Source organism: Schistocerca cancellata, chromosome 5 (genome assembly GCF_023864275.1).
Source record: "Schistocerca cancellata isolate TAMUIC-IGC-003103 chromosome 5, iqSchCanc2.1, whole genome shotgun sequence".
Taxonomy (NCBI): Eukaryota; Metazoa; Arthropoda; class Insecta; order Orthoptera; family Acrididae; genus Schistocerca; species Schistocerca cancellata.
Genome location: NC_064630.1, coordinates 651,288,145 through 652,441,577, shown reverse-complemented (window position 1 = coordinate 652,441,577; position 1,153,433 = coordinate 651,288,145). Strand labels below are relative to the sequence as shown.

The 1,153,433-nt window shown below is 42.3% G+C and overlaps 3 protein-coding genes, 1 non-coding gene and 2 pseudogenes across 7 annotated transcripts; 2 read left to right on the top strand and 4 right to left on the bottom strand.

Annotated features, from left to right (window-relative positions):
• Window positions 1-303,735: 303,735 nt before the first annotated feature.
• LOC126187445 (RUN and FYVE domain-containing protein 2) lies at window positions 303,736-458,285 on the bottom strand. 4 transcript variants are annotated; one of them, XM_049928532.1, is made up of 12 exons: window positions 458,064-458,200; window positions 454,121-454,208; window positions 452,977-453,155; window positions 438,357-438,466; window positions 409,678-409,885; window positions 407,732-407,895; window positions 397,980-398,280; window positions 377,587-377,727; window positions 351,920-352,017; window positions 348,999-349,215; window positions 319,602-319,841; window positions 303,736-304,998 (listed from the first exon to the last, which is right to left on the bottom strand). In XM_049928532.1, the coding sequence occupies exons 2-12, from the start codon at window positions 454,155-454,157 to the stop codon at window positions 304,858-304,860; spliced, it is 1,836 nt and encodes a 611-aa protein (XP_049784489.1). In that variant the 5' UTR covers window positions 454,158-454,208; window positions 458,064-458,200; the 3' UTR covers window positions 303,736-304,857. The 4 variants fall into 4 exon arrangements, with proteins under 4 accessions (XP_049784489.1, XP_049784488.1, XP_049784487.1 ...); XM_049928531.1 differs by lacking the exons at window positions 454,121-454,208; window positions 458,064-458,200 and adding exons at window positions 453,526-453,690; window positions 453,767-454,089; XM_049928530.1 differs by lacking the exons at window positions 454,121-454,208; window positions 458,064-458,200 and adding an exon at window positions 453,526-454,089.
• A 38,392-nt stretch (window positions 458,286-496,677) lies between these two features.
• On the top strand, window positions 496,678-1,036,963 carry LOC126188271 (soluble guanylate cyclase 89Db-like). Its single transcript, XM_049929850.1, has 13 exons — window positions 496,678-496,804; window positions 774,553-774,758; window positions 806,155-806,348; window positions 875,670-875,767; window positions 887,292-887,561; window positions 930,086-930,357; window positions 964,995-965,102; window positions 986,784-986,952; window positions 989,543-989,686; window positions 998,056-998,209; window positions 1,002,662-1,002,771; window positions 1,015,287-1,015,376; window positions 1,035,421-1,036,963. Exons 1-13 carry the CDS (start codon window positions 496,763-496,765, stop codon window positions 1,035,586-1,035,588), a joined length of 2,025 nt encoding a protein of 674 aa, XP_049785807.1. The 5' UTR covers window positions 496,678-496,762; the 3' UTR covers window positions 1,035,589-1,036,963.
• On the bottom strand, window positions 800,386-800,493 carry LOC126189829 (U6 spliceosomal RNA). The gene has a single exon (XR_007538238.1). It is a non-coding gene; the product is annotated as a U6 spliceosomal RNA (small nuclear RNA).
• LOC126189366 (5S ribosomal RNA) lies at window positions 951,467-951,584 on the bottom strand (annotated as a pseudogene).
• A 52,831-nt stretch (window positions 1,036,964-1,089,794) lies between the features above and the next one.
• LOC126188194 (trypsin-1-like) lies at window positions 1,089,795-1,137,829 on the bottom strand. The gene is made up of 8 exons (XM_049929736.1): window positions 1,137,619-1,137,829; window positions 1,131,297-1,131,389; window positions 1,120,610-1,120,742; window positions 1,115,174-1,115,336; window positions 1,102,988-1,103,196; window positions 1,092,735-1,092,937; window positions 1,091,183-1,091,237; window positions 1,089,795-1,091,047 (listed from the first exon to the last, which is right to left on the bottom strand). The coding sequence occupies exons 1-8, from the start codon at window positions 1,137,736-1,137,738 to the stop codon at window positions 1,090,929-1,090,931; spliced, it is 1,095 nt and encodes a 364-aa protein (XP_049785693.1). The 5' UTR covers window positions 1,137,739-1,137,829; the 3' UTR covers window positions 1,089,795-1,090,928.
• Window positions 1,128,342-1,128,459, top strand: LOC126189782 (5S ribosomal RNA; annotated as a pseudogene).
• Window positions 1,137,830-1,153,433: the final 15,604 nt, after the last annotated feature.

Genomic DNA, 1,153,433 nt, shown 5'->3' with positions numbered 1-1,153,433 from the left:
TATATACGCTGTAAGCAAGTTCTCCTTTGACTTGTTTTCCGAAAAAATACGCGCTTGCGTGCTGATGATTTGAATAGGAGCTGACATGCTGACTTCATATGCCGCTTGGCTTGTTCTTTCCAATCTTCAGATACCAAATCTCTTCTTGTCAAAACGTTTTGATACTCAGCTTTATTAATAATGATATTTTTTTCTTAGATCTCTTTCTGTTACGGTGAACACTCTATCTAAAGGCAGAAAAGAGTCACCAGTAACTGGGAAGACTGCTTAAATCTTTATTATGTTTGCTGGTGCACAGTTAGCCAGGAACTCAGCACATCTATCAGCCACCAGGCAGATGGTGTTATAGCCTGAGAGATCAACAGCTTTCAACTCAATGAATACGATGGAATCCACCTCATTCGAGGAGTTCATGCCTTCATCTTCTGTCAAACACTGTACTGATACATAAGCAGAGTTTAGACAATCACTTAAGAATCCTTCAAAAAATGAAAGGTTATAACAATAAAACGGTCTGGAGTAGTAGGCAGTTTGATCTATTACCTTAGGGAGAACAAGGTTTTGTTGATAGCCGAGGCTCAAGAGAAAACATACTGTTGGCTTTATACGCAAGTGTTGTTAAAAAGGTTTTGTGCTTGTTTCTTGTGTGGGTCCAATTTTAATTTTAGTCCTGACTTCAAAGCCTCATATTGTTCCGTTGAGAGCCTATTTCCAGTTCAATTCATTTGCTACACTAATCTACACTTGGGTAAGAATATTCTATGTTAAACTGTGTGAAGAAAACTTTTCTGAAAAAAGCTTGAGTGATTCTCTCTTTCTACACTGAACATTCTCCATAGTTTACTGATGCTGAGATCTGTTGGCAGATAAACACGAAATGTTTTTTTTCTCTTGAATTTTGCGATTCACAGGCGTTTAGACTGCAAATGAAGGTCTTCACTGCTTCTCTAAGTGGGCCAAATTTGATCTCCCTGTGATTTCCGCCTCGGTTTTCTACTGGGACATTGCAGTTTTTTAACACTGCTGTGATCCTGTTCTATCTTATTGGTGTCAACACCTTGAGGAACGTTTCAAGACAGACTTGCTGATTGGCTGACAGTACGGTATTTGAAAGTGAAGTATTTTCCTTTAAGACCTTGGTTCATATTCCTCTTTGATTGGGTGTTTCAGCGCAACAATGTCTGAGAATGAATTCATCTTGCCTACTCTTTTCAGGGACGGAGTAAAATACATCATTGAAGTCTTTCATGTCAGACATCGTTAGCAATGAACACTGATAACCAACTTAGTCGTTTCATGTAGGTACTGTTGGAGGCCTTTACCAGATTACATGGACACACGAAACAATGAAACCACCATCTATACTGTATATTGTCATATAAGAATAGTAGACTTATTTAAAAACTGAAGTAATTATACAAAAAAGAAGGCAGAACCATATAAAAATAGCAGTAAACATCTACGTTTCTCCATTAACATACTAATTATAATATTATATTAACGACACTGAGTTTTGAAACACGTTTTCTTTGTTGGTTCAACTGTTGCATTTTAATATTTATTTTTCCTTTATTGTAGTGGTTATTTTAAACAGCGAATCTCTCACTCCTTCCACTACGGCCATTTACCCAACAATCCAACCCAATGCTCAGATTTTTATCACCAGAATAGACGAGGCAATTAGTAACGATTAAAAATTTTCCAGTCTCTCAGCCATTAAATTGGCCTATACCACTATTTTTCATGTCCCTGTATCTTGGATATTCTTAGCATAAGGTAAATTAAAACTCTTATCATGTTTCTCCCTACATACTCTTACATTATTGCTGACATCAAAATTATTTCAGACAGTTGATAGTTACGTGCAACACACGCAAAAATTGAGCAGTGTAGATTACAAGTAATCCTTACCTTCACCTCTTTTCAGTGTTTCTTTTCCACTTTTCTAGTTGCCAAATTCTCTTCCTGGATTTTTCTTCTGTTGCTAGTGTGATTCATTTCACTCACTTAAATGTAAATTATTGGTGGTAATACTATAAAAATTCTTAAAAAGCTGAAGTACGGGTTAGTACATTTATTATCCTGCACGGGCAGTCGCCACGTCTGATTTTAGTCGTTTGATCATATCTGGAGTTACTAGTGGTTTATTCAGAAAATGTCCAAATTTGGTACCAGTCTGTGAACACTGAACTTCAATGTGTAATTTATCATACTTAGGTCAATTCCTAAAACAAATGGACTTAACCAAGGAAAAGAGCGGAAAATCCCCTATCGGACTCCACTGATACCTAAATTTCGACCGGGAGGTAGAAGTCCGGGGTTGATATTAGGATACTCAAATAATAAAGACAAGCGCCGATAATGATATCATACAATATAACTAATGAATGAAATGACATTATATAAACCTGAAATGAAATTATTTGTACAGAATTTCGAAGAAAATAAACACATACCATTTGAGATCACTACAAGCAATGACACAGGCTATGAATAATATCCCTACACAGGTCAGGCACAACATGTGTTCTCGCGTACAAAGAGTAGACCTAACCAGTAACACCATGGTTACAGTGTCGAGGTACCGCTAACGGAGCCGTAACGTAAACCCGTTTCGCCCGAGGACAGCACTTCTGATTTGTAAAATAGAAATATTAATAGGAAATAATAAAAGTTCAGTCAGCACCAGTACGCACTAAGGTCACATGTGAAATACAGAATAACAGTAAAATACATTCCATCGACAACCACATCACATAGATCCACATTATCTGATTTGCAGTAGAGGACATCACATCCGATGTAAAGTTAATTAAAATAATTAATTTCAAGTGAGACAAAGTCGATTACAATTGCTTCATTTTTACCAGCATAGCTATGTAGTAAAGACAGCAATAAAATACAACACAACAGTACAGATTTCGTAGGACAAACGTACTTTTCCATGCCATCTTTACCTTTACAGTAAAATCTATGAAAGACAGTTCACAAATAAAATTACATGTCATCATTAAAATTCCATAAGACGTAGAAAAAATTAACCGAAAGATGCCGGACTCATTGTTTTTATATGTATATGGATATGGTGTCTGTTCTTTCGGACATGTCCAAAAGAACAAACACCATATCCATATACGTATATAGTTCTGGCAATACCGGCCATGACCTTCTTCTTTTGTGCGGATGCACACATATTCCCCGAACTCTTACGGGACGTGGTAAGAATGTCTTCCACGAGTATTGAGTGTGTTGGGGTGGGACACTACGAATGTAGTGTGTGGACATACAAGGTGAGAATGTGAGTCTCGCGGGAGGCGTGCGCGAGATAGTCCCCACTCTTCTTTTGTGCGGATGCACACATATTCCCCGAACTCTCACGGGACTTGGTAAGAATGTCTTCCACGAGTATTGAGTGTGTTGGGGTGGGACACTACGAATGTAGTGTGTGGACATACAAGGTGAGAATGTGAGTCTCGCGGGAGGCGTGCGCGAGATAGTCCCCACTCTTCTTTTGTGCGGATGCACACATATTCCCCGAACTCTTACGGGACTTGGTAAGAATGTCTTCCACGAGTATTGAGTGTGTTGGGGTGGGACACTACGAATGTAGTGTGTGGACATACAAGGTGAGAATGTGAGTCTCGCGGGAGGCGTGCGCGAGATAGTCCCCACTCTTCTTTTGTGCGGATGCACACATATTCCCCGAACTCTTACGGGACTTGGTAAGAATGTCTTCCACGAGTATTGAGTGTGTTGGGGTGGGACACTACGAATGTAGTGTGTGGACATACAAGGTGAGAATGTGAGTCTCGCGGGAGGCGTGCGCGAGATAGTCCCCACTCTTCTTTTGTGCGGATGCACACATATTCCCCGAACTCTTACGGGACTTGGTAAGAATGTCTTCCACGAGTATTGAGTGTGTTGGGGTGGGACACTACGAATGTAGTGTGTGGACATACAAGGTGAGAATGTGAGTCTCGCGGGAGGCGTGCGCGAGATAGTCCCCACTCTTCTTTTGTGCGGATGCACACATATTCCCCGAACTCTTACGGGACTTGGTAAGAATGTCTTCCACGAGTATTGAGTGTGTTGGGGTGGGACACTACGAATGTAGTGTGTGGACATACAAGGTGAGAATGTGAGTCTCGCGGGAGGCGTGCGCGAGATAGTCCCCACTCTTCTTTTGTGCGGATGCACACATATTCCCCGAACTCTTACGGGACTTGGTAAGAATGTCTTCCACGAGTATTGAGTGTGTTGGGGTGGGACACTACGAATGTAGTGTGTGGACATACAAGGTGAGAATGTGAGTCTCGCGGGAGGCGTGCGCGAGATAGTCCCCACTCTTCTTTTGTGCGGATGCACACATATTCCCCGAACTCTTACGGGACTTGGTAAGAATGTCTTCCACGAGTATTGAGTGTGTTGGGGTGGGACACTACGAATGTAGTGTGTGGACATACAAGGTGAGAATGTGAGTCTCGCGGGAGGCGTGTGCGAGATAGTCCCCACTCTTCTTTTGTGCGGATGCACACATATTCCCCGAACTCTTACGGGACTTGGTAAGAATGTCTTCCACGAGTATTGAGTGTGTTGGGGTGGGACACTACGAATGTAGTGTGTGGACATACAAGGTGAGAATGTGAGTCTCGCGGGAGGCGTGCGCGAGATAGTCCCCACTCTTCTTTTGTGCGGATGCACACATATTCCCCGAACTCTTACGGGACTTGGTAAGAATGTCTTCCACGAGTATTGAGTGTGTTGGGGTGGGACACTACGAATGTAGTGTGTGGACATACAAGGTGAGAATGTGAGTCTCGCGGGAGGCGTGCGCGAGATAGTCCCCACTCTTCTTTTGTGCGGATGCACACATATTCCCCGAACTCTTACGGGACTTGGTAAGAATGTCTTCCACGAGTATTGAGTGTGTTGGGGTGGGACACTACGAATGTAGTGTGTGGACATACAAGGTGAGAATGTGAGTCTCGCGGGAGGCGTGCGCGAGATAGTCCCCACTCTTCTTTTGTGCGGATGCACACATATTCCCCGAACTCTTACGGGACTTGGTAAGAATGTCTTCCACGAGTATTGAGTGTGTTGGGGTGGGACACTACGAATGTAGTGTGTGGACATACAAGGTGAGAATGTGAGTCTCGCGGGAGGCGTGCGCGAGATAGTCCCCACTCTTCTTTTGTGCGGATGCACACATATTCCCCGAACTCTTACGGGACTTGGTAAGAATGTCTTCCACGAGTATTGAGTGTGTTGGGGTGGGACACTACGAATGTAGTGTGTGGACATACAAGGTGAGAATGTGAGTCTCGCGGGAGGCGTGTGCGAGATAGTCCCCACTCTTCTTTTGTGCGGATGCACACATATTCCCCGAACTCTTACGGGACTTGGTAAGAATGTCTTCCACGAGTATTGAGTGTGTTGGGGTGGGACACTACGAATGTAGTGTGTGGACATACAAGGTGAGAATGTGAGTCTCGCGGGAGGCGTGCGCGAGATAGTCCCCACTCTTCTTTTGTGCGGATGCACACATATTCTCCGAACTCTTACGGGACTTGGTAAGAATGTCTTCCACGAGTATTGAGTGTGTTGGGGTGGGACACTACGAATGTAGTGTGTGGACATACAAGGTGAGAATGTGAGTCTCGCGGGAGGCGTGCGCGAGATAGTCCCCACTCTTCTTTTGTGCGGATGCACACATATTCCCCGAACTCTTACGGGACTTGGTAAGAATGTCTTCCACGAGTATTGAGTGTGTTGGGGTGGGACACTACGAATGTAGTGTGTGGACATACAAGGTGAGAATGTGAGTCTCGCGGGAGGCGTGCGCGAGATAGTCCCCACTCTTCTTTTGTGCGGATGCACACATATTCCCCGAACTCTTACGGGACTTGGTAAGAATGTCTTCCACGAGTATTGAGTGTGTTGGGGTGGGACACTACGAATGTAGTGTGTGGACATACAAGGTGAGAATGTGAGTCTCGCGGGAGGCGTGCGCGAGATAGTCCCCACTCTTCTTTTGTGCGGATGCACACATATTCCCCGAACTCTTACGGGACTTGGTAAGAATGTCTTCCACGAGTATTGAGTGTGTTGGGGTGGGACACTACGAATGTAGTGTGTGGACATACAAGGTGAGAATGTGAGTCTCGCGGGAGGCGTGCGCGAGATAGTCCCCACTCTTCTTTTGTGCGGATGCACACATATTCCCCGAACTCTTACGGGACTTGGTAAGAATGTCTTCCACGAGTATTGAGTGTGTTGGGGTGGGACACTACGAATGTAGTGTGTGGACATACAAGGTGAGAATGTGAGTCTCGCGGGAGGCGTGCGCGAGATAGTCCCCACTCTTCTTTTGTGCGGATGCACACATATTCCCCGAACTCTTACGGGACTTGGTAAGAATGTCTTCCACGAGTATTGAGTGTGTTGGGGTGGGACACTACGAATGTAGTGTGTGGACATACAAGGTGAGAATGTGAGTCTCGCGGGAGGCGTGCGCGAGATAGTCCCCACTCTTCTTTTGTGCGGATGCACACATATTCCCCGAACTCTTACGGGACTTGGTAAGAATGTCTTCCACGAGTATTGAGTGTGTTGGGGTGGGACACTACGAATGTAGTGTGTGGACATACAAGGTGAGAATGTGAGTCTCGCGGGAGGCGTGCGCGAGATAGTCCCCACTCTTCTTTTGTGCGGATGCACACATATTCCCCGAACTCTTACGGGACTTGGTAAGAATGTCTTCCACGAGTATTGAGTGTGTTGGGGTGGGACACTACGAATGTAGTGTGTGGACATACAAGGTGAGAATGTGAGTCTCGCGGGAGGCGTGCGCGAGATAGTCCCCACTCTTCTTTTGTGCGGATGCACACATATTCCCCGAACTCTTACGGGACTTGGTAAGAATGTCTTCCACGAGTATTGAGTGTGTTGGGGTGGGACACTACGAATGTAGTGTGTGGACATACAAGGTGAGAATGTGAGTCTCGCGGGAGGCGTGCGCGAGATAGTCCCCACTCTTCTTTTGTGCGGATGCACACATATTCCCCGAACTCTTACGGGACTTGGTAAGAATGTCTTCCACGAGTATTGAGTGTGTTGGGGTGGGACACTACGAATGTAGTGTGTGGACATACAAGGTGAGAATGTGAGTCTCGCGGGAGGCGTGCGCGAGATAGTCCCCACTCTTCTTTTGTGCGGATGCACACATATTCCCCGAACTCTTACGGGACTTGGTAAGAATGTCTTCCACGAGTATTGAGTGTGTTGGGGTGGGACACTACGAATGTAGTGTGTGGACATACAAGGTGAGAATGTGAGTCTCGCGGGAGGCGTGCGCGAGATAGTCCCCACTCTTCTTTTGTGCGGATGCACACATATTCCCCGAACTCTTACGGGACTTGGTAAGAATGTCTTCCACGAGTATTGAGTGTGTTGGGGTGGGACACTACGAATGTAGTGTGTGGACATACAAGGTGAGAATGTGAGTCTCGCGGGAGGCGTGCGCGAGATAGTCCCCACTCTTCTTTTGTGCGGATGCACACATATTCCCCGAACTCTTACGGGACTTGGTAAGAATGTCTTCCACGAGTATTGAGTGTGTTGGGGTGGGACACTACGAATGTAGTGTGTGGACATACAAGGTGAGAATGTGAGTCTCGCGGGAGGCGTGCGCGAGATAGTCCCCACTCTTCTTTTGTGCGGATGCACACATATTCCCCGAACTCTTACGGGACTTGGTAAGAATGTCTTCCACGAGTATTGAGTGTGTTGGGGTGGGACACTACGAATGTAGTGTGTGGACATACAAGGTGAGAATGTGAGTCTCGCGGGAGGCGTGCGCGAGATAGTCCCCACAGTCGCCAGCACGGTAGCTCAGCGTGTTCGGTCAGAGAGCTCGTTGGCCTCTCTAACAAAAAAACTGAATGAAAGGATCAACAACCGTACTTTAACGGATGTCATGAGACGTCCGCAATGACCAAACCAAGCGATCAACAACGAAAAAAAAAAAAAAGATGGATCGAGCGTCTGCCATGTAAGCAGGAGATCCCAGGTTCGAGTCCCGGTTGGGGCACACATTTTCACCTGTTCCTGTTGATATATATCAACTGCCGAGGAGCAGCTGACGGTAATCATATAATTCTAATTTCATTTTTTCTCCTCTCCACAAGTAAATCATTAAAAAGTCAAAGAATCGCCTACGACTGCTTGAGATTTGTCCATTTATTACAAGTTCTGCGTCTACCTCATTACTCACACATATTTCAATATCTTCTGAAACGTCCAGTACTGTACCTTTAGTATCAAAATGCAAAATGGACATGTCATCTTCAATATTTTTAAGCTGGTATTAGTTCTCCTTTACATGAAATCCCAACGCACTTCCGTTGCTTGCGTATCCATGTTCACGAAATTTAATTTGAAACTCCCTTCCAGATGTAATGTTTCTCACATAAACCGCAGAAAATCTTATATACATACACCTGCCCAACAGAATTTACTCGATAGTGGTTCTCCTATGTCGCAGCATTTTACCCGGTTTATTATTCGTTTGAAATCCTCCTGTAATATTATATTTGCGAAAGACATATGCTCTTCTACCTGACATAGATCCATAGTATGTCAACGAAATATACTTTTCCACCTCCTTATTAACTACTTCATTCTTTTCTTCTCTATCAAAAATTTTTCTTCTAATAGATACAAATAATTTCATTTGAGGTTTATATATCTCATTTTTTGATTACGCTGTATCGTGTGATATTATTATTTGTACTTGTCTTTATTAATTGTCACCAGGTCATCTGATGACGGACTACGTCCGAAACACGTCACGAGCACAGTAAAGGATTGAACACCATCTCGGTCTGCATTATTTATGCGACTTACCAGCATTTTCATAGTTACTGTTATTATGCTCGCACACCCCTTCCAGGACTTCAGCTCCCATTTGCAAAATGTCTCACAATGTTTACCAATTTTATGAAAGTTATTAGAATGACGTATCGTAGTAATGTTATGAACTACGAGCCATGAAACTGTTGTGGTAGGGGTGGCTAGCGTGCCTGAAAGGTACCGATGGACGTACCAAGGGTGCAGTCATAACATCGTGTCTGTGGAGAGGACAGATTAACCTGCAGTTCCTGGGATTCCAGTAAGCTTTTCATCAATAATATGCAGCCATCTGGAAGACCGATCTGGCCTTGTACCGCTAGTCAATGTGATCATTCCATGTTAGAACTGCGGACGGATTAAAACAAGGATAAGTTACAGTTGTTGTATCTCCCTATGCCGTACACCTAACCTGTATGTTGCAATAATGACTGCATCCCCTTGAATAATATATTCCAGAGATAACATATTTGGCCGGCCGCGGTGGCCGTGCGGTTCTAGGCGCTCCAGTCCGGGGCCGCGCTGCTGCTCCGGTTCCAGGTTCGAATCCTGCCTCGGGCATGGATGTGTGTGATGTCCTTAGGTTGGTTAGGTTTACGTAGTCCTAAGTTCTAGGGGACTGATGACCACAGCAGTTGAGTCCCATAGTGCTCAGAGCCATTTGAACCATTTTTTTTATAACATATTTCCCCAGTCCAGTCTATGGACAGGAATGAAAAAAAAAGCAAGCGCTCTATGAACCTAAGGGTGGAAGGTTGCATTCTTTAACGCGATACGTAGGTAAAAGAATCTGAAGGGAGGAACGAATGGGTTGAAGATGGATACAGTGGGAATTCCTGAAGATCGGTGACGGGAAGAACACGATTTCTGCCAGCTGAGTACAAGATTATCAGTCAGATGTCAAATAAGGGTAGCACATGAATAAGACTAATAGCGAATAAGGAAACAGGAACGCGGGTAAACGCTGAACAGCATACGGAACACATTATCGTAACCAAGGTAGATACAAAGCAAGAAATGCTGAAGAGCCTAAACTAATCCTTATTAGCAAATGTTGACAATGTTATGTTGTCATAGGTGGTAAAGAAGTCAAAGAACCTAACATACTTCCGTTACTGTAACTTCATAGTGTCATATGGGATCACTTTTGAAATGGCAAGGATGCCGGGACCCGGGAGAAGTATGCTGCCAAACTCACCCTCAGCAAAATAAAATGCACAATTGATTTCGTACCAACAATTTTACGTATGGCACACGCTAGTGAGCTGAGAGCATTTAAACTCCCGGACTGATTAGTTTAAAATCACCAACAAGTAAATCAGACAGATTACATTTAAAAATACGTTCCCGTAAAAGATGGCTCTGAGCACTATGCGACTTAACTTCTAAGGTCATCAGTCGCCTAAAACTTAGAACTAATTAAACCTAACTAACCTAAGGACATCACACACATCCATGCCCGAGACAGGATTCGAACCTGCGACCGTTGCGGTCACGCGGTTCCAAACTGAAGCGCCTATAACCGCACGGCCACACCGGCCGGCTCCCGTAAAAGAATCTCTGTGGCTCAGCGTTAAGTTAATTCAATACTACTGACATAAATTCCAGCAACAAGACTTAAATATCAGTCCACAACTTATTTATAATATCAAAACAACACGCCAAATGTCGGCAAAGGAAAAAGATTAGTTCTGAAAAACTTCGTTTAGGAGGTGGTACAAGAATTATTTATACACTCCTGGAAATTGAAAAAAGAACACATTGACACCGGTGTGTCAGACCCACCATACTTGCTCCGGACACTGCGAGAGGGCTGTACAAGCAATGATCACACGCACGGCACAGCGGACACACCAGGAACCGCGGTGTTGACCGTCGAATAGCGCTAGCTGCGCAGCATTTGTGCACCGCCGCCGTCAGTGTCAGCCAGTTTGCCGTGGCATAAGGAGCTCCATCGCAGTCTTTAACACTGGTAGCATGCCGCGACAGCGTGGACGTGAACCGTATGTGCAGTTGACGGACTTTGAGCGAGGGCGTATAGTGGGCATGCGGGAGGACGGGTGGACGTACCGCCGAATTGCTCAACATGTGGGGCGTGAGGTCTCCACAGTACATCGATGTTGTCGCCAGTGGTCGGCGGAAGGTGCACGTGCCCGTCGACCTGGGACCGGACCGCAGCGACGCACGGATGCACGCCAAGACCGTAGGATCCTACGCAGTGCCGTAAGGGACCGCACCGCCACTTCCCAGAAAATTAGGGACACTGTTGCTCCTGGGGTATCGGCGAGGACCATTCGCAACCGTCTCCATGAAGCTGGGCTACGGTCCCGCACACCGTTAGGCCGTCTTCCGCTCACGCCCCAACATCGTGCAGCCCGCCTCCAGTGGTGTCGCGACAGGCGTGAATGGAGGGACGAATGGAGACGTGTCGTCTTCAGCGATGAGAGTCGCTTCTGCCTTGGTGCCAATGATGGTCGTATGCGTGTTTGGCGCCGTGCAGGTGAGCGCCACAATCAGGACTGCATACGACCGAGGCACACAGGGCCAACACCCGGCATCATGGTGTGGGGAGCGATCTCCTACACTGGCCGTACACCACTGGTGATCGTCGAGGGGACACTGAATAGTGCACGGTACATCCAAACCGACATCGAACCCATCGTTCTACCATTCCTAGACCGGCAAGGGAACGTGCTGTTCCAACAGGACAATGCACGTCCGCATGTATCCCGAGCCACCCAACGTGCTCTAGAAGGTGTAAGTCAACTACCCTGGCCAGCAAGATCTCCGGATCTGTCCCCCATTGAGCATGTTTGGGACTGGATGAAGCGTCGTCTCACGCGGTCTGCACGTCCAGCACGAACGCTGGTCCAACTGAGGCGCCAGGTGGAAATGGCATGGCAAGCCGTTCCACAGGACTACATCCAGCATCTCTACGATCGTCTCCATGGGAGAATAGCAGCCTGCATTGCTGCGAAAGGTGGATATACACTGTACTAATGCCGACATTGTGCATGCTCTGTTGCCTGTGTCTATGTGCCTGTGGTTCTGTCAGTGTGATCATGTGATGTATCTGACCCCAGGAATGTGTCAATAAAGTTTCCCCTTCCTGGGACAATGAATTCACGGTGTTCTTATTTCAATTTCCAGGAGTGTATATGAAGATGGTATCTGTTCTTTCGGACATTTCCGAAAGAACAGATACCATCGGTGACCATGCAACTCTTTAGAATGAAATTACAATGAAATAAATACCCCTAGCTGTATACAGGAGTTGATATATTCTATAAGTCAACAGGGACAGTTGAAAATGTGTGCCCCAACCGGAACTCGAAAACGGGATCTCCTGCTTATATAGCACGCTGTATCCATTTTTTTTACACCAGTTTCAGTTCGTCGTTGATCCATTAACTCAGTTTTTTTTATTACAGAGGGCAGCTAACCCTCTGACCGAACACGCTGAGTTACCGTGCCGGCGTCCATCTGAGCCACCGACGACACAGAGCATTGTGCGACTCCAGGGACTTACCTCTGGCACGCCTCCCGTGAGGCCCACATTCGCAAATTATTGTCCGGCGCTATATTCGTAGTGCCCCTACCCATTATACTCATTACTCGCGCCTTTACTGCCGATTGCCGTAAGAGTGTGGGCACTGTTTGTGCATCCGCACAGAAGAAGGTCAAATGGCAGGTGAGCCTTAACTATACTTATATATATATATATATATATATATATATATATATATATATATATATATGAAGATGGTATCTGTTATTTCCGACATGTCCGATTTCCCGAAGATTCTTCTCCGTGTAAATTCATCCAAATATTTTCTCGGGGACAAACTGTCACGGTGAACACCACCATAGTGGTCCATAAGTGCTTGCTGCTTGACATGCACTGTCTTTTGCCCTTCCTTCAACTGCCTTGTGTTGCCAGGCCAGCCCCCTATTGCACGTCATGTGACGTCCAACTTCTTGTGCATTACTGGGAGACCTCTGGCAACTTTCTCCCGTACTTTCATTCACTTACACAGATTAGTTAATATGTTGTGTTACTTTATCTAGCACGTTCTGACGTTTTTCACACCAGTGTATTATCAATAACACCAAATAACATGGGTGTTTGTAGAAACTGACTTCTGCGGATCTGCAGTACATTAATGTGATCAGTGTAAATAAGTGTTGTAAACTGATTCTCTCTTTATTATATATGGTTATAATAGTCCACGAGTACTAATATACATATCGTCATAGTGTTCATGAACATATTTTGTGAAAACTTGGTTATTACTTCTCACATTAAAATATGTTTCACACGTTGTGGTATATTCCTTATCGAAGAAGATAATTTCTTATGGGATCACTAAAAGGGATATTAACACATCTCTTTTTTTATGGAAATTTAGATTATGTACTATTGTTTTATTGGATGTTCTACAACCTTCTACATCCTACAGTTTCTCCTCCCTATGGATCTGGCGAAGAATAAGTTCATCTAATCTACTGTACCACAACGGTACAAATACTCTGAACACGCCTACTAGGTCGGTAGACGAGAAAGACGTATTAGAAATGTAACGTGACTCGAAAAATATTATTCACTTTGGTAAGTAAGCCGAAAACTTGGCTTATGGGGGACTGCAGTTCTAAAGTAGGAAAAGGAAGCAAAGCAAAATAGCAAAAGACCTTGTAGTGGGGGGAAAGGAATGAAAGGGGAAACTGTCTAGTAGAATTTTACAAAGATAATAATTTAATAATTCCTAACATTTGATTTAAGAATCCCGAAAGAAGGCTGTATACTTCGAAGAGACCTAGGGGTACGAAAAGGTTGTGGATAGATTGTATAATGTTAATGTAGAATTTATGAACCTAATGTTTAACAAAAACATTTCAAGGGGGACAGTTGCAGTCTGACCATAATTCATTGGTCATGAAATGCAGATTAAAACTAAAAACATTGCGGAAGGTAGGAAATTAAGTAGACCGCACCTGGGTGACCTGGAAAAATTGAAAGTGCCAGAGGTTGTTGAGAAATTTAAAGGAAGCGTCAGGCAATAACTAACTGAAACAGGTATAAGGAACACAATAGAAGCAGAGATGAATTAGTGAAGGCAGAAGAGCATCAAATAATCAAAAAGAAAAATCTCAGTGGAGATCTTGTATAACGCGTGAGATATTGAATGCAATTGACAAAAAGATAATACAAAAATGCAGCAAATGAAACAGGCAAAAAAGAATATAGACGTCTAAAAATGAGACTGGCAGTAAGTCCAAAATGGCAAACTAGAAATGCAAAGATGCAGAAGCATACATAGTTAGAGGAACAGATGTTGCTCACATTAAAATCAAAGAGACCCATGGAGAAAAGAAAAGCAGATGTATAAGTATGAATAGGTTAGATGGCACGTCAGTACTAAGCAATATAGGGATAGCTGGAAGGTGGAAGGAATGTATAGAAATGTTTACCACCCACGTTATCTTCCCTGCAAGACTACACTCCAGAAAAACACCTTTATAAAAGTCTACCTTACACTTAAACATTAGATGTACTGCACGAAAAGAATCTCTCAAAAAGGTGAATTTCTTAAAATCTAACACAAATCTGACTGTCAGGAAACCTTTTATGAAAGTATTTGGAGTTCAGTCTTGTACCGACGTGAAAAGTGAACAATAAGAAGTTCACATAATAAAAGAATACAACGTCTGGCACAGCTGTGCGAAGAGGAAATCTGAATATTAGATGGACAGTTTCGATAACTAATAAGAACGTACCGAATCTAATTGCGGAAAAAAGAAATTTATGGCACAACTTGTCTAAAAGAAGAGATCCATTAATAGGTCACATCCTGAAACATCAAAGAATAATCACCTTGGTAATGGAAGGATGTGTTGTGGGTATAAATTATACAGGGTGGTCCATTAATAGTGACCGGGTCAAATATCTCACGAAATAATCATCGAACGAAGAAACTACAAAGAACGAAACTCTTGTAGCTTGAAGGGGGAAACCAGATGGCGCTATGATTGGCCCGTTAGATGGCGCTGCCATAGGTCAGACGGATATCAACTGAGTTTTTTTAAAATAGGAACGCCCTTTTTTAATTACATATTCGTGTACTACTTAAAGAAATATGAATGTTTTAGTTCAACCACTTTTTTCGCTTTGTGATAGACGACGCTGTAATAGTCACAAACTTATAAGTACGTGGTATCACGTAACATACCGCCAATGCGGACGGTATTTGCTTCGTGATACATTACCCGTATTAAAATGGACCGTTTACCAATTTCGGAAGAAGTTGATATCGTGTTGATGTATGGCTATTGTGACCAAAATGCCCAACGGACGTGTGCTATGTATGGTGCTCGGTATCCTGGACGACATCATCCAAGTGTCCAGACCGTTCGCCGGGTAGTTACGTTATTTAAGGAAACAGGAAGTGTTCAGCCACATGTGAAACGTCAACCACGAACTGCAACAAATGATGATGAACAAGTAGGTGTTTTAGCTGCTGTCGCGGCTAATCCGCACATCAGTAGCAGACAAATTGGGCGGGAATCGGGAATCTCAGAAACGTCGGTGTTGAGAATGCTACATCAACATCGGTTGCACACGTACCATATTTCTATGCACCAGGAATTGCTTGGCGACGACTTTTAACGTCGTGTAGAGTTCTGCCACTGGGCACAAGAGAAATTACGGGACGATGACGGATTTTTGGCACGCGTTCTATTTAGCGACGAAGCGTCAGCGCATTGTCAATGCATGTGCGAACGTTACGGAAGGCGAACTACTCGCTGTTGAGAGGAATGTCGTTACATGTATTGCCAAATGCTTTGAGGTTGACGGACATCATTTTGAGCATTTATTGCATTAATGTGGTATTTACAGGTAATCACGCTATAACAGCCTCCGTTCTCAGAAATGATAAGTTCACAAAGGTACACCTGTCACATTGGAAAAACTGAAATGAAATGTTCAAACGTACCCACGTTCTGTATTTTACTTTAAGAAACCTACCTGTTTCCAACTGTTCGTCTAAAATTGTGAGCTATATGTTTGTGACTATTACACCGCCATCTTTCGCAAAGCGAAAAAAGTGGTCTAACTAAAACATTCATATTTCTTTACGTACTACACGAATATGTGAATAAAAATGGGGGTTCCTTTAAAAAAAAAAAACAGTTGATATCCGTTTGATCTATGGCAGCGCCATATAGCGGGCCAACCATAGCACCACTGGTTTCCCCTCTTCAAGCTAGACGAGTTTCGTTCATTGCAGTTTTTTCGTTTGACGCTTATTTCGTGAGATATTTGGCCCGGTCACGATGAATGGACCACCCTGTAGACACCAAGGGATGAATACAGAAAAATATTCATACGGATATAGGTTACAGTAGAAGAAAAGACTTACACAGGGTAGTGAAGTGTGGAGAGTTGCATTAAATGACTCTTCAGACTGAAGCATGCAATAACAACAGGAAAGCCCAGAGGTGGGGGAGGCAAAATGTAGTATCACGTATCGATGCCAGCCCATCGACGTAATAGCAACTGAAGTGCAAGTTTCTGTGAGACGCCGATAGCAGTCGTGCGGGATCTGGCGGACCCAATGTGGCTGGCCCGCTGAGTGACGTCTCTGGCGACCTCGAACCACGAGCGCCCTCTGCCGCCTCGACATAGGACGGCAGGAGGCAGTCGCTCGAGCCACTCGCGCCTAGAGCCTCTTCGCAAGGAGAAACTACTCTCATCCATGTGACATTGATAGCTTGACTCTGTTTCTTGCTGCAATATTTGCATTGAGGCTTCGTACACTTGGAGAAATACAAGTGAATTAAATATAACGCAAATACTGAATTTAATTGACGAAAGAAAAGTATAATGACAGCAAGCTAAACAAGCAAAAAAATATGCACCTCTAAAAAATTAGATTGACAGATTTCAAAAGGGAAAGGCAGGAATTACTAGAGGCAAAATGCATAGCTGTAGAAACATGGATGGCTACAGCAAATACAGATGCCATACCATATATAGAAAAATTAAAGAATTCCTTGAAGAAAAGAGAAGCGGCTCTGTGAATGTCTGGAGCTCATAAGACAGTCATGTCTGGAGCTCATAAGACAGTCAGTACTAAAAAAGCAAGTAATACGGAGAGATGAAAGGAATATGTAAAGAAAGGAAACAAGAGGACTATCTTAGGGAAATGAAAGATAATGTGAATGAAGACGAAATTTTGAGATATGATATTGAAGGACGAATTTTGACAAAAGTGAAAAACCTAAGTCGACACAAGGCATGTGAGGTAGATGACGTTTTCTCTTAACACTGAGTCCCTTGGGAGAACCAATGATGACAGAAATGTTCCTGATCGAAATACCCATCCCCATACTGTTAGAAGAGTATAATAATAGGCTACTAGTACCAAAGAATATACGTGCTTGCAGTTGTGGATATTATGGGACTTTCAGTTTACTAAACCATGGTTGCAAAATACTGAGACGAATTATTTCCAGAATACTTAGAGAACAGTGATTTGTGGCGCTGCTGTCTTGTTAGTGTTTTATCAAGTTTCATGTATATTATGTCGTGATAATATATAAAATGTGAAAAGTATATAAAACTTCTGTTGGAATGTCAAAGGGAAGAGATAATTTTTTGTAAGAGTTCTAGGAGAACTCTGTAGAAGAAATCGCTTGCTAGACTAAGCTGAGACCAGTTCTGCAGGATTTTGAATCCTTCTCCAGCAGGCAAAGCAACAGAAATCGAATTCGGAGGCGCGCCGCTAGTATCGTATCAGGGCGACATAGTGCGCACGAAAGTGTATCAAAGTTGTTTGGAGGAACTTAATCGTAATCTTGCGAGGGAAAAAGACGTTGTCCTCACGAAAGACTGTTGACTAAATTTAGAGAACCGCTATTCGAAGAATAATGTGCTACAATCGATATCTCGCTTAGGGACCGTGAGACTAATAAGGAATCCATTGAGAGAGAGGTCGCAAATTCAGTCTTTAGTAATGCTGATTTGAAAGTGTTGTGTTTACAGTTATGATAGGAAAAATGTTAGATGCTAATGACACACCGTGTGCATCAGGGGGGTGACAGTAAAAGAGTGTCCGGGAGATCAAGAAATATTCAAAACAAACAACCAACGTGCACCGGTCCGCACCATCAATATAGAAGGTGAATTCCTTGGACGTTACAAACTGTGCAGGACTTTCAGTTAGGTATCCAGTCTCAAAGAATGCCTGTAGAATCATCTTGGTATAAAGGGATGATAAGAACTAATGGAATGTGATGGCATACAACCGAATTAGAAACCGCCTGTTGTGGAGCTTATCGCCCATTGCCTCCAGGTGGTATGAACTGCAATGACACACACTTTTCAAGAGAGATAATTTGCCCTAAAGGAGTATGAATTTCACATGCAGACAAGGAATCAATCAATAGCAAGTTATTTTGACCAGCTACTGGCCAAAAATAGAGCTCATACCTTAGCTGTAGTTCTATTACGCTCATTTTCCAACCCTTGTTGATCTTGATACAACTCTCTTGGTACCTCGAATTTCCAGAGTTCCTTATATATGTATTTCCTCTTAAAATCCAGATTGGTCGGATCTGAAAACAAATTCCTTACTTAACAACGGTATGAGTGTATTTATCTCAACTACCAATTTTTGGGCTGATTCTGCAGTTTGCTGGCATCGCCAAGTCGACGCTTTGTTTGAAATTTCGTTATCTAACCTTTTCCGATTCTGTAGCACTGTTTAAAGTTATGGAATGTGGTGTCACCGCCAGACACCACACTTGCTAGGTGGTAGCTTTAAATCGGCCGCGGTCCATTAGTACATGTCGGACCCGCGTGTCGCCACTGTCAGTAATTGCAGACCGAGCGCCACCACACGGCAGGTCTAGAGAGACGTACTAGGACTCGTCCCAGTTGTACGACGACTTTTCTAGCGACTACACTGACGAAGCCTTTCTCTCATTTGCCGAGAGATAGTTAGAATAGCCTTCAGCTAAGTCCATGGCTACGACCTAGCAAGGCGCCATTAACCATTTCTAGAGAGAGTCTCACTTGTATCATCAAGAATGCTGTATACAAATGATGGATTAAAGTTAAGTATTCCAGCAGCTACGTACTTTTCTTTATAGTATTCATTACGTATCCTGTTTCAGACCTCACGCCAGCCGCTTGAGTTAAACGCGTGCATTTCGGCCTTCTCTAGCTATATAGCATGGAACCATTCACCGCTTTCCTTGAAATCACTGTAATCTGGGTCGCGAGTAATTTGATATGCATAAAGTAGCAGGTCACTATCTTGTACATCCTGTAAATTGAGCGAGTATCCTTGGAATGCGCAAACACCAGTTTTTGTAACAAGTGCGCCATGTCCTAGTTTTTCTTATGCACTGCAAGATCATATTGCAGCAGACTTACTCGAAATCTGTTTATAATTGTTTTTACTACGCTGCGGATGATCTTCCATGTACGTAATTAAGTTTATTCTTCGCTCCTTGAACAGCGATTTTCCTGTGCTACGTTTCACTGAAGACGGGATTTGTAGCTCCCTGAACTGCAAGGCTCGACAACTGCTTCAGTATAGTTATGAGTTGTTAACCACGTATCGTCATCATTGTACTCCTCATGTAGAATATCTGCACAGTCCAGCGTATATGACACCTCTGATTCATATTGTGTCTACCACTTCTTCCTCACGCAGCAAAATTCCTTGGGCTCCTTTCTGACGAAATGTCAACATCGGCAACTGTTGTTTCAGATATAATGCAATGTTTGCTTTGTTTATCATTGCCATTATTCTGCTTTCTATCAACACCACTAGCACTGTTGCAGTGTTGTGAGTTACTCGTCAGCTAAGCTGTTCAAGTATCCTCCCCTGTTGTCATTAGCAGCCAACACTGTGGTCGCGTCGTAGGCAGTATGTGGGGCGTCGAATGCCGTAAAGGGGTTCCTTGTAAGAAAAACTATGGCGCGTACGATCCTTCTAGACATTCATGTTTCGTCACCGAATACGTCAATGGATTAGGAGAGAAATGTGCTGATACTGATGAAACGTACCCTTCGCCATGTAGAGTTCTTCTTCAGTGTCTTGCAGATTACATGTTTACATCTAGAGTCTTCCTGCAGTGTATAACAGAAACCCAAATCTGTATGAAGTGTCATTACACGGAACTTGCGTATTACTTCCTATCGTTTTCTAGGAAGGTAATTAATATCAAATTTTCTGTGAAAATCCACTGTAGTCATAATTCAACTTTCGCTACATGAGCCAATGTAGGCGGAAAACTATTTATCGTATGGTACCCAACTTTATAGGTATGATGTTCAGACTGTGCGCTGCAGGATTTGCGTTGTTTGTAGTGTGACTTGGGAAAGATCAGGAGATCAGGGAAGATTCCAGTTAGATTACACTATGATCAGGCAGAGATTCCGAAATCAGATACTGGATTGTAATATGTGCTCATTACCAGATATAGACTCTGAATACAATTTAGAAATGATGAAGTATAGGCTGAAGTTTAACAGACTAGACAGGAAGAATCTATGCACAAAGTAGTGGGATATGGAAGTATTAAGGAATGAAGAGGTACGCTTGAAATTTTGACGCTACAGATACAGCGATAATAAAAAGCAAGTACACAGTTCAGTTGAAGAGGAATGGACGTCTCTAAAAAGGTAATCATAGAAGTTGGAAAGATAACAATAGGTACCAGGGAGATAACTGCGAAGAAACCATGGGTAACAGAAGAAGTACTTCGTCCGATCGATGAAAGAAGTGCAAAAATGTTCAAGGAAATACAAGAATACAGAAACACAAGTCACTTTGGAATGAAATAAATAGAAAGTGCAGGGAAGCCAAGGCGAAATGCCTGCACGAAGAATGTCAAGAAATCTAAAAAGAAATGGTTCTCTAAATGACTGACTCAGCATATAGAAAAGTCAAAACAACCTTCGGTGAAATTAAAAGCAAGGGCGGTAACGTTAATAGTACAATGGAAAATTCATTGCTAAAAGCAGATGAGACAGCGGATACTTGAAAAAAGTACACTGAAGGCCTCTATGAGGGGGAGGACTTGTCTCATGACATGATGAAAGAAGGTACACGAGTCAACAGGAAGAGATAGGGGATCCAGTATTAGAATCAGAATTTAAGAGAGGTTTGGACGACCTGAGATTAAATGAGACAGAAGAGAGGAATAGGTAACATTCCATCGGAATTACTAAAATCGATGGGAGAAGCAGTAACAAAATTACTATTCTCGTTGGTGTGTAGAACGAATGAGAGTGGCGATATACCATCATGTTCCCAGGAAAACATCAGACAATTCTGAAGATAGCAAGAGCTGATGAGTGCGAGAATTATCACACAATCAGCTTAACGGTTCATGCCTTAAAGCTGCTGACAAGAAGAACGTAAAATGAAACTGAGGATCTGTTACATCGCGATCAGTTTCGCTTTACAAAAGAACAATCGCAACAGATAGGCAGTTCTGAAGCTGCGATTGATAATGGAAGCAAGGCCGAAGAAAAATCAAGACTTGTTCATAGGGTTTGTCGACGTGGCTCAGGAGAGGAATTCGTGGTAAAACAAAAAAAAAATCAGAAAACTGATCACTCATAAAAATAAGTAAAAGTGGAATAGAATAAAACTGAGGTGATTCATCCCTAGGAACCCCACAGGTGTGGCAGTCTTTGGAGCTTGGATGAAGTAGAAAATAATACAAAGTGACCTAATTCTAAATTTTTTACCCCTCATACTTCCCTCCATTTTGAAATTAATTTCTCTTTGAGTCCTCGGGATGTGTCCTGCCGACGTATCCTCTCTTTCAGTGAAGCTATGCTACAAAGCTGTTTCTTCTCCGGTAAGATTCGGTACTTCTCCATTGGTGACTCGACCTATTCTTCATATCCTCAGCAGTCTTCTGCAACACTCTACTGTTTACCATACACGTTGCGCTTCCATTTTACGCAATACTGCAGACAAATAATTTCAGAAAAATCTTTCTGGTACTTAAATTTTTATTCGATGTTAACAAAAACTTTTTATCTGCTCCGAATTTCAGCACCGAGGTCTCCGGCGTTTACAAATGTACTAGCAATGACTCGGGGTGGATTTAGAGATATCGAGTGAGCTACATTCTGCGTCCCTTTCCTTTTCGGTAGCACCAGCCCTTTATGTAACGAAAACGCAATCTAACAACGAAGTCGGAGGTCCAATAAGAGATTGGATCCCTATAAAAGGGATCAGTTCGAATGAATTTACTGAAAAAGCATCGGAGACCGATCGACATTTTTTTTCCTCGCAAGGCAATAATTCCAGCACCAAGAGAAAGCTTTCGTTCCAACAATGCAGCATGGCAATTTCATTACCTGGAATCGCGACATTCCCTTCTGTGAACACAGCGTTGCAATATTTTGTTAAGAGAATGTTTTATACCTCCCACCTTCTTTATCTGCTGCATACCATATTTTACCAGATACTGGATGATAGCATTCACCACTAAGCTGATTAAATTGACTCCGCAGAGCATTATCAACATTTCTTCCGAGAAATGACCCGTGCTTTACGAGCCAGTATGGTACTAGCAGGTGCACGTTTACTAGCTATATCATTCAGCTCGATGAATTCAGCTGTTTTAGTCTCCACTCCTTTAAAAACAAGTAAAATACTACCAAAGGTTCACGCAGGAGAAATCCTAAAGGTATCATCATTATCTTTATTTAGCTTACTTTGAGGTTGGCCGATGACATTGTAATTCAGTCCGAGACAGCAAAGGACTCGGAAGAGCAGTTGAACAGAATGGACAGTGTCTTGAAAGGAGATATAAGATGAAAATCAACAAAAACAAAACAATGATAATAGAATATAGTCGAATGAAATCAGGTGAAGCTAAGAGGATTAGATTAGTAAACGAAACATATAAAGTAGTAGATGAGTTTTGGTATGTGGGCACCAAAATAACTGAAGATGGTCGAAGTAGAGAGGATATAAAATGTAGCCCGACCATGACAAAAATAAATAAATAAATAAAAAATTCTGAAGAAGAGAAATTTAACATAGGTTATATATTTAAGTGTTAGGGAGTCATTTATGAAGGTATTTGTCTGGAGTGTAGCCATGTATGGGATTGAAACATGGACCATAAGTAGTTTAGACAAAAAGAGAATAGAAGCTTTCGAATGTAGCGCCACACAAGAATGTTGAAGATTAGAAGGGTCGATCATGTAACTGATGAGGAGGTACTGAACGGAATAGGGGAGACATGAAATTTGTGGCACAACTTGATCAAAAGAAGGGATCGGGTGATGAGACACATTCTGAGACATCAGAGGATCACCTGTTTAGTATTGGAGGAAGTATGTAAATAGGGGAATTGTAAAGGGTGACCAAGGGAAGAGTACAGTAAGCATATTCAGAAGGACGTATGTTGCAGTAGTTATTCGTAGATGAAGAGGCTTGCACAGGATAGAGTAGCCTGGAGAGCTGCATCATACCGATCTTCGGACTGAAGACCACAACAACAACAACAACAATAGTTCCAGCACAAATTATTCCCCAGGTAGGTATTCGTAGGAGACCACATCAGTTTTTGTTAAGCTATACTTTAATATTCACTATGGGTTACGTTCATTGAAAATTTCATGTAACAGATATCTAAGGCCTTTGCTAGCGTTTTGGTACACATGAAAACAGTATCGGTAACATAAGTATGAAACCGCTAATCAAGGTCTCAAACGTCTATCACTTGGATATGTTCAGTGAAAGTAACTCGTACTGGAAATTAACAACAGCTGATATGGTGCTTCACATATACCTTAAAATATTAACAGCTGAACAGCTGTGTCAGTACAAAGCGGAGCGAGCACTGAGCGAGGTGGCACAGTGTTACACAACAGCAAATGCGCACCCAACCTAAGAATGTCAGTCTTACGTAGCATGCGCATATGTAGATACGAATTCACGACTGCTACAGCCTGTGTTGCACTATTTATCTTTGGCCCTATATTAGCATTGCTGCATGCCTTCGCCGAAGGTGCATACCAAACTTTCGGCTACTTGTGATTAATGCGTTACCAGCTGCTTTCAAACAATGATTAATGCGTTATCAGCTGCTTTCAAACAATCTCCGAAGATATCTCAAAAAGGCGAAACGCATAAATAAAGCTTCCGCTGTCATTTGCAGCCTAGACTGTTCTTATTACTGAAAATTTTATTTTTAAATTCTATGTACGATTTCAAAGCCAAGGGCCTTGCCACAGTGGCTACACCGGTTCCCATGAGAACACCCAAGTTGAGTGCTGTCGGGCGTGGTCGGCACTTGGATGGGTGACCATCCAGGCCGCCATGCTCTGTTGCCATTTTTCGGGGTGCACTCAGCCTCGTGATGCCCATTGAGGAGCTAGTAGACCGAATAGTAGCGTCTTCGGTCAAGAATACCATTGGGACCCCACGCCCCTCCTATCTGCATCCTCCACTGAGGATGAGACGGGGGTCGGATGGTCCCGGTAGGCTACTCGTGGCCTGACGAAGGAGTGTTTTTTTTATGTATGACTTCAAAAAGAAAGCATTATTGACAAATTGCAGTTTGGGAGTGCAGGACTTTCCATGACAGGCGTTCCATCACTGACGCATCTCCCATTGACAGTTCTCCAAAACACATGCCACACTGTTGACTACCATGCGTCTTTCCATATAGAATCATAGTTTACACTTGGAGAAGAAACTTTTTCCTCACCTTAGGGCCAATACTGCCTCAAACTAATTCCACAGCTCACATGCCACACCATATTTCGGATCGTCTGGCAACATACTGACGCTCCGCATTTTGTTGGTAAACGAGTTGGGATTTTTTAAATTTAATGAAAAATGTAAAAATAAGACAATGAGTAACTATAATGTAGGGTAGACATTTTATGTCGACTAGAAGATATAATTATCATTACGTTATCAGCCATGAAACGAAAAGAGGACATTTATTTCGATTTGGATACGTGGTAATGAGTTGAGGTTCAAAATTAGTCACACGTAAGGTAGTACTTGGCAGAAAACCGCACTTGTGTGGTAGTAACATGTCTGAGACATGATAAATTATTAGACTTCTGGCACGAAAAATGATGTATCGAGCCGTACTCCCAAAAGGTAGCAGCAAACCGTGCATCTACATCTACATCTATATCCGCATCCCGTGCATCTACATCTACATGACTACTCTGCAGTTCACACTTAAATGCCTGGCAGAGAGGTCATCCAACCATCTTCAGACTGTGTCTCTACCGTCCCACTCCCTAACAGCGCTTTGCGAGCTCTGATTTCTCTTGTTTTATTACGATGGTCATTTCTGGTTATGTAGACGGGAGACAATAAAATATTTTTGCATTCGGAAATTTCGCCAAAAGATATCCCCTAAAAGTAAAATACCTCTGTTTTAATGATTTCCACTCCAAATTTCGTATCATATCCGTGGCACTCTCGCACCTATTTCGCAATTATACAAAACAAGCTGCCCTTCTTTGAACCTTTTTCAATGACATCCGCAATCCTATCTTGTAAGGTTTTCATACCGCGCAGAAGACTCCAGAAGATGATCTACAAATGTAATGTAGGCAGTTACTTTAGTAGACCTGCTGCATCTTCAGCCGGCCGTTGTGGGCGAGCGGTTCTAATCGCTTCAGTCTGGAACCGCGCGACCGCTACGATCGCAGGTTCGAATCCTGCCTCGGGCATGGATGTGTTTGATGTCCTTAGGTTAGTTAGGTTTAAGTAGTTCTAAGTTATAGGGGACTGATGACTTCAGATGTTAAGTCCCATACTGCTCAGAGCCATTTGAACCATTTGTTGCATCTTCTAAGCGTTCTGCCAATAGAACGCAGTCCTTTGGTCGCCTTACGCAAAACATTATCTGTATGATCGTTTCAGTTTAAGCTTACCGTAATTATAATTCCTAGGTATTTAGGTGAATTGACAGCCTCTATATTTATGTGATTTTTCGTGTAACGAATTTTAGCGGATTCCTTTTAGTACTCATGAGGATGACCTTACACTTTTCGTTATTTGAGGCAGTGGTTGTCAAACTTTTTTGGTTAAAAGCCAATACTGAGATTGTAGGCCGACGCCTTGGGCCGCGTATGTACCGATCTCTTCACGGATTGGTAACCTACATAAACTGTTATGTTACGAGCCCCCAATACATTAGCTACAGTAACGGCGAGTACTTAGTACCGATTGTTAAAGGTCGACAAAGTTTGGAATACTTCCTACCGACTGCTGTCTGCTTCATACCTGTACTGCTGTCACCTTCAGTGATGCTGACGAAATGTTACTGTGCTGTCGTTGTGAGCGTACCAGTAATTGATTAATAACAGTAATTGTAATGTATTGAAATGCCTTATGCAATATGACACCGATCGCACATGTTTACTAAACGTTTTGAATGTCGTTTTTCTTCCACTCATTACATTTTGTTACAACAGCCTTCATTTAATTTCATGTGCCTTGCTACAAATATGAGTGGCATTTGAAGATGACCGTTTCTATAGAGCGTATTCACGAATCCATATCATATCCATGTCAAAATTATATCGTAGCAGCTGCTTGGTACGTCCGCGCACGCCCGTCAACTACCTGTTCCGGAAGAGAAACATCAAAACGTTCCCTCTGTCGCACCCTCTACCCCTGCAGGAACTATGCTACTTATTTCTCTACCCTGTGGTAAGCGACCAAATTTACTCAGCTCACGGCCGAATGAACCAATGTCTATTAAAATTAAGCACACCTTGAATCATTACCGTTTCTTCAAGTACTTTTCTTTGATATGAGTATGAAAGTTACACCCTTAAGAAGTTCTTAACGTTGGCTGACGTTTTAGGGTTCAGCTGTTAGTTGCAAGATGTGTGTTATTGGAAAATACAGATGAGAAACGCGGGCCGCACGACTACTTGATTCGGACAGCATGCGGCAATTTGACAACCAGTGCTATTGAATAACGCCGAATGAGGTGGTCTTAGTGGTACTGGACTCACTACCACTGGACTTAGGCGTAAAGAATAGTGGTGCACAATACTGGATCAAAAAGCGTGAATATGATTGGATAAAGGCGATACTGGGCACATCGAGAAAGGAGATAAAGGCATGTAGTGATAGAGCATGGTAAGAAACATGATACGGGGCAGAAATGGGGAACAGATCCTTCCCGTTCTGTCTCAACATGAAGATCAAGAATATCACACTTGCTTCCATTCAAGAGATCTATAAACTGCTAAACGAATTTTCACTCAGCAGCTAACTTAGCGCTGATTTCAGACTTGGGACACGAACCTGCGATCTTTACCTTTTGTGGAGAAGTGCTCTATTACCTTTTGTGGAGAAGTGCTCTATCTACTGAGTAATCCAACCACGACTTGCGACTCGTCCTCACAGCTACACTTCCGCCAGCAGACCATTTCCCACCTTCCAGAATTCACATAAGTTCTCCTGAATACCTCGCGGAACTAGCCCTCCTGGAAGAAAGCGTATTTCAGTGAAGAAGCTTAGTCACAGCCCGGCGGATTATTTTCAGAATAAATTTTCACTCTGCAGCGGAATGTTCGATGATTTTAATATTACTGCAGGTTAAGTGCTCTGGAAACAACCCTCCACACTGTAGCTTAGCCATGTCTTCGCTTTACCCTTTCTTTCAAGACAGCTTGTCCCGCAAGGTATGCAGGAGAATTTCCGTGTAAGATTGGAGATAAGGTACTAGTGGAAGTAAAGCTGAAAGGCGGATCATGAGTCCAGCTTGGATGACTTCGTCGGACGAGCACTTTCCTACAAAAGGCAAAGGTCCCAGTTTCGAGTCCCCGGTCAACACACAATTTTAATGAGCGAGAAAGTTTCTAATTATACACGACCTATCAAGATTTGGTCCACGTCCCAGTTACTTAAAATACGCCAACACACCGCGAACGCTTGTGGATGTGGAGCAATGGACATTCGGAACCACGTCGTCTGGGAGTCTGCCGTAGGACAAGATGGTTCAGATGCCACAATACTGGTTTATAACAAAAAAAGGAATGAGGGGCTGTGGTACAAGCTGAGCTTGCTGATAGTGAAAATATCTGCATATGAACTGCAAGCCTACTGGCCGAGAGACAGCCCAAATGGGGCCATACAACATGACAACGGGATGCAACACAAGAGAACATCCAGTTAGAACAACCTTCTGGAAGCAGCGAGAAGACTAGCCCCGGGGACGACCTGGAAGGATTTCCTGAGACGCTGACAGGTTTTCCTGAGACGCTGACAGTCATCTCCCAATCTCCACAGCTTGGGTGGCACGACAACATAGTCGCTGTGAATCCTAAGTTTTGGTTCAGTGCAGCAGTAGCTATCAATCCAGACAAACGAGGGAAGGTAGTTTAGTTCTGACACCAAGTACAGTAGTGTAAAACTGTGTAGTGTACCAAGTGTATTGTTAGCACAATGTAGTCTACAAATACAAATTACAAATTTCTGAGGTACACTACTGGCTATTAAAGTTGCTACACCACGAACATGACGTGCTACAGACGCGAAATTTAACCGACGGGAAGAAAATGCTGTGATATGCAAATGATTAGCTTTTCAGATCATTCACACAAGGTTGGCGCCGGTGGCGACACCTACAAAGTGCTGACATGAGGAAAGTTCCCAACCGATTTCTCATACACAAACACCAGTTTACCGGCGTTGTCTGGTGAAAAGTTGTTCTGATGCCTCGTGTAAGGAGGAGAAATGCGTACCATCACGTTTCCGACTTTGATAAAGGTCGGATTGTAGCCTATCGCGATTGTGGTTTATCGTATCGTTACATTGCTCCTCGCGTTGGTCGATATCCAATCACTGTTAGCAGAATATGGAATCGGTGGGTTCAGGAGGGTAATACGGAACGCCGTGCTGGATCCAAACGGCCTCGTAACACTAGCAGTCGAGACGACAGGCATCTTATCCGCAAGGCTGTAACGGATCGTACAGCCACGTCTCGATCCCTAAGTCAACAGATGGGGACGTTTGCAAGACAATAACCATCAGCACGAACAGTTCGACGACGTTTGCAGTAGCATGGACTATCAGCTCGGAGACCATGGCTGCGGCTACCCTTGACGCTGCACCACAGACAGGAGCGCCTGCGATGGTGTACTCGACGACGAACCTGGGTGCACGAATGTCAGAACGTCATTTTTTTCGGATGAATCCATGTTCTGTTTACTGCATCATGATGGTCGCATCCGTGTTTGGCGGCATCGCGGCGAACGCACATTGGAGGCGTGTATTCGTTATCGCCATACTGGCGTATCACCCGGCGTGATGCTATGGGGTGCCATTGGTTACACGTCTCGGTCACCTCTTGTTTGCATTGACGGCACTTTGAACAGTGAACGTTACATTTCAGATGTGTTACGACCCGTGGCTCTACCCTTCATTCGATCCCTGCGAAACCCTACATTTCAGCAGGATAATGCACGACCGCATGTTGCAGGTCCTGTACGGGTCTTTCTGGATACAGAAAATGTTCGACTGCTGCCCTGGCGAGCACGTTCTTCAGATCTCTCACCAATTGAAAACGTCTGGTCAATGGTGGCCGAGCAACTGGCTCGTCACAATACGTCAGTCACTCCTCTTGATGAACTGTGGTATCGTGTTGAAGCTGCATGGGCAGCTGTACCTGTACATGCCATCCAAGCTCTGTTTGACTCAATGCCCAGGCGTATCAAGGCCGTTATTACGGCCAGAGGTGGTTGTACTGTGTACTGATTTCTCAGGATCTATGCACCCAAACTGCGTGAAAATGTAATCACATGTCAGTTCTAGTATATTTGTCCAATGAATACCTGTTTTTCATATGCATTTCTTATTGGTGTAGCAATTTTAATGGCCAGTAGTGTAACAATGTAGCATGCTCTTTCTGGATTCCAAATGATTATTTGTCTTTGTACCATATGTTCAAAGGGCGGTATGTAGATTTTTAAAAGTATTTATATTGCTTTTAAAGTAGTTGTTTATGAAGACTTTTCTTCTTAAACACCGTAATGAGTATACCGGTGGTACAGTGGGCGTATAGAATACAATGTTAAGGGAAATCAGGACTTCAGCCGCCTGTCAGACATTGAGATAAATCACGGGTGACGGCTGATAATTTATACCGGACCGGGACTAGAACCCAGATGTTCTGCTTCTCTAAAACGGTTGCCTTAAACGCCTCGGCCATCCTGCCACACTTCCCGTCTCCCGAAATTCTCAACCTGTCACGCTCAAATGGCGTCCCCATCCATTAGCCCCTTGTTCGTAGGGATCACTAAGTTTAAAAATGTTCAAATGTGTATGAAATCTTATGGGACTTAACTGCTAAGGTCATCAGTCCCTAAGCTTACACACCACTTAACCTAAATTATCCTAAGGACAAACACACACACACACACCCATGCCCGAGGGAGGACTCGAACCTCCGCCGAGACCAGCCGCACAGTCCATGACTGCAGCTCCGAGACCGCTCGGCTAATCCCGCGCGGCCGATCACTAAGTCCTGCAAGAGTTCGGAAGGTATGGTGCATCCGCTCTGGAAGTATCTCGAGCCCTCCTCGCTCACATATATATTGATATATGGTGTCTGTTCTGTCAGACATGTCACACTGTCTTGGGTACTCATACAGAACATGGAAACAGAAATTTTGTATATTAGGGCACAAAATACCCGCCAGTGATACAGTCAATAGCGCAGCCCAACAAATTTAGACAATACATATTCACGAGTTAGCGTTTGGTGATGTATTGTCCAAATTTGTTTTGCTCCAGTGTTGGTTGTAACATTGGCGAACATTTTGTGCCTTTTGTATTTTTTCAACAGTTGCGGTGTATATTTTTTATTGTTATTTCATCCCGCTTGCCTGATACGGGCGGGGAGTGGGCTCTCAGGGGGTACAGTTTGCTGCTAATCAGCCACATGACGGTAAAAATTTTAAAACATACTATAAAATTACGCATGTTGGTTGGAAAAACTGAATGTTTTTCAATAATAAAAAAGGCAGATCGTCAGATGCTTAAGTGAAAGTATAAAATGCCGACTCATTGCTTAACTAAACTACAGACACATATGAATGGAAATTAGTGTTGTACACGAATATATAAAAACAGATGGACAGTTGCATAAGTTAAAGGGTAAAAGATTGACTGGGTAAAATAGATACGTAGATGAGTGAAGGGATGAATGGATGTAGACTGCCAGGAATAAGAATACCGTGGGAACGGAGCATTCACGGGTAGTCGAAATGTATACGCAAACAAAGTAATATGAAAGACTTCTGTTCCCATGTTCTCTGTCAGTGTGAGGCCTTGAAGAGATAATATAGGTATTGTTACGCTACTCTGTTACTCTGTTATAAATAAATTTTCCCATCCTGTTCTCTTGTGCCTTACGACTATACCATCACCTTGCTAGCTGTAAGTTGCCAACACATGTAGAAAACGTTTATGGTATGAAGCTCAAATCGTTATCGCTGGAATGTGCTGTCTCTTATAAGTGCACGTACAGCCTTACTTAACATTAAACAGTGTGTTAGAAGATTCATTTGTAGCGATCTATGTAAAGAACGTTAACAATGGTGACAGTTCAAGTAACTTACACCATTTCGCAATGTATAGAGCTTTGCGCTCTCATGTTACTATATTTGTACAGAGAAAAGTCTTTTTGTTGACAATAAGATGTATGACGAGTTTAATGCCTGACATATACTGAAGCAAAACGTAAGTGATGTATTATTCTCACCATTTTTATAATGTACCACTGTCTACATGACATGTTTGTACAGTTCTAATTATACACTCTTGGTATTATTTTAATTGTTGCAGTACCACTTGAAAATGGCCCAGAGGCCGAAATTGCAATTGTGAAGTAAATAATTTCTACAGTCAACGACGAAAATGACGTCCCATAGAAAAAAATCTTGACAATTTGTCGCTGCAAACACTGTCGGACTTTTTAAGCCTTTTCTAACCACATTGTGGGGTTGCATACCCATTAAACGCGATCACACACCTTATAACGATATGTTTACGTAATGTGTATACATAAACATTCAGTTACAAATGTCCCCGTTCGTAGTCGCTAATTATAACAATATGTTACTTTTGTGCTGTAACATATAGCTATAATCAGCGGTGGAAACATATTTGCGAACGCCGACCGTGTGCGGCTGTTTCTTGTTGGATCGTCTGATCAGTCGGAAGTTGCATTGCAGAGGAGAGTAAATGCCTATTCAAAATATAATTATTTTGGATAGCTCAACATGAATTTCCTAAGGGACCGTAGTTTATCATGCATTTACCAGTAGAATATGGCGCGGAGAAAATATTTCGCCGCATGCAACTTCCGTCCGAACTCGACGAAAGAATTCGTGACTGTGAACTCTCTATTTGGCAGAAACATATAGAAAATTAAATAATTTCATGAAGAAGTGAGACATAGATTCTATAGTAAATGAATAGTCCATACACCAGTTCCATTTAACTCTCAATTTATGGCAATTAATAGACGAACTTACACCGCAATGAAGGATTTAACATGGATGCCGTTATGACTGGCACTTCTCTTAATGAAAACAATTCCTTTGACGTTTTCACATACACGTCGTACAATAAATCTACTGCTAGGCACTTTTACTATTACACATTTACTTTACACTAGAACAATATTAATTTTAACAATAATAATACGGCGGCAAGACACGCGCGTCCGACACAAGTTACAGGAGACAAGAGAAGAATGAGTAACTGTTCATCGAGAATATCTCGTACCTCAAAAAAAATGTGTAAAAGTGTTCTTCTTATGTCCGTTTTTCGCGCCGCGGTTTTCAAAGTCAATAACTCACTGCATCTCTGACGGCGCTTCGACAATAAACAAGTTACGTCACAGGTCGTTCACCTTTTACATTCTCGCAACATTATTTGCTAACTGTAGCTGTTGCCGAGCGACTGCTCGATTAGTGAATGATTTAAAATGATAAGGCAATCACATAATGTTACAACCTTCGGCAATAGCGTTATCATACTTTTTGCTGTTGTATACAGAATGGAACCACTAGGAAACGTTCAGAACCATTCAAAGAAGTTTGAACTTGTTCCACAGCAGCAAAGGTTTCTTGTCCTTTTTTCAGCCCTCCTGTTGCACCTCATCCTGTGATATGATCACAAGAGGGGCTTACGGAGAAAACCTGCGAAGTAGCCCAATGTCCTTGCAGGCAGGCAGCAACTTTACACCTTTCCATTGCCAGTTGCCTACGTGGAGGCGTCTAAGGCTAATACACGAGTTTTCTTTGTAAATGCAGGTTTCTAAAATTGTCAATAAATGTGAGCGGATGAGACCGAGAGTGTTGCTGAACAGGAGAGCGGGTAGAGGGGGCGGGGGGAGAGGCATCTTAGAGGGGCCCTTTGCCATTGTACACTGTATTCACACATGTGTTAATGTCGCACCCCTCCGTGATCACGCCACAGGCGTGTGTGAGAAACAGGGCTGACTATCAGCTCGGAGACTATAGCTGCGGTTACCCATGACGCTGCATCACAGACAGGAGCGCCTGCGATGGTGTACTCAACGACGAACCTGGGTGCACGAATGGCAAAACGTCATTTTTTCGGATGAATCCAGATTCTGTTTACAGCATCATCATGGTCGCATCCGTGTTTGGCGACATCGCGGTGAACGCACATTGGAAGCGTGTATTCGTCATCACCATACTGGCGTATCACTTGGCGTGATGGTATGGGGTGCCATTGGTTACACGTCTCGGTCACCTCTTGTTCACATTGACGGCACTATGAACAGTGGACGTTACATTTCAGATGTGTTACGACCCGTGGCTCTACCCTTCATTCGATCCCTGCGAAACCATACATTTCACCAGGATAACGGACGACCGCATGTTGCAGGTCCTGTACGGGCCTTTCTGGATACAGAAAATGATTGACTGCTGCCGTGGCCAGCACATTCTCCATATCTCTCACCAACTGAAAACATCTGGTCAATGATGGCCGAGCAACTGGCTCGTCACAATACGTCAGTTACTACTCTTGATGAACTGTGGTATCGTGTTCAAACTGCATGGGCAGCTGTACCTGTACACGTCATCCAAACTCTGTTTGACTCAATGCCCAGGCGTATCAAGGCTGTTATTAGGGCCAGAGACGGTTGTTCTTGGTACTGATTTCTCAGAATCTATACACCCAAATTGCGTGAAATTGTAATCACATGTCAGTTCTAGTACAATATCTTTGTCCAATGAAAACCCGTTTATCATCTGCATTTCTTCTTGGTGTAGCAATTTTAATGGCCAGTAGTGTATTTTCTCCGGTCACCTGTAAGAAAATTTCATGATTTCAAGGCTGGATGTCGCCGTTTTGACCTCCATCGCAGAGGAGTCAAAGTAAGGGGTGAAATGTGAGTGTAACGACCTTCCCATCTCGTGAGACGTCGACTGTGGCATTGGGCAGAAGTGTGTTGAAATTTACAACCAATACATCATCATTAACCCACCTTACATGTCACAGGGGTATCGCATGTGGCGACATCTTGGTGTTTGAAGTGTCGTCGAGCCCGAGTGTGATGCTGCGAGGCGCCACACATTTATAGAGAAAGGTTGTAGGCAGCTTTGAGTCAAATTTTAAACTTATATTTTGCAATGTGACTCAATTATTGGTGTTTCGCAAAAAGTGGTCCTTTAATTGTGTCGCGTAGTACACCTTACACAAGCCTGCGTTTTGAAAATTTTTGGCAAGTGATTTCTTAAAAATAGGTGTTCTACAATCAATAATGATTCTAAAAATTACTTTCATGTTGTTCCGTCACATCAGAGTTCTTCACAAAATAAAATACCGTATTTTAAATATCTAAATAATCGAAACATTGTAATGCCGATGTCATGGAGAAATTTAATAACATTATTGGCGCTTTTAGAGATTGCTGAATTAAATAGAGGCTCCCTAATAGAAGCCTTCGTCCTTTCTCACGCCGCTTCGTAATGTCACAGTCTGCTAGGCAACGGAAGTAACAACTAACATACGCAAAAGAGGGAGGGAGGAAGGGAGGGATGGAGGGACGGACGAGGAGGGGGACGAAGGCAGGAGAGACAGAGACAGAGGCAGAGGGGGAGAGAGAGAGAGAGAGAGAGAGAGAGAGAGAGACAGTAACCATCGGATTCAAATGGTGGTAGGTGGTGTACTAGGTCAATAGTAGCTGTATTTGGACAATAACTTGTCATGTGCAAATGCTATTATGGGATGTAGTTATTTGGTTACTTTCGGTTTAATACAAACGGCAGTTATCATATGAAATAAACTCGTTTAATTTACAAAAACATTTTGAGGGGAGAATGCAGCCAGCTGTAATTAATTATAAGTGCCTGTGTATAGGCAACGCTTTCTTCTGAGCTGCGTTGAAAACTTAATCCTCTCCGCAGCGCGATCACGTAGGTGTTTCAGTCCATTGTAGACGACAGAGGTACTGCATGAATCTACCGTGACTAAAGCAGAGACGAAGAATTATGACGAGGAATTTTCTGTGATGCTTCCAAAAGGCGTACATTTGCTGTGCAGGTGTGTTATGCATTATGACTGCATAAAGCTTTCTCCGCATTTGGTATAACACAGGTGCCACTTGTTATTCTATGAGTCTCTTTACCGTCACACTTCTTTAAGAAGATCCGTTTACGGTACATGGTTATACGTTTTTGTCCGATGGAGAATAGCCCTCTGATACCATAGTGTCTCATCACCTATAACGTAACTCTCCTGTCGTGGCGGTGTAATTCTGCAATCCGTTCTACTAGATTGTGTTACTGACTGCACAACTCTATGTGAGCAGCAACGCTGGCCTGAGTAAGTTGTATTTGTCCATTGTGGTGTGCCTTTTCGCCATCGAATGCGTTGTCAACAGCACCTGATTTGCTTGACCCTCAAGTATAGGTGCGGAACATCTGTTTAATTCCAAAGACTGTGTCAGCGGTCATTCTTTGCAAAGAGGCGTCTGATTTTCGTAATCTTTGAGTATAGAGGCGGCACAAGTGCTTTCACCCACATAAAAGGTTAAATTCTAAAGACAGTGTGTCAGCGATGATTCTTCGAGAAGCAGAAATGTGCATTACCTCCGTGTCACACTGGACTAATAAGTTTGTGGGCTCAATGTTTTAGTGTGGGCGTAAGGCGCAGGCTCTTATACTTCAGGCAGGTACAAGCAAGAATAATAGCCCCTTGTTTTTATGGGCAACACGTATTTCTTGGCAACATGTAGCTTTGTATACTCTTAAGGGAGTCGTTCACAGCAGCACATTGGTGACAGAGATGAATCAACATACATAAAAGACATTCCTCTGTAGGGATTGTAGGTTTCTATAAACTTGGGGGAATTAAGACTTGATTCCGAATTAAAAATTATGAACCTCCGGCTGGTACATTTCCTATTCATCTACTGCTATTGCACATAGAACAAACAATTTTCATATTTGTATTTATAAGTGAGAGAGTAAAACTATGAGATTTAAACCAGTACATCTTCTGTATGTCTACCGACATAGCAGAACACAATCAGTTTACTTATTTCAGTTTTATTTTTTTTATAAACGCATTAACATTGAGTCCAGAAATTCAGCGCGACGGGCCATCTACACGCGGTTAGACTGCTCCTCCGCCGTCCGTCTTGAGTCTTCTAATGGTCGAAGCTGTGAGACACCAAGGTGTACTTTCCTGTCGTTTGCAAACGGCTTTTGCGCTTCCAGAGACTTTTAGACGGCGGCGTCATCCTTATCAAATCCAAGGTTATGAAATAATGAGAAAGAGTAGATGAGCAAAAGTTTAATGCGAATGCGAATCATGGGGGCTCGTACGTGTTGAGAGCTCGTACGTGCTCAGGCACCACGGTATAGTTCGCAAACAGCGTCGATACCGCGACATTCTCAGCTTTCGCGCTTGCAGCGCCTTGTACACGATGTTGGCCACATGATCGTCGTACTTAAATCAATCCATGACTCTGGAAGAAAAAAAGAGAGTACATTAGCAAAACTTCAGTCGTGGGAGCTAGACATCACGGCATACCTCCTCATCGTTCCCAGATAGCTTCGACGCCGCCAGCGCCTCATATAATGCGGTTTCAGTGACTTGAACGCAGTGGCATCGCCATCATACTCAAATTCCAAACTCTGGAGAAAAAAAACGAGGATACATGAGCAAGAATTTACTGCCAATCCTGAGATCTTATACATATACAGACACCACTGTGTACCTTCATATCGTTCGCAAACAGCTTCGATGCCGCCACCTCTCGAGATTTCGCGCTTTCAGCGACTTGAACACGGAGTCGTCGTCGTACTTAAATAAATGCACTGATCTAAAAGGAAAAGGCAAAGAATAAAGAAGAAAGAAAGAAATGAGAGTGCTTTATGAAGAGTCTGCGAGTTGTGAGAGCTCGGACGTGCTCATACACGAAACCATACCTTCGTATCGTGCGTAACAGTTCCAACGCAACCACCTCCTCAGCTTTAGCTCTTCGAGCGAGTTGCACGCGCCAGCGGCGTTGTGTAAAGACGGCATGTTGTCCACTCACTGTCTGCTATCTCTGGATTGTGCCTAAACTTCCCAGCGTCTTTCCTTATATAGAAGTATGACAATGCTAAGCGTGGTTTCCGTGGAAACGTACCGTGACGTCATTTCTTCACCTATTGTCCACTACAATTCCATATACATGTATCGATACTACACAACCATTCGTGAAAGATTATGCGAAGCAATATATACACTGCCACGCCCACTGACTCTATGTTAGATATCTAGACTGAAAACTTCGTAATTATAATCCCCAGACAGTTTTTACGTAACTTGCGGACTCTTCCCCGTACACTGCGTTTTTAATCTCTTTATGCTAGTAGACTTGTACCAACGTGTTCCTCGCTTTTCACAATCATTTCTACAAGTGCCGTACACAATATTATGTGCTCTTAATATTTGTGACAGAGGTGGAACAGAGTGGTATTCAAATGATACTCGGTTCTACTCTCAGGACAGACTTGTGCATATTCCTACTTCGTTCTCTCTTTTCACAGCTTAACACAACCGGTTAACCCTCAACCCGTTTCTGGATCAACATTCGCCTCTTGTGACTCCGTTGGCAAAGAGACATCAAATTCTAAGCTTCCTCTTTCTTAATTTTGTTATATGTTACTAAGGTAGATTTCCAGTGCAAGAAGTGAACATAATTCTGCCAACAGCTTTGTGAAAGAGGGCCGAGGAGGTGAAAGAGTTTCGGGGAACCATCTTGTCCTTGGTGTGGGAACCTATCGCTACAAGTAAGAACAATTAGCAATAGTCAACTATATGACGATGCTGAATGTAATGAAGACCATGGTATTAAACACGCTTAATTCGTATCTACAAGAAAAGTGTCTTATTACAGGTGGCAGATTACATAAAAGAATTCAAAAAACTGGTGATCCCTCCTCCCCGCTAACAAAATAAGTCCATCATTTATGTGGCAGCCAACGTATGAGACAGCTAAACGGAGGACTCTAGTTCGATCCTAATAACTGCAAAATACACTCCTGGAAATGGAAAAAAGAACACATTGACACCGGTGTGTCAGACCCACCATACTTGCTCCGGACACTGCGAGAGGGCTGTACAAGCAATGATCACACGCACGGCACAGCGGACACACCAGGAACCGCGGTGTTGGCCGTCGAATGGCGCTAGCTGCGCAGCATTTGTGCACCGCCGCCGTCAGTGTCAGCCAGTTTGCCGTGGCATACGGAGCTCCATCGCAGTCTTTAACACTGGTAGCATGCCGCGACAGCGTGGACGTGAACCGTATGTGCAGTTGACGGACTTTGAGCGAGGGCGTATAGTGGGCATGCGGGAGGCCGGGTGGACGTACCGCCGAATTGCTCAACACGTGGGGCGTGAGGTCTCCACAGTACATCGATGTTGTCGCCAGTGGTCGGCGGAAGGTGCACGTGCCCGTCTACCTGGGACCGGACCGCAGCGACGCACAGATGCACGCCAAGACCGTAGGATCCTACGCAGTGCCGTAGGGGACCGCACCGCCACTTCCCAGCAAATTAGGGACACTGTTGCTCCTGGGGTATCGGCGAGGACCATTCGCAACCGTCTCCATGAAGCTGGGCTACGGTCCCGCACACCGTTAGGCCGTGTTCCGCTCACGCCCCAACATCGTGCAGCCCGCCTCCAGTGGTGTTCAGGAAGCCGGGGAAAGACCACTCCCTCCCACAAAATTACCGACCCATCAGTCTACTGAGCGCGCTCAGCAAGATCGTTGAGAAGGTAATATTAAAACGACTCACCAGGCACTGCATCACAAACGACACCCTGAGGCCGGAGCAATTCGGTTTCAGGAATCACCACTCAACAACACAACAACTCCTCCGCGTAGTTGAATACATAACACACGGATACAACACAAACAAGGCAACTGGGGCGGTGTTCCTGGACATCGAAAAGGCTTTCGATCGTCTATGGCACAACGGCCTAATACGCAAACTTAGCGACGCAGGGTTCCCCGACGGGCTCGTACGTCTCATACACTCATACCTCACGGACAGGAGTTTCAACACCGACGTGCAGGGCAAACAATCGACACGACGTGGTATACAGGCAGGAGTCCCCCAAGGAAGCATCCTGGGGCCCTTACTGTTTAACCTCTACATTAACGACCTCCCAGCTACACATAACACGACGGTAGCAATCTACGCGGATGACACTGCCATCCTTGAGCAAGATTGGAAGCCGTCTAACATCAACTCACGACTACAGACTGCACTCAGAACGGCGGAGCCTTGGCTGGTGAAATGGCGTGTTAGAGTAAACGTCGACAAGTGCGAGGCCGTTCTGTTCACTAGACGACCGAAGCAACTGCGCAAACATCAGCACTGCAACCCAATAACACTACACACACGCCCAATACGTTTCCGCGAGAAGGTCAAATACCTCGGTGTCTGGCTGGACAGGAAACTACTCTGGGGGGACCACATTCAACACGTGACCAACAAAGCTAACGCGAGGCTCAAACAACTCTACCCTATGCTTAACAGGCGTAGCACACTGAACAGGAGGGTGTCTAGGTCCATGTACATGACACTTATTAGACCCCTGATGACGTACGCAGCCCCTGTCTGGGGATACGCTGCGCCCACTCGCCTGCGCCGTCTGCAGCTCATACAGAACAAAGTACTCAAAATCATAAGCAACGCTCCGCGCTACACACGCATCGCGGACCTTCACCGGGAATACCGGCTAGATACTATCTTGCAGGTATTCCAAAAACTCTCCACGCGACTGTACAATAACACGAGACACTCGCGCAACCCGTTTATCCTCTCTCTGGGTAACTACGACCACAACCATAGATGGAAGCATAACAGACCAAAGACATTACTGGTTAGGAACTAAACATCTATGGTCCATAGAACGCTAACACGACAGTACTGGCGAGCCCCTGCAACACAGTTACTACTGGAAACCCAGATGTGCGACCAGCCGGAAAACAGGCAACCGCAGGGAAGCCGTACTGTACACAGCACGCAAACCAGCCACACACACCCCCTACATCGTCCGTGAGCCGATCTATGACCGATCGCCCACTAATCTACAACGACCTTGAACTGTTGCAGGGAGGCAGCAACCGCTGCAAGCGCCGCAACAAGCTCCAGCAACGACAAAGGTAACGATGCACGATACCTCGAACTAACATAACCGCACCTTGCATGCTCTGTCGCAGCTAGCAAGCCGCTACTGCCCTTACTACCCGTCCTACTGTCGCAGAGGTTTTTTTCCCTTGGCTCTTGCCTTGGCACTTTTTTTCCTCTGCCCTTACAACCGCTACCCTTCAATCGTTTTCGACCACTTCTATCTCCTGATGGACCATGTTAATGAGTAATCTTACCCAGACGCATGGATAACATCGCAGCCCGCATCCTGTGACGCCTGATTCAAAAAACTAACATGTTTACGGAGGTGACAGTAGAACTTTTGGTTTGGTCACCACGTTGGTGTGGGCGTGGAGGGGCCCCATCCTTATGTAAAAAGGTGTCGCGACAGGCGTGAATGGAGGGACGAATGGAGACGTGTCGTCTTCAGCGATGAGAGTCGCTTCTGCCTTGGTGCCAATGATGGTCGTATGCGTGTTTGGCGCCGTGCAGGTGAGCTCCACAATCAGGACTGCATACGACCGAGGCACACAGGGCCAACACCCGGCATCATGGTGTGGGGAGCGATCTCCTACACTGGCCGTACACCACTGGTGATCGTCGAGGGGACACTGAATAGTGCACGGTACATCCAAAGCGTCATCGAACCCATCGTTCTACCATTCCTAGACCGGCAAGGGAACTTGCTGTTCCAACAGGACAATGCACGTCCGCACGTATCCCGTGCCATCCAACGTGCTCTAGAAGGTGTAAGTCAACTACCCTGGCCAGCAAGATCTCCGGATCTGTCCCCCATTGAGCATGTTTGGGACTGGATGAAGCGTCGTCTCACGCGGTCTGCACGTCCAGCACGAACGCTGGTCCAACTGAGGCGCCAGGTGGAAATGGCATGGAAAGCCGTTCCACAGGACTACATCCAGCATCTCTACGATCGTCTCCATGGGAGAATAGCAGCCTGCATTGCTGCGAAAGGTGGATATACACTGTACTAGTGCCGACATTGTGCATGCTCTGTTGCCTGTGTCTATGTGCCTGTGGTTCTGTCAGTGTGATCATGTGATGTATCTGACCCCAGGAATGTGTCAATAAAGTTTCCCCTTCCTGGGACTATGAATTCACGGTGTTCTTATTTCAATTTCCAGGAGTGTAGTTACCGCAGGTTGGAAGACAGCTGCAGAGCTACGTGGCATCTCTTCTGCTTAAGCAGAGAATGAGGCTGCGGTCGGTCGCTATACCAGTGTCCTACCGAACGAAACAGCTATAGAGTTCACTTAATGAAGATGCCAGCTGCTGCATCGGTTTGAAGGCCTAGGTCTTTACGCTCACGTGTCACTGTGGTGGAGAAGGAGTTGGTGTATTGTGTGGCCTCCCTAATGTCTTCAACAACAAGGAGCTATACGAAATAAACTGATTGACAATATAAGTAAAGCACCAGGAAGACGTGGTCGGATGTCAGTATAAGTAGCTACGCGTGCACGCCTTGGCGAAGGGATAGATGATTTAGAGTTGCAATTCTATGTTCCAGATGGAACATTCACCAGAGTGCAATAGTACTCTTCCTGTTTAGTGATTTTACCAGGCCTGGTATGATGTACAAGTGATGTAAACAGCCTCAGGTGTCTACTATGAAGAACTTGAATATTCCGTGTACTCGTGCGAAACAGTGTTACTGCAAGAGCTCAAAAGTGGCACAATTGTGGGTCTTCTTTTCGCTGGCTGGTCGAATGGTGCAGTATCTTGATTTGTGGCGCATTCGAATGTGGCAGTGGCCCGACGGTGGACTGCTTGGCGACGTGAGAACGGTCACACTCTTCGTCAAGGTTCCGATCGACCATCCATGACCACAACAAAGGAAGATCGCCGTATTTTGCACAGACCACATCATAACACAGTAGTTTGAAAGTGGCTTCGTTGTGAGTCTCCATTTGGCTGGCTGGTCGGATTGTGCAGTATCTTGATTTGTGGAGCATTGAGATATGACAGTAACCCGACGTTGGACTCATGGGAAAGTGAGAGCGGCCATAATCTTCGTCAAGATGCTGGTCGATCACTTATGAACACCTCCAGGGAGGATTGGCGTGTTTTATACCAACCATATCATGACGTCCTCACATCTGTGCCAGCCATCCGTGAACAAGTAATGGTCTCCCAACAACATTTTGTGACATCTCTCACCATTGACCGAAGAATATGCGGCAACCAGACTAGAGAATTACCGCCCCAAGTTTTCCCAGCCGTTAACATCACAACAGCAACACATACGCGTGGAGTGGAGCTGTGACAGAGAGGAATGAACTGCTGATGAGTGACGTCGGAATGTGTTCAGTGATGAATGCCCATTGCTGACAAGTATGGTGGTAGCGGTGACAAGGGGAGAGGTTCCGTTCTTCCAATGTTTTTGAGAGGCGCAGTGGTTTTACCCTTCATCTATATCTATATCCACATCTAGATCTTCATCTACAGCGACATATATACACCTCAAGCCATCGTATGGTGCACTGTGGAGATTACTAGTCTTTTCTTTATCAGCTCCACTTGCAAAGAGAGCGAAGGAGAAACGACTGTCCACATGTCTCTGCATGAGCCCTAATTTATTTTATCTCCTCTTCGTCGTCCTTATGCAAAATACTCTTTGGCTGCAGTAGAATCGTTCTACAGTCAAATGTCTGTTCGCTAAATTACCGTAATAGTTTTTGCGGAAAGAACGTTGCCTTCTCTCAAAGGATTCCTATTTGAGTTTACGAAGCAACTCCTTAACGTCCGCCCCCGGTAGCTGAGTGGAGAGAATGTCAATCCTAATGGGCCGGGTTCGATTCCCGGCTGGGTCGGAGATTGTCTCCGCTCAGGGACTGGGTGTTGTGTTGTCCTAATCATCATCATTTCATCCCCATCGACGTGCAAATCGCCGAAGTGGTGACAAATCGAAAGACTTGCACTAGGCGTACGGTCTACCCGACGGGAGGCCCTAGTCAAACGACATTTACATTTATCTCCGCAACACACGTGTGTTGATCAGATCCACCGGTACCAAAAAAAGTAGCACGCCTGTGAGTTGTTTCGATGTGTTCCTGTAATCCCAAACACTTGAGAATAGATAAGAATTGGTCCCACAAGTGTTCTACACGCGGTCCCCTTCGTACATGGGCTACAATGTCGTAAAACTCTCGCAGTCTACCGAAATCGATCATTCGCCTTGCCTGTTACGGTACTTATTGGCTGGTTCCATTTCATACCGCTTTGCGACGTTACACCAAGACAGTTAATGGACGTGATTGTGTACTGCAGCACACTATTAATGCCGTATTCGAATATTATAGAATTATTTTCCCGTCAATAGCATTAATTTACATTTTTGTACGTTTCGTCACACCAAACACCTCTATCCTCCTTCAGTCACACTTTAGCCTACAGTACAGTGTCATCAGAGAACAGCCGCAGAATTCCTCCTATACAGTCCTATCACATTTCCATGGGACAGTCCTGTCGACAACATCTGTCTCTGATGAACACTTGCCGTCCAGGAAAGTGAACTGAGTTCTGTAACTTAATAAGTCTTCCACTCACACAAATGTCTGAGAACCTGTTCCGTATACTCAGCAGACCTCCGGTAACAGTCTGCAGTGGGACACCACGTCAAACGCATTTCGAAAATATAGGAAAGTGAAATCGGTCTGTTGCCTTACAACCATGGTTCTTGCGAGAAAAGGATGGATTGAGTTTCGCACGAGCGAAGCTTTCTAAATCCGTGCTGGAGGCTGGAGTGGCAGGCTTTATTATGAACATAACTAAAATTAAACGTAGGTAGAGAGGACATGTAGCCAGACGATTGATTAGCAGATGGAGGAAGGAAGTTCTCTATTATATTCCAGGCAGTAAGAAATGACAGAGACGATAAGGCAATAGAAGGTGGATAGATGACATTAGAAAAGATGGATGAGAACGGCCAAATACCATAATGCTCGGGAAAGTACGGAGGGAGAGAGTAGCTCTCACCCATCATGATGACTTTGTTATGGTAACCCTCTTAGAGATAATTCAGTTTGAGAAAATCATTCACTGCGTGACGAAGATGTGTTTCTGTAATCCCAAACACTTGAGAGTAGATAAGAATGGGTCCCACAAGTTTTCTACACGCGGTCTCCTTCGTACATGGGCTACAATTTCGTAAAACTCTCGCAGTCAACCGAAATCGATCATTCGCCTTGCCCGATATAGCACTTACTGGCTCGTTCCATTTTATATCGCTTTGTGACATTACACCAAGACAGTTAATGGACGTGATTGTGTCCTGCAGCACACTGCTAATGCCGTATTCGAATATTATAGGATTATTTTTCCCCTCAACAGCATTAATTTTTACGTTTTTACGTTTAGAGCAAGCTACCCTTCGCCACACTAAACACCTGTATCCTCCTACAGTCATTCAACGGTGACACTTTAGTCTACAGTATAGTGTCATCAGCGAACAGCCGCAAAATTCCTCCTATACGTCAGATACGAGGCGTGCTTTCTAAGTAAGTACCGTTTTGCCACACCGCGGCCGCAGCGCTCAGGTCGGCGTTCTGCGCATGCGCACTGGGTACCTACATCTGTTGTCTACGCACTGACGCCATTTTAGTCTGATTCTTCCTTGTTTACATTGTGTATTGAGTGTTTAAGATGCCTCCGATAATCGTGAGTCCCGCCGACTGTGAAGTTTGGGCTGTTATTTCTTAGTGCTAAAGGCCTACAAGCGATCGTTATTCACCGTGAGATCTGTGCAGTTTACAGAGAAAACATTATGAGTGATGGAATGGTAAGAAAGTGGGTGAGAGCATTTAAAGATGGCCGCACAAATGTGCATGATGGACAATGGAGTGGGCGTCCTTCGATCGTTAATGAAAGTTTAGTGCAGGAATTGGACAATAAGGTGAGAGGAAACAGACGCTTTACGATTTACTCCTTGCGGGATAACCCTAATGTTTCTCGTAGTGTTTTGTATGGAATTGTGACCGAGTACTTGAATTACCGAAAATTGTGTGCACGTTGGGTACCGAAAATGTTGACGGATGTGCACAAAACCAAACGTTTAGACAGTGCATTGCCTTTCCTTGAGCGGTACCACAACAATGGTGATGATTTCTTAAGCCAAATTGTTACGGGCGATGAAACGTGGGTGGCCTACGTGACACTAGAATCAAGGCAACAGTCCAAACAGTCCATGGAAGTTGAGCAAGGGCATCGTTTTGCTGCAAGACAATGCCCGTCTGCATGTGGCGAATCAGACCAAAGATCTCATCACATCTTTTCGATGGGAAACTCTAGATCATCCTCCTTACAGCCCCGATCTTGCGCTTAGTGACTACCATCTGTTCCTGCACTTGTAGAAAGACCTGGGCGGTCAGCACCTTCAAGACGATGACGAAGTCAAAACAGTGGTAATGCAGTGGTTAACAAGTCAGGCGGCAGACTTATATGAGGAGAGTATTTTAAAACTGGTACAACGCCATAACAAGTGCCTCAGTATTGATGGAAATTAAGTAGAAAAGCAGATTAAGTTACAGGCTGTCATGTAAAAATAAAAGTAATGAGATATCTTAGCACAACTTCTTTTTTAATTTCAAAACAGTACTTACTTAAAAAAAACACGTCTCGTTCTTTAGAGTCCTATCACATTTCCATGGGACAGTCCTGTCGACAACCTCTGTCTCTGATAAACACTTGACATCCAGGAAAATGAACTGTGTTCTGTAACTTAAGTCTTCCACTCACTCAAATATCTCAGAACCTATTCCGAATGCTCAGCAGACTTCCGTTAACAGTCTGCAGTGGGACATCGCGTCAAGCGCATTTCGAAAAGATGGGAAAGTGAGATCTGTCTGTTGCCTTACATCCGTGGGTCGTAGGATATCGTGTGAGAAAAGGAGGAATTGAGTTTCGCACGGGCGAAGCTTTCTAAATGCGTGCTGGAGACTGGAGTGGTAGGTGTTATTATGACCATAAAAAAATAAAACGTAAATAGAGAGGACATGTAGCCAGACGAATGGATAGCAGATGGAGGAAGGAAGTTCTCTATTACATTTCAGGCAGCAAGAGAAGACTTAGACGATGAGACAATGGAAGGTGGATAGATGACATTAGAAAAGATGGACGAGTACGGCCAAAGACCATAATGTACAGAGGGAGAGAGGGGCTCTCATCCATCATGATGACTTTGTTATGGTAACTCTCTTGAGATAATTCAGTTTGAGAAAATCATTCACTGCCTGACGAAGAAAGTGAGACAGCCAAGCATTAGTAAATTGTAGCGAAATGCAGGAAGATCTGCAGCGGATAGACACTTGGTGCAGGGAGTGGCAACTGACCCTTAACATAGACAAATGTAATGTATTGCGAAAACATAGAAAGAAGGATCCTTTATTGTATGCTTATATGATAGCGGAACAAACACTGGTAGCAGTTACTTCTGTAAAATATCTGGGAGTATGCGTGCGGAACGATTTGAAGTGGAATGATCATATAAAATTAATTGTTGGTAAGGCGGGTACCAGGTTGAGATTCATTGGGAGAGTCCTTAGAAAATGTAGTCCATCAACAAAGGAGGTGGCTTACAAAACACTCGTTCGACCTATACTTGAGTATTGCTCATCAGTGTGGGATCCGTACCAGATTGGGTTGACGGAGGAGATAGAGAAGATTCAAAGAAGAGCGGCGCGTTTCGTCACAGGGTTATTTGGTAACCGTGATAGAGTTACGGAGATGTTTAACAAACTCAAGTGGCAGACTCTGCAAGAGAGGCGCTCTGCATCGCGGTGTAGCTTGCTCGCCAGGTTTCGAGAGGGTGCGTTTCTGGATGAGGTATCGAATATATTGCTTCCCCCTACTTATACCTCCCGAGGAGATCACGAATGTAAAATTAGAGAGATTAGAGCGCGCACAGAGGCCTTCAGACAGTCGTTCTTCCCGCTAACCATACGCGACTGGAACAGGAAAGGGAGGTAATGACAGTGGCACGTAATGTGCCCTCCGCCACACACCGTTGGGTGGCTTGCGGAGTATAAATGTAGATGTAGATGTAGAGAGCAGAAAAAACTTCATATAATGAGAGGGTGTATGATTTTATTTCAGTTGATTACAAAGTAGAGTCAAATTTACAAACAGCTTGGCAGTACGAGTCCACTTACCAGTATGACGATGCACCCTCTCTGGTCTGGGCATATGCACTGATTCAGTTGGGAAAGGTTGCTTGGAGGTGTTCCATCTTCTCTTGAGGGAAGCTCGCTCACAACCGTTGTATTTATTTACTCGAGTCAGAAGCCGTATAAAGCTCTACACCAGATGAAAGTACAATATTAGGGGATATTACTTAAACGACAATTTCCATAATTTACAATTTAGATGCTTAGCATAGTGAACTAAATGATCTTCGCCAAGAACTGAGCAATAGCAGTTGCACCAGCTTCAGTGTTCATCCGCTCTGCATCATCTCATGACTCAGGGCAGCATGGACAGTGACACAGGTGAACCCTTGTCGGTTGTCGTACCAGTCACAATGTGTCGGTCCTCCGGAAGTTCTCATCTGACAAAGTTGTTCTTGGACTTATCAGTACCTAATATTACCCTGTCCAGTGATCTCCAAGTGGACCAATCAAAAGTGCCTCCATGCGGTAGGCACTCAGCAGGTTCCATCCGCATCTGGAGTTGGTCACAAATAGCTGTCCACAGTTATTTTCCGGCATCACGTGGAGACATAGTGCTGAGGCTGAACTAAAGAAACTACTTCTTGATTGTAACCTAGATCTAAGTGGTCTGCAACTATTTTACGACGTACGTCAGTATGTGCAATACCTGTGTAATGATGCAAGGGGTACTCAAATTTATTATAAAAGTCAGTAAATCACTGAATGGACAGTATTTTTCAGTACAGGTATTTCGTTCATTCCAAGCAAGTGTCAATTCGTGACGTCATCGTCCAGACACGAGTTGACTGTAATCAGGATCCGTTTTAGCAGAATAATAGTTTCTCTCAGGTGATAAATGTCATTGATTGTGAAATACAAGTTCTTGAAGTTTATTTAGAATCGGAAATGTTTAATTAGTAATTGCTTACCATAATTTTTCTGTTTAATATAAATGTGTTTTGATTTTTTGTATGCATGAAGAAAGTGTGAATTTATGTGTGGCTTTTACTCTGAAACGAGTTAGCACTTAGAGTGCAAATGTGCGCATGTACAGTTTGTTGACCTGGGCGGTGAATATAATTTTTTTATGATTTTGACTCGGATGGACACAAATTCAGTTCCAGTTAGACTTTACGTGAGATCACGTTATTACAAAAGAGTCGTTTAGCCCATCAGGGAAAACTGAAATTTTGGCACTCGATTTATAATACGTTACACGCCAGTGCGTAATCGAGCTGTCCTGTAAATCGCATACAATATTTGCCAATGCGTTTGGACTTAATGGACCAAGTTGGAAGTTAGCTTTCAGACAAGAAGTAGATTTTGACAAAAATGAACCGAAAGTTTATTTAAAATATCGAAGTTCAATTCTAATTGAGAGACGTTTCACTGTGTTGATTACGTTGCCTAGCAACACTTTAACGCAGCTTAATTAATTTATCAGTAGTATTTGCGACGCAGTAAGTCCCATTACAAAACGGTTCAAATGGCTCTGAGCACTATGGGACTTAACTTCTGAGGTCATCAGTCCCCTAGAATGTAGAACTACTTAAACCTAACACATCCATGCCCGAAGCAGGGCCGGCCGTATTGGCCGAGCGTTTCTAGGCGATACAGTCTGGAATCGCGCCACCGCTACGGTCTCTAAGCACTATGGGACTTAACATCTGAGGTCATCAGTCCCCTAGACTTAGAACTGCCTAAACCTAACTAACCTAAGGACACCACACACATCCATGCCCGAGGCAGGATTCGATCCTGCGACCGAAGCAGCAGCGCGGTTCCGGACTGAAGCGCCTAGAATCGTTCGGTCACGGTGGCCGGCGTCCCTTTACACACACAAAATGTTACACGTGACCGCACTAGAGTATGAGAGTGTTTTTCTTTCCATAAATGCCAATAAACCGGTAGTTTCAATAGTTAAATCACCAACTGTTGCGTAATTTCATTGTACCACTGCGGAACTTATTACATCGTGCCTCTTCATCAACAAATCTCAAGAAGCCGGAACAAACAAGAAGACGACTAAAAGAAGAGGCATCGGTAAACCTGGCAAAGCAATTAACCATGTCTGTCGGTGTAGATTTCAGGCATGAGTTTGTTAATCATACAGTTTCATTCAGTGCGATGAACACTTGCTTTCTACAGACAGAGCTGTGCCATACGCCGCGTGCGCACTCCCCTACAGAGAAACAGAGTGCCAAGGCGGAGGTCCAGATGAATTGTGGGTGGGCTCCCAAAGTACTGCCAGTGATTTTCCGAATGATTTATTTCGGGCTGACATTTTTAGTTTGGTTCCGAGACACTGTTAAAGATCTATCTAAATTGACGCCGAGATATTATGGTGTAAGCCAGTGTCCCTAATCGGCCTCCTCCCATTTAACTTTCACTTTTATCGCATCTGATGTAATTGGTCCTTTACATGCTGAATATTGGCACTGAGATGGAGTTGACGTCCGAGCTAGTACCACAGATGTTCCATTGAGGTCAGATCTGGGGATCATACTGGCCACAGGAGTACGTCAACATTATACAGTGCCGTGAAAAACTGCATCATGAAACTGTCGCATGACAGATAACACGTGAGGGGACAGGACGCTGCAACGTAACGTTGTGCTGTCGGAGTTCCCGCAGTAACTACCAGCCATTAGTCGAAGTCATACATAATTATTTGACACACCATAACGCCAGGAGTAACAGCTGTTCACAGTAAGGCAGTTTTTAAAATATCGAAACATAGATATCTTTAAAAAGAATACCGATTTGTATTGGCGATGTTTTCCACATCGATATATCGATATCTAAATGGCAATATCGAGTCCAAATACTTTTATTTTATTTTTTTCTCAATTTTTGATAAATATTTGAAGTTATTTTTTTTAAATTGTAGTAGAACATAATTTTACTTTGCTCTGTGAAGGACTCACAACCTTTTGAGCTTTCGACACTTCCAGTCTTTCTCTTTGACTGTGTGAACCAAGTATAGATGGCACAAAGAAGAAGTCCGATTGCCCTGCGCGGGGGGGCGGGGGGGGGGGGGGGGGAGGGGGAGCGGTGTAAATGGAAAGGCAAGATATCCATGTGAAGAAACAGCACACCAGTTGCGTTAGAAAACAATTTTTAACGCAACTAGTGTGCTATTTCCTCACATCGGCATTCTTCAGAAACAGTTGCTCTGAGTGATGAACAAAAATCTAAATGACAAGACTGGTCTTTGCGATGGGCAGAGACGTATGAGGGGAAATGCTGACGTAATCAGCGTTCGGTGCTACCCACAGAAACTGCAAAGTCTAACTTCACCACACAATTTTCACACTACATGTGCTAGATCGCTAGCATCTGCAGAAATAAAAACACAAGTAAGTCAACACGAATGTTGAAGACAAATCCATCATGTGACGAAACCGAACGACGGACCCAAAGGACACCTTTTATTGTGCCACTTACCTGCAGTTACCATCGTTAGCAAAGTGGTTATCGCCAAGCGTGAACGTGCTTCGCTTTCCTTTCAATTCTTGCTCTAAGGGCGATAAGCAGGCTGCTATCTTGTTGATGTACAGAATACCTAATAACAAATCAATACTTAAATATACAACTCTACAACTGGCAGTATATTTACAATGTGAAGCCGATATTTTCTACGTGATATGTCGGTGTCTTATTTCGATCTACCGAAAACTGATGATTATATTATTTTAAATATCGATATATCGGACTCCAGGTATGTTTAAATACAGGGCGATTATAATTAAACTTTCAAAACGCTGTGGAAATAACACAGCTGGTCAGAATGGCGTCAAATTGCAACGGAATATTATCGGAGAAGGGGGAAAACGTATGGACAAGAAGGAAAAAAGCGTGGAAATTGATCAATAGGTGGCGCTCTATATGTCACGTAAATGAGAACACCTGTCATGTGCACGACCCATTGAAGTTGTTATAAACACGCCGGGTACACGGCTTTTCCTCCTTTCGCATCTGTGACGTCCGCCACGACAATCTCAATGCAGGGTCCCGCTCTGCTTTTACAGCTGTATTAAAAAAATGATTACTGTTCACACGTCGCTCTGCAGAAGTTCTGGACACTGAATGATTTGAAAAAAGGCGTTGGTCCGTCGGCTGCCATGGCTCTGGAGAAAATGATTCGGAAATTCGAAAAGACGGGTTCTTTTGGTGTGAAACCTGATAAAGGGAGGAAGCGAATTTATTCAACGTCAGTGGAAGCAGTGGCCGCAGCAGTGCAGGAGGAGACGAGTGGTGGTGTGCAAATGTGTAGTGCACGGAGAATTGTCCGAACGTTGCACATACCCGTGAGCACGATGCATAAAATCCTACGTAACATCCTTCTTTATTATCCATTCAAAATTAACCATGTTCACGAATTGCTTTCTATTGACCTGACAGCAAGAGAGACCTTTGCTGTGGAATTTCTTGCTCGCATGGAAGTGGACAACGATTGACCGTGGAAGATTTTGTGGGCAGACGAAGCCCACTTCCATCTGACAGGATATGTCAATACACAGAATTGTCGAATATGGGAAACGGAAAGCCACGCGCAAATCAACCAGTACCACTTCATCCTGAAAAGGTGACTGTGCGGTGCGGGTTTATGGCATCATTTATCATAGGGCCATGTTTTTCGAAGAGACAGGTGCTTCCGGTCCTGTTACCTATACCGTCGCTGGTAAGCGCTATGAGTGTGTTTCGCGTAACCACTTCATTCTAGCTCTCCTACAGTGTGGATGTATAGATGGGATCATGTTTATGCAAGATGGTGCACCTCCGCACATTGCAAATCCAGTTAAGCACCTGCTGAAGCGCCATTTGAGAGATGCTAGAATTATGGGCCACCATTTCCCTTCAGCCTGGCCGTCCCGATCACCTAATCTTAATCCGTGTGACTTCTGGCTATGGGGCTTTCTGAAAGATGTTGTGTTCAGTGTTCCGATTGAAACCTTAGCTGCACTGAAGCCACGCATTGCGCAACACATCCTGAACGTGATACCGGAAACATTTAAAATGGTTCAAATGGCTCTGAGAACTATGGAACTTAACTTCTAAGGTCATCAGTCCCCTAGAACTTAGAACTACTTAAACCTAACTAACCTAAGGACATCACACACATCCATGCCCGAGGCATGATTCGAACCTGCGATCGTAGCGGTCACGCGGTTCCAAACTGTAGTGCCTAGAACCGCTCGGCCACTCCGGCCGGCCCGGAAACACTTCGATGAGTTGTGGAACAAGCTGTTTCTCGATTTCAACTTGTTGCAGAAAACGGTGGGCAGCATATTGAACATGTTTTGCGCCAGTCACGCGGAAATTAATAATCCGATTTGATTTTGCTTTTTATGCTGTTTTTTGTCTCAGGACAATCAAAAACCGATGTGACTGATGTTTATATGTGGTTTTGGCCTGAGAATAATTAAAAACCGATGGTATTGATGCTTTTTATGTGGGTTTTGGCCTCAGGACAATTAAAAACCAGTTTTTCCCATCTGATGTGATATGACCTTCACGTGTGGATGGGCTTACGTAACTAACAGTATCACACCTGTGCACCCATGCACAATGAGTAGCACAGTTTGTTTAAAGTCAAACGCACACCTTAGGCATTGTTGCATCATTCATTTGTCGTTTGTAGTCGACCATTATTAAATTATGATGCTTACAGCGCCATCTATTTCTGCATTTTGTAAATATTTATTTTTCTTTTGCCATACGTTTTGCCCCTTCTCCGATAATATTTCGTTGCAATTTGAACGTTATTCTAGTCGTTGGTATTATTTCTGCAGCGTTTTGAAAGTTTGACTTTGATTATACTCGCCCTGTATATCAACAGTCCTAGTCCAAACCACTGGAAGACTGGACGTCTCCCGAGGTCACCGCCATATTCACCGACGATGGCCATCCGGGACAGTTCAGAATCGCGATTCTTCGCCAAACATTAGGCGACGCCGTTCCTCAGCAGTCCATGCCTCCCGGTCACAGACACCAACACAAACCCAGTGCTTGTGTGGTACTGTTAACGGTAGCACAATTCCGTAGTCCGGCTGCTGCTACTGTTTCACTAATGGTGCGGACGGCACTGAATATTGCAGGGAGCCAATTACTTGTTCCCGCAGGGCAGACGCAGGTGCGAAGGGGTTATGAAGTGCTTGGGAGACAACAGACCATCCTCCCTTGTGGTGGACAGGCGTAGTCGACCAGAGCCTTGACGGCGGCTACACCTGCTCTCGCATTTCCATGAAGGCCACTGTCACATCTGAATGGCACATAAATCCGGATATTGCACGTTTAGTCCAGTCGATCAAGTGCAGACCCACAGTGAGATCCCTTCCATATACAGGGCTATTACAAATGATTGAAGCGATTTCATAAATTCACTGTAGCTCCATTCATTGACATATGGTCACGACACACTACAGATACGTAGAAAAACTCATAAAGTTTTGTTCGGCTGAAGCCGCACTTCAGGTTTCTGCCGCCAGAGCGCTCGAGAGCGCAGTGAGACAAAATGTCGACAGGAGCCGAGAAAGCGTATGTCGTGCTTGAAATGCACCACATCAGTCAGTCATAACAGTGCAACGACACTTCAGGACGAAGTTCAACAAAGATCCACCAGCTGCTAACTCCATTCGGCGATGGTATGCGCAGTTTAAAGCTTCTGGATGCCTCTGTAAGGGGAAATCAACGGGTCGACCTGCAGTGAGCGAAGAAACGGTTGAACGCGTGCGGGCAAGTTTCACGCGTAGCCCGCGGAAGTCGACGAATAAAGGAAGCAGGGAGCTAAACGTACCACAGCCGACGGTTTGGAAAATCTTACGGAAAAGGCTAAAGCAGAAGCCTTACCGTTTACAATTGCTACATGCCCTGACACCCGATGACAAAGTCAAACGCTTTGAATTTTCGGCGCGGTTGCAACAGCTCATGGAAGAGGATGCGTTCAGTGCGAAACTTGTTTTCAGTAATGAAGCAACATTTTTTTCTTAATGGTGAAGTGAACAGACACAATGTGCGAATCTGGGCGGTAGAGAATCCTCACGCATTCGTGCAGCAAATTCGCAATTCACCAAAAGTTAACGTGTTTTGTGCAATCTCACGGTTTAAAGTTTACGGCCCCTTTTTCTTCTGCGAAAAAAACGTTACAGGACACGTGTATCTGGACATGCTGGAAAATTGGCTAATACCACAACTGGAGACCGACAGCGCCGACTTCATCTTTCATCAGGATGGTGCTCCACCGCACTTCCATCATGATGTTCGGCATTTCTTAAACAGGAGATTGGAAAACCGATGGATCGGTCGTGGTGGAGATCATGATCAGCAATTCATGTCATGGCCTCCACGCTCTCCCGACTTAACCCCATGCGATTTCTTTCTGTGGGGTTATGTGAAAGATTCAGTGTTTAAACCTCCTCTACCAAGAAACGTGCCTGAACTGCGAGCTCGCATCAACGATGCTTTCGAACTCATTGATGGGGACATGCTGCGCCGAGTGTGGGAGGAACTTGATTATAGGCTTGATGTTCTGCCGAATCACTAAAGGGGCACATATCGAACATTTGTGAATGCCTAAAAAAACTTTTTGAGTTTTTGTATGTTTGTGCAAAGCATTGTGAAAATATCTCAAATAATAAAGTTATTGTAGAGCTGTGAAATCGCTTCAATCATTTGTAATAACCCTGTACTATCAGATCCTAATAACGTTGTCTCACACCCGTATGAGGCGACTTCCTGTCCTTCACAGCGATCACTCAACATACAACGCTGACTACAACCCTAACATAGCCGATCACGTCTGGTGACAACAGTAAACATGAAGTATCTTCTGGTAAACCTTCCGGGATGTAAGGTCGTGGTCCATGAAACTCTTCAGCTCCTAACGTTTCGTCCAGAGCTGCGCTGGACATCTTCAGAGGGGTGTTTCTCCTCCGGTGAGTCTTGCCGACTGACGGGTCGGACGTCTGAGAGCGTCTTATATATCGTAGAAAGTGGGTGTGACCAGAGTTACACATGATATGCAGAGATAATCTTTGTCAAAGATAAAACTTAACTATCGATCGTAATCTCGTCACGGATAAAACTGTCTAGCAATTCTGTAGTGCTACTGTCCAAATATCACTAAGTTTCATGGTCTCTTCTTTCCGATTAAAATTATCCTTATGTTTATATATTTCAATTGCTTCTCTACAAAGCCGTGGGTAATAGTTCGTCGTCGTAGATAAAATTTTTGTTTCGGAAAACCTCACTTGATGATTTCCTGACTGAAAAGCGTGTTCTGCTACAGCCGATTTATCTGTTTTTCCTAATCCGGTCGTGAAAGCCTACATTCTGTGATCAGAAGACTCTACGGGGAGCAATTCTCAAAATCAGTCAGACGCCTGGAAATTTTACGTAAGAAGAGAGCGCATTTAATTTGTACTTTAACTTTCTTGTTGCGTTGTAGGGATTCGTCTACCATACCGAATTTTCTAAAGTTGAAGAGGATGTTCCAGACAGCCCGTGTTCATCGGATATTTGATTACACAGAAGCAGCACTACTTCGAGAGAGGATACATTATACAAGACGAGAGATGGATTCTGTTGACCGTAAGTTACTGCAGCTACATTTATTCCTTGCTAGTAAGATACAGATAGACCTATGGAATAAAATAGATTGCCTTACATTTCGATCTGTGGAAACCATGATGGAAACGACTACTAGAAGGCATAAGAAGAAGTTCGAAAAGTTACAAACTTATGCAGAATCTACAAATAATACAGTGATGTCCGAAACTGTTATTAACAAGTCAGACAGAGTTTTATCTCAAGACGAAATTTCAGTTCTTGCAAAAGGAGGAAACTACGCTATAACTCCTCCGAAAGTTCCTGTTGAGGATATTATTGCAAATGTAGAAGCAGGTATACGTACTCTCCCCAAAGAAACTGCAAATGCAATCCGGATCGAAACCACCAGAGTATTATGCCGCAGTAAACCTCTGGAAAGTAATTTAACTAATGGCGAAAGAAAGGCTCTGAGAGATTTAAAAGCAGATGAAGAAATAGTGATTGTTCCTGCTGATAAAGGGAATGCTACTGTCGTTTTAAATACAAAAGATTATCAAAGCAAAATTTTGAATCTTTTAACGTCAGGACAATACAAAAAACTTAAGAAAGATCCTACAGCCAGCGTACTACGAAAAACAAATAATCTGATAAAATCGGCCACTTCTATTAAAAAAGAAGAAAAAAGAGCTTTATTGAAGACTGAAGCTATGTGTCCTAGACTCTATGGCCTACCCAAGGTACATAAGAGGGACCTTCCTCTGAGACCGATTGTTAGTGCTATCAATTCTCCTACGTATGAAATAGCAAGATATCTAGCAACTCGTTTACATCCATATATTGGAAAAACTGACTCATATATAAAGGACTCACGTCATTTCATAGAGAAAATTGAAGGTTTAATTCTGACTCCTGAAGATATTTTAGTAAGTTTTGATGTAGTGTCTTTATTTACTATGATTCCAGTTAACGAAGTTATGGTTTTTATAACAGATATTTTTCCATAAGATCTGACTGCTCTTTTCAGACATTGTCTTACTTCCAGTCAGTTCCACTGGAATAATGAATTTTATGAGCAACTTAATGGCGTAGCAATGGGTAACCCATTGAGTCCTGCAGTAGCTAATTTCTACATGGAGAAATTCGAACAGTCAGCCTTGGAAAAAGCAGATAAGAAACCATCTCGCTGGTATCGGTATGTAGACGATACATTTGTGGTCTGGCCACATGGTAGAGAAGCCTTAGACAAATTTTTTGATTACCTTAATAATATAAATCCAAGAATCCAGTTTACCATGGAGAGAGAAAATGATAACAAAATACCGTTTTTGGATGTTTTAGTTATGAGACAGACAGATGGAAGATTGAAACAACAGATTTTTAGAAAAATAACGCACACAGACAGGTACTTACATAAAAACTCTAACCACCATCCACAACAAAAGAGAGGTGTGATTAAAAGTCTAGTTGACAGAGCTAGACGGATTTGCACGCCGGAGTATCTGGACGTCGAATTAAAACATCTGAAGCACGCTTTTGAGAAAAATGGCTACTCAAAGAAAGAAGTAAGCAGAATTCTGCATCCAAACAACAAAAAGCATAAGTACAAGCCCGAAAAACGATGGAAGAATACAGTCTCTCTCCCTTTCATAAAGAAAGTAACGGATCAGATTGGAAAGATTTTAAGTAAACATGATATTAGACCTGTTTTTAGACCAACGAAGAAAATTTGTCATGTTCTCCGGTCTGTAAAAGATAAACGCGCTCCTCTATCAGCCAGTGGCGTATATAAAATTCCGTGTACATATGGAAAAGTTTATATTGGAACAACAAAAAGAAGCGTAAATACACGGTTAAAAGAACACAGAAGCCTTTGCCGATTAGGAAAAACAGATAAATCGGCTGTAGCAGAACACGCTTTTCAGTCAGGAAATCATCAAGTGAGGTTTTCCGAAACAAAAATTTTATCTACGACGACGAACTATTACCCACGGCTTTGTAGAGAAGCAATTGAAATATATAAACATAAGGATAATTTTAATCGGAAAGAAGAGACCATGAAACTTAGTGATATTTGGACAGTAGCACTACAGAATTGCTAGACAGTTTTATCCGTGACGAGATTACGATCGATAGTTAAGTTTTATCTTTGACAAAGATTATCTCTGCATATCATGTGTAACTCTGGTCACGCCCACTTTCTACGATATATAAGACGCTCTCAGACGTCCGACCCGTCAGTCAGCAAGACTCACCGGATGAGAAACACCCCTCTGAAGATGTCCAGCGCAGCTCTGGACGAAACGTTAGGAGCTGAAGAGTTTCATGGAACACGACCTTACATCCCGGAAGGTTTACCAGAAGATATGTCATCCGGTCGTGAAAGCCTACATACTGTGAGTAAACATGAAGAACACTAATGAACTCTGGTGGCCGTTCCACATGTCAGAGAGAATCATCTACGTAACGACTAAAGGTGTGTATGTATGCGAAGTTACATTCACATCCGACTGTCTCATCTGGGTGCTTCACTTCTTTGTCGGGTAATGAATTTCAGTTCTGTTCTTGTCTGTTCAGGATTGCCTCTGTACTGAATTGTTCATTACTAGAAGCTGCCTGTGAACAGAGCAGTTTCGTCATAAACGTACAGAGAGTGCCTATTACAACCATTTCTGAGAACAGCTATGAAACGAACTCAGAGAATCAGAGGCCTTCATCATTAAAAGTACCTTCTTATGAAACAGTAGGCTGAAAGACACCAATAAAAACATTTTCTTTCTTCACGCACAATGGTGTCTTAAAATATCGTCTCAATGGGTACGGAGTTTCTAGTATCTGGTATTGTGTTCTTAATAACGACAAGGGAGAAGTCGAGTTTAATGTTTCCACTCGAGTGAGACACTGTGGAGAATTTGTAATTTAACCCAGCACGCTAGTGTAAGGCTGGTCATGGGGAACTTACGAAATCACCCCTCGTCGCCTTGCCTATCAGATGTTGCTGGTGTAAAGTTCTTTCACCATCTGGATTTCAACCACCAGAATTTGAAACTACTACCTACTAGTCGAACGCCGCTGCTAAACTGTTCATTAGCAGCTCCGTCTACAGAGGGAGTACGGTCCCTATTATTCACTTGTACCTTCATGGAACGTAGGCCAGTGCCCAGTCATCAGTAAAAAATTTCAATATCAAATGACATTCAATTACAATATTTACTCCCCTGCTTTCACTCAACGTGGTTTTCTCGTCTCTCAGTAATTCGTGTATCCAGAAATGTCTGCTTCGAATTCGATGGTAAATTATCAGAAACGTAGTGCGAGGAATAATGACTAGGATTTTACATCCTCTTGCCGACTAGGTCGTAAGAGAGAGAGCTCCATCTTGGAATGGACTAAGCGGCAGAGGACATCAGTCGCGACCTTTCAAAGAAACCATATCTCGAATAGTCACGGCTGCTATCGTTGGGATACAGGGCTTGTTTCGCAAAGGAACAGAGTTAGAACCCTCGTATGGCTATCCTCATTCCAGTTTACATAAATCATTTCAAGTAAATCCAACATGTGCTCGATGGGCGTCCATTGGCCGCTCATCCTCTCGTTCCAAGAGCTCCTGCATTTCCGCTGTTGGTTGCGTAAGCCAGGCCCGAAGGCACTCTTTGAAACATGCATATTGGGAATCAGTATTGTCAGAACAATGTTGACCGATGAGTGAGCAATGTTCAAAGATTTGGATGTCAGTACACCAATACAACATTATGCGTCCTACAACATATCGTGTGGACCACCGAAACCATCACGTTCCACAATGCTGGAGGTGCCCTCATATGACGAGAGATTTGAAGACGTAATGCAGTGTGAACACGTAATGCCACCAACGAATGTTGGTTGGAGAGGCATAGTGTTGTATGAGCGTAATGATCTCCAAATCCTTGAACACTGTACTCCTTCTAAAAGTGCGTCTTTTCAAGGGTGCATTTCGCCCTGACGTCATTCTTATGAATGACAATGCGCGACCGCATCGAATAGCGCAGGTGGATGAGCTCTTGAAACTTTATTAGTAGTCTTTCGCAGAATGTTTGACTTGCGTTTTCAAGTGCGTTTTCAAGTGTCTACCTGTTCAGATTTCTAGAATTACTGTGATGCTCTCGCATTGGTCAAAAAACCTATCAACTTTCGTATTGCCTTTCTTTATACACGTTTAATATCCTGTGTTAGTGCTGTTTCGTGTATGTCCCAAATACTTGAATTGTATTCTGGGATTGATCGCACGAGTGTTCGGTAAGAATTGTCCATCGTAGATGGAATTTTCCCAGTATCCTATCAATGAACAGAAGTCTGCCACCGACCTTCAATACGAGTAAGATTATGTGACCATTCCATTTCATATATCTACAAAACGCTATAGCCAGGTATTTGTATGAATTGGCTGATTCCAAATACAAGGGTAACTTTATAGTTGGCGACCATTACTCAAGCATTTGTCGTTAGCCGGCCAGGATGGCCGAGCGGTTCTAGGCGCTACATGGATGTGTGTGATGTCCTTCGGTTCGTTAGGTTTAAGTAGTTCTAAGTTCTACATCTACATCTACATCCATACGCAAGCCACCTGACGGTGTGTGGTGGAGGGTACCCTGAGTACTTCTATCGGTTCTCCCTTCTATTCCAGTCTCGTATTGTTCGTGGAAAGAAGGTCTGTCGGTATGCCTCTGTGTGGGCTCTAATCTCTCTGATTTTATCCTCATGGTCTCTTCGCGAGATATACGTAGGAGGGAGCAATATACTGCTTGACTCTTCGGTGAAGGTATGTTCTCGAAACTTTAACAAAAGCCCGTACCGAGATACTGATCGTCTCTCCTGCAGAGCCTTCCACTGGAGTTTATCTATCATCTCCGTAACGCTTTCGCGATTACTAAATGATCCTGTAACGAAGCGCGCTGCTCTCCGTTGGATCTTCTCTAACTCTTCTATCAACCCTATCTGGTACGGATCCCACACTGCTGAGCAGTATTCAAGCAGTGGGCGAACAACCGTACTGTAACCTACTTCCTTTGTTTTCGGATTGCATTTCCTTAGGATTCTTCCAATGAATCTCAGTCTGGCATCTTCTTTACCGACGATCAACTTTATATGATCATTCCATTTTAAATCACTCCTAATGCGTACTCCCAGATAATTTATGGAATTAACTGCTTCCAGTTGCTGACCTGCTATTTTGTAGCTACATGATAAGGGATATATCTTTCTATGTATCGCAGCATATTACACTTGTCTACATTGAGATTCAATTGCCATTTCCTACACCATGTGTCAATTCGCTACAATTCCTCCTGCATTTCAGTACAATTTTCCATTGTTACAACCTCTCGATACACCACAGCATCATCTGCGAAAAGCCTCAGTGAACTTCCGATGTCATCCTCAAGGTCATTTATGTATATTGTGAATAGCAACGGTCCTATGACACTCCCCTGCGGCACACCTGAAATCACTTTTACTTCGGAAGACTTCTCTCCATTGAGAATAATATGCTGCGTTCTGTTATCTAGGAACTCTTCAATCCAATCACACAATTGGTCTGATAGTCCATATGCTCTTACTTTGTTCATTAAACGACTGTGGGGAACTGTATCGAACGCCTTGCGGAAGTCAAGAAACACTGCATCTACCTGGGAACCCGTGTCTATGGCCCTCTGAGTCTCGTGGACGAATAGCGCGAGCTGGGTTTCACACGACCGTCTTTTTCGAAACCCATGCTGATTCCTACAGAGTAGATTTCTAGTCTCCAGAAAAGTCATTATACTCGAACATAATACGTGTTCCAAAATTCTACAACTGATCGACGTTAGAGATATAGGTCTATAGTTCTGCACATCTGTTCGACGTCCCTTCTTCAAAATGGGGATGACCTGTGCCCTTTTCCATTCCTTTGGAACGCTACGCTCTTCTAGACCCCTACGGTACACCGCTGCAAGAAGGGGGCAAGTTCCTTCGCGTACTCTGTGTAAAATCGAACTGGTATCCCATCAGGTCCAGCGGCCTTTCCTCTTTTGAGCGATTTTGTTTCTCTATCCCTCTGTCGTCTATTTCGATATCTACCATTTTGTCATCTGTACGACAATCTAGAGAAGGAGCTACCGTGCAGTCTTCCTCTGTGAAACAGCTTTGGAAAAAGACATTTAGTATTTCGGCCTTTAGTCTGTTATCCTCTGCTTCAGTACCATTCTAGGGGACTAATGACCTCAGAAGTTAAGTCCCATAGTGCTCAGAGCCATTTGAAACATTTGTCGTTAATGTTAGCGTACCCTCACACACGGATTACAGGTAATATGCCAAACACGACCTGACTGAGTTTTTGCCATAGTAACTGATGTATAGGAAATAAATTAAAAGTAACAGCACACAAAACCGTTCATATGTTACAAAAGGCAACATTCTGAAGATCGATAAACTGCAAAATCATAATAAATGACCAACCTATGCATAGAATATAAGTAAATACACTGATGAGCCCAAACATTACCACCACCTATTCAGCCGCGCGGGATAGCCGTGAGGTCTAGGGGGCCTTGTCATAGTTAGCGCGTCTCCCCCCGTCGGAGGTTCGAGTCTTCCCTGGGGCATGGATGTGTGTGTTGTCCCTAGCGTAAGTTAAAGTTAGATTAAGTAGTGTGCAAGCCTAGGAACCGATAACCTAAGCAGTTTGGTCCCATAGGAACTTACCACAACCACCTATTTGGAAGCTCATTGGTTCCCTTCTGGAACGCAGTTCAGCAGTGATTCTGCGTGCTATGGATTCGACAGGTACTGGGTAGGTTCCCAGAGGTTTGTGATACCAGATGCCTAAGCACAGGTCATTCACTTCCCGTAATATACTGGCGGTTGATTTGTGGGTACGGAGCTGGCGGCCAATTGCGTCCCAGTTGTGTTTCATCGGAATCAGATTAGCCGAATTTGATGGCCAAGACAGAAACTTGAGTTCACTATTATGCTGCTCAAACCACGACAGGATTATTCTAGGCATGCGACACGGACAGTTATCCTGCTGGAAGGTGTCATCGCTGTTGAGGAAGACGTCAAGGATAAGGGATTACAGGTGGTCCCTAATAATGTTCACGTAGTCCACAGCTGTTCAAATGGTTCAAATGGCTCTGAGCACTATGGGACTTAACTGCTGAGGTCATCAGTCCCCTAGAACATTGAACTACTTAAACCTATCTAACCTAAGGACATAACCCACATCCATGCCCAAGGCAGGATTCGAACCTGCGACCGTAGCGGCCGCGCGGTTCCAGACTGTAGCGGCTAGTACCGCTCGGCCATTCCAGCCGGCTCCACAGCTGTCATGGCGCCCTTGATTACTACCAAAGGTCCGACATTTATAAAAGTCCATTAGTATTAGGAACATGTCTTCGGACAATATGTCATACTTCTTATTCCTAGGATTAATGTTATGAAGCGTTATTAAATGGAAACAACATATAATCAGTTTCATTAAGAGTAAATCTTTAAATTTATTCGGAGATTCCTGAAGAAGAAAACAGCAAAGCCTCAGTAATTCAAAGTAATTGAAACCGAGTAGATCTCTAACGTGGAAAACTTGAATTACACGAAGAGTGTCAATTTTAGGAACCTTTTATATAAAAAATATATTCGAAACTTAACATTCACAGTATTATTACAGCAAACAAAGATATTTCATCAGTTAACGTATTACTTAGTTAGTTTAGAAGTAACGTTCTATTAGAAACTCAAACATTCTACTGTAAACACATACGTATTATATAATCTACTGTGCAGCTGTTGCTACTGCAAATATTTTATCTTCAGAAAAGAGGATCACTTTGACATTTGCGTTGTCTGCGGATAACGTTTCACCGCAGATTTCAAGCTGACGCACCCCAGATCTTCTCTTCCGCTAATCCACCCCAACAGAACTGACAGAAAAGCTTTAAGCTCCTTCTTCCAATTCTTTCCGAAATAAAAGCGCTTTCCTCTAAATCATCAGACCACTAATTTAGCTTCTTTCTGCACGTTGTTGAATAAGAAAGGAGAGGCACACCGCAGTCAGTTGTTGAATAAAGAGAGGCCTTCACTAGTGTTTCCGTAATCTGATGTTTCCATGGTTTTAGGATCCGTGATCGATAATAATAGATACGTAACATGATCCGACCACACATACACACCACACCGTGTCCTAGGAAACACTGGCTGACTCGCGGCGGATGAAACAACAATTGCGGCTAAAGCGTGCACAATTGTAAAAAATGCATGCGCGTGCATCTCTGACGCTTATCACACCCACCCCTTGCAGATTTTTGATTTCATCCGTGATAGTTATTAGATTTTTTTTCCAACATAGTAGTCAACCGTCATCCACCTAGGATTAAACGGAGGCTCGGATTGCCGGGGTCCGAATGACTGAGGTTTTACAGTATTGCATTTGCCAATTTTACAGTGCACAGGACTCTTACTTTAGTGCCCACTATCCTGATCAGGTTAGATTAAATGAGGAGACAGAAGGAAATTCAGAGGTCTGCTGATATAAGTAACTTGCTGGCCTACTCATTAAAGGAGAGTCACATGGATCCCCACTAACATTTAATACTGTAATCTTTGAAAGGGAGGCTCCTCGTAGCTGTATGTACCGACTGATATTCTACGGAATTTTCAACAGTCACATATTTTGCCATCGGCTGATTTGACATGCAGACACGACAAAAGGAGTGAGGCGACCGTTAGAGCTTTGTCATGATGCTCTGACATTTCGATTCTCCTCAACAGCTCCTTTTTTTGACAGTAGCGTAACAACTACAGAAATTTTAATCCTGGCTATGACTTTTACCGATAAGCTTCAATCATTCTTCGCCTACTCACCCTCGAGTAGCGGTGCAGTGAATAATGCACGTAATCCGATTTGTCATACGTTGATTCACTGTTTAAGCACCTTCAGCTGAAGTTCCAAATTACGTACCTAAAAGAATGCACTGTCGAGGTCACTTACTATTTGTATTCATTAAAGGGGAAAGACACTACCTTTTGACAATATGAAACTTAACCGAAGGACATTGTAGAGGCTCGACGTCTCTTACAGGCAAGAAGCTATGTATCTTCTCCGTAAAGGGATGAGAACAGTCATAAGCATATGCAGCCCATCGTCCGGTGTTTTTGTGTATATAATTATCTGAGCGTGCGAGGTTATGTTTTTCTTCTTAACTTCGAAGTTTATGCATTACTTTTTTCGAACTTCCCATCGTTTCTTGGCACACCTTCTGATCTTCCTAAATGTTTCCCTCTATCTGATTTATAGCGATATACCAACTGGAAACCACCGAACAACTCTTTTTCACAGGTTGACACAATTTCTTGTTATAACACTCAATGTTTGCAAACGTAGGTTCCGAATTCTATTCAGGTCTTAGATCCTGGTGATATTGCGGTTGATATGGGTCGTAGTTCGGTGAAATTCGCTTTTCTACTTCTACAGTTAGTGAAGACACCGTTATTGTAATAACAGCATTGGAATATTATCAGCAATTTTACTAACAGCTAGATTCCTGTACGTATTATTAATGTTATCTGCATTCAGAATGAAACTTCTAAATTCGCGTTAGTAGTACAGATTCTGTTTACGATATGGTTTTACCTTTCTCGTTCGCCTGACTCAACTGCAGGAAATTGTTTCTCAGGAACACCCACTTTTAAACTTAATGCGAGCGAGAAATTAATAAAATCTCCATCCAGCTTGCAATGGGTTTTCTGTTATTTGATAAAAAAGATGCCTGTATGCGAGCGAGAAATTAATAAAATCTCCATCCAGCTTGCTATGGGTTTTCTGTTATTTGATAAAAAGATGCCTGTCTATTATTTTAGCGACCAAAACGACGCCTGTTTTTTAATCATCCAGCAACTGCTAACCGTATTCTTTGTTTGGTTCATTTTTTTTTTTTGAGACCGAAATAATTCATTACTGTAGGCTTCTGTATATATCTTTTAGCATTAAAGATAGCAACACAGTCAGCGAACTCTGGATCTGCAATAACCATTATTTCTGACCAATTTCTGTACCCTTTATTACTTGATTTATAAAGTCGTAGAGCATAGTGTTTTTCGTGTACGTAGAATTTCCCTTTATGTCAGATTACTTAAGTAAGCCGAGCATATTGATGTATGAAACGTCCCCTTAGAACAATTATACATGACTGTGCTTAAACTGACACACAATATTTTTTAGCGCAACGCAATCTGACTTTCAATAGTCCCTACAAAAGAATGGCCCTGAATAACATTAACCTATACCTTTCACAAATCACTTACCTCACAAAAAACTTCATTGCTAGAACTACTGCAATACAGCGAGCGCCACTACTGCCAGCTAAATAAAAGATTCTACCTACTGAAGGCACTAACTACTGATAGGCATAGTTAGCAAATGAAAGATTTTGATAGAGAACAAACAATGTATTTACCTTAATGGTGTTCAAAAGTCATAATATATATATAGCAGTTCATGACATCCATTTTTACAAATTTCAAAACTCCGCCATTTCTCTCCCCACATCCACCAATGCTGGAGGCTCACCTCCAACTGTACAACACTACGCGCTGTTCACATCCAGCTGCCCAACACTACAATGGCAGACAACAATGCAAGCTAGCTACAGACTGCACACAGCACAGCCAGTGATTTTCATACAGAGCGCTACGTGGCGTTTCCAATAAGAAAACCTAAACAGACTACTTACATAGCCCCCATGCTCCCCACAAAAAATTTTAAAAATTGTTTTGGGCACTGGCCAATACATATTTGTTAAAATTTTTTTCACAATTACAACAACAAAGAAATCATATGCACACACTTATTGATACGATGTTGGTCAAAAGCTAAAATTTTCTCACAGTCCACAAAGACAGTCCTGATCATTCATCACAGTAAAATTGCAGTGTTTTTTTTGTTTTTCTCAAAGTCTGACCATTAAAGAAAATGCACACGGAAGTAGTGGATTTCCATGCAGTGTTGAAGAAGTAGTGTTGTCCTTCCAACGGAAAGACAGTGCTGGCGGCTCACCTCCAACTGCGCAACGCTACGCGCTGTTAACATCCAGCTGCCCAATACTACAATGGCAGAAAACAATGCAAACTAGTCACACACTGCACACAGCACAGCCAGTGATTTTAATACAGAGCGCTAAATGCCGTTTCCAATAAGAAAACCTAAACAACTACTTACAGATGGTATGAACAGAAAACGAATGTGAATGATGTTCCATCTACTTTGACGAATATAAAGAATAAGACAATGACTTACAGTGATAAACACTGGTTCAGAGTTTCGATTCGAATATCAAATTGTAGTGTGTACAGATTGGGAATTTTTACGGGCGATGATGACCGCGCAGTTGAGCGCCCGACAAAACAACATCATCATCATCATCATCGAATCTCAAAGTTGGCTGTCAGAATAAACTACTTTTAAAATCGCGCAGGCTCTCGAAGAAGTATAGATACCTTTTAATACATTCTTTTATATCTGCTGTGGTTATTATCTGGTGAGAAAAGTGAAACATAATAACGTTGTCGAACTTGAGACACTACGAAATAGTAAGTCAAAAGGTAAACAAAATATCACAACCATCAAGAAGTTCAAAGAGTTGTAATGATTTCCAGAGACACTGCATCCTGTCTCACCGTCAGTGGTAAAGTATGATTAAATCCGTGTAGAAATGTGTATCTGATTGTACATCCATACACATTCTGCGCAAGCGTTCTTTGCCTTTCTTATTCCGCTCAAAAACAGAGCGGGGGAAGAGTGACTATCTATATTTCTGTGTAACTTACGTTCGTAACTTTACGCGAAACGTACGTTGGTGACAGTAAAATAGTTCTGCAGTCAGCTTCATACGCCGATTCTCTAAACACAGCGATTAGGCCCTGAAGACGACGCAGTACTCGACCGACCGCCGTTTCATCCTCAGTCATTCATCATCGGATGCCTTATGGTAGGGCCTGGTGTCAGCAGACTGCATTCCCGGCCGTTGTCGACGCTCCGACCTTGGACCAGCTAACTCTCAGTCGGGTAGCTGAACACTTGGGATGGAGAGACTGAGTGCATCCCGATCCAATGCTCCTACACATTAAAAATCCATGGCAGTACCGGGAATCGAACCAGGGTCATCCGCATGAGCGTCTGTTGCGATGACCACTCGGCCACGAAGGTGTACACTCGTCTGTATTAACTTACATTTTTCTGCAGTTAGCGCTAGCTACCATTCATTAGACCAACTAAACATTTTGTCTGAGTGATACTGCATCTTGCTGCAGTCACTCAACAATGACACCTTCCCGTACATTGTATCATAAGCAGCAAACAGCCGGACATTGCTGCTCATATTGTTCGTCAGATCTTTTACCTATACAAAGAATAAAAGCGATCCTAACACACTTCTCTGGCGCATACCTGAGAATAGCCTTCTCTCTGATGAACAGTCGGCGTCGAGGACAAAGAACTGAGTTCTATTGCTTAGGAAGTCTTCGAGCCACTCACATATCTAGGAACTTATATCTAACCTTGCTTAATATTAGTCGTAATTTCACTTTTGATAATGATTTATGCATGGGGCAGACTTCTGTCATAGGTTTCTTTGTGGACACAGTATGGTTGACACCAGAATGAGAACTATTCTGTTAGCCATTCGTCAAGAGTGCTAAAATTGACAATTATGGTGTAAGCTGTGCTGATTTCTTTAGATATATAATATTTTAGGGCTACCGATGAAGTTTTCAGCTCGCCAGAATTGTTTTGCGGAAGGATGGAAATAATGGGGGCAGTATGAGGAATGCATTGTGCCTATGCGAAAGTCGATGTACGTTAATGTACTAACGCGAATTTAAAGCTATGAATCCAGTGCAAAGTGATGTTTTACTTATAAGTGTGTCTCACCATGTTGTTGACAAGAAGAATATCTACATTGATTTGCCAGAACATTATGACCAACTACCTAATAGATTGCATACCCACATATGGCACGGATAACGGCAGCGACGCGTCATGGCATGTAAGCAACGAGGCCTCGGAAGGTCGCTGGAGGGATTCCCGTAAATTCCGGGGAGGGGGGCGATGAGCTCTGACGCCATTTTCAATCACATCCCAGATGTGTTCGATTAGGTTCAGATTAGGCCAGTTGTGGGACAACACATCAACTGGAACTCGCCACTGTGTTCCTCGAACTATTCCATCACACTTCTGGCCGTGTGACATGGTGCATTATATTGTTGAAAAATGCCACTGCCTTCGGAAAATATGTACGTGTCTGCAACCAGTGTACGATATTCCTTGGCCATCATGGTACCTTGCCCGAACTCCACTGGACCGATGGATGTTCCCCAGAGCTTAAAGAAGCCGCCGCCAGTTTGTCTCCGCCCTGCAGTATAGGCGTCAAGGAGCTGCTCCCCTGGAAGACGACGGATTCGCGCCCTGCCATCGGCATTATGAAGAAGTTACCGGGATACGTCAGCCCATGCAACGCTGTGTCACTGCGCCAACGACCAGTGCCGACGATCTTATTCCCATTTCAGTTATACTTGCCGATGTCGTGGTATTAACATTGGCACATGCATGGGTCGTTGGCTACGGAGGCCCATCGTTAAGAATGTTCGGTGCACTGTGTGTTCAGACACACTTGTACTCTTCCCTGCATTAAGGTATGATGTTATTTAGGCCTTAAGTGGCCGCTTGTCTTGCTTTGATATTCTGCCCAACCTACGACGTGCAATATCTGTAATAAGGAGTGGCCGCCCAACTCCAAGATGTCTGGACGTGGTTTCACCTTGGTTTCGCCATGTGTTGAGACACTCACCACAGCAATCCTCGAACACCCAACAAGTCGTTCAGTTTATGAATTACTCGTGCCGAGCCTCAGAGCCATCATAATCTGCCCTCGGCCAAACGCAAATAGATCGGGGACCTTTCCCATTGTACACACGGGCAGTACGCTCACTGATACTACATGTGTGTGTCTGACGAGGAGTCATTTCTCACCAGGTGATGGTCCTATCGCCTGGACGGGTTTACGTCGATAATCTGATCAGTGTATGTAACGAAGGAACCCCATTCGGCAGTAAATGAAGAGAGAACGATGTTTAAAAATTATATTTTTTGGACCCAGTGAGCAAGCAGCATTATCAAACAAATGCTAACATGACATTTAGGCAGACAAACCTAAATAAACTTCAGGTTGGAAGGATTAATGAATCAGCTCACCCCGAAGGTAAAAGTGTGACAAGAGTAATATATTCAAAAGGCAGTACGAGTATAATGTACATGGGAGAGGTATTGCAAAGTCGTATTGTATTGTATGTTAACCGGGGACCTAGAAGCGACGGAGAGGCTACGTCCCCGCCGCAGCCGCAGTGGTCCACAACCCCACGACGACCACTGCAGTCCACTTCACCCCTCCGCCGCCCCACACCGAACCCACCGAACCCAGGGTTATTGTGCGGTTCGGCCCCCCACTGGACACCCCCCCCAACACCCCCAACCCCCCCACACCCCCAGGGAACGTCTCACACCAGACGAGTGTAACCCCTATGTTTGCGTGGTACAGTAATGGTGGTGTACGCATACGTGGAGAACTTGTTTGCGCAGCAATCGCCGAATAGTGTAACTGAGGCGGAATAAGGGGAACCAGCCCGCATTCGGCGAGGCAGATGAAAAACTGCCTAAAAACCAACCACAGACTTGCCGGTACACCGGACCTCGACACAAATCCGCCGGGCGATTCGTGCCGGGGACCAGGCGCTCCTTCCCGCCCGGAAAGCCGTGCGTTAGACCGCACGGCCAACCGGCGGGCTCTTAGCAAAGTTAATTAACACTGAATTTTCCTGACGGTGTTTCTGTGTTCTTATGGTATGTTACAGTAAGATGAGAAATCATTACAACTGAGTAGATTATTAATTCATTAATATAAAATGCTAATTAATAAAGAAAATGAGTTCTTGAAACTGGTACCAGAATGTTATGACGAGCTGGATTGGATGTAACTGGATCCAAAAATACGGTACATATCTCGTAGTACTCCATGAAGTTTCAGGATTGCAGCCGGATGACGTTGACTTCTTGCCACGATATTTTGACTGACAACCATTCAGCCATCTTCACATGAGTGTTTTTCAGTTAATATCAAAAACTGGCGCGGAGACGGAAGCGCAGAGGCAGCTGCTACATGAGCGACCTCAACCGAGTTTCGCGTCTCCTTTGTATAGTGCTCCATGGACGGTGCGCACGCTCATGCCAAATGGAAATACTACATGAGCTGTCTCTGATAAAATGTCGGCTCGTGGAACTAAAATTCAGACGTCAAAGTAATAAAATTAATTGTCGTTAGACGTATTATGAGCTATAAAATGTTTTCTTTCTAAAAATATTAAAGAACTCAACGCCTTATGCAACTGAAAGCCGTCATCACGATTAATCAGACCCTCTGCCCATCGTACTTCTATGGACTCCTTAATAACTAAATCCCAGATAGATCTCGTCGAGGCCAAGATTTCCTTGGCGGAATAATCCATGGAGTGTCCTGTGAAGATAAAGTGCTTGAAACGGTTGACTCATTGGGCTGCGAAAGGCGAGTATGACGATCATGTTCAACGCACATTTTACGCACAGTGGGTGTTGTGTAACCAATGTAGGTTTCGCCACACTGGCAAGGTATTCTAGAGATTCCAGCCCTCCGCAATCCAGATCGTCATTTGCCGAACCGAAGAGAGCACATGTCTTCGTATATGAACGTAAGATTACTTTGGCATGTTTCCTTAGATTCTGCCTAATTTAGACTAAATATTGCCAGGATATGGAAGGAACGCCCTAGACTTGAACTGCTCCATCTCCTTTCGATTTTGAGCGTTATCACGTTATTTCCTCCTGAAAGCTGGGCTGATCTGATGTGCAGAATATCCATTATTTTTTAATGCATATTTTAGATAACCCAGCATCTGTGCAAGGCTGTCTGTATCAGACACAACATGTGCCAGGTACACCAACGTTCGAAGTACACCAATATTTTGTGACGGGTTATGGCAGGTAGACGTCTGAAAACACAGGTCTGTATGTGTGTTCTTATGGAAAACGGTATGCCCCTATGATCCATTCACTTTTCGACTGACCAAGACATCCAGAAATGGTAGGCATCCGCCCTTCTCCACATTCATCCTAAGTTTTATATTCTCGTGGACTGAGTTCAAATGCTGGAGAAAGCGTGACAGTTCTTCACCGTGAGACAATACTACGAACTTTTCATCTACAAGCTTCCCGAAGACTTTTGGTTTAAGTTCTGCCGAATCAGGTACCCTCTCCTCAAAATTTTCCATAAAACAGTTTCCTACCAGAATGCAGAGCTACCCATGACAACACCGTCAGTTTTTTTAAATCTTTATTTCCAAATCTTATTAATTATACAATCTAGCCCACTGCCTTATGTGATTAGTGGGCCGAAGATCTTATACATTTATACAATTGCAGCTTTTCTAAGTGTAATTTAGTAACTAGTTAGTAGCAAAGTACATGGATACTACAATGGGCAAATTAGTATGTTAATTGAGAACTAAGTGGTAACCTAACTAACTAACTATAGACTAGTCACTAAAGTCTGCAGCGTTACAAATGTGTCAGCTGATAGTATAAACCTACTATTAAGCCTTGCTCATTGAGCTAACCCCAATGAGCGTGCCCCTGACACTGGGCAGGCCATGGAGTTGGTCGCTGCAGGTTCCTAAGAAAAGTATCTATAAGCTAGGTCCTACAACTAAACTTATCCTAAGGTCACAATTAGGTGCGTTGTCTAGATCGGTGAAGTTATACCCCAATCCCCCTAATCCCGAGGCACGGCGGATTCTAGACTGAAGAGTCGACCTTTCCGTGCCTGGGCGGTTTGGGAATAGGGTGCTGGCTTTATCAGTATTTCAGTGATCTCTAATCATGTGCTAATTTGGTTCTCTCAGGTAGTCCCTTAAGACTTTCTGTGATACCGCGTTAACCAGTTTATTAATGGTCTGAAAGGTGTCATGATGTCTTCGCAGTCTATATGTGTCGTTATGAGGTAGTTGTTCACGTAACTCTGAGGCCACATCATTGAAGAGGGGGCACTCGTAGACCACATGGTCAGGAGTACCTTCCGGAACACCGTCAGTTTGCCCAAAATATTCACTGTTGAATGAAAAGTAGATTGAGGAAAGGGCATCATGAAATAGTTCTGTCATATCAACTTTGAACTTACTGCGGATGAATGACAGTGAATCCATGAGAGGAACCCTAGTAAAACATCGACGCTTGCTGTTAAATCGGACGCACTGAGTCGAAGTGACTTCAGTCTATTAATGAAGTCACCGGAATTGGGAATCTGATGCGAACACTTCGCCACACGAAGACTCAGTAAAGATGCAATATGTCTAGCTTTACTCTTTCCTCCGGAAAATTTCAAGAATCACAAATTTGCAAAGGAGCCAGACAAAGAGTGCCTCACAACGTCCCACCTTTTCCTTTATCTGATCCTAAGTTTTCCATACTTGAGATGGTAGCACAGGGCAGGTGGAATTCTTAGCCACAATGAAGGCAACCTCCCTAGGGGAGCAAACTCAACTAAACGAAACTCTGTTCGAACAGACCTTGACGACCCAACGTTACTGACCGGCCGCCGTGTCATCCCCAGCCCACAGGCGTCACTGGATGCGGATATGGAGGGGCATGTGGTCAGCACACCGCTCTCCCGGCCATATGTCGGTTTACGAGACCGGAGACACTACTTCTCAATCAAGTAGCTCCTCAGTTTGCCTCACAAGGGCTGAGTGTACCCTGCTCGCCAACAGCGCTCGGCAGACTGGATGGTCACCCATCCAAGTGTTAGCCCAGACCATCGCTTAACTTCGGTGATCTGACGGGAACCGGTGTTACCAATGTGGCAAGGCCGTAGGCCATAGAGGAGTAAACTCTGAGGAAAAATCAAGGTCGTCCACATTGGAATCACATCCTGGTAAAACTGGTTTTGCTACTATTCCCAAACAAAATAAAAAAAAGGCAGCCAGATCAAAAGGCATCGACTTTGATTAAGAACAAAGAATTTTATTTGTGGAACATGGAATATGCAGAGGTTAGAAGGAAAAACTGAGAACATAATTAAAGAAACGGAAGTACTGAAAATAGATATGCTGGTAACAAAATCGAAAATGATAGAATCTGGATAAGAAGAAATTGCAAACTGTATTCATTTTGAAGTGGCGTGGAAAAAACTGAAAGAGAGAAAGCAGGAGTAGGAGTTCTTATAAAAAGAAAATGGTAACAACGAGTAATTAATTGGAAGGAAGTAAATGAAAGGGTAATGAGCGTAACGACAAAAATTTATGGAAGAAATCTGGAATTAATTGTGATGTAGGCCCTAACGAAGATGCACCTTGACGAGAAGAAGAGTGATTTCGTCGAATGTCCAGATGGACGTGAATTGTTAATAATATGGCAGTTAAATGCATGAACCGGAAAAAGATTAAATGATGACGTTGTAGGACCATGAGGAGAGGATGTAGAAAACAATAACGGCAGGTTCAGGAATGTCTGTTATGAACGGCCAGTTCCAGCACAAGGAAATACATAGAAACACCTGGTCCAATACGTCAAGGTACCTAAAATCAAGTATAGACTATGTAAGAGTACGGAGGCAGGAATGTCTGTTATGAACGGCCAGTTCCAGCACAAGGAAATACATAGAAACACCTGGTCCAATACGTCAAGGTACCTAAAATCAAGTATAGACTATGTAAGAGTACGGAGGCAGTGGGTAATTAACATACGAGATGTATGTAAGGGTAAACAGAGGATATACGGTGGCTCCGATAGTGCTATAGTTACTTCAAAAATTGCTTTTCCGATTAAGACCAATATAAAACAGGAGGTGAAAGAGGAGAACGCTGAAAATAAAACTATAGAGGATCAAAAACCTAGAATACATCTGCTACAAGAAGAAAGTGTGAAAAGTTGGTATCAGCAAAGATTAAAGATTGGATGCGGTGGAGGAGGACTGCAGTGCTACTGAGCTACATGGTGTCCTGAAACATTTAATTATAGAAGCAGAAGAGGAGACTTCAGGAAGGGAAAGGGAGAGAAGGATAGGAACTGAACGGATGACCACTGTATTGTTGGAGATGATTGAGGAAAGGAATAAATTAAATCAGATACGATTAAGCTCTGAGAATGAAGAGGATTAGGTTATGTACGAGGTTCACAAAAGAAGGGCTAAGAAATTAACAAGAAAATGCAGGAAAGAGGAATGTGGAAGAGTATGTGGGAAATTGAACATTCGATCGATACAGGAGATCAGCAGAGGCATTGAGAATGATAAGGACAATACAACCTGAATCTACTGGACAGTATAGAAGGCACTTTGAAGGATTTCTGGCAGAAAAGAGAAGAGAGCTACACCAGAAGCAATATGTTAGGTAATAGAGGACCTGTAGTACAGAAAGTAGAAAAAAAGAGGTGCTGACAAAGGCAAGAAATAAAAAGGCAAAAGGACCAGGAGGATTTGTGATGGAATTGTGAGAATATGGGCTCCCTCGTCTGATGAGTCATAGTATGTAAATTGCTCAGTCGGCTTGTGGAGGGAGAAAAAATACCAAGACAGTGGTGTATATCGTACATATCTGCTGTCAATAAAGACAGGAAACTAGAATCACCCGAATAATAATAGGGGTATTAGTATCATGGCATCTCACACCAGACTGTTTAGCGCTATGCTGAAAAACGGGTTGGAGAATAAGACTGAGGGAAAGATGCAAAGATACGAGAGGAGTAGACAGGTTATACAGTTCGACGGTTTTGTGTGGATCGTATTTTTAGCCTTAGACAAATAACTCAGAAGACGTACTCTAAGCGTCAGGAAATACAGCTAATATTTGTGGTTTTAGAAAAGGCTTATGGTTCTGTACCCATCAACGCATTGTGGGAAACGATGGAGTTTGTAGGCGTAGAAGCAAAATAAATATCCCAGATTCGGAGAACAGACCTCCAATAGCACGCAACAGTTAAAGCAGGGAGACAGTAGAGTGAGACATTCCAAGCATCGAAGGTACTTAAGACTGAGCTGCAATATGTCGCTGACCCTGTTTAAAATATATGTACAATATATATTGAAACGGTGGAATCACTCATACGGATACTGTCTACTCTTATTTGTCGATAATGAAGTACTGATAGTAAAAAGTAAGGAGGATGTAAAATTTATAGTAAAAAAGTTGATAGAAGTATTTGAACGAGGTGGACTTCGAATAGATATGAGCAAAACAGAATATCTATTAATGGGCGTAGATGTAAGGGATGTAGTGCTGTCGCAAGGAACTATTAAAGCTGTAAAACAGTTTAAATACTTAGTATCGATTATCCATTCCTCGGAAAGCTGTGAAGCAGATGTGGAACGCAGGACTCAGCAGACAAAAGAAGCAATTAAAGTGCTAAATGAAACCCTATTGAATCGGGCAACATCAAAAGAAACAAAGAAAAGGATTCTGCAAACAGTAGTGGAATGCATAGTAACATTCAATGCAGCGGGATGGACTCTCGAAAGCGGCAGAGAAGCAGAGTACAGGCAGTAGAGATGGATGGAATTAGGAGGACAGCTAGGTTATCCGAAATAGAGTAGAGAAGGAACGAGGAAAATGGGGAGATAATGGATATAGAAGAACCAGTCGTGGTAAGAGTTGAGAACAGAGATCTTCAATGGTATGACCATGCACTGCGAATGAAGCAAGGACAATGGCCAAAACAATCCTGAAATGGTCGCCAACAAGAAGCAGGAATCGTGGACGGTCGGAATCAACATGGAGAACAGGAGTAATTACAATGATGAGGTAGACTGCCTCGATCGTGAAAGATAGCGAACGGCCCTTAAAAGTAAGTACAATCTTGTAATAAATTGTGAGACCCACATTATGGTTGCGTGTTATTTAGGAATTTCACGGTCAACCGAGAGGAGTCTCAGTGAGGTAGTAGTGAGACGTCTGTATCTGTATCTATGGATAACTCATGTTAAATAACTTACTGCATGTTGCAATTAATAGCATGCTGGGAATGATTTACGGTAGATTTTGAAACATCTATCTTCCTATAAATCCACCTGATCTTCCAGTGATTGTAAATATTAGCCATTAAGGCAGTCTGTTCATTAAATTGGCACCAAACTTTCAGTTTTTTATGTTAGAAGACGAGAATATCACATTGTTGTTAAAACAAATATTTAGTGAACAAATAGCAGCTATTGGTGTATATATGATTGTTATTATTATTTGCTTCGAGACCCTGTAGGATCACGCAAACCTTTCTTTCTCATTTGAGCATTCTTTCTGATCTTGCACGATTCTATCATTTTTTTCTCCACAGAGTCACTTTCTATTGTCAGTCACATTTGTTCCTGGTGTCTTTGGGACTTCTCTGACCTAACATTCCACTTGAGTATCTTGTGTTTGCATATGATTCCGTCTTGAACATTTATTGTATTGATTTCTGCTTTTTCTAGGTCATGTCTGACTTGTATGATCCATGGTATTGTTGACTTGACCATCTGTATGTATGTCAGAACTCTGTTGGCGAGTCTTGTTGGTGGCAGACTTCTGATGTACCAATGGAAGTTTAACCTTCTTTACTGCTAGGTCTCACATCTTCTCTGTGGTTTTCCTATTCGCTGAGCTAACCGAGCAGCACTCAGATATTTTGCCAGGCTTACTCTTGGCACGAGACAGGGCCAGCATTCGTCCCTTCCATCGGGGGATGCTAGATTCACACCGGTAACACGTCTCTGTGACGTCATTATGACGTATACATGCGCTGTTTCGACCGCTGGGGAAGTCTATCGACTTCAGTGGTCGTATCAAGCCTGAGAGCGGTTAGCTTCCCGTGGAACGCTCATCCATCGTGTGGTTAATGAGAGGTATCACCACAATGAGCCTTCAGCCTCACGATTTCACTTGGGAGTTGGCAACATTATAGTGATGATACAATGCCACCATCTAGGAAACCTTTCTATAATAACAGTTTACCCATATGACTGGTTGCTGTTTTCAATACCTAACTGTTTCCAAGCTTGAAAGTAATATTTTGATGATACGATTGTTTTCAGAAATTGTTTTCAAATATCCAATCATTGTGTGTGCCCCATTAGTATTAATTAACAGAAACGGATTTTTTGGCTGCATTTCCAGTGGATAAGTCACATCTTCCCACATCTTATTCGACTTGATCTGGTAGCTGAACGAGTGAGGTGGACCAGTATTTAACACACTGGACTTGCATTCGGGAGGAAGACAGTTCAAACCCGCGACCGGCCATCCACGAATAGATTTTCCGTGATTTCCCTAAATCGCTCCAGGCAAATACCGGGGTGGTTGCTTTGAAAGGGTACGGCCGATTTTCTTCCCCGTCCTTGACACTAACCGAGCTTATGTTCCATCTCTAATGACCTCGATGTCGTCATTATGTTAAACACAATCGTCCTTCCTTCCATCCTTGTTATTGACTTCGTTTTAATTGATCCGTTTATTCGCTTGAGGACGATATAAGTGACGTAATTTTGTCTGATTAAATATACAAAATTATACAAGAATGAGATTATCACTCTGCAGAAAAGGTCCCGAATTCGAGTCTCAGTCCAGTACACAGTTTTAATCTGCCAGAAGTTTCAGAATTATACCTGCTGTGCACAACAGCATAATAAATGTAGTACGACAATAATACTCTTCTGGAAACATAACAAGATTGTGAATATGGAGTATCGTTGAGATTGTGGTAGCCATTCGTACTTACAAATTAAAGCAGCACTTTATATCTTCAACTGGTACATTCATTGCAATTTTGGAAACTATTCTTGCCATTTCTATGTTTGAAAGTGAGGACCTGTCAGATTCATAGTCGTTATTTACGTAAATTTGTTGTGCATTGAGAAAAGTACTTAACAATAAGCGTCACCAATGGTAAAAGTGTGGTGGTTATGTGAATTATGTCCTAATTTGTGCAAAAAATTACAATTCACTAAGAGAAAAATGAACTTCTTCCTTTGCATTTTTGAAAGTGGCAACAAGAAAAAGAAGCTGCAGGTACATTCCCGTACCAGTATCAGAATACATTACATCAGCATATGCATGACATGTTCTTGTTTGGAAAAGAAGTCTCTTAAAATGATTAGCTCGTGAATCTTCATTTATACTTTATAGACGGCTGAGACTAAGTTACGTTTTAATTCTTTAATTTGGATCCCTGCAACTTACTACTCGGTTTCAAATTCGTACACCGTGAAGACATCAACTGCCATTATGTTTTTACCTTATTTATAATTATAACAAATCGTACCGACAGTGATGCATTTTCGAGAGCTTCTCAATGTTTGAAGCACCTTTTATTCATTGAACATACGTAGTAACTTAAAACCCATCAAATATGGCTTTTCCACAGTTCGATAAGACCAAGAAAGTCGATAGACGTCCCCTACGATCGAAACTGGGCATGGAAACGTATAATGGCGTCGCAGAGAAGTGTTACTGAGATGAATATAGCGTCTCTCCGTCCAGCCACTCAAGGACACATGGCACACACCTCAGTGTGCGTTCCACATCGAATTCCCACTATTCGATTAACCGTGCCAACGCCGACCGACTGCGAGTCGCCAAGAGAAGTTTGTCCTGAGGGAAGACGCTGGGGTTTTCTTCTGCTGTCTGCGACGAACCATCACTTTAATTTCATTATTGCAACTGTGATTCCACACGGGGTCTGTAACAAGACATATTTCTGCTGTTAATGTGATTCAGTGAAATGGAACGTTCTTTCCTTGTGTGCATTTATCGTAGTATGTACTAATATAGCATATCGCATGGACTGAGGAAAGTATGGCCATAAGACATTTCTTACGAAAGTGAAGGAACATCTGTTAACGAAGACAGGTGTCTGCTGAGAATGCAAATATCAAGAACTATCACGTGAGACGACGATTCCTATCAGTGTTATCAGGGACCCCACAATGAACTATGTGACTAAATGCCCACTACTCAGGCGAGTAAAAGGACACTGTCTACAGCTTGAGTTCATAACCATTACGATGTTATTCGTTTATATACATATTCGACAGATGGGTTGATAACGTTCAGTGTCAGGAACGAGTGGTGACAGTGGACATGCAGTTCTAAACTTGACTTTCGTGACAACGGTCTGGTAATGTTGCAGTTAGTGGCATCAGGACGAAGTACTAAAACGTCAGATCGTGGTCTCCAATGGAAGTAGACCTCAAAATCTTTGAACAGGATTAATACTTATCAAGATCATTTCGAACCCACGACATGCTTAATGTATTATAGGGATTCTGTCTAAAGTGAACCCTGACTGTGTGCCGCTTTCTTCTACAAAGTGAAGTGTGATATATAAGGTTAATGAGACATATTAAACACTTCGAACAAGCGATTTATAGCTTCTCAGTTTTGTTTCGTTTGAGGGATTGACTTTTAATTCATGATAACTGTTACTGATACTTGTGAATGTATATTATTTATCTTGTCAATTTAAGTTAACGGAACAATTACGAGTTAGTCAACACACTCTTTGGAACCACCATCTTTGGTATTAATTTAGGTTCAGTATTATTCATTCTTGTGTAATTCATGGAAGAAATGTAACTTTTGTAACTTTATTGTGTGTCTCATATTATTCGTGGTCTTCCTGTAGAGTGGATGGAGTTCATTTTTCACAAGGTTAAGATGTTTTAAATTAGTACTCACATGTCATTGTTTATTGTTCCAATTTTATTTATTACCAATGCGTTGCTCTCTTATTTCGTGTGCAAATAAAACACATGACTAAGTGCCTTAAATTCATTGAAACACTTTTGTAGATTACTTTATATTTATGGCTCTGAGCACTATGGGACTTAACATCTGTGGTCATCAGTCCTCTAGAACTTAGAACTAGTTAAACCTAACTAACCTAAGGACATCACACACATCCATGCCCGAGGCAGGATTCGAACCTGCGACCGTAGCGGTCACGCGGTTCCAGACTGAAGCGCCTAGAACCGCGTGGCCACACCGGCCGGCTTATATTTATGATTTCCTATTTTTGTGTAATGATTTTCACGATATGAAGTTATTGTCTATGTTTCATTTTGAACATGTTATCTTTTTTATAGAGCAAATGGGGTCAAACGATATTTTCTGATTTTTACAAATATATGTGTTAATGATTCTTGCTTTATAACTGAAATTTTAGAGTTCTCTGTTTCAATGGACGTCTATTTTCTTTGTGTTGTCATGTACAGTAGATATGTGTGTAAAACTTGGTAAAGATAGTAAACTGTTCAGGTAATGAGTGAATGCGGAATCCTAGTAATTGTTCAAGTAAAGAGTGAATGTGATTGTATGACTGAGCCATCATTAGATTGAGAGTGATAATGACTGAGAGTCAGGAAGAAACGAAAACTTTGTAATAGAAAATCTTGGTATGAATAAGGAATGTACTCAAAGAACAATCTTTGCACAGTTTCATAAAAAGAATGTATGAAATATGTAAGCTGGTTTTCCCCTTTTTATACTGTGAACCTTGAAATTAAGTTTTCTGCTTTTATGTCATCATTTGGAATGAATGACTGTGATGGCTTTAGGAATGAATGAGAGATACGTTAAAGAAAATGAAAATGGTCCCCCGGTAAAGAAGCCTTCTTCCTGTCGTTCGAACCAACACTTTCCATCAGGATTAGGAGATCCTCACAAAAATTTGCTTAATGCAGCCACACTATGATGAGTCTGTGTGCAAGAACATTGGTGTAAATGTTTCCCTGGATGCAGGTGTGGAGGTATGCATCATTCCATTGATGGACCGGAAAATCTCATGTTTCATTCATAACTGATGAATTTACATCACGGTCTGAGCTCTGTCCCTGTCAATTAATACGCATTTAACGACTGTAATAAATAAGTACAGTGATAGCCAGGATTAAGCCTATCGTTTCCTATTCTTTCCTGCGGCAGTTTTGCACGTGCTGGATCCATGATGAGCCATAGTTGGCAAGAGAGGCTAAGGACAGTGGCTCAGTGTTCAGTCAAGGCAACCCCCCCCACCCCCTCAACCCCTCCCCCAGGAGATTCGGCTCAACTTTCTGAGGAGAAAGCATGAGCAATGGGACGAAGTGTCTGCTCGCGGCAGAAATAAAGCTACAGCCTAAGCATCATTTAGCGGGGTTACCAGGAAGTCACATTCAGTCAGTCTTTCACATAATGTGCTTTGCACAATATGCGGTCCAGAAGTTGTATAAGCACATGTGCTAGTTCAGAACCTTGGTTTTTACAAGTTGTACCATTTGGTGAAAACACTTTTCTAAAGAGCTTTGTTTTACCCTGACGGGTTGCCTTCCTAAAACGCTGTGCGGGAGGAAGTCAGCCACAAATACAGATCTGCGTTCTGTGAGAAGCGACGCAGCTGCACTGCGTGTAGGAATTCTTTGTTCTGTCTTTGTAAGACAAAGGGCCAAGTTCTGACGCTACTTCAAACAGGGTGAATGTCCTGTTTCCTGAAAAGTTGTAAGGGTCTTGTCATTGGTTGGTATTAAAATATAGCAGAGGGAGGGATGTCAGGACGCCAGTTTCTGACGAATTCGGAAGTGCAGACTACCGTATTAGCTGAAGGGAAAAAACTTAGCTGAAGAGTATGGGTGTAAAAGAGCAGTTTCAAAACTGCATACGCGAGAGTTGCGCCATTGGTTAACACTGTTAAACTTTTGCTAGCTGAGAAGATAGTTACTCTTTTAATATCATTATCATTGGCCAGCATGTTGCAGAGTCTTTTCGTTGGCACAAGGGAATTGCATGGACTTGCAGAGAGGAGAGAGACATCTGTTTCGGTCGAGAAAACTCTGAGGATTTTAAAAAGAGTACATTGTCCGGGGGTTCTGAAGAGAAGACTTTGTCTGGAGATCTTGAGGGAGACACTGGCGCCGGCCGGGGTAGCCGAGCGGTTCTAGGCGCTACAGTCTGGAATCGCGCAACCGCTACGGTCGCAGGTTCGAATCCTGCCTCGGGCATGGATGTGCGTCATGTCCTTAGGTTAGTTCGGTTTAAGTAGTTCTAAGTTCTAGGCGACTGATGACCTCAGAAGTTAAGTCCCATAGTGCTCATAGCCATTTTTGAGACACTGGTGATGTATATTTTGCCCGCAGATGTAGAGAAGAAGTGTTCCTGCAGTCAGCAGTTGATTTGTTGCAGAATGCAGCAAATGACGACGCTCACAACTTTCCACTCTACTGACTACAGAATACGGTGAGAAACTATAGCTTAGGGGAGCAAGGTATAAGGCTTATCGATCGGTTTTAGGCGCGTTATTGGGGTCAGGTACGATCCACGAATCTTATGCTTTTCTCGAGTGACTGATAGCTTGTTCATGATAGTGATGTTCTTGCCTGACTAGTTTTCCATTCCTCTGGCGTAATCAGGCAGTCACTGCATATCGACCCCAGATATGTCTCTCCATAACTCATTGGTTAGATCCCGGTTTTTCCCTATTCACCTGAACTATCTGGTCTTTGCCAGATCAGTTAAGTCTTAAATTAGGAAGATTCCATGTTAAGTTTTGAAGATCGAATAGGTCCTGTGATTATTTCTTGTTCATGTATAAGTTAGAAGGGAACTTCGTAAGACAAAGAGGTAAATTTGGACCAGTGTTTCATTTCATAGTTAGAAGAGCCCCCTGTTTATTATTTTTCGTGATGTGAAACACCCACGTCTCATGTTTGCTGGTGCCACCCTTTTCCTATTAGTTATCCATTTTACTAGAGCTCTATTCAAGCAAAAGAGATCTAAATCTCGGCCAGTCCAACCAATGCGGATCATTCTTACATTCGCAGCGGTATGTCAAAAGCTCAGTTTACCTTCACAGGTCAACCTCACTTCGACGCTATATCGGACGGCTGTTTCACAACAACTTTGAAGAGTCCTTGCTCGTCTTGCAACTGTGCTGTATGTAATATGTCACCATAGTCCTTCCGCAGTCTAACGTGAATTTGACATGAATTTCTTTTCCGCATAGAAAATAAAGCGTCGTATATTTCTGCTGATCCTGCCACATAAGTTGTCAAACGTACACACCTCACTTTAAGAGCCGCTAACCAATTTTTAATACCATCATCAGCACCGGAAATGAGAACAATGGAGACCATATATTACGACGGGAAGAGACCGTTAAGCTACAAGCAATAATTGCACATTCACTCAAGGGAACGGCATAAAGTGAATCAGAGAAACGAGTTTTAGTCTATAGAAGCAATGAAAACAGTTCCGAGCATTAGTATCCATTATTAGCCTTTCATGGTGACTGTAATTCCTGCGAGCGAGCTGCTCGTTGAAAAGCCGGTTTTATGGGGCAATTCGTGTGCAGAAAGTTATAGTCCTGCAACTGTGGTACTGCAAGCGATTTCCTGTAAGAAGACGACAAAAGATTACTCCAAGCATTATTTATTTTCGGAATGTCCATTGTAAAACGGCTGCAGTAAACACAGAAATAATCGAAGGGATTTTCCGTGGTTAAGACCTGAGAGAACGCTCTAGACGATGAGCGCCTCACAGCGAGGAAGTTGATGTCAACAGGCATAGGTGTAGCTTGCAGCGGTAAAACGGGGTGATTCAAAAACAATACCACAACTTTAAAAATGTGTATTTAATGAAAGAAACATAATATAACCTTCTGTTATACATCATTACAAAGAGTATTTAAAAATGTTTTTTTTTTCACTCAAAAACAAGTTCAGAGATGTTCAATATGGCCCCCTCCAGACACTCGAGCAATATCAACCCGATACTCCAAATCGTTCCACACTCTCTGTAGCATATCAGGCGTAACAGTTTGGATAGCTGCTGTTATTTCTCGTTTCAAATCATCAATGGTGGCTGGGAGAGGTGGCCGAAACACCATATCCTTAACATACCCCCATATAAGAAAAAATCGCAGGGGGTAAGATCAGGGCTTCTTGGAGGCCAGTGATGAAGTGCTCTGTCACGGGCTGCCTGGCGGCCGATCCATCGCCTCGGGTAGTTGACGTTCAGGTAGTTACGGACAGATAAGTGCCAATGTGGTGGCGCTCCATCCTGCTGAAATATGAATTGTTGTGCTTCTTGTTCGAGCTGAGGGAACAGCCAATTCTCTAACATCTCCAGATACTGTAGTCCAGTTACAGTAGCACCTTCGAAGAAAAAGGGACCAAAAACTTTATTGGCTGAAATGGCACAGAAAACGTTCACCTTAGGCGAGTTGATTGTGGAATTTGCAGCTCTCTGCTAGCTCTGCGAGTCGATTTTCCTGGGCTGCGAACAAATGCTTGCTGGATGCGTGCTACATTTTCATCACTCGTTCTCGGCCGTCCAGAACTTTTCCCTTTGCACAAACACCCATTCCCTGTAAACTGTTTATACCAACGTTTAATACACCACCTATCAGGAGGTTTAACACCATACTTCGTTCGAAATGCACGCTGAACAACTGTCGTCGATTCACTTCTGCCGTACTCAATAACACAAAAATCTTTCTGTTGAGCGGTCGCCATCTCAGCATCAACTGACGCTGACGCCTAGTCAACAGCGCCTCAAGCGAACAAATGTACAACTAAATGAAACTTTATAGCTCCCTTAATTCGCCGACAGATAGTGCTTAGCTCTGCCTTTTGTCGTTGCAGAGTTTTAAATTCCTGAAGTTGTGGTATTCTTTTTGAATCACCCTGTATTTATCTGACAGAGACTCGCTTATACAGGGTGTATCATAATTAATGGCGTAAACGCATACAGTTGAAAGTACACGATACTAAGAGCAAAAAAGTCTCAGTAAACATAGGGTCGAAAATGCATACCTTAAGAGCTACAAGCAATTTTTCATCTTCAGTAGTGTTCGGTAAATCTCTTCTATTGCAAGCTCTTTGCTTTCCGTATTTAGGGAAGTGATAATATGGACCAAAACAAGAAAAAATGCCCAGTAAACATGTGCTCTAAAATGCATACCTTACGAGCTATGAGCACTTATTCATCTGCGGTACTTTGGAACACAACTCTTCTAATGAATAAATGCTCATAACTTTCAAGGTATGCATTTTAGAGCACATGTTTACTGCACATTTTTCTCTTGTTTTGGTCCATATTACCATTTCCCAAAATATGGAAAGGAAAGAGCTTCCAGTAGAAGAGATTTGCTTCACAGTATCGAAGATGAAAAACTTCTCGTAGCTCATCAGGTATGCATTATCGACCCTATTTTTACTGAGACCTTTTTTGCTTCTAGTATCGTGTAATTTCAACTGTATGTGTTTACGCCATTAATTATGATACAACCTGTATTCAGAAGTTTGAGATGTAAAATATATGTCATTAATTAGTATTTTAAAATTCCTTTCTTGATTCGATCCGTGAGTCTTTTCCAGTTTTTACTCTATTTAATACTCGACGTCCTGGTACCATTTCTATATGTTCTATTCTCTCATCTTAACAGTTAGTTGCATCTACAGCTTGGAACCATAACAGAAATTCACTAACTACAGGGTGTTTCAAAAATGACCGGTATATTTGAAACGGCAATAAAAACTAAACGAGCAGCGATAGAAATACACCGTTTGTTGCAATATGCTTGGGACAACAGTACATTTTCAGGTGGACAAACTTTCGAAATTACGGTAGTTACAATTTTCAACAAAAGATGGCGCTACAAGTGATGTGAAAGATATAGAAGAAAACGCAGTCTGTGGGTGCGCCATTCTGTACGTCGTCTTTCTGCTGTAAGCGTGTGCTGTTCACAACGTGCAAGTGTGCTGTAGACAACATGGTTTATTCCTTAGAACAGAGGATTTTTCTGGTGTTGGAATTCCACCGCCTAGAACACAGTGTTGTTGCAACAAGACGAAGTTTTCAATGGAGGTTTAATGTAACCAAAGGACCGAAAAGCGATACAATAAAGGATCTGTTTGAAAAATTTCAACGAACTGGGAACGTGACGGATGAATGTGCTGGAAAGGTAGGGCGACCGCGTACGGCAACCACAGAGGGCAATGCGCAGCTAGTGCAGCAGGTGATCCGACAGCGGCCTCGGGTTTCCGTTCGCCGTGTTGCAGCTGCGGTCCAAATGACGCCAACGTCCACGTATCGTCTCATGCGCCAGAGTTTACACCTCTATCCATACAAAATTCAAATGCGGCAACCCCTCAGCGCCGCTAACAATATAGTGCATAGGATTGGTGACGGCGATATGCATGTGGGCAGCATTTGGTTTACTGACGAAGCTTATTTTTACCTGGACGGCTTCGTCAATAAACAGAACTGGCGCATATGGGGAACCGAAAAGCCCCATGTTGCAGTCCCATCGTCCCTGCATCCTCAAAAAGTACTGGTCTGGGCCGCCATTTCTTCCAAAGGAATCATTGGCCCATTTTTCAGATCCGAAACGATTACTGCATCACGCTATCTGGACATTCTTCGTGAATTTGTGGCGGTACAAACTGCCTTAGACGACACTGCGAACACCTCGTGGTTTATGCAAGATGGTGCCCGGCCACATCGCACGGCCGACGTCTTTAATTTCCTGAATGAATATTTCGATGATCGTGTGATTGCTTTGGGCTATCCGAAACATACAGGAGGCGGCGTGGATTGGCCTCCCTATTCGCCAGACATGAACCCCTGTGACTTCTTTCTGTGGGGACACTTGAAAGACCAGGTGTACCGCCAGAATCCAGAAACAATTGAACAGCTGAAGCAGTACATCTCATCTGCATGTGAAGCCATTCCGCCAGACACGTTGTCAAAGGTTTCGGGTAATTTCATTCAGAGACTACGCCATATTATTGCTACGCATGGTGGATATGTGGAAAATATCGTACTATAGAGTTTCCCAGACCGTAGCGCCATCTGTTGTTGAAAATTGTAACTACTGTAATTTCGAAAGTTTGTCTGCCTGAAAATGTACTGTTGTCCCAAGCATATTGCAACAAACGGTGTATTTCTATCGCTGCTCGTTTAGTTTTTATTGCCGTTTCAAATATACCGGTCATTTTTGAAACACCCTGTACATACACTAAACTTTTATGCTATCCATCGTCTTTCCAAACATTTTCATGAAATATTACGTGTCGGTTTAAACTATACAGATCATCAAGAGAGCGTCTGAACTTTTGTACATCTCAAAACGCTGAAGTTCTTCCTCGACTGTTGATGGCACGTTTATTGAAATCAAACGCACCTTTACCTGTTACGTTGTAGCTTTATTTGAACAAGCGGATTCGACATAATTACAAGCAAATTCAAAGCGTATTAAGGGATCATACAGTAGGAGCAGGATCACGTAGTTAAAGAAAAAAAGGAAAACACGTATACAGCAACCGACTGATGTGCGCTGCACTCGGCGACCAATCGCTGAGCGTGCGTTGTTGACACTGAGGTTGAACTTAACGATGAACAACGTAATAAGTCATTTCGCAGTAATCATTATAATATCTTCCGTAGAGAGCAAGGAATAAGTTTGCATAAAGTACACAAAAAAATAATCTTAGAACTGAAGTGTGATTTTCAATTTGCTAGATACAATTTCTACCATGACATGTCCGAAAGAACAGACACTACGCTCTCATATAATTCTACCATGAACGTTATGAATTTCGGTTACATAGCGCTAGAACATCCGATAATAACCCATAGAGGAACATGGATGTGTTGCAGTGACAGAGATATCATAACGACATATCAGTATTCTTTCCTGGTTTTCTTGTGTTAGTAGAATTACTTTTATCAGATATAATTATGTACTGAGTCTTTAAATCCATAGTGTTCCAAAATCTGGAGAGAGGGACATAGACTACAACTCTCTGTGAAGTGATGGTTATTATTTGTCTGTCTTTCTTTCTTTGTAGCTATCTTCGTTACCTTTCCTTTCCTGGCCTTGGAGCGTACAGATGCGTGTATCGTTGTAAATATATTGGTGCGAATAATTATCTATTTTATAACAGTAATGATTTTCGTTTTGTTATTTCTTAACATTAATCTGGCTCTTATATTATGAACAGATCACCAAGTGGAAAAGTCGGCGAGTGTTGTTGTATAAACTGCACTAACAAGCTTGGGCGAAGTTCGCATAGCCGCCTTTGTGGCCATCTAACCGAAATAACTGCGAATTGTAGCAATTGTTTAAAACCTACTCTTCATTTAATTAAAAAGTCCGATTGCCCAGTGCGAATTAAATTATCGCACAAGAAATGTTACAAACTTTCACGGTCGCGAAAATACGAAGCCAAGCCACTTATTCCGAGAGAATAATATTTTCGTCCCAATATTTTCAAAACCGTAAATCTTTCGTCAGTTTAACTCACCCAGTTCTCATTGAGGTGAGTTCAAGCTTGGTTTTTTCCCTTCCTGACATCTGCAATGGGGGTAAGAGTTCCTCAGTGGGAAGCAATGGATAGTGTTCCATTCAGGTCGCATGCTGACGGTCCAAACCAGTCCTGACTTCATTGTGCTACAGGTAGCAAAGATATAAAACTACATTGTCCATTCAGCGCCTTCAGATATACCACATTTTACTACTTTTCTCTCCAAAACTTACCTGCAACCGTTTTCACACCTTCTTGTATTGCTTCTGATAAGTGACTAAGCTTTCTTACAGCTATTGACTATCACGTTGATATCTAACAATACGTCGCTGCTACATAAAAAGACTACAGTTTGTTAATAATACCACACCGCACTGTACAGCCATTTACATCAGCCATTCGATTCTCTGGTAGCTTCATATTAAAGCGAAGATCCAAATTGACTAAAAGAAAAAAACAATAATTTATACTCACTCATGTTCAGAAAAAAAAAGAAAACAGAACACCTTGAACGGCAAGAGATAGGAAGTTCATATTAACAAGACATGTACAGTCGTGGACAAAACGAGCGAGACCCCTCGCCTTTTCGTTATGCTGATACGCACAGCTTTAAAGTCTGCTACACAGCATAACAGGCAAGGCGACGAAATGCTACCAACATGCAGGGTTATTACAAATGATTGAAGCGATTTCACAGCTCTACAATAACTTTATTATTTGAGTTATTTTCACAATGCTTTGCACTCACATACAAAAACTGAAAAAATTTTTAGGCATTCACAAATGTTCGATATGTGGCCCTTTAGTGATTCGGCAGACATCAAGCCGATAATCAAGCTCCTCCCACACTCGGCGCAGCATCTCCCCATCAATGAGTTCGAAAGCATCGTTGATGCGAGCTCGCAGTTCTGGCACGTTTCTTGGTAGAGGGGGTTTAAACACTGAATCTTTCACATAACCCCACAGAAAGAAATCGCATGGGGTTAAGTCGGGAGAGCGTGGAGGCCATGACATGAATTGCTGATCATGATCTCCACCACGACCGATCCATCGGTTTTCCAATCTCCTGTTTAAGAAATGCCGAACATCATGATGGAAGTGCGGTGGAGCAACATCCTGTTGAAAGATGAAGTCGGCGCTGTCGGTCTCCAGTTCTGGCATGAGCCAATTTTCCGCGGGCTACGCGTGAAACTTGCCCGCACGCGTTCAACCGTTTCTTCGCTCACTGCAGGCCGACCCGTTGATTTCCCCTTACAGAGGCATCCAGAAGCTTTAAACTGCGCATACCATCGCCGAATGGAGTTAGCAGTTGGTGGATCTTTGTTGAACTTTGTCCTGAAGTGTCGTTGCACTCTTATGACTGACTGATGTGAGTGCATTTCAAGCACGACATACGCTTTCTCGGCTCCTGTCGCCATTTTGTCTCACTGCGCTCTCGAGCGCTCTGACGGCAGAAACCTGAAGTGCGGCTTCAGCCGAACAAAACTTTATGAGTTTTTCTACGTATCTGTAGTGTGTCGTGACCATATGTCAATGAATGGAGCTACAGTGAATATATGAAATCGCTTCAATCATTTGTAATAGCCCTGTACTATGCAAGTTCTCTCAGCTGATGTGCTGAGATAGCACTGGAGAAACTCGGGCTTCGAAGACGCCAGAGCATCGTCTGCCACCACTTCGTGGGAAACGAAATACCTCGAGCATAAGCCAATGTGTTGTATTCGCATATCTGTGACTATGACTTGGATCTAATGTGTGATTATGGATAGTATGTATCCTCAGATTGCGAATCTAAAATCATGAATGCAGAAAAGGGGAAATGAATTAGGCATCCTTCCTCATCCGTAACATCAAATATGAACTGCGCAGAAAATCATTCACCAGAAGTGAATAACTTTTTAGTAACACCAGATGATATTAAAAGCTTTCCGGCGCGGGTTAGCCGTGCGCTCAACGGCATCATATCGCGGACCGCTGCCGTCAGTTCGAATCCTTCCCCGGGAATGGATGTGTGTTAGGTTAGTTAGGTTGAACTAGTTCTAGATCTAGGGGACTGATGACCTAAGCAGTTTGGTGGCATAGTTCTTAGAGCCATTTTTTGACCTTTCGCGTAAATTTTCCTTACATAAACGGCCGTATGTTTAGGTTGCGTTGACATAGCTCACTTTTTTACACCACCAAGGGACCGTATACCGCAGGAAGTGCGATACATGTCCGCTTATTATGTCTACCCGTACTCGAGGTAAACGAGTTTTGAGGGTTGGGTATACAGATATACGGCCAAGAAAGTGAGACTGGTATGGTTCCATTTTTACCGATTTACGTGACGAAATCCTAACAACGAAAATATCTACCACAGTTACTGAAGATGAGGGCCGCATAATAATTTCCCCTACTCTTAATTCGAAATGTTCTAGTTGCATTCGATACAGCAGCATATTAATCGTAGCTACGCTTTCGATCCAAATCACGTTTACAAGAATGCAAATAAAATCCATTTGCCTGTACACGTGGTAATTCAGATCCCACTATTAATGCTACCGCGTTTTAGATGTGCGAGCATTACCATTGCTAGCTACCTTAAGGAACACTTTGGCTAATGAACGTTTTCTGGCTGTGGCACGTCTAATGGAGAATTTGAATCATTGTAAAATACGTTTGTCAGCTACGTCGCAGTTTATTTCCTGGGGTGGTGCAGAATTATCCTACTAAGTTTACTCGGTAATAACAGTTTTTTGTTAATTCGATAAACATCAAAGTGGCTCCGAGCACTATGGGACTTAACATCTGAGGTCATCAGTCCCCTAGAACTTAGAACTACTTAAACCTAACTAACGTAAGGACATCACACACATTCATGCCCAAGGCAGGATTCGAACCTGCGACCGTAGCGATCGCTCGGTTCCAGACTGAAACGCCTAGAACCGCTCGGCCACACCGACCGGCGATAAACATCCCGAATAATTGGTACATAAGCGGTGACATAAAAGTAGACAATTCGTGTTTTTGAGTCCAGAAAGTTCTATGCAACAGAAACTGCAGATCATTTTGCCATTTTATTGCGAAATTGCCGGCCTACTCATTTTTGGGGTAATAATAGAGGGCTTTTTGCCTGTGTTGTCTGCTAGCGTTGTGAAAGGTGTTTGCTATTGCAAGGGAGGTCTGTTTTGTTTTCGGTTCTAATCTCGATGGAGGCAGATAGACTATCAGTAAAGGAATTTTAAGAATTTCTTGCGCCTCCAATACGTTTTATTGCTACCTTTATTCTGTACCGGCGCCCTGTGGTTGTCGATATGAAACTGTTGTAGAATTTCATACTTGTTACTGCCTACTTTTTCCGCTTCTGTCAATAATTGAATTGACTTAAGTGTGGCACTGAATGATTTTTAACTGAATTTCGTTATGAATCTTCACGCATTGCTAAATTTGCACACTTTCATGGTAGGTCAGCAACGGTAATCCACTATGACTGGTCTGAACGTAGACACAGAACATTTCGCGGCCGAATGCGCATAATATTTTGCTAATTTGTAACTATCTGGGGTACTTTGTCTTACTAAAACAGTTATGTTATCTCTATAAGCTGAAATTCATTTTTATTAGTACAGTTCATACTAATTAGCGTTTCTTCTTTCATTTATTTCTTACATTTAGGTGTTGTGGTTAACACACTAATCAGTATTAATATAGTTTTACACATGATTGAAAACAGTCTAACAAATTTCTGATAGTTTTTCAATTTCATGCCTGTGCATAGTATGTTGGTAGCACTTCGTCGCCTTGCCTGTTATGCTGTGTAGCAGACTCTAAAGCTGTGCGGGTCAGCATAACGAAAAGGCGAGGGGTCTCGCTCGTTTTGTCCACGACTGTACAGTAGTATGTTCTGCAGAAATGATTAGCATTTGAACCACGTCGGCCCGCGGGTTCAAGGTCAACATCGATATCGCGGTGCAGCACCACCTACCGGTAAAGTGTGCCTACGGCTCTTGTTGTCGCTATGAACCGAAGATAATGGATCAGTGTGACTTGAGCAAACGTGCCGTAGAGCACGATGATATGGGTCAGGTCACACCACACAGACCACCTCCACAGTATGTCAGACTATTACCCTGACCCGCCAGATCACCAGACTTGTCGCCAATCGAAAATGTGTGGGATATGGTGAAACGACAGGTGCAGCGCTGTGAAGCAGTGCCAACCACAACAGATAAACTTTGGAACCAAGTGAATGCAGCATGAATGGCTACACCACAGGACGCCATTCGCGCCTCATACATATCGATACCATCACGAACGGAACAAGTTATCAGGTTGCATGGAGGACCCTTTGCCTACTAGTCAACGGCACATGTGCTGAACCGAGGTGACTGAAATGCTGATCATTTCTGCAGAACATACTAATGTACATGTCCTGTGAATATCAAAGTCCTGTCTCTAGTCGTTCAAGGTGCTCTATGAGTGTACTTTTGTAGATACTGAAGTAGGCCGGGTAGTTGTTTCAGTCTGTCTTATTACAGAATATTTGTGTTACCACTCCAGGCAGTAACAAGTGAAAATCACTGTACTCTTCTTTCCAATTCTGCTAGAAAAACGTCTGTCTGTCTGCGTTCTTGGAAAGTCATGGTGAGAGGGCGATATGGTTAAGACAGTGGACTCCTATGGAGGCAGGTCATATCTCTCCTGGCCATTCTGATTAAGGGCCAAGAGATTTCTTCCGATCACTTCAGGCAATAGGCGTCTGTGATCTATCTCTAATGACATTGATGTCGATGGGATGTTAAACTGTAAGTTTCATTCCTCTTGGTATAAGAGCAGAGCAGATGTACTCGTATATCGAGTGGGAGGCTGTGTTGGTAGAGCATAATTTTATTTATTACAGTCCTAATTTGTTAATCAATTGTCTACATCGCAAATGTAATAATAATTAGCAATCTATTATAAATATCCCCTCTAATAGTGTGCTTGCGCAGAATTCTCGGAAATCGTTTACGAATACTCACTGGACTGCATCCCGTAAAAGCCTGCAATGCATTGCTGGGCGTGGGTGGGAGTGTATGAATATGCAGGGTGATTCACTGTTCTAGGTACAAACGAATGGGTCGAATAGAGGACAATGAAACAAGCTAATAATCTAGTAAACATAATTCCGAAAACCAATGGTTTCACCGACATGCCGTATGCACAAGTGCAATCACGTGAATGTTACAACACTGTTAATACCTAAGGCTGCTTTTATTTCAAAACATCACAAAATGAGACGTAAAATGTAAAGTGATAAACTGCCCTCTTTTGGTTTTACTATCATTCCGGATACCGAAGTACAGGCAAACAACTTTTCTATGGTTAAAACAACAGTCGACATGTCAATAACATTTGTTTATTATGACCCATTTCGGCTTATATTAAAGCTACCCTCAGATTTTTTGAGACCCCTAAGGCTGGTGCTGGCATCTCCTCGGTTTTTCACGTGATGCCGTTATGTGTACACAGTGACACTTGCACGGATCCCGCGGGTCGTGTCATGTTAACCGGCTTTTCACAGGTACAGCCACATTAAGGACCCTAACAGCTCAACACAGCTACTCGTGCGAACTGGCTCGCGCTCACACCACAGCAGTGAGCGATCATGTATCGCTTCAAGGCAGCTCATTAACGCGTTTCGAGGCTAATTTGTTTTTAAGACGAATTAATGAGAACTTCTAATGAAATCCTACGTAATGAGAAATGGCGATGAAATTCGATATCTCATTTAATACACACATCAAAAAAAGTTGTCCATCACCTCGGTTCCAGAACCTGTACAGAAAATTGGAATAGTGATCAACATAAACATTAATCCCTCCCTTTTTATTGCTCATGAAAGTCAAACATTGCATGTTGTACGTCCATACAGCGAGACCTTCAGAGGTGGTGGTCCAGATTGCTGTACATACCAAAGCACTGTTGGTCCATAATGTCCCACCCCTCAACGGCGATTCGGCGTAGATCCCTCACACTGTTTAGCGGGTCGCGTCGTCCATCAATGATCGATCGGGTTCATGTCTGGAGAACATGCTGGCCTCTCTAGTCGAGCGGTGTCTTTATCCTGAAGATAGTAATTCACAAGATGTGGACGATGGATTCGCGAATTGTCGTCCATGAAGACGAATGCCTCGCCAATATGCTGCCGATATCACTGCACTATCGGTCGGAGGATCGCATTCACGTATCGTACAGCCGTTACGGCGTCTTCCATGGCCACAGGCGGCGTATGTCAGTCCCACATAATGCCACCCAGAAACATCAGGGAAACTCCACCTTGCTGCACTCGCTGAACAGTGTGTATAAGGCGTTCAGCCTTACCGGGTTGCCTCCAAACATATCTCCACGATTGTCTGTTTGAAGGCACGTGCGACACTCATCGGTGAAAAGAACGTGATGCCAATCCTGAGCGGTCCATTCGGCATGTTTTTGGGCCCATCTGTACCTCGCTGCATGGTGTCGTGGTTGCAAAGATGGACCTCACTATGGACGTCGCATCATGCAGCCTATTACACACAGTTTGAGTCGTAATATGACGTCCTGTGGCTACACCAAAAGCATTATTCAACATGGTGGCGTTGCTGTTAGGGTTCCTCCAAGCGATAATCATTAGGTAGTGGTCATCCACTGCAGTATAAATCCTTGGGCGACCTGATCGAGGCATGTCATCGACAGTTCCTGCCTCTCTGTATCTCCTCCATATTCCAACAATATCGCTTTGGTTCACTCTGAGACGCCTGGAAACTTCCATGGTTGAGAGCCCATCCTGGCACAAAGTACAATGTGGACGCGATCAAACCGCGGTATTTACCGTCTAGGCATGATTGAACTACAGACAACATGAGCTGTGTACCTCCTACCTGGTGGAATGACTGGAACTGAGTAGCTGTTTGACCTCCTCCCTGTAATAGGCGCAGCTCATGCATGGTTGTTTACATCTTTGGGCGGGTTTAGTGGCATCTCTGAGGAGTCAAAGGGACTGTGTCTGTGATAGAATATCCACAGTCAACGTCCATCTTTAGAAGTTCTGGGAACCTGCGTGATGCAAAACTCTTTTTGATGCATGTTTTTTGATGCAAAGAAAGGGGGCCAGCTAAGTAAGAAACATTTTTGGGTGAAATTTCCCCTTAACCACTGCGCCGTATATACTGTATGTTCGTAACTAAGACTACGCCGAAGCCGGCCAGGGTGGCCGAGTGGTTCTAGGCGCTACAGTCTGGAACTACACGACCACTACTGTCGCAGGTTCGAATCCTGCCTCGAGCATGGGTGTGTGTGATGTCCTTAGGTTAGTTAGGTTTCAGTAGTTCTAAGTTCTAGGGGACTGATGACCAAAGAAGTTAAGTCCCATAGTGCTCAGAGCCATTTGAACCATTTGAACTACGCCGAACCTAACTGTGGTCATTCCTCAGAAGGCAGCGCATTGCACTTCTGCGTTACCAACCGGCCGTGCTGCGCTACGTAACGACGTCTAACCGTCCCATTTAACCCCAGGCCCACACATATTTTGATTCCAAGAACCTCTCAAGGCGGATGCTGAGATTATTCCCTAGAAAAAGCTTGGTCTTTCAGACAGTCTTGTCAGTCTTTATTAGATAAGATTTTACAAATTTCGAGAGACATTTACCCACTTCTTGTCGTTTCAGGGAACTCCACGAGGAGGTAGTTTCTTTTCCTCCCCATTAAATTTATTTACAATATTTACAAGATTGTCAATGATTACATTAAATTACGTTTCAATATTTACAAATGTTTGAATGATTCTGACGTTTTCTTCGTCGTTGTAATTTTTATAAATAGGCCGCACAAGTCAGAAATGATTTTAAGTTCTCATCAGTCTGATGTTTCTTTAAAGTCCTTGCAATCGTTTCGTCAGTCTCCATTTCAAACTTTTTTCTTCTGTTCCCATCAAGGTTTAAAATTAGTCCATCAAACTGGTGGCTGTGGCACTCTGCATCTTCTCTAAGATTTTTCACTAAAGAGTAAACATTAGAATGAATTTTTGATATTACTGTGTTTATTCTTCGGTTCCATCCTTCTCATACGATATTAGTGTTCCTTCCACTGCGCCTTCCAGTGCACCTTCCACTGCAATTCCAAATCTCTCTTGGCACATGTTCGTTGTCGAGCCACTAGTCCACAAATTAGTCATAAAAGTCCTGAAACTTTTGGTTTTCTAGCGTGCTCTCCTGAATACACAGTCAACCATCATCCAACATGTCGAAGAGAAGATGTGCTAGAGAAGAACATAAAATTTGTGACGGAGTATTTCCTCGTTTTCCTTGTAGGCTGGAATGAGGCCGCAACACTGAACTTGTTTCCCCAAACATTGCTTAAAATGATAATCGCAACCAGCAATCTCTGTTCCAGAAAACAAACTGTTAGCTGCTTCGACAATAGCAATTTCAAATTCCATTGTGTGGAGATGCAGGGTTCCATCCTGGTACGTTAGTTTTAATAACTTAAAAAAAAATCATATGTTTCTTGCATTTTATTTGGTAACAAAGCGTAAACGACTGGAGTGGGAATGGGAGCTGGGAACAAAACACAATAAATAGTGAAATAGTTTTGAACAATGTACAAAATCTGATGATTAAATAACGTGTAAAATGGTTAGCTGAATTTGTGGTGCCTCCATATACTCACGTCAAAAAAAGTTTTGCGTCACCCCTGTTCCCAGAACTCCTGAAGACAAACGTTGACTGTGGATATTGTATCACAGACACAGTCCCTTTGACTCCTCAGCGATGTCACTAAACCGGCCCAAAGATGTAAACAACCATGCATGAGCTGCGCCTATTACTCTGAGGAGGTCAAACAGCTACTCGTTTCCAGTCATTCCACCAGGTAGGAGGTACACAGCTCATGTTGTCTGTAGTTCAACCATGCCTAGACAGTCAATACCGCGGTTTGATCGCGTCCACATTGTTACTTTGTGCCAGGGAGGTCTCTCAACAATGGAAGTGTCCAGGCGTCTCAGAGTGAACTAAAGCGATATTGTTGGAACATGGAGGAGATACAGAGAGACAGGAACTGTCGATGACATGCCTCGATCAGGTCGCCCAAGGATTTCTACTGCAGTGGATGACCGCTACCTACGGATTATCGCTTGGAGGTACCCTAACAGCAACGCCACCATGTTGAATAATGCTTTTGGTGTAGCCACAGGACGTCATGTTACGACTCAAACTGTGTGTAATAGGCTATAGGCTGCATGATGCGACGTCCATAGTGAGGTCCATTTTTGCAACCACGACACCATGCAGCGAGGTACAGATGGACCCAAAAACATGCCGAATGGACCGCTCAGGATTGGCATCACGTTCTCTTCGCTGATGAGTGTTGCATTTGCCTTCAACCAGACAATCACCGGAAACGTGTTTGGAGGCAACCAGGTCAGTCTTAACGCCTTATACACACTGTCCAGCGAGTGGGGCAGGGTGGAGTTTCCGTGCTCTTTTGGGGTGGAATTATGTGCGGCCGACGTACACCGCTGGTAGTCATGAAAGGATCAGGACCAGCTGTACGATTCCTGAATGCCATTCTCCATATAGTGCAACCATATCAGCAACAATTGGCGCGGCATTCGTCTTCATGGACGACAATTCGCGCCCCCATCTTGCACATCTTGTGAATGACTCCCTTCAGGATAACGACATCAAATGGTTCAAATGGCTCTGAGCACTATGGGACTTAACACTGAGATCATCAGTCCTCTAGAACTTAGAACTACTTAACCTAACTAACCTAAGGACACCACACACATCCATGCTCGAAGCGATAACGACATCAAATGATTCAAATGGCTCTGAACACTATGGGACTTAACTTCTGAGGTCATCAGTCCCCTAGAACTTAGAACTACTTAAACTTACATAACCTAGGCAGGATTCGAACCTGCGACCGATGCGGTCGCGCGGTTCCAGACTGTAGCGCCTAGAACCGCTCGGCCGATAACGACATCGCTCGACTAGAGTGGCAAGCATGTTCTCCAGGCATGAACCCTATTGAACATGCCTGGGATAGATTTAAAAGAGCTGTTTATGGACGACGTAACCCACCAAGCACTCTGAAGGAGCTACGCCGAATCGCCGTTGAAGAGTGGAACAATTTGAACCAACAGTGTCTTGATGAACTTGTGGATAGTATACCATGACGAATCGAGGCACTCATCAATGCAAGACGACGTGCTATTGGGTATTAGAGGTACAGGTGTACAGCAATCTGGACGTACAGCAATCTGGACCACCACCTCTGAAGGTCTCGCTTTATGGTGGTACAACATGCAATGTGCGATTTTCATTGAGGAATAAAAAGGGCAGAAATGATGTTTATGTTGATCTCTATTCCAGTTTTCTGTACAGGTTCCAGAACTCTTGGAACCAATGTGATGCAAAACTTTTTTTGATGTGTGTATATTCAGATGATACATCTATTTATTTTGCATAACAAATTTGTTCAAATACCGTTGAATAGTTTGGTGGCAGTATTACATTTTAAGGAAAAAAAGAAAGACCCACCACGAAATAATTATCCGAATGGGACGGAAATCTGTAGATGTGACGTGCACGTACAGACAAACAAATTTTCACAATTTCAGAAACATTGGATTATTTATCAAAGAGAAAGAGCAAGTCAACAATGTGTTGGTTCACCACCTCTGGTCCTTATGCAAGCAGTTATTCAGCTTGATATTGATTGATAGTGCTGTTGGATGCCCTGCTGAGGAATATCATGCCAAATTCTGTCTTCGCTGCTCATCGGGGCTCAGTTCTAAGTGGTACTCATCAGTGAAGACAGTTCTACCGCCGTCAGTGGGATTCCAGGTCGACGATGTGTCTGGAGACGCTCCGGACAGTGGTGGCATACTAACCTACTGTCGCCCTCTACACGACCCGACAACCAGGACTGACGATAGTCTAGGGTACCATTTCTTTTCATAGCAGGTGCTCTTTGGTTGTCATCCGCGGCACCCTTACAGCACAGCGGTCCGTCGACGATATTCTGCTCTCCGTTTTGTTACCCTACGTGGCAAACCATCCTGGGCTTACTTTCCAGCAATATAATGCCTTTTCGCACACGGCCAGAGTTTCTACTGCTTGTCTCTGTGCTTGGCAAACCCTACATTGGCCAAAAAGGTATCTGGATCTCTCCACAATTGAGAAAGTTTGGAGCATTATCGACAGGACACTCCAACTAGCTCGAGATTTTGACGACTGAACGCACCAACTGGAGAGAATTTAGCACGATATTTATCAAGCGGTCACCCAAAAACTCTACCAACCAATGCCAAGCTGAATAACAGCTTGAATAAGGGTAATAAGTGGACCAACTCGTTATTGACTTGATCAATTTGTGGAGCTCTTTCTCTTGAATATACCATCCAATTTTTGCTGAAACTGTAATAATTTGTTTGTCTGAACATGAGAACATCAACATCTACATCTACATACATCCATCATACGGTGCGTGACGGAGGGCACCTCGTACCACAACTAGCATCTTCTCTCCCTGTTCCACTCTCAAACATAACGAGGGAAAAACGACTGCCTATATGCCTCTGTACGAGCCCTAATCTCTTTTATCTTATCTTTGTGGTCTTTCCGCCAAATATAAGTTGGCGGCAGTAAAATTGTACTGCAGTCAACCTCAAATGCTGGTTCTCTAAATTTCCTCAGTAGCGATTCACGAAAAGAACGCCTCTTTTCCTCCAGAGACTCCCACCCGAGTTCCTGAAGCATTTCCGTAACACTCGCGTGATGATCTAACCTACCAGTAACAAATATAGCAGCCCGCTTCTGAATTGCTTCTATGTCCTCCCTCAATCCGACCTGATAGGGATCCCAAACGCTCGAACAGTACTCAAGAATAGGTCGTATTAGTGTCTTATAAGCGGTCTCCTTTACAGATGAACCACATCTTCCCAAAATTCTACCAATGAACCGAAGACGACTATCCGCCTTCCCCACAACTGCCATTACATGCTTGTCCCACTTCATATCGCTCTGCAATGTTACGCCCAAATATTTAATCGACATGACTGTGTCAAGCGCTACACTACTAATGGAGTATTCAAACATTACGGGCTTCTTTTTCCTATTCCTCTGCATTAATTTACATTTATCTATATTTAGAATTAGCTGCCATTCTTCACACCAATCAAAAATCCTGTCCAAGTCATCTTGTATCCTCCTACAGTCACTCAGCGACGACACCTTCCCGTGCACCACAGCATCATCAGCAAACAGCCGCACATTTCTGTCCACCCTATGTAGATAGAAAACAATAGCGTACCTACCACACTTCCCTGGGGCACTCCAGATGATACCCTCACCTCCGATGAGCACTCACTATCGGGGACAACGTACTGGGTTCTATTACTTAAGAAGTCTTCGAGCCACTCAGATATTTGGGAAGCAATCCCATATGCTCGTTCTTTAGTTAGGATTCTGCAGTGGGGCACCGAGTCAAACGCTTTCCGGAAGTCAAGGAATATGGCACATGTTCCTATTTCTGTCTCATTCGAATAAATCCTTCGTGGTGCGACGATTAATTATTTTTTGTTTGTCTTAGAGTGTATACGCAATAGTCGATAAGTCGGAGTATGTAGGTACGTACAGATTCTCTGCAGTTCCATCGAATTCGTTGCAAGTCATGTGTGTCTAAGTCCTTTCACGGATCTGCCTTCCATGCCTTCATATTTAGCCGCGAATAGGCACAGACGCTCTCCAAATTCCTCCGAAATTTCCCTGCTCCGCTCGGCACTAAGGATCTCGGAGGATGGAAGTAACGACGGATGCTCGCCCCCATAGAGAGCCGCACGCCAATTCACTTATCCTCCGGCGCGCGGGGCGCTGTTTCTTTCTGCATCAGAGATCAAAGCCGAGAGGTCTCAGGGGCGCCAGCTCAAGAGTTGCCGGCGGAAGTCAGTGTCTCAGGAGGACGGCGACGTAAAGAGGACCGGAAGTAGCCCTCAGGGTCACCTCCCAGCGTATAAAGACTAGAGGACTGGCTGCGGGCTCCTCTCTTTGCAATGGTGCCTGGCAGCCAAGAGCAGTAAAATTCGAAACGCTTGGCGAAATAGAAGACGTCTTACCAAATTTCCAAAGGAACATAATCCACTGTAGACGGAAGATCAAACAGAGCTCTGAATGTCAAGCAGTAAAGTTTTTTTTCTCCGCAGGGCAAGGTAATAAAATGGAACACTTATCGATGTTTTTTATTTTGTAGCTACCAGTTTCGGTGATTCGGTACACCATCTTCAGGCCTTAACTGACGTTGAGGGGGGTTAACTCCAATGGTATAGACGATTCGAGCAGTGGGCAACATCTGTGTCTCCAATCATCAACTACGAGCTGCGATTGGTAGTTTATGGTTGGAGACACGACATCGTTGTTACGGTCTACGGAATCCAGTTCACAGATGTTGGTCACTGATGGCATCGTGTTTACGACTGGAGTTAATCCCCTCAGCGCTAGTTAGCGCATGAGTATGGAGCACTGAATCACCGAAACTGCAGCAATATAATAAATAACATCGAAAGGACGGTTGTAGTGATTCCATTTTCTTACGTAAGTGAACTGCCAAAGTCACTGAAACCTTCACTTAGAAGGATGGACATACAAAAAAAAAGTTGGCAACATTGTAAGCTCAGTCCCCTGGTTTACTTAATACACCTTGACCGGATAAAAAAGACCTGTAGTAGCTAAATTATACAACTGACCATCGGAAATCACTAAATGAACTCTGTTTTAAGCAGCTTGATTTTTAGTAGACGATCTGTTGTTCTCAGTCCCTAGTGAACAAGTGAACAAACCCTTCAACAAAGCAGAAATGTAAGAGTGCAACAACTGAAAAAATCTGGCAATGTTGGAAAAATACCATGATTATATCCAAATGGACAGAAATCATAGTTCTACACACATGAACTCGTCCAGGCGATAGCAGCGTCACCTAGCGAAAAATGACTGCTAGTCAGACACACTAATGGTGCATGTGGTGTCAGTGAGCGTGCTGTCCGTGTGTAGAACGGGTAAGCCGCACGATCTGTGTCGGAAACTGCACAGCTTGTCGGGTGTTCGAGGAAAGCTGCAGTGAGTGCCTTCAACATGTGACGAAACCAAGGTGAAACGACGCCCAAACGTCGTGGGGTTGGACGGCTACTCCTCATTACAGATTATTACTATTGAAAACAGTCTTGATCACGATTTATTTAACAAGGTGACCGGTTTCGACCACTACTGTGGTCATCTTCAGACCTACAAGTTGTATACAAAGCTCTAATTAGAGGGCTACATACATTAAAGAAAATACATAAAGTTATAAAGCTATAAAACGTTGAATTACCATTGAGTAGGAACCTCTTTCTGTTGGAGAATCACTACTGGAGAAACCAGTGCACGTCTTACTACATATAATGGAGGCGCCACCCACTTCTGACTGCACGATGTCATTACTAACCAATGAGTTATAAGTCGAACTACAATTTAAAATTTCTTAGTTAAAAGAACATTGTCAAGAATTAGAAATAAATACACACTAAACTTAGCTTATTAAACATCTATTGTCTATTAAGAAGCGTTACAAATATTTCAATATGTAGGAAAATGAATTTCGGTTTGGCAGTACATGGGTTGCCCTCTCAAGGCCAGTCAGTGAACCATTTGGAACCACTGGTTGCTATGGTGAAGTTGGACGCCCTTGCAAAGATGAAGCAGCAGGCTTTTCTCATTGAAGTTGTTTTAAAGTCGATAGTCGAACTAGTGGTTGCCATGGTGAGGACAAACGCCAGTGCAAAGATGTGGCAGCAGGCTTCTTTCCAACGAAGTTGTTGCGAAGTGGAATGGCAAAGACTGTGGCGTCAGACGATGTATTATTGAGCAGCAACTTGTCTTTATTGAAACGATTTTTAAAGAGTAAGCTACAATAATCTGTAGCTGACATGTATACTACATGCTGCACAAATACGATACGAAGTAGTTGTCCGTATATATGAAATATTATCTATGAAGTTGATATGTAGATTACATGTGCCAATTGATACATTAAAACAGATAGCAGTTGCTAACAATTATAATTCCCATCAGGTTGATCTGTTATATCAAAAATTACAAGAAAAAAATGATGCCGTTATAAATTCCAAGAAGAGATTTACACAAATGACATACATGGGACCTATCTCAGATAAAATAAATAAATTATTTAAGAACACAAGCGTGACAATAGCATTTAAAACTAATAACCCCCTACAGATGAAACTGAAACACACAATTGGAGACTCAAATAGATACCAAAGGTCAGGCGTTTATAAAATAATATGTAATGACTGTGAGAAACAGTATATTGGCCAAACTCGCCGTAACTTTTTAACACGTTTCAAAGAACATACTACTGGTACTGCATGTATAAAATCAATATTTGGTCAACATCTTGATGGATACACTCATTCTGAGGGTTGCATTTCTTGCAATTTGAAAATATTACATACTGTGCCAAAAGGACCACTGCTAAATACCTTAGAAGAAATTGAAATTTTTTCACTTCATAAAAGTAATCCATTATCTGTTTTAAACGAACAACTTCAGTTCAAAGACAAACATTTCTTTGAGCTTTTCGATGATCTGCTTTAGAATGTTTACTCTTCTGTCCTTTGTTTTAAAAGGTTTTTTAAAATTTTTTTAAATTATTAAGACTTTTAGCAAATATTTTATCTTTACATTGTAATTGTATTTTACCAAACATTATTTTATGATTGACTATCTGTTTCAGAATTTTTGCTTTTATGCTTTTAGACTGCATATTGCTAATTCACATCGTTTTATTTTTGACACTGGCTCATAATTTTATAATTTTAAATTATTTCATTTTTATTTGCTTATATGACTGGCGTATAACTTGAGGAATAACAATGCCTTTAAAAAAAATTGGCACATGTAATCTACATATCAACTTCATAGATAATATTTCATATATATGGACAACTACTTCGTATCGTATTTGTGCAGCATGTAGTATACATGTCAGCTACAGATTATTGTAGCTTACGCTTTAAAAATCGTTTCAATAAAGACAAGTTGTTGCTCAATAATACATCGTCTGACGCCACAGTCTTTGCCATTCCACTTCGCAACAACTTCGTTGGAAAGAAGCCTGCTGCCACATCTTTGCACTGGCGTTTGTCCTCACCATGGCAACCACTAGTTCGACTATCGACTTTAAAACAACTTCAGTGAAAAAAGCCTGCTGCTTCATCTTTGCAACGGCGTCCAACTTCACCATAGCAACCAGTGGTTCCAAATGGTTCACAGACAGACCTTGAGAGGGCAACCCATGTACTGTCAAACCGAAGTTCATTTTCCTACATATTGAAATATTTGTAACGCTTCTTAATTGACAATAGCTGTTTAATAAGCTAAGTTTAGTGTGTATTTATTTTTAATTCTTGACAATGTTCTTTTAACTAAGAAATTTTAAATTGTAGTTCGACTTATAACTCATTGGTTAGTAATGACATCGTGCAGTCAGAAATGGGTGGAGCCTCCATTATATGTAGTAAGACGTGCACTGGTTTCTCCAGTAGTGATTCTCCAACAGAAAGAGGTTCCTACTCAATGGTAATTCAACGTTTTATAGCTTTATAACTTTATGTATTTTCTTTAATGTATGTAGCCCTCTAATTAGAGCTTTGTATACAACTTGTAGGTCTGAAGATGACCACAGTAGTGGTCGAAACCGGTCACCTTGTTAAATAAATCGTGATCAAGACTGTTTTTAATAGTAATTATTTATAAGACATTGATCACTGCTGTGCCCGTAATGCATTCAAAAGTAACTCATTACAGATGTCGGACGTCGTTGACTCGGCAGACTGGTGAAACTGGACAGGCGGCGAACTGTGTCGGAACTAACATCAGACGTTAATGCTGTGCAAAGTACAAGTGTGTTTGAACACACAGTGCACCGAACACTCCTAATTAGATAGGCCTCCGCAGCCGACGACCCATGCATTTTCCAATGTTAACACCAAGACATCGGCAATTACGACTGAAATGGGCACGTGACAATCGGCACTCGACGTTGGCGCAGTGACAGAGTGTTCATCACACCGGTGGGAGGGCGAGAATCCGACGTCTTCCTTGACACCTATACAACGGGATGGGGACAGACTGGCGGCGGCTGCATTATGCCCTGGGAGACATTCACGTGGACATCCCTGGGTCCATTAGAGGTCGTGCAAGGCATCGTGATGACCAAGGAGTATCGTACACTGGTTGCAGACGACGTAGACCCCTTCATGAATATCATGTTCCCCGACAAATGTGACATTTTTCAAGAAGATAATGCGTCATGTCACAAGGCCAAGAGTGTGATGAAGTGGTTCTCGAAACACAGTGGCGAGTTCCAGTTGATGCGCTGGCAGCCCAACTCTCCAGATCTGAACCCTATCGAACACATTTAACGTGGCGTCGTAGTTCACCCCGACCGGAATTTGCGGGAATGAAGTGACTCGTGTGTACAGATGTGGTGCCAACTCCATCCAGCAGCCTACCAAGGCCTCACTGCATCCATGCCATGCCGCGTCGCCCCTGTTATCCGTGACAAAGGCAGACATACCGCCTGTTACATAAGTGGTCATAATATTGTGGCTGATCAGTGTATAGCATCCATCGTCAGAGCTAGTGCTAAGATGGAAGAAGAAATTATGGAAAAGTTGGGGCTGCAGGCATTGTGTTTTATATCAGACGGGAATATTTCAACATAAGATTGATATAGAAACGAACGACGATGTTATAAAGTATTTCATAAATCATTTTACAGACTTATAGAGATTACAGAGGGGCTTAGTAAAGAAAGTTTTGGTAAAAGCCCATGTCCAGAAATGTACCGTTTGGATATGAAAGAGGTTTTGATGATCGGATCACTTTCAAAGCCCACCGTCGTCAGTCCCTGTTTCAATTAGGACGTCACATACCATTTTCGTCCGACTACAACAACGGCTGCGAGAAACTGGTGCGTTCTCAAATAGGAGGGCTGATTACGGTGCTCCACGGACGCACTTCAATCTTGACTTTTAAGAGGACTTGCTTCGTCATGTAAAAGCGAACGCCATTACGACTTCCCGAAATACTGCCCATGCCATGGGCTGCTATGGATTGCACAGGTCATGGTCATTGTCTCCGCTGTGTACTTACGGTAAAGCGGGATAAAATAAAGGGCTCTGATATTCAAAATTATTTTATAGCCAAACGGTACATTTCCGGATATGAGTTCCTTATCAAAACTTTATCTGCTAAGTCCACTGTACAACTTCTGTAAGGTTCTCATATGTTTTCTGCTATTGTAAATAATTCACCTTTGCTGTTTTGGGACAAATATGAGTGAGCGCAAGGTATGGCTCAAATGGCTCTGAGCACTATGGGACTTAACTTCTGAGGTCATCAGTCCCCTAGAAGTTAGAACTACTTAAACCTGACTAACCTAAGGCCATCATACACATCCATGCCCGAGGCAGGATTCGAACCTGCGACCGTAGCGAACGCGCGGTTCCAGACTGTAGCGCCTAGAACCGCTCGGCCACTCCGGCCGGCGCTCAAGGTATCATCAATAAATAAAATTCTTGACTGTTAGTAAAATTTTATCCGTGGTTGGCTCGCTAGACAGTCTTTCTTTTTATTTATGTTAATATATAAGATTTTGGAGGAATTTTAAATGTATGTTTATAGTTTCTTTGTTAGAAAGAAACTGACAAAGAAACTACAAACACACATTTAAAGCCGGCCGTAGTGGCCAAGCGGTTCTAGGCGCTACAGTCTGGAACCGCGCCACCGCTACGGTCGCGGGTTCGAATCCTGCCTTGCGCATGGATGTGTGTGACGTCCTTAGGTTAGTTAGGTTTAAGTAGTTCTAAGTTCTATGGGACTGATGACCTCAGAAGTTAAGTCCTATAGTGCTTAGAGGCATTTGAACCATTTTTGAACACATTTAAAATTCCTCCAAAGTCTTCTGAAGAAGAGAAATTTGTTAGCATCGCGTACAGCTTTCAGTGACAGGAAATCTTTTCGGAAAGTATTTGTGTGGAGTGTATGGAAGTGAAATATGGACGATAAACAAGAAGAGAATGGATGTGTTTAAAATGTGTTGCTGCAGCAGAATGCTGAAGATTATATGGGTAGATCACGTAACTAATGAGGAGACACCGAATAGAATTGGAGAGAAACAAAATTTATTTGTCAACCTGACTAGAAGAAAGGATCGGTTGGTAGGTCACACTCTGAGGTATCATGATGATGATGAGGTCCCCTACTCCAAGGCGCGTAGGGGACGAGGCGGGAGACCGACACCGCTGACTAGGCAAGGTCCTAGCGGAGGTGGTTTGCCATTGCCTTCTTCCGACTGCAATGGGGATGAATGATGATGATGAAGACGACACAACACCCAGTCATCTCGAGGCAGGGAAAATCCCCGTCCCCACAGGGAATCGAAGCCGGGAACCCGCTACCGTAAGACCACGGGCTGCGGACTGAGGTATCAAGGGATCTCCAATTTAGTACCGGAGGGAAGCGTGGCACGGGGGTGGGGGGAATCGTAGAAGGACACCAAGAGATGAATAGAGTAAGCAGATTCAGAAGGATGTAGGTTGCAGTAATTACTCGGAGATGAAGAGGCTTGCACAGGATAGAATAGCACGGAGAGCTGCATCAAATCAGTCTTTGAAGACCACAATAACAACAATAGTTTCTTTGTAATGAGATAATTTTGTAATTGTTAGAGTCTTCTTATGTTGTGCAGTCCTTCTGTCAGTAATCAGAGTTTGATTTCTCAAAAACGATTTTCTTTAAAGTAAAACCCACCTCCGTGATTCATAGTAAAGTTTTGAATTTTTATTGTGTGTGCATTGTACCTTACGCCACACGGAGCAAAATATTGTTTCTGATAAAAAGATTTAGAGTAGACTATTTATCTTTATCTGCTGTATCTGCAGATTTGTATTTGCTTTTGAACTACTCAAGACACTAAAATAGCACGCTCAGCAAGAGGTAAGTTACTTTTATTTCAAGTCAGATCTCACCCTGCAGTCTTGTGCAAACAGTGTGTAGCCAAAATTGTCAGGTGTCGTGCTAGTAAGTATATTAATTTTCGGAGGACAGCGTTGGTAATTTCAGACAGTTATTTTCTTCCGAGTATAGCAGTAATTTATTAGTCTAACATCACTCTCCATTTTATGCGTCGTTCAAAATGTGCTTTGGTACTGATTTTTAGTTTCATAGTTTTCACTGAGCACGCAATTAGTTTCTATTGGTATTCAGTTAGATTTATTTTTTTTATTTCAAATTATGTATTTCATGATGCCGGCCGGAGTGGCCGTGTGGTTCTAGGCGCTACAGTCTGGAGCCGAGAGACCGCTACGGTCGCAGGTTCGAATCCTGCCTCGGGCATGGATGTGTGTGATGTCCTTAGGTTAGTTAGGTTTAATTGGTTTTAAGTTCTAGGCGACTGATGACCTCAGAAGTTAAGTCGCATAGTGCTCAGAGCCATTTTTTGTATTTCATGAAGTTTAAAGTTTTTATTTCACGGCGATGTTCACATGCACAACACAGGGCCAGTCAACAATTAGTTTTGCTCATCAATTGAATACGTTACCTCTAGTACACGTCACTTTAGGAGAAAGTTTTTAAATCAGTGTGTTCAGTTTTCTCTCACATATAGAGAAAATCTTATAGAAAGTTTACACTTCTATAAGTCTGTAATGGTAATTGTCAAACACCCTCCACAGACTCGATTGCAAGTACTGTGCTGTGAGTAAGGAGATCAAAAAGAAGGCATGGTCAAATCACAGACGTTGACATTCTTCCGTAAAATAGAAAATACGACTGGGAAAAGCTTACATAGAAAGCCACTGGATAAATTAAAGTTTTGGATATGTCCATGTTTTGGATATGTCCATGCGAAAGTCATACGGTGAGCTGCAAAAGTTAATGAAGGAAATAAATCTAAAAGACAGATAGGGACAAGGAGAGCGAAGAAACACATTGGATAGTGGAACAGAAGTAGCAATGAAAAAGAGGGACTCTTGGGTCGAAGTGGCAGTAACTGACTGAAGACAGAGAGACATGGAACTCCTCTTATCCCCTACACCATGAGGCAGTTGAGGACTGGATCAAAAAAAAAAAAAGGAAAACAACAACACTAATGCACAAAGATGGCGTTGAAATGAATGCAATTTTGATTTGTTAAGATAGTTCATTTTGCGCAATAACGTAAGTCCGTGTAAACTTGATCTTCGGACTAGCTTAGTTATACGCATTTTTAACGTAATTCTGTTGCATGTGTCTAATTCAGACCTGTGTCGGCCATATCGACTGCCATCACAGAAAGAAAAAGCAGTAATTAAGATGAATAAGAAATTCATCTTTCCGTTAAATGAATTAACTCATCTAAAGGAAAGATCGGTTGCTTATTCGACAGATGTACCGCTTTTTATTCCTGTGCTGACGACCATTACGACCGAAGCCGATAAATAACAGACAATAATTCGTACAGCTGATGGCTAAAATGCATTTCTTCAAGCTTTATGTCTGACATTTCAGCGAATCCTAGTTCTTTCTCGAGTGCCACGTGTTCGTCATGTTGCCTGTTTTGAAGAGATACACAGAACTTTGTCTACCGTTGGTAGCTGATGATAGCAGCGTTGCAAGAGAGACACGAGACAGGCTGCATTTTAGTTGAGCACTGAACTTCAAATACCCACCTCTGCCAATGGGAGGAGACGGGAGAATCGATGAATAAAATTCTATATTGTTGTACAATACGCTTCAGACAGGTATGTGCTAAGCTACAATATTAGAGCCTGAAACGATCCCCCGTGTTACTATAGGTGCGAAAGAAAATTGTTTCTGCACCACACAGACTTGCATCACATATTTAACCGAAGTCGAAACCTTCTGAAAAACAGAAATTGGGATGATCGTAAAACGGTTTCTCATTGCATTCGTCGCTGCAACGCCGAAAAGCGCGGAATAAAAAAGCAAATTTCATCACTTAGCAGAGAAAACAGCTGGCCCTGATGAGACATCTGTAGGATTTTTAATGTAACACCTTTCTTCCCCAGTATGAGTTTTGTTCTTTTAAATTTGTTCACGAGAGTAAAAGTGTTATCGAAGGAAGACTGACTATAAGAAAAGAAAACGTGTAGTCATAAAACTGGCAAGAAGGTGTCGGATTTCTTAGTCTTTCCTTGCGCCATTATTTATTCGTTTATTCGAATGGCTCAGGTGAAGTATAAAAATACAGGTATGTAACATTAGTATATGTGTGTAACAAGATTACAGAAAAACAGAACTACATACAAAATTAACTAAATGTAAATATGTAAGTTCATAAACCATTATTGTTGTTGTTGTGGTCTTCAGTCCAGACACTGGTTTGATGCAGCTCTCCATGCTACTCTATCCTGTGCAAGGTTCTTCAATTCCCAGTACCTACTGCAACCTACATCCTTCTGAATCTGTTTAGTGTATTCATCTCTTGGTCTCCCTCTACGATTTTTACCCTCCACGCTGCCCTTCAATACTAAATTGGTGATCCCTTGACGCCTCAGAATATGCCCTACCAACCGACCCCTTCTTCTAGTCAAGTTGTGCCACAGATTTCTCTTCTCTCCAATTCTATTCAATACCTCCTCATTAGTTATGTGATCTACCCATCTAATCTTCAGCATTCTTCTGTAGCACCACATTTCGAAAGGTTCTATTCTCTTTTTGTCTAAACTATTTATCGTCCATGTTTCACTTCCATACATGGCTACACTCCATACAAATACTTTCAGAAACGACTTCCTTACACTTAAATCTTTACTCGATGTTGACAAATTTCTCTTCCTCAGAAACGCTTTCCTTGCCATTGCCAGTCTACATTTTGTATCCTCTCTACTTCGATCATCATCAGTTATTTTGCTCCCCAAATAGCAAAACTCATTTACTACTTCAAGAGTCTCATTTCCTAATCTAAGCCGGCCAGAGTGACCGAGCGGTTCTAGGCGCTACAGTCTGGAACCGCGCGACCGCTACGGTCGCAGGTTCGAGTCCTGCCTCGGGCATGGATGTGTGTGATGTCCTTAGGTTAGTTAGGTTTAAGTAGTTCTAAGTTCTAGGGGACTGATGATCAAAGAAATTAAGTCCCACAGTGCTCACAGCCATTTGAACCACTTTTTCCTAATCTAATTCCCGCAGCATCACCCGATTTAATTCGACTACATTCCACATATCCATATAAGAACTATATCGTCAACTTTCAGGAGGTCTCTCCAACTCCCCTGATAGGAACGCAAAGGGCATTCATCTCTAATGTGCTTGATTGTCTAGTTCGGGGTCCCACAGTCACAAAGCGGAGACGCTGTAGCGCCCCACTTGTAAGGTGAGTCTGTGCACTGACTGTGCCCATTGCGAGCTCTGTTCAGTTTGACCCACAGTTCCCAGTCGAATTCTGTGACATCAGTATCACAGTTACACGTTTGAAATCACTCATGCTCTTCAGGATTTTCAATAAGTTGACAGTTCTGATCCCACAGTCCCTCACCTCGATATTACTGGAATGTAGCTGTTCTGCTTGCCACAACGGTGGGTCTCTTGAAAGGGGTCTATTTTGTAGCAGACTTACGGGAAATGATTCTTAATCCACGAATTTACTTTCATTCTCATGCAAGAATTAGCTTCAGATCAAACCGTGTTATTGTTAACTGTTAATGTAAAATATTACTTTTGAATGATATTTACAAATTTTAAAATAGGAAGATGATAGCAAGCTTATGGCGCACAATGGCCACGTCACCGAACTGACAAGTTCCAATTAATTTACCAGCCAAGAATTATACAAAACCAACTTCATTACAACGGGAATTATGACACAAAAATAAAGAGGATTTGATTCAGACAGCATTGTTGATTTAAAACAAAATGCAAGTTACAGCAATGATACAACCCTCTATCACCGATCCTTGAGGAAGAAGATGGAAGGGATATCAGTTCGATTAGTTCAGCAAAAAAGGATCGAAAATGTTTTTCATAGATTACTGAGATACAAAGATGAAGCTTATTTTCTGAGACTTAATATTATCTCTAATACCAAAATATTAAGTTCAGTCAGGGTGGCAGAAATAAAACGTTTTGCTGTAGATTCCATATTGAATATGCGAAACAGCTTGCTTCCTTTCCAACAGTAGTTCATCGTAGATTGCTGGAGTATCGAAGAGTTCCCATCGACTGGGAAAAGGCGCAGGTCAAGCTCGTTCAGGAAGATCCGCGGAAACACATGCACATACCTACGCTGCAGTATCATTGACGATAAAGTGCTGTAGAATTACAAAACACAGTTTTACTCTCGCGTATTACGGTCCTTTCGGAGAATGGAAACTGCGATATCCACAAAACACAACTTCTTGTGCCTCATGAATTAGAACCCTGTATAACTCCTAGCGTTTATTAATCCATCAACTCTGTTTCGGTTACTAACAGCCCCTGAGTCGATATGCATGTGTGCAAGCTTATGCTTCCGCGGCCGTTGGCATCGTCGATAAAACGTTTCCAGGTGTGTGACCGCATCATTGTGCTGTTCACAATGACAACGTTTAGGGTCACGTATTTTTACTGATGCATGCATCAGGGTGACATATTTTCTGATGCATGCATCAGGGTGACATATTTTCTGATGCACTCATCGGGGTGACGTAATTTCTGATCAACTACCGATGAAGTAGTGCCCCAAACGTTGGTTTTCTATTAACAGCACGACGTAGTTACGAGCCTGAATAAGTTCACCGAAGCATCAGTGAAGAGATTCATCATATCACGAATGAACTACATTTAACAGTGTCAATGAATGCCAGGAAAGCCTCCTTTATCCTTATCTATTTTACCCTAAATTTACCAAAACAAAAATAAGTATTTCTAATTGCTTGGGTAACAGAAGAAGTACTGCATTTGATCGACGTAAGAAGAAAGCACAGAAGTATTCAGGGAAAGACATGCACAAATATAAGACACTTAAGAATGAGATAAACAGCAAGTTCAGTGTAACAAAGGCGAAATGGGTGCAAGAGATATGTGAAGAAATCGGAAATGATTGTCGGAAGGACTACAGAAAAGTCAAAACAACTTTCGGTAAAATTCAAAGCAAGGAGTCAGCCTTAGGAATGCAATTGGAATTCCACTGTTAAGTGCAGAGCAGAGAGCCGACTCTTTATGGATAACATAAAAGTTCCATTATTTGAATTTAATAGAGCTTTGGAAGACAATACGGCAGAAGGCATAGTTAACAATCCAAATTTCTGAAATCAGCGAAAGAAGAGGCAACCAAGCTAAATGTAAAATCAATGAGTCTGGAGATGTACCCTGCTGCCAGACTTTCGGAAAAAAACCACATAATCCCAAAGATAGCAAAGGCAGATACATGCGATAACTAACCCACAACCAGATTAACTCTCATGCAACAAAGTTTCTGACAAAAGTATCTGCAAAAAGAAAAAGGAAATTAAAGATCTTTCAGGTGACAGATGATCAATTTGGATTTAGGACGGTTAGGGCACCAGAGAAGCAGTTTCGGCGTAGCGACTAATAACTGAAGCAAGACTTAAGAAATTACAAGACACTTTCATAGGATTTGTCAACCTGGAAAAAGTGTTCGACAATCTAAAATGGTGTAAGATATTCGAAATTCTGAGAAAAATAGGAGTAAGCTATAGGGAAAAACGGGTAATACAGGGCACGTGCCAAAAGCGAAAGGAAACAGTGAGAATGGAAGATTAAGAACGAAGTGCTCAGATTGAGTAGGGGGTAAGACAGGGATGTAGTTCTCCGCCTATACTGTTTATTCGAAGAAGCAGTGACTGAAATGAAATAAAGGTTCAAGAGTGGGATTAAAATTCAGGATGAGAGGTTTCAATAATAAGAATCTCTGGTGACATTGCTACCCTCAGTGAAAGTGAAGAAGGATTACAGAATCTGTTGAATGAAATGAACAGTTCAATGGGTACACAATATGGATCGATAGTAACTCTAAGAGAGACATTAAGGAATTATTCTTCCTTGGAAGCAAAATATCATGACGGATGACGCAAGGAGGACATGGAAAGCAGATTAGCACAGGCAAAGAGGGACTTCCTGGCCAGGAGAGGTCTACTACTATCACACATCGGCCTTAATTTGAGGAAAAAATTTCTGAGACTGACCATTTGGAGCACAGCCTTATATGTTATTAAATCATGAACAGTGGAAAAACCGGAAAAAAAGCGAATCGAAGTGTTTGTCATGAGGTTCTATAGAAGGATGTTGAAAATTAGTTGGACTGATAAGATAAGGAATGAGGAGGTTCTCATCCCCCCCTCTCCCCTCCGCCCACCACCACCACTAAAAAAATTAATTCCCTGATTCTTTATAGGATAGGACTGGAGGTATGTGCTGAAAAGTAATGCCTCTGAAATTTTTATTCTGTTCTCAGTAGCGGTTGAGATATTACATTCGCTAACAAGAAAGGTTAGGATGAAAGGACAATGTGTTAAGACGTCAGGATAACATCCATAGTATTCAAGATAAGTACAAAAACAGTAGAAGAAGATAGAGATTGGAATTCACCCAACAAATAATTGAGGACGTACGATGCTACGTGCTACTCTAAGATGAAGAGGTTGGCAGAAGAAAGGAATGTGTTAAGACGTCGTGGAATAACATCCATGGTATTCAAGATAAGTAAAAAAACTGTAGAGGAAGACGGAGATTGGAATTCATCCAACAAACAATTGAGGACGTACGATGCTACGTGCTACTCCAACATGAAGTGGTTGACGGAAGAAAAGGAATTAGTGGCGGTCGCCATCAAACCAGTAGGAAGACTAATGATTAAAAAAAATGCTGTTGTATACTGATTTCCTACATGTGATTTACCCGACAGAATACTGAATGATGCAAAAGTACTGCCAATAACACAAAAAAAGCATACGTTTGCTCCTGGAGAAACTAGCGTAGCCGTAGCAGGGTGGAAGGAAGCACTGAATGCGAAACCATTGCTATCAACAGCCATATCGTTCGTCAGGAACGTAATTTGTCTGCTGACGATTGGCCGTTGGAATTGGATTTCTTGGAGCAGCTGGAAAAAATGGCCTCACGGCACTTTGCCAGCGATATCGACTTCTGCGGCCTCTGAGACATGTCTTTCTTTTTGTCGTTTGATTCAAGTTCTCTCAAAAATATTTAACGGAATGAGGTAGCAAATAGTTTTTAAAAGAACTCCCTGATCCTTTATAGAATAGAGCTACGAGGACGTGCTGAAAAGTTATACCTTCGAATTTTTTGTTCTGTTTTCAGTTCTCAACACCGGTTAAGGTATTACATGCAATGCATATTACTTGGTCTACTTTCCGCTTCGCTGACGCAAATTGCAACCCTTTTTCTGCCACTAGAGGGCTCCGAATTGTAAGGTGTGTCATAATGTGTCATAATGGTGTGTAACGTAACCTCCGTGCGTGAGAAACAGAGTGCTGTAATCGAGTTTTTAGCCGCAGAGAACTTGCCTCCAATTGAAATGCATAGAAGAATGAAAGCTGAGTGCGGTGATGATTGGATCGACAGCAATAATGTGCGACATGTCCATCAGTCCTACGCCTTGGGTTCACTGTCACCGCTCGTCCTCCATACAATCCCGACTTGGCTCCATCCGATTTTCATCTGTTTCCAAAACTTAAAGAACGCCTTCGAGGAATTCCCTTCGATAGTCATGAAGTGGTGCAAGCAGATGTGAGGTTGCGACTCCGTCAACAAAGTCAAACATTCTACAGTAACGGTAACAGCAAACTGGTCTCTCTCGTTGAGCGAAATGTGCTCGTCGCCAGGGTTATTATATTGAGAAATAAGTATGTAGACATGAAGAATGAAGATGTTGAGAAATAAATATGTAGACATGAAGAATAAAGCTATGGAATGTTAATATAGGTCGTTTTATCTGAAAAGCATTAAGTGTTTCGTACAAAAATTCGGACGCTTTCCTTTTTAGCACACCCTCATACATAGTTTCTAACTTCAATACCTCATTTATTGTAATTAAATCTTTAACGTTACATTGTAGCTCTTAATGAATAGATTATGACAGAATTTTAAGATTCGAACAGCGACTATACGAAATACTGAAAATCAAATTTTTGTCACCCCACAACCGTTGAATAGACAACCTGCAACTCGAACTGAGTGATTTTATCCCCTTATTAATGCAGAGTATTTGCATTTTAGATGTCCTATTGCAGACGTAAAGAGGATATCCAGAGGTGTAATAAGTGTACAGGTTTCGCAGAAGTCGGTGAACGAATTAGTTACCATCTTCCAAAAGAAATTGTATCAACAGTCTCTTGATCTTGCTGAAAGAGAAAATAGGATGATTCATGCAAAAATGTGATTCCTTTCGTAGAAACGTAAAAGGTTGATTAAAAGGCAATCACGTCGATGTTACATCTATACGTTAATAACTGAGTTGTATAAATAACACAAGAATGAAACAGAATTATATGAACCAAATAAACCGCAATCGGTTTCAGCTTCCCTTAGCTTATTCTCAAAGACGATACTCTTTTTAATGCATAAAAAGTGCGATAGCTTTGCTGTTGTTTCACATTTGTGCGCACAATCATTCATTCCACTTGCGATAATGTAAGAATGGAGTTATGAGAATTTTTTGACAAAGTAATTTGCGAAAAAACATATTATATATGTTATAATGTTTGTGGAAGCTTGCAGTGTGTAGCTGGATAAAGCTACCTATGGAAACATTACGAAGTATTTTTTTCCCCGAGGCCTCTTACTCGCTGAAGTGATGTAGCGAAGACTTCATATAGATACATATTTCTCACGTAGTACTTGTAGCACGGTAGTTCAACTGTTAACAGTTCGATCAATTCGAATCGTAATTTCCACACACCAATATTCAGATAAATTGGTTTTTTTATAAACAGAAATGTAAAAGCACAGAAGATTTAAAAGTCTGAGACCAACGATATGCTTTATATTCAGAATGACTGCTCACATTAACTAAATTTGCTTCCTTGCCTCCTTACTGCATATTACTGACGAATATATGACTATAATTATCTAATAATACGTGGACACTGGTGTTTGTCACATATCACAAAAAATTACATTCAGGTTCATTAAATTTCTTTTTGGGGGGGAGGTAATTTTTATTTGTGAATTAAAGCTAATCATTAAGTATTTTGTGGAGTTCTTCACAATTATAAATTCTATGGTGGTTGAAAGTGTCAGCATGTCCTGCCCTAAAGTGTTTATCATCCCTCAACTTCTTTGGAGCAATGAAAGTCCCGCTGACGAATGCTTTGGTTTCTTTTTTTGTGAATTGTCATCTCCTCACGTGTGTGAGCTTCAGTTGTTTATGGATGTGTCTGAATGCTATACATTTAGCCAGTTGCTGTCGAGTTCACATGAACTTTTTTATAATATGTAGTAGTTTCAAACTGATTACAAAACATGTTGTGGGTGTCAGTTGCCGAATCATACTTTTATTCCCTCCTCCAAAACATCTCCTTATGAACGAAATTTAGTAATATAAAGACATAAAACATCATCTCCCACTTATATTGTAGCTAATGCTTACATCATACACAAAGAGTGGTTGGTAGCAACATAAATGAATTGGTTATGCTATAATATTTGGTTTCAAATAGATTGCAATTGTATGTCGTGGTGCCCACAACATGGCAGCACTCTCTAAACAAAAGTAATATGTAGGTATGTCAGACACTCACATTATGTCTATATTTAATTACAGTAGTGGGATGTAATGTCCAAGGGTCCGTCTGGTGGCTGTGACGAGGGCATAAATGAGACAGAATACTGCATGCTCCTTAGCAAGAAGAATTGTGCTTACTTGCACAGATTACTCATACACAGCAATAAGCAATACAACTGCTGCACGTCGGACTTACATCTTCTGCTCGGCTTATGGATACTACGTAAATCCACATTAGAGAATAGGAGCAACCAGGGCAAATAAACTTCCCATACATGGAAACATAACCGGTACTCATTCAACATAATGAAAAGTTTTTAAAAGGTGCGGTTGCAGAGATAGCAGTAGTGGCATTGGGCAACAGGGGTGGGGACGGAAGTCGAATCTAGAACCTTCCGGGTACAAAGCTGTGACAGCAAGCTGGAAGTGAAACTGACGGATGCACTTGGCTGCATATAGGTATTTCCATTACGAAATTTTCCTTAAGGGGGGGCAGGGCGTCTAACGGATCGACTTCGAGAAGGAGAGGCACCACAGGACATTTTAATTTGCACTGGTCATGCTAACAAAGTTTTATGAATTTATTTGTAAAAGTATAGACAGTGTAAATTAAAATGTCCTGTGGTGCCTCTCCTGCTCCAAGCCGGCCCGTTTCACGTCCTATCCCCCTTAAATTGATTGAAATTTAAGAAAAGTGAAGATGTGAGGGTGTTGAAACAAGAACCTTGCAGCTTAGGACAATTGGCTGAAAGTGATGGTGTGGAAGTGGGGATGGTGTGAGTTCAGGGGTGGGGCTTTGTGTTGTTGCAGAGCTATGACAAATGCATGATAGTGAAAGTAGGTCAGGTAAACGGCCAGAAGGGATAGTAGATCTGGGTAATTAGTGTGTGACCAACTCTTGCACCAGATTGCAGAAAGTTCCCTATTATGGTAACCATAACATAACCGGATTTCCTTTGCAGTAGTGTTTTTTGAAAGCCACAGACACTGGATAAAGTGTCAGGATACTAAACTGACGATGTTGCTCAACATTTAGTATTAGTTTATTCTCGTTACCTAACAGTTGCCTGATGACATCTCGTCACGAAGAGCGACCCACAATGTAAAGCAGTAGACTGTTAGTTCACAACTTACGAGAATTTTCATTAATTCTCTTCTTTCTGACGTTTGATAACCAGCTATCAGTTTTAATCCGCCAAGAAGTTTCATACTATCAGGTTGCAGGAGGTAACGCATAGAAAATGTTGACAACCTGCACAGGCCACAAATCTGGCTTTTGCGATTTTCATTCATTGCATATATTACACCGTTACTAGTCAGCTCATTCTGAACAGGATTCCACAAACCGAAAGAGACAAGCATGTATCAGACTATCGACTGCCCATCCAGATTAAGAGTTTCATTAGTGTCCCTAATTTTCTTGCCGGCCGGAGTGGCCGAGCGGTTCTAAGCGCTTCAGTCTGGAACCGCGCGACCGCTACGGTCGCAGGTTCGAATCCTGCCTCCGGCATGGATGTGTGTGATGTCCCTAGGTTAGTTAGGTATAAGTAGTTCTAAGTTCTAGGGGACTGATGACCTCAGCTGTTAAGTCCCATAGTGCTCAGAGCCATTTGAATCATTTTGAACCTAATTTTCTTAAGGAAATTCGTTGGGATGGTTCCTTTGGAATAGACACAGCTGATTTATTTCGGGTTCCGTCCCCAGCCCGAGCTTCTGTTCTTCTCTTCTTACATAGTGACCAGCAGAATATTAAACCGATCCTCTCCAGTCTCTCCGCCCTCTACACTGGTTAGCACACACTGTAGCATTATTCTAGGGAGTGTCGTGTAAGCAATCTCAGTGGTAGTCCTTCATCTAACGATGGGTTGTATTTCCCACGGTTGATTCTATCCACGGGAACGTTATGGCACAGTTGTTAATTAGCTTCACACACTTTGGAAAAAGTATAGTTCAATTTCCGTCACTGTCATAAAGATAGAGGTTTCCCACGATTATTCCTAAATTACGTCAGTTGGCTGCTGGGGGAGTTCCTTTGAAGATCTACGGCCAATTTCCTTCCCCATCCATTTACATTCATTCATTGCACTCACTCCGAAGTAACATACATTTATGTCTATCCAGGAAACGTTCTCCATTCTTCTGATCAGTAAAACAGTGTATTCGCAGATCTGCAAGAACATGTCAAGGGGGTCTTTGACATTTTTTTTCCATCAGTTTTCTGACTGGTATAATGCACCCACTACATCTACATCTACATTTACACTCCGCAAGCTACCCAATGGTGTGTGGCGGAGGGCACTTAACATGTCACTGTCATTACCTCCCTTTCTTGTCCCAGTCGCGTATGGTTCGCGGGAAGAACGACTGCCGGAAAGCCTCCGTGCGCGCTCGAATCTCTCTAATTATACATTCGTGATCTCCTCTGTAGGTATAAGTAGGGGGGAAGCAATATATTCGATACCTCATCCAGAAACGCACCCTCTCGAAACCTGGACAGCAAGCTACACCGCGATGCAGAGCACCTCTCTTGCAGAGCCTGCCACTTGAGTTTCTTAAACATTTTCGTAAAGCTATCACGCTTACCAAATAACCCTGTGACGAAACGCGCCGCTCTTCTTTGGATCTTCACTATCTCCTCTGTCAACCCGATCTGGTACGGATCTCACACTGATGAGCAATCCTCAAGTATACGTCCAACGAGTGTTTTGTAAGCCACCTCCTTTGATGATGGACTACGTTTTCTAAGGACTCTCCTAATGAATCTCAATCTGGCACCCGCCTTACCAACAATTAATTTTATATGATCATTCCACTTCAAATCGTTGCGTACGCATACTCCTAGATATTTTACAGAAGTAACTGCTACCAGTGTTTGTTCCGCTATCTTATTATCATACAATAAAGGATCCTTCTTTCTATGCATTCGCAATACATTACATTTGTCTATGTTAAGGGTCAGTTGCCACTCCCTGCACCAAGTGCCTATCCGCTGCAGATCTTGCTGCATTTCGCTGCAATTTTCTAATGCTGCAACTTCTCTGTATACTACAGCATCTTCCGCGAAAAGCCGCATGGAACTTCCGACACTATCTACTAGGTCATTTATACATATATTGTGAAAAGCAATGGTCCCATAACACTCCCCTGTGGCACGCCAGAGGTTACTTTAAGGTCTGTAGACGTCCCTCCATTGAGAACAACATGCTGTGTTCTATTTGCTAAAAACTCTTCAATCCAGCCACACAGCTGGTCTGATATTCCGTAGGCTCTTACTTTGTTTATCAGGCGACAGTGCGGAACTGTATCGAACGCTTTCCGGAAGTCTAGGAAAATGGCATCTACCTGGGAGCCTGTATCTAATATTTTCTGTGTCTCATGAACAAATGAAGCGAGTTGGGTCTCACGCGATCGCTGTTTCCGAAATCCATGTTGATTCCTACATAGTAGATTCTGAATTTCCAGAAATGTCATGATACGCGAGCAAAAAACATGTTCTAAAATACAACAGTGTCGGAGATATAGGCCTATAGTTTTGCGCATCTGCTCGACGACCCTTCTTGAAACTGGAACTATCTGTGCTCTTTTCCTTGGACACTTCTTTCGATGTCAGCTATTTTGTCGTTCGTGCGAGGATTTAGAGAAGGAACTGCAGTGCGGTCTTCCTGTGTGAAACAGCTATGGAAAAAGGTGTTTAGTATTTCAGTTTTACGCGTGTCATCCTCTGTTTCAATGCCATCATCATCCCAGAGTGTCTGGATATGCTGTTTCGATCCACTTACTGATTTAACGTAAGACCAGAACTTCCTAGGATTTTCTGTCAAATCGGTACATAGAATTTTACTTTCGAATTCACTGAACGCTTTATGCATATCCCTCCTTACGCTAACTTTGACATCGTTTAGCTTCTGTTTGTCAGAGAGGTTTTGGCTGCGTTTAAATTTGCAGTGAAGCTCTCTTTGCTTTCGCAGTAGTTTCCTAACTTTGTTGTTGAACCACGATGGGTTTTTCCCGTCCCTCACAGTTTTACTCGGCACGTACCTGTCTAATAAGCATTTTACGATTGCCTTGAACGTTTTCCATAAACACTCAACATTGTCAGTGTCGAAAGAGAAATTTTCGTTTTGATCTGTTAGCTAGTCTGAAATCTGCCTCGTATTACTCTTGCTAAACAGATAAACCTTCCTCCCTTTTTTATATTCCTATTTACTTCCATATTCAGGGATGCTGCAACGGCCTTATGATCACTGATTCCTTGATCTGCGCTTACAGAGTCGAAAAGTTCGGGTCTGTTTGTTATCAGTAGGTCCAAGATGTTATCTCCACGAGTCGCTTCTCTTTTTAACTGCTCGAGATAATTTTCGGAAAGTGCACTCAGTATAATGTCACTCGATGCTCTGTCCCTACCACCCGTCCTATATACCTGAGTGTCCCAGTCTATATTTGGTAAATTGAAATCTCCACCTAAGACTATAACATGCTGAGGAAATTTATATGGAATGTATTCCAGATTTTCTCTCTGTTGTTCTGCCACTAATGCTGCTGAGTCGGGAGGTCGGTAAAAGGAGCCAATTATTAACCTAGTTCGGTTGTTGAGAATAACCTCCACCCATAGTAAATCACAGGAACTATCCACTTCTATTTCACTACAGGATAAATTATTAGTAACAGCGATAAATGCGCCACCACCGGTTGATTGCAATCTATACTTTCTAAACACCGTCTGTGCCTTTGTAAAAATTTCGGTAGAATTTATTTCTGGCTTCAGCCAGCTTTCCGTACCTATAACGATTTCAGTTTCGGTGCTTTCTATCAGCGCTTGAAGTTCCGGTACTTTACCAGCGCAGCTTCGACAGTTTTCACTTACAATACCGAATGCTGCTTGGTCCCCGCATGTCCTGACTTTGCCCCGCACCCTTTGAGGCTGTTGGTTTTTCTGTACTTGCCCAAGGCCATCTAACCTAAAAAACCGCCCAGTCCACGCCACACAACCCCTGCTAATCGTGTAGCCGCCTGCTGGGTTCCTCTCATGCACCTACCTTACTGTCTCAGAGTAGCACTGTCTTTCATCCTACGTTCTCAATTACTTATTGGCTATATTCTAACCTCTGTCTTCTACTGGAGCTATAACCGTCTAAATTTTCCTCTAGTAACATTGAAGTTATTCCCTGACGTCTTAACACATGCTATATCATCCCTTTTTCTTGTTATTGTTTTCCGTATCTTCATTTCTTTGCCAATTCTGTGGAGAACTTCCCCATTCTTCAGCACTCCACCTGACTTTCTTCTCCTGCACTACATTTCAGACGCTTCGATTCTCTTTTGTTGCGATTTTCCCATTGTCCACGATTCATTAACATACAATGCCGTGCTCCACAAGTACATGCTCAGAAATATCTTCCTACAATCTATGTTTGATATTAATTGAAATTTTTTGACAAAATGCCGCTCCCTTTGCTTGTGCCGTTTCTGATTTTAATGCCTCATTGCTTCGTCCATCGTACGATATTTTTCTTCCAAGGTAGCTGAATTTCTATACTTCGTCTACTTTGTGATCAGCAGTTTTTATGTTAAGCTATTTGCTGTTTTCATTTTTGCTACTGCTCATTATTTTCATCTTTCTTCGGTTTACTCTCTTTCCAGATTCTGTACTCATTAGACCACTGCATTCAACTGATCCTGCAATTCTTCTTCAGCTTAACTGAGTGTAGCAATGTTACTGTTACTGATATCCTTTCATACTGAATTATAATCCCTATCTTGAAACTTTCTTTTATTTCCGTCATTGCTTCTTCTACGTACAGAGTGACCATTAGGGGCGAAAGACTGCATCCTTGTCTTACAACATTTTTAATCGTCGCACTTCATTCTCGGTTTTCCCTTCTTATTGTTCCCTCTTGGTTCTGTTACATATTGTATTTACCCCTCGTTCCCAAAGCTGATTCCTATTTTTTCAGCGTTTCGAACGTCTTACGCCATTTTATATTGTTCAGTACTTTTACCAAGTCGACACTTCCCATGAACGTGTCTTGATTTTTCTTAAGTCTTGCGTCCACTGTCAACTGCAACGTCAGAGCCGCTTCTGTGGCCCTTTACCTTTCCTAAAGCCAAACTGGTCGTCATTTAACATATCCTCATTTTTTTCCATTCTTCTGTATATTATTCTTGTTAGTAACTTGGATGTTTGTCAAGGTGCTTGTGCGACATTTTTCACACTCATCTGCCATTGCCGTCTTTGGAGCTTTGTGGATGATACCTTTTCAGAAATCTGATGGAATGTTATCTATCCCTTCTGCCTTATTTGAGTAAGTCCCATAGCTCTTTTCAGAAACCCCTATCTCTTCAGTATCAACTCCAGTCTCTTCTTCTTCTATCATGTCATCAGACAATTCACCATCCTCATATTCCTTCAGTCTACTCTTTTCACCTATACGCTCTTTCCGTTGGATTTTAACAGTGGAATTTCCATTTACTCTTAATGTTGCCACGCTTGTGATCATTTCTTCTTCGATTTCTTTGCATTTCTCTTACAGACATTTCTTCTTAGCTTCACTGTTATTTCTGTTTATTTTATTCCTAAATGATTTTTATTTCTGTATTCTTACAGACACCTCTTTGCAAGCATTGCCACCCATATTAATTTTAGAATGTTGCAGTTTTGCTGTAACATGGAGGGCAGCTTGTTATAGTTTTGCTGCAGCAAGACAACAGCGGAGATTTTTGAGGCATTGCTTATCTGTTACCAGATGTAAAATTATGACATGTGGACAGATTGTTACAGTTAGCTGTGCATAACACTGTGATTTTTCTTGCAAAAGCACCATGAGAAATTACTAAAAGAAGGCAAACAGAGGCAGAATATCAAAATAAACATTTAATGAAGTGTTAAAAAAAATTAGAAATTTCTTCTTCACTGAGGAAAATGCCAATCTACATGGAACAAATTTTATAACACTACAGCAATCCTGATGAAATATGAAAAATGGTAATGCTGGTAATTATTCTAGTTGAATTATACAAGAAAACATGATTTTATATAAAATAATTATATGAATATTTCAATGAGAATTAATTATCAAATTAGTAGGTATCATTCAAAACAACCAAGGCGAATCAATATGTCAAATAATATTGAATTAAATATTTATATAGTCCCTTTCATCACTTAATGGACATTCTATTCGCAGTTTCAGACCGTAATCCAGTCGTAATGATGGATACTAACGCCTCGCCAGGTCTAGATGGAGGAGAAAATCTGAAAGAAGACAGATAACGACGAAGGAGCTACATCCAAACAATGTTTTTGTGAAAGCAGAATGTAGAGAAGAAGAAATAGAAGATGAAGAAGAGGAATAAGTAGAAGGCGGAGAATAAGAAGAAGAAGAAGACAATGATGACGATGGTGAATGTGATGAGTATGAGGGTAATTAAGTTGGATATTGAAGAAAAGTCATGAAAAAGTTTTCTAAGGGTTACCAATGTTCATAAGGAAAGTTACCTATCTTACAGATCTTTACATTCAAACAAATGCTCTAAATACACTCCTGGAAATTGAAATAAGAACACCGTGAATTCATTGTCCCAGGAAGGGGAAACTTTATTGACACATTCCTGGGGTCAGATACATCACATGATCACACTGACCGAACCACAGGCACATAGACACAGGCAACAGAGCATGCACAATGTCGGCACTAGTACAGTGTATATCCACCTTTCGCAGCAATGCAGGCTGCTATTCTCCCATGGAGACGATCGTAGAGATGCTGGATGTAGTCCTGTGGAACGGCTTGCCATGCCATTTCCACCTGGCGCCTCAGTTGGATCAGCGTTCGTGCTGGACGTGCAGACCGCGTGAGACGACGCTTCATCCAGTCCCAAACACGCTCAATGGGGGACAGATCCGGAGATCTTGCTGGCCAGGGTAGTTGACTTACACCTTCTAGAGCACGTTGGGTGGCACGGGATACATGCGGACGTGCATTGTCCTGTTGGAACAGCAAGTTCCCTTGCCGGTCTAGGAATGGTAGAACGATGGGTTCGATGACGGTTTGGATGTACCGTGCACTATTCAGTGTCCCCTCGACGATCACCAGTGGTGTACGGCCAGTGTAGGAGATCGCTCCCCACACCATGATGCCGGGTGTTGGCCCTGTGTGCCTCGGTCGTATGCAGTCCTGATTGTGGCGCTCACCTGCACGGCGCCAAACACGCATACGACCATCATTGGCACCAAGGCAGAAGCGACTCTCATCGCTGAAGACGACACGTCTCCATTCGTCCCTCCATTCACGCCTGTCGCGACACCACTGGAGCCGAGCTGCACGATGTTGGGGCGTGAGCGGAAGACGACCTAACGGTGTGCGGGACCGTAGCCCAGCTTCATGGAGACGGTTGCGAATGGTCCTCGCCGATACCCCAGGAGCAACAGTGCCCCTAATTTGCTGGGAAGTGGCGGTGCGGTCCCCTACGGCACTGCGTAGGATCCTACGGTCTTGGCGTGCATCCGTGCGTCGCTGCGGTCCGGTCCCAGGTCGACGGGCACGTGCACCTTCCGCCGACCACTGGCGACAACATCGATGTACTGTGGAGACCTCACGCCCCACGTGTTGAGCAATTCGGCGGTACGTCCACCCGGCCTCCCGCATGCCCACTATACGCCTTCGCTCAAAGTCCGTCAACTGCACATACGGTTCACGTCCACGCTGTCGCGGCATGCTACCAGTGTTAAAGACTGCGATGGAGCTCCGTATGCCACGGCAAACTGGCTGACACTGACGGCGGCGGTGCACAAATGCTGCGCAGCTAGCGCCATTCGACGGCCAACACCGCGGTTCCTGGTGTGTCCGCTGTGCCGTGCGTGTGATCATTGCTTGTACAGCCCTCTCGCAGTGTCCGGAGCAAGTATGGTGGGTCTGACACACCGGTGTCAATGTGTTCTTTTTTCCATTTCCAGGAGTGTATCTAGATTATGCCTTTGCAGTTCCCCTTTCAGATTTTCTAGCTTCCCTACCACGTTCAAGTTTCTGACATTCCACTCCCGACTCGTAGAAAGTTACCCTTTCGTTGGTTATTCAATCTTTTTGTCCTGGTCACTTCCCCTTGTCAGTCCCCTCCCGGACATCCGAATACTGGACTATCTCTGAATCTTTTACCAATGGAGAGATCATTATGACACTTTTTCAGTTGCAGGTCACATGTGATATGGATAAACGTCGTGTGTCTTTAATTCAGTGGTTTCCATTGCCTTCTGCGTACTCATGCCATTGATAATTGTTGATTCTTCCGTGTTTATGGCTAGTTTCCCACTCCAAGGACAAGAGAGTGCTCGGAACCTCTGTCCGCTCCTCCGCCACTTTGACGTAGTCATTGGCAGAATGAGGGTGACTTCTTATGCCGGCAGTCTTCGGCCACTAATGCTGATTATTGATCAAGCGGTTTGAGATTTAGAACCGGTGATCGAGGACATTTTGATTAGTAATTAAAGACGCCACTCCATGACCACAGGTCCTTCGACTGATTTACGCTTAAACTAATTGACTGATATCTATCTTTCTCTTTTTAGCATACTTGACATCTGATCGTAGAACTGTATTAATGGTAACAACCACTGCAGATCTGTTGTGACAGTGTCCAATAGGAGTTTAGAGAAGTGATGATACGGTAGAGCCTTGATGGACAACACACATCATTTGAATGTCACTGAACATTCCTTGAACATAGCTCTTCGTTTCTGCATATAGTGGGTGCATCCTCTATGGACAAAACCACATTCTCGAACTACCAGCAATGTGGCGTGTGGTACTAGGAAAAGGAAAACTGAATACTGAGAGCTGTTGTTTTACGGTGTTTCTCAGCTAATAACAGTGCAGCAAGGATTGCATCAGGAGTTCAATGTTCAAATGTGTGTGAAATCTTATGGGACTTAACTGCTAAGGTCATCAGTCCCTAAGCTTACGCACTACTTAACCTAAATTATCCTAAGGACAAACACACACAACCATGCCCGAGGGAGGACTCGAACATCCGCCGGGACCAGCCGTACAGTCCATTACTGCAGCGCCCTAGACCGCTCGGCTAATCCCGCGCGGCTGCATCAGTAGTTCTGGAATTTTGCACCAATCCGGTTTGTCTCTTACTGACCTTGGCTGTCTCTAGAATTTATTTTCGTGAATTCGTTGAAGACTTTCTGTGTATGGCTCACAAACCTGATCGTGGGGAAATTTGAGCACACTATGGGGCTACCTCCACGGCAACCATACATTATAGCTTAATATAGAAAATTACGAAAATTTTGTCTTAAACGACGGCGTATGTTTCCTCGAGCTGCAAATAAACTTTTTATCACAGAAATGCACACATCGAACAGTTTATGGAAGTTTCTGGGCTAGGAGATCTATAAACCTCCCCGTGGCTTACCGTGCCCTAAAATGTACTGGAAACCTAGCCACCTCTTGACACCGAAACCTACCCTCATCCAGCTCAAAAATATTCTGTACTGCACATTCTGATCGCCCGAGCTCACCAGGTGGGTAACACAACATCAACTTATAACAGAGTTGCATATAATCTGCCACAACAACGAATATAACAGAAACTTAAGAAGAGCTATACTGTCCACCACCGACAAACCGGAGTGGATGAATTTAAGGAAGTTTCCGGTGACGTGCTTAGGGATTGTAATTTGAACAGCACCAAGGGAGACGCGGCAGAACTGAGAGACTGGACGCGCCTTAGGGACAAGAAAGATCTACTTGAAACGTCCGGCCCTATGAACGTAGGATACCAGTGATTTGCCTAAACTGCTTAATCGCTTAAAACGGTCCCTTTAAAACGGCCACATCCATTTACTTTCCCCATTCATGTACAATACGAACTCGTGCAGAACATGGTAGAATTCCTCAGGAATGCAGGGACAATTCTTAACTCTACAGTCGCGCACAAGGCAAACCGCAAGTTTCAGAAGTAAACAAATGGCTTACCTTTGAAATAACGGTAGTTGTGTGTCCACCGCTCGCTCACTACACAATAATCTCCTGTCTCTATATCGGTACGTAAAGAAACTCTTTAGAAAGTCATTCCTTGCTTTCCTAATTTACTACTCCTGTGCCCCAGAAAAGGCAATTAAATGTGGATCAGATCTTATAAAAGATAATTTGGACTGTGAAAACACGTTCCGGGAAAAATACTTGTTTCTAAATTAATAATACAGTATTTCATATACTTTTATATCTTTTTCAATTATTCTTTACCACAGACTAGCACAAAAACGTCGGAATATGACACGTCTAATCCACTATGTAATTAGTTTTATCAGTGTTAATTAAAACTGTAGGTCCACTTAATTATGCAAACTGATACAATGGTGAATAAAGACCATTTGAGTGAGCTATTTTGTAATGGTGTAATCCAACTCTCCCTCTAAGAAAAGGGGATATATATCGTCTTTCTCTTTGGAAGGCAAAAAATTAAAAGATAGGCAGAGATACACATGTATCGTAATGTTTATCTGTTACTTTACTTTATCTCAGATCGAGGTTACTCGCCGAATTAATACTCTAAAATTTTATTAAAGGCTTACGACATAATTTCTAGTCCCGGCTAAAGGCAGAAAGCATTCTAAATGTTACACCTTTCCCCTGTTTTTGCCTGATCTATTTTTTTTTCTTTTTCTCTTGTTTTGATATTACAGATATCCATACATATTATAAAAATGTATGTATGTACATGTGTGTGTGTGTGTGTGTGTGTGTGTGTGTGTGTGTGTGTGTGTGTGTACCACATCTCCTCCTAAACCACTGGAACGATTTCAATTAGCTTTGAACATATATCCGTTGCTGTCAGGCAACAATCGCTGGCGGGTAAGAACCACCTGCCTATCATAGTTAAAGAGAAATGAAGTGATAAACAGTAAGATGCGTGAAAAGCTGGCACATCTCATATAGCGAGCGGATAGAGTGAACACTTTTACCTTTCCGTACGAGCTCTGATTTCCCTTATTTTATCGTGGTGATCGTTCCTCCCTTTGTAGGTCGGTGTCAACAAAATATTTTCGCATGCGGAGGAGAAAGTAGGTGATTGACATATCATGATAAGATTCGGTCATAACGAAAGACGCCTTTCTTTTAATGATTTCAAGCCCAAATCCTGTATCATTTCTGTAACACTCTGTCCCATATTTCGCGATAATACAAAAAGTGCTGCCTTTCTTTGAACTTTTTCATGTACTCCGTCAGTCCTATCTTGTAAGGATCCCACACCGCGCAGCAGTATTCGAAAAGAGAACTGACAACCATAGTGTAGGCAGTCGCCGTAGTAGGTCTGTAACATTTTCTAAGTGTCCTGCCAATAAAACGCAATCTTTGGTTAGTCTTCCCCAAAACATTTTCTATGTGTTCCTTCCAATTTAAGTTGTTCGTAATTGTAGTACATAGGTATTTAGTTGAATTTACGGCTTTTACATTAGACTGTTTTATCGTGTAACCGAAGTTTAACTAGTTCCTTTTAGCACTCATGTGGATGACCTCACACTTTTCGTTATTTAGGGTCAACTGCCACTTTTCGTACCATTCAGCTACTTTTTCTAGATAGTTTTGTGGTTTGTTTTGATCTTCTGATGACTTTATTAGTCGATGTACGACAGCGTCATCTGCAAACAACCGAATACGGCTGCTCAGATTGTCTCCCAAATCGTTTATATAGATAAGGAACAGCAAAGGGTCTATAACACTACCGTGGGGAACGCCAGAAATCACTTCTGTTTTACTCGATCACTTCGCGTCAATTACTACGAACTGTGACCTCTCTGACAGGAAATCACAAATCCGGTCACATAACTGAGACGATATTCCATAAGCACGCGATTTCACTACGAGCCGCTTGTGTGGTGCAGTGTCCAAAGCCTTCCGGAAATCCAGAAATACGGAATCGATTCAAATCCCTTGTCAGTAGCACTCAACACTTCGTCTGAATAAAGAGATAGTTGTGTTTCACAGGAACGATGTTTTCTAAACCCATATTGACTGTGTGTCAATAGACCGTTTTCTTCGACGTAATTCATAATGTTCGAACAAAATATATGTTCTAAAATCCTGCTGCATATCGACATTAACTATATGGGCCTGTAATTTAGTGGATTACTCCTACTACCTTTCTTGAAGATTGGTGTGACCTGTGCAACTTTCCAGTCTTTGGGTACGTATCTTTCGACTAGCGAACGGTTGTATATGATTGTTAAGTATGGAGCTAATGCATCAGCATACTCTGAAAGGAACCTAATTGGTATACAGTCTGGACCAGAATACTTGTTTTTATTACGTCATTTACGTTGTTTCAGTACTCCGAGGAATTTACTTCTACGTTACTCACGTTGTTCTCGATTCGAATTATGAAATATTTACTTCGTCTTCTTTCATGAAGGCATTTCGGAAGGCTGTGTTTAGTGGCTCTGCTTTGGCAGCACTGTCTTCGATAGTATCTCCATTGCCATCGCACAGAGAAGGCATTGATTGGTTCAAATGGCTCTGAGCACTATGGGACTTAACTTCTAAGGTCATCAGTCCCCTAGAACTTAGAACTACTTAAACCTAACTAACCTAAGGACATCACTCACATCCATGCCCGAGGCAGGATTCGAACCTGTGACCGTAGCGGTCGCGCGGTTCCAGACTGTAGCGCCTAGAACCGCTCGGCTACTCCGGCCGGCGAAGGCATTGATTGTTTCTTGCCGCTAACATACTTCACATACGACCAGAATCTCTTTGGATTTTCTGCCAGGTTTCGAGACAAAGTTTCGCTGTGGCAATCTCGTATTGAAATCCTCGCTAAATTTCGAGCTTCTGTAATCTTGGGGATTTTGCGTCTGTTTAAATTTGGCATGTTTTTGTTGTTTCTGCAACAGTGTTCTAACCTGTTTTATGTACCAAAGGAGATCAGCTCCGGCGTTTGTTAATTTATTTGGTATAAATCTCTCAATTGCTGCCGATACTATTTCTTTTAATTTAAGCCACATCTGGTCTACACTTATATTATTAATTTGGAATGAGTGGAGATTGTCTCTCAGGAAGGCGTCAAGTGAATTTTTATCTGCTTTTTTGAATAGGTATATTTCTCGCTTATTTTTCGAGGATTTAGGGATTACAATATTCAATGTCGCTACGACAATTCTGTGTTCACTAATCCCTGAGTCGGTTTTAATACTCGTTATTAACTCAGGATTATTTGTTGCTAAGAGGTCAAGTGTGTTTTCACAACCGTTTACTATTCTCGTGGGCTTATGAATTAACTGCTCGAAATAATTTTCAGAGAATGCGTTTAGCACAATTTCGGGTGGTATTTTATGCGTACCTCCGGAATCTTGATATAAGAGAGTACTTGAATAGCAACAACAACAAAAAATTAGGATAATGTTACGACACTTGCAGAGACGCGATATGTGTAGGAATATTCGCCTCCAGTCCAAGCAACCTGAGCACCTAGGAAGGCTACTGCAACGATATGAAAAATTTTGTTTTTTCAGATATTAAGTTTTAGCACCTACCAGAATAATTTGTGTGAAATCAAAAGCGGTCATGGATGCATAGCCGGTTAACAAGTAACTAGTGTTTTTTTTAAATAAACAATATATTACGAAACTGAGGACAACCACAATTTGTAAAAGGATTAAACTGGTGCGGAATACACTATCTATTGGAACACATACAAATCAGACAATTGTTCTTCGTCTTTCCTTCACAGAAAATGATTTGAACACTAGGAGGCGGCGTCTAAGCCGCTCTCGGTACCCCGCACCCCCACCCTTGCCCCCCACCCTCTCAGCTGAACGAGTGTGAGCACTGCGAATTGCAACGTGAAAGGACCATTGTGTGGGCAGCCTTCAGCAGTACGCGACTGCCGCCTCCGGTAAGGAGAGGCCGGATCCGGGATTTCGGAGGACGTCTCAGTTCATGGCCGCCCGCCCGACCAATCTCAGCCGTAAAGGAAATTGCGTTTCTGGCTGTAAAAAGCTATACGCGTGCTCCCCTTCATAAAACGTGCCGTGAAAATGTTATGGCTGCGAAAATGTCTCATATCTGTCGCGCGCTCTTATTTCTGTATTCCGGGCCCGGCGCCTTTCAGTGGCGGAGGCGGTCCTCACACGCGAAGGGCAGCGCCGGCGCCCTACATTGTTTTTGCCCGGGCGGACGCCTTCATGGAAAGCGAAATGCAGTTTATTTCGAGCCGAGAGCGTCCTCACTGGCACGCCCACCTAGAGGCGCGGAGGCGGCATCGCGATACAATTTCCGTTCAGCGTCGAACATTTACAATTGTAATAAAGCTAAATACCAGCAATCTTGTGATTCTTGAGTTTCTCCCGGCGTATTTGATAATCAAAATATCCACGGGTGTACTGCCGCTCTACAGTGTCCAACGGGCACAATATTTCGGCTATCATACATGTCGCCATCATCAGATGAACTGACGGACTGAGCTCCTGTGAACGTGCCGGCACGGAGATCCGTACGCTATGGCTGCTCAGACTGTGTAGACTCCCGAAGGTTCACAAAAGAGGGGGTACCATTACGCCCCATTGTCAGCAACATCAGGGCACCTGCATATTTGTTGGCCAAATACCTGATGGGAATTATAAGTCCTTATGTGGGTAAATGCCCTCATCACATCCGTAATTCCGTGGATTTTGTTAAACGCCTTGATAGCTTCAGGTTGGATGAGTCAGATATCATGGTGAGTTTTGACGTCGTTTCCTTGTTTACGAGGGTACCCCTGCGAGAGTCACTAGAATTGATTAGTGAGAAGTTTGACGAGAAGACCACTGAACTTTTTGAGCATGTCTTGACTTCCACGTATTTTCTTTTTAATGGAGAATACTACGAACAAACGGAGGGAGTCGCCATGGGTAGCCCACTCTCACCGCTGGTAGCGAATTTGTACATGGAGAACTTCGAGGAGGAAGCCCTGTCGTCATCCGAATAGAAACCTACTTGCTTTTTCCGTTACGTGGACGACACGTTCGTCATCTGGCCACATGGTATGGATAAACTCCTTGACTTCCTTACACATCTAAACTCCCCAACATCAAATTCACTATGGAGACTGAAACGGAGGGTAAATTACCTTTCCTTGACGTTTTGGTCAAGAGAAGGGCTGACGGCACCCTAGGTCATGGGGTGTATCGGAAGACAACGCACACTAATCTGTATTTGCACGCAGACAGCTGCCACCACCCTTCACAGAGGAATGGGGTACTTAAAACTCTAGTACATAGGGCGCCCACTATCTCTGACGCAGAGAGTCTACCCCAGGAACTGGAACATCTGAGAACTGTAATTCGAAAATATGGGTACTCAGAGTGGCAGATTCAACGTGCTCTCCGCCCAACCACTACAGCACAACCAGTGGAGATGGATGAAATCACGAGGGAGGAGGTAGGCACTGCGTTTATTCCATATACAGCCGCACTCTCGGGGAAAATCGCCCGCATTTTGAAGAAACACCGGTCGGAACTGTGTTTTGTCCTCCGAATAAAACTCGTGCACTGGTGGGGAGCGCCAAAGATGACCTCGGTTTGAGGAAGGCCGGCGTGTACCAGATTCCGTGTCAATGTGGCAAGTCGTATATTGGTCAGACGATGCGTACCGTCGAGGATCGATGCCGTGAACACCAAAGCCACACTCGACTGATGTATCCGAGCAAGTCGGCGGTCGCTGAACATTGTTTGTCGGAAAATCACGTTATGGAGTACGAACGCACGAGGTTTCTGGTACAGACGTCGAGATACTGGGACAGCGTTGTTAGAGAGGCCATCGAAATTCGCACCAACGACGACCTCATAAACCGTGACTGTGGCTATAATATTAGCAAGGCTTGAGAACCAGCGATTGGGTTAATCAAGAGTAAATCGAGCAAACGTATAGTTGTGACGACCACGGCGGACAAAGCCATCACACCGACGTCATCTCAGACGCCGTCGCAATCTGTTCCACCGCGTGACCGTGGCGCGGGGCGCGGACAGCGGAGGGAGCGCGCCGCGGGCGGAGGGTATTTAAATCGGCCGCCGCCGCGACCGAACCCAGTTCCCTTTGAGCAGCCATAGCGTACGGATCTCCGTGCCGGCACGTTCACAGGAGCTCAGTCCGTCAGTTCACCTGATGATGGCGACATGTATTATCGCCGAAATATTGTGCCCGTTGGACACTGTAGACCGGCAGTACACCCGTGGATATTTTGATTACCAGCAATCTTATCCTCACTTTAAACTGAGAAGAACAGTCACAGCGTGCAAAAAACCTCTATCTTGCCTGACATACAGTAAACCACCAAGCCTGATTCCATGGCAGTAATTGTGCCCCACGATCGTGGTCTAATCCAGGGCAAAAAAAAAGATCAGCATCGGCCAGAACGTTATCCTGCTTGCCCACGGCTGTCACCGCCTTGCCGAACACATCCGCAGCCTGAATGGTAAGCAGAAGCCCAGTCAACCGACTAAAATCCTACCCAAACCCGCAACTGCCACCCAACCCCCTACCCGATCCCAGTTCCTCAAATCCCCCCCACTCAAGTCCACCACATCAAAGCAACTGCGTGTAAGGAAAGACAAAAAGGAGAAGCTCTCCAAGGGGAAAAAGCACTCCACCACCCCCACCCCAACCACTTCCACACCCTCTGAGGAGCCAGCGCCCCCGACAGCACCTGTCGTCGCACTGGGAGGGGACCAGGAAACACCGGCACTGGAAGGGAACCGCGTAACCGGGCAGGACTCGGATGGTTTCGTGCTGGCGAGGAAAACCTTTCGCCAGCCGAGACTCCCGCAGGCCCGGGGAGTGGAACCCACCCCGAACAGGTTCCAGGCGGTGGCCGATGAGCCAGAGGCACCTCAAGACACAACAACACAAACACAAAACCAGGTCACCCACCACCTCCCTCCGATCGTCGCTGAGTTCACTCAGAACTACGAGGAACTGTTCGAAATGTTAAAAACAGAAATCGGGGGAGGAAATTTCAAGGCAAAAACCTGCTGGTGGTGACAAAATAAAAATAACATTACTGACACTCGAGCACTAAACCACAATAAAAACACTTCTCAGCAGCAAAAACATACCCCACTACACTTTCGCCACAACAAAAACTGTCGCCTCTGATATCGCTCGCGCTCCGCCACCTACTGCCGAAACAGTAGAACAAGCGCTACTAGACTTTACAGGCACCATCTTGCAGGCAGCGGAAGAGGCCACCCCACCACAAAGGGATGGCCCTCCACCGCAAATACAGCTCCCGGAACACTTGCTAGCTCAAATCCGACACAAGAACAGAGTGGCAAAAGAGTGGAAGATCACCAGAAATCAGGCCACCAGGAGGCTGCTCAATCGTCTACAGAGAGAACTGAAGGTAGCGCTCAATGAGCACAGAAACCAGCAATGGCAAAACCGCCTCATAGCTCTCAAAGTAGATTATCATACACTATGGCAAGCGACCAAACAGTTTACAAAAAGACGCGCTAGGATGCCACCACTGCACGGCGAGCAGGGATTGATCTACAGCCATGCTGGAAAGGCCAACGCCCTCGCCGACTCCTTCGAGAAGCAGTTCCAAGCGGCAGAACCCCAGGATGACGAGCATGAAAGAGTGATCCGTCGTCAGCTGGCTGTCTTCCTCAATGCCGAGGAAGACCCAGAGGACGAACCCATACATTTTGCCCCCGAGGACGTGGCAAGAGTAATCAGGTCCCTCCCTACAAAAAAGGCGCCAGGGCACGATAGTGTCACCAATCAGTTAGTCAAAAAACTCCCACCCACAGCAATCACACACCTCGCGAACGTCCTCAACGAGATTACTCGATCGCGTGTTTTCCCAGCTTGCTGGAAACATGCGGAAGTGGTCGCGATACACAAACCAGGGGAAGACCCTCTATTCCCGAGGAACTACAGGCCGATTAGCCTCTTGCCAACTCTCAGCAAGATCTATGAGCGCCTCCTGCTAAGACCCATACAAGAACATATTACCAGAGAGCAAATTCTGCCGGATTTCCAATTTGGATTCCGGCAGAACCACTCTGCCCCACAGCAGGTCATGAGACTGGTTGAAGCAGCCACAGAGGGCTTCAACCACAGAGGCTACTGCGGGATAGTGCTACTAGACGTAGCCAAAGCCTTTGATTCAGTATGGCATAGAGGGCTACTCTACAAGTTGTACACACAAGGGTTTCCCGGGAGAATAGTTCAGCTAATCAAGAGCTACCTCTCGAATAGGACTTTCTCCGTCAAAGTAGAAACTGCCACCTCCACCAGAGGGCATATTCGTGCCGGAGTGCCGCAGGGATCGGTCCTGGGGCCCGTATTGTACAGTTTGTACACTGAGGACACTCCAACGGCCCCCCTGGTGCACACCGCGCAGTACGCGGACGACACAGCATTCTACACAAGAAATGCGAACAAGGACCTGGTCATTCGTAGGCTACAAAGGGTTTTAGACGATACAGAAACCTGGGCCCGTCGCTGGCGCATCACCATCAATTCTGAAAAGACGCAGGCAATGCTGATTACCCGAAGGCTCGGAAGGCGCGAACCTCCTCAACGTCCCCCCTCCACCACCACCTAAATGGAACCCAACTCCCCTGGCGCAGAACCGCCAAGTACCTTGGCGTAACCTTGGACTCTCGTCTTACGTGGAAACCCCACATAGACGAGGTCTACAGGAAGGTCTGCGCCAGAATGTCCATCCTATACCCTATCCTGAACACAACCAGCTCCCTTCCCCGCCCAGTAGCAGTAAATGTATACCAGGCCCTGATCCGGCCGGTAATGGAGTATGCGTGCCCTGTCTGGGGATACGCGGCAAAGCAGCACCTGGACAAACTCCAGAGGCTGCAAAACCGCGCCCTCAGAAGGGCACTACATCTACCACTTGGATTCCCCACAGACGACCTGCACGCCGCAGCCGAAATCCCACTCCTGAGAGAGCGTTTCCAGGATCTGGCAAGGGCCTTTTATGAAGGTTCCTCCAGATCCGGAAATGCACTCATCCACTCCCTAGGTCGGTATGACATGTCCCGCGATAAGCACAAGCGCCCTATGACGATCTTCGACGATTAAGTAGAAGAGAAAATCCCAACACCCAATCCCTAATCCAGTTCCTTCCCATATAACACCAATCATCTCGCCTACCCCAGGCATATACCAGACACATTCACAACAATTCATCACATATCACAGACACCAAAAATATATGGAAACAACACACACACACGTACACAGGGGAGTAAAAGCCAAAAGGCTACAAACTCCCCCTCACACTTCCCCAAAGAGGGGAATGTATTAGATGAGAGCAGCAGCGACCGAACCCAGTTCCCTCTGAGCAGCCATAGCGTACGGATCTCCGTGCCGGCACGTTCACAGGAGCTCAGTCCGTCAGTTCACCTGATGATGGCGACATGTATTATCGCCGAAATATTGTGCCCGTTGGACACTGTAGAGCGGCAGTACACCCGTGGATATTTTGATTACCAGCAATCTTATCCTCACTTTAAACTGAGAAGAACAGTCACAGCGTGCAAAAAACCTCTATCTTGCCTGACATACAGTAAACCACCAAGCCTGATTCCATGGCAGTAATTGTGCCCCACGATCGTGGTCTAATCCAGGGCAAAAAAAAAAAAAGATCAGCATCGGCCAGAACGTTATCTGTCTTTTTGACTGCGTTGCAGATCTAGATTTCAGCTAACAACCTTTCTGTCATTAGAGCTGTAAATTCAAAATAGCACAGAAATCAAACATTCGAAAAGCTCTGACCAAGACCCGTGTTACAGTTGTACAACATGACAATTGTTCGATTGCATGCTGTTATAAACTGTATGATCCACATCAGCGACCTCAGTAGTCATTAGACATCGTAAGAGAGCAAACTGGGGCACTCCACGGAACTCACAGACTTCGAACGTGGTCAGATGATTGGGGATCACTTGTGTCATACGTCTCTAAGCGAGATTTCCACACTCCTAAACATCCCTAGGTCCACTTTTCCGACGTGACAGTAAAGTGGAAGCGTGAAGCGACACGTACAGCACAAAAACGTACAGGCCGACCTCGTCTGTTGGCTGACAGAGACCGCTGACAGTCGAAGAGCGTCATAATGTGTAACAGGCAGACATCTATCCAGACCATCACACAGGAATTCCAAACTGCATCGGGATCCACTGCGAGTACCATGACAGTTAGGCGGGATGTGAGAAAACTTGGATTTCATAGTCGAGAGGAAGACAGGTCAAGAAAAATCGTTCTTTAGTTCAAATGCAGTTGTTCACGGGGAATTCATCCCAAAAGGCACAACGATAAACGTAACCCGCTACTAAGTGCTCGTTTACCGTTTACGTGAAACAGTTCGTCGCAAGCGTCCTCAGCTTTGGCGAGGAAAGAATTCATTTTACCAAACGACAATGCCCCTACATGTCGCTCTGTCCACGTTACAGAGGAACTTGGAAGGCAACAGGTCACCGTTTTGCCACACCCTCCGAGTCACCTGATATCGTACCAAGCAATTTCTGTCTGTTTTCCCGATTGAAAGCTCCGTACATGGGCGTAGATTTCATTCGACCGAAGAGGCTATGAATGCCACAGGGAAAACCCGTATGGGACCTTCCTGCATTTTGCGGGAGCATGTGGATCTGTTTAAGTCCAGGCCGTGGCCGTACGGCTTTTGGGTCAAAGGCCAGTTAAATAAAGTGTGTACCATGTTACGCGGCTTTTTTGTGATACAGCCTTATTCTTAGGGCGGCTGCTTTTCAGTTATGCGTCTCAAAACTTAATGACTGTAGTAGTGTAATCCTAACGAAAACGGGTTAAGCCACGAATTCGTCCCTTCACCCTTCCACCGCCATTTATTTTTTCGGAGTCAAACACTTAAACGTGTCGTTATTTTAACTTATGTCGTAGTCAGAAGAAAGAATATGACAAAATATGCCTTGCCATTTCGTTTCCTTACGTGAGTGTTTGCCGGCCGAAGTGGACGTGCGGTTCTAGGCGCTACAGTCTGGAGCCGAGCGACCGCTACGGTCGCAGGTTCGAATCCTGCCTCGGGCATGGATGTGTGTGATGTCCTTAGGTTAGTTAGGTTTAATTAGTTTTAAGTTCTAGGCGACTGATGACCTCAGAAGTTAAGTCGCATAGTGCTCAGAGCCATTTGAACCATTTGAACGTGAGTGTTTGTGGTACTTAAAAGGTTATTGATCTCTAAGGTTTCAGAAGACTAGTGCGCTAAAAGTACAAGATCTACAGAAAAGAGTGGATAGGGCATCTCTTCAAGTTTTTAACGCACATTATGCGTTCAATATTGACGCCGTTTATGGGTCTGAAAATGTCAGTTTTGTTTTTGAGTGATCACTCTTCTGATTGGTTTGATGCTGCCCGCCACAAATTCGTCTCCTGCGCTAACCTCTTCATCTCAAACTAGCACTCGCACCCTACGTCTTCAATTATTTCTTGGATGTATTAAAATCTGTTTTCCCCTACAGTTTTTACTCTTTACACTATCCTCTAGTATCTTGGAGGCTGTTCCCTTATGCGTTATCATATGTCCTATCACCCTGTCCCTTCTTCTTGTAAGCGTTTTCCATATGTTCAGTCCTTCTGTCCGTTTTATATACCCTCCTTGCTACGTTTACCGCGGGTTAGCTTCCAAGGTAATAGAATTCATAACTTCGACTACTTCGTGATCGACAATTTTCATGTTAAGTTTCTCGCTAAGTTTCTTCTTTCTGCAACCTGTTATTACTTTTGTCTTTCTCCGGTTTATTCTCAGTCAATATTCTGTACTCATTAGACCTCATTCCGTTCAACAGACCCCGTAATTCTTCTTCACTTTCACTGAGGATAGCAATGGCACCAACAGATCTTATCATTGACGTCATTTCATCCTGAATGTTAATCTCATTCTTGAATTCCACTTTTACTTCCGTTATTTCTTGTTCATTGTATGGATTTAATAGTAGGAGCGAATGAATGCACCCCAGTCTTATCTTTTTAATCTTAGAACGTCTTTCTTGGTCTTCCAATCTTATTGTTCCCTCTACGTTCTTGTACAAGGGGTGTTCAATAAGTAATGCAACACATATTTTTTCGGCTAATTTCGGTTGAAATAGAGCGGAATTTGTTGGTGGACATTGTGGAATATTTCCGCTTCACCCCTTATAGTTCCGATAGGTGGCAGCCCTGAACATAGCCTTCAAAATAGCGTATGTAACAGAGGTGGGATACAAGCAAAGAGCCGTCGTTGAGGGATTTTCTTTTTGCGGAAAGTATTGCAGATATGCATATGCGCTTACAGCATGTCTGTGGAGACCCGTCAGTGAACAAAAGCGCGGTGAGTCATTGAGCGAGGCGTCTGTAATCATCTCAACTAGGTCGCGCAAATATGTCCAGTCCTTCGCACATTTGCTGTGCTACTTTCATCGTGTTCGTCGCCACAGAAGAGCAAACGAACTTCTCCTTGACAACACAAGCCCTCACACAAGTCTGAGCACCCCAGAGGAGGTCACAAAACTTCGCTCGACTCTTCTTCCCCATCCACTCTCCCGGATCTCGCACCTTCCGACTTCCATCTATCTGGCGCACTCCGCTGGAAGCAGAAAGGGGCCGATGTGGAGGTTTTTGGTTCTGCAAGACTCTGGCTCAGACGTCGACCAGTAGAGTGTTACTATGTGGGCATACAGGCCCTCACAGTAAGGTGCCGTACGGTCGCCACATTGACGGAGATTATGTTGAAAAATATTGTTTTGTAGCCAAAAAATTGGGTCATAATATGCTGTATTGGAACCCTGACTAAAACCAACCTTTTTTCAGATAAAATGTGTTGCATTACTTATTGAAAGCCCCGCTTATATCCGGTTTATTATTTGTGTATGCATTTATTTTACCTGGCAAGATTAGGGCCTTCAGGCCCTCTCTTACACCTAACCAGGCACACTCAGATTGAACGAATATCAGTTTCTACAGAACATTAAGGACATATAAAGTGTTATACAGTATTAATGTTAAAGAGAGAAATAGATATTATAACAGTAGTACAATGATAATTATAACAATAAAAAATAATTATAACGATCAACAGTAATAATAATAATAATAACAATAATAGTAATGACTATGTATATGAAAGTAGACATATTTTTCTTTTATGAATGTCACTCCTATTGCTAGTTGGGAATTTTCTCGTTATGTTCTTGCAGCTTGTGAGTTATTCGCATCGAGCAGAGACGTAAGACGATAGAATGGGGTGAAAGAGATATAGAAGAGGTAGAAAGGTTAGAGGAAGAGAAATAGAATGGTAAAATTCTAAGCTATGATGGAGAGGAGAAAGAAAGAGATGAGAGGGGCACAACAATGGTGGCTATACCGTCCCTAATATGTAAGTTTTGAGTTCCCTCTTGAATGTTCAGTGGTTCTGGATAAGACGCAGATCACAGGGGAGCGCGTTCCGTAGTCGTATGGCTGAGATGGAGAAAGATTTTGTGTCATGTAAAGGTACAGCCAAGATGCTAGACGTATCCGATCTGGTATTGCGGTTGTGGAGTGATGATAAGTGTTTAATGTGAGAAGATAAGTATTGGGGGCACCAGTGGCTAAGAAATCGATGAAGTAAGCACATCGTGTGGAGACCGCGTGCCTTATGTGGGCGTGTCCAACCTAGCTGGGAGTATGAAGGACTTATATGGTCATACAACCGTATATTGCACACGTATCTAACGCAAGCATTATTACCCGTCTTTCCCTTTAGCTTACCTCTATTTTTCTCAGAATTTCGAATATCTATCACTATTTTACTAGTTTGACAAATACTGTGAGCATGTCTTGATTTTTCTACAGTCTTGCTTCAGTTATCAAACACAACGACAGAACTGTCTTTCTGCTGGCTTTCCTAAAGCCGCACTGATCATCATCTAACACATCCTCAGTTTTCTTTTCCATTCTTCTCTATATTATTCTCGTCAGCAGTTGATTGCACGAACTCTTAGCCTGATTGTATGATAGTCTACCCTTGTTATCTTCGGAACCATGTGGATGTTATTTTTCCGAAAGTCTGATGGTATCTCGCCAATCTCACAGATTCTCGTCTGGTTAAAACCTCCACCCAATGACTTCAGAAATTCCGATGAAATGTTAAATACCCCTTCCGCCTTAATTGATCTCAAGATTTCCAGAGTTGTTTTAAATTGTGACTCTAATACTGGATCCTCTATTTCTTCCATATGATTTCTTCTATCTCATCAGACAAGTCCTTCCGCTCACAGAGGCCTTTACTGTCCTCTTCTCACCTATCTGCTCTCTCCTCTGCATTTGCCAGCGGAATTCTCACTCTTAATGTTACCTTCTTTTCTTTTAATTTCAGCCAAGGTAGTTTTGACTTTTATACATGCAATTCAGTGCTCTCGACAATTATTCCTTACTCGATTTCATGACGTCTTTCCTGCAGCCATTTCGCCTTCATTGCTCTGCACTTGCTATTTATTTCGTTCCTACAGAATTTATGTTGTTGTATCCATGTATTTCCCTGGGCATTTTTGCATTTCTTTCATCAAGCAACTGAAGTACTTCTTCTATTACCTTCCTTGTACCCATGTTTGGCTGTACAACAGCTGAGATTGCCATTTTTAGAGATGTCCACTCCCATTCGACTGACCACTGATTCATCCTCACTAATGTCTTAAACTTCAGCCTACTCTTCATCGCTTCTATATTGTGATATGGGTCTATATCTTCATCTGGGAATGCCTTAAAATCCAATATCTGATTTCGGAATCTCTGCCTGACCATGGTGTTATCTAACTGGGATGTCTCCGGATCTCCCTGTCTTTTCCAGGTACACCTCCTCCTCTTGTGATTCTTGAACATATTCGCTGTTACCATCCAAAATTTACTGCGTTTTTCACCTCTCTCATTACTATTCAAGTCCATATTCTCCCGTAACCCTTTCTTCTGTTCTTTCCCTTACAACCGCATTACAGTATCCCATGATTATTAGATTTTTAGCTTCTTTTACGTACCGAATTGCCCGTTCAATATTCTCACATACTTTCTCTCTCTCTTCTTCTGCTTGCAACGTTTGTATGTACAGCTGAACTATTGTTGTCGGGTTGGTTTGCTGTCGAATGTGATGGAAACAACCCAGCACTGAACTGTTTATAGTAGTTCCCTGCCCTACTTCCCTATTCGTAATGAATCCTACTCCCGTTTTACCACTTTCTGCTACTGTTGATATTACCCTATACTCGTCTGACGAGAAATCCTTATCTCCTTTTCATTTCACTTCACTAATCTCCACTGTTTTTAGATGGATCCTTTGCATTTCCTTTTTCATACTTTGTTATGTTATCCCGTCATTGGTGACCCTTTGGGAGTCCCCTCCAGAGATGCGAATGGAGGATGGATCGGGAATCTTTGGCAATAGAGAGAGTGTCATGACACTGTTTCAAATTACAGGCCACATGTACCGTGGATACAGATGTTTCTTCAATGCACTGGTTTCCATTGCCTTCTGCATCCTTATGTTGTTGATCACTGCTGATGCTTCCGTCTTTTATGGGACAGTTTCACACTCCAGAGGCAAGAGAGCGGCCTCAAACCCTATCTGCCCTTTCGCCCTTTTTGACACGGCCATCGACAGAACGAGGTTGACTTCTTATGTTGGAAGTCTTCGCCCGCCATTGCCGATGATTTTTATTCATAATTTTAGCAGTGGCTGGTTTAGAATCCAGGACTCTGAACCTGCTGACTATTTTCTGTAAGTCCATCTGTATACAGGATGGTTGCGGGTCCTCGGTCGTTCAATATAAATTGTCAAATCAAAAATACCTTCAGCCATATATATTTTCAATTTTATTTTATTTTTGTTTTTGCTCCCAGTTTTGGCCTTACACTACTCCATCTTCAGGCCCCCTGACCGACGTGTAGGAAGAATCCCACCTCTTGTACAATCGAAATAAGGGTCAGCGTACAGTCACTGGTATCTGTAGACTTCTTTTTAACAACGCGACCTCTTCGTTCATTAATTGCAGACTCTACAGTCAATAAACAAAGGGATGGCGTTGTTAAAATGAAGTCTACAGATACCAGTGATGTATGCTGACACCTATTTCGATTATACAAGAGGTGGAGTTCTTTCTACACATCGGTCAGAGCGCCTGAAGATGGCGTAATGTAACTCCGACACTGGTAACAAATCAAAATGAAATTGGAAACATAGACGTTTGAAGGTGTTTTTGATTCTAAATTTTATCTCTGTTTTGATTATTAGTCAAAGAACCTACCTCTAGACCACGTAGTAATTTACTTCGCAACTTGTGTGTACATTGTAGTAGTGTAATTGCTTATTCTGTAATGACATTAATAACAGTTGATGGCGTTATTTTATGTATAATCTCCCTTGCACCAAATAAGAATATATTCATATCGATTCTCGTATGTAACATACTAATTGTGGACCACCCTCTATTCGTTACGAAATAATATATACACACTGAAATGACTTACTGTCGACACCAAGCAATGTGATATAGCGACACAACAGGAACCAGCATCAATATAAAAAAGTTGTATCTGTGACAATCATCGACTTTCGGAGATTGTTTTGTAATTGTTTCTGGATGTCGAATAGTAGTATTATATAGTTTGTTGCTATTTAAAATAATAACCATTGAGAGAGCTTTTATTTCAGTCTTGATTATACCAACATTTCTTTACTGGTAAATGACTTACGAAAATATAACATTCGGTCGTTGAAACTGAGTTGGAAACGGTACGTTTGATGACATTACGGTCAGGCGCTTTCAGCCCTTTATCGTTAAATATTCTTTTGATTAGATTGAATCTGCATTTTCTAACGAAGTCCGATAATCTTCACTGCATGGTGTGTGATAATATTAGTTTACTTTCACGATGAAGTGCCATACAACGAAGGCCGACCAACATTGCACATTGGCCTGTACTACATGGAATTGATGAAAACTGAACAAAGGATAATAACAGGAAATCTTAAAAGAAAAATATTGTATTTAAATGATTCCACCATTTTGTTCAGCAAAGAAAGCCAGTTCCATAGATTTCTCAAAGTGTTTCCTTTCGATAATTTTTTAAATCTCATAACTGTATTAAAAGTTTATAAGCGCAAGAAAGGAAAAGCTTCGTTGAGCACAATTTCTACGAGGATTACCCAGAAAGTAATGCACCGCAATTTTTTTCTTCAACAATTGCAACAATTCTTTATTCAGCATAATGAGAATTACACACAGGAAAGAATTGTGTTTTATCTACACACCTTATTTGTTGTATCCACGGACCCAACCAACCAACCAACTCGCGCACGCGCGCCCTGACCGCGACATCGCTGGCCACAGTTCCTGACGCGGCCGTCGGTGCCTCAGGGCATTGCCGCCGACGGAAGAGGTCGCGCCATGGCTGAGCTCGGGTCCGCAGCGCCCTCCGCCTTTTGCATATGAGGAGGAGCGCTGGCCCCGAGACGGGGACGTGGGGTCTGCATCCTTCCACCATCCTTCACACCTACAAATCCATGATCCGCCCCATCCTTTGTTATGCCAGCATCGCTTGGATTTCCGCCCCTCCCCGGTTCTATAAAGCACTCCAAATCCTCGAACGCCATGCACTCCGCCTCGCCTTCCGCATCCGCCTTCCGTCCCCCACGCGCATCCTCTATGACCTCATCCCCTTCCCCCACCTTCTCCTTTTCCATGAACACATCCGAACACTATATATTGTGCGCCGCCTTGATCCCCCTCACCCCCTGGTGTCTCCCTTCCTCTCCACTCCCAACCAGTAACCGCGACTTTACCGTTGTGTCCCTCCCTCTCTCCATCTCCACACCCTCCATCTCCTTTCCTTTCCCAACACAACTTCCACCGTCTACCCCTTCCGGATGATGAGCTTCGCCCTGACATCTACCCTTCCTACCAACTCTAACCCCCTCTTCCTGCCTCCTCCTCAGGGCTCCCCCTCCCTCCTTCTGAGCGGATTTCCCCTCCTACTCCCCCTCCATCTCTTGTGCCTTCTTTCAGTGTCTCTGCGCTCCCTCCTGCCCTGTTTTCCCTTTTCCTCTCCCGCCCCATGTGTCTCCTGCCTCTTCGTGAACCCACGGTTGCCCCTCCTCTCTTCATCCCGCCGCTTCCCCAGCTGCCCCATGCTCTCCCCTCCTTTTCCATCCTCTCTGACCTTTCCCTCGGCAGGTTCCACCTGGTAGTTTTATTCTTCGTCGTGTGTGCTCCAAGTGGGTTTTAAGTGTGTTGTTTCAGAGTGTTTTTCATGCTGTGGCCAACTTTTAACCTGTGCATGAGCATCCAGTGTCTTCTCTGTGTTTTAAGAATCGCCAACTGTGTTTTTTAACTTTCTGGTGACTTTTTTAACTGTCCCCCATGAACGTCTACATGTCCATGTCTTTTTACCTCCATTTTTCTCCCCTTTGTTTTATGTTCCCCTTTTTTATCTCCTTATGTATGTATTATTTTATTCTTGTTTTAGTTGTCATGTCACTCGGCTGAAGAGCGGCGGATTGTGCTGCTGACAGCCCTCCCCTGCCCATATGGGGCAGGGGAATGAAATCACAATAAAGAAAAAAAAACCGAGACGGACAGTCTGTTGTCGATTGTCTATTGCTAGCCTCTCGTGGAGATTATAGCGGAGCCATTGTCGTGTGATATTTGCTATTGTATTCGACAGGGCTCAGTACACGGATTACTCTTGGATGTTACTTGGACTTGTATTGCTGGTGCACGTTTCGTCAGAAATAAAGATAAGAATTGCGCCAGCTAGAATGAAGAGATAACTTGTCATTAATTATTTTTCGGCCATCAGACATAGCTACATCCTGGTCACTACCCACGCTTTATACAATTTGTGGTGGCTGCCCCAGAAGTACTGCCGAGGACCTTGGGTTTGGGAGCCGTCGCAAAACTATTTTTCCACTTAATCTCGATCCCATTCTGTGGTCTCCCTCCAGTGCGAAACAAGGGCGTGTGTGGCCTGTCGGTATCACTCCTTGTCCTGGTGGCGGCGCCAGTGCTTCTGCATTGTGTAAATCACCTCCTCATCGTCCTTAAAATGCGTTCCACGAATTGCATCCTTCAATGGCGCAAACAAATGGAAGTCCGATGGGGCTAGGTCAGGGCTGCATGGTGGATGTAGTAACACTGTCCAACACTGTTTTAAGATGTGTTCAGTAGTCCTCAGACTTGTGTGGGGCCGATCGTTACCGTGTTTCAGCAAAAGATCTGGGTTGCTGTGGCGCCGAAGACGGGGGAAGCGCGTATTGAGTTTGTTAATGTGTTGACATGTGCTTCTGAATTAATGGTACCGCTTCTTAGCATCACACCAATGAGAACCACACTTTCACAGTCCCAGAACACGATGATGATGACCTTACTGGCGGAAGCAGTTGTTTTGATTTTTTTTCCAAGAGGAGTGGGAAAGGTGCCATTACATCGACTGTCGTTTTGTTTCAGGCTCAAAATGGTGAACCCTGGTTTCATCACCTGTCACAGTCCGGGACAAAAAGGCCTCTGCTTCATATTCAAAACGATGCAAAAAATAAAGAGAAATGTTTTTGTGTGTGATTTGCGATCCACTGTTAGATACTGCGGCACCCATCTTGCACACACTTTTCAATATCGAAGAGTTGGGATTATTGTATCCACACTTCCTTTGCTGATTGACAAATGCAGTGCCAACGTGTGAGGTGTGGCAGCCGTGGATGGTCTCCCCGTCTCCTGCAAATCGTGGAGTTCTGCCGAACCGCATTCTGATGACCTCATTCTCCGTGCCCATGTGACTAACTGTACTTCTGTCGACAGCAGTTGCTCCATAGACTTTGCACAAGTGTTTGTGAATATTCCCCACAGTTTCTTTCTCAACAGTGACAAATTCAGTGACGGCACGTTACTTGTAACGTACGTCACCTACAGACGCCATTTTGAAACTATCCTGCAGCTACGATATCTGTCGGAAGTGACCGAAACTTGGCGCGCACAGTCAAGAGACTTCAAATAATACATAAGTAACGTTTCGCATTCGTAGCATTGTTCTCGGCTGAGAAAAAAATGCTGTGCATTTCTTTTTGGGGAACCCTCGTAATTAAAAAATTCATTAAAATACTCACTGGAGTGTGGCAACTATAGTAAAACAAAAAATTCAGTCGTGTGAGTTAGCTCCTGGGAACGGAAGTGCAAGTACATTTCAATCAATTTTTACTGTCATATGAGTAACATCTGTTTGGGCTGAACTTGGGCTAACTAGGATTTTATTTCGTTTACGAGATCCATTAGGATAAGGAAGTCACATACAACATTTTGGTGTCCGATATTAACAAAATCTCTTGCAATATGAAATTTTATTTAAAATAAATCAATACTGGGTTAGATTTTCACTAACATATCAGAGTGAATTATTCATGGCACATTACTTTCGTCTGCCTCTGGGACATACATTTACACCATGGTAGGTGATATCATGGGTCTATCACCTACAGCGGCGGCACTGGGGTGGTGATGGAGTGTGACTTGCGTAACGGACCACAGCTAGCGAGGCTGTCGAAGTAGCAGGCAGTCTTCTAGTAGGTTCCAATGACAGATGGTGATAGTCTCCAAAAGTGACCGTGTGGACTATTTTTTTCCATTACTGGGAGCCCCAATCATTCTATCCACCCATTGATTCTCTACCAGAAGTATGTAACAGAAGCCATTCTCACAACGTTTAGAGCACTCTCTCCATTAGAAATGCACAGGAAAAGCCTTGAATTCCATATTCTCTCGTTTTCATCAATATACAGAAAACCTGTTCCTGAGGTTTATTTCATTTACACTGGCCTACTTGAACAAGCTATTTTGTGAATTATAACATCTGTCATATACTATATTTATGCTAAATGAGTTTCAGTTTTAACAAGAAGTGTTCATTTTCCGCAGTATTGAGAATGGCTACGACGAGCAGTCCCAATGGGGCAATGTTAAGTAGGAGTTTCCCCAGGGTCAGTGCTGGGACACTACTGTTTCTTACTTATGTGAATGATATGTGTTCTAGTATTACAAGTGATCCTAAAATATTTCTCTCTGCTGATGTCCCCACCTTGGTTGTGCAGGATGTTTTATGCAATACTGACACAGTATCAAGTACTGCATATACATACATAAGTTCATGGCTTGTACAAAATAAATTAATGCTAAATCACATTAAGACTCAGTTTTTACAGTTTCTAACACACAATTCAAGAAAACTGACCTTTTGGTTACAATGAATGGTCAAATGAATAGTGAGAATGAACAGGCTAAATTCTTAGGCGTTCAGATACACTGTAAGCTGTCATGAAAAGCCCATGTTGAGGATCTTGTCCAAAAACTAAATGCAGCTTTACGTACCATTAGAATAGTATCTGATATAAGTGGTAATTCAACACGAAATGTAGTCTGCTTTACTTCATTTTCATTCGCCTAAGACGTTTGGTATTATTTTTGGAGTAATTTTTCTCAGGCAAAAAGGGAATTTTTGGCTCATAAACGAGCGGTTCGAGCAACATACGGTGTAAGTTCGTGAACCTTTTGTCGACCCCTGTTCAGTAGTCTGGGAATTCTGACACTGGTTTCTCAATACACATTTTCTTTAGTGTTAACAATATCCGCCTATGCCCAAGTGTTAGAAGCTTTCACTCCGTTAATATTAGGCAGAAATCCAGTCCGCCTTGAGAACGCACATCCTATGCTCTTGTATTGAAAGGCATGCAGTATTCTGCTGCATCCTTTTTCAATAAGCTGCCACAAGAAATAAAAAATCTTAGCAGTAAGCCATGCCCATTCAAGTCTAAACTCAAAACTTTCCTCATGGCTCACTCCTATTATTCTGTCGAAGAACTCCTGGAAAAATTTAAAAAATTAATTCTTGCGTTAAACTGTTGATTATGCTTCGTTAAACTTGTGGCTTGACAAGTCTGTTTGTGTGGCCATCATCCACAGCATGCATATAAATATTCCTTTTGTAAATACAGGGTGTTTCAAAAATGACCGCTATATTTGAAACGGCAATAAAAACTAAACGAGCAGCGATAGAAATACACCGTTTGCTGCAATATGCTTGGGACAACAGTACATTTTCAGGCAGACAAACTTTCGAAATTACAGTAGTTACAATTTTCAACAACAGATGGCGCTGCGGTCTGGGAAACGCTATAGTACGATATTTTCCACATATCCACCATGCGTAGCAATAATATGGCGTAGTCTCTGAATAAAATTACCCGAAACCTTTGACAACGTGTCTGGCGGAATGGCTTCACATGCAGATGAGATGTACTGCTTCAGCTGTTCAATTGTTTCTGGATTCTGGCGGTACACCTGGTCTTTCAAGTGTCCCCACAGAAAGAAGTCACAGGGGTTCATGTCTGGCGAATAGGGAGGCCAATCCACGCCACCTCCTGTATGTTTCGGATATCCCAAAGCAATCACACGATCATCGAAATATTCATTCGGGAAATTAAAGACGTCGGCTGTGCGATGTGGCCGGGCACCATCTTGCATAAACCACGACGTGTTCGCAGTGTCGTCTAAGGCAGTTTGTACCGCCACAAATTCACGAAGAATGTCCAGATAGCGTGATGCAGTAATCGTTTCTGATCTGAAAAATGGGCCAATGATTCCTTTGGAAGAAATGGCGGCCCAGACCAGTACTTTTTGAGGATGCAGGGACGATGGGACTGCAACATGGGGCTTTTCGGTTCCCCATATGCGCCAGTTCTGTTTATTGACGAAGCCGTCCAGGTAAAAATAAGCTTCGTCAGTAAACCAAATGCTGCCCACATGGATATCGCCGTCATCAATCCTGTGCACTATATCGTTAGCGAATGTCTCTCGTGCAGCAATGGTAGCGGCGCTGAGGGGTTGCCGCGTTTGAATTTTGTATGGATAGAGGTGTAAACTCTGGCGCATGAGACGATACGTGGACGTTGGCATCATTTGGACCGCAGCTGCAACACGGCGAACGGAAACCCGAGGCCGCTGTTGGATCACCTGCTGCACTAGCTGCGCGTAGCCCTCTGTGGTTTCGGTACGTGGTCGCCCTACCTTTCCAGCACGTTCATCCGTCACGTTCCCACTCCGTTGAAATTTTTCAAACAGATCCTTTATTGTATCGCTTTTCGGTCTTTTGGTTACATTAAACCTCCGTTGAAAACTTCGTCTTGTTGCAACAACACTGTGTTCTAGGCGGTGGAATTCCAACACCAGAAAAATCCTCTGTTTTAAGGAATAAACCATGTTGTCTACAGCACACTTGCACGTTGTGAACAGCACACTCTTACAGCAGAAATACGACGTACAGAATGGCGCACCCACAGACTGCGTTGTCTTCTATATCTTTCACATCACTTGCAGCGCCATCTGTTGTTGAAAATTGTAACTACTGTAATTTCGAAAGTTTGTCCGCCTGAAAATGTACTGTTGTCCCAAGCATATTGCAACAAACGGTGTATTTCTATCGCTGCTCGTTTAGTTTTTATTGCCGTTTCAAATATACCGGTCATTTTTGAAACACCCTGTAAAAACCGTTTTTTCTTGCTACAATGTATATTTTATTTCTTCCACACGTGTTTTGCCTTTTCCTTCAAAGCATGAGCAGTGGAACAGTTCTTCGCATTTTTGGCTGACATCTGCGTTTCCTCTCATCTGCTCACATATTGGAGGTCGCCCTGTAACTTCACTTACGAAACGTAAGCACGTTTTCATGTTATGAACTTTTCCCCTCACAATTTTCATATTGTCCGTACCAAATGCTGTGGAGCATTATTACTCTTCTGTCACAGGTTGTAGATATTTCGCCGTGAACTGTGCTTTAAAGTTGTAGCTACTGTGTTCACTTTGTCTCATCCTACTACATGCGATAAAGTGAACCCAGTTGTTAGGACTTTAAAGCACAGTTTTCGGTAAAATATCATCCTGGATGAGATGAAGTGAAAACAGTGGTCACGACTTTAAAACACAGCTCTAGATAAAATATGTACAACTAGTGATACAAGACTAATAGCGCTCCACAGCAGTTAGAGCGAACAATATGAAAATTGAGAAGAAAAAGTTCAAAACATGAAAACGTGCTTACGTTTCGTAAGTGAAGTTACACTGTGGCATCCAGCAAGTGACCAGATGAGAGGAAACGCAGATGCCAACTAAAAACGAAAAGAACTATTCCACTGACGATGCCTTCAAGTAAGAGGCGAAAAGCGCCTGGAAAAAATAAAATACGTTATAGCAAGAAAAGGCGGTTTTTATTTACAAAACGAATGTTGTGGCTTGTCGTCTGCACAAAATGCATATACACACATCAAAAAACGTTTTGCACCACCTCGGTTCCATGGAACCTGTACAGAAAATTGGAATAGAGATCAACATAAACATCATTTCCGCCCTTTTTAATGCTCATTAAAACCACACACAAACTAACATGCAGCGAGGCCTTCAGAGGTGGTGGTCCTGACTGCTGTACACACCGGTACCTCTAATACCAAGTAGCACGTCCTCTTGCATTGACGCATGCCTGTATTCGCCGTGGCATAGTAGCCACAAGTTCATGAAGGCACTGTTGTTCCAGATTGCCCCACTCCTCAACGCCGATTAGCCGTAGATCCCTCAGCGTGGTTGGTGGGTCTCGTCGTCCATAAACAGCCCTTTTCAATCTATCCCAGGCATGTTCGATAGGTTTCGTATCTGGAGAACATGCTGGCCACTTTAACCGAGCGATGTCGTTGTCCTGAAGGAAGTCACTCACAAGATGTGCACTATGGGGGTGCGAATTGTCGTCCATGAAGACAAATTCCTCGCCAATATGCTGCCGATATGGTTGCACTATCGGTCGGAGGATGGCATTCACGTATCCTACAGCTGTTACGGCGCCTTTCACGACCACCAGAGGCGTACGTCGGCCCCACATAATGCCACCGCAAAACAGCAGGGAACCTCCATCTTGCTGCACTCGCTGAACTGTGTGTCTAAGGCGTTCAGCCTGACCGGGTTGCCTCCAAACACGTCTCCGACGATTGTCAGGTTGAAGGCATATGCGACACTCATCGGTGAAGAGAACGTTATGTCAGTCCTGAGCCGTCCATTCGGCATGTTGTTGGGCCTATCTGTACCGCGCTGCATAGTGTCGTGGTTGCAAAGATGGACCTCGCATTGGGCGTCGGGAGTGAAGTTGTGGACCATGCAGCCTATTGCACACAATTTGAGTCGTAACGCAACGTCCTGTGGTTGCACAAAAAGCATTATTCAACATGGTGGCGTTGCTGTCAGGGTTTCTCTGAGCCAAAATCCGTAGGTAGCGGTCATCCACTGCAACAGTAGCCCCTGGGCGGCCTGAGAGAGGCGTGTCATCGACAGTTCCTGTCTCTCTGTAACTCCGCCATGTCCGGACAACATCGCTTTGGTTCACTCCCAGACGCCTGGACATTTCCCTTGTTGAGAGCCCTTCCTGGCACAGAGTAACAATGCGGACGCGATCGAATCGCGGTATTGATCGTCTAGATACGACTGAACTACAGACAACACGAGCCATGCACTTCCTTCCTGGTGGAATGACTGGAACTGATCGGCTGTCGGACCCTTTCCGTCTAATAGGCGCTGCTCACGCATGGTTGTTTACATCTTTGGGCGGATTTAGTAACATCTCTGTAAACAGTCAAAGGGACTGTGTCTGTGATACAATATCCACAGTCATCGCCTATCTTCAGAAGTTCTGGGAACCGAGGTGATGCAAAACTTTTTTTGATGTGTGTACGTTTCATTTTATCTTTTATTACTCTTCTGTTATAAAATGGTTCAAATGGCTCTAAGCACTATGGTACTTAACATCTGAGGTCATCAGTCCCCTAGACTTAAAACTACTTAAACCTAACTTACATAAGGATATCCCATACACAGCCATGCCTGAGGTAAGATTCGAACCTGCGACCGTAGCAGCAGTGTGGTTCCGGACTGAAGCGCTTAGAGCCGCTCGGCCACAGCGGCCGGATTTTCTGTTATAATTTCAAGTACTGACTTGCAGCGTGACAATGGAGACTTGCACATCAATTTGGTCCTAGGGAACATAATACATAAAATAAAATAAAAGAATAAAATAACTGTCCTCTAAAAATGTGTTTTTATGTCCCTCACGCTATGGTGCGTCTGATGTGAGAGAACAAAAATAGGTAATAATGTGGGGAAGATATTTACTAAGAACACCTAATTTCGCTAGACTGAGGGGAAGGCTGCGTCTCTATGGAAGCTTAGAGCTAGAATTCACCGTCGGAAAACTTATGCCACGCATTTATGACTATGAGCAAGCGTTCACGGAGTAACAATTTAGAACGCTAGAAAGCGACATGTGACTCTTCGGACGTGTGCGTGTGATGGACAGTTCACTACACCGTCGGTCTTTTGATATACAGAAAGTCTACCACTGTTATTGGCCAAAGCTCCTACTCCCGCCTGATGATTTTACGTTTGTAGGCCATTGCAAGTGACGCTTATGAACTATCGGAAATTTGAGTCGCATAGATCGCGGTCTGAAAGTTTTCTAAAGGCAAATTTCTTATGCATAAACCATTTGCAGGGAATATGTACGACAGAGGGCTGATTCTGTAGAAAGTTCTGAAGCGAAACTCGCCTTCCGCTTCGCGGAAACTGGATTCGCGGAATATGTTGTCTGTGAGGATCCCATATATGAGCATAAATCAAATCACGAACTCTGGTTGGTTGTAGGGAATCTCTGTCACAAAAGTCGAATGAAGCAGTGAGTGATATGCAGTTACAATACACTTGCGTTGGTTTCGTGTAAGGACTCTTGTTGTTGCACTCATAGTACGAGAACTCAGGACCAAAATTTTTTATTTATATATATTCTCTCTTAGCAATACGGCCAAAACCATATAATATCGATACATTCGGATATCCTAAAATAAATTCAAATTTCGGAAATTTTTCGCGTCACGTCTGATCTGACCATATTTTCGGAAATGTCAACAAATTTTACCGAACTGTAACAATACATTTTATTTTCTGAATGTAGCTGAATGATAGATATTAGACACAAAAAGATGCCTATACCGCTTGTACCAAAGCCCATATCTCATGCAGCATTTGAAAAAATAAAAATAAATAAATAAATAAAAAACGAAATCAAAAAATAAATCGTAGCAAACCATCTAAAAAACTTGGGTCAATTTTTCAGAAGAAAAAGATTTTCATAATGGTCGCAAAGTGGAAGGTATTCATATTTTTCGGAAGAAAACATGAACGTCTTCAAATTTGAGACCATTATGAAAATCTTAAAAAAAATTACCTATCTGTAATAGAACATTACATCATAAAACTGTTGAATATGATAAAAATTTCCCCACGAGCAGAAAAAATTGATGTCAGACAAATTTAGTGCTAAAAAATCGTGACAAGGTCTCACGGAAGCGTATGAATATGTTACAAGCCAATGCATAAGGTGCAACCCTCAAATTTTGATATGATTAAGGAAGAACTTACTCGAAACCATTGTACTGAACGATTTTCTTTAAAAGTTGCACAGAAACAAAATGTGATAAAGTTCGAAAAATAGAGTTTATTTAAAGAAAAAATAATGAGAAATTTTAATCACTGTCTGGCTCAACAACATTATCGTCATAATGAAAATCGCTCTCCAAGTCACTACCAATTACTACAATTTATTCTTCCTGAAAATAAATATAATTAATCGAAATCGCTCATTTCTTTATAAAACTCTTACACTGAAATTCATGTCAGCTGTGCCTTTTGTAGATTTTCTGGTACTTGGCTACTGGGAAGTTCGTAACATCTCTCGTCACATCAACCGAAATCTCTGAGGATTAGATATGCCAGATATTTTACATGAGCGTTATTCAATATTTGCAAAATATGTTTTCTTCTCAATAAATGCTATTTCGGTTCTTTTCTACACGCAATAAATTACTGGCGTCAAAATTAGATAAATATAGATTTGGAGTTTTACAACAATGAATGTTCACTTTCCGTTTTATATGTTTGTGGAAAAATGTTTACTCTAACGGAATCGACATCACTGGTTTTTTTTTTTTTTTGTTTTTTCGTTGTATAATCTATATGTGAGTTCTTCTAAGACGTTCAAAACATTCCCAGTGTCAAAAGTATCTCTGCCTTTTGGTAGCGTGTAGAATTTTTCAGCATTGTCAGTGGCCCTTTTGTCCCCTGCAATAAAATGCGGGACTGTAATCTCAGCCGGTCACAGAATTAAAAGCAGCTGAAGATTTCGTTAGAGTGATACGGTTGTTTCGTACAACGAGAAACATCAATGTGACCTCGGGAATTTGTTGCAACGACGACATTTTTCACCTGCATAACAGCATTCATGAAGTTATGTGACGGATATGTTAGCATTGTCTTCCTGTAGTGAAGCCATTATATCTACACTCCTGGAAATGGAAAAAAGAACACATTGACACCGGTGTGTCAGACCCACCATACTTGCTCCGGACACTGCGAGAGGGCTGTACAAGCAATGATCACACGCACGGCACAGCGGACACACCAGGAACCGCGGTGTTGGCCGTCGAATGGCGCTAGCTGCGCAGCATTTGTGCACCGCCGCCGTCAGTGTCAGCCGGTTTGCCGTGGCATACGGAGCTCCATCGCAGTCTTTAACACTGGTAGCATGCCGCGACAGCGTGGACATGAACCGTATGTGCAGTTGACGGACTTTGAGCGAGGGCGTATAGTGGGCATGCGGGAGGCCGGGTGGACGTACCGCCGAATTGCTCAACACGTGGGGTGTGAGGTCTCCACGGTACATCGATGTTGTCGCCAGTGGTCGGCGGAAGGTGCACGTGCCCGTCGACCTGGGACCGGACCGCAGCGACGCACGGATGCACGCCAAGACCGTAGGATCCTACGCAGTGCCGTAGGGGACCGCACCGCCACTTCCCAGCAAATTAGGGACACTGTTGCTCCTGGGGTATCGGCGAGGACCATTCGCAACCGTCTCCATGAAGCTGGGCTACGGTCCCGCACACCGTTAGGCCATCTTTCGCTCACGCCCCAACATCGTGCAGCCCGCCTCCAGTGGTGTCGCGACAGGCGTGAATGGAGGGACGAATGGAGACGTGTTGTCTTCAGCGATGAGAGTCGCTTCTGCCTTGGTGCCAATGATGGTCGTATGCGTGTTTGGCGCCGTGCAGGTGAGCGCCACAATCAGGACTGCATACGACCGAGGCACACAGGGCCAACACCCGGCATCATGGTGTGGGGAGCGATCTCCTACACTGGCCGTACACCACTGGTGATCGTCGAGGGGACACTGAATAGTGCACGGTACATCCAAACCGTCATCGTACCCATCGTTCTACCATTCCTAGACCGGCAAGGGAACTTGCTGTTCCAACAGGACAATGCACGTCCGCATGTATCCCGTGCCACCCAACGTGCTCTAGAAGGTGTAAGTCAACTACCCTGGCCAGCAAGATCTCCGGATCTGTCCCCCATTGAGCATGTTTGGGACTGGATGAAGCGTCGTCTCACGCGGTCTGAACGTCCAGCACGAAGGCTGGTCCAACTGAGGCGCCAGGTGGAAATGGCATGGCAAACCGTTCCACAGGACTACATCCAGCATCTCTACGATCGTCTCCATGGGAGAATAGCTGCCTGCATTGCTGCGAAAGGTGGATATACACTGTACTAGTGCCGACATTGTGCATGCTCTGTTGCCTGTGTCTATGTGCCTGTGGTTCTGTCAGTGTGATCATATGATGTATCTGACCCCAGGAATGTGTCAATAAAGTTTCCCCTTCCTGGGACAATGAATTCACGGTGTTCTTATTTCAATTTCCAGGAGTGTAACAGATGTACACAAACAGAATGTCACGCCAGACGAATTATCACTTAAGAGGCATAAACGCTTCGGGATTTTGTAACTCTTATTGCTTGAAAACCCACGTAAATTGCTATTTGATACGTCAAAAAATCCTTTGCTGTGTTTCAAGAATTCCCGCTTATGGCGTGAATCGAATTCAGCTTCTATGGACGCTCAGAGTATGTGAAATACACAACGTTAACTTAATTATATTTCCTAGTTCCAAAACGCTCCTCCATATGTTCAGCTAATGAAGTCAGTGAACAATCACGTATATGATTTCTTTATTGTTAACTGCGCCCTGTAATATTTTACATATTTTTGGGAGCATCCAGCGGGTGACAGTCGATGGGAAGAGATAGATGAATTATAAACAACGAAAAATAGCCTTACAATAGGTCCTCTTGATTTCTGTTACATACAGAGGCAGAGAGCATATAAAGGCAATGTGGTATTTAAAGCATAAAAATTAAAAGAAATTTGTTTTAGTTATAAATGTAATGTAAAGGAAAAATAATTCATATTTTATTACCTCGTATTCGACATTTTTCCGAGTGATCTCACTGATAGAAAATTGAGCAGAATAACAAGTAAAAAAATAAAATAAAATGCTTTCAGTACTTTAACATTTTGTCCTGGTTCCCCCATATTTCTTACTTAGTCATGCATCTTGACATGGAATCTACACTCCTGGAAATGGAAAAAAGAACACATTGACACCGGTGTGTCAGACCCACCATACTTGCTCCGGACACTGCGAGAGGGCTGTACAAGCAATGATCACACGCACGGCACAGCGGACACACCAGGAACCGCGGTGTTGGCCGTCGAATGGCGCTAGCTGCGCAGCATTTGTGCACCGCCGCCGTCAGTGTCAGCCAGTTTGCCGTGGCATACGGAGCTCCATCGCAGTCTTTAACACTGGTAGCATGCCGCGACAGCGTGGACATGAACCGTATGTGCAGTTGACGGACTTTGAGCGAGGGTGTATAGTGGGCATGCGGGAGGCCGGGTGGACGTACCGCCGAATTGCTCAACACGTGGGGCGTGAGGTCTCCACAGTACATCGATGTTGTCGCCAGTGGTCGGAGGAAGGTGCACGTGCCCGTCGACCTGAAACCGGACCGCAGCGACGCACGGATGCACGCCAAGACCGTAGGATCCTACGCAGTGCCGTAGGGGACCGCACCGCCACTTCCCAGCAAATTAGGGACACTGTTGCTCCTGGGGTATCGGCGAGGACCATTCGCAACCGTCTCCATGAAGCTGGGCTACGGTCTCGCACACCGTTAGGCCGTCTTCCGCTCACGCCCCAACATCGTGCAGCCCGCCTCCAGTGGTGTCGCGACAGGCGTGAATGGAGGGACGAATGGAGACGTGTCGTCTTCAGCGATGAGAGTCGCTTCTGCCTTGGTGCCAATGATGGTCGTATGCGTGTTTGGCGCCGTACAGGTGAGCGCCACAATCAGGACTGCATACGACCGAGGCACACAGGGCCAACACCCGGCATCATGGTGTGGGGAGCGATCTCCTACACTGGCCGTACACCACTGGTGATCGTCGAGGGGACACTGAATAGTGCACGGTACATCCAAACCGTCATCGAACCCATCGTTCTACCATTCCTAGACCGGCAAGGGAACTTGCTGTTCCAACAGGACAATGCACGTCCGCATGTATCCCGTGCCACCCGACGTACTCTAGAAGGTGTAAGTCAACTACCCTGGCCAGCAAGATCTCCGGATCTGTCCCCCATTGAGCATGTTTGGGACTGGATGAAGCGTCGTCTCACGCGGTCTGCACGTCCAGCACGAACGCTGGTCCAACTGAGGCGCCAGGTGGAAATGGCATGGCAAGCCGTTCCACAGGACTACATCCAGCATCTCTACGATCGTCTCCATTGGAGAATAGCAGCCTGCATTGCTACGAAATGTGGATATACACTGTACTAGTGCCGACATTGTGCATGCTCTGTTGCCTGTGTCTATGTGCCTGTGGTTCTGTCAGTGTGATCATGTGATGTATCTGACCCCAGGAATGTGTCAATAAAGTTTCCGCTTCCTGGGACAATGAATTCACGGTGTTCTCATTTCAATTTCCAGGAGTGTATGAGGTGTTGGGCGTAATTGTCAGAAGACGCAACTTCCAGCCAGGCTTCAAGAACGCAATCCCAAAGGGCATCAGCTGTAACTGGCTGGTTTCGTGGCCAGTCCCCTGGCAGTGTTCATGTTACCTCCACCCACATATTTTTCCTCAGGTTCACATCAGAAGCCCGTGGCGACCAGTCCATGGCGTTAATGTCAACGTCGCGCAGCTGCTGCTGAACGAATGCGGACTTACGCACAGGTGAATGGTCTTCCTGCAGCGTGAATTCAATGTCTTGTCCCTCGTAGCCGGTAAACTACTCTTGGGCCGCACTGCTCGTAGAAAACGCTTTCTCATCTGCGAAGATAGCATTTTCCCACATCACATTCAGAAGGGTCTCTGCCAATGCCAGCCTGTATAATAAGTTTTCCTTGCTGAGTTACTGTTTTGCGGAGGATCTTCGCGCGTGCAGTCCAGCTTCCCTCAGTCTTCGACGAACTGTGTCACTGGAACCGGAGAAGTTAGTCTCTCGTCGCAACTGTTTTACATCTAGGAAGGGAAGCTGTCGGCCCTTGCACAAGCTCTGTGTCCTCCTGCAGAATGCTCAGTCTCTTCCTGCCTGAGCCAGTAATTCTGCCGGTAGTGCCTCTTTCGAGTAAATTCTTCCACCAACTCTTTGCCGGAGTGGGTCGTACGCCATGCCTCCTGTCAACTCCTCTAGTCGAAAACTTGCCTTCTTCAATCAGAGCGACGACTCTGTCACTAACTGAACGCTCCCAGTGAGCCACTGCTGCTGGCTTCCCACGACGTTACTTCTGCTTGCCGCTCGTATGTTGACGCCTGGGGACGATGTAAGCATGTTGCCGTCAAAAACAGAAGCAACTGTTACAGACTTGCCGCTTTACATCTGCCCGTAAACCTATGTAGCGCCAGCCAGTGGAGGCTGCTTAGGTCAAGACAGACACGCTTTTTCAAGGGTCGTGGGTTCGAATCCCACCCAAGACATGGACAGTTCCTTCTTTAGTTTATGTTCGTCTATGCTTGCCTGTGTTTGAATAAAAGTTTGTGAACTAGTTGTTAAGAAACTTCATTGAATTTGAACAAACAGTTCATTATTGTATTGGAAGCCGCGAAGGGCAGCCGCCTTGCCACGGTTCGCGCGGCTCACACCTTTGGAGGTCGAATCCTCCCTCGGGCATGGGTGTGCGTGTTTTGTCCTTAGCTTAAGTTAGTTTAAGTTAGATTACGTAGTGTCTAAGCCTAGGGACCGATGAACTCAGCAGTTTGGTCCCATAGGAACTCACCACAAATTTCTGTATTTACCACTGTACTGTAAAGTTGCTAAATGCCAGTAGTTAGCGTCTATAGCAGACAAGAGTATATATATATATATATATATATATATATATATATATATAAGGTGAGTCACCTAACGTTTTGTATGGTTTGTATTAACCAATTATACTAGCCCCTCTCCTCATGTTCGGTCTGTGGAATCGGTTCGTCAGTATTTGATGTGGTTTACGAAATATATCCAGCGGTAACGTTAGGTGACTCACCCTGTATATATATATATATATATATATATATATATATATATATATATATATATAAAGACGTCAGACACGGACACCTGTTTGCTATGTATATAAATGAAAAAAGTCTGTCTGGCCGACTGACCTTCTGTTGCAGACGGAACTAAGGGGCAAAGAGAGAGGTCACTAGTTCGAATTGGATCCACGCCTGGATACGCCTGGGCATTGAGTCAAAAAGAACTTGGATGGCGTGTACAGGTACAGTTGCCCAAGCAGCTACAACACGATACCACAGTTCATCAAGAGTAGTGACTGGCGTATTCTGACGAGCCAGTTGCTCGGCCACCATTGACCAGACGTTTTCAATTGGAAACAGATCTGGAGAATGTGCTGGCCAGGACAGCAGTCGAACGTTTTCTGTATCCAGAAAGACCCGTACTGGACCTGCAACATGCGGTCGTGCATTATCCTGCTGATATGTAGAGTTTCGCAGGGATCGAATGAAGGGTAGAGCCACGGGTGGTAACACATCTGAAATGTAACGTCCACTGTTCAAAGTGCCGTCAGTGCGAATAAGAGGTGACCGAGACGTGTAACCAATGGCACCCCATACCATCACGCCGGGTGATACGCCAGTATGGCGATGACAAATACAAGCTTCCAACGTGCGTTGACCGCGATGTCGCCAAACACGGAGGCGACCATCATGATGCTGCAAACTGAACCTGGATCCATCCGAAAAAATGACGTTTTGCCATTCGTGCGCACTAGTTCGTCGTTGAGTACACCTTCGCCGGCGCTCCTGTCTGTGATGCAGCGTCAAGGGTAACCGCATCCATGGTCTCCGAGCTGATAGTCCATGCTGCTGGAAACGTCTTTTAACTGTTCGTGCAGATGGTTGTTGTCTTACAAACGTCCCCATCTGTTGATTCAGGGATCGAGACGTTGCTGCACGATCCGTTACAGCCATGCGGATAAGATGCCTGCCATCTCGACTGCTAGTGATACGAGGCCGTTGGGATCCAGCACGGCGTTCCGAATTACCCTCCTGAACAGACCGATTCCATGTTCAGCTAACAGTCACTGGATCTCGACAAACGCGAGCAGATACGATAAACCGTAATCGCGATAGGCTACAATCCGACCTTTATCAAAGTCGGAAACGTGATGGTACGCATTTCTCCTCCTTACACGAGGCACCACAACAAAGTTTCATCAGGCTACGCCGGTCAACTGCTCTTTGTGTATGAGAAATCGATTGGAAACTTTCCTCATGTCGGCACGTTGTAGGTGTCACCACCCGCGCCAACCTTGTGTGAATGCTCTGAAAAGCTAATCATTGGTATATCACAGCATCTTCTTCCTGTCGGTTATATTTCGCGTCTGTAGAACGTCATCTTCGTGGTGTAGCAATTTCAATGGCCAGCAGTGTAATAACTTCAAACAAGTTCGAGAAATAATACCGTAACAATATTGGCTTTGGAAAAATTTGTAAATTAAGCTATTTGTAAATTAAGCAGTTTTGGATAAATCAGCCAATTAAAATAATTAAAACAAGTCCAATAACTTTCTTCAAGCGAATTCAAGTACAAGGCATTATTCGGACCCCAAAAAATTAAATATTAACAAACATAGGGGTTACCCAAAAGATTGACACAAAGGATTTTACAATAAAACTTGGAACAGAGATGCAATATATATTAAACAATAAAGAGAAAATTTACTGTGTGAAGCCAATTAATCAACGACCTCTTGGCCGACTACAAAATTTCGTTTATAATGCATAAGATACTTCATCCGAGCGTAGACAGCCAGGACGACAGCAAACAAATAGCAAGTCGCACTAGGAAATGCTCGAGAGTCGCCGACACGCGTCACTCTCCCAGCAACTTAGTAACTGCTGTTAACAAACAAGAAAGATAAGTATCTCAGTGGCTTATACTACAAGTAAAGTTACGGTTTAACCATGATTGGACTTACAGAGCGTTTCCAATAAGTTGATACACCCCAGCAACTAAGCTTCGCTACCAGAACTACAGAAAGAAGAAATATAGTAAACACCTCGCTAATGTCTTACCATTAGTCAGCTTTCACAATATGCTAAAAAGGGCAGGATGATAGTAATACCAGAGAGCCCAATGGATTCTAAAGCATCGTAACAACAGACATTCAAACTTAGAACAACTGGTTCTCTTGTATTAGAATTTTAAAACAAACACAATTTTAAAAAAAGACTAGATAAAGATAGGCCCCTGATGCAGCTATTTGTGACAACTGGGCACATTACATAATCATAACAATATTAACCATGGCAAAAGTTTTGGAAGAGAACGCTGACCACCAGACTAAGACAAGTTCTTTCAGAATCACGCGAGTAGGCAGGGCAATATATTATTCCTAAAATCACAGAGTCAAGTAACATGGAGTGCATGACGAGTGAATGAACACAAACCCGAACACCTGTTCAAAGAGCTTGTGGAGTGGGAAATTAATGCACAGAGCTGAACAACAAGTGGCGCACGACATAAGCAGACCAGACTTCCGCTTTCTGCCCAGTCCCGCTGAAGAAGAGTGAACGACAACCCGGAGAAGATGTCGTGCCGATCCGCACCGCGTGTGCGTTGCTCCAAACACTACTGCTGCCTCCTGCTCTAGACTGTGCGAAAACTCACGTCAGCTGCCTGCACCGCACTCTTCGCAGGCCTCTGTCTTTAGACGCGACTCTAGCGGCCGCCTTTGAAGACTAGGCGAGGCAGCGACAACGGCACAAGGGAGTGATCGGCGCCCCCCTCCCCCCCCCCCTGGTAACACGCCAGCCAAAAGCTATCGACAGTGAAAGGAGCAGCCAGACCTCAACCTGCCCCGTTCAAGCAACATGCACCGTCAAGATCTTCCCAGTCAACCAGGAGGTCACTGTACCTCCGTGTGACAACTCAGTCCAGTTCTGATAACACATTTTGAAGATGTTGGGTGCGGTAGTTAAAAGATTAAGACAAGATAAAAAACATTAAGAACAGCATCGGGTGAGTCGGGACCGATGGCACAGAAACAAAAACTGTTTCTTTGGAGTTGTCTTCAACGTTCCAAATATTAAACTGGGTCACAAGCACGTCGTTTTACAAAGTGGCCGGAACTAGTACGCTGACCAGCTCGACTCCAAATTGTACTCTACCAGAACAGCGGCCAGATTGGTTCGTGACTCAGCTTGGAATTCAAAGCGACATTATTCATGCCTCCGTTATTCACGCTGCTGTAAACACAGGAAACTGGGTTAGCAAAGAATTTATGTCAAAGGGAAAATTTTCGAAGGAAGGAATGCCTCCAGCCCAAATAAAGCAGTTGTCGAACGGTTCTCTGGGACACTAATGATGCTAATAGCAACAACATATCTCTGAGAACACTGTCATTGTATCACTGTGCAGTATTAATGGTCTGTAAAGCAAAGATTCGCCACAGGACCATGTTATTTTTATGTACCTTCTTCGTTAGTCCACGCTGTCTGAACCAAACCACTGCTCTCAGTTCACTCTAGATGTCAGATAATTCACTGTTTTCCCGAAATGAAATTTGAATCTGTCGTAATACTCAACGCTTGGTTATGTGATCTCATTTCCAGTCTGTGTTATAAACGTGGTGCGGATTAAAAGTTGCCAGTATGGAGGGCAACCGTTACTGAAAGTGCAAAAACTCTTCGGTTTGTCTGTTTCCATTCAGTACCAACCGATGCCCCATATTCTGCACCCCTGTTTTTCATATTAAATCCTGCGGGTTCGAAATTAAGTTTTTATTTATACGAGAGCATTTAATCACAGCCTTTTTTTTTTATCCCTGATTATCGAGCATAGGCGGCAACAGATGTTGGGAGCAGAATATTTCATGTCTTCTCTGCAATATTCAAAAATATTTTTTTTTTTCGCAGCGGGGCCTAAATTAAGCTTTCACGTGATTTACTGCCAGCCGTAAGAGGACAGGGCGCTGGATCTGGCGGGTGGAGCGCCGCGTCAGCTGACTGTCTGATTCAGCTCCTATATAGATTAAAGCAATCCCCTTAACAAGGGCTCCTGCATCTCTCATCCCACGAAGAGCGCACACAACACAAAAATATTTCTCGTAAACAGATCTCTCACTCACTCCTGTTTATCGCTACATCCCAGTTCGCTCTTGTCCCTGCACGCTGATGATGATACTGCTAACCGTGAGAGTAGCCTCAGTCTCTTTAATCACAATTACGAAATTACATCAACGTGAAAAAATGTTCTGGCAGACAAAGATTTACAGCAATATACGAGGGTTGTCCAGAAAGTTAAAAAAAATGGTTCAAAAAAATGGTTCAAATGGCTCTGAGCACTATGCGACTTAACGTCTGAGGTCATCAGTCGCCTAGAACTTAGGACTAATTAAACCTAACTAACCTAAGGACATCACACACAGCCATGCCCGAGGCAGGATTCGAACCTGCGACCGTAGCGGCCGCTCGGCTCCAGACTGTAGCGCCCAGAACCGCACGGCCACTCCGGCCGGCTCCAGAAAGTAAGTTCCGATCGGTCGCGAAATGGAAACCAGTGGGAAAAGCAGGTAAATCTTCGCACAGATGTGTTGGATAGTGTCTCTAGTAACCCCGTCGATAGTGTCTCGTCGCTCTTTTCAGTTTTGAGTCAACAGTGAGCATGTAAAGACGCGTAGGGAATAGCGTCTCCCAACAAGTATGAGGGCCTGGTTAGAGATTTCGCCTGTGTCATGCAGCCCACATAACACAACAGTCGAGCTGTTCTTCGTGCCAATTTTCAGCCGCACACTGCAGGGGCAATGAAGACGCTCCTGCAGCGGTTCCGATGAGAAGTGCTTGAACACCCACAATACAGTCCGTAATTGGCTCCCCTTGAGTCTCAACTGTGCTCACAAGAACTGCTGGATATGAAGACAAAATTTTCCCACAGATAACGAGCTGCAGACCAGTGCAGATAACTGCCCGAAAGCACAGGCGGCTGCTGGCGAGGATATTGGAAAGTTGATACAACACTACGACAACAGTCTAAGGTGGAGCGGCGACTATGTAGAGAAGTAGGTGGAAGGTGTACCTAACTGTTGCAAATAAAACGTTCCTGGTTTTCACAGTGGTTTACATTTCGCGACCGCTGGGAACTTACTTTCTTTTCTGGACAACCCCCGTAAATCGCTTAGGAACGAAATAAATAAGAAGTACAAGGCAGCCAAGGCGAAGTTGCATCAGGAAAAATGCGAAGAAATCGAAAAAGAAATGCTTATCGGGAGGATTAACTCAGTATGTAGAAAAAATAAAATAAACTTCGGTGGAATTAAAAGCAACGGTAGTAACATGAAGAGCTTAGTGGGTGGGATTTCCACTGTTAAAGGCTGAGGAGAGAGAAAGAACTTGTCTGATGACGTGGCAGGAGAAGGAACTGGAATCGACGTGGAAGATGTAGGGGATCCAGTATTAGAGTCAGAATTTAAAAAGAGCTCTGGAAGACTTAAGATCAAATAAAGCACAAAGGATAGATAACATTCCGAGGCACTTTCTAAAATCATAACGGAAGGTGGCAACCAAATGACTGTTCAGGTTGATGTGTAGAATCTATGAGACTGGTGACATAGCGACCGACTTTCTGAATAGTATCATCTGCATAATTCCGAAGATAACAAGGGCAGATAAGTGCGAGAATTATTGCACAGTCGGTCTAACAGCCATGCAACCAAGCTGCTGAAAAGAATAGTACACAAAAGAATGCAGAAAATAATTGAGGATGTGTCAGATGACGATCAGTTTGGCTTTAGGAAAGGTAAAGGCACCAGAGAGGCAATTCTAACGTTGCTCTTGACAACATAAGCAAGGCTGAAGAAAAATTAAGATACGCTCATATGATTTATCGACCTATAAAAAGCTTTCGACAATGTGAAATCTTGCCGGATGTTCGAAATCCTTAGAAAAATAGGAGTAATCTACAGAGAAAGAGAGTAATAAAAAAGATGTACAAGAACAAAGACGGAGCAATAGTACTGGAAGACCCAGAATAAAGTGATCAGGTTTAAAAAGCTTGTAAGACAGGGATTCAATCTTCCGCCGTCACTATTCAATCCACACACTGAAGAACCAATGAGGGAAATAAAAGAGAGGTTCGAGAGTGGAATTAAATTTCAGAACAAAAGAATGTCAGTGATTAGGTTCGCTGATGACATTGCTATCTTCAATGAAAGTAAATAAAAATTACAGGAGCTGTTGAAAGGAATAAACAGTGTAACGTGTACCAAGTATGGATGGAGGTTATACCGGAAGCAGACAATAGTAGTGAGAAATAGCAGAAACGAGAACAGCGACAATTTTAACATCACAATTGGTGGTCACGAAATAGATGAAGTTAAGGATTTCGTAACACGTGAAGCAAAATAATCCATGGTGGCCGAAGCAAGGAGGACATGAAAAGAAGACTAGAACAGGCAAAGAGGACATTCCTGGCCGAGAGAAGGCTACTAGTATCAAACACACGCCTTACTCTGAGGAAGAGATTTCTGAGAATGTACGTTTGGAGCATTGTATTGTACGGCAGTGAATGATAGGCAGTGGGACAACAGGAGGTAAGGAAAGAGGAGGTTCTCCACCGAATCGGCGAAGAAAGGAAGAAAAGGGAAACACTGACAAGAAGAAGGGTCAAGGTGATAGGACACGTGTTAAGTCATCACGGAGTAACTTCCATAGTACTAGAGGGAACTTTAGAGGTTAAAAACTGCAGAGGAAGGCAGAGACTGGAATACGTCCAGCAAATAATTCAAGACGTAGAGTGCAAGTGCCACTTTGAGCTGAAGAGGTTGGCGCAGGAGAGGAACTCGTGGCGGGCCACATCAAACCAGCCAGTAGACTGATGACTCAAAGGATTCAGGAGTGGAACGAGGGTTCAGTTCTGCGATTGCAGTGGGGGGGGGGGGATATGCGCGGACAAGGGGAGGGGGGGGAGGGGGAAGAGAACACAGTTCCCTATTGTCTCTCTGTCTCTCTCTACCCAAATACAAGTTGCGGGCACCCCCCGGTTACATATAGTAACAATAAAAAGCAGTTTAGTTACAGTAAAATATATAAAATATTCTAATGTAATAATAATAATAATTTGCTTACATCCTGAAAATAATGCATTGTTTCAACATAATGTGCATTACCATCATCAGCAGTGTTCCGCCAAAAGGCAGGTTTTCACATGGTAGTTCTTCATGCTGTCCAGTCTTCTGCCATCCTCTTCAGGTCTGCATAATTTTCTATTCCCTTTATGTTGTCTATCATCTTGCATCTCCTTCTTTCTCTCAGTCTTCTCCCACAAACCAAACCTTCCAAAGCATCTGGTAGCAAACACTCCCTTCTCAATTAATGTCCCAACCAATTCTTTTTCCTTTCTCTTAAAACCTTCAGCAGACATCTTGTATTACCAACCATTTTCAATACTCTTTCATTACTCAATCTTTCCATCCAGCTTATTCTCTCCATTTTCCTCCACATCCACATCTTAAATGCTTCTAACCTTTTTTCTTCCTCTCGTCTCAGCATCCATGTTTCTGCCCCATATAGTGCCACACTCCAGACAAAACATTTACCAAGACTTTTCCTTAGACCTTTATCTAATTTGCCACATAAGAGTCTCCCCTTTCTGTTGAATGCCTCCTTCGCTATGGAAATTCGAGTTTTCACCTCCTGGTGACATCTCAATGCTTCAGTTATTGTGCTTCCAAGATATTTAAATGCACTTAATTGGCTAATGGTAGATTGTCCTATTTTAATATTGGACAGTCTGCGTCTTGTACTGATGACCATACTCTTTGTTTTTGCTGTGTTTATTTGCATCCCATATTCCACACAAGCTTCATTCAGATTTTTTAGCATGTTATTCACTTTCCGCTCACTTTCTACCACTAATACCATGTCATCAGCAAATCTTATGCATTCGATTCTCTTTCCACCAATACATATTCCTCTTTTCCCGTCTAAGCCTTTCGCAATAATCTCTTCAAGGTATACGTTAAACTACAGTGGGGAAAGGCAACAACCTTGTCTAACACCTCGTCCAATGCTGCCTGCTTCTGATATTTCATTTCAAATCCTTATCATTATTTTCTGGTGTAAGTATAGATTCTGTATCAGTCGTCTCTCTTTCCAATCCACTCCTTTCCTCTTCAAAATATGCATCAGCTTGTTACACTGAACTCTGTCAAAAGCCTTTTCTAAATCTATAAAAATTGCAAAGATTTCTCTACCTTTTTCCATATATCTTTCCCCTGTAGTTCTTAACAGGCCAATAGCGTCTCTTGTTCCTTTTCCTCTTCTAAATCCGAACTGCTCCTCTGCAATCCCTCTATCCAGCTTGCCATATAGCCTTCTATTCAACACTCTCAGCAAGACTTTAGGTGTATGAGAAATTATACTGATGGCCCTATGCTCTTCACATTTTTTAGTGTTTCTCTTTTTCTCTATTGGTATCATAACTGTTGCAAGGAAGTCCTCAGGCCATTCTCCTTTGTCATATATCTCGTTACACGGTTAGACTGTTTCTTTTCTCGCCTTGTTTCCCAGACTCTTCAACAGTTCTGCTGGGAAATCATCAGATCCACATGCCTTCCTATTCTTCATCTCCTTCAGCGCCTTTCGTACTTCTGCTTCCAAGATGGTGAATCCCTTTCCATCTTCCGGCACATATTGCTCTTCAACCTTAATTTCGCTTTGTATTTCATCCCCCTTATACAGACATTCAGTATATTCAAGCCATCTGTTCAAAACCTCCTGTGGTTCTTCTGCTACAGTATCCTCCGCTCTTTCTATTTACATGTTATTCCACTTTCTTTTACGTTCAAAAACAATCTTGCTAGGCAGTCTATATATAATTTCATACTTTCTCTCTTTCTCCATTTTCTTTATTTCGTCACATTTCTGTTTCATCATTTTTCCCTTTCTCTTCTTAATTCATTATTCAGTTGCCTGTACCTCTTTTTGCCTTCTTCAGTTTCTACATTTTTCCACTTTCTCCGCTCTTCCATCTTCCTCAACAATTTTCTGTTATCCATTCTTTCCTGGTACTTCGAGATACTCTAATTCCTATCACTTCTTTGGCAGAGTCCATGAGTCCTTCCCTCATTTTTATTCATTTGTCATTAACACTTTCATCAACACTAGCTCTTTCCCATTTTTCCATAAATCTGTTTTCCAAATCTGATGCCTTTCCTACCTCTTTGAGTCTTTTTATGTTTTTTCTTTCTTTTGCTTTACCTCTCCAGACTTTTTTCACCTTCACTTGTATTTTTCCCACTACTTGGTTGTGGTCTGAATTTATATTCGCTCCTGAACGAGCTTTGGCATTCTTCAAACAGTTCCTAAACCTTATTCGTATCAGCAGTCTAACTGATATCAGTAGTTGGTTGGTTGGTTGGTTTGGGGAAGGAGACCAGACAGCGTGGTCATCGGTCTCATCGGATTAGGGAAGGATTGGGAAGGAAGTCGGCCGTGCCCTTTCAGAGGAACCATCCCGGCATTTGCCTGGAGTGATTTAGGGAAATCACGGAAAACCTAAATCAGGATTGCCGGACGCGGGATTGAATCGTCGTCCTCCCGAATGCGAGTCCAGTGTCTAACCACTGCGCCACCCCGCTCGGTAACTGATATCAGTAGTCTAACTGATATCTTTCCCTATTCAAAATTGATATCCACGTGTAACGTCTCCTTTCGCGGTGTTCAAATAATGTGTTAGCCACTGCCCACTCAGGCTGCCAGTTGTATCAGCCCACCATCGATCATCCGGCGCGTGGATTTGATTGGAGTCTGGCTCAGCTCTTAATCTCGAGAGCTAGCATACGGCGCGTTATGCTGTTTGAGCAAGTTAATTAATGTAATAAGTACATGGTTATTCCGTGATGATGTTACAAACTATCAGGGATATCGGAGAAGGGTAAATGTGTCGATTTGAGGTAAGGGTCACTGGTCTGGAAGAAATCATGTATCCCTCTGAGAGTGGGATACATATACCGGTACTCTTGTTGCTAGGGCTATAGGGTGAGAAACTTTCAGAGATGGTAGTATGGACCAAAACAAGAAAAAAAAGTCTGGTAAACATAGGCTCATAGGCTCTAAAATCCACCCACACATTTGGGTCTGTGGGTATTTGTTACCTGTAAGAGAAGCATTTCACAGAAGATAAGAGAAGTATTCAAATCTCCTAAGGTATACCCCTTTTTAGAGCCAATCTTTACTAGAAACTTTTTCTCGTTTTGGCCCATACTACCAGGTCTCAAAGTTGCCTAATCTGCAATCTTAGCAACACCACTTCTGGTATATGTATTCCACTGTCAGAGGCTGAAGACACACATTTTTTTCTGAATTATTTGACATGGACAGTTGTAATGATTTATTCGAACATCACTGTTTCTTTTATGATACGGGGGAGACTCACATAATACACGAATTTGAAATACTAATGACTCTTAGTTGAAAGCTGTGAAAAGGAATTATCTCTGTCAATTACTTTTTTTCTTTTGTCTTTTTTCCTTCTCTTGTTACTTCCCTATCTGTTCTCCTCCCAGCCTCTATCTGTAAGGACATATGGATATGTGCAAGTTATTTATGATAACAATAATTATCATCAAACAGACATATCAAATCGTACTTCGTATTTTTTCTGATACTAATGCCATAAACGTATTTTTAACAGAGATCCTTTGGAAGTGTCAGTGAGTTTTATTTCGTGAACAGAATTAGCCCGCTTGATTACGTACGAAGTCCGATTCGCCAGTGCGAACAAGACTGGCGCACTTGAGATATTTAAAACTATCAGACGCAGAGTAATTAATGGTTCAAATGGCTCTGAGCACTATGGGACTTAACATCTGTGGTCATCAGTCCCCTACAACTTAGAACTAATTAAACCTAACTAACCTAAGGACATCACACAGATCCATGCCCGAGGCAGGATTCGAACCTGCTACCGTAGCGGTCTCGCGGTTCCAGACTGCAGCGCCTAGAACCGCACGGCCACTTCGGCCGGCGAGTAATTAATGAAGTCAGGTAATTCTAAACCGTAACATTAGTGCATCCAATACTTTCTTTGAACCAGCAGGTTAGCGAGTGGCATATAAAACGCGTCACAAGCTATCAGAACGATTTTTCGTTATAACTTTCGACTTGGTCGTTTCCGGAAGGGTGCCCAGGTCAAACTGATACTTTTACCCTTTTCCATCATCCCCAAGTCTGTAGCATAATCACAGAATCATTCCGTATAATCACAACAAACCTTTGCAGCTTCGATACCGTCATAATTTACGCAATAAAAAATGGAACTGTGCACTCAGAGTTACCATTATTTCATTACGAATTACTATTGTTAAAGGTGGTGTGCAAATTATGGCTATATGAGCGTGTAAATGAGAAGAATGCTGTTTCTACCTACTCGATTCATTCTACGTTTGGGAAGCCAATTTTTTTATTTATGGAAGACCTTTCCCTTTCTGTTTCCCCTTACTTAGTTTGGCGATTCTACTCGCAGACTCACGAACCGCGTCAGATTTTTTGTTGACTGCAGGTACGGTCAATCTGACAATGTGCACTTCTTCTTGGCTGGAATGTCGCCCCATAGCCCACGGAAGCAATTCAAAAGTACCCTGTTAAACGTACAGGAGTTCGATAAAAACATGGAATGAATGAGAAAAATACACGCTTGAACGTAAATACAGATGCAAGTCAAACCTGCAGGTCGTGCTGCTGTATTTGACCACGAAAGGCACCTGTGCAGTGACCTCAACAAGCGACATTCGTCGTCAGAACAGTTTGCTGTGTAGCTGTGAGTGCAACATGTCGAAGCTCATTGCATTCGAACGTGGGCAAATTGTTTGTGTTCTTATGGTGGGTGCTTCCGGAACCAAGGTAGCCCAATCGTTAGTTGTTTCAGGTGACACTGTATCGAAGCTTAATACTCCACACAGTGTAATATTATTGGGTTTCGGAGGCTCTGTATATAAAATATTTGTCATAAAAGAGAAGAACAGCCATCGAGCTGTAGTTGGTAAAATGTTATATTCTTGTAACGTGCGTCTACACAAAGACGCGCGCTCCGCATTAACTGCTTCATATAACCACTATGACCCGCTGGGAGCAGGTATTTAAGTAATTGCCGCAGTGCTCGATCCTAATAAGATGCGAAACATATGAATGATAAAAATCTACCTTTCGTTATGTATAGTTATGGAGACTTGATTACTTTTTACTGTTTCGTTACCGACATGTGAAGAAGTTCAGTGTAGCATCACTACAAGTTATACTATATTTTGTGTACTAAGAAATGTAAATCTTAGAACAAACGCTTCGGAAAACGGTGTGACGCAATGAAATACTCACTTACATGCAGGGACATCTGATTTCAAGAAAATATTGGACAGACAAAATATGACATGGTTGTAGCGCGCAATGTGTGAAAGAAATATCAAATGTAAGTTTTATGTTCCTTAGATATCTGTTCATGTTTAATGGTATGGATCCTTTTAGACTATATTGATGAGTCATAATGAAACCTTTTTCTTTTTATTCTTTTCTCTGAGTAACCTCAGTGTTCTTTCAATGCATGTTATGTTGCAGGTCAGCTCTTTATAGCGGTATCTCGGTTGTTTTCTGGAGACTACTAATGTACTCAATCTCAGATTTGATAACCATTACCAAAATGTTCAGTTCGGTCCCTTAGGTATTTATATCAAAGAATCAGATTTCGTGAAGGCAATCAGGGTTCAATGTCAGGGTCAAGCCATCTTTGCGTAATCAGACATTATTCCTCCTGAACACAATGATGAACCGACGCAACGCAGTTCAAAACACTGCTCTCTCTCTATCTCCGACCTGCACCAAAATAGGCTAAGAAATTGCCGTTAGTGCAGAATCTAGTATAAATTGCATTATCATTATCATCTGTAATATTATCTAATCACATTACTATAAATATATCACGTTATCGCCATTTGACCTTCTCTTTTTCTTGCGATTTATACTAGAACAGGGAAAGCGCGAAAACATTATCCGCTAAGTTACAAAGCAGACGAAAGTGTGTTTTAAGTGATCGTGACAGGCATCAATGGAGAGGACTGTGACGAAGAATAAGGATGAAATGACACAATTTCAGAGATTTTACTGGTCTGATACAGAAATGGTTTTATGTATATAGACTGTAGTTCCTTCTCTAGATTGTCGCACAGATGACAAAATGGTAGATATCGAAATAGACGACAGAGGGATAGAGAAACAATTAAAATCGCTCAAAAGAGGAAAGGCCTCTGGACCTGATAGGATACCAGTTCGACTTTACACAGAGTACGCGAAGGAACTTGCCCCCCTTCTTGCAGCGGTGTACCGTAGGTCTCTAGAAGAGCGTAGCGTTCCAAAGGATTGGAAAAGGGCACAGGTCATCCCCGTTTTTAAGAAGGGACGTCGAACAGATGTGCAGAACTATAGACCTATATCTCTAACGTCGATCAGTTGCAGAATTTTGGAACTCGTATTGTGTTCGAGTATAATGACATTTCTGGAGACTAGAAATCTACTCTGTAGGAATCAGCATGGGTTTCGAAAAAGACGGTCATGTGAAACCCAGCTCGCGCTATTCGTCCACGAGACTCAGAGGGCCAATAACACGGGTTCACAGGTAGATGCCGTGTTTCTTGACTTCCGCAAGGCGTTCGATACAGTTCCCCACAGTCGTTTAATGAAAAAAGTAAGAGCATATGGACTATCAGACCAATTGTGTGACTGGATTGAGGAGTTCCTAGATAACAGGACGCAGCATGTCATTCTCAATGGAGAGAAGTCCTCCGAAGTAAGAGTGATTTCAGGTGTGCCGCAGGGGAGTGTCATAGGACCGTTGCTATTCACAATATACATAAATGACCTGGTGGATGACATCGGAAGTTCACTGAGGCTTTTTGCAGATGATGCTGTGGTGTATCGAGGGGTTGTAACAATGGAAAATTGTACTGAAATGCAGGAGGATCTGCAGCGAATTGACGCATGGTGCAGGGAATGGCAATTGAATCTCAATAAAGACAAGTGTAATGTGCTGCGAATACACAGAAAGATAGATCCTTTATCATTTGGCTACAAAATAGCAGGTCAGCAACTGGAAGCGGTTAATACCATAAATTATCTGGGAGTACGCATTAGGAGTGATTCAAAATGGAATGATCATATAATGTTGATCGTCGGTAAAGCAGATGCCAGACTGAGATTCATTGGAAGAATCCTAAGGAAATGCAATCCGAAAACAAAGGAAGTAGGTTACAGTACGCTTGTTCACCCACTGCTTGAATACTGCTCAGCAGTGTGGGATCCGTACCAGATAGGGTTGATAGAAGATATAGAGAAGATCGAACGGAGAGCAGCTCGCTTCGTTACAGGATCATTTAGTAATCGCGAATGCGTTACGGAGATGATAGATAAACTCCAGTGGAAGACTCTGCAGGAGAGACGCTCAGTAGCTCGGTACGGGCTTTTGTCAAAGTTTCGAGAACATACCTTCACCGAAGAGTCAAGCAGTATATTGCTCCCTCCTACGTATATCTCGCAAAGAGACCATGAGGATAAAATCAGAGAGATTAGAGCCCACACAGAGGCATACTGACAATCGTTCTTTCTACGAACAATACGAGACTGGAATAGAAGGGAGAACCGATAGAGGTACTCAAGGTACCCTCCGCCACACACCGTCAGGTGGCTTGCGGAGTATGGATGTAGATGTAGATAGATGTAGACTGAAGCGGAGAGTAAAAATTTGTACTAAAGTCGGGAATCGAACACAGGTCTCCTGCTTACTAAGCAGGTGCGTTTGCCGCTAAGTCACCTTGCACACTGGCTCACAGCACTGCACGTATTACTCTGGCATGCCTCACTCCTCGTTCCAAATTATCATTGCTGCTCCCGTCTACTTTAAATTCCCCCTAACACACGAAAAGAACTGCCGAGGCTCCCCATATTCTGGAGCAGTACCTCAGCGTCTAACAGTAAATGGGAGAACCAGCCTGAAGCCCAGGTGCATGTACTTATACAAAGGAAATGACACTACTCCAGATGGCCGAGCGGTTCTAGGCGCATCAGTCTGAAACCGCGCGACCGCTACCGTCGCAGGTTCGAATCCTGCCTCGGGCATGGATGTGTGTGATGTCCTTAGGTTAGTTAGGTTCTAGGGGACTGATGACCCCAGATGTTAAGTCCCGCAGTGCTCAGAACCATTTTGAGCCACTGCTCCAGAACATGAAGATGCTCAGCAATTCTGTTTGTGTATAAGGGGAAATTTGAAGTAGACTGGGGCGGCAGTCAGAATGCAGATCGAGGAGGGAGGCGTGCCAGAGTAATCCGTGCAGTTGTGTGAACCGCTGTGCCGAAGCGGCTTACTGGCAAACACACCGACCTAGTAAGCAGGAGGACTGCGTTCGATTCCCGGCCTTGGTACAAATTTTCACTCGCTGCTTCAGTCTGCATATGTAGATAAAGAAGAAGACAAAAGCTGCAAAAATCACTGCAGATCTGAATGTAGCACTAGCGAACCCTTTCAGCACCAAAACAGCACGAAGAGAGATCCCTAAGCAGGGAATTGCAGGGCGAACTACAACTCCAAAACCACTCATCACTTATGCAAATGCCCGTAACAGGAAAAGGTGGCACCGAAGCCATTAAACCTGGACAATGGAGCAATGGAAGAAAGTACTTTGATCGGTTGTGTGCTGTTTCCTACTGTTTGCAACTTCTGCCCAAATAGTGTGACATGGCCGGGGTCTGATGATGATTTGGGCAGCTATATTGTGATTTTCCATGGGGCCAATGGTTACTCTGCAACGCCCCACTACTGCTAAGGGTTACATGAGCATTTTGGCTGTACACGTCCATCACGTGGTGCAGTGCTTGTTCCTCAATGCTGATGCTGTGTTCCAAGACGACAATGGTTCAAATGGCTCTGAGCACTATGGGACTTAACTTCTGAGGTCATCAGTCCCTTAGAACTTAGAACTACTTAAACTTAACTAACCTAAGGACATCATACACATCCATGCCCGAGGCAGGATTCGAACCTGTGACCGCAGCGGTCGCGCGGTTCCAGACTATAGCGCCTAGAACCGCTCGGCCACTCCGGCTGGCTCCAAGACGACAGGAACACTCTTCACGCCGCTGGCGTCGTTCAGGAATGGTTTTGTGAGCACCAGGATAAACAGTCGCATTTCACCTGGCCGCAACAGTCGTCAGAGCTAAATATTAATGACCTTGTCCTCTGCGTTGGAGGGAAGGTGGCGTAATCGCTATCCACCTCCACTACCGTTACCTGAACTTACCGCTATTTTTCAGGGCGAATGGTATAAGATTCCCTTGAAAACCATACAGGAGCTGTATCTATCCATTCCGAGACGAGTGGAATCTGTTTTGAATGCCAAAGGGTTTCCTACAACGCTTTAGGCATAGCATTGTGTTGTGCTTTTGATGTTAGGATGCTTTTGTAACTTGTAATGTCTGGAATTCCTTTCCGTTTTCGTGAGACTTACACTATTGGCCATTAAAAATGCTACACCACGAAGCAATGCAGATGATAAACGGGTATTCATTGGACTAATATATTATACAAGAACTGACATGTGATTACATTTTCACGCAATTTGGGTGCATACATCCTGAGAAATCACTACCCAGAACAACCATCTCTGGCCGTCATAACGGCGTTGATACGCCTGGGCATTGTGTCAAACAGAGCTTGGATGGCGTATACAGGTACAGCTGCCCATGCAGCTTCAACACGACACCACAATTAATCAAGAGTAATGACTGGCGTATTGTGACAAGCCAGTTGCTCGGCCACCATTGACCAGACGTTTTCAATTGGTGAGAGATCTGGAGAATGTGCTGGCCAGGGCAGCAGTCGAACATTTTCTGTATCCAGAAAGGCCCGTACAGGACCTGCAACATGCGGTCGTGCATTATCCTGCTGAAATGTAGTGTTTCGCAGGGATCGAATGAAGGATAGAGCCACGGGTCGTAACACATCTGAAATGTAACGTCCACTGTTCAAAGTGCCGTCAATTCGAACAAGAGGTGACCGAGACGTGTAACTGATGGCACCCCATACCATCACGCCGGGTGATACGCCAGTATGGCGATGGCGAATACACGCTTCAAATGTGCGTGCGTTCACCGCGATGTCGCCAAACACGGAAGCGAACATCATGATGCTGTAAACAGAACCTGGATTCAACCGAAAAAATGACGTTTTGCCATTCGTGCACCCAGATTCGTCGTTGAGTACACTATCGCAGGCGCTCCTGTGTGTGATGCAGCGTCAAGGGTAACCGCAGCCATAGTCTCCGAGCTGATAGTCCATGCTGCTGCAAACGTCGTCGAACTGTTCGTGCAGATGGTTGTTGTCTTGCAAACGTCCCCATCTGTTGACTCAGGGATCGAGACGTGGCTGCACGATCCGTTACAGCCAGAACATAAGATGCCTGTCCTCTCGACTGCCAGTGATACGAGGCCGTTGGGATCCAGCACGGCGTTCCATATTACCATCCTGAACCCACCGATCCCATATTCTGCTTACAGTCATTGTATCTCGACCAACGCGAGCAGCAATGTCGCGATACAATCCGACCTTTATCAAAGTCGGAAACGTGATGTTACGCATTTCTCCTTCTTACACGAGGCATCACAACAACGTTTCACCAGGCAACGCCGGTCAGCTGCTGTTTTGTGTATGAGAAATCGGTTGGAAACTTTCCTCATGTCAGCACATTCTAGGTGTCGCCACTGGCGCCAGCCTTGTGTGAATGCTCTGAAAAGCTAATCATTTGCATATCACACCATCTTCTTCCTATCGGTTAAATTTCGCGTCTGTAGTACGTCATCTTCGTGGTGTAGCAATTTTAAAGGCCAGTTGTGTACTTTCCTTGCTGTCAAATTTGGACATTGATGTGCAACGTCTGTTCAAAAAGTATAGGGAATTTTATAATTTCGGTTGTTTTAGGAGACCGACTCGTACGATTTTTTCGTTGTTGTGTTACCACACTGTGTCTGAAGAGTGTAAAATGTTAACCACATAGGTTGTTTTTTGCAATATCGCCGATTATTTATTTTGTATAAAAATATATCAGAGAATTTGTAACAAATTTTGCTATCAGAACGGAATAAAGTTCTAGTAACATTAAATTCAACTTGTGGTGAATCTTCCATCAGTAAAACTAGGGTTTGCTAGTGGTATAGGAGTTTCGAGGAGGACTGCGAAGACAATGAAGATGACGAGCGCCCTAGACGCCCCGTCACATCTTCAACCAATGATATTATGGAACAAGTGGAAGAAATGCTTATGAAAGATCGCCGAATCAGAGTCACAAAAGTCGGTGACAACACTGGCATATTTACTGGCCCAAGTCATGAATTTTTTCATATGTTTCGTTCAAAAATTGAATTTCGAACAGAAACAACGGCGAATGCAAACTGCTCAGGAAACGCTACCGGCTACACGAAGTCAGCAGAGATGTAGTAACACTAAAAAGTGTCATAATAGGCGATGAAGTATGGGTCTACGGATATGATGTCGACACAAAGATACAATCGTCTCACGGGAAACATTATTGATCGGCAAGACCGAAAAAAGCTTGATCATGAAGAAGATCCCCACCCCCTTGGATCCGCGCATGTATAACATCTGGAGCCAAATCGTTCACATTGCTGGCAAAACAATCATGTCGAAAGGCAGCGTTACTAACTCGAATCTCAACTGTAAACTACTTAACATAGGGAGTTTCATAGCATTAGTGCTTCAACCAACTGTGGCACAGTGTTATGTCGACTACAAACATTTTACAAGAGATTGGTTGTTAGTAAACGGTGTCCCAATCTCATCATCACTGTAGACCGTACTGAGGTTCTAAGGTGAGATCTCAATTGGTAAGTTCCATTTCCATTTTCGATGTATTTCTGGTCTTGGACAAACATCTACAGATAAGCGGAATCTAGAAGCCATACAGAACACGCCTCTACGAATCGTAACCAATACCCCACTATACACGCGTACTGTAGACATGTTTTTATATTTATTGATTCGTCCTCATACCATTCAGCGCAATAGTGTCGGACGTGTTAGATACATTACAAAAATAATACATACACACATGAAACATTTACAATGTAGTATTAGGTAAGAATAGGATAGGAAGTCGGTCATGGCCTTATCATAGGAACCATCCCAGCATTCACCTTAACAACTTGGGGAAACTATGAAATACTCAAGGCAGGATGGGCAGACGGCGTACGAATCCCAATACTCCTGAATGCGAGTTTACTGGCTTAGTCGCCTCGCTCGGTAATGGCTGGAAAGGAATCAATATATACACAGTCTACAAGGAGAGTGATATAACTAGAACGTGGCGGTATGGTTTAACACATTTTTTTTTTTAAATGGAATTACTTGAACGTATTATATATCACTGCTGAAAAGTTTTAACACGAACCCTGCCGACCGTTTATCCATCACAACTAATCTTATAACTGATCCTTTCTCTGCGCAGGTGTATTGTATTAGATCTGAAACAGAAGAAAAAGGAAACCAACAGCAGAAGCATTCTTGGGCAAAGACAAACACAACATAAATGGTGCATCTGTTAATAGACAAAAAAGTATGAAATCAGCTGAGACCTTCGTGGAGCCATTCAAGAAAGTCGCTGTGCGTGTATACAGGAACTCTCGAGATTCGAAACCTGTTTCATTCTGAGTCTGCGAAACTGTGATCGCAACCGCAAGTGGAAACACAGCTGGCCAAATCCATTACTTATGTGGGGAACTAACCACTTACGGTAAGTTTGAACCTTCCTATTTCCGAAATCCGATGGCGACGAGCTCTGTAGATCAGCAAATTCGAGCAGAAGTACCAGTTTTATTCATGCAGCTCAGCGCCTGGCTGCAATAGGGAGCTGAGAACATAAACGCAGATTGTACCCACACCCCAACAGCACTGGGTCTGATTTTACATTGTAATTGATCTCTCTGACGACCACTTATTCTGTTTCCAGTAAACCTTGTAGTTGGTCAAGAAAGCATCGTCGGTGCCCAGAAACATCGGTAATTATCGAAGCAATAACTCATCCTTGCATCCACGTAGGGTATGTCAAAGATAGAATGTCATAAACTTTTTTTTTCAACTTTTACCTATGACTTGAACAGCTAACCTTAGAGATTTCAACAATGACTTACGTATAACTGTATTAATGAGTGTCCTTTCAGACGCGCAAGTATAAGTTAACAATACAGTCCCACAACCTATGACTAGCTGACAGGAACCAAACCTTATGGAGAGGTGCCAGCAGAATTTTTTCTGATGGTCACCGTTCAAGTGTGGGCGTGCAGGGAATGAAGTTCTTTAATAATAAAATCTCCAAAAGATGACCTACTGACTAAATTTTCACCAAATCACCTGTTAGATCATTATTTGATCTGACATGTGTGGTGGTTCAATTGTTTTTTTCCTCTTTCCCTTTCATTTTACTCTTTATCATCCTGTTAGCAAAGAAAAGGAATTGAGTACGAATGTATGTCATAACACGAAATAATATTTATTTTTTTCTCTAAAACGAAAGATGTGAGCTAAAGCGACATGAGACGAAACAGGCCGCAGGAAACAGCTACAATATCTGTCGACAGATCGCAGCTCCCTATCCAGACACAACAAACGCTACAGGTGGACCATGGAGCTGGCGGACACTTTGAATCACACTAAGTCATAAAAAACACTTAGAATATATGTGGAGCAATGTGTTTTGATTCGGAGTACAACCAACTTTCGCGAGTAATTTAAGATCAGAACTGTCAGAGAAAGAAAACAATGGACTTTGGTGAGAATATAATTTTTTGAAAGAAAAGGGACTTTATAGATTAAGTAAAGGTGTTATCTGATTGCGAATAAGAGACTCATTCATATTAGTTACGAACAAAATAAAATAAAATGTAACATAGTCAATTAACTACTAGAAAAGTATTCCACAATCATATTTGAATGTAGGATAAGTGCCTAATTCCGTTTGAATCTCTTTTAAATCCTAGTGTATTACATCATCATAATATTAAACAAACTGAAATATAACATTTCATTTCCATCTACAGCTTTTCCTGCTCAGTGCACGAATCTGATAAGTGTTCAGAATGTGCTTACGATAAGTACATGTGGGCTGCTAACGAATATACTAGGTGTTAGTGAAGGCATAGTTCTTCTTATAGCCAGGACAACAAGGGACATTGTTACACGAGCCTAATATTTAACTATAGAAGGCGGGCCACTGCAGAGTGTCACCATGTGGTTTGGACGTGGTAGGTCCACTAGTTAATGAACAGAAAATTCAATCATTTATCACGAGAACAGATACACCGATGTTAGTAGTTACAGCACACAGCCCTTTCCTATTCGATTCCCGGGAAGTCTCGTTGCTACCATCAGAAGACAGAACTATCACCTCAGTTTCCAATTCGCATATTAGGCGTCGAGTTCACTGACGCATTGCATAAAAGACCCTAATGTTGTAGAGGTTATCCAGCCACTCCAGTTATTACCTCGAATTTTTCGGCCGGCCGGTGTGGCCGAGCGGTTCTAGGCGCTTCAGTCCGGAACCGCGCGATCGCTACGGTCGAAACCTGGGGCATGCGTGTGTGTGATGTCCTTAGGTTAGTTAGGTTTACGTAGTTCTAAGTTCTAGGGGACTGATGACCTCATATGTTAGGTCCCATAGTGCTCAGAGCCATTTCATTTTTTCCAATTTTTCCTTAAATTATTTTCCTGTGAAATTCATTGAAGCCTTGGTGACAAGCAAGATCGTCTCCTTTACAGAGGATGTTTTATTTTTTCACTGAAACCTATACCACTGACAATCAGCCCCGAAGCACCCGCTGTGTGTGTAGCATGGGCGAAAGGTGTGGCACGAATCATCCTCCGACTGCTCTCCGCCGCCAAAGAGTCTCGGTCTAAACTTCAAACCCTCTCTGGTACAGGCAACCAGCTAGCTAGCACCTGATTTCTTCCTTTCTCCTTTGTGAACGTAGATTATGACGATGTTCCATTTGTAAGATCGTCACCTCTTGGTTCCGGCAAGACTGGCTGAAAGCCTTGTAAAATAAACTAAATGCACACAGCTGTAACTCACACAAGGAATAAACTTACCAATGAAACATTAGAAATTTAACTTTCTGATTTAACGCCCCCTAAAGACGCTCACAGAACAACCTGGTGAGGTTCATTCATGTAGAGATTAATACAGAAAATTTGAATCTATGGACAACGGACATTTTGTTAAAAACATCATCTCAACAAATATCACAAGCGAGAGCGAGGAATGCTTCACTACTTTGCAACTAAGTTACATGCGAGGGAGTCTCTAAATACGGGTCTTTTGAGTCAACAGGCTTCTGGCTAGTTTGATGCGGCCCGCCACGAATTCCTCTTCTGTGCCAACCTCTTTATCTCAAAATAGCACTTGGAACCTACGTCCTAAATTATCTGCTGAATATATTTCAATCTCTGCGTTCCTCAACAGTTTTTACTCTCCAAAGGTCACTCTAGTACCATAGAAGTTATTCTGTGATGCCTTGGCAGATGTCCTATCATACTGTCCCTTCTTCTTGTCAGTGTTTTCCATATATTCCCATCCTCACCTATTTGTGCAGGACCTCATCATTCCTTACGTGATCAGTCCATCGATTTTCATCGTTCGTCTGTAGCCCCACAACTAAAATTCTTCAATTCTCTTACGTTGCCGGCCGGTGTGGCAGAGCGGTTCTAGGCGCTTCAGCCTGGAACCGCGCGACCGCTACCGTCGCAGGTTCGAATCCTCCCTCGGGCATGGATGTGTGTGATGTCCTTAGGTTAGTTAGGTTTAAGTAGCTCTAAGTTCTAGGGGGCTTATGACCTCAGATGTTAAGTCCCATAGTGCTCAGAGTCATTTGAAACATAGTCTCTTCCGTTTCGGTTTTGCCACAATCGTGTCTCATTACCATTCAGTGCTATGCTCCAGACGTACATTGTCGCCAGAAATTCCTTCCTCAAATTAAGACCAACGTTTGAAACTAGAGAATTCTCTTGGTCAGGAATGCCCGTTTTGTCAGTGTTAATCTGATTTTGATGTCCTTCTTGGTCCTTCCGCCATTGATTATTTTGCTGCCGAGGTAGCAGAATTCCTTTACTTCACCTATTTCGTGATCACCAATCCTGATTTTACGGTTCTCATTTCCGCTACTTCTCATTGCTTTCGGCTTTAATCGATTTAATCTCAGTCCAAATTTTGTAATTATTATGCTGTTCATTCCATTCAGCAGATCCTGAAATTCTTCTTCACTTTCATTGATGACAGCAATGTCGAACAGTAGCGATGAAAGACTATATTCCTGTCTTACACCCTTCATAATACGAGCACTTCGTTCTTAGTCTTCCACTCTTATTACTCCCTCTTGATTCTTGTGCATGTTGCATATTACTCCTCTCCCTCCCTATAGCTTACTTGTATTTTCCTCAGAATCCCGAACATCTTGCACCAACTAACATTCTCGAACTCTTTTTTCCAGGTCGACGAATCCGATGAATGTGTTTCTATTTTTCGTTCGTTTTGCTTCCATTATCAATCGCAACTTCATAAATGTCTCTCTGGTGTCTTTACCTTTCCTAAATCCAAACTGACCATCATCTAAAACATCCTCAGTTTTCTTTTCCATTCTTCTGTAAATTATTGTCAGCAACTTGAATGCATGAGCTGTTAAGTTGACTGTGTGATAATTCTTCCACTTGTCAGCTGTTGCAATCTTCGTAACTGTTTAGATGATATTTTCCCGTAAGTGTATACGTTTTACGCACCTGCTTGAGTAGTCTTTTCGTTGTCACTTACCCCTACGATCTTAGAAATTCTCATGGAAGATCGTCTATCACTTCCGCCTTATTTGATCCTAAATCTTCCAAAGCTCTTTTAAATATAATTCTGATACTGGATCCCTATTTCCCCTATATCGACTTACGTTTATTCTTCTATCAGATTAGACAAGTCTTCTCTCATAGAGAACTTCAATGTACTCTTTCACCTATCCACTTTCTGCTATGTATTTAGCCCGCATCTCGTGGTCGTGCGGTAGCGTTCTCGCTTCCCACGCCCGCGTTCCCGGGTTCGATTCCCGGCGGGGTCAGGGATTTTCTCTGCCTCGTGATGGCTGGGTGTTGTGTGCTGTCCTTAGGTTAGTTAGGTTTAAGTAGTTCTAAGTTCTAGGGGACTTATGACCACAGCAGTTGAGTCCCATAGTGCTCAGAGCCATTTGAACCATTTTTTGCTATGTATTTAGTAGTGGATTTCCCATTGCATTATTAACGTTAACTTTCTTGTTTTTAATTTCACCGGAAGTTGTTTTGACTTTTCTATATTCTGAATCATTCCTAACGACAATCATTTCGTTTTCGATTCCTTCATATTTTTCATGCAGCAATTTTGCCTTAGTTTCCATGCGCTTGCTGTTTGCGATTCGTATTTGTGTATTCCTGTATTCCCATGAACATTTTTGTACTTCCCTCTTTCATAACAAGGTGAAGTATTTCTTCTGTTACCCATGCTCTCTTCGCAGTTGTCTTCTTTATGACTATGTTTTTCTTTCCAACTTCTGTGATTGTCCTTTTAGAGATGTCCATTCCACTTCCACTGAACTCTCTAATGAGCTATTCCTTGTCGCACTATCTACAGCCTCCGAGAACTTCAAGAGTATCTCCTCATCCCTTAGTACTTTCGTATCCCTCTTCTTTGCATATTGATTCTTCCCGACTAGTCTCTTACACTTCTGCCTACTCTTCATTATTACTAAATTGTGATCTGAGTCTATGTCTGCTCCTGGGTACACCTTACAATCCAGTATCTTTCGGAATCTCTAACACAGTATTCCTTGTTACTAACTCAATTAACCTTTCTCCTCTCTCATTTCTAGTTCCAATACCATATTCTCCTAATACTTCCGCTGAAACCGTATGCCGGTTCACCATGACTATTAGATTTTCATCACCCTTTACGTACTGAATTTCCCGTTCAGTACACTCAAATACTTTCTGTATATCTTCATCCTCTGCTTGCGACGTTGGTATGTATGCCTAAATTATCTTTGGTTGTCGGTACTGGTTTGCTGTCGATTCTGGTGAGAACAGCCCTGTCACTGAACTGTTCACAGTAATACATTGTCTGCTCTAACTTCCTATTCATAACGAATCCTTCTCCCGTTATACCATTTTCTGCTGCTGTTGCTGATACCTTTACTCTGTAGAAAGCTTCGTCTCCTTCCATTTCGCTTCATTGACCCCCACTATATCTAGATTGAGCCTTTGCATTTCCCCTTTCAAATATTCTAGCTTCCTTACCATGTTAAAACTTTTGAAATTACACCTCCCGACTCGTAGAATGTTATCCTTTCGTTGGTTATTCAGTCTTTTTCTCAAGGTCACCTCCTCTTTGACATCCCTATGGCGAAGATTCGAACGGGGGACTAATCCAGAATCTTTTGCCAATGGAGAGATAATCATGACACTTTTTCAATTACAGACCACATGTCCTGTGGATATAAGTAACGTCTCTTTAATAGATTGGTTTCCATTGCCTCCTGCATCCTCGTGCCGTTGATCATTGCTAATTCTTTCGCCTTTAGGTGCAGTTTCCCACCCCAAGAGCAAACTAGTGACCTCTGACCGCTCCTCCGCCCTCTTTGACCATGCCGTTGGCAGAATTAAGATGACTTCTTACGCCGGAACTGTTCGGAAGTCAGTGCTGATGATTTTTATTCAGAATTTAAGCAGCGGTGGGATTCGAACTTGGGCCCGAGAAAACGTTGATTATTAATCAAAGATTCTAGACCAAGGCCACGGGTCTATGGAACAAAGAAGATAACAAATCCGTCTGTCCAGCGAGTCCAATCCATAAAGTTCAATAATTCAAGAGACAGTAGAACACGTGCTTCAGAAGAGAATGGTTGGTGTGTATATTTGCCGTGTACTTGTTAGGTTGGTGCGTAAGTCGGTTGGGTTTTGATTTTTCAAGTTGGCATTCCAATTGTTATCGGTTTATTTATCGACCATCATATCTCATTTGTAGTTCACTGTTACTGTCTTTGCTTACGTATTTCATTTCTTTCGTTTGGAGATACTGAGTGGAGCTGCCGACGCTAGGGGATGGAGTACCAAATGGAGAAATCGGAACATTTCCGACATATTCTTCTGTTTGAATTCAATAGAGGGTTGACAGCAGCAGAGGCAGCCAGAAAAATTTGCACCGGGTACTGGATAATGCCATTATATTTTACAGAGCACGCCTAGAAAATGATATCCTCGTTTTAAGGAGTATCGTTCTGACACTAGTGACTTTCCACGTTCAGGAAGACCTTCACAGTTTGATGAATTTCGCTTAAACGTGTTAATACACAATGATCGATGTCACAGTACACTAGAATTGGCAAATGTGATGAACTGTGATCATTCTACCATCGCGCGATATTTATTTACAGTGGGGAAGGTTCAAAAATCGGGTATTTGGGTACCGCATGATGTAAGCTAAAATGACCAAAATCGGAGGTTGGCCATATGTGCATCTCTGCTTGGTCGTTATAAACTGGTTCGTAAACAACACCGACTGTTACTATTCCACGTCGTTACCGGTGACGAGAAGTGGTGCCTTTATGCTAACATAAGGTAAAGAAAGGAATGTCTGAGCCCAAACAAAGCAGAAGCTCTCCGTACAAAGACCTGAGCGCATCCAGAAAAGATAATGTTATGCCTCTGGTGGTACAGCGACGGTGTGGGAGACTAAAAATTATTCCCCGCAGTGAAACCATCACTGCTGACGTTTAAGGTCAACAGCTGAGACGTCTTGCAGACGCAATCCAAGATCAACGACCAGCAAGGCTGCAAGAACTGATGCTACTCCGCCATAACGCCCGCCCACATTCTGCCGACTAACAAAATACACTACGCAGGAGTTGGGTTGGGAAGTTATTCCGCTCCCAGGGCCGTTTTCTACCATTAGGCAAGACTAGGCGGCCGCCTAAGGCGGCAAAATTTTAGGGGCGGTAGAGGGCGGAAAAATCAGTTTCAAATCAAAGAGGGAGGAAACTGAGGAAATAAGGAGAAATCATCAAAAACAGGAAAAATCAAAATACCAAGGACAAAAATCTGAAACTGAGATCATTTGTTGCCCTCAGGCAGTTTTATACGAATTGAGGACAAAGCATGAAAATTGAGGACTATCCATCGAGGATAGCAATTCTCCACTCTTTTGGCTACAAAACACTATTTTTCAACATAATCTCCATTCAATGAGACGGCCTTACGTCGCTTGCTGAGGGGGGGGGGGGGGGGGGGGAACCTGTACGCCCGCATAGTACCTTAGTTTAATGATTAAAATAGGAGACTTGCACTGTTGTGGCATTGGATGATGGCGGCGTGGAGGGTGAGAGAGGGGATACCGGGGACACCAATGGTAGTAAAAAACAAGGGGTGTCATGTTCCAGTTCTCTCCTAGAGCGACAAAACACCTGTTCGCACCCACCTTTCCCACCTGACCTTGACCCTATTTCACCTTAACCACTGTCTATGGAACAACGTTCAAGGAACTTCTTTTGCTGATGAAAATGCGCTCCGAACATGGCTCGACGCATTCTTTGCCTCAAAACCCCGTGATTTCTACAGCTGTGGAATCGAGAAGGTACTCCAGCGTTGAAAGGCAGTTGTAAATAGTGAAGGAGAATATACACTACTGGCCATTAAAACTGCTACACCACGAAGATGACGTGCTACAGACGCGAAATTTAACCGACAGGAAGAAGATGCTGTGATATGCAAATGATTAGCTTTTCAGATCATTCACACAAGGTTGGCGCCGGTGGCGCCACCTACAACGTGCAGCCATGAGGAGAGTTTCCAACCAATTTCTCATACACAAGCAACAGATGACCAGCGTTGCCTGGTGAAACGTTGTTGTGATGCCTCGTGTAAGGAGGAGAAATGCCTACCATCACGTTTCAGACTTTGATAAAGGTCGGATTGTAGCCTATCGCTATTGCGGTTTATCGTATCGCGACATTGCTGCTCGCGTTGGTCGAGATACAATGACTGTCAGCAGAATATGGGATCGGTGGGTTCAGGATGGTAATATGGAACGCCGTGCTGGATCCCAACGGCCACGTATCACTAGCAATCGAGATGACAGGCATCTTATCCGCATGGCTGTAACGGATCGTGCAGCCACGTCTCGATCCATGAATCAACAGATGGGGACGTTTGCAAGACAACAATCATCTGCTCGAACAGTTCGACGACGTTTGCAGCAGCATGGACTATTAGCTCGGAGACCATGGCTGCGGTTACCCTTGACGCTGCATCACACACAGGAGCGCCTGCGATAGTGTACTCAACGACGAATCTGGGTGCACGAATGGCAAAACGTCATTTTTTCGGATGAATCCACGTTCTGTTTACAGCATAGTGATGGTCGCATCTGTGTTTGGCGACATCGCAGTGAACGCACATTGGAAGCGTTTATTCGTCATCGCCATACTGTCGTATCACCCGGCGTGGTGGTATGGGGTACCATTGGTTACACGTCTTGGTCACCTCTTGTTCGCACTTTGAACAGCGCACGTTACATTTCAGACGTGTTACGTCCCGTGGCTCTACCCTCATTCGATCCCGGCGAAACCCTACATTTCAGCAAGATAATGCACGACTGTATGTTGCAGGTCTTGTACGGGCCCTTCTTGATACAGAAAATGTTCGACTGCTGCCCTGGCCAGCACATTCTCCAGATCTCTCACCAATTGAAAACGTCTGGTCACTGGTGGCCGAGCAACTGGCTCGCCACAATACGCCAGTGACTACTCTTGATGAACTGTGGTATCGTTGCATGGGCAAGCTGTACCCGTACACGCCATCCAAGCTTTGTTTGACTCAATGCCCAGGCGTATCAAGGCCGTTATTACGGCCAGAGGTGGTTGTTCTGGGTACTGATTTCTCAGGATGTATGCACCCAAATTGCTTGAAAATGTAATCACATGTCAGTTCTAGTATAATATATTTGTCCAATGAATACGCGTTTATCATCTGCATTTATTCTTGCTGTAGCAATTTTAATGTCCAGTAGTGTATTATTGATGACTAAAGCCTGTGTTGTGGTTATTAAGGTTATGGAAAAAGCTACGATTTTATACACCAACGCAATACTTAACGACTCTCGAATTAATCTTTCTTTTATGTTTTCATCTGAAAATTATACAACTAATCGCAGTAAACTTAAAAGAAATGCGTCAAAAACACATGTTGTCTGAGTACATCAAGCCACCGTACAGTTAATCTCAAACTCTCACCTTTGTCGAAATATTGTGTGTTCATTCCGTCTCCTAAACACAACTATATTAGGATAAAATTTAGATATGTGCCTGTTAAACTATTGGAACCATCTTCAGCAATTCACAACACATTCTTACAGCTGACACGGAAATATGGTAGATCAATATCCGTGCTGGAGCTGCAGTGATGTATCTGTAAAAATTTATGGCAGGGAGCAGTAAACTGCCTCTTACAGTGATATATGAATCGGGGCTATCAGGACTTTTTCTCTTTTTTTCCAGGCAACATCCGCCACAATGAGTCTGGATGCTTAAGGAATAACCCAGTCTGTGAGCTCTGCCTTCTATCAGGTATAGTGCCGTCCTCAACGCAGAATGATACGGTTGAGATAAAGACCAACGAAAGCTATTATTACGAAAACCTATAAATACCCAACCATCACTACGCAGACTACGAAGGCAATCAGATACCTTAGAACTACTGTCAGAATCAATACCAACCTCTGAGCTACTAAGATGAGAAAATTTCGCTACCTAAATGACAGGATAAACTCTTCAAAATGGCTCTGAGCACGATGGGACACAACTTCTGAGGTCGTCAGTCCCCTAAAACTTAGAACTACTTAAACCTAACTAACCTAAGGACATCACACAGATCCATACCCGAGGCAGGATTCGAACCTGCGACCGTAGTGGTCGCGCGGTTCCAGTCTGTAGCGCCTAGAGCCGGCCAGTGTGGCCGAGCGGTTCTAGGCGCTTCAGTCTGGAACCGCGCGACCACTACGGTCGCAGGTTCGAATCCTGCCTCGGGTATGGATCTGTGTGATGTCCTTAGGTTAGTTAGGTTTAAGTAGTTCTAAGTTTTAGGGGACTGATGACCTCAGATGTTAAGTCCCATAGTGCTCAGAGCCATTTGACCCATTTTTTGTAGCGCCTAGAACCGGTCGGCCACCCCGGCCGGCGATAAACTCTTCCAGACCCACAAGTCAGGAAAATGCTGAATCGTCTATGCACTGGCGTGGACTGGATAAGAGGTTAGATATGCAAGTGTGGTCTTTCGGAAGATAGAATTAACTCATGCGTGTATGGTGAAGAACATACTTTAGATATCCTTCCGTACTGCTCTAACCGTGGATAATTGTCGATTTGAAGGACGTAAAATTAAGTGTACAATATGTTGTCACATTCTGGTCTAAGATTATGTAGCTAGTCCCCAGCTCTGTGTCATTATATTTTAAAACAAAACATATTTTTGTAAAAATTTTGTATGGACTACTGTTCGCAAGAAAACCGTGATAAAGATAGCAATGTTTAAACGGTACAGGATCTTAAGTTGCGATGTAGGGAAGTCAGATAGTATTAAAATGCCAGAAGTTGTTAGTTAACCTCGCCCGCATCTCGTGGTCGTGCGGTAGCGTTCTCGCTTCCCACGCCCGGGTTCCCGGGTTCGATTCCCGGCGGGGTCAGGGATTTTCTCTGCCTCGTGATGGCTGGGTGTTGTGTGCTGTCCTTAGGTTAGTTAGGTTTAAGTAGTTCTAAGTTCTAGGGGACTTATGACCACAGCAGTTGAGTCCCATAGTGCTCAGAGCCATTTTGTTAGTTAACCTCGTTTTGTAACAGAAGGCGTTTACACTTAAAATAACAACACTTCTGAGGTCACATCAGGAGCCATCCAGTCCTCCTTGGCTACCACTGGCATTGACTTAGGGCTGAAAGTGCGCACCCATAGAAGAATATATTACTACACACAGAAGCCATTTTGAACTGTGTTGCTAGATTACTGCAAATATTTCCAGCTGAGAAGTTTCTCAATTTAGGTGAGTTGAAGACTGGCTGAATGAAAGCATAAAGAATAAATGCAAGAGTAAAATTGCGTGGATTACTTTAAATATACTATAAGGCATACTCAAATGAAAACGAGACAGATGGGAAAAAGTAAGTAAACTGTTTATTATTTCAAAAGCAATCACCATAGCTCTTAATACATGTATCCCGCTGTGAGACAAGACAGTCAGTGCTTTCATGAAAAAAATTTGTGCTGTTGTCCGACAAATCATAATTGTACTCAGGCAGCACCTTTTCGTCCGGAGCAAATCGACGGCCACGAACTTCTTTCATGTCTCCAAAAACTTGAAAATCGCATGGGGAGAGTTCGGGACTATATTAAGGATGCTTAAGGGCTTCCCAGTGAAATTTATGCAGCGTAGTCGAAACAACCACGGCCAAATGCGGGCTCGCCCAGTAGTTTCTGTGGGAAATTCTTACAAAGCCTCCGTACAGTTCCGATATCTTTCCACGCGACTGCATATTTTTGAAGCCCTGAAGAAAAACATCCGTGGTCATCGATTTTCTTCGGACGAGGAGGTGCACGCTTGGGTACAATCACGTTGCCACAGACAACAGCAATCATTTTTGCACGAAAGGATTGGTCGTCTTGTCTCACAGTGGGATACATGTATTAACATCTATGGTAATTACTTTTGGAAGATTAAACAATATACTAACTTTTTCCATGTGTCTCGTTTTCATTTGAGTACTCCTTATAGTTTATTTAAAGTACTCCAAGCAATTTTACTCTTCTATTTGTTCTTTATGCTTTCACTCAGCCGATATTTTACTTACCTAAATTCAGAAACTTCTCAGCTGGAAATATTTGCCGTAATCTAGCAACGCAGTTCAAAATGGCTGCTGTGCATAATAATATATTCTTCTGCCGGTGCGTGTTTTCCCTAAATCGCCCCAGGCAAATGCTGGGATGGTTCCTTTGAAAGGGCACGTCCGACTTCCTTCCCCGTCAGCACTACTGACAGTGACACCCAGTTGACAAGCGAGGTATTTCATTGCTATCCGTCGATCACCAAGAATGGGAGTGTCCGCACGTTCCAACATTGTACACTACTGGCCATTAAAATTGCTACACCACGAAGATGACGTGCTACAGACGCGAAATTTAAACGACAGGAAGAAGATGCTGTGATATGCAAATGATTAGCTTTTCAGAGCATTCACACAAGGTTGGCGCCGGTGGTGACACCTACAACGTGGTGACATGAAGAAAGTTTCCAACCGATTTCTTATACACAAACAGCAGTTGACCGGCGTTGCCTGGTGAAACGTTGTTGTGATGCCTCGTGTAAGGAGGAGAAATGCGTACCATCACGTTTCCGACTTTGATAAAGGTCGGATTGTGGCCTATCGCTGTTGCGGTTTATCGTATCAGGACGTTGCTGCTCGCGTTGGTTGAGATCCAATGACTGTTAGTAGAATATGGAATCGGTGGGTTCAGGATGGCAATACGGAACGCCGTGCTGGATCCCAACGGCCTCGCATCACTAGCAGTCGAGATGACAGGCATCTTATCCGCATGGCTGTAACGGATCGTGCAGCCACGTCTCGATCCCTGAGTCAACAAATGGGGACTTTTGCAAGACAACAACCATCTGCACGAACAGTTCGACGACGTTTGCAGCAACATGGACTATCAGCTCGGAGACCATGGCTGCGGTTACCCTTGACGCTGCATCACAGACAGGAGCGCCTGCGATGGTGTACTCAACAACGAACCTGGGTGCACGAATGGCAAAACGTCATTTTTTCGGATGAATCCGGGTTCTGTTTACAGCATCATCATGGTCGCTTCCGTGTTTGGTGACATCGCGGAGAACGCACATTGGAAGCGTGTATTCTTCATCGCCATACTGGCGTATCACCCGGCGTGATGGTATTGGGTGCCATTGGTTACACGTCTCGGTTACCTGTTGTTCGCATTGACGGCACTTTGAACAGTGGACGTTACATTTCAGATTTGTTACGACCCGTGGCTCTACCCTTCATTCGATCCCTGCGAAACCCTACTTTTCAGCAGGATAATGCACGACCGCATGTTGCAGGTCCTGTACGGGCCTTTCTGCATACAGAAAACGTTCGATTGCTGCCCTTGCCAGCACATTATCCAGATCTCTCACCAACTGAAAACGTCTGGTCAATGGTGGCCGGGCAACTGCTCGTCAGAATACGCCAGTCACTACTCTTGATGAACTGTGGTATCGTGTTGAAGCTGCATGGGCAGCTGTACCTGTACACGCCATCCAAGCTCTGTTTGACTCAATGCCCAGGCGTATCAAGGCCGTTATTACGGTCAGAGGTGGTTGTTCTGGGTATTGATTTCTCAGTATCTGTGCACCCTAATTGCGTGAAAATGTAATCACATGTCAGTTCTAGTATAATATATTTGTACAATGAATACCCGTTTATCATCTGCATTTCATCTTGGTGTAGTAATTTTAATGGCAGGTAGTGTAGTAGTATAGATGTCATGGCTTATGTGTAGCCGTCCGGCCCGCGGAAGATGGGACAGGTTTGCGCGGTCTTGTTGCGATGATGACAGACGCCTAGCCCAATGACTCCACGTGCCTTTGTTCACTGCCAGGTCTCCGTAGACATTCTGTATGTGCATATGAATACCTGCGGTGCTTTCGTTTTTCGCCAATAGAAACTCAATGACTTCTCTTCCTGGAATGCACCTCCGTTACATTTTGAACGTTACGTATAGCGGCGCGGACAGTTGGAACGCCATGAAACTATAGGAGCTGAAGCGTGAATATTCCACGATGTCCCACAGCAAATTCCGCGTTGTTTTTTTTTTCAGCCGAGACTGGCCGGGAAAAAAAAATGTTGCATTACTTATTGAACGCCTCTTGTACTTCCACTTCAACGTGCAGATAAGATCTTTAACAATGTAGGTCGAAGTGATTAAAAGCACACATAAAAAACACCAGGGAAGATTGAATGTTCTGTCTGTAACAGTGTTTTAGCTCCACACTCAATAGGGCAGTAATGTTGTCGATGACGGCTGCCACCGTATCACTTACAACGCGTACAGGCCTTATTATTTGCGGACTTGAGTCTGCGGCATGCCTAGCATGGACACCATGCATGCCCCCTTGAGTGTGGAACTAAAAGGCATAGAAACATTCCCACTTACCTGGTGTGTTCTCACACGTGGTTTCGAACACTGAAACATGCGCTATAAAGTACCTTTCTCATACTCACCTTCAAGTGAGTGTACCTCCCTTGGAAATCTCCAACCGTATGCCCGTGTGACCCTTTTTGCTTCTTATCGTCTCAGGAACCGTTTCCTGTTCTTTGTCCCCATTTGGCAAAACCACTCTGCATTTTATACGTACTGCACTTCTTTCAGACATCTTCGACGCAAGTAAATATAGTAGTCTGTAGGAATCCCAGGGGAAAACGGAACGTAATTCAGTAGTATGATATTGTTGTAGATACGGATTAATTCTGTCCGAGGGGGAGTGCAACACTTCCTCGAAGAGTCGAACAGGTACAACCGTTGCAAATACGATGTGAATAACAAAAAGTGTTCTCAAGACTGATGAAAGCTGCTGTTGTTGAAAAGAACATTTGCGTTCATACCTCTTGTGGGTTGTTTTGTAATAAATCCCTATGTTCACATTTGACAAATGAACTTACAAGCTCCATGGTGATTCATGGAGAATTATATCTTATAATAGATTCTTGTCTACAGCGTCTGTGATTCAAGTTCTTCATCAGACAGAAATTCATTATCTTGAATTTCAATATTCAAAATCCAGAGTGATAAATTTGCGTGTAGTCAACGGTGCATTTCTAATGTATCACTGTTGTAAGATGGAAAATTGTCCACCTGTAAAAAGTAATCGTGTAATTAATCTCTCGGGAGGAAAAGAACTGTTACTTACGATTTCACCCACGAAAAATGTAAGACGTGACGATGCTAGTAGTGATCGATAGCCAAACGCAAAGGTTCCGTTAAAATAAACGGACGCAATGCACAGCTGAGTATGAAATTTATGTTCAGTGACTACCATGAATACTGGCAGCCTCATCCGCTACGAACGTCATGGCAATGTCTACCACATTTTCGCCGGAGATGAAATATCGTTCCCCGCAATACAGCGAAGTGTCGTCACACTCATTCTGCACATAAAATGCAGCAATTTAAAACAAATATTTCATTTCGATAACTGAAGTCATCCGTTATCTGAGATGTCGATGGGTCTAGCAAACCGATATCACGCGTTACAAAAAAAAGATTACAAATGTCGACCAGTCTTTGGTTAGTAAGCCAGTAGTACATAACCACTGCACAGCCAAGTTCGCAAGTGACATGCTTATAACAGATGATAGTTCACTCCGATATTTCACGCAGCGGACATGTTGGTTTAATGTTGGTTTTCAAAATCTAAACCAAAAATGTTCAAATGTGTGTGAATTCCTAAGGAACCAAACTGCTGAGGTCATCGGTCCCTAGACCTACACACTACTTAAACTAACTTATGCTGAAAACAATAGACACACACCCATGCCAGAGAGAAGGCTCGAACCCCGGCGGGAGTGGCTGCGCCATCAGTGGCATGGCGCCTCAAACTGCGCGGTCGCTCCGCGCGGCAAACGGAAACTGCTACTTCACTTTCTAGATACATAGCTACGTAATAGCAGTCACAGCCGGCCGGTGTGGCTGAGCGGTTCTAGGCACTTCAGTCTGGAACCGCGCGACCGCTACGGTCGCAGGTTCGAAACCTGCCTCGGGCGTGGATGTGTGTGATGTCCTTGGTTAGGTTTAAGTAGTTCTAAGTTCTTGGGGACTGATGACCTCAGATGTTAAGTCCCATAGTGCTCAGAGCCATTTGAACCATTTTTAGCAGTCACAATAATGATAATAATAACGCTAGAAAAGAATAAGAAACTCTACAAACATGGTTTTATAGACTATTGTACTTAAATTTTCCGGCGACTAGCTTCTTTTCCACGGGGCTTCTTATCCACGTCGTGAGACGGTACATACAAAATTCTTGCAGATACGTACAGAATGAATCCTGCACCCACGACAGAACTGCCAAAACTAAGTTCCTCGCCCCCTCCTTCTTCCTCTCCCCCAATAAAAACTGCTTTTCTCCTTTCTGCAATTCCTTCCATACAGGTTTAGTAAATTTTATAGTTCCATAGGTAGGTTTAATAAAAATTATTTATTATTAAAAATATTACTCAAATTAACGACATTGGTGAATAATGTTACGTGTGTCATTGTAGTATGCAAATTATTGGAAAATTAAAATTGAAACATAATATATATGTCATTTTTTATGGCAGCTACTGTGAATTGGTTTTACTATGACATATAATAACGAACGGATTTTATGCTCTCCGTAAATTATTAAGGGAGCACAAATTATTATCCAGAATAAAAGAAAATAGGCTATGATTAAGAACTGAGAAAATATCTCCTTCCAAGAAGTGTTTTTATTATAATTTTACTCTGCATTTCTTTGCTTTGAGTGAAGCAAACTCTTGACTGTGTCATTGAATTTTAGCAGTTGTGTCTCTCTGCAGTCTGAAAACATGCTTTCACCCAGACTCGCCTTAAGTAGTCTTTTGATCAACTTTAATTTGCTGAAAATGCGTCTGCGAGGTACAGCAGTCATTGGCATTGTCAAAAATATTCTCACAGCTATTTCTATATCTGCACAAGCTTCTCTTGATCCCCTCTTTGAAAAAATTTGACGAAGAGCTGTGTTAATATTTATCATCTCTTTCACCTGAAACAAGAAAGCAGCTATCTCGTTAATTAGTTCTGATGTTTCAATATCTCTAATAAGGTTTTCATCGAAATCAGCTGAACATTTTTCGTTTAGGTACAGAACCCTCATGTAAGAGGTTTCCTGACAGGAAATTAAAGTCGATGGCATCTCTCCAGCCATCCTCTTCACTCTTCTCGACCCTTTAAGAACAAAATCCATTATAGCTTTCTATAGGAACCAACGACTAGTAACTCCCATAATGTTATTAATCACACACAGAGGGCTTACTCTTGCGTTCTTTTTTATTTATAGAGCAGGTTATTCCAAGCTGAACTTGGGAGCAATAAAGTACCTGCAGGAGTCAGTACATTACGTATCCGTACGTCCTTTTTTGCATGCTTCTTCAACCGTCACGTTTCCCTACAGTTCTTAGTGAGCAAAAATAGGCAAAATCCGGAAACCTTCGATTTTATAGCATATTTGCTTCAGCTTACTCGTGCCCATCTTTGAAATCTTACAGTACCGTAACGATGTAACAGTAACAAATGGGCTGTTGAAATAAGCGGACTCCGTGGGCGGTAGTTTTTGCGAACGAAGCGCACTGTTCCCGCCGAGTATCGGATCAGATTTGGGGCTGAGTATGAGACTTCCTTACAGAAAGAACGCAACACGTCGCTCTTAACGGAATAAAATCGATAAATGTGAAGGTAATTTCCGGAGTAACGTAAGAAACTGTGATAGGACCATTAGTGTTTACAAAGTACGTAATCACTCTAGTAGAAAGTGTCGAAGACCCTTTAAGTCTGTACAGTTACGTGTAAGAAAGTAGGAATGTCAGAACACAGTATCGATTTGCAAAATGACCTGCAGAGGACTGACCCTGAACGAAAATAAAATGTAGCATACTATGCATACATAGAATAAAAACTCCATTTCCGTACAACTTAACCATTAATGACAATTTGCTGGAAACGGTACCTACCGCAAAATACCTAGGCGTAAGAATGCAGAGTAAGCACTTGTTCGATCGATTTTTGAGTTTTGTTCATCAGTCTGGAATCATTACCTGGTAAGACCGACAGAAGATACAGAGAAGATCCAACGAAGAGCGGTGCTTTCCGTTACGGAGTCCTTTAGTACGTTCGACAGCGTTACAAAAATGCTAAATAAACTCCAGTTGCAGACGCTATAAGAGAGGCGTTGTTCATCATGGAGAGGTAATTTCGAGAGAGGAAGAGATGGACAACATATTACAGGGTGATTCAAAAAGAATACCACAACTTTAGGAATTTAAAACTCTGCAACGACAAAAGGCAGAGCTAAGCACTATCTGTCGGCGAATTAAGGGAGCTATAAAGTTTCATTTAGCTGTACATTTGTTCGCTTGAGGCGCTGTTGACTAGGCGTCAGCGTCAGTTGATGCTAAGATGGCGACCGCTCAACAGAAAGCTTTTTGTGTTATTGAGTACGGCAGAAGTGAATCGACGACAGTTGTTCAGCGTGCATTTCGAACGAAGTATGGTGTTAAACCTCCTGATAGGTGGTGTATTAAACGTTGGTATAAACAGTTTACAGAGAATGGGTGTTTGTGCAAAGGGAAAAGTTCTGGGCGGCCGAGAACGAGTGATGAAAATGTAGCACTCATCCAGCAAGCATTTGTTCGCAGCCCAGGAAAATCGACTCGCAGAGCTAGCAGAGAGCTGCAAATTCCACAATCAACTGTATGGAGAGTCCTACGAAAAAGGTTAGTTATGAAACCTTATCGTCTGAAATTGGTTAAAGCACTGTCTGCAGCTGATAAGATTAAAAGAAACGACTTCTGTGATTTTATCCTTGCTCAAATGGAAACAGATGAATCTTTCGTTTCAAAGATTGTGTTTAGTGATGAAGCAACTTTCCACACTAACGGGAAAGTCAACCGTCACAATGTCTGTATATGGGGCACTGAGAATCCGCGGGAAAGTATGATCGTGACTCGCCTAAGGTGAACGTTTTCTGTGCCATTTCAGCCAATAAAGTTTTTGGTCCCTTTTTCTTCGAAGGTGCTACTGTAACTGGACTACAGTATCTGGAGATGTTAGAGAATTGGCTGTTCCCTCAGCTCCAACAAGAAGCACGACAATTCATATTTCAGCAGGATGGAGCGCCACCACATTGGCACTTATCTGTTCGTAACTACCTGAACCTCAACTACCCGAGGCGATGGATCGGCCGCCAGGCAGCCCGTGACAGAGCACTTCATCACTGGCCTCCAAGAAGCCCTGATATTACCCCCTGCGATTTTTTCTTATGGGGGTATGTTAAGGATATGGTGTTTCGGCCACCTCTCCCAGCCACCATTGATGATTTGAAACGAGAAATAACAGCAGCTATCCAAACTGTTACGCCTGATATGCTACAGAGAGTGTGGAACGAGTTGGAGTATCGGGTTGATATTGCTCGAGTGTCTGGAGGGGGCCATATTGAACATCTCTGAACTTGTTTTTGAGTGAAAAAAAACCTTTTTAAATACTCTTTGTAATGATGTATAACAGAAGGTTATATTATGTTTCTTTCATTAAATACACATTTTTAAAGTTGTGGTATTCTTTTTGAATCACCCTGTACTTCCTCCCATATCTATCGAAATTTCGAGAAATAAGAGCTAATCCAGAGTCTCGCCGACAATCATTCTTCCGCTGCTCCATTCACAATTGGAAGGAGAGAGGGTGAGGGGGGGGGGGGGGGTCAGACAGTGGTACCAGATGTGCCATCCACCACATACCGTTAGGTGACTTGCAGAGTACAACACGAATGTAGATAAATCATGTCGGCAATACACTTCTGTTCGGTAATAATATTCTCTTGATGACGTCAGTCAAACGAAATGACACTGTGACAAAAGACCGTATTTACAGTCGTGAGCCGAGGGAGAGGCGTATTCTAGTAGGTAGAAGATAGAAACACGAGGGGTAGGGAGAACTCTGAAGCTGTCGTCCTTCCTGCCGCTTCCTCTGTGCCTGCGCCCTGGGCAGAGACATGTCTTGCCATACACTCGGCGCGGCCCTGCTCTCCTGTCCTCTATGTGATGGATGCGTGCAAGCAGGCATCGGAGATTATAACGGAGTGTTGACATTAAAATGATATATAACCAACTACTTTCCAAATTTAAAAATTAAGGCGCTATTGCATTTAGGGTTCAGGTAATAAGGAGATGATGAACGCTACAGTACTTATTTAAGTGCTAACTATTATGTTGTTGCATAAGTTTAAAGCGTTTTTATTTTGTACATTGGTATTCTGATTGCTAGGTGTTTATTTATCGACTGTCATATTTTACTTGTATTTCACTGTTGCTATTTGAGTTTACATATTGTCATTTTGTCATCTGGAGTTAATGAGTGAAGCTGTGGCCGCTAAGAAATGGGATGCCAAGTGGAGAAATCTGAACATTACGACACATTCTTGTGACTGAGTTGAGTGGAGGGGTGACAGCAGCAGAGGGAGTCAGAAGCATTTTTGCCGCGTATTGGGATGACATTGGTCAGAGCACGGCAAGAAAATGGTTATCTCGTTTTAAGGACGAGAGTATCGACGCTAGTGACTCTCCGCGTTCATGAAGACTTTAGGGGTTTGATGAAGATCGTTTAAACGCATTAGTACACAATGATCATCAGTGTATTCGAGATATGACAAATGAAACGTGATCATTCCACCATCGATATTTGCATGCAGTGGGGGAGTTTCAAAAATCGCGTGTATGTGTACCGCATGCTGTAAGCCAAACTGACAATAATCGGCGGTTGGCCATATATGAATCAGCGCTTGGTCGTTATCAATTGGTTCGTGAACAGCACCAGTTATTCCTATCCCGTATCATTATCGGCGACGAGAAATGATGTCTTTATACCAGCATAATGAAAAGAAAGGAATTGTATAGCCCAATAAAGCAGCAACTCCAAGTACAAAGACCTGCGCGCATCCCCAAAAAGTAATGTTATGCATCAGGTGGAACGGTGATGCTGTGGTCTGCTATGAATTGCTTGACCGAGGTTTAACCACCACGCTGACATTTATTGTCAATAACTAAGCCGTCTTGCAGATGCAGTCCACGGACAGCGACTTGGAAGACTGTGTAACGTGATGCTACTCCACGATAACCCCCCCCCCCCCTCGCAGTCTGATAGGCTGACAAAGGTATTCACCTTCTCCGCTTTCTGTCAAACAGCCTTCAAGGAACTATCCTTCCGGATGAAAATGCTCTCCGAATATGGCTCGACGAGTTCGCATCAAAACCATCTGATTTCTACAGTCTCCGAATCGAAAAGGACAACCATAAGAAAAGACAATAACAAACACACATTTGACATGTACAGAAAATCCACAAGTGACACTCTCTTACATGTAACCTCAAACCACCCATAGAATCAGAAGCAGGCTGCTGTCAGAATACATGTTAAACATACTGAACAAGATCCTCCTAAACACTTCTGACTACGAAAAGGAGCTGACCATTAGAAAACAAATAGCATTAAAAATGGACACAAAGAAACAATGGTAGACAAACTAAACAGAAAAAAATGCACAAATAATGAAAAAACTAACCAAACCACACCAACACATACAACCTGCACTGCCCAAAAAAGGCATACATTTACCTACCACAACAAATACACACATAAAATAGGTAACATATTAAAAAAAAGGCATAAGCATTACTTACAAAACAAACAACTCAGTACAAAAGCACATCCCAAAACTGAAATCAAAACTAGACAGATACCAACAATGTGGTATCCATCAGCACGTTTGCATAGATTGTCAAAAAATATAGAGTATATTGGAATGACGGGCAGGACATTCGACATAACATAAAGTATAAAGAACTCATCATAGCACTCAACATTTGCAGCTCATCTAAAACAGGAATATTACAGACCGAATAACATTCAAAAAGATATGAACATCATAAGAGACAGTAAAGACGTACATTTCTTTCCTTTCCAAGAAAATTTCGAAATACACAAAGCATTAACACAAAATAAACAGTTGCTCAATGAGTTGATACGAGGAAATACTTTAAACCAGACATTGTATAAAATAACTGAAAAAATCACAAGGAAAAGAAAAGAGCATTTTCCAGCCTTCACCCTCTCTCACCAACTAACCCTCCCTCCCCCAAAATTCATTTCACTTCTTTCTCCTCACCTTTTCCTCCACTCACTTTCCATCACACTAGTATGTACTTATGTCCACTCATCTTTACTTCTTCCTCTTCAATTGAAAAAACGCCAGTCCATCACTATTCCCTTATTACTTTTACGTACCAATAAATACACAGCAACATAATTGAATAGAATAACACACATATAATTAACTAAAAAAATGTATAGGTCAAAGACAAACTAGTGGCAATGTAATGTTAGCAACACTACAAAACGGAATACACACTTAGAAGTGTACAAATAAACAATTAACACTGGCATACGGAAACATGTTCTGGGTAAAACGTAAGAAAAATATAGTTCTGCAGAACAACGAAAACGTAGACTACAAGTATGAGTGTCCAACGAAGACAGACAGCAAAAATATGCTAGCAGACGGCATTTCCTGATGTAGGCGAGAAACCAAACAGAAATCACCTTAAGTAAAAACCAACAAATTGTTACCGAACTGTTTTTCAATCTTGAAAGCAAATCAAATTGTAAATATTTTTAATTACAGACCATTGATGATGCTTTACTTCAATAAAGTGAAACGCGACTGGCGCGAAAAACACTCATCTTCTTGTAGTAGTAGCGTCGAAAAGAAAATACCCGCAGGAATTGTAAAACAACCATGGACTATTTTATTTTCTCTTTTACCAATCTGAGGAGTATTAATCAAGCGCTCTCACGTTCGAATCCAGCCACTTTTTCACTTTTGAATAAAAGTGGCGGCCGAAGACTCCCGGTGTAATGAGTTACCTTCGTTCTGCAAAGGCCAAGTCAAAAGCGCAACCCCTTTCAGGGCAACCTCTTGCCCTTACGATGCGAAACTCCCCCTAAAAGGTGGAAGAGTAAGCAGTGATCAATGGCACGAGGCTGCAGAAGGCAATGAAAACGACTGTGTTAAAGACACACAGTGTGTATCCACAGGACGTGAAGCCGGTGTCTGAAAAGTGTCATGATAACCTCTCAATTAGCAAAAGATTCCGGACTCGTTCCAAATTTCGATTTGCCAAGGGAGATGGGACCGTGAGAAAGAGATGGTACAACAAATGGAAAGGTAATAAATCACGAGTCGGGGCGTGGAATGTCAGAATCCTGGACGCGACAAGGAAGCTAGAAAATCTGAAGTGGAAAATGCCGTCTGTACTTAGTAGGAGTCAGGGAAGGGGAATGGAAGGAAGGATTTGTGAACAGGCGGATTACAGGGTAATATCAAAAGCTGGAGAAAATGGTATACCGGGAGTACGATTCGTTCTGAATAGGGAATAACGGCAGAGAGTTAGGTACTGGGAACAATTCAGTGACAGGGTTCTCGGCGGAATCGAAAGTAAACGGAAGGCAACAACGATAGTTCAGGCATACATCCCGACGTCACAGGCACAAGCCGAAGATGTAGAGCAATTATATGATCATATTGAACGGTATGTAGAAGCAGATGATAATCTAATAATCAAGGGGGACTGACAAAGCATGTAGCAAAGTCAAAACAATTTTCCGTTAAATTGAAGGGAAAGTCGTCAACATTAAGAGTGCAATGGTAATTTCACTGTTAATCAAGGACGGGAGAGCGGGTGGGTGGAAAGAGCCCTCCCCCTCAATGAAGGGGAAGACTTACCTGATGAGTTGATTGAGGAAGAAATGTGAGTCGATAGGGAAGAGATAGGGTTTTCACTGTTAGAGATAGAGGTTGATAGAGGTTTGGTAAACTAGAGGGGATAGATAAAATTCCTTCTAAAACATTCTTTCTAAAATCACTGGCGGAAGTGGCAACCAAGCAGTATTCTGGTTCGTGTGTAGAATCTATGAGTCCGGAGACATATCATCAGACTTTCGAAAAATATCATACGCACAACCTCGAAGATATCAAGGGCAGATAAATGCGAAAGCTATCAGACAGGTACCTTAACGGCTCATGCACCGAAGTTTATGACAAAAATAATCTAGAAGAACGCAAAAGAAAACTGAGCATCCCTTAAACGACGATCAGGTTGGCATTCGGAAAGGTAAAGGCAGTAGGAAGACAGTCCTGAAGTTGCGATTAATAATGGAAGCGATACAAAAAGTTAAGACAATGGGTCTGAGCACTATTGGACTTAACATCTATAGTCATCAGTCCCCTAGAACTTAGAACTACTTAAACCTAAAAAACCTAAGGACATCACACAACACCCAGTCACCACGAGGCAGATAAAATCCCTGACACCGCAGGGAATCGAACCCGGGAACCCGGGCGTGGGAAGCGAGAACGCTACCGCACGACCACGAGCTGCGGACCAGAAACTTAAGAGACCTTCACAGGATTTGTACATCTGGATAAAGGTTCGACACTGCAAAATTGTGCAAGATGTTTGAAATTTTGGGAGAAATGGAAGTAATCTACAGGGAACGCGAAAAATATACAATATGTAGAAGATCGATGAGGGAACAATAAGAGTGGAAGACCAAGAACGAACTGCTCAGATTACAAAGGGCGTAAGACAGGGATGCAGTCTTCCGCTTCTACTGTTCAGTCAGAAATGACGGAAATAAAAGAAACTTTAAAGAGTGCGATTAAAATTCCGGGTGAAAAGATATCAATGATCTGATTCCCTGATGACAGTGAGAGTGAAGAATAATTACAGGATCTGCTGAATGGAATGAACAGTGTAATGAGTACACAATATGGACAGACAGTAAACCGAAGGAAGATGAAGGTAAAGAGGAGTACCAGAAATGAGATTAGCGAAAAAGTTAACATCAAAATTGAGGGTCACGAAGCAGATCAAGTTAAGGAATTCTGCTACCTTGGAAGGAAAATGACCCATGACGGACGAGGCAATGACGATATAAAAAGCAGGTTAGCACTGGAAAACAGAGCATTCCTGACCAAGAGAAGCGTGTTAGTACTAAAAGTCCATGTTAATCTGAGGAAGACTTTTCTGAGACTGTAGTTTGGAGCACAGCATTGTAGTGGTAGTAATACATGGACTGTGGGATAACGGAAAAAAGAAGAAAAGCGAAGCGTTTAAGTTGTGGTGCTATAGAAGGATGTCAAAAATTAGATATTGTGGTAAGATAATGAAAGGGAAGGTTCTGCACACATTCGGTGAAGAAAGTAACCTATGGAAAACGTTGAGAAGAAGGAGAGATAGGATGCTAGGGCCTGTGGTAAAACGTCAGAGAATGACTTCCGTTGTACTGGAGAGAACCGCAGAGGGTGAAAGCTGTATATCGTAGCAGAGATTGGAATACATTCAGAAAATTATTTACGATGTAGGGCGTAAGCGCTACACTGAAATGAAGAGGAATTCGCTGCGCACCGCTTCAGAATAATCATTACAATGCTATACCGAAAAAAAATTAATGGAACTATTTTTATGCTCATCTTTGTTGTTTTTCCAACAGGATTTTCTCGGTTAGTCTGATATTTTATTCTATTTGGGATTTTTAATGTTCAGGATCAAACTAAGATATCTGGTGTATAAACAGAAATTTCTTTAGTGAATATTTCCTAGTTTCATTTCCGTTTTCATTGTATTTTCTAGATTTAATCACATGAAGATGTCATTTCAGGTCTTCAAATCCTAAACACAGAATCCATATTTATATTAATATTATAAAAATACCATCTTTGCATGGTATATTCTCAACTTTTAGGTGTCAAAGTACTATATTTTTCAAAAAATGTAATGTTATTACTTATAAATCCTTAGAGATTAAATAAAAATTGTGTCTATGCTATCCAATTTTTATTTTTGGATAATCACACGTCGTAAAACCCACACATTGGTTTACACTGGTGTTCAAAATTAAAGCAACAGATGAAAATTTTGCAAGTTTGCGTTCATTTTGCCACAAAACAGTCGGAACAGGTGATAGTAAAGCAGAAACAATGTAAAGAATACAGAACGCAATCAACTGCAACATGCATAACGGTAGACGAAACCGTTCTTGACTTTTTATTTTTATTTATTTATTTATTTATTTTTGCAGCTTAACGGTTTTGCACTCACATTCTGACAACTGGTTAATGTGCTCAGTATGAAGTGTCACCCCTTTTGACACCAATACAGGCCTGACAACGACGGAACATGCTGTGAATAGTGCCCTCAATCTAATGTTGAGGCAAAAACGTCCATTCTTCCTGCAGAGCTGCTCGCATGTCTCGAAGAGTGGTTGGTGGCAGCTGGCCTAATGTAACCCGTCTCCTTAATGCAGCCCAGACATGCTCTATGGCATTTAAATTGGGAGAACGAGCAGGCCACGTCACGCGAGCAATATCTTCCGTTTCCAAAAAAAAAAAAAAAAAAAAAAAAAAAAATCGAACAGTCGCGCTGTATGAGGTCGAACATTATCGTCCATCAGTTCGAAGTCAGGGCCCACAGCACCTCGCAACAACAGCTCTCGAGATCCGAAGATATCCTCACAGTACCTGACATCAGTTAAATCTTGCTGATTCACCAACACATTTTCATAAAGAAGTCTTCTACATCTACATCTACATCCACACTGCGCAAGTCACCTCACCTGACGGTGTGTGGCGGAGGGTACCTTGAGTACCTCTATCGGTTCTCCCTTCTATTCCAGTCTCGTATTGTTCGTGGAAAGAAGGATTGTCGGTATGCCTCTGTGTGGGCTCTAATCTCTCTGATTTTATCCTCATGGTCTCTTCGCGAGATATACGTAGGAGGGAGCAATATACTGCTTGACTCTTCGGTGAAGGTATGTTCTCGAAACTTTGACAAAAGCCCGTACCGAGCTACTGAGCGTCTCTCCTGCAGAGTCTTCCACTGGAGTTTATCTATCATCTCCGTAACGCTTTCGCGATTACTAAATGATCCTGTAACGAAGCGCGCTGCTCTCCGTTGGATCTTCTCTATATCTTCTATCAACCCTATCTGGTACGGATCCCACACTGCTGAGCAGTATTCAAGCAGTGGGCGAACAAGCGTACTGTAACCTACTTCCTTTGTTTTCGGATTGCATTTCCTTAGGATTCTTCCAATGAATCTCAGTCTGGCATCTGCTTTACCGACGATCAACATTATATGATCATTCCATTTTGAATCACTCCTAATGCGTACTCCCAGATAATTTATGGTATTAACTGCTTCCAGTTGCTGACCTGCTATTTTGTAGCTAAATGATAAAGGATCTATCTTTCTGTGTATTCGCAGCACATTACACTTGTCTACATTGAGATTCAATTGCCATTCCCTGCACCATGCGTCAATCCGCTGCAGATCCTCCTGTATTTCAGTACAATTTTCCATTGTTACAACCTCTCGATACACCACAGCATCATCTGCAAAAAGCCTCAGTGAACTTCCGATGTCATCCACCAGGTCATTTATATATATTGTGAATAGCAACGGTCCTATGATACTCCCCTGCGGCACACCTGAAATCACTCTTACTTCGGAGGACTTCTCTCCATTGAGAATGACATGCTGCGTCCTGTTATCTAGGAACTCCTCAATCCAATCACACAATTGGTCTGATAGTCCATATGCTCTTACTTCCAGCGGTCATCATAAACCCTGCCCACACCATTTTGGATCCTCCTCGATAGCGGTCTCTTTAGACAATGTTTAGGTCCCTAAATTGCGTTGCACGTGCCCACCAGATGCGAACCCGTCGAAAATCACTCTCCAGACCAAATCGGGACTGATCTGTAAAAAGAACATTGGTCTACTATTCGACCGCCCATGTGGAATGCTGAGGGCTTCACTCTAGACGTTGCCTTCTGTGTAGACACGCCACAGGTAAATAGGCAGCAGGTCTCCAACAATAAACGCCACTCTTCTGAAGCCTTCTGTACACCGTTTGCCTCGATACAACGTGTCCATGGGATGCTGCGAGGTCTCAGATGCCAGTTGCAGTGCAGTACTAAGGCGGTACCGTCGTGCCCTTACGGAAACATAAAGGTTCACTCTTTCTGATGTTACACGTGGTCGGCTCTGTCCTGGTCTGCGGGATACAGTTTCGGTCTCTAAAACTGTCGCCTCATCCAAGAAATGATTCACATGAAGCCTTCGAGCCACATCAGTTTACTACTGTCCTGCTTCCATTCTACCTATGGCTCTCCACAACAGAGAGTCTATAGGCGTCTTCTCTGTGCCAAACTACACCGTCTGTGACTGTGTACACAGCGAGTGTGGATGTGGGACTACCCTGCAAATATCACCCCGCTTGATAGGTGCCCTGACGTCACTGCTGGCGTGGTTGTCCGTTGATCGGGATGCCATCTTCCATACAGAACATGATCATAACGGCATCGGTATAAAAAGGGGGGAACATTATGGAAGACAATAGACAAAAAGGGGCGACTGTAAAATGGAGATGAAAACCACAAAAAAGAAATACACACAAAAAACCACTCACTGGGACAGTTAAAAGAACACAAGGCGCAGTATGACCGGAGCATAAAAGTATCGACGGATAGCGTAGCACAAAACAATCACTAACAGTAGCACTAAGTACAAGGCCAGCACACAATTAAAATCACACCTCTCGACACACAGGAGAACAGCACCAAACACAACACTGACGTGGCATACTGATGATGATCAAAACAGAGGATCTGCCAGGCACAAGGAGATGAGGGAGAAGGGAAGAAGGGAGGGAGGGGAAGAGAGGGGGGAGATGGGCGGTGGGCGCGCTGAAGAGGGAAAGTGAAGGAGGGATGTGGGAGGGAGAGGGGTGAGGATGGGGTACAGGGTTTCAGGGGGGGGAGGAGGAAAATCCGCTCTGGGAGAAGGAGGGGAGAGGAAAAAGGGGGCCCTGGGGAGGGTGGGAACAAGACCAGGTTATAGTTGGAAGGAAGGGTAGATGTCACAGCGAAGTTCATCATCCGGGAGGGCGAGGCGCTGGAAATTGCCCTGATTAAAGAGATGGAGGGTGTGGAGGTGGAGAGAGGGAGGGATACAGCGATAGAGGTGCAGCAACAGATGGGGGGTGGAGAGGTAGAAGGAAACCAGGGGATGGGGGAATCACGCCTGCGGACAGTGTAAAGGATGCGGAGATGTTGGAGGAACAGGAGGAGATGGAGGAAGGGGATGAGTTCATACAGGAGCCATGTGGGAGAAGGAAGGCGGATACGGAAGGCAAGATGGCGCACATGGCATTCGAGGATTTGGAGGGCCTTGTAAAACCAGGAGGGTGCGGAGATCAGGCAACGCTATCATAACAGAGGATAGGACGCATGGGGGATTTGTAGGTATGGAGGATGGTGGAAGGATGCAATCCCCATGTCCGGCCAGACAGGAGCTTCAGGAGGCGGAGGCGGGAATGGGCTTTCTGCTGGATGGTCTGGAGGTGATGGGTCCAGGTGAGGTGACGGTCGAGGATGAGGCCACCTATTTTCTTTTATTCTGGATAATAATTTGTACTCTCTTAATAATTAACAGGGAGCAGAAAAATCCGTTCGTTATTATATGTCATAGCTGCTATAAACAATGACATATACAGGGTGCTCCATTGATAGTAACGAGGCCAAATATCTCACGAAATAAGTGTCAAACGAAAAAACTACAAAGAACGAAACTTGTCTAGCTTGAAAGGGGACACTAGATGGCGTTATGGTTGGCCCGCTAGATGGCGCTGCCAAAAACGGTCAAACGGATATCAACTGCGTTTTTTAAAATAGGAACCCCCATTTGTATGATCATATGGTGTATCGGCACAGGACGGGGACAATAACAATTTGTTGCTTTAATTTTGGATACCAGTGTATATCCATTATTATGATATTGCCCCCAGCCTGGATAAATTTCTGCGGAAGCCCGTGAGTGGTAGGGTGGGAGGATAATTTTACATGGGCAGAAGGAGCGCTAGAGGATGAAAGGTGGATTGGGTCCTTTGTGTTTCTGCGTCCATTAACGGGACAGAGAGAGAGAGAGAGAGAGAAACGAAAGTGGGTCAGTCTCCATCCATCAGGTCGGCGTTATCGGGGCGCAGACGTTATTACTGCCCTCTGACAAGGCATCGATAACATGGACGCCGTCCCCGCGACGGATGCGGGTCTCGGTCGGATGGCCACCGCCGATACGTAATCAGAAAACCGATAGGGCGCAGCTGCACCGAGAGAATCAAAAGCGCCCGTATCTGATGGCGGCGTGTTTCCAGCAGACGGGCAACTGTCGAACAGTGCTGTCCACGACAGCTGTCAGCCAAAGGAGGCCCATTCTAATGCAGACAGCGTTTCCACACATGAAAGGAGGGAACAACAATCTAGTTCACCAGCCACTTTGAATTTTACATGTATCTTCTCCCTGCCAAATCTCTGAAGCAGTCGCTATTCTCCTTATTCGTTAGAAGAATTTCACAGAGCGGCAGGCACTAAGCATTCGACGATGGAGTGAGTGCCGGGGTCATAACGGGAGAACAGGTCGTCCAATCAGTTGTTCGGATCTAGACTACAAATGGCCTCGCCATCCCGCTTGAAATGCATTCATGTGATTCACTGCTGGTCAGCCACAACTCGACGCGTCAAGCGCTAAGAAGCCATTCCGATCCATGATCAGTCATCGTATGCCTGAAACTCACAAAGATGAGTTTTGTGCGGGTTGTGGCGTTCCCCAGTTCGTGAGTGTTTTTCAAAACGTAAAATTCAGAACCGCTAAAACATGCTGCTAAATAGATCTTTATTAACTGCCGGTTTCAATCAACTGATCATCTTCAGATGTCTATGTGACAATATTTTTATAGTATGACATCAATTAAAATAAAAACCATCTGGCATCGTTGCTTTCAATAGTAAAATGTATTATACGAGGCGTATTCCGAATGTAAAGAACCATCGGTCGCGAAATAGAAACCACATTGAAAATCAAAAGTGTTTTATTTGCAGTAGTTCAGCTACGCCTTCCAACAACGTCTCTACGTAGTCGCCGCTCCGTCTGAGACATTTGTACCAACTTTCCAATACCCTCGTCATACACTCCTGGAAATTGAAATAAGAACACCGTGAATTCATTGTCCCAGGAAGGGGAAACTTTATTGACACATTCCTGGGGTCAGATACATCACATGATCACACTGACAGAACCACAGGCACATAGACACAGGCAACAGAGCATGCACAATGTCGGCACTAGTACAGTGTATATCCACCTTTCGCAGCAATGCAGGCTGCTATTCTCCCATGGAGACGATCGTAGAGATGCTGGATGTAGTCCTGTGGAACGGCTTGCCATGCCATTTCCACCTGGCGCCTCAGTTGGACCAGCGTTCGTGCTGGACGTGCAGACCGCGTGAGACGACGCTTCATCCAGTCCCAAACATGCTCAATGGGGGACAGATCCGGAGATCTTGCTGGCCAGGGTAGTTGACTTACACCTTCTAGAGCACGTTGGGTGGCACGGGATACATGCGGACGTGCATTGTCCTGTTGGAACAGCAAGTTCCCTTGCCGGTCTAGGAATGGTAGAACGATGGGGTCGATGACGGTTTGGATGTACCGTGCACTATTCAGTGTCCCCTCGACGATCACCAGTGGTGTACGGCCAGTGTAGGAGATCGCTCCCCACACCATGATGCCGGGTGTTGGCCCTGTGTGCCTCGGTCGTATGCAGTCCTGATTGTGGCGCTCACCTGCACGGCGCCAAACACGCATACGACCATCATTGGCACCAAGGCAGAAGCGACTCTCATCGCTGAAGACGACACGTCTCCATTCGTCCCTCCATTCACGCCTGTCGCGACACCACTGGAGGCGGGCTGCACGATGTTGGGGCGTGAGCGGAAGACGGCCTAACGGTGTGCGGGACCGTAGCCCAGCTTCATGGAGACGGTTGCGAATGGTCCTCGCCGATACCCCAGGAGCAACAGTGTCCCTAATTTGCTGGGAAGTGGCGGTGCGGTCCCCTACGGCACTGCGTAGGATCCTACGGTCTTGGCGTGCATCCGTGCGTCGCTGCGGTCCGGTCCCAGGTCGACGGGCACGTGCACCTTCCGCCGACCACTGGCGACAACATCGATGTACTGTGGAGACCTCACGCCCCACGTGTTGAGCAATTCGGCGGTACGTCCACCCGGCCTCCCGCATGCCCACTATACGCCCTCGCTCAAAGTCCGTCAACTGCACATACGGTTCACGTCCACGCTGTCGCGGCAGGCTACCAGTGTTAAAGACTGCGATGGAGATCCGTATGCCACGGCAAACTGGCCGACACTGACGGCGGCGGTGCACAAATGCTGCGCAGCTAGCGCCATTCGACGGCCAACACCGCGGTTCCTGGTGTGTCCGCTGTGCCGTGCGTGTGATCATTGCTTGTACAGCCCTCTCGCAGTGTCCGGAGCAAGTATGGTGGGTCTGACACACCGGTGTCAATGTGTTCTTTTTTCCATTTCCAGGAGTGTAGATGGCAGTCGTCTGCACTTTTCGCCAATTCTCTACACTAATCTGCGGTTCGTTGTCTGTGGCCAAAACGTTGACTTCATAGCCAGTGGTTAATGTCAGCATAGATGAAAATCAGAGGGAACAAAGTCTGGGCTGTATGGAGGGCGATGAAACACTTCCCATCGAAAGTGTTGTAGGGACGTCCTCATTCCTCCTGCAGAGTGAGACCGAGAACTGTCATGAAGAAGGAAGCGCATGAAGGTTACGTTCTGTGGGCTGCATCAAATCAGGCGAAATCTCTCACGGGCATTCTTGCCGGGAGACACTGTTTTCTAGGCATCTTTACATGTTAACTGTACGCTCATAATTGAAAAGACAGGCGTGACGCGATCAGCGGGCATACTACAGACACTGTCCAACACACCTATCCAAAGCTTTGTGGTATTTTCACTGTTTCTATTTAGGGACCGGTTGGACATTGCTTTCCGAATACGCCTCGTATAGCCAAAATAAAAATTCAGTACTGTAGTTATTTAACCTTTGTACAGTATCAATAATCTGGCACCATACTCCCATGTGAAGTCCACTATGCATACTGACAATATGCTGATAGACAGGCCAAAACAAACTGATTCTTAGAGAGCCAGTTAGAAACCCACACTTATTGCTGCATAATTTGAACGTAGCTGTTATAATGTGGTTCTACCAAAGCCTATCTACAGTTTCTTTTGCTTTTTGCAAGAAAATTGACTGAACAGTGAATACTAATCTTAGTGTTAACCGTGATTTTTGCAGCTGATAAAAATTTCAATACTTGTGTCTCCGATGGAAAGATAACCATATCGTGACAATCACATGCGACTCTACACGTCCTTGAGAGTCAGGTAAAATGAGACTGGTTGGTAGCTTAATAAAGGAGGACATGTACAGGGAGGGTCACATATTTCGTGAACGGTTACACATATCGAAAGGCAGTTTTCGGCAAATGGTAGAGCGTCGAGGGGCACATATCCTTTTTTGTTTCATGTTTTTAGCGCTGATATCAACGGAGATATTGACGTAAGTATGATTTTTTTAACTGGAACCGTATACTTTTTTTCAGTCGATAGATCTTGACTAGACAATTACAGTGCCACAACATTTGTTAATGTTGACGTTGAAACCTGCCGTACAAAAAATTCAAGAAATGTCTTAGAATTTGCCAGGAAGAAGCAAAGCACAATCAGGTAATGATAGCTCTACAGAAAGCAGTCTTGCGAGCGGCAAAAATTGTAGAGAAGTCAAAAAGACTTCAGTTTGAAAGACTTTAAGGAAACGGAAGAAATCGGATAAAAAGTTAAAACTCCTCGAAAACAAAGACATTCGAGGAAAGTAGTTTCTCTAGATGACTTCGATGAAGTACTGATTCGAATAAAGTTTTTGGTGTATTTTGAGCAGAGGATGGCAATTCCAGCGTTGAGAAAGCTGCTTCTGTTTCCAAACACTGAGATAAATTTTTAGGAGGGAAGGGAAACATACTGGAAAATTTTGAAAGAGGTGGTATTTCGTTGCAAAAGTATAAAAATATGAAAACTATCTTCACAGAACGTTGTGACATTGTTGAAAACCGTGCTGCATACTTGAGGGTAATCATAAATAATGAATAATGAAACAGGGCTAAATAAAGCAGTGGCATCTTGGGATGATCGTGGCTGCAAACACTTCATACCATGTAAAAAATGCTGGTAGCATGAAGAAGTTCCGGGTGTAATGACTAATAACTGTGCTTACCAAGGAGATGTTGTTGTCCACGCTGGAGGGTCAATGGGTTTCATAGGGGGAACAGAATCAGCTTATGATTCGAAATCTAAATTCCAAGATTCTCAGGAGGATGGGAAGGATTATCGCAAATGCTTAGAGGAGAAACTGATTCCTAAGATACCAGCTGTTAGTAAACCTATTGTTGTTATTGATAATGCACCGAATCATACTGTTCAGACATATGAAGCCCCCACTACAGCAGCTCGCATAAAGGACACAGCTTAACCGAATATCTCATTCAGAACGAAAGCAGTTTTGAACCGAGCTTAACAGGAAATGAACGTTCACAAACTGTGCTTTATATGGAAGTAAACTTTTCTACTGCCTTGTCCAGCATTATTGTTTTCCTTCTTATTTACAACCAACATGCATACAAGTTTATACGTACTGTTCTCTTTATTTACATGTACATTCCTTATTTCCTGCAAGGAAACAAGGAGGACGAGCCTGATTACTTGAAAGTAACGATGCGGGTTTTGTTTACTTTACTTGTTATTATTCTTATGTGTGAAATCTTATGGGACTTAACTGCTAAGGTCATCAGTCCCTAAGCTTACACAGTACTTAACCTAAATTATTCTAAGGACAAACACACACACCCATGCCCGAGGGAGGACTCGAACTTCCGCCGGGACCAGCCGCACAGTCCTTTACTTGTTCATAAGGTAGCTCTGTTGTATTGTATTTACGTTGTCCCATGACAGAACGTGCTATGAACCAACGAAAGACCTGTTCATTACTCAGTGCTATTCAGAGACGTGCAGTACACTACGATGGAGCAGTACCGGTACAGTTTCGCAGAACTCGCTAACATGCACCTTTTGTATGGAAAAGTACCCAACGCTCTCGCTGCTGAAAGGAGTGCAGGGAACGATTTCCTAACATGAATGTTTATTTCTCTCGATCGACGAACGCCGGAGAAGAAAGAAGAAAGGAGGGACCTCCCAACATAAGGACCACTCGCACACACGGCTTTGAAGAGAACGTTCTGGAACGTGTTGCAGCGGACTCTACGCAAGTACTCGTAGTATTCCACATGAAATGGGCTTTGCATATACTAGAGTATGGCAAGTACTCCACGGACAACAATTACACCCATATCACCCAGAACGAGTCCATGCAGTGCTTGTGGCTGACTTTGCACCGAGGGTCGCATTGTGTCAGTGGTTGCTCCAACAGTGGACTGATCGATCAGATTTCCTTCAAATCGTACTGTTTGCTGACGAGGCATGAATTGATCGTGATGGTACTTGGAGAGGCAGGAATAGCCATGTGATGGATGACGAAAACCTTACACTGTAGTAGAGTCACACCATCAAGCTTTGAATATCTAGGCCGACATTGTAGGTGACTATCCCATTGGGTCATATCTTCTACCTGGCCCTCTGCGATGTCACCACACCTGAATCAAACGGTTCAAATGGCTCTGAGAACTATGGGACTTAACATCTGAGGTCATCAGTCCCCTACACTTAGAACAAACCAAACTAACTTAAGGACATCACACACATTCATGCCCGAGGCAGGATTCGAACCTGCGACAGTCGCAGCAGCACGATTCCGAACTGAAGCGCCTAGAACCGCTCGGCCACAACGGCCGGCTTCCCCTGAATCACCTTGATTATTTCCTTTGGGGTCAAAGTCGTGTATGAGACCCCAGAGAATACGAAGGTGCAATTAGTTGCCAGAATTGTAGGTGCCTGTGATGTGATTCGAAACACATCAAGGATATTTAACAGGGTGCGCCAGAATCTTGTTCGCCGACGTCATGCTGGCATTGAGATTGATAACCTCTGTTTCAGCACACTTTGTAAGATAAAGTACAAATGGTACGTTCATTGTGTCACTGTTGGTATCTGCATTTAACTCTAGCTAATGTAAAAAAAAGTACACAGAAACTGGAAGACCAAGAACGATGTGCTGACATTAAGAAAGGTGTAAGACAGGGATGCAGTCTTTCGCCCCTATTGTGCAATCCGTACATCGAGGAAGCAATGAGGGTAATAAAGGTTCAAGAGTGAGATTAAAATTAAATGTGTGAAAGGATATCAACGATAAGATTCGCTGATGATAGTGCTGTCCTCAGTAAAAGCGAAGAAGAACTGCAGGATAGATTGAATGGAATGAACAGTCTAATGAGTACAGAATACGGATTGAGAATAAATCGAAGGAAGTCCAAGGTAAAGGGAAGTGCAGAAATGAGAACAGCGAGAAACTTAACACTACACTTGGGGATCATGAAGCAGACCTGTAATGGACGGGACAAGGAGGACTCAAAAGTCAGACTAGCAAAGGGGAAAAAGGCATTCCTGGCCAAGAGAAGTCTGGGAGTGTCTGACATAGATCTTAACGTGAGGAAGAAATTTCTGAGAATGTACATTCGGAGTACACCATTGTGTAGTAGTGAAAGATGGACTGTGGGAAATGCAGAACAGAAGGGAATCGAGGACTTTGCGATGTGGTGTTACAGAAAAAATTTCTTTTCTTCAGAAACGCTTTTCTGGCCATCCCTATTTTACATTTTATATCCACCCTGCTTCAATCATCATCAACTACTTTGCTTCTCAAATAGCAAAACTCATCTACGACTTTAAGTGTCTCATTTCCTAATCTAATCCCCTCAGCATCACCTGATTTAATACAACTACTTTCCATTGTCTCGGTTTGCTTTTGTTAATGTCCCTCTTATATACTCCCTTCAAGACACTGTCCATTCCGTTCAACTATTCTTCCAAGTCCTTTACTGTCTCTGAGAAAATTAATATGTCATCGGCAAACATCAAGGTTTTTATTTCTTCTCCCTGGACTTTATTCCTACTCCAAATTTTTCCTTGCTTCCTCAATGTACAAATTGAATAACGTCGGGGATAGGCTACAACCCCTGCTTCCCTTTCGTGCCCCTCGACTCTTATAACTGCCTTCTGGTTTCTGTACAAATTGTAAACAGCCTTTCGCTGCCGGTGTTTTACTCCTGCCACCTTCAGAATTTGAAAGAGAGTATTCCAATCAACACTGTCTAAAGCTTCCTCTAAGTCTACAAATGCTACAAACGTAGGATTGCCTTTCCTTGACCTATCTTCAAAGATAAGTCACATTGTCAGCATTGCCTCACGTGTTCCTACATTTCTACGGAATCCAAACCGATCTTCCCCGAGGTCGGCACCTGCCCATTTTTCCATTCGTCTGTAGAGAATTAGTGTTAGCATTTTGCAACCGTGACTTATTAAACTGACAGTTCGGTAATTTTCACACCTTTCAGCACTTTCCTCATTTGGAATTTGAATTATTATATTCTTCTTGAAGTCTGAGGGTTTTTCGCCTGTCTCGTACATCTTGCTTACCTGATGGAAGAGTTTTGTCATGGCTAACTCCCCCAAGGCTATCAGTAGTTCTAACGAAATGTTGTCTACTCCCAGGGGCCTTGTTTCGACTTATATCTTTCAGAACTCTGACAAATTATTCAAGCAGTGTCATATCTCCCATCTCATTTTCTTCAACGTCCTCTTGCCCTCAAATACCTCGCCCTCGTACAGACCCGCTATATATTCCTTCCACCTTCTGCTTTCCCTTCTTTCCTTAGGTCTGGTTTTCCACATGAGCTTTTGATATTCATACCTTTTCTGCAAAGGTCTCTTTAATTTCTCTGTAGGCGGAATCTATCTTACCCTCAGTGATATATTCTTCTACATCCTTACAATTGTCCTCCAGCCATTTCCGCTTAGCCATTTTGCACTTCCTGTCAATCTCATTTTTGAGACGTTTATTTCTTTTCGCCTGTTACATTCACTGCATTTTTATATTTTATCCTTTCATCAGTTAAATTCTACATCTATTGCGCCACCCAAGAATTTCTACTAGCCTTCGTCTTCTTGCTTACCAGATCCTCTATTGCCTTGACTATTTCATCTCTCAAAGCTACCCATTCTTCCTCTTCTACTGTATGCCCTTCCCCTGTTTTTGTCAATGCTCCGTCTGAAACTTTCTACAACCTCTGGTTCTTTCAGTTTACCCAGGTCCCATCTAATTAAATTCCTACCTTCTTGCAGGTTCTTCACTTTTAATCTACAGTTCATAAACAATAAATTGTGGTCCGAGTCCACATCTGCCCCTGGAAACGTTCTACACTTTAAAATTTGGTTCCTAAATCTCTGTCTTACCGTTACATAGACAATCTGAATCCTTCCGGTGTCTCCAGGTCTCTTCGACATATACAACCTTCTTTTATGATTCTTAAACCAAGTGTTAGCGATGATTAAGTTATGCTCTGAGCAAAATTCTACCAAGCGGCTTCCTCTTTCATACTTTAACCCCAGTCCATATTCACCTACTACTTTTCCATCTCTTTCTTTTCCTACTATCGAATTCCACTCCCCAATGACTTAAATTTTCGTTTCCCTTAACTATCTGATTAATCTCTCATATTCATTTATATTTCTTCAATCTTTTCATCGTCTGCTTAGCTAGTTGGCATATAAACCTGTAATAGTGTGGTAGGCTTGGGCTTCGTGTCTATCTTCGCTACAATAATGCGTTCACTGTGCTGTTCGTAGTAGCTTATCCGCGTTCCTATTTTTTTGTTTTATTAAACCTACTCCAGCATAACCCTATTTGATTTTGAATTTATAACCCTTTATTCACCTTACCAGAAGTCCTGTTCCTCGTGCCATCGAACTTCGCTAATTCCCACTATATCTAACCTATCCGTTGTGGCCAAGCGGTTAACGGCGCTACAGTCTGGAACAGCGTGGCCGCTACGGTCTCAGGTTCGAATCCTGCCTCGGGCATGGATGTGTGTGATGTCCTTAGGTTAGTTAGGTTTAATTAGTTCTAAGTTCTAGGCGACTGATGACCTGAGAAGTTAAGTCGCATAGTGCTCAGAGCCATTTTTTTAACCTATCCATTTCCCTTTTTAAATTTTCTAACCTATCTGCTCTATTAATGGATCTGACATTTCACGCTCCAATCCATGGAACGCGTTTTGTTTCTCCTGATAACGACATCCTCCTGGGTACTCCCACCCGGAGATCCGAATGGGGGCCTATTTTACCTCCGGAATATTTTACCCAAGAGAATGCCATCTTCATTCAACCATACAGTAAAGCTGCAAGCCATCGGAAAAAAATTACTGCTGTAATTTACCCGTGCTTACAGCCGATCGCAGTACCAATACAGCAATGCTGTTTTGGTTGATGTTACAAGGCCAGTGCAATCAATCATCCAGACTGTTGCCCCTGTAACTACTGTGAAGGCTGCTGCCTCTCTTCAGAAACCATATATTTGTCTGGGCTCTCAACAGATACCCCTCCGTTGTGGTTGCACTTACGGTACGGCTATCTGTATCGCTGAGGCTCGCAAGCCTCCGCACCAACGGCAAGGTCCATGGTTCGTGGGGGAGGGGGGGGGGGAGGGAGAGAGAGAGAGGGAGAGAGAGAGAGAGGTTGGGAATTGGAGTACATCCAGCAAGTAATTGAGGACTTACGGTGCAATTGCAGGAGAGGAATTCGGAAGACTTTTCCCCCCAACGCCACGCCCCGCTATCTGAGCGCGAGGAGAGGGAAGAGTGGGAACAGCGAAAGCGCCGACGTCAAACGACACTGCAGCCGCGGTGCGTGCGACCTGGTTTTATGTTTCACATTTCTCTGCAGCCTAGATAAAAAAAAAACAAGTTTTCAGTATTAATTATTTTTCGCGCGTTGAATACATAATATAATTTTTATCTGGTTCAAACGATCGCCGTATGCGCAGACTCATACAATGTCACAGAGTTTCGCATTCAAGTTACCACTTAATCGTGACTTATTTGATTTCATAATCGAAAAAGAGTCTTTCACACAAATATGTCGATCGAGATGTTGAAACACTTTTATAACCCCATTATGGAGACTTGGAGAATGTACCTGAGGAAAAGAAGGTAGACGTCCTGGACAGTTTAAAGGTAAAAAGATGTGTCACTGAAACTGGAATTACCTAGCAGGTCAATCAGGTACGTCTGCACATGCGCAGGGAGCTTCCAACTGAAACGGCAAAGGGTCTCGGAAACAGCTCGAAAAGAGACGTAAGACTGACAGTGTCCCCAAAAACGTTTATAAAACTATCCTTTCGATTCTTGAAAAGCCACGAGGAATTCTTCAGACCTCGCGCTTCCTTAACACCGCTGAGCTTAGGGAACTGGACTGCCATGTCAGAATGGGTCCCCTCTAAAACGCGATTTTCTTTTTAAATGCATCCGCATCGAATCTGAAAGAAGTTACCTTCCTGTCTTTTACGGTGAGCAGTGTGCAGTCAAGTCCATTTACAATATGAAGTCTGCAGTCCATGCCGGACGTTCTGATTTTCGTTCCTGTACTCCTTTCTCCTACATAATTTCAACAATAGCGAGTTTTAAATCGAAAAACCGTTCCAGGTATCCCCCTTGGTTCAACCTATGTACTTCGCAGTAATGTATGAAGTCTCCATACTCTTCGTTCATTCCCATCGAAAACCGTTACAACTTACAATGGTATATGGGTTCGTCTTCAGGAATTTTGCTATTCTTACCACCAATTTCTTTAAGTGCTCCATACCTGAAAATTTAGCAAAAAGTGCTTCTTGTTGTGCAGAACAATAAATCCCATCTGTCGAACGTTGTAAATTTTTGCTCTTTCATTGTCATCTACATGTTTAAATTGTCTCTGGATGGTATCTGTAATGGCGTTTCATAGCAAATAAGCAGTACTGGTCGCTTATGCGAGTTGAGAATTGTCATCCCTCTCTTCTGACATTCTCATTCATTTTAAAGGATTCTAATAATAGATCGCTAGACTGCATCTTTTTGCGCAAACAGCCACTGGACCCAGTGTACGTCCTTCATACCACGAAACGAAGGGTCAACAGTGCTGACGCCACGATTCTGCCGTACTCGGGGAGTTGTGCCGATCGAAAAATGCCTCACAGCAGTTCTAAATGAAATGTCGCGTTGTTCCTGTTGCTTGCGAGAAGGACCGAGCAAACCCGAGTTACATACGATGGAATATCCAATAAAAAATTAATCGATAATTATGTGGCAAAGCTATCTGATTTTATAACCACAAAGAAAGGAAGTAATATTCTGTCTGTAACAGTATTTCAATTTATTTCCTCGTCACTTTTGTTACTTTCACTTCATTTCTTGCAGAAGAATAAGTATGGAATAACGGTAAGAAAAGCGGAGTGCTTTATCCGCTCGTAATGTTTGGTGGAGTCTTTAAAGGTCATAAAAAAAACTATGTGGGAAGGTGATCTTACTGTTCTTAGATGATCGATCGAAATGATGCAGGAATTCAGATAAAAGATGCTCTTCCAAAAGAAGGTGAAACTGCTGTAGAATCTCTAGAAATTCGTTTACCTGTTTTTAAATATGAACCAAATTACGAGCCTGAAAATGAGACAATTTACTGGAAAGTCCTGAAGCACCTATATCTTTCTATGAACTAAAAACTGTAGCAGTGGCTGGACACCACCGGCTGCCACTACATTCCGCAAGATAAGAATGTACCTTTGTTTATGTCTGAAGTAGGAATAGTTACTAAGTTTATAGAACTTTTATCTTGAGCGGTGGGGTAGTCATCTGTTTTTCGACTATACTGACTCGGCCCACCAGGATTTCCTCTCCTGTGTCAGTCTCGGCGTATCAGAGTGACACTTACAGGCAGGTTGGTTCTCAATTACGTGTCTTTTCTGTTCATTTTTAGTTTTCAGCATCCTTCCATAAGATAACATCTCAAATCAATTCTCTTCTTTTCCATTGCGCCAAACGCACTTCCATAAAATGCTGCATGCCAGCAGTACAGTCTTCAAAATTTCTTTCTCGTATTATCCAGGTACGGCAAAGAACCATCCTTCTCTATTTTCATTGTGAACTTTATGTTCTCCTGGATGCGTTCCAGGCACTCTTCCAGCTTTTAATGACCATGTCCAAGGCGATGTTTTCAAAATGCTCTGTAAACTTCACGATGGAAGTAGAGGAGGACAGTTCCTTGTCGTTTCTGGACCTCTTTGTGTGCCGCAAACCCGACGGGTGTCTCTGTCACAGGCCGGAGTGGCCGAGCGGTTCTAGACGCTGCAGTCTGGAACCGCGCGACCGCTACGGTCGCAGGTTCTAATCCTGCCTCGGGAATGGATGTGTGTGTTGTCCTTAGGTTAGTTAGGTTTAAGTAGTTCTAAGTTCCAGGGGTCTGATGACCTCAGAAGTTAAGTCCCATAGTGCTCAGAGCCATTTGAACCATTTTTTTGTCTCGGTCACAGTGTTTACCGCAAGCCCACCCACATGGAACGGTACCTGCACACCACCAGCTATCACCACTCAGCACGGAGACAGTCCGTTCTGAGGACCTTGGTGCATCGAGCTGAAACCATCTCAGATGTCAAAAACCTGCCTAGAGAACTGTGTCATTTACATAACATTTTCAAGGAAAGCGGTTACAAGAACAGACAAATTTTGCAAGCAGTTTCATCTAAGACAAAAAAAAAAAAAAAAAAACAGTAGGCCTCTGAAGAAGACACGTAGAAGATTGCGTTTTTACCGTTTTGTGTCGCAGTAAGAAGGAAGATTAGCCGCATCCTGAAGAAACATAAGATCAACATTATCATCAGGCCCCCAGCAAAGAACTAATGAAGCGTATGAAAGATGATGTAGGCCTAAGAACACCTGGAATATACCAAATGCAGTGTGGGTGTTGGCAGTTGTGTGTTGCTCATACTGTCCGCACTATTGAACGGCGCCGCGTAGAGCATGAAAGGTATTTCCACCTACACTATCGCGGAAAATCAGCTGTAGTGGAGCATGACTGGAAAATTGATACCGAATTGCATTCAACAATACTTCTGTTATTAAAAGGACCAACGGTTTCTAGTATAATGTTGTAAATGAGGCAATAGGGGTCGAAATATCAGACAACATCCTCAATAACGACAGTGGAGTGCTGTTGAGTATGGCCTGGGATGCTGTGATAGGAAAGATAAAGTGGGTGCGGGGGTCATGCCCCCAAAACATTTCCGTATATGGTGCTTGACTGGCCACCACGACCACTGATGTCACTGGTGGTGGCATGAATTTATAAGAACGGCAGTGGAATTCACATGTCACCTACTTCACATGGCAGAAATCTCTGATGAAATGTCATGGGCAGCTGACCACTTGAAGCAGCATGAAATCATAGAATATTTTATTAATGGATGTCGCCACAAGAGCGTGCATTCGAAGATATTGTGTAGTTTAACATGATCATGCAGTGATGAATCAAGCAGTTGATTCTTTTTACGATTAGTTTGAAACATACCTAAAAAATAAGGCATATCAGATTCCAGTGGGCTACAATATTTTGTGACAGCAAGTTCAAAATTCTTCTTCCAGTTTAATCCAGCCACTTCTACAGTTTTTAGTTCATAGAAATACATACTTCAGGGCTTTCCAATAAATTGTTTCATGCTCAGGTTCGTAATTTGGTTCATATTTAAAAATAGATAAACGAATTTCTATAGATTCTCCAGCAATTTTATCATATTTGGAAGAGCATCTTTTATTTGAATTCCAGGATCATTTCGATAGACCATCTAAGAACGGTAAGATCACCTTCCCACATAAATGTTTTTATGATCCTTAGAACCTCCACCCAACATTTCGAGCGGATAAAGCACTCCGCTTTTCTTGCTATTTATTTTACCGTTATTCCATACTTACACTTCGGCAAGAAATGAAGTCAAAGTAACAAAACTGATGAGGAAATAAATTGAAATACTGTTACAGGTAGAATATTACTTCCTTTCTTCGTGGTTATAAAATCAAATAGCTTTGCCACATAATTATCGATTAATTTTTCATTGGATATTCCATCTTATGTTGGGTAATATGATGGATCAGCTGTAACAATCTTAGAGCTTATGCAGAATTGAGCATGATTAAGGTAAAACCATCCATCTCTTACATTTATTTTAATTTTAGTGTCCTAGTTAGGGGCATTTAAATTATATTTACTAATCTCAGTCACAAGGAATGAGTAAAAGTGATAGCTCTCAGTAGTGTTCATTTAATAAGGATAAAAATTTTATTGAATCATTTCTAAAACACCTATCACACAAGCACCGCTGAGATCAATTAAATATCATTTTTGTCAGTTACAGTTATCACTAAATCCTGAATAGAATCAAAAACTGGAATATATATGGGATTATGTAGTTCATGAATTATTTGCTGCACCAAATTCAGCTTTAGGCTCGAATCAAGCAATAATATTAGTTTCGCAATGAAATCGGCTTGTATGTTTTACAAATATTCCATCAGCCAAATTAAAATTATGTTGTTTTGAAACATCATCAGTAACAGTTTTTTCATTGGCTTCAATAATTTGGTTACTAAATCCCAATACTGTACACTACCACATTTTGTACCCATATATAATTTATTATCACTCTCAAAAAAGCCTATTTAAATATTTTATTTCCTTTTGTGTGTAGGTTAGGCTTTTTTGAATGAATTAATTTTTCCAGGCTTTTCAAGATATATTCACTAACTGGAATTTCTATTGTTTCTCCACCACAATACAATTTATCATTTTTTGATGTAATATTGGGAGTTGCAAATGTTGTATAAAAACCAACTAGTGCAACATTGCTATAGCAAACTTCTATAGGTGCTGTCAATATTTTTATGAGAACCGATGACTAACATTCCAACTGGATAAGTGAATCATTTACTACTAATAAAAATATTATTAATTAAATGAAAACTGATTGGGAACCAAACATATTAATCCCATAGAATAAATCAAAAAATAAATATGCTAAATTTTTACCAAGTTTTATTCAATGTTAAGTGACGGGATCAAGTGCTTGTGCAAAAACAACATTAATAATTGACAACTATATTTTAGCTCAAGAATGGTTTAACTGGAATAAAATCAATTATTTATGCCGTTACTCCAAAAGTTTACATCAACCAAAATATCAACAATTTATAGATATGTCTAAAAAAGTGAAAGATGACCTACAGCTAAAACAATCTTTGGACTGCATCTAAAATAATGAAAATTTATTGAAATTTATTGAAAATGGTGATGAAATTATACCACTGGATCAGTGAACTGTGGATGAAGCCCAACCAACAGGCATTACATGCATTGATTAAAAATGATAGTGCATTGAGAATGGCTAGTTTCTAGCTGAAATCTAGATCTGCCAATAAAATTTAAAAAGGACGACTGATAGCTGAAATCTATTATTTACAAATTATTATTTGCAATTGGTAGTTTTATTTTTTACAAGAATTGGTTATGTATATACAATAAATCACAGGTAATAACTAACTGGTTAACATTCTTACCACAAGTCTTACAAAAAACAGTTGGAGTATATCAAATACCTAATGGTGAAGTTGTATTATTTGTTAATAACTTGATATAAATGGCGAATTTACAAACACTGCAATAAATTCTGTGATATCCAAAGACACTATTTAGTACAGGATTATGACAGCATACAGCATTAAATGGTATAGTCAACAAATATTCAGACAGAATGTTTTTCTTTTGTAGTGGTTTTTTCTATGCAGAATAAGGTGAATGTAATTTTAAATATAAAATACATTAAGTTACTAGCAGAGAATTTTGAGATTAGCTGCTGGAATAAATACTGTATTCAGGTACATTAATGGTTTTTTAAGGACAATATATTCTATGAACATAATTAAGTCACAACAAGGTAGTTAGAGCTCATGGAACTGATTTATCACTATTAGGAATACACTGCAATAAACCATCGGCATTAGTGCCTGACCTAATAACTGTGTTACAAAATACATTGGAAAAATCTGTAAAATTGTTCTAGTATATAAATTTCATTTTTCCTTATTAAATGTTTAACCATACAAATGGATGCAATTACATCTAAGAAGTGTAAAATTTGTCAAGTAGAGAAATCAATTTATAATTTTACCTTATAGAAATACACAGAAGATGGTTATATGAATGTATATAGATCATGTTTAAATGAAAATCACATAAGAGCATACAACAGTAAACGGTCTCCTTGTGTATGTGGTGAAAACGTTTCTGTATATTATTACAAAAGTCATTTACAATGAATTTCGAGTGAAGAACATTCAGAGATATTGTTGTTGAAGAAAAAAGATGAAAAACAAGCTGATTGAAAACATATCTTCAAAAAATGAATTGGTTGTCAACAAATTAAAGATTCAGATTCCTTTTATTCAAACTTATCATCTAAAGACAAACATAAAAGCAGATGTAAAAAAATTTTATAGACTATAACAAAAATAGGAAATCTGCTGCTAAAAATCAGGTTCAGCCCACTTAAATTTATCTTTTATTTCATCCTGTTAAAAATATATCTGTTGTAAATAAAGATTAAAATGGATCATTCCACAATTGTTGAATTTTGTGATTATTGTAAAAGAAATAATTTGACTGGATAGAGTAAAATAGAAAAAGTTAATCTAATTACATTTGTTAATACACATCAGGAAAGTACTTTGAAACAATTACCTTATTCTACAACTGGAAACGATAATGAAATTTTTAAAACAATAAAACTAAACCACTGAAAAAATTTTCCCTTTTCTACTAATGTATTTGGGAAATCAAGAAGCAGAAGAACAGTTAATGATTATCCAGTAAATAAAGCATTTGAAGACAGACTACAGACTTTAAATTTCTAAAGCAATCTAAAATTAATTGAGCCTTATTTTTTTTGACTGCTTCAAAGCCAAACATTATGAAAATAGCGTAAAATTTTCTATAAATTCATTATGGACTGTAATTTAATTTTATTCTACTTTGTATCAGATGCAAACAGATCAAAGAATCATGGAATTTAATTTTCAGACAAAATTTTATACAATCATGAATGGAACTGATTTGATTAGAAAATATAAAAATTGAAAAAGTGTTCAGGTTGGGCATTAAACAGTATTATTGGCTTGTAATTAGGAATTACTAGATATTTTCCATTAAGAGACTCATCTCATATTGACTTGCCAGAAACAATAATAAATAAGAAAACTTGTATTAATGTGAAAAATAATCATCAAAACAATTTTCTATAGCCTGTAGAAGCTGCTTTGTTTCCTGGAAATAAAAAAGTAGCATAGTTACAAAATATAGAAATTTTGGTCTTGATATTGATCAAAAACTTGAAAAGATTACGTTTCTAGTTGTGCTCGATAATATTCCAAAAAATTGAGATTAAAATTAATGTCTCCATTAATGTTCATTCATTTGATGAAAAGTATAAAATGTATCCACCAAAAGTTATGAAATGGAAGAAATAAAAACTTACAAATCTGCTTTATTTCAAAAATGGTGAAAATTCACACTACTCTTGTATAATTTATTTATCTCTAGTTGTTTCAACTCAGATAACAAAACAAAAAGAATCAAAATTCATTTGCATTTACCACATTTTAACAACAAGGAAAAATTGAATGTCTATACACCACATTATTTATTTATTAAACTATTAAATGTAGAATTACCAAACAAAGGGTTATATGTACGTTTTAAAGACTATCGATATCAGACAACATTATTTTCATTATTTATGCAGATTCTGAAAGTTGGCATTTAAAACTATTTAGTTGCAAACCAAAAACAAAAATGATAAAAATTGTCAAATTAATTTAAATATATCCTGTATTAAAAGAGTATGGTTTTCATAGCAGTTTATCCAAGGAAATATTAAAAGGCAGATATAATTTAGCAACAGGAAGGTAGAGTCAGTAGAACTAAAATTAAATAACAAATATTGAACTACAAAATATTAAAGCACAAACCTAGTGGTATTTGTTATTATAATAAATATATTAATCGAGATTGTAAAAATGCTATTAGTATAGAGGACCAAACTCTCATAAAATTGTACAAAATGTATTAAACAAGAGGCTGAAGAAAAGTAGAAGAATTTATTCTGAAATTGAGGAAATGATACCACCAACGTCTGAAGAACAATCAAGACATGCAAAATCAAAAATTTGTGTATTAATTGGACACCATTATGCTAAGAAAAATCTAAAAGTTTATCATTATGATGATCTGACAGGAAAGTCTATTACCCCTCTACTTAATCTATGTAATCTTCAATTGAAGCAGCCTTCATTTGTTCCTGTATACATACACAACTTATCAGGATGTGATTCACAAATTTTTGTGAAAGAGCTTGATTACAATGATAAGCAAATAGATAGGATTCCTAACAATGAAGAGAGGTACATCAGTTCTGGCAAGAAGATAGAAAATTTGAAGATTAGTTTATTGACACATTTAGATTTATAGCTTCAGGTATTGACAAATTTTCATCTAATTTGAGGAAGGATCAGATGACAAATATTACAAAATTATTCCCAGACGTTTTATTTAATTCCAGCGATCAGAAAAGGTGTCTGTCTATATGATTACAAGGATTCTTGCAAGAAATTTCAAGAGACACAGCTTCCAGCAAAAGACGAATTTTACAATAAACTGAAGATAACTCCATAAGTGACAAAGATTATAAGCATACAAAACAGCTCTTCCAAAATTTAAATGAGAGTAATCCTAGCAAGTACCATGATCCATACCTAAATACTTACGTTTTGTTGTTGGCAGATGTGTTCGAAAATTTTAGGAGAAATTTTATAAAAGCATATGATCTTATGCAGCTTTGTATTTTACAGCATCTTGTTCCTCCTGAGAGATTTGAAAATGACTAAACAATAGCTTGAGTTATTGATTATGACATGATTCTAATGATTGAAAAAGGTCACACATCCCAGTATTGTAGAAGATATATGAAGGCAAATAATAAATACATAAAATATTATGATTCAATTAAGACATCAAATTATTTGTCATACCTAGACTCAAACAACCTATATGAAGACTCCATATTGCCACTCACTTCTGAAAATAAAATTGTACCAGGAATTAAAGAAAGCAAACTGTTGACTACTTTGAGTGACAAACACAACTATGTAGTTCACCACTGAAATCTTAAACTGTACCTATCTCTGTGGACAAAGATAACAAAAGCACACAGAATCTTGAAATGAAAGCAATCTGATAGGTTATAGAAATATATAGACTTTAATGCAGAAATGAGATACAAAGCGATGAACACTTTTGAACAGGAATTTCATAAATGATGACTAATTCAGAATTGGGAAAAGTGGTGGCAGACATAAGAAATGGAGAGGGTATAAAATTAGTTTTAAAAACAGGTAGGTGGGAAAGAATTATGGCAAAGCCAAACATCAAAGAAAGAACAATACCTAATGAAAATCTTACTTCAATTCACAAGAACAAAACCAAAATTGAGTTCAATAAATCAGTTTACATTGTTATGAGTATACTTGATTTATCTAAAGAACTGATGTATGATTTTCACTATAGAATTATGAAATCAAAATACAGTGAAAATATAGAGCCTTGCAATTGAGATACAGATGCATGCATATACACATAAAAACTGAAGATTTCTATGAAGGCATGAAGATTGTGATTGATCTCTCTGATATGAGTGATTACTCAAAAGCTAACATTTATGGTATTCTGACTACAAACAAGAAGGTTATAGAAAGATGAAGATGCAACAGAATGATAATGGAACAATTTTGTGGTCTAAGGGTCTTATGTATTAAAGGTCAGTAACAACGAAGAGAAAATATCGAAAGGTATTAATAATTGTGTTTTTGAAAATAAAATAAGATTAGAAGCTAATTAACACTTAAAATACACAACTGTGAATTTAATATGAAGCATTAAACATGAAATTTATTCAGTAAAGAAAAAAAAGCATTGAGTCCTCACGATTACTTCAAATTTTTTTCTGCAGTCATTTTGCAAGAGCTTCCTTGTACTTCCTACTGATTCAATTTATAAGTATTTTGTATTACTGTATCCCACTCTTTTTCCCGTACTTTTTGTGCTTCCTTCTTTCGCCAAAAGATTGAAGTGTTTGTTCAGTAACTTACTATTCCCTCATAGCTGTTTTTGTTATCCCTATACTTTTCTGTAAAACTTCTGTGGTTAGCTTATTTAGATATGTCCGTCTCTGAATTATCTTGTATGATATTCTCTATTGAACATAAAATGGACATCTCAATTCCAGAGTATTTCACTGTCCCCTTTCTTTGTATGTTGATCCAGCCTACAGATTTTCTTTAACTTCAACTTACTGCTCATCATCACTAAGTTGTGAATTAAGTCTGTATCTGTTGCTGAATACGCCTCACAATCCAAAATCTAACTTCGGAATCTACATATAACCATCATGTAATCGAGTTATTATCTTCGAGTTATTATTTTTTGAGTGTGCCCCTCCACTGTGCTTTCTAAACAGTGTATTTGCTCATATTAGCTGAAGTTAATCGTAGAATTCAAGGTGTGTTTCTCCTCTTTTATTCCCATTATCAAGATCTTATTCTCTCGTAAATCTGCCTAATTTTCCTTACTGTACCATAACATTTGCACCCCTTACGATTATTCGATTTTCATCTCCTTACCCGTTCAGTGTTCTAATAAGCGTTCTCTATCTCTTCATATACATCTACATGACTACACTACATTTAACACTTAAGTGCCTTGCAGTGGGCTCATCGAATCACTTTCACACTGTTTCTCTATTGTGCCACTCTCGAACAAAGCGTGGGAAAAAGCACTTAAATCTCTCCCTGGGAGCTCTATTTCTTTTATTTTACTACGATTATCATTTCTCCTTATGAAGATGGACGTCAACAAAATATTTTCTCATTCGGAGGACAGGGGTGAAGGTTGAAATTTTGTGAAACCATCTCCCTGCATCGAAAAACGCCTTTGTTTACACGACTGCTTCCCTAACTCGCGTATCGTGTCCTGAGACTCTCACCCCTGTTTCGCGATAGTACAAAACGAGCTCCACTTGTTTTTTTTTCTTCGATGTCGTCCTTCAGTCTTATCTGGTAAGGATTCCATACCATAGAGTAACACTTTATCATAGGACGGGTAAGTTCAGTGTTGACTATCTCTTTAGTGGATACTATGCATCTCCTAAGTGTTCTGCCAATAAAATGCAGTCTTCGGTTCGCCTTCTCCACAACATTGTCTACAGGGTAGCTCCAATTTAACTTTTTCGTAATTGTTATCCCTAGGTGTTTAGTTGAATTAACAGTCTTTATATTTATGTGATTTATCGTGTAACCGAAATTTAAGGAATTCCTTTTAGAACCGATATGGATGACGTTACACTTTTATTTAGAGTCAATTGCTACCTTTTGCACCATTCCGATGTCTTGTCTAAATGACTTTGCATTTTGTTTTGATCTTTGATGATTTCACTAAATGGTAAATGACAGCATCACTTACAAACAATCTAAGAGGGCTGTTCAGATTGTCTTCTAAATCATCTATACAGATTAGGAACAGCAGTAAGTCTATAGCACATATGTCGGGAATGCCAGATATCACTGCTGTTTTACTCGATTACGTTCCGTCAGTAACTACGAACTGTGTCCCTTCTGACAGGAAAAGCATACAAATGAAGCGATACACTATATGCACTCTGATTAGAAGATGCCCTTCATCAAATGCTTGTAACATAGGACTGTATACCTTAGCTATTGTTGTCTGTGTTGGCTTGCTGCCAAGTGTAATGACAACAATACCATCACTCAGGTTTTAACAGTAACTCATTGTCTACATTTCCTTTCTATTTACGACGAATCCAACACCTGTTACACCATGTTCTGCCACTGTTGCTATTACCCTCTATACGCATTTGACAAGAAATCCTTACATTCTACTCATTTCACTTCTGTGGCTCCTATTATAACAAGATTTAGCCTCTGCACTTTCCTTTTCGGATTTTCTAGCTTATTTATCACATTAAGACATTTGACATTCCATGTTCCAACATATAGAATGTTACCCTTTCTTTGACTTTTAATCTTCTCCTCATAGTCACTTCCTCCTTGGCAATCCCCTCCTGGAGATCAGAAAAGGAGAGTAATCCAGAATGTTTCTCCAGTGGAGAGATTGTCATGACACGCCACATTTTCTCGCGGATACACATTAATTTCGTGGTTTCCATTGTCTTCTGCATCCTCAGGTCATTGATCATTATTGATTCATCAGCAAAACTTCTATTCGTTCCTCAGCCCACTCTGACCACGCCGTTGACGGTATGAAGATGACTCCTCGTACCAGAAGTAGCAGCAATCGCTGCTGATTTTTATTCGAAATATGCAATGGATTGGTCGGGCCTGGGACCTCGCAATACGACGTAATTGTAGTAGCTTTTACTACTAATCCAAAACCCTAATACTAATGAGATTCGTTGGAAATCTATAATGCAGCCTTTCAATAAAGAAAACGTTATTAGTTTTGCATCATGTCTTTGTCTGCAACAGTAAACTGCCTGGCGCCAATGCAGTGTAAAGATGTCATAGAGAGAGCGGTGCTGTTACTATTGTGACAACGCACCAGAAAGTAAGAAGACGTATGCAGAGTGCAAAAGCGCTTGTTCAGTAAGCTGATGAAGTGGACAAGAGCTAACTAACGCCTTTGAAGGGTTAAGTTGGGCCACACTACAGTTCCAGCTTCAGCTAGGCTCCTTGAGGAGATGACTAAACAAGATGAGCAGAACGAAAGAAGTCGTCGCCATTCAGCCTGCTACAGTTTGTGTCTCATCCTGGATGGCGTCTGCTGTTGCAGAGGTACTGGCCAGCAAACTCTCGTAAATCTCCCTTCCCCCCTCATTTTCAGACGTACTCAGATGTTCTCAGATGCTCGCCAACGTTCTCTGTATACGACCATATAGTGGTGTGTATATATATGATGCAAACTACTGCCATCACCGCCCGCTGCTGTTTTTGAGGTGAAGATTGCTGTAGAGCCAGATGAAGTATCTAGTTATTTATCAAGGATTTGGTCTTGTGTAGCGGCAGAAAACCATCTGTGCTGAAGAGCGTATGCTGATGACTTAACCAACTTCACCCTAGGAATGGGAAAAACCGACCGGTTAAAACAAATACCGGTATCTTAGTTCTAAATAACAGGAATTTTTTGGTATTTTTTGGTCTCGGATGTGACAGATCTTTTTCATTTTGTGCTAGTAACTGGGCGAAAAATCGGCAAACAAGTTTGTCGTAACAGCAGAGCTAATTTTTTTGGATTTTAAATAAAACTTTTTTTTTAAATACGAGCAATTTCCATTGTTTTAAGATATTGGGTTAGCATAGAAAGTGGAAATAGCAATCAGTGCTATTTTCAAAACAACACAGACATTTAGAAACTAGGAAGAAACACGACACAAGAATCAGTGCAGCATCATTGAGACAGATAATTTATCTGCAGCCGTGTGGAGTGGCCTCTTAGAAGGCACGGGCGTGCGTGCAGTGTGCAAGACGTGCCCCCACCTGATCTATACAGTAGTTTCTCTCACTATCGTCCATGGACATCGATTTAATGCAGAATGACACAATCCCTTGTTTGGAAGTAATTCGGAAAGTGCAACAGTAGTGAAGTACAATGCTCCATTCGCTTTAAAAGATTTAGCACTGACGCACAACGAACTTGCGACATAGTACAAGTAGGAAATATGCACAATGTTCCTTAGAAGAGAAGGTAAATTTAACTGATATACCTATAATTTTATTGATGTGCTATAAACCTGGAATACTAACTTAACACTTCATTTTTTGGTTGCTTCACAATGAAAAATTGATAGCATCCAGAATTGATGATGCAAGAAAGTTATCAACTTGTGACTTTCGAATTCACCGTCGCCGCATCCATCTGCTTCACTTTCGTCATTTTTGCTGGAGACAATGTGACCGATTTGTGTCACAGCCTCAACTCCATATCGATCGATATCTTCTATTCCATCACCTTCATTAGAACTTTTCAGTCCTTGTTCCAGGTCTACGTTTATTACTGGAAATAATAACGATAAACAACTGAAAATTGGTTGTTTCAGAAACAGGTTATTTTGAACAGTTTTAACAGTCAGGTTTAACTGGAGACGAAGTAAACCGGTATCACCCCTCCCCCCCCCCCCCCATGTCGCAGACTCCTGTCCAAGCCAGGCTGGTGGGAGTGGCCCGGTCTCTCTGTCGCTGTGCATCTGGTCCCTGAAGGCTAGTATTGACGCTGATCTTTCCCCTTGGGGGAGAAACGACTTAGACGTCCATCATGAAGGCTATAGTACAGTCCTACCCTGTGCTGTATACCGCGGCCTGATGCGAGCCAACAGCGTGGACGTGGCTGTCATACATTGGCTACAGCACAGAACCTCTGCCAGATAAAGACTGTAAGTAGGCTGTTTATGTTTTCTTATTGGCAACGTTACGTAGCGCTCTGTACGAAAATCACTGGCTGTGCTGTGTGCAGTCTGTGGCTAGTTTGCATTGTTGTCTGCCATTGTAGTGTTGGGCAGCTGGATGTTAACAGCGCGTAGCGTTGCGCAGTTAGAGGTGAGCCGCCAGCAGTGGTGGATGTGTGGAAGGAAATGGCGGAGTTTTGAAATTACATATATTATGACTTTTGATGATATTAAGGTAAATACATTACTTGTTCTCTATTAAAATCTTTCATTTGCTAACTATCCCTATCAGTAGTTAGTGCCTTCCGTAGTTTGAATCTGTTATTTAGCTGGCAGTAGTGGCGCTCGCTGTATTGCAGTAGTTCGAGTAATGAAGATTTTTGTGAGGTAAGTGATTTGTGAAAGGTATAGGTTAATGTTAGTCAGGGCCATTATTTTGTAGGGATTTTTGAAAGTCAGATTGCGTTGCGCTAAAAATATTATGTGTCAGGTTAAGCACAGTCTTGTATAATTTTTCTAAGGGGACCTTTCAAGATGTCCTGCTGACACCAGCGGTTGACGCTTCTTATGCACGCCACTGCCCAGGCGTATCTGTTGACAACGGCTAGGCGCTACAGTCTGGAACCGCGCGACCGCTACGGTCGCTGGTTCGAATCCTGCCTCGGGCATGGATGTGGGTGATGTTCTTAGGTTAGTTAGGTTTAAGCAGTTCTAAGTTCTAGGGGACTGATTACTTCAGATGTTAAGTCCCATAGTGCTCAGAGCCATTTGAAACAGAGCCAAAAACATCGTCCACTCAATTCTGAAGATAACAAGAGCAGACAAGTACGAGAATTATCGCGCAGTCAGCTTAATAGTTCATGCATTCAAGTTCTTGATAAGAATAAAATGCTGGGGAATGAAAAAGAAAACTGATGATCTGTTAGATGACGAGCAGTCTGGCTTTAGGAAGGGCAAAGACGCTAGAGAGGCAGGTCCAACGTTGCGCTTGATAATGGAAGCAAGATTGAAGAAAAATTAAGACACGTTCATAGGATTTGTCGACGTGGAAAAAGCGATCGACAATGTAAAATGGAGCAAGGTGTTCGAAATTCTGAGAAAAATAGGAGTAAGCTATAGGGAGAGACGGGTGATAACAACACGTACAAGAGCCAAGAGGGGATAATAAGAGTGGAAGACCAAGAAATAAGTGCTCGGATTAAAAAGGTTGTAAGACAAGTATTTAGTCTTATCCCCTACCGTTCAATCTGTACATCGAAGAAGCAGTGATGGAAATAAAAGAAAGGTTCAGGAGTGGAATAAGAATTCAACGTGAAAGGATCTCATTGCTATCCTAAGTGAAAGTGAAGAAGAATTACAAAATATGTTTAATAGAATGAACAGTCTGATGAGTACAGCTTATGGTTTGAGAATAAATCGAAGAAGACGAAAGTAATGAGAAGCGGCAGAAATGGGAACAGTGAGGAACTTAACATCAGAACTGGTGGTCATGAATTAGAAGAAGTTAAAGAATTGTGCTACCTAGGAAGAAAAATAACCACTGATGGACGGGGCAAATAGGACACAAAAGCAGACTTGCACAGGCAAAAAGGCCATTCTTGACCAGGAGAAGTATACTGGTATCAAAGATAGTTTCTAATTTGAGGAAAAAAATTTCTGAGAATGTACATTTGGAGCACAGCATTGAATGGTGTTGACACACACGCTGTGGGAAAACTGGAACAAAACAGAACAAAACAGAATCGAATCATTTCATATCTGGCCTATATAAGAATGTTGAAAATTAGCCGGACAAATAAAGTAAGGAATGAAGAGGTTCTCCGTAGAATCGGCGGGGAAAGGAATATATGGAAAATATTTTCAAGAAGAAGGGACAGTATGATAGGACATACATTAAGACATCAGGGAATACCCTTCACGGTACTGGAGGGAGTTGTTGAGGAAGATGGAGACTGGAATACATTCAGCATATAATTCAGGACATTGGCCGCACCAAACCGGTCAGGAAACTGATGACGGAAATAAAAGTTGAATCACTAGAGGCGAAAGAATGGTTGCCGTCCTTCTTTCCATATTTACCTTCAGTCACTTTTTCAATGCACCGAATTCTCTGGAACAGAACATTTTAATTCTATTATTCCTGTTAGGTACAAAGCCGTGGTCGCTGTTGGAGGAGTGGCCATCGATCCTGGGATGGCTTAGTGAGCAACAGAGCTCAGTGAGCCGTTGTCAAAATTCAAATGGCTCAAATGGCTCTGAGCACTATGGGACTTAACATCTGAGGTCATCAGTTCCCTAGAACTTAGAACTACTTAAACCTAACTAACTTAAGGACATCACACACATCCATGCCCGAGGCAGGATTCGAACCTGCGACCGTAGAGGTCGCGCGGTTCCAGACTGAAGCGCCTAGAACCGCCCGGCCACACCGGCCGGCGATGATGTTTTTCCGAAAGTCTAATAATATATCGCCGCTCATACATTCTACACACAAACACCGCAGAAAACATGCATCATAATGGCCGGTCCGAGATTTTAAGCCAGGTTCACATGAGTAGCAACCCGATGCCTTAGCTACTGTTGGTGTAAAACAAGCGAGCGACGAGAAAAGTTATCTTGATTAATTTATAAAAGGATGACATTATTTTTAAAAATGCCTTAAATAGACGGCGCTGAATGTCGCGCGTTCTGCCTTACGAGAGAGCCCCCGTTTCCCGTGCCTGTCGAAGCACTGTAGGCCGAGCAGATGCAAACATTGCGTCGGCAGTAGTGGCCACGGTCAGACCTGGGACGGAGTGCAGACGTCCGCTTGTTTTCGCCTCGCCAAGTGTTTACCTCCGGCGCGCAGGAGAGGCTTCTATTGATTTAACTCCGCCGTTGGAGCGCACCAATTATAACTCGCCTGCCCATTCCGTAAGCACCATCTTCAGCGGCACTCTCCCACCAGGAGAGGCAAAATATTTCCATAAGCGCAGCTCTGGGGATGCCTTCGCGCCGCAGCCTCCTTACGGCTAGCAGTGTTCAATCGTTTGGAACAATACCGCTCTCTCGTCCAGCCTAAATTGATAAATATTATTTCCTTCGCGACGCGGGCCGAATCCTGAAGAGGGGCAAAAGCCAATTCGTTCACACCGCCACGCACTCTGTCCGTTCAAAAGTATTCGAACACCTGGTGTCCGGAGACAGTTGGACACGCGAACTCGTCAACACCGGAGATTTGCCGATACAATTTTACGTACCGATATGCTGCTCGGTCACGGGAGCAACTAGTGTTGTCTAAGCTAGACACAGCAGTGACTTAACGAGCTCGTTCACGCGTGATTAATGCGGATACGTACGCGTGCGATGTTCAAGTGTTGCACGGCTATTTATTTAATAATTAATATGTTACTGGTCTGAAACGAATTTCGTCGTCAGAAGTGTGGACAGGCCCCAGTCGCAGTCGGATACCAGTGACATCGACTGACATCTGGGTTAAGGGGGAGGTTCATGAAGAACACACACTATTTGAAAGATGCACCAAACCCAACAATTTTGAAGACATGGCAATAAAATTTGTACCATGCTTCACCAGAAATTAACGGAGATTACTTACTTACTTACTCACTGGTCATACCGGACTCGAGAGTCCATTACCTCAGCAACATATTTTCGCCACCTGTCCCTGTCTTGGGCTATTTCCTTCCATTCACCTTCAATACCTAGGCTCCTTAAATCAGCCTTCACATTGTCCTCCCATCTACGCCTCGGACGTTTTCCCTCTAGGTGCCCTACCAGTACTCTGCGCGCTGCCCTACCCTCATCCATTCGAGCTACGTGACCCGCCCATCGCAGCCTATGTGATTTAATAATACTGATTATGTCAGGGCTTGAATAGAGTTCGTGAAGCTCTTCGTTATGCAGTTTTCGCCACTCTCCGCTAATGTCATCCCTTTTTGCTCCGAAAATTTTCCTCAAAATTTTGTTTACAAATACTTGAAACGGCTTTTCATTTTGCACAGTCAGAGACCAAGTCTCACACCCATACAGCATAACTGGCAGGATAATAGTTTTGTATATTCTAATCTTTAAATTCCTAGACAATATCCGTGATGAAAGTAATCTATTCAGTGAGAAGTAGCACGCATTTCCCGCCCATAATCTCTTCTTCAGTTCGGATTCAATCTCATTTCTCGAAGTGATGTCCACGCCTAGATACTTAAATGTGTTCACTTTTTCAAACTGCATGTCTCTAACTCTTAACATTTCCTGATCTACTGCTGTTGGCATTCTAGTAGTAACCAGGTATTTAGTTTTGTCTTCACTTATACTTAGACCTACATCTACACTAGCCTTGATTAACGCATTCGCATTTGCTGTTACAGATTCTTTCCTATCGCTAATGATGTTTAGATCATCTGCATACCCTAATATCTTAATATATCCATTTAACTCTACACTCTCTGAATTATCTGCTGCCATTCGTACAATATATTGTAGGACTAAATTAAAAAGTAACGGAGACAGGGCATCTCCCTGGTTAAGTCCGTTCTTTATTACAAATTCTTCTGACTCCAATTTCCCCACGCGTACTCTACCTTTTGTGTTTTTCAAACTCGCTTCTATAAGTCTAACATACTTCTTTGGTATTCCAAGTTCCAAAAGAATTCTGTACAATTTTGATTGCAATACTGAATCATATGCTTTTGTAAAATCTATGAAAAGATTATGAACTGGTTTATTGTATTCCCATTTCTTTTCCAAAATTTGACGCAGGGTGAATATTTGGTCTATAGTTGATCTGTTCCTCCGAAAGCCGGCTTGGTAATCCCCCACAATTTCATCTGCATATGGTGTAAGCCTGCTTAGCAGAATATTCGAGAAAATTTTGGAACATACTGGTAATAGCGATATCCCTCTATAATTACTACAATCCATTTTGTCGCCCTTCTTAAAAATTGGGATCAGAATCGACTCCTGCCACTCTTCAGGTATCATCTCTGAGTTCCATACTTTAGTTATCACTTTGTGAACTACTTCCACCAATTTCTGTTCCCCATTTTAACTAATTCTGCAGTTATGCACTCTCATCCTGGTGCTTTATGGTTTTTCAGTTTGTTGGTTGCATCTCTTACTTCCTTTAACGTTGGCTCAGGTATCTGTGGTTCTGCTGTACGTATGCCGCACGCCTGCTCATTTCCTGCTTCCTGGTGTACATTTAATAGATGCTCAAAATGCGCCCTCCATTTACTTAATATAGCACTAGGGTCTGTTAGTAGTCCCCCAGCATCCCCTCGAAGTGCATTTGTTCTAGCCCTGAAGCCCTTCCTATACCCATTTATGTCTAGGTAAAGTTCCCTAATGTTTTTTTGTTTTACTGTTTGTTTCCATTTTTGTAATTTGATTGTTCAAATAATCCCTCTTCTTTGCCCGTAGCCTACGACCAACTTCCCTTCTCAAGTTCAAGAACTCTGTCTTCCATTCTATCCCAATCTAATCGTGCTTTTCTCCTTTCCTCTACCAATTTCTTGCATTCCTCATCAAACCACGGTTTCCTCCTGTTCTTCTTAATTGTACCTATTGTGACCTTCGCTGCCTCTTTGATATTATTCCTCACAGTGATCCACTGTTTATTTACATCCTCGTCTTGATCTTCGTGTGTCCTGAGAGCATCAAACCTATTTGAAATTTCTATTACGTACCTTCTTCTAAAGTTTTCATCATTTAGCTTGTCAGTGTCGAACCTAACAAGTTCTGAATTGTGACACCTTGATGTTGCTGTAGATAGCCATTGGTGAACTTTGGAAACTATAAGAATATGATCAGAATCGCAGTCTGCTCCCCTGAAAGTCCTAACATTTTCTATACTAGTGCGCCATCTCCGATCTACAAGAACATGATCAATTTGGTTTCGGGTGTGTCCATCCGGAGAGATCCAAGTTGCTTTATGAATGTCCTTCCTTTTGAAATATGTGCTCTCAACAATCGTGTCTTTTGAAACAGCAAAATTAACCACCCTTGTGCCATTATCATTCGAAATGTTATGCAAACTTTCTTTCCCAATTGTAGGCAGGAATGCTTCCTGCTTCCCTATCTTCGCATTAAAATCACCTATGATTAATTTTGTATCATACGAGAAGAACTCATCCCACAGTTGATCTATTTCTTCATAAAAGCAGTCTTTAACAACCTCTTCAGTGTCCTCAGTTGGTGCGTGTACATTAATTACTACTAGTCTATTCCACCTGCCGGACAACACTGTAACTGATAGTCGGTCACTAATGAACCTTATATCTCCGATTGTGTGAAGCACTTTTCTCTGTACCGCGAAACCTGTTCCGAAACTGTGAGCTTCTGCACCTCCATAGAAAAATGTTTAGTTATCCTCTTTATGCTACCCCCCCCCCCCCCCCTGCCACCGAGTTTCTTGAATAGCTGTAATGTCTACATCGTATCTATCTAATTCGTCTAGTAATGTCTGGAACGTTCCTGGCCTGTTCAAACTTTTAACGTTCCATGTTCCCAACCCGAAAGTTCCTTTCGGCCTGAATCTCTTCGAAGTAGGTTCCGCCCGGAGATCCGAATGGGAACCTAGTTTACCTCCGGAATATTTTACTTCAAAGGGACGCATGCCCATTAATATTGCTGATTCTTGATGAATAGATTTGATAGTAAGAGAAGAAGAAACGGGGATGGTTCATCACGCCATCGCCTGCTCCCCACCGGCTGCCCGCGACTGCTTATTTTTTTGTATTCGCAGCTACCCTTCATATCTGAAGGCCGTGTCCCCTATCCGCAACCTGGGGACGCGCTGTGCCGTGGTGGTAGGGGCCCACAAGACAGTTTTACGGAGATTAAACATTTTATTTTTGAAAAATGATATATGTTGCATGGGGGCTTAATTATTTTAAATGAAAATATTTTTAGTAGCTGTATGTCCGGTTACGAAGTCTAGTAACCGGTTGGTCCTGAGTAGTATTAGTACGCAATCTGACTGCAGAGAATAACAATAAAGAATGAAAAGAAATTTCCGTTAAAACAATTGATTAATTAAGTCCCCAGCAACTATGAAAGCTACGAAACAACAAAGCACAAGTGTAACTGTTCTGTGTGTGGAAGTGTGATTCAACGTACACGTATCTGGCACGGTTCTTCCTCAATACGACAAGATATTTTAAACACCATTTACAATGAAGTAATAAAAAAACCAGAAATACTATAATTGCACATAGAAACCAGAATTACACTCTAACTTGGCAGATGCTTTGTTGACTGAACCTGTGACCAAGAGGCATTGTTATTCAGGAAATTTGAAATAAAAAAAATTTTGTTGCCTTCATATAAATTGACGAAAAACGCACTGTGATCATTACAACATCCCCAATCGAACAGCATCTGCTGTCTCGCCTAACAGAACAACTGCACATGACATACTCTCAACTAGTACTGCTATCGACATCCTCTCAACAAGCACTGCCCACGGCAACCTCTGCACTACTACTGCTCACAGTGGAGGCGGCAGAATAATACTCTTTGGCGCAATCTCTGGCGCTGTGACTCAGTGTAGCCACCTTTCAATGTATCTTTTTTTCAGAAAATATTCAACAGATATGAAATTTCCTGGCACATTAAAACTGTGTGCCAGACCAAGACTCGAACTCGGGACCTTTGTCTTTCGCGGGCAAGTGCTCTACCAACTGAGCTACCCAAGCACGACTCACGCCCCGTCCTCACAGCTTTACTTCTGCCAGTATCTCGTCTCCTTCTGTCTCATTCTGAATATTCAACAGATTTCTTAACTTTTCTCTGTGTAATTTCTTTGCATATAGGGAGTTTTCCTCATAAGATAGTTTGACTATATCGAATAGGAGAATTTTAATAACTTTTGACCATAATTCTGTAATAATAATATAAAATGAAGGCAAAAATTTGAACACAGTAGTAAAACCAGAACGTCTTTATGCAAGTGAATGTTCAGTACTGACCTACAAATTACACAAACTTGAAGTCCTAGAAAAAAAAATCATTCGAAAAATATTTGAACCACCAAAAAATACAGAGGTATGGAAATTAAGAAGCAATGAAGAAGTTTATCGCAACATAGAAAACATAAATGAAACACTACGAAAGAGGAGACTGCTATTTTTTGGACACTTATACAGAATGAACAGCAACAGGTTAACCAAACAGATTTTTAAATATCTTTGGGACAAGTAGTCAACAATCGCCTGGATTAAATAAGTTAGGAAAGATTTGGAAAGAAACAATATAAGTGAAAAAGTCGCAACAGAAAGAGAGAGTTTCAAGAGGAAAGTGTTAAAAATGGAAGGGTTCCAAGGCAAGAGGGAGAAGAAGGTAGGGTCAAAATGGTCCGAGGAGAGAAAAAGGATAGATAGTGAAAAGATGAAAGAATACTGAAGGAAACAGAAAGAACAACAAAGAAGGAAGCATTGAAATTCGTGCGTGGTCCTTAGATGTTAAACGAAGAAAGAAAGAAGAAAACGGCAAAAAATCGAAGCACTTTGCCCCATATCTCAGCTTACACTCACGGTTCCTCAATATGCTCTTTAGACAACATTCATTGGGTTTATAGAAATACGTGTACAAAATTTCATAACTATAGTCTTCATAAATTCTGAGAAAAATGTGTATCAACTTTAAAAAACATAATTTTCAGGGAATGCAATTTAAAGTTCAGCCTAACGTTTATTCTTTTGTCACCTCTTCAGAAGACCCAAGATTTGCACTCAGGGTCCTTTTTCCCTTCAAGGATTCTCTTCTGGTTTTTTGTTTTCTGCCTTCTTCCCTTCACCAGGTCTTCAACTGACTTTTCAGCTGCAGAGAGGCACCGTTAACTGTATTTTTCTCAAAACGTCTTGAGTGAAATTTCCTACTTTACATACCATTCTGTCTAACACCTTCTTCCTCCCTACGTTCCTATCATTAAATGCAAGAAGGGCATCACAAGTAGCAATTCTGACAACAGTAGCGGAGAAAATGTGGTTTTATGACATCGTTTCCATATGAGTGAATGTGGAGACTCATTTGGATACTGGGATTAGAGGTTCAGCATCGGCCAGAAACCTGTACGTGGACTTGATAACATCCAGGATACAATTTGGAATCCTTTCCTTGTGAATGTAATCCGTGGCATTGCTGTTCACCGAGCTAGTATTAAAGTGCTGCTTCAAAACGTGAGCGTGGCAGGAAGGCCCCCCACACAGTTAATTATTTTTCAGGCACTTCGGATGTGATTTCATCATTGAAACTTTTTGGAACTTACTGTCCATGAGTTCTACTAATAAATAAAAAATAACTTGAAAATTCATTTTCGGTTTATTTCATGAACATTTCCCATAATAAACATTTTATTCATTCTTTGCTAGCACCACTAACTTCAACAGATGTTTAAAACAAACCAAAAATTAGACGATATTCTATCATATTAACTAATATTTGATTCAATGGGCTGTGCCATTTCTTTTTAAATATCACACACCCTTGAAGAGCTCCTGTGCTTAATTTGCTTCTGAAGTTCCTAACATGACAACCTGTATGGAAGTTGTTACAAAGATGAAGACCAGGCCTTAGGCTCATTATAGTGGTTTTGAATATCGTAAACCTAGGGAATCTAAAGAAGATGTTGTTACATAGGTGCACTTATGTGAAAGTCCGATCTTGCAAAGGGAAGAGGCGTTCAGTGAATGGAAATGTGATGTGCATGTCCGAACATCTCTGTAGACCACCTGCTGACGCAGCTCTAGAAGTGATGAAGCAAACGGTGAAGGCCAAGCAGATGGCTCGAGAAGAAACTGCGCGGTGATTTCCGTAAATCGTTCCAGGCAGATACCGGGATGGTCCCTTTGAACACGCACGAACCATTTCCTTCGCCATTCTTGATGTAATCCGAGCTTTCGCTCCACCTCTACCGATCTCGTTGTCGAAGGGACATTAAAAACCCTAATCTTCTTTCTTTCTTACGTATATACGCTGTTGAAATGGGAACGTTTCAAAATAATAGTTATGATTTTGTTATGTTAAAAAATGGAAATGAGCGTATGGCATCGCTGGCCGGGAGGCCCCTATCCAGGGATGTTCGGCCGCCAAGAGCAAGTCTTATTTCATTCGATGCCACATTGGGCGACTTGCGCGCTGGTCATGAGGATCAAATGATGATGAGGACAACTCAACACCCACTCCCTGAGCGGAGAAACTCACCAACCTGGCCGGGAATCGAACCCAGGCCCGCTTGCAAGGGAGACGAGCACGTTACCACCCAGTTAAGCAGGCGGACTTTTGTTATGGCAACGCCTTACTCAAGAAAATACGAAGATGGTTTCGCGTTGTCAGGGAGGTGAAGGGGGAACAGAAAAGAACCCAAGAACTGTTCTGAAATTGATTTTCACGAAGATCTCTTAAAATGGGTGACGGCAGGAATTTTCTTCTAGAAGATAATAGATTAGAGGAGAGGATAACCATTTTTAGTGGAAGTAAAGAAGAAGTAAGTTTAAAAAGTCTTCCCATTTCTTTCATGGGTGGAGCTGTTCAAGTTTAGGTGGAAACCAAATGAGCTGAGCCGCAAATGGGACTTTGGACTTAGGAGAGAGGCATGCTATGGCAGTCTGTGCAGTTGTGTAAAGCCACTGTGCCAGGATGGTTTAGTGGTTAGTGTATCTGTTACTGAGCAGGAGACCTGGGTTCGAATCCGAGCCTTCGTTCAAATTTTCATTAGTCGCTTCAGTCTACATAGCTGTCTGAGACTTGAAAAGGTCTCTGGAACCATATACTTTCATTTGCACACTTAATGGCTGGAGCAAGCAGTCTGGACAAATCTACATCATACTGTCAGACTTAAGAGGCCTGAGTGACGAAACAGCTTGCACTGCTCCCTAGTAAATAGAAAGACACCAATGCCCTTGTGGTGTGCGTACTGTAAGACCTTCAGCACACACACCATCAGATGATTTGACTTGTCACTCTAATGAAGTAGGCGAGTGTCAGCAATATGTCTCGTGGTCTTATCGTGGTGTGTTTATCTTCTACCATTACGTCAGATGATAGAAATGCCACTTGCACGCTTAGAGTAGCAGATTGACGGTGACCAACTTTAAACAGACCTTGATTAATTTTCAAACACATTTATTAAAATAATAAAAAGCATAAAAATTACTTAACTTGGTTCTGGATGCTATTTACAATTGACAATCTGAAGTTCCTTTGGTATTGGTACATTAATCTTATTCTCACGTATATCTCTGATACTTGACAAAAGTGTCTATACATTTATCTTCATGGCTATGTACAGGAATATGGTAACCTTATTAGGTGCAGACTGAAACTTGACTATAGACTGGTGCAGACAAATGCAGACTGACTAATCGGAGTTCTGTACACTCGTTATAATACCTCGCACATTCATGTATCACTGCGCGAGTGTGATCCACGTGGAGATAAGGTTTTACGTTAGCAGCAAACTCATTGGCTGCGTTACATATTAATACGTGGATCGGCGGAAGCAGAATTTGGTCCGTCTCTATGGCAGCGCCATCTCATAGTGCGGAGATGGACGAGCGCAGCGCCTGCGCTGTTGTGCTTAGCGGGGCGCACTCTAGTGGGAAAGTTGTGTATGCGCTGACTATGTGAAACTATGTACACAACAACCCTCCTGTTTCGTCTGATTAAACAAGCAGTTTGTCAGTGATGTCCAAGAAAAGTGAATGTCGATTTTGAGACAGCTGCAGTATCGGCCATTCATCAAGTTCTTCCCTCAAATGAAAGTTCTGGATGATATTTCCATATGCAGAAGAGCCTGTGGATAAAACCTGAAGATCTCGGTCTAACTGACGTATACTGTCAGAATGGAGATTTAAGATTCCATGTCAGCACGTGTGCAGCGCTGGCATTTGTGAAACCCGAGGACATAAGAAATGGGTAGGTTGAACTTCATACACACTCTGCTGATTGCGAAAGGCTGATTTTTTTTTAGTACTTTGTGGATACTGGCTACAGAATGAGTATATCTCCATCACAATGTGAAAATGCTATGGAAAAAGTCACCGAACGTTAAATTCTGAAATAAATAAAGTTATTTGAAAATCTCGTCCTAGAATCAGCTATTTGATGGAATGTTGAAAGAAGAAAGTGGGGCTCACAAGCTTCATGTACATGAAGTTGGAGAATAATCTTGAACTGAAGAAGAAGAAGAAGAGCAAAGATTTGCAGCTGAACGCCTGAACAGAGAGAACAAAAAAGTATGAAGAGCTGGTAACAATTGGTCCTGCCTGAAATTAATATTATTGAAGAAGCATTGTCAGCGTCAATTATAAGTTGTAGTAATAAAGAAAGTGTACTGCAATTCTAGCAAAAAAATATAAAGCCTATCCAAAAAGAATGTGAATGTCTCGTCTCCTATACCAGTAATTTTCCAGAGTGAGTGAAGAGTCTTAAAAATAAATGAGATACAATTTACAAAACGTGTGTTCTCTCCCTATCTACCTTAAATATATCCTTGAAGTGGCCTATCCTTTAATGATTTTTAAAAGTCTATTTTTCGTATTTTTTATTGTCCATAATATATCACTGTATATAGTTTGCTGGCCTCTGTTTAACTAGAATATACTTATGCTTGTTCCTTACAGGCAGTTTTCATAAATTGCACTCTTATCTACGATGTTAGCTAAGTCCAGAGGACCATTAACACCACGAAATTTCTACCAAAAAGGACATGATGGTTTTTAACACGAAAAATGAATACTGTTCACATAATAGTCGATGCTTTCTATTTTAGAAACGAGTAGAAAGCCTGAACATCCATGTATATCTTCGTACTTCATATTTAAGACAAAACAAACCCCTAGTTCCTGAGACTGAATTTTTTGAAAGTATTTTAATACAGATTCTTAGGTAGTATAAATCGATGCAATTTTAACTACATACATTGTTTCGGAAAGCGGTTAATAATGATTCTCTGGGACATTGGTTTCGTTTTAAATACAAGATTGGAACTTAAATAGTGGCAACTATTTATTCTCAATCGATACAAAAGAGTTACATGTTTGCACCTGTAAACGCGTCACCCAGTGTTGTGTAGAACCCATTACCAGCGATGTGGATAGCGTAGTATACCGTTAGCAGAGCCTGTTCTGTTGATTGTGCGAATGAAACGGTCTAAAGTTATGGTGACACTCTTGCACGATTGTGATGGTGTTATCCTAACGCATTACTTTCCTCCACGGCAGACCGTCAATGCACAGTATTACTGTTCGTTTTTGGAGCATCACCTGCGATCAGCTTTGCGAAAGAAGCGGCGACACTTTCTGCGCAACCCACCCATCACTTTGCACGACAATGCGCGGGCGCATACAGCGCAAGCTGTTGCTGCTCTGTTCGGTCGATGGGACTGGGAAGTAGTGTATCATCCACCATACTCGCCGGACTTAAGTCCTTGTGACTTTGATTTGATTCCGAAGATGAAGGAACCACTTCGTGGCATTCGATTCGCAACTGTTCCAGAGATTCGACAGGTAGTAGACCGCTCCGTTCGCACCATCAACAGAACAGGCACTGCTAACGGTATACTACGCCTCCCACACCACTGACAACGGGTTCTACACAACTCTGGTGACTACTTTGAAGAACAGTAACAGGTGCAAACATGGAACTCTTTTGTATTGGTTGAGAATAAGTAGTTGCCACTATTTAAGTTCCAACCCTAGTAGTTTTCGCTTATCGAATTGAATCATAGTAGTATTTCATATTGCACAGCGGAGAATTGCTTCCACTTTAAACAGTACGTCGTATTTATACAATAAGTGGTAGTGTATAAAATACACTTCAGTCTCAAGAAATTATCACAAGTGATTAAATAGCGTGGAAATCCGGCAAACCCTACTGTCTGCATATCTCCGTGTCCACATTTCTCCGGAATTCGGCCACCCATTAGTGGACATTAATATGGGCTGTGTCCACGTTTCGCCTTTATGGCGTTTTTAACTCTTCTGGTGACACTTTTATTTAGGTATGTGAATGTGTTTTGACAGTCCATTAGCCCTCAAGAGCCGGAACAAGAGAAGGCAGTGATGTTGGATCCTTGGGGTCTGAAGCGAAATCGACGTCCTAACTCATCCTAAAGGTGCTCTACTGGGTTCAGGCCGGGACTCTACGTAGACTTCAGGAATATTATTGTCCACAAGCCAATACACTACAGATGCTGCTCTATGACATGGTGTGTTGTCACGCTGAAATGAACAATCATTGTCTATGAACTGTTCGGCTACCTATACGTGGTGTCTGTTCTTCCGACATGTCCGAAGGAACAGACACATTTTGATACCGCAGCCATTATGAATCAGGGCACAAAGAAATGACTGACGTCAGATGCTACTGGGCAGTGGTGATGTCAGTCATTTCTGTGTGTGTCTTGTTCCTCTACTGTACGCCGTATACAATGCTCAAAACGTGTTTATATCCTCCCACATTTAGCGTTTTCTTAAGCGCATTAAGGCAACCAACCCTAACCACGAAAAATGTCCCCAATACTGCAATACTACCTCCTCCATACTTCACTGTTGACACTACACCTGATGGCAGGTAACATTCAGCAGGTATTCGCTAAAATCACATCTTTCCATCGGATTGCCACGGGAGATATCACTTCCAGTTACTCGTTTCCAGCCGTCCACTGTCCAGTGGCGTCACCCTTTCACCTCCTCAAGCGTCACTTAGCACTGACTACAGAAGAGGTGCTCAGCCATTGTATCCCGTCATTTTTAACTTCCCTGTGCACAGTCATCGCTCTAGCTGGACTGCTGGTAGCGCTTTGGGTCTCACGAGTATTCCCTTCAGCTGATTTCACATGGTTCCTAATGACAATGGTCGACAGTCCCTGTCCTTCAGTAGACGAGGTCTCTCTGATCCTGGCTCAGCTAGGGTCGGCCCTTCGCTTTTCTACTTGAGAGTCACAACACCAACAGTCTACTTCGTCAGTTTTCGAAGAGGTGAAACGTTCCTGATGGATTTTGTTGTGTACATAGTTCCGCGTAGTAAGCGCGTACACGACTTTCCCTCTAGAGCGCGCCCCGCTAAGCACAACAGCACAGGCGCAGCACTCGTCCATCTCCGCACTACGAGATGGCGCTGCCATAGAGATGGACCAAATTCTGCTTCCGCCGATTCGCGTATTAATATGTAACGCAGCCAATGAGTTTGCTGCTAACGTAGAACCTTTTCTCCTTGCGGATCACATTCGCGCAGTGATACATGAACACACGAGGTATTATAACGAGTGTACAGACCTCCGATTATTCAGTCTGCATTTGTCTGCACCAGTCTGTACCAGTCTGCATTAGTCTGTACCAGTCTGTACGAGTTCTACATTTGTCTGTACCAGTCTATAGTCAAGTTTCAGTCTGCGCCTAATAAGATAACCATATTCCTGTACATACCCATGAAGATAAATGTATAGACATTTTCATCAAGTATCAGAGATATATGTGAGAATAAGGTTAACGTACCAATACCAAAGGAACTTCAGATTGTCAATTGTAAATAGCATCCAGAACCAAGTTAAGTAATTTTTATGCCTGTTACTATTTTAATAAATGTGTGTGAAAATTAATCAAGTTCTGTTTAAAGTTGGTTACCGTCAATCTGCTACTCTAAGCGTGCAAGTGGCAATTCTATCGTCTGACCTACGGCAGAAGATAAACACGCCACGATAAGACCCCGAGACATATTTCTGACACTCGCCTACTTCGTTAGAGTGACAAGTCAAATAATCTGATGGCGTGTGTACTGAAGGTCTTACAGTATGCACACCACAGATTTTGACTTAGGTGACATCAGATGACTGGTCCACATTCGAAGTCACTGAGCTCGACCGATCCATTATGCCACTATTCCTTCTCTACTGACAATGAATTACCCCCAAAGCTTGTGATATCTTGTGATCAATACCGCATTAAGCAGGAGTGTTCGGATACATTTAACGAGGCAGTGTATATCTGAAGTGGACAGCGGAGATAAAGTAAGTTCCTGTGGGACCAAACTGCTTACACCATCGGTTCCTAGGCTTACACACTACTTAATCTAACTTAAGCTAACTTACTAAGGACAACACAAACACCCATGTCCGAGGGAGGACTCGAACCTCCGACGGTCGGAGCCACGCAAACCGTAGCAAGGCGCCTGACCACGCGGCTACGTAACATTTAATCACATGTTTCAGTACACCGAGGATTGACACTTACCGCAGGTACATTTTGGCTCTACGAACTTGATTTATTGTGAGAAATGGTCTTCATACAGTGTTGTTTCCTAATGACGTATTTTCTATGGGTACCCCCTACTTTATCTCAAATTATCTGATGTCATTCTCTTTTCTAAAATATTGCAACGAAGTTTTGCTTCTTCTTCCTTATTCCGAAGGTAAACATGTCCATTATACTAGTAATCACCAGTGGTTTTTGTGATGCTTCTAACACTCTCACATTACTTTCCACGATGTCAGCAAACCGTTCATTTGCACAAATTCAAACTCCTCAGGTTTTCCAAATGAAGTTCATTTAGTAATTTACTGAAAAATCGTACCTCTCAAAATATTTATTTGATTGATATGGGCAAATTCACCGTTTACTTTCTCCGCTTGCAGGCTACGGTAGGTGGAGGATTTACAGCATCGTTCAGAAGACTTGCTACACATACTAACTCTACATTAAAGTCAAAGTAAGGTATGTAAATGCAGTAGCGGCCAGTGAATCGTCATCATTTCATACCCATCGACGCGCAAGTCGCAAGTGGCGTCAAATCGAAAGACTTGCACCCGGCGAACGGTCTACCCGACGAGAGGTCCTAGTCACACGACATTTACATTTACCATGTGCTAATGTGCTACAGCACACTGTAAATATAGCACTAAAATGTGCTGTTTCTCTTCGAATGCAAGCCGTAAATTGGACAAAAGTTACGACATTTCTCTTCGACGGGTGCTGGTACACAAACAAAATGGGCGAAAACATGTTCTGTAGTGCTCTCTCCACGATAACTAGAAACCATTGTCGAGCGCTGAAATGATGGTCAGCCGTACTCCTATCACCTCAGAGAAGGGACGCACTTGCTCGTTTTCGACTGCGGGAGACTTAAAGTTACGTTGACCAACACCAACTATAAATCTAACAAGGGGAGAGCGTGGGCGAGGGCTCATCGATTTGGCTCGTATCATGTGAGTAAACGCAGGTACATATCGCATTTAGTTCCCCAGAATATTTCTCGTTGGTGGGCCATAAGAAACGGTATAACGCTCTCTAAGGATTTTCGAGTGGAGTATGAGTTACTTTTGAGCAATAATACGTAGGTGTATCAGGGCTGTTCGTTTGTTGTGGAGTTTTATGTTGTGTTGGAATATTATTTGCTGAGATTTTGGTTTGTACTGCTGGCTTTCAATGTTATACTGTTGACTAAACTCGTCGTTTGCATATTATTTTGAGTGAGTAAGTCTTGGGAGAGCTCTGTTAACACTATTTAATTGCGAGTTCTTGAATCTGTAAGGAATCGCCGTGTGACTGCAGGTTCGTTCTCCACGTCTCCAGCGTCTTTCCAAATCCACGTCAACGTAGATATCTGGAACTCTCCGGTTATTTTACAGAATTTAATTCTAGAAGAATAACTCATTCCGAGTCTCACCTATTAATCAGTTCAGATGAGTTCTTTTATTTCTTCTGACACAATACTTTTATAGAGCTTTAGTGGTTTCAAGATAATCTTGACGAGAACAATAGTCCGAAGAACAGTAGTCGCAACAATTAACATTCCAGATAACAACAAAAATTATTTAGAAATCAGATATGATAGTATTGTTCATATCTCTCTGTATGGATTATAGCGTCTTTGATTCCTATGTACATCGTTCAGTGTCGAACAGTCATTTCACTAATCAAATTATTCATATTAAATTGTGACATTACAATGGCCTCCCCAGGAGTACAGCAGAATGAGACACAAGACGATAATGAACGCCTGCACAAACGTTTTATAGTTCACAATTTCAATAACACACTGTTAAATTCTTTCAACCTATTCGATCACATATCACTGGTGTTGTGTCCAATTGAGCGTTGTTCACGTTTAACATGACAATAATTATAGTTTCATCTAAATGTATATATATTTGCGATGATGTATGTTAAGTGTTGTGTAATGTTCACTGTTTCATTACGGTTGTCAACACTGAGAAAGAATACCCTGGAATCTCATTTGTCTCCTCATTCGAGCATGGATGACCGGATAAACAGCCGGCCGGTGTGGCCAAGCGGTTCTAGGCGCTTCAGTCTGGAACCGCGCGACCGCTACGGTCTCAGCTTCGAATCCTGCCCGGGGCATGGATGTATGTGATGTCCTTAGGTTCCTTAGGTTTAAGTGGTTCTAAGTTTTAGGGGACTCATGACCTCAGCTGTTAAGTCCCATAGTGCTCAGAACCATTTGAACCATTTGAACCGGATAAACAGGAAAAACCGCATCGAGGCCTTCAGTGTTGAAAATTGCAATAAAGGCCTCGCTGTATATCAACAATACGTGAATAAGTCTAGCTGTCTCTGTACGTAAACCGTGTTTGACGACTAGATTTCATTGAACTTTTCCATGTCTCTCTCTCATTTGTTATGATACATCTCTCGTATAGCATATAATGCACAATGTTCTAAATATGTACAGTCATTGTCTTCTTGTGTCATAGGTGGTAGGAATTAGGATTGCAGAATGACAGGTTTAGGATGGGTGTTGGACATAGATCTTAACTTTCCTTCGGTTTGGTATGGTAATCAGCGCGAGAATGGGGAATGGAACAATCGTAATAGGGCATTAGAATTTTTGAAAAGTCAGTTCCTACACCTGTAAGAAACGGATCAGTTCTCATAGATAGTCCATTGTCACATGGCAAATCTGTGGTCCTTAGAAATTCAGAGTTTATATCCGAAAATTTAATTACTGACAACACAGTCGCTGTATATTATCTGGTTTGAATAAATCAGCAAAAGCTTCAGATCATACAGTTGTTTCGAGTGTTTTTAATAACACTGAAAGTCTTTATCACAGTTTTAATTAACGATTATAGCTCACCACTCGTAGAAATGTAATTTTCTATTGCAACACGACTTTTCATAGGGGTTCGTGCAAATAGATTGAATCACAATCCATGACACAAATTGAGCACTGATGACGGATCACATTATACCTACGTGGCAGCACAGTCTTCACAAAATTAGCCGGCCGCGGTGCTCTAGCGGTACTAGGCGCTCAGTCCGGAACCGCGCGACTGCTACGGTCGCAGGTTCGAATCCTGCCTCGGGCATGGATGTGTGTGATGTCCTTAGGTTTAAGTAGTTCTAAGTTCTAGGGGACTGATGACCACAGATGTTAAGTCCCATAGTGCTCAGTGCCATTTGCACCATTTTTCACAAAATTATAGATTGTAAAGTCACATAGAAGCACCAGTTTCAATAAAATTTGACGTTAATCACTGCACAAGGGCAGTACTCATAATTATGTTCCTCTGAAAATCATTGCACAGGAAAACAGTTCACTGAGTTCTTCTCTGAAAACACTGTGCCCGAATATTCTTAGAAAACGACAGTCTCCCAGTCATTTCTGTCCATGTGCGTTCAAACATTCTTTAATACAAGTAAGCTACAATATGTAATGGTATGGACACTTGCATGAGATGCAGTTGTACCTTAGTATGTACACTTTCACATCCTTCTCTACTGACTCAGACCATGGGGATCGGTGTCCTAACACGAAAGAGACAAAAGCGTAAAAAAAAGAAAAAAAAAACGCAAAATGGAAACGAATAGACACCTCGCGAATCGGTGTAGATTAGCAATAGATAGTCACTATTAATAGTAAAGTCTGTCATCCTTGAGTAAGTGTGTGTGTCTGTGTGTATTCTATGTAGGAATAAATCACTAGCATCCATTTCATACACAGTGTGAAGTTATCAACAAATTATTCATATTAAATTGTGACATTACAATGGCCTCCCCAGGAGTACAGCAGAATGAGACACAAGACGATAATGAACTCCTGCACAAACGTTTTATAGTCCACAATTTCAATAACACACTGTTGAATTCTTTCAACCTATTCGATCACATATCACTGGTGTTGTGTCTAATTGAGCGTTGTTCACGTTTAACATGACAATAATTATAGTTTTATAGTCCATAATTTCAATAACACACTGTTAAATTCTTTCAACCTATTCGATCACATATCACTGGTGTTGTGTCCAATTGAGCGTTGTTCACGTTTAACATGACAATAATTATAGTTTCATCTAAATGTATATATATTTGCGATGATGTATGTTAAGTGTTGTGTAATGTTCACTGTTTCATTACGGTTGTCAACACTGAGAAAGAATACCCTGGAATCTCATTTGTCTCCTCATTCGAGCATGGATGACCGGATAAACAGCCGGCCGGAGTGGCCGAGCGGTTCTAGGCGCTTCAGTCTGGAACCGCGCGACCGCTACGGTCTCAGCTTCGAATCCTGCCCGGGGCATGGATGTATGTGATGTCCTTAGGTTCCTTAGGTTTAAGTGGTTCTAAGTTTTAGGGGACTCATGACCTCAGCTGTTAAGTCCCATAGTGCTCAGAGCCATTTGAACCATTTGAACCGGATAAACAGGAAAAACCGCATCGAGGCCTTCAAGTGTTGAAAATTGCAATAAAGGTCTCGCTGTATATCAACAATATGTGAATAAGTCTAGCTGTCTCTGTACGTAAACCGTGTTTGACGACTAGATTTCATTGAACTTTTCCATGTCTCTCTCTCATTTGTTATGATGCATCTCTCGTATAGCATATAATGTACAATGTTCTAAACATGTACAGTCATTGTCTTCTTGTGTCGCAGGTGGTAGGCGACCGGAATTAGGATTGCAGAATGACCGGTTTAGGATGGGTGTTGGACATAGATCTTAACTTTGCTTCGGTTTGGTATGGTAATCAGCGCGAGAATGGGGAATGGAACAATCGTAATAGGGCATTAGAATTTTTGAAAAGTTAGTTCCTACACCTGTAAGAAACGGATCAGTTCTCATAGATAGTCCATTGTCACATGGCAAATCTGTGGTCCCTAGAAATTCAGAGTTTATATCCGAAAATTTAATTACTGACAACACAGTCGCTGTATATTATCTGGTTTGAATAAATCAGCAAAAGCTTCAGATCACACAGTTGTTTCGAGTGTTTTTAATAACACTGAAAGTCTTTATCACAGTTTTAATTAACGATTATAGCTCACCACTCGTAGAAATGTAATTTTCTATTGCAACACGACTTTTCATAGGGGTTCGTGCAAATAGATTGAATCACAATCCATGACACAAATTGAGCACTGATGACGGATCACATTATACCTACGTGGCAGCACAGTCTTCACAAAATTAGCCGGCCGTGGTGGTCTAGCGGTTCTAGGCGCTCAGTCCGGAACCGCGCGGCTGCTACGGTCGCAGGTTCGAATCCTGCCTCGGGCATGGATGTGTGTGATGTCCTTAGGTTTAAGTAGTTCTAAGTTCTAGGGGACTGATGACCACAGATGTTAAGTCCCATAGTGCTCAGAGCCATTTGCACCATTTTTCACAAAATTTCAGATTGTAAAGTCACATAGAAGCACCAGTTTCAATAAAATTTGACGTTAATCACTGCACAAGGGCAGTACTCATAATTATGTGCCTCTGAAAATCATTGCACAGGAAAACAGTTCACTGAGTTCTTCTCTGAAAACACTGTGCCCGAATATTCTTAGAAAACGACAGTCTCCCAGTCATTTCTGTCCATGTGCGTTCAAACATTCTTTAATACAAGTAAGCTACAATATGTAATGGTATGGACACTTGCATGAGATGCAGTTGTACCTTAGTATGTACACTTTCACATCCTTCTCTACTGACTCAGACCATGGGGATCGGTGTCCTAACACGAAAGAGACAAAAGCGTAAAAAAAAAAAAATCGCAAAATGGAGTCGAATAGACACCTCGCGAATCGGTGTAGATTAGCAATAGATAGTCACTATTAATATTAAAGTCTGTCATCCTTCAGTAAGTGTGTGTGTCTGTGTGCATTCTATGTAGGAATAAATAACTAGCATCCATTTCATACACAGTGTGAAGTTATCAACAATCACTTAATACTAAAAGAACTAACAAAATCACATGATATCATTGTTGCAGTTCTCGTAGAAACAATTAAAATGAAAAAACATAGAGTTCAAACAACATAATATCTATATGTAAAAATTATTTCAACTAGTGAGTGTAATCGTGATTAAACACTAGTAAAAAATCTTACGTTCAAACATATTATTAAAATTATTAGTCACTGACTACATCTGTCCTTTGTATGCTAAGGTTTCAGATCGTGATAAGGGTACATTCCCTTCACTTCGTTATTATGCGGGGGACCTCATAAGTAGCCTCCAAGATTAGGTATAGAAATGACCCTGTCAGGTCGAGTGTACACCAGTGACCATTTCTTGTTTTTCCTTTTAAGCAATGACAGGATGGGTCTTCACTAGTACTTTCGTGCCCATGGGAAATGTCTGCGTCTTCTTCAATTGTTGCTCAAAATAATTATTCCTCTGGTGAGATTTTCTCTTCACTGTGGCCAATGCTGAACTAATCTTGGCCTCCAGAGATTCTTCTAAAGCATCACTAATACCCCAACTATGCATTCGCTTGATTTCTCAGTCGATGGCAGATCTTAGTGCCCACGTAATGGAGTAATACCTGTGACAGTATGTTATGAGGTCTCATGTTTAAATGACATATCCTCTTATAATGCTTGGTTTCTCTTCCAACACCATAGCGTAATCCTGTAATAACTGCTTTAAGTCATGCTTTTGCTGAGGCATTAGGTCATTAGATTCGGTTCCTTTTGTGTTAAGATGCTCTAATACGCTTAGGCTAGAATCACTAGCCATTGGGTTCGTGATCTTCCTGTTATCACCCCAAGTAATGTGTTTTATGGTAATTCTCCGACAATAGTGCCCATGCAGTTCCTGCTTCTGACCAGATTAAGAGTCAGAGGTACTCCGTCTAAAGTTAACATGAGCTTACTAGAGGCGGAGGCTACTGTTGCATTCACCCACAACAAGATTACGTACCACTAGGCATATGCCATCTATAGCTCCATAACCGAGGTCCATTTTGATTCAAGGCTGGAGTTTAATTGAGTGAGAGCGTCCTCCTACAGCACCAAGTATGTTGCAGTTTGTCACGGGTAAGGTCGGCAAATTTGCTCGACCCTGTAATCTCTTCATAAGAGCCGTGTCTAAGATTGCTATAATGCTGATTCCAACAATGTTCACACATGCTTGTGGCATGTTTTTCGATTTAAAGTTAAAAGGCTCGTCACCGTGTAACAATTCGTCTCTAATGACAGCACTATGGCTGCACCTTATCATCTTAATATTACTGTCTCATTTTCATTCACTAACTCCGATCAGCCCCTCGGGGTTACAGTTGGTGGTGCCGTCGATGGTTCGGTGACACTTGTTCATTTGTAACGTCAGTAATACTTGGTAACTTGACTCTGCCAATCATCATTACTGGTTTCATTTTGATGTGGTAGAAGATAACTATTCTGATTACAGTGTGACGTTCCTGGATTCTGTTGATAACCGGGCTAAAATCGCCTATCATGTATCCTGTTCTTGTATTTGTACCCATTGTTATTGCTCTTTCCATTTCTATGATTATTGGCCTCGTTAAATCCTGTGCTGAGCGAACCTGTTTGTTAGTTTGCATCAGCATTCGCATGTTGCTGATAGTTGTTCGTATGTCCATTTCCTTAATTCTTTTTGTTTGACCCGTCATGTCTGTTGCCACTGTTTCCTCTGGCTCCGGAGTTTTCCATCTACATATCTACGACCTCTACTGCAGTCAAAAACTCATCAAAATTGGTTTAACTGACACGCAATAATTTAGTTGGTATGTCCAGTGGCAATTTCCCTTTCAGTATTCTAATGAGGTCTTTGGCAGATACTGGTTGTGTCGAAAACTTAATCTTATTATGTTACCTCTCTACGTATCTGCGTAGTATCCCTAAACGCAAGATTCAGGGTTGTTTATCTGCTTATGAATCCTCTCTTGTATCGACGAAGACCAGTATTTCGCAATGAATGCATTTTCAAACTCAGCAAACGTATTGCAGGTTTCTGCTGCTTCAACTGCCTGTAGCGCTCCATGTCCTAAAATTTGCCAACCCACATAACTAATCTTCTGGTTTTCCGTCCATATTCTGGGTAAACTTCTTTAAATGATCTAATAACTACTGGATGTACAGTCTTCTTTTCCGGATTATAAGATTAAACTATGTGGCTTAATTAATTTGTCCTCCATATGTAACGTCGCATAATCACTAACATGATTTGTCATTACAACATGTGGTAAAGTTTGTGTATGGATCTGTTCATTAGTTCTAAAAGCTTGCTGCATTATGTGTGGACTACATCTTTCGTTCACAGATTCATTGTCCACGACAACTTAATAACCATCCTGGCAAGTGCGAGGTAAATCATTTACTTGTTTGCTCACATTTACGACCTGCTTAAAAACTTCTTGCAGACTTCTGTGAAAGTACTGATTGGCTAAATCTCTGTCTGAAATGACGTCCTTTACTACACACTGAACCTTTTGTTCGACAATATTAGTCAGCTGTGTGTCTTGCTCACCTAACCACGGCTAGAAAAAGTCTATAAATTGCTCCGTTAGTTGCGTGAGTTGAGCATTTATCATGTCACACTAACCCGGAGTCACGACATCTACCGCTTGTGATAGATAAGCATCAGTATTCAACAGCTCATCTTGGCTTAATTTCACATTTTCAAATTCCGATTCTAAAGCATTAAATGCGTATGGCCATTGTTTACGTCCATCTAGAAAATGAACAGATTCTGTGGCTAAATTCGTTTTTCATTAGAAATCAGATGAACTGCACTGTTGAGTGCAGTTTGCGACTGTACTTGTTGAGTCTGCAATATAGTTTCGTTGTCTGCAATTTGGTTTTTAATTCAGTCTGTCACTTTTGAAATTGTGTTCGAAATTAAGTTTTTAACGCAGTATGACTGTTCCGCGATTCAGTCTTCATCGTTGTTTGACTATTTTGAAATTCGGTTTTGAGTTACGTTTCTAAGTCTGTAGATATTCGTTCAACAAGAGGTAACAGTAACATAATCGGATTATCAGCCTCCTACATATTCGCCTGTGGAACATTTCGTTCGTTCTGTTCTGCCATTTTAGCTTGCTGTTTTGACCTGATCATAAAATTATTAATATCTTATACAGATCGTGTGACATAGTTTATATTGCTTGAATTAACTGTAAGTGGATCCTCAACAATAGTGTGCTGCAAAAAACGTTTTTGCTTGGTACACAACACCACGCCAGAAACAATCCAATATCACTAAATATTCAAATGTGTGTGAAATCTTATGGGACTTAAATGCTAAGGTCATCAGTCCCTAAGTTTACACACTACTTAACCCAAATTATCCTAAGGACAAACACACACACCCATGCCCGAGGGAGGACACGAACCTCCGCCGGGACCAGCCGCACGTGCTAACTGCATCCAATGGGCAAGCGGTTCTAGGCGCTACAGTTTGGAACCGCGCGACCGCTACGGTCGCAGGTTCGAATCTTGCCTTGGGCATGGATGTGTGTGATGTCCTTAGGTTTAAATAGTTCTAAGTTCTAGGGGACTGATGACCTCAGATGCTAAGTCCCTTAGTGCTCAGAGCCATTTGAACCATTTTTTTGCATCTAATCCACAAAAATTAATGTACCTATCTACCATTAATTCTTCCCTACAACACCTATAGAAAAGTCAGCAGAGATGAAGATGAAAATGTACACCTACTTTTCATGGACTGCTGCGTAGTGGACTGCTGTTACAATTCTTTGCTCTCCAGCTCACTTTTACGTACACCTCTCCACCAATAGTACTCGAGCAGTCATATATGAAAAAGAACGATATTAGTTTCTTACAATAGTAGAACATACGACATTTGTAAAATATGTTATAATTTTCATGTTTCTGTGAAGATAAGTCGTGTCCTGTCACGGTCGCCAGTTGTTGCACTATTTTATTAGTTCTGGTTTTTTATGCTGTTTTATGTTATGTTGAAATATTATTTGGCGAGATTTTGGTCTATACTGTTGGTTTTAAAGTGATGTACTGTTAACTAAACTCGTCGTTTGCTTGCTATATTGAGTGACGAAATCTTGGTAGAATACTGTTAACATTATGTAACTGTGAGTTCTTGCGTCCGTAAGGAATCGCCGTGTGACTGCAGGTTCGTTTGCCACGTCTCCAGCGTCTCTCCAAATACACGTCAACGTAGACACCTGGAACTCTCTAGATATTTATGACAATGTAATTGTAGAAGAATAATTCATTTCGAGTCTCGCCTATTAATCAGTTGAGATGAGCTCTTTTATTTCTTCTGATACAATACGGTATATCTATAGAGCTGTGGTAGTTTCAAGATAATCGTAACAAGAGCTGTAGTCCGAAGAACAATAGTCAGAATAATTGACATTCCAGGTAACAACAAAAATTATATATAAATCACTGTAAGATTATAGTGTCTTTGATTCCTACATACATCGCACAGTGTCAAACAGTCATTTCAGTAATAAAATTTTTCATGTTAAATTGTAAAATTACATGTTGTGCAGTGTTCAAGCGCAGTGATTGGTATTTCGTCGGCTTGGGTTCGATTGTTGCTGTTAATATTTTTTTCATTTTGTTATATTCCTGTCAATGTTAAATCATTAATTATAAACTTTAAATATATTCAAACAATTCACTTTGTATATTCAGTATAGTTACGATTAGTATCCACGTAAGTCAAAAACTTATACGATGTGATAAAAAGAGCGAGTAGACGAGAAAAATTAGCATAAAAATGTATGAAAAGGGTTGGATCTGTGGGTGCGATGTTCACAGTGCATTTTTTTTCTTTCAGTGTTTGTTTTTCGAGAACAGTGATCCTTGCGGTAAACGGGAGTGAAAAATCTAGAACATATTAATCCACCAGAATGAAAAACAGTCCTGCCACAGCACAAAAGAGCGAATTTGTCCTGAGCAGGGTTAGGGACGCAAAAGAAAGGAACTAGCTTTTCGACTTATTTTGCAGCTTCAACGACATCTGAATCAAAACATCTTGCATTATCGCACTTTTCTGCTTGTTAATGTAAGTACCCATGTCATGCAATATAATGCATCGTTCCACGTAAAGTAACATGATACATGATGGAATCTCCCCCCCCCCCCCCCCTCTCAGGAACAATCCACAACCAGAAAAACTTCTTTATCTATTAAATTTATGCAACAATCCACAACCAGAAAAACTTCTTTATCTATTAAATTTATGCTCTTCAGCTATATGATATTGTATATTGTTCACTTATGGCTGCTGAATCTTCTGGATGCTGGGCACAGGAACAGTGACCGTAGCTTTTTAATTGCAAGATGCAGATGCGGCAACACATTGCAGCAAAGAGAGCTCAGTGCGCTGGGAAACTAGGGTTCACTCGTAAAAAAGCGCAAATATATCGAGATGTTTTTATTTCAATGTCTTTGAAGCTGCTAGATAAGTCGAAAAGCTAGTTGCTTTCTTTCACATACCTAACTCTTCCCAGGACATGTTCGTCTTTCTTTGTACTACGATAGAAGCATATTTCATTCTGGTTGCCAGCTTTTCCTCTGCCATAATTTCGACGTTAGGTCTCCATAGCTTGGCAACCGATTTAGATTTTTTTAATTCGGAAGGTATATGTTTCTTTATTGTCTTTCGAAACATGTTGTTCATATCGCCACAACAGATAAAGCTTTCACAAAACAACATGTATTTTTCTAGCTTGTTACAAAATTTGAACCGATTCCCACAATTCCCACAAGTCCCACAAGTTTGTAATACAGAAGTCGTGCGCGTAAAAAAAAGGTCACAAAAACGCGTTTTTTGTACGTAAAATCCGAAATGAGATGGATTTTTGAGAGCAAGTCTTGAATTTTATCGTAAGAGTGCATTGTTTATTTATTTATTTGAATTCGCTTAAAACGTTTCCGCACTCAGTTCAAGTATGAATGAATTTTACGTGCTACATTTAGCTCGACTTTAAACCATCGAATCTCGACAACGGATAAAGATTATTTCGTTTTTAGTTCACTTTTTTACGTAGCTTAGTGCAAAGTTTGAACCGATTTGTACAAGTATAGAAGTGGCGCACTTCAAAAGCCTCCCCGGTAAACATATTGTTTGCATGAATTTGCACGAAAACTCATAACGATGCACATGAAAGTGGTGTCGTTAGCTGAGCATTAATTTCAGCCCAATTAACATATTTTGCAAAAGGAATTAATCGATACGCGCAGTTTGTCTGGATGTCAGCTCTGGTTCGTCGTTTAAATCTTGCTTAATATGGTGTAACACAGATGCAGTATGACATGTGTTGGAATGGCTGTACGAATGGTCCTGGTTCTGCGACCGACTTTCTCAAACATGTTTGTTACAGCGCGAAATAAACAACACGCTCTATTAAAACTAAAAACGCAACAATATTAAGTCGCGATGTAGTGAAACACATATGATTATTCGTGTAATATTGGTAAAATTATTCAGGAATCACCATTATGTCAATGATTAGGATTACAGGAAGATACCGCCTAATTATCTGACCAGCTCATGCTTAATGGTCGTGTAACGATAAGGAAAGCATTATCGCTAAATATAGTGTTCATACGTTGTAATCATTACGCGAGAGATCATTATATTTCATTGTGGCAACGTTGCCGTATGAATATCATAGTCTGCTACAGTTAAGGGATTGATAGTAAAATTGCCTATTGACAGTAAAAAATTGTTTCTGTGCGTTGGAAGAGATGTGCAACAACGTCACTCAAGTATTGACTCGGGCTGGGCAACAGTTTTGTTTATACGACCATTTGAAGTAATCGTATAGCGTGTGTTTCGTTGAAATGGATAAATTGACTTGCCGTGTCGAAATACAATTATCGTTTTCTATCTTTTATCGGAGTTTATCGCTAACAGAAATTCATCCAATATTGGTGAAGGGATATGCTTTTACATTTTCGAAAATTATGAAACGAGCAGATCAATCGGGGGGTCGTTTTGCTTTTCTTTGTTCGATAACAAGAACCACAGACGAAAACACTGAGTAAGTGCGCAATAAGTATTGAGAGATCGATGATTATAGGAACATGAAATAGCAGACGACCTGGGGAAATGAGAAGAAAGTGTGCTGTACGTTTTACGTATTTTAATGGTGGCTTATTATTATTACTATTATTACTAGTGTTTAAAATTATTATTTAATTTTATATTATTCTGGCTTTTAAGACGTTTGAACCCAAATGCAAGTGCCGGCAGGAGTGGCCGAGCGGTTCTAGGCGCTACAGTCTGGAACCGCGCGACCGCTACGGTCGCAGGTTCGAATCCTGCCTCGGGCACTGATGTGTGTGATGTCCTTAGGTTAGTTAGGTTTAAGTAGTTCTAAGTTCTAGGGGACTGATGACCTCAGAAGTTAAGTCCCATAGTGCTCAGAGCCATTTGAACCATTTTTGAGCCAAATGCAAGTCTGAATCAAAATGAGTTAAATGAGTCGTAAATTAAGGCAAGAAGTTTACGTAATTTGAAAAATTACGTAAAAATATTTTTAAATATTGAAATTTGAAAGCAACTCGCCAGATATTCTTTTTAAAACTAGGCTCCTCTACCGGGATTGTCTGTTGGCGAGTATAATTTTGGGGATTTACGCCTAGAAGTTATCGGTCTTCTTTTTGTGGAAAGTGAAATTTTAGATGCAGATTCTATTCTGAAAGCAAGCCAAACGTATTAAACTGATTAGTGACGTTAATACGCGATCATTCACTAACAGACATCCCCACACAAAGTAACCACATTTAATTACCAAATTCATGAAAAAAAGCTGTGGAAAAAAGGTATGGTTAGTCGTTATAACAAACACAATGCAATTAAATAGTTATTATCATGTAAAATGAGTACATAATATAGACCAAGCAATATATTTTATGACCGTACCAGACAATCGCTGAAAAGAAAGAGAAAGAACAGAAATGTTACGAGTCCTTGTTCGCTTAAATTACGTAGATAATGTAATTAATTTCATTATAATCGCAGTGTCTACTGTCAGCGAGAAAATCGTCTCAGCTCTATTGCGCGAAACCACACAGTCACGAAATCCGCTAACTCTGGGACAATATTACGGTACACAGTTAACCATGAAAACGTCTTTTGCAAGATTGGTGTTGCATTTGTTTAATGCTAACTAAAACAAATGCGAAACCAACTTTCTTAGCAATTTTTGAACCGATTTGAAAAGAACGAAACAGGATGTGTGCATCGAGTTCTTACCGTGGATGAGTTATATACCCAACACTTCACGACAGAAACGAAAACACTTATCTAAACAGAGGCTGGAAACTGCGTGCCCAGTACCACAAAAGACAAAATCGATTACACCTGTTGGAGAGGTTATAGTCAGTATTTTTTGGGCTGCAAAAGAGAAGTTCTTATTGATTACCTTGGAAAGGATAAACCACTGGTAAATTCTAGACAAGTTTTCTAAACCAATTCGATGAAAAAAAAGGTGAGAGAAAGATGAGATGAGGCATGGTTTTAAAGGGAAAAAAAGTAATACACTTGCCTGTAAGTGACAAGAGGATGAAAAGTAAATGTAATAGGGTGTTGTTGGCTGGGATATCCCATGGATGGTTTCAGCTGCCTAGCAGAGAGGATGTTCTTCCGCGCACATTGGTAGCCATTCTAGAGGACATGTAAGAGTTGTGTCGCATGTGTATTTTTGGAGTGTAGGTGAGTGTAATGGATGCAGTGTTATGTTTTTGCTCATTGATTATGATGAGAGAAGGGAGATGGTCAAACCTGGTGCTGGCACATAGCCTATGCCTCTAGAATAACACCAAAGGGGCAGCCGGGCTTAACGTCCCCATCCAGATGGACCGATCGCCATCAACGGTGTCACATGTTCACACTTCATGAGACACTGTACATCGAGTTGGAACTTAATCCAGGACATTGGCTCAAAGACTGGTGATCAGAAACTTTACGCTATCACATCTCCTCACCTTGCTGGGCAAATACTGGTAGAGAAAATTTCATTCAGCATCGGGATTCGGACCAGCTTACCTCCGAGGTGAGCGCCACTGCACAAGTATTCATTAACGACCTCTGCTATGGAGGATGGTATGCTAAAAGATGAATGGACGAATATATAGATTTGATTTTTGGTGCTAAACACCTATTCCATAATTTGGTAATTGGGAAACAAAGGAATGTTAAGAAGGAGAAGTTGGAACTCCTAGTTTGTTTAGTAATTTTGTCACTTTCCACTTACTCCTGTGTCTAAAGAAAATTGCGGTTAAAGTATTTGAGTCTAATTATGTTGAACGATGTCGAAAAATTAGTGCATTTTCTTCCATAAAAAATATTTAACTGCCTGGTCAAGTACTTTAACCTTGCCCTCTTAAATAACTTGGAGTGGGATGAACAGAAGCTCTTTGTTGACATGATTTTCCGTATTTTTAATCTGCATCCTTTGTGAATAACAATACTACTACTGTGATGCGTGTTGGCCACATGTGCTCAAGAAAACCGAGGATTCGCAAACCTGGAACTGAATGAAAACAGATATCACTAGATACCACTAACTGACATGGCAGTGAAAGTTTCAACATTCCAGTTACTTGCTGGCAGAATATTGGAGCATTATAGCTCGCTTCATGTTGGAAAGAGGCCCTATTTTCGGACATTATGCGCGTCCCCCACGGTTAACTGGTAGTAGCCAATAAGATTCATTCTCTTTCCCAGCTGCTAGCCGCGAGTTACAAACTGGACTGCCAGAATTTCTCTCCCACATGCTGCGCTGTTGCCATATTTTGTGACAATACAGTTTCATTTATAGAGCGAACGAATTATAATAACTGGTGCTGAACTCCTGCGGCTCGTTAATTTATACAAGCCAGGCGAGAAGATGTACAAATTTGACTTTCTTGTATGTGCGTTTACCCACATATTACTGTCAGTATAATCTGATACAATTAATTTGCGCACAGGTTACAAGCTATGTAGGGAAAAAAACAAAACATTCAAGATATCAGACAGTGAAAGGCTTGTGCATGAAGCAATAGACAGCATCCCTCTTCAGCGTGGGCACACCGGACTTTCGCAGGAATGTGAAGATGGATAAAAGCCTTGAACACATCATTCTAAATTTACAGTCACATGGTTCGGACATGGACTCAGATAGCAGATGAAATCACGATGTAGATTTTGAAACAAAGTAAAGTAACGATCGTTCTTGGTTTTGAAAGACTAATATTTTAAAAACGTTCTTGTCAACATATGAGTTACATGCATTGTACACGAGAACTTCCTAGTTTTATTGATTAGGAATATGTAGCCTGTGAAGTATTCAGACTATAATGTTCATCACATTGCTCAAGGAGAAGTTAAGTTTCCCCCAGCCTGTTGTATAAATTGCGAGAATGCGGCTGGGTAAATTCGTCAAAAACTCCAGTATTTCAACAAGTGAACCCCTGTCATTTTCATGGCACGAATTGGAAAACGCCTCAAAATGAGAAGGAGGGCTATCTGTCGAGATACCGTCGGTTTTCGGCGTTATCGGTCAGCATTCCGTCGAGTTATTCACAGAAGATGGTTAATTGTTAGCTATTCAATGGATGATAAACGCGTTCTCCCACTGTAATGTCGAACGAGTTCGTTTAAACTCATAATGCCTGTTGACACCGATGAATATGATAACATACTGAGAATTTTTACGATAGCCTTTTGAACTAGTGTTGGCTACCAGTAATTCTTTTTTACGCATAGTGATTTACATTGAACTGCAGTGAAACACATCCACATACGCACATACACTATTGGCCATTAAAATTGCTACACCAAGAAGAAATACAGATGATAAACGGGTATTCATTGTACAAATATATTATACTAGAACTGACATGTGATTCACATTTGGGTGCATAGATCCTGAGAAATCAGTACCCAGAACAATCACCTCTGGCCGTAATAACGGCCTTGATACGCCTGGGCATTGAGTCAGAGCTTGGATGGCGTGTACAGGTACAGCTGCCCATGCAGCTTCAACACGATACCACAGTTCATCAAGAGTAGTGAGTGGCGTATTGTGACGAGCCAGTTGCTCGGCCACCATTGACCAGACGTTTTCAATTGGTGAGAAATCTGGAGAATGTGCTGGCCAGGGCAGCAGTCGAACATTTTCTGTATCCAGAAAGGCGTGTACAGGACCTGCAATATGCGGTCGTTCATTATCCTGCTGAAATGTAGGATTTCGCAGGGAGCGAATGAAGGGTAGAGCCACGGGTCGTAACACATCTGAAATGTAACGTCCACTGTTCAAAGTGCCGTCAATGCGAACAAAAGGTGACCGAGACGTGTAACCGATGGCACCCCATACCATCACGCCGGGTGATACGTCAGTATGGCGATGACGAATACACGCTTCCAACGTGCGTTCACCGCGATGTCGCCAAACACGGATGCGACCATCATGATGCAGTAAACAGAACCTCGATTCATCCGAAAAAATTACGTTTTGCCATTCGTGCACCCAGGTTCGTCATTGAGTACACCAAGGCAGGCGCTGTCTGTGATGCAGCGTCAAGGGTAACCGCAGCTGTGGTCTCCGAGCTGATAGTCCGTGCTGCTGCAAACGTCGTCGAACTTCTCGTGCCGATGATTGTTGTCTTGCAAACGTCTCCATCTCTTGACTCAGGGATCGAGACGTGGCTGCACCATCCATTACAGCCATGTGGACAAGATGCCTGTCATCTCGACTGCTAGTGATACGATGCCGTTGGGATCCAGCACGGCGTTCCGTGTTACCCTCCTGAACCTACCGATTCCATATTCTGCTAACAGTCATTAGATCTCGACCAACGCGAGCAGCAATGTTGTGGCACGATAAACCGCAATCGCGATAATCTACAATCCGACCTTTATCAAAGTCGGAAACGTGATTGTATGCATTTCTCCTCCTTACACGAGGCATCACAACAACGTTTCACCAGGCAACGCCGGTCAACTGCTGTTTGTGTATGAAAAATCGGTTTGAAACTTTCCTCATGTCAGCACGTTGTAGGTGTCGCCACCGGCACCAACCTTGTGTGAATGCTCTGAAAAGCTAATCATTTGCATATCACAGCATCTTCTTCCTGTCAGTTAAATTCCGCGTCTGTAGCACGTCATCTTCGTGGTGTAGCAATTTTAATGGCCAGTTGTGTATATACACATTTTAAAAAAATTATATGGAGTAGAGGCAGTTGTCAAACAAATATATCGATTTCGGTTTGAGTTTGAAGTTTATTTTGTTATGTGTTACAGTTTTTACTTATAATACAGTCCGCATCGCAATAAATGGCAATTATTGCAACTACTTTCGATGATCTTTCGTTAGACAAGCGTCGTTTTGAGAAAAATTGTTATTGACGTCTTTATAAGCTGTATCAGCTGTTCTCGCCTTCCGACGTCACATAGACAATTGCTGTGGAGCAGTGGAAACATCAAAGACTCACAAGTAAGATTTCTCTCATGCAGGCGAATGATCGAAATCGGTTTTAGAACGTACTTTCCCTCATAGATTTGAACGTATAATACGAGGTACCGAAGGCAAATGAACATTATCGTGCTCAGTAACAAAGTTCAACAACACGGACTTCATTTTCCCGTTCTCTGCCACCACGCACGCGCAAACCTCATCCTCTCCACGCATCCCTATCGCACTGTCACTATGCGCGGAAGGACAGTCCTATGTGAAGCGGGCTATAACCACCGTTTTTCAGTATAATTCGTCAACAGCTACTGCGTCACACATGTATTTGCGAGAATCGCTTCTAGCTTCAAAGGGGCAGTTAACACAGGTACTTGAAGTAGAATAATTCACAATGAATCGTCTCACTTTACTTTCGAATACAGTGAGGGCCAAGTGTATGTGGTTCACAAGTAAGTTGAAAGCTGTCTTCCAGACCTCGTTATCCTCTGTCCTGAATGACGACAGCCAGTCAGCGGGCACCACTGATAACCCCGAATTCTCAACAATGACTATGTCAGTGCACTAGTAGCACCAAGATCAAAATTTCTTTCCTCGAGTGCCCACTGAAAACGAGTGACGATTTAGCTGCTGGTGATTCGGTCGTGATGTTCGTCCAGATACTCGTGCAAAAAAATCTAGATTGAATGCTAATGGCCATAAGACCTACCCGTCTTTATCCCATCACGTGTGAAGTGCCTCATCAAAATATTCGGTGCTATCAACAAGTACTGAATTTGGTAACATAAGTATCTTATTGCTTTGTACGGTTAGCTGGTTGGTTGGTTGATGTGGGAGAGGGGACCAAACAATGGGGTCATCGATCCCATAGGATTAGAGAAGGATGGGGAAACAAATCGGCCTTGCCCTTTCAAAGGAACCATCCCGGCATTTGCCTGAAGGGATTTAAGAAAATCACGGAAAACGTAAACCAGGATGGCCAGATGTGGGTTTGAACTGTCGTCCTCCCGAATGCAAGTCCACTGTGCTAACCACTGTGTCACCTCTCTTGGTGCTTTGTACGTTCTTTCCTTCTTATCTTGGTTGGTGTTGAATGCTAACGTTGGTTTTTTATAGTGTTCTAATCTTGTCACTTGCCAGTTATTCTCTTCATTTTGAGCATAACTACTCAATACTATATCATTAACATTCTACCTAACACACTCTTTTGTAGGCATGCCGCTACGATTCATTCCACCACATCATCAGCTAAGGTTTCCAGCAATGTCTCATGTAATATGTGCCCAATCGTTGTATGTCTTCGATTCATTACTTTCTTTATAGGTTTTTCTTTTTCATTCGTTGCAGGTCGTATTCATTCCATATTCGAACAATCCATCTTACCTTCAGTAGTATCTTATAACACCTATTTTTAAAATCTTCTAATTGCCTTATTTTTTGTTTATACATAATCCGATTTAGTACCCATGCAAAGCTATAACAACCGTACCAAGAGTCTATTATTGCTTTTCACTGTAATACCTTAACACGGAAATATTGCCAAAGGAATACAAAATGAAAATGAAGATATGGAAGAGGAGGAAGAGAAGGACGAGGCGAAGAAGAAGAAAAATGACAGAATGTTAAATTTGAAATTTTGGTTTTTGGAAGCAATTTATGACAGATTATTATAATGCAAAAGAGCTTAATGTGAAATAAAGGCTAAGCTATTAATGTTTGAAGAGATACGGCATTTGTTTGTTTTTAAAAGTTAGGGAATGAGTAGCTTCTCTGGTGTAACAATACAAATGATTTCGGTGTGATACACTGCCGACAAAGAATGGCTATGGATCCTGAAAGCAATAATGTAAGGTTTGAATTTCTCTTCTATGGCAATGAATTGAAAAGTAAGAATGGAACTGTAGAGAAATAGCTTGAGGTGTTTCGATTAACCCTCTGCCAGGCACTTAACTGTGAATTGGAGAGTAGTCAGGTAGTTGTAGAAATGTCTGAAGAATATCGGTAGTTCAGGAAGGTTCCCCACTACCAAAGAGACGATAGAGCATTTTCGGAGCGTTCATTTGTACTCAGCTGATTCACGTGAAAAAGTTTCTGACGTGATTATGGCCGCACGACAGGAATTAACAGACTGTGAATGCGGAATGATAGTTTGAGCTAGATGCAAGGAAGACCCCATACCGGAAATCGTTAGAGAATTCAGCATTCTGAGATCCACAATGTCATGAGCGTGTCGAGAATACCAAATTTCAGGCATTACTTCTCACCACGGACATCTCATTGGCCGACGGCCTTCACTTAAAGACGGAGAGCAGTGGGGTTTGCGTAGAGTTGTCGATGTTAACCGACAAGTAACACTACGTGAAATAACCACAGAAATGAATTTGGACCGTACGACGAACATAACCGTTATGACACTACTGCCAAATTTAGTGTTAACGGGAAGGCAGCAGACGACAGATACAAGTGCCTTTGCTAACATCACGACACATCACCTGCAGTGCCTGTCCTGTGTTCGTGACCATATCGGTTGGACCCTAGACGACTGTAAAATCGTGGCCTAGACAGATGAGTCCTGATTTCTGTTGCTAAGAGCTGATGGTAGGATTCGAGTGTGGTGCAGACCCGATGAAGCCATGGACTCAGGTTATCAACAAAGCACTGTGCATGCTGGTGGTGGCTCCATCATGGTGTGGTCTGTGTGCACGAGAATCATTGATTGGAAGTGGTTATGTTCGCCTACTTGGAGATCGTTTGCAGCCATTCATGGACATCATGTTCCAAACAACGATGGAATTTTTACGGATGACAATGCACCTTGTCATTGGGGTCACATTGTTCGCGATTGGTTTGAAGAACATTCCAGACAGTTCGAGCGAATGATTTGACTACCCAGATCACCTGACATGAATCTCATCAGACATTTATAGGACACAATCGAGAGGTCGTTTCGTGTACAAAATCGTGCACCGGCAGCCCTTCGCAGATATGGACGGCTGTTGAGGTAGCATGGCTCAGTATTTCTGTAGGGGACTTCCAACGACTTATTGAGTTTATGCCACATTAAGCTGCTGCACTATGCTGGGCTAAAAGAGGTCCAACATAATATTAGTAGGTATCCCATGACTTTTGTCGCCTCAGTGAACATCACCATACAGGAATTGAGAATGAAGTAAAAAAAAAGTGATAACACACGAATATATAGTAAATTCAGTTTAATTTTAAACACCACTGACAGCAGTAGTAAATTTATAATCTTCTTCAATATCATCTAATCACTCGCAGCCCTTGATAAACAGTCCATTATGAACGAAGTATTTTCGCTGATAACTGCTGCATTTTGAACAATGGACCTCGCAGCATTGAAAGGCCATGTCTCTGATTAAAGCCTTGTACCCGTACACAAAAACAGTATCTTCAGTACAGGTTAAGTGCTCATCCAGTATTGCACCAAGCTCTCTGACGACCAGAAATGATCTGATTTCCATGTTAGTTAAAATACCGTGTTGAAGTAATCTGTTAAAGTGCCAACTGTTTAGCACACGACGTGATTCAAGGATTGCTTGTGATTTAGTTGAGCTCAGCTTAAGGCCTGTTTTGTTGGACCAGTCGTAAACAGCTTGTTGATCGTTAACCAAAGTTTATGGCTCCCTCTGGTTTTGCTGGTCTGGTAATTACAGTGAGAGGGAACAAACGAGGATATCCAGTTTACATAGCAGTGAATTAACAATGCTCATAGAACTGATCATCTGAGATACATGTTATGTCTTTCCATTGAGTCTTTTGCAGTCCATTCTTTATGTAGTGTAGGATACTTGCAAGTTGCAAGATATGATTAAAAAAGAATAGACATAGGCTTTTTTTTTCCTTTCGCGAGTTGTGCATCGAAACCGGCATCATCGGAAACGTTATTGATTCAGATAGTGATCAGAACAATTTATTGTCGACCGAAAGCCAGTTTCAGACCACTTTCTTCAGGGCCCTTATGATGACATGGTGTTTCTAAAAACTTGATTGGTACGTACTGAGAAGCACATTTGTCCTTAAGTATTCGATCAGGTGATCACGTGCAATAAATTTCTGCTTGCTCTAATGGGATAGACTTACCCTGTCTTGGATACAGTGTAGGTGGTGGTAACGGTGGTTTTATTAAATATATTTTTTTTAACTTGGAAGAATATTATATCAATTACGTATGCCACGCGTATTTTGGCATCTTGCTAACATTGTGTAAAAGTATCATTGTCGTCCAATTATTATTAAAGGAGTAATAAAGATGTTCCAAGAATAGGCAGAGGGTATTGAAGAAAATAAAAAGGATTACAAGTAAGTACTTAGAAACACTAATTGGGAACTCTTTGTCTTTCGACGAATTCATGAAGTAAGTATCGTAATTATCTGAGAGTAATGCCGAAAAGCCGCTTAATTGTGGGGAAATGTGCTGCACCACTGCTTGTTCTTCCTCTAATGAAAGCCTTTTTGTGAGTAGAGTGAGGTGCTCACTACTCGGTTTTAAGATATTTTCTTCAAACAGCCACTGAAAACCAGATAGCTTTGGATGCTTGCCGTATTGAATTCCCATTTTCGATATAGCCAAGACCTTGGTGGTTGAGATTCTCTCTTAGCTGTCGAGTCGACGTTCGCGATCGGTTTCTGGATACGGAAGACATTATATTCAAAGTATGTTTGAGAGGTGGATATATCTGAAAAAAAAAACCATTAACCAACAAAAGAAAAACTACGGCACGGAAAATAAAATCTAATTTAAGTTCTCTAAGGTCAGTAATCGAATATCCACGGTAAATAAACACCAATAAATAATACTTGAATGCTCTGGAAGGGAGTACACAAGTCAAAGTACAAGTTATGAGGTAAATGCTCGTAATTAATATCTTGATGGGGTAAAAGAACGCAATGCGAACTTCTACCCATTAGACTTGCTTCTTTTAATCCCATTCTGCTGTTTCCCTTTTCGGCAGTTTACAGATAACACACACAACTGAAGTCATGGAGACCAAGGAGGATATTGACAGTTTATACCGCCAGTTCCAGCACCGAATTTACCTCATTTTTAAAGAGCTTTACGTTCACCTAACTCTCAATCAACACTATATAAATTTTACATCGAAAACGTAAAAAAGTGACGTACTACATTTTCTCCAGCTGTAAGCCCCGACTGCCACGAGGTTCTAGAATAGAACTGAGGAGATTACGACCAATGCGCTGCCAGATGTGCTTTAATGACCAAAAACCTTGATGTGTAGTTTTACGCCACACGTACTTTTACCTCCACTTATCCTATGCCGATTACGATATATGGTTTGGAGCAACTCCTCCTGTGGCCAGTTATTATAACATTTCGTGGTTACACTTTACCATATAATTCCCTGTTTCAGATAGTTAGAGACTTTAGGCAAATATATCTAGGCTTTGAATTTCGATTTACATGCTTAAATCTATTGCGAAACGTTTTATTTACAAATTTTTGTTTTCACGAATACCTAGTCAAACTACTCTAACCTCTATGTGCAGTGAACACGAGCGTCAGCAAAAAATTTTCCACATTTGGAAAAATGCTAAAATTGCATGCTTTCATTTAATTGATCTGGTGAATTTTAAAAGATGTCCTGTTGCAAGAAGTGGGTAAGCCTTCTTGTACGTGAAACGATTGATAGTACCCCTCAGTGTTTTTAAGGTAGATTACTTTGACACCCAAACAGTAAGCATATTTCAACAGTGTACGCAAATTACGCCGTTTTATGTTATTAGTATGAATTTGCGTCTGAGATGAATACAGTAACTACACTCATGATCATGTCATAGGACATTGATATTCACAGTATCGTGGCACAACCTCCTGGTAAAATGTGCCTGCAAATCTCATTGACGCTATAAACCAAAGGCAATGGAGCAGTGTGACTTGAGCAGACCTGCAGGATGCCTCGCAGACATATGAGCAAACTGTACTGTCAAATCAGTGAGTTTGAAAGAGGGCGCATTATTGGTACAAGAGAATGTGATGCATCCGTCCTGTAAATTATTGTTGCTTGTCTGGAACGAAGTGTTTCGGGAGTGCAACAGGTGCCTACAGAATGGTCCATGGAAGGCCACAGGTCATGACGATGTGGGTATGGTCGCACGACCCAGACCAACCCCCAAAAAAGAGTGACATCTCATCTTAATGGCATTGCGGTACAGATCTGTGTCCCTCATGGCTCTAGCACAACAGTGGAACAATATAACACACCATACACTATCAGAGGTGACAGTTGGTCGCCATTCATTATGGCAGGAGTTATGTACCCATCACCCACATCTCCACCTACCTTTGACAAATGTACAGAAACATGATAAACGGCAGTGGTGTATGGAACGACTTCACTGGGGACAGGAGAGGTATCAGATAGTATTTTCAGATGAATCCAGGTTCTGTTTGTTTGAAAACGATGCCCACATTTTGGTTTGCCACAGACATGGGGAGCGGCACAACAGCGACTGCATTCGCACAAAATATGCAGTGCCAACTCAAGTCTTTATGGTGTGGGGTGCTATTGGGTACCACCACAAATCACAGTTGGTGCGTTTCTGGGGCATTGTGATCAGTATGACCTGCATGAATTGCACCCTGCGACCCATAGCCATATCCTGCCTGCACAACACCCCGGGCACTATTTTTCAGCAACACAATGCGAAAGCACATGTTGCTGTATAAACACGAGCCTTCTTCGTGTGTCCACCTTTCTCCCTGGCCCGCCAGATCACCAGACTTGTCGCCAATCGAAAATGTGTGTGACATGGTGAAACAATGGTTACAGTGCTGCGACCTGATGCCAACCATCACAGATGAACCAGGTGGAAACAGCATGGACGGCTATACCACAGGACACCATTCGCGCCTTATACACATTGATGCCGTCACACATGGAACAAGTTGTCAGGCCCCATGGCGAACCTTGTGCCTACAGGGACACATGCTGCACTGAGACGACTCAAATGCTGATCATTTCTGCGGAACGTACTAATGTGCTTGTCCTGTGAATATCAATGTCCTATCTTTAGTCTTTCAAGGTGTTCTGTTGTTTCTGAAAATGTGTGTAGATTCAAAAGGATGTAGGTTACAGTAGTTATTTCAGAGCCAAAAAGGCTTGCACAGGATAGAGTAACATGGAGAGCTGCATCAAACAGGTCTTCAGTCTGTAGGCCACAACAGCAGCATTCAACCACTTAAATCAAAAATTAGTCATATTCGCAGTAATATAGATTAAACCTGAAAATTAAAAGACGTTTCTCTTGATGGTACATCCACAACTGTTACTCATCATCAAAGAATGTAATTAGTTGCCTCGTCGATACATGAGAGAAGTCAACAGTCACTGCGGTGGATGCTAATTTGTGATTTCTTAGCCCTGTTGTTGGCGGTTACATTCATTTCCATTTTGACCGTCAGATGTCGTGAGCAGTCCACGTTATGGCTACACGGCCCCTCTCGCGACATTTCAACTTTTGTTTTGTGCTTGCTATGGGTCTGATGAGTGTGTATGCAGCACTGGTGAGTCATAAATTTTACTTAGGGGATAACGTTGTGTTCTTATACATATCTGCAGGTGCATAATCTATGTAATTACATTTTTAGACGTTTCAGTGTTTGAAAGGCCACCTATCTATTTTATGTGGATACATGTGTGGCGGCCCTTAAGCACAAACCATTGTAAGTTTCGTATGGGGATCTGCGACATCGGGCCATTAATACATGATGTATCAAAAAGAATCATCTGATTTTTAAAAAATCGTAACTATTATGTTCTTTGAGATATGTGCCTGAACAAAGTATGGTTGAAAAGAGCAAACTCTCTAGTTTTACATGGTTTCCGCTAGGTAGCAGCAGTGTGTGCCCATTTCAGTTCTACTAAAAATTGTGACAAGACAACAGAAAGCATTTTGTTTTCTATGTTTTGCACAGTGCAGGTCAGTAATAACTGTAAAGCGCGACTTTCGTACAAGGCATGGTGTGGATTCTCCAACAGCACAGAGTGTTAGATGATGGCATGAACAGTTCAGTTGTTTGTGTAAAGGCAAATTGCCAGGTCGTCCCCGAGTGTCTGACACAGACGTCGAATGCATCCACCACAATTTCAAAAGCAGTCCGCAGAAATCCGTTCACTGTGCAGCTCGACAGCTCAACATGCCCCTGATGTCTGTCTGGCGTGTGTTGCATCACTATTTACACATGAATACATACAAAATTGAGCTACTGCAAGCTCTTCATGAAGGTAACAAACAACAACGTGTTGAGTTCTGTAATTTCGTTCTTGGCAAGATGGAGGATGTTAGTTTACTTCCATATTTAGTGTTTAGTAATGAGGCAATATTCAATTTAAATGGATAGGTGGACCATCATAATGTGAGAATATGGGGTACAGAACAACCACATGAAGTTGTACAACATGTGAGGGACTCTCCAAAATTTAATGTGTTTTGTGCAGTTTCATGGGAAAAGGTGTATGGTCCATTTTTCTTTGCCACAAACACTGTTACAGGAAGTACTTATCTTTTTATGCTTGAGAACTTTCTTTTCCCACAGTTGGAGTCTGATTCGAACAACTTCAATTACCAACAGGATGGGGCATCGTCACACTGACATCTGGAACTGCAAGAATTTTTAAATCAAAGGATTACTGAACCATGGATCAGTCGTACCGGACCAAATGAGTCAGCCTTACATTACTGGCCTCCAAGATCACTGGACCAAACTGTATGTGATTATTTTTGTAAAGGTTTTTAAAAGACTCTGTTTATGTGCCTCTCTTACCAGCAACAATGAATGAACTGAGACATCGCATAAAAGCAGCTCTGGAAGCTGTAACTCAAAACATATTCGCTGCATTGTGGAACAATGTGAATACTGCATTGATGTATGCTGTGCATCTCAAGGGGGGCAAATTGAACAACTATGGGAAAAAAATGAGTTTCCTGTTCATCAAAAAACAAAATTCATTGTATATATTTATTAGTTTCAGAAAATTGATGTACCAGATCGAATGATTCTTTTTGATAAACTCTGTATTCTATATTCTATTCACGGTGGTTTCCACTATTATGGTTGGGGACCTTTGTCGTTTTATGTGGATCCTCCTCTGAGAGAGGCTTTCTTGCAGACTTTAGATCAAACAGTATGTCCTGTTTCACGCCATGCACCAAGGATGCACTATTTTAAACATATTTGATCCTATTTCAGCTTCAGTTATACATCCTTCATGGATTCACATTTTAATGTACATATGGGGATTTTTTCTAATAATTTCTGTTGGTTCTGTTTAGCTTCTCTAATGTCAACAAAGTAGATAGGTATTATTTATTTATAATTTTGCAGATGCAGCTGAAGATGGGACATGTGTCTTGAAACCTGGTTGTGCTTTCCTTTTTATATTCTACATGAATAATCATTACAACTGCAGCGGGTTTTCTCATTAATGAAAATTAAAACCCTGAAATAAAAAAAGATCAGAACAGCTGAGATTTCTGTTGCATATTAATAAAAATAACCAACAAAAATACCATATTAATACTCTTCAAAGAGGAACAGAGCTTATTCAGATTTAATGCCACCTACAATGCTTCACGTTTGTCACATTAATGGATTTCTTGCAATATGTTCATGCTTTCTGTTTCTTAGTGCTCACTGGCATAAATAAAGCTGAACAAAATGTGTTTTGAAAGCTAAATTTTTGTGTTGGTGAGATAAATGCGTAGCTTCGAGCTGTTATATGAACATGAAATGGCTCCCAAAACCGCCTTATACTGGTTAATAGAATATACTTGATGGTTAATAGAATATACTTGACAACCTAGGACTGAACAAGGCAGTCCTCACCTTTCCTGTTCATAACCTTTATTGTGTGGCAATGCCAACTGAGCTACACAATTTGCAGCATTATGAGTTTATTCTTCTAAAAGAATTAGTTCCACAGAGTATGCAGAAGACCTTCTGAAAAGTGTGGAAGTTTGAGATAAGGTATGGTAGAATTAAAGCTGTGAGGGACAGTCATTGTTCATGCTTGACATGCTCAGTCGATAGACCAGTTGCCTGAGAAAGGTAAAGGTCCCACGTTAATCTGTCAGGAAGTTTCAGTACTATAATGAAAAACAAGTATATGCCCAGATTCCAGGAGGGGAGAGGGGACAGGTACACCCTCCCATCCTTTTCCATTCCCCCCTCCCCCCCCGCCAGTCCCACTCTCATTGCGGATAGCTATGGCATTGTCCCTTCGATTAAGGCAGGGGCGGGCAGGAATTCTGCACGTGTGCGGTGCACTTGCACGCGTGCAGTTAACAGGTGTTCTGCGTGCACACAGGGGCAAGCTGGGCACCCGCTTATCACCGCTCCCCACCATACCTTCTGTCCGCTCCTTCCTCTGCAATGCGTTTGGTTTCCCAGCTTGCTTTATGGAATGTAGGAATAAGATTAGTAGTAGTAGTAGTAGTAGTAGTGCTTGAAAGATATCGTGGTTTGAAAGAGTACCTATTACCTACGATACGTTTTATTTAATTATCACAGGTGGAGTGGAACAAAATTTCTACATACAGACAAACGCAAGCAGTTACTTAAATTTTCATCACTGATGTTTGCTCTTAACAGACACTTACTAATTCAGCAAATGGTTTTCCAGCTCTCGCTATATTAAGCTCGTACCGCTGGGCTATTATTGTTGTCGTCCTGAAAAATTGAAAACGATGCTCCATAAAATGTTAAATCAGTTACATGAGAGACATGACGAAAGAAAGTCGCAGATCTCTCGTGACCACAGCAACTAAGACAGATTCATTTAGTATCGTGAGATCGCTCTTCTTAAGCTCAGTCAATTTCCCCATCTGCTCAGAATCCGACAATAAATTGTACTCGTCCTTGTGAAATTTGTTATAATGGCCTTCAATACTAAACTTCCGCTGACCAGCGAGAATACTGCCACATATTAAACATTTTGAATTTTCTCGTTTTTGCACAAAGAAAAAATGATTCTCTCATTACTTTTTAAAAGATAGCAAATCTCCACTTCTCCGTTTCCTTGTTTCACTCTGCATTTTCCGGTTCTTGAAATACTATGTTGACTACGTAGCGGTCGCTACGCATCAACGTCCGCAGCTTAAGTTACGTTGTGCAAGACGCGACAGTTGGCTGCGACTGCGACGCTGCCCCCTCCTCTTTTCCCATCCTGGCAGACGGCGACACGGCCGCAACGCGACAGAAGTCGTCGCTGTTTCCCAAGCTCCGGTCGGCGGCGGCGGATTCAAATACATAAGAAAAATAAGAATTCCGATTTTCTTGCTGTAAAAATACTGTATGTTAATGCAACAAAGTTACATCGGCTCCCAGAGTTAGTTTTTCGATACAGATTCTCCTTTTACTTTAAAAAATTGATAAGTATCTCTTCCGATTTTGCGTGTTTTTTTCGCTGTATATTACTTCTCTATCAATTGTGAAGAAAGTAAAAGGCACAAAAAATTGATGTTTGCCTATCTTACAGTTTCACATCACAGCTTGATAATGAGGTGTCTATTTTTCCGATATTCGTCACAGTTATTCCGATACTTAATTTACAAGTAACCTACTGCATAAAATTTGAATTGTGTACAGTGAAAAATGTGGTCGCTGGCTACTTTACGTATGGTTCACGTTAGGTCATACATCGTTGCCGATGAAAAGAAGCTAACATATCGAACTTATTTTTAAAGTTGAGATCAGAATGATATCGATCTCCGTTTCCGATATTTGGGCTCATGTATCTTCGGGAGCGTCGCGACTAGCCGCCAGTTCTGTCGACGCGCAACGTGAATCGTGTGGTCATCACATTTGTTTTGTTTCGCTGACACATTTGGACCTAATGAAACCATTTTATGTCATATATTTCCCCGGTATGAGTTATTAATATTTCTCCATATGCTCTTGACAATTTCATTTAAAATGCCACGAAATGTAGGTTTCTTAAAAGTAAAGACATGCTGCCTTCAATATATTTTCTTCTCATTCTTGGGAAGAGGATAAATTACTCACCTCTACTATTTTCTTCTGAACCTGGACGAGGATACTCTAGTAGAAGTAGACGTCCTAACAAAACCAACAAATGTCAAAAATTTACGTTTTTCAACAGAGCGAAAAAACTTTCAAATTAGTTTAATATCGCCTTGCTATCAATTATATTTTTTATATGATGTGGTAGGTAAATCATAGCGACACTGGGTTTGAGTATTACTTCCCGTGAGTATCGCATTGTCGCTTCACAGAACATCATGCGAGAAGTACGGATGGGAATGCCATGTGTCGCTCAGCTGTATTTGACCTTCACTTGTCAGTAGCGGCGCGTGTTTCCCAAGCTGCGGTCTGTCATTGACATGATGGAGAGAAGTAGAGCCACATTCGGTTTCACTTTAAAGTACTTAGATATTTTACAGCAAGAAGAAGACGATGACACAGTTACGTTGTTGTGGCTCCACAACAAAAGGAAAAAGAAGAAGGTTCATTGTCTTTTTGCGACACGTGGCGATGAAGACTGTTACAACATTTTGATTAACAGGCACCTTTTAATTGACGATACGAAATTCAGAAATTATTTCAGATTAAGTGTCAGCCAGTTTGCTCATGTTTTGGAACTTATAGAAAGTGACATACAGAGAAAATCGTGCAACCAGGTCAAGATACCTGTCAGTGCAGCTGAAAAACTCGCAGTGACGCTAAGGTACGTGTAGTTTTATTATCTTATGTACGTTTGCGGCGCTGGGAGAACAATTGTTTGTTCATCTGAAACTTTTGATGCAGCGTGTATTTCTTTCGTCAGGCTTTTATCAGATTTATTTATATGGATTCAACTTTCGTATTGTCTTTGAAATCAGTCCCAGTGATGGAAACTGTATTGTCTATCACTTCATTCAACTGAGAGGGCAAAATATTGCAGACATATCTGGAACAAAGTCTCTGTTGTTATAGCTCGTTAAAAGTACAGTATCAACAAAAGTTGTAAGGAAATGCACGAGAATGTGTCCTATAATATTTACATTTACGTAAATTCATCAGATTCGGTCATAAACTGTATTCCAGGGAATATGGAAAACAATACTCTTTTACATATCGCACATGTCATCTATATCATACATGAGACAGATGAATCTACAAGGAGCATCACAACATTTACCTTCGTTCATATGACCTAAGCTAATTTTTCTGATGCACCACAAAACCGATTGAATTGGTATGAATGAAATTATTTCAGCAAACACTGTTATGCATTTCAGTTTTCCTTGACTGGCTCGACATCTTTCTGGCAGCCGCACGTCTTTGTGTCGTCCGACTTCCGTCGCAACACTGCTCACTGGTGCAGTGCTGCGGCAGCTGTCGCAACAGTCGCGCGTCGCATCCCAAACTCGAACTGCGCATGCGCCAGCAGGAAACTTCTGACGTCACGTAGCGACCCGTCGCAGTCGCTAGTGTGCGTCGCGTCTTGGACAACGTACCTTTAGCCTGGTACTACACTGCCGCAACCTGCCGGCTGTCGCCACTGCCCCAGTCGACGACTGCACGCGAGCAGCACACGTGCAGCGCTGTGCGCTCATGAGCCGCGTGCAACGTTTGCCCGCCCCTGGATTAAGGCAATATTTACCACTGAGTTATTAGGATCTACAGCACTGAGCGAAGCATGGCTATTGCATTTCTCAGTTCGTACTATGTTTATTTTTATGTTCTCATCTATAAGGGGCAGCTGAATGAAAACCGAACACCCATCACAACAGGATAATGGAATGGTTCAATTGAAAACTAATCATTGCACATGTTTAGACATTTATCTCACTGAGAGACGAGACAACCAATTCCTGTTTTGTAGAATGCAGTCGACCACTGACGGATCCACAACTGCACCCACTCTTGCACTTCCTTGTCCAATTGAAACATATGTTCCTGAATGTCTTTCTTCAGGTTGTCAAAGATGTGAAAATCACATGGTGAGAGGTCCAGGCTGCATGGAGGATGTTGCAGTGTTTCCCAACCAGTCTGAGGGCAGATGCTACTGTTCAACAGGATGATTCCGCCAAATAACTCCAAAGCTGTGACACACAAGTTCCGGTAAGGTCATGGTGACCTCCTCCTTCGACTGCAGTGGCCCTCTGCTCGTCGAATTCCTCAAGCATGGAACCACCATCTTTCCATGGCTGCATTTTGGTGGGCCTTCAGTTTGCATTTGATTGTAAGAATTGGCTTGTTTGCCATGCCACGCTTCCATTAATAAATTTCCTTTTCTACATTGCTTGATATCACAATAAACTGTTCTTTGACCAGAGCAATAAATAAGTTTAAATCTGTTATGGCCTTTCTGCACATACCTGATCGCAGGTTTAGCGCCCTTTACAAATCTTCATACGACAAAGTGTGTGATCCGCAGAGTGGTTGTTCTTTCGACCTATGACAATTCTTTTTTACGATCAGTGTGCAACACATTTTATAAAGTGCTGATATTGTCATCCTCCCTCCAGATTTCAATCTTTGCTTACACCTGAAGAAATTCCTAGCCTGTCAATACTTTCACAGTGAATAACAAGTTGATATGTATAAAATGCAGACTTGTATGAAAGAAGGAATCTAAGGTGTAACAGGTGCCTTGCTGCCAATGGCAAATATGTTGAAAAGTGGCGCAAAGAATGCTATGTCTGTCCCAATCAATGTTTTCTGGAAAGTATATATTCTGTATTTTTTTATTTAAGAATGCCGCCTGCCACACATTATGCTCATGCCAACTTCTTGCACCCTACATCCTCATGTTTTTCTTGGATGTATTCAAATTTATGTATTCCTCTGCAGTTTTTACACACTACGAGTTCCTCAAGTACTGTAGAAGCTATTCCCAATGCCTTAACACAAGTCGTATCATTCTGTCCCTTTCTTTGGCGATTCTAATAGAAATTCTTCACTCCTTGTCTTATCAGTCCACCTAATTTTCTAAGTCCTTCTATAGCACCACATTTCAAAAGCTTCCATTTTTTTCCAATTTTACCACTGTTCACATTTCACTACCGTACAATGCTGTGTTCCAAACGAATGTTCTCGGACATTTCTTCGTCGAATTAAAGGCCTGTGTTTAATGCTAGTACTCGGCTTCAGGCCAGAAAGGAACTTTTTTTCTGTGCTAGCCTACTCTATATGTTCTCTTCACTCTGACCATTGTGTGTTATTTTGCTTCCATGGTAGCAGGATTCCTTAACTTTGTTTATTTCATCGAAGAGATTTGTAGGTATATAATAGTGCTTTGTGTTACAACATTTTGCCTAACGATATCAGTGTCGTGAACATACAGTGATCATGATTTTTACTGTTTTCATCCTTATACCACAAGGTCTGGTTTGAATTTAATGAACTATACCAAACTAAAAACCCGTTAATTGCACTTACCTGTCGTGTCCTGAGAGGAAGTAGAAGGACTGCTAAAAGCGTGACAAGTGGTCTTATCTCATTGAATAACTAGAAGAGGATGAAGTGACTGGGCTGCCTGCTGCTTCTCGGACAACTGCTGAAAAGTCTTTAGGTGGTGCAGAGTACAGAACTGAGAGCTAATATGGGCTACAGGGTAGAATGGTACAAGACCATTCTGTACTACAATTCGAGAATATGCCCCTGGCACTTCCAACTTATCTGTAATAACTGTAAGTTCCCAGTTAAGAACATACTGATGGCTCTTCTCTACGACGCCTGAGTCCTACATCACCTGAGGCTAGCGCACGTTTTCTTAAGTCATACCCGAGACTGAGTGACTTGGAGAGGGCATCTGCGGTTCACTGTTGGTACTGCCCTGTCCACAGTATGGTTAGGTGGCCCTATTTATACCACCTCTTTTGTACTCTGTACCTTCTGAAGAGTTTGATGATGACGTCCAGGGAGTAGTCGATCACGACTCCCACGTTTGGCGTCATGGCAATTTTCTTGGCAGCCTCACATGAGCTACCTGGTCTAGGGTCATGGAGGTCGCTGTTGCATGTTGTGCTGACCACCAGCTTTTGAGTCACCAGTCTTCTGAACAGCGAGAAACTTAACATCAGGATTGATGGTCACGAAGTAGATGAAGTTAAGTAATTCTGGTAGCTAGGCAGTAAAATAACCAATGAGGGATGGAGCAAGGAGGACATCAAAAGCAGACTAGCAATGGCAAAAAAAGGCATTCCTGGTCAAGAGAAGTCTACTAGTATCAAACATAGGCCTTAATTTGAGGAAGAAATTTCTGAGAACGTACGTCTGGAGTACAGCATTGTATGGTAGTGAAACATAGACTGTGGGAAAACCAGAACAGAAGAGAATCGAAGCATTTGAGAGGTGGTGCTACAGACGAGTGTTGAAAATTAGGTGGACTGATAAGGTAAAGAATGAGGAGGTTCTACGCAGAATCGGAGAGGAAAGGAATATTTGGAAAACACTGATAAGGAGAAGGGACAGGATGACAGGACATCTGTTAAGACATGAGGGAGTGACTTCCATTGTACTAGAGGGAACTGTAGAGGGCAAAAACTGTAGAGGAAGACAGAGATTGGAATACATCCAGCAAATAATTGAGGACACTGGTTGCAAGTGCTACTCTGAGATTTATATTAGATTAGGAACAATGTCTATTTTACTAACATTGGTGTATACTGTATGGTCAGATCACTGTGCAATCTGGGCTCATATCTTTAACATTTACTGAAGAATTTGAGTTTTGCCAGGCCTCACAGGTCAGTGGCCAGTAGATCGTCACACAGTATTGTTAACCCTTCATCGTTTGGGGTAACAAACAACCACTCATTGGTTTGTACCTACACCCAGACACTTTTGTTCAATACTATGTATTTAAAAGTTTCTTTGCCTTCCTTGTAAGCTTTTCATAGTCATACTCCTCCAGTTTTAATCAGAACTTCATCAACCTAGATTAAGGATCAGATATGCTACTGAACCACACCACTGGCTTGTGATCCATGATTATCTCAAATCGTCTACCGAACACGTATGTTTGGAAATACTTGACCACCAATACATTCCATCATGGTATAATTTTACTCAGGTTTGTTTAGTGTCTAGGAAATATATGCTATTGGTAAGTTTTTTCCTAACTGCCCTTGACTCAGGTATGCACCCAGCACATAGTTGCTCGCATTTGTCATAATGAAAAACTCTTTAGTGAGGGCTGACCAGTTTCTCCTTCAACTGCTGGAAGGCTTCCTCCTGTCACGTGCCCCACTTGTTAGAGACTCCCTTCTTTAGTATGTCATGTAGAGGCTTCGGCACTTTGCTGAAATTACTCACAAAATGATAATACCCTTTCATCCCCAAAGACAACTTTAATTGTGAGGTGGTCCATGGCTGTGGATGCTTTCCTATTGCCTCCACTTTGGCAGGGTGCGGTTGTACTCCGGATGCTGTAACTATGTGCCCTAGCAATGTCACCTCCCTTTGCGAAAACTCACATTTGTCTACCTGCAGTTTTAGATTTTCCTTTCGTAGTCTATCGAACACTTCCTCCAAGCGTGCGTTAAGCTCTTCTAGCTATGAACGTATCACCACAATATTGTCCAGCTATATAAATACTTTATTTCCCTGTACTCCAGTCAGCATGGTACTTAATAAATGCTGAATAGTTAACAGATCTGTTTTCAGACCCATTGCTGTCTTGTTATATTCCTAATGGTCCATTGGAGTGTTGAAGGCTGTCTTTCTCGATCCTTCTTGTCTATGAGTATCAGGCAGTACCCTTTTGTAACTTCCACTGTGGAGAAGTATTTAGCCTTCCCCAAACTGTCTGGGATCTCATCGATCTGGAGCAGGAGGTATACCATGTTTAGTGATATGTCATTTATGTAGTTTCTAGTAGTCAGCTATCACTCATCATTTTTGCTTTCCACTGGAATCTATGTTTCTTGGGACCACTGGGACAAGGAAATTCCAGGTGCTGGTACTTGTGGAGATAACGCCATCAGCTAACATTCTTTTTATTTCACTCTGTAACAGCTCTTGTTGGGCCTGAGAGATTCGATATCATCTCTGATTTATTATTTCACCTTCCACTTCTGGTAGAGCGGGATTTGATGCTTTCGGTGTGAGTAAGCACGTCTCCTGGTAAATGGAATACATCATGGTATGCAAAACAGAGCTCTTCTAACACTGATTGCACTATTTAAATGATTGGTGCACATATTCTCTCTCAACAATGTCTGCTGTGACTTGTCACTCCCTTCTCCTCCGTTGGGGCGTGGCAGACCATGCTCTGCAAAGACTTCAGGTGCAGGGAACCTAACGCCTTGGTCCCTAGCATTCAACACTCTGGTTATGCATGTTCCATCTTGCACAGTCATGACTGCTTCATGGATATACACTGCCGATCTAACTTCCAGCATGGGGACTAGTAACTCTGTTCCAAACTTGCAGGTCATGCATTGTTTTTTATCTGTTCTTCCTGCGGGCTGACCACTATCTCCGCACAGAGACCATTGATGTTTGATGTCATGGGAAGTGACTTTTGTTTTCCTGACTCACTGGGTTCCTCCAGCCATTTTTTCCATTGTTTGCTCATCTGTTTTGAGTCTTGCTGTGGTGGCCTGCAATAGTGTTGGAAGCGGCTGGTCAGCTACCTGTTCATAACACTTCTGCTTGCTTGGTACCTACACAAGAAACCCCCCCCCCCCCGTGTTCAGTGTCTTACCACCTTTTGTTATGAGAATGTAGCTATCCTCATGTGTCCCTCTGTTTTCCATTATTTTTAACAATGTTATGAGAATGTAGCTATCTCATGTGTCCCTCTGTTTTCCATTATTTTTAACAATGAGTGAAGCTATGGGCGCACCTTCCCACGCCTTCGCAGTCCCATATTCCTCTGTAATCGTAATCTAAAATGACCCTGTTACTTTTGAGAAATTCTCTCCCTAGTAGACTATCAAATGGCAAGTCAGTAAAAGCATCCATGACTTGAAATTTTGTGACCCATTCGTTACAAGTCCTTGTTTTTCAATCTTAATTGTGTCGAGCCTTCTGTCTGAATTTCCTCATTGACAATACTTTTTATTATTACAGCTTCATTGGTATCCCACTGTACCCAATCATTCCACGCATTGGTTTTAACAAAAATTGACATGGGCTCCACTGTCAATTAATAGATTTATATTGTTACCTTTTAACCTTTCATATTGGCTCTCCATAACGGAACATAATCATTCGTCCCAGTGCAGTCAGCGGTTTGTACAATACCTGATACCGTGTAAAGTGACTATATCACTATGCTCTTCTCTCGTTTCCCATGGAAGTTTTCTTCCATATGTTGGCCCACTTAATCCCCTGACACACTCAGGCACAATGGCCAGTTCAGTGACACATGTAGCAAGTCACTGGCTTGGCCCTGTTGCATGAGAATGAGTGCCCAGTTAAACTGCATTGTGTGCACTGCAGGTGATGGACCTTGGGGCTGTGGGCCATTCCCTTTGAATTCTCTGATACCGATTTCCTTGATGACAAGTCACACCCGTAAGGGTTGGGCTGGAGCATCCCTAAAGTTGTCTACTTTGCGTATGGAAATTTTTCATTGGTACTCTCATGCTACGTGTCCTTCCCTGCAACAGTTGAAGCAAGCGGACATTGTCCGTCTCCCTTGCTTGGGCGCAGCTGTTACTCAGTATTTCTCTTTATCGAATGTGATTCTTCCATTGTAGCTAAATCAATTGCTTCTGATAGCATTAGCTTTTCCCCTTGATCTCTTGTCACTGTCTTAATGCGTTCATTGTATAATCCTTGCATGAACAAAGCCCTGACTAATTTTTCATCAAGTGTTACTGTCAAATGTTTCCTCCTGCTCCATGACCCTTCTCAAACTCTCCCTAAAATGAAACTGCATAGTGTCTACGTGCGAACACCATTGTACCACATTTCCGTCCTTGCCATGTCATCTATCGAGCATTTTACATATGTAATGTTCATAATTTTCTACTAGTACCACCCTCTCATCAGGCCAAGTTTCCGACTCTAACCAATACTTTGCTTCGGCCAAGCCTGTTATTTGTCCAACTATAAATTTTAGGGATTAGTTCCTAGCCTTAGGTTCTACTATACTATAGGCACTGGGAGCCATGACTTTATTGGAATCAACGTCTTGTGACTTGTACTGACCTCGAGGACTTGGAGAGTCAATTGAAGTGTCTGCGTTGAGTTGCCCGTGAAGTCAGGGCAGTGCGCTGCTCTCTGGTATAGTGAACCCTCATGAGGACAGCACACTGCCAGACATCTCTGGTATTGTAAGCCTTGTACTTACAATGGTGGTGCAGTGCAACATCACTCTGATATGGTAAGCCTCGTGCTTATGTCTGTGAAGGTACTTCATCCCTCTGGTACAGTAAGCCTCATGCTTACCATGGCAGCACAGTTTGATGCCTTACTGGTATGGTGAGCCTCTGTCTGTCTGTCTGAGTGTGTATCTATTTTTATATACTATGTATTTTCAGATGCAATCAATGCAATGTAAACTGTCTTTGTATAAACAAACTACTACTACTACTGCTACTATTATCATCGAGCCACTCCTTTGTCTGACAACATACCCTGGTCCAGTTTTTCTTCTGTTACAGCTAAGTGATTAGATTTTTCTGCCTTTTGTGTAAAGTGGTCAGATTATTTTGCTGTTGAGTGTACATATTGAATTCTACCAGTCTTTTTCCTATAGCTTGCTGATGATAATTTTTCATAGCTTCCAACATCTTGCACCATTTTACAGTCTCGAACGCTTTTTCTTTGTCAACAAACCCTACGAAAAACTCTTGATTTTTCTTAGGCTGTAAGTCTAGCTTCGATTATCATGCAGAAAGCCAGAATTGTCTCTGGTTCCTTTACCTTTCCAGAAGCCTAATTGATCATCATCTCACACCTCAATTTTCGCTTCTGTTCATTTGATATTATTCTTTTTAGGACCTTGATTAAATTGACTGTGCTGTAGTTTTTGCATTTATCTCCAAAAACGTAAAGTGCCCTCCGCCACACACCGTTGGGTGGCTTGTGGAGTATAAATGTAGATGTAGATGTAGATGTAGATGTGAGACAGAGATGCAGGAGAATATGGACTTAGAATCAGGAATGAGAGAGCAGGAGGACTAATTGAGTTCTGCAGTAAGTTTCAGCCGGTAATAGCGAATATACTATTCAGAAATCACAAGAGGAGGTGGTGTACTTTCAAAAGGCCTGGAGATACTGAAAGAATTCAGCAGATGGCTCACATCATGGTTAGACGGAGTTTCAAAATCAGATTTTGGAGCGGATGTAAACTCAGATTAGAATTTAGTAAAAATGAAGAGCATGTTGAAGCTTAATAGAACTGTATATAGGAATCAAAGTGGAAAGAAGTGGGATGCTGAATTATTCAGCATTGGTGAGATGCATTTTTCAGTTATCTATGGTTGTAGACACTGTGACAATGAATAACATAACTTGCAGTTTAGTTGAAGAGGAAAGGACATCTCTCAAAAGGACAATCATAGAAGTAAGGCACAAGGAGGTTAACTCTGAGAAACCCTGGGTAGCAGAAGAAATACTTCAATTGACTGATGACAGAGGAAAATTCAAAAATGATCAGAAAAAAACATACATACAGCATTATAAATAATTTAGGAATTAAATAAACAAGAAGTGTAGCGGAAATCAATGGCAATCAAAATACACAATCATGAGAAGGACTGGATCAGAATATAGAAAAGGCAAAACAATCTTTTGTGAAATTGAAAGCAAGGACATCAACATTAATACTGCAATTGGGATTCCACTGTTAAACACAGAGTAGAGGGAAGACATGGTCCAATTTTAAAGTCAGAGTTTAACAGAGCTCTGGGAGGCATGGGATATAAAAGGCACAATCCAATCCCTTATGATTATTAGATCATCATCTCCCTTTACGTACTGAAAAGACCCATTCAACATTCTCATACACTATCTCTATCTTTTCTAACTGCATCATTGACAGGTAAATCTGACCTTTTGTTGTTGGCATTGGTTTGCTGTCGATTTTACCCTTTATTTGACCAAAAATCCATATCTTCTTCCTTTTCATTTTACAGATCCCCACTGCAATTTGATTCAGCCTTTGAGTTTCCCTTTTCAGATTTTATATCTTCTGTACAAACTTCTGAGTTTCCAAGTTCCAACTCGTAGCATGTTACCTTTTGTGGTACTTGCTTACTTGATCTTCTTCTCATTGTCACCCCCCTTGGCTTTCACCTCTCAAGAGAACCAAATGGCAGGCAAACCCAGAATCTTTTGCCAATGGAGAGATCATCATGACTTTTTGCAATTGCAGGCAACATGTCTGCATCTACTTATACATCTGTACTATGCAAACCACAGTGAATATATGACAGAGTATTTACCACTGTGCCAGCCTCTGCCATTCACATATGGAGCATGGGAAGGATCATTGCTTAAATACCTCTGGGTGTGCTGCAGTTAGTCTAATCTTGACTTCACAATTTCTATGAAAGTGACAAGGTTGTAGTATATTCCTAGATTCATCACTTAAAGTTGATTCTACAAACTTAAGTAGGATTTCCTGGGATAGTTATTATCTGCCCTCAAGAGTGACAGTTTAATTCTTTCAACATCTCTGAGACACACTGCCATGAGTCATCAAACTTATTCAACAACCCCTTTCAGACCAATTTAGAATGGATCCCGCACACCTGAGAGCAATATTCTAGGATTGGTCACATGAGAGTTTTGATGCAAATCTCCTTTGCTGACTGACTGCATTTCCCTATGAAACATAAGCTGTGATCTGCTTTACCTACTGCTGGGATTATGGACTATGTTGTCTTACCTTTTCACATCCCAAAAAATTCTTACACCCAGGAATTTGTGTGGGCTGACCGATTGCAAATGTGACCTGTTGAGTCTAGCCATGGAATACAACTTTTTTTTGTGAAGTGAAAGATTTTAAATTTTTGAAGTAAGTTATCATTCTTTGCATAACCTTTAAATCTTATCAAGACCTGACTGAACTTTGTGCAGAGAAAGACACACAAAAATACGTTCAGACACACAAAAGCATAAAATACACAAAAATCTGTACAAATACATAAAAAATGCTCAAATACACTAAAGAATACATATAAAAACACAGGAAAAAGGATGGAATGGATGATGTATGGAAGCATGCATGTGATAGGGTAAGGGAAGAGAGAGAAGGGGGGGGGGGGGGGGGGGAAGAGGGATTGGGATTGGTTAGGGAGAGGTTCAAAAGTTTGTGTGGGATAGGTAGATGAGAAAAATAACATACAAAAAAAGACGAGGATGAGGGAGAAAATGTGACCAGTAGGAGTAATTATTATATTCAGCAGGAAGAATTTGAGGCATGAGATGCACCAACAATACATGTGGTCACATAGCGGCATGTTGTTGTGGGGACGACACTGTTGATACAATGTCTCTCAGATATTAGAGTCTGTGGATTCCAGCTGGGGCAACCGGATAGCAGACACCAGTCACACATGTGTGAAGTATGCTTGCTTGTGTTAATGTGCGTTTTTTTTTTTTTTTTTCTTTTCTGAAGAAGGATTTGGCTGAAAGCTCAACATGTAACACACTTTTTGTTGTGCCTGTCTGCAACTCAATGTGCCATCTTTATGGTGAGACCAAAAATGCATTTAGTAATCTCATGCAGGATGTGTTATCACTGTAATCATCCCAGTTGGCTGTAGGATGAGTACAAATCTCCTCCAATTTTTACAGCACCATTGGGTAACTTATGTTCTAACGAACTGAGATTTTCTCTGAGAGGATGAGTCTGGTGGTCAGTAGAAGGACCAGTTATAAAGTTTATATCCATTCCTGATACTGAGTCTTGCCCAAACAATTTCACAAGCACCTTCAATTTCTATCTTGGTGGATGTGAGATCCTTCTCTAACGTGATGAATACACTGCCTCCATTTCTCATCAACCTATTTTAGGTATACCGTACACTTATATGTTCCCCAAACATCCCACTGCTGTCAATTTCATGTTTTAACCAACTTTCTGTACCTAGTATGATGTAAGCTTCACTGGGTTTTATAAGCATTTAAATCCCCGGCACTCTCCTGTGAAACTTCGGCACTTAACCATTAGGACTTTATTGCTCTCACTTTGGGGAGGGGGGGAAGGGAGGCATTTCTTTTTATCTTCAATGATAGTTATGGGTCTAATACAGCTATTGTTATCTGGACTGGATGGAGACTCATCTACTCTAACATGCCCTTGTCTGCCCCAGAACGCAGAGTCAGATATCTGGGTGGCAGCCTCTAATATGTAATGCACACTTGACCCATAATAGGTACCCTACATTTCTCAACCCTAGGAAGTCACAGTCTAGCTTGTCACACAACTTTCAGTCTCTTGTTCAAGCCTTCCACTCAACTCTGAATGAAGAGGGGAAGGGAGGGGGGGGGGGGCAGCCATGATCAGTTCTTGGTAAGCATGTCTAAACGAACATTGCATTGTTCTTCTCAAAAATACTGCAACACTGCAATATCGTACTTATCAGCCAATACCAGGCAGCAACTCTCAATTAAAATGTCTTCCCCTGTATGGGAATTACATGTGTGTATGAGTATAGGTTGTGACACAGGAACAGCACCATACGGAAGTTTGGGTCTGGCTGTGAGTCATGCATGGTTAGCCAAAGCAGATAAGGCGACCCCTCGCATAAAGCGAGGAATCTGGGTTTGAGTCCCAGTCCACCACAAATTTTGATTGTCATTATTCAATTACAGTGCTGATAGTTGTCCATATTCGTAACTGCAAATATATTCAGAGTCCAGGGTACCTTGTTTTAATGGCAAAACAGTTTCATGAGTTTTAACACATGCAAGTTGTAACTTCGAATGTTTTCTTGGTAAGTAAAGCTTCTCATTTCCACATTCTACAGACATGAATTGGAGTCATTCAAAGTTACTTTTAAAGGCAACATTTTATTAATATATAACTTCTCTTAAAATTGACAGGAAGCCATGTACTAAGTAATGGAAAGTTTTTTTCTGAAGCATAATTATTTTCAATACAACTGAAGTATGGTACTCATGGCTCTCTCTAGTTTTTGGTTACATCAATACAAAATTTTACCTATAAAGCTTCTACCTATGTGCTTGTATAGCAAAATCTGAATTGTTTAAGGCCTCACACTTTTAGAAAGGAAACTGTATTCCTTAACAAATCCCAAAAGATACATTCTCATCATCATAATCATCATCAACAACACAAAAATCCTCCAAAGGCATAGCAAATGAATAACATCGCTGTCCCCCTCATACTGAACAAACGAGAGGGGCATCACAGTCAGCTATACCAAAAACATGAGGTAGTTTGAGGAATAATCACTGCAAACATAGAATGATGACAATTTGAGTTTAATTTATCTCAGGCTGGAAACAATAGCTTTTAAAGCAACTGATATTAGATTTTATTTTGAGTTGATAACAAGATGATGATAAATGTTCAGATTATCTCAAATCACTTTTGTCTCTGTATTTGCACATTTTATAAAATTCTGTATCTCATGGTGCCCTTGAATGAGGAATATCCTGTATCTAATAGTCTTACCACCCTCAAAGTGTTATTCATGCACTAACTCACTTATGGCTACTGCATGGGACTATTTTGTTGGGCATGACTCCTAACCAGTTGTTCAACCACGTAAATGACAACCGTTAAGGGCAAAATTGCCCACACTGTGGCAGAGATTGCTGCTGAGCACAGCATAGTTGAATTTAATGGTTTCTTCAAGCTATTTACTCATAGATTGTCTTTGGCAACAACAGTGTCCAAGACAGTATAAGTTGAAACCGTCATCAAATACAATCGTCAACCTTGCAATTTCTCTAGCTTCAGTCTCTGCAAGCTTCTGTCCTATATGCACTCCTATCCCTATTCCCCTCCCAACTACTTACTCTCATATTTGAGGGCTGTTTAAGAAGTACTCATGCTATCAACAAAGTTGCCTTTAAATTATCTCTGACAGTCTTGTTTTAAAGAAACATACTTTTAACAATATTACTTTGTAGTCCTTCCTAAAAACAGGAACTGTCAAACACTCAAATATAATACCTATGTTGACTGAGACCACCTCATGCAAACATAATATTTTTCCTGTGAACCACTGTCTTGTCTTCACGCAGAGTTTTTTCCACTAGCGGACCATTTCTTTATGACATTTTGTCACATCTCTAGTGTGTTGGTGTGTTGTCATGGTGAAAAGTGCTTTCTTCACCACTTGGGCATGTTTTCTTCAATTGCCTCTCAAACTAGTCAAGTATCTCAGTTCTAAATTGCTTGTCTACAGTTTATGACACCTTCAATTCTCAAAACTTCATTGCCATAACTTTTCTGGTGGATAGGATCTTCTTTGTTTGCTTTCAGGTAAATTCACCACCAGCATTGCACTGTTTTGATTGTCGGTTGGTTTTTAGGTAACAATGAGGAATCTACGTCTCATCAACAATGACAACTTAAAGAGAAAATCCCCTCAGATCTTGTCTAAACTGCTCCAAACACCGCTTCAAAGGCGAAAGCCACATCCTCTTGGTGTCCACTGTCAGAAATCCCAGCAAAGTATCACAAAAAATACTGTTTGCCATTCTGTTTTACATACTTATGACCTCCGCACATTGCACATTTTCATTTGGTGATAATCAACAATTATGTCATTGACTTTTTTGGATCATTTGCTTGGTAACAACTTCTGCTGGGCATCCTGTGCAATCCTGATCAAAGACAATTATTTGATCATGTTTAAATTTGTTGACACGCTATCCATCAGTTGACAATAATGAACAGAAACATGTAACAACATCCATTTTCACTTTCATCTAGGCACAAATTTTTCCTTCCAAAACCAAAAGGTAAATCAATGGACAATACTGAACCTTTTTCATCTCACTGAAAACCAAGCAGTACAAACTTACAAAATGTAGTGCAAAACCCAAAATAACCAGGGAATCAGTATCATATCTGTTTTAGCACAATCTAAGAGTGAGCAGCACATGATGGTAACACCACAAATGTCTACAAGCATAAATACTTATTGAACTACCGTTCATTTCATGCTTCAAACTTCTTGATACTTCAATTTCGTTTCCTCACTTTTGTTAAATTTGTATGTCTACAGATCCTCTTTCACACTGTTCTTCTGGTAATATCCCTCTCCTACTATTTTATCCTGCCCAGCTCCTTCTTCCCTTTTTCCTTGATTACACTTCTATCACCTTCCATTAGTGTGCCTCCCTCTGATAAACCAATATCCTCCTTTTTTCCTTCTTTCTCCTGCCACTTCATCTGACCACCTCCAACATAGCTTCTTACCCCAGTCAGGATATTACACTGTGAGAATTTATTTGTATATGTGTGCTCTACTGGAGAATACCAATTTACAGCTTGAGCTGCAATGTTAGCATTTTTTAATTTATGTGCCTATCAATCTCCAAACGAGTCCACTTTAAAGTGACTAAGTCATTATCTTAATTCATTCAATTGCTTGTTCTATCCAAGATTTTCCATCATCTTGCGATCATATAAAAATTATTCTGAAGACATTGTGGTTTTCTAGTCAAGTCCTATCTCAGTACTGTACATCATTTTATTTCAGTCAAAAGTTTGCACAAACTTCAAGTGTTAGAAGTGTAATATTTTCTTTTTACTCCTGATGTAATCAGAGCCACATTTAGCAACCATATACAACCGCTCGCTCAACAAAAGATCCGTACTCGAAGACTGGAAAGTTGCACAGGTTGCACCGATACACAAGAAAGGAAACAAAAGTAATCTGCTGAATTATAGATCCGCATCACTGACATCAATTTACAGTGCAATTCTGGATCATATACTGTTTTTCAACATTATGAAATACCCCAAGAAATGGTCTATTGACACAGAAACAGATTCAGAAAATATCATTCTTCTGTGATACAACAGGCTTTTTATTCATCTGAAGTAATGAGTGTACTTGATGGAGGATCTCAAATGGATCTTAATTTCCAGAAGGCTTTTGATACCATTTTTCACAAGCTGCTTCTAACCAGATTGCGTGCCTATCAAATTTTGTTCCAGATGAGAGACTGGATTCACGATTTCCTATCGGAAAGGTCACAGTTCATAGTAACTAATAAAGTCATCAAGTTAAACACATTCTCCAAGCAGGTTAAACAGGTCTTTGCTGTTACTAATTTATATAAACAACTTAGTAGACAATCTGAGCAGATCTCTTGGATTGTTTGCATATGACGTTGTCGTGTACCACCTATAAGTCAATCAGGAGATCGAAATCAAATGTAAAATGATTTAGATGATGTATCTGTTATGCTGCAAATCCACTAAAGAGTCTGCCTGCACTATGCCTGCCAATTCTCTTCTGGAGTACTGCTGCACTCTAAGGGACCCTTACTCGATAAGATTGATGGAGGACATTGGGACATCGGAAAAGTTAACAAAGTGCAGCTCGTTTTGTATTATTGTGAAACAGGGGAGAGGGTGTACAGATATTACACGCAAGTTGGGGATAGCGATCAATAAAACAAAGACACTTTTCACTGTGATGAGATCTCTTCATGAAACTGATCACTAATTTTCTCCACAGAAAGCAAAAATATTTTGTTGAGTCCCACTTACACACAGAGAAATAACCACTGTAATAAAATAAGATTAATTAGAGCTTGCACAGAAAGATTTAGGTGTTCATTTTTTCCCATGTGATATTTGAGAGTAAAACTGCAGAGAAATAGCATGAAAGTGGTTCGACAAACCCTCTACTGAGCTCTTAAGTGTGAATTGCAGAGTAGTCATGCAGATGTAGATGTTCAAAGTGACTTCCAGTCAGTCATCTCCGCTACAGGTTACAAAATGATGGTGAAAATACAATTATTTCAGCACCCTTCACATGTCAGCTGCACTGACAACTAAAACCTATTCAGCAACACACATACTAGAAATGGAAGTGAATGTATAATATTTGAGATCATGATCTTGACCAGTGTGTAATGCAAATACATTTCTGTGTGTTTTCATAGCTGCATTCCAATTACTTCATTCACTGCAATTACCTTATGTGTTTAGCAGTTGTTCAAATAATATGAAACAGTTTTATAGCATGAAAATGTTTGATTTGAGACAAAAGTCATAACTGCTTTCAGAAGTTGTCTTTTCTTTAAAGAAATAAGTACAAGAACAGAACATAAAATACTCTGATCAAACCATATCTTGAAAACATAGTTGAGGCAAGAACACATGTTGTATGACACAATAAAGAAAATATTCAAAATTAATTTATATGTTAAATACATACCAGAACATTATGACAAACAGAGAGCACAAATACATCCTCTCCCACTCCCCCTTGTAAGTATACCAACTCAAAATGTTGGTTGTGAATGTGGATGAGTTCTTCACTACACACTTGACGACAAATTAAGTACTGCACATTTCCATGGAATGAATGGCAGTGACTGAAAAAATGTCTCAGGTGAGGATCTTAAGATGCAGTATTTTGGCAATAAAATTAACGTTTCTGGAATGTGAAAACAAAGAGAGGTTCATGTTTATACATGTTATCTTACTTCTCTACTTGGAAATTTCATTTTTTTTATCCAAGGTAATTTTTTAAATATGAAAGACAGCCACTTATGAAACAAGAGATACTTTTGATACTTCACAGATCTGGTCCGTATATATAATATACATACGAGGTGCATTCAAGTTCTAAGGCCTCCGATTTTTTTTCTCCGGACTGGAAAGAGATAGAAACATGTGCATTGTTTTAAAATGAGGCCGCATTCATTGTCAATACGTCCCAGAGATGGCAGCACCGTACGGCAGATGGAATTTTACCGCCAGCGGCGAGAATGAGAACTGTTTTAAATACTTAAAATAGCGACGTTTTCCTTACTTGAACAGCGTGCAATCATTCGTTTTCTGAATTTGCGTGGTGTGAAACCAACTGAAATTCATCGACAGTTGGAGACATGTGGTGATGGAGTTATGGATGTGTCGAAAGTGCATTCGTGGGTGCGACAGTTTAATGAAGGCAGAATATCGTGTGACAACATACCGAAACAACCTCGGGCTCGCACAAGCCGGTCTGATGACAAGATCGGGAAAGTGGAGAGAATTGTTTTGGGGGATCGCTGAATGACTGTTGAACAGATCGCCTCCAGAGTTGGCATTTCTGTGGGTTCTGTGCACACAATCCTGCATGACGACCTGAAAATGCGAAAAGTGTCATCCAGGTGGGTGCCACGAATGCTGACGGACGACCAGAATGGGACTTTCTGTTCGTCTGTTGTGACAATGGATGAGACGTGGATGCCATTTTTCAATCCAGAAACAAAGTGCCAGTCAGCTCAATGGAAGCACACAGATTCACCGCCACCAAAAAAATTTCGGGTAACCGCCAGTGCTGAAAAAATGATGGTGTCCATGTTCTGGGACAGCGAGGGCATAATCTTTACCCATTGCGCTCCAAAGGGCACTACGGTAACAGGTGCATCCTACGAAAATGTTTTGAAGAACAAATTCCTTCCTGCACTGCAACAAAAACGTCTGGGAAAGGGCTGCGCGTGTGCTGTTTCACCAAGACAACGCACCCGCACATCGAGCTAACATTACGCAACAGTTTCTTCATGATAACTTTGAAGTGATTCCTCATGCTCCCTACTCACCTGACCTGGCTCCTAGTGACTTTTGGCTTTTTCCAACAATGAAAGACACTCTCCGTGGCCGCACATTCACCAGCCGTGCTGCTATTGCCTCAGCGATTTTCCAGTGGTCAAAACAGACTCCTAAAGAAGCCTTCGCCGTTGCCATGGAATCATGGCGTCAGCGTTGTGAAAAATGTGTACGTCTGCAGGGCGATTACGTCGAGAAGTAATGCCAGTTTTATCGATTTCGGGTGAGTAGTTAATTAGAAAAAAAATCTGAGGCCTTAGAACTTGAATGCACCTTGTAAATGGATTCATAAAAGAGGATTACATTCAAGATTAAAAACTTTCAAGTGGCAACTTTTCAGATCTTTAGTGTATAAGATTAAAGTACAATGAAGGCCACTAGACACAGTGTTACAGAAAACAATATGTAACCTACAAAACTAATGAATGAATGAATGAATGGAATGAATGAATGACAATTAAAGCTTCAGCCACTTGAAACAACTGTTGTTAAGTAAAAACTTACGTGAACAGCCATAAAAACAACATCAAAAGTTTAAATATATTACAGCATACATACATTTTTTGTGATAAATTTTTTTTGTCATCCTTACTTTTGTTCACTCTAAAATATACATTTCATACAAAATAAGATTTTCGTTGTGCTAAGCAAACAGTATCAGTTTCACTGATGAAATGTACATTTGACAATTTATATTACAGAACACATTGTTTTTATTATAACATTGACAAGAGTGGCAAAAATAAATCTGCTTATTCTTATAAATAATTTCACAAAATATATCACAGTTATAACAGACACTATAACCTCCTTAATGTAACTCTTCAAATAATCTATAATTCATATATATATACATAAAGCTCCTTTAGAAGCAATACATATTATGTACATAGCGATGGCTACGTATCTGGTCCTCAGTTGCACACAGAATAGCGTCCAACAAGGTACACATGGCATTCATCACATACTCGCACAGGCTTTGCTGAAGAGGGTAGCATCATTGCATTATCTGAGCACTTGTTACAAAAAATTTCTCCACAGTTACGGCAGTGGTGCTGTTAAAAAAGAGAAAAAAAATTACAAAGAACAAAACACAATATTCTCTCTTGGGTATTAATAACCACTTCAGCTGTATTTTGGTCCTAAAAGACCACTACCAGTTTCATGGTGTTACACCCACACCTTTAGGTGACATATGATTAAAACATTAGAGTGGAAATTGCTCGGAATCTTTTTTCCCAGCATTTGTTGTCCTTCAGTGCAAAACACTGCTAAAAGATGATATGTCATGGAGTAAAACTGCCAAATTCCAATATTGTGGATGGGTCCAAAACAAATTGTATCATAGTGATCTGTTTTTCAATCTATGTGGAACTGCGTACAGGGGACATGGTCAAATTCTCTGTCATACTGATGGCAAGAAAGTAAACAGCTTGCCTGTGGATGAATGTTGTGAAAAAAGATTCCGAGCTTTTCTGCTCTAATGTTTTAATCATACCTCATCTGAAGATGTGGCTTTAATGCCATGAAACCAGTAGTGGTACAGAAATAAAGGACCAAAATAGAGCTGAAGTGGTTATTAATACACAAAAAGAATACTCATAGCTGTGATTGACCTGCCTACAATGTTGTCTGCACAATATAATCTACCTGTCAGTTACTTGAATATTTATGGTTGCTAATTACCAACACATATTACATCCATTGTTTATGGAACACATGAAACAAATATCAAAAATATTTATGAAAAATGAAGAGAATCTAACTAATAGTTGCAAAACCAGGAGTAACTAGAACACAGCTACTTCCCTTTCTGTAGGTTAAGAAATAAACAAATAAATAAAAAATAAGGCTCTAGCTTTCTGAGAAACACCTTCAACAGAAGACAGGAAAGATTCCAAACAACATTAAGGAAAAGATCAAGTGTAAAAGTGTTAAGGATAAGGTAAAGTTTCTCTGTTTTTCTTTTCTGCACTTGTATTACTTGTGTCTTCTTTTCTTCCAAGATGGGATTTTTTTTAGTAACACCTAATATTCTATTCTGTTTCCAAATTTCTATTGCTGCCAGACCTGCTTCAATTACTCCTGTTTCAGTGGTTGGTAAATAAATGTTAATCTCTGTCCACAATATTGTGAAATTTTACACACAGTATTTTACGTACAGCTATTTGTATTGCAAGTACACAAACTACATTGCCTGACAAAAACAGTGAAGCACACAGATGTGTTTGCATGACAATGTAACTTCTCTCTCTCTCTCTCTCTCTCTCTCTCTCTCTCTCTCTCTCTCTCTCTCACACACACACACACACACACACACACACACACACACCAACAAACAAAAATTGCAGTTCCCTGTGAAAGGTAGGATTGCCACAAGACTGTATTAGTGTTGTTCATGTTTAATGTTGTTAACAGGCCTGGTAAGGTACATAATGTGCTTGAACAGCTTCAGTGATCACTGTGAAGGACATGGATACACAGTGTACTCATCTGAATTTGAAAGTGGTCCCATTGTGGGTCTTCACTTGGCTGGATGATGGTCAAATTGTGCAATATCCAGATTTGTGGGGCATTCGGATGTAACAGTAGCTTTAGGGTTGACTGCATGGAAACGTAAGGGCAGCCATGATGGTTGTCAAGTTCCAGTCAACTACATCTTAGTGCCAGAAGGGAGGGTTGCCCTGCTGTGCACCAAGCACACTGTAACCCCTTCACATATGTGCCTGCAAAACCAAGAGCAAGTAATGGCCTCCCTGTAACACATTGGGTCACCCCACACTATTGGTCAGAGAGAAGCAGCATCCAGACAGGGCTATTGCTGTTCTATGAGTAGGCTAATATTAACACCACAACACAAATGGCTGCACTTAAAATGATGCTGTGGCCAGGAAGCATAGCCTGCTGATGAATGGGATCACACTGTGTTCAGTGATGTGTCACGCTTATCCAGTACCCCAGGTGACCGTCGGCTATGATGGTGGAACGTGGGGAGAGGTCCCATTCTTCAAATGTTTTGGGGAGCCACAATGGTGTTATGCCTGCCTGCATGGTGTGGGGAACCACCAGGTATAAGTTTTAGAGACTTTTAGAGACTTTTCAAGACTGTGATTCAGAATATTGGCAGCCAGAACTACAAAAGGATTATGACTGTTTCACTGGGGCCATAACAATGCCCCAGCTGCCAACAATTATACCTACTGCCTATCAATTTAGAGCAATACAGTGTAGCCGATACTGTGATCCAATTTCCTGCCATCATCGCGAAGTAGCGAGACACAAAACCATTCGTAGTGAGCTGTGTCACAGCCAGCTTGAATTTACTTATTATTTTTGGTTGTAATTTGTGTTGTACAGCAAATAAGGTGTTCTAACTCTTCTGGCGTCACTGTCGGACTATGTCAAACATTACGATTTTCTGCAATGGCTCTGATGTCAGATGTTTCAATTATTCTGTTTTCCATTTGCTGCATTGTTGGAATCTACTAGGTGTATGGCAGCAGTTAGTATAATGACCTCACAACTCAAAGCATGTTTCATTCACACGTTTCCAGTAGGGTAATGGCAAAAAAAAAAAAAAAATGATGAAAGTTATCAAGAAGAAACTTACACCATGCACAGTGTCATAAGTGTTAGTGAATAAGTATCTAATGGAAAGTGATGAAGAGACACAACCTGTAACAAATATCTGGAAGGTTTATGGTGATGGTGATCTCTCATGTGGTTTCCTTTTTCTGCTGCAAAACAAGATTTCATCATTCCTCAGGGTATCTAACCAAAATCCCAACTCTGCTACAAATATATATATGCTAGAGAAAAGACACAGAAAGTCATTACACTCACACAACACTCTATGTGACACTTGTGGAGAGTTGTTTCATCTGAACAACTGAAGGCTTTCCTTGGTATAAAAGTGAATATGGCCTTGAATTTGAAGCCAGAATAACTTGACTATTTTACAAAACACTGAGTAGAACAAACTCCATTTTTCAATTATGTTTTCTCTTGTCCCTCCCCTTTTTTTTAAGTTTTAACCGTCACAGTTCAGAGGTATCAGCATCTGAGACGGAGCAAGGAGAAGAACGTTAGTGGATATATTAACGGTACACGCAAGGAATTTAATGTACCACAAAGAAATGTGGCTATAGATGAAAGTACAGAAGTGTGATTCAGAAAATGGTTATGTTTTCTCTCACATTTTGTATTATGTAAAGATAACTACAGAATGCCTTCTGATTTACCTTTTGCAACTTGAATAGTGGTTCATTCAACAGATTCTGCACAAGACCTCAACTTGGTCTGGAATTGCACAAAAGGAAATTTCATCTAACAGAGTTATGCCCTCTAGGAAAGATTTTCCATGTGATCGGAAGAAGGCAAAACTTGCTGAATATGAGTTATGTGCCTATCAAAGTGAAATGGAAACTGTGTGTCTTTCCTTCCATGACGAAAGGTTAGCAGCATGGGTATACTTTTTGGTTCTCAACCCCAACTGATCACTGATTACAGGAAGAACGAGCCTGTGAAGTTCCTGAAACCCTTCTTTTGGAATACACAAAGTATATGGAAGGAGTGGATAGGACTGGTGAGTACTGTGGTTGCTATGGTTTGCAAAGATGATCAAACAAGTGATGGAAAAAAATTATTCTTCTGGCTGATTGAAGTTGCGAACAATTATATTCCACACTCAATAGACAAAAATGAATGTGGAGAAGCAGTACAGATTCATCTTTCCTATAGAATAAATCTAATTGGACAGTTAGTCAGACAGGTGAGAAATACAAATCAGAGAAGACAGGAACACCATCATCATCTGACAACAAGGAGAGACTAAATGGGAAAATACCTCTTATAAAGTAAAGTGAAAAATTCAACAAAGGATTGCATGGTTTACAGTAAAAACAAGGAGAAAGGAAGAAGAAGAAGAAGAAGAAGAAGAAGAGAAACAATTTTCTATGGCAAAACATGCAGTAGGGAGCCTTGGCTCCACCCAGAAAAATGTTTTTAGGTACCGCCATACAGACAAAAATTATAAATGACAAGTGACAACATTTAGAAAAGTGACAACATTTAGAAAAGTGATTACTTACAAGGACAGAGTCAGATTCAGTTACACATTTATATTTCAACTTCATATCTTATGTCAAAAGATTTTAAATGTTTATGTAAGATATGAAAAAGAGGCAAGAAGGGAGATTTTAAGTGGAAGGTACACACCCTCATGTCTATACTGAGAGAAATGAAATATGTGGGTTGACAGGTGTACTCAAAGGTTGGGGTACACTTTCCAATGCCACAGGCACAAAGAAATTATAATTATGTGCCATATTTCTTCACTCATCTTTGGCATCATATCTTCTTTTAACTACATTTTCTTTCACTGTTCTCTCTAAAATGATAAAATAAAGAAATGAGCACATGAGTAATTTATACTTAGATGATGATGTTGCTATTGTTGTTGTCATCGTCTTCAGTCCAAAGACTGGTTTGATGTGCTCTCCATGCCACTCTATCCTGTGCAAGCCTCTTCATCTCATAATGACTACTGCAGCCTACATCCTTCTGACTCTGCTTACTGTACTGATCTCTCAGCCTCCCTCTACGATTTTTACCCCCCACCCCCATGCTTCCCTCCAGTGCTGAATTGGTGATCCCTTGATGCCTCAGAATGTGTCCTACCAACCTACCCCTTCTTCTAGTCAGGTTGTACCATAAATCTCTCTTCTCCCCAGTTCTATTCAATACCTCCTCAATAGTTGCATGATCTACCCATCTAATTCTCAGGATTCTTGTGTAGCGTAACATTTCAAAAGCTTCTATTCTCTTCTTGTCTAAACTGTTTATCGTCCTCCTTTGACTTCCATACACGGCGACACACCACACAAATACTTTCAGAAAAAGACATCCTCACACCTAAATCTATACTCAATGTAAACAAATTTCTCTTCTTCAGAAACGCTTTCCTTATCATTGCCAGTCTATATTTAACATACTCTCTTCTTCAACCATAACCAGTTATTTTGCTGCCCAAAAAGCAAAACTCTGCTACTATTTTAAGTGTCTTATTCCCTAATCTAATTCCCCTAGTGTCACCTGACTTAGTTTGACAACATTCCATTATCCTCATTCTGCTTTTGTTGATGTTCATCTTACATCCCCCTTTCAAGACACTGTCCATTCTGATCAACTGGCCTTCCATGTTCTTTCGCTGTCTCTGACAGAATTACAATCCCATCAGCAAACCTCAGAGTTTTTATTTCTTCTCCCTGGACTATAATTCCTACTCCAAATTTTTCTTTTGTTTCCTTTACTTCTTACTCAATATATAAATAGAATAACATTGGAGACAACCCAGCCCTGTCTCACTCCCTTCTCAACCACTGCTTCCCCTTCACGCCCCTTGACTCTGTAACTGCCATCTGGTTTCTATACAAATTGTAAATAGCCTTTTGTTATCTGTGTTTCACCCAGTCACCTTTAGAATTTGAAAGAGAGTATTCCAGTCAATATTGTCAAAAGCTTTCTCTAAGTCTACAAATGCTACAAATATAGGTTTGCCTTTCCTTAATCTGTCTTCTATGAGAAGTCATATTGTTAGTATGAGCTCACATATTCCTGCATTTCTCCTAAATCCAAACTGATCTCGGAATGCCACGCCAAGAGGCCCAGGTTCGATTCCTGGCTGGGGCAGGAGATTTTCTCCGCTCAGGGACTGGGTGTTGTGTTGTCTTCATCAACATTTCATCCCCATCTCCAGAACGCAAGTCGCCCAATGTGGCATCGAATGCAATAAGTACTTGCCCTCGTCGGTCGAACTTCCCCAAATGAGGGACTCCCGGCCCACAATGCCATACGCTCATTTCCATTTTGCATTCTTCTGTAAAGAATTCATGTTAGTATTTTGCTATCTGACTTATTAAACTGATAGTTTGGTAGTTTTCACATCCCTCAGCACCTGTTTCTTTGGAATTGGAATTATTATATTATCCCTGAAGTCTGAGGGTGTTTCACCTGTCTCACACATCTTGCTCATTAGATGGAAGACTTCTGTCATGGCTGGCTCTCTCAAGACTGTTAGTAGTTCCAATGCAAAGTTGTCTTGGGGCCTTGTTTCGACTTATTTCTTTTAGTACTCTCTCAAATTCTTCGTGCAATAGCATATCTCCCATCTCATCTTCATCTATGTCCTCTTTCATTTCCATAATATTGCCTTGTGTAGAACCTGTATATACTCCTTCCACCTTTCTGTTTTCCATTCTTTGCTTAGGACTAGTTTCCCATCTGAGCTCCTGATATTCATACAGGTGGTTCTCCTTTCTCCAAAGGTATCTTTAATTTTCCTGTAGGTGGACTATCTTGCTTTAGTGATTTAAGCTTTTAGATCCTTACATTTGTCGTCCAGCCAGTCCTGTAAGCCATTCTTCACTTCCTGTTGATCTCATTTTTTTAGACATTTGTGTTCCCTTTCACCTGCTTCTTTTACTGCATTTTTATAATTTCTCCTTTCATCAGTTAAATTCAATATCCCTTGTATTACCCAAGGACTTCTACTAGCCCCAGTCTTTCTACCTTCTTTATATTCTGCTGCCTTAATTATTACATCTGTCAAAGCCACCCATTCTTCTTCTACCGTATTCCTTTCCCCATACTTGTCAACCATTCCCTAATTCTCCCTCTGAAACTCTCTACAACTTCTGGTTCTTTCAGTTTACCCAGGTCCCATCTACTTAAATTCCTACCTTTCTCCACTTTCTTCAGTTTTAATCTACAGTTCATAAAAAATAAATTGTGGTCAGAGTTCACAAATGGAAATGTCTTACAATTTACAACCTGATTCCAAAACCTCTCTCTCTTACCGTCATGTAATCAATCTGAAACCTTTTGGTGTCTCCAGGTCTCTTCCACAAATACAACCTTCTTTTATGATTCTTAAACCAACTGTTAGCTATGATTAAATTACACTCTGTGTAAAATTCTACCAGGTGGCTTCCTCTCTCATTCCTTTCCCCCAGTCCATATTCACCTACTACTTTTTCCTCTCTTCCTTTTTCTACTATCAAATTACAGTCCCCAATAACTATTAAATCTGTGTCACCTTTAACTATCTGAATAACTTCTTTTGTCTCTACCTCATCTACAGGGCTAGCTGGCATATAAACTTGTACTACAGTGATGGGTGTTGCTTCGTGTCTATCTTAGCTACAATAACATGTTCACTATGCTGTTTATAGCAGCTTATCTGCATTCTTTAATTCATTATTAATTACTTGATTTTGTATTTATAACCCTGTATTCACCTGATCAGATGTCCTGTTCCTCCTGCCACCGAACTTCGCTAATTCCCACTATATCTAACTTTAACCTGTCCATTTCCCTTTTTAAATTTCCAAATCTACCTGTCCGATTAAGGGATCCGATATTCCATGCTCCAATCCATAGAACATGTTTTGTTTCTCCTGATAACAACGTCCTCCTGAGTAGTTCCCACTTGGGAGATCCAAATTGGTGGACTATTTTACCTCCACAACGTTTTACACAAGTGGATGCCATCATCATACTATGATACAGTAGAGCTGCATGCTCTAAGGAAAAATTATAGCTGTAGTTTCCCCTCACTTTCAGCCGTTCACAGTACCAGCATAGCACGGTCTTGTGGTTGATGTTATGAGGCCAGATCAGTCAATCATCCCAATTGTAGCCCCTGCAACTACTGAAAAGGCTGTTGCCCCTCTTCAGGGACCGCATGTTTGTCTGACCTCTCAACAGATACCCTTCCATTATGGTTGCACCTATGGTACAGTTATCTGTATCACTGAGGCATGCAAGCTTCCCCATCAATGGCAAGGTTCATGGTTCATAAGGACACTATCACGTGAAAATTGCATGGTTTTTATGAAGTAGATTTCTGAGCAAGGAATTGTAATTTACAGTATTTACAAAAGTGGAATACTGGTGTGACTGAGGCTTAATCTGAAGTTGTAGTGGTCCAGTTAATGTAATGGGTTAATACATGGGTAACAAGGATATAAACGTCTGAGTTTTGAGTGTTGTTTCATTAGAAACAAGAGAGCGAGTATAGTATGCAATGCTACAAGATGTTACTTTTTGCTCTAAAATTTTAACTTCTTTTGCTGTATGTCAGTGACCAATGAATGAACACATGCTGTGGTAAAATATAAAACATCTATTATCTTATCAATAGTAATAATGATTGGGTATATCCACCAACTCACTAGGTATGCTTATTTTGCAAGTACCTCTCACTATATTTTGTAAGGGTTTCGTGTATTTAATTTGTCAGATGACAATATCTGATGAGAGTTAATATGCTTTCCTGATGAGTAGTAGTAACAATATTTCCTACGAGTTTTATACAAAGTGAAATCTGTACTATTTGAAATTTACTAAGTTTTTACAGTTGGGTCTGGACACATTTCTTAGAAGAGGTTAAGTTAACTTAATGTAAATAGTACAGGTATTTACCTGCCCTGTCTTACTTGAAGGAAGTGGAGACTAAGTAAGAGGTATCAACTAGAGTTGAAGTTTTTCTTTGGTAGTTTAGTATGTTAACTGAATGAAGGTTACTACTTGTGTTGCTACTCTCGCCATTGGCTTTCAATAGTAGGGTGTTACAACCAATTTTCAGGGCCTGTGAGAATGAAGCCAGGAGTGTCAATTCTGTAGGATTGGTGACCATCATCTTACAGCCCACCAGTGAAGCACTCGCCAGGCAGGGATCACTGGGGTGGATGGTGGGAAGCATTTCTATCTGTTCCTTTCACCTCTACCAGGATGGTCATGGTTATCTTCTCTTTTTCCACACTCAGTATTTCCTGTTGTGGTAACACTTCTCTTATTCATACACTTAAACCTGTCATCACAAGAGTGCCCCAGATAAAGAAATATATAGATAGCTTTCAGATGAAGTTAAGAAGCATAGAATTCACGATAGTAAATGTTGCTCACATGATGTCAAATAACAATAACTAAATGAGGAATGCTTATTACAAGTTACGGTTAGTAGATACACACAAGTGAATTAAGAATACATACAATTATGAGTAAGCCAAATCAGGACTGTACTATATTTAATGAAATAAAAGTTGAATTATATGAACTAATACTTTGAGGAAATGTGATGCATGAATGTGTTCCAGTTCATGTAGTTTAACAGCTGAAAATGTAAAAGTAACTAGTTTCTTTTGTTTCAGTTTTAACAATAATGGGATTTTGTATTTACAAATATTATCTATGTATGTTTTATAGTAGTGGCAACATCTTCATCTAAGGGAGGAGGTATGTGGTGTAACTTATCATTTTGAAAAAATGTTGTGTTACCCAACATCTATCTAGCCGATGAATGTTGATCAACATGTTTATTTGTAATTTGGTTAAGAACTGGAGGAGAAAAAACCACTAGTTTGGAGGTCATCATCAGTGTTTGTGCATGTAAATGGTACGGATGGATGCCATACATCTTCAAGCTCAACATGTAGTTGGCTTGGTAGGGGAAGGGACAATAGTAAAGGTCACATGTAATAGGGGAGGTGCAGTTGTAACAGCTGCAGCCTTTGCTCAAAGCATCCCTGTGTTAACTTGTACACCCCAAGTCTACAAAGGATCATATTAAAGGTTATGTCAGTACAACCAATAATATGACAAACACAAAATTTCAAAATACCATTATCAAGCACAATAATGGACCTACTGGGAAATATGGGTATCCATTTCTGTTCCAACCACCTTGTACAAAGAAAGAGAGAATTCAGTCAAACTGCAATACTGCTTTATGCATGTATTTGAAGTGCTTAAATAATTACAATAAAAATTTTACAGCAATTATCTCTTAATACTAATCTGCCAGTTTAGTCTGACATGAATATTTAAAGCATATTTGGAACAAAACCAGATTTTCTTCCTGCGGGGGGAATCATTTAGTTATTTTCAGGACATTATTAAATGTCTCACATTCTGAACATTCAGTTTTTATCTGTGTGTGGTACAACAAGGTGCTTTTAAGCCTTTGCGTAGCCAATCTGACTACTAGTTGCATCTAATGCGAGAACCATGGATATATCTGTAATTACAGTACATGATGGATGTGTCCTCTTTATTTCTCACATTATTCAAAAAGTCAGTGCATTTATTTCGTATATCTAAATGTTCAACTAGCACCTCCCTGTTATCTCACGACTTTTCCCAGCTGGTAAATTTTATATAATGTGAATTATATTTAAACATACTAGTAAGACAGGAGCAAAGAAATAGAAACTAGAATCTGTAGCCTAACTTGTTTAGCAAGGATCATAATAATGAAATGCCTCCTGTAATTTTTTTTTAGTACTGGAGCTACTGACTTTAGCATTGGGCACTGTTTGTGTGTCGTGGGGAAATTATGTATCTGTTTATCAAAATTATCCAAATGCAAAATTTTCTTATCTTTCTTCCATGTCTTTTCTGAAGCAGAGGAGGCTTGGGAAGTACCTGTAACTATGTTTTACGCCTTGTTCTTTATTCTCTTAACTGTGCAATGGGAAATGCTAATAGCTACTGCATTCATCTCTAGCACATTTTTAATGGGATGTTTACTCTTTTCATTTGCCTCTACCCACATAAATTTTAAGAAACTGCACACTTTCTCCCATGCATGACAGTCCGCACTTTCCCTGTTCCCATGGAGCGTGAAGACTGTGATGCCGTGTAGTATAGAACAGAAATAGCAACAAGAACACTTTAAGTACATGGATCAGCAGGTGACAGACAGTTGATAAATGGGTCAACTACTGATAACAGATGAAGTGCACAGCACAGCAGGCAACATACAACTGAGCCAGACACCCTTTCAGAACACAGGGATGGACTTGTCCAGCAACCACAATGAGAATGTGTTTCTGTGCAGGTTCCAAGCTACCTTGTGTGAACTATATCTACTAGCTTAGCAGTTATTCCTTACTGCAGCATCCCAACTTGGAGAAGTGTGATGTGCCATTGAAAAAGGGATGCGCTGTGGCAGCTGACATCACATAAAACATATGATGCATAGTTATCTGCCATATCTGATAAAAATTCATCTTCAGTCACTGGTATTAGCCACAATAATCAAGTATTCAAGTATCTAGCAGTATCTGTCTGTAGCGATTTAAGAATGTCTACAGAAATAATCTAGGTGTAGGAAAAGCAAATGTTTGGCATAGATGTATCAGAAAACACCTACTTCTTTTAAGTAATGTTTATTAGTCTTGAACACTTAGCATGTTTGATCATGCTCAAAATTCTGCGAGCCTACATTCCTTTATGAGTGATGAAACATTTCAGTATCTCATGTTTAGGTACCTGGGTGAAAATTTATGTTTCCCCGCAGTAAACCAGATCCCTGTGACACAGCTTGGGTATCTTACAAAAATAAGGTACATACAGAAAATTTGGAGAGCTACTTTCCCATAAATTTGTGTATGAAAATGAAATGTATGCCCTGCAAAAATAAAACTTCAGTTCTTACAGGAAATACATCAGGATGATAATATGTTGTTGTTGTTATTGTCTTCAGTCCTGAGACTGGTTTGATGCAGCTCTCCATGCTACTCTATCCTGTGCAAGCCTCTTCATCTCCCAGTACTTACTGCAACCTACATTCTTCTGAATCTGCTTAGTGTATTAATCTCTTGGTCTCCCTCTACAATTTTTACCCTCCACGCTGCCCTCCAATGCTAAATTTGTGATCCCTTGATGCCTCAGAACATGTCCTACCAACCGGTCCCTTCTTATTGTCAAGTTGTGCCACAAACTTCTCTTCTCCCCAATTCTATGCAATACCTCCTCATTAGTTATGTGATCTACCCATCTAATCTTCAGCATTCTTCTGTAGCACCACATTTTGAAAGCTTCTATTCTCTTCTTGTCCAAACTATTTATCATCCATGTTTCACTTCCATACATGACTACACTCCATACAAATACTTTCAGAAACGACTTCCTGACACTTAAATCTATACTCGATGTTAACAAATTTATCTTCTTCAGAAACGCTTTCCTTGCCATTGCTAGTCTACATTTTATGTCCTCTCTACTTCAACCACCATCACTTATTTTGCTCCCCAAATAGCAAAACTCCTTTACTACTTTAAGTGTCTCATTTCCTAATCTAATTCCCTCAGCATCAGCCGACTTAATTCGACTACATTCCATTATCCTCATTTTGCTTTTGTTGATGTTCATCTTATATCCTCCTTTCAAGACACTGTCTATTCCGTTCAACTGCTCTTCCAAGTCCTTTGCTGTCTCTGTCAGAATTACAATGTTGTCGGCGAACCTCAACGTTTTTATTTCTTCTCCATGGACTTTAATACCTACGCCGAATTTTTCTTTTGTTTCCTTTACTGCTTGCTCAATATACAGATTGAATAACATCGGGGAGAGGCTACAACCCTGTCTCACTCCCTCCCCAACCATTGCTTCCCTTTCATGCCCCTCTGTAACTGCCACCTGGTTTCTGTACAAATTGTAAGTTGCCTTTCGCTCCCTGTATTTTACCCCTGCCACCTCTAGAATTTGAAACAAAGTATTCCAGTCAACATTGTCAAAAGCTTTCTCTAAGTCTACAAATGCTAGAAATGTAGGTTTGCCTTTCCTTAATCTATTTTCTAAGGTAAGTCATAGGGTCAGTATTGCCTCACGTGTTCCAATATTTCTGCGGAATCCAAACTCATCTTCGCCGAGGTCGGCTTCTACCAGTTTTTCCATTCGTCTGTAAAGAAGTCGTGTTAGTATTTCGCAGCTGTGACTTATTAAACTGATAGTTCGTTAATTTTCACATCTATCAACACCTGCTTTCTTTGGGATTGGAATTATTATATTCTTCTTGAAGTCTGAGGGTATTTCGGCTGTCTCGTACATCTTGCTCACTAGATGGTAGAGTTTTGTCATGACTGGCTCTCCCAAGGCCGTCAGTAGTTCCAATGGAATGTTGTCTACCCCCTGGGCCTTGTTTCGACTCAGGTCTTTCAGTGCTCTGTCAAACTCTTCACGCAGTATCGTATCTCCCATTTCTTCTTCATCTACATCCTCTTCCATTTCTTCTTCATCTACATCCTCTTCCATTTCCATAATATTGTCCTCAAGTACATCGCCCTTGTATATACTCTATATACTCCTTCCACCTTTCTGCTTTCCCTTCTTTGCTTGGAACTGGGTTTCCATCAACGCTCTTGATATTCATACAAGTGGTTCTCTTACCTCCAAAGGTCTCTTTAATTTTCCTGTAGGCAGTATCGATCTGACCCCTAGTGAGATAAGCCTCTACATCCTTAACATTTGTCCTCTAGCCATCCCTGCTTAGCGATTTCGCACTTCCTGTCGATCTCCTTTTTGAGACGTTTGTATTCCTTTTTGCCTTGCTTCATTTACTGCGTTTTTATATTTTCTCCTTTCATCAATTAAATTCAATATTTCTTCTGTTACCCAAGGATTTCTACTAGCCCTCGTCTTTTTACCTACTTGATCCTCTGCTGCCTTCACTACTTCATCCCTCAGAGCTACCTATTCCTCTTTTACTGTATTTCTTTCCCCCATTCCTGTCAGTTGTTGCCTTATGCTCTCCCTGAAACTCTGTACAACCTTTGGTTTAGTCAGTTTATCCAGGTCCCATCTCCTTAAATTCCCACCTTTTTGCAGTTTCTTCAGTTTTAATCTACAGTTCATGACCAATAGATTTTGGTCAGGGTCCACATCTGCCCCTGGAAATGTCTTACAATTTAAAATCTGGTTCCTAAATCTGTGTCTTACCATTATATAATCTATCTGATACCTTCTAGTATCTCCAGGATTCTTCCATGTATAAAACCTTCTTTTATGATTCTTGAACCAAGTGTTAGCTATGATTAAGTTATGCTCTGTGCAAAATTCTACCAGACGGCTTCCTCTTTCATTTCTCTCCCCCAATCCATATTCACCCACCATGTTTCCTTCTCTACCTTTTCCTACTCTCGAATTCCAGTCACCCATGACTATTAAATTTTCGTCTCCCTTCACTACCTGAATAATTTCTTTTATCTCATCATACATTTCATCAATTTCATCATCATCTGCAGAGCTAGTTGGCATTTAAACTTGTACTACTGTAGTAGGCATAGGCTTCGTGTCTATCTTGGCCACAATAATGCGTTCACTATGCTGTTGGTAATAGCGTACCCGCACTCCTATTTTTTTTATTCATTTTTAAACCTACTCCTGCATTACCCCTATTTGATTTTGTATTTATAGCCCTGTATTCACCTGACCAGAAGTCTTGTTATTCCTGCCATCGAACTTCACTAATTTCCACTATATCTAACTTTAACCTATCCATTTCCTTTTTTAAATTTTCTAACCTACCTGCCCGATTAAGGGATCTGACATTCCACGCTCCGATCCGTAGAACACCAGTTTTCTTTCTCCTGATAAGGACGTCCTCTTGAGTAGTTCCCGCCCGGAGATCCGAATGGAGGACTATTTTACCTCCGGAATATTTTACCCAAGAGGACGCCATCATCATTTAACCATACAGTATAATATATAACTTCAAAATTCAATTACTGGTACACACAGTTAAAAATGAATGTGGTAATGAGTTTTAAGGAAAATTTACATAATAACAAACATGAAATAACTTTTACATACAGACCTTACGACGTTTGATGCTAAATTCTCGAGAGCAGGCACGACAGGAAGTCGCTTCTTTGTCGGGTGCCCAGGTTGCATCCGGTGCACGCCCCAGTCCTGCTCCTACTGCTGCTTCTTCACGCAGTTCATCAAGTTGGAGCTTAGCACGCCGTAGTTCTCCTCCAATTTCTTCCAAAGCTAATTCATGTTCGCGACACTGTTCCTGGAGTGAGTAATGCTCTTGTTGCAGAGCCATATGCTTCTGCAACAAGTAATGTACCAAATATGTCATTTCAATATTGTTTTCCTAACTTCTGAGGGTTTCAGCTACTATAAAATCAAAATGAAATTAAGTAAAATTAATTAACAATGCATGACAATCAAAATTGTCAATATAATATGAAAACAGAAGAAAGATACATAACATGAACAGCTTGCAGTTAATTTCCTCAACAAATACAGAAAAAAAGCATACACCTGTAACTTATTTTTGTAGAACCTGTTTGTCCTTCAGATTTGCCATATAGTCTGGAAGTACAGTAAATAAATCCTTTCAGGTCATTCCGGATATTAGTGCTAGCCTAATTTTCTCAAAAGAAATGAAAAAAGTAGGATATGGGTTGATCTTTCCATATAGATGAAATCAAAGCACTACATGACGATAACCTGATAACTAATATACCTATTATGTCAGTCACTTAATACAATAACTATATTCAATAGGCAACAAAATGTAACCACAAACATCAAATGTTTGGGGAGGAAATAACAGACCACTGATATATGAAGTCTTATAATGGAAGCAACAGAAACCGACTTCAATATTTTTTTAAAATTAATTATACTTCTCTGAAAGCTGATTTTTATTTCATGACGACCAGACTAACTAGACACTTTATATGTGATTCATATTTTTAAGTCATACTTTGAAGACAACATTTCAATACACTTTTGAAGAAGGTGGGGAGTGGTACCAAAATTTTAGTATACACAATATTCAGTGGCAAGATGTAACTGTTTTCTATCAAACATTCACATCAATTTCATTACACAGAAACTTCTGCATACAACTACTGTTGCTTTTATTACATTTTAGTGCTGACAGTCTTACTTCATTTCATTTCATTTCATTTCAAACACCGTGTGTTAGGAACAGAATGGTATAGCACTTCAGTCAGTTTCAACTGCTTGTCAATCTCTGTTGGCTATGGGAGAAGACTGAGAGAGTGAATTAATGACTCTTGATACATATACAAGTGTTTCTATTTATAATACAATAAATATAATCAATTCTTCAGTCACAGACCATTTTCAGAGACAAAGACTTTCACAATCTCTATGGAAAATTCACTCATCTCTTCCTGATCACCAAAATGAACCACATGCAGACCATTCTCTATGACCTACACTTATATACACCAACATGAGTGAAAGCACTCTCTGCTTTGATCAGATGTGGCTAGGGCTCAAACCTTGATCCTTGCCTTTCACGGACAACATCTATGGTCATCAGTCCCCTAGAACTTAGAACTACTTAAACCTAACTAACCTAAGGACATCACATAACACCCAGTCATCACGAGACAGAGAAAATCCCTGACCCCGACGGGAATCGAACCCGGGCGTGGGAAGCGAGAACGCTACCGCACGACCACGAGCTGCGGACGGAATGCGTGGACCCAGGTTTAAATCTCAACCCAGCATACACTTATAACTTACCACATACAGTGAGTAAAGATCTGTTAAAATCAAACATCACTAATTTCATGCAGCTAACTGGAATCTTCAACCCTTAAATCTAGATAAACATACTATTTACCAATTTCCATTTGAATTAATATGGAGCCACAATTTCTTTCCTTATGAGTGATAAGATCTTACTGAAAAACTTTGTTCTAGAAATATAATAAAGGAACGAGGAATACTGAAGTTTAATCCCCTGTCAGTGTCAAGGACATTGGATACAAGCTTGAACTGAGGAACGACAGGGAAGAAAATTGGCCATGACTTTCAAAGGAATCTGCATGATCGGATGGAGATCTGAACCACCATCTTCCTGACTTCAAGCCCAGTGTCTTACCACATTGCCACCTTGCCCAGTCCACAAATACAGAACCCCACACTGAGCCTTAAACAAGAGCACATATAATTATTTTTATGTACTGTGTTGTGATTTCCCAACTGGAAATGATATCACAGCGTTTATTTTAACTGAAGACGCTACACATCAGATCAAAAAAGGTTATAATTCCAATTTGTTTGTCTCAGAGGAGGACATCCCATGACATCACACTCGATCGCCATCCCCACCCAGTGCCTGGGTTCTGGGTGCAACTTTGAAATCTTCAATGGAAGCCCCCATTTTTTATTGCAGATTACGACTGTATGGCAAAATCTACAAACGTTCTGTCTGGAGCATTTTCTTCATTTCACCACAGATGGTTCTGTAACCGGAGGAATAGTAATGGATACACAATTGTAATTCATGACATGCTACTCCACAGCCCTTGAATATCCAATGGCACATGGGACCCTACCTCCATGCTGTAAGGGTAGGACAGGTCAGTATTTCATAAAACCCCATTCACAATGTCGTACACCTGCAACATATCGAACAGAGGACTACTCAGTGTGCCACCGTGGCCACATAGTGAACTATGACATATCACAACATGCAGTGCACTGTGACTGGAGCTCACATATTGTGCAACATGGAACAGATATCAGCTATAAATATTACAGTACTTGTGCAATGTTTAGCACCTGCACATCTAATTATAATTTGAAGAACAGATGTGCAAGTGGACAGTGAATGCTGCAACTACAGAAGAAAAAAATTGAAATGATCTGGATTTACACAAAACGTAGGGAAATGTTGAGGCTACTGTTGCCTTTTATGCTGAGCATTTTCCAGAGAAAACACACTCTCATTCATTCTTTTACAAGGTTCTGTGTGAATGAGTATGTCTGATAGCAGTGTACAGACCAGCAAAAGAGCACAAAGCAAACATGTTACAGGTGAAGCTAATGAACTAGTTGTACTAGTAGCAGTGCACCATGACCCACAGATAAGTACCCACCAATTACGCCACTATTCTGGTATGTTCGTAGGTGGTATTGTTACAATACAGCATCGTCCTAAGTGTCATTCATACCAAGTGTCACTGCATCACGAACTTTATGGCGCCAATTTCCATAACTGGATAGTGTTTTGTGAATGGACACATCAACAAATGCAAACAACCCTCCACATTCTTTGCCGAGGTACTGTTTTCCAATATGTCTACCTTCACAAATCATGGTCACGTTAACTGGCATAATATGCATTACTGGAGTGTAGACAAACCCCACTGGTTACAGCAAGTTGACCACCAATGTCCTTAGTCAGTTGATGTACGGTGTGGTATCACGAGGAAAAACTCACTGGTCCGTATTTTATCGATGGCACGTTGAATGGACGCAAATATTGAATGTTTTTGGAACAGGAACTACTGGTACTACAGCAGGATGTTGCCCGGGACATAACAATGTATTTGGTTGTAGCACGACAGTTGCCCAGTGCATTATGCAAATGAAGTATGGGTGGTATTAGACTGTGTTTATACTAGTCAGAGGATCGCCATAGGTGACCCTATTATTTGACCCGTAAGTCACTGAATTTGATATCACCTGATTTCTTTCTGTGGGTATATTCAAAAGGTAAGCTGTATCAGCAAGTGGAAACAGGCCTTGAAGACATGGCTGACTGCATCAGAAATGCTTGTGCTGACATTTCCGCATATATGCTTCTGTCCTGTGTACAGTCATTTGGAAAGTGGATCACTAAGTGTTTTGAAGTTGGTGGTACTGCATTTGAAAACTTACTCAAACTGGAAAAGTAGAGTAATGTCTGCCTCAAGTCATGGCCACAGTTGTGTGTCAAGAAGCCCCCCATTCGTTATATTGGAGGAATACAATGTTGTGAATGGTGCTCCCAATTACAAGTTACGAAATACTGGCCTGTCCTACCATCACAATATGGATGTGGGACCCTATGTGCCATTGGATATTCAAGGGCCATAGAGTAGCCCTAAATTATGGTTATGTACACATTTCTATTCCTCTGATTAGAGTGTCATCTGTGATAAAACAAAGAAAATGCTTCAGACAAAACATCTGTCGATTCTGCTGAAGAATTGTAATTTGTACAAAAAATCTGAACACATCATCATTAGAAATAATGCATGAAAGTGAACCAATATGTGAAACAGAATATTATACATGTTTATAAGTTTATACTGATAAGAACTTGAATTGGATGTCACATATAACGGATCTTAGCTAACTTCTTCAATTTTCAGTCACTAAGGTTTATGGCATCATATTCTGTGGTAGCTTATAACTGAGGAAAAAAAATTGCACAGAAGTGGGTAATAAACATGACATGTATTGTCAAATCTAGAACCTCTTGTAGGCAGTTCTTTAAATAGTTCTGCATACTGATAACAGCCTCACAATACATCATAATTTGCTTATAGGAAAGTTCATAAATAAAATACAAGGTGGAGAAATTACTTTCCTTTATTCAGCACACCATGTGGTGTGGCGTGGCACAGAAATAAATTAAGTATTCAGCCACAAAACTCATTGACCACCTACCCAAAGATACACTATGTGATCAAAAGTATCTGGACACCTGGCTGAAAATTACTTACAAGTTCATGGCACCCTCCATCGGTAATGCTGGAATTCAATATGGTGTTGGAAGGTTTCTTGAGGAGTGGCAGCCCATTCTCCACAGAGTGCTGCACTGAAGAGAGATATCGATGTTGGCCAGTGAGGCTTGGCACGAAGTTGGCATTCCAATAGATCTCAAAAGTGTTTTATAGGATTCAGATCAGGACTCTGTGCAGGCCAGTCCATTAAAGAGATGTTATTGTCATGTAACCACTCCGTCACAGGCCGTGCATTATGAACAGGTGCTCGATCATGCTGAAAGATGCAACTGCCATCCCCAAGTTGCTCTTCAACAGTGGGAAGCAAGAAGGTGCTTAAAACGTCAATGTAGGCATGTGTTGTGATAGTGCCATGCAAACAATAAGAGGTGCAAGGCCCTCCATGAAAAACATGACCACACTATAACACCACCGGCTCCGAATTTAACTGTTGGCACTACACGCAATGGAGATGATGTCCATCGGGCAATTGCCGTATCCACATCCTGCCATCGGATCGGCACATTGTGTACTGTGATTCGTCACTCCACACAACATTTCTCCACTGTTCAATCATCCAATGTTTACTCTCCTTACACCAAGTGAGGCATCATTTGGCATTTATGGGCATGATATGTGGCTTATGAGCAGCTGCTCGACCATGAAATTCAAATTTTCTCACCTCTCGCCTGTCATAGTACTCGCAGTGGATCCTGACACAGTTTGGAATTCATCTGCGATGGTCTGGATAGACGTATGCCTATTACACATTATGACCCTCTTCAACTGTCTATGGTCTCTGTCAGTCAACAGAAGAGGTTATCCTGTACACTTTTGTGCTGTACATGTCCCTTCACGTTTCCACTTCATTATCACGTCGAAAACAGTGGACCTAAGGATGTTTCGGAGCATGGAAATCTTGCGTACAGACGTGTGTCACAAGTGGCGCCCAATCACCTCGCCACATTTAAAGTCCGTGAATTCTGCGGAGGCCCCATTCTGCCTTCTCACAGTATCTAATAACTGATATGGAGTACCTGGCTATATGTTGGCAGCACAATGCACCTAATATGAGTAAGTATGTTTTTGGGGGTGCCCAGATACTTTTGATTACATAATAGTGTATTAAGAACTTAATAGAATGAAGTTAAAATCTCAGTGAAAAATATGGCACGTGCATGTGCCATATTTTTCACTAATACAGTGTGCTATTACTGTAAGACTAACTTGTTCTACATCACAGAGAGAAGGTACAATTACGGTCCATTGAAGAACTTTACATGCAAATCACTCATCAACAACTTACAAGAAACATCGTTAAGAAGTAAATGCACTGAGAATCAGGAGTGTGTGAATTCCAAGATCTTTGAGGAGGCCTTGCATACTTTACAATGTGTTCTTGATATCTTTTTTGGCTGGATAAGACACTCTTAAATTTATCTGAGAGAACAGTGACATGAAGTATGTAAAATTGTTCATTTTACCCTCTACTTTCAGTTATAAAGTAAGATCCTATCCATGCAAGGGTGACGTCAGTAACACTTCAATATTTCAGTTTCCCTAAGTAAAATTTTAAAGTTCACACAATCAAAGTCCTTGCTAAAGTCATCACAGGACAGTTAAACATATAGAACTTTAGCTTTAGAGATTCATTTACAAAAGCCAAACTAATTGGCAGTTAGTAGGTTCTACTATGAAAAAATGAGGCAGTATTCTACTGTAAACAGAATTCTCAAAACTTTTCAAAAATTGAAAGAAGTGAAATTTGCCTCCGACTACGGATAGTACGCTTGTATCAATTTGATTTGAGTTTGCTGTTCTACAACCATGCTATTGTTTTGTGAAATGCACATCCCGTGTGTGTTTTCTGTTGATAATGGGTGAGATTGCTGGCAATATTTTGAGAAACCATGAGACACCATCCCTGAGTGGTCCATTAACATCCCCATACTAATCAGTAACATTGTATGACTTTAGTCTCCTTTTAAAACCATACCCCAGGCTGCAACCACTAACAGCTGATCTATTTGGCTTTTTAAGTTGAGTTAGTTTAGGTTTTTTGCATGTTCCATGCTTGACGTCAACAATTTCAAAAACGCTAAAGTCACAATTCATGGAAACACCTACACTGATCTGGTAACAACACGCTTGCATCAGATATAAACGATATATAAACTGTGAAAACAAACAAGCTATTGCCCTAAATGCTCACACACATGGAAACTAGTGAAAGTGGCCAATTACATCCAGATTCAGCCCAACATTAACAACCCAGGACAAGTATAGAGACCACAGTTGGAAGTTCCATTACCTTGTAATCAAACTAATTTTAAAAATGCTTTACCTGATAATGTATGCAGGAGTAATTTCATTTTGCATTTGCACATCGGAGATCGGTCTGAAGAAATGATCAGTAAGCTTTACGATATTCACATTATTCTGCTAGAAAATATGAGACAGTCATTGAAGTTAGGATGTCTAAATGAACATTGGCTTAAAAATGAAAATATCAGTCTCCCCGGTAAACTTACAGCTAAAAGCTGACTGCCAGGTTTTGTAAACCTAATGGGTATGGTGGCTCTTGATACCAGTTCATTCCTTGGTAGACTATGAAATCAGACATATATTAGCATTCTAAATGAAGAATTGACATTTGAAAGTATTTGTATTAAACTTAAGAGTAAAAAATGTTAATCGTCAGTTTACATCGCTTTTGCAGGCACTATATAATCTCTGTATTCTTAGATAAATTTGAAACATAGTTACATAAATTAAAATCTAACAAAATGAATAAGAAACTAGTTATACAAGTGCTGTTCAATAAAGAATGATCAAATTTTTTATGGTCATAATTTCTCATGCTAAAATTTAATCTTATGATATTCTGTTAGCTTAATGTGCAACAAACACACTGCAGTAGTTTCATTGCTGAGACTCCTGGTTCCCGCCTCTTAGAGGCAGGCAAAAACGTGCAGTAAGAATTATATGTGGTGTGAACTCAAGAACATCCTGCAGAAGCCTGTTTAGCGAACTAGGGATACTAACTACAGCTTCCCAATATATTTATTCCTTAATGAAATTTGTCATTAAAAATATATCACTTTTTCAAACCAACAGCTCAATTCATGGAATCAATACTAGAAATAAGAATAATCTTCACAAGGATTTAAAGTCACTTAGTCTTGTACAAAAAGGTGTGCATTATTCAGGAACACACATTTTCAATAACTTGCCAGCAGCCATAAAAAGCTTAACAACCAATGAAATTCAGTTTAAGAGAAGCCTAAAGGATTTATTGGTGGCCAACTCCTCCTACTCCATTGATGAATTTCTTAGTAAAACCAACTGATTTGTATATAAGTACAACATAACTTCTGCACAATTTCAGTGCAGTAATGTGTTCACTGAAAATTTGTGTGTCTCTGTGTGTGTGTGTGTGTGTGTGTGTGTGTGTGTGTGTGTGTGTGTGTGTAAGTATAATCTAACTTCTGCACCATTTCAGTGCAGTAATGTGTTCATTGTAAATAAGTATTTCAGTAGTTGTATTACATGTTTATTACCTTATAAATAAATAAAAAACTTTTTTATTTTAAATTCAGTGCATTAGTAGTTGTAAAATGACTCTTAGTGTTCATTAAAATATGACGATCATTCCACTTGGGACCTGTGGAATGGTACATTAGCTTATTTGTTTTAGTTGTAAATATTTGTCATGTATTATTGTTTTTCTGACATGTTCCACATCCTGGAGGACCTCCTCACTACGGATCAATTGGAATGAAAGTAAATCTAATCTAATCTAATCAAAGTCGGAAAAGTTCAGGATCGCCTACCGCTGCAATGGGGTAACCCGAGGAACAATATGCGGCTTTGAAATTCTGCTTTTGACTCAACAAATCTTCAGCTGAGGCCTATACAATGTTACAGGAGGTCTATGGAGAGTCTGTTCTTCCCTACAGCACAGCTCGAAGGTGATTAAAATGTTTCAGTTTCAAAGGAAGGTGGGGTGCTTCAGTTACTGCTTGAACAAAAGGATTTGTGCGTACAGGTGTGCATGCAGTTTAAGTTGATGTTAGAGGAAAATCCAGACTTTCTTTCAAATGTAATCACTGCTGATGAAACTTGGCTACATCATTTTGATCCTGAGAGCAAACAGCAAAGTTCAGAGTGGAAATCATCTTCATCACCAACCCCCAAAAAAGCAAAGTGGTTGCTTCTGCTGGGAAAGTTATGGTCATCTCATCCTTTGATATTCATGGAATGTTTTATCAGCATGTTGTACCTGAACATATCAGTAACTGGACAATACTACAGGGATGTCCTGAAAACATTGCAAGTCCATATCAGACGTAAAAGACCACATTTCCGTGAAGCAGGCTGGATGCTGCATCACTATAATGGGCGGCCGCATATTGCCAATGTTGTTGCTGAATATCTTGCGGAAATCAAAGAGAAATCCGTCCCTCACTCTCCCTTTAGTCCGGATTTAGCCCCATGTGACTTTCTTCTATTCCCTAACATGAAGAAATGCCTTCATGGGAGGTATTATCAATCATCAAAAGCAGTGGTGAAGGCTGCAGAGGCAATTTTGAAGGACCACTGAAAAAATTGTTTGCAGCATGTATTTGGCGACGCAGAAATTCTGGGACACATGCATTGCAATCATGGGAGACTACTTTGAGTAGGACCATCAAAATTATGAGAATGAGTAAGGGCATGCTGTAAAAAAAAAAAAATTATGATCGTTCTTTAGTGAACAGCCATCGTATATGCTGACTTCAAAACAGGTGAAAGAACTGATGACAAATTTTCTTCGCACTTTAAGAACTTGATAGCCGCAAATGGGTTAAATCTAAATTTTTATCAGTGCACAAGAACTGCAGCAACTGCTTCAACATTTATTGATAATGTTGCAGGAAGTTACAATTACAGTGGAAAAGAAAAAATGGTACAAGATTTAGGAGTTTCAGACCATGCAGCACTATTTGTATCAAATCAAAATTAAATTCAACCTGTGCAACAAAGAGATGTAAGCAAAGTGTGAAGGTATTTATTAAAAAACAGCCTCATCACATGGTCAGTCAGCAATCACACTTCTACATCTACATCTACATCCATACTCTGCAAGCGACCTGATGGTGTGTGGCAGAGGGTACCTTGAGTATCTCTATCGGTTCTCCCTTCTATTCCTGTCTCGTATTGTTCGTGGAAAGAAAGATTGTCGGTATGCCTCTGTGTGGGCTCTAATCTCTCTGATTTTATCCTCATGGTCTCTTCGCGGGATATGTGTAGGAGGGAGAAATATACTGCTTGACTCCTCGGTGAAGGTATGTTCTTCAAACTTCAACAAAAGCCCGTACCAAGCTACTGAGCGTCTCTCCTGCAGAGTCTTCCACTGGAGTTTATCTATCATCTCCGTAACACTTTCACAATTACTAATTGATCCTGTAATGAAGCACGCTGCTCTCCGTTGGATCTTCTCTATCTCTTCTATCAACCCTTTCTGGGACGGATCCCACACTGCTGAGCAGTACTCAAGCAGTGGGCAAACGAGTGTACTGTAACCTACTTCCTTTGTTTTCGGACTGAATTTCCTTAGGATTCTTCCAATGAATCTCAGTCTGGCATCTGATTTACCGACGATTAATTTTATACGGTCATTCCATTTTAAATCACTCCTAATGCCTACTCCCAGATAATTTATGGAATTAACTGCTTCCAGCTGCAGACCTGCTACATTGTAGCTAAATTATAAAGTATCTTTCTTTCTATGAATTTGCAGCACATTACACTTGTCTACAATGAGATTCAATTGCCATTCCCTGCACCATGCGTCAATTCATTGCAGATCCTCCTGCATTTCAGTACAATTTTCCATTGTTACAACCTCTCCATATACTACAGCATCATCCGCAAAAAGCCTCAGTGAACTTCCGATGTTATCCACGAGGTCATTTATATATATTGTGAATAGCAATGGTTCTATGACACTCCCCTGCAGCACACCTGAAATCACTCTTACTTTGGAAGACTTCTCTCCACTGAGAACAACATTCTGTGTTCGGTTATCTAGGAACTCTTCAATCCAATCACACAATTGGTCTGATAGTCCATATGCTCTTACTTTGTTCATTAAATGACTGTGGGGAACTGTATAAAATGCCTTGCGGAAGTCAAGAATCACGGCATCTACCTGGGAACCCGTGTCTATGGCCCTCCGAGTCTCGTGGACGAATAGTGCGAGCCGGGTTTCACACAATTGTCTTTTTTGAAACCCATGCTGATTCCTGCAGAGTAGATTTCTAGTCTCCAGAAAAGTCATTATACTTGAACATAATACGTGTTCCAAAATTCTACAACTGATCGACGTTAGAGATACAGGTCTATATTTCTGCACTTCAACAGATGACAACTAGAATAACTTTTCAACTGAATTCAAGAGTGTATTCAATGAAAGCTTCCCTTTCCCAACACTACAGACCGGTTCTCATAAATGTAGAGCATGGGCAACAAAAGGAATTAGTGAGTCTTGTACCATGAGCCCATTTCATTTTTATTAAAAAAGAGGCAGAAAAAGTTTTAAAAAATCCATGGGATAATTGAGGGGAAAAAAAGTGTCACAAATTGTACTGAGAAAATTTAATGAGCATAGTAATTTACCTTTGCATCAAGCAATCAGATGATCTCAGATGACTTTTTACAATTATTCTGCTGCACTGTCACCATACTTTTCACTCTCACGTATTTTACCAGGAAGTGCATTTTCATTTAACACCCATACGATATTTCTTCGTCATAATGTGATTCACAATGTCAGACATTCTGCTGTGCCCAACAGCAAAGTTTAATTTGCACAATGTGCCATACAATTTTCTCCACTGGCTATGATAAAAGTAAACTCACTTTCGGTAATGGTACAAGTAAACTCACTTTTTACATTGCTGTTAAAATTACACTTTCATTTTGGCATGATGAGACACTGAATATGAATTGATACTACCAACAGTGCAAAACATTTAACAGCAAATATTAAAGATTGTAGAGAAAATTTTACATGTGACACCACCTCGTGTATATACTTGCACAATGCACAGTAGATTGCAAATCAAACATCCGGTAGCATAATATAATTCAACCATGTGGCGTTCCCAAATAAAAAAAAAAAAGTACCAGGAAAAATAACATGAATGAACACCTTAGTTTAGCATCAGGAAGAGGGAACTGCAGTTGGAGGCAAAAGTTAAACAAAACCCAGAATTTCTTTTATGTATGACAACATAGTTAAATTAGCAAAGTGTACTGAAAACAATAGATCCATTTTCAATGCTTAAAACAAATCAAACGCTGTTTGTTCTGTTGTAAGGAGTGAATCTGGCAATGAAACACTGAGAAAATTCCCCTATGAACAAATGATAAATGTACAGCTGTTACAGATCCCGGTACCATATGTAATTACATAAATTGTAATGCAATCATGAACTGCTCACCACCAAGTACAAAGTCTAGTATGACAAAGCCTAGTACGACAGAGAGAAATTGCTCAGGTTTCAATTTTTTCCATGTTTCAATCTCTAACATTACGTAAATCATGATGTCCCTAAAAATTTTAAACTCTGTGGTCAGGATCAGGTTTCCACTAGAATTATAAAAGTAGTCTGTCATAGTACTGCACATCCACACTCAAAATGTCTTTTGCTGAGGGATGTTTCCCAGACTGAATAAAATATACTGAAATTCAGCCAATTGACAAAAAGGGCAACACGAAAAAATTCAAAATTATAGGCCTATCTCACTGTTACAACTTTTCTAAAAAGTATTTGCATGTGATCAGAAAGAAAATAACAATTCATCCCACAGCATTACTTTACGCAATCAGTATGGTTTCAGGAATGACTGCAGCACAACCCACTCAATAAATGAATTGATCATAAAAGCTAGCAGATGTTTTGATGATAGAATGTGTGTATAAGGCACCTTTTGCGATCTTATCAAAGCTTTAGATACAGTACAGCATGGCCTACCTCTTCAAAAATTGACATGTTATGGTTTTCAAGGAAAATCTTTTTACCGGACGTCACTATACTTGGAAAACAGAAAAATGGGGCACTTGTTAACAACAATCACAATAAATTTCTCTCTGGCTGGAAACACAAGGCTTCCACAAGAGTCAGTATTAGGGCCACTATTTTGATAGTGGATCAATGATGTACCATGCCAGGTTCAGTTTGATACCATCCTCTGTGTGGGGTGACACAACTGCAATAGCATGTTGTAAAAGTGATGAATACTTAATCTGTCGTATTATGCAGACACTTGGGAAAGTGGACACGAATAAAAAATAACAACCTGAAATTAAACTTTGCAAAAGCAGAAATTGTTTATTTCACCACAAAACAACCAGCACAATGTACAAGTGAAAGTTACAATGTTGACTACCCACAGACTAAAACTAGGTGAAAAAACTCCATATTATATGGGCATGGAATTTATAAATGAAGTGTGGAAGGGGAAGTATGACTGAAATCTAAAAAGTAGTCCTAGATATCTGGAAAAGAGTATCTGAAAAGTAAATGCTACAGTTATGTAGAAGATTTTTTTGAATGGTAATCACGTACAATAGTATCTGTCTAAATAAGTAACACCATATGTACTACAATCATAGCTTATACTTTATTATAACTAAGTCTGTATGAAGAATTGTCAACATATGTATTATAAACTTCAATTAAGTTTACCAGCCTGTATGTAGTGTTAGAATTGAAAAGTGCCTATGTCACAATCTCTTACTGGCTGAGGCATATTACGTGATGGTAAAAATTTGATTTGCATTATAATTGTGACTCCTATGAGTAAGAATCAGTTTTAACATTATAAGGTACACGTACACATTCACAGGGAAAGAAGTGGTGAAATGCTCACCAGTCACGCTGCTGTCTTAACCAACCGTTTTTTTCCCTACTTACAGAGATGTGTACAACTGTGCGCTCTCTCTCTCTCTAAACACACACACACACACACACACACACACACACACACACACACACACAATATTATGACACATTAAGAAATCTTCTGTGATTTACAAGAAGGTGTTGAGCAAATTTGATTTCATTTTGTGTTAATTTTACTATCTGTTAAATTTCTTCCAACAATGAGTGAGCAAAGATTACTTTACATGTTGTGCTGCACTAGCTGCATCCACAGTCTTTTATTCTTAATATTTTGTACTCTCTATATTTGACATATCTCGCACTGTAATGGTTAATTTGTAGTATGTTGGTTTGGTCACTCTTAATTTTATACTGCGATTTTATTAATTTTATTTCACAACAACTGCATTATATACTGAATATTTTTCTTTTATTGTTTGCTCTGTACCAGGCCTAGCTCTATGACAGATACGTATACTGAGGTGTCTTATTGCAGGTCGCATGGCAGTCTGTGGGCCAGTCTTTCTGTATCCATGGCATGCAGTGGGCTGGGCACTTACATGGTAGGCTACTTCTGAGGTTCACAAATTGACACTCCTCAGTAATTAGGTCTTCATTTACTTTCTTAGGAGTATGCCACACATTGAGCTGTTTGCAGTTGGTTCGTAGATTACATTAGTCTGGCAATGAGTGACTATTTGTTGATTCATCCCTATTTTTTTGGTTAGGCCTTGTCTATCCTATGTGGTACTGGTTGACTCAAAGACCTTTTTCATGCCTCACCTGCACAGGATCTCATATTCCACTTTATAAATTTGCTGGACTGTTTACATGACTTGTATATTTTCTCGTACGCAACCAAGGTATTACTGATGTTCATCTATTTGTAACTAATTTTATATAGTATCCATCTTGGTTTCCTTGTTTTTGGTGACCTCTGAAGATGGTATTTAATCCTCAAACCCTGGCTGTGAGCAATTTCATCCAAATAAGGGATTTTTCATGCACAGTTGAAGCAGATTTATTCACGATGAAAAACAAATATATAAGTTTACAAATTTTGAAGTTTCTTTACAATGAAGAGGCACTCATAACATCTACCTCTGGCCTGGAGCTTGTAGCAGAACTGCAGCTCAAGCTCAGCACAATAGCTGGCTATACACTGAATCCAGAAGGAAGATACATACTGCCCCAATTTACTTCTCACACCAATGCAAAGTTGAGTTACATAGACTAGTGTCAGTGGCACTGATAAACAGCTGTTTAAACTAACAACATAACTGCTACTCACCATATAGTGGAGATGCTGAGATGCACATATGCACAACAAAAATACTGTTAAAAAGCGAGCTTTTGGTCTACAAGTTTTTCGTCAAAAATAGACAATACACGCACACACCCACACCCACACCCAAACATGCACATGCACACATGCAGGCACATGCACAGGCACACCCACGCGTGCACGAACGTACGCGCAAGCACGCACACACGCATGCGCGCAAGCACTCACACACGCGCGCGCACACACACACACACACACACACACACACACACACACACACACACACACGCGCACGCACACACACGCACACACACACACACGCGCACACACACACACGCGCACACACACGCGCACACACGCACACACACACACACACACACACACACACACACGCACACACACACACGCGCACACACACATACTCTCTAGCTGCTGAGGCCAGACTGCGAGCAGCAGTGCACGATAGGAGAGGTAGCTGGATGGTGGAGATAACAAGGAAGCTGGGGCACGGAGGGGGATGGATAGCAGGGTAGGGGAGGGGTGTGGTAAAGTGGTGCTTGTGGGAGTGCACAGGGATGAGGTGGAGATAGATGGAGGATTGGGAGAGTGCAGAGTAGTGGAAAAGAAGTGGGTATGTTGGTGGAATAGAGGGCTGTGTAGTGCTGGAAAGGGAACAGGAAAGGGGCTAGATGGGTAAAGACAATGACTAATGAAGGTTGAGGCCAGGAGGGTTATAGGAACATAGAATATATAGCAGGTAGAGTTCGCATTTGTGCAATTTGGGAAAGCTGATGTTGGTGGGAAGGATCTAGATGACACAGACTGTGAAGCAGTCATTGAACGTCATGTTGGGCAACATGTTCAGCAATGGGGTGGTCCAATTGTTTCTTGGCCACAGTTTATCAGTGGCCATTCATGTGGACAGACAGATTATTGGTTGTCATGCCCATGTAGAGTGCAGCACAGTGGTTGTAGCTTAGCTTGTAGATCACATGACTGGTTTCACAGGTACCCCTGCCTTTGATGGTATAGATAATGCTTATAACCAGACTGGAGTAGGTGGCGGTTGGAGAATGTATGAAACAGGTCATGCATCTAGGTCTATTCCAGGGATATGAGCCATGAGGCCAGAATTTCCCATTGTGTCTGGTTACTGTGCACCCACTGAGACAATCTCTGCTCTCTTAGACCAATACCCTCACCCATTACCAGAAACCTACCCTCTTATATAAATGATACCAACCATTTCTTCCACCAACTCTCCACAGTTCCTGGTCCTTTACCACATGGTACCCTGCATGCCACCTCCCTTTACACTAACATCCCTGATGACCATAACCTTACCACTATTGAACACTGCCTTTCCCAATGCCCAACGAATTCCAAACTTACAACCTCCTTCCTAGTCACCATGACCAACTATATCCTCAATCAAAATTACTTTTCCTCTGCAGGCATTACATACAAACAAATCTAGGGTACGGCTATGGGCACCTGCATGACACCATCCTATGCCAGCCAATTTATTCATGAGCAATCTATGGGAACGCTTCCTACAATCCCAGAATCCCAAACCCCTCACCTGGTTCAGTGTCACTGATGACCTCTTTGTGAGCTGGACTGAAGGTAAGGACACCTTAGCCACATTCCTCCAGAACCTCAACATCTTGTCTCCCATTCACTTAACCTGGTCCTACTCTACCCAACAAACCACATTCCTTGATGTTGGCCTCCACATCAAAAATGGCTATGTCAGTACCTCCATCTAAACACCATCAATACCTCCACTTTGACAGCTGCACCCACTCCACACCAAAAAGTCTCTTCCATACATCCCAGCCACCTGTGGCCGTCACATCTGCAGATGAGTGGTCCCTCACAAAATATACTGAGAGTCTCAATGAGGCCTTTACTGATAGTAAACATTGTACAAAAACAGATCTACTGTGCCTTATCTCTCCAGTCACTCACCACCTCCCAAAGTCCCACCGTCCTGCCACAGAGGAGCATTCCCCTCATGACTCAGTACCACCCAGGACTGGAGCAAGTTCTCCACCAGGGTTTTGAGTACCTCTTCTCGTGCTCTGAAATGAGGAATGTCTTACCCACTATCCTTCCCACCCCTCCCACAGTCGTATTCCACTGCTCAATAAACCTACACAATATCCTCCCATCCCTGCACAATCCCTGCTCCAAACTCCTGCCTTATAGGTCATATCCCTGTAATATGATCTAGATGCAAGATCTGTCCCACACATCCTCCCACCACAACCTACTCCAGTCTGGTCACAAGCATCACCTACCCCATCAAAGGCAGAGCTACCTGAGAAACCAGTCATGTGATCTACAAGCTAAGCTGCAACCACAGTGCTGCATTCTACATGGCTGGCAACCAAAAAGCTGTCTGTCCGCATGAAAGGTCACCGACAAATTGTGGCCAAGAAACAGCTGGACCACCTCATTGCTGAGCATGCCGCTCAACACATGCTGTGTATATATAAAGAAAGATGATGAGACTTACCAAACAAAAGTGCTGGCAGGTCGATAGACACACAAACAAACACAAACATACACACAAAATTCTAGCTTTCGCAACCAACGGTTGCCTCGTCAGGAAAGAGGGAAGGAGAGGGAAAGACAAAAGGATTTGGGTTTTAAGGGAGAGGGTAAGGAGTCATTCCAATCCCGGGAGCGGAAAGTCTGCTTGTGTCTGTGTATATGCGGATGGATATGTGTGTGTGTGCGCGAGTGTATACCTGTCCTTTTTTCCCCCTAAGGTAAGTCTTTCCGCTCCCGGGATTGGAATGACTCCTTACCCTCCCCCTTAAAACCCAAATCCTTTTGTTTTTCCCTCTCCTTCCCTCTTTCCTGACGAGGCAACCGTTGGTTGCGAAAGCTAGAATTTTGTGTGTATGTTTGTGTGTCTATCGACCTGCCAGCGCTTTTGTTTAGTAAGTCTCATCATTTTTCTATATATATATATATATATATATATATATATATATATATATATATACTTAAAAACAAAGATGATGTGACTTACCAAATGAAAGTGCTGGCAGGTCGACAGACACACAAACGAACACAAACATACACACAAAATTCAAGCTTTCGCAACAAACTGTTGCCTCATCAGGAAAGAGGGAAGGAGAGGGAAAGACGAAAGGATGTGGGTTTTAAGGGAGAGGGTAAGGAGTCATTCCAGTCCCGGGAGCGGAAAGACTTACCTTAGGGGGAAAAAAGGACGGGTATACACTCGCGCGCACACACACACACACACATATCAATCCACACATATACAGACACAAGCAGACATGTTTCCTTCTATTATAACCATATCATATATATATATATATATATATATATATATATATATATATATATATATATATATATATATATATATATATATGCCCTTTTAGGGTTCTGTACCTCAATTGGTAAAAATGAAACCCCTATAGGATTGCTTTGTTGTTTATCTATCTGTCTGTTCAATAGTTAAGAGTTCACTTTCTCATAAATAGGCAGACACATCAGGTTAAAATTTATGTCACATACTAAGGTCTATGGTGCCTTACCACCACAACACATTTAAGCTTATAAGTAAGTGCTTTCAAAAGATATGACAATTTATGTCACATATTTTGATACTTGCAAACTCACTCATGAAAACCTATTACAGTAAAACCTTTACAGTACTAGCAAAGGAAAAAATTCAAAAATTGTAAATTGGAATTATATCACATAAAACACATCTCCCTGCCACTAAAACTTACACTACTTTCATCAGCTGCCAAAAGCATAATGTTTTAGTAGATAAATAAAAATATTGTATTAAATCTTCTCTCTCTAGATACATAATCCACTGCTCACTTATTTTTGTATGTTTGGGTTAGTCTCAGAAATTATTGTAGAGTTCCCAGGACTAATATCTTGCCTATATCAATGTCAATAAAAAGGGAAAAATTGTTGAGATCTTGATTGCTAGGGTGGATGAGCTATCTATACACATATTTCAGAACCCTCACAGCACATGAAACATACTCGCACTTACCTATGACAGGTAATGACAGTGGCACGTAAAGTGCCCTCTGCCACACACCGTTGGGTGGCTTGCGGAGTATAAATGTAGATGTAGATATTATTTTCAAAGGTAAGTCGTGGACTCAGTATTGCCTTAAGTGAATTTCTGCATTTCTCTGGTACCCAAACTCATATTCCCCCAACTCGACTTCTACCAGTATCTCCATTCTTCGTAAATAGTTTGCATTAGTCTTTTGTAATCACGAGTCATTAAACTGAAAGTACTTATTTTGCTTACCACATGGAACAGTTTATGTATGACTATCCCAAAGTTCATAATAATTCTGATGGAATGTTGTCTAGTTCATGTGCCCTGTTTCAACTAACAGATGTTTCAGTGCCCTGTCAAATCTACCGCACAGTTCAATCTCCTTTCTAATCTTCACCTATTTCATCATCACTTTGCTTAATGCTATTTAGAAGTTCCTTCTTGATACAGCCCTTCTATATATTCCTACCATCTTCAGTCTTCATGTCTTTGCTTAGTATGGCCTTGCCATCTGCTTTTGTTTCCTCTGGAGGTTTCTTTAATTTTTGTAAATGCAGCATCTATCTTTCTCATAATCACTGATGATTCTAAAGCTTTGTATTTCTCCTTTAGCCCTACTGTTTTGCGATTTTACATTTTTTCAGTCTCATTTTTTAGATGTCTGTATTCTTTTTTCCTGCTTTACTTCCTGTTTTTTCTCCTTTTGCCAATTAAATTCAATATCATATGTGTTATTTTAGGGCTTCTACTGGCCTTATATTCTTGCCTAGTTGTCCCTCTGCTGCCTCCATTATTCAATCTCTGACAGCTACCCATTGGTCTTCCACTGCATTCCTTTCCATTCTTTCTGTCAATTGTTTCTTAAGGCTCCCTTCAGAACTGAATCTATGGTTATTTCAATTTATAGAAGTTCCAACTCCCTAATTTACTAAATTTCTGGTATTTATTCAATTGTAATCTGCAGTTAACAACAAAGCAATTACAGTTACTGCCTGAATCTGCTCCTGGACATGTTTTATGGTTTAAAATTTGGATTTGAAATGCCTGCCTTGCCATTATACAACCTACTTAAAACCTTTGGCTATCTCAGTTGCTATTCCATGTGTTCTGCCTCACCCAAGGATTTATGATGAAAGCTAGCAAAGTTTTAATTCTCTGTCACATGAACCATGTGACAATGTCCCAGCTATTTGGTGAGTAGTCTCATTTCCTCCTAAATTATCCACAGCACCAACCCCATGTCAGACATAGAAGCTACATCCCAATCCTCCTCAGCAGTTCTCACTCGGAGGTCCAAATGGGGGTCTATTTTACCAAAGAACGTTCATGTACTCAGGAAATGTAGCACGTTAAGTTTCTCCTTGCACATTTGTTTGCAATACCACCAATGGATGGCCATGGTCCCTGTTGTTACAAGACCAGGTCAATCACCCAGACTGTTGCCCCTGCAATTACTGAAAATGCTGATGCCCCTCTTTAGGAATCATATGTTAGTCTGGGCCACCCACAGAAACCTCTCAAATGTGGTTGCAGCTATGCTATGGTTACGTGTATTGTTGAGGCATGCTACTAATTATTTTCTACGACTACAGAACATCTAAATATATCATTTATCTCTCAGTAGTATCATGGGACTGGTTAGATTGCAGTACCAGGATATTAGCTGATTAAAAGAGGCAACAAGCAAAGGTTCATCAAACTGAAAAATATGACCAACTGAAGCTCTCAAACACTGTAAAAAGATACATCATGTTTAATCTCATGGAAAATACTCTGGACAATGAAGTGCTCTCAGAGTCAGAGAAGGGGCCAAGCACTACAGTGATGCTGTTTAAGAAATTAGGGTGGTTACCTGCCAGTCTGGTTCATTCTCCAGGAAGAAATGTTGTCAAGTTCGTAAGGATATCATCATTTTATATGCAACACACAGAAAGGCACTATCATTCCCTCACACACCAAATGTAGGGGCATATTATTTGATGATTCTGCATACCACCGATTAAATAACAATCTGGCTGGGAGGATTCAGAGAAAGACCTAGGCCCTCCTCAAGAGGAATCTAGTTTAACCCATTGCCAGTAAGAGTTTGTATCAGCAGACTGCTTTTCCAGTAAGACAACAATGGCATATAGAAGATCCATAAGGATGGGGTTCCTCTTTGCCCCACTGTAAGAACAACATAGTACTCAATTATTTTGTAGCTAAATCTCTAAAATCAAACAAAATAACTGTCCAGGAGAAAATTATGATACAGCTGTGGTCTCAAAAATTGGTGGAAATGTACTACAGTGGTGTTTCTCGTATCACATACGGAAGTCACAGTGAACATCCGCAAGGTATGTTTGGAGATATTCTCAATTAATTTATGTCTTTCCACTTTGTGTATTTCAGTTGTCATGCAGTTGCAGTTTGAAATCGTGGGAACTGTGTGTAGCTTAATAAGATGGGATGAGGAAGTTTAGGCGTGAGCGATTAGTGGGTTAATAGAGAGTCCAAAGATTAAGTGTTTTGTATCACGTCAGCCATACGATTCTTTTCAGGTGTGTAATACATTTTGATCTATTGCCAATGCCTTGAAATGCAGCCTCAAGTCAGTAATACACTGTGGTGTTTAAACTGTCTTTTGAGATACAGGTATGCTATGGTTACTTATTCACAAAAGATTTAACTAACACCTACAAAAATTTCAAATGTGATTTTACTATCACACGTCAATATTATGTCACATATGCTTTTTAGAGTTGAGATCATCATTATAATCATCATGAACAGTTTTCAAGAAATTGGTGGATCGGTTTCTTCTATCCTCCAGCCAACACTCTGCCACCAACCTGTTCCAGTCCTTTCCTTTTCTCCAAATATGATCTTTTGCTTTTATGCCTCAATTCATCCATTCTGTCATATGTTCTCTAAAATGTCAATATCACTTAAATCCATTGAGTCCATCACATCCTTCAAGGCAAGTCCTTTCCGATTTCCCTCAGCTCTTATCTGTCCAACCTTGTTACTCTCCTCTCTGCTACAGTGAAATTTCATTTCACATGCCTGTATCTGGCTTTAATAACTTTTCTTCACAGTCCAGGTTTCAAAAGCAAAGGTTAGGACATGCCCATAGTAAAATCAATATACAATATTATTCTCTCTACCTTTATCCCCCACCAAGCTCCCGAAACTTCTCAGAAATTTGACTGCTTGCCCCCCCCCCCCCCCCCCCTCTCTCAATGGCTTCCTCTTTTTTCAATTTGTTTTCAGTACACTTCCAAAAGATTTCAGGTTGTCACCATTTTCTGGTTGTACTCCTGCCAGGAAGAGTCTTTGAGCAGTCTTCTCCCTCTTCCTGGTTATAATCAAGAATTCACTATTCATCGTATTTAATTTTGTACCCTACAATACCAACCCCTCTGCCAATGCACCTAATGGCAGCTGAACTTTATCTTTCTTATTACTTCAGATTACTACGTCATCACAGCAAAGGCTGTTACCTTATCATTATTATCTTCAGCTTTTCCTGGCATCTTACGCATTATATCATTCATGACTGTTTTAAACCCCTTCTCTGCTGTATCCAATCAACTGCCTCACCTCCAATTTTAGTGTACCTTTTATTTCCATGTTACATTTCTATCACCATGTCAACTGTATCTTTTTGTAGACCTGGAGTCTCTTTATTGCTTCCCGTACCTTACTGTCACACACACTGTCGTATGCTTTCCCTACATTCCAGAAGACCACCTTACCTTTACAGATAATGTGCCTCTTGCAGATGCCTTACAGCAAACAAAGTATGTTGTTGTTGACCTCAGCCTAAGCCAAGCTTTAGCACAAGGTGTACAACTTTGCTTCCACCATTTGCCGATTGATGGCGACAACAGTAAGTAGTGATCGAAAGAAACGGATCGCAGATGTCAGGCAATTAGCTTGGACCTCGGTAAACATAACCTCATTCAAACATTAGTTGATTTGCGTCTGCATCATAAAGTTGTTCTTGATTGAAAATGTCAGTTTACGAGCCTAATTCTCGTCATTTGTGGGAGGTGTTACTGTTTTGTTTCAATATGAAGAAAACAGTGGCAGAGTCTCATCAAATGCTCTCAAGTACATATGGTAAGGACGCTACTAGTGAAAGAACATATCGCGAGTGGTTTCAATGCTTCAAGAACAGTGATTTTAATGTTGTAGACTGGCATAGTGGTGGAAGAGAGAATGTTTTCAAAGATGGAGAATCGGAGACAATTCTGAGTGAAGACTCGCGTCAAACTCAGAAGAATTGGCACCATTGATGGGAATGACACAGCAAGCCATTTCAGAATGTCTCAAGGCTATGGGCATGATTCAGAAAGAAGGAACTTGGGTCCCGTGTGAGCTGAAACCAAGAGACGTTGGACAGTGTTTGTGTGTTTTCGAACAGTCGCTTCAGAGGCAAAAACGGAAGCGATTTCTGCATTGCACTATGATCGGGGATGAAAAATTGGTTCATTACGATAACTCAAAAAATCATGTGGATACCTTGATCATGCTTCCACGTTGGCAGCCAAACCTAATATTCACGGCTCCAAGATCATGCTCTGCATTTGGTGGGACCAGCTCAGCGTCATGTTCTATGAGGTGTTAAAACCAAGTGAAACAATCACAGGTGCTCATTATTGAATGTAATTAACGCGTTTGAACAGTGCATCAAAAGACAAATGGCTGAAATACAGCGAGAAGCACAGTAAAGTGCTTTTTCAGCATGACAACACTCGACCCCACGTTGCAAAAAGAGGTCAAAACATACTTGGAAACATTAAAATGGGAAGTCCTACCCCACCCGCCGTATTCTCCAGACATTGCTCCCTCTGACTATCACCTGTTTAGATCAACGGTGCATGGCCTGGCTGACTGACACTTCAAATCTCATGAAGAAAATATGAACAATTTTTTCGATGCAGGATTTGTACACTGCCAGAAAGATGGGAGAAAGTAGTGGCCAGTGAGGAAAATACTCTGAATGATACATGTGTAACCAGTTTGTTTCATAAAAGCCTCAAATGTTGGGGAAAAAAATGGTGGAAGCCAAGTTGTACACCTTGTAGCTTCTTCATTTTCTTCTCAGTTTGATCTCTTTTTCTCTTCCCTAAAATTTTCTCAAACAGTGGCACAGTAGGGGCACTCCTCTATACTTAAATTCTCTCTCATTTCGTATCTAGAAGACAATGATGATCATTGCTTTTCTCTAGTCTTCTATAGTTGACTTTCCCCTGTAACCTACCCTCCTCATGCGCTATAGTTCCCACTTCTCTTCAACTCCAGCTGCTGTCACCATTTCTGCTGACACCTCATCTATATGTGCTATCTACCTTTCCTCATTTTGTACTGTCTATTGTTCACTATACCCTCAGGGAATCACACCTAGTGATACGTGGCTGGCGACCATGGGGCCCCGAGCTGAGTCCTGGCATTGCTTCCACTTACTTATGCCAGGCTCCTCACTTTTATCTTTCCTATCTGGCCAACCTTGGCCAGCTCTTGTTCTTTTCCGACCCTGATGCTATTAGATTTTGAGGGCTAGGGGTCTTTCATTTTCCAACCTATACTTCTCATGCAGCGTCTGACCCGGAGCGGGCGGCTGCAAAAGGCGTCTGTATCCCATGTTAGGGGCGGCCTCCAGAACTGCGGAAGGCAACGGAATACCACCGCAGATTATCTTCCCTGCATAATGCAGTCTCCATTTTATGCACAAAAAATGGCTTCCTCTTATGTTAAATCAGTGTCCGGAGGTAAAATAGTCCCCCATTCGGATCTCCGAGGGGGACAACTTGAAAGGAGGCAAAAAATCAAAACGAGAATTGGTACCTGGAATGTCAGAACTCTGCTACAAGCAGGAAAACTAGAAAACCTTAAAAGAGAGATGGAAAAGAATCATATGGACCTCGTAGGAGTTGCTGAGGTAAGATGGAATGGACATGGAGAGTTGCAGTCAGATGAATATGTATTCTATTACTCAGGAGGAGAAGTAAAAGGAATTAATGGAGTAGGAATGATTATGACAAAGGAATTGGCTAAATGTGTGGAATATGTAGACTATGCAAATGACCGGGTTATTGGTGTAAGGCTGAAAGGAGCACAAAAAGATTTACTGATTGTCCAGGTGTATATGCCAACTTCAGAACATGATGACCAAACTGTAGAGGAAATGTACAATGTAATAGAGAGAATAATGGACAAAAATAAAAAATGCTGCAAAATAGTAATGGTAGACTGGAACGCCATTGTGGGAGAAGGGAAAGAGGGAAACATAGTAGGCAGTCATGGTCTTGGGAAGAAAAACGACAGAGGTGAATGGTTAATTGACTTCTGCAGGGAAAGGTAGCTGATGGCGGCAAACACATGGTTCAAGAACCATAAGAGGAGGCTCTACACTTGGAAATCACCAGGGGATAAATACAGAAACCAAATCGATTTTATACTGGTAGAAGAAAGATACAGGAATGGAATCAAGAATGTGCACACATTATCAGGTGCAGATATTAATAGCGACCACAACTTACTTGTGGCAGAAATAGAAATAAGAATGAAAAAACTGAAAAAGGCGACAATGGTGAAGAAGTGGGATCTAGAGAAGATAAGGTCCAACAAAGAACAAATTACAGAAATGCTGTCTCGGGACTTTCTAAACACATTACGAGACAAAGAAGCACCTGATAATGCCAACGAGTACTGGAATATGCTGAAAGAAGGAATCATTAAAGCAGGACAGCAAAATATAGGATATGTCAAAGGGAAAAGGTAAAAAAAAACATGGGTCACACAAGAAATGATTTCCAAGATGGAGGAGAGAAGAAAATTGAAAAACAAGAACACTGAAGATGCAAGAAAGACATACCGAAGGTTAAATAATGAACTGCGAAGAGAAACAGAGCAGGCTAGGAAAAAATGGCTAAAAGAGGAATGTGATGAAATTGAAGAACTGGACAGGAAGGGAAGATACGACTTACTATACAACAGAGTAAAGACTATGACATGGGAACAAAACAGAGCAGGAAGTGCTACTATGGAAATTTTGAGTAAAGACAAAGAGGTAGTGTACAAAGATCGTGACGATGTCCTCCAGAGATGGGAAGAATATATAAAAGAGCTATATGACACAAATAGCAAACCAGAAACTCTGGAACTTGAATCACACAACAGTGTAAGTAATGCAGAGAAAGGACCGAACATCATAATGGAAGAAGTAAAGGCTGCCATTGCTGCAATGAAAAATGGCAAAGCAGTAGGTACAGATACAATACCGGGAGAAATACTAAAATGCTTGAACCACAATGGAATAAGAGAAATATTGAGGTTATGTAATAAAATATATGACAGTGGTGAATGGCCTGAGGACTTTTTGACAACAGTAATGATTCCATTACCGAAAAAACAAGGAACCAAGAAATGCAGCAAGCACACGACAATCAGGCTCATTTCACATGCAGCCAAAGTGATGTTAAGAATAATTAATAAAAGACTTGAAAAAGTAATAGAGGAGAATCTTGGCGAGGAGCAGTTTGGCTTTAGACGGAATACGGGCACCAGAGATGCAATAGGGCTCCTGCGAATCTTGGGAGAAAGGTTTATTGAAAAAGGAAGAGACCTATATATGTGCTTCATCGATTTAGAAAAGGCATTTGACAATGTGGTTTGGGACAAGCTGGCGACTATTATGAGGGAAAAGAGAGTGGACTGGAAAACCAGAAGACTTATAAACTCATTATACTTTAATCAAAAAGTTTCAGTTAAAGTGAGAGGAGAAAGTACAAACTGGATCAGACTAGGGAAAGGAGTAAGACAAGGATGCTGTTTATCACCTACTCTTTTCAACCTGTACTTAGAAAATATGATTGACCAATGCTCATTAGATGACAAAGGAGTAGAAATTGGAGGAAGAAGAGTAGGGTGCTTGAGATTTGCTGATGGCATGGTCCTTCTAGCCACAGCGGAAAAAGAATTACAGGATTTGGTGGACACCATTCGAACTAACGGAAAAAAATATGGAATGAAAATTAACACAAATAAAACAAAAGTATTGGCAATAGGAGGAAATAAGGAAATAAAAATTGTGCTGAATGGAGAAACACTAGAACAGGTGCAAAATTTCAAGTATCTTGGAAGCAGGATAGACACCGACTGGAAGTGCACCACAGAAATTAAAACAAGGATAGCAATGGCAAAAGAGGCGTTTTATAAGAAAAGGAGAATCTTCTGCAGCGGTCTGGACAGAGAACTCAGAAAGAGACTCTTAAAATGTCTTGTATGGAGTGTTCTTCTATATGGCACTGAAACATGGACTATGAGGAAAAAAGACAGAGAAAGGCTGTAGGCTTTTGAGATCTGGACATGGCGGAAGATGGAAAGAATAAGTTGGATGGACAGAGTAAAAAATGAAGAGGTACTGAGAAGAGTGGGAGAGAAAAGAAGTTACTAGATGTAATAAAGAGAAGAAAAAAAATTGGATTGGGCATATATTAAGAAAGAATGACGGACTGATGAAAACAGTTTTAGAAGGTTATGTAGAAGGGAAAAGGAAGCGAGGAAGGAAGAGATTCCAGATACTAGATGACATGATGGACGGTACAACATACAGCAGCCTTAAGAAGGAAGCAATGGATCGCAGAAAATGGAGAGGCAAAGGACCTGCTAATGTAGCAGATAACTGCTGATGATGATTGTTCACTATGCTTTTACCCAAGGCAAATTCTTTCCAGTTTCTTCTCCCTGGTTGTCATCTATCTCTTCAATGGGCCTCTCCCTCCTCAGCTATCCAATTTATGTTCTTGTCTTCTTACACCATATGTATGCATTTTTCCATATATTTCTTCCTCTCCTTTGCTAGTATAAGCCTGGCTTACTTCTTGTTGGTACTGTATTCATCAACTGTATCTTGTGTCTTTTGCTCAAACTATATCAGCTGTGCTGATTCAATTGTGAGTTATTGTCTCTGCCATTATTATACAATTCAAGAACATAGTGATTTAAAATACTTATCTTTGATTTCTATGTCACAAAAATTCATTAACTTATAAGAAATGTTTTGCCAACTTTTAAGTTCACAAGCTGCTAACATATGCTACACGGTTTGGAATTTCTATGTATCTGAGGGAACTGAAGGGTCTGTGAAATATATTATTTTATATTACTTATATTATTTTATATACTCACTATATTGTGAAACATGTTTAAATGCATGTTCATGGGTAATTTTATTTTTTTCCCTTATCCTCATTCTAACATCAATAACAGAAGCAATGTAAGCTCCCGTATCCTCCACTCGCCAACTATCGGATGATCATAGGCACTGGTGAAACCACTGATCATACAATAAAAGCTCCACGATGGAATAACAACCATATGATAAGGATAGAGGGGACACTGAGTCACAGACAGGCACAATGAAGAAGCCTGCTGCACTTTTAAGCTTTTCGACAAAAAAGCCCTTCTTCCAAAAAAACAACCACAGACAGATTCACACTAGCACAGCTCATACACACAGGGCCATGTCTCTGGGTTGGTTGGCTGGTTGGTTAATTTTGGGGATGGGAACTAACAGCAAGGTCATCAATCCCATCGGGTTGAGGAAGGATTTAGAGGGAAGTTACCTGGGCCCTTTCAAAGGAATCAGCCCCGAATTTGCCTGAAGAGATTTAGGAAAATCACAGAAAACCTAAATCAGGATGGCCAGATTCGGGTATGAACCTTCATCCCCCGAATGTGAGGCCAGTGTACTAACCACCGTGCCACTTCGCTCGGTCTGTCTCCGGGGGCTTGCGCCCACGAAACCAGAGATGGTGGCCATGTGTGTAGAGCTGTGCTTTGTGTGTGTGTTTTCTATTCAGAAAGAAGGGTGACAGGCTTTATTTGTTCAAAAGCATAAATGTGTAGCCGTCTTTTTCACTGTGACTGTCTTGGACTCAATACTTCCTCTATGTGATGAGCAAGAACTTGCCCTTTTCATTTTGTCATCATACAACAAATAATTTTTTTAAGTTACAGTTGTAATTACTAGGGTTTTCACGAGATTACTTGAAAAGAAATGGGAACTGGATTTACTATCATGCTAAATAGAAAGATTGATGTGACAGAAAAATAAAAATAAATTTTGATCTAATAAAAACAACTCGGAAACACTCATCTATCTGTGTACTTTGAATGAATTTAAAATTTTACACCATTATTTGAAACTTTTTGGTAAGAAAAAATAATATCTACAACAAAAATGAAAAACACATTATTCTAAGAGATTGTTGTTGTTTGTAAATTTGTTGTATTCAACCATAAGATTACCAGTGTCTTTGCTTTAAAAGGTAACCTCAAGATAATAAGTGAAACCATAGAAATGAGAACAGAAACTCTCAGCTGAAATACTAATAAGTATTTTAAAAAAAAAGATCTGAGTGAAGTGAGAAATGTAATTAATACTTACAGAAGCAACAGCTCTCAGCTGTGCAAGTTCCTGATTCAATTGCGAGATCTTATCTCTGTCCTTAACCATAGTTTCTTGAAGAGATGTTCGCCATTCCCTTTCAATTTTTAGATCTCCTTCAACACTCATTGTCTTAACGTCCTTCTCCATTAGCTGCTGTCCCAGTTTACGCAGGGATTCTTCAGCACTGTTTTTCTCTTGTTCAGTCCTCTTCATGCTGTCATAAGCCAATAAAGCCATTTTGGAATAGGGGCATAACACAGGATAAATTAGGAACAGGGTTCTCAAAATAAAATAAAAAATTACTTCCAAGTAATAAAAAATTAAATTCAGAAACAAACAGGTGGTGCAGGTAATAAAAGCATACTTTGCAGTGTGATAATGGCAAACCATCAAAACAGATAAACCACAAATCAAACAGGGGATAATAAAAACAGGCATATAACTGCAGAGGAAAAATATTTTCATGCAATATATTGTTCAATAACTTCAAGTCAAAGTTTGTTGTGAATAAATATTTTATTCCTCATTAATTTTACAAGCTTAAGCATATCCTTTCTATTGTAGATAAAGATTTTTTTTTAATTTATTAATTTCACACATTATAGTGCAAAAACAAACATGCAAACATCAGTCAGTCAATGTCACTTGACACTGTATACACAAAATGTTACAACTGTCAATTTACTTTGTGGCACCTGTGATGAAGGTTTGCCAACATATCCAACAGAATGTAATCAAGTTGATCACTAAATTTCTCACTTTTACAATGCAGATCATCTGCACAATTACAGACAAGAAAAAGTTCTGGCTATGCTAATTAATGCTTTTTAACACAGCCTTTGTCCCTCCCTGTGTCCATTTTCAGTTAACAAATATTACAACAGAGAAACAAACAACAGACTTAACTATTTAAAGCTTTTAAAGTAGATCTTTTGAATACTACAGAATATATTAGTAGCACAAAGTAATTATTTATTCATGTGTACAGAAATAATGTGCAGAACTAAAATAACTTAAAACTATAAATACCAAATTAGCACGATATTGGTAAGAACAGATATTAGTTATTTTAAAACTGGCCAGAGCAAATGGAGTATTCAAATAGAATGTGTGTGTGTGTGTGTGTGTGTGTGTGTGTCACACAATGGTGATAAAATTTTTCTCACCTTGATTAATTAATGCATGAATGTCAATCAGTGCAATGACAAGATGTACATAATGAACTTATGACAGCAGAAACAATTTATAAAAGACAAAATCATTTTTGTATCACAACAGTGTGGAATTAGTTTTACTTTTTTCACTCAAAACCAGAAGTAAGTTTTAATAAATTAAGGTTGTTCAATTATAAAGTTATTATGCTATTAATGCAAACAGTGCTCCCACACAGGAAAGATGGGAAGCTTTAGAATTGTTGAGAAAAGCATATAAAAGTTATTTCTGCAAGCAGTGGAGTTCAGTCAATTGTTTAAAATTGTGTCACAACAACACAGTTCAAAAATATATTTTTTGCACACATTTATGAAAATAATTTTATTTGTAATCACATACGCATTTGAGGATGCTTTTGCTCAGTGTACAGCCATTAAGAAAGGGCAAGCAGTGTTTTTATGGGTCATTTTACATAATCTGAGAGTAATGAATCAAGCACACAATAAATGACCTTGGGATGATAATATAAAAGATAGTCATTACTTTCAACAGACTCACTTAAATCTGCCTCTGGGAAAAGTTTTAAGGCATGTGCCGTCTTAGTAATATATGAGGCTGTTGTTGACATGTGTTAAAATTTTTCCTTTTATATATTCAAGCAAAATTACAAGTACAAAGTATGTTCAAGATTTCCATTGCCTTCTCCTTCTGTTTCATAACAATCATCCATACACTGATTACAAATTCTCATCTAACAGTTGCAGTACACTGCCTTTATGACCTACTAGAACAAACACCAGACACATTTCCTTTGTGCATGTTTGTTAATAGTTTTCCAACAGTTATTAATATCCAGGTAATATTACCAGGTTATAAACTGACTTCAAATGGTTGGTTTGATGTGACTTTAGTATTTTATTCACATAAATCTAATTCACTTTCAGTATTTAACCAAACCAAATTTTTGATTTTCAAAACTGACAGTTATCATTGTTAGATAACTTGCAGTTCAAATCAATTTCCTTTTAATAATGTTTACAGGCAGGTTAAAAATAAGGAATCTAAGTAAATACATGCCATCAGCAATGTCAACAGCAACCTTATAGGATGTTTAAAATTCTGAAGTAATGACTATCTTATGATTTGTATGTTTCAACTACTTCTGTGAAAGACAACAACTTGGAGTACAGTATTTAACTTCAAATACAGTTTATCCAATGAATAACACATAACTTTCAATATACTTCTACAGCATCTTAATGTAGTATCAGTTGATACATCTTATGGGAGGTAAGTTTGTTTAAAATACTCACATTTGCTATACACCAGTCTCATTAAAAATCTCATTTGATGTATCAATTATTGCCTTGTAACTAATGAGTTATGTATATAAACTATAAATATGATGTATGTATTGTCTATCACAGAAGTTATTCCACATTCTTTATGCTTTCAGAGCTTACACCAACAAAAAAAAAAAAAAAAAAACAGTTATACAAAAATTACTATCATCTATCACCACAAAAAATAGGAACATTTAGAAACAATTTTTTTTCTTGGAAGATAAAGACATTGCAATGCTGCTCAATGAAAATTTGGTGGACTGCTAGAGAATCTGACCAGTAAGCTAACACAAACAGTTTTACTCTCTGAATTCTGTAAAAATTGCTCTATGTAATTTCTCTGACTCCAGACCCATTACAGCATATCAGAGCTTGCCACTTACTAAGAACCCACAGCCAGATTAAGACTGAAATAGTACCTACTTTTCCTCCATCGTTTGTATTGTTTCAGACATGGCTACGTTCTTTGCTTCCAACTTGTTCTTTAGTTCAGTTTTGTGTTTAAGTGAGCTTTCACACTCCTGCAATGCAACAACACAGATTGATAGCTCAATAAACAATATTAACAACACAGTGAAATTGCACTGAAGTATAAATAAAACAAGAAATTACAGTGTTCATGTTAAATTTAGACAATATTTTGCTACTGCAAACAGAGTCTATAAAAGTTATTTTTTGGGAGGAGTTGTCTGTTTTTGCTGGTTTCCCCTTGATGAATGTGCCCCCCTTTCAGCATCCTTCAATAAATGGTTGTATTTCTCCAAGTTGTTTAGGATTTGCCCAATCTGGCTTGTCTTAGCCTGAAGACGTGTCACCATCTCACCCTTCTCAGTCAACTCCTGCTCACATTCCTAAAACGTGAATGGATAACAATGTAAAATGACCTGAGTAATAAGATTTTTTGCAAGTATTTCGAAGGAATTGGCCTGTTTTAATATAGTTACTGTTACAATTTAGTAAGTAATCAATATAATCAATTAAAAAGGCCAGCAAACAGGTGATCTAACTTGCTAATAACACTGATTTTGAAAACACAGTAAAATCAAATTTAAGTGTATCATGCCAACAACATTGAATTCTGAAACAATTTTGGTAGTTATAGCAAACAAGTTAAAAAAATTTTAATTAATATACAAGCTACAACCCAAAAGGAGCGAAAAAATGTGCCTCTACAAACTTCTTTTTTTTCTTTTCCAGAAAGCTATCATTCATGTAGGATGTACAGAAATCTACTTCCTTTTCCATTTCCTCAAAACTGAGATGGAACACTCAACACAGTTAATTCACAAAGTGTGTACTTTAAAGTGCCTTCATCTGCCAAAAATCTTATCAGCAAGAGTTTCTTTTTTAACATCTACCTCCAACTACATGATGACATAACAACAATCTTGCCTGTTTAAGCATACAGCAAACAAAGTTATAAAATGGGTAGTGTGTGTGTGTGTGTGTGTGTGTGTGTGTGTGTGTGTGTGTGTCCATGCAAATAGTGGACAGGGAGGTGCAATCAGGAACATACATCCATCCATTCACTATGAAAGTTACGAACCATGCAAAGAGTGACTATATTCTAATCACACCTGACAAGTCATTACTGCTGAGCAGTGAACAGTGAGTCCATAAGGAAACAGTGAAACCACTGAGCAAGAATTTATTGCAGCTACATTCTATTTCAAAAACATTGTTAATATGATAGTGGAAAAGCCTAGTGGGGAGTAAAGGTATCAACTCACCGAATATGTATAAGTATTGAGCCAGCAAAGGCACACAAACACAAAAGAAAACTTTGCTAACTTTTGTACTAAGTGTGTGTGTGTGTGTGTGTGTGTGTGTGTAAGAGAGAGATAGAGAGAGAGAGAGAGAGAGAGAGAGGGAGGGAGAGAGGGGGGGGGGCGTTAGCTGTGTATATACAAACACACTTCTGCCCTACAAATTTCTTACTCTTTCTATTCAACATATGTAGTCTACAGTAATGATTTGTTAGTTAATTTGTAACTGCTGGAATGGGCTACATCTGCTGAACAAATGCTTTAAGGTTATAACAGTACACTAAGAGTCAAATTTTATTTTCATGCTAATGGAAGAAAAGATATTATTTATTTCTACAACCAGAATTTAGAGGAATTATTACTACTAGTAGTACTCAAAGAATAGTGGATTATATTCTGTACATGGAATCATAAACAAACTGTTAAATGCAGTATTTCCATAAATAACACAAAAAGATAGAAAGGTACCTCACTGCTTGCATGTAGAATCATTCTTTTGTTTTGCCTGTGTCTGTGTATATGTATGTGTAGGAGGGAGGAGGGTACACATGCTTTCTTATGAATTATTGTGTAATCAGAATGAGGGTACATGCCCACAATTTCCAAAGCCTGAAAACGTTAATTATTTTTCAATTTATTTATAGGGAATGGAAAATATGACAAGCTGTGGACTGATAGGTACTTCTCAACATTTTGAAAATAACATAAGAAATTGTAAGATGAAATAACACACAAAACAGGCAGATAAAGAAACTGTAAAATATAGTACAGGTAAAACAGGCAGAAAAACAAGGGGGGAAAGCAAACATTTTTCCACCATGCAATGGGTAAGTGCATAAACATTAACAGTTGACAGAATAGTAAAAGGCACATCATCTTACCTTCCACAATTGTAACCAGCCTGATAACAAAACAAATTAAACAATTGTACATTTAGTATCTGCACTTGAGAATAATTGCTCCATTTAACTTCTGAGAATGATGTAAATTAGGAGATGAAATGTAAAGCAAATGTCAATGATACCTGAATAAAGTAACGCAACATCAAGCTATGATACATGACTATCACCTTCTATAATCTGAGAATATTAACAGGAAGCAGGGGCACATGTGTCTGATAAATAAATGACTGTGGCAGAATACATTGGATTGTTTGGGGGAAGAGACCAAACAGTGAGGTCATCGGTCTCATCGGATTAGAGAAGGATGGCGAAGGAAGTCAGCCGTGCCCTTTCAATGGAACCATCCCGGCCCGGAATTTACCTGGATTGATTTAGGGAAATCACAGAAAACCTAAATCAGGATGGCCTGACGCGGGATTGAACTGTCATCCTCCTGAATGCGAGTCCAGTGTGCTAACCATTCCATCACCTCACTCAGTGTGGCATAGTGGAATATGTGATAAAAAATTAGATATGAAAAAGTGACAGTAAACACATAAGATATCTACTTTCTTAAATCTTACAATATATCACCTTTCTCCTACGCTTGGAAATTTTATTGCTATTAAATTGAAACTTCCAGCCACAGAAAATGTTCACATAACCCTGACCCAAGGAGGGAACCAGCATAGAGAAGACACAGTACTCATGGTATGCTCCTGTGTGTCACAACAGCAGCCCAAAACTGGTCAGCAACCAAACAAGATACAGTATTTGCAGGTTCCCAAGACAACTGCTCTGTATTTGGTAATTAATGAAAATGTACTACACAGTCACAGACTAAAACACTGTTTTAGTTGTTCCTTGTCTGTCAAAAATTATGTGGCAGTTCTGAATGTCACATCAGCAATAATGACTGTGGTCTCCACTTTTTCTCCAATCCTTTTGAGTCCTCAGTCTTCTGACTGGTTTGATGAGGCTTGCCACGGATTCCTCGCCTGTGTCAACATCTTCACCTCAGAATAGAACTTGCAACCTATGTCCTCAATTATTTGCTGGACGTATTTGAATCTCATTCTTCCTCTAGAGCTTTCACTCTCTACAGCCCCCTCTAGTACCATGGAAGTTATTCCGTGATATCTTAACAGATGTCCTACCATCCTGTCCCTTATTCTTGTCAGTGTTTTCCACACATCCCTTTCCTTACTGATTCTAAATTTGCAACACTGTTCTGCAACACCACATCTCGAATGCTTCGATTCTCTTCTTTTCTGATTTTTTCCACATCCACTTTGTCCCAATTGGACATTCTCAGAAATTTCTTCCTCAAATTAAGGCCAATATTTGAAACTAGTAGACTTCCCTCGGCCAGGAATAGCCTTTCTGCCACTAATAGTCTGCTTTTTATGTCCTCCTTGGTCCAACCATCATGGGTTACCTTGCTGCCTAGATGGCAGAATTCCTAACTTGATCTAATTTGTGATCACCAACCCTGATGTCAAGTTTCTCACTGTTCTTATATCTGCTACTTCTAATTACTTTCGTCTTTCTTTTGATTTGCTCTCAATGTTCTGTGCATGTTAGAATGTTCATTCCATTCAGCAGATCCTGTAATTCTTCTTCACTTTCACTGGAGTTATTAAAGTCATCAATGAATCTTATTATTAATATCCTTTCATCTTGAACCTTTCTTTTTATTTCCATAATTGCTTCTTCAATGTATAGACTGAACATTAATGGCGAAAGACTACATGCCTGTCTTACATATTTTTTAATCCAAGTACCTCATGCTTCGTCTCGCGATCTTATTGTTCCCTTTTGGTTCTTGTAAATACTGTATATTACCTGTCTTCCCCTTTAGCTTACCCCCATTTTTCTCAAACTTTCAAACATCTTGCACCATTTTACATTGTGAAACTTAAAATTTCCATTTTGAATTGTCGACTGCTTTTTCCAGGCTGACAAATCCTATGAATGTGTCTTGATTTTTCTTGAGTCTTATCTCCATTATCAACTCCAAAGTCAAACTGCCTCTCTGGTGCCTTTGCCTTTCCTAAAGCCTGTTCTGTACATTATTCTTGTCAGCAACTTGGATGCATGAGCTGTTAAGTTGATTGTGTGATAATTCTCACACTTGCTCGCTTTTGCAAACTCTGGAATTGTGTGGATGTTGCTTTTCAAAAGTCAGTTGGTATATCAGCAGATTCATACATTCTACACACCAATGTGAATAGTCATGTTGTTGCCATTTCCCCAATGATGTTAGAAATTCTGATGGAATTTTATCTATCCCTTCTGCCTTATTTGATCTTAAGTCCTCCAAAGCTCTATTAAATTCTGATTCTAACACTGAATCCCTCATCTTTTTTACATCGATTCCTGTTTCTTCTTCTATCACATCAGAGAAATGTTCCTCCACAAAGAGGCCTGCAATTTACTCTTTCCACCTACCTGCTCTCTCATCTGCATGTAACAGTGGAATTCCCGTTGCACTTTTACTATTACTACCCTTGCTTTTAATTTCACTGAAGTTTGTTTTGACTTTTCTATACACTGAGTCAGTCCTTCCGACAATCATTTCTATTTCTTCACAGTTTCTCTGGAGCCAATTCACCTTAGCTTCCCTGCACTTCCTATTTACTTCATTCCTACGAGACATGTGTTTCTATATTCCTGAATTTCTCTGAACATACTTGTACTTCCTTCTTTCATCAATCAGCTGAAGTATTTCTTCTGTTACCCATGGTTTCTTTGCAGTTACCTTCTTTGTACCTATGTTTTTCTTTCCAATGTCTGTGATTGCCCGTCTCAGACATGTCCATTCCTCTTAAACTGAACTGCCTACTGAGCTATTCCTTATCGAAGTATCTACAGTCTCAGAGAACTTCAAGTGTATCTCTTCATTCCTTAGTACTTCCATATCCCATTTCTTTGCTCACTGATTTTTCCTGACTGGTGTCTTAAATTTCAGCCTACTCTTCATCACTAACAAATTATGATCTGAGTCTATACCTGCTCCTGGGTATGATTTATAATCCAGTATCTGATTTCGGAATCTCTGCCTGACTGTGATGTAATATAACTGAAATCTTCCTCTGTCTCCTGACCTTCTGTAATTATACCTCCTCCTCTTGTGACTCTTGATTTTGATCAGCATATTTGCTATTACTAGCTGAAATTTATTGCAGAACTCTAATTCTTTCTCCTCTCTTATTCCTTGTACCAAGTACATATTCTCCCATAAACCCTTTCTTCTATTACTTTCCCTACAACTGCATTCCACTCCGCCATGACAATTAGATTTTCATCTCCCTTTACACACTGAATTACCTGCTTATTATCCTCAAGTACCTGAACTATCAATGTAGGTGTTTGTATGCTGCTGATTTTGAACTGTTCATATTAACTCCCTTTCTGCCCTATCTTCCTATTCATAATTAATCCTACTTCCGTTATAACATTTTCTGCTACTATTGATATTACCCAATACTTGCCTGACCAGAAATCTTTGTCTTCTTTCTATTCCACTTTATTGACCCCCACTGTTTCTAGACTGAGCCTCTGCATTTCCATTTTCAGCTTCTGTACCATGTTCCAACTTCACACATGCCACACCTTGAGTTGTAGAACATTATCCTTTCATTGGTCGTTCAATCCTTTCCTCATGGTCACCTCCCCTTGGCAGCCCCTCCCAGAGATCCAATTGGAGGAATAGTCTGGAATCTTTTGCCCATGGAGAGATCATCATGACACTTCTTCAGTTACAAGCAACATTTCCAGTGGTTACACATTACCGTATTTACTCGAATCTAAGCCGCACTTTTTTTCCGGTTTTTGTTATCCAAAAAACCGCCTGCGGCTTAGAATCCAGTGCAAAGCAAGCGGACATTCTGAAAAATGTTGGTAGGTGCCGCCACAACTAACTTCTGCCATCGAATATATGTAGCGCTACACTGGCATGCTTTGTAGGCACAAAGATAAACACTGGCGCCAAAACCTCTGCATCAGTAAATATTATTTTTTTTTTTTTTTTTAAGTGGAAGACGAGCTTTTTTTTTTCTCCGCCCCGAGTTTTGACCACTGTATTTTCATACATTATCCAACGAAGTAGATACAAATTCCGTATTGTTCATCTTCGAATGTCGTAGAATTTCAATGTACTACGAAAACCCGACTGGCAAGACTGTTTGGGATGTTTTTCAATATGGCCAACTCCAAGTTCTGAATTTTTTCCTACCTGTGAGAAGAGATGGTTGCTAATAGTAACCTGATGAAATGTGAATCACAAGCAGTATTCTCTTCACCATAAGAATAATAAGAATATAAACATTTTGCCATGTGTTCTTCCGTGTTTGTTGCTATCTCATTTAAATCCTGTCTGCCTAATAAACTACGAAACTAGAGTGAGACAACAGCAAACGCGGAAGAATACACTTATCGTGTCATGTTTATATTCGTATTATTCTTAGCCTAATAGTGATACAGTCAGAAATGAAGCACGGCAACTGACTAGATTTTTAAATCTAAGATGTCTAATTTCTGTGCAGAATTTGATGTACTAAAGAAGCGGCCGCAAAGATTTTCAAACGGAGAAAAATTTTCGCCTAACTCTCGTTCAGAACATGTTCTATCATACGCAGCCTATTATTTGGTTCTTATTGATCATTCTCAAAGAAAGCAGCAGTGTAAGTAACAACAAATAGCAGTTTCTTGACATTGCTTCGCTAATGAGACGATTCGCCTCTTTTTAGTTGTAAGCGGTGGTAGCGCGCACAAAAGCAAGCCATGCCGCGAACGGCGACAGGCCGTAAACACGCACTATCAGAATGCGACAAACAACGCATGACACAGTACAGTGATGCATTTTCAGCTTAGAGTGACGTAAACACCTATAACAGAGAAAACGGCACTTATCAGATCAAACAAAATAAGCAATCGATTCAAACCAGACGAAGCACGTGAAAAAGGAAGGGTACCCGCATAAATACGGACGGAGCGCCTGACGCATAGCAATGGCTACCTGGTAAAGCTTACGACTCGAACCAAACTACTGTAGCTATATCGTCATTCATTCGACCTAAATTGTGTCTCATATTACAATGGACCAACTGTGTTTCGATTTGGAGGTGCGGCCTAAAACTTTTCTCTCCCCTTGAATTTCGAGTCTCAAATTTCAGGTGCGGCTTAGATTCGGGAAATCTTTTTTTCCTTTATTTCGAGTCTCATTTTTCAGGTGCGGCTTAGATTCGAGTGCGGCTTAGATTCGGGTACATACGGTACATGGCTTTACTGCACTGCTTTCCATTGCGTTCTGCATCCTCATGCCATTGATCATTGCTGATTCTTCCACCTCAAGGACAAGACAGTGCCCTGAACCTTTGTCCACTCCTCTGCCCTATTTGACAAGGCCATGGCGCAGAGAGGGTGACTTACCCAAGAAATCTTCAGCTGCCATTGCTGATGATTTTTATTCAAAATTTAAGTTGTGGCAGGGTTAAAAGCCGGGACCAGGGGCATTTTGATTACTAATCAAAGACAGTACTCCAAGACTGTGGGTACAGGTCTCCCATTTCTAATAAATGTTACTTACATAAAATGTAAACAGTAAAAGCTCATTTCAGAAACAAAACCATTCATTTCTGATGAAAACTGCATCATTTTCCCTCCACCTCTGAACAAACAAAAACAGTACAAAACAGAGACATTTCTCAACCTGTTGGCACAGGCAAGTGTGATACATTTTACATTCAATTACACCCAAATTAGAGACAGCTGCTGTATTGGGGAGAGAATACTACCACCACTGTGATGAGTTTGGAAGGTAGGAGACGAGGTACTGGCAGAAGTAAAGCTGTGAGTACCGGGCGTGAGTCGTGCTTCGGTAGCTCAGATGGTAGAGCACTTGCCCGCGAAAGGCAAAGGTCCCGAGTTCGAGTCTCGGTCGGGCACACAGTTTTAATTTGCCAGGAAGTTCCATGAGTGGAATGGTTTGGTGATGGATGGAATGGCTTAGTGATCATGTGACTGGGATGTCGTCAGATATTCCACTGGCTTTTGGCGTGCCAGTCAAGCACAAGACAGGCGTAAGGAGCTACTACATCTATTTCATACATATGTAGAATTATACTGCTCATAACTCTTTTTCAGGAAGATATTTAGTGCTTACACCATTAAGCAACTATCTCAACAATGTTTTTAATTCTGAGCTACAAATGTTATCTGTATGATAAGCAATTATATATGCTCCACATGGCTGTATTAAACTGAAAAGAAATAGTTACATATCTCTTTCTAAGAGAGAAGTCATTTGTGTTTATGCACAATGCACGAAGTGTTCTATCAAAATGATATTTAGATTTATTTGTTTTTTGGTCTTTTTATACTGTTGTTCATAGTAAATATGATGCATTATAACTTGATAAAAAACCAGTTTCAGACTAGTTTCCTAAGGCAATTACAGATGTGTCTGACAGAGAGCATGTTTGTTGGACACCAATTTTTTTTATCTTTTCAGTTCATATAACAAAGAGTAATGACTAGTGGAAACTTGTGTGATTTTACAAGTTCCTACCCCAGGTAACACAGAAGTGCCCTCTTTTGTCACCCAATACTATCCTGGCCTTGAATTCCTCAACAGATTACTCCACCAGGGCTATTAATTTCTCAAGTTGAGCCCTGAAATGAGACCATCCCACCACAATATGCTCTCTGCACCACCCAGAGTGGCCATTTGTTATCCTCCTGACCTCTGCAATGTCCTTGTCAAACACTACAACATTTCGAAACCACCTTCCATAGCAGAGGTTCCTCTCCTGTAAACCACCCTGCTGCAAAACTTGCCCACTGATCCCTCCACAACCACCTATTCCAGACCTACCACTGGAAAAATATACAAGGTGTGTTCAACTCATGTCACAGTGTTGTGAATCTCCTCTATGGTTTCAAAAAGATGTGCTTTCACCTAAGTTTTAAGTTCAGGAAACAGGTAAAACTGCTGGGGTTAGGTCATGAGAATAAGGACTATGACACTACCTTGTCATGATGCACCATCCAAGTCTGGTTTTCCCATAATTCAGGTCTCTTCCTATGCACAGCATCCCCCATGCCTGGTAGGATTCATCAGCAAATTCTCAGACAGTTAAATGACAATATTTGCAAGTCACAGCACGAACCTTCTATGTGGCCATCATCTTTTGATGTGGAAGGTTGTCCAGGCTCAGGTATCACCGACCAACACTCTACCCTGCTGGATATACTTAAATCACTCACGACACTGCATACGACTCATACAGTCCTTCCCAAGTGATAAGTGAAACAAGTTTTGCCAAGTTTGCAGCAAAATTTCACACACACATGTAGCTCTTCAAGCACTTTCATTGCCACTTTGGCACAAATCCAACAAGCAACTTGTACACATGCTCGCTTCAAAAGCTGAAGCTCACTTGTTAATGGTCAGAGCAAAATGCAGCAAAAAGCAGTTTGTCATTTAAACTTTACACTATGTGCACTCAGTAGCCAGAGCACACTACCTCTGCAGGGTGGCACACTAATTCAAAGGTTCAGTTTCTTTTTGAGCACACTTCATATGCCATTCACGACAGGGCTGCATGTGGAAACACACACACACACACACACACACACACACACACACACACACACACACACACACACACACACGACATTTATCAGCTGGCATGTTCATTGCATGGCCTTCTACATTGGTATGACAACCACCAAAATGGCTGAACACATGAATGGGTACAGACAAACTGTCCATATGGGGGATGTAAAATACCCAGTGACAGAACATGCCTTACAGTGTAACTTTAGGGACCTAGGCACATGCTGCACCACACAAGCCATTTTGATCCTTCCCCCCACGCACCGTCACCAATCCCTTGGAACATCACAGATGGGAGCTTGTGCTCCAACACATCCTCTCATCCCACCATTCCCCTGAACTCAAGTTAACCTCTACTCCTGTTGTCTCTTTGGTCCCTTATTCATTTATTTATGTTTGAATTTTCTTCTTTATTTATTTTGTTAACTTTCTCTTCTTACTTGGCACTATTCCTCTCGCACATACTTCTATACTTCTAAATGTATCTTCTTTGCTTTTAAGCTGGCACAGTACTTATGATGTATTACCTTTGACTTCCCTATGAAATGCTTTACTCCATCTTTGTTTGCACTCCTCCTATTATCTCATACTCCTGGCTGCAAGTGACCCACATCTGCTTTTCATTAAGTTTCCGTAAGCTATGTTTTTATTTATTTATTTTTGTAGATTTTCCCCGGTTGTGTGCGACTGTCAGCTGTACAGAGGTTAGGTATTATTTGCTAAATTTGTAGTTTCACTCTTCATACAAGAGAATCTTGAGATATTCATTGCCCCGACAGTAACACACTAAATGTTCAAAGCCCTGCTCAGCACCATCATCAATCCAAAATGGAGTCTTTTGTGTTGATGGTGGTGTCACGCAGAGCTCTGTGCTTTTAACTAGCTGTCGTTGCATAAGGGCAATGAATACCTGAAGGGCCCTCATTTGTGGAGTGAAACTAATAATACAGCAAATAATAGGGAACTTAAAGTGGTTTACATGTACCTTTAAAGAAACCTATGGTAATTTATCTGCACCTTAACATCATATACTTCCTTGACATCAGCTGCTCTGGACTGCATTGGCGACTCAGTCTTCCATTTGCCAGACATTTTGTTTTCAGTTCACATGATCCCACAGTTTTTTTTATATGTTCTGAACTTTGGAGGCATTTACAGTTCAGCACAGCAGTGTAGATGATTACACAGGACATCCAAATGAGGGTCAATTAAATGAAGAGGAAAAAAATAACCCAGAAACAAAATTCCATACTTTGGAGATATTGTCACCAAGGCAAGCACTTCTTATTCTGGCAGTGGGTCTTCCAGTTTCAACTCAAAGCATTTCTTTAGAGCTTTTTGTTTCTCACAAAAAACACTGAGAGTTTTAGATTTGGGATTCCATCTAGTTAGTAGTGTATGCACCTTGGGCAATCCACTTAGCAACACATGAATATTTCAAAATGATGTTCTTCGTGCAGAGAAGGCGGGGGGGGGGGGGGGGGCACGGGGGGAGGGGGGGGGCTTTACTCCTCACTGCTGCACCATGAAAAATTTGACCCATCAGTTTACTCTTGTCTTAAAAAATGTTTTCTAGTGCAGGTAATTTATTACGCACTTGGCAGTGCACTGGAATATGTCTACTAAGTCAGTAGTCTCGTTAGCCTTTAATTGATTCAAATTTGCTCAACAAAGGTTTGTCTCTCCTTGTTCTCACGACAGTTGTGTCCTTCCAGTCATGGGGTATGAGTGACCTGTCTTTCCTTTTTAACCTACTCCAGCCTATGCTTACTTTCTCTCCAAGGAAGGATCTAACAGCTCCAAAAGCTATGATAGATTCTTATACTTTTGTGTGCATCTACTGGCAGTACTAAGAACTTCATCTTCTGACAGTAAGTCATGGCCAGCAATTCTGCTTCATAAATTTAACAGACATACAATCTGCTGATTTAATTTTCTGCAAAATGATAACTCTACTAATTTTCAACATATGTGAGAGTAGTCTAATGTTTATTGTCTTTGAAGTATCTTCTGAATGGGATTATTAGTTGACTTCATTGACATATTGTATTAGACCCAAAACAATTTCACACTTACTTTCAGGTCTTGACTCTACATCCAATTACTGGACAAGTTATAAATAACCTTTTGCTTCCTAAATTTCATCTCTGCTACCTCCAGAATTTCAAAGGGAGCCATAATAATTAAACAGCTGAAGCTCTGCTTCCATGGTGAACTGGACACAGATTTATTTGAATCTTTTAACTGAAAATTGTCCATAGTAGTCCAGAACTCAAATTTACAGATATTAAGTAATAATATTTTCAATCTGACACTCAATATTTGATAGAGATATTTTTGTAGAGTTTACATAGGTTGTATATTTATCGGACGGTTTAAACATCGTAACACTATGCTCTTTCAAGTACTACAAATCTGCCACTTAGCCTGCCAGTCCAGTGCAAGCTATTTCACCCCATAACAACTCTTTCACTGTATCTGCAGCAAGTATGACACTTTGCTACACTGTCTCCAGTTCTGAATGGTTGCACCTTTTAACTTCACACATTTTGTCCTAGTAAGAAGTGTGCTTGCACAAAAATTCGGAGCAGAAATTAAAGTTCAGGGACAAGAAATTAAAACTTTGAAGTTTGCTAATGACATTGTACTTCTGTCAGAGATAACAAAGAGCAATTGAACAGAATGGACAGTGTCTTGAAAGGAGCATATAAGATGAACATCAACAAAAGCAAAACATGGATAATGGAATGTTGTCAAATTAAATCAGGTGATGCTCAGGAAATCAGATTAGGAAATGAAACACTAGGAAAACAGTAGATGTGTTTTGATATTTGGGTACCAAAAAACTGATGATGGTCGAAGTAGAGTTGATAAAAAATGTAGACTGGCAATCACAAGAAAAGCCTTTCTGAAGAAGACAGCTTTGTTAACATCAAATATAAATTTTAGCATTATGAAGCCTTTTCTGAAAGTATTTGTCTGGAGTGCAGCCATGTAGGGATGCGAATATATTTATAGTCTCACACCCAAAGAAATCTCTTATAACATTAGTGTCAATTCCTTTTGCAAGAAGCATTCTTCCTCAAGTTCCTCAGATGATATCATAAAAAAACGAGGTCAAATTAATGGTCACACAGTTACAAGGAAGGAATTTTGAATATATCTTTCCCAAGTGCGCCTATGGTCTGGAATGTTCTGGCACAGTATAAATAATTTAAAGGTAATGACTCACCAAATAGTAGAAGTGTTGAATCGTTGACAGGAATGCAGTACGAATGGAAACATCACTAGGTTTTGGATGAATCCATTTTCGAGCAAGAGTGTACACACACGCACGCACGCACGCACACACACACACACACACACACACACACACACACACACAACTAAACAGTGCAGGCTGTACAGCTCTCTCTCTCTCTCTCTCTCTCTCTCTCTCTCTCTCTCTCTCTCTCTCTCTCTCTCTCTCACCCGCCCCCCCTTCCGTGTGCGTGTGTGTGTGTGTGTGTGTGTGTGGTGTGTGTGTGTGTGTGTGTGAGAGAGAGAGAGAGAGAGAGAGAGAGAGAGAGAGAGAGAGAGAGAGAGCACGCGTGGTCTAAGTCAATAAATGATTTCTCCAAAGCTAGTGATGTCATCGTCCCCCGCCCCACCCCCCATGAACTATGGACCTTGACATTGGTGGGGAGGCTTGCGTGCCTCACTGATACAGATAGCCATTTCGTAGGTGCAACCACAACAGAGGGGTATCTGTTGAGAGGCCAGTCAAATGTGTGGTTCCTGAAGAGGGGCAGCAGCCTTTTCAGTAGTTGCAGGGGCAACAGTCTGGATGATTGACTGATCTGGCCTTGTAACACTAACCAAAACGGCCTTGCTGTGCTGGTGCTGCGAACGGCTGAAGGCAAGGGGAAACTACAGCCATTAATTTTTCCCAAGGATAATGCAGCTTTACTGTATGGTAAAATGATGGCGTCCTCTTGGGTAAAATATTCCGGAGGTAAAATAGTCCCTCATTCAGATCTCCAGGCGGGCACCACTCAGGAGGACATTGTTATCAGGAGAAAGAAAACGCATTCTACGGATCGGAGTGAGGAATGTCAGATCCCTTAATCGGGCAGTTAGGTTAGCAAATTTAAAAAGGGCACTGGATAGGTTAAAGTTAGATATAGTGGGAATTAGTGAAGTTTGGTGGCAGGAGGAACAAGACTTCTGGTCAGGTGAATACAGGGTTATAAATACAAAATCAAATAGGGGTAATGCAGGAGTAGGTTTAACAATGAATAGGAAAACAGGAATGCAGGTAAGCTACTACAAACAGCATAGTGAACACATTATTGTGGCCAAGATAGATACGAAGTCCACGCCTACCATAGTAGTACAAGTTTATATGCCAACTAACTCAGCAGATGATGAAGAGATTGACGAAATGTATGATGAGATAAAAGAAATTATTCCGATAGTGAAGGGAGACGAAAATTTAATTGTCATGGGTGACTGGAACTCGATAATAGGAAAAGGAAGAGAAGGAAACGTAGTAGGTGAATATGGAATGAGGGGAAGGAATGGAAGAGGAAGCCGCCTGGTAGAATTTTACACACAGTATAACTTAATCATAGTTAACACTTGGTTCAAGAATTATAAAAGGAGGTTGTATACATGGAAGAAGCCTGGTGATACTGGAAGGTTTCAGATAGATTATATAATGGTAAGACAGAGATTCAGGAACCAGGTTTTAAATTGTAAGACATTTTCAGGGGCAGATGTGGACTCTGACCACAATCTATTGGTTATGAACCGCAGATTAAAACTGAAGAAACTGCAAAAAGGTAGGAATTTGAAGAGATGGGACCTGGATAAACTGAAAGAACCAGGGGTTGTAGAGAGCTTCAGAGAGAGCATTAGGGAACAATTGACAAGAATGAGGGCAAGAAATACAGTAGAAGAAGAATGGGTAGCTTTGAGAGATCAAATAATGAAGGTAGCAGGGGATCAAGTAGGTAAAAAGACGAGGGCTAATAGAATCCTTGGGTAACAGAAGAGATATTGAATTTAACAGGCCCCAGGAGTAGACAACATTCCATTAGAACTACTGACAGCCTTGGGACAGCCAGGCCTAACAAAACTCTACCATCTGGTGAGCAAGATGTATGAGACAGGCGAAATACCCTCAGACTTCAAGAAGAATATAATAATTCCAATCCCAAAGAAAGCAGGTGTTGACAGATGTGAAAATTACAGAACTAACAGTTTAATAAGCCACGGCTGCAAAATACTAACATGAATTCTTTACTGACAAATGGAAAAATTGGTAGAAACCGACCTCGGGGAAGATCAGTTTGGATTCCGTAGAAATGTTGGAACACGTGAGGCAATACTGACCCTACGACTTGTCTTAGAAAATAGATTAAGGAAAGGCAAACCTATGTTTCTCGCATTTGTAGACTTAGAGAAAACTTCTGACCATGTTGACTGGAATACTCTCTTTCAAATTCTGAAAGTGGCATAGGTAAAATACAGGGAGCGAAAGGGTATTTACAATTTGTACAGAAACCAGATGGCAGTTACAGAGGGGCATGAAAGGGAAGCAATGGCTGGGGAGGGAGTGAGACAGGGTTGTAGCCTCTCCCCAATGTTATTCAATCTGTATTTTGAGCAAGCAGTAAAGGAAACAAAAGAAAAATTCGGAGTAGGTATTAAAATCCATGGAGAAGAAATAAAAACTTTGAGGTTCACCGATGACATTGTAATTCTGTCAGAGACAGCAAAGGACTTGGAAAAGCAGTTGAACGGAATGGACAGTGTCTTAAAAGGAGGATATAAGGTGAACATCAACAAAAGCAAAACGAGGATAATGGACTGTAGTCGAATTAAATTGGGTGATGCTGCAGGAATTAGATTAGGAAATGAGACACTTAAAGTAGTAACGGAGTTTTGCTATTTGGGGAGCAAAATAACTGATGATGGTCAAGGTAGAGAGGATATAAAATGTAGACTGGCAATGGCAAGGAAAGTGTTTCTGAAGAAGAGAAATTTGTTAACATCGAGTATTGATTTAAGTGTCAGGAAGTCGTTTCTGAAAGTATTTTATGGAGTGTAGCCACGTGTGGAAGTGAAACGTGGACAATAAATAGTTTAGACAAGACGAGAATAGAAGTTTTTTGAAATGTGGTGCTACAGAAGAATGCTGAGGATTAGATGGGTAGATCACATAACTAATGAGGAAGTATTGAATAGAATCGGAGAGAAGAGGAATTTGTGGCATATCTTGACTAGAAGAAGGGATCGGTTGGTAGGGCATATTCTGAGGCATCAAAAGGATCACCAATGTGGTATTGGAGGGTAGCATCGACGGTAAAATTCGTAGAGGGAGACCAAGAGAGGAATACACTAAACAGATTCAGAAGGATGTAAGTTTGCATTAAGTACTGGCAGGTGAAGCTTGCACAGGACAGAGTAGCATGGAGAGCTGCATCAAACCAGTCTCTGGACTGAAGACCACAATAGTGATGTTTTCATCCTACTAACTATTCAATGCTTCTATTGTTTAGTAAATTGTTACCCTCATTTCTATCTTATCTCCTGAATGTGACTGAGTTTGTGGTGATGCTGCCAGACTGAAATTTGCTTCATCAGTAAACAGTATCAGTTCTTTTAATTAACCATAAACAAAACTTCAAGCAATGAGTGCCTGCCAGTAGCTGTTGGGCTTGTTGGTGATTTTAACAGATATCAGCCAGACTGACTTTTTTATGTGGAAAGTCAATAGATTTGGATATTTCTTGTGTGCTTGATGTAGAATTACTTTTTGGCGAAGAAAATTAAATGCATTTTTCATCCAAATTTTGTTCCAGAAGCAAGTAAGCACATTTCAACCTTGCACTTTTCAATTAAAACAGCAGCTACAATATTTTACATAAATATTTCCATTACAAAATTGCTAAACAAAACAACAAATTTGTGTATTGAGCATGTGTAAAAATGTGCACAATAGTTTTAAATATTTGTAATAGCAGAGTCAGCTAGCTTGAAACTGTAAGCTCTTTTGATCCAGACTCCGAATCTGATTGGATACTAGTAATTGTGTCCAACTTATACACATATCTAAGAACCAAGAACTGCATAAGACATGTGCACCAACTTCAAGCAGCTATACTCCACATCCAGTGAAACTTGTGTTCACTTTTACATAAAATTTTAAATACAAAATTGTACATACAACTGCCTTATGAAATGTTTACAGTTTCTTCTGAAACACCCTTGTTATTAGACAATGTAATGATAAATATCATATTTCAGGAAGTATTCTGGATTACTGCAATGTACAGCTGCAGGTGTGGTAGCTTGAATGGTAACTGTACTCTCACAATACATCTTGGATGTAGTAATTATCAATGGCAACTGTTCCCTTTAGAGAAACAATCAAGAACAAAGACACATACATCCTCTAGCAAATTCCTGACACTATGCGACAATAAAACCATGCCTAAGCACATGTTGCTAAGTGGACAAGGCTTTTTTTCTTTACCAAAGAAAGTTTTTGTGCATCTTTTGTTCACTCAATGAATAATCATCAATCATTAGCAACTGGGGAACACAAGAGAAGCCTCCGCGAAGGATGTGTCAATAATAACACATTCGGGCGTCCCCTGGGCAACGGCTCTAAGCCGGCAGATTCTCTCACACCAGAAGCATCATAGTAGAGAGACATAATGTCTCTTATCAAAACCGGCTTTGACGATCATCTCTGTGAACACAGAAGGTCTTTCGTCTTTGCAAAAAACAATTGCTGAGCGAGCTTTGTCAAAAAACCAAATGTGACATACTCTGCATGCAAGAAACATGTAGGGACATCCAACACCGACGCCCCAAGGTCTCAGGGATGAAACTTGTAGCAGAAAGACTGCACGCGCAATACGGGAGTGCCGTGTTCACCAAACCGGACGTCCAAGTAAGGATGGCGGATCACACTGAGGAGAGAGATATCGAGATTATCAAGGTGGAATTTGGCGAATACACGGTGACCTCACTATATAAGCCACCAAATGTAGACTTCCACTTGGAACCATCAGTAAAAATCGGTAAACAGAAAACAACTTTCATTATAGGCGATTTCAACAGCCATAGTCACGTATGGAAATATGCACAAGAAGACAAAAACGGTGAAGCTGTTCTGGCAACCACCTGGCACTTATCCACAACAGCAAACTTCCCACATCTTTCAACAGCGGTAGGTGGCGCCGCGGATACAACCCGGATCTCCTATTCGTCAACGAAGAAATAGCACAACAGTGCTTTAAGTCCATATGCACCCCCATCCCAAAGACACAACATCGCCCAATAATGTGCCAAATGTTGCCAATAGTTATACCACGAAGAGTAAAGTTCAGAAGGAGATATAATTTCAGGAAGGCAGACTGGCCCAAATTCACCAGAATACTAGAAGAGAGAGACAGACTATGACAGCTTCGTGGACACCATCAAATCCAGCTCCTGAGTGTCTATTCCAAGGGGATTCAGAACAAGTTACACACCAGACTCACCCAGGAAACAGTAGCCCTACTGGAAGAGTATCAAATGTTCTTCGAAAGAAACCCCTTCAGTGAAGAAACCCTCACCAAAGGAAGAGTTATTACCTCCCGGATTTCAGAAGTGAGAAGAGAGCAATGGACCAAACTCATGGAGGAAACTAATTTTGGCAGAGATAATCAAAAGGCCTGGAAACTCATAAAACGCCTAGCCAATGACCCCACCAAACCAAATCTATATGCGAATGTCACAGCAGACCAAATTGCACACCAGGTTCTCACAAATGGGAAACCACAAGATACGACAACCTGAAGACAAAGAAGAGGGGCACAGAACGAACCCCCCCCCCCCCCCCCCCCTCAGGAGACCGAAGAACTATCCAAAGCCCTCTACCTTGGTGGAACTGGAGAAGGCCATCAGTAAGTGCAAAATGTGGAGAGCAGCCAGCCTTGATGATATATGTGTCGAGCAAATGAAGCATTTTGGATCTGTAACAAGGAAATGGCTAGTCGATATAATGAACAACTGCATGACATCCTGCAAAATTCCAAAAATCTGGAGAAAATCGCGAGTCATTGCCATCCTAAAACCAGGCAAAGAATGTGACAATCCCAAAAACTACAGGCCAATCTCTCTGCTATGCCATATGTACAAGGTTTTGGAAAGAATGATACACCACAAAATCACGGACGCCATCGAGCTCCTCCTGATCCCACAACAAGCAGGCTTCAGACAGGGCAAATGCTGCACATCACAGGTGCTAAAATTAACGCAACACATAGAGGATGGGTTCGAGAACAGGAAGATCACTGGGGCTGTCTTCCTAGACCTATCAGCAGTCGATGACACAGTCAACCACTGGCTGCTCCTGGGGAAAATATACGCAATGAGTAGGGACTACTGACTAACCTTCCTGCCTGGAAACCTACTCCAGAATTGAAGATTCTTCATGGATTTTCAGGGACAGAGAAGCTGGTGGAGGATACAGAAAAATGGCCTCCCCCAAGGAAGCGTACTGGCCCCAACACTTTTTAATATATATACTAATGACCAGCCCCTCCCCCAAGGCACCGAAAGCTTCATATATGCAGATGATTGCATCGTTACTGCTCAAGCAGACAGCTTTGGAACTGTTGAACAGAATCTGTCGAAGCCCTCGAACAGCTTGCCACCTACTATAAGGGGAACCGTCTCAAACCCAACCCAGGGAAAACCCAAACCTGCGCCTTCCACCTAAATAACAGACAATCTGCAATATGACTACAACTTAACTGGGAAGGAGTGCCCGTGGAACATTGCGAAACACCAAAATACTTAGGCACCAGCACCATGAAGGATTTGATGAATGCCACCCCGGAAGTGCTGGACGTGGCCAGGTTCTGGTCCATGACTTCATAAAATTAAAAACTACTTGACCCTGCTTATATATCTGTATACTTTCATACTCTTTTTGTATTTGTTATATACTTGATATGTATGTGTTAATCATTCTGATTTTATGTATGATGCTTCTGACACGATTAAATTAGCAACTGGCCGTGAACATGGACATTGGCACCCTGAGACGTACTGCTACAACCTACGCCCCTTTCATTTGATGTCACAATCTATAGGGCTCTTGCTCACAAAATACAAACCTTCACCAGTTATGTTGTAGTACGGGTCTGGAGATTGTCATTTACTGCAGTTGCAAAAATCAATCATATCTAATGAACATTTCCTGTTTCTCTTGTTTCTTTTGTTGTCTGGATTTTTGAGATGAATTACTGTGCATTTTCACTTTCTCAAATAGTAAATGTGTAGACGCAGAAAAGGTAATTTTACAATAATAAAGGAATTATTAGGCAGTTTATGGAAACAACATACATTTCTTTTGTTGTAACATATGTTTATAATTCTGCAAATTAAATTATTTTCAGAAACATTCTGCTGCAAGATTCTGTCAAGTCTTAATTTACTTATATCATGACATCACTTTTTCAAATAACATTTCTAGAACTCAAAAACTTCGCTTCTTTTGAGATGTGAGTTTTCAACAAACTGGTGATTCAAAACACATGCAAACTGAATATTTAAAATACAAAGTAAGACATTATTTGACAGTATCAACACCAAGGAGATGCATAATACTGAAACTTAAAGGCATGCATCTAAGAGCAACATACCAAATGATTGCATCCACTACACATTTCTAACAATTTGAAGAAAGTAATTTTGAGTAGTAAATGCAGCTGTAATGCAGCTAAGCAAAAATAATAATTCAATTATCCAGCTGACATTAAATAAGCAACATATAACAAAACTAATATATAATTTTAATTGATTCAACTATGGGTTCTTTGTGAGATATTCTCTTTTGTATACTGACTAAACGAAACAATTTTTTGCTTTATTTCACAAAACTTTATTATTTTTGTATGACCTAGGTTTCAGATTGTAAGCCCTCCTTGCAATACATAGCTGACTCCAAAGGTGGTTACCAGGAAAAGATAAACACATGTCAATTTCTTAATCTGTTACTTCCAAACTGTTAAACTATAAAAATTATCTCTGTTGATTATTTTGGCACTTTGTCATCTGTACTGTATACTTCATGATATTCATCGGTCCATGCATGACAGTGCACATTATCAATTGTTTCGAAAAGCCACGTATGAAAAAGCAATTTTTCAGGGGGTCATATCTTGCTTTTTATTGATCACATAGATAAGGGGTCAAATGTTTTGGATAGCCCCTGGCTTAGTGTCTACTTATATGCTTATCAGAAGATTGGGCATACTGTAGCTATTCTGCAGTACGGGTCAAAATTTAAATGTTACTCACTTCCTCCAGCCCATGCAACTTGAGAAAATTGGTTGGTTCTTTTGCATTAAGTGTGCTCTCAGATGGCCCTCAGGTGGTTTAGTGTCTACACGTGTGTGACATTGCCATTTCACTATATGGTCGGTATGGACACTTTAGGGGCCAACAGAGGCTCAATGAAAGCCAGGAAACAGAACAATGTGAGAGGGAAACTAACACCCTGTGTGAGGAAATCTATGGGAAGCAGAGAGTCTAAACACACACAACGATTAGAATGTGAAGAACTAAGCACACAGCTGATGCTGACCTCTAACAGCTACACACTCAGTGCAACACACAGGATGAACAGGATGATTTGCTAGATGAGGCCCCGGTGATCAAACTCTGTGTAAGCACTTGACCAGTCAGCCGGCAAAAACTTTGGCCAGCTCTGCACATACTATGTCATGCGTGCACCCTCCATGGCAGGTTTCCACACTCCCCTTGTGCTACCCACACCGACTCATCTGCCCTATTATGATGTGCACTGGTGGGGATACGAAAGGTGGCTTACAGAAGCTCCATTTGTTCAAGGGCAGTTCCTGAAGAAACCATGATAAACCATGATTTTTGGTAACAAAAAGTACAAATTGTGAGGATGGCCACTTGTATAATTTGTATTCATGCTAGATTGTCAAATTTTTCACCAAATGTTCTTAAGATGATGATCTTTGAGACCTGGATATCATCATCCATTACCGAGACCACCGAGTTACCATATTCATGCATCTAAAATATGCACTTAATATCTCATCTGAGATGTAAATTTAGTTTTAACTGAGTTAGTGAACAAATGACAAGGGATCTGTGGTCTTTGCAAGGGTTCAGAGGTCACAAAAATATGTTGTTAATCACTATTTTTTCACAATAAATCTTTATGTCACACTGATTCTGTATAACGGGCACTTCACACCTGTATAGGTTCTCATGTCTTGAAAATTACTTGATGGCGGCACTAGATGGTGTAAGCACTTAACAAAATTATTTTGTCATAGGTCACTCTTTGTACATTCAAACCAAACACCACATTTTATGGCATACTGAGGTGTAGCTGTAAAATAGTGTAAAGTGAACTTGCATTGGATTGGAGATTATTTTGTGTTAACCTTATATTATGCATACTAATTTGTTGTTAATGTGGTTAAAGTGGCAAATGTGACAAAGTATATAAGTAAAATGTCAAAACTTTACTGACCTACAGGATTAATTTTATATAAGCAGCACACCTTGATGTACCAGAGAAAAGAAGGGAAGTACCTGAAAAACACTCCTGTTGACAAATTAGGAGAATACGATCCTCTTTAAAAGAACCTGACAGAAAAGTGGGGAACCAGCTGCTTCAATCCTCATTCAACATTGCTCACCAAAAATTTTGGTATGCGAACATATTTGTGCATTTTTGTTATGAAAGAGAGTAGCAGAGAGACAGTGGTGGCACAAGAGAGATGAGACAGTAGCACTGGGAGAGAAAGAGAGGGAGACTGATGGTAGAAGATGGGAAGTGGTAGTGAAAGACAAATGAATGCAATAGCAGTGGAAGCCAAAAAGAGAGGAAGTGCTGATGATCAGTGACAGACAGTGGCAGTAAAACAGAGAGAGAGAGAGATGGATGGAGATAGCAGTGGTGGGAGCAAAAGAGAAAGGAGACAGTGTAAATGAAAAAGAGAAATGAGTGGAGGGCATACTCAGGCTTGAGGGATCAGAAACCACCCTCATGGCAAACTTTAACATGAAATCTTTACCCACTTTCTCTCCCTCCCCCGTACCCACAGGTTACAGTTTCCTGGGCTAGGGGTCAAAACCCTGAGCAAACTAGCCGACAGGATGTGTGGAGAACAGGCAATGTGATTGACGAGAAAGACAGTATACTACAAGCAAGAAAGAGAGAATGGCAATGGGAGAGAGAAAAATGGGACAAACACAATGGCAGTATGATAGAGAGAGAGAGTGAAAGTGGCAGAGGAGACAGTGGTAAGAAAGAGCGAGAGAAAGGACTGAAAGCTTTGTTGGTGGGAAAACAGATAGGAAACAGTGACAATGGGAGAAAAAGGAGACAGTGGGAGAGAGACACATATAAACAGTGACAGTGGGAAGGAGATACTGAGTATGAAGGCTTTACTACAAAGAGACTGAATTAATGGAGTAGTGAATGAAGTACAGTTAACAAAGAAAAGAAAAAAAAATGAAACTGTGTCCAAATAGTCAACAGAGACAACTTCTATAGTTTGTGTGATAAGCAACAGATTACAAAATTTATATGCACTTATCTCTGCTCAGTTGCCATCTTTGGAATCAGTTGCGTATTGGAAAAAGGCTCACAACCCGAAACATAGGGCATGCAATTAAAAAAAAAAAAAAAAAAAAAAAAACAAGCTTTATGGAACAAAGCAAAAAAGTGTCTTGTTTAATTAATACAAAATTAAAAATTAGTGTTGGAACAAAATAATAATAATAATAATAATAATAATAATAATAATAATAATAGTATACAACTATGTCTAAAGTCATGAATCTCTCAGAAAAAAAAGGAAAGTGCCTCTTTCAAAGAAACATCTCCCAAATTTCTTATAGAATTAATGAGCATCGAAACACAGACAACTTTAACAACACACAGTGTACCTGATACGAGAAAACTTGAAATTCAAGGAAGAAGATATGCTGTAACACTTGAAAAATTTGTATCTATTGTATTTATATACAGGGTGAGGCAGCTAAGTCATAACACCCCTTTTATCTCCCCAACCGTAATATATATACAAAGATGCTGTTTGGACAGTGAATTGCAGGGACAGGGGCTACCTGAATACATCACATTTCATGTTTGTGCTATTTTTTATTATAGATATATGAGGCCATCTTTGGTTTTTTTTAATGGAACCCTAAGTTAAATTTTAGAGTAACATGACGGGCTTAAAAAGATGGTTTCAAATATATGTATATCATAATATTTAGGTGAATAGTTTTCGAGACACAGCTATGTTCTCATATCATGTTCGTCCTTCGAAGCGGCTTTGTCCAATGCGACCTTTCCTGTTGATTACTGAGGAACTTAACAGGGCAGGCATTTTCCTGCTTCTCAATAACGCCGCAAGGTGACGCACGAGGTAGTTGGAGAGAAGGGCATAAATGTGCTGCTGGGGTAATGAGACATCGCATTTCCGTCACAGTTTCTTGGAGCAGACATGTACAAAATGGTTCAAATGGCTCTGAGCACTATGGGACTCAACTTCTGAGGTCATTAGTCCCCTAGAACTTAGAACTAGTTAAACCTAACTAACCTAAGGACATCACACACATCCATGCCCGAGGCAGGATTCGAACCTGCGACCGAAGCGGTCCCGTGGTTCCAGACTGCAGCGCCTAGAACCGCATGGCCACTTCGGCCGGCCAGACATGTACACCAACGAAGAAAAGTTAGATATACTTCTAGTGTATGGTGAAAGCAGAAGAAATGCTGTTAGAGCAATAAAGCAATATGGAGAGATGTATCCTGATTGTGAGCATCCTACGTGCAAGCTTCTTGCACGTATTTGCATGAAACTACTTGAACCGTGATCATGGAATGCCATACAGAGGACAAGGCAGAAAACTGCAACTGGCGAGGTACATGAAGAGGGCATTCTAACATTGGCGCATAACAACCCCACTGTTTCGCGGAATGTGGTACAAGTCAGAGAAGTGTTCTATGCATATTGCACTGGCATAGATTTCACCCGTTTCACCTCTCATTACATCAATAGTAAATATTTTCAAATAAAAAACAAATACATATGAAATAAATGTGACCAATAAGGGCCTCCTCATTTACATTTGTATTTCTGTTACTTAAAATGTATTAACATCTTGTAGTATTTTAATACTGTATGTTATCTACTATTTTGGTATCACAGTTTTTAAATAACTGAATAATATTTGCGCGACATCAGTAGTTAATTTTTGCACAAAATATCACAGTATGTATTACTACTGTCAGGTAAGTGGGCGTGTTTGTCTAAGAATGGACTCTTGACATTTACCATGTACTCTACACAACAGTTAAGGTTGCATTAGACAACGCTGCTTCGAAGGCCGAACACAATACAAGAATATATCTGTGCCTCAAAAACTATTCACCTAAATATTATGATATACACATATTTGAAACCGTCTTTTTTAAGCCCATCATGTTACGAAGATGGCCTCATATCTCTGTAATAAAAAATAGCACAAACATGAAATGTAATGTATTCAAGTGGCCCCTGTCCCTGCAATTCACTGTCCAAACGACATCTTTGTATCTATAATGGTTGGGGAGATACAAGGGGTGTTATGATTTAGCTGCCTCATCCTGTATACTACATACAGTAACTCCATGTTAATTATCTAATGCATCACAAAAATTTCAAATTTTGTAGCTATGTAGACGTTTACATCATTAAAATGATTAATGATCTGCAAATTCAGTTTATAAAATCTTACCTGCAACTTCTTATACATTTCCAGGTTAATAAGTTTAATATCATCCAGCTGCCTGCGTAGAGAAACTATAGTATCCTGCTTCTCATGTATATCTTTTTCTAGAAGCTTCATTGCAACTTCCATTTCAGCTTTCAAGCTTATCTGGAAAGATAAATACCAGCAATCATTGACCTAAATATCGAAGGAATTTTGGATATCCAATTGGGGGCCACTGGTAAATATCAGGATGCTGTTAATATGAAATCAATTAAGCCAGAGATGTTTTGCAACCTAATTAGAGCAGCAGTAAGACTACATACCAAGTTGGAATGAGACAAGCAGATGAGCTGCTGAATTTGGGGGGGGGGGGGGGGAAAGCCTTTGAAACACCTCAGTACTTCTGAAATCAATGGGCCACACCAGCAAAGATAAATGAATAGAAACCGTCCAAGAGTATGAACTTTACACATTCCAGCAAGAGCGTGTAGTCTCCCATTTGGAAACTGCCATCTTTGTCCAAACCACTGAACGAGCAAGTGACAATATAATCTACAGCAAACCACATTTCCAACTTCCAGAACAACAGTGGATAACAAATTCAGTACAAAGACAGAAAAGGAACTGCACAAGCTGAAATCAGTGACTCAGCAGTATGACCTATATTCCCAGGCATTCACATGTCTTAAAGTGGAAAAAGTCTCAGACAGCATCTGAAGTTGAAAGGCTGCAGGCTTCAGAGGGATGTTCTTGGAGAAACTCAAATACTGTGGCCCTGTCACTATGGGCCTGCTCATTTGCTTCATTTCTCTGATGCATGTTGTAATAAAATACGCTGCCACCAATCTATACAATGATGTAAAGACAAGTCATCATCTAAAATTGTTTCCAAAAGTCTCTATAAAAGTTTTTGACCAATTTACTTCAAATTTTTACATGATACTCTAATAAATGTTGGGACAGTCATAGGCAACCTTTTTTAATTTATACTGCTTATAATGCAGGCTATATGAAAGGGACACGACGTTAGCAAAAATCTCGCGGCTTTCTTGACCAGTTTACTTTAAATTTTTACACAATATTCTAATAAAAATTCACAATATTATGAAAAAGGATAGATTGCTATTCACCATTAGTGGAGATGCTGAGTCACAGTCAGGCACAACAAAAAGACTACTAAACAAGTGAGCTTTTGGCCAAAAGGCCTCCTTCTACATTAGGCAACACACACATTCACACAAGCACAACTCACACACACACATTATCACTGTCTCCATTGTTTGATTTTGACATAGGCTGTATTTTTTTTAACAACAATGTACATGTTTCTTGTTGAAACCAACTGTGGGAAACAAAATACTGTGCTATGCTGTGCTGTGAAAATGTGCAGTTTCATTTTCTTTCTCATATTCAGTTTTAACTACAATAGCTGGGCATTTAAATCATTACACAAATAGTTTCTCCTATACATATTCTTTTTCCTTATATATGAGGGTGGCTTGAAAAGTTCTCGGAATCACCAGGAGAGGTCACCGCTAGCGCAACAAACTGTTCACGTGATATTCATTGGACTGTTGCCTGTGAACACGTGCCACGTCAGTGCTCCTGGAAAAGAGCTGCGGCAGTGACATGGCTCTGTTGTTCCCCTGTAGTGACTTGCAAAGATAGAAAAAAAAAAAATCTAGATTCGAACAGTGATTAAGTACTTCGTAAAGAAAAGTATGAAGGCAAAGGACATTCATGCCGATTTCCAGAATGCACTGGGGGACTCTGCTCCTTCATATTCAACTGTTGTCAAGTGGACAAATGAATTTAAGTTTGGTCAGGAGAGCTTAGATGAAGATCCGCACAGTGGTCGGCCAATATGTGTCACTACTCCAGAAATCATTGCAAAAGTGCACAAAATTGTCACAGAGGATCGCCGAATGAAAGTGTGTGAAATTGCTCATGCTTGCCAGATGTCTTCTGGCAGGGTATACCACATTTTAACTGAAGAATCAGAAATTAAAAAATTATCTGCAAGATGGGTGCCACGATTCTTGACACGCACCTGCACAAATGTTCTGTCGCCATGGCAAAATTATACGAACTAAGGTATGAAATGTTGCCACACCCGCTTTATTCACCTGATATGGTTCCGTCAGACTTCCACCTCTTCTCAAAACTGAAAATTTTTCTTGGTCGATGAAGATTCAGTTCAAACGAAGAATTGGTGGTAGCCGGAGTTGAAAACTTTGTAGGCATGGAGGAAACTCGTTTCAAGATGGGATCAGGGCACTGGAACATCTTTGGACCACGTGAATTACTCTACAATGAGACTACATCGAAAAATAAAAAAGTGTTAGTGATGTAAGTATTTTTTTTATTCCATTCCAAGAACTTTTCAAACCACCCTCATATAATGTTAAACAAAAATTGTATACGCAACTATGTGCTGTTTTGTTTTGTTCCTCAAAGTTACTTTTAACAGAAAACAGAAAAGTTGTAATTCTAGCTCATTGGCTTATGATTAAAATACTACTATGGAATGTGAATTGTCTCAGACTTTGTAATCCTACTCATTGCAGACAAAAACTATGTGAAATGTTGTTATCCTCACAGATCCAGCTGCAGGAGAGGCCTCTCATACCCTGTGTAGTGTATATGAATGATCCCACCCAATTTACCCACTCTTTTTAAGACTATGTTGGCAGTAAAAAAAGACTTGAGGTCAGAGAGAGGGAGGAGGGAAGCGACTGACAGAGAGAGTGGAGGAAATGGACAATGAGAGGGAGAAGCAGGAAGACATACAGACAGAGCAGAGCAGAGCAGGGAGGAGGAGGTGGAGAGAGAGAGAGAGAGAGAGAGAGAGAGAGAGAGAGAGAGAGAGAGAGAGGAGGAAGTGGAGAAAGAGAGGGGGGGTGGGGGAAGGAAGTGATCGATCAAGGGAGGGGAAGGAGGAGGAGATGGACAAAAGAAAGGAGGCAGATTAGAATATACAGGATGTCCCATTTATCTTGACCAGTATGACTTTTCTAAATGGCATCCTGTATTTTTTTTATCTGGTAATTCATTTCCGCTTCTTAAGACCTATTCAAAAATGTATCACAGTGTACTATTCACTGAAACACAACGTTATTAATTACATCACAACACTGACGCTGAGTCCGGTATCACAAACTCGTCCACTTGCTGGAGTTGTTAGAAAACAAATGAAAACCAAGTAAAAACACAACACAAAATTGACTGACTCCCCTGTACCATTACCCATGAGTATAACATTCAAAGGTGCTCAAAGCTGACCCTTGACACTGATAAACAGGTGCAGTCATTGAATGAAAGAATTATTTACTGCTTCCAATGTTGCCTGCTGAAGAGAATTACAAGCAAGCATGATACTTTCCTTCATGTCCTCTGCAGTTGTTGGAATATCGCGATAGACAATGTCTTTAATGCATCCCCAAAGAATTAATCTACAGGATTTAAATCAGGAGACCTAGCAGGCCAAGTAACTGTTCCTCCTTGACCAATCCATCTGGAAGGATACCTTCGGTTCAGAACACGACGTGCACGCAAGGCATTATATGCTGGACATCCATCGTGTTGATACCACATAAGCATTCTGGTTCTTACGGCAGGAAGAGGAGGAAGAATTCGTCTGAGGAAGTTGGCTTATGCTGTGCTGTTTAGACTACCATTTATGAAATAAGGACCAATAACTGTAGTACGAAGCACCCCACACCAGACGTTAACTCTCCACTGACACTGATGTTCCACCTGTCTAAGCCATCGTGGGTTGTTGCTGGACCAATAATGCATGTTCCCTGTATTTACCTGTCCTTTGTTTGAGAAGGAACATTCATTGGTAAATAGAACATTGGAGAAGACATTCGAGTTGGTAAGGATTGTACCCACTGACGGAACTGTACACAATTCTGGAATTCATTCCCATGCAATTCTTGATGTAGGTGTACATGGTAATGATGGAACCAGTGATGTGTAAGAATATGATGTACACTGATTTTAGGAATGTTAATCTCATGTTCAAGCTGTCATGTGCTCACATGTGGATTTATGGCATTGGAAGCGAGAACAGTAACTTCGGCAGCTTCGTCTGTGCGAGTGCTACGACGATTGCATTGTCGTGGGTTGAAACTTTCCGTTTCCTGAAGCGTCGCAACAAGACGAGAAAACATCTGTTGAAAAGGTGGGTTCTGTCAGTATATCACTCTCTATACAGTTCCGCTACCTGTGCAGCATTTCGCCTACCTTCAAACAACAACAACAAAAAAAGAAACATTATGTCGATTCAGTTTGTCGGAAGGACAGTCTTTACTGTATCCCTACTGTACACAACAGTATTTAAATGGTCTAAACTACTGTACTAAATGTACCCGTACATAAGAGAACAGTATTGTAATTACTGTTCTTCTAACTTACATTCCTCATAGATGAGTAGCATTTCTACCTTCTCTTCACTGGTGTACAATCTACTCACGCAACTCCAACTGACGATGGTTGACGGAATGACAGGTGTGCATTCTACTTATGCTTATATTTGTCCTCTGTCAATGTCAGTATGTGGATGTGTTCCATTACTCCGAGTACCTGCACCAAGCCCTGGGAGCGTCACCGTCAATGTTGTGTTATGTAATTAATAACATTGTGTTTCAGTGAATGGTACACTGTGATACATTTTTGAGTAAATCTTGGGAGAGGAAATGAAGTACCAAATAAAAAATACAGGGTGCCATTTAAAAAAGTCATATCGCTGTTCATATCTTTGTAAAAAAAAAAAAAAAAAAAAAAGCTAAGCTACAACAAAGGCAATCATGCTGTTTGAGGTCCCCCAGATGGCTAAAGAACATTTGTTTGAAACATTTTGTAATTTTCATATGAACAAACAGTTATTTAGGGTGGTCAAGATAAATAGGACACCCTGTTCATCCAATTCCCATAAATATGTAGCAATTGTGCAGCACTGCCAGTTTCATTAGTTTTCAATATGACCCAACTCATTGTACTGCTGAAATCAAGGAAAGACTCAGATATTCTATGAAGCTACAGACCAATGACATGCTGTCCCATGTAACTTACCTAAATGCTAATCCTAAAAAGAACAACACTGGAAACAAAAGTGATCATCCCAGCAGAACAAGCTAGGGTCTAGCCCAGTTGTGACTGTAATGATGAAGTCCTCTTCTTAACTGCCTATTTGGAAACTAGCACTAAGAAAAAGGGGGAAAAATTGATATGCTGGTGTCTTACTTTATCTGTCCACAGCATACAATTGTGACTGAAGAGAGGTACTTTCTCAAAATTGATCGAGGCAGTTCCCTGCATTAAGATCACTCCTTATTGGGCAATATGATGACTAGCCGACAGTTCAGAGGTCACTTCAACCACTTGCAGGGTAAATTTCACAAACTTCATCAAGATTCAGTCCTCTCTCTTACACTATTCAAAGTATATACCCACGACTTGCCACAAAATTCATGTTACAAATTTAGAAATGCCATAACATATGTCTTGTGGATAAACAGATCAGATTGTCAGAGGCAGAAGAAATACTGATACAGGAGCAGTATGTATGTATTTCATAACGTGAATGCTGAAACCAAACCCAATGAAGTTTCAGCATTCCATCTGAGAAATGCAAACTACTGCCCACATATAATACTACGAGGTAATATACTGGAGTGCAACAGTATACAAAAGTATCTTGAGGCCACTTTTTCTCCATCAGTCATCTGACTGGTTTAATGTGGCTTGTCACGACTTCCTCTACCGTACCAATCTCTTCATCTCGGAGTAGCACTTACATCATCAAATGCCCTCAATTATTTGTTAGATATATTCTCATCATGGTCTTTCTCTACAATTTTCATATTCCACAGTGCCTCCTATACCATGGAACGTATTCCTGACGTCTTACCACACATTCTAACATCCCATCACTATTTCTTGTCGAAGTTTTCCACATATTTCTACCAACACCAATTCTGAGACCTTCCTCATTTATTATTTTAACAGTCAACCTAATTTCCAGCATCCTTCTATTGCACCACACCTCAAACACTTCAGTACTCTTCCTACCCCTCCCCTCTCCATCCATGATTCACTTCCATACAATACTGGGCCCCAGACACACATTCTTACAAATTTCTTCCTCAAATTAAAACTTACATTTGGTACTAGTAGACTTCTGTTGGCCAGATATGGTTTCTATGCCTGTGCTAATTTGATTTTTGACTTCCTTGCTTCATCCACCAAACATTAGTTTCATTCCAAATAGTAGAATTCCTTTACTTCACTTCCTTCATGTTTGCCACTTTTTATCTTAAGTTTCTCACTGATTCATTTCAGTTACATCTCGTTACTTTCATATTTTTTCAATTATCTATAAGTCAGTACTCCATGCTGAGTAGACTGTTCATTTCATTCAACAAATCCTGTAATTCTTCTTCACCTTCTCTGAGGGTAGGTATGTCATCAGCAGTCTTATCATTAATATTATCTCACCCTCAACTTTAATGTTACTCCTGAAACTAACTTTTATTTTCATCATTGATTCTTTCATTTACAGACTAAATAGTAGGGAAGACAGGCTGCATCACTGTCTTACATGATTTATGATCAGAGTACTTCGTTGTTTGTCTCCGTTCTTGTTGCTTCCTTCTTCTAAATACTGTGTATTACCCATCGTTCCCTATTCATTATGAAGTGCCTTGCCATAACTACCTCTCAGGTGCATTTACCTTTCCTAAAGCCACACTAATGCCATCTAACAAATCCTCAATTTTCTTTTCAATTCTTCTGTATGTTATTCCTGTAATCAACTTTGATGCATGAGCTGATTGTACGACAGTTTTTGCAATTATCTGCTCTTGCTATCTTTGGGACTGGATGGATGAAATTTTTCTGAAAGTCAAATGGTATGTTTCCAGTTTCATTTATTGTGCACACTAACTTGAATAGACTTTTTGTTGCTACTTTCCTCAATGATTTCAGAATTTCTGAAGGAACGTTACCTTTGTCTTCCACTTTATTTGACTGCAAGTCTTCTAAAGTCTGTTCAATTGTGTTAGCAGATCACCTACTATTTCGTGTCAACTCCCAATTCTTCTTTTATCACACCACAAGACCGTTCTTCTCCCTAGCAATGGCCTTCAATGTGCTCTATTTGTCTATTTACTCTCTCCTTTGCATTTAACACTGGAATTTCTCTCACACTTTTAACCTAGCTTTTAATTTCCCCTAACACTGCACTACTGATTTATTTCATTCATATGTGATTTACATTCCTATAGTCTTATCTTTTCCTTGATATTTTTGTACTTTTTTCATTTGTGATCAATTGAAATATTCAAATATTTCTTCTGCTACCCAAGATTTCCCTTCACTGCCCTCCTTGTGCCTAATTTGTCTTACCAGCTTCTATGACTGCCCCTTTTCAGAGATGACAATTCCTTTTCAACTGAACTGTCAACTGTGGTATTAATTGTAACAGTTTCTACAGCATTATACAACTTTCCCATTTCTTTCCACACCAATTCTTCCAGATGATTCTCTTAAGCTTTAGTGTGCTCTTAATCACTACTAAATTTTGCTTCTTGGTATGTCTTACAATCCAATGTCTGATTTTGGCATCTCTTGCTGTCCATGACTCAATCCAGCTGTTATCTTCCAGTGTCTCCAGCCATTTTCCAAGTAAAACTTCTCTTTTAATTTTTTAACAGTGTATTTGCTTTTACCAACTCAAGTTTATTGCAGATCTCAATTAGTCTTTCTCCTCTGTCATTCCTACTGCCAAGCTCAAATACTCCCACAAACCAGTCTTCTAATGCTTCCCTACTACAGCAATCCAATTCTCCATGATTATCAGATTTTCATCTTCTTTATATACTGAATTACGTATTCAATACCCTCATATACATTTTCTCTGTCTTCGAATTCTGCGTACGTCAGCATGTATACTTGAATTATTGTTATTGTTGTTGAGGGTTTGCTGCCAATTCTCATAGGAATAATCCTACCACTGTGTCATTCAATGTAATTCTCCCCCCCCCCTTTAGTTACAAAGTTTTCTGCTGCTGTAGCTATTACCCTACTTTGTCTGACCAGAAATCTGCATCTTCCCTCCATCTTACTTCACTCATCTCCACCATATGTAGCCTGGGTATTTGAACTTCCATTCTTTTATTTTTCTCAAACTTTTGATATACCAAACACCAACTCATAGAATGTTACCCTCTCACTGGTTTTTCTTATGGTCACCTCCCCTTTGGCAGGGCCTTCCCAAACATATGAATGAAGGACTAATCCAGAATTTTTTCTAATGGAGAGATCATCAAGACACTTTTTTCAATTACAGACCCCATGTCCTGGAGATACAGATCATATGTCTTCAATATGTCTTCCTCAAGCTGCTGATCATTGGTAATTCTTCCAAATTTTAGGGGCAGTTTCACTCCAGTAACAAGAGGCTGCCCCAAACCTCTATCAGCTCCTCTGCTCTCGTTGACAACGCCATTAGCAGAACGAAGGTCCCTCCTTATGCCAGAAGTCCATTGCCACCATTGCTGATGATTTTTATTCAAAATTTAAGCAGTGGTTGGGTTCGAAACTGGCCCCCAGGACATTTACTAGTCAAAGACTACTAGTCAAGATGCTACCCCTAGACCATGGTGTCTATCCCACCTTCCTACCCAATTATATTTGAGAAACAGCTGCAAAAGCAAAAAGCTAAAATTCTGTTTTACAAAGAATAATTGGAATTTAATGGGGAGTTGATAAATACACTTTGAAAATGATAGCACTGGCTTTGGTTTATTCATCAGCTCAGTGCTGTTCAGTTGTATTGCTGAATCGTTCCCACACCTTGCTAGCTTCATGATTCAGCGTTCTGGTCTTCGGTGAAATCTGTGGAAGTCTCAGTTTTTTCTTGCACAGAGTTGTAATACCTTGGACATGTGCTACGTAAAGTGGGCCTAGGCACTACCATCTGCCACTTGTGTGTGTCAACAAACCGTCATCCCAAAGAACCTAAAAGAATTTCTGTGCTTTATATGAAAAATAAATATTCAAAATCTTTTTGTACGCTAAGACTACTTCCCTTCCTCTCAGAAAAAGCTTTCTGTTGTAATGTTGTACAAACACAATACCTGAATTCCCACCAATCAACTTTATACCACTTTCACATGAATGGATGCACCAAGACAAAGAATGATGTAGGAGTTGGTACAATAACTCTTAAACATAAAATACATTAAAGCAACACGTAATAGATGAGTGTAAAATCATCATGTAAATCCTAGGGGAAATGTGTTTGTGGATATGTCCACATTCTCATCAGAAGGGGATTACTCCTGGAAGCTGCTGTGCAGCCACAGGAGAATTTGGACTGAATTGGTGTGGGCGTGGACAGTTGCAGCGCCCATTCCCCCTCCAAGAGGCCATAAGGGAGCTTCGATGATGGATTTGTTGTATCCATGTCCACATCTGAGCTGCCACTCAGTGATAAGAGGCAGCAGAGAAGACAGTGACAGCAGCAGGAGCAGCAACAGGGACTGCAGAGATGAAGGTGACTCTACACCCAGAACAAAGATGCCGCAGGAGCCGGAGGGCACCTGAACCATGTCACAAGAGCTGGCACAGATGGTGGATATGGGGGCAAAGGGCTCACCAGTGCATGGCTGGTTGTTTGTGGGTGGGGTTGGTTGCAGTTTCGTGAAAACAAACCATCAGGGATGTGTACGATGCCTCTGCATTGATGGACAGCTGCTGGTATCCATCTTGGACACTGGCCAAACCACTGGGACCACATGGCAGAGCCCAGCTGGAAACACTGTGAGGCAGGCGTCGGCTGGTGGCTGGGTGATGGCTGGAGCATAAAGAGTAGTGCAGGGGGTGGTGGCTGTTAGTGTAGCATTGCTGGGCTACAGTTGCCAATGTGAGTGAATTTATACGAACTCAAGAACCTTCGAGGACTTTCTCGGATGAAGAATGAATGATATATTTTTTCACAGGGTTTGAATGAACGGACCAGCTGCTCAGCCTCATGTTGGAATGCAGATGAAAGGAAGGGGCCTTAAGATGTTGGATGCCACTCTTTATACAAAAATCTTCAAAATCTTGAGACACAAAATATGGGCCATTGTCTATCAGTGAATACGATAATCCTTCAAAGGAAAAATTCTTTGAGAGGACTGTGACTGCAGCCACCAGGCAACAAATCGCATAGGGGAATTCTGAGAATGCATGAACTACTACAAGCCAAAAGGAGCTGAGGAATGGACCAGCAAAATCAGCATGAATACACTCCCGGGAGTGCTGGGAGGCAAACCACATGGAAACAGAGGCCCATGGTGCTGCTTAATGGGTGGTGCATTAGGGATAGGCTGTCACAATGAGAGTGATCTCATTGTTGCTACTTGATCAGAACATGTGGTGGCAGGCCAGCAATTTTGTGCTAGAAACACACCAATGGTCCAGGAGGAGAAGGCGCATGATGTTCCACTGTGGACTGGATCGCAACCCTGGGCACAAACGCTTCAGCAGCCAATAGTAACACCCCAAAAAAAGACTGAGAGGTGGTGGCAGTGAGCATACTAATTACAGAAAGGACTCAATGCTCGGCCCATTAGTTTAACTAGCCTGCCATGGTAGGCAAACTAAACAACCTGACGCAAGACTGGATGGGCTGCAACAGCTGCCAAAATCTGAGAACTGGTAATGGGAAAACCATCTGTGGTGTTTTGGGCTTTGACATCTAAAAGGAAACAAAACAGTTCATCATGATCAAATGCTGGATTGGGGTCAATTGGCAATCAAGAAGAAGAGCATCTACATTAGCTTGTTGCGCTGTGGGTCAGAAATGAAATATCATTTTAGTGTGACAAAACAGAGGACTGCAAAGAGAAACCAGAGTTTTATGATCATTAATCAAATGAAACTTAGAATCATATAGGAAAACATGTAATTTTTTTGAGCGCATACACAATGGCAAGGGCTTCTTTTTCTATCTGCGAGTAGTGCCTTGGTGCCTGATTCAGAGTTATGGAAATGTATGCAATAGGACATTTAGAACTGTCTGCATATTTCTGCATGAAAGCTGCCCCAAGGCTACACTGGGAGGCATGTGTGGCCCAAACAAGATGTTGGCCTGGTTGGAAGATAAACAAGCAAGGTGCTAGATGTAATTTTGACTTTAAGATGGTAAAAGCACACTTGCAGAGGGGTGATCAGTGAAAAGGAACATCTTTATGTAAGAAAGCATTAAGAGGCTGGGTCAAAATGGCTACACCAGGAAGAAATTTATGATAGTACACAATATTTTGAAGAAAGGCTTGCAACTCTTTGTTTCGGTAGGCACAGTGAGTATGTGGACAAGAAAAAAAAAGTCTGGACTTCTCTCAGATTTCCCAATTAAAAATATGCCTTTTCTGGGTGAAAATACACTACACCACAGGTGAATGTACAGTTTCTCCATGTTCAGTGACAATATACTTTCCCTTGGAGCTGTAAAACGCACCAATCCTTTAGATGGTGTAAAGGTTTTTATTATCGGTGTAAACTCTCAGGCACTCCCAGCAGAAAAACAACCCATTTAGGAAAGATCTTTAATATGTTGCAACATGTACACTGCATATTTCTGTGTTATGAAAGTATAAATATGAATTCACCAATGACAGGGTGGTAGTTTCTGAACACAGAACACCAAGCTATAAGAATAGCGACACCCATACTATGATATGGAAAAAAAAAAAGACACTAGTAGCACTATGAGTGGCCTAGCAATGAACTTATACATTGGGAAAATATGGCGCGATAATATGTATTCTTTCTTTGCATAATACAACTACTGATGATATTTTTCATCAATGAAAGCTAAGTTTTGACAAGTAACACTGATCATCGAAAAATTTTTGCTGATTTTTCCAAGCATCTGTTAAGCAGGATCCTAAGAGCACACCTTAACTTGCAGCAGCTAAATATTTCTACATGCACCACTTCGTCTTTTCCATAGGAAAGCCCATTACACGAAATTGCTCTAGAACTCAACTCTCACTTTTTTTAAGGGCAATTACACTTTTTGCCACTGTTATTGCTTAATTTGTAATCTATGGAAGAATTAAAATAAATGTTTGGTGTTATGAAGTATTGTACAGTTTTTGTCCAAAAGCTTTTGACACATTTAGTTGTTGGCAGATGCTCGTATGTGCACTTTGTTTTGTTGTTGTAGATAGCACATTTTCTTTACAACTTATGTTTTATTTTGGTGTTATTTCCCCGTCCCTGTTTTATTCTAACAATATTATTCTGCAGTAGCAAGCTAATGTCAACTTCTTTCCTAGAATACTAGTTCTTACCAGATTACAGAAATTTAACCGAAATCTAAAATAGTGAAAAATTCCACGAATCCTAAAAAAAAACGTGTATTTCCCAGATGAAAAAATTCCTGGGTTTCTCCCAGTTGTCCCTACCATGGTAGAACTCAATAAAGTTGTAATGGTCTTGACGTGCTGGCATAAAGGCTTGACGTCAACATGCAAGACTTCAACAACGAGATAAACTGATAGACAGCTGAAAAAGTTGTGATTTGTCCAAACTAAATTTCAAACTGCTGGCCTGTAGCACTGTGAACAAGGCATGAAGATTTCACAAATGTTCATCTGTTGAGGAACCAGGGACCACAGTATCATTCAGGTAGTTAATGCATTCCGGCATGGATGCCACGAGTTACTCAAAAAATTGTTGGAAAATGGCAGGGCTGTTAGCCAGCCAAGTGGCAGGTGCTGGTATTGATATACCCCAAGGGGGGTATTCACTATGAGGATACATTTGAAATCATCATCCAGAGACAGCTCCAATTAGGCTTCTGACAAGTTTATTTTGGAAAAATACTGGTGCCCCCAGAAAGCCATGCTAAGAGTTCATCCTGAGGGTGTAAGGCATAGGTGTCAATAGCAAACTGTGAATTTACAGACTTTTTAAAATCACCACAGAGCATATGGTTGTTTTTAGGTTTTGCAACAATTACCAATGGAGTAATTGTGACAGCATCCAAAGATGTAATCTGACCTAGTTCTGATCTGAATTGCTCCCATAAAGCTTTGTGATTAAACGGGCAAGAAAAAATGGGAGAATGCCTTTGCTTTCATTGCGATGTGAGCCTTGAAATTGGTTGTACGTCTTAACCATTCTGAAAACAGGGAGGAATATTTTGAGCAGAGCACATCACTTCAGGGAGTCACACCTAGTGATAGGTGGCTGGCGACCACGGGGCCCCGAGCTGAGTCCTGGCATTGCTTCCACTTACTTATGCCAGGCTACTCACTTTTATCTTTCCTATCTGGCCACCCTCGGCCAGCTCTTGTTCTTTTCTGACCCTGACGCTATTAGATTTTGAGGGCTAGGGGTCTTTCATTTTCCAACTTATACTTCACATGCAGCATCTGACCCGGAGCGGGCGGCTGCAAAAGGCGTCTGTATCCCATGTTAGGGGCGGCCTCCAGAACTGCGGAAGGCAACGGAATACCACCGCAGATTATCTTCCCTGCATAATGCAGTCTCCATTTTATGCACAAAAAATGGCTTCCTCTTATGTTAAATCAGTGTCTGGAGGTAAAATAGTCCCCCATTCGGATCTCCGAGGGGGACAACTTGAAAGGAGGCAAAAAATCAAAACGAGAATTGGTACCTGGAATGTCAGAACTCTGCTACAAGCAGGAAAACTAGAAAACCTTAAAAGAGAGATGGAAAAGAATCATATGGACCTCGTAGGAGTTGCTGAGGTAAGATGGAATGGACATGGAGAGTTGCAGTCAGATGAATATGTATTCTATTACTCAGGAGGAGAAGTAAAAGGAATTAATGGAGTAGGAATGATTATGACAAAGGAATTGGCTAAATGTGTGGAATATGTAGACTATGCAAATGACCGGGTTATTGGTGTAAGGCTGAAAGGAGCACAAAAAGATTTACTGATTGTCCAGGTGTATATGCCAACTTCAGAACATGATGACCAAACTGTAGAGGAAACGTACAATGTAATAGAGAGAATAATGGACAAAAATAAAAAATGCTGCAAAATAGTAATGGTAGACTGGAACGCCATTGTGGGAGAAGGGAAAGAGGGAAACATAGTAGGCAGTCATGGTCTTGGGAAGAAAAACGACAGAGGTGAATGGTTAATTGACTTCTGCAGGGAAAGGTAGCTGATGGCGGCAAACACATGGTTCAAGAACCATAAGAGGAGGCTCTACACTTGGAAATCACCAGGGGATAAATACAGAAACCAAATCGATTTTATACTGGTAGAAGAAAGATACAGGAATGGAATCAAGAATGTGCACACATTACCAGGTGCAGATATTAATAGCGACCACAACTTACTTGTGGCAGAAATAGAAATAAGAATGAAAAAAACTGAAAAAGACGACAATGGTGAAGAAGTGGGATCTAGAGAAGATAAGGTCCAACAAAGAACAAATTACAGAAATGCTGTCTCGGGACTTTCTAAACACATTACGAGACAAAGAAGCACCTGATAATGCCAAAGAGTACTGGAATATGCTGAAAGAAGGAATCATTAAAGCAGGACAGCAAAATATACGATATGTCAAAGGGAAAAGGTCAAAAAAACCATGGGTCACACAAGAAATTATTTCCAAGATGGAGGAGAGAAGAAAATTGAAAAACAAGAACACTGAAGATGCAAGAAAGATATACCAAAGGTTAAATAACGAACTGCGAAGAGAAACAGAGCAGGCTAGGAAAAAATGGCTAAAAGAGGAATGTGATGAAATTGAAGAACTGGACAGGAAGGGAAGATACGACTTACTATACAACAGAGTAAAGACTATGACATGGGAACAAAACAGAGCAGGAAGTGCTACTATGGAAATTTTGAGTAAAGACAAAGAGGTAGTGTACAAAGATCGTGACGATGTCCTCCAGAGATGGGAAGAATATATAAAAGAGCTATATGACACAAATAGCAAACCAGAAACTCTGGAACTTGAATCACACAACAGAGTAAGTGATGAAGAGAAAGGACCGAACATCATAATGGAAGAAGTAAAGGCTGCCATTGCTGCAATGAAAAATGGCAAAGCAGTAGGTACAGATACAATACCGGGAGAAATACTAAAATGCTTGAACCACAATGGAATAAGAGAAATATTGAGGTTATGTAATAAAATATACAACAGTGGTGAATGGCCTGAGGACTTTTTGACAACAGTAATGATTCCATTACCGAAAAAACAAGGAACCAAGAAATGCAGCAAGCACACGACAATCAGGCTCATTTCACATGCAGCCAAAGTGATGTTAAGAATAATTAATAAAAGACTTGAAAAAGTAATAGAGGAGAATCTTGGCGAGGAGCAGTTTGGCTTTAGACGGAATACGGGCACCAGAGATGCAATAGGGCTCCTGCGAATCTTGGGAGAAAGGTTTATTGAAAAAGGAAGAGACCTATATATGTGCTTCATCGATTTAGAAAAGGCATTTGACAATGTGGTTTGGGACAAGCTGGCGACTATTATGAGGGAAAAGAGAGTGGACTGGAAAACCAGAAGACTTATAAACTCATTATACTTTAATCAAAAAGTTTCAGTTAAAGTGAGAGGAGAAAGTACAAACTGGATCAGACTAGGGAAAGGAGTAAGACAAGGATGCTGTTTATCACCTACTCTTTTCAACCTGTACTTAGAAAATATGATTGACCAATGCTCATTAGATGACAAAGGAGTAGAAATTGGAGGAAGAAGAGTAGGGTGCTTGAGATTTGCTGATGGCATGGTCCTTCTAGCCACAGCGGAAAAAGAATTACAGGATTTGGTGGACACCATTCCAACTAACGGAAAAAAATATGGAATGAAAATTAACACAAATAAAACAAAAGTATTGGCAATAGGAGGAAATAAGGAAATAAAAATTGTGCTGAATGGAGAAACACTAGAACAGGTGCAAAATTTCAAGTATCTTGGAAGCAGGATAGACACCGACTGGAAGTGCACCACAGAAATTAAAACAAGGATAGCAATGGCAAAAGAGGCGTTTTATAAGAAAAGGAGAATCTTCTGCAGCGGTCTGGACAGAGAACTCAGAAAGAGACTCTTAAAATGTCTTGTATGGAGTGTTCTTCTATATGGCACTGAAACATGGACTATGAGGAAAAAAGACAGAGAAAGGCTGTAGGCTTTTGAGATCTGGACATGGCGGAAGATGGAAAGAATAAGTTGGATGGACAGAGTAAAAAATGAAGAGGTACTGAGAAGAGTGGGAGAGAAAAGAAGTTACTAGATGTAATAAAGAGAAGAAAAAAAATTGGATTGGGCATATATTAAGAAAGAATGACGGACTGATGAAAACAGTTTTAGAAGGTTATGTAGAAGGGAAAAGGAAGCGAGGAAGGAAGAGATTCCAGATACTAGATGACATGATGGACGGTACAACATACAGCAGCCTTAAGAAGGAAGCAATGGATCGCAGAAAATGGAGAGGCAAAGGACCTGCTAATGTAGCAGATAACTGCTGATGATGATTGTTCACTATGCTTTTACCCAAGGCAAATTCTTTCCAGTTTCTTCTCCCTGGTTGTCATCTATCTCTTCAATGGGCCTCTCCCTCCTCAGCTATCCAATTTATGTTCTTGTCTTCTTACACCATATGTATGCATTTTTCCATATATTTCTTCCTCTCCTTTGCTAGTATAAGCCTGGCTTACTTCTTGTTGGTACTGTATTCATCAACTGTATCTTGTGTCTTTTGCTCAAACTATATCAGCTGTGCTGATTCAATTGTGAGTTATTGTCTCTGCCATTATTATACAATTCAAGAACATAGTGATTTAAAATACTTATCTTTGATTTCTATGTCACAAAAATTCATTAACTTATAAGAAATGTTTTGCCAACTTTTAAGTTCACAAGCTGCTAACATATGCTACACGGTTTGGAATTTCTATGTATCTGAGGGAACTGAAGGGTCTGTGAAATATATTATTTTATATTACTTATATTATTTTATATACTCACTATATTGTGAAACATGTTTAAATGCATGTTCATGGGTAATTTTATTTTTTTCCCTTATCCTCATTCTAACATCAATAACAGAAGCAATGTAAGCTCCCGTATCCTCCACTCGCCAACTATCGGATGATCATAGGCACTGGTGAAACCACTGATCATACAATAAAAGCTCCACGATGGAATAACAACCATATGATAAGGATAGAGGGGACACTGAGTCACAGACAGGCACAATGAAGAAGCCTGCTGCACTTTTAAGCTTTTCGACAAAAAAGCCCTTCTTCCAAAAAAACAACCACAGACAGATTCACACTAGCACAGCTCATACACACAGGGCCATGTCTCTGGGTTGGTTGGCTGGTTGGTTAATTTTGGGGATGGGAACTAACAGCAAGGTCATCAATCCCATCGGGTTGAGGAAGGATTTAGAGGGAAGTTACCTGGGCCCTTTCAAAGGAATCAGCCCCGAATTTGCCTGAAGAGATTTAGGAAAATCACAGAAAACCTAAATCAGGATGGCCAGATTCGGGTATGAACCTTCATCCCCCGAATGTGAGGCCAGTGTACTAACCACCGTGCCACTTCGCTCGGTCTGTCTCCGGGGGCTTGCGCCCAAGAAACCAGAGATGGTGGCCATGTGTGTAGAGCTGTGCTTTGTGTGTGTGTTTTCTATTCAGAAAGAAGGGTGACAGGCTTTATTTGTTCAAAAGCATAAATGTGTAGCCGTCTTTTTCACTGTGACTGTCTTGGACTCAATACTTCCTCTATGTGATGAGCAAGAACTTGCCCTTTTCATTTTGTCATCATACAACAAATAATTTTTTTAAGTTACAGTTGTAATTACTAGGGTTTTCACGAGATTACCTGAAAAGAAATGGGAACTGGATTTACTATCATGCTAAATAGGAAGATCGATGTGACAGAGGCCTCCAATGTACTCTCTTTCCACCTACCCGCTCTCTCCTCTGCATTTAACATGAAATTTCCATTGCGCTCTTATATTACCATGTAACCACCCTTGCTTTTAACTTCACTGAAGGTTGTTTTGACTTTCCTATATGCTGAGTCGGTCCTTCTGACTATAATTTCTTTTTTGATTTCTTCACATTTTTCATGCAGCCATTTTATCTTAGATTCCATGCACTTCCTATTTATTTCATTCCTCAGACTATCGTATTTCTGTAATCCTGAATTTCCCTGAACATTTTTGTACTTCCTTCTTTCCATCGATCAGCTGAAGTATTTCTTCTGTTACCCATCATTTCTTCATAGTTACCTTCTTTGCACCTATGTTTTTCTTTCCAATTTCTGTGATTTCCATTTTTAGAGATCTCCAGTCCTCTTCAACTATACTGACTACTGAGCTATTTCTTATTGCTGTATCTATAGCCTTAGAGAACTCCAAGTGTATCTCGTCCTTCCTTAGTACTTCCGCATCACACTTCTTTGCATATTGATTCTTCCTGCCTATTAAACTTCAGCCTACTCTTCATCACTACTACATTGTGATCTGAGCCTATACCTGCTCCTGGGTAAGCCTTACAATCCAATGTCTGATTTCAGAATCTCTGCCTGACCATGATGTAATCTAACTGAAATCTTCCCGTAACACCCTCCTCTTCTGATTCTTGAACAATTTACTCAACTGGAAGTGCACTGCTTACGTTCTTTGAGAGACATCCTGGGATTTTGGTCAGCTATTTGCTGTCTACAGAATTCAAAGGCAAAGTGGATGCCATGGTCATCTTTGCTTGCTGGACTCTTATGGCGAGGACCTTACTGAATAGGCTACACAAACAGTTATTACGAACTAGTAGCTATGTTGTAACATTCTTTGTATTATGTGTTTAGGTCTGAGTTAAGCCTCATTTTATTTAAAGAGCCTACCAGTTGCCATTTTGCTAACTGGTAGTGCTAAAACTGTTTATGGTGTTTTGCACTGGTCTTCTGTGATTTATTTGGTACTCAGGGTTAATATAAGTTTAGTTGTATTGTTTGCTGTTTTAGTTGTAGCCATGTGAGTGAGATTAAAATTTTATTTATACACCGTTTCAATGAACTAGCTCCATTATTTGCATTCTACTGAAGTATTTCTAATAATATTTATCTGTTTTACACAATGATTATATTTTAAATTGTTTTATGGCTGCTCATAGATTGTTCTGGTCTGCTGTGGTTGGAGGTGTTAACTGACATGTTAACTAAATGTTTAGCGGTGCTTAATGTGGTTTTCCTTTTTTACTTTAACACGTGTTAACTGAAATTCTTTTCTGCATATTTTAGCAATGCATGAATTCACATTGCACTTCACTGACATTATTTTGAGACAGAAGCTCCAAGCTAGGTCATGCTGTCAAATCTGAACAGAAAATTTCTCAAATTTCAAATACTATGTATTTGTTACTCATTTCGTCATATTCATTTGAGATTATTAAATTTCACACCTTTTTAAATAAATTTATCTTTTCTGGGAGAAGTGCTACATTTTTTTGTGGTCTGGTAGCTTACCACTCCCAGTTTGTTGCTTGCTGAAGTATTCAAATACAACTAGGCAAATGTAATATGCAGTGTTTACTGAGTCCCACACAAGGATGTATTTTTTCCTTAATACACATCAATAACTTGCATTTAGAAGTAGTAAACAGGTCTAAAGCTGTTTTGTTTGCAGATGATAAAAGCCATCTTGTTACAGATTTAAGTAATGAAGTTATAAACATAACAAGTTACATTCTGTAGAAAAAACTTTTGGTTCACAGCTAATAAACTTCATTTCAATAAAACAGTACACCCAGTTCTGTACACACTATTCTGACAGCCAACTTCCTCACAATTGTGCATTATTAATGAAGCAGACAGTTTAACTTTTTAGTACTCACAATAAAATCTTATGGCAGGAATATATTTACGAATTCCTGCAGTAGTTGAATATGACTTTCTTCATGGTAAAAATGCTCCACACTGTCCACATGAATGACGCAATGAGATGTGACTACTTCACACACTGTTAAGGAAATATGGCTTATTTCTCCATTGTGCTTAACATTTGGACATGAACACTGTGTTGTCATAGGGCAGTCTGATCAAATTACAAGTACTGATGATTAGAAATGAGTACTATTCAAACAAGTTTGACATTACTGGCAGCTGCATATTCTTATACAATATATGAAACAATGGTCTGAGACTGGTACAGTCTTTTATAGGAATTGTAGATGTATGACAACAGGCCAATGACAAGAATTTGTTTACATGAAAAGAAAAAGAGTAAAGAAATTTGCCATAGTAAAATTTGTACACCAACTGGGTAGGTGAAGGAGAAGGCACTTAACATTTAATAATTCATTACTCACAGCCAGAAAAATGGGATAGAATAAGAAAGTACAGTAAGATTACCTGTAAATTCAGTTCCTTTTCAGCCTCCTGCCTCAATTTTCTCTCATTTTCCAGTTGCTGTTTCAGATCTTCCACTTCTGCAGACTGTTCGGTCTTCTTATTTTGAGCTGGCAGATTTTGTTCTCCTCCTCCTTCATCCATTCGCTCCGAGTTGGAATCAAGTCCAAGCTCTTTCTTAAGATTTTCATTTTCCTCATACAGTGTTAAGAGGTTGTTTTTTGCAATAGCAAGATCTTCCTTCATCAATGCATTTGTTGTTGTTAATGCTTCAACTTTTGCCTGAAGATTTGTTACTGTGGCACTGTAATGTGAAAGACTATCAGTGTAGTTCAGCTTCAGCTTTATGAGAAACTATCATATATTTATATGTACGGCAAGCAAAATACTATTTCAACAACTGAAATCTGTTATGAGTACATGAAGCTAAATTCCCCCTGAAAGTCTAGCAAAATACCGAGTCCCTGAACAAACAGCTTAAGTTTATTCAATCATCATATCAGTTACTAAAATAACAGAGGTCCTCAATGCACTGTACTACATGATATATGTGCAATTGTATCACATCCTAGCAGGGATGGTGACACAACTCAAAAATGCAATACTTGAATTATAAATTAAAAAAAAAATCTCCGACCCAGCTGGGAATCAAACCCGGGCCCTTAGAATTGACATTCTGTCACACTGACCACTCGGCTACAGGGAGTGGACAATACTTGAGTTAATTCCGTACGACTTATACTGAATGAAATAGTATAAGCTTCCTTTACATTTCAAGTAAGAATTTTTGGCAGTGAATTCCATTATAATTTTTGTGCATGCTGGGGCAGTTCACATGTGTTTTTCTGGGACATAAACTAAAAATGTCATTTTTCGACTTTTATTACTTTTCTTGCTGGGCTGCAACACTACCTGCCCGGATAGCCCTGGTCAGTACGCTGGCCAGCCTGGACGAGGTTTTTAGGCTGTTAACCATAACTCACTAGGTGAATATTGGGCTGGTACCTAAGTCACACCTCAGTTATATGATTCACAAACATTAAAAAACTTTTGCTCACTTTCATACGAATAAACCGACACACAGAAAGTTACGGCATACATATTCCCTTCCAGAGGGTAACAAATTAATAACAAGAAGTGCATCCAGCCACCCCTTAGAACACCATAGCAAATCCATTCATAACAATACAGACCCTGTGCTGATGGGAGACAAAGTGACAAGAAAAAGAAGACCTAGACATGTGCCTTCACCTCTAACAATAAATTAATATATTTACAAAACACACAAAAAATTTGTCAAAGGATAGTGACAATCATATTATCTTGTTATTTCTCACCTAAACAAGTGGTGTAGAGTCACTGATGGGCACAATGAAAACACTGCTAAATATTTAAGCTTTCAGACAAAAAAATCCTGCTCCAGAAATAATAAACACACAAAGAAAACCCACATACACAGTCTCCCGATGCTGTGGCCCAAGTGAGGGCTGCAACTGTGTCTGACATGAACAGCAGTCTTGGGTGGTGGTGGTGGTGGTGGTGGTGGTGGTGGTGGTGGTGGTGGTGGTGCTGGCGGTGGCGGTGGCGGCGGCGGCAAGGAGCATGGGGGGATGGGGCTGCTAGGTACAAAGTGAGATGACTGTGCTGGGAGGGAGGGAGGGCAAAGGAGAGCAGAAAAGGAAGAGGGGAGACATAGGGAAATGAAAAAGCCTAATAGGTGCATTGGTGGAATACAAGGCATTTGTACTGCTGGAGTAAAATTGGAAATTTGTGATAAGGTCTTATTGGGCCAAACTGCTGAGGTCATCAGTCAATAAGCCTAAACACTACTTACCCAAACTTAAACTAACTTACGCTAAGGAGAAAACACACACACACCCATGCCAGAGGGAGGACTTGAACCTCTGACCCGGGGAGCCACACAGACCGTGACAAGGCACCTCAGACCGCGCAGCTACCCCACATGGCACTGCTGGAGTGGGAGCAGAAAATGTGATACGTGTGTGTAGGACAGGGACTAGCACAGATCTTAGGCCATGGGGGTTCAGGAGCAACAGATACGTTGTAGGAAGATTTCCCACCTGTGCAACACACAAAAGCTGGTGTTGATGGGAAGGATCCAGATGGCACAGCCTATGAAACAGCCACTGAAGTGAAGCATATTGGTTTGTGCAAGAACAGGGTGGTCCAGCTATCTCTAGGCCACAATTTGGCAGTGGCCATTCATGCAAATGGACACCTTATTAGTTGTCATTCTCTTGTAGGAATCAGCACAGAGGATGCAGCTTAGTTTGTAGATTACATAGCTGCTATCACATATAGCCCTGCCTTTGATGGGGTAGGAGATGCCTGAGACAACTGGAGTAGGTGGTCATGGGAGGATGGGTGAGGCAGGTCTTGCATCGAGGTGTATTTCAGGGATATGAGCCATGAGACAAGGGGTTGGGAGAAGGGATCAAGAAGTAAGGACAAGGATAATACTTAGATTCAGTGTGGTGGTGGGGAGGGGAGGGGGGCTGGATATCACTATGAGAAGGGTGGATAGGATAATGGGTAGCATATTCCTCATTTCAGTGCACACTGCGAGGTAGTTGAAGCCTTGGCAGAGACTGTGATTCAGTTACTCCAGTGGACAGTGGGTATGTGCAAGGTGACTGGAGAGAGAAGGCAGAGGAGATATGTTTCTGAAAAAGGTTAAGGGTAGGGGGTCATTTCGGAGTGTGAAGGCCTCAGTGAGACCCTTGGTATATTTGATGAGGAACTGCTCATCACTACAGATGCAACGATCATGGTTGCTAAGCTGTAAGGTAGGAACTTCTTGGGGTGCAATAGGTGTCAGGTGTCGAAGTGGAGGTATTGTTGGTGGTTGGTAGGTTTGATGTGGATGGAGGTGCTGATGTAATCATCCTTGAGACAGAAGTCAACACTGAGAAACATGGCTTGTTCAATTGAGGAGGACCACATGCTGCAAATCAGGGAAAGCAATGTGGATAGGGTGTCGGATGGAGCCATGGGAATGTCCACAGTTGTACCACAGATCTGTTTGTAGGTGAGAATATACTAGTTGGTCACAGTGACAAGGAAGGAGATTGGTTGTTTGGAGTCAATCGTACACTGGGAAAGGTAGTGTTCAATAGCAGCAAGGTACAGAGAGGTGGCATCAACAGTGACAATCCAGGCACCAGATGGTAAAGGAACACGAACTGTGGAGAGCTGATGGAGGAAACAGTTGGTGCCTTTCATATAGGAGGATAGGTTGGTGATGATCCATGAATGCAGAGAGTTTGTCACAGTAACCAGCCACAATGGGGTGTCATGAGTGGTTGGGTTTATGGATTTTAGGAAGCATGTACAAGATAGGAGTGTGAGGATTGGTAGGGACGAGGAGAGTATCAGATTCAGCAGAGAAGTTGTAGGATGGGCCTCAAGATTTGAGGAGGGGCTGGAGATCTTGTTGGGTTACTGAGATGGGGTCAATGTGGCAGGATTTGTACATGGACAAATGTGACAGCAGGCAAAGTCTCTCCTCCAGGTAATCCTTGCAGTTCATATCCACAGTGGTGGAGCCTTTGTTGCCAGGTCAGAGTATAAGGTCAAGTTCAGTTTTTAAGTGGTGACTTGCTGTTCTTTTGCAGATGGGAAGCTGGTTTCCTTGTTGGGGGTTTTGGGGAATGATGTGAGGCAAGGTTCGAGGTAAGGAAATTCTGGAATGTTAACAGGGGGTGATTTGGAGGGCAGCAGGGTGGATGAGGGGGAAGGGCTAGATCACAGTTGGATGGAGGAGTGAAATGAGTCATACAGGTTTAAATTTTGGTTTTGGATTGAATCTCGTTGGTAGGGCTAGTAGCAAGAAAGTGTTCCCACTGTAGGGGCTGGGAAAAAGGAGACAAGGTCTTTAACTAGTCCAACATCATTGGATTTGGGAGTGGGAAAAAACTCATGGCCTCTGGAAATGACTGATACTTCTGTGGGACTGAGGATTTTGAAGGACAGGTTCATGACTGTTTCGAGTCTGTTTAGGTTCTGTATTTTGTTTGGTGGTGAGAGCTTCTGAGGGTGTGCTATATGAAGTCGATCTGCAACGTAGGGTTTTTCAGCGGTGAAGGGACACAGGGGAGGTTTGATGGAGGTTCTTGTAGAGGTGATGAGTAGCGGTAGTCCAAGACGGGAGTAGATGATGAACAGGTTGGACAATTTTTTGGGGCGGCATTATGCATACTACTCTAGTTGCTGGAGGGCAAGAGTTTCAACATAGGAGAGGGATACAGGAATTTCGGATAGCAGAGCAGAAGAATATTAAGGACAGAGGTGAAGTAATACAAGAAGGTTTGAGCCTGATTTATATGGTTTTACAGGACTAAGTTGGTGAGGACTATGGACTGACAGAATTTGAACAAATAGAGGTAATTGTGAGGGGAGGAGTTGCAGCCAGAGATGGTTAATTTGAGGTCAGACCATTTGGGGGGGGGGGGGGGGGGGGTAATTCCATGAGCTAGGCAACAACACAGTAACAGTATCTGGGACTGGGCTCTGGATAGTGATTGAGAAACTTTTCTTGTCTGTAACTCAGTATCTTCTCTACGTGTAATTTCTCAACTAACATGAAGAAATGATACCAATAATTTTCTCTGCAGAAATAAATGTAGTACCTCCAATTTTAATGGAAGAAAATGATGCTAAAATGGTTTTGATATAAGCTTTAATAACATAGCTCTACAAAATAAATTTTTTTTTTTCGTTGCCAGGGAAGTTTGAACGAAAATGGGATATTGTTATGATACTCATTCCGAGTATATTTGTACTTTTTCCAAATTGGCTCTGGTTTTTGAGATATAGGTTATTTGTGGAAATGAGAGTTTCATGTGGATAATATCGACTGCAGGGTCCATATATGGTGTAATGTATTTGCTACCTGTTTTTTAATTAGTGATATTGTACTATCTTTATTAAACAATTGTGCTCAGGGAGTGCATCTGTGTGGTTGAGGATTACATCATGCAAACATTACACTGTCAGCATGTGTTCAGTCCTGTTGTGCGGTGCGTGTGTTGAAGATATTGAGGGTTGTGCAGATTTGAATTCGGCGGTACTCGACATTCATTTGTTGACCGAGGTAATCCCCGCAACAGCCGATAGGTAGCGTTCAGTGTAAACAAGAAAAATGGCGATGGTCGAAAGTCACACACATGTGCAGTGCAGTGCACAAGGAGATAGAACCTTTTCATCGTGACGTAGCAAATAAGAGGTGGGTGAGTATTCATTTCACACAAAACAATTAATGATGTTTGTTGGATGTGATTGACATGCAAATACAAGAAAGTTCTGCATAATATGTAGTATTTGTGCAATTTTGTTTTAGGAAAACATGAGTTCTTCACGCCGTCTTTGCGTGAACCATCCAGATGAGTTCTGCTACATTTGTGGTGAATACGTTCTTCAAAAGAACAGGAAGAATATCACTCCTTTTGTGAAGGAAGCGTATCTGGCATATTTCGGAATTAAACTTGGAGATTAAGACAAGGCGTGGGCACCCCATAAAGTTTGTAAATGCTGTGTGGAGTGCTTACGGCAGTGGACAAAACGAAAAAGGAAAAGCTTAAACTTCGGAGTGCCTATGGTATGGCGAGAGCAGAAGAACCATACAGATGATTGCTATTTTTGCATTGTTAATGTGAAAGGTTTTAATAGGTTCAAAAAACGAAAGTGGGAATATCCCGATTTGGAGTCAGCAAGAAGACCGGTGGTGCACAGCAACGATGTTCCTGTACCAACCTTCACAACATTACCCACGCTAACATCATCAGATGACGAGGTGCACGGCGAGGAATGTACAAGTAGTGGTTCGGAATACAATGGACGTGAGACATAACCCCAGCAGTTCGACCAGAAGGAGCTCAGTGACTTGATACGAGAACTCAATCTTTCAAAGCAAGCATCAGAACTCTTAGCATCCAGGCTTAAGGAAAAGAACTGTCTTCATCCAAGTGTTAAAATAACAGCTTACCGGACGAGAGAAGAAAACCTCCTTCCATACTTCAACCAAGAAGAGGTTATAGTGTATTGCAGCAATATACCTGGACTTTTACTTGAATTGGGGCTGCCGGAATATAGACCAGAGGACTGGCGTCTCTTCATAGACAGTTCCACTAGAAGTTTAAAATGTGTTCTCCTACACAATGGCAATCGTTACGCATCTATTCCAATTGCCCACTCAACAAAACTTTGTGAAGCATATGCTAACATCAAGATGGTTCTGCAGAAAATTCAGTATATGCAGCACCAGTGGTTGATTTGTGTTGATTTGAAAATGGTGAACTTCTTGCTTGGACAACAAAGTGGATACACAAAGCACCCATGTTTTATCTGCATGTGGGATAGTAGGGCAAAGCACGAACATTGGAAGCAGAAAACATGGCCTCCAAGGGAACATATGGCTGTTGGTGAAGCAAACATCATTAATGAACCTCTGGTTAGTAGGGACAAGATTGTTCTTCCACCATTACATATTAAGTTAGGACTAATGAAGCAATTCACCAAAGCTTTAGACAGAAATGGTAATTGCTTCACATACATCTGCAATACGTTCCCTGGACTCAGTAGTGAAAAACTTAAGGCAGAAATATTTGATGGTCCTCAAATTCGCAGGCTCATCAACGATATCAATTTTACAAGTGTCATGACTGTCACTGAAGCATCGGCCTGGAACAGTTTTGTCGCTGTTGTAAAATGTTTTTTGGGCAATCATAAAGCTCCCAATTACGAGGAACTGGTCAAAAACATGCTCACTAACTTTCAAAACTTAGGATTTACCACATGAGCATAAAATTGCACTTCCTTCACAGCCACTTGGATCGATTTCCTCGTAATCTAGGTGATTTCAGTGAGGAACAAGGAGAGCGGTTCCATCAAGATATGAAAGGAATAGAGGAAAGATATAAAGGAAGATGGGACAGGCATATGATGGCAGATTATTGCTGGAATCTGCAACGTGACTGTTCTGAAGAGACCTATAAAAGGAAAGCGTGCAGGAAGCGGTTCGTCATGGACAGAAAATGATATACTTATAGAGAAACTTTTCAATTATGTTTTATACGTGGACAAATGCCTATCAGGTTTTCATAGAAGCTATTTATAAAGATTATTTTCTTTTTTCATTGTAGTTTGTAGCGCTCGAGTTCAGTATTAGCAATTTTTTCTAATTTTTTGAATAAATCATGCATTATCTCAAAAACTAGAGCCAAACTGCATAAATGGTTGCTATATTCATCCTCAGCACCACTAACCCATCCTAAAGCCACTCAAATATCCTTGGCAAGAAAATGAGTGTTGACCAGTGTAATTCAAACAGAGAAGCAGTTTTACATCTTCTGAGTTTTCTTAGCCTATCCCCTTACAGTCCCTCAATTCTCACCCAGCCCTCCATTAAAAGCCTCACTTATCTTCTTGCTAACAAACTAAATCCAACACACACATTTCTATTCATGGCATCCCATGGCTCTGTCTAACATGTTTTCCCTCTTCTACAACACAGGCAACCTTTTCATTTACAGTTTTCTATAGATTCCCACTATTTGCTTCTCCAACTTCTCTAACATGGGGAATACCACTCAAAATTATAGAAATAGGATAACATTTAACTCTGTTTCATTTTACAGTGCATAATCAAATGCACAAATGTTGATAGTGCACATTAATTTTGAATGCCACACAATGATAACTTCTCACCAGCTGCTAGTAGGTTTCTATATCTTCCTCTTACATAAAAATCATCATTTTCAGCTTTTTGTCAAATTTATCATACCCTATTTCTCCATTTTGCCTAAATCTACAAAATTTCTCAGTGACTTACTTCTTTTATAAAAAGTCTCATACTTACCTTCAACAATATATTCAAACTTTATCAATATATGAAGTCCATCCTTCTATCAATTCATTATTGCAAAAGAAACAAAAAGTAACTTTGTATAAATCCTCTTTTTTTAAAACTGATATGAAATTAATGTATGCATACATTTGGCAATGGACTTTTATACATTTGAGCCATTATCATAAATTGGGAAACTAGATTTCAGGTTCAATTACACTAGATGTTGCATCAAATATCAGGTGGCTATTAGCTGTAGTATGACAGAATGTTACCATGGATATCAAAGAATTGTGAAACTACAGTATTGGAAAGTTGTGGTGGAATATAAATAATTTAGTAGTAAATGTCAAAAACACACAGACTTCTGCAGATACAATAAACTGGCTGAATATAGTATTCCAGAAAAGGAGATTTGCAGGCCAATTGGGGTCAGGGAAAAAAGGAGGTGTAGAACAAGAGGGAAGGTTGGGGAAGGATAGTTGACAGCTGGGAGGAGATCAGCAGCAACTGCACAAGATAGGAATGCTTGAGGGAGAGATAGCAGGTGGATGGTACAGAAATGCGATACGGGAACTGGCACCAATGCATTCATGCAGCACACAATGACAATGAACATGACAATGTGGAAGAGCAGACTGAGAGGGGGTGACAACAGAGAATGGGGAGACTGCATGGAAGAAGGCGTGAGTGCAAAATGTGTGAATGTAGGGCCCTGAGGCAGGGTGGAGGTGGATGCGAAGTAGGGGGCTAGCAGATATTGGGGCCAGGAGTATTATGGGAATGAAGGATGTGTTGGAAAGATAACTATCTAGTTCAGAGAAGATGCTGTTGGAAGGAACAGTCCACTGTTGGAAGGAACAGTCCACATAGCATGGGCTGCAAAGCAGCCACTTAAACAGTCACTTAAAGGAAATGTGTTTAGTAGTGCATTCTGCCACTGGGTAATTAGCTCTTCTTAGCCACAATTTGGCAGGGGTCAGTCATTCGAATGGACATTTAATTGATGATTATGACCACATAAAACAATGGGTAGAAATTGCAGCAGAGTTGGTATACGACATGACTGTGTTCACAGGTGGCTCTGCCTCTGCTGGAGTAAGATAAGGCTGTGACAGGACTGGAATATGATGTGCTGAGTGGATGTATCAGACTTGATGCCACACCTACTTCCAACCCCTTGCCTCATGAGTCCCTGTGGAAGATACAGGTGCAAGACCTGTCTGATACACCCATCCAGCACATTTAACTCCAACACAGTCACAGGTTTATCCTATCTGATTGGAGGCAGGGCTATTTGTGAAAGCAGTCCAGTTGTATACCAGCTTTGTGGAAAGTCTGCGCAGCATTTTACATGGGCATAACCACCAACGAGATGTCCATTCTAATGAATGGCCACCACTGAACTGGAGACAAAAGCACAACTGACTATCTAGTGACACATTCAATTTCAATGGCTGGTTTACAATTCGTGCCATCTGGATCCTTCCTCTCAACATCAGCTTCCCTCAATTAGAAAGATGAAAGTTGTCTTTGCAGAACACCCTTCATTCCCATAGGCCCTCTTCCCCACAGCCATCTCCACCATACCCCAGGACCCTATCTTCAACAGAGAAGTGTGAAATATACATTAAGACATGTAATAGGGATGTATATTTTCATAAATATTTCTGATTTTAAAAATTTATTTATAAATGGTATGATAATTACTATGTCTTGTGATCTTCACTCACTCATTCAGTCTTCCTAACAGGCTGACAGAAAACCTGGAGCTAAAACACACACAAACACACACACACACACACACACACCACACACACACACACACACACACACACGTGTGGCAACAGTTCAACAGTTACCATGGCACTGCTGTCTCAATTATACTTACTTAAGATGTCTATTAAGCTCTTCTATGTAATTTTTCTGATCTAGAACTGTAGTCATGTTGTCTTGGTCCAGCTCATCTTCTGGAGAACCCTCAGGTGTGTGATTTGAGGAACGCAGGTACAATGAAAAATCTATCACACCTTGCTGACAATCTAAGTCCTCTTCCTGTAAAATGAAACAAAAAATAAAATTTGAAAACAATCATTTTCTATGTCTCTCTTTCTCCAAAATAAAATCTGTGATGCAGTGTAATGATAATGCTCACAATAATTCAAGAGTCTAACAGTGCACTGTGGGGAAAAAAACTGTATGAAATGTAAAAGGAATTTTGTTCATGAAATACAAGTGTTCTAAATATGTTTGAAGTTTATCAGTCATGACTTTCAGATCATGCTTTAACTGTTTGCAGACGAAAATTCAAAACTCATGTCCACCATGAGACTAGAAGAAACCTTTATTAAACAGAAACATAGTGACATTAACATTCTATAATCACAATAATCATTACGCAACTGACACAACCCTGACTTGAAACTTGAAAAAATAGCTTTAGCAAAAAATTGTAGCAATAGATAAGAACCACATAATCAGGCAGAGTCTGACATACAATTGCTTACTTAATGACTCCACTGCATTTATAGATGAATCAAACACTGAATGTTCCAAGTTTGCAAAACTAAACTGACAAGTGTAGCAAACAGTAAAAAGATATTATGAAAAGGAAAGTTCCTACTCACCATATAGCGGAGTTGCTGAGTCGCAGATTGGCACAACAAAAAGACTCTCTCAAATAAAGCTTTTAGCCATTAAGGCCTTCGACAACAATACACGTGCACACACACACACACACACACACACACACACACACACACAGACAAGTCATCTATTGTTGACGTAGCTTTAATTGTGATAGTCTTTTTTGTTGTGCCTATCTGCAACTCAGAATTTTCACCATATGGTGAGTAGCAGCTTTCCTTTTCATAATACTGTCACATTCCATCCTGGATTTTCCATTGTTTGACATAGTAAAAGAAATATCGTATGTCACAATAATGGAGAGCAGAATGAAAACAATTATTTCTCATTAATGAGTTCTAGGGCATGTGTTCTAGCACACACACAATGAAAGTAACACAGACCAGTGAATAGTAAAATATATGATTCAACTCTGCTAACACTCATTACAGCAATTTCAGAAAGCAGATTTGCCTATCTGTCATGTGCTGACTACAGTTCCACGAACACACAACTTAGATAATGTTCTCTGAACTAAAGTAGGAAGAAAACTTATCTTCTGTCTTGAAGCACTAGTCGAAGAACAGTTCTAACCTAAGAGTATTCAGTTTAAATCCTTAGGCAGGTGGCCTCTGTCCCTATATGATAATTCTATTCACTGCTCAGTTTCTACTAAAGACTAACCACTGTCTCTCTATCAGCCACTGTTTCTATATCACTCAACGACTTGAGGACACAACTAACATTCTGCAAGAACTCCCCAGAGAAACTTGGACCAACATACAATTTGCAGCCGACAACTTCTGCTCATGCACACTTACTTATGTGCACATCTATCTTAGGGGTAGCACTGCTACTCCAGGGAGCATAATTCTCACGGCCTGTATGACTGGTTTGCAACAGATGTCCGGTTCTGGTACCAACCATCACAAATGTTTCTTGTGTGGTATCTCAATGTACTATGCTCCCCACCTTCATCTACCCCAGCAACTGCTTATAATATAATGAAATTATTTTCAACTGCTTATAATATAATGAAATTATTTTCTCCACACACTTGCTTTAACATCTTATTACACTGTGAAATATCTCTATTTGGTTTTCTTTGTGGTAATGAAAGTATCTATTTCTGCATACATTTCACACACAGTCTCATCAGCATAACACAAAATATTCCATAAGTAATGGAAACAGAAATCAGAGCATTTTTACCTTCACGCATAAATTGCAGTCTATAACATTCAGCCCCACAAGCAGACCAATAATAACAATGGCTTCTTCACTCATCATCAAAGCATCAGGCTCAAAATATTCAGACAGCAGATCATCTTTGTGGTCTATGAGAATTTTCAAATAATCTGCAAGTTTCTTCTGCATTAAGGCTAATCGCAGCCAAGCACGAGCTCTTCCCATATGCGTCCTGAAATGAATGAGGGGATTTATGTTTTTTTTTAGATGTGGAGTTGAATGTATTGTGTCACTGGTAATAGCTGTAAGTACATAAAGAGGCTGAAGGGAAACAGACATGGACACTTAGTAAAAGTTAGACATTAAATTTTCATTTAAATTTATTTTAATCAAGATATCACAGTAGATTATCTCAGTTACTACTCTTGAACTCTATGGCAGGTTGTCACATCTATAAAAATTAAAAACCTGGAACACAGCAGCCTGGCTAAAACCAAAATAGTTGTTCACAACAGCTAAATGTCACAGAGCATTAATAATAAAAGTAAGTATGAAACATCAGGTCACAGCCATTACCAATGTACCTGATTGTGGTGATCTCTTGTCTTTGTAGCTCAGTGGTAAATCATGAGGCTACAAATTAAAAGGTCACAGGTTAAACCCCTGTTGGTCACTCCTAGGATTTAAATCTGTCATTTATCACTTTTTTCACTTCTGGCTATGACTGTTAAAGTGAAATATGTCAAGGTGCACCATGGTTTAAGACCCACACTAAACTGTAGCTCCCCCAATAAGTGTGTGGGTAAACCAGTTCAAAGGTCCGAGGACACCAATGGATAACACAATAGTATTATGTCCAGTAATTTATGTATTTATGAAGAAAGTAACTTTATTAAACAGATTTGGAATCTGCGAACATTTTTGAAGGTCAAAGTGTTGAACAACACAGTAGTCATATTTGTGAATTTGTGGACTTTAAGAGGGCCTATGGCTCTGTAGACAGGAAGGCTATCTTTGATACACAAGAAGAATATAGAATTGGCACAAAAAGTCACAGAGATCACTTCCAAAATAAAATTTATGGGGGAAAATGCAGAAACATTCGAGATATATACCGGGATCAGACAGGGAGCTGTCTCTCTCGCTGCTTTTATTCAACACATTCTTGGACAAAATTATCAAACAATGGAAAGAAAAGTAAATGGAATTACTCAAGCAGAACACATGCAAACAAGGCAGTAATAAAATGCCTGGCACTTCTAGATGACCTGGCAATACTCAGCAACAACATAAGAAGAACTGGAACAATTACATGAAGTGTCTGCCAAAACAGGTCATAATGCAATACATGGAAATAAATAACAGTAACACACAATCCATGAATACAACATAAAGATTAACAAAGTGGAAAAATTCAAGTATCTAAGGGAATATATATAAATAGGATGACCAAACAAGGCATTGAACATAGAACGACCAGAAAAACTTCAGAAAGCGTACAAACTGACTTCAATACTGTTGCTCTAACAGAAGCACCCTACACATCAGAAATGGCCTCAATCTGAGCATTAAACACACACACACACACACACACACACACACACACACACACACACACACACACACACACACACACACACAGAATGAACAACACTCACAAAGATGATTTTTGATGTACAAACAGATCTGTTACAACAACCAATTAGTTTCAAGAAATAGAGTAATATCTTAAACAAGCAGGAACCTGTCGGAAAATGATAGCTGAAAGAGATACATTCAGAAACAAAATTATGAACACAAAATCTTAAATAAAAGAAAGGAAGAAAACAGGGAAATTATGGATAAAGTAAAGGAAACAGGAACACAGTCAGAGAATGAAGAGATTTTGGGAAGAAAAGAAAAAGAAGAAAGCAAGAAAAAATTCAATTAGTAGTAGTTGTTGTTGTTACATTACGCTTATTTAGGCAAGCTACTCAGCTGACCAGTATCGGTATGAGGTAAGCTGAATTAGATGTACAACTGAACGCTAACAGGGCCAGGTCTCAGGATGCTTTGTGGCAGTTCGGCTTATGGCTAGTTGACCAGTACAAGCAAGTTCAGGTTCAAAGACTTGCAGCATCACCAGAAATTGGGAAAATCCGTAAGCTAGGAATTTGGATGCCAATTACTCATGTGGTCTTTGTGCACAAGATGCTCTAAGAAATGGTGGAACATGAGGCAATCTTAAAGATTGCTAAGTTACAGATCTTTTGATTTGACAATAATTCACATCAAATATTAATGCAAAACTGAATACTTTGTAATCCCAGAAAAATGTGGTGCATCCAGTGACACAACAGTATTTCATTATCTTTAAAACTACAGAGCGAATAAACATTTTCAAACTGACACTCTGAATTAACAACTTTTAATCACTTGATGAGATTTTAACAAATGTTACCTCAGATAATAGCTTTGCACTATAGCTGTCATACCTGAAAGCTACCTATCTGTATCTCTCTTATTTATTTATTTATGATGCCTTTTATTTTTGTTTCATTATGCAAACATTTGTCTGAAGATTGTATCCACCTCTATTACACAACAAATGAATACAGCATGAATACCTCATATTTTGTCCGACTTTTGTATTTATTAATGAACAGTTTACTACTTTGCACGTAATTTTATTTAAATGTTGACTGCAAGTACTATTAAAAACTTAATTTAAAAGTAGGCAATCGCATGTGTTAGCAGACACCACAACTGAAATGAGAACTGAACGACGTTTCTGTCAAGAAGGCATGAACAACAATTTGTTGTCATTTAACATGAGCACACTTGCGCAAGAATACTGGCTTACTTATTTATGGACAAATCTGTATTTCTAGTTACTGTGAATGTTCTGAGTATGACCGAATGTTTGTAACACTTCTTTATTTAAATGTTGTGATATATCAGTTTAGTGCAGGAAAGAGGTTGAGATGAATCAAGTCATGTCTGTAACATGTAAGAAGGATGTATTTTTGGTGGCGATGGCCTTCAGCCAAAGGAAAAGCAGACAGTAGTGGAATACTATGGGAGTAAAGTGGGGACTGGGACTTTTCGAGGGAAGAGCACAAGGGAGCGATCAAGGACTGTATGTAGAGTTCTTGAAGAAGGCAGATCTGCCTGCAGTAATGTATGTGATTTGATCATGGGTGTGATTGAATCTGGACACTGAACGGCCACTATCATACTTCTGAAGGGACTTCATAATTTGAGAGGTCTGAGTGTGCTCCAGAGTAGAATGCTTAACTTTTTCCGCTTGTAATACAGAATTGTACATAGACAGGGTAAGAGTTACTGTTCCTTGTATTGCATGTGTTAATTCGTGAATCATCATGTTGAGCTCTGAATTATTTTTAGATGGTGAATAATTTGTGTACTGTGATTACAAAAGGAACATAGTTTTTGCAAACCTTTGATGACTGTTTCGTTTGGGGATTTTGCTATTATTCTCGTAATGCTCTCAATGTAACTTTACTGCATTTGATATTTTCTGTCTGTATTTTAACTGAAAACCGCAGCATCACTTCCCATTTATTTGAGATGTCCTTTCTTGAATAAACATTATTCAACATAATTCTCTGTCATCTACATCAATTGCAGCTATTGGAATGGAACCCTTGTTATTAAACTACTCATTCAACTTTTGTGATTCTTGAAGTTTTCTCCGCGTACTGAATAGTATATGACGTTTTGGGATTGCAGCCTGATTGTCACAATATTTCCGCTGTTAACTCCCCCCACCCCTGCCCAGCTATCCCTCCCCCCCTACCAGCCTCAGCCTCCTCCTTACCCCCACCCTGTTGCCTCTCCCGTAATGCACTGCTGCTACTGCTCATAGTCTGGCTTCAGCTACCAGAGACTGTGGTCATGTGTGTGTGTGAGTTATGTTAGTGTGACAGGATATTTGGTGACTGTCTTCAAGAGTCCGTCAGCTCAAGATTTTTAGCATCTCTGTGATGTCCTACCATGGGTCAAACAAACCTGTGACAATACATGCTGCCCTTCTTTATAAGCATTTAATATCCCTTACAGCCCTGTTTGTCGTAGGTCCCACACACTCAAGCAATGTTCTAAAATGGGTTGCACGAGTGTTTCTAAAGATCCTTTGTAGCTGATAACATTTTACCAGAATTCTATAGGGTGTCCAGCAAAGGGGCACCTGATTTAAAAATTAAATATCTTGAAAACCTAGATCCACATGAGTGCACAAAAGATATGTTTATTGTGAAAGCCATAACAATTTTAGACATAATTTAAACAGAGGTTTTGAAATAGCTCGAAAAGTTGCTTACAGATGGTGCAATATGCTATGCAGCTCTTACAGAATCAGCAAGCATATTTAAACTCGTCCTCTGCAAGCAGTCTTTGCACTTGCATCACTATTTTTTCAAAATGTCCACCACTCACAGTACCTAGGTAGCACATATGAACAATGAAATTTGCCATCACATTCTGTAGTATCTCAACAGAAATGGATTCAAATACCACCAAGATTGCTGATTCAAGCTAGTCCAGCATGATGGGACAGTTCTAGTAGATAGTGTCTCTTAATGTGTCCCAAAAGAAGTAGTCACAAGATGGTCAGATAGGGAAAATGTGGAGGCCACTCCATCCCTGTGCCAGTAAATTTGCTATAAACCAACACAATAACCCCATTCCTGAAGTATTCATCAGAAAAGTGGAACACCTGTCTGATGCAATGTAGTCTGGCCCCATCTTGCATGAACCACTCAGTGCCTGGTTCATCTTCCAACAGTAGCTGTGCAGTGACAAACTGTTCCAAAATTACAACATAACATTCACTAGTGATCGTTCCCTCTATGAAAAAAGGGTCATAATGCCTCCAATACATACTGCAGTCCAAACAGTAACTTTGAGAGAATACAGTGGCTTCACTTCACACAAATGGGGATTTTTGTAAACCCAAAATTGCCAGTTGTATTTAGTCATGACTCCATTCAGTAGAAGTGTACAATATCTGTGAATTATATGCAGCCAACATCAAATCCTTCATCGTCATTCGTTGTGAAACTCCAGTCGCAACATCAGTGCAGCTCATACAGATATGGCCTTGTGATTTTGGATTTCAAATGATAACATATGAACATATGTAGGATCTGTCCAGTGTTTTCTGTGTGCTGGAATGCTTCAAGCCAGTCTCTGCTGCAACTCTTCAGGTGGATTTACTTGGATTTTGCTGAATAATTTCAGAATAACTGCACTATGATTGGAGCTAACATTCCCCACTAGATCGTCAGCTGTGCTACCTGTCCCTTGGTATTTAGCAAGAGATTGCAAGGTTTTTTTTTTTCTTTTCTTTTTCATTGTGTCTTTTTGGTACATTAAATCATATTTGAAATTTGTACATTGTTGCCATAGTAGGACTGTGGTATTTCAGTACCAGAAAAACATGTAGTTCAGTGGAATGCATTATTACAACTTTTTCCTCAGGTACACTAACCTCCTTTCACATTTCAACAGTGGAACTGCTCACTTTGAGATGTGACACACTGTTTATAGGTACTACAAATTGTGATTATTGTGCCATATGTTAGCAGCTTTTTTAAACTTTTTTGAACTTCTGTTTAAATTCTTACAGCTTTCACAATACCCATACTGTTTGTTGCACTCATCTATCGACCTTATTTTCCAAGGAACTCCTTCGCTGGACACACTGTGTCAATGAACTAACATCTGTCCTGCTTTACCTATGACTGAGCATGTGTGTTCATTCGTATACCTACAGACTGATGTGCTCAAGTATTTGTGGAAGATGGCTGAGTCCAGTTGTGACTCACTGATGTTTTAGTCACAGGATACACCATTTTTCTGCTTTGTGAAGTGTGCAATGTTATATTTCTGAGCATTTAAAGCAAACTCCCAACCTCTGCACCACTATCAAGTCTTATGAAGCTGTGAGTATTAGTTTACTATTGACACTGTTTGCCAGGTCATTAATACACAGCAAGGGTCCCAAAACAGTTCCCTGGGGTGTGCATGAAGTGACTCACTATCCAGGACAACATGCTGTGTTCTCTGTCGAAACAAATCATCTTTCTCATCACAAATTTCAATTAATATGATCACTAATAAGCATTTGTGTGGCATCAAGTCAAATGCTTTTTGGAATTCAAAAAAACTGTACCTATCTCACAGCCCTGTGCCATGGCTTTTAGGATTTCTTGAGAGAAAAGCATGAGCTTGGTTTCCCATGACTGACACTTTTAGAATCCATGATAGCCTGCAAGCAGATGATCATTCTGTTCAAGATACTTCATCCCGTTTGAGAATATGTACTAAAATCCTGTATCAGATTGTATGGTAGTTTTCTGGATCACTTGTGCTGCTCATCTTGTAAATAGGTATGACCTCAGCTTTCTACCATCTAATGAGTACAATTATTTGTTTGAGTGACATATCGCAAATTATTGTTAAAGAAGGGGTTAACTTGGCAGCAGATTCTGCATAGAATCTGGTAGTGATTCCAGTTAGCCCAGGCGCTTTGTTCAATTTTAGTGAATATCACTGTTTCTTAACTCCAATGACACTAATATCTGTATTTCTCACCTTTCACAGTGGTGTGATAAACTCGGGCAGTACTCCTGGATTTTCCTTCATAGAGGAACATTTGAAAATAGAGTTCAGAATTCCTGCTTTTATTTTGCTGCTCTCATTTCAGTTCCCACGTTGTCCGTGACTCACTGGACACTAACTTCCATGCCACTACCAGCCTTTACACACTAACAGAATTTATTTGGGTTTTTGATAAATTAGTCAGTGAAGGCTTCACACTATGTATGCCCTGTTGACAGCAAAATACACTGAATTTAGCATTTGTGTCTGTATACCCCAGCGCTTTGTTTCACACTGATCGTGCAGTTGTTCCTGTTTCTTCACGGAGACTGTATACCCTTAGAGGCTACTCCGATCATAAATTGTACAATTAGGTGGTCAGAAACAATCTGAAGAGCTTGTAAGGGTGTTGCATGGTATGTTGCGCTGGGAAATAACTCTTAAGAAAAAATATGTTGCACCATTTCCAAGTTCATTAGCATTGAAGTTAGCCAAACGGGCCATCGCGCATGCAAATTCAAGTGCCCCATCACAGATGGTGTCACTAAACAAGTTCTTCGTTTGGTTTCCTAAAGCTGAGCAAGAGAGAGATACAAAAATTGGACATGAGTTGGTGGAAGGATCAAATATGAGCGACAGGCTGAGTACGCCATCATCCACGCTATAAGAACAATGGACAAGAACTGTCTCTGGCAGGCTGCTTCAATTTGCATGTGCAACAGCATGATTGGCTACCTCAACCCCAATTAACTTATAAATGGTGAAACATATCAATTTTTTTCTTAACAATTATTTCCCAGCACAACCAGCCCTGCAACACCATTACATGCTTTTCAGACTGTTTCTGACTACCATGTAAAGCCAATGCTTGGTCAACTATTATTCTAAATTTCAGCTACAGTTCCTCTACATGCTCCTCCCAAGGGCTAAATGAAATGTGTGTGTACATCTACATGTACATACATACTCCACAAAACACTGTATGGTGCATAGCTGAGAGTACCATGCACTACTACTAGTCAATTCCTTTCCTGTTCCACTTGCTAATAATAGAGTGAGGGAAAAATGACTATCTATAAGCCTCATAAAATGAAGCTGATCGTGTACTTTCCATACTACCAATCTGATATACTCATTCCATTTCCTATTTCTTCGCAATGTTATGCCCAGATGTGTAATTGATGTGACTGTATCGAGCAGCACACAACTAATGCCGATTTCAAACATTACAGGACTGTTTTTCTACTAATCTGTATTAATTCACATTTTTTCTGTATTTGGAGCAAACTGACAATCATCATACAAATTAGGAACTCTTTCTAAATCGTCTCATGTCCTCCTACAGTCACTCGAAAAAACCTTCCCATGCACCACAGTGTCATCATCAAACGGCCATAAATTGCTGCTCACTTTGTCCATCAGATCATTTATGTACAGAGAATGAGAGCAGTCTCTCCTGACAATACATTTGTCTCTCATGAACATTTATCATGAAGAACAGTGTAATGGGGCTATTACTTAAAAAGTCATTGAGACACTCTTCCATCTGGGAATGTAATCTGTATGCTCGGACCTTTGTTGGCAGTCCGCAGTGGGGCAGAAATGCTATCCAGAAATCTAGAAATATGGAATCTGGCCTGTTGCTCTCCACTGATGGTTTGTGGGATATCATGTGAGGAAATGGTAAGCTGAGTTTTGCAAGAGTAATACTTTCTAAATCTGTGTTGATTTGTTAAATAAGCTTTTCTGTCTCAAGGAACTTTATTATATTCGAACTCGGCTTCTGTTCAAGTATTCTGCAGCAAAACTATTTTAAGGTTATTGGTCTTTAATTATGCAGATCCATTCTTATTTACATGAGACACCTGCACTTTTTTCCAGTTACTAGGGTCTTTGCACTGGGCAAGAGATTTGCAATAAAATGCAAGTTAAGTAAGGAGCCAATGTTGCAAAGTACTCTTTGTAAAACTGAACTGGGTTTATATCTGGACTTGGTGACTTATTTGTTTTCAACTCTTTCAGTTGCAAGTTACACCTCTATGCCAGGAATGTCTATTACTATGTCCTCCATACGAGCTCTGTGCGACAGTCAAATGATGGTTTGTATGAATTTCCTAAATGTGAAATTTAAAACTCCAACTTTCCTTTTGCTGTCTTCTATTGCCACTCTTGACAGGTCGATGAGTGACTGGATTGAAGCTTTTGACATGCTTAGTGATTTTACATATGACCAGAATTTTCTACAGTTCTTGACAAGTTCTTCTGCTAAGGTATGATGGTGAAAGTAGTTGTATGCTTTGCACATTGTTATAAGGATGCATGACTTTCTACTCACTTTTGCCTGTCGATGTTTGTAAATTCTTTTTTGAACCAATAGCAGAACAACTTTATTTCCTCAGAATTCTCCAAATTTGATTATTAAGCCACGGAGGGTCTTTTCCATGCTTAATCCACTAACTTGGCACATAAATCTCCAGAGCGTGATTTACAATCAGTTTAAACTTTGCCTATAATTTCTCTGTGCCGAGAGCTGGAGCTGAATGATGTCCAGTCATTGTAGGTGGGATGCTAACAACTGATTATATGCTTATCTGCTTTTTCTGGCACAAATACTCTCCTAGCCTTCCTGAAGGCTTATTAACTTTAGTAACCACAATCACTATGATGATACATTCACTAATTCCTTTCTCTTTAATTACACTGTCAATCAGGTGAAGCCTGTTCGTAGCTATGAGGTCTAAAATATTTCCATTGTGTGTGGGTTGTCTAACTAGTTGTTCAAGGCAGTTTTCAGAAAAAGTATTCAAAGGTACTAAAGAAGATTGTCTGTCTGCAGCATCTGCAGTGAATCCATAGGCACACTTGCTAGATCAAAGTCACCTCCAACTAATACTGAATGACATGGGTATTTCAATGCTACGGAGTGTAGACTTCCTTTGAATGATCCTCCTCCAGCTATTATGATGGAAATCAGTCCAGGCAACTTCACAGTCAGACTCAACTTCTACCTCGATACAGACAACTTTTTTGGTGACAACCATGAACACTCTTCCTTCTGTGGCATCTAATCTGTCTTTTTTGCGTACGTTCCACACCTCGTTAAATATTTTGGAGCTTTCTACTTTGCATTTCAGTCGCCTCTTGGTTCAGAGAATAATTTGTGTGCGGAAACTTTCCTGGAGGGCAGTAAGTTCAAGAACTTCATTACAAATAATTTGATAGTTTTCCCGTAACAAAAGCCCAGAAATCTGCAGGCATGATCATCACAGAATTTATGAAGCCTCTGACTAAGATTGACTCTGAGTATGATGATGCACCCTGCGAGCAATGCCAGAAGTCTTCTCCATTTTTGCCAGGCCCCCATAGGAACTGAAGATGGCCTCAGAACATGAGCAACAACTTACAGACTACTGTATCCGACACCCTTGACAGCAGCAGGCAGAGCCACCTCCACATCTCGAGTGAGCCGCTGTCCTGCCCACCCCGCCCTCTCCAATGCAGGCACACTGAACGCGCATTGAAATTCTTTCCAGACCTGGGCACTATTTCAATAAGTGGCTCCCTTATGGGCCCAACATTCGCGCTTCCAGTAAGTAAACCCCTCCCATTGTGTGCCTGCCCAGATTCTGCTGACGGAGCGGCCACCTGCACACTCAGAGCGAGTTGGTGAGGCCATACTACCAGTATCCATAATGACTCCCCACCTCAAGCAACGTGACCCCAGAACAACCTGCCACTCACCCTGCAGTGAGCCCAGATCCTCCACTACAAGTACACTGGAAGATGCTTCAACAGCAGAGCCTGTGGTCAAAATAAGTGACACCTGAGACATCCCAAATGATGTAAGAGTTTCTCCACTGTTTGTGAAATGCGACCAGCTCCGCCTGCCTCCACACACAGCATGCACACACCATATCCATCTTGTTATTACTAACCTAACTGAACCATGAAACCAAACAGAGAATGCTAAACATGTGACTTGCTAGTAGACTGGCACTTCACCAGCAAAGGCTGATGGGGTTAAAGGGACCAAATTACAAGGTCATTGGTCCCTCAATCCCTTGCATGTCAAGCCGGGAATAATTCCCAGAGAGGAAGTGCATGAAAGACAAACCCAGTGACCCCATTTGTAACCAGTAATCGAGAAAACCAAGAGACAGAAGCAAGTTGAAGTGACAGAGGAATAAAAGAATGAAGGTGGGAAAGTTGCCTTGTCCATAAAGCAGCTGGAGTGTCCTGGAACACATTGTGGGATGGGAGAGACACCCTCTCCATCCGACCAGTGCTTCCACATCCTACATTACAAGAAAACTAGCAACACAGACAAGTTGATAAAGTCTTAGGAGGCAGAATAATGGTGACGAGAAAGTAAACCAACAACAGATGTAAAAGAATAAGAAGGATTAAAAAAAGTGGAAAGGGTAGGAGGAAGGCCAGACCACCGAGAAAGGGGAGCCACAGGTCCCCTGGGTTGGAGCAGGTGATGGGGCATCCTCCAAGCCCCCATATGGCCAACAAGGCTAATGTGTCGTATGTCACAGAGAGTAGTAGAAACCCTTTCACAGATAAAATGTACAACCAGATCAGCTGCTTTGATATCATCCACTCACCAATCCACTTTTCAAGCCTCCAACAACTGATGGCATGGAGTCGACAAAAGGTCCAGTTCCAGTACCCCCATCTCCAATGACGGCATCCTGGTAGCCAACTTTGTCAACTGGCCAGCACATTCATTCCCTGGGATCCCAATGTGATCTGGAGTCTACAAACACACCTAACTGTCCAACTTGGTGCAGGTCACAAATGAGATCCTGGACAGTCACAATCAATATGTGTCAAGGATAGCACACCCCAGCCTCTGCAAAAAGGCTCTGCACCAGACAGGTCCAAAAGGCACCCATTACGGGTTGGACACCATAATGATGTACCAGGTCCAGAACCTGCAATTCTGAAGGTGATGCTGAACCATATGCCAAACTCCCACAATCAATATGAGACAGGATTACAGCTTTATAGAGCTGCAAAAGTGTAGACTGATCTATGCTCTAGCTGGTTTTAGTGAGTATGTCTGACCAGCATGTCAAGCAAACACTTAAGACCAATCCTAAAAAGCAATAAGACTCCACCATGTTGAGCAATTGGTCATTGATGTAGAGTTCTGGACGTGGATGGATAGTATGACAGCAACAGAAGTGCAGGACGCATGTCTTGGCAGCTGGAACCAAAAGTCATGCATGAGACCCCAAGGACTGCGCCCTGTGTACGGCATTCTGCAGTTGGCATTCAGTAACATCTACAGTTGAGGGGCAATGCAAAAATCATCACCATACAGGAAGGGTGACACTGTAGACACTGCAGCTGCAACTAGACCATTGACAGCCACTAGAAAAATGGGCACGCTCAATACAGGGCCCTGTTGCACCCCATTCTCTTGTATACGTGGAGTACTATGGGAAGCACTAGCTTCAACCCAGAATGTACGATGTACCAAGAGGTTCTGAACAGAAATTGTGAGGAGGTACCAATGACTCCACTGATGTAGAGTAAAAAGGATTTGGTGATGCCATATGGTGTCATAAGCCTTTTGCAGTTCAATGAAGATAGTGAGAAGGTGATGACATTGTACAAAAACTGACCTGTTAGCAGACTGCAGGCTGACCACACTGTCAGCAGTTGAATGATTTTGGCGAGAGCCAGCCTGGAACAGAGCCTGGCCCTGAGACTCAAGGTACCAGCACAGCTGTCAGCTCAACATACGTTCGAGCAGCTATCACAGAACATCAGTGAAACTAATTGTGTTATAGCTATCCATCTCAAGGATCTCAAGGGGTGTTTGGATTCAGTACCAGGACAATCATCCGTACTCACCTTGGTGAAAAGCGAAATGATGCTCCCCGCAGTTGACATACATGGGGGGAAAGGCACAAGGAGCATGTGTGAGCACCAGACATCCGCAATTCCTACAGACAGACCTTGCGGCTTCACATTGCATACCTATGCCATCTTCTTGACCTTTTCAGGCAATGAGGTTCCTTCGAAGGCCAAGGTGAAGGGTCCAGGATCAATCCTGCACATGGCAGACACAATGAACACCTCACTGCTCCAAATTAGCACACACATGGAACTTGCTGTGTCTCTAAAAGGAAATTGAGGTAAAAGATGATACCCCTGTACCATCTTGAGACAGTTATGGGGAGTTATAATGACAGGAACGTCACCCAGATTTCACAGGCAAGCGGCACCCACAACTGAGCAAGGGAGGCCATTTTAATCAGAATGGAGCCACTTTTCACTTTTGAAATTGTTGCTAATTCTCCAAACCTGTCCTCGAGTCTTTCAATGAAGACCAGCGATTTTGCAGTCAAAAAGGAGGCCCTATCAATCCTAGAACAAACTAAGTACTGGTAGGAGTACATCTTTCCTTGTCTCTGAGCCCTACATTCCTCCCATGGTGTAGCTATGGTAGGAAACATTTTGGGGGCCATATCTCTCCACACTGTAATAAATCCTACATTGAGGAGAGACTGCTGGGGCCATGCGGCCATCAGCAGAAGGTTTAATTTGTTTCATCTGAGAGTCTTGAACCGCAGTGCCACACACTCCAAATGAGGGCTCTCTCCATGGGTACCAATCAGCCACAGCAATGGTTATCCTTCAAGTAAACTGCTGTCAAGAGTCTCAATGTCCCAGCCATGCCACAGACAATACTCCTTGGCATTTGTGAAGAGTTTTCAACTCAGGTACCAACAGCGTGATCCCTGCATGACCAGGGGCTACCACCGTGCAAATGCTTGATGCCCTCCCTAGCAACAGAGTAGCTACCATGCCAGGTTTCGAGCATAGTACCTTTGCAAGAAAGGAAGGATGCAAAGAAAAAAGGTGCACAAGGTGGAATATATAGCATGCAGGGTGACCTTCCCCACATGTTCTGCACTTCTGTAAAATGGGGACCATATAGTCAAAAACGAAAAGCTGTAGAATGCCGAAAGGGAAGAAAACAAATGTCCAAAAACACAAACCAAACCAAACCCAAGCACAATCAGCACCAAGGCCATCCAGTGGAAAGGCAGAGGGGAAAAAAGATTAGTAGAAGAGGAGACTTGCTGCACGGAAAGGGAAGTAATGCTGCACGGGAAGGGGTCACTTGGTGATCAAGTATGAACTCATAAAACAAATGTGAGCTGCCTGGGATGCTGGGTGGCTAATGAGCTGTGATCAATGGTCACCATCCATCCGAAACATACTACATACTGCACAAATGTACATACCGTATTTACTCGAATCTAAGCCGCACTCGAATCTAAGCCGCACCTGAAAAATGAGACTCGAAATAAAGGAAAAAAAAATTTCCCGAATCTAAGCCGCACCTGAAATTTGAGACTCGAAATTCAAGGGGAGATAAAAGTTTTAGGCCGCACCTCCAAATCAAAACAAAGTTGGTCCATTGTAATATGAGACACAATTTAGGTCGAATGAATGACGATACAGCTACAGTAGTTTGGTTCGAGTCGTAAGCTTAACAGTTAAGCTTTACCACGTAGCCATTGCTATGCGTCAGGCGCTCCGTCCGTATTTATACAGGTACCCTTCCTTTTTCATGTGCTTCGTCTGGTTTGAATCGATTGCTTATTTTGCTTTGATCTGATAAGTGCCGTTTTCTTTGTTATAGGTGTTTGCGTCACTCTTAAGCTGAAAATGCATTACTGCACTGTGTCATGCATTGTTTGTCGCATTCTGATAGCGCGTGTTTACGGCCTGTTGCGGCTCGCGGCATGGCTTGCTTTTGTGCGCGCTACCGCCGCGTACAATTAAAAAAAAATAAGAGGAATCGTCTCATTAGCGAAACAATGGCAAGAGACTGCTATTTGTTGTTACTTACACTGCTGCTTTCTTTGATAATGATCAACAAGAATAAAATAATAGACTGCGTATGATAGAACATGTTCTGAACGAGAGTTAGGCGAAAATTTTTCTCCGTTTGAAAATCTTTGCGGCCGCTTCTTTATTACATCAAATTCTGCACAGAAATTAGACGTCTTAGATTTAAAAATCTAGTCACTTGCCGTGCTTCATTTCTGACTGCATCACTATTAGGCATAAGAATAATACAAAATACGAATATAAACATGACACGATACGTATATTCTTCCGCGTTTGCTGTTGTCTCACTCTAGTTTCGTAGTTTATTAGGCAGACAGGGTTTTAATGAGATAGCAGCAAACACGAAAGAATACATGGCAAAATGTTTATATTCGTATTATTCTTATGGTGAAGAGAATACTGTATGTGATTCAAATTTCATCAGGTTCCTATTAGCAACCATCTCTTCTCACAGATAGGAAAAAATTCACAACGTAGAGTTGGCCATATTGACAAACATCCCAAACAGTCTTGCCAGTCAGATTTTTGTAGTACACTGAAATTGTGCTACATTCAAAGATGAACAATACGGAATTTGTATTTACTTCGTTGGATAATGTATGAAAATGCAGTGGTCGAAACTCGCGGCGGAGAAAAAAAAGCTCGTCTTCCACTTTTTTTTTTAATTTATTTACTGACACAGAGGTTTTGGCGCCAGTATTTATCTTTGTGCCTACAAAGCATGCCCGCGTAGCAGGCAGAACTTAGTTGTGGCGGCAGGTACCAACATTTTTCATAACTTCCACTTGCTTTGCACTCGATTCTAAGCCGCAGGCGGTTTTTTGGATTACGAAAACCGGAAAAAAAGTTGGAATTAGATTCGAGTAAATACGGTATTACTAAAATGTGTGATTACACCCATCAAATACAAAAAAGCATGATGAATTTAAAAAACTATGCGAGCACACAAAAACATGGACACACAATCAATTCTGGGACAAGATTATGAACCTCATTGAATTTCCTTGAGCAAGCTTGGTTTCCTCAGCCTTCCATTCAGGTATGACCTTAGAGCATGGACAGCACACATTGTGTTTTCTAAGATGCACTACAACCTGCAGTTGGTTGACCCTATTCCCTCAATGGCTGCCGGAACCACTCTTAACATTTTGTATGATACTTCTAGACATACACACTGACTGCACAATGTGATTCTTCCCATCCTTGCTGCCATTTCCCCAAGGGGTATCATTATTCACTTTACATTCAAACTGCGAACAATAAACATGAACTAGCCTTTTGCATTTGCTTCCATCCAACATGAGATAGCAGGCTTCCCAACAGGTGGTGTGTGTCTCTGTGGTTCTGTTTCCAATTCCCTGATAGATAACAACTCAAACTTCTTGGTTAGGGTGATGGATGCAATACCCTGGGTTGTTCTTGGTTCCTGCTTCCCTGTACAGTGGGTATAGCCCTAACACTTACATGACACACAGTCAACTGCATGAGTGGTGATAGGTTCTGTACTTCTTGTAGAGGAGACAGTATCCACAGTAAACAACAGTATTTGAGGTACCTTTGCTATCTCTGATACATTTCTCTCAGTAGCCCTCCCAGGGCCCCTACTTGCAGCAGATTCCAATTGCTTCACAGCAATCTGTGAGATATTCAGCTGCTTATGAGCACCAACTAACTCATTCTCTGCTGGAGAACAGTATTTATAGTGGGACTGCATTGTGGCTGATGCAATATTTTACAGAAAAACTAACTTGAAACAAGGCTTGTTGATTATATTTTAATTTCTCAACGAGTTATGGTACAGTGATTACAAGTTACCTTTACAACTGAAGTGACTAAGACACAAGAAAGTGCTCTCTGTTAGGAGAAGGTCAAAACAAGGTGGAAAAAAATTACTATTTTCCTGAAGCAAATTTGAGACTCAAATTCAAAGTTGTGATCACTAACAAAGTCACATAACAAACTTGAACACAGCAGCAGCAATTTATGACATCTGCCAACAATATACAGGGTGTATCAAAAAGAATAATCCAATTCAAAAAAATCAGAACCATTGTGTTATTTGAATGTGTGTATGAACAACGTACTATTGGAAAGATCAAACTCTCGAGTATTACACGATTCCTGCTAGGTAGCAGCAGTGTGCACCCACTTCAGTTCTAGTAAAAATGGTGTCAGGACCACAGAAAGCATTTTGTGTTCTACGTTTTGCGCAATGTGGGTCAGTAATAACTGTTCAGCATGAATTTCATATTAGGTATGGTGTGGATCCTCCTCCTAAGCACAGAGCATTAGACAATGTCAAGAACAATGCCAAGAAACAGGTTGTTCGTGAAAGGTGAATCACCGGGCCATCCCTGAGTGTCTGACACATAAGTTGAATGCATCTGCTGCAGTTTACAAGGAGTCTGCAGAAATCTGTTCGCCGAGTAGCTCGACAGCTCAACATGCCCCTGATGTCTGTCTGACATGTGTTGCATCTACATTTACACATAAAACCATACAAAATTCAGCTACTGCAAGCTCTTTGTGAAGGTGACAAACAACAATGTGTGGAGTTCTGTAATTTTATTCTTGGTAAGATGGAGGATGACACTTTTCTTCCATGCTTAGTGTTTATGGTATATGTTCATTAGTTTCAGAAATGTAGACGTGCCAAATCAGATTATTCTTTTTGATACACCCTGTATATTGATGTTGAAAGTGAAAATTAAATGTATCACAATATGTTAGTCGTCATAAGTGTCATACGTCATCTTTGTAAGAGCTATGTTTACATCACAATCATGCACTTCCTTAATGGTCAATTAGTGGAAAAATGGAGGGCTAATGCACTAATTACATAAAATAGCCACACTGTGAGTAAGGAGAAACAGTTTCCAAACAAGTTATCACTTCTGAAATATGTAGAATGACATCTGTAACTCACAAAACACCTATTTATACTATGAAATGTGTTATGCACGACACACTTAACTTCTGAAAAATCTTTATTTTATTTGCACAGATCCTTAATACAATTAGAGTGTAAGATTTTCTAAAAGAAGATACTAGTGTGTATAGCCCAAATGTAGATTACAACACATGAAACAGCCAACAGCATAATTCTAGGGACCTAGGAACCTGCTACACCGTACATGCCATTTGACTCCTCCCACCCAACACCATTCTCTCGGAACTGTGGAGATGGGAACTTGCACTCCAACACATCCTTTCATCCGGCCATCCCCCTGGACTGAACCTATGTTAACCAACCTCACTCCCATTTACTCTTCAGTCTTCTCCTCTTTCCCTTTCCTCTTTAGCCATTCACGCATCTTTTCATCCTACATAGTTGTGTTGATCTTTATACTATATACCTCTTTACTTCTGTATGCATCCTCTTGGGTTTGAAGCTGGCACAGTACTTACAGTAGAATATCTTTGGCTTCCCTCTGACACCCATGCCTCCATCTTTGCTACTCTCCCTGTTTACCTTTCCCCTGTTGCTTCATAACCTGGGTTGTGAGCAACTGAATCCACTTTCCCTTCTTCCCCTTTTTTCCCCTCCCTCCTCCCTGACGAAGGAACAAAGTTTCGAAAGCTAGGATACGTAAATTTTCTGTTAAATTTTCTGTTCTGTTTTGTGTATCTATCGGCTGTACTGAGCTGAGGTAAGTACTGGCCAGCCCCCTCTATCTCTTTGTTAGTATTTGTTTCACATCTCTATATGAGATTTTCCATTTATCATTTAAATCATGTATTAAGATGAATTACACCTGAAGATGAACCCACAGGGTCCGAAATGCATCATGTACTGAATGAAACACGAAAAATTTTGACTGAAGGTGTTTTTTTTTTTTTTTTTTTTTTTAATTCATACCTTTAGTGTATTGAGTACAGTCACATTTGAAGCTGCAAAATATGGATAAAATTAAATTAAATATTATGTTTTTTAAGGCAGTCAGAATAGAGACTAACTTACAGAAGTTGTATCAAAAATTAAAAATTATGGAACAAGGAACAGAAATAATACACACGTATAGAATACCAGACTAAGTTAAGTCCCAAAATAATTTTAAATATATGGGCATAAAGCTGTATAATAAATTACCTCTGGCAGTGAGGGACCTACCATATAATTTCTCTGACAAGTATGTACAGAATGTATTAAACAACAGCTGTGTTTAGGAAAGAGAATAATTCTATAATAATGTGGTATCCTAAAATAAAAATTTATTTTTTATGTAAAATATAAATGTAGACTACTTTTAATGCAAAATTTTTAACTGTATACATGTCAAAACCCATGACTGATGAATGAATAAATACGAAAATCAGTAAAAATCATGAAGCACAACAAAGCACATCTTCAGCATGAGGTGGATAGCATGTGCCCCCCCCCCCCCCCACACACACACAGACACACACCAAATTAGGCCAATGCTTTCCTGACTATAAAAATCATTTCAGTGAGCAATGCATTAACAATTGCTTTAACTTTCATTAATATTTTAAACTGGCAGTCTTTTGAATGATTAGATGCAATCATCCTAATTTATACTTCTCATAACTAGATACTCGATATACCCAATGTCCTTGATAATATGTTTTACATATTCTAATCCTCCTTTTCCCTACAGACATTCCCCTCTACTACTATATTTCCGGTCCTCAATATTCCTTGGATTTTCTCATTTTGACAATATCGAAGGAGTAATCCGTTTTACTTGCTGAAAATTTTCAACACTGTAGATCGCACAAATATTTGTTTATTTAAGACAGACAGGTTACTGCCTGCGCAACATAAATAATATGCATTACACATCTTTGCTGTGGTTGGTCACACACTCTGTGATATATATCTATGCACTTTTCTATGTTGTTGTACAACACCTATGTATGCAGAGCGCTACATAGCAGAGTATGACTTGCACCTATCTGTAGCAAGCTGTCTGATGTAAAACTGTCCAACTAAAGGACAGTTCTATACATGTCACACTTGAACTCTGATTCTTTCTAGTCTCACCATGCTCACTATGTAATATTTGCATTCAACACTATTATACACCATTGTCCATGAATAATTATACCTCAAGGCTTTAATAATCTACATGGGAAGATTTGTACATACTTTGTATGTCAGATTGTGTCTACTGAACCTGCACATATAATTTTTACTTTGTCATGTCCAGGGTACGTGTTCCCAATTCCTCTCTCCCTCTCCCTAACCCTTCCCCATAGCACAATGGACCTAAGCACTTGTGCACCTGTTGCATTTGCAGCTTGCATGCGCAACAACAACAAAGTTAACTATTACAGAGTAAATATCTTAATTTTCCTGTCATGCATGCAGTAATAAGAACGGTATAGAGGGTTCTGAAAATTAAAATTGTGTTTCAGATGTAAATTAAGTGCAGTTTTGTAATTGTTACTATTCTTCAAGGCCACTCACTGAAGTAGTTAATTTTAAATGTGAATTTATGGTCTCTTAGATGGTAACAATGTATGAGCTATCTAGTTCTGTAACATGCTATACAAATGTTATTTTTGCAATACTACCGGTCAATTGTATGTTACACACTGATTAAACTGGATTTTTCACTAGGGCAGTTTGCACAATGTGCTTTATGTTTTTAAATATTTTAGTTATAAAAAACCTTTTATAGCAAGCTGATTTTTATCGACATGACAACTTGGCACAAGGTTAAAATATGCACTTTGTTACAGACCTGAAGATAATGGTAATTTCTGTCAAAACTGGTTGTTTTGAATTAAGAAATATTTATGCAATCTAGGCTGTTGAATGTATACAATATTTCTGTGTGCCTTAACAAAAGCTTCCACTAAGAATCATTTCTTTTTAAATTTATTTTGGGCCTGTTCAATTCATATATTATCTGATCACTTAATTTTTAGAATTTTGCTATGGCACATTGTTTCCATTTTCTTCACCTCCAATTTTTGTGGGATATCAGGCAAGATCTGTATCTGGACTGACAACATCTTATCAAAATACAAAACATTGTGGGATGAATTTATCTACAGACACAAAACAATCCAGGTTGTCCTGGAATTTAGTACGAGTGCAACAAACATGGTAACATGTGAGCTGCTACACATCCATTGAAAACATCTAGTGGAATTCAATGTGTGTCTTCCACAGAAACACCCATGGACAAAACAGTAGCTAAAAAATACAGTATGTCACAGTAAATATGCATTAGTAATATCAGTAACAACAGCCTGGCACATCAGCAAGTGTCACTGGAGTTCAGAAACACCTCAAACTGCTAAAACTGGGGGAGGTCCCAAAGCCAGGTCAGGTACTGTACCGAATTTGTAGCTGAGTTCACCTACCCTTCAACTTTTATACACTTTCAATCCCTCAAACAGAAAACAGTGCTTATTAACTAGAAGAAAGAACAAGTAACACTCATTTACAAGGAGGACATCATATGTGATCACCTAAACAACCATCCAGTATCAATGACATACTCTTAGAACACATTCTGAATTCAGACAAAATAAGATATAGAATGAAATTCTCCATGCCAGCCAGTAAGGATTCTGAAAACATCAGCCTTGAAAAAGCCCACCCACAGTTTTCTCACATGATATCCTGAAGGCTATGCTTCAAGGCATTTAAGGTAGTTAAAGTATTTCGTAACTTGCAACAAGCATTTGACTTGGCACACACTAATATTTTTAAATTACAATAAAATTTTATGGAGAATGAAACAAAATTTGTGGTTTGATTGGGCATTTCTGAACATGGAGGATGCAGCTTGTTATTTTGGATGGAGACTAATGACAGCTTTATAAGTGAAATAAGTGTAGTTTCATGTAAGTTGCATTAAAAAGTATCTTCATTTGTTGATGGTGACTAGTTTCGGATACTTATCTGCATTTTAAAACCATTTTTACCATAAATGTGACAATATAGGCCACACAGGATAGACACTGAAGAGATCTCCAACATTTTGAAAGTTCGTAGGGAAGTCTGCTGTAACCCTTTCTTTTTAAGCTGTACATTACTTATCATTAACACTGCAACACACAAGGGCAGCATGCAACAAATTTCAAATTGGCATGAAGAGTACAAATGGTTTGAAATGCAAATGGTCAGCATCTCAGCACACCCACAGAAAGAAAGTACTACTGATGCCACCTACAGTCAAGTATGTATGCAAAGATTTTGCAATGTGTTTCTCATTCAGGAATTACATTTGAATGTTGGTTGTCTGTGAAAACTTATCATATAAGAAGCATCATATAAGAAAGAGAACTATCTGCCAGCAACTGTCAAAATTTGATAGTGGCAGGATCAAGGACTATTTAGACTGCAGTTTATCACTGCTTGTTTTGGTCAGGAACAGTTGTCAAGCAAATATGGAATCCATGAGTTGAAGAGGGCTACACTCAATGCCGTGCAGAATCTCTATGATTCCACCGACTAGCACGCCAGATGAGAGATGTTGTTTGCCACGTCATTCAGGATTCTAAAGCCACTTCACATACCTTGAGTCAAGAAGTGGATTTGTTTACAGTGAGACAAGTATCCACACAAACCATGCAACAATGTCTGGAACAGTGTTGTTACTTTTCTTGACATGGCAGCAAAGAAACGCACTCCCACAGAGTCGTACCCAATGACCACACCGGACACAGGAGTCTCACATCTGCATACAGTGTCACAATGGACATATCCACGTATGGAGTTGACATATTACATTCATCACCACCATACTAGCCACACACACAGAATGATGGTATGGAGTGCCATTACATACACAACACAAATCACACCTTTTTCGCATACATATTGTGTCCCAGTTCCATTAGCATTGCTTGTGTGAAATTCCAAGCTGCAATGCTACCTCTTGGTGGGTTGTGTTGCCATGATCCTTGCAGTTTCAATAACACTCATGTGGAAGATCAAAGCACATCACTGCAGCAAGCATACTGGTCGCGAATGTAATAGTTTGTATCTTGACACTCATCAGAAAATGGCACTGGAACACTGAGGTGACATCAGGTTTCATGTTTGTGAGTGGAAATTCATCAAATTTAACTCAAATACTGAGAGGCAGGTTCCTGCTCACCCTCCATAACACAACAACAGCCGGGAGAATGAAAATTGTGTGCAAAATTTTGGCCAACAAACAGAACAAAGGTCTCAAACATTCACTGTATTCATTGCATTTGACCTCTGCCGACTTCTGCTTGTTCCCCAAATGAAGTTGGCAATGAAAGGACATCATTATGATGCAATTAAGGACATCTAATAAAATTTTACTGCAGTACTAAATGCAATTCCAAAATAGGAACTACAGTGACTGTTTCAAAACGCCTTTAAATAAATTATTTCTGCTGTGTATCTGTTCAAGGGGAGACTATATTGCAAAAATATAGTGGTTTTGTGAACATAATCCATGACACATTTTTCTTAGCCACAGTCCTAATGGAACCAGGACTGCTAATTTGAATACCAACCTTTACCTTTCCGATGTGTTAAGGTAGGCGGCTGTGACTTTTCTTTGAGGTCTCCATGACCATTTTCTTTGAACACAGTAGCATAAGATTGCAGGTTTCCAAATGCTGTCCTGACATACTTTGACACACATGATGTTCAATTGTTTCCCTACCCTGCATGTTCTTCATAGCTCTAACCTAATGAAAAAAAGACAAGAAAGAAAACTAGTTATGACTTGCCAACAGACTGTCACAATCCTGTTCGCAAGCCACCACAACTTATGAACTCTGGTGGCATTGAGCTGAAGCAGTATGGAATGATGTGCCCATAACTGGTATCCACACACAGTTCAACTTGATGCTCAGCTGGGTTAGACTCACTGTTGCCACCCAAGTGGCTGCTCCTTGTGCTAAATTTGGCACTCTGCATACTCACAAATTACCTACAAATCTAATCATGTATTCTTTCTACTATGCTATAAATGCACAATAAGTAAAATTTCATATATGCTATCCTTCCCACTGCCCCGAGTACTTATGTGGAGATTATCCGATTTGCAGATTATTGTTGCATCTAAACAACTGTTGTGTGACAACAGAGTACCATTTCCATTATTACTGTCCAACCTGCTCTGTGTAAATCGAAAACAAACTGAGTTTCCTGATGTTATTTCATGAGTAAGTGTCATCGAAGCAAGTTACAAGAAATTTTAAAAAAGATGATCGATAAACAAAAGAAACATTTTGTCATAACAACAAAAATTAGAATTAAATGAAAGACTTGAATAGACAGAAACTGCTGCAAAACTAAGTGCTGGTTATAGTACTGGAAGTCAGACTGTTCAGGCCATTAAAAACAATAGGCAGAAAATACTGGATTCTATAAGGAAAAGTGATTGTAGTTCTGGATCATCTGCATGAAAAAGCAGGAAGAGATCTACATTTGATGAATTAGAAGCTGCTCTTTTGCAGTTGTTAGCCAAAATCGAGCAGAAGGTGTCCCTGTTTCAGGTGCAATGTGTGCCAAAAAAGCTAAATTTTTTCGTGAAGCTCTAGGATTAGAGGGAGAATTTAATGCCCCATCTGGATGGATAATCGGGTTCAAACAACTGCTTGGGATTCATGAACTTAGTGTGCAAGGAGAGTGGCTTAGTTCACATGTTTTGGCAGGCAATTTCTTCTGGGGAGAGTTCCGAGAAATTTGTCGAAGAAGAGACTTTCACTCCAGACCAAATTGATAATGCAGACAAAAGTGGTATGTATTGGAAATCTCTGCTAATCAGAACCTTTGCTTTTAACAGTGATGCTCATTCTCCTCAATGTAAGTTGTTAAAGAATGCATTACAATTTTGAGCATCACTAATACTTCTGGAAACTGCAAAGTGAAACTATTAGTGACTGGAAAAAAAAAAGAGCGTTCAAAGATATCACAACTAACGATATCCCTGTGCATATTACATCAAAAAACAAGCATGGATTGATAGTGAAATTTTCAAAAACTGATTCCATACATATTTTGTACAAGTTCAGTGATTTCTAGAAGAGAAAGGGTTGCCACACAACTTTGGTCTATTGCTTCATAACAACCCTTCACAAACTGATGAGAGGATTCTTGTATCTGATGGTGGTCTCATTCCAACTAAGTTTTTACCTCCCAATGTAACTGCTGTTATACAGCCAATGGACCAAGATATAATTGCGTCACTAAAACAGCAGTACCATGCTAGTTCATGAGAATGATTTGATGGTGTTTTCGGAGAAGTTAACAATTCCAGATACCATACAGGGCATTTCTGATGCCTTGTAGGTCAAGAAACATACAGTACTTCGATCATGGAGAAAAATTCTTCCAGATATAAAAGAAAGAGCGTTTCAAGGTTTTAGTAATGAACAAATTATGAGTGCACAAACAATAAATTTGGGAACAGGTTTAAATGGTTTTGAAGATGTCAATGAAGAAAACTTAAATGGGTGGCTGATGATCCAACGCATGTGAACCTGGCTTCCAGTGCATGAATGACACTGATATTGTGACTGCTACTTCACAACAAAACACAGAAGGGGACAGTGAATGTGAAAGTAGCAAAGAAGACAGTGACCTTGTCAGTAATTTTTGATACAATTTCTAGATTACAGGGGCCAGAGTGGGATTCAGTCAACTTCTCTCAGAAGCAAACCAACATCACAGACTATTTTAAGAAATAAACGGGCTTACAGTTCCTATGAACAGAACACGGATAAACTTTCAGACAAAGAATACACATTTGAAAATATCTTGATTATTCAGTTTTTTTTTTTTTTTTTGGTTTTCATGCATCTTCTCCCACACATCATCCCAAATAATCAGAAATATACTGTATATTGGACAGGCACCGTAAGTAAAATTTCATATTTGCTGTCCTATCTGGGGTTTTTATTTTAATGACCAGCACTGTAAATTAACGACTTGACAGACAATATCAATAGAAACCACACATGGTTGCAGATGATGCAGTTATCTACTATCAAGCACTACCTGAAAAAAGCTGCACAAACACTGCCTTAAATATTCAGAAAGCTAAAATTGTGAACTTCAGAAAAAGACAAAAACATAGAATCCTTTGACAATATCAGTGAGTCTCATTTGAAATTAGTCAGTTCATACAAATATTAGGACAACACAGTTTGTGGGGACATGAAATGTAATGATCACAGAGAATCAGTCATAGATCAACCAAGTGACAGACTTTGGATTATAAGTAGGATACTGGGAACATGCAGTCAGTCTACAAAGGAGGCTGTTCACAATACCCATGTATAATGCATCTTAGAATTTTTCTGGTGTATGTAGGAACCACACTAAATAAGACTAGCACAGGATAAAAAAAGGACAGTGTGAATTGGTACAGGTTTCTCTGTTATGACAGATTGTCACAGAAATTCTGAAAAACATAGCCTGACAAAAACCTGAAGACAGACATCAACCGATCGGCAAAAGCCACTTAGCATGCGTCCCATGCTACACATGTGAATTGAACGGAAAAAATAATATATGGTATAATGTGAAGTATCCTCCTCCACACATTTCACAGTGGTTTGCAAAGTACGGGTGTAGGTGTAGAGGTAGATTTAACTTTGTTTTTGCAGGAAACCGTTACCACAATCATAATCACATAAATGTACAAATATTGATTTATAATGTAGAATACATATTTCTTTTCATTACGAATGTGTTATGGGTTCCTGATATTATCAAGTAAAACATATTTGGGTAATTAAGAAAAACCACAATTATTTTAAGTTTCCATGGATGGCTATTTACTCAGGGGTTTTTACATAAATAACTCATACCAAGGTTTATAAGAAAATTTTGGACTCACACACACACTGTTGCAAAGCCACCTAACTGCAATATATTTAAATAAAAAGAAATGAGTATGGTCCACTAGACAAGCTACCACTGTGAAGCTATCATATCAATAAATAAAGACATCTTAAGAATGTTAATTCCTCAACTGCTACTACAAATCTTTCATTTTTCTTCTATCAACAATTACTTAAATATTAAAATGAACCATTCATATGAAAGATGAGGTAAAAACAAAAACAATGTGTGTGTGTGTGTGTGTGTGTGTGTGTGTGTGTGTGTGTGTGTGACTTTCTGATACAAGGGGCTTGAACATAGGCACAGCAATAACACTTTACCATATGATGGAATGTCCAATTATTGATTATGGAAGTGGTTGTTATGGTTCTGCAACTAACAGTTACATCAACAGAATTAACAGATGCCAATATAAAGCACTGAAAGTTAGTTTGAAAGCAATTCATTCTCCCCCCCCCCCCCCACCCTCACCCCTAACAATGATGCAGTCTTGGCTGAAGCACATGAACAGCCTCCAGTCCAGCTTCACCAGTGGCATCTCTCTGCCAACTTTCTTCTTCAAAGGAATCAACATGAATCCAACAATCTGAAATCGCCTAAAATCTCACTAAGCAGTGCTTAACTGGACACTTCTGGATCATTACAACTCTTCCTGGTCCACTTATATTTAGATATACACATTCCAAGGAAGATCAGCAGAGCACTTAGACTAAATAGTTTTAGCATTCCATCTGCACTGAAATTGTTGATGGTGAATGCAAAAACTAGCACTGCTTTTCACCAACAGGCTCACATTAACAATATAACTTTGGCACATTTTTTTAAGGCAGTGTATCTACACCAACAACTCCAAAATCAGTGACTCTCTCAGAAGCACATGCTACAAGCATGTTTGCAGAAGTCTAGGCTACTCAAAATACCTGCAGTGGCAAGCATCATGACCACAGAACTTGTTGGGAAACTGATCAGTTTGTTTCTGCTCACAGATGATGCCCTCTCTGCCTTTCCCAACCAGTGACTCTTTATCTCCTTTAAGATAACTTGACTGAATAGTCAGTTGTCTACAAAATTATCAGAGTGTTGGAATTGTTTATTTTGTTAATTTTACTTAGGTGAACTCACACTGTGGAATCACTGGCAGTGAAGCTGTTGACTGCTTAGCCAAAGAAGCTACTGTCCAGGAGCTTACCACCTGGACTGCAATCCCAAGTATAGAATACCGAGATGTCCTACACAGACATACAGTACAGGGGGAGGAAACAACAAGACACAAAGACGAGAAGTTCATAACAATTCGCCCAACATTCCTTATCCTACGAAATCTCTCAGAAATTCTATGCTTAGGCACTTCGCCTCTGTAACAGCCAGATTTAAATTTGACCAAAGATGTTTCCATAAGCATCTTTACAGGCTGTACATTGTAAAGACACCTTTCTGCTCTTGTGGATAAGATGAGGATGCAGATAACTTTTTCTCTGGGTGCCACACACTACATGGAAGTACTACAATCTTTTTACAAGTACTTGTGAAGTTTGATTTTCCACAGCCAACCTGTGTGATGGCTCTGTTATCAACACAGGATCATAGACTTTTCCATGCAATTTACAGATTCACTGTTGCTGCACGTATCCACTTCCAAGAGCAAAATATGACTGAAAATGGACTGTACAAAAGTGCATTGATTTTACAATGAAAATATTTACTGATCTATCTGTAGCTATGTGTGTGTGCATGCAAACAAACAAATACTCTCCAACACTACTTTTCTATCGATATCTGCATATTTTATGTAAGTATGAACTGGCTTTATGTACATCAATGCACAATCATTCTTTTTAAGATAACGCAATCTTCATGTCAACCATGTTTACGTATTTCATATGCATAATAAGGCACGGGTCTCTGGCATTTATATGAAAGAATGTAGCACTTCTTTTAATAAATACTACCAAATTCATGTCATCTGACACTTCTGGTGGACAGACAGTGAAAATTAAGTATGCAGGTGACATAAATTCGACAGTAATTATTACATGAAGACCTACATACTTTCACATAAATGACAAAGATTCCTGTTTTATTAGGCATATGGACTACATAAGCACAGTTGACATGAGTATAGTGTCCTCTTAAAAGGAATAATTATGCACTGACACACTTTGTAGTGAGCTATCGCTTAAGAAAGGTTTAACAGATCAAAATCATGATTACAAATAAAATGGCTTAGTAATATTCCACATGAAAAATGTTGCCATTTCCAAAATATCACAGCTCAGTGGGCATAAGTAAACAGTTGGAATCTCTAAGGAAAACTAAGTAACATAACAGTAGTAATTTGTGATTTAATCTGTCAGTATACTAATTGTTGCTGGCTTTTCATGTCAATGCAAGCATCATGCCTTACCTAACAGTAGGAAGATCTCGTACACTTGATGTAATATCCTGTGCTTCCACAGTATATTTTTCAACGCACTGCAAAACATCCCAGAGCTCTTTCTTTGGTCCAAGGAGGCCCTGTGGAATTTATCACTGATAGAAACAGAGTGTCAAAATGAAGTTTTAAGCAGATTTTTCTATTCTAAGAGAAAATATATCAGTAACTTAACTTCCTATACTTTGTGATAAACTGTGTCTATCTGTCAGAGTAGAACACTAATCACACATGCTCTTCCAACTGACTCCTGCAGGCACAACACACATACTGAGAAACATTCAACGATTTAACCTACTCTTCTTCATATAAATGATGACTAACTGACAACCTCAGCTGCCGACAGGTGTTGTTGTTATACCTCGATGTGGACAGCTGAAAATGTGTGCCCCAACCAGGACTCAAACCCGGGATCTCCTGCTTACATGGCAGACGCTCTATCCATCTGAGCCACCGAGGACACAGATGAATAGCGCGACTGCTGGGACTTATCCCTTGCACGCTTCCCGTGAGACTCACATTCCCAACTGTCCACAATTCTACATATGTATTGTACCTTACACACATTTGCCACCCACTCACATCGAGGTATAACAACACCTGTCGGCAGCTGAGGTTGTCAGTTAGTCATCACTTATTCCAGGGAAAAGCTGCACGGTCATCAACAGTAACTGTTCTTTCGAGAACAAGTTACTGTCTTCGTATATATCTTCATAACCAAGACTGTTATGTAAGCAGAGCTCAGGCCTTTGACTCAAATCATAAAAAGATCATGATCCAAGAATCACACTCATACTGCAGACTTCGGGAAAACTATTACAACCAAAGAAAATGACCCAAAACATGCAGAATACTTTCAAATTAAAGAGAGATTTTATTCAGTTCAATTCCATACCTGACATGGCAACTTCTTGAAGTGCAACTGGTCTCAACATTAACAGTTTGCAGGATATGAAGGAAATCTTATAATCCCTTAGAACTGTAAGTGACAAAATACAAATACTATCTTCAAGTTTTAGTCTTTCACACAGGAGAGAAGAAAAATGGCATCCTGACACGGTCATACAGGTAGTACTCTTACGTCTCTCTAGGAAAATAATGACATAGGCCTATATATTTCTTTTTATGAAATCCAACTGCTTCAGGAAATCATAGACCAAAAGACACACTTTTGAAACATGTTCTGCTAATGACACCGATCATACTGTTTGTGGCAGGGATGGAACTTTTAAAATCAAATCTCAATAATAAAACATTGTACATCTCTAACAAATATATCTGTTGAGCAGTGTTGATATAATGGATTTTGTAAATCACTAAAATTTAGAATTTCTTGACCGACAATATACTGTAAGTAACAATACAATTATATTTCGGAGCAGTACTACAGCAAACAAAAATGTGGTGCCTCAAATTTTCTAGGTAGTTTGTGACGTTTGTCAGTTATCATTTATCTTGGCACGCATTATAATGGGTAAATTTTGGGAAGCTTTTAAACACAATTTACACTAATTCACGGTGACTCTGTTGTACAGTTCTGAGTTATCATTATCTAGTGATTGTATGAACATATACTCATTTTGAATTTGTAGAAGTTGGTTTTTGAGTTGGAGGCTCACATAGTCCAAACTGAATCCTTTTTTCATTGAATACCAAATATTCTGATACATGGTGACTGTTCCACAGAACTAGATGATTGGAGCTGTTAGTCCATGATATGAACCTGGCTTTGAACATACAATATAGTAATGTTTGATTATCTATGATATTGCAACATGGAGCAAAATTATGACAATAATGAAAGAGTTTTGGAAAAACCAGTGAGAGGTCAGATGATGTGAATAGTTTAATAAAGTTGGAGACATAGAGAGTATAAAAAAGGGGGAAAAGTAATGGTCAAGGGAGCAGAGCATTCAAGAAAGATAACAGAGCATAAACTGAAAGAATGAATGCTTAAAAAAGGATCTGGAGTCACAGCTTAACTAGAAGACAGGCTAAAACAACTCTAAGTCGGGGAAAATAACTATATTAAAACAGAGAAACAGTGGAATCATAAGGAGTGGTTAGATCTGGATAAAGAAAATTCTAGAAATGGGGGGGGGGGGGGGGGTATGTATCGACTGGGACTTGGAAAAATGTTTGTGAAGAATCAAAATGTGATCTGATGTGTTATTCATAATTTGACTTCATGTGACTTTCTTCTTATTATTTTATTTTTGAAGGGGGAAAACTTAACTGAAAGTAACTTTTGAACATTAAATGTCGTCAGCACACTTACCAATGTGAAATAATGAAAAAATTACACAAATTAAAGTTTATTGTTTATGTGAATCGCAGTTTTCCCATATTTTCTGTCATTATTAATCCAAAAATGCAATGTTGATTAAATTAACTCTCAATGTTTTCTTATATTATTTTTAATGTTCCAGAAACCTATTTATTACCAAATACACTTGTTGAATGATGTTGATTTAATGATTTTCTCAATTAAAAAAATTTTGAAGTTCTGCAGCAGCAATTTACTGTAACAATGTATTGGATTAATGAAACTTTGCGGCAATAACACGGTTAACAAACAATGCAGTTCTCATAAATTTTCTGGTTAGTATGCAAAGTGTGTTAATTATCAGTTATCCTGTCCTGCATTACAGTGTGCTTTTAAACGAAATTTTGACTGATTAAAGTGGATTTTCCTGCATCTTTGTGTTATCATTTTCTAGCGATGTATCAATATATGTTCATTTTGTATTAGTGGAAGCTGATTTTCGAGTTGGAGCATCAAATAGTTCAATTGTATCCTTTTATCACTGAATACTAAGTATTAAATTACAAGATAACTGGCAGTTAATTTGATATATATAAAATTTAACCTCTAGCTGTTCCCCTTTAACAGGTGAACAATAATCTGATGATTATGAAATCCTAACTCAAGTGTGATGGAGCAGCATGCACAACACATTGAATATTAGAGTAACACTTATTTGGCTGTGATTTTCACATGCTAAGCTTGGAAATATAATATTGCTTGCAAAGTATTGAACCAAAAATAAACATAGAAAGATATTGTGATGCCACACAGTCAACTACCATTCAGAGATGTTCCACTTAATAAGCAAAATTCAGAAGGAACTTACACTTCTGTGACTAAAAGCAGTCAAGTTGTGAAGAATCTAATGATAAATTAGACCAATGTAGCTGCTGTGAGTGTTTTTTTTTTAACTTATGAACCAAAAATTACAATTTAAATTGAACTTTTTTACAGTACAATTTTATGGTGCTGACTTTAATTGAAGTTGGTCACTACTTTGTTCCATTTAACCCACACTACAGCTTCTTATTTGAGTCGACTTCACCTTGACATCTCTTGGCAGTGTGACAAAAACACAGTTTACCAGTATACTTTCTTGATTTTGAGATGTGAAGTCAAGTTATATACATCATAGTCCATATTTTGCAGCTATTATTGTATAATTTCATTAAACAGAATTTATAAGTTCTCTACCGCGCAGTTATATGAACGCTCGAAACATTAATTTCTATATTCAGAAAGCAGGCATACAGTGTAAATTTTTGAGGTATAAATGATATTCTGTACAGAGGGAAACATTCCACGTGGGAAAAATATATCTAAAAACAAAGATGATATGAATATAATAGAGGGAAACATTCCATGTGGGAAAAATATATCTAAAAACAAAGGATGAGACTTACCAAACAAAAGCGCTGGCAGGTTGATAGACACAAAAACAAACACAAACATACACACAAAATTCGAGCTTTCACAACCCCTGGTTGCTTCGTCAGGAAAGAAGGAACGAGAAGGAAAGAAGAAAGGAGAAGGAAAGATGAAAGGATGTGGGTTTTAAGGGAGAGGGTTGGAGTCATTCCAATCCTGGGAGCAGAAAGACTTACCTTAGGGGGAAAAAAGGACAGGTATACACTCTCTCACACACACATATCCATCCGCACATACACAGACACAAGCAGACATTTGTAAAGGCAAAGAGTTTGGGCAGAGATGTCAGTCGAGGTGGAAGTAAAGAGGCAAAGAGGCAAAGATGATGTTGAAAGACAGGTGAGATATGAGTGGCGGCAACTTGAAATTAGCGGAGGTTGAGGCCTGGCGGATAACGAGAAGAGAGGATATACTGAAGGGCAAGTTCCCATCTCCAGAGTTCTGACAGGTTGGTGTAAGCGGGAAGTGTCCAGATCACCCGGACGGTGTAACACTGTGCCAAGATGTGCTGGCCGTGCACCAAGGCATGTTTAGCCACAGGGTGATCCTCATTACCAACAAACACTGTCTGCCTGTGTCCATTCATGCGAATGGACAGTTTGTTGCTGGTCATTCCCACATAGAATGCATCACAGTGTAGGTAGGTCAGTTGGTAAATCACGTGGGTGCTTTCACACGTGGCTCTGCCTTTGATCGTGTACACCTTCCGGGTTACAGGACTGGAGTAGGTGGTGGTGGGAGGGTGCATGGGACAGGTTTTACACCGGGGGCGGTCCCATGCACCCTCCCACCACCACCTACTCCAGTCCTGTAACCCGGAAGGTGTACACGATCAAAGGCAGAGCCACGTGTGAAAGCACCCACGTGATTTACCAACTGACCTGCCTACACTGTGAAGCGTTCTATGTGGGAATGACCAGCAACAAACTGTCCATTCGCATGAATGGACACAGGCAGACAGTGTTTGTTGGTAATGAGGATCACCCTGTGGCTAAACATGCCTTGGTGCATGGCCAGCACATCTTGGCACAGTGTTACACCATCCGGGTGATCTGGATACTTCCCACTAACATCAACCTGTCAGAACTCCGGAGATGGGAACTTGCCCTTCAGTATATCCTCTCTTCTCGTTATCCGCCAGGCCTCAACCTCCGCTAATTTCAAGTTGCCGCCACTCATACCTCACCTGTCTTTCAACAACATCTTTGCCTCTTTATTTCCACCTCTACTGACATCTCTGCCCAAACTCTTTGCCTTTACAAATGCCTGCTTGTGTCTGTGTATGTGCGGATGGATATGTGTGTGTGTGCGAGTGTATACCTGTCCTTTTTTCCCCCTAAGGTAAGTCTTTCTGCTCCCGGGATTGGAATGACTCCTTACCCTCTCCCTTAAAACCCACATCCTTTCATCTTTCCTTCTCCTTCCCTCTTTCCTGACGAAGCAACCAGGGGTTGCGAAAGCTCGAATTTTGTGTGTATGTTTGTGTGTCTATCGACCTGCCAGCGCTTTTGTTTGGTAAGTCTTTGTTTTTAGATATATAAAAACAAAGATGATGTGACTTACCAAACGAAAGCGCTGGCACATCGATAGACACACAAACAAACACAAACATACATACAAAATTTTAGCTTTCACAACCAACGGTTGCTTTGTCAGGAAAGAGGGAAGGAGAGGGAAAGACGAAAGGATGTGGGTTTTAAGGGAGAGGGTAAGGAGTCATTCCAATCCCGGGAGCGGAAAGACTTACCTTAGGGGGAAAAAAGGACGGGTGAGTGTATACTTTTTGCAACAGGGATAAAACAGTGATGTTTCTCTGTTGCCAGTAGTTTGATGCAATACATATGTTTTCTCATAGTGTGGGTGGAATGAACAAGAATACAAACACTTTGTTTGCACTGGACAGAATGTGTACATTTTTCATCTGAAGCATGGAACTTATTTCAGGTATCACCCCTTCTCTAATTGAACACATTTACAATTTTGTACTTTGCATAAATTAATTTTCATCTTACACCCTCCACAGCTTCGCTGAAGGTCATCTAATCATGACAATCTGTCATTCTGCCTTGTCAGTGCTGCTTTACAGCAGGAAGAGTGTGTGCTTATCTTCTGTACAAGTAGTAAGTAATGACTACCCATACACTCCTGCACACTTCAGTAAGAGACAACTAGTCAATGAGCATGAAGTGACCGCAGCGGCACAGTTCTCAGACTCCTCATATTTGCAGAACTTCAGTGGGAACCAAAGCTCATAGGACTGATTTAACAGCATCGTCTTGATTTGTGACTTTTGGGATTCCCATGCACATTCTCACAGCATTTCCATAATAATCGAGTGTTGACCAAACCTACCAGTAACAAATCTACCTTTAATCCAACCGGGAGGGGACACGAAACACTAGAACATTGTTCAAGTATAGCTCACACACATGCTCTCTATACAGTCCCCTTTATAGAGAAGCTAAACTTTCCTCCCAATAAACTAAAATCAACCACTCCCCTTCCTCACAACCACCCTTGTGTGCTCATACCATTTCCTACCACTCTGCAATGTTTTGCCTCGATATTTAGCCAACATGATAGTTTCAAGCAGCGCACCACTGACACTGTATTCGAACATCACAAGATAGTTTTTCCTACTAATCGGCATTAGCTCATATTTTTCCAAATTTGCAGTATATAGCAAGCTGTCATTTACCAGCCAAAGAGAAATTTTGCCTCAGTCATTCTATATCCTGCTACAGCTACCCAACGCTAACACTTTCCCATTCACTACAGCTTCATCAGCAAACAGTCACAGTTTGTTGCTCCCATACCTGTCAGATTTTTTATGCATACAGATAACAAGAGTGGTCCTATCATACTTACCAGTGGCACTTCCAATAATACCATTATCTCTGATGACAACATAACAGGGACAACATAACAGGCTAGAACACTTTAAAAGTCTTCAAGACATTCTCATATCTGAGAACCTAGTCTATATGCTTGGACCTCTGGTAACAGCCAGCACTGGGCCTCTGAGCCAAATGCTATCCAGAAATCTAGGAATATCGCATCCCCCCGTGGCCCTTCATTCATGGTTTGCAGTATATCATGCCACCTAAAGGCAAGTTGAGTTTCCCATGAGCGATGCTTTCTAAATCTGTATTTTTTTGCAGACAGAAGTTTTTCTGCCTCTAGGAAATTTATTATGCTCTAACTTAGAATAAGCTCAGAATTCTACAGTAAAACCAACATTCAGCATACTGGTCCATAATTTTTTGTGTCCATTCTTTTATCCTTCTTAAATCCTGGAGTCACTTCACATTTTCCCAGTCACTTGTGGCTTTGCACTAGGTAAGACACTTGCAATAAATGCAAGCTAAGTAAGGGAGCCAATGCTAACAAGTACTTTCTGTAAAATAGCATTGGGATTCCATTCAGACATGTCAACTTATCTGTTTTCAACCCTTCCATTTGCTTGTCAATGTTAATGATGCCTATTTCTAGGTCCTCCATACAGGAGTCCGTGATAGTCAAAAGCTGTCATGTCTGTATGACATTTCTGCTTGAATGGTGTTCTAAATGCGAGCTTTCCTTTTGTTGTCTCCTACTGCCAGGTCAGAAATGTCCAGAAGTGACTCAATAGGGGGCTTTGGATATGCTTCATGGTTTTACATAAGGTCATATTGAGAACAAAATGCCAGAAGCAAAATGGCTAGCAAACGAAAAATAATGAAAACTGTAAAACTTAAGAATCCTCCTTGATGGTAATATGCTTCCATAATATGAATCACCTTCAGTACAGCCACAGACAGCCTTACACAATAAACATCCAAATCTGTGTTAGTTTTCTTTATGCATTTCCATAAAATAGACTCATGACAGCCTTTAAGATGAATAAATATGTATGGCATAAAGTTTGAAACTCAAAAAGGGATGAATATCAGACTCCCAACCTACAGTGCAAAATGCAGAACAAATGAAAATATCTAAAATGGTAAGGGCAATTGCAAAATAAATGGCAGAATTTCTACAGCAAATGACCAGGTATATAATACACAAAGAAAAAACAACCACGACCAAACAAAATAGCAAGTCTCTATCTGTATAGTGTAAACCTCAATCACACATCATCAGTACCAGCACATTTTGAGGGAATCAAAATGATTTTGAGTTTCAAAACGTATTTCTCAAGCCTTTCAAATCACACATAAAACTTATAAAAATGTTTTCAAATTTCAAGGTACTTCTGACACTGAGGGTACCAGCCAGGGAGCAAAAATACACAGTGCTTGACCTGTGGCAGTACCCACCCTCTCAGTACAGTACCTCTGACGAAAAAAATCAGAACCACACATTTTGGGATGTGCTACGATAGACCTTTATTTTTACCAGTATAAATGTTGTATTAACATTTCATAAATGCTCAGAAAAACTTTAAAATAATGTTTGATGAAGTCTAAATTTCAAAAAACAATCCAGCCCCACCCCAGAAGGTCACAGCACTGTAAACAATACTCTCTCTCTCTCTCTCTCTCTCTCTCTCTCTCTCTCTCTCTCTCTCTCTCTCTCTCTCTCTCTCTCTCTCTACCGCTCTTTGTCCAATTAAGTACTGACCATGCTAATGTGCATCCATGAACAAATACGAGGAAATTGCTGTAAATAATATGGAGAAGAAATTACAGGTAATTGTAGTGTCATTGGTAAGAAAATGTATGTTTAGATTTGCTGTCTGAAGTTTTGCTAGAATGTTTTAAAAAAGTTAACTTGCCCTTTAATATGAATTTTATTAGGTGAACAGTACCAGCTACAAGTTACCTTAAGACTCAATCTAAAGATAAGTTTTGATGGTATTGTCCACACTGTGAAATATATGGTGTTGACAATGTAGCCTCAGTCCTGTATCAATTAATAAGGATCTACAAGCAGGGACAGGAAAAAATCATTCTATTTTATGGCAATGTTTTGTTTCTTTTTCTATTTTGTTCCAATTTCTACATTATTTTTTGCCAATGTCCGTGGTTTTTTCCCTATTTTAGTATTAATTTCTGAAAGCTTAGTTTTGAGTACCCTATGTTTGTCTTATTTCATTGTTTTTCAGTGTTATGTAATGTACATATCCGCTACAATATATTTACTGGCACCACAGATAACCTTTTTTCTACATTATTCAAAACAAAACAATCATTTATGTTAAATTCTTTAAATCAAATCAATTAAAAATTAAAAAAAAAGAAAAAAACTCATCTGAGGCATGACAAACTGTTTTCAGCGAAACATCAGACACTTGACAATGTCCACATTTACTGTTGACTTGGATAGTTGTTTTGACACTAAATAGTGAAATGATTCATAATAATAACTTCATCATTATCAATCTATGATTGAAACAACTGTGAATGAAGACTTGCGTCACCTGTGGCCATAGAGTTGTTAGTCTAGTTTGAAGGTTCAACCCAATGTGTTTCAATGTTTCCTTCATCTCTGCCTGAAGTATTTGTCTATCTATGTTCCTCTAAAGCTTGCTGATTTCATAAAAAACCGCCTTTTACCACAATAATGAAGCAATATTCAAAATCTTTCATTTTGAACTCAGGTAATAGTTTTATAGAGCAATGTATCCCCACGCCTAAGTTAAGTTGACAGTTGGTAATCTCGATCTTAGCTTGCGAACACAAAGTAATTTTGTATAAACTAGCAGACCATCTTGTGTAGCATGATTGACTGTGTGATGCCTGGCATGTGTGATACCTGTGAAGTTTGCGTACAGCACAAAACTAACAGATTTACGTGGTTGTAAAATTACATAACTGCCATATTGGTGTTTTCATATTTATTCCTGTGTAATACGAATATATGTAGTTTAATTAAAGCACCACATTAAAGATCTCTCAAAAATGCATAATTTTTGGTAGGATTTTCCGTGCAAAAGTGTTGGGAAATATGACATCAGTGACTAAAACTATTACAGGAATGGATTTATTTCATGAGGGGCTATTTTCGTATGATATCACTTCTAGAACCATGTTATTTACACGGGAAATGAATTGTTATTCTAAGATTACACACAGCCTGAAACAAAGCAAGCTAGACTATCCCACCCGCTATTATTGCACGCCTGTTAATAACTTTTTTTTTCTTTTCTTCATTTTTCATTTTGTGTCTAGTTACCCATATCATGTATGTTGTGTATACCCAAATCTGTCAAAATGTTATACATACCATATTCCACACACATTTATAATTCAGATGATAATTTGCAACAGCCTGATTATAGTGGTTTATTTAGTTTTTCTGGAAACCATATTAACAAAAAATAACGAATATTTGAAATTATCAAAACAACATGTAATGGCAGATTTTGAGTGAGCTATATCAGTAGTTTTGGAAGTGCTGACATCTACCATAAGAAAGCTGGTAATCTGGACTTTACAGTAACATGCTTTAATTTTTGAGAAACTAATTAACTTAACAGACATTTGGTGTTTCATAAAACCCGTCAGTGTTGTATTGTGTTGCTGAAATCTGTATTTTGCATTGTCATTTACGAAAAATTACCCTGCCTGTATCTACAATATACAAATGAAAGATGAGCTTCATTTTATCTGAGAAGGATAGTTTTGGGTAAATAATGATCGGCAAGGAAATAGGGGCATTTATGCATGTTTTTGGTTATCAGGAAATTAAAAAGAAAAGAGTTAACATTTAAAGTAAGTTAAGAGAGAGCTGCATGCAAATAAGATGTGGAGGTGCTTTTTCTCTTGAGAAATCATGTAAATCAATGTAACATGAAGTAATGAACATACACATTGTAACATAACAACTGTCAGTATTTCATTTAATTTAATCTGTACTACAAAAATTAGTTTCTAATTGGAAGCTTTTTTGATAAATAAATGATCACAGCATGAGTCACGTAAATGTATATGATAATTATGTTGACATGGTGTCAGGAACAAATAAAGAGAAGTTGTTCTTAAAAGATATTTCTCATGTGACAACAAAATCAAAATCATTATTACTATGAATATCTAGATACATACTCTTTAATCCACTGTATGGTGAATGGTTTATGCATCTGTATGAGCCTTCACTGCTCATATCTTGTCCATCAGATCATTTACGTACATGAAAAATATGAGCGGTCCTATCACATTTTCTGGGGCACTCCTAATGATACCCTTACCCTTGTCTTTAATAAAAACTCGCCATCGAGGATAACATACTGGGTTCTATTGCTTAAGAAGTCTTCGAGCTTCTCACATGCCTTGGAATCAATTCTGTCTCCTCGGACCATCATTAACAGTCTACAATGATGTACTGCGCTAAAAGCTTTCTGGAAATCAGCCTGTTGTTGTTCATAGGGTATCATGTGAAAAAAGGGCAAGTGGAGTTTTTACATGTGCAATGCTTTCTAAATCCATGTTGATTTTTGGATAGGCATTTTTCTGTCACAAGAAAATTTATTACATATGAACTTAGAATAGGTTCAAGAATCTTGCAGCATTCCGATGTTAAGGATATGGATCTGTAATTTTGCATGAGTGTTCTTTTATCCTTCTTCTATACAGAGTCACCTGTGTTGCTTCCAGTCACTTGGATTCAGTGGTGGGCAGGAGATTTACTGTAAATGCAAGCTAAGTTAGGGGCCAATGCAGTAGACTACTCTTTGTAAAATCAAACTGGATTCCATCTAGACCTGATGACTAATCTGTTTTTATCTCTTTCAGTTACTTCATAGTGCCAGGGATGCCTGTCTATATGCCCTCCACACAGGAGTCTGTGTGATAGTCAAACAACAGCACATCTGTATGGTCTTCCTGCAAGAATGGTTTTTTTAAACACAAAATTAGACCTTCAGCTTTCCTTTTGCTGGTTCTATTGAAACATCAGACTGATCGATGAGTGACTGGATAGAAACCTTCGACTCGCTCAGTGACTTTACACAGGACCAGAATTTTCTCAGGCTTTCAGAAAGATCCTTCCCTATAGTACGGCAGTGGACAGCGATACTTTGTGCATCAATCTTTTAACTGGCGTATGAATCTCTACTAACTTTCACCTGTTCACATTCCCATGTTCTTTTTTGACCCAAGAGTGCAACAATCTCTGCTTCTGCAGCAATTTTTGAAGTTTGTTATTAAACCACAGTATGTCTTTTCTGTCTTTGATGCATTTATTCACAAGGGAACCTCCCCATCGCACCCCCCTCAGATTTAGTTATAAGTTGGCACAGTGGATAGGCCTTGAAAAACTGAACACACATCAATTGAGAAAACAGGAAGAAGTTGTGTGGAACTATGAAAAAATGAGCAAAATATATAAACTGAGTAGTCCATGTGGAAGATAAGCAACATCAAGGATAACATAAACACAGGAGCGTCGTAGTCCCGTGGTTAGTGTGAGCAGCTGCGGAACGAGAGGTCCTTGGTTCAAGTCTTCCCTCGAGTGAAAAGTTTAATTCTTTATTTTCAGTTTATGTGGCAAACTATTATGTTTTCATCAGTGTTTTGGGAGTGATTGTCACATCCACAAGAAAACCTAAATCAGGCAAGGTAGAAGAATCTTTTTACCCATTCGCCAAGTGTACAAGTTGGGTGGGTCGACAACAAATTCCTGTCATGTGACACACATGCCGTCACCAGTGTCGTATAGAATATATCAGACGTGTTTTTCTGTGGAGGAATCGGTTGACCTATGACCTTGCCATCAAATGTTTTCGGTTCCCATTGGAGAGGCACGTCTTTTCGTCTACTATTCACACGGTTTTGCGGTGCGGTCGCAAAAAGAGACACTAAACTTATTACAGTGAACAGTGATGTCAAGGAACGAACGGACAGATCATAACTTTGCGAAAATAAAGAAAGAAAATTTTTCACTCGAGGGAAGACTTGAACCAAGGACCTCTCGCTCCATAGCTACTCACGCTGACCACGAGACCACGGCGCTACTGTGCCTACGTTCTACTTGATATTATCTATGTTGCACACGGACTACTCTGTTTGTATATTTTGCTTATTTTTTCATAGTTCCACACAACTTCTTCCTGTTTTCTCGATTGATGTGTGTTCAGTTTTTCAAGGCCTATCCACTGTGCCAACTTATAACTAAATCTGAGGGGGGTGCGATGGGGAGGTTCCCTTGTCAGCACAATACTTCTCTGGACTGTGATTTACAATCATTTTAAACTTTGCCCATAATTTCTGTGTGTCCATCTTAGTTGAGCTAAATGGTGTCTACTCACTGTCTACGTAGGTTGCTAACAGTTGCTTATCTGCTTTTACCAGCATTACTCTCACAGCTTTCCTAAGCATCATCACTAGGATGATGTGACTTCTGTATCTATAATGACACTGTTGATAAGGTCAGGAAGGAAAGAGTGGCTAACATATTGATCCCATTTTATACATGGCTACTCAAGATCATGAGCACTGCCAAAAGCATTAGGCATGTTACACAGTTCACTTGGATCACAGTTCTTTCTCAGAAAAGCCCATAACAGAAATATGGCATAAACAATTATTGACGAATGGAAGGAAATTAAAAGCAGATTACAGATCCTGCCTTATAGAAAATGTCTCTGGAAGTTCTGTGTTCTTTGGGTCAGAAATTCAGATAAATTACTTAGTTTTATCTAAATCCAACATTGGGAGTTGCAGGGCCTGAGCACTTTTGCTCGATTACACTCAAGTTGGCAATGTTTCACTTTCAGGAGGTAGATAGTTTTAGGGTAATAATGGTAGCTGAGGGCATAAACTGTAACTATTTTATCTTCTGTGATTCTATTTGTGATTCCTTTAAATTTTCCCTATCACGGCTTTGCCTTTGTTTTTACAACTTGTCTGGAATGAAGAGAGTGGTGACGGACAGATCTGTAGCATAGCCTGTGGCCTAGGATCAATTACAGAGTGACAGTTGGATTTTGAGTTAGTGAAGCCTACGAATGTGATGATACGACAAGACGCTCAGCTACAGTTCAAGTAGTGTGTCATGATGGTAGGAAGAACTCCGTTAACAGGTGGCAAAATTGTTGTTTAATAAACACAACCGGTTTTGCAGCCTAAAGCTGTGTCATCAGGTGCAACAACATTAAAAGATCATAGGTATACCCACCACCCCTAGTCAAAATTTACTATTCAGAGAATATTGTCAATACTATGGTGAGTGTAAGGTAAAGAAGAAAAACTCAATTCTTTAAAATTTGACTGCATCATTGGGAAGGCAGGGTAGCCTGGTGCAGGGCAAAGGAAAAGTGACCCAAACAAACGACAAAGAGAGACTACTAGCAGAGTTCTTCCTAACATCATGCCTTTCAATAGCTGCGGTTACGGCGATTAACTTGTCAACATTTGTGATTACACTCACTGTTTTTCAAATACTATTATTCTTGTCAGGCTGAAGCATATATGCTTCCTTGTTGTTCTCTCATTAGGTAATGACACCAAACCTCACAATGAACATTACTCTGCTAAACAATTAAGTAATGGCAGTGCCCTGCTCTAGGCTTTTGCCTCTGCAAATCTATATAAATGCTGTGAAAAATGGCCACCTCAAGTATTTGTTACAATGATTTGTGTGTAGCAGAATACATATATATATATACCTTCACGGAACGGAAATCAATGACATTTCAAAATAAAATAAAAAAACTCTCCCATCGTCCACCATCATAACAACCAGCTGTATTAGGTATCACGTCATACTGCTATTCGTGTAATAAACATCAGCGTTAGTTAAATAAAAACAAATAATTTCAAAGCAATATTATGACAACTGATGCAATGAACTAATTCATGTGGTACATGAAATAATATTTTTTTTTCATTTTGTAACTGCAATTGCCATTTTTCCTGCAGAAATATAGTACCTTACCTTCTTTGGCTTCAGCCCATGCCTTAATACATGTTCTAACACAATGAAAAAGTGTTGAAGAGGCATATGATCAGAGTCAAGCATTCTTCCATATTTAAGTGATGTTTCAATCAATTCTTTCACAATTAGTTTTGATATGTTCAACAAGTTGCTTCTTTCAATCATAACAGGATCTCGTGCTGTAAAAGGACAAGAAAATGGAAAGCCATTCCTCGACTCTGAAGTGATAAATTAGGAATTCTCAAGCAAAACAACTGAGTATTATGAAAATGACTGACAGATAGTTGAGACTGTCCATGAACATTTATTCTTGGCAACAGCATAATTAATATCAATATAACTAATACAGTTACAAATTTAATGCATCAAACTACTGAGGATAACTGAGGAAGCAACTTTTGTTAGTAATAAAGGAGTAGTAGGATTGAACTAACACAATAAAATTACAAAGAATGACAAACATGTCCATGAACAGTTACACACAAACAGTTATTAAAAGGTTAATCACATCACAAAGATAGTGGAAATATTACACAGAGGTACACATACCTAGGAGAGGTAAAGGACCATCAGGAGAAGGAGTAGATGGTTGGGAAGAATCAGGAACGCTGAATTCAACATCCTGAAGCTCTTTGAGGCACAGCCACTCGCCATCCACAGAAACACGAAAGTTGCAAAGGTAGATGGTGTCCTGGGCACCAGCCATGTCCTGGTCTATCATGATTGCACAGTAAGCACTCCCACCCGTTCACTGGAGAATGCTAATTATGTATGAAGCACCCTTACCTACCATAACAGTGTGCATCACATTACACACATCACTACATGAATCACTAGACTACACTACTGTGCAATAGCTACAAATTTCCAGTTTTCATAACTGACAGACATAAAATGGCTACATATGTAATCTGATCAGGGCACAGATGTGGTTAATAAAAATTGGATTACAGACAATGTTATGTCACATGTCAGTTTACAAATTCAAGAGGAACATGTGGAATACCACACAGCTTTACGTGAGTCACAATTCCTCACTCTGGCAAACTCCCAGAATGCACACAGTGTAGCTATTGATTTTCTGCCACAGTTAGCTTCCCCCTCCAGATGGCACTGAGGAAGTGGATCAATACACAATGCTTACAAGCAGATGTTCGTGCTGAATTCCAGAGGCTAATCATTTTAATTTAAATTTGGATTGTTCCTTTCAGATTAATCTGCAGGTCTTCTTCCTTAAAAGGAAAAAATAAGCCAAACAAAAAGTAAATAAATATTTTATTGCATGCCAAAGCAGACAATTACACCTCACATAAAAATCAAGATTCTGAAATACAGAGATACAAGTGTTTAAAACCAAATTATAGTCAGGCAAACTGGAAGGGGAAAGGAATGGGAGGAATTTACCTTTAAATCAGTAGGCAAAACTATCACACATATTTGGAGCTATCATACAAAACAAACAACTAAAATCATCTTACATGTAGCATGCACACCTCCTTATAGGGCCCTAATCATATTTTTACAACAACATTAATATCTGAAAATAGTGTATTTTACTAAAACTGTATTTCTCTATATTTTTCCTTAACTTTACATTTAAGGATTAGCTCCCACTACTTACTTACCGTTGTTTTCATAGTAGCCTACACCTATCAGATTTTCTAAATATTCGAAACTGGTCAACAGGTTAACACAGGCTGAGAAAGCCATTGCCAAATGCGCAAGTGGAAACTGCCATATACACATCAAGTGAAAATCATTAATATGATACATTAAAATATCACGTGATGTTTCTTTGGATTTGTGACAGTGAGGAATGCTGCACACGCAAACTTTTCTTACATTCCTCACCTTATAACAGCATACTGTCATTCAGAAGCTGCTACGATACATCTTCCACTCTGCTGCAATAAATTAGTCAGTATATCCATCTCACTGGACAAGCATTTCCATCAAGATTCATCCTCTTTCAAGCAGCACTGTCAATTAACAAAGCGTCAACCCCAAACAAGTTCTTGGTATCTTATTTGTAAACTAACACAATGACATCCACCATTTAAATTTAATAGGAATTCCTGGAAGGAAGATGATATTCTTTTCACCAAACATTACAGAGAACATTTAGAGAAGCAGCATCTGCAGCTGATTGTGGAATGATTCTAATGCCACATGTGTCCATTACCATGAAGACAAAATAAGAGAAATTAGGGGCGATATGGAGGCATATGGACAACTGTTTCTCCCTTGCTCCATTTTTGAGTGTAATAGGAATGGGAGTGACCAGCAGTGTTGTAGTGTTGTGCAAGGGACCCTGTACCATGCACAGTATGGTGGTGGCTTGCAGAGAGAGAGAGAGAGAGAGAGAGAGAGAGACTGTGTGTGTGTGTGTGTGTGTGTGTGTGTGTGTGTGTGTGTGTGTGTGTGTGTGTGTAAGACTTACTATTCCTCAGTTTTTAACTTCATGACCACCAATAATAGGTAAATTGAACCACACGATTCCTTATCATTATCCAAGACAGTTCCATGATTGGTCTGATTGTTACTGACATATCTTATCAGAAAGCATATCCATATATTACTCTGCAAGTTTACAGTTTTCAGTAGAGTGGTACTGATTAAGCATACTGAAAGATTCCACAAGTTCAACAAGAACGGTAATACTTGTCATCAATACTTTGCTCTCACTAACTGCTTTTCATGTTTCTACAAGTGAAAGCTGCTTCCTAAAATGTTTCAACTGTCATCATTAACAGATTTCAACATGTGATATTTTTCTTTTGCCACACCATTGTGACATTCTCAATTTCACTCCACATTGAATGTCACTTTGTTATGATGTTACTACCCTTCCACATAAAACATTTAATTTTACTGTCAGTATCTGGATTACTCTTCCACTTATTCTCTTATTTATAATACAACTTGTTTTATTTGTATTTCACTATTTTAATTCTTAAATTATAAGTACCTTCTTTTTTATTTCTTCTGCCTCTTCCTCTAACTTTTTTGACAGTATTTCAGTTCTGTTTTCTAACTTGTTAGCTCAATATTTTTATGGTTTCAGGAACATCAACCGCAAGTCTTGCACAGCATTACTTGGTACCAATTTTAAAAAGAACCCTGTGTGTATGTCTTATTTCAACTTGCACAATATTGTACACATCCTTCTTCCTCACTTATTACATCCTGAAGACAAACAGAGCCCCTCATTTAGAAAGCAACATATCTGGTTAATGTTTCTTGTCACCATCAGTCTTAATTTTGGCCATTATTTTAGTTATGTACTGCATTTCTATTCATATTTGAAGACTTTACTTTTGTATATTTGGTTTGTGGATTTTGTACATTGTGCATATGCACAGGCTACACAGAAACTACTCAGCAAATGCATGAGTAGTGTAATGTGATTACTTCAGTTACACATCAAATATGACACACAGACTGAAGAGAAAATATTTTCCGATTTCCAACCCATTTTTCCAGGTAGGATGCCACAGATATTTAAGCATTTTGTTCAAAGTGCTATAACCTTAATTCTGCACATGAACTTAACTTGTAGCAATAGCCACCAAAATGTTTATTGTAATACATATAAATGTTCAAAGACTAAATAACATGTTTGGAAAGAATGTTTCAGACCACTGAATAAAACAATATGTGAAATTTTGGTTTGAGAATTGAATTCAACTCCCTGCGTAAATTGCATTACTCTAATACAAATGAGTACGGCACATGAAACACTTAAGTCTTCATTTATACATTACAAATGTATGGTTTATATTGGGGCAGAGCTATTGAACTGTTGGTGGTAATTAGCAGTATGCTATTGTTTGTTTACTGGATGAACAATGGACGAGATGGTAAGAGTTGTGTAGTGGCCAACCTTAAATTTTTTGCTGTTCATGTATGATGTATGTACAAAATGTTCAACAAAATACTCAGAGGTTTACATGTTATGTAATAAAGCTTTCATTAATTTGCCACGACATTTTAGTTTTTGCAGTGGAAAGTGCACTTCATGTGGCATGAACATAGCCACTGGGTTACTATAGATAAAACTGTTACCACAACCATTATTACGCATTAATATTCATTGATGTTGGCAACTTGAAACCACATTGTCACCTTCCAACATAACCTACACCTTGCGCTACACTACTCATTAGCACATCACTGCAATCTAGATTTCTAGGAAGGGACGAGACAACAGCTGCTGTCCACTAATCAAACAGAAAGGGCATATGGGTTAACACCGCTAACAGAGTAAAGAGTACACTTTGATGTAAAACAACACGCACGCACGCACGCACGCACGCACACACACACACACACACACACACACACACACACACACACACGTCACACACGTTTGCAGGGTGTGAATGTAGATAATATTGCTCTTCAACTAGCTGAGACACAAACTGAGACACAAACAGTAGAAACACGATAGTATTCAGTTGTTGTTGAGCTAGTCAATCAATTTAATCCATGAAATGTAAAGAACCATTCCATCAACAATATAGTACAAAATAGCTTTCTGCACTACATTTAAAAAAGTAGGCCTACAACCACTTTTCCTAATGATATAGACAGGGGCCATCTAACATCACAACATTGGAAACAAAACATAAATTATAGTTTAATCTATTTTCGACAAGGTGGCAGAAAAAATATGATCACTGCGTAATTATTCATGGTGTGAAACAAAACCTCTAGTTACCGTTTCATTGTACATCAAGGCATGTTGAGATGCTCAAAATTTGTCAGTCAGTTCAACTCTTGATGTACAGAACATCTCTCTACACTTCAAGAATAACATTCATATTCATTAAGCTCTGGAGAGATTTTATTACACTAACGGGTTTTGTTATAAAATTATAGGTAAGTCACAAACCAGTTTCCTGTGTTCCACGAAAATAAAGTTATTCCTCAAATTTTGACTAGGCCTACTAGGAATCCGTGTTCAAAATGTTTCGCTGATATCAGCATATTTTGGAGAGTATTAAACGCAATTCAAATGATTGTTCATTCAAAATGCTACCATTCATTTAAAATTGCGGCAAGGTGTAATGGAATTAAACTCTTACGTTTCTTTGACTTATCACTGCCTGGCCTTCCTCTTGCTACTACAAGTATGGGCCATTTTTCATCTCTTATAGAAGATATTGAGGACGAACGAGACAAACTTTTTCCTTCCGGCGAGTTAACGGATTCATTTCTTGATTTGTCTGTTGGAGATGTTGGAAAACCTTCACCACAGGTATTCGCCATATTTAAACTAAAATGTTTACATGTCAATCAGCTGGAGCGTCAGAGATCCTATTAAGTTGCTTGACATCAAAGTATATTATCCTCCGGAGAGTGCCTGTCAAAAATATTCCGGCACGGCAAACAAGAAAAAAAACCAGATGTTTTACGGTCTAAGTCTGTCAATGCGTTCATTACATTTAAGTACTAATACAGCTGCAATGAGACACAATTTCTTACATTTCATTGGCTTATTACTCCCTGGCCTTCCTCATGCCATTTCGTTTTATGACAGAAAGTTCTTCACAATTCGCGTCATTCATCAGATAGATTAATGTCAAACAGCCAAATGAGCGACGGGATTCGGGACATGTTTAAAGGCTGAAAGCAACCGTCTTGATATCTCCTACAGCACCATTGCTTTGTGTCTTCAGACGAAGTGACAGTGGAACCATGGCAATCTGTCTAAACTAAACGACTGTGGGTCCAACAACGAGGTCAGATGCAAATTAGTAACACAGATCGCACAGACTGATTTCAGACTAGCAATGGAAGAGTTAAAATTTTCCAAAATACCATTTTGGTAGGTAGTAGTGACAAAGGGGAATGGCAGTACTAGTACTCAGTTCCTTGGACGACAAATATCATATCACTAATAATTCTTGAGCAACTGCATATACAACAGACGTGGCGCCACTTGGCCGCCAGTGGCGACACCGAAATAGCATGTAGAAATACCCAAATACCTGTGGCGCCACTTGAGAACTATGATATTTTTAACTATGCCACAAAAGTTAAAATCGCGTAACTTTGTCATACCACTTCCTTCACTCACCACCGAAAAACGTCTTTCGACTGCCATCTCGTGGCTGAACTTCGAAGCATCATCCCAATGTTTTGGTTTTCATGTCAGTAATTTAGCTGTGCGTGTATTTCGTAGTGCTTAAAATGTCTACATAGTGGCTGTTAGTAACAATTGTATAATTTATTTAACTTATGGGAGTGGTTATTAGTTTCCCCAATTATAATGCAGAACACAGTGAATAAAAAAATACAATTATATTGCATTCAAATATACACACTCACCATTACAATATTGTGATGCACTCTTGCACTATAGATAACAACACAAAAAGAGACAGCATCTGACTCTGTGATAATATTCACATTGGCACTAGTGACAACACGATATCTGTCGCTGTCACCACAGCAGCTCCATCCTTTTTTGAGGAGTGGAAAGTCATGTCATTCCAAAACAGTGAGATGCCTACCTCACTTTATTCTTTCCTACCTGTGGACTTTTTCTAGGGCAGGTGACCAGCTGTGTTGTTACTGGCCACATGGGTGGTACACAGCTAAGCCCTTTCATGGTGATTTGCATCAACAGTGCATTGAGACAGTTGTGATGAAGCCAGTTTGCCATCACCTCCAAATATATTCTTACGTCGACCGAGCAAGCAGCTAGCCATTGGCAAGAATGCTCAATCTGCTGAACTAGGTTAGCATCTTAATGAGGCGCCCTCTTCGCAAAAATATGAGCCCCTTTCACTGTGGGAACATGCACCTCACTAGCCCACCAACCAGAGCTTGTTAAAACTGGTGAAGGATTAGAAGGATGTGGCCTTTGCATCATCTGTATGTGCAGACTTCAGACATTTGATTAATACAGTGACCCACTTGCCATTCTTGACAATGAGGAATCTGTTTCTTCTGGTAGAAATTGCGCTGATGGACCTGTAGTATGGGGATGAGAGCAGAGTCTGTAAAGATATGTGCAGACATCAGCCATTTGATCGATACAGTGTCCCACTTGCCATTCTTGACAATGAAGAATGTTTCCTCTGGTAGAAATTGCGCTGATGGGCCTGTTGAATGGGGGTGAGAGCAGAGTCTGGACAGAATCATGTTTCAGCCACATGAACTGACTGACAGCTTTGCAAGTTCTTACATGCTCGCCATGCAGAACCAGACTGAACAGCCTGAGATGTCGCATGTTGTACAAAATCTGTAGAAAACTCTGATGATGATGATGACGATGATGATGACGATAGGAATGTAGGTGTAATGAGGCCCTGGGCATCCATAGCTGCTCCTGATGTACCGCAGTGTACATCTTCTGTAATTGCCTTATGTAGCGCCAGAAATGCTAACAACGAGGTATCAAACCATGATAATTCATGACATCTTCAAGCTGCCTTTAAAGTGCAATGCATTCACTCTGCCATCGTGTTGCTAGTGGCATGGTAGCTAGCAGTGTGGATGCGTATGCTGACACAGAGCTGGAGCAACTCTTTAAATAAATGCCCTTCAAGCTGTCGCCCCCTCTCTGTAGCAATCGTCTGTGTTATGCCAAGCTTTGCAAACCACAACTGCACTAGAGCCCTGGCCACCTGTTCAGCAGCAAAATCGGGAATGGGTTCTGCTTCTGAATACCTCATGAAAAGTCAATTATTGTTAAAAGGCGGCAGTATTGACTACAGTAAGGCAATGATACTACAACGTCTACGAGAACGTTGGCGAATGTTGCATTAGTCTGGCTACTGCATTGGAAACCCCTGCATGCATGTTCCGAGGCATGACAATCTTTCTGTATGTGTGGCCAAACCACATTCATAGCTACCAACCAGAGGATCTGGTACCAGAATGAGCAAGGTTGTGGTAGACATAAAAAAATTTACTCCGCCAGATTTCAGGGTTGAACAGCTGTGATCGACTTCAGTTGTGTCATATTGAATTCCCTGTATGCCATGAAATTGCTTGCATGCAAGATGCAAAGTTGTAGAACCACGATTTTTGAGGAAAGCATCGTCTTCTGTTTTGTGGACACGGCAGCCCAATTAATAGCACTCAAGCTAGCACTACTGCAGGAATGGCAGTGTGCTACAACATTGTCTTTTCGCTATAAACTCAACCTGACCGCATTAGTGGGGTGAGCTGAAGTCTGTCACTTACTGAAACATCATCGAACATGGTTTTTGGTACAAGAATATCGGAAGTGCTGACTTTCAATGGAAGATCTGAAATGCTTGAGCCAGATAGATGGTGAGTGACTCTGTTGACCATAGTCCACTTCTGTTGTTGCTCGGATAAATTTTTAGAGAAGAATGTAAGTAGTTACCATTTGCCTATCACGTATTGCTGCAAGATTTTGTTGACTGCCATCTGGCTAGCATCTACTATCAGTGTTAAGGGAGCAACCACAGTAGGTTGAACCAGTAAGGTAGCTTTATACAGTGCCATTTTTAAATCATGAAGGGCTGCCTCAGCTTATGGGGTCCACGGTAATTTCTTAGTGCCATATTTGTTTTTCCCATTTAGCAATTTGTTGAGTAGGTCTTGTACCATAGCCAAGTGAAGTAAATGCCACTGATAGTAGTTTAGCATTCCTATAAACCTGCTTAGTCCTTTGAATGAAGGAGGTAATTGCATCTGCTGTGTACCTTCCACCCTCTCATGGAGGGGATAAATGTCTGCATTTTAGACTGCATGACCCTAAAAGTGCATTTCCTTCTTTGCAATGATACATTTGTCTCGTAACTAGGTTGGTATCCATTGGATACCGATGGTGTACAGCGATCATTGAATATTCAGATATGCAGAAGGGCAGCAGTCAGTCGCAGAATCTGTAATTTATCGTAGATCTAGATTTTGAGTATGACGAAGGCATCATCAGTACATTACCATGGGCATAGCCATGTCACAGTATACAATATGCATTAAATTACAGTTTCTGCAACTGACTACTGGTCTTCCGTGCATTTGAACATTTGTCTCTATTAATTAGAATGCCTTACTCATCCAAACGTTGAAACAGCATACACAAGTGTTCTATATCTTTCTGCTTTGTCTCAGAGAACATTAAAATGTCTCAAATGTAACATAAATGATAGCCCTCTGAACACTTCGCACAAGGAGTGACGCCACATTTGCGCTACATTTCTGAGACCAAATAGCGAAGATGGAACCTCAAACAAACCAAAGAGCGTCGTGACCTATTCTTATGCCTATTCGCAGTGGTCGTCAGAATTTGTGAAAATGCCTTTGTGCCATTAGTTACACTGAGAAAACAGGCACTCACCGCATTACTGCTATGTTAGGTACAAGACATCTATTGGAAGTACTGCGGGCTTTTAAAGCCCTATAATTTGCACGTAAACACAAAAATCAGTTTCTTTCATATGATATGGAGCAGCAATGTCCAAGAGCTGCTGGATCTAGTTATAGTACCTTCTAACAGCACCTTGACAAAGTCTGCTTGTACGGCAAGAAAATTGTCCTGTGGTAGCCAGCAATATTCTACAGGAACAGGTTGTCTCACTGTAGTCCCAATATGATGTTGTGTGGAGTGACAACGTCTTTTACCCACCAAAACAAAGTCAGTGAGCGCAGGGAACTCTTGCTGCCCTAAAAAAGGCTGCCATCAGCTGCTGAAGTGACTTTTCACATTCAGATCCCTACTTTGTTGGTCATGCAGAACATTTTTGTGGCACAGATGTCGCAACTTCTGCATAATACTTTCCAGTTCCTTATTGAAAACAGAAACCCTGACTGAACTGACACGTTTTTCTTGCTTAATTTCTCTTTCTCTTCGTACCGCGTCATACGTCATTTTGATTGCTGTGAGGCTGGATTTCAATGAATGGTAGTTGTTGTCTTGTTGAAGTAAATCACTGTCTGAGTGGAGCTTCTGTCCTCGAACATTTCTGAATTTGCATTATGCTGTGGAATCAATTTCTATACTGCCACAGGTAAATTTAATTGGTGTGGGTGGCTGCTCACTCCCTTTCAATCTTTTGAATAATTCTGTTCTATAATTTGTGTTAAATATCTGTTTTGGCTATTCAGTAAAATACCAGTTCAATTACGATTCTATCAAATTCAGTGACCATTAAGTGAATAAATCTTGAATTAATCTTCATCATTCATGGTTTATTATTATTAATCTGTTGTAAACACTTGTGGTTTTTTTACCTTTTCTTAATATTCAGTACAGCCTTCAGCTGCACTGCTCCTCTATTTTAAATCAGTTATGTTTCGGGGCTGTTTGGTTAAGATTTATTGATAAAAGGCTTTAATTATTTTTAAAGAGTTCCTTTCGTGAATCAACAAGCTTTGATCAAGAAAGAGACTATGTTATGTTAGTTGTGGTCAATAATATAATGTATATTTCAAATACCACGGTTTTAGTAAATGTATCGAAGTGTTAATCTGCACCTTATCTACTCAACCCTCACTCAACACATTTATGTGGTACACAGCTGGAAGCAGATCGAAACCATCTGGTAGGGTGCTGCAGAACAATACATACTAATATATAGTACTGGTCTGCTGTGTACTGTTTCAAAACAACTACGGCTAGCCAGCCTATGTGACCGAGCGGTACTAGGAGCTTCAGTCTGGAACTGCACGACTGCTACGGTCCCAGATTTGAATCCTGCCTCGGGCATGGATGTATGTGATTCCTTAGGTTAGTTAGGTTTAAGTAGTTCTAAGTTCTAGGGGCTGATGACCTCAAATGTTTAGTCCCATAGCGCTCAGAGCCATTTGAGCCAACCACGACAATTGTGATGGATCCCACCTATCTGAGAGATATGCAGAAGAGATATATTCAGAAGAGAATCTGAATCACAAGGAAATGTAGAAGAAGAAGTACAACAATTAAGGCAATGAAACCTGTCACCTGACCCCCTCTAAAAGATGAAGAGGTAAGATTGGCTGTTGCCGCTGTTCACTTCTCATTTAATGTAATACAGGTTAGTATGAAACTGTTTCTTGAATGCAGTCTCACTTCTACATCTACGTCTACATGACTACTCTGCAATTCACATTTTGCTTGGCAGGGGTTCATCGAACCACAATCATACTATCTCTCTACCATTCTACTCCCGAACAGCGTGCGGGAAAAACGAACACCTAAACCTTTCTGTTCGAGCTCTGATTTCTCTTATTGTATTTTGATGATCATTCCTACCAGTGTAGGTTGGGCTCAATAAAATATTTTCGCATTTGGAAGAGAAAGTTGGTGACTGAAATTTCGTAAATAGATCTCGCCGCGACGAAAAACGTCTTTGCTTAAATGACTTCCATCCCAACTCGCGTATCATATCTGCCACACTATCTCCCCTATTACGTGATAATACAAAACGAGCTGCCCTTTTTTGCACCCTTTCGATGTCCTCCGTCAATCCCACCTGGTAAGGATCCCACACTGCGCAGCAATATTCTAACAGAGGACGAACGAGTGTAGTGTAAGCTGTCTCTTTAGTGGACTTGTTGCATCTTCTAAGTGTCCTGCCAATGAAACGCAATCTTTGGCTCGCCTTCCCCACAATATTATCTATGTGGTCTTTCCAACAGAAGTTGTTCGTAATTTTAACACCCAGGTACTTAGTTGAATTAACAGTCTTGAGGATTGTACTATTTATCGAGTAATCGAATTCCAACAGATTTCATTTGGAACTCATGTGAATCACCTCACACTTTTCGTTATTTAGCGTCAACTGCCACCTGCCACACCATACAGCAATCTTGTCTAAATCGCTTTGCAACTGATACTGGTCTTCGGATGACCTTACTAGATGGTAAATTACAGCATCATCTGCGAACAACCTAAGAGAACTTCTCAGATTGTCACCCAGGTCACTTACATAGATCAGGAACAGCAGAGGTCCCAGGACGCTTCCATGGGGAACACCTGATATCTCTTCAATTTTACTCGATGGTTTGCCGTCTATTAGTACGAACTGCGACCTTCCTGACAGGAAATCACGAATCAAGTCGCACAACTGAGACGATTCCCCATAGGTCCGCAGCTTGATTAGAAGTCGCTTGTGAGGAACGGTGTCAAAAGCTTTCCAGAAATCCAGAAATACGGAATCAACCTGAGATCCCCTGTCGATAGCGGCCATTACTTCGTGCGAATAAAGAGCTAGCTGCGTTGCACAAGAACGATGTTTTCTGAAACCATGCTGATTACGTATCAATAGATCGTTCCTTTCGAGGTGATTCATAATGTTTGAATACAGTATATGCACCAAAACCCTACTGCAAACCGACGTCGATGATATAGGTCTGTAGTTCGATGGATTACTCCTACTACCCTTCTTAAACACTGGTGCGACCTGCGCAATTTTCCAATTTGTAGGTACAGATCTATCGGTGAGCGAGCGGTTGTATATAATTGCTAAGTAGGGAGTTATTGTATCAACGTAATCTGAAAGGAACCTAATCGGTATACAATCTGGACCTGAAGACTTGCCCTTATCAAGCGATTTGAGTTGCTTCGCAAGCAGTCAAATTAGGTGATTGCAACCTCGGTTAGATCATTGTGTTACTTGAATAGCAGACATGGCTGAGGTGGCTAGCGGTGACATTCAGGAACTTCAATGGAAAATAGCGGAAATTGGGAACTCGTTGGGGAAAACGACAGGATCAAATCCGATAGGAAAGAAAGGTATGTCATCAGAGGCGTTAGATTCTAGACAGAGGGGCCAAATAGTACGTATACAAAGTTGCCAAATCCCTCGAAAGAGTATATAATAGTGTGGAGCGATGTTAGGTGAATCGGTGGAGGATATTGTTGAATTTTTAGATGTCCTACTGGACATCCAAGACCAGGTACTAGTGACGGGAATGCCAGGGGGACAGGTGTTGTGAATTTAAGCGATTACAGTACGGGGAACATTGTCTGAGTGGATACAGAGGCAATCGAGAAGAAACAAGATAGCATTCAAATGGGGGCTGTAATCTGCAATAACAATGTACCATCGAGAGCAGACCAAGAGCTAGTATACACACGATATGGATGTGAACAAGGGTTGGAAGAAACAATTAATACTTACGTAAATAGGGTGTAGGGAATGGCCAGAGCGCTATGTTTGCTGTATACTGAGGAGGAGGTGATACAGCTTAGGTGGAATAAAACCGGAAGACAGGTACAGTGCAGTCTTTGCTACAGCGCCACAAAACTTTATAGTGTGATGTGACACACACAAGCAGTTGCTTAGACGGATGAAATACAAGGAAAATATGGTAGTATAATAACTTTAGAAGACAGGTGCGATGTTTTCGATGTGAACAAGAAGGGCACACAGTGACCAACTGCAGTAATAAATTAGGGGTTCAGTCAGTGAGGGTAAAAGGAAAAACAGATCAGTTAGTGCGTTACTGGCATTGTGTGGAGAGGAGGAGAATGTTAAGTTCACTTCCATTAATTGTGTGGTAGAAAGTACATACGAATGACAGTGTAGGGATGGATTATAGTAGAGAGAATAGAGTCGCCCCTGGTTTAAGCCACAACTCAAAGGAGAAAAATAAATTACCTTTCATGCGTTACCCTGTAAATGAGGAACCAGTGTGTGCATTAATGGATTGGAGCACAATAACGGCCTTAGATCAGAAATGGTTTACAGAGCATAAAATGCATTGCGAATGATCACAACTATTAGGAGATCCTGAAAGATATGTAGCAGCGAATAGTGCAAGTAAGGAAGTGGTGGGACTTGCACTTATGAAGATCTGAATAGGTCCATTCATGTAAAAATTAAAGACCAGAATAATAACAGGACTTCCAGTTCTGTGTTTGTTAGGTTCTGATTTGGGAAGGTGGGACTTATTCTGATTGGGCCAGAATAAGTTTTACTTCACGTTTAAGCCAAACTATCCCATAGAATTTTCAGCCACAAATGCATCCAAAGACATGCTGAAACTAATGGTAGAAAACAAAACATAGCTCATGTCGATAGTGAATCAAAAACCAAGGTGATCCATTTCCCCCCTTACAGGGGGAAGTAAAACAGAAGATGATGGTAATCTGTCAAGAATTTCCTAACGCGCATACCACCAACTGGATGTAACGAATCTAGTAAAACATTCCATGTTTCTGTGCATAAACCACAGTGTAGATTGTCGCCCCCAAGGATGAAGATTCTAAAAGAATCAGTAATAGATGATGTGCTAAGAAAGAAAGTAATCTGTCCTTCCAAGTCACCTTATGCGGCGCCTATCTTCATGGTGCCAAAGCTTAGTGGGAAAAGAAGGCTGGTGTTGGGTTACAGTGACTTAAATTAGAAAATCGTGATCTGTTTCGTACCCTCACCCGATCTGCAAATTAGTTTTGCTTGGTTTAGAGGGTCCAGGGTATTCACTATTCTGGATATGAACCAAGCACACAATCTGTACACCTGATACCATTTGTTACAGACTGAAAGATTTACTAATTTAACAGAGTGTCATTCGGATTGCCTACAGGACCTGCTATGCTGCCCACACTAATGGACCACATACATGACATAAAGTTCATTTGCATATACAATTATTTAGACGACTTAGTTATGTACAGTCAAAACATCGAGGAGCATCTAAGATATTTGCGTAAAGTATTTTCACAGTTGCGAAAGGCCGGATTGACAGTGAATATGGATAAAATGAAGACAGATTGTCCCACCATGTAGTTTTTAGGGCATGTTGCCTCACTCTAAGTAATAACTATAGATACCGACAGGCTACAAACCATATTGGACCTCCCTCGTCCTGAAGGTAGTAAGGGTATCACCTGGTTAATTGGCAACACGAATTTTTTTCTAAAACTCATCCTGAGATTTGTTCATAAGGCACCCTCGATGAATGAGTTGAGAAAGAAAAGGTGCAAATTCCTGTGTGTGTGCGTGTGTGTTTGTGTGTGTGTGTGTGTGTGTGTGTGTGTGTGTGTGTGTGCGGGGTGGGGGGAGGAGAGGGGGGAGCACAAAAGGTAACTTTTCTATCACTGGAGCAAGAGTTGTGCACCGTGCTGATGTTGATGTTGCCCGACTTCGACAAGCAGTTTACACTGCAGACTAATGCCTCAATGTGTGAAACTGGTGCAGTGAAGTGATGAAGGCAGACACTATATCGTTTAAGCTTCTAGGGCACTTAATAGTGTAGAGAAAAAGGATTTGGTATGCGAGGAAAACAAGCATTCAGCCAGATCTTGGGATGACCACGTAAGACAGGCAGCATAGCCCGCTGCGCTGTTCATATTTTAGCTTTTAATTTTGAAGTCTTGAACATCCAAGGCCAGGGTAGTGTCAAAGCAGATACCCTCAGCAGAATGCTCAAACCTTAGATGTTCATTGAAGACAGGAAGCATACCCCATTAATTTAATATTCACGGATACTCCACAGATATTTAAAGGAATTAAGGAGTATCAGCTGTCGATACCGAAATTGCCAAGAGAGGGGTTATGGTTAAACCATATTTCCTGAAGCAAGGTGTTCTCAGTTGCAAAGCTCAATTCGACAAAAAACTTAATATTGTTATCCCTCAAGACCTGATACCATGTTGTTGTTGTTGTTGTGGTCTTCATTCCTGAGACTGGTTTGATGCAGCTCTCCATGCTACTCTATGCTGTGCAAGCTTCTTCATATCCCAGTACCTACTGCAGCCTACATCCTTCTGAATCTGCTTAGTGTATTCATCTCTTGGTCTCCCTCTACAATTTTTACCCTCCACACTGCCCTCCAATACTAAATTGGTGATCCCTTGATGCCCCAGAACATGTCCTACCAACCGATCCCTTCTTCTAGTCAAGTTGTGCCACAAATTTCTCTTCTCCCCAATCCTATTCAATACCTCCTCATTAGTTATGTGATCTACTCATCTAATCTTCAGCATTCTTCTGTAGCACCACATTTCAAAAGCTTCTATTCTCTTTTTGTCCAAACTATTTATTGTCCATGTTTCACTTCCATACATGGCTACACTCCATACAAATACTTTCAGAAACGACTTCCTGACACTTAAATCTATACTCGATGTTAACAAATTTCTCTTCTTCCGAAACGCTTTCCTTGCCATTGCCAGTCTACATTTTATATCCTCTCTACTTCGACCATCATCAGTTATTTTGCTCCCCAAATAGCAAAACTCCTTTACTACTTTAAGTGTCTCATTTCCTAATCTAATACCCTCAGCATTTCCCGACTTATTTAGACTACATTCCATTATCCTCGTTTTGCTTTTGTTGATGTTCATCTTATATCCTCCTTTCAAGACGTTATCCATTCCGCTCAACTGCTCTTCCAAGTCCTTTGCTGTCTCTGACAGAATTACAATGTCATCGGCGAACCTCAAGGTTTTTATTTCTTCTCCATGGATTTTAAAACCTACTCCGAATTTTTCTTTTGTTTCCTTCACTGCTTGCTCAATATACAGATTGAACAACATTGGGGAGAGGCTACAACCCCGTCTCACTCCTTTCCCAACCACTGCTTCCCTTTCATGCCCTCGACTCTTATAACTGCCATCTGGTTTCTGTACAAATTGTAAATAGCCTTTCGCTCCCTGTATTTCACCCCTGCCACCTTCAGAATATGAAAGAGAGTATTCCAGTCAACATTGTCAAAAGCTTTCTCTAAGTCTACAAATGCTAGAATCGTAGGTTTGCCTTTCCTTAATCTAGCTTCCAAGATAAGTCGTAGGGTCAGTATTGCCTCACGTGTTCCAATATTTCTACGGAATCCAAACTGATCTTTCCCGAGGTCGGCTTCTACTAGTTTTTCCATTCGTCTGTACAGAATTCGCGTTAGTATTTTGCAGCTATGACTTATTAAACTGATAGTTCGGTAATTTTCACATCTGTCAACACCTGCTTTCTTTGGGATTGGAATTATTATATTTTTCTTGAAGTCTGAGGGCATTTCGACTGTCTCATATATCTTGCTCACCAGATGGTAGAGTTTTGTCAGGACTGGCTCTCCCAAGGCTGTCAGTAGTTCTAACGGAATGTTATCTACTACCGGGGCCACTACATCCTTACATTTATCCTCTAGCCATCCCTGCTTAGCCATTTTGCACTTTCTGTCGATGTTATTTTTGAGACGTTTGTATTCCTTTTTGCCTGCTTCATTTACGGCATTTTTATATTTTCTCCTTTCATCAATTAAGTTCAATATTTCTTCTGTTACCCAAGGATTTCTAGCAGCCCTCGTCTTTTTACCTACCTTAACCTCTGCTGCCTTCACTACTTCATCCCTCAAAGCTACCCATTCTTCTTCTACTGTATTTCTTTCCCCCATTCCTGTCAATTGCTCCCTTATGCTCTCCTTGAAACTCTGTACAACCTCTGGTTTAGTCCGTTTATCCAGGCCCCATCTCCTTAAATTCCCACCTTTTTGCAGTTTCTTCAGTTTTAATCTACAGTTCATAACCAATAGATTGTGGTCAGAGTCCACATCTGCCCCTGGATATGTCCTACAATTTAAAACCTAGTTCCTAAATCTCTGTCTTACCATTATATAATTTATCTGAAACCTGTCAGTATCTCCAGGCTTCTTCCATGTATACAACCTTCTTTTATGAGTCTTGAACCAACTGTTAGCTATGATTAAGTTGTGCTCTGTGCAAAATTCTACCAGGGGGCTTCCTCTTTCATTTCTTCCCCCCAATCCATATTCACCTACTACGTTTCCTTCTCTCCGTTTTCCTACTACCGAATTCCAGTCACCCATGACTATTAAATTTTCCTCTCCCTTAACTATCTGAATAATTTCTATTATAACATGATGCATTTCTTCTATTTCATCTTCTACGGAACTTGTTGGCATATAAACTTGTACTACTGTGGTAGGCGTGGGCTTCGTGTCTATCTTGGCCACAATAATGCGTTCACTATGCTGTTTGTAGTAGCTTACCCGCACTCCTATTTTTTTATTCATAATTAAACCTACTCCTGCATTACCCCTATTTGATTTTGTATTTATAACCCTGTATTCGCCTGACCAAAAGTCTTTTTCCTCCTGCCAGCGAACTTCACTAATTCCCACTATTTCTAACTTTAACCTATCCATTTCCCTTTTTAAATTTTCTAACCTACCTGCCCGATTAAGGGATCTGACATTCCACGCTCCGATCCGTAGAACGCCAGTTTTCTTTCTTCTGATAACGACGTCCTCCTGAGTAGTCCCCGCCCGGAGATCCGAAGGGGGGATGGTACCATATATTTTGGTTACTAGCTTGAGTCACCTGTTGGTGGACACTTAGCGTGTGTATGACCTGGAATAACACGCGACAAGATTTCATAAGGAAAAACACGGACGCCGACATCGAAAACAGAACAGCGGTATGAATGAGGTGTGCTGAAAGTAAACCGGCACAGAGTACCAAGATGAGATTCCTGGCGTCTAAACCGGCGGAAAGAGTGCTAGATTGCATTTAAATTGAATTTTTGGGACCCCTGCCGAGAACGAAAGATGAGAATGCATACGTCATGGTCTATGCTGACACATTTTCAAGGTAAGTGTAGTTGTATCCCACAAAGATGGCCGCCAGACAGGCTGTTATTAAAACCTTGCAGATGGTAGCTGTCATGCGTGGTGCACCCAAATCACTAGCTGTGGATGACGCTACTTGTTTTACTTCTCTTGCATTTAGGAACTTTTGTGTTGGGTTAGGTATTAGTCACAATACAACCACATCTTATTACATGAACTCATTTTGTGCAAAGAGAGTTAACTGAAATTTATGCTGTGCTCTAATTGCTTATCACAATAAAGACCAACGTCTGTGGGACAAGTCACTGTGGGACTACTGCCAAGTTAATGATGGCATTCAACACAGCCAGGCATGAAAGTCATTCTTGCGAAAGTGAGTCTTTGCGTTTAAGATCACGACTCCTCTGAATAACTTCTGGCCAGTTGACGGTTTGTTGCCTCATGAGGCATCATCAGTACAGCTGGTTACTCAGTGGAGAAAGGCCAAAAATCCAGGCGGCTCGTAAGTGGGAAAAGGAAAGTTATAACAGGGGGCGACAGCCGAGCCCTTGGTGCAGAATGACACATACCAATGTACTGAACCGTTTCGCTGTATACTGTTTCCGAACAACCATGGCTATCGTGAGTGATATGGCATACCTGAGGAAAGAGGAACTACACTATGAGATACGCAGGAGAGGAATTGGATCACAAGGAACTGAACCACCAAAAAATACATAAAGACTTGTCTTACAGTGCATGGTCAATTTGCTCGATCACACATAAAACCAATTGTGACACTGTCGTTGTATATTTATCTGAATCATCACTATTACCATGTTATTGAAAGATAGCTTCCACTTGTGGGAAGTCTGGAGCCGCACGACTGCTTCGGTCGCAGGTTCGAATCCTGCCTCGGGCATGGATGTTTGTGATGTCCTTAGGTTAGTTAGGTTTAAGTAGTTCTAAGTTCTAGGGGACTAGTGACCTTAGAAGTTAAGTCCCATAGTGCTCCGAGCCATTTTTTTGAACTTGTGGGAAACACAGCTTCGGTTTGGTGAGACAGAGTACAGAATGCGTTATGTTGCTGATCTTGGTCGAGTAACTTACGAAATGCTGATTATTGTTCGTCAAAGGAAAAGATGGCGGCTGGAAGCAAACCTCACTGCGGGTGATAGCTCCTCTTGTTTCATCCTTGTGTTTTCACCAGGTGTGTCTGTTGATCGTTCCATCGCTCATAACACAATGAACTCGTAAACAAAATGTGGCGCCGGCCGTAGTGACCGAGCGGTTCTAGGAGCATCAGTCTGGAACCGCGCGACTGCTACGGTCTCAGGTTCGAATCCTGCCTCGGGCATGCATGTGTGTGACGTCCTTAGGTTAGTTAGGTTTAAGTAGTTCTAAGTTCTAGGGGTTTGATGACCTCAGATGTTAAGTCCCATAGTGCTCAGAGCCATTTGAACCATTTTTTAACAAAATGTGGCATTGTGAACAGTGTTCAACTTTGGATCTCCATTATGGGGTTCCTTATTACTTACTCCTAATATTATTGGAGGATAGTTGGGAATTGTGGGACTACAGTATACAGAGGGAAACAACTCTTCACCTCTTGCTCAAGCTCAGAGGAGCGATGCAAATTTTTGTGCAGACACTAACTGGGAAGACCATTACACTGGAGGCAGAAGCCTCAGACACCGTCGAGAATGTGAGGGCAAAGATCTAGGACAAAGAAGATATTCTGCTAGACTAAAATGATTGATCTTTGCTGGTAAGCAGCTGGGAGGTAGGTGAATACTATCCGACTTTGACATTCAAAAGGAATCTTCTCTGCACCCAGTGCTGAGTTTACACAGTGGCATACATATTTTTGTTAAGGCCCTGACAGGTGGAATATGGTGAGTAATACAAAACATAAATTTATTGCCTTCAAGTATACTCACTCATTATTAGAATATCTTCGTCTGTCCATTCGCCATAGACAATAACATAGACAGACATAGCATTTGAGTCTGCAATAATGTTCACACTTGGAACGGTGATGATGTAATATCTATCGATGTCATCACAAACTGTACGAGGGGCGATTTTCTAAATCGAAACACTAAAACGAGTGCTACAAAACTGAAGCTTGGGCATTGCTTGAAACTGTGGATCGTATGTGGGAACACGACCACAGTTGTGATTTATTTACCGCAAAAGCTAAAATAAGCATTCACAGTGCGTACAGCAGTCATCACGACGAAGTTTTAAAATACTATAAGAGTGGTCTTTACGCCACCCAGAAAGATTGATTTTTGAAAATTAAGTAGTACATATAGTGTGGCAAACAAAATAAATTGTAATTAAATATATGTCACTTTGTTTAAGTATCTACAAAAATCCTATATTTTATTCAAAATACAAGTGACAGTTTGTGAAAGTTGGATGAAAATAAATTTTTTACTACACTTAATCAATACAAAAAAATTGATCATTTTACTTGTGTGCTTTACAGTAAGCAAACAACAATAATAACAGCAAAACGATGTGCCACAGAATTTCTTTCTATGTAGTGAGTACCAGCAACATGATGTGTGTTCTTTTATTCTGAAGGGTAGGTGTCCAGATCCATGACAACATGGTGCGTATTTTGACCTGAATCACCTTTTTGAAATCAAGGTAGCTGGTAGCTAAAGGTTTTTCCATTGCAATTATGAACACAAAATGGTTCATTTATGTGGCGAAAACATGTGCTACTTCTATAATCTGATGCGAGGAAAAGATTTGTGTGTGAGTATGCAAGCATTATTAAGTAGAAAGATGATTTGTAGTTTCACAGCATTTCACTTAATTCTTTAAATGCTGAATATTAACAGCCTTTAAATTTCAGCACTAACTTCACTTAATCATTTACAATTTTTTAAATAAAATATATTCCCATATCAGTTACCAGTCTGAACTGATCTCCTACCACCATTATGATTAATGAAGTTCTAGTTCCTATTTTAAGTTTTAATCAGCCAAAGATCACTTATGGAAAGGAAGTAACAAGGTTTTCGGTGGCAATATAACTGCATATCGACTGTAGCGTTTAATAAAGAAATGTGTATATCCGATCACCAATTACATTACAGCGTCTTCTGGAGCACTTGCAGAGAATGGCTTCAATATTTCGTACCAAGTAACTAATGTTGGGTGCAGGAGCGAATGTACTAGCTTTCAAATCGGTCTTCAAGGCTGATCATCCAAAACATCATATAAGAACGTCGAAACTATACTTTTAGGAATGTAATATATGTTGGAGAGATGATGGTTAGCAGCCAGATTTCTAACATCGAAGTGTCACCTGTAGTTCCAGTTGAGTAAGTACTACATTTCTAATGTGAGTGTCGCTTTTTTAACAGAGCTTGATGTGCAGCTCGATAAGTGTTGGAAATTTACTTTTGTTATCAGAAAGTGGTTTTCGAATGTATTTTTGTTTAAACTTGCCACTTTGTTTATAAGTGCGTTTGATGCTCCTGTGGATTTCTGCGGAAAACCTTCTCCCAGATCCCGCATTTGTACTTCCTCTTCTCCTTCTTGGATTCTTGGCCCATTTATAATCCAATAACCCGAACGACAAACACCAATGCCTGTCCGAATTATCTCATTTGACGCCATATTGAAAACAGCTCCACAAGAATTTTGACAGAAGCGTGTGGAAACTGCAGTAGATTGCGCCAGTTCCGTATCAGCCGCCATGACACTTGCTGTGACAGTACTTTAACTGACTGTGGAAATCCAGCTTAAGTTTTGTGTACTGACGTAAAATATCGTCTCTAACTTGTAAAAAATGTCAAAAGTGCGACAAAGTAGTTAACAATGGTATTTTCTGTGTGCTATGCGCAGTGTTTTCCATTTTCGTTGCGGAAAAGTGGATCCTTTGGTGTAGGAAAATTCGGAAGTACTGGTACACAGGAAGTGTATCGAATGATATAGAGAAAACGTGACGAAAACAGCGAAATTAAAATATCTTAGGTTATGAATGTGAACTATCACTATTGTTTGAGGAGTTACTTGATGAAAATCAGTGCCTATGAACAGAAATTGATCTGCTACAAAAATAAGTGACTAATCTTTGAGACACAATCACTATGTAGCCTAGTTTGAATGTAGACAGCGATATTCTTAGTTCTAGTTCTAGTAACAGTTTCGAAACGTGCCACCTTTGCGAAACCACGACTGTGACTGACTATCGAAAATGTCTTTAGTGTTTTGCCATTAACAAAGTGACTGAAAAATGTAAAACAGTTGCTATATTAAATGAAGATATGCAAATGTAGAAAGAGAAATATGAAAAGCTGCAACAGTCCAAATTGCACACTTCATATGGAAAGCCTGGAAACTGTTATATAAATTCTGCAGGCAGAATGAACTATACCAGTACTAATTTCGAAAATAGCTCTGATTAGATGACAATATGAGATATCAGCGGTGGGAAAAAGAAAACAGGGTGTGTTCAGTGATACCATAAGTTCCAAACTTGAAACAAAATGCAGAACATAAAAAATACGATGATCCAGTTCTTAATGAAGGTTCATAGCTACCTGCCATTGCTTCTTAAATTCATAGCAATGTACAACCCCAACGCTCTAAAACACGAAAATATAACAGAAAGTTTATTGCATTTGCTGACTGTCATGGTCGTGGGATTGCTACTTAGATCAGTGAAGCAGTAGGTGGAAAAGCAACAGCATTTATCGAGCTTGCTGCTCCCTTAGCTGAAATAGGGCAACTCATCCTCTCACCTGCACTTAGAATGTAATGCACAATGAGTATGTTTTGTCGTCTGGAGCAACAAATGACATATTTAGAAATGAAACTACAAAAGCTACAGATGAATATGTGTTCAGGACATTCGATGCAGACATATGTCCTGTTATTTTATTTTATTTTTTTATTTACACGTCTAGTTCCATAGGACCAAATTGAGGAGAAAATCTCCAAGGTCATGGAATGTGTCAGTACACGGAATTTCAACATAAAAGTAATAACAGATAAAAATAATATGTTTATGAACCCAAAAATGTCAAGCTATAAGTCTAAGTGAACGCAATCAACAATGTAACATAAGAATCGGCTTAATTTTTTAAAGAACTTCTCAACAGAATAGAACGAGTGACCCATGAGGAAACTCTTCAGTTTCGATCTGAAAGCGCGTCGATTAGTGCTAAAATTTCTGAATTCTTGTGATAGCTTATTGACAATGGATGCAGCAGTATGCCGCACACCTTTCTGGACAAGAGTTAAGGAAGTGTGAACCAAATGCAGATTTGATTTATTAACTGAGTGAAAGCTGCTTATTCTTGGGAACAAGCTGATATTGTTAACAAGAAACAACAGTAAATACATATATTTTGAGAGGCCTATGCCAAAATAGCCAGACTAGTGAACAGGGGTGGACAAGAGGTTTGCGAACTTACACAACCTATTGCCTGAATATTCTTTTAGAATGGGAAGAGTTACCTCAAAATATAATACTATACGACATAGGCGAATGAAAATAAGCAAAGTAGACTAATTTCGTGTCAAGCGATCACTAACTTCAGATACCATCCGAACAGTGAAAATGGCATCATTAAGTCTTTGACCATGATACTGAACATAGGCTTTCCACGACAGATTACTATATATCTGAACACCTGAAATATGAACTGTTCCGTTTCACTAATCATAGGCTGATTCTGTGAAATTGAAACGTTGGGTGTTGTTGAATTGTGTGTTAGAAACTGTAAAAACTGAGTCTTATTGTGATTTAGCGTTAATTTATTTTCTACAAGCCATAAACTTACTTCATGAACTGCACAATGCCAATGTTGCACACAACATGCTTTACTACCAAGCTAGCGTCATCAGTAAACAGAAATATTTTAGAATTACCCATAATGCTAGAGGGTACATCGTTTGTATAAATAAGGAACAGGAGTGGCCCCAACCCTGATCCCTGCGGCATCCCCCACTTGACCATACCCGCCTCAGACCCCACATCACAGCCATTCTCAACACTGTGAATAATGACCCTTTACTGTCTGTTGTTAAAGTAAGAGGTGAACCAGTTATGAGCTATTCCCTGCATTCCTTTTGTTTAATCTATCCAGTACCTCACAGAGAAAATAGAATATAACATTTTCAGTTGTTAAACGACCTCTAAAGCCGAATTGTACATTTGATAGCAAATTATGTGATATAAAATGATCAATTATTCTTACATACACAACCTTTTCAATAACTTACGGAAACACTGATGGCATAGAAATATGGGGTGTGACTGGAAAGTTTTAAGAATGGATCCACTGCTGCTTACTGGTTTGGCGGGCAGGTACACAGAGGGTGGGGAGTGAGTCATTGTCTTGTCCTTGAACGCCCTCTGACAGGAAACTGCGTTTCCTTTATTCAGTTCGTTGTGGCAGCTGGTTGAGTGCGGATCTGTCAGGGCTTGTTGCCGGATTTGCCGGATCCTGTCTGCATGAAAATGGACGTAAAAACGGAGTAACGAGTTTGTGTGAAATTTTGTTTTAAAACCGGGAGATCATCTTCTGAGACTTACGAAGTATTAAAATCAGCTTTTGGAGATAATTGTATGATCCAGTCAAATGTTTTTGTCTGGTTCAATAGATTTAAAAATGGCCGCATATCATTAGAAGATGAACCACGGCCCAGGCGTTCTTCCACCTCAAAAACGAATGAAAATTCTGTGGAAGTAAGCGACTTAGAGCGCTCTGATTGCAGACTTACAATTAGGGAGATGGCTGATGAACTTAATTCAAGTTTCTGTGCAGTTCAGGCAATTTTAACTGAAGATCTGAACATGCATCGAGTGTCCGAAAAATTCATTCCAAAAGTCAAGTGGCCAGAGACAATACTGACTTGAAGTGTGCCAGGAACTGATTAATCGGACTAACTTAGAACTACTTAAACCTAAGGACATCACACACATCCATGCCCGAGGCAGCATACGAACCTGCGACCGTAGCGGTCGCGCAGTTCCAGACTGAAGCGCCTAGAACCGCTCGGCCACCAGGGGCCGGCCCAGTATCACAGAGGAGTATTTCAGACATCAGTCTCGGAAAGGCATTTGCCAAGAGTGTTATATGACCCCCTGTAGAAAATAAGTTGTTATTTAATTCACTATCAATGGTCAGAAAATTATTGTTAAATACTGTACATATCAGTAACAAAAATATTTGTGCTGCAGACCAGACACTTCCCTCACAACTGACCATACGGCGAATTAGCTATTCTATTTGCGTACCACACACTCTTTGCCTTCCTGATAACATCTTTAAGCAGCTTACAATACTGTTTGTAATCAGCTACTGTAGCTTGAGTGTGACTACTTCTAACATTTTGATATAATACCGCTTTGCTGTACATGATATTCTTATCCCACTAGTCAGACACCCAGGCTGCCTTTTACTGCTAGTACCACGTTTAGAACGTCCTAATTGAAAGAGCTTTCAAAGAGCACGAGAAATGTGTTAAGGAAAATATTATATTTGTCGTCTATGTTATTGGCACTGTAAACAACTATTCCACAGAAGCGGATTCCATACTAATAGATTTCCCTAAAGCACACTGATAACTGCTAAAGAAGGCACAGGTGTACGGAATAGGTTAGCGGCTCGAGGAATTCCTAAGTAACAAAAGGCAGTATGTTACGTTCATCAGGTACAAGGGCGCCGTTAAAAGTGAACCAGGGAAGTGTGGTAGGACCGCTGTTATTTTCTATACTGTATACATAAATGATCTGGCAGACAGGGTAAGTAACAGTTTGTGGCTGTTCTACGGTTACCAACCTTATACAGCATGAACTGCTGCCTGAGCCGCGGCCGCTACCGCTTTTCGGGTTGCTACTCCTGGCTCCGCGGCAACCCACGAGGCAGGCGTCTTCTGCGCGGCTGCATCTGAGTGGCGGCCGGTGGTACGGCTTCCAGGCGGCTACGATGATTTCTGCGTCTCCCTCTTGGTGGTAGAGGTGGCCACCGATTGCCATGCGGTGCACAGACGGGCGGTACACATCGACTGAGTGTGGACAATTTCGCGGGTCGCATGCGTGCGCAGTTAAGTCTGTGTCCGCTTTTCGCGCCTGCAATCTCCGTGCAACGTAGTGCGATTGTCGATCGGTCGTAGGTGGCAAGCAGAATGAGGCTGCCGGTACAGCACGCTCTGCCGAATTACGATCCACCGAACCACTCGCTCCCACAGCCGAGGCTGTGGTCGCGTAAGGACTTTTCCGGTCCTCTAGTAGCATCCTTGTCTTGGTCCACAGTAGAAGGCCGGTTCGTTGTAGGTGATGGCTATTATGGGGCTGCCGACAGAGCAAGCTCTGCTGATCGGCGATCCGCCACGTTATTCGCTTCCACGGCAGAAACCGCGTCCGCATAACGCCGTCTCTACCTCCTTTCAATGTCCGCACCTGGGTGCCTGTGCTGGTCCATTGTAGGTGGAGGCCCGAATAGAGTCGCCAACAGAGTAGGCTCGAAGATCCACCATACCCTTCGCTTCCCCACAGCATACTTCTCCGCACTCCGTCTCGCTAGCGGCAGGAATGCAATGCTAATCATAGCTCATTCGCGATTATAGCAGAGAGATTATCTTCTGGGAAGTACCGCTATTAATTGTTTCCTGCTGGGAACAGCCTTTATATGCCCTTCCCCCACCTGCAGCATCCAGCAAGCCGGCTATGGACACGAGCCAGGTGTGGTGGTAGGGGAGGCGTGATGTGGCTCCATCAACGGTCTTCAGTCACGCCCCGGCAGGCACCAGACCCGGGTCTCTGTCGGCCAGGCGACAATTTACCTTTGTCTTCTTCATTTGCCACGATGCGAGCAAGAGGAGGAGGAGGAGATTAGTGTTTAACGTCCCGTCGACAATGAAGTCATTAGAGACGGAGCACAAGCTCGGACCGGAAAGAGGGGGAAGGAAGTCGGCCGTGCCCTTTCAAAGGAACCATCCCGGCGTTTGCCTGAAGCGATTTATGGAAATCACGGTTAACCTAAATCAGGATGACAGACGGATGTTTGAACCGTCGTCCTCCCGAATGCGAGTCCAGTGCGCTATAGGGTTTGAAGCAGGTACATTCTTCGATGTGCCCCAACAAATTCCTCATTTTACCAAACGGAGTTGGCCGAGAACAGAAATGTGCTGCATTACTCACTGAATTCTCCACATAAAGAAAGGGTTGAAAATTAATGATGCACATTGGTGGAAAATTTTCATGATCGACAAAACTTTTTAGAAGGTTTTATATTTCAATTTAAATATAATACCAGATCGTAATAATGTTGCTATCGAATAATGGTGATGCAGGTGACACATGATGCAGATGTGGATGATGGATGATGAGTACGACTGTTTGACATTATGGTACCGAAGGTAGCAAGTTAGTTTTTGAGGGTTTGAGAGGGGGGGGGGGTGTGGAAAGTGGAAGAATGGTGTGTCTTGGGGCATTATGACTTGAACTGGATTGAAAGGTATATTTCGGGACGGATTTCATCGTTGGATATTCAGATCTCGTAAGTTGTGGCGAGAGAGAATGGATAAGGCCTCAAGGTGCATGAAGGGGGATATGGACGTCGTGGCACAGCAGGATAGGTGGATTGGTTATTAGCGGATAGGGTTGTGGGTGCCAGGATTCGGCCTTGTGGTTAACATATTGGATCTGAAGGTACTTCAAGAAGAAAACATGTGGGAATTGAATTAGTTGGTACAGGATGTGAACTGGAGAAGGTAGGTGGATGCGAAAGATGAGACACACTGTATGGATTTCCTGGATGTCAACAGATCTGTAGGATTTAGGGGAGCCAGAATTCCGGGGAATGTTGGCATCTGTTAGGAAGTGGTGGATAAGGCATTTACAGGTGAAGTTAGTGCTAGAAGGATACAGACTCCAGGTGTGGTCTGTAAGTAGTTTTAGTTTGTTTTCAGCTTTATGCTGCATGGTGACGACTTGTTGTAATGAAGAACACCACCACAGTACACTGTACCTGATTCACACACACTCTCTTTTCCCATTCCTTCAACTGCCTCGTGTTACGGTGCCAGCTCTGTTTCGCGCTATGGTCATACTGACCTCATAACAGATGAATTCCAACTTCATGTGCATAATTGGGGGATATCTGAAAAAATGCTTGCGCACTTTCACTCATTTCCATATAGCAATTAATCTGTTATTGACTGTATCTACACTCCTGGAAATGGAAAAAAGAACACATTGACACCGGTGTGTCAGACCCACCATACTTGCTCCGGACACTGCGAGAGGACTGTACAAGCAATGATCACACGCACGGCACAGCGGACACACCAGGAACCGCGGTGTTGGCCGTCGAATGGCGCTAGCTGCGCAGCATTTGTGCACCGCCGCCGTCAGTGTCAGCCAGTTTGCCGTGGCATACGGAGCTCCATCGCAGTCTTTAACACTGGTAGCATGCCGCGACAGCGTGGACGTGAACCGTATGTGCAGTTGACGGACTTTGAGCGAGGGCGTATAGTGGGCATGCGGGAGGCCGGGTGGACGTACCGCCGAATTGCTCAACACGTGGGGCGTGAGGTCTCCACAGTACATCGATGTTGTCGCCAGTGGTGGGCGGAAGGTGCACGTGCCCGTCGACCTGGGACAGAACCGCAGCAACGCACGGATGCACGCCAAGACCGTAGGATCCTACGCAGTGCCGTAGGGGACCGCACCGCCACTTCCCAGCAAATTAGGGACACTGTTGCTCCTGGGGTATCGGCGAGGACCATTCGCAACCGTCTCCATGAAGCTGGGCTTCGGTCCCGCACACCGTTAGGCCGTCTTCCGCTCACGCCCCAACATCGTGCAGCCCGCCTCCAGTGGTGTCGCGACAGGCGTGAATGGAGGGACGAATGGAGACGTGTCGTCTTCAGCGATGAGAGTCGCTTCTGCCTTGGTGCCAATGATGGTCGTATGCGTGTTTGGCGCCGTGCAGGTGAGCGCCACAATCAGGACTGCATACGACTGAGGCACACAGGGCCAACACCCGGCATCATGGTGTGGGGAGCGATCTCCTACACTGGCCGTACACCACTGGTGATCGTCGAGGGGACACTGAATAGTGCACGGTACATCCAAACCGTCATCGAACCCATCGTTCTATCATTCCTAGACCGGCAAGGGAACTTGCTGTTCCAACAGGACAATGCACGTCCGCATCTATCCCGTGCCACCCAACGTGCTCTAGAAGGTGTAAGTCAACTACCCTGGCCAGCAAGATCTCCGGATCTGTTCCCCATTGAGCATGTTTGGGACTGGATGAAGCGTCGTCTCACGCCGTCTGCACGTCCAGCACGAACGCTGGTCCAACTGAGGCGCCAGGTGGAAATGGCATGGCAAGCCGTTCCACAGGACTACATCCAGCATCTCTAAGATCGTCTCCATGGGAGAATAGCAGCCTGCATTGCTGCGAAAGGTGGATATACACTGTACTAGTGCCGACATTGTGCATGCTCTGTTGCCTGTGTCTATGTGCCAGTGGTTCCGTCAGTGTGATCATGTGATGTATCTGACCCCAGGAATGTGTCAATAAAGTTTCCCCTTCCTGGGACAATGAATTCACGGTGTTCTTATTTCAATTTCCAGGAGTGTATATTGTCTGTAAATTTTACATACCTTTGGCTCTTGGGTGTGTGTTCATGTGTATGTGTGTGTGTGTGTGTGTGTGTGTGTGTGTGTGTGTGTGTGTGTGTGTTTGTGCGTGTGTGTGATCAAGAGGCAAGCATCTCTCGTTGATGAGCCTGAGGTATTTTTGTTGAATAAAAAGATGAAGGCTATGCATGGCTGTCATTGAAACTGAGCAATGAAGCTCTCCTACAAATCACTTAATTGTGATAAGACTTAGTAAATGATGTAGTTGCAGAGCAAAGCGCTCTCCTCAAACAAATAGCTAGAGAGCAGGCTAGTGTGGGTGGATTTTTAAAATCATTTAATATATGGAAGGAGATCAGACAGTGAGTGGACGTATGTCTCAGCCAGCAAGCTCCACAGTGAGCACAAGGCTTTTTGTATCTTGTCATAGTGAGAATAAAGGTGATTTATGTGTCAAATACTTTGTGTTCTGTTTTATCATTTTATTGCAGATGAGGGAAGCACAGTGACTCCTCTCCCATTATACACTCAGAACAAGGGGCAGAACACAGGAATGTGAAGCCCAAATGAACACTGATTACATGTGATCATATTTTTGTTTAGAAAGAGTAATAAGAAACTAACAGAACAACATATCAGGAGACATATCAGATATTCGGCTCTGAGGACAATGATTTGGAGCAAAAATGGGCACAATTAAGAAGCTCTGTGTTCATTAGACTTGGAGCCATTGGTGTCTATTTGAGTTACATCCATATTTTCATGCATCAAATAATAATATGAACTGATCTTATAGCCTATTTTACATAATTGGTTACTAATTACGTTATGGAGCAGTTTTGGGAAAACTGTCCCGTAACATACATCATATGATCAAAAGTATCCAGACACGTGGCTGAAAATGACTTAAAAGTTCGTAGCATCCTCCATCGGTAATGCTGGAATTCAGTATGGTGTTGGCCGGTCCTTAGCCTTGGTGACAGCTTCCACTCTCGGAAACATACGTTCAATAAGGTGCTGGAAGGTTTCTTGGGGAATGGCAGCCCATTACTCACGGAGTGTTGCACTGAGGAGAGGTATCGGTGTCGGTCGGTGAGGCCTGGCACGAAGTCGATGTTCCAAAACGTCTCAAAGATGTTCTATAGGATTCAGGTCAGGGCTATGTGCAGGCCAGTCCATTACAGGGATGTTATTGTCTTGTAACCACTCCTCCACAGGCAATGCGTTTGAACATGTGCTCTATCAGGTTGAAAGACGCAATCGCCATCCCCGAATTGCTCTTCAACAGTGGGAAGCAATGTAGGTCTTCGCTTTGTGCAAAACAACAAGGGGTGCAAGCCCCCTTCATGAAAGACATGACGACACCATAACCCTCTGAATTTTACTGTTGGCACTACACACGCTGACAGGTGACGTTCACCGGGCATTCACCATACCCACACCCTGGCATCGGATCGCCACATTGTGTATTGTGATTTGTCGCTCCACACAACATTTTTCCACTGTTTTATCGTCCAATGTTTACGCTCCTTACACTAAGCGAGGCGTTGCTTGGCATTTACCAGCATGATGTGTGACTTATGAGCAGCTGCTTGACCATGGAATCCAAGTTTTCTCACCTCCCACCTAACTGTCATAGTACTTGCAGTGGATCCTGATGTAGTTTGGAATTTCTATGTGATTGTCTGGATAGATATCAGCCTATTACACGTTATGACCCTCTTCAACTGTCAGTGGTCTCTGTCAGTCAACAGATGAGGTTGGCCTGTACACTTTTGTGCTGTACATGTCCCTTCACGTTACTACTTTGCTAAATAATCGGAAACAGTGGACCTAGGGATGTTTAGGAGTGTGAAAATCTCGCGTCCAGAAGTGTGACACAAGTGACACCCAATCACCTGACCACGTTCGAAGTCTGTGAGTTCTGCAGAGCGCCCCATTCTGGTCTCTCACGATGTCTAATGACTACTGAGGTCGCTGATATGGAGTACCTGGCAGTAGGTGGCAGCACAATGCACCTAATATGAATGACTTGTGTTTTTGGGGGTGTCCAGATACTTTTGATCACATAGTGTATGAAGGTATGGACATATGTATTTACGTCCTTCATCGATTTGCCACACAAACAGCAAACATCACAAGTGTCAGTACTATAGGAATTGTAACCTCTTGGCACAAAGTTTCCGCCCCCCCCCCCCAGCCCTTGCCATATAGGCTACCCTGCAAGACATGCATGTTTCGTGGGAATAGCATCAGCCTGCCTTATCGATTAGTTTTTGAGTGCAGCATATATGTCACAAGCAAAAATCTTTTCAAGCCCCTGACACGCAGGCTGCCCTCCACAACAATATGTGGTTCTGCATATATTGGCCAGACGACAAGAACTGTCCATGAACGATGTACAGAACATGAAAGATACACCCATCTGCGGCAACTGTCAAAATCGGCAGTAGCAGAACACTGTATTTCTTTGGGACATTCAATGAAATACAATGGAACAAAAATTTTAGCTCCGGTTTCCGGATTTTGGGAATCTGTAATCAAAGAATCAGTGCAAATACGTCTTGCCGATAATCTTATAAATCGTGACAACAGCTTTCAGCTGGATAAAAATTGGAATCCTGTTATTAAAATTACACAATCACAGCGGAATCGATAGCGTCATTCGATACTCAATGACTAGATGATCTTTTACTTTCACCACCAAGGCCAGCACGTACAACTCGGCTATGCCGCGCATGTCAACACCTGACGCATGCGCTGTAGGATGCCAGTACATTTCACATGCGCGAAATTCGGCATAAATACCGCGACTGCACCTGGTCTCTTCAGTAGTTGTGTACTCACCTGATGATGGTCGCACGTCTCTGGGCCGAAATATCGTGGCAGAATGTCGACGGGATCCGGCTGCATACCCGAAAATTATTAGAAGTAGTATTCACCTCTTTATCGACCTGTTGTGCTGGGGGAAGTTTGAGATAGATAGAGTAGGGGACAGTCAGGGAGAGCATGGAGAGAAGGGTGGGAGGAGATAACTAGATGGAGAGATAGGACAGGCAGGACAGAGAGAGAGGGGGAAGGAATAGGTGGACAGACAGAGGAAGCACGCGAGTATAGACACAGGGAGGGGAGAATGAAACGTTTATTGAGAGGGGACTGAGAAGATGCACAGAGACAGGGCGAGGAGATAGACAGAGAGAAGTGATGAGGCGATGGATAGAGAGGAGGGGGAGAAGATGCAGAGAGTGTAGGGGGAGGAGGGCATGAACGAAGGGAGAGGGAGAAGATGTAGAAGGACAGAGAAAGGGGGAGGACAAGACAGACTGGGAGACAGAGGAGATGGATAAGGAGAAGGAGAGTGGGGAAGAAGGAGAGAGAGTGGGGAGGAGGAGATGGCGGGAAAGGGGGGAGATGGAAAGAGGAAGATGGTGGAAGGTGCTCAGCGTGATGGGGGAGAAAGAGACGGAAAGGGGGGGGTAAGAAAAGGAAGTGAACAGAGAGAGGGGGAGGAGGAGGTGAGTGCAATATATGTTCCGTACAAGTACGCAGGTAAAGCCACGAGAAACAGTGTAGTATGTACATTAGTGATCTTGTGGATGATTTTGGAAGCTTTCTGAGGCTATTCAGCGTGTATTGTATATTGGACAGTTGCTACACTAGAAGGTTAATGAAATTCAGGAAGACTTGATTGGTGAAGGGACTTGCAGTTGACCCAGAACGGAAGTAAATTTAGCGTATTTTGCACAAATACTGTTTAATTAAACTACTCAATCTTTTTCAATCCACAGAAAACAGCAACAACCGTAAAATACTTACAAATAACCATCTGGAGCGACCTGAAGTGGAATTACCACATTAAATAACTTTAGGAAAAGCAGATTCCAAGCTGAGGTTCATTCACGAAAGAAATGGCTTACAATAATCTTGCATAATCGATTCGTCAGTACTAGTCATCAGTTTAGGACCCTTACCAGCTTGGTTAAATAATAGTAAAGTCCTATCGCAGTCTTGACTTGGAGGCCCCAAGGGGTACTAGGTTCAACCACCTAGTCGGAGAAGAGTTTGGTGATGACTGGATCCACAGCTTTTGTGAATTTTTTAAATGAAAACATTACCCTTTAGGCTGTTGTAGCATTATTTATTGCTACTGCAATTTCGATACATAACCGTCTTCAAGCATTCTGAGAAAAATCAGTCATCAAATATAATCCACATAATTATGAAACTGACAAACGTTGAAAGTGAAAATTTCGAAGTTACTTACGTGGTATGCTATAACCTAATCAATAATATAAAGCTGTGACATTTTGTGCAAGAGCAGTTGCAAGTGGTATTGTGAATTTATCTGCTATTCCATACACGCTAAACGCTATAAACTGGTGAAGTAATAATATAAATACTTAAGTTTAAATGTCATGTAGATGCCCACATACGTAAGACAAGCACAAGTAATACATAAACGATAATAGCAAGAGGAACTACTCCTTACCAATTCGACCTAATGTTTACGCTCAACCAAGCTTATATTGACTAATTAGCAAAGAAATTCGGTTGAGACATTTTTAAGAAATTTAGTAGGTTGAAGAGCCAAGAAGAATCTCTCCTCCACAATGCACAGATTATGAATGTAATTTTAAATGCTTCGTCAGATTTGCTAATTTGATTGGTATCTTTTTACTAAAAAGTGAGCTGGAGATTTTAAATAAGGTTCTACAATAGAAACCCTAATATGAAAGGTAGCATGGTTAGGACCATAACTGTCAACACTTAATTGACCTTAGACACGGTTCAGTGACAGTTCTTGGAACAGAACAGAATCACAATTAAAGTTACAAAGATAATGGCTGCTCAGATAGACCGAGACAGAGAGTAACAACCGCAAAGAGAACCGGACAGTTTGCGAAATTAACAAGAAATTATTTGAGAACAATGGAATCGGCCTAAAGGCAGATAAGGGCAATAGTTTGGTCGTTATCAATCGAGACGATTACGTTAGTAAAGCGATCGATTTATTTTCTGCTAATGGTATTTTAAAATTAGATAACGATCTAACAAATTTAAGCAGTAAAGAAGTATTTTATTTTTTCTGAAGAAGATGGAAAACAAATCTTGGCTATGAACTCTTGGCTATGAACCCATGTACCCCTACTTACGTGCTCAACTTGATATCCATAAAAGTGGTATCGTGATTCGTCTGATTGTTATTTATATAGACAGCCCTACCTATAAAATCAGCAGAAAACTAGATACATTAGTTAGAGAACATTACGTTTACGAAATAACTATATTGTTAAAAATTCACTTGAACTAACCGCTAAAATTAAAGACATCTCAATTGCTGCCAATAGTAATTTTTTTTTCTTTGACATAATTAATTTATTTACCAATATTCCCATTCAAGACACTACTGAAATCATTAAACAGAATCTTCTCCAACACAAGAAAGTCAGTGCACGAGAAATTAAAAAGATCATTCGCTTATTGCATCTGATATTTTCCTATAACTGTTTCAGGTTCAACGATGAAACTTTTTCACAATAGCAGGGCGCTACTGTAGTTAGTTGTACAGCGATACACTTGCTGACGTTTTTGTCACAACGGTTTCTCTGCACAAATGCTTGCTAAAATGTTTGCTACAAAATTACTCAGTCACAGTACTATTGATGAGGTCATATTGCACAGAAAGGGATAAGCTAAAACTAAATATTTGTCCCTACATATAGCGGATATGTTTCTGAGAGAATAGGTAAAAAATTTCGTAACACCGAAGTAAGGATAGACTTCCGCACTGACAACACAATAGCTCTGACCATACGTCACGGTATCTAACACAATAAACCTTACTCACAATCTGGCGTTTGTAAAATCAGCCGTGGAGAATACAATAACTTTTATGTAGGGAAAACTGGTAGGAGTTCTAACATTAGTTTTACTACAGTAACAGCAGTGATAATAGTAAATCACCCTTCATAGACTCGGGAAAGGAAGACAGCTTGATAATTTAGAGGAGATCGAAATTTATAAGGAATTTTGGGACCAACCAGAATACATTTTAAATAAACAGACTGTCCTTCAAAATACATTCCTAGACTGCTTCAGGAACATCTTGTAATCTAGAGTTTTTTGATATGACTGACTTTAGTATTGTTAATCCTGGCAAATATTCTAGACCATACTACGCTTATTACTACTTAGCACCTGCTTATTTCTTACGTTTATTTATTACTTGTGTTTGTTTTATGTATGTCGACTGCTACTTTCATGTATTTATGAGATTTTAGACCCACTTCTGCATTTATATTTTGTGAGTAATGTTTTATTGTGACTTGATAGTCATGCCATTTTTTACATACTTTTAATACATAGTCTTCGTATCATTTGTAGATTCCATTTTTATTTAACAGGTAATTCTGTTACTTTTCTCCTTTCTGCGCACACATTTTACAAACGACGTGATATATACTCCATATATTAGTATCTTTGCGCTCCACAGCTCATACTCATTGTATGTTTACATCTTTGCCGATTTTATGATCCATTTAGCACGCCTGCTACACTAAACTTAAACAGTGTTTATATCATTATTTCACCAGGTTTCTAAAGTATGGTATATGGAACAGCAGATAAATTCACTCGACATACAACAACTTTATATTATGGCGTGGGTTACAACATCTCACATTAGTACCTTGGAAACTTTCACTTTCAACGTTTGTCAGTTTCATAATTACCTGAATTAAATTCAACGACTGATTGTTTTCAGAATGCTTGAAAATGACGAAGTGTCGAAAGTGCAATAAATAATGTTTTAAGTGCCTAAAGCGGAATGATTTCATTTAAAAATAGTCGGACAGGGTTATCTCCCATCGTTCACAATGGCTCCTTTCCATGTGGATATCTGATCTGTGTCGTACGGGTATTTGTGGATTGTGAGAGTAATGGATGCGTGCATAGGGTGGTGTCGTGTGTGTTGGACGATGGTGGCGAGAGAAAGAAAAGGGTAAAACCTGGTGCCGGCTCATAGTCTATTTCTGTCAGACAGCACCAAGGGCGCTGCCGAGCTTAACATCCCCGTTCGACAGATGGATGACAATTAACAGCGCCACACACCCCGACTCCATGCGACGCTGCAGAGTGGTTTGGAGTTTAATCCAGGACATTGGCGCAAAGTTTGGTGATCAAGAATTTTACGCCACAACTTCTTCTCTGTTTGCTGGCCAAATTCTGGCAGATGAAATTTGCATTAACCACGAGGATTCTAACCAGCGTACCTCCGAGTCGAACGCCATCCACTCAAGCGTGCGTTAGCGACCTCGGCTACGGAGGCGTGCAATCAGTTGCAAACTAAATTTACATTGTGCTGTTTCTAGACACGCAGTGTGCTGCACTTATTCACAAGAAAAGAAAACCCACAAGAACTCAGGCGTAATACACTCACAAAAAGAAACTTACTGATAACTTACTTTTCACGCAAACGCCGTCAGCAAGCAAGAATATTGTGACTAACCGAAGGTAATGACAAGAGCTACGCGTTCTTATTTCCTGTGATCATCCCTGAAGCTTCCGGCTGGTGGCGAAAATAATGTGTTACCGTATTTTAGTGCAAAAGATCTGTGTGTGAATTCCTAAGGGACCAAACTGCTGAGGTCATCGGTCACTAGTCTTACACACTACTTAAACTAACGTATGCTAGGAAAGACACCTACACCCATGCCTGAGGGAGGATTCGAACCTCCGGTGGGAGCGGCCTTACAGTTCATGACGTGACGCCTCAAACCGCTCGGCTATTTTAGGGCATTCTAGCGAGATATGTAGAGTAGTTAGCACTCCTTCCCTACTGTTGACAGAATTGCCAACGCCAGAAAAGTATCTTTAAAATATGCTAACATCATTATCGAGCGTCGATTAATAGCGTGCCAAAGCATAATACCGATATACAGGGACAGAGATTCGAGAGTAACTGTTCCGCCAGTTTGCTGATTGCCTTCCGTTGTAAGCAGTGTAACTTGAACATCGTGTGGACACTTATAGGACACCGTTAGGCTGAACAAACGTAGCCTTCTGGAAACCCATTAGAGCTATACTCCATAGATGCCACGCCCTCGAGCCTTTGCTAAGCGGAACCAGCCGGCATTTCGAGATGCAGCTCTATATATATATATATATATATATATATATATATATATATATATATATATATATAGGCACCATTCCCTCAACAATGTGGACTTAGCTGGGCCAAACTAACAAGCATTCAATCATGTTTCTTCACGAAACGGTGCAGCTTTCCTGATCAACGTACGCTAGCGGCTCATGATATTAGAAGTCAATATAAGTAATTCTTCAATCAGTTTCAATGTTTTCTTCAGGTCTTTTGTCTTTCGACTATCGACACAGCCCTGCTACATTTACTTATTTTACGTCTTCAAATTTGTCTAGAGAAACTGATCAATTTTTTTCAGTTTTGTTTCAGTGGAAGTAACTCTTTGTTCAGTTTTACTGTTTTCTTCAGGTCTTTGGTCTTTCGACTATCGACATAGACCTGCTGCATTTACTTATCTTACATCTTCAAATTAGCCTACAGAGACTGATGAATTTTTTTCAGTTTTGCTTCAGTTCTGTGAGCAACATTTCACTTTCCCATAATTTCACGAATTCGAGGTAAAGGCATCACATCAGTAATTTTTTCTTAATCAAGATTTCTACATTTGTATCAGTTAAACGCCAGTCAATTTCTGTAGTTTCGTTTGTAAGTGTCAGATCTGTTAGCTTATTGTAATTTAGCTTTTCCAGTTTTAGTTGCTGTTACTGTTATTATTCTTGAATCTCATTCTACACAAAGCCTCCGCTGCAGGTCCATCAATTTTTCCATTGATCTGGCATAATATTTCAAATACAAGCAGCGTCTTCTATCCGCTCTTTTTCCGTTGTTCAATTTGTTACAAGTATAAGGCTGCCTTCCAGACACAAGTTTTTAAGAACGTCATCCATAACACAATGTCGAATTCTGGAACTAAGAAATCTCTCTTGTTACATAAAACTTTCATCATTTGTGTCTGTCTACTTGTGACTGTACTTATTGCATTTGACAGAAGAATTACTTCATTTCTTGTACTACCGTGTCTTCTGCTGTCATTCTCCTTTGTACCATTTTTTATTACGCTGCTGATTCCATTCAACTGCTCTTCGAATTTTCTTTTGATTTAAGAGTTAAAGTTCTCTTTACTTTCAGCCGGAATAACGCTACCGTACGAACCTTTGCACTGGTATCTGCTCCTCATATATTTATATTTCCCTTTTTGAACTTTTCTTTAAGTTTTTGCGTTTCTTTTTCGACGTATAAATTAAACAGATAAAAAGGAAAAATTGCAACACTGCTCTGTACATGTGTAAAATTAGCTTTTTTTCTTTTCCATCTTAAATTTTAGAATCCCTGATTGGTTTTGTGGATCTTATTCCTACTAAGTCTTCTCTCACTCCGCGAACATCAGGAAAATCGTTTCTCCTAAATTCTGTCGTTAAGAGGAGAGCGAGAATAATACACTCGGAATTCTTATTCGTGTGTCTATCAACATTGTCTAAAATTTTCACTAAGTTCTTCTCTATCTTATTCCAACAAGTAGTTTGTAAAAGTAAGATATACTACTGATTATGTGATGATAACACATACATCTCATCGTGATTTCTGCGCATTGTATCTTGATAACGTTTTCTGCATTTTTTATTTTCGTATTTCAATTGTTCTAGATAGAAATCCAACAACATCCTAGTGCTGAAGTGATTTCTGCAATGTCTGAATTATTTCATCGACAACAACTGCTTTCTGTTGGCTCGGATTCACGACTGCTCTGCTAAATTAGCACTCAGCGATGGGACAACTAGTGTTGCCCGCCGGGCATTATGACGAACTGTGGCAACAATGTCGGCAGCTTGTCTTATCATGACACTAAATGTTGTTTACACTGCACAACAGAATTACATAATCACTTTTTCGAAACTGTCTCCCATTCCGACGCATAGGCTTGAAATCTGGCACAAAGATGCCTATAGAGGTCTCCGTAATGGTGTAAAAGATTGGCGACCTCGACGTCACCCTCGGGCTCGACGACGCTTTAAACAGCAAGATGTCGACACATGCGGAGAAAAGACCAGAGCTCGAAAGTTCATGTGACGTGTAAAGTAGGTTAATGATGTCACATTGACATCAGATTTAACCACAATTCTGCCCTTGTGAGGTAACGGGCGAGTTGTGGCGCCTTGGAAATATTACATGTTCGAAATTGGGGCGGCCGCACAGGACGCTCGACAAAGCCGGGGCCCGGCAGCAAACACGTGGTAGCAAACGTTAGCCGGTCGAGAGGGGTAGCCCCCAGCGCTGTGACGAGGACGGTGCTTTGTGTCGATGAAGGAGATGTCTATGCCGGAGTGCCAAAGATGGCGGACTTTGTGAAACCTTAATGGCAGGCATTTCACAGTTCGTATAGAAAATGATAGCAGCCAGATGAATCATGAAAAGAAACATGTACATTACTATTATTTGCACGACGATTCTGATGGTGTAATCGGATTTTCAATATCTTTATTACTTTAAAGTTTAGTGTCTGACGGTAAATTATACAAGTAACACCCAACAACGAATTTCCAAAATATAAGCGCTTCGTCCCATTTTGTCGATCGCCGTGTGTTTAGAAAGCTATTAGTGTAAACCTAAATTGGTATGAATTACAGGCATGTAACTTAAATAGTACAAGACTTATTGGAGGTCAAAGTGGCCGATTACTATCGATCGCGTCAGGCCATAAGTACCCCACAGTTACACGAAAAAAAAAGTAGCAGCATGCTTACAAATATATTGATTCATCTATGTCTCTGTTAATACCAGATATATGCTATTCATGAAGAAACTGGTCAATTATTTACTGTCTTTCAGAAAGCACAGAGACGTTAGGCTCCTGGCCTACCTTTTGCTTCTTTTCTTTTGATATATGTTTATTTAATTTGTTTATGTATTTAATAATGTGTGTTAGAGCGTGTTTATGGTCCAGCCGTAGGAATGTTTATTTAATTTCAAGTATTTAAATGTAATTCCAGTATTTCGTATATGTCTGATTATGTTATGAGTGTGTATTGGTTTGAAGACATGGCGCGAGCCCTCTAGCCAATCACAGCGCCCGAGAATGGGGAGACTGGATGGAAGTGGGAGAAGAGCATTGTTTCGAGAGGGGACACGGGGCAGTTCTGGATGATACGGCACGGGACACGGGAAGGACTTGACAGTAGAGCAGTTTGCGCGTGGTCGCGGCAGACAGAAATATTTCGCAGTGCCGACCTGTGCTCTTGTGTGATTTCCGCGGCTTCTGCAGTGAAGACGTAGTGTGCGTTTAGAAGTGAATATCTCCCGAGCTATGTTGTTGTAATTACGTGCAGTTGGAATCTATTGTTCTCTGTTATTCAGCTTATATTTTATTTAATTGCTGGACCATCGACACCAATAAGTGTTTTGCAGAAATATACCGCATTCCCAAAAGTACTTCTACTATTGTACTCGTCATTTAAAGTTGTTAAGATAGAACCTCCAGATTTTATTTAATTGCAATCTTTAATTTATAAATGTCTATATTACGTTCAAAATTCGCAATTGCCGTGCGATAGGAAACTTCCACCATTCGATTCATGTGTCTATTCATATTGTATACTGTAGTCTCAGCAGTATTTGGCTTGTAATGCGGCAACTACGTATCCCGTCCCCTAGACAGCGAAACAGGCCAAAACTTTTAATGTTTCACCGTTGAGTCAGGGGGTGCGCAGTTATTTTGGAAAGCCCGCACCCCATGCCACCGTGAACGTGTCAGACGATGCGAAGGTCGTGACAGCCCCTCTTACCCATGTTTTATCCCTCCTTTTGACGACTCTGTGGTGAAGGTGAGAACTGCGACGCCTCAGCGTTGAAATCACGTGGTTCTCTTATCGGTAGCCGAAGAATACATTTCAGACACACCACGGCTCAGAACCGCAACGAGGTCTCACGAGATGGCATACCGTGCATCAATGAAACCACCCCTTGAATGAGATTTTCACTCTGCAGCGGAGTGTGCACTGATACGAAACTTCCTGGCAGATTAAAACTGTGTGCCGGACCGAGACTCGAACTCGGGACCTTTACCTCCGAGATCGAGTCTCGGTTCGGCACACAGTTTTAATCTGCCACCCCTTTCTTTGGAACGTCGATTCCCACACATTTCGCGGTCAAAAACGACAGTTCTCAGTGCGATGAGCAACGGGAAGGCGTTGTGCTATTATGTGTGCCCGTTGCTAATGGCTGTGCGTCATACCATTTCTGAGTTTTCGTTTCGATTTTTGGAAAGTGGAGTGCATGGAGTTCTCACTGTGTACATACTCAGCGCCGGCTTTAGGGTGGGGCGACCCGGGCGGTCGCCCAGGGCGCCGGGGCCCAAGGGGCGCCACGTACTAAACGCATGTAAAAAAAAATTACAATTTACAATCACCCATTTCGCGAAACTAAAATATTATTCAGTCTCATTCAACATACGTCACTAATCTCACGAATGCGCGATGAATTCGGAGTAGCAGAAGAGAAATCATGCTCAATGCAATCTTCGTATTGTCTGCAACCATCCATGTTTGACGCGGGCTAGCACGGGCTCCACCAAAGCGCCTCTCTTATTTGTTTCAAGAACTGCAACAAGGAAGAGCCCATGCAGCCGCACCATCTCTCGTTCACAACAGAAACTACCGGTCGCTCCAAATAAAAGAAAATACAGACTGTGAAATATACATTACATTATGATTTAATTAATACGAATGGTACCCAATTCAAAATTAGTGTTTTTTCGTTATACATATTACCTCCTATATATAAAAATCAATTGTTGTGTGTTAAGTCTCACCAAAACAAAGAAATGGCTTGACCAATTTGAATAATTTTTGTTTTGTTTTGTTCGCTTTAGTACAGGGGTGCTTCAGAAAAGAAAAGAAATATTTGGGATATACGAGCCTGTTTCAACCACATTTTACGCATCTTTTCTTTGTTTGGAACACGCAAAAACAATTTTCTGGAGTTTTTGTAGATGTACAGTGCAGTACTACGCAATATTTTTAGACAATTTCCCAAAACGTGAATGCCCAAACAATATATCACTGCTATACTGACTGTTACGGCAGCGACAGCAGCATGCTGGACTGACGTCACAGGCTACACAAGACTCACATGGAGCGTCTTAGCGGGCTTTCAGATTATTTGGATTTCATTTCCATTTAAAAAAATAAAATACTCAAATTTACGATGGAAAAAAACCATGTTATGATCATAAGATGACGCCATTAACCACTTAAGACGATTTCTAGAAAACAGTCAAATACCGTGTTGCAAAGCACTGCCAGGTTCGCTATTTATACAGTAAAGGGCGCCAACTGGACGACTCGCCCGGGGCACCTGGATGGCTAAGGCCGGCCCTGTACATACTACAAATCAACTTCAGGAGCACGCCCCGCGTCCGATGGTCGTCGGGCTAGAGACGGCCGTCGCGCAACCGTCAGAGCACCTGTTGGCGCGCGCAGCAGCGCGGCTCGGCCCTGGCAGTGTGGCGGCGGCAGCCGGCCTGGACGGACGTGTCTACTGTGCGTTCGCAGTGCTCACCAGCTCCGCTCCTCGCGCACCGCTCCATCATGTATGGAATGCTGCTCGAGTCCGTGCAGCACTACGTGCAGGTAAGTCCGGCGCTGTCAAAGGCCCTCCTCTACCAGCTGACCCAGTTTCAAACTCGTTACCACCGCGGGGGACTAATGGAAATGTTCTGTAGCTGTTATCTGTATTTTACTTCGAGATACCGGTTCTGCACAGTGTATCAGCAACTTCATTACTGTTTTTCTCGTAATTTCTTTGTTTCTTAGGAACAAGGTGGTGTTAAAGCACACGTGTGACGTGTTGATTATACACTACTGGCCATTAAAATTGCTACACCACGAAGATGTGCTACAGACGCGAAATTTAACCGACAGGAAGAAGATGCTGCGATATGCAAATGATTAGCTTTTCAGAGCATTCACACAAGGTTGCCGCCGGTGGCGACACCAGCAACGTGCTGACACGAGGAAAGTTTCCAACCGATTTCTCATACACAAACAGCAGTTGACCGGCGTTGCCTGGTGAAACGTTATTGTGATGCCTTGTGTAAGGAGGACAAATGCGTACCATCACTTTTCCGACTTTGATAAAGGTCGGATTGTAGCCTATCGCGATTGCGGTTTATCGCATCGCGACATTGCTGCTCGCCTTGGTCGAGATCCAATGACTGTTAGCAGAATATGGAATCGGTGGGTTCAGGAGGGTAATACGGAACGCCGTGCTGGATCCCAACGGCCCCTTATCACTAGCAGTCGAGATGACAGGCATCTTACCCGCATCGCTGTAACGGATCGTGCAGCCACGACTCGATCCCTGAGTCAACAGATGCAAGACAACAACAATCTGCGCGAACAGTTCGACGACGTTTGCAGCAGCATGGACTATCAGCTCGGAGACCATGGCTGCGGTTACGCTTGACGCTGCATGACAGAGAGGAGCGCCTGCGATGGTGTACTCAACGACGAACCTGGGTGCACGAATGGCAAAACGTCATTTTTTCGGATGAATCCAGGTTCTGTTTACAGCATCATGATGGTCGCATCCGTGTTTGGCGACATCGCGGTGAACGCACTTTGGAAGCGTGTATTCGTCGTCGCCATACTGGCGTATCACACGACGTGATGGTATGGGGTGCCATTGGTTACACGTCTCGGTCACCTCTTGTCCGCATTGACGGTACTTTGAACAGTGGACGTTACATTTCAGATGTGTTACGACCCGTGGCTCTACCCTTCATTCGATCCCTTCGAAACCCTACATTTCAGCAGGATAATGCACGACCGAATGTTGCAGGTCCTGTACGGGCCTTTCTGGATACTGAAAATGTTCGACTGGTGCCCTGACCAGCACTTTCTCACGATCTCTCACCAACTGCAAACATCTGGTCAATGGTGGCCGAGCAACTGGCTCGTCACAATACGCCAGCTACTACTCTTGATGAACTGTGGTATCGTGTTGAAGCTGTATGGGCAGATGTACCTGTACACGCCATTCAAGCTCTGTTTGACTCAATGCCCAGGCGTATCAAGGCCGTTATTACGGTCAAATGTGATTGTTCTGGATACTGATTTCTCAGGATCTATGCACCCAAATTGCGTAAAAATTTGATCACATGTCAGTTCTAGTATAATATATTTGTCCAATGAATACCCGCTTGTCATTTGCATTTCTTTTTGGTGTAGCAATTTTAATGGCCAGTAGTGTATAACCTTCATATCTGAAATGTTGTATGGCATATTCAATACCAATACCAAAGAAGGCATATAATGACGTATATCAAACGACCTTTTTTATTAGGTCATGGTTATGATACGCTAACAAGAATTACGTTTAGAAAGCTGGAACAACTGCTAGAGTCCGACAAGGGAAACGACCATTTATTGTTCTGGACAAATGTATTGGGTTGGTGCATAAGTTTGTAGCCTTTTTGCATAAGTTTAATAAACGCAACAGATATACATAGAGAGACTTTAGCCATCAATAATGTATTCTAATTCACTACTTACAACTGCCTGACAACGCTGGGGTAACTTTTCGATTCCGCGATTTTAGAAATCACTTGGTCTTGAGGTGAAGACAGCGTCGATCCGTGTTCCGAGCACATTTCCATGCGGAAAAGAAGTTGCTTGAAGACTGCTCGACAGAGAGTGTAAAAGGCGAAAACCTGAGGGCGCAAGATCAGTGGGTGCAGAATGACTTCCCAACCGAACTCCTGTACAGTGTTCCTGTCAGGCTAGCGCAATGCGGGCGGCCGTTATCGTGCAGCAGCATCACTTCACGCAGTTTTACCGGTCGTGGTTCATGGACCGCGTCTGCAAGATGCCTCAGTTGTTGACAACAAATGTCAGCATTGATGGCTACACCTCGAGGAAGCAACTCGTAGCGCACCATACCGTCACTGTTCCGCCAGATGTATAATATCTTTTGTGGATGCGTGTAAGTCTTTGTACAGGGAGTTGCTGCTTTGTTTGGGCTCGACCATTCCTCTCTTTTCCTTACCTTGCCATGTTGTTGTTGTGGTGGTCTTCAGTCCTGAGACTGGTTTGATGCAGCTCTCCATGCTACTCTATCCTGTGCAAGCTTCTTCATCTCCTAGTACTTACTGCAACCTACATCTTTCTGAATCTGCTTAGTGTATTCATCTCTTGGTCTCCCTCTACGACGTTTATCCTCCACGCTGCCCTCCAATACTAAATTGGTGATCCCTTGATGCCTCAGAAGATGTCCTACCAACCGATCCCTTCTTCTGGTCATGTTTACCTTGCCATAAAGTCACCATTTATCTCAGCAGTAACAATTCAGGGTAGGAATGGTCGGTGTTGTTCACGAGACGATTGATGACAAGCAAGTAGATATACTGGTATGGCCAACCGCTGATTTTTGTGATTTTGGCGTAGGGCATCCGGTAGGCACACACTCCTTTTTTTGAACGTTCCTCGTTGCATGCAGATGTCGTACGATGGCGGAATGAAAACATTTTCCAGTTCTCAAGTACACCGACATGCATCATTGTGGTTTAATGCGTTTAAACAATCCCTATCAGAACCCGAAGTCCTTCCTGAACGTGGAGAGTCACTTATGTCAAAACGATCTTCCTTAAAACGAGAAATCCATTTTCTTGTCGTGCTCTGTCCAGTGGCATTAACCTCATACGGCGCAAATATTCCTGGCTGCCTCCGTTGCTGTCACCCACCTACTGAACTCAAACAGAAGAATATGTCGAAAATGTTCCGATTACTCCGTTTGGCACTTCTTTTTCTAGCGTCCATAATTCCACTCACTGCCTCCAGATAACAAAGTGATAATATGAAAACTCAAATGGCAACAGTCAACTACAAATAAAAAATGACTATCGATAAATAAACCCTTAGCAACCGGAATACCAACATGAAAAACAAAAAACGCTACGAACTTATACGCCAACATAATAGGAACACCTGAAACTATACTGACGCAATGATTTTTCTTAGAAGATAGGTTTAAGAAAACCAAACTTTCGTTCATATCATTTATAGATCTGGAAAGTGCTATTCACATTCTTATGGAATGAAGTCTTTAGAATTCTGGAGTTGTCAGTCATAAAACACAGAGACAGAAATATTTTCTTCAGTGTATAAAAAAGAAAATGCACTTAGGTGAGTCGAAGCCCATGTAAGGGAGCTACAAAGCGGTCTTTCCGACATGTTATTCAATCTACACATAAGAAAACAGTCAAGGAGACTAAGGAGAAATTTGGAAAAGGAGTTAAAGCTCTGGGACATGAAAGGAACACTATATGGTTTGCCGATAACCTTGCATTGATTCCTAGGAAAAAAATCATTTGGACATATCTCATTGGGGCGTCAGTGTCCAGATTCCATTCGGATAGTCCAAAGATGAGGTTTGGTCTTGCTACGAAATGACTGTAATGCTATTCCTATAAATTCACGTTTTTTTCCAAACTTTGCTGCAACATCGATTAAGACCTCAACTCGTTTCATGTAAACTTGCCATAATCTTGAAGTAGTTACATTAACAGCAAACACTGCCTGTCCATTACTTTGCAAAGACTGTCTGTAATTTTACCACCACTCAGAACTACTACTCTGCCACACTTGACGCCAACGTTCTGACAAAGGCAATAATATATCAAAGATAATTTTCACGGATGTTACATTGATACCAAAATCCAAACTGTGATAACAACTTTTTAGTGGATTAAAAAGTGGACATTCAGGTGTTATTGCAGAATATGATTTATATTAATATTTATGATTATGATTTTCACCAGTTCTATTGTAACTGAACGTAAGAATCTATGGATGACTAACGTTTCCGGAGTTACGTAATTATGTCTTCTAAGTGTATACAAAATGCTTAAATAAACTACGAATAGGACAAAGGAATGCCAGTTACTGAAAATGACATGGTTAAAACGAACACTCCTGCAAAAACCTAAATACGCGCAAATTCGCACAAAATTTGTGACAGTTTCAGTTAAGAAAACGGTTGTCGATGGATGTCGTAGAAGTTACAGGCCAGCGACCTTGGATCATTATGTGCTATGAAAGAGTCCTGGAGATTTGCCGGGTAGATTGAATAACTAATGAAGAGATACTCGGAGAGAAACAAATATGTTCAACAGCTTGGCAAAAAAAAAAAAAAAAAAAAAAAAAAAAAGAGGTTGGCTGATAACACATTTTGAGGCATAAAGGTAAATTTGGTGGTGGTGGTGGTAGTGGTGGTGGTGGTGATGGAGATTAAAATTGTAGAGGGATGCGAAGGCTTGAGGGCAATGATTAGGTTAAAGTGGGTGTAGGTTGAAGTGGCTACTTCGGACGGGCTTAATTTGGAGAGCTACATCAAACCAACCTACCGACTGACGACCACAAAACAACAGATCCACACTGTGAAAATAGGCCCAAGAGTAACTTTTCGTTGTTTTTTTAACGAATCATAGCTGAGTATATTCTATACAACTACCTCTTGGCGCAGATAAACGTAATTTCAATCTAAATGTTATTTCTGAATTGCTATTTCTTTAATGTTCTAGATATTAATTTCTTTTTCCTTCCTGATGTTGAGTATACAATAGTAGAAGATCAGCTTTATGTCTGGCAAAAGAACGTACTCGTGTTTTATATCTGTGACCGAATACCCACTCTCTCTGTCTCTCGCTCCCTCCATAATTGTCTTAAAACTGAGGGAATCTGGAACTGGATTACTGGTTCGGACCTTACTCAAAAATTTTTCCAGGGCAACTTGTAAAACCCTGCGCATTAAAACGTAGTTGAAACTATTTCATTGACAAGATAATTCTGATTGTTAACAGCCGTGTTTGTTGCCAGAACTACTAATGTTTTCTAGGTACCTCTTTTCTCAACTTCCAGATTTACAGACAGCGCGATAATGCTCGTGGGAAACTACAGAGCATCACCGTGTTTGCGTTCAACAACTTTGCAAATTGATCTTTTTCTGCTCCTCCAGGTCATTAATTTAAAACATCGGAAAATTATGTCTACAAAATATGTAGTTGACGTACAGAACCTTAAGTATTTTTTGTTCTGCTGCATACTTAACTGCTGCTGAAATACAATGATTTCAAATTTCTTAAGCAAGACCAACTTTCATTTTACCGCAATGCCCTGGTGTTACTACATTTCCTTGTAGGTTACGAACAATGTTAAATTTTTCTCTTTGCCAGAATCATACGGCTCATTAGAGATAGTAGAAAGTGGCAAATTACTGTCTTCAACGAATTAGTGTGATCGGAAATCGTTAACTCGTTTCTAGAGTCTTCAAAATAAGAGTTATATCAGGCATGAAATGCAATTTCGAAACACCATCCTTGTGATTCATCTCAAATTGATCAGTTATAAAATGGAAAAAAATGAAAATAGATATTAAATTGCAAGAGGATATAGAATTTAACTCTCTTACATAACTGTTGTTGTTGTGGTCTTCAGTCCTGATACTGGTTTGATGGAGCTCTCCATGCTAATCTATCCTGTGCAAGCTCCTTCATCTCCCAGTACTTACTGCAACCTACATCCTTCTGCATCTGCTTAGTGTATTCATCTCTTGGCCTCCTTCTACGATTTTTACCCTCCACGCTGCCCTCGAATGCTAAATTTGTGATTCCTTGATGCCTCAGAATATGCACAACCAACCGATCCCTTCTTCTAGTCAACTTGTGCCACAAATTTCTCTTCTCTCCAATTCTGTTCAATATCTCCTCATTAGTTATGTGATCTACCCATCTAATCTTCAGCATTCTTCTGTAGCACCACATTTCGGAAGGTTCTATTCTCTTCTTGTCAAAACTATTTATCGTCCGTGTTTCACTTCCATACATGGCTACACTCCATACAAATACTTTCAGAAACGGCTTCCTGACACTTAAATCTATACTCGATGTTAACAAATTTATCTTCTTCAGAAATGCTTTCCTTGCCATTGCCAGTCTACATTTTATATCCTCTCTACTTCGACCATCATCAGTTATTTTGCTCCCCAAATAGCAAAGCTCCTTTACTACTTTAAGTGTCTCATTTCCTAATCTAATTCCCTCAGCATCACCCGACTTAATTCGACTACATTCCATTATCCTCCTTTTGCTTTTGTTGATGTTCATCTTATATCCTCCTTTCAAGACACTGTCCATTCCATTCAACTGCTCTTCCAAGTCCTTTGCTGTATCTGACAGAATTACAATGTCATCGGCGAACATCAAAGTTTTTATTTCTTCTCCATGGATTTTAATACCTACTCCAAATTTTTCTTTTGTTTCCTTTACTGCTTGCTCAATATACAGATTGAATAACATCGGGGAGAGGTTACAACCCTGTCTCACTCCCTTCCGAACCACTGCTTCCCTTTCATGCCCCTAGACTCTTATAACTGCCATCTGGTTTCTGTACAAATTGTAAATAGCCTTTCGCTCCCTATATTTTACCCCTGCCACCTTTAGAATTTGAAAGAGAGTATTCCAGTCAACATTGTCAAAAGCTTTCTCTAAATCTACAAATGCTAGAAATGTAGGTTTGCCTTTCCTTAATCTTTCTTCTAAGATAAGTCGTAAGGTCAGTATTGCCTCACGTGTTCCAATATTTCTACGGAATCCAAACTGATCTACCCCGAGGTCGGCTTCTACCAGTTTTTCCATTCGTCTGTAAATAATTCGTGTTAGTATTTTGCAGCTGTGACTTATTAAACTGATAGTTCGGTAATTTTCACATCTGTCAACACCTGCTTTCTTTGGGATTGGACTTATTATTATATTCTTCTTGAAGTCTGAGGGTATTTCTGCTGCCTCGTACATCTTGCTCACCAGATGGAAGAGTTTTGTCAGGACTGGCTCTCCCAAGGCCGTCAGTAGTTCTAATGGAATGTTGTCTACTCCAGGGGCCTTGTTTCGACTCAGGTCTTTCAGTGCTCTGTCAAACTCTTCACGCAGTATCGTATCTCCCATTTCATCTTCATCTACATCCTCTTCCATTTCCATAATATTGTCCTCACGTACATCGCCCTTGTATAGACCCCCTATATACTCCTTCCACCTTTCTGCTTTCCCCTCTTTGCTTAGAACTAGGTTTCCATCTGAGCTTTTGGTATTCATACAAGTGGCTCTCTTTTCTCACCCCTAGTGAGATAACCCTTTACATCCTTACATTTGTCCTCTAACCATCCCTGCTTAGCCATTTTGCACTTCCTGTCGATCTCATTTTTGATACTTTTGTATTCATTTTTGGCTGCTTCATTTAGTGCATTTTTATATTTTCTCCTTTCATCAATTAAATTCAATATTTCTTCTGTTACCCAAGGATTTCTACTAGCCCTCGTCTTTTTACCTACTTGATCCTCTGCTGCCTTCACTACTTCATCCCTCAGAGCTACCCATTCGTCTTCTACTGTATTTCTCTCCCCCATTCCTGTCAATTGTTCCCTTATGCTCTCCCTGGAACTCTGTACAACCTCTGGTTTAGTCAGTTTACCCAGGTCCCATCTCCTTAAATTCCCATCTTTTTGCAATTTCTTCAGTTTTCGTCTACAGTTCATAACCAATAGATTGTGGTCAGAGTCCACATCTGCCCCTGGAAATGTCCTACAATTTAAAACCTGGTTCCTAAATCTCTGTCTTACCATTATATAATCTATCTGATACCTTTAAGTATCTCCAGGATTCTTCCATGTATACAACCTTCTTTTATGATTGTTGAACCAAGTGTTAGCTATGATTAAGTTATACTGCGTCTAAAATTCTACCAGGCGGCTTCCTCTTCCATTCCTTCCCCTCATTCCATATTCACCTACTACGTTTCCTTCTCTTCCTTTTCCTATTATCGAGTTCCAGTCACCCATGACAATTAAATTTTCGTCTCCCTTCACTACCTGAATAATTTCTTTTATCTCATCATACATTTCTTCAATTTCTTCGTCATCTGTTGAGCTAGTTGGCACATAAACTTGTACTACTGTAGTAGGCATGGGCTTCGTGTCTGTCTTGGCCACTATAATACGCTCACTATGCTGTTCGTAGTAGCTTACCTGCACTCCTATTTTTTTATTCATTATTAAACCTTCTCCTGCATTACCCCTATTTGATTTTGTATTTATAACCCTGTATTCACCTGACCAGAAGTCTTGTTCCTCCTGCCACCGAACTTCACTAATTCCCACTATATCCAACTTTAACCTATCCATTTCCCTTTTTAAATTTTCTAACCTACCTGCCCGATTAAGGGATCTGACATTCCACGCTCCGATCCATAAAATGCCAGTTTTCTTTCTCCTGATAACGACGTCCTCTTGAGTAGTCCCCGCCCGAAGATCCGAATGGGGGACTATTTTACCTCCTCACATAACTGTATTATGAATAAAGTAAATTTAAGAAGACAGTAGCAAGAAGAAAAGAGGATAGGAAGGAAAAAGAAAAGAAAAATACTTGCTCCGAATGAAGATCGATCTTGCAGATTACGCTACAGAAGACAACGTGTCCGTATATAGTGTTTGCTTACATTAAAACGATCCTCACAGAAATAAACACACGTAGGATCACTATCTTATCTGGATCTGGGTACGAGCGCGTTCCAGCCACGTTTATGCGCCTTCTTATTCTTTATAAGACTCAACAACAATTTTTCATGAGTTTTTATCGATATATTTGTCAGTTGTCGTAGTACACAGTACTTGTAATCCATTATCCGAAACGTAAATTCCAAAACAAGGTGTCACTGTGGGCGAACTTCACGAGAGTAGGAGCACTGTGCTAGCCAATGACGTCACAGACATCAACGACTCGAAAAGTGCTTTCAAGTTACTTGAATTTCGTTTTCATTTTTTTAAATACTGAAAACCATGAGGAGAAAAGCAAGTTATTAGCATAAAAGGGCGTAATTGACAATTTAAGGCAATTTTCAGAAAACAGTCAAATGTCCTATTGTTTCACCGTCTTTCACGAATATCACTTTATAAATTTACCGTACGGGTTATTGCGCGTATAATGTCGTCTTTCTTCTAAACATTCCCATTTTCCTTCCCCGAGTATTTCTGTTACATTTTCATATGGGCTAGATCAAATTATTACGATCCTTTCAACGCGTCTCTGAATTAGGGATGGCGGTTATCACTGAAACAACCAATTTTCGCTTATATCAGTTTCTTTCTATACAGTTTAATCTTTTAAAACCGTTCAAAATGATCGGTTCCTAAAATAATCGATTTTAGGTTTTTTATTTCTATTACTTCCTGTAATAAACATAGAAATCGAACAAAGATTGAAATATTTTCACTCTCTCAGTTTCAAGACACACAGAATCAAAATATCATGTCAAATAGGAAAATAAAAGAAAACTTACTTCTTCCACCGTTCGCGGCTTTTCTCGAAAAGTGGCAAGTGGTTGACTACTACAAAAAATCACCAGTATTCTCCTACTGATTATAATTTTTTGAAGCTCCTCTCAAATATCGCGTTATAGTTGGGGATCATACCACCATTCGGGCATTATGAGTAATCAGAGATAAAGTGTGGAAACAGAGGTTGAAGAGCTCCGTTTTTCGCGTTAATTTGTCCGTTTTCAAGGGCTACAATCAGACAAAGGCACATTACGTAAACATAGACAGCAAATCAGCTACTTTCTGTTTTTATTGTATGCTACGAAATTGTTGTTGCAAAGTTTTTAATTTATTACTGTTGCCATATTTCTTTCCTCTATTATTATTTCATAGAAATTGCAGGGAAATGGAGCGCTGAACTTCATTGCTACGTCGCTTCGTAAAAATATTTGCAGACTAGGGTTGGTGCCATTCCGCAATACAACGGATGTCCGGCGGGGCGAGAAACTGTCTTATAAACAGATGTGGGCAAGTCTTGCACGTTACACTTACATGCGTACCTTAAGCCATGGCACATAGCAACAGGGAACATTATTGTATGACTAATGCTGTACCATTTCTTATGCCATGTGTTCGTTGCTCGTTTCTGTCAGCAGTGTTAAAATAGCTCTGATTTCTTTTCTATAAGAACACAGTATTTCAAACCAATGCAAAGTTTTGAATAATGTTATTTAATTTTTTTAAAAAAAGAAAAAAGTTTTATTAAAAACAAAAATTTTACACTGTTGCTGCGGCTAATTGATATTTCGTTTTTTTACTCGGTTATTAACAAAAAATAAAAAAAACAGCTTTTATTACCGAGACCAAACACATACGGAAAAATACCGGTTATTCAGAACTAAAATATCGGTATCGGTTTTAACCAGTCGGTTTTCCCAGTCATACTCTGAATTCGTCAGATGCCCACTTCACGCCTTCTCGATAAGGACAAAATATCCCAGAACAATACTCAAGAATGAGCCTAGTATCATTACCCTTAAAGATGCACCAAAACGTTCCAGAAACCTATCAAGTAAGTTTTCCATTTGCTTTTCACAACTATTATTTTGTGTGTTGCTCCCATTGCATATCGACTTAAACGGTTGCCCCTAAATCAACAATCCCTACCAGTCACAATGGAGGGTGACGTTTTTTTAAACAGACGACTAGTTTTGGGCTTGTGCTCAACTTCAGGCGGTTTAAATGAATGTAAGCCTACCTTGAGAAGGCCACAAGCCCGAAATGGGTCGTGTGTTAAATGAAATAAACTTCTGTTGTGACTCGTAGCGGTTACTGTTCTACACCCCAAAGAAAAACAGAGTTCAATTGTATGCATTGTGGGTAAAATTCAGTTACCCCTAATCTTTTACACTATGTGACGTGCTGGAGATATTCACCACTCTTCTCGTAATTGGATGCTGTCGAGTTCTTTCTTCTTGTTATGAGTATTATTTAGCATTTATGAACGTTTAAGGGATTTTAATTTAGTAAGACGGTCTCGACCGCAACATATGATTATTTTGGTGCCGGCCGTTGCGGCCGAGCGGTTCTAGGCGCTACAGCTTGGAACCGCGCGACCGCTACGGTCGCAGGTTCGAATCCTGCCTTGGGCACGGATGTGTGTGATGTTCTTAGGTTAGTTAGGTTTAAGTACTTCTAAATTCTAGGAGACTGATGACCTCAGTAGTTAAGTCCCATAGTGCTCAGAGCCAATTGAACCATTTGATTATTTTGGTGGGTCAAGCATAAGAAACATCTGTTGCGATCGAGACTGTTTTGCTGAATTTTAATATTTTACAACGATGGCTGTTTAGTTTCGATTGAGAGAATGCCTATTGAAAAAATACTTTTTAAAATTTTAATTTCATATTTAATGGAAATTGCCCTTCGTTGCGCCAAATTGGAAACTTTGTCCAAGTCATTTTTAATATTCTTGCATCGTCCAATGATAAGTCTTTTATAGAGAGTGTGATAAAGCTGCTGACCCTGTCTGCTTCGTCATGCGGGTTTTAGCCGTCGCTGGTTCTCGCCCTTGTCTTGCACTATGCCAGAAATTCTCGCATATCGTATTTGAAAGTGATGTTTTGGCTTCAGTCATATTTATATATCTATAAAATTACGGAACAACTTCCTAAACACGGGTACGCTGCAGAATTCTTGAACATGTTCTCAGTTCGAATATAGTAAATTTCCTTGAGGCCGGAGAGCTTCCGTCCACAAAGCAGCACTGTTTTAGGAGGCATCGCTCTTGCGAAACTCAGCCTGCCCGTTTCTCACGTGATATCGTGCGAACTATGGATGAACAGTAACAGGCAAATTCCATATTCTTAGATTTCGGGAAAGCATTTGACACGGTGCCCACGAGGATACGAGTTACATTCCCAGATAAGTGAGTTGCTCGGAGACTTCTGAAGCAATAGAACCCAGGCCGTTGTCCTCGACTACAAATGTTCATGAGAGACAAGGGCATCATCAGAAGTGCTCAAGGGAAGTATGATACGACCACTCTTATTTTCTATATACATAAATGATCTGACGGACAGGGTGAGTAGTAATCTGCTGTTGTTTGCTGTTGGTTGCTGTGTTGTATTGTAAGATATCATCGTTGAGTGCCTGTAGGAGAATACGAGATGACTAGTTGGAGTAATGAATGGCATTTTGCTCTACATGTAGAAAAATGTAGGCCTATGTTAATGCAAAAGAGTAGGAAAAACAACCAAGTAATATTCGAATGCAGCATTAGTAGTGTACTGACTGGAGAACCCGGGCTGAAGTTAACCGGCTGAGGAGTTGGGGTGTAGTTGACCGAGTGGTTCTGTTAGGGAAAAATATTGGTGAATGCGACAGGAATGTGGGCTAATGAATGCAGCAATAATGTGACACAGTGGTTGCAGTAACAACTGTCTGTAAGAGTCTAGTTGTGGTATGAGAAAGTGGTTGTTGAAAGCGTCTGTATGTTAACTTGTCAATGTGTCACATAGGCCGCATTCCTGTTTGTTGCATCGTACAGTTGAGATCGTTAGAGCTGTCAGCGTAAAAATTCCGCGTGCGTGTAAACGTAAATTTGGTGAGCTGAAGAGATATAGCCTGGAACTTCATTATTACATGTTACCGCGAAATGGAGTGAAGTTGATCTCTGCAGTTAAGTTGAGCGAAAACTTGAAAACAGGTTTCAGATGTTAAAAACTTTCCCAAACCCAACAGTTGGAAGAAAATGTTTTCTTTTTGTAGTTCTGATGTCGAGGTCCAATGTAAACGTGGGTTTCTTCGGCATTCCACAGAGCAAATTAGTGATCACATTTTTTCTGTTTAAACTTCCTCTGTATATTACACTGAAATTAGTATTAAACATTAATTATTGTGCCAGGTTTGTTTCTTAATTATTGATAAAGATCCAGAATAATTAAAGTCCCCATAGAGTCATAAATAATACAAAATTATCAAAAGCAGATAATTGGTCAAATTCAATCCCAGGTGGGGTGAAGCTGACCGATGCACTATTTTTTTTTTAATTTTCCTGTCTGCCAGACCAAAGGTAATAAAGACCATCAATTTCATTACGGCAGCTCAACACCCATTCCCTGAATTGGTTTGAGTTTAAAGTACAAAATCCGTCAACTTCGCCCCATTCTATGATACTGTTTGCCATGCACCATACGGTGCCTTGCAAAGTATGTATGTACGTACAGATGTAGTTATAACTGTAGATAAAGTAGCTGCCTTTCAGTTTGTCTTTGAATATTGTCGATATTTAATCTCGGTAATCGATATCACAACTAGGAAAACATGAAGACATATTATCGCATGTTGGGGTAGGGGGGCGATCCTCTCACAGTCAATAGGTTGTGGATATTTGTCCTCATTCCGTCATTGTCGTTCTGGGCCCTTTACACAGGAAAGTTCAAGACTCTAGGTTGATATGTAAACGTTAAACAGCAATAAAAGAAGATGTTGAATTGCTTTGTGTAACTTGCTTCTAACTACACCGACCTTGTTTAAAAATGGTTCAAATGGCTCTGAGAACTATGGGACTTAACATCTGAGGTCATCAGTCCCCTAGAATTTAGAACTACTTACATCTAACTAACCTAAGGACATCACATACATCCATGCTCGAGCCAGGATTCGAACCTGAGACCGTAGCAGTCGCGCGGTTCCGGACTAAAGCGCCTAGAACCGCTCGGCCACCGCGGCCGGCCCTTGTTTAAATAAAAATATAGTGACTATATAATGAATAAAGAATTTCTGGATAATAACTAGCTAGTTGAATCGTTCATTGCTTATTCTCAATTGTTACAAATTTCAGTCGATGTCATGACTACGATTTCACGAACATTGGTCATGAATGCGCGATACTAACCACTATCTCCAAGAGAGCTGTGTAACGTTTTCCACCGACTTCAAATGCATTTAATGTGAGTTCCATATGAAACACAACCATGGCTTGGTTGATAGCCCGTCAAAAACTGGAGACAGATCAAGCAAGAGAACAGGAAGAAGGTGTACTGAACTGTGAAAAAAGAAGCAAAATCGTACCAGTGAACGATTCGACTCACCGTTTGCAACATTGAACAGAGTTGAACAATCGTGGCTATGTGGACACGGTGCTGCATTGTGAAGGGGAAGATCCGTGTTCAAATCTCTGTCGTGCCCCATACCTTTTTTTTTTTTTATACACAAAATTATGAACTGTCCATCCGGTCGTTGACGTGTCTGTTCGCTGTGTTCAAATTTGTGTCTGTGTCGTGATGTAACTTTCGCTTGCAACAGCGAGGTGTAAAGAAGGGAGCTCCTATGTGTTATTGTGTTCTGCACAAGTACCACATGTTTTGACTCTTGCGTTCCGTTTCGGAAGTTTTGAATCTTGAATTCCTTTGTTGTACCATAGTTCACACCCGTTTATTTCTTGTTTTCATTTCTGCGAGAGGTCTATGCGGCTTCTCGCCTGCTCTCACTATTCATCATACACTCCTGGAAATTGAAATAAGAACACCGTGAATTCATTGTCCCAGGAAGGGGAAACTTTATTGACACATTCCTGGGGTCAGATACATCACATGATCACACTGACAGAACCACAGGCACATAGACACAGGCGACAGAGCATGCACAATGTCGGCACTAGTACAGTGTATATCCACCTTTCGCAGCAATGCAGGCTGCTATTCTCCCATGGAGACGATCGTAGAGATGCTGGATGTAGTCCTGGGGAACGGCTTGCCATGCCATTTCCACCTGGCGCCTCAGTTGGACCAGCGTTCGTGCTGGACGTGCAGACCGCGTTAGACGACGCTTCATCCAGTCCCAAACATGCTCAATGGGGGACAGATCCGGAGATCTTGCTGGCCAGGGTAGTTGACTTACACCTTCTAGAGCACGTTGGGTGGCACGGGATACATGCGGACGTGCATTGTTCTGTTGGAACAGCAAGTTCCCTTGCCGGTCTAGGAATGGTAGAACGATGGGTTCGATGACGGTTTCGATGTACCGTGCGCTATTCAGTGTCCCCTCGACGATCACCAGTGGTGTACGGCCAGTGTAGGAGATCGCTCCCCACACCATGATGCCGGGTGTTGGCCCTGTGTGCCTCGGTCGTATGCAGTCCTGGTTGTGGCGCTCACCTGCACGGCGCAAAACACGCATACGACCATCATTGGCACCAAGGCAGAAGCGACTCTCATCGCTGAAGACGACACGTCTCCATTCGTCCCTCCATTCACGCCTGTCGCGACACCTCTGGAGGCGGGCTGCACGATGTTGGGGCGTGAGCGGAAGACAGCCTAACGGTGTGCGGGACCGTAGCCCAGCTTCATGGAGACGGTTGCGAATGGTCCTCGCCGATACCCCAGGAGCAACAGTGTCCCTAATTTGCTGGGAAGTGGCGGTGCGGTCCCCTACGGCACTGCGTAGGATCCTACGGTCTTGGCGTGCATCCGTGCGTCGCTGCGGTCCGGTCCCAGGTCGACGGGCACGTGCACCTTCCGCCGACCACTGGCGACAACATCGATGTACTGTGGAGACCTCACGCCCCACGTGTTGAGCTATTCGGCGGTACGTCCACCCGGCCTCCCGCATGCCCACTATACGCCCTCGCTCAAAGTCCGTCAACTGCACATACGGTTCACGTCCACGCTGTCGCGGCATGCTACCAGTGTTAAAGACTGCGATGGAGCTCCGTATGCCACGGCAAACTGTCTGACACTGACGGCGGCGGTGCACAAATGCTGTGCAGCTAGCGCCATTCGACGGCCAACACCGCGGATCCTGGTGTGTCCGCTGTGCCGTGCGTGTGATCATTGCTTGTACAGCCCTCTCGCAGTGTCCGGAGCAAGTATGGTGGGTCTGACACACCGGTGTCAATGTGTTCTTTTTTCCATTTCCAGGAGTGTATTTACTTGCTACAGTAATACATTCTTACCAAGTAACTCGTATACTGTAACCAATGTATAGTATGACAATTGCCAAGACTACAGAAAGAGAACAGACGCGGCAGTGACCGGACGAAAAGTTTATAATTTTGTGAAAAAAAAGAAAAAATGTAGGGCAAGAGGGAGATCTGAACACGGATGTCGCGCTTTGCAGTCCAACACCGTGACCACACAACCACAACGCTGTGATTGTAGCTAATCGCTCGATATTGCACATCTTGAGCTTGGATCGTTTACTACTTCTGTTCCACTTCTTTTCTCACAGTTCAGTACACCTCCTTTCAGTTTTCATGCTCGGTCTGTGTTCAGTTTTTGACGGGCTGTCTACTGGGATATTTTACAACTAAGTCCGAGGGGGTGTGCGATGGGGAGTTTCCCTTGTTAGCAGCAAGAAAACTGAAAATAAAAAGTGTGAAGCAGAAAAGCAGCAGGTTTGAGATTATGACTTCGAGATATATTTTTGTTGTAACAGTACGCAGCTCGTGGTATCGCGGTAGCATTCTCGCTTCCCGTGCACGGTGACCCGGTTTCATTCCGGCGGGGTCAAGGATTATCACCTGCCCCGAGATGACTGGGTGTTGTTGTGTCGTCTTCATCATCATCATCATCATCCCCATTACGGTCGGAGGAAGGCAACGGCAAACCACCTCCTTTAGGACCTTACCTAGTACGGCGGTGCGGATCTCCCGCATCGTTCCCCTACGCTCTGCCAAGAAGCATGGGACTTCATTTCCGTTTCCATGTTATAACAAACAGGACGAAAAAGATTATATAGATTGGGATCCACGTCCGATATGACAAAGCTTAACACAAACAGAAGTTTCTACCAGTTGACAGTCATACGTCGCGAAGGAAGAGGTTCTACCACATTAAGAAAAAAGATTTTACAGGCAACTAAATCACACTAGCCCTTCATTATTTTTTATCAGAGAGCTCAAGTTAGTGATCTCTAAGCACGTGCTGATTGCTCGCCATTTTTGACTTTGTGGTGATTTGTCTCTTATTGTTTTTTTTTCTCCTGGCAGATGGTAAGAACGAAACGTCCACATCACTGTCTTCCGACCCTCTGCATTGACAGCTAACTATCTAAACTCGACGAGTCACGTCAAATTGCTGCCTATTTTTAGAGACTGAAAAAAAATATCTAAAAGAAGTAAAAATTCCCAGCATTACTAAAAGAATGATGTAAATGCCGAATGGAAACAGTGCAGAAGACATTAAGAATAAGATGGAACAAGAAAACGGATTATTTGACGGTTAAACTTAATCCTTTGGACTGATAAGGTAGCAAATGCAACGAAAAAGATTATATAGATTATATAGAAAACAATATACGAAGCATGAAAGCATGTGTTAAGACTTTGGGAAATTAGAAAGAGAAAAAATGATCAACTACCATCCTTGGGAATGGATTACTGCAGATGAAGTGCTGAAGTCTCAATATTAGACATCAGAAATTAGGAAATCAGATAAATGATGGATGTGAACATAGCAGAAGCTGTCTGAGACGAAGAGATTCCTATGTTATGGTGATTAGACTACATGGATTTTAATAGTTAGCCAGAGATACCAAGGAGGTGGTTCCCAGAGAGCAAAAGGAAAGGAGGTAGACAGCCTTGAAAGTAAGTGATAGACGTCAGACTGCGGCGGCGCGGGGTCCTATTTTTCTGGAATTTACTCTCTTACCTCAGTCAGCTCCGGAAAGTCACTCAACCTGCAAAAGATGTTTTAAAATGTAGGCTGCACTATACGTGTCAGCAATGTGCGTAACATCTTCCGCTTTATAGCTGACAGCAGGTTTCATCAGGTCTGAGTGAAGCTGCTTATCAAATTGCAAATTATTATGGACAGATGATATGTAGTGTCTACCAATACACTGTTGGGCCTGTCAGCGATATTAATTACATAAACTGAAGCGGTAAGCAAACTGCCTATGTCTTTCAGAATTCGTGCTTCGTTTACCACAAACTTTAAAACTAAATTTATCTGCGGTTTGCAGTGGATTTATCGTACGCCGCAATTACCATACTTATATTAAAAGGTAGATTTTTGCTGTTACTCTGTTACGATCCACATGTTGCCTAATTTTTACTGGATCATCTTGATATTCCGAATTACTGTGTTGGGAACTTCTGGAACTTTGTCTGTCTTATATTTAGACTTTCCCATCAGTCTTTTACAGCAGGCAGGGGTGATGTTGTATGCCTGTCTCGACTGGGTTGCTTTAAGTTCGTTGAGTCCGATTGCCTGCACGTTCCATTGTAATTTATTAAGCGTTTTCGAGCCGTTGCACCGTAGAATGTCAATTGCTGTTAAGTACTATGGGCTGGTATCAAGTGAACTTATAACAATGACATATCAACGCTTTCAAAATAAGGTATTTCTGTTTCTCTATAAAGCTATACCTGCAAGAAACAGGGCACGCTACACTAACGTATGTGGAAATTGGAACATCCAGAAAAAATCACGCAAATGAACCAAAACTTAGATGTGTAGAACAGTGTACCGTTAATAAGTAAGCAGAATTGTAGAAACATCTCTATATAGAAATACATACCTGCAAGAAACTGGGCACGCTATTCTAACGTGTTGGAAGTTGGAACAAACATGAATCATAATTTAGATGTATAGAACAGTGCAGCAGTAATAAGTAAGCAAAATTGTAGAAACATTGTGTACCTGGGAACGAGGTCGACCTCCTTTGTACGAACCGAACTGTCAGTTTTGTGTTAAGCTTATTCCTTAGAGTCTCTCACGCGAAGTGGAAAGTTGAAAACAAACATTAGTACGCTTGATCGATATCAAAGGAAGCGAAATCATCATGTGAGAGAGACGAAACGGAGCAAAATGTTCAATATTAGGGAACTAATGTTGTAACACAGTCGCTTTTCGGCTTGTGTATCATTTTTGGTGCTGCAGTTATCACTAGCGTTATTGTGCTTTAGGCTTTAGGCAAGACATTGTTTTCTGGTGTGCAAAACCTAAGGACGAAAGTAACCCTCGCACGATGTGTCACCGCCAAGCAACAAAGCTCGACGGAAGTTGGACAACACGGGGGTGGTTTGCAAAGTTCTCGGAACGGAATAGAAAAAAAGTACTTACATCACGGAAACTTGTTTATTTTTCAGTGTAGTCTACTTATGGATTAATGACCTTGGTCCAGCGATGTTCCAGTGCCTTGATCCCATCTCGAAAATAAGTTTCCTCCAGGCCTGGAAAATAGTTGCCAACTCTCGCTATCAGTTCTTCGTTTGAAGTGAATCTTCGTCCACCAAGAAAAATTTTCAGTTTTGGAGCCACATCAGGTGAATTATGGCGGGTGTGGCAACAATTCATTCGTGTAATTTTGCCACGGCGACGGCATGCGTTTTTGATCCAGCGTCAAAGGTCGCGGCACCCATGTTGCAGATAATTGTTTCATTTCTAATTCTTCAGTTAAAATGTGATATACCCTTTCAGATGACATCCTGGCAAGCGTGAGAAATTTCACACACTTTCAATCGGCGATCCTCCATGGCCATTTTGTGCACTTTTGCAATGATTTCTGTAGTAGTGACACATCTTGGCCGACCACTGCTCTGATTATCATCTAACCTCTCCCGACCAAATTTAAATTCATTTGTCCACTTGGGCAAGAGCTGAATATGAAGGAGGAGAGTCCCCCAGTGTATTCCGAAAATCAGCATGAATGTCCTTTGCTTTCATACCTTTATTTACGAAGTACTTAATCACTAATCGAATCTCGTTTTTTTTCCAATCTTCGCAAATCACTACGCAGGAACAACAAATCCACGTCACCGCCACAGCTCTCTTCCAAGAGCACTGACGTGGCACGTGTTTACAGGCAACAGTCCCATGAGTATCACGTGAACAGCTCGTTGCGCTAGCGCTGACCTCTCGTGGTGATTCCGAGAACTTTTCAAACCACCTCCGTATATAGAAAGAACTTCTGCTGTATAGTACAGAAGGTGACTGAAAGAAGTACGCAGTCACCAACAGAAATTACGTCTTTGAATAAATGTGTAATTATTGTTGTTGCTCTGACTGCGTATTTCTTTCAGTCACTTTCTGTACTATACCGCAGAAGTTTATTCAAAGACGATACTTACACTAAAGTCACCGTGATTTATGATATTTCCTTGGATGTTTCAAAATGCGGGACATGTTTCTTAATGGAGTATGTGATTACCACGGGCGCCAGTGAATGCTATGCAACGTGCTGCATTGCTGACCACAACGTTGGTTAGGAATTCTTTTGGTACAGCGCTTCGTTCCTTTACCAGCGTGGTTTACAACTGATGGTCATATCCACTCGCTATAACAGCTCCTCCATGTATGTTATCTGACGCGGTCACGCATTGTCATCCACATAAATGAAGTCCGGGCCGAATGTATCCCTGAAAAGACGAACATGGAGAAGGCGTACAGTGTCACCATGAAGCTGACCGGTGAGTGTTCAGAGATATGGAGGTCAATACGCCCATTCAAAATTATGCGTCTGCACACCACAACTCTGAAGTGCATTGGTCACGGACCTGCTTTTTACAGACGACAATGCGTGATCGCATCAAGCTGCGCGGGTGGAGGCACTCTTGGAACTAGAGCATACCGCGAATGGACTTGCCTGGACGTTCCCGATCGAGCACGTGTGAAATGCGTCAGGGAGATGTTGCACCACGTCCACAAGCGCCAACGACCATGCAGCAACTGTCACACGCCCTGACAGAGCAATGGAACGTGCTACCACAAGAACTACTTATGAAGCCCGTGGCCACGTTGCATTGCCGTCTCTGGTGTTCATACACTCTATTAAGAACTATGTCCAGCATTTTGTAAGATCCAGGGTATCATCATAAATCACTGTGACTTCAGGGTAATTATTGTCTTTGAATAAAAGTGTCGTTTCTGTTGTTCTCATTGTGTATATCTTTCAGTTACCTTCTGCACTATACTGTAGCAGTTCTTGCTATGTATCGCCTAACTTTCATCGAGCTATGTTACTCGGCAGTGAGACATCATGCACCAGCTTCTCTCGGCCTTATATAATCTGCCTCACGAGAGTTAGAAACAACTTTTTTAATAACAATTATAGAACAACGAATAGCGTGGAAAGAATAGTTTGATAAGAGTACGTTGATTAGTTAACTTGGAATTACATTTCGAAGAACATGCAGTCGGCTACGAATGCGAAGGAAACGATAACGATTATACACTGTATTCTGCTATCGTTGATATTTCAGCTGGACACTAATTCGTAACTAGTTTCTCGCGGAAGCACGTTGGAACTCCTTCTCTCAGTTTCTCTAAACCGATTGTGATAAATGCACTGATATTGTTTCGATAAAGGTTCAAATGGGTCAAATGGCTCTGAGCACTATGGGACTTAACGTCTATGGTCATCAGTCCCCTAGAACTTAGAACTACTTAAACCTAACTAACCTAAGGACAGCACACAACACCCAGCCATCACGAGGCAGAGAAAATCCCTGACCCCGCCGGGAATCGAACCCGGGAACCCGGGCGTGGGAAGCGAGAACGCTACCGCACGACCACGAGATGCGGGCTGTTTCGATAAAGTCACATGCCATTCATCTCAAATTCTTGTCCAAATAAGTTAATAATTTAATTACATCTACGATAACTGGATGTGTAATATTCGATGCTTCCAATCTCATAATATTTATTCCCATTCTGCATTTGTATTTATTCATGCAGCTCCATGCAGCTAGTACTCCACGTAAAGTTTTTTCCATTTTTCATTACGTTTCATGTGCAAACTCCAGAGCCGTCACTGCACTGTCACCCCACTTTCCACAAGGAAAGGAAGTAAGTAACGCGAAATTACGGGCGTAGTAGTGCAATACTTACCAAAAACAGCGATAGAGCGAGCTGAAGGAGGAGGAGACAGAAGAGCGGAAGGTTTATGGGTCCTTCGTGATAGGGGAAAGCACCAGAAGCGTGGCTCAGCAATCAGAAAATTATATGCTGACGAAATCCGCCAAAAGGCGACTGATTACTGCCTCACCTCTCACAGCTACGTTTCGCAGGTAATTATAATCAAGCGACGAGAACCAATAATGCAGCAATAATGGAGGTAATTGACTGTGAATAGCACATTCAGCTACACAGGTATACGGATGTCTTTGAAGCCTATGTAGATATTGGAAGAAAAATTTGAGGTATTAGAGGCAGCTTTCTGAACTTAAGCAGAAAAGTGAAGTCAACACGTCACTGTCAACGTAATTTCCGGAGTACCCCAAAGAAGTGCGATAGGAGCGTTACTGTTTACAATATAATTATATGAATGATTTAGTAGAATATGTCGGAAGCTCTTTAAGACTATTTATTGTTTAATGGGGACGCCCACTTTAATGAAACACTCCTGCCGCTGAAAAAGACTAATAAAGGTGTTCTGGCAGGACGAATGCCTGAGTTATAGGGCAGCGCATCTTACAATGAAAGTAACACAGAATGGTGAATAATGAAACATTACTCAAGTTCGGTAACGCTGATTACAGCAATGGTAGAATTTACGTTTAGCTTCTCTGATCCACGTTGACTGCAGTTCCCTGAACACAAACTAATTAAACTCGGAAGAAAATTAACCTTCTGCATTGACGTACGTTTTGAAAAACAGATCCAAACTAACAGTACTCAGTTAAATCTCTAGGGAGGCGGTCTCTGTTTATACAAGATAATTCTATACCCTTTTCTGTTCCTACTGAAGACTAACTACTTTCTGTCAATCGTTTCTATCTCACTGGACAGCTTGAAGACTTAAAGACATGACGTTCTGCAGGAACCCTAGCAAGACTCGGCCTGAGTTTCAACTTGTAGCTGACAACTTCTGTTCGTGCACGATTGCTGAAAGACGCGTCTCTGTTTATGGTGGGGGCGCCGCATCCAGGGGGCACGATTCTCGCGAGCATCGTCACTGGTTTTCGCTCAGACATGTTTCTGCTGCGGACGGATGTCCACGGTACTTCTAGTACCAAACGTCGCAACCCACTCTTGTGCGGTATCTCAGTACACCACACTATTCGCATATGATGCAGTAGTTTAGAAGCAGGTAGTAGCGCCAGACGAACGTAGCGATTTGGAAAAGGACCTGCAGAGGATTGATGAAAGGTGTAGGTCTGTAACATATTGTGCATAAACAGAAGAAATTCACTACTGTACATCTATACCACTGAGGTCCAATTGCTGGAAACAGTATCTATAGTGAAATATCTAGGAGTAACTATCCGGAACAACCTTAAGTAGAGTGATCACAAAAAACAAGTACAGCAGTAGGAAAAGCAGATGCTAGATTGAGTTTCGTAGTTAGAATCCTGAGGAAATATAACTGATCCACGAAAGACGATTCTTGAGTACTGCTCATCACTCTGGGATCCATACTATGCAGGACTAGTAGAATCGATGGACAAAATATAACGAAGAGCATTGTGTTTCGTTACAGTGTCGTTTAGTTGGCGCGGGTGCGTTACAGAGAGGCTTACAGGGGAACCTCCCCATCGCACCCCCCTCAGATTTAGTTTATAAGTTGGCACAGTGGATAGGCCTTGAAAAACTGAACACAGATCAATCGAGAAAACAGGAAGAAGTTGTGTGGAACTATAAAAAAAATAAGCAAAATATACAAACCGAGTAGTCCATGGGCAAAATAGGCAACATCAAGGAGAATGTGAGCACTGCAGCGTTGTGGTCCCGTGGTTAGCGTGAGCAGCTGCGGAACGAAAGGTCCTTGGGTCGAATCTTGCCTCGAGTGAAAAGTTTAATTTTTTATATAATCAACATCGCTCTCCAAAATTCCAGGACATGTTCAGATTTGCTTGGACATATGCAGGATTTGACGGTCTACACACGGAAAAAATTGAAAACGTTAAAAACATATGTTTTGACAGAGCACAGGGAAAATTGTGCGACTGTGGAACTGTTGCATTCATTTGTTGCAGTTTATGTGACAAACTCTTATGTTTTCATCACTTTTTTGGGAGTGATTATCACATCCACAAGAACCTAAATCGGGCAAGGTAGAAGAATCTTTTTACCCATTCGCCAAGTGTACAAGTTAAGGTAGGTCGACAACATATTCCGGTCATGTGACGCACATGCCGTCACCAGTGTCGTATAGAATATACCAGACGTGTATTCCTGTGGAGGAATCGGTTGACCTATGACCTTGCGATCAAATGTTTTCGGTTCCCATTGGAGAACCACGTCCTTTCGTCTACAAATCGCACGGTTTTGCGGTGCGGTCGCAAAACACAGACACTAAACTTATTACAGTGAACAGAGACGTCAATGAACGAACGGACAGATCATAACTTTGTGAAAGTAAAGAAAGTAAAGTTTTCACTCGAGGGAAGACTTGAACCAAGGACGTCTCGTTCCACAGCTGCTCACACTAACCACGGGACCACGGCGTTCCTGAACTCACCTTGTCCTTGATGTTGCCTATCTTGCGCATGGACAACTCAGTTTGTACATTTTGCTTATTTTTTTCATAGTTCTACACAACTTCTTCCTGTTTTCTCGATTGATCTGTGTTCAGTTTTTCAAGGCCTATCCGCTGTGCCAACTTATAACTAAATCTGAGAGGGTGCGAAGGGGAGGTTCCCTTGTTAGTATACTCCAGTGGCTGACAAAGGCACTGCCCATCACAGAGTGGTTTACTGTTGAAATTCCGCGAGAGTGCGTTCCGGGAAGAGTCTGACAACGGATTACTTCTCCCCCTGCGTCTTGCGAAATAGCCACAACAAATAAATTCGAGAAATTAGAGTTAATACACAGGTTTATCAACGATCATTCCTCCCAAGTGCCATTCTTGCGTGGAACAGGGATAGGGGATTCAGATAGTGGTATCAAAATTACCCTCCGCCGCACACCGACAGGTGGCTGCAAAGTATTGATTTGCAGACGTACGTTCGATAGACAAAAGTCGACCTGACCAGAGAGTGCACAGCTCTCAGCTTGGGATTATCAGGCGGAACTTCTGAGTGAGAAACGATAGTTCTATGGGAATCGAGGTGGTCACGAAAACACTTGTAACCCGTCCAAGAGAACGGAGCACTATTCCTGAAACTGTGACACCTGCAGCAGCGACTTGCCAATGGTTTGACAGCGAAGCTGCTCCAACGCCAGTAACGTGTCGGCGAACATCTTCTTCATACTAGTACACTAACGGTAGTTATCTATATAATTATATAAGACGTGTACGAGTATATAAGAGAAAACCACTTCTGTTTGTAATACAGAAGGCTCCCTGCAGCTCGGACGAATGGCACGAAGTACTTAAACCAAATTCTATGTAGCCAATTTCCTTTAGTCGTCACGAAGCTCATGAGCGTGTATTTTCCTTGTGTTCAACAGACAGAATTTCATTATCATGTGAATTATTGTCTACCGCTTTCAAAGCTAGCAGTAAAACTAATCGCTCTACCAACTTATTTGGGTTATTCTAAACGACAAAATTATCACACTAGTCAGTTAACTCGCCACATAATATTCCTCTACAGCAGTACTGTCACCCTGCTTGCAAACGCTCTCATAGCGACAGTACGTTCCATACCACTGCAATGCCTGTGTGATTACTAAATGGCAATGATGATGATGATGATGATGTTTGGTTTGTGGGGCGCACAACAGCGCGGTTATCAGCGCCCGTACAATTTCCCAACCTTTGCGCAGTCCAATTTTGCCACTTTCCTGGATGATGATGAAATGATGAGGACAACACAAATGGCAATGCACTCACAACAACTGCGCATCCGAACAACTGCCGGTACTACGGTATTAACAACACTAAACTTCAAAATTTGCCGTTTCTCTGCAACACCCTGTAATACTGATTACTGGCAACGAATCGCATAAGGGCCGGCCGGAGTGGCCGAGCGGTTCTAGGCGCTTCGGTCTGGAGCCGCGCGACCGCTACGGCCGCAGGTTCGAATCCTGCCTCGGGCATGGACGTGTGTGGTGTCCTTAGGTTAGTTAGGTTTAAGTAGTTCTAAGTTCTAGGGGACTGATGACCTCAGCAGTAAAGTTCTATAGTGCTCAGAGCCATTTGAACCATTTTTTGAATCGCATAAGGAAATGAATGTACTAGCAGGCTGTTGCACGCATACGTGGCTACAGGGTTTTTCACATCACTTCATCAAAGTGATTATGATTATACCGAGTCTTATATAACTTCTTTCTCCAATTTTCTACTAAATTTCAGTTGTGTTAGTGCCTTAAAACATGGAAAGAGGATACTGTCTGGAAAGTTAGTCTGTTATGGTGATTAGTTACTCACTTCATCCTCAGCTGTAGTTATAAAGTACACAGCTTACGTAGTGAAAGACACTAGTGGAAAGACCCTCTCTACTGGCTACCACTAGAGAAGATTTCCTCTTGAAAGATATTCGTAGCCCTTTCAGCACACAACTGCAATCTCTAGTCGCATTAGTTAATAGCTACACTGCTAGAATGACAAGCAATTATAGAACGACGTTTTATTAATACGTAAATACAAACTCAGTGGGAAGTGAAATTTATGAAACGATCGTGCGTTTAAAAAAAGTTTTTAGAAAGACAATTTCAGCAGTACCTACTGAAAGAATTCTGTTTTTGTCATAAAATCGTCTTTTGCGCGCATTAGCTTAACAAATGTTTATTGTATAACAGCATAGGCAAAATATATATTTTGTTAAAAGGAAGAACCGTCCTTTACCAAATCTAATTTCTCACTGTTACTGGACAGTCTCCACTTTTCTTTTGTCACGTGATTAGAAAATGTCTCACAGGCACGGTCGTCTGTAAATTTATCTTTAGAGCAAAGTCCCAGGACGTCTCTTTCTTTGGACTCGCACTAATGCTGCATTGCTTAATCTTTGGCACTTTTGACATCTTCAACTTTTGTAGGCCTGTCTTCCTCAGTTGCGTGTTGTATTACGATATATTGATAATTTTTTCTTATGGACCGTCTGACAGCAACTGAATAAAACACAATTTTAGTGACATACGCGTTTCGCCTTTATTTTCTGCAAGGCATCATATGTGGCAGGTTGCGAGGACGATTTCCTACATATTATGCTCCTGTTGCATTTTTGGTGTTGTTCTTCTTCTTATAAATGCCATTTTACGGTTTCTTTCCCACATTTCACAGCACTACGAGCTGAACACTTGTTTCGATGCAATGGTTTGGTTAATGTTGTTCTGAGCAGAAACCAAAACGTTGCATCGAAACAAGTGTTCAGTTCATAGTGCTGTGAAATGTGGGAAAGAAACCGTAAATTGGCATTTATAAGAAGAAGAACAACACCAAAAATGCAACAGGAGCGTAATACTTAAGGATTGGTCGACGCAACCTGCCACTGATGATGCCTTGCAGAAAATAAAGGCGAAACGCATATGGCGCTAAAATTGTGTTTTATTCAGTTGCTGTCAGACGGTCCATAAGTAAAAATTATCAATATGCCGTAATAATTGGGCACTTTTGTTTAATTTTCCTAAGTCAAAGGGAAACTGATGAATGGGCATTGCAACGACTACAGTGATATAAGAAATCAGAGTTGGAGGCGTCTGTTTTGGACAATCCTTAATAGAGAAGACCGGCTTCAGATACAAAACCACTTTAGCGATTGTAATAAGTTTCTTTTTTCTTTCACGGCAACCAAAAGCGCTGCTGTTCCTTCAATATGCACTGTTTCCCTTACAAAGAAAATGATCTTTAAAGCGGAATCTTACGTGCCCATTCGATAGAGCGATACTAAATTAGTCTAGATCGATAACTGTTTTATCGATACGTATTAACATGGACAGGAAAACTCGATCGATAACCGGTACTCGAGCAGCGACAGCACTGACCTGGCCCACACTGACTGCCACCGTCAAGCATGCAGCGCTGCTGAGTCGCTATTGAATTAAGCACGAGGTTGTGCTGAGAAGTAATGCCGCCGAATTTTTTATGTGAAAACTCTTAAAGCATTTTAAATAAAACACACCTTATTAACATTCTGTATTTTTATTCTTCATGTCTACATATTGATTTATCAACTTAGTCAGACTGACCTGTTTGTTGATGTTGTAGCTGAAGAACGTTTGACTTTGTTGATGTATCCGCAACCTCACCTCTGCTTGCATCGTCCTTGTATAGTTATACTGGAGGAGAGGGTGCTCCATGTGTTGACGAAGTCTTTGAACTCGAAACTCGATTACAGCACCCTGCTCCTCATACACCGACGTATTTACATCACACACCGTCATGTTACGCGGTAGGATATGATGATGATGTTTGGTTTGTGGGTCGCTCAACTGCGTGGTTATCAGCGCCCGTACAATTGCCCAACCTTTGCTCAGTCCAATTTCGCCACTTTCCTGGATGATGATGAAATGATGAGGACAACACAAACACCCAGTCATCTCGAGGCAGGTGAAAATCCCTGACCCCGCCGGGAATCGAACCCGGGACCCCGTGCTCGGGAAGCGAGAACGCTACCGCGAGACCACGAGCGGCGGACTCGCGGTAGGATAGACAGTGGTCTCCAAATATGAGGATTGTCCAGAAAGTAATACACCGCATTTTTTTCTTCAACAGTTCTTTGTTGGGAGAATTATACACACGAAAGAACAGTGTTTTCTCTACATCCCCTATTTTTCCACGTAATCTCTATACCGTTCCATGGCCTTCCTGCAGCACGAAGGAAAGGCGAGTACGCCCCGTCGGTACCAATACTTGTTCTGGTGGCGGAGTCAGTGCTTCACTGTGTGAATCACCTCCTCATCGTACTTAGAATGTCTTCTCGAGTCGTAATGTGTCTGTCCTCGCGAATGACATCAGCTCGCTGCAACATGTCAGGTGTGACAAACGTGGCTAGTCTCCCCGACCGCTGCAAATCGTGGAGCTCCGCCGAACCGCCTTCTGATGACCTCACCCTCCGTGCCCAGCGACTAACTGTACTTCTGTCGACAGCAGATGCTCCATAGACTTTGCACAAGCTTTTGTGAATGTTCCCCACAGTTACTTTCTCTGCAGTGAGAAATTCGACGACGGGGCGTTGTTTATAACGTACATCACCTACAGACGCCATTTTGAAACTGTGCTGCAGCTACGCTGTCTGTCGGAGGTAACGGAAACTGGCGCACTCACTCTGAACACGTCAAATAATACATGTGTAACGCTTCGCATTCGTAGCATTGTTTTCGGTTCAGGAAAAAAAAAAGGCGGTGCATTGCTTTCTGGGCAACCCTTGTATGCGTACATGAAGAATAAAGGTGTAGATTTGTAATAACGTTTATTCTATTTTTAAAGCTTTAAGAGTTTTCCCATAAATAATTCGCAAGCATCACTTTTCAGCGCTCCCTTGTAGAAGTGGCAGGTCCTCAGCGCTTAAACACTGAGCCCATTGCACTTCCGTTCCAGAGAAATAGTACCTGGAAGTCCCTGCGTAGCTAACTCCTTTAACCACTCTGTTATTACGTTTTCCAGTCCCTGTCTTACTCTTGTCTTTATTACAAAAATATTTGAAAGTGTTCCTCACAATTTAATTCGTATGTCAGGTCAGTGTTCACAGAAAACAATCCACACAGGTTGGGCTAAATGTACCGCTTGGAAAAACACGATACGTCGCCAACATCAGTGATTCTCCTTGTTCACTGCACCTGTAGCAGGGCGAAATAAGGAAAACCAACAGCCTTAAATAGTAGAAGATTGGCTGGAACCCATTCTTTCCGAAAGAATAGCATTATCAACTTGAGTGAAGAAGCTGGAACTGGCCAAGAGCACCTATGACAAAATGCATGAAATGTTTTCGCAGTTGCAAATATGGATTATCTTCAGCTGTACAGGGTTATTACAATTGATTGAAGCGATTTCACAGCTCTACAATAACTTTGTTATTTGAGATATTTTCACAATGCTTTGCACACACATACAAAAACTCAAAAAGTTTTTTTAGGCATTCACAAATGTTCGATATGTGCCCCTTTAGTGATTCGGCAGACATCAAGCCGATAATAAAGTTCCTCCCACACTCGGCGCAGCATGTCCCCATCAATGAGTTCGAAAGCATCGTTGATGCGAGCTCGCAGTTCTGGCACGTTTCTTGGTAGAGGAGTTTAAACACTGAATCTTTCACACAAACCCACAGAAAGAAATCGCATGGGGTTAAGTCGGGAGAGCGTGGAGGCCATGACATGAATTGCTGATCATGATCTCCATCACGACCGATCCATCGGTTTTCCAATCTCCTGTTTAAGAAATGCCGAACATCATGATGGAAGTGCGGTGGAGCACCATCCTGTTGAAAGATGAAGTCGGCGCTGTCGGTCTCCAGTTGTGGCATGAGCCAATTTTCCAGCATGTCCAGATACACGTGTCCTGTAACGTTTTTTTCGCAGAAGAAAAAGGGGCCGTAAACTTTAAACTGTGAGATTGCACAAAACACGTTAACTTTGGGTGAATTGCGAATTTACTGCACGGATGCGTGAGGATTCTCTACCGCCCATATTCGCACATTGTGTCTGTTCACTTCACCATTAAGAAAAAATGTTGCTTCATCACTGAAAACAAGTTTCGCACCGAACGCATCCTCTTCCATGAGCTGTTGCAACCGCGCCGAAAATTCAAAGCGTTTGACTTTGTCATCGGGTGTCAGGGCTTGTAGCAATTGTAAACGGTAAGGCTTCTGCTTTAGCCTTGGAGTTATCAGTTGGTGGATCTTTGTTGAACTTCGTCCTGAAGTGTCGTTGCACTGTTATGACTGACTGATGTGAGTGCATTTCAAGCACGACATACGCTTTCTCGGCTCCTGTCGCCATTTTGTCTCACTGCGCTCTCGAGCGCTCTGGCGGCAGAAACCTGAAGTGCGGCTTCAGCCGAACAAAACTTTATGAGTTTTTCTACGTATCTGTAGTGTGTCGTGACCATATGTCAATAAATGGAGCTACAGTGAATTTATGAAATCGCTTCAATCATTTGTAATAGCCCTGTATAATGGAATGAGGACAGTGAAAATTTGTGCCGGACCAGGACCCCAAGCGGGGTTTCCCGCTTACCGGTAGTGATAAGCGGGAGGGCCGGTTTCAAGTCCCGGTCTGGCACAAATTTTCGCTGTCGTCATTCCATTATACAGCTGAAAATAATCCATATTCGCAAGAGCGAATACATTTCAAGTATTTCATGACTGCTTTAGTCGCCACGGTGTCTGTTTCTTGGGACATGCACGCATGTTCGATGGAACTTTGCGCCGTAATTCGGAATAACACAGGCACTGCAATATCGTATAACGAAAAGTATCCGTCCCGTAACACAAAAATGAAGCAATATATGCTCCAGAACGTCTAGTACTCAACATGAAAGGTCTCACAGACAAATCTGAAATACAGGAGGGGAGGATAATGAGGTAGATATTCGGAGCATTCAAAGAAGGTAACAAATGTAAAAGACGACAAAACCAGGAGCTCTATAAATATGGTGAAAAATCAAGGAGCTGGCTAGGAAACGTCAAATTTTGTATGGACTTGTCTACGGGATGTATCGCATCAGACTGACCAGTCAGCTTCTTGCATATTGACAAAAGAGGAAGATCAAGCCACCTATTGAAAATGCTAAAAGATCTGCAGGCAATGGGAGGTACAGAGGGAGACTTAAAAGACAGGACATCTCTCAGGAGAATGCTGAAGCAGGTGAGGTTCCGGGACAAAGCACCAAGAAAGAAGACAGGTGCTCTCTGGACAAAGCAGTAGAAGGAGCGATACAGCAGAGGGTGTGCAGCTACTGGGCGAACACCAAAACATATTCGAAACACAATAATTGAATGTCATAGCTCTCAGCTGGCGTGTACGAGGCAAGAATAAAATATGTTAAAATTTTTAGTACGAGGGTCATACAGACATTAAGTTTTTCTATTTTTTTTAAAGTAAATTTAGTTAAATGGAAAACTTTATTGTCTACAGATACAGAAATGTTTTAGTTATTTATCTACACGGTCACTACTAGAATTGATACACTTGTCATACGTGTGATCAGCTTTCGTATTTCCGTGTCGTAGAAGACTGCCGTTTGGGATGACAGTCGTGTTCAGCTCTTCATCATTGTGAAATTGCTGACTGCCAGACACGTATCTCTTGCGGTGCAAGAAAAGATGGAAATCGTTAGGATCAAGGTCTGGACTATTCGGCGGACGGATGATCAAGCAGCTCCAAGTCGAAATCCTTGAGAACACTTGTTGTATGCCAAGCCATATGTGGGCGAGCGTTGTCATGGATTGTCACAATACCCGCACGCATCTTGTTTTGAATAAAGTGTCTCAATTTCCGTAGAGTTTCACAGTAACGATTAGCAGGAAACGAATACTCGGAATATGCTTCCTTTCCCAAAACAATGTGCACCTCACTTTCCTCGTCGATGAAATCTGTTTGACCTTCATCTTCTCCGAAGATCCAATGTGAGGCCAATGCTTGATTTTAGGAGTAAACTCTTGTCGCCTGGGACGGTTCCTAGCGAGGAACTTATCAGCGTCATCGTGGCCTATATTCTTATATGGATATGGTGTCTTTTCTTTCGGACATGTCCGAAAGGACAGACACCATTGATGACCTGCAGCCGTCTATAACGAAATTAGAAGATTATATTAACACCTTCAGCTGCTGACGGGCGTTGATATACATCAACGGGGACAGAAGAAAATGTGCGCCCCGACCGGAACTCGAACCCGGGATCTCCTACTTACATGGCTGATGCTCTATCCAGCTGAGCCACAGAGGACACCGAGGATAGTCCGACTGCAGGGACTATCTCGCTCACGCCTCCCGCGAGACCAGCATTCTCACCTTGTATGGCCACACACTACATTCGTAGTATCCCACCCCAACACGCTCGTTACTCGTGGAAGATATTCTTACCAAGTCCCGTAAGAGTTCGGGGAATATGTGCGCATCCACACAGAAGAAGAAGGTCATGGCCAGTGTTGCCAGAACTATATACTTATATGGATATGGTAGCACCCACCTGGCACACACTTCCTTGAGGAGCATGTGTTTAGTAACGATTTCACTCAACAGGGATTGCTTTACTTACGGAAAGCGGTTGGTGAGATCCATAGTCGTCGAAGGACGTTTCTCCATAACGCGCTGCCGCAGCAGCTCCACGATGTAGTCATTCATGTTGGACAGTCATACACTGTCGTCTTAAATATGGACACTTTCACGATCTTCAGAAAATTACCTATAACACCGACGAACCATCTGTTTGCTCGTACACCTGACACAGCTGAATATGAGTTTCGATCGGTGCTATGTGTTGTGCACTGCAAAACTATTACAGACCTAACTTCGCAGACGACGGGAAAAATAGTAAGAGCTACCTTTGTCAGCCACTCCTACACGGCTAACGAGAAGAAGTCTAGAGTTGTCCGGCCGTCACATGATTGTTACGTCAAAACTCTGTCGCTCGTGAGCTGCTTATTTAAAAAATAAGGAAGCTTGACTTCTGGATGGCTATCGTGTAATAATAATAATTTCTTTAACATCAGTGCTTAGTACATATCATTAGTGTAACTTCCAATAATTACAATTCATAGACATACATCATCTGAAAAGCGTTCCTCAGAAAAGAATTGATAAGTACATACGTGTGTCACACATTTGGTTTAAGAACTACAGTAACATCGACCTCTCACAATTTTGACAATGTCATAATTTTCACAATATGAGATCTAAACACGACCGAGTAGCCGCTCGTGTCAAAGTGACCGCTTCCGGGACGGAGAGACATGCCGGCCCCGGACACATTTCGCCCGGCGGATTATCGACAAAGGGTCGGTGTGTCGGCCAGCATGGATGTGGTTTTTAGGCGGTTTCCCACAGCCCCCTAGGTCAGAGATCGTCAAACTGCGGCCCACATCAAGTATTCGTGCGGCATGTGGTTCTCAGTTATATTTTATTATAATATGTGGCTAGGAACTAACGGCCGAGCCCAAAAACGCCGAATAACGGTAGGAGCTTCTTAAGAGTATATCCTGCCTACTCGTCAAATATGGAGTGCCTGGGAAACCTGCTTCTCGGAGCGCTAGCAAACAATTCAAACAAATCGTATTAATGAAGTTTATTACAAAAGGAAATGATGACTGTACTTAATTTTGTGATATACAAATGTGTCGCAAAGGGCGACAGACAAAATAAGAAATCTGTTCAGTGTAGACAATGCTACATAGTAGAAACGAAATCACTAGTCTTGCTGCTATTCTTGAACTTGCTGTTGTAGAACTCGCAGATGGGCCGCGTTGTCGTCCTGGAGAGGGGTCGGTCACCGGCTGACAGCCCTCTCTGCTCCAACGTTCCCGCCTGGCGTGCCGGCGCTTGACTTTACGCCGGAACAGTAACAAACAAAAATACTTAGAGATAATGTTGTCATAAGAAGTGCGAAGTTTTAACTGACTTGGTGAATTCGGTCGCCGGCTGCGGTGGCCGAGCGGTTCTAGGCGCTCCAGTCCGGTCGCAGGTTCGAGTCCTGCCTCGGGCATGGATGTGTGTGATGTCCTTAGGTTAGTTAGGTTTAAGTAGTTCTAAGTTCTAGGCGACTGATGACCTCAGATGTTAAGTGCCATAGTGCTCAGAGCCATTTGAACCATCTTTTGAATTCGGTCGCGCACTAAGTCAAGTTGTGCCCTTAGCTTAGGGGCACAGATACTACTAGGTTAGAGGATGTGAGGGGGAGGGAATATTTTATTGATTGTCTTCCAATACTGACAACTCGGGCTTGCGCGACTCTTATCAATTAATTGCTGTGATATAAATGTTGAGACACGGAAGTAAAGTGGATTTGTTAATGTGCATTACAGTGACGATCATCTTCAAATTCGATATTTATTCCTAGTAAGGAATGAGAAATTAAGCTAAGGTTTTTGTAAAGCAGTTCAATGAGTAGAAGAAAACTAACATTCAAAACATTTAGTAAACGTTTGTGATCGTATCTCGTACTGGAAAAAAAAATGGTTCAAATGGCTCTGAGCACTATGGGACTTAACATCTGAGGTCATCAGCCCCCTAGACTTAGAACTACTTAAATCTAACTAACCTAAAGACATCACACAAATCCATGCCCGAGGCAGGATTCGAACCTGCGACCGTAGCAGTCACGCGGTTCCGGACTGAAGCGCTTAGAACCGGTCGGCCACCACGGCCAGCCTCGTATTGGACAATGCATTTAAAATTAAGTACAATTACTGTGATCAATCATTGAACAATCTGCTCACACCGACAACACAACAACATTTCGTCAAGAAATTATAGTGACACGAGGGTGGCAGCAATCTGAAACCAGAGAACGCTTTTAACGATCAGTACTTGGGAACCGACGGCCGACTTATCGTTCCATTACCATGGTTAGTCAATAGGGGGTCGTTAGATGCTGATTTATGTAGGTTAACTATTAGTAATAAGATCGATACATTTGTGGCCCAAGGTGCCGCCTTACAGAGTACGTATTGGCTCCTGAGGTAAGAAGTTTGACGATCACTGCTCTAGGTGAATACCGGGCTGGTTCCCACGTTCCTCCTCAGATACATGCTATGCAAACATTTAGAACACTTTCTGATACTTACGCACAGACTTTACGCTATGTGCATACAAACTGGGCACACCACTTCTGTCATGGAGGAGGGAGGGGGAGTGAATAAGAGACTGATGACTTAAGCTGTTCAGTATTCTTAAACACTTAAGCAGTATCAGCATAAAATCAAAGTGTGCACTCAGGATTCTCAGTATTTCAATTAGCACTGCTATGGCTGTGCGAGCGTGAAATTGAAAGGAACGCTGTTCCCTTCAAGTGTTTGTGCCTACGTTAGGGAAGTGATTCTTCTGTTACTGTCTTTTTTACATTTCTGTCTTACCTTATTCAGCTTCCTGTGGTTTTCCTGTTCTATCTCGCGAACCGTGTCGCATTTGTTGACTGCAGGTACGGTCAGCCCCTGACGTGCGCCTTTCCCTGCTTGGAATGTTCTCCACAGGCGGCCAGGTGGATAACTTTCTGAACAGCATGGCGGCGAGCGGGTATGACATGGGCATACAAAAACTGCCACAGCGTCAAAAAAAATGTATTGACAGAAATGGTGATTATGTGGAAAATTAGCTAAATGTTCAAGCTGTAAACTGATGTAAACCATTGTAGAAATAAACAGGTCTATGTACTGATAAAAAAATAGGAGACCTTACTTTTGGGATTACCCTCGTATTATTGATGACTAAATTCACTCTTATATATCTGTTGTGTTTAGTAAACTTATGGAAAAAAAAGCTAACAACTTATGCATCAACCCTATATTTGAAATTTTCAGGACCTACTATTCAAGCTACATTATTGTCAGAAAGTTGGCTGTGCAATTTGGAAATTGATACACGGCATGTAAAAAGATAATCGCCCATTCTAAAATGTTGTTCTGGCGCGAGGGTCATTATCTACACGCCTACCCTGTTCCCCTGCCTCCCCCCTTCTCCCGTTTGCTTCCACGCCTGAAGCTAGCGATCAGCTATGGTCTATTAATAGCTGGCAGACGCGCGTAACAAGGTGAGCAGGGCGGTCCCGCGGTTCCCAGGCGGACATCGGTTTGCTGAATGAAACGTTTCTGCAAGGCCAGAGCTCGGCCGGCCGCCGTGTTTGTTTGCAGGCGGCGCCAGCTGACCGCCCATCGTAGCCGCGTGCGGCTGTGCCTGTTTGCTGCCCGGCGCCTACAATTCAGTAGACAGGCAAGGTCAAGTGCAGCCGCTGACGGACGCCGCGCTCCGGCACACGGAAATAACTTGCTGACTGAACCGGCTTAGCGCCAACAACTAACTGACACTCCAGATTCTTTCAAAATCCGATCTTCCACCTATATCTTTCATATCTTTTATTTCTCCTTCTTCATACCAAAAAATTTGTTATTTTAGAACATTTTTCCGAACTTATGATACCTATGTCAGAAAGTGATAATACACTACTGAGCAAGAAGAAAAGCAGATGATAAACGGGTATTCATATTATACTAGAACTGACATGTGATTACATTTTCACGCAATTTGGGTACATAGATCCTGAGAAATCAGTATCCAGAACAACCACCTCTGGCCGTCATAACGGCCTTGATACGCCTGGGCATTGAGTCAAACAGAGCTTGGATGGCGTGTACAGGTACAGCTGCCCATGCAGCTTCAACACGATACCACAGGTCATCAAGAGTAGTGACTGGCGTGTTGTGACGAGCCAGTTGCTTGGCCACCATTGTCCAGACGTTTTCAGTTGGTGAGAGATCTGGAGAATGTGCTGGCCAGGGCAGCAGTCAAACATTTTCTGTATCCAGAAAGGTCCGTACAGGACCTGCAACATGCGGTCGTGCATTATCCTGCTGAAATGTAGTGTTTCGCAGGGACCGAATGAAGGGTAGAGCCACGGGTCGTAACACATCTGAAATGTAACGTCCAATGTTCAAAGTACCGTCAATGCGAACAAGAGGTGACCGAGACGTGTAACCAATGGCACCCCATACCATCACGTCGTGTGATACGCCAGTATGGCGACGACGAATACACGCTTCCAAAGTGCGTTCACCGCGATGCCGCCAAACATGGATGCGACCATCATGATGCTGTAAACCGAACCTGGATTCATCCGAAAAAATGACGTTTTGCCATTCGTGCACCCAGGTTCGTCGTTGAGTACACCATCGCAGGCGCTCCTGTCTGTGATGCAGCGTCAAGGGTAACCGCAGCCATGGTATCCGAGCTGATAGTCCATGCTGCTGCAAACGTCGTCGAACTGTTCGCGCAGATTGTTGTTGTCTTGCAAACGTCCCCATCTGTTGACTCAGGGATCGAGACGTGGCTGCACGATCCGTTACAGCCATGCGGATAAGATGCGTGTCATCTAGACTGCTAGTGATACGAGGCCGTTGGGATACAGCACGGCGTTCCGTATTACCCTCCTGAACCCACCGATTCCAAATTCTGCTTACAGTCATTGGATCTCGACTAACGCGAGCAGCAATGTCGCGATTCGATAAACCGCAATCGCGATAGGCTACAATCCGACCTTTATCAAAGTCGAAAACGTGATGGTACGCATTTCTCCTTTTACACGAGGCATCACAACAACGTTTCACCATGCAACGCCGGTCAACTGCTGTTTGTGTATGAGAAATCGGTTGGAAACTTTCCTCATGTCAGCAGGTTATAGATGTCGCCACCGGCGCCAACCTTGTGTGAATCCTCTGAAAAGCTAATCATTTGCATATCACAGCATCTTCTTCCTGTCTGTGAAATTTCGCATCTGTAGCACGCCATCTTCGTGGCATAGCACTTTTAATGGCCAGTAGTGTATGTCATAACCTCTTTTCTGTACACCTAAATTCCTATCTTCTGTTCATAAATCGTTAATTTTAAGATTTTCGCTTCTTAATTACTATCAGTTTAATAAGTCACCGCTGCAAAATACTGACACAAATTCCTTATAGACGAATGGAAAACTGGTAGAAAGCGACGTCGGGGAAGATCAGTTTGGATTCCGTAAAAACGTTGGAGCACGCGAGGCAATACTGACCCTACGATTTATCTTAGAAGATAGATTAAGGAAAGACAAACCTACGTTTCTAGCATTTGTAGACTTAGAGAGAGCTTTTGACAATGTTGACTGGAATACTCTCTTTCAAATTCTGAAGGTGGGAGGGGTAAAATAACGGAAGCGAAAGGCTATTTACAGTTTGTGCAGAAATCAGATATCGGTTATAAGAGTCGAGGGGCATAAAGGGAAGCAGTGGTTGAGAAAGGAGTGAGACAGGGTTGGGGCCTATCCCCGATGTTATTCAGTCTGTATACTGCACAAGCAGTAAAGGCAACAAAAGAAGAATTTGGGGTAGGAATTAAAATCCATGGAGAAGAAATAAAAACTTAGAGGTCTGTCGATGACTTTGTAGACAGCAAAGGACTTTGAAGAGCAGCTGAACGAAATGGACAGTATCATGAAAGGACTATATAAGATGGACATCAACAAAAGTAAAATGAGGATAATGGAATGTAGTCGAATTAACTCAGGTATGATGAGGGAATTAGATTATTAAACGAGACACTTAAAGTAGTAGCTGAGTTTTGCTATTTGCGCAGCAAGGTAACTGATTGTGGTCGAAGTAGGGATGATATAAAATGTAGACTGGCTATGGCAAAGAAAGCGTTTCTGAAGAAGAGAAATTTGTTAACATCGAATATAAACTCAAGTGTGAGGAAGTCTTTTCCGAAAGTATTTGTATGTAGTGTAGACCTGTATGGAAGTGAAACATGGACGATATATAGTTTAGACAAGAAGAGAATGGAAGCTGTCGAATTGTGGTGCTACAGAAGAATGCTGAAGATTAGATGGGTAGATCACATAACTAATGAGGAGGTACTGAGTAGAGTTATGGAGAAGAGGAATTTGTGGCACAGCTTGACTAGAAGTAGGTATCGGTTGGTAGGACACGTTCTGAGGCATCAAGGGATCATCAATTTAGGACTGGAGGAACCATGGTGTTAAAAATCGTAGAGGGAGACCAAGAGAAAAATACACTAAGCAGATTCTGATGGATGTAAGCTGCAGTAGTTACTCGGAGATGAAAAAGCTTACACATGTTAGAGTAGCATGGAGAGCTGTATTAAACCAGTATCTGGACTGAAGACCACAACAATAACAATTACTTTGAAGACTATAAGTACTTAAAAGTGCAATATTATTGTTCCTTGCTACAGATAAGAAACATCAAACATGTTTCACATTCTGTGCATGTACAGTATCATACTGCGAAAATACGTGTCTTAGTAAGTAGGTGGCAGGTCATTTGTACAAGGCAGCAAATAAAAACAATATATATGAAGATGGTATCTGTTCTTTCGGACATGTTCGTAAGAACAGATACCATCTTCATTTATATATAGTTAAGGTTCACCGGCCATTTGGCCATTTTCATTTGTGCGGATGCACAAACAGTGCCCGAACTCTTATGTAAATCGCCAAAATGCCGCGAGTAATGAGTATAATGGGCAGGGGCACTACGAATATAGTGTGGGTAATAAGTTGGGAAAGTGGGATTCACGGGAGGCGTGCAGTCGCACTATCCTCTGTGTCGTCGGTGGCTCAGATGGACGCCGGCACGGTAGCTCAGCGTGTTCGGTCAGAGGGTTACGTGCCCTCTGTAATAAAGAAACTGAGTTAATCGATCATCAACGAACTTAAACGGATGCAGACAAGGGCATTCATTTCTTTGGAAATAAAATAAAATTTAAAGCACCATAGCTGCAAAACTACGAGTTGTACAATGGTATAAATTTGTAGCTATATTCAGTAGTACATGTGGATACTATCTGAAAAATGTACTCTATATCTGCGTCCCTCCCCCCCCCCCCATGAACCATGGACCTTGCCGTTGGTGGGGAGGCTTGCGTGCCTCAGCGATACAGATAGCCGTACCGTAGGTACAACCACAACGGAGGGGTATCTGTTGAGAGGCCAGACAAACGTGTGGTTCCTGAAGAGGGGCAGCAGCCTTTTCAGTAGTTGCAAGGGCAACAGTCTGGATGATTGACTGATCTGGCCTTGTAACAATAACCAAAACGGCCTTGCTGTGCTGGTACTGCGAACGGCTGAAAGCAAGGGGAAACTACGGCCGTAATTTTTCCCGAGGGCATGCAGCTTTACTGTATGATTAAATGATGATGGCGTCCTCTTGGGTAAAATATTCCGGAGGTAAAATAGTCCCCCATTCGGATCTCCGGGCGGGGACTACTCAAGAGGACGTCGTTATCAGGAGAAAGAGAACTGGCGTTCTACGGATCGGAGCGTGGAATGTCAGAACACTTAATCGGGCAGGCAGGTTAGAAAATTTAAAAAGGGAAATGGATAGGTTAAAGTTAGATATAGTGGGAATTAGTGAAGTTCGGTGGCAGGAGGAACAAGACTTCTGGTCAGGTGACTACAGGGTTATAAACACAAAGTCAAATAGGGGTAATGCAGGAGTAGGTTTAATAATGAATAGGAAAATAGGAATGCGGGTAAGCTACTACAAACAGCATAGTAAACGCATTATTGTGGCCAAGATAGATACGCAGCCCACACCTACTACAGTAGTACAAGTTTATATGCCAACTAGCTCTGCAGATGACGAAGAAATTGAAGAAATGTATGATGAAATAAAAGGAATTATTCAGGTAGTGAAGGGAGACGAAAATTTAATAGTCATGGGTGACTGGAATTCGAGTGTAGGAAAAGGGAGAGAAGGAAACGTAGTAGGTGAATATGGATTGGGGCTAAGAAATGAAAGAGGAAGCCGCCTGGTAGAATTTTGCACAGAGCACAACTTAATCATAGCTAACACTTGGTTTAAGAATCATGATAGAAGGTTGTATACATGGAGGAACCCTGGAGATACTAAAAGGCATCAGATAGATTATATAATGGTAAGACAGAGATTTAGGAACCAGGTTTTAAATTGTAAGACATTTCCAGGGGCAGATGTGGACTCTGACCACAATCTATTGGTTATGACCTGTAGATTAAAACTGAAGAAACTGCAAAAAGGTGGGAATTTAAGGAGATGGGACCTGGATAAACTGAAAGAACCAGAGGTTGTACAGAGTTTCAGGAAGAGTATAAGGGAACAATTGACAGGAATGGGGGAAAGAAATACAGTAGAAGAAGAATGGGTAGCTTTGAGGGATGAAGTAGTGAAGGCAGCAGAGGATAAAGTAGGTAAAAAGACGAGGGCTAGTAGAAATCCTTGGGTAACAGAAGAAATATTGAATTTAATTGATGAAAGGAGAAAATATAAAAATGCAGTAAATGAAGCAGGCAAAAAGGATTACAAACGTCTCAAAAATGAGATCGACAGGAAGTGCAAAATGGCTAAGCGGGGATGGCTAGAGGACAAATGCAAGGGTGTAGAGGCTTATCTCAATAGGGGTAAGATAGATACTGCCTACAGGAAAATTAAAGAGACCTTTGGAGATAAGAGAACCACTTGTATGAACATAAAGAGCTCAGATGGAAACCCAGTCCTAAGCAAAGAAGGGAAGGCAGAAAGGTGGGAGGAGTATATAGAGGGTCTATACAAGGGCGATGTACTTGAGGACAATATTATGGAAATGGAAGAGGATGTAGATGAAGATGAAATGGGAGATACGATACTGCGTGAAGAGTTTGACAGAGCACTGAAAGACCTGAGTCGAAACAAGGCCCCTGGAGTAGACAACATTCCATTGGAACTACTGACGGCCTTGGGAGAGCCAGTCCTGACAAAACTCTACCATCTGGTGAGCAAGATGTATGTAACAGGCGAAATACCCTCAGACTTCAAGAAGAATATAATAATTCCAATCCCAAAGAAAGCCGGTGTTGACAGATGTGAAAATTACCGAACAATCAGTTTAATAAGCCACAGCTGCAAAATACTAACACGAATTCTTTACAGACGAATGGAAAAACTAGTAGAAGCCGACCTCGGGGAAGATCAGTTTGGATTCCGTAGAAATACTGGAACACGTGAGGCAATACTGACCTTACGACTTATCTTAGAAGAAAGATTAAGGAAAGGCAAACCTACGTTTCTAGCATTTGTAGACTTAGAGAAAGCTTTTGACAATGTTGACTGGAATACTCTCTTTCAAATTCTGACGGTGGCAGGGGTAAAATACAGGGAGCGAAAGGCTATTTACAATTTGTACAGAAACCAGATGGCAGTTATAAGAGTCGAGGGATATGAAAGGGAAGCAGTGGTTGGGAAGGGAGTAAGACAGGGTTGTAGCCTCTCCCCGATGTTATTCAATCTGTATATTGAGCAAGCAGTAAAGGAAACAAAAGAAAAATTCGGAGTACGTATTAAAATCCATGGAGAAGAAATAAAAACTTTGAGGTTCGCCGATGACATTGTAATTCTGTCAGAGACAGCAAAGGACTTGGAAGAGCAGTTGAACGGAATGGACAGTGTCTTGAAAGGAGGATATAAGATGAACATCAACAAAACCAAAACGAGGATAATGGAATGTAGTCGAATTAAGTCGGGTGATGTTGAGGGTATTAGATTAGGAAATGAGACACTTAAAGTAGTAAAGGAGTTTTGCTATTTGGGGAGCAAAATAACTGATGATGGTCGAAGTAGAGAGGATATAAAATGTAGACTGGTAATGGCAAGGAAAGCGTTTCTGAAGAAGAGAAATTTGTTAACATCGAGTATAGATTTAAGTGTCAGGAAGTCATTTCTGAAAGTATTTGTATGGAGTGTAGCCATGTATGGAAGTGAAACATGGACGATAAATAGTTTGGACAAGAAGAGAATAGAAACTTTCGAAATGTGGTACTACAGAAGAATGCTGAAGATTAGATGGGTAGATCACATAACTAATGAGGAAGTATTGAATAGGATTGGGGAGAAGAGAAGTTTGTGGCACAACTTGACCAGAAGAAGGGATCGGTTGGTAGGACATGTTCTGAGGCATCAAGGGATCACCCATTTAGTATTGGAGGGCAGCGTGGAGGGTAAAAATTGTAGGGGGAGACCAAGAGATGAATACACTAAGCAGATTCAGAAGGATGTAGGATGCAGTAGGTACTGGGAGATGAAGAAGCTTGCAGAGGATAGAGTAGCATGGAGAGCTGCATCAAACCAGTCTCAGGACTGAAGACCACAACAACAACAACAACATCTGCGTCATACTCCGGAAGCCACTTAATGTTTTGGGGCGCAGAGTGCTTCTAGTACCACTAAGTGATGCCTCCCACCCTGTTCCACTCGTAAATGACGCGTGGGAAGAATGACTGTCGGTAAGCCTCTGCACTGGCTCTAATTTCTAGAATTTTTCTCGTCGTGGTCATTACGCGAGATGTATCTGGGAAGATAAAATAGGTTGTGCCACTTTTCCCGGAAAGTGTTGCCTCGAAATTTCAGTAGTAAACTTCTTCGTCATGAACAACACCTCTTTCGTAACATCTGCCAATGGAGATTGTTTAGCATCTCAGCAAAGATCTCGCGCCGACTAAACGATCCCGTGACGAAAAGTGTCGTTCATTGTTGGATGTTCTCCATGTCTTCTATCAGTACTACCTTGCAAGGGTCCTAGATTGAAGATCAATGAGCAAGAATCGGTCGAGCAAACGCCTTGTAAGCCACTTCCTTCGTGGATGCGTTTCATTTCCTTTATATTCTTCCTATGAATGTCAGCCTGCCACCTGCTTTTCCTACTATTTGTTTTAATTGGTCATTCCACTTAATGCCGCTCTGTATAGTTGTACAGTAGTCGCTTGCTTTTCCTGTCTTTGTGCAATTTGTTACATTTATTTACGTTTAGGGTCAACTGCTAGAGGCTACACCATTCATCACGACAAGCTTCTACGGATCTATTAACGAAGACGGCTACTCATTTGTCTGTCATATTTTATCCTCTTTTGTCCAGTACTTTGAAGCCAATAGGGTACATCCTATAAGAACACCATTGTCTCTGTCGAATTTCTGCCCTCTGTAAATGTACTTAGCGGCGTTCCCTTGGCTACGAATTATAGTTGCAGCGTTCTTGGAGGTTCAGGTACCGAAAGGTAATTACCAGCATTGGAGGTATCTCCGTAAGTATAAAAGATATAAAGTTAATGTGCAGTTAGTATAAAGTAATGACCTTGATATCTCACTGGAAAATCCGTCAGTGGGCTCAAGCTATTATTGTGCAGTAGTTTCGCTGGTTTAGGACTGCTAACCTACACATTTCGAAAAAATATTTTTCGTGTAGTATTGTCCATTAAAACACTTTGCAGCAATTGAAATAAAACATTTATTATAATAGTGTATGCTCAGAAGCAGTGAGATTTCTGTTTCCAGTGAAAATTTTGCAGATGATGAAGGCAAATATTGTCCATAACTTTTTTGGCATTGTTCTCCATTAAAAAGCGTAATTGTCTTAGGAAGTATCTCATCAGACTGCTCGAGTGTTTGGGATACCCACAAACTTGGATTAAACGAAGACATGAAAGCATTTCAGAAGGGTGCTGCTAGATTCGTCATGGGTAAGGTCGATGATAACGCGAGTGCTGGTGTTCCTCAATACCCACTGAGTCACATTGTGGCTCACGAACATCTGTTTTTGTGCCGCGAGAGTTACATCTACGGAAATGTTCCATGAACTGAAACGGAAATTCCTGGGATGAAGAAGACATTTGTTTCGTGAAACATTATTGAGGAAGTTTAGAGAAGCGGCATTTTCGATAGACAGTAGAACTTCCCTACTGCCATCCACACATCTCACGTAAAGAGCGCGAATGTCAATCAGGGCTCGTATGGAAGCATATAGTTTTTCCCTCGCTCAATTTCTGAATGGAACGGAAAAGACGCCGTTGTACAAGGAGCAGTCCACTATGATCCGAATCGTGACTTGCGGAATAGAGATGTATATGTAGCTGAATGGAAGTATCCCTCGAAATCACACTCGATAAGTATTCGGGAGGACCGCGATTCAAATTCCAATGCTACCATACAGGTTTTCAGGGCTTTCCTAAATCACTGAAGCGATTACTGGCACAATTCCTCAAATAGTACGCGGTCATTTCATTCCTCATACGTGGTCAACACGAATTCCGTGGTCTCATGACTTCATCGTTGATGAGGCATTAAACAGTAAATGTAATTCAGCCCAGCCATCTTTCTTTCCTTCTAAGCAAGCATATCCTTGCCTGGTTCCAATATTCTAGTGTTTCAGTTAGCATTAAAAACTATTGGTACAAAATTTTATGAGAGTTATGGTGAGCTCTGATGCAAATTGAAACGTGCGTAACGGGGTTTCCCTCGTCAGTACTGGTGTTCCTCGATACCCGCTGAGTCACATTGTGGATCACGAACATCTGGTTTTGTGCCCCGAGAGTTACATCTACATCTACATCTACGTCTACATGATTACTCTGCAATTCACATTTAAGTGCTTGGCAGAGGGTTCATCGAACCACAATCATACTATCTCTCTACCATTCCAGTCCCGAACAGCGCGCGGGAAAAACGAACACCTAAACCTTTCTGTTCGAGATCTGATTTCTCTTATTTTATTTTGATGATCATTCATACCTATGTAGGTTGGGCTCAATAAAATATTTTCTCATTCGGAAGAGAATGTTGGTGACTGAAATTTCGTAAATAGATATCGCCGCGACGAAAAACGTCTTTGCTTTAATGACTTCCATCCCAACTCGCGTAACGTATCTGCCACACTCTCTCCCCTATTACGTGATAATACAAAACGAGCTGCCCTTTTTTGCACCCTTTCGATGTCCTCCGTCAATCCCACCTGGTAAGGATCCCACACCGCGCAGCAGTATTCTAACAGAGGACGAACGAGTGTAGTGTAAGCTGTCTCTTTAGTGGACTTGTTGCATCTTCTAAGTGTCCTGCCAATGAAAGCAATCTTTGGCTCGCCTTCCCCACAATATTATCTATGTGGTCTTTCCAACAGAAGTTGTTCGTAATTTTAACACCCAGGTACTTAGTTGAATTAACAGCCTTGAGGATTGTACTATTTATCGAGTAATCGAATTCCAATGGATTTCTTTTGGAACTCATGTGGATCACCTCACACATTTCGTTATTTAGCGTCAACTGCCACCTGCCACACCATACAGCAATCTTTTCTAAATCGCTTTGCAACTGATACTGGTCTTCGGATGATCTTACTAGACGGTAAATTACAGCGTCATCTGCGAACAACCTAAGAGAACTGCTCAGATTGTCACCCAGGTCACTTACATAGATCAGGAACAGCAGAGGTCCCAGGACGCTTCCCTGGGGAACACCTGATATCTCTTCAATTTTACTCGATGATTTGCCGTCTGTTACTACGAACTGCGACCTTCCTGAAAGGAAATCACGAATCCAGTCGCACAACTGAGACGATACCCCATAGGCCCGCAGCTTGATTAGAAGTCTCTTGTGAGGAACGTTGTCAAAAGCCTTCCGGAAATCTAGAAATACGGAATCAACTTGAGATCCCCTGTCGATAGCGGCCATTTCTTCGTGCAAATAAAGAGCTAGCTGCGTTGCACTCCCCATCCGTATCAGAGGAAGCATTGTCGCGGGTACAGCGAAATCTCGGAGGCAATAAACTATCGGTTAGCAGTGGTAGGAGGTGGCCTGGCCCTCTGGAATCGGCACGCGCCATTGATGAACGGCCCCTCGGCGCGCTCCCAAGCGTCCAGCGGGTGTGCGCTCAGGCGAGACATCGGCTCCACTGCAGGTGCGTCCATAATTTATGTGCCCCACCCTGCCTAGTTTTATCTCTCACAGGAACTTTTAGATCGGTTCTGTGATTATGTTACTGGTCTGACGCCCAAAGGTATTAGCCATTAGGGTCAGACAAACAAAAAATATTTGACCAATATTAAATGGCACGACATCGTGGAAGGAGTTGCAGCGAATCAAAATGTCGGACTTCAGGAATAACCCCCTTCATAATCAATATCTAGTGCGTAAATGTGCTGTTTATTTGAGGAGAACAGGTTAGGTTAAGAGGAGTCTGTAACATTATCAAACATCAGAACTACACTCCTGAAATGGAAAAAAGAACACATTGACACCGGTGTGTCAGACCCACCATACTTGCTCCGGACACTGCGAGAGGGCTGTACAAGCAATGATCACACGCACGGCACAGCGGACACACCAGGAACCGCGGTGTTGGCCGTCGAATGGCGCTAGCTGCGCAGCATTTGTGCACCGCCGCCGTCAGTGTCAGCCAGTTTGCCGTGGCATACGGAGCTCCATCGCAGTCTTTAACACTGGTAGCATGCCGCGACAGCGTGGACGTGAACCGTATGTGCAGTTGACGGACTTTGAGCGAGGGCGTATAATGGGCATGCGGGAGGCCGGGTGGACGTACCGCCGAATTGCTCAACACGTGGGGCGTGAGGTCTCCACAGTACATCAATGTTGTCGCCAGTGGTCGGCGGAAGGTGCACGTGCCCGTCGACCTGGGACCGGACCGCAGCGACGCACGGATGCACGCCAAGACCGTAGGATCCTACGCAGTGCCGTAGGGGACCGCACCGCCACTTCCCAGCAAATTAGGGACACTGTTGCTCCTGGGGTATCGGCGAGGACCATTCGCAACCGTCTCCATGAAGCTGGGCTACGGTCCCGCACACCGTTAGGCCGTCTTCCGCTCACGCCCCAACATCGTGCAGCCCGCCTCCAGTGGTGTCGCGACAGGCGTGAATGGAGGGACGAATGGAGACGTGTCGTCTTCAGCGATGAGAGTCGCTTCTGCCTTGGTGCCAATGATGGTCGTATGCGTGTTTGGCGCCGTGCAGGTGAGCGCCACAATCAGGACTGCATACGACCGAGGCACACAGCGCCAACACCCGGCATCATGGTGTGGGGAGCGATCTCCTACACTGGCCGTACACCACTGGTGATCGTCGAGGGGACACTGAATAGTGCACGGTACATCCAAACCGTCATCGAACCCATCGTTCTACCATTCCTAGACCGGCAAGGGAACTTGCTGTTCCAACAGGACAATGCACGTCCGCATGTATCCCGTGCCACCCAACGTGCTCTAGAAGGTGTAAGTCAACTACCCTGGCCAGCAAGATCTCCGGATCTGTCCCCCATTGAGCATGTTTGGGACTGGATGAAGCGTCGTCTCACGCGGTCTGCACGTCCAGCACGAACGCTGGTCCAACTGAGGCGCCAGGTGGAAATGGCATGGCAAGCCGTTCCACAGGACTACATCCAGCATCTCTACGATCGTCTCCATGGGAGAATAGCAGCCTGCATTGCTGCGAAAGGTGGATATACACTGTACTAGTGCCGACATTGTGCATGGTCTGTTGCCTGTGTCTATGTGCCTGTTGTTCTGTCAGTGTGATCATGTGATGTATCTGACCCCAGGAATGTGACAATAGTTTCCCCTTCCTGGGACAATGAATTCACGGTGTTCTTACTTCAATTTCCAGGAGTGTACATTTGGGGAACAAATTTCTGAAAATCTACTTCTGGTGCACGGTACTGTATGGAAGTGAATCATGAACTGTGGGAAAACCGAAAGAAGAAATGAATCGAAGCGTTAGAGATGTGATAGTACAAAAGGATACTGAAAATTTGTTGGATTGGTAAGAAGTGAAGAGGCTATACGCAGAATCGGCGAGGAAAGATAGATGTGGGCACTGGCAAGAAGAAGGAGCAAGATAAAAGGACGTGTGTTTTGACATCTGGGAACTTCCATGTACCAGAGGGAGTGGTAGAGGGCAAAATCTGTAAAGAAAGACAGAGGCTAAAATACAGGCCTATCCAACAAATAACTGAGGACTTTGCCAGAAGTATTACTCCGAGATGAAGTACATGCCACAAGATAAGAATTCGTGGCTGGCTGCATCAAACCCACCACCCTCAATAACGCAGAATTCAACAATAAAGAATTTTCAAGACGTGTTCGAATGGTATAATAGCAAAACCAGTGGGTTCGAATCTTGGTCAGCATACAGTTATGACATCTCACACGCAACTTGAAATTTATTTATTTACAGGCTAAAAATGGAATTATAAAGACTGCCATTCTAATTTGAATTCGCAGCATTATGCAGTGTGTTGAAAAGTAATGACTCGAGATTTCTTATGTGAAAACTCTTAATGTTTTTTAATTGAGGAAGCCATCCCTATAGTAGAAGACAACAGAGTTAGTAGTAGTAGCTTTATTCATCTGTAGATCTCTTTCTTACAAAGATATAGGACATGTCAAAGTATTTACAAGTTTAGACCAATTTAAAATAAGCTAATTCGAATACACATACATTTACAGACTCAGTTAGAGATAATCATTAGATTTACTCCTGGCATACAATAGTTTTTTTTACAAATAACTTATTAAATAATGTAATGCCACACTGTTCACTCATATCTCACTATCAGTCACTGCACACACTATACACACATTGTTTCATAACACGTCACTCACTACACACATAAACACACACACACTGGTGATCTCTGGGCCATTTTACGTACCGAAACTTCCCATTTGCTATCCTGAAAAACTGAGTCAGCATCCCTCTATAATGAGTGGGATGTTGAGCTCAGAAAGAGGAAGAGGTGTTAGTATTGTGCGATGCATAGCTTGGGCTCTGGCTCTGAGCACTATGGGACTTAACATCTATGGTCATCAGTCCCCTAGAACTTAGAACTACTTAAACCTAACTAACCTAAGGACATCACACAACACCCAGCCATCACGAGGCAGAGAAAATCCCTGACCCCGCCGGGAATCGAACCCGGGAACCCGGGTGTGGGAAGCGAGAACGCTACCGCACGACCACGAGATGCGGGCGCATAGCTTGGGGGTAAGTATTTCTAGAAAAGGAAAAAAGGGGGAAAAACATAGTGTGAAGGTGCTATGTGGAATATTGGATGTTTTATAATCATTATTATTATTTATTTGTATAATTTTTTTACCAAACCTCTACTCTATTTTATCGAAGTAATCCTTCGATGTATAAAATGTATTGCGTAACAGATACTTTTTAGCGTCCGTTTGAAATAAGTGTATTTTTGCAATTTCTTTAATCTCTTCTGGTAATTTATTTTACAGTTTTATTCCTTGGTAGAAAATGCTGTTTCGAGTTTTGTGTTTATTTTTTATTGGTACCAAATGATAGCACTGACCATTTTCTGGTAATATCAAAACTAATAATCCCACTGAGTAACAATAAAAGCACAATAAAAAGTCGAAAAAGGAACACGGGGAGAAGTCTATAGAATACATTTGCTACAAGCATTAAATGGCTATACCGAAAACGTTTAGATGATGTCCTAAACCAAGACTATATTTGTTATATTATCATTTGGTGCATACTATTCATTTCTTTGTAAGCTGTAATAATGTATAACAATTACAGACCATTGTTTCATTCCGAGTAGTGAGCAGTTATAAAATTCGTGCCATCTTCGACTTCCAGAATATGGTCACCTTAAGTAAGACGACAGTCTGTGTTAAATTCTTCAGTTTCTTCTTCCACTAGTTGTTGAAGACAATGACGGTACTACTCGCATACTGGAAGGCCCTGTTCCACCGATTCAAGGTTTGAATTCCCAGCGTTGTCGTCTCTGACTTTGTCACTGACGCGGTAGTTGATTGTTGCAGAGTGAGCAACAATCCGCTCGTTAAAGGCAGCGGCGTTAGGCGGGGGACGCACGTGTTCACAAGTGGCTGATGACCTGTTACGTCAGCACGAGTGCTATGGCGGGCAGAAATAGTAGCATGGGCGCGCGATATTTATACTCCGAGCCACTTCTACCTACCGGCCGAGCGAGAAACGTCGTTCGAATGTAAACAAATCGATACACACAACACGTTCGCACCCAGATCCCCACACGCACGCACACATGGACGGAGAGAGTGAGAGGGGGGGGGGGGCGGGGGGGGGGAGTGGGAGTCAAGTTAAGAAATGTGAACGGATCGAGAGAAGAACGGAAGGAGAAGAAGGGTTGGAGTGGGAGAGGGAGAGATAGGGAACTGAGACACTGACTGAGCCAACTACAGAACTAAAAAAAAAGCAACTTACTTTCGTTCGCGGAGTAAAAAGAATTAAGAAAACTGGGGAGGAAACTGTGCAAACTAAGCATTACTTTGAGTGCGCCATATGGCTTCTTTTGTTGGTTACCTGTTTCATAGGTTAAGAATTGAGGTGTGTCATTTGTACAACAATTACACACTTGTGAACGGCAGTATCTATACTGAAGCCCCAAAGAAACTGGTATAGGCATTCGCATTCAAATACAGAGATATGTAAGCGGGCAGAATACTGCACTGCGGCCGGCGACGCCTATATAAAATAACAAGTGTCTGGCGCGGTTGTTAGTTCGGTTACTGCTGCTACAATGGCGGGTTATCAAGATGTAAGTGAGTTTGGACATGGTGTTGCAGTCGGCGCACGAGTAGTGGAATACAGCATCTCCGAGGCAGCGATGAAGTGGCAATTTCCCCGTACGACCCTTTCGTGAATGTACCGCATACATCAGGAATCAGGTGAAAACTGAAATCTCAGACATCGCTGCGGCCGGAAAAAGATCCTGCAAGAACGGGACCAACGACGACTGAAGATAATCGTTCAGTGTGACAGAAGTGCAATCCTTCCGCAAATTACTGCAGATTTCAATGCTGGGCCTTTAACAATTGTCAGCGTGTGAAGCATTCAACGAAACATCATCGATATGGACTTTCGGAGCCGAGGGCCCACTCGTGTACCCTTAATGACTGAATGACACAAAGCTTTATTACCAGGGCCCATCAACACCGACATTGGACTGTTGATGACTGGAAACATGTTGCCTGGTCGGACGAGTCTCGTTTCAAATTGTATCGAACGGATAGAAGTGTGTGAGTATGGAGACAACATCATGAATCCTGCATGTCAGCAGGAGACTGTTCAAGCTGGTGGAGGCTCTGCAACGGTGGGAGGCGTGTGCAGTTACAGTGACATGGGACCCATGATACTTTTAGATACGACTCTGACAGGTGACACGCACGTAAGCATCCTGCGTGGTCAGCTGCATCCATTCATGTCCATTGTGTATTCCGACGGACTTGGCCAGTTCCGGCAGGACAATGTCACAACCCACACATCCAGAATTGCTACAGAGTGGCTCCAGGAACACTCCCTGGGTTTAGTCACTTCCGCTGACCACCAAACTTCCCCAGACATGAGCATTATTCAGCATATCTGGGATGCCTTGCAAAGTGCTGTTCAGAAGAGATCTTCACTCTCTCGTACTTTACGGACTTATGGACAGCCCTGCATGCTGTCAATTCCCTCCAGCACTAGTACAGACATTAGTAGAGTCGATGCCAAGTCGTGTTGCGGTGCTTCTCCGGGCTCGCAGGCTCTTTACACGGTATTCGGTAGATGTACCAGTTGCTTTGGCTTTTCAGTGTATATTACTAAACGGGGTACAATCTCAGTTGCAGGCTGCCTACTCAACGGCTTGCAGGAACAACAAAAATATGATTTTCAATATTTAATGCAGTTACTGAACGAATAAAGACACTTTAAGAGCTATAATATTACGTTAAAGCTTTAACACATGAAGTCGAGTATTACAATTAAAAAATGTGTTCATGCCGTCACTTCGCGCAAATTCCCCAGACGCTAGTCACCCAATGTTTGAGACTGGGTGTAGGTAGCAACTTCCAACAAACTTTACAAGTAAAATCCCCCTCCCCCTACACACACACACACACACACACACACACACAATAATAATAATAAAACTTGTAACCTTCCCGTATATAAAATTTTCCGGTACAAAATTGACTGAGAATTGAAACTGATAGATTTTGGAAGTAAGCAGCGCTACTTCATGGCCCTGTGAAATCAACCTGAATAAACTGAAAAATTCTTACCTCATAATGAAGTTGCCGGATAACACTGTCTATATATCTGCTCGTAAATGTCAGCGCTTAGTGCAATGCTGGCCTATCTACTACTACTGAACAACATTTGTCTGAGATTTGCGTTATTAGAAAAAAAACTGACTTTGCGTGCTGACACAGCTGCATAACTGGTCCTCTGATTATTAAAAAATACCTGACTATTGTCTGGGAAAATTTGTAAAATGTTTAAATTCAAGTAGATGACTGGTAAAAAATTATGTTCTGAAAAACCTTATTATTGAAAACATTTCTGCAAACCATTACATAAAAAATTGAACATTACAAGTCTGACTTAATCAGTGCTGATAAATCACAAAAAGATTGAAGCAAATTCATATTAACATCTCAGACAACAAATTCAAGTACGCGCATGGCGATGAAGAATAATAAAGTCTACCTTACACTACATGGCAATGAACTGCTCTTACATGGCTAGCAACTGTACTGTAGCGGTGAGCCACTACGACTTCTCCGCCAACAGCGGGCTATTGCGACTGCTCCATAAGAACAAACTATTGCGACTGCTCTGCAGGAGCGAGCGATTATTACTGTTGCCGACACTGCTCTGACCTGCGATTCTATTGCAGCAGAGATGTTTTATATCGCAGGCAGTTGTTGAGCAATACATCGAAATTACATTTGGTTCAAATGGCTCTGAGCACTATGGGACTTAACATCTGTGGTCATCAGTCCCCTAGAACTTATAATTACTGAAACCTAACTAACCTAAGGACATCACACACATCCATGCCCGAGGCAGGATTCGAACCTGCGACCGTAGCGGTCGCGCGGTTCCGGACCTAGAACCGCTCGGCCACACCGGGCGGCGAAATTACATTTGCTCCAGTAGGGTAGTGAACAGTAAATCTCTTACATAATGAACCCCTTGCATAATAATGAACCCCTTAAAAACTTTATCGTTTTATGTATTTTAGCTGTTCATATAGTAAGACTACAGCTTTAGGTATGACGTTTTACTTTATTATTTCTTTTCTACTTACTCTATTTGCAACATATTCTGCAGTCAGTATCCACATATACCACTGAATGTACCTACAAAATGATATCATTCTACGACATATAGTTAGGAAGATATAACGTTCTACACACGGGAGATCGATTCTTTAAAGATTCGATGGTGTGGGTTTGCTGGTTGAATCATATTACTGTGAGTAGGGATTAATTTCGGCCGCAACGCGCTAGAAAGGCGTTTCGGAACCTCCCTGGGACTTTTTTTTAACTCGTTAGAGCAATTCGGCACCGAACATTAGAAACAGTACACGTATATTAAATCGCAACGTAACTATAATTTGCCACAGCGCCGGAACCAGTGAACGTGGCAGCTGGGTAGCCAACGTGATGCGATGGGCATGGGCGTGGGCAGAGGGACTCTGCATGTGTGTGTGTGTGTGTGTGTGTGTGTGTCTGTGTGTGTGTAAGAGTGTATTTATTTATTTATTGTCAAAGTGGGACGCTTGCAGAATTTAGAAAGAAACTTATTGTACTATTTATAGTTTATTCAAAAATAAGGACATGGTAACAATGTATTAATTATATATTATTTGAATTAATCAACATTAGGTTGCAGTAGACGCATCTGTTTTATGTTTTTCGGTGGAGGAAAGCACTTTCAAAATGTCGGGTCTAGTTTTGAATCTTATCGCATAATTTGTAGAAGTTAATATTGATAATCAAAATGGCTTTCAAATCTGCGACAGTTAATTGTGTTTTGTCACTTGTCCATATTTTATTCATTAGAGAAAGAAAAACTCGTCCGACAGATGCGTTACTTCCAGGCAAACGTAAAAAGTATTCAATAATTATACAAACTTTCGAACAGTTCAGACCGTTGTCACGGAAATATGTGAACATCTCCAGTCGACGGCCTTCAGTAGCAACGTTTTTAGTGTTCCAGCTTGTTATTGTTTCACCTGTGACGTAGTACGAAATTAGCGAAAACTCGTTGAAACCGTCTGTATCTTAGTCACTGCTAAGGAAACCTTGTGTAATCAGCAAATACGTCACATTTTCATTTCTTCCCACTTAGGTACTTTTGTCAAAGTTGCCCATTCAAATACTTCTAAGTCTGCATTGAACTGACGCCACTGATCCAAGTATCTTTTGCTAGTCTTGTAAAATTCAGCCTCCTCAGTCCCTAAACTCTGAACAACAACGCCAGTTTCTTGTAATTTTGTTATTAGATTACGGACGGTGTGAGCAATAAAAAGCGAACTCTCTTTGCGTGCCAAGTTATCTCGGAGACGTTTAATTTCCGTTGTAGATTCGACCGCAGACCCGCTCCGTACCCGGAGATGGAAAGTCGCTGCCTATGCTAGCAAAAAGTATAACCATAACTCAGGGATGACATTTTCGAAAAACGTTTTAAAAATACTTGAGCATTTATTGATGCTCAGAAGTTAGCCTTTTGAAGGGCTGAAATATTTTTTAAATTCTTTCCAGCGCCGGCATTACCGCGCGATACCTGTTTTTGCTGTTTCTGATACTCTGTGTCATTGGAATCACAGAACTCTGTGAGAGCTTCCACTCGAACGCTGTAGATGTAAAGAAAGTGAGTACATTTTCACAATGATACATTCGAAGTCCACAGGGAGACAATCTGAAGCTGTCTTGATCACGTTGTGAACTTTATAGGCTCCACATCCAATCTCAATGAGTTGCCTTCCGAGTGATAAGTTCAATTTTGCGTAAACATTATTACTCCCTTTTCTATTCTTTCCTCCAAAATTACAGTTAGAATTATCTCCTCAAAACGCCAAACTTTTCTTATTTAAATTATTGCACGATAATTACTCCTTCAAATAACCGACAACAATATCCGAAGTTTCACCAAGTTGCTCTCGAAACTGTAAAATCTTGACTTTCACACCTTCATAAGGTAAAAAATATTGAATCAAATCACATCTGAAATTTTTCGCAAAACATGTTTGAATTAAATCAGAGGCAAAGTCATTTGAGCGAAAGCTGCGGTTACTTGAACCGTGTGATACGTCCCTGCACCTTGCAATGCAGTCACATCCAAATCTTTCGATGTCAGCAAATTGATTCTTTTGAGAAAAAAAAACCAAGCATTGACGAGCTGGAAGTAGCAGCTTGATCGGAAAGCCTGTGTTTCTCCGATTTTAAACGTTTCTCAATGTCGCTGGCACCACCAAGACCAACACTAAAATCAGTACAACACTCTTCACGCGTAGTATCTGATGCACCATCCTTTGTTGAATATCTGCGTTGAGGCATTTTTCTAATGCTACAAACACACTAACACGAAAGCACTGAATGAGTTATTTGGTTGTGCACGTGCGTCCGACCATTCCAGTACAAACTAAAACTAAACAATTGTGTCACAGGTCCAGTTCGCACTTGCGTAATGTAATTGTTGGTGGAGCTGAGTTGCAGCATCTGTCTCGCTCTCGCATATTACTCGGTCTCTCTCCTCCATGCGGCCACGCTGCCGCCGTCACTCGCGCGCTTCGAATGTAATGAATATAGGTATGTGTGTGTGGGGGGGGGGGGAGGGGGGGGGGAGGGGTACGTCTAATCACTTATCGATTGGTCTCTTTGCAAAAGCAGGACATTTGTGCTCTGGCTGGGGACAACGGAACAGACAGCGTGAAAGCGGGAATATCCCGCCCAAAGCGGAATGTATGGTTACGTTAAGTATACCCAAGAGATAAACCCAGGCGTCAGGCAGCGATCAGCTGCTAAGGTACAAATGGCACACTCAAAAAAACGTTTCGTGAAAATTTATTATAAGGACGTTCGCGTTCGAATGTGTTGCTTATTTGTAGTAATGAATAAGAACTTAAATAAATCCAGTTATGAAACAACTTAGTGAGCAGAACGCAAATGACACTTAAATCTTTTACTAAACATCTAACTCCGTGTTTTATGTCACATTGCGTTTTGTTTTTCCTAACTTTTCGGAAAGTCGGAAGTGTACGTGACCCCGATGGGTCAGGAATATCTTCAACTTCATTCATTAATAAATGGTCTACTAATTAATACTGGACACACTTTAACCGAGCAGATGCAGTGCAACAGCTTGGACGTTGCGTCTGGCAGCAGTTGAAAACATGACGTCACAGTCTACGTCTACGTGATTACTCTGCTATTCACAACAAAGTGCCTGGCAGAGGGTTCAATGAACCACCTTCAAGCTGTCTCTTTTCCGTTCCACTCTCGAACGGCGCGCGGGAAAAACGAGTTATTAAATTTTTCCGTGCGAGCCCTGATTTCTCTTATTTTATCGTGATGATCATTTCTCCCTATGTAGGTGGGTGCCAACACATATTTTTTCGCAATCGGAGGAGAAAACTGGTCATTGAAATTTCACGAGAAGATCAAGTCGCAACGAAAAACGCCTTTGTTTTCATGATTGCCACTCCAATTCACGTGTCATGTCTGTGGCACTATCTTCCCCACTTCGCGATAGTACAAAACGGGCTGCCCTTCTTTGAACTTTTTCGATGTAGTCCGTCAGTCTCACTTGATGCGGATCCCACACTGCACGGCAGTAGTCCAGAATAGGGCGGACAAGCGTGGTGTAAGCAGTCTCTTTAGTAGACTTGTTGTTCTTTCTAAGTGTTCTGCCAGTGAATCGCAGTCTTTGGTTTGTTCTACCCGCAAGTGATCGTTCCGATTGAGGTTAGTTGTAATTGTAATCGCTAAGTACGGTCACTGTAGTAACTGTAGTCACGTATGCTGTCGACTTGAGCCGATGTGTATCGAGGAGAACTGAGAGTAGAGTGATGCTGCTACGGGGACAGGCTTTAGCAACTATTGTTGATTTTAAATTTTGTGGTTTCATTGTTTTGATAAGAAATTATGTTTTAAAAACCAGAGTTTCCGAACAGCAGTTAAAAGTAAAAAGATTTCGCAAGATAAGTTTTAACCCAAGCTTTCAAAAATGGAAAGTATTGATTTTCTGTTTTGGCAGTTAAAATTTTAGAAATTATGCACTGACTGTGACCACACTCTAAAGTAACCGTTAACCGTCGTTTTGGGACAGGGAGAGCTGGTATGGCGGACAGCGATTTTACCAGCTGTTCACAGATACCCACCGTTATCTGGAACGGTATTGCTTGCAATGCTTGGAACATCTGTCGTAGGGCACATGTTTGAGAACTCACGCTGCGATCGATGTGGACACAATGATACGTTACGATAGTGACAGAAAGGGGCCCGACCATACTGCAGCAGTCATTTCTGGCCACTTTGATGAAGCAGATTATCTTGCAGAAATATCCCATCGTCCTCGTGCATGACAATCATCATGCCATTGTTCTCATGAATGACAATCGTTATGTACAGTTGAATGAGACTTCACAGGGTGGATTTGTAAATAAATTTCACGTGAATAAGTGCTGCTAGGGAACGCAAGGGGAGATTCCCCACACATTAAAGCTGCCCTAAACGAAATTTTCCTACGTCAGTGCTCCGTTGTTAGCACACCACTTATCATTCCCACCACCCTTTTTCGATTAAAGCAAGGCATTTCATGAAGCTGCTAAATGAAGTTCTTATTTCAACCAAACAGCTCTTTGGGAATGACGTCTTCGGTCTTATCGAGGCTGTGGTGCGCACCCAGAAGAAATATATGGTAATAAATAGTAATAATTCCGAAAATAAACGAGGGTTGGAACTTTAATAGTGGCAACTATTCATTTACAGCTCGTACAAAATAGATACGTGTTTCAAAGTTTTACTGGCCTGGTAATAAATAGTAATAATTCCGAAAATAAACGAGGGTTGGAACTTTAATAGTGGCTACTATTCATTTACAGCTCGTACAAAATAGATACGTGTTTCAAAGTTTTACTGGCCTTCAAAGAAGTCACCAACATTGTGTATTACCCGTTGCCAGCGATGTGGAAGTCGTAGGATACTCTTAGCAGTGCCGGTTGTGTTGACAGTTCGAACGGCGCGGTCTATTGCCTGACGAATTTGTAGCACTTCTGAACCGAGTGCCATGAAGTGTTTCCTTCTGTTTAGAAATCGAGTTGAACCTACGAGGGCTTAAGTCAGGGGAATGCAGTAGGTGGTATAGCACTTAGCAGCCCCATCACTCAGACAAATCAGTAACAGCTTGCACTGTACGTGCTTGAGCACTGTCCTGCAAAATGATGGTCAGGTCCTGCAGAAAGTGTCATCACTTCTGTCTCTATGCTGTTCATTTCTGGAAAATAACCTACGACCAGCACAGAGATATCCTACGACTTCCACATCGCTGGCAACGGGTTATACGCATTTCTGGTGACTACTTTGATGGTCAGTAAAGCTTTGAAAAACGTATCTATTTTGTACGAGCTGTAAATAAATAGTTGCCACTATTTAAGTGCCAACCCTCGTATGTTTGAAACCAGCGTAGCGAGACAAAGGAGCCGCACTACGAATTGTGAAAAGTGTGCAAAGCACACCGCAGGAACGGCATTATTATGCTGTGTTTCTACTGGACATAGTTTTATGTACTGTCAGCTTCACAGTTCATATATATATATATATATATATATATATATATATATATATATATATATATATATATATATATATATGTCATGCTCTCTATATTCAGGAAACATTCCTCACACACAAAGAAAGAAAATATGTTATGTGGACCTGTGTCCGGAAACGCTTACTTTCCATGTTAGAGCTCATTTCAAATCACATTAATCATGGAATGGAAACACACAGCAACAGAACGTACCAGCGTGACTTCAAACTCTTTGTTACAGGACATGTTCAAAGTGTCCTCCGTTAGGGAGGATACATGCATCCACCCTCCGTCGCATGGAATCCCTGATGCGCTGATGCAGCCCTGTATCACAGCCGTCCACAATACGAGCACGAAGAGTCTCTACATTTGGTACCGGGGTTGCGTAGACAAGAGCTTTCAAATGCCCCCATAAATGAAAGTCAAGAGGGTTGAGGTCAGGAGAGCGTGGAGGTCATGGAATTGGTCCGCCTGTACCAATCCATCGGGCACCGAATCTGTTGTTGAGAAGCGTACGAACACTTCGACTGAAATGTGCAGGAGCTCCATCGTGCATGAACCACATGTTGTGTCGTACTTGTAAAGACACATGATCTAGCAGCACAGGTAGAGTATCCCGTATGAAATCATGATAACGTGGCGGTGAATCGAGGAAGTACAGTACATACTGACGAAACTAAAATGAGCTCTAACATGGAAATTAAGCGTTTCCGGACACATGTCCACATAACATCTTTTCTTTACTTGTGTGTGAGGAATGTTTCCTTAAAGTTTGGCTGTACCTTTTTATAACACCCTGTATGTAAGTACCAGGTGAATATAGAGAGCATGACATACATAATCCACTGCTTGTTGCACATAGGTTGGATAAAAAGTAGTGGCGTCACTTATAATTCATACTAGACTTTATTGATAGACGTTTAACGCATTACATACCCTCAATAATATAATCGGCTCGCATCTCGACCACCTTCCCCCACACAGATGGAAGGCATCATACACCGTCAGCGAGTCCATCTCTATTGGTGATTCACAGGGATCCTCAGATGGCACGGATGATGTCTTCTCTTGTGTTGTAACGCGTACCATGAAGGGGTCCCTTTATTATGGCGAACAGGTTGTGAGCGCTCGGACTCAGATCAGGAGAGTATGGTGGATTTTCCAGTACCTTCCACACTCATATGCGCAGGGATTCTACCCGTGATTCCGACGTAGCATCGTGGATTGTCGTGAAAGATGATGGGGTGCAGAGCCAGAAGGTACTGCTGCTTTCTTCTCAGTGTGGGACCAGCTTGATGTAAGACATTGCAGTAATAGGCAGCAACGACCATCTGCCCCTGGGATACAGCTTCATTCAGGTTTAACCCATGAATGTCGTAAGCCGCAACAACCATCACTTTGATGCTGGTTCAGTCCGCACGATCTGTGGGTCAGGAGATCCAGTGAATTTCCATTCATTAGATTGCTGATATTGAATGGATCCCTGCCGCTCCAAAACACTTTCACCCATCTCACTACTGTACGATCTGGTAGTTCTGCTTCTCCACATACTTTACGCTGTTTCTCAAAACACTGTTGTGCGATCCAAACACGTGCAATTTCAGTCTTAATCCCCGCACTTTGTCCGTATTTGTGAAACATATTGTTAGGGTGCTTGAACTGGCCTCCCGCCCTTTCTGGCAACACTTGCTGCAGCTGACTCATTGCAGTACTTCAACTGACCTTCTGTTATCAGCTACAGAGAGCAGTCATGCCACTTGGCGCACATCGTTCATGTTAGAGCAGTGATCCCATTACTTTTCATCCAACCCTTGCATACCGAATGAACCAGAACTCGACCGACAAACTTCCAGAGGCGGTAGCATGGATCAAAACAAGAAAACACCTCTAGAAAGCATAGGCTTCAAAAAGATATACTTTAAGAATTATGAGCACTTGCCCATCTTTGTTACTGCGAGATATCCTTCTTTACTAAAAACCCCTTGCTTTGCATATTTTGAGAAGTGGTAGTGTGGAATAAAACAATAAAAAAGTGTCCAGTAACTATGGGTTCTAAAGTTCGTACCTTAAGAGCTCTGAGCACTTGTTCATCTTTGCTGCACATCTCACCTATTGAAAAATTATGAATTTATAACCTATGCTTACTGGACAGTTGGTCGGTGGAATTCAGGTTCACCCTGTACATCCCATCAAGGAAATGTTCAAAATAATAGAGCAGCTAGACTTGTGGCATGTAACTAAACAGTGCTGCTACGGACACAAGCTGTCAACAAGGCACTATGAAAACTGGTAGTGGCTCTATGATGGTTTGCACTGTGTTTACATGGAATGGACTGGATCCTCTGGTCAAACTGAACACATCTTGACTGGAAATGGTTATATTCGTCTCAAAGTAGACCATTTTGCCCAAACAAGTAGGGATTTTTGTGGTTGATAATGCGCCATGTCGCAGGGTCACAATTGTTCACGATTGGTTTTAAAGAACATTCTGGACAGTTCGAATGAATGGTTTTGCCACCCAAATCGTCAGATATGAAACCCATCGAACATTTATGGACGTTTCCAGAATGAGATTTCCACTCTGCAGCGGAGTGTGTGCGGATATGAAACTTCCTGGCAGATTAAAACTGTGTGCCGGACCGAGACTCGAACTCGGGGCCTTTGCCTTTCGCGGACAAGTGCTCTACCAACTGAGATACCCAAGCACGACTCACGCTCCGTCCTCACAGCTTTACTTCTGCCAGTACCTCGTCTCCTACCTTCCAAACTTCACAGAAGCTCTCCTGCGAACCTTGCAGAACTAGCATTCCTGAAAGAAAGGATATTGCGGAGACATGGCTTTGCCACAGCGTGGGGGATGTTTCCAGAAAAAGATTTCCACTCTGCAGCGGAGTGTGTGCGGATATGAAACTTCCTGGCAGATTAAAACTGCGTGTCGGACCGAGACTCGAACTTGGGACCTTTGCTTTTCGCGGGCAAGTGCTCTAACAACTGAGCTACCCAAGCACGACTCTCGCCCCGTCCTCACAGCTTTACTTCTGCCAGTACCTAGTCTCCTACCTTCCAAACTTTACAGAAGCTCTCCTGCAAACCTTGCACTTGCCCGCGAAAGGCAGAGGTCCCGAGTTCGAGTCTCGGTCCGGCACACAGTTTTAATCTGCCAGCAAGTTTCATTTATGGACGTAATTGATAGGTCAGTTTGTGCACAAAATCCTGCAGCGGCAACAAATGGCTCTGAGCACTATGGGACTCACCTGCTGTGGTCATCAGTCCCCTAGAACTTAGAACTACTTAAACCTAACTAACCTAAGGACATCACACACACCCATGCCCGAGGCAGGATTCGAACCTGCGACCGTAGCAGTAGCGCGGTTCCGGATTGGAGCGCCTAGAACCGCACGGCCACCGCGGCCGGCGCAGCGGCAACACTTTCGGAATTTTGAACGGCTATAGGGGCTCCATAGCTCCAAATTTAGAGGCACCATGGCTCAAAACTTCGGTTGGTTGGTTTAAAGGGTGGCGGGGTGTAGGGCTGGGAGGTTGGGGGAACGGATCAAACTGCTTGGTCGTCGGTCACAAAAATTACGGCAGGGGACTTCCAGCGACTTGTTGAGTCCAAGACACGTCGAGTTGCTGCTCTACACTGAACAAAAGGATGTCCGACACGATATTGGGAGGTATCCTATGACTTTTGTCACCTCATTGTAACAGGTAACTCCAAATATATCCACAACGAGAAAATATATACACTCCTGGAAATGGAAAAAAGAACACATTGACACCGGTGTGTCAGACCCACCATACTTGCTCCGGACACTGCGAGAGGGCTGTACAAGCAATGATCACACGCACGGCACAGCGGACACACCAGGAACCGCGGTGTTGGCCGTCGAATGGCGCTAGCTCCGCACCATTTGTGCACCGCCGCCGTCAGTGTCAGCCAGTTTGCCGTGGCATACGGAGCTGCATTGCAGTCTTTAACACTGGTAGCATGCCGCGACAGCGTGGACGTGAACTGTATGTGCAGTTGACGGACTTTGAGCGAGGGCGTATAGTGGGCATGCGGGAGGCCGGGTGGACGTACCGCCGAATTGCTCAACACCTGGGGCGTGAGGTCTCCACAGTACATCGATGTTGTCGCCAGTGGTCGGCGGAAGGTGCACGTGCCCGCCGACCTGGGACCGGACCGCAGCGACGCACGGATGCACGCCAAGACCGTAGGATCCTACGCAGTGCCGTAGGGGACCGCACCGCCACTTCCCAGCAAATTAGGGACACTGTTGCTCCTGGGGTATCGGCGAGGACCATTCGCAACCGTCTCCATGAACTGGGCTACGGTCCCGCACACCGTTAGGCTGTCTTCCGCTCACGCCCCAACATCGTGCAGCCCGCCTCCAGTGGTGTCGCGACAGGCGTGAATGGAGGGACGAATGGAGACGTGTCGTCTTCAGCGATGAGAGTCGCTTCTGCCTTGGTGCCAATGATGGTCGTATGCGTGTTTGGCGCCGTGCAGGTGAGCGCCACAATCAGGACTGCATACGACCGAGGCACACAGGGCCAACACCCGGCATCATGGTGTGGGGAGCGATCTCCTACACTGGCCGTACACCACTGGTGATCGTCGAGGGGACACTGAATAGTGCACGGTACATCCAAACCGTCATCGAACCCATCGTTCTACCATTCCTAGACCGGCAAGGGAACTTGCTGTTCCAACAGGACAATGCACGTCCGCATGTATCCCGTGCCACAAAACGTGCTCTAGAAGGTGTAAGTCAACTACCCTGGCCAGCAAGATCTCCGGATCTGTCCCCTATTGAGCATGTTTGGGACTGGATGAAGCGTCGTCTCACGCGGTCTGCACGTCCAGCACGAACGCTGGTCCAACTGAGGCGCCAGGTGGAAATGGCATGGCAAGACGTTCCACAGGACTACATCCAGCATCTCTACGATCGTCTCCATGGGAGAATAGCAGCCTGCATTGCTGCGAAAGGTGGATATACACTGTACTAGTGCCGACATTGTGCATGCTCTGTTGCCTGTGTCTATGTGCCTGTGGTTCTGTCAGTGTGATCATGTGATGTATCTGACCCCAGGAATGTGTCAATAAAGTTTCCCCTTCCTGGGACAATGAATTCACGGTGTTCTTATTTCAATTTCCAGGAGTGTAGAAGTAAGGTTTCAGCTACGTTACGAGGGATAACGATAAATGATCGTTTACAAACCGTCAACAAATTCGTGTTGGCAATATACAGTAGTGTTGTTCTTCTTGTTGTGGTCTTGAGCTCGATGATTGGTTTCATGCAGCTCTCCATGCCACTCTCTCCTGTGCAAGCCTCTGCAGTTCCGAATAACTACTGCAACCTACATCCTTCTGAATATGCTTGCTGTATTCATCTTGTGGTCTCCCTATACGATTTTTACCCCACTTCAGGACTAAATTGGTGATCTCTTGAAATCTCACAATATGTCCTGTCAACCGATCCCCTCTTCTAGTCAGGTTGTGCTAAATAATTTTTCCTCACCAATTCTATTCAGTACCTCCTATTAGTTACGTGATCACCCCATTCAATATTCAGCATCCTTCTGTAGCACCACATTTTAAAAGCCTTTATTCTCTTCTTGTCTGAACTGTTTGTCGTCCATGTTTTACTTCCGTACATCGCTATGCTTCCCGCAAATACCCTCAGAAAAGACTTCACAAAACTTAAGCCTGTATTTGACGTTAACATATTTCTCTTCATCAGAAACACTGCTCTTGCCATTGGGTCTACGTTATACTTCAGCCATAGTCTGATATTTTGCTGCCGGCCGGGGTGGCCGAGCGGTTCTAGGCGCTACAGTCTGAAACCGCGTGACGGCTACTGTCGCAGGTTCGAATCCTGCCTCGGGCATGGATATGTGTGATGTCCCTAGGTTAGTTAGGTTTAAGTAGTTCTAAGTTCTAGGGGACTGATGACCTCAGAAGTTAAGTCCCATAGTGCTCAGAGCCATTTGAACCATTTTTGTTATTTTTCTGCCCAAGTAGCAAATCTATTATTACAGGTGTCTCGTTTCCTAATCTAATTCCCACAGAATCATCTGATTTTTTTCTGCTGCATTCTATAATCCTTGTTTTGCTTTTGTTGACGTGTATCTTATATCCTCCTATCAAGATACTGTCAATCCGTTCAAATGTTCCTCCAAGTCCTTTGCTGTCTCTGAGAGAACTACGTGTCATCGTCAAACCTAAAAATTTTTATTTATTCTCCCTGGAACATAATTCCTACTCCGAATTTTGTTTTGGTTTCCTTTACAGCTTACTCAATGTACAGACTGATAACATCGGGATTAGGCTACAATCCTTTCTCACTCTCTTTCTCTTTTTCTCAACCACAGCTTCCCTTTCACGCCTCTCGACTCTTATAACTGCCGCCTGGTTTCTGTAAAAGTTATAAATAACCTTTCGCTCCATGTATATAATCCCTGCTACTTTCAGAATTTCAATGAGAGTATTGTAGTTAACTTTGTTAAAACCTTTCTATAACTCTACAAATGATATAAGCGTAGGTTTGCCTTTCTTTAACCTGTGCAAATGGTTCAAATGGCTCTGAGCACTATGGGACTTAACTTCTGAGGTCATCAGTCCCCTAGAGCTTAGAACTACTTAAACCAAACTAACCTAAGGACAACACAAACATCCATGCCCGAGGCAGGATTCGAACCTGCGACCGTAGCGGTCGCGCTGTTCCTGACTGTAGCTCCTAGAACCGCTCGGCCACTCCGGCCGGCCTTTATACTTTCTTTTAAGATAAATCGTAGTGTCAGTGTTGCCTCACGTGTTCCTACATTCATCCAGAATAAAACTGATCTTTCACGAGGTCGGTTTCTACCAGATTTCCAGTCTTCTGTAAGGAATTTGTGTTTGCATTTTGCAACCATGACTTATCTAACTGATAGTTCGGTAATATTCACACATGAGACAACCTGCTTTCTTTGGAATCGGAAATATTATGTTCTCGTAGTCTACTGTCTAGTACATCTTGCACATCAGATGGAATAGTTTCACCATGGTTGGTTCCCCCAAGACTGTCTAGTTCTGGCGGAATGTCATCTACTTCAGGCGCTTCGTTTCGACTCAGATCTTCCAGTGCTCTGTCGAATTCTTCTCGCAGTACCATGTTCCCCACCTACTCTTCATCTACGACCATGCCCCTTTGTATAATATTGCTTTCAATTTCAAGTCTCTTGCATAGATCCACTATATACTACTTCCCCTTTTTCCTCCAACCACTCGTGCTTAGCCATTTTGCACTTCCTATCAGTCTCAATTTTTAAATGTTTGTATTCCCTTTCACCTATTTAATTTGCTGCATTGTTATAGTTTCTCCATTCTGACGTGATATCCAAGAAGTTCTATGAGGGTTGTCCAGAAAGTAATGCACCGCAGTTTTTTCTCAGCCGAAAACAATGCTATGAGTGCGAAACGTTACGTATGTATTATTCGAAATCTCTTGAGTGAGATTGCCAAGTTTTCGTCACTCCCGACAGATAGCGAAGCAGCAGAACAGTTTCAAAATGGCGTCTGTAGGTGATGTACGATACAAGGAACGTGCCGTCGTTGAATTTCTCACTGCAGGGAGAGAAACTGTAGGGAATATTCACAAACGCTTGTACAAAGTCTATGGAGCATCTGCTGTCGACAGAAGTAGTCGCTGGGCACGGAGGGTGAGGTCATCAGAAGGCGGTTCGGCGGAGCTCCAAGATTTGCAGCGGTCGGGGAGACCATCCACGGCTGTCACACTGACATGTTGCATCGAGCTGATGCTGTCATTTGCGAGGACAGACGCATTACCACTCGAGAAGACATTTCGAGGGCAATGAGGAGGTGATTCACACAGTGAAGCGCTGAGTCCGCCACCAGGACAAAGATTGGTACCAACAGTGCATACACGCCCTCGTTTCGCGCTGGAGGAAGCCCATAGGACGGAGTGGAGATTACGTTGAATAATAGGGTGTGTAGGTAAAACACCATTATTTCGTGTGTGTAATTCTCATTGTGTCCAATAAAGAATTGTCGAAGAAAAAAATGCGGTGCATTACTTTCCGGGTAAACTCGTACCAGATCTTGTCTTTTTACCTATTTGATCCTCGGCTACCTTCAACATTTTATCTCTCAAAACTGCCAGTTCGTCTTCTACCGAATTCCTTTCCCATGTGAATCTCAATCGTTAACGCTCCCTCTGAAACTTGGAATGATCTCTGGTTCTTTCAACTTATCCAGATCCCGTCTTCTTAACTTCCTGCCTTTTTGCAATTTATTTTGTTTCAATCTACACTTCATAGCCAATAAAATACGGTTAGAGTTCACATACGTCTCTGGAAATGCCTTAAAATTTAAAATTTTATTCCGAAATCTCTGTCTTACGATTATATCCAATCTGAAACATTCTGGTGTCACCAGGTCTCTTGCACGTATAAACCTTCCTTCATGATTCATAAACCAAGTGTTAGCAATGAATAAATTATGCTCTGTGCAAAATGATAGCAGGCGGCTCCGTACTTCATTCCTTTCCCCCATTCCATATTCATCTACTTTTCCTTCTCTTCCTTTTCCTCTTACCTTCCAATCCCGCACCACAATTAAAATTTCTTCTCTTTAACTACCCGAACAAATTCTTTGCATGAGATAACCTGATGATGCCTTACCTAGGTGAAAGTCGTTTTTGCGCCAATAATGAGCATTTTGCAAGCTACTGTTGTCTTTTATATTAATTTCTTTTACCTCGTCATACATTTCTTCATCGTATGCGGAGCAAGCTGGCGTATAAACTACTACTACTGTTTTTGGTGTGGGCATCATATGTGTCTTGACTATGGTAATACGTTCACCTGATGTTCATAGTAGCTTACCAGCATTCATATTTTCTTATTCATTATTAGATCTTCTCCTGTATGAACCCTTTTTGATTTTTTATTTGAAACCCCATATTCATCTGACCAGAAGTCCTGTTCCCCCTGCTATCGAACGTCACTAATTCCCACAATATCTAGCTTCAAACTAACGATATTCCTTTTTAAATTTTCCAGCCTACCTGTCCGATTAAGGAATGAAACATTCTACGCTCCGATCCGTAGAATGCCAATTTTGTTTCTCCTGATGACCTCAGCCTCCTAAGCAATTTCCGCCTGGAGATCTGAATGGGGGACTGTTTTACCTCCGGAGTATTATACCGAAGAAGACACCATCTTCGTTTAACCGTACAATAAAGCTGCATACCCTCGGGAAAAATTACGGTTTAGTTTCCACTTACTTTCAGTCATTCGTAGTGCCAGCACTACAAGGCCAATATCTTTGATGTTACAAGGCGACATGAATCAATCATCCAGACTCTTGCCTCTGCAACTACTGAAGAGCCTGTTGCTCTTCTTCAGGAACCACACTTCTGTCTGGTCTTACAGCAGATACCCCTCCGTCGTGGTTGCACCTACGATACAGCTATCTGCATCGCTGAGGCACGCAGGCCATCCCATCAACGACAAGGTCCATGGTTCATAGAGGGAGGGGGCAATATGCACTACTGCTGAATATCTACGATGCCTGAGAGAAGTGGGTAAATAATGATCTTGCAATATATACTAGCCTGTTCCCCGCGAATTGGCCCGCGTACGCGTTAGACATACACATGCGTTCGACAAAAACACCGCGAGAAATTCATGCTTGGACATAAATGGAGATACTAGCCAAGCCTGCAGGTCGCGCTGTTGTATTTGAACACCAACGGCGCCCATGCAATGTCCTCAATACGTTGCAAGTGTCGGTTGTGATCTGAACAGTGTTATGTGTAGTTGTGAGTGCATTACGTCTGAGTTAAGTGAATTTGAACGTGGACAAATTGTTGCTGCTCGTATGGCTCGTACTTCAGTAAACAAGGTGGTCGAAGTGTTTGATGTTTTAGGAGCCACCATGTCGAAGATACACTGAAGCGCCAAAGAAACTGGTATAGGCACGCGTATTCAAATACAGAGATACCTAAAGAGGAAGAATACGGCGCTGCGGTCTGCAACGCCTATATAAGACAACAACTGTCTGGCCCAGTTGTTAGATCGATTAATGCTGCTACAATGGCAGGTTATCAAGATTTAAGTGAGTTTGGACGTGGCGTAGTCGGCGCACGAATGATGGGGCGATGAAGTGGTGATTTTCCCGTACGACCCTTTCACGAGTGTACCACGAATATCAGGAATTTGGCAAAACATCAGGTCTCTGACATCGCTACAGCCGGAAATAGAACCTGCAAGAACGGGATCAACGACGACTGAAGGGAGTCGTTCAACGAGACAGAAGTGCTACCCTTCCGAAAATTGCTGCAGATTTAAATGCTGGGCCATCATCAAATGTCAGCGTGCGAACCATTCAATGATACATCAACAATATGGGCTTTCGCAGCCGAAGACTCACTCTTGTACTCTTGATGATTGCACGACACAAAGCTTTACGTGGTCCCGGCGGAGGTTCGAGTCCTCCCTCGGGCCTGGGTGTGTGTGTTTGTCCTTAGGATAATTTAGGTTAATTAGTGTGTAAGCTTAGGGACTGATGACCTTAGCAGTTAAGTCCCATAAGATTTCACACACATTTGAACAAAGCTTTACGCCTCGTCTGGCCCTGTGAACACCGACATTTGACTGTTGATGACTGGAAAGATGTTGCCTGGTCGGACGAATCTCGTTTCAAACTGTATCGGGCGGATGGACACGTACGGATATGGAAACAGCCTCATGGATCCATGGACCCTGCATGTCAGCAGGGGACTGGTCAAGCTGGTGGAGGCTCTGTAATGGTGTGGGGCATGTGCATTTGGAGTGATATGGGACCCCTGATACGTCTAGAAACGACTCTGACACGTGCGTAAGCATCCTGCCTGATCACCTGCATCCATTCATGTCCATTGTGCATTTCGGCAGACTTGGGAAATTCCAGCAGGACAATGCGACACCTCACAAGTCCACAATTACTGCGGAGTGGCTCCATGAACAATCTTCTGCGTTTAAACACTTCCGTTGCCACCATACTCCCCAAACATGAAGATTATTATGCATATCTGGGATGCCTTGCAACGTGCTGTTCAAAAGAGATCTCCACCCCCTCGTAGTCTTACGGATTTATGGACAGCCCTGCCGGACTCATGGTGTCAATTCCCTCCAGCACTATCTCAGACATTAGTCGAGGCCCTTCCACGTCGTGTTGCGGCACTTCTGAGTGCTCATGGGGGCGCTAAAGTGTATTTGGCAGGTGTATCAGCTTCTTTGACGGGTATAGAAACAGCCTCATGAATCCATGGACCCTGCATCTCACCAGGGGACTGTTCAGACTGGTGGAGGCTCTGTAATGGTGTGGGGCATGCGCAGTTGGAGTGATGTGGGACCCCTGATACGTTTAGATACGACTCTGACAGGTGACATGCACGTAAGCATCCTGTGTGGTCACCTGCATCCATTCATGTCCATTGTGTATTCCGACTGACTTTGGAAGTTCCAGCAGGACAATGCGACAACCAACACGTCCCGAATTACTACATAGTGACTCCAGGAACACTCTACTGACTTTAAACACTTCCGCTGGCCACCAGACTCCCCAGACATGAACATAATTGAGCATATCTGCGATGCCTTGCAACGTGCTGTTCAGAAGAGATCTCCATCCCTTCGTACTCGTTCAGATTTATGGACAGCCCTGGCCGATTCAATGTGTTAGTTACCTCCAGCATTACTTCAGGCATTAGTTGAGTCCATACTACGTCGTGTTGGTGCACTTCTGCGTGATCGCGGGGGTCCTACACGATATTAGGCAGATGTACCAGTTTCTTTGACTCTTCAGTGTATACAGCGCAACAAAGAAAGCGGAAAAATATCATCCCGTAATTGTAAGCTTTCACGGCTGGTACTGACATCACTTAAAACCTCTGGGTTGTTAGGCCGTGAAGATGTATATTGCTTTCTCCTAAAGCTTCTTCTCCGACTGCGGGAGACGTCTTCAGAGGTAAAGTAACGAACTGCAACCAGAACTCGAGGGAGTGCCGAATACATGTGCAGTGTAGATGGCACTGCAGTCTATCACGTGACGTCGGCTATGAGATTATTGCTAGTACTGCCAACATTGCCTATTGAAAGTAATTGATCTTCATTCTTACTTTGCAATGTTCGCATCCAAATTTCATCTAATTTAACATCTTCCTCCTTTCTGTTAAAATTATTATGGTGTTTATAAATCTTCATAGCCTGTTTACACATAAGCGCATGATAATGCAATGTTTTCGGTATGACACTCGTCTCAGTGAATTTTATTTCATGTCACCCTCTTGGTAAATATGTCCTGCTGCGGTCGATTTATCCTATGTACCAGGCGGCAGTTTCTCTTGTGTTCAAAGAGACTGGTGTTAACACTTCTTTCTGTGCGTGAACCAGTCCAGAACTAGAAGGAATTTTATGTACACCCGGTATAGCCAAAGGATATCGTATATTTTTTTGTCGATCTTAGACATTCTTTTATCTTCCTGATGGGTCTGAAGGTAGTTTCCACACCGTATTTGCACAACACTTTCCCAGTGCGATCTGGGCTGCAGTCGTTCCTCGTCGGTCCTGATTCTCTTCCTGGGGCAAAATGCTCTATCTGTGTCCTTATTAGAATAACCATTCTGCTTTAATGTCGGCCGTTGATGTTCAAACTCATCTTTTAAGTAAGTCTGTTCACAAATTTTGTGCACCATATCTACCAAGGTTTCAATCAATCCTCTTTTTTTTGTCTGGGGTGATGGTCAGGATATTTATGGAGGTAACTGTCAGTATGCGTGGTTTTCCTGTATACTCTATGGCACAAAGTCCTTTTCCCTCGGTTGATAGCAGACATATCCAAGAAATTCAGTTGGCTGTTATTCTCTGTCTCTGTACTAAATTGTATTTTCAGATTGATAGTGTTAGATGAATCAGAAAGGTTTCCAATTCCTCTGCACCGTGAGTCGATACTACGAAAGTATCATAGACGTAGCAGGCCGGCCGGAGTGGCCGTGCGGTTCTAGGCGCTACAGTCTGGAGCCGAGCGACCGCTACGGTCGCAGGTTCGCATCCTGCCTCGGGCATGCATGTGTGTGATGTCCTTAGGTTAGTTAGGTTTAATTAGTTCTAAGTTCTAGGGGACTGATGACCACAAAAGTTAAGTCCCATAGTGCTCAGAGCCATTTGAACCATTTGACGTAGCAGTACTACCTGGTTGGTCTTTTCCGGGCAGTCTGCAATGCCTGTTGTTCAAAGTTCTCTGTAAACAAATGGGCAACAGACGGGCTAAGAGCACCACCCATAGCCACCCCATCTATCTGTTCATAAAAATTATTACTATATTATATGATGAGGCAATGTCTGAATAACTCCATGATCCGGTAAGTCACAACGCGGACGAAAGTGTGTGTTTAGAGATCGTGACAGGTGGTCGTTGAAGACTGCAGAACTGAATGTCACACTCTCGAACTTCGTCAGCACCAAAACGATACGAAGGAAGCTTCATTAGCAGAAAAAATTACGGGGTAAGCTGGAATTCCAAAACATTTGTGATGTAAATGCCAATAACAGGGCCGGCCGCGGTGGCCGTGCGGTTCTAGGCGCTGTAGTCTGGAACCGCGGGACTGCTACGCTCGCAGGTTCGAATCCTGCCTCGGGCATGGATGTGTGTGATGTCCTTAGGTTAGTTAGGTTTAAGTAGTTCTAAGTTCTAGGGGACTGATGACCTAAGATGTTAAGGCCCGTAGTGCTCAGAGCCATTTGAGCCAATAACAGGAAAACGTGGTATCGAATACGTAAAACAAAAACTAAGGAAGAATGAAAGAAAGTAATTTTGTCGTTCGAGTCTTGCAGCACGCTGTTTCAAACCTATTTATGTCTCAAGAGCGGAACATGGCAGGGGTTTACGTGGTGACTGGGCAGCGATATAGTGGTATTCCATGGGCCACATTGTGATTCTGGAACGTCGCATTACTGCCAGAGATTATGTGACCATTTTGACTCATCAGGCCCATCCATTTGTGCTTAAATCGTGATGGTGCGTTGCAAGACGACCGGGTTCCTGTTCACACAGCTTGCATCGTCTAGGAGTGACTTTGTGAGCACGAGGATGAATTGTCGCATCTGCCAGGGTCATCACAGTCACCAGATCTCAAGTGTTCGTTCTCCACTTCCATCATCGTTACGTGAACTTGTCACTATTCTGCAGGAGGAATGGTACAAGATACGCTGTTTTAAAACTATACAGGATATCTATATATCTATTGCAGGATGACTGGAAACCGTTTCCAATGTCAACGGGTTTCCTAAACTGTATTAGGCATGGTAATGTATTGTGTGAGCCGTATGCGGCTCGTGTGGATGCCATTGGTAGGTTGGCATCGTGGTGGCGTCTCGTTTTCTTCTTGTGTTTACTGCTCCCACTACGTTTGCTAGCGTTTTCTGTCCGCGAGTGGCAGCAGCAGCGTTTATCGATATCTAGTACCGTGGTACTATCTTTGGAGGGACGTCAAGTGTTTTCCGGGTCGGGTGTGGCGGTAGTTCGATTGGGACAGAGCTGGAAGGAGGTCCAGCAGCTCGAGGACATGAAGAGATCGCTGGTGGCACGCAGGCATTACAGGATCGAGGGGCTGTAGTTGCGAGGGCCACAACCTCGTTGTCCACCGGACCCAGGATGTTTGAGTTGAGTGAACATTAACACAGTAATGAAACCTCCACTATTTGGAGATCACGTCGTTTGTTCGTGCGTTGCTGCTCGCAGGGTCGGTGAGACGAAGAGCAATGAGTGGAGTGTTTGGAGTTGACGAAATTAATTAGCTGTCCTCCACTTCTTATTATTAATCATTGAATTCCTTGTGTTTATTCATGAAGTTCACCCAGCGGTATTTTTATGCCTAGCGGCCTCTAACGCCCCAGATAGCCACCCTGGAAGTTAGAGTCCGGTAAGGCGTGTAGCTCGACAGCCTCCTTCATTGTGGTTCGAATATTTTGTTCATATGTACTACCGTGGTCGTAGTGGTTCCTTCTGCTGATGGATGGTCTAAACACTGGATTCGGAAGACGCAGTTCTGTCCGCCGGTTCCGCCTTGCCTGAGTTATTCCATCTTTGTGTTTGTTACCAGATGTTAGATACATTTTGCACGAGTGTTGGTCTGCGTTTAAACTGTCACTGGTTTGAGTTGCCATCCGGTTAAGTGAATACAACTTTTGGCTGCCTGCCTCGTCGGTCACGAAGCTGAGCGACTTTTCCCAGGTCAATCCTTGGAGCACTGTCCGAGGCCCACTTCTCTCTTGGTTTGATCACACTGTGATGATTGTGTTTTTCTTAAAAATATTTTAGTGTCTCTTGGAGAAGTTTAACTGTTCTTAAGAATTGTTATCCAGGCCTTGAGCCATTAAATGGTTTCCGAGTTATTGCTATTGGGGCCTTCAGCCGGCAAATAATTTGTATTTCTGGTCAATAAGGCCTTCAGCCGTGAATGCAATTCGTCTAAAGAAATTTTTAAATTAGATATTGTGTCTTAATAGTGAAATTTTGATGAGTGTTTGTGTTGTTTTTTTTTTTAAATTTTAGTGTCTCTTCAAGAAGTTTAACTGTTAATAAGAATTTGCTATCTAGGCCTTCAGCTGTCAAATTGTTTTTGAGTAATTACTATTGGGGCCTTCAGCCGACAAATAATTTGAATTTCTGGTCAATAGGACCTTCAGCCATGAATGCAATTTGTCTAAAGAATTTTTAATTAGATATTGTCTTAACAGTCAAATTTGATAATTGTTCCGTATTGCCAACCTTATATGCAGTTGGTTCCAAATAAAGTGTACATAATTTAAAAAAAAACTGAGCAACCAACGGTAACTGTGTAAGGCCCTGTCCACACCGAAATCTGCCTTTCCTTAAGTACCACGTCTCATGTGTTTTTAGGTTTCCATATTTTTGTCCCCATCTCTGTGTCCACCTCTTTCTCTCGGTCCCACTGTCCACCTCATCCTCTTACCATTATCTGTCCAGCTCCTGCTCCCAGTCTGTCTCTTCATCTTTTCGTCTCCCCTCTCCTTATTTATCTCCTCCGTCCCTTGTTTTTGATAATACCTTCCTCCTCCCACCCTTTGTCCATATCTTCGACCCCTCTTTCTTTTCCACCCCTCTACACCTTCCATCTGTCAACTGCATCTGCCTCTCCTCCTCCTTCGGTCCACCTTCTCCTCCTCTCTTTATCTCCTCCTACCCCCACACTCTGTACAGCACCTTTCCTTCCTCTCTGTCTGTCAGCTCTTCACCCATCTCTCTGTCCATCTCTTCCTTCTCATTCTCTCTGTTCATCCCATCGGCTCCCTCTATCTGTCTCCTCCTCCCCCTATGAGTCCACCTCCTCTTCCCTTCTGCCTCTGTCCAACTCCTGTCCAACTCATCCTCCCCCCCCCCTCCCTCTGCTCAGCCATACACATTCGCACTTGTAGTCGCTGTAAGGCATGCCAATACTGCCCATGTAACATGCCTATTGTGCAGGGCAGCCTATATGTTAGTGGTAGAAGACTTTACTTTTTTTTTTTCTCTGTATCTTGGCTGTTACGGTAGCTAAGAGGTTCTAATCCCCACACGCTGATTCCCATCCAGCGAGAAGTATGTATATCAAATCTGACAGAAATCAGTCATATGATTTAGGAGGAGATGCTGGGCTCTCATATATCATGGTAATTCATCTGGTACTGTCATGAAAAATGTCTTGCACATTCTTTACAGATAACTGCAGACTTTAACACAATATTTGGACATAATTGTTTCAGTCGTTCAGGAAATAAGCAATGGCTACTATGCTCACCTGATGTAATATTTCTTTTATCTTTGGCACCTTAACAGGAGTAAAACGACGTAAGAACATCACAGAAAACCACTGATGGTAGGTTCATCGTTCAAGGTAAAAATTTTTGTTTTATTAGTTTATCACCTGAACAATAAAAGACAATGAAAGAACAAAAGGCGAAAGTTGAAGTAACTACGAAACCTAAACAAAGAAAGAAAAGAAGGTGTAATTAAGGAAAACATAAATGAAATGGAAGAAAAGAGTATACATACAGAAAGGGAACGATTATAAACCCACGAAAGCAGCGTGGATAGGTATGTGGAATTTGTTGGTATAAATATGAGATCTCTAACGTTTCTCTATGTGTTAAATGTTTTTGATGCATTTTAATTTTAGTTTTTTTAGTATTTCCCAGATAAGTAAAAATTTTATTATTTAACACATATGATGTAACGCACTTCTCGAAACTATTTCCAGATAGGGGCGTAAAAATAATAGACAACGAGGCGAACGTTTTCCCTTGTTCGTAACGAAATAGGAATCAGTCTATAGTCAGAATTCTCAGTAAATAAATACATGCCTGTATGCGAACAGTGAAAGAAAGTTACTGGAAATGCGTCATGCAACATTCGTTGCCAGGAGTTAATTGTATCTGGCTGTCAAGATGTGGACACGTTGCAGGAAAGCATTTATATACTGCCAAACACAAGCGTAGAAACTATTCCAATGGATGTGCAAGAATAACGTTTAGATAAACAGTTCAGGAGTTCTCATTCAAGGAAAGAATCTCGAAAGCACAGATGTTACAGTCTGTAATGATAGAACAACAGAAAGGATAGCTAAGAGATTTTCACGACATTCACAGGTTTAGCTACACCGTGATGTAATAGATACTCCCCAAGGAAATATTTACGCAACTCTTGTGTTCTGACGTAAGAGTGAACAAGCCGAGTGAACTACACGTATACGTATGACAGATTTTTATCGAACATGGTCTTGTACATGGGATAGCCCTGCAGCGCTGCTGAACAGCTGAGGCAGTCAGGCAAAACGGTACTTAGCAGCCAGCTAAAATGGGGCACCTTCTATGCATCTCATGCCACGCAGCTGCCGCCTCAGCCCCCTGAAAGACGGCCCTTCTCGCGCTCCGTATTCTCACAACCGAGCGCGAAGTCTACGGTTCTGCTGTCCGTATTTCTCATTCTTTGCGCGCCGCTGAGGGTGTTAACGCAACGCGAAGCTCCTCTGGGATCCGCTGCCTATCGTAACTCAGTTCATCTCCCCCAGGTCCCAGGGTTACGCCTTTCAGAAGAAAGACAGACCTGAGAGTTTCTATTGCCGGCTCGCTTCAAGGAGAGACCAGATCCTGCGACCCAGTGGCTTCGACGAGGTTTGGCATATACACTCCTGGAAATGGAAAAAAGAACACATTGACACCGGTGTGTCAGACCCACCATACTTGCTCCGGACACTGCGAGAGGGCTGTACAAGCAATGATCACACGCACGGCACAGCGGACACACCAGGAACCGCGGTGTTGGCCGTCGAATGGCGCTAGCTACGCAGCATTTGTGCACCGCCGCCGTCAGTGTCAGCCAGTTTGCCGTGGCATACGGAGCTCCATCGCAGTCTTTAACACTGGTAGCATGCCGCGACAGCGTGGACGTGAACCGTATGTGCAGTTGACGGACTTTGAGCGAGGGCGTATAGTGGGCATGCGGGAGGCCGGGTGGACGTACCGCCGAATTGCTCAACACGTGGGGCGTGAGGTCTCCACAGTACATCGATGTTGTCGCCAGTGGTCGGCGGAAAGTGCACGTGCCCGTCGACCTGGGACCGGACCGCAGCGACGCACGGATGCACGCCAAGACCGTAGGATCCTACGCAGTGCCGTAGGGGACCGCACCGCCACTTCCCAGCAAATTAGGGACACTGTTGCTCCTGGGGTATCGCCGAGGACCATTCGCAACCGTCTCCATGAAGCTGGGCTACGGTCCCGCACACCGTTAGGCCGTCTTCCGCTCACGCCCCAACATCGTGCAGCCCGCCTCCAGTGGTGTCGCGACAGGCGTGAATGGAGGGACGAATGGAGACGTGTCGTCTTCAGCGATGAGAGTCGCTTCTGCCTTGGTGCCAATGATGGTCGTATGCGTGTTTGGCGCCGTGCAGGTGAGCGCCACAATCAGGACTGCATACGACCGAGGCACACAGGGCCAACACCCGGCATCATGGTGTGGGGAGCGATCTCCTACACTGGCCGTACACCACTGGTGATCGTCGAGGGGACACTGAACAGTGCACGGTACATCCAAACCGTCATCGAACCCATCGTTCTACCATTCCTAGACCGGCAAGGGAACTTGCTGTTCCAACAGGACAATGCACGTCCGCATGTATCCCGTGCCACCCAACGTGCTCTAGAAGGTGTAAGTCAACTACCCTGGCCAGCAAGATCTCCGGATCTGTCCCCCATTGAGCATGTTTGGGACTGGATGAAGCGTCGTCTCACGCGGTCTGCACGTCCAGCACGAACGCTGGTCCAACTGAGGCGCCAGGTGGAAATGGCATGGCAAGCCGTTCCACAGGACTACATCCAGCATCTCTACGATCGTCTCCATGGGAGAATAGCAGCCTGCATTGCTGCGAAAGGTGGATATACACTGTACTAGTGCCGACATTGTGCATGCTCTGTTGCCTGTGTCTATGTGCCTGTGGTTCTGTCAGTGTGATCATGTGATGTATCTGACCCCAGGAATGTGTCAATAAAGTTTCCCCTTCCTGGGACAATGAATTCACGGTGTTCTTATTTCAATTTCCAGGAGTGTATACACACTGCATGACAGAAAAGTGATACATCCAGAAGACATAGTCGGATGTCAATGTAACTGCAGACAACTTCACACCATCGGCTAGTATGGAAATGATTACGGAGTTACAAGCTTGTGTTGTTCGCGTTTAGCGTTGTTACCAGCCCTGACAAGGAATACAAGGGGCGTGAACAGCTTCAGATGTTGCGTGATCACTGTGAAGGACACAGATGCCACGTACTCATGTGAGAAGAGTTATCAGCACCTGAAAAGAGTTTGAGCCTTATTGTCGGTCTCCATTTGGCCAGCTAGTCGAATTGTGTAATATCCAGATTTGTGGGGTATTTGACAGTGGTCCGATGTTCACAGCATGGAAAAGTGCTAGCAGGCATATTCGTCGTCAAGGCCCACGTCTGACCGCTACAACAGATGAATCGCCCTATTGTGCACCCAGCACACCATAACCTCTTCACATCTGCGCTTACCATCCGAGAACCAGTAATGAATTCCCTTGCACCATTGGACGGAGAATAGCAGCAGGTAGACTCGGTAATTATCGTTCGATGCATAGGCAGTTGTTAATACCACAACACAAACTGCTGCATATGTACTGGTGCCGTGATCGGGAAGTACGGTTCTGTCCTACCCGAGATGAGAATGCTGGCGACCGAAAAGAGGACCCTTTCTTGCAATGTTCTGCAGGGACACAGTGGTTTTACTTCTAACATTCTGCGTGGTTTCTGTATGTTCTAAGTCGTGTCTCCCTACCACTTTAGCGCAACGACGCTCTGAGCGTGTTTTTTAGGGAATTGACTAGTTTGAACCTGGGACTTGTTGCTGGTAAGGAGACGCCAGATCACACATGACATGTAGAGTTCAGAAGAGTTCAGCGAGACTAGCGATGATATAACCAAATACTTAATGATTTCAGCGTCAGCTCCACTGCACTCCCTGTAAAAGAATCATAATACTAACTAAATTTAGTGGAAGGGGTTCAAGGCTTTCCTATTTTTAGTTATCTGGTAAGATAACGTCGAAAAAGCAGTTAAGTTTACCATTAGAAATTTTATTCTACTCACAAAACATTGTTTATAAATTGCACTATTGATGAAAGGAAATGGTTTAATACAGGATGAAGAAAACCAACTGCGTTCAACAAAAATGTGAACGAATATTCCCTGAGTGAGTATGCAAGTTCTACAATGGATCGAAAGATGACCTATGCCATATCACATCTATAATCTAGGTTTAAATTAAGTTTCACAAAAGAGAAAACTATCAAAATGGTCTACAGTGACCCTCAGTTATCTTTAATTACTTATCTAACTTGTCGTAAATTACAGTGGCTGATGTGGCTTCTCAATAATTATATAACAGAAAAATCATCGCGTTTCCGATTTTAACTTACGTAGCAAATGTGAATACCATGAGCTTCAATTGACGATCGACATTAGTATTACGCAAAACGGGGGTGTAACAGATGAGACTTCTGCAGTTCTGAGTGAAGCTTTATGCGCTGTTATGCGGCATCGCGTGCGTTCATTACCTTGTCGTTGGTTAGGCAGTGTCAGGGGGCGTCGGGCGACGCAGCTCCATCCAGCTCGCCGTCTCGGAAGCAACTCCCCCCTAACTTCTCGTTACTACAATTTACCGAAGTTGGTTTAAAAAAAACTATCTGGCTGTGTTTTCATCTGACCAATCAGGGTCTCAATGTTAACCTTAAGCTCCGCCTACAAAAATTCTGTCTATCCAATGAGAAACGTTATACTTTTCGTGGTGGGGCAATGTTTTTAAAGTTTGCAACGTAACGGAGACGCGAAAAAGTCTCACGCTAAAACTTGCAGCTGGTGTGGCCCTTTTAGTGTTATCGTAAGATCTATACTGTTCTTCTGGAGGACTCTATCTTTTAACCAGGGCTGGGGGGTGGTCTAGCGGTTCTGGCGCTGCAGTCCGGAACCGCGGGATTGCTACGGTCGCAGGTTCGAATCCTGCCTCGGGCATGGGTGTGTGTGATGTCCTTAGGTTAGTTAGGTTTAAGTAGTTCTAAGTTATAGGGGACTTATGACCTAAGATGTTGAGTCCCATAGTGCTCAGAGCCATTTGAACCATTTTTTTGTTATCGTAAAATCTATACTGTTCTTCTGGAGGGCTCTAGCTTTTAACATGGGCTGGGGGGTGGTCCTGTCGGTTAGCTGGCGACGTGGGTGTCCGTCCCTTATCGTAGGGCCTTCTAGCTTAACACGGTTCTGCTCTCGGCTTCTGTTCTCGTTTCTCCCCTCGGAACTGCGTCTGTCTCACGGTGGGAAGGTATGACATGCATTTTGGCATTCTTGTGTTAATCTGTGGTATTCCATTTGCTCACTCGTTACTCGTATTACTTTGGTTAATTTAATGTCACGATTTATTCGGAGCTATGTGACATACTACTGGATTTGCTTATCATATCAGTGTTTTCATGGAAGGTGTTGGATTTGCCTGACACCTTACATACTAATGGCTTCATGGTATGGGGAGCCATCAGGTATGACTTCAGATCAAGCTATTAATGATTGAGCGAACTCTGACGACGAAACGGTAGATTACGGACATCCCACGTCCTCTTGTGTTACTCTGCTATGACAGTGTCATGGTGGGGCACTGACACGTGTCTCTATGAACTATCTGCGTTATGCTGAAGATTCCCTCTGACAGCAAGATCCCCAAGTCTGTCCTCAATGGAACACTCGGAAATCAGCTCTGTTGACATGCCAGGATCCAGGATACAAAGAACCAGTTGCACAGATTTGACCAGTGTGCTTAGGAGAAGTTACAATGGCTTTATGACAACCTTGCCAACTGAATCAATGCATGCATACAGGCTAGAGGTACTCCAACATCATACTGATAAATAGGTTCATACCACCAAGTTCTTTTGGTAACTGTCTTAATTTTGTAATTGCCTGTGCATGAACGGCAGCCCACTCTTCTACAAGAGCCGAAACCAGAGAGGGTAGTGATGTTGGACACACTGGTCTGGAGCGAAGCAGATGCACTAACTCATTGCAGAGATATTCCACTGGATTTGGCTCTGGACAGCACTGCCAATGCACTGCACATTTATACCTTGTGTGCGATACTACCATCGTTTGTAGCTCTGTTCTGTTCTGTTGACGGTGCGAATGGAGTGGTTTACTGCCTGTCGAATCTGTGGAACAGTTCTGAGGTGAATGCCACAAAGTGGTTCCTTCAACTTCAGAATTAAATCAAAGTGACAAGGACTTAAGTCCGGGAGTATGGTGGATTATACAGTGCATCCCAGTCCCATCGACCGAACAGAGCAGCCACAGCGTGCGCTGTATGCGCCCACACATTGTCGTGCAAAATGACGGGTGGTTGCACAGAAAGTGTCTCCGTTTCTTTCGCTAAGCTGGTCACAGGTGATGCTATAAAAACGAACAAAAACGATCATCCTTGATCCAACTCCGTTGTTCCTGTTTCGAAAATATAGTGACACTGTTACGTTAGAGCACTCTCTCAGAAGTGACTGTGTTTCCCTCGATTGTGCGCACGCTGGTGACGTGGGACGGGCGAGTCCATTTACTCGGAGGTAGGGTAGGTATGTCAACAACGTGTGCTATCAGCAACAATAGTAGATGGCATTGCATAGTGTCTCCATAGCAGTGTTGCCACTATTTAAGTTCCAACCTACGTATTTTTCCACGTTTATCGAATTCTCCAATGCAGTGAGGGGATCACACCTTAATAACGAAAAACATCGCCATACCGTAACACTACTGTAGGTAGCGCACATGATGGCAGGGAACGTTTTCCAGGCATTCACGAAACCCAAACAGTTTCATCTGATTGTCACCGGGTATAGTGTGATTCATCTCATGAAATCACTCGTTTCCAGTCATCCACTGTCCAATGGCGTCACTGTTTACGCCACGTCAAGTATCACTTAGATTTGGCTACAGAAATGTGTGGCTTGTAAGGAGCTTGTCAACCATTGTACCCATTGTTTTTAACTCCCTGCCTGTGCTAGCCATTTGCCGGTAGCTGTGTAGAACTCATGTGATTCGTTCCGCTGATTTCGTGCGATTTTCTTATAAGTGCCTTCCGCAATGCCCGGCAGTCCACGTCCGTTTGTACACGAGGTCTGTCTGGTCTTGGTTTAGCTGCGGCTTTTCCTTCATGTTTCCGCTTCACAATCAGTTCATCAACTGCCACCGTAGGCAGCTTTAGAAGTTTTGTAGCGTCTCTGATGGACCTGTTACTCAGTTGACATCCAGTGACTTGTTCACTTTCGAGGTCTCTGACCTCTCCCGATTGACGCATTCTGCTGTTACTGTTTCTCGACTGACAACTCAATACTCTCTGCCTTCTTTTATACTGGCGGGTCCAATCCTCCTGATAAGTAGTGGTAAATTTCACATTACAAGGGGTATCCCGATAATTTTAATCAGACGATCTATGTTCAAAGGTAGGTGCTGCGCTTGTGAAATACTGACAAAAATGCAGATATGAATTTATAGTGCGTTTAGAAGAAGTTGCGACTTTTGACAGTTCAGTGCGGAGCGAGTGGAGGGAAGCGTAGTTGGCAGCGAGTGCTGGACGCGGCAGCAGGTGACTACACTGTAACGCCACGCCTCCCAGGCGCGGAATTTTCAGGCTCGCTTCACTGCGTGAACAGAAAGCCGCGCAAGCCGACCGATCTGCGATCTTTCTCAAACGTTTTTAACCCTCCCATTACCAAGCTTTTTCACACCTCTGTTTTACCAAGCGGGATATTTGGACTACCCCAAAAGTGTTTTGTGTTTTATTGTAATATTTGTCCTCAGATTTCGTTATTTCCATTGAATGGGTTTATTTAGTATTGAAAAACAGCTTTTCAGGTATTTAATCAGATCACAGATACAAAGTACAAAAAATTTTTCTATCTTTCACTAAATTCAGTACTCAACGAATAGAAAATTAATAATCTATGTACTTCAACGGTTCATTGCAGTAAAATAACACAAGACTTTTTTAAACTTTTCAGTCAAGTACATTTTTGCTTTGCATGCATTTCACAGTAACAGTTTCTTCTCTGTGTATATTACAAATAGGTTTCTTGCACGTTACACAACAGAATTTTGTTTTCCAATCATCGTTTTTCTTGCAATCTTGACATCGTTGTGGCATTGGAAACTTGGAACACTGGGTCTGGATCACTGCTGTAGAAATTGCAATACCAGAAGCTTTCAGTGCATCTTGTACATCATTATGAAGACCTTTGATATTTTTGGCTCTTTCCTCTATGTTGCCTTTGCTGAGTCCAAATGCCAGTTCAGTCGTGAAGAGTTTACGTCGGCTTCAGTTATTCTTCTGCCATTCAGGAAATCTTTGAATGTACAGAATATATGCATTCAGTGCTGCAATATCTATCATTTCCATGAAGATTCTTAGTGGCCACCGCCTCGTTCCTCTGACACAACTGTATTCTCTTGCCATTTTGTCCCCTTTATCTACAGCACTTTTGGTTTTGTTGTAGTGCAATATGATTTCGTGTTTGTGTTCACTGTCTTCACCATTCACTTGTCTCTCATTATGCTGAGTACAGAGTAGTATTACTGCCTTTCCCTTCTTTGCAACACAGGAAACTAGGGTCAAGTCATTTGTGAAACCAAACATTGAAGAGTGAACTTCTCTCTTTCTGTTTGGCAAGAATTCCTTCGGAATCTCTTTCTTATTGGAACGCAAGGTACCAACCAATGTCGTGTTTCGTTTTAGTAGTTTAGCAGCCAATGGAACACTGGTGAAAAAATTATCAGTTGTTACACCATGACCGTTATTCAGAAATGGTTCCATCAGATCCAAATCAACTCTCTGTACTTGATTCGCTTCCCGAGTATTGTCCACCATTCCTGTGTAAATTTGGACCCGTAATAAGTAAGATGTCTTCACATCAGCACAAACCCAAATTTTAATGCCATACTTGCCAGGCTTGCTCTTCATATAAACCCTGGGCAGTTTCCTCAGTACGTTGCTAATCGTTCATCAATAGTCACGAATTCATAAGGATAGAAGTTCTTGCACAAGTTAGATTGAAATTTATCGAACACTACCCTGATGGCTTGTAGCTTGTCCTTGGTTTCTTCAATTCTCTGTGTACTTGTGTCTCTGTTGTTAAATCGCAAGAATTTCTGTATAGACAAAAATCGGTTTCTTGACATGGCAGCAAAAAAGAATGGTTGCCAAAAGGCAACATTACCTCCCCACGGATCGGAAGCACTTGTGCGATGTCCATGAGTTCGACCAGCTCCTATTAGGATTGCTAATACAGCACACACTTCAGTTGCATTTATATCTCTCCATGTTATTTTGTTCGAAGAAAGAGCTGCATTCCACAAAGAAATTACTCGTTTGGCTTCCCGTTCGTTTCTTCTACAATGATGCTCGCGATTTCCGGTGAGATAAGTAATAAAAATGACAATGTTATTGTTTTGATTGTTTTTCCGTCATTCACTGGGCCAGGGGTTACGTTTAAACTGTTGACAAATCGACGCCGCCCACCTTTTGGTGGTTCACTAGAAATTTATAGTCCACTTCTAGAAATAAACAAATCTCCAGTGTCTTCGTCTTCTACTTCTTCTTCTTCATCATCTCCTTCTTCTTCTTCTACTTGTTCACGTGAATGTGTAGTGTCTTCTGATATTTCATCATCAGCTTCATCTGATGCTATTACATGGTCTTTGTCAAGAGGTTCCATATATTCATTCAGTTCATTATCAATGTCCAATTCATTTGCATCGTCATTGACATCAGAATTGTATAGAATTTCCATGATCTCCTCGCTAGAAAGTCCTTTGGACATCCTTACTTGCAGATGAAATACTGACTCGTGTAATGTCATCTCAACAGTGAACGTCAAATTCAACTCAACAATAGTAACCAGCAACAATAACAAACATTGGATCTATGGCAAAACTCAACAAAGAAGATGAATGACAGATGTATTTTCCAAAATCTTCTGTTTCTACAAATAAGAAAATAAGATGTTTCATACCAAGTGGGGTAGTCTCACAATATCACCAATAAATGACTTGAATAACAATGATAAAGCCAAAAAAATTAGACAGTCGTGAGTGTGAATTCAACGTCAATCATTTTAGTACAAAGTCATGAAACCACAGGCATGTGGCCCTTCAGTTAACATTATTACAGGGAAAAAATCAACCTGGAGTAGTCAGAATACCCCGCTTGGTAATGCGAGGGTTAAAGAAACTATTCGGTAATAAACTCTAATTCTCGCAAATCTTATAGTTTAATTCGTCATCTTCATGATGAACCGGCTATCATTTCGTTAATGGTCATAGTTATTGTGATATTTCAATAGTAAGTAAACTACTGCAAAAATTCTTAGTTTGCAGTGCAAACTATGTATCGCTATGAATTTGTGTTTGGTGCGTGATAGGTTACGTGTTGCTGCGTACTAAACGTAGATGATATACTGAATTATTTTTTAAACTTGTAAGGACGTCGCCTTCTGTTCCCAATTTCGAGAAAATTTTATGTATTTAAAGCAATACGTGGCGAATTCATACGTCACTGAAAAAACTAGAATAAAATTTTCACAAATCCCTTGTATTTGACAAATGGTTTGAGATATCCAAACAAGATTTTTGCAAATGATATTGCGCTACGAGGAGAGTGTTTTGGCATACGATTAATACGCGAAACTTCCATATCTACCGCGATATTCAAACGACTACAGATTTTTTCAGTCAAGTAATGTAATTATTGAAAGCCATCGATAACTGGTGAAACGAGAACTGCTATTGGTTTTGTGACAATATAAGTGAAGAAATGACAAGTATATGTTTATACTAAGAATGGACTGTTTCACAAATTATTATCTGACCAGCACTCAGTTGTTAGTTTAATAAGACACCATTTCAGGATTCTGTCGCAATTTCAACTGCATTAGAATGTTAGTGAGATGAGTATTTCTGAACTCTGCTGTGGTTTGACAAAAGATGCAGATTTTAACATGGCAACAAGAGAAGTTACGTACTCGTCAGAATTCGTCACCGTCCTTTATGAATCAATGTCTCCTGGTATGGCTGACAAATCAAGACCAGTCCTGTCGTGCAACATTTTCAGTGGCTTCTTTGGTAACATTTCAACCTCACTGAGCGTAAACTTCTTGTTGTTTTTTTACCAGATTACTTTTCACCTAGGCCGATATACTCTGTCGGATTTAAATGAGCGTGATAAGGAGGAAGCCTGATTAAACTATTCCCTTTACCGTTAGCCAGTTCGTCGGTCAGGTAGTGTGAAGTTTTGGGTTGTGCAACACTGCAAACTCCATTACGTTCGCCTTATACATACTAGGTGCACCTATATTTCACGGAACATTTATTTCTACCCGCAAAATATCCGCTTTCCTTCACTGCATTGTTGGAACCTTATGCGTCACAACAGAGTGGTAATGCGTTTTGTCCATTACTATTGTCGAATTCCGAGGAATGTTTTGCAGCAGAACGTTATCTTCCCACCCCACGAACATGTTCTCGGACGACACGTTTATCGAAAATCTCGTATTCAGATGTACTGCACTGTTGTTACTAATGCAACGCAAACACAAAACACTTAAAAAAAAATGGCTCTGAGCACTATGGGACTCAACTGCTGAGGTCATTAGTCCCCTAGAACTTAGAACTAGTTAAACCTAACTAACCTAAGGACATCACACACATCCATGCCCGAGGCAGGATTCGAACCTGCGACCGTAGCGGTCTCGCGGTTCCAGACTGCAGCGCCAGAACCGCGCGGCCACTTCCGGCCACAAAACGCTTGTCCACAATATCTGGCGACTACAGAACACTTCAGTGCCAGAAAATACGACGTTACGACGAGAGCTGACGAACGTTGATGCATCTAGTGCGTGTTGTTTATTCGTGGTCTGGCAACACGGGCGAGTTACCAGCCGATCCGCTGGCGGCGTGGTAGGGAAAGCCGGTGGCGTTATCTGGGCAACGGCCCTACGTCCCTCTCCGATCAACCAAACATCAAAAATCGCTACTAATTTTAAACGCATTATAATAGAATATTTTGCACTCGCAAAAAAAATCCAAATGATTTAGTGCACCGATTTGTTACTCTCGATATCACGTGGCTCCACCTCTTAATCCACTTGCGTAGCTGATTGGTCAGGTTAGATGATGGAGGACCTGGGTTCGATTCTCGGTACCGCCAAGGATTTTTCCTTGGTGGAAGGACTGGTACGGTTTGTACTCAGCCTGGTGATGTCTACTGAGGAGCTCCTTATCCGATTAGTAGTGGATCCACGGTCTCGGAAGTCTCCAAACGCCCGGGAGAGCAGCGTGCTCACCACACGCCCCTCCATAAAGCATCCGCAAGACGCCACAAGGCAGAGCATGACGCGGTGGCAGGTCGACACTCTTTGCGTCTCAAGGCCTGGCGAGGAGCTCGTGGGTACACCTTTTCATTCTAGGAGCAAAAGTGTTATTATAGCAATGAATAGAAATCATTTTAATCGACAGAAAAGAATTTTCAGTGCTGTCTCAAGAAATGCAGAGGACTTCTACTTATTGAGTACTTCGAACAAAAACGAACAGCTTGCCTAAAATAATACCTGGAGAAAAAAATAACTGGTGAATACCACTCAAGTCCACCCGACTTGAAAAACTAAAAAAATGTAATTTTTCTTCAGGGCGATGCACATGCCAACAAAGGTACTTTGGCAGTGATAAAACCATAAGACATGAATTAAAAATTGTCAGAAACATCCTCTGTAATCCATCAAAAGAAATTTGAACTGTGAAAATGTTTTTCGTCCGTACAAAGAGATTGGAAGTGTAGAAACGTTCTCAAACGTCACTTCAGGGATAGGGTCTACTCGGTTTAATATGTTGAACGAAGTGCGTTGAGCTAAAGAGGGTCTGCAGTTGGAATTGTAATTATCAAAAATCATTTACAAATTGCTCTTTTACGAGAAATTTACCTGGCTCACTACATTACATTAATCTAGATAGCAATTCTTACGTTCAGTGGATATCATGGTGCCAAAAATATCTCAAAGTAATGTGAAGCGATGTTTTCAAAGACGGTGGTTACCACTGTTGTAAGAAGGGTGAAAGGAACGTTATCTTCTGCGTCCAGACGTTCTGGCTTTCTTCCGTAATCATTGCTTGTTTGAAGATGTTAATTTGTAACTATATAACAAGAAAAGATATTTGTCTTGTAACTTTTTCTCCGTTTGTCTGTTCGTCTGTAGAGACCCGTTTTTCTCTTTATGTCGCGTTCTAAGATCTATGGTCCCTCGGCGATCTAAAAATTTTAAGCTTACAAGACAATTGAATCAAAACAGTCCGCCGCTTATGTAACATATTTTGATACTCGCAAACTAACTCATCGCCGGCCGCGGTGGTCTTGCGGTTCTAGGCGCTGCAGTCCGGAACCGCGGGACTGCTACGGTCGCAGGTTCGAATCCTGCCTCGGGCATGGATGTGTGTGATGTCCGTAGGTTAGTTAGGTTTAAGTAGTTCTAAGTTCTAGGGGACTGATGACCTAAGATGTTAAGTCCCATAGTGCTCCGAGCCATTTGAACCATTTGAACTAACTCATCAAAACCTTTAGGGTACTTCCTTTTCACCTAGAATCATGAACTTTGGCAAGAAGCAAGGTTTCACAGTACGATTGAAGTAAAAAATATCTGAAAATCATAATTATAATTATATCACATAAAATTTCTTTTTACCAGTAGAATATACATTGCATTCATCATGTTTCAGAAAAATAACATACCTACATTGCTGCTAGCAAACATAAAATGTAAGTAGTAGTCCTGTTCTAGTAAGTAAATAAAAATATTTTACTAAATCTTTTACTCCTACATATATAAACTGAGTTCTCCTGCTCGCCGCTTTTTTTATGTCCAGGCTTGTCTGAGAAACTATCTTGGAACTGCCTGATCCGATATCTTGTCAGTATGTACATCGAAAACAGGCACTGAGTGTTCTCTGCGAACGTAATTATTTTTAAGTTTGCAGAGAACACTCACTGCGCGAGTCCTAATCGCACTTGGCCAATTTTAAATATTCGGAGACTGTGGTAGAATATCTAAATAACTATTTGTATTATTGCGTGCGTTGCATTATATTTTGTTAATTTCTGTCTTGTGTTCATGGACTATATGACGTGATAGTCTAACATATCACTGTATGAAGTGATAATGTAGTACCAAACTAAAACTGTTTTTCCGTAGCTCACTGTATAACATGAAAGAAAAAGAATTTTTCCATATTTTACTATTAAACAATTGTTAAAACTAAAAGTAGCCTTCTCAGACCTTAATTAACGAAAACTATGTTTTTATTAAACGAATGTATTTTATCTGCAAAGTAATAGGTCATTTTAATGTGTTTCCGTAAGACATTTAATATAATAATAAACAAATCACATAACATACTTCTTTAAAGACTTATTAGTAAAGATGTCATTCACAATGTGCAATAAATGGATTTGTTTAACCAAATAAACAAATATGTAGCATAAAATGAATTCCTCCCAGATGGTCTTCAATAGTCTTTGCATAGTTTTTACTAATCATTTTTCTGTTTCACGTTGTGAGTATTCCTTTTCTTTCGTGGATACATAACCTTCCACAATCGTCTTCAGCAATTCTACAGTTTCCTCTCATAGGAACTAGAGTAGGGAAAAAATATCTTTCTTCAAAAATGGTTCAAATGGCTCGGAGCACTATGGGACTTAACTGCTGTGGTCATCAGTCTCCTAGAACTTAGAACTACTTAAACCTAACTAACCTAAGGACATCACACACATCCATGCCCGAGGCAGGATTCGAACCTGCAACCGTAGAAGTCGCGCGGTTCCAGACTGTAGCGCCTAGAACCGCTCGGCCACTCCGGCCGGCTATCTTTCTTCCTTGAGTCTCTAATCCAAGGACGTAACATCTTCGACAACACCATTTCAGTCGTTAAAAATGGCAATGTACATCCCTTTGTTTCCATTTGATAAGATATAGATATTCCTGCATAAGAAGATGAGACTGAAAATGAGTTTCTGTTGTAATACAAAATTACATGGTTATATACTTCCAATAGTTTCTTATCTTTGAGTTTCTTGACATAGTATGGTGATAAAGCTGGTGTGTCCTCTACCACTTCAAAGGTTGCTGGATTCTTTCTGCAGCTATGAATCACTGTAATGTATTGGCGCAGGTTCTCAGTGTTTTCAATATCTCTTAGAATTTCCCTTTTAGGCCGAACTGGAAACGTGTGTCGTATACTTATGTTCTTTGATTCTGTAAGCCAAGTCCAAAAGTTTATCATACTCATATTTTATCCTCCACAAGTGTCCGGTAGCTGTATAATAGTCTAAATAGCATTTGGATCCTGGAGTTTACTTCTTACGAAATCATATGAAAAGGAACAAACAGAACTTGAATCTTTCTTTATTGCACCTTCCACAAAGTAATAAACTGTAGTTATTCGGTCGTTGTAATAGTGAACATTGTATATATAGAATCACAGTAGAATCTTGTATAACTGCGTAGTAATACTCAGCTCAGGCAGAGGCAACTTCTGCGAATAATCAAACAGGAGCACTTAAGTCTGGCCAAACTCAAATACTTTCCATTTAGTTTATTGCGCTGCGCCTTTTTTATTTTGTATTCTTCACATTATCCTTTACGAGAATCATTTGCGTAGAAACCCAATATGGCATTCCTGGCGAAATCACAGATATCAGTACACTGATTTCGAAATGAATACCGACTCTTCTCTCTAAAGAACTTCACCTGGAATAGCGTATTACACTGAGATGACAAGTCATGAGATACTTCCTACTATTGTATCAGATCTCCTTTTACCCGGAATAGTGCAGTAGCCTGGCGCTGCATGGACTCAACAAGTCTTTGCAAGTACCCTACAGAAATACTGAGCCATGCTCTCCGCATAGCTATCCATAATTGCGAAAGTGCTGCTGTGCAGAGTTTTGCTCAAGAACTGACCTCTCGATTATGTCCCATAAATCTTCAATTCATATTGGGGGCGATCTGACTGGCCAAATCCTTCGCCTGACACAGTCCAGAAATGTTCTTCAAACCATTCGTGAACAGTTGTGTCCCGGTGACATGGTGCGTTGTTGTTGTTGTTGTGGTCTTCAGTCCTGAGACTGGTTTGATGCAGCTCTCCATGCTACTCTATCCTGTGCAAGCTTCTTCATCTCCCAGTATCTACTGCAACCTACATCCTTCTGAATCTGCTTAGTGTATTCATCTCTTGGTCTCCCTCTACGATTTTTACCCTCCACACTGCCCTCCAATGCTAAATTTGTGATCCCTTGATGCCTCAAAACATGTCCTACCAACCGATCCCTTCTTCTAGTCAAGTTGTGCCACAAACTTCTCTTCTCCCCAATCCTATTCAATACCTCCTCATTAGTTACGTGATCTACCCACCTTATCTTCAGCATTCTTCTGTAGCACCACATTTCGAAAGCTTCTATTCTCTTCTTGTCCAAACTAGTTATCGTCCATGTTTCACTTCCATACATGGCTACACTCCATACAAATACTTTCAGAAACGACTTCCTGACACTTAAATCTATACCCGATGTTAACAAATTCCTCTTCTTGAGAAACGCTTTCCTTGCCATTGCCAGTCTACATTTTATATCCTCTCTGCTTCGACCATCATCGGTTATTTTACTCCCTAAATAGCAAAACTCCTTTACTACTTTAAGTGTCTCATTTCCTAATCTAATTCCCTCAGCATCACCCGACTTAATTTGACTACATTCCATTACCCTCGTTTTGCTTTTGTTGATGTTCATCTTATATCCTCCTTTCAAGACACTGTCCATTCCGTTCAACTGCTCTTCCAAGTCCTTTGCTGTCTCTGACAGAATTACAATGTCATCGGCGAACCTCAAAGTTTTTACTTCTTCTCCATGAATTTTAATACCTACTCCGAATTTTTCTTTTGTTTCCTTTACTGCTTGCTCAATATACAGATTGAATAACATCGGGGAGAGGCTACAACCCTGTCTTACACCTTTCCCAACCACTGCTTCCCTTTCATGCCCCTCGACTCTTATAACTGCCATCTGGTTTCTGTACAAACTGTAAATAGCCTTTCGCTCCCTGTATTTTACCGCCGCCACCTTCAGAATTTGAAAGAGAGTATTCCAGTTAACATTGTCAAAAGCTTTCTCTAAGTCTACAAATGCTAGAAACGTAGGTTTGCCTTTTCTTATATCTTTCTTCTAAGATAAGTCGTAAGGTCAGTATTGGCTCACGTGTTCCAACATTTCTACGGAATCCAAACTGATCTTCCCCGAGGTCGGCTTCTACCAGTTTTTCCATTCGTCTGTAAAGAATTCGCGTTAGTATTTTGCAGCTGTGACTTATTAAACTGATTGTTCGGTAATTTTCACATCTGTCAACACCTGCTTTCTTTGGGATTGGAATTATTATATTCTTCTTGAAGTCTGAGGGTATTTCGCCTGTCTCATACATCGTGCTCACCAGATGGTAGAGTTTTGTCATGACTGGCTCTCCCGAGGCCATCAGTAGTTCAAATGGAATGTTGTCTACTCCCGGGGCCTTGTTTCGACTCAGGTCTTTCAGTGCTCTGTCAAACTCTTCACGCAGTATCTTATCTCCCATTTCGTCTTCATCTACATCCTCTTCCATTTCCATAATATTGTCCTCAAGTGCATCGCCCTTGTATAAACCCTCTATATACTCCTTCCACCTTTCTGCCTTCCCTTCTTTGCTTAGAACTGGGTTGCCATCTGAGCTCTTGATATTCATACAAGTGGTTCTCTTCTCTCCAAAGGTCTCTTTAATTTTCCTGTAGGCAGTATCTATCTTACCCCTAGTGAGACAAGCCTCTACATCCTTACATTTGTCCTCTAGCCATCCCTGCTTAGCCATTTTGCACTTCCTGTCGATATCATTTTTGAGACGTTTGTATTCCTTTTTGTCTGCTTCATTTACTGCATTTTTATATTTTCTCCTTTCATCAATTAAATTCAATATTTCTTCTGTTACCCAAGGATTTCTACTAGCCCTCGTCTTTTTACCTACTTGGTCCTCTGCTGCCTTCACTACTTCATCCCTCAGAGCTACCCATTCTTCTTCTACTGTATTTCTTGCCCCCATTCCTGTCAATTGTTCCCTTATGCTCTCCCTGAAACTCTCTACAACCTCTGGTTCTTTCAGTTTATCCAGGTCCCATCTCCTTAAATTCCCACCTTTTTGCAGTTTCTTCAGTTTCAATCTGCAGTTCATAACCAATAGATTGTGGTCAGAATCCACATCTGCCCCAGGAAACGTCTTACAATTTAAAACCTGGTTCCTAAATCTCTGTCTTACCATTATATAATCTATCTGATACCTTTTAGTATCTCCAGGAGTCTTCCAGGTATACAACCTTCTTTTATGATTCTTGATCCAAGTGTTGGCTATGATTAAGTTATGCTCTGTGCAAAATTCTACAAGGCGGCTTCCTCTTTCATTCCTTCCCCCCAATCCATATTCACCTACTATGTTTCCTTCTCTCCCTTTTCCTACTGACGAATTCCAGTCACCCATGACCATGGTGCGTTGTCATCCATAAAAATGAATTCCATTAATGGCTGCAAATGGTCTCCAAGTAGGGGAACATAACCGTTTCTGGACAATGATCGGTTCAGATGAACCAGAAGACCCAATTCATTCCACGTAAACACAACTCACACCATTAAGGAGCCACAGGTCCGCCCCGATAGCTAAGTGGTGAGCGTGACGGATTGCCGTCCTAGGGACTCGGGTTCGATTCCCGGCTGGGTCGGCGATTTTCTCCGCCCAGGGACTGGTTGTTGCGTTGTCTTCATCATCATTTCATCCTCATCCGGCGCACAGGTCGCCCAATGTGGCGTCGGAAGTAATAAGACCTGCACCAAGGCGGAGGGACCTGCCCCGTAAGGGGCCTCCCAGCCAATGACGCCAAACGCTCCTTTCCATTTCCATGAAGCCACAACCAGCTTCCACAGAGCCTTGTTGACAAAAAATGGTTCAATTGGCTCTGAGCACTATGCGACTTAACTTCTGAGGTCGTCAGTCGCCTAGAACTTAGAACTAATTAAACCCAACTAACCTAAGGACATCACACACATCCATGCCCGAGGCAGGATTCGAACCTGCGACCGTAGCGGTCGCTCGGTTACAGACTGTAGCGCCTAGAACCGTACGGCCACTCCGGTCGGCCCCTTGTTGACAGTTTGAGTCCATGGCTTCATGGGGTCTGTGCCACAATGGAACCGTACCATCAGCTCTTCCCAACTGAAATCAGGACTCATTTGACCAGGACACTGGTTTCCAGTCGTGCAGGGTCCAACCGATCTGGTCCTGAGACCAAGAGAAGCGCTGCAGGCGATGCCGTGCTGTTAGCATAGACACTAGCTTCGGTCGCCTACTGCAATAGCCCATAAACGCCACGTTTCATCGCTTTGTCCTAACCGATACGTTCGTCGTACGTCCCACATTGATTTCTGCGGTTATTTCATGAAGTGCTACTTATCTATTAGCATTGACATCTCAACGCAACCTCCGCTGCTCTCTGTCATTAAGTGATGATCGTCTCGAGGGCTTCAGAGTGAGTGCAGAACGACGTGGCCGGTAGATGTGCAATTGGCAGTTAGCTGTTAGCTAAATGCCGAACGCTGCAGGGGAACTACCTTTCTAAACTGAAGCCTACGCTTGGCTTGTTAGCCATTTGACTTGTTAACCATTTGTAACTTTCAGAAAAGAGTCATGAACGTCGTATTTCAACTAAAACACACATGATTTCTCGTCTAGCCACTTTAAAACTTGCTTGTTTTGCCAAAACACAGTGGAGTTTACACAGTCTCACCTCATTAACAAGTTGTGCAGACGCATTGCGAAAGAATTCTGAAACAGTGGTTTATTAAGTTTATTAAGTGAGGAACCGACGAAAAGTAAGGTTGGTATCTTATAAAATGCATATCCTCGGTACGAAATAAACGTGTAATGTCTTCAGTTATGATATTCCACAACACACAGCATTTCTTATTTCACCGGTTATTGATGACCCTCAAAAAATACGTTCTTTCATCGAAAAAGTCTGTGGTTAGTAGAATAACGCGGTAGATAGTAAACTTTTGCGTAATAACCATGCGCCAAAATACTCTCCCTTTTGTACGTTATCATGTGCCAAAATCTCATTTTGATATCTCAAACCATTGATGAAATATGAGGAATGTTACGGCTGTATCACTGGCGCGAGCGATCACAAATGAGTGTGCCACAGCCGGCTGCTGTGGCCGAGTGGTTCTAGGCGTTTCAGTCCGGAACCGCGCTGCTGCTACGGTCGTAGGTTCGAATCCTGCCTCACGCATGGATTTCTATGATGTCCTTAGGTCAGTAGGGTTTAAGTAGTTCTAAGTTGTTGGGGGGAAAGCAGAACAACAACAACAGTGGTTAGAGCCATTTGAACCATTTGAAGTGTGCTACATCATATCAGTTTTGGCGAGATTAGTGACAGAGACCTCTACCCGAGTGTAAAGAAAAATTTAATACCTTAGCCAAATTTCATGCACAGCAATGTATTACGTAAAAAATCAAACGCAAAATCATAGCGATCTGTATCTTCCATTGCAAACTTTTTCAGATTTCGCGCAGTGTCTTACTCAACTACAAATATCACAATAGTTATGACCGTAACAAACAATAACTATGATGGTCTTATCATCATGAAGCTGACATATGAAACTATAAGTGATGCAAAAATGCAGCTTTTTAGGCAGTAGTTTCTCTAGCGTAAAATAGTTTGAGAAAGATTGCAGTGCGTGAGCCTCGATTTTGTCATTGCAGCACGTCTCTTATCTGCCGAAAGTGGGCAAATAGTGTCGGCCTCCACGTCCAAACAAATGAATGAACTCGCCTGAAGCTGCGTACGAAAATTAGTCACTGCACATCGGCCACCGTAGCCGCCGTGGACTCTAGTGAATTAAAAAGTCTTCTAAATGATAAAAACCCTCACGGATACTGTATACATCTATTGGTGATTGTGGAATGGGGGGAGATATTTCGTTCAACAGGCGGGGCATTAAGTTCTTTGGTGACTGCACACGTTTAAGGCTCGTAACTTGCAGTTTACATTATTGAAAAAAAAATGGTTCAAATGGTTCTGAGCACTATGGGACTTAACTTCTGAGGTCATCAGTCCCCTAGAACTTAGCACTACTTTAACCTAACTAACCTAAGGACATCACACACATCCATGCCCGAGGCAGGATTCGAACCTGCGACCGTAGCAGCAGCGCGGTTCCAGACTGTAGCGCCTAGAACCGCTCGGCCACTCCGGCCGGCTACATTATTGAGTCTCAGCTCTCTATTCCATGTGGAGAGTGTTAATGTGTTGAGCTCCACTTTTAAAATGTTGACTTAGGTTACAAAGTTTCCTATCGCAGACATCATTCTTTTGACTGTTTTTGCGAGTAAAGCTTGTGCAATGTAGTTAGAGGTGACAAAAGGCATGAGACACCTACTAAAACCGTGTCAAAACTCCTTTTCCCCAGCATAAAGCAGCAAGTCCTCATCCCACGGACTCGACAAGTCGCTGGAAGACCACTGCAGAAATATTGAGTCATTCTGCCCCTATAACCGTCTATAAGGCTCGTAAATTTTAGTTTACATTAGTGGGGGACAATGTTCCATTTCTTGTAGAGGCTGTTAGTGTGTGAACTTCACTTTCAAAATGTTGCCTTGGCTCACAAAGTTTCCTGTAGCCGACATGATTCTATTGACTGTTTCTGTGACAAAAATTTGTGCAACATAGTAAAGTTAGTTAGAAGTGACACAATTCAAGGAATACCTCCTCATGTAGTGACGGACCTCGTTTTGCGCGGTGTAGTGCAGCAAATCGACGTGGCATAATGGATTCAACAAGTCGGTGGAAGTGCTCTGCATAGATATTGTTCAATGCTGCCTCTACAGCCGTCCGTAACTGCGAAACTATTGCCGGTGCAGTATTTTGAGCAATAACTGATCTCTCGTTTATGTACCATAAATGTTCGATGGATTTCATGTCCTGCGATCTGGCGGCCAAATCATTCGCCCGAATTGTCCACAAAGTTCTTCAAAACAACCGCGAACAAATGTGGCTCGGTGACGTGACATCGTCGTTTGGGACCGTGAAGTCCATGAGCGGCGCAAACGGTCTCCAGGTAGCCGAACATAACCACTTCAAGTCAATGATAGGTTCAGTTGGACTAGAGGATCCAGTCCACTCCTTGTAAACACAGTCCACACCATTACGGAGCCACCACCAGCTTGTACAGTCCCTTGTTGACAACTTGGGTCTGTGGCTTAGTGGGGTCTGCGCTACACTTGAACCCTACCTTCAGCTCTTATAAACTGAAATCGGGACTCATCTGACCGGGTCACGGGTTTCCAGGTTTCGCCGCACTGTCCTAACGGATACGTTCATCGTACGAGGTGCATTAAAGTTCTAAGGCCTCGGATTTTTTTTCTAATTAACTACTCACCCGAAATCGATGAAACTGGCGTTACTTCTCGACGTAATCGCCCTGCAGACGTACACATTTTTCACAACGCTGACGCCATGATTCCATGGCAGCGGCGAAGGCTTCTTTAGGAGTCTGTTTTGAACACTGGAAAATCGCTGAGGCAATAGCAGCACGGCTGGTGAATGTGCGGCCACAGAGAGTGTCTTTCATTGTTGGAAAAAGCCAAAAGTCACTAGGAGCCAGGTCAGGTGAGTAGGGAGCATGAGGAATCACTTCAAAGTTGTTATCACGAAGAAGCTGTTGCGTAACGTTAGCTCGATGTGCGGGTGCGTTGTCTTGGTGAAACAGCACACACGCAGCCCTTTCCAGACGTTTTTGTTGCAGTGCAGGAAGGAATTTGTTCTTCAAAACATTTTCGTAGGATGCACCTGTTACCGTAGTGCCCTTTGGAACGCAATGGGTAAGGATTACGCCCTCGCTGTCCCAGAACGTGGACACCATCATTTTTTCAGCACTGGCGGTTACCTGAAATTTTTTTGGTGGCGGTGAATCTGTGTGCTTCCATTGAGCTGACTGGCGCTTTGTTTCTGGATTGAAAAATGGCATCCACGTCTCATCCATTGTCACAACCGACGAAAAGAAAGTCCCATTCATGCTGTCGTTGCGCGTCAACATTGCTTGGCAACATGCCAAACGGGCAGCCGTGTGGTCGTCCGTCAGCATTCATGGCACCCACCTGGATGACACTTTTCGCATTTTCAGGTCGTCATGCAGGATTGTGTGCACAGAACCCACAGAAATGCCAACTCTGGAGGTGATCTGTTCAACAGTCATTCGGCGATCCCCCAAAACAGTTCTCTCCACTTTCTCGATCATGTCGTCAGACTGGCTTGTGCGAGCCCGAGGCTGTTTCGGTTTGTTGTCACACGATGTTATGCCTTCATTAAACTGTCGCACCCACGAATGCACTTTCGACACATCCATAACTCCATCACCACATGTCTCCTTCAACTGTCGATGAATTTCAATTGGTTTCACACCACGCAAATTCAGAAAACGAATGATTGCATGCTGTTCAAGTAAGGAAAACGTCGCCATTTTAAGTATTTAAAACAGTTCTCATTCTCGCCACTGGCGGTAAAATTCCATCTGCCGTACGGTGCTGCCATCACTGGGACGCATCGACAATGAACGCGGCCTCATTTTAAAATAATGCGCATGTTTCTATCTCTTTCCAGTCCAGAGAAAAAGAATCGGAGGCCTTAGAACTTGAATGCACCTCGTAATTCCCACATTGATGTCTGTGGTTATTTCTTGCAATGTTGCTTGTCTGTTAGCACTGAGAAAACGTCACTGCATTCGGTCGCTATGGGAAGACCGTCGGCCACGGCGTTGTCCGTGGTGACAGATAGTGCCAGAAATTTTGATTCTTGGCAGGCTCTTTACACTGTGGCTCTCGAAATATGCAATTCCTTAAAGATTTCCGAAATGAATCTGTCGAGTTCCAATTGCCATTCCTCGGACAAAGTCCGGTAATTCCTGTCGAGCTGCCATAATCACATCAGAAATCTTTTCACGAGAATCACATATGCGTAATTGTCGGCTCTGCCAACGCACTGCCATTCTTTACCTTGTGTGCGCGTTACTACCGCAGTTTGCGTGTGTGCGTGTCGGTATACTTTGACTGTTGTGACCTCAGTGTGCAGTGATAAGCCAAAATATTATCACCACTGCCCACCGCGACGTTGGATGCCATCTGCTGACGTGACGCGGTAACAAAACTATGTAAACTGAGCAGAGATGGGCGAGGGATCGTCCTAGCAAGGACTTGGGCTGCAAATGGGGAAATAGATTCAGATAAGTGACTTTGGCAAAGGGCAGATTATTATTACGCAGAGCCTGTGAACTAGTAACTCGAAAACGGCGAAGCTGGTCGAATGTTCACGTGCTACTGTCGTGAGCATCTACAGAATGAGGTAGAAGGCTAGTGAAACTACCACTAGGCGCTAAATGGTTGGGCGTGCAAGACTCTTCAAAGAACGTGAGGTTCGGAAGCTTGCCTGCTGTGTAAAGTAGAATAGATGGTGATCTGTGGCATATCTGCTGAAAGAGCACAGTGCTGGTACACGCACAAGTGTTTCGGAGCACACCGTCCATCGTAGATTGTTGAACATGTAACTCCGCGGCAGGCCACCCCTACCTGTCCACATGTTGACGCTTAGACGTCGTCAGTTACGGTTGCAGTGGGCTCGAGACCTTCTGGATTCGACCTTCGATCAATAGAAACGAGTCGGCTCTTCGGACGAATCACATTTTTGCTACACTAGGTCGATGGTCGTCTCCACAAACGCAGTTATCGAGGTGATCGGCAACTCGAAACGTGCAGCGCGCCACGGTCGCCGGCTGGTGGCAGTAGTATTATGCTGTGGGAGACATTCTCCTATGGTTGCATGGGACCTACGGTAGTAATCGAATACAGGCTGACAGCTGCGAACCGCCTGCATCCCGTCATGCTTGATACCTTCCCCGAAAGCGATGTCATCGTCTTTCAACACTATAACCGTCCGTGTCTCGGAGCCTACAGTGGTTTGAGGAGCATTTAGCTCCGTAACAGCAGCAATCAGAAGGTTTTAAAACTGGGTGAGAATGCAGAATATCCTCGTAGAAGGGGAAGAATCTTCAGTACCTCGTGTTACGCGTGGGAATAAGAGAGAGAACAGGAAAATATTAGCAGAAATAAAGCTAACTGATGGAACAACTCTTACAAAACAGAACGACATTAGGGATTCACAAACAGATCTCTGAAACACACCGACGACTTAGTTCTTAGAAAATAGAACTATTACCCCTTCTGGAAATTCTTTAGGGAGCTCGTTTCGGTTCATTAATTCATCGTACACGCATAGGAACTTGCTTATCATTTGTGGCCAGAACAGTTGATAGAATTCTACGAGGATGACACCGGGTCCTGGGGATTTATTTTTGGAGCTTCGCGCTATTATCGAGAGAGATGGCCCAGCGATTAACACACTGGACTCACATTCGACAGGACGACTATTCAAACCCGCGTCCAGCCATATTGATTTAGGTTTGTTGTGATTTTTCCTAAATCGCTCCAGGCAAATTTCGGGACGGTTTCTTTGAAAGGTCACGGCCGATTTCCTTCCCAATCCCTCCATATTGCGAGCTTGTGCTCCGGCTCTAATGACCTAGTTGTCGACGGGACGTTAAACGCTAATCTCCTCCTCCTCCTCGCGTTATTGCGCCTTTCAGCTCTTCCTTTTCCATCTCCGCTGTGAGAATTTCTATTTCCTCTGCGCTAATTCTGCCTCGTACTTTCCTTGTGAACTATAGTCCCGCGTCGTCGTCGATGAGTCATCGGTGTGTTTCAGAGATCTGTTTGTGAATCCCTAATGTCGTTCTGTGTTGTAAGAGTTGTTCCATCAGTTAGCTTTATTTCTGCTAATATTTTCCTGTTCTCTCTCTTATTCCCACGCGTGACACGATGTACTGATGATTCTTCCCCTTCTACGAGGATATTCTGCATTCTCACCCAGTTTTAAAACCTTCTGATTGCTGCTGCTTCAGAGCTAAAATTTTCGCTTTCATTTTCTGAATCCTTATATAACTGTCCATTACTCGCGCTTCCTGAGTATACAGATCTGTAACGCAGTTAAAGTAAAACTCAGATGTCTTTTTGTGCCAGAAGCTTTTCCCTCGTCAGTATTCACTCAGCCTTTTTCTTATTTCGAGCTTCGCACACGCAGCCACCAAACTATGGTAGTTTTGTATAGCTTGAATCTACTTTCGCATTCTTTTCATAAATTGGTAAGTGTTACGTGGCATTCTTCATTTTGTACATGTGAGATGCTCAGCTTCTATCTGTCCCTAGGCGGCCTTTCTGGCCGAGCGGTTCTAGGCGCTTCAGTCTGGAACCGCTACGGTCGCAGGTTCGAATCCTGCCTCTGGCATGGATGTGTGTGACCTCAGATGTTAAGTCCCATAGAGCTCAGAGCCATCTGAATTATCTGTCCCTACCTCGATAACTCTCTTGTTTTCGCAAATTAACTGTAGCGACGTACGCGCATGATCAGAGAAACTAGTGGACCACACTTCTGACGGGAGGATTTTGGTATTTGAATCGGCTGCTACGTAAAACCTGTCCAGCATGCTGCCTCAACGACTGGTACGCGCACCGCGGGTTGTTCCTACGCGCCTGTTAACTGCGGTTGGACTATATGTTTCAGTCCTATAGATTTATTGAAATTTGGTGTCTGGTCTTTTAGATTGAGAAGAAAATTAAAGTTATCGAATAAGGTTATGTGATCTTGACAGTTTTTGGAAGGGGAACGATCTCACTTCTATTATACCAGAGAGTACGTAATCGTTGGTGATGTGGGCGTTAATAACAGTTGCTGTAATTACTCTATTGCCATTTTTTTTATTTGCGTGACATGAATGCCTACATTTGTGCGAATGGTGTTGTCAGTTGTGCACCGTCACCGTGGTTGGTTATGGCATTGCACCCATGTATTTTCTCTAACTTGACGTGTGTTACTTTGTAGAAGTAGTATATCAATGTCGGCTGCATACAGGAAGTCATGCAAATGTTTTAGGTCCAGCGAGGAGCGTATTTTATTAATTTTCAAAGTGACTATTTTGTATGTTTTGCGTTCATATTTTATTATTCATTATCACTGGTGCTTTTCATCGTAGAAATGCTGTCGGAAGCACATCGCTTTCCGCATGTCGGATCTACAAAGTCTTTTCTGTCTTGCTCGAATTATCTTCTTCTGGCTAGGGATCTGCCAACTTCCTTAAATTTCTTTATCTTGATTCGTTTCATTCGATTCGTCAGCTCAGTTTTTTTGTTGGATTATTTTGTATATTTTGTTTTGTACTTTTCTAGTCTCAGGAAGAAATTCCTCTGCGTTGCAGGTGACCTTCGGCTGCAATCCTTTGTATGGCAAATGGTCCAGTGGCATGTGGCGTGGTGTACTTATTTCGGTTTGAATTGTATCAGATGCATGAGTGCTCAAAGCCGAATTTCCAGATGTTTCTTCGTCTAGTTTGTTGCTGTTTTTCTTCGCTTTCTCTCGCCCTTGTGAGCCAGTCCCCTCTTTTTATGCTGCCTTGATGGAATGTCTTTATGAGTAGTTTCAGCTCTTTCCGTTGCAACATTTGTCCCTTGCGCACGTCGTGTTCTTCGGCAGGTGAAGCCTCGGATGCCTTTTTACTTTCTGGAGTCTGTTCCTGTCTGAAGAACGACTGTTTGTTCTGGGTCCTGTTCTGTTTCAATAACTGCAGTTTGTTCCTCCTCTTCTTGTCGCTTGATCTGGGTTAACACTAAAGAGTCTCAAATGTCCATTACAAGTTTACTGTCACGAGTAGTATCCTTCTGAGTAACTTCAGAGGGATAAGATACTGGCCACTGGTGCCCAAGTCACCACAACGCACAGGTAGTTTGCTGCCCATCATATATCACGATAGCACGAGAGTTGCAAATACGGATGAATGACGGTATGCGCTAATGTACATCTACTCACAGTTGTGTAACTCCATTCTGAACAGGGAACTTGCGAACGGCAGACCACTGCTCTGCAAAATTACTGGTTAACAGACATCTGACAACCCTCTACCACTGACACTGCCAAATCCGAAAATTAACTATCCGACCCAGCGAAGATATGCAAATGGTCCATTGACTATACTTATACTTATTTCGGCTTGAATTGCATGCGTGCTCAAATTCATGAAGAAGAATATCTCGAGACTTGCAATTTCAGTTGTACATATGAAAAGCCTGGTGTTCTGAAAGTTCGTCATCCCACAGACTTGCACTGCGTCATTGAAAAACAGTTCGTGGAAGTTTCATTAACGCTAACCTTAGCGACTTTTCTACGTATCAAAATATAGCTCGCGTTTTTTAAAAGAGCTAAATCTGGCTGCTTTTGACCTGTGGTCCAATGCACATATTAGCGTGACCTTTGCTCTTCTAGTGAGAAGTGCGCGTCATTTATGTTGGCGGCCGAGTTTAGGTTCGTCTGCGCATCTGACGTCACAAAACACAGTCAGCCAATGAACAGAGAACGACGTTGCCACATCTCGACTGCAGTGCAGAACATGGACGAGTGTCTTCAGTTTTAGAAACGTTCAGTCATAAATAAAGTAATAGAACAAAAGCAATGTCTTGATAGCAGACATTCTTTTATAGAAAGTTTGGAAAAAGCATTCTTTATACCAATTGCTTCATATTCTATTAATTAATTAAACCAAACAAGCAATAAGCCTCCTAATTCAGGCGATAGCAAGGAAAGGTGTTTGTATCACTCTCACGAACCGCTTTTTCGCAATAAAGAACAGCGGTAATTGTTTATTTCCTATTGTACTTCGATGAAGCGTGAGTAATTCACAGTCATACCAGCAGTGTTTGTCAGTATTTTGCGTGACGTGTTATGGTCCTCATGGCGTTATGTAATCAGACAAGCTGTGTTAGCGTAACGGTTAAGGTGTTGGGCTGCTACCCAAAGAATTATGAGTTCAAACCTTCTGTGGTGCTTAATATTTTCATTATTTAAAAACAATATCGAAGTGCCTTACTTCACGAATTATATTCGTTTGAATGCAATTTTTTTTGAAATTTCTAGTGCTTTGTCTCTTCATTAACCCTTTCGCTGCTGCAGACACGTGCTCGCCGCATTCCGCGCTGTGCGCGATTTTGTCATCACTGCACTGCTCGCCTGTGCAGACACATGGTGTTCCCACTGCTTTGACACACTTATCATTCGATTTCACAAAAACTATTTGGCCCAAAAATTTGATTTTTACACATCTTCTTGACTGATACCTTCCCCCCATAAATGACTTAATTTTGTTTCGATGTTCAACGCAGTTATTATGCAGCATTAAATGTAGTAAACCATTGCACGAAATTTTGAAGAGTTTGCAGAGGTAGAAGTCCATAGCGTATACTTTCCGTATACTCGATTTTAGTTGCCACAATATTGAGAATGAAATGTGGACAAGATACCTAAATTTCATATAAAATTTACTGTATAACAATATCTCATTTAATTTAAGTACGACATAGGTGTCGTATGTAATATTGAGAAATATTCCGTCTTTCGCGACTGTAATAAAAGTATTATTTACACCGGACGCGTTTGGCTTTATTTTAAAGCACTTCAATCAAGGAAAGGTATGGCACATACACAATGGTACTCATGTTATCTTTCTTGTTTTTGTTTCACAGTCGCAGTTTTACCAATGGTACTGAAATATATTCATCTTCTGCAACTGTAATAAGGCCAGACGTGTTTCTCTCTTTTGAAGCATCTTCAGTGGACAGTATTTTGTCTCCTCCATTGTCAAGTCACCTTTCGTAGTTTTGTGCTGCGGTAATACAATATTCAACGTTTGTGTTGGCAGATCAGTGTTTTAGCAAATAAATGTTTGTGTGTGCCACACACAAAAATTATATTTGACATAGCTCAGAGCACTTCACTGATGGACGGTATATTCAAGTCCTAATGTTTTTGTAAGTCCACAGTTTTGTTTAATGTATTTTGTCTACTTCCTTTTGATTGATTGAAGTGCTTTAAAATAAAGCCAAACGTGCTCAGTGTAAATAAAACTTTTGTTACAGTCGCGAAAGACGGAATATTTCTCAATATTACATACGACACCTATGTGGTACTTAAATGAGCAATTGTTATACAGTAAATTTTATATGAAATTTAGGTATCTTGTCCACATTTCATTCTCAACATTGTGGCAACTAAAATCGACCATACGGAAAGTATACTCTATGGACTTTTACCTCTGCAAACTCTTCAAAATTTTGTGCAATGGCTTACTATATTTAATGCTGCATAATAACTGCGTTGAACATCGAAACAAAATTAAGTCATTTATGGGAGGAAGGTATCAGTCAAGAAGATGTGTAAAAATCTAATTTTTGGGCCAAATAGTTTTTGTGGAATCGATTGATAAGAGTGTCAAAGCAGTCGGAACACGATGTGTCTGCACAGGCGAGCAGTGCAATGACAAAATCGCGCACAGCGCGGAATGCAGGGAGCACGTCTTTGTAGCAGCGAAAGGGTTAATGCGGCCGTGGTGGCTTTACTTCATGAACTGCGCGCTCCCCCCTAAACGTAAGCTTGCGAACTATGCTATACTATGGCGCTGCTTCTATTGGCGCGTGCGTCGTGTGCAACTGGCAACGCAGCAATCTTCCGCGTCTGGGCGGGCATGCGCGAGCCGCCAAGATAAAAGAATTGAACTATAGTCGTCTCGAAGACATTCTATCTTAATGGTGCCTTGGTGTTGAGGTAACCATCTCAGTAGCTGCAGTAAGGACAGGCAGTAGTTGGCAGAAGTCGCGATTCTTATCATTCCAGTCCTGAGAACAGGTACGGTATCTGATCGAAATTATCCGGATACTCCTATGTAATGCAGCGGAACTGAGTACGAGATGTCACGAGAGGCAAATCAGTCAGTATAATAGGAGGCGAGGAGTACTGTGTTGTCAGTTGAGTCAGTCTAGAGGCAGTGACAGCAGAACGGCTCGCTCTAGGAAGTTCAGTGGCTTCAAAAGTAAACTAGTTATTGGACGTCGCCTGAGTAACAGATCCATAACGGATACTTCGTCCCGTGTAAACAAATGGTTCAAGTGGCTCTGAGCACTATGGGACTCAACTGCTGTGGTCATAAGTCCCCTAGAACTTAGAACTACTTAAACGTAACTAACCTAAGGACATCACACACATTCATGCCCGAGGCAGGATTCGAACCTGCGACCGAAGCGGTCGTGCGGTTCCAGACTGTAGTGCCTTTAACCGCTCGGCCACTCCAGCCGGCCCCGTGTAAACAGTCAAAGTCGACTGTTGGTGACGTGACTGAGACTGCAACTCGAAGGAACAACCGTAGCTAAACAAAGACCAGGCATACCTCATACACTAACGGACAGTGACGGTTGAGCATTGCAGAGTGTGACTGTTTGTAGTCGCATGAAATCATTCGTGGGTTCCCAAGTGGTACCAGCTAGCACAACGATTGTGTATGATGTTAAAAATGACGGTGTACGATGGTAGAGAGGCTCCTCATGAGCCACACAGGTCTGTAGTCATTGGTAAGCGACGCTTGACGTGGTGTAAAGAGCACTATGGGACTTAACATCACAGGTTATCAGTCCCCTAGACTTAGAACTACTTAACCCTAACTAACCTAAGGACATCACACACATCCATGGCCAAGGCAGGATTCGAACCTGCGACAGTAGCAGCAGCGCGGTTCCATACTGAAGCGCCTAGAACCATTCGGTCACAATGGCCGGTTCTGAAATGGACTGGCCTGACCAGAGTCCCGACCTGAACCCAATAGAACACATCTGGGATGAGTTAGAATGTCGATTTCGCTCCACATCCCAGCGCCAAACATCACTGAGTTCTCTGGTTTCGCCTGTTGAAGGCTGCCATTTCTCCAGAAATTCATACAACTCACTGAAAGTGCTAACCTTCATAAAGGCGAACACACCCCATATTAATGTCCGTTAATAAGTGTCTGAATATTTTTGTTCAACTAGTGTATCTATCATCGGTGTGCAAAAAGGACAGCTGCATGTGAACTGGAACGGGTCTGCCCTTCAGCACACTGATCAGTCTACATACTGTTGAGTGGTAAATTCGAGGGCGAATTTCTCCGAAGGGTGGAGGAATGTTGAGTGCTACTTAAGATAAGTAAATAAATTAGTGAAATCAAAGTGAAGTAGAAATTAGAAAATAAATGAAAAACTTGGTTTACTTTAGAGAGTTACATACTGGCAAACAGCGGGCAGAACAGCAGAGCAGAAGAGACAATGACCGTGAAGTCAGCAAGTTCCACATAAGCGGACGCTGTCGATTCAGCCGTCAGGGCATCGCCCGACCGGCTCACGTGTTTCTCAGTTGTCACATGTGAGCAAAGGCCCTCGCCTACATTCCAAGAGCCAATGACCGACGTTAAGAAGATTCTTCGAGAAGCTTTTCAACGTGACAGAAGAGGCAATGACCGGCTCACGTGTTTCTCAGTTGTCACATGTGATCAAAGGCCCTCACCTACATTCCAAGAGCCAATGACCGACATTAAGAAGATTCTTCGAGAAGCTTTTCAACGTGACAGACGAGGCAATGACCGTGAAGTCGTTCACCTCCAGTGGACTGAAGTGAATAAATATGCGAGACGCAGTGGGCCCAAGAGAGGAAGAAAAGAGAGTAGCACTAGCTTTCAGCCAGTTTCGGTGCTGAAGACCGTCATGCAAGAGGAGACTACATCATACACAGACGCACCAAGTCTGCCGCTGTAATGGAATAGCAAGCAGCAGCCTCGCCGCCAGAAGACAGAAGTTAAAGGTATTTGAAATCTGATTTTTACGTACCCGGGTGACTCGTGAGGACGGGAAGGAGACGGCCTCACATCAGCAGTCACCTGTGAGCTGGGATGAAGATCTGACAGCCGAAGACTGGCAAGCGGGAGCCCGTTGTTCGAATCTGGGACACTGGCCTTCCCTCGCCGCGCCGCTTCCCTGGCCGACGCACAACACACGCGGCCGCTTAGAGAAGAGAAACACTGGGACGCCACATCCAAGGTATCACCATCCGATGCACGACTTCGCTCTCAATAATTAAACGGGCCACCTCGCGCTGCGCGTCTCCAGTCAACTGGGCGAGACGGTGACACGAGATACACACTGCCACGCGTAATCAGACGCCGCCACTGCCGCAGCAGAAGGCTTCGTAAACGACACAGCTGCTGCTCTCCGAGCCAGAACAGTTGTACAAATCTTCAATAAAAGTTATCTTATGTAAAATCGCTGTTTCATTCTACCTCATACCCGAGCCAAGGAAGAACCCACCCCGCCCACACGTTGTTTTTCTTTTTTCTTTTATCTGAGCACTATGGGACTTAACATCTATGGTCATCAGTCCCCTAGAACTTATAACTACTTAAACCTAACTAACCTAAGGACATCACACACACCCAAGCCCGAGGCAGGATTCGAACCTGCGACCGTAGCAGTCCCGCGGTTCCGGACTGCAGCGCCAGAACCGCTAGACCACCGCGGCCGGCTGACCATTAGTGATGGGCTAAACTGCGATTTTCCGATATCAGTGATTTCTGTGAATGCTACTTTTCAGTATCTGTTGTTCTTTACTGTGATTTGTCGCAGTTAAGAGTCGCAGTTAAGGAACCTAGGTCGCGTATCCCTCCGCCACTGCTGTTTCTGCGATTTCTGCTACTTCCGCGATTTCTGCGACTTCTGTGACTTCTGCTACTTCTGTGACTTCTGCTACTTCTGCGATTTCTGTGACTTCTGCTACTTCTGCGATTTCTGTGATTTCTGTGACTCCTGCGATTTCTGCGACTTACCACCGTATGAAAAAGGTACATCTGTCCACACAGAAAATTGCATCTCAACAAACCTGTCATTGGTAAGTATGTTTTACGTTTGTTCTTCCGTTGGTTTTAATTTTGTATTAAAGAAACAACTGTGAAAATATTAATAGTGTAATTAATATGTAAGTAGCCGTACAGTACCGTGATAGTTCGTGTTTAGAAAATGAATTCTAACATATTGTTATGTTCTCAGGTACCCGAACTACATTTCAGTCACTCAGTTAAGTGATAACTCAAAATTCAAGAGAGCTCTTAGAGGATTTGCAGTTTAAAAGTGACATTATTGCGAAATAAGTGTGCAGATGAGTGATTAAAATGTGTTTTATTGAAGTTGTTGTGCGATTTTAAAGGAATAATAAATGTTAAGTACAGTGAGTGAATAATGAAAATCTCATTTTCCACATGTTAAGCCGTCCTATACCCGTAATTTTTCGCCACATATTTATTGGTAAACACTTGTTGGAGAGTGACATTTCGCCCCCCCTCTTTCTCCACAATCTTGGTGTGACACTGACCTGTAACATATCCCGAAGTCTACAATATGCATTTTGAGGCTGTTGATACGAAAGTGGGAAGTACAGATCTTACAGTTAAATCAGGAATAGCTTAAGTGCATTACTTGAAAGTAACACAGGAAAAGCTTACTTATGTAGGCACTGTTAACTGCGCTTTTTAGTTGCTACTTGCGACTTCCAGCCGCGATTTGTTACTGAAATCGCAGAAAGCAGTACGGAATTCGGCCAACAGATGGCTCACGGCGTTGCATGTGAAATGCTACTTGCGACTGCTAACTTGACTGAAATCGCAGTTAGATTTTCTAAAGTTGTTATTGTGATATCTGTGACTTCTCAATCACTGTGATTTCTAACAGATACGCGATTCCCTGCCCACCACTACTGACCATTAAATATCGGTTAGGGGTGAGACCAATGGCAGTTTTGATAGTTCCCGTGCCCGGCAACAGATGGCAACGCTTTCTCTAAGCTTTTACATTTGAAGTATAGCCCGTTTTTCCGCGCATGTCTTCATTTACCGCCTTCCCTTCTCGCCGTTCACCTGTCACATCAGCACGAAGTTTGTGATTACCGTCAGCTGCATCTTGCTGTTTCCATGGTGGTGAGACGTCGCTTCGCGCAAGCCAGCCAGCTGTCCGGACGCTAGCCTATTGAGCGCCTGAATGCGAGAAGGCACTCGGGTCGAAGGGCGCTCTGCAGCTCTCAGCTCGGCAAACAAACATCCAGCATCGGCGCCTCCTCTCGATCTCTGCGGGAAGACGCTAGCCGGAGACTGACAGAGAACGCGGGTCTCACAGCTGCGTCCCACACGCGCTCCACCTTAAGGGGTTAAGGGGAGCGGCCCCTAACCTTGGCTTCTGTGGGGGAGGGAGAGGATGGTTGTATTTTGTTGCAGTCTCCTCCACCCCTCCATATACTTTACTTGCCGTCACCCCCATCTTTAATGTGCCGAAGGTATCTTTAGTTAGAATACATTTACATCTACATCTACATGGATACTCTGCAAATCACATTTAAGTGCCTGGCACAGGGTTCATCAACCACCTTCACAATTCTAGACATTCCAATCTCGTATAGCACGCCGAAATAACGAACACCTATATCTTTCCTTACGAGCTCTGATTTCCCTTATTTTATCGTGGTGATCGTTTCTCCCCATGTAGGTCGCCGTCAACAAAATATTTTCGCATTCGGAGGAGAAAGTTGGTGATTGGAATTTCGTGAGAATATTCCGTCCCAACGAAAAACGCCTTTCTTTTAATGATGTCCAGCCCAAATTCTGTATCATTCCTGTGAGACTCTCTCCCATATTTCGCGATAATACAAAACGTGCTGCCCTTCTTTGAACTTTTTCGATGTACTCCATCAGTCTTATCTGGTAAGGATCCAACACCGCGATAATACAAAACGTGCTGCCCTTCTTTGAACTTTTTCGATGTACTCCATCAGTCTTATCTGGTAAGGATCCAACACCGCGATAATACAAAACGTGCTGCCCTTCTTTGAGCTTTTTCGATGTACTCCATCAGTCTTATCTGGTGAGGATCCAACACCGCGCAGCAGTAGTGTAGGCAGTCTCCTTGTAAGTCTGTTACATTTTCCAAGTGTCCTGCCAACAAAACGCAGTCTTTGGTTAGCCTTCCCCACAACATTTTCTATGTGTTCCTTCCAATTTAAGGTGTTCATAATTGTAACACCTAAGTATTTAGTTGCATTTACGGCCTTTAGATTAGACTGATTTATCGTGTAACCGAAGTTTAACGAATTCCTTTTAGTACTCATGAGGATGACCTCATACTTTTCGTTATTTACGGTCAACTGCCACTTTTCGCACCATTCAGATATATTTTCTAAATCGTTTTGCAATTTGTTTTGATCTTGTGATGACTTTATTAGTCGATAAACGACAGCGTCATCTGTAAACAACCTAAGACGGCTGCTCAGATTGTCTCCCAAATCGTTTATAAAGATAAGGAACAGCAAAGGGCCTATAACATTATCTTGGAGAGCGCCAGAAATCACTTCTGTTTTACTCGATGACTTTCCGTCAATTGCTACGAACTGTGACCTCTCTGACAGGAAATCACAAATCCAGTCACATAGCTGAGACGAAATTCCATAAGCACACAATTTCACTACGAGCCGCTTGTGTGGGACAGAGCCAAAAGCCTTCAGGAAATCCAGAAATACGGAATCGATCTGAAATCCCTTGTCAGTAGCACTCAATACTTCATGTGAATAAAGAGCTAGTTGTGCTTCACAGGAACGGTGTTTTCTAAATCCATGTTGACTGTGTGTCAATAGACAGTTTTCTTCAAGGTAGTTCATAATGTTTGAACAAAATATATGTCCCAGAATCCTGCTGCATATCGACGTTAACGATATGGGCCTGTAATTTAGTGAATTACTCCTACTACCTTTCTTGAAGATTGGTGTGACCTGTGCAACTTTCCAGTCTTTGGGTACGGATCTTTCGTCGAGCGAACGGTTGCATATGATTGTTGAGTATGGAGCTAATGCATCAGCATACTCGGAAAGGCAGCTAATTGGTACACAGCCTGGACCAGAAGACTTGCTTTATTAAGTTATTTAAGTTGCTTCACTACTCCGAGGATATTTGCTTCTACGTTCCTCATGGTGGCAGCTATTCTCGATTCGAATTCTCGTATATTTACTTAGTCTTCTTTTGTGAAGACATTTCGGAAGGCTGTGTTTAGTAACTCTACTTTTGCAGCACTGTCTTCGATAGTATCTACATTGCTATCGCGCAGAGAAGGCATTGATTGTTTCTTACCGCTAACATACGAACAGAGTTTAAAAATAATAAAGAGAATAACAATAACTTGTCTTGAAATAATCCGTAACCACTTCCACACAAGAAATTTTATTTCCTTCAGAGGTTTCAGGCATTTAGTGTTCACTTCAGAAACTTATAACTATTGCATTATTTGCGAATGTCAAAGAGAAGATGCATGCAGCATATTGCTGAGGTCACGTGGTTCATAGTGCCTGAAATCGGTTAAGGAAATAAGACTTCTTTTGTGCAACTGGTTGCTGATTCTTTCAGTAAATACACTACTGGCCATTAAAATTGCTAAACCAAGAAGAAATGCAGATGATAAACGGGTAGTGATTGGACAAATATATTATACTAGAACTGACATGTGATTACATTTTCAGGCAATTTGGGTGCATAGATCCTGAGAAATCATCACCCAGAACAACCACCTCTGGCCGTGATAACGGCCTTGATACGCCTGGGCATTGAGTGGCGTGTACAGGTACAGCTGCCCATGCAGCTTCAACACGATACCACAGTTCATCAAGAGTAGTGACTGGCGTGTTGTGACGAGCCAGTTGCTCGGCCACCATTGACCAGACGTTTTCAATTGGTGAGAGATATGCAGAATGTGTGGGCCAGGGTAGCAGTCGAACATTTTCAGTATCCAGAGAGGCCCGTACAGAACCTGCAACATGCGGTCGTGCATTATCCTGCTGAAATGTAGGGTTTCGCAGGGTTCGAATGAAGGGTAGAGCCACTGCCGTAACACATGTGAAATGTAACGTCCACTGTTCAAAGTGCCATCAATGCGAACAAGAGGTGACCGAGACGTGTAACCAATGGCACCCCATACCATCACACCGTGTGATACGCCAGTATGGCGATGACGAATACACGCTTCCAATGTGCGTTCACCGCGATGTCGCCAAACACGGATGCAACCATCATGATGCTGTAAACAGAACCTGGATTCATCCGAAAGAATGACGTTTTGCCTTTTGTGCACCCAGGTTCGTCGTTGAGTACACCATCGCAGGCGCTCCTGTCTGTGATGCAGCGTCAAGGGTAACCGCAGCCATGGTCTCTGAGCTAATAGTCCATGCTGCTGCAAACGTTGTCGAACTGTTCGTGCAGATGGTTGTTGTCTTGAAAACATCCCCATCTGTTGATTCAGGGGTCGAGACGTAGCTGCACGATCCGTTACAGCCATGCGGATAAGATGCCTGTCATCTCGACTGCTAGTGATACGAGGCCATTGGGATCCAGCACGGCGTTTCGTATTACCCTCCTGAACCAACCGATTCCATATTCTGCTAACAGTCATTGGATCTCGACTAACGCGAGCAGCAATGTCGCGATACGATAAACCCAATCGCGATAGGCTACAATCCGACCTTTATCAAAGTGGGAAACGTGATGGTACGCATTTGTCCCCCTTACACGAGGCATCACAAGAACGTTTCACCAGGCAACGCCGGTCAACTGCTGTTTGTGTATGAGAATTCGGTTGGAAACTTTCCTCATGTCAGTACGTTGTGTGTGTCGCCACCGGCGCCAACCTTGTGTGAATGCTCTGAAAAGCTAATCATTTGCATATCCCAGCGTCTTCTTCCTGTTGGTTAAATTTCGCGTCTGTAGCACGTCATCTTAGTGGTGAAGCAATTTTAATGGCCAGTAATGTACAAATGCAGTTGCAAAAGATGGATAAAATACTAATAACAATAATAAAAACAGCCATGACTTTCGAAGAAATTAAATAAATTATAATACAAAAAATAACAAAACCATCTGTGGAACACAACACAGGATGTCCCGGGCGGAATGTTTAATGTTCTGGGATACGAATGGTTCAAATGGCTCTGAGCACTATGGGACTCAACATCTTAGGTCATAAGTCCCCTAGAACTTAGAACTACTTAAACCTAACTAACCTAAGGACATCACACACACCCATGCCCGAGGCAGGATTCGAACCTGCGACCGCAGCAGTCCCGCGGTGCCGGACTGCAGCGCCAGAACCGCTAGACCACCGCGGCCGGCCAGGGATACGACAGGAACCATAATTCAAGGTAAAGAAGTCTAATAAACATAGGCTATAAAATGCATGAGCACTTCTTCGATACTGTGAATCGTATCTGTTTTACTGCAAGCTCTTTGTCTTCCATATTTTGGGAAGTGGTAGTACACATCAAAACAATAGCTGTTTAGTAAATATGGGCTCTAAAATGCATACCTGAAGAGCAACAAGCACTTGCCCACTGATAGAGATTTGTTTCACAGTACCAAGATATACAAGTGGTCGTAACTGTTAAAGTGTGCAGATGAAGTGCTCGTAGCTCTTAAGGTATAGATTTTAGAGCACATGTTTACCAGACATTTTGCTTCGATTGATGGTTCCCGTCACATACCTGAATATTGACTATTCCTTCTGAGATACTCTGTAAGCTCTATAGCGGAGCTGGCCTTGGCGCGCCAGACTTCACCGGTGCAGCTTGTACGGGCCACATGCGGGCCAATGTGCGGCCTGTCGCTCAGCTTTGTTCGGTCCTTCTCGGAAGTACCCGGAACATCGCGACATTTCATGCGCATTCCGGTGTGGAATTTTTCGGTCGACAAAACTCTCTGAGTTTGGCAGAATCGTGGCGCCATCGCTGCATACCCTTCGCTTTCTGTTCGCGGTATGGTTCAAATGGCTCTAAGCACTACGGAAATTAACATCTGAGGTCACCAGTCCCCTAAACTTAGAACTACTTAAACCTAACTAACCTAAGGACATCACATGCATCCATGCCTGAGGCAGGATTCGAACCTGCGACCGTAGCAGCAGCGTGGTTCCATACTGTAGCTCCTAGAACCACTCGGACACAGCGGCCGGCTGTTCGTGGTATGAAGGACGTCCATAGGTCCTGCAACTGTTTGAAAGAAACGAGGTAGTCTAGCGATCTCTCGTCACATCCTTTAAAATGAATGGGAATGACACAAGAGAGGGATGAGAATTCTTAATTCGTACAAGGGACGGGTACAGCATATTTGCTACGAAACAACTTTACAATACCATGCAGAAAGAATTTAAAAATTCAATTGACAGTGAAAGACTGACAGATGGGACTCATTGTTCTGTAGTTTAAGAAGCACTTTGTGCTAAATTTCTAGGCATACAGCACGTGAAGAAATTGGCGGTACGAATGGTAATATTTCTGAAGTCGCAGACAGTGGAATACTGTCATTTGCAGCAGTTTTCAATAAAACTGAACGAAGAGTATGGAGACTTGATTAAGTTAGGGGGCATGCTTGGTACGATTTTTCAATTTAAAAAATGTATTGTAAAATTTCTAAAGGACAAAGGAGTACAGGAATGAAAATTAGAAGACCCGAAATGGACTGCAGACTTCGCATTTTAAGTGGACTTTATTGCAGACTGCTCAGACTAAGACATTGCAAGGTAGCTTCTTTCTCATTTGATGGGGATACATTTAAAAAGAAAATCGCATCGTAGAAAGGACACATTTTGGTAAACATAGTCCAGTTCCCTAAGCTTATCGGCGTTATAGAAAATGTGACATCTGAAGAATTTCATTGTGACCTTGAAAGAATTACGAGGATAGTTTTATAAGGATTTTGAGGACACTGACAACGTCACGTCTGTTTTCGGACTGTTTTTGAGGCCGTTTTCCGTTTCATTTGAAACCGCCACTGTACATGTGGAGATTTAACTGACTGACCTGCAAAGTAATTCCAGTTTTAATGACAAATATTTTTGCGTTAAAATTGTCCAGGACGTCTACGTTGCTTTCGTCAGGTAGAGTTTCCAAGTGGCCATAATAAGGTTTCAAAAGTGCTTCAATATTTCTATCGACATATTTGCATGCAATACCGATTTTCGGTTATGAAGCTAAGTAGGTGATGATTACGGTGCAACTTCAGTTCGAAACTATGTCAAATTGTCTACGTTTGTCCATATATCGACAGTTTGTAACAAATAAAGTATATTATGTCTTCAGCGCGTAAAAAATAATTAAATAACACTCAAAGAATTTTTTTGTGGTATGTTGTTGAGAAATGTAAATTATAAAACTAAGTCGTACGCAGTGTGACTGCTCAGCCAATTAAATGCGGTGCGTTCGTAGTTTTCCCCTCTTCCCCTCCGGCTCAGACAGCGCAGTGTGACGGTAGGAGAAATGTGCAGCGAGGCTGAGGGAGTTGGCACTGCCCACGTTATATAGTGACAATATGATGGCATTCCTAGCAAAAATAACGCAAGAAACCTGGGAAACCAACTCCCTGCTAGCTGGATGGACATTTGCCTTATTAGGCCCCCTACATAAAAATGGGGATAAAGCGGATACCAACAGTTATAGAAGAATTTCACTCATGCCACGACCTGTAAGATACTGTCGAAGTCACATTTCAGCAGGACTGAAAAATATTTAATCCACAGTTAGGGGAGTTTCAAAGAGTGTTCAGGAGGACCAGACCACGTGTAGAACAAGTTATAATCTTAAAGCACATTTTATAATCAGAAGCCTGAAATACGTGGTAACATTTGTAGAGATAAAAATGTCGTACGATTCTATTGATAGAAACAGATTACTAAACATTTAAAAAAAAAGTTGGGATTAGATGATGGACCACCGAAATAATTGAAGCAATTTTAACCATTTAATAAAATTTAATCTTGGACAAGGAAATCCCTGTAACAGCTAAACAGACCATGTATAAAACGTAAGTCTTGCTGATCATCCTGACATATAGTCTAGAGGCCTGTGTCATAAAAAATAGAGTAGAGGGTCAAACACAAGCACGTGAAATGAAGTTCCTACAGTCAGCTGTACACAAAAGCTGGAGACACAGTCAGGTGGGAATGAGCAAGGAGAGACTTGCAGCTGACCTTGATCGTGGAGAAAAGTATAACCGATGCGAGATTGAAGGGGTGGGAAACGGATGCACCCGACTCGGACACCACGTCAGTATTCGGAGGTAGAGGTACCATGAAAAAGATTGATTGGGCTGACTAGGAAGAGATGGACAGACAACGTTACTGTTGACATTAAGAGGAGAGGTATATAGGGGGATGCAGTGGAGAGAGAAAAGCTATACCAGGACAGCAACCAGTGGAGGCATATCGTTCAAAAGTTTCTACTCGCCTCGCTGGAAAGAAATCCTATTGATGGTGACAAAATCAAAAGTAACGTTTATGGGAGAACCAACAAAAAACGTTGAAAATAAAATCTGGGGTAAGACAGCGAGCTGGATTGTCGGGACTGCTTTTTAACTGTGTATTAGAGAAAGTGGTTATAGAATGGAGAAAGGCGATATATACACTCCTGGAAATGGAAAAAAGAACACATTGACACCGGTGTGTCAGACCCACCATACTTGCTCCTGACACTGCGAGAGGGCTGTACAAGCAATGATCACACGCACGGCACAGCGGACACACCAGGAACCGCGGTGTTGGCCGTCGAATGGCGCTAGCTGCGCAGCATTTGTGCACCGCCGCCGTCAGTGTCAGCCAGTTTGCCGTGGCATACGGAGCTCCATCGCAGTCTTTAACACTACTAGCATGCCGCGACAGCGTGGACGTGAACCGTATGTGCAGTTGACGGACTTTGAGCGAGGGCGTATAGTGGGCACGCGGGAGGCCGGGTGGACGTACCGCCGAATTGCTCAACACGTGGGGCGTGAGGTCTCCACAGTACATCGATGTTGTCGCCAGTGGTCGGCGGAAGGTGCACGTGCCCGTCGACCTGGGACCCGGACCGCAGCGACGCACGGATGCACGCCAAGACCGTAGGATCCTACGCAGTGCCGTAGGGGACCGCACCGCCACTTCCCAGCAAATTAGGGACACTGTTGCTCCTGGGGTATCGGCGAGGACCATTCGCAAACGTCTCCATGAAGCTGGGCTACGGTCTCGCACACCGTTAGGCCGTCTTCCGCTCACGCCCCAACATCGTGCAGCCCGCCTCCAGTGGTGTCGCGACAGGCGTGAATGGAGGGACGAATGGAGACGTGTCGTCTTCAGCGATGACAGTCGCTTCTGCCTTGGTGCCAATGATGGTCGTATGCGTGTTTGGCGCCGTGCAGGTGAGCGCCACAATCAGGACTGCATACGACCGAGGCACACAGGGCCAACACCCGGCATCATGGTGTGGGGAGCGATCTCCTACACTGGCCGTACACCACTGGTGATCGTCGAGGGGACACTGAATAGTGCACGGTACATCCAAACCGTCATCGAACCCATCGTTCTACCATTCCTAGACCGGCAAGGGAACTTGCTGTTCCAACAGGACAATGCACGTCCGCATGTATCCCGTGCCACCCAACGTGCTCTAGAAGGTGTAAGTCAACTACCCTGGCCAGCAAGATCTCCGGATCTGTCCCCCATTGAGCATGTTTGGGACTGGATGAAGCGTCGTCTCACGCGGTCTGCACGTCCAGCACGAACGCTGGTCCAACTGAGGCGCCAGGTGGAAATGGCATGGCAAGCCGTTCCACAGGACTACATCCAGCATCTCTACGATCGTCTCCATGGGAGAATAGCAGCCTGCATTGCTGCGAAAGGTGGATATACACTGTACTAGCGCCGACATTGTGCATGCTCTGTTGCCTGTGTCTATGTGCCTGTGGTTCTGTCAGTGTGATCATGTGATGTATCTGACCCCAGGAATGTGTCAATAAAGTTTCCCCTTCCTGGGACAATGAATTCACGGTGTTCTTATTTCAATTTCCAGGAGTGTATATACACTACTGGCCATTAAAATTGCTACACCACGAAGATGAGGTGCTACAGAAGTGAAATTTAACCGACAGGAAGAAGATTCTGTGATATGCAAATGATCAGCTTTCCAGAACATTCACACAATGTGGTGACGCGAGGAAAGTTTCCAATCGATTTCTCATGCACAAACAGCAGTTGACCACCGTTGCCTGGTGAAACGTTGTTGTGATGTCTCGTGTATGGAGGAGAAATGCGTTCTATCACATTTCCGACTTTGATAAAGGTCGGATTGTTGCCTATCACGATTGTGGTTTATCGTATCGTGTCACGTTGGTCGAGATCCAATGACTGTTAGCAGAATATGGAATCGGTTGGTTCAGGAGGGTAATACGGAACGCCGTGCTGGATCCCAACGGCCTCGTATCACTAGCAGTCGAGATGACAGGCATCTTATCCGTATGGCTGTAACGGGTCGTGCAGCCACGTCTCGATCCCTGAGTCAAAAGATGGGGACGTTTGCAAGACAACAACCACCTGCACGAACAGTTCGACGACGTTTGCAGTAGGATGGACTATCAGCTCGGAGACCATGGTTGCAGTTACCCTTGACACTGCATCACAGACAGGAGCGCCTGCGATGGTGTACTCAACGACGAACCTGGGTGCACGAATGGCAAAACGTCATTTTTTCGGATGAATCCAGGTTCTGTTTACAGCATCATGATGGTCGCATCCGTGTTTAGCGACATCGCGGTGAACGCACATTGGAAGCGTGTATTCGTCATTGCCATACTGGCGTATCACCCGGCGTGATGGTATGGGGTACCATTAGTTACACGTCTCGGTCACCTCTTGTTCGCATTGACCGCACTTTGAACGGTGGACGTTACATTTCAGATGTGTTACGACCCGTGGCTCTACCCTTCATTCGATCCCTGTGAAATTGTACATTTCAGCAGGATAATGCACGACCACATGTTGCAGCTCCTGTGCGGGCCTTTCTGGATACAGAAAATGTTCGACTGCTGCCCTGGCCAGCACATTCTCCAGAACTCTCGCCAATTGAAAACGTCTGGTCAATGATGGCCGAGCAACTGGCTCGTCGCAATACGCCAGTCACTACTCTTGATGAACTGTGGTATCGTGTTGAAGCTGCATGGGCAGCTGTACCTGTACACGTCATCCGAGCTCTGTTTGACTCAATGCCCAGGCGTATCAAGGCCGTTATTACGGCCAGAGGTGGTTGTTCTGGGTGCTGATTTCTCAGGATCCGTGTACCCAAATTGCGTGAAAATGTAATCACATGTCAGTTCTAGTATAATATATTTGTCCAATGAATACCCTTTTATCATCTGCATTTCTTCTTGGTGTAGCAATTTTATGGCCAGTAGTGTATATATAGGGTGTTTCACTAAATGTGTTTGCCTCTGTAAGTTACGAAGCAATAGGCGTTGTAAATATTTATTGCGGTAGGTCACCATATATATATGGTATTTCACTAAATGTGTTTGCTTCTGTAAGCTACGAAGTAGTAGGCGACGGAAATATTTCTTGCGGTAGGTCAACATAAAAAACGTTACACTGTCTGCGGAGCTATGAACTTAGTTTATTGCGTTATTATCCAAAGAGTCACAGCAAAAAGATACAATTTTTTAAATTGAACAATAGTTGTTTCTATCATGCACTGTAATCAGTAACAACAGCTGTGTATACATCAGTTTAAATTATAATCCTATCACTTTTAATTTGGGAGCTACAACCCTTCAAAGTTTCAGAGGCAGATACCACAGGCTATACATAAATCAAGACTGTGTGGTGGATGACGGATGTTCTGGCGGTGGGAAGTTGATTTAAATGAGATGTTAAGTATATATGTATGGTCGACTATAGAGTCCTGTTCGCCTGTCTGATACACTTATCGCGCTCGTTTTACGGGAGAGAGACAATATTACCAAAGAACAGTTGCGTGAGTCACATCACATGTTTGTATAAACTGTGTAAGAGTGTCATATATTCATAACTTTTAGTTCACTTAATATATATATTTCTATGTATAGTAAGTGAACTTAAAATGATGAATATATGACACCCTCACACAGAATATACAAACATGTGATGTGACTCATGCAACTGTTCTTTGATACTATTCTCTCTCTATCGTCAAACGAGCGCGATAAGTGTACCAGACAGGAGATCGGGACTCAATAGTGGATCATATTATGGCTTTTTAAGCGACCTCATCCGCCGTCCGAGACATTTCTTTACAATATAACCGCAATGGAACGGAGCAATAGCAAGTGGTTGGATTTTAGCATAAAGTAGTACATAGTCTCACTGGCACAGCAGAATTTATCTAACGACCCGTTTCGGGTGTCACGCGTCCTCTTTCAAGAAGTTGCAATTAGCGGTGAGGCCAGCACTTTGTCACAGTCTAGGTGTGACGCGAATACTTGGGGCGCTCTGCGGCTGAGATAAAGTGGCGGCTCCACGGCTAATTGTAACTCGAAAATGGATGCGTGACGTCCCAAACCGGTCGTTAAATGAATTCTGCTTTGCAGGTCAGACTGTGTACTGCGATACTACATACATCTGTTTAGAGTTCCTTTAATAAGCACTGTTCTAGCGCTTGCCTTCTGTAAGGTTACATTTATTTACACGTCCCAGCTCAGATCACTCTGGATGACTAGCTCTCGGTGTTTGACGGCAGTAACTGATTCCAATGATTGATCACCGATGTACTGGTCAAATCTTTCCACACGCTGACACTCAGTCCATTGCACAGATTGTGTGACGCGTCAAACGTATCTGTTTGCAGTATGCGCTAATGATCTGCGGAACTCCATGCACTTTGCAACAATTTCCTAATGCTGCCCATTGTAAGGGTACAAAGTCTCCCTTACAAAAGTTGATTGTTATGTCCGTGTTGTGTACCTTCAAATAAACGAATAAGCAGAAAGAGCTGAAAATTAGAGAGTTTCTTGTTAAGTAGATAATTATCTTTATTTAGTTTCTACAACTGTTTCTCTTTCGTAGTCTGCAGTTGTTGCGCGCATCGGGTAATGAATACTCTTTCCACAACTCCTGCAAACGTGACGTCATTTTGACGTCACGAGCAATATCGACGACCATATGATCGGCTATCGACTTTGTGACACGGAAGATTGTGAATATTATTGTTCCCGATTTACTCGCAGCAATTTAAGCTGTCTTCTTAGGTTCCTACATAACCACACACTCGGAAATCGCTAAAAATTCGGAAATAAAGACACAAACGTTTGTGAGAAGAAAAAATACAAATTTCACTATCGCTCGTTTTACTCGCAGCATTTAAAGCCGTATTCTTAGGTTCCAGCGTAACCACACACTCGGAAATCACCACATATTCGGAAATAAAGAGCCAAATATTTGTGAGAAGGGAGAATATGAATTTTATTGTCGCTTGTTTGAGTCGCAGCAATTTAAGCTGTCCTCTTAGAGTCCTGCCTAACCATATATTCGGAAGTCGCAAAATAAATATTTCATCCTTCGTTCTCAGATCAGACTGAATGTAAATAACATCCAATATTGCAGAACACAATTCTATTACATACATAACAAAGTAACAGAACGTGTTAACGCTAACATGAAAAAAAAATGCATGTAACAGGATGCGAACCAACAGCTTTCGACTCAGAAAACCACGGCGTTATTCATTATGCTAGTACTTAACCATGCGATATTTTAATCCGGTCTTGGGTATCATATTCTATTTCGAAGGGTTTGATGCGTTATTAATAATAATGTCGTGTGACTAGGGCCTCCCGTCGGGTAGACCGTTCGCCGGGTGCAAGTCTTTCGATTTGACGCCACTTCGGTGACTTGCGCGTCGATGGGGATGAAATGATGATGATAAGGACACCACAACACCAACTCCCTGAGCGGAGAAAATCTCCGACCCAGCCTGGAATCGAACCCGGACCCTTAGGATTGACATCTGTCGCGCTGATTACTCAGCTACCGGGGGCAGACGATGCGTTATTAACCGACATGTAATGATCAAAACGGCAATTGTAAGACAAGTGTCTTTCTTTCTTAGTTTCTAAATTATTGACGATAATAACTCACTCTTAAGACAGCATTCTTATACGAAGGCATTAACCGTGGATAAATCATTGTTTTGCTATAGCAATAATTGCAATAAATCATTCCAAGAATTACGTGTTTTTGTAACTCTCCGGAACACGTTCATGAAATCTTGTGAGAGATCCGTATCGAATGCTGACGAACGTCGATAGCCGATCATGCGGTCGTCAATATTGTGTGTGCATCAAAATGACGTCACATTTGTGGGAATTAATGTGAAACGAGAGCGTTATCTGAAGCGAAGACAAGTACGTAGACCTGACGAAAATGTCAACTGGAAATTCAATTGTTTCTGGTGTGAGAACGAGATTGGTCAGATTTGCTTGTCTGTAATCGTCTGTCTTTATGATGAAATAATAAACTGTTATTCTGTATTTAAGGAATGGTGCTACTCCTGTGGAAAAGAAGTGTGAGGCAAAACAAAAAAGGAGTTTGTCGAGAGGCGGTCGACGTTTGCTCCACTGAAAACGCAAGATAGTCGAAAACCCCCGCACCATACACTTGGTGAATAATAATTCTACCGACAAATTGCTCGGCGATATTTTTTTAACATTACAGTGTAAGGGATGCGTGGCTTCCGATAGCTCGTTCCAGAGTAATAATGTAGTTGTTGCGATTTATACGATTTGTTATCGCATTTATCTTTGTTTCCATCAAAATATCTTGACATCAGTGAGAAGAAAGCAATAGTATGCAGTCACCGAAACGGTCAACACAAAACACAGAGTAATACAACAACCCTCAGACGCAAAAGTTCTTTGATGTGGAACAAATCAGTGTTTTACATTGTATTCAATGAAGCAATACCTAAGGTGCATATCGGCCAACTCTTGATCAAGAAACATAACAATACTGCTGGGTATTACTGTTAACGTAAACTAACACTGTCAGGAAAACAAAGCCAAGACACACCCGAGCAATAATGAATACAAGCTCGAGGGTGATATGTACGGTTGCCCGCCCCTGGTAGCTGATGGTCAGCGCGATGGAATGTCATACCTAACGGCTCGGGTGTGATTCCCGGCTGGGTCGGAGATTTTTCTCCGCTCAGGGACTGGGTGTTGTGTTGTCTTAATCATCATCATTTCATGCCCATCGACTCGCACGTCGCCAAAGTGGCGTCAACTCGAAAGCCTTGCACCAGGCGAACGGTCTACCCGACGGGAGGCCCTAGCCACACGGTATATCCATTACGGTTGAGCTTTACAGTTCTCAAAAGCAAGTAGTGTGAGTGGTCTCGATTTGAGATAGCCGTGTACAAACTACTTAAGTGAGGCCAAGTACCACGAAAGACATGAGAGGCAATTGATATGGAACGTGTCCCAACAGACGAAAGGTGGATATTATGCGGCATTATATCCTCAAATTTTCACAGGCCGTCGTTTACAAAGGACACATTTGGACCGATCAACAATTTCGACAATAATTCGACTCCACTTTAATCATACCCCGTTTCCTCTACATCTATATAGAATCAACATTTGCGGTTATCATGCATGTGAGTGGGATTTTGAGTTAGAAGCTGGCGTAAACCACAACTTGATTTAGTGTCCCAAATCTGACTATACCACGTCCATCAATCAGCATCTTCTGTTTTATTTGCATATTGCATCTATAAAGCGACTGTTAATTTTCGTAAGAATATAGGAAAAGTCTGTACGTTTTAAAAATATTCATCTTTTCATTTTTATGTGCCGTGTGTGATATCAGAAAAAATGTATTAATTAATTCTAATGCTTTGTGATAAGTATTTACTGTGGAAAGAGCGGTGACACTTTGATTTTTCTCTCTGTGGATATACATTTCTGTATTTTGTCTATGATGGCTAAGTAGAGTAGATAATCTATGGAGGCTTAATAAATAAATTGAAAAAAGTATCCTGAATGCCTGAATGAATGGAACAACAGAAACACCCGATACTCTCTACATTTGCACTGTTGTGTGGATATTTTCAGTGAAATACAGATCCAAGGACCATACTGACCCTACGACTCATCTTAGAAAATAGATTAAGGAAAGGCAAACCTACGTTTCCAGCATTTGTAGACTTAGAGAAAGCTTTTGACAATGTTGACTGGAATACTCTCTTTCAAATTCTGAAGGTGACAGGGGTATAATACAGGGAAGCTAAAGGCTATTTACAATTTGTACAGAAACCAGAAGGCAGTTACAAGAGTCGAAGTGCATGAAAGGGAAGCAGTGGTTGGGAAGGGAGTGAGACAGGGTTGTAGCCTCTCCCCGATGTTATTCAATCTGTATATTGAGCAAGCAGTAAAGGAAACAAAAGAAAAATTCGGAGTAAGAATTAAAATCCATGGAGAAGAAATAAAAACTTTGAGGTTCGCCGATGACATTGTAATTCTGTCAGAGACAGCAAAGGACCTGGAAGAGCAGCTGAACAGAATGGGCAGTGTCTTCAAAGGAGGATATCAGATGAACATCAACAAAAGCAAAACGAGGAGAATGGAATGTAGTCGAATTAAATCGGGTGATGCTGCGGGAATTAGATTAGGAAATGAGACAATTAAAGTAGTAAAGGAGTTTTGCTATTTGGGGAGCAAAATAACTGATGATGGTCGAAGTAGAGAGGATATAAAATGTAGACTGGCAATGGCAAGGAAAGCGTTTCTGAAGAAGAGAAATTTGTTAACATCGAGTATAGATTTAGCAGGCCGTGGTGGCCAAGCGGTTAAAGGCGCTGCAGTCTGGAACTGCGCGACCGCTACGGTCGCAGGTTCGACTCCTGCCTCGGGCATGGATGTGTGTGATGTCCTTAGGTTAGTTAGGTTTAAGTAGTTCTAAGTTCTAGGGGACTGATGACCTTAGAAGTTAAGTCCCATACTGCTCAGAGCCATTTGAACCATTTTTTTGAGTATAGATTTAAGTGTCAGGAAGTCGTTTCTGAAAATATTTGTAAGGAGTGTAGCATGTATGGAAGTGAAACGTGGACGATAAATAGTTTGGACAAGAAGAGAATAGAAGCTTTCGAAATGTGGTGCTACAGAAGAATGCTGAAGATTAGATGGGTAGATCACATAACTAATGAGGAGGTATTGAATAGAATTGGGGAGAACAGAAATTTGTGGCACCACTTGACTAGAAGAAGGGATCGGTTTGTAGGGCATATTGTGAGGCATCAAGGGACCACCAATTTGGTATTGGAGGGCAGCGTGGAGGGTAAAAATCGTAGAGGGAGACCAAGAGATGAATAAACTAAACAGATTCAGAAGGATGTAGGTTGCAATAGGTGCAAGCTTGCACAGGATGGAGTAGCATGGAGAGCTGCATCAAACCAGTCTCTGGACTGAAGACCACAACAACAGATACAAGGATCACTGAAAGAAACAAATCAAATGAATGCACCCTGTAGCGAGTCACCAGAAAACACGGGTCCCCTGAACAAAAATGCTCAGAAAACATCTTTGAAGAATTTCCGATTTTTTTAAATTGATTTTGTGTTGAGCATTGTTAGGAAGAACCTCCGACAGCTACTGTCGTCTCCCAGTCCATCCTGTATAGTACTTGTAATAATAATTTTTTACTACATCCATTAAATAAACTTATTATCCAGAACAGCACTTGAGGTTACTGTGGGAGGCAATAAGCGCCAGATAAAAATCTTAGGAGCGAGCAGAAAGGATCGTCTTGCCCAGTCATCAGGCCTTACTTTACACACATAAAGAAAGGTTTTCTCCTACTCCTAAATTCAGTTCTCCGTCACGTCAATAACATGAAGACAATTTTTCTCTGAGTTATGCAATGGTGCTGCCTCACTCAGCCATCATTTAACATATTTGGACGTGCTGCATTACGTCTGGGCTCTGAGCACTATGGGACTCAACTGCTGAGGTCATTAGTCCCCTAGAATTTAGAACTAGTTAAACCTAACTAACCTAAGGACATCACAAACATCCATGCTCGAGGCAGGATTCGAACCTGCGACCGTAGCGGTCTTGCGGTTCCAGACTGCAGCGCCTTTAACCGCACGGCCACTTCGGCCGGCACATTACGTCTGCCCAACGTACCCCACACGCGCTCGATCACATTTAACTCGGGGTACCCGGCAGGCCAGTCCATTTACCTAACATCCTCCCGTTCCAAGAGCTCCTCCAAGCGCTCTTTTCGATTCGGTCCCGCATTGTCATCTGAACGGTTGACGTTACTTTATCCTGGATCATGGTCGACATGAACTGAATATGCCATGGATAACTTCCTTGGTCTCCCTAACCTGCATTTAACACATCTGTGACGAGCTCAGTGCAATCGTCGTAAATCGTAAGTCGCGTCCACAGATCAAAATATACTCATATTTAAAAACTAGGAATGCAGGGGTTATATTTGTATTTAGAGGCTGAGTTTCATTAGTCATTTATTTTATAAGGACTCGACATATACCACATTAAAATGACAGAATAAATTTCAAACAAAATGAACATAAAATCTCGTAATGAAATTGCTCCAAAGCAATGAGCACAAATGGACCTAAACTACTGAAACATAAATCTCACCACAAGCTCAGTTTAATCATGAATGTTCTGCTTACGCTGTTGGGAGGCACATCATCTACTTGGAAGACTGCTTGGGAAACAATACACGTTTTTCTAATCTACATACCTCGCACATGCAAAGAAAATGAGTCCGACACCACGAGACAATTCAGTTAATCAGGCAACAGCAGTTGCGTAGGAAATCGCGCAAGATGTGACCTGCTCATAAAGTGGGCAGCGCTAATGTGAATTGCGTCAGTTATTCAAAATTTGGCAAACGTGCGCCCGAGTCAGCGCCAGGACTAGAAGTCCCTCTCTCCTGCGCAGCAGGACAGCAAATCTCTCTCCTTCCGCGTCAGGACGGCAAGTGCTCCAAATTAATGCTCTCTAAACTGAACTTGCCACTTCTGAAAAACTCTGCATGGAACGGACGACACCCAGCCATTGCAACGGTGACCACCGAGAATTTAGCTTCATTTACGTGAAAACAGGGCAACCGCGCAAAAATGTTCCATTATTCGCTTACTGAAGCCATCTTGAAAAGCAACAGGCTGGTATCGGCTGCTAGCCATGTTCCACTCACTGGTCAAGCACTTCGCGTCTAAGCACGGTGGTGGGAAAGACACATTTCATCGGATAACATTATCTGAAGGGAAATGCAACGAATTCTCTCAAGGTGGCTGAGCGGTGGTGTAATGACCCGTTATTAGATCTACATTCGTCACACTCAGTTATACTCTAGTGACTTGCAGTGGCTTGGCAGCAGCTGAATTCAAAGGACAAAATCACCTTCACCGCCGAAGCGTAGAGGAGAGTCTTACCGTAATCTCTTCCGTGATCTCTAGTGCCCTTCTCCAGAGCCTTTGTGACTGACCTGTGGTCCAGCCAGACCACGAGACGAAATCCTGGGTCCACTCGTTTCTTAGCAACATAATCTAAAGGCTTCATTGCGGGTTAACAATCCTTGTACTCTCCTCAAAAATAGCCAAAAAATGAGCAGAAAAATAATCGCTCATCTATATGTAGCTGTCATATCAAACATCCCTAAAAAATTAAGTCAGGGTTGAATGCACCGCTGATAAGACGCAAACGGGAAAGGAGTACATTGTCTACAGTAACACTGACCAGTATGTGTAATGCGGTCAAACATTTGGAGGTCACTACGCCCATGCAACATAATGCCTCGTCACATCATACAACCTGGATCACCAAAATGATCACGTTCGACAACGATCCTGGGAGCATTACGTACCCTCGTATAGCGAGAGGTGAGAGATTACTTGCTACATATCATTTACCAGTCTGTTTACTACCGTCAGTAAAGCCGACACAAACTAGTCATGTTCTTCGAGGCAAGATATTGATGTCAATAATTCACACGGAAATGCAAAGGCACGGGTTGAGACGATTTTTCTTACAACAATTTCATTGTTTACCGAAGAGAAATTCGGGAGAGAATGTTGTTTAGATGTGACAGGCAACCAATGCACGTAGGAAAGTTTTTAGATAGTTTATTTGACTGTATCAATCGAAGTAGACGTCAAGGATCTTTCGGAAGGTCTCCTTCACGTAAGATTACAAAAACCAACGCCACTGCCTCTGCACTGGCAATTCCGTGCTAGGAATGGCAGTCATTCCGTAGGAAACTTCTTGTAATGTGATCTTCAAAGTGCCTGGGACTGTCGGGCCCGTCATAAACGGGGAACATGGACCAATTCCGTAATAGAGACGGCTTTATTACTTGACGCAAAGGGCAATCTCCGGCTACAGCTAAAGGTGAATTCTCGATTTCCTTGATTGTGTTGACAAAAAGACTTTAGTGGTATTACAAAAGAAACTAAGTCACAACTACAGTTATCAGCACAGTAGAACTTGCACCTGTGCTCTTACGGATCATCCATGACTCTCATTCTGTGACTTGCCCATATGATTAGATACATCCATAAAAGAAATTATGTTGACAGTTACTAATTAGATGCATACTGTATTGAAGTGCATACTTACAGTGTTAATAAAGTCGACCGGGCATCCCGAGTTCAGGTCGGTGGAAGCACAACACTCGCCCTGTAGTTCAGAGTAGGACTGATGATATTTTTAAAAATATCGGGAATCAGACATCGATATTAAACACGTGTCATTATCGGCCTTTGACACATCCAAGAAAAGCATCGATGCAGCGACGTACCGGCTGTGGGGCGGCGGGTGGAATAGTTGGTATTTATGTGTTCCTATTATTTATTTATTGCTGTTGTTTGCCGTTCTCAACACTGGCTCTCTAACTACAACATTGGCAACCAGAAAGTTATTAGCAAAACGTGAAGCCTGTAATTAGAATTCCTAGTGCCCACTGAATCTGAGAAATACATTTATAGCTGCAGCTTATAGCTCTGAGGAATTAGGAGATTGTCTGGGATTCATAATCAAAAACGATTCTCTCTAAAATGTTCACTATATTCTGAAAGTCACAGACCAGAAAGAATCCACACAATCCAACTACCAGAGCAGCTCAGAGTCAAATGCGCTGATGCAACTATAACTGTTCAAATGAAATGTTTAAGTGAATGCTCGCCATAATTTGATGATAATGTTCATCAAACGCCATGCTAAATAGTGGTAGAATGTCTGTCCCACGGCGGCACGTGAAAATACGACATATGCAAACTGAAGATAGATCATTAAAGTCATCCCAGAATTAACACTTCCCTCGAAAACGATTTCATGGTTAAGCGTATCCTGAGTAACTTATTACGGCATCTGAGGCTGTTTATAGCAATGATACCGACGTGACGCGACTCCCGGCACAGTTGGTGCGCTAATCAGCGTCTGGAGAGAACTGGGGCCTTTACTGTCTCGCGGTGCGGATGGCCAAGGGAACGCCTGATCAAATCCGCTCTCCCGACTAGCCGCTGGGCTAGTAATGCACCACTTTAAGTTATCGAATAAATCATTGCTTCCTTTGCTGATGGCCGATGAAGCTCTCAATTGAAATGTGCAATCAGCACACAGGTAAGTAATCATAATAAAAGTCTGACGTGGCTAAGTCAAATATTTTGGGCGAGAGAATTAATTTAACTACACTACAAGCATTAGACGAGCTCAGAACTTGCTCTTTGGAGATACGCTATCGCTATAGTTTTATAGTTATTCAGATGAAACTTCTCTCATCATTATGATTATAGCGGATCTCCCTTCTACTTAAACATCCTAGCTTTATTTATTCGCCTACTTAATCTATCTTGCTTCGTTAATTTTTAAGACAAAAACAAGAAAATCATGAATTTCAACTAAAATTTTAATTTGTGAGATCCAGAATACTGTTTCTACTAAGTTATTATGAAAAAGGAATCTAAATATAAATTTTTAAGTTTCTAGCTCTTTTCTGTTGCGCCAATGATTTTTACAGAAAAACGTCCAAATTTCGAAAATGGTTAAAGTTATTGAAATGATATTCAACAAATATTGATTTCGTATTACTCCTGATATGCTAGAAATGTTTCAGGTTATTTACTTGATCTTTAAAATATTGTGCAACATTTATGACGTCAGAGCTAGTTACAGCGGACTGGCTGGCACACAATGGAAAAACTGATGTGAATTCTATAAGGCGTGAGTATGCTGCTTCCCTACATCACCCTCTACTTAATTTTTTTTAATCTAAATGGAAAAAAAATTAATTACAAAAAGGGAAGCAAGAGTACCTTTTAACTCTCTATGAAAATTTAAATTGAAATGTAAACATATAAAAATATTAAAAGAAAACTGATTACCTACTTCAATTATTTAAATTGCTGGCATGTTCACTGCCTCTTAAGCAACAGTATCACTCAAAATTTAAGCAAAATCAATGAAACACTTTGGCATACATATTGCCTTGGATAGACAAACACATAAAATATGTAAAATTATGAAAATCTTAAATCCATTAAATACATTTTTACATACACAAATTCAAAGAAAATAACACAGTCATTCATGATACATAAACAGATAATTATATCTTAGCAGTCTTTTCTAAACCTGAAAGAAAATTTCACAAATCATGACAATTTAATTTTTACACTTGTGGTTGTAGCCGCTTTGGCTGTCATTCTACACTTCCATTAATAAGGGTAGAGGAGGGGAAGTTGCTATGGAGTGCGTCCTTCACGTTCACTGTAAATTACATGGGGGAAAGGGGAGGGGTCACTGTGAGTTGTGTCCAAGTCACTCCACGCTTTCATGCAGCTACCGGGCTGCCATTATCTGGTTTGTCCTGTAGAACAAACAAAAAGTGTGCCTCAGACTCTGTTCATTTAAAATCTAAGGGTGGGTCACAATGAAATGGGGATACATACATTTTATCTTTCGGTATTTTACTGGAACAAAGTTAACAGAACTTTTTCAATTTTACTCTCGCGGTTACTTAACTGTCATAAAATCGGTAAACAAATGGCTCAAAACGCCGTTAGTCACCTACTAGAGAAAATTTATGCTCAAGGCATACAATCATAAACCCTATTTAATTTCAATTTATTATTTCTGGGCCGGAACACTGAACCAATGCTCGGTACATTCCTGATACATTTGTATTTTTTTTACTTAGCTGACTCATCTTCGATTACCTTATTCTTAGAGATAGTATGAGTATATTTGATTAGTAGTTGTCTTCTCAGCTTCTTTGTATATGTGAGTAACTTGTGGTAATAGTACAGTTCTGAGTGTTCAAAACTCACTACGTTTAGTTTACTACTAAATCCACTTATTGGTCCTCTGCTGCTGTTTCAGTTCCACATCTGCAATTATGTACTTACTTACTTTGCTAGTGTATGAACTTAAGTAATACTCACTCCTTTAAAATTTAAAGCATAGGATAGCACATATATTTCATATCTATAGTGTATTGCAGGTGATTAGATTGCTCACGTGGCAATCCGTTTCCACTCAATCGGACGCTGAAACCACAGGTAGTCTCTCTCGACCTAACACTAAAGTGCGTTAAGTAATTATGGACGAGCGTAATGCTAAATTCCATAAACCTACAGGACACCATGAGCTGTTCTGTCTCATCTAACATAAGGGTACCTATAGTCGCATTCACGCCTCCAACTCATAACCTCAATACATGTAGGTGTGTCCTGTCACACACTACACCAAATAAAGGCCAGCTCCAACCTTACAAATATTTCAAGGACGTGTCCTTCACGTCTCAACCACAAACACTGTTAATTCTATTACACTGCCATTCCTTGCTACACAAGGTGAGTTCATTTTTACAACTTATCTGTCTATTTTTCATAACACTAAGCAATCTCTTTTACTATTAATTAGTTAGCTCTACAGCATACACTGCCACTTCAGATCCTGCTTGTACACGAATTTGTATGTCTTTTTTTTAAATTACTGCTGGTGGAACATTTCCAATAAAACAACACTTTGTACTTGCAATATTACCAGGGTTCTATACATAATTGTTACTCAAATACCTTTTGTATCTTAATTACATCATACTTCTCTGTTGTTTATGTCACTGTTAGGTTTGTCACATTAGGTGTTTTCTTCACTAATCGGTGGATAGAATGGTTACAGAACTCATGGCTTGATATCCATGACGGAAAATTTAATGTGTTGGAAAGAAGAGGTCGAAATTTTAGGTGGATAGAAAATATGAAGAGAGAGTGAAATCTGAAATGGGAAAGAAGATCTCACACAGCTGGGACTGCACAGCTGCCACACTGTGTAGAGGTTACAGAACAACCTCCTCCCTACAGAATTCATTCACTACCTATGAACTTCTTTAGGTCGATCACGTTCCTGAGACCTAATGTCTTTTTACTCTTAGGGTACTTTAGCCTATATGCATTGGCATGTGGTTTTCCTATGATCCTGAAAGGTCCTTGGTATACGAACATGAATTTCTTTGTTTCTGCATTTATTTTCTTTGATTTTTCCTTGGTTTTGACAAGGACTAACAGACCTATTTCAAAACTGGTGGGTACAGCTTTTGCGTCACGACGCTTCTTTCTTTCTAATGTGTTTAGCTTACTTTTACTAAGATTAACACCTTCGTCCCAATATCTCCTATTTGTCAGAACTCGTATAGGCAGCTCCCAAATTTCATCATTAGTTACTACATGTTTATCAATAAAAGGTACCGTAATTACTCCGGTTATCGGCAAGACCAATTTAAACTGGCTTCTTTCAAAGTCAATAACACTCTGATATTTCGACAAGAAATCTATGCCAATTAAAACCTCAATACTGAGATTGTTTACAATTAAGCATGGATGATCAATTAAATTACCATTAATATCAAAGGGCAGCAAAGCTTCTTGCTTTACCGTTTTTGACACCTTGCCAGTAGCACCAATTATTCTTAGTCCTGATACCCTCATTACTGTAAGCTTGTCTTTACCAGGTAATGCATCAAAGAAGGACTGAGATATCGCACTCACCTCACTTCCACTGTCTAAGAGACAACGTATATTGATACCCAACATATTCACTATTATTATAGGGTGGCTTATTCTAGTTTGTACAGATGGTTCCTCAAACTCATCCAATAGTTCCTTTTGGGTTTGTCTCCAACTAAAGTGATCGACATCTGTCTTCATTACATTTAGGTCAAAGTGTGTAGGGGTTTCCTGAATTACATTTTCAGCTGCCTTTTCCAGTCGGTCTATTAATTTCAAATCGAAACACCACACGACTTCATTACATTTAGTTTGCTGAACATGACCCAAATTACTGTAGTCTGAGCTATTCTTCGCCTCCAGAGCGGGCATAACACTAGTTACAGCTAAACCACTTTCACTATTAGCGTCGGGTTCCTTCTCCGGTGACAACTGGTCACAGCTACTGCGTCGACCCCCAACAGGTTATCCTCTACATTCCCACTTACCTCCAGTCCTAAATCTATTAGTACAGTATCAACATCCTGCACAGGCACTTTAGATAAGAGCACATCATCCTCATCGTAAATATAAGCATGAATTTCTTCTGCTTCTTCACCTGACAATTTAGTATTTTGTAGCTCTTCCCTACCATTACACTGCTGCGCCTTCCCTTTCTCTTCCCACTTAGAAAGCATCTCTAACACGGTATCTATCAAATACTGTGAGTGATCTAATATTTCTGCTGTATCCTTAGATGCTACTGACCCATCATCCACACGTTCAGTCTGAGTATTCTGATCTGTCTTACCAATTACTGTAATTACTGGCTTAGGATAAGTAAGCGCCTGGTGAGCGCCAGTGTCCTCATAGAAGGGAACTAGATTTCCTGCCTCAGCCTACTACTGTTTCCTTTATTTCCAATATACACTCCTGGAAATTGAAATAAGAACACCGTGAATTCATTGTCCCAGGAAGGGGAAACTTTATTGACACATTCCTGGGGTCAGATACATCACATGATCACACTGACAGAACCACAGGCACATAGACACAGGCAACAGAGCATGCACAATGTCGGCACTAGTACAGTGTATATCCACCTTTCGCAGCAATGCAGGCTGCTATTCTCCCATGGAGACGATCGTAGAGATGCTGGATGTAGTCCTGTGGAACGGCTTGCCATGCCATTTCCACCTGGCGCCTCAGTTGGACCAGCGTTCGTGCTGGACGTGCAGACCGCGTGAGACGACGCTTCATCCAGTCCCAAACATGCTCAATGGGGGACAGATCCGGAGATCTTGCTGGCCAGGGTAGTTGACTTACACCTTCTAGAGCACATTGGGTGGCACGGGATACATGCAGACGTGCATTGTCCTGTTGGAACAGCAAGTTCCCTTGCCGGTCTAGGAATGGTAGAACGATGGGTTCGATGACGGTTTGGATGTACCGTGCACTATTCAGTGTCCCCTCGACGATCACCAGTGGTGTACGGCCAGTGTAGGAGATCGCTCCCCACACCATGATGCCGGGTGTTGGCCCTGTGTGCCTCGGTCGTATGCAGTCCTGATTGTGGCGCTCACCTGCACGGCGCCAAACACGCATACGACCATCATTGGCACCAAGGCAGAAGCGACTCTCATCGCTGAACACGACACGTCTCCATTCGTCCCTCCACTCACGCCTGTCGCGACACCACTGGAGGCGGGCTGCACGATGTTTAGGCGTGAGCGGAAGACGACCTAACGGTGTGCGGGACCGTAGCCCAGCTTCATGGAGACGGTTGCGAATGGTCCTCGCCGATACCCCAGGAGCAACAGTGTCCCTAATTTGCTGGGAAGTGGCGGTGCGGTCCCCTACGGCACTGCGTAGGATCCTACGGTCTTGGCGTGCATCCGTGCGTCGCTGCGGTCCGGTCCCAGGTCGACGGGCACGTGCACCTTCCGCCGACCACTGGCGACAACATCGATGTACTGTGGAGACCTCACGCCCCACGTGTTGAGCAATTCGGCGGGTCGTCCACCCGGCCTCCCGCATGCCCACTATACGCCCTCGCTCAAAGTCCGTCAACTGCACATACGGTTCACGTCCACGCTGTCGCGGCATGCTACCAGTGTTAAAGACTGCGATGGAGCTCCGTATGCCACGGCAAACTGGCTGACACTGACGGCGGCGGTGCACAAATGCTGCGCAGCTAGCGCCATTCGACGGCCAACACCGCGGTTCCTGGTGTGTCCGCTGTGCCGTGCGTGTGATCATTGCTTGTACAGCCCTCTCGCAGTGTCCGGAGCAAGTATGGTGGGTCTGACACATCGGTGTCAATGTGTTCTTTTTTCCATTTCCAGGAGTGTAGTTAACTGGCACAGCATTGCTTTCCGCACTGTTGTTTACCTGCATAATTTTGTTCAGAACAAAATTACTATCATTTGGATGCCATTGTTGGTTCTTATAATTATTTCTCCAATTCCTACCTCTCTTAGGATGGCGAACACCTACTGTTCTGATGTTTACATAGCCATTCTGCTCGTTCTTAAAATTTCTATTAGTGTTATTACCATTTCTGTTATTACGTGCTTGCTCCTCATTGGCAGCAACACACTCTACACGTTCCAAATATTAAATGAAACGATCCAGATTGTCCCTAGGGGCAGATATAATTCTAGTTTGCCAATACCATGGCAGTTTGGCTTCAAGACCTAGTATTATCATTTCAGGTTTTAGCTTTTCGGCCAAATGTGACAAACGTGAGATCCATGACCTAGCAAACTCTTTAATAGATTCCTTGCATGCATTGAAGCGTTTTTCACTCCAAAATTCTCTCAACACTTCATTTTGCTTATTACTAGACCAATACTCATTAATGAAAGCTGTTTTAAATTCCGCTAATGTTTTACACTTCAACATAACATCAGCTGACCAACGCATGGCGTCACCTGCTAAATGGCTTCTAATAAATGAGATTTTCTCTCGTTCAGACCAAGTTGGTGGAATCACATCTTCAAAATCGTTCCAGAAATCTAGCGGGTGGATATTTTTATCTGGATCGAACCGCAAGAACTGCCGACACCCGATAAAAGCGGCGTTTGCAGCTACAACTTATTGTATACTACCATTACCAGAAGTTACTGAAGCTACTTTACTCTCAATGTTAGCAATGTTAGTACTAATATTTTATACTCTCATTTCAACATTATCTACTCTTTGCACAATATGAGTAGTATCAGTTTTGATTGCGTCTACTTCTGCTTGACATATGTTTACTTTTATATTAACATCTTTAAATATATCTGAGCACAGTTCAGATTCCGCCTCAATCTTTTCTGTTAACTTGTGCTCCAGCTTCGCATCTTCCATTTGGAAGTCTTTGCGAACCTCAGCAACTTCGGATTTTACTGTTTTATACATCTCAGATAACTGTTGAGCAACCTTTTTCTTAATACCCTCATGGTTGTAATCAATTTTATAATTTAAACTGTCCAGATCCTGTTTCAACGTATTGCAGCCAGTCTTGAAGGAAGTTTCTAATTCAGCTTTATTGGATTCTAATTTATTGTCGATTGCCTCAAACCGTTTATTAAAATTGGTTTGGCTGGCCACAATCCTGTTATTTACCTCAATTATGTCAGATTTTAACTCAGCATTACTGGTAGCTATTGCTTGTAATATAACAATTAAATCAATAGCCCAGTATCTTTGGGTTGCTCACTAGCTGGTTTTTTATCACACTCAGGTGACGAAAAACTAGCTCCAACACCAGAATCATCAAAACTAAATGAAACTTCTGATTGATCAGTCATATCTAACTTCTCCTTCTTAAACCCTATCTCTGATAACTGTTTCATTTTTAATTCATCAGAGAAACTATCATCCAATAAATTAACAATTTCTGATTTCTGCTTTACTACAGGGGTCTCTATTATTGAATCACTGCCCCTTTTCACACTACTGTCAGGAGACAATACTTCATATTTCACTTTAACATTACTATTTTCATGCATATTTACACTTGAACCGTAGTCTGGATTTACAGTTCCCTCAACAGACATAGGTTCTGATTTAAGTTTAACCTCAGTTTCTTCTTGCGGTTCCATCGCTGACAGTCTTTTAGTGCAGGTTAGTAAAATTTTTAACAGCTTTTCACTTAACTTAGTTCCTTCTGCACGACGTATGGCATTGGCGGCGCGGCGTACCAGGATTACTGATGCGACACAGTGCGTTGAACTGCAGACGGCACTTCGACGGCTGCTGTGTGGCCCACAACTGCAGGCGTGGCTCTGGTTGCTCCAGCGGATGAGTGCAGTGAGGCAAAAGTGGCTTCTCGCGATGCCGGCAGCGCCGCTCGACTCAGTGCCAACTCCGTCAGTCCAGATGCGTTGTTAATTCAATTGCGTCGTCCACATACACACGTAACACTGTCTATCACTGTTCCATTGCTGAGTTGCGTGTCGCATTTCACTTCCGAATCCGAATATTTAAAAATCACTTTCACTTTTACTCAGTTTTTTCCCAGTGGATGCACCATATGTGGGGCGGCGGGTGGCATTATTGTTATTAAATGTTCCTGTAATGTAGAAAAGATGCATTTCCCGGCCTATGCACCATATGTGGGGTGGCGGGTGGAATTATTTGAAATAAAAATGTTAAATGTTTTGTTCTTCCCAGCCGATGCACCATATGTAGGTTGGCGGGTGGAATAGTTGGTATTTATGTGTTCCTATTATTTATTTATTGCTGTTGTTTGCAGTTCTCAACACTGGCTCTCTAACTACATTATTGGCAACCAGAAAGTGATTAGCAAAACGTGAAGCTTGTAATTAGAATTCCTAGTGCCCACTTCATCTGAGAAATACATTTATAGCTACACCTTACAGCTCTGAGGAATTAGGAGATTGTCTGGGATTCATAATCAAAAACGATTCTCTCTAAAATGTTCACTATATTCTGAAAGTCACAGACCAGAAAGCATCCACACAATCCAACTATCAGAGCAGTTCAGAGTCTAATGCGCTGATGCAACTATAGCTGTTCAAATTAAATGTTTAAGTGAATGCTTGCCATAATTTGATGATAATGTTCATCAAACGCCACGCTAAATAGTGGTAGAATGTCTGTCCCGCGGCGGCACGTGAAAATACGACATCCTGAGTAACTTACTACGGCATCTGAGGCTGTTTATAGCAATGATACCGACGTGATGCGACTCCCGGCACAGGTGGTGCGCTAATCAGCGTCTGGAGAGAATTGGGGCCTTTACTGTCTCGCGCAGCGTTCTTATACATAAAGCCGCGGTGCGGACGGCTAAGGGAACGCCTGATCAAATCCGCTCTCCCGACTAGCCGCTGGGCTAGTAATGCACCACTTTAAGTTATCGAATAAATCATTGCTTCCTTTGCTGATGGCCGATGAAGCTCTCAATTGAAATGTGCAATCAGCACACAGGTAAGTAATCATAATAAAAGTCTGACGTGGCTAAGTCAAATATTTTGGGCGAGAGAATTAATTTAACTACACTACATGCAGTAGATGAGCTCAGAACTTGCTCTTTGGAGATACGCTATCGCTATAGTTTTATAGTTATTCAGATGAAACTTCTCTCATCTTTATTATTATAGCGGATCTCCCTTCTTCTTAAATTTAAACATCCTAGATTTATTTATTCGCCTACTTAATCTATCTTGCTTCCTTAATTTTTAAGACAAAAACCAGAAAATCATGAATTTCAACTAAAATTTTAATTTGTGAGATCCAGAATACTGTTTCTACTAAGTTATTATGAAAAAGGAATCTAAATATAAATTTTTAAGTTTCTAGCTCTTTTCTGTTGCGCCAATGATTTTTACAGAAAAACGTCCAAATTTCGAAAATGGTTAAAGTTATTGAACTGATATTCAAGACATATTGATTTAGTATTACTCCTGACATGCTAGAAATGTTTCAGGTTATTTACTTGATCTTTAAAATATTGCGCAACATTTATGACGTCAGAGCTAGTTACAGCGGACTGGCTGGCACACAATGGAAAAACTGATGTGAATTTTATAAGGCGTGAGTATGCTGCTTCCCTATACGGCCTACAAAAATATCGGCTGCGCATTGTAATTATACTGCCGGTTTTAGAGCTGTATATTTAAGTACTGATTTATTATTAGATATTCTGTACATCAACAAGATAGCACCCTGCTTATCCCCCTAAGAGCAAGAATTGAAAGCAAAACGATGCACGTTCTCTCTGGGCAACAAACACTTTGGGGAATGAAAGGTGTCCGATGTGTCTCTCGTTCGGTTTCGTCACAAATCCGATCTGTCCGGAACACTTCACGTCGGCTTCCCAGTGTTTTCATTTCTGCAAACGCCAACCTAGCAGTTGTACTGTCAAAATTGCGTAGTGAAGTTAAACGTTGCAGTCTCTCTTACTAACGCCAAGCGCCGATTACACCAACATCTTCCCCTCATACGTCTCCGCCCACTGCAAGAATCAGTGTCACTTCGATTTTTGTCCATCGGTTTTTGCAGCTGTTTTTGAAGAATGCCGATAAGAAGATGTAGCAGACTAGTTGCTTTGAAGCTTGATTTTTAACGCAACTCGTGTGCTACATCTTCACATCGGAAATCTGTTATTCCATTCACCCCCCCCCCCCAGTGCAATAGGACTTCTTCATCTTTGTGCCATTGTGCCGCCTACACTTGTTTAGACTGAACGTGATGAGAGCTCAAACAGTAGCAAGACTCCTTGTAAATTTGTGGTAAGATCTTATGGGACCAAACTGCTTAGGTAATCGGTCACTAAGCTTACACACTACTTAATCTAACTTAAACTAAATTACGCTACGGGCAACACACACACCCATGCCCGAGGGAGGACCGAACCTCCGACGTGGGGGGGGGGGGGGGATGGGGGGGGGGAGGAGCTGCGCGGGTCGTGACAAGACGCCCTATACAGAGCGAGCGGCTACTCCGCGCGGCAGCAAGACTCCTTCACACAGTGAAAGTAAAATTATGTTCTACTACAATTTCAAAATAACATTTTCAAATATTTACCGGAAATTGAGAAAATCACTCGATACTGCCATTTCGATATCGATATATCGTGCAACAATATGTCTCTGATAGATATAGATTTTTTTTTTTTTTGGAGAAAATACTGATTTAAATTTTTTTGGAATAGGTATCGATATATCGATATTTCAACAACAGCCCTGCTTCAGAGAGCCAGTCACGACGGGATTACTCTGCACGTCTCGTGTTGATAATTTATGGTGAGCATTATTAGCAGCACCAGCACTTTAGGAAAATCCTTGGCCGGAATTTGGTCAGAGCACTGCAGTTATCTGTCCCACGTCTACATGTACTCTGGTAGTTGCATACGTTTTGCAGTCTAACAATCTGGCAAACAGTCACTATATGCAGTTAGAAACTTACGTGTCGTTTCAGAAGGTCACCTACGTCTGTAGGAAACATTCTCAAACCTTTCAAGTAACTCTGGGATCCAGCAGAGATACTTAGTGTAAATCATACAGTGCAGTTTTGTAATTTTAACGTAGTACTGTCAGACAGACGAGTTTCATGTTTGCGTTTTATTTGAACAGATTAATGACATCATTTAAAAGTTGTTTATGTTGATACCTTCAATTAATCATACTTTCAGTATTATTCAGTTCTCTACTTTAGGATCCATAGCTAGGGCCTAAACATTCCTGTGCGTTAGTCAGTCCGTCTGTGCACAATAATTTAGCTCTGGTCTTAAAGGTGAGTTTGTCTCCTAATTAATTTTCTGAATCAGGTTAACAGTTCCAATTACACGCTGCGTTTTGCGCGTTACGTACAGTGCATTTCGAAAACCTCTAAGAGCACCTTCGTTTTCTCTAAAATTGTTACAGAAGACTGAGAAAATGTTTCAGTTGGTAGATTTTAAATAACTTCCTGAGGACTGTGATGAGAATATTCAGTAGACCCAAGGGAGATTGTAGTGCAAGTGGGAACCGTAGTTTGAGGCAAAGCGCAGTTCCATCTGCCTAGTGACATATAGAAGCCTGAACTTGTGATGTTTACCGCCTCGTTTCGCAGCACCTCGCCTGGAAGTTGGGTGTCTCTTGCGTGCAGAAGAATTGGGGCCACACAATCGTCTGTGTCACGTGCGAGGGCGTGATGTCCGGCGCCTCCTCTTCCTCGCGCGCGCCTCTGCTAATTTCCCTGGAGGCGTCTTCGCCCTCTGCCCTCAGTATATCGGCCGTCCTTGGGTAGCTGCGGTAGTAGTCCTCATGGTGCACGCAAGGTCGCGTACCGTCCGAACGTGGCCTACGAAGACCGTACCTGCGTGGAAGGTTTCCGACTGGAAGACAAAGAAAACAGCACGCAGAAATAAGCCAAAGCGCGTTACGGAATACAGCTTCACGTACATCAGTACTCTGCTAGCAACCTAACAGTGTGTGGTGGAGGGTACTTCTGGCACCATTAAATGATTCGCCCTTTCTCTTTTGCACTCGTGAATGGCGCGTGGGAATAATGAATGTCGGTAAGCCTCCGCATCTGATTTCTCGAAGTTTCTCGCAGTGGCCATTTTGCGAGATGTGTTTGCGAGGAAGTAATGTGTTGTTCGACTCTTCCCGGAAAGTACTCTCGAAATTTCAATAGCAGCCCTCTCCATCATACAAAAGGCCTCTCTTGTAGCGCCTGCACTTGGAATTGGTTGAGCATTTCTGTAACTCTCTTGTGCTGACAAAACGATGTCGTGACGTAACGCGCCGCTCTTCGTTGGATCTTCTCTATGGCTTCTGCTGAAACGTTTGAGTTAAGCTACTTATGCTATTAGAGTCATTGCAAATTTTGGCGATATACATCTCAGTAAATTAGCTTACCACGCCTATTTTCATTCTCTGCTTTCGTATGGCATCATATTCTGGGGTAACTCATCATTGAGTAAAAGAGTGTTCATTGCACAAAAGCGTGTAATCAGAATAATTGCTGGAGCTCATCCAAGATCATCCTGCAGACATTTATTTAAAGAGCTAGGGAACTTCACTGTAGGCTCGCAATATATTTATTCACTTATGAAATTTGTTATTAACAATCCGAACGAATTCAGAAGTAATAGCAGTGTACATGGCCACAACACTAGGAGAAAGGATGATTTTCACTACTCAAGGTTAAATCTAACTTTGGCTCAGAAGCGGGTAAATTATGCTGCCACAAAAGTCTTTGGTAACTTACCTAATAGCATCGAAAGTCTGACAGATAGCCATTTAAAAGGAAATTAAAAGAATTTCTGAATAGCAACTCCTTCTACTCATTAGATGAATTTTTGGATATAGTAAGTGGGTAATTTCCCCACCCCCACCCAAAAAAATTAAAAATATTAAGTGTCATGTAATATTTTGTGTAATGTAATATCTTGGATAGACACTTTTTATTAACCTGACACTTTCACATCATTAAGAAGTGTCGTATTCATGATCTATGGATCAATTATTAATCTAATCTAATCTTATCTCTTCTATTAGTCCTACCTGGTACGGGTCCCAGATTGATGTCAACACTCAAGAATCGTTGGAAAAAGCGCCTTATAAGCTACTTCTTTCGTGGCTATATAACATTTACTTAAGGTTCTTCTCCTGCTATTTGTTTTATGTGGTCATTCCACTTAAGGGCGTTCTCGATAGTTACTTCCAGGTATTTCGCGACCGATTTTGTTTCCATCAGTTTGACATCAGTTTTATAGTTTGCAGTAGCGGATTTTTTGCTACGTATGTGCAATATGTTAATTTATTTACAATCGGGGTGCACTAGCAGAGCGTGCACCATTCATCAATCCTCTGTAGGCGATTCTGTAAATCGGTACTGCCTTCCGGCGTTGTTGGACAACCGCATCGTCTGCAAACAGCTGTAACGAGTTTCCGACGCTTTCTGCTAGATCATTTATATGGAAGGGGCAGTCAAAAATTTTCCGTCAAAGGCCGTACAATCCAGAATCGTTGTGCTAATCAGGGAGAATCACCGTGAGCATTGAAGCTATCATCCCACCCACGCACCAAGTTGAAGATACCTCTTTGCAAACAACGTGTCTCGTTGCGTGAGAAATCCGTATCTGCGTGCCGCGTATCCTCGTCCGACAGGAATTGTCCTCCCTTAAAGGCCGTTTTTAATGGGCCGAAGGCGTTATAATCGCATGGGAGAGATCTGGGCTACGTCCCACTTGAGTTGGCTAACTTATACGTTACAGCATTTGCAGTTTAATTTTAGTTATGTCATGTTCCGTAGATCATTTTCCGAATTATTTTATCGATATGATGGGAACAAGTCAGATTACTAGATATATATACACACATGAATAGTGCTCATATTAATATTACTGAAATTTTTAGTTCTACACATGCAATTACATTTACCATTTCTGAAACAGAAACTCGTTAATGGAGTAAAAGGAGTTGTCCAAACGAAATGATTTTAAGCTAGATTTAAAACTTGATCTGCTACCTGCCAGACACTTTATGTTGTTGGGCAAACGATCAAAGATGTTTGTTGCTGAATAAGGTACTCCTTTTTGAGCATCTGACAGCTTCAAACGGACAGGAAAGATTATTTTTCCCTCTAGAGTTTTACATATGAACATGACTGTTCTTCGCGAATTGAGATGGATTATTTGTAATGAATTTCATTAGCGAATATAAGTACTCTGATGGTGCAGTTAAAATACCTAACTTCTTGAATAGGTGCCTACATGACGTCCTTGGGCGAATACCACCAATTATTCTCACTGCTCTCTTTTGTGCAATCAATACTTTATGTGTAAGTGGTGAGTTACCCCAGAAAACTATTCCATAAGACATTATTGAGTGGAAATATGCAAAGTACGTTAGGAGGCTGATCTGTTTATTATCAAGACTAGCGATTTTACGAAGAGCGAAAGAAGCTGAACTTAGTTGTTTGAGAAGCTCAGTAATATGCTTCTTCCAGCTCAAGTTGTCATCGATGTGAACACCCAAAAATCTGGAGAAATCTACCCTGTTAACTGAGCCCTGTCCATATGCTACATCAATTGTAGGTATGACTCTCTATTCGGTGTACAGAACTGGATATATAGAGTTTTTTCCAAAATTAAGGGAGAGTCCATTTTCTGAGAACCACTTAATAATTCTTTGAAAGACAGCCTTAACAATATCTTCAGCTGATTTTTCTGGAAAGGGATTTGTTATAACACTCGTGTCATCTGCAAAAGTACTAGTTCCACTTGCTGAACGTTAAGTGGGAGGTCATTCACATTAATAAGGAACAGCAGAGGACCTAAAATTGAACCCTCTGGGACTCCCTTTGAAATCTCATTCACTAGAATTTACCACCCTCCCAACATTATTTGTACTATTCAGCACAACTTTTTGCTTTCTTTTCATTAAGTATGATTCGAACCAGCTGTGTGTATAGCCTTCAATTCCATAAAACCTTATTCCACAGCGGTGATTTTCGACAGACTTGAATACCGATGTTTGTCATTCGGCAGCAAAGAAATGAACGTTAGTTCTGTTTGGACGCATTTGGTAATGATGTCACCATAGTTCCCGCATTTACCGCACGCGCATCGGTAAGACACGAATGCCACACTAATCCCTTGTCTTTATATCGGTGCTTATACACTTGCATCGGAGTCTCACTACGTTGCGTATACGCTGCAGCAACGCCCTCAAACAGAAACTTTTTTGATCGTCCCTTATGTATTACAAAGAGTAATGATCCTACCACACTTCTTTGGGGTACTCCAGAAATTGTCTTTACATCTGCCAAGTATTCCGTGGAGAGCGGCGAGTTCTATCCTCAAGGAAGTCTTGGATCCATTCGTAAATCTGTTCTGATGCTCGGTAATCTCGTAATTTTTTTTCAATAAACGGCAGTGAGGAATGGTGTCAAATGCCAACCTGAAGTCACCTTTGACGAATTTGAAATTTACTACTTAAAGAAGAGAAAGTTTAGCTTAACTGAGTTTTGTATTAAAGATTATCTGCACGGAAACAGAAATAACCAGGACTGCATACCTCTATTATTTTGGGCGTTCAGAATGACGTGCGTGCTGCCTGCTGTGTTATCATCGAAGGTCTCGTCATGATTCCAGGGAATCTCCCTTTACGTAGTTGGTAGCTGAGTGTACAAAGCATCAACAGTGGTTGCTGGAGGACTGTGTCGAACAAGTTGCCAATCAACTATATCCTCAGACATCTCAGACGACAAGTAAGTCGAATGTGGAAGTTAGGTACCCAATGTAATAGCTGTTTTTCAAGCAACGCTTGCATATTCCTTGGCACGTGATGGACGGCTGAAGGAGGGACAGTGTCTCGGTATCCCAAACCTTCCTGATGTAGCTATTGCTACTCATACTGCCCTCAGTTCGTGGAAGATGGACGTTGACAACATGGTTTATTCCTTAGAACAGAGGATTTTTCTGGTGTTGGAATTCCACCGCCTAGAACACAGTGTTGTTGCAAAAAGACGAAGTTTTCAACGGAGGTTTAATGTAACCAAAAGACCGAAAAGCGATACAATAAAGGATCTGTTTGAAAAATTTCAACGGACTGGGAATGTGACGGATGAACGTGCTGGAAAGGTAGGGCGACCGCGTACGGCAACCACAGAGGGCAACGCGCAGCTAGTGCAGCAGGTGATCCAACAGCGGCCTCGGGTTTCCGTTCGCCGTGTTGCAGCTGCGGTCCAAATGACGCCAACGTCCACGTATCGTCTCATGCGCCAGGGTTTACACCTCTATCCATACAAAATTCAAACGCGGCAACCCCTCAGCGCTGCTACCATTGTTGCACGAGAGACATTCGCTAACGATATAGTGCACAGGATTGATGACGGCGATATGCATGTGGGCAGCATTTGGTTTACTGACGAAGCTTATTTTTACCTGGACGGCTTCGTCAATAAACAGAACTGGCGCATATGGGGAACCGAAAAGCCCCATGTTGCAGTCCCATCGTCCCTGCATCCTCAAAAAGTACTGGTCTGGGCCGCCATTTCTTCCAAAGGAATCATTGGCCCATTTTTCAGATCCGAAACGATTACTGCATCACGCTATCTGGACATTCTTCGTGAATTTGTGGCGGTACAAACTGCCTTAGACGACACTGTGAACACCTCGTGGTTTATGCAAGATGGTGCCCGGCCACATCGCACGGCCGACGTCTTTAATTTCCTGAATGAATATTTCGATGATCTTGTGATTGCTTTGGGCTATCCGAAACATACAGGAGGCGGCGTGGATTGGCCTCCCTATTCGCCAGACATGAACCCCTGTGACTTCTTACTGTGGGGACACTTGAAAGACCAGGTGTACCGCCAGAATCCAGAAACAATTGAACAGCTGAAGCAGTACATCTCATCTGCATGTGAAGCCATTCCGCCAGACACGTTGTCAAAGGTTTCGGGTAATTTCATTCAGAGACTACGCCATATTATTGCTACGCATGGTGGATATGTGGAAAATATCGTACTATAGAGTTTCCCAGACCGCAGCGCCATCTGTTGTTGAAAATTGTAACTACTGTAATTTCGAAAGTTTGTCTGTCTGAAAATGTACTTTTGTCCCAAGCATATTGCAACAAACGGTGTATTTCTATCGCTGCTCGTTTAGTTTTTATTGCCGTTTCAAATATTCCGGTCATTTTTGAAACACCCTGTACATCACAGCGTATTTTACATCTCATGTTAAGCTCTCAAATCCAAATACGAATATCTGTGAGAGTTGGTTCACGGATCCAGGGAAGATGGGAATATACTTCATTTATTAGTAGACTACCTTCGAGCTGTTTACTCTGAAATAATCTTCTGCGTGATTACTATTTACACTCGTATTTTTGCTGTGTCAGCTGCCTCGCATTATGTGTCGGAGGGAACGTGGTAGTGCCTTACAGTGTCTCTTACGAACACTGAATGGCACAAAAAAAGAAGAATTCGCATGTCGTTTCTAGATGAATTGTAAGTTCTCTAATATTAGTTCTTAGGATTGCTTCAGAAATAAATGCACAACGGAAGACGGTCAGCAGGAGCGAAAGCTCTTTGATTCAGTCAACAAGACAAGTTTTCAAACTATGGAGTGTTTTACTGATAGCGAAGTATCACGACAGTATGGGCATAGTATGTGAAAACAGTTTTTATTATTCTGTTCTTTGTACCAACACTCTTATACTATTATAACGTTTTCCGGATTTCCAGAGACATATGAGTGTAAAACCCAACAGCAACTCTCCAAAGCTTCCTCTACTACTCAGAGAGTCATTCTTAGCAAATCCTCGTCTAAATTGACTTCATTAGCTGGAAGTTTATTGAAGAATGGATCTGCTTTACGTTTAAATGATGTGTGTTGTCATTGATGTAAAATTTTGTTCTAGTCTGCTTAGGACTACCGCTTATCCAAAAAATACAGCAACTACTGCTGGAGGGAGTTATGAGAGAAGTTAAAAATCTTGTATATTTATACTTGAGAAAGGAAGCAAAGTCTGTTTATACGAGAGCTGCTCAACTACAGCCATAAAATAGGGCTCTTGATATAAAGTTTATTTCACTACATTTCTCTGACTCCAAGACACTGAATCTCCCATCTACTTACACGCTTAAACGAAAATTTATGTAAGAGAATTATAAAGTACGACGTGAACCCCGTAACTTTATTGACTCTAAATAGCAGGCCGGTGTGGCCGAGCGGTTCTAGGCACTACAGTCTGGAACTGCGCGATTGCTACGATCGCAGGTTCGAATCCTGCCTCGGGCATGGATGTGTGTGATGTCCTTCGGTTAGTTAGGTTTAAGTAGTTTTAAGTTCTAGGGGACTGATGACCTCAGATGTTAAGTCCCATAGTGCTCAGAGCCATTTGGATCAGTTATTTGATTCTGGATAATTCATTGTAGACAGGATACCGTCCTATATGGTGTAAATGGTTCCGGTTCTACTATACATATATTCCAAAAAACACGCAAGATGACTTATTTTTTGTTTTTAAGTCATCAGTTTTCAGATTGGCTTGATGCGGCCCTCCACGAATCCCTCTCCCATACCAACCTCTTCATTTCAGAATAGCACTTGCAACGTAAGTCCTCAATTATTTTCATGATGTGTTCTAATCTCTGTCTTGCTATACAGTTTTTGCACTCTACAGCTCCGACTAGTACCATGGAAGTCATTCCCCGATGTCTTAATGGATGTCCTCCTGTCCCTAAGCTTTGTCAGTGTTCCCCACATATCCCTTTCCGATTCTGTGCAGGACTTGCTCATTCCTTGCCTTATCAGTCCACCTGATTTTCAACATTCGTCTGTAACACCACATGTCAAATGCGTTGATTCTCATCTGTCCCGGTTTTTCCAAAGTTCGTGTTTACTACGAGGGTTGGAACTTAAATAGTGGCAACTATTTATTCACAAGCGATACAAAAGAGTTACATGTTTTCACCTGTTACTGTCCTTCAAAGTAGTCATTAGCGTTGTGTAGAACCAGTTGCCAGCGATGTGGAAGGCGTACAGTTTTGATGGTGCGAAAGGAGAGGTCTACTGCCTGCGCGAATCTCTGGAACAGTTCTGGAGCGAATGCCACGAAGTGGTTCCGTCATCTTCGGAATCAAATCAAAGTCACAAGGACTTAAGTCTGGGGAGTATGGTGGATGGTACAGTACTTCCCAGTCCCATCGACCGAACAGAGCAGCCACAGCGTGCGCTGTATGCGCCGGCGCATTGTCGTGCAAAGTGATGGGTGGGTTGCGCAGAAAGTGTCGCCGCTTGTTTCGCAAAGCTGTTCGGAGGTGATGCTCCAAAAACGAAGAGTAATAATGTGCACTGACAGTCTGCCGTGGAGGAACGTGATGCGTTAGAATAACACCATCACAGTCGTACACGAGAATCTCCATAGCTTTCACCAGACTGGGGCTCTGATGCACTTTCGACTTTCGCGGCGACCCATAACGACGCCATTCGTTGGATTGGCGTTTCGGTTTTGGCTCGTACGATGTGGCCCTTGTCTCATCCAGTGTTACGATACGGCGTAAGAAAAGCCTCTCCTTCGCGCTCATAGCGCTTGAAGTGCGTCTGAGCAGCGTCGTAATGCATCCATTTCTGCTTTTCCGTCAAGTCACGCGGAGCCCATCGTGATGCAGTTTTTCGCATGACCAGGCGTTCCTTCAGGATGCGAAGCACAGTCGTATGTGCTAATCCGGTTTCGTGGGCGAGCTCACGAATCGTATGGCGTCGATCACTGTCCACTAACGCGGCAACAGCATGCACTTCTTCTTCAGAGACGCCAGGACGACCTGCCCGAAGCATGTCTGCCACAGTTTGCCGATCTTCGTTGGAAGGCTTTTAGTCAACGTGTACTGTTCTGTACGGCAATACCGATTCCCCGCACGCCTCTTGAAGACCTTGATGACACTGTCGTGCTGTACGACCTCTGGAACATTCAGTCTTGATCCAACTCCGTTATTCCTGTTTCGAAAACATAGTGACACCGTTACGTTAGACCGCTCACTCACAAGTGACTGTTTTTCCCTCGATTGTGCGCACACCAGTGACGTGGGACGGGCGAGTCCATTTGCTCGCAGATAAGGTAGGTGTGTCATCAACGTGCTATCAGCGACAATAGTAGATTCTATTGCAGTGTTGCCTCTATTTAAGTTCCACAAATACAAAATTAATGAGTGATGTCATAATTATTCAGGTATATTTAATCCTTTCGTTCATTCTGTACGAAGTACGACCGAGCGAGGTAGCATAGTGATTAGCACACCGGACTCTCATTCGTAAGGATGACGGTTCAAATCCCCATCCGGCTATCCTGATCTATGTTTTTCGTTATTTCCCTAAATCTCTTAAGGCAAATGCCAGTATGTTTCCTTTGAAAGGACATATGCGATTTCCTTCCGCATCCCTTCCTTAATCAAGGCTTTTGGTCCGTATCTAATGACGTCGGTATCAATGGGACGTTAAACACGAATCTTTCTTCCTTTTCTACGAAATCCGGTCACCTGATAGTAATGTGCTGGACAGTAGTCGCTATTTTCTCTATACGACAAGCTTGCAAGACTGGCCGTAGTGTTCCTGTTTTTTCCATCAATCATCTGGCTCGTTTGATGCGTCCCACCACTCCTTTCTCTCGTGTCGACATACTTATCTCAGAGTAGTACTTACACTCAACTTCTTCAGTAATTTGCTGGATACGTAATCTCTGTGTTCCCCTATTTGCTTTGTAGCTCCCTCACGTACAATGGAATTTATTCCTTGATTTCTTACCCCAAGTTCTATCATCGTGTGCGGTCTATAAGTCTAATGAGTTACCACGCAGCATAATGTGATCCACCATAGTTAATGATTTGTTCCGAGTGTTTGTACCAGAAAAGTATATAAAGATCACCCTTCCGTATACCAAATGCTAGAATTACGTAGTGACTAATCCAATGTCAAAAATATGATAAACTCTCGATTGCTAACCGCGCCTATTGTCCCCCACACACAGAGCAAATTTCAATTTCTGGTGTTACTGGAAGTATTTTAGGGTTCTGATAACAGTATCACCGTGAACTCACTTAGAAACTTTTATGATATTGCGATTTAGCAATGGCAGAATCAGGTACCCTGTAGTTCGTAGTGAAGGGAAGAGCCAGACACAACGTCTGCACGGTTTTGAAAGCAAACAAGAAGGTAAACTGAGAGACAGACCAATAACAACAAGCAACAATGTGACGCCAACACAGCGCTTATTGCTGCTGGCAGTGGATGAACTATAGGTGCAGATTTTAGATCTGTAAGCAACAGGCAAAAGTAATAAGGAGTAGCAGAAATGAGATTAGTGACAAACTTATCATGAAAATTGGTGACTTCGAAGTAGGCAAAGTGAAGGAATTCTGCAACCTTGGAAGCGAAAAACTACGTGTGGGATGATGCACGGAGAACATAGAAAATAGACTAGATAGGTGAAGATGGAATTCCCGGCTAAAACAAGTATACTAGTATCCAACATAGAACTTAATATGAGGCAGAAATTTATGACAATGCACGTTTAGATCACAGCATTGTATGGTAGTCAATAACGGACTGCAGGAGCGCCGGTAAGGAAGAGAGTCGAAGTTTTTGAGATGTGGTGCTGTTCAAGGATGTTGAAAGTAAGTGAATCGATAAGAAAAGGGATGCGGAGGTTCCCGGCAGAATAGGAGAAGAGTGGAAAATTTGGAAAACACTTACAAGAAGATGGGACAGGATCGACGGACATGTGTGAAGACATCACGGGTTAACTTTCATAATACTAGAGGGGTAGTAGAGGAGGGTAAAAGCTGTATAGGAAGACAGAGACTGGAATACATCCAACAAGTAATTGAGCACGTTGAGTGCAAGTGACACGAGGTTGGCACAAGAGAGCAGTTCGTGGCGGGCCACAAACCATTCAAGACTAGCCAAAGAAAGGAAAAAAAAGTGATGCACTGTCTTTGCCAGGGGAATACGTTGGAATCACAAACCAACGAATTCTGCAACCGATTTATTTATGGAGGCGGAGGACATTCCCCGTTAACGGAGTTTAAAGACGACAGCGCTTCTTGAGCGTTTTTCAGATCTCTGGATGGAAGCCAAACTTCTTAAGAATCAGTATTTGTGTAGTGAGATTTTTCGTTGCTCGGGATGTTCCCGCACAGGACGTGGCTTCTCTAAAGAACTTCGCACCTCCTTATCAGAATGAGTCAAAAATGGCTCTGAGCACTATGGGACTTAACATCTGTGGTCATCAGTCCCCTAGAACTTAGAACTACTTAAACCTAACTAACCTAAGAACACCACACACATCCATGCCCGAGGCAGGATTCGAACCTGCGACCGTAGCAGTCGCGCGGTTCCGGACTGAGCGCCTTAACCGCGAGACCACCGCGGCCGGCAATCAGAATGAGTGACACGATCGCCAGTTTCATGTGGTTGGATCCGTTGGGCAATGTTTATGTGAATTAATTTTCAATCCACTCTCGTAATTTTGATCGCTGAGGGGGTAGGTGGGTGGGTGGGGGGGGGGGGGGGGAACATGTTAGTTTGCTACTACTATTGCCGCAGTGCCTTGCGAACATTATTTACGATACGTGTTAACCTGCTACTACTATTGCTACAGTGCTTTGTGAACATTATTTACGATACCGTTTCCAATTCTGCCGTGTCCGTGTTCACTGTCTAAGATACGTAGATGTCCCAGTCTCCTCTATCGTATGCGCAGCATCTCAGATTTAATTGGTGCCACGTACTCGCTAGAGTTGCAGCTCACCGTGTCTATTGTACTCACTAACTGATCTGCAGGCTGTTTGAATATTTTAAGTTGAAACGAAAGGGTCGAGCAGATTAGTATGAACCGAGCAAATGATCCTAATAAAAATAGGTCTGGGAACCGATGGTTTCCCTATACGACATATGCACAAGTGCACTTGTGTCAATGTTATAATACTGATATTGTCTAAGGCTACGTTTTTTTTCGAAACACAGCATATGAAGCGTAAATTACAGAATGATAAATTTCGCTCGTTTGATTTTACCGTCATTCCGGATAGCAGAGTACTGCGAACAGCCTTTCGACAAGTGTAGCGGTCGCCGCTCACCAATACCATGATCTTGCAAGTCGCCCGATTTGAGCCCATTGAATTTTTATTTTTGTGGGGTTATTTCAAACCTTTGCTATATTTAAGTCCTGTTGACAGTGTCCACGAAGTCCGGGGACGCTTTTAGATGGTTGTCAGTGCATTTGGAACACGTATGAGATTTCTGAACGTGTGCAGGCGTCGACGAGGAGGGGTGCTGAAGCCTGCCCGCACGCGAACGGTGGCCGTGTGGAACTCTTGTTATAATGCGTTTTCCCCCAAGTGCATTTTTCAGCTTCGATCCCCGGGGACTCTGGGAAAAACATTTTGTCTATGGAGTGCGTGATTAATTCATTTGTAAAAATTTTTTTTCGTTTATTTATAGACACAATCACATGGTTATGACCCCCCAGGGGATCCACAACTCTTTTGTGGATACGTGCGTAGCGAGCACGGGACCCCGAGCTAATGTGGCCCTCCTTCCTTCCGGGCTGCATACCTTGCTTTTCCGCATCCTTCCCCATCCCACATCTTCGCACCCTCCCCTCACCTCCGCCTCTTTCCTTCCCTTTCTCCCCCTCTGGGAGTATGTTTTGCGTTTTGTGCCTACGTCCGGAGTCGGACGCTCGAGAATGTAACACATTCTTCGTTTTCTCTGCTTGCAAGTCTTCATCCTTCCTTTGTCCTTCTCTTTTCCTTACCTCTTCTCTTTACCCTTTTCTCCGCTGCGGCGTTTGAGACCTCTCTTCTTCCCCTTCCCTTTTTCTTTTTTCCTCCCTGTGCGTGTCTGAAGGCCGACCCACGCATTTCGATGCGTAGCCAGTGACGGGGTAACGCGTAATTCCCCGCCCCAGGTAGACAAGTAGGACACGTATGTACTCCCTGGTAACGGCCAGCCCCTGGGAGGGGTGATTACCCAAGCTGATACCTTCCGAAAGTGCTGATTGGTCCCTCCGTCCGTTTCTCGGGAGGTGTGACCTGAGGTGTGAACAATCACCTAAGGCGGGAGTGCCCTCAGAGAGGGCCCCCACAAGGGAGGAGCCCGCCATCAGAGACGCCGGTAATCATAGGGGATACTTCCACAATGGTTTCCTCATCTTCCACTGTGTCTGCCCACAAGCGTAAGTTCACTGAGTCTCAGCCACAGACAGTTCTTCCATCGTTGCTACAGTTCTTTGTTGTTTCTCGGTCTGACGAAGGTCACGACTTCTCCACGGTCAACCCTTTCATTATTCATAAAAGTGTCGACGCAATTGCAGGTCCTGTAAAGTCTTGTTCCAGATTACGGAATGGCACCTTGTTGTTAGAAACAGTCAGTGCCCTCCAGTCACAAAAATTGCTGCGTACTTCACTGCTACACACCCTCCCTGTCCGGGTGGAATCGCACCGCACTTTAAATTCCTCACGTGGAGTTGTTTATACACGCTCCCTCGACGGATTGTCCGACGAGGAAATTCAACTCTATGTGTCTGACCAGGGCGTGACGGCTGTTCATAGACTCATGAAAAAGGTTGACACAAACATCGTTCAAACCTGTACTGTCTTCTTGACATTTGACAGAGTTCAACTCCCATCGAACATAAAAGCGGGCTGTGAGATAATTTCCGTTCGCCCTTGCATCCCAAACCCTACGCGTTGCTATCGGTGTCAGCAGTTCAATCATACCAGCCAGTCCTGTTCCAACCTGGCCAAATGTGTTATGTGTGGCAAGGATGCCCATGAGGGTGCTTGTCCACCTCCAACCCCTCATTGCATCAACTGTATGGGTTACCACGCTGCTTCCTCTAGAGATTGCCCCATTTTTAAAGATGAAAAGCTCATTCAGGAAATCAGAGTGAAGGAAAAGGTGTCGACTTTTGCTGCTCGAAAATTATTCGCCAGCCAAAAGCCCACTGTGCCTCAGTCAGGAAAATACAGCACTGTCCTTGCCTCTCCTCGGCCAACCAAGGAGGCGGCCACGCAGACTTGTGATCTCACCTTTAGTGACACAGTGTCAGATCGGCCAGCGCAAAGATTGCCCGTTTACCCTCCCCCACTTTCGCCTGCTCACTCTATGGCTCACCCTTCATCGGGTTCTGCTAAATCTCGAGCCCAAAAGTCAGACACCCGAACTTCCAAAAAAGAGCATACTCGTGAAGATTTTTTATGTACCCCAACTTCACAACCATCGGTTCCTCCTTCATCTAAACATCATGTTTCCAAGAAGGCTAATAAGAAACCCAGTTCCTCTCCTTCTCCGCCACGGCGTGTCTCATCTACAGCACCACCTGGCGGTAGCCGCCCTCGGCCGTCTTCTGTGTCGCCGAGGCGCACTGCTGGCGGCCGATGAACCGGCCGATCGCTGGTGGCAGGAGCTGCTCCTGAACAACCTATGGATCAGGATCTTCTCCCTTCGGCTGAATGCCATTCCACGCTGTCGGTCGTAAGCTCTGAGCAGTCGTTGAGTTGACGGCAACCTTGGTCACATTCTTCCATTTTCTGTCCACCCTATGTCCATTATCCCTTGGAATATCCGCGGCATTCGAGCCAATCGGGATGCATTGACGATCCTCTTACGATCCTACTCGCCAGTCATCTTCTGTCTTCAGGAAACAAAGCTGCGTCCCCACGACCGCTTTGTTTTCCCCCATTTTCAGTCAATCCGATTTGATCTCCCCTCTGTTGAAGGCACTCCAGCACATGGAGGACTCATGATTCTTCTCCATGATACTCTCCACTATCACCCAATCCCCTTAAACACTTCCTTCCAAGCAGTCGCTGTCCGTCTTTCCCTTTCTGGATCCACCTTCTCTCTTTGTACTGTATACATTCCATCGTCCACACCAATGGCACGAGCTGATCTCCTTCATCTTCTTGGTCAGCTTCCACCCCCCCTATTTGCTGGTTGGGGACTTCAATGCCCACCACCCACTTTGGGGATCTCCACATCCTTGTCCGCGTGGCTCACTATTGATAAACGTCATCCACCAAGCGGATCTTGTTTGCCTCAACACTGGGGACCCTACATTTTTGTCTGCCTCCACGACAAATTTCTCTCATTTGGACCTTTCGGTCGGTACTGTTCCGCTAGCTCGGCGCTTCGAATGGTTCGCCCTTGCTGATACACACTCGAGTGACCACTTTCCATGTGTCCTTCGATTGCAGCCACAACTGCCGTGTATGCGCCCGCGACACTGGAAGTTTGCCCAAGCCAATTGGACACTTTTTTCGTGTCTAGCAACATTCGATGACTGTCACTTTCCTAGCGTCGACGATGAGGTCACTCATATTACAGACGTTATTCTTACAGCTGCGGAACCTTCAATACCTCGCACCTCCGAATTGCCCCGGCGCCCCCCAGTTCCTTGGTGGAACGAGGCATGCCGTGACGCAGTACGTGAGCGGCGACATGCTCTTCGCGTTTTCAGACACCATCCTACTTTGGCCAACTGTATCCGCTATAAGAAGTTCCGTGTGCGATGCCGTCGCGTCATCCGCGATAGCAAGAAGGCATGCTGGGACTTCTTTACTAGCTCATTTAACACCTTCACTCCCTCCTCGGAAGTTTGGAGTCGGATTCCACGGTTATCTGGCGCGCCTAGTTTCTCCCCGGTCCCTGGCCTCACTGTCGCGCATGATACATTAGTGGACCCCGTCGCAATTTCTAACTCATTGGGTCAACACTTTGCTGAGATTTCGAGCTCTTCAAATTACCCGCCAGCGTTTCTCCCGAAGAAACGTGCAGCGGAAGTGCAACCTCTTGCTTTCTCCTCTCAAAATCGCGAAAGCTACAATACCGTTTTCTCCATGCCGGAACTCTCTTCTTCTCGCTCCTCCACCCTAGGACCGGATGGTATCCACATCCAAATGTTGCTGCGTTTATCATACCATAGTCTGCGTTACCTCCTTCGCCTTTATAATCAAATTTGGACCGGCAGTACTTTTCCCAGACGATGGCGGGAAGCTATCGTCGTTCCTGTTCCGAAACCTGGAAAGGACAAACATCTCCCCTCTAGCTATCGCCCCATTTCTCTCACGAGTAGTGTATGTAAGGTTTTGGAGCGTATGGTGAATTGCCGTTTAGCTTGGTGGCTGGAGTCCCGCAGTCTTTTAACACCTGCCCAATGCCGTTTCCGAAAGCATCGTTCTGCAGTTGACCATCTTGTTGCTGTCTCCACTTACATCATGAACAATTTTCTCCGGAAACGCCAAACAGTAGCAATATTTTTTGATCTGGAGAGAGCATATGATACCTGTTGGAGGACCGGCATCCTCCGTACACTGTTCTCTTGGGGCTTTCGAGGTCGGTTGCCCCTTTTTCTTCGCGAATTTATGGCAGAGCGCACATTTAGAGTGCGGGTGAACACTACTCTCTCCCGTACTTTCTCCCAAGAAAACGGGGTACCCCAGGGCTCCGTGCTAAGTGTTGTATTGTTTGCCATTACCATAAATCCAATTATGGATTGTCTCCTTCCTGATGTCACGGGCTCCCTCTTTGTGGACGATTTTGCGATCTACTACAGCTCTCAACGGACCAGCCTTCTTGAACTACGTCTTCAAGGCTGTCTCGATCGCCTCCACTCTTGGAGCATCGAAACAAGCTTTCGCTTTTCTCCCAGTAAGACCGTTTGTGTTAATTTTTGGCGCCGTACGGAGTTTCTTCCACCTTCCTTACATCTAGGACCTGTCAACCTTCCGTTTTCGGACGTCGCTTAATTCTTTGACAGAAAACTGTGCTGGTCCTACCACGTTTCCTATCTTTCGGCTCGCTGTCTGCGATCCCTAAACACCTTCCGTGTCCTGAATGGTACCTCCTGGGGAGCGGACCGAGTGGTCCTTCTCCGCCTCTATCGCACCTTAGTGCGCTCGAAATTGGACTATGGAAGCTTAGTTTACTCCTCTGCTCGGCCGTCTATTACGTTTAGTGTCTGGAGCTTTTTACACCAGCCCTGTGAAAAGCCTTTATGCTGAGACTGCTGAACCTCCGCTGTCCAATCGGCGAGCTGTCCTTCTGAGTCGTTATGCTAGCCATCTGACTTCCATGCCTGCTAATCCGGCCCATGACATTTTTTCCGACGACTCCTTGGATTTAGGGTATGCAGGCCGCCCATCCTCCCTACTACCACCGGGAGTCCGCTTCCGTCAACTGCTCCATTCTCTTTCCATCCGCTTTCCTAAAACCTTCTTGACAACTTGGGGTACAGCACCGCCTTGGCTCCGTCCCCGGACCTGCCTGCTCCGTGACCTTTGTCAGTTTCCCAAGGATGGTACCCCTTCACTTGTTTATCGTCGGGCATTTGCTGCTCTATGTGCACAAATGAAGGATGCCTCATTTATTTACATTGATGGCTCAAAAACATCGTTTGGTGTAGGGAGCGCCTATATTGTTGGCGACACCCCAAATCGATTTCGGCTTCCCGATCAGTGTTCGGTTTATACTGCGGAGCTTTCCGCTATTCTCCAGGCTGTCCAATACATCCGTCGCCATCAGCGGATACAGTATGTTATCTGTTCAGATTCTCTCAGCTCTCTCCTCAGTCTCCAAGCTCCCTACCCTGTCCACCCTTTGGTCCACCGGATTCAGGACTGCCTACGCTTGCTCCACTTGGGGGGCGTCTCTGTGGCGTTCCTCTGTGGAAATGAGGCGGCCGATATAGCGGCCAAGGCTGCAGTCTCTCTTCTTCGGCCAGCTATTCGCACGATTCCCTTCGCCGATCTACGGAGTGTTTTATGTCGTCGTGTTGTTCTTTTATGGCACGCACATTGGTCGACACTTCCCAATAATAAATTGCGGGACGTGAAAGCTCTTCCCTGTGCTTGAACCTCTTCCTCCCGAACGCGTCGTCGGGAGGAGGTAATTTTAACTAGACTCCGGATAGGGCACTGTCTTTTCAGCCATCGACATCTTTTAAGTGGCGATCCTCCCATACTCTGTCCCCACTGCTCTCAGCTGTGGACGGTAAGACACCTTTTAATTGAGTGCCCCTATTTTACTCCGTTACGCGCCCGTCTACAGCTGTCGCCTGATATATCTTCCATTTTAGCAGATGACACGCGCTCATCCGATCTCGTTCTCGAGTTTATTAGTGCCAGTGAGATGACGTCAGTCATTTGAAGCTCTTTTTGGGGACAACCAACCCCCTTCTATAGTGTTTTTTTAAGCTTTCCTTCTGTTTCTAGTTTCTCCAATCATTTGAGTTTCGTTCCCATTGCTGCTGGTTTCCAGTTTCGTTTTTTTATCTTTTCCTAAGTCACAGACCAGGCGCTAATGACCGTAGCAGTTTTGCGCCCTAAAAAACCATAACAAAAAAACATGTTTATGACACAGTCGTAACCGGTTTCGGCCATATAATGACTATCTTCACATGCTGAAACAATACAAAAGTAAATTTATATTAAAACCTAAAAATATGTGCAATATTTAACCACGCTTATTAGTTAGATCACTAACAAGCGTGGTTAAATATTGCACTTATTTTTAGGTTTTAATATAAATTTTCTTTTGTATTGTTTTAGCATCTGAAGATGGTCATTGTATGGCCGAAACCGGTTATGACTATGTCATAAACATATTATTGTGTGTATATATAAACATAAAAAAAATTTACCCGGGGTCACTATTGTGCCGGCCGGTGTGGCCGAGCTGTTCTAGGCACTACAGTCTGGAACCGCACGACCGCTACGGTCGCAGGTTCGAATCCTGCCTCGGGCATGGATGTGTGTGATGTCCTTAGGTTAGTTAGGTTTAAGTAGTTCTAAGTTCTAGAAAAGCGGAAATTGAAGCTAAATAATGAAAAGTGTGAGTTCTTGCATATGAGTACTGAAAGGAATCCATTAAATTTCAGTTACTCGATAAATGAGACAAATCTGAAGACCGTAAGCTCAATTAAATACTTAAGGTTTGCAGTTATAAATAACTTAAATTTGCGTTGATTGACTGTTCATTCGGTTCTTGGTAGAATATTTTACACATTATGAATGAAACAGTTCGTGTGTGTTTCATTCATAACAGGTACTTAAATTGGAACGATCACATATCCAGGGTGATTTCGTGATGAATTTAGAAAGTTTCTCTGGATGTTTTTAACATGTAACTCAATCACCCTGTGTTATATTGTGGAGAAGGCGAACCAAAGACTTTTTATTGGCAGAAAACTTAGAAGAAGCACTATGCTTGTCCGTCCTCTTATGGAGTATTACAGCGCGGTATGAGATCCGTATCAGATAGCATTGACGTAGTTGAAAGAATGACAGCTCGTTTTGTATTATCACAAAATCGGAGAGAGAATGTGACGTATATGATACGCCAGTTGGGGTGGCAATCAGTGAAACAAAGGCGGTTTTCATTGAGCCAATTTTTTCACTAAATTTCAATCACCAACTTTCTCCTCCGAATGCGAAAATACTTGGCGCCCTCCCACATAGGGAGAAGTGATCGGCGTAATAAGAGAAATTAGAGATCGCACTGAAACATTAAAGTGTTCGTTCTTCGAGCGAGCTGTTAGAGAGAGGAGCGGTGGATAGTCTGAAAGTGATTCGATGTATCATCTGCCAGGGTCTTAATTGCAAATTTCAGAGTGGTCATGTAGATGTAGATGTGGGATACTTGCAGGGACCATTGCTCTGTGGTTGTTTTACGCTACAGGCAAAGAGTAGCGGCGTTCGTCGTGCCGCCTGGGGCACAGAGCCGCCGCACACATCACGATTTTGTCGACGGCGACTGCCGCGGCACTACGCCTCCGGCGCCCCTGCCTTGGATGTGGCTGTTTCGGTAACGTTCTGTCCGTATTGGAACTTACATCTCCCTTGACCTTACAAAACGTATCTCCAAGACCCGAGTGCACAGAACTGTAGTTGAAACGGAGCAGCCACATAGCCGGAAGGTTATATTGCTCACGACAGGGCAACGCGCTGCGCCCTAAATAATGTAGCAACCCCTGAACCTGCAAACGTCTTCTTAGAAAGACCTTACATAAAAAGTTATGTTTCTTCCAAGGAACTGCGATACCGTTGCTACTGTTCTACGTTAATATCAACCAGTCGTGCAGATAACCGTATAAGAGTGTACCTCATTTCAGGGCGACTTTCAATATTAGTACGAATCACACATCCATCCGTAACATCTTTAATAAATTTCACTGAGGGGGCGGGAGAGGAAATAAAGCGTGTTCGAATTTGTAAAGGTCAAAATTACACACACAGATGCTGCAGGGTCCTAGACCGAGTACTTGTTGTTGTTGTTATTGTTGTTGTTGTGGTCTTCAATCCGGAGACTGGTTTGATGCAGATCTCCATGCTACTCTATCCTGTGCAAGCTTCTTCATCTCCCAGTAACTACTGCAACCTACATTCTTCTGAATCTGCTTAGTGTATTCATCTCTTTGTCTCCCTCTACGATTTTTACCATCCACGCTGCCCTCCAATACTAATTTGGTGATCCCTTGGTGCCGCAGAACATGTCCTACCAACCGATCCCTTCTTCTAGTCAAGTTGTGCCACAAACTTCTGTTCTCCCCAATTCTATTCAATACCTGCTCATTAGTTATGTGATATCTATCTAATCTTCAGCATTCTTCTGTAGCACCACATTTCGAAAGCTTCTATTCTCTTCTTGTCCAAACTAGTTATCGTCCATGTTTCACTTATACATGGTTACACTCCATACAAATACTTTCAGAAACGACTTCCTGACACTTAAATCTATACTCTGTGTTAATAAATTTCTCATCTTCAGAAACATCTTCCTCGCCATTGCCAGTCTACATTTTATATCCTCTCTACTGTCCATCATTTCATCCCCATCGACGCGCAGGTCGCCGAAGTGGCGTCAAATCGAAAGACCTGCACCAGGCGAACGGTCTACCTGACGGGAGGCCCTAGCCACACGACATTTCATTTCATCCTCTCTACTTCGACCATCATCAGTTATTTTGCTCCCCAAATAGCAAAACTCCTTTACTACTTTAAGTGTCTCATTTCCTAATCTAATTCCCTGAGCATCACCCGACTTAATTAGACTACATTCCATTATCCTGGTTTTGCTTTTGTTGATGTTCATCTTATATCCTCCTTTCAAGACATCGTCCATTCCGTTCAACTGCTCTTCCAAGTCCTTTGTTGTCTCTGACAGAATTGCAATGTCATCGGCGAACCTCAAAGTTTTTATTTTTTCCCAATGGGTTTTAATACCTACTCCGAATTTTTCTTTTGTTTCCTTCACTGCTTGCTCAATAAACAGATTGAATAACATCGGGAAGAGGCTACAACCCTGTGTCACTCCCTTCCCAACCACTGTTTCCCTTTCGTGTCCCTCGACACTTATAACTTCTTTCTCTACAAATGCTAGAAACGTAGGTTTGCCTTTCCTTAATCTAGCTTCTAAGATAAGTCGTAGGGTCAGTATTGCCTCACGTGTTCCAATATTTCTACGGAATCCAAACTGATCTTCCCCGAGGTCGGTTTCTACTAGTTTTTCCATTCGCTTGTAAAGAGTTCGCGTTAGTATTTTGCAGCCGTGACTTATTAAACTGATAGTTCGATAATTTTCGCATCTGTCAACACCTGCTTTCTTCTTGAAGTCTTAGGTACTTAGAGATTAGGAATTAATGGTCGGGTACGAATTTTTTGTTTCTATTGTCCGCCTACTTAGCTGGGTGGTGACGCACTCGCCGCCCCCTCCCCCCCTTGCAAGCGGGCCCGGGTTCGGTTCCCAGCCGTCTTGAAAATTTTCTCTGCTCGGGGACTGGGTGTTTTGTTGTCCTCATCATCGTTCTATCCTCATCACCGGCGCTAAGTCGCCCAGTGTACCGTCGACTGAAGTAAGACTTGCACTTGGCGGCCAAACTTCCCCTGGTGGGGCCTCCCGGCCAACGATGCCGTACGCTCATTTAATTTCATTTGTTTTTATTGACTTAAACATGTTGCACCTTACAGCTGCAACTTAAGCTCACGTTAATTAGTCCCAAGTTATGACAGCCAATCACAGTACATGACACAAAATACCGCCGTTGTCTGTTGTCTAAGTTGTGTTAGAATGAAAAGATACGAAATGTCGTAACAACCAGACCAGTCGAAATTTGCATGTGCCGCTTAGGAATAACGCAATAAGAAATGAAGGGACGCGAATGTAGCATCGCCACATCTCCTAAATAAATCAAAGCTGTAGCCTAAGCATGCAAGGCGATGCTTACCGTCTTTTTCGACGTTCGAGGTCCGACATTCATAGAATTCCTCGAGCACGGAAAAACCATTAACAATGACTTGTACTGTGAGGCTTTCCATAGCCTACGCAAGTCCAGCAAGAACAAACGGCCTGGGCTGCTGACAGAGGGTGTGATTCTGCTCCACGATAACGCGCGTCCACACGTCCCGAAGGTCACACCAAGTGTAAGGGCCATGTTCAGGTGGGAGCATCTTGAGCATCCGCCCTACATCCCAGACACATCGCCCTGCGACTTCCATGTGTTTGGTCCGCTCGCTTCAGTCCGGAATCGCGCGGCTGTTACGGTCGCAGGTTCGAATCCTGCCTCGGGCATGGATGTGTGTGATGTCCTTAAGTTAGTTAGGTTGAAGTAGTTCTAAGTTCTAGGGGACTGATGACCTCAGATGTTAAGTCCCATAGTGCTCAGAGCCATTTGAACCATTTGGTTCGCTAAAGAAGCATCTCAAAGGGATATGCTTCAACATGGACGACGAATCAAAGGTCACAGTGGAGGACTGTCTCCTGTCAAGGGTTCTGGGAGCAGGAAATCCTTCGGCTCGTGAAACAGTGGGATAGTTGTCCTCAGGCCTCTGAATAATACTCGAAGTGTTCTTTTGAACATCCATTATACAATGAGGTATAAAGCCAGGATTGTAATCTTTTTCAGTTCCTACAGGAGTTTAATACGATTACGATTCATGTAACACTATTACAGACGGTTGTGTATTGCTATTTATGCTAATGCCAACAAAGTCGATACAGAAACATAAAAAAATCCATAAAAAGTGTCTCAAGCATTGATCAGCAACACTTCATACCACCTACGATATTCATAAGCAACCACCGGTGCATTTTATCAAAATACTCATTTTAGGACCGCCTACAGTCTGTCAAATTTTGCACCTGAAGCTTTGGGACATCCTGTAGCAAGTAGTCTGTGGAGTTTTCAGTATAGCTTCCTTAAAAGATTCTGACAGGAAAAATAAACTGGAATCATTATTTAGAGTTTTCACTTTGATTTCAGTAGTTAATTTTCCAACTCGTGTGCAGCAAGAGTGCAGGACTCTGATTGATAATCAGTTAATGTTTACCCATTTGTTAACGTACTATGTGACCATAACTCATAATTAATTCAAAAAAGAACGCAGCATATCACAGCTCTGAGGCAAGTTCATATAAAGCGGTTAAGCTTATTAATGATAGCAGGATTAAATGTTTAAGAATAAATTAAAAGAGGTTGGATTACGTATATATGTGAAAAGAGACGCTAATATTAAATGTAATACGAGTATATTCTGTAGTACATATGTGTCAATGTTTGAAAGCAGCTTTCCTAAAATGTTATCCATAAAATGAATTAAAGAAACAAGTAAGCTATGGATAAGCAAACGGACTGGAATAATCATGCAGTTAATAAGATTAAAACTGTATCGGATACTGTGAAACATGAGTTCTATGCATTTGACGGTTTTATGAAAAACTTTTTTGTATGATACTTTAAAAACAGAATGCAAAAAGTTGTGGTGAAAGATGCAACAACACAGCAAGGGGAGATAATTTTCGTGACTAGGGAAAAATTGCAAACGGCGTCCTACAGGATTCAGTTTTACACTCCTATTCCCTATGTATGTGAATTACCTTCCATTTAACATTCAAGCAGAACTAGCATTTTTGCAAAAGATACTATTGTTATAAAACATCCCATTAGAGAGAAACAACGGAAGACTTTGTTAATTATATTTTTAGACAATTATTACGTGGTTCTCTGTAAATAGTCTCCTTTAACTTTGAGAAAACACACTATATACAGTTCTGTACAACAAATACAGTCATACTGACAACTGACATAGCACATGAACAAGAATCAGTAAACAGAGTAGAACGCTACAAATTTCTGGAAGTACATTTTGATGAAAGCTTGAAGCGAAACAACATATTACTGAGCTTAAACAGCTGTTTATATGATTACTAGTCTTGCAAACGGACACATCAGCATCTTAACATATTTCACATATTAACAACATCTTAGGGGATACTTTTCTGGGGTAACTCATCACTTACAAAACAAATATTCATTGAACAAAAGCGAACAGTAAGAATACTATGTGGTGCTCACCATCGGGCATCATGTAGGTGCCTCTTCAAGTACTTAGGTATTTTAACTGCATCTTCAAAATATATATATTCGCTAGTAAAATTCGTCATAAATATCGCATCACAGTTTGGGAAGAATAGTGAGAAAAAATTGTGGCGAGCCGCATTAAAACAGTCAGTGCTGACGCAAAAAAGGTGATGTCCATATCTACAAGACTAGAAGAACGAAATTACCTGTATTTCCCTTTATCAAAAGTCTTAGTGACTTGCAACGGAGTGCATTGTGCACCAATAAAAGTTTTGATCATTTTGCCAAAAACATAAAATGTCCGACATGTAGCACAGCAAGTTTTAAACCTAACCTAAAATCACATCTTTCTCCTATTTCCTAAACGAATTTTACTGTAAAAACCTATCAAGACCGGAGAACAACATGTTCGTTCACGTTAAAACTAATCGTATACATGCATATCCTATAAGATGACTCGTTCCGTAGCATTTCAGTAAAAAAAATCGTTCATATCATCTTTGGAATTTGTAACTAACTGACTTCTGAGTGTTCGCTAACCCTTATGAGTCACAGGAAGCAGAATAATATAAGGGGCAAAATCAGCTCCATATCAGCTTTGTACTTTTCCTACCGCTTTCTAGATTCCAAGATATAAGAACAGACTGAGTTGAAGAGTTGATGGAAAGCGACTATGTATTAGAAAACATGCAACAGCAACAGGCTGAATACTGTAATGCTTGAACAGTTCTTCAAAAAGTGTTTATGTGACAGTGAATGTCAAATGACTGATGATTCACTATTATCTCTTGCAAATTTGTGTGTAAGTTTGAAACATGGTTTCTGCTTTAATGCACTACGAGAGTTATTTGTTACTGTAGTACCTTGAAATCGTCAAATGATAGTAGAAAGTGTCATAATTTTTACCAGTTTCAGTGATACTTGAAACATTTCCATTCATAATTTCAGTTTTCCCATTAAGTATTTAAGTAGGGTTGTTGAGGCTTTGCTTAAATGAAAATTAGATCAATGATGTAAATAAATAGTTACAGTTCTTACGAACGTAAACACAAAACTCCGAACTGTAAGGAATCTCAAGAAGAAAGCCAGCCAGACACAGCAGAAATTCGCTACTGGTTATTACAGCTGCAATACCGTGAAGACGGCATACCAAAAATTTCAAATTAGCATGAAATGTACTTCATCCTTCGATACGCAAATGATTGCGGAGCTGCGCAAAGTAGGTACGAGTAATACCATCTCAATTTTTCGCATTATGAAAAATTATTCACAGGCTCTCTTATTCAGAAAAAGTATTTGGATGTCGTTTGTATGTGAGAAAATCATATTATACTTTCCGTAATACCCATGGACAAGAGGTAGCATCTGTGACTACTAATCAAAACAGCCTCGGTCCCACGTTAGAACTCTGTCACTGATTAATGTTTGAATAAAAATCGTCTCCAATGGCAGCCGAAGACTTCCAGCATAAGAAGTAACCCTCATTCTGTCAACGGTCTTGCTAAAGAGGGCGGAGGAGCACCTACTCTTGCCCTGGGAGTTGAGAGACTGCCCCTAAAAGGCGGAAGAACTAGCAGAGATAAACGGCATGAGGATTCAGGAGGAAATGGAAACCACTGACACATACTGTGTCACATAAAGACACATTATGTATATCCACAGGACATCTCCCCATTGGCAAAAGATTCCGTACTAGCTTCCGATTAAGATCTCCGGGAGGGGACTGCCAAGGGGGAGGTGACCATGGGAAAAAGAATGGATAACCAGCGAAATGATAACATTCTTTCCAGTCGGGAAGTGGAATGTCAGAAGTCTGAAGTTGGTAGGTAAGCCAGAAAATCTGAAAAGGGAAATGCTAAGACTCAGTCTAGACATGGAGGGGAGTCAGTGAAGCGAAATGGCTGACACCCGTTCGCAGGAATCTGTTGCATAACAATCGGATTTACGATTCCAGTTTTATGGCACCATTCGATAAGATTGTTAATACGATAATAGCGTATGGGGCCTGGAGATGGCAATACTGAGTTGCCGAAACAGGTCGCATTTGAGATATAAGATAAAATAAACCAAAACATACGGCTGTTGGTAAATTGTTTTGAATCAAGAAATACGTACCACCCGATGTCCCCCCGTCAGAGAATCACAGTAGATGCTGCTAGCGCAGTCGGCACAGCACCTCTTTGCTCATCCAGCAGAAATCCCAATGATCAAGCCTCTGAGACGTCCCCGGGAGTTTTGTGTGTAAGCATAGTGCGGTCTGCAAGGGATGCTCGAATTCTAGTTCACTCCACCACGTGACCCGGCTCCTCTAACGTTTACCTCAATGTTTACTGCTTGTCTGCACAGTGACATGGCACAACATTACTAGGGTTTGCAAGACTGCTCTCACAACGTGTGAAGAGTAGCCACAGAGGACGCCTTTGTGACCCTCTACTGTCACGCCAAGAATGCCCGTACCCATATTGTACTAGGGACTGGGTAGTACATGACAGCCATATGCTTAATCGTCATTCAATACTTCGGGATTCTTGTTCACTAAAGAAAGGCCTTTGGTAATTGCCCCTCATTAAAAGTCGTGGCCCTGTTCTCTAACCATGGTCCTGCTGGCTGATTACCCATGAACCATAGGTGCATAGATCTTCTTATTAGGATATAATACGCTTATTTACAGAATCCAGAATCCCCCTACTATGGGAGGACCTAAGTACCAGTGAGCCTCGCCTATTCAATGAATTACACGCAACCCGATGTTTTGGAGGGCCCACCTTACGGAAATAGCCCGAGAGTTAAGTAGAGAATTAAGTAATAGAACCCAGTACGTTGTCCTCGATGGTGAGTGTTCATCGGAGGTGAGGGTATCACCTGGAGTGTCCCAGGGAATTGTGGTAGGTCCGCTGTTGTTTTCTATCTACATAAATGATCTTTTGGATAGGGTGGATAGCAATGTGCGGCTATTTGCTGATGATGCTATGGTGTAGGGGAAGTTGTCGTCGTTGAGTGACTGTAGGAGGATACAAGATGACTTGGACAGGATTTGTGAATGGTGCAAAGAATGGCAGCTAACTCTAAATATAGATAAATGTAAATTAATGCAGATGAACAGGAAAAAGAATCCCGTAATGTTTGAATACTCCATTAGTAGTGTAGCGCTTGACACAGTCACGTCGATTAAATATTTGGGCGTAACATTGCAGAGCGATATGAAGTGGGACAAGCATGTAATGGCAGTTATGGGGAAGGCGGATAGTCGTCTTTGGTTCATTGGTAGAATTTTGGGAAGATGTGGTTCATCTGTAAAGGAGACCGCTTACAAAACACTAATACGACCTATTCTTGAGTACTGCTGGAGCGTTTGGGATCCCTATCAGGTCGGATTGAGGAGGACATAGAAGCAATTCAGAGCTGCTAGATTTGTTACTGGTAGGTTTTATCATCACGCGAGTGTTACGGAAATGCTTCAGGAACTCGGGTGGGAGTCTCTGGAGGAAAGGAGGCGTTCTTTTCGTGAATCGCTACTGAGGAAATTTAGAGAACCAGCATTTGAGGCTGATTGCAGTACAATTTTACTGCCGCCAACTTATATTTCGCGGAAAGACCACAAAGATAAGATAAGTGAGATTAGGGCTCGTAGAGAGGCATATAGGCAGTCATTTTACCCTCGTTCTGTTTGGGAGTGGAACAGGGAGAGAAGAAGCTAGTTGTGGTACGAGGTACCCTCCGCCACGCACCGTATGGTGGATTGCGGAGTATGTATGTAGATGTAGATGTAGATGTAGAGTCCCCTTCTTCTTTTTCCTCTCTTTTCTTTTTTATCGGTTCCTATTTTATGCGGCCAGATGAATTCCTCTCGCGTGCCAACCATTTCATCTCAGAGCAGCAATTGCTACCTACGTCCTCAATTACTTGCTGGATATATTCCAATCTCTGTCTTCCTCTACAATTTTTACCCTCTACAGCTTCCTCTAGTACAATGGAAGTTAGTACCTGATGTCTTAACAGATGTCCTATCATCCTGTCCCTTCTGGTTGTCAGTGTTTTCCATACGTTCCTTTCCACGCAGATTCCGAAGAGAACCCCTTATTCCTGACGTTATCACTCCACCTAATTTTCAACATTCTTCTGTACCACGACATCTCAAAGATTTCGATTCTCTTCTGTTCCTGTTTTCCAACAGTGTTTGTCTCACTACCATGCAACGCTGTGCTCCAAACGTACATTCTTAGAAACTTCTTCCTCAAATTAAGACCTATGTTTGATATTAGCAGACTTCTCTCGACTAGTCTGCTTTTTATGTCCTCCCTGCTCCGTCCGTCATGGGTTATTTTGCTGCCGAGATAGCAGAATTCCTTAACTTCATCTAGTTCGTGATCCACAATTCTGTTGTTAAGTTTCTTGCTGTTGTCACTTCTGCTACTTTTCAATAATTTTGTCTTTCTTCGGTGCATTGATTGAACAGTAGGTGTGGAAGACTACACCCATGAGTTACATACTTTTTAATCCGAACACTTCGTTCTTGGTCTTCAGTCTTACTGTTCCCTTTTGGTTCTAGCAAATATTGTATATTACCCGTCTTTCCTATACTCTGCCCTTATTTTTTCTCGGAATTTCGAACATCTCATACCATTTTACATTGTCAAATGCTTTTTCCAGATCGAAAAATGCAATGAAGGTGTCTTAGTTTTTCTTCAGTACTGCTCCATTACCGACTGTAACGTTAGAACTGACTTTCCGACGCCTTTGCCTTTCCTAAAGCCAAAGTGATCGTCACCTGATAGATCTTCAATTCCCTTTTCCACTTTTCTGTACATCATTCTTGTTAGCAACTTCGGCGCATGAGTCGTTAAGCTCACTGTGTGATAACTCTCGTACTTGTCGGTTCTTGCTTTCTTCGGAATTGTGTGGATGAAGTTTTCAGAAACTCTGATGATATGTCGCCAGTCTCATACATTCGCTTTGTTGCTACTTCCCCCAATTATTTTAGAAATTCCGATGGTATGTTATCTATCCCTTCTGCCTTACTTGATCGTAAGTTGTCCAAAGCTATATCCCTCGTAGAGGTATTCAGTGCAATCTTACCACATATCCGCTCTCTCCTCTGCATTTATCAGTCTAATTCCCGTTGAACTCTTAATGACCTGTTCTGCCTTATATAGCGTATTCTGCGTCAGCGGCAGCCTCCTGACCTGGACCTCGAAGCTGCTTAATCACGAAATTCAGCAGCAGCCTTTTATTATTGAGGAACTCCAGGTGCAGAGCTGCCTATTTATGTCATTCAGTGGCAGCCTTCACTATCCACCACGTAAGGATCCCCCCCTCCCCCCTCTAGCACCTAACAACGACGGTGGGACTACTTCTGGAGCCCCAGGACTGACAACGCAAAAGTCATTGTTGCGATTTCCCATAAAGCAGCTGTATGGAGGTGCGGGTTACCAATGTTGCACCCAACGACTACAGTGAACGCTGGAGAGGCATCGCGTTGTCTTTTCATAAGATCCCCATTTCTGCCTACACGATGTAAATATACATATTCGAGTGCGGAGGCTCCGGGGAGAACGTTTCCAGACTGCATTCGTCATTGCCGTACGGACCGTGATAGTGTGGAGTGCTGTCGGGGACACAACACACCTCGCAGAGGTGGTAAATCAAATAACAGGTGTTACATTTCAGACGCGTTTGGTTTCTGGCTTCGATGTATCCAAGACGTTATCTTTCAACAAGCTGACACAAAACTGCATGCCGTTCTGTCCCGATCATCTACGATACAGGCGGTGATCGACAGTTGCCCATCTGACACATCCCTTAGGACACTCATCCACAGAAAACATTTGGTGCAATGTTACTCATAGACAAGACGGAAGTAAGATTAGACTTTAACATCCCATCGACACGAGGTCATTAGAAACGGAGTACAAGCTCCGATCAGGGGAGGATGGGGAAGGAATTCGGCAGTGACCTTTGCAAGAAACCGTCCCGGCGTTTGCATTAAGCGATTTCCGGAAATCATGATAAACCTACATCTGGATGGTCGGACGGGAATTTGAACCGTCGTCCTCCCGAACTCTACTCTTGTGTGCTAACCACTGCGCCACCTCGCTCGCTGCTTCTCAAACACTGGCCCGTCATATAGTTGAAGGAGACTGGAAAGACGCATCATTATCTGTCTTTCAAACTCGGCTCTACTTGATGAACAGTCGGGTTAGCGAGATGGATACAACAGGCGGCAGCTGTGCTTACTTAAGTTCTCACCCTGTGTATACCAAATCACCTAAAAAATTAATCTTGTTTGCTTCCTACGTTATACGCAAGTCAAATAAAATGTCGCTATTTTTCATCCCGTCTGGTGTTGTGATCCGTGTACACGGGAGTGAAACTGTCAGCTACCGTGGAGCACTGAGCACTGAGTCGAAAAAACATCCGGGATGTCGGAAGCCAAGCACGTAACAACAGGCCGGAGCAGGCTAACGTTATAGAGGGGCACGCACAAGCCGAAGCCTCCGGCTCATGGCGTCCTTCCTTTCTATCCCACAGTGCTGGGTAGGGGTCCTTTCTACATTACACCTCTACGGATGTAGTGTGCGACTGCAGTGTCGCCAGAAAGCGTTCTTGTATCTGATACATGATCACAATCTCTCGCACAACTGTGAATGAAACATTTCTAGATTTTTCGTTCTTCAATCACAAATTTACATTTGAATTCTCTAAATCATGAGATCAGTGTGTTTTACAATCTAGTTTATTATTCAGCAATTTTGGAAAGATAGTATGATAGCTGTTACAAACAAAACAAATCCAATGGCACATAATTTAATGCCGCTAGAATAACGGCGCAGGACATATTTAAATTGCTAATACTGTTCAAAAAAATGTTCAAATGTGTGTGAAATCTTATGGGACTTAACTGATAAGGTCATCAGTCCTTCGTATTAGCATACTGTATAATTTGCTATTATCTGTTCCACACTGACATACAGACAAATGGAAGAAATGTGGGCAGAGTTTAATCAGAAGAAAGATGTGTAGAGCAAATTAGCACGTTGATGAATGTCTGTGTAATACCCTTTTGCAGGGACCATGAAATATGATTTGGTAAATGCGCGAAAAATTAACTCGTCCCGGAAATATAGTTCAGAATCAGATTTCGAACTATGATAATACTAAACTTCATCTAATAGAATTGAAAGAGAAAGCTTTACTATGTGAGAACAAATATTTATCTTGATTTTTCCGGTTTTCTCGGCGTAACGAAGCAGAATCGTCAACTTGAAAACTAGAAAATATAATACAAATATTGGTCTTAAAGAACTAGTACGTAATACAGGAATAATGGAGTAAATAAGGTTACATTCGATTGGTAGGGTATATTATGAGGCATCAAGGGATCACCAATTTAGTACTGGAGGGCAGCGTGGAGGGTAAAAATTGTAGAGGGAGACCAAGAGATGAATACACTAAACAGATTCAGAAGGATGTAGGTTGCAGTAGGTACTGGAAGATGAAGAGCCTTGCACAGGATAGAGTAACATGGAGAGCTGCATCAAACCAGTCTCAGGACTGAAGACTACAACAAGATCATAATAAGTTGCTTGAGTGGAAGAAAGGAAAGAAACTCAGAGACTTAGCACATAATTCGACAACATCCGTGAAAATACATTGAAATAAATCTGCTATATTTGTATGATGGGTGCGAGAATGTAGAAACAACCGACGTAAATATTTTCATCGGCTTCTTGAAATGCAGTTTAATTACTACACAAAATGTCACTTGCAAATGATTTGTGAAACTGTTGTGAAACGCGAATAAACGATAACCGCTGCGGAACTGCTAGATATTTAATTACTGACTGCTGTCTCCGAAAAAGGTGGGGAGACGATGTTGTAGGGGTGGCGGTTATCTCTAAAACAATCGGTTTTCGGTTATATCGCTTTCTGTCCATGCCATTTTAACCCGACTGTTAAAAGCTAAAATTAACCGGTTTCTGAAACAACTGATTCTCGGTCTTTTTATTCCTATTATTTCCTGCAGTAAGCCAAAAAATCGAACAAAGACTGAATACTTCTGGATCCTTCAGTTTCAAGATGCATAGAATTGTAATATTAAATTAAGTAGACAAGTAAAAGAAAACAGTCAGTCCACCATTCTCTGCTTTTCTCGAAATATAATAGATGATTTAATACTACAAAAAATCACTAATATTCTCTTACTGATTTTAATTTTTTTGAAACTGTGCTTAAAGGTCGCGTTGTAATCGGGGATCATACCGCTATTTGGGCATTACGAATAGTCAGTGCTAAAGGGTAAAAACTGAGGCTCAAGGGCGCATTGTTTGTGTTAATTTGTCCGATTTCAAAGGCTAGAAGCAGATAAAGGCGTATTTTGTAGATACAGTCAGCAGATCAGCTACTTTCTATTTTTATTGTGTACTATGAATGAATTGTTTTGAAGTTTTTAATTTATTAAAAAAATGGTTCAAATGGCTCTGACCACTATGGGACTTAACTTCTGAGGCCATCAGTCCCCCAGAACTTAGAACTACTTAAACTTAACTAACCTAAGGACATCACACACATCAATGCCCGAGGCAGGATTCGAACTTGCGATCCTATCGGTCGCGCGCTTCCAGACTGTGGCGCCTAGAACCGCTCGGCCACGCCGGTCGGCTATTAATTTATTACTCTTACTATAATTTCCTTCGTCTTTTATTATTTCAAAGAAATAATGCCATGATTAATCTTTCCAAGAAAATGAATCGTTGTACTTCGTAAAATGTATCATAGTACTTCGTAAAAATATCCAGACTAGGGTTGGTGCCATTCTGGAACACGACGCATGTCCGCCGACGACAGTGAGAAACTAGCATACACAGCAGATGGTGCAAGTCTTGCACACTGAGTGTACACGTGCACCATCCAATAGGCCTAGCCACATGGTAACAAGTACATTATTGTCACAGCAGTTCTGTGCCATTACTTATGTCACGCGTTTGTTGCTCGTTTCTGTCGACATTGTTAATAAAATAACACTGATCGCTTTTCCCCCGTTCAGTGAATACGCAATATTTCAAAGCAATGCAAATTTTACGAATAAAAGTTACTCGTTTTTTAAAAAGGTTTATTTAAAAACGTGAAAAATTAGCGCTGCTGCTATGGATAGTTGATATTCCGGTTACTAGTAAAAAAATTAAAAACACGTGTTATAACCGAAACCAAATAAATAACGAAAAATGCCAGTTATCCTAAACTAAAGTATCAGTTTTGGTTCTAACCGGTCAGTTTTTCCCACCCCTACAATGTTGTATGCTTCTGATCTCAACGACTTTCGAAGTGAACACTTATAATGGGTTGCAACTAACAACAGCTGAAGCAATTTTACAGACGACTGTTTCTTACTTTACGAAGGCGCCAAGTCATTATTGTGATGAGTCTCGAAATTAATTTCTTCTTCAATCTTGTAGTGTCTCTTCCAACTTCCAGGCTCGCTCTGCCTTAAGCTAAACCAGCTTCTATTTTGATGTTATTTCTTCATCCGAAATTTGTCGTAGTTTCCTTGTTTCTTATTAGTTCCGATTGCTGATTCTGATTACTGTAGGTTAGGAGTGGTGGAGGGGAGGGGCGGTAAGTCAAACAGAAAATAAGGAAGTTTAATCCTCAGAAAGTTCTCACGCTAAAGTGGGTGTTCCTTATCCGCTATGCACTCGAATGACGTCAGAGGCTCGGTAGGTCCAAATATAAGTACGTCTATTACTCGGAGAGCCTTGCACATACGTATATTAGTACGCGGATGAACTGTCCAGAAACAATGATCAGAAAGAATAGACCAGAAGATTACGCCTTCAATAGGTGATTCTAGCACGGACGACGCATTCTGCAACGACAAGGAGATAAACAATGATGTTTACTGGGGTGACAGCTACCATAGAATGTGGAGGAATACCACTTAAATGGCAACTGTACTTATATCATTGGAACTCAGAGATGGATCCGTAATCATTTGTGGGGGTACGCGATCGCGACACGTGGAAAAGTTCAATTTGTTGACATTCGACCGAAATATAATAAACAGCAAGGATCAGCGAAGTTTTGTATGCGAACCGTTTATATCTTGCAGAATGACAAATATCCAGATAAATCGACTTGAATTAACACGAAATTGGTGGCAAGGAGCATTCACAAATAACATCGGATATCAATGACTGCAAAGCTTCCGTTCAAAGGCCTTACAGTCGATATCCCAATCAGACAAAATCACCGTGAGCATTGAGCAATCATCTCACCGACACACCGTATCTACCATAAGATACCCAATTGGTAAAAAACTGTGTCCTGCTGCGTGAAGAAGTCCGTAACAGCATGCTACAAATCCTCATCCGATAGGAACCGTCGAACCTTAAAGACCTTGTTTTAAATGGACCAGAGGCGTGATAATCGCATGGGGAGAGATCAGTCTCTCACTTGAGATGGAGTTGTCCGTGATGAATGAGGTTGGCATCCCAGATCAACTGGCATCTTGTGTCGAATCGCGACCAGCACGGAACTTTGCACAACATTTCACGACGCTGGTTTTCAACATACATGCTGTCCCATACACATACACACACACACACACACACACACACACACATTCTACATTCTCCGATTGATGTGTAGCGGTGTTTGTTCTTCGGCAGTCAAGAAGAGAATAATAGCACGATGGTCCTGTTTGGTAATAACGCCGCCATAGTTCTCGTTTCCGGATTTAGCGGATGCATGTTGGTAAGACACGAATGCCACACTAATCCCTTGCCTATATCTTGGTGCTTATATACCCGCATGGGACTTCCACAACATTGTACATACGCTGCAACAACACCTTCAAACCCAAACATTTTGATCGCCCCTAATGATAATAAAGGTGTAAGTGGGCTGCTTCTGTGTTGGCAGCGCTGTGTAGCGCTTTGCATTGGATCTCTGACTGCGCTTTCTTTGTAAGAGACTCTGTGGCTGGTCAGACTCGTTGTTGGAAGTTAATCGCCAGTACTGTTGGTCAGTTGGAAGTTAGTCGCCATCAGTGTTGGGCAGTTGGAGGTGAACAGCCAGCAGTGATGGATGTTAGATGTGAGAAGTCAGCATTGATGGAGGGTAGAGGTCTGAAGTGTTAGCGTAAGCTAACGATCTGTACATGTTCGCCTTGGAGATTGAATATTATTCATAGTTATATACCTTTGTACTAGATATCAATGACGATTTATATTCGTGTTTGAAATGGATGTCACATTATTAAGGTAAAAAATACATTATTTGGTTTGCAACAAAATCTTTCCTTTGCTAACCACATGCCTGTTAGTAGTTAGTGGCTTAAGTAGTTAGAATCTTTTATTTAGCTGGCAGTATTGACGCACGCTGTGTTGCAGTAGTTCGCGTAATGAAGATTTTTGTGAGGTAAGTGCATAATGAAATGTATAGGTTATTGTAAAGATTCCTTTTAGTCAGGGCCATTCTTTTGATTTAATTATTTGAAGTCAAGTTGTAATTTTTTGAGCAGTTCAAAAAATGGTTCAAATGGCTCTGAGCACTATGCGACTTAACTTCTGAGGTCATCAGTCGCCTAGAACTTAGAACTAATTAAACCTAACTAACCTAAGGACATCACACACATCCATGCCCGAGGCAGGATTCGAACCTGCGACCGTAGCGGTCGTTCGGCTCCAGACTGTAGCGCCTAGAACCGCGCGGCCACTCCGACCGGCTTTTGAGCAGTCAGATTGCGTTGCGCTAGAGTATTGTGGGTCAGTATTGACATGATAAGAAAAAGTAAAGAGAAAGTAGGTTCACTACGTTCAGTTTTATTCAGCTGTTTCAGGATCAAATAACGTAGAAGTTTCATCTTCTCAGTCATTCTGCAATTTAAGTACAGACACATTTAAATAAAAAAGTTTCAAAGGGTGTTATAATTATCCTTTTCAAACAAGAAAGTCTTGAAGGAAGCAATAGTAGGCCGGCCGCTGTGGCCGAACGGTTCTAGGCACTTCAGTCTGGAACCGCACTGCTGCTACGGTCGCAGGTTCAAATCCTGCCTCGGACATGGATGTGTGTAATGTCCTTAGCTTAGTTAGGTTTAAATAGTGCTAAGTCTAGGGGACTGATTACCTCAGATGTTAAGTCCCATAGTGCTTAGAGAAATTTGAACCGTTTTTAAAGGGAGCAATGGTCGATGGTCTCATGTGAGTACATTGTTCGGTCGCTGCAATGAAGATTACCAGTGGTCTTCAAGGTCAAAGATGTAATCTAAAGTACATTCAATTGGGTATTGTTCTGTATCACTTTTACTTTACTGTGTCCTTCGTCTTCGAGGTCTGTACAGACACTCACAAGGATGACTCTTTAAGGCAAGAAGCAAACGATCGACGCACCGAGCAAACCCCGCTGGATTTCGAGATGAAAAAAAGCTATTAACGAATCCGTCAGAGATATGACTTAACAAGGCGGGATATGTGATAGGAGAGGTAGAAGAGGTCCAAAGAACTGTATTCAGGGCACTAGAGCGTATAGTAACTCTCTGTGAGGATTTTGTCCCTGGCCTGAATTACGGATAGCTTGGACAGATAGATTTAGTGGAAACTGCAGTACGAGGGATAGTCACACGGTTTTAACTATCATCTGGAGAAAAAGTTATATTTCGTATACAGTTACCTGTTGTCCTGGAAAGCAATGAAATCCTCGCACCATGGTATCATAGCAAGCCCGTAGACGAGCCAGGAAAAAAAGTAAAGATGGACTACGCTATTTCCTTATGGCTCCTCTAGCTTTATCTCATAACACTGTGGTGCGAGAATGTACCAGGAGTGCAGACATTTACCTTGGAACATGTCGTCTCGTTGCTCTCCGTCCTGTTTCATAATTTCATATAATACGCACAAGTATGCCTGGCGCGAGTCACTTGTTTGTACAAGTGTCGCATGCCTAGCAAGTCGACAGGCCAGCGGCAACTATGTCAGCACCGACTGCCATGTCGCACATACCTCCGTCAGTTAAGGAATGTTGACAGACACGAGTCAAAATGTAGTTGTACCGACATGCTCTCAACCAGGAAGCATTTACACTAACATCTAAACCCTCCTTTCCTGCTGCTTAGACATTCTGGCGAAAGGTGGTGGTGTATTATGCTTCAGAAAGCTGTATGGTGCCATTGGGTAATATTTCTGCACGCTGTACGGCGTAACAAAACGCGTTCGCCTCCATTATTGTGTTTCAAGTAAATTTTCAATTAACTTTTATTCACAATAGCTTCTCGTAATTTATATTAGAATATCTGCAACTGGATTTCGTTATTATTTTTTGAACCATTCGAATTCACATGCCCACATGGGTGATGGTATCCAGTTATAACTATTCCGTCCGTAAATATACTACTGGCCATTAAAATAGCTACACCAAGAACAAATGCAGATGAGAAACGGGTATTTATTGGAAAAATATATTATACTAGAACTGACATGTGATTACATTCCACGCTATTTGGGTGCATAGATCGTGAGAAATCACTACCCAGAACAACCACCTCTGGCCGTAATAACTGCCTTGATACGCCTGGGCATTGAGTCAAACAGAGCTTGGATGGCGTGTACAGGTACAGCTGCCCATGCAGCTTCAAAACGATACCACAGTTCATCAAGAGTAGTGACTGGCGCATTGTGACAAGCCAGTAGCTCGGCCACCATTGACCAGACGTTTTCAATTTGCGAGAGATCTGGAGAATGTGCTGTATCCAGAAAGGCCCGTACAGGACCTGCAACATGCGGTCGTGCATTATGCTGCTGAAATGTAGGGTTTCGCGGGGATCGAATGAAGGGAAGAACCCCGGGTCGTGACACATCTGAAATGTAATGTCCACTGTTCAAAGTGCCGTCAATGCGAACAAGAGGTGACTGAGACGTGTAACCAATGGCACCCCACACCATCACGCCGGGTGATACGCCAGTATGGCGATGTCGAATACACGCTTCCAATGTGCGTTCACCGCGATGTCGCCAACCACGGATGCGACCATCATGATGCTGTATACAGAACATGGAATCACCCGAAAAAATGACGTTTTGCCATCCGTGCACCCAGGTTTGTCGTTGAGTACACCATCGAAGGCGCTCCTGTCTGTGATGCAGCGTCAAGGGTAACCGTAGCCATGGTCTCCGAGCTGATAGTCCATGCTGCTGCAAACGTCGTCGAACTGTTCGTGCAGATGGTTGTTGTTTTGCAAACGTCCCGATATGTTGACTCAGGGATCGGGACGTGGCTGCATGATCCGTTACAGCCATGCGGATAAGATGCCTGTCATCTCGACTGCTAGTGATACGAGGCCGTTGGGATCCAGCACGGCGTTCCGTATTACCCTCCTGAACCCACCGATTCCATATTCTGCTAACAGTCATTGGATCTCGGCCAACGCAAGCAGTAATGTCGCGATACGACAAACCGAAATCGCGGTAGGCTACAATCCGACCTTTATCAAAGTCGGAAACGTGATGGTACGCATTTCTCTTCCTTACACGAGGCATCACAACAACGTTTCGCCAGGCAACGCCGGTCAACTGCTGTTTGTGTATGAGAAATCGGTTGGAAACTTTCCTCATGTCACCACGTTGTAGGTGTCGCCACCGGCGCCAACCTTGTGTGAATGCTCTGAAAAGCTAATTTTTTGCATATCACAGCATCTTCTTCCTTAAATTTCGCGTCTTTAGCACGTCCACTTCGTGGTGTAGCTATTTTAATGGCCAGAGTAAATCACTCAGTATTTCTGTATCTCTCTCTCACCAGAACAAGGGAAAAATTTTATAGCTTCACTATGTGCTTCATCACCTGATTATATCATTTACGAACTTATTCATCACTTGTACATTTCTGTACAATTTTTTCGAACATTGTAACATTGATTTCTCAAATTTTCGTACGCATATTTATCGAAGTAAAGGATTTCCGTTGTCCACATATGTCGTCACGGGGCTTTGTTCATTCATGCTGATGGCCTCATGGAAACTATCCCATTCTTCTTGTGTGGTATGTTTTGAAGCGGAGCGCTTGATCACTCTGCAATGCATGCTCCACGTTTCGTAACATTTTTCGGCGCTTGAGTAAGGGCCTATGGTACTAGTTTGACAATTTTCAGGTCCACACCTAGCTTATAGGTTAGTAATTTTTCAAATAATGTAAGAGATGGCAAGCATATTTGCCCGGCACGAACCGAGCCTATAAGGGAATCTTTATTACATATTATTTATCGCTTGTTCAGGCAGCATGTAAACGTGTAAAAAATATAAAAAAATAAAAACATTATTGCACTTGTGAAGTTTCTGCCGAGTCATATTGCGTTCTCCATAGTTTTATATTTCAGAATTTGGTAAAAAACTTATGGAAAAATTTGTTGAAAATGTGATTTGTTTAAGTTTTACAAGACGTGGTATTCTTTCAACCTGCAAACAAACAAAAATAATGACGTGTTTTAATTTTCCGTGGCGGTAAAGCCTTACAGCTGTCCCTCGTATGTTCAGAGCGCGAGGCGCTACTGTGCCGCGGGCATTAGCATAGTTACGACATTACTCGCAGAGCCCGGTCCTCTCCCACGAGCCATACTCGCAGCCGCAGCTGTGCATTGTAATGCGGAGCGCGCTACTCGTGACGCAACAGCGGACACCGGCGCACGACAGCTGCTGCTGCGCGGGTCAGTACTGCCAGGGGCTCCCCCGGGCAGCAGGCACAGAGGGCCAGCAGCTCAGTGCGACCAACACCGCAAAGTCTTTACCGGCGTGCGTACTTTTGTAAGCGCTAGAAACTTAGAATTCTCTGTGCCCAGCTCAAATACAAGAAAAAAAATGTTCTTCCTAATTTACAGAGTTTGCGCCAATATAGTTATCACTCTTAATAAGGATTAATCGTCGGTACGAACTGAAGCTAGTATAAGAAATGAATTCTCGGTAAAGGTCTGCGATTATTCTGTTTAATACTTAAATAATTACAATAAAATCCTGACTGCACGCCGGCCGGAGTGGCCGAGCGGTTCTAGGCGCTACAGTCTGGAACCGCACGATCGCTATGGTCGCAGGTTCGAATCCTGCCTCGTGCATGGATGTGTGTGATGTCCTTGGGTTAGTTAGGTTTAAGTAGTTCTAAGTTCTAGGGGACTGATAACCACAGCAGTTAAGTCCCATAGTGCACAGAGCCATTTGAACCATTTTGAACCTGATTGCACAACAATCTGTCACCACTTTACGGATTTCAGTGCACTCATTCTCATCAGAACGTCAACTTAAGGGGGAGCAGGACGGGGAGGGGAGGGATGGGAGTTACTCAGAAGGATGTATTATCCCTAGGATGTCATAAATCAGGGGCAGGCAGGAATCCTGCACATGTGCGGTGCACTTGCACGCGTGCAGTTAACAGGTGTTCCGCGTGCACACAGGGGCAAGCTGGCCACCCGCTTATCTCCCATCCCCACCATACCTTCTGTCCGCTCCTTCCTCTGTAATGCGTTTTGTTTCCTAGCTTGCTTTATTGAGTGAATGAATAAGGTTAGTAGGAGTGCTTGAAAGAAATCATGGTTTGAAAGAGTACCTATTACCTACGATACGTTTTATTTAATTATCACAGGTGGAGTTTACAATACGTTTAATATCTCGAACAAAATTTCTGCATACAGACAAACACAAACAGTTACGTAAATTTTCATCACTGATGTTTGCTTTTAACCGAGACATTAATTCAGCAAATGGTTTTCCAGCTCTCGCTATATTAAGCGCTGTCTTATAACTTGCACATACCGCTGGGCTGTTATTGTTGTCGTCCTGAAAACTTGAAAACAGTGCTCCATAAAATGTTAAATCAGTTAGATGAGAGACATGATGAGAGAAAGTCGCAGATCTCTCGTGACAACAGCAACTACGACAAATTCAAATGGCTCTGAGCACTATGGGACTTAACTGCTGTGGTCATCAGTCCCCTAGAACTTAGAACTACTTAAACCTAACTAACCTAAGGACATCACACACATCCATGCCCGAGGCAGGATTCGAACCTACGACCATAGCGGTCGCGGCGGTTCCAGACTGTAGTGCCTAGAACCGCTCGGCCACTCCGGCCGGCCAACTACGACAGATTCATCTGGTACCGTCAGATCGCTCTTCTTAAGCTCAGTCGATTCCCCATCCGCTCAGAATCCGACAATAAATTGTACTCGTCTTTGTGAAATTTATTATAATGGCCTTCAATACTAAACTTCCGTTGACCAGCGAGAATACTGCCACATATTAAACATTACGAATTTTCACGTTTTTGCACAAAGAAAAATGATTCTCCCATTACTTTTTAGAAGATAGCAAATCTCCACTTCTCCGTTTCTTGAAATACAACGTTCACTACATAGTGCTCGCTTCGCATCAACGTCCGCAGCTTAGCCTGGCACTACACTGCCACAACCTGACGGCTGTCGCCACAGCCCCGGTCGACGCCTGCACGCGAGCAGCACACGTGCAGCGCTGTGCGCTCATGAGCCGCGTGCAACGTTTGCCCGCCCCTGTCATAAATCAACAACCCCCAGGGGGTCATAAATCAAGTAACAGAACAATAAGATAAAGAGGAATATAAATTTGGCAACAATGAAGAGCCGGATGGTGCTCCCATTCCATCCTGAATAAATCTGGCAACAAGGCGAAGTGGGATTGTGGCCACTTTACCTAGCTATTGGTACCTCGTCGCATTTCGATTTGTCTGTGGAACCACAAGACCTGAATGCCACGGAAACATTTGATACGACACAGTCCAATCACATTAATGTGAGCATCACCTAAGTTTGACGTCAACGTGTAATAATCACTCACAGACGCCAGGTGGCAGCACTAGCAGTGGAGGGCATGTAAAGCGTGTAGGGTATGTAAAGCATTGCTTTTGGGCCAAGGGTGGAAGTTTTTGAAAAATGGCTACGTTTGTAAACTTTTGGCGGGCGGCGTCCTTAAGGTATACAGTGCACAGAAAATGGCGCTATCCAAAACCGGCTCTGTGGCAGCCGTGAAATACCACAGACAATAGTTGAGAAGGCTGAAGGACGGCTCTGGAAATTGGTATGGGCAAATACACTCCTGGAAATTGAAATAAGAACACCGTGAATTCATTGTCCCAGGAAGGGGAAACTTTATTGACACATTCCTGGGGTCAGATACATCACATGATCACACTGACAGAACCACAGGCACATAGACACAGGCAACAGAGCATGCACAATGTCGGCACTAGTACAGTGTATATCCACCTTTCGCAGCAATGCAGGCTGCTATTCTCCCATGGAGACGATCGTAGAGATGCTGGATGTAGTCCTGTGGAACGGCTTGCCATGCCATTTCCACCTGGCGCCTCAGTTGGACCAGCGTTCGTGCTGGACGTGCAGACCGCGTGAGACGACGCTTCATCCAGTCCCAAACATGCTCAATGGGGGACAGATCCGGAGATCTTGCTGGCCAGGGTAGTTGACTTACACCTTCTAGAGCACGTTGGGTGGCACGGGATACATGCGGACGTGCATTGTCCTGTTGGAACAGCAAGTTCTCTTGCCGGTCTAGGAATGGTAGAACGATGGGTTCGATGACGGTTTGGATGTACCGTGCACTATTCAGTGTCCCCTCGACGATCACCAGTGGTGTACGGCCAGTGTAGGAGATCGCTCCCCACACCATGATGCCGGGTGTTGGCCCTGTGTGCCTCGGTCGTATGCAGTCCTGATTGTGGCGCTCACCTGCACGGCGCCAAACACGCATACGACCATCATTGGCACCAAGGCAGAAGCGACTCTCATCGCTGAAGACGACACGTCTCCATTCGTCCCTCCATTCACGCCTGTCGCGACACCACTGGAGGCGGACTGCACGATGTTGGGGCGTGAGCGGAAGACGGCCTAACGGTGTGCGGGACCGTAGCCCAGCTTCATGGAGACGGTTGCGAATGGTCCTCGCCGATACCCCAGGAGCAACAGTGTCTCTAATTTGCTGGGAAGTGGCGGTGCGGTCCCCTACGGCACTGCGTAGGATCCTACGGTCTTGGCGTGCATCCGTGCGTCGCTGCGGTCCGGTCCCAGGTCGAGGGGCACATGCACTTTCCGCCGACCACTGGCGACAACATCGATGTACTGTGGAGACCTCACGCCCCACGTGTTGAGCAATTCGGCGGTACGTCCACCCGGCCTCCCGAATGCCCACTATACGCCCTCGCTCAAAGTCCGTCAACTGCACATACGGTTCACGTCCACGCTGTCGCGGCATGCTACCAGTGTTAAAGACTGCGATGGAGCTCCGTATGCCACGGCAAACTGGCTGACACTGACGGCGGCGGAGCACAAATGCTGCGCAGCTAGCGCCATTCGACGGCCAACACCGCGGTTCCTGGTGTGTCCGCTGTGCCGTGCGTGTGATCATTGCTTGTACAGCCCTCTCGCAGTGTCCGGAGCAAGTATGGTGGGTCTGACACACCGGTGTCAATGTGTTCTTTTTTCCATTTCCAGGAGTGTAGATTGGTTCAAATGGCTCTAAGTAGTATGGGACAACATGTGAGGTCAGCAGTCCCCTAGACTTAGAACTACTTAAACCTAACTAACCTAAGGACGTCACACACATCAATGCCCGAGGCAGGATTCGAACCTGCGACCGCAGCAGCAGCGCGGTTCCAGACTGAAGCGCCTAGAACCGCTCGGCCACAGCGGCCGGAGGCAAATAGACGTGCGTCTACTGAACAGGTGACTGCCCAGGTAAAACATGGGGCTGCCAAAAGTGTCTCCTCAGCGACCATTCAGCGAACGTTGTTGCGTATGGGCCTCCGTAGACGGCATCTGGTTCATGCACCAGTACTGACTGCTGGTACATCTGCAACGAAGGCTGGAATTTGTATATCAATAACGCAACTGGACGTCCACCGAGTGGTGACAGGTGGCCTTTTCAAAAGAGCATCTATCCTTGAGGACCATGTCCACCCCTACATGCAGTTTGTGTTTTCCTCAGCACGATGGTATCTATTTGCAGGAAATTGCAAACTGTCACACAGCTGGCAGTGCACGAGCGCGGTTCAATGAGCACCATGATGAGTTTACCGTACTCTTCTGGCCACCAAATTTCCTGGATTTAAAACCCAATCGACAGTCTGTGGGACCACCTCGATAAGACTGTAGACGCCATGGATCCTCCACTGAGAAACCTAGAGCAGCTGGCCACACCACTGAGGTCGTCATGGCTCCACATCCCCGTCGTTACCTTCCAGAACGACATATTGTGCTGCAAAAGGTGTTTATTCAAGCTTGTGGTAGGTGACCACACTAATGTGACTGGACAGTGTATTTACAATAGCGAGTGAAATGTCGTAATCAACATCCCCAGACTGTGTTAGAACAGTCAATGAGTAACTTCAGGTGGACATGGAGTACATGAAGGGACTTGTGTACGCTCTGTCTCTCCAAATTCTGTCTAGGCTAGAGTCAGTATAGACGGTATAGCGTAACTGCTCTTGGGTAAATGCCTGATGTGCCATTATTAAGTACATTAGGATGATTTCTTTTATAAACGTTATACTGCTACCTGTGATCGGAACTGATAATTAGAACAGTTGTCAAACTCGTCCAGAAGGTGTCTAGGAAAATAATACCGCGAGGATGCAGAACACAGTATATTACGGGACTGTCTGAGGACGCAAAGCCACTACTGGAAAGATACCAGAAGCTCTTCGATAACGACCCATTTGATGATGAGACACTTCTAGCAGACGATGAACTCATATCAGTCATAGCTGAGAACCGCAAAGCCAAATGGTGTGACCTCGTGGAGAACCTGGACATGAAAGTGAACAGTAGGCGGGCTCGGACACTGTTAAAGAACCTTAACGGTGACGCCACAAAGTCAAATGATAAATTTACTAACGTCACGGCAGACCAAGTCGCCACTACGCTCCTTATGAATGGCAAAACCCACGGCAGAAAGTACCAGGAACCATTAGCAAGTGATCCGGCAGAGGAAAATAATCACCTCAAGGCACCATTTACAATGTCAGAACTTACTGCAGTCATTTCCAGCTTGAAGATTAACAGAGCTCCTGGTATCTATGAACTTAGAGTCGAGCAAATTAAAAACTTTGGCAGTAGTACCCTACAGTGGCTGCTAGATTTGATAAACCCATGTGTAGAAAGGCTCCATATTCCAAATATGTGGAGGAAAACCCGAGTGGCTGCACTTCTGAAACCAGGAAAGGGCTCTGATGACCCAAAAAACTTCCGACCTGTGTCTCTTTTATGTCACTGTTTTAAATTCTTGGAACGCCTGACGCTAAGTCGCATAGAAACAGATCATCCTACAACAGGCAGGTTTCCGACCAGGCAAATCGTGCTGCGGTCAAGTCCTGAACCTGACCCGACATATCGAGGATGGGTTTGAGAGGAAAGAGATCACGGGAGTGGCGTTCATAGACCTTTCAGCTGCATATGATACTGTAAACCATCGGAGGCTCCTTAGGAAAGTATATAATGTGACAAGAGATTACCATTTAACATCACTGATAGGTATTTTCCTGCATAATAGGAGATTTTTCGTCTGTCTCCAGGGCAAGAAGAGCAGGAATTAGAGGAATGGCCTACCTCAGGGAAGCGTCCTCGCCCAGCTCTGTATAATATATATACAAATGACCAACCAGTGCCAATCATCACGCGCCAATTTATGTTTGCCGATGACACTGCAGTTGCAGTCCAAGGTAACAATTTTATGGATGTAGAGGAGAAATTAACCAGTACCTTGGAAGCTCTTTCCCAGTATTATGAGGCAAACCACCTAAGGCCGAACGCTTCCAAGACGCAGGTCTGTGCATACCATTTAAAGAACAGGGAGGCAAACCGTGAATTAAATGTAATATGGAGAGGTGAACGTCTCGAGCATTGTAAAACGCCCAAATATCTTGGTGTCACGTTGGATCGCACACTGACCTATAAACATCATTGTAATGCCACAAGGGAAAAAGTCTCAACTAGAAACAACATCATCAAGAAACTAACCAGCGGATCCTGGGGTGCAAACCCAAAAGTCCTGAGAACTTCGGCCCTTGCACTCAGTGTGTCAGCCGCGGAATACACCGCTCCAGTATGGTCTGCATCAACACACACGAGAAAAGTTGATGTCGCGGTGAATGAAATGGCACGGATTGTTACCGTATGCTTGAGGCCAACCCCAGTGCACAAGATGTACTTAATCATGGGGATCGCACCGCTCAACATACGACGTAACATCGCTGCCGAAGCCGAAAAAACCAAGCAAGAAAAGGACATGCGTCGCCCTTTATATGGACACCAGCCTGCTGACTGACGGCTTTGTTCGAGGAAGAGTTTCCTGTCACGTACCCGAGCCCAGGAAGGGTCGGCTGCAGAGAATCGTTTGAAAAGGTGGGGAATCGACCTGAGAAACCCCCATAAAGATGTAAAAGAAGAACTGGCGCCTGGTGGAGACCTTTCATACACGGTCTGGAGAACCCTAAACCGTATGAGGGTAGAAGTGCCAAAGTGAAAGATAAACCTGCAGCAATAGGGTTTCCTAAAAGAGAATGAGAACACTCTCTGTCTGTGTGGTTCTGTCCAGGATCCTCAACACCTGCTTATCTGTCCATATTTAGACCAGCCCTGCACAATGAATGACTTATGGGAGGCAAATGACAAGGCCATATTGGCTGCTGATTTTTGGAAGTCTGAAGTCTAGTTCCGGACACGGAAAGTAAGTAAGTATTAAAACAAGCTTTTATTCAAGCAGCAGTTATATAGGTGGTCATGGCATTTTCTAAACATTTACGTAAAATGTACTTAAACAAGTATAGAAGGTAGGTATAAATGGAGGGAGTTTGCAGCACATTGTGTTACAGAGCACGTCTGGAGCTACTAGCAAAGTACAAAGTCGCAAATAAAGAGAACTTCTGAAATTCGTGGTAGCCAAATGACGTAGGTTATACTGCAGAACAAGGATAATGCGACCACTCGGTAATCATAGAGTCACGTTGTGATTTTGCCATAAATATGTTTTCCAAAAAAAAGTTATAGTTTGGGACGTGTGCAGAGAACCTCAGAGAAGTACACGCACTCTCAAAAACATCGATATCGTACGAATGTCAGTCTTACAGTGCGACTATGTTCATTTCGTAAGCGAAGAGCTATTATCAGCGTTTCTCAGAAGATTTTTCTATGTAGGTTTAATCTTTCATTCTGAAAAAAAAAAAACTGTTCATTGTGCAAGAACTGAAAGAGAAAGATCACTAGTAGCTATTAGCTTTTTCCCAACAAAAGCAACAAAAAAGACGAGAATTATCAGTTTATGAGCCACTTCTATCCCAAAATAATTTATGAAGTCAAGGAAAACATATTAATGGGCAGCCTTTCCAAAAGTGGTTGGCGACAGTCTGATGTGCTGTATCGTCAAACATTTTCGGCTGATCGTAGTTCTTACGAAATGAAGTCTGCCTCACAAAGTTACTCTGTGTTGGTATATTTGGATGCTGCAGCCTTTAAATATTTTGCAAAACTTTGATACTTAATTCCATCAGGATGTTATTTCACGGCGCACTGTAACGCAATGAACCTCAGCTGATTGTCAATCGTGCGATCTCTTAATTCTTTGGTCTCCTAGCTGCCGGTATTTTCACTTTCATTTTTTTGTGATGTTGCTTTAAGAATCGGATCTGTGCGACATCACCATAAACAAATGATTGATTAGCATAAGGATTCAAGACCGATTTCGTTACATCCTAGCTGGGGTGCTTAACCAAACAGTAAGAACCTGAATGGCTGACTGGACGAAAACAAACGCGAGTAGGATACAATACATATAAATATTTGCACCATGACGGGAGTTAATGATCACTCATTGTCGATACACTCTTTCGTCCGATCTCTCGCGGAAATCAGCGTGAAGCTGCGATCAAAGAGTGTGATGGACAGGGGACCCTAGGTATGTAGAGCGCGACATTTTGGGAATTTTTGTAGGAGGGGAAGCTTGGTGGAATTGCCGAAGCTGTTAAGGCGACCGCCCGCATCACGCGGGATATTCAGGTTCGAGTCCCGGTCCGACACAGATTTTCACTTGTCCTAGTTGAATTCATTTCAGCGCTCGATTGACGGTGGGGCCGGCATTTTTATCCCGTCATGTACATATGAAGTGATTTTCAATCGCAAAATGAGTCACTCACTCCACAGCGGAGTGGGCGCTGTGTTTAAATTTCCTGCTAACTTAAATCTGTGTGTCAGACCGAGACATGAACCCGGAACTTTGCCTTCGTGCCTGTGTGTTCAGTCGGTAAGTACATCGCCATTGAAAGGCAGTGATATGGTTCTGTGCTCGTGTCTCGGTCCGACGTACAATTTGAATCTACGAGAACGATTTTCTATTGACTTGTCAATAATTTAGGTGTCCACTGGTCGTATTACGAGCACTGTGCAGTGTAAGGGAGGTGAATGGGCAGCCATTTAAAATCTTGCAATCCAACTTCTCAACGGAGAGGGTTGCTGTCTCCGTTCAGTGCGTGGACACAAGTTGCTTCGATGGTCGTGATAGTTTTCGCCTTGAACCTGGCAACGGACATTTACAAGGTTCCATCAACTGGGTCAGATAGACCGCGGTTTTAACGATGTTTTGCTCCTCCCTTCCTCCTTTCACAACCGGCCTTGGGGTCGCCTATTGCGGATTTACGAAAAGATCATGGCATTAAAGGGAAAACTGACCATTAAGATCTACAATTATAGTGAATAATGTAATTCTGAAACATTTAACCTGCTTTCAGTACTTCGTCTCTTATGTAAGACGAAATTTTGCCAATATGATTGATAACGACATCATAAAATTTAACGCAATTTGTGGAACAATTAGAAATTCGCCAAAAATATCACGAAAGAGACACAGATGAAGTTGGATAGTCAAGAAACTTCCTGCGATGCTCTAAGTATCTGAAACGTGGGTTCCTACACAGGATCCAGGCTGCATAAACGATATTTCTACGCAAAGGGTGAACTACAGACGACAGTATCAGAAATAAAGCCATCAGAAATGAATTACAAGTTGATTCAATGGACAGACAGAAACAGAAGGTGGGAACATGTAGTCAGAATGCATAAAATTATACATCCAGAAGAAACCTAGAGGAGTAAGAAGGAGGAAGAACAGGCAAAAGATGGCTGGACTTTGTTGACCGAAACAGATGAAATCACTTAATTCATGAAGGGAGAAAAGAAAGGGAAGGAAGATTTTTAAAACTTTAATGCCTCAAACCCGGCCAGTAAAATGATTTTCTTCGCCTTCTTCTCGTTTGTTGGGGTCCCTATGTCGATTTGTGTGTCCCCACTACGAAGTTAACAGATAAACAAGATGTGATTCTTTAAATTCTCCCAGCATAAAAAGTATTCCATGAAGTTTCTGAATTGCAGAAAGTTGACGTAGACTTCTTGCCGCCATATTTAGGCTCGCAACCATTCAGCCATCCTCAGGTGAGTGTGTTGCACTGTAGATGCCCAGTTGTGTCAACAGTTAACATCGCGAACTTTGTACCAAAAATTGGCCGGCGACGTATGCAAGAAGGCAACTGCTACATAATCGACCTCTGTCGACTTTCGTGCCCCCCCCCCTCGAATATGCTCCATCTATGCGTAATGGTGATACTGCATACGCGCTCTCTGTAGAAAAGAGGGCTCCGTAGTGAAAATTCGGATGTCAAATTAATAAAATTAACTTTCATTGGACACGCCATTAGCCATAAAATGTTTTCTTTCTGAAGATATTATAGAAATAACCGGGTCTCACGTCTTATCCATTTGAAGGTTACAATCACGATTAATAACATCCGCCAAAAGTATTGCCACCGCTTCCTTAATAACTGAACCCCAGAACGATATCGTCGAGGCCAAGATTTCCGTGGCAGAACAATCTATGGAATGCCCTGTGGAGATATAGTGCTCAGCTGTGGCTGACGTACTGGGAAAGGCGAGTGTGGCGATCAAGTTCAACACATCTTGTTGTCAGCTGAAATATCGTGGGAAGAAGTCGATGTCATCCGGCTTTAATCCCGAAATTTCGTGGAATAGGATAACGTGATGTCAATATAAATTTTACACTACTGGCCATTAAAATTGCTACATCACGAAGATGACGTGCTACAGACGCGAAATTTAACCGAAAGGAAGAATATGCTGTGATATGAAAATGATTAGCTTTACAGAGCATTCACACAAGGAAGGCGCCAATGGCGACACCTACAACGTGCTGACATGAGGAAAGTTTCCAACCGATTTCTCATACACAAACAGCAGTTGACCGGCGTTGCCTGGTGAAACGTTGTTGTGATGCCTTGTGTAAGGAGGAGAAATGCGTACAATCACGTTTCCGACTTTGATAAAGGTCGGATTGTAGCCTATCGCGATTGCGGTTTATCGTATCGCGACATTGCTCCTCGCATTGGTCGAGATCCAATGACTGTTCGCAGAATATGGAACCAGTGGGTTCAGGAGGGTAATACGGAACGCCGTGCTGGATCCCAACGACCTCGTATCACCAGCAGTCGAGATGACAGGCATCTTATCCACATGGCTGTAACGGATCGTGCAGCCACGTCTCGATCCCTGAGTCAACAGATGGGGACGTTTGCAAAATAACAACCATTTGCACGAACAGTTCGACGACGTTTGCAGCAGCATGGACTATCAGCTCGGAGGCCAACGCTGCGGTTACCCTTGACGCTGCATCACAGACAGGAGCGCCTGCGATGGTGTACTCAACGACGAACCTGGGTGCACAAATGGCAAAACGTCATTTTTTCGGATGCATCCAGGTTCTGTTTACAGCATCACGATGGTCGCATCCGTGTTTGGCGACATCGCGGAGATCGCACATTGGAAGCGTATATTCGTCATCGCCATACTGGCGTATAACCCGGAGTGACGGTATGGGGTGCCATTGGTTACACGTCTCGGTCACCTCTTGTTCGCATTGACGGCACTTTGAACAGTGGACGTTACATTTCAAATGTGTTACGACCCGTGGCTCTACCCTTCACTCGACCCCTGCGAAACCCTACGATTCAGCAGGATAATGCACGACCGCATGTTGCAGGTCCTGTACGGGCCTTTCTGGATACAGAAAATGTTCGACTGCTGCCCTGGCCAGCACATTCTCCAGATCTCTCACCAATTGAAAACGTCTGGTCAATGATGGCCGAGCAACTGGCTCGTCACAATACGCCAGTCACTACTCTTGATGAACTGTGGTATCGTTTTGAAGCTGCATGGGCAGCTGTACCTGTACACGCCATCCAAGGTCTGTTTGACTCAATGCTCAGGCGTATCAAGGCCATTATTACGGCCAGAGGTGGTTGTTCTGGGTACTGATTTCTCAGGATCTATGCACCCAAATTGCTTGAAAATGTAATCACATGTCAGTTCCAGTATAATATATTTGTCCAATGAATACCCGTTAGTCATCTGCATTTCTTCTTGGTATAGCAATTTTAATGGCCAGTAATGTACCTTGCGCCTGTGGGATTCATTGTGACGTCGAGGAGACTGGGCTGCTTTGCAGCGAGGAGGCTCCATTCCAGTCTCGTTTCTGCGAACGCACCGTTCGGAGGTGATTGAGCATTCGGCGCGCAGCCTGTGGGGTCGCAGCTGTTGCTACACGCCGCTCTGCGCCGCGCATGTGGCGCCAACACGCCCGCCGCACTTTGTGATGCGCATCGGCAATGGCCTGCCAAGTGTGCCACCGTTGGCACACTGGCAGAGGATTTTGCGAGGGGAGATCGGACCACATTCTGCTCCGCATCGCACTTTCTAAGCTAAGCGCCTCCACCGTTCGAAAACTGCAGGTCTACCCTCTTGGGCTTTCTCGCCAGCTGATGTGTTCCGAAACGCCGTGCATAGAAACGGGATTCTTCTGGGACTCATACCCGGGGTTCTATTAGTCTTGTAGGTTGTTCATGAGACCCAGAAAATATTAGATACAGGCTCCCAGGTAGATGCCATTTTCCTTGCCTTCCGGAAGGCGTTCGATACAGTTCAAGTAAGAGCCTGCGGAATATCAAACCAGTTGTGTGGCTGGACTTAAGAGTTTTTAGCAAACAGAACACAGCATGTTGTTCGCAATGGAGAGACGTCTACAGACGTTAAAGTAATCTCTGGCGTGCCACAGGGGAGTGTTATGGGACCATTGCTTTTCAAATATATATAAATGACCTAGTAGATAGTGTCGGAAGTTCCATGCGCCTTTTCGCGGATGATGCTGTAGTATACAGAGAAGTTGCAGCATTAGAAAATTGCAGCAAAATCTAGGAAGATCTGCAGCGGATAGGCACTTGGTGCAGGGAGTGGCAACTGACCTTTAACACAGACAAATGTAATGTATTGCGAATACATAGAAAGAAGGATCCTTTATTGTATGATTATATGACAGTGGAACAAACACTGGTAGCAGTTACTTTTGTAAAATATCTGGGAGTATGCGTACTGAACGATTTGAAGTGGAATGATCATATAAAATTAATTGTTTGTAAGGCGGGTGCCAGGTTGAGATTCATTGGGAGAGTCCTTAGAAAATGTAGTCCATCAACAAAGGAGGTGGCTTACAAAACACTCGTTCGACCTGTACTTGAGTATTGCTCATCAGTGCGGGATCTGTACCAGGTCGGGTTGACAGAGGAGATACAGAAGATCGAAAGAAGAGCGGCGCGTTTCGTCACAGGGTTATTTGATAAGTGTGATAGCGTTACGGAGATGTGTAGCAAACTCAAGTGGCAGACTCTGCAAGAGAGTCGCTCTGCATCGCGGTGTAGCTTGCTGTCCAGGTTTCGAGAGGGAGCATTTCTGGATGAGGTATCGAATATATCGCTTCCCCCTACTTATACCTCCCGAGGAGATCACGAATGTAAAATTAGAGAGATTCGAACGCGCATGGAGGCTTTCCGGCAGTCGTTCTTCCCGCTAACCATACGTGACTGGAACAGGAAAGGGAGGTAATGACAGTGGCACATAAAGTGCCCTCCGCCACACACCGTTGGGTGGCTTGCGGAGTATAAATGTAGATTTAGATGTAGGTTCAGGTGCTTTGGATATCCTTTGGGGTAGAGACTGTTTGTACACCCAACAGAAGGATCATATTGGTGTCAGTGTCCAGCAGTACAGGGCCCTCTATGACTTCCCCCTGATTGACAAACGGAGCCAATCTTTTTTTTTTGTCATTTGATGCGGTCTACGATAGGCCTTAATATTCCTACGGAGGTACCATTAGGTCATAGGCAGATTTTAGAAAACCCTCCAAACCGAGCTGCGGAATCTAAGATGCCTCCGCACATTAAATGGCTGATATTTTTGCGATATATTCTTAAGATTCCGATCTCGAAGACCCTTGAAAATTGTCTTGATATATTTATCCGTTTGGAGATGCAAATGTTCAAAGTTACCCTACTTGTTCATCAAAAACCCTGCGTGAGGCGAAAACGTAATGTATAAAGTGAAGTAGCATCAAGAAATATGCTGCAAAATCTGTCATTTATCATCAGAAGGGTTATGGGAACCCCACTTTGCAGTAATGAAGCATAAACAAAACTTTTGTGCACATAAAATCCGGTCTGAGGTGCTAAATTAGAGTCATGTTATTTCAATTTCTCATTAGAAAGCTATCAAAACTTCAATGAGCCATAAAGTTTTTTTCATGTGTGTGGCATGCACTGCTGATACAGGGAAAAGAAAGAAACCAGCGGGAAAAATATGAATATGCCACTGTTTAAAACACTCTTACCAAAAAGTGGAGTACGAGCAGCCCTTTTCTACCTTACCCGGGTAGAACGACGCGACTTGTACCCCACTGTTCAAATGTTTCAAATGGCTCTGAACAGTATGGGACTTAACATCTGAGGTCATCAGTCCCCTACAACTTAGAACTACGTAAATCTAACTAACCTAAGGACATCACACACATCGATGCCCGAGGCAGGATTCAAACCTTCGACCGTAGCGGTCGCGCGGTTCCGGGCTGAAGCGCCTAGAACCGCGCGACCACAGCGGCCGTCACCCCACTGTTCAGTAAATCTTATAAATAGGAGAATATTCGCCGTTTCATGCTCAGATAGAAGCATTTCTCAGCTAGTATTCGTATGGATCGAAATGTTATAGTATCTCGCAGTACAACGTCCGTCTGTATAGGACAGAAAATTTGTGAAAAACATAGAAAGCGAGCCATAAATGGCTAATACATCTTTTCGAGCACAACAGCCGAATGATGGAAGCTTTCGTAGGCGATCTCCAGCCCTCGAAGCTCTTCAAGTTTCTGCTGCAAATTCACCTCAACGCACCGTTGTGCAGCGTTGCTTGAATGTGGTATCTGGTTCGAATGCTGGTGGCGGGAGAAATTTTCACGTCCATTGTTTGATCACCAAAGGAACGAAAGGTGATGTGTCAAGTTCGTGATCAGGCTTTACAAAATGAAATATCGTCGAATGACGGTATCTGGCACAGTTAATGGTGGTCTATTTGTCGAATGACATTGATTGCAGCGACTCGTTGATACCATTAGACTGAGCTGAAAATATGCTGACACCGGGTTTCACCCTCTACCTCACTTTCATCCATAACAGTACACTCTGCTACCGCTCATCGCATCCATTGCGGCATCTCTTTTCTAGTATTATCTTTACTATTTTTATTCAGGTTCCTTCGTTACGAGTAATAAATTGTAAATAATAAAGAGGCAAGTTAACGAAACTAATGAAGTACCAGAGCAATGAAATATTAGGTAGCCAGCGACATAACGCAGAATACGTCATAACGTGCTTAAATTGTTTGTTTTGTAAAAGTATAAATGTGACGGAACTATGTAAAGTAATTCATTTCTTCCCTAGCGATTGCCATTGAGACTGCAGTTCTTAGCGTTCGTTGTCGATTCATGTGCGTGTATTCAACTTGAAAATATAATTTCAAAGAAAAGTATTACTTAGAGCCGTGTATTGTATTTAGATATCCTGGGTCAGATTCTGTATTCTATTTTCGAATAATTAGTAAAAGCCGCCTTCAGCATCGTAATAACTGAAGCTGTCAAATGGTTCAAATGGCTCTGAGCACTATGGGACTTAACATCTGTGGTCATCAGTCCTCTAGAACTTAGAACTAATTAAACCTAACTAACCTAAGGACATCACAAACATCCATGCCCCTGGCAGTATTCGAACCTGCGACCGTAGCAGTCACGCGGTTCCAGACTGAAGCGCCTAGAACCGCACGGCCACACCGGCCGGCACTGAAGCTATCGTGGGAAAAAATTTTGGGCACCTTCACAGAGTCAAATTAATCTGCAAAACAGAATACGCATTTTCTCGAAATTACATTAAATAAATCCGATAGTTTTTCTACTCATTCTGTAATTTCAAAAGGAATTCTACAAGCCGATATTATTCGAATTTTGGCTTGGAGTGGACCTGTTAGGCATAAAAGACAATAACTTTCATAATGCAATGAACGGAAATACAATGCGAAAGCTTTTAATAGTATTCATACTTGAGGAATATTTTCACCCCACCGGGTCCTAAGGTATCGAGAGACCACAGTTAAACGAAAAACAGCTATGTGTTTCACACAGGAAATAGTTATAACTACGTAAAATACTTAAGTAATTGTAATGCTATATTTCTTATTGTAATTTTAATTACTTGTATCACGTACACGCTACTTCGTAACTGGTCGGGAAAGGGAAATACAAAGCCACTTCTATCAGAATGTTGCCCAGGACAGCAGTGTCAGATTTTCGCCCATTTCCTGTGTACGAGATTGGTCTTCAGGACAAAGAAGCTTTAACTGTGGTATTTGATACTTGGGGTTTTCAGCCACTACGCCTAGCCGTTCTAGGCGCTTCAGTCTGGAACAGTGCGACCACTACGGTTGCAGGTTCGCATCTTGCCTCGGGCATGGATGTGTGTGATATCCTTAGATTAGTTTGGTTTAAGTAGTTCCACGTTCTAGGAGACTGATGACCTCAGACGTTAAGACTCATAGTGCTCAGAGCCATTTGAACCATTCAGCCACTATATTATTCATTTTTAAGTTTGGCCTTGTGGGTATTTCCTATTCGTCGTTCAGCTTTGGTCTCGTTCCCTCTGATAGGAATATCTTTTTTTCGAGCTATGAGCACTTCTTCTTCGATACTGTGGAACAAATCACTTCTACTACAAGCCCTTTGTTTCCCATCTTTTGGGAAGAGGTAGTACGGACCAAAAAAGGAAAAAAAAAGTCTAGCAAAGATGGGCTCTAAAATGCATAACGTAACAGCTCTGAGCACTTGGTCAGAGAAAATGTGCTCGTAGCTCTTAATGCATGCATTTTGGAGCCCATGTTTACTACCCTTTTTCGTTTCCCCTAGAACTTAGGACTACTTAAACCTAACTAACCTAAGGACATCACACACATCCATGCCCGAGGCAGGATTCGAACCTGCGACCGTAGCGGTCACGCGGTTCCAGACTGAAGAGCCTAGAACAGCACGGCCACACTGGCCGGCCTGAACAGTGGACGTTACATTTCAGATGTGTTACGACCCGTGGTTCTACCCTTCATTCGATCCCTGCGAAACCCTACATTTAGCAGGATAATGCACGACCGCATGTTGCAGGTCCTGTACGGGCCTTTCTGGATACAGAAAATGTTCGACTGCTGCCCTGGCCTGCACTTTCTCCAGATCTCTCACCAACTGAAAACGTCTGGTCAATGGTGACCGAGCAATTGGCTCGTCACAGTACGCCAGTCACTACTCTAGATGAACTGTGGTATCGTGTTGAAGCTGCATGGGCAGCTGTACCTGTACACGCCATCCAAGGTCTGTTTGACTCAATGCCCAGGCGTATCAAGGCCGTTATTACGGCCAGAGGTGGTTGTTCTGGGTACTGATTTCTCAAGATCAATGTACCGAAAATGCGTGAAAATGTAGTCTCATGTCAGTTCTTGTATAATATATTTGTCCAATGAATACCCGTTTGTCATCTGCATTTCTTCTTGGTGTAGCAATTTTAATGGCCAGTAGTGTAGTTAATACTCGCCGCACTGAAACACCGACTTTGCTTTTTTTCTAATAGAACTGTATACTTCCTCTGTGGCATTTGAAAGAAGCTTCTAAGAGAACTCAACAATACAACATGTATAGGAAGTGATCAAATATGATCAAGATAACACCGTAGCGAACCAATGAACCACAGTCGGGAGAATAGGCTCCATAAGCGTCTGCCCTATTACACCAAATGTAACCAAACAAGTAACTTAAGTGTGGTTCTCGTGTTTCTTTTCACTGCTGTCTTGCCAAATGCTCAAATTGTTGACCATTGCTATACGCTATAAACTGGTTCTTGAGAGAAAATACTGCACGTTGAATTTCATCTGGAATTATCGGTAGCACAGGCCCATCTTATAAGGCTTTCCTGCCTTAGAGAGCCGTAGGTGTTTCCTAATAGACGTCTTGGTTTAATTTTCGCCAGAGATAAAAGTATAGAAGTGTTACGTTTGGTGAGAGTACAGACCAGTTTGCGCTTCCAGAACGACTGCTCCAGTGCTTTGCAAAAATTCTCTTAAGAAGTCTGCCGTTACATAGGCGGAGTAGGGGTACCATCCATCATGTTGGTGCCTTATGTCCAGTGGGATATCTTCCAGTAACTGCGGTAGCAGCATACCTTATGAACTCGAGATACTTGATTGAATTTAGATTCCCATCAGTAAAAGAGGGACCAGTGATGCGGGTCTTGAAAAGCACGCACTAGTCGTTGAAAGTCCGAGAGCGTTGTTTTCATCCACTTCTTTGATTCAGTCTAGATTTTCAAGTGATGATTAGTGCATGGTACGAAGATTGACTTGTCAGTGGTTTGTAAACGATGCTTGTTCCTTAAACAAAATTTTGCGTAGATATGCCACATCACTGTACGAGGTTGGAATAATAGAGAATTGTGGAGGTGGTTCGATGAATCCTCTGCAAGACACTAAAATGTGATTTTCAGAGTATCCATCTAGAATAAAACAAGAGAAAGGGAGTGGAACGGTAGGGAAAAAGTTTGAAGGTGGTTCGATGAACCGAATGCATTTAATTGTGAATTGCACAGTAATCATGTAAATGTAGATGTAAAAGTACAGAAAATAGGCACTTCTCAGTAATCAGAGCATCTATCCAAGTTTTAACTCACATTACAGGTGCTCAGATGATACGACAAGCGTCAATAGGTGCGGAACAATATGTGTCCAAATGGTTCAAATGGCTCTAAGTACTATGGGACTTAACATCTGAAGTCATCAGTCCCCTAGACTTAGAACTACTTAAAGTTAACTAACATAAGAACATCACACACATCCATCCCCGAGGCAGGATTCGAACCTGCGACCGTAGCAGCAGCGCGGTTCCGGACTCAAGCGCCTAGAACCGCTCGGCCACAGCGGCCGGCCAGTGTGTGTTAAGAGCAGCGTACTTTGAAAATCTGTTCAATGGGTTGCCTGTCTGCACGCTCGAACTTATTTGAAGCGTCAAGACGGTGTGATGGCTTGTCTATATTTTCTGTCCAGCCTGCCTCCTAGTAGTTCACTGTCCAATTACGAAATGAATCGAATCTTCGAGAGATTCTCTGTCTACAGATATGTGTCATTTTCCTGTATGTCTCGTAGTTCTTGTGCAACCATCTTCTGAAACAACAGAGATACTTGCGAACAACCCTGCACGTACATTGAGGTGATAAAAACCGAGGAATACCTCCTAAGCTCGTGTCGGACCTCCTTTTGCCCGGCGTACTTCAGAAACTCGACGTGGATTCAGCATGTCAGTGGATGTCCCCTGCTGAAATAATGTGCCATGCTGCCTGTATAGCCGTCCATAATTGCGATTTTGTGCCGAATAAATGTTGACGGGATTAACGCCGGGCGATCTGGGTGGCCAAATCATTCGCTCGAAAATGGTTCACATGGCTCTGAGCACTATGGGACTTAACATCTGAGGTCATCAGTCACCTAGAACTTAGAACTACTTAAACATAACTAACCTAAGGACATCACACACATCCATTCACGAGGCACGATTCAAACATGCGACCGTAGCAGTCGCGCGGTTCCGGACTGAAGGGCCTAGAACCGCTCGGCCACCGAGGCTGGCTCATTCGGTCGAATTGTCCAGAATGTTCAAACCAATCGCGAACAAGAATCAGTAAGAACTGATGCTAGAGCTCGAGTATGGTGCAGACCCCATGAAGCTATAGAACAAGGCTCTGTGCAAGCTGGTGGCGGCTCCATAATGGTGAGGAATATGTTTACAGGGAATGGACTGGGCCCTCTGATCCAACTGAACCGATCATTGACTGGAATTGGTTATGTTCGGCTACCTGATGACCATTTGCAGCCATTCAAGGATTTTTTGTAGCCAAATAACAATGCTCCGTGTCATCAGGCCACAATTGTCCGTGATTGGTAGCATGGCACATTATGTTCCAAAAAAATTCCATCGTTGTTTGGGATTATGAAATTCATGAATGGCTGCAGATGGTTTCCAAGTAGCCGAATATAATAATGTTCAATGTAAATACTGCTCACATCATTATGGAGCTTTCCCAGTGCCTTGTTGACAACTTGGGTCCATTAATTCGTGGGATATGCGCTACACTCGAACCCTACCATCAGCTCTTAACAACAGATATCGGAACTCGTCTGATCAGTCCACAGTTCTCCACTCGTTTTAGATCTAATCGATATGGTCACAAACCCACGATAGGCGCTGCAGGCGATGTCGTGCTCTTAGCAAAGGCAGTCGCGTCGGTCGTCTTCTGCCATAGTCCATTAACGCCAAATTTCGCTGGACTGTCCTAACAGATGCGTTCGTCGTACTTCCCATGCTGATTTCTGCGGTCATTTCGCGCAGTGTTGCTTGTCTGTTAGCGACTGACAACTCTACGCAAACGCCAGTGCTCTCGGTCGTTAAGTGAAGGCCGTCGGCCACTGTTTTGTACATGGTTGAAATTTAGTTCTTTCGGCACATTCTTGACACAGTAGGTCTCGGAATACTGAATTCCTTAACTATTTACTACATGGAATGCCGTATACGTCTAGCTCAAAAAAACCATTCCATGGTTCAAAGCCTGTTAATTCCCGTCGTGCTATCGTAATCAAGACGGAAACCTTTTCACATGGATCTCCCGAGTCCAAATGACAGCTGCGCCTATGCGTTGCCCTTTTTTGTGTACTACCGCCACCTGTATACCATGTACATCGCTATCCCGTGACTTGTGTCAGCCCAGAGTATATCCTCTTGTTTGCTTTACTTCCTTATCTCGGTTATGAAACACAGTTAGTACTCCATAAAGAAAAAAAACATGATCCTTTAGTAAAAGACGATAGTAACTTTTACTAAGGTTGATTGATAGGTTATTAAAAGGCACAGAAAAATACAGTTGAAGTTTTCTTAATGTGAATGATGGATTAATGCAAGAAAAAAATAAAAATTTGTTAATTGATTGTCATCATTTAATACATAAACTACATTTCCCGTTTCATACAAATATTCGGCTTCCCCCGTTAGTGCACGCAGCAGCATCACAGACCTACTGCAACACGCATAGCCCCCGAAACAATCGCGCATCATGTGATTACTGTCGCACCCGGGTACTTATACTTGTTGATCAATTTTTCAATAAAAATATGGAAAAACCGAATAGTAGGAATTAGTGCGCAGAGAAAATACCGAAACCGCACCACTGCACTAAATAGAAGTTTTTAGTGCCTTACGGAATGTGACGCTAGGGTGTAAAACGCAATGACAGAACTGCACGTTGTGTACTTTGGAAATTTCCACATCTGGCACTCAGTTACGTAGGCAACCAGATAACACGTTTTTTTTAAAATGTTTAGTCGATTTATGATTACAGAAACAATCGTCGACAACCGTGACAAACACTAGCGACGAACTATTCAGTAGTGAACGTCGAACCTCATTTGTGCTTAGTTGGCCGGCCGAAGTGGCCGTGCGGTTAAAGGCGCTGCAGTCTGGAACCGCAAGACCACTACGGTCGCAGGTTCGAATCCTGCCTCGGGCATGGATGTGTGTGATGTCCTTAGGTTAGTTAGGTTTAACTAGTTCTAAGTTCTAGGGGACTAATGACCTCAGCAGTTGAGTCCCATAGTGCTCAGAGCCATTTGAACCAAGCTTAGTTGGTGATGCATGGAAGTTTTTGATCTGTAATTGTGTTTCTTCCAAGTTAGAATGTACCACACCAGATTAACAAGGTTACACCCGCGCTACATTTTGGGACTCCAAGCTAAGGATGAGGCGCTGTGAGTTGTGTGAGTGTGAAAAACTGCCGCCAGTATTATCTGCGGTGGACACGCTGCGCCTCCTCCATGGGTAATGACGCGCCGCCTGAGGGATGGCCTGCCACAGCCAACCCCGCAGAAAATAAGATGACGCACGGCGTAAGCGGCTGAGCTACTGAGGGAGGCTTCCCTGTCAAGGTCACCACCAACCTTGGCGGATTTAAATGAAGAAGAAATTGACTGATGTGCTTACGCTTACGGCATTGGAGTCATACTGAGAAGAGCCGTGTTCAAATTCTCGTTCAGACATCTTGCTGCGGGATAGCTGTGATTACCCACCATTTCAGACGAATACCGGGCCCCTTTCATTCTGCATATTTTTCCAACTAAGTTTAGGCGCCGCTTCTGGACCTCGACGTAGGTCGGACTTCCAACTTCCGCCTCCCTTTCACAGAGAAATGTCATTTGTACTCGGACATTATAGCTACATAATTTTCGATGGCCTGACAACTTTGTTACGTGTTCAGAATGAAATTTTCACTGTGCAGCGGAGTGTGCGCTGTTATTAAACTTTCCTGGCAGATTAAAACTGTGTGCCGGACCGAGACTCGAACTCGGGACCTTTGCCTTTCGCGGGCAAGTGCTCTACCAACTGAGCTACCCAAGCACGACTCACGCACTTGCCTGCGAAGGGCAAAGGTCCAGATTTCGAGTCTCGGTCCGGCACACAGTTTTAATCTACCAGGAAAGTTTCATAACAGCGCACACTCCGCTGCAGAGTGAAAATTTCATTCTGGAAACATCTCCTAGGCTGTGACTAAGCCATGATTCCGCAATATCCTTTCTTCCAGGAGTGCTAGTTCTGCAAGGTTCGCAGAAGAGCTTCTGTGAAGTTTGGAAAGTAGGAGACGAGGTACTGGTGGAAGTAAAGCTGTGAAGACGGGGCGTGAGTCGTGCATGGGTAGCTCAGTTGGTAGAGCACCTGCCCGCGAAAGGCAAAGGTCTCGAGTTCGAGTCTCGGTCCGGCACACAGTTTTAATCTGCCAGGAAAGTTTTGTTACGTGTTGTTTATTTGACAGTTCGACATTTTTTAAAGTTAATATTGACCACTGTGACTGCGTGTCACGCAGTCACCCAACGCACCTGCTTATTATCATTGTTAATAGCTGTTTTTATGAATTTCATTAACTGTCATTGTAAGAAATATAGACAGGAATAAACGATTACATAAAACACTATTAGGGAACACAACCGCATATGCTAACTGTATGATAAATAAATTTAAAAATAATAGTATATGTCGTACCAGAATGAAACATGCTCCTATCATAGCACAAAAAGGCGAATGTATCCTGGGCAGAGATAGGGATGTAAAAGACGGGAACTAGCTTTTCAACTTATCTGGCAGCTTTAAATATACTATTATCAAAACGTCTTGACATATTCGAGGATTTTTACTTGTTAGTACTAGTACCCATGTCTTGTAATATAATGCACCGTGTCCAGTAAAGTAACATGATACAATATCTCATGTCGTATAACACGACACATGCTATCTGGTCACCCAGTATGATATTTGTAATGTCGTGCAGTATGACGCAAGTGTCATTCAAGTTCAGGATACATGCATCCTTACTCTGGGATACTTCCTATTATAGATGCACCGCCACTCTTGGATACTCCCTACTGTACAAGCATCCCACTTCCTAGAAGCAAATAAATTTGTATCTGTTTGGTTTTACACCCCTCCTCACATATGTAGCAAGGGGTGTATTTGGAGGAAAAATGGTCCCCTGCCCCCCCCCCCCCCCCAACCACTCAGAAATGAAAAAGTTGTTCTAGCGTCCCCCAGGAACAAATCCAACTCCAGGAAAGCGTTTTAACTATTACTGGTATGCTCTTCAGCCATCTGATATTATAAACTGTTTACTATGGCTTTTGGGAACAGGATCAGGGACTTCAGCCTATAAATTTCAAGATACAGGTGGGCAACACTTCGCAGCTAAGTGAGTTCACTGTGCCGTGGAATTATGTTTAATTAGTAAAAAAGCGCAGACATATAAAGATATTTTGATTCAACTATTTTTGAAGTGGCTAGATAAATTGAAAAGCTAGTTTCTTACTTTTACATACCTAACTCCGACCAGGATACATTCACCTTTTTTGTGCTATGACAGCAACATTTATCATCCTGATTTAGGTTTCTCATGATTTGCCTAAATCGCTTCAGACAAATGGCGGGCATGGCCGATTTTCTTCCCTACTCTTCCCTAATCCGAGCTTGTGTACCGACTCTAAAGACCTCATTGTCCACGGGATCTTAAACACTGGTCTCCTCCTTCTCTTCATCCTCCGAATTAAATATGAGCATGAATGGCTTAAATAAGCAGAAGGACTGTGAAACAATGTATGCATGACACAATACTATCAACTTTTCAATCATGTACGAAAACATTGTAATTTGATGTTTTTTGTGACAATTATTCCTAAATCAATTTAATTTCCTGCATGGTGATCTTTAAACCTTTAAATGCTCCCTCAAACAGTAGAGTCTATCATTTTGTACAACACTGGGCATAATTACGGTTTGGTACATGCACCCGTTGTAGCGGTAGCGTTTATGATAAGTAATAAAAAGTCCTCCATCCCGGGTTCGAAAACCGCCACCACTTAAATTTTGATTAACAATCAATATTGACGGCCGAAGACTTCCGGCATAAGAAGTCACCCTCATTCTACCAACGGCCTTGTCAAACATGGTGAAGGAGAGGACAGAGGTTCAGGACAGTCCTGTCCTTGGGGCGGGAAACAGTCCCTAATGACGGAAGAGTCAGGAATGATCAACGGCATGAGGATTCAAAAGGCAATGGAAACCACTGCAATAAAGACACATAACGTGTATCCACATGATATGTGGCCGGTAATTGAAAGTGGCGATCCGCATCATACCAGTCGTAAGACCGATGGCTCAAAAAATACAATAATAAATGCAGTGTTTGTCACGTCCAAAGATTTTTCGATTATTTTAAGCCATTGCTGAATAAAACATTCACCATCTAAGCAACAGAACGATAATCCAGTCTAATAACCAATTTTTTTAAATTTTATCTAAATGCAGCGCTTAAAATACAACGCATTTCTACGAAACATGGTTTCATGTTCAAACGCGTGGTTTTTCGCTCTTAAAACCCAAACAATGAAAGCCTTTCCCAAACGATTTTTATAACTACCGTAAGAGTATATTGTGTACTCATATGATCATTTGCATCACTTTAAACCGTTTCAGCACGTGCCATTCGCGTAAAACCGTATTTTACGTGCATTTTGTGAGCAACTTTAAACCATTACGTCACGACAGCGGATAAACCTTTCTCAAAACAACAGGACGTCCGTAGATTATTATATGTATTTTTTTTACCTTCTTACAAAATTTGTACCAATTCGCGCAAGTCTGAAACATAGAAGTGGCGCGGCTGAAAAATCTCACTAAAAACGTGTTTTTTGTACATAAAATTCCAATGAAGCTAGATTTTTGGAAACGAGTTTTCAACTACATCGGAAGAATGCATTTTTTTTATTTATTTGATTCATATTAAACCATTCCGCGCTTTCAGTTCACGTAAGAACGAATTTTACGTGCAACATGTAGCTCGACTTTAAATCGAAGTATCTCTGCTATTGATAAAGATTATAGGATGAAAAAAAAATTGTTTCGACTTTATTCATGCATCTACCTTCGTTCAAAGTTTGAGATGATTCGTACAGTTTTAAAGTATAGAAGTGGCGCGCTTCAAGAACCTACCAAAAAAAGTGTAATTTGATCTTAAAATTCAAACGAAGCAAGATTTTTTGAAATAGCTGAATCTTAGACCAAGTTCCGAGACACCAGTGGACCAATTTTAAAGCAGTCTCGCTCCAGTCCGGAGTTATTTAAGGGTGACTGTTTTTGCACCTAAGATCCCAACGAGGGTGATGGTTTTTACACGTAAAATCCGAACTGTGCTCATACGAATGATATCATTAGCGGAGCATTAATTTCATCCCAATTAAAATCTTTTGCAAAAGGAAGTAATCGATTCGCAGAATTTTCTTCGGCACCAGCTCCGTTTCGTCGTTGAAACATTGTTTAATATGCTGTAACATAGCTACAGTATGACAGATCTTCGAATGGTTATACAAATGGCCGCTGGTGCGGGCTAAACCAAAAACTTTTCACCCTATCTTCCTAGCTCAAATAAGAACCGAGCACCAAGATAACCCCCTTCCCTCCCCCCCCCCCCCCAAAACCGGAATTCTGCCCGCATCCTTTGCATACACATTTGTTCTGCGCGGAACGTCGTATTTAATACAAGTAGACCTTATTGTACAATGACAAGAGTATTGCACTCCCTAATTCTCGAAAAAAGGATTTTGTTGTGTCTCGTATCAGGGCACGAAAATATTAGATGATCGACATGTTATCCTTCTTTGCATAAATCGCACATTATTGACGGTTTCAAGGCTCTTCGTAACAGATGTGCCGGAAGTTTGCAACGGTGCAATCGCAAAGCTTTGTCGTGTAATGCGTGAAAATAACGCTACTTTCAGTAACAGCTGGCCATAACACATTCTTTTTACTATCGTAGCTAACACGAATTCTTTACAGACGAATGGAAAAACTAGTAGAAGCCGACCTCGGGGAAGATCAGTTTGGATTCCGTAGAAATACTGGAACACGTGAGGCAATACTGACCTTACGACTTATCTTAGAAGAAAGATTAAGGAAAGGCAAACCTACGTTTCTAGCATTTGTAGACTTAGAGAAAGCTTTTGACAATGTTGACTGGAATACTCTCTTTCAAATTCTAAAGGCGGCAGGGGTAAAATACAGGGAGCGAAAGGCTATTTACAATTTGTACAGAAACCAGATGGCAGTTATAAGAGTCGAGGGGCATGAGAGGGAAGCAGCGGTTGGGAAGGGAGTGAGACAGGGTTGCAACCTCTCCCCAATGTTATTCAATCTGTATATTGAGCAAGCAGTAAAGGAAACAAAAGAAAAATTCGGAGTAGGTATTAAAATCCATGGAGAAGAAATAAAAACTTTGAGGTTCGCCGATGACATTGTAATTCTGTCAGAGACAGCAAAGGACTTGGAAGAGCAGTTGAACGGAATGGATGGTGTCTTGAAGGGAGGATATAAGATGAACATCAACAAAAGCAAAACGAGGATAATGGAATGTAGTCGAATTAAGTCGGGTGATGCTGAGGGTATTAGATTAGGAAATGAGACACTTACAGTAGTAAAGGAGTTTTGCTATTTGGGGAGCAAAATAACTGATGATGGTCGAAGTAGAGAGGATATAAAATGTAGACTGGCAATGGCAAGGAAAGCGTTTCTGAAGAAGAGAAATTTGTTAACATCGAGTATAGATTTAAGTGTCAGGAAGTCATTTCTGAAAGTATTTGTATGGAGTGTAGCCATGTATGGAAGTGAAACATGGACGGTAAATAGTTTGGACAAGAAGAGAATAGAAGCTTTTGAAATGTGGTGCTACAGAAGAATGCTGAAGATTAGATGGGTAGATCACATAACTAATAAGGAAGTATTGAATAGGATTGGGGAGAAGAGAAGTTTGTGGCACAACTTGACCAGAAGAAGGGATCGGTCGGTAGGACATGTTCTGAGGCATCAAGGGATCACCAATTTAGTATTGGAGGGCAGCGTGGAGGGTAAAAATCGTAGGGGGAGACCAAGAGATGAATACACTAAGCAGATTCAGAAGGATGTAGGTTGCAGTAGGTACTGGGAGATGAAGAAGCTTGCACAGGATAGAGTAGCATGGAGAGCTGCATCAAACCAGTCTCAGGACTGAAGACAACAACAACAACAACATCGTAGCTGAGTCCCTCCTCCGTCCACCAGTCGCCAATTTTTTGTTACACATGTTAGCGGAACCTCCTTTCGTATTCAACATTCCAAGCGTCTTAATCCGTTGGTCCTTTATTTTATACACAGGTAAATTATTTTGATTTTCTTTCTGAAACTTGATGGTCATAAAGAAAACTGAAAACAAGAGAAGTATCTAAAAAGAGAAAGAAATAAGCTAAGAAAGTTAGTAATCACTCTCTGTCATCTCCCAGTGCGTCAGCAAGTCGGCCTTATGGCGGACGCTGTGGTGCACCTCTATACCAGTGAATCTAAAAGTGTGCGTGTTGCGTGTAAAAATATGGAACAAGGGGTTGCAGATGCACCCTTCAGAATGAAATCGGTGTAATAAAGATGAAGATATAACTGTATTCCACCAACTGAAGATGGGTGAATACCTGGAATATCCACTGGTGTAAAAAAATATAAATAAAAAGTGCTTGGTAGCTGTATTTAGTCTAGTAATAAAGTAGGTAGGAGTAGTGCTATGGTCTGAGAAATATTACTGCGGCATTCTCTAGGATCAGTGATTCAGGCAGAATATGTTTTCACGAGTTTGGTTTTGAATACATTCTTGGAGTCAACCTTAACCTCTACGTTATCTTCCCAGCAGCTTGGAACGCAGCTGGAAGTGTATACAAAAAGAACCTATAACGTGGTCAAGTATTTAAAATACTTCCTTCGACAAAATCCTGTGTGTTAATGCAACTGAACCACCCTGATTGTTTAGTTCGTTCTGCGCACCCTGCTAGCACTTGTGAAGAACTCCAGAGATTGCATAGCCATTGTAACACGCAGGGAACTTAGTGAATTCCCTCTATCTCATCATTTGTGTGTGCTGCAGATGGCGTTTAGTATGACTGCTAATTAGTGGTTATAATAAGCTACTGTAAACGTAAGTTATTGTTAGCTTCTATCGCCGAAAGACTGAGGTTACGATTTCTCAGGGTTCGTTTCGCATATTCGACCAGATTGTTCCTTCCCGTCCCTATGTAGAATGGTTCAAGTGGCTTTGAGCACTATGGGACTTAACTTTTGAGGTCATCAGTCCCCTAGAACTTAGAACTACTTAAACCTAACTAACCTAATGACATCACACATATCCATGACCGAGGCAGGATTCGAACCTGCGACCGTAGCGGTCGCGCGGTTCCAGACTGTAGCGCCTAGAACCCCTCGGCCACACCGGCCGGCCCCTATATAGAAGGCAAGCTGTTTTACAAAATGTAGCGCGCCACTGGTACTCGTTGTGAATGCCATCTATAATTTTTAAAATACTTCTTGGCTGTGTTCTGCATTTTGCGAAGTCTTGTCGTTTAATATACTTAGTTCATTACCTTTTTCTTAAGTTTATTAGTCGTCTCTGGCAAACTAATTTTTGCGTATATTATTCTGTAATTAGTTTAATCTTATATCTAAAAGCCTGTGTCATTTCAGTGTTTTCAGCATGTCTATAACTCCCTCTCTTGCGCCAAGCAAGCTTGTAATTAATGGAACTACCATTATATGTGTAGCCCGCGAGTCACAAAAGTTTGCATACTGGATAAATAATACAAAAAAAAGGTCAAGATGGTGGTTTTAATGCTTCAGGTATTCTATATAGTCTCACTGCACTAGATTACATCGCACACAACGTTCATAAAAGCATTTTAAACTGTCAGGAAAGCCCTTCTTTAGTACGTTGTTAAACTCGCGCGTCACATTGGCTTGAATGTCAGTTACGTCGTTAATGTATTGATCCTTCATGTGGATTACAGCACTTAGCCGTGTATTAGTAGGTTCATACTGATGACGAATCTCGTCACCCGTGATGATTTTTACCAGAAAGGAATTGTCCGCGCTTTGCATTTCAGTCAAGCCGTGGCAGGAGTCCACATGTCAATGTTTTTGTTCGGGAGTCAAGATGTACCGGAAAATTTAGCGTACATTTTTCTCTTCTTGAAAACGTTCTGCAGAATGTCTTGACACCATTTACATATTTTGGTCCATTGCGATTTGTGACACAACGGCGATGATACATTACGGCCAAATTCCCACTACTTCACACTCCCCCCCCCCCCCCCCCCCCCCAAAACTGACTGGTAGAATGCACATCTATTGTTTACCGTTGTTAGTTCAATCCGACACTGCAGTTTCCGCACTGACGTTGCTTATCCCACAGGAATGAAACCAGTCTCGAACATTTTGGACGGAGAGCTTACATTCAATATCCCTCATTAATCCTATTTGGGATGGATCACACACACTTCAATAATATCCTAAGACGAATCGTAAGAATATTCTATAAGAACTTTGCGCTTTCTTGGGACCATACGATGAACACAATTCCATTTCAAATCGCTACAAATTGTTACACACAGATATTTGTATGAGTTTGTAGTTTTCAGTTGTGACTCACTGGTATTTTAGTCGTAGGATATTATGATTTTTCGTTTGTGAAGTGCACGATTTTGCGTTTTTGAACATTTATAGCAAGTTGGAATCATTGCATCACTTTGCAATCTTATCAAGATCTGGTTTAATATTGTTCAGTTTCTTTCAGACAGTACTTCACTCTAGATACCTACACTACTGGCCACTTAAATTTATACACCAAGAAGAAATGCAGATGACAAACGGGTATTCATTGGACAAATATATTATACTAGAACTGACATCCGATTACATTTTCACGCAATTTGGGTGCATAGATCCTGAGAAATCAATACCCAGAACAACCACCTCTGGACGTAATAACGACCTTGATACGCCTGGGCATTGAGTCAGACCTTGGATGGGGTGTACAGGTACAGCTGCCCATACAGCTTCAACACGATAACACAGTTCATCAAGAGTATTGACTGGCGTATTGTGACGAGCCAGTTGCTCGGCCACCATTGACCAGACGTTTTCAGTTGGTGAGAGATCTGGAGAATGTGCTGGCCAGGGCAGCAGTCGAACATTTTCTGTATCCAAAAAGGCCCGTACAGGACCTGCAACATGCGGTCGTGCATTATCCTGCTGAAATGTAGGGTTTCGCAGGGATCGAATGAAGGGTAGAGCCACGGGTCTTAACACATCTGAAATGTAACGTCCACTGTTCAAAGTGCCATCAATGCGAACAAGAGGCGACCGAGACGTGTAACCAATGGCACCCCATATCATCACGCCGGGTGACACGCCAAACAAGGATGCGACCATCATGATGCTGTAAACAGAACCTGGATTCATCCGAAAAAATGACGTTTTGCCATTCGTTCACCCAGGTTCGTCGTTGAGTACACCATCGCAGGCGCTCCTGTCTGTGATGCAGCGTCATGGGTAACCGCAGCCATGGTCTCTGAGCTGATAGTCCATGCTGCTGCAAACGTCGTCGAACTGTTCGTGCAGATGGTTGTTGTCTTGTAAACGTCCCCATCTGTTGACTCAGGGATCGAGACGTGGCTGCACGATCCGTTACAGCCATGCGGATAAGATGCCTTTCATCTCGACTGCTAGTGATACGAGGCCGTTGGGATCCAGCACGGCGTTCCGTATTACCCTCCTGAACCCACCGATTCCATATTCTGCTAACAGTCATTGGATCTCGACCAATACGAGCAGCAATGTCGCGATACGATAAACCGCAATCGCGATAGGCTACACTCCGACCTTTATCAAAGTCGGAACGCATTTCTCCTCCTTACACGAGGTATCACAACAACGTTTCACCAGGCAACGCCGGTCAACTGTTGTTTGTGTATGAGAAATCGGTTGGAAAATTTCCTCATGTCAGCACGTTGTAGGTGTCGCCACCGGCGCCAACCTTGTGTGAATGCTCTGAAAAGCTGATCATTTGCGTATCACAGCATCTTCTTCCTGTCGGTTAAATTTCGCGTCTGTAGCACGTCATATTTGTGGTGTAGCAATTTTAATGGCCAGTAGTGTATATTATCTGTGATATGTCTGATGTCACTATTGATATTATCTGCCTAGTCATTAATATACGACATGAACATTATCACGCTTCCCTGAGGCACACCTGAAGTTACTTCTGCATCTGTCAATGACTCTCCCTTGAAGCTAATATTCTGCAACCTCCTTCAATACTTCTGCTTACTCTTGTTCCATAAATCATCGATTTAACAATTTCATGCATTATTTTACTGATTTTACAGAATTTTATTAGTGTCTAGACGCATAGCAGTCATGAGTTAACGGATGACAGTGCTTTATAACACTGGAAACCAAGTTTAAAAATTGGCCGATGTCTTGATGTCCAACACTTGTTTTTAGCAAGCGAATACACTGATTAAAAAAAATTCAAACCATTTATCTCTGTCATCCTCCGTTCTCAAAAACACTACAACTATTTACACTTCGTTAGAACAATTGTTGTTAAATGGATTACTAATGTACTCGCACTAGCTATGAAAATAGTGAGATTGAGTCACATGACACGTATACGGTATAGTAATATCTAGTTCAAGATATTATACACTCATAAAATCCATCTACTGAGAGTACTTGCTTAATATAAGGCGTGTTCGGTTTGAATTTCGTGGGTTTTGAGTAGCGCTTGTGCTGAGCATGGGACATGTCACGGCTGCAGTGTCCAGCAATACTCAGCCAACATTGCTGGAGTCCATCAACCCTGATACCATGACTCTGTCACGGAGACGTCCTAGTAAAAACGTTCACCATGTTCATCACTGTTTGAGACTAGATTTTCGGGAAAGAAGTACAGATGTGAGATGAGGAGATGAATTTTGAAGGATATGTTGACACCTAGCTGTTTGTGCGCACTGATGCACTTCTTCGCAACAATTACATGGCTGATTTTACATTTCCAAGTTAATTGGCTATAAATTACCTAAAAGCCACCCATGCATTTCTTTCAGAATCATTCAATAAGTCTTGGAAATGGAAGTCAGCAATTACCTTCCTTGTTTGTGAACCTATGAATACACCTTCTCTAATTTCCACATAACTCAACTCTGGAAACTAGTAGAACAGGTAGTGAAAAGTATCTAAGTCGCTGTCTAGTGCCTCCACGGAATTCTTCATAAGCCCCAGCTTTATGTGAAGTGGTGGAATGATAAATTTGTCTCGGTTGATCAACGGCACATAAGGACATATTTATTTCCTGTCTGCATTCTATTTCTCATTGGCCAGTTTGTCTTTATGTAGTGATGCTGTCTATCTCTGCTGTCCCACTCGCAATAAAACAGTAGTACTTGGGGTGCCCTGTCTTCATTCCCACGAGAATGGTTATATCTTTTAAATCACCACAAATCTGCCGTTTATACTCGTAATAGCGTATTTTTTCAAGAAATAGCGAATTTCATATGTCTATGTTAGTTGGGTAGGCTGTCAAACCAGTACAGATGTATATTTGTTTACATTGCGTAATAACTCTGCTTTCAAATTTGTTTTGATGAGTCGATAAGTAATCGCAATGCTTCCATGTAGTGTTGCACCCCGAGGCTTGACATCATACCTTGTTCGAGTAGGAAATAGTGTCACTTACCGTAAAGAATTTCGCAAGTTATTTCTGACTGTACCGAAATTGTAAAGTTGTTGTATCCATGCGAGCGACTTAAATTCTTTCAAGCTTGAATCTAGCAATTGAGCTTGACCTTTTGACAGTGGCAGGTCCCGTACGAGCTCATGAAGATCAGCATCGTTCTTTAAATGAGCACCTTCTCCAGAATGGTAGACAGGGTCTGGTAGGTTGCTAGAAGATAACTTTCCTCTTGCGTTTCTTCATCAGCTGCATGCCCCGTAGGTGCTATTGATGTGGGACAAACGATGGTGTTATGTGGAATTGATTTAGAAACAGGGGGAAAGTCTGCATATCTTACAAACGCACTACTTTTGTAGCAACATCCGATGACATTTGGCAAACAGAAATAAGTGTTTGCAGTGATTGGTTGACTCACGTTAAGTCATAGTAACTCCGAGTGCCAGATGTTTGTTTTTATTCACTTTCCTTATTCAACCGCACAAGTTACATGTTCATGTCATTTCGATGAACTGTGGTGCCCACGATTTACCAGTATCCATCTCTCTTCAGAAACGGTGTAAAAGTCTTCTGATGGGATTTATCTGTCAAATAGCCGGACACATAGCAAAACAGATCTGGTGAATTTATGAGACCTCTGGATGCCATAATGTTGCGTTAAACTGATAATGAAAAATAAATAAATGAAAGATTAGTAAGACGGCGTCGAAGATGTGTCACATATCACCTTAAATATAACCATTTACACAGAAAATATTGTACGCTATTCCATTGAAAATTACTAAAACTTGGGGTGAAAGAAAAAAAAAAAAAAGAAACTGATGAATGGTGTTCCATGATATCTTCAAAACCTGACATGATAGAGCAAAACGGTTTCCAGATTTGGAATCAATGAGAACAGCTACATTAGAATAAGCGAATACCGTGTCAGATATCTATAACTTGTTTATTAGTATAGTCATAAATATTCTACGTAATACCCAATCAAAAGGAACCTAAAAGGGGGTCGCCAGAATTTAGGTTCCGCTGGCTCCTTTCTACTTCGGATGGAGTTGCTGAGTCCTTGCGTTACGATACTGCGTGGGAGCAGTCGATCGGTGAGGCAGTGTCGCGGCGTGCAATGGCATTGCCCTTGGCCCGCCCGACCGTCATCTCAGACAATGGACGCCCCTGGGCCTTGGCGATCCCTTTACGGGGCGCTCCAAACTCAACCGCTGAAGCAAAGTGGTTACTGCTTCCTGTGGGCGCCGTGTATAGCGAACTGAAGAGCTCCCGCAGGCCAACCACTTAGTGACTTTGCGCCCTGTAATAAAGACGCCTTCCTAGTTGTAACAAGCGCTTCAGCACCAGCGGAATGATACATGCTCAGATTCAACTTTCATACCTTTCTTTTCAGACATCACACCCTAAATGCTACAGTTAGTTCAGCTGTTAATTTGGTAATTATACACAATTTTTTTCGCTGATGATGTATTGCAGTCGTAATACTAGGAAGTGAAAGAAAGACTATCTCCAACTCCTGCAACCAGACTGCATTCATAATAGTCGAAGGACGTGAAAGAGGAGCATTGGTTGAGAAGGAGTGAAACAAGGTAGTAGCCTATCCCCCATACTATTCAATCTGCGTATTGAGCAGATAGTGAAAGAAATGAAGGACATCTTTGGAAATGAAATTAAAGTTCAACGAGCAGAAATTAAAACGCTAAGGAAAGCCGACTGCCTTGATATGCCTAAAGAGATTCCAAAGGACTTGGAAGATCATTTGAACGGAAAAGATAGTATGGGAAGCTATAAAATGAATATCAAAGGAAGTGATACATGGCTACTGGAATTTAGACGAATTAAATCATGTGATTCTGATGAAATTAGATTAGGAAATGAAACACAGAAAGTATCAGATGAGTTCTGCTATTTTGTCAACAAAACAACCGAAGTTGGCCGAAGCGGATATAATAACAACGTAGACTGCAACAGAAATAAAATTGACTTTGAAACAGAGAAATTCAATAGCGAATTTAGATTTAAGTGAATGGAAATATTTTCTGAAGGTACACTCGTGGAAATTGAAATAAGAACACCGTGAATTCATTGTCCCAGGAAGGGGAAACTTTATTGACACATTCCTGGGGTCAGATACATCACATGATCACACTGAGAGAACCACAGGCACATAGACACAGGCAACAGAGCATGCACAATGTCGGCACTAGTACAGTGTATATTCACCTTTCGCAGCAATGCAGGCTGCTATTCTCCCATGGAGACGATCGTAGAGATGCTGGATGTAGTCCTGTGGAACGGCTTGCCATGCCATTTCCACCTGGCGCCTCAGTTGGACCAGCGTTCGTGCTGGACGTGCAGACCGCGTGAGACGACGCTTCATCCAGTCCCAAACATGCTCAATGGGGGACAGATCCGGAGATCTTGCTGGCCAGGGTAGTTGACTTACACCTTCTAGAGCACGTTGGGTGGCACGGGATACATGCGGACGTGCATTGTCCTGTTGGAACAGCAAGTTCCCTTGCCGGTCTAGGAATGGTAGAACGATGGGTTCGATGACGGTTTGGATGTACCGTGCACTATTCAGTGTCCCCTCGACGATCACCAGTGGTGTACGGCCAGTGTAGGAGATCGCTCCCCACACCATGATGCCGGGTGTTGGCCCTGTGTGCCTCGGTCGTATGCAGTCCTGATTGTGGCGCTCATCTGCACGGCGCCAAACACGCATACGACCATCATTGGCACCAAGGCAGAAGCGACTCTCATCGCTGAAGACGACACGTCTCCATTCGTCCCTCCATTCACGCCTGTCGCGACACCACTGGAGGCGGGCTGCACGATGTTGGGGCGTGAGCGGAAGACGGCCTAACGGTGTGCGGGACCGTAGCCCAGCTTCATGGAGACGGTTGCGAATGGTCCTCGCCGATACCCCAGGAGCAACAGTGTCCCTAATTTGCTGGGAAGTGGCGGTGCGGTCCCCTACGGCACTGCGTTGGATCCTACGGTCTTGGCGTGCATCCGTGCGTCGCTGCGGTCCGGTCCCAGGTCGACGGGCACGTGCACCTTCCGCCGACCACTGGCGACAACATCGATGTACTGTGGAGACCTCACGCCCCACGTGTTGAGCAATTCGGCGGTACGTCCACCCGGCCTCCCGCATGCCCACTATACGCCCTCGCTCAAAGTCCGTCAACTGCACATACGGTTCACGTCCACGCTGTCGCGGCATGCTACCAGTGTTAAAGACTGCGATGGAGCTTCGTATGCCACGGCAAACTGGCTGACACTGACGGCGGCGGTGCACAAATGCTGCGCAGCTAGCGCCATTCGACGGCCAACACCGCGGTTCCTGGTGTGTCCGCTGTGCCGTGCGTGTGATCATTGCTTGTACAGCCCTCTCGCAGTGTCCGGAGCAAGTATGGTGGGTCTGACACACCGGTGTCAATGTGTTCTTTTTTCCATTTCCAGGAGTGTATTAGTGAAGAATGTAGGTTTGTAGGAAGTGTGATGTGAACGCTAAATAATACCGGCAAGACCAGAACAGCAGTATTTCAAATATGTGTTCCACATAAACAAATGCCTCCGTTGCTGAGTGGTCAGTGTCGCTGACTGCAATTCGGAGAAGCTGAGTTCATTTCCTGGTACTGCCAGGGATTTTTTCTTGACGGAAGCACTGGAACTGGGTCCACGAAGCCACGTAAGATCAACTGAGAGGCTACGTGAGTGAGAAACAGTGGTCCCAAGACCTGCAAAATCTACACCTGCGGGGAGAGCAGGGTACTGACCCACGACCCTCCATACCGCATCCAAACGACGCCAATGGCTCAGGCTGACACGACTGTCGATTGGTCCCTATCGGCCCGTCTGAAGGCAGGACGGTGGAGCTTTGGTTTGCTTTGCCAGAGGAATGTAGACAGGTAGACTGAATTAGTAAGAGATACTAAATCGAATTGAGGAGAAAAATAATTTATGTTGCAACCTTGAAAAAAAAAGAAAAGAAAAAATAATCGATCGACTGATAGGACACATCCTGAGGCATCAATCAAGGAATCGTCAATCTCGTATTGAGGAAAGTGTAGAAGTCCAGGGGGATGTGAGCTGCAGCAGTTATGCATAGAGTGGGTAGCACCATTGTCTCGTTGGTCTAAATTCATCTCTTCTTTTTGTGCAGCCACGTTATCCATAGTTGCTAGATAAATATCATTTGCTACAACTGATGCCCAACCATAGCTTACCATAAGTTATAAAAAGTCATTTCTATGTCGTTCAGTTCAGTTCTGTTCTCCGTTAAAGGCATTCCAATCGGAAAGGACCGTGCACACTTATTGCAAATGTCCGGATACGAATCACCAATGTTTTCAGTATGAAGTTCCGTTCTAGTTAGCACGAATGTATTTAGAAAGTAAACTTTTCAATGAAATCGCCATTTAATCGGCCTCAAATTTCAGCCATGTCCCATAGCTGGAGAATGTCGTGGATTCCTCATGGCGCATAGGAACATTTTACTGCTGATGCAAGACGGTATGAAACGCACCAAAATGGCCCAAGACGTAGGCTAGTACCTTACCCTCTAGCCTCTGGACACTTTTTTTTTGTCTTCACACAAGTGTAGTGTTCACTGTGGACGACACTGGTACATCTTTCACAGACACGAGAGTACTGTAAATAACATATAATATACTGTAGCAGGCATGTGTAGGGCATCGGTGAAATCTGAGACCAATCATATGGGGAATTAATGGAAAACTTTACACTTCAGATCTATTTGTACTAACTAAAGTTACTGGAGGATTGTAACCAGACATTCGGAACCATCTCTCAAACGCTTCGGTTACAGATTCAGGTACTGAAACGTTTTGTTCTTGTCATGTACTTTCATCCACATGACGTTTTGCTTGTAATTATGATTTTCACTTGGGTCAAGTAAGTATTTCTAATACGAGTCAGCCGTGCGAAGTGGCCGCGCGATTTGAGACGCCATGTGTAGTGTAACGACGTATAGGTTTTGTTTAGGAATGACTTTCGTTTATCATATGACCATGTGCAGACTTCGTCACCTACGTCAGTTACAACCCACGTCAAAATGATTTATATTCTTTTTAAATTGTCACAGAATGGTTCTTGAACGAAACTGTAAAACATCAGTTGAGTCGTAAGCAAAGAATTTCGTCACTTGGGCCAATTGGTTTGCGTAAACTCTTTCAATTTAAATTTCGTTTGTTTCTCCTCAGAACTTATATTGACACACGTTATCTTGACTTAATCGATATCAGAATCACACACTGACTAAACTTTTCAGATTCGAAGTTGCGATGAACGCTGTCAAAATCCAATAATCTTGTGAAATATATTATTAATTCATTCACATAATTCTTCATAAATAAATCCTCAGAACACGTGTTTCAACTTTAGTAACATCCACTATTTTTATTAGCTTCCTACATACAGTTGTGAACTTGAACGTTGATACGACAGGACTGACATTTTCAATAAGATTAAGCTCTCTATGACGTCATTGTTATACAAAAAGAGTACAAAATTTCATTTTCAGTTTTTAGAAGCACGACGCAACAACTCGGTTCCAGGATCTTCTGTTGCTCTTTGACTGTCGACCCGCGACGTATAGTGGCCAGCAATTTCCTCTCTGGTCGCGGCAGCGAAGATGCTGTCTCCGTTCGTTGCGCCGCCCTCTCCGTACATGAAACATACAAAAAATACAAATTTTAGATAATTCACAGCTATTACAAAAAATATTACAAAAATACATAAACAAAACTAAATTAAACTTATATTCACCTGCAAACTGGGCTGACACTGGTGGATGGGTGACGCTTCAATTTCGCGTCCCACTACACATGTCATGGACTGCGCGGCCGCTCTAGCCGGAGGTTCGATTCTTCCCTGGGCATGGGTAAGTCTAGAGAGCGATGACCTCAGCAGTTTGGTCTCGTAGGAATTCACACACATTTGAATACGACTCATCGTACGACAGAAATGGTCAAGGTGAAAAGTTAATATTAGTAAAGCGGACATCTACCTGTGCTATAGCTGGCCACTTCCTAACCACCCGTCCTGCGTGGGCGGGGTCATCTTCTTATTTTGAAATGGGATTCCCCCACCCTCCTCAATTTTACTGCACATTCGGATTCTATGCCAAAAACACGTACGGGTTACTCAAATCATTGGGGAACAATGTTTCCCATTCGTGGTAGATGACGCTGTAATCGACAAATATCAAATGTATTGTTTTTGCAAAAATGGTTCAAATGGCTCTGAGCACTATGGCACTAAACATCTGAGGTCATCAGTACCCTTGACTTAGAACTACTTAAATCTAACTAACCTAAGGACATCACACACATCATTGCCCGAGGCAGGATTCGAACCTGCGACCGTAGCAGCAGCGCGGTTCCAGACTGAGGTGCCTAGAACCGCTCGGCCACATGGCCGGCTGTTTTTGCAATTAAGAATCGGCACATCGATTCTACATTTCATTTACGATGTAAATTTACATAGTAAATGAAATGTAGAATCAAATGGATAAACAGGCACACTTAATACATGTCGATTACAACGCCATCTACCATGAATGGGAAGCAATGGTTTGAGTAAACCATACGTATTTTTTGCCCTGTGATCCGAATATGAAATAAAATGGGGGTGGAGTTGGAGTGGAGGGCTTCTCATTTGAAAATACAAAGCTAACCCGCTCACGCAGGACGTCTGGTTATTATATGGCCAGTTGTAGCACAGAGAGATGTCCCCTACACTAATATTAACTTTTCACCTAAAATATGCGATACTCAATCGTCTCAAGTTAAAACAAACACCCAGTACATGGCTATTTGCATTTATGGCACCTACCGCAGAAGAAATTTCTTCAGCAAAGCAATACTTGCAACACACACCAAAACATATGTAGTTCTTTTCATTTTATTGCTAACTGCTGTAATACATTTACAGTGACTTCGAGCACTTCTTCATGCGTAAATATTAGAAATTAAGTAGTACTACCTTCTAGGCAGCACAGTTTGCACTAAAAATTCATTTCTTTACACATTATTCAATCTACAGGTGGCATCTAATGTATTCACCGGGTATGGGCAACCTTTGGTGACCGGGGGACCTGACTAACATTCTTGCTTCAGTTCACGGACCGCCTCGTCACGACGCAACAGCAACGCATCTAGTGCATAAAGTCAAAACTATAGCGCCCATGATGTTGATGGGATAAGGCACTGATAATGGAATCGCTTCCCCGATTCGCCAGGCTGACAACTTAATGCCTCAAAATACGTGTTCCTGAGGAAACATTCATTTCATCTTCAACCGAAGTTTCTTCTGCGAGCTGGATTGAAATCAATCACGTGCCGGGTGCTGCCCGCGGGCCGCTGGTTGCCCACCCATGGTATAGACTAGATTTTGGTATTTTTTCTGATGTCTTATGTAATTTTTCAGCCAACCAGGGCAGTGTGTTACTACCAAAAAAGTCCTTAATTTGAGGAAGAAATTTCTGAGAATGCACATTCGCAGCACAGCGGTGTATGATAGTGAATGAGGGACTATGAGGAAACTGGAAAGGGAGAGAATTGAAACGCTTGAGATGTAGTGCTGTAGAACGCTGCTTAAAATTAGATGGAGTCATAAGAAAAGGAATGAAGAGGTTTTCCGAACAATGGGTGAAAAAAGGAGTATGTAGAAAACGGTGACAAAAATAAGGGACGGAATGATAGAGACGTGTGTTAAGAAATCAAGGGAAAACTCCCATGATACTAGAGGTGGAGTGGAGAGTAAAGACTGTATTGGAAGACAGAGACTGCAATACGAGGTGCATTCAAGTTCTAAGGCCTCCGATTTTTTTTATAATTAACTACTCACCCGAAATTGATGAAACTGGCGTTACTTCTCGACGTAATCGCCCTGCATTTTTCACAACGCTGACGCCATGATTCCATGGCAGTGGCGAAGGCTTCTTTAGGAGTCTGTTTTGACCACTGGAAAATCGCTGAGGCAATAGCAGCACGGCTGGTGAATGTGCGGCCACGGAGAGTGTCTTTCATTGTTGGAAAAAGCCAAAAGTCACTAGGAGCCAGGCCAGATGAGTAGGGAGCATGAGAAATCACTTCAAAGTTGTTATCACGAAGAAACTGTTGCGTAACGTTAGCTCGATGTGCGGGTGCGTTGTCTTGGTGAAACAGCACACGCACAGCCCTTCCCGGTCGTTTTTGTTGCAGTGCAGGAAGGAATTTGTTCTTCAAAACATTTTCGTTGGATGCACCTGTTACCGTAGTGCCCTTAGGAACTCAATGGGTAAGAATTACGCCCTCGCTGTCCCAGAACATGGACACCATCATTTTTTCAGCACTGGCGGTTACCCGAAATTTTTGGTGGCGGTGAATCTGTCTGCTTCCTTTGAGCTGACTGGCGCTTTGTTTCTGGATTGAAAAATGGCATCCACGTCTCATCCATTTTCACAACCGACGAAAAGAAAGTCCCATTCATGCTGTCGTTGCGCGTCAACATTGCTTGGCAACATGCCACACGGGCAGCCATGTGGTCGTCCTTCAGCATTCGTGGCACCCACCTGGATGACAATTTTCGCATTTTCAGGTCGTCATGTAGGATTGTGTGAACAGAACCCACAGAAATGCCAACTCTGGAGGCGATCTGTTCAACAGTCATTCGGCGATCCCCCAAAACAATTCTCTCCACTTTCTCGATCATGTCGTCAGACCGGCTTGTGCGAGCCAGAGGTTGTTTCGGTTTGTTGTCACACGATGTTCTGCCTTCATTAAACTGTCGCACCCACGAACGCACTTTCGACACATCCATAACTCCATCACCATATGTCTCCTTCAACTGTCGATGAATTTCAATTGGTTTCACACCACGCAAATTCAGAAAACGAATGATTGCACGCTGTTCAAGTAAGGAAAACGTCGCCATTTTAAGTATTTAAAACAGTTCTCATTCTCGCCGCTGGCGGTAAAATTCCATTTGCCGTATGGTGTTGCCATCTCTGGGACGTATTGACAATGAACGCAGCCTCATTTTAAAACAATGCGCATGTTTCTATCTCTTTCCAGTCCGGAGAAAAAAAATCGGAGGCCTTAGAACTTGAATGTACCTCGTATACCCTAGAAATAATTTAAAGTGCATTGTTCTGAAGAGTTTTACAGTTTCCCTCCTATGTCTCGCACGCTAAAACTTTTTAGTTAATGATAGCATATCATCTTCAGTGATAATCTAACATTCTAGCCTATTGCAGGCGTCTTTTTCAGGAATCTAATATTCACGAATGAAGCTCTTGCTGTGGCTACGAAGCTTTGGCGTGTAGTTTTAAGCCAAGTTTTTGGTTAATTATTTGGTCTGAGAATCCTAATATCTCGTACGAAATAACATGAAAGTAGTAGATTTGAATAATTATACCACATAGTTGTTTGACAGTATGCTTCAGAGAATTTTACACGATCAATCTGTCTTTTTATTTTTATTCAGTACAATATCGATGCCCCCTTTACAAGTATCGTCTTATTTTCAGTATATTTCGTCAGTAGTCATCTTACTATCAAGATTGAACGCTCTCTCGTCGATGTCTCTTAAATTGCGATTATGATTGCTAGGCGGAATGCATGTGTTATAGTTGTGAGGTTTCACCATAAGATTTTGACGTAAGCGAAAACACAAAACTAACTAGTTGTTTAGAACACATGAAAAATGTGTTCATATAAACCTGTAATATTAAATCTGTTTGACGGAAAGTGGACGGCCTCTGGAGGAGTGATTACACGACAATAACGTTCCTGTAACGGACTGGCCCGCACAGAGTCCATAGTATACGCAGGTAGAGATCTTTTCGTTTTTCCTTTCCTCCTGTTTTCAGGGAGATTGCATCAGAATTCTGTTTGCTCTACCCTCTCGTGGCCTGCTTCTTTCCTTTGAAAACTTGACTTACCTGGTTCTTCCCCCTTACGACATAACTTTCAAGGATAAAATCCCTGGACTTACCTGGTTCTTTTCCCGTTCTAGCCTCTCAGCAGATGCGCATAATCAGTGTCAGTCGAGCTGTAGCAACAACTCAGTTGCGAAAAAAGAGGTTTACCTCACGTTTTCGCCTACCGGCAGTAGTTTCTCCAGCGAACTAATCGCGGCTGGAACAGCAAATGTGGAAGTCACAGTGGTACACGAAATACCCTCCGCCACACACCCCAAGGTGGCTTGCGAAGTGTAGTTGCACACGACCAACAGCTATCGATCACTGATAGAATACAAAATAGAGATTGTCAGTTTCATGAAAAATGCAACTTAATCCGAGCAAACAAAAAAACGTCTGTAGACACGGCCGTTATTGCTGTTGGTAGTTCACTGTTTCACAGCTCATTACGGTTTATGTTACAGCAAAATTATTACTCGCTGAATAAATCAAACGATGATCCCAAAATACAAAACGGAAATTTCGACATTAGAGAGTATAAGTCTTACGACTAGAAAAGGCAACGTACAAAAAGGTGAATTTTCACACGTGTTGCGTATTATTTTCACTGTTACCAGAGAAGAAGTTTGTGTCAGAACAATGGAAACACTCGCAGTCAAAGGTGAAATTACATTTGAGGCATCATCCAACAGTGATGCTTACCTTGTTCTAGGATGACAAAACAATTATCGATAACGAACCATATTATCGACTCTTACTGTAACGCATTAGGTAACTTATAAGACTATTTAACTGACTCGGATTCCTCGCGAAATTCCTATTGCACTTCCATGTCCACGCGCGACCTCTTGTTGCTAAAAAGAAAAAATATACAGTGAGAGATTTTGATAGTGAGGTCATCCGCCATTCCCCATATAGCCCCAACCGTGTTCAAAGCGATTTATATTTAGCGGGTCCACTCAAAAGTCACTTTTGAAGCAAACGCTCTCTCGACGATGCAGCTGCAGACAGGAAAGTCATCACCATTTTGTGCTGCTGATTGCCGCAAACATTTAGATCAAAACGTGAATGTAGCGGAGGAATATGTTGAGGTGTAAGAGCATTCTTCAGATCCCTAATGTTACTTGTTTTTGTTTGGTTTCTTATTGACTCGCCCTCAGATTTTACATTTGGTGAAGTATAGACGTAATATAACACTTCATAAAGGATGACACCATTAACATCGAGGAGTTGTCGCTGAAACAGCACTACTGTCTGCTGCGTGAAAAAACAAGCTGTGAATCACTTTCAGTGCTCCTCAGGGCCTGACAGAGCGAGGAGCAACCCTTCTGCTTCTCTTCGTGGCATCGGTTACATGCTGGCTGGCTGACAGCGGCACGTGTCTGTGTACCGTGACACGCTGGCTCATCTCAAACGTGACGGCGGCGAGGTCGGTAGATGCCTTTGAAGATCGAGTTTCACCTTCCTGGCGTTCCCCCCACCCCCACCTCTCCGTTTCCACCCGTAGCTTCTTAGAGCAGCTGGAACTGACAGTTTATTAACCCCTCTGTTCACTATGGTGTCAAAGTGATAAATAGCACAACATTAGTCTATCATAAAATAACACTTTGTATGAGAGCCAGACCGGAGTAGTAAGCGCTGACATACAAAAGTCCTAAATTAGGAAAGATGTAAAGATCTGCATCTACATAACTACTCGGAAATGCGTAATTACGCAATTGGCAGAACATTCATCAGGGTGTATACGGCCTGGGACATCCGGGAATTCCGGGAAAAACCCGGGAATTTTTTCATCCGGGACAAATCCGGGAAAAACCCGGGAATTTTTTAGAATTCCGGGATTTTTCGTTGTTTTAGATTGCAGTTAAAGTTTTGTAGGTGTGACGTGTAAGATCTGATACGCTGACAAAGAACTTTAGTCCACTACTGCTAAATAATATTGCAGCAATGAAACACAAATCAGAGAATAACACCAAAATAAAAGTTTAGTTGCGTAGAAAATGGGTAAATAGTGTCAAAGGATTTAGGTCGAAGATTATCCAGTACGTCCGTAACAACTAATATGCATTCGATGTGTGTGACGTCACAATTGTTTACATTTCTAACAGATCACCAGAAAATATTACGAATATTGGCTTGAGATGCGTTACTTTCGAAGTAAATTTCCACGCAAGATGATTTATGTTACGTGTGAGAATGTGCAGTGCATTTCTTAAATCACAGGGCGTTATAACTCTCATTCAAAACGTAACACTTTGAGGATCAGCCATTTGAAAAATGTCGGGCCCAGAAGATAAGTCATTTGTGCCACTATTTAAAATTTTACCGGCACATTTGTATTTGATATGACTTAACGTGTAACACACGCTAAAAAAAGACCGAGCTTCAAGTTAGTTTTCATATTTAATATTGTACTTTCATAGATAAAAAATTATGCAATCGATGGCAAAAAGTTCCATTGACCTTCAAAAAAATGTGCATAATGTGTTACTGAGCAATGTCACAAGACCCTTCATGCCAGAACACTTCGACTTTTCTAAGCAACTGATAATCATTTTGGCACGATTTTAATTGCCAAATTAGAGCCTGTTAGTAGGGCTACGGACTTCCTATCATTGTAGGACTAGTAACAGTGGATGCCAATAGAGGATGCAATTCTCGTTCGTACATACACATCTGCTTACGAGTTAACCGGTGTAGAAACGCACTTTGCTTAATTGAGCGAGCTCGGCCTACCTTCGTAACGTACGCGCCGCGGCCTGTCTTTCTCGTAGGCCTCGTGCTCTGAAGAACTGCCGTCATTCGCTAGCGAGGTCACGTGACATGAGCTATGACTGGCTGACAAAAGTGCATCGCTCAACGCAACCTCTATTTTAGAGTTTCGGAAGCTACCGTGCTGTAATTTGTGGAATTTGTGTATATACTTTAGCAATACGAAAATAAACTCTGTGCATATTGTCTCGCATCAAACAACTTTCCAAACGCATTGTTTTCCTGGATTTCGTTTCCTAAAGTGCTGGGACGTCCTCCGCCGGTATAAGACCTTTAAGATTCAAAGGACTGATAGGTTTTACAGCTCCGAGGGAAAGTATACTGTTACTTAACACGGATGTATTTTCACCCGCTTTATACGTAATTTCATCCTGGAGAAATTGTGTTTTTAACCGGGAAATCCGGGAAAAATCCGGGAATTTTTTTTTCTTGTCCACGTAGACACCCTGTTCATACAACCAGTTCAAATGTTCAAATGTGTGTGAAATCGTATGGGACTTAACTGCTAAGGTCATCAGTCCTTAAGCTTACACACTACTTAACCTAAATTATCCTAAGGACAAACACACACACCCGTGCCCGGGGGAGGACTCGAACCTCCGCCTGGATCAGCCGCACAGTCCATGATTGCAGCGCCTGAGACCGCTCGGCTTATCCCGCGCGGCATAGAACCACTTTCAGGCTCTTTCTCGACAGTTTCAAACACGCACTTGGGAAAAATAAACATCTAAGCCTTTTCTTGCGAGTTCTGACATCTCTCACTGTATTACGATGGTCATTCGTCTCTGGGTAGGTCGGTGTCAACAAGATATTTTCGCATTTGCAAGAGAAAACTAGTGATTGAAAGTTTGTGAAAATATTTCTCTGCAACAAAAAAGGACTTGTTTCAGTAAAAGGCCTTGTTTCAGTTATTTCCGTGTTAGAGTGTATAATAAATAACATAATAAGTTTCTCCGTAAACTTTCCCGGCGTAGTATGGCTCTGAGCACTATGGGACTTAACTTCAGAGGTCACTAGTCCCCTAGAACTTAAAACTACTTAAACCTAACCAACCTAAGGACATCACATACATCCATGCCCGAGGCAGGATTCGAACCTGCGACCGTACCGGTCGCGCGGTTCCAGACTGTAGCGCCTAGAGCCGCTCGGCCACCCCGGCCGGCCCTGGCGTAGTAACTGATGTTATTCCTATCAGGTCACCAGCCGGAAAACAACGTAATCTTAACACAATACTTCGGCGGTCCACCTGGCCGCCATCTTCAGGTGAGTAAGCCGTCGCACTAACTCGCCGGAACTGAATCAAACTGCAACAACGTCTCTTTCATAACGCGCCTGCAGATCCACCGCACGTGCGGGGACATAGATGCCCTCTAGCAGAAAACATAACAGCACATCGTTAGTGAAAATTCGGGGAAACGATAAAGCGATATCTAACACTATTGACACTTTTTGATGACCGAAACGAAGACCGTTGTTCTTTTAATGTCAAACAAAAAAGGGTTCCAACTCTTACTTAAAGGATACCCCTTATCCCTGTTTATAATCTTGTTAGATAGCCGGATATCAATAGCTTCTGTCACTACACAGTCCCAATAAAGCGACGCCGGGGCAACCACTTTTGTCTCATAATACAACATTTTATGTCCTTTAGTTAGACAATGTTCTGGCTGAAATAAACGCTTGCGACGATCGTGGTCCAAGCATCGGTCCTGGACTGTAGGAATCGTTTGTCCAATATGAGCTTTCCCGCAATAGCAGGGTATTTTGTAGACCCTGGGCTTCGTCAAACCCAAATCATTCCCGTGTCTGTCAACTACTGATGAAGCTGATAACAGAGAATTTCAACTCCAGCCGTTCACATACTCGTCCGTGGTGTGTATGTGCACGAAGTTACATTCACGTCCAACCATGTCTTCTGTATGCTTCAGCAATGTAATTTCTGTAGCTAAGATTCTTTTAAATTTACGTTTGATAAGAGGTGCTTGGATTTCTCCGAGCGAAGAGAGGGTACAATCGAAATGTTTGTGGGAAATGTTTACGATACCTCCAAACACACGCACTGCCAGTCATTGCTTTTTGTGTTTGGTTGTATCCTCGATTTTCCTGCTGTGCGCTGTAGTGAGTACGCGGTGGTAGCTGTTGCGGTTGTTGATATAAGAGCATCTGAAGTGGTCGCTGTCTCACTGTGGTGCTCACCGAATGTGTTAAGAATGTTTTAGAATGTATTATTAAATACTCAGTTTGATTTAACAGCACTTACAAGCAATTTTGAGCATTCGAGGTAGTTTTTGAGTGTGGAATACTGATATTTTACGATTTTTTAAATTTTTATTTTTACGATGTTCTAGATGTTCTGGCATCATATCGAATTTTCTCGGAAGACAAAAGAAAATAACGATCAAGCGTATCGGGTTCTTGTCACTTGGTGGTTTAGCGCCTACTACTTCCACATCAAAAAAATGGTTCAAATGGCTCCGAGCACTATGGGATTTAACTACTGAGGTCATCAGTCCCCTAGAACTTAGAACTACTTAAACCTAACTAACCTAAGGACATCACACACATCCATGCCCGAGGCAGGCTTCGAACATGCGACCGTACAGCCGCGCGATTCCGGACTGACGCGCTTAGAACCGCACGACCACACCGGCCGGCACTTCCACATCAGCCGGCCGCTATGGCCGAGCAGTACTGGGCACTTCAGTCCGGAACCGCGCTGCTGCTACGGTCGCAGTTTCGAATCCTACCTCGGGCATGGATGTTTGTGATGTCCTTAGGTTAGTTAGGTTTAAGTAGTTCTAAGTCTAGGGGACTGATGTTAAGTTCCATAGTGCTTAGAGCCATTTGAACCATCTCCACATCATCATCATATCGCGAGTGGTATTTACGGCTGCCGCCGCTTCTCGCTTTGGTTGGTTGGTTGGTTGTTTGGGGGAAGAGACCAAACAGCGAGGTCATCGGTCTCATCGGATTAGGGAAGGCTGGGGAAGGAAGTCGGCCGTGCCCTTTCAAAGGAACCATCCCAGCATTTGCCTGGAGCGATTTAGGGAAATCACGGAAAACCTAAATCAGGATGGCCGGACGCGGGATTGAACCGTCGTCCTCCCGAATGCGAGTCCAGTGTGCTACCACTGCGCCACCTCGCTCGGTGCTTCTCGCTTTCAGGCAGTCTCCGCCTTGGAAGCGTCGGATACCTATATTCCATGTTCTAGGTAGACTTCATTTCCTTCATTGCTTTAGAATTAATTTCCTAATTAGTTTTGGCAACCTGTCACCATCCTTGCTTTCTAGATGGCCGCGCCACAAGAGCTGTTTTGCTTATATTGCTTTAACTACCGTGTTGCTGGATCTAAAAATCTCTCTTATTGTATTATTCTTCACTTCGTCCTTCCTCGAAATGCCACAGTGTTTGCGAAAACTCCATTTTCAACTTCAGTATCTTCTCTCTTATTCATCTTCCATGTGTTTGAACCATATGTAGCAGAACTCTCAACAACGTTTTTTATAAATGATGTGCTTTGTCGCTTTTGTTATGTTGATATTCTAGGGAAGGTGGGTGAGCTGCCTTATTGCTGTTTTCGTTTGGCCAAGACATTTTCCGGGAAAGTCTGTGCGTGAAACCGATAAACCCATCACCGATTCCTTCCGAAGTGTGCGGGTATTGTAACCAAAATCTCTGACGAACATTCAATGGAATACCTTCCACTGTAGCCGACGAAGTTGTTATGAAAACACAATTGACTGGACTGGCATCAACCAGGGTCCAAAATCTTGTCATCCAATATTTAGGCCCACATGTTGATGAGAAGACGAAACTGATATCCATTTTTTCGGTTGAAGCAGTCGGACTTTTGCATACTGAAGACAAGAGTGAACGTGTTTTCATGATAACACGTCACAGTGAAAAAAAATTCTATGTACATCAGGCTTAGTTAATCAGTGAAAAAAGACACTTGGTACCAACTCAGCTGCATATTATTACTATTGAGACCGCTTTCGGGATTAGCACGTAAATAGAATGCACATCACCTTTTTTTATAACCCTAAAATAAGGCCAATTTTCCCGGACGCGTAGTCATTACACCTAGATACCAACGTGTCACATGTCACAGTGTTATCGTGCACCTTATTATGCACCATCACTTTTTGTTACGCAGATTTTGAAGATCCCTTAACTTATGTATATAAGCGCAGCTGGTGTGTCATCATTTGCAATTCCCGTTTATCGCTAATATTTCTTGCCATCGCGGAACATCATACAAGTAAAGAGCTTTTACAGAGCTATTTCCTGCCCTCCCTGTGTTCTGAGGCAGGTACCAACGATGAAACTCTACCTGTGTACATCCCCTCGGCCTGCGAGTTTCCACGATTTGTCACATAATGAACTTGAGTACATTATCAGTCCGGGTCCCAGAAATTGAACGGTATACACATGTGTTTGTATGATAAATGTTGTTCATCTAGACACAACCAAGAGTTAGTATGATGGAATGCCATGTTGTCTGACTGACCAATATTGTCGCGAAGGGCCGCATACTTTTGTAAATTACTTTGCATCCTCTGTATCCCGAATTTGCGGTGATACCAGAGCAGTTCTTCAGCATTTAAATTTCACCTTTGGAGGAATGAATTGCGTTGGTCTGGTTGACGACATAAGGGGCTTTATGGGATTACTGACTTTCACATCAGTTGGTACATTATAAAACAGGAGAGCAGGTAGACTAACACCCAGGCCTCAAAGAATGATTATCACAGAGCAGTAGTTACATCTACATCTGCATCTACAGACGTACTCCGCAAGCCACCGTTCGGTGCGTGGCGAAGGATATCCTGTACACTACTTTTTATTTCCTTTCCTGTTCCACTTGCAAATAGAGCGAGGAAAAAGCAACTGTCTACACTGGAAACTAGTAGAGTGTTTGCTATCGCGGAACCCTCAGCTGATAAGTAACTCAGGGGGCAGAATCACGATGTTAGCAAATCACACCCATGTGGGTATGTATAGAATCTGCACAAGGGGTGTAACGCAATCTTATAATGGCCCTGATATAAATCCTACACAGTGTGACTAGCCTCTCACATAATTTATTGATTAAATTAATTGATCAAAGTTCCCCTCCAGAACTGGTGATGGGAAAGGATTCTGATGCGTGTGACTTTTTAACAGATGAATGCCGTCCTATAAGAACTACGTGTATTTTCTTTAAATGGAACACAAAACTGATTGTGAATTTGTACAAGGAACAACCACGTATATAAATGTAAATCAAACATATAAATAGCGCTGATTTGATACAGGTGTTGGCAAGAACCTAGTACAAACGACACTACATGGAATCTACTGTGCTTCTCTATTAAGAGAAGGTGGAGCAAAGAGAACAGGTGAAATGCATAACATCGTTAAACAGTTCGCGATCAGATACGGCACCTATTATCTAAGGAGGCAAAGTGGATCTACGGGTGCCACCGCTGAGACACCTCAGTTGGTGTCACGGGCGGCTGAAAAATCAAATGAAATCCTAAACGCCGGACTTCCGTATCTTACCAACAGCACGGCGCAAGGCAGCTTGCTGTTGGGGGCTGCTATTCATGGTCGGAAAGGTTGCATGGAGACCAATCGAAGAGCGAGCGCGAAAAAACTCTCCGGGTGGCTGGTCAAATGAAATTATGAATGAAATTACTCTGCAGCAAGGGCGGCGATGTACGCGACCGACTCCTGTGGCTGCCAGGGCCCTATTCTGTATCGTTCATACCGATCGGTGTAGTAGGTTACTCTTGGTAGTGACGTCATTTTCGGTTCTTTATCGAAATATCCTATTCAGTAAGCTTTTGAGACTTGTTACCGAACGGTCCTCCCACCGATTTTACGACAATTGTACCGAGATGTTTTGAATTTCGGTCTTGCCCTGTCGATTGGTGAGCTGTGGTTTATGTACACCTATAATTTGTTATTTTAAACATATTTAGCGGTTTTAGCTTTGGATTTAGTGCTTGTGTTACTAAAGAATCACCAGAGGACGCATCCGGTTGGAAAATGAGTCCATAATAGACTATTTTCCGTTGTTATAAATGTGGTTAGGTTAGGTTGTTACTGTGAATGATTACATTTTTAAAAAAATCGGTCAATATTCTCTAAAATTCGCGGTATTTTTATGCAAATAAGAGTTTAAAGATCATTAAATATCAAGACATCGGCTCTGCTTATGTATATTACGTGAGTATGAACTAACGTTACTAATGCCTTTGTGTACTTTTTCCCACAAATGGGTTAGTTAGTAACTATCTAAACGTGTTTACAACTTTCAAGTAACAATTGAACCCAGTTATGTGAAGGCTGATTTTGGAAACCTTCCAATCTATCACGCATTTATGACTTATACAGCACCGTTTGGCAACAAAGTCAGCCTACGTTCCTCTATACATAATACAAATAATGAGCAACATATGTCTGTTGTTTGGCGTGGCCAAGTGGTTAGCGTGTGGGAATGCGATATGAATGGACACGGGTTCACACATGGGTGGATGCAAAAAAATTTTTTTTCCTCTGCATATATGCAACACGTTCTGAGACATTGTTATTCGTGTAAGTTAAGATTTTTCTGCAACATTCGTTATTACTTACATGTAAGAGCGCACTTTCACAGTAATGATTTCGTGATTTCTGTGTGTTAATACGAAATATGAAATTGTTGGAGATGAAGTTGCTGTGAGTGAAACAAGCGACAGTGACCTTTATATTTTTTCTTGTCAGAAATAATTCACAATTTTTTCCAAATATGTAGCGATTTCCAAGTATGCGGTTAGACAGGAATCTAAGAGCACAACTTAAATTGCTGGGAATGTAACTAGCAGCAGTCATCTTCATAATCTTGCTTGTCACAAGTATTTATCTGCGATCGAATCCTCAACCACAGTAGACAGCAATGAAAGATCTCTGCCGTAATATTTTTAGACTGTAGCACCATATACGAAACATTTTCATTCATGAGATGCATGTTCGACGAACTGCAGGAGCTCTCGAAAACGCGTTTTTTTCAGTTTTGTTTTTAAGACCCAAATCGTTGACGTATCATATAGGGAAGTGGGCTACTTAATCATTTGGATCTCTAGGAGCGAGCTATAACCACATTCTGTTTATCTTCTTATTCTTTGATACTATCAGAATCATTTTTTCGGGTGTTTTTATAGATATATTAGTACAATGTGGTACTACACACTATTCGTAACTCATTTTCCGATACGTAAAATCCAAAACACGACGTCAGTGTGAATGAGAATAAAGCCGGCCGCGGTGGCCGTGCGGTTCTAGCGCTGCAGTCCGGAACTGCGGAGCTGCTACGGTCGCAGGTTCGAATCCTGCCTCGGCATGGATGTGTGTGATGTCCTTAGGTTAGTTAGGTTTAAGTAGTTCTAAGTTCTAGGGGACTGATGACCTAAGATGTTAAGTCCCATAGTGCTCAGAGCCATTTGAACCATTTTTGAATGAGAATAAGATGACTTAATGTGGCATTTACGACAATCTGCAGAATACAGTCAAATAAGATATCGTTATTATGCATGCATGGAAACATGTGGTCAGAGAAACTAAAAATTTTTATGAATTTCAGCTGAGAATCACGGAAATTTATATACTGCGCCTGATACTGTTAAGGAGGAGGCAAGGGCAATGAAGGCGGGCACGTCAATTCGATGGAATGCGGCGTCATGCGTTATGGCAACGTAAACGCAATTTTCGATACTTGGAAGAATAGCGCGCCTGTGTCGTCTGCTAGCCGCTTTGTGTTTGTGGCAGTGTGCGCGCTGCAGTGCGCAGGCGCGGATCTGTGGCTGCTTGCTTTTGATTGGCTTGCGTGACACGAACTGACAACAGCGCTTCGGTTCTCTAGACCCGAACGGTATCGCTCCCGAAATGCATACTGAATAACGCAGGAACTCTAATTCGGGTACTAGACCGTTCGGTGCTCTTGAGTACCGAAACGATAGGCACAATGGCGGAAAGATACAGAATAGGCACCCAGGAACCCAAGACCTCAAATTCTCTTCCGCGCTGCGCCCAGAGAGCAACTGCTCCGCTGTGCCAGAACTCGGCCAATCATGACCGATTAACACAGCTTTCGCCAATTATGGCCTTACAACGAATTTGTCTAGACTCCCTCTACATCTTACAACAAATTCGTCTACACTCCCTCTACGCCTCAACTGAGGCGCCGATACCATTCCCTCCCGCCAATTCCCAATGCTGACTGCAAACATGTGTTGACATAACTGTTGAGTAGCGTACCATCGCCACTTGAGCAGCCTACCATAGCCGCCGCCTAGAGTTCACGAGAGAAGATATCCAGTGACAGGTGCCAACGGAGTATGATGACTGGAGTGCTACGTGTGGCGTCAATCCATTGGTTATCCTGTGGAGCTCGGGGACTATTTCTCCGAAATGTCCCAAACAATAGAAAAGCCGTGCCGCGGAGCTGGTGTGTTCCTGATCAACACGTGAGGCTTTCGTCAGCAAACTGCCCTCATCTATTGTGAAGATAGCGAACCTCCATCGCTCCTGCCCCTGACACCCGTCAGCAAAAGAGAAAGCCCCCAGCCACGGGACGAGACTTCGACCACAGGTCCGTGTGATCAGATGGTCCACGTGACTCCTCATCGTTCGCTGCAGTTGTGAGCAGCTGGCCTTCACTCTGCCCAAACGTTCCCTGCCAAGGTGTGTTGCTACCGCAGCTCGTCTCGAAAGCGAAACGAACAGAATTCTGATATGCATGCATCCTACTTCCAAACATGTACATGCCATAACATAATATCTGATTACCTGCTTTGCGTGACCTCTTGCAAAGTGACATTAATTTGCACGTACCGGTATCCAAATTAGATTTTAGAATTGCAACATGGGCTGGTTCGATGGCCCTTAATAAGAGGATGAAGAGGCCGGAGAGTCTGACATATTACAATACGTCTCCGTAAGAGCCTAATTTTCATATCTTATTTTCATGGTACTTATGCGAAATGTATGTTGCCGGCAATAGGATAGTTCTGCAGTCAGCTTCAAATACCGGTTTTCTCAACAGTGTCCTCATAAAGAACGTCGCTTTCCCTTCATGGATTGCCATTTGAGTTCTTGTCGCATCTCCGTAATACCTGCGTGTTGTTTGAACCTATTGTTAACAAATCTAGCAGCCCCCACTCTGAATTGCTTCAATGCCTTCTTTTAGTCTGAGCTGGCGTGGATCCCAAATACTTGAGCAGTACTCAAGGAAATGGCACAGTAGCGTCCTATATGTGGTCTCCTTTACAGATGAATAACAATTTCACAAAATACACCCAGTAAACCAAAGTCTATCATCAGCCTTCCATAACATGAGCCTCACATTCTCGTTCCATTTAATATTGTTTTGCAACGCTATGCCCAGATATTTAAATGACGAGACTGTGTCAAGCAAGACACAACTAACGCTGTTCCGAACATTACGTGTTTGTTTTCCCTAATCATCTGCATTAACTAAGATTTTTCTGAATTTAGAGCTACACACCAATTTAAAATTTTGTTAAAGTCATTTTGTATCCCCTACAGTCATTCAACTTCGACACCTACTTGAACCAGTGTACGTATTTTTCGTAAAATTTGGATGTTTCTTGTCTTCATGTATAGTATGGTACCATTTTGCAACATGTGTGTTACCTGCAAGTAATTACTGTACCTTCTTTTTACTATATGCTAGCCCTAGTTGTCTGCGTATATATATATATATATATATATATATGTATTCATTTTTATACACAGACTCTGATGATTGCTAACGCCTAGACGCGTAAAATGGATTAATAAATGAAGGAATACTGGTTTCTCATCATCTGCGACCAATTCAGCAAATTTCGCACTACATAAATTGAATCTTCCCAGGAGACAACCTAGTAGACTCATAAGGTCCAGACAGAGGGCCACTTATCGCAGGAACCACTTCAGAATTCGTGTAAGCAGTTTAGAAAAATTGAGAAAAACGTAAATCAGAATATTCAGAGAGGTACGTGATCTCTTTTTCTCAAGAAATGAAGCCCAATGTCTGAATTACGGCGGAACTTTGTTGGTTTAATGTATTTCAGTGGCGTCATTATCCAGTCTCATCCAACCCAAAGTCAGCCTCTAATGATCTCGTCGTCGGTGGGATACTAAATCATAATCTTTCTTCTTTCCTTGAAACTATCCAGCTGACGGAGGTACGTTGAGGGAGGGCATGTTGTGAAGTGCGCATTTCATCCGCATGGGAGAAAGGTAATCTATATCCTGTGTGCTCTGTTTCACGATTGTTTGTCTATACGAGATACATATTCGGGAAACTAATCCGACTTTTCTATGAATGTATGTGAGTGACTATTGGTAAGCCACAATCACGTTTCATTCTTCTAGTGAATTTTGGTGACAGTGCATACTGTACATTGATTATCATTATTTCGTGATTTGCCAAATATTTTTGACTCTGTTACCGAACATCCGTCCTGTTACATTGTTAGCGCGAACGGAAGAAAGATGTGTGTATCATCTTTCGGTGAATCTAAATTTTATTCCGAGCTTGTTGTATTTGTGTGTCAGCTGTTTATGTATTGTGTCTCTGAGATCAGCATAGCAATTTTCTAGACTTTGTGGATAATGGTAGCTAACACCAACCCTTGTAATTCTCTCTAGAAACAGATCAGTTGGTCTTCCCAATTGCTCGTAAAGCCTTTCAACGTAAAACTATTTTTCTTGGGGGTCGCCTGCTTGACTGGTCTGCTGCATCCTGCACCCTTTCTCTCTCTCTCTAAAAACACACACACACACACACACACACAGACAGACACACAGACACACAAGAATTCCCCTCCTGGACCAATTTCTTCATCTCAGAAAAACAATTACACCCAACGTCAGCAATTATTTTCGGGATTTATTCCAATCTGTCTTCCTCTACATTTTGTACCCTCTGCAACTCCCTCTAGTACTATGGAAATACTCCTCGATGTCTTAACACATGTCATATCATCCTGTCCCTTCTTGTCATTATTTGCCACATGTTCGTTTCTTCGGCGATTCTGTGAAGAATCTCTTCGTGTCTTATTAATTCAGTTAATCGTTAACTTCCTCCAGTAACGTCACGCTTCAGAGCCTTCTGTTCTCTTTTCAGATTTTCCTACTGCCCACGATTCACTCACGTAAAATGCTATGCTCCAGACGTACATTCTCAGAAGTTTCTTCCTCAAATTATTGCCTATTTTGAAACCAGTGGGCTTCTTTTAGGGAGAAATTCCCCTCTCTGCCTGGGCGGTTTTGATCTGGGCTGTCCTTTCTTTGTTCCCGTTATTGATGTTAAATTTTTCTCTAAGCTCATTTATGCTTCTCCTCACTAATTTCTTATTTCTTTGGTTTACTTGCAATTCATAATGTTATCCATAGGATAACGCATTCGAAGAACCGCATTTGGGAAATACCAATAGCTACTAAAATGAATATTTATTTCAAGACGTTAAGTTACCATCTTCAAGTCATGTATTAACACACTATATCAAGTTTGTGAATGGTTTCTTGGTGTGAAACACATATTTTTTTTACTTGCTGCGTTAGATACATATTCGGCTTGTAGCTATTGTGTCGTACATTTTCCAGCAGTCACCAATTGCAAAAATCGACAGTCTATAATTAGATACACAACTTTGTTTCCGGCGTTTTTGAGTAGATGGCAGATACGGAAAGTGGCGGGGCAGGTGGTAAGTCGTGTCGTACAAAAAGCTTCAGCACTTGTGAACATAATGCCATCAAACTATTAGTCGATTTGTGACTGCATCATGAAGTTATTCTCGATTGAATATGTCAACTTACAACACCAATTCTTGGCATTTGAGGGAAGTTTATTTTTCTGCTTTAACATGAAGAAATTTGTGGTTAAGGCTCAGAAAATTCCGTTTACGACCTATGGTGAGGCAGCTATTACTGAAAGAAAGTACAGAGTATGGTTTCAACGCTTCAATAACGGTAACCTTGACGTCGAAGACCGGAATGGCGGTGGAAGAGAGCAGGTTTTCGAAGCTACTGAAACCGGCGGAGACAATCACGGCAGATCGTTATCGAAGGCAGTTGATGCGTTTGAGCCGAACACTGAAAGACAAAAGCCACAATACAGCGATAGGCATGAAAGGACCATTTTGCGGCAAGACAAAACTGGGAAACGTTGAAATGGGGAGTCCTATTCTCTATTCTCCAGAGGTCTCTTGCTCTGACTGCCACCGATTTTGATCAATGGCCAACGGCTTGGCTCAGCAGCGAAATTGCTTGAAAAATGGATTGTAAACAGTCTCGACCGATAAACAAGTATTTCGATGGTAACCGGTTTCAACTAGTATTGCACCATCCTCAGACCCTTATACAGTGATGCTAGCTGGTGGCGGGGAATGGAGCGGCTGTTGTAACTCCACGAGTGTCAACTGCTGTGGCAACATCACCCGCTTAATTCACCACCACTCCCTGCCATCATGGTATGACGGTCTCAGGATGGTCAAATATTGACCGAAGCCACCAGTTGCCATAGAAATAAATGTTTTTTCCTGTCTAGACTGTTTACAATCAATTTTTAAAGTACTCTCAGCAGACCGCTGTTTCTCCAGGACAAATGTTCTCTAAAATTACAAATGCAAAACTAGATCGATTCATTAATTTCCTCAGAAGATGCCCAGTTCTTCCGCAGCAGGATTCGCATGCTGCCCGAAATACGTGAGAAAGTAAAGGGCAACAGTTTGAATCGTAAATTTTTTGTATGTTTTTCACAATAAAGCTTCGAACTTCTAGAAAAGACGAGAAATAACGGCGAAAACAAAGTTGTAGACGTAATAAAATCTTAACCATGCTTCCTGGCGAAAGCTATGCCATTAACTGACTGTTTTGTCATCTCTTAAAGATAGTCACTTGACCGAAAATACTTGCCTGGAAAAAACGGTTATTCCAACATCTTCAGGTGGTTCATCGAAGGTGTGCAGCAATTTCTGAGCAAGTAATTATTTTTTTGGGCATGTGTTTTAACTTTATGTTAGATTCTCTCGAAACTAGTGGCCAGTGTTGTTAAATACTACTTTTTGAGCTTATGTAGTCGCTAAAATAATCATGCTGTTTTTATCTCCAATACTGTCTTCTCCTAGCTTTTCCAACTCTTCCTTAAATCGCCTCTTGACAATATTTACGTTGGACGGTTGCGTCACGACATTGAGAAACTGGTGCACTGACTCCCGCTCCTTGATTAAGCCAGCGCTGCCGAAAGGCAGCTCGAAAAGCGCCACTGGCTATGATCCGCGGCGCCAGCAGACCTGGAACGTCGGCGCAGGTGGTATTTGGGGGACAGCGCGTGGAGAGGGAGTCGTAAACGCCGACGCCCGGTCCCAGGCCGCGGGTCGCAACTGCCAACTCCTATCGCACGGCTGTAAATCTCCTCCCAGCCAATATTCGCCCCACCCTTCTGCTGTTTTGCCCCGTCCACTGTTCGAGTTAACCAGCGCTCTTAGTAACCTACCACGCAGGCTCTCGAAATGCGACGCTTGGGATCTCCAAATCTATTATCGATACAGACTATCAAAGCAAGCGGTATTGTGGTCTACAAGAAGACCACAATGTAAAAATGAATATACGAGGTGCATTCAAGTTCTAAGGCCTCCGATTTTTTTTCTAATTGACTACTCAGCCGAAATCGATGAAACTGGCGTTGCTTCTCGACGTAATCGCCCTGCAGACGTACACATTTTTCACAACGCTGACGCCACGATTCCATGGCAGCGGCGAAGGCTTCTTTAGGAGTCTGTTTTGACCACTGGAAAATCGCTGAGGCAATAGCAGCACGGCTGGTGAATGTGCGGCCATGGAGAGTGTCTTTCATTGTTGGAAAAAGCCAAAAGTCACTAGGAGCCAGGTCAGATGAGTAGGGAGCATGAGGAATCACTTCAAAGTTGTTATCACGAAGAAACTGTTGCGTAACGTTAGCTCGATGTGCGGGTGCGTTGTCTCGGTGAAACAGCACACGCGCAGCCCTTCCCGGACGTTTTTGTTGCAGTGCAGGAAGGAATTCGTTCTTCAAAACATTTTCGTAGGATGCACCTGCTACCGTAGTGCCCTTTGGAACGCAATGGGTAAGGATTACGCCCTCGCTGACCCAGAACATGGACACCATCATTTTTTCAGCACTGGCGGTTACCCAAAATTTTTTTGGTGGCGGTGAATCTGTGTGCTTCCATTGAGCTGACTGGCGCTTTGTTTCTGGATTGAAAAATGGCATCCACGTCTCATCCATTGTCACAACCGACGAAAAGAAAGTCCCATTCATGCTGTCGTTGCGCGTCAACATTGCTTGGCAACATGCCACACGGGCAGCCATGTGGTCGTCCGTCAGCATTCGTGGCACCCACCTGGATGACACTTTCCGCATTTTCAGGTCGTTATGCAGGATTGTGTGCACAGAACCCACAGAAATGCCAACTCTGGATGCAATCTGTTCAACAGTCATTCGGCGATCCCCCAAAACAATTCTCTCCACTTTCTCGATCATGTCGTCAGACCGGCTTGTGCGAGCCCGAGGTTGTTTCGGTTTGTTGTCACACGATGTTCTGCCTTCATTAAACTGTCACACCCACGAATGCACTTTCGACACATCCATAACTCCATCACCACATGTCTCCTTCAACTGTCGATGAATTTCAATTGGTTTCACACCACGCAAATTCAGAAAACGAATGATTGCACGCTGTTCAAGTAAGGAAAACGTCGACATTTTAAGTATTTAAAACAGTTCTCATTCTCGCCGCTGGCGGTAAAATTCCATCTGCCGTACGGTGCTGCCGTCTCTGGGACGTATTGACAATGAACGCGGCCTCATTTTAAAACAATGCGCACGTTCTATCTCTTTCCAGTCCGGAGAAAAAAAATCGGAGGCCTTAGAACTTGAATGCACCTCGTAATAGTGAGGCAAAGGAATTCGGTGGTGCTATGTGTAAGACTCGTATTCCGGGGAACGGTGTACAAACCACTTTTTTGTTTTACACTGCTTGATTACAATATTTCCGACGAATATGTTCTTCAAGAAGGTCGCATTAACTATAATATCTCGCTCTTGCCCAACTGAGTAATCATTTCTATTGTATCATAGACCATACAAACCTCAATAAGAGACTTATGAGGTTTTATGTTCCTTAGGGCCTGTAGCGTAGTATAAGTCAGCAAGTGACATATTTATAAGAAATGCTGCTCAGTGATATTAATTTTTGTTTCATTCCCATTCACTACAGAAGCGTTTCGGCTAAACTGCCTTTATCGAGTGACATGCACTACAATATGGATGACTTTCTTTTCATTACACATTTTGATTTTATAGTAGAACGTTGAGCATGGATTGCTGCTTATGTACATGTTGCCTAGACGGACGGATTTACATAATATTTTTGTGTTATAGAAGAACATTAAGCACGGATCGCTGCAAACGTATATATTGTATAGATGGACTGATAAACATATAAAATCATTGGCAACTTTATTTTGACTGTCGATGTACACTGAAGACCCCAAGAAACTGGTACTCCTGCCTAATATCGTGCAGGACCCCAGCGAGCACCCAGAAGTGCCGCAACACGACGTGGCGTGGACGCGACTAATGTCTGAAGTAGTGCTGGTGGGAATTGACACCATGAATCCTGCAGGGCTGCCCATAAATCCGCAAGAGAACGAGGGGGTGTAGATCTTTTCTGATCAGCACGTTGCAAGGCATTCCAGATATGCTCAGTAATACAAAATTGTTAAGGTTTTCGTGGTTATTTGTTGACAAACTGCCTATTGGCTTTTGGAGGAGGAGGAGGACGAGATTAGTGTTTAACGTACCGTCGACAACGAGGTCATTAGAGACGGAGCGCAAGCTCGGGGGGAGGGAAGGATGGGGAAGGAAATCGGCCGTGCCCTTTCAAAGGAACCATCCCGGCATTTGCCTCAAGCGACTTAGGGAAATCACGGAAAACCTAAATCAGGATGGCCGGAGACGGGATTGAACCGTCGTCCTCCCGAATGCGAATCCAGTGTGCTAAACACTGCGCCACCTCGCTCGGTCATTGGCTTTTTGTCTCGGGTTCTTTGACCGACGTTCATCTGACGATTTGATCAAAGAACATAAGCGACATAGCAGGTTGGGGCAGGTGGAGAATTCGGCCGTAGCAGAGCACGCATTGAGTGAGACCGACCACGTAATAAAATTCGCCGACACGGAAGTTCTGGCTGTAGAGAAGCACTAACAGAACCGCTTGTTCAGAGAAACTGTAGAAATAAAAAAAAAAACGCGAACAGCTTCAACAAGAAAGAGGAAAGCCTTAAGGTAAACGGATCCTGGCTTCCCGTACTGCAGCGAACGACCGTCGCACGTAGCAAGAGGAGAACCGCACCGGAAACGACCGCGGAGAAGCCCTCGGACGTTGGCGCGCCAGGTACATATAGTCTGCGGCCGCGAGCTCGGCTCCAGTTCCCCATCGGCAATGGAGGGTGAAACTTTGACAATGCCAACCACTCGTGCTGGCGAAACGTCAGTAAAATCATCAGATGAACGTCGGCCGAAGAACCCGAGACAGAAACCAATAGGCAGTTTGCCATGTTCAATAAAGTTCATGTCTGGAGAGTTTGGTGGCCAACGGAAGTGTTTAAACTCAGAAGAGTGTTCATGGAGACACTCTGTAGCAATTCTGAACGTGTTGTGTGTCCCATTGTATTGCTGGAATTGCCCAAGTCCGTCGAAATGCACAATGGACATGAATGGATGTGGTTGATCAGACAGGATGCTTACGTGCGTGTCGCCTGTCAGAGTATCAGTGTCCCATATCACACCAACTGCATACGCCCCACACCATTACAGAGCCTCCACCAGCCTGAACAGTCCCCTGCTGGCATATAGGGTCCATGAATTCATGATGTTGTCTCCATGCCCGTACAGGTCCATCCGATCGATACAATCTGAAACAAGACTCGTCCGAACAGACAACATGTTACCAGTCATTAACAGCTCAATGTCTGTGCTGATGGGCCCAGGTGAGGCATAAAGCTTTGTCGTGCAGCCATCAAGGGTATATGAGTGGGCCTTCGGCTCCGAAAGCCCATATCGACTATGTTTCGTTGAATAGTTGGTGCGCTGATACTTGTTGATGACCCGGCATTAAAATCTGCAGTAATTTGCAGAAGGGTTGCACTTCTGTCACGTTGAACGATTCTCGTCAGTCGTTGTTGTTCCCTCTCTTGCAGGATCTTTTTCCTGTCCCTGCGATGTCGGTGATGTGATGTTTTTCCAAATTCCTGATATTCACTGGACACACATGAAATGGTCGTTCGGGAAAATCCCCACTTCATTGATACCTCGGAGATGCTGTGTTCCATCACTCGAGCGCCGACTATAACACCATGTTCAAACTCACTTAAATCTTGATAAACAGCTATTGTAGCAGCAATAACCGATGCAATAGCTGCGCCAGACATTTGTTATCTTGCATAGGTGTTGCCGACCGCAGCACCGTATTCTGCCTGTTTACGTCTCACTGTATTTGAATACGCATGCCAGTATCAGTTTCTATGTTGCTTCAGTGTATATTTTCTGAATTAAGGTGGCAATTGATTTATTATTATAGTAATTTGACACAAGCACTGTTATGTAGATGAAATATGCATTATCTGCTTGCACGTACAGTCGTGCTCAAAAGTATCCGAACGACCTGAATTGAATTTCGCCTGATTCACATGCAACCCACATAACGCAGCTGTCTAGGAGGTCCTCTAATCGCTCCTTGGTACAGTCGTTTGACCATTGAAAATGGTTCCAACAAGTCACCAATAGATAACAATGCTCTGTATCGCAATAACTCAAAATGTAAGGTTATACCACGATACTAGAAATATCAGGGAACACATTATCACAGATAAGACTGTCCTATAGGCTTGTAAGCTCACATTTATTGCAATAAATGACATACCTGAAATGTTACCGCTCTCATTATTACGTCAGATAGGTAACGCACGTAATAAGTTCGTCGTATTCATGATTTCCTCTTCAAAGTAACATACCGTACTTGTTATTAAACACAAAATGACACTAAAACTTTAAGTTATTCACGAGCAGCTAGTTCACAATATGTATGAACTTCATATATATATGTATGTACGTTCTGCATATGGATTCAAACCCAGGTCATGCAGACTGAGATTTCGCGATTGACAGAAACTAACAATCATTCCTGACTAGGCATACAGAGAGTGATATACCTCGATTTTAGAGAGTATTTGTTAGCAAATATCAACTTTACATTACATAACGTAAACATTTTTTATGGACGCAAATTCCTACCCAGCATCTACTGTCCCTCTTAACGAACTGCGAGAGATGTTAAATATTGCTTATTCACAAAGCTTTGTGTTGAACAGGGATTCTAACCCAGAACCTAATCGGATTGTTATCGAAGCACAATTAACTGTGACATATCGTATTTTCTCGGCAGTAGCTGCATGTTTTAACTGAAATGACGAGACGAGACTCTATCGGATATGTCACAGTTGATTGTGCTTCGATAACGTTTCTATTAGGTTCTGGGTTCGAATCCCTGTTCAACACGGCATTTCAAGTAAGTTATTTGTGAATAAGCAATATTTAACATTTCTCGTAGTTCGTTAACAGGGACAGTAGATGCTGAGTAGGAATTTGCGTCCATTAAAAATGTTTACGTTATGTAATGTAAAGTTGATATTTACTAACCAATACTCTCTAAAATCGAGGTATATCACTCTCTGTATGCCTAGTCAGGAATGATTGTTAGTTTCCGTCAATCGCGAAATCTTAGTCTGCATGACCTGGGTTTGAATCCATATGCAGAACGAGACGATTCGTCGTGTCATTTGAAGTTAATACATATTCTGAACTAGCTGCTCGTGAATAACTTAAAGTTTTAGTGTTATTTTGTGTTTAATAACAAGTACGATACGTTACTTTGAAGAGGAAATCATGAATACGACGAACTTATTGCGTGCGTTACCTATCTGACGTAATAATGAGAGCGGTAACATTTCAGGTATGTCATTTATTGCAATAAATGTGAGCTTACAAGTCTTAAGGACAGTCTTATCTGTGATAATGTGTTCCCTGATATTTCTAGTATCACGGTATAATTTAACATCTTGGGTTATTGCGAAACAGAGCAGTGTTTTTTTGTGGTGACATGTTGGAACCATTTTCAATAATCAAACGACTGTACCAAGGTGCGATTAGAGGACCTGCTAGACAGCTGCGTTATGTGGGTTGCATGCGAATCAGGCGAAATGCAATACAGGTCGTTCGGCTACTTTTGAGCATGACTGTTCATCTATGGTTGCTATGTTTATAACGATCATAAATGCTATTAATTTTAACTGTTGTTCATTAGGCGTTTCTATTTGTCATTTATGCTTTCGTTAAATTCAGTCAAATTAGTGTATAACAAAGTATCATTTTAATTCAGTAAATGTAGAACGACAGTCAAAATACAGTTGCCGGCGATGCTATATGTATCTCAGTCCATCTAGATATTATGTACATAAGCAGCAATCCGTGCTCGATGTTCTAGTATAACGCAAAAATGTATAATGAAATAATCTCACCCACATTGTACCGCAGGTTACTCGATAGTAACAGTTTAGCCGAAACAGCAGAAACAGGCAGGAAATAAAAATTAATATCACGCAGCAACGAGTCTGGACGCTCATAAATATATTGAGGTGACAAAAGTCCTGGAATAGCAAACATGCATATACACAGATCGCGGTGGTATCGCTTACACTAGATACGAAAGGGCAGTGCATTGGCGGAGCAATCATTTGTAATCACGTGACTCATGTGAAAAGATTACCGACGTGATTATGGACGACCGGCGATAATTAACGCACTCTGAACGCGGAATAGTAGTTGGAGCTAGACGCATGGGACATTCCGTTTCGGAAATCGTTAGGGGATACAATTTTCCGAGATCTACAGTGTCAAGAGTGTGCCGAGAATACAAAATTTTGGGTATTGTCTCCCACCATGGACAACGCAGTGACCGAAAGTCTTCACTTAACGACCGAGAGCAGCGGCGTATGCGTAGAGTTGTCCGTGTGAAACGTACGATGAATTTATCCGTCAGGACAGTGCGGCGAAATTTGGCGTTAATGGGCTGTGATAGCAGACGACCCACGCTAGCGCCTTTGCTAACAGCACGATATTGGCTGCTGCACCTCTTGGACTCGTGACCATATCGTTAGGACCCTAGACGGCTGAAAAACCGTGGCTTGTTCGGGTGAGTTGCAGATTTCAGATGGTAAGAGATGATGGTAAGGTTCGAGTGTGCCTCGGATCCCACAGAAACATGGACCCAAGTTGTCAACAATGCTTTGTTCAAGCTGGTGTAGGCTCCATAATGATGTGGGCTGTTTTTACATTGAATGGACTGGATTCTCTGCACCAACTAAACAGATCGTTGATTGGAAGTCTTGGAGTACTCGGAGACCATTTACAGCCATTTACTTCACGTTCCCAAACAACGATGGAATTTTTCTGGATGACAATGAGCCATATCACTGGTCCACAATTGTTCAAAAATGGCTCTGAGCACTATGCGACTTAACTTCTGAGGTCATCAGTCGCCTATAACTTAGAACTAATTAAACCTAACTAACCTAAGGACATCACACACATCCATGCCCGAGGCAGGATTCGAACCAGCGACCGTAGCGGGCGCTCGGTTCCAGACTGTAGCGCCTAGAACCGCACGGCCACTCCGGCCGGCCCACAGTGGTTCACGATTGGTTTGAAGAACATTCTGGACAACGCGAGTGAATGGTTTGGTCACGCACATCGCCTGAGATGAACGCTACCGAACATTTATGAGACGTAATCGATAGGTCAGTTAGTACACAACATCCTGCACCGACAAGTCTTTCGCAAATGTGAGCGGTATAGAGGCAGCACGGCAGAATATTTTTGCAGCGGCATCGAACGACTTACTGAATCCATGCCACGTCGATTTACTGCGCCATGCTAGTCAGATGGAGGTCCGTCACTCTATTATGAGGTATGAAATGACTTTTGTCGCCTCTTTGTAATATAGAAATGTGAATTCAACAGTATAAGAATTTCAGTTAGGACTACAATTGCGAAAATAGGTTAGAGGACTGTAGCTGTGCGAGTGTGTAAATGAGAGGAATGCTGTAGCTTTCTCATCTTCGGCTACGTTCTGGAAGACAGTCTTTCTGACATGTTTTTCTTAGTAGTGAGTCTTTCTTAACTTCCTGTGTTAGGCGGTTCTACCAGTCGACTCTGTCCTCCGCCGTAGCTGAGTGGTCAGTGTAGATGGCTAACATGCGGGGGACCTGGGTTCGATTTCTAGTACTGGCAATTTCATTGGTGGGAGGACTTCTACGAATTGCACTCAGCCTAATGCTGCTAACTGAGGAGGTACTTGATTGAGAAGAAGTGACAACGGTTGGTAGAGCATGTTCCTCCATGCCGCATCGATATGACGTCATTATCTGAGGATGGCAGGGCGGTATGTCCCGATTGGCACACGGTCTGGAAGGTGTCAAAACGGCCGAAAGGGCGGTGTACTGATCACATGACCCTCCATACCGTGCCCATATGACATCATTGGCAGAGGGTGACACGACGGTCGGTCGGTCCTGATTGACCCTTGGTCTGGAAAGAGAACAACAGACGTAGAGTGGGGTGCCCACCCCATGCCGCTCCATACTGCATCCATATGACGGTATAGCCAGAGAGGGACTTGGCGGTAGGTCTGTCTCGATTGGCCCACAGTCTGTAATGTGCAAAAAATGGCCGAGAGAGCGGTATGCTTACCCGATTATTCCCTGGAGTCTTAAAAGGTATCCTATCCTGTCCCTTCTTCTTGTATGTGTTTCCCATATATTGTTTTCTTCGCCGATTTTGTGGCGATCCTTCTCATTCATTATCTTATCAGTCCAGATAATTACTTGATTTTCAACAAGCACCCCCGTAAGTTAGCTAAAAGAAAAATCCTCTCTCCCTCCTTGGACCTGCGTGCAGTGCTATCGCCATTGTCATACAAAGTTTCGTTCATTACGTAGATTGTCTATTATAGCTTGTATACAGAAATAAACCGGATGACAATATAGATGTATTCACCATCTGTGATACAGCTGAACGGAAATTGGGGATGGGCGTAGATGGGCTCATCTGTGTGGCCGTCTTGTAACAGCGGAACACGCGTGGAGGCGTAGCGGAGCGGCTGCCTGCCACACAGCCCGCGGCAGTGCGCCGTGGCGTATTGACCTTCGCCGTGTCAGCGAGCTGCTGACGTCACAGGCGCGCACCGCCTCCGCGGTCCGTCCTCCACATGTCCATTGTTGTGGCCACGTCCAGCAGCGCAGCACCGGCCTCTGCCGTCGAAATGCGCCGTCGCCGTCTGCATCCTAAGTGAGCTGCCTAGCTACTCGGAAGCTCCCCAGCGCAACTAGTGCGTTAGACGTAAGTCTCATGGCAGAGCGAAGTAACAATCCGATCCCACTGGTGGAATGCTGTCGGTTTGAGAACTTAGCTATAACGCTGTCTTGTCAAAAACTGACATTTAAGACAGTGACAGTGTATAAAACGCAAGTTGATCCTTGCAAAGAAGAAAACAGCAACCGATCACTGTTAATAATGCTATTTATTTACGCAAATAGCATAATTACTGGTCGCGAAGAGACAGGTTCATATTCAGGTTACTGTTCACGTTTCGATTGTCTGTTCTTGTTTACATTAGCTGTCATTGTTTTCTCCCCAAGTGGTGAAAGTTCCTTAGATTGGTGGAGCAAAAAAAATGATGTGAGAAAAGATCCATTTAACCGTATCAGTACCTACTAATGAATGAAAACGATGTAGACAAATCTCTAATTTAGAACTGTGTTACTTTTAGGGTACTTACGTTGATATCTCCCGACCATTATGTTGCATTGTTGACTGCTTGCTGTAACGAAATAGGAAAAAAATGTTCAAACGTGTGTGAGTTCCTAAGCGACCAAACTGCTGAGGCCATCGGTCCCTAGACTTACTCACTACTTAAACTAACTTATGATAAGAACAACACAACACTCATGCTCAACGAAGGTCTCGAACCTCCGACGGGGGAAAAGCGCGTGAACTGTGGCAAGGCGCTCTTGACCGCGCGGCTACCCCGCGCATATAAAGCACTTTTTTGTGTGCAAATATGCACTTAGTGTATAGCACCGCAGTCACAACGAATAGTTTTTGCCACGTGGAAGACTGTATATAAAGATGGCGATATCACAGATGAAACTGTCTCAAAGAGTTTCTCTCTTGGAGGTGTTGCGGGGTAGAATATTTACAATATATGAACGTTTCGTTTTACGCAGTTTACAAGGAATGTGCACTGATTACAATGAAAAGGATCGAAGAAATCGCTTTGATAGCTAATTGAAAGTGTAAGTTAATTTAACTATAGTATTAACGTATTGTTAAGCAACTACCCTCGACATTTGTTTACATTGTTTTCATTCATTATTAGGTAGAGTTACAGTTAATTTACTTTCGTTATTAGGTGGGAAAGATAGCTGAAAACAAATGTAAACAACAAATCTAACCGAATCGTGAACAGCCGCCTGAAAATGAACCTGTCAGTTAGAGATCGGCACCGGTGTTTTTCGTGGAATAGAAAACATTATTAAGAGTGGCTGACTGCTGTTTTCTTCTGTGCAAGGATCATCTTGTACTTACGAGGAGAACCACATTTTCCATGAATTACGCTCAGTGGAAGAGGGGTCAAAATAGGCGAACACCTGTCTTGGCTTATCCGTAGCTACTCGACCGTTTCCGAAAAAACGGTCAAAGTTTTTGAGGCATTTTCCAAATAATTTATGTGTCTTTCACCGCACGATATCCTCAGATGAAATGGCAGCAGAACGGTTAGCGTCCCGGCTTCTTTATTTTGCGCCCAGTGTTTTTGTTTTTCATTGATATAACCATATCTGTAGAAAATTACCACACGAATGTTTTACCGTGTATACTGATATCAAGTTGCCTTTATTCGTCTGCTAATTGTACGCCAAATGAATGAATTTAAAAAAAAGGATGAACGAATTATTTGAAATTGTTTTCGGTGAAATTCCTGTTATGTACGTTGATTCATAATGAGTTGCAAGCGCCACTTTTCGGAAAAGTGACCCGTTACGCATGGTTTACATCGCTATTGTTGCCAACGCCCGAAACCTTCGCCACTGTAAACAGCGTTTCTTTCTCGAGTGAAATTCCTTCAGAAGAAATGTCACTGTGAAAAATCTGCTTTAGCACGATGCTCGCGGTGTTTGGAAATCTGTGTTTCGTATGTTGTATGATCGATATCATCCGAAGGAACTCCCTACATCTTCCTGAAGAATAAACATATGAATAAAATATAAGTGTTAACATAAGATCTGGTATGAGAATGAAATATCAGAACATGAACATGTAAAAAGGTTGTGAAATACATTTGATATTTTACAATTACTGTAATGTCCTTGTATCCCCTAATTTGATTAGAAACCTTCTTGTGACATGAGTAGATATGGGGAATACAATAAAAATAAAATAAAAAATAAAAACAAAAATTGTGTTTCGAACAAATGACAAAATTAATAACCGGCGATGCTAATCACTAAGCCACAAGCCACCAGTGCATCTACGGACTTAGCGCAGTAAAAGGCACATAAAATCCCTCGAAGTATCTCAAAAACTTTTACTGTTGTATTTCAGAAACGATAATGCTGTCTACAGATAAGCCGAGACACGTGTATGCTTATTTTGACTCGTCTTCCACTGAGTGAAGTTCCTGGGAAATCGGATGATGCGACTTGCCACTTTCTCCTCGACAACCAAACCCGCTCGGAAAGCTGTGCGCATTATCACGCCGGTGTACCGGCCAAAATGGATGTGGTATTTAGGCGGTTACCCCTCGTTCGGCTAGGTCAGGTGTGAGCAAATAGCAGCCCACGGGCCGCGCGTGCCCGCTACTGGTTTTTGTGCTGCCCGCCAAGACAGTCACAATTTGTTTCTGAAATGCAAAGTTAACTAACGTGTGCAATCCTTTTAAAAGGTGCGGCCGTTCATTAATCTCTGATTCTACAAAGTGGCCCCCGAGCCAAAGCTATAACCACCAGTGGACAAGGTGAATACCTGACCGGATAACCACTTCCTGCCTCTGTTACACGATCCCTAAACATTTAGAAAACGTTCGCTCATTTTCATGTGGGGTAACACTACACACAGACAGTTAGGGGAAAGGGGTGGCGACAGGAAGGCTATCTGGCCATCCTGTACCAGCAACATTGCCAGATCCAATAAGTAACTTGGTTACAACTATGGCTCGAATGCAGAGCCATTGTCTACTTGATGTGGTATGGAACAAATATATAAAAAAACTGCGATAAAGCAAGGTTAGTCTAATGGTATGAAATTACAGGTACGAGAGATCGTCCCTACGTATCATATGCTTGATATGCCTAATCCAATCCTCTTATCATAATTTAATATTGTGATGGCTGCAATAAGCAACTTACTAGCTTCAAACGCTTGATTGTTCTTTCAAGTGACGAGTCACATGTGATGGCAGCAACTCCCAAACAAAGAATGCCTGCTTCTAGAATGAACTTTTCACTCTACAGCGGAGTGTGCGCTGGTATGAAACTTCCTGGCAGATTAAAACTGTGTACCGGATCGAGACTCGAACTCGGGACCTTTGCCTTTCGCCGGCAAGTGCTCTGGAACTGAGCTACCCAAGCACGACTCACGCCCCGTCCTCACAGCTTTAATTCTGCCAGTACTTCGTCTCCTACCTTCCAAACTTCAAAGAAACTCTCCTGCGAACCTTGCAGAACTAGCACTCCTGGAAGAAAGGATATTGTGGAGACATGGCTTAGCCACAGCCTGAGGGTTGTTTCTAGAATCAACTTTTCACTCTACAGGCAAAGTTCCCGAGTTCGAGTCTGGGTCCAGCATACAGTTTCAATCTGCCAGGAAGTTTCAAAGAATGCCTGGTGTGACGAGTTCATCTTCATGCTTCATAAGAGGTTCCAGGCGTGGGAATAATGTGTTCGACATGTGGTACGTGAAAAGGGATGAGTAGATTCATATTATGTGTTGCAATATGGATAAACTATTTTTAAAAGAATAATAGCCTAAGAGGATACGCAGGCTTTACGACACCTTTTCCAACCGGTGAGTGCATTCATCCAGGCAAGACGGGGTGCAATGCCATGCCGATAAGTGGGATCTTAATGCCAAGTTCTTTGTAAAATTGACTCTGTATTGTAAAATGGATTAAAATTAAATGTGGATGACGCTGCTATTCTTAGTGAAAGTGAAGAGGAATTACAGGATCTGTTGAATGGAATGAACAGTGTGGATAGAGAATATAGATTGAGAGTAAATCGAAGTAAGGCGGAAGAAATGAAAAGTAGCAGAAATGAGAACAGTGGTAAACTTAATATCAGGATGGTTGATTAGGAAGCAGATGATGTTAAGAAATTCTGCTACGTATGCAGCAAAATAGCTCACGATGGACTGAGCAAGGAGGACACAAAAACCAGTCTAGCTCTGCCACAAACGATATTCCTGGCCACGAGAAGTCAACTACTATCAAACATACGTCTTAAATTTAAGGAAAAAATTTCTGAGAATGTACAGTCGTGCTCAAAAGTATCCGAACGATCTGAATTGCATTTCGCCTGATTCGCATGCAACCCACATAACGCAGCTGTGTAGCAGGTCCTCTAATCGCTCCTTGGTACAGTCGTTTGACTATTGAAAATGGCTCCAACAAGTCACCACTAGAAAACTCGGCTCCGTATCGCAATAATTCAAGATGTAAGGTTATACCACGATACTAGAAATATCAGGGAACACATTATCACAGATAAGACTGTCCTATAGGCTTGTAAGCTCACATTTATTGCAATAAATGACATACCTGAAATGTTACCACTCTCATTATTACGTCAGATAGGTAATGCAAGTAGTAAGTTCGTCGTATTCATGATTTCCTCTTCAAAGTAACATACCGTACTTGTTATTTAACACAAAATGACATTAAAAATTTAAGTTATTCCCGAACAGCTACTTGAGAATATGTATGAACTTCAAATGGCACGACGAACCGTCTCGTTCTGCATTTGGATTCAAACCCAGGTCATGCAGACTAAGATTTCGTGACTGGCGGAAACTATCAGTCATTCCTGACAAGGCATACAGAGAGTGATATACCTCGATTTTAGACACTATCAGTTAGCAAATATCAACTTTAAATTACATAATGTCAACATTTTCAACGGACGCGAATTCCTCCCCAGCATATATTGTCCCTGTTAACGAACTATGAGACATGTTAAATATTGCGTCTTCACAAGTAACTTACTTGAAATGCCGTGATGTAAAGCTTTGTGTTGGACAGGGATTCGACCCAGAACCTAATCGGATTGTTATCGAAGCACAATTAACTGAGACATATCGTATTTTCTCGGCAGTAGCTACATGGTTTAACTGAAATGACGAGACGAAACATTAATTATTTCCTTCCGAGGGCTCCAACCCGGAACCTATTGCAGTTATATATTACAGAAAACGAACGTTAAATATGGGTTTGTTACATCAGCAGCGACATGTGAGCATGTTTGTACTAGAAATAACGTGACGAAGAGTTCAATGCTGACTGGGAATCGAACCTCACACATACCGTTGTTGACTACACACAAAGAGACGTCAGCTACAGAATTTTTCTCCACCAGCAGCTCGGAATAACATCCTTGAACTTAGAGTGATCTCTCAAATAGTTCTGTGTCTCACTGGGAGTCAAAAACGTCAGATATCGTTAGTTTGTTCCGTCACTATAAATAAATAACTAGTATAAGAAAGGTTACTGGTGACTGAATTCCCACATTTCGCCACATCTGACATTATTGTGCTGCAACCTAACGACTACTTGTTAGAGAAGGAATATCATGTTTAATGTGAATTTCAGACCACAATGCCATTAGACCTTCTTCACTTGGCGTAGCCAGAATGGAATAGAATCTGTCCCTCCCTATTAAAAATCATGGGCAGAAGCTGGATTCGAACCCAGACCATCATCGAAGGAACCTATCATAAAACCAAGAGACCGCCAAATCATCTTCTGTATGACTCATTTTTCTTTCATAACACCGTTGCGGCACACTCGATGAGAATTCTGACACACAGGCTCCCTGTAGTGGTTTGCAGCATGTTGAGTACATTCATTTACTTGGTTGACCGAATCGCCATGAACTAGCTGCCTCGGCTACCCAGTGCATACATTCGACTCTATTTTGTAATCACCGAAATAAAATCATGTAACTGCCACCTACACAGAACTGCCAACAGTGTAGGATGCAGAAATTTAAAGAGGAAGTGTTCCTTTCCATTTGAGGTACTCTATTGCGCTATCTGTTTGTTGAAAACGTCGTGCAGTGCAAAAGAAAAGCTGTAACTGTCTGTCTCTCAGAAGTCTAGATCCGTCCATATGCATTATCTCACAGCACTGTGGAATGCGGAAGTTCTGGGACTTCTGGAGGTGCTGTAGGTAGATGACAGCTAGTAGCGTCAGGGTAAATGTCACGCACCGTAGATAAGATGTCGCGAGTTCCATTTTATTCGCTGCTACATTTTTTACAACGCAATTCTGCTGTCTGCTGAAGTTACCAACTTAATGGAACTTTGAACATAATTACCTTCACTTCTCAACACAAAATAGCCGCATGTGGAAAAAGGGATAACTTCTGCGTCATTTTGTTCTTTTCAGGTTTAATAGACGGCCAGACAGCAGATGCAACTCGAAACTTTTGTATTATGTATGGGGAGCGCGCATCGTGCCAAAATAGTCAAAAAAGTAATTTCTACATTATCTGTCGTCTGGTAGTGGCATTTTATTCTTCTTCAAACTTTGTTTGACAGCTTTAACTCAGAACAAGTTCTTTACGTGCATGTAATCAATAAACTACATGTGCATTCTCCGACAGTTATAGATCACATCAGAGAATTCGCATATATTGTTGATGATTTATTCTCTCTCATGTTTAGTATTGTTTTAACAACACTAAAAGAAATCTTACGAAAATTGTGCACTGTATTAAAAGAAATGAAATAAAACTACCCTCGATAACCTTACGACGAAAGTCTGTTTTGATAAAACTGAGTATCTGTACACAAGTGTGCCTCTATCGGCACGAATTAGTAAAATACCACTCACTGAGATTTCGATTGGGTCTGTGTTTAACTGGTATGCTGTGTCATACCCAACAGGTATGCAAATGTGGCATTTCATAAATAAAGTTATGTATTCCCAGAGACCCAAAATTTGCTTGCCAGCAGCGGAACGAAGCGTTACCTGTTGTGCAGCATTGTAAGTTTTTCAACACTGCACTATGAGCTGAAAGTATTTTCTTGCGATTTCTTTGTCGATGTTTGATCTGACTGCTTGTAGCTCTTTCACAGAAAGGATAAAAACGTTACATTCAGCGAGACTTGAACCGCGAACCATAACAGACGCTTTTTCAGAGGTCAGCACGTCACCACAGAGCTAGCGGAGAGGTATGTGTTGCGCATTTCTATTACGAGGCTAATAGCGTCTAGAACTCGTAAACCGCTATTTAAAGGACGAGGTTAGTTGCGATTTACACATGCAACGACTTTCCTGGGCTGAAAACCGTAAATTTACAATCTTTTGTTACACCTGAAGCGATAATAACTCAGATTATTCAATGGAAATGACAGGAAAAATCAAGTGAACTTTGAGGCTTAATTCCGTGCACACCAGGATGTAACTCGTCGATCACAGAGTTGCCAAATATACCTTGCCTTGTTGCGAAATCTCAGTTACGGTACTATCAGGAAGAAGACGAACCGATGTGATCCTACAGCGGGCTGGGAAGTGACCACAGCTGGCCTTTCAAAGACGCGGTTGTGGCGGCCTGGAATACGTAATGCGTCTGATTCGCATTTCTGTAACCAGGTTTAGGGACTGGAGCGTAGTTCCTAATAATACTCAGAACTGACTGCAAACTAAGCATCATAAATCAGTAACTCTCAAGGTTGTTTTTATATATCTTTCGTAACTGTACTCAAACCTAAGAAACTCATTCACAGACGTTTTCGTGCCTCCCGACAGTCGAGCACACCAAACAAATAAAAATAAAAAAAGAATGTGTGTGTGTATGTGTGTGTGTGTGTGTGTGAGAGAGAGAGAGAGAGAGAGAGAGAGAGAGAGAGAGAGAGAGAAGAGAGGGGAGAGAGAGAGAGAGAGAAATATAGATGAGAGAGAGGGTAAGAAATTGTTGTTAAGAAATTGAACACCGGTATGTAAAGAAATCCTTCATTAACATAAAACGTTCCACATCGTTACGAAGTGTCGTATTCATGATCTATGGAACAAGAATTAATCCAATCTAATATAATCAATCATATAGCTGACTAGCCGTGAAAAGTCATGAATTGCCGAAATTTTCGCCAATATCAGTAACCAGATCTTAACTTGAAAATAAAAGACGACAGTTTTTGTAATAAACCGGGACTCCTATCAAGACCCTTTCATCCCTGTTAACTAACCACGAAAGATATCTGATGTACCTCCATTCAGAAGTAACAAAGTGTGTATGCATTTAAAGATGAAGTGCATTATGTGAAGTTGTGTGACGGAGGTACGAACCCAACACGTAATCGGATTGTTAACTAAGTAAAATCAAATGTTACGTGTCGGTTTTTCTAACCAGCTGCTAGGTGTTTGAATCTAAAATAAGGATACAAATTTTGTCTCTGAGCGACAATCGAACCGCACTCCTATCGTTCCCCTTTATCGTCCACGAATATAGCTTAAGTATCAGTTGCTTACTCACCAACAGTAAGATGTGTACCTGTTTGACCAGAAATTGTTGGCAACACATGAACGGACATTAAAACTACACGTTAATTTTCACTAGCAGGTCAGTGTGCACGTGATAGGGCTTGAAATGAAATTATGAATATTTCTGTACTGGATCAGGAATCGGACCCACATACTTACCTTTGGAGGTCACCTAGAGAAGATTGCAGTCTTGGAAAAAGGAACGATATGATTGATCTATCCTGTTCCGAGAGATTCAGATCCTCGAAAGAGGAGATACGAATTCGAATCATAGTTCAGCACCAAATTTTTCGACGTCTCTAGTTTAATCAAGTACAAGTAAAATAAGAGCCCTGTTCCTTTACATGGCTAGCTGTTCATCAAATAAAATAAAATTTTGTAATGTAAGTAAGTTTACTGACGACAGTATTTCTGTTTACAGTGACCTCCGCCGACGTCATTTCCCAAAGCAAACGAGCTCTGTCCAGTTGAGAATGAAGGAACATGATGTTTAATGCGGATTCTGGATTATAACGTCTTTCTCTTGAGGTTACCAGAGATAAAATAAATCGGTTTGTGCCTCTTAAAAGTAAATCCTTGTTCCCACGCATTGCACTTGTGATAGCTCGTTCCACCAGACCACATTTCCCAGCCCCAGGAGTGTGCTGTAACAGATGATGTGCTTAGCTTACAAAATTAGTCACGGTGGAAAAAATGCGAGTCTATTAAATGGTTAAGTAGAAGGAAGCTTCTGATGCGGAGATTATGCTATTCTCACGTCAGCACTATGTAAAGACTCTTCTAGGTATCATAGCCTCGATGTGAAGCCATTTTGAAACTTTCACTAATTCAGGAAATATCTTAGTTCGAGGAAATCCACTGTGAAATGTGAAGTTACCGGATAATTCAATTATTACCGTACTTATTACTATCATTTTCATCATTCTGCTGCTGGAACACATGTGCTTGAAGATCATTTAATGCCTTTTGGTCATTCTGGAAGTAGTTGCCCAAGAACAAGTTCTTTCCCTGTCTATGGAATCCTTTTCAAGTTAATATCAAACATCAGCATTTACTCGTAGATTACATTAAAACTAAAGTAATTAATAAAGACGTTACTTGATAACAAAAACGCGCTGCCTTTCTTCATTTACTTGCGGTTAGAAATGGCTGTCGAATACTGCCAAACCAAAAGCCAAGGGATCTTACTGCCTTCCGAAATACGTCGCTGTCAGTTCTTCCACATGATTTGGTCGACGTGCCCTGTTTCAAGTTGAGTATGACAGAGAATGTTTTAGAAAATCAATTGTATACCTTTGCAATAAACAGAAAAATTTTCATTCTAAGCTATCCAAGTTCAAAATTTTCGGAATATTAGTTCAAATTTAATATTCGCTTCTATAATGTAGGAAAGTATTTCACAGTTGCAAAACCTGCATCCGAGTCATTGTCCTTACACTTAGTCGCTGACCATAAATTCTAGCTCAGAGTGACACCAGTTTAAGTAACCTAATGTAGCGAAGGCTGTTTCCCAGTGCTCTTTCTCATCGGAAAATATGCAATTCACTCATTGGGCTCTATTAGTACACTGTAACAGTAATTTCTGTGTGTATGCAATGCATACAGATTGTAGAATACAGTGGTGCTCTCTCTTCCACTTTTGTATACAATATGACTGACTTAAACGGGCCCTTTATCATTACAGTCCCTGGGCCGTGCAACATCATACTGCCAACAGTCTTGTGCTGATACTGACCTCCTCACTGTTCGTTTTATCTGATTTTGTAATCATTTAAATAAAACAACATGACCTTCAAGTGGGAGACATTGCGTTTACACACACGTATACAATACAATGATGGCTTGCAGAAAATAAAGGCGAAACGCGTATGACACTAAAATTGTGTTTTATTCAGTTGCTGTCAGACGGTCCATAAGTAAAAATTATCAGTATTCCGTAATACAACTTACTGTGTCGAGCTACCAAGAGAATTTGATGTGTAAATGTTTTCTTCTGATTTCGTTACATACTTTTCCTGGAAATTCGCAGCCCCATAAAGTAAATCAGAAAAAAAGCTTGCACACGCTGTCCCGTACCACAGTTAGAACTGACGACTTATTGAGTCGTTGCTATACGAGACAAGGGTGGTACCTAGGGGCTACGGACAGACTGCCAACAACACGCCACTCTAATCATGGTGCTGGTCGTTCAGCCTCACAACGCATCGTGAAATATAATAAAAGTTGTCACTTATGTGAAGAACAGCATTTCTTTAGCAAAATTTTGAATTTTCTGACTCAGTCTCTTAGATTACATGAGGATTATATAGCATGAGTCATTCAAATGTATAGGTGAGTCAATTCAGTACCATACGCGGAAGTGATTGCACTGTCACAGTGTTGCCAAATGTTTGTGACGATGTTGCCAGTTCTCAGCTGTGCTAGGAACAGCTCTGTAACGTTATGGGAGAAGAATATCGTGCTCATAATATAGAAGGATACAGAGAGGAGGCGCGGGGTTTGATTAATATGCAGCGTTTTCTCCTACCAGTTGCCTCAAACATTCAGGTGTGCAATCTTCCATCACGATTACAGTTTCCCACAAAATATATACATATAAAACACTTACCTTGTTAGTTTGTGACAAAAGATTATTTCAGTACAATAAAAAGTCTTTGGCAATCAACTTTGCCCACCTTTCACGAAAAGTAAGATAGCAAACACTTTGCACCTCGAAATCGATTGCATGTATGTGCAGTCTTGTGATCATACAAGTAGAATTTCATGAATTGCACGAGAATGTAGAAAAATGTTGGTGCAAACGGAAGCTGTAAGAAACACAGTTAACTAATTATTTTGTACCACTTAATAATCAATTCATTTGAAAATTCAGAAGAGAATAAACTAAAAATTATGCCCATTAAGACAGAAACTAAAGTGCAGATTCGGGCACTGTGCAGATCTGCACTTTTTCATCTTCAGATCTATACAAATACTGTATACTAACCAGGGTGTTCATTGCTTTCGTAATGTTCGCCCCTTTTTTAGTCTTCTAGTGATGAACTGGATCCACACCCATGAATCTGATTGTGTATTTGTATCCTTCCATCTACTATCTTTGTGTGTTATTGTTCGGTGTTCAAAAAGCAAAATATAATGCCTGCTCTCACGAGGTATTAAAACGAGGTCCCAAGAAGGCTAACGAATTATAATCAAAATACAGTGAGACGCCAATTTGTCTGTCGTCATGGTGTTAAGTCGACAGAAATAGTTGGTTGTTATCGCATGCATCACCAGCATCGCGTTGTCGTCTTCTCTTATTGAGATTTTCATTTTACCCTGAACACAAGACGCCGAGATAAATGTGTATTTTCTCCGTGACGAAACATCCCATATTCCATTCATACTGGCCATTTTTGCATGCATCGGCAGCAATGAGTCATAGGGAAGCTGTTGTGAGCTGACGAATAACTATAAAAATGGTAGTAATAACGAATCAGTAATCAAGGATGTTACTGCATTACATACGATTAACAAAATAACCAAGAAAATCTGAGTGTTTAATTGGCCCACTGCATAGGTGTTCTTACCACTTCGTTACTGAATTCTGTTCTGGTTGTTTGCAGAAAGAAAAGAAACAACCTTGTAGCCATACATATCCCTAGTACAACGAGATATTACCTATCAACTATCCTTGCTTTACACCACGAGACGGCCGGCGAGTGTGGCCGAGCGGTTCTAGGCGCTTCAGTCTGGAACCGCGCGACCGCTACGGTCGCAGGTTCGAATCCTGCCTCGGGTATGGATGTGTGTGATGTCCTTAGGTTAGTTAGGCTTAAGTAGTTCTAAGTTCTAGGGGACTGATGACCTGAGATGTTAAGTCCCATAGTGCTCAGAGTCATTTGAACCATCACCAGACGAACATGGCGTCACTGAGCTGATATTTGAAATACATACCTGTTTTCTCTCTCTTTTTTTATTTTTGTTTTTATTTTTTGAGGAAAGCATCGAGAAGTGGGAATAATAAGCAAGTAGGCATATAACCTGTTTACTGTTATTTTCACTGGGATATGTAATGCAAAAATACAACTTTTAAGTGTATTATTGCGTAATTCCAGTTATTGACAGTCTATTCGTGAACTTCTCGCATTCAGTTGGGTGAAACCTATCACAGAAGCAAGCAAAACACAAATATTTCTTGCACCATGCGCATCACACAAACGAAATCTCGCTGAACTGACGTGTTGTCCTATATATTGCACGGAAAACATATCTGATTCATGTTGATAAATACAGCTCTATCAGATACAAATTTGGATGCGTACCAAGTGTATAAAAGTATGTCTTGAAATACGCAGAAAGTCACATGGAGGTATTCGACTGAAACATAGCGATGACCAAGACTGTAACTGGGATCAACAGCATCGTCGTCTACCACCTTGACAACTCGAACGGTGACAGTGCTCGGCCGGTTACTTACGTTTACTGGCATCAAAGCTACAGCAAGAAAGCACAAAAATGTTAATAACCCGAAGATCATTAACTTTAGAACCCATAGAAAGTAAAGCAGTCATCAGTCGGAAGAGTGGTTTGAACACCACAGTGCTTTTATAGGCAACGTCTTGTTGGATGTGGTATGCCGTTGCTTCCCTTCGACCTTGGAGTTGACTTACCTAGCCAGTTAGTAGGGGAACCTACTGCTTAACGTGGCTTTCGGACCACAGTGCAACTCGGCATTTTTCACAACAAACACTGCCTGTCGGGAAATACGTGTAAAATGTCACATAAAATCATGGGCCTAACGACGGACTGAGCCTGAGACGTTCGTATCCCCTCTCTTGCTCTTTATCACTTTGCCACTATGCAGGTACTACTGTGGTTTTTGCTTATCATTAAAATTAAGGATCTCTCGTTTGTACCTGCGTTGGCACATGCGTGTCCCTTAGGAGTCCTTACTTTTGGGGTTACCCTCGTATACGTGTGTGTAAACGCCTTCCGATGCCCACTCAAGGAAGACAACGATACACAGTCTAGCTTCAATATTATAAATACGCCTCAGTTTGTGGATGAACTCAGGTTGATAATCATTTTGAATATTTAGGAGTGCTGTACCCACTGGTGTTAAACTCGCTATCAACCAATGATTCCCACAGCTACAGGAACACTACTTGTGATACCTCTTAGACAAAATACATACGCAGTGCTATCAGACGAAAAGATCAACCTGACACAAACTGTAAGAAGTTTATTTTACAACCTTCGTACCTGGATAAAGAGCTTTTCCTATTTGAGATATCTGTGAACGTTGCTGCTTAAAACGATTTAAGAAGAAACTAAATTCCTTCAGCTACGCCACTGTTTAAAGAAATCGTCTTAACGGCACTAGATCGTGGTTTGTAAATCGTTTACCGGCCGTACTCTGCCGCATTTCGCTGATTGGAAGGCAAAAAGCTTACTGACAAATTTCACACGAGGAAAAGGGGGACGCAATGTATCCCACTGTAAGGTTATGTTGTTTTATTTAAATGATTACAAAATCAGGTAAAACGAATAGTGAGATAGTTAGTATAAGCACATTGCTGTTGTCGGTATGATGTTGCACCGCCCAGGACCTGTAATGATAAAGGGCCCGTTTGGGTCAGTCATATTGTATACAGAAGTGTAAGAGTGAGCGCCACTGAATTCTACAATCCGTATGCATTGCTTACACACAGAAATTACTGTTACAGTGTACTAATGGAGCCGAATGAGTGAATTGCATAGTTTCCGATGAGAAAGAGCGCTGGGAAACAGTCTTCGCTACATTAGGTTACTTAAACTGGTGTCACTCTGAGCTAGAATTTATGTCCAGCGACTAAGTGTAAGGACAATGAGTCGGATGCGGGTTTTGTAACTGTGAAATACTTTCCTACATTATAGAAGCGAATATTAAATTTGAACTAATATTCCGAAAATTTTGAACTTGGATAGCTTAGAATGAAAATTTTTCTATTTATTGCGAAGGTATATAGTTGATTTTCTAAAATATTCTCTGTCATACTCAACTTGAAACAGGTCACGTCGATCAAATCATATGGAAGAACTGACAGCGACGTATTTCGGAAGGCAGTAAGATCCCTTGGCTTTTGGTTTGGCAGTATTCGACAGCCATTTCTAACCGCAAGTAAATGAAGAAAGGCAGCGCGTTTTTGTTATCAAGTAACGTCTTTATCAATTACTTCAGTTTTAATGTAATCTACGAGTAATTGCTGATGTTTGATATTAACTTGAAAAGGATTCCATAGACAGGGAAAGAACCTGTTCTTGGGCAACTACTTCCATAATGACCAAAAGGCATTAAATGATCTTCAAGCACGTGTTCCAGCAGCAGAACGAAGAAAATGATAGTAATAAGTACGGTAATAATTGAATTATCCGGTAACTTCACACTTCACAGTGGATTTTCTCGAACTAAGATATTTCCTGAATTAGTGAAAGTTTCAAAATGGCTTCACATCGAGGCTATGGTGCCTAGAAGAGTCTTTACATAGTGCTGACGTGAGAATAGCATAATCTCCACTTCAGAAGGTTCCTTCTACTTAACTATTTAATAGACTCGCATTTTTTCCACCGTGACTAATTTTGTAAGCTAAGCACATCATCTGTTTCAGCACACTCCTGGGGCTGGGAAATGTGGTCTTGTGGAACGAACTATCACAAGTGAAATGGGTGGGAACAAGGATTTACTTTTAAGAGGCACAAACAGATTTATTTTTCTCTGGTAACATCAAGAGACAGACGTTATAATCCAGAATCCGCATTAAACATCACGTTCCTCCATTCCCAACTGGACACAGCCGGTTTGCTTAGGGAAATGACGTAGACGGAGGTCACTGTAAACAGAAATACTGTCGTCAGTAAACTTACTTACATTACAAAATTTTATTTTATTTGATGAACAGCTAGCCATGTAAAGGAACAGGGCTCTTATTTTACTTGTACTTGATTGATTTGGTGCTGGACTATGATTCCAATTCGTATCTCCTCTTTCGAGGATCTGAATCTCTCGGAACAGGATAGTTCAATCATTTCGCTCCTTTTTCCAAGACTGCAATCTCCTCTAGGTTACTTCCAAATTATGTGGGTCCGATTCCTGATCCAGTACAAAAATATTCATAATTTCATTTCAAGCCCTATCACCTGCTAGTGAAAATTTCTTTACAACTATTTTTTATCCTCTCTCTCATTCTTCTTATCTTTATTTCTCTCTCTCTCTCTCTCTCTCTCTCTCTCTCTCACCCACACACACACATTCTTTTTTTATTTTTATATGTTTGGAGTACTCGACTAGAGGCTAGGCACGAAAACGTCCGTGAATGAGTTTCTTAGGTTTGAGTACATTTACGAAAGAAATATAAAAACAACCTTGAGAGTTACTGATTTGTGATGCTTAGTTTGCAGTCAGTTCTGAGTATTATTAGGAACTACGCTCCAGTCCCTAAACCTGGTTACAGAAATGCGAATCAGACGCATTACGTATTCCAGGCCGCCGCAGCCGCGTCTTTGAAAGGCCAGCTGTGGTCACTTCCCAGCCCGCTGTTGGATCACATCGGTTCGTCTTCTTCCTGATAGTACTGTAACTGAGATTTCGCAACAAGGCAAGGTATATTTGGCAACTCTGTGATCGACGAGTTACATCCTGGTGTGCACGGAATTAAGCCTCAAAGTCGACTTGATTTTTCCTGTCATTTCCATTGAATAATCTGAGTTATTATCGCTTCAGGTGTAACAAAAGATTGTAAATTTACGGTTTTCAGCCCAGGAAAGTCGTTGCATGTGTAAATCGCAACTAAACTCGTCCTTTTAATAGCGGTTTACGCGTTCTAGACACTATTAGCCTCGTAATAGAAATGCGCAACACATACCTCTTCGCTAGCTCTGTGGTGACGTGCTGACCTCTGAAAAAGCGTCTGTTATTGTTCGCTGAAAGTAACGTTTTTATCCCTTCTGTGAAAGAGCTACAATCAGACTGATCAAACATCGATAAAGAAATCGCAAGAAAATACTTTCAGCTCATAGTGCAGTGGTGAAAAACTTACAATGCTGCACAACAGGTAACACCTTGTTCCGCTGCTGACAAGCAAATTTTGGGTCTCTGGGAATACATTACTTTATTTATGAAATGCCAAATTTACATACCTGTTGAGTATGACACAGCATACCAATTAAACACAGACCCAATCGAAATCTAAGTGAGCAGTGTTTTACTGATCCGTGCCGATAGAGCCACGCTTGTGTACAGATACTCAGTTTTATGAAAACAGACTTTCGTCCTAAGGTTATCGTGGGTAGTTTATTTCATTTCTTTTAATACAGTGCACAATTTTCGTAAAGTTTCTTTTAGTGTTGTTAAAACAATACTAAACATGAGAGAGAAATTAATCATCAACGATTTATGCGAATTCTCTGATGTGATCTATAACAGTCGGACATTGCACATGCAGTTTATTGATTACATGCATGTAGAGAACTTGTTCTGAGTTAAAGCTGTCAAACTAGGTTTGAAGAAGAATAAAATGCCACTACCAGACGACAGATAATGTAGAAAATACTTTTCTGACTATTTTGGCACGATGCGCGCTCCCCATACATAATACAAAAGCTTTGAGTTGCATCTGCTGTCTGGCCGTCTATTAAACCTGAAAAGATCAAAATGTCGCAGAAGTTAGCCCTTTTTCCACATGCGGCTATTTTGTGTTGAGAAGTGAAGGTAATTATGTTCAATGTTCCATTAAATTGGTAACTTCAGCAGACAGCAGAATTGCGTTGTAAAAAATGTAGCAGCAAACCACTACAGGGAGCCTGTGTGTCAGAATTCTCATCGAGTGTGCCGCAACGGTGTTATGAAAGAAAAATGAGTCATACAGAAGATGATTTGGCGGTCTCTTGGTTTGATGATAGGTTCCTTCGATGATGGTCTGGGTTCGAATCCAACTTCTGCCCATTCCATTCTGGCTACGCCAAGTGAAGAAGGTATAATGGCATTGTGGTCTGAAATTCACATTAAACATGATATTCCTTCTCTACCAAGTAGTCGTTAGGTTGCACCACAATAAAGTCAGATGTGGCGAAATGTGGGAATTCAGTCACCAGTAACCTTTCTTATACTAGTTATTTATTTATAGTGACGAAACAAACGCTATGTAGGGTCACAGGACCCTTATTCCAGCTTTTATTTGAGCTTCTGTATGTCGATAAAATTGGTTTTGATCTTGGAATGCAACTCAAACCACCCTTAACGCGGAATTTTATCCCTTCGTGACAATACAGCTCGACTACAATTTTTTGTTTGTTCAAAACTGTGGACTACTCAACATCTCCACATATTGCGCGCGAATAGGTTCAAATGCTGGCCCGGAACTAAATTTTTCATTATGTATTATCAAGCTCTAGCATGAGAACACCTGTCTACTGATGGATAATTATTTTGATTTTTAATGTATTTTCATTCGTTGTCAACACTAACGATATCTGACGTTTTTGACTCCCAGTGAGACACAGAACTATTTGAGAGATCACTCTAAATTCAAGGATGTTATTCCGAGCTGCTGGTGGAGAAAAATTCTGTATCTGACGTCTCTTTGTGTGAAGTCAACAACGGTATGTGTGGGGTTCGATTCCCAGTCAGCATTGAACTCTTCGTCATATTATTTCTAGTTCAAACATGCTCACATGTCGCTGCTGATGTAACAAACCCATATTTAACGTTCGTTTTCTCTAATATATAACAGCAATAGGTTCCGGGTTGGAGCCCTGGGAAAGAAATAATTAATGTCACAGTTAATTGTGCTTCGATAACAATCCGATTAGGTTCTGGATTCGAATCTCTGTCCAACACAAAGCTTTACCTCACGGCATTTCAAGTAAGTTACTTGTGAAGAAGCAATATTTAACATGTCTCATAGTTCGTTAACAGGGACAATAGATGCTGGGTAGGAATTCGCGTCTGTTAAAAATGTTTACGTTATGTAATTTAAAGTTGATATTTGCTAACTGATAGTGTCTAAAATCGAGGTATATCACTCTCTGTGTGCCTAGTCAGGAATGACTGATAGTTTCCGCCAGTCACGTTCTACGTACATTACCTGTCTGACGTAATACTGAGAGTGATAACATTTCAGGTATGTCATTTATTGCAATAAATGTGAGCTTACAAGCCTTAAGGGCAGTCTTATCTGTGATAAGGTGTTCCCTGATATTTATAGTATCATGGTATTACTTTACATCTTGAGTTATTGCGATACAGAGCCGAGTTTTCTAGTGGTGACTTGTTGGAGCCATTTTCAATAGTCAAACGACTGTACCAAGGGGTGATTAGAGAACCTGCTAGACAGCTGCGTTATGTGGGTTGCATGCGAATCAGGCGAAATGCAATTCAGGTCGTTCGGATACTTTTCAGCACGACTGTACGTCTGTAACACAGCATTATACCGCAGTGAGACATGGGCTGTTAGAAAGCCGGATCAGAATTAAGCGAAGCATTTGAGATGTGGCGATACCGAAGAGGAGGTTCTCCGCTAGTCGATGGGGAATAGAATATGTGGAAAACACTGACAAGAAGAAGGGACAGGATGATAGGACCTCTGTTAAGATATCAGGGAACAAGTTCCATGGTACTCGAGGGAGCTGTAGAGGATAAAAACTGTAGAGGAAGATAAAGCTTAGGATACATTCAGCAAATAACTGAGGACGTATGTCGCTGATATGAAAAGTTTAGTACAGGAGAGGAATTCGTAACGGGCCACATCAAACCAGTTAGAGGACTGATGACCAAAAAAAATGTAAACACTGAAATAACATCACATTCCCTCTCGACTCATGAAGTTTCATTTCGTTCCGTTCCCTCCTCCGCTTTTGGTGTTTCATTCTTTTCGTGAGGCAACATTTGTGACACCGTCTTAGAGGTAATGAAAGTTGTCTGAAGTGGCGCATCTTTTCTTAAAGCCAAGTGATAAGAGCACACCGCGTTGCATCAGTGACTTTAAAGAACCACACCACGCTCGAGAAGTAGTTTTGCTCAATAGAAATTGTTGTATGTCTAAATGTTGCACGAAGATGTGCCTACGATAACCATTCGAGCTAAATATATCTTTTCACTGTTTTCAGCAGGGCATTACATGGTATTAATATTCGATCATATTTTGCTCTCGATTGAAGGAAAGTTTTCATACACACTCCTTCCCTTTACATCGAATTCCAGTTCTATTACGTTGTTACTTTTTTATAATCAACCACTAAACTTTCATTTTGTGAATAACTTTCTATTGGTCACAAAAATAACCACAATCGCACCTATAAGGAATCCAATGATAGGAATTAGAAATACAAGAACAAAGCTCCACTGTTAAACTCTCTTTGAGCCATAATTACCTATCTATCTCTGCGTAACGGTACATTTCACCGTCGGAAAACAGTTGCGCACTAATACATCACAATAAGTAGTTCATTAGTAACAGGAGCAGGTTCGTTCTTTTCTTTCCAGATCTCATATATACAGATGCACTATTCAGAAATGTTCAACAAAGCATTTAACCATTTCACCGCACATACATGCGTATTCACAAGAGATAAGCTGGAGGAACTAACTGTAAAACAGAATCGTTCTATTCGAACAGCAAAGAACATCTGCAACCGCCTCTAGTCTATACACGAGTGCAGTGCAGCGGTAATGGTTTAGGCTGGAGGTGCTACGTCGCTGCTCTCAGACAATGCATCGCTAATCGATGTCCGAGCCATCTGGCCCATAATGTAGCTTATCGACAATCGATGCGTGAGACACGACAGCACTTGCCGCGAGTACTTATCGTTAATTCAGGGCTCACGCCCCTGATAAAGCCCCTAGCCCTTTCCCTGCTTGAGATATCCGTGCAGCTACGATGTCACGTCCTCTTATCTTTCTACAATAAAACTGGATGTAGTAACGTCAGAATGAGTAAGATGTCTCTAAAGTTTTCGTACTATTTCAGAATGCTGTAGATACAGAACTTTTTACCGTGTTTCTATGAATCTCACACAGTTCGAAATAAAGACAGAAATAGTGGTCAGGGTTCTTTATTTGGTGTGACACTTCACTCAATTGGTCCGTAACGATTCAGTGTTATCTGAGATAGCGAGCTGGCTCCAGAACGCTTTCTTCACTCTCCGGATTTATAACGGCATTTCCGTTAGAACTTTACAGCATGATTTATGGACAGTTCGTTCGACGTCGGATTGCATGGGACCGTGTGAGCGTCCATACTCGCTTCAAGGTTCCGGTCAACCACATCTGACCATCACAAGGAAAGATCGTCGTACTGTGTGGTAACTCCACATCTTCTGCTGCCAATCGGGAACAAGTAGTGGACTTCCTGAAAAATGACCTGATATTCTGGAGAGGCAGAGAGGTATTCTTCTTAGCCTCATGATATGGGGAGAATTCTCACTACACAGTGATACGTCAGGGACATCTTGGGTCCTAATGCGTTACCTCCCTTCAAACTGTATTGTGGCGCCATTTTTCAATGCGACAGTGTTCATCCATACATGTCACGTGTCTCTACGAACTGTCTACGTTATGTTGAGGTTATTCCCGTGACCAGCAAAAGCCTCAGATCTGTCCTCAGTAGAACATGTGGGAAGCCAGCTTGGACGTCAATTACTTTCAGCGCTAGTATCCAGGACTTCAAGATTTACAACAGTTGTCCGAGAGCTTGCCGCAGGAGAGGATACAAGACTTTATGACACCACTTCCAATGGAATCAGTGAATGCATCTAGGCCATAGCAGTTGCCAAGTCATCTTGACTCGATTCTGTAATCATAGAATCACCTGGGAGTATATGCCGCCACGGGCGGCTTGGTAGGGAGACTGGTGGGAACGCGTGATAGGTTCACTCAAGCGTTGCTTGAGGAAGATGCTTGGTCGCTCTCAGATGGATGAAGAGAACCTAAACGCCGTTTTTATAGGAATAGAAGCCGCAATAAAGGCCCATCACTCAAGCAGTGAGTGATCCGGCATTGACATCAGCTCATTTCCTAAATGGTGGAAAACTAGTACCCATTCCATGTGCACGAGAACCAACACCTAGGAGGGATCTTGCCAATAATTTCCGACTAAGATAAAAAGTCAACGAGGACGTTTGGCGTAGGTGGAAAAATGAACACCTCCTGCTGCTAAGAAGCTACCACGAGTGAACGGGACCGAGCGAGGTGGCGCAGTGGTTAGCACACTGGACTCGCATTCGGGAGGACGACGGTTCAATCCCGTCTCCGGCCATCCTGATTTAGGTTTTCCGTGATTTCCCTAAATCGTTTCAGGCAAATGCCGGGATGGTTCCTTTGAAAGGGCACGGCCGATTTCCTTCCCAATCCTTCCCTAACCCGAGCTTGCGCTCCGTCTCTAATGACCTCGTTGTCGGCGGGACGTTAAACACTAACCACCACGAGTGAACGGATACCCCTCAAGAAGAAGACCAGGAGTTGGAGAAGTCGTTTTACTTGAGGGGATCAAACTTCGGCACTTTTGGATGAAATCAGTGGTGGAAGAGGTGCCGCCCCTCCTAGATGGTAAAATAAGACGCAGCGGGATGGCACGATCTGTCGATTGGTGCAGTTGTCATCGGACAACTCTAGCGTCGTCCACAAGCAGCATTAACCGTCGCTGTATTGATTGACGAAGTGCAACAGGCATAGAACTCGATTCCACAAAGTGACATACGGCATCTGTGCAACACAATGCATACACGTTTGCATGCTTACATGCAACATTCTGGCGGCTACACCGATTATTAATGTACCAGTATTTCACATTTGCAATGGCTGATCTCACGCTTACATTAACCTGTGATCTTCCAATGTTAATGAATTGAGTAACTTACCTAGACAAATGTATTCCAGAAATTTCATTACTTGACATTAATTATTGAACCGTATCATCTTCATCTTTGCCTAGGTGTGGTGTGTCGTCTTCCGGAGCCTTGGCTTTGCTCTGCCGCTATTGGTCCGTTTGCTTTTAAATTTCGGAGGGCGCTGCGTTCTGGGAGAGACCTGATGACGACGAGAGTATCGAGTGCTGCTGTCGGAGTGAGACGGGGAGTTTAGTTTCCGGTTGTGTGGCAGCGCAATGTTGCGGGAAAGGTGGTGTAACTTCCTGTGAACGCACGTGATTGCTACGAGCGTGTGTACTCGGGACGGCGGCAGTCGTTCTAGTCGGTGTTGATTGCAACCTGTCGCTGAATGCTTGTCTGCCTCCTGGACTGACGGTGGGAATTTCTTGACTTGATGTATCTAACTCAATTTCTACCCGTGTCGTCGGGTGTGTTTTGCTCTAAGGTCGTGTGCCATGGTGTTTCGCAATTTTAGTAGGTTCAGGCGTGCCAGAAATCCCGATTCAATGATCTGCTGTTATATTGTCAAGTATAACTATCACTTGAAAAGAGTGCTAACTCTCTGTGCCTTAATAACTGAACCTAAAATATTATCTGTGGTTGAAATTTTATTCTGACCCAAGTGCAATAACGATCTTGTATTTTCAATTTGTTGAGTGGTATTATTATTTAGTACTGGCCATCACATTTACTAAGTCTAAGATTTACGAAGGCCAGTGGGCGTCATTAACAGTTCCTGCCTAGATAGGCGTTATATTTTGAACCAAGTGTTTCAATGTTTAGTATTTTTATTTTAGAGCTGTCATGCTCTATGTGGACGATTCGCCACGTTGGTGAAGTTTCTAGTTGTTCTGCTGGTCTGTGCCATATTGCTAAAGCAGGCAGTCTTACCACAGCTGATTGTAAATTTTTCCTAGTGGTGAGAAATACGGGCTGGTTTTAAGTGCTAACTCACTAACTTCAACCATTCTCAAATATTTATTACTACTGATATTCAGGCCCTTCAGGCCTAGTAGCAACACTACCCCTTTTTGGTTATTAATTTTATCTTGTTAGCTTGTTTCATTAAAAAAAAACCTTTGGTATATGAATTTGTCTTTTGGTCTTTACTGTTCCTTTGGACGAAGTAAATTAACTGTTGGTTTTGCATTATTGTAGAATTATCAAAACAGTATTTGTGGTTGTATTTGATTGGCCCTTCAGGCCGAATGATTAGTCATTCCTTTCAGTAACTTATTGTATTGGTCAATAATTAATCAAAAGTGTTGAGTCCTTCAGACCGTGATTATCTCCTTATGTTGAATCTTCATTCTGACATTACAGTTGTAAATGTTCAGCAGCCCTTCAGGTCTGGAGTTTAAAAATTTTTATTGTGTTTTGTGATATATATATATATACATGTTGTGTACATAGTTCCACATAGTGCGTATACAACTTTCCCACTAGAGCGCACCCCGCTAAGCACAACAGCACAGGCGCAGCGCTCGTCCGTCTCCGCTCTACGAGATGGCGCTGCCATAGAGACGGACCAAAGTCTGCTTCCGCCGATCTGCGTATTAATATGTAACGCAACCAATGAGATTGCTGCTAACGTAGAACCTTTTCTCCTCGCGGATCACACTTGCGCAGTGATACATGAACGTGCGAGGTATTATAACGAGTATACAGACCTCCGATTAGGCACCCTCTGCATCAGTTGTACCAGTCTGCAGTTGTCTGGACCAGTCTATAGTCAAGTTTCAGTCTGCGCCCAATAAGATTACCATATTCCTGTACATAGCTATGAAGGTAAATGTATAGACACTTTTGTCCAGTATCAGAGATATATGTGAGAATAAGATTAACGTACCAATACCAAAGGAACTTCAGATTGTCAATTGTAAATAGCATCCAGAACCAAGTTAAGTAATTTTTATGCTAGTTATTATTTTAATAAATGCGTGTGAAAATTAGTCAAGTTCTGTTTAAAGTTGGTCACCGTCAATCTGCTACTCTAAGCGTGCAAGTGGCATTTCTATCGTCTGACCTAATGGCAGAAAATAAACACGCCACAATAAGACGACGAGACATATTGCTGACACTCGCCTACTTCGTTAGAGCGACAAGTCAAATAATCTGTTGGTGTATGTACTGAAGGTCTTACAGTACGCACACCACAATATATATATATATATATATATATATATATATATATATATATATATATATATATATATATATATATACACGAGGGCGGTTCAGAAAGTAACCTCCGATCGGTCACAGTGCGGGTTGTGGGGGGAGTAGCGACGCCATCTGTGCGTTCACGCACTCAACAGGTCAGTCAGCATCAAGCCGTGGTCGAGTGAACGTCGTACCTGCGCTAGTTTAGTTTTTGTGGCAGTTTGAAATGTGTGCTGCAATAGAAAACCCCGCCAAATGTGAAGTGCGTGCTGTCATAAGGTTTTTTACAGCCAAAGGATATTCTGCAGCAGCTATTCATCGTGAGCTTTGTGCCGTGTACGGACCAAGAGTTATGAGTGAAGGAGTTGTCCGTGAATGGGTACGTTTATTTAAAAGTGGACGAGATAACGTTCATGATGAAGAGAGGAGTGGTAGACCATCATTGGTGACTGACGAACTCGTTCAGACAGTTGATGCAAAAGTTCGTGAAAATCGACGTTTCTCAATGTCGGAGTTGTCTACTGGTTTTCCACAGATTTCTAAGATTCTCTTGTACGAGATAGTGACAGCAAGATTGGGTTACCGTAAGTTCTGTGCACGATGGGTGCCCAAAATTCTTACCGACCACCACAAAACTCAAAGAATGGCCTCTGCATTAGACTTTCTGTCACGTTATGAGGACGAAGGAGAACCATTGTTAAACAGAATCGTGACCGGTGACGAAACCTGGATTAAGTACGTGAACCCTGAGACAAAAGAACAATCAAAGATGTGGGCACATTCAAATTCGCCTACCAAACCAAGAAAAGCCTCGCAACATTTTTCTGCCAGAAAACTGATGGCAACGGTGTTTTGGAATGCCAAAGGGGTGTTGTTGGTTGAATTCATGGAACGTCGTACGACCATTAATCAAGACGTGTACTGTGAAACAATAAAAAAGTTACGACGGGCTATACAGAACAAACGCCGTGGTATGCTGACTTCCGGTATCGTTTTTTGCACGATAACGCCCGTACTCACTCTGCTCGCAGAACAACGGCCCTTCTTGAGTCCTTCAAGTGGGACGTTATCAACCATCCACCTTACAGCCCAGACCTGGCGCCAAGTGATTATCACCTCTTCATGCATTTGAAGAAATGGCTCGGGTCACAGCGGTTTGATGACGACGAAGAGCTCAAAGATGCGGTCACAGGCTGGCTCCAGGCACAAGCGGGTGATTTTTATGCAGAAGGAATTTCAAAGCTTGTGAAGAGATACGATAAGTGCCTCAATCGCTATGGAGACTACGTAGAAAAATAGTGCAAAGATGTAGTCGTAAGATGTATATATTAAAATATTTTTATTTAACTTGGTGTATTTTTTTTAAATCAACCGGAGGTTACTTTCTGAACGGCCCTCATATATATATATATATATATATATATATATACACGCGCGTGTGTGTATGTGTGTATGTGTGTGTGTGTGTGTGTGTGTGTGTGTGTGTGTTTGAAACTGTAACCTCATTTGGGTCTACGCTTTCACTCCCTGCAGCCTTTGAGCTCTGCTTACCTTATGTTTTGGTTAAGTTTTCCCATACCACGACGTATCGATTATGTTTTGGTGTTGCGACTTTTTTTCCAACGCTCATCTTTCTTGACCATGTTCGATAAACTTTTCAGCCTCATCGTAATTGTGTCCGGCCAGGTGTGCAGATAATTTTGACAAGTAGGTAGTCAGTAACGGCGACATGGCTTGGTGTGGCGTGGTGTTGCAGAGCGAGTACGGGGAGTCGGTGTGGGAGCAGGCCTGCGAGGTGGCGGGCTGCCGCTTCCGGGTGTTCAACACGCACCACCTCTACCCGGACAGCCTCATCGGGGACCTGGCGTCCGCCTGCGCCCAGGTCGTCGGCAACGGCGCCACCGTCGAGGGCTTCATGATGTTCTTCGGCCGCTGCTTCGTCCGATACTTCAGCTACTTCGGGTGAGAACCTCTTTTAGTATTCTGACTGGCTTGATGCGGACCGACATAAATCGTCTCTTCGTTTCAGTGTAGCATCTACAACCGACGTCCTCGATTATTTACTGTATGTACGCCATATGATCAAAAGTGAACCGTGAATTTACTTTCAAAATCTTTTCTTAAAGAATTTACTTTATTTACTAGCGATTCATCAAGAACATTAACACATTTAACCACACTAGGTGAGCGTGGAAGTAGATGCCAGGGAGTAACTGGTGAAAATGAAATTACCTTTAACAAACGGGAATTTTATTCATAAAAACCTTTTCAAAAACAGATTTAAAATTTATAAGGAGAAAAGCTCTCTCGAAATATCAAGTTACAATTTTATCTAGAGGCAGAAAGAACAATATTGACAGTATGAGCCTTCTGGCTGAGAAGCTTGCCGCCCCCTTTCAACACGGCCGTAGTCACGACCGCTCACAACAAACTCTGAAAGACTACAATGATGCAAATCTGCAACACACCAGGTTACTTTAAGGGGGGTAGGACGTCAAACGAGCCGACTTGGAGCAGGAGAGGCACCACAGGAGATTTTAATTTCCACTGTCTATACTTTTATAAATAAATTCATAAAACTTTGTCAGCATGACCAGGAAGGATTCAAAATTCACACTCATAGCAGTGGAAGTTCGAAAACATAACAACGTAATTTTTTTTACATGTAAAATTTCATCATTCTTTTCACTTACTAATGGCAGCATTTGTTGCTATAGGTACACTTTTCTTCATAAGTAAGAGAGATGGTTAGATGAAATTTGCACAGTACACAAACCATACTTAAAGGTGTATGAAACTCTAGAATTTTCCAAATCTATTAAAAACTGTGGTAAAAATTGAGGTAATTAACTACAAAATTTGTGTTTCTTCTAAACATGAAGTTTAAAATACAACAAATCATTCGTTTTTTATAAATTAAATAAATTATAGAGTTTCATGCACCTGTAGGTATGGTATGTATGCTGTGCAAAATTCATCGAAGAATCTCTGTAACTTATGAAGAAAGTGTACCTATAGCAACAAATGCAGCCATTAGTAAGTGAAAAAATGATGAAATTTCACACGTAAAAAAATTATTTTGTTATGTTTTCGAACTTCCACTGCAATCAGTGTGAATCCTGAATTCTTCGTGGCGATGCTGACAAAGTTTCATGAATTTATTTGTAAAAGTATAGACACTGGAAATTAAAATGTCCAGTGATGCCTCTCCTGCTCCAAGTCGGCCCGTTTGACGTCCTACCCCCCTTAAACTAAAAATTTTAACAACTCACACAAACACATTAACTATGCACCCCGTAAGAGGGATGGAAATGGTACAAACACTCACACTAAGAAATTATTTGCCACCGGAAGTGCAATTTGTTTTTAAAAGGACTCTTACGGTGGAACGGTGGCAACTTCATAAAAATGACTATTTAAATAAAACCCATGAAATTCAGACTTATATAAAGTGTACAACAAGCTCTACATTACACATATACCGGCTCGCAAGATGATAGGCAAGATAAAAAAACATATTTCAGGAATTCGGCCGTTACACTTCAAGCAATAAATTCGTTAACACCGAATCGGGCAACCATGACAGAGGCAGCTATTAACGTACGGCAGACCGACAGACAGACAGACAGACACTAACTGCCTAACAAATGCGGTCGAGAGACAGACGAGCAAGCTGAGATTGACCAAGAGAGATTGACCAAGAAAAGAAGTAGAATTTAACAAGCGAATGAAACAACATATCACGAATCACTTAACTTCTAATAAACTGCGTTGTCTGGCGAAGACCTGGCGCAGCACCCCCAAAACGCTCTCCCGAACCGTCCGCTGCCAGCTGCCCCCAATGACGCAGGAAGGCGCACCGATCTCCCGTCTCACGGCGTTGCAGCTCGCGCCGGCCAGATCGGTGTCGTGGGTTGACTCCTGTTGCTCTCGTGTCGGCCGCGAAGCCACTTCCCCTCGCTATACGGGGCGGCCCACTGGACTGACGTGGCGCCCTCACATGCGCCGACGCTCAAAACGGACGAGTCATCTTGTGTCTCAATGCGCGACCGACCAACCCATCGATCCAACCGCCAAATGACCATTGCCTGAACAAACTCGAGCAGACTGGCGACCTAACACATACTAGCACTCCGGACGACAGACAGACACTGACTGTCCCAAACTGACCCGGCTGACTAACTGACCAGACTCTCCGACTCAGACTGACAGACTGCCTAGCTCATGGCGCCCCTTAAATGCACGTGAACAGGCAACTTCTCCCCTTCCCCACCAGAGGGAGACACCAATGCTGCGGTTGCCATAGCGGCGCCACCACCAGAAACGGAGGGCGACTGCTTTACACTACGGCTACGGGCTGCGGCGTAGTCTTCAAAACAGCAAATTTTACCACGGCTCAAAAAGTATGCGCACATCTCTCTGTAATGCGGAATTGGCCACTAAATGTCACGAGAGGCCACCACTATAAAAGGAGGCGGGGAATATTGTGTTGTCAGTAGAATAACAGCTGCAGCAGAATGGGTCAGTCAGGACCGCTTAATGACTTCGAACGTAGATTAGTCATTTAATGTCACCTGTGTAACTGATCCATTGGGGACATTTCAAGTCTTCCATAGCTGCCCAACTCTACCGCTGTTGATGTGACTGCGAAGAAACAACCACAGCTAAACCGAGACCAGATTGGCCTCATGTACTGACGGATAGGGAACGTCGAGCACTGCGGAGGGCAGTTGTAAAAAATCGCCTGAAATCAGCGTAAGGAGGCATTCGCGAGTTCCAAAGTGATACGAGCGATGCAGCTTTCACAGTGACTGTGCATAGACAATGATAAAGGGGCACAGTGGTAGAGCAGGTCCTCGTAAGCCACAAGTTTCTGTAGTGAATGCTGTTATGGGTTGGCAGGAGAGCCAACACCGGTTTTGAGAGGAAGCCGAAAGGCACGCGTTTTAGCTCACGCAGGCTGGCGTGAGGGCTGGAACAGGACAAGGAAATTAGACTGTAGAAAAAACTGATGTAGCTGGTGGAATACTTAACTTTAATCCATAAATGGTGAACGTCGCTCTTGACGGTACATGTTTTACAGTATCAATAGTAACTGAACATGGCACCTTGCTAGGTCGTAGAAAATGACGTAGCTGAAGGCTATGCTAACTATCGTCTCGGCAAATGAGAGCTTATTTTGTCAGTGAACCATCGCTAGCAAAGTCGGTTGTACCACTGGGGTGAGTGCTAGAAAGTCTCTCTAGACCTGCCGTGTGGCGGCGCTCGCTCTGCAATCACTGATAGCAGAACAACTAGAAACTTCACCAACATGGCGAATCGTCCACATAGAGCATGACAGCTCTAAAATAAAAATACTAAACATTGAAACACATGGTTCAAAATATAACGCCTATCTAGGCGACACGCGGGTCCGACGTATACTAACGGACCGCGGCCGATTTAAAGGCTACCACCTAGCAAGTGTGGTGGCTGGCGGTGACACCACAAATGCTAAATGATGCTTGAAGTCGAGTGAAGAGCGACGCAGCTGGGCAGTGGAAGACGGGAAGCGATTTGGACTGATGGACTGCGCTGTGCTCTGGGGCAAACTGATAGAACAGTTTGGCTTTGGCGAATGATTGTATCGGTACGACAGTGCATTCTGTCATAAAGCAGCATCTGTGATCCAATAGTTTGTAGACAATAACATTTCTGAAATTGACTGGTCTGCCCAGAGTCCTTGCCTGAATACAGTGGATCACCTTTTGGATGGGTTAGAACGTTGAAATCTCTCCCGATCCCCGGCGCTAAAATCGCTATCTTGCCTGTTTCCGCCTCTTGAGCAGGTATGGTCTGCCATTCCTCCACAGGAAATCAGACACCTCACTGTAGGTGTGCCCAAAAGAGTTGAAGCTCTCATAAAAGCGAAGAGTGGACACACCCGATTTTAATGTCCACCAATAGGTTTGTAGACTTGATCAGATAGTGTATTTCAATCTCTTTCTTCTCTTTCAGAATGCCTAATTATTATTCCTACCCCCTAATTTACCTGTTTATCATAACTATATCGTGATGGGTGTATGAAACACTACCCTTTCCCTCCTCCCCTCTTAAAAATACTGAAATATTAAAATCTATTTTAAAATTTTTAATTTTTGCATAAAAATTGTCGTATTACTCTAAAGCGTGTAACTGTAAAAGCTGCCGAAGTGGCTATCCCTTTCGCGCGTGGAGACGTGTTTGGATACGGAGAATTACAGTCAGCCAATAGAGTCTTGATGTGTACCCTCCGTTTCCTATCCTTATGTTGATAACGCAACGGAAATCTTACGCCACCGCTTGCTGCATGTGCATCTAGAAATAACTAACGACCTGCCTAGGCTTCACACGGGTAGTGCTAAGTATATGCGGCCTGATGACTTGTCTGGTATGGCTGTAATAAATAGTACACACAAATGTTCCTCGTGAATCAGTCTATTAGTGAAAACCGTATCAAAATCGCTACTGCAGTTCCTGAGACTGGCTGTCATATACAGACGGAAAAACGAGATGTGGAATTTGATTTAGTAATACGTATAGACTTTATTCTAGTTTTCTTATTAAATTATATGGGCGATTTTTCGGACATGGACTCTGAAATAATTCAACAACTGCACTTGAAACATTTCTGACCGGACGGGGACTCAAAACCAGATTTTCCGCTTTTCGCGAATGGTCATGTTGACCGCCTCGGCCATCTGAACAAGCTCCCGGTCCGACTCAAATTCCGAAGTGCTGCTCACCACGGGGTCAAAGGTAAGTGTAACAACAATGGTAAATGGAGTCATAACATCAGAGGCGAGGAGAAAATGGGAATCTGAGGCGGTCGTGAAGCATATCCATATTGCAAGGGCGGTCAAAGCGACGTCCGTTAGAAGAGGAGACACTGTGTTCGAGTCCAGGTCCGATCGCAGATTTTTAACTGCTGTTGCATTCTTTCAACGGCCAAGTCATACAGATGTTTTATTATTGCTTAGATATGTACTTGGTAGATATTATAGGTCCCACTATGTGTCACACTATTTCTTTTGTTTATTTATCCACAGTCTGATGACCACTGGCTGATTAAAATTGGTAATTGGATTTTCATATGCTTTCTTTATTTTTGTCGCACGAAACTAAACGAATGCTTCCTCATTGAATATTTCTGTCTAACCTAGAAGTATTCTTCCAACGTACGTGTAACACAGACGTGATGGCCAACGTAACCATGTCACGTACTTCGGGAACAGCGCCTGGTGACGAACCTGTCGCTTAGCAGAAGTGATTATAAAAACATGTGTTTAAGAGAAAACGATCGAACTAGGACCAAAACCAAAACATTTTATAACACCTGACAGTTATTTTTATGAAGAAGTTGAAAGATGGCTGTTACATTCGCACCTTTCACTATTTAATCTGCAAGTTTCAGTGTTCACTTACTTGTATTTCGTTATATTTGTTAACGCTTGTCTTCTGCAAATATACACTGAAGAGCCAAAGAAACTGGTATAGGCACGCTTACTCAAATACACAGACATGTAATCAGGGAAAAATGGGCACTGCGGTCGGAACGCCTGCTGCTGCTACAGTGACAGGTTATCAACATTTAAGTCAGTTTTAACAACGTATTATAGTCGGCGCACGAGCGATGCTACACAGCGTCTCAAAGGTAGCGATAAAGTGGGGATTTTCCCGTACGACCATTTCACAAGTGTACCGTGAATATCAGCAATCCGGTAAAACATAACATCTCCGACATCGCTGCTACCGGAAAAGATCCTGCAAGAACGGGACCAACGACGACTGAAGAGAATCGTTCAGCATGACAGAAGTGCAACCCTTCCGAAAATTGCTGCAGATTTCAATCCTGTGGCATCAATACGTGTCAGCGTGCGAACCATTGAACGAAACATCATCTACACTCCTGGAAATGGAAAAAAGAACACATTGCCACCGGTGTGTCAGACCCACCATACTTGCTCCGGACACTGCGAGAGGGCTGTACAAGCAATGATCACACGCACGGCACAGCGGACACACCAGGAACCGCGGTGTTGGGCCGTCGAATGGCGCTAGCTGCGCAGCATTTGTGCACCGCCGCCGTCAGTGTCAGCCAGTTTGCCGTGGCATACGGAGCTCCATCGCAGTCTTTAACACTGGTAGCATGCCGCGACAGCGTGGACGTGAACCGTATGTGCAGTTGACGGACTTTGAGCGAGGGCGTATAGTGGGCATGCGGGAGGCCGGGTGGACGTACCGCCGAATTGCTCAACACGTGGGGCGTGAGGTCTCCACAGTACATCGATGTTGTCGCCAGTGGTCGGCGGAAGGTGCACGTGCCCGTCGATCTGGGACCGGACCGCAGCGACGCACGGATGCACGCCAACCCGTAGGATTCTACGCAGTGCCGTAGGGGACCGCACCGCCACTTCCCAGCAAATTAGGGACACTGTTGCTCCTGGGGTATCGGCGAGGACCATTCGCAACCGTCTCCATGAAGCTGGGCTACGGTCCCGCACACCGTTAGGCCGTCTTCCGCTCACGCCCCAACATCGTGCAGCCCGCCTCCAGTGGCGTCGCGACAGGCGTGAATGGAAGGACGAATGGAGGCGTGTCGTCTTCAGCGATGAGAGTCGCTTCTGCCTTGGTGCCAATGATGGTCGTATGCGTGTTTGGCGCCGTGCAGGTGAGCGCCACAATCAGGACTGCATACGACCGAGGCACACAGGGCCAACACCCGGCATCATGGTGTGCGGAGCGATCTCCTACACTGGCCGTACACCACTGGTGATCGTCGAGGGGACACTGAATAGTGCACGGTACATCCAAACCGTCATCGAACCCATCGTTCTACCATTCCTAGACCGGCAAGGGAACTTGCTGTTCCAACAGAACAATGCACGTCCGCATGTATCCCGTGCCACCCAACGTGCTCTAGAAGGTGTAAGTCAACTACCCTGGCCAGCAAGATCTCCGGATCAGTCCCCCATTGAGCATGTTTGGGACTGGATGAAGCGTCGTCTCACGCGGTCTGCACGTCCAGCACGAACGCTGGTCCAACTGAGGCGCTAGGTGGAAATGGCATGGCAAGCCGTTCCACAGGACTACATCCAGCATCTCTACGATCGTCTCCATGCGAGAATAGCAGCCTGCATTGCTGCGAAAGGTGGATATACACTGTACTAGTGCCGACATTGTGCATGCTCTGTTGCCTGTGTCTATGTGCCTGTGGTTCTGTCAGTGTGATCATGTGATGTATCTGACCCCAGGAATGTGTCAATAAAGTTTCCCCTTCCTGGGACAATGAATTCACGGTGTTCTTATTTCAATTTCCAGGAGTGTATATGGGCTTTCGGAGCCGTGATGACTGCACGAGAAGACGTTACCCATAGCCTGGACCCGCCAACACTGACATTGGACTGTTGATGACTGGAAACATGTTGCCTGATCGGACGACTCTAATTTCAAATTGTATCGAGCGGATGGACTCGTAAGGGTATGGAGACAACCTCATGAATCCATGGACCCTGCAAGTCAACAAGGGACTGCGCAAGTTGGTGGAGGCTTTGTAATGGTATGGGGCGTGTGCATTTGAAGTGATTTGGGACCCCCGATAGTCTAGATACGTGGTGACGCGTACGTAAGCATCCTGTCGGATCACCTGCATCCATTCATGTCCATTGTACATTCCGACGGACTTGGGCAATTCCAGCAGGACAATGCGACACCCCACAAGTCCAGAATTGCTGCAGAGTGGCTCCAGGAACACTCAGAAGAGTTTAAACACTTCCGCTGACCACCAAACTTCCCAGACATTAACATTATTGAGCGTTACTGGGATGCCTTGCAACGTGCTGTTCTGAAGAGATCTACACCCCCTCGGATCTTACGAATTTATGGACAGCCCTGCAGGATTCATGGTGTCAGTTGCCTACAGCACTACTTCAGACATTAGTCGAGTCCATGCCACGTCATGTTGCGGCACTTCCTACAAGATATTAGGTACGTGTAGTAGTTTCTTTGGGTCTTCAGTGTACAATTCTGTACCTAATTATCGATTGTGAAAAGCATAGTTGATCTTTGGGTTCTGCTTACGAGATGTTCAGGAAGTATTCATAGAGTTCCGGCTGGACTGACCTATGAGCTCACATTGCTTCGCTACGAATTTTGGGTCGTAGGCTTGAGGTGGAACTCTGCGTTCTGACGAGCGTGGCGGATGGTATTGTTTTACAGTCTGATAGAATAGTTGTCTGTTAGGAACTTTGCAGCGTGGTAAGACGTACCAAGGCTACTTTTTTTCCCCACAAGATCCGATAGGCTGCGAATTTACAGACACAGTGAAAACCCGTTGTAGCTGGGCGCAGATGTGTTGCGCAGTGTCTCTAGTACTGTATGAACAAACAGTCACCCACCAAGTGTGAAGCGTGTGCTGTTATTCGATTTCTTCATGCTTACGGATTCCACCTTATCTCATGCAGCCCATGCGACGTAACTGTCATGCATGTCAGCAGGACTTTTGAAGCAGTACGTGCATACGTACATGGAAGGAAGCGAGAGTCAATCAATGATCTTGCTCAGCGTGTGAATCAGGCGACTCGAGAGAGTTGCGTACGGAGGGAAATTCAGAACAAGAGAAGAGGAATATTATCGCCCTTTGTCCTTCTCCACGACAATGCTTGGCCACACACTGCAACTGCACGAAGACGCTCCTGCAGTGCTTTCGATGTGGAGTGTTTCATCACACACTGTACAGCTCGGACTTGGCAACCTGTGTTTTTCATCGCTTCGCTCACATGAACCACTGGCTATAAGGACAGCATTTTGGCACAGACAACGAGCTGCAGACCAGAGTAGAGAATTGGTGGAAAGCAGAGGCGGCTGCATTCTTTGTCGATGGTATAGGAAAGATGGTACCGCGGTACGACAAAAGAGTAACTTAAGTCGCAGCTGTGACTATGTAGAGAAGTATCTGGAAGGTCTAGCTAATGGTGCGAATACAACATTTTTGCGTTTCGCCGTGGTTTCTATTTCGCAACCGATCGGATCATGAAAAAAGTGCCCATCATACTATGACGGTGTGCAGCACGAGCGCGTTTGTCGTGTGAGTTTCCTATTCGTTTGCCGAAATCGTGTAGTTCATATGTAATTACAAAATTTAAGGTAGACAATTTCACTGACGCTTTTGTGGCTTGTAATCGTGCCTCCCAAGTGGCGTTCTGTTCTTTGTGCTTTTGTGAGGACACTAGGTTTCGGTACTTGGTACATAATCCGTTTTTAATTCATCCGAACGGTAGAACATTAAATCTCTTCATACTCTCTATCAATGAACCTTTGTCAAAGCTTCAGGACTCATGTAGATTTTTCTTCGATTTCCTCATGTTTTGCAACGCTGTGTGCCTCTTGGTTTCTGAATATTAATGTTACACGTTTTTTAGCGTGGCTTAACTACTTTTGGAGACAACTACACTACTGGCCATTAAAATTGCTACGACACGAAGATGACGTGCTACAGACGCGAAATTTCACCGACAGGAAGAAGATGCTGTGATATGCGAATGATTAGCTTTTCAGAGCATTCACACAAGGTTGGCGCCGGTGGCGACACCTACAACGTGCTGACATGAGGGAAGTTTCCAACCGATTTCTCAGCAGTTGACCGGCGTTGCCTGGTGAAACATTGTTGTGATGCCTCCTTTAAGGAGGAGAAATCACGTTTCCGACTTTGATAAAGGTCAGATTGTAGACTATCGCGATTGCGGTTAATCATATCGCGACATTGCTGCTCGCGTTGGTCGAGATCCAATGACTTTTAGCAGAGTATGCAATCGGTGCGTTCAGGAGGATAATGCGGAACGCCGTGCAGGATCCCAACGGCCTCGTATCACTAGCAGTCGAGATGACAGGCATATTATCCGCATGGCTGTAACGGATCGTGCAGCCACGTCTCGATCCCTGAGTCAACAGATGGGGACGTTTACAAGACAACAACCATTTGCACGAACAGTTCGACAACGTTTGCAGCAGCATGGACTATCAGCCCGCAGACCATGGCTGCAGTTACCCATGACGCTGCATCAGACAGGAGCGCCTGCGATGGTATACTCAACGACGAACCTGGGTGCACGAATGGCAAAACGTCATTTTTTCGGATGAATCCAGGATCTGTTTACAGTATCATGATGGTTGCATCCGCATTTGGCGACATCACGGTGAACGCATATTGGAAGCGTGTATTTGTCATCGCCATACTGGCGTATCTCCCGGCGTGATGGTATGGGGTGGCATTGGTTAGATCACCTCTTGTTCGCATTGACGGCACTTTGAACAGTGGACGTTACATTTCGGATATGTTACGACCCGTGGCTCTGTCCTTCACTCGATCCCTGTGAAACCCTCCATTTCAGCAGGATAATGCACGAGCGCATGTTGCAGGTCATGTACGGGCTTTACTGGAGACAGAAAATTATCGACTGCTGCCCTGGCCAGCACATTCTCCAGATCTCTCACCAACTGAAAACGTCACTACTCTTGATGAACTGTGGTATCGTGTTGAAGCTGCATTGGCAGCTGCACCTGTACACGCCATCCAAGCTCTGTTTGATTCACTGCCCGGGCGTATCAAGGCCGTTATTACGGCCAGTGGTGGTTGTTCTGGGTACTGATTTCTCAGGATCTATGCACCCAAATTGCGTGAAAATGTAATCACATGTCAGTTCTAGGATAATAAATTTGTCCAATGAATACCCGCTTATCATCAGCATTTCTTCTTGGTTTAGTAATTTTAATGGCCACTAGTGTATACGCATTTATATTCAAATCAGTTTTTCCATGTCAATCACTTTCCTGTTTAGACGAGTTTGTCTTGCACTCAGCAGCCAATGAACGATCATTCGATGCGAAACGTACCACTTGTATTTACCAATTAGTTAGCATTTTTATCGATTTCTCACCGCAATTAATACCAGAAGTAGGGTAAAGCACTGTGAATATTAAACTTTGTGTTTCTATCCATGGTTTTCAACAGAAAAGGTAGGTGTTGTTGATGATGCAGTTGGCAGAGTGGCAGTCCCGTATTCTATATAAAGTGTAGTTATTTGATACAACTATGAACTATCAAAACAAACTAGACCCACATGCCCATCGCACTGCACTTGGCTCTAAGCCATACATGTTTTCATGTGTGGTGAGATCTTGTATTACTGTTACTCAGTTTCACGTAAATTCAGTTTCCTTTTGCTACGCCTTTTGTAAATCGTTGTAAGAAATAATTTATCCCTGCCTAGGTAATATTCTACAACTCTCTGCAGTCAGATTCCGTTTCTAGTTTAATTCATGGGTTTGAACATTATCTTTGGGAGTGCATGATTCAGGACATACCCAGACTCTCTTTTGTAGGTAATTTGTTTCCCAGAACCTAGCAGGAACCTTAAAAAGTGATGAATTATTTGGTATTAGAGCCTGATCTGGTGCAAGATACCGAAGTCCTATCAGTGTTGGGTCACGAAGTTGGGAACTTTATGCATTTCTTCTCGAGTCGAGAACCCAAGTCGAGCTCTTTGTCTCAACTAGGCAATCGCACTGCAAAATGGTAGGGTAAGTATACATATGCTACTTCTACGTCTTGAAAAAGGTCCTACAAAACTCACGTAGTGTACCAAAATCTTCTTGAGGGAAGCAAATTGCTAGGTGGACAGCCAGCATACGCATCTGCCTGGCGCACTACCGACGAACGCTCGTGCGTTTCATTGGTTTCAGTATCAGTTATCTAAGAAAGTGAAGTCCATTGGCACATGTGACATTTCATCATTGTGGACCAGCAGCAAACGTCGGCTGTAACAATTACGTACTGTGAGTGGCGAGGCTGCATTGTTTCTGCCCCGTGCAGGAGTCCTATATCTACCACATCTATACAACAGCGTCATGCAATCCGATCTAAAAAATTGAAATTTAAAAAAATTTCTACAGTCAGTCTCCAGATTGTTTTTCTTTATTTCCACATGACTGGTTTAGGGCCATTTGTCGATCTGAAAGTTCCGTTATTCAAAGGTTACTCTGTAAATGTAAGAAATGGTCTGAAGATGGGCAGCTGGCTCGAAATCGGTGGAAATAAAGAAATACGATATGAAGACTGAATTTGGACTGTTTTGTACTAGTAACGATCGCGGACAATCCCTCAAGATGTCTAGTTTTGATAAATGAAATTTACGTCGGTCCACAAAAGACGTCAAAATGTTAAATATAGTAACACCAGTGTAAAAATAATAAAACGGTAATACACTCGCTGTGTGGTATAAATGCAGCGCTGTTTGTTTGAGGGAGAAATAGACTGACGTTATCATATGAACGAATTAACAAACGGAAAAAAAATCGTTGGGACGGAATTCCTACTTACCACACTTTTTTAGATCATTTTTGTTCCACAAAAGTTTAGAAAAGACAAATGTGTTAATCAACAATTGAGATATTAACGAATATTTATGAAATATGGTTTCCATTTTGAATGGTGTATTACATTACAATGCTCTTCAAGGTGAAGCTTTGAACAACTCTGAGCTCAGGACATAACAAAGTAGTTACTCCTACATACATTTGAGGAGAGCTAATGTTTACAATGGCTGACAACGTTAACACCCAATCAGTTCGGTGAACGGCTGTGCAATTGAACAATGTGGTTTATCCTACTAAATGAAAATTTAATCTCTAGAGTACACATGTTGTACTATCCTGGCATCTGCCTAAGACTATTTCATAACCGTTAACTCCATTACAATGAATCAATATTCACTGCCAATGTCTAACGAGGAGCTGCAGTTCTAGGATAAATAAATAAATAAAAATGACCTCGCCGTATATACTTAGGAAATGTTTCACTGAAATCTTGATTCCTGTACTTCTCCACACTCCTCATCCCCTGCTCCTCAAAAGTACACAGTACACAATATCAGCCAACTTCATTCCCACTGCTTTACTAAATTTTAAACTGTGGTTCACATGTAAAAGTTGTCTAGAAATTAGTTCATTGATACGAGAAACGAAATAAAACTACCTACAGCAAAGCCTTTCGTAGGCCTACTACATAGCAAGTAACAAAAATCTCCGATAAAAAACAATAAATGCTCTATAAAGCTTTAGGTAAAAAAATCATTTTAGATAAAACAGCGTTTTCGTTAATACAGCACAAAACTGTTTCGCAGCAGAAATAAGCGTATTATGTACCAGAGTAGACCTCTACATTCATTTCCCTTTTGAACAAACGCCTAAGTGCTTGACGGCGTTCCAGAGTTTCGGTATGCCAAAATTTCGCTCACTTTTAAATTACTGGCTTCCGTCAAGCACACTAGATGATGTACACACAAGCCATCGTATGAGCTATGTATGTAGAAGCAATAAGTCGTACAGTAGCTAATAAGCTGAACTGAGACATAGGCTATGTGATCAAAAGTACGCGGACACCTATTAGCGGACATTAATATTGGGTTTATCCACACTTCATCTTTACGACGAACTTCGTCAGGTACACGTTCAATGAGGTGTTTCATTGTCTGCGGAGGAATGGCAGCCCATTCATCCTCTAGAGCTGAAACCGGAGAAGAGGGAATTGACACCCTGAATCCTGCAGGGCTGTCCATAAATCCGTAAGAATAAGTGGAGGTCTCTTCTGAACAGCACGTTGCAAGGCATCCCAGGTATGCTCAATAATGTTCATATCTGGGGAGTCTGGTGGCCAGCGGAAGTGTTTAAATTCAGGAGAGTGTTCCTGGAGCAACTCTGTAGCAGTTCTGGGCGTGTGGGGTATCGCAATTGAGTTGCTGCAATTGCCCAAGTCCATCGGAAATTAAATGGGAATACCAGGAGGAAAGATGACGTAGTTGTCGCGACACCAAGTTGCACAAATTTAGTGAAACTGTACTCGAAGAAGACTGTGCTGCCATTTAGCTGCCACTATCGCATATCTCGCGTCGGAGTCATGTCAATGAGATAGAGTAGGGGAGGTGCAGAAGCATGTAGACACTTTTCCCTCACTTAATGCACGATTACAACGGGACGTAAAATAGAGAATATTGGTATGAAACACTCTCCACTATGCGTTGCCCAGTGGCTTGCGGATGCTGAGTGTATAGGTATTGGACAAAAATATGGAAACATTGCGAGAAGTGCATGCTTGAAAATCAATACAGATGCTAGTAACTCTGAACATAATGACATAATGACATTTCTGGACTCTGAGAAGCTCATCTGCAGAAACCAGCACTGTTTTAGGAAACAGCGGTCATGCGAGACACAGCTGGCCCTCTTTGTGCATGATATGCAACAGGCTTTAGATACCGGCTCCAGGGTTGATGCCATATTTCTCGACTTTCGAAAGGCGTTCGACGCAGTTCCACTCTGTTGCTTGCTACAAAAAGTGCCCGCTTACGGTCTATCCAATGAAATATGCGGTTGGATAGACAGGGAGCAGTATGTCGTCCTGAACGGCGTAACTTCAAAAGAAACAAGAGTAACTTCAGGTGTGCTCCAGAGCAGCGTAATAGGTCCGCTGCTTTTTACGATTTACGTAAACGATCTGGTTGATGGTATTGACAGCGGCCTTAGACTGTTTGCCGATGATGCTGCAGTCTACAGAAAAGTAGTATCACACGAAAGTTGTGAACAAATCAATGAAGATTTGCAGAAAATAAATGCGTGGTGTAATGACTGGCAGTTATCTCTTAATATTAGTAAGTGTAACCTACTGAGTATAACAAGGCGAAAATCCCCATTAATGTATGAGTACAAAATAAATGATCAGTCTTTGGAAGCGGTAACATCAGACAAGTATCTGGGTGTGACCATTCGAAATGATCTCAAATGGAATGATCAGATTACACAAGTAACGGGTAAGTCGAACTCTAGATTGCGGTTTATTGGTAGAATCCTGAAGCGATACAGTCCTTCAACAAAGGAAATAGCTTACAGTACGTTAGTTCGTCCAGTTTTAGAGTATTGTTCATCTGTATGGGACCCTTACCAGTTGGGTCTGATTCAAGAGATTGATAAGGTCCAAAGAAGAGCGGCAAGATTCTTGACTGGTACATTTAGCCATCGCGAGAGTGTTACAAATCTCATAGAAAGTTTGAAGTGAGACACACTTGAAGATAGACAGAAGGGGCTGCTCACTAAATTCCGAAATCCAATCTTCACCGAGGATGTAGAGTATATATTATTACCACCAACTTTCAAATCGCGTAATGATCATCATTCAAAGATAAGGGAAATAAGAGCTCGTACTGAGGCGCTCAGACAGTCGTTTTTCTCTCACGCGATCCGTGAGTGGAACAGAGGGGGGGGGGGGGGGGGAAATAAGCCCTTGGCGAGTATTGTGCCCTCCGCCACACACCGCTTGGTGGCTAGCGGTGTATATATGTAGATGTAAATTGCGCTGTAGTATTTGATACCGAACGGCACCTGTACATTGTGTCAGGCGTGGTGTGATCAGTGTTCCGGCGTACGAAAAGTGCCGGCACGATGACGAAGAACGCGAAAGCAGAGGAGGCTGAGAGACATCAGCCAATAGTTCGCTGACAAGGACCGCACCACTACAGGAGCACCCTCTAGCCGAAGAGAATATGAGCGCCGCTGCTGACAGCCTCGGCCGGACAGTAGAAGACGGACAGGAGTAGGTCCGGATTAGAAGAGAGCACCAGAAGAACTGTTACTTGTGATCCATATCGATCACTTGCATGGTAACTGTGTGGTGTCACCGCCAGACATCACACTTGCTAGGTGGTAGCTTTAAATCGGCCGCGGTCCATTAGTACATGTCGGACCCGCGTGTCGCCACTGTCAGTAATTGCAGACCGAGCGGCACCACACGGCAGGTCTAGAGAGAGGTACTAGGACTCGCCCCAGTTGTACGACGACTTTGCTAGCGACTACACTGACGAAGCCTTTCTCTCATTTGCCGAGAGACAGTTAGAATAGCCTTCAGCTAAGTCCATGGCTACGACCTAGCAAGGCGCCATTAACCATTTCTAGAGAGAGTCTCACTTGTATCATCAGGAATGCTGTATACAAACGATGGATTAAAGTTAAGTATTCCAGAAGCTACGTACTTTTCTTTATAGCATTCATTACGTATCCTGTTTCAGACATCACGCCCATCTGCGTGAGCTTAACGCGTGCCTTTCGGCTACTTCCGAGTGGCGTGGCTGTCTTGCTACGCCACAACAAACTGTATATAGTGAAGGACCTTGATTACTTGCATGTCGCCAGTTGCTTGCCATCCAAAGTTAAGTATTGTCAATCTACTTTATTGTAATAAAAACCATTAATGTGATTTGCTTGAATTGTTGTATAGCTATTCGAGAAAGTATCATCCATTAGATACCCTATGAGAGACGAGTGGGCAGGACCTCACAATCAGTATTCTGTGTTGTTGCGAGTGCGTTATATCGGAGCTAGGTGAATCTCAGGTGGACAAGTTGGTGTTCGCAAGATGGGAGCTTCCGTAACCAAGGTGGTGTTTGTGTTTAAATTGTCGATAATACATATTTTGAAAAATGTGAAAATTAGTTTTCAGTGATAATAGCAGAGGGCATGTGCGGTGCAATTAACTATACTGGTTAACTACAATTCAAGTGCACCAGCGGAATTTTCTGCCTTGTGGCCGTTAATGTTTTGGTTACCTGCCCTGGCCACTGACGTAAATTCAGGCAATGTTTGGTTTGGGTGAAGTTAACTATATTACCGTATTTCAAATTCAAGTGTACCAGCGGAATTTTCTGCCTTGTGGCCGTTAGTGTTCCGGTTATCTGCCCTGGCCACCAACGTAATTTCAGGCAGCGTCCTTTCCTCACCTGTTGCCGCTGTCCAACATGGTGTGTAGTTTGACAGCTAATACATATTTCATTGTGGTTAATCACGTTCTTAACTTTTTGTGTTTGAGTTCTCATGTACCGATTGGTGGCAAGCAAGTCGTTTTATCGGTCGGTCCGTGACTGTCCCCTGGTTGGGTTCCGCGACGGATCAAGTGTAGTCGGCCGCACTACCTGTCTCACGTAAGTGAACGAAGGCAGACCGACCTCCCTAGAGGCTTCTGAGTGCCGTTTTCTTTACTGTCATTCTCACCGATGTTTAATTGTCTTTTTATAATCCATCATAGCCAATGATTTAAAAAAATCTTGCTTTTACTGGATTGTACGTATGCTTTGAATTCCGGAAAATCAAATTTTGCCCTTCAGCCACTTAATAACCATTGCGTCTTTCTGCCTTTGAAACATTATGGTAATTTATTTTAAAATCTTGAAAATGTTTATTGTGGTCCTTCAGCCGTTTGTATTACACTCCTGGAAATGGAAAAAAGAACACATTGACACCGGTGTGTCAGACCCACCATACTTGCTCCGGATACTGCGAGAGGGCTGTACAAGCAATGATCACACGCACGGCACAGCGGACACACCAGGAACCGCGGTGTTGGCCGTCGAATGGCGCTAGCTGCGCAGCATTTGTGCACCGCCGCCGTCAGTGTCAGCCAGTTTGCCGTGGCATACGGAGCTCCATCGCAGTCTTTAACACTGGTAGCATGCCGCGACAGCGTGGACGTGAACCGTATGTGCAGTTGACGGACTTTGAGCGAGGGCGTATAGTGGGCATGCGGGAGGCCGGGTGGACGTACCGCCGAATTGCTCAACACGTGGGGCGTGAGGTCTCCACAGTACATCGATGTTGTCGCCAGTGGTCGGCGGAAGGTGCACGTGCCCGTCGACCTGGGACCGGACCGCAGCGACGCACGGATGCACGCCAAGACCGTAGGATCCTACGCAGTGCCGTAGGGGACCGCACCGCCACTTCCCAGCAAATTAGGGACACTGTTGCTCCTGGGGTATCGGCGAGGACCATTCGCAACCGTCTCCATGAAGCTGGGCTACGGTCCCGCACACCGTTAGGCCGTCTTCCGCTCACGCCCCAACATCGTGCAGCCCGCCTCCAGTGGTGTCGCGACAGGCGTGAATGGAGGGACGAATGGAGACGTGTCGTCTTCAGCGATGAGAGTCGCTTCTGCCTTGGTGCCAATGATGGTCGTATGCGTGTTTGGCGCCGTGCAGGTGAGCGCCACAATCAGGACTGCATACGACCGAGGCACACAGGGCCAACACCCGGCATCATGGTGTGGGGAGCGATCTCCTACACTGGCCGTACACCACTGGTGATCGTCGAGGGGACACTGAATAGTGCACGGTACATCCAAACCGTCATCGAACCCATCGTTCTACCATTCCTAGACCGGCAAGGGAACTTGCTGTTCCAACAGGACAATGCACGTCCGCATGTATCCCGTACCACCCAACGTGCTCTAGAAGGTGTAAGTCAACTACCCTGGCCAGCAAGATCTCCGGATCTGTCCCCCATTGAGCATGTTTTGGGACTGGATGAAGCGTCGTCTCACGCAGACTGCACGTCCAGCACGAAGGCTGGTCCAACTGAGGCGCCAGGTGGAAATGGCATGGCAAGCCGTTCCACAGGACTACATCCAGCATCTCTACGATCGTCTCCATGGGAGAATAGCAGCCTGCATTGCTGCGAAAGGTGGATATACACTGTACTAGTGCCGACATTGTGCATGCTCTGTTGCCTGTGTCTATGTGCCTGTGGTTCTGTCAGTGTGATCATGTGATGTATCTGACCCCAGGAATGTGTCAATAAAGTTTCCCCTTCCTGGGACAATGAATTCACGGTGTTCTTATTTCAATTTCCAGGAGTGTACTTCTTGTTTATGTTTGTCTATTCACTATATATATATATATATATATATATATATATATATATATACACATTATTTTATTTCCAATTTTAACTGCATGTTTTTACCACTTGAGATTTATCTTGTTGCTTTAAGATTTCTTGTTTGGAGGCCTTCAGCCGTAAAATAAATGTCTTTTTGAAACTCTTAATTCTAAAGACTCGGCTATGTGCCGTTTTGGTTTAAAGGTGTTATTAAATTACAATTTTGAAGTGAACCTGACCGACACATTATTTGGCCCTTTCCACAATCCTAATTCCCTGTTCTGCCCAGCGGGTTTAGCGGGCGTTTGGTGCTGAGAGAGGCACTTTCTGGAACATACCGCATAAAAGGAAAGCAGAAAAACATTATCCTCCAAGTCACAACACAGAAAAAATTGTGTCTTAAATTTGTGGTAAAGTCTTATGGTACCAAACTGCTGAGATCATCGGTCCCTAAGCCTACACGCTTCTTAATGTAGCTTAAACTAACTTACGCTATGGCCAACACACACACCCATGCCCGAAGGAGGACTCGAATTCCGACCGTGCAAGGCGCCTACCCCGCGCGGCAATTGTGTTGAGAGATCGTTGCAGATGAAGAGCATTTTGACGGAAAATAAGAGGACGAGAGCTGCAAAAGCCACTGCAGAACTAAGTGTCGCACTCGCGAACTTCGTCAGCATAAAAATAACAGGAAGGGAGCTCCGTAAGCAGGGAACTGCAGGGCGACATGGAATTCCAAAGCCACTCATCACTGATGCAAATGCCCGTAACAGGAAAACGTGATGTTGGAGCAGTAAAACCTGTACTGTGAGGCAAAGGAAGAATGCCATTTGGTCACACTTCTATTGTTTCGCTATGTTTCAAACTTCGGGCCGAATTTACGTTCCAAGAGTGAAACATGGCTGGGGTTCGGTGATGATCTGAACAGTCGCTTCGTGGTATTCCAAGAGCCATAGGGTTATTCTGCAATGTGCATTACTGCTAAGGATTATGTGGCCATTTTGGCTGGTCAGTCCCATCCCCAGTACATAGTTCGTTCCCCAGTATCGATGCTGTGTTTCAAGATGGCAGGGCCTCTGTTCACGTATTCGCATCGTCCAGGACTAGTTTTGTGAGCACGAGAATGAACTGTCGCATTTCCCCTGGCCAACACAGTCACAAGATTTCAGCATTATTGACCGTTTGTTGTCGACTTTAGAGAGAATGGTGTATGATCGCTATCCATCTCTAACATTGTGCACTGAACTTGTCACTGTTTTGCAGGAAGAATGGTTATGAGTCCTCTGAAAACCATACGGGACCTGTATTTATCTATTCCGAGACGACCGGAAGCTGTTTTGAATGCCAACGATTTTCTTAAACTGTCTTAGGAATGATAATGTGTTGTGTTTTTGAGGTGCAGAAAATTATCTGCTACCAGTCACAATAAAAGGTTATTTATTTTCACACGACCGGGTTCGGGCTTGCGCCCATCTTCAGATGTTTATACATTCATGTACATGTTTGTCCTTTTGGAAATCACTGTATTAATACAAAAAAAAATTATTTGCTGGTGACTGTACAGATAAAAGTGGGAAATCGAAGTTCTTCGACCACAGCCCACATGTTTGTATGTAAACATAGAGTATTTCACGAGTGCACTAATATGTAATTAGTGTAATATGAAGCCATGCTTGGTAAAACTGAAATATGGACGTGAAAATGACCATAAGTGTGTAAGTAAGTGGCAAAACTATCACCACAGCATAACTGTAATAATGGTGCTTCATCTTTATGTAAGTACAGATATATTTTCGTCAAATGCTGCCTTACCACTAACAATTGTCCCACTTGTATCTGTATAGTCACCAGCAAATAATTTTTTTGTATTTATACAGTGATCTCCAAAAGGACAAACATGTACATGAATGTATAAACACCTGAAGATGGGCGCAAGCCCGAAACCGGTCGTGTGAAAATAAATAACCTTTTATTGTGACTGGTAGCAGATAATTTTCTACACCTCATAAAGGAACAGTCACGGATTTCAACAGCATCCACTATGGATAAAATTCATTTGTTGTGTTTTTAGTGTTTCGATATTTTTCTCCACCGCCTGTATGCGTACATGGGGATATTTAAGACAACCATGGAAAATCGATACCAACGCAGTAGTGCGTATACGATGCGATAACCACCTCGTGTTACAACGTGTTGTCATCGCAGCTGTTCCGGCTGCCAGCACGCTTGATCGTGACTTCGTGACCGGCACCAATAGAGCAGCGGGTCTCTCGCGTGTCCCAGAGGGCACCGCCACTCTGCTTCCGGTCACGGACATCCGGAGCAGCTCTCACGGAATGCGGAAGCCATCCTCTTCCCCAGTATCAGGAGGCTGAAGGAGCACCACGTGGCCTTACAGGCGAAACGCACTGGAGCTGAGCTGTCTTTCCGGTCCATTGTCCGAGCTCTTGGGTTCGTTCTATCGTCGACTATTCCATCTCACTCTCCAAGTCCTTTATCTGGCACAGAACATATCAAAACAATTTTCAAAAGAACTTACTACGAAACAAATGTCTTAGTCTTTTTTATTACATAGCTAACTTCGTCTTCGTAAGTGTAACACTAAGAAGAAACAATTTGAGTGTGAGGTTGCAAGTTCAGTCTTTAGTAAGGCGCATTTGAAAGTGCTGTGTTAACAATTACGACAGCAAAAATATTAGCTGCTAATGACGCCTGGTAGAATTTTGCGCAGACCATAACTTAATCATAGCTAACACTTCGTTCAAGAATCATGAAAGAAGGTTGTATACATGGAAGAAACCTGGAGATACTGGAAGGTTTCAGATAGATTATACAATGGTAAGAAAGAGATTTAGGAGCCAGGTTTTAAATTGTAAGACATTTCCAGGGGCAGATGTGGACACTGATCACAATCCATTGGTTATGAACTGTAGATTAAAAATAAAGAAACTGCAAAAGGTGGGAATTTGAGGAGATAGGGCCTGGATAAACTGAAAGAACCAGAGGTTGTAGAGAGCTTCAGGAAGAGCATTAGGAACAATTGACAAGAATGGGGAAAAGAAATGCAGTGGAAGAAGAATGGGTAGCTTTGAGAGACGAAATAGTGAAGGTAGCAGAGGATCAAGTAGGTATAAAGACGAGGCTAATAGAAATCCTTGGGTAACAGAAGAGATATTGAATTTAATTGATGAAAGGAGAAAATACAAAAATGTAGTAAATAAAGCAGACAAAAAGCAATACAAACGTCTCAAAAATGAGATCGACAGGAAGTGCAAAATGGCTAAGCAGGGATGGCTAGAGGACAAATGTAAGGATCTAGAGGCGTATCTCACTATGGGTAAGATAGATACTGCCTACAGGAAAATTAAAGAGACCTTTGGAGAAAAGAGAAACACTTGTATGAATATCAAGAGCTCAGATGGGAACCCAGTTCTAAGCAAAGAAGGGAAAGCAGAAAGGTGGAAGGAGTATATAGAGGGTCTATACGAGGACGATGTTCTTGAGGACAATATTGTGGAAATGGAAGAGGATGTAGATGAAGATGAAATGGAATATATGATACTGTGTGAAGAGTTTGGCAGTAAAAACAACTCCCGCGCCCGGGTTCCCGGATTCGATTCCCTGCGGGGTCAGGGATTTTCTCTGCCTCGTGATGACTGGGTGTTGTGTGATGTTCTTAGGTTAGTTAGGTTTAAGTAGTTCTAAGTTCTAGGGGACTGATGACCATAGATGTTAAGTCCCATAGTGCTCAGAGCCATTTGAACCAGTAAAATCAACGACCCGGGAGTAGACAACATTCCATTAGAACTACTGATAGCCTTGGGAGAGCCAGCCCTGACAAAACTCTACCATCTGGTCTGCAAGATGTATGAGACAGGCGAAATACCCTCAGACGTCAAGAAGAATATAATAATTCCAATCCCAAAGAAAGCAATTGACAGGTGTGAAAATTACCGAACTCTCAGTTTAATAAGTCACGGCTGAAAAATATTAAGACGAATTCTTTCTGGTAGAAGTCGAAATCAGGAAGATCAGTTTGGATTCCGCAGAAATGTTGCAAAACGCGAAGCAACACTGACCCTACGAGTTATCTTAAATTAAGGAAAGGCAAACCTATGTTTCTAGCATTTGTAGGCTTAGAGAAAGCTTTTGACAATGTTGACTGGAACACTCTTACAAATTCTGAAGGTGGCAGGGTTAAAATACAGGGAGCGAAAGACTATTTACAATTTTTACTGAAAACAGATGGCAGTTATAAGAGTGGAGGGGCATGAAAGGGAAGCAGTGGTTGGGAAGGGAGTGAGACAGGATTGTAGCCTATCCCCGATGTTATTCAATCTGTATACTGAGCAAGCAGTAAAGGAAACAAAGTGATTGTGTTAACATAAAAACAAACAAGAAATACACATTAATAACTTCAGAATTAAGTACTGTTTTATATGCACACGTGGACATGAAGCCAACAGAAACTGTAAATAAGTTTGCAACATACTTTCAACTTAATTCTCCTTTGGTGCTCGAAAAATGTACTCCTCTTTTGTTTGCAGTTTCTCTCGCACACCTGCCATCTAGGGACGATTTACAAAACATCTAGCATCCGAGTAAAAAAAAAAAAAAAAAAAAAAAAAAAAGGGTTACGCATCCAAACAAGAGAATAGTAAAGATCGCAATACGGGAAATGACTATAAAACCCTTAAAAACTAAAAGGTTGTGCATGCTAGACCGTTTTGAAAGGTAAATTCGAATTACACACACCAAAACACATACTAATTAATATAATATAACCCAGAGGCAAAGCCGCGCGGGATTAGCCGAGCGGTCTAGGGCGCTGTAGTCATGGACTGTGCGGCTGATCCTGACGGGGGTTCGAGTCCTTCCTCAGGCATGGGTTTGTGTGTTTGTCCTTAGGATAATTTAGGTTAAGTAGTGTGTAAGCTTAGGGACTGATGACCTTAGCAGTTAAGTCCCATGAGATTTCACACACATTTGAACAACTAGAGGCAAATGGCTGTGGGGCAGTGTAGTCGGAGCAACACGCATGGCTCATGGGATGTGGGAGATCGCACAATAATCCGGGCATCTGCAGTCAACAGCGTCTAGAGTGAATTTTCAAATCGCAGAAATGGTGTTTCCACACTGCGTAATTCCCCGCACGGGAAGACCACAGGTGCTCCACGAACGGACGTCACGTCGCCTCCTGCAAGTAATCCGAGGCAATCGACGGTTTTCTGTGTGGCGACCAGAAAGGTGGTGTCAAGCACACACTTCTACCAGAGCTATACGAAGAGAACAGCGCGGAGTCGACTTCCGGAGCTGAAGAGCGAACCCACATCCACGGCCTTCCCGTGACTCAGTATATAATTATAGCCCACCTTCCTCCTTTCCTATTTCATTACTGCACACTTTACAAATTTAACCACGTTGTTCAGATTCCTAACTGTGTAAGTACAAGAAAAACTCTCTAAATTGTAATTTTACAAAATTCATTCGGAGAGGAAAAGAACGCTGTAAACTTCACATTATCGTGAAACCTAAGCATCAGAAAAACACTATAAGTCAAAAAGTCCAAGAGGGGCGGAAATCGCTGTTTGTACAGTACAGAGAAACAAATGATTACAGTTTCAGAAAAGCTGGATGATTTATTCAAGAGAAAGAGCTTCAGAAACTGAGCAAGTCAATAGCGCGTTGCTCTGCCTCTGACCCGAACGCAAGCAGTTATTCAGCTTAGTATTGATTGACAGAGCTGTTGGATGTCCTCATGAGGGACATCGTGCGAAAGTCTGTCCAACTGGCATGTTAAATCATCAAAATCACGAGGTGCTCCAAACGTTCTCAATCGGGGAGACATCCGGAGACCCTTCTGGCTGAGGTAGTGTTTGGCAAGCATGAAGGCAAGCAGTAAAAACTCTCTCTCTGTGCGGGCGAGCACTGTCCTGCTGAAATCTAAGCCCAGAATGGCTTACCGTGAAAGGCAACTAAATGGGACGTAGATAACAAATTAAGTGATGAACTTAGAAAACCATTGCAAACACCTACGTATCGCTCCCACAGGGTCCGTGAATACAAGATTAGAATAACTGCCGACAACACGGCGGCATTTAAGCAGTAATGTTCCCATACTTCTATGTGGGAAGGGGAAAAGCCATAATAACTGGTACAATGCTACGCACCCTCTGCCATGCACTACACAGTGATTTGCAGAGTACAGACGTAGATGTACACTTTTTTTCATAACTCTTCATCCACTTCACATCACAGTGCTCTCTAGTCTTGCCCATTCGTCTTCTTCTTCTGCTGTTGCTGCGCCCATCTACTACTACTTCTTCCCCATTTTCGTTTCACTGACCCTTCCCTGTTTCAGTTTCCATTCATTACTTTCTTCCACTGTCACAACATTGCACCCCACTGAAACTTTGCGCAGGACACGCACCCCCGTTACATATTTCATCAAAGAGAAACATGACATCCACAAAGGCCGTGCTTTTTTCGATCTATAAATCTTCATTAATGATATTAATGTGTGATGTCTGTTATTTCGGCTATGTCCGAAAGAACAGACACTATGCGGAATCAGCATCAGCAGCGTTGATGCATCTTATGTAAGCTGTAAAATCATGATGTTAGTTGCATGAGGACTTTTTTTGCAGAGTCAGCTGCGACGAAGGAAAATGTGTGCCGGATCGGGATTCGAACCCGGGAACTCCTGCTTATTTATTTATTTCATTTTGTTCGTTTTATTTGGTCGTAGCGGACATGACATTCGTTGAAGTTCGTTGTTGATCCCTTCACTCAGTTTTTTATTACAGAGAGCAGCCAGTCAAAAAATTTGGCATGCTTCACGATTTTTCATGTCACCCTTGCCCAGGGGCCATGCTAATCTTCTCTTTCTTTCTTTATTGCATTTAGATTGCCCCCCCCCCTCCGAGGCTGGCAGCAGCGTAATAGGCCGTCGTACAGCCTACAGAAAAGTTGAAAAACACATTGAGAATATAAAACAACAATAAAACATGTGATAAAACAGTGACATTGTAAAAAACTGTAAAATGGCAGAAAGTTGTGGAATTTAAAATATAAAAACATGGCGTTGAAGATGCAGATGATGACACACAGTAAGTAGACAGGCACAATTAAAAAAACACAGGACAGTCGTATTTTTTATCTCATGCGAACAGAAACCAAACTAGCAACAGTATGGTCGCTGTTCGCAACACTGAACATTCACTTTAAACACAACTATAGAGGCGACACGGTGGCGGGGAAAACGGACCCAGGCTGATGAGGGGAAGAAAAGGGGGGAGGCGAGGAAAAGGGGGGAACCGATGGAGGAAGAGGACATAGAAAAAAGTGGGGGGGGGGGGCAGGGCAGACGCAGAAAGGATTTGGGAAGGCAGTGGTGGGGAAAGCAAAAGGACTCAGGGGAGAGAAGGGAGTCACAGAGAGGGTAGGTAGGGAAAAACAGGATGGAAGGGGGGAGAGGGAGGCCAGGAAAGGGACAGGGAGTGAGGGGGAGGTGAGCATCAGAGCTGATAGGGATAAATGGAGGGAGAGAGGGCATCATTTGGGTGGGGGTGTTGATGGAAGCCACTTTGAGCTAATCTCTTTTTTTATTCCACTTCGATTCCCCACCCCCCAGAAGGAGGGGGTGGCTGGCAGCAGCACAATACGCCACTCTGCAGCCTACAGAAAGGTTAAAAAAGAAAACAGAATTAGGAGATATCAGAACAATAAAAGCAGGCGAGGAAATGGTGACTGTTAAAAACTGAAACATGGCGAAAAAGATGTGAAGAAAAATATAAAAACAAACGGTGTGGTGATGCTGATTAAAACACATAGTAAATAGATAGGCACAATAAAAAACACATGGCGACAATCAGGTTTCACTTCACACACGATAAAAGGGGAGGAGAGGGAGCCCAGGAAAAGGACTGAGGGAAGGAGGAGGAGGAGGGGAGTATCAGAGGGATAAATGGAGGGAGAGAGGGCAACAACTGGAAGTGGGAGTTGGTGGAAGCCACCTCAGGAAAGGAGATGAAGGCTGTAAAGATGGAGGGTAGGGGGCACACAACAGTGAATGTGCGGCACTGGCAGGGGTTGGAGAGGAGAGGAGCAACCATGGGATGAGGGGCATCAAGGCGGTGAGAGGTGTAGAGGACGCATATATGTTCTAGAAAAAGGAGCACATGGGGGAAAGGAATCAGGCCCTAGAGGGTCTGCATGGGGGACGAAAGGCATATATGGAAGGCGAGGCAGAGTGCATGGTGCTAGAGGATGTGGAGGGAATTTGCGGTCGGATGAGTGGGGGGAGGGTTAATCTTCTCTTTTTTTTTCCTTTATTGATTTTCAATGCCCCCCCCCCCCCCCCGAAGGGGGCGGGCTTGGAAGCAGCTTAGTATGCTGCTCTACAGCCTACAGACTTTTTTCTAAAAAACAGAAGAAGAAAAGAAAACAAGAAAAACGGGCGATAAAACGGTGACGTAAAGTGTAAAATGGCGGAAAAATGCGGAAAGTTAAAACAGAAAGCAAAAGGGGGGTTGGCAATGTTAATAAAAGACACAGGAATCAGACAAGTAACATAGTACACACACAATTAAAAAACATGTCGACAGTCTGGTTTCTGTTCGCAAGAGATAAAAAGCACACCCAGCAACAGTATGATGGCTGTTCTCAACACTTCCCAAAAAACACAACACGGAACACTCACTGTAAAACACTGCACGAAAATGGTGGCACAAAGATGACACTCCTGAGCCAAAGGCAGATGGGGGGGGGGGACCTGGAGGAGGGAGAAGAACAAGGAGGGAGGAAGGAAAAAAAGAAAAGGGGGGAACCAAGGAAGGAGAGGACTAATAAAGGGGGAGAGGGGCAGGGCAGACACAAGAGGGAATGAGAGGAGGCAGAGGAGGGAAATGCAAAAGGACTCGGGGGGAGAAGGGGGCAGAGAGAGGGGAAGTGGGGAAAAAAGAGGATGGTAGGGGGGGAGAGGGAACCCAGGAAAAGGACAGAGGAAAGGAGGGGGAGTGAGGATCAGAGTTGATAGGAGGGATAAATGTAGGGAGAGAGGGCATCATCCGGGAGGGGGATTTGGTGGAAGCCACCTTGGGAAAGGAGATGAAGGGTGTAGAGATGGAGGCTGGGGGGACATAACAGTGAAGACGTGGCAGGGGGCGGGGATGGGAGAGGAGAGGAGCAACCAGGGGGTGATGGGGATCAAGGCGGCGGGAGGTGTAGAGGATGCGGATATGTTTGAGGAATAGGAGCAGATGGGGGAAAGGAATGAGATCATAGAGGATCCGCATGGGGGACGGCAGGCGTATACGGAAGGCGAGGCAGAGTGCATGACGCTCAAGGATCTGGAGGGACTTATAGAATTTGGGGGGGGGGGGCAGATATCCAGGCAGGACTGGCATAACAGAGGATGGGACAGATAAAGGATTTGTAGGTGTGGAGGATGGTAGAGGGGTGCAACCCCCATGTCCGGCCAGAGAGGAGTTTTGGTGTTGGAGGCGGTTGTGGGCTTTGGATTGGATGGAGCGGAGATGAGGGATCCAGGTGAGGTGACGGTCAATGGTGAGGCCAAGGTAGGTGAGGGTGGGGGTGAGGTGGACAGGATGGGCGCAGACAGTAAGGGAGAAATCCAGGAGCCAGAAGGAGCGAGTGGTATGACCTACGATGATTGAATGGGTCTTGGAAGGATTGATTTTAAGGAGCCACTGGTTACACCATGCAGCAAAAAGGTCAAGGTGATTCTGGAGAAGGCGTTGGGATCGTTGGAGGGTAGGAGCGAGGGCGAGGAATTCTGTGTCATCAGCATATTGCAAGAGGTGTACTGGATGGGGGGGGGGGGAGTTGGGGCATATCTGCCATGTACAGGAGGTAGAGGAGAGGGGAGAGGCCAGAGCCCTGGGGCACGCCTGCAGAGGGGTAGAAGGTGTGGGAATTGGCATTATGGATGGTAACATAGGAGGGGTGGTGGGAGAGGAAGGAGGCCATCAGACGGATGTAGTTGATAGGAAGGGCATAGGTTTGGAGTTTAAACAGAAGACTGGGATGCCAGACACGGTCGCAGGCCTTTTTGAGGTCAAGGGAGACAAAAATGGTGGAGCAACGGGAGTTATGCTGGAGGGAGAGGAGATGAGTGAGGCGGAGGAGTTGGTCATCAGCAGAGAAGGAAGGTCAAAAGCCACATTGGGTGTTGGGGAGGAGGTGGTTTTGGCGGAGGTGGTGATGGATGCGCCAGGAAAGGATGGATTCCAAGAGCCTGCTGAACACCGATGTGAGACAGATAGGACGAAAGGAAGAGGCCTCAGATGGAGGCTTGTTGGGTTTGGAGAACATCAGGATACGGGAGGTTTTCTACAGGTCGGGATAGAAGCCAGTGGCAAGGATGACATTGTAGAGGGTGGCAAGGACTGAAAGGAAGGAGGGAGGGCAGTGTTTGAGGTGGCGGTAGGTAATGCAGTCATGGCCCGGAGCAGTGTTGCGTTTAGTGAGGAGTGTGAGGCTGATGTCCTGTGTAGTGATGGGAGTGTTAAGTTCAGATGGTGGTGTGTGGCCCAAGTACTGGTAGCTAGGAGCAAGGGGAGGAACAGAGGTATTCGTACTGTCCATGACGTCAGGGAAGAGGGAATAATCAAAGTGGGGATCATCTGGGATGGAAAAAACATTGGAGAGGTGAGAGGCAAAGTGGTTGGCCTTACTGAGGTTGTCAGGAAAGGGAGTCATTAAGGAGGAGAGGGTACTGGGGAGTGGGGCGGTTCCCAGTAAGGCGGTGGAAAGCAGACCAATACTTGGAAGAGTTTATGGGGAGCGTGGTGTTGAGTTGTGTACATGTCTGGCGCCAGGCACGACGTTTCTTCGCAGTAATCAGGTTGCGGATGTGTCGTTGTAATTGCCAGTGGCGGGTAAGTGTATCCCGGTCACGAGTGCGGAGAAAAGAGCGGTAGAGGCGGCGGAATTCTCGAAGGAGAAGGACGGCCTGTGGAGGCAGTGCAGGGCAGTGAGGGTGGATGGCTTTGGTGGGGATATGGGTGGCGACGGCGTCAGACAAGGTCTGGTGCAGGAAGGCAGCAGTGCGAGAGATGTCATCAGATTGGAGGGTAAGGTCGTGGCCGTCAACCTGGGTGTGAATGGAGTCCTGGTAGGCATCCCAGTTGGCACGGGAGTAATCATGGACAAGTTTAGGAGGGACGTCGTGGCGAGGAGCGTTGCGGGGATGGCGACCATTAGAGATAGTGAGGAGAACAGGAGCATGGTCACTGCCAATGAGGTCAAGGACATCTGCAGTGATGCGCCCAAGGAGGTTGAGAGAGGCAAGGACCACATTGGGAGTGTTGTTGGATTTGGGTCAGGTGTGCTGAGACAGGGGAACCAGGTCTCCCTGGAGGGTGGTGAGAAACTTATGCCACCGCTGGAGGTCGGCAGGATCACGGCTGTGGATATTGAGGTCGGCGGCAATCACGTAGGTGGAGAAGGTGTGGTCAATGTGGGCCAGGAAATCGTACGGGATGGGGGTGCGAGGGCGGACATAAATGGTGGCACAGGTGATGGTAAGGGTGGGGAAGAAGAGGCTGAGGGTGAGATGCTCGGCAGGATTGTTAAGGAGAGGTTGGGGCCGGACAGGGAGGTGCTTGAGGTGGCTTATAGCAACTCCGCCACGCGCCAGAGGGTACGGGTTATTGGTGCGGTGAAGGGTGTAAGGAGCCGTGGAGATGGAGATACGGGGTTGAAGGAAGATTTCATTTAGGATGAAGGCATCCACGCGGTGCTGACGGAGGGTGTGGAGGAATAGGAGTTTGTGGTTGGGCAGGGAGCGAATGTTGTGGTACAGGATACGGTAGGGTTGTTGTACCATGGAAGGGGAGAGTTAGACGAGGGTGGTGAGGGGGGTGAAGGTGAAGTGGGCCTGGTTGTGGGAGTATGTGGCATAGATGGTAAGATGGAAGATGGAATGGGCAGCGAGGGCGATTTGGGAAAGGGTGTGGGAGCGCTGTAAGGGGAAACTTCTCTGTTATCGTTCCAATTTTGGTACATGTACCGCAAAAGCGCGTACGACTGTGCAGTGGCACTCAAGATGGTGAATTCGTAGCCCATTGAGGCTACGTTTCAGAAGAACAGACACCACGCATTCTTATAAATAATTGGCTTCGATGGGCTATGAATCCACAACCTTCAGTGCAGATGCAGATTTCATTCTACCTCCAGCGAGAATCTAAAATTGTCAGCATGGAGGACATGGACAGCGGCTGCGGATAGATGGCGCTAGGTGGGAATGTGGGTTGGCTGCGTACCGTATCGAGAGAGCCAGTGGAAGAGCGGCAAACACTGTGTAGCCTACATACGATTCCAGGTTGCAGTCCAGCCTGACGCACATTTTGGCTTGTCGCCACTGATTCCGCAAAAATTCCCGATGCAGGTGACGTCATGAATTCCTTCTCTCCTCCTCCCCACATTCGGCTTACATTAATGTTCGGTCTCATTGCATTTCCATGAAACGTTAGGTAGATCGCAGGTTCCACTGTTGAATCGTTAATTACTGCTCGTCCTCACTTTACAATGGTATGTGACTAGTTTTTTGATGTTATGTTTGCAGGTACGACTTGCCCATAAAAGCTACGGGCCGGCACTTCGCGGACTTCCTGCAGAACGTGGACAACATCCACATGCAGATGCGCTTCACCTACCCAAAGATGAAGAGCCCCAGCATGTACATCACTCACGTGGACCCGCACGGCGTCGAACTCGTGTACCGCAGCTCGAGACGCGGATTCGTCCACTACCTGATGGGTAAGTGCAGAGGCGAGGCAAAGTGGCGATCTGACACCCTAGGCCAGGGCTCATCAAACTTTCTTGCTCAAGAGCCAGTATTGACATTGTGGGGCGGCACTTCGAGCCGCAAATGTACCTATCTCATTATTAATTGGTAAGCTGCGTAACTGGTAATTTATGAGCTCCCAAGAGACCAGCTATAGTAAGGGCGTAGGCTCCCAAGTACTAATGACTAAAAGTCAGTACCTATCCCGACGCTTCCCATCGACCTTACTGCCACCCTAGGCGACAAGTTGAGACAGTGTAATTGTCTGACGAAATGTTATTGTGTTATCTGTGTGAGTGGAAGATTGATTAACAACAGTAATTTTACTTTTGATTAAATGCATTATGCAATACGAGACACAACCACAAATATTCCATGACGTTTCGGGACTGCAGCCGGATGACGTCGATTTATTGTCACGCTATTTCGGCAGTCAACCATTCTGAGGATTCGAACTGTCGACTACGGAATGTTCAGCAGTCATGAGACAGCTCGTGCACTGCTTAAAGATCGCGCACTGTATATAGCATTTTCAACCATGACAACTCTTAACGTCATCAACAATTTGTGGCGTAACTGGCAGTCGGCCTCTCCAAGAAGCAGTTTCCAAATAGTAAGCTAATTCTAACTTCCAAATCACGTTCTTCACCACCGATGCGGAACGAGGATTTCTCTGTATTCTTTTAACGCGTCGACACTCGCGAAGCGCACCAGCACTATAGCTGTTGTTTTGATGAAACAGCTTTACAAGTAAAGACCTGCCCACGTTGTTCAGACCCATGTTGATCGTCTGTAACTGTCTTGCAGACTGATGCATCTCTTTCAACACTACGTCGCAGAGCCAGTAGCGACACTTAACGGCAAGTCATGAGACTAACACTACTAACAGAGAAAATCTTGCGGCGCACCGTCTGAATTCCATTCTTATAAAGTTGGGTACCTATGCGATGAATGGTTTTCCTTCTACACAGGCCCAAGTACCGAGAGTTTAGTTATAACTACCCTGTACATCATGGGAAGTGGTGTCAGCCTTCTCAATAAGGAAACGATCATAAATGCACAATTATGGGCTAGTGCTGGCACAAAAAAGCTATCCACCATGAGAACAATCCATAAAATACTTAAGAAAACAGTAGGAGTTCGTTCTAGCCCTTAGAAAATATTAGTTGATGTACCTAGAGAACGAACTAATTGGAAAGACGTAAATAAGCCAAATAAGCCATTACTGAGCGGTGATGGATGGTAGAGAAATGAAAAATTGTACTGAAATGCAGGAAGATCTGCAACGAATTGACGCATGGTGCAGGGAATGGCAATTGAATCTCAATGTAGACAAGTGTAATGTGCTGCGAATACATAGAAAGAAAGATCCCTTATCATTTAGCTACAATAAAGCAGGTCAGCAACTGGAAGCAGTTAATTCCATAAATTATCTGGGAGTAGGCATTAGGAGTGATTTAAAATGGAATGATCATATAAAATTAATCGTCGGTAAAGCGAATGCCAGACTGAGATTCATTGGAAGAAACCTAAGGAAATGCAGTCCGAAAACAAAGGAAGTAGGTTACAGTACACTTGTTCACCCACTGCTTGAATACTGCTCACCGGTGTGGGATCCGTACCAGATAGGGTTGATAGAAGAGATAGAGAAGATCCAACGGAGAGCAGCGCGCTTCATTACAGGATCATTTAGTAATCGCGAAAGTGTTACGGAGATGATAGATAAACTCCAGTGGAAGACTCTGCAAGAGATACACTCAGTAGCTTGGTACGGGCTTTTGTTGAAGTTTCGAGAACATACCTTCACCAAGAGGTCAAGCAGTATATTGCTCCCTCCTACGTATATCTCGCGAAGAGACCATGAGGATAAAATCAGAGAGATTAGAGCCCACACAGAGGCATACCGACAATCTTTCTTTCCACGAACAATTCGAGACTGGAATAGAAGGAAGAACCGATAGAGCTACTCAAGGTACCGTCCGCCACACACCGTCAGGTGGCTAGCGGAGTATGGATTTAGATGTAGATGTAGGGAAGGGGACCAAGACGCGGGTGCTTGAGCACGTTGTTGACCACGAAAGCATCGGTGACTGGCGGTCGGTTACATTTAGAACCGGAAGCGAGCCCTAGAGATGCGACTGAATTCCTGTCGTTAAAACTTCCTGGCAGATTAAAACTGTGTGCCCGACCGAGACTCGAACTCGGGACCTTTGCCTTTCGCGGGCAAGTGCTCTACCATCTGAGCTACCGAAGCAAGACTCACGCCCGGTACTCACAGCTTTACTTCTGCCAGTACCTCGTCTCCTACCTTCCAAACTTTACAGAAGCTCTCCTGCGAACCTTGCAGAGGTCATCAGTCCCCTAGAACTTAGAACTACTTACACCTAACTAACCTAAGGACATCACACATATCCATGCCCGACGCAGGATTCGAACCTGCGACCGTAGCGGTCGCGCGGTTCCAGACTGCAGCGCCTAGAACCACCACCCCGGCCGGAATTTACGGGTATCACAGAAGTAAGAGAAAATCGTGAGAGACAAAAGATGCAAGTGTCACTCTAGCTGTATGGTAAATATTCTTTGAGGATTATTCGGTTCACTAAGAACCATTTAACAGTTTGGAAGTACCACATGTAAGCTAAATCAATTTTGTACGTTTACGATTGAGCCGTTACGTGGGTGAGAAGGTAAGTTTCATTATCGACTTCTTCTTCCTCTTTAGTGTACCTGTCTTCTGACGTGTTTCAACTGGAGGCTGACCATCTTTCCTCATCTGTTTGTATGTTCACAGACATCAAAAAAAGTTTTACATCACCCTGGTCCCAGAACTCCTGAAGATAGACGTTGACTGTGGATATTGTATCACAGACACAGTCCCTTTGACTGTTCCGAGATGTCACCAAACCCGCCCAAAGATGTAAACAACCATTCATGAGCAGCTCCCATTAGACGGAGGGGGTCCGACAGCCGATCAGTTCCAGTCTTCCACCAGGAAGGAGGTGCACGGCTCTTGCTGTCTGTAGTTCAACCATTCCTCGACGGTCAATACCGTGGTTCTACATCTACGTGCTTACTCTGCTACTCACAATAAAGTGCCCGTCAGAGGGTTGAATGAACCACCTTCAAGCTGTCTCTCTACCGTTCCACTCTCGAACGGCGCGCGGTAAAAATGAGCACTTCAATTTTTCTGCCCGAGCCCTCATTTCTCTTATTTTATCGTGATGATCAATTCTCCCTATGTAGGTGGGTGCCAACAGAATGTTTTCGCAATCGGATGAGAATACTGGTGATTGAAATTTCATGAGAAGATCCGGTCGCAACGGAAAACGCTTTTATTTTAATGATTGCCACTCCAACTCACGTATCATGTCTATGGCACTGTCTCCCCTATTTTCTAATAATACAAAACAAGCCGCCCATCTTTGAACTTTTTCGATGTGATCCGTCAGTCCCACCTGGTGCGGATACCACACCGCACAGCAATACTCCACAATAGGGCGGACAAGCGTGGTGTAGGCAGTCTCTTTAGTAGATCTGTTGCACCTTCTAAGTGCTCTGCCAGTGAATGGAAATCTTTGGTTTGCTCTACCTACAACACTATCTATGTGATCGTTCCAAATTAGGTTATTTGTAACTGTAATCCCTAAGTATTTAGTTGAATTTACAGCCTTCAGATTTGTGTGACTTATCGTGAATCGAAATTTAGCGCATTTCTTTTCGTACTCATGTGAATAACTTCACACTTTTGTTTATTCAGGGTCAATTGCCACTTTTCGCATCATACAGGTATCTTATCTTAATCATTTTGAAATTAGTTTTGGTCATCTGATGACTTTACAAGACGGTAAATGACAGCATCGTCTGCAAACAATCTAAGAGGGCTACTCAGATTGTCTCCTATGTCGTTACTATACACTCATGGTCATAAATAAAGGATAATGCAGAAGGTGGTGCCACACAACGTGGCACTAGACAAAACTGGCGCTAATAGCATAGGCACATAGGGAACACACACGACACAGATCTGTAAGTCCACGGTATTGGCGATAAGTTGAGAAAACAATCCCGAAACACATGTGATACAAAACGCCACTGTTTCCTGCGCATGTACCCCGACATCAATATGGGATATGATCACCATGCACACGTACACAGGCCGCAGAACGGGATGGCGTACTCTGTATTAGGTGGTCGAGCAGCTGCTGGGGTGTAGCCTCCCATTTTTGCACCAATGCCTGTCGGAGATCCTGAAGTGTCCTAGGGGTTTGAAGACGTGCAGCGATACGTCGACCGAGAGCATCCCAGACGTGCTCGATGGGGTTTAGGTCTGGAGAACAGGCAGGCCACTCCATTCGTCTGGTATCTTCTGTTTCAAGGTACTCCTCCACCATGGCAATTCGGTGGGGCCGTGCGTTATCATCCATCAGGAGGAAGGTGGAACCCACTGCACCCATGAAAAGGCGGACATACTGGTACAAAATGACGTCCCTATACACCTGACCTAATACAGTTCCTCTGTCAAAGACATGCAGGGGTGTACGTGCACCAATCATAATCCCACTCCACACCATCAAACCACGACCTTCATACAGGTCCCTTTCAAGGACATTAAGGGGCTGGCATCTGGTTCCTGGTTCACGCCAGATGATAACCCGGCGAGAACCACTGTTCAGACTATACCTGGACTCGTTCGTGAACATAACCTGGGACCAATGTTTCAATCACAATTTACTGTGTTCTTGACACCGGGCTTTACGGACTCTCCTGTGACAAGGGGTCAGTGGAATGCACCTTGCAGGTCTCCGGGCGAATAAATCATGTCTGGTTAGTCGTCTGTAGTTTGTACGTCTGGAGACAACTGTTCCAGTGCCTGCGGTAAGGTCCCTGCAGTACTCCGTGGCCGTCTGCGGGCACTGATGGTGAGATATCGGTCTTCTTGTGGTGTTGTACACTGTGGACGTCCCGTACTGTAGCTCCTGGACACGTTTCCTGTCTGCTGGAATCGTTGCCATAATCTTGAGATCACACTTTGTGGCACACGAAGGGCCCGTGCTACAACCTGCTGTGTTTGACCAGCCTCCAGTCGCCCTTGTATTCTACCCCTCATAACGTCATCGTATGTGTTCTTCGAGACATTTTTAACACACAGTCACCATTATCACGTCTGAAAACGTCTGCACACTTACTCGCTGCACCGTACTCTGACATGCGCTAACACACCTCTGCGTATGTGGATTGCTGCCAGCGCCACCGTGCGACGACCGCAGGTCAAATGCACCGCATGATCATAGGCCGAGGTGATTTAAACCCGCAAACCGCCCACCAGAGTGATGTTTCATCACGTATAAGCACTATCCTTAATTTATGAGCATGAGTGTGGATCAGGAACAAAAGAGGACCTAGAATGCTTCCTTGGGGAGCGCCGGATATTAATTCTATTTTACTCGATGACTTTCCGTCTATTACTACGAGCTGTGACCTTTCTGTCAGGAAATCAGGAATCCAGTTGCACAACTGAGGCGATATTCCATAGGCACGCAGTTTGGTTAGAAGACGCTTATGGGGAACGGTATCAAAAGCCTTCTGGAAATCTAAAAATATGGAATCAATATGACATCCCCTGTCGATAGCACTCATTACTTCATGAGTATAAACTGCAAGTTGTGTTTCACAAGAACGATGTTTCCTGTATCCGTGCTGATTATGTGTCAATAAATCGTTTTCTTCGAGGTAATTCATAATGTTCGAATACAGTATGTGTTCCAAAACCCTACCGCAAATAGACGTTAGTGATATGGGCTTGTAATTCAGCGGATGACTCCTATTTCCCTTTTTGAGTATTGATGTGACTTGAGCAATTTTCCAGTCTTTAGGTACGGAACTTTCTGTGAGCTATCGGTTGTATACAACTGCTAAATATGAAGCTATCGCATCAGCATAATCTCAAAGGAATCTGACCGGTATACGGTCTGGACAGGAGGCCTTGCGTTTATTGAGTGATTTAAGCTGCTTTGCTACACCGAGGATATCGACTTCTATGTTTCTCATCTTCGCAGTCGTTCTTGATTGGAAGTCAGGAATATTTACTTCGTCACCTTTGGTGAAGAGTTTCGCAAAACCGTGATTAATAACTCTGCGTTAGTGGCACTGTCATCAGTGACTTCACCGTTGTTATCGCGCAGTGATGGTATTGATTGCGTATTGCCACTGGTGTGCTTTATGTATGACCAGAATCTCTTTGTGTTTTCTGCCAGATTTCGAGACAGAGTTTCGTTGTGGAAATTATTAAAAGCATCTCGCATTGAAGTACGCGCTGTATTCTGAACTTCTGCAAAACTTTGCCAATCTCGGGGATTTTGCGTTCTTTTAAATTTGGCATGTCTTTGTCGTTGCTTCTGCAACAGCGATCTTGACCCGTTTTGTGTACCATGGGGGATCAGTACCATCACTTATTAATTTATGTGGTATATATCTCTCAATTGCCTTCGATACTATCTCTTTATAAACATTCCACATCTTTTCTACGCTGAAGTGATCAGATCGTAAGGAGTGGAGACTGTCTCTTAAAAAGGCGTTAATAACATTTTTATCAACTTTTTTAAATAGATGTACTTTGCGTTTCTTTTTAATTGTTCTGAGTGTTACGGTATTCAGCCTAGCAGCAACTGCCTTGTGGTCGCTAATCCTGTATTCGTCATGATACTCCCTATTTGTATAGCACTATTTGTTGCTAAAAGGTCATTGACGCTTTCGCAACCATTTACGCTTCGAGTGGGCTAATTGTTCAAATTAATTTTCTTAGAAAGCGTTAAGTACAATTTCGGATGACGTTTTATGCCTACCGCCGGCTTTAAATGTGTAATTTTTACAGCATATGGAGGGTAGATTGAAGTCACCACCGACTATAATTGTATAAGTGGGTTATCTATGTGAAATAAGACTTAAGTTTTCTTTGAACTGTTCAACAACGGTATCTTCTGAGTCGGGGGGCGGAGGGGGGAGGTCGGTAAAACGATCCTATTAATAGTTCAGTCTGATTGTCAAGTATAGCCTCTACCCATACTATTTCACAGGAACTATCTAATTCAGTTTCACAAAAAGGTAAACTACTTCTGACAGCAATAAATACTCCACCACGAACTGTTAGATAGAACTTATTTCTGGCTTTAGCCAGTTTTCCGTACCTATAACCATTTGAACTTCAGTGCTCTCTATCAGGGCTTGGAGCCCTGGTTCCTTCCCAACACAGCTACGACAATTTACAGCTGCAATACCGATTGTTTCTGCAACTACCTTACTGTGTTTTACCTTCCTCCTTTTAGACGTACGCCCTTTCTGCGGTTTCCTGAGACTCTCTAACCTAAAAAACTGTTCAGTCCGTTCCACGCAACCCCCGCTACCCGTGTAGTGCTGGGTGTAATGAACTCCTGACCTGTGAAGCGGAACCCGGAAACCCACCACCCGATGGCGCAAGTCAAGGAATCTGCAGCCTACACGGTCACAGAACCGCCTGAAACTCTGATTCAGACCCTCCACTCGACTCTGCACTAAAGGACCACAGCTGCAGATGGTGAGCTCTGCCTTAATCACGCAAGCAAGTCTGGCAGTCTTTACGATTTCCGCTAGACGCCGGAAACCAGAGAGAATCTCCTCCGATCCAAAGCGACACACGTCATTGGTGCCGACATGGGCATCCACCTGCAGTTGGCTGCACCCCGTACTCCTCATGGCATCTGGAAGCACCCTTTCCACATCCGGAATGACTCCCCTCGGTATGCGCACCGAGTGCATACTGGCATCCTTCCCCTCCTTGGAAGCCGTGTCCCAACTACCAGCAAACCCACCCTCTGTGAATGCACAGACCTTGCAGGCTGAGAAGCTTCCTCTGGAACAGGGTGGACGACTGCATCCAGCTTAGAGACTTCGTCAGCCACAGATAACACCCGAAACCTGTTCGTCAAACGAACGGGGGAGGTCCTACGATCAGCACCTCTGAAAGTCTTTCGCTGCCTGCCAGACTTTAGAATGATCTCCCACTCGACGACGGGTCAACCTCAGTGCAGGCAGTACTTGTGACGGTCACAGCAGTGGCCCTATCGGGGGACACATGGATCGCGCTCGACGTCCGTCGCATCCCCGCGTCCGAAACCCCACAGTGATATCCCTTGGCAGCAGCCTCAAGCTGTGTAACGGAAGCCTGGAGCTGTGAGCGAAGGTTCACCAACTCCGCTCGCATCTCCTTACAGCAATCACAATGCCTATCCATTGCCGAAGTAGCTCCTGTTTGAAACTCGTAAAAATATGTAATAAACGAATCGTGTACTCCCCTTATTAGCAGCAGGACCTCGAGCGGCTCTGTCACTGACGGTCTAACCGATAGCATCCGCATTGTGCCAGGAAGGGCTCTCCACAAGGGAAGTGTCTAGGCATCTCAGAGTGAAACAAAGCGCTGTTGTTCGGACATGGAGGAGATACAGTGTGTGGTATAGTCAATGCCCACACCGTGGCGCCTGCATCTGCGTGGCCGCGGTCTTTACGTCATACAGCCAACGGCCGGCACGCTCCGCTTATGCGCAGCTCTGCACAGCTGTACAGTGCAGGTGCGGGCCTCACACACTGAGTGCCTCCGCACTGTCATAGCAACCTCGGCCGGCATCCTCCCGAGAGATAGTCACGTGAGGCCGCGCCGCCAATCATAACAGGACTAGAGATGGGCAAAACTGTTCTTTTCAGAGATTGGATCAGAACTGTTCACTCCCTGAAATGAATTAGCTCTTTTTCATGACTCACCACTCATTTACAATAGAAAATAAATGGAAGGCACATTGCCCTTTAAACTTGGTTTATTCCAGTACTATACCTGTATTTTGATCTTATTTGATCCTATTTTGAAGTAACACAGATAATGAGTAAGAATTTTGTATTGTTTATTGAAATTTCCACGATATGACGAAGTTTTTGATTATTGATTTATTTTGCACTATCGTGGTTTTTTGGGTGATCGGAAAATGTTGTAACTTGAGATTTACATTAACAATATATTTGGCTATAATGTATTAAAATTTCATTAACCTCATACAAATAGATCGCAAGCCATATATTTTTAAAGTGAACATTTCCTTCTGAAGACGCCTAAAATCGCAAAATCCGTACCGGAATAAGAAAAAAAAAATATAAATTTGTCTGTAAAACGAAAGTGCTGCATATAGCCTTATGCAGAATAAAACAAGGAAAATATTGGTGTATCACATTTTGCAATACGTTTATCGGTTCGCTCGTAATTAAAGCGTAAATTCGAGTGTCCATAATAAAAATCCTATAGTAAGAGGAGTCATCAGGAACCTAATCTAATCAGTTTAAACAAATAAAAATTAAATAAAAACAATTGATGTATACATAACATAATAATGTAATATACATAGCGGTATTACTACGAAGAACAATATCCAGTAGGGACGAACTCCGATGCAGAGGCGCTGAGTCGAGCAGGTCGAGCCGCGAGCTGTATTACTGCGTGAGCTGAGACCGCAGAGACCAGAGTGACACCTGAGTAGCTTTGCTCAACGCTCTGGCTAGAGTCAAGACGGTGGGGTGAGCGTTGAGCGGGCGAGTTCCGAGGGTGGGGGAAGCGGTGAACTCACCCGCTCTTAGACAAATCGTCCGTTCCCTTGCGAGCAGGTTGTTGCAAGTAGTTCCTATGTTATCCGCTAGGTGGCTCTCTGTCCTGTTGCTCACATCAACTGCCCAGATGGCAGGACGTGCGACTGAAACGATCGCCAACAGAGTGCGATGCGAAGTTAAGCTGCGCCAGACGGCAGAGGAAGCACAGGGACGGCACGGCATATGTGAAACACAAATTCCAATTGGGCACTCACTGCACGATGCAGGCAGCCGAGGCAGAAGCAGGGCAGAGGCCGGCGCTGGCTGTGTTGTGTGACGTGCACTGTGCTCTGACCAGCAGAGGTGCCGCTGATATGCTCCTTCTCTCTCTCTCTCTCTCTCTCTCTCTCTCTCTCTGCCGTGGGAAACGTTTGGAGCTACCGTTCTTTTTTTCTGAATCACTGATTGTTCACTCATTTGAAAGATTCAACTCTATGAATTAGTTCAAGAGCGGATCCCCCATCTCTAAACAGGACACGACAAGCGGACTCGGTTACTTCGGGCATATTCCTTCGCCACTCGCCCTATATAGCCGCATACGCCGCCACACCTGGCAGTCTCGTGTTGGGCTACCTACTTGCTACGTCGACGTCGCACCTAGGAACGATGCTACACTGTGCAACGACTGTTTACCATACCGGACTTGGACTCTGCAGCCCAGTCGCTGCTCTTGATCAAGCACCAAGTTGTGTTGTGGAACTGTTGGCAATAAACAGAATTTGGAACTCACGCCAATCGTTATTTGTTGATTCTCCAGTTACGGATACAACACAGAGAGACAGGAACTGTCAATGATATGCCTCGCTCAGGCCGCCAAAGGGCTACTACTGCAGTGGATGACCGCATCCTCCACAAATTCACCTAAACGACCTGGGGAGCCAGTCAGAGACACTCTGTGCCACGACTCTAAGCTTGGTTTGCTCAACAGCTGAAAACTGTGCATCGGAGTGGCTAAGCAGCCCGCACGTCGAAAAAGTAGATGTGGTGCGAAATCAGATGATGTGAATAATTGCTGGAGCTATTAAAACCACTCCACTCTAATGGCTACCAGTCCTCAGTAACATCAAACCGCCTTATATACGACGATGCAACATACTCATAAGAGAGCTTAAAAAGATCTCCAGTAATACAGCACCGCCAATCCACTAGTACCTTACAGTGTGTAGAGGATTCAAATACAGAAGTCCCCCTGTGAAGACTGCTCAGCAACTTCTGAGCCAAAATTACAATGGCATTGAAATCTGGCGAACGGACTAGAGGAACAGAGCCAATCCAAGATGGAATACTATATTTGAGACTCCCAACCATCCAGCGGGCTTTCACCTCCCAAAGGAAAACCTGGGTAACACTGAACAGAATACGGACAGTTCACAGCCGATGCGGATCCTCTATGTACAGTCTTAGACAAAAAAACTGACCGCCGGCCGGCCGCCAGAGAGACTAAGTCCGAGTCGTTCACTTAAGGTGGCCAATAAAACTGACCGCCCCTGACAACTCTAAGTCCGGCCATCTGCACAATCTGGCAACACTGTAAGATGCGGAAGTGTTGTCTACTTCCGAGATGATGTGGTTGGAGTGAGCCCGTGGTCTTGCGGTAATCGTCTTGCATTCTAAACTTACAGTCGCATGTTCGCGTCCAACTGATTTTTTTTTAAACCACTTTTCGGTCTAAAGTTATGAGTCTGATTGAACATCGAAGACAATTCGCTTAATATTCTACCCACCCGCAATGACAAGTATTCCAGAAACAATTCCGCAGGACAGCTCGTGCCTGCATCGCGATCATAACAGCTTACGCTCGGGCGTTTCCTCGCGCTGCAGCGGCTACCGGCCACCGGCCAGACGCCACCCGCCGCCTGAAATCCGGCGCCGCCCATGTGAAGACGGCGCCACGCTGTCAGTGTATGTAGCAATGCCATTTTCGAATTTGAAGTTCTAGTTAGTATCTTGCAGTTAAGCATTGGATTTTGCATACCTGAAAATCATGAAGTGCGGTTAAGCATTGTAAAATTGTGTCGCAAGTGGAAAAAGGTGTAACATCTGCAACACAATATTTACTTTGGTATAACAGAGGGGTGAATGTAGAGGAGGCAGCTAGAAAGATTTGAACTGTGTTTGGAGTGAGTGCTTTTGGGAAAAATACGACAGAAAAAGATATTCTTGTTTCAACAAAGATCGTTCTGGCATGAATGATTTTCCACATTAAGGAAGTCTCCACTACTGATATATGTGACAGATTACCATTTTACCATCATGCGACGTTTGCATTCAACAGGCAAAGTTCAGAAGTCCGGTGTAGGAATACTGCATGCTCTAATTCGAAACAACAAAAATCAACGGAGTGACTATTATTGAACGTCAACAGGTCGCTCATTGGGCATTCCTATGCAGTACTGTTACTGGTGACGTGTTATGATGCCTTTATCGTTAACTTCCTAACAAGGGAACCTCCCCACCGCACCCCGCTCAGATTTAGTTATGAATTGGCAGAGTGGATAGGCCTTGAAAAACTGAACACAGATCAGTCGAGAAAACAGGAAGAAGTTCTGTGGAACTACGAAAAAAATAAGCAAAATATACAAATTGAGTAGTCTATGCGCAACATAGGCAACATCGAGGAAAGTATGAGATCAGGAGCGCCATGGTCCCGTGGTTAGCGTGAGCAGCTGCGGAACGAGAAGTCCTTCGTTCAAGTCTGCCCTCGAGTGAAAAGTTTTAATTTTTTATTTTCAGACAGTTATTAACTGTCCGTCCGTCCGTCCGTCCGATGCGAGGTAACTGCGCCGTACGCTACACCTAAACAAATATCGAAACACGTGTCAGTCGACTACAGCGCACGGAAGAGAGAGTATTCCTGCTAACGAGGCTCCCTGGCTGGCAGTTGACTGTTCGCTACTTTGGACGAGAGTGCATTAAATATGTGAGATGTATTCCGTGGGCAATATGAATCCAGCAAATATAGCGGACGGACGGACAGATAATAATTGTCTGAAAACAAAAAATTAAACTTTTTCACTCGTTGGGAGATTTGAACCAAGGACCTCTCGTTCCGCAGCTGCTCACGCTAACCACGGGACCATGGCGCTCCTGATCTCATACTTTCCTCGATGTTGCCTATGTTGCGCATAGACTACTCAATTTGTATATTTTGCTTATTTTTTTCGTAGTTCCACAGAACTTCTTCCTGTTTTCTCGATTGATCTGTGTTCAGTTTTTCAAGGCCTATCCACTCTGCCAATTCATAACTAAATCTGAGCGGGGTGCGATGGGGAGGTTCCCTTGTTAGTAAGTTAACGATAAAGGCATCATAACACGTCACCAGTAACAGTACTGCATAGGAATGCCCAATGAACGACCTGTTGACGTTCAATAATAGTCACTCCGTTGATTTTTGTTGTTTCGAATTAGAGCATGCAGTATTCCTACACCGGACTTCTGAACTTTGCCTGTTGAATGCAAACGTCGCATGATGGTAAAATGGTAATCTGTCACATATATCAGTAGTGGAGACTTCCTTAATGTGGAAAATCATTCATGCCAGAACGATCTTTGTTGAAACAAGAATATCTTTTTCTGTCGTATTTTTCCCAAAAGCACTCACTCCAAACACAGTTCAAATCTTTCTAGCTGCCTCCTCTACATTCACCCCTCTGTTATACCAAAGTAAATATTGTGTTGCAGATGTTACACCTTTTTCCACTTGCGACACAATTTTACAATGCTTAACCGTAGTTCATGATTTTCAGGTATGCAAAATCCAATGCTTAACTGCAAGATACTAACTAGAACTTCAAATTCGAAAATGGCATTGCTACATACACTGACAGCGTGGCGCCGTCTTCACATGGGCGGCGCCGGATTTCAGGCGGCGGGTGGCGTCTGGCCGGTGGCCGGTAGCCGCTGCAGCGCGAGGAAACGCCCGAGCGTAAGCTGTTATGATCGCGACGCAGGCACGAGCTGTCCTGCGGAATTGTTTCTGGAATACTTGTCATTGCGGGTGGGTAGAATATTAAGCGAATTGTCTTCGATGTTCAATCAGACTCATAACTTTAGACCGAAAAGTGGTTAAAAAAAATCAGTTGGACGCGAACATGCGACTGTAAGTTTAGAATGCAAGACGATTACCGTAAGACCACGGGCTCACTCCAATCACATCATCTCGGAAGTAGACAACACTTCCTCCCAACACTTCCGCATCTTACAGTGTTGCCAGATTGTGCAGATGGCCAGATTTAGAGTTGTCAGGGGCGGTCAGTTTTATTGGCCACCTTAAGTGAACGACTCTGACTTAGTCTCTGTGGCCGCCGGCCGGCGGTCAGTTTTTTTGTCTAAGACTCTACAGATGGAAAGAGACCTGTCCCTGGGTGCGACTGTGGTGCCAAAGAGCAAACCATCCACCACATCGTCAGCGAGTGTCCACTGAGGGCGTTCACTGGTACTGATGACGACTTGCTAAGGGCAACACTACAAGCTGTCGAGTGGCTGCATAATTCAAGTGTGGAATTGTGATTGCTGAAAATACTGGAATCTGAACTTTATCCAATCTTATTGTTTTGTAATGTAGTTATACATTTACTGTTATGTGCCAATGTTCAATTTACGTTATTTTATTATGTTTGTATCCTATATTTTAACAATGTATATTCTCTTTTATGCTGTTTCTAATGTAGTGTGTCACGCCATAAGCTAAATAAATAAAACCTCTACCTACGGATTATGGCTCGGAGGAACCCTGACAGCAACGCCACCATATTGAATAATACTTTTCGTGCAGCCACAAGACGTCGTATTACGAGTCAAATGGTGCGCAATAGGCTGCATGAAGCGCAACTTTATTCCCATCGTCCACGGCGAGATCCATCTTTGCCACCACGACACCATGCAGCACGGTACAGATGGGCCCAACAACATGCCGAATGAACCGCTCAGGATTGGCATCACGTTCTCTTCACCGATGTGTGTCGCATATGCTTTCAACCAGACAATTGTCGGAGACCTGTTTGGACGCAACCCGGTGAGGCTGAACGCATTAGACACACCGTCCAGCGAGTGCAGCAAGGTGGAGTTTCCCTGCTGTTTTGGCGTAGCAATATGTGGGGCCGACGTACGCCCGTGGTGGTCATGGAAGGCGCCGTAACGGCTGTACGATACGTGAATGCCATCCTCCGACCGATAGTGCAACCATATCGGCAGCATATTGGCGAGGCATTCGTCTTCATGGATGACAATTCGCGCTCCCATCGTGCACATCTTGTGAATGACTTCCTTCAGGATAACGACATCGCTCGACTAGAGTGGCCAGCATGTTCTCCAGACATGAAACCTATCGAACATGCCTGGGATGGATTGAAAAGGGCTGTTTATGGGCGACGTGACCCACCAACCACTCCGAGGGATCTACGCCCAATAGCCGTTGAGGAGTGGGACAACCTGGACCAACAGTGCCTTGATGAACTTGTGGATAGTATGCCACGACGACTACAGGCATGTACCAATGCAAGAGGACGTGTTACTGAGTATTAGAGGTACTGGTGTGTGCAGCAATCTGGACCACAACGTCTGAAGGTCCCGCTGTATGGTGGTACCACATGCAATGTGCGGTTTTCATGAGAAATAAAAATGGCGGAAATGATGTTTATGTTGATCTCCATTCCAATTTTCTGTACAGGTTCCAGAACTCTCGGAACCGAAGGTGATGCAAAACTTTTTTTGATGTGTGTGTAATGTGGTCCATCAGTCATTCCAGTTCTCTTCTTACCTCTTCTTCTCATTCCTTCCACTTTCCTTTCTCTAAGTCTTTGTTGCACACAATTTCTACGCAGTATATATCAAGAATTTACCCGTTTCTGATCACTTCCAATAAACTTTCTTTCCGCTATTTTCTTCATTCTATAGGCTGTCAGTCCACCTTAAGAATTCTTCCCAATAGTCACATTTCAATATATTCCAAACATTCTTCTTTTTTCCTTTTAAGTGTGCATGATTCATTGCTGTATAACATTAAGACTCAAGATTTAGCAAATATTTTCCTCAGCTCCATTGGAATTCTACTAGCTTTTAGTAATTGTTTCACCTTTTCAGATACTTTATTTCCGATAGGTACCTTGCTCCCTATTCCTTCTGCAGCTTCCATTCCTTGTCATTAACTCCACAGGTGTAGAAGAGATGTTACTTGTTCTCTTTTCCGTCAAAGAGTACGTTAACTGGCGCTTCTTCTTGCTTACTCTCATCTCTTTTGTCTTTTCTTTATTTATCTTCATTCCATACTCGTCGCCCCTTCTTGAAGTAGAAAAAAATATCAACTTTCCCTGTCAGAAATCTCTCCTATCACTTAATGCCACAAATCACACTGAAGGGTCAAAGAAACTTGTACAACTGCCTAATATCATGCAGGGCCCCGGCGAGTAATCATAATTGCCGCAACACAACGTGGCATGAACTCGATTAATGTCTGAAGTAGTGCTGGACGGAATGGGGCCACGAAACTTGCAGGGATGTCCATAGATCCGTAAGAGTACAAGGAGGTGGAGATCTCTCCTGAACAGCACGTCGTGACGCGTCCCAGATATGCTCAATAATGTTCATGTCTGGGAAGTTTGGTGGCCAGCGTTCCTGGAGCCACTCTGTAGCAATTCTGGGCGTGTGGATTGTCGCATTGTCCTGCTGGAATTGTCCGTCGGAATGCACAATGGACATGAATGGATGCATGTGATCGGACAGGATGCTTACGTACGTGACACCTGTCAGAGTCGTATCTAGACGTATCAGAGGTCCCATATCACTCCAACTGCACACGCCCCACACCATTACAGAGACTACACCAGCTTGAGCAGTCCCCTGCTGACATGCAGGGTCGATGGATTCATGAGGTTGCCTCCATACCCGTTCACGTCCATCCACTCGATACAATTTGAAACCAGACCCGTCCGAGCAGGAAATATATTTCCAGTCATCAGCAGTGCAAAGTCGGTGTTGACAGGCCCAGGTGAGTCGTAAAGCTTTGTGTCGTGCTGTCATCAAGGGTGCACGATTGGGCCTTCGGCTCAGAAACCCCATATCGATGGTGTGTCGTTGAATGATTCGCACGCTGACACTTCTTGATGGCCCAGGACTGAAATCTGCAGCAATTTGCGGAAGGGTTGCACTTCTGTCACGTTAAACGATTCACTTCAGTCGTCGTTGGTGTCGTTCTTGCAGGGTCTTTCCCCGGCCCCAGTGATGTCGGAGATTTGATGTTTTACTGGGTAATTTATATTTACGGTACACTCATGAAATGGTCGTACGGGAAAATCTGCACTTCATCGCTACCTCGTAGATGCTGTTTCCCGTCGCTCCTGCGCCGACTATAACACTATATTCAAACTCACTTAAATCTTGATAACCTCCCAGTGTGGCAGCTGTAACCGATCTAACAACTGCCCCAGACACTTGTTGTCTTATTTAGGCGTTGCCGATCGCAGCGCCGTATTCTGTCTGTTTACATATCTCTGTATTTGAATACGCATGCCTCTACCAGTTTCCTTGGCGCTTCAGTTTATAATCTGCTGAAAGCAAGCGCTCTCGTTGCGTAAAAAACTGAAAGATATTATTTAAAAGATATTATTTAATGAATACTCAGTCAGGCTTCGTCTCGAATATATTCAGCTGTGGAATGATAGAGAGCATGTGACTCAATTAGTAATCACTACAAGAAGAGCGAACTGCAGATACCTGGTAACAGAATTGCATTATGTCTCCAGTAGGTTAATCGTTCTACGTTTCTAGGTACCGCTATTGATATGGCAAAAAGGAAACCAGAATAAATGAAATGAGCCACTCGGAAGTGGCATTAGCAGTTATCGATGTTTGTGTCTGGTGTAGCTTTCCGCATGAGAAAACGCCCCACGCTTCTCAGTTCTGCGAATGTGGTTTTTGGGACCGCGTGTCGGCGATAGGAGGGCGAACTTGAGACAGCCGGTATTCGGGGAAGCAGACGTAGAGTGCCTTTGCTGCACTGGATAGGGTTTCCATAGTTCCTTTCAACAGGGCCGTGTGAAACCAAATAAAAGTGCCTTTTTCTCCAAGCGTTTGGTGAGTTACACTTGTGTCACGAACGCGTTCAGGATTTTTTAAACTATCGGACGAACAAACATGTCATTTTATAACACACATAGCTAATGTCGGTAAAAGATAATAAAACAGCAGCGTTACTGTCGTAAATTCCCATTATGTTGTGACGCAGTCTGACGTATTTTCAACATATCTACAGAATTTTCACGGTACCTTAAATGATAACAGCCAAACAGTTGCAGGATAAAGATTTGTTAAAATCCTTGACCACGGTTCGGTACATCTACATATACCTTCATCAGAAGCATAAATACACTAAAATCACATCCTGCACTGGAAATACATAAAACAATCGTGCCAAAGGCGTCGTCAGTAGTTAAAACTTCATCATTTACCGTGAAGATTTTCAACAGTTACTGTTCCAGCCATGTTTAAAATCTTGAAATATCAACAGAAAGCCAATTTCGATTCAGATTTGAGTGTACAGTTAATAGTCTAAAGTCATCTGGATGATTCAATCATTCTTGATATTCTGTAACTTTTTAACTGGCAGTGTCTACAGGCAAAATAGAGTCTAAGGAAGGAATGTTATATGCTGTGCTGTGGAGACTGCATTCACGTTACAGGTGACGTATAACATAGTGGCGTCTTGTACTTTTGCAGGTCCTGAATACTGAAACGATGTTATGATTATTCACACATTAAATTTCAGTTTTATCTACTGCAGCTTGTAATAGCGTAGTCGTCCACAGCTTCCGACGTGCATGGGCTATTTTTATTTATAAATTTAAGAGTTCCTCTAATACAAATAATTAACGTTTCTCGTTTGATATGTGCACTATAGAGCTTACTAACGTATTTACATAGTATTATAGATTAAACATACATTTAATTTGTATCACTACTTTTAGATTTCTATGTCTTCCTTTGCTACAAACCTGTCTATGGTATCAGATACAACCCTCTCTGGATCTCCAAGCAGTGGAATTGTGCAGAGCGGTAGGCAGTGAACAACCATCAAGAAAGAACTCCTGCTTCCTTGCACAACTTCCAGAGAAAGTGGTTTTTCGTCAGATCACCGAGCGTTATGTCGTCGCAGGGATAGTTGTCTTTAGTACAAGTTTTAGCCAGATTTGTGGGGAAATGATTGGTCTCATGTATAATGGCTGTCTTGGTATGAAAGCCTGTAGACTTGAATAGTTTTACCTCTTATTTCGTTCCATGTTGTCTGACAGGAAAGAATCGGTTGTTCTAATTCAAGAATATGTTTTGGATTTTTTTTTTTCTATACGTCTTCCGCTAAGAATATCGTTTGCTAATTGGTCTGCTATTTCATTGTTTTTAGTACCGATATGAGAGTTTATCCAGACGAATGCTGTATTTCAACATTTTCTAGGCGTGTTGAGACCGAAATACCAGATCCACAGCGTATTGACTTGGCCTTTCGTTCTGACGTATGTTACAATGTTTTCCGAGTCAATAACTATTACTGCTCTGGTGACTGTAAAGAAGGTTATATTTGAGACCCTTCACAATTGCTTTGTAGGCTGGAAATGTGGAAGAGTGTTCTTTTGTTCTATTAGTAAACGCATAAAAAATAAGGAAATATCTGATATTTGATTTGTGGGCATTGGGCTGTGGTCCAAGGCATAATTGTCTCCCGATGTTTCGTCTTGCACTGCTGGAGACATCATCAGAGCCTTTAACGACTCAGAAAGCTGTAAAAGATTCAGACAAGCCTGCTGAACTTATCTGAATCTCCAACAGTTTTCTGAGCCGTTAAACCCTCTGATGGTGTCTCCAGTTGCAGAAGACGACACATTAGGCAGAAAATTACTTGTAAGACTTAGACCAGGGCCTAATGACCTACGTGATACTCAACTGAATGCGATCGTGTACCCTTTCTAGTTGGAAGTGCCGTGTTACAATATGTGATTTGAAGCGATGGACATTATAAACAGCAGGCGTGATGCTACTACGTGTCAGTTTAGTTGTTGATGATCAGAAATGCTACAGGCAGTGCGCAGACCAGGTATCGACCATCGTCTAAAGAAATAGTTGTCTGTCAACGCAGAACAGTCACTAACTTAGACGATAAAATCCAGCTAAATTATGCTTGTAAAGGCTACATCTCTGGGACATAGCGGAAATGATTCTTCCTTTGCTTACCAGAAACGCCAGCGACTGGGCATAAGTAATAAACATGCTCATCAGTGTTCTTCGGCAATGTACCAGACGGAGGAGATAGAGAAGATCCAAAGAAGAGCGGCGCGTTTCGTCACAGGGTTATTTGGTAACCATGACAGCGTTACGGAGATGTTTAGCAAACTCAAGTGGCAGACTCTGCAAGAGAGCCGCTCTGCATCGCGGTGTAGCTTGCTCGCCAGATTTCGAGATGGTGCGTTTCTGGATGAGGTATCGAATATATTGCTTCCCCCTACTTATACCTCCCGAGGAGATCACGAATGTAAAATTAGAGAAATTCGAGCGCGCACGGAGGCTTTCAGACAGTCGTTCTTCCCGCGAACCATATGCGACTGGAACAGAAAAGGGAGGTAATGACAGTGGCACGTAAAGTGCCCTCCGCCACACACCGTTGGGTGGCTTGCGGAGTATAAATGTAGATGTAAATGTAGATGTAGATGTAGAACAACCTAGAAGTACAACATAGAAGTAACTCAACTGCGGGAATTCTTATTTCAGTTCAAGGTAGCTTCATTAAAATATTGATTAGGTAGCATTCATCTGATCCCATTGGTCTGAATCTTCCAGTATTGTAGTATGAATGACCAATTAAAGTTATACAGAACACACCAGGATATCATCGGTAATTTATAAAATCTAGAGGAGTTAAGATATACTCTAAGTAGCTGCCTTTTCAGAATGAGATTTTCACTCTGCAGCGGAGTGTGCGCTGATATGAAACTTCCTGGCAGATTAAAACTGTGTGCCGGACTGAGACTCGAACTCGGGACCTTTGCCTTTCGCGAGCAAGTGCTCTACCAACTGAGCTACCCAAGCACGACTCACGCCCAGCCGGCCAGTGTGGCCACGCGGTTAAAGGCGCTTCAGTCTGGAACCGCGCGACCGCTACGGTCGCAGGTTCGAATCCTGCCTCGGGCATGGCTGTATGTGATGTCCTTAGGTTAGTTAGGTTTAGGTAGTTCTAAGTTCTAGGGGACTCATGACCTCAGATGTTAAGTCCCATAGTGCTCAGAGCCATTTTGACTCACGCCCCGTCCTCACAGCTTTATTTCTGCCAGTACCTCACCTCCTACCTTCCAAACTTTGGCTTCTGTAAAGTTTGGAAGGTAGGAGGCGAGGTACTGGCAGAAATAAAGCTGTGAGGATGGGGCGTGAGTCGTGCTTGGGTAGCTCAGTTGGTAGAGCACTTGCCCGCGAAAGGCAAAGGTCCCGAGTTCGAGTCTCGGTCCGGCACACAGTTTTAATCTGCCAGGAAGTTTCATAGCTGCCTTTTCTATGACAGTGGGGCTCTGGGCTAGACAACTTGATATCTGTCAAGCACCGGTTATTACACGGAACGTGTAGACTATATGCTGCTGTTGTGGTCTTCAGTTGAAAGACTGATGTAGCTGTCCATGCAACTCTGGCTCATATGCCTCTTCATCTCTGAATAACTATTGTAACCTGCAGCCTTCTGAATCTGCTTACTGTTTTCATCTCTTAGTCTCCCTCTACAAATTTCGCCCCCTACACTTCTCTCAAGTACTAAATTAGTGGTCCCTTGAAGTCTCAGAATGTGTCCTACCATCCGATCCCTTCTGCTAGTCAAATAATGTCACAAATTTCTTTTCTCCACAGTTCTGTTCAGTACCTCCTCTTTAGTTGCGTGATCTACCCATCGAATCTTCAGCATTCTTCTGTAGCACAATATTTCAAAAGCTTATATTCTGTTCTTCTCTAAACTGTTTATCGCCCATATGTCACTTCCCTATATGACTACACGCCACATAAATACTCCATCTACACTCCTGGAAATGGAAAAAAGAACACATTGACACCGGTGTGTCAGACCCACCACACTTGCTCCGGACACTGCGAGAGGGCTGTACAAGCAATGATCACACGCACGGCACAGCGGACACACCAGGAACCGCGGTGTTGGCCGTCGAATGGCGCTAGCTGCGCAGCATTTGTGCACCGCCGCCGTCAGTGTCAGCCAGTTTGCCGTGGCATACGGAGCTCCATCGCAGTCTTTAACACTGGTAGCATGCCGCGACAGCGTGGACGTGAACCGTATGTGCAGTTGACGGACTTTGAGCGAGGGCGTATAGTGGGCATGCGGGAGGCCGGGTGGCCGTACCGCCGAATTGCTCAACACGTGGGGCGTGAGGTCTCCACAGTACATCGATGTTGTCGCCAGTGGTCGGCGGAAGGTGCACGTGCCCGTCGACCTGGGACCGGACCGCAGCGACGCACGGATGCACGCCAAGACCGTAGGATCCTACGCAGTGCCGTAGGGGACCGCACCGCCACTTCCCAGCAAATTAGGGACACTGTTGTCCTGGGGTATCGGCGAGGACCATTCGCAACCGTCTCCATGAAGCTGGGCTACGGTCCCGCACACCGTTAGGCCGTCTTCCGCTCACGCCCCAACATCGTGCAGCCCGCCTCCAGTGGTGTCGCGACAGGCGTGAATGGAGGGACGAATGGAGACGTGTCGTCTTCAGCGATGAGAGTCGCTTCTGCCTTGGTGCCAATGATGGTCGTATGCGTGTTTGGCGCCGTGCAGGTGAGCGCCACAATCAGGACTGCATACGACCGAGGCACACAGGGCCAACACAGGGCATCATGGTGTGGGGAGCGATCACCTACACTGGCCGTACACCACTGGTGATCGTCGAGGGGACACTGAATAGTGCACGGTACATCCAAACCGTCATCGAACCCATCGTTCTATCATTCCTAGACCGGCAAAGGAACTTGCTGTTCCAACAGGACAATGCACGTCCGCATGTATCCCGTGCCACCCAACGTGCTCTAGAAGGTGTAAGTCAACTACCCTGGCCAGCAAGATCTCCCGATCTGTCCCCCATTGAGCATGTTTGGGACTGGATGAAGCGTCGTCTCACGCGGTCTGCACGTCCAGCACGAACGCTGGTCCAACTGAGGCGCCAGGTGGAAATGGCATGGCAAGCCGTTCCACAGGACTACATCCAGCATCTCTACGATCGTCTCCATGGGAGAATAGCAGCCTGCATTGCTGCGAAAGGTGGATATACACTGTACTAGTGCCGACATTGTGCATGCTCTGTTGCCTGTGTCTATGTGCCTGTGGTTCTGTCAGTGTGATCATGTGATGTATCTGACCCCAGGAATGTGTCAATAAAGTTTCCCCTTCCTGGGACAATGAATTCACGGTGTTCTTATTTCAATTTCCAGGAGTGTATATTCGATGTTACGAATTTTTTTCTTTAGAAACTTTTTTTTTTTTTTTGGGATTGCTAGTCTGCAGTTTATATCCACTCTACTTCGGCCATAATCAGCTATTTTGCAGCCCACATAACAGTATTCATCCGTTTCTTTAAGTGTCTCGTTTCTTAATCTAATTCCCTCAGCATTATATGACTTAATTCGACTATATTCCATTACTGTTGTTTTGCTTTTGTTAATGTCCATCTTACATCCTCATTTAAAGACAATGTATATACGTCTGTTATTCCGCTTACTTACTTGTCTTGACAGTTCCTGGTGACGCTATTAACTGGTACTGATGTTTTTCTTTAAAACTGATACTGATATGCTTTGGTGCTTTCTGAACACCCACTGCGTACGGAAAGCTCGCTTCAGATACTGCAATCCATATCGCTTCTCATGTATATAAGCAGAAACATATCTGTGTGATAACTTTTTCTACTATTAATGTTATAAAATATATAAAATATGTATTAAATATATTTAAAAAATAGATATATAACACACGCACATTCGATGCAACGTTATGTCAAAATTTCAGAGAATTCGGTCAAAAACTTTTGGAGATTTGCGGTTACGAACATTTACAGTTTCCATATAACAACAACTGTAAATGTTCCTTTCTTCAAAATGTATTATCTCCGAAATCTCTTCACGGATTGCTTTGAAATTCTGTCACAACAAAAAAATGGTCCAAATGGCTCTGAGCACTATGGGACTCAACTGCTGAGGTCATGAGTCCCCTAGAACTTAGAGCTTCTTACACCTAACTAACCTAAGGACATCACACACATCTATGCCCGAGGCAGGATTCGAACCTGCGGCCGTAGCGGTCGTGCGTTTCCAGACTGTAGCGCCTAGAACCGCTCGGCCACTCCGGCCGGCTGACACAACATTGCATTCGAATACTCGCGTGTTTTTACATACCTACTGAACACCGTCTGGTATATATGTAATAAAAAGGTTGTAAAGAGTAAAGTTTAGTCTGATCAAAATCTTCAACTTCCTAAAGTTCTTGACCTATTGCTTTGAAATTTTTACACGTCGTTGAATTCTAATATGGGCGTGTTTGTAGTTACATAATTCTTTAATATATGGATAGTATTATTAAATATTATATGTAAACAATACATAAAGGAAAACAGTTTTACCAAAAATCCCAAAATGTCCTTTCTAATTTACTTTTTAATTTTTACGTATTTCCATGTATAGACTAATAGGCTACATACTTTTTAATATATAACGTTGGTAGCAAACAGAAAAGATATATTTATGATTTATTGGTCTCTGATAAGAATACTACTACAGAATCTGGATTCACAGTAACATCAGACAAGGCTCTAGGTGGGAGAGAGAGAGAGAGAGGGGGGGGGGGGGGAAGGAGATGGAGAGAAGGGTGAGAGAAAATGAACATAGAAGGAGGAGATGGCCAAAGAGAGGGGGCAAGAGGGAGAACGAGGTGGGAGGAGAAGATTGACACAAAAAGAGGGAGGAGGTGATGGACTGAGAGAAGAAACAGGAGGAGACGGAGAGAGAGGGGGAGCAGAAGATGTATAGACAGAGGGGCAGAGAGAGGGACAATAGGAGATAGAGAGAGGGGGGAGGAGGTAATGGATAGAGACAGGGGGAAGGAGGAGGAGATGGACAAAGAATGGGATTCCCATACACATTAGAAAAGTGTGCTTTCTTTTTTTTACATTCAAGCAGACTGAGCCACAGCAAAGCGTATCAAGGTACAGCTAGCTACACATAAAATTGGAAAATAATGTTACTGCTGAAAACAGTTTCTATCAATTTTAATTCTACTGAAAACAGTTAAATTATCTTGTTCTCACACAAGGTACGCGAAATAACAAAGCTTAAATAATAACATATGCGCGTGAGCGTTACAGTTAGTAGTGTTGAAAAATGACTTCGTGAGGGAAATAAACAGTTTTAATCTGCCATGAAATTTCAAACTCGGCTGCAGAGTGACAATTTCATTCTGGAAACATCCCCCAGGCTGTGGCTAAGACATGTCTTCGCAATATCCTTTTTTCCAGGAGTGCTAATTCTGCAAGGTTCGCAGGAGAACTTCTGTGAAGTTTGGAAGGTAGGAGACGAGATACTGGCAGAAGTAAGGCTGTGAGGACGGGACGTGATTCGTACTTGGGTAGCTCAGATGGTAGAGCACTTGCCCGCTCAAAGGCAAAGGTCCCGAGTTCGAGTCTCTGTCCGGCACACAGTTTTAATCTGCCAGGAAGTTTCATATCAGCGCACACTCCGCTGCAGAGTGAAGATCTCATTCTGACGGTCTCGTCAGTTATCCTGGATGAAGTACGAGGAGGCGCTGAAAAGTAATGTCTCCGAACTTTTTATATAAATACTCTTAAAGCTTTTCAAATACAACAAACGTTCTTAACATTCTACATCTTTATTCTTCATGTCTACATATTTATTTCTCAACATAGCCACATTTCTCAGTGCTTGTGTGTGATCTGGCATTGTCATACTGTGTATACGAATTACTCGAACTGGAAACACGATTACAGCACGTTCTTTCTCACGCACTGTCATAGTCACGTTACACACCGCCTTGTTAGACGCTGTAATTTGGAGCCCTCTAGCGACAGACGGCTGCAAATATGTAGACATTAAGAATTAAGATGTAGAATATTAATAACTTTGTTTTATTTAAAAACCTTTGAGTTTTGACATAAAAATTAGAAGGCATTATTTTTTAGCACGCGTTCTTAGGCTGAGAATGTCCATCCCGTGTCGCACAAGACACATCACAAATTCGGCAGCAAGCAGTATGATGTTCATAGCTCGAGACGGAGAAGATAGCAGAAGTAAATTGACTTTCCACACTGCCCTATCGAACTCAAAACTCGGTATCAAGCGACATGATTGGCTACCTGGACTCTGCACTGAAAGTATTGCTTAAAGATTTGCTTTCCAGTATTCAGCCAAAGATAAGGCTACTCTAGCAGACAAAATCAAGTATTATGGTGCCTTTGACTCATAGGAGTGCTTCGCAACTCGTGAACTGATACCTAATATGGAAGTCGTTTATGATAGATGGCTTTCAAGATAACCAACTACTGAGAATGTTGCCTTTGCCAAAAAACATTGCTCTGTGGTATGGCGATGTTAGGTCTGAGTGACAGATGCTACTCATACTTTTCGAAATTGTGTTTTTAAAGCAAAAGAAGAGATAACACATTAAGGGATTTTTAACTCGTGGCCTCCATCTACATCTACATGGATAATCTGCAGATCACATTTACGTGCCTGGCAGTTACATAATTAGCTACATATCCACGACCATTTTATAGTTTGGTTTAGTGTAAAATATTTAGTTTCGTTTGTAAGTAACATATTTTCTCAATGAGTTTCTAAAAACGTTACAAACATATACATGAATGATATGATTTTAGGTTTAAAATGCGCTGAAGTTTGTTTTCTTTCATTGGCTAGTAACTTTCCCCTTCCTGTGTCCTTTTGCTTCATACACACGTACAGACACACACACACACACACACGCGTGCGGGCGCGAGCACGACAGAGAGCGAGAGCGAGCGAGCGAGAGAGAGAGAGAGAGAGAGAGACTTATCGGCTTGTTAAGTAGTGATTTCCTGATTCTAGTTTCATTTACAAAATATTTTACGCATTTTTTATCACTCCGCTGGCTGATTTGATGCTGTTTATTGTGTTCTTCTCTTTGTCTGATCTTATTGTTTTCCCTCTACCTCTCCTTCCAGAGCGAAGTTAACTATTCCTGTAGGCTGTATCAGGTGTCTGACTCTGTCCATTCTTTTGGTAAGTCTCTTGACCCATTCATTGCATTATCATTTCATACTTTACCTGTCCATTTAATTCTTAATTTTCTTCGTAGCACCACATTCGAAAGGTTCGTTTTATCTTTTTCGGATTTCCAGAGGTCCACATATCACTTCTATAAATTTTGTGATCCAGACGAACACTTCTTCTTCATTTGTACAGCGATACGATTACACTGATGAGAAACCCGCGGTCTAATTCAGCAGCGAATTATGGGACTGAAACTTTCTCATTACTGCGAACATCTCCGCGAGAGATTAAGACAAGAAAAATTTCCGAGTTTTCTCTTCGCTGGTAATTAGAAATAAATGGAGCGTCTGTCCAACTTCCAGAGAAGAAGTAGCATCATGGCAGCACAGGAGGTCGCCACAGTTAGGCATCGTGTATAGCTCGTAAATTCATTCACTCATAATATTTCGTTAATCCGATTACGGAGGCGGGTTTCCATGAGTGTAGAACGGGTCGTCGTATACTCGTACATGGTATCTTTAAAGTCCCGCTATCTTATAAAACAACCGTAACTTCGAAACAATTAGATATGGATCATCGTTGTTAGTTGTAAATGTTTAGCAGATCTTAAAATGTTTTTCTGTTATGCTAGAGCCGGCCGCAGTGGCCGTGCGGTTAAAGGCGCTGCAGTCTGGAACCGCAAGACCGCTACGGTCGCAGGTTCGAATCCTGCTTCGGGCATGGATGTTTGTGATGTCCTTAGGTTAGTTAGGTTTAACTAGTTCTAAGTTCTAGGGGACTAATGACCTCAGCAATTGAGTCCCATAGTGCTCAGAGCCATTTGTTATGCTAGATTTTCAATGTGCGTCCCAGTCGTCACTCGTAGAACATCAAACCGTTCTGGCCATGTGCGAGTCAACATTGCAGCATCAACAGCTCTAATTGCTTCATTGATTTGCGCAAGAAGGGTAGCAATGTCATTGGTGTTGTGTACACGCGATTCCTAACGTAACACCGCAAAAAGGTGTCCAGTGACCTGAAATCGTGAGAGCACGGGGGCAGGGGCCATGCGATGAGACCATCACGACACATTCACGTCTTAGGAAAAGTGTCGTTCAGCACATCCAACACGTTCAAACTTTACTGTGGGGATGCACCATCATGTTAATATATTACGGACGGCTGCAACCCCTCGATCTGTGGTACGTGACAAGAACTGTTAGAGTGTGTCCAGGTAAACATTATCCGTTGTAGTTTTCCGCTAATAAAAACGGACCGTAGCTCCCTATTTTGCATTACGCCCCACCAGACATTACGCTCCGGACTATCACGGATGTGTTCACCTTCACCGCTGTTACAACTCTGAATTCTGCATACCAGAAGACACATTGCACCTTATACTGGTGTCTAACAGTTTTGATTCTCCAAGTCAAACTTGCAACAAAACGACAAAGGAAACGCCTGATTGTTTGAAATGATAGCAGGACTAGATAGAAACCCCGGACATTAACAGGCAGAAGCAGCCACTGCAAAGCAACTTCTTTAAGGTATAATAAGTACATATTATGACTAGTGGTAATATACTAATATTGATAAATGTGGGAATTATTTCTAGATTATATTAGGATAGTCCGTCTGCTTAGATTGGTGGTAACGTGCTCGCCTTCCAAGGCAAGAGAGCCTGGGTTCGATTCCTGGGCGCGTTGGAGATTTTCTCCGCTCGGGGACTGGGTATTGTGTTGTCCTCATTATCATCTCTCCCTCATCACCCAATGTGGCGTCGACTGAAATAAGACTTGCACTTGGCGACCGAACTTCCCCGGATGGGGCGTCCTGGCCAACGATGCCACACGCTCATTTCCATCTTTATATTAGGATAAAAAATGCTACTACGAAAAAGCAATTGCTCCATTTCTAATACTACTAAACTCTTCATTTATCTAATACGTGAAATAAAACATTTCCTGTATATAGACTACTAGCTGCTGTCAGTTTGCTGCCCTACTCAGGATGTGATTAATGTAAACATTAGCGCTTTGCGAAATTTACACAATTGAGTCTAACTATTCTGATCATTTGTGGGAGTGGCTGATTTGACATTCTTTTACTTTCTGTTTAAGTATGTGGCGATTTTCAGTCCCAGATCCAATGTCTACCTAGAACCAGTTTATAGACTTTTGCACCGCATGTAGGGGTCTATAGTCTATATGACAATTTTTTCCTTTAGTTCTGTGCTTGTGAACTGAAGAGTTCATTTTAAATTCACTCTTGTTATATATTAGCATGTAGGTACCTGAAGAAGCTTCTTCAAGATGTTCAGATACCAACATTGCACAATATTCTTATCGCACACTTTGTAGAATAAGTAGCCTTTTCCGCACAACGTCGCTCACACGTAAGTTTCACGCAATATTGCCCACTCCTCTTCCCCAGTTTCTGATTTCACCTCTTTCTCTTCTGCTCTGTCTACCTCACCCTCCTACCTCTGTCTCCACCTCTGCACTCAATTCAACTCCTTCCTCATCCTCTATCTCCTCCTCCCTCTATCTCCTCCTCCTTCTGTGGCCTCCTCCCTCTCTCCATCATCCTCTTTCTATCTCCTCCTTCCTCTGTCTATGACCATTACTCTTCCCCCTCTCTCTGTACATCTCTTCTTCACCACTCTTTGTCTGCCACCTCCTCCTCCTCCCTCTTCGTCCACCACCTCCTCACCCATCTGTCTCCTCATTCCCCTCTCTCTGTACATCTTCTACTCACCCCTCTCTCTGTACATACCCTTCTCACCCCCCTCTCTGTCCATTTCCTCTGCCCATCTTCTCCTCCTCAACACTTTCTGTCTTCTCCTTCCCCATTCTCACCTTACTCTTTCTCCCTCCCTCACTATCCATCCCTCCATCCCTTCATCCAGGTTGAAACTACTTCAGCACACCTGTCATGAAGGGCAGCCCAATTATAGAGTGCTGGAAAATCATATCTTGCCTCTGATGTATAGGCTGCCACACAAAGCAGGTCGAAGAGGCATGTCAATATTATAAGGGGCGTTCAAAAACAAACGAGCTGTAGTTTGGAATGCGCAAACTGGTGACAGGAGGGTAATATCATGGCTTGTGTAGCAAGGTGAGGCTCCAACCAGAGTGTAGAGTTCACAGCCTGTCGCTAGAGGGCAGCATGCAAATCACGTGAGTACACAGAGCTAGCAGCAGCATGCATAAATCGTCCGATGCTGCCAACCGCATTGCAAATAGTGACATGCAGGCGTCAACAGAAGACCAAAAAGGTGTTGTTCGTTTCCTGACAGCAAAAGGAGTAGGAGGAATTGACATTTATCAACAAATGTCACAAGTGCACAGCAAACACTGAATGTCCCTTGCAAGAGTCAAGGCATAGCACAAGCACTTCATGGAAGGATGGCTGTCGTTAGCTGATGATGCATGGTCTGGAGCCCCACACTTACCAATGACATTGCCCAGGACTGCCGAGTGTCAGTTGGTCCCCTTAAAAAGGCTCTGAGGGGCAAACGATTCACCTCAGACGACAATGTCCAGCTGTACTTGCGGAACTGGTTAACATCGCAGCCCCAGGAATTTTATGAGACAGCCATTCATCGCCTTGTGTCAAGTGGGACAAGTGTCTCAACAGCCAGGGACAATACCTCTAACATACAGGTTCTGGTTTCTGTAATTATGCCTCTGGCTCGTTTCTTTTGAATGCCCCTTATACTGCCACACAACATGCCTGCCATGTAATGTAGCCTACATGCTGGGACTGGGAAATCATTTCTTGCCCCTGATATGTAGGCTGTCGTGCAAAGCAGGTCAATCGGGCAGCAGATACTCTTCCTATGCAATTATGTTTGTCATGCAGGGCGGACTACACACCAGGGGCTGGAAAAGACACATTTTAACCTTACCTTCGCTCCTATTGGAGCTAAGAGGTTACAAGCCCCACAGTACTGATACTTGTACAGCTTGCTGCTTTTGTGCAAAATTTGGTTGAAATTGATCGGAGGTTTGTGAGGAGATGCCACACACACACACACACACACAGACACACACACACACACACACACACACACATTTCATTTTGTAATGCATGGAGAGCTGCATCAAACCAGTCTAAGGACTGAAGACCACAACAACAACAACAATGCTGTTATTAAGCTAAGACACCATACATGTGATGAGAATGTCTTTCATGCAGTAAAATTTCAGTTTCCTAGTAGAATTTTATGGTCTACACAAAGGATTTCGTAAGATCGCAGAAAATGTTGACATCGTAATTTTTGTGTTTCGTGCTACTGCAACTGAGATCGTGAGATTACACATTAATACCCCAATAGATTCATTTTAATAATAGCTAAAGTGAGCTGTTGTATAAATGGTTATTTTCAGAAAGATGGTTCAACGCTCTGTTGTAAGCCACATTCTGAAAACATTTTCAGAACACCAGTAGGAGGAAGGCTAGTTGGTAATTAAAGGGCAGTTGCTTAATGCCACTTTCATTACTAGGTGATTCCATGGTATACTTTAGTTTTCAAGAAATACACTCATTGACTCATGGGCTGATTACAAAGGTAATTCAAGAGGGATACTACCATGCCAGCTTACGATTTTAGTACTTCCGCTGAAATCCCATTAGAGCCAGAAGAGTTACCGCTCTTTATTGACATAATTATTTTTTTACCTGCCTCACAGATGATTTGACAATATTGGTTTGTGGTAGTGGAGTATGAAATGCATTTTTGTCAATGTAATGGAAGTTGCTTTCATGTGCAACATTTTTCTCCTGTTCTTTCAGCTGTTGTTAGTAGAAATATTTATTTTTTATGAATTGAACTTTATATCATCTGCATCGCTTCTAATGTTATCAAGGACTTCATCATTTGTTTTATACAATTTGTTCGTTTTATGCCTAACAATGCACCTCATGCCTTGTTCTTTTAATTTGTTGTGCATCCTTCAAGGTTGTCTTCGTGATGAAAGGGTGAAGAATATTGCAATTTGCTTTTGGTTAATTTATAAGTCTTGATTAAAGCTAGCCTTCTGCAATAAATAATGTTATCTTCCTAGCACTAAAGTTATCTATCCTAAATGCTAGCCATCCTTTCACTAGAATTCCATTGCAACTGCCCTGACTTATTGTTAGGGGTGACTGAACTTACTGTGCTGTAAGAATATTTCTAGGAAATATTTAAATTAAAAAAAATGGCTCAAATGGCTCTGAGCACTATGGGACTTAACTTCTGAGGTCATCAGTCCCCTAGAACTTAGAACTACTTAAACCTAACTAACCTAAGGACACCACACACATCCATGCGCGAGGCAGGATTCGAACCTGCGATCGTAGCGGTCGCGCGGTTCTAGACTGTAGCGCCTAGAACCGCTCGGCCACTCTGGCCGACTTTAAATTTTCACATTTATTGTGTGTCCTCTGCAAAATTATACTCATTTTCGTCATTTGAATTCTCTCCGAATAGTTTAACCATCTCTGCATTGACAACTCTGCGAAATTTTAATTTTACTTTCTTGGTTGAACCTGATTTATGGGGCAACGATTATTGCTGCCATTTGATCACCATGCTCAGATAAACAACTTATAACGGGGCTCACACCTTTTTAATGAAAGACAGCTGGTTGTAGAAATAAATTATCAATATCTGTCGCAATGTGTCTTTCTGTTCTCATTGGAACGTTACTGTGATGATCAAATCAAAGTTGGATATCAATTACTGTGGGTGCCTACGACCATAACTATCTTATTTTAAATCTATATTGAAATTTCGACATATACTGGGCAGTGAAATGAAAGCAGGACAGAGTCTTCATTATTTTTTCCAAAGTAATTGCCATAACTCTTAAAACATGTATCCCACTGTGGACAAGTCGGTCTTCGCCTTCATGGTAAAATCTTTGCGGTTGCTTACAAAACCATGATTGTGCCCAGGCGTGCACCCCTTAGTCCAAAGCAAATCGATGTCCACGAACCTCTTTCTTCAGGGCTCCAATTGACGCAAAGCAATACGCGGACACTTTACAAAAACTGAACCGTACCATCAAACCTAAAAGCCCAGGAATGTTAACGGACGGCATCATTCTGTTGAAGGATAATGTCCGTCATGTTACCAAGTTTATTGTTGCAGAAGTTTTGTAGAGATTTCATATTTCTGGAGCCGAGGTGGAAGACTTCAGTAGCTGTCGATTTGCTTTGGACGAATAAGTACACACCTGGGTACAATCATGGTCCTGGTAGACAAGCACAAATATTTTTCATTGAAGACATTGGCCATCTGGTCTCACAGTGGAATACATATATTAAAAGTTATGACGATTTCTTTTGAAATAGTAAACAGTTTACTTGCCATTTTATAGTTTTCATTTGAGTGCCCATTATACAATGACACCAAATTATTTCTACTAAGTCTCCTTAGTACAATCTCTAACTGCTCATCAAATTTAAAACATTTGCCTTTTCGTAGGCATACCCTGCGGATATGCTAACTGGAAGTCTTTCAGACATGCAGACGGATTGATTGATCGTTGTAGAACGAATTTTCGACAGCGTGACGTGCTATTATCGTCAGGTTACTCCTGCTGACTGACGTCCTGGACCAGTGGGCGTGAGATATACAATCCAGTCCTTCTCCCTCTACTGACCCCTTTTATGGACCACGTGATGTGTTCTGTGTTCGTACTTCGTTTTATGGTTGATTTCAAATCAATGTTCAGCAGTTGCTGATTTTGTAGGCAGCTGGAGGTCGTTTTTCTAGAACACATCCCTTAGGTGGTCCAGTTCCGGTTTTAGGATTTGTTCCTCGGGGATCACATGAGCTCTATGGATCAGTGTGTTTGGCATTCCTTCCCTGTGTGCCGAGTGATGACAGATAGGGCTGTGAAGGTACTGGTTCGTGTGGGATTTCTTCCGGTGTCCGATCTCGTTTTCTCCGCACCAGGACATCCAAGAATGGCAGCTGACCTTCTTGCTCCATCTCTACGGTAAATTGAGTTTGGTTGTGGATAGAGTTCAGATGTTGCAAGAAAATGTGGAGCTCGACTTTCCTTGAGACCAAATGACGAACTATCGCAAACATATCTGTAAAAGGCTGTCGATTTTAATGGTGCAGTGTCAACTGCCTTGTCCTCAAAGTCTCCTACGTTCATATTGGCCACAGCGGGTGACAGAGGACCACAAATAGGCACGCCATCAGTCTGTTCATAGTAATGTCCGTCTAAAAGAAAATTTGTGCACGTGAACACAAAATGAATGGTTTGATGAATAAGGGAGCAAATTTGTTTCCAGCAACTTGCAGCAACACCTGGAGTGAAAACGAGACAACGTCGAAACTGACCATGAGATCTGAGCCAGCCAATCCTAGTTTCCGTAGACGTTCCACAAATTGAACCGAGTTCTTGATGCAGAGTTTACATTTGCCAACCAACAGACTCAAAACTAACGCCAAATGTTTCTCAATCTGATATGTTGGCGCTCCTTTTGTACTCACTATGAAACGTCTTTCTATACCTTTAGAAGCCTCTAGAACCTATCTGGTTTGGTAGCACATGGTCCAAATTTCTTCGCTGTCTCTTCTGTTACTTCAGAGAACTTCAGTCGTCTTGTGGTGCATCCGGCTGATTGTATCTGCCGTCATTATCTTGTAAGCCGTGCCGTCTAGGAGTTTGTGCATTTTCTCTTTGTATTCTACTATTGTCAGCAAGACGATTATGTCCATTTATCCCCTGTGTTATTCTGAATTACGATAGGAAGTTCCTTTGGACAAGCATGCATGTCCAAAGGAGCAGATACTGCAGCTACTACGGACCTTATGAAATACGAAGGAACTTAGCATCTTAGTTCAGAATAACACAGGCACTGCATTATAAGTATAAATTTTGGAAGTGGGGGGGGGGGGGCAAATAAGTGAAATGGGAAGAAGATAAGGCTTTATGGTCAGGCGAACAGAGCAGCAGAAAAGAACGGAGTACGTTTCTTTATGAATAAAAAGGTAGACAGAGAGTGAGTTACTGAGAATACACTCCTGGAAATTGAAATAAGAACACCGTGAATTCATTGTCCCAGGAAGGGGAAACTTTATTGACACATTCCTGGGGTCAGATACGTCACATGATCACACTGACAGAACCACAGGCACATAGACACAGGCAACAGAGCATGCACAATGTCGGCACTAGTACAGTGTATATCCACCTTTCGCAGCAATGCAGGCTGCTATTCTCCCATGGAGACGATCGTAGAGATGCTGGATGTAGTCCTGTGGAACGGCTTGCCATGCCATTTCCACCTGGCGCCTCAGTTGGACCAGCGTTCGTGCTGGACGTGCAGACCGCGTGAGACGACGCTTCATCCAGTCCCAAACATGCTCAATGGGGGACAGATCCGGAGATCTTGCTGGCCAGGGTAGTTGACTTAAACCTTCTAGAGCACGTTGGGTGGCACGGGATACATGCGGACGTGCATTGTCCTGTTGGAACAGCAAGTTCCCTTGCCGGTCTAGGAATGGTAGAACGATGGGTTCGATGACGGTTTGGATGTACCGTGCACTATTCAGTGTCCCCTCGACGATCACCAGTGGTGTACGGCCAGTGTAGGAGATCGCTACCCCCACCATGATGCCGGGTGTTGGCCCTGTGTGCCTCGGTCGTATGCAGTCCTGATTGTGGCGCTCACCTGCACGGCGCCAAACACGCATACGACCATCATTGGCACCAAGGCAGAAGCGACTCTCATCGCTGAAGACGACACGTCTCCATTCGTCCCTCCATTCACGCCTGTCGCGACACCACTGGAGGCGGGCTGCACGATGTTGGGGCGTGAGCGGAAGACGGCCTAACGGTGTGCGGGACCGTAGCCCAACTTCATGGAGACGGTTGCGAATGGTCCTCGCCGATACCCCAGGAGCAACAGTGTCCCTAATTTGCTGGGAAGTGGCGGTGCGGTCCCCTACGGCACTGCGTAGGATCCTACGGTCTTGGCGTGCATCCGTGCGTCGCTGCAGTCCGGTCCCAGGTCGACGGGCACGTGCACCTTCCGCCGACCACTGGCGACAACATCGATGTACTGCGGAGACTTCACGCCCCACGTGTTGAGCAATTCGGCGGTACGTCCACCCGGCCTCCCGCATGCCCACTATACGCCCTCGCTCAAAGTCCGTCAACTGCACATACGGTTCACGTCCACGCTGTCGCGGCATGCTACCAGTGTTAAAGACTGCGATGGAGCTCCGTATGCCACGGCAAACTGGCTGACACTGACGGCGGCGGTGCACAAATGCTGCGCAGCTAGCGCCATTCGACGGCCAACACCGCGGTTCCTGGTGTGTCCGCTGTGCCGTGCGTGTGATCATTGCTTGTACAGCCCTCTCGCAGTGTCCGGAGCAAGTATGGTGGGTCTGACACACCGGTGTCAATGTGTTCTTTTTTCCATTTCCAGGAGTGTAGTTCAGTGATAGTGTTGTTCTCGTCAGAATCGACAGGAAACCAACGACAACAATAATTCCCGGCTTTTTGGCCGAGCGGTTGTAGGCGCTCAGTCTGGAACCGCGCGACCGCTACGGTCGCAGGTTCGAATCCTCCCTCGGGCATGGATGTGTGTGATGTCCTTAGGTTAGTTAGGTTTAAGTCATTCTAAGTTCTAGGGGACTGATGACCTCAGATGTTAAGTCCCGTAGTGCTCAAAACTATTTGAAACATTTTTTTTTACAACAATAATTGTTCAGGTATACCTGCCGACGTCACACGCAGAAGATGAAGAGAAAGTGCACTGGGACACTGATGGTGTAAATCAGTGTGTAAAGGTAGATAGGAATTGGAACGCGGTTGTAAGGTAAACGAATGAATGAGAGTTGTGCGAGAATATGGGCTTGGTAGTAGGAATGAGAGAAGAGAAAGACGAATCGAATTCCGCAATAAACTGCAGCTAGTAATACCGGTTACATGTCCAGAAAGACATAAAATGTGTATCCACAGGATATGTGGCCTGTACCTGAAAGGTGTCATGATGGTCTCTCCATCGGCGAAAGATTCCGAATTAATGCCCCAATGGAATCTCTGGGAGTGGACTGCCAATCGGGAGATGAGCTTGAGAAAAATATAGAATAACCAACGAGTAAATAAAATTCTATGAGTCGGAGCGTGAAATGTGAGAAGCTAGAAGGTAGTAAGAAAACAAGAAAACCTGGAAAGGGAATTAAAAAGGGTGTAAGACAGGGATGTATCGAAGAAGCATCGACGGAAATAAAGGAAAGGTTCAAGAATTGGATTAAAAATGCAGGTTGTGTCCGTCAACACTGCTTTAGCAACGCAGTTCCTCGTCCATGACGGACTGAAAATCGGTACCGATCAATTCATACGAGAAAGTGAACTAAAAGATATTACTATGCTGTCATGGAGTGGAGACACAGTAATCAATTGTAATATTCGCTACTACGTAACCATCCAAAATGAATGTGAGGAGAATTTGGAATCTACAGACTAATGCGCTCACATTATGGACTGAGAGAAAATAGAAGAAAAACGAAAATAATGAAGAATAGCATAAATGAAATTAAAGATAAACCACGAAGTAGACAATGTTAAGGAATTAAGCTACTTTGTAAGCAAAATAACATATGTTGGATGAAGCAAGGAGGACATAAAAAACAGACTAGCACAGGCAAAGAGGGCATTCCTGGCCAAGAGAAGTCTTCTAGCGTCAGAGGTCTTAATTCGGGGAAGAAATTTTTGAGATTGAGCGGTGAAGCACAGCGTGATAAACTGTCGGAAAATTGAAAAATAAGAGATTTGGCTCTACAAAAGAATGTTGAAAATCCGGTGATTGATAACATACATAACGAGAAGGTCCTCCGCCGAATCTTCCAAGAAAGGAACATATGGAAAACACTGGCAAGAAGAAGGCACAGCGTGACAGAAAACATGTTAAGGTATCAGAGAGTAGCATAAATGGTACTAGAGTGAGCTGTAGAGGAAGGTAGAGACTGGAAGATATCCAACAAATAATTACGAACTCTTAGTGCAAGTGCTACACTGAGACGAAGAGATTGGCACAAGAGGGGAATTCGTGGCGCTCGGCATCTAACCAGTTAGAAGACTGATGCCTCAAAAAATTCTGTCTATGGTGTATGGAAGAAAGGAGCTCTAAATGGAAGGATGTGGAGGTAAACTTTGTAACAGTGCATAGTCTTGTAAGCCCGTGACTTCTAGATGGTAGTGGATGATATTGATGATGACGATGATAAGATGAAAATGAGAAATCTTGTGATATTAAAACAATGCAACAAGATTTTCATTTGTTGCCCAGGACCTTGTAGTTCTCTCGAGAAAGACATGACATGGTGAAGACTAAGTTACATGATGGTGTGTCCGTCAACATGCTTTAGCAAGGCTGTTCCTCGTTCATGACGGACTGAAAGGCGGTACCGAGAAATTCATTTGAATATGTGCATGGCATTACGCTGACGTGGAGTGGATACAGAGTAAACTGTGTTTTCTGTCTGAATAACACAATCTAGATCGCAATTGAATTAATTTTCGGATTCCAAAATAAATAAAATTGTGATTTATACTGTGTTATTCAGACAACGAAAATGCAAACGTAACATAAAAAGATATGTGATAAGCATTCTTGTCAGAAAAGACATCATGTAACACATTAAGCTGATGCTCAATTAAATAACTATTGTACGACTCTTGTTAACAGCAAGAGTTATATACATAAAAAACATAATGTGAAAGTATGATATTTATAAATAACATTGATGCAGAGGCAGAAGTCTAGGGTGTCCTTGACAGACAAGGAGCAAAGGCTGAACCGAAAACGATCATCATGCTTATAAGCAAGTCATTGTCACACACTGCACAACTGTCATTCTATGTTAGAATTGATAATTTTGATCAGCAGAGCCCTGAATTGCATAAGAAAACTTGTGATAACTCTGTGTCATAAAAGTAACAACAATTTTTCTGTACGATAGATAACAATAACTTAAAATAAATTAGTTCATTGCAGCAGCAATAGTATGTCTAAGACAAATATTGAATAGAGAATTTCAGGGACGTTCTGACAAGAGAGGGAAAAATGTGCAAACTAAGGCCATTAGCAGTCAGAGGGTTAACAGGACCAAGAAGATCCCTCTGTTGAGGAGAAGGCAATTCAAGGGAATGTCTGAATTAGCATTGATCTCCCTCGGCAGTGAATAACAGGAAATTTGTATTGTTAAACTAAGTACCGGACTCAATGGGAACAGTTTGGCCAGAACACGGTGCATCAAAACACGTAGCATCAAAACGTAAAATGCTTGTTAAATAAGAAAGATTACAGAAAACTGAAAAATTTAAATATGTCTCTGCAGAACAAAACATTATTTCGAAGTCACAGAAAATGAACAGATGAGCTGTTCTGATATTCTGTTGAAGTCTCTCTAGCATACAGCCGAACTGATTCGTTCTACACGTACACTGTTCAGCCATAATATTATGGTCATCCTCCTAGTAGCCAGTATGTCTACCTTTGGCACGTATAACAGCGGCGAGACGTCGTGGTATGGAAGCAGTGAGGCCTCGGTAGGTCGCTTAAGGGAGTGGTCACCACATCTGCGCACACAGTTTTAATCTGCCAGAAAGCTTCATATCAGCGCCCACTCCGCTGCAGAGTGAAAATCTCATTCTGGAAACATCCCCCAGGCTGTGGCTAAGCAATGTCAAAAATGGTTCAGATGGCTCTGAGCACTATGGGACTTAACTGCTGAGGTCATCAGTCCCCTAGATCTTAGAACTACTTAAACCTAACTAACCTAAGGACATCACACACATCCATGCCCGAGGCAGGATTCGAACCTGCGACCGTAGCGGTCGCGTGGCTCCAGACTGTGGCGCTAAGCAATGTCTCCGCAATATCCTTTCTTTCAAGAGTGCTAGTACTGCAGGTTCACAGAAGAGCTTCTGTAAAGTTTGGAAGGTAGGAGACGACGTACTGGCAGAATTGAAGCTATGAGGACGGGTCGTGAGTCGTGCTTGGGTAGCTCAGATGGTAGAGCATTTGCCCGCGATAGCAAAGGTCCCGAGTTCGAGTCTCGGTCGGGCATACAGTTTTAATCTGCCAGGAAGTTTCATCTCGGCGCACACTCCACTGCAGAGTGAAAATCTCGTTCTGGAAACATGCTGTGTAATACGCTCCAGATTTCAGGAGTCTCAGGTCGTATTTTCCTGTCCCTAAAAGTGATTTGGTGTTTGACCGTGGCGGTACAGACATTTGGTATTTTGTCGTGATTTTCTACCGATTTTTCCAGATACATCGCCAGCGTATAGAAATTAGCGCTTTTTTTTTTGTTTTTTTTTTATCTTCGTCGGGTTTTGTCAGTAGTGTGGCATTTTGCTTGAAGGTGTGTCGAGTTTGGCCATTTTTATAATACGCGTCCTTGAAGCGGTTTAGGCTTTATTCGTCGGAGATCACACGAGCTCTCTGGAGCAGCGTGTTTAGCACTCCTTCCCTTTGTGACGGGTGATGACAGCTAGGTGTGTGAAGGTACTCTAGGCGTGTGAAGGTACTGCTCTGTGGCTTTTTGTCCGATAGACGCCGTCTCTTAGTGTTTCTTCTCGTTTTCTCGGTACCTAAACATCCAAGAATAGCAACTGACCGTTTTGCTCCATCTCCATGCTGAGCTGAATTTGGCTGCGGATAGAGTTCAGGTGTTGTAAGGAAACGTGAAGCTCACTTTCCCGTGAGGATGAATATCCAATATATCGTTAACATATCTGTAAGAGACTGTCGGTTATAATGGTGCTGAGTTTAGTGCCTTGTCCGCAAAGCCTTCCATCTACATATTAGCCACTATAGGCATGCTGTCAGTCTCTTCATAGTTATGCCCGTTAAAAAGAAAGTACGTACACGTGGGCTCAGAACTGGTTAGTCTTGAAAACAAGGGCCCAAATTTCTCTTCAAAAGATTCCGGCGACTCCTTGAGAGGAATTTTTTTGTACGTCCATCGTTGTTCCAGGAGGTTTGAGAGACTGCAGCGTTTCATTATTGCGAAGAAACGAAACGGCTACAGCCGTTCTTCTGTTTTTATTATTGTGTAGCTACCAGTTTCGACGCTTCAATGCACCATCTTCAGGCGTTGGTTGATGCTTAAGGGGTTATCATGACCCATATATACAATACACCACTAGCCAACCATTAGCTTACGCCGACTACCTATAACCGTGATGTCATCTCTCCAACCATCAACTGTCAGTTCCAGGTGGTATGAGTAAACGAATTTTTGCCTACTGATATATCGTATATATGGATCATGATAATCCCATCAGCATCAACTAAGGCCTGAGGATGGTGCACTGAAGCGCGGAAACTGGTAGTTACAGAATAAATGACAACATAAAGACGGCTCTATGCGTTTCATACACTCCTGGAAATTGAAATAAGAACACCGTGAATTCATTGTCCCAGGAAGGGGAAACTTTATTGACACATTCCTGGGGTCAGATACATCACATGATCACACTGACAGAACCACAGGCACATAGACACAGGCAACAGAGCATGCACAATGTCGGCACTAGTACAGTGTATATCCACCTTTCGCAGCAATGCAGGCTGCTATTCTTCCATGGAGACGATCGTAGAGATGCTGGATGTAGTCCTGTGGAACGGCTTGACATGCCATTTCCACCTGGCGCCTCAGTTGGACCAGCGTTCGTGCTGGACGTGCAGACCGCGTGAGACGACGCTTCATCCAGTCCCAAACATGCTCAATGGGGGACAGATCCGGAGATCTTGCTGGCCAGGGTAGTTGACTTACACCTTCTAGAGCACGTTGGGTGGCACGGGATACATGCGGACGTGCATTGTCCTGTTGGAACAGCAAGTTCCCTTGCCGGTCTAGGAATGGTAGAACGATGGGTTCGATGACGGTTTGGATGTACCGTGCACTATTCAGTGTCCCCTCGACGATCACCAGTGGTGTACGGCCAGTGTAGGAGATCGCTCCCCACACCATGATGCCGGGTGTTGGCCCTGTGTGCCTCGGTCGTATGCAGTCCTGATTGTGGCGCTCACCTGCACGGCGCCAAACACGCATACGACCATCATTGGCACCAAGGCAGAAGCGACTCTCATCGCTGAAGACGACACGTCTCCATTCGTCCCTCCATTCATGCCTGTCGCGACACCACTGGAGGCGGGCTGCACGATGTTGGGGCGTGAGCGGAAGACGGCCTAACGGTGTGCGGGACCGTAGTCCAGCTTCATGGAGACGGTTACGAATGGTCCTCGCCGATACCCCAGGAGCAACAGTGTCCCTAATTTGCTGGGAAGTGGCGGTGCGGTCCCCTACGGCACTGCGTAGGATCCTACGGTCTTGGCGTGCATCCGTGCGTCGCTGCGGTCCGGTCCCAGGTCGACGGGCACGTGCACCTTCCGCCGACCACTGGCGACAACATCGATGTACTGTGGAGAACTCACGCCCCACGTGTTGAGCAATTCGGCGGTACGTCCACCCGGCCTCCCGCATGCCCACTATACGCCCTCGCTCAAAGTCCGTCAACTGCACATACGGTTCACGTCCACGCTGTCGCGGCATGCTACCAGTGTTAAAGACTGCGATGGAGCTCCGTATGCCACGGCAAACTGGCAGACACTGACGGCGGCTGTCAATGTGTTCTTTTTTCCATTTCCAGGAGTGTATTTTTTACGATCTTGAGAGGAAGTTTGGCGAAAAGTGACACAACGTGGAAACTGACCGTGAGATCTGAGCTGGTCGATCTGTGTTTCTGTAGACGTTTCATGAACTGATCAGAGTTCTTGATTTGGTGCTCATATTTGCCAGCCAATAAAGATAAAAAAAATTTTGCGCAACACACCCAACTTTTGGGATTGTGTATACAAGGAGGCTAATGAAATCTGTCTACACGAAATTCTCATCAAAAGGGACATAGGATTTCAACTTAGTCAAGCATGGACTCCGGCAATGAAAATCATGAGACGCGGCTGAAACGTAACACTTAGCTTGGCGAAGGTGGAGCGCAGGCAGAGGACAGTCACCCAAATCCCGAGCTACGTCCACCACCACGGCCGGAACATCGCGCGGTCCATACACAGGATCGGGGGAGGGGGGAGATGACCGGTGTATATACCACACCCACTGGTCAACGAGAGTAATCTAATGATAATGATGGTGCGTTACGCCGTCGAAAATTAGTTCTACAATGATCAATCAATCGGGCTGCTTGTCCGAGAGACTTTCAAGCAGCATATTTGCCGAGAATACCTGCGAACACACATCCCACAGGGAGAACCATGGGTGACACCGTGTAGTCTGTCCTTGACAAAGGCTTAAACTTTGCCCTAATACCAGCAGCACGGCCTGTCCCAGAAATCATCAGCGGAGCAGAACAAGTTGCCTCCACTCTGCCGCCCGACACGGCAGTGGAGATATGGCGGGGAGCATGCCATGCTCTCGCCACGTCCGCGCCGCAGAGGCACAACATGTGCAGAAGGGAAAGAGTTGCGCTGCGTTCTCTACGTGACGATCCATACATTGTCGTCCTCCCAGGAGATTCAGAATAACACAGGCTTTGCAATATCGTATTTATCCGCCTACACTGGGCAAGCGACTTTTAAGTAAAATGTCTCACCTCTACGGTAATATACATAATGAATATACGAGTACAGGTTGTTGATTGACGACATATGGAAGTGTGTGTGTGTGTGTGTGTGTGTGTGTGTGTGTGTGTGTGTGTGGGTGAGTGGGTGGGTGGTGGGAGGGGGGGTCGAGTCTTGCACGGATAACTGAATGGTAACGCGACCGCTCGCTATAAGCAAGAAATCGGGTTCGTGTCCCGGTCCGGCACAAATTTTGACTGTCGTCATTCCATTCTATAACTGATGGTTGTCCATATTCGCAGTTTCGAATACATTAAATTTATATGTATACTTAGTCTTTGCATTTCGCTCGTCAGAGATTCTATCTTCCCTAGCACGCTCTAACTTCTGACACGCCACACTCAAACTCGCATAATGTTATCCTTACTTTAGTTTTCAGTCTTTTTCTTATGGTGACCTCCTACTCGGCAGTTCGCTCCAGAAGATGTGAATCGGCCATTAACCCGGAGTCTTTTGCCATTGGAGAGATCATCACGAAACTTTTTCAGTTACAGAGGACGCCTCCCGTAGATACACTATGTGATCAAAAGTATCCGGACACCTGGCTGAAAATGACTCACAAGTACGTGGCTCCCTCCATCGTTAATGCCACCGAGCGAGGTGGCGCAGTGGTAAGACACTGGACTCGCATTCGGGAAGACGACGGTTCAATCCCGCGTCCGGCCATCCTGATTTAGGTTTTCCGTGATTTCCCTAAATCGCTCCAGGCAAATGCCGGGATGGTTCCTTTCAAAGGGCACGGCCGACTTCCTTCCCCGTCCTTCCCTAATCCGATGAGACCGATGACCTCGCTGTCTGGTCTCCTTCCCCAAACCAACCAACCAACCAACCACCCTTTGCTTTGATCACAGCTTCCACTCTCGTAGGCATACGTTCAATCAGCTGCTGGAAGTTTTCTTGGGGAGTGGAAGCCCATTCTTCACGGAGTACTGCGCTGAGGAGAGGTATCGATTTCGGTCGATGAGGCCTGGCACGAAGTCGGCGTTCCAAAACATCCCAAAGGTGTTCTGTAGAATTCACGTCACTTTGTGCAGGCCAATCCATTACAGGGATGTTATTGTCGTGCATTATGGACAGGTGCTCGATCGTGTTGAAAGATGCAATCACCATCCGTGAATTGCTCTTCAACAGTGGGAAGCAAAAAGGTGCTTAAAACATCAATGTAGGACTGTGCCGTGATAGTGCCACGCAAAACAACAAGAGGTGCAAGCCCCCTACATGAAAAACACGACCACAACATAACACCACTGCCTCCAAATTTTACTGTTGGCACTACACACGCTGGTAGATGACGTTCACCAGGCATTCGCCATACCCACACGCTACCGTTGGATCGTCACATTGTGTACCGGGATTCGTCACTCCACACAACGTTTTTCCACTGTTCAATCGTCCAATGTTTACGCTCCTTACACCAAGCGAGGTATCAATTGGCATCTACCGGCGTGATGTGTGGCTTATGAGCAGCCGCTCGACCATGAAATCCAAGTTTTCTCACCTCCCTCCCAATTGTTATAGTACTTGCAGTGGAGCCTGATGCGTTTTGTAATTCCTGCGTGATGGTCTGGATAGATGTCTGCCTTTCACATATTACGACGCTCTTCAATTGTCGGCGGTCTGTGTCAGTCAACAGACGAGGTCGCCTTGTACGCTTTTGTTCTGTACGTGACCCTTAACGTTTCCACTACACTATAACATCGGAAACAGTGGACCTAGGGATCTTTAGGAGAGTGGAAATCTCGCATACAGACGTATGACACAAGTGACACCTTATCACCTGACCACGTTCGAAGTCCGTGAGTGCCGCCCCATTCTGCTCTCTCACGATGTCCAATGGCTACTTAGGTGACAGCACAATGCCCCTAATATGAAAAAAGTATGTTTTTGAGGGTCCGGATACTGTTGATCACACTGTGTACAAAAATGGTTCAAATGGCTCTGAGCACTATGGGACTCAACTGCTGTGGTCATAAGTCCCCTAGAACTTAGAACTACTTAAACCTAACTAACCTAAGGACAGCACACAACACCCAGCCATCACGAGGCAGAGAAAATCCCTGACCCCGCCGGGAATCGAACCTGGGAACCCGGGCGTGGGAAGCGAGAACGCTACCGCACGACCACGAGCTGCGGGCACACTGTGTACATATTGTGTTTATTTATGTAGAGATTTACGTTTTCTTCTGCATTCTCGTGCCGTTGATCATTACTGATTTTTCCATCAGTTAGCGGCTATTTCCTACCACTGTGGTAATCGACTGCCTTGAAAATTGCCCGCTCCATCTCCCTGACACAAGACTGTTGGTGTACCGCAGTCGACTCCTTATAGTTGACCACCCCATTCTGAGTATTGGAAATGAAAATTTTAGCAGTGGTTGGGATCAATCCCGAGATTTAGGAAGCTTTGATTATTATTAATAGAGGCTTCATTCAACACAAATCTGTGTTGTAGGCACCTACCAGGGTTGGATGGTTTCCCAAATCACCAGTGGAATTGAGTCTTTGTACATCAAGAGGACTTGTTTTCCTGTTTGCCCTTAATCTCAGGTCTGGGAAATCCTGTTTCCGACGTCCGTGCCCATTACTTTGCCACACACTTGCTTTTATTCTTTTATGTGATCCAACGTCCGCCCATTTTATCTCGAAATTACTTCTTTTCCCGTCTTGGAAACGCCGCTTGAACAATGTACAAAACGTTGATTGTTATTTTATTTTAACTTTATGGCCGGACGACACATACGTAAAAGAAATAAAATTAATGTTTACTCAAGTTAAGTAATGTATCACGAAGTTATAAAAATCTATGTTCATTAGATACATATTAATATCTCTGTGAGATAGCAAAAATGGACAGCAGGTATGGGCCCCTCGTGGCAATTTGGCGTGTTGTTTACTTCACTTATCGAATCTGTAACTTACAGAAATACTGATGTGGAATTCTACACACGTAAACTGTACGGGTTCCGGTGCTACGGTCCATGTCAAGATAGTACATGTACTGTGACCGTCAATGGTTGTGTTTTCTTTTATCTTATTGTTTCTTGAGTGTTAGAAAACAAATTGGTAGAGAGGGGGGGGGGGTCCTATGAAGGAACGTGATAGTACATAAACTCACGTTGAAGTGTCCAGTTGCGTGAAAGGTGAAACATGGCTGTTAGAAATCCCGCCAAGTGCTGACCATGCGCTGTGATCCTCCTTAATAATTGGCTCCTTTTACCGAGCTCCCGACTCAGCAGCATTAGTGGCTGAGAGAAAATCTGGAATACATTTCACATAAATTGTTATAATCTTAGGTGGAGATTTCAATTTATCAGATATAGACTGGGACACTCAGATGTTTAGAACGGGTGGTAGGGACAGAGCATCTAGTGACATTATACTGAGTACACTATCCGAAAATTACCTCGAACAATTAAACAGAGAACCGACTCGTGGAGATAACATCTTGGACCTACTGATAACAAACAGACCCGAACTTTTCGACTCTGTAAGTGCAGAACAGGGAATCAGTGATCATAAGGCCGTTACAGCATCCCTGAATATGGAAGTAAATAGGAATATAAAAAAAGGGAGGAAAGTTTATCTGTTTAGCAAGAGTAATACGAGGCAGATTTCAGACTACCTAACAGATCAAAACGAACATTTCTGTTCCGACACAGACAATGTTGAGAGTTTATGGAAAACGTTCAAGGCAATCGTAAAATGCGTATTAGACATGTACGTGCCGAGTAAACTGTGAGGGACGGGAAAAACTCACCGTGGTTCAACAACAAAGTTAGGAAACTACTGCGAAAGCAAAGAGAGCTTCACTCCGAGTTTAAAAGCAGCCAAAACCTCTCTGACAAACAGAAGCTAAACGATGTCAAAGTTAGCGTAAGGAGGGATATGCATGAAGCGTTCAGTGAATTCGAAAGTAAAATTCTATGTACCGATTTGACAGAAAATCCTAGGAAGTTCTGGTCTTACGTTAAATCAGTAAGTGGATCGAAACAGCATATCCAGACACTCTGGGATGATGATGGCATTGAAACAGAGGATGACACGCTTAAAGCTGAAATACTAAACACCTTTTTCCAAAGCTGTTTCACAGAGGAAGTTCCTTCTATAAATCCTCGCAAGAACGAAAAAATGGCTGTCATCGAAATAAGTGTCTAAGGAATAGAAAAGCAACTGAAATCACTCAACAGAGGAAAGTCAACTGGACCTGACGGGATACCAATTTGATTCTACACGGTGTACGCGAAAGAACTTGCCCTCCTTCTAACAGCCGTGTACCGCAAGTCTCTAGAGGAACTGAAGGTTCCAAATGATTGGAAAAGAGAACAGGTAGTTCCAGTTTTCAAGAAGGGTCGTCGAGCAGATGCGCAAAACTATAGGCCTATATCTCTGACACCGATCTGTTGTAGAATTTTAGGACATGTTTTTTGCTTGCGTATCATGTAATTTCTCGAAACCCAGAATCTACTTTGTAGGAATCAACATGGATTCCGGAAACAGCGATCGTGTGAGACCCAACTCGCTTTATTTGTTCATGAGACCCAGAAAATATTAGATACAGGCTCCCAGGCAGATGTCATTTTCCTTGACTTCCGGAAAGCGTTCGATATAGTTCCGCACTGTCGCCTGATAAACAAAGTAAGAGCCAGCTGTGTGCCTGGATTGAAGAGTTTTTAGCAAACAGAACACATTATGTTGTTCTTAATGGAGAGACGTCTACAGACGTTAAAGTAATCTCTGGCATGCCACAGGGGAGTGTTATGGGACCATTGCTTTTCACAATATATATAAATGAACTAGTAGATCGTGTCGGAAGTTCCATGCGGCTTTTCGCGGATGATGCTGGAGTATACATAGAAGTTGCAGCATTAGAAAATTGCTGCGAAATTTGGTGCAGGGAGTGGCAACTGACCCTTAACATAGACAGATGTAATGTATTGCAAATACATAGAAAGAAGGATCCTTTATTGTATGATTATATGATAGCGGAACAAACACTGGTAGCAGTTACTTCTGTAAAATTTCTGGGAGTATGTGTACGGAACGATTTGAACGATTTGAAGTGGAATGATAATATAAAATTAATTGTAAGGCGGGTGCCAGGTTGAGATTCACTGGGAGAGTCCTTAGAAAATGTACTCCATCAACAAAGAAGGTGGCTTACGAAACACTTGTTCGACCTATACTAGAGTTTTCCTCATCAGTGTGGGATCCGTACCAGGTCGTGTTGACAGGGAAGATCCAAAGAAGAGCGGCGCATTTCATCACAGGGTTATTTGATAAGCGTGATAGTGTTACTGAGATGTTTAGCGAGCTCAAGTGGCAGACTCTTCAAGAGAGGCGCTCGGCATCGCGGTGTAGCTTGCAGTCCAGGTTTCGAGAGGGTGCGTTTCTGGATGAGGTATCGAATATATTGCTTCCCTCTACTTATACCTCCCGAGGAGGTCATTAATTTAAAATTAGAGAGATTCGAACGCGCACGGAGGCTTTCCGGCAGTTATTCTTCCAGCGAACCATACGCGACTGGAACAGGAAAGGGAGGTATTACAAAAAATGGCTCTGAGCACTATGGGACTTAACATCTGTGGTCATCAGTCCCCTAGGACTTAGAACTACTTAAACCTAACTAACCTAAGGACAACACACACATCCACGCCCGAGGCAGGATTCGAACCTGCGACCGTAGCGGTCACGCGGTTCCAGACTGAAGCGCCTAGAACCGCACAGCCACACCGGCCGGCGGAGGTAATGCTGTCGCACCTAAAGTGCCCTCCGCCACATAGCGTTGGGTGGCTTGCGGAGTATAAATGTAGATGTTTACTTAATAACACATACAGAAATGTTTTCGCGAGTTAAAACGCTTGACGGTGAAGTTGTTATAAAAAGAATGAGTGTCTTTAAGTAGTGGAGGCAGAGCAGATGTTCATGTTGAAGAGAGGAGTGGAGGACCTTTCATTTTGACTGATGAGTTGGTGCAAAAAATCGAGGAAACTTTTCGTGAAGACCGCCGATCGACAGTGGAGTAGATTGCTGCGGTGTTGCCACAACCATCCAATAATCTCTTGTAAAACACTCACACAATTCCTGGCATACAGAAAACTGTGCGCAGGATGGGTCCCAAAACAGCTGAGAGAGCAGCACGAGAACAATCGGTTCACTAGCACCCGCGAATTTCTCAGCGACTTGGATTGAGGAGTGAGGATTTTCTGAGCTCTATAGTGACGGGAAATGAAACGTGGGTGTCTCTTTACACGGCTGAGACAAAAAGAAAGTCATCGCAGTGGCATCACACCAACTCCCCACCTGCCAGAAAATTCAAAACCATACATCATGGCCTCATGAGATCAATAGGCTTGCACAGGATAGAGTTGCATGGAGAGCTGCATCAAAACTGTCTTTCGACCGAAGTCCACAACAACAACAGGTAGACCATCAGTGCACATGGATATTTTGAGGTCCTAAAACACCTCAAAAGGAACATTCAAAACAAATGGAGGATAGTAATGACGAGAGGAGTGTGCTTGTTGCACGACAAATGCCCGTCCTCACGCCGCCTTAGCCACAAAGCGCTCTTGGACTCATTGGTTGGGATTTTTTGAACCCAGCCGCCCCCCCCCCCCCCCCCCCTCTGACTTGGCGCCTTCAAATTATCGTCTTTTCACTTCCCTGAAGGATATTCAGGGGACGATCAGGCGCTGAAAGTGGACCTGAAATGGGGGAAGGAGCTGGCAGGAGGGCTCTCCGAGGAAGGCACAATGAAGCATGCGCCACGGATCACCACATGCACTGAACAGTATGGCGACTATCTGGAAACTTAATCGTATATTGGTCCAAAAATCCAGCTTTTTCTTTTAAACAGAATCAGCTGATAAAACAATAAATTGTAAGCCAAGATCGTAGAAATTCTTTTTATTCCATGATTACCGGCTTCGGCGAAACTAAAGCCGCCATCATCGGATCGTAGGACACATACAGGTTACAACGGGTGTCCTAAGATCCAATGATGGCGGCTTTAGTTTCGCCGAAACCGGTAATCATGGAATAAAAAGAATTCCTGCGATCTTGGCTACCAGTTTATTGTTTTACAAGCATCTAGATCGCTTCCACATGAACACAGTGTGCTACATACAGAATCAGTTGGTTTAACACGGGGGCAAAGAGGTTGGACGTACTATGCAGGTGCAATAGAGAGGATTGATTCACGCTCGTCGATTTGCAACACTAGAAGAGTGATATGACGTGAATCTCGCTGCGGCAGGTCTGTACATAAAGAAAATCACGGTGAAAACTGCTAAATATTGTATACACACTCAAGTGCCGGAGAAACTGGTACAGGCATGTGTATTCAAATACAGAGATATGTAGACAGGCAGAATACGGCGCTGCGGTCGGCAACACCTATATAAGTTAACAGGTGTCTGGCGCAGTTGGATTGGTTACTGCTGCTACAATGGCAGGTTATCAAGATTTAAGTGAGTTTGATCGAGCGATGGGACACAGCATTTACGAGGTAGCGATGAAGTGCGGTTTCACGAGTATATCGTGAAGATCAGGAATCAGGTAGAACAGCAAATCTCCGACATCGCTGCGGCCGGAAGAAGACCGGCAAGAATGGGACCAACGACGAGTAAAGAGAATTGTTCAACGTGATAAAAGTGCAACCCTTCCGCAAATTGCTGCAGATTTCAGTGCTGGGCCATCAACAAGTGTCAGCGTGCGAAGCATTCAACGACACATAATCGATATAGGCTTTCTGAGCCGAAGGCCAACTCGTGTACTCTTGATGACTGCACGACACAAAGCTTTACGCCTCACCTGGGCCCGTCATCCCCGACATTAGACCGGAAACATGTTGCCTGATCGGACGAGTCTCGTTTAAAATTGTATCGAGTGGATGGATGTGTACTGGTATGGAGACAACTTCATAAATCCATGGACGCTGTATATCAGCAGAGGACTGTTCAAGCTTGTGGAGGCTCTGTAATGGTGTGAGGCATGGCAATTGGAGTGATATGGGACCCTTGATACGTCTAGATACGACTCTGACAGGTGGCACATACGTGCGCCTCCTATCTGATCACCTGCATCCATTCATGTCCATTGTGCATTCCGACGGACTTGGACGATTCCATCAGGACAATGCGACACTCCACACGTCCAGAATTGCTACAGAGTGGCTCCAGGAACACTCTTCTGGGTTTAAACACTTCGTCTGGCCACCAAACTCCCCAGACATGAACATTATTGAACTTATCTGGGATGCCTTGGAACGTGCTGTTTAGAAGAGATCTCCACCGTCTGGTACTCTTACAGATTTGTGGACATGCCTGCAGAATTCATGGTGTCAGTTCCCTCCAGCACTACTTCAGACATTAGTAGAGTCCATGCCAAGTCGTGTTGCGGCACTTCTGCGTGCTGTCGGGGGCCCTGCACGATGTTAGGCAGGTGTACCAGTTTCTTTGGCTCTCCAGTGTAATTGTCGTACATTCCTGAAAACTATACTATTGTGAAAAAAGGAACAAAGCATTATGAGCTGTGTGACATGAACAATACCCTCGAAAAATCATCACATATATTAATGTGTATTTATAGAAGTTAAATGCTGTGTGTATGGATCACTGCAACATGTCACTGTGACGACTTGTGCACGCCGTAGAACACCACTTGTTTACCGCTTAGGTAAATGGTCGCCCAATATGAATACACTCCTGGAAATTGAAATAAGAACACCATGAATTCATTGTCCCAGGAAGGGGAAACTTTATTGACACATTTCTGGGGTCAGATACATCACATGATCACACTGACAGAACCACAGGCACATAGACACAGGCAACAGAGCATGCACAATGTCGGCACTAGTACAGTGTATATCCACCTTTCGCAGCAATGCAGGCTGCTATTCTCCCATGGAGACGATCGTAGAGATGCTGGATGTAGTCCTGTGGAACGGCTTGCCATGCCATTTCCACCTGGCGCCTCAGTTGGACCAGCGTTCGTGCTGGACGTGCAGACCGCGTGAGACGACGCTTCATCCAGTCCCAAACGTGCTCAATGGGGGACAGATCCGGAGATCTTGCTGGCCAGGGTAGTTGACTTACACCTTCTAGAGCACGTTGGGTGGCACGGGATACATGCGGAAGTGCATTGTCCTGTTGGAACAGCAAGTTCCCTTGCCGGTCTAGGAATGGTAGAACGATGGGTTCGATGACGGTTTGGATGTACCGTGCACTATTCAGTGTCCCCTCGACGATCACCAGTGGTGTACGGCTAGTGTAGGAGATCGCTCCCCACACCATGATGCCGGGTGTTGGCCCTGTGTGCCTCGGTCGTATGCAGTCCTGATTGTGGCGCTCACCTGCACGGCGCCAAACACGCATACGACCATCATTGGCACCAAGGCAGAAGCGACTCTCATCGCTGAAGACAACACGTCTCCATTCGTCCCTCCATTCACGCCTGTCGCGACACCACTGGAGGCGGGCTGCACGATGTTGGGGCGTGAGCGGAAGACGGCCTAACGGTGTGCGGGACCGTAGCCCAGCTTCATGGAGACGGTTGCGAATGGTCCTCGCCGATACCCCAGGAGCAACAGTGTCCCTAATTTGCTGGGAAGTGGCGGTGCGGTCCCCTACGGCACTGCGTAGGATCCTACGGTCTTGGCGTGCATCCGTGCGTCGCTGCGGTCCGGTACCAAGTCGACGGTCACGTGCACCTTCGTCCGCCGCTCGTGGTCTCGCGGTAGCGTTCTCGCTTCCCGAGCACGGGGTCCCGGGTTCGATTCCCGGCGGGGTCAGGGATTTTCACCTGCCTCGAGATGACTGGGTGTTTGTGTTGTCCTCATCATTTCATCATCATCCCGGAAAGTGGCGAAATTGGACTGGGCAAAGATTGGGTAATTGTACGGGCGCTGATAACCACGCAGTTGAGCGCCCCACAAACCAAACATCATCATCATCATCACACGTGCACCTTCCGCCGACCACTGGCGACAACATCGATGTACTGTGGAGACCTCACGCCCCACGTGTTGAGCAATTCGGCGGTACGTCCACCCGGCCTCCCGCATGCCCACTATACGCCCTCGCTCAAAGTCCGTCAACTGCACATACGGTTCACGTCCACGCTGTCGCGGAATGCTACCAGTGTTAAAGACTGCGATGGAGCTCCGTATGCCACGGCGAACTGGCTGACACTGACGGCGGCGGTGCACAAATGCTGCGCAGCTAGCGCCATTCGACGGCCAACACCGCGGTTCCTGGTGTGTCCGCTGTGCCGTGCGTGTGATCATTGCTTGTACAGCCCTCTCGCAGTGTCCGGAGCAAGTATGGTGGGTCTGACACACCGGTGTCAATGTGTTCTTTTTTCCATTTCCAGGAGTGTATAATACGTTGTCAGCTACCTTATATTTATTCCTGATTCTCCTGTCTGCTAAATTTTAGCACTGAAGGTGACTAAGTAATAGCTGAAATCTAGATATGCTGTAATAAAACGACGGATTTCGCGAACGATTGCTGTTATTTTCCGTTGTAGAGTAAATCACTAAACCGACGTTTCTAACACATAGGCAATATATTCAATCAAATATGCGGCACATTACTATCATAGAAGATAATTCCAGACAGACTGAAATATGCTGTCCTAGACCCCTTTTCAAAAAAGGTAGAAAGACAAATACTACTTAGCGCCTTCTCGAAGGTGCTGGAAAAGATAATGTACGCGGGAACCATTCCACATTTCTCTAAAAATAAGTTACTTCGTCAGTATGTTTGGATTTCGAAAGATTCTCGACACAGAAAACACTATTTTTTGAATTACGAAGCGGACATTATAATATTTAATTTCGCCGAAGGGCAAATGCATTACGACCACTGCCCCACAAGCGGAGAAGACGCGTAGGGGGAATAATTCCAGCGACGATACGGACCCCAAAACCGGAAATACACTGTCATAAGCGACTTTGAGAAAGGGTAGATTATTATGATACGGCAGCCAGAAAACCGGAAACGGCGAATAGTCGGCTGTTCGCGTGCTACGGGCTACTGGCGCGTGCGTCTACGGAAAATTGTTGAAGAAACGGGACCGCGCGAGAAGGCGACGAGGAGTTGTACGTCCACACCTCAACGCGGACTTCGGGAGCTTTATCCCCTCCCTCCCCTCTCCGCCGTGAAGCAGCAGGGGCGGCGATCTGTGGCAGATCTGTCGACAGATTCAATGCTGGTGCAGCATATTGCTTAGTCCACATCGTCGTTACCGGGAATAAAAGTACAAGTTCTCTAAAGTGATATGGTCAGTTTGCATGCTTTTAGCGAATTTTTCTTAACTTTTTATCTTAACTCATGTGCGTTGTATAACTTGTAGCCTCTACTATTGACCACTATTTATCTTTTATTGAGTAATCGTCGACAGTCATTGCGTAATCATCGACAGAGTCCGCATTTCGATCTCTTTGTGCCAATGCAAACGAAGAACAGTGCGGGAGCACCGGTTTTTGTGCGCTATCAACAGGCAACCCGCCGTTCTTTCCGGATGGGAGGCTTGTGTAACAACAAGCGTTAGTTCTCTCCCTCGCTATCTCTCTGTTTCTCTTTCAAAATACGCAGACACACAAGCATGTAGCTATACGCTCATAAGCACACGTTCATACAAATACACGCTTGCGCCACCATACACATACACGAACTCGAGCTTCCGCACCCCCCCCCCTCTCTGTCTCTCTCTCTCTCTCACGCACACACACACAGACACAGACGTGCGCTCAAGCACACACAGAACTGCGTGGGGCAAACTGCTGCATAAAGTAATGGCTGCGGCACAGCGGTCCGGATACGCGAAATATGATGTAGCATATCCACGTGCTGCCCATGTCAAATATGCATACTCCCCCATTCCGTTGTGTTTTAATTACTCGCATGAAACTCCATATTTGCGTTTCAATGATGAGTGCGCCATTGCAGCAACACTGGGAATTGTAAATTTGCAATAACTGCATATTTAACATACATTGTTTCAACTGAACGTTTAATTTTTGCCAATATTACCTCTTTATGATTCTTCTGGTCATAATTGTTTGTTACAAGTTACTGTTTCCTTAGAGACTTGTGGCTCTGTATTCTTTATAGCCATTAACCTTCAGGCATCGATGGTCGTCAGAAGCACAGTTTTACAGTTACATTATCTTGATGGGTGATTGAAAAGACCCAGCTCCGTATTATAAAATCAGTTTTAGTCGGTTTTAGTCTTACAATTTGGAGTACTTCCTTTTGTCAGTGCAATTCTAAGGCCGGCCGTAGTGGCCGTGCGGTTCTAGGCGCTACAGTCTGGAGCCGAGGGACCGCTACGGTCGCAGTTTCGAATCCTGCCTCGGGCATGGATGTGTGTGATGTCCTTATGTTAGTTAGGTTTAGTTAGTTCTAAGTTCTAGGCGACTGATGACCTAAGCAGTTAAGTCGCATAGTGCTCAGAGACATTTGAACCATTTTTTGCAATTCTAAAGTTTCAGCCTTAAGCTATTTTCAAGCAGAGCTGTTATTTTTTTTAAATTAGGCACAACAATGGCTCTTCCGTTGATGTATCAATTACCAACCGGAAATAATATCTAAACATATTCACATTACATTCCATAAATTATTTTGTCATTATCTTGTCCTTCACCGACTATGACTTATCGATGTTAACATTCTTCCCTATTTTATGCTGTTCTGTCTATCTCTTGATATAATTCTCACACTTTGTTCTCTTTGGTAGATTTTTTTCTACTTTTTTCTTGAGCTCACGGACTTTTTCCTTCTAGTACGTTTCAGTCTACATTATTGCCCAAAACAGTTTCGCTTCTTGGACAGTTACTATGAGGTTCCTTTGCTCATCGATCTGTTACAGAACATGATTGGATTTTCTTTCTGTCCAGTTCGTTCTCGTTAACCTTCTCCACGGCCACTCTTCCCTCGCTTATGTCTGTCTTCAACAGTCTCCATCTTTCATGACTGTGTAGGAACACACTCTACGTGAACGTCGTAACAAATAGTTGCTTTTTTTCTTTTCTGTGCTTGTACACTATTAAATATTATTAATCACTGAACGTACGTTTTCCTGTTGTCATTCTTTTCCTGATTCTCATGCTACATCTGTTATCCGCTATAATGAAGGTGCCTAAATAACAAAAAGCATCAACTTCTTTCTATTTTATTTCTTTCAGTTCTGATGTCAGGGGTCCCCATTTTGGATTTGATTAGTATTGTAATTTTTATTCTATTAATTCCTAGTTCAGATCCTTCATAATTGTTGCAAATTACACTATCAGCTATTAAGGCAAAATCATCCACTAATCTTTCAGTGAGTCAGAATTCCTCTCACTTTAACTCCAGATATGTTTAGCGCCATCTTCAGTTTCTCGATGAAAGGATTAATTGAAACTGAGGAAAATGAGCATCCTTGTCTTGGTCCTTCTCATAGGTTGAAGTGTCCCTCCATTACTCTGTATCCTTGCACTTGAGTTATTGTAGGTGTTCTTATTTTCTTATTCTTCTATCTTCTTATTCTTCTATCCTTTCATTCTAAGTGTGTAATTATCAGTGTTTTCGAGAGTTTCTTTTAGCTGACTCTTCCAAATACTTTCCGCCATGAAGTATCTCTCTATTTAATTCCACTCTTTTCTCTAGCAAGCTCTTGGATGCTGTTAAGGCAGTCCTTATGTTTGGCCTAGAACAAATTGATCTTCTTTAAGTATTATTTTGTATTTTATTCTGTTTTTTGTTATTAATGTCGATATTTCTTCTGTGTTTCAAATTAGGTTAATCGTTGTATAATGGGAGCAGACTGTTGTATTTCCTTTTTTGTGAGCGTTTATCTTACTTTCTACAAACAAAATCTGGAAGAAGACTGTAATGATACAATAGTTTATAATTTCGAAAAGTTTATCATCTTTCATTTTTTCTCCACAGTTTTGCCAGAGGTTAGATGGTAGCTCTTATAGACTTGGAGCTGGATGACTCACTTCATCTCATTGCACTTCTTCTTTTTCTTTGATTATTCTTCTTCCATGGTGGTGTCTTTTCCTTTATAAAGTTCTTCAAATTATTCCTTCTATCTGTTGGTTACTTGATCTGCATTTCCTTGTTTGTATCTTATTACATCTTCTATCTTGTATTTGTCTTGAATTGTAATTCTGTATGCTTTATCGCCCATTCCATTTTACTATTTCTACATGCTTACATATAACAATCATCCACTGTTTCTTAGTTCCTCTGTACCTTTGTGTGACGATACCGTTTATTACTCTGGATCTTTCCTGCCCTTACTTACTAAATGAAAATTATGAGTGCATAACCAACTGTGACGGAAGATATTGCGAAGCTGGCCTCTTCCACTGTCTTGTACATGAATCTCTGTCTTCATCCTGGTACTTTAGAGTTTAGAAACAAGTGCATAGTAATTTCGATTCTTAGACAATCTTATTCATTTGGTTTCTTCCAAATGATGAAACGTGATAATTACAATTTCCTTGATTTTACTCCAATATTAGCTTTTGCTAGCTACATAAAACATTTTTCTAGAGAAATGCACCTGCTCCGCGAAAATATATCTACCTCTGTATGTCCTATGTGCTTACATTGATGTTGTTGCTTTTCACCTGACTGCGCATGATCAACTGACGAGTTATTCAGTCGTACTCACCTTCGAATATAGGCGCAAACAGGTGATAGGATGACCTCTGGACAGTTATGAAATGTCTCCGTAACAACACCCCGCTAGTCGTGGGAGCTGACGCAGCCTGACCCCGTATTGCGAAGGGGTGTGTCGCCTCAACGGACAGGAGGCATTCATCAGACTATATTAATGAGACCGCACTAGAAACTGACGCGAACAACACTCATCTAACTTCGCAAGCAGATACGGCGTGAATAAACGTGGAAGCGATGGAATGTGATATGGTGAAAGCGGTGCAGCAAAATCTTATAGACAGCTGGTTACGTAATATGTAAGAAACAAATCTAAGTTTCCTAGAAAATTTGATCTTGTATTACCGATGTGCTGATAACGATGATAAATTGGAATATGTGCTCCCGTGAAATATAAGGACTACCACAGCTACAAAATATCTCAAATGTTTCACTTGAATTTATGTTGTACAGTTATCTTTCAGTCACTTTTTCTCTCAAGGACGCAAGAAAATTATTAATTCGTAATCCATAACGTTGAGAGATTATTTTCATAAATGTAATTTATATTGTCACAGATGATACTGTATCTACTGAGATATTCCCGAGTCCCGTTCATCAATAGATTCTAATTCACCGCATTACTTGACTGATACCATTTACATTCCGCACATACCTTGTAAACGGTATGTATTTACAAAATTGGATTTACTTCACCTAAGACTTGTTTTCTATTTCAGATGTTTGAAATTTTTTTTAGTAGCTAACCTCTTACTGAGAATCATCTTTGTCATAACGACTTCACTTTTTTTTTTTCGAATGAATGCAGATCTCTGAAATTTATTTCTGCGTAAAGTCTTATCCGTGAGAAAGATGTATGGCAAAGAATTTCAGATTCTTGAAACTTCAGTCGACTGAAATGCGGGTTCTCTTTCTGAGAACCACACAAAAATTTGTCAAGTAGTAAACTATGAGCACTGTTTCTCTTGAGTGAAATGCAGATACGAAACTTTACGATTTTGCAGCATTTAAGGTATATCATTTTGAGCTCTCTTTCGTGTTATTTAGTTTTGTGTACCGTTGAAACTAAATAATTAAACAGTTTTCAAACCGATAACTTGACCTCTGCTACTTCGTTCATCAGTTTTGTTACATGGAACAGAGGAAAAGTTTCACGCGTAATAATGCCTCAGTAAAGAACAATTCGAAATAGGAAAGAGATTTTGTACTCTGCCGAAGACAGAATTTGTAGGGTCACAGCAAACCACATAGTTAAATGTAAAGCCGTGTATTCGGAACTGTTGCAGAACGCTGTGTCGAACGTCAGAGATATATAAATATAGCAACGGTCATGGTCGATAACGGTCATTCAGAGAAATATTGGATTCTGAATGATCTCACTAGAAATCTGATCAACCTGTTTCCTATCTTACTCACCCGCTAAACAGGACGAGAGTTATTTATTTATTTATTTATTTATTTATTTATTTAACCTGATCAGATTAGGGCCATTAGGCCCTCTCTTACATCTGACCAGTGTTCCACACATGCAGCATTTCACACATCAAAGTTACATCATGAACATAGTTTAAAAGAGAAAATTAGCTTACTCTAGTGACAATATGAATAAAGGGTAGTGACTAAGACCTAATAAAATAAATGCGGAAGTATTTTTACAACAGGTGCTATGCATACAGATTATGATAAAAGCAATAATAATAACAGTAAAACAAAAAATCAAATAATAATGATAAACATGACTAAGATCTAATAAAGTAAATGCTGGCAGTATTTTTACATCAGGTGCTATACATACAGATTATGGTGAAAGCAATAATAGTAACAGTAAAAAAAATCAAATAATAATGACAAACATGAGAAAGATTGGTAATAGTAATGAAGGTTTGTGCAGATGTACATTAATATCTTGGTGTGTAAAGTAGATGTTTACTAGTATAGCGAGTTTTGGGTAAGGGAGATTTAAGGAGGGGGAAAGAGGGAAGTAATGAGGTGAAGTGCACTCATGTACAGAGGAAGGCACTACTGTTGCTTAAGTAGATACGTCATTAACTGTTTTTTGAAGCCGGTCATGTTTTTAAGTTCTCTAACATAACGAGGGAGGTTATTCCAGAGTCGGGTTCCCGCTACTGTAAAGGACTTGGAGAAGGTGACTGAGCGATGCAGTGGAACGGAGAGGATTTTATTATAATGGGATCGTGTGTTTCTGTCATGTTGATCCGACATGAGCGTTAGGGACGAGGAGAGATATGAGGGACAGTGTACATTTATAAGGCAGTAGATGAGACAGAGTGTATGGAAATCTCTGCGTTTGTCTGCACGCAGCCAGGACAATTTTGCATATGCTGGTGAAATGTGATCAAAAAGTCGAACGTCACAGATATATCGGACGCAGGCATTCGTGACCAGTTCTAGGCGTCGGGAATTTTCCTGAGAGAGGCCTTGTAGGATAATATCGCTGTAGTCAATGTTCGGCTACATGTAAAACCGTCGTAGCTGGTTCTTGTTAGATAGTGGATAAACATGTAAGGAAGCTTGCAGTGCGGTGACATCGAAGAGTAGTAAATTCAGAACTTTGCATTGCGATATGGGTGAATATGGCCATCGCAAGAACCGATATAGTATTTAGTATAGAGTATATAGTATTAAGTATTTGGTTGGGTGAAAGGGACACTACGGTGGAGATGAACTTTGATGACTTGACAGAAGAAGAAGAAGTGGTGTCGCTCTGGAGGAGAAAGGGATGCCATTATTCGGATGTGACAGATTTGGAAGATTTGCGTTCAAACAGCTAGATAATATTCTTTTGGAATTTCTAAAAAATTGCAAGGAACAGAAACAGAATGACTGCTCAGATTTGCGTGTAAGAAACAAAGACACATACCTTCATACTTCCGGAAGAATATTTTCCACACATAACCCATGAAAGCAAGAGCAAATAACTGCGAATACTAATGTCCAATTGATGCATAAAAGCTGCTGACTGGAAGAATATACAGAAGAATTAAAAACGAAATTAAACTCTGTTAGATGACAATCTTTTTGACTTTATGAAAGATAAAGGCACCAGACTAACAATTCTGGCATTACACTCCATAACGAAAGCAGGACTTAAGAAATATTAAGATACATTTATAGGACATACTGACCTATAAACTGTTTACGAATATTTTTCGATAATTGGAACCCTTATTAGTGTCCACTTTTATTACGTAATCCTTTGTTTGCTGCTGCACCATATTTTTGAGGCAACATGCTGTAAAGGGATAATTACTAACGAAAAATTATTGAAACAATTTTTGCTTCAAAAATTAATCCGAAAGTTCTTCAGGCACCTGAAATTTCAACTAACATGTTGAAACAGGAAATTTAAATTTAATGTTTCATCAGATGAGTGGCTCTGCCTTATTTTCGAACATAGTTTAATATTAGGCTTTATGAATGAAATCTGAATTCTTATGCTAGATAAACTGATAATCCTGTTTGACACATATACTTAGCTGCAAAAGGGAAGAGTTCCAGCACGGAATTTTGCGACAATAGAAGATAATGACCACAATTCCACCAGAATCATAAATTTAATTTTTTCTTATTGAGTCGCAAGCAGAAGATTCACTTTCTACGGCTTTAGAGTGGATTTTTTAAGCCATTCTCTCCATTCTCTGCAACAAAATACCGAAAACGAGTTTAGGACAAAAAAAACTAAAGTCGCAGCTGCGTTTAAGGCCGAATAATATTTTAATGGTTTCTTACGCTGACAATACTGTTAACGTTGGAATGTAAAACTTTGCTTAAAGGGGTGAGAAATGGTGAGGTAGAAGGAATGTTCGAGATGCTGCGTAGACAGTGACATTTTTTCATTTTTTGTATTCAGTTATATGAAATTTGACCAGTGTAGTAATAAAACTGTAAATTTTAGTAACAAACAAAGGCACGTAAGCTCGGAAACCCCTTGAATAAACGATACACTGACCTAGAAAATGAAGTTGACCTTTTAAAGTGGAGGAAGTATAAGGAATGTTCGAGATGCTGCGTAGACAGTGACATTTTTTCATTTTTTGTATTCAGTTATATGAAATTTGACCAGTGTAGTAATAAAACGGTAAATTTTAGTAACAAACAAAGGCACGTAAGCTCGGAAACCCCTTGAATAAACGATACACTGACCTAGAAAATGAAGTTGACCTTTTAAAGTGGCGGAAGTATCGTCAGAAACAAGGCATACGCTGAAGGGACGAACGGATAATCTACATATAGAAAAATGTAAATGTTCGTTTCTTAAAAACATCAAACTTCCGAAAGTTCTTTACCGATTTCTTTGAAATTTTGACACAACACTGTATTCGAATACTCAACTGTTTTTATGTCCCTATTGGAACGACGTCTGGTATATATGTACCATATATCTAATAAATGTGAAACATATAAAAGTTGGTTTGTTCAAAATCGTTATTGTCCGAAAGATCGTGACCGACTGTTTGAAACTTTAACACAACATTCCATTGGTATATGCACATGTTTATTTACCTAGTTTTTAAATATTTGTAATACATTAATCTATATAAATTTATTAATAGGGACACGTTATAAAAGATACGATGGTGAAAAGTTGTTAGCAAGTAGGAAATTTGTATTTATGGCTTATTGGTTTTTGATTAGACTACTACTACAGAATCTGAATTTGCAGTAACAATATACAAGGCTAAAGGTCAGAGAGAGGGAAAGAGGAAATTGTCAGCGGAGTGGAAGGAAATGGACACAGAAAACAGGAAGGAGGAGGTAGACACACAGACGAGAAAGGAGGAGATGGAGAGAGAGGGGCCGAGCAGAAGATGGACAGAGAGCGGGGGAGAAGGTGATGGACAGACAAATGGGAAGTAGGAAAAGATGGACAAAGAAAGGGAAAGGGAGAGATGAACAGAGACAAGGTAGAGACGGAGATTATGACAAATTCCCATACATATTAGAAATTTGTGCTTTCTGTTTCCTTTCTTTTCCATTGAAGCAGACTGAGCAACAGCAAAGGGTTGCCCAGTACAGCTAGTATACAACATGTGTAAGAAACAAGAGAGAACAATGGTAACAGATGAACAATACATAGGAACTCGGATGAAAATGGCGCAAGACAGTGTTCAACAGTATTCAATCCGTACACCAAATAAAAAGTGTAGAAAGTAAATGATAGACACAGAAATGGGATTAAAATTCAGGGGGAATGGGTATCAAGATCTGCAGGAGTAAAAGTGTAGAAGAATAAAAGGACCTGTTGAGTGGGATGAACAGTTTGCTTGGGATGTAATATGGACTGAGACAACATGAAACAAAGGCAAAAGCATTGAGAAGTATTAGAAATGGGACTGAAGTCGAATATGACATCAAAACCGAGGACCATATAATAGACAAACTGAAGGAATTATGGTACCTCCAAAATATGTGTAGCGATAGTTTTGTGCTGGTTTTATACAGTAACAGTATTGCTTTGACCAACCTTTTAATATTGACAAGCTATGCTTACTAACAATACTGTTGTGGTCAACACTTTTCTTGGGATCCATTTCCAGTGTAGGTGTGGTAAGTTTTTTTCTGTTTTTAAAGTTTTAATTCTTTCATAAAATGTATGTGTTTTTAAATATTCTTTGCATTAAGTAAAAGGCAATTTCTCTGGCTGCTTCGATAGACCAGACGGTGGTTGCTAGCTAGCGGAAAGCGGTAATCATTAAGCTGTACAGACCAATAAAGCTAAAAATATTGTAATAAATAACCGAGATTGCTTTGTTTCTCTCAGCCTAAAAAGTCAGGTCGTACAAAGAATGTGGGTATTTAAAGCACTGAAGTCTTTGAGGCCAAAAATAACATGGACATTTTAATTTATTCACAATATTTGATTTTTTATCATTAATTCTGTATGTGTAGGAGGGCGCACAAGAGCAGCTAAATAGCTAGTGATAGTCATTATTCCATTTCATTAAGGAAATAATAATTTCCACCAAGATGGCATTTTCCATTAAAAGAAATCCCTCATGGAAACTTGAATGGTGTCTCGAGCATAGGTACACCACAGAGGCAACTTCAGCATTTAGAAGACCTTGAGAGATTGCAGGGCACTCTCACTTCGGATTCGGTGTTATGCCACTTCATGTTCCTAGGGAAGGTGATCTTTATTACGATTTGATGAAACGGTGGTCAGTAGCTAATGTTCTTGCTTGCATGCTCTAGGGAAGGACTAACAGTAAGCTTTATCTGTGTTCAAAGGAATAGCGTGCCAATTTAAACGACTGCAGTAAAAGCACGGCGATGGTGGGCCAAGGGAAGAGCGTTTCTTCTGTGCAGACATGTTGGTTGGCGTCGGTTGGTCGGCATCCGCATCCAGGTAGACTGACTAACGCCGAGAAGTCACCGCTGCAATGGCCCGCGCATTGTAGACCGGCAATAAAGCAGTGGATGGGCCCTTGTTGGGCAGGAAGCTGACAAAACAACTGAGAGTGCTCTGCGAATTTCTGTGGGACAGGTCACTGGTGCGTAGTCGTCCAGACTCTGTTACAAAACGTATTTGTGGAAGCACGAGGCTTTTAGCGAGTTTATGGCGTTCTTTGGAAACTTCGAAATTGATGCAACAGGGAAGATAACAAGCTTTTTATGGAGGGGTGGGGTTCCATCCTGGTCATGTTGTTAGCAAAAGACATGGCGTAAATGTGTGGGAAAGAGGCTGCAAACCTGAATCTTTTTCCTTTTCTCCCAATTGACTTTTAAGTCTCTGATTGGTGAAATCAGAGAATGCAGAGCAAGTGGCACTCTCCGAGCTTCGAATGCCGTGCTCCAGCTCGTGATTGGCTTGTGCTTAAGTGGGGGAAGTCTAAGATGTAAATATGTTTTTGCTACCGATCTGAGGAGGAAAGCAGACAGAAAGAGAAGATCACTCTTGTACCGGCACTTCGCTACTAAATAACTGCAGGTCTCTAGCTAAACAGTGAGACTTGTGTCCTTTGCTAGTGTGCCACTTAGAGCCTGTGCCAGTCACCTTCTGAACCGTCAGAGGTACTGCTTCTAGTATCACGCACACAACAAGTGATGCATGGATGTACTTACGTGTCTTGAGTCAGCTGTCTAAACATTTGACATATTCTGTCAAGCATAGTCATGACATGGAAACGAATTGGTTTGGCAGACCAGCAAACGGGTCCACCTGCACAATGGAATCCACCAGGTTTTCAGAGGCTCATAGGGAAGTACCTGCATTCCGAATTAAGCGAACGCGAGACCGTGTACTTGCACTTTTCGGGCGCGCACCATTAATAACAGTGTGCTGCCGTCCATGACTCCAGTCGCCGAACGCATTGTGGTGTGCCGCCTTGACCAGCAGGAGGGTAAACTATTCGCTGCTATGGCGTAGGGTTCCAATGTAAGTTTCTCAGCACCCTGTTCTTTCGAACCATATTTTTCTTTTTTTGAATAGTAGAGTTTAGATGCTTGATGGTGGCGTAGTTTTTGTGCCATAACCCGGATTCACGTGTATGAAATCAGATAAAGCGATTAGTGTTCTGGTTAGTGTCGTGTCGATCCCCAGCTGATCACTTTGTCCACCATAGACCCCATGTTAGTGAAAGCGCTTGTCAAATGAAAATATTTGTGTGACAGTTCTTTAGCCATTTTTTTGTCTTGTGTTGTTAAGAATGAATAAATCTATCGTCATTTAGATCACAAGTTATCCCTGTGTTCTGATTGACAGTACCTTGCCACTTTCATTACTCTCCGGATTATAAAAGATAGTAGTAAGGTTGCAACCTAAGTGTTTGGAATCTATTATGTCTGAGCAGCTATCCCAAAGCTGTCCGAATGATTCAGTTAGATTGATTGCAAAAGATAGCAGCTGTCTGGACATTCGAATTTTCTTTTCAAATAGCACCCCCAATAGCACCCAAAGGTTATGGTCGGTGTCATTTTGTTGGTTTGATCTTCTACAGGCTACGCGCGTCGTCCTCCGTTAGCACAGTCAGCCTCCAGGTGACATGGTCTTACAGGTTTGAAGCAATGTCGCAGTATCTTACCTCATACAGCCGGTTTTGTGGCATATAACAGTTTACAGTCTTGCTACTCGCTAGTCGCGACAACCTAATACGTCAGAATTGCGATGGCAACCAGCAATTACGACAACATCCGGACCATAGCGCCAAGGCAATCTTCTATGTTCTACTGCTGTGTACAATCACTGGGCATCTCCTCTCTCTCTCTCAGTTTTTATTTAACGAGCGTAAACATCGGCTGTAGTGGGTACAGCGACAGTCATTTGCGGCCATCTTAGGAGATTTAGTAACCAACTACCAAATGTCGTGTCTCTGGCTGTGTACAGCACCGAAATTTAGTAGCCGTTGGCTACTCAATTTGTGAAAATGGTGAAGTCTGACGAGCGAAACGTATAAAAGTAAAGGAAAGTTGTATGCTATTTGTAGCTGCTTTACAATTTTATTTTCGATATCTCACATTTCATTGCTATAATCGCACACGTTCTGTGATTTCATGTGTGTGGTTATTCATTAACCAATAATTATCTACTGTAACAGCACTTCATTTCGGTGCTATATAATTTATTGTGTGTGCGTTTTCATGTTAAGTGTACTTATTCGTCTCTATGAAAAGATATATCTGAGTCTGCATCTCATTTAAGTAGGGTTACACTGTCCCCTTCTGTGCTTAATTTTAATCGTGATTAGCCACCATCACTACGACCAAGGGTGAAACCAAGACGAATTAAGCCTGCAGTTGTAAAAGAACCTCACTCCTTTATGTAACAGTCACCGCAGTATGCTGAGAGAGTTGAGTGCATGTTTCGAAAAACATCAGTGGACACGCTCTCTTTACTCACTATCACTAGAAAGAAGAGCATCATCTACTTCTAACGATTGAAGCAGAAAATAATACTTCCATCAGCCTCTACCTCAGACTGGGAATCGGTTGCTTCGCTCACACTTCCCAATAACCTATACTCTGTAGGATGTTGTGTGTCTACAATTCAACTGCGCGTGAAGTCCACGGATTGTGGCACGCCTGTCTGCCCGAGTCAACTTGTTCACGTGCTGTCCTTTCCTGCCGGTGTTCGTAGTTAAGTCTCTCAATGGGCTGTTTGCCTTTAATGCCGGCTTCTCGTCTTAAAATTTCTTCACTTGCGTGTCACGTTTCCAGTCTTCTGTCTAGAACCCAATACTCACATGCCTGCACACACCGAACACTCTAACTCCATGTGCCACTGACTGATCTGTATCAATTACTAACCAAGTTACATCCACTTTTCCACTGATTTGGTCGTAGTTCCACTGACTCGTTGAGCGTTGTCATCTCACACTACTGACAGCGTTGAGAGTTTACACTCCTGGAAATGGAAAAAAGAACACATTGACACCGGTGTGTCAGACCCACCATACTTGCTCCGGACACTGCGAGAGGGCTGTACAAGCAATGATCACACGCACGGCACAGCGGACACACCAGGAACCGCGGTGTTGGCCGTCGAATGGCGCTAGCTGCGCAGCATTTGTGCACCGCCGCCGTCAGTGTCAGCCAGTTTGCCGTGGCATACGGAGCTCCATCGCAGTCTTTAACACTGGTAGCATGCCGCGACAGCGTGGACGTGAACCGTATGTGCAGTTGACGGACTTTGAGCGAGGGCGTATAGTGGGCATGCGGGAGGCCGGGTGGACGTACCGCCGAATTGCTCAACACGTGGGGCGTGAGGTCTCCACAGTACATCGATGTTGTCGCCAGTGGTCGGCGGAAGGTGCACGTGCCCGTCGACCTGGGACCGGACCGCAGCGATGCACGGATGCACGCCAAGACCGTAGGATCCTACGCAGTGCCGTAGGGGACCGCACCGCCACTTCCCAGCAAATTAGGGACACTGTTGCTCCTGGAGTATCGGCGAGGACCATTCGCAACCGTCTCCATGAAGCTGGGCTACGGTCTCGCACACCGTTAGGCCGTCTTCCTCTCACGCCCCAACATCGTGCAGCCCGCCTCCAGTGGTGTCGCGACAGGCGTGAATGGAGGGACGAATGGAGACGTGTCGTCTTCAGCGATGAGAGTCGCTTCTGCCTTGGTGCCAATGATGGTCGTATGCGTGTTTGGCGCCGTGCAGGTGAGCGCCACAATCAGGACTGCATACGACCGAGGCACACAGGGCCAACACCCGGCATCATGGTGTGGGGAGCGATCTCCTACACTGGCCGTACACCACTGGTGATCGTCGAGGGGACACTGAATAGTGCACGGTACATCCAAACCGTCATCGAACCCATCGTTCTACCATTCCTAGACCGGCAAGGGAACTTGCTGTTCCAACAGGACAATGCACGTCCGCATGTATCCCGTGCCACCCAACGTGCTCTAGAAGGTGTAAGTCAACTACCCTGGCCAGCAAGATCTCCGGATCTGTCCCCCATTGAGCATGTTTGGGACTGGATGAAGCGTCGTCTCACGCGGTCTGCACGTCCAGCACGAACGCTGGTCCAACTGAGGCGCCAGGTGGAAATGGCATGGCAAGCCGTTCCACAGGACTACATCCAGCATCTCTACGATCCTCTCCATGGGAGAAAAGCAGCCTGCATTGCGGCGAAAGGTGGATATACGCTGTACTAGTGCCGACATTGTGCATGCTCTGTTGCCTGTGTCTATGTGCCTGTGGTTCTGTCAGTGTGATCATGTGATGTATCTGACCCCAGGAATGTGTCAATAAAGTTTCCCCTTCCTGGGACAATGAATTCACGGTGTTCTTATTTCAATTTCCAGGAGTGTAGTTCAAACTCAGCGGTCACTTTGATACCATTAAAGACTCACAACAGACATTTTCACGGAAATACTTCATAACTTTATAACGGTTCATATGAAGGGACAGCAAACCCGTTTAGGATGTTGTTCAGGATACCAGCGAGGGGTTATCACGTTGTCTCCTCGTTGATGCATTTTATCCTACACAAACGAATCTCACGCACAACCCCGAGGGCATTACCTCAGCAGTGGTGTACATTGTAGCCGCTTTCCGTGTTGCAGGCCAGCTGTACCAGATAGCGCAGGAACTGTACGACATCGCGCTGCGCATCGCCATTCTGGAGGAGCAGACAGCTCTGTCTGGAGCCCGAAACGTGCAGGTGAGCCACAAGTTTACTAACGCAGCTGAACTGAGCCAAAGAAAATATCCGTGTCACACTTATCCTGATTTAGCTGACTCTTGAAGAATCATAAAGGAACAAATGGTAACAAGACTTCCCTTTTATGGTCGCCATCAAACATTTTATCTGGTGTGACACGTCGTAAGCAATTTTGCATAAACCTTCCTCAATAAAACTACTAATCGGTCGACCATAAGATGGCATCCGTCCACCAACCTCCTCACTTACAAAGCCTTGCTCCCCCCAGAATCGCTCTCAACCCTTGAACACCAAGAAGTTCGTCTTGTATACTACATCCAATTACCCCCGCCCCCCACCCAACCCCTATTCAAATCCTTTACCATCTTATAAAATTCCCTTCGCTTCTCACCAACACTGCACACCTGTATATTCTATACATCCCACAGACACAACTGGTTCCCGGTAAATTGGCGAACCAATACCAATTCAGCCCAGCGACGCACAGCTACACACCAACAGACATTCAGCAACAATCTCCCAGCCCTACTAATATTTCCAATCATATTTAAACCACACCTCCCTGCCTTTATCACGTCTTTCCAACTTCCCAGCGATATTCTTTTCTTTCTTCTAAATCACCACGGTCTATCCTCCATCCTATTCAACTCTACCACACATCCCAATTTTCCTGCCACCCATTCTCCCACAAGATACTTTCCGACACGCCAAACCACCCAGTTTCCCAAAGCGCCACTTACTTCCAACTCATCCTGTTACGAGACTATTTTTGAAATTTGATTTTAAAAGGAAACAAGCAGTGTCATCACTATCTATGTATTGAATTTTTTAACAGTTAAAAACATGTAATATATGCAGTTAATATTTTAAAATTGTATTTGTATTCGTTAAACTCTTTCATCCGAAGACCAAAAAGCATACCGCTGCCATTGGAATTACAATAGAAAATGGTTGAGTCTAAAATGTGACGGTTCTGGTATTATTACACTGAAGCGCCAAATAAACTGTATTCAAATGCAGAAATATGGAAACAGACAGCATACGGCAGTGAGGTCGGCAACGCCAATGTAAGACAAGTGTCTGGCGCAGTTGTTACATCGGTTACTGCTGCTACAATGGCAGGTTATCAAGACTTAAATATGAATGTGGTGTTACAGTCGGTGCACGAGCGATGGAACACAGTATCTTGGAGGTAGCGATGAAGTGGGGATTTTTCCCGTACGACCATTTAACGAGCGTACCGCGAATATCAGGAATCCACTAAAATGTCAAATCTCCGACAATGCTACGGCCGTAAAAAGATCCTGCAAGAACAGGACCAACGTCGACTAAAGGGAATCATTCAACGTGACAGAAGCGCAACCCTTCCGCGAACTGCTGCAGTTTTCAACAAGTGTCAGCGAGTGAACCATTCAATGAAACATCACCGACATGGGCTTTAGGAGTCGAAAGCGCACTCGTGTATCATGCTTGACACAAAGATTTATGCCTTGCCTGGGCCCGTCAAACCGACATTGGACTGTTGATGACTCGAAACATGTTGCCTGGTCGGAGGAGTCTCGATTCATATTGTATCGAGCGGTTGGACGTGTACGGGTACGGAAACAACCTATGAATCCATGGACTCTGCAAGTCAGCAGGGGAGTGTTCAAGCTCATGGAGGCTCTTTAATGGTGTGGGGCGTGTGCGTCTGAAGTGACATGGGTCCCTCTGATACATCTAGATACGTGGTGGCGCGTATCTAAGCATACTGCCTGATCACCTGCATCCATTCATATCCACTGTGCATTCCGACGGACTTGGGAAATTACAGCTGGACAATGTGACACCTCACACGTCCAGAATTGCTACAGGAAGACTCTTCTGAGTTAAACACTTCCTCTGGCCGCCAAACTCCCCAGACATCAACATTATTGAGCATATTTGGGATGTCTTGCAACGTGCTGTTCAGAAGAGATCTCCACCCCCTCGTACTCTTACAGATTTATGGACTGCCCTGCAGGATTCATGGTGTCAATTCCCCCCAGCACTACTTCAGGCATTTGTCGGGTCCATCTCATGTCATGTTGCGGCACTTCTGCGTGCTCGTGGGGTCCCTACACGATATTAGGCAGGTGTACCAGTTTCTTTGGTTCTTCAGTGTACTTTTGTATTCCATTGCCTTGTGCGTTTCCTAAGCCACTTCGGAAGGTTAATGTAGAAAGAACGACACCGTGATGAATTTATGCTCCCATATCAGTCAGTTTTGTGTAGAGAGAGAATGCAGGTATTCTTTGCTTATTAATAATGGGGACTTAATCGTCTGGTATGTCAATGCAAGGCTGCAGTGATGATGAATCTGAAAGAATAGCTCCAGTCAATCATTAAAAGTACAGACTGATCCCCGACGATGTTGCTAAACGTTTACCACTGGTTGTTTCTCGGTATCGTTATTTTTCCGTTGCAAGACAAACGGAAGTACGAGTATCTTGGACATAAATTCGATGGATTTGAATTGGTTCAACGAAGTGTGGAAAAACCTCAGAGCTGATGCAGTTTTACTGCATCATCAATCTTTCTACTTCTTTTACGCTGTCTACCATCTTTTCCACGGCTGCGCTAATATTTTCATCTCTACATAACTCCTATCCCAACATCTTCTTGCATGTTGTAATAAAATATCGTAAGATACTCGTACAATGCAACCTTTCGAAGCTGTAGGCCGCACTCAGAGCATATCCATTTCAACGCCTCCGGCACGTCACAATATCAGTATGCCAGAAATTGGGCTCGCCGATTGAATATAAGTTAGTTAGTCGGGTCGCCCGTATTGCGTGTTGTTCTGTCATTAGGAAAGTATTACATCACTATACCGAGTAATAATGGATGAATATTGTCAAAAGAGTTGCCGAAACCACATAATTTTTAAAACTACGCTCCTGGCCGTTAAAATTGCTACACTAAGAAGAAATGCAGGTGATAAATGGGTATTCATTGGAGAAATATATTATACTAGAACTAACATGTGAATACTTTTTCACGCAATTTGGGTGCATAGATCCGGAGAAATCAGTACCCAGAACAACCACCTCTGGCCGTAATAACGGCCTTGATACGCCTGGGCATTGACTCAAACGTCCACTGTTCAAAGTGCCGTCAGTGGGAACAAGAGGTCACCGAGACGTGTAACCAATGGCACCCCATACCATCACGCCTGGTGGTCCGCCAGTATGGCGATAACGAATACACGCTTGCAATGTGCGTTCACCGCGATGTCGCCAAACACGGATGCGACCATCACGATGCTGTAAACAGAACCTGGATTCTACCGAAAACTGGCGTTTTGCCATTCGTACACCCAGCTTCGTCGTTGAGTACACCATGGCAGGCGCTCCTGTCTGTGATGCAGCGTCAAGGGTAACAGCACCCATGGTCTCCGAGCTGACAGTCCATGCTGCTGCAAACGTCGTCGAACTGTTCGTGAAGATGGTTATTGTCTTGTAAACGTCCCCATCTGTTGACTCAGGGATCGAGACGTTACAGCCATGCGGATAAGATGCCTGTCATCTCGACTGCTAGTGATACGAGGCCGTTGGGATCCAGCACGGCGTTCCGTATCACCCTCCTGAACCCACCGATTCCATATTCTGCTAACAGTCATTGGATCTCGACCAACGCGAGCAGCCATGTCGCGATACGATAAACCGCAATCGCGATAGGCTACAATCCGACCTTTATCAAAGTCAGAAACGTGGTGGTACGCATTTCTCCTCCTTACACGAGGCATCACAACAACGTTTCACCAGGCAACGCCGGTCAACTGCTGTTTGTGAATGAGAAGTCGGTTAGAAACTTTCCTCATGTCATCACGTTGAAGGTGCAGGTGTCGCCACCGGCGCCAACATTGTGTGAATGCTCTGAAAAGCTAATCATTTGCGTATCACAGCATGTTCTTCCTGTCGTTTAAATTTCGCGTTGTAGCACGTCACCTTCATGGTGTAGCAATTTTAATGGCCAGTAGTGTATTTATTGTAACAGTCTCAGCTGTAATGAGTCACACTTGCTAATTGTATTGCGCCATAGAATTCTAGGATCAATTTTGCGAAACCCCGCATTTGCCTTCAGTTGCGACACACATGTTTGAAATTTGGCTCAAAGGTGCCTACAACCTTCATCTGTAATGATGCAAAAGCGTGACGCCCTGCGACATCACTCTCGGGCTCCGCGACGCTTCGAGTAGCAGGGTGTCGACACACACGAAAAAAAGGCCTCAGCTCGGAAGTTCATGTTTGCTGTAAGACGGGCTAATGTTGTCATATTGACACCTTATCCCACCACAATTCTGCCCAGCGCCACCGTAGACGTATCACGCAATGAGAAGGTCGTCACAGCCCCTGTTAGCCATTATCACCCCTTCTTTTGACGTCTCTACGGTGAAGGTAAGAACCGTGACACCCAGCCGTTGCAATCACGCGGTTTTCTTATGCTTGCCCTGCGAAAATATCTCAAACACAGCGCCGCCTAGAATCGACGCGAAAAGGGCTCTGGGGGTGACGTAAAGGGCGTCAACCCATTTGCTTTGGGCGTTGGTTCCCACACATTTCGCAGTCAAAAAGACAGTTCGCATTACGATCAGCAACAGGAAGATGTTCTCGATAGCCTTTGACAGTACTGACACCCTCAGACATTTCAACCCTTATCTAAGGATATTGTGGGGCTGCATCCCCACTGAATAGCATCGCACTCTTTGGAGCGAAGTACGATAGAGGTTGGTATCATCAAGGATCGTTCAAAACCATTCGATGAAATCTAAACGTGATCCAAGGCAGCAAAGGCTATTTTGTATCCCGCCTGGTAGGCGGCACGTGGGTCTGCTCCTGTAAACAGAAGGGTAGGCCGAATGTAGGAAGCGAACAGGGGCAGGAAAAGGTGAAGTACTTTGGTACTGCTGGTAGATTTCACAAATTTACTATATTCAGAAATAGGATTACATTAGGCGTACTTAACTTTGGCTGAGATGAGCACGTAGGTGCGAAGCCGTACAGGTATCAACGCTAAAAGCTACTAGTAGTGGAAAAACTATCATTGAAGTAACTGAAATACAAAGTCTGTAATGGCTAGCCCTCTATGAAGTAGAAGCTAAGTTGCCTGGTCGTCGGCTCGGAATCAGATGGGCTGAATTTGGAGCGGCGCTCGTAGAGCTGCACAACGCCGGCTAGAGGGCGCTAGGGCGCTGTCTTCGGTGTCGGTGTCGTAGTGCCAACCTAAGAACTTGCACCTACGCCGTGGCATCGTAGCTATCGTTACCACAGGATACTTATGCTTTTTCAACACTCCTGTTTTCAACCTTCCCATAACGTGATCACGCGGGAGTGCAAGATTATCATGTGCGTGAATAAAACGGCAAAGGTGCCTCCAATACCTCCCAGCTCAGCAACATCCTCGGTGCCACACACGCACATGTTTCGACTCCAAATCAGCCTGCAGTTTAGGCATACCCTTTGACACCCCTTGCGAGTTGCGTAGTTATTGCTCCCCAACTTGGAAGAACAGTACTCAACGAGGAATTGTTGATACACAGCTTAACCATGACATGTGCCTTGTAACTGATACAATCAAACCTATATATATCTACTTTCTGGCTACCCACACCTAGCCACATACGACCTACGTCCTTGCAGTGGGAAAGTGCACTTGCATAGTAGCACAAAATACTGCAGAAAAGTCCTTAATAGCCTGCCCACGGCGACATTCCAACTATCAGTAAAGGAAGACTTTACGCTCGTACCCACCCCTGGAAATTGCAAGGATGTTATCTAGCAATGACTACAACACTAATGGCTGCTGAAGATACACATGGCAGATTAATGTTACGACGAAACAATTTAAGATACTGCCACGCATAATCTGGTCGTTTCTTAACCGAATAAGAAACAACACTGACAGGTGTGCGGTTATACGAGCAGGTGTAAGAAAATAACTTCAGAACGTTTGTGGTGCTGGAAAGCAAACTGTTCACCATACAGTTCAAGAACATACTCTGTTAACTTGTCCTGATGATGGCTTAGATTTGAGACTGTAATCTGAGATAATTGAACGGCTCGGGGTTACACAATGGTAAGCGCCACTATCGTGTATTTTGAGTTATACGGAAATCGGCGCGACCTATGGGTTGCGAAACATAAAACACCAGAAAAAAAGTTGTAATTTACTTAACAGAAGTCATGGCGATGCTTCACGGTAAAAGCCAGTGACTATCTTCTGCGGAAGGATAATGTTAAGCGACAGGTAAAGTGGCCGGTGCTAAGAACAAGCAGTTTACGTTTTCCCAGATTATAGCCAAGTTTGACGTGCTACAAGAAAACGAATGTGTTTTTAGTGATCGTGATATCTCTGACGAGGATCTTGAGTACATTCTCTATGACTCAAACTTATGTAAATTGGCGAATCTGTCGTACTAAGTATGTTCTACAAATATAATGGTACGTGCATACACATACCATTATTGTCGTGATACGCTTGAAATATGAGGTTCTTAATGAATGTGTGCTATTGAATGATGTGTAGGTATACGCATATTTCATTTGTAGCCATACAAATAATAATAACAACAATGATAATCATAATAATAATAGTAATAACCAGTGTTGCTATTGAAGTAATGTGCAAAGGATATGGAATGGACGTAATGTCGAGCAGTCTGTCACTGTCTCAGATGTCCGTTGTGAAGGAGCAGAAGAACAGACGAAGAAGTCTTCTCGGAAAAGTATGAGATACACCTCACAACGGATGTTTAAGCAAAGCAAATGTAATAGATATTAACAATATCTATCTCATTCTGGAAAAAATATCAGATAAGACGGATAAAGAACCTGACTGTCTCTGTATTCTTAAATGTTTAGAGGCAATAGGTGAAAGCAACGTGCGGCGAATGTTCAAACAATTCCGGGAAATTGGTGACTTTGATGTTCAAAATGCACCTGGCTGTCAGCTTAAGGAATGTATACAGGTAGAAGGTGACTTCTCAATACCCATCATGTTTACCCATCAGCGAGACATTAAGACTTCTGGCGAAAAGTAAGTTTCAGGAAACGTTGGTAGCGAATCCCATTTCTTACTTCTCGATTAAAATACAACGGATCCAGACTGATGAAAGGATGAGTGCTGCTGACATTCTGTCCCTCTTAGATTACGTCCTCCTGTTCATGACGGATTTTTCTTGCCAATGGATACGTCTGTGATGGAAGTGATAACTAAGTACAGCCAAGCAACGAGCTGTACAGTTAAGTCTTCTACACTGAAGAGCTAAAGAAAGTGATTGTTGTTGTTGTTGTTGTGGTCTTCAGTCCAGAGACTGGTTTGATGCAGCTCTCCATGCTACTCTATCCTGTGCAAGCTTCTTCATCTCCCAGTACCTACTGCAACCTACATCATTCTGAATCTGCTCAGTGTATTCATCTCTTGGTCTCCCTCTACGATTTTTACCCTCCACGCTGCCCTCCAATACTAAACTGGCGATCCCTTGATGCCTCAGAATATGTCCCACCAACCGATCCCTTCTTCTAGTCAAGGTGTGCCACAAATTTCTCTTCTCCCCAATCCCATTTAATACCTCCTCATTAGTTATGCAATGTACCCATATAATCTTCAGCATTCTACTGTAGCACCACATTTCGAAAGTTTCTATTCTCTTCTTGTCTAAACTATTTATCGTCCATGTTTCACTTCAATACATGGCTACACTCCATACAAATACTTTCAGAAACGGCTTCCTGACACTTAAATCTATACTCGACGTTAACAAATTTCTCTTCTTGAGAAACGATTTCCTTTCCATTGCCAGTCTACATTTTATATCCTCTCTACTTGGACCATCATCAGTTATTTTGCTCCCCAAATAGCAAAACTCATTTACTGCTTTAAGTGTCTCATTTCCTAATGTAATTCCTTCAGCATCACCAGATTTAATTCGACTACAGTCCATTATCCTCGTTTTGCTTTTGTTGATGTTCATCTTATATTCTCCCTTCAAGATACTGTCCATTCCTTTCAACTGCTCTTCCAGGTCCTTTGCTATCTCTGACAGAATTACAATGTCATCGGCGAACCTCAAAGTTTTTATTTCTTCTCCAGAAAGTGGTACACCTGCCTAATATCGTGTAGGGCCCCCGCGAGAACGCGGAAGTACCGCAACAGGACGTGGCATGGACTCGACTAATGTCTGAAGAAGTGCTGGACGGAATTGACGCAATGAATCCTGCAGGTCTGTCCATAAATTGAGAAGAGTTTTCCTGGAGCCACTCTGTAGCAATTATGGACGTGCGGAATGTCGCATTGCCCTGTTGGAATTGCCTATGTCCGTCGCAATGAACAACGGACATGAATGGATGCAGGTGATCAGACAGGATGCTTACGCACGTGTCACCCGACAGAGTCGTATCTAGACATATCAGGGGTCCCATATCACTCCAACTGCACACGCCCCACACCTTTACAGAGCCTCCACCAGCTTGAACAGTCCCCTGCTGACATGCAGTGTCCATTTTGCAGGATCTTTTTCCGATCTCAGCGATGTCGAATTATTCTCTTCAGTCGTTATTGGTCCAGTTCTTGCAGGATCTTTTTCCGGCTACAGCGATGTCGGAGATATGATGTTCTACCGGATACCTGATATTCACGGTACACTCGTGAAACAGTCGTACGGGAAAATCCCCAGTTCATCGCTACCTCGGAGATGCTGTGTCCCATCTGTCGCCCGCCGACTATAACACCACGTTCAGACTAGAGATGGGCAAAACTGTTCTTTTCAGAGATTGGATCAGAACTGTTCACTCCCTGAAATGAATTAGCTCTTTTTCATGACTCACCACTCATTTACAATAGAAAATAAATGGAAGGCACATTGCCCTTTAAACTTGGTTTATTCCAGTACTATACCTGTATTTTGATCTTATTTGATCCTATTTTGAAGTAACACAGATAATGAGTAAGAATTTTGTATTGTTTATTGAAATTTCCACGATATGACAAAGTTTTTGATTATTGATTTATTTTGCACTATCGTGGTTTTTTGGGTGATCGGAAAATGTTGTAACTTGAGATTTACATTAACAATATATTTGGCTATAATGTATTAAAATTTCATTAACCTCATACAAATACATCGCAAGCCATATATTTTTAAAGTGAACGTTTCCTTCCGAAGACGCCTAAAATCGCAAAATCCGTACCAGAATAAGAAAAAAATATATAAATTTGACTGTAAAACGAAAGTGCTGCATATAGCCTTACGCAGAATAAAACAAGGAAAATATTGGTGTATCACATTTTGCGATACGTTTATCGGTTCGCTCGTAATTAAAGCGTAAATTCGAGTGTCCATAACAAAAATCCTATAGTAAGAGGAGTCATAAGGAACGTAATCTAATCAGTTTAAACAAATAAAAATAAAATAAAAACAATTGATGTATACATAACATAATAATGTAATATACATAGCGGTATTACTACGAAGAACAATATCCAGTAGGGACGAACTCCGATGCAGAGGCGCTGAGTCGAGCAGGTCGAGCCGCGAGCTCTGTCCTGTTGCTCGCATCAACTGCCCAGAGGGCAGGACGTGCGACTGAAACGATCGCCGCCAGACACTCCACGTGGCAGACGACGCACAGAGACGGCACGGCATATGTGAAACACAAAATCCAATGGGGCACTGCACAATGCAGGCAGCCAAGGTAGAAGCAGGGCAGAGGCCGGCGCTGGCTGTGTTGTGTGGCGTGCACTGTGCTGTGACCAGCAGAGGCGCTGCTGATATGCTCCGTCTCTCTCTCTCTCTCTCTCTCTCTCTCTCTCTCTCTCTCTCTCTGCCGTGGGAAACGTTTGGAGCTACCGTTCTTTTTTTCTGAATCACTGATTGTTCACTCCTTTGAAAGATTCAACTCTATGAATTAGTTCAAGAGCGGATCCCCCATCTCTAGTTCAGACGCACTTGATAATTTGCTCTTGTAGCAGCAGTAACCGATCTAACAACTTCGCAGACACTTGTTGTCCTATACAGGCGCCGCCGACCGCAACGCCGTATTCTGCCTGTTTATATATCTTTGTACAGTATTTGAATACGCATGTCTATACCAGTTTCTTTGGCGCTTGGGTGTTGTAACTCTTTGTAAAGGTCTCGTACGATTACTTGTCTTTGCTTTTCGTTGTTAGCGTATGTAATTTGCGTAACTTAATGGTATTTCCACTAGAGTAACGTGTTTATTTTTGTATACTTCATGTACAGGGCTATTACAAATGATTGAAGCGATTTCATAAATTCACTGTAGCTCCATTCATTGACATATGGTCACGACACACTACAGATACGTAGAAAAACTCATAAAGTTTTGTTTGGCTGAAGCCGCACTTCAGGTTTCTGCCGCCAGAGCGCTCGAGTGCGCAGTGTGACAAAATGGCGACAGGAGCCGAGAAAGAGTATGTCGTGCTTGAAATGCACTAACATCAGTCAGTCATAACAGTACATCGACACTTCAGGACGAAGTTCAACAAAGATGCAGCAACTGCTAACTCCATTCGGCGATGGTATGCGCAGTTTAAAGCTTCTGGATGCCTGGGGAAATCAACGGGTCGGCCTGCAGTGAGCGAAGAAACGGTTGAACGCGTGCGGGCAAGTTTCACGCGTAGCCCGAGGAAAATTGGCTCATGCCACAACTGGAGACCGACAGCGCCGACTTCATCTTTCAACAGGATGGCGCTCCACCGCACTTCCATCATGATGTTCGGCATTTCTTAAACAGGAGATTGGAAAACCGATGGTTCGGTCGTGGTGGAGATCATGATCAGCAATTCATGTCATGGCCTGCACGCTCTCCCGACTTAACCCCATGCGATTTCTTTCTGTGGGGTTATTTGAAAGATTCAGTGTTTAAACCTCCTCTACCAAGAAACGTGCCAGAACTGCGACCTCGCATCAACAATGCTTTCGAACTCATTGATGGGGACATGCTGCGCCAAGTGTGGGGGGAACTTGATTATGGCTTGATGTCTGCCGAATCACTAAAGGAGCACATATCGAACATTTGTGAATGCCTAAAACAACTTTTTTGAGTTTTTGTATGTGTGTGCAAAGCATTGTGAAAATATCTCAAATAATAAAGTTATTGTAGAGCTGTGAAATCGCTTCAATCATTTGTAATAACCCTGTATTATTGGTTAGCTTCATATTTTTTTTTTGTATATTGATGAATACAGACGTCAAAATCATGCGGAACAAAACATGTTACAATAAAATTATTCAGATTTGTGGATCAATTGCAAACTTTAATCCCCTGTATTTCCAAACTCCCAATTTGACGCTTACCTTTTGTTCCCCCGAGCAACTAAATTGCACGTACTAATTTTTCGTGGTGTAGCCATATGCCAAATGGGAAATTAAAAAAACAAAGGCAATACATAATTGTTATTACTAGTGGGAAGCTAGTGCTTCTCTCTGCTGCCAGCAGGCACCTTTTTTTTTACTTTCTGACGTTCGCGTTTGCGGCGGCAGGTGCGCTTCCGGATCGACTTCGACAACAGCGAGTGGATGCGCGCGCAGGCGTCGCGGCGCGCTCGGCTGGAGCGGCTGTCGCTGCCCGCGGTGCCCGCGTCGCTGCTGATGCGGCTCTTCCCGTTCGGCCTGCTGCTGGGCCGCGACCTGCGCGTGCTGGGCGCCGGCGAGAAGCTGCTGCAGGTCGTGGGCAGCGGCGTGCTGGGCGCGCCCGCCACCGACAACTTCCGGCTGCGCAGGCCGCGCGGCGTCGCCTTCACCTGGAACAACGTGCGTACCGCCGGCTTTCCCACTGCACACTAGGCTCCACTGTACAACAATAGTGGTAGTAGCTACGCAGTCACTAGCAAACCCATAAGGAGTCAGCAGTTCAAGTACATGGAGATCAAAGAGGTGTACGTTCACTTTTTGATGTTGGTGTACCGCAGTTGACAACGTTATTTTAGGGCGCAGGGTTTGGTGCTGGGCTGCATAATACGTCAATTTCTCCTGATGTAGTCTCATCTCGATAAAGTAGCGCGACAATCATACGTTGATTACTACACATAAAAGTAGAATTCAGATACACTACTGGCCATTAAAATTGCTACACCAGGAAGATGACGTGCTATAGACGCGAAATTTAACCGACAGGAAGAACATGCTGTGATATGCAAATGATTAGCTTTTCAGAGGTCGGCGCCGGTGGCGACACCTACAAGCTGCTGACATGAGCAAAGTTTCCAATCGATTTCTCATACACAAACAGCAGTTGACCGGCGTTGCCTGGTGAGTTGTTGTGATGCCTCATCTAAGGAGGAGAAATGCGTACCATCACGTTTTCGACTTTGAAAAAGGTCGGATTGTAGCCTATCGCGATTGCGGTTTATCGTATCGCGACATGGCTGCTCGCGTTGGTCGAGATCCAATGACTGTTAACAGAATATGGAATCGGTGGGTTCAGGAGGGTAATACGGATCGCCATGCTGGATCCCAACGGCCTCGTATCACTAGCAGTCGAGACGACAGGCATCTTATCCGCATGGCTGTAACGGATCGTGCAGCCACGTATCGATCCCTGAGTCAACAGATGGGAACGTTTGCAAGACAACAACCATCTGCACGAACAGTTCGACGACGTTTGCAGCAGCATGGACCGTGGCTGCGGTTACCCTTGACGCTGCATCACAGACAGGAGCGCCTGCGGTGGTGTACTAAACGACGAACCTGGGTGCACGAATGGCAAAACGTCTTTTTTTTCGGATGAATCCAGGTTCTGTTTACAGCATCATGATGGTCGCATCTGTGTTTCGCGACAACGTGGTGAACGCACATTGGAAACTTGTATTCGTCATCGCCATACTGGTGTATCACCCGGCGTGATGGTATGGGATGCCATTCGTTACACGTCTCGGTCATCTCTTGTTCGCATTGACAGCACTTTGAACAGTGGACGGTACATTTCAGATGTGTTGGCTCTACCCTTCTTTCGATCCCTGCGGAACCCTACATTTCAGCAGGATAACGCACGATCGCATGTTGCAGGTCCTGTACGGGCCTTTCTGGATACAGAAAATGTTAGACTGCTGCCCTGGCCAGCACATTCTCCAGATCTCTCACCAATGGTCAATGGTGGCCGAGCAACTGGCTCGTCACAATACGCCGGTCACTACTCTTGACGAACTGTGGTATCGTGTTTAAGCTGCATGGGCAGCTGTACCTGTACACGCCATCCAAGCTCTGTTTGACTCAATCTCCAAGCGTAACAAAGCCGTTATTACGGCCAGAGGTGGTTGTTCTGGGTACTGATTTCTCAGGGTCTATGCACCCAAATTGATTGAAAATGTAATCACTTGTCAGTTCTAGTATAATATATTTGTCCAATGAATACCCGTTTATCATCTGCATTTCTTCTTGGTGTAGCAATATTAATGGCCAGTAGTGTATATTACCAATTGTAAGTTGCTTGTATTGCATGTGAACCATATAGGAGATTATTACTTACGAACAAACAGTCACGATTGCAAAATATCATTTATTAAAAATGACCGGTTTCATTACGTACAGTACGCCACCTTCAGATTGATTGCACCATTTGCTGCAACTGGCGACGTGCTGAGCTGCGTGTTGTCGTCCAGACAACATGTAGCTGCTCAGCACGTCGCCAGCTCCAGCAAATGGTTCAGTCAGTCTGAAGACGGCTTACTGCACGTGCCGAAACCGGTAATTTACTTAAATGGTGCTTTGCAATCGTGACTCTTTCCTCATAAGTAATTATCACAAGATCGCTGACACTTCCAACTACGTTGCTTAAAACCACCTAGGGAAACTTTGTAAGCATCACGTGTTATACAAATTTCCCAATTTCACGTTCTTCTGGTTCCAACTCAATTGTCATAATACCTAATGCAATCTGGTTCACTGATTTGTAACGACTCATATCCTGAAAGTGAAGGAGTACTAGTATTTGACTGCCAAATGAGAGAAAAGATTGTAGAGACTCCAGTTTCTGATAAATTTTAAAGAAGGTTTATTAACCGTAGGTAAAATCTGAAGGTTCGAGATTCGTACACCGGCCGGAGTGGCCGAGCGGTTCTAGGCGCTACAGTCTGGAACCGCGCGACCACTACGATCGCAGGTTCGAATCCTGCCTCGGGCATGGATGTGTGTGCTGTCCTTAGGTTAGTTAGGTTTAAGTAGTTCTAAATTCTAGGGGACTGATGACCTCAGATGTTAAGTGCCATAGTACTCAGAGCCATTTTTGATTCGTGCAGTTCGACTCAGGTGAGCTGCCGCTCTTAGAGGCCTCAAATAAAAATTCCAATGAAATATTAATTTACCAACATTACAATCTTGACCGGGGTCCTAGAATACGCATCTGACTATGACAGCAACGTCCCGCCGCTCCGAAAGTGTCTCCACTGCAAAGGATACTAACTTACAAAATTTGGAGTAAATGATTGTCTCAGTTCCACGTAACAGTTAAAAAACTGCACCCTGTGCAATTAAGTGAAAGTAAAATTAAATGTGTGAATTTCTAAGGGACCAAACTGCTGAGGTCATCGGGCACTAGTCTTACACACTACTTAAACTAACTTATGCTAAGACAACACACACACCCATTCCCGAGGGTGGACTCGAATCTCCGGGGGGAGGGGCCGCGCAACCCGTGACATGGCACCTCAAACCGCACAGCCACTCCGCGCCGCTAAAGTAAAATAAAATAATTTCAGTTCTCCTTAGTTCAGTTTGTACAAGAAACCGACGAGTGCTGAGAACAAATAAAACAGTTGAAGCAATTCTTTAAAGGAAATTAGTGGCGTTTCGTCTCAAAGCGCACGTAATTCATTGCTGACCTTCTTTAAAAAGTAATTAATATTAACCTCAATATTCCAAGTGTAAGCTTTCTATAAAAATTTTCTACATGTATATACTTGATACATCTAACAAGTATCGGGTATCATATTCTATTGCTGAGCAAAACTGGCTGCTGGTTGGCCCTGTGTTGTGCATTCGCAGTATCTCGACGGGCTAAAACGACGACAATAAAGTATTTGTCTCTATCTGTGCAGGAATCACAAAATGTGCGAGCATAAGGGTTGCGGACAACGTGACGTATGGGGGTTTGGGTCACACATGGAGGCATGCACGGAGAGAAACAGTGGTTAAGGCGAACATTCGTAATAATCGGGAAATAGAGAAATCCGTTGTCGATTTCTAGTCCGCCAGAAATGTTCATATGATACAAATAGATGATGTCAGTACGTATTCGCAAATTACTCTATTTCGTAATAACGCAAAGGACTTCGTTAAATTTTTAACATATAGGTACGGATCGAATACCTTACTGCTACTGAGCAGTCTTCATTAAAAGCTATACCTTTTTCACAGTCGAAATGTAGAAACTTCATACTCACCGTGTCCTATCCATTTCTCCACAGTGACTTTCACCTTACGTGTCTCATCAAATCTTGGCCCCTGAACCGGGGTTCGATTCCCGGCTCGATCGGAGATTTTCTCCGCTCAGGGACTGGGTGTTGTGTTGTCCTAATCATCATCATTTCATCCCCATCGACGCGCAAGTCGCTGCAGTGGCGTCAAATCGAAAGACTTGCATCCGGCGAACGGTCTACCCGACGGGAGGCCCAAGTCACACGACTTTTTTTTTTTTTTGGCCCCTGAAGAATGTCCTTCATTAGACGAAAGTGGTAGAGGTCAAAAGGTGCCACGTTATCCTCTTTACTTCCTCTAATAATAAACATATTTATGTTTATCTACCTAATTTTTCTGTTACATGTGACTGACGAGACAGAGAGCTGAAACTTTTTGCAGTAGGTAGTGACACCTTGCAGAAGAAAGCACCTAGAACCGCTCGGCCACAGCGGCTGGCTCTTGCGGAAGATGTCTCGTTTGTTTTTGGTTTCTATATGCAGCTAAGTCACCAGTTCCGTGTGTTGTATACGACACGTGATAACCCAAAGAAGTGAAGCGGATACAGGGCATACGCCCAACCCAATTTACCGACCATCTAATTTTTTGCTCTGTAATTCACCTGTCAATGTACACACGTGTCCCACTTGTTCATTTATATCATATCAGGTAGTTTCTGTACAACAAGAGCCACACTTCTATGCTGAATTTTATATATATATATATATATATATATATATATATATATATATATATATATATATATATATATATATATATATATATATGGAAAATAATTCATTACCGCTAGGCGATAAATGTTGCCCTTATTATCTTTAAGTTTATTTTCCTGGAAACGTCGCCGTAACGTAACACTGACCTTGATAGTGGACAAATCTATGACCCTATATGAAGCAGACAGCTGTCGCCGCTCTGGGGCACTGCTGTTACGACCTCCTGCCATGGCCACTTACAGCATTGTTGTTGTTGGTGGTGGTAATGATGGATTTAGTGCGCTCAATAGTGTCGTCATTAACCTTCCTAAATGGATATCAACATTAACATTTCGTGGTCGTGATTGTAATTGCTGCGACAGTTCCCCGTCGCATCATTTTACCTTTCATTTTACACGCCCTGTATGCATTTTAAATTCTGTGGCGAATAAATGTTTGACGCTTTGTAAACAGATATAGTTACTTGAGAAGTGTCTGACGACTGAACAACCATTCAACGAGCTCTTATTTTAAATCGTATCTATTGAACATATACATGGTGGTCCATTGATCGTGACCGGGCCAAATATCTCACGAAATAATCGTCAAACGAAAAAAACTACAAAGAACGAAACTTGTCTAGCTTGAAGGAGGAAACCAGATGGCGCTATGGTTGGCTCGCTAGATGGCGCTGCCATAGGTCAAACGAATATCAACAGCGTTTTTTAAATTAGGAATCCCCATTTTTTATTACATATTCGTGTAGTACATAAAGAAATGTGAATGTTTTAGCTGGACCACTTTTTTCGCTTCGTGATAGATGGCGCTGTAATAGTCACAAACGTATATGTACGTGGAATCACGTAACATTCCACCAGCGCGGACGGTATTTGCTTCGTGATACATTACCCGTGTTAAAATGGACCATTTATCAATTGCGGAAAAGGTCTATATCGTGTTGATGTATGGCTATTGTGATCAAAATGCCCAACGGGCGTGTGCTATGTATGCTGCACGGTATCCTGGACGACATCATCCAAGTGTCCGGACCGTTCGCCGGATAGTTACGTTACTTAAGGAAACAGGAAGTGTTCAGCCACATGTCAAACGTCAACCACGACCTTCAACAAATGATGATGCCCAAGTAGGTGTTTTAGCTGCTGTCGCGGCTAATCCGCACATCAGTAGCAGACAAATTGCGCGAGAATCGGGAATCTCAAAACGTCGGTGTTGAGAATGCTGCATCAACATCGATTGCACCCGTACCATATTTCTATGCACCAGGAATTGCATGGCGACGACTTTGAACGTCGTGTACAGTTCTGCCACTGGGCACAAGACAAATAACGGGACGATGACAGATTTTTTGCACGCGTTCTATTTAGCGACGAAGCGTCATTCACAAACAGCGGTAACGTAAACCGGCATAATATGCACTATTGGCCAACGGAAAAACCACGATAGCTGCTACAAGTGGAACATCAGCGACCTTGGCGGGTTAATGTATGGTGCGGCATTATGGGAGGAAGGATAATTGACCCCCATTTTATCGATGGCAATCTAAATTGTGCAAAGTATGCTGATTTCCTACGTAATGTTCCACCGATGTTACTACAAGATGTTTCACTGCATGACAGAATGGCGATGTACTTCCAACATGATGGATGTCCGGCACATAGCTCGCGTGCGGTTGAAGCGGTATTGAATAGCATATTTCATGACAGATGGATTGGTCGTCGAAGCACCCGCTCGTTCACTGGATCTGAAGTCCCCGGATTTGTTTCTGTGGGGAAAGTTGAAGGACATTTGCTATCGTGATCCACCGACAACATGCGTCAGCGCATTGTCAATGCATGTGCGAACATTACGGAAGGCGAACTAATCGCTGTTGAGAGGAATGTTGTTACGCGTATTGCCAAATGCATTGAGGTTGGCGGACATCATTTTGAGCTTTTATTGCATTGATGTGGTATCTACAGGTAATCACGCTGTAACAGCATGCTTTCTCAGAAATGATAACTTCACTAATGTACATGTATCACACTGGAACAACCGAAATAAAATTTTCAAACGTACCTACGTTCTGTATTTTAATGCAAAAAACCTACCTGTTACCAACTGTTTGTCTAAAATTGTGAGCCATATGTTTGTGACTATTACAGCACCACATATCACAAAGCGAAAAAAGTGGTCCAACTAAAACATTCATATTTCTTTACGTACTACACGAATATGTAATAAAGAATGGGGGTTCCTATTTTAAAAAAAAACGAAGTTGATATGCGTTTGACCTATGGCAGCGCCATCTAGCGGGCCAACCATAGCGCAACTGGTTTCCCCCTTTAAGTTAGACAAGTTTCGTTCTTTGTAGTTTTTCCGTTTGACGTTTATTTCGTGAGATATTTGGCCCGGTCACGAACAATGGACCACCATATATATCGTTGTATGCCCGTAAATGATAGTCATAAACTCAAATTAAGGGAGGATTTAGAGAAGGGAATACCGTATCACCGAAAATATTCTCAGCACTTTTTAAAAAGGTTTCCATAGCCCAAGAAGGAAAAAAGCTGAAGCAAAGTGTGTTTATGTAACATATTACAACCACCTTGGTTTCTTGATGACATTGTGCTGTTTACCTCAAGTGCAGATAAACTCATCAATGAATGCAAGAACTTCCTCCACCCAGTTTGAAAGCAGACCTTAGAGGAAGAACATACTTGAACGCCTCCTACACGACGACGTCATTAGAGAGAGAGTGCAGTCTCGGATTAAGGACGCATCGCGAGGGAAATCGGCTGTCCGATTTTGGAAACAACCAATCTGGCATTCGTCTTAAGTGATCTGGCATTCGTCTTAAGTAATTCCAATCCCAAAGAAAGCTGGTGATGACAGATGTGAAAATTACCGAACTATCAGTTTAATAAGTCACGGCTGCAAAATACTAACACGAATTCTTTACAGACGAATGGAAAAACTGGTAGCAGCTGACCTGGGGGAAGGTCAGTTTGGATTCCGTAGTCATATTGGAACACGTGAGGCAATATTGACCCTACGACTTATCTTAGAAAATAGATTAAGGAAAGGCAAACCTACGTTTCTAGGATTTGTGGACTTAGAGAAAGCTTTTGACAGTGTTGAGTGGAACACTCTCTTTCAAATTCTGAAGGTGGCAGGAGTAAAATACAGGGAGCGAAAGGCTATTTACAATTTGTACAGAAACCAGATGGCAGTTATAAGAGTCGAGGGACATGAAAGGGAAGCAGTTGTTGGGAAGAGAGTGAGACAGGGTTGTAGCCTCTCCCCGATGTTATTCAATCTGTATATTGAGCTGGCAGTAAAGGAAACAAAAGAAAAATTCGGAGTAGGTATTAAAATCCATGGAGAAGAAATAAAACTTTGAGGTTCGCCGATGACATTGTAATTGTGTCAGAGACAGCAAAGGACCTGGAAGAGCAGCTGAACGGAATAGACTGGATCTTGATTAGAGGATATAAGATGAACATCAACAAAGCAAAACGAAGATAATGGAATGTAGTCGAATTACACTGGGTGATGCTGAGGGAGTTAGATTAGGAATTGAGACACTTAAAGTAGTAAAGGAGTTTTGCTATTTGGGGAGCAAAATAACTGATGATGGTCCAAGTAGAGAGGATATAAAATGTAGACTGGCAATGGCAAGGAAAACGTTTCTGAAGAAGAGAAAATCTTTTAACATCGAGTATAGATTTAAGTGTCAGGAAGTCGTTTCTGAAAGTATTTGTATGGAGTGTAGCCATGTATGGAAGTGAAACATGAACGATAAATAGTTTGGATAAGAAGAGAATTGAAGCTTTCGAAATGTCTTGCTACAGAAGAATGCTGAAGATTAGATGGGTAGATCACATAACTAATGAGGAGGTATTGAATAGGATTGGGTAGAAGAGGAGTTTGACTAGAAGAAGGGATCGGTTGGTAGGACATGTTCTGAGGCATCAAGGGATCACCAGTTTAGTATTGGAGGGCAGCGTGGAGGGTAAAAATCGTAGAGGGAGACCAAGAGATGAATACACTGAGGAGATTCAGAAGGATGTAGGTTGCAGTAGGTACTGGGAGATGAAGAAGCTTGCACAGGATAGATTAGCATGGAGAGCTGTATCAAACCAGTCTCAGGACTGAAGACCACAACAACAACGAAAAACTTAAATCTGTATGGCCGGACGGGTATTCGAACTGTCGTTCTCCACAATGAGTCCAAATCACCGCTGCGCAAGTTCGCTCAGTAGCAGACCTTAAGTCAGTCTTGATAAGGGTAAGATAATGTAAAATGACCACACTGAAATAAAAGTTGTAGAAGTTAACAGCGTAACAATAGAACTCTTTGACGACTTTTAGACCTCACACCAACTGAAAATAGCAAGTGAATGAACATCAGAAAAAATATACTGAGCTGACAAGAGTACTGAGATACCTCCTGTCGGGAATCTTTCTGCCCGGCGTAGTGCAGCAACGCGACGTTCCAAGGACTCAACAAGTCGTTGGAGGGACCCTACAGATATATTAAGCCATGCTGCCTCTATAGCCGTCCATAATCACGGAAGTGCTGCCAGTGCAGGATTTTGTGCACAAACCGAACTCTCCATTATGTCACACAGATGTTCGATGGGAATCGCGTCTGGCGAGCTGCGTGGGCAAATCATTCGTTCAAGCTACCCAGAATGTTCTTCAAACCAATGCCGACCAATTGTGGCTCGGTAACATGGCGCATTGTCATTCATAAAAATTCCATCATTGTTTGGGAACATTAAGTGCACGAACGGCTGCAAATGGTCTCCACGTCGCGGGACTGCTACGGTCGCAGGTTCGAATTCTGCCTCGGGCATGGGTGTGTGTGATGTCCTTAGGTTAGTTAGGTTTAAGTAGTTCTAAGTTCTAGGGGACTTACGACCTAAGATGTTGAGTCGCATAGTGCTCAGAGCCATTTGAACCATTTTTTTGGTCTCCACGTAGGCGATACCATTTCCATTCAATGGTCGGTTCAATTGGACGACGGGACCCAGTCCATTCTATATAAACACAGCCCACAACATTATGGAGCCACTGCCAGCTTTCACAGTGCCTTATTGGCAACTTGGGTCAATGGGTTTGTGGTGTCTGCGCTACACTCGATCCCTACCATCAGCCCTTACCAACTGAAATCGGAAATTATCTGACCAGACCACGGTTTTAAAGGCTTCTAGGGTCCAACCAGCATGGTCACAAGCTCAGGAGAGGCGCTGCAGGCGATGTCACGCTGTTAACAAAGGCACTCGCGTCGGTTGTCTGCTGCCATAGCCAATTAACACCAAATTTGGCGGCACTGTCCTAACAGATACGTTCGTCGTACGTCGCTCGTTGATTTCTGCGGTTATTTCACGCAGTGTTGCCTGCCTGTTAGCGCTGATAACGCCAAGCAAACGCCGCTGCTCTCGGTCGTTAAGTAAAGGCCGTCGGCCACTGCGTTGTCCGTGATGAGAGGTAACGCCTGACATTTGGTATTCTCGGCGCACTCCCGACACTGTGGGTCGCGGAATATTGAATTTCCTAACGTTTTCCGAAATGAAATGTCCCTTGCATCTAGCTGCAACTACCTTCCAGCGTTCAGAGTCTGTTGTTTCCCGTCGAGCAGCCATAATCACGTCGGAAACCTTTTGAAAAGAATCACTTGAGTGCGAAAATGAGCATTGCCAATGCACTGCCAATTTACACCTTGTGTACGCGATACTACTGTCATTTGTATATGTGCATATCGCTATCCTATGACTTTTGTCATCTCAGTGTAAACATTAGTATAAAAGTAATCTCTAGAACTTTTGATGAACCGAATATGGTTTTCACAACTGTTTAAAGACGGATTATTAAAATCATTGGGTATTACAAGTCTTAAGTTAAGAAGGTAAAAGTTAGACTGAAGGTCTTTTAGCGAGAAATGGATAGATGCATTTCGGGAATTACTATGAGGGACAGGAAAACAAATAGATCAGGAAATAGAGTAGATAGCAAGACGGAAATATGGTCGTAATGCAAATGAAATGGAGGTGAACTGGATATATAGCCAGGCGAATGGATAGTGCGTAGATTTCCTGCTAGTTTTCAAGATATAAGGCCGAGACGATGACCTATAGGAATCAGAAAACAGTCAGAGCAACATGAATGTGTATAGGTATGCATGGAAATGTCTATAGAAGTTATGTCAAATGGTTGAAGAAGAAGAAGCAGAAGAAGAAGAAGAAGATGATGATGATGATGTGATTGTCATTTTACAGCAGCTTATGAAGATACAAAAACAGTAATAACGCATTTAAAACATGACTAACAGGAGGGCGAAAGAGGTGGCGGGCTACCCGAAGCTGTGACCGTAAGTCCGTGTTACTTTCTACAGAAAAATATGTCTGACTTTATGGTCTTATCCGACAATATTGAAATAGTGTATCGCTACAATGTGTTCAACATGCAGATGTTTCGTTATGTGTCCTTCTCCGACATTAAAAGCAGTCACAAGGGAAACTGACGGAATAGCTGATACAGTGCACTAGTTCATAGGAGAAACCGACTTCCCATATTTGTATGGCCGTATTGACTTAAGTTTTCCATGATTTCTGACATTCCCTTCAGATTAATGCCTTACTAATCTCATAAATAATTCCACTAACAATTATTTTTACCCTCTTTGTACATTCTCCAGTGACCACGGCATCGATGGGGCACTTTCCTTCTTCCTTTCCTTCTCCATTAAAGCACAGATTGATTGAAGTGCTGTTGCGTGATTTTACTGCTGAATATTCCTCTGGTAATTGTAACAGTATACAGATCCCCTCCACGAAATTTTCAGCTACTTATCAGATATGTATATGCATTATTGACCTACTCATCAGACAAGAAGAAACAATAGTTTGTGGACATTTGAATGTAGATTTCTTTAGAAATATGGGCAGGAAAAATGAGCTGTAACCATTGTAGGTATTCTCAGAGAACTTTAGTAGTTAGTTTTCCAACTCGCGTGAAGTAAGGTAGTAGGACCCTGAATGATAACAGTATTATAGACAGTGTCATGCTGAAACAATGTGTACGCAATTGTTAATGGACTATCTGACCATGATGCGCAATTAATGAAAATAAAGAATATAGCACTTTACAGTCCTGAGGCCGGCTCATAAAAAGCAGTGAGGCTAGTTGAAAACAACAGGAGACAATGTTTTACAGAATTAGTTCAAAAAGGTGGTATCGAATGACGTATATACAGTAAGAGGAAGAGGGAAGTTTATATGAAGGGCTTATTTCAATAGTGGTACACGTCGATTACCACAATTACCACGACCGAAAGATCAATTCCAAGTGAAAAATTTCCTCCTGAAGCGTATGTCAAATGACGTAAAAATCTGTGAAGGTGATAAACGTAGTGTAGAACTGGCGAGACTGGAACTTGTAGAACATTACGCACAATCTTTGCGAAAGGAGAACTACGATGCAATTCTATTTACTAGAAAGGGAATTGAGAAAGTGCAAGGTCATTCGATATTGCAATTGTTTTACAAGTTTTTTGCCCCGTCGTAATTATATAAAACAGCATTGTAATTCTACTAGAGAGAAAGTTGATTCTCAAAGCATGTACAGGATGATGGATCAGTTACAAACCGTATACGACGTTGTTGAAACACGTTATTATGTATATGTAGATGAGCACTGGCCGCCAATGTGGTTAGGATTTTGGATTGTAAGAATGCTTTTCTTCATTTTCGACGAAATCTGTGTTGACTGCTCTTGAAAAACTGTGAAAGAAACCAGCGTACATCAGTTTATCAGTTTGTTGAGGCCTTCGCAGTCGCGTTCCTCCTCATACTGTATTGGATCATTGATGTGTCTTTCCAGATAGTTCTTCTGGATATATATATATATATATATATATATATATATATATATATATAATGTTGGAACTTAAATAGTGGTAACTATTCACAACCGATACAAAAGAGTTCCATGTTTGCACCTGTTACTGTCCTTCAAAGTAGTTACCAGAGTTGTGTAGAACCCGTTGCCAGCGACGTGGGAGGCGTAGCATACCGTTAGCAACGCCTGTTCTGTTGATGGTGCGAATAGAGCGGTCTACTGCCTGTCGAATCTCTGCAACAGTTCTGAAGCAAATGCCATGAAGTGTGGTACAGTACTTCCCAGTCCCATAGACCGAACAGAGCAGCCACAGCTTGCGTTGTATACGCCCGCGCATTGCGTGCAAAATGATGGGTAGGTTGCGCAGAAAGTGTCGCCGCTTCTTTCGCTAAGATGGTCGTTTTTGGAGCGCCAAGTTTCCGTAGTTTAAAATGATGCGTTGTCGACCTACGCAACATTAGTAATTTTGGTCTCTACTGGCAACAGCTATCCAGGGTTAAAATTTCGGGACACAACTTTTCTCCACCCTGTATAGTATACGTTGCGCGTGCAAATTCAAGCGTACCGCCAGGAACGGTGTCGCCAAACGGGTTCTTCGTTTGTTTTCACAAAACCAAACAAGAGAGCGATATATCGATTGGACACGGGACTAGTAAGGAACGAACCCCGGCCAAAGGGTGGACAGTCTCGTGCCCTATTATCTACTCGAAGACAACAACTGACACTAATTCTGTATGTCGAGCGTTTGAATTTCCGCTCTGTCTCTCTGTCCGACTTTAAGAACCCTTTTTCTCAGGAACGGGTAGACATGTTAAGTCCAAATTCACGTTATATATAAACGCCTATGCTCCCTTGACAGTGTAAAGATTTTACCCTTCTAAGTCAAATCAATCAAAAGATGTTACCGTTTACGTCATTTATTTTTATACTCGAAAACTCACTCATCAATACCTATAGGGTACTTCGGATTGACCTAAAATCATGAAATTTGGCATGATGCATAGTTTTACAGTATAAGTAAAGGAAAACTAATGAAATTGTTAATCTGTAATTTTTTAACACGAAAAAATAGTTGTCATTTTTTATCTGTCTATGTTTGTCTGGCCGTCTGTTAAGACCAATTTTCTCTTGAACAGACTGGAGTATCAAATCCAAATTTATGTCACTTACTAAGGTCTATGGTTTCTTGACGGTGTTTTACACTTATGCTTCTAAGTCAATGCAGTCAAATGACACGACTATTTATGTCACATATTTTTATATTCGAAAACTCATTGATGAAAACCTATGGGACACTTCCCGTTGACGTACTCGCATAAAATTTGGCAAGAAGCAAGGTTTCACAGTACAAGTAAAGTAAAAAAATATGGAAACTGCTAAATTGTAATTATATCACATAAAAATATCTTATTTCCATAGAACATACATTGGAGTAATCATCTGTCAAAAGCATAATAGACGAACAATACTACATGCAAACATGAAATGTGAGTTGTGGTCTTGTTTTAGTAATTGGGATGGATATCTTTGCCAGTACTACATCGGTTAGCCAGAACATTATGATCTCCTACTTAACAGCCGACATGTCCACCTTTGGCACGGATAACTGCGGCAAAGCGTGGAAGCAATGAGGCTTTGGTAGGTCGGTCGAGGGAGTTAGCACAACATCTGCACACACAGGTTACCTAATTCCTGTAAATTCCGGCGAGGAGTGCGATGAGCTCTGACGTCACATTCAATCAATCCCAGTTATGTTCGATCGGGTTCAGATCTGGCGAGCTGGGAGGCCAGCACGTCAATTGGAACTCACCACTTGTTCCTCGAACCCCTTCATCGCACTCCCGGCTTTGTGATATGACGCATTATCTTGTTGAAAAATGCAACTGCCTTCGGGAAACTTGTCGTCATGAAGGGGTGTATATGGTCTGCAGCCAGCGTATGATAGTCGTTGGCCGTTCTCGTTCCTTGCACGAGCTCTACTGGGCCCATGAATGCCCACATCAGTATTCCCCAGAGCATAATGGAGTTGCCACCAAGTTGTCTCCATCGCGCAGTACAGGCGTCAAGGAGCTGTTTCTCTGGAAGACGACGGATTCGCGCCCTCCCATCGACATGGTGAAGACAATGCAATGCTCTGCCACTGCGCCAGCGTCCAGCGCCGATGGTCAAACGCCAATTTCAGTCGTAGTTGCCGATGTCGTGGTAGTAACATTGGTACATGCATGGGTCGTCGGGTGCGGAGGCCCATCGGCAGGAGTACAGTGTGTTTTCCGATCCACTTGTACTCTGCCCAGCATCTGAGTCTGATGTTAGATCTATCACAGTTCACCGCTTGTTCTATTTTAGCAGCCTCCCCAACATGCGACGTCCGGCACCTGTAATAAGGGGTGGCCGCCTAACCCCAAGACGTCGGGACGTGGTTTCACCATGGTTTCACCACTTGTTGAAGACACTCACCACAGTACTCCTTGAATACCCGACAAGTCCGTGCCGAGCCTCCGATCCATCAAGAAGAGCCCTCGATCAAAGAGATGTATCGCGCCTTCCCCATTCTACACAAGAACAGCACGCTCACTGTGAAACGTCCCCTTTGAAAATTTTATACATGACTGTGCTTAAACTGACACACAATATTTTTAGCGCAACGCAATCTGACTTTCAGAAATCCGTACAAAGGAATGGCCCTGATTAACATTAACTTGTACGTTTCACAAATCACTTACCTCACAAAAATCTGCAATACAGCGAGCGCCAATACTGCCAGCTAAATAAAAGATTCAAACTACTGAAGGCACTAACTACTAATAGGCATAGTTAGCAAATGAAAGATTTCAATAGAGAACAAACAATGTATTTACCTTAATAGTCATCAAAAGTCATAATATATACAGCAGTGCATGACATCCATTTTTACAAATTTCAAGACTCCGCCATTTCTCTCCCCACATCCACCACTGCTGGCGGCTCACCTCCAACTGCGCAACGCTACGCGCTGTTCACATCCAGCTGCCGCTGCCCAACACTACAATGGCAGACAACAATGCAAACTAGCCACAGACTGCACACAGCACAGCCAGTGATTTTCATATAGAGCGCTACGTAACGTTGCCAATAAGAAAACATAAACAGCCTACTTACATAGCCCCCATGCTTCCCAAAAAAAATTTTACAAATTGTTTTGGGCAGTGGCCAATAATTATTTGATAAAAATTTTTCATAATTACAATAACAAAGATATCAAATGCACACACTTATTTATACAATGTTGGTCAAAAGCTAAAATTTTCTCACAGTCCAAAAAGACAGTCCAGATTGTTCATTACAGTAATATTGCAGTGTTTTTCTCAAAGTCTGAGCAGTAAAAGAAAATGCACACGGAAGTAGTGGATTTCCATGCAGTCTTGAAGAAGTAGTGTTATCCTTCCAACGGAAAGAAGTGCTGACTCTTGACATGCAGACAAGTAATGGGCCACAACAGAGCAAACCCACAGCAGAGTCATTCGACATTTTGAAGAATATTGGTAGGTAGGTCATCACAGAGCAGACCCACTTCAGTCCCGGTAGAGATTACGGTATTGGTGGGCCATCAAAGGTGCAGACCCACTGCAGTCCTTGTAGAAACAATGGTATTGGTGGGCCATCAAAGATGCAGACCCACTGCAGTCCTTGTAGAGATAATGGTACTGGTGGGTCATCAAAGATGCAGACCCACTGTAGTCTTTGTGGAGATGGCCAGCAGCCATCTGTTGTGACTGCGCAGGTGCACAATCCCCATTGAAGAGTCTTGCAGATAATAGAGCAAGTCCATAACCACCACTTGTGCACTCACAAAGTTTTTGGAATTGTCCTTAGAACCAGCAATGCTCTGCCAGCTAAATAAAAGATTCAAACTACTGAAGGCACTAACTACTAATAGGCATAGTTAGCAAATGAAAGATTTCAATAGAGAACAAACAATGTATTTACCTTAATAGTCATCAAAAGTCATAATATATACAGCAGTGCATGACATCCATTTTTACAAATTTCGAAACTCCGCCATTTCTCTCCCCACATCCACCACTGCTGGCGGCTCACCTCCAACTGCGCAACGCTACGCGCTGTTCACATCCAGCTGCCACTGCCCAACACTACAATGGCAGACAACAATGCAAACTAGCCACAGACTGCACACAGCACAGCCAGTGATTTTTATATAGAGCGCTACGTAACGTTGCCAATAAGAAAACATAAACAGCCTACTTACATAAAGAAAACATAAACAGCCTACTTACAACTGATACTACAGTCACAGTGCTTGTGACTACTAGTCATTACTCCCCAGGTGATGCTACCGCAGGGTTTACTTCGATAGTAGGTCGGTGGTCATAATGTTCTATTCCGGTTGATCAGGTAAAAATCGTTGAGAGTTTCTATTTCCACTATGGATGATTATACAGGGTGATTTTTTTCCACTGTGTACAAACTCTACGTATTGATCGATGAGAGGATACGGAACAAAAAAGGTCTATTGAACTTATTTCCGGAAATGCATGGTTACTATGCTAGAGACCATTTATTCATTCATACTTTGTTAAAGAGACCGCGGTCTAATACACGCTGTACCGTGCAGCCACTGTTGAAGTATGTGCTGAAAATGAGCCCAAGGCACGTGTGTACACGCCGTAGCACGTTCTATCTTACACGTTCACATCGGCCAAGCTGCATCCGAACAGTGTCAAAGGCAGCATGAACTGCTCCATTGTCTCCACATCTGGAATGGGCTCTGCGTACACGATACGTTTGATGTGGCCCTACAACGATAAATCGCACGGGTGGAGATCCGCTGAACGAGCAGGCCATGCAACTGAACCCCCTCGTCCAATCCATCGACTAGGGAAGACACGATTGAGATGCAACCGTTCGTTAACGGCGAAGTGGGCTGAAGTACCATCATGTAGCAGCTATACAGGGTTATTACAAATGATTGAAGCGATTTCACAGCTCTACAATAACTTTATTATTTGAGATATTTTCACAATGCTTTGCACACACATACAAAAACTCAAAAAGTTTTCTTAGCCATTCACAAATGTTCGATATGTGCCCCTTTAGTGATTCGGCAGACATCAAGCTGATAATCAAGTTCCTCCCACACTCGGCGCAGCATGTCCCCATCAATGAGTTCGAAAGCATCATTGATGCGAGGTCGCAGTTCTGGCACGTTTCTTGGTAGAGGAGGTTTAAACACTGAATCTTTCACATAACCCCACAGAAAGAAATCGCATGGGGTTAAGTCGGGAGAGCGTGGAGGCCATGACATGAATTGTTGATCATGATCTCCACCACAACCGATCCATCGGTTTTCCAATCTCCTGTTTAAGAAATGCTTCTGCTTTAGCCTTTTCCGTAAGATTTTCCAAACCGTCAGCTGTGGTACGTTTGACTCCCTGCTTGCCTTATTCGTCGACTTCCGCGGGCTACGCGTGAAACTTGCCCACACGCGTTCAACCGTTTCTTCGCTCACTGCAGGCCGACCCGTTGATTTCCCCTTACAGAGGCATTCAGAAGCTTTAAACTGCGCATACCATCGCCGAATGGAGTTAGCAGTTGGTGGATCTTTGTTGAACTTCGTCCTGAAGTGTCGTTGCACTGTTATGACTGGTTGATGTGAGTGCATTTCAAGCACGACATACGCTTTCTCGGCTCCTGTCGCCATTTTGTCTCACTGCGCTCTCGAGCGCTCTGGCGGCAGAAACCTGAAGTGCGGCTTCAGCCGAACAAAACTTTATGAGTTTTTCTACGTATCTGTAGTGTGTCGTGACCATATGTCAATGAATGGAGCTACAGTGAATTTATGAAATCGCTTCAATCATTTGTAATAGCCCTGTATAATCGTTCGAAACACCAATGGTACTTCTTGCAGCAGGGGAGGCAAAGTCAGCCGCAAGAAACGCCGATAGTTCAGGCCTGTTAGGCAACGTGGAAGGATGACTGGTACGGCAGCCAATAATCCCGGGCCACACTTCCGGTTGCACCGATGCTGATGATGCGCTGTCACCATACCATAGGGCCTCTGCATAATCCCACAGCCGACTGTTATGAAAGTTGAAATGCACTGTGTGTTAAGGTGGCCTCATCTGTGAATAGGATGGATGACACAAATCCCGGAATCGTGGTTGCCTGATGAAGAAACGAATGTCAAAACTGCTACCGATGAGGGAAGTCTGTCATTAGTGAGTCCTGCACATGCTGTAAGTGATAAGGGTAGTAAAACCTGTCGTGGAGAGTGTTACACACGGTCATCTGCATTACCCTGTCCTGGCGTGCCAACTGCGATCTTCTTCTTCTGTCCGAATGCACAAACAGTGCCCGAAATGTTACGGGACTCGGAAACGCGCTGCGAGTAATGAGTGTAATGGGCGGGGGCGCTAAGAATGTAGTGCGGGACAGTACGTTGAGAATGTGGGTTTTGCGGGAGGCGTACCAGAGATAAATCCCTGTGTCCTCGGTGGCTCAGACGGGTAGAGCGTCTGCCATGTAAGCAGGAGATCCCAGGTTCGAGTCCCAGTCGGGGCACACATTTTCATCTGTCCCCGTTGACGTATGTCAACGCCTGTAAGCAGCTAAGGGTGTTCATTTCATTGTAATTTAATCCTGCTTCCTGACACGACCGTGTCTCAGACAAACGGCGGAACACTGTTGCAAACATTTTTGTCTCCTGATACAATCTTGCTGCCCACCGCCCGTTGCTATTTGTCTTTCCGTAAGTAAACACCATGTCGGCAAACTTCGATTCGAATAAGGAACCATACCAAGGTGAAACCATGTCCAGACGTCGTGGGGTTGGGCGGCCACTCCTCATTACAAATGTCAGACGTCGTAGGTTTGACAGATTGGTAAAACAGAACAGGCGGCGAACTACGGTGGAACTAAAATCGGACTTTGATGCTGGGTATAGTAAAATGGTTGAAATGGCTCTGAGCACTATGGGACTTAATTACTGAGGTCATCAGTCCCCTAGAACTTAGAACTACGTAAACCTAACTAACCTAAGGACATCATAAACATCCATGCCCGAGGCAGGATTCGAAGCTGCGACCGTAGCGGTCGCGCGGTTCCAGACTGTAGTGCCTAGAACCGTTCGGCCACTCCGGCCGGCTGGGTAGAGTACAACTGGATCGGAATACACAGTCCACTCCTACTGATGGGCTTCCGCACCCGATATCCATGCATGTACCAATGTTAACACCACGACATCGGCAACTACGACTGAAATTGGCGTTTGACCATCGGCACTGGACGCTGGCGCAGTGGCAGAGCATTGCATTGTCTTCGTCATGCCGATGAGAGAGGGCGAATCCGTCGTCTTCCAGGGGAACAGCTCCTTGACACCCGCTGTTTCACATCCACTACAAGGTGAGTCTGCAAGTGAAGTGAATCGGATACAACATTACCAGTTACTGTGGTAGGAGAGGGCAGTAGGGCATGGTCCATGAAGAACAGTACCACCCTCTAGGGGGAAACCATGCATACTGTTAACTGTGGCTGCATAGTACTGCAAATACAGTAGTAAACCGCAGTCTGATTGAATAAATGGTCTCAAGCATGGGAGTTCATTTGACCTTTTTTGTTCTGCATCCTCTCGTTGATCAGTCCTTGGAGTTTAGACACGGTGGAAAAAATCACCCTGCATAAAAATTTAGACGTACACGGAACTGTCAGTGCGCGACTTCTACTCGCACTTGGGCAATTTATTTTTAAATTCGAGTCAGTATGTTGGTTTAGTGATGTGTAAACAACAATCCTGTTGAGCTTAGTAGAAAGAAGGACTGACGCCAAATACACACTATCTAAAGCCGTTAAAATATTCTGGAATCGACTTGAAAATCTCTGCAACATAAGCACAGTGAAGCTGTAACAGAAAACGGTAAATTCAGATTAGACATTAATATCGCGGTGGTAACGTAACAAGAAGACAAATAGTGAAAGAATAGTCCGCCTGTTATTGGGTTGCCGGCCGGAGTGGCCGAGTGGTTCTAGGCGCTACAGTCTGGAACCGCGCGACCGCTACGATCGCAGGTTCGAATCCTGCCTCGGGCATGGATGTGTGTGATGTCCTTAGGTTAGTTAGGTTTAATTAGTTCTAAGTTCTAGGGGACTGATGACCTGAGAAGTTAAGTCCCATAGTGCTCTGAGCCATTTGAACCATTTTTTTGTTGTTGGGTTGGTAAACATCTGAAATACGGAAACTGTTCTTTAGGGCGACAGTGGTAAGTGAGTCGCCTGTAGCTGTGACTCCGAAACGTGCAAGAAAAACATTATATGACGTTTGCAACGACACGGTCGTGAAGCATATAACAGCACCAGTTGCACGCAGCAGCTCGATTTAGGGGCACAGAATTTATAGCGAAATGGTGTTTACTACCGAAGCTTATTCTCAGCGCTTGTTCAATGGGTTATGACCTCCGCTACTTTTTTCGTTGCGATGAAGGTGCTCGTAACAGATTGCCAGTTTAATTTTACGATCGCAGGCATGTACTTTCCGGAAACGTTTCATAAACAACCTGAAGTTGGCGTAATCGGTGATACGAATAGCTAGTACCTTTCAGAGCGATATCACAATACAAACATAACTATTTTCTACAAAGACATACATATATTTACATTCAGAACGTTACTAGCTCAAAGACATTTTGGAAAATTTTACGTCTAGAGACTCCTTTACAGGCAATAAATGCGTCGTACATTACATAACACTTCCTTGATTTTAAAGTTTTCCGTTGTCCTTCTTAACTAAAGCGAAAAAAAAATTTTAATAGATAGTTTTTTTTTTTTTTTTTTTTTTTTTTTTTTACAAAAGCGACCGAAGCACTTCATAGGCGCTGGACACCTGTCACCTGAGCATTTCGTAAAAGGAGTTGAGGTAGTGCTTTAAAAATACCTTAAAGTACACACATCAAAAAAAGTTTTGCATCACCCCAGTTGCCAGAACTCCTGAAGACAGACGTTGACTGTGGATACTGTGTCACAGACACAGTCCGTTTGACTGTTCAGAGATATCGCTAAACCAACCCAAAGATGTGAACAACAATGCATGAGCAGCTATTAGACAGAAGGGGGTCCGACAGCCGATCAGTTCCAATCATTCCACCAGGAAGGAGGTACACGGCTCGTGTTGTCTATAGTTCAACCATGCCTAGACGCTCAGTACCGCGGTTCGACCGCGTCCGCATTGTTACTTTGTACCACTAAGATGGAAGAGGTAACCGATCTTCCAACCATTGACCCATGTAATGGCGTGATATTTAGCGTCGGGAAAATGTTTGTCCTCTGGGCACAGAAACATTGATAGTTCGATCGTGTCTGGTGGCACTCGGAGACAGCAGGCAATGATTTGCTGCACGAAGCGCCAGACATCTTGCGAAGTGGCGCATAGTGAGACAAATGAGGAACGATGTGGCCGCCGGACACAGGTGGTGAGTCAGACGCAGGCAGGAGGACTTGAAGCAAGTTGCATGTTGGAGACGTGCCCTAGACACGTCTGTTACTCATATACAATGTCGCATCTCGCATACGGACGTTGACGAGCCCGAGGCCACCATCCCCTTGGGGGGGGGGGGGAGGGGGGCAGGGTAAGTGTCACATAACGGACTTTAAAGGTGAAATTACCTGTAAGATAGTAGCCAAAGGCCACATGGAGGTTGCACCCAATCGCTATCAGTAGAGGGAGAACTTGCGCGATGTGGACCAATTTTGATGCCACATAATGAAGAAACTCAAAGCATTGAAGTGTGTCCTGGGGGCGCAACTGATTCTGGCGGACATCGTTACGAATGAAGTGTAACAGGCACCGAAAATTCGTTGCCGCTATGCTTGTGACCATGGGATAAAGGTAATGCCAAGGTACCGAAACGTCCGCACAAGCGGCAGGGATCCTACTTCACCTTTCTGGAGACCTCGTCCGATGTACATCGCAGAAGATTTGGTGACATTCATGGCACTGCAAGTGGGAGCCCCATAAAGTGTAATCAATTCGAAGACTGCTCGAATCTCAGAGCTGTGGCGGATGAGAAGAAGGAGGTCATCAGCATATGCCCCACAGCGAAAAGTGTGTTGGCGAAGGCTGAGGCCAAACAGCTCGGTTGTCAGGCCCCCCAATTAGGGGCTCCAGGCTTACACGAGGATAGAGATGGGGAACCTTTGCCAAACAGAACGGCAGATGGGTCCCGGCCCTGCTAAACCTCACTGACTTGAGCTTGTGACTTGGCACTGTTGTAAAGTCGCTGGAGGACGTCGATGAATGGAGAGGGGATGCCCATCCGTTTTGCCACCGAATGCAGGAAACGGTGGCGCACTTTATCTTAGGTGCTATCGGAATCTATAGCAACGATCGCTGTACGAAGTCTGTAGGCCACCGCCATCGCAATTAAGTCGCGGCATTCTGTGTTAACCTGTCCCCCAAGCATCGTTTGCTCTGGGGAGAGGACATGAGGGAGTACTGTCCGGAGACGCATTGCCAGTAAATGGGCGAAAATCTTGTAATCGGCAGTGAGCATAGGTCATGACTGTCCAACCATGGGCTGGTTTGTGGACCGTAATGACGACGCTCTCAACAAAGGTGGATGGGGTGTTTTGGTCAGATGTCATCAGCTCTTGAAACAAAGTCGTCCACCGCGTTGCCATGAGGTCCTGGAAGGTTCAGTAAAACTAAACCGGTAAGCCATCAATGCCAGGCGATCTCTTGACTGCACCCTTGTCGACTGCATTGTCGGTTTCGTATTGTGTGACTGCCACTGTCAGAGTATCCACCTCGGTGGGGGGGGGGGGGGGGAGGGTGCGCATGACATAATACAAAATGAAGGCGTCTGCTTCAGTATCAACATCTTCTTCCTTGTAAGTACGTCGGTAGTGTTCGACGAATGCCTGTACAAAGCCAATGTGATTGGTCACCTGCAGGCCATGAGGCGTGAGCAGAGGATCGATGATCTGCCGACGACGCCGTCGTTCGTCGGACACTACGTGACGTATGGATGGAATTTCCAAACCCGCATGATCGTGGCGCCACGTCCGTGTCAACACTCCTTGCAATTTGCAGTGTGCCTCGGAGTTATCCTCGGAGAATCGCATAGTAGAAATCGACGGTGTTGTGATGCCAGTCGGCCAAGTCCTTCCCTTATCTCATCAGTGTACTCTGAATCGCTTGTTTGGCTCAGTCCATCCACCGTGAGTGTCGAGCGGTAGCAGGGGAAGGCGTCGTTATCAAGCTGCCCATGTCTCGGTGACTTGCCAGCAGAAATTTAGGTCATGCAGATGAGAAATATTTAGTTTCCATGGCACACAGCTGCGCCATACAGATTGGGGCGGAAGAAGGGCAATTGCAATGGTCGGAAAAGACTAGTAGCCAACGTTCTGCACCCTGTATCGAGGATGTAAGACTCTGTGAGGCATATATCCTGTCCAGACGGCTTGCGGAATGGCTGGTAAAAAACGTATGCCCAGAACGGTCAACATGTTAGACTTCCCAGATGTCGTGAAGCAGAGGTCCCACACCACTATACGTAATTGCGGCCGCTGTAGCCGAGCGGTTCAAGGCGCTTCAGTCCGGAACCACGCTGCTGTTACGCTCGCAGGTTCGAATCCTGCCTCGGGCGCGGATGTGTGTGATGTCCTTAGGTTAGTTAGGTTTAAGTAGTTCTAAGTGTAGGGGACTGATGACCTCAGATGTTAAGTCCCATAGTGCTTAGAGGCATTTGAACCATTTTTATACGTGTGATTCTTGAGTTTCTCCCGGCGTATTTGATAATCAAAATATCCACGGGTGTGCTGCCGGTCTATAGTGTCCAACGGGCAGAATATTTCGGCGATCATACATGTCGCCATCATCAGGTGAACTGACGGACTGAGCTCCTGTGAACGTGCCGGCACGGAGATCCGTACGCTATGGCTGCTCAGAGGGAACTGGGTTCGGTCGCGGCGGCGGCCGATTTAAATACCCTCCGCCCGCGGCGCGCTCCCTCCGCCGTCCGCGCCCCGCGCCACGGTCGCGCGGTGGAACAGATTGCGATGGCGTCTGAGATGACGTCGGTGTGATGGCTCTGTCCGCCGTGGTCGTCACAACTATACGTTTGCTCGATTTACTCTTGATTAACCCAATCGCTGGTTCCCAAGCCTTGCTAAGATTATAGCCACAGTCACGGTTTATGAGGTCGTCATTGGTGCGAATTTCGATGGACTCTCTAACAACGCTGTCCCAGTATCTCGACGTCTGTACCAGAATCCTCGTGCGGTCAGTTCGTCAGTTCAGCTGATGATGGCGACATGTATGATCGCCGAAATATTGTGCCCGTTGGACACTATAGACCGGCAGCACACCCGTGGATATTTTGATTTTTATACGTAGTTCCTGGCATGTAGTAAAGTGCGCAGAACGCCATTAAAATCATCTCCTAGTAGGCAGTGATCGTAGCTCCCTAAAAGCATGGGGGGGGGGGGGCGATGTCCTCAGAATAGAACTGCGCCCGTTCATGTCGTTGGTCAGTGCCGAAAGGAGCGTAGATATTAAAGAAGCGTGTCCACGTGGCAGTGAGTGCCATGCCACAAGGTGATGGAAGGACTGCGGCATCGGTGACAGAAATCCCGTACCGGACGTAGATGGCTACTCCATGGCACATAGGATCACTTGAGGAGATGTGAGCGGTGTAGCCATTGATATCCGGGAGACTGGCCAAGTGAACTTCCTGCAGAAGGGAAAAATCAATATCAGAAACCCAGATCATCCCCTGCATAAGGCGGATTTTCACCCTGGAGCGGATGTTGTTGGTGTTGATGGTTGGTATCCAGTTGGCCTGATGGCGGACTGCTGGAGGCTGGTCCACTCTGGCGTCAGCGGAAGGATGTCGGTGTCACGGTGGAACGTCATCCCCCTCGCCCCCACTGGGTTCTGGGGAGAGTAGTGGAGCCGAAGACGGCGCAGGGTCCTGTAACGGGTCCTGCTCCTCGACCTCCTCGCCGTGCCATGCCGTGGTGTATCGTCCATTTTATCTTCAGAAGATGAAGTAGTGGTTCGTGGTGTAGTTTCCATTAAATACAGGGTTATTACAAATGATTGAAGCGATTTCACAGCTCTGCAATAACTTTATTATTTGAGATATTTTCAAAATGCTTTGCACACACATACAAAAACTCAAAAAGTTTTTTTAGGCATTCACAAATGTTCGATATGTGCCCCTTTAGTGATTCGGCAGACATCAAGCCGATAATCAAGTTCCTCCCACACTCGGCGCAGCATGTCCCCATCAATGAGTTCGAAAGCATCGTTGATGCGAGCTCGCAGTTCTGGCACGTTTCTTGGTAGAGGAGGTTTAAACACTGAATCTTTCACATAACCCCACAGAAAGAAATCGCATGGGGTTAAGTCGGGAGAGCGTGGAGGTCATGACATGAATTGCTGATCATGATCTCCACCACGACCGATCCATCGGTTTTCCAATCTCCTGTTTAAGAAATGCCGAACATCATGATGGAAGTGCGGTGGAGCATCATCCTGTTGAAAGATGAAATCGCCGCTGTCGGTCTCCAGTTGTGGCATGAGCCAATTTTCCGCGGGCTACGCGTGAAACTTGCCCGCACGCGTTCAACCGTTTCTTCGCTCACTGCAGGCCGACCCGTTGATTTCCCCTTACAGAGGCATCCAGAAGCTTTAAACTGCGCATACCATCGCCGAATGGAGTTAGCATTTGGTGGATCTTTGTCGAAGTTCGTCCTGAAGTGTCGTTGCACTGTTATGACTGACTGATGTGAGTGCATTTCAAGCACGACATACGCTTTCTCGGCTCCTGTCGCCATTTTGTCTCACTTCCCTCTCGAGCGCTCTGACGGCAGAAACCTGAAGTGCGGCTTCAGCCGAACAAAACTTTATGAGTTTTTCTACGTATCTGTAGTGTGTCGTGACCATATGTCAATGAATGGAGCTACAGTGAATTTATGAAATCGCTTCAATCATTTGTAATAGCCCTGTAGTTCAGCGTCGTGATGTTGCGTTAGAGCAACGGGCGTAGGCACACCGGTGGATGACGCCGCGTCTCCATCGGTAGTGGCGGATTCAGTGGCGTCCTTCGGGTCGACGGCGGCTTCATCCTCTATCTGCAACGACTCCTCTTGGCCGGAAACGGTGCGGCGCCTTCTCTTGCGACGTTTCGAAGACCGTTGTTTCCTTACGCGACCTTCCGTGTCCGATGACGTAAGGGATTCGCGTCGCTCTGGCAGGAAGGTCGTCGTAGGGACGATGAGCGAGTCGATCTCCATCGTGCTGCCGCGGGTTGTGTCAGCGACAGGTCGCGTCGGCTCAGTCGGATGGGGGCCGATGGGCGTCGAGACGGCGGGCCGTCCGAGGCGCTCTCCGTCGGGATATAGTCGGGCTCGTTTGTGGCGTTGCGAAGTGGTAGAAGAAGCAAGAGCAGCGGCGTAGGTCAGCAATAGCACCGTAGGTTGCGACACGGATGGTCCTTCGGCAGCTGGAAGTTGCGTAACACGCCGTCGTAGGCATTCGGATCTAAGGTGGCCTTCTTTGCCACACCCGGAACGGGTCCGAGGCTAGTAGTCCTTTATAATTATTGCACCGCAGATATGTAAGTAGGAGGGACGTGGTTGCGGACATCAATGGTGACCTGTCGGACGCCGTTTAAGACAGGATATGTCAGAAACTGTATCCATTTCTCCGCAGTACGGCCGTGGACAGTCCCGTGTGGTCAGAGAGCCACAACGTCTTCGTCTTCGGGAAGTTCGAATGGCAATTCAAAAATGCGTGTCGTACGCGCACCTAAGCCTGCGTGGTCGACGGTTACCGCCCCCACATTGCCATCAGCATGACAGAAGCGGAACCCCTGTTTGATCTCACGCGAGATGGCTCAAATGGCTCTGAGCACTGTGGGACTTAACATCTGAGGTCGTAAGTCACCTAGAACTTTTTAAACGTAACTAACCTAAGGACATCACAAACATCCATGTCCATGGATTCTAAACTGTGACCGCAGCAGTCGCGCAGTTCCGGACTGAAGCGCCTAACACCGCTCGGCCACAGTGGCCGGCTCACGTAAGATGCGTTCGCATGCCGCACCGTTAATGATTTTAACAGGGGCAATGCTGATCACGATCGACAAATGTATTCACATAATATCTGTCGCCGGGATCTTCACTTCCTCTAGCAGAAAACGCTCCACATCGAGTCCTATGGGTCGGGCAAAGTCGTTGTACTAAGTAAAACGGAGTGTAGATTTACGATATCGGCTCGTCATGTATCGTAGCCTGCCAAAGGCAAACTGACTATTCAGCTGCGGGGACGGACGAATTATTCCGCCTAATACAAATATACAAGCATTTTCAGTTCGTGATTTTGCATTCTCGTGTACGAAAAAATCTGAAGTATGTTTCTTGTAGGTTCTCTGAAAAAGAGTATCTGTATTGTTCACATATCTGTAAGAAGTTGTGTCACAGGTTCTTTCCCAATGTGTCGCAATTTCCGCAGCGGTGATTAGGTTGGTACCTAAGAGCACACTCAAATATTTTTTGCAACTTCCGCTCTATAGTACGTCATACATATTTATATGTTATCGTGCCTCAGTTGTATCCTTCTCTAGTAGCTCAGGCTTTGCAAAATCTCTGTAAATAGGTTTGATTACCTTCGTACTGCCAAAGGAAGAGAATGTTTGTGTGTAAATTCATGCAGGGTGTCAGAAAATTCAGCTTGCCTATACTTACACCAAGTGTTTGTTGGAGGTGGACACAAAGCATGACATGGCTTTCCATCAGTTGATATTCGATGAAAGAAAGTGCTCCACACAGCTCTTTTCATCTTCTCTAAATTGTCTCTAATGGCCCTAAAATAATATTCCTGTAATTCATCAATTACTTTGTCCATTAGTCTTCAGCACATTTTATTGTCTTGCCATCAGACAGTTTTGTATTACCCAGTTTGGTTTTTTGTATTACCCAGTTTGGTTTTTAGGTTACACAGACACGTTCCCATTCTTTTCTTGACATATCCTACACACTTAAGTATTTGTATGGGAACATCATATGGCTTACTGTTTTGTACTGCAGTGAAAGCCTTACTGTCACCATCACCTAAGTATATCAAATATTTGACACCTCTCTCCTTCTGCGAACGCTGGAAAATGTTAACTGTTCCTTTTACCTCCATTTCTCCAGTTGTGCCATCATAATTTTTTATACACTGCCGCTTATGAAGTAATCAGTTCCTCTGGTTCACTGTACAGTCTTGGCTGTACTTACTGAGAACTTCAAAATCCAAAACTTTTCCAGTTTCAGTGCTTATTGCAGATCTAAAACCATTTTAGAACTAAACCCACGCTTTTGCCAAGATCAATTCACAGCAATGCTGATGTCTGTGTCACCCCCATTTAGTTCAACAGCTTCTGATGTAGCAGCAACCATTGAATCTTCAGCCACAGCATTTACGGAGTCCCCAATTACCAGCCCTTGCACCTTTACCCATGCTTCTAAGACCACAGAACAGTCTCACATTAGTTTCATACAATTCATTACCTGAACACTTTGATGAAGAATGAAATGCTTTTTCGTTTTTGCACTTCTGACATTCAATAATTAATTTAGACACAACACCTGTTCTAGCTCCAATATCCTCATGAAGTTTAACTTCACTACCATAAAGACAGCAAGAGACAGTTTCAGAAACAACTTGTGCAAGGATAGTACCATTGCCGTGCGGGATTAGCCGAGCGGTCTAGGCGCTGCAGTCATGCACTGTGTGGATGGTCCCGGTGGTGATTCGAGTCCTCCCTCGGGCATGGATGTGTGTGTTCGTCCTTAGGATAATTTAGGTTAAGTAGTGTGTAAGCTTAGCGACTGATGACCTTAGCAGTTAAGTCCCATAAGATTTCATACACATTTGAACATAATACTATTACTTTTACTACGTCACCCATTTCTAAAGTTACTTTCCTTTTCCATGCACTAGGGGGCGTGGTCACTTCAGAAACATTATCGTGGTTTCCTTCACTGCTAGCACACGTGTTTTCAAGTATTTCAGAAGAAAATACAGGTCTCAAATAACTGTTATCCGCAAAGTTGCGTTTCTTGAAGTCATTTTATTCACGTATAAAAAACAATAGAAGTTACCTTACTACAAAAATAGCCGATAATCACACTACTTTCAACGAAAACTAGTATTAGAAACAAAGGACTGATTTGTTTACTCGCAATGCCAACTTCTGAGACGTAGCAGTAGGCACAAAACAAAGCAATTCACAGCCTTCGAGACTGTGTAGTTCCCAAGATATGACTGTTCAACTGTGGCAGTATATGCGTAGCCGCGAAATTTGACAGTCACACGTCAACATTCAGAATATTATTTGAAGATCGCACAATTGTCTGATTTTAATGTATTATACACCAAAATCTTCAGGAAAGTCCAAAGTATATTATGGAGTAGAAAACAGAAAATGTCAGATTTCAACGAATTTCACGTACAATGCCCTCTTAAGAACTACGTCGCATCATTTTTAATGTCGTGAGGACCATAATGAAAAGCAGTGACTTCAGCAAAGTTATCGTTTTCGAATAAAAGTATCAGTTTTGTTCATCTCGTTGCGTATTTTTTTCAGCCACCTTGTGTGGTTTGTAGTAGCAATTCTTTCTACTCTCTCTCTCTCTCTCTCTCTCTCTCTCTCTGACGGAACGGGCCTTGGAAGGCCCAAAGGTACCGACCGGTCGCCGTGTCATCCTCAGCCCACAGGCGTCATTGGATGCGGATATGGAGGGGCATGTGGTCAGTACTCCGCTCTCCCGACCGTATGTCAGTTTACGAGACAGGAGCCGCCACTTCTCAGTCAAGTAGCTCCCACAGTTTGCCTCTCATAGACTGAGCGCACGCCGCACCAACAGCGTTCGGCAGACCGGGTGGCTACCCATCTAAGTGCTAGCCCAGCCCGACAGCACTTAACTTCGGTGATCTGACGGGAACCGGTGTTCCACTGCGACAAGGCCGTTGGCAGTTCTTTCTACATCATCGGAAAAAATTATTAAATCTGGTAAGATGACACCAGTTTTGATTTGGTGACGGCATATACCACTTAGTGCAGGGCTTCACAACATACGAGCTCGCGGAGCAAGCTGTGAGCAGCAAGGCGCGAGCACGGAGCAGCGCGAGCACGCTACCCCCACTACCGGACCAGAGCGGAGAGTGGGGAAAGTCACGTGGGGCACACAACAGCTGCCGCCAGTCAATGTAAATCCACGGCTACCTGCAGGGATATCACTCACGAATTATTACTGCGACAAATGAAACAAATAAAGGAGAATGTACACGTGCCACATAATTTTTTTAGCTTAGTGTATGCCTCTACCATCTGTAGACACTGAAACTAAAGAATTCCACGACAATCCTATATTTTCAACACTTTCTTCAACACTACTTAAAATATCACCTCCGGTTGTAGTGTTCTTCATGGCTACTACATTGAGGAGCTCCTCCCTCACCTGAAGATGTCTATTAACACCTCTAATAAGTATGGCAAGCTGCGCTGTTCCAGTGATATCAACACTTTCGTCCAGAGCTAGAGAATACGCCATAAAATCTTTACAGATATTTGCGAGCAGGCTCTGGACGTCGTCTACCATGTCCTGTATGCGACGCATAATGGTCATGTTAGATAATGGCACAATCCGAAACTGTTCAACTTGAGATGGGCACAAATGTTCCGCTGCAACTACCAAACATTATTTTATTAAATCGCCATCAGTGAAGGGGCGCAGGGATTTTGCTAAAAGCAAAGCTATTTTGTAACTCACTCTGAGAGCTGCCTCAGTTGATTTTTCTTCGTCGTCCAGATCTTCTTCGGATAGCTTCCTTTTAAGTTCAATAACTTCCTGTGCACGATCTGGTCCATCACATTTTCCACGTCCGTGGTCTTTCGGGTGGTACGACATATAATGTCGCTGCAAATTAAATTTCGTAAAAGAATTCAGCGTTTTGTGACATATTAAACATTTTGCAACACCATCTTTTTCTGTAAACAGATAAAATTCCTCCCAATGGGGGTTTAACTGCGAAAGCATGGTTGGGGTTACACAACGGCGACTTGACATGATTCTTAACCAGCGAAGTGACTGTTAGAGCTGATTGTAGTACTTTAAACGTTACACAGTCGGCGCAAATTCAATAGGCACGCAGCGGCCCTTTTCAAACGTGCGCACGCATTTCCCCTCCCTCCCTACTCCGCGCCCTTGCACCTGCTCGCGAGCACGTGCCTGAGCAGACGCGAGTACTCGCGCTCAAAACCGGCCAGTTGTTAAGCCCTGACTTTGTGGACAGTAGATGTACTGATAGTGGTTTCTTTGTCGTCTGTCAACAGATAGTGTATTGGCATAGCTACCAGAGCACCATCTGTGTCTATCATTTAATAGAGAATGCTCACAGCTAGAAGGCTGAATGTGGTGCAAACGTGTGAAGCAAGCACGCATCCATGCCGTGGAGACGCATTCGTGCGAAACAGCCAACTGAACGAGTTTGGAAGTGCTCAAATTGTGACCTTTCGAGTGGCGGGATGGTCCTTTAGGAGAATTGTAACGCTAGTTGGACGTGCTGCGTGAGTTATGCAACGATTCTGGTATCAGTGGTCACGTGAACATGGACGTGCTGCGTCATTTATGCAACGATTCTGGTATCAGTGGTCACGTGAACATTCTCACACCTGTACACGAAGTTCTGGACGTGCACAGAACGCAGACGCCTTCCGAGGTGGTCGTATTGTAAGGGCACCAGTGATGGACAGTACATCCATCACGGAACAGATGAAACCTGTCAACGCGAACTATTGTGATCCGGTTATTATCAGAGGGACTACAGGCACACGAATCCCTAACCCATCTTCCACTCACGCCACAGCATCGTCGTGCATGGCGCGACTGGTGCCATCAGAGGATCACTTAGAAGATTGACTGGCATGCCACGCTTGTCAGTGATGAAAGTAGAGTCTGCCTGCACACAAGTGAAGGTCGTGTGCGTGTACAAGGTAGGCCTGACGAGTGCTGTATCGTAGAGTGTATTCCTCCAAGACACACTGGTCCCAACCGAGGCGTTACTCTCTGTTGATCCATTGTGGGCGTGGGACAGCGGCTAGTCAAGTACTTAACAAAGAGATTCTGCAAGTAGCGTGCAGATTGAGAAGTTGTTTTATTTTATTTTAGGTAATACTTTCGGCAACTTAGTATGTCATCTTCAGGCCCCACATGCACCTACAAGAAATTATTGATATCAGAATACTGGGATCATCTGCCTCTGGATGTTGTGGATTCTCAAGTGCTTTCTTCGAAGACTTGACTGTAGACCTTACTGTGTGGCGTGCGATAATCTAAAAGTCTCGTTCAGCGTTGGTGTGCCTGGAGGGGCCGCTAATCAGCACTCGGCACGTACAGAATGTTGTTAGACCCGTTCTTTTGCCATTCTGACAGCCGGAAGACCATGTGTTGGTTCAACATAACAATGCTTGCTCCCACACTGCCCGTGAAACTCAATGTGCTCTGCAAGAAGTGCAGCAACTTCCCCGGACAGCATGATCTCCAGACTTGTCTCCAATCGAGTACGTGTGGGCTATGACACGACGAGAAGTGCCTCGTGTGACTCGTAAGCCAACAACTCTTTTTTTTTTGGTCATCAGTCTACTGACTGGTTTGATGCGGCCCGCCACGAATTCCTTTCCTGTGCTAACCTCTTCATCTCAGAGTAGCACTTGCAAACTACGTCCTCAATTATTTGCTTGACGTATTCCAATCTCTGTCTTCCTCTACATTTTTTGCCCTCTACAGCTCCCTCTAGTACCATGGAAGTCATTCCCTCATGTCTTAGCAGATGTCCTATCATCCTGTCCCTTCTCCTTATCAGTGTTTTCCACATATTCTTTTCCTCTCCGATTCTGCGTAGAACCTCCTCATTCCTTACCTTATCAGTCCACCTAATTTTCAGCATTCGTCTAGAGCACCACATCTCAAATGCTTCGATTCTCCTCTGTTCCGGTTTTCCCATAGTCCATGTTTCACTACCATACAATGCCGTACTCCAGACGTACATCCTCAGAAATTTCTTCCTCAAATTAAGGCCGGTATTTGATATTAGTAGACTCCTCTTGGCCAGAAATGCCTTTTTTGCCATAGCGAGTCTGCTTTTGATGTCCTCCTTGCTCCGTCCGTCATTGGTTATTTTACTGCCTAGATAGCAGAATTCCTTAACTTCATTGACTTTGTGACTTTCTCGCTGTTCTCATTTCTACTACTTCTCATTACCTTCGTCTTTCTCCGATTTACTCTCAAACCGTACTGTGTACTCATTAGACTGTTCATTCCGTTCAGCAGATCATTTAATTCTTCTTCACTTACACTCAGGATAGCAATGTCATCAGCGAATCGTATCATTGATATCCTTTCACCTTGTATTTTAATTCCACTCCTGAAACTTTCATTTATTTCCATCATTGCTTCCTCGATGTACAGATTGAAGAGTAGGGGCGAAAGGCTACAGCCTTGTCTTACACCCTTCTTAATACGAGCACTTCGTTCTTGATCGTCCACTCTTATTATTCCCTCTTGGTTGTTGTACATATTGTATATGACCCGTCTCTCCCTATAGCTTACCCCTACTTTTTTCAGAATCTCGAACAGCTTGCACCATTTTATATTGTCGAACGCTTTTTCCAGGTCGACAAATCCTATGAAAGTGTCTTGATTTTTCTTTAGCCTTGCTTCCATTATTAGCCGTAACGTCAGAATTGCCTCTCTCGTCCCTTTACTTTTCCTAAAGCCAAACTGATCGTCACCTAGCACATTCTCAATTTTCTTTTCCATTCTTCTGTATATTATTCTTGTAAGCAGCTTCGATGCATGAGCTGTTAAGCTGATTGTGCGATAATTCTCGCACTTGTCAGCTCTTGCCGTCTTCGGAATTGTGTGGATGATGCTTTTCCAAAAGTCAGATGGTATATCGCAGACTCATATATTCTACACACCAACGTGAATAGTCGTTTTGTTGCCACTTTCCCCAATGATTTGAGAAATTCTGATGGAATGTTATCTATCCCTTCTGCCTTATTTGACCGTAAGTCCTCCAAAGCTCTTTTAAATTCCGATTCTAATACTGGATCCCCTATCTCTTCTAAATCGACTCCTGTTTCTTCTTCTATCACATCAGACAAATCTTCACCCTCATAGAGGCTTTCAATGTATTCTTTCCACCTATCTGCTCTCTCCTCTGCATTTAACAGTGGAATTCCCGTTGCACTCTTAATGTTACCACCGTTGTTTTTAATGTCACCAAAGGTTGCTTTGACTTTCCTGTATGCTGAGTCTGTCCTTCTGACAATCATATCTTTTTCGATGTCTTCACATTTTTCCTGCAGCCATTTCATCTTAGCTTCCCTGCACCTCCTATTTATTTCATTCCTCAGCGACTTGTATTTCTGTATTCCTGATTCTCCCGGAACATGTTTGTACTTCCTCCTTTCATCAATCAACTGAAGTATTTTTTCTGTTACCCATGGTTTCTCCGCAGCTACCTTCTTTGTACCTGTTTTCCTTCCCAACTTCCGTGATGGCCCTTTTTAGAGATGTCCATTCCTCTTCAACTGTACTGCCTACTGCGCTATTCCTTATTGCTGTATCTATAGCGTTAGAGAACTTCAAACGTATCTCGTCATTCCTTAGTACTTCCGTATCCCACTTCTTTGCGTATTGATTCTTCCTGACTAATGTCTTGAACTTCAGCCGACTCTTCATCACTACTATATTGTGATCTGAGTCTATATCTGCTCCTGGGTACGCCTTACAATCCACTATCTGATTTCGGAATCTCTGTCTGTCCATGATGTACTCTAATTGAAATCTTCCCGTATCTCCCGGCCTTTTCCAAGTATACCTCCTCCTCTTGTGATTCTTGAACAGTGTATTCGCTATTACTAGCTGAAACTTGTTACAGAACTCAATTAGTCTTTCTCCTCTTTCATTCCTTGTCCCAAGCCCATATTCTCCTGTAACCTTTTCTTCTACTCCTTTCCCTACACTGCATTCCAGTCGCCCATGACTATTAGATTTTCGTCCCCCTTTACATACTGCATTACCATTTCAATATCCCCATACACTTTCTCTATTTGTTCATCTTCAGCTTGCGACGTCGGCATCTATACCTGAACTATCGTTGTCGGTGTTGGTCTGCTGTCCATTCTGATTAGAACAACCCAGTCACTGAACTGTTCACAGTAACACACCCTCTGCCCTACCTTCCTATTCATAACGAATCCTACACCTGTTATACCATTTTCTGCTGCTGTTGATATTACCCGATACTCATCTGACCAGAAATCCTTGTCTTCCTTCCACTTCACTTCACTGACCCCTACTATATCTAGATTGAGTCTTTGCATTTCCCTTTTCAGATTTTCTTGTTTCCCTACCACGTTCAAGCTTCTGACATTCCACGCCCCGACACGTAGAACGTTATCCTTTCGTTGATTATTCAATCTTTTTCTCATGGTAACCTCCCCCTTGGCAGTCCCCTCCCGGAGATCCGAATGGGGGACTATTCCGGAATCTTTTGCCAATGGAGAGACCATCATGACACTTCTTCAATTACAGGCCAGATTGTCCTGTGGATACATGTTACGTGTCTTTAATGCAGTGGTTTCCATTGCCTTCTGCATCCTCATGTCGTTGATCATTGCTGATTCTTCCGCCTTTAGGGGCAATTTCCCACCCCTAGGACAAGAGAGTGCCCTGAACATCTATCCGCTCCTCTGCCCTATTTGACAAGGCCGTTGGCAGAATGAGGCTGACTTCTTATGCCGGAAGTCTTCGGCCGCCAATGCTGATTATTTATCAAAATTGAGGCTGTGGCGGGGATCGAACCCGGGACCGAAGACGTTTTGATTATGAATCAAAGACGCTACCCCTACCCACTTTTTTTTAATCCCGACCGAGACTCGAACTCGGGACCTTTGCCTTTCGCGGGCAAGTGCTCTACCAACTTTTTTTTTTTTTTCGAAGAGATATCATTATCCTACGAAGGCTAAGAATCCCATGATTATCAACTAGCTATTACAAGCTGAGCAAATGAATTTCCTTTAAAATAGTTTTAAAACATAGGGAGGTTCTGACCGAGTGGGCATGCTCTGGAGCCTCTTTGCTCGTGAGATTAGAAAAACAGTCCTCTGGGCCGGATTTGAACCAGCGACCTATGGATAACTGTGAATCCTCCACTACAGTCCACCGCTCTACCAACTTTTTTTTCCCAACCTTTTTTTTTATTTTTTATTTTTTTTATATCACTGCTAGGGCGCCGTAGCGCAATATAAGAAATGAAATGTCTTCTTGAGGTGTTTTTTTTTTATTTATTTTTTTTTTTTTGGTCCAAATAGTAAACAGAAATTTTTGTGGTGCACAAAAGACTATCACTTCATAAGTGAAGGTAAGTTGCTCCGCTGCTCTGCGAGAGAAGGGAAATGTGAAAACGAAAATGGGAAAGAAAAAAATGCCTTCTGCATTGGTGAGCATCTGAATAGTATCGTAAATTTCCGACAAGTACTGAAGTCCCAGGAAACAAATGGGATTCATACATACAGGTCACTGGCAACCTCTGCGATCCGAAATATTGTATTTGAAGCATTTAACCGTTAATTATGATGTTCAGCATATTTCCAAATATCCTCCTGTAGTCACAATGTTGTCTCATTTTAAAGTGTTCAATTTCTATGTAAGAATAATAGTCGAGGAAAGTAGCATTCCTATTCTGCATAATAAACGATGCTGTGTGGCCCATGATCCACGTTGCAGCGTTGTTTTTGGCTCGTGGATATCTCAGTTTTTGTGGCTGAAAGACCTCTAAAGGATCTACACCACAGGGTGTCGTACGGTCTATCACCGACAATCGTTGACGAAGAAATGTAGTAATTTCTGCTGCATGTCCGCACGTGAACCTATGAAGAAGCGTATCGACCCTTCCGCATGCGTCACAGTTGGGCGTTGGATGAAGGCCAATTTTATGTAGCTTTTCATTCGTTGCTACTTTATCGTTGACTGTTAGATACCAGTCGGCTATGACGCGTGACGGTAACACGTCGCTGTGCACATTCCGCCATACTATACTCCAATGTGTATGTGGATGTTTTTCTTCGAGACGATTCCTGTGGTTTGTTGTCGTGAGCAAGCCATAAAGCTTCCTGTTCGTCAGGCTTCCGTTATCGACGATGTTGTGTCGAATGTAGCTCATTTCCATGTAGTACAGTCGCACATGTCGGTAACAAAGTGGAATGCCGGCGATATTAACGGGTGGGTCAAGGCTATGAGGCTTCCACCGCTGAATGAGGTTTGTGATGATGCTGGTCCTCCGGGTACGGAACTCCTTCCTGATGCGATTTAGGAGCAGGGTGACACATTTTTTGTGTACTTTAATGAGGTTAAGGCCACCTTTGAACGAAGGTAAGGTTAAGGTATCGAATTGAACTTTGAAAATGTGCCCCCTAAAAAGAAACCAACATAACGCTTGTTGTATACTCTTGGCTAGATGGTCGGAGATTGGAAGAATTTGCGCCAAATAAGTCATCTTGCTCGTGATGGCGATCTCGATGGTCTTAACTTTCTGTAGTATGTTCAAGTCACGGTCGGAGTGAAGTATCAAAGCAGCACGTAATTTATTAAGCATGTGTGACCAGTTCTTCGTCAGGAATTTGTCTGGTTTGGCCTCAAAGGTAACACCGAGGGTTGTGTGAGAATCCTTGACCTTGCACCAGGTAACATGGGATATGTCTCTGATACCGCCACCGATCTGCAAAGCTGTGGTTTTAGTTCTGTTGAGTATTGCTCCTGAAAGAAACGTGAATGTTTGTAAAAGAGTTTCCGCTGACAGAAGTTGTTGCGATGATGACACAGTTACGCATATATCGTCAGCATACGCAATGCATGGAATAGTGACAGACTCGACGCTAAGTCCGATCCCGCTATGCGCCAAGTTGTTCAGTAGCGGCTCCACTGCAATGGCGTACAAAATCATTGACAGAGGACATCCTTGGCGGACGGATTGCTCAATGGAAACTTCTTTTGTAAAATGGCCATTAATGAGAATCCGTGAGGAGGCGTTTGTAGTAAGTTTGCGAATTAATTCTATGATATGAAGTCCAAATCCTAGTTTCTTCATGCTTTTAAAGAGGAAGTCATGACGTACACGGTCATAAGCCTTCTCAAAATCTAGAAAGATCAGAGCGCCCTGTCCTTTGGTTACAGCATACGAGCAGATGATGTCCCTCAAATCGCAGGCTGCTGAAATTGCACTTCGGCCTTGCACTGCACTGTACTGGTAACTGCCCAAAACCTTGTGCATAACGGTTTGCATCCTTAGCTTAATCGATCTGGTGATGATTTTGAAATCGGCATTCAAGAGTGTGATGGGTCGCATGTTTTCGACCTTCCTGCTGTTCCCTTTTTTCGGTAAGGGCAGGATGATACCTTCCGTAAATGCCTTGGGTATAACTTCCAGGTGCCAGAGTTCATTCGCTATCTGGAGGAATGTCGGACCGAGGAGGTTCCAGTAACGCTGGTAAAACTCAGCGCTGAGACCGTCGGGTCCTGGTGACTTCCCTTTCTTTGCACTGTGGACCGCCAGTCGGATTTCGTCCTCTATGAAGAGAGATTCCAGATTTTCATTATCCTGTTGTGACAAGCGACAGTTCAACGTCCTAAGAAAATCGTCGCACGAGTTTTCATCAACGGCTTGCTTCTTGTAAAGTTGACTATAATAGTCGTAGACGTGCGAGATGATGTCACGTTGCTTCGTGATGGCATTCTCAGCGTCATCAACGACGGCTTCAATCAACATGGCTTTACACCGTTTCGTCGTTCTCAGGATGTGGTACAGAGAGGCCCGTTCGTCGGCGGCAACGTCCTTGGGGTGGGCTCGCACGATGATGCCTTGCATTCGTTGGTGTTGTATCGCCGTGATTTTCGCTTTATATCGTTTGATCTTTATGTCGATATCGCGAGAAGGATTGGTAGCGCGACTGTACAGTTCTCTCAAACAGCGATAATAAAACTCAATAGTCTGTTTCTGCCAAAAGCTTTTTTGTCGGGCGTAACTCATGAGGGTGAGGCGTAATTTAGGCTTAGCACACTGTGTCCACCATTGGAGAGCGCTATCGTAACGACGACGTTGCCGCTGGAGCTGTTGCCACGTTATGTTCACCTCCTCTTCAAGTTGGGCATCCTGCAGAAGGCTGACATTCAATTTCCAGTAGCCTTTCCCGCGGTATATTTGCTGGCGGTGTAGGTTAAGGTAACACTGATACGCACAATGGTCGGAGATGTTGACAGGACAGGAGCTATGTCACAGTTCACAGCGTGTCGCTGGAGGGCCTCGGACACACAGATCCTATCCAGCCGACTGGCAGAATGACTGGTTACGTAGGTGTACGCTACCCGTTCACCGTGCAGTTGTTGCCATGTATCGTGAAAACGCATGCCATGAATTAAATGTTCAAGTTCGATACATCTGTTCGTGTTAGGAGTTTGGTCTCTATCGTTGAGCACACAATTGAAGTCACCACCGAGGATGAGATGTGCACGATAAGCGCTAAGAAGAATGGGAACCTCGTTTTTATAAAATGTTGAGCGATCTCTCTTATGAGTGCTACCTGAGGGGGCATACACGTTAAAAATCTGCACACCATTCACTCGAAGAGAAATGCCACGACCACTAGGCAGCCGCTGCACATCCGTAAATGGTATACCGTCGCGCAGAAGTATGGCAGTGCCTACAGCATCCTGGAGATTGATGTTATCAATGAGAACGTAACCGGGCACTTCTAAGACTGTGACTACCTCCTGTAGTAGGGCAATGTCAACGCTGGTACCATACAAGAAATCAGTTAGCGAACGGAGTTTCACCGCACTTTGAATTCTATTGACGTTAAGTGTGGTAACGTTGTAGGTTTGGCTATCGCACATGATGGTTCAGAGGACAATGAGCTCTGTGTTGGATCGTCCTTCTCGACGGCTTTGAATCAAACTCGTTGGGAACGTCTGGAGTACGAAACGAAATGTCAAAACCAATAACGGGTCAGAGAGTGGAAATGTCGCAGCGCGATGGTCATGCGCGAGAGCAGCTACTGCTGCATCTCCTCGTCCTGCCGCCACCACGGCTCATTGCTGTCGGGCTGATGCGCGGTGCACGCGCCGGCCTGCCCGCCACCGCCGGCTGAGTCTGTCAGCGTGGTCGCGTCCGCCTGTCCACCACGCGGGGCTGCGACTGACGTCAGCGAGTGCCTGCGGGAGCGCTGCTGCAGCTGCTCGCTACTCTGTTCGCTCTTCCTCTTAGCCGTTACAGTGCTCTGTTCCCTCTCAGCACTCAGTAGTGCCTTCAGGTGTTTTGTTTGTTCTCGAATGCGTGCTTGCCTCGCTGTGTCCTCGCAGCGCACGGAGCAAGAAGATTGAGGTTCAGACTCGCTGCCACTTTCTGACACGTGTACGGGTCTCAAATCATCCGTCTTTTCCTCTTTGCTACTATTCCCTTTGCTTCTCCTTCGACGGCCTTTCTTCGATTCTGCTGCAGTCTCTACCGATAGGGGTGGCTCAGGCAAACTGATCTGCACCCGCTCCTGTATCTCAGACGGCTTAGTTTCAGAGGTGGCTGGCGCATCGTTGGTATCCAGCGGTAACTGCCCCGGTGAGGATGACGGTGCCGGATCGACATCCGTCCTACCGCGAATGTCTTTGGCACTGCATTCCACCTGAACTGGCATCTCCGCATCGCTAACACGTTCCGGCTGCCGAGGTGGTGGTACCGTCCCCGCGACTACCTCACTCAATAGCGGAACAAGCTTTTCACTAGCGTCTGCAGGATGTTCCCGTGGAAGTTGAAATGGACGTCGACGTGTACAGTTCATCCGCAGATGTTCCGTTGAATGGCAGATGGAACAGGTAGGGGGTTGTCCAATGTAAGTTACCTGTGCACGACAGCCGCCAATGGCAACATACGAAGGTATATGCTTTTTTAAGTCGACACGTACACTTCACACCCCGCTGTTAACTTGGTAGTGATATGCACTCGACCATTTTTCATTGGTAACTGACAAAACAGCGCCGTACAGTGACAGAGAACGTGCAATCAGATCATTAGGGCACTCGGGTGGCACATTAAATACCCTGACGGTTCTCACTCCGTATCCCGAAGGCACGATTTGGACGTTACTAATACTGCCATCATTATGACGAAATGGTCTCACACCAGCATGCTCCTCAACGAATTTCTCATAAGTGTCACTCGAAATAAATTTGATAAATAACGAGTACTGCACAAAGTCCAACTGGAACGTGTCGACTATATCTTCCGGCAATTTCAGATCCTCAAAAATCCACTCATGGATTTCAAAAGCCGTCGGTCGCAAGGCAGCACGATCGAAAACACATTGAACGCTGTTCGCTCTGTTAATTGTCGACATCTTACTTACAACACTGGTACAGAAACAAACGTTAACAGCGCTCGCACACGCTGCTCAGCTCTCCACCGCAGCACTGCTCGCGACGTAAACACTGGCCCGCGCTACCGCCCGTCACCGCGCGATGTGCACTGGCCGAGTGCCTGAGCACGACTGACCATTCCACGGGTCAAGCCAACAACTCTTACAGAACTACTTGAACAGATCGAGTCGGCGTGGCACAACGTATCCCAGGACGGTATTCGCCATCTGAATAAGATGTCATATTCAGACCTGCATTGCCTCCTGCAGAGGCTACATAACGTACTAATACTGGTGTTTCAACATGGGTCTATAGCTGGTACATCAGAAACTCTTGTGCTACTGATTTTTATAAGTAATCATTTCATATACTCCAAATGCACTGTTGCAACATTGAATTGTAAACCTCTAATAGGGTGTACAATTTTTTTTTTTTCTGGCAGTGTATGTATGTCTTACCTGGCCGTGAGACGTCATGTGAGAGCTACTTTTGCCCTTGAGCTATGAACACCAGTGTAATACCATTGTCAGTAACTTTGAAGTATGTGGTATTAAGTTGGTTGTATGGTAGATTTTCACACTTAGCTGCTCTTGAATGTTCAGGATAAATGTACTTTGCACTATCTATGCAGAGATGAAGAGGCTTGCTTAAAATAAATTAGTCTTTGGACTAAAGACAGTAACAGTAGCAACATGTCAACGTGCTCAAGTCTTAGCTTCCAGTAGGAGGGAGTTGATGTGAGCGTTGTATTCTTCCCGGCAGCTTCTGTACCTGCACTCGGTGCTGTTCGAGCTGGAGGTTCTGCGGTCGCCGCGGCTGCTGCCCGAGGGCTACCAGCTGGACGGCGACAGCCCCAGCCAGCCGGCCACGCCGGAGCCGGAGCCCGAGCCGGAGCTGGAGCAGCTGGACGTGCGCCGCCGGCAGCTGCGCTACCTGGACCGCCGCGGCTCCCAGGGCACGCGCGCCATCCTGCTCAAGGGGCAGATGCGCCGCATGGGCGAGTCGGGCGCCGTCGTATTCCTCTGCTCACCGCTGTGAGTAGTCCAACTGCACCACCGGCACACCGCGCTTTCCGTAAACACAGCAAAGGGACTCCCACTGGGTTCAATTTTGGGTCCACTACTATTCCTTATACATGTGAATGACCTTCCACTTATCATTCAAGAAGCAAAACTGGTACTTCTTGCAGAGGTCACTAATGTTACATTAAATCCCATCATCTTCCTCTGCTCTCCGCTTTGAGTAGTCCAACTGCACCACCGGCCCAGTGTGCTTTCTGTAAACGCAGCAGAGGGAGTCCCATTAGGTTCAATCCTGGGTCAACTATTACTCCTTATTCATGTGAATGACCTTCCACTTAACATTCATCAAGCCAAACTGGTACTTCTTGCAGGCAGTACTAGTGCTACATTAAATCCCATTAAAAAGAAAGTAGCAGAAGAGTTAGTAAATTATATTTATGGCTCTGTGAAAATGGACTCAACCCAATGTTTGAGGAAACACCCAATTTCAGTTCGGTGCAACAAATACTCACACCAAAAATCGATGTTCACATCAACATCAGTCAGTAAGTAGGGCAGAATGCTCCAAAGTTTTGGATGTATATATGAATGAAAACTTGAACTGGAAGAAGCATATTACTGAGCTTCTCAAACAGTTAAGTTCAGCTCCTTTTGCTCTTCGTATAATTGCCAATCTTGGAAACAAATGTACCTCCCTTCTGACCATATTTTACATATTTCCACGCAAGAATATTTATTGAATGATTCTCTGGGGTAACTCATCATTAAGAAAGAAAGTACTGATTGACCAAAAGCGAGCAGTAAGAATAATATGTGGTGTTCAGTCACGGGCGTTATGCAGTTACTTCTTCAAGCAACTACTCATTTTAGCTGCATCATCACAATGCATATATTCGCTAGTGAAATTCGTCATTAAGAAGAAGAACGATGTAATACCTACAACACTAGAGGGAAGAATGACCTCCAGTATGGAGCAACAAAATGTTTTGACCATTTGCCGAATAATATAAAATGTCTGACAGGTACCTACGCAAGTTTTAAATCTAATTTAAAATCGTTTCTCCTGGACAACTCCATCTATGCCATTGACGAATTTCTACGTAAAAACTGGTAGCCAGTAAAAGAAAGTGTACTTGCATGCGTAACACTAAAATCGAACAATATGTTCATGTTAACACGAATCATGCCTGCATATCCTGTAAAGTTACTCGTTCCACATCATTTCAATAAAATAATCGTTCAAATGATCTATTTAACATGTAACTAAGTAAGTAACTCTGGGAAGAGAGATTGAGAGCCAAATGAAATGTGCCTGGTCCTCCCGCCTCATATATATTAACCCCATTCACTACCATTGGCACGTATATCTCCCACGATTGATTATCAGATTGTGTTCGAGTATAATGACTTTTCTGGAGACTAGAAATCTACTCTGTAGGAATCAGCATGGGTTTCGAAAAAGACGGTCATGTGAAACCCAGCTCGCGCTATTCGTCCACGAGACTCAGAGGGCCATAGACACGAGTTCACAGGTAGATGCCGTGTTTCTTGACTTCCGCAAGGCGTTCGATACAGCTCCCCACAGTCGTTTAATGAACAAAGTAAGAGCATATGGACTATCAGACCAATTGTGTGATTGGATTGAGGAGTTCCTAGATAACAGGACGCAGCATGTCATTCTCAATGGAGAGAAGTCTTCCGAAGTAAGAGTGATTTCAGGTGTGCCGCAGGGGAGTGTCATAGGACCGTTGCTATTCACAGTATACATAAATGACCTCGTGGATGACATCGGAAGTTCACTGAGGCTTTTTGCGGATGATGCTGTGGTGTATCGAGAAGTTGTAACAACGGAAAATTGTACTGAAATTCAGGAGGATCTGCAGCGAATTGACGGATGGTGCAGGGAATGGCAATTGAATCTCAATGTAGACAAGTGTAATGTGCTGTGAATACACAGAAAGATAGATCCTCTATCATTTAGCTACAAAATAGCAGGTCAGCAACTGGAAGCAGTTAATACCATAAATTATCTGGGAGTAGGCATTAGGAGTGATTTAAAATGGAATGATCATATAAAATTAATCGTCGGTAAAGCAGATGCCAGACTGAGATTCATTGGAAGAATCCTAAGGAAATGCAATCCGAAAACAAAGGAAGTAGGTTACAGTACGCTTGTTCGCCCACTGCTTGAATACTGCTCAGCAGTGTGGGATCCGTACCAGATAGGGTTGATAGAAGATATAGAGAAGATCCAACGGAGAGCAACGCGCTTCGTTACAGGATCATTTAGTAATCGCGAAAGCGTTACGGAGATGATAGATAAACTCCAGTGGAAGACTCTGCAGGAGAGACGCTCAGTAGCTCGGTACGGGCTTTTGTCAAGGTTTCGAGAACATACCTTCACCGAAGAGTCAAGCAGTATATTGCTTTCTCCTACGTATATCTCGCGAAGAGACCATGAGGATAAAATCAGAGAGATTAGAGCCCACACAGAGGCATACCGACAATCCTTCTTTCCACGAACAATACGAGACTGGAATAGAAGGGAGAACCGATAGAGGTATTCAAGGTACCCTCCGCCACACACCGTCAGGTGGCTTGCGGAGTATGGATGTAGATGTAGATGTAGAACCAGTGGGAATTTCCTGCATGGTATTGCTGCTGCCTCTCAGTGACCTGCGGAGACGTTCCGTTCTCAAAATATTGTGGAGAGGCACAGCATTGTTACTCGTGGCTTAGTATTGTGGGGAATCATCCGGTATGATTTCAGGACACGGGTGATAGTGACTGAGGGAACTGTGACGGAACAGCAGTATGTCACGGACGCCCTGGTTTCTCGTGTGTTACCTCTCATGCAGTAGTAGCATGGTGCCATTTGTCGACAGGCAGTGCTCGTCCACACACGGAACATGTAGTCTAAGTGAGCCAAAAGGAAGTGCTGACTGCAGCAAAGCAAACATTTGAGTACAAACGTAATTACAAAATAACCTTTTTTTACCACGACTGGATTCCATATCTACTTAATTTGCATCGCGGTTACGAACGTCACCCAAGTACTGGAAAGTTATTTCACTTGCAGTGCGTTCTTTCGAATCTGCTGATAAGTGGACTCATTCTATCAAGTTCTTTGCAAATTTTTCTCGATTTTGTTATCAGCTAAATATTAGTACATACCCTCCCAAACCGCGATGTTCCACTACTTATTCTCATTCCCTTCTGGGTGATTCACTTTTTTTTTCAAGCAGTGTCATACAGAAAAGATGATTTTCATCCCACCTCAGCAGGTTCACTTCTTCGTATCATGGGAGCCACTTTTCCTCCCCTGGTATATCCAACAATCTTAATTTACTTGGTATCGTACTGTTGCCTCTGCTTAAGTTGTTCACGTAGTCGCTTGTCATTAATTTTCGTGCTTTTGTTGCTCTTAAGACCTTTACATATCTGCGAAATGTGCCTTTGCTTGAAATCTCTCTACTGGTGTCCACATCAAATTTTTACTGGATATTGTTGTTTTAACCGATAAATTACGGAAATGACCATTGTTCATTTCTTGGTTTTCTTCCTAGAGGTAGCCATTTTAATCTGAATTTTTCCGACTTTGATTAGACCTTATCACACGTCTAGCCCATTCTTATTTTAGAGATTCCTCAGGTCAGTAGATCACTGACTCCTGTTTTGTTCCCTATGTATTTCTCGCCCAATCGTTTTACTGTTGTGTATTTCAAGTTCATCCAGGTCGTTAGTCATCATCTTTGTTTCTGTTACGTCAGTATGTAGGTTAGCTTGATTAGTCACTTCGTTGAGCTGTTCTACCATCTTCTGCGCGATCTGCGAAGATTGCTACGTCGTCTGCAAATTTCTGACCGTTTAGAAATATTTTCAATAACCGTGTCCAGCAGTTTCCAAGTATTTCTCGAAAATCAGTTTGTACCATCGCCAGCTGCTATGAAAATCGTTATTTTTACTACGTTTCGACTGCTATTAATCATCATCAAGCACCTGATTACAGATATGAACAGATTTTTGAACAACTTTTATATTACGTATTTTTATAACCTTACGAAATCCATTGATGTGTTTACGTGTTTTTCAGGCACAGTATCTGTAAGGATACGTAAGAAGTGCTCTAGATAAGGCGTTTCTCTCTGTAATTTACAAAAAAAGAAGAAGAGCGGATTACTTACTTATATAAGAAATGTTTCTCTTTCTGCAGAGTTTACTTCGTTATTTTTCAGACAGTTACAGTGACGAGTTATTTTAAGCAGATTTTTTCTGGGACGTAGCTAACGTATTTAAACCACCTCTATGAAATCAATTCAAATCAAATTTCTATGAACTTTATTTATAGAGCGAGAAACCGTTGAGCGTTTTAGGAGTGGATGCTCTTGTTGTACGGAACTGGATGTAGATTTAACATCTCTTTCCTGTCACGGCCAATGCCATGAGTCACAGAGGACTCTTTCAATAGATCGAAATGGGTGTTTCAGCTTTCCTGCTAAAACCATTCAGTTTATTTAAGTAACTGGAAGAAAATTAAATCAGGATAACAGGACTAAGAAAGGATATCATTCACTTTAAGAGTACAGTTTATAGCAACTTAGGAGGTCACACTCTACAGCTGTAAACACATTAGCATAAATAATGCAAGTTATTTTCAGGTCTCTGCAACAGCGAGGAGTACTCCGCGAGAACCGCATATCCACTACTAAAATACTTAATCTACTTGCATATTGTATCATTATACAAAACCACAGTATGATTTCTTTTGTACTCTCGTCTGTGTATTTCCTTTGTTGGTCATATATGACGAACTAAAACTGCGCGGTCCTCCTCAGTAGCTGTGGTGCCTGCGTTCGATTCCCAGCCGCGTCGAAGATTTTTCTCTGCTCGGAGACCGGGCGTTGTGTTGTCCTTATCTTCGTATCATCGTAACTTAGGCGAAAAAAGCCTACGTGGTGTCACATGACAAGTCAAAGCCCATATAACTTCGTACAAGGGCACAGTTTGACCCTAATGAATCTTCTGAATTGTCGTATCGCCTTTCCGCTGTACAGATGGCTCGAAGGGCACGTCCAGAAAGCCAATATTTAAAAACCGAAATGTTGGACTTGGCCTCGCCAATGGGGTGTGAATCGCCCTGGAAAAATGTATGATCTACAAGCACGTCGGACAGTTTGTATATTGCTAAGAGAAACATTACAGAGAACCAGAAAATACACAATCGGAACAAATGAGCATGCAGTGAAGAGAGACGAACTGTAAATTCCTAGGTATGAACATCGATGAAAAACAACTTTCATGTGCATTGCTGCCAGACAGGCTATACGAGGTAGCACACATCGACAAAGAAGCTTACGCATGACTAATAAGAGGGCATGTTGACAAATAATGCTTTATTTTATATGTGAAAACTCTTAAAACTTTTTTAAATAAAACGAACGTTATTAAAATTCTGCATCTTCATTCTTAGTGCGTACATTTGCAGTCCCCTGCCTCTAGGGAGCTCTATACTGTAGCGTGTAGCACGACAGTGTGCAACAAAACTATGTCGGTGCGTGAGAAAAATCTTGCTGTAAGCCAGTTTTCTGTTAGAAGAATTCGTCCACACCAGATGCAACTTCTACTTCCCTACGACAATGCCAGACTACACAGGAGCGCTGTGACATCTACAACAATCTGACGTCTTAGGTTCAGTGTCATCGATCGTCCTCCATAGAGTTCCGACTTGACCCCATGCGATTTTCATCTGTTTCCATAACTTAAAAGACATCTTCGAGGACTTCACTTTAGTAGTGATGAAGCGACGCAAGCAGAAGTGAGGTTGTGGCTCCGTCAACAAAGTCAAACATTCCATAATGACGGTACCGACAAACAGGTATCTCGTTGCGGGTACCAGGTTCCCTATGTTTATAATTAAATATGTAGGCACGATGAATAAAGAAGTAGAATGATAATTTTGTTTTATTTAAAAGCCTTTAAGAGATTTCACATAAAAAATTTGGCATTGCAATCATCATCGCTATTATGGACCATGGGCTACCGCACAGACTGATAGTGTCAAAAAGTAAAGACATACTGGCACTTTGGCAACCACAAGTATCATACTCCGGTGCTTCAGAGGCGAGTTGAACAGTTGAACAGGCTGAACTTGCCTGTGCGTGTGTGTGTGAGTGTGTGTGTGTGTGTGTGTGTGTGTGTGTGTGAGAGAGAGAGAGAGAGAGAGAGAGAGAAGTATGAAAAGCGATACTACGTAGGAGAAACTTTAGATAAGGAAACAAATGTGTGCACCGATATACAATGACAGGGAATCTGCCACAGAGCAGAAACTCAGAAGATAGCGTAGCAGTTGGTCCTTAACATAAAGAACAATTTAAAAATGTCACAGAAGATGGCGAAGAAAGGGGGCAAATACACTGCCTAATAGAAAATGAATCATAGTCCAGTTATTTACTAAAAACAGACCAATGCACCACAGTCACGTGGGGCTCAAACCCGACTGTTGGAGCGCCGGAACGTAAACAGAGTGATAAGTGGGAATAGCAAAGATGCAACTCGAGAAGGCCCCTTGCGTTGCCGGCAGTCTAATGGCACAGAACCTTACATTCATTACAAAGAATACAGTGTTTAGTTCCGAAATGCCGAAAGCGATAAGAACTTTGGCTAGAGGACTACCTGTGATCTCACTGCAGTTATCCCAGATCCGTCACTGAGTCGAGAAGCCTATTGTGTTTAAAACGCGCGTCCTCGACCTTCATAGCCTAAAAATGTTCCGTGGAATGCGTAAAAGAATAATTGAAAGCGAGAAGAGTAATGATACAAGGTAGTGCGTTTTAGAAGAAAAGTGATAAACAGAATATCATCGCGTTCAGGCCTCAATGCGGGCAACAAGCAACAGTTACTCCTATTTCCGCCGGCCGAAGTGGCCGAGTGATTCTAGGCGCAACTATCTGGAACCGCGTGACTACTACGGTCGCAGGTTCGAATCCTGCCTCGAGCATGGATGTGTGTCATGTCCTTAGGTTATTTAGGTTTAAGTAATTCTAAGTTCTAGGGACCTGATGACCTCAGATGTTAAGTCCCACAGTGCTCAGAGCCATTGGAACCATTTGAACTCCTATTTCCGTTCACCGGAAAAAGTGGGCTTCTGATGCATTTGTCGTCTGATATTAACGCAGGTGACGTGCTTTCGCTAGTCTTAGACGACAAAGCGATAAGTCTATTAGTTACAGAGAATAATAGATATGCAGAGCAAAAACTGAGTCAACATGAAATGATTGAACATGCTCCACTGAACAGATGGAAACCCACTACGTCGGAGGAAATTGCAAAGATTATCAGACTGATGATTTAGATGGTTCTAGTACAGACATCGATCGTTAGATGTTGCAGTATGTCCCGTAATCGTTTTGATGATGTTTGATTTGGGGGGCGCTCAACCTCGCGATGATCAGTGACCGTACAAAGTCTCAATTTTTACACATTCCATTTTTTTACACTGTCCACTGTAACCACAGTCACAAATGATAATGATGAAATGATAAGGACAACACAAACACCCAGTCCCCGGGCAGAGAAAATCCCCAACCCGGCCGGGAATCGAACCCGGGATCCAGAGGTAGGAATGCTAGCCACTAGACCACGAGCTGCAGACCCGTAATTGTTTTGAATTACTCTTAGAAAACTTGCTTTTCTCAAGTAATAAAACGACAGACGAGGGCAAGGCCTTGGAAAAGTTCTACCACTCCTAAAAATAGTGACACACAATTATCAATCTTTTCATCAGGAGAAGAAACTCTGTTCGACGAGACAGTGCTTCCTAGGACGGGACGACTAGAGTCAGGCAATACATATCTACGAAATCGTGTAAGTATGCTATGAAACTTTTCAAACTGTGCTCAACCAAAAGGTACACATGGTCTGCAAAAGCATATTCTGGACGAGATACCAGCGGAAGAAAGCATGCTGACATAGCTGCAAATGTCTGCATCGAACTCGCAGCTAAATTGGTAAATGAAGGGACAACTTTGTTTGATGACAACTTTTACGCATGCTATGAATTAGCAGTCAAACGTCTAAAATTCAAAACGCGTGTCGTTGAAATGTACGGTACAACAAAAAAATTATGCCACGTCTTGTAATGTCGTACTCATTGAAGAGAGGTCAAATGATAGCACGTGAAGATGATAACGGTATTGTACTGTTAAAATGGAGGGACGTTCGCGATGTTATGTGTTACCAATAAAACATGCACCTATTACGACGTCAGGCTCGGATTCTATGCATCGCGGTCGTCCTCCGAAACAGAAATCTTTGGCGATACTGGCATATAATAATGAAAGAACTGACATCGACAAAAGCGACTAGACGGTGTCATATGTCACAACGATGCGGAAGGGTACCAATTGCTATCAGAAATTAGCTGTATATCTGATTTTAGAGACAAGTATAGTAAATGCTCACACCTTGTACAAGAGAGCCATAAATACAAAAAAAGAAATAAGAAAATTTCGGGAACGTCTCGATACCGAATGATTCTCCGCGGAAAATGCTACGCCCGACAGTAATAGAAATAAAACAAGGAACGTGTATCACCATTTAGAGATTCATGAAAAAAAAGCAAGAATCACCAGGGCAAGTCTATACAAAGGATGTGCGCCCTATGTTACCAAAAGATAAGACAAAGTGCCGAACGCCAAGAAGCGAAGAAAAATGTAAAGAAAAGCTATGACCTGTTGTTACAATAGTCCAAAATCACCTCAATTGTTTTTAGCGTGTTTTAACGAACACCATGCGATATAGTATAATGTAAAATCCTAAATATAAATGCATAAATCCTATGGTATTACGTGTATATTGTTCGTATGTTTATGTTGTATGTCCTATAGCTATGTTTCAGTGAAAACCATCAATCAGTCTCAAAGGCAGTCCCATGCAAATGAAATATGTAACGGCCATTAGAAGCTTTCTAACACTGGCTCGTAATAAGACCTCTAAAGAAGTCAAGCATCACATTTTCATATAGTTAATGCAAAGGATAAAACGGGCCTTCTTATCTCAGTATACAGGGTGTTTTAGCACAGCGGTTACACACTTTCAGGAGAGATAGATTAGGCCTAGACGACAGAAAATCACATAGCAATGCATCGCTAGAAACACTTTCCTGCCGCGGTAGTGATGGCACAAAACACAAGAAAGGAAGGTCACGAACAGGGTGAGAAATACGTTTATTACCCTTAGTATCGCAGAAACCAAGAAATACGAACAAGAACAGACAAGGTTCGAAATTACGAACCCGGCATGTGGTACAGACGTAGTATCTCCAACGCATGGAAAATGTCATATCTGCCGCAAAATACGTGATACTAAGCAACTATTCGTACCCTAAACCATTGCATATGAATACGCAGAAGTATAACAGGATGCGGAAGGATACAAAACACGACTTGAGCCGCCTCAAATGGTAAGTCAGAATTCAGCAGAGTAAATAATTTGAAGGTTCTTACCGACAGTCTTGCACGTTGTACAAATAATCTAAAACAATGGCTCTCCAAGCAAAGTAACTTCATCAAAACAGTTCCCTCCTTCAAATATGGCCCCAGAACCAGACACATCTTAACATTTTAATTCACTGAACAACGACTTTGTCCAGTGCAGTGCTATACTATTAAGAAGAAGGACGAGAATGAAAGGCCGATTTCCTTTCGAACAAGCGACCGTCTGGCACTGCCAATACACGGAACTGGCTGATGACCAACGACACATCAAAGACAAACATTCCAAAGCAGTGGTTAAGCAAATAGCTAAACCACCAGAATTGACAATACTGAACGCTGGCTAAGTTAACATCTCAGCGATGATTGTAAAGTAAATATTATAGATCTTGAAAACAGGTGAAGTAGATGGTGAAAGAAAGAAGGAGCCAACAACAGGCACCTTTCAAGAGTTTTTGTGCGTGTTCTAGCATAGCTGCCGAACGCTCGGAGTAATTTCAACCAAACTAATATCTGGTTACTAAAAATAATGGAATACGAATGCTATTGCTGTCTAATTCGAAGTTTTTGTGGTTGCTGGAATGGTGGCTGTTGAAACATGTAGACCAAGAGGACACCCTCACCACTTCTAGGGAAGACAGTGAGGGTAGGGAACGGAATGGGGTAACACGTAATAGTGTTTAGATAGCTATGGTTCTTCAACGTTATGTTTAATAGTAGGATAACCTCATTCTGTATTTGTTCTTGTACCTGAAGGAAAACTAAAAATATCGTCTATCGTCAATTTTTTGTTAATGTTGGGGGGGGGGGGGGGGGGATTATGGGCGCTCAACATCGTTTGTTAATGTTACAGTGAATTGGTAAACGAATTTACTGTACAAACTTATACAGTACATTACTTTTAAAATCATGTTAATAAACCAAGTTCGTTTTCACTTTGTAGACACATTTCATTCTCTTTTCCCAAAATAAGTAGTTAGGATAAATAAGTAACCGGGCAGTACCGGTATCAACTGTTGTGTAATAAAAGACAACTTTTTTATCATATCATATGCGTTTCGAGGGATAGGAGATCATTGTCTCCATCTGTAGCACACACAAATACTGCACATTTGCTGTCTAATAGCAACTAAATTGATTGTGTAACTGTTTGACGTACAGGTTATGCAAGCGTGCTGATAGGTTATAGAGCTCGAAGTACATGGTTTTCCAAACATAACAATAATTATTATTAGTAGGAAATGTGCAGAATGAAACACTATTTCTATATTTACATTAACTAAAAATCGATATTGTTTTCAATACATTGAGTTGCGAGTCAAGAAATACTTACTCCGATCGCACATCTCATATTTCCTAAGAACGTCTTTTGTTTGAAACATAATATATTACGATATAAAAAACTTTATTATACATTTAAAAACGGTAATGTCTGACACTGCCGGCCGGGGTGGCCGAGCGGTTCTAGGCGCTACAGTCTGGAACCGCGCGACCGCTACGGTCGCAGGTTCGAATCCTGCCTCGGGTATGGATGTGTGTGATGTTCTTAGGTTGGTTTGGTTTATATAGTTCTAAGTTCTAGGGGACAAATGACCTCAGAAGTTAAGTCCCATAGCGCTCAGAGCCATTTGAACATTTTGTCTGACACTGGAGCATTCCGATACTCACATGACAGTATTTCTTGCGGCCTTATTTCATACAACAGTACCATAAATGCCAAACTCTTTAAACTGAGAAGTAGATTTCGGCCATACAAATTTAAAATTAGGTTTATAGTATCATTCAGTAGAAACAGTATGCCCTACTCAAAGTTTACTAGTACATATCGTATCTTGAATCCGATGTCTGTTCACTAGTATACCAGTACATTATTAGAACTGCACACACTTCATTGCATCACAAGAGCTGTGAGAACGAATAACGAGTTGCACGAACGACGGATTTATCGCCATGTAAAGCGATTTTAAAAGTTACTGGTTTCGCGTTTCCTACGCTGTGCTCCGGAATTTATAGCGTAATAAATTTTACTGCTCGCCATAGAACCAGCAGGTAATGAAATCCGAGAATGGAGCTGCAGCCACGAACATCGCTCGCTTCCAGGAAATGCTTCATGTGTCACTGGCCAGCTCTGCTTACTGTTGCCTCTCCTCTTAAGCTAAATGCAGGACACTCATTCCCTTAATTCTAATAAGCACTGAAGTTGTGATAGCTTGCAGTTGTTTTTGCTCTTTCTCGTTAACGTTCAGGACCAGCGAGAGAGACGAAACTACAACGCATGTTATCCTTAAGGCGAAACGAATCATTAACTGGAGAAAATCTAGTTCAGAACACAAAAAAGCTTGTACAAAACTATTACCGTACTATTTTTAATTTTAGTGTTTATAACAGCGCAGTATGCTGACCAAGACAGCGTTTCTTTCAATAATTATGGGCTGTCTACACACACAGCCTGATGCTCACTAACAAGAAAATGGGTCCGATCAAGAATACAAACTAAAGTAAATATGAACTCAAATAAGATTCCTTTTGTTTGTAAAACGACTGAAAAACCACTTTCATATTTTTTGTAAATTGTATTTGGCAGTGGTGGTTGTTTTACGCATGTTGTTTTCGTCGAATAAAGGTTATTTAACAATACTAGAAGTTAAAAATAAATAAAAAAGTCGACAGTTGTTCTCTTGAGAAAGACGATGACAGACACAATTCGAGCTGAAATCGACAAGACTAAGATAGGAAGCACAATACTCAATTTATGCCACAAGAATGTTTCTCTACCTCATTTGCAATCAAAACAGAAATTCGACTGAGCGATGGGCTCCCTCCACCGCGTGTTAGCAAAAATAATATACGAATGGCGCTAAAAACCTGCTTAATACTTTAAGTATTGGGACTAAGGACAATGGTACGGGATAGACTGTTTAGCTTTTGCAAATGATACACAATAATGACAGAAAATTCTGAAACAGTAACAGAACAAATTATTGTACTGAAAGAAGTAGTAGAAAAAACTGGTTTCCACATATTTCTTGAAAACCGTTTGTCAAATATTAAGGACAAAACGATCCAGTTAAACACCAGGTACGCAATATTACAACGTTTGAACTGCTATAATGTCTGGAAGAATGGAACTCAGCCACTAGAGTCGACGCAGAAGCCTTGAGAGTAAGACACAGAAAAATAGAAATATCGTTCCAAATCACACAAAATATTTAAAACATAAAATTCTTTTCTACAAATAAAGGTTCACAATCGCAATAGCCAGTTTGTCTACGATTAAGCATCTGAGTGTATTATCATTTCTGATAGTCCTTTATCAGTGGGATTATAACGAAAAGAGAAAACGATCTCTAACAATATATAGAGCATAAATTATAAAAATGGATCTCTTTCTGTAAGACTAAAAGACAGGTCTAAAATACCACACGCAAACGGTAAGTTCGTTTTTACGGGCAAATAGGAAGAAATGTTGACCCCAAATGGACGAAACTCATCTACAGTATCCTTTACCAGAAACCGAAAGCAAGATTTCACTGCTACGTAAACGTAATGAAAGATCGAAAAATGAACACACACACGTAGAGAAACACAGAACAGACATACACTCCTGGAAATTGAAATAAGAACACCGTAGATTCATTGTCCCAGGAAGGGGAAACTTTATTGACACATTCCTGGGGTCAGATACATCACATGATCACACTGACAGAACCACAGGCACATAGACACAGGCAACAGAGCATGCACAATGTCGGCACTAGTACAGTGTATATCCACCTTTCGCAGCAATGCAGGCTGCTATTCTCCCATGGAGACGATCGTAGAGATGCTGGATGTAGTCCTGTGGAACGGCTTGCCATTCCATTTCCACCTGGCGCCTCAGTTGGACCAGCGTTCGTGCTGGACGTGCAGACCGCGTGAGACGACGCTTCATCCAGTCCCAAACATGCTCAATGGGGGACAGATCCGGAGATCTTGCTGGCCAGGGTAGTTGACTTACACCTTCTAGAGCACGTTGGGTGGCACGGGATACATGCGGACGTGCATTGTCCTGTTGGAACAGCAAGTTCCCTTGCCGGTCTAGGAATGGTAGAACGATGGGTTCGATGACGGTTTGGATGTACCGTGCACTATTCAGTGTCCCCTCGACGATCACCAGTGGTGTACGGCCAGTGTAGGAGATCGCTCCCCACACCATGATGCCGGGTGTTGGCCCTGTGTGCCTCGGTCGTATGCAGTCCTGATTGTAGCGCTCACCTGCACGGCGCCAAACACGCATACGACCATCATTGGCACCAAGGCAGAAGCGACTCTCATCGCTGATGACGACACGTCTCCATTCGTCCCTCCATTCACGCCTGTCGCGACACCACTGGAGGCGGGCAGCACGATGTTGGAGCGTGAGCGGAAGACGGCCTAACGGTGTGCGGGACCGTAGGCCAGCTTCATGGAGACGGTTGCGAATGGTCCTCGCCGATACCCCAGGAGCAACAGTGTCCCTAATTTGCTGGGAAATCGCGGTGCGGTCCCCTACGGCACTGCGTAGGATCCTACGGTCTTGGCGTGCATCCGTGCGTCGCTGCGGTCCGGTCCCAGGTCGACGGGCACGTGCACCTTCCGCCGACCACTGGCGACAACATCGATGTACTGTGGAGACCTCACGCCCCACGTGTTGAGCAATTCGGCGGTACGTCCACCCGGCCTCCCGCATGCCCACTATACGCCCTCGCTCAAAGTCCGTCAACTGCACATACGGTTCACGTCCACGCTGTCGCGGCATGCTACCAGTGTTAAAGACTGCGATGGAGCTCCGTATGCCACGGCAAACTGGCTGACACTGACGGCGGCGGTGCACAAATGCTGCGCAGCTAGCGCCATTCGACGGCCAACACGGCGGTTCCTGGTGTGTCCGCTGTGCCGTGCGTGTGATCATTGCTTGTACAGCCCTCTCACAGTGTCCGGAGCAAGTATGGTGGGTCTGACACACCGGTGTCAATGTGTTCTTTTTTCCATTTCCAGGAGTGTACATTCAGAAGATCTACAGCAACATTTGAGACGAGAACCCGGCAACTGGCTCTATGTGGCCTGATAAACAGCTAGCAGGAAACACTGATGGTCCTATAAGAAGACCAAGACATAGTTGCTTTACCCACCGCGAAGGCTACGTAACAGCTGTAATATTACTCAGCGACTACAATAGTTAAAAGTATGAGCTTCGTAGTTATTCTGCTTGCAGAGAGAATTTCTTGCCGCACACGCCTATAAAGTGAGCAATATATCTATGGGGCCTCTGGCTTACTTCATTTACATTTTTTATGTCACATGATCTGGGTCAGTGCCTTATCCGTGGGGCCACAAGCCACACCCTCTTTTCTATGACTTCATCATGATTACGGCACAAGTCGCCTTATTTATGACGTCATTCAAATCCCCAGAAGCCACACATCATCTTTTGGAACGGTAGTGGCCATTACAACAAGACAATCACAGAGTAATATTTAGCAGGAAATAAAAAAAAACAGTCAGTCCAATGTATCCCCAAAGCCACTATCTTAGCTGTGCTCAAAAATATCTGTAAGATCTGAATTTTTTCACTATTTTCAAAAGTAATCCAAAAAATTATGTGGAGGGAGTATCTTTTACTATGTAAAGTACCTAAGTAGTTGCCACAAGTAGATTGCTCTATGATGCTTGTCAAGTGTCATAACGTTCTTTCCAAGTCCAAAATGTCTGCAAAAATAGGTCAGCAATTAGGGACGCACACAGGTTTCCATGTCAGTAGGGACAAAACATTTTCCACGTGTGGGTGATTTAGAAGTTTGGTTTCTGCAGTGCACTTTTAGTACTTGGTCAGTGTTATATACACGGTAACAATATAATTGCTGGAAAACGTGTTTTTACATTTCTAGATTTTACTTTTCCTACCATTTACGTTACTTTCCCATCATAAGTCCTATTTTCTCAAGTAATTGATTTCACGGCGTTAAAAAATTCCTATAGATAACACTTCCAACATTTTAAAGTTTTGAACCAATGTTGCCAGCCGGAGTGGCCGTGCGGTTCTAGGCGCTACAGTCTGGAACCGAGCGACCGCTACGGTCGCAGGTTCGAATCCTGCCTCGGGCATGGATGTGTGTGATCTCCTTAGGTTAGTTAGGTTTAATTAGTTCTAAGTTCTAGGCGACTGATGACCTCAGAAGTTAAGTCGCTCAGAGCCATTTTTTTAACCAATACTAAAAGCTTAAACACCGATTTTCAAATCCATTTACGTGGAAAGTATATTGTGTTCCCACTCATACACAACCTGCGGGATAATGCATAACATAAAATTGCACAGTTTGTTTCAGAATCTACATCATTTGGCGTTCTATGAGAAATATAGGTGCCATTTTAGGGGCTCTTTCAGATGTCTCCGCAATGAACTCTAAACTGCAAAAAGGCATCAAAAACAGCATTTGAAATTTTTTTTACACTTAAAAGGCAAGTCATGTAACGCATAAACGATGCTCAAGAAACATTTATTTATTTGGCAGCGCAATTATTTTGTACTAATTTTGCAAAAGTCTCATTGATGAGTTCTCTTACACACTTAGTTTTGTTCGTCATAACATTAACAAAATTATTTCACTTTTTAACAGCATCTTTGTGCCATTCAGTATGCAAATGCATTTTTGTAAATTCGTGAAACTTTTTGAAACTCGTGAATGAATGGATTATGAATGCGCGATAATGACTACCAATGACGACTGCTCTAGAATAAGTCAGCCACGGATATAATAACAGCCAGTCCAACCAAAATATTCTCCTTATGTCATCTACATCATCATTGAAACTATAATTTTTGACAGGTTTCCACAAATTCAGGAAAATATTATACTTTAGGGAATCGTCAGTCTCCTTTGTTTTTCGAAGCAATTTCCGACATCGGAAACACTGGTCACGAGACTACTTGTCCTTTTGATCAAAGTACTTGAAGCCCGCTGTGGTACTATATTTTCTCCATCAGTACAATTTCTGGGATTTGTAAAAATGATATTTGAGTTTGACTCATCCTTTCCTTGTGACTCTTCATTGCAGGCAGTATTTTTTTCGATTCTCTCAGTTTCATCTTCTGTTTTTATTCGTTCGCGAGGTCGAAAAAACTTACGTATATCACTCATTTTTTCACCCTACTCACTATACTTTTTACACTTCACAACATATAAAATTCTAAATAAACTATATTCATCCACCACTGCTCGCTCACAAGGTATTTTTTATTATGGAAAAAGTAAGAAAAAGCTTGGTCCACCACCTACAACACTCTCGCACCTCATCGTCCAGCTGACGCGTGTGACTTTCGTGACAATGCATTGTAGAGACGTTCAAGTTCAAATGTGGTACTTATTTGCAGTAGTGATTATGGAATTATTTGAATGAAAGCTGTTATACAACAGTCAGTGAACGAGTGCCACCCACTGTTAGATTGCATAGGTTAGCACTAGTTCTAATGAGGACGACTTCGCACAGTCAATGACAAATATCGATCAATAGCTACATAGAACAAAAATGAACACCTTTTTAAACAAATAAAAAGAAATATATTACAATACACTACTTTGAATTAGCACCTAACAATTGTTAACCATTATCTGAATTTTGAAGGAATAAGCTTTGGTGTACTGTGTTTTGTCCTGCAATTGTTTTTGTTTTGTTACCCTGATAGGCGTGGGAACGGCGGAGGACCTTTTCGTTTTACATGCGCAGTAGTTTCATCATTCAGAGGATTGGCAGCTTCATTTCATTTTATTATAGCTTATTAGTAATGCTTGGAATTTGCTGACATGTAATTGTTTCTTGTTTATGAGTTACGCGTTGTTTACAAGTCCTAAAATCCCGAATATTGTGTTTATGGAAACATGAACTTAATTTTGGATTTCTCGTCATATAGATACTGTACTTTGTTTAATTTTGCAGAGATGGTGTCAGTTTAAGATTTTCCTCATTTTTTACATCTTTGCGTTTAATGTCCATTTATAACACATTACTTCATCCTTTTGATATCTGCAAGAACGATCAGTTAGCGTGCCTCTAGGAAAAACGCAGCAATGTTGCTGAAGCATGCATTCGTACATATTGAAAATAAATCGATGGTTCATCTGCTTAATGTCATTGTCACGTCATTATTGTTAACTTGTGTCGGGTGTGCGTATCGATATTCTGCATTGATATTGTACCAAATGTAATGACCATTCGTGAAATAGCGATAGTCTGTGTAGTTTTTAAGATTCGTTTTCGAAACTAAAGTAAAATATCAAGTAAAAGCTCCAGTTGTTTCAGCAATGATCGCGAGATTTTTCTAACAAGCACATACCGTCCGTTCGACAACAGACATTCCTTCACTTTCGAGAGCCTTAGCATTCTGCCTGTCATGTACTACATAGCTCTAAAATAGCTATAGAACAATTTTCGTGCATCTTCGAAGAAAAATAGTTATTTTAAATTAATTATCCTTTTCGCAATTTCAATTCCAGCCTCCTACAAAGTTTTCATTACTTTCGTTCGTATTATAATTCTCTTTAATGGCTTTCACGTCATTTTATAGATATTTTCATGCCATTTAGTGACAATTTTACAGGTTTTTAGACCATAAAAATGAAGGCTATGTGGTTGCAGGTTTCTTGTCATACTGGAAAGCTGAATGAGTTCTCACTAGCGGCAGTTAATTGCCTCCGCCCCCTCCTCTTCAAATCACACATTTTCCACTTCTAAATTGTTCTACGATGCTCTTCATCCCTAAAGTCCATAAAGGATGTTGTCATTATAGTCTGAGTAATTGTTATTGGTGGTTAATAGAGTAAACTGTCACCATCTGGTGGTTTTACAAGTTTTCAGTAATGTTCATCTTAAGATAACCCATCATGGTCAACACTAGATACCGTAATCTATATTATAAATAGCCTGCTAATGCTTTTTATTTGCATTGGATGCAAACGCACTAGAGATTAATTACAAAACGAATGCAGAAATATCTTTCAGTCGGAACTATCGTGCCAAGGATGTCTAAAACATTTAGAATTTCCTATAATCAACTGTAAATGACAGAGAAATCTAATCAAATTATGCAATTCAAAAAACACACACGCACACCATGGCCAAAAGACAAATGAACTGATGAAGCACAGTGTAGGGAAGATGGAAAGAAGAAAGTGTTTCGATGAAATTTTTTGATACAAAGTCTCACTTAAATTCCGTATTTTCGTATTGCACAAGGGAAACTAAATTTTATTCATTTATTTATTTATCTACCTTTGTTCATGTAAGGATCAGCTCACAGTGGTATAGGTATTGTCAAGGCCGCACAGTGCAAATCAGTAGCCCAAAACATACAAGATACATAATACATAACATGCTTTATGAGGACAGGATAGATGGTCGGCTGTGACCGTGACTTAAGAAAATCACGATAAACCCAAATCAGGGTGGCCAGAGAGAGCACTCCATCCTCCCTAATATGAGAACGGTGTCTTAACAGCTGCACTGTCTCATTCCGTTGGTCCTTATTGTATAATGTTCCTTGATAAACATAGTACCTTTCAAGTACCATAGAATACAAAACATGGTTTCCTTGGTCGCCAAACACTCTAAGGACACCCGGACTGTGAAGATGCTGCTGTGCTCCTTGCAGAATTCCAGTCTGCTCAGAAAGCTGACCGTGGCCACTTTTATTCAACTGTACTCCTCAGTCAACGTGGAAAACTGAGTCAGGCAAATGCTGGATGGTCGGCTGCAGCAACAGCAAGCTCGTCAACAACGTCCACCTGATAGACGCTTTCCTCTTTCGGGTGCCACCCCAATCTCACTCGTCTTTTAGAACTTCATTATCATCTTCTTTAAACCATTTAATGACATCGGGCCACTCTTCAAACTTTTCAGCCGACGATGCTCCCTCAATATAGTACTGTAGTTGCTGCCGTTCACATGAATAGCCTCAATAACTGCACTCGGTCTCTCATCACGACTGCCATACTGTTCATTCACGTTATTGCTTGTCAAATGACAGCAGGGATGTCATACCGCTCACGTAAACCATATACAGCGCCAGAAAATTCTAACTTTTTTCAGCGTCAACCGGTTCCGAATTAAGACATTACCATATCTACGAAATTTCGGGCCATACGATAATTACAGCCCACATTGGACCTTCGTGAGTACCCGAACTTTAATTATAACCACCTAGTATTACTAAAACTTTATCATCAATAGATGTGCGAATATCTCAAACTTTTGAACTCCGTTTTTCAGGTAAGACAATAACCATTCGTTCGCTTGTCCTCTTGTGTTTAGCACTTCTAGCTTGTTTAGAAGTACTTTATGGTCAAAAGTGTCAAAAGCAGCGGAAAAGTCTAATAATACGCCTGTGTAATGGTCATCCTCGTTAAGAGCTTCAAGTTCCACTTTTGGGAACTCTGTAATGGCCGATATTGTACTTCTCCCCCATCGGAAACCAAAGTGTGCTTCGTTATAAAGGTTTTATTTACTGATATAAGTCTCTCATGATTGCTTCAATTATTTTTTGAGAATGAAGACAACAATGAAACTGGCTTGTAGTTTCCAGTGCTTTCCGCCTTACCTTTCTTTAGTAAGGGGATGACTCGTGAGTGCTTTAAATACTCTGGAAATATATCTAAGCTAAAGAATGTTTGTTAATGGGGCTCGTAAGCCATCTACGCCCACCATTACATAGAACGGAAACAGGAGCCTCATCAATGCTTGCTGACCTCTTGTTTGTAATTGTTGTATTGTCTTATTGACTTCAAGCTCTGCAAGCATCATTGTGCTTGCTGTGCAAGTCATTGTGGCTTCTACACAAGGGCCGCATCGAAGCAGTCAGGAGAGCGCTGAATCAAAACAAAAAGAAATAAGGCGTAATAGTGAAACATTGTTCATACGAGTGCCTTCTGAGAATGTGACAGTGTGTGAAGACGATCAGACAGAAGATGACGGAGATATGCACCCAGACTCAACACGAGAACATCTATTGTCTCAAGGAAGCTCGACGATTTTGTTTGTGTATTAAATACACCGGAGCAACAGGCTGAGCCTTTAGTTTTACAATTAAAAGGATGGAATCGTCTTCTTCGCAATACGAAAGTGAGTGTTGCTCATGAATGCCATGCTATTTTTTTAAATATTTCTCGAAGAATGGTAACATAGCTTTTGGTAATGATATTGAGTTCGTTATATACACTCTTGGCCATGATAGCAGCGTAAACACTTGTTCATAGATTTCAGCAGAGTTCCTACTGCAAAATATCGCAGTACATCGAAGGAATGCAACACATTTTTTCGGTCAATTTCAGTTGAAAAAAAAGTGCAATTTTTTGTGAGACTTCGTGAGGTATTCCGCTTCGGCCCCCTACAATTTCATGAACTGGCGGCGCTATACGTAAAGCACTCCGTCTTCAGGCCGCGAGTGGCCTACCGGGACCATCCGACCGCCTTGTCATCCTCAGTGGAGGATGCGGGTAGGAGGGTCGTGGGGTCAGCACACCGCTCTCCCGGTCGTAAGATGGTATTCTTGACCGAAGCCGCCACTATTCGATCGAGTAGCTCCTCAATTGGCATCACGAGGCTGAGTGCACCCCGAAAAATGGCAACAGTGCATGGCGGCCTGGATGGTCACCCATCGAAGTGCCGACCACGCCCTACAGCGCTTAACTTCGGTGATCTCACGGGAACCGGTGTAACCAATGCGGCAAGACCGTTGCCGGCAGCGCTATACGTAGCATTCAAAATGGCTACTGTAAGGGAGATGCGTTTCGAGGAAAGAGCTGTCATTGAGTTTCTTTTGGCGGTAAACGAGAGCACACAGATATTAATAGGCGCCTGCAGGATGTCTACGCAGACCTGGCATTGAACAAAAGCACGGTGAGTAGTTGGGCGAACCGTCACTCATCACCGCAAGAAGATCACGCAAACCTGTCCGATCTTCCACGTGTCGGCCGGCCGCACACAGCTGTGATCCCTCAATATTGAAACATGCGGACACTCTCATTCAAGGTGACCGAAGGATCACAATCAAACACCTCGCTGCACAACTGGACGCCTCTGTCGGTAGTGCTGACACACTTGTCCTCCAGCTGGGGTACCAAAGGTGTGTACCCACTGGATTCCTCGCCACCTCACAGAGGAGCATAATGAGCAGCGAAGGCCATCTGTGCGGAATTACTTGCGCGTCTCGAGGATGATCGTAACAGTTTTATGTCGAACATCATCACAGGCGATGAAAGATAGGTTCATCACTTCGAACCGGAAACAAAACGGCAGTCCTTGGAGTGGCGCCACAACACCTCTCCTCTGCAGAAAAAGTTCAAAGCCGCTACATCAGTCGGTCTTCTGGGCCTCTGAAGGGGTTATTCTGTTTGACGTCCCCCCTCGAGGTGCAACGATCAACTCTGAAGTGTATTGCGCTATCCTCAGGAAATTGAAGAACGACTTCAGTGTGTCGGTCGCCACAAAAATATAAACGAACATCTCATCCTCCTTGACAACACTAGGCCTCACACAAGTCTCACCCGAGAGGAGCTCACAAGTTTTCATTGGACTGTTCTTCCTCGTCCACCCTACAGCTTGGATCGCGCACCTTCCACCTGTTTGGTCCAATGAAGGATCCACTCCGCTGGAAGTATTGCGTAGATTATGAATTTATTAATGCAGCAAGCTGTTGACTACGACGTCGACAAGTAGAGTGGTACCATGCGGGCATACAGGCCCTCCCAGTAACGTGGCATATGTTGAAAGACAAAGTTTTGTGGCCAAAAGTATGGGCAGAGTGTTATACCGGAGGCAAGGTAGCCCCTGAGGTCCGGCAACACATATTACATCACAGAGGACGAGGTTGTCTACGTCCAAGGCGTACCAAAAGCACCATGGTAAACCCCGGTTTGCCGGGCCGGCCGGTGTGGCCGAGCGGTTCTAGGCGCTACAGTATGGAACCGCGCGACCGCTACGGTCACAAGTTCGAATCGTGCTTCGGGCATGGATGTGTGTGATGTCCTCACATTAGTTAGGTTTAGTAGTTCTAAGTTCTAGGGGACTGATGGCCTCAGAAGTTGTCCCATAGTGCTTAGAGCCATTTGAACCATAAACACCGCTTATTTACATACAGGGTGTTTCAAAAATGACCGGTATATTTGAAACGGCAAAAAAACTAAACGAGCAGCGATGGAAATACACCGTTTGTTGCAATATGCTTGGGACAACAGTACATTTTCAGGCAGACAAACTTTCGAAATTACAGTAGTTACAATTTTCAACAACAGATGGCGCTGCGGTCTGGGAAACTCTATAGTACGATATTTTCCACATATCCACCATGCGTAGCAATAATATGGCGTAGTCTCTGAATGAAATTACCCGAAACCTTTGACAACGTGTCTGGCGGAATGGCTTCACATTCAGATGAGATGTACTGCTTCAGCTGTTCAATTGTTTCTGGATTCTGGCGGTACACCTGGTCTTTCAAGTGTCCCCACAGAAAGAAGTCACAGGGGTTCATGTGGGAATAGGGAGGCCAATCCACGCCGCCTCCTGTATGTTTCGGATAGCCCAAAGCAATCACACGATCATCGAAATATTCATTCAGGAAATTAAAGACGTCGGCCGTGCAATGTGGCCGGGCACCATCTTGCATAAACCACGAATTGTTCGCAGTGTCGTCTAAGGCAGTTTGTACCGCCACAAATTCACGAAGAATGTCCACATAGCGTGATGCAGTAATCGTTTCGGATCTGAAAAATGGGCCAATGATTCCTTTGGAAGAAATGGCGGCCCAGACCAGTACTTTTTGAGGATGCAGGGACGATGGGACTGCAACATGGGGCTTTTCCGTTCCCCATATGCGCCAGTTCTGTTTATTGACGAAGTCGTCCAGGTAAAAATAAGCTTCGTCAGTAAACCAAATGCTGCCCACATGCATATCGCCCTCATCAATCCTGTGCACTATATCGTTAGCGAATGTCTCTCGTGCAGCAATGGTAGCGGCGCTGAGGGGTTGCCGCGTTTGAATTTTGTATGGATAGAGGTGTAAACTCTGGCGCATGAGACGATACGTGGACGTTGGCGTCATTTGGACCGCAGCTGCAACACGGCGAACGGAAACCCGAGGCCGCTGTTGGATCACCTGCTGCACTAGCTGCGCGTTGCCCTCTGTGGTTGCCGTACGTGGTCGCCCTACCTTTCCAGCACGTTCATCCGTCGCGTTCCCAGTCCGTTGAAATTTTTCAAACAGATCCTTTATTGTATCGCTTTTCGGTCCTTTGGTTACATTAAACCTCCGTTGAAAACTTCGTCTTGTTGCAACAACACTGTGTTCTAGGCGGTGGAATTCCAACACCAGAAAAATCCTCTGTTCTAAGGAATAAACCATGTTGTCTACAGCACACTTGCACGTTGTGAACAGCACACGCTTACAGCAGAAAGACGACGTACAGAATGGCGCACCCACAGACTGCGTTGTCTTCTATATCGTTCACATCACTTGCAGCGCCATCTGTTGTTGAAAATTGTAACTACTGTAATTTCGAAAGTTTGTCCGCCTGAAAATGTACTGTTGTCCCAAGCATATTGCAACAAACGGTGTATTTCTATCGCTGCTCGTTTAGTTTTTATTGCCGTTTCAAATATACCGGTCATTTTTGAAACACCCTGTATAAGATAATGGTAACAGACATTCCGAGCACTACTTCCTGCAGGGGGAGCTCGAGCCACGGCTTGCACGAAGTATCACTACGCCAAAACCTGATTGGCTGGAGACAGCTGTTTAGGGGCTAGAACCAGCCCCGAAGTTCAGTTCACTCCAGATGCCGATCTCGTGTACTTCGACCGTTGAAGGTTACGTCTTCGTCTCAGAATTGGACTGTTACTAGTGTGTGTGTGTGTGTGTGTGTGTGTGTGTGTGTGTGTGTGTGTTTTACCACGAAACTTTGTGGAAAATTAGAAGTGAACTTTTGTTCGCCTCAATTAGGAGACTTTTACTGGCATCGTTATCGTTACCTTTCTTTTATTGTTCAGTCATCAAACTTATGAACTTACATCAATAAAACTTGTGTTTGTAAAAAATTGCGAATGGTCAGTCACAACATAATGTAGTGTACTTGAATCCTGAATAAAACCAACGTCCTATCAGAAAAGAATATTTTACATCGCTTATTGAACGCTCTTCGTATTTGTAGCTATGATTCTTAACTATATTTCACTCTGTTACTACTCACTGTGATCTCCTTTGTGTACTACCAACTTTCTTTTAAGTCTTGTTGCAAGAGCATGTCCATTTGTCAGATTATTATTGGGTCTTCCTAAAATTGTGTCGAACGTCTAGGAATGACAGATAACGTCATGGGGAAGAACTTTTTTAAAGGCGAAGTGTTCGCAACGCTTCCCGGCGGCTTCAGACATCTTTAATAATTGAATATTCCCTGAGAAGCGTCAGGGCGTAGGTTCTCTGCGGCTTACAAAAGCAGTGTGTGTTGCCTACAAGCCAGTCGACCTGCCCCATGTTAAAGACGGTAGGCCGAGCTTCTAAAATATGTTCTGTTGTCGAATATCACTCCATCAATTTACTGGAGTAGGTGAACTCAGATGCAGCAGACCTGGTTAGCAGACCGCACTAGTTCGGCGAAATTTCATCGTCCCTGGGCTGGCTAATTCTACACTAATGGACATTACAATTGCTACACCACGAAAATGACGTGCTACAGACGCGAAAATTAACCGACAGGAAGAAGATGCTGTGACATGCAAATGATTAGCTTTTCAGAGCATTCACACAAGGTTGGCGCCGGTGGCGACACCTACAACGTGCTGACATGAGGAAAGTTTCCAACCGATTTCTAATACACAAACAGCAGCTGACCGGCCTTACCTGGAGAAACGTTGTTGTGATGCCTCGTGTAAGGAGGAGAAATGCGTACCATCACGTTTCCGATTTTGATAAAGATCAGACTGTAGCCCATCGCGATTGTGGTTTAACGTGTCGCGATATTCCTGCTCGCATTGGTCGAGATCCAATGACTGTTAGCGGAATATGGAATCGGTGGGTTCAGGAGGGTAACACGGAACGCCGTGCTGGATCCCAACGACCTCGTATCACTAGCAGTCGAGATGACAGGCATCTTATCCGCATCTGCGTCTCGATCCCTGAGTCAACAGATGGGGACGTTTGCAAGACAACAACCATCTGCACGAACAGTTCGAAGACGTTTGGAGCATTATGGACTATCAGCTCGGAGACTATGGCTGCGATTACCCTTGACGCTGCATCACAGACAGGAGCGCCTGCGATGGTGTACTCAACGACGAACCTGGGTGCATGAATGGCAAAACGTCATTTATTCGGATGAATCCAGGTTCTGTTTACAGCATCCTGATGGTCGCATCGGCCGTCCGCAGCTCGTGGTCGTGCGGTAGCGTTCTCGCTTCCCACGCCCGGGTTCCCGGGTTCGATTCCCGGCGGGGTCAGGGATTTTCTGTGCCTCGTGATGACTGGGTGTTGTGTGATGTCCTTAGGTTAGTTAGGTTTAAGTAGTTCTAAGTTCTAGGGGACTGATGACCATAGATGTTAAGTCCCATAGTACTCAGAGCCATTTGAACAATTTGGTCGCATCCGTGTTTGGCGACATCACAGTGAACGCTCATTGGAAGCGTGTATTTGTCATCGCCATACTGGCGCATCACCCGGCGTGATGGTATGGGGTGCCATTGGTTACACGCCTCGGTTACCTCTTGTTTGCATTGACGGCACTTTGAACAGTGGACGTTACATTTCGGATGTGTTACGACTCGTGGCTCTACCCTTCATTCGATCCCTGCGAAACTCTACATTTCAGCAGGATAATGCACGACCGCATGTTTCAGGTCCTTTACGGGCCTTTCTGGATTCAGATAATGTTCCACTGCTGCCCTGACCAGCACATTCTCGAGATTTCTCACCAACTGGAAACGTCTCGTCAATGGTGGCCGAGAAACTGGCTCGTCACAATACGCCAGTCAGTACTCTTGATGAACTGTGCTACCGTGTTGAAGCTCCATGGGCAGCTGTACCTGTACAAGCCATGCAAGCTCTGTTTGACTCAATGCCCAAGCGTATCAAGGCCGTTATTACGGCCAGAGGTGGTTGTTCTGGGTACTGATCTCTCAGGATCTATGCACCCAAATTGCGTGAAAATGTAATCACATGTCAGTTCTAGTAAAATATATTTGTCCAATGAATATCATCATCTGCATTTCTTCTTGGTGTAGCAAATTTAATGGCCAGTAGTGTATAAATCGATGCCTTGCGCTGTTGGGACGCATGAGCGAACACTTCTCTAACAAACGTAAACATTCTGTAATATACATAGGCTACCGTAAACATTAAAACAACCCATGAAAACAGACGCCGGTTCTGGAATTCTTAAATTAGGTATGGATTTAGGAGCGAATTATCTTACAGAAAGAGTATGTATTGTTCTTGTAACTATAAAAAAGACGTTTTTGTTGACCAGTGTCGTTAATAACATCTCAGGTCCCACGTACGTGCTGGTGAAATACCTGGTGCGATTAGTGCGTCAATCAATGCGAATACCACATCCGCAGCCATCAATTTCGTGCATTATCTCGATGAATTGCGACTTCAGGACACGAATATCACAAATAGTTTTGATGTGGTTTCTCTCTTCACCACAATACTGCTTAAAGAATTGTTGGAATTATTTTCGAGGCAAGTTTTACGGAGATCTTTCGGCACGTCCTGTCGTCCACTTACTTTATCTTTGACAGGAAACATTATGAACAAACTACATGTGTGACTTGGGCAGCTCGTTATCATCAGTAGTTGGCAACTTAACACACGTAGTATTTCGAGACCAGAGCACTAGAATCTGCAAAACATAGGCCAACATGTTTCTTTCGGTATGTTGGTCATACATTTGTAGTTTTGCCAAGTGGGATGGTCGAACTTCATGAATTCCTGCAGCATCTCAACTCGATGCACGTAAGTATAAAATTCATGATGGAAATTGAACGACTTTGTGGTTAAGAAAAGTGCGTATGGATCACTAGGACGCGGTATCTGCAGGAATTCCACCCATATTCTCTAACCGCATGCCACATGCCATCATCACCACATCACAGAGAAGTTACGTGCTTAGAACGTTGCTACACAGAGCACCTACTCCGTCACAGGATGCAAGCCTCGTCGAACAACCGACACATCTGAGGGATGTTTTCAAAAACCATGGATACGCAGAACGACGGATCGGTTGCGCCCTGCAAATCAAATCGACACCACCTGCAGAGGGAACCGGTAGCAACGATGAAGAAACCAGACTCGCATACCTTCCATACTATGGTGTCATTTGCGGGAAGATCGGAATAGTGCTTCGAAAAGGTTTCCAGTGTGTATCGGTGCCTGCGCCGAAACTAAAACGGCTGTATTGCATGAAATATAATGCAGAATTCCGAATAAGGATTATACAGGGTGGTCCATTCAACGTGACCGGGCCAAATATCTCACGAAATAAGCGTCAAACGAAAAAACTACAAAAAACGAAACTCGTCTAGCTAGAAGGGGGAAACCAGGTGGCGCTATGGTTGGCCCGCTAGATGGCGCTGCCACAGGTCAAATGGATATCAACTGCGTTTTTTTTTTTAAATAGGAACCCCCAATTTTTTTTACATATTCGTGTAGTACGTAAAGAAATGTGAATGTTTTAGTTGGACCACTTTATTCTCTTTGTGACAGATGGCGCTGTAATTGTCACAAACATAGGACTCACAATTTTAGACGAACTGTTAGTAACAGGTAGGTTTTTTAAATTAAGATACAGAACGTACGTACGTTTGAATGTTTTATTTCGGTTGTTCCAATGTGATACATGTACCTATGTTAACTTATCATTTCTGAGAACGCATGCTGTTATAGCGTCATTACCTGTAAATACCACATTAATGCAGTAAGTACTCAAAATGATGTCCGTCAACCTCAATGCATTTGGCAATACGTGTACATTCCTCTCAACAGCGATTAGTACGCCTTCCGTAATGTTCGCACATGCATTGACAATGCGCTGACGTATGTTGTCAGGCGTTGTCGGTGGATCACGATAGCAAATATCCTTCAACTTTCCCCCACAGAAAGAAATGCGGGGACGTCAGATCCGGTGAACGTGCGGACCATGGTATGGTGCTTCGACGACCAATCCACTTGTCATGAAATACGCTATTCAATACCGCTTCAACCGCACGCGAGTTATGTGCCGGACATCCATCATGTTGGAAGTACATCGCCATTCTTTCATGTAGTGAAACATCTTGTAGTAACATCGGTAGTACATTACGTAGTAAATCAGCATACATTGCTCCATTTAGATCTGGCGGCCAATTACCCTTCCTCCCATAATGCCGCACCATACATTAACCCGCCAAGGTCGCTGATGTTCCACTTGTGGCAGCCATCGTGGATTTTCCGTTGCCCAGTAGTGCATATTATGCCGGATTACGTTACCGCTGTTGGTGAATGACGCTTCGTCGCTGAATAGAACGCGTGAAAAAAATCTGTCATCGTCCCGTAATTTCTCTTGTGCCCAGTGGCAGAACTGTACACGACGTTCAAAGTCGTCGCCATGCAATTCCTGGTGCATAGAAATGTGGTACGGGTGCAATCGATGTTGATGTAGCATTCCCAACACCGACGTTTTTGAGATTCCCGATTCTCGCGGAGTTTGTCTGCTACTGATGTGCGGGTTAGCCACGACAGCACCTAAAACACCTACTTTGGCATCATCATTTGTTGCAGGTCGTGATCGACGTTTCACATGTGGCTGAACACTGCCTGTTTCCTTAAATAATGTAACTATCCGACGAACGGTCCGGAGACTTGGATGATGTCGTCCAGGATACCGAGCAGCATACATAGCACACGCCCGTTGGGTATTTTGATCACAATTGCCCTACATCAACACGTTATCGACCTACTCCGGAATTGGTAAACGGTCCATTTTAACACGGGTAATATATCACGAGGCAAATGGCGGAATGTTTCGTGATACCACGTACTTATACGTTTGTGACTATTACGGCTTCATCTATCACAAAGCGAAAAAAGTGGTCCAACTAAAACATTCATATACAACGCTTCGTGGGAACGTGGCACGTTGGATTTTCGACAAGTTATGATAACTGTTCAACGGGTATGTAATGACCACAAGCGTTGTATCCGGCTGGTGCAGCCAAGTAAATCAGCTGTCAGCTAATGCTGGCACGCCTTTGAGCATGAAATGAAATACAGTGATACCAGCATCGCGGTGTATGCGACGAATTTCTGGGACAGTGTAACAAAAGTAGGAAATCGAGATAAGAGAAGTAGATGATCTAATTAATCTGGACAGGGTGTTTAGCTTAATTAAAGTTTAGTTGAAGTTCACTCAAATCAAATCAAAAAACAAGTCAGTTCACTGTCTCTCTCTCTCTCTCTCTCTCTCTCTCTCTCTCTCTCTCACACACACACACACACACACACACACACAGATAAATGCCTACTAACTCTCTCTTTCTCTCTCTGTCACGGATGAATGCCTATTAACACGTTTTTCCGCGCATGTAATGTTTTTACATTGCCTTCTTGTCGATTTTGAATTCATTGACTGTTTTATTGTCTCGCGCCGCCGGGGAAAAATCACCAGGCTGGCATGCTAAGTGTATCGTTCGTAACGTGGTTGGAGTTCAAACACTGATCAGTGAAAATTGCACTCGAAATATGACGAAGGAAGTTGCCGAAACATCGTGTAAATAGAAAACGACAACTCAACTGAAAACACAAAAATTCGTAAATATCTTTAATTTTTCCTGTCCTGTCGTCATCAGTTGTTTGTAATACTATGTCGATAATTTTCTTGTTGGGTCTGTGTATTTGAAACTGAATAAAATCAATTTTATCATGCATACTCGTTTCGCCTTTATTATTTGGAGCCGAGGTGTAGATATGCTGCACGACGTCTGAGCACTATCTACTTACCTTGCCACTGATGATGCTTTTCAAAAAAATAAAGGCGAAAGGCGTATGGCATGATAAAACTGATTTTATTCAGTTGCAACAGACTGACCGAACCTGGAAATTACCAGCAAAATGCTAGTTGTCGTTATGAAAACATAATTTTTCAATAATAACAATCTAATTAAAGTTGTGTTAAATACATTTCTCATAACGTTACAGTTTTGTCCAAAGAGAGAAGTGACGAACTTAGAGAAACGTATGGCCGCAAACAAATATCGAAGTGAGCAAATATTCAAGTTCCTGACGACGACTGAAACTACTAAACTTCTTCTTCTTTTGCTTCTGCTCCCACCCTCCGCCTTTAATCATATGTTACGTCGTGTCGCTAGTTATGACTTTAATTTTTTACTGGCGGATGCTGATCTTCCTCCTTTTACTTAACTGTCCAGTTGCCTCTCATTTTCCTGACTTCCATGTGAATATGTCATTCAGGATTTGAGTTTGGTCTGTTCTATAGGAATCATTCGTTCAGATACACTTTGTTTTTGTTATCCTGTTGCTTGCTTCTTCTTTTAAACCCTGCTATGTTTCATGGATAATGGAGAATCTAAAAGGAGAGATGAGAAGGTTAAAGTTAGACTTGAAAGGAATTAGTGAAGTGAATGGAAAGAGGACAGAAATTGTTTAAAGCTTTCCCGGCGTACTGATTGTTCCATAAAAACACGGGAGAACTGCCGGATATCAGTAACTTCCTGCTACGATATTTCGGCGCAGAGTCTTCTGGCCATCTTCAGGTGAATGCCACTGTAGTAGTACTGGCGAGTACGCGCTGAGCTCCGCTATTTAAAGCCTTCTGAGGTGACATTGTGCATGCGCTGCTCAGTGTGCGAGTTCATAACGGCTCCGTGCGCTGCGCCTCGCGCCCTCCACTGCGAAAGCCTGGCGTATCGGTGTCAGGTCGATTTCCATCTTTATGCAGATAACTACGTCGACTACGAAGTTTCTCTATAACAGGATTCCAAGCAGAGTTCAGCTGATAACCGCTATCTCGATTGAGGAGAGTCTCGTTGTCAGACAATCTTATTTCCACAGATTCATTGATAATCGAGCTCCAAAAGTTTGATGTATGGGCCAAAATTTTTGTGTCGTTGTAATTCATGGAATGGTCTGTGGAAATACAACGTTCGGCGATTGCGGACTTGGTGGGTTGGAGAAGGCGAGTATGCCGTTGGTGTTCCACAATGCGTTCCTGCACAGTTCGTGTTGTTTGCCTTATATATGATTTGCCGCATTCACACGGAATTTTGTAAACACCTGGTTTACGCAGGCCCAGGTCGTCTTTAACGGATCCCACCAGTGATGAAATTTTGGACGGAGGGCGAAAGATGACTCTCACTTGATACTTCATCTTTCGCCCTCCGTCCAAAATTTCATCACTGGTGGGATCCGTTAAAGACGACCTGGGCCTGCGTAAACCAGGTGTTTACAAAATTCCGTGTGAATGCGGCAAATCATATATAGGGCAAACAACACGAACTGTGCAGGAACGCATTGTGGAACACCAACGGCATACTCGCCTTCTCCAACCCACCAAGTCCGCAATCGCCGAACATTGTATTTCCACAGACCATTCCATGAATTACAACGACACAAAAATTTTGGCCCATACATCAAACTTTTGGAGCTCGATTATCAATGAATCTGTGGAAATAAGATTGTCTGACAACGAGACTCTCCTCAATCGAGATAGCGGTTATCAGCTGAACTCTGCTTGGAATCCTGTTATAGAGAAACTTCGTAGTCGACGTAGTTATCTGCATAAAGATGGAAATCGACCTGACACCGATACGCCAGGCTTTCGCAGTGGAGGGCGCGAGGCGCAGCGCACGGAGCCGTTATGAACTCGCACACTGAGCAGCGCATGCACAATGTCACCTCAGAAGGCTTTAAATAGCGGAGCTCAGCGCGTACTCGCCAGTACTACTACAGTGGCATTCACCTGAAGATGGCCAGAAGACTCTGCGCCGAAATATCGTGGCAGGAAGTTACTGATATCCGGCAGTTCTCCCGTGTTTTTATGGAACAGGACAGAAATTTCTGATCTAATGAGTATAGGGTAAGGGCAGCAGCATCAGTGAATAATGTAACAGATTTAGCATCGTTATGAGCAGAAATGTAGGTAACAGAGCGAAGACACCTTTAGCTTTCTTGGGTAGATCACAGCTTAGGTTGGAAGGGAGTAAATTAGCCTGCCAGTCCTGCTGATAACGTGGTCGACTGTTCGAGCTCTAAGCAAGTTTTATATTTACCTCATTTTCTTGTGTTCGCATACTCTACAATTCGGATGATGTTTCTGTTAGGGCAGTTCTTATTTATAGTAAAGAGGTTGAGAGCCGAAATGGTAAAATTTTTCGGTCACTGGTGCTGCTGCGGTTTTTCATGAGCTTGTTACTCATCGTTGTTTAATGGAACTTGTGGACTATTAAGTATGGTTAATGTACCATAACTGTTAACATTTTCGCATTGTTTTGCTTACCTGACATTTGACTGTGGATTGTAACAGGCTACAAAACAAACTACTGGAGCAGTTAGTGAAGTGCCAAAACAATATTAAAAATCATTTTTCGTCTTTCCGTAGACATACGTGAAAACTACATTTCTTTTATATATTTTATGGTATTTTAACGTCGTTCGATATTTCCAAGTCCTCGTGAAGATGAAGTGGAAAGTGGGTAAAAACAGGCCATGGGTCATATACTCAATTCGCCCATACATTGAGAGTTCAGAATATTTCAATACATGAGTTATTCGACTGAAAAAATAATTATCTAAAACGTATACAGATTGAGTCCACTTTGAGATAACTTTCTAAGAACCAGGAATATATGATTATTTCTTTTAAAAGTATACAGTATTTTAAAGCCTTCAGATTGCTTTAAACAAATAATATCCAAATATTTTCAACATTAACAGTGGTGTTTTGACGGGGGAGTGGAGCATTTCAAATCATTTTTAAGAGTAGAAAAGTTTCAACATTATTGCTATTGTTAAAATTGATATGATGAACGATTCTCAAGCTGAGCACAGATTTCGCCCAGCACGACGACATTAAATGCAGTATTCGGTTCGTCGTCTCCACAATGTTTCCTATGTAATAGTTGCAGTGTAAGTAAAATCCCTAAGTAGTTAGATGAGTCGATAACTTTTAAATTTGTATTATTTATCGTGTACCCTAAATTAGAGAATTTTTTAGTACTCAAGTGGAGGACCTCACTTTTCATTGTTTAGCGTTAGTTCACACTACACAGATATCTGGTACAAAACCTTTTGCATTCGTTTTGGTCTTCTGATGACATTACTAGTCGGTTAACGACAGCATCATACGCAAGTATTCTAAGAGGGCTGCTCAGATGGTCTCCAAAACCGCTTATATGAATTAAAAATAGCATGGGGCGCCTAAATAGCGCTTCTGTTTCACCCAATGACTTCCCATCTATTAGTATAACTGTGACCTTTGCGACAGGATATCACGAATCCATTAGCACTACTGAGGGCGGTTGTTTGCCTACCCGGCTAACAGGCACGCATGGCCACTTTAAAAGCGGAATGTGTATACCTGTGGTAGGAGGGAGTGCCATGCACAGCTTACTAGAGATCCTGAGTGTTGGGGGATGAATGTGGGGTTGTAGGTGCGTTTGGTGGTCACTTCTGTATTTTCCCTCGAATAACTCGAAAATCGTGGCCCCCAGCGAAAACGTATTCCAGTAAAAAATTGTAACTTAATTTTCTACAAGGTCCTGCTCATTTTTAGGAATAACAGTCGACGCGTAGCGAGCGAGAGAATATTAAAATCTCTCGCGTTTTTTCTGATGGCCAGGTATAACATTGCAGGTTGCATAAGACGACAGCGGTAGGAGCAGCTCAATCACCCTCGTTCTAAACTGTCGTCTTACTGAAGAAGAGCCGAGCAGTGTTAAGAACATCCTGTTCTAATCGTGCTTCCTTTTGCTGCTCTTTTTCGATATGTGCACCGCCATTATTTTTGTGAAGCAATGACACGGCAGTTCTGGCTACTACAAAATCTTCCATCAGAGCAATGCCATCCAGCCCCGGATTAACGCCGTCTGGAACACTAAACTCTGTTTCAGGATCAACAACCTGGACGACCTGATGAATATGGGTCTGTTCCTGAACGACCTGAACCTGCACGGCCTCAGCCGCGAGATGGTGCTCACTGGCTGGCAGCACTACTCCAAGTAAGTACAGTACACTACAGTACAGCACATAACATATCTAGTCCAACTCCGTCCAGGGACGCTGCATGCGTGTGCAGCTAGGAATATCCCTTTCACTGGGTGTATGGGAAAAATAATGAGACTGACTTTTTGTCTTCCAAAGTTTTTGTTTTTTTCAACAACAATATTGTCCCCTTCAAAGTAGTTCCCTTCGGCAGCTGTACACCGTCGGAGTTGTTCCCAGTCTTGGCGGCAGCGCTGAAAGGCTTCAACTGGTAGGGCCTTAAAAAGTCGGTCACATTATCTGAACGTTCTCCGGAGTCTCAAAATGAAGTCCTTTTAAGACATTTTCAATTTCAGGGAAAGAAAAAACTTACATGAAACCAGATCAGGTGAATGAGGGCTGTGGAACAACAGGAATCCCTTTTGAGGTAAAAAATTCAGTGATGTTAATTAAATCAGGTGATGCTGAGGGAATTAGATTAGGAAATGAGACACTTGAAGTAGTAAAGGAGTTTTGCTATTTGGGGAGCAAAATAACTGATGGTGGTCGAAGTAGAGACGATATAAAATGTAGACTGGCAATGGCAAGGAAAGCGTTTCTGAAGAAGAGAAATTTGTTAACATCGAGTATAGATTTAAGTGTCAGGAAGTCGTTTCTGAAAGTATTTTTAAGGAGTGTAGCCATGTATGGAAGTGAAACGTGGGCGATAAATACTTTGGACAAGAAGAGAATAGAAGCTTTCGAAATGTGGTGCTACAGAAGAATGCTGAAGATTAGAAGGGTAGATCACATAACTAAAGAGGAGGTATTGAATAGAATTGGGAAGGAGTTTGTGCACAACTTGACTAGAAGAAGGGATCGGTTGGTAGGATATGTTCTGAGGCATCAAGGGATCACCAATTTAGTATTGGAGGGCAGCGTGGAGGGGAAAAATCGAAGAGGGAGACCAATAGATGAATACACTAAGCAGATTCAGAAGGATGTAGGCTGCAGTAGGTACTGGGAGTTGAAGAACATTGCACAGGACAGAGTAGCATGGAGAGCTGCATCAAACCAGTCTCAGAACTGAAGACCACAACAACAACAAGTGGCCTTGTGACATGGGGCATTGTTACGAAGCATCCACTCGTCTGTAATGTCAGGGCTCACTCGATTCATCATTTTCCTGAGTCTTGCACATACGTTTTTTGTAAAACACTTCGTTGATAGTTTGTCCTGGAGGAACAACTTCTTTAAGCGCAATATCCCTACTGTCAAAAAACAAATGAGCATTGTTTAGGTCTTTGATTTTCTCAGTCGAGCTTTTTTCGCTCGAGGAGATGTCTCAGTGTGCCACTCCTCACTTTGCCGCTTTATCTGAGGATCGTAGTCAAAAATCCAGGATTCATCACCTATGATCACATGTCTGAACCATTTGTGGTATTGGCAATCTTCTCCAGCAGATCAACGCACACGCTTCTTCGACTGTCCTTTTGAGCAGTTGTCATGTTTTTCGGCACCATTTTGGCACAAGCCATTCACATGCGCAAAACCTCGCTCAGATTTGATGTACGGTGAAAGTATTTAACAGATCACCCATCAGCCTTATTGTTAGAAGTCGATCTGATCTCATAAGAGTTGAAGGTCTCCCTGAGTGAGCTTCATCTTCAAGCCTTCAAAAATAATTTGTGCCAGCGAAAAACTTGTGCTCATGATAAGCAATGCTCCCCATAGTCGTGTTTCAACTTTGCAGAGGTCAACGTCGTGCATCTCCCAAGTGTAACACAAAACTTGATGGTATAACATTGCTCTAAATTCCAATTTTCCATTTTCGTAACACCTAACAAAAACACTACTTCACTGACGGCGCTGTAAAAAATCACGCGATGGCTGTACGGAGTTGAAACGTGGACTGAGCATCTGCAAAGGTTGAACACACCGGTCTACACAAGTAGAACAACACAGCGTTGTCAGACCGCTCTTATTACTTTTCTCACATATCTCTTAGATGGGAACTGGCGTTTAATGTATCCACGGAGAACTCCAGTGTTTCATCAACATCAGTACATTTCAGTGCATATGTATTGTGTAGCCATATCCAATTACGCTGCACTAATCTCACATGCACTGCGTTTTCCATTCAGACTGCTTTGCAGGCAACATTAAATTATTTGCAAAATTCTTTGAAAGCTGTTCTACGCCACCGCTAAGAAGAGCTTCCGATTACAATGCTACTTGAAGGATGTTAAGTAACTAAGGTAAATCTTCTTCATCTTATTTGAGGTAGGCTCTGTACGATTATCTTTAGCAGCGTTTCACAGTCTTTATGATAAGTGAAATTCTTTCCAGTATCCATTTTTATGGAGGAGCCTCTGTTATTTTTCTGTAGTGTTTCTATGTAATATTCTGTATTATTTTCTCTGTCAAACTTCTACGCTCATAACTAAGTCAATAACAAATAAAAAAGAGAAGAAAAGTTTTTCGTGCAAAACACAGTATTTATTACACTTTAAGTTCATAGAAAACATCCATACGACGTCTAAGGTTCGTTCATAGTACGTTAGCATTCACATGATTCCACAAATCCATTCAAGTTAGCCATTACTTTTCTGATTCAGTCTGGTTGCCGTAAGATATGGCGGTATATGTTGTCATATTGCATACAAAACTAACTCGAATCAACAATTATTAATTTTCACGACTTCCATAAAATATTATGTCTTGTCCCATTTCATACAAAACTAATGTGAATCACTAATTATTATTGTTCGTAACTATCGTAAAGTATTATATGTTGTCTCATTTAATATAAAACTGACGTGAATCAACAGTTATTACTGTTCACAACTATTGTAAAATATCACATGTTATCACATTACATACAAAACTAACGTAAATCAATGATTATTAATATTCACCACTATTGTAAAATAATGTTGTCTCATTTACACAAAACTAACATGAGTCAACAATAAATTTTTAATCTTCGCGACCACCATAAAATATTAGACATAGTTTCATATTATTAAAAAATTAACGTTAGTCAACAATTATTAATGTTTGCGACTACTGTAAAATATTATATGGTGCCTCTTTTCATATAAAACTAATAAGAATCAACAATTATTAACGTCAACTACTACTGTAAAATATTATATGTTGTTTCACTTCATACAAAATAATGTTAACGACTACTGTAAAAATTATATGTTGTCTCATTTCACACAAAACTAACGTGAATCAACAATTATTGATGTCTGTTGAAATGATCAGCAACCAGTTAACAAAATAAATTTTGTTCCTTTACCGTTTTCAGGCACTGAGTGCCCTTCGGAAAGTCATAATTACCGCATTATTTGCCAGCCTCAAAAATAAGTGGATGTATGCAGCAGATGTGGATCATAGTGCCTGTACGAAAATGGTATAAGGAAACAAAACAAGTGTAGACAAGACGCCAGAACTGGAAGTAATCAGCTAATAAAATACAGTTGCTGAAGATGGATAAAGTACTAAATTACTTATATCCGCGGCTACTGTAGAATATTATACGCATACAAAACTAGCGTGAATCAGCAATTATTAATGTCCGTGCCTACTTTCCGCTCTCCGATGTGTGACTGTGCACAATGCACTTGCCTGCGACTCATCCTGCAAACTCCATCAGGCAAACAGCCGTGTGCTAGATCGGCAGACGCAAGATCGCTCCGATACTCGGAAGATGGGGCATCCCCGTGCGACATGTGGGTTCTGCTCCGACGAAGATGAGTAAAGGCAAGATTCGACGTGTAGGAAGTGTATGAATAACTGTAGCCTTACGATTATTTCAATCAATATTTATTTACCTCAGACAAATAATTTCAAAATTAACCCAAAAGTACTTAAAGTAACTCAGTTTTATTTTACATAATCAAACAGTACTTTCGAACTCTAAAATTTAATGAGATGAGTAGCAAAGTTTCTGATTTCCTCAGACATGCCCGAGTGAGACTCTGATCCGTCTCAGTTATTACAAATCGAATCCCCTTTATCGTCTTTGTCGGACTCACTAGAACACTACTTCTTTACAGGTCTAATGATGTCACCGTCACTGGAATCGTCCTTGAAACCATAAAACATTCATCCACACAGTCAGCATGAGCTTCATTCTCACTAGGAATACCTGAATGACATTCATCAAATACCTTCGAAAGTATTTCAGATTCGTTCGTTCCCTTCCGCTTTATGAAGAGGACCATCTCTAAAAGCAGGAGGAACTTAAAGACGAAAGTACTAACTGCTTGAAATTTCAAAATACACTCTAAATGCAAAATAAGCAAAATTACATGAAGGTAATCAAGCTTGACGTATAGCCTACATGTGTATATACCTAAACGGACGAAATAGTTAAAACATATCACAGCAAATGGCATGTACAAGCAGCGTGTAGAAAACACGAGTTATCTCGAGATCCATCCCTTAACAGACGACGCGCGGAATACGAGTAAACTCGAAATACGCTCGCAACGTGTTAATAGGTTTTATTGATGGAGTTCAGCATTAAATGTGTTGTGGTATTTATTTTTTGCTGACACAAGCTGAGAATCCTTGAATCCTTATTCACACACACACACACACACACACACACACACACACACACACACACACACACATATATATATATATATATGCGGTAGAAGTATCAACAGGGCCTTTTGCGACAGTTGAGTATATTCGCTTTTTTAACTGCACCATAATTCCACTAGCTGCATTAATTTAAATTTTTATTCCAACGATGAATCGGATCTCAATATAATAAAAGTTTCTTATTCTTCTGGTGACATGGTCGAAGGTCGTACGTTGACAATAAACGGGTTTTTTAATCGATTGTTTGATATTTAATGTGCTGGTTATTTGGAAAATGCTGACTCAAAACTTCATTCAGATCTTTCAGATGCTGAGTATATTCTTCAATAAATATGTCTGCATTTTCATCCTCTTTTACCCCTACAATTCTCATTGCTGTTGAGAAGCAATCAAGTTCAATGAAGCGTACACAAATTGTCTAAAATCTATCTTATTTTTGAAGGAAAGAAATTTTTAATCGGTAGTAAAAACTCGTACATTTTCTTGTTTATCTTGAACGATTGAACTAAATTCAATGAACGTAATTTAATAGGCAATTTGAAGCAGTCAATTTCTAAGTAATCGACTAGTTCAAAACCGTCACTTAAAAAGGAAATGTTTTTTGATGACCTCTTCAGAGCTTTCTTATAACTGGGGTATTTTTGCAGCAGTTAGCGTGGTACAGTTTTGCATGAAAGAAATCCGTCAGAATGCGTATTCGTACTGACGTCAAACTATTACAGTCAATACTGAGAGTTTATTTACATCGTGCGTCATCCACTTGTAATGGAAAGTTGCATGATGGAGAGGAAAACCAAGCTCCTTTTTTTAATTTTGGGTGCTAAATATCTGATGTACTGAGCTAATGTGTCATTCTAAAGTGGAATCTTGGCTATTTCTTTCGCTGATTTTCTGCCTAACATACTTCCGAATATCTCCGCAGTGGAAGATATAATAAGATTTTTCACAACTAAGAAGACTTCACCGTTTTGAGCTCTCTGTTAACTGACGAAGTAAGAGATCTCAGTTGCTTTTTCTTTCACCGTTCTAGCGGTTTGACCCATGAATGTTTTTAATCTGTAGAGTTCGTTATGCTATTGACCGAAGAATTCAACCTTTTTTTTTTCATTCAGTTCCTCGTGAAAGATACCAAATGCCTAGCGTTTTAGCTGGAGCCAAAGAACTATTTAAAACTTAGCTGCGTATAATACACTGAGTATTATCTTTATTGTTCATGAATTCGAAAGAGATATGTAACATTTTTCTAAATTCCTAGTACTTTTTAAGAACTGCTTTGTGTTAAGTACCTGTATGAGCACTAAGGGGCGTAGGTTCCTTTGAAGGGATTTTATTGGCATTACTCTCAGTACTACCACAGGTATCTTAAGCAAAATGGCTGGTTTTTGAATCCGAAGAAGTAGTCTCCTGTAGAATGCTTTTTAGTGTCTTTTTTATGCCACCTCTCCATCCTGTAAAAAAGTACTTAAAGCGATTGTTAAAAGTGGAATGAAAGTCTCTAACTATAAAACATATTAAAACAAAAGTAATAGCATATAATCTTCCTGGACAATAGCCTTGCTCTTCTTTTGGAGTGTAAAGTGTACAGAAGTGTGTCAAGCTAGAACTAAACTCAAATTTCTCGTTATAGAAAACTGCGTAATAAGGTCTGCTGTGGATGCTGGTGCACCTGAAAAGAACGGTGGTGGGAGTTTGAAAAGCCTGCTACGATCGCGCCACGTGCAGTTGCTCTCTCATTGTGGAGATTCCTGTCTGTTAGGCTGTCACCTGGGGGCTAATAAAGTAAGGCTTATTCGGTGTCGGTGTCGCATTCACACTGACTGTCGAAATTAGTAGACGAGAGCGAGGTTTCGCTGTTATTCTATGTTTTCTTATTTCGTTGTAACGTTAACTTTTATTGTATGTGAAAGTAATGTGTAATATTTCTACTGAAACTGGTATTTTCATGTAGTTGGGTTTTGATAAGTGTATAAAACTTATTTTGATATGGAAATACTTAAACTCAATGCAGGGCAACAGAATTGTGTTAAAATTGCGAAATCCAGGCTAGCTAGTACATCAAACAATTCGCCCGCGAGAGAGAAATACGTTTTTTTTTTCCAAAGTTTACGTTTGATGTTTGGCTGAAAAACAAATGACTAAGATTAAAATGTTGGCCCTGAATACAGCTAATCTCCATCTTTAGCCTTGCAAACAACCACTGTACCAGAACTGTTATTGTAATTATAGAACAAATGGACGTAAAAATTAACGCATCTAACTTTACGATAATACTTGAAAACTCACAAGGTAGCACCTTTCTGAAAACTTTTTCTGATATTAAAGCTTGAAACTGTTATGATATTTTCACAAATACATTTCGATAATCACCGTGCCTAATGGTGGACACGGATTTTGCTGATAATTAAATCTGTTGGTCCACCTGTGCGCACGGAACGCTCGTCTGCTCTGCAATCTGTTACTACTAAGAAAATGGATCTCACTGTCGAAAACCAAATTTCATTTGCCGTACTTGCGATATCCAATGCAACACTTTGTCTTGCCAATTTTCACAAAAATGTTTCTGCAGCACATAGCTCGCAATGTACAATGCGAGTATACAAAACACATTCCTGAAAGTAGAGAATGAAAAACAAGGAAATAAACGACTGATGAATGAGAACAAAGGCTCCAGGTTAAACTATGCTCCATTAAACCATAACAATACACCGTTTCATGAAGTTCTCACAACTAAACAAGCTATCAAAATTTCTTGATAATTTTCCTGTGTACAGCTACTTTCCTTGACAATTGTTTCAGTTATAAGACAAAAGTATACATTGCATTATAAAATTTCTACAACAATCTTCGGTCACATGGAGTGTTCTAACAATAGGAAACTACAAAATTACAAATATATTTAAAAAACCTATACTACTTTAGAAAACTTCCCTTCTTAAATTATTTTCTTGAATATTGTGAAAAAAGGCACGTAAGGTTTGTGGAACTCTTGCGCAATTTCCACGAAACCTCGGGATTCAGCGGATCACAGTTTAAGAAACGCTGATTAGGGAATGTGCCCGCTATATTTACACGAAGCTACGGAAAGTCCACCAGGACGCAGGACGGATACGGAGCGACTAAGACGACATTTGGTACGACAAGGCAGTGATGAAATCAAGAATGCTACCAAAACATTATCGGTATTTTTTAGGAGAGACGTGGGACTATTCTGCCTGCATCAGCCAGGCAGCAGGTCATGAAGGGGCAGAGCTGGTGGCCTGCAATGAGCCATATGCTTCTAAAGAATACATGCCCTACAGCAAGCAACCTTCGGCGACCGACGGGCCTGATTCACACACTTACCGTAGCTTACGTCACGTGAGACGGTAGCAACGCTTTTAGTGCATCAAGTCAAAACTGTAGCGTCTGTGACGTTAAATATTTATGGGACAATGCACCAATATGAAACGCACCCGTTTTCCGACAAGCCACGTCAGCAAATTATGCCTAAAACACTTGTTTTTGAGAGTACATTCGTTTCTGTTTACCCAGTCTTCAGATGTTTACATTTATTTATGCGTCGTGGATTTTTTTCTTTTTTTTTCCTTACGACGTGTAACAAATGCTTTCTTAACAGCTTCCGTCGCAAAATTCTGCACCGCCTCGCTCTGTCTCCCACGAATTGCTTCCTCGAGCCGGATTGCAACCAACCCTGCTCTACGGGATTCTACAGTATCCAGACATGTCAGTCCTGCATGTTACAGTACCTAGAAGTCACGCCAGTCAAATATCTGTGCGGCCGTCTCGAGCAGGAAAACTATCAGATCGGGTTACCAGCGTGTCTGTAAAGCAACAGATCCAAGGAGAAAATCATTTCTCTTTGGAGCCGGGCACGGCCCTCGCAGCGTATGGCTAGTTGTAATCGAAGCACGGCACCACCTAGTCGTGGCGAGCTTACGTTTCATCTCAAGTTAGACAGTTCGTGCCCAGCAGATTTCCCCACTCGCCCCTCGACGCATACTGTCGAGCATGCATCGTCCTAGGTGTACCGCCGGTGCCAAGCAAGTCATTGAATTTAGTGTTTTTAGTTAGTTAGTTAGTTAGTTAGAACTAGTTTATACTGAGCCACTTCGTCAAAACGCGTTTTGCCTATTTAAAACTAGTTTAACTGAGCTTCGCTTTTGACCTGCAGTAAATTCTAATTGTAACTATGGCTATCAATATCAACTAGTTTCAACTAGTAAGAACTAGTTTCCACTAAATTTATTTAGGGGCAAACATTAAAATTAAGAGCAACTAAGTGTTGATTGAAATAGAAAACAGCATTTTTGTATCGTGCAATGCAATATTTATTGCGAATATTGATCATACATCTAAGTCATTAATATTAACTACAGCAATACAAAAATAACCATACACTGAAGAAACATTTTAAGGAACGTTACAGAGCCATTTTAACAGTATCAGCTACGAAAGTGGAAGCAAAATAATCAGACAGTAAAAGTATATTAATTACTTATACATTTGACAAAAGTTGCTACAGTTTTAATAAAAGAGAAACGTACCAAAAAATTTAACAATTAAATTTTGATTATTTGTTATTGCAAGGCGAACTGTCGTGACATTTTGAGTTACAAAGGATTCTTTTTTTCCTACAAAAGCACCTTTTTGAAATACATGCCTTCTTACACATACAGCGAACACATGGTCTCTGGCACGTCTTCCAGCAGCAGGAATTTCTCTTTGCACACGTCGAATTATCTGGAAGAGAAATTTTAATTGGCTTGTTTGAAAGGCGATTAGGTACTTAATACATATTATAAAATATGTTGTAATGTAAGTATTAAAACTTAAAATATTAATTAATTACTTGAATAGTTAGCTACATTTTCAGAGCATTAAATCAATCAAGTAATGAATATGTCTGACATTTGTCCTTAATTATAGAAATCAATTCATAAATACATACCTGCAATACAATTTGTCGAGTATCCCATATTTCGTTCCAATCTTGTGCAATCCCTGTTCATCTTCCTAAAGAACAACTCCAATAATATTGAGGAGATCTGCTTTTGCTCTGTCGATACCAGGAATCGGTATAATTATATTGCCACTGACTTCTACAGTGGCGTGTATTAAATCTGAAGCCATCTTCATTCTTTTTCTAGTTGAAACTAGTTGATACTGACAGCCTTAGTTACAATTAGAATTTACTGAAGGTCAAAAGTGAAAGTCAGTTAAAACTAAACGCAAAACGCGTTTTGACGAAGTGGCTCAGTAAAAACTAGTTTTAACTAGTAAGAACGCGTTCTAATTAAAAAAGGGTTTTGACTGTAACATATAAACATAAAAACACATTCACATACACTATGTTTTAAATTTTTTTGTCTACTATAGTACTGAATTAAAAGTAGTTTCCATACCCCAGCAGGTTTTCCTTCATTGTATGGCGAATGCCGAAACTACGAATCCCCTCCAGAATGTTCCCTGCTGGGACTCCCTCTGCCCATTACCGACGCGCCTGTTATTTAGCGGCCGGCCGCTGTGGTCGAGCGGTTCTAGGCGCTTCAGTCCGTAACCACGCGGCTGCTACGGTCTCAGGTTCGAATCCTGCCTCGGGCATGGGTGTGTGTGGTGTCTAGGTTAGTTAGGTTTAAGTAGTTCTAAGTTCTAGGGGACTGATGACCTCAGATGTAAGTCCCATACTGCTTAGAGCCATTTGTTATATAGCAGAAAAGCAGGTGACTCTACCATGGGTCGGAACTCTAACATTCCGCTCTACCTTTAATATAGAATTAAAAGTAAAAACAGAATGCTGTCTAGCGTCGGCTACGACATGACACGATGGCTATGGTCGCACCGTATCGATAACCGTATTGGAACCACTGTTTCGCTCCGGATGGTGCACGAGGCATTCTGTTTGTGTTATGGTTCAAATGGCTCTGAGCACTATGGGACTTAACTTCTGAGGTCTTCAGTCCCCTAGAACTTAGAACTACTTAAACCTAACTAACCTAAGGATATCACACATATCCATGCCCGAGGCAGGATTCGAACCTGCGACCGTAGCGGTCGCGCGGTTCCAGACTGAAGCGCCTAGAGCCGCTCGGCCACTCCGGCCGGCTGTTTGTGTTATGTTCCTACTCTTAAGAGGTACACTAACCGCGCTGATTCTATCCTTATCCACTGGGCTACGATCAAATGGAAAATACCTGTCGTATTCACCAAATGCTATTGGCGTCAAACATAAATGTGGCTGGAAGAAAACCCCCCTATCGCCCAGAGTAGTTGCGGTTGTTTAGGTAGCTTGCTTGCACGCAGCAAATATATAACTTCATCACAGGGTTGCGTAACACACCATCATATTAGAATAATTTATTAAACGAAATTATACATTGCGTATGTTGTGTGAGAAGAGGATGCGTGGCAATGTAGTTAAATGTGTTGTGAATTGGCAGGAGCCAATTCACGGAGTTTGGAGGAAGACGGAAGGCACGCGTTTAAGCTCACGCAGGCTGGAGTGAGGTCTGGAAAATGACAAGGAATTATAGTATCCAAAAATAGTACATAGCTTCTGGAATACTTAACTTTAATCCATAATTGGAGAACATCGCTCTTGATGATACATAATTACAATCTCAATATAAACTGGTAATGGCGCCTTGCTAGGTCGTAGCAAATGACGTAGCTCAAGGCTATGCTAACTATCGTCTCGGCAAATGAGAGAGTATTTGTCAGTGAACCCTTCCTAGCAAAGTCGGCTGTACAACTGGGCGAGTGCTAGGACGTCTCTCTAGACCTGCCGTGTGGCGGCGCTCGGTCTGCAATCACTGACAGTGGCGACACGCGGGTCCGACGTATACTAGCGGACCACGGCCGATTTAAAGGCTACCACCTAGCAAGTGTGGTGTCTGGCGGCGACACCACAAAATGATCATTGGTACTGATGATTCTGTTCCTAGTCCTGAAGTTATTAAATTTATTAAACGAAATTATACATGTTGTGTGAGAAGAGGTTGAGTGGCAATGTAGTTAAATGATCATTGGCACTGATGATTCTATGAACACTTGTCTAGTCTTGAATCCATTGAAGGATGACTAATGTAACTAATAGGCTCTCCTAATGGGCTCTCCTATTTGTGTTACATTAAGGCGTAACTATAACGATAGTTCGTGTTGTGTGCGCCTTTTATGGCGTCTGACCACAACTACGTGCCCCGTCTGGAGGCTGCCTCCTCGTGTGGCGCCCTCTATGTGTACGACTGCGTCTCATATCTTCTGCAGAACAAAGCGATAGTCTTTCACTGTCTCGGTATAATACCGTTTCCACATGACCATCCACTTTCCAAAACATATAGTTCTTACATTGACTACGATACGTACTAACAAGGAGGGGCCACAACATCCGTACCACGGATTTACTTCAAACATTGTACACTTTTAACAGTCCATTAGGACAACGTAATGAGATAGTAGTAAGACGATTTCAAGAAAATCACAAGAGAAGGTCCTCGCGTCAACGATGTACCGATGTGTTGCGGCCCTGAGCACGAGATGGAGGCGCTTATGTGTTTAGCGTTCGAGCTCCGTGGTCGCTGGAACGACTCCCGCTCATTATTTTAATTTATATTGTTTTAAGCTATAGTCGTGTTATTTCCTGCATATTACCTTTGAAAGTGTATGATGGAAAGACACATGTATTTGTATGAACTTTTATTGAATTGCCAATGTAATTTCGCTGTTTAGTAATTTTTATTATTACAACAAATATTATGCGACTTCTATTTCTATAGGCCACTTAAAAATTTTATCAAGCGCCTTCAAATTTCACATTTGATTGACAACGTACGAGAATTGCTTCTCGTGAAGATGCTATTAAAATACATTTAATAATATATCGCCAGTTTTCGACACCAATATTTGCGAAAGTGCTGCGTTAGGCGTGGTTTGATACGAATTATCGGCAGAAAGAGAAATTTTTCAAAATGTCAACGAGCTTTTGTTTTCTTTAGAAACTCTGAAGTTTCCTTGTGCATGCGGGAAAACTGCATTAATTCAATGTAGTAGATGGCGTTTTCATTTATGTTTACCGTGTCTGTATGGAAAATGCACGTTACCCTCATATTCTGGCATATTGTGACACATTGTATTATTGAATAAAGTGATTTAAACCTTGATTTTTCGTTATTTGACTTGGGCTTTCCAAGCCTGTCCCTCGTCCTTGAAACCTGTGTCTGCAGATCGATCCATCCGAATGCAAAGCACTTCTCGATACCTTACCCTATTCCAGGTGTAAAGGATTTCGCAAATCACGACAGGGATACATTTTCACGAAAACTTTATACGTTTGGTCGTTTACTTGTTGATAGTCAAATATAATACTTGTCGTGATAATAAAAATTAGCAGACAACCAAATAACAATGGAAATTCAATAAAAATTCATGCAACTACACGCGTCTTTTCACCATATTACTTTTCAATTGTAATATGTATGAAGTAACGTGACCGGCGTTGAAAAACAGAGAAAAAAGAGCGCGACTCGATCCAACGACTCGCCGATTACGGAGTCTTTTTTTAAGGAGGCTTTTTTACGGAACCTTTCTTTTACACTGAGCTTTTTTCCCCTTTTTTTGTAAGGAAGTAGAGCGGTCAGCTTTAGGGTGGTGGAAACAGGGTGGGCAGGGGTCGAAACCTGAGGCTGGACACGATGCCTCCCCCTTCCCGTCCCCGACTCACCCCCTCCGGAAATTTTTTCTTTATTTTTTATTTTATTCGAAGAGTTTTTAACTTGGCTTATGACAGTCATTACCATTGTACATCAAAACCGCTAATAAAATATTTGTCTTTAATGCACCTCTATAATAATCAACTAAACATTATGAAACTTCCTGGCCTGTAAAGTTTGGAAGGTAGGAGACGAGATACTGGCAGAAGTAAAGCTGTGAGGACCGGGCGTGAGTCGTGCTTCGGTAGCTCAGATGGTAGAGCACTTGCCCGCGAAAGGCAAAGGTCCCGAGTTCGAGTCTCGGTCGGGCACACAGTTTTAATCCGCCAGGAAGTTTCATATCAGCGCACACTCCGCTGCAGAGTGAAAATCTCATTCTGGAACTAAACATTAGAGAGGCTATAAGTAAGAAGAAAGAAAACCGAAGTTAAATAATCATTTCACTAAGATGTAGTACCACAACAGTAGTTTATTTAGAACTTTACCAAAAAAAGGGAAACGTTCCTCAAGGAAAAAGCAAAACATTTGTGCGACCACACTGTAATGAAAAGAATAAACGAGTAGTAAGTTACCGCCGCACGGCTGCCTCGTGGACGGGCACTACTTCTCGGCGAATATATTCGCAGTTCCGTGTTCCACGTCTGGGTCCGTAACGAGAGCAGCATCTGGCCATGTTCACCTGCCTGGTACGCTCCAGCTGCGGGGGGATCCGTAAAACCACTACCCAAATAACTGGCAAAAAGCTAAAGATATCGTGAAATTTTCTTCAGTCATGTCATTCCTGTAAGAACGCCCGATAGTCGAGAGCATACTTAAAACTTGAACGCTAACCATATGAGCGCTGCGATCTCGTGCTCAGAGTTACAAGGTACCGGTACATTAATGACAGTCAAAACTTTTCTTTCAGTTTTCTCGAAATCGCGTAAATAGAGTGCCCTCCACTTGCAGAGTATGTTGTCCTAATGGAATCCTAAAAGTGTACATAGCTTAAATTAAATCCGTGATCAGAATGTCTTGGTCTCTCCTTGTAAGATTATTAGCCCGGGGGCCACTGGGATTCTTCTGAGAATATCCCTCTAGACCAACGTCATTGGTCTGAATCATATTTCTGCGTTCCATATATGGTCGCTACTTTCAGTAATGTAGCATCGCCATGTTCGGGACATTTGAGCAGATAATCAGCTTTTACCCACTACGTTTGAGAAGGAGCAGTTTAATGTGGAACATACATTTCGCTTTTCAATATCCAGAAACTTATGTGCTGGAAGCAAGAGCTCGTAATTCAGTATATGTGATGGCACTGTAGCAAGCTTCCGTTCTTCCTTCTAGTTTTCTTGGAATACTTGCAGGATATCAGAGCTAATGAAGAATTGATACAGTTCACTGTAGTACTTCTTTTTTGTAGGAGGTTGAAATACAGCTTCAGCAGCTGCTTATGGCCTTACTGTCTTCGTGGAGAGTAAAACTGCTCCTTTCGAGACTGACGTCATTCCAGAGACATCATTGAAAGTGTGGCAGTGGGACTTTATGTCCCATACCACCCTCTGACGGTGGACGTTCAGGTCTCAGGCAAATATTAAGTAACTACGAACTGCATGACGTATCAACAGTGGTGGTTAACGATGGTCGATACCCATCGAGTGATCAACACACACGTTTCATTAGTTGCCGTAACAGTACTATCGTTAGCCATGGTCAGAATCGGAGTCCTCATGGATGGTGAGAGGAACAGGGTGTCGGTGCTAGTGCCAGGGAGGCATTGTGCCAATGTTTTATAAGCCAGCGACCGTGTCACGCAGGGCTTCTACTTTGACACAGAGGCACCTTGCCTTCTGTCGCCTGGACGTCTTGAGAGTTGCCATGTCTGTTTCCTCCTGGAGGGTAACTATCCTCATGAGGGGAGGGGCATGCAGGCTCCACCGAAGCACCTTATTCTGCAGGCGCTGGAGAATCTGCATCCGGGAGGCAGTAATCATGGTCCACACAATGGAGTCATCGGTGAGGGAAGGGTGGACAACCATCCAGTACAGCCAGAGCTTGGTGTCGAGGTTCAATTCCCTGCCTGTGAACATTGGGTACAACGCTTTTATCAGCTTGAGTCCTTTTTGGTTTACATATTCTGCATGGCGATGGAAGAGCAGTTTTTTGTCCATCTGGACACCTAGGTATTTGATATCAGGAGACCATGGAACAATATTTGATATCAGGAGACCATGGAACCTGGATGCTCGTAATACTGATGTTGTGGCGGGAGATGGGGCGCTGTTTAGTGAAATAGACTGTCGTAGTTTTGGTGGCATTGAGGGCAATCCTGTTGGAGCGACACCAGGTCAATAACGCATCCACCTGACTCTGGAGGCGAGCAATGAGCTGGTCTGTGTTACGGCCGGTGGTGTAGAGCGCCGTATCATCGACGTATTGCGCCAGGTGGCAGTGTGGGAGGACTAGCATATCTTTTACATAAACGTTAAAAAGGATGGGAGACAACACAGATCCTTGAGGAGTACCCAGTACTCCATTGACATGTGACGTAGGCTGGAGCGTTGACCTTGCTGAGTAACCAAGAAGGAAATTATCCGCGATCTTCACACAGATGTCGGGGATAGTCGTCTGTGTCAACATTTTGTACACAAGATTGTCCTGCCAGATCTTGTCATGCGCGTTCTGCGGATCCAGGAAGACCGCTGGCGTCGGTATCGTGGTGTTCCTTGCTGACATGTTCCGTGACCCTAAGGACTTGGGTTTCAGCCGTCGGGTGAGAGGCGAATCCAGGCAGTCCCGGGGGATTGTCCCAGCCGCGATGGGTGGGAGACCATCTGCTTGCGTGGGGGGCCGGTGGGGGTGGTGGGGGTGTTGCTGGTGGGGGAGCATCAGCTTGCGTGGGGGGCCGGTGTGAAGTAGTGGCTTCTGTGAAACCAGCATTTTTTTTACGTATAAACGTAGTTAGACTAAGTATACAATACATGTTGAGTCTAGAAGGTATGAAAATAGAAAATTAGCCCACGGTAGATGAAGAAGCAATTTAACACGCGCAATCAGGTCGGTAATAAAAGAGAACTGAGGCGATGTATACTTCATACCATATGTGTATATCTTCATGAAAAATCAAAAAGATCCACAAACATTGTTTTGCTCAACATGGACAAGTGAAATAAGCAGTGCGTACAGGAAGATTCACCGACAGTCATATTTCCCACTCGCCATTCGCAAATAGAACAGGGAAGGCAGGCGAAGATGGAAATACCCTCCACCGCACACTGCAAGGTAGCTTTCAGAGTACAGATGCAGAAACGTAGAACTGTTGAAGCGTCTAAACAAATATTTATTTATAATATGAATATTGTCAGACATAAGTGATAAAAAAATAAAAAAACTGGCAGACATTGTTTAATTTCTTTCCATATGGGAACATTTTTTGGGGTAAGATTTATTTTATCGTGAATTCGGGAACGTGCTGCAGAGGTCTTTTAGAGGCTCTGGGAGTTAACTACTGCTTCTCAGTGTATTTATTCCACAATGGTGTGGGTTCCTGTTGTCATGTCCTAGTTCATGAACCACGAGCAACGTATGAGTGGCCAAGTAAGTGGTCCTGACAGTCGGGATACCAGTTACTTTGGAATAAGGCTGGGCATCTCGGACATATTCTGAGTCGTGGTCACCTTTGTGCTCAGACAGCAATGGCTACAAACTCCCCCAGTTAGTCCCTCAACCGTTAGGGGTAAAACTCAATGGGACCCGGGGCAAGTAAGGCTAGCAACGTGCTTCCCTGGTACTTTAAATATATTGCTGGCAACATTCAGAATTTTATAAGGGGGACTATGCTCCAGACTGAACGCTGAAAGGCATAATCAATCGTAAATGATGATGGAATTTGTCATAATTTACATCTCTGTTTACAAACCAACATCTCATTTCATAGAATCAGTATTAGAAATAAGAATAATGCTCAAAATGTTTTAAAGTCGCTTTCTTTGGTTCAGGAAAGTCATCGATATTTGGAAACACATTTTTCAATAATATACCAGTGTCATGAAATGTTTAACTACTAATAATGGTCAGTTTAAGATGAGCCTAAGAATTTAGTAACGACTTGTTAGTAGAAGCCATTAATGCAGATTTTATTAATAGTATAAAATAGCGTTAATGTTGCGAAATATCTAACTTCTTTTGATGTTGCTGGGCAACAGTCCACACATTAATTTTTTAATGAACACACCGCCATTTGACTGTAATGTTGTTTATTTAATTACGACCCAGGTTTCAGCCTTTTATGCCACTTTCAAGTGTTTCAGTTAATGTCATTAATGGAATATGTGTTAATGACATAAACTCTGTTCATCTTCAGTGTAGTAATGTGATGGATGTATATAACCTGACAAGTGATTTTCATTGTCATAAACACCTCACTGTATCGGTAATTTACTTGTTAAGTGACAAACTTGTTACTGTATATGAAATAGAGGAATGGGAAGGAAAGGGAAAGGGTGGGTAGGAAACTAGTGACTTCCAACCGCATAGGGCACTGTGGAAATGCAGTGGCGAAAGTGAAAATGTGTGCTGGACTAGAACTCGAACCCAGATTTAGCGACCCCTTTCAGCAGTTCCGTAAACCGCATCGGCTATCCGGACACGATCACCGACCGATCCAAATTTTCAACTTGACGCATGCTGCAATGCATGCTCTACTCGAGAAATATTGATTCTCGTTGGAGTTCGGGCGATATTAATGCATCCGCGCTGAAGGAAATGTAATGGAGCCATCACACCTATCACAGAAATGTATGTATATGCGATTGGTGTCTATTCTGTCGGACTTTTAAATGTCGTCTTTTAAATGAAAATATGTTACACTTTTTGACTTATTCCACATCAATGAGGACCATTTCACGAAACATTTGTGGTATGAACATTTTTCGCTAAGCATTTTTAAAACGGACGTTAGCATATCTCTTTTGTGTAAAAATGTTCTTGTTTTATTATCTACATTGTTGAAGGTCTCCTCACTATGGCTATATGGAACAAAAGGTATATCTAATCTACAGCGAAAGACAAGCAATGAAGAAAGTTCCATAAATCTGTCTACGAAGGTCTGCTGCACTGAGTAAGAATTTGTTAACACTGTTCTTGAAGCAGAGTGAACAATTGTTTCAGGCTTTGGGGCGAATTGATCTCCCACACAAACAGCGCTTTAAGTTATTCCAAGTACCGTATGTGACAAGTTATTTACTCCGAAGCCACGAGGAAGTCAGACCAAAATGTGTGTGTGAAATCTTATGGGACTTAACTGCTAAGGTCATCAGTCCCTAAGCTTACACACTACTTAACCTAAATTATCCTAAGGACAAACACACACACCCATGCCCGAGGGAGGACTCGAACCTCCACCGGGACTAGCTGCACAGTGAATTCAGACCAGTTACATCGATCACTATTTAACGATCTTTCTATTTTTGAGCACACTCACGTTGATAGCGAAGTAGCCATACCAAACTGGAAGTAAGTATTTGTCTAAAATCTTTTGATAAAAACCTGCTTTCTTTTCGCGATCGATCGAAACCAGGAAAAACAATGCCATACCGTCACACCAGTAGTGCCCTTTTTATTGTAATCGCATTATTCCGATAGATGTCGGTCAGCAGGCATCCGACCCATTACACCATACGATGTACCGTGACTCAGCACTTGATAAAACCTTCCACTGCTCCACAAATCAATAATAGATTTGTTTCTACCACTGTACTTGTGCTACGAAAGGAATCCTACGAAACACATGATGGTGAAGTCTAATGACTGTTTTGTACGTTTGCGCAACTATCAGTTGATTTCTTAAGACCACCAGAGCTTTTATTACATATTTGTAATTTTCCTATGTTTCTACCTGATAACAGAACCGCTAAGAGTGCACTTGGAGTCATGTAACATTCGTGAGTCGGGAGACTTTTGACAAGACATCTTATTTCAGTAACGCTCTCATCCCTTATTATGCTGGAAATCACATTTTTTGGAGTTGACTTAGAAGAGTAAACACCGTAGGCACACGCCAGGTGCTAAATACACTCATGCTCATAAATCAAGGATGATGCTGATACATGGTGAAACAACACTCTGGTGGGCGGTTTACGGGTTTAAATCACCTCGGGGTATGGCTATGCGGTGCATTTGACCTGCCGTCGTCGCACGGTGGCGCTGGCAGCAGTCCACATACGCAGAGGTGTGTTGGTGCATGTCAGAGTACTGTGCAGTGAGTAAGTGTGCAGACGTTTTCAGACGTGCTAATGGTGACTGTGTGTTGAAAATGGCTCAAAGAACACATGTTGATGACGTTGTGAAGGGTAGAATACTAGGGCGACTGGAGGCTGGTCTAACACAGTAGGTCATAGCACGGGCCCTCCGTGTGCCACAAAGTGCGATCTCAAGATTATGGCAATGATTCCAGCAGACAGGAAACGTGTCCAGGCGCTACAGTACGGGACGTCCACAGTGTACAACACTATAAGAAGACCGATATCTCACAATCAGTTCCCGCAGACGGCCACGGAGTACTGCAGGTAGCCTTGCTTGGGACCTTACTGCAGCCACTGGAACAGTTGTCTCCAGACACACAGTCTACAGATGACTGAACAGACATGGTTTATTCGCCCAGAGACCTGCAAGGTACATTCCACTGACCCCTGGTCACAGGAGAGCCCGTAAAGCCTGGTGTCAAGAACACAGTACATGGACATTGGAACAGTGGTCCCAGGTAATGTTTACGGACGAGTCCAGATTTAGTCTGAACAGTGATTCTCTCCGGGCTTTCATCTGGCGTGAACCAGGAACCAGATACCAACCCCTTAATGTCCTTGAAAAGGACCTGTATGGATGTCGTGGTTTGATGGTGTGGGTTGGGTTTTATGGCGGTGGTGCCGCGACAAACACTTCGCTGTAGAAACGGCTTACGAAGTCACCGCCACACTTTTAATAGCGGGCCGACCGGTCCGCTGGAACAGTGAACAGAAAGATGAAACCCAAACACTCTGGTTAAATAACAGTCGGTACTTATCTTTATTAACGAAGATACAGAAACACAGTAGTGAACTCCGTGTCTACAGAAATCTGTCTAGATCAAGTCGGAGCGGCTAGGTCAGCGTCGGCTGACGACAAACATCAACTCTGCTGCGAAGAACACACAACAGACTAGCAAGTACACAAATCGGTGGCGAGCATACCACTGAGCGGCGAACACAGAACTGTCCTGGCGCTCTCGACTCCAGCGCTTAAGAAGCCAGAAGCCAGCGGTGGCGCGCGCAGACTTGCGGCGATTTCCTGTATCGCTGGCGCTGCTTATGCGGACGGCGTCCGGACTTTGATGCTGCCAACCTTTTGGCAGCGGGCTCGGCTGGCACCACTGGCTAGGATATAACATTGGGATTATGATCGGTGCACGTACACCCCTGCATATCTGTGACAGAGGAACTGTAACAGGTCAGGTGTATCGGGGCGTCATTTTGCACCAGTATGTCCACTTTTTTCAGGGGTGCAATTGGTCCCACCTTCCTCCTGATGGGGATGATAACGCACGGCCCCACCGAGCTGCCATAATGGAGGAGTACCTTGATACAGAGGATCTCAGGCAAATGGAGTGACCTGCCTGTCTCTAGACCTAAACCCCATCAGGCACGTCTGGGATGCTCTCGGTCGGCGTATCGCTGCACGTCCTCACGCCCCTAGGACACTTCAGGAGCTTCGACAGGCACTGGTGCAAGAATGGGAGGCTATAACCCAGCAGCTGCTCGACCACCTGATCCAGAGTATGCCAAACCGTTGTGCGGCCTGTGTATGTGTGCATGATGATCATATCCCATGTTGATGTCGGGGTACATGCGCTGGAAACAGTGGCGTTTTGTAGAACATGTGTTGCGCGACGATTTTCTCAAGTTATCACCAATACCGTGGACTTAAAGATTTGTGTCGTGTGTGTTCCCTACGTGCCTATGCTATTAGCGCCAGTTTTGTCTAGTGCCGCGTTGTTCAAATGCTTCAAATGGCTCTGAGCACTATGGGACTTAACAGCTATGGTCATCAGTCCCCTAGAACTTAGAAAACTACTTAAACCTAATTAACCTAAGGACATCACACAACACCCAGTCATCACGAGACAGAGAAAATCCCTGACCCCGTCGGGAATCGAACCCGGGAACCCGGGCGCGGGATGCGAGAACGCTACCGCACGATCACGAGCTGCGGACTCCACATTATGCAATTATCCTTAATTTATGAGCATGATTGTACTTCATCTCAGAAATCACCAAAGGAGTTAAACTAAGTATCCATCCCCATGAAAATGAGTTTGGTAGTCTCAAATTAGACAGAGACCAGGAGAGAAGTATCTTATCACGTCTACTTTTACAGGCTGGAGCTCATGTTTGAACGAGCAGAACAACGTTCCATGGAGCTGGAGAAGAGTTACGCAGAGCTGGACTCCTGGAAACAGCGTGGCGATGATCTTCTGTACTCTATGATTCCGAAGCCTGTGGCGGACAGGCTGCGTTCTGGAGGGGATCCCATCAGTACCTGTCAGGTATGCCACAAAAGATTTGAAGCGACGAACGGTTGACGTGCTATACTCTGTTTTATGCCACTCATTGCTTCTCAGCACTCGTATTTAACGTGACTGCCTTTGTCTCTCCAAATGTAGGAGACTTGCTGCAGCTCAGGATATGAACAACAGAGATTCACACTATTTTCCAAGGTGAAAAAGCTGGTTAACTGCTTTGTTTCCTTTTTGTGCCTTAGTGGTGACAAAATATTTAATCAGATCTAGCTAAAGAAAGTGGAAAACGGACTATGTATTTCATGATGTCGTCAAAGCAAAATGATTCACTAACTTAATTGTTTGAGTCGTAGTTGAATAAAACAAAATTTGTCATACAAAATTGGAAGAGAGGAATTACTATAGCAGCTTATTATGAAACCTTTTATGTTTCATGCATGCTTGCAGGGCCTTCGCTTGAGAAAGCATCCGTGTCGGTTGGCATGCTGTACCATCAGTGACTTGTAGGGCAGCGACCGTAACGCCCATGCCTGATTTCTATGATCCTCAGTTTCCTAGAGCATTTCTCGCTGTATTCTGTTGAGCAGTCTCTTGTCAGATTAAGTTTATTGTTTCTTGGCTTACATTTGAAGTTATCAGTAACGTCTAATGGAGCGCGAGTAAAATGAACGCACAGTGATACTCTACATCCACAGAGATGTGGCATTGCTTAAGACAGTGGACACATTTTAGATAGCATAGGCATCTTGTCCAGCTATTCCGGCTATCATGTATTGTCATTTCTGTAAAATACTTTAAGTGACTTCTGAAATATATTTCTCAATAATGAACGGTTCTTTCTCCATGCATATCAGTCTTAGTCGCCAGCAAGCAACTAGCAAAAAAACGGAAATAGACACGTGAATAAATCTCATCTAGAACCCACGAAAAAGCAGACAAGTTCCCGTTACTTCGTAAAATCGATATTATTTACAGTAATAAGTATCTTCCCTTCCCAGATAAGAAATATTATTGATGGTGTCCAGAAATAACTGCGTCCAGTCGCCTTTTGTGATGCTTCAGTTTTTATTTATTTACCATGACCTGTTACAAACCACTATCGACTCATCATCAGGTGGTACCGTTCACTGTAAACAAAAATTGAAGCATCGACTGGTTGTAGTTATTTCTGGAAACCTTTATTCATCATAGCCGCAGTATCCCACACACATAATTGACATAGTTTATAAATTTTGGTATTTAATACGTAACACTCGAAACAGAACAAAACCTATTCGATAGCTGTGAGCCTTAAACCCATACCAATTTTAAGTTCTCCCCATCCTTTCCTTAAATCGCACTTAGTAAATCCCATGACTGGTTTGTAATGACAGCTACATCGATGAGTCGTTAAGCTCTAACATACCAACAAAAAAATAAGTAAAAATAAGTTTTAAACTTGTTGGCTTTTTTTATTTCACAAGAGCTTCATTGATACCACGCTACTTAACCATTCTTAAGTAAATGCGAAATTTAATACGTAGTATAACAGAAATAACGATTACAAGCCATATAAATTAGTTTATACACGATGTGAATATAATTTAATTTTTTGTATTACTTTTTTTGGCAGTACTATCAGGGTGTAACAGCCGTCAGTCTGACACAAATTTATGTGACATCTCGCAACCAGTATGTTTTAGAATTATTTAAAATTACGATATTCCTTGGTCGCCATGATGCCTTGCACGAGCAGCTGCTAAAAATCTTTTGAGAATTTTCTAGAATTTCTCGAATTTATATTTTTCGTCACCTTATTTTTGTCCATACTATACATATTTTGTGACGGGTTTCACAGTACAGGAAGATATTGGTAACTACCGTCATATTAATTTCATCAGCAAATTATTCTTGCATTTTCTCACTGGAGTTGGATACCAAAGTTAGGGAAAGGGGCCTCGCTAGAAATGTTAGTATCCTCAGCCACATTTGAGTATACCTACTATTTGTGGACGAGTGGAGCAGCCAGCGTCAGCTTCTAAAGTCCAATCCTAAAGATATAGGTTTACACTAAAGCTCGTTGCGTCTGGATGGCAATAGAAAAAAGTAACTATGGTTTCTATCTCTTCAATTTACTTGTGATTCATGATCTGAGCATAGTTAATTTGAAGTTTCTAGAACTGTAAGTACCTTTTATTTAAAGTACACGTATGATCACTCCCATTGTCTCTAAAATTACGTTACTGAAACTTGCTTCAGTTCGGTTGAAGCATACTTCAAGAGAAGTCAGCGTAAATTAGATTTTCAGTAATAAACGTGACAGGCCAGATAAAACCAATTCTGTTTAAGAATATATAAAAAAAATCTAAGCTGATAATTAATAAAACTCCAACTGATCGAATAATAAATACGAGAGTAGAAAATAAGCAACGAATATGGTGTAGTAACAAACGCTGAGGCTGCGAAATCAAGAAACTTTGATGCCATATCACACAGGAGTTCCTATTCTTCGTGTCTTGTCACGGAAAGCGTTGAAAACTTACGACGTGTAGGTGAACAGATCACTGTTTAAGGAAATAATAACTTTCCGCTTAATACACTGACTTCATTAACGTTCACTAAAACACGTTTGTTGCAGTCGTTTGACGAGGTGTCCATCCTGTTCTGCGAGTTGGTGGACTTCAGCTCCTCTACGGTGCAGGACGCCATGGACGTCGTGACCAGCATGAACGCCGTCTTCACTTGTTTTGATGCCCTCATGGACCGCTACAACGTGTACAAGGTAATTCTGACGTTTCCCTGTTAAAGCATAGGAAACTAGCAGCAAAACTACACTGAGAACTCTTGAACATTTGAAAGTCTAGTTTTTATACCTACTCGTAATTATCATAAAATTTATACACTACAGACCTTAAAATTGCTACACCACGAAGATGACGTGCTACAGACGCGAAATTTAACCGACAGGAAGAAGATGCTGTGATATGCAAATGATTAGCTTTTCAGAGCATTCAGACTAAGTTGGCGCCGGTGGCGACACCTACAACGTGATGGCATGAGGAAAGTTTCCAACAGATTTTTCGTACACAAACAGCAGTTGACCGGCGTTGCCTGGTGAAACGTTGTTGTGCTGCCTCGTGTAAGGAGGACAAATGCGTACCATCACGTTTCCGACTTTGACAAAGGTCGGATTGTAGCCTATCGCGATTGCGGTTTATAGTATCGCGACATTGCTGCTCGCTTTGGTCGAGATCCAATGACTGTTAACAGAATATGGAATAGGTGGGTTCAGGAGGGTAATACGGAACGCCGTGCTGGATCCCAACGGCCTCGTATCACCAGCATCTTATCCGCATGGCTGTAACGGATCGTGCAGCCACGTCTCGATCCCTGAGTCAACAGATGGGAACGTTTGCAAGACAACAACCATCTGCACGAACAGTTGGACGACGTTTGCAGCAGCATGGACTATCAGCTCGGAGACCATGCCTGCGGTTACCCTCGACGCTGCATCACAGACAGGAGCGCCTGCGATGGTGTACTCAACGACGACCCTGGGTGCACGAATGGCAAAACGTCATTTTTTCGGATGAATCCAGGTTCTGTTTACAGCATCATGATGGTCGCATCCATGTGTGGCGACTTCGCGGTGAACGTACATTGGAAGAGTGTATTCGTCATCGCCATACTGGGGTATCACCCGACGTGGTGGTATGGGGTGCCATTGCTTACACGTCTCCGTCACCTCTTGTTCGCATTGACGGCACTTTGAACAGTGGACGTTACATTTCAGATGTGTTACGACCCGTGGTTCTACCCTTCATTCGATCCCTTCGAAACCCTATATTTCAGCAGGATAATGCACGACCGCATGTTGCAGGTCCTGTACGGGCCTTTCTGGATAGAGAAAATGTTCGACTGCTGCCCTGGCCAGCACGATGTCCAGATCTGTCACCAACTGGAAACGTCTGGTCAATGGTGGCCGAGCAACTGGCTCGTCACAATACGCCAGTCACTATTCTTGATGAACTGTGATATCGTGTTGAAGCTGCATGGGCAGCTGTACCTGTACACGCCATCCAAGCTCTGTTTGACTCAATTCCCAGGCGTATCAAGGCCGTCATTACGGCCAGAGGTGGTTGTTCTGGGTACTGATTTCTCAGGATCTATGTACCCAAATTGTGTGAAAATGTAATCACATGTCAGTTATAGTATAATATATTTGTCCAATGAATACCCGTTTATCATCTGCATTTCTTCTTGGTGTAGCAATTTCATTGGCCAGTAGTGTAGAAATTAAAGATTACCCTCATCTAAAAGCAGTAAATTAAATTACTAATGAAAACTGGCAGAAGCATAGAGCTAACGCAAGAGATTAGCGATTGCTAGCTTTAAAAAGGTAAAACTCCTAATTTAGGTCTACTAGTATAATTTTAAGTTCATGCTTTTTCCATTATACGAGTCTGTGTCCGAAAATACCCACAGCGTCGCAGAGTATTTAACCATGCTTGATATGACCTAACATACAGTCCAATGAGGTGATAAAAGTCGTGGGATACCCCCTAACATAGTGTCGGACCTCCTTTAGCCAGGTGTAGTGCAACAACTCGAGTTGGCATGGATTCCACACGTCGCTGGAAGTCCCCTGAAGAAATTTTGAGGCATGCTGCCTCTATAGCTGCCCATAATTGCGAAAGCGTTGCCGGTGCATGTTTTTGTGCACAGACTGACCTCTCAATTATGTCCGATAAATGTTCGATGGGATTCATGTCGGGTGATCAGGGTGACCAAACATCCGTTCGATCTGTCCAGAATGTTCTTCAAACCAATCGGGAAAAACTGTGGCGCATTGACTTGGCGCACTGTCATACATAAAAATTCCGTAGTTGTTTAGCTGCAGGTAGTCTCTCAGTAGCCGAACGTAACCATTCCCATTCGATGATCGCTTCAGTTGAACCAAAGAAACCAGTCTAGTCCATGCAAGCACACTCCATACCATTGTGGAGCCACCACCGACTTCCACAGTGCCTTGTTGGCAACTAGGGTCCGTGGCTTTGTGTGGTCTGCTCCACATTCGAACCCTTCCATCAGCTCTTACCAACCGAAATCTGGACTCATCTGACCAGGACGCGTTTTTCCAGTCGTCTAGGGTCAAACCGATACGGTCGCGAGTCCAGGACAGCCGCTGCAGGTGATGTCGTGCTCTTAGCAAAGGCATTCGCGTCGGTCGTCTGCTGCCATAGACCATTAAGGCCAAATTTCGCATCACTGTCCTAACAGACACTTCCGTCGTACGTCCCACATTGATTTATGACGTTATTTCACGCATTGTTGCTTGTCTGTTAGCACTGACAGCACTACGCAGACGCTCAAAACACTGTTGCAAAAACAGCGAAATATAAGCAGACGACACTGCTGTCGGTCGTTAAGTGGAGGCCGTCGGCACTGCGCTGTCCGTGCTGAGAGGTAATGCCTGAAATTTGGTATTCTCGGCACAATCTTGACACAGTGGATCTCGGAATATTGAATTCACTAACGATTTCCGGTATGAAATGTCCCATGCCTGTAGCTCCAACTACCATTCCGTGTTCAAAGTCAGTTAATTCCTTCGTGTGGCCATAACCGTTTCGGAAACCTTTTCACATTAATCATCTGAGTACAAATGACAACTCCGGCAGTGCTGCTGCTGCTGATGATGATGTTTGTTTTGTGGGGCGCTCAACTGCGCGGTCATCAGCGCCCGTACAATGTCCCAGTTTTGACACAGTCTAATTTTTTACCTACCAATCTAACCACTGTCACGAATGATGATGATGATGATGATGATGATGACGATGAAATGATTAGGACAACACAAACACCCAGTCAGCTCCGGCAGTGTACTGCCAATTTATACGTTGTATACGTGATACTACCGCCATCTGTATACGTGTATATCGCCATCCTGTGACTTTTGTCACCTCATTGTGTAGTTCTAGATTATATTATGTTTTAGTTTTATTTGGATTCGGATACATAAACGTGGATTTTACGGTTTGCTCCGCTATCGTCGCTATTAAAATATGCAGTGTACTAATACAAATGAATGACAATTTACCATGAGTCCCAAATCGTCTCTGCTTCGCATATACACACTCACGATCAGAAAAAAAACAGAACACCTTGAACGACTGGAGATAGGATGTTCATATTAACAGGACGTGCACATTAATATGTTCTGCAGAAACGATTAGCATTTCAGTCACCTCGGTTCAGCATATGACCTGTCCGTCACTGGTAGCTGAGTGGTCAGCGTGGCGGAATGTCATATGTAACGGCCAGGATTCGACTCCCGGCTGGGATTCAGACTTTCTCCGCTCAGGGACTGGGCGTTGTGTTGTCCTTATCATCATCATTTCATCCCCATCGTCACGCAAGTCGCCGAAGAGGCGTCAACTAGAAAGACTTGCACCAGGCGAATGGTGTACCCGACGGGAGGCCCTATCCACACGGCATTTCCGTTTCCAGCATGTGACCTGGTTGCCTAATAGGCACAGGGTCCGCCATGGGCCCTGATAACTTCTTCCATGGATGATGATATCGACGCGAACAAGGAACGAATGTCGTCCTGTGGTATAGCATCCATGCTGCATTCACCTAGTTCCAGAGTTCATCTGTGGTGGTTGGCACTGGGTCACAGCACTGCACCCGTCATTTTGCCATATCCCATACATTTTCAATTGACGACAAATCTGGTGACCTGGCAGGCCATGTGCTCCTGCAGCAACATGTGGTTGTGCATTGTCTTGCTCAAAAATGGCGTCTGGGGTGTTGTGCAGAAAGGGTATGGCTACGGGTCGCAGGATATCATTCACGTAGGTCACACTGGTTACAGTGCACTGGACAGCACCAACTACGATTCGTGGTTGTACCCAGTAGCAGCCCACTCCGTAAGGCCTTGATTGGTCCTGTATGGCTTGTGTGACATCATTTTCAAACAAACAGAACCTGAATTCGTCCAAAAACACTAGCTGGTACCATTTCTACCCCAGTGATGTTGTTCTATGCACCACTGCCGTCTAGAATGTTTCTGCACATGCGCCAAAGGTAGGCGGAGAAGCGGACGACGCGCACGTAACCGATGCCGTAATAAACGGCGACGGACTGTCACCTCTGATAGTGTACGATGTCTTACACTGTTGCCCCAGAGCCGAGGAGTACGCAGATCTGTTCTGGGATGCCAATCGGATGAAGTGTCGATCTTCTCGGGTGGTGGTCTGGATGATGCGACCTGACCCATCTCGTCGTGTTCTAGAGCCTTCCGTGAACCATTCTGCACACACCCGTTGCACTACCAAAACGCTTGGTTCCACACGGGCATGTAAGCATCACATGCTCTTATGCCAGTAATGGGGCCTCTTTCAGAATCAATGATTTGACGGTACGGTTTGCACATACGTCTGCGATGGATGCTGCGCGTTTTCCCAAGTCACACTGATCCATTTCCTTCGATTTATAGTGACAAAGGGAACCACAGGCACATTTTACCTGTAGGCTGTGTTGCACCTTGATATCACTGTTGAACTTGAACCCACGGGCCAATATGGTTCAAATGTTAATCATTTCTGCTGTGCAGAATTAGTATTGAATTTAGGGGCGACTAGACATTTCAACAAGAGCAACAAGCAACAGGATTAGCGTTGCCACAACTTAACAAATAGCCTCTAGTCCCCTAATGTTACATCAATGCCTGTTTCCAACTGGCCGTGGTTGATTGGCTAATGGAGATGTGTGCCTTCAATAACTGCTTACAGAACATTACTGACTTACGTAATTTATTTATAATAGTTCAGTGAAAAACAAGTCTTAAAACACTTCATAGAAAGACCGGTTAAATAACTTTTCCTTTGATTAATCGGGCAATAAATTCTCAATCAATAACAGTAGAAACAACACCACTTCCAAATAAAGACTTACAGAATCGTAATGGTAGATAGGTGCCTTACAAGCTTCAAAATTCACTTTCATTTAACACGCAGATATAAAAACATATCCCAAACTCACAGTTAGCATACTTGTCAAATTCCAGTATATAACCCGCTGAACTACAGTGCAGAACTGACAGTTTCAGATCTGTCCAATGAGTAATCCTGATAACAGAAAATTATGTTCACAAATAAGAAAAATAATAACTTTGTGACAATGCTCATCCGGCATTGGCCACACTTTTACACAATCGTGAATTCCGTTGAAAAGTGACCGTTACTGCTCAGTCTCCACACAGTTAAGTAAACTAACATCGCAGAAGTCACTGAAGGTTAATACACGTATCGTATTCCACTGCTTTCTTCTCCGATATCATGACATCCTTGAACCGTGAATTTACTTTCAATTTTTTTTCTTAAAGAATTTACTTTATTTACTGCCAGTTCATCAAGACATTGACACATTTCATCACACTAGGTGAGCGTGGAAATAGTTGCCAGGAAGTAACAGGTGGAAAATTACTTTTAACAAATGTGAATTTATTCCTAAAAGCTTTTTCAAAACAGATTTAAAATTATAAGCAGAAAAGCACACTCGAAATATCAAGTTAGAGTTTTATTTAGAGGCAAAGAAAAATATTAACAGTAGGAGCCTTAGGGCTGAGAAACTTGCCTGCTCCCTTTCAACACGGCCGTAGTCATGACCGCTCACAACAACCTCTGAAAAAGCACACAGGTGCAAATCTGCAACACACCAGATTACTTTAAACAAAAGAATTCTTAACAATTCACTCAAACATGTAAACTATGCACCCCGTAAGAGGAATGGAAGTGGTACAACCCTCAAATTATTTGCCACCGAAAGTGCAATATTTTTTAAACGGTGGAAGGGTGGCAAGCTTATAACCTAAAATGACTATTTAAATAAAACCCATAAAATGCAGACATACATAAAATGTACAACATGCTCTACATTACACACATACCACCTCGCAAGATGATAAGCAAGATAGAAACGTATTTCAAGAATTCGCCCTTTAAACAATAAATTCGTCAACACCGAATCCGACAAACATGACAGAGGCAGCTATTAACGTATGGCAGATTGACAGGGGGGGTGGGGGAGGAGTTTACTAAACAACCCGAACCGCAGATTGCTCTAAACCTCCCCAATTCCACAAGGGAAAAACGGACCACCCAATCCACAATAACCACCTTCCCGCGGGTGGGCAAACGAAGAATGGTGGGACGACTCCAAAACAAAGCGGGTGGTGACCTCACCAAGAAAACATTTACAATTTAACAAGTAAATGAAACAACGTATCTCCAATCACTTAACTTCTATAACTGCGATTTCTGGCGAAGACCTGGCGCAGCACCCCCAACGCTCTCCCGAACCGTCCGCTGCCAGCCGCTTCAACGGACGCAGGAAGGCGCGCCGATCTCGCGTCTCACGGCGTCGCAGCTCGCCCCCGGCCATCCCAATGTCGTGGTTCCGCTCCTGTCTTGTGAACCGCGAAGCCACTACCCCTTTCTCTACGGCCCTACGCACTGGACTCACGTGGGGACCTCACATGCGCCGACGCTCAAGGCGGACAAGTCATCCCGTGTCTCAGCGCGCGACCGACCAACCGACCAGTCCAACCGCCAATGACCGTTGCCCGAGCAACTCGTGCAGACCGGCGGCCTAACGCGCAGATAGATGCAGGAACTCAGCCCCGACCGGGCGACGACTAGCTGAGTTCTGTTACTGGCTGAGTGGCAAGACTCTCTTTTCTGGCTTTAAGGTCTGATCCAAACGACAGACATACTAGCACTCCAACGACAGGCACTAACTGCCGCACAAATGCAAACGAGAGACAGACCAACAACTGGTGACGCGACACTGAGCTAGCCTCACACCGACTGACTCCCTGACGAGTTTTTTTTTTTCTTTATTGATTTTCAATTCCCCCGAAGGGGGCGGGCTGGCAGCAGCTTAGTACGCCGCTCTACAGCCTACAGACTTTTTTTTAAAAAAGGAAGAAGAAATAAACAATGAAACACAGGCGATAAAATGGTGACTTAAAGTGTAAAATGGTGTAAAAATGCGGAAAGTTAAAACAGAAAGCAAAAGGGGTTGGCAATGTTGATAAAATACACAGGAATCAGACAAGTGACATAGTAGACACACAATTAAAAAACATGGCGACAGTCTGGTTTCTGTTCGCAAGAGATAAAAAATCACACCTAGCGACAGTATGATGGCTGTTCGCTACACTTCCCAAAAGACACAACACGGGACACTCACTGGAAAAACACACACTGTAAAACACTGCTCGAAAATCGCGGCACAAATATGGCACTCCCGAGCCAAAGGCAGATGGGGGGGGGGGGGGTCCCTGACGAGCTGATAGCGCCCCTTAAATGCACATGAAGAGGCAACTTTCCGCTTTCCCACTAGAGGGAGACACCAAAGCTGCGATTACCACAGCGGCGCCACCGCCGCAGACGGAGGGCGACTACTTCCCACAACGCGCTGCGGCGCGCTCTTCAAACAGCAATTTTTTACCACGGCTCAATCCTTATTGTGGGCGAACATGGTACAGTACAGCGTGTTCAGGTTGGACGCACGCTGTCTTGTTTATCTGCCGTGTCAAAACACCAAAGTGCCAAAATTATTAATGCACAATTCGGACCATCCGTATCCCAACACTCTGCCGTTCTGTCCTTCTCGCTCGGTACTCCCTAACCCTCCACTCCTCGTCGCTAGAGGGCCACTCGCCGCCAACTCGGCGCCCCAGTATCTCTGGCGAGGCCAATGTCGACCTTGACACTTGCGGCGGGAACACAATCGTGCCGAAAATCAGCGCACTGCAGAAGATACTAATGTACACGTCCTGTGAATATGAAGGTCCTATCTAGTCGCTGAAGGTGTTCACAAGAGTGAACTTTCCTGGACGTGTCACATGTGTGCAACGCTTTGAAGTGACATTCACTCTCACAATGGGTGGGCAATGGTCTCATCAGTGTGTGTGTGTGTGTGAGGGGGGGGGGGCTGGAAGGGGGGGGAGGGAAGGGGGTATGTGTGTGTGTATGCGTAGTTTAGTTCAGTCACTAGTTTTGGTGCCGCAGCCAGTACGTGTGATTTTTCCTAGCTGTCAGTTGTCGCCAGTGTGTGTGCTGTGTTGCGACGCGGCTGTTGCAGGTGGAGACGGTGGGCCAGGTGTACATGGCGGTGAGCGGCGCGCCCGAGACGTCGCCCAGACACGCGCAGAACGTGGCCGACGTGTCGCTGCAGCTGGTGCGGCGCGTGCGCGAGCTGCGACTGCCATCGGGGATCAGCATACAGATACGCATAGGTGAGTTGCGCCCTATTCCCGTATTATAATTGTGGTGTCAACGTTGGACACCACGCTAGAGATTGCGATAACGGATAGCGGTCCAGCACTTACAATCTCTCTAGACCCGCTGGCGCTTGCAGCGCCGCCGTATGGTTCAGACACAGACTTGCAGATCGCACCGGCCGAGTCAACTACAGGTCGTGAGAGAAGTCAGATTAGAATAGCCTTCAGCTCGCTAGGTTCGCAGCCTCTAGTTCGAGCATGTATTACGCACGCAATACCAGATTACTTGTTGTATAATCCAGATAATGTTTGTTAATGAGTCATTTGTATTAAAGAAAGATAGTTGTTATTAGTTATGTTCCTGAAATGCCGTAGCAGGACAAAGTTAAATAAAAGTTATTTACTAAAGTATTCCAGAAAGTGGTTCAAATGGCTCTGAGCACTATGGGACTTCTGACTTCATCGCCCCTAGAACTTAGAACTACTTAAACCTAACTAACGTAAGGACATCACACACATCCATGCCCGGAGCAGGATTCGAACCTACGACCGTAGCGGTCACGCGGTTCCAGACTGAAGCGCCTAGAACCGCTCGGCCATCACGGCCGGCACTCGTATTTCCTTTCTTGAGTATGAAAGGAGGCTAGCCACTCTGACTAGCCTCGTGTAATCTATGTAAGTGAGAGGGAACATATTGGTATGTTAATGACAATAAGATTCGCCAACTGCACTTGGAATCTTAAGGAGGAATATGACTGCGATTGCAGAGGCAGTGCTAACTCCCTGGCCGCGCGGGGTAGCCGCTCGGTCTAAGGGGGTCTTGTCACGGTCCACGTGGCAACTCCCGACGGAAGTTCGAGTCCTCCTTCGGGCATGGGTGTGTGTGTTGTCCTTAGCGTAAGTTAGTTGAAGTTAGATTAAGTAGTGCGTAAGCTTAGGGACCGATGACCTCAGCAGTTTGGTCCCATAAGATTTCCAATTACTAACTCTCTGACTTTTCTGATGGGATGTCATGGATTACCTTGGGATGTAGGAGCCAGTGTCTTATACAAGTTCTTTGTGTATGCCGAAATGCTGTCCTTCAGGTGAGAGATGACATGAAAAGCTGAGCGAGCCAAGTCCGGACTGTATTATGGGTGATTAAGCACTAACCATCGGCAAAGCTGCAGGAACGTCTTTGTTGCAACTGCAGTGCGCGGCCGAGATTTGTCACGAAGGAGGACAATGCCTGAAGACAGCATTCTTCCCTTGTTCTGAATTGCCGTTCGTAGATGTTGTAGAGTCACGTTTGTGAGGCTGTAGTGATGGCCGTGCCACGTTCCGTGAATTCCATCAACAAAACTCCTTTCCGGTCCCAGAACGCAGCAGCCATACACCTCCTGGTGGAGAAAATTCGCTTGCACTTCTTTTGTTTGTTCAGCGAATGAAAATGCATCCACTGTTTGAACTGCTCTTTCGTTTCGTCATTTTCGAAATGAAGCCAAGTCTCATTCGTTGTGACAATTTTGCTCAAAAAATTTTGTCCTTCATCTTGGTAACGCTGGAAAACCTTTAAGATAGAGCTCATTCCGTGTGTTTTGTGATGGTCGGACAGCATCTTCGGAACGCATATCCCACAGAGTTTGTGGTACCGAAGCCTCTCGCTTATGATGGGAGGGAGAGCAGATCCTGAAATATCGGCAAACGAATCACTCAACACAAATACTGTGAACTGATGATTGTCTCGAGTTGCCTGTACAAGATCGTCGATCGACTGTCGCTTCCTTCCCTGTTCGCCTACACTAGGAACGTCCGTGTTTCACAGTTGCTGCTACACTTTGCTGTCTTATACACAACTTCATCACCTGCGAGTAGTCTTAAAGAGCTTCCGACCCTTTCTACTAGACCATCTATACATTATAAACAGCTGTGGACCTGTCACACTTCTATGGGGTGCTCCGAAAATTACATGTTACGTCTGTAAATTTTGTTACACTAAGAGCCATATGTTGAGTTCTATCTAAAAAGAAGTTTTGAATCCAGCCGCAAAAACTAGTTCAAATGGCTCTGAGCACTATGGGACCATCTGACTTAAAACTACTTAAACCTAACTAACCTAAGGACATCACACACATCCATGCCCGAGGCAGGATTCGAACCTGCGACCGTTGCAGCAGAGCGGTTCCAGACTGAAGCGCCTAGAACCGCCGACAATCCAGCCACAAATCTGGTCCGATACTCGGTAAACTTGTATTTTTTTAACTAGATGGCAGTGCGGGTCGGTGTCCAATGCCTTCCTGAAGTCAAGGAACACAGCATCAATGTGAGCGCCGTTGTTTACGGCACTATGGAGCTCATTGAGGAATAGAACGAGCTGAATTTCGCAAGATCTCTGTTTGCAGGACCATGGTGATTTACCCACCACAACCAACTTTTTCGATAGTCCACATATTCCAATCTTTGTCTATCACTACAGCGTTTATCTTATGCTACTCACTTTAGTGCCAAGTTACCTATTTCTGAATTTTTGTAGTACATACTTGACAAATCTGTCCCTTCTCCTGGTGAGTGTGCTCCATAGATCAATTTCCCCAAGTACTCTCGTTTTTGATTTGTCTACCGAACATTTAATATCCTCGCTTAGACATTTTTAAATGCTTCCGGTTTTGTACTTTGTTACGTTTTCTCAAGGTCTGATTTCTTGCAGTGCTGTTTTACAGACATACAGTTCCAGAACCATCTTCCTCCATTCCATGTCAGCTTACAACAACAGAATAACACATTTGTCAAAAACAACGTTCAACTTCCCACAATCTGATTTTAATGTCCCCCTTGCTCGGGCAGCTTGCATAAAGTTGTCCCCTTAGAACTAGCAAAGTGCCCCGTCTTCTTACGGTTAGCACTAACTCCCAAACCTCCACATGTCAGACAGTCAGATCGCACCAAACGCTATACATCGATAATCAACCAAAACACCGATATAGTTTCTTCTACGTGCTGTCGTCCAGGATATCATGCGTAAACGGTGTCCGCCCCTGGTAGCTGGCCCGCATCTCGTGGTCGTGCGGTAGCGTTCTCGCTTCCCACGCCCGGGTTCCCGGGTTCGATTCCCGGCGGGGTCAAGGATTTTCTCTGCCTCGTGATGGCTGGGTGTTGTGTGCTGTCCTTAGGTTAGTTAGGTTTAAGTTCTAGGGGACTGATGACCTAAGATGTTAAGTCCCATAGTGCTCAGAGCCATTTGAACCATTTTTTGAACCCTGATAGCTGAGTGGTCAGCGCGACAGAATGTCATACTTAACGGACCAGGTTCCCGGCTGGCTCTGAGATTTTCTCCGCTGAGGGACTGGGTGTTGTGTTGCCCTAATCATCATCATTTCATCCCCACCGACACGCAAGTCGCCGAAGTGGCGTCAACTCGAGAGACTTGCACCAGGCGAACGGTCTACCCGACGGGAGGCCCTAGCCACACGACATTTCTATTTATGCGTAAACAACAAGCAATAAGTATCGCATGACCTACGGTCAACGGGAAAAGCGTAACTGTCAGCATATGTCAGAGCTCGCGTGAGGAAGCCAGTAGAGCGCTAGTTTGTCCTACCCAGGATCGCGGGTTCGAGCTCTGGTCATGCTAGTTTTTGTACTGTAATACGTGTGAACGTGTTACGCGGACAACATGTTGCTGACATATACAAGGAGTGTTCAGAGGTTATAACAATGTTCTATTGGCAATCCCCTCTCACTTAGTTTAATTGTCCCGGGTTCGGTTCTCGGCCGGGTTGGGAATTTTCTCTGCCCCGTGGCTGGGTGCTTGTGTTGTCCTCATCATTTCATCATTATCCTCATCATTCGTGACAGTGGCTAGATTGGACTGTGAAAAAAAATTGGACTGTGAAAAAAATGGGACTTTGTACGGGCGCTGAATACCGCCCACAAACCAATCATCACCACCATCACTTTGTTTAATTGAAAGCAGCAAACCTGCAAAGTACACTTGTAGTTTCATAGAATAAACCTAAACAATCGGAACAGAAGAATAAAGAAACGACTGCATCACACGTGCGCAAGTATTAATAGTGATAATGGTAATAACAATCATTGTAAGAAGAATAATTGTTTGCTTGTGTGTGTATTTTCGCGAACTGTCTGTGTATCGTGTATGTACTAACCTGCTCGGAAAGAAATAGCTTTGGTTGAGACACGTTCCCAGATGATAAAGAAACAGGAACCAAAAGATATAGTGCTACCACACGACGCAATATACATGGAGAAGGAGTACTTTATCTACATCATTCACGTTAGTAACTAAAAGGGTTAACATTATTTTCGAAAAAATATATCAACAGTTATTTTTTCTTCGGCTCTCAGCTTCCAAATGTTCGTTACGACCTCTTTATAAACGTGACGTGTTGTAAAATTTTTATTGCTGTATCTGTTAAGGTCTGCCCAGTAGCTGCTGGCATGTTTAGCCGGCTGTTCTCTGTCTCACAGGAATCCATTCAGGCCCAGTGGTGGCGGGAATCGTAGGCCTCAAGGTGCCTCGCTACTGCCTGTTCGGTGATACCGTCAACACAGCTGCCCGCATGCAGACAACGAGCATAGTAAGTACTGTATCATCACGGCTTGTAACTGTAATTCAATGTGTAAATCATACGAGGGTCATCCAAATGAAATGCACACTATTTTTGTAAAACTACAGTTTTCATTCTGTATGTGTGAAAGTTTTACAGTGTGTAGATACATTCTTCCCGCTTGTTTTCAAACTTAGTTCAACCTGTTCCCGTGAGTGGCGCCGTCACAGCATGTCTTCAAGATGGCTGCTACACTTGACGTTCGTCAGAAGCAACGTGCTGTCATACAATTCCTGTGCTGTGAAAACGAGACATTGGGAAACATCCACAAGAGGTTGAAAAAGGTGTATGGAGACGCTGCTGTCGATCGCAGTACAGTTAGCCGGTGGGTAAGCAGGTTACGTGATGAAAGCGGGCACGGCAATATCGAGGATTGTCCTCGCAGCGGCAGGCCTCGTACTGCACACACTCCAGACAATGTGCAGAGAGTTAACGAATTGGTGACTGCTGACAGACGCATCACAGTGAACGAATTGTCACGCAACGTTGGGATAGGGGAAGGAAATGTTTGCAGAATCCTGAAAGTGTTGGCGTTAAAAAGGTTTGTGAGAGATAGGTTCCCAGAATGTAGACAGTGGCTCACAAAGAAACAAGACAAACGGTATGCAGCGAACTTTTGGAACAGTACGAGAATGGTGGAGATGAATTTCTTGGAAGAATTGTGACAGGTGATGAAACGTGGCTCCATCACTTTTCACCAGAGATGAAGAGGCATTCAATGGAGTGGCATCATGAAAATTCACCCAAGGAAAAAAAATTCAGAACCACACCTTCTGCTGGAAAAGTTATGGCTACGGTGTGTTTCGATTCCGAAGGACTCTTGCTTGTGGACATCATGCCAAGTCGAACCACCATAAATTCTGATACATATGTGACAACACAGAAGAAACTTCAAGCTCGACTGAGTCGTGCCCGACCACATCAACAAAAGCAGGATGTTTTGCTGTTGCATGACAATGCACGGCCACATGTCAGTCAAAAAAAAAAAAAAAAAAAAAACCATCACAAAACTCGGGCCGGCCGGTGTGGCCGAGCGGTTCTAGGGGCTACAGTCTGGAACCGCGCGACCGCTACGGTCGCAAGTTCGAATCCTGCCTAGGGCATGTATGTGTGCGATGCCCTTAGGTTAGTTAGGTTTAAGTTGTTCTAGGGGACTGATGACCTCAGATGTTAAGTCCCATAGTGCTCAGAGCCATTTGAACTATTTTTGAACAAAACTCGGATGGACAACACTGAAATACCCGCCTTACAGTCCTGACCTGGCTCCATGTGACTATCATCTCTTTGGGAAACTGAAAGACTCTCTTCGTGGAGCAATGTTTGAAGATGATGACTCCCTTGTGCATGCTGCCAAACAGTGGCTCCAACAGGTTGGTCCAGAATTTTACAGTGTGGGTAGACAGGCGTTGGTTCCAAGATGGCCTAAGGCAGTTGAGAGGGATGGAAATTATGTGGAGAAATGAAAATATTGTCCCTAAAGGACGTATCTATACAATGTAAAACTTTCAAAGATGTAGAATAACAGATGGATTTTAAAAACAATAGTGTGCATTTCTTTTGGAGTGACCCTCGTGCAAGCGATGCAAGTTTGCGAGACAGGACAGAAAGATCTCAATGTTTGAGTGACTGTTTTGCCTTATTTTATGTCAGTATGCTACAAATGGTTTATTAAATTTAATTAATTACATTTAATCACTTACACTTACATTGCTGCACACTATGCACAATGTTAATTTGTTGATCTCCTTGTATGGATTTGTGTGTGATAGCAAATACTAAAATACGAATAGATGAGCTACCTGCAAGGAATGGAAATGCACACGTCATAGCAAAGGATTCGTAGTTTTATTTATTGTGTTTATTGGGCTGCGCCTGAATAAATTTTACGTTTTAACTTTCGTTCCACTAGCCCATGAACCATGGACCTTGCTGTTGGTAGGGAGGCTTGTGTGCCTCAACGATACGGGTAGCCGTACCGTAGGTGCAACCACAACGTAGGGGTATCTTTTGAGAGGCCATACGAACGTGTGGTTCCTGAAGAGGGGCAGCAGCCTTTTCAGTAGTTGCAGGGGCAACAGTCTGGATGATTGACTGATCTGGCCTTGTAACACTAACCAAAACGGCCTTGCTGTGCTGGTACTGCGAACGGCTGAAAGCAGGGGGAAACTACAGCCCTGATTTTTCCCGAGGGCATGCAGCTTTACTGTGTTTTTAATGGCGTCCTCTTGGGTAAAATATTCCGGAGGTAAAATAGTCCCCCATTCGGATCTCCGGGCGGGGACTACTCAGGAGGACATTGTTATCAGGAGATAGAAAACTGGCGTTCAACGGATCGGAGCGTGGAATGTCAGACCCCTTAATCTGGCAGGTAGGTTAGAAAATTTAAAAAGAGAAATGGATAGGTTAAAGCTAGAATTAGTGGGAATTAGTGAAGTTCGGTGGCAGGAGGAACAAGACTTCTGGTCAGGTGAATACAGGGTTATAAATACAAAATCAAATAGGAGTAATGCAGGAGTAGGTTTAATAGTGAATAAGAAAATAGGAATGCGGGCAAGCTACTACAAACAGTATAGTGAACGCATTATTGTGGCCAAAATAGATACGAAGCCCACACCTACCACAGTAGTACAAGTTTATATGCCAACAAGCTACTCAGATGACGAAGAAATTGATGAAATGTATGATGAGATAAAAGAAATTATTCAGATAGTGAAGGGAGACGAAAATTTAATAGTCATGGATGACTGGAATTCAGTAGTAGGAAAAAGAAGAGAAGGAAACGTAGTAGGTGAATATGGAATGGGGGTAAGGAATGAAAGAGGAAGCCGCCTGGTAGAATTTTGCACAGAGCATAAATTAATCATAGCTATCACTTGGTTCAAGAATCATAAAAGAAGGTTGTATACATGGAAGAAGCCTGGAGATACTGACAGGTTTCAAATAGTTTATATGATGATAAGGAAGAGATTTAGGAACCAGGTTTTAAATTGTAAGACATTTCCAGGTGCAGATGTGAACTCTGACCACAATCTATTGCTTATGAATTGTAGATTAAAACTAAAGAAACTGAAGAAAGGTGGGTATTTAAGGAGATGGGACCTGGATAAACTGAAAGAACCAGAGGTTTTAGAGAATTTCAGGGAGAGCATTAGGGAACGATTGACAAGTATGGGGGAAAGAAATACAGTAGAAGAAGAATGGGTAGCTTTGAAAGATGAAATAGTGAAGGCAGCAGAGGATCATGTAGGTAAAAAGATAAGGGCTAATAGAAATCCTTGGGTAACAGAAGAGATACTGAATTTAATTGATGAAAGGAGAAAATACAAAAAGGCAGTAAATGCAGCAGGCAAAAAGGAATACAATCGTCTCAAAAATGAGATCGACAGGAAGTGCAAAATAGCTAAGCAGGGATGGCTAGAGGACAAATGTAAGGATGTAGAGGCACATGTTACTAGGGGTAAGATAGATACTGCCTACAGGAAAATTAAAGAGACGTTTGGAGGAAAGAGAACCACTTGCATGAATATCAAGAGCTCAAATGGAAACCCAGTTCTAAGCAAAGAAGGGAAAGCAGAAAGATGGAAGAAATATATAGAGGGTCTACACAAGGGTGATGTTTTTGAGGACAATATTATAGAAATGGAAGAGGATGTGGATGAAGATGAAATGGGAGATATGATACTGCGTGAAGAATTTGACAGAGCACTGAAAGACCTAAGTCGAAACAAGTCCCCGGGAGAAGACAACATTCCATTAGAACTACTGATAGCCTTGGGAGAGCCTACCCTGACAAAACACTACCATCTGGTGAGCAAGATGTATGAGAGAGGTGAAATACCCTCAGACTTCAAGAAGAATATAATAATTCCAATTCCAAAGAAGGCAGAGGTTGACAGATGTGAAAATTACCGAACTATCAGTTTAATAAGCCACGGCTGCAAAATACTAACACGAATTCTTTACAGACGAATGGAAAAACTGGTATAAGCCGACCTTGGGGAAGATCAGTTTGGATTCCGCAAAAATGGTGGAACACGTGAGGCAATACTCACCTTACGACTTATTTTAGAAAATAAATTAAGGAAAGACAAACCTACGTTTCTAGCATTTGTAGACTTAAAGAAAGCTTTTGACAATGTTGACTGGAATTCTGAAGGTAGCAGGGGTAAAATATAGGGAGCGAAAGGCTATTTACAATTTGTGTAGAAACCAAATGGCAGTTATAAGAGTTGAGGAGCATGAAAGGGAAGCAGTGGTTGGGAAGGGAGTGAGACAGGGTTGTAGCCTGTCCCCGATGTTACTCAATCTGTATATCGAGCAAGCAGGAAGGAAACAAAAGAAAAATTCGGAGTAGGTATTAAAATTCATGGAGAAGAAATAAAAACTTTGAGGTTCGATGATGGCATTGTAATTCCGTCAGAGACAGTAAAGGACCTGGAAGAGCAGCTGAACAGAATGGACAGTGTCTTGAAAGGAGGATATAAGATTAACATCAACAAAAGCAAAACAAGGATAATGGAATGTAGTCGAATTAAGTCGGGTGATGCTAAGGTAATTAGATTAGGAAATGAGACACTTAAAGTAGTAAAGGAGTTTTGCTATTTGGGGTGCAAAATACCTGATCATGGTCGAAGTAGAGAAGATATAAAATGTAGACTGGCAATGGCAAGGAAACCGTTTCTGAAGAAGAGAAATTTGTTAACGTCGAGTATAGATTTAAGTGTCAGGTAGTCGTTTCTGAAAGTATTTGTATGGAGTGTAGCCATGTATGGAAGTGAAATATGGACGATAAATAGTTTGGACAGGAAGAGAATAGAAGCTTTCGAAATGTGGTGCTCCAGAAGAATGCTGAAGATTAGATGGGTAGATCACATAGCTAATGAGGAGGTATTGAATAGAATTGGGGAGAAGAGGAGTTTGTGGACAACTTGACGAGAGGAAGGGACCGGTTGGTAGGACATGTTCTGAGGCATCAAGGTATCACAAATTCAGCGTTGGAGGGCAGCGTGGAGGGTAAAAATCGTAAAGGGAGACCAAGAGATGAATACACTAAACAGATTCAGAACGATTTAGGTTGAAGTAGGTACTGGGAGATGAAGAAGCTTGCACAGGATAGAGTAGCATGGAGAGCTGCTGTATCAAACCAGTGTCTGGTCTGAAGAGCAGAACAACAACAGCTATTACAAGGCAAGTATAGAAAATTTACTAATGTCAAAAGAAAAGAAAATTATAATTAAAAAAGCTACTACTTTGCCCACATTTATGAACATTCTAAGGAACGCATTATATTCATTTTTCGATTTAAATCCTCAGAATGACAAGCTATTAAAAACTGACTGGTAGTGAAGGCATCAGCAGTTCCTAGTGCCTGGTAAATCATGTTGTAGTCACAGGCAAAACTGCCAGAACACTCATATTGGCTATTTTGGCTCATTGTCGGGACATGCAGCAAATTCTTTCACTCATCACCAAAATTTTTTAACTCGGTACCATAGTTGAATGTTATCAGTTGTGCTCGAAGTTCATCAGGAAAGTACCAGAAAGAACATTTGAATTAACCTTTGTCCACTACAGTATTTATTTCCTCTTGCTCAAGAAACGATAATCCCCGCATCTCGTGGTCGTGCGGTAGCGTTCTCGCTTCCCACGCCCGGGTTCCCGGGTTCGATTCCCGGCGGGGTCAGGGATTTTCTCTGCCTCGTGATGGCTGGGTGTTGTGTGCTGTCCTTAGGTTAGTTAGGTTTAAGTAGTTCTAAGTTCTAGGGGACTGATGACCATAGATGTTAAGTCCCATAGTGCTCAGAGCCATTTGAACCAGCCAAACGTTAGGCAAACACCTCACTATAACTGGATTCAGGATCCAGGGGTGTCTTTAGGATCTGTTCGTCATCATTGGCTTTCGGGAAAAAGATGGAAGCATTTCCCAAAAGGCTGAGTGTAAACTGTTCGTGTGCCGCCGTGGTTAAAGTATACCGTGCATGGTGAAATGGAGCTATCCAAAACCGGCGCCGAGGCAACAGTGGTGCACCACGAGTCATAAATGACAGCAGTAAACGACGGCTAAGCAGATGTGTATGGGCGAACAAACATGCAACTGTTGAGCAACTGACTGTCCTTAAGCACTAAGCGGCTACCAATAGTGTGTCTCTTCTACGACCGTTCAGCGATCGTTGCTGTGAATAGGCCTCCTCAACAGGCGCCTATTTCATGCACCCACGGTAACTGATGTTCATCGCCTACGAAGGCTGGAAGTATCGCAGCTGGACGTCCACTGAGTGGTGATAGGTGGTCTATCCAGATGATTAACCTTTCATGCTACATCAGACAGATGGTCGTCGGCGCGTACGGCGTGAAACGTCTGAAAGCAAACTGTAACCCCCCACAGTTAAATTTCGTAACCTCGCAATAAATGGTGACTAACCTCTCAATAAAAATGTGACTCATATATAACTTTTCAATAATTAACTGACTGTGAATCTAAACTGGTAAATCTAGACGTCAGCAATGCTGCGTCATGGCCCTGAAAAGTCATTCTGAAAAAACTGAAGATTCTTACCTTAATCGCTTATATATCTGCTACTATAAGAAATTTTTCCGGCACAGCCCACTGCAGTGCTAGCCACTAGATTTTGTTATGTATAAAAAAACAACTCATTTTTCTTTACGATAATTGGCATGATTATCGATAGGAGAAATTAGTAAAACTTTAAATTCAGGTGAATGACTGTCAAAACTTATCTTTATAAGAAATATTATTACTGAAAAATTATTGAAAAATATTTATATGTGACTTCGATATAACAATAGTACAAAATGAGTTGTAGCAATAAATATATGCGCGCGGCAATAGATAATAATTGTTTTGCTTTTACCTTATACTACATCGCTCAGGCACTGTCATCGTTCTCCACGACCGGCCTTGGTAATTCCATACAGGACACAAGTGCTCTCCATGAGCTATACAACTCGAGAACTGCTCTCTAAGAGCGACCTGACCCAAGCGCCCACTGCGAGCTACCACTCCTACTACTGCCGACACTTCTCTCTGGTCTGCGATTCTAATGTACACTACTGGCCATTAAAATTGTTACACCAAGAAGGAATGCAGATGATAAACGGGTATTCATTGGACAAATATACAGGGTGATTCAAAAAGAATACCGCAACTTTAAAAATGTGTATTTAATGAAAGAAACATAATATAACCTTCTGTTATACATCATTACAAAGAGTATTTAAAAATGTTTTTTTTTTCACTCAAAAACAAGTTCAGAGATGTTCAATATGGCCCCCTCCAGACACTCGAGCAATATCAACCCGATACTCCAACTCGTTCCACACTCTCTGTAGCATATCAGGCGTAACAGTTTGGATAGCTGCTGTTATTTCTCGTTTCAAATCATCAATGGTGGCTGGGAGAGGTGGCCGAAACACCATATCCTTAACATACCCCCATAAGAAAAAATCGCAGGGGGTAAGATCAGGGCTTCTTGGAGGCTCGTTCTCGGCCGTCCAGAACTTTTCCCTTTGCACAAACACCCATTCTCTGTAAACTGTTTATACCAACGTTTAATACACCACCTATCAGGAGGTTTAACACCATACTTCGTTCGAAATGCACGCTGAACAACTGTCGTCGATTCACTTCTGCAGTACTCAATAACACAAAAAGCTTTCTGTTGAGCGGTCGCCATCTTAGCATCAACTGACGCTGACGCCTAGTCAACAGCGCCTCAAGCGAACAAATGTACAACTAAATGAAACTTTATAGCTCCCTTAATTCGCCGACAGATAGTGCTTAGCTCTGCCTTTTGTCGTTGCAGAGTTTTAAATTCCTAAAGTTGTGGTATTCTTTTTGAATCACCCTGTATAATACTAGAACTGACATGTGATTACATTTTCAAGCAATTTGGGTGCATAGATCCTGAGAAATCAGTACACAGAACAACCACCTCTGGCCGTAATAACGGCCTTGATACGCCTGGGAATTGAGTCAAACAGAACTTGGATGGCGTGTACAGGTAAGCTGCCCATGCAGCTTCAACACGACACCACAATTCATCAAGAGTAATGACTGTCGTATTGTGACGAGCCAGCTGCTCGGCCACCATTGACCACACCTTTTCAGTTGGTAACAGATCTGGACATCGTGCTGTCCAGGGCAGCGGTCGAACATTTTCTGTATCCAGAAAGGCCCGTACAGCACCTGCAACATGCGGTCGCGCATTATCCTGCTGAAATGTAGGGTTTCGTAAGGATCGAATGAAGGGTAGAGCCACGGGTCGTAACACATCTAAAATGTAACGTCCACTGTTCAAAGTGCCGTCAGTGCGAACAAGACGTAACCGAGACGTGTAACAAATGGCACCCCACACCATGACGCCGGGTGATAGCCAGTAAGGCTATGAAGAATACATGCTTCCAATGTGCGTTCACCGCGATGTCGCCAAACACGGATGCGACCATCATGATGCTGTAAACAGAACCTGGATTCATCCGAAGAAATGACATTTTGCCATTCGTGCACCCAGGTTCGTCATTGAGTACACCATCGCATGCGCTCCTCTCTGTGATGCAGCGTAAGGGTAACCGCTGCCATGGTCTCCGAGATGATAGTCCATGCTGCTGCAAACGTCGTCCAACTGTTCGTGCAGATGGTTGTTGTCTGGCAAACGTCCCTGTTGACTTAGGGATCGAGACGTGGCTGCACGATCCGTTACAGCCATGCGGATGAGATGCCTGTCATCTCGACTGCTACTGATACGAGGCCGTTGGGATCTAGCACGGCGTACCGTATTACCCTCCTGAACCCACCGATTCCTTATTCTGCTAACAGTCATTGGATCTCGACTAACGCGAGCAGCAATGTCGCGATACGATAAGCCACAAACGCGATAGGCTACAATCCGAACTTTATCAAAGTCGGAAACGTGATGGTACGCATTTTGTCCTCCTTACACGAGGCATCACGACAACGTTTCACCAGGCAATGCCAGTCAACTGCTATTTGTGTATGAGAAATCGGATGGAAACTTTCCTCATGTCAGCACGTTGTAGGTGTCGCCACCGGCGCCAACCTTGTGTGAACGCTCTGAAAACCTAATCATTTGCATATCACTGCATCTTCTTCCTGTCGGTTACATTTCGCGTCTGTAGCACGTCATCTTCGTGGTGTAGCAATTTTAATGCGCAGTAGTGTAGCTTAAATGTCACGGGCAGCGCGTGAGCAATCCATCGAAGTTACATCTGCTCGAGTGCGCTAGCAATAAATTCCTTAGTAATGAACCTCTTACAAAACAAACTGCAACAATCGTCGGAAGGGTACATGCCGGAGGGCATTACCTGGGTGATCTCATTATTCCGGAAGTCACAATGGATCAACATAAGTACGTGTCCATCGTTGGTGACCATGTCCATGTGGTTCGGCACGATGGCATCTACCAGCAGAACAATGCAACGCGTCAAACAGCACGCAGTGTATATGCATTGTTCGAAGAGCACCAGCATTAGTTTACCGCACTCCCTTGACCACAAGGGTCCCCGGATTTAAAACCAATCGAGAATCTGTGGGATCCTCCAATCGACCAGTTGGCGTCATGGAGCCCCAGACCGAGGAACCTATCGCAGCTGGCCACGGCACTGAAGTCTACGTGGCTCCACATGTCCGTCGGTAGCTTCCAGAACCTCACTGACTCCCTTCCGCCATGTCTCGCAACGGTTCGCGCTGCAAACATTTTTATTCAGGTTTCTGACAGGTGGTCACACTAACGTAACTGGGCGGTGCATGATCACAATTTGCCCTTGACGTTACGTAAGATAACCCGACCTCTTAACTCATGATACGGCACAACTCTATAGGTATTTGTTATGAAGACTGTTGGAAGCGTAACCTGATGATGATCTTTCGAACGAAACCATCAGTGACATAATAAATCCGTATCAATACAGCTGTGGTGGTTTCTTTTTAATATTAATTCTTTTAAAAGCCTCAACAGTTTTGCCAACAGAAGTGCATCTGATTGATAGGGCGGAAGTGGGAATTTTACGTAACGCAGAGCAGGGTTTGAGAATTAAATGATGGCTTAATTGCCGGCCGTTGTGGCCGAGGAGTTCTAGGCACTTCAGTCCGGAACCGCGCCGCTGCTACGGTCACAGGTTCGAATCCTGCCTCGGGTGTGGATGTGTGTGATGTCCTTAGGTTAGTTAGGTTTAAGTAGTTCTAAGTCTAGGGGACTGATGACCTCAGATGTTAATTCCCATAGTGCTTAGAGCCATTTCAACCATTGTTTTGATGGCTTAATTCAAATCAACTGTATACTGAAAACTGTTAAAGAAATAATTACGTCTACGTCTTTTATTATCATAAGGGGGCCAGCACTACAGCATTACAACAAAGATATCTTTTTATTTTAAGTTTTGTGATGTGCGCTCCTTCGTGGTGTGGACCCCTAACCTGCAGCGTATTGGAACTTCCTTTGCACACTTTGTGGTTCTTTAGTGGGTACCGGTGCGAGGGCAGGTGCAGTTCTTGGACAGAGAATTCAGATATTAATTTAGTCTACATCTGATACCAACTAGTAAAAGTAGTGCAAAACTTTATTGGCATGAGTTGCAGAATGTTAAAATATGTACAGATACAAAGATTTACAGTCAGTCTTCAATACAATTATTGATCCGCGCCACAAGTCCAACCCATAGAGCAGGTGGCGTGGAACCTTCACGAAGTGTTGCACTAAGGAGAGTATCGATGTCGGTCGGTGAAGCCTGGCACGAAGTCGGACTTCCAAAACATCCCAAAGGTATTCTATAGGATTCAGGTCAGGACTCTGTGCAGGCCAGTCCATTACAGGAATGCTATTGTCTTGTAACCACTCCGCCACAGGCCGTCATTATGAACAGATGCTCTGTCGTGTTGAAAGATGCAATCGCCATCCCCGAATCGCTCTTCAACAGTGGGAAGCAAGAAGGTTCTTAAAACATCAATGTAGGCCTGTGCTGTGATAGTGCCACGCACAACAACAAGGGGTGCAAGCCCCCTCTATGAAAAATACGACCACATCATAACACTCGGCTCCGTATTTAGTTTTGTCACTACACAAGCTGGCAGATGACATTCACCGGGCATTCTCCATACCCACGCCCTGCAATCTAATCGCCACATTGTCTACCGTGATTCGTTACGCTCCTTACACCAAGTGAGGCGTCGTTTGACATTTACCAGCGTGATGTGTGGCTTATGAGCAGCCACTCGACCATGAAATCCAAGTTTTCTCACCTCCCGCTTAGCTGTCATAATACTTGCAGTGGATTCTGACGCAGTTTGGAATTCCTATGAGATGGTCTGGATAGGTGTCTGCCTATTACAAATTACGACCCTCTTCAGCTGTCGACGGTCTGTACGCTTTTGTGCTGTACGTGTCCGTTCACGTTTCCACTTCACTGTCACATCGGAAACAGTTGACCTATGGATGTTTAGCAGTGTGGAAATCTCGCGTGCAGATGTATGACACAAGTAACACCCAATCACCTGACCACCTTCGAAGTCCGTGAGTTCCGCAGAGCGCCCCATTCTGCTCTGTCACGATGTCTAATGACTACTGAGGTCGCTGATATGGAGTACCTGGCAGTAGATGGCAGTACAATGCACGTAATATGAAAAACGTATATTTTTGATCATGAAGTGAATATGAAAAACGCTCACAAGAAGAAGGGAGAAGAGGATAGGATGTCAGTTAAGGCATCAGGGAATAACTTCCTTGATACGAGTACAAGAGGGAGCTGTAGGGAGTAAAAACTGTAAAGGAAGAGATATTGGAACACATTCTACAAAAAATTGAGGACGTAGGGTCAAGTGCAACTATGAAGTGAAAAGGTGGGATGCAGCAAATCAGTCAGATGACTGATGACCAAAAAGAAAAGAAAAGACTATTGTTCAGTTTGATTGGGCTCTAATTTCATTGTTTTTCAGTCTTTCTTGTTCAACACATACTGCGTATAATGCTGCGTCATTATGTAAAAGGCCTAAAGGTAGCAATCAAGATATTTGAACTGCATATTAAAGCCATTTTGTGTGTACAGGTTATCTTTTAAATTCGTGGCCGGCCGGAGTGGCCGAGCGGTTCTAGGCGCTTCAGTCTGGAACCGCGTGAGCGCTATGGTCGCAGGTTCGAATCCTGCCTCGGGCATGGATGTGTGTGATGTCCTTAGGTTAGTTAGGTTTAAGTAGTTCTAATGTCTAGGGGACTGATGACCTCAGAAGTTAAGTCCCATGGTGCACAGAGCCATTTGAACCATTTTTTTTTAAATTCGTGGGGAAACCTTTAGTAATTGTTTTCATGCACATTTAGAGCATTTTTATGTGTATTAACTGCATTTGTTCCATGAATATACCCATATAACTGGATGTGGAAGTGTTACTATAGACCACCTTAATACATCACCATTGACGTAATTATTTCGTTATTTTTAATTCTTTTTTTTCTCAGCCCGGAGAAGTCCACGTTTCATGCAGAACGCGGAAGCTGTTGCAAGAACCAGTATACCACTTCGAATGCCGAGGCTGCATTGTAGTTAAGGTGAGTTCAATTCAAGACGTTCGCTAAGTCCAGTACTAATATTACAATATAATTTAACTTCGTGTGCTCTTTCACAGCTCTAGTTCTTCAGTCCTTCTACGTTATAAACCAAATATAAGTCTGATACACACTTAGTGCAAAACAGCAGTTGTTCTGTGAATCTGAGGTGATTATTTCATTTTAATGACATCGGCATCATAATTCTTGCCGCATTTTCAATAACAAGCTAACGAGGAAAATTAGTGTGAGAAATCTAAAATGTATAAGTCATTACGCCCTAGAAGTGAACTACTGAGACATTATGTGGCACAAAATTAGTAATGATTGGAAATACAAGTCGTATGTAGGCCCACCGCAGTTTATGACAAAGACAACTATCATCTCAGCAAATGTCCTACTTCATGGCTGACAACAGAATTAGGTCGAATGATGAGCAATCTGGCCTCCCACAGACACACACACGCATTTATACCCGGTACAGTCACGTTAACGTGACCACCGCTCTATTTTAGGCGTGTCCGCCCCGATAGCTGAATGGAAGCCGGTACGGTAGCTCAGCGTGTTCGATCAGAGGGTTTAGCTACCCTCTGCAATAAAAAACTCATCGAACGTATCAAAGAACAACCTGAACGAGTGTCATCAGACGTCCACCACGAACAAAGTCAACGAACAATATAGAACAAAATGAGATTAAAAAAAAGTGGTCAGCGTGACGGACTGCCATCCTAAGGGGCCCGGGTTCGATTCTCGGCTGGGTCGGGGATTTTCTCGGCTCAGGGACTGGGTGCTGTGTTGTCTTCATCATCATTTTATCCCCATCCGGCGCACAGGTCGCCAAATGTAGCGTCAAATGTAATAAGACCTGTACCAAGATGGCCGGACCTGCCCCGTAAGGGGCCTCCCGGCCAATGACGCCAAACGCGCTTTTCCAGTTATGTGGGGCGTCTACGCATAGTAACCAGTCACAAACGACAGGTACCAGCGCTACTAGTAGAGGGTATAAAAAGCGTGTCGAGAGGACGAGGAAAACAGTGGAGTCCTTGTCGTAAAACGGAAAGGAGGGATTTCTTTGATGATCATTGGCTTTAGCGGCTCGAGTGGAATCATTTTTAAACTGTCCACGCGCGACGTGGTTAAAGTATACTGTGGATGGCAAAATGGCGCTATCCAAAACCGGCGCCGAAGCTACTGTTGTGCATCACGTATCATAGATGACTGAGGTGAACGACGGCTGCGGAGATGTACATAGGCGAACAGACGTGCAACTGTTGAGCAATTGACCGCCCAGATTAACCAAGTGGCTACCATCAGTGCCTCCTAAATGATCGGCGAACACTGCTGCATACGGGCCTGCGTAGCAGGCTCTTGGTTTATGCACCTTTGCTGGCAGCTGTTCATCGGAGATGAGTGCTGAAATTTGCAATCCAATACGGCAACACGACGTCCAATTCGTGGCGGGCAGGAGGCATTTTCAGATGAATCACGTTTTATGCTCCATCGGACAGATGGATAAACGTTGTGAAACATCTGAAAGCAAACACCCTTCAACAATTGTTGGAGGGATCCAGGCATTCCCTGGCTGACCTCGTCATTCCAGAAGATACAGTGCATCAACACAACTATGCACCTATGCCTGGGCACCATGCCCAACCCTAAATGCAATTAGTTTTTCCTCGGCACTGTGGCATCTACCAGCAGGACTATGCAACGCGTCACGTAGCTCGCAGAGCAGGTGGGTGATTCGAAGAACACCACGATGAGTTAACCGTACTCCTCTGGACACAAGACTCCCCGCATTTAAACCCAATCGAAAATCTGTGGGACCACCTCCATCGGGCTGTTCGCGCCATGAATCCTCAACTGGAATTAACGTGGCTCTACATCCCCGTTGGTACCTTCCAGAATCTCACTGACACTCTTCCTGAACTTCTTGCAGTGATCCTTGATGGAAAAGGTGGTTATATTACTCTTCTGACTGGTGCGCCCCGCCACGAATTCCACTCCTGTACCAACATTTTCATCTCACAATAACACTTTAACCCAACCTCCTCAATTATTTGTTGAATGTATTCAATTCTCTGTCTTCCTCTACAGTTTTTATCATCTATAGCTCCCGCTAGCTAAGACCACGGTAGTTATCCCCTGATGTCTTAACTGATACCCTATCATCTTGTCCCTTCTTCTTGTCAGTGTTTTCCACACATTTCATCGCCGGTTATGCGAATAGCCTCCTCATTCCTTAGCTTATCAGTCCACCTAATTTTCAACATTCTTCTGTAGCACCACATCTCAAACGCTTCGATTCTTCTCTGTTCGGTTTTCCCATCGTCCATGATTCACTGCTACATAATGCTGCGCTCCAGAAATGCATTCTCATAAATTTCTTACTATGTCTGATAACAGTGAACTTCTCTTCGCCAGGTAAGCCCTCTTTGCCATTGCTCGTCTGTTGTCTGTTTCCTTTCATCGTCCGCCTAGAAATATTTTGCTTCTTCTACTTCGTGATCATCAGTTTTGATGTTAAGCTTGTCGCTATTCAGATTTCTGTGCTTGTCATTACTTTTCTGTTTTTTTTTTCAGTTTCTTCTGAATCCATATTCTATACATACTGCACTTTCCATTCCACTCAAGAGATCCTGTTATTCTTCTTCTTTTTCATTGAGGATAGCAATGTCATCAATCTTATCACTGATATCCTTTCACCTTTAATTTTAATTCCACTCTTGAACATTTCTTTTATTTCCGCCCTTGGTTCCTCGATGTGTGGACTGAACAGTAGGGTAAAAGACTACATCCCTCTCTTCCATTACTTTTAATCCAAGAACTTCGTTCTTGGCCTTCGACTCTTATTTTCTGCCTCTTGGTTCTTTTGCAGAATGTAAATTACCCGTCTTTCCCTATTATTATTGCCAGCAACTTGGATGCGTCAGTTCTTAAGCTCACTGCCCGACAATTATGTGGATGATGTTGCTGTAGAAATCTGATAGTATATCGCCAGTCCGAATAGTCGTTTTGTTGCGACTTCCCTCGATGATTTTAGTAATTCCGATGAAATTTTACCCAAGCCTTCTGACCTATTTGATCACAAGCTTCTTCCAAAGATCTTAAATTCTGATTCGAATGCTGTATCCCATCTCTCTTCCCTATCAACTTCTGTTTTTCTTCTATCACGTCATCAGACAATTCCTTCCCATCTTAATGTACACTTTCCTTGCATTCGCCCTCTCTTCTGCATTTAACAGAGGAATTCCCACTGCACTCTTAATATTACCACGTTTTCTTTTAATTTCCATATGCTAATTCAGTCCTCGACGATTATTTCTTTCACGATTTCTTCACACTTTCCCTGCAACCATTTCGCCTTGGCTACCCTGCATTTCCTATTTATTTCATTCCTAGGGGATTTAATATTCCTGTACTCCTGGATTTCCCTGAATATTCTTGTACTTCCTTTTTTCGTCGATCAGTCGAAGTGTTTCTTGTCTTACCCAAGGTTTCTTCTCATGGGACCAAACTGTTGAGGTCATCAGTCCCTAGGCTTACACACTACCTAATCTAACTTAAACTAACAACAAAGCGCGCGCCCGCGCGTGTGTGCACACACACACACACACACACACACACACACACACATACACACGCACACACACACAAACACACACACACACACACACACACACACACACACACACACACACACACATACATGCCCGAGGGAAGACTCGAACCTCCGACGGGGGCAGCCGTGCGAACCGTGGCAAGGCGCCTGAGACCACGCAGCTACCACGCGCGGCTTCTTCTCAATTGCCTTCCTTGTACCTACGATTGACGGTCCAACATATGTTATTGCCATTTTAGAGGTGTCGACTCCTCTTCGACTGAATTGCTTACTCTGGTATTGCTTATCGCAGTGGCCTCATCCCTAGCGAACTTCAAACACGTCTCATCATTCCCCAGTACTTCAGTATCCCACTTCGTTGCACTTTGATTCTTCCGTACTATTCTGTTAAACATCTGTCTATTCTTTATCATTACTAAATTATGATCTGAGTCTACATCTGCCCCTCGGTACGCATTACATTTAAATATTTAATTTCGAAATCTCTGTCTGACCACGATGTAACCCGGCTGAATCTTCCCGTGCCTCCGGGTCTTTTCCACGTATACCTCTTGCATTTGTGATTGTTGAACAGATTTTTTGCTTTACCGTCTAAAATATATTGGTGTGCTCAATTAGTCATTCTCATCTGTCGTTCCTGCTGCTAAGACACACTCTCCCATAACCATTTTTTCTATTCCTTTCGCTACAACTGCGCTGCAATATTCTAAGATCTAATAATATCTTCATTTCCCTTGACGTACTGAATTACCCGTTCGATATCCTCACATAATTTCTCTATCTTTCATGTTCTGCTTGCGACGTTCGTAAGTATACCTGAAATTTCGTTGTTGGCGTCGGTTTGCTTTAGAATCTAATGAACACAACCTTATCAGCGAACTGTTTACAGTAGCTCACCCTCTGTCCTACCTTCCTATTCATAATGAATCCAACACCCATGATACCATTTTCGCTTGCTGTTGATATAACTATATATTCGTTTGACCAGACATCCTGAGCTTCTTTCCATTTCAGTTCACTGGCCGTCACTGTATCTAGATTGAGCATTTCCATTTCGCTGTTTAGAATTTCTGGCTTTCCTATTACGTTCAAAATTCTGACATTTCAGTCTCCGACTCATAGAATGTTATCCCATCGTTGGTTAGCCCGTCTGTTTCTCAAGTTTCATGAACTTTTCACGACGGGCCACTCTAAGTGGGGTTAGTATACCCGTCCACAAACCGACGACGGGAGCGATGGATGCACATTAACGACCCCTGGCTCTATACAGAAAGAGCCGCAGGGAAATGTCGTGATTTAATCGCACTGACAGCTGCATTCAGACTCCACACCACGGTTTTTGCCAGTGGTTCTGACAGCGCATTCGACAAGGTGCGGCATCTTTTTCTATTCTCTGAAATGGCACGAATGAACATTCCGCCGCCTTTTATGGCCAACATCTGATGCCTGTACAGCAGCGCCGAATCCCTGATTCAGGTCAATGGCCTTATGTCGGGACCAATCACCATACACCACTGCATAAGGCAACGTTACCCACTTTCGACACTACTCTCTGCCTTAACCCTGGAGCCACGCATCGGGAGCCCGACGACTCAACTTCCTGGTCTCACGTTGCGACAGCAAAGTTTTCGTTGTCGTAGATATGTGGACAACCTCCTCCTCTTAGTCTGCTCGCGGACCGAAACACATATGTACTCAAATTCATCTCAACGTACGGAACTGCAGTGGGCGGTGCCATGAAAGTCGCGAAATCCTCGGCGACGCCCATTGGACGCGACCTCTCGCTCGACGACTTAGCACCTTTCTCATGTATGCAGAACCTTTGATGCCCAGGTATCATTTTCACCTCCGCAATGCTCCGATCCGCCGATACCAATTTTCGACCTAACTTCCAACTTACCCGTGCGGCACTGAAACAAAATCTTCTCTGCCGACTCGATTCTTTACAACACGACGAATACCTCAGTCCATATGGGGCGACCAAGATGGTCCACATCCATTACCATTAACCATTGGATGCATCTTCCAGCGGATACTTTGTTAGGCCGGTTCGCTCTTTAAGGTCTGTTGCGAAACGCTCACCCTCTCACTGGGAGCGGGAGGCCTTGACCTCGCCAACGTTCGACTCCAAGGGGCGTCTTTGTACATCGCTGTCGTGCACTAGCAGTGGTAAGGTGGCGCCTCCCTTTCACGCAGCTTGCTGGACATTCTTATGCCCACGTCCATATCCCCGCCAGTGTCATATCACTCCCCATCTGGCGCACATTTCTGAATTCATCGTCGACTCAGTTACGCTCACGCCCACTTAATGAGCACACGCCTTCCTCAAACCTAACATTTCTTCACCCCACTACTTTGTCGCATATACCGCAACAACGTCGAACTCAGATATCCATCGAGACGGTGGCCCACAGTTTGGCGTCAAGTCCACCAGCCATTCTTTCCGTCTAACGTCTGGGCAACATGGTACCATGTCTATGTGAAAAATTCGCCATAAATCAGCGACTTGATGCAATCAGCTAATCGGATACCTCGCTTTGTACATTTTACCACCTCGTAGACTTGGATGCCCATGTTCGCAGTTCGTGGTCTAGTGATTAGTGTTGCTGCCTCTGGATCATGGGGTCCCGGGTTCGATTCCCAGTCAGGTTGGGGATTTTCTCTACCCGGCGATTGGGACTTCGTATGGGCGCTGATGACTGCGCAATTGACCGCCCCACAAACCAATCATCATCATCATCATTGATGTCCACCATCTGACGTGCTGCCACCAGTGTCGTCTGGAAACTGACAATGACCAGGAGAGGGGTGTGCTGATCACATGCATCTCCATATCCACACCATGTTAAAGTTGTGGGCTGGGGGTGACACGGCAATCGGTTGGTGCCATTGGGCTTTCAAGGTCTGTTCAGACGGAGCTCATTTTTAGTAATGACAATGTAATAAAAGACAAATTGTATTAGGGATTATCTGAGTGTTTTGAAGTTAAAGATCTAGAAAAGGCAAAGTCCTTCTGTCTAAGTATGTGTATAACTAGAAACTGGGAGGAAGGTAGAGTGGCAGCTGTGCTGAGAAATGTGTGAGCCACCACATGCTAGAGGTGCCCGGCATCTACTGGCGTGCCCAATTAGGCCAAATTTTGGCAACAGTGGGGTGCACATTGGTGTCTACAAGACAAATCAGAGTTCAGTGCAAGATGAGCAGTGGACCAGCGTAGATGTGTCTCCAGGAGTATGCTTGTGCTTGCAGAAGGCCACTTGAGTCGAGATTCATGTGAGTTCCCCAAAACGTGTATGGGATTCAAATGGCTCTGAGCACTATGGGACTCAACATCTTAGGTCATAAGTCCCCTAGAACTTAGAACTACTTAAACCTAACCAATCTAAGGACATCACACACACCCATGCCCGAGGCAGGATTCGAACCTGCGACCGTGTATGGGATTATTTAGATAGTGCCGTCCATTTGCCCCTCTTGTTACATGTACACAGCGCCTCAAGGGGTCAGAAGATGGTTATGTGTTTCGTCCAATCACACATTCATAATTTTTCCTGCAGTTACGGTATGTGATCAGACCACGTATTCAATGACAGGACTTAACACTCTCCGGAACAGTGTTCGAGCACATCTATTGTGCAACACCTATTGCAGGAGCACAGACTCTCATCATTAGAAAACATTGTTAACTGATTGTGCATTCCTTTGCCACAATTAAATGTACCATTGCTTGGCCATATTTTCATCAGTTACTGTCACAACATACTGCACTCTGAACACAATGGATAGGTATGACAATAAAAGCAACAATTGCACCACTAATTTTTAAGCAGTGATCCTTACATGTTTCCACTTCATGGTGACCCTGATGTCATTTTACGTTAAACACATGGTGACGAACTCTTATCGGCTCATGTGATGTAGAATCACGTGTGGAGTGACTCTGATATCAAGTGCGAACATTACTTTGTTAATGAATGAACTATTCCGTGCGCGCTTTTAGTCAAGCATGAAAAATAATTGACCTTCAAACAATTGTTTTCTTTATTTTGTTTCTATTGTGTGTCTTTTTGTGCTGAATTGTTTTTATTGTGTACTTTCCACTTGTGCTAGAATTTTACTCTAAAGGAAGATGGCGACTTTAGAGGAACTGCAAAAGACTATAGAAGATCTACTAGCATACAACCAGAGACTTGAGTTACAGGCACGTCCTGCATGCACGGACTTCTTACACCTGGAGGCAGCTCAGGAAAACTTTGTCGTGCAAAGCCCCATTGTACTATGCCTCCTACTGTTACTGGAGTAGCGGAAAGCACTAGAGGAGTGTTGATCAAGCTGCCTCCCTTTTGGCTCTGAGAACCATTCATGTGGTTCAGCCAAGTGGAGGCGACTTCCTGAGTAACAATGTAACTTGCGACTCTGCCAGATTCAGGCATGTCATGAGCCACCTTGACTAGAACCATGTCACGTAAGTACAGGACATAGTTACCGCCCCCCTCACACATTACTCATATATACGGTTAAAGGAAGAGCTGATCCATCAGACTTTATCACCTTAAGAACAACAAATGCACCAGTTGGTGAGCCAACAGGGATGCAGCAACAGTAGGCCATCTCAATTCCAGCACCATCTGTACAGCACAGCAAAGTCTGACATGGTTCCAGACTCACTATTACGTGTCATCTGGATGCACAGCCTTCCATCACAGGTGCAAGCAGTCACAGCCATGCAGACCGACATGCAGCTGGATGCCATTGTTGACTTGGTCGATCAGGTGCACAACGTGCTGACAACAAAGGCCTGTACCACAGCTGCAGTAGCTTCCTGCACTCGGATGCCAACATGCAGCAGCTAGTTCCGAACTTGGCCACATAGGTGGCATCTCTCAGCACGCAGGCTGACCGGTTGGCACACATGCGGACAGCGAGCAGCAGACACCGTATCAATAGCTTACCCAGCCACCAAGTAATTTGGCTTGTGCTGTTGGTAACACAGCACTAGGCACTCTATGGTATGCTGCAGAAGTTGGATCAGCTGCCAAATGGCTTCTGATAGTACGACAACCACTTCAGAAATGAAGTGACGAAGTGCCAGCCACCCTGCTCGCTCCCAAATGCTAGTTGCAACAGGGCTTAGATGCACCCAGCAGCAGTGCCATATCAAAGTGTATCTTGGTGGCAGAACGGCTGGCGATGTCAGCTATCTTGTAAATGTGGGTTCTGACCTCTCAATACTCGCTTCAGATATTCTAAGGGCCCACAGAAATGCAAATGCACGGTCTCTCAAGACTGCAAATAATTCGACAATCAAAGCATATAGCAAACACCATCGAAATTTGGATCTCAGACAACGCTGCACATTCACATGAATCTTCACTGTGGCTGATGTCAACAAGCCAAGCCTGAGTGCAGATTTACTCGGACACTACTAGCTGCTTGACGATATCCTAACGCCCAGCTAATAGACGCAACCGCAAGTTTGAAGATAGTGGGCTGGTGCTGGCAGGCCGCTTTCTTCAATGTAAAACCAATTAATTACCCCAGACCCTTATGCGGCCATCTTCAATAAATTTCCAGAGCTCATTTGCCCACCTGGTGTTCATAGAACATGATACGTTAGATGGTACACCATATCATATCTATGCCTGGGCCTCCCAATTCATGCCATCCATGACGACTCGTGCCCAGGAGTCTTGCTGCGGCAAAGGCTGAGTTTGAGGCCATCCCGCGCGACAAGGCATTGTCCAAGCATCAAACAGCTGATGATATCTGCCTTGTATTTAGTTCCCAAAAGATAATTCGTGGCGCCCATGTGGGGACTATCATGCTTTGAATTCATGAACAGTGCTGGACCAGTATCCTGTATCGCACTTTCAGGAGTTAAGTCACACCTTGCCAGGCTCAGTAATTTTGAACAAAATCGATTGTGCGTTCACGAAAATTCTAGTGGTGACAGAAGACGTTCTAAAAACGGCAGTCATCAGCCATTTGGGCTGTTCGAGAGCATGTACATGATGTTTGTCCTTCAGAATACTGCCAAGCATGGCAGCGTTCCTAGATGGCGTCTTGCGAGGTTTACTATGTTGTTTTGTGTATCTTGACGATACCTTGGTCTTCTCAACCGCCATCTAACAACCGTCTTTCAGTGCCGGAATGAGACTGGCACTGTTATTAACCCCCTGAAGTGCATAGTCAGGTCCATGGAAATAGGGTTTCTTGGACACTTAATGATGCCGAGCAGATCGACGCCACTACCCGACAAGGTTCGAATCCCGCCTCGGGCATGGATGTATGTGATGTCCTTAGGTTAGTTAGGTATAAGCAGTTCTAAGTTCTAGGGGACTGATGACCTCAGATGTTAAGTCCCATAGTGCTCAGAGCCATTTGAACCCGACAAGGTGCAAGTGATCTTCAGCATGCCATGCCCTCAGACACGTAAGGAGTTACACTGCTATCTCGGTGGGCTGAACTTTTATCGGCAGCCAGCCAAGACACTAGCAGCAACAGGGAAGTAACCGATTTTGTGACATTTTACGAGTTCCTAACTAGGAGTGAATTACAGGGTTATTACAAATGATTGAAGCGATTTCACAGCTCTACAATAACTTTATTATTTGAGATATTTTCACAATTCTTTGCACACACATACAAAAACTCAAAAAGTTTTTTTAGGCATTCACAAATGTTCGATATGTGCCCCTTTAGTGATTCGGCAGACATCAAGCCGATAATCAAGTTCCTCCCACACTCGGCGCAGCATGTCCCCATCAATGAGTTCGAAAGCATCATTGATGCGAGCTCGCAGTTCTGGCACGTTTCTTGGTAGAGGAGGTTTAAACACTGAATCTTTCACATAACCCCACAGAAAGAAATCGCATGGGGTTAAGTCGGGAGAGCATGGAGGCCATGACATGAATTGCTGATCATGATCTCCACCACGACCGATCCATCGATTTTCCAATCTCCTGTTTAAGAAATGCCGAACATCATGATGGAAGTGCGGTGGAGCACTATCCTGTGGTACGTTTAGCTCCCTGCTTGCTTTATTTGTCGACTTCCGCGAGCTACACGTGAAACTTGCCCGCACGCATTCAACCGTTTCTTCACTCATTGCAGGCCGACCCGTTGATTTCCCCTTACAGAGGCATCCAGAAACTTTAAACTGCGCATACCATCGCTGAATGGAGTTAGCAGATGGTGGATCTTTGTTTAACTTCGTCCTGAAGCGTCGTTGCACTGTTATGACTGACTGATGTGAGTGCATTTCAAGCACGACACACGCTTTCTCGGCTCCTGCCGCCATTTTGTCTCACTGCGCTCTCGAACGCTCTGGCGGCAGAAACCTGAAGTGCGGCTTCAGCCGAACAAAACTTTATGAGTTTTTCTACGTATCTGTAGTGTGTCGTGACCATATGTTAATGAATGGAGCTACAGTGAATTTATGAAATCGCTTCAATCATTTGTAATAGCCCTGTATATAGTTTCATCTGTGTGCTTTGGTAGTTTACTTTCTTTGTTTAATAGACACAGTTCTCGCATTTTCGTTTGTGTTGGAGAGTAAACCGATTTTGTAACTGTTAAAAGTTTCTAATCACGAACGAATTATTTAGTCTCAGCTGCGTGCTTTGGTAGTTCAATTTTTGAATCCCTGTGTGTTAATCTAATTTATTAGACACAGTTCTTGCATTTTCCTCGATGTCTACTAGAGTTACCTAGTGTGTGTCAATAGTCCTTGTTTGTCTGTTTAGTGTAGTTTTCCATGGTCATTAGTATGGCTCTGAGCACTATGACACTTAACTTCTGTGGTCTAATGATATCACACACATCCATGCCCGAGGCAGGATTCGAACTTGCGACCGTAGGTCATTAGTATGGATAGGGACTGTGATTGCTGTGTGTGGATGTGAGCCGAGTTGGTGACACTTCGCTCTCAGCTCCAGGCTGTGATGGCTTCAGTTGCACAGCTTGAAGCTGCAGTGGATGGGCATCATGGTTGTGGGTCAGCCGTGGGGATCCAATGGACGTTCAGCACCTCTGAATTCACTAATCAGTCCACTCCAGTTCAGCATCTCTGAATCCGCCGATCGCTCCACACCGCTGGCCATCCCAGTTGCTACTCGCACTGAAGTTGACCCCTCACCTGTGGTCGAGTGGGAGGACGCCTCAGGGCGTGGTAAGTGGCAAAAGACCTCCCAGTGGGCCGCATGTAAGGCCTCCCTAGTTAGTCTGACAAACAAGTCCTAGGTGCTGTCTGTGGCTGGTAACATCCTGTTTCAAAGGAAAACTTTCAGCCTGCAAGATCCAGGCAATCACAGAGGGTGGGATTATTCATAGCTGGGAGCTCCAGTGTTACGCGCGTTATGGGGTTCCGTTGGGACATGGCTGCCAGGGTGGGGGAAAAGCTAGTGTGCACTCCGTGTGCATACCTGGTGCAGTCCTTCCAGATGTGGAACGGATCCTTCAGGATACCATGAGGAGTACAGGGAGCAGCAAACTGTTGATGGCTCACGTCAGTACCAGTGATGTGTGTTCCTTTGGATTGGAAGAGATTCTGTCTGGTTTCGAGCAGTTAACAGAAGTAAACGCTGCCAGCCTTGTTTGCAAGCAGAGCTCATCATTTGCAGTACATTCGACAGGAAGTTACTTGGCAGTGACATCATGCGAAAGTTACTTTCGTTCTTAAGTTTTGAACACTAGTGGAGTAAGATAACAGGCGTTGCATCATTCTGCTACTTTGGGGAGTTCTTCAACGTCGTTTACCCGACAGAATTGCTTTGTGTTCATGATCATGTGGAGAAGGAAATGTTTGAAAGCTCCACAGTAAATGATAGCCTTCTCAGAAGAATAGCACAGGTAGTAGCTTTGGGGATAATGCGGTTTTGTGCCAGATTTTACTCTAATACTATAAGGCCTAGGGTTCGCGACAGCGGCTGGGTGAGACAGTGTGGCACCTGTCGATTCGTGTGCGCCTGCGGGAGCCTGAAGCTAGGTGGAAACTTGTGAGTACTGTTTACTCTTTGCATTATGGAATCCGAGGTAAGGAATATAACAATGATGGTCGCGTTCCCGTACAGATTTGAGATGACGAAAATATTCAAAGTTCTCCATTGTCGGCAATACAAGAAATAAAAATTGCGACCACAGAGTAACCACAACAAATCTGCAGATCTTGATGGCCTCCAGGTTGACGTTTATACAAAATTGTGGGATATGATAGGCCATGAGTTCACTCATATGTGTAATGAACTGTTGTCGAGAACTTCTTCCCCAGTTTCCTTTACCGAAGGCATGGCTGTACTGCTTCCCAAAAAACTGCAAAGGACAACGTTGCAGGGTTTTCGGCCTATTAGCCTTCTCAATACAGACTTTAAAATTTTGATACGTTTCCTCAAGGACAGAATGTAGTTGGAGCGTGTCAAGCCTGCGCAGTACCAGGACTTCAATAAGTCTGTTTTTCTTTTTGTTTTTCTTTCTGACAGATTGAATTACGTTTTCCTACTGATTATAACGAGACAAATAGGTTTTAAAGACGGATTCACTCAACAGATACTGAACTGTGTAGGTAGTACCCAATCTAAGATTAAAATCAAAATTACCAGATCCTTTACTTAATAGTCGGTGCGGTTAGGGTGTCCTCTGTCCATGTCATTATATGCTATTGCATTTGAACTGCTACTCTTAAAGCTACACACGACATTATAAGTGTTGAACATCTTCAACACAAAAACAGTGTGTCATACCTCTATACCCCTGTTGATGACGGTAGTGTTATCAGTAACCTCATGACAGAGGTAGATGAAGTACGGCGAATTAACAAAAATCCAAAATACTGCCTTTAGAACCTTACGCCGAGTATATGGACATGTTGTGGCCTCAGAAAACAAAATGAAAGTTACGCCAAACCCACATTAAATGTACCATAAATTGGAATCAGAAACTCAGAACTGCACGAGCTATACTCAGAGATCACAACATAAGGTCTTATTCGTCAACTGTTTTGTCACCAGCAATGCGGTGATACCACTCCCTATTGACATTGTGAAAAAAATCTGGTTGTTGCTTGTTGATATGTATCGATGGGTAATTTCCTCAAAGTGTCGTTGGAAACTGCCACTGTGCCTCATCTGAATGGAGTTTTGGCTGTTAAAGACATCCAATGACGACGTACGGCGATGTTCTTCAACTGCGCCTTAAATTTGTTGTATAGTCAAGAAGGAAACATTTCACGAAACCTGTTTGTCACCTTGGATCCTGACAACCGGTGTGCTTCAATAAATGTCGGATGAATAAATCCAGAGATGGAGTATGTTCGAAAATATTACGATGAACTCAACTATGTAGAAGAAAACATTCAAAAACTTAACACTCGTAACTTTCATTGTATACTTACATAAGGCCACCTCAGCAATACAATCGAGATGAAGTTTCCTAATAAGAACTGGGCTAAGATGTGGTGAAATATCAGTCACCCAGTTTTATGATCTAAAGTAAGTTCTCTTTTGTATAGCGTTTTTAAGAAGAAGGTATCCGCAAGTCACAAGCTGAATCAAATACAGCTAACGCCTACTCCACATAGCGACTATTGTCAACTGGTTGAAGCTTTAGAGCATGTCCTCGCATGTAACAACAAGATTCTGATCTGGATGTGCCCAGGAAAATATTAGCCTCCATCAACAGAGTCTTGGAGAATGACATTACAATACAGGATGTACTCAAGCAAGATAATAATTTACACCCAGTTCTAAAAACAACAGCTGTAACTGACTCACTGGACAGTATCTGTTTTATGCATATACAACTACAAATCTAACTGCGGAAGACCACATACAATACGTTACTGAAGAGCATTTTTATTTACAGAAGCATCCTAAATATTGACAGAGTTTTCAGGGATATTTAACTGTTGTTTTACATCACGATTGATGTTTCATTTTAGAAATTATGGTCTACAATAAAGCAGACTACCACTTCTTAAATATGTCTAAAATGCCTTTTATTTTTCCCTTACAAGTAATTTATATTTTTCGTTTCACGAATTTACAATTCAGTTGTGCAACTGAGGAAATACAAGAAGTGTATTCGCAACTGCGAATACGATCAGATTCCAGCTGTACACTGTATTGGCGACAGTGAAAATTTGTGCCAGACCAGAACCGAAATCCAGATTTCACCCTCCCCATTTTTTTCTCCTTGAGGAAGTACAGCAGTCAGTTACAGGCCGGTGGACACAGGGTGGACAGGTGTCGAAATCAAGGCCTGCCCATGGTGCCTCCCCCTCCCCATTCCTGAACTACTCCCTCAGAATTTTTTTTTAATACAAGTCTTAATAACAGTTATGATGGCAATAAAGATAGGTGCATCCGTAAATAAGAATAACTGAAAGTTAGCTAAGAGGCATGAATCTGTAGACAAAAAGAGCAGTAGGGAAGAAGGGGCGGGGACGTGGTAACATCGTCCTTCTCGGCAGGTGGAGTGTGGAGGCATAGTGTGCAGGGCTCAACATGCGAGGCCTGGCCACAATGTCCCCGGAAGAACCACTGGCAGAAGTGCACGAAAGGAGGGCGGAAGCCAAGAAGAGGGGTCAGGGACACCAGAATTGGGGGGAATGCCCGGCTTGGCTTGGTATAGTGCAGAAAAGAAATGGGTGCCTGTCCACACACCTGCCCCGCTGTGGGGTACGATATAGAAATGTAGTGCGGTGAGTCTCAGACCTCAGCAGGGGTGGGGGGAGAGGGGGGGGGGGGAGCGAGGAATGATTGCCAACCATGCGTGGCACAGTCCATCTGAGCGGGAGTGGCTTAGGTAATTGGAGAAGAAGGTATGGTAGTGTGGTTGGTGCTCAACTTCATTGTGGGTGGTTTGCCAGTACTGCCACAAGTCAAGGTGTGATTTATCATCATCAATATACAGGTACATCCCTTGACCTTTACACTAGCAAGATGTTTGGTGGCAGGGAAATGAGTGCCCTGAGGATGGATAAAAATCCACAGGTCAATCGAGTCCAGTGGAACATGGAGGTAGCAGGCTGCTACTTCCCAATCAAGTAGCTCCTCAATTGACTACACAAGGCCTGAGTGCACCCTGCTTGCCAACGGCACTCAGCAGACTAGACAGTTACACATCCAAGTACCAGCCAAGCTCAACAGTGTCTAACTTTGGCGATCTGATGTGAACCAGTGTTACCACTGAAACAAAGCCATTGGCACATTTCCATTACAAAAGACATAAAAATCATCTACATACAAAGCAACAATTGCAAGATTTTTAGCTGACCTTTCAATAAACACATACTCTTCATCAGCGTTTGTAATGTAATTTAGGTCTTAAAGCACATTCTTTGCCTTTTCATTCCACTGTCTTGCTGACTGTTTTAAACCATAAATGGTTTTAGATACATTATAGAATTCACCTCCGTTCACTTATGATATAAACCATGTGTTTGCTTCATAAGAATAGTTTCCCACAAGTCCCCTACAGAAAAGCGGTCTTAATAACAGAAATAAATCTTAAGATCAAGATTTACAGGTAAACTAATGAGAGCTCCATGAGTACTACATCTCACAACAGGTGAAAAGGTTTCATAATAATCTACAACAAACTTTTGTGTAAATTGCTTAGAAAGAAGTTTAGCATGGCGGAGTGCTGTACTACCTGCATTCCTTTTCAACTTAAATTCCCACTTCTTACCTACAATACTTATACTCCTTGTAGGGTCCACATGCTCCCAAACACCACTGTTCTGTCATGGTGTTCTCCAAGTTTCAAGGATTTTCTCCCAAACCGGAATAATCACTTACCAAATAGGTGACATAATCCAGGTACTCCTTAGGTCTGGGTACATAGTCTGTTCTTCTGACTGACTGGTCCTCTCCCGGAGCATCAGAATCTGTTGGCCACATCTCAGTCTCTTCTATGTTTACCACTGACTGAGCATCTGCGATGTAGTGTGGTTCTTTATTCGTGTTGGCTCTGTCACCTCCAGCACAGCTGACTTCTGCTACTGTCTCTGCCTCTCACCATTCAGCACACTTTTCATCTTGCCAGAACATACAGACATCTTCACTATTTACAGCTGGTGTCCTGGTCCTGTCAGTCATGCACTCACTCTCCAGAGAAATGGCACTCCCGCCTTTCAGAATTTTCTTCGGGTTATGTGGATCAGTTAGTCTGTAACCTCTGGTAATTTCATCGTAACCTACAAAAACAAGTCTTTTGGCTTTGACACTTCATGTTCTTCTATTTTGATCTGGTAATGGGGAAGGGATCGATAACCAAACACCTGTAACTGTTCAGACGAGACAATTTTTCCTGCCATAACTCCTGCGGAGTGTTACTATTAAGTGCTCTGTGAAGAACACCGTTTGTTATGAAAACAGCTGTATTGCATGCCTCAGTCTAATACTGCTTAGGTAGACCAGATTCAAATAAAATGCACCATGGCATCTCACAAATTGACCTGGTACTTCTCTCCCTACAACATCTTGTTTGGACTATAGGACACACTAATCCAATGCTCTATTCTATTCTCTCTGAGAAATGAACCAAACTTGTAGTTCACAAAATCACTGCTATCATCTGATCTAAATGCTTTGATCTTTGCACCAACTCTCTTTTCTGCCCAAGTTTTACACAAACAGAAAAATTTAAATGTTTGATCTTTACTCTCAAGAAAATAAAAGAATGTCCCACTGAACTTAGCCACACCATGTGACATTTGCTCCATGGGACCACATAAATCCATAAGCACAAGGACAAGCAAATCTGTTGTACATTGCCCTCCAGTCTTAGGAAATGGGAATTTTGACATCTTACCATGCACACGCAATTTACACTTGTCAACAGGTTCAGATCACAACACTTCAACCTTATGCCAACTCCTTGTAAATATTACTTAAGTCCAGTGTTAGCCCTAACATTACCACATCTGTGGTGCCGTATGTCTTCCATATTACAATTTTTTTTTTTTTTTTAACAGTGAGAGTATGCTCATCTCGCAACACAGCTTCAACATTTTTTAGTTTATAAATGCCATTTGATTCTGACCCAGAAGAAGGTAGCTCATCACTTCTGAGAGTCTTACATCCATCTTTGCCAGAAACAACATTTACACCTTTTTCATCCAAATTAGAAACTGGCAACATGTTAGCAGCTAAGCCAGGGACAAGAATAACATTCCTCATGGAAGGTATACCTGGTGAATTCACAATAAAATCTCCTTTCTCTTTACTTACTGGTTCAACATTATCAGCAAACATCAAATTTTTTTGTTTGTAGTTTGCTAATACAAAATCATAAAGCCATTCCTTGCCTGAAGTCATGTGTGATGCTCCAGAATCAATGATCCATTCATTCTAGTTGAAATTCGACATACCAAATGCACAAAACAATGTCTTGTCTGATCCCTTGAACTCTTTCTTCAACATTTCTTGCTTCTGGGAACAGCTGGACATGAAGTGACTATACTTCTAACAATTGGAACATTTTATTTTCGTCTCTTCTTGCTTGTCTTTGGAGAAAACCTGATGTGATTTCTTACAATGCTCTGTGAATAATGTGCAACCACTTCCATCTCTGCCCAACTTGAAGTATTCTTCAACACTTCCATTTAGTAGCTTTGGTTTGGTGATTTCTGATGTGAAATTTTCATCTGTTGTATTGGACACTATACCCTTCCTGTAAATGAGAAAAACGTTTGGTAGATCTCGATGCATAATGAGCGCAATCAGCCCATCATCTGATGATTTGTCCATGCTCTGCATATTTTTGGCTACATCCAGAATATGAATAATGTAGCTCTGAACATTTCCTTCAAATTTGGGTAATATATTATCAAAAGAGCATCCCAGAGTTTCATCCACTTCATTTTATTCTCCATTTTATTTTCCAGGATATTCCAAGATTCTATTACCTTTGTTGTGGTTTCCTTGTGTACATACAGAAATTTATCCATATGCAAAGCATCTATACCCATGACTGAAATTTTCACTCTGCAGTGGAATGTATGCTGATATGAAATATCTTGGCAGATTAAAACTGTGTGCTCAACCGAAACTCAAACTTGGGACCTTTGCCTTTCATGGGAAGTGTTCTATCAACTGGGCTACCAAAGCATGACCCAACCTAACAGCTTTACTGCCACCAGTACATCATCTCCTACCTTCCTTCAGTTTTAACCTATCAGGAAGTTTAATCTAAATCCTTCTCTGCATTCATAGCAGTACTTGCACCTATGGCATAACCCTATAATTTTTTGTGCATCAAAATTAATTTAATTCCAAACTTCCACATGCTGTAATCATTCTTGTTCCTCAGTTTGTCTACCACTAGAGTAGTAATTTTAGTCAAACTTACATTGGAAGACATTTTTGGAAACCCAAATTCACAGACACTAAATCATGTAACTGATTTCTTTTGAAAGCCATGAGTTCAAATGCCAAAGACTTTGACAAGACACAAATCGAAACAAGTATCACTCACAATGTGGTCACATAACCTAAAATGCAGGTTCAGTTATTTGTCTACAGACATAGTTCGCCACATGGTTTACTTATCTCGGCCCATAACTCATACACAGAATGAGATTTGTGGTGGTAAAGATAAATTACAGTTACATTGTTCATAATGCTTGTATTAACAGAGAATGTATTACATGGTACCCACACAAACTAGGAATAACCAGTCCAAGACAGTCCTCACCTCATAGACAATGACGACAAAGAAGAAACAAGGAGCTAGATTACCAGCACAACAACAGATTCCTTTAACATACCTCTATTTATAGCCTTATGCTTTCTTTCAGGCCTATTGTGCACAGTCACTGCTTTTTTTAAGAATTTTCTGTATACATTGAGGGGTCCATCCAATTATGAACTGTCCTGTTAGTACATCTCTCTGAAGGGTATGGCCAATTATTCTTCTATGCTTGAGCCATAGACACTCTACCTGCTCCTGACCAAAGCTAAATGTTTCAAGTTCATCTTTGAGATGTAACACTACTGCCTCTTTATCTTGGTTACTGCACATGTAAATCATCCTACTACTTCATTATGGTCGTCACACTGCCCCTAAGATTCGTTCTTAATTTGCAAATGTAGTGAATGGCACAGACAGCTGAAAATCTGATGGCATCAAATCAAGTTGAATAACGAATATCTTAATAACTTAAACTTAAAATCATCCAGCATTGTCATTGAACAGCATTTTGAGTGTAGGTACTGCAGGCTTCAAGTACCTTTCCAGTAAGGGATGAAAACAGAGAGAGAGAAATGCATACATACCTGAAAAAGAAAGTGTGTATGTGTGTGAACTTATAGCACCAATTATTCACAAATGTTTCAGCTACAATTTCATGTAATATTATATGATTTTCTGTTGTATTGTTGTCAAGAAACAGCCAAAACTAATAAACACTTTCTTCATTATTTGTAGGGTAAAGGGAAGATGGAGACATTTTGGCTGAGAGAAGCAAAACCAGAAGACAAACATGAAGAAGATCCCATAAAGAAAGGTTTATGTGGAATGGAAGCTGACAGTCCAGTGAAAAAAGAATCCCTAGTAAAAACATTTAATAAAAAGCCTGCAGAAATTAATACATAGTTCGCATGAACCAAAGGACACCTTGTGAAAGACTCTCTGAAGAGTTAAATGTTGTTGATAGTACAAATTAATTAGTATGAGGGTGAGGAAAGTAATGATGAATTGTCTTACATAATAATGAATGAACAAGACAATAATGTGAAGTTCCATTATCTGAAAAATGTAGAAGACTTTTCAGTCAAAAAATATGCCATCAGTACTCTTGGTACACATGTATGATCTTTGAATGAAGTGGCAGAACTTAATAGCTATTATATTTGAGTTAGATGCTATCTTGCAGCTATAGCCTCACTCCAGTAAGTAGTAAAGGAAATTGTACTGTACCTAGCTTGAGGCATGTATGATCTAGTGCACTGTCATCTGACTCTAAAAGGTGTATATCTTATATTAAATTTTGCTGCTACAATGAAGACACATAGATGTTTGTGTCTAAAAATATCATTACTTGGTATTTCCTAGTATATTTTACCAAAGAAGAGGGAGCTTCAATTCAATACAACATATGATTATGGAAACATAAAAATTCACAAGAGCGTGGCCATTCTGAAACAAATAATTAAACTCATTAATGCTGTTCAGGAAGTTTGTAGGATTTTATTCAGAATTTATTCATTTTAGTATAGTACTACTCACCTTAAAAACATTCCATGAAATTGTTCTTCTAAATCTCCAAAGTCAAGTATTTTAGAAGTTTGAGGCTTGAATGACACTTTATAACTACATTAAATGAAATTCATAAGATTATGTTCATGAGAATGATATTCTGTCATTTTCAGGGTTAAAACTGTCTTCTGAAAGTAGCTGTAATTTATGAATGGCAGAGAGTGCTTTCTCATTCTTGTAATTACCACCTTTTGGAAAAATTGTGTTTTAAATGTGTTGTAAAATAAATTAATATTAATGATAACATTAGTATGAGAGAAGCTTTCACAAGATAATATTTTTATAAATTAAATTGAAGGACATCTTACCAACTACAGAACAGTGCAAAATACCAATATCTGAAATGATGTAATAGGCCCTATAATGAGACTATAGTATATATAATACATATTTTTGTGATGACTGATTATTTCTGCATTATGACTAGGAAAGGAAGCTATAAATTTAATAATTATCTATTTTCACAAGTACATAACTAAATACATCCTTCTAAATGAAATTGCTATTGAATAAAATTAATTCCATGCAAAAAAACTAAATTATCTGCATTAACAAGCATACAGATAGGTATTTTTTTGCAGCACAAAAATGGAAATTTTAGCAGACAGTATCATAAAAATAACTATTTGTTTAATTTTGAATTTGCTAACATGCATGAACCATACCTCAATCAATGTACACTATTATTTCTAAAATGATGCTATATTTGGAATTGGAGATTAAACAATAAATTATCTTTTATAATGAAAGATCACATGTTTGATGCTATTTTGTTTTCACACTATTGTTACATCAATATCATTTGTAAAAAAGAAGGTTGGTATATTTTGTTGCATATTTTATGTACCTTCTAGTGTGAAATAATATTTACAGTGTGACAGTCAGATGTTGCACTGCTTTACTGCAGAACGGTATCTTAACCTTCCAAGACTACTGACTACATATTTAGTGAAATATATTCAAAAAACATAAAATCTTCAAAATTTTAATATAAGTTACAGGTATAAATTGAGTATAATGTTGAGACCCAGCAGAAAAATGCTCCTGTTGGAATACAAAAAGGTAAATGCGCTCCTCTTTAAAAGACTCAGACAGTTTTCTGTGGGGAATCAGTTGCCTCAATCTGCATTCCAACTTCCTCACCAAAAATTTTGACATGTGAACATATTCATGTGCTTTTAACACAGTATGTTCTAAATCCTTTTACCTAGTCTCTCTTTGTAGTTAAGCCTGCATACTCATAATCTCCTTCTCATTGCCACTGTTCATATATGTGACTCTGCCATTGTTTCCTTTTCTTTCATTGATTTGCAATGTATTCCACTGCCACTATCTTCTCTCTCACTTACACTGTCTCCTGTTGCATTTCTTTCTCATTCCAACTACAGCCACTGCCAACAATAACAACAACTGTAATAAAAATAATAATAATAAAAAGATGCACAGCTTATCAGCCAATAGAAAGAACTTTTTTGTGGAATTTTGTAGTTTTGTGATAATTAAGTACAGTTTAGGGCAATAACAAAATAATGTGTAAGCTTTCAGAACTCTCCATTCTGCATTTTTGTTTAAGTGGAAGTTTTTGTGCTTTTCCATTCTTTTGGTCAAATGTACAACATCCCTAATGGGTGTATTAGTCCACGAATTTACTCCTGGGCTGAAAATTAGCTATTCTTACACTGCACCCACACAATAACTAGCACTAACTGTACACTTCCTTGTTAAATGTTTGCTTGTAGTCATGCTTATTTGATTTCATCACTCTCTCAATCAAAGCATCAGTTCTCAGAGGCCCTAGTCCCTTTGTGGCTGACTTTTCCTGGTAATTTCCTTTATGTTCCCAGAATGAGATTTTCACTCTCCAGCAGAGTGTATGCTGATGTGAAACTTCATGGAAAATTAAAACTGGGTGCTGGACTGAAACTCGAACTCAGAACCTTTGCCTTTCATGAGCAAGTAATCTACTAAGTGACCTTCCCAAGCATGACTCATGACCTGCGCTCACAGCTTTGCTTTTTTTTTAGCATTTACAATAGATTCAACATTTTTCATGTTTACACTACACATGAAAGCCGATTCCCTCACAGTAAACAACCAGCTCTGAACACAAATTGCCGTTTGTGGAAATGATTAAACTAAAGTAGCAATGTCTACCAACCTGGTCACTTAACTAGGACACCAATGGGACACTGAGATCCATAAGGGCCTAAAGCACACCACCTTTGATCCCACATTTAAGTGAATATTGGGCAAACCAGTGATACAGCTTTTCATGAATTTAATGTATACAGTGTGGGCCTACAGAACAGATAAACCTGACTCACCATAAGATCAAGAGACTTCAGGAGCATGAATAAATGCTGCAGTCTCAGAATCGACAGTAATATGCTTTAGACCTTACAATCCTCACAAGAGAATCCCCATTGACCCCCCCATCCAACCCACCTTGCCCCCCCCCCCTCCAGATTTAGTGGTAAGAGGGCCCAGTGGACAGCATGTCTAAAACTGAACGCAGATCAAGCATGAAAACAGGAAGAAGGTGTACTTACCGGTGAAAAAAAAAAAAAGAGCAAAATAGAAACAGTGAATGGTCCAGGTGGTTAAGCAGAGATGGTGTTGAACTGCAAAGCATACGAGCCCATGTTCAATGCTCCATTGTGCCAAATCTTTTCCTTCTTTTTTATTTTTTACAAAATTACAAACTGTCTATCCAGTGACTGATGTATCTGTTTGCTGTATACATATTTATATCTGTCACCTGGTGTAATGTCTGTTTGCAGCACCGAGGTGTAAGGAAGAGACCCATAATGAAAGTTGACTCTGCACAACTACTCTATTAGCAGCCATAAGGAAGTGGCTTTCAAATGGGAACCACGAACTTTTGATGACAATGCAATGAGTCAACTGAATCCTCCACTGGAAAAGATGTTAGGTGTGTCATACACAACATTAGTGACAGTACGTGTGCCATATGAAAGGAATCTCTTATTGACAGACCTTACTTGGACACCTGATGAGTGTGTGAGATATGCCTCCTTTAGGTGTTTGTATGAATGTAAATGTGATAACCACCAAAGAAATTATGAATACATAATAGTTTGTCACATAAGCTGCAACAAATCAATGCAACAGTTTCACAGTCACACAGATTACCCTGTGCTCTATAAAAGCACATGTTTTTCTTGTTTTTGAAGTTGCTTCCTGTATTGGAAGTTTTGACTGTTGAATTCCTTTGTTGTAAAATTGGTAATACACATTTATTTGTTGTTTTCATTTCTGTGAGATGTCTATGTGGTCTCTCATCTGCTCTCACTATTCATCCCCTTCACTTGCGAAGTAATCTATTCTGACCTCATGACTCATATTCTATAATCAGTATATAGTATGATAATTGCCAAGACTACAGAAAGAGAATAAACATTTCAATGAATGGACAGGCAGTTGATAACTTTGTGAAAAAAATAATAATAAAAAATATTGCATGAGTGAGTTTTAAATGCTGCTCATCCACTTTGCAGTCCAACACCATGACACCACAGCTGTTCAATTATGCTTGGTGTTGTACTTTGAAAGACTGGACCTTTTGCTGTTTCTGTTTTGCATTTTTTCCCCAGTTCAGTAAACATTCTTCTTGTTTTCATGCTTGATCTGTGTTTGATTTTTGACAGGCTATCAACTGGGCCATCTTACCACTAAATCTGAATGGAGTGCAATGGGGAGTTTCCCTTGTCAGTGCCTCAAACGGATTACTGTAGGATAAAATTCATAACTTAATTTACTATAACTCATTCAGTGCTATTCTTATGCAGCTGATTTGAAATATGAATAGACATTATCTTTCAGATGTAGAAACACACCTACAAACTTTTTTTAATGTTGCACAACTCCTTCTTGGTGTTGCAATTTTTTTCTGTCAATGTAGCTGAGATAACTGCTGCAAAAATGTCCTACTGCAGTTTGCATGGAGCCACATATGGCAAAAAGTGCTCATTTGGTATGTATAATCAAAACATAACAGTCATCTTTTTATTATTTCTTTTAAAGAGGCCTCAAAGTTTCTTTAGTCCCCAGACAGAGGAAGGCCAGTGTTTGTGTTGTGTCTAGACAAGACAGCCTAGACACAATGAGAGGAAGCCGAAAGGCACGTGCTTAAACTCACGCAGGCTGGTGTGAGGTCTGAAACAGGATACGTAATAAATGCTATAAAGAAAAGTACGTAGCTTCTGGAATACTTAACTTTAATCCACATTTGTAGAACATCGCTCTTGATGATACATTAATAGAATCTCAATATCTATACTGGTAATGGCGCCTTGCTAGGTCGTAGCAAATGTAGCTGAAAGCTATGCTAACTATCGTCTCGGCAAATGAGAGCGTAATTCTCAGTGAACCATGGCTAGCAACATCGGCTGTACAACTGGGCTGAGTGCTAGTACGTCTCTCTAGACCTGCCGTGTGGTGGCGCTCGGTCTGCAATTACTGACAGTGGCGACACGCGGGTCCATTGTATACTAGCGGACCGTGGCCGATTTAAAAGCTACCACCTAGCAAGTGTGGTGTCTGGCGGTGACACCACAATTTGAGTACCAGCTGATACCACTTACTTGTATCACAGATCTTATTAATGATAAATGTGATGATTTGTTAAACCAACAAATGTAGCTAGACAGATAACTGGACACCAATTGCATTAAAAAATAAAGATATATTTGTATTGATACATGCTGGGTTATGGACCCGTGGTCTAGGGGTAGCGTCTTTGATTCATAATCAAAACGTCTTTGGTCCTGGGTTCGATCCCCGCCACTTGATAAATAATTTTGATAAATAATCAGCATTGGCAGCCGAAGACTTCCGGCATAAGAAGCCAGCCTCATTCTGCCAACGGCCTTGTCAAAGAGGGCGGAGGAGCGGATAGAGGTTCGGGGCACTCTCTTGTCCTAGGGGTGGGAAATTGCCCCTAAAGGCAGAAGAATCAGCAATGATCAACGACATGAGGATGCAGAAGGCAATGGAAACCACTGCATTAAAGACACTTAACATGTATCCACAGGCTATTTGCAGATGACACGGTTGTCTACAAGAAAGTAGCAACATCAGAAGACTCGTACGTACTCCAGGAAGACCTGCAGAGGATTAATGCATGGTGCGACAGCTGGCAGCTTTCCCTAAACGTAGATAAATGTAATATAATGCGCATACATAGGGGCAGAAATCCATTTCAGTATGATTATGCCATAGGTGGTAAATCATTGGAAGCGGTAACGACCGTAAAATACTTAGGAGTTACTATCCGGAGCGATCTGAAGTGGAATGATCACATAAAACAAATAGTGGGAAAAGCAGGCGCCAGGTTGAGATTCATAGGAAGAATTCTAAGAAAATGTGACTCATCGATGAAAGAAGTAGCTTACAAAACGCTTGTTCGTCCGATTCTTGAGTATTGCTCATCAGTATGGGACCCTTACCAGGTTGGATTAATAGAAGAGATAGACATGATCCAGCGAAAAGCAGCGCGATTCGTCATGGGGACATTTAGTCAGCGCGAGAGCGTTACGGAGATGCTGAACAAGCTCCAGTGGCGGACACTTCAAGAAAGGCGTTACGCAATACGGAGAGGTTTATTATCGAAATTACGAGAGAGCACATTCCGGGAAGAGATGGGCAACATATTACTACCGCCCACATATATCTCGCGTAATGATCACAACGAAAAGATCCGAGAAATTAGAGCAAATACGGAGACTTACAAGCAGTCGTTCTTCCCACGCACAATTCGTGAATGGAACAGGGAAGGGGGGATCAGATAGTGGTACAATAAGTACCCTCCGCCACACACCGTAAGGTGGCTCGCGGAGTATAGATGTAGATGTAGATGTAGAGGACATGTCGCCTGTAATTGAAGAAGTGTCATGATGATATCTCCATTAGCAAAATATTCCGGAATAGTCCCCCATTCGGATCTCCGGGAGGGGACTGCCAAGGGGGAGGTTACCATGAGAAAAAGATTGAATAATCTACGAAAGGATAACGTTCTATGAGTCGGGGCGTGGAATGTCAGAAGCTTGAACGTGGTAGGGAAACAAGAAAATCTGAAAAGGGAAATGCAAAGGCTCAATCTAGATATAGTAGGGGTCAGTGAAGTGAAGTGGAAGGAAGACAAGGATTTCTGGTCAGATGAGTATCGGGTAATATCAACAGCAGCAGAAAATGGTATAACAGGTGTAGGATTCGTTATGAATAGGAAGGTAAGGCAGAGGGTGTGTTATTGTGAACAGTTCAGCGACCGGGTTGTTCTAATCAGAATCGACAGCAGACCAACACCGACAATGATAGTTCAGGTATACATGCCGACGTCGCAAGCTGAAGATGAACAGATAGAGAAAGTGTATGAGGATATTGAAATGGTAATGCAGTATGTAAAGGGAGACGAAAATCTAATAGTCATGGGTGACTGGAATGCAGTTGTAGGGGAAGGAGTAGAAGAAAAGGTTACAGGAGAATATGGGCTTGGGACAAGGAATGAAAGAGGAGAAAGACTACTTGAGTTCTGTAACAAGTTTCAGCTAGTAATAGTGAATACCCTGTTCAAGAATCACAAGAGGTGACGTATACTTGGAAAAGGCCGGGAGATACGGGAAGATTTCAATTAGATTACATCTTGGTCAGACAGAGATTCCGAAATCAGATACTGGATTGTAAGGCATACTCAGGAGCAGGTGTAGACTCAGATCACAATATAATAGTGATGAAGAGTAGGCTGAAGTTCAAGACATTAGTCAGGAAGAATCAATACGCAAAGAAGTGGGATACGGAAGTACTAAGAAATGACGAGATACGTTTGAAGTTCTCTAACGCTATAGATACAGCAATAAGGAATAGCGCAGTAGGCAGTACAGTTGAAGAGGAATGGACATCTCTAAAAAGGGCCATCACAGAAGTTGGGAAGGAAAACATAGGTACAAAGAAGATAGCTGCAAAGAAACCATGGGTAACAGAAGAAATACTTCAATTGATTGATGAAAGGAGGAAGTACAAACATGTTCCAGGAAAATCAGGAATACAGAAATACAAGTCGCTGAGGAATGAAATAAATAAGAAGTGCAGGGAAGCTAAGACGAAATGGCTGCAGGAAAAATGTGAAGACATCGAAAAAGATATGATTGTCGGAAGAACAGACTCAGCATACAGGAAAGTCAAAACAACCTTTGGTGACATTAAAAGCAACGGTGGTAACATTAAGAGTGCAACGGGAATTCCACTAATAAATGCAGAGTAGAGAGCAGATAGGTGGAAAGAATACATTGAAAGCCTCTGTGAGGGTGAAGATTTGTCTGATGTGATAGAAGAAGAAACGGGAGTCGATTTAGAAGAGATAGGGGATCCAGTATTAGAATCGGAATTTAAAAGAGCTTTGGAGTCCTTATGGTCAAATAAGGCAGAAGGGATAGACAACATTCCATCAGAATTTCTAAAACCATTGGGGGAAGTGGCAACAAAACAACTATTCACGTTGGTGTGTAGAATATATGAGTCTGGCGATATACCATCTGACTTTCAGAAAAGCATCATCCACACAATTCCGAAGACGCCAAGAGCTGATGAGTTCGAGAATTAACGCACAATCAGCTTAACAGCTCATGCATCGAAGCTGCTTACAAGAATAATATACAGAAGAATGGAAAAGAAAATTGAGAATGCGCTAGGTGACGATCAGTTTGGCTTTAAAGGGACGAGAGAGGCAATTCTGACGTTACGGCTAATAATGGAAGCGAGGCTAAAGAAAAATCAAGACATTTTCTTGGGATTTGTCGACCTGGAAAAAGCTTTCAACAATATAAAATGGTGCAAGCTGTTCGAGACTCTGAAAAAAGTAGGGGTAAGCTATAGGGAGAGACGGGTCATATACAATATGTACAACAACCAAGAGGGAATAATAAGAGTGGATGATCAAGAACGAAGTGCTCGTATTAAGAAGGGTGTAAGACAAGGCTGTAGCCTTTTGCCCCTACTCTTCAATCTGTACATCAAGAAAGCAATGATGGAAATAAAAGAAAGTTTCAGGAGTGGAATTAAAATACAAGGTGAAAGGATATCAATGATGCGATTCGCTGATGACATTGCTGTCCTGAGTGAAAGTGAAGAAGAATTAAATGATCTGCTGAACGGAATGAACAGTCTAATGAGTACACAGTATGGTTTGAGAGTAAATCGGAGAAAGACGAAGGTAATGAGAAGTAGTAGAAATGAGAACAGCGAGACACTTAACATCAGGATTGATGGTCACGAAGTCAATGAAGTTAAGGAATTCTGCTACCTAGGCTGTAAAATAACCAATGACGGATGGAGCAAGGAGGACATCAAAAGCAGACTCGCTATGGCAAAAAAGGCATTTCTGGCCAAGAGAAGTCTACTAATATCAAATACCGGTCTTAATTTGAGGAAGAAATTTCTGAGGATGTACGTCTGGAGTACAGCACTGTATGGTAGTGAGACATGGACTGTGGGAAAACCGGAACAGAAGAGAATCGAAGCATTTGAGATGTGGTGCTATAGACGAATGTTGAAAATTAGGTGGACTGATAAGGTAAAGAATGAGGAGGTTCTACGCAGAATCGGAGAGGAAAGGAATATGTGGAAAACACAGATAAGGAGAAGGGACAGGATGATAGGACATCTGCTAAGACATGAGACTTCCATGGTACTAGAGGGAGCTGTAGAGGGCAAAAACTGTAGAGGAAGACAGAGATTGGAATACGTCAAGCAAAGGAAAAGAATTCGTGGCGGGCCGCATCAAACCTGTCAGTAGACTGATGACCAAAAAAAACATGCTGACCATTTACAAGTTTGTAATTGACTACTTATCTTTCTTGAAGAATTTGTATCTGGTGCAGAAGTAGTTTTTATCTAAATTTGAAAAACTCCTACTGTCTATTCAATGAAATATTTTTAGGGTCTCATTGTGCTAAATTAGGATAAAAACTTTAGCTTTTGATACTAACCTCCATTGTCTTCCTGCTGTATTGATCTTCTAATTGGCTGCCCATAAAACATTTTATTTTCATGAATAGATTATCAAAGACTTTAATGTATGTGTATTTCATTTCTTTCTGTGCCAAAGATATTTTTACTAGAGAGTCACACAGATCATTTTTTTCCTGCAGCAAGTATGTGTGAAAATCTTATTACTGGTATAGATCATTGACAATAAATTTCATTGGGAAAAAATATATATTGTAAAGCTGTCATTAATATTCACAATTGATTAAACAGATTCCAGCAAAATTTATGATTGTGAACCCCACATATAATTACTTCCATTTGCACATTGAATACTTCCTGTGTGTGTGAGGAATTAACTTACAATATTATCCCACAGGCCATCAAAATATCAAAACACACAAAATATGATAACTTTGTGATTACTGTATTCTTGAAGTTAGAAAGTGTTCTAAACTGCTAAATGTTTCAACAGATCTCTTATATGGTTTCACCAGTATGTGCACACTCAAGAACTTTGAATTTTCTACAGTTTATTACCATTTTTTGTTTATGCACTGTGTCAGTAGTAGGTCAAATATTTTTTACAGTATAAAACTAGATTACCTGTATTTTTCCCTGTTTCTCCTGTTGATGTTTCTGTTCCAACTGGGAACAAAATGAAATACACAGCCGCAAAAGGGATAGAGTTTAACATGTCATGGAGTTACATCAATAAGAACACAATGAAAATATTTTACATGGCTTGAACACATTTCACAACTGAGGCTCCAGAAGTCCATGCCTGCCTTTTTGAAGACACTATCCATGTGAAATGTTATGCTGGTGTAGTGCTGTGTGCATACAATGGACCTATATGGTTGGTCAGTGACCGAACTGCCCCTCTTGGCCCGATTGGGTAGTTGTGGGCACACCATTTGAACACAGCACACACCACACTTGCCATAGTCATCTGTCTTACATCCACTGGGGCAGCAGAAGTATAACTGGTGGATTACTACACTTCTCCTTCCTTGTGTGATGGATTACCAGACACTGAAATCCATGGTGCTGTTACTGAGGAGATGTTCCTGGCATATACAGGAGTACTGGGGACAGCAGCCAAAGATGCAAGAAGTTCCCAGCACATACAGACAAAAGTGAATGGGCCAATGGCATCCCTTCCACCCATGGAGCCCAGGGTGACTGGTGGATAGGCTGGCAATAGGGGGATGGAGCCATTTGGATGTTCACGATGAGGTGAACCGGCGTAGGTAGTGATCATGGCAGACTGGGGAGGAGACGCTTTGGTAATAGAGACGAGGCTGCTGTTTCCACTGATGGAGTCACCTTGCCACAGGAAACAAATTCATCATCAGTACTGATGAAGCCTCAGCTGCCAGAGAAGGCAGACATGACCAGGCCTGCTTGATCCCCCGGAGCAGCCAGGGCTGACAAAAAACATTTCTAAGAATATCCGCCATTTATGTATAAAAGGGTGATGATACTCACATAACTGTTTATAATCTTAACCAGTACTGATCATGTTGCATTTACTCAGTAGAATGTTAATTTATTTATTGCATTTTTCTCCATATTGCATACCAGATATCAGTAACTTCTTTACCATCATAAGTTCTAAAATTAACACTAATGATGGTAAATAATTCACTGAAACCTAGTATGCAATATGAAGAACAAAATCCAATATTTATAAATTAACACCCAACTGAGAAACTGCAGCGTGATTTACAAATTGTTTGAGAAACGTTACTCTTACCATTGATGCTTTAAGTGAGCACATTGTGCTGTACTTAACAACTTGGAATTTTATTTTAGTATTACTTTTTAACTTCTTAAAGCTATTTTTATTGTGTCATTGTTATAGGTTTCCTTTACTCCAGCCAAAGATGCAAAATAACAATTTACATTGCAACAAAGTCTGCAAGTAAATGATTGTTAGGATTCCTCAAACCTAAAGTTTCAACAAATGGTTCATGTAGTTGATGAAATGATTGCCATCCAGAACTTAACGCGTAACTTTGTCAGCGTATGGGATTGCACAGACTTGATCTTCCAATATATAAGTTGAAAGGTTGTGATTTTTTTTTTTTTACTTCTTATTTGTGTATAACTTGTACAATAAGCTGGTAAGAAAAATCAAAAATTTACTTGAAGAAAAGAAAGAAATATCTTTCACAACTCACTTATGGTCTGATCTGCGTTCTGGAACTTGATTACTTAACTCGACTTCTCATGATATTTGTAATGCTTTTCACAAGATGTCTATGATTTTGAAATGTGAAGTCATCAGTAGGCATCACTCAGAGGACAATAACATCAATAAAATTTGAATTGATACTTCAAGAATGGGACATAAATCACCAAGCAGTGCATTGTATTGCTCATTATCATGGATATAACAGGATTAAAGCATTGTGGCTGTGTGGCTTTGATGACGTGAATTGTGAAATACATTAAATACATCTTTCTATTCAAGCTGCCGTGGAATCACAGGCATGGCTTCTACAACTTACTGTTAAGTGGAAAAAAATTGCCACCCATTTCAACCGTGCCTTGGTTGCACAAACCAAGCTGTCAAAAATTCAAAGGGAACGTGTTAACCAATCTGCTTTATCTGTCACTCAGAATTGCCTAACATGGTAAATATTTTGAAATATATACACAGGAAATTTAATTTTATGGTACATCTTTAGTGTCAGTATTGTGTGTTTTGTTTTTATGATAATCCTATATGTTAATTTAATTTCTTCTATTTCCAGCTGGAAAAAGAAGCTGAAGTATCTGCTAATTTTATATTTATGTTCAAATCAAATCATAATGATCTCCACTGAATATTGAATAAATGTTCAAAAATTTTAAAGTAATGAAACCATTCGTAGAAATTACAAGAAACTTGAGCAGCTCTCAAGTGAGCATTTCATCAGTCATACTGGTAATTCAAGTTCTTGTGGTCACTTTACAGCAACAAGAAAAAAAACTAATACTTCAGAACAATTCCAAAATTTTCAATGAAATTATGTGATAAATTGAATTCAAGTACAAGATTCGGAGAACTGACCAAAAATGATAAGTACACAATTGCAACTATGTAGATCCATGATACAAGTCAAAATTTTACAGTGGCATTGTCACAGAGCAAGTTGATACCCAAATGCTTAGTTTGATGACGATGAAAGCCAGAGATCCAAATTCATCTCAAGATGACTGCATACATATTAGCCCTAAAAGGAGCCGATTTGAAACTGAAAAATCATCCTTCACCAAGCTGTGGCTTAACACAGAAACCCAATTAGAAACACTGTTACAAACATTAGACATCATGTTAAATACGAACGAAGATCAACAAAACTTGACTATGACTAATAAAAATGACAATCTGCATTTGATGCTACAATGAAATTACTTGGCGCCAATGACCTCGCTGTTTGGTCCCCTAAAGGATGATTTGCTAATGTGGTGGAAATCCAATGGGCACAAGTACCACTGTCTATTGCTACTAGCTCATTAGTATTTGTCAGCTCCTCCCAGTAGTGAAGCCAGTGAACAATATTGAGTGGAGCTGGCCTCATATATGAAGAAAGTCGAAATAGAGTGCAGGGTGAAACAAAATCTGCCATTGATAAATTTTGAGTAATAATATAATCAGAAATAGTGTTTGATAAATAACTGTTACTTTTTTCTTAATATGTACATATCTGCTTCAGCTAAAATTGACTTTTTGACATCTGTTTCCACTTCTGCTTCTGTTATCACATTTCCGTTGCTCACTAGTCAGAGCCCATGATCATGGAATGCCAGGACAGAGCCAGGTACATGTATTGCAACATGGGATGATAACAGCTCTCACAATTGTACCAGGAGAAGGACAGAGCACAGCGTTGAAGACAATGAGCGACTTTGACTGGTAGGGATGTCAATGGGCTTAACAGTGAAATAAAGGGCTTATGGTCATTAATTAATGAAATTTCGCATCATACAAGAAAACATGACATTTTTTTAAAGCACACGCCATTGGTGGGTACTGTGTAAGAGCACAAGAGCACGTGAACACCCTAACTTTTGACACCTTACAGATTTATTGGTTATTTTCCTTTGAATGCTGCAATCTGAAATATCTGGCACTTAAATCTTCTGCACTACTGCTCCTCTAGACCCCGTGAAACATGGTCTCAGGGTCATGAGCACATCTTGAGTTGTGCTCGTCTTAAGGAGCATTTGCCTATGAACAACTTGCATAACATAGTTGCTGTACAGGCCAAATACATACAGATTTGTTAAACAATGTGTACTGTTCATGATGGGCACAGCTAACTCTTGACACTCAACTAGAAGATTGCATCATTGTCACCATGTGGTAGCACACTGCATAAATCCTGCTATATGACAGCACACTCCTCAGATACGGTAATTCATTTGCTATATGTGGTAGTAAAATTAGATCAGACATCAGTTTATCTTAAAGCAGTACTGGCAGCAAACCTATTTTACTGGTTCCAGAATGAGTTATAGAATATTAAATCATGAATTTTATCATATAGTAATCCATCTGAGGTGCTCAGAATCATAAGGGCCTAAAGCACATCACCGTCGATTGTAAGATTGTAGCATTTTTTCATGCTTCTGAAACTTGTTGATCTTATGGTGAGTCAGGTTTATCTGTGCTGTAGGCTCACACTGTATGTATGAAAATTCACAAAAAGCTGTATCACTAGTATCTCTGATATACACTTTAATGTGGGATGGACACCAGTGTGCTTTAGGCCTTTATGGATCTCAGTGCCTCATTTGTATTCTAGTCAAGTGACCATGTTGGTGGCCATTACTACTTGAGTTTAATCATTTCCAGAAATGGCACTTTGTGTTAGGAGTTGGTTGCTTACTGTGTGGAAATTGGCTTTCGAGTGCTATGTAAACATAAACTATGTTGAACCTATTGTAAATACTGACAGAAAAGTAAAGCTGTGAGTACATATCGTCAGTCATGCTTGAGTAGCTCAGTCAGTAGAGCACCTGCCCACAAGGCAAAGGACCCAAGTTCGAGTCTAGGTCCATCACACAGCTCTGATCTGCCAGGAAGTTTCATATCAATGAACAGAAAAGTAAATTACCAGGAAATGTTAGCCACAAAGGAACTAGGCTTCTGAGAACAGATCCTTCAATTGGGAGAGTGACAAAATTAAATAAGCTGGACTACAAGTGAAAATTTCACAAGGAAGTGTATAGTTATCACAAGTTGTTGTATAGGTGCAGTGTAAGAATGTCTGATTTCAGCCCAGAAGTAAATTTGTGAGCTAATACACCTGTTATGGATCTTGACCATTTGTATGAAAAAGGAAGAGCACAAAAACTCCCATTTACACAAAAACGTGAAATGGAGTGTTGCGAAAGCGTACACATTACTTCGTTATTGCCCTAAAATGAACTTCATTATGTAAAACAAACTTTCTTTTGCCAGTTAAGTTATACATATTATTATTATTATTATTACTGTTATTATTATTATTATTATTGGCAGTGGCTCTAATTGTATAAACTTGTTGATAAGCATAACTGTTACACTGTTTCACACCCTCAAATTTATCTGAATCTAAAAATTTATGAACACCCAGAATGTGTACTCATGACCCACCACTGGCAAAGACTATAGCAAGGACTTTGTTTTCCATCTGAGTTGATGTGAGTGTTTTTGATGCAAAATCAATAGGCTATTCAGAGCCATCCAAATGTCACTGGGACAGGACCATCCTCACTCCATACTGAGATGCATCTGTGACCAGGACCAGATACTTGCTGAGTTGAAATGTTGCAGGACATGGTGGAGAGCAAATACTGTCCTCAAGCTGTACAAAAGCAGGTTCACAGGCTGCACACTAAACAAAAGGAGCACTTTTACAAAGCAGTGGACGCAAGGGGTGGACTGTACTGGGAATAAACTTATGATAGTATGCTGCTTTGCTGAGGGATGTCTGAAGTTCTCATAGATCAGACAGATGGGGCAAAGAAGTAATGGTGATGACATATTGTTTCATTGGGCTCACGACCTACTGGGAATTTTTATGATGCAAATAAACAACAGAAAGTTGGAAAAAGTGAGATGTAGCAAGATTTTAGGGCCCATTGCCTGTAGAAAAGGAAACAAACAACGGACATTATGTAGGTGATTCTCTGTGGTAGCACCTGTCATGACAATATCATCAAGACAGTTAATGCAATAATGGGCAAAAATCATAACCTCTTCTAAAAAAACATTGGATGGCAGGGGCACTAGCAACTCCAAACATGAGCCATTGATAATGAGACAGACCAAAAGGCTTATTAACCAGAAGTAGGTGTTTTGGCACCCCATTCAGTGTTATCTAATGGTAGGCTTTGGCCAAGTCAATTTTTTAAAAGAATTGACTCCCAGCCAACTTCATGAGTAGCTGCTCCGGGTGAGGCAGGAGTAAGTGTCTGTGAAAGCCTGTGCATTAATAGTGACATGGAAGTCACCACATAGTCAAAGCTGATTGGACAGCTTTTCTAAGATTACTAAGAGTATAGCCCATTCCCTTAAGGAAAATGGCCTAATCACTCCCAGTGATGTTAAGCAATTCAGCTCCATTTTAACCTGATCACATAAAGCTACTGGTAGTGGCTGCACCCAAAAAAAAGCATGGCTTGGTGGAGGGCTTGAGGGTGATGTGTGCAGTGAAATTGTTTGCACAATCCAGCCCTTGAGCAAACAGATCTAAAAACTCAGAACACACAGAATTGAATTCATAATCAGGCATGTGGTCTGACACCAGATACACTGCATTCACAATTAAATAAATAAATAAAAAGAGTAACAAAAGGCATTTAACCGAAACAAATTCTCAGTACTCATACCATTAACCACCTAGTACAGAATGGAATGGACAACTGTCCTGTAAATTGCATCAGCCATGAATTGGCCAAGAATAGCAATCTGCCATTTGTTAGAGCTTACTAAGTGATGCTCGATGCATGTCAACAGTGGGGAACCTAATCTGGTGTATGTCTGTGACTTGAGTGTTGGCCCACATCTTGACTTGTTGGATTAATGGCTCATTCATCACCCACACATAATGAAAACTTTGTTCTGGCCTGCAAACACTAAAAATTGCAACTACGAAACTATTATAGATATCAATGTCCATTGATTCCTGCAATGTCTCCTGGCTGTGTAGAGATAGACATACTGCGGCTATGTGACTTTATTTTTAACGTTTATGGCAAAAGGCCCACTGCTTGGGGCAAGCCGCTCACCCATGCTGTACTAAACAAGAGGGGCACAAAGAGAGTGGAGTGTGCTTGGTAGACAGCAAACTACACATATCATTAGAAGAAAGTGATGCTAGTTCTAGCAGAGGAGCTAACTGGCACAGTAAGTGATGCATATGAGGAGGTATCCATGATAAGGAAAGAGCCTTAAAGACTTCCATGCTGACCAACCAGAACGCCATGAAATGGAGGGCAGAGGGCAGAGGGATTGTGGTGGGTGAATAACCATTGAAATACGGTCATATGCACCCACTGTTGTTGCAGAAGTAACTGGAGTTAAGCCTCCATGGAAGAACTAAATGGCAGGAAAACCACAGAATCCAAAACAAGTGAAAGTTTGACACTCAGTGTCTCCACTCGTATTCTAAAAATGAACACAAGGAAACACACAGCCATAAAAAGAGATAAAATTTATTGGGTCATGGAGTGACATCAACATGATACAGTGAAAGTAGTTTACATGTCCCAAACACATTTCACAACTGAGGACCTGGAGGCCCATGTCTGCTCTTCTGTAGACATTGTCTGCATTAGGTGTCACTGGTGGTGTGCTGTGTGCGCACGGAAGACTTGATGATGGTCGTCAGTGATGGATTGTCCCTGGCAGCTGCCGCAGGTAGTTGCAGCTGCACTGTTTGAATGTCAGTACACATTACACTTCCCATAGTGGTCCAACTCACATCCACTATGGGTTGCAGGTGTTGCAACGAGTGGGTTACTACAGTTCCTTTGATCTGTTTGGCAATAATGATTTTAGAGTCTCCTTGATATACCATTTATGTCCAGAAGATCAATAATGGACCTGTGATCAAACCCTGTGGAATGGCCTTTGTGATCTTCCAATGAAAATGATATGGCACCCATGTTTCACTCAAAACTCTCGTCTAAATTTCTACATTGAATTTTTTTTTTAATTTTAAAAATTTTTTTTAATAGGAACTAAACTAGGTTTCTGTTGCACCCCATGACCCATAAGAACTTTTCTAAATGGATATTATGATTAACTCTATCACATACATTTGATAAGATATTCAAACCAGTGATATTCTATCATTATATTACTTAAAAACTTTATTGTGTGCTCATTCGATCTATAAATAATAGTCTCAGTATAGCATCGTATATAGACGGGTGACATCCACTGGATACATTACTTATCAATAATTCCACAAACAAAGCAGAGACTTTGCCTAAAGTGGAAACTATAGAAATTGAACTATTTGAACTTATGCCCTTTTACCTCTCAGGTACAGAACTCTTAATAGGCATCTATTAATGTAGAATTCAAGTCACCTGTTGGTCTATGATATGCATACATGTGGTCATCCTAGCAGTAGAAGATAAATAGCAGCTGACTGAAGGAGCAGCAACTTCTTTCTCAAAAATGGCATTGCTGTCTACTTTTCTACAATAAGTTTTGCTTGAGTAAGTACAAACAGTTTATCCCAGTTTAACAATAGTTACTAATGTAATTTCTAACCTCTGCCTCAATACTGTAACATATACCTTGTCTTTATCATGTATTTTAATGCAATTTATAGCATCTGCTTCACTACATTAAAGTATATGTTGTCTCTACTATGCATTTCACAATGGTTTGCAGACTGTATACATCTATAGACTCATTCCACAGTCCTGAAGCTTCTTCTTTATAATCGGATCTATTGAAAACAAATAATTGAAGATTCATCAGTAAATATAAATTTTAGTAACTTGTAACAGAAATTCATGACTATAGTATAAATAATGGAATGAGCAATGCTAATTGTTCAGTATGTCACAGAGGTACTGGACAGCAGATGGACACATACAAGCAAATCAGTGTTGTAGCTCATATTCTAAACTTGTGTTCTTTAGATTAGACAGGCTACTTTATTAAATTAATCATAAATAAAATTTCTCCAAAGCAACAGATTTTTGGGACTTCATTGGATATTCATTTATAACCTCTTCAAACTAAAATATACTTTAACAAATTTATACTGTAATCATTATGTAGCATGTAAATGAAGCAGTTTATCAACACAGTAAGCTAAATCTTGACATCTTGATGAATCGGGTGTACTGCCGGTGGTCTGCATTTATCTAACACAATATTTCGACGTCCTACCTCAGTATCTTCATCAGGTGCTTCCTGTGACTGAAAAACAGGCTGACCATGTATTATGTCTGGACAGTGTCTGGCATTTCCTATGCTGTCCGCTCCTGCTGCAACCATGTCGGTTGGTCACCAGATGCTTCGTCCTCCGTTCTCACCCACTTCCACTGTTTTCCCCGTTGGTGGCCGTTTCATGGTGTACCCTACTAGATCCATGCCTGCCAGGCACATTCCTAGCTTTGTTGAAAGGCTGTGTTTGCTGTTGGTGACCGTTCTGACTTTCTCCAACGTGACCATGTTAGTTGGTCACCAGGTGTTCCATGTTCCGTCCATGCCCACTTCCACCGTTTTCTCTGGTGGCGGCCATTTCATGGCATTCCCTATTAGATCTGTCCCCACCAGCCGCATTCCTTGCATTGTCAACAGGCTGCGTTTGCTGTTGGTGATGGTTCCAACTTTCTCCAGTACCCCTGTCATTCTCCTGGTCTTGTGTTTTCTTACACTGTTTTTGCAATAGATCCATGCCATGCTGAGTTGGTATCTAGCTTCCCGGTTTATCAAATTCTCTGTCATCTTGATTTTGATCGATTCAGTGATGATGCTGTCCCAAAATTTGGGGGTCTGAGATAAGATCATGGTTTCATCATAATTCATGGTGTGCTCAGGTTCCAAGCAATGTTCTGCTATTGCTGATTTAGTGGCTTGTCGTAGCCTGATGTCCCTTTGGTGCTCTGCACGTCTTATATCAATGGTCCTGGTGGTCTGAGATGTCACAAAATCGCCAGGAAAGTCTAAGAAATTACATTACAAGCTAAATCTTCATTGTCTTAGGACAGTCCCCAAAGACACGAACTGAGTGAGTTATACAGTGCTCATGACATGAATGAAAAATACAATATTTTAATTAATAAAGTCCTTACCCTATTGGAATATTGTTTTCCCCTAAAACCAAGCAAAGTCTGCAAAGAAGCAAGAATAAAGGTGTCACATAAAAAAAGGAAACTCTTACCTGTCACTCAGAAACAGCTCAGAAGCTGATGCTATATCTCATTATAAGACATATTGCAAAATATTAAACTTATTAGTATGAACACTGAAGCAAATGAATTATGAGAAAAAGAAAATAACATCAGATAAGAAAATAAAGAGTATATGGTACATCATGAAGGAGAAGATGGCAGAACCAGACAGGAAGAGGAACAAATAACATTAAGAATAACCAATACATTGGTAATAGATGTTTGCAGTGTTGAAAAACCTTTTAACAAGCATTTCATAACTGTTATTGAAAAGATGGTTGTCAAGTTCAGTAATTGGTGTCATGAAATATCTCAAACCAGTCACCAAAAATACCTTCAGTAGCATGAAATTACCCTCACTACACCACCATAAGTAATGTTCACCATAAAATCTTTAAAATCAAAAAATTCAAGTAGTTATGATAAAATATCAAGAAAGTTAATTCAAGAGTGTGCTTCTGAGTTGAGTAATATGTTAATTTTTCTGTGTAACCAATGTTGTATCAGTGGAACAATTCCTAATTTGCTGAATTATGTTCAAATCAAGCTTTTTTTTAAGAAAGGAGATAAAGAAATACCACAAAATTTCCATCCAATTTCATTTTCATCAGCAGTCTTGAAAATTTTTAAAAAGGTAATATAAAATGACTTCTTAACCATTAGAAATAAATAATATATTGTCAAAGTTTATAAATGGTTTTGGTAAGAAAAGCTACCTACATATACAGCAAGAATATACTTATTTTATTAGACAATAAATTACAGGCTACTAGTACATTTTGTCATCTTTCAATTGCATCACAATAGCCTTTTAAATAAAAAATATAATATTGCAGTGCAACAGGGAATTCTGCAAAATGATTCAAAAGGATTTCAATAGGAAAGAGGAATGTGGTAAATTATCAGGCATCATCCAACAGGGAACTGGTTACATGTGGTGTGCCATACAGCTCCCTCTCAGGACCCTTACTTTTTCTATAAATTAAATGTATTCACAGTTGCCAATATGGACAACCATCAGATGTATAATGGAATGGTGACAATTAAAATGTGTGTAGGACCATCACTTAACACTGGATTTCCCATTTATTGTGAGTGGTCACCTTACCATTTGACTTCCCAAGCATGACTCACAGCCAGACCCAAAGCTCCGTATATCGTAAGCCATGTGTCAACAACCTGTACTCATACATCTATGAGATGAGAAGGGAAGACGTTTATGGGAACTGCACTGGATGACATTTGAAAACAAGTTCTCAAAACTTGTCTGATACGTTCCCCAACAAGCAATCTTTCAGTCGTTCCTTCTCATCCTGTCTGGTAAGCCTTCCCTGACCTGGGGTTCTGGGTGACTCTACCCCTTTCCCTAAACTTCACCTGTTCTTTTCCTTCACCCCTCTTCCTTCCCCTTCAGCCCTTCTGTCAGAAGAAGGAGTCAGTGGCTCCAAAAACTTCCACATGTAATATCTTTTTTATGTGTGTTCTCCAGCCACTTGATGATCAGATTTTTTATCTATCCAATTACATTGTATTTTCAAAAACTGATTAGTTTCATTGATACATTTGTTATACTGATGGTAATGAAAATTGTTATACCATGAAGGGCCAGTCCAATTTTTATCAGACTTTGTGGGGATGTGAACTATATTATGAAAAGCATATATTGCAACTCACCATAAAGATGCATGTTCAGTTGCAAATAGGCAAAACAGAAAGGCTTTTTGACATTGAGCTTTTGCCCAGAGCCTTCTCCAGAAAATAAAATACCCGCATTCTCGCAAGGAAGCACACATGACCTCTGTCTCCGGTCACTCTGGTCAGAATCTACAGGTGCAGCATTGAATGCAAGCTGCAGCAGTTCAGAGTGGGATAGGAAATATGGAGGTGTAGCAGGGAAGAGGTGGGCAGAGGGGTGGGGGAGGAGGGGAGGAGTCAGCACTGTGTAGTGAAGCACACAGAGAGTAGACTATAGCCAGATGAGGCTTGTCACGCTCAGCATCAGGCTGCTTTGGGATAGGAAACAGGGATGGGGAGCAGTAAAGGAGATGTTCATCACATAACAAGTATTAAATGAGAACTTTCATTCCATTCAGAATTGACTGGCCATCATCAGTGTCAGTATGAGATGTAACCCCCAAGGACACAAATAAAGTTTTGTATTTGTTGTGGCATGGAAGCAAATCACCTCTGAATGTTATCTTGAGCAATTTCTGAAACACATGCTATGTCAGTTCATGAAGATTGTTGACTGGAGGCTGGATAGAAAGTATACTTCTTTCCATCACACCCCAGATGCATTCTCTTGGTATCAAATTATGAACCTGGGGATACCAGGCAAGGATTTGTATGTTCCTTAAGACATTTGTGGCATGGGGGATCTTGCAAAGATGTTGCTCGAACATGCCATTTGATACTATGCTCACAAAGAGTATGACAATATGGTTTACCATTCTTGCCACGCACTACTAAGCAATCGCTCCCTCCATCAATTACCAAATCAGTTTTGTTGTCGTATCCAATACTTCCTTACATCCTTACCACATGTTGGGGATGTATGGTTCCTCCATTAATCTGTTCCTGGTAGTTCATGGTGACATTTTGCCAGCAACCTCTGCCCTATTGCAGCAGTTGCCCTTCATTTAATCACCAAAGGTAACTGAACATTCCTATGATCTTATTGTGGTGTAGTCCTTCTGGAAGAACTTGTATCTACTCTTCATACCACACAATTGTCCTGATATCATATGTCACCCCTCACTCCTCAATCATTGCACTGCAGCTAAATGACTGTGGGCCTATCGATATGATGCTCCCATCACCCACATGCCAATGATTCAAATTTTTTCAAGTTCACAAGATGTCAGTAAGCTGCATGTGCACATTCTTTGTGTTGGCTCCAGTGGAAAAGTTTGAGTTATTCAACACATTCAGAACTTACCATATACTCACACCATTCTTCATCTGTAGGAATGGTTTATTTCTGTAGAGACAATAATCTTGCATAAGGATGAAATTTGTATCAGCATATCACATAGGCATCTAAATGCTGTGTATCAGCTTGGTAGCATTTGGTTTTTGTAGGCTTAAGGTCTAAACAATGCACTCTGAACCAGTTGTAAGCCTGTTTCATTATTCTCCTAGTTGTCTTTGGTATGAATGTGTTTGGCTTTTTATCAGTGTACTTACATCATCAGACATTAAACTGTTTGAAGACTCCTCCAATCTCTGTGATAAATCATTAATGTAAGTCAGAAACAGGAGTGGACCAACCATCAAACTTTCTGAGGCACCACATTTAATGTTTCTTTGCTCCTAATTAATTTATTCCTGTTTCTTCCCCCCTAAGATGTGTTGCCTTTCCTACCATACCATTTTATTTTCTTAAGTAGATATTTATGATCTACACAATCAAAGTCCTTAGCAAGATCATCTACCTTCCATGTTCCATACATGAATAGAATGGGAAGAAGCTCTCATTACTGGTACAATTGGAAGTTCCCTCCACCATGCCCTTCACAGTGGTTTGTATGGCTGCGGATGAAGATCACAGGCAATGTCAATTGGATTTTTTCTTGTTTGGTACTACCAGAATTGAATTTGTGATGATATATATTACTTTTTTTCTATGCAGTGAAGCCTACAGAAGCTAAATTAAACTATTGCTGAAAGATCATTAATCGAAAAATGGTTCAATATTATTTTATATGTTAACATGTCAAAAACATTTTATAACATTGGAAGCATGCCTATAATTATTAGAGGTCATCTGCTTATTTGTAATTTTGAAAATTGGCATTACTACTGTATATTTTTATCTTGATTTATTGATTGATTAACAAGGAAACTCGAAGGGGGTGTAGTCAAGTCAACCCAAGACTTTTAATCTTTGTTTGAAATACCGTCATGCCCAGAAGAGCTTTCAAGCTGTGTTGTAAACACCAGAAGTTATGGAACACTACGTGTTGTTTTGGATACATTATGGTGTTTCCATAATTTCTGGATAGTGTCAGTTGAATGCCATTGTTTTACATATTGTGCTTCTTCAAGTTTTCATTCATTTCATGTCTTCTGTGATTTAAAACTTACATTCATTCATAGAGGGAGACCAAGAGATGAATACAGTAAGCAGATTCAGAAGGATGTAAACCGCAGTAAGTATTTTGACATGAAGAAGCTTGCACAGGATGGGGTAGCATGGAGCGCTGCATCAAACCGGTCTCTGGACTGAAGACAACAACAACAACAACAACAACAACATTCAATGAATGTTGGTGGTGTATTTATGGTCTTATGTTAATGTCCTCCCACTGTCTAATTGTTGCATGTCATTTTGGATTCATTACTTTATATAATTTATTGACCGAATCATTTTAAGATTGTTGTTAGAAAATACTGTGCTTTTTAATACTCTTTCACTTTATGTCTTCTGCTGCCGGTAACTTACTCTCAGTGAATGCTCATGTGTGCTTACATTCTTATTATTCTTGCACCTGTCTGCTGCCTGGAAGTTAGCTGCACAGTTCACTGGAAGCTAATTTTTAAATAATTACTTTAAAACAGTTTAAGTGTGTTATACTTTTTAGTTTACTGGAAAAATGCTGTTACGTGTGACTAATGTGGATGTGTTGTAGGTTGGTAAGTATGGCAGAAACATGTCATTATTGTGAGTTTCAGGGGTAATGTTTCGCTTGGGTGATTTAGTGAGTAATCCAATAGTCAGATGAGGCTCTTCCATGGAGTTGAAGATAATGTAGTTAAGACAAGAAGATCATGGAACAGGGAAAAAAGAATTAGCAGTGGCATATTTTGGTGTAGATAAATTGAAAGGGCTTGGTAAAGGTGACAAATAATAGGTAAAAGGAGAAAAAGAAATCAAATTTGAAATTACAGTAAGTAATCAGTGTGACTTGTTACCTGGAATAGGAGAAGAGCCTCAACTAGATTTTCAGCAAATCAGAGTGCAGCAGACTCATTAGAATGACTTTAAGGCTAGGTTGGTAGCAAAGTCACATAGAAAGAAATGGGTCCTGATGCTGGGTACCAGTCATACGAGAGATGTGGACCAAATGATACAGGAAAAATCTAGCTGTACAGTATGATATAACAAACATGAAACCTAGTGCCAATCTTAGCCAGATAACAGAGGGCATAGGGGGCCTTGTGCAGAGGCTTTCAGGGAAATGATCAGGTACTCATAGTACGAGGAGCAGGTAACAGTCTGGCAAACAACTTAGAAAATAATATTAAAGATTATCTGAGGTAAATAGGAGCAGCTGCAGCACACACTTATGTCAGGTTTGTGGAAGTCTTGCAGTGATATGACAAGCCCTGGCAATGTGGCTGTTAGCAGTGTGAACAAAGAGCTGAGTGGATTGCTTTTGACTGAAACAAAGTATCATACCTGTGCTATGCCTGCTGCTGCAGTTGGGAAATGGACCTGCACCTGACTAAGAGAGAGAAGGAAAGATTAGCTGAGCATCTTACAGAAAATGTAAGGGGGACCACAAGTACACAAGACAAAATCCCTGTGATTACTGGAGTCAAAGGGACACATTTTTTGGTTAGAGTCAGTTTACAGATAGAGAGTATTGAAGGGAATCAGAGCAGAATAGGATCATAACAAATGCGTTTGCAGGGAAATAAAATTAATTTGTTTCATCAGAAGATCAGGTGGTTGAAAAATAAGTTAGATGAGCTTATTGTACATCTAGAAGATGTGGAAAATTCTGAAGTGATAGATGTTCTGTGTCTCTCTGAACACCATTTAGACATAGGGATGGAGAAGTTGAATCTCAAGGATTACACACTAGCATCATTTTGTGTAGATTTAACATGGAAAAAGATGAATGACTAAAATTTGGAAGCTATAATGAGCATTTCACTGGTGTTCAGATCATGTGATGTTCTTTGCTTGATGTGTGGTCAATCCCTGTCTTGACCACCAACTTTATGAATGTGCTGTTGATGATTTGATTGCAGCTGAATATTTGTGACAAGCAGGACTATAAATGTCACTGCTGTGCATTCATTCACAGCAATGTAAACTGTGCTTTTAGGTTCCTGCCTAATCACACCTTCAAAAATTGCAACATATTAGAAATAGACAGCAAAGTATTACTGACAAGTAAGACTAGAAACATGATTGCTGTTTGTTCCACTCATAGCTGTTTAAGCTATGCTCTTAGGTTCCCTGCCTTACTACACCTTTGGAAATAGCAACATATTTTGAAATTAATGGCCAAATATTTGTGACAATCAAGAATATAAATATCAATGCTGGTCATTTCGCTTGCAGGAGTTTCATGTTTCATTTTTAATCACTCTGGGAAAAAAAAGGACTATTCCCTAAGAGGGTATGTAAATGTCATTGAATATTGCAGAACATACTTCTATCACATGAATAAGAAAGAACAAGAATCTGTTTCAAATGTGCAGATGGAAAATATATATTAGCATACAGCAGTACCTGAACCTACTTCCTTTGACTCTATAATCACACATCTCTAACCCCAAGACCATACTGATCACATATAATTCTGGGTAATAGTGTCTTCATCACAGGATCTTGTAAAGGCCTTTTATCGCTGATGTTTAATTAACACATTAACTGTCATGTGAGCCAATGGTGGCTCACAGCTACACAGGTTTTGACGCCGCGTGAGCCATATTTGGTTCATGTATACATTATACTGTGGGCCACATGAGCCATAACTGGTTCACACGCAGAGTTGTGTTTAGAGGCCTTGTGAGCCTCATAGGGCTCACAGATAATTCATTTCAACTATGGGTTTAAAAGTGGTGGCTCCACTGAACACTCTCATGTTCATAGCACTCAATATTTTTACAATTGATAGCCATGGTGATTCCTAACTTTGGCATATTGTTAAATGGTACAGAAAGATTGTTTTTGAAATACTTTTTGGAACATTTTTGTAAATGTTCAAGTGCTGTACAACTTGGCAAACAAAGGATCAAAGTCTCACATAAAAATAATTCCTTTCAGGGGGTGCTTTTACTATACTGCTATTGAATGCCAAAGATCCACAACCATGAGTAACACTACAACTGTTCCACAAAGATAACAGCTATGTGACAGTAGAGGGACCGAAGCAGAGCAGTCAGATATGATGTTCGGGATGTTATAAATGCCTGCAAAGAACAGAAGAAAGAAAGGATGCTGCTAAGAAAGTGAAGAGGGTGTGCACTAAATGCAATAAATGTGACAGTTTTATGTGCAATGAGTGTTCTAGTAACACTGGCAATGCTGTGTTGAACAAGTAGAACATTCTAAGATCTTTATTCATGAACATTGTCAGACCAAGTAAAAAAATTGAAAAAATATTACGTGTAGCTAATACAATCAAATAAACTAAGTGTTTGAATCACTTCTTGAAAAACAATTTTTTATACCTATGTGGTTTTAAATCCTTTGAGCCACATGTGGCTCTTTTAGCCACAAATTATAATTGTCTTAAAATGATGTTGTTGGACCACGTGAGCCATATATGGCTCATGCCTGTTATCAGTTCCAATCAGTCATAAATTGACATTTTATCAAGTAACTTAATTTTACATGTTCAAGAAAAGACATCTGAAGCAAAAAATCAATTTATCTTCAGAAGTAATATTCATGATTTCAATGTGGCATAGCAATGCATGGTCCAAATTTCATCATCGCAGTCAATATATTAACAGAAATTTAATAGCAATAAATTGTATAAAGACCAATGTTGCTGTTGTGGTCTTCAGTCCAGAGACTGGTTTGATGCAGCTCTCCATGCTACTCTATCCTGTGCAAGCTTATTCATCTCCCAGTACCTACTGCAACCTACATCCTTCTGAATCTGTTTAGTGTATTCATCTCTTGGTCTCCCTCTATGATTTTTACCCTCAACACTGCCCTCCAATACTAAATTGGTGATCCCTTGATGCCTCAGAATATGCCCTACCAACTGATTCCTTCTTCTAGTCAAGTTGTGCCACAAATTTCTCTTCTCTCCAATTCTATTCAGTACCTCCTCATTAGTTACGTGATCTGCCCAATATCGAAACCTGTTGAACAAGAAGAAACAGTTAGTAGTTTGTGGAGATTTCAGTGCAGATTTCCTAAAAGATACAGAGAGGAAAAATGAACTAGAAGCATTATTTAGATGTTTCAATCTATTTTCAGAAGTCAGATTTTCAACTCGTGTGCAACAGGATAGTAGGACACTGACTGATAACATTTTTACAGACAGTGCTCAAGGTGAAACAATTAATATGTACCAAGTTATTAATGAACTATCTCATCATGAAATACAATCAATGGAAGTAAACAACATGACACCTTACAGCCCTGAGGTAGGTCATACATAGCAGTGAGGCTTATCAATCACAATATGATACATGTTTTAAGAGACAAGTTAGAGGTGTGTATAGGGTGAGATACACATAGAAAGAGATACTAACGTCAAATTCAGTCTATTCCTTAGTAAATCTGTGTAAATACTTAAAGGTTGCTTTCCTAAAAAATTTATCCTGAAGGTAAAAAAGTAAGCTGTGGGTAAATAAGAGACTTAAAATCTCATATAAGAAAAAGAGGCAAATTTACAATTTACATACAGTGCAGAACAAGTTAAGACCTGGCGTTACTTGCATTTTACAAAAAATACTGTAATATTTTGAGAAAAGTCATGAAAATTTCAAATATGTGCAGCGTGACAGAAATTAATATTGCAGATAATAATAGTAAAAGTAAATGAGAAATTGCCAAATGCAAGAAAGGACAGCCAGTCAGTGTACAATGTACCATAACAATTAAACTAAATGATGATGTTGTGTCTCATAACTTACAATTTGTGAGTACTTTTAACAATCACTTTCTAAATGTAGCAGCAAAAGTAGGACTACATGATTGAGTTGAAGAAGCAGGAGAATATACTGAAAATTTCATTTCACAAAACTTTAAGCAACAAGAAGTAGCACCAATATCCTTCACTGAAATTAATAGAATTATATAAATTCTAAAAAAACAAAAGTTGATTTTGTGTTGATGGAATTTCAAATAGAATTCTGAAAAGTTGTAGTAACTTAAATAAAGCATGTCATTAGTGAAATATATGATGCATCACTAGCACAGGGAATTTTTCCAGACCAATTAAAATATACAATTGTTAACCTCTTCATAAGAGAGGTGGCAAGAAAGACTTCAGCCATTGTCATCCAATCTCCTTACTGAAATCTATTTCCAACATAATCAAGAAAGTAATGTACTCAAGAGCAGTCTTGTATTTAAATAGAAAAAATTCACTTATTGCATCAGAGTTTGAATTCCAGAATGGTTGCTTGACTGAAGATGTTATTTATTGAGGACCTGATGGTCTACATCAACCATTTGGTTCACAAACCTGTAATATTGAATAGGGATATTTTGTTGTAGTAGGTGATGCAACTGTTAAAAGACCAAAAGATATCTGAAGCCATTAATTCCAAAACAGCCTAAGTCCAACTTCTAGCAATATATGAGCTGTTGGTGTCACTGTATTCATCCCATGCTAAGCAAATCATTGACAGAATGCAGTCCATGAACTATTGCGACTCATACCTGCTTTGTGATTGTTATTTTCCCATATAGAACTGAAGAAAAGAAAACAAGATACTATCTGCGCACCAAGTCAGTGGGATAAGGTAATCTAGTAAAGTGCTGGTAATATAAGTGTTGTTGATTTTGAGCAATCAGTGATCAATGTTTAAAAAATCTTCTTTCCTAGTTTGGAAGAAACTTCTCCTCTGGCAAATAATCAAGGAAAATGGGTCAAATGGGTCAAATGGCTCTGAGCACTATGGAACTTAACAGCTGTGGTCATCAGCCCCCTAGAACTTAGAACTACTTAAACATAACTAACCTAAGGACATCACACACATCCATGCCCGAGGCAGGATTTGAATCTGCGACCGTAGCAGTCGCGCGGTTCTGGATTGGGCACCTAGAACCACTCGGCCACTGCGGCTGGCGAAAGTGGAAAGTGATGACATTTACAATCACTGAGTACTACAAGAACTGTCTTACTGTGAGTAACATGCAAACATTCAAGTGGTGTGGTCACCAGTACATTTTATTTCTGAAAGAAACAGATTATTAATGTGTCTTCAGAGTTTTTCATGATGGCATACATGAATAAAACATTTTCTAGAAATTCTTCCAGTCCATATGTGGCATACAACAAACCAGTGCTTAACAGTATTGGTTATAAACAGTCTTTGGTGCAATTTTAGTTTTTCTACTTTTCAACGACGTATTTCGCTTTATTTAGACCTTATTTATTTATAACCTGAAGATGCCTAAATAAGGTGAAATGCGTCGTTGAAAAATAAAAAAACTAAAATTGCAACCAAGACTTTTTTTAAACAAGAAAACATTCTCAGTTTTCAAGTGGCGTCAATTCGAATAAAATCCTTGAGCTTTCGATGAACATCCCTGCCATCGTCCTCAGGAGTTCACTGACTGCTGGGGCTGCTATGGTTTCTCACTTATAGAGGCATGATGACACCATCAGTAGCCGATCAGATAGACCCAATGTGGTGCGCATGCATAAGCAGCAATTTAGGATGTCTGCTGCAGAAACACGGGCTAAGAGCAGTGTTCCAGCCCGCCCCCAAGATATGAGATATGTTGCGCCCTGTTAAATACGACATTGCTCTTCTAGTGTCCGGCATGTATGGTGTACCCTGTGAATGTGGCAGCTTGTATATCGGACAAACAATTCGAACAGCTGTGGAGTGTTGTACTGAGCACAAGCGCCATATAAAACAAAGGGAGCTTGACAAGTCAGCCATCACAGAGCATTGCCTAGAAAACGAACTTAAAATAATGTTTGAAAATAGAAAATTGTTGGCTCATGCATCTATATATTGGGACTCTGTTATAAAGGAAGTGGCTGAGATTCATTTAAATGACAACAATTTCAACAGAGACCAGGGGTACACACTCTGCAGGGCATGGGGGCGGGTGTTGGATAGTGAAAGAAAGCAAAGACAGATGCGCAATGCGGGACTGGCAGTTTTAAACATGGCACCTACCCCTGGCACCATCTGACGTCACTGGTGCTGCCACGGGCAATAGCTCCGCTAGCTGCCCGGGTCGACTTATGCACGTGCATTGCATTGGGTCTATCTGATTGGCTGCTGATGATGTCATCATGCCTATATAAGTGAGAAACCATAGCAGCCCTGGCAGTCAGTGAACTCCTGACAATGCTGGCGGAGATGGTCATTGAAAGCTTGAGGATTTTATTCGAACTGACACAGCTTGAAAACCAAGAACCTTTTATTCAGATTATTAATGTTTGCTTCCTTACATGTTCTTATGAAGATGACATAATAATAAAAGCTCCTAAGGCAAATCTTTAACATATTGCAGCGTCTCAGCAACTGTGAAATGTACAGCAAATAAACAATTTTTTCAGACTTCAGTTGCGAGGTAATTTTACTCGTTTACCTAGGTTTCGATTCCAGTAATGGAATCTTCTTCAGAACAAAAAATGAAATTATTTTGTGAGCCAAACACTGGCCATGTCACAGATTAAAAATTAAAACATTATAGATGCATAATCACAAGATTATGTCAGTCAAAATTAAAACCATTAGGGCGAACGTAGAAGGAGCTGCGCCAGCCATAAATCCCGACCACACGTAAGCGGCTCGAAAACTTGCAACTGAAGGCTGAAAAAATTGTTTATTTCCTAAGGCAAAGGACACTGGGAAGTATGTAACATCCAATGAACCTCATCTTTGCCTGAAGAACTGATGCAGAAATACTGAACGCAAAAGGAGAAACATGCTGATTCAAAAAGTTCAGGAATAAGATTCAAAGTGTGACTATATTATTCAACTATTGCAAATAAATTTAAATCAAAATAAATACCGTTTTTATCTATATAACATAATTTGGGCTCATATATTATGAAACTGCACAATCTGTAATACAGTAAATTCCAAAACAGTACAAAAACAAGATTTTTAAAGTTTCTTGTCACCTAAACCACTCACTGGGTTTCACTAATATGAAACAACATTTTCTTTAAGTATAATAGTTAGCTGTACACAAAATATCTGTATGCTAAACTAAATCAGTGGCTTTCTAACATTTTGATTCCATGACTCCTTTGACCTGAACAGAAACACGTGTAGCTCCTTTCGCACATGACACCCAACTCTAAGTGTGGTTTAAATAAATTTCAGTTTCCAGAAAGGAATAATTGCTTAGTAACTGTTGAGATGAAGCATTTTAATCAACTTTTAATGTTATTACATCTTATCCTTGCAGTGAAATCAGTGGGAAGAATTAACTTGCTTCTTCATCATCAGTTCTCCAAATCTTGGCACATGACTGAAAATTGTGACTCTTGTCTGTTTTCTCCACATTCATTTGTGATCTGTATTTCTCATTGATAGCTGCCAATGATGAAAAATGTACCTCACATAAGTAGGATGTTGCAAGAGGTATCAAAACTCATAGGGTCTTGTTACGTACTTGCAGATACTCCGGTTTCACTAAGCTAGAAAACTCAAGCAGGAATGAGGAAAGAAACTTTCATTTCATTGTGAAGTCTGAAGAAACATCTTCTTCAGAAGTAAGTGTTGACAGGTTCTTGCTGACAAACATTAATGCATGTCTGTGGGAGCTCCATACTGAAAGCATCTTTGATCCAGTTGTGTTTAACAACTTGTGTAAAGTACTTCAGAAAGTAATCACTGAGTTCACTTAAATGATACACAAACACAAAATTCAATCCCTCACTCAACTAAAAGTCTCTGTCTTCTAAAACTGTGTGAAGAGGATGGAAAATATAATTTATATCCATATCACTCATTTTTTTCTTTTTCAATATTAGAGTGCCATCCACCATGTTGCCATAGAAACAACAATTACCTGCTTGTCCAGTACATACCACTACTATCACACGTTGTTACTCAGAAAGCAAATAAACTTAATAATTATTTTTATAAAACCACTATGATGCCCCTTCTGTATCACCATGACACACCTCAGAGAGACAACACACAGTGTGAAGACCTGTGAACTAAATGGTTTCAGAGATATAAAAATAACTGATTTTCTCACAAACAAAGTTGATGGACTTGTGCTCTTCTGGAAGCCATGGCTTCAGTTGTCCTTGCAGAGGTTTTTGTGATGTGAATTACACATAATTTTACCTTTGTCAAGTGGTAAGGAAGGGAACAAAATGTTGTAACCCATCAATGACAATACTAAACATATAAGTTAATTTCTAAGAGTAGCCAACCTCTTCATTTCAAAGTAGCACTTGCAGCCTATATCCTTAGTAATTATTTTCTGCATATACTCCAATCTCTGTCTTCCTCTACAGTTTTTTTTATCTGGTTTTTCTGCAGTTCATGTTTCACTACCACATAATTTCTTCTTCAAATTAAGAAGTAAGTTTGATACCAATAGACTTCTCTTGACCAGGAAAACCCTTTTTGCTAGTGCTAGTCTGCTTTTTATGTCCTTCTTGCTCTGTCTGTCATGGGTTATGTTGTGCCTAGGTAGCAGAATTTTTTAATTTAATCTACATCACAATCACTGATTCTGATATTAAATTCTGCACTGTTCTCATTTCTGCTACTTCTCATTACTTTTGTCTTTCTTTGATTTACTCTCCTCCATATTTTGAGTTCATTCATTCAACACATCCAGTAATTCTTCTTCACTTTCACTGAAGATAGCAACATCATCAACAAATCTTATCATTGACATCCTTCCACCCAGAATTTTAATCCCACTCTTGAGCCTTGCTTTCATTTCTGTCAGTGCTTTTTCAATGTATAGCAGGAATGAAAAAGTATATCCCCTTTTTACACCCTTTTTAATGCAAGCACTTTGCTCATGGTCTTCCTGTCTTATTGTTCCCTCTTGGCTCTTGTATTCATTGTATATTAATTGTCTTTCCCTATAGCTTACCCCCATTTTCCTCAGGGTTTGAGACAGCTTGCACCACTTGACATTATGGAATGCTTTTTCCAGATTGACAGATTCTATGACTGTGTCTTGATTTTACCCATCTCTCCCATAGTGGTATTCTGCCAACCACTGAATCTACTCAATATCCTTATCCATCCCTTCACGATCCCTGCTCATAACCCCTTGCCTCATAGGTCATATCCCTACAATAGACCTAGATGAAAGACATGCCCCATACATCCTCCCACCACCACCTACTCCAGTCCGGTCACAAGCATCTCCTATCCCACCAAAGGCAGGTCTACACATGAAACCAGCGATATGATCCAGAAGCTAAGCTGTAACCACTAGGCTGCATTTTACATGGGCGTGACGACCAGTACTCTGTCAGTCTACATGAACAAACTGTGACCAAGAAACAGACCACCGAGTTGCTGAGCACACTGCTCAACACAATATTCTTCATTTCAATGACTGCTTCACAGCCTGTGCCACCTGGATCCTTCCCACCAACACCAGCTTTACTTAACTGCACAGCTGGGACCTCTTTACTCCCTTCCATTTTCCCATTCCATCACTTCACACCCCTCTATTCTACCAATGCATGCACAGTCTTTTTACTTCACTTCTTTTCTGCTGCCCCTCCATCCTCCCCCTGCTCTCCATCTAACTACTAACCACCCAAATGCACCTAGCTGCCCTACCCTCTCCCCACCTCATCCCTCTATACACCCCCAAGTGATACTTTACTGTTCCCATCCCTATCCTGTTACTCCTCCCCCTCTCTGCCACAGCCTCTTGCTTACCCTCACCATCCAGTTGACTTCTCCATCATGCACTGCTACTCAGTCTAGCCTTGGCAGCCAGAGACTGTAGTCAAGTGTGCATGAGTTGTGCTTTGTAAGGTAATGGGGGATAATATGGAGCTCTTCCAAGTACTTTGTAATTTAAATTTAAAGCACAGCAGCAGAAATAATGTTGGGCTGGTGTACTTCAGTCAAAATGTTTCATAGTAGAATTAAGTCATAAAGATGTTTAGACCAACTGCAAAGTAAGTCATTATTTTATTATGAAGACACCATTCAGTTTCGATCTTTGTAATGCTGGACAAGTATTTGTATGGCTCATATTTCATGCAAAGATGTCATTAAATGAAGGGAGAGGATGAAACTGTGCCAAAAGATGGCGTTATTCCTAATTATGTAAATCTGATAGCCTGTCATAAATTAGTTCTGATTTTAATTTTCCATGCTTAAGAATAAAATTATGTATTAAATGTAGAGGGAAAATAGCGTAATGCAAAATGGACATGCAGATACTTGTTTTGTGTTTTGATGAGTGTCATAGTTCCATTGCATAGTGATTTGTGTTTTTGATTGCAATGAATTATAAAATTATGTGCTGATAAATGTGTGTAAAATTATATAATGTATTTAGGATTAAGTATTTAAATCTTATAAAAACTGTAAATGAATTGTGGCCATGTTTAGGAATTATTTTTATTAATGTAGTGTCATGTGACCCAACTCAGGACTACGGATATGAGTGGGAAAAGGAGGTCTTTGGTCATTGTCAGTCATGGTGGTAAGTCCAAACCAAAAAAGTGCTGTGAGTGTAAGGATGGACGCCAGTGTATGTGAATAAACTCTGAAGGAACAATGTGAAAGTGTGCAGGTGCAAAACAATAAACCATGTGTATGAACTGCACCGATTATTATTTATCCAGATTGGATTTATTTGTGAACTTTAATATACATGGCCACAAAGTTACAAGTGCTTTTTTTTTTTTTTTTTTTTTAGTAAGTTTCAATTTGAACTTGTATAGTGTACCTCATTAGGTGCAAAGTTGTGGTATAAACAATTGTGTATTCAATTCACTGCTGTTCAAAGGCTAGCCAATATGACTCAGTATTAGGGGCACAAATGCAACTGTTCACTACCAACCCCCTTTGCAGATGAGCCACATGAAAAATAGATAGTGAATGAGCCTGAGAACAGTTGCAATTGGGAGCTCATCCGGGATAGGACTTTCTTTTCTATTCCATGATATTTCAGAATCACATGTCCATCTGGTGTTTAGGCTTTTGAACAGTCAGTGTGTGGGCTCTGAGCTAAATCAGTGCATTAGCAGTAGCAGCGTGCTTAAGATACATGCTGCCCCTTGGTTACGCTAATATAAGGCCACCATGATTGTGAGGCAGTCATTTACACAGCCTGGTGAGTTTCCCATGTGTTACCACAGGTGCTGAACATGAGCAGTCTCCTGTGCCGCATTCAAGTGTTGCCATGGGTAAAACTTTCTTCCGTGTCATGTACATGTGTTGCCACAGGTAAAGCTGTCATCCGTGCCATGTCTATGCATTGCTGCGGGTAAAGCAGTCGACAAAGCTATATACACATGCTGCTGAGGATCAGCGCTGTTGTCCGTGCCACTGACCAATATGTCTACATGTTGCCAGGGGTCCATGCCATGTTCTCTCGCTCCTGATTGAGTTTCCTGCACGTCCACGCTGCCGACTATGATTCATCGTGTAGCTGTGCTGCCGGTGCTGACTGCAGATATTGCATCACACAAGGATATAAAAAATAAGTACAGCCAGCAGCTACATTGCAAAATTGTCCCCTTTCATTAGCCATGGCCGATGAGATGTGTGAATCTCAAAGTGAAGGTGAATCAGTGGATGTTGGGAGTAACTGTAGTAGCCCTAGCTTGAAAAAAGAAATAGGCTAGATACAAGGAAGAGACCTGAGTGAATTTTTTGTAAAACTTACTAGTAAATTAGGAGAAACAGATTCAAAGATATGGAATATAAAATCTAAAATAGTTGGAGAAATGGATTCAAAAATAGGGGATATGGAATTGAGGCTTAGTGATAAAATAAAGACAGTGAGTGAAAAATTTGATCAGCTAGATCTCAAATTACAGATAAAGTCAAAAACACGGTTAAAATTGTTGAGGGAATTATTGAGAGAGTTGACAAGGTTGAAAAAGGTCTAGTAGCCAAGGTGGACGCTGTGCAAAGTAATCTTGTGGGCCAGATTCAGGCACAGGAAGAGAAATGCACATTATTTCAGAAACAAACATAGGCAGACATTGAATCCATTAAGATAGGAGTGCTGGATTGCTGTAAGGGGATTATTGACAATAAGAAGGAATTAGAAGGGGAAATAAATGTATTGAGGGAAACAGTTAATACTGTGGCATCAGGGAATGGAAATTTGTTGTTGGGATATGCTATGTGGCATGGATTTCAGTCAAAACCTTTTAGTGGGGAGAATAAATACCATGAAGTTGACTTTTTAGTTGCATGTATGGATAACTTTGTGACAGGGATGAGTGAGCAGGCAAAAATTAAATGTGTTAAGAGGCAGTTGGAAGGGGCAGCTCAAACATGGGCTAACCAAAATAATAAATTTAATGATTTAAAACCTTTGAAAACATGTTCTTGAACAAATACTGGGGCCAGACAAAACAATTAAGATTGTAAAACAATTTTTGAATGGACCCAGTTACAACAGTTGAAAGGAAAGTATGAGAGAGTTCTGTGTTAGAGAGCTGAATAAATTAAATCATCTGTATTAACAGAAATATCTACACTAAAGAGAGTACCAGAGCATTTACAATGGGCTTTGATTCACAGTGCAACAGATTCAGTAGAAGAATTTCTTAATTTTGTGGATAATATGGTCAGGGCATTATGTTACAGCCCTAAATAAATGGAACACAGGGAGAGTGGAAGGTATCATGAAAGGGGAAACAGTATTAATTAAGAGTACAGTAATACTCATAACAGGTGGAGAGAAGATAGAAGTGATCAGGATAATCAGGATAGAGATTGGAGAAGCAGGCCACAAAGACATAACAGAAATTTTGGGGGGAGAAGAGACAATTTTGATCAGTGGAGGAGTGATAGACAAGGTGTGGGAATAGAGGGAATGCCAGATACAAATGGACAGGGTAGGCAATCAAAAAACTAATTGATGTCACACTTAAGGTCCACAGGGGGACTGCTAATTATGTGAACAGGGCCAGACAAGGATATGTTGGAATGAATAATAAAGTCAGCAAGGAAAATAGGGAAATTGGAATGTGTCATATGGATGCCGTCTTAGGAGGTTTTAACAACTACAGAAATAGAGATAAAAGGTAAAACAGGAAAAAATGGAAAAAGGCTAATATCAGCAATGAACAGTGTGAGTTTAACATTGATGACATGTTTAAGAGGGAAGAGAAATTACAAGCAGAGAAGGACAATATTGATTTGTGTGCAGCAAAATCGAACTACAGACCTATATCATTGACGTCAGTTTGGAGTAGGGTTTTGGAGCATGTGCTGTATTCAGACATTATGAATCACCTTGAAGGGAATGATCTATTGATACGTAATCAGAATATTTCAGAAAACATCATTCTTGTGCAATGCAGCTAGCTCTTTATTCGCACAAAGCAATGGCCGCTATCGACAGGGGATCTCAAGTTGATTCCGTATTTCTAGATTTCCGGAAAGCTTTTGACACCGTTCCCCACAAGTGACTTCTAATCAAGCTGCAGGCCTATGGGGTATCATCTCAGTTGTGTGACTGGATTCATGATTTCCTGTCAGGAAGGTCACAGTTCATAGTAATAGATGGCAAATCATCGAGTAAAACTGAAGTGATATCAGGTGTTCCCCAGGGAAGTGTCCTGGGACCTCTGCTGTTTCTGATCTATATAAATGACCCAGGTGACAATCTGAGCAGTTCTCTTAGGTTGTTTGCAGATGATGCTGTAATTTACCGTTTAGTAAGGTCATCCGAAGACCAGTATCAGTTGCAAAGCGATTTAGAAAAGATTTATGTATGGTGTGGCGGGTGGCAGTTGATGCTACATAACGAAAAGTGTGAGATAATCCACATGAGTTACAAAAGAAATCCGTTGGAATTCGATTACTCGATAAATAGTACAATTCCCAAGGCTGTCAATTCAACTAAGTACTTGGGTGTAAAAATTACGAACAACTTCAGTTGAAAAGACCACATAGATAATACTGTGGGGAAGGCGAGCCAAAGGTTGCATTTCATTGGCAGGAGACTTAGAAGATGCAATAAGTCCACTAAAGAGACAGCTTACACTACAATCGTTTGTCCTCTGTTAGAATATTGTTGCATGGTGTGGGATCCTTACCAGGTGGGATTGACAGAGGACATCAAAAGCATGTAAAAAAGGGCAGCTCATTTTGTATTATCACGTAATAGGGGACAGAGTGTGGCAGATATGATATGTGAGTTGGGATGGAAGTCATTAACTTAAAGACATTTTTCGTCACGGCCAGATCTATTTACGAAATTTCAGGCACCAACTTCCTCTTCCGAATGCGAAAATATTTTGTTGAGCCCATCCTACATAGGTAGGAATGATCCTCAAAATAAAATAAGAGAAATCAGAGCTCATACAGAAAGGTTTAGGTGTTTGTTTTTCCCACAAGCTGTTTGGGAGTGAAATAGTAGAGAGATAGTACGATTGTGGTTCAATGAACCCTCTGCCAAGCACTTAAATGTGAATTGCAGAGTAATCATGTAGACGTAGATGAAAATTCATTGAAACATCAGAGACAGAGGTAGTTTCATCAAAAGGGGAAACAGAAGTGGATATGGAAATCAGGGTAAATGTTCACAGTACTAATGGTTGTGATGAATGGGTAGAGATGTCTATCAGAAATAGTATATAGAATTATGGAAATGCTGAGGAAAGGATTATTCAGTGTGATATAAAGGTTAATATGAGTGGTGTATTTGACAATGTGGAAAATGCCGGCAAATTACCTACTGATAATGTTACTGTGCTTGTGGGTGCAGGTGATAACAGTTGTAGTGACAATGAGTTCAATGTGGATATGGAGATATGTAATAATATGGAGAATGTTTGTTGTAGGTTGCCCTGAAGATAAAATTGAAACCTTTGTTTTCTTAACTGATGAGGATGCAAGCCTGAAAGATGTCAATTTGGAATTTAATAGTAGGGATTATTGTTTTGATATTAGTTGCTTTGTGGTGAAGGATTTGGCATTGAATGTAATTTTGGGTATGGACTTCTTGTACAAATATGACTGTAGAATTTTTGTAAAGGATAGAGTAGTAGAATTTGATGCTGGTGGAAACAGACAAAGAATGAAATTTAAAGGGTAATTAAAAGGGGGTGAGACAATGACTCATTTACAAACGATAGATGAGGCAGGTGATGAAATGTGTACAGAACCACAGATATATGACAAAATAAATGAAATGGGACATTTAAATGAGGAACAAAAGGTGCAGCTTATAGATTTATTGTGTAAACATTAGCATGTGTTCTCTGACAGGCCTGGAAAAGTTGTAGATTTCAATTATGTTTTGAGGGTATTGCCACATGAAGTAATAAGGGCCAAACCTTATCCTATAGCAATAGCTGATAAAGATGCTGTGAGGGCCAGGATACAGAAAATGTTGAAATGGAGTTACTGGAAATGGGGAGGAGTGAGCATTGTAATCCAATAGTAGTGGTGAAAAAGAGAGATGGTTCTATAAGAATAGTATTGGATGCAAGAAAACTAAATAAAATAACAGTCAAGGAAAATGATCAGCCAGAGAACATGAATGAGCGGTTGCAGAATTTTTATAATGCTAAAATTCTGTCCAGTGTACATTTGACTTCAGGGTTTTGGCAGGAACAGTTGGCTGAAGAGAGCAGAAAGTACATTGCTTTCTTATTTGAAAGAAGGACTTATATGTTTAGAGTTGTGCCATTTGGTTTATCAATATCTGTAGCAGTTTTTGTAAGGGCTTTAAGTCATGTGTTCGGTGATTAACTAATGAGAAAATTGACAGTGTATGTAGATGACATTTTGATCACGAGTAGCAATTGAAAAGAGCACTGTCAGCTGTTGGAGGATGTATTTAAGGCTATATCTAAAGGGGGAATGACACTTAAGTTAAGTAAATGTGAATTTTTTCAAGCAACATTACTATTTCTCGATCATCAGCTAACTCCTGATGGAATTTTGCCCAATAAAGAGAAAATCAAGGCTGTTGTTGACTGCAAGGTGCCAACAAACAGGAAACAACTGAAATCATTTATAGGGCTATGTTCATTCTACAGGAAGTATGTCAGAGCTCCTGATTTGGGAACATTGAGTGATGAAATAGAATTTATTTAATTATGCCATGTTTGTGTTTGATTTGTCTGCATGATTGTCACTCGTACAAACCTCAAAAGAGTTGATCAGTGAACATAGGATGTTCCAGGGCAGGTTTGGGTAGCCTGACTTCTGAAAACTTGGGTATGCAAGTCAAGGAGGATTTGATGAGGATTTATGAGGATTTGATTAAATTTTGATAGGATGGCTTGGATAATGAGAGGAAGCACAGTACTGCTGGCTGACAAGTTTGGAAAGGCTGTATTCTAATGCATAAAGCTGTGAACAAGGATCTAGTTACAACAACCACGTGCAACTACAGAAATCATTATAGCTATGATTAAAATGTTTTGATATATATAAAGTAATATAGGTTGGCTGTGTTTGGTGCTACTTCATGTTGCCATTACTAAGGTAATGTCTCCGTGAAGTGGGATTATGTGAGGTAATGGGGGTAATATGGAACTCTTCCAAGTAGTTTGTAATTTAAATTTAAAGCACAGCAGCAGAAATAATGTTGGGCTGGTGTACTTTAGTCAAAATGTTTCATAGTGGAATTAAGTCATAAAGATGCTTAGAACAACTGCAAAGTAAGTCATTATTTTATTATGAAGAAACCATTCAGTTTCGATCTTTGTAGTGCCATACAAGTATTTGTATGTCTCACATTTCATGCAGAGATGTCATTAAATGAAGGGAGAGGGTGAAACTGTGCCAAAAGATGGCATTATTCCTAATTATGTAAATCTGATAGCCTGTCATAAATTAGTTCTCATTTTAATTTTCCATGCTTAAGAATAAAATTATGTATTAAATGTAGAGGGAAAATAGCGTAATGCAAAATGGACATGCAGATACTTGTTTTGTGTTTTGATGAGTGTCATAGTTCCATTGCATAGTGATTTGTGTTTTTGATTGCAATGAATTATAAAATTATGTGGTGATAAATGTGTGTAAAATTATATAATGTATTTAGAATTAACTGTTTAAATCTTATAAAAATTGTAAACAAATTGTGGCCATGTTTAGGAATTATTTTGACTAATGTAGTGTTACATGACCTGAACCAGGACTGAGGAAATGAGTGGGAAAAGGAGGTCTTTGGTCATTGTCTATCGTGGTGGTAAGTTCAGAGAGGAGAAGTGCTGCGAGTGTAACCATGGACGCCAGTGTATGCGAATAAACTGTGGAGGAACAATGTGAAAGTGTGTAGGTGCAAAACCATAAGTGCCAAACCATAAACCATTTGTATGAACTGCATAGATTATTATTTATCCAGATAAGATGTATTTGTGAACTTTAATACACATGGCCACAAAGTTAAAAGTTTTTTTTTTTTTTTTTTTTTGTTTTTTGTTTTTTTTTTTTATATATAAATAAGTTTCAATCTGAACTTGTGCAAGGATGTGGTATAGACAATTGTGTAACAATTCAGTTCTCTGCTGTTCAAAGGCTAGCCAATATGACTCAGTATTAGGGGTGCAAATGCAACTGTTCACTACCAATCCTCTTATGCAGATGAGCCACATGAAAAATAGATAGTGAATGAGCCTGAGAACAGTTGCAATTGGGGGGCTCATCCATCATAGGACTTTCTTTTCTGTTCCATAATATTTCGGAATCACATGTCTGTCCGATGTTTAGGCTTTTGAATAGTCAGTGTGTGGGCTCTGAGCTAAATCGGTGCATTAGCAGTAGCAGTGTGTTTAAGATACGTGCTGCCCCTTGGTTACGCCAATATAAGGCCACCACTGCCTCCCACAGGCAGCACTTTACCGCTCCCCACTGCTACCCTGCTATTCCTCCCCCTCCCACCCCAGCCTTCTGATTACCCTCACCATCCAGTTTGCCTCTACCATCGTGCACTGTTGCTTGCAGTCTGGCCTTGGCAGCCAGAGACTGTAATTGTGTGTGCATGAGTTGCAGTTGTGTGAGTGTGTGTATATTGTCTTATTGTTATGAAAGTGTGTTTGGCGTAAAGCTTTGTTTGACAGTATTTTTGTTGTGCCTGTTTCCGACTCAGCATCTCTGCTACATGGTGAGTAGCAACTAACCTTTTCATAATATTGTCAATGCAGAACACCTTGTATATGCAGTGTATGCCAAGACAATTCTTGCAAGAATACATATAAGACACTTGTTGACTGGTTACTAAAGGCTATACACATTGACAGTCATGACAGAACCGAACCACAGTAACCATGAATGTTTGAAGTGCATCAAATTGGGATTAAATGGTATGGAGTTACTAGACAGGACACGGCACTCCTGGTAGCTGGTGTGGAACTAATTTGACAGTGTGAAATCAAACACTTATGGCACACAACATGTATGAAACACTCATGTTTACATTGTACAGAACTGTTGGCCACAGTTGCTACAGGGAGGTTTCTCACATTGTAAATGGCAATGAGAAGTCCTTCAATCAAAAAGTTGGAGGATGCAAATCCAATTACAAATTAAAACTTAGAAACACTTCTGAACATTTCTGAACTAACATATGAATGTGTCTTACAGTGTGCAATATATCACACAAAATTCAATAGATACACAAATTCCACGTAAGCCATTATGCTTATATAGGAAGAAAAGGGTATTTAGAGAATATTTAGAGAACTGATAAGAGAAACCAATTCAAGTTTGTACTAAAATGAAATTACCGTTTCAAGTAATATTTACAAGCATTCATTGGTGTCAGGCTGTTTCAGACAGATGATATAGAGCTAAATTAGAGAATACAAGTGAATTATTGAGGGAAGGAATGAAGGAATGGAGTGACCAAAATGAAGTAAGTTGTGTTTCCAATCAGAGTGTAATAAAGGCAACCAATTATTTTGTAGCTGTCAAAGAGAGGCTGAACAACATTGATGCTCAGTCTTCAGATCTGCTTTCTTCCTCAGAACATGTACAAATACACACACTGACATGGATATGTATCTGACTGTTTGGGGGGTGGGATGGGGAGTTTGACATGCAGTTGCTTGAATGCTTGCATCCGTGCATGGATGGTACATATGTTACATAAACAAAAACAAACAATAGTTCAAAAACTGAGTCACAATACTGAATTTCTTTCCCAAGTTCCTGTTACCTGATTTAAAATTTCCTTTCCAGTTCAGTAGCTGTTTTTCTGTTTATATTATACGCATTCCGTGTAGAGGTTATTAGAAAATTATATTTTGAGAGAAAAGGGAGCATAGACATTAAACTGGATGTTCTATAATTAACAATTAGTGAAGCATAGCATTGCCTCATGGATCCATTTATTCAGGAATAAGTTTAAGTATTATTTAACTTTATCTCTCCCATTAACTGTAAAAGATTGCCAGAGATTATTATTTAAGATCATTATTTAGGATCAAGCAAGTAGTATGCAGGATGTTTCAATACTCTTTTACAAGCTTTGGAGAGAAGTTTCTCACATCAAAAGAAGGAAAAAGTTCATACAAACATATGTGCAACCATTTTTGAATTATTAATGAGACTTGACATTCAGCAGCTTTCCAGATACAACCCACCAACTTCACTTATCTATGTACTCATTTTACTCATCATATCCTAGATGATGCTAAGCCTTGGTTAGGTGGTTAAGCCTTGGTTATGTTCATCATTCATCTGTCTTTAATTTGTCCACTTTGTACTTTTACTGCAGGTAGTGAGTTAACTGAAAGTGCTCCATTCAAACAAGGCAGGATATTCATTTCATGAGGAGGCACGCATGACTTTCATGTACAGCTGCATGAATGTTAATCAAGTATAGCTGCATCAGATATGATTTCCGAACTGAAGACAGCTGAGTCACCCAAACTTAAGTGGGGTGTATTGTCACATTGCTGAGACAGGATCCACAGGACCACAGTCTACTCACTGAGGAAGACCATGTGTTGCTTGTATGTCTGACCAGGAAGAGCATGTTCTATGGGCTCTCAAAGAAGAGCCAGGTATCAATGCAAGATATGTGGTGCTGACATGTGGTACATCTACAAGTTCAGCATGGAGGATGCTTCTTGAGCAACTCATGCATCTTCACTGAGGAAGGCATCACGTCTGCCGATCATCCACCACAGGAGAACTTTTGCCTATGTTTTGTTGTACGAATTACCAATCCATTGTCTGTCTCTTCAGTTTTGTTTGCAGATGAGGCAACGTTTGGAATTGGTGTAATAATAAATTTCCACAACCAACACATATGGCTCAGAAACAATTCTCATGTTACTGTCTAGGTTAGACATCAGCATCAGTTTAAGATTAATCCGTGGGTTGGAACTGTAAGTGACTGTCTGGCAGGGCTGCATGTTCTCCCAGGACATCTTACAGGTGCTGTCTGCTGGGACTTTATTCAGAAAACCCTCCAAGACCTACTAGAAGGTGTGCACCTGCAAATAAGAAGAAACATGTGGTTTACACAGGATGTTCCAGCACATTTAAATCTCGGTATTCTAGATGGATTGGCTGGTACCTACCATGACAGATGGTTGGATAGAGGAAGAACAGTTCCATGGCCTGCATGTTCCCCCTACCTCAGTCATTTGGATTATTATCTTTGGGGGGCACATTAAACAATTACTCTATGCAGCAGACCACATGGATGCAGAAATTCTTCATCAACATGTCACGGAAACATGCAAAACCATTTGAAACTATCAGGGAGTATCTCAAAGGATATGACAGTCCATGATTTGATGAGTGCATGCATGTTTAGAAACAAGAGGACATTCACACATTTATTGACAGTGGAAAAATGCTCCTGTTGGAGCACAAAAAAGGTGAATGTTGTCCTCCTTAGAAGACTCAGTGAGAAGTGGGGAAACCAGGTGGCTCAATGCTCAGTCCACATTCCTCACTAAAAATTTTCACATGCGAACATATTCATGCATGTATTCATATTGGTCTTTAAATATGTCTGCTTGTGTCTGTATATGTGTGGATGGATATGTGTGTGTGTGCGAGTGTATACCCATCCTTTTTTCCCCCTAAGGTAAGTCTTTCCGCTCCCGGGACTGGAATGACTCCTTACCCTCTCCCTTAAAACCCACATCCTTTCGTCTTTCCCTCTCCTTCCCTCTTTCCTGATGAGGCAACAGTTTGTTGCGAAAGCTTGAATTTTGTGTGTATGTTTGTGTTCGTTTGTGTGTCTGTCGACCTGCCACCACTTTCATTTGGTAAGTCACATCATCTTTGTTTTTAGGTATATTTTTCCTTCGTGGAATGTTTCCTTCTATTATAACTATATATATATATATATATATATATATATATATATATATATATATATATATATATATATATATAAAAGAAAGGATCAAAGTACCCCAAGAATATCATTTTAAGTACATATGGTAAAAGCTTTGATGATCTACCATCAAAAGAAATTATAGACATGTCCATCCTTGCAGTTGGTAGGCAGGAGAGATCAGTGCTAGTTGGCACAGATTTTTTTTTTTTTTCAATACTTGGAGGGAGGCTGGTGGATGCAGCGTGTAGCTTAACTTTTTGGCTACAAAATCATGTAGGACACACACACACACACACACACGAATGCATCTCACACACTGATTACAGTGTCAGCCAATTGAGCCCACACTGTGAGCAGCAGCACCTGTGCATAATGGGAGTGGTGAACAGGTGGGGGGTAAGGAGGAGGCTAGGGTGGAGCAGGGAGGGATATTAGTATAGGGGTGGCGAACAGTGATGTACTGTTGGGGAGTGCGAAGGGTGAGATGGAAAGAGGGTAGGGCAGCTATGTGTAGTCGGGACGTTTATGGAGGCCAGCAGAGCACAATATTGTTACATTCCATCCTGGATTTTTCATTGTTTGTTAAATATGTGTTTCGGTTACCCCAAAATCAATTTTCCTTGCAACTATGGCAAGTAGCTCTGGGAGTGGGATTAGTTAGCATACCACTAGGATTGAGATAATGTAGCCTGATAAGAATATTGATACTTATGCAGAACACACTAATTTTCCAGGAAAAACATTTTATTTTCTCAAAACATGAGGTAACTTCCTGTTCAAATAAATTATTACCTCATGAAGAAATAACACTTGATCAAAAACGAATTCTCCTTAAATAGTAAAAAAACAGTATGAACTTAAATGTATTAAGAAACAATGGATTCTTCAAGAAAAATAAATTCTGCTTATCAATAAAGCTACCTATAGTTTTTCTAACAGGAAAAGTTCAGTGTTTTAAATCCACCATGAATGTAGGAGTTGGGTGCTTGTTTATTTGAATACACTGGTTCAAATTCCAAATAACTTTACTTTGGTTGTATCAAACTGAATTATTCTCATATGGCTATCTTCAGTTTTTCCCCTTTCTGACCATGGTGTACACACAAATCATGTTGCCATCAGTTTCAATGATCTCCCAGGGTACTAGCTGATGGGCTTGGTACTTCATCAATGCAAAGTCATTTACATGGCATTCATGATGATCAAGAGGCTCTTTATATAGTGGGGGCTTCATTGTTGGACTCACTAAGTGTGGTCTATTGGCATGTTTTTGAGGGTCTGCAGGGTTAATGGGAATTGTCAAAGGAGAACACTAGCCACTTGGGAGGAGGCTGAAGGTGAAAGCTCTTCACTATGGAAAGATTCTTCTGCCTCTGAACCATCATTAAGGAAGGCCTACCTATCATCATTTTTGGCATAGCTAATTTCTGACATCCCATCATCAGAATCTGTAGAAGTAAATACAGATCAACGTTTTCTGGAAAGTTTCTTCTTCTTTGATTTTATCATCCTTAGCCATGTCATTCTCCTTGACTGCACATGGCTTTTTCCTCTTATTTGCCCTTTTGGTAGTGTTCTAATATTTTATGTGACGGTCTGTTATAATAATAACAAATCTTCTTTTTTGGACATGGTTGGATAGTTGTCATGGCCTAGAATTTGGCAAAGGACAAATTTATTCTGGAGTGATGTATATGTATTCATTTTTTAGAGAAAGTAATAATTCTTTAATGAACGAGGGGTTAGTTGATGTATATGAACGGCAGGTTGTCATAGCTATGGCAACTTACCCGATACCTAATTATGCCAATTAGCCAAAAAGGGATATCAAAACCAAAATGGGTACCACACAGTTCCAGACATCAGACACATGCCTGCAACTACTGTTAACCATTTATTTGAAAAGCACCAACAGTAGTGCCTCGATTCAATTTACAGATTCACCAGACCAAAAAAATTTACAATGAAGAAATTTACTCTGCAGTTGGAAAAAAATACAATGGGGGTCTCTCTTTCATGAATCTTCCAAGCAGATTGAATTTTCAGTGAATTTTGCACTTTTGCACCTTTACATACACTCCTCTCTACCACAATGACATAACTCTAGCTCCACTATAGCAGGAAGTAGCTGTGTGCCAACTAGCCATTTATGCCATTAACCCCAGTCCCCCCTATTATTTATAGGAAAAAATCATGACTTTTTGGGGCTTTGTCAGGAACAGAACAAATGATTCTTAAGCCACCTAATAACCACCACAGACCACACCTAATGCAAAAGAACCAACCGAATTGCTCAATTTGCCTGGGCCAAAGGAAGTGTGTATGTTCAAATTTTGACCCTGTAATGTAGGATATTTACACTATGCTCAGTCTTCTGATAGGTATACAAATGATTGCTGGGGCAAGTGCTATCCAAAACACTTGACACCTAATCTCCATGATGAATAGAAGATATGGCCTCGTAAAAATTGCATTATCACATACAGTTTTTTTGGAACGTATTGGTACCGTGCTCTGTCCTGTGCAGACCAATGAACTGATACAGTAATGAGGTTCAATTATATATATTTTAAACTTTGAATAACTCAAAAATGAAGGATTTTTGGACACATGTTAATATGAATGTTTTTCTCTGTTTTGATGTAAGGGAGCTGTCCCCAAAGTTTGTGAAAGTATTTTTCAGACACCTTGTACATGCAGCAGTGTTCTTTATACAGTATAATCTTCACTATCACAACCTGGCAAAAGAAAGCAACCTCAATAACTAATTTTTGAGCTTAAAGTTTAGATTCTGATGGACATATGCCAAAAGGAAGTGGTCAGTGTAAGTTTTTAGTAGATATGTAGCTGTATAACTGTACAATCACTGCAAATGGAGCTGTAAAAAAAAAAAAGAGGTCTGTACCAGGTAAACAACAAGATAAACCATCTTCTTCACTTCAAGGAGTAGGCTTATATCCTGTTCCACTTTCACAAAAGTGACCTACTCTTTGTTTTTAGTATCTCTCTTTCCTTTATGTCTATAGTCTGTTACCTGTCTGACTGTTCCTTCTGTTCCCATCCTTTCAATATGCTTCTTCCGATTTGTTATCCCATATTCTGTTCTTTCATTTGTGCAAAACATATTTAATTATTTTGTTAGTTCAGACTTTTTATTTTATCTCTAAGTACATCCTTTTGCTTACCTTCATTTCTGGTGACTGTATCCTTCTTTGATCTGTTTTAGTTATTGTCAGGGTCTCTCTTCCACAGGTGTGCTAGGTGTTGCCATTACTTTGTATAATTTTGTCTTTGAATCTTTTCTGGTTTTATTGGCTAATTTTGTTTGTACAGTGCCACATTTAATTTGAAAGTTGTTTAACTTTTTGGAGATCTTTTTGTCATCTTATTAACTTATATCACATCCTAGTAGCTGAAAGTGAGATACTTGTTGAATTGATTTTCCATTTAGCATTATTTTAGAATGTACTGAGTATTTTCCTTTAAAAGATATAGTTTTGGTTTTACTTTAGGATACTTTCAGGTTGTAGAGTTTGCCTATTAAGTAATGTAGAGCAAATTGTAAAATAATTTGGTCATCAACAAAGAGCAAAGTATTTAAATGTGTGTTTCTAGGAATTTATTTTATTCCTGGGTTAACTTCTTGTTTCCATGTTTCCATTCTCTAACAGTGTTGTCAATAGACACACAGTGTGAATGTTAATAGCACTGCCAGCCTGCAGGGACAGATATCTGACTGGAAGTGGAGGAAAAAAGGTCCTATAAACATATTTCTGGAAATGCATCTTCATGTTAGAATGGTGCTGACAAATGAAAGCCCCTTGACCACATGCTGTGTGTTCCTTATATGTTGTAGGCTGTGATTGACAAAACATACTGTACACAGCAGAATGGCTCATTGGTAAAGAGGACTGATGACAGAAATCCCAAATTGTGACAGTCTGGTGCAAAAACCACACACAAAATCCATCCTGTAGAGGGAAATCCACTGCTGATAGTCCTTGCACTTGTTGCAAGTGACAGGGATAGTAGTGGTTGTCATGCAGGATACATATGCTGGCAGGTCACTTGTCTGGAACTTGGCCTAGGGTTTGTCACAATATCCTGCAGAACCCAATCCTCCAAATCTGGTGTATGCACAGTCTGCTGCCTCCTTGCACATATGTCAGTCTGAAAGGATCCATGATACACAAATGTTGCTGCTTACAATATACTACATCAATCACACAGCTTTCCAAGCACAAGAAATACATGGCACATGGTGAGAGGAACTTTAATTCATCAGTGCCATCTATCGTAACAATAATGCACTTTTGGACACATGTTCATAGGACCTTTCTCCCTCCAATTCCATTCAGGAATCTATCCCTGCAGTTTGTCAGTTCTAATAATGTTCATCAAAGAAAGTGGGCGAGAGACTGCACCCTTGTTGAATTTCTCTGTTATCATAATTGCTGTTGGTTCTGTTCTCTTTGCTGTATTAATTAAAATTTAATTATACAAATACAAACTATTTATCAGTTTTATTGGATTTTTACAGGACCCTTGTTTCTCCATTATACTGCACATCATATGCCTATTGACTGCATTGAAGACTTTTTCACAATTTTTAAAGGCAACAGGAGCCTCAAGATTATATCCTCATATCTTTTCAGTTATCAGCTGCACTACTGTAACATTACACTGCACTATCATCCTTATCTAAGACAATGTTGCTCTTCCAGCAAGAGGGTGTCAGACACTCTTTTCCGTCTGTTGGTAATTATTCATGGATATAATTTAACAACCGTATTCCTCTAATTTCTTTTTTATAGAGTGGTGTTACTTTTACCATTCTCCAAGAGCCAGCTACCATCTTTCATTTCAAATAGTCATTTAACACTTTCGCTGCGGCTGACGCTTATAAGCGTCACAACAAGCCATGAGCCAGTGCGGCTGACGCTTAGAAGCGTCCGCGCTCACTATCGGATTACTCAGCCTAGTTGCAGTGTCTAAGCTAGCATCACAGCGTGTAAACTTTTGTTTTCTGTGATCAGTTATCGAATGTGTATTGTTCGTAATGGCGGCTAATGAACATTTGAATGACGCCTGTGTGACCAGTATAGGTGTCAGACAGCAAACAGACTTTAAAACAAGACCACAATACAGACGAAGCTTATTTGAAGTAATGCATCTAAGGTGTCATCATTAAGTCAGTATATAACATGACCCTACAGATCTTACAAGGTCTTGACGTCAGCCTGTAACTCAGGTGTGCTTAGGAGCGTTGGTTACGAGCGGTACCTGCACTTTCGGAGTGTTACCGGCCCGCACTCGAGCGTTGCCCGGCCGCACTGGAGAGTTGCGCGCCTGCACCGATGCCGCAGCGGAAGTGTTAATAACTGGAACAGCCCCAGTTCTAATATAAATCCTCTGCAATTAATAAGTTCAACATTAATACTATCAGATCTTGCTGCTGTTCTATTCTTCATCTGCTTTAAGGCTTCTTCTATGTCCCCCAGTGTAACACTGTCTTGTTGGTTTATTTCATTTATTGTTCTTTCCCCATGCTATCTTAATTCATTCAATTTTATCATTGTTTTCTACTAATAATGCTTGGTAGTGTTATACAAAAGTTTCTTTGTCTATTACATTTAATCCTGCAGAAACTTTCTCCTGTTTGTTAAATTGTTTCAGTAGTTTATAAGGCATCTCTTGTCTACCATGCAGATCATTTTCAATGTTTGGTATCAATTTATTGCACAATTTTTCTATGGTCTTTCACATTATTTTTTAAGCATTGGTGTATTTTTCAATATACTACACTTTGTTTCTTCTGTATTGTAGATTTGTATGTAAGGTTTTTTATTTATCTTTAACTGTGTTTGCTTTATGTTCATTCCATATTTTGGCATCCTTTCTCTTCCTAAATTGCTTTTCCTTCCTTATTGCCTCTATCACCACATGGATCACCCATGGTCTTATATTTTCCCTTTATGTATTTGTATTATTTTCTGTAAATTTACTTTGTATATAATGTGGGAATCACTGTTGAAGTAGATCTCTTACACTGTCTTGTTGCAGAAGGTAGGTTTGAAAACTTCATCTTTGACTTTGCTCCTCAGAATGTTAACAGGTTTACCTCGGCAATCACCAGGAAATGATTCAACTCTATGTTGCCACCTCTGTGTAACCTTACATCTCATACTAGTCCTCCGAGTGTTCTGTTCACTAAAGCATAGTCAATGACTGACCTATAACCTCTTCTCTCCCTTGTGAATTTATGATTATCTCCCTGCCTAAAGAAACTGTTGATAATTTTCACATGACTTCTCATACATTTAAATATGAAACACAGAGAAAACATGGACAAATTGATGATGAATAAACAGTAGCAAAGTCACTTTATCAGAAATAGACATTTTCAAGTAATGAAGTATATTTATTTAGTCTTGAAACAAAATCATAAAGCATTAAGCAAATATCACAGGGAGGCACTAAAATCATTATACATATTTAAATGTAAAGTAGATACTAGCTTTGTGACAAATAATATTTGCTGTGTATCTTTGACTAGAAGTTGTTCATGTACAATATAGCATAGATATAAAATTTCACTTAAAGAAATATTCAGTGTTTAAGATTTAGTAACCATCTGCTGCCCCTGGAATTGTGTATTTGTTTCAGGATTGATACCACTCTTTTAAAAGCTCTGTTTTTGTATGATTTCTATTGTTCTGAAGTTTTATTTTTTTAGGAAATAATAATATTGGAAAAAGTTTTTCTCTGAAAGTAGAGCCCAGTATTAGAGCCATTTAAAGAATGCACAGCCAATAACTAAACCAAATAACTTCATTTCTAAACACTGTATAAGTAGTACCTCTAATTTATGCCTTTACATTGTTATTAAAACTATAAGTGATCAGTATTTTAATATTTTGTAGATAATTTGTATAAAATTTCCTTTACAAGCTTTTAATCAGGCACAATGTGCTGAGCCATTAGAAGACACTTCTAAGCTATTATCAAAGTTAATTTCGGGCTAGTTACAGCTGTCATATCTCATTAATTGTGGCTAAAAAACTCTGATCCATACAGCTACTTTTATAAGTAAGTTAAACTTCTTGAAGACTATGTAGGCTACTAACTTAATTCTATGAACAGCAATGAACAATGTGAGCTACAATCTGATCATCATGTATGTGTTCATGAAAATTAATGTACACTGACGAAATGTACATATCAACGATGATGCCTTAGAAATTAAAAAAAAAAATTACCAGTATCTACTCACCAACTGATCTACAGAGAAGACATCATATTAGGCATTAAGGTCAGTAATCTTACAACAGTAATGTACATTTTGACTCATTCCATGGATCAGCAGATACCCAATTAAGATTAAATTTACTGAAACAGTCGTGTTAGTGAATGTATCTTGAAACAATCTGATCAGTTAAATTTCTGTTTGAGACCTATTTTGGAGGATTGCCATCTGTTATGCACTTAAAACTCTAGGCACTACTTTCATTTTACTGCTCTCGCAGCTTTATATTTTGCACTGAAGTGATATGATTTGATTGTGTACCTCCCTATAATGAATGATATACTCTCTTGCTATAGTATTTTGAGAAGATTAGTAGTTGCGTTATGAAAATAAATTCCAGTTTCTTGTTGTACTTTAAAAAGAGCACTGTATTCAACATAATTTTGTATCACTTAAGAGTGGCTCAACTTAGAAACTTAAAAGTTAACACTAGTGGTAAAGATATAAATTTTTTACACAAAAAATTGATATGTAAATGTAACACTGTACTGAATAAAATATACCTTTATTTACTAATATGCACAACAAATGCCTATCTTCCTCTCAGAGGCAGCACATACATCACAATAAATGATAAAGAAACAATCTTTTTTACTCGCATTTTTAAAGATATGCTCCATACAATAGTTTATCCATTTGAGGACCATATACATTATCATGACTATTTCTGGTCACTTATGATTACCCCTCATAATACAAGAAGGCGGGGGGGGGGGGGGGGGGGGGGAGGAGGATACATTATGCTCATATTTTGAAAGTAGTGTAATCTAATTCATTACTTTATAGTTTAAAATTTTGAAAAAAAATATTAATGTTAATGAGTTCTTCTACCAGATTTCATAAATATTTAAATTTTTTGGTTAAACTTAACCCAAAAATTTAAGTTGTAGTAGTAGATGTCACTTTTCACAATGATGACCATATTACAAGGGTGCACTAAATGATTTTTTATGGTTCTGGATCCTACTTATACATCAGTATCTATTTAGAAAGTATATTGTTAATATAAATCAATTACAAACACCTAATTTTTTTGGGGTAGGTATAAAGTAATGCCCCTCCCCTCCAGCCCTTCTCAGTACAGTGCATTATGGAAAATACATTGGTATTACTAGGGTTAAGGCCTGCTTTCACCATCTGCTGAAAAGGCAGTTTCAAAGTGATTATAGTGTGATGAAGTGGACTAGAACAAAGGTAATCATCCCATCAGTGAGAGTATAATTAAATATTCAGGTAGCACAAGTTCACTCTAAATAAAATGAAGGAATCAGCTGAGGCTTTGCTAATACCAACATTTTTATCTGTTGTACATACTGTCAGAAATGTGATTCAGAACTTTACAAAGCTAACATTTCACTTTAACATGAAGGATAGTGTGAATACATATCTCCAACAGTTATGTTATTATGCAACATACAGCAGACTGAAACATGTAACTGTGATATTTCATTTATTCGCCATCATTTTCTATGGAAAGCAAAATATTTGTTGAAAATAACAAGGAAATAAATCATAACCATAAAGCTGCATGTGTCTTTCCAATTTGGATGCACCATATTTTGCTTGATACAGTTATTAATTGTTTGTAGTAATGTTAAATATTCTTGTAGCAGCTTTTTCTTATTAACTGCAGAAACAGCTATCCACTGTGTTCCTGGTAATCCAAGTGATGTATCTATTGACGCGAGTATACACTCCTGGATAATTTGGCTGTGCACAGCCTTCACCCCAAGACACCACTCCTGAAACAGAGATGCAGCAAAGTCAGTAACTGTTAATACTATTTTAGTCAGTTAACTGTGATTGGAGGTGCTAGAAGAGCAGTAGCAGTATGCAACAGCTTATTGTAATTGAAAAGTAATAGTCTAACAACTCACCAACGAGGTGATGCAGTGTATCATTCTTGATATGTAGAGGACCACCACTGTCTCCCTGTAAACATAACCACTAATTATAGTGTTTCCTAATATTGATGAACGATTTTTGTAGCATATTAGTTTTTGGGAAGTGCAAAATGTCTTTTTATGTACTAAAAACTTTGTAATTTTTGGAAATAAAATGTAGACTGATGAGCTACAATGAAATAAAAATGAGTATAGTTATTATATTTGGCTAAAAATGAGATTGAATTTAAAATTATCCTTTTAAAACAATGGGATTTCATGAGCTTTCCACTATGCCACTTCTCAATGCAGTTTTGAGTGAACCCATGGGCCTATTAATGTATCATATGCTGAGGAATTGAAAGTGCTGAGAGAAACTGTAAAGCAATGCTAGCTCACTAGGTTATGGACTCAGTCTGGTTTGCAGTTGTTCATCACACCTCTTGAATTAAGGCAAATTTAGTAGAAGTCTTACCACTAAGACTGAACTCCAAATAATTTTACTGTAATGTGAACAGCAGGTGCCCAGTCTCATTTTTTGTTTTTTGCATGTACTGTTACTTCTATCAAAAGCTTACTTGTAGGCAAGTAAAACAGGCAGAAAATTTATGCTGACATCCACACAATGCACAGCATGTCTTCCTTTTGGTGAGCAGCTTTCACACAAACAAATATAATCCATCCTAAATTTCCCACATTTACTTAAAGTTTTGCATAATGGTTAACAGATACTTTGTGACAGTATGAACCATGTGGAACCCACAAAAAATCAATGTTAGGCTGACTTCTTCAGGTACATATTCACTGAGATCCACTGTCTTGTGTGCTGATCTATTACATGCATACAACTTGTGTAAAGATCCTTCCATAATTAGCCTACTTTGGTCATTCACATGCAAGGATCAACTATACCAAACTAATGAAATCTTCTCAGGCTTCCATCCGGGTAGCTGCGTCGAAAATCCATGATGTTTTGATGAGTGTCATTCTCATCATCTACTGGTGCCAGAAGATGATGAGAATGACACTCATCGAAACATCAAGGATCTTCAACACAGCTACCCAGATGGAAGCCCAAGAAGATTTCATCAGCAGTATACACTGGGAAAGCCTACATTCACACATACCAAACAAGTCTGCGGTGAGCAACACATCCATACAATGTTAACTCATCTTCTGCACTTTTAGTTCCATTTTATACTACTCGTTTTTAGTGAGTGTACTGAGAGAGAGTGTGTTACTGTATTTATTTTCAACAACTTTAAATGATGCTAAAAATGATTATAAGAAAAATACACATTATTTATCAAAAATTATAGAAGTATCGGTCACACACACACACACACACACACACACACACACACACACACACACACACACACACACACTAGGAAAACGCAAATAATATGTGTCATTTAGCTACCTTACTGCACAACATCTGTTCCTCAACATATGATTTTGATGAACACAATTAACATGTCGATATTTTGCTTTATAGTTATGAAGTTATTTCTGGAACTAAGAACACACTGAGACAGACCCATACCTGGCAGGAATCCTTCTTGCCCTCTGGGTATCCAGCACACATCATGTTTTCAGTGATGCGCTGCTGGCCATATGCAGTCTTCCGGCACTCTGAGTTGGCCATGATGGGCACTGTCACTTCACGCAGCTGCGATGATGGCTGGCCCAACGGTTTTGTTACGCCCCAGCCTGTTACCAGACCCTGCTCCCCAGTGAAACTGTGGCCTGCACAGACACCACAGAATACCACTGATTGTACCTCCAACAACATACACACCACTATTGATGAAAGTGTCCTTGATAACAGACAACATTTTGTCATGAGACATCCTGCAATTGTATTTTCTTAAAGTATTTATTTCCTCTATCTCAGTTGCAATGTGTCATAAATGATTACTAGTTTCATTCAATTAATGATCATCTTCAAATGTATAGAAATAAAAATAAATATTAAAAAGCATCTATTTTAAGTAATATTTAAAATTTATAATCCTTAATATTATATCCAATTAATCACGAGTTTTGAAAAAAAAGTCTATTAAAGATCTATGGCATAAACTGTAAAATAAAAGGCATAGCACTATTATACCAGACTTTTAACACCACTCAGTAGTATTCTGCATAGCGTCAAAACTAGTGAACATTTGTGGTAATTCACAACTGAGACTATTAAAACACATATTTTAAAAAAAGTGTCCTGGTTAAATTTTTTTATCACTATCGTTGCTAGATCAGTTAGCTTTATACAGATAATATACAAACTGCAAGTGCACTTAAATTTTTCAAGTGGAAGTTATTGATCCTTGAGTGTGTACAGAAACTTTTCCAGTAAGGGGAAGGGGGTGCAAGTCTCAAAAATTTCCATTTAATTATACAAATTATTCAAGTACATATTTGTATTCACAATGTGGATTTTTAGAATTTTTAATGGTGCATCATATCCTCTAAAACTGTACACTTCAAGGCAGTCATTAGTACAGCTATACCATTGTGCTTCAAGAAATGGAAAACAAAGATATAGCTACACTAATGGCTGCCTTAGGTATATCCATTGTCTTGGGCCAAAAAGTAGGATAACTATGAAACATCAAAAGTTATCATTTTCCTCTGACCAAGATGGAGGATGTAAATGATTAAACATGAAAAATAGCAACCTGCCTCTCTGGAATTCTTCCATGAAATTTTTTTCCTATTTAATATGCTGGAGATAATATACATCTAAAAAATAAGTATGGCTGATGGCAGTGTTTTCTCAAAAACCATTCCAAAATTAGTTTCATAAAATTAAACTTCATTCTAAATCTCCTCAAAAAGTTTCCAATGTTATCAACTGCGAGTATCTGAAAAATAAATATTCACATGGTCATGATGAAAACAGTAGAAAATAATGAAATGTTCAGAAGTTTGCAATGCAGCAAGTTACTTATGAAATTAATCATTTCATGGTATTACTTTCCCACATTGATGCAAACATGTTGTCAAGTCACTCCACAAAAAAAGACAAAATATCAGTGAAGAGCTACCAACTCATCTCATTGTTGTCAGTATTCTAAAAGAAATATTGAAAAGCTATGTACAATAGGCTTGATTAAAAAAACATAGTGCACTCAGTAAAAAACAGCTTGGATTTCAGAAAGGCTTTCAACTGAACAAGCTATATATATCCTGACAGATGATGAACTAGAATCAGTTAATCAGAAACTATTGTCTTTGGGAATATTTTAAAAACAATCAGTGATGTTGTAACATTAGATTATATTTTGTGTGCTCTGTTTCTTTTAACATATTTATTTATAATAAAATATTTTCCACCTCTTTAAAGGAGCACACTAGTTGCCTTGGAGCACTGTAGAGGTTGCAGACCGGTACAAAGCACTCATGTTACCTTCAACCACTGGCAAAAGTCATGGCAGTGAAGTGTTGTACTTGAGCCAGAAGGTTGCACAGAATCAACACACTAAGATGGTTCAATGTGGATATGTAACAGAATGGCAGAAAGGAGCTATTGTGTTTGGAACTGTTTATTACTCCACCATGAGTATAGTTGCCTGATTTTTTGGTGTATCAATGCAGACTGTCCAATGTATGAACAGAGAATGGTGTTTCATTTGCAGCCATGTAACACTTTTTACAAACAGTAGTCATACAAAGATTCTAATGATGAGTGTTCATGCCTTGTCAATGAAAACTAGTTTCAGACTTCACAAGAATTTGTGCCACCAGTGAAAACAAGCCCATCTCAACCAGTTTTCATGTGTACTTTGCAAAGGGAACTGCACGCAACAGATATTCTGAGTCAGGTCTATTGTAATAGGTCATTGCTCAAAGGGCATCTAAAGCTGCATGTTTTCATTAGACCAAGCAAGACAGTAGTTGACTGGAGGTGTGTAGGTGGAAATAATGGAAGGTGTTCAAAGCTCTGGCAGTGCAGTGAAGTATTTAACCCGCAGTGTGTGGAGGTTGTATTTCAGGCTGTAGGTGGTTCTTTGGACGTTTGGGGCTGTTTTTCATACCATGACTCGGGCCAACTCATTCAGGTTGCAATGAATATGAAACAGGTTGTTTGTTTCCATATTCTTGGATGTGTGTTGCTCTTTCTTCCACATCTTCATTATGAGTATGCTGTGGACATTCATGTCTTTCTAGATGACAATAGCTGTGTTCACAAGGCTCTACGCATAAGTTCCTGGTTTGCCCACACTCAAGTGCCCTATTGCACTTTAAGTGGCCCACAAAATCACCTGTCTTAATCCCACATAAAATTTCTGTGATTATTTGGAGCAGTGAGTGAATCACAGCATTCTCTGTAAGATCTAATCATTAATGGATGGCTTCAGTTGGATATGCCGTACCTGAAGAAACATTCGGATTCACTTTTCATCAAACTAAGGATATTATCAGAGCTAGAGGCATGCCAGTCAGCACAGATTTCAAAAATGTTGATCATGTGAAACGCTACTCATACTTTTCTCACATGACATCCTAAAAGTCATGGATCAAGGCAGTCAAGTAGATGTGCTATTTCTTGATTTCCAAAAAGTTTTTGACTCAGCACCACATCTTCACTTATTATCAAAAGTATTGTCAAAGGGATAGCAAGCATAATTCGTGACTGAACTGAGGATTTTTTGGTAAAGAGGGTGCAGCATGTTATCTTGGACGGAGAGTAATCAACAGATGTAGAAGTAACTTTGGGTGTGCTCAAGGGAATTGTCTTAGGATCCTTGTTTTGTGGATGATGCAGTTATCTATCATGATGTACTATCTGAGAAAAGCTGCACAATTATTCAGTTAGACCTTAATGAGATTTCAAAGTGATGCAGTGACTGGAAACTTTCTTTCTTTAATGTTCGAAAATGTAAAATTGTGCACTCCACAATGAAAAAAATCTAATATCCTATGACCACAGTAACAACGAATCACAGTTGGAATGAATCAATCCACAAAACAATTTGACAGTAACAACGATTCACAGTTGGAATCGGTCAACTCACAAAAATATTTGAATTTAACACATTGTGAAGATATGAAATAGAATGATCACATAGGTTCAGTCATAGGTAAAGCAGGAGCAGACTTCAGTTTATTGGCAGAATACTAGGGAATGCAATCAATCTACAAAGGGCATTGCTTAAAAATCACTCATGTGATCTATCCTAGAATATTGTCCAAGTGTGTAGGATTCATGCCAAATAGGACTAACATAGAATATTGAACATATACAGAGAGGGGCAGCATGAATTGTCACAGTTTTGTTTGATCCATAGGAGAGTATTAGAGATCCTGAAGAAACTGAACTGGCAAACATTTGAGGGTAGATGGAAACTATCTCGAGAAAGCCTACATACAAAGATTCAGGAATTGGCTTTAAATAATGACTCTAAGAATATACAACCTCCTAAGTACCACTCTAGTAACGATCATAAGAACAGGATTAAATGAATTACAGAGGCACAGAGGCATTTAAACAAGCATTCTTCCCACACTCCATACTTTCCATACTTGAGTGAAATGGGAAGAAGGTCAAATAACTGGTGCAGTGGGATATACCCTCTGCCATGCACTTCACAGTGGTTTGCAGAATATGGATGTAGATGGAGATTAGTGTGAAGTCTGATTGCAGTGATTAATTTTTACTCTTTGTGGTTATGTGAATGTTCTTCCACTTGCGTCGTCACAAGACTCATAATTTGTCCTTTTTGCAGACGATAAAAATATGTACCAGTTCCATCACTGCAGTGGAAGATAACAAAATACTTGAAATATTGACAGATGGTTCAAGACAAGCATATTACCTTTAGCTTTTGGAATTACTTAGTACATATAAGTCAGTGTTACTCATAGAACCCCACAAACTGTAAATACGGACTAATGAAAAATGAAAAACTAGAAGTAGAAACTATTATGTTTTCGACACTACAGATAAATCAGAACTTTAATTAAAAATTGCTTGGAATTAATACTGTTCTTTGGCTCAGTTTCAATCGCAGTACCGGTATGAGTTTTTACCAGTGACCGATTGGTGGAGGGGGCGAGGGGGGGGTGGGGACGGGTGTTTGATCTGTATCAAACCAACCCTTATGATTATAAGTTACCCGTGCCGGACAGGGATGTTTATTTCCCGAACACTGGATATATAAAACTTAACATTTAATTTAAATTTGTAGATCCATACACAGAAAGTATCAATAAACTGTTATTATTAACATATTTGCTCATTAATTGTGGAAAAAGCATTGTGCATTGAAGCATTTCAAACTGACCCGTCGGTCTCATGCTGTCATTGTTGCTTTTATCTGAGCTCCACCATCCTTAACTTCCCAGCTTGCGAAGCAGGTAGTGGTGGCAGCCGTAGCACAGACTTGATGAGTGGCGATTGAAAACTGAGAAAAGGTACCTGGTGGGCGGGATTCGACAGTCTTGACTTTGCTAGCAGCAGACCATGTGGGTCGAGCTTTACACCGCCTTTCCAGTATTGCGTATGTGAAAATTAATTTGTGTCGTTTGGTTTGTTCACTCGCGTCCGCAAAAGATACGGCGATCACCATACGTTACCGCTTTGGTAAGATTGTTAGTGAGTTATGTGTGGACCTGTAAGAACTACGGAATTTCAACTGGTTTTCAAACAAAGCAAAATTTCGAAGTTCCATAAGAGCAGTGCGTTGTGTGCAACCGTTGACAGCCAGGGTACTAACAGAGGTGCTAAAAGAATTAAAATAGATGGTGAATCTCTAAAAAACAAAACTGTAATAATGGTGTTAACAAAGAGAAAAAGAGTGAATCTTCGGTGACTGAAAACTGTGAGAAGTCTCAAGGTACGAATGAGAGTAACAGCAGGCTTCAAGTTATAGTAGGAAATTATGTTGCATTCTCACGTTCTCAAAATTGGTAAACCTGTCTGTAAGCTACCAATAACGCATTTTTAGCTAGTGCTGTCGAAAAAAAAAAAAAAAAAAAAAAAAAAGGGAGGGGGGGAGGTCGTTGATGATGAAACGCACAGATAACAGACGAGATGCCTAGAAATCATACATAACAAAGAAAAAAAACGTTTAGAAAAATCCGTGAGTGAAAGTTAAAAGTTGTGAGGAAAGCACCAGCAATAAAAAGCGACAATAACTGCTTCGTTGTTCAGCTGTGTAATAGCTAAACAGAAATTATCATTCAAATCATATCTGCAGTAATCGAAGTACAAAAGTGAAATGGTTTGTCAGTCGATAATTGCTTCATTCTGACCACGTACGGTGAATCATTATGTTTATAGGAGAAGAAAAGGTAAACAGAAATCTTGCTCACTTCCTTATAGAATCTGGTATAAGCTTTAGTATCATAATGGATGGAAGTACATACATTTATAATAAAACCTGTTTAATAATAAATGTACGTTTGTCCTTTGATGGATTTGCTTGTAATTATTTTTTCGATATTGTTGAAGTGGAAAGGGGGACAGAAGAATGCATTTTCAGAGCACTGTTAGCAGGTCTTGAAAAGTATGAACCTAAATACGATGTACTAAAAAAAACCATGTTGTAGGTATTGCTGTAGATGGTGCATCAACAATGCTAGCACCTTACGAAGCAGTAGCAGCTCTACTGGGTAAAAATTTACGTACATAAGGGTTTAACTATCGTGCACAGTATGAACCACAAAATGGAACTAGTTGTCCACGATGTTATGAATGATGTAGCAGATGTATGCCACACACAGGGTTTTTTAGATTCCTTTTATATTGTGTCTTCTCGCATTCCCAAAAACCAGAGACTACTACAGGATGTTTCACAAGAATTGTCCTTGCAGCTATTAAAACTGAACTGTGTTTTTCATGTGCGTTGGTTGTTTCCTCATATAATGCCATTTGATCTCTTATTGAAAGTCATATTTCTCTTGTCAGTCTTTTTGGAAAACTAAGTGATGATGGTTCCCGATCAACTCATGAGAAATCTAAGTTTGAAGGTTTGCTAAAACATCTCACAAAGTGGTTGCTTATAATGGAATTAGTTGTACTTTATGAGGCCCAAGAAGTTCTGCAAGAATTATCATTCTTTACGCAAAACAGAAATTCTTCAGTCCTTAAAGCGAAACAAGAAATGGACTTGGCTATAAAAACTGTTGAAACACTGAAAACAAATGACTCCCCGCAAATGAGGAGGATGGTACAAGAGTTAGAGGAGAAGCGCACCTTTGAAGGAATGCTAATTAAAGAACCATCTGGTAATGAATGTAACAAATTTCAGACGTTTCGGAAGAACTTTTCTCAGTCTTTGGTGGAGAATAGAAAAGACCGGTTTGAAGACTTGTATTTAGTTTCAGATGCAGCCGCATTAAATTCAGAAACATGCCCTTCATATGATTATGAACATGTTACTGTGACATATCAAGTCTCAATATCATTGCGCAGTTCAGAAACCAACTGTAAAACCCTCGAATCTTCAACAGCAGTCTCATTCATCTCGTCTGTACTAAACTCTGTAAATGTGTGTGTTTACTGTGCAGGTAATATCTTTATAGAACAAAAAAATTAATAAAAGTTAACTAACCTTTACATGATCACTAAGAACACCCCATAAGAGCTTCGCAATTTCAGGAATAATAACTGAAATGCTTTATTTTGATACGTGAAACTAATAGCTCAAACTAGTATAATGAATCACAAGTTGCAGATAAAGGAGTGTAATTGCCAGCCGCATCTGTACAGAAATTGTATTTTGCATAACTGTATCTTGCCTAGAGAAACGTGTTTCGCTTTCATAACCAAAGAATCAAAATCTTACTGAGAAATTCTTGCCAAATTTTCAAACAAAATATCATCGTCATTTTGCATCTCTCACATTAAAACATATCTGTTGTTTAGATATTTCTTTTTACCCATAGTCTTCTTTTCTGTAGCCTTCTTTTTTCATAATAAATGCAGCGCAAATTGCGGAGCTAATAAACGGTTCCATAGCAGATAGCTGCAGCGAAGAGGCAACATGTGGACACGAGAATGCGCATTGTATGTGCGTTTTTTCTACTAACTTTTTGTGCATGCGCTTTTGTTCCCGTGCTTCTGCGATTGCGCCTGAGAAAAGAGACATCTTGACTCCTTCACGCTGACACAACTGAATGGATTTGGAATGCAGAAAGGTTATACCCTGAATTAACATATATGCGTTATATTTTAATGTATATACTATATACCGGTACATGTATATGTAATATACATAAAGTGGAAACATTGATACCATATATTTCGAAAAAATTATTGACTGATTATTTCAAATTTTTATACGATACTCTAATGAACGTTCGGATGAACATAGGCAATATTTCTTTGTAATATATATGAGAATCTGATTACAGTGAGATAGGGGAAGAGGTGATGTACACACACACACACACACACACACACAGAGAGAGAGAGAGAGAGAGTTGGGTGTTAACAACGACATAAGCTATATGATTTTATGATGTGTACAGGGTGTTACAAAAAGGTACGGCCAAACTTTCAGGAGAAATTCCTCACATACAAATAAAGAAAAGATGTTATGTGGACATGTGTCCGGAAGCACTTAATTTCCATGTTAGAGCTCATTTTAGTTTAGTCAGTATGTACTGTACTTCCTCGATTCACCGCCAGTTGGCCCAATTGAAGGAAGTTAATGTTGACTTCGGTGCTTCTGTTGACATGCGACTCATTGCTCTACAGTACTAGCATCAAGCACATCAGTACGTAGCATCAACAGGTTAGTGTTCATCACGAACGTGGTTTTGCAGTCAGTGCAATGTTTACAAATGCGGAGTTGCCAGATGCCCATTTGATGTATGGATTAGCACGGGGCAATAGCCGTGGCGGGGTACGTTTGTATAGAGACAGATTTCCAGAACGAAGGTGTCCCGACAGGAAGACGTTCGAAGCAATTGATCGGCGTCTTAGGGAGCACACAACATTCCAGCCTATGACTCGCGACTGGGGAAGACCTAGAACGACGAGGACACCTGCAATAGACGAGGCAATTCTTCGTGCAGTTGACGATAACCCTAATGTCAGCGTCAGAGAAGTTGCTGCTGTACAAGGTAACGTTGACCACGTCACTGTATGGACAGTGCTACGGGAGAACCAGTTGTTTCCGTACCATGTACAGCGTGTGCAGGCACTATCAGCAGCTGATTGGCCTCCACGGGTACACTTCTGCGAATGGTTCATCCAACAATGTGTCAATCCTCATTTCTGTGCAAATGTTCTCATTACGGATGAGGCTTCATTCCAACGTGATCAAATTGTAAATTTTCACAATCAACATGTGTGGGCTGACGAGAATCCTCACGCAATTGTGCAGTCACGTCATCAACACAGATTTCCTGTGAACGTTTGGGCAGGAATTGTTGGTAATGTCTTGATTGGGCCCCATGTTCTTCCACCTACGCTCATTGGAGCACGTTATCATGATTTCATACGTGATACTCTACCTGTGTTGCTAGAACATGTGCCTTTACAAGTACGACACAACATGTGGTTCATACACGATGGAGAGCTCCTGCACATTTCAGTCGAAGTGTTCGTACGCTTCTCAGCAACAGATTCGGTGACCGATGGATTGGTAGAGGCGGACCAATTCCATGGCCTCCACGCACTCCTGACCTCAACCCTCTTGACTTTCGTTTATGGGGGCATTTGAAAGCTCTTGTCTACGCAACCCCGGTAGCAAATGTAGAGACTCTTCGTGCTCGTATTGTGGACGGCTGTGATACAATACGCTACTCTCCAGGACTGCATCAGAGCATCAGGGATTCCATGCGACGGAGGGTGGATGCATGCATCATCGCTAACGGAGGACATGTTGAACATTTCCTGTAACAAAGGTTTGAAGTCACGCTGGTACGTTCTGCTGCTGTGTGTTTCCATTCCATGATTAATGTGATTTGAAGAGAAGTAATAAAATGAGCTTTAACATGGAAAGTAAGCATTTCCGGACACATGTCCACATAACATATTTTCTTTCTTTGTGTGTGAGGAATGTTTCCTGAAAGTTTGGCCGTACCTTTTTGTAACACCCTGTATAATACACAGTTCCAAGAGGTAACATTTATTCACAAATAACTGTTTAACAATCGGTAACATCGTGGGACGAAGCTAGTAATTAACTATACTAACCCACTAGCACATCCCCCATACTGGTAAAATGATTACTGTTACAGATAATTTAGTAACGAAGAAACTTGTTTATTCTATTTCCATTTACTCTGGCTTAAATACTCTCTGGACGAGAAAATGTATTGTCGAAGATACAAATACGTACCATTCCGTTTAGCCAGCAGAAAATGAGATCCCTGAGATTCACGCATTATCATATCATCACTTGTGACAAAGGGCACAACTGTATCATATAACACATCTCATCAGTCCATTTGGCTCAAGAGTTGAAGCAGAAAAACGTCTTCTACGAGTAATGATTTAGGCCTATTCTTGCTTCATCCCTTTCTACGTTTTATTTAAATAAAACAGATTTTCACTGGAAGTGACTGTCAGCTTAGATGATCCTCTGTAGACGAAGACAAGACATACTGTCAAAACTATGCGAAATGTAATGGATGGACTTTTTTTCAATCGTCTGTTCATAAATTTTAAGATTTTCAGCTTGTTTTTCTAAGATGTTAATATCTAACCCTGACTGAAGCTGTACGTTGATAACGACCCAGAGGCAGAGTTCTGAAGCCATCAGGGAGAAAAAACGTCATAATGTATCATTCTGAAAATACCAATAGTGATTCTCGCAACAAACGTCTCTTCGGGTAACTCACCTTTGGTGGGCATGCAGACGGTCCTCAGGTCTCCCTCTATCTTGACGGGTTCGCTGAGCCGGATGAGCGCGATGTCGTTGTTGTAGTTGCTCGAGTCGTAGCGCCGGTGCAAGCGGACCCTCATGACGCGACGCTCGATCACCTCCGTCTCCGACGGCTTGTCCCTGTCATGCTCCAACAGCCGCACGCGGATGCGTCGGTGGTCGAAACTTCCAACAATGATTGCAGGAGAAATATTATACACAGTTTCCGCACTTGTGGTGTATTTGAGATCAGTTCTCAGAATGAGATTTTCACTCTGCAGCGGAGTGTGCGCTGATATGAAACTTCCTGGCAGATTAAAACTGTGTGCCCGACCGAGACTCGAACTCGGGACCTTTGCCTTTCGCGGGCAAGTGCTCTACCATCTGAGCTACCGAAGCACGACTCACGCCCGGTCCTCACAGCTTTACTTCTGCCAGTACCTCGTCTCCTACCTTCCAAACTTTACAGAAGCTCTCCTGCGACCTTGCAGAACTAGCACTCCTGAAAGAAAGGATACTGCGGAGACATGGCTTAGCCACAGCTTGGGGGATGTTTCCAGAATGAGATTTTCACTCTGCAGCGGAGTGTGCGCTGATATGAAACTTCCTGGCAGATTAAAACTGTGTGCCCGACCGAGACTCGAACTCGAACTCCCGAGTTCGAGTCTCGGTCGGGCACACAGTTTTAATCTGCCAAGAAGTTTCGAGATCATTTCTATTTCTCATTTCTGCATCTATGGAAATGCACTTACAATACTTGTGTACAAGCACGGCTCTAGCCTCTGTAATAACACATGTCAAATGATTGGACCTCGATCTGAAATTTCTGTCTGTACAGCGGAGATGTTAGCCGTATTGGAGACCATTTATAATGAAATACAGACATTTAAACTCATGTTGATACTTACGGACTCCCAAAGTGTTATATGGAGATTACAAATCCAAAATTCGAGAAGCAGACTAACATATTTTGAATATACGAGAGTGGTTTGAGAAGTCTGGTAAAAAGTTAAGAAAAAATGTTTGTTTCGTAAAACAACTCACCTTACTTCTCGAATTAGTCTTCTTTGAGGGGAATACGCTTGGTCCAGAAATTCCCCAGCTTTTTCATCCCATACGAAAAGTAGTTTCTGTCAAACTCTGGAAAGTACTCGTTGAGTGTACCTATCATTTATTCCCAGCAAACCAAAGTTTCAAGTTAGGGAACAGGAAGAAGTCACTTGGGGCTGTATGGTGAAAAGGGTGGGTGAGGAACCAATTCAAAGCCAAATCAATTTCACCATTGATGTAGGGGATGATGCATTATCCAAGGTGAAAGAGCACTTCTTGCCTATCAGCCTTGGTCTTCTTCTAGTCAACACAAGTTTCAGTCAATCCGACAATGAAGCATAATAGGGTCCAGTTATGGTTCTGCCTTTTTCCAAGTAATCTACGAGGATTATTCGTTAAGAACTCCAAGACACCTTACCGGCTGACAAAATGGTCTTTGCCTCCTTCAGTGCACTTTTACTAGCCTTTGTCCATAGTTTTAGCTGTCTTTTTCACTCTGGTGTGTAATGATGGACCCAGGTTTCATCAACAGTCAGAAATCGGCCCAAAAAGTGTTGCGGACTGTGATTAAACATCGCCGAACATTGTGCTAAAATGTTGTTGTGGATGTACTTTTGGTCGACTGTGGGCAATCGCGGCAGCCACCTCGCACACAGCTTTTTCATAGCCAATTCTCCGTGCAGGAAATTATGCACTCGCTCAGTTGAGATTCTTACAGTCTCAGCAATCTCACGCAGTTTTATTCGGCGGTCTTGCATTACAATATCATGGATCTTGTCAACGGTTTCCTTTGGTGGTAACCTCAGTTTGACAGCCAGAGCTTGCTTCGTCCTCGGTGCTTGTCTTGTCACGTTTAAATTCTTTAATCGAAAAGTTAATGGTCTTCATATGATGATGAAGAGTCCGTGTGGACTTCATCCAATTCTGTTTCGATTTGTGCGACAGTCTAACGCTTCAAAATGGAAATGTTAAGTAACAGCACGAAACTCGGTTTCCTCCATTTTAAATCGCAGTCGACACACTGACCAATTCAGACGCCTGTCGAAGATGAAATGTACGCTGCACATTGTTGAAATTGATTATACTGTCCTTGGAATAACTAAGCTTATCAACCACGAAGGCGCAGCAAAAATATTCTATTCTTTCACGGAAATTTACGACACATCAGTCCACAATCGTATATGGAAACCTTCATAGAAGCAAGAAGAAATGACATAGACGTGCAGTTGCTACAAAGAAAAGGACATTATGAAATGTTCAGTAGTTAAATTAGTAGCAAAAATTCCGTCTAACATTGTTCCCTCACACTGATTTCAAACCTTCAATAAGAAAGTTGTTTACCATGACTGGACCGTGAATGGCATGTAATTCAATAACATAAGGGCAGACACTTAGTGGTCATACAACCGGGCATCTCTCCTCGATCGTGTGAAGCTAAGTAAACGTCATGTGACATCCACATTCATATGAAGCTGGGACACGGGTGTTAATCCACACATTTACACTGAGTAGAAATTCTAGTTTCTGGATTTTACGATCAGAATCAAATTAACGTGACCGATCTGAACTCTGTAATATTGATATACGCTAGGTCAAAGAAGCACAAGAAGTACTGTACAGGAAACTGGTTGCAATAGGTTTTCCCCTTCTTACGAGCGTTGTTTCATTACTCGATAGACGTAAACTAGTACAGTCAGATAGCGGAGTACTTAAAAGAAACTGATGTATAGATTTAACCGTGTATAGATTTGTGGTCGATATTTTACTCAACCCACTGAAGGTTCAATATCTCTGTAATTTGATGCCTGTAAACGACCCTATCACATTCAGTTACTGATTGGGAACCAACAAAGCAACTACACTGAGCTTTCAATGTTTTGTCAACAAATGATGGTACTCGTACTTTGTGGTCGATAAAGTAACTACAAAGCAGTCATAGTTTTCAGGGCACGGACTGCGCAGTAATTTTGATAGTAAGTCCTTACATTTACATAATTAAGTCGGTTTATTAGGATTTTAAAGAGTAATGTAGATATGTTGACAGTATTCTGCATCCAGCTTCGCTGAATCAAGTGCAAATCGCTGTCATATGATTTTGTGTGTGTGTGTGAGAGAGAGAGAGAGAGAGAGAGAGACAGTACGTACACAACTCATCTTCCCACGAGTTTAAGTAATATTTCGGCTGTAAACAAATATTTCGACGCAGATTGTATAATATTAATGTGGTACTTCAGTCTTTACTTTACACTTCTACCAAGTAGTTTCTAAAATACAGCAGATGTAATAGGCAGTTCTACGAAGCTGACTTCCACGTTAGTATAGCAAGGTCAGCTTTTTGTAAACAGGGAGTAGCATAGGGCATGGGAAGCAGAAGGAGATGTTTACAGTGCATGGGCTCCACGAATTTTGCTCGTAGGTCTTTATATTTACAAAATTAAATCGATTTATTATGATACTGTGGTGTAACATCGCTACGTTTACAATAACGTGCCTCCAGGTTCACTGTACCTAGTGCAAATCACTGTGTCGTGAATTTTGTCTCGTGTCAGCAGAAATTCCTACATAATCTTAATTCCCAATGAATTTATCGTAATATTGCAGTTGCATGCAAATGCATTTGCATAAATTTCTATATGTTACTACGATACCTAATTATAGGGATATATTTAGCGGATAGTTTCGAAATTATAGCACTGCATTCAGTAAATACTTTTTATCTGCATTCTTGCTTCAATACCGCACGTTTACATAGTTTTTCAACAGAGTCGTAATATAAATAACACTTTTTACAGTTTATGTGATAATGCCGTGGGGGAAATCGGGCTTGAACCCTTCCGAAATAGAACAGCTTCTCTTGGAATATGTGTTTGATGACATCGATTCCAATTCTGTGTATGGATGAGGCTCAGATGCAGAGGATGTTCCAGTAGGAACTTTCAGAGGCAGCAGTGACCACCAAATGCAACTGAGGTTTGATGAAGTTCAAACAACGAAGGAATTTAGAATGCATTTCTAGTTCAGAATCAGAATTTGGAATCTAATACGTCTGCAGTTACTCCAGATCAGCCGAAGTTTTCTAAACAGTGAATGAACCCATGTCTATATAACACTCAAATATTTTTCCTACCATTTTGGTCTAGAATTCCAGTGAATCTGCATTCCCTTCTATGTGTGCTTGATGAAAATTTTCTGTTACTTCATTGATGAAGCACATTAAATGCTTATAAAATTTATGAGGAGACTAGCTTTCTTGCTGAGAATACTAAAACTCTGTCACATTTAAAATTTAGAAATATTCTGGCCAATGAGCTAATTGGAAATTTCTGTTCAAAAACAAAAATGCGACCAACACCCAGCACTAAAATAGCAATTAAAGGTAAAAAATTCAGGAAAAGGCTACAAGAAATCAAGGGATGCTATTCAGAAATGTGACTGAACATTGTGCCTACAGTTGGTACATGAAGGAGGTGTTCATTTTGCAGCAAACGAAGCAAACCTAAATGTAGTAAATTTGCATGCACTTCTTGCTATGTAGCTTTGTGTATGCAATGCATTGGACTCATCCACCAACAGAACTAAGCAAGAGAATAAATCTGGTTTATGATTTATGAGTATACATTTTGTACGCTGTTTTATGTATCTATATGAACTAACAGAACATAACAAACAAAATTTTGATTTCTTCTGCTTAGTCCTTTTTTAATAAAAGAGCCCATTTTTGTAAAGTGGTTAAACTATCGAACACAAAATAGCACAGCCACAGAATGGATTTTGGTCGATATTTTGCCGAATTTAAAAATTTGTAATAATTAGTCTATAAGAATGTTGAAGATTAGATGGGTATACCGCATAACTAATGAGGAGGTATTGAATGTTATTGGGGAGAAGAGAAACTTGTGGCGCAACTTGACTAGAAGAAGGGATCGGTTGGTAGGACATGTTCTGAGGCGTCAGGGGATCACCAGTTTAGTATTGGAGGGCAGCGTGGAGGGTAAAAATCATAGGGGGAGACCAAGAGATGAATACATTAAGCAGATTCAGAAGGACTTAGGTTCCAGTAGGTACTGGGAGATGAAGAAGCTTGCACAGGATAGAGTAGCATGGAGAGCTGCATCAAACCAGTCTCTGGACTGAAGACCACAACAACAACAACGACAACTACAAGTTTTTCCGGTCTTAAATATTTTTATCCAACTGGGTATGATAAGTAATAGAACAAATTACATTTCAGTGCTCTATTTTAGAAAGGAAGTTTTGCCCTATAAATGGTTAAACTTGGCGCTCAGTCCGCATGGCTCAAGTAACCTTAGAGGCAGCCCGCTCAGACTAATGCGTTGTATTCACAGGCGTTAGCAAGAGGGGGGGGGGGCAGTGGAGCAGGGGGGAGTACTTGCCCCTCCCCCCATGGAATCTGGAGTACAGAGTTCTTATTCATGACAGAGTTCCCATACACTTCTAGTAGTGGTTTCCTGTGATTCCGCAAGAGCCAATTGTACGAGTAGCATTATGTGTCTGATTGCCCTGAGAAAATGCTATAGCAGTTACCATCTTCTCTTTAGAAAGTATAACACCAGCCATAGAGTGCAGACTTCATTCGTTTGTAAATCCTTCTCCCTTCCGTAGTCATGAGCCCGCTGCTTTACTACGAAGGTGGAAGAAAAGCAGCTCTTGTGCCACATGCGGACTGTATTTATTGCATTCGTCGAAGTATCGTTGTCAAATCGGCAACGGGGTGTATCCTGTCGTAGTCTTCTTACCCCATAATCAACAACAGCTAGACGCAGCGCTTCCTGAGCATTGTCCTGTTTCAAGAAGGACATATGCGGAACCAAGTGCATTTAGATCGCTTTCACAGCAGTTTCTTCTTCATACTAGCACGTTATCACTATGCGGAAGACTTCTAAGAGTACCAACAACGCAGGAAAAGAGAGGTTGCTACTTACCGTAAACAAGATACGTCAAGTTGCAGACAGGCACAGCTAAAAGACACTTACATGAAGCTTTCGGCCACAGCCTTCATCAGTAAAAGAGACACACACACACACCGTTCACAAACACAAGCAATCACACCTCTCTCACACACGACCGCCAACTCCAGCATCTTGGCCCGGAATGCAACTATCACATGGGATGCATGCAGCAACCTGGAGGGGGTGGGGATGGGGAAGTGATAGTAGTGTACGGGCAAAGAGAGAGACACGAATGATTTCTGGTGGAGGCGCAGTGTCAGGATGTTGGGGAGCAGGAAGGTGGGGAAAAAGGAGCAAAAACTGAGAGGAGCGGAGAAAGATGGGTGGGTGCGTTGACAGAGGGCTGCAAATAAAAAAGGTGGGAGATGAGAATGGGAGAAGACGATAGGACAGAGGGGTAGAAACTGTTGGGTGAAGGTGTGGGGACAGTATGTTACTGTAGGTTGAGGCAGGGATAATTATGGGAGCGGAGAATGTGTTGTAAGGGTAACTCCCATCTGTGCAATTCAGAAAAACTGGGTGGTGGAAGGAAGGATCCAGATGCTTTGGGTAGTGAAGCAGCCATTGAAATCAAGTGTGTTATGTTCAGGTACATGTAGTACCATAGGATGGTCTACTTTGTTCTTGGACACAATATAGTGGTGGCCTTTCATCCTGGCGGACAGCTGGTTGGTAGTCATACCAATGTAAAAAGCAGTGCAATGATTGCAGAAGAGCTGGTAAATGACATGGCTGCTTTCACAGGTGACCCACCACCTGATGGCGTAGGATAAGCCTGTGACAGGACTGGAATAGGAAGTGGGTGGATGGATTGGGCAGATTTTGCATCTGAGTCTTATGGCAAGAGTTTGGGACTGGGAGTGGCATAGGGATGGACTAGGACGTTGTGAAGGTTGGATGGACGATGGAACACCACTTTAGGAGGGGTAGGAAGTATCTCAGGTAGGATATCCCTCCATTCAGGGCATGATGATAGGTAATCAGAGCCTCGACAATGGATGTAGTTCTCTTGTTCCAGCTGAGGGTAGTACTGGCTCTTGGGGGTGGTGGGAGGATCGTGTAGATTTTGAGGCCTAGATCGGGAATAGTGCCTGTCTGTGAAGGCCTTGGTGAGATCCCTCCCCCCTGCCCTGCAACCTCCTGATGCTGTGCCTGTTGGCAATCTAGCCCCTGCACGCTCACCAGACAGCGTTTGTCTCTCTCCCCACCGATACATTACTACCGCTTCCCCCACCCCCTCAAGGTTGCTGCTTGCATCCCAGGTGATAGTTGCATCTGATGCTGGAGTTGGCAGTCATGTGTGTGTGAGGTGTGCTTGCTTGGGTGTGTGAATGGTGTGTATCTCTCTTTTACTAATGAAGCCATTATGTAAGTGTCTTTTAAATGTGCTTGTCTGCAACTTGATGTGTCTTCTTTACAGTAAGTAGCAATCTGTCTTTTCCTACATTGTTGATATTCTCGCCTGGAGTTTCCATTGTCTGACATCTAAGAGTACGTTACACCACTTCACAGTGCTAGAAGGAAATGTCGCCTGCTTGAAAAAGCTCGTTGAGTTAGTTTAGTGTATTATGTTTACTTAACAACAAATGAACGCTTGTGCAAAGTCCATACATTCAGACACCAAATGAGGCCAATCCTGTGGATCTCTGTAGGCTAAAGCCAGAAAAGATGATCATATTTTTCAAGGCTGGTGTGGCCCGGCAGGAGTAAGTGACTGTTGTGTTAGATAGTAAAAAGTTGTGCTGCAAAGCAGTCTCCTTTTCACTCTCTGAAGAGTTTTCTAGTAGTCCTTCCTCTTTTGTAAAAACATCTACATGTGACACACGTCTTCAGATATTCTCGGTTTGGTTTTGGGTGACGAAGTCTTTGTAAGTTGCTACCAATATTTTTAGTTGCCTTTTACAGATTTTATCAACTCACAATACTGATTAGTTCACTCTGCAGTTTTATACAAGTACCTGACATCTGTGTTGTGGTTGGCAGGAGAGCCAACACCGTGTTACTAGAGGAAGCCGAAAGGCACGCGTTTTAGCTCACGCAGGCTGGCCTGAGGTTTGGAACAGGACAAGGAAATTAGAAATTAGAAAAAACGGATGTAGCTGGTGGAATACTTAACTTTAATCCATTAATGGTGAACGTCGCTCTTGACGGTACATTATTCACAGTATCAATAGTAACTGGTAATGGCGCCTTGCTAGTCGTAGCAAATGACGTAGCTGAAGGCTATGCTAACTATCGTCTCGGCAAATGAGAGCGTATTTTGTCAGTGAACCATCGCTAGCAAAGTCGATTGTACAACTGAGCTAAGTGCTAGAAAGTCTCTCTAGACCTGCCGTGTGGCGGCGCTCGGTCTGCAATCCACTGATAGTGGCGACACGCGGGACCGACGTATACTAACGGACCGCGGCCGATTTAAAGGCTACCACCTAGCAAGTGTGGTGTCTGGCGGTGACACCACAATCTGCATGTGCACTGAATGGCTTATTGAAAAGCTCACAAGAAATTTAGTAAGCCGTGACATATATACAACTCAACAAAGCTACGTGTTGCCTGAGCCAAAGCGGCTCAAATATATTATAACATTGATAACTTCTTATCGGAAGCAACAGTGAGGTACGATTTTTGATCTACGAGAGCACAAATACTTACAAAAATATCAATCACTGATATTACTGATAAACATACTGAGATTTTCCCTGCTACAAAAAGACTCTACTAATTGCTCTTACTTAGCCTGAAACTAAACGCATAACTGTTTGATCGTTTAGTACTTTTAAATAAATCTTTGAGTGTAGTTTTCGAAATCCTTTACAATACAGAGCACGGAATTTTACCAATTCGGACTTCATATGCCGAGTCCTCTAAGTAAACATATCGGACCAAACATTAGTCGTCCCGTCAGACCTTCCACTAGTACCGCGCAACACCGCCTCTTGCATTGCTAACGGCCTCAGTCCGGCGAGAAGAGAGTTGTGTGAATGTTGATTGCTATGTTTCACCGGCTGTTCCAAAACATTGTACGGGACGTCTTCTGTTGGATTGAGATCGGCTTACTTAGCGCGTGAAACGAGCTAGGATGAGGTGCTAGACTGTTCTTCAAACCAGGAATCTATGCGTGCAGTCCTGTGAATACGACTGTTGTCAACTTGGAAGACAAAGCGTGTCCACCGCGTCCTCTTCACGAAGATGTAGAAGTAAGGGTAATACTTGTTCTACATCTCCTGTTTAACACAAATTCTTCAGTTTTACAGAAAAAAATTCTGCGAAATAATGTAACGATATAGACCCATGCACATTAAATTCTCCAGGCATCACCTACATCATCGTATCGATTAAAGCTGCAGGTTACAACAGTACAACAGATGTAGAAGTAAGGGCAATACTTATTCTACATCTCCTGTTTAACACAAATTCTTCAATTTTACAGAAAAAAATTCTGCGAAATAATGTAACGATGTAGACCCGGGCACATTAAATTCTCCAGGCATCACCGACATCATCGTATCGATTAAAGCTGCAGGTTACAACAGTATCTAGATGTATTTTCATGTCTACTGAATTTCTATGCAATAGTGTGAAATTTTGTAAAGTGGCATGAATCGTTCTATGAGTCGTACCTGACATGACGACAGTGTGTTCTGCTTTTGGCCAGACACTTATGGATGTCTTTTTATAGTGTTAAGAGAACAATTCCTGAACTGAAACCGCATATATCTAATGCGCTCGTGTCAGTGAGTCCACATACTTTCTTTTACATTCCCCGAAATTCTTATCAGTGTGTCGCTATGCATTAAGTAATTATTGACGTTTGTATTCGCTATATTCATTTTGAACTGCCCTTAACCCCACATTTGCTGAAACCAGATCCACCGTAGCGACGTATCGCCCGTCACTTCTTCATAGAAATGATGCCTTTGCCTTTATATCGTTCTATAGACAGCTGTAACCCCTGCGTGTGTCCACTAGTCCACATTTTAGAGAAAATTTGGTGTCGCTTTGTCCAATTGTTGGTATAACACCAGTGATAACCCGGTATTAATCAGAGTTTGTGTTTACTTTTCGCTATAGGGCGTATCAAAAATGTACGCCATAAATTGCACGACACATTTTTCACACGTAGACGAAGAAATTTCCTTATATGAACTGGATCTGGAAACGCTTTGTTACCGAGTTGAAACTCATTTTCTTCAACGAGTTCCAACAAGATCAGATTGTAAATTTTCACAGTCGGTACGTATGGGAGGACGTCAATCCCAGTACCAATCAGACTTCTTGTTTACTTTTCCATATCGGGTGTATCAAAATCGTACACCATAAATTGCACGACACATTCTTCACACGTAGACGAAGAAATTTCGTTATATGAACTGGATTCGGAAACGCTTTGTTTCCAAGTTGAAACTCATTTTCTTCAACGAGTTTCGACGAGATCAGATTGTAAATTTTCACAGTCGGTATGTATGAGAAGACGTCAGTCCTCACGCAACTGTTGAAGCAAGTCATAAACAAAGATTCTTCCTTCCATTCAGGCTCAATGGACGTTATCATAATTTAGTAAGAATATTCTACCTGATCTGTTAGTAGATGGGCCTTCAGCTAAGCGATCAAACATGTGCTTCATGCAAGATGGAGCACCTCCTCGTTTTAATGTTAAGTTCCGTCGGCTTATAAGTAACTGATTCGGTGACAGATGAATAGGTAGAGATGAACCAATTGCTTTGCCTCCATGCTCTCCGAACCTAAACCCAATGGACTTATTTGTGGGGCATTTCAAAGCTGCTGTGTGTGGAACCCCAGTCTCAGATGTTCAGAGACTCCGTGCCCGTATTGGGAAGACCGCCAAACCATAAACAATACTCCAGGATACATCAGCGCGTCCGAGATTCACTGTGACGACTGGTATCAGTGCCCAAGGAGGGCATACTGAACACCTCTTGTGAGAAAGAGTTGCATATGATATGCTGGTACGTACTGTTCGTCTGTCTTTTGCATAATTAATGAGTTGGAGGAAATGAGTTGTAACATGGAAACAGACCCTGTTCATATAATACAGGGTGATTCAAAAAGAATACCACAACTTTAGGAATTTAAAACTCTGCAACGACAAAAGGCAGAGCTAAGCACTATCTGTCGGCGAATTAAGTGAGCTATAAAGTTTCATTTAGTTGTACATTTGTTCGCTTGAGGCGCTGTTGACTAGACGTCAGCGTCAGTTGATGCTAAGATGGCGACCGCTCAACAGAAAGCTTTTTGTGTTATTGAGTACGGCAGAAGTGAATCGACGACAGTTGTTCAGCGTGCCTTTCGAACGAAGTATGGTGTTAAACCTCCTGATAGGTGGTGTATTAAACGTTGGTATAAACAGTTTACAGAGAATGGGTGTTTGTGCAAAGGGAAAAGTTCTGGACAGCCGAGAACGAGTGATGAAAATGTAGCACGCATCCAGCAAGCATTTGTTCGCAGCCCAGGAAAATCGACTCGCAGAGCTAGCAGAGAGCTGCAAATTCCACAATCAACTGTATGGAGAGTCCTACGAAAAAGGTTAGTTATGAAACCTTATCGTCTGAACGTCAACTACCCGAGGCGATGGATCGGCCGCCAGGCAGCCCGTGACAGAGCACTTCATCACTGGCCTCCAAGAAGCCCTGATCTTACCCCCTGCGATTTTTTCTTATGGGGGTATGTTAAGGATATGGTGTTTCGGCCACCTCTCCCAGCCACCATTGATGATTTGAAACGAGAAATAACAGCAGCTATCCAAACTGTTACGCCTGATATGCTACAGAGAGTGTGGAACGAGTTGGAGTATCGGTTTGATATTGCTCGAGTGTCTGGAGGGGGCCATATTGAACATCTCTGAACTTGTTTTTGAGTGAAAAAAAAAACCTTTTTAAATACTCTTTGTAATGATGTATAACAGAAGGTTATATTATGTTTCTTTCATTAAATACACATTTTTAAAGTTGTGGTATTCTTTTTGAATCACCCTGTATAATTTCTACGTGTGAGGAATGTGTCCGCAATTTGTGACGTACATTTTCGTTACACCCTGTTTATTCTCCACGTTACAGTGGATGCTTCGTGTCTATCCTGTTCTCGGCTACAGAGGCTGGTGAAGTGGGAAGAAAGCGAGGAGCACTCACCCGTAGAGGCAGTGTGCGGCGGTGAGCACGTACTTGTCGCTGATGAGCGACCCGCCGCAGTAGAAGGTGCGGCCGTACATGAGCATCGCCATCCACGGATACTGCTTCACCTTGGTCACCGTGCCGCCCACGATGCGCCTGCGCTCGTTTGCCATACCGCAAGCTGCCGGAAGATGACAAACCAGTGCAGCGTGTAAGCAGACAAGACGAAATCACGTGAAAAAGAAGATTCATTTATTGTGATGAGCTCGAAAAATCAGCATTCATTAGTGCTATGATGGATAGTATCGGTTTATGGCTGATAATTTCTGCCATACAAAAGACATAGATTTAGAGAAAGCATAGACTGCTTTCTTCTTATTGTTAAATACCTATTATCCTAATGTAAAGTTAGTGCTAAACCTAAATTAAGGTCTTAACGAACCCACTACTGGAACCATGATTGCGCTGCTTCTCCTTCTCTGTCATGATCATCCCTTCATTAAGACTTAAGCAGTTGCGCCTTTCGCGACTTCTTAGAAGGCGCAGATCCAAACGTTTTAGTAAAACTATTCGTATTCTTCCATGTACCAGTTCCAAAATTTCTCAGCAAACTTTCAGAGAATAAAGTAGCATGACCACTAAGGGCTTCGAAAATGGCAATGAAGTCTGGAAGTTACATCATTTGTTTAACACAAGATACCTTCCAGTTGCTTGCTGTCCACGTGGGATGGGCTTAAGACGTGACCACATGCGGGTAAAATTACAGTTCGGAAAAGACTCCCATTCAAAGGCTAACCGTACCCGCCGTCAACAGCAAATCAAACACGGTTCGTGAGTTAACAGATATTATATAAGCGACAAACTACTGCCAGTTGAGTAAGGAAGGTGGAAAGCGAAATACTTTCCGTTAAGAAAGAAAAACAAAGAGACTGACCTTTCAAACGGAGGCGGAATCGACTGAAGAAAACAGCATTCTACTCATTAACAAGCTCGTGTAGTCGTAGTCTACAGAGCTGGGTTCACAATCGTAGTGCTAAGTACTGAGAATGATATGATCACACTTTGTTGCATTGTAGTTCTTAAATAAATTACATCACATATGATATACTTCGGGAATTTTCAGACGTATGCTTTTTGCAATTTCTTAGAAAATATTCTAAAACGATCTACTAGCACTAGTCTAAACAATTTATTTTATTTATTGTTTGGGAATAAGCCCGTTAGGATTACACAAAGTACCCCATTACCCCCTATGTTGATGAATTGTTGTTTCGTAATGTTTCAGGTGCTGATTTATTTCTAAATCATGGCTGATGAGTCTACTTACACCATGGAGAAGGGGTTCGTAATGAGCACGTTGGCTCACGGACGACCCCAAACAGAAATTCAGAGATATTTAGCATGATTTCATTGTACGGTTTCAGGAACCTATCCACCAAAACCAACTATTTTACGGTGGGAGGAATAGCTCTTTATAACTGGTTCCATGAGAGACTAGCCCTGCTCAGGACGACCACCAATACGACTTAAAATATGTGTGGAGGCTGCAGCATCTGTCGAACGTTCGCCAAAAAAGTTCATTTGCAAACGTCACAGGAGCTGGGAGTTCCATAATAGACATTAAGAAAAACATATGAAGAATAATTTGAAGTTAAAGGCGTTTCTAAACGAATGGAATGATGGTAATACAAATGGAAAGGAGCGTTTGGCGTCATTGGCCGGGAGGCTCCATGCGGGGCAGGTCCGGCCGCCTTGGTGCAGGTCTTATTACATTCGACGCCACATTGGGCGACCTGCGTGCCGGTTGGGGATGAAATGATGATGAAGACAACACAACACCCAGTCCCTGAACGGAGAAAATCCCCGACCCAGCCGGGAATCGACCAAGGCCCGTAGGACGGCAATCCGTCACGCTGACCACTCAGCTATCGGGGCGGACATAGTGATAGAGAAAAACGTCATCAGACTTGCGAGCAAATGCTCAGTGTCTTTAGAACTCTTCTTTCAAGGGTGAAAATGTTTGTCTGGGACTAGTGTGCAATACGAGTACATCGCATTGCAAAAGCGAGAAACATTTACATCTGGAGTAAAGGAAGACCCATATTTTTTGAATAACTTTAACACCATCCACCACATGTCATGACCTGGACTGCAATGTTTGCAACCCATTTTAAAAGTCAATATTTCTTTGAAAGTGGTGTTTATTCTACATCTGCAAGATCAGAGACTGCTCAGCCGTTTGTGGCTCCAGCAGGATGGAGCACCTGCCCGTTATGCTATTGCCGTTAGAGAATATCTCGATGAGGTATTTCCTGATAAATGGATTGACTGTGGTTCTGTCCATTTGCCTGCACCTTTGGAGTGGCCGCCCCGAAGTCCTTATCTGTCATCTCGTGACAATGTATTATGAGGGATTCTTTAAACAGAAGGTTGCTGCCACAAGTCACACGACGGTTCACGAACATAAGGATGCCGTTCAATGTGCATTTACTTTACGTTGAGGACAATTCCACATCGTACATGGAGGAGAATCATTCCCTGTTATGAAAACGATGGTGTACACAGACACCGTGGAATGAGTATTACAGAAAAGTCACGCTACCTCTCATTTGTCCTCTGCCATGATCCCACTTCCTCTTGGTCAGCTTGCCGTTTGTGGATTTTGGATCTGTGGATTTCGCGGTTTTGGACATCTTTTGGTGTAATTCCTTTCAATTTCAGCTCAGTTTTGATTTCGCCAAATCTCATCGTCTCCGTTTAGGCTTTACTCCTGTTGCCAAAGATTCGACTATTTGTTTTATAAACCTGTCATTGTTTATTCTTTTAATGTGGCCATAGAATCTTAACCTCCGTTTTCTAATGTCGCTATAGATATTTATGTGTTGTCTGACTTATTATTATTGTGTTATAAATTATTATTATTATTGTTATTAGTAGATTTTACATTTATTGTTAGTATTATTATTAAATATGAATTCATCCGTGGTACGTTAAAAGTGAGGATGACGTTAATTTGTATTTCGGAGTGTTGGGTAGAGGTGGGGAGGCGGTAGCAAACTGTGCCCCTTCTCTTCACCCCTCCACAGGACCGAACCCTGGATCCGCGCCTGCGTGTTACTCGCACTCCCATTCTGTTCTCTATCTCATCGATCCATCTTTCCATTATGTTGCCCTCTAGGTCTTATCATGAGGAATGTAACTCTGAATATCCTCCGGCCATCAGCCATATATCGTCTCGGTACATGCCCAACACATTTCAGCTTCTTAGCAGTCACTAACATGTACTTCACTTCTGTCTTTTATCTTACCCGTTTGTTTGCTTTTATATTCCTTCTTGTTATGCTTCACATGCATCTTTCCATTGCTCGTTGCGCGACCTTCAGTTCTAAACTGTTTGTGTTTTCAATGTTCATGATTCACATCCGTAAGTTAGTAAGGACAATATGCACTGTTTATAGACCTTCCTTTCATCGCTCAATAGAAATTTACTTCTGAATACAGCATTTAGTTTCCCAAATGAAGACAACGCCATTTACACTCCATTGTTTTTAGTTGACCTCAGTATAAAAATTGGCAACTGCTTAATTTCATCATCAGATCTTCCAGTTTTCCTATGAGCATACTTATTATACATATTTCTGTTGTTACTGTATTCAACATTCGGGCCTACCATTATACTTGCGCTTTACAGTTTCTCCATCCTTTGCTGAAGTTCTTCTGAATCCGAAGCAAGCAAAACAATGTCATCAGCAGATAATAGTGGGTCCATATAAGGTTCATTTACGTGTATTCCTGTTTCACCCAAGTTTAATGATCTGAGGACGTCTTTTAACTGCAGAAAATAGTTTTGGTGAAATGGATGCACCTTGCCTGACTTTTTCCACAGTTCTGAACTTTTCTCTCTTGATGTAATTAAATAGAAGCTTCATCCTTCTTGTTAAGAAAAAGATGAAGATGTAATCTATCGATTGGCTCTCAAGTGCTGCCATCACAAGTTTTCTCGTGAATGTAGACAGTCAATTGCTATATACCCATTTTTCGCTAACTGAAGTCTAATTTTTTTTCAAGACGATTAGTATGTATTTTTGTAGAAATCTCGTATGCCACCGACAAAAGACTAACTGTCTTGTAGTTCTTAACACTTCCCATATTCCATTTCTTGCGGACAATAACAATTTGTACAGTGTGATAACTACTAGGCATCGTTCTCTTCAGCTAACGTTCCTTGAATAACTGCAACTTTTGCTTCCACCATCTCTGCTCTTGTTTTTGTTTCTCTTGTTGTCTCGCCGTTCCCAGGGCTTTCTCCTCTTTCCTTGAGCCGAAATGTTTTCTCTTATTCTCTGGCAGTACTTCCGAACTGCACATTTTCTCGTAGTTTATTACCAGAGTGTTCATTTCTTAGCTAAGAAATCTTCAATCGCCTTTGGTATAGTCTCCCAGTCTGTTACAACAGTGCCGTTCAACATTCCTTACAAACTACTCATTTTATCTATAACATGTCATTCCACTCACAATGACTTTGATCTGCAAAATGACAGATTTGTGTTGATCATAAATATTTGTAACAACGAACATTTCTATGAATGAACTGACCAGCTTGGTCTTCTGACCTGAAAATAATATAGTATCTCTGTGATAACTTCGGGAAGCATTTCACTTCTCGCAGTCTCCTTCTCACACTTTTCGTATCAAGAGAAACTTTGCAGTGATAGTGCCATTCTCTTTCTACAGAGCAAAATTGTTAAAGCATCAAACACCGCTGGGAGGAGGGACTTGTTTGTTCTTGGGGTAATCAGACTTTAAACAGAAGTTATCTGCACTACATCCGACATATCCATTTTGGAAATCAACGTGGATCGAAAATAAATTCATTATTTGGAACTATGTGTGTGTGTATTTCCTTCATTCAGTGTTGTGTCACTTTGGCTACTCATAATGACCAACGGAACATAAATTTCTTACTTTTGTTATTTCCCAGGTGTGGAAACCAGTGTCGACGACAGTATCTTCTGTGGGTACACGTGAGAGGCGAGACTTTAATTTACCTTGGCGAGTATATATTTTAGAAATTGTGTATGTAGGGATTACTTTCACTTGCACTGAGCATTACTGCAGTAAATTCGTTATTTAGAGCTTTTGTCGATTTTATTGGAAGTAAGTCGTGAAGAGAGGCTACAATAAATTGACCACGAGTAATTTGAGTGGTGTATTGTGAGTGGTGTGTCGTTAATAGATGCTACATTGCTACGTGCAAGAGGAAAAAGATTGTGCTATTTCGATACCATGGCTATCTCTGACCGAGTATATTTCTAAAGTAAGCGAATGCACCAGAATAATTTCGGAGTCAGAGTTTAGATGCTCTTCTTTGACGATGCAGAGCTTGTAACAGCAAATGCGGCACCTAGACCTGGAACTGAAAGTGTAACTATTGCGTGTGTGAAAATAACTTACAGCACGGTTCGCAGCGTTCTGGCGGCTTGAGGTCAACATCGTCCGTACCCCCAGGTGAGGTCCAGAATCCAAATGGCCCCACGATGCTCAAGAACCATTGCGTAAATGACCACTTATTTTCGGAATAATCGTTCTGCAATACAAAAAACAGGTGTGAGTACAAGAACCTTTGCGTAAATGACAGCTTGTTTTCGGAGTAATCGGTCTGCAACACAAAAAAACAAGTGTAAGTACAATAGCCACTGCGTAAATGACCACTTGTTTTCGGAATAACCGTTCTGCAACACAAAAAACAGGTGTGAGTATGGGTCGTCCAGGAATACTGCTTTTTGGGGAAGGTGGCAAGGCAGGGAAGGGGGAGGGGTCTGAATCAAATGGTTCAAATGGCTCTGAGCACTATGGGACTTAACATCTATGGTCATCAGTCCCCTAGAACTTAGAACTACTTAAACCTAACTAACCTAAGGACATCACACACATCCATGCCCGAGGCAGGATTCGAACCTGCGACCGCAGCAGTCGCGCGGCTCCGGACTGAGCGCCTAGAACCGCTAGACCACCGCGGCCGTCGGGTCTGAATCCTTCTGACATTTGCGCCATGATTTCCTCTGTTATGATAATCTTTAATCTCGTCTTACAGCAGCTCTTACTTACAACATACTCAATTATGTCTTGTGTATATTCCACTCTCTGACGTCCTCTACAATTACTGCACTTTACAGCCCCCTCTACTACCATGCAAATTATTCCCCGATGTCTTAAGAAATGTAGGATCATCCTCTCTCTTGTTCTATCTCTTGTCCTAATGAGTGTTCTCCATGTATTCTTTTCCTCATCGAATCTACGGAGAACATCTTTATTTCTTATCAGTCCATTCTATTTCCATTGTCTTTCAGTAACACTGTCCCTCAAACACTTCTATTGTCACCGTTTACTGTTTTCCAACAGTCCATGATCCACTTCCATAAAATACTACGCTCTATACGTACATCTGCGGAAGTTTCTATCACAAATGAAGGCCTTTGTTCGACACTAGTAGGCTTCTTTTGCGAGAAATGCTGTCTTTTTCTTGTGCTAGTCTACTTCTTATGTCCTCCATGCGTAGTCCACCATGTGTTATTCTGCTTACGAGGTGCGTTAATCCCTTCACCTCGTGTACTATATAATCCTCAACAGTGATATTAAGTTTGTCGTTAATCTTATTTAAGCTTGTCCTCAGTAGTTCCGTCTTTTTTTTTTTTTTTTTTTAATTTGCTATCAATCTATGTTCTACGTTGAGTCATTCATTCACTTGAATCAATTTGCTCTGGTATTCTTCTTCACTTTCACAGAGTACAGGAATGTACAGTAATTAGCTAATTTTATCATTGGTATCCTTCCGCTTTTAATTTAATCATACTTTATTTTATTTTCTTCACTGTTTCTCAGTATATAGGTTGAACAGTCTCTGCATCCCTTTCTTACGTCTTTTTTTAATCCGAGTTCTTCGTTCTTGGTATTCTATTCTCAGTGTTCACGTTTGGTTCTTGCACATGTTGTAGACCACGTTGCTCGTCATTCCCTACAGGTTACAGCTCTTTTTCTGAGGATTTCAAATATCTTGCTTCACTTTACAATGTTCAACACTAATTTTGCATTAATCAGTATTGTGAAATACTGAAATACCATGACACGGCCAAGCATGGCTAGCATGGTGTCGTGAAAGATTGGAATGACACTTTGTTGTTTTCAGAGATGACAGTACGTTCTGCCCGTGGGCGAGTGATGGATGCACACATGTACGGCGTAGACTTGATGAGCGGCCTGTTCAAAGAGTGCATTCGCCTGCGACTCTTAGGTCTCTCATTGTGTGAGAGGACAATCACTTACAACTCGCGGTCACATATTGTGCTTCTGCAGGGCAAAGTAACCAGTGCCTGTTACATTTCACAGGTTGCTATCCACGTGCTACTGCTATTTCTTCGACAGGAAGATGATGTGGCTCTCAGCACGACAATATACGTCCACACATACAGTTGCTGCGACGCGACATGCTGTTTGCGGTGTACAACAGTTGTTCTGGCCTCACTAGATTTTTCGCCAATTCTACCCCTATGGGAACTTATTCCGTCTCGAGGGCCTGCAAGAAGTAATGCCGAATCATAACAAAATGCGCGAGATGCATGGGACAAACTGTCGCGGGATGCCATTCGTCACTTTTATGAGATAGTTTGCATGCGGGGATACACGTCTGAGTTGCCGCCAGAGGGGATACGTTGTGTATCAATGCGACTGTTTGGCTACCCTTTACTGCCACATGCATGCTTCATTTGGTATGAATTATCATTTGGTTATCAGATACTCCTACGATGATGAAGTACCTGTCAATTGACTTGTCAGTAAAATGTCCCTATCCTTGAGGTGTTCCATTTTTTTCCGTTATTGTATCTTGCTGTCATTAACAAGCGTAGCGCCAGAAATGCCTCTCTGGTATCTTCATCTTTCCTAAAGCCAAACTGATAGTCACCTAAGCAGATTCTGTTTTTCACTCAGTTCTTTTGTATATTATTCTGGTCACTAGTTTGTGTGTAGGAGACGCTAAGCTGATTGTGCGATAGTTCTCGCATTTACCTGATATCTTCGGGATTGTGTTAACAGTTTCTTTCGGATGTCCGGTGGTATGTTTCCAGTGTCATAGATGCCACTCACTAACTTGAATACTCGTTTGGTTGCCACTTTTCCCAATGATTTCAGTAATCGTGCTGGAATGTTACTATCCCTTTTGGGTGGAACAATTGTCAATTGTTATTTTACTTGGACGCTCTCCAATTGTTATACGAACGTCCATGCCTTTGATCACATTATATGTAGCACCTGATACATGTTTCAGTTGCGTTCAACGACGTATGAAAAAGTTGTTCTGCACTATTAGGAAAGTAACAGAAGAACACAACACACGGTCCGTTTTGTATCAAGAAAGACAATTCTTCCTGAACACATACCAACAAAGACAATGGATACAAAGGGAATCATACAGCAAACCAGTTGCACATCAAACGTTTATTCTGACCTTTGCCTAGATTTCGAGAGATATAAACCTGTCTTCCTCAGAAGAAGTAATAGCACCTAAAAATGGATATAATTCAACCGTTACATGGAATTCATAAGTGCAGCAAAAAGAAACATCAAAATTTAATCCAGTGGAAATATAAAATAAACTTACGTGTTACTTATTGTGTGAAAAGAGAAAGGAAGTCATAAGACTTAGACAACAATAAAATGTTCTATATAAATGCCATGGCATAGCCAATGTGGCCTAGTAAACAGTAATAATCGTCCATGTAAAATCTACAGTAGACGTGCATCATACACACGGACAACAAATAGGACAGAAGGGACAAGACAGCTCCAAACTTAACGCCCAGGTGGAACTCACATAAGAATCCGCGCCAACCATCCAAAAGACACTTGACATGCTAATAAAATTACATTAAAATAACATAACAGAAATAGCAATATAACAAAAATAAAATAAAAAAAACATATTTACCTTTGCAAAAGGTAAACATAACTACGATGCACATTAAAGTGGGATAATGTCAAATTTCGTCTTTTAGAAAAATAACACCTCGAAGTAGCGCGGGAAACCCAACACAGCTGCTGTGTCAATTTGAGCATCTCATACAATGTGCACACACTCCTATTAAATTGGAAGACACAGTTATTTTTCTTAGGGAAGACAAGGGCTTTAGATCCGACTTTCTGGAGAAATTTCAAATTTTTAAGGACAGTTTAAGTTATAGGGCTTTGTTCTTAAATATCAATTACAGCTTAGAAACGTAAAGTTTTTCGATGGCTTTCGGCCGTTTTCAAATTCTGTGGATGATTATATCCGTTCACCCGTCAATTGTGTACAAGAAATAAAATCCTTTAAAGAATGACGTCATAGATCACCAGAAGCTAAGTTTCGGTTAAGTGACCGTCTTCTAGTCAAGGCTTAACATTAGAACAATTTTAAGAAGGTCCCTAGCGGTCAAATATACATACATCAAAAACAGTTTTGCATCACCTCGCTTCCGAGAGTTCCGGAACCTGTACAGAAAATTGGAATAGAGATCAACATAAACATCATTTCCGCTCTTTTTATTGCTCACGAAAACCACATATTGCATGTTGTAACACCATACAGCGAGACCTTCAGAGGTGGTGTTCCAGATTGCTGTACACACCGGTACCTCTAATACCCAGTAACACGTCCTCTTGCTTTGATGCATGCCTGTATTCGTCGTAGCATACTATTCACAACTTCATCAAGCCACTGTTGGTCCAGATTGCCCCACTCCTCAAAGGCGATTCGGCGTAGATCCCTCAGAGTAGTTGCTGTGTCACGTAGGCCGCAAACAGTCCTTTTCAATCTATGCCAGGCATGTTCGATAGGGTTCATGTCTGGAGAACATGCTGGCCACTCTAGCCGAGAGATGTTATCCTGAAAGAAGTCATTCACAAGATGTGCACGATTGGGGCGCGAATTGTCGTCCATGGAGACGAATGCCTCACCAATATGCTGCCGATATGGTTGCACTATCGGTCAAAGGATGGCATTCACGTATCGTACAGCCGTTACGGCGCCTTCCATGACCACTAGCGGCGTACGTCGACCCCACATAATGCCACCCCAAAACAGCAGGGAACCTCCACCTTGCTGAACTCGCTGGACAGTGTGTCTAAGGCGTTCACCCTGACCGGGTTGACTCCAAATACGTCTCCGACAGTTGTCTGGTTGAAGGAATATGCGACACTCAACGGTGAAGAGAACGTGATGCCAATCCTGAGCGGTCCATTCGGCATGTTGTTGGGCCCATCTGTAACGTACTGCTTGGTGTCGTGGTTGCGAAGATGGACGTCGGGAGTGAGGTTGTGCATGATAGAGCCTATTGCGCATAGTTTGAGTCGTAACACAACGTCCTATGGCTACACGAGAAGCATTATTCAACATGGTGGCGTTGCTGTCAGGGTTCCTCCGAACCATAATCCGTAGGTAGCGGTCATCCACTGGCGTAGTAGCCCCTGGGGCGTCCTGAGCGATGCATGTCATCGACAGTTCCTGTCTCTCTGTATCTCCTCCATGTCCGAACAATATCGCTTTGGTTCACTCCGAGACGACTGGACACTTCCCTTGTTGAAAGCCCTTCCTGGCACAAAGTAACAATGCGGACGCAATCAAACCGCGGTATTGATCGTCTAGGCATGGTTGAACTGCAGACAACAAGAGCTGTGTACCTCGTTCCTGGTGGAATGACTGGAACTGATGATCGGCTGTCGGTCCCACTCCGTCTAATAGGCGCTGCTCATGCATGATTGTTTACATTTTTGGGCGGGTTTAGTGACAGCTCTGAACAGTCAAAGGGACTGTGTCTGTGATACAATATCCACAGTCAACGTCTGTCTTCAGGAGTTCTGATGTGATGCAAAACTTTTTTCGATGTGTGTATAATATTATTCCTTAATAATAATGAGCGTGTGGCATTGGTGGCCGGGAGACCCCTCGCGGGGCGGTTCGGCCGCCGCTCCGCAAGTTCTTTAACACCACTACGGCGACTTGCCAGTCATCTCGAGGCAGAGAAAATTCCCGTCCCCACTGGGAATCGAACCCTGGGCGCGGGGAGCGAGACCACGAGCCGCGGACGTATTATTCCCTTAAACTGATGTAAAGTTAAGCCGTGGCAGCATAGTGTTAGACAGCCAACCGGTTGAACATAAGTGATAGGTACACTGACCTAGGTTTTGACGCCTGCTACGGGTGCCTTCATCAGAATGAAAGTTTGCTAATGTATGATGTTTCCAGTTGAGCACACGGGGCAAAGGGTAGAACGTTTTACTTCACTGCTGACTTGAGAACAGCTGCTCTAAATTCTGATCAGTGCTTTTTAGCAACGTAAATTTACGATGTGGCACAATGTCACTCTGAAGAAGACACTGTACCTGAGCAACCGGTTGGCTGTATAATCCTATGTTGAAACTGTCTGTAGTATACGGTAGCTGAGTAATAGTCACGTTCAAAACTGTTGAATAAATAAATACACGTTACCCGAAATTTTCGTGGTTTTCTTGATGCCTTTATCTAGATAGTTCGAAACTGCGCGGTGCTTGTCACAGAAAATACAATGTCTGACAAAAGAAGCTAAGAGTCCAGGAGGAGGAAACGAAATGAAACTTGACGGGTTGAGACGGCATGTGATGCTATTTGATTGATTGCAAAATCGAGTCATATTTTCAAATAACTTGACGCTGTGAGCCCATTTGTCAGTACGATGTTGCACCCCCTTTGGCCTGGAAGCACGCACTGATTTGACTGGAAAGGAGGTCGTAAAGCTGTCGTATCCTCTCCTCGTCTGGTCCACAACTGTAGTAACTGGTTCTTGATATTCTAGATACTGACAGTGGGACGGAGTTGATGTCCGAGCTGGTCCCGCGCGTGTTGAATAGGGGACAGATTTGGGGATCTAGCTGGCCTCGCAAGTACCGCAACATCATGCAGACTGTTCGTAGAGATACGTGCCATGTGTGGACGAGCGTTGTCTTGTTGAAAAAGGGTATCACTATACTGTCGCATGAGAGGTAATACACGAGGACGCAGGATTTCGGTGACATACCATCGGAGTTCTGCCAATTACTAACAGCCGTGACTTGAAGTCATACCCGATGGTTCCCCACATCGTGAGGCCGGGAGTGACACTGCTGTGGCTCTCAAAAAACATCGGAAGAACGGGATCTCTCTCCAGGTCGCCGTCGTACTCGCCGACCATGGTTATCCGAAATACACAGTGCAGAACCGCGATTCATCGCTGAACACAATGCGACGCTATTCGTCCATGCCTCCAGGCACATCAGCACTCCAAACGCAGCCGTTTGTGTTGTGTTAACGGCAGGCTACGCACGGGACGGTAATTCGTTAGTCCCGCTGCTGCTAGTCTCCGACCAAACGTTACAGGAAGTCCATCGTTTGTTCTCTATGGTAGGCGCAGATGTGAAGGGGCTCCGATGTGTTTGGCGCACAACACGGCGGTCCTCCCTCGTGGGAGTCAGACGAGGTCGACCGAAACGTTGACGACGAGTATTCCTGCATTTACGTTCTCGTGTACTCCAGCATCGGGCCACTGTCACATCCGGATGCCCCACAAATCTGGATATTGCACGATTCGAACATCCGGCCTACTGGAGACCCACAATGAGCGCTTTTCAAGCCCCGTCAGGTGCCCTACGGGGCTTGATAACAACAATAAACACGAACACCACTAATGCATTCTGTTGGTCGTTCTACCTGTCACAGAGAAATGCAACTCCAATTCTTTACATACCTGCCGCAGGTGTGTACGTGTACGACGTCACACTTACGTCCTACCATGTCTTCTAGGTGCTTCACTTTTTTGTCAGGCAGCGTATTTGAGATCAGTTTCTTCTTACAGTTTTCCTGATTAGCTCTAACAAACGCCGCAATGAAAGAACAATAGTGACGGATAGTTCACGTTGCAAATGTTGACAAGTATTGACAGTAAATCAGTGCTTCGATATAATGTCTACAGTGCTAGGAGAATATCGCCCTATCGTTTGCAGATGGTTAAGAGAGATTTAGAGGGGAAAAGAGGGTCTCGAATTTCGTGTGTCGTTATGAGAGGAATATTCGCCTCGTTTTGCAACTTAAATTCATGCCGTTGCACAACAGCAAATTTAAAGGGAACCTTCTTTAGGTAGTGCCAACAGCCTTGCCGCAGTGATAACACCGGTTCCCGTCAGATCACCGAAGTCAAGCGCTGTCGGGCTGGGCTAGCACTTGGATGGGCGACCATCCGGTCTGCCGAGCGCTGTTGGCAAGGAGTGTGCACTCAGCCCTTTTGAGGCAAACTGAGGAGCTACTTGATTGAAAAGTAGCGGCTCCGGTTTCCGGCCGAGAGAGCAGTGTGCTGGCCACATGCCCCTACATATCCGCATCCAGTGACGCCTTGAGGATGAAACGGCGGCCGGTCGGTGCCATTGGGACTTCCAAGGCCTGTTCGGACGGAGTTTAGTTAGCTTTTATTTTGGTTGTGGGTACCAGAAGACGGCAGAGCAGGATGCAGCAAGTTGTATCGTACGACGATGAAAAGTGCAGACCTGTGGCAAATCCTGTTCCAACCAAGTTGCAAGACAGAAATTAGGTGTCTGACGGCGAGTGTAAATATGTCGCGGTCAGAAACTTCTAGCGTTTCGAGAAAATTTTGTTATTTCTTTTTCTCTCTTTCCTTTTATTTTCTATTTTCTTGTCGTGATGGAAACGTTGAATCGAGTGGTGGTCGACACATAAACAACTCATTGAGAAGCCCTACGACAAATAATATCCACCTCATTTCCTTATGCATATAATACTGTCGCAAAATATCTAGGCAAACAGTACATTCCTTCATCACGACAACATACCTGTGCAATAATTGACATCTGGATTAACCATTTACCTATCACAAGCAGTTAAATTCTTAAACATTATTCCTATGATTCTACACTCCTGGAAATGGAAAAAAGAACACATTGACACCGGTGTGTCAGACCCACCATACTTGCTTCGGACACTGCGAGAGGGCTGTACAAGCAATGATCACACGCACGGCACAGCGGACACACCAGGAACCGCGGTGTTGGCCGTCGAATGGCGCTAGCTGCGCAGCATTTGTGCACCGCCTCCGTCAGTGTCAGCCAGTTTGCCGTGGCATACGGAGCTCCATCGCAGTCTTTAACACTGGTAGCATGCCGCGACAGCGTGGACGTGAACCGTATGTGCAGTTGACGGACTTTGAGCGAGGGCGTATAGTGGGCATGCGGGAGGCCGGGTGGACGTACCGCCGAATTGCTCAACACGTGGGGCGTGAGGTCTCCACAGTACATCGATGTTGTCGCCAGTGGTCGGCGGAAGGTGCACGTGCCCGTCGACCTGGGACCGGACCGCAGCGACGCACGGATGCACGCCAAGACCGTAGGATCCTACGCAGTGCCGTAGGGGACCGCACCGCCGCTTCCCAGCAAATTAGGGACACTGTTGCTCCTGGGGTATCGGCGAGGACCATTCGCAACCGTCTCCATGAAGCTGGGCTACGGTCCCGCACACCGTTAGGCCGTCTTCCGCTCACGCCCCAACATCGTGCAGCCCGCCTCCAGTGGTGTCGCGACAGGCGTGAATGGAGGGACGAATGGAGACGTGTCGTCTTCAGCGATGAGATTCGCTTCTGCCTTGGTGCCAATGATGGTCGTATGCGTGTTTGGCGCCGTGCAGGTGAGCGCCACAATCAGGACTGCATACGACCGAGGCACACAGGGCCAACACCCGGCATCATGGTGTGGGGAGCGATCTCCTACACTGGCCGTACACCACTGGTGATCGTCGAGGGGACACTGAATAGTGCACGGTACATCCAAACCGTCATCGAACCCATCGTTCTACCATTCCTAGACCGGCAAGGGAACTTGCTGTTCCAACAGGACAATGCACGTCCGCATGTATCCCGTGCCACCCAACGTGCTCTAGAAGGTGTAAGTCAACTACCCTGGCCTGCAAGATCTCCGGATCTGTCCCCCATTGAGCATGTTTGGGACTGGATGAAGCGTCGTCTCACGCGGTCTGCACGTCCAGCACGAACGCTGGTCCAACTGAGGCGCCAGGTGGAAATGGCATGGCAAGCCGTTCCACAGGACTACATCCAGCATCTCTACGATCGTCTCCATGGGAGAATAGCAGCCTGCATTGCTGCGAAAGGTGGATATACACTGTACTAGTGCCGACATTGTGCATGCTCTGTTGCCTGTGTCTATGTGCCTGTGGTTCTGTCAGTGTGATCATGTGATGTATCTGACCCCAGGAATGTGTCAATAAAGTTTCCCCTTCCTGGAACAATGAATTCAGGGTCTTCTTATTTCAATTTCCAGGAGTGTATATTTACAGATGCCCCAGGCGACTACTTGTTTCCACTCATGAGGGCTCGTTTAAGAGGAAGGCTGTTTTTTGTATTCGAAGAACTCTTACAGGCGCGACTCAGTCCAACCCCAGTGTAAAAACTGACATGGAAAATAAAGTTTGAGTAGTGGCATGAAAGTCCGAAAACGTTTCTTAGATGACACTTTTCAGAAAAGAAAGTACAACACTCTCTAATACTACTATATATAAGTAGTAATAACACATTGCGTTTTGGGTTCCACACCTAAAACCTCTTAAGAAAGATGTTTATTTTCCACCTTGCTTGTATTTATTGACGAACGCGCATTAATTTACCCACGATTCGCGGAAATGAAGGATAGAAAGCAGAAGATGGAAAAGAAGTATGTCTTTCTCGATATTATAAAATTAAAGGCGGAAGTGTTGTGGAAAGAAGCAGGTGGCAATGTTGATGTAAAGTAGCATCCAATTCTAAATATCTGTCACTGGAATGGGAAGACAACCGAGAAGGAGAGATTTATCAGCAGCCTAGTTTCCTGAGGGGAAATTCCGCTCATCACATGAGCTTTATTGCCAAGAGTTAAATGAAAAACACTTGAAGCGACGCCAGATTCCTATATTAAATTAGGATAAAAAGTGGTAGATACTACGGAATATTTAAGAATGGAAGTAGTCATAGTGTTTCCGGTGTTGCCTTGTGATATTTACGTTCAGCGTGCACGGAACAGCAGAATTTGCTTCAGTACTAACCTGTATTTCCGGGAATGGTATGTCATCATCGTCGTTGTCCTGACCTTGCGATACGTCGTCATAAATCTCGTCGATCGACGAATTCTCAGCAGGCTGTAACAGAAATACAAGGTTTACAGGTTTTAATTTCCAAAAGCGATAACTGCAAGTAACAGTAACAGAAATTTCAACATACAGAAGAAATACTTTACATAACTTCTACTATTCCCTTTTGCCAGGCTGCATTATAACATTCACAATGGTTCTCTTCTCATATTTCGTGCTTACTGGTCTGCTGGATTCCTGAATTTAAAATTTACCCTGCTATACCAGTCTGTTGGACGGATGAACTGCATTTGAGGGCAGCATGTATGTGACTTCGTCTTACAAGTAAGTTTTGCAAGACGATAAGTAACTTAATTACATGTTACTCCGTTACAGGATACAAGCACATCTCAACGGGCTTCTTAAAGACTAACCTCCTCCTCCTCCACCAGCACAAAGACCTGCAACGACTTCCCACACCCGGGTTCCCGGGTTCGATTCCCGGCGGGGTCAGGGATTTTCTCTGCCTCTTGATGGCTGGGTGTTGTGTGATGTCCTTAGGTTAGTTAGGTTTAAGTAGTTCTAAGTTCTAGGGGACTGATGACCATAGATGTTAAGTCCCATAGTGCTCAGAGCCATTTGAACCATTTTTTTGAACCTGCAACGAACAAGTGCGTTTCCGACTGCGCATGAGCGTCGCGATTGTACGGTTCTGAAAATGACGACTGAACGTCTATTTGACAGCATGAAGAAAGAATGTGAACTGTAATTTGCGTCAAGTGTCAGTTGAAATACGAATGTACCTAAAATTTGTGTTAGAATGAATCACTTGGGGTTTTCCTGTTTTTACTTGTCAGAACGTATTGTAGCTGTTCCTTCAACCTACGAAAGTCATACAAGTGAAAATTTCTTTCCATTCAGGAGAGAACATTTTTGTGGGTTCCACAAACTCTGAATGATGATCAAAGAGGATAAAGACGATGCAAGGGGATTTATCATTTTTATAGGTGGAAAGAACTTCTTAGAAATGAAGAATAGTAAAACTAGTCAGAAAAGACTGTTTTTTTTTTATATCTGACGGATAAAACCCAACGACACTGCCAGCAGCCTGAAGCAAATGCTAATGACAGACACTAAATACCTCTTGTTCTGATAAAACTTTCACATTATAATTGTAGCGAAATGGACACTTTCACTAAAAGGCAGAAGCTTGCAGAAGATTGCCTTTCGTGCTCCATTGAGATGCAAAAAGATGAAGGCAACATCACAGCAAAGCCCATGTTCATCTTGAAGCTGTAACTCTCACTTATTGGGCTTAGCGATATCGGGATATCGCGAACCCTGCACCTTCGTAACCGAACACGTTGTTCTGTCTACGCCGGCCGTGGTGGCCAAGCGGTTAAAGGCGCTACAGTCTGGAACCGCGCGGCCGCTACGGCCGCAGGTTCGAATCCTGCCTCGGGCGTGGATGTGTGTGATGTCCTTAGGTTAGTTAGGTTTAAGTAGTTCTAAGTTCTAGGGGACTTATAACCTTAGAAGTTAAGTCCCATAGTGCTCAGAGCCATTTGAAGCATTTTGTTCTGTCTACAGACAAGCCTAAAAATGCTTCGCAGCAAAGATTGTTTCTGTTTACTCGTGATTCACTATTTTCTTCGAACGAATACCATACAAATGCGGCGAATGAGTCATATGTATCGGTTAAATTACAGTGATGTACGACAAGAGACACGTCTCGATCAGGTTCTCTTAACAGTTGGCATATGAAAAGTAGCCAGTTTGAGAATATGCGTTGAGGAGGGACAAGAAAAAAGAGGTGGCGAGTATAGCGAATGTTGGAAGATAGGTTCATTGGCCATAAAAATTGAACAGACTGAACTGGGAACCTTGCGCAGTATACGGTTTCTATTAATGGTGGTTATGAGAATGATGAAAGTGTATGAAAATAAAGACTATGTGGAAGGTGCAGGGGCTTTATGTCCTTCTCATCAAGTGCTCATCATCCTGTCCAGAAGTTAAGTAAAGTAGTTTCAACTCGAATATTGATTTTATCTCCACAGTAATGTATAAAGACAGAGGGCAGTGATTATGAGCCAGTCAAACATCTCTTCACTTTGTGCTCTGTGGTGCGACGAAGCGCGAAGCATTACTCACGCCTGAGCTGGATCCGCGCGCTCCTAGCGATATGTGGCATGCATGTGCCATATTAAAGCACTGATCAACAAAGAAACGTTTATCGATGGACTCTGAACAATTCTCTGAAGTATTAATTTTCTGAAACAGTTTCAGCGAAGGTCACCATTCGCACTCTGACCCCCAAGACATGGCTTACATATTCACTATTCGTGTATCAGTTTAGATACATTCAAAAATATCCCCCTAGTGGGTCTTTAGACTAACAAACGTACACCACTGACAGCAAGTACATCATCTCCAATTAGTTCCTTGGAACTTCCGCTAAAGCCTTCACTAAGGGAAACTGGAGTAACATTTCAAAACTGCATAGCGTTTCAAAATCAAAACACTTCAAATTTACACAGTAGAAAATACTTTTTATTTACTTTCAGTAAACCCCCCTGTCCCCCACGCCCTTCTATTTCATTAGACCCCCTTCAGCTAGCTAACCGCTCCACAATCCCATCCGAGGACTCTGCGTTCCAATCACTTGCACACACATTAATACACTTTACAAGTCCACAAAAACAGGAGATGTTGACCAGTACTCCACAACAACGCAATTAAATCACAAACTGTGGATTTACTTAAGTTTTACATATTGAAACAATAGCTGTGTTGATCATTGTGGATCACTAACTCCTGACTTTATCTATATATACATCTACATGATTCCACTCTCGAAAAACACGTGAAAGAAATGGGTACTTGAATCTTACCGTGCGAACGTTGATTTCTCTTACTTTATTACAATGGACATTTCTGCCTGTAGAGCTGGATGTCAAAAAATATTTTGTCGCTCGGAAGAAGAAGTTGACGATTGCCATTTCGCGAAAAGGTCTCGCAGCAAATAAGAAATTGTTTCAACTCGCTTATCAATGCATGACTTACTCCTATTTCCCAATAATACAAGACGAGCTGCCCTTCACTGAACTTTTTCGATATGCTCCGTCAATCCTATATGGTAAGAATTCCGCACCATGCTGCAATACTCCAGACGAGAACGAACAAGTGTAGTGTGGGCACTCGCTTCAGTAGGTCTGGCGCATCTTTTAAGTATTCCGTCAATAAACGTAATGTTTGGTTCGCCTTCCCAACCACAGTAACTGTGTAATGGTTCCAATTTAAGTTGTTCAGAACTGTAATCGCTAAATATTTTGTTGAATCTTCTATCTCTAAAGTTTTTTTTATGATTTATCATTTAATCGAAATTCTACGCAACTTTCTTAGTACTTATATGGAGGCCCTCGTACTTTTTTTGTTTAGGATCAACTGGCACTTTTCGCACCATTTCGATCAAATCCTTTTGGTGTTCGTTTTGATCTGATTACTTTACTAAACGGTAAACGACAGAATCATGAGCAAACATTGTTTACATAGATTAAGAATTGCAGAGGGTGTACAACAGATCCTTAGGGGAAAAAAACCGTTGTTCTTGCACTTACAAAATGTAAAAGTGATTTTTGTGAAAGTTTTACCTCAAAATGTTGTGAATTTTAACAGCATAAAATTAACAACGGAACTATTACTAAGAAACTACTTTGTCTGTAATGGTTAAGTTTGCATGTAATTGTAAAAGTAATTATTTTCTGCGCTACGTTTACGAAAGTCTTTTTCTTTTCATTACACTCACGGCAAACTTTAGACTAATAATATCAACGAAACAGCCGCCTAACCGACGGCCTAAGAGAGCGAGAGCATGCTGCAAATCCGTGCACCTGCTCTGTAGCTTAGGTGCCTTTTGCAGGCCAATTTAAGGTCATTTCCTATCTTGTCCGTTTCGATTTCCCCTACACATTGTGGTACAGTGTAAGTAGCTGCCGTTTACTAAACTAAAATTAACTCCGTCCCAACTGGCCCCGGAAGGCCTAACGGTACCGCCCGACCGCCGTGTCATCCTCAACAGATAGGCGTCACTGGATGCGAATATGAAAGAACATGTGGTCAGCACGTCGCTCCGTTGGTCTTAATCAGATTTCGTGCTCGGAGCCGCACTTCTCAGTGAAGTAGCTCCTCAATTGGCCTCACAAGGGCTGAGTACATCCTGCTTGCCAGCAGCACTTGGCAGTCCTGGATGGTCACCAATCCAAGTGATAGACAAGCCCGACAGCGCTTAATTTCGGTGATCTGATGGTAACCTGTGTCACCGCTGCGGCAAGGCCGTTGCCCAGTTATCGTTTACACTCTGAATAAAAGTTGACTAGAAGAAGGAACAATACTTAATCGGCAAGTTCAAGTGGTTGCATATGCGGTTGACGTACCATTAATGGCAACGAATGCAAGGGCACTAAAGGGGAACTACCATACATTAGAGGAAGCAGCAAGAGAAGTAGGTTTAGAAGTAAACATAAACAAAACAAAGTATATGGTGATGGGGGAGCCCAATATAAACGGATAAAAGAATTCAATAGTAATGAATGGGAAAGAATGTGAAAGAGTGAAAACATTTAAATATTTAGGGTCTGTAATAACAGAGGACAATAAAGTAGTAGTAGTAATTTAAGAAAGGATAGTGAGTGGAAAGCGTTGCTATTTTGTCTTGCAGAGTGTATTTAATTCCAAGAATGTTAGTAGGGATACAAAAATTAAAATATGCACGACCGTATTAAGACCTATAGTAATATATGTATCAGAAGGTTGGGTATTGACATTAAAGGAGGAGAACTGATTATTGAGATGGGAAAGAAAGATACTGAGAAGGATTTTTGGAGCAGTGAGAGAGGAAGATGGCTGGAGAGTAAGGACAAATGTAAAACTACAAACACTTTTTGGACAGATGGATATTGTTGTTAAAATTAAGCACGGAAGAATAAGATGGGCAGGACATATACAGAGAATATCAAAAACTCGAAGTGTCACGAAAGTTTTCATGGGAAAACCTGACAGGAGAAGGAGAAGAAGTAGACCCAGGAAAAGGTGGCTGGACGATATGGAAGAAGAACTAAAGGCGATGGGAATAAGAAATTGGAGAAGGAAGGCGATGAACAGAGAAGAATGAGGCACGGGATACAGATGGCCAAGGTTCTTCAAGGACTGTAGAGAGAACCAAGAAGAATAAGAATAAGATTTTTTTATGTTTTACGTACTAGTTTAGCGAGATGAGCATACATAATGACCATCATATTGGGCGAACTGATCATAAAACAATAGAAAAATTTTTTGTGATCAAAGACTGTTTTCAAAATGGTTCAAATGGCTCTGAGCACTATGGGACTTAACTTCTAAGGTCATCAGTCCCCTAGAACTTAGAACTACTTAAATCCTAACTAATCTAAGGACATCACACACATCCATGCCCGAGGCAGGATTCGAACCTGTGACCGTAGCGGTTCTGACTGTAGGGCCTAGAACGGCTCGGGCACCCCGGCCGGCTGACAGTTTTTAATTCTGCAAATTATATTAATTTTATGTCAGAATGCTTGACCGCATTTTCATAGTAAGCCTATCGCGACCAATACAGCGCGACATTGGCTCTGCTACTTGCTACAAGACTACATAACTAATTGTTGCGCCGCTTGAAATAACAATGGGTTGACACACTCTACCTCTGTTACGTCTTGCAGTAATAGTGTTGCTAACAATGATTTTGAGATTTCGTTAACTTTGCAGGACGCTTTCGTGAAGAATGTGCAGAGACATACTTTTTTGTCGGTGAAATTCGCCAGAATAAAATACGCCAGAATTTCCAACAGGTACGTCCACCAATCAAAATTATGTAATTAAATAAAAATCGTAGTTCGTTTCAGTGCTAGCTAGTCCCACAACATTAGATTTTTGCGATTTCATCTTTCCTTTAGCCTTACATTATAGTGATCGTGGAGTGCTAGGGTGCTTTAATCCCACTAGGTAGATCCTGGCCCTTATGACTTCGTGGCGGAGTCAATGTGGCCCACGGACTAATAAGTTTGAAGACCCCTGGTCTACATCATCATCAGATATAAAGATTAGAATCCATGTGTCTCATAAATACCAGTTATACATATGATTAACTGCAGGAATATTGGTACTTTAATTATCACGAGAGAAGGAGTACGATAATAAGTGAAAGAACACTATAGAACGCCTATTTCCTAACCTTTCTGAGATGATTTTAAGGTCGTAAGAAACTGGACAAGAGATGTCGCACCTGGTAGCGTGGGAGGTCGCCAACAGGTGGGAAGGCAGCGGTGGCGGCGGCGGCGTTGGCTGTGCCCGCGGCGGAGGCGGCCAGCGAGAGCAGCAGGAGGAAGTTGGCGCCGCGGCTCATGTCTGCAGACAGAGGCGGCGGAGCGTGCGTGGCGCTATATAGCGGCCGGCGGCGCAACTGTGTCACGGCCGAGGCCCGTGTGCGCGCCGCGCCATAGGGGCTTCTCTGACAAACTGCGGCCCTGGGCGCGGGGGAGCGCGGGAGCGCGATCCGCTCGCAAACTAATGAGCCTGCCCGCGACGAGATGTCGCGCCTTTCTTACGTCACTTCACCACGTTCACTGGGTTCATCTACATCTACATTTACACTCCGCAAGCCACCCAACGGTGTGTGGCACTTTACGTGCCACTGTCATTACCTCCCTTTCCTGTTCCAGTCGCGTATGGTTCGCGGGAAGAACGACTGCCGGAAAGCCTCTGTGCACGCTCGAATCTCTCTAATTTTACATTCATTATCTCCTCGGGAGGTATAAGTAGGGGGAAGCAATATACAGAGTGATTCAAAAAGAATACCACAACTTTAAAAATGTGCATTTAATGAAAGAAACATAATATAACCTTCTGTTATACATCATTACAAAGAGTATTTAAAAAGTTTTTTTTCACTCAAAAACAAGTTCAGAGATGTTCAATATGGCCCCCTCCAGACACTCGAGCAATATCAAACCGATACTCCAACTCGTTCCACACTCTCTGTAGCATATCAGGCGTAACAGTTTGGATAGCTGCTGTTATTTCTCGTTTCAAATCATCAATGGTGGCTGGGAGAGGTGGCCGAAACACCATATCCTTAACATACCCCCATAAGAAAAAATCGCAGGGGGTAAGATCAGGGCTTCTTGGAGGCCAGTGATGAAGTGCTCTGTCACGGGCTGCCTGGCGGCCGATCAATCGCCTCGGGTAGTTGACGTTCAGGTAGTTACGGACAGATAAGTGCCAATGTGGTGGCGCTCCATCCTGCTGAAATATGAATTGTTGTGCTTCTTGTTCGAGCTGAGGGAACAGCCAATTCTCTAACATCTCCAGATACTGTAGTCCAGTTACAGTAGCACCTTCGAAGAAAAAGGGACCAAAAACTTTATTGGCTGAAATGGCACAGAAAACGTTCACCTTAGGCGAGTCACGTTCATACTGAGTTGTTTCCCGCGGATTCTCAGTGCCCCATATACAGACATTGTGACGGTTGACTTTCCCGTTAGTGTGGAAAGTTGCTTCATCACTAAACACAATCTTTGAAACGAAAGATTCATCTGTTTCCATTTGAGCAAGGATAAAATCACAGAAATCGATTCTTTTAATCTTATCAGCTGCAGACAGTGCTTGAACCAATTTCAGACGATAAGGTTTCATAACTAACCTTTTTCGTAGGACTCTCCATACAGTTGATTGTGGAATTTGAAGCTCTCTGCTAGCTCTGCGAGTCGATTTTCCCGGGCTGCGAACAAATGCTTGCTGGATGCGTGCTACATTTTCATCACTCGTTCTCGGCCGTCCAGAACTTTTCCCTTTGCACAAACACCCATTCTCTGTAAACTGTTTATACCAACGTTTAATACACCACCTATCAGGAGGTTTAACACCATACTTCGTTCTAAATGCACGCTGAACAACTGTCGTCGATTCACTTCTGCCGTACTCAATAACACAAAAAGCTTTCTGTTGAGCGGTCGCCATCTTAGCATCAACTGACGCTGACGCCTAGTCAACAGCGCCTCAAGCGAACAAATGTACAACTAAATGAAACTTTATAGCTCCCTTAATTCGCCGACAGATAGTGCTTAGCTCTGCCTTTTGTCGTTGCAGAGTTTTAAATTCCTAAAGTTGTGGTATTCTTTTTGAATCACCCTGTATATTCGATACCTCATCCAGAAACGCACCCTCTCGAAACCTGGCGAGCAAGCTACACCGCGATGCAGAGCGCCTCTCTTGCAGAGTCTGCCACTTGAGTTTGCTAAACATCTCCGTAACGCTATCACGCTTACCAAATAACCCTGTGACGAAACGCGCCGCTCTTCTTTGGCTCTTCTCTATCTCCTCCGTCAACCCGACCTGGTAACGATCCCACACTGATGAGCAATACTCAAGTATAGGTCGAACGAGTGTTTTGTAAGGCACCTCCTTTGTTGATGGACTACATTTTTCCAATGAATCTCAATCTGGAACCCGCCTTACCAACAATTAATTTTATATGATCATTCCACTTCAAATCGTTCCGCACGCATACTCCCGGATATTTTACAGAAGTAACTGCTACCAGTGTTTGTTCCGCTATCATATAATCATACAATAAAGGATCCTTCTTTCTATGTATTCGCAATACATTACATTTGTCTATGTTAAGGGTCAGTTGCCACTCCCTGCACCAAGTGCCTATCCGCTGCAGATCTTCCTGCATTTCGCTACAATTTTCTAATGCTGCAACTTCTCTGTATACTACAGCTACCGCATCATCCGCGACAAGCCGATGGAACTTCCGACACCATCTACTAGGTCATTTATATATATTGTGAAAAGCAATGGTCCCATAACACTCCCCTGTGACACACCAGAGGTTACCTTAACGTCTGTAGACGTCTCTCCATTGAGAACAACATGCTGTGTTCTGTTTGCTAAAAACTCTTCAATCCAGCCACACAGTTGGTGTGATATTCCGTAGGCTCTTACTTTGTTTATCAGGCGACAGTGTGGAACTGTATCGAACACCTTCCGGAAGTCAAGGAAAATAGCATCTACCTGGGAGCCTGTATCTAATATTTTCTGGGTCTCATGAACAAATAAAGAGAGTTGGGTCTCACACGAGCGCTGTTTCCGGAATCCATGTTGATTCCTACAGAGTAGATTCTGGGTTTCCAGAAACGACATGATACGCGAGCAAAAAACATGTTCTAAAATTCTACAACAGATCGACGTCAGAGATATAGGTCTATAGTTTTGCGCTTCTTCTCGACGACCCTTCTTCAAGACTGGGACTACCTGTGCTCTTTTCCAATCATTTGGAACCTTCCGTTCCTCTAGAGACTTGCGGTACACGGCTGTTAGAAGGGGGCAAGCTCTTGCACATCGCCCCATTTTGACTACAGGGCTTTGATATTTCTCACCTCTCATTTTGACTTTCGGCTATGATAGCTGGACATTTCATGAAATATACGATAGAAACTTACAACTGCACAGAACCAGGTATTGGAAGGTTTAAGTCGGGATTCACAAGGAAAAAAAGATGTGCTTCACATCGGTTCCGAGAGTTCCGGAATCTGTACAGAAAACTGGAATAGAAATCAGTATAAACATCATTTCCGCCCTTCTTATTGCTCATGAAAACCACATATTGCATGTTGTACCACCATACAGCGAGAACTTCAGAGGTAGTGGTCCAGTTTGCTGTACACACCGGTACCTCTAATACCCAGTCCGCAGCTCGTGGTCTCGCGGGCGCGTTCTCGCTTCCCGAGCACAGGGTCCCTAGTTAGATTCTCGGCGGGGTAAGGGATTTTCACCTGCCTCGAGATGACTGGGTGTTTGTGTTGTCCTCATCATTTCAGCATCATTCACGAAAGGAGGGAGATTGGACTGAGGAAAGGTTGGGAATTTGTACTGGCGCTAATAACCCCGCAGTTGAGCGCCCCACAAACCAAACATCATCACCGTCATCTAATACCCAGAAGCACGTCCTCTTGCATTGATCCATGCCTGTATTCATCGTGGCACACTATCCAAAAGTTCATCAAGGCATTGCCCCACTCCTCAACGGCGATTCGGCGTAGATCCCTCAGAGTGGGTTGGTGGGTCACGTCGTCCATAAACAGCCCTTTTCAATCTCTGTCAGGCATGTTCAACAGGGTTTATGTTGGAGAACATGCTGGCCACTCTAGTCGAGCGCTGTCGTTAGGCTGAAGGAAGTCATTGGCAAGATGTGCACGGTGGGCGCGAAAATTGTCGTCCATGAAGACGAATGCTCGCCAATATGCTGCCGATATGGTTGCACTGTCGGTCGGAGGATGGCATTCACATGTGGCACAGCCGTTACGGCGCCTTCCATTACCACTAGCGGCGTACGTCGGCCCCACATAGTGCCACCCCAAAACAGCAAGGAATCTCCACCTTGCTGAACTCGCTGGACAGTGTGTCTAAGGCGTTCAGCCTGGCCAGGTTGTCTCCAAACACGACTCCGACGATGGTATGGTTGAAGGCATATGCGACACCCATCGGTGAAGGGAACATAATGCCAATCCTGAGTGGTCCATTTGGCATGTTGTTGGGCCCATCTGTACCGCGCTGCTTGGTGTTCAAATAGTTCAAATGGCTCTGAGCACTATGGGACTCAACTGCTGAGGTCATTAGTTCCCTAGAACTTAGAACTAGTTAAACCTAACTAACCTAAGGACATCACAAACATGCTGCTTGGAGTCGTGGTTGCTAAGATGACCTCGCCATGGACGTCGGGAGTGAATTTCCGCATCATACAGCCTCTTGCCACAGTTTGAGTCGTAACACGACGTTCTGTTACTGCATGAAAAGCATTGTTCAACATGGTGGCGTTGCTGTCAGGGTTCCTCCGAGCCATAATCCGTAGGTAGCGGTCATTCATTGCAGTAGTAGCCCTTGGGTGGCCTGAGCGAGGCATGTCATCGACAGTTCCTGTCTCTCTGTATCTTCTCCATGTTCGAACAACATCGCTTTGGTTCACTCCGAGACGACTGGACACTTCCTTTGTTGAGAGCCCTTCCTGGCACAATGCGGTCGCGGCCAAACCGCGGTAATGACCGTTTAGGCGTGGTTGAACTACAGACAACACGAGCTGTGTGGAATGACTGGAACTGATCGGCTATCGGACCTTCTCCGTCTGATAGGTGCTGATCATGCATGGTTGTTTACATCTTTGGGTGGGCTTAGTGACATCTCTGAACAGTCATAAGGACTGTGTCTGTGATGCAATAATCACAGTCAACGTCTGTCTTCAGGAGTTCTGGGAACCGAGGTGATGCAAAATTTTTTTGATGTGTGCATAAGGCAATGTTCCGCCGACTGACTGTCTCACTCATTGACTCATCATCGCCGAGCCGACACCACTCCGGGTAGAAACTTAAAATTTGTAGAGAGTGCTGATCTTATACAAAGACGATGTCGAAATGGAGTCTAAGGGTCAAAGACCGTCCACGAGGAAGACAGCCACACCGATGGAATACAGACCTGCGGAACGTCGTTGGAGTCAACTGTCTGAATAACGCTGACACTTTTCCTAAGCGAGGAATCAGCAGCCGACGTACCTGAGCACAGTAAGATGTAGATCCGCAACTGTAACAGAGTGTGGCGATAAGTGCATGGTGCACCTGAATCATTTTCAACTTCATGTTCCATTCACAGCTGGTGCCGCGAAGAAGATTGCAACTACCCGTCGGAATAGGCGCGAGTTTATCTAATCGAGGATCCGAAAGAGAAACTGAACTTTGATTGAGAGGAGACTAGTTTGGTTTTAGGAGAAGCAGAGGCATCTGAGGAGAGCTTTCAGCAGTAAATTCAATAGATTCCACCTTCCTCGATTTCCGAAAAGCATTCGAGACTGCTAACCAATGTATGATCATATGGAGTACAAACAAGTATCTCAGCGGATATGTGACTCGCTCTTTGAGTGTAAGGGCTTCCATCATTACCGACTAAGTACTGTGTCATTCTCCGCCAATGGTATCATTGGATACGGTAGGGAGGGTCGTGGGGTCAGCACACTGCTCTCCCAGCCGTTTTTTTCGTGATCTGGAGCCGCTCGTACTCGGTCAATAAGCGCCTCAATTGGCATCACGAGGTTGAGTACACACTGACCAGTCCTCTAGAGAAGGAAAAGTCCGTGAGAGTAAAGGAAATCAAATCCTGGTCCTTCACATGGAAGTCAGACATGCTTATCACCCAGCAACGGAGGTGTTCAAGGTTTAACCATCACTTCAATAAAATAGTCAGTTTGCAGAAATCTCTAGCCATTCACCAATGTATTCTGTGGTAGTGAGTTATTCGGACTTCGTCAGCATACTGTAATATTTTTGTGTGGACAGTGATATTCCGCTCTAAATCATGACACGAATCTGAAAGGTGCACCCTGGGGAAAGCCCTGTCCTTTGAATCTGACATAGAATATTGTTTGAGCGACCAGGGTGCTGATGAGATATATCATTCTTGAAGAAATTCCAGATTCTGTCAGCTTCTTTCCGATTTAGTTGTTTCTTATGTTGAACAGGGATTTTTTTATGCGGTGGCGAATTATTTACAAATATAGCAAAGCCATCTTTCCTATAGAAATAGTCATTCCTTAATATGACATAGTTTTTAAAGCAAACCTTCTGCTGCCACTTGGACCATATTTAGCACAACAGGCCTATATGAGACTGACTTCTGAATATTTACCTTCACAATCTTTCTCTGATGAAGGTAACTGACTTTGCATTCTGTTGCAATACTTTTATAAGTTTCATGATTTAGGCTGGAAGGGAATTAATGACGCCTGTTGTGTAGCAAGTTTCCGGACTGACCCAACTCATGTACACAAGACAGAAAAAGTGGGCCACTGCTGAATGCAACCAAAATAACAGAGCTGTGTTGCAGGTCCTGTAAACTCCGAAAGCCTGTGGTATACAGTCGTTTTTCTATACACAATGGTTACCACATGAGGCCACAAGAGAATACTGCTCATTATGGTACCTAGTCTACATCTACATCTACATCTACATGGATACTCTGCAAATAACATTTAAGTGCCTGGCAGAGGGTGCATCGAACCACCTTCACAATTCGCTATTATTCCAATCTCGTACAGCGCGTGGAAAGAACGAACACCTATATCTTTCCGTACGAGCTCTGATATCCCTTATTTTATCGTGGTGATCGTTTCTGCCTATGTAGGTCAGTGTCAACAAAATATTTTCGCATTCTGAGGAGAAAGTTGGTGATTGGCATTTCGTGAGAAGATTTCGTCGCAACGAAAACGCCTTTCTTTTAATGATGTCCAGCCCAAATCCTGTATCATTTCAATGACACTCTCTCCCATATTTCGCGATAATACAAAACTTGGTGCCCTTCTTTGAACTTTTTCGACGTACTCCGTCAATCCTATCTGGTAAGGATCCCACACCGTGCAGCAGTATTCTAAAAGAGGACGGACAAGCGTAGTGTAGGCAGTCTCCTTAGTAGATCTGTTAAAGTGTCCTGCCAATAAAACGCAGTCTTTGGTTAGCCTTCCCCACAACATTTTCTGTGTGTTCCTTACAATTCAAGTTGTTCGTAATTGTAATACCTAGGTATTTTGTTGAATTTACGGCTTTTAGATTAGACTAATGTATAATGTAACCGAAGTTTAACGAATTACTTTTAGCACTCATGTGGATGACCTCACACTTTTCGTTATTTAGGGCCAACTGCCAATTTTCGCACCATTCAGATATCCTTTCTAAATCGTTTTGCAATTTTTTTTTGATCTTCTGATGACTTTATTAGTCGATAAACAACAGCTCCATCTCCAAACAACCTAAAACGGCTGCTCAGATTGTCTCCCAAATCGTTTATATGGATAAGGAACAGCAAAGGGCCTACAACATTACCTTGGTGAACGCCAGAAATCACCTCTGTTTTACTCGATGACTTTCCGTCAATTACCTCTCTACAGGAAATCACAAATCCAGTCACATAACTGAAACGATATTTCACTACAAGCTGCTTGTGTGGTACAGTGTCGAAAGCCTTCCGGAAATCCAGAAATACGGAATCGATCTGAAATCCCTTGTCAATAGCACTCAACACTTCATATGAATAAAGAGCTAGTTGTGTTTCACAAGAACGATGTTTTCTAAACCCATGTTGACTGAGTGTCAATAGACAGTTTTTTTCTAGGTAATTCATAATGTTTGAACACAATATATTGTTCAAAAATCCTGCTGAATATCGACGTTAGGATATGGGCCTGTAATTTAGTGGATTGCTCCTACTACCTTTCTTGAATATTGGTGTGACCTGTGCAGCTTTCCAGTCTTTGGGTACGGATCTTTCGTCGAGCGAAAGCGAACAGTTGTATATGATTCTTAAGTACGGAGCTAATGCATCAGCATACTCCGAAAGGGACCGAACTGGTATACAGTCTGGACCAGAAGACTTGCTTTTATTAAGTGATTTAAGTTGCTTCACTACTCCGAGGATATTTACTTCTACGTTTCTCATGTTGGCAGCTGTTCTCGATTCGAATTCTGGAATATTTACTTCGTCTTCTTTTGTGAAGGCATTTCGGAAGGCTGTGTTTTGTACCTCTGCTTTGGCAGCACTGTCTTCGGTAGTATCTCCATTGCTACCGCGCAGAGAAGGCATTGATTGTTTCTTGCCGCTAACATACTTCACATACGACCAGAGTCTCTTTGGATTTTCTGCCAGGTTTCGAGACAAAGTTTCGTTGTGGAAACTGTTATAAGCATCTCACATTGAAATCCGCTCTAAATTTCGAGCTTTTGTAAAAGATCGCCAATCTTGGGGATTTTACGTCTGTTTAAATCTGGCATGTTTGTTTCGTTGTTTCTGCAACAGTGTTCTAACCCGTTTTGTGCACCAAGGAGGATCAGCTCCGTCGTTTGTTAATTTATTTGGTATAAATCTCTCAATTGCTGTCAATACTATTTCTTTGAATTCAAGCCACATGTGGTCTAAACTTAAAAAAATGGCTCTGAGCACTATGGGACTTAACTTCTGAGGTCAGCAGTCCCCTAGAACTTAGAGCTACTTAAACCTAACTGACCTAAGGACATCACACACATCCATGCCCGAGGCAGGATTCGAACGTGCGACCATAGCGGTCGCGTGGTTGAAGACTGTAGCGCCTAGAACCGCTCGGCCATCCCGGCCGGCGTCTAAACTTATATTATTAATTTTGGATGAGTGGAGATTGTCTCTCAGGAAGGCGATAAGTGAATTTTTATCTGATTTTTTGAATAGGTATATTTTTCACTTATTTTTGGAGGAATTGGAGATTACAATAGTCCGCAGCTCGTGGTCGTGCGGTAGCGTTCTCGCTTCCCGCGCCTGGGTTCCCGGGTTCGATTCCCGGCGGGGTCAGGGATTTTCTCTGCCTCGTGGTGACTGGGTATTGTGTGATGTCCTTAGGTTAGTTAGGTTTAAGTAGTTCTAAGTTCTAGGGGACTGCCGGCCGGTGTTGTCGAGCGGTTCTAGGCGCTACAGTCTGGAACCGCGCGACCGCTACGGTCGCAGATTCGAATCCTGCCTCGGGCATGGATGTGTGTGATGTCCTTAGGTTAGTTAGGTTTCAGTAGTTCTAAGTTGCAGGGGACTGATGACCTCAGATGTTAAGTCCGATAGTGCTCAGAGCCGTTTGAACCGTTTCTAGGGGACTGATGACCATAGATGCTAAGGCCCATAGTGCCCAGAGCCATTTGAACCATTTTAGATTACAATATAACGCGCCTAACTTTGGAGCTCCCAATTACCAATAATCCAACCCTCTGTGATTGCCCGGATCTTGCAGGCTGAGTGGTTTCCTCTGAAACAGGACATGCCACAGCATCTGGCTCAGTGACAGTGTCAGCCACAGACAGCACCTGGAACCTGTTTGTCAGACAAACCCGGGGGGCCTTACGTGCGGCCGCCTGGGAAGTCGTTCGCCGCCTGCTTCGCACAGGGGCGACCTCCCACTCGACCACAGGTGAGGGGTCAGCCTCTGTGCGAGCAGTAACTGGGTTGGCCACCGGTGAGGACCGATCAGAGTTCTCGGACGTGCTGGACGTACGTTGGATCCCCTGATTAGGAACTTGTAGTATGTCACAAAATCGGTCTACTTTCTACGCAAACGAAAGTGCGAGAACTGTGTCTATTAGATATTAAATTTACACGCAGAAACTCTAGAAACTAAACTATTAAAGCACACAGATGATATAATAAAATTCGCTTCTGGTTAGAAACTCGTAAATGTCACAAAAGCGGTTACTTCCTTGTTGCTGCGTCTGTCTCGGTCGGCTACGACTGCCAGACGTCAACTAATACCACAATACAACAAATATTAAAAAACACATTATTAGAGATGAGACAGTCCCTAACGCTTGTACATTAAACTTCATTACAGTAAGTGACACCGCAGAAGTCTTATCACACTCATCAAATGACATGACAAGTTGTCCATGAGCCGTTAACAAAACAAAGCTTGAGTGTGTGTGATTGAGACTCAAATAGGCCTAAAGAGACGTAAAATATCGAAATGCTCACCAGTATCAGTTTACATGGCCAAATCTCCGAACCTGGAAATAAATGACGATACATTTAGCACCGCACCGGGAACCCCATAAAGCTTACATTGCCACTGAGAAGTAACCACGAAAGGTACGTAATAAATTGCAACATACAAGTGTGAAAAGTCATGATGAAAAGTTGTGGTGATGGATGGGGAGTAGAACCCAGTACCTATATGAATTGTTAGTTGAGCACAATCATATATCAGATAATAACTATGTTCACCAATAGTGTGATACTGGAACCTGAAACGACGACAGAAATGATTTTTGCCTGTCAGGATTTACTCCCGGCGCCTTCTGCTATGTTTTATAACTACGAACAGACATAAAACTTTGTTGTTTCTTCACCAGTAGCGAGATGTGCAACGAACAGTTCTGGACTGCCTACGCATATCGTCATTGTTGACCCCCGACGAAGTGGTGTCAGCTTTCAAATTCTCTTTCACTAGTAGTAATCTGGACTGCGTCGTTCATAGAGACTTGGAGGAGTTTGGCATCGTGAGCAAACAACGAAATGATGCGACAGTATCATCTCGAAAGGTTCAAATCCAGAGAAAAATTGGACTCAGACATGTTTAATGTTGATCTGGACCCATAGCATAGTCCTGCGTTCTTTTCTTGGCGTTACTGGAGGTGAAGAGGGCATGTTTGTGGCTGTTAAAAACTGGTAGCCCCAGCGGGAACCCACACCTGAACCATTACAGGTTAGCCTCAGTCCAACCAACTATCGAATTTTGCGTGTGTTAGAATCACGTTTTTGTCATAATGGGGTAAGGAGCGTACGGTACAAGAAGTGTTGACTTCCACTTGAACTGTTGTTGTGAATAACCTGTTCGTGGTCTAGTAGTCAACGCCATGCAGTGCGAATACAAAGCTGTGATATCAAACCCATCCTTTTCCTCAATTTTTTAAGCTGTATTCCGTCTGTCTACTAAGAGTATCAGTCTGACAGAAGGTCAGAGACATTTCGTTCATTTTCTAACCAGGCAGCAATAAAAAGAATCTTCGTTTGTGAAAGGAATCGCGGGTGTCTATCATGATAAGACCAATTACAGCGCCATCAGCCAGCGGCCAATTGATACAGACCGACGGCCACCTAAGTGATCGCTATGGTTCGAGCATGGAGCCTTTGATCTCCAGCGGACTTTTCTGTGCTCCTATTAGAAAGTATAACATTACTTCAAATGGTTCAAATGGCTCTAAGCACTATGGGACTTAACTTCGGACGTCATCGGTCCCCTAGACTTAGAACCACTTAAACCTAACTAACCAAAAGACGTCAAACACATCCATGCCCGAGGCAGAATTCGAATGTGCGACCGTAGCCGCAGCGTGGTTCCGGCCTGAAGCGCCTAGAACCGCTCGGTCACATCGACCGGCTAATTTTACTTGTGAGATAATACTATGTTTCAGCATGGTCTGTCGCGATTTTGTGTGGCATGTTACTGTAAATGTGTTTAACTACGGTCTTAATTTGTTCACGTTTGCAGTATAGCTCGTGCCATGACAACTTAAATATTTCCCATTTTTGACGTTGTGAGGAGCGTCGCTTATACGTTAGAAAACTGAGTCTAAAACGGAGTAAAGTATAACATTTGTGACACAGTGTTCTGTTTATGTTCAATAAGGGAGAAAGCAGCGGAGGCATTTCGAAACACCTGTGCCCTTTATGGAATGAGTGCTATCGAGAAAGTCAAATTGTATCATTTGAAGTTCGATCGTTTCGAAAAAAATTAATCACCACATTCAGGAAGACAAACAGGTGTTGATGAAGAACGTTTATGCGATTTATTACTACGATCAATGACAGTGTATGCAATAACTGGCAAGTCTGACGACCAATTAGTTTTTGTGCAACACTTACCTTCAGTAGTCATGTTAAAGTTAGAAGAAAGGAAGGAGGATTACGGTACAACATCTTGTCGAAAACGAAATTAATCGTGAAGCAGAATCTCGGACTGGGAAGGAAGTCGTCTGTGCCCTTTCAAAGGACTGATCCTGGCATTTGCTAAATCAGTGCGGCCTGATGGCGTTTTGAAGTACTGTATGGTAACTTCACAAGGAGAAAAGAGAGGTAAGCTATACTAAATATTAAGCGATGGCGTGTATACGTCCACAAAATGTATTTTTATCGATATTCATCTTGCGGCATAAAGAAGGTGTTTTGCGTTACAAACTGCTTCACAGGAATGTGTCCTTCGCAGCTGACATTTGCTGCCAACAAATGAGATGCCTTGAAGTCGCAGAGTAATAAATACGACCTGGATAACAGCACCAAGGAGCTTGGCTGGCAAACACGCATATCGTACGTCTTCTAATCTGGCAACCACATGTGTTTACATTTTTTACCCCTTACAGATCAACCACCAACAAAGTTACTTGTGTGTTTTTGTTTGTTTTGTTTTAGCGATTGCACTTAAAACGTGGCTTAACTTAGAATCAGCAAGTCGCTACATGTGTGGGATCGAAAAACTACCTGCATATCATCAGACAGTTTTCGATAAAGATGTGGAATATATTGTTGACAATTTCTATGATATTTGAATGTATTTTGTTCAATAACCTAACATGAAACGCTATTAATATGCACTACACTAATACAACTGATGTCTCACCATAATAACACACAACGAATGGCTACGTTAATTAAACGTGAAGTCTTTTGTCATACTCAAGTAGCTTTGCTGCACTATAACGTAAATTCGACACTGTGGCTGTGAGAGTAGTTACTGAATGAAACACAGTTCACAGAGTATTCAGTGATACGATGTCATGAACAGATTTGTATATTTTCAGTAGCAGTTCCTCAGTATTTTATGATTCTTACCTCTAGGTCTACTGACTACTGAACGTAGCGAGACATCTTATGATGAACAAATTTATACAGATGTATTTATGAGTTTGATACGGTTGTTTGTAGTTCTGTCGCAGAGGAGGTAAAATGTTACTCTCGAGCCACTTTGGACTGAGAGCTACTACCTCTTACTCTTTACAATGCGTCGACATTTTCATCGAGTAAGCGCCCAACTGCAGCGTTCTCCTCCTCCTCATTGCCCTTGAGATGACTGATACAGGTAATTCACAATGTAGACAACGAGATTAGTTGCAGTTGCTGCGTAAAAGTAATCTCCCCTGTCTGTTAACATATATTTGATAAGTTGATGACAGACCAAAGTGGAATTCATTCAGAATCTTTTATTGGTATACCACAAATATACACTACTGAGCATTAAAATTGCTACACCACGAAAATGACGTGCTACAGACGCGAAATTCAACCGACAGGAAGAAGATGCTGTGATATGCAAATGATTAGCTTTTCAGAGCATTCACACAAGGTTGGCGCCGGTGCCAACACCTACAACGTGCTGACATGAGGAAAGTTTCCAACCGATTTCTCATACACAAAAAGCAATTGACCGGCATTGCCTAGTGAAATGTCGTTGTGATGCCTCGTGCAAGGAGGAGAAATGCGTACCATCACGTTTCCGACTCTGAAAACGTCGGATTGTAGCCTATCGCGATTGCGGTTTATCGTATCGCGACATTGCTGCTTGCGTTGGTCGAGATCCAATGACTGTTAGCAGAATATGGAATTGGTGGGTTCAAGAGGGTAATACGGAACGCCGTGCTGGATCCCAACGGCCTCGTATAACTAGCAGTCCAGATGACAGGCATCTTATCCGTATGGCTGTAACGGATCGTGCAGCCACGTCTCGATCCCTGAGTTAACAGTTGGGGACGTTTGCAAGACAACAGCCATTTGTGCGAACAGTTGGACGACGTTTGCAGCAGCATGGACTATCAGCTCGGAGACCATGGCTGCGGTTATCCTTGACGCTGCATCACAGACAGGAGCGCCTGCGATGGTGTACTCAAAGACGATCCTGGGTGCACGAATGGCAAAACGTCATTTTTTCGAATGAATCCAAGTTATGTTTACAGCATCATGATGGTCGCATCCGTGTTTGGCGACATCGCGGTGAACGCACTTTGGAAGAGTGTATTCGTCATCGCCATTCTGGCGTATCACCCGGCGTGATGGTATGGGGTGCCATTGGTTACACGTCTCGGTCACCTGTTGTTTGCACTGACGGCACTTTGAACAGTGAACGTTACATTTCAGATGTGTTACGACCCGTGGCTCTACCCTTCATTCGATCCCTGCGAAACCCTACATTTCAGCAGGATAATGGACGACCGCATGTTGCAGGTCCTGTACGGGCCTGTCTGGATACAGAAAATGTTCGATTGCTATCCAGGCCAGCACATTCTCCAGATCTCTCACCAATTGAAAACGTCTGGTCAAGGTGGCCGAGCAAGTGTCTCGTCACAATACGCTAGTTACTACTCTTGATGAACTGTGGTATCGTGTTGAAGCTGCATGGCAGCTGTACCTGTACATGTCATCCAAGCTCTGTTTGACTCAATGCCCAGGCGTATCAAGGGCGTTATTACGGCCAGAGGTGGTTGTTCTGTGTACTGATTTCTCAGGATCTATGCACCCAAACTGTAATCACATGTCAGTTCTAGTATAATATATTTGTCCAATGAACACCCGTTTATCATCTGCATTTCTTCTTGGTGTAGCTATTTTAATGGCCAGTAGTGTATTAAGTGAATCTTGTAAGATAATTCTCTGTTATTGCAGGAAGTAACAAGACTATCACAGCGTCACTAGACATGTTCAACGATGTTGTCATTACGGTCTCATAGAGTAGGCTAATAATTTAGAAGTGCATCTTCGGCTTAATTACTTTTCCTACGACGTAATGAAAAATATTCTAGTATTTACGATGAGGGAGAAGAATGGAAAGTAGCACAGACCGCAGCAATATATTCGAAAGAAAATAAACGAATCCATTGCGTTACAGATCCATTTCGTCGACATCGCCATGTAGCAGGACGTGTGAACAAATACATTGTTCCAACGCTATGAAATACCACGAAATAAATTTCCTCTTGACATCGGACCAGCATGGATTTGGAAAGGATCACTTTTGTGAGACACGGCTGGAACTTTATTCGCACGACGTACTGCGTACAGGAGCTCTCAAATTTATTTCGTCTTTATAGAGTTCAAAAAAGGGTTTTGTCATCATTCCTCATTAACGGTTTCCAATCACATTGCTTTCCTATGGGCTATCGTCTCAGTTGTGCGACTGGATTCGTGGTTTCCCGTCTGAAAGATCACAGGTCGCAGTAACTGACAGGATGTCACCCAGTGAAACTGAAGTGATGAGTGTGATTCCGTAAACTTATGTACACATTCTGCTATTTCTAATGTTTATAAACTATTTAGCAGACAATATGAACATTTCTCTTAGGTATGTACCAGCTAACGCTGCTGCCTAATAAGCTATTCAGCAGAATTGCAAAATAATGTTGAAAACGTATCATCACAGTGCAAAACGTGAAAATTGACCCTAAGCAATAAAATGTGTGAGGTTCTCCACATGAATACCAAAACAATTCCATTAAAGTTCGCTTACAC

Excerpts from the sequence above, each read along its gene's own strand:
- LOC126187445 (XM_049928529.1), bottom strand. The coding sequence starts at position 458,247 with ATGGCGAATACCTGTGGTGAAGGTTTTCCAACATCTCCAACAGACAAA. Across the intron at positions 352,018-377,586 it reads AAATGTATAAGAAGTTGCAG|GAGTGTGAAAGCTCACTTAA; the intron begins GTAAGATTTTAT and ends GTTGCATTGCAG. Across the intron at positions 319,842-348,998 it reads AGCTGAGAGCTGTTGCTTCT|AAGCATATGGCTCTGCAACA; the intron begins GTAAGTATTAAT and ends TACTTGTTGCAG.
- LOC126188194 (XM_049929736.1), bottom strand. The coding sequence starts at position 1,137,738 with ATGAGCCGCGGCGCCAACTTCCTCCTGCTGCTCTCGCTGGCCGCCTCC. Across the intron at positions 1,115,337-1,120,609 it reads AGAACGCTGCGAACCGTGCT|CTTGCGGTATGGCAAACGAG; the intron begins GTAAGTTATTTT and ends ATCTTCCGGCAG. Across the intron at positions 1,092,938-1,102,987 it reads CGTCTGCATGCCCACCAAAG|GCCACAGTTTCACTGGGGAG; the intron begins GTGAGTTACCCG and ends GTGTCTGTGCAG.
- LOC126188271 (XM_049929850.1), top strand. The coding sequence starts at position 496,763 with ATGTATGGAATGCTGCTCGAGTCCGTGCAGCACTACGTGCAG. Across the intron at positions 887,562-930,085 it reads TCGCCTTCACCTGGAACAAC|CTTCTGTACCTGCACTCGGT; the intron begins GTGCGTACCGCC and ends TCTTCCCGGCAG. Across the intron at positions 998,210-1,002,661 it reads CAGCATACAGATACGCATAG|GAATCCATTCAGGCCCAGTG; the intron begins GTGAGTTGCGCC and ends TCTGTCTCACAG.